The sequence below is a fragment of the Mastigoproctus giganteus genome, chromosome 4 (genome assembly GCF_048544385.1).
Source record: "Mastigoproctus giganteus isolate SK-2022 chromosome 4, ASM4854438v1, whole genome shotgun sequence".
Taxonomy (NCBI): Eukaryota; Metazoa; Arthropoda; class Arachnida; order Uropygi; family Thelyphonidae; genus Mastigoproctus; species Mastigoproctus giganteus.
Genome location: NC_143578.1, coordinates 39902992 through 41056424, shown reverse-complemented (window position 1 = coordinate 41056424; position 1153433 = coordinate 39902992). Strand labels below are relative to the sequence as shown.

Sequence of the window (1153433 nt, the reverse complement as noted above, 5' to 3'; positions counted from 1 at the left end):
TAACTTGAAAATGCGTGGCGATGTTATGGTCAGCTGACCGACTTTGAAGGATGTTGGATCATTTGGTGTAAGAAGCAGGATGGTCCACACAGCAAATCACTATTCGTGTGGATAGTGAAGTTCGAAAGATTGGACGCTGCCGGCCACAATGGTTACAGGAAGGTACTTGGACAAGTCACCAGGACTCTGATGGCATCAGAAGAACATGGACATGTGTATTTCGATGTATTTTATTTTATTAAGAGCGGCTCCTGAATGGCAGTTCAACTCCGTCGTGGTTCTGCGTGATGATACAAAGCTCTGGAAAAGGACCAGGAGTGCATAGTGCGAGTGTATTGCATTGAAAGTGTTGTTTCTTATCAGTTTCGTACCAAGGCGCAATGATTACCAAGAAAGCTGCTGTCCTCTACCGGTCCATGCCACGAGGAGGCGAATCACTGCTTATACTGTGTAATTCGAAATAATAATAAATCCTGCATCTATAGGACCTAATGCAAAACGTATAGATACTAGCGGTCCCATTTATCATAAACAGCACAGTTCGTAGAATCACCGGACTAATCATCTTCGACTAACGTTATTAGTGGAGTCCCTCAGGGTTCAGTGTTGGGTCCATTATTGTTTTCTGTATTTATAAATGATATTGATGATGGTATATCAAGCTTAATGTCCAAGTTTGCAGACGATACAAAGGTTGGCGGGGTTGTTAAGGACACTACTGACGCTATGCTGCTGCAACAGGATCTGGAAAGGTTGAGCAGATGGGCTGAGAGGTGGCAAATGAAGTTTAACATGACAAATGTAAAGTACTACATATGGGAAACAGCAACCCCAGAGCAACGTACCAACTCTGTGGTACTACACTGACAGTGGTAGAGAATGAAAAAGACCTGGGGGTAATTGTGCAGGCAGATATGAAGTTCTCTAAGCAGTGCAGACGGGCTGCAAGAGTAGCTCATGGTGTCTTGTCAATGATATACAGGAATTTTTCTAGCAGGGATAAGGAGGTGATTATTCCCTTGTATAAGGCAATGGTCAGGCCACACCTTGAGTACTGTATACAGGTCTGAAGGCCTCATTTCAAGAAGGATGTAGAGCTGCTGGAACGAGTACAGAGAAGGGCAACAAGATTAGTGAATGGAACAAAGGGTTGCTCTTACGAAGAAAGGCTTAAGTTTTGCAAATTACAGTGTCTGGAGACTAGGCACCTGCGCGGTGATCTGATAGAGGTGTATAAAGTCTTGAATGGTTTGAGCATGCTCAATGCCGATGGGATCCTTCCTCTTGCTCAGAATAATCACCTGAGAAGGCATAAATTCAGATTGAGGAAAGACAGATGTAGGATAGATGTGCGGAAATTTGCCTTTAGCCAGCTGGTAGTTAGTTGGTGGGAACAGCCTTCCATCCCTTGTTGTGGAAATTGATAGCCTAAATAAATTTAAGGCTCAGCTGGACAGGTATTTCGAACGAACGGAGGGGTGAAATGGAAGTGGTTTTTTTTTTTTTTCTGGCTGATGCTGCATAAGCTTGCTTTCTTGCATCATATGCCTCTACTAATGCTAATGCTAATACAGACTATGAACACCAGACTGTTCTTTTCCGTGTTCTGCATATCAACCCTATATGGGTGGCTTTCATATGGTATACGGTGTGAATAAACTTACAGTGACAGTCATTACATTCGTGACCTAAGTTATTGGTGTCATTGCTATATCAATTTCTTTTGAAAGTTAATGAACCGTCTAGAAATCGTATTGCGTGGAATTTGACACCTTTTTTACCCATAGTTCGTGTGTAACTCTTTCTTTCAGCGCCCACCCACATACGCATGTGTGTTTCTCAATATCAGCGGGATTTACATACAGATAGATACGCCTGATACTTTTAAAGTCGTGTGACGTTCTAGTACTATTTATTATAGTTTGGGATGGGTTGAGTAGCATAGCATCTGGAACATAAACCATTTATTACTGAATTATACATGTATTTCTGAGCTTGACACAAAAACAGCAATCCTTTATTTGATAAGAACGTTAGAATAAACTGTTGTAGCCTCTTCAGTTTCTTTACAACAAGTGGTTAGATTACTTGAAAATTACAGCTGTCCTCAAAAAGGGTGACCCCAGCACTCTCATAACTACAGACTGATTTCTGTTTTAAGTGCTTATATTAAAATATTTTAAAAAATAGCAGGACAAATTATACAGGGCGTATCAAAACACGGGGGCCCACTTAAGAGATGGATTTAGGACCTAAAAAGTTCATGTAAACATAGGTAAGATTTCGCTTTACCTATGTTTAGATTTCGAGTTACAGCCATTTGAGTGCTCCAGCAATTCTTTCCACAAACTGAGTTAGCATTACAGGCTCCATTCAACTGTTTACAAACAATGCTCAATATCTCATAGAGGACCTTGCTGATAGGTATGTAAACAAGATCTCGTAGTGCTCTTTGAGTGATTTCAGTTAATTCTCTTGACAAGGACACTACACTTCGGTTCTGTGCATTTGCTGTGATAATGGAGGCTTTTTCAAATCGAGAGATGATCATGTGACAAATAAGACCTTTCAGAGAATACATTAACGCCTGTCGGAAACTGGTTCGTTTAGAAAATGACTTTCAGATGGTGATAGACTAATTAGCACCAGAACAGCCAGTCCGACAGACACCTGAGACACCTGGAAGTTTATGATGAGGCGTTTGCAAGCTTGTATTCAGGCTCACGGTGGTCATTTTTAACATTTCCTGTAAACGTAAGCAGATAGTTTTAACATTTCCTGTAAACGTAAGCAGATAGTTTTAACATTTCCTGTAAACGTAAGCAGATAGTTTTAACATTTCCTGTAAACGTAAGCACGAAAATGGCTGTAACTCGGAAACAAGGCAAAATCAGACCTAGGTTTACATTAACTTTTTTTTATTGTTTTTGGGTCCTAAATCCGCCCCTGAAGCGGGTCCCACGTGTTATGGCACATGCTGTATAGTAAAACAGATGTATTCATTCATGGACGCTCTATTACAACTAATACCATGGTCATTTGGGAAGCTATTTAGACAGCTTTTGAAAAATCGATGGCAAGCAGATGTCATTTATACACACTTTTCCAAAGTCCTTGACTCTGTAAATAACGATTACTTGTATATAAATTAGAACTATATGGTGCTGGAGCATCTCTAATATCTTGGATTAAAAGTTATCTTCAGGATAGACCACAATAAGTGTAGGTTAAACATCTACTATCACGTCCATACATGTTGCATCCGGAGGGTTTTCCTCAGGGATCTAATCGGTGTCCTTTATTCGCATTTTATATTAATGACATCCCATGGGTATGTATTAATGAGGAAGCAAAATATCTGATTTATGATAAAGACATAAATAATCTTTTAAGTACTTAACTTAAATCCTGAAAATGCTGCCGTTACCTAAGCGGACAGGCATAAAAAGCGGGTTTACAGTATGATACAACCTTGAAAACTTTTCTATTTCCCAAGCTGACAATGTCGAGGACCTTGGAGTTACTCTAGAATCTAATATGTCATTTCCATAAACATATCTGCAACGTTACCAACTCAGCATACAAAATGAGAGGATTTATTACAATAAGCATTAATCCAATTTTACATCACAAAAGGCACTTTTCGTACTCCACTCATCTTTGGTAATATCCATTCTAGGTTCCTCACCTCTCTACACAAGTGAAAGATTTAAAAAGCTCTGAAAGGAGATTCATCAAATACCTCTGTTACAGGAACAACATCTACCACACCGAAGCCCTCGTGGGTAGCGCACGGGTTATAATCACCGTCCTCTTAATACACATAGAAAAGAAGTTTCAAATCCCGCAATGACGCAAAGAATTTTTATGGGCCTTTTTCACAAAGTAGCTCAATTAGTCGATCTCAGGTGAGGGTAGCATAGTGGTTTCTTCTGGAAATTTGGGTTTTCATCCAGAAAACAGTAACTCGACCAGAGAATACACGAATTTACAGACATATTATATACAGTACAATAAGGTCTGAGTCGCTGATGCGCCCATAACAAACAAACCTATTTATTTGTTTGTTTCTACCACACGAAGATTATACAGACATATGCGATGTCTTCAAACTCAGGTTCTGTTACAACAGAAGAAAATAAATCAACTTATATTTTTTTCACAAAGTTATTAGCACCAGTGTGGACTGTGCATCACTTATTAAGGCAATCAGTTTTAATGCTGATCACTCTGGTATCATAGATTCTTAAGATTTCGTCCAAGTGTTTAGCGAATTAATTATGGACAATCACTCATATGATGTGGAAGGTAAACTCCATGCAGCTAGACTCCTTTGAAGATGATTTCTCCTTCAAAAGAATTCTGAAACAATGTATTACAATTGGCATAAATACCAAAATGTTTTTTTTTTTTGTTGTTGATACTGTGTGTATACTATGTATGTATCTCTAGTTCTGGTGGCTGATTAGCAGAGTTCGCCTATACACCCCACAATACATAAATAAATAACGTCAAATGTCAGTCCTAAAAGTCTTTTCTGGAACATTACATTTTGATTAACTTCATTAGAGAAACTGTTTTCTCTACTGAGGTGTAGCACAAGAATCGTTACTGCCTCTCTGTAGTAATTTCTGTGTCTGGGAAGGAAACCAAATCCCTCAAAATATACTAAAGAGCATTTTATACAGTGGCATTTGTATTAGTGGCTTTCGCAGTCCACCTCTTCAACATATCATTTTAGAAATTTTCAGACGGAAATTTTAAAAATTATTGAAAATACATAAAAGAAATTTTATTATATTTTTTTTCTAGATGTTTTATGCTTTTTTAATATTAAAATCTATTGTGATATATTCTTTATTGATGAAATGGTTTCAGGAAGCTTTCTAACCTTTCTATCTGAAGTTGATCGGTTATTGATCAAATTAAAATTTCAAAATTAGTCAGTTATATCGAATCCATGAAATAATTAAAAAAAAATGTGAAGATAAAAAAGAAATTAAGTATTATTTACTCAGTATTATTAAGTATTATTTACTCAGTATTATTAAGTATTATTTACTCAGTATTATTAAGTATTATTTAATCAGTTAATAACTGAAAATTAATGTTTAATATACATTTTATTAATTTTAAAAAAAGTTGCTGATTCCCGCTAGGTGGTTCACAGAAAAACACAACGTTTCCTGGGTTACTTCCAGTATCAAATAACTTGAGTAGAGAAATTTACGTAAATACAACGGAGGAATTGCATAAAAATAGAACTGATAATTGAATTATTTTTAAAAAAATTATTTGTATACAGGCAATCAGTTAATACCTGAAAATTAATAAGATGATTTTTATCGAAAATATGAGTTAATTGCATGTTATTAATTTAAAAAAAAAAGTTGCTGATTCTCGCTAGGTGGCCCACAGGACATCAGAAAAACACAGTATTTCCTGTCTTACTATCAAATAACTTGATTAGGGAAATTGATATAAACTAATACAACGTAGAGATTGCATAAAAATAGAACTGATAATTGAATTACAGTATTTTTTTTTAATTTATTTACACAAAGAACAGGCTATAAAAAGACAAACATTCCATTAAAAAAGATACATTGCATTTATTATAAGAAAAAGATACAAAAAAGATTCCCAAGGTTTTAGTAGAATAATAGTGTGGGCTTTTAATTTTGTATTCAAGAAAATGCCTACTGGTCGAGTGAGTAGTTTTTAAAATGAGGTGTAGAAAATAAAATCAACTTATTACTGTGACTTGTTTCATGCAAACAGGGATGAATATCTATGGAGAAAAAAAAGTCTTAAAAGTTAATAGAGGGTAATTTTGAGAAGTCCTGTACAGTATGACTGAGGCTAATCAGAAAATTATACATACACGCACAAATGGGATGGGCTCTATATCAGAAGGTCACTTCTCGCAATATCAAACAGAACCGGCAAATTTTTGAAGTCTGCTCATCATATGTTGGGAAAGTGATGTCCACACATCGATCATGCTGCTCTTCATCTTGGACACAAATTCAGACCAATGATTTTGGATGTTATCCATCAGTGAGTTGACCATGAAATCTGGAGAAGATGTTGAAGTGATTATGGATGGAACGATTTCATTATCGCCTTCGGTTTCTGGAGATCCATTTCCCGAGTTAAACCGCTTTTCCGGAATGTCAGGATTTTCTTCATCAGCATGATTTCGACGCTCTTCGGAAGTTTTTGGAATGTTTTCCGTCTCTTCTGTTAATGAAATAGTAGTGGCAACATTAATGCTGGAATGGGCTGTCGTAATATGTTGTTCGGTTCCCCTATCACCATTGCTAAGTATGGTTCCGTTGTCTTCTTCACTTCCAGTGACTCTCGAAGCGGAATCTTCACCTGGTATTCTATCTGTCTCTTCTATAGTAGGTTGCTGAGGAGTTTCGTGCAGTAGCTGTTGCTCTAACTTCGGGACGTCACGTTTGACCAAATGACACGCCCTCCGTTCCTGAAAAGAAACAAATGAAACATTTCAATTACATTATCAAGGAAGCTTCACATTTATATATAAGTAACCGAATCGCTTTTAATTTTGATCTTTTGTACTTCTCACTCTCCCCTGTAATAACAGAGTTTGCCAATCCGATTAGAAATGTTTGATTTTTGCGACTTCAGGCATCATTGGCCAACATTTTTAATGTTATTCTCAAGATTTTAATCGAGTTATATATTTGTACAGTATATTATCTAGATATTATGTCTGGTGATTGTTCTGAATACTTTCAAGCTTTATTTATTCATGTTGGACTGCTTCCAGCTGAATGATTCTCAAACCTTTTACCTTTCTTCTGCACAATTTCAGAATAGGATAAAATTCTTAATATCTTATCGCCCTTAAAACTTCTTGGTTTAAATACCAGTTTTCATGAATTGATTGCTTTATGGTTACTTGATTTATCATTCATTAAATTATGGTTTTCAGGTAGTTTTGAACTGGGATTATTATTTCCAATATTCCCCAATCTCTTTCGACCCACGATCCCCTCTCCCCCGCCAAACGCTTATACTAAATATAAATACTGTAGAGATATTTTAGTACAAGTAATAAACAATGAAATCTTAAACCACTTGTTAAAAATTTATGTAACTAGCAAGTTCTATAATTGAGTGAACGAGAAAAAATATTGTCTGATACGTAGGCATAGCCAATGTTGATTTACTCATGCCGAAATATTTGCTAGGAAAAATGAGTAGTCAAATATTATAAAAGGAAAAATAATTATAATAAAAAAACTAAATATTTTATTATTGATTCTTATTTCACTGGTCTTATTTCTTACTATGAATGAAGATTTTCGAATTAAGAGTAGCCGAGTGGTCAGGCGCTGGAGTAAAGCAGCACACGCTCTTTGAGTAGGCCGGAGTTCATGCCCCTGACTGCTAATTACGGTCGATCTGCCAACTCGCATTGGACCAGCGTGGCAGATTATGGTCCATTTCTGAATTGTTGAGGAGGCTTCCATCCTGCAGTGGGTTGATAATGGCTGCAGTTTACCTTTTTTTTTTTTTTTAAATGTAAGAATCCCAAAAAGTGGAATTGATTAGAACTGGCATGTTTCAATCAAGATAGAGAAAATTTTTGGATGGCGAGTCACACGAAGATCAGTAAATCCCAAAGGCGGGGACTAAATTTTACACAAAAAAAAGACATATTGGGGTGGAGAAGCTGCTATTGTAATGTCCTTCACCGAGAAACTGATTGGGTGCGGGATTTTGTGCATTTCAGCACTACAGGTGATAATGGACCCAAACCAGCACATTAGGCTGACAAATGAGCGCCAACACTTTTTCGGGCCCGCTTTGCAGAGGTTCTGCACCAACACAGATGAACAAGATGGAGATGGGCAGATGCCTAGGAGCCACCAGCGATACCACACACACACACACACACACACACACACACACACACACACACACACACACACACACACACACACACACACACACACACACACACACACACACACACACACACACACACACACACACACACGGCATTCTCGCCTATTAGCTGACAATGGATTTCAGTTGGCTTTACATTTCTGGCCCATAGAAATCGAGCAACACTTCATTCTTCTTCTCTCCTCTTCCTCTCCTTAGAGTCTTTTCTCATTGTCTGAAAAAGTCGCACAGCGGTTCAATTGCTGTCCTTCATCACCGTGTGGACAATGGCTGGGTTCGAATTCTTGTGAAGATAGATGAGAGAGAAATTTTTTATTATCGTAGCTGAGTTAGTTGGTCTGAGGCGAGGATGGCATAGTTTCGCCCGTCGGAAACCCGGGCTTTTCAAATAGCAAACCTCCCACAGAACACACGCAACTTAGATACAATACACTGACCCTCACACGTACTGTGAGCGTAGTTGTTATGGCGCTAAACAAAAATGAAAAAAAAAAAGAAAAGAAAAGAAAAGAAATGTATCAATTGTATGTGCACTAGACGGCAGCACTGCCGAAGATAGAGCCGGAAATTTACCAGTACTACCATCTAATGATATGACCTACACATAACGAAAACTATTCACAATTTTCGTTTGTTTGTTTTTGTGCTAAAGTAACTAAGCTTGTGAGGCGTTAGTGTATTGTTTTTATAAATGGCGTGCATTCTATGGTTCGGTTTGCTGGAAGGAAAAACAGAGTTTAAAGGCGAAAAATCCGTGTGACCTCCCACGAGACCGACTAACTCGGCTACGGTATGAAGAAAGCCCATAAAAGTTCTTCCTGTCTTGATAGAATTCAAACCCAGACCTTTTCTACGCAAACTGGAAAGATAGTGATCATAATCGCTCTAATACTGGGAGGGTATTTTCAAAAGTAGTTCGTTCGATCAGCATCATTTCTGTAATGATATAAATATAATTCTTCATTTTTCGTGTATTGCTCCTAACATACCCAATACAGGATGATTCGTAATGAAGCATTTTCCAATGGGTGATTATCTTAGGTGACAAGTTATTGTTCAATATGCCACAAGATTCAGGTTTCTAAATGTGCCAGCAAGCTACACATATCTTCGTATTTCCTTCCCCAGTGGTTCTCAAAGGCATGTAATGAGCCTACATAGCTTACTTTTAATAGATAATATATCAAATTTTATATGACAGTGCTTTTATTTTTCGTGCATTAATAAGAAAATTTAATTTTATTACAACCCAAATGCTCTATTTACAGTAACGAGGACGCTCGATACGTTTATAAACAATTTTCTGATAAATAAACAAATACAAAATGGTTAAATTATTCTTTGTACTGAATTTCTCGTCGGAATTATTTTGTTAGAACGAGACTTACAAAGGCAAGAACGTGACTTAATAAGCGAATTTGTAACCGTTACAAAAACTTGCTATTCGGAGCTGCCAGCGACAAATGAACTGAATGAGTATTTTCATTAATTTATAAATCTTTAAATAAACTTATTAAAATTAAATGTGACCAATGTTTCTTAGTTCCTTAAAAAAAGCGTTGTTCGAATCAGACAGACTAAAATTATTAAATATATTAATTATAATACTGTAATAGTTTTGAGAGTGTCATAAAAACTGGAACTGACATGAAGTACTGATTTATCACTTAAATTGCAGATTTTTTTTTTCATTTTACTATTGGCTGTGTTAAATTTCTTTCATTTTATTTATATCTCTATGTTTGGTTGTAGATTTTATTATTATTATTTTCTTTATTTGTTTAATTATTTATTTATTGTTCATTTGGACTGAATCACTAGCTGGAATTGGAACGGTTATATAAAACTGTGACTTTCATTTTCTAGCAGCTCCAGTTCTGATAGCGTAGAATTGCTACGTGTTATGTGATTGTCATTGTCACTGTGATTTCAGTTCCTCTTTCACCGGACTGATCTTAGAGGAAAATGACAGTGACATGACGGTAATAGTGACAAAGGCACAGGTCGTGATTTTGTGATCTATCTTTACAAAACGATAAAAATTTTATTCCTTGAATGCTCGATATCGTTTATTAATTTGACTAAAAGGAAAATTTCCAATAATCTTCTATAGTTAAAATTGCGAATGTCTACTAAAGGTTTGATTAACATGTATGCACCCAGGTTTTCTTTTCTTTTTTGCACTCATTATTTTTGCGAGTTATTAAAATTTCCAATAACCGTCTGTATGAGGGCGCTTTATCGCTTCTTAATCTCAGTGAATGAAACGTATTATTTGGACTATTTTATATTTCATGTCTATAAATTAGAAGAAATCTTGAAATCATATTTGAAAATTTGCGATGTTAAATTAGTGATATTAATTAATATCAATGTTATAAATCGTAGAGGATGAATTGTAACTTCGGACAAAGATTTTTTATCGTTTTGAAGGGAGCACAATAACAAAAGCCGTTAGAGTATTTGGATGACTTAAATAAGAAAAAATTGAAGTACGTAAAATAACACAGGATCACATCAAGCCTGAAATGAAGCTTTGTTTGCTTCTCTATTCTTGATAACGAAACTAATTTTTAACTTCTAATAAATAATTATTGCAACTTTATTTACCAAATATAAGTTCAATGAAAGGAAATCACCGTTTATATCAATTGGGTGGCCACTTTATTGGTTAACCTACTCTTTTCCTGAAATGGAATGCTCCTTTAGTAATAGGAAGTAAAAGGGAAGTAGGATGATACATATTATCAGGTACACCCCAGCTGTGCACACAAATGGTTTGTACCATAACGTTGCAAGTCACATGACCACAGTTGTGGATATAAATGCAACCTTTTTAATATCAGTTAAGCATACAAACTGTAGCAAGAATGGGAAAAAGGTGTGATCTAACGGACTTCGAACGTGGCATGGTAGTAGGTACAAGACGTGCTGGACAAAGCATCTCTGAAACGGCAGTTCTCCTGAACTTTTCACGCACCAGTTTCAAGGGGTGTGTCGAGAATGGTGCAATGAATAGAAAACATCCTCTCTCATCAACAAGAAAATCGCTTGTTGATGAGAGAGGTCAGAGGAACATGGCTAGAATTGTGTAAGCAAACAGACGGGCCACAATGTCGCAAATCACGTCAGAATACAACCTTGGTGCGCAGAACAAAATATCGCAATGGACCACTAGTCACACTTTGTCGCGAATGGGCTACAACAGCCGACGGCCACATCGCGTACCTTTGTTATCAATGAAGAACAAGAGAGCACGCCTCCTGTGGGCACAGCAACACCAGCACTGGACTATCGAGGATTGGAAAACAGTTGCTTGATTTAACGAGCCGAAGTTCCTGATCATGTTGATAGAAGGCTCAGAATTTGTCGAAAACAACATGAATCGATCGACCCATCATGTCTGACGACTATTGTTCAAGGTGGTATATGGTGTGGGGAATGTTTTCATGGCACACGTTGGGTCCACTGATACCCATAGGTTCACGTCTGAATGCCATATCGTACCTAAACATCGTTGCTGACCAAGTGCATCCGTTCATGTTGACAGTTTATCCTCAGTCAGATGGTTACTTCCAGCAGGATAATGCGCCGGTGCACAAAGCCCGAATCACTATGGAATGGTTCTAGGAATATGACAATGACTTTTCTTTGCTTCAGTGGCCCTCTCAGACCCCGAATCTCAATCCTATTGAATATCTTTGGGATGAGCTGGAAAGGACTGTTCGCTGCAGGCCTACACCTCCACGAATCTCAAGGAACTGCGTAACACACTCACGTCTGCATGGTACTCCATTCCTGCACAACGTTTTCAGCATCTTGTTCAATCCATATCTAGACGAATTCAGGCTGTTTTGAAGGCTAAAGTAGGTTCAGCACGCTACTAGGTAGGTGTACCTAATAAAGTGGCAGCACAGTATATATGCGCAATTCAGTGCGAGAATGACAGATTTAATTGACTTTGAACGTGGCGTGGCAGTCGATGTCAGGCAAACTTGACAGACAAACAGCTCGTTGGTACAAGGGGCAATGGGGACTGAAAAGAACAGCCACGTATATTGTCTAATCAGGGTAATAGAAAGGCTATAATCAGTCAAATTACAACTCAGTACATCTGTGGTAACTAAAGAGGTATAAAGGTAGGTAAGGTAAGCAGCAGCTATTATCAATTCACTGCAGGATGGATGCCTCCTCAACAATTCATATTGAAAGAAATTGATCATAATCTGCCACGCTGATCGAGTGCGGGTTGCAGATCGACCGTATTTAGCAGTCATGGGTTTGAACCCAGGTCTACTCTAGCGTGTGCTACTGCACTCACGTTCCTGACCACTCGACTACGGAGGCAACTTACCAAAGAGGTATAGAAGAACTCAAACAGCCAAACCTTGACACGGATGGGGTATTTCGGCAAACGAACTGACCAGTTTCCACTTCTCTCAGAAAAAAAAAAAAACAAAATGGTTGGAAAAATTTTGCTTCTTATGAGGAATCATTCTGCTGAGTAACGCTGTTGAGAGAGCCAGAAAATGGCGGCAACAGCATGAGTCCATGGACCCATCCTATCATACGTCAACAATGCAAGTTGATGGGGCAGTATTTTTTTTTTTTTTTTTTTTTGTACCTATTGATACCAGTGGAGTAATCTTTGGATGCCACAGGTTACAAAGCCAAAATTGTAGAGAAATGGCGTTAGAAGTATGAGAGCCTACTATGGTGGCTTTCTGGTCACCAGATCTCAGTTCGGTTGAGCACCAATGGTGTGAGGTAAAACGAGCTCTTTGGAACAGTGATCCACAACCACCAAATTTACATGAACTGTGGGAAAAGCAATTGAGTCAATATGGACCAGCATTCCTGTAGCGCGCTATTAACATCTCATTGAATCCATACCACGACGGATCCAGGCTGATCTAATGGGTAAAGGCAGGACTTACTTGCTATTATGCAGGTTTACTTAATAATGTGGCCACGTAGTGTAAAATTGATAAAACGTGGAATGTTGGAAGGAAAGTTGTTTTCTGTTGTCTCTGTCTTAAATTAAATTTTTAACTTCTTCTGCATTCCAAGGTAATAAGAATTCTTTTGCTTTTCTTTAGTTGAAAGACATTAATAACGTATGATTTTCTTACTTCCTCGGTTATTGTTAGTTGACTTAACTTATTAGCTTAGGAAACTGGGTATGTGTGGTTGAAAGAGCATCCACTAATAAAAAAAATTAAAGTTTTTTCTGTAAAACTTATTTGTGTTGTATGTTCTTTAAAAAAGATTTGTTAACTAATGAGCGCGTGCATGATTCGACAGATATGTCGAATCATTCAAGGATTCATTATAGTCATAATTTACATAACGTCCGTTACAATGTTAAAAATTTAATTATTATAATATAATTAATAACATTTTAATTTGATTTTTTTAAATTTAAAATAATTAAATTTATAAGTATTTTAAAAAATAAATAATTATAATTAATATAATTCAACAGTTACAATTAATACTCAAAACAGATGCTTGTGTTCATATTTACGCCGCTGCACTGCTACACATTATGTTTTTATTTAAACTTTTAAAAATCTTAACTGCTTTGCAGTAAATTTCCTTATATCCGAATTTACAAGAAAATATAGCCACACAATAGCTATAATTTGGAACATGATCAGAATCCAAAGTCCTTAAAAGATATACCTCATGTCCTTAACCGCCATGGCACTAACTGGATGCAAAAATTAATTTTGATTTCATATGCTTGGATTTCAAGAAAGTTTTTGATACTGCTGCGCATGGAAGACTACCGTACAAATTGGAGCAGCGTGATATTAAGGGCATGTTGCTACAATGGATAAAAGAGTGGTTGAGTGGGAGAAGACAGAGAGTGGTAATCAATGGATATTGCTCTTCGTGGACTAATGTTATTAGTGGAGTCCCCCAGGGTTCCGTGTTGGGTCCACTATTGTTTTGTATATTTATCAATGATATTGATGAAGGTATATCAAGCTTAATGACCAAGTTTGCAGACGATACGAAGGTTGGCAGGGTTGTTAAGGACACTAATGACAGTGCGCTGCTGCAACAGGATCTAGAAAAGTTGAGCAGATGGGCTGAGAGGTGGCAAATGAAGTTTAACATTGGCAAATACAAAGTACTGCATATGGGTAAAAGTAACCCCAAAGAAAGATACCAACTCTGTGGTACTACACTTAGGGTGGTAGAAAATGAAAAAGACTTGAGAGTAATTGTGCAGTCAGATACGAAGTTTTCTGAGCAGTGCAGACAGTCTGCCAGAGCAGGTCATGGGATATTGTCGATGATATACAGGATTTTGCTAGTAGGGAAAAGGAGGCGATTATCCCTTTGTATAAGGCAATGATCAGGACGCGCCGTGAGTACTGCCTACAGGTCTGAAGGCCTCATTTTAGGAAGGATGTAGAGTTACTTGAGCGAGTACAGAGAAGGGCTACAAGATTGGTGAGGGGAACGAAGGGGTTCTCTTAGCAAAAAGGCTTAAGTTCTGCAAATTGCAGCGTCTTGAGACTAGGCACCTGCGAGGTGATCTGATTGAGGTGTATAAGGCCTTGAATTGTTTGAGCAGGCTCAATTCTGATGGGATTCGTTCTCTTGCTCAGATTATGAACTTGAGGGGGCATAAATTCAAATTGAGGAAAGACAGTTGTAGAATAAATGTGCGGAAATTTGCCTTTAGCCAGCGGGTAGTTCATTGCTAGAAAAAACTTCCATTTATCGTTGTGGAAGTTGATAGGAGGAACTGGACAAACTTTTAGAGGGAATGGATATGTGAAATGTTTTTTTTTTTTTTTTTTTTAATTGCATCACATGCCTCTGCTACGACTAATACTTGGCCAACTGAGTAACAGAATGCAATACAGAATCTATCAACCTTTCCTCTACTTTCCCACGGGGCGGAAAAGTCCTGGGTTCGAATTCCATCAATGACACGAAAAAAATGTGTGGACTTTTTTCACTCCATGGCTCAGTTAGTGGTCTCAGGTGAGGACAGTAAGGTTTGAAAATTTGTAATGCTTCTTTCTAACAGTGCTCGAAATAATTATAAAAAATTCACTGTCTAGCAGAGAATTAAGAAGCCATGTCCCTCCTTATTTTCCTTAAGAGTTAGTTACTTTGCTGCAAGGATAATTATAATATTGGCAACAATGAGCAACTTGTCATTAATTTTCATATTTCTTAGACTTGTGTACATCTTATAATTATCAAAGACTTAAAATATGGAAATACTTAAAGAAATTTTTATTCAAAGGATTGTATTTTTAGTTATTTGGAAGCCGTATTCTTCACACTAGTCTAACGTTTTGAGCAGATCGCATAGAGTTCTGTGCCCCCTTTCCATCTAATATTTATTAATGATATTGATATGGGTATTTCAGGATTAACATGTAAGCTTCTGATGGTACAGAGGTACGCAGACCAGTTAATGATTGCAATCAGAGTATTTTTCTTCAACAGGACCTTGATAGATTATGTTTGTAGGCTCGAAAATTGCAGCTAACGCTTAAAACTGAAAATGAAAGGTCTTGAATCTGGTTGTCAGCAATTATGGATAACTCACCACCTGGAAAGCATCAAACTCAAGATAATGGATAATGAAAAGGACTTGGGAATAAGTATACACTGAGTGAGTGATCACTGAATTATGACTACCTACCTAATACTTCGTAGGTCCTCCTTTTGCCCTAGGTATAGCAGCTATCCGACGTGGCATTGATTCAACAAGATGTCGGAAGCGTTCGGGAGGTATGGCCAACCAAGCTGTGTGTAATGCGGTCAGTAATGCGACCAGCAATGCAAGTATGGAAGTGATTGGTGTATCCAGACGCTTGATATGTCTTTCCATAGTGTCTCACAAGTGCTCTATGGCAGGAGGGGCTAACTTAATTTGTGATGCGATCTACTTTTTTTCCTTCAAAATGTGCCGAGATCTACCATCTCAAAAATTTTATTGCACAAGGTGCACAAATCGAGGGATGACTGTATATTTAAAATTCGTCGTGATCGACCGAAATTAAATCCGCGATCGACTCGTTGGCTACCCCTGCTTTATGGGATTGATATCGGGGGAATTCGGAGGGCAATCAATATGCTGGAAATCAGAACTGTGTTCCTCAAACCATTCCTGCACATCAAGTGCCCGATGGTTCGGCGCATTGTCATCTTGGAAGACACCATCGCCATTCGGGACAAAGTGCAACATAGCGGGATGTACACAGTCAGCAAGCAGTTGACAATAGCGGAGACCAGTGATACGTTGTTCCACATTCACCAGGGGTCCAAGTTCCTGCCAGTGAAACATGTCCCACACCCAACCGCCTCCACCGGCGTGCACTTTTGATACCATGCATGATGGATGAAGAGCCTCACATCGTTGATGCCAAATCTGTACACGACCATCCACGGTGTGGAGTAAATAACGTAACTCATCCGACCAGCACACCTTCTTCCAGTCTTCTAACGTCCAACTTGCATGCTCTTTGCACCAGGCGAGTCTTTTATGCCGATGAACCTTGGTTAGGAGAGGATGCCGCAGGGGTCGTCTGCTGGTATAGCCCTTACGTGTGAGCGTGCAACGCATGGTCATGCCAGATATTGTTCTGGGTTGGTCCATGTTGTATTGGGTAGTCAACTATTCAGCAGCGCTGCGCCTGTTCGCCTGTACGAGTCATCGAACCCGGCGCTCACCTCTAACATCAACCTTTCGCTGACCCTTGCGGTTTTGCCGTCTAATCTTTGACCATTTTGACGCCTGTCCTGGTACACTTTAACTACGGCGGCTCTCTAACACCCCACCAGTTCAGCCGTTTGGGAAATCCAGGCACCAGCTCGTCGAGCACCCAGAATCTGTCCTTTGTCAAAGTCTGATAAATCCTTCCTTTTACCCATCACGCTCAGAATTTTACTACCTACTGAACCACTGACACCTTATTTATGCTACGTAGGTAGACTAACTCCGCACTCTTGTACCTCGCGTGGTCAACGGGTCGCATTCAGTTTTCATAGGGATGGTCATAATTCAGTGATCACTCAGTGTATAATGTAATATGAAGTTCTTTGAAAAGTGCATACATACAAGCTGTTAGGCGAACTCATGGAATTCTGTCAGTGATACATGAGGATTTTTCCAGTGGTGAAATAATCTCCTCTTTCTTCAAAGAGGAGATTTATTCCAACATTCAGGAACCAAAGAGTTCCAGAATGTTAGAATAAATTCCCATCTACTTTTGGGCGTTGGAAGTTACTTAAACTTAAAGAGAGATTGGACAAGAAATGATCAAACGAAGCGATGAAAGTAACTTTCACTGCTGTCTTATTTTTTTTTGGCTGATATTACAAAAGCTTGCTCCCTTACAACATTTTAGCAATACAAATAATAATCAAACTTAATCATAGTTCAAAATTCCTCTTATTTCTTTAAACATTTTCAAACTGAATCGAAATAAAACTAAACATTCTGTCAGAGGAGTTCAAAAGAAACAACACCATATATTCTAGTCAAAGTGGCTTGAACTAGCCCTCAACTAAGGGAACGGATACTTATGCACCCGCGCGACCACTTAGATGCGAAGTTCCTAAAAAATCTTACTTTTGGAGGCGCCGGGTATCGATCCCGGTACCTCTCGCATGCTAAGCGAGCGCTCTACCATCTGAGCTACGCCCCCTTCGGCTTTCGTTTAGATGAGTGATTGAATTAGTATCAGGATTGCGTTAGGCGCGGTGCTGTTCAGATAATATTACAATTGTTAGGGAACCTTGCTCTCCCCCTCCGGAAACTCAGGTTTTTCGTCCAGCAAAACAGGCAATCCAGACTAGAGAAACCCCCAATTTATAGACATATTACACGTGAGTAGATTAGTTGGTTCTCGGGTGTCCCTAATATGACAGTTATTTTTACACCCCCAGTCTAATAATCTGAAAATTTGCTAATAATCCCACTAGCTGTGTCGCTAAGTTATGTGCCATAAATCTGTTGTTCTTTTTAAATTAAGTTTCCTAAACAAAGTTGTTAGTAAACAAGTTTAGCTTGTAATGTTTATCCATTACAAACTAAACTTGAATTTATAACCGATGACTTGTGGCACTACAACCAACGTTCCAACTCCTAACTCTTATCCGGGTACACCGGGTTCTGCGATCAACTTTTCTTTTATTATAATATATTTCCTAAATATTCAAGCCCTATTGACATACATGTCATATATTGACTATCGGGAAACCTGCTTTCGTTTAATTCGTGTTTCATTGAAATAAATGTTCAATGAAACGCATCTATTGGAATAGAAAAGCAAAAGAAGAATTTGAAGGACTTCTGTTATAACAACAGAACTCGGAAATGATAACCTCGCACGCACAGGAAATAGTGAAGTCCAAAATGCACAAAAAAATCTAAATAAAAATGACAGACACAGAGCAAAAGAAAGGAAAAATAGAAAGAAACAGTATTGGGACTTTTTGCGTGTATGTGACCCTATTGGAATATTTGAAGCATTTCCTTGCGTGCTTAGCTGGAAAGAATGCTAGACAAATATTTAACTAATGTTTTAATTGAAAGATATTGTTATCTGAATAACGGAAGTTAGTACAAAATTAACGGAAGTTTAGACGTTTTTAAATATAAAATGTCGCATTGAACTTTTTTAACCTCTCTTAGTTATGTTTATTTCATTTCCTTAATATCGTCTGCAGGGTCTTCATATCGTCTGTTGGGTTTGGGTTTTCGTATCGTCTGCAAAGCTTAAGGTCCTAAAGGACCTTAAGCTTTGCAGATGTGAGTCCACTCTCAAATTCAAATAAAAAAACATTGAATCTGAAGAGAAGTTTAAAAATTAATAATAATAAATAATTTAAATATGGAACTTTTTTCCAATTATCATGGTTGTTTTCAATCATTTCCATTCTTCGAAAGCTCCTACTTTTTAACAACCATACACACCACAGTCGAATCATACCATGGCGTGAGATGACTTTTCATCCCAACTCATTTGTGGACCTTGTGAATCACTGCTGGATCCAGTAATTTAAAAATTCCACCTCGGTTAAACGGGTCTGTATTTCACACTACATAACCTCCAATTAATTTATCTGTAGATAGAGGGAGCAATGATAACGAAACTTAATGAAGTATATTTAGTTCTGTTTCAATGGGCCGGATGTGGCAGCAGCACCATTGATTGACTACCTCTCTTCTGATCATTAGTGCTTAAATTTGTCATTTGTACATTCCGAATGTTTAATATAATACTGTGCAAATTTTGTCTGGTGAATATTGGATATGTTTTCTTATAATTTCACATCATAAGAAAAGTTTCCACCCCTTTTTTAAAGTCCCTCTCGAAATATTAACTTCCAACAGAGTAATTAATTATAAATCAATTTAAATTCAATTAAATCAATTAGTTTCTAGGATTTGGATGAGACCATGAAAATTAATGTTAACATCCACCAAAAAAAAAAAGTAAAGGACCAAGTGCAGAACCCTGAGGGGCTCCTCTAATCAACGTAGCTTCTCTGAGAAAAGATCGCCTCACAAAGATCGTACCACAGCTAGTTTTGAACGTGGTAAAATTACACGATCAGTCTCCTTAATCGTTAGATTTTTAAGTTGCAACTCCCAATGGATCGCGGTTATAAAATTGGTCATACTTCTAAGGATTATTTAAGGCATTCTTTTGGTGTAAGCAACTTTAAATTTAAACACAAACAGCAAACTTACAACTCCCTACCTTTACAGCACAAGTCTGTTGACCTTAACCCAACGTCTTATTAATCCAAAGCTCCATGTATCGAAGTTAACCCTTACCTTGTGGTAGCGAGCAGCAGGCATGGGTAGTGACCCCTCCAGAAGAAGTACTAAGAGAACTATACCAAATTTACCACGAATTCCTTTCTCCATAGTGCTCTGTACTCACGTTGATGCACTGAAAGAAAAAGTTTGCGTTGATGCTACCGTTCTTCCACGCGAGTGATGATCCCAATGCTCCACCTGCTCCCAGAAAGCCTGTTTTCCTATAAGCACCGTAAGCGCATGTTTACTTTACGTGCACCACCACATTTAGGTTCCTCCCCTTGCCTTCCCCTATTCGACTATGCGGTATCTGGGGAGACAGCACTCTCCCAACCCCCAAAACATCATCCTTTGTTTTATTGTCCACGGCGTCAATGGGCAAACACAAGCTGTTTCACGAGCTGCTGCCTTTCTCCCTTATAGTCGTGACTGTAACAGGAAGTTTCAGATTCCCCACACTTCCGGTTGGTCCTAACATAACTTCCACCTTATTTCTGAGGCGAATATTGTGATTATTTGTCGTGTGGTCCATAACAGCGGAACACGTTGAATATTACAGGAACCCCTCCCCCTGACCCAGGTCTATTAACCTGTCAGGATTGCAGCTGACTGCTAACTGCCCGTCGCCGGGTCACACGCTCAACAGTCATTTAGAGCGGATCGTCTGAATCATTTATGAAAGGGGCATCTGAGGGGTGTTTAATAATCCATTACATTAAACATGTCACAGGTGCCACGAAAAAGTGTTCAGTATTTGTTTCGTTCAGTTCGGAGTTTGTACGTTTAGGAACGCTGATAACGGGTTCTAAGGAGTGCCACTCTTTCGCGGGTGTAGACAGCAACGCCCTATGGGTGAACACATTTTTTTTTTTTTTTTTTTTTTCCACACTTCATTTTTGTCGTTAATGCTGTTTTCAAAGGATTTCTCGGGATTATGGTTGTTATAGAAACGAGTTGTCATAGAAACGCACGTGCCGGCGTTTCTATGACAACTAGTTTCTATTGAAATTGACACGTTACTTAAAAAAAAAAAAAAAAAGTCTGTCGCTTGGTAACTCACGTGGCAGACGATCCAGTGACTAGTTGAAACTGACATATAGATTTAAAAGCATTGCTAGGGTCTTGGTGTGCGTCATCCTCAAAGTGTGCCCAAGCTTTATAGAAATGGCGTTGGGGAAGGAAGGGATTTGCACTGGTGTTGCATTATTAGATTTTATTACAACAGTTGTTTGTTGGCACGTTTCACGAATTTGAATTTTTATAATTTGCTTTCTGAAAACATTTTTTTTTTTTTTCAGCATACAGACTCAGACACATAAAATGAAGAATTAAATATGTTATTTAGAACAGAACCTCGTGCCGACTTCAATTCTTAGAAACACCATTGCTAAGGATGCCTTTATTCAGGCCCAATAGGTTTCTGAAATCCCTCAAGTGTTTTGTTCTATGTATTCCGATGGTTGGCTGCAGTGTAACAGAAAAGATCGATGTCTGCGACAATCACTAATCCAAGCCATTGCATGCCATGTTGTGCTAATGTTATTAGAGCTACCGGAATGACGTTTGCAGTTTGATATACCACCAGATGATACCAGTGAGTGTGTCAAGCACGTGAACCTATTTTTATTTTAAAGACAGTATTAGCTTCGTTAGTTATGCGAATGGTAATCGTACCAAAGTATTTTCACAGACTAGTTCTCGCTGGTTGTTGTCAAGCTGCGACTGTTCCCCTCCAGTAGAGTTTTAAACGCTCGGGGGTGTTATAGAAATTAAAACGGTGAGTATCGAGTTCGATTAATCATTTTGAACTGTTAGGTTATGGGAAAGATCAACTGTTAAAACAATAATTCTCTTGTAATGACAAATATCTGTTCTAGATTTTAATATTTAAAATTATTTTAATGTGTGTGGCTTTATTTGTCAATTGCTGATTTTAAAGTCTTTTTAAAGACTTTAAAAAGAATCGAACAAGAATATAAACGTAGCTATTTTTGTTCACTTCGTTATTTTTAGTCAAGTTCAATAAGAGCAAACTTCCTCCTCTGGAGTTTCACTCAAACAGAATTCCAAACATCAACAAACCGATGTCACTCCATAAATAAGCTGTACTGCAATAAACAGCAGAGACTACAAAAATGAGAAAAGTTCAATATTTCAAAAACAATTACGTCATCGGTATTAAGAAAAGGAGAGGGAGCAAAAACACGTCATGTATGCATTTTGTCACCTGATATTGCTAAGAAAAAACAACTTCAGCTCCTTCCTTAAGTGTAAGTTAAACCTTCTTTATTATTAAATTAATTTAAAATAAACTCCTATATGCACACTACACGTGGGTAGCAATCTCTGCAAATTTTTGACTGGTTCGGATAATCGACGTTGCGGATTATCGACGTCCCACTGTAATTGTAATTTATCTAATATTTATTTTGCATAAGAAGCATTCAAATGAAATATAAACCTTTGGAATAATCAGTTCAAAGACACCTTGTTAAAAGAACCTCGGCGAAGAACTCCACTGGCCCCTGGTAAAATCACGTGACAGTCCCCACCTTAACAGCTGGATGAAAAAGAAATTATGTTTATGTGCTTAAACACATGTTTGTCGCAAAGCGACAAATCAGAGCTGTAGGCCAGGTGTTGCAGCACTCCCAATAACCGTCTCATAAAGTGTTGGGTATAAAAGAAACAACAATAAACAAAACAATAAATTAACTTAAAGGAATATTTTTAATTTGACAACTGATTAAAATTTAAGAACAACACTGATAACTGAAAATATATACAATCTTTGAAATTATTAATTAAATTTTTAAAACTTCCAGGGTTGTTTCAGTCTCAAACAACACACTGGCTTCTTATTAACAAAGACCAATCCATCAAAGATGTCTTCGGGCGGCTTTACCTTCGTAGATTTCACAAATCTTCCATCTCCTGAAGGAGTAATTGAAATCGAAAACTTAATTGCAAAGGGGACATCATCTTCAGTTCATCAAGCAAAGGATAAAGAATCAGGTAAGCTTCTGTTAAACCAATCTGACCAGGACAGGAATAAAGTTCCATTTGATGAAAAGCCAGCCAACTTGGTGGTTAATTTAATCTTAAAATTTATACATATCAGAAAAGACTGAAATTTCAATTTGCGATGCGAATGACTGGAGGAAATACTCCATCAATTGAATCAAACAATCTCTTCATAATTATTTTAAATTTTATTTCGATTTACGTATAATTTAGAGAGTGATACTTTTTTCTAGGAAGAAACATTGCTGTAAAAATCGTGAATCTCCAAAGATATAAGAGAGAAATTGAAGCAGAATACCATGTTTTGTCAAAATATGCAGATAACATTTTCTTGCCTGATGTGCATGGAATCTATTTGAACAAGGGAGGGAACCCTGATGATGAAGAAGTTTGGTACTCACTGGAGGTAATCTGTATTTCTTTCTTTCTTCATTTATTTTATTTATCATATCAATGAGAAGCTAGCTTAAAATTTATTTCCAATGGTGGGGACTGTTTTCTTTGTGAACAGTGAGCCCCTTGATATCAGTGAGCAACGTATGGATGCCTCAGTTCATCTTGAAATTGTGCCCGACCAGACGCATCTATTCATGGCTGCGCAGTATCCATCTGCGAACGGGTTCATCCATGAAAGTGAATTCAACCTACTGAGGTGGCCATCCTATAACCAAATGTAAATCCAATCGAGCACCTGAGGGATGAAGTGGAATGAGTTCTTCAGGACAGAGATACGCAGCCAATTTGCAACATTTTCGAAAAGCAATGAGAAGAAAAAAAATATTCGAATTCTAAAATTGTTTTGTTTATTTATTGACTTTTTTAATTTTCTTTTTAGTTTTGCGCTGGAGGATCCGTAGCCAGTCTGGTGGAGAAATTGAAAACTAAAGGGAAAAAGTTGTCGGAAATCCATATTGCATATATTCTAAAGGACACCATCAAGGTAAGGCATTTTTGAAATGAACTTTCTAATTGTTTCTAATTTTTTCATTCATTTTATGCAATTATGGACTCAATAGATGATAAACTCGATCAGTATTAAGTTCCAAATTATATGATCTCTGATCAGGCTCTTGAAATACTTCACGATGCTGAAATCATACATAGAGATGTGAGGGCATTGAACGTCCTTCTTACGTATAAAGGAGAAGTACGCCTTGTCGACTTTGGTGAGCCCCTTTTTAAATATATCGCGTTAAATTAATATAACTATAACTGAATCATACTCAAAACATTTTATTCTTTTCTCAGAATTAGCTGCTCTTCCTGGTGATGCTGAATCAAGAAAAAAACGTATTGGGTCACCCTACTGGATGGCTCCTGAGGTAATTCCCCCTTATTTCTAACTGTTTATTATAGTTAATATTACTAACTATAAATAATAAGAAACCTAATAACACTGCGTTGTTCTAGCTTCGATGCGCTCATCACTGTGAACACCATATTATAATTACTGCTGTGCATCACCTCCCAACGTGTCCTGCTGTTCAATAGAAGCATTAATCGTTAAATTCACCTCCATGGCTAAGCCTCATTTAAATTTAGACAGTAGTAATCGCGTTTTCATTTCAATCATCTTCATAATTCTTATTATGTTACCAATAGGTGATCACATGTAGCAGAAATATGACCGAATATGATAATAAATGCGATGTATGGTCAATAGGAGTCATGGCCATTGAACTGGCTGACGGATCACCACCTTATTCCGATCTCCACCCTCTGAGAGCAATGATCAACATGGCCAGGTGAGGTTAATTCTGTCAACTTTTATTTGTAATAATGGTTTTTAATATAATAAATGACATTGAATTCCAACTCAAAATCTATTGAGGAATCGTTGGAGATTCGAGCTTCTCTTGTAAATTGGCTTTGTTGGTAACAATCATATTTGACGTGTCTGTGAAAGGAGGAGATAAAATATTAAGCCTCTTCTTATTGTTCTTATAGGAATCCGCCTCCACAGTTATCACAGAGCCAGGGCTGGTCAGACCTGTATCGCGATTTTGTCAATGAGTGAGTATTCGAAATTACTGTTTTGTGCACAATAAAGCGTTATTTATTTCATTTTATTATATAAGCGGAAATAGTATGTTGTAGTTGAAACATCCTCCAACAGATGGTGGTACAGAGATTGTCCATTAGGTGAGAAGGCTGCAAGTAACAGCCAGTTTCGTTAGTAGCATTAATGTTCCGTGTCACGATTTTGCAATGGGGAAATGAACGAACATCGAATTTTGTTAAAAACTGTTTATGGTGATGAAACGTTAAGATATAACGGATAGGAATAAGTAGACCATTCGTCAAATTCCACACGAAGGCTTAAAGAAAAGGAAGATCTGTGCAAAATTTGTGCCGCGTGGATGAGCAGAAGCAATGAAGAGTGTCATCGCTTGAAGACTTTGGACTTGTAAAACAATCTTAATTTCCTCGACTGTATTGTCACTGCAGATGAATATTGGGTGTTTTAGTACGACCCTAAGAGAAAGCATCAGAACATGCATTGGATTTCAAAATCATCACCAAAGCCCAAAAAGTTTCGTTTACAGAAGTCGAGGAACAAGACGATACTGATGATGTATTTTGACAAACAAGGCGTCATTCACAAGGAATTTGTACCTGAAGGGTAGAAAGTCAATTCTGCCTTCTACGCACAGATTCTTCGAAGACTATTGAAGCGCATTTTCAGGGTTGGCGAGGCCGCAATTTCCAGAGAAAGGCAGCTGGTACTTGTTTCCCGACAATGCCCCCACCTATTCCGCACTTGTGAGTGAAAATATTTCTAATGAACTACGGCATTGTATAGATCAACCACCCATCATACTCTCCCGACCTAGCACCTCTTTCCCAAGGTGAAAACTGCCCTCAATGTTTCAAAAGAGATTTCAGGATGTTCAGAACATAAAAAACGTAATCGACCACCTGAACATCATCTCTTTGGACTCTTTTCAGAAACTTTGAGAACGGTGTAATAAGTGCACTCAATCAGGTGGTGATTACTTTGAATAAAAATAAAATCATTTTTGAGCTCCTTCACTTTGTGTACTTTTTATTGCACCAGTCCGTGAATTTTATTGCCACACCTTGTCTACATGAATCTTATACAATTTGTATGATAGTACTTGTATGAAGCTGATCTATCGCGACTTTTCCATTTAACATGTATACAGATATAAAATTAGCTTAACATTAGCCACAGCAATATTATTTCTCTGTCTTAATTTACAGATGCCTTACAGTGACCCCCGATCATAGGCCATACCTTGTTGAATTGCTAGAACATCCATTCCTCTCACAGCTTCCAAAAAACGATACTCATGTAAGTATTAATAATTACTGGTCATTAAATACTATTTAGTGTCTATAAAATTGGAAATGAAAACATATTTTCTTTTTAGATTGCAACAGAATTGAGGGTAGTGATGGAAGAATGCGCCGATTGTGAACTGATTTCGACTAATTCATCAGAATGTCGTGTGATTGGAAATAGTCTTCGCGTTGTAGGAAGCGAAACTCTAACTCCAATGCTGTTCGATGATATAGCAGCGCTTGACACAGTTGACGAAGTATCTAATTTATTTATTTATTTCATTTTATTAATTAATTTATTTACACCAATTAGCAATCTCAATTTTGCAGAGTTTACCATTGATCCATAATATCATAAAATGCTGTATTTCACTGTTCGTGGTAATCAAATATGTTTTATTTGCTTTCTAATAATACCATTATAAGTCGCGTATATTTAAAGAATACAGTATACTATATATTTATAATACAGTATATATTTAATCGATCGGTCGATGAGATATTCATGCTGCAGGATCGACATTAAATCGTTCCTGGAGCATAGACACCTCATCATCTCGCATTGTAGCTTTCGGACAACATGCATTACTAATAAGGGTGTCTCACAAGGGGGAATCTTGTCATCAACCCTATTTGCCGCAGCGCTGAAACCCTTTCTGGCATCCCAAAATGACTTTCAGTCATACGCTGATGCCTTGAAATTTTACATCACATCTTCTGACCAAAATCAGGTTCTTAGCACCACTCTGCTGACAAATGAAAAAGATCCATTAACTTGAACAATCATCATCAGCCATTTTCAATCCACAGCAGGATGAAGCCCTCTCCAGCAACTTTCCAGTTCCTTCTGTTTTATGCAATGGCCATCCATTTACTACCCACAAACTCATGAATTTCATCTGTCCATCTCCGTCGTTGTCTTCCAGGTTTTCTTCTAGCTCCTCTTGGGTACCATTCTGTTATTTTCTTAGTCCATCTGTCATCATGTCTTTGAGCTATGTGTCCTGCCCAAGACCATTTTAGTTCTCTACTTTTGATAAGAATGTCCTTTACTTGAGTTTGCTGCCTAATCGATGTGTTTATCTTCTTGAACTTGAACAATATCTGGCCTCAAGCGGATTACAGATTAATCAAGCAGAGGCAGCTCAAATGTCTTTCACCTGGATGAAGTCATGCAATGATATCAACCTTACCATTATCACCCATTCAAAAAAGTTAAAGCACAAAAGGACCTCGGATTAGTATGGGATGAGGGACTGACATTCCAGGCTCACCTCCTAAACACAAAAATAAAAATGTACTCTGCTATGTGGGCGATCCGCCAGGAACTAACGAGGTTTCATGACGCTGAACTGGTGAAGAAATACGTTCTTCGAAGTCTCTATCCCATACCTCTTTGTGGAGCAACTGTTTGGTCCTCTTCCCCTACAACACACTTCAATAAGTTCCTCAGCCTGGAATACTGGTTCCTGAAATGGCTCAATCGGCGCACTGGCAACCAATACACTATTTCTAGGCCCAACTCTATATCAATCTCGAAGTCACTCCATGAAAACAACAGAAAAATGGCAGCTAACCTTCATGCACTGACCAGACTAATTACAGGAAGACTCGACGCCCCTGACATCACTGATCTGGTTAAAACTCCTCGAATTGTTGAAAGAAATCAAGTGGGTCCAAGGCTCCCACTTAGAATCAGTTTCAACAACCTCAAAGGCCTGACACGCATGTTTCTTGGAAACACCGAAGGTCTGGTTAACAATCTATCCACCGATCTTGATAAATTTTGTCATCGACATACATACAGACGCCAGAAGGTAATGTACACTTACATGAATCTAATGTTATGACTTACAGGAACATCACCAGAAGAAAAACATGGACTGCCTGAACCCAAGAAATCCTTTATATTTTTGTGCAGCACTTTTTGAGAAAATAATATCCTTCTTAATTTGGTATACTTCAGTATTCCACAAATTTAAAGTATGTCAAATAAAAAACTCTGTAAACACTTCACCATTTCGGTTAAGCATAACCCTAGGGGCTGACATCTGGCCAGGATGTGAGTATGAGCTTGACACACCCAGAATCCTTAGCTGGATATCATCATCATTCTTGAAGTTTATAATTAACCAGTAGTGAATTCGATAGTAGAATATAATGCAGTATATGCATAACTTAACTTAAACTAGGATTCCTTGTTTAACACAAGACGTTTTTCCCCAGTAGTAAAGTAGTTTGTTTGTTTGTTATTTGGTTTTTAGGAGCATTAGCAACTAAAGCCATATTGCTCCGGGGATATGCGGTGGTCACTCCCTGACCTTTCCGCATTCTCCTTATTTGGTGGTCACGGGTTCGAATCCCGGTCTAATCAAGAAGCACGCACTGCTGCTCCTGCCCACCTGGCTACGGAGGCGCCAGTAAAGTAGTAAATAAGTATATGGTTGTTGTGCACAATAAAGCGTTATTTATAAAATATTCTTGGTGATTCCCTTCTACTTCTGACTCTCTCTCTCTTTCGGGGTAACTCAGAAATTTTTAATTTTTTTTTTTTTTTTTGACTGGGGCAGAAAAACCTCAGGCTTCTTTGCACTAATGGCTAATAATAATAATAACCAACACCATAAACTATATAAAATACATAATACATCGCTAAGGAGCCCGGAGTGTCCGATGACACATGTCGACGATACCACCAGGTCTCAGAAACGATCCAACACATCACCGCGGGATGCAAGGTGATCCAGACTGAGTACACTCATAGACACGACCAGGTAGCCAGGATAATACATCAGAATCTAGCAAGGAAATACCAGTTGATCGAAGAAGTGTACTGTACTACAAGTACCAACTCCAGGCAGTACTAGAGACCCCAACCCACAAGCTGTACTGAGACCGCGCCATAATAACGGACAAGACAATCTCGCACAACAGACCGGACATAACCCTTGTGGACAAGAAGGAAAAGGCTACCTGTCTGATTGACATAGCGGTACCCAACACTGGCAACCTGCAGAAAACCCATGGGGAAAAATTCAGGAAGTACACGAACCTAAGACAGGAGATCAAAGAGATGTTGCGTATGCAACAAGTAACGACCATCCCGATCATCGTGTCAACCATAGGTATGGTGCCAAAGACCCTACATAACAGCCTAGCAGCAATAGGTCTCCCAGCGAACACCTACAAGGAGCTCCAGAAAGTCACAAACCTGAACACCTGTAGGATAGTCAGAGAGTTCCTCGACCAACGGTAACATCAGACAACAACCACCCTGTGTACTTGGTAGCAATACCCATCATGGGGTGGAACACCCAATCAGGGGGAAATAATATAAGACCAGCAATAATAATAATAATGCGTTTCATGTAACCGACACATGCCCCTGCCTTAATCTTTGAATGTAAATATCACCCCACCCGGCTTACCCTTATCTAGGGGGTTTTCCTGAGCAGAGCATTAAACAGATAATAATATTTATATTTAAATAATTTTGAAAATGACATTTATTTCCTTCCTTTTAACTGCTGCAGTCTAATATTTTCAATGAACAGATTCGCAAACTTTTTCATTTATGAAAATTTCATAATAAAAGTCGACATTTTACTCGACTAAAGATCCATTCAACTAACTGTCCTGTTTAATATATTTTTTACAAGATTTTTGATGTTAACCTTTTCATTTTTAAAAATAGATGGCGCCACAAATATCCAACCTTCGTGCATTACAATAACATTTGTCATATTTATGACGAAAACAGGAAGAGTAAACGAAGGTCAGCTTACGGATGTCCGAATATTTTAATATAAACAGCAACAGGGAGAATGTTGGTCTTATAATTCATATATTGTGGGTTTTTTCACGAAATCGGGACCAACTTCCGTTGCAAATATCCATTTTGCCTTGAAAGGACACATATTTCAGGCATCTTTTTCAACCTTACTTTGAAACAAACATTTTTTGCTAGTGACGTCTATCGGACATTTATGAATGAATAAATAAAAATGAATTTATTTTCAACAGCGACATCTACCGGACATTTATAAATAAATGAATAAATAAAAAGAGTTTATTTTTAACGGAGATTTATGAATAAAAATTTAATTTTTAAATTTATTTTTTTTAAAGAGGAAATTTATTTTAATAATAAAAAAATTAGAATTATATTCTTTGGTATTTCATTTTGCATTATCAGTATAACTGAGTAAAGTTTATTTTATTTACTAGAACTCCATCGTGAATATGATTGAACTCCGATACGAGAAGAATCTTACATATACATTTGTGGGTGAAATTCTTGTGTCTCTTGAATCCTTTATTCTTCCTGAAACAGATTCCAGTGAGGTTAGTAATTTGCTAAATTACAATCTAGTCTATATTAATAAAGATTCAATCTACGTGTTAAAAAGTATAACTTTAAAAAGCTGTTTTGTTTCTATTGAATCATACAAATGTTATATAATATTTTGTTTATTTACATCAGTAATTCAAAGGTTCTAAAGCCCTAATAATAGCTTTTCTCCTTTGTGAATATTCTAGGTCCATCATGTGTACAAAGGAAAAGCAAGATCAGAAAACCCTGCGCATGTATTTGCTGTGGCTGATAACGCATATCATGATATGATGCACCACAATAGCCACCAGGTAATAGATCAAATAAATATAAATAAAGTTTTTTCATTATTTTATAAAAAAAATGTAAACACAATATGAAAATCTTTAAATTCAGATTTATATTCCCTTATGTTTCGTATTTGTCAGGTAGTTGTAATGTTGGGAGAGGCTGGTTCTGGAAAGTCCATTGCTGCCACCTATACCCTACATCATCTGTTGTATTTGGGTGCAGTAAGTATACGATTTCTTTTTGTATTTTTAACTATATTCACATACAACTAAAATCTCTTCTCTCTATCTCTATCTATCTGTCTCTGAATATTTGCTTCGTTTCTATCTCTTTTTTTCAGAGCACAAATATTGGAGTTACAGAAAAAATTATTCAATCGCTTCCTGTTCTCGATGCATTTGGCAACATCAAGACGATTCACAATCCTAATGCTAACCGACATTGCCGCTGTATTGAACTTTCTTTTAACAACACTGGTAAAGTGACAGGAGGTGAGGTCTTATTGTTTAATTTAAACTTAAGATGTATTTATTCTTGAATTTTCTTGTTTAAACCTGGCTTAGTGGCCTCCGTAGCCGAGTGGGCAGGAGCGGGAGTGCAGTAGCACACGCTCTTTGAATAGACTGGGGTTCAAGCCCCTGACTGCTGAATACGGTCGATCTGCCAACCCGCACTGGACCAGCGTGGCAGATTATGGTCCATTTCCCTCAGCATGAATTGTTGAGGAGGCTTCCATCCTGCAGTGGGTTGATAATGGCTGCACTTTACTTTTTTAGTGGTCAATTGCGAGTACAGCATTACAAGTGTTTCAGATGATCGTGATTCGATATCACATGATTAAATACGTTTGATGATATTCTTATCAAATAACTAATCAGTTCTTCTGACCTATGTGGTAGAGCTGGAGTTAGCACAGGACTTTGGATTTAACATTTTTTTTTTTTTTATTAATATACAATGAATGTTCATAATAAATTCACGTGCAAAAGGTAAGGAAGTCAGACGTTTTTCAATGTTTGAGACCAAAATTTGTGCGCAAAACTGAAGAAACGTATGCAATATATAAAATTTCACGTGCATTTTAAGGAAATGTGCGAAAAATTTGCATAAAAGGCCCACAAAATGCAAATTTCTAAAAATAGGCTGCTTGTATTTTTCACTTTAATTCCTGTTTAAGTGATAGGCTTCCTTTTTAGGTCTGTATATCGTGGGAAAATAAATGCCATCTAGATCAAGGTTTCTCTAACTGTGGTCCTCATAACTCATGAAAGTGGCCCGCGGAATAAACAATAAAATAACTTCCTTTTTTTCTTCTCTTTGCGGTGGGCAACAGTCCCATTAACTGTGATGGGAGATAGAAGTACAACCTAACGCATGCTACTTGTACATACATATGTTAAGCGTGTACATATCACTGCATTTAAGAAATAATTATTAATATATTTGCATGTATAGTTTAATTTTTTTTTTTATTCGTGGCCTCTATCTCAAATATAAAAGGTTCCATACCTGAAAAAAGGTCGGAAAATACTAATCTAAATGACTGTAAGCGATGGAGAGTTGTTGGAAGGGTGGAGACAGACCAACTATATTTGAAAGTCGTTAGTTTTTATTTTTTCGAAACTGTGGATAATTAAATAGTTCCAGGAGGTATTAACATACGACCAGGGCTGTAGTGGAGGGTAAAAAAATTTTCAGTATACCCTCTCGATTTTTTTAGTTGAATAGCGTTATGCCTTCTGGTTTCTGATTTGAAAGACTTGAAAAAACAAAAACCAGCGGGTATTCCCCGTATACCCTCTGGAATTCGATTAATAAGCCTGATATGCACAGTATACTCTCTGCTTTTCGTAATATTCATAGAGTATACTTCTGCTAATTTTACGACTACAGCACTGCATACGACTGCAGAACAGATGGAGGCGGTCCATTGACAACGTTTGAAAGCCAGTATCTGGCCCTTAACAGCCACGAGAAGAATGTCTGCACGTCAATTTGGAATGAAGTTTTAAACTTTGTTTAAAACCTTGCAGTTTTAAACAAAGGGAGACTCTGTACTAGGAGCGTTTTGCATTCCTTTAATCCAATCTCACAAGAGAGCACATTTATCATAGAAAGCAGGGCGCCGTAACTGGAACCCTGAACAACGAAATCAAGGAAATTTCTCTGTGTCAATAAGCTTGAATTTTTGACTCGATGGGATATTATATGGCGTTAGATCTGGAGAGAATTTGGCGAGAAATATCAATCCAACATGTGAGAAAAGTACAGTTTTAGTGGTGGGGAATAATGCGCGGCTATTGGCGAGACATCGCCTTTAATGGCCGCGTGTCCCATTAATATCTTCGAGGGTGACTCTTGAAAATCTTAAAGGATTGATAATGCGCCTCCACATAAGGCTCGGTTGGTTGATGAATTTTTGAAAAATTGAAGGCATCGAGATAATCGAGTGTCCTACCAGATTCCCAGAACTGAACTCTGTAGAACAAGCCTGTGATTCTTTGGAGGAGAGGAATTGCAACTCTGCACCCTACCCTAAGAATACTACATGAGTTAAAATTAGTCCTCAAAAAGGAATGAGATTTATTGCCTGCTGATATTTTGAGTAATATTATTGGCAACATAAGGGCTCGGTGTGAGGATGGTATAGCAGTCAGGACTGGTCACAACTCCTCTTTTCTCCATGAATGTAACTCTTTATTCATAAGAGTGTCGTGAGTTGATTAATCTTTTATGACATGCAAGTTTATTGTTTGGTTGAACTCTCACATGCGCTGATGACATATTTTTAAATACATGTAACTTCCTTTACTTTTGCGCATGACTGTAGTAATAGTAATACGTTAAGCCTAAAGATGTTCATCCAAACCCCAGCTGAAAGGAAATACTGTATTTACTTGTATTATTACTACTAGCCATATAGTGCAAGGCAGCCTGAGGCTTATGCTGCACCAGCCAAAAAAATTTCCGAGTTAACCTGAGAGAGAGAGAGAGAGAGAGAGAGAGAGAGAGAGTCAGAAGTAGAAGGGAATCACCAAGGAAGAGAAGAATGATGATATCCAGTTCAGGACCCTGGTGCGCCAAGCCTATACTCACCAGATGTGAGCCCTGAGGACTAACGACTTCATTTAAAGTCAAAGTATTATTCCTTATTGTTTTTATCCCTCAAAACTGAGGTAGGAAATGGGGAAACAAATGTGGACAAACACGATATACTGTAAATGTCTGTAATAGATATTCCGACTTTTAGATAGAAAAGAATACTCTGTTTCAATGTAAACACAGTGTTTTTTTCCAAAGAATTATTCACTTTTAATTATGTAATTTTCTGTTCTCTAATTTCTATTGATTATCATTTTTTTTCTATTTCAGCTGTGATTTCTACTTTTCTTTTGGAAACAAATTATGCTACCTGTAGACGGTAAGAAAGTTAAGCTTTAATGGAATGAATTAATAACAAAGTTATAAAAGTGGAATGTGTATAATATATCAGCAGAATGCTTCTAGAATCACCTAAGTTAATGTTTTATTTCTTATTAGAGATGAACATGTTTTCCATGTGTTCTATTATTTCTATGATGGGATGAAAAGCGAAAATCGACTGCAGGAATTTGGTCTCGATGCTGATCGTCATCGACATCAATTGCTTAAACTTTCTCGATCTGAAGACAGCGAACACAATTCTTCCTATTTCCTGTCTTTGAAGCAGCAGCTTAGTGTTCTTGGCTTCACTCAAGAGGTATGGTCTAATCTATCCGTTTATCAAGACATAATATTAAATGTTTCTTTTTCTCGAAAAAGAAAACTGGAGTTCTGTTCTATGGAAATTTCCTAAAAAATTTTTTTTGCTTTATATTCCTTAATTATGGTTGAAAAAAATACCGTATTTACTCACATATTCCTTTTTTGCAATTTAAAACTATATTATGAGTGTAAAACAATATTGAAATAGGAACATCCGTGAGACACATCCAAAACCTGCTGAAGTTGTCTCAAAGATATATAAAAATACATTTATTACTAAATAAAAGAACAAATTTATAACAATAATTTGTACTTTAAAAATAGTAGAAGTTAATATAATCAAATCCTTGAGACACTGAAATTGTAATAATCACACAAAAGGGTGAACTCTAAGAGGGACACACTTTGGCACTGTAAAGTTAGGGTTCGAATCCCATCAATGACGCCAGAAACTTTTATGGGCTTTTTTTCACTTCGTCTTATTTAGTCGGTCTCCCCCCAGAAACTTGGGTTTTTTCGACCAGCAAAACTAACAAACCAACCAGAGAAAACCCGCAATTTATGGATAGAATACACATGGGTGAATGAGGTTGTTCTCGAGTAACCCTAATATGGCAGGATTCTCTTAGCGATAAGGATGTAAAAAAATTGATGAAATCGAAGGAATGCATAGTCATGACCTGGTGAGGTCAAAATTCCCTGAAGATTTGAAGTTATGAACAACAGGAAGGATGAAGATTGGTCAATCACAAGTAGAAATGTCCAGATGGTTTTAAGAGAACGGAAATGTTAGCATAGTAAGGGAAGAAGAACCAAAAGTTATAGGCCCAGTTCAAGATTATTATCTATCATTAGCAGTATCTTCTTGGGTAAAACTTAACCTCAGTGCAACCATAGGTGCATGCGTATTCTGATTAAATGACCTCCCCTCCATCCCACAAGATTTATACTTTGGTGTGACCCCAGATTTGTTCGGTCAAAGAAGGAAGAAAGTAGAATGAGTAGCCATTTTTCAAATTTTTTTTTTCTAATCTTAAGCAAGTTTAAAAAGCTTTATCGTTTAGGGGATCTCACTAAGTTTTAACCACAGACTCTACATCTCAGCTCTCGTTGCTGAAATACTGTGACGAAATAATTCTCTGAAAGCTAATGATAGAATTTCTAACAAAAGGTAACGTCATTTCTGTGATCATAAAAATAAATCAACCTGCAGGCGCACAATAATACATTGCCTTTCCAAAATATTAGAAAATTAAGTTACATGTAATTTTGACAGTTGGTGTTTACATGCAAACAAAATGGCAAACAAGCATTGTAAAAACCTTAATGAAATACTGGGTAAATGGTTCACAAATTGGAAAACCTGGGTGAAGGTCGTTAACTTAATGCTAATAATTTTTGATAGTTAAGTACTATTGCCTTCTTTTTCCCCTTATGAAAAATGTATCTGGTCTTGATATTCATCTATGGATGCATTTCATGTATACTTCAATTCCTTGTTCTTGGCAGGAAATGTCGACAATTTGGAACTGCTTAGCCACCATAATTCTTCTAGGCGATTTGAAGTTTGTAAAAACAGGTGATGCCATTGAGGTAGTCGATGCTAACATCTTAGAGAAAGGTGAGAATCAAAAACATAGCTATACAAACTTCGCGATTTCTTATTTATTTTTTAAATGATAAAACTATTTCATATTTTACAATTCTGTGACCATCAGAACCTTCTCTTCCAGCTGCCGACTTATTGCAAATCGAGATAAGCTGCCTCAGAGGAATGTTAACCACAGATACAACCAATAGAGGTCGTTCTATGACACCCGAGATATCGGAAGCCATAAGGGATGCGGTAACAAGATTAATATATTCTCGTCTGTTTGACTGGATAGTGAATCTTATAAACGCCCATCTAGCGTTCTCGAAAATGGTATAGTAAGTACATTTACGCAGATTTAGAGTGACAGATGACTTAGAATATTATTTAAAAAATAGCTTGTTGGCATATTTAAAAAATATGACAACATATTAAACTTAACTGGTTTGTATTTTAAACATTAGATACCGAATGAACTTACCCTTCTTTATCTTTGAGTATATTACCAATCATAATATTGCTGATAGCGTGATAAATATTTTATTTCAGTGGATCTGTGCATACACTTAGTATAGCAGACTTCTTCTCCTTTGAACAAAAAGACCGTAATTCTATGGACCAACTATGGAGAAATATATGTGCTGAACAGTCACTATATTACTTCACCCAGCGCACTGTGGCGTGGGAAATGGTAAGCTTTCAGAGAATTCAATAAAAGGCCAAATTTTCTCCAGATTTGTCATATATAATCAGTTTTAATAATCTCATGATTTTCTCTTTTTGGACCCCAGGACATCTCCAACTGGACCTGTTTTTTACTGTTGTTAATATTTCTTTAAGTTATTTACGCTTTCATTATTTCAAACTGACTAACCTTACGATACTGCATGTTGTAGGACGAGTGCCAATCGGAAGATGTAGATGCCCCTTCGGTCAGTTACAAAGACAATGGTCCATTGATGGATATACTGCTTTCTCGTTCAGGAAGCTTGTTAGATCTACTACATAATGTGTGCTGTGGGCAGGAAAATCTCAAAGGTATGAATCAAAATAAAAAGGCATTCATACCATAGACATTCAGAGACTTTTGTTAGCTAGAATTCGATTTCGCTACCTAAAATTTTAAGTCTAGCGCCCCTATTGTATAAATGATTATGAATATCTTTATAAATTACTGTATTGATTATTATTGATAACATAATTATTATTATTTGTTATTAGTTTAGTATAAATAAACATTTGCTTGAGTATTTTGCAAATAACAAATAATTCGATAAATACTATACATCGCCAGTTAAAATTTGAAATTTTTATTTATACTATTAACTTCTTACAAAATAATGAATTGTGTTCTTGTGCTTTTGGTGTTTTTGTTTTAAATTTGAATACATCTCTTACTAAATTTCAAATTTAAATTCTATTTGTTCATCACAGGAATGATTGAGAATTTCGATAAGGAGTATATCAATATCCATGATGATTGCAATTCATTTACTGTAAGTCACACCATTGGAACAGTGACCTATAACCTCTCGGAGTTTATCGAAAGAAGCCAAGAATATATTAGTCGATATATCATAGAATCATTTGCTTCTTCGACTGACCCTAGAATCAAAGGAATGTTTCAAGTGCCTCTAACAAAATCTGGTAGGTAATATTCATCAAATAAGCAAATCATTGCTAAAGACTTGTACCTGCCATTGTTATAAATATTTCCATGATATTTCCATCATGTGATTCTGAATTATTGTTTTTGCTTTCTCCTACAGGTAAACTATATTGTGCAATGATAGGAAAAATTAAGAAAGATCCAGACAGTTGTGGGGTGCCCAAGGCATGTGTTGCAATTTTCGCTTCTTGGAATCTGATTTCTGAAGTATTATTTTTACATTTACTTTTACTGACTTTACGATTCGAAATCTAACTCTTACTTTGGTGTTTGGTGTAGGTAAGAAACAAATTAAAATGTAAAAGATTATGATATACAACGTCTTTTTTGTACCTTGATCCAATAAGCAGTTTCTGTTTAATTAAACTTATTACCAAGATGTGCATACATTTCTTCGGAAATCTGTGAAGCAGTAACAGTTGCTATGGTAACTGTGAGACGTAGGCGAGTTAGACCCTTCGTCACTACAGGATCAATATTGGCGCTCAGAATAAGGGTAGGTAAAGAGTAGCAAAAAAGGTAGCCAACGTCCGCGTGGCCTAACGGATAAGGCGTCTGACTTCGGATCAGAAGATTGCAGGTTCGAGTCCTGTCGCGGACGGTATTAAAAGTAATTTTTATTCTTTGAAATAATACCTCTGTTTTTTAGAAGTTCTCTCATTTTAATGACTTTTCTGTATTCAAACAATGCATTGAATTTCATATGGCATACAACGTACTATATGTTTCTGTTTACATATTTGCAGTCTGATTTTTCATCTGCTCCACTGCAAGATGCTGTCGAATACGAAATTATTCCTCAAGATGCCCTTCCTGATCCCCCGGTTGTATCTCTCGCAAGACAAAACTTCGCTGATATGTTACGCCACCTTGCAAGAGGAAGTCCACACTTTGTACTGTGTATACGACCTAACAGAAATTACCAATCTGGAAATCTATGCCGAGATGATGTCACCAATCAAATGAAGACGTTGTGTGTACCGCAAGTCGCCCAGCTTCGGTTTCAAGGTTTTTCTCATAGGATCGACTTCAAGGAATTCCTACAACGGTAAAATGCATAACGAATATTATATGGTAATTAAGCTTCCGCCTTCCTTTGTAATGTTTCTCCATCGTAACAATATCATGATGAAGACGTGTTCATCTAACCTTTTTAAGGTAATCTGGGAAAAATCTAAATGCGAATATAGGTGGAGTATTTTTAGAGACATATTGCAACCTAGATTTTGATGGACTTTCTTAGTCAAGATTTTGTAGTTGTTTGCTCTGTTTTTGCCCAATTAAACATTCACAAGTTTAATTAAAGTATGTTCAGCTTCCAGTTATTTGGGATTTAACACTCTTTCAAAATGGTCGTAACCTTCTGATCTGCGGACCGCCGTATATATCTTTGATTTTGGCATCATTAATATGTGGACACTTTAGTTTTAAATAATGAAAGCCATCTCCATTCCTATCCGTGGCTTTTACTAAATTCTTCATTAGACTTACTTTATTTGAAGCGGCGGTAAAAATATGTTTGTTTGGTCAACTAATTAGCTTATAGGTGATGTTCTGCTTCCCAAGTAAATCTCAGTTTCGTAATCGATGGATTTGGCTCGAGTGTCCCACTGGCACAAAAATCAATAGTATTTTTGTATAGCTAGACTGCAGACAAAAAAAGTACCCATCAACTTGGAAATCTCCGCAGCTGTTTCACTTGTATTTATCGTATTTTACTTTTTTAAGAGAAGTTCCCTGTTCTCGTAGGATTCTTTCATAACCTATACTTATACATGGGAGAACGTATAATGCAATTGTGAAGTAACACAACTTTTAGATATCATTTCGAAGAGTCGATGAAAAGCCTCCATTTTTCCGGTTTATTTTTTCTTTCATGGACATCGAATAGTCCACCAACATAATTACAGAAGCAAAATGAATCTTCCATGCCAAAATAAGAAGAAAGCTCTTTTAATCGATTATGAAATACAGATGTGTATAGTTGTATCTTTTTGCAGTAAATTCCATTCCTTTTAGATCCCAAAATCTCTGTACACTTTGGTTTGATTCAAATCACATACGAGACTGTTTAATTTCTCTTTGAGTTATAAGATGAGGCTTATTTACTTCTGAGCAGTGGCGTAGCTACCATGTAGGCAGGCAAGGCAACTGCCTCCGGGCCCGGGCCCTTTAGGGTAGCTACGCTACTGCTTCTGAACATTCATATTCCGATTCAGAGCGCTTTATGGACCGTTTCCATTGGGTTACCTGTGTTTCCTTGTTCTAATGACCAGGTTTCTGGTGTAATGTCTGTCAGGATAATCGAAGACTTGGTTTTTTAAGGGAAATATTTTATTACGATTGTTGGATTTTGGTCTCGGTAGAAGTAAAATTTTAGTGATCTTCTAAATTCGATTTCTTTTAATTTATATCTAATATAACTGTAATATAACTTTAGAAACTGATAAAGAAATATAAAAAAATAATTAATAAAATCGGTAATAAGTTATTTAAAAATTAATTTTTCTAGTTACCAATATCTGGTTTTTGACTTCGATGAGAATGTCGAAATTAATAAAGACAACTGTCAACTATTGCTGCTGCGTCTAAAGCTCGATGGATGGCATGTAGGTCGTAAAAAGGTAGGTTTATTCCTTAATTTAAGTGTTTGTTAGCTAATATTTTTTATTTTATATTATTTATATATCCATATTTGTCGTGCAGCAAATTTTTGATAATAACCGATAGCCAATATTAAAAATTTGGCGCCCTCTTCTGGAGGACAAGAACACTACTTCTATTAAATTATAAATACGATACGTATTTATTATTATTATTTTTTTTTTAAATGGATTCTTAAAAATGTTTGTGGCCTGTAGGAGAATCCTAAATATTCAAAAACATACTTTCAGTTCTGCTAAACATTTTTCATACTTGAATAGCTAATTTTAGCCAAACATCGAATAAAAATTGTTTCATGTATTGTAATTAGTCGTGCAGTAATTAATAAAAATGTTGCTATTGCTAAGTTAGCTTTCACATATAAAGGGTTATTTTTAAAATTTATTTTATTTAATTTTAAAGTTAATTTAATAATTAATATCAGTTTATCTAACTGCTAATTTGTTAATATGCTGTTTAAAATTTTAGGAAATATTTTGTAATCTGTAGTAGAAAATTATAATATTCTCATTTGCAGTTTTTTTTTTTTTTTTTGCTCTTTTAGTGATTTTTTAATAAATTTTGACTTTTAGGTTTTTCTGAAATATTATCACGTGGAATATTTGTCTCGCTTGTACGAAATTCATGTTCGAAAAGTGATTATGGTACAAGCACTCATGAGAAGATACTTAATTAGACTGAGACAGAAGAAAAGTCTTCAGGAGGCAGAACCTTCTGATTATTTTACTGAAGTTCAAGAAGTAAAGACTAAGTCGGGGGCATCAACCCCCGAGACCGAAACTGAAGCTCCACCATCTCCAGTTCCAGGTACAGATGACTGAAAAAAAAGAAAAAAAAAAAAAGAAATGCAACTGTACATATCTGTTTACGAAAATAGAACTGATAATGAAGATAATATGTGCTGCCATCTAGTGACATTATCTAGTCCTTAACATAAGTATTTTAATTAACATCATTGTAATATTTAAAAATTTTCTCGTTTCAAAATGGTAAAATATTTCTTGAATCTTTGTAGATGGTGTGATTTAATAAAGTGGTTATTGTATGGTTGTTGTACATGTGTTATCTCTGAGTCCTTTTACTTATGAAAAATTTAAAAAAATCCAAATAATAAAATAAAAATATTTGCTTTACATCCACTGTCCCCACCCACAAAAAAAAAAAATAATAATAATAAATAAATAAATACAAGTTCATTATACACATATGTACATAACATGCATTATCCACAAAAAATCGCATCACTCTACAATACTGCAATTGTAAAGGTAGGCGGGGGAGGGGAATCCCCTCGTTCTATGGGGTTTGCTTTAATCTTTAGAAAAAGATTGACACAGTCCTCTGCAAATCTCATTAAAATACAATAATAAGTATTAAAACTAGATAAACAGCATCAAGAAGCCAGGGTTGAAATGAAAGAATCGTGATCATTTTAAAATAATTTATAAAAATATGTACTTCTGAATAAAATTAATTTTTTAATTTCTTTTATTAAAAATTTTAATTTATGAATTTAAAAAAATCAATTCCTTTTTATTTATGAATTTAGGATAAATTATTAGATATAAATAAAAATATCAATAAAATTTATAATTAAAAACGTAACTCAATTAATTTACTTAATTAATAATTCAATAAATATAGGAACATATTAAGAATTTAATTAATAAATAATTTTTTATTTATCAGGGGCATAATTGAGGGGAAGGAAGAAAGGGTATTTATCATCCCTGAAAATCTAGAAAGTACGTTTCTTCCTGCTGTTACAGTAATGTACTTTGGATTAATTTGAATTTGAACTCACCCGAAAAATCAAAATCATGGATACACTTGCTGGATAAGCAGTATCGGTGATGGATGGGAAGACTTCGGCCTTCGGCTGGGAAGACTTAATAGTTCTTAAAAAATACTTCTTTTGTACCATACCATATATGGGACTGTTTCGGATCACCCATGTTGGCGACATAATAGTTTTATCAGTGGGAAACATCCTGTTGGAGTTGAAGTTAGATTTCAGTTGAGATCATGGTCTTGTGTCAGGTGTATTTCAGAAGAAATATAAAGAAATATAATGGAGGTCCAAAGATTTCGAAAGGCTAAAGCAGTGTTACGCGGACCATTAAGCTTTAATCATTATATAGTACTGTAGTAAAAAAATCCATGTTAGTTAGGTCATAACGGAATATAGTCGCTTTAGCCTCTACCTGAGACCACCATTGGATCAGTGTTAAGCATCAAAGCAACTAAGACTATGAGGCGACAGTATATTGTGTCTCTAATTGAATGTATTCTTGGTCAGTTTTACTATTTCCTGGACGAAAAACCGGTTTCAGGGATGAAAAGCCATCCACCCCTCACCTGAGATCGAAAAACCGGCACGCTATTAAAAAAAATCCATAATTCCATAATAGACTGGATTCGACAATGCCTTGTCCACCCAGTGTGGGAAGGAACGTCATTATAGCCACTGGGCTAACCACCATGACCATGATCTTGTGGATCGACTGGGTCACATGGAACAGGGAGTTTATCAATGATGTCTCTTTAAATGGTAAATGGCTTCCTGATTATATTGTTAAGTCACTTCATGAAACAATATTCTACTGCTCGCAGCTTCTTGAGTTGAGAAGGGAAGGTGGGAGACTAGCTGGCAACAATATAGCATGCAGTAGAGTTGAGTATTTAGTTTCACCTAGGATAAGAAGGTAGAGGTTGTCAGTTTCTGTAAAAGACCAATTCCCTGTGTTTAAACTACTAAAGAGCTTGGAGAGATCCGGTGGTTTCAAGTAGGATCTAGTTTGTTTGTTCATTCATTAGTTTTGGATGAGATTATGCTTTGGTCTCCATGCGAGTTAAAAAGAAATATATAGCCAATCTCATTTACAACACGCATTTTTGACATAATAATCTAAAATTTAAGTGGAGTAGATGAAGTAGAGCAGAATACAACCCATGCGGCTGCTTGGATAAAAAAAAAAGAAAGAAATTCTTTTGTATCATACCATATATGAGACTGTTTCGGATCTCCAATGTTTCGGATCTCATTTACAACACGCATTTTTGACATAATAATCTAAAATTTAAGTGGAGTACATGAGGTAGAGCAGAACACAACCCATGCGGCTGCTTGGATAAAAAAAAAAAAAGAAAGAAATTCTTTTGTATCATACCATATATGAGACTGTTTCGGATCTCCAATAGTGGAGACATAATAGTTTTGTCAGTGGGAAACATCCTGTTGATGGTCCTGTTGGAGTTGAAGTTAGATTTCAGTTGAGATCATGGTCTTGTGTCAGGTGTATTTCAGAAGAAATGTAAAGAAATATAGTGGCGGTCCCAAGATTTTTAAGTATTTCCTCCAAATTGTTTCTCAGCGAAGAATGAAGTAACCAAGAAGAAGGATGCTGATCATGAATTATCATGATACCGAAAATAAAAGTTCAGGCTTAACCAAGTGCAAACCGTCTTTTCCCAGCGTTTTTTTTTTTTTTTTTTTTTTTTTTGGGACCGATGTTCTCTTTATTGACATCGCAATTAAGGTGGTAACATGAAATTTTATATTCAGATTAAATTTATAATGGCTGCGTTTTGACCCAAGATGATTGCCACTCAAATTACAACTTCCACCCAATAAGGGCTCTTGCGTTTGTCAATCCATTCCAAAATTTAGAAAATATATGAACGGGTGGAGCCTAGAATATTCTGTTGGAAGTATTTTTATTTTGAGTTTTCATCTTGAAGCATTGAAATAGACTCTATTGATGTTGAAAAAAAATCTGTAAAAGTGGTCTCCATCAAGTCTGCTATCCTGTACTAAACAACAGTTTCGCGTAAACAAAATCTGATGTACAATACAACCCATTTCTAAGTTCCTCTGAAAGCATGATTCCTTGCATAGTATGACATTTTAGTAATGCTGAGTTATACTATAGGTACTATCGATGGAGCAGCCCGAATCATTCAGATCTACTTCAAGAGGTGGCGATTCCGAAGTATATTCGAGGCTTTACAAAAGTATCGGATGCAGCGAGCAGTGGATCTTGTATATTTTTGTCAGCAGGTAGGTTATATGTGACTTATCACCAAGTAACTTACCTATAAAATAAAAAATAATACTGAAAGAGTGGATTTTCATTCGTACAGTACTAAATAAGGTCCTCGGATTCTATTCGTATTGCATTATATACGTCTATTCAATGTACAGTCACTGGCCAAAAAATGAAAAATATTTACTCAATATCTAGTATGGTCACCTTTAATCTAGAATTATAGCCCATACACATTATGGTATGAGCTCCACTAGGTGTTTCTGGACGTCTAGCACCAGATTTGATCGTTCTTCCATCAGGATATTTATCAGCTGCTGTATTATGGTCGGTAGAGAACTGTGAAGCTGAATTGGCCTTTCCAGCATATCCCAGACATTCTCAACTGGATTTAGATCTAGAGAATTAGTCGGCCGGGATAGATGTTGAAAATCATGGGAATGTTCCCAGAACCATTCAGATACAATTTTTTGCATGACATTTAGTCGCGTTTTTGCCTTGAATGGATCCATTGCAGTCTGGGTAAAAACGAAGTACTGAAGGGTGAAAAGTTAGTCAGATAAGACAGAAAGCTACTAACTGGAGTTGACAACCTTCTAATGGTATGTACAGACTTAGTCAGTACCCACAGAACATACCATATACCATGATACCAACTTCAACCGCTTGAGTGGCGGACAGGAGACAGTCTATATGCATATCTTCATGACATTCATGCCACAGTTTCACTCTACCACTGATGCAAAAAAAAATTGCAAATCTTGACTCGTTAGACCACATGATCTTTTTGCAATGTTCCACAGTCCAGCCTTGGCTTTGGCAACACCACTCCATTCAAATCTTTCGATTTTTACAGAAAGAAGTGACTTTCTTATAGTCGCGTGACTGCCAAATCATAGATTCTTCAATCATTCTTCAATGATTTGTCTAACATTATCATGTCGAGATTGGTAAGTCGTAATCCCACTGTATAAGGCAATTGTAAGACAGCATTTGGAATAATGTGTTCAAGTATGAAAATCTCATCTAAAAAAGAAGACGTTGAGCTTCTTGAAAGTGTCCAAACACGAGCAACTCGCATGGTAAGATCGGCAAAAGGGTGATCACGCGAGGAAAGACTTCGATTATGTTGGTTACAGAGTTTGATAATCAGCCACCTTAGAGGGAACCTACTTGAGGTTTATAAGGCTCTAAGAGGGGTAGTAAAATGAATGAAGATGGAATTTTCCCTGTTATAAAGAATTCCAGAACGAAGGGCCAAGTTTAGAATGGATTGTAGAAAGTTTCTTTTAGCCACAGAGTTGTTGACTACTGGAATAAGTTGCCTCCGCAGGTAGAGGCTGAGAGTTTGAAGAAATTCGATGGTCAACTGGCTAGTAACCTACATGAAGAGGGAAGTTCATAAATTGCATTTTCGTAGCTACTTTGTTTTTTCTTTTTTGGCCAGTACAGCAAAAGTATGAAAGTATTAGTATAGCCACTATATGGCTATTCGAATACTATCATTTTACTAATATTGATGATGTATATCAGCAAAATCTAACGGTTAATTATGATTTAACAAATCATACAATATCTTCTTAACAAAAGCCATTTTTGGTTTAAGATTTTGATAAAAATTTATTTCGCTTTAACTAGTCGTGTCTTATGTTTTTGGCTACAACAAAGAGTTTGTTTTACGTCCTAGGTACATTTGTACAACCAAGAAGTCTGTGTCCATATGCAAAAATGGAACGAACCCATTGATCAGCGAGATATTACCCCCATCACAAAAGCTCACCTTACCGCTGTCTGCAAAACAGTTCCTGTCGCTGTGATGAAGATGAAAATGCCTTTATCCCTCGATGACATTGGTTTCAAAGATACAAGTCAAGTTAGTATCTTTGGACATTTATGGAGCGTGTTAACTAAATTGTTGTTTAATTTTAATTTTTATTGTTTAAAATGGTAGATTGAATTAATCCAAATGAGAATAAATGCGAAGTCCAACAGTAAAGTCTAGGATTAAACAGTATGAAATTTAATGGTACCAATTCCCATAAGAGAATGCACTATTCCCATAAGAGATGGAGAAACCACTGTGCGTGGTTTCTCCATCCAGTCCCCCACAAAACCTTACTCTCCTCTGTCCTACAAATTCTTCGTTCGTCTCCAGCACGCGATTAAAACACGTTACTTTCTCAAAAACGGCTACAAAACACGATCGATGAACACCACACTTTCACATAATACCGACGAAAGGGTAACGTCTAATAAACAGACCACATCCAGCGCTCCCACCTGATAAAAAAAAATAATAATAACAAATCCTGGAACTATATTATGAGACCTCGTATATCGAAAGATTCTCTCTCTCATTGACAATTGAAGCATCATTGAGATTTACTGATCATATGTCCTTTGCTATTCAGATGTTAAAAGATAATTTCGCAGACACTTCTGTCAGGATGAAAGGCATTCTAGAAATTCAAGAAGACTGGAATGCCCCCATCAGGAGTTTCATGACACCACCGTAAGTAATAGATTATTTAAAAAAAAACTTGCATCCTAAATGGTCTAATATAAAATGTGGTGTTTAATTTTTACATTTTTGAAAATTATTTTACGCCATCTATTGGCAAGAGGACTATAATAATTAAGATTTGATTAGAAATGTCACTGTAAGGAAAGTTTTATTTTTATTTATAGCGCAACAGAGAAAAAGAAACAGACTTTGGAGATGCTAACGCCCCCTAACGACGAGATGTTAAAAAATATGAAGCGTGCTGAAAACGTTTCTCTGGATAATACTGAATTAAGCTTTCCATCTACTGAGCCAAAAAAACGTGGTAAAAGACATCTAGACCCGACTGAGTACACAGCAAAGGAATGTAGCCTTTCTCCTACTGCAGCTCTCATCAGCGAAGTCATAAACGAAAATCGGTAGGTGCAGACATAAAATATACAGTGGCTAGCAGTGCTTAAGCTGCATATGAACGGTTGAAATTTACGATACATTACATAGAAACACAGGGCAGGCTCAAGGGTGATGGCGTACCTAGGCCACATTGACTGATGGCGCCTCCCTCTCGCCGATGCGAAGATTTTCATTTTTTTTTAGTATGATTAATTTTACATTTTATTTACTTAAAAAAATAAATTATACGCAATATAACACTAAAAATAAAAATAAAAAAATAAAACTCTTCATGAAAACTATTAATTAAAACGAAAAAATTACAGTACGCAGATTAAGATGGTAGTTATTAAAAAAATGTAAACCTGCAGAGAAACCACAGGAATTCTGGAAATAAGAAAGGGACTCCCCCAATAGTCAATGTCTGGTGTGCCCTGGAAAAAATAAGAATAAATAATTAGTCTTTTTTTTGTTAGAAGATATGGTGGAGTTGTCTATTGTCTTTTTCCACAAGTTTGGTTAAATTTGTTGGAGAACTTTTCCTTGACGTTATAACGGAATAAAGTTTATAAGAATAAAAGTTTATGGGATTATTTATTTCCATTTCTAGAAATATTTCGAACGAGAATGATGGGGCTTTCAACTTCAGAGCTCTTCTTCGCCCAGTTAAGTCTCGGCCTCCTAGAGTGATACGAATTCGACCAAAGTCCAACAACAGCAGTCCTTTAACGGATGATCGAAATCGAAGTGTCAAAAACAAAGAGAAACCCTGCGAAGGAAATATCGAAAAATCCTCAGAAGTCCAATTCGAAGAGTCGACGACAGTGTTGAAGAACTTTGAGATAGCACCAGGAATTCTGATTAGTGGTGAAGCATTTGTATTATAAAGAAAAAAAAAATGGCGCAGAGTAGTTAAAATCCTCAGGATAGTTTACAAAAATAAATAAATAAATCTTATAAGTAAAAGATGATGCTAAGGTAATGAATTCAAAGTTCTTGATGTATTTGGTGTTTTTCTTTAGAGAGAACACGTTTGAGGTCATCTGTTCAATTGATTTTTTGACCATATCCCACACAAAAAGTCCTCCCTTATGCGCCATTCTTGCCCATTTTTCTGCGGCTAGATTGTATTGTACAGGGAGAGACTAATGGGATTCTACAGCTAATTTTCCTGTGGTGTACTTTGACTCACCCCACTTCGTATACTGACAATCCCCTTCCCAACAGGCGTACAAAGGCAAAATTAGATCTCACTGCAGTTTTTATTCAAGCTCTTCCGTCAAACAATGCCCCTGCTAAGTAAAGACAGAACCGGGGCTGTGCATCCAGTAAAAAAGAAACTGCGCATGTTCATTCAGTAATGAAAAATACATTTATAGCAATATTGGTAAGATGATCAATAAAAATACATAAAAATTCTATCTTGAAAATAAATACAATTTTAATTCATGCTTTAGAATGACTTTGAAACAACATAGTTTATGAATCATGCATCCGACACAAAACTGGAATGCGCATGCTTATTAATAAACGAAAATTTAAAACCACATCGACCAGAGACAGTCGATATACACTCACTGGCCAAAAATTTCGACATTTTTATTCAATATCTAATAGTAATCTTTTGTACGAATTTCACCCCGTGCGCTTTGTGGCATGGATTCCACTAGATGTTTGCTGGAATCTAGTTTCAGATTTGATCAGTCTTCCATCAGGATTGTCAGCTGATGTGTTGTGGTCGGTAGAGAACAGCGAAGCCGACCTGCCCTTTTCAATATATCCCAGACATTCTCAATTGGTTTCAGATGTTGAGAAGTAGGAGGCCGGGGTAGACGTTGGGAACGTTCCAATATCAATTCAGGTACAATTTTTGCAGGGTGGATGGTTGAGTTGTCGTCGGGAAAAAATCCATCACAATCCTGGTTAAAATTGGTGCAGTTCACCAGAATGGCGTTTATTGGAAGTAATACGACCTTCGAACGGTATGGATGAATCCAGCCGCTTGAGTAGTGAACACAAGACAATCTGCATGATGGCTTTATGATGGCCACATTTTAACCCTACCATTTGTTAAAACAAAAGTGTTAATCGAGACTTGTAAGACCCATGATCTTTTTCCATTGTTCCACAGTCCATTCTTGATGGCGCCACCAGTTGAATCTTTCGAATTTTTACAGAACGAACTGGCTTTCGTATAGGCACACGACTACCAAATCCCAGATTCTTCAACTCCGGCTGCATAGTTCTGTAGAAAATGGATCTTTCTTTGCCTAAACTGAATTTTTCAGTCAGTTGCTGCACGCTGAACCTTCTATTCTGATGCACAGTTCATTGCAAAAAAGTTTATAATTTTTTGGCCAGTAAGTGTATAAAATATAGTAAATTTTATACAAAAATATCTTGGGTTCCCGGAAACACCCTACTTTCCCCATAGACTTTTAATTTCGCGGATTAAATTTAAGTCTTTCTAGAATAGCCTTTTCCCAAGCACCATACTGCAGGAGGCAGGGAAGTGTCTGATAGAATACAGTTCCGACCCTGCTATTTAATAATGCCGCCCTTCTTTCGGATCAGCTGGTCGCGTCTCTTTGGCCAATAAGTATAGTAATGAGAAATAGCTCCGCCGCTCCTAAGACTATTATCGGCAAAACCGGAAGCCCCAAGAGTCACTAGGTGTTTACGCACCAGAGTAAATCCGATCACCGATTGGGTCACCACCCCCAGGGATAGTACGCGTCTTTTTCGCTTACCAATATGGCGTTGCTTTATTGTCAAAGTTAACTGCGTCTGACTCAACGCCACGAAATCCTTCGTCGGAAACCACTAACCCAACCACTAACAAGCGGTCACCTGTGATCTGGGTCTGTTCAACAATAGGTTGTTGATGAAGCACCAAAGTGCCGAAAAAAAAAAGGGGGATGAAAATCATCTTCAAATTTCCCCATTTTCACTCGATATTTTCCATCTCCCTTACGTAGTTGAAACCTATTGGGAAATGTAGGGGGAAAACACTTAAGAATGTTTCTTACCACCCCGGTGGTTGTCCTTGAAAGAGCTACACACAATAAAAGCAAAAACCTCCACACACACACAAAACAAGAACTTCGAATTGTAAATTATTCCAAAAACTATAATTAACAGCAAGTCGGTGGCGTATGGACCCCCCGCTGAACGCTAAGTTGCTGCGACCACCTACGGAGAGCGGGTTTCCTCAGGTAACACTTGGTTGAAACTGCTTTACCACCACTTGTATATTGTCTTGTCAGAGTACCAAATAATGACGTTTTTACCATAATCCCAAACAATATGTTTTAAACACCTGTGTGGTGCAGTCGGGACTGTATATGAGGATATAAATGTCAACTTTAATGGGATTTTATGATAACTTGTAACGTTCTTGTAGTGCCTAATGTCTATCAACAGATGTCGCTGCAGGACTCTCAGTAATTACAAGAAAACTGGGTACGAGGAAATTATAAATAACGTATGAGAAGTTCTAAGAACTGTAGTTCGTAATAAAATTATTAAAATGTACTCTAATATACTGGCTGGATTTTATTTGGTTATTGGACTATTCTGCCTCTATCAGAATGGTCCAATAACCATTGATCCAAATAATGGTCCAATGGTTATTGGACCATGCCATATTTAAAGTCACTTAAATCTTTCATCGTGAAAATTTGCACGCTGAATTGTACAAGTATGGAAAACAGAAAAGGCTAATACGAAGGATGGAAGGAATAAGACTTAAGGACTGACGTCATAAAAGACTAGATATTCAGTTTTGGCGCTCTTGGGTACTAAATAAGCATCAATTGTTTCATGCTAATGTGCAGTAAAATTCGATACAACGGACCTCGATTATCCGAACCAAACATTACTTCGGATAATCGATTTTGATTTTTACCTGTGCTCGTTAAATGTGAATTTGATGAGTAAATACGGTGTCGAGAAATCAACTCTATTAATACTTTTGTGTTAATAGTATTAACGCTATTAATAGTAAAAGAAATATAATCGAAAAATTAATTGTTAATTTTGTGCCTTTTTTAGGCTCATGCATCTATGCTAATTGTCTTCACCATTTCTGTCTGTCCGTTCGCATGTAACAACTCAACTCCAAATGGACAAATTTTCATTAAATTTTATATTTGTACCTTTTTAAAATATTTATTGAGCTATACCAAATTTCATTAAAATTAGACCAATTTAAATCTGGTAATATTATTATTTCTTTGTCCGTCCGTCCGTTCGCATGTATTAACTCAACAGTCAATAGACGGAATTTTATATTTAGATTTTTTAGAAAGATTTATCGAGCCTTCCAAAATTTCATTAAAATCTGACCAATGAAAATCTGGCAATTATTAATTCTTAATTCTGGCATAAAAATCATCGTTTTGTTAAATATTGTCGATCTCTTGACATAAATCATTATGTCGAGAGATTCGTTGAATTGGAAAGTTTTATTGATTACGTCATTGATGCATCTCTTCTTGATAAAAGTAACCTAAGAGCTTTTCTCTTTGTTCATGGAGAGCCCAATGGCATTAAGATAATCTCCAAGAGTGTAACCCTTCCTGGTACATCCATTGGATGGACGGGAAAATGGTCTTTTGTGACAATACAGTATTTGAAGTTTTCAGAAAGGAAAAATTTTATGGTGTTGATCCTGCGTTCTTATTAAAAATGTCCTTGATTGGCAGCTTTTCAAGAGAACAAGACATCGAGTTGTTCTGTCGTTTAAGGCATTTTCATTCCTGAAGTGTGTCCACAAGGTTGGCAACAGTAGATTGTGAATGAAGGTATGATATGGTAAGTTATGGCCAAACAGATGATGACTAACGATAGGTGGTATGGCTTTCTCTATGGTTCAAATGGGTATACCTTCGAGCAATTGACCTAGATTCGAGCAATTGACCCAGTGCAATTTTGGGAGCGATAAAAAACCACAATACCCTCGCCTGGGACCGACTAACTCAGCCACGTTGGGAAAAAGACCCATAAAAAATTCCTCTCGTGATCGACGGTATTCCAACTCAGGTCTTTTCCACCCGGTGTGGGGAGGAGGAATGTTCCTAAAAGTCATTTGTTCTTACAATATGTACATCAGGCGCGCGGTTGCATAAGTACACGTGCCTCGAGTGACAGGGGTTCAAGCCTGTGACAGCTAAATACGGTGCTGTTTCTTGTATTCTGTCTATCTCGTGAACTCCTCTGACCGTTTGGTTATACTTGAGTATAAACAGAAAATTTATTTATTTAAATTTATTATTCGTTATCGTAGATTTTATGGTAGAACAAATGTTAGGTGCGTGTTTTCGCGCTTCGTTAAGCGCCAAAGCAACTAAGGCTATGAGGGGTCGGTATATTGTGTCTCTAACTGCATGTATTTTTCGGTTGGTTTGTTATTTCTTGAAGTGGACATTTAAGTGATGAAGTTATAAGCTCGTGCGTATGGCTAATGACAACCCTTTAATTTTCCTTTTATACTACTGAGGTTGTCACATAGCTTCAAAAGAATTTACAAGACACAGAATACAAGAACACTACCTTATTTAGCAGTCACATGATTCGAACCCCATTTTTAATTTTTTTTTTGATCGAGGCGATCAAAAAAAATTAAATTAAGAATTTTTGTCTGAGTTAAATAAGAATTTTTGTACAAGTCAAATACAAATTTTCGTTCAAGTTAAAATAAGGATTTTTAATTAACATCAAATTAAGAGTTTTTGTCGAATTTAAATAGTCTTGTGAGACCTCAGTTTTGCCTGCATCTTTAAAAAAAAAAAATGTCAATTCTCGTAAATATGCGAACTAATCCTCCCTATCGGGCAGAAACCAAAGGAAAAGTCTGTAGAAGCAATGTTAACATTAATGCATAAATACGAGTCCCATAATTCACCCAACTGTCATGACCTGCCTCCATTCAACTACGATGGGCGATGATCAGGAGAAAGGATGGCTGCAAGGGCCCTTCTTACCTATGCCTTTGAGCAGCACTTAATGTCATGATCATGCATAGACGAAACTGTGTTTCTCCGCCTCAAACCCCCAAGTGGGATGGACTGAACTTGATGTTTGGGGATCGCGAAACGTATTGTATCCTGTACACTTTGAAGTGTCCCGGCCGGCAGACTGCTGTTAAGGGGGAACGAGGGAAGAAACAGAAGGGGGAGTGTAGTTAAAGAAGCACCAACGGAGATGAAATTGCCTGGTGCCAGCTTTTGCTCGCTTGTCTCCCGCTGGAGGCACACCTGCAGGGTCGGACCCTTCTGTAGAAAGAGTGGGGGAGGAAAAAGTCCCCGGACAACGAAAAGATCCTCCCTCCCATCAGAGTAATCATTAGGTGAAGAGAGAGACGCACGTACGACCCAAGTGAAATGACGCTTCGTAAGCCTCTTTATCGTAGGCAAAGATCCCCCGATTGCTCCACGGCTACCGAACAACCAAGGGGGTGCTAGCACTCGTCCGCCTTTATTTAGCCTTTGCCCGGCAGGTCGTACGTCACGAAACTAATGACAAACGGTAACCCCCGCAGCTTGCCCAAGGCTGCTGCTTCTCCCTACGAACAGACTCAATGAAAGCGCTATCCGTGTCGACAAGCATCCACAGAATAAGTAACAATGCGACGCCTCGGTCCTTGGAACAATCCGACAAGTTACTTTTAGGGAAGCGAGAAGGACCCAGGGAGGAGAAGGTCAGGGTTGCGGCAGCGGTTTACAAAGCGTTTGTACCATTTTTATCGCGTATGTGTTCTCCATAATCTCCTAAAGAACAAATAGGTGTGGTAGGTCACGCCCAGTTATATTTACAGACGCTGGAAGGCTTCGTGGAGTCGAGTGGTCTTGGGGTGGTTGTGTATTTAACAGATGTCTTCAAATCATAACAGAAAAAAAGAGAAAAAAAATTAGCAACACTGAACAGGATACATTAGGTTCCGAAAACCGGATGTGATGAAAACGATGACGTCTTTATGAAGAGGCAACAGCTTTTATTATTTTTTTTATTTTACACCCAAAACATAAGCAGGTGGACTGATGAAAGATTCGTGTCTTCAAAGGTTAAAACTGCTCTGTATGTGAAACATGGTTCCGTTGTTGACAACGTTCAGAAGAGAATTTGGAACCAATGGCACCTCATTCATTAGCATCCTGTAGTTCGTCTCAATGTTTTTGTTGCGAAGACACTGTTTGTCCAAATCTGAACGCATGATCCACAACGAGAACACAAGAAATAATTGCTGCCATAGTTGCAGAAATCAAATGAAGTCTTGTTGATGGATATTTTGCCTTCACAACAAGTTGTCCTGACTACTTTTAATTATCTTTTGGAGATGTAATGTCATCGTCAAAAGAATAAAATGCAATTTAGTTACCGTCTCATCTTTTTAATAAATGACAAAATAACTTTTGGAGATGTAATTTATTTGAAGGTTATTTTTTTTAACCTTCCTAATTAAATGAAGACGTATTTTTACTTCCTAATTTAAAATTATACTTAAAATACTGGTGTAAAGCAGTAGTGTTTTTATTTTGTCTACCAGTGTAGACAAAATAAAAATTTTGTCTTTTGTTGTTTAGGCCTTTGCAAAATAATGTTTTGATTAGGCCATCTTACGACAGAACTGCGCAACTCACTGCTTTTAACAATCATTGTGCATCCTCCCCATTAATACAAGGTGCGGCAAAAAGAAACGAAATATTTTTTAAAATCATTTATTATTTTAAATACAGCAATTTAAATGTTTGTTCCCTTTAAAGTACTTTTCAGCCACATCTATGCTGTGCTCCATTCGCGATTTCCAGGATCTAGAACAGCAGCGAAAGTCCTTGGAAGATACCGCCTTTAATTGCAGCATTGTGTTCTTCTGAATGTCTGCTAAGTTCTCAAATCTGCTAAGTCCTCAAATCCTTTGAGGTGGATTATAATTTTCGGGAACAAAAAAAAGTCGTACGTCGCCAGATCTGAAGAATAAGGCGGTGCTCCAGTGTTGTGATCTTGTTTTTCGTTAAAAACTCTGTCACTGCGACAGAGGAATAACACAGCGCATTGCCATGATGCAAAAACCATTTGTCCGCCAATAATTGGGCCCTGTCTTCCGAATTTTTTGACGAAATCTTCCTAAAAACTCAATGTATAGTGTCTAATATGGTGGGACAAATTCAGGACTATCAAAGAAAACAACGAACATGGACTTGATCTTCGATCGAGACATTCTTGCTTTCTTTGAAAAGCAGAAGAGGGAGTTTGCCACTCTATGCTTTGACGCTTGGTTTGTGGATCATACCGAAAGACCCAGGATTCATCTTATGTTATCACTGAATCCCAAAAGTCGGGAGTTCCACTAATTTTCCCCAAATTTGCACTGAAAACTTCCACACGTTTTCTCATGCCCAACCGCTCTGTCAAAATTGTTCTCACTGCTTCTTTGTCAATGTGCAACTGTTAGTCAAATGCTAATCTGATGGTCTTGACGCAAGATCTCTCGAATTTTTTAATATTCTCGTCTGTCGTTGAAGTTGGCGATCTTTTGTCGTCATGGACATCTTCCCGTCCCTCTCTGAACCATTTGTGCCACTTGCACACACACGTGACTAACTCATGGCTTCATCACCATACACTTTCCGTAACATCTCCAACGTATCTGCACCATTTTTACCGAGTTTTACTGAACATTTAATGACAATTCTTTGCTCTAAATTGCGATCACTCGTTTGTCCGCCAAAGGATTAAAACACACACACACACACACACACACACACACACACACACACACACACACACACACACACACACACACACACAGTTCACCCAAAACGTACCCGGATTGCAACGAAGCAAAAAATTATCTCTTCAGTTAAAAACCAGCTACAGCACGATATGAATGTTGTTGACATGCGCAGTAGCAAAGCGTTTGTAAGTATTCATTTCATTTTATTCTCGTTTCATTTCATTCAATCCTCGTTTCATTTTAGCCGCACCTTGTATTCACAAATCTTTCATCAGAGCAAGACATTTTTAACTTATTTCATTAACTTTAATTAATATAATTAGTTTACATGAAATCAATATAATTAATGTTGAATTGAGCAATCAAGCTTTTTTTTTTATAAAAATTTGCAGAAGAAATATCAATACAAAGATGATTTTAAAAATAACGGAATTTTATTTATAATTAAAATTTATACTCTCGAAAAGTATTTATTTTTATTGAATTTCAATAAATAAACATCTCGAACGTTTGATAGTGAGTTTTAAAATTGTCCACGTGTGGCGCGACCAGTCTATTTATAATGATGACGTCACTTACAATATTTATAGTAAAATTCCCATTACGTCATGATTAAAAATAAAAGTTTCTGTTAAATAATTTATCATTTTAAGTCGATAATTATTTATTTTATCATGCCCTTAACTTCAATTACGTACAGCGCCACTCTCCGGTTGGAATTTCGAATAAATCAAAATGTGGTAAAAAATTTTTTGTAATCAGCTTAAAAATTGTCTAGTAGTTTATTTATAATGATGACTACGTATCTCCTACGAAATTTATAGTAAAATTGCCATTGCCACTTTCCTGTTTTTTATTTTCGCTTCTATCAAATGCAATTTAATTTACCATTTAATTCGTCACTCTCCAGGAATAATCATCTCCAGGATGTATTAAAAGATCAAAAGCTCTATGCACCTGCTCTTGAAAAAAATAAACGTCTGATAACAATGTTTTGTAGTTAGTTTTAAAATTGTCCACATGTGGCGCTAGTAATTTATTTATTTACAATATCTCTTACAAGATTTATAATAAAATTGTCCTTACATTTTTGATTTTTGTTTCTATCAAATATAACAGTTTTAATTTATGATTTTAAGTTGCCAAAGCCTTTGATTTCAATTGAGTACAGCGCGACGCCAGGAATAAACAGGCGAATAAAAGAACAAAAGCTCGAGTCACGTGCTGTCTCCTAATGAAATATATGGAGTTAACGGTAAATGAACACGAACTACTAAATGTGATAGGGTTGAAATACAAGATCTGTCTTTTGAAGCGAACAGAATTTAATAGAAACATAATTACTCAGGCGCGTTCATTTGCCGCTCCCTGCATTTATTGTAGCAGGGATTTTAACTCCTTCACTATAAAGTAACGTTTAGTGGGAGGGAAAAATACATTAAGGCTTTAAACTCGTTGTCGACAAAATATGGTAGTAGGAAAGGAAGTGACAAGTTGAACGAGTGTTTTAGCTCGACTAGAAAGAGTTTGAAAGACAGCGCTTAACAGCTTTGTTCACGTGACTGGGTTTTGTTTCCGTTTCTTCCAGTTTCGCGTTTTCTGCGCCCTCTATGAAAAAGTTGCAGCAAAAAGATAATTTAATTAATTAATTAAATTTAGTCATATTTTATAAATTATATGTATTTTATTTATAAATTAGATGGATTATTTTCTTAAAAAATTACGCTTATCATTTTATTTTAAAAATCAGGCAGATTAGTTTATTTAATTTTAAGTTAATTATTTTATCTAAAACTGTTTTATGTATTACGTATAAAAGAATGCTTGGTTTATGTTGTGTGAAAGATTAGGGATTGGCAATTTAAATTTAAAGTAATTAAAATATTGGACTCCACCCATATTTTGCAAAATTAAATGGTTTTTTAAAAAAACAAGAGCGGAAATAAATATTTCCTATATCACGCGCGTCACGTTGAATTCCCAGAATCCATCAACTCCATCGGATCCATTATGAAATTTCGTTATCAAGATCAACTATTAGAAAGAAAAAAAATATGAAATTAAGAATGTAAATAATGCACAAAAGTTGATATAGTTCCACGAGTTAAAATTAACTGAGAAAATAATCTTTAATTAGTTTAGTCACTTAATAAATTAATCTCTGAAAAATCTTGAGTTCACGTTCTGCACATGTTTAAGATTATTGTAAGTCATAAGAGTTCAAATTTATAGCTAAATTTGAACTCTTAAAACTATTTATTTTAACATTATTTGCATTCTTAATTTTGCCTCTTCTTTCTATTAGTTTGTCTTTATAACGAAATCTCAGAGCAGATACAAAACGTCTACATTACCAATACTTTAATATTATTTTATATTTTATTTATTTTATTATTATTTGTTTATTTTTTTTGTTTATACTCGGAAACCGCCACATAGGGTTAGAGGAATTTCACTAGAAAAAAATACAAGAACAGCACTGCATTTAGCAGTCGGATGAGCTTGAATCACGGTCAATTCAAACGAATATATTTCTATACCCTCAAGTTTGGTGTAAGAAATGTTGTGCTTATTTTCTTCCTTGGTATCAAAACTATTTAATTTTGTAAAATATATATTAATTTCAGTGTTTTTTTTGCGTTTAAATTTAAATGTCTTGTTTGTATATCGTGTATTTGCTATTGTAAAACAAGTATCGATATAAAACCTTTGCCAAGCACTTCGAACTGTTAGAAGCCCAGACAACTTCTCACGCAAATTGGTTACCAGAAACGTCAAAGGGATAGAAGCAACTTTAGTGTTCAGTTTCACTGTTCTCCGGGGGGTCGAGTAAGGTGTGTAAAGAGGAGGGGAAAGTGGGTGTACGGAAGTGAATGATAACGATGGAAATAGCCCTCTCACTAATCACTTTATAGCCCTTGATAATGGTGTAGATGGATGTAAGAAAGCAGCCGTATTTCTAGAACCCCCAAGGGAGTTAGTTTATTACAAGAATCCTCTATACAGTCCAGATCTCCTGCAGGAGATTTCACTGGTCGGTTTGGCTTGAACGTGAGAAAACTTAGCAGGAAAGAGGACCGAGAACTGTCCCCATGCAAATTGGAGGTCACACTGTAAGTTACCGTGAGAAAAACCTTCAAGCATGGACTCATCGAATATTCGGCTCGTGTTTCACATGTAATAACGAAACATGTGTAATCTCCACATTTTGAAGAGCTATTATAGAAATGTTGTATATCAAAAAGATGTTAATAGGTAAAGTTGCCACTTCTCTGGGTTTGATTCAGAGTTTTCCGGTTTAAGTATACCATGTTCGAGTTCTGGGTTTTGTTCTCATTTCTCACAGAATGGTAGGAGGACAAAAAGTTCCATTCCATTTTGAGGAGAAAATTATATTACTGTATGTTATTATAATTGGGGCCGGTCGTGGAGTTTAGGGAACCCGAGTGCAAGTCTTAATTTTGTGTCTGTCCGGTGTCGTGTCTTTGTAGGGGCTGAGAGGTTCCCTTTGAATTGGGGACCTTTTCAATAGTTCCTTTTCAATTGACCTTTTCAGTTTTCTGGTGCGTTGCATCTGGGTATCCGATTGAAAAGACCTGGCTGTGATTATATGATTTTTAGGATGAAACTAGCAAAAATATTTGATACCTGCACTATGCATGAAAATTATTTCAGCTATGACTCTGATAAGCTCTTTAACAGGAAATTAAAATAGTTATCATAAAAGAAGTCCTCGTAGTAATTTTTTCCCTAATAAATAACATTTAACATTTTTTTTTCTTACAAAGTAATCTAAAAAATGTGTATTTTACTCGAAACAATTTCAAGATTGCTTTCATAAATCGGAGGAATTTACACTAATCACTTTTGATAACGAATACAATCATTACTGTATTTAGGAGTTAAGCGAACTCAAACCATGGTCATCTCAAAAGCGTGTGCTACAGTACTCCGGCGCCGACCATTTGGCTCTGTCGAGTAAAGGATATTTTCTCGTTTTAGATCAGAAGATTGCAGATTCGTGGCAAAACTGTGGGGAAGAGATTAATGTACTTTTTGTAGAATATCGGTAGCTACGGAATGCAAACGTGTGCAGGATAGAGAAATCAAAATTAACTCCCTGAAGATCGGTGTTACATCATAGATAACGACAAACCGTGGTTAATTGTATATATTGTATATAAGGTGGTTGTATATATACTGGCAAGACCCAAATATATGATGTGAACACGGTGTAGCAGTAGCAGTAGTAGTAGTAGAGGAGGCATGCGATGCAAAAAAGCAAGCTTATGTAGCATCAGCCAAAAAAAAAAAAAAAAACATTTCACACATCCTTCTTCTTCTTTTGATGCAGTCTCCTACTGGAGGTTGCTAAAGGCAACTTTCCGCTCATCTATTCCACAACTGTCTTTCTTCAATTTGAATTTATGCCTTCTCAGGTTCGTAATCTGAGCAAGAGGAAGATTCCCATCAGAATTCAGTGTGCTCAACCCATTCAAGGCCTTATACACCTCAATCAGATAACCTCACGGGTGCCGACCGGGCTAGCCGGGTGGGTAAAGTGCCTGCCTGGCAACCCAAAGGTCGCGGGTTCGAATCCCGCCTCGGGCATGGATCAAAGTACAGTACTGCAAAAACCTTGGGAGGTGCATTATGGCCACAGAAGCCGATGCGTCAACAACTACCAAAAAAAAAAAAAAAAACCTCGCCGGTGCCTAGTCTCCAGACACTGCAATTTGCAGAACTTAAGCCTTTCTTGGTAAGAGGACCTCTTCGTTTCCCTCACCAACCTTGTTGCCCTTCTCTGCACTCGTTCAAGCAACTCTACATCCTTCCTAAAATGAGGCCTCCACGCCTGTACGCAGTACTCAGGGCGTGGTCTGACCATTGCCTTATACAAAGGGATAATTACCTCCTTTTCCCTACTAGCAAAATTCCTATACATCATTGACAATACCCCATGATCTGCTCTGGCAGCTTGTCTGCACTGCTATGAAAATTTTATATCTGACTGCACAATTACTCCCAGGTCTTTTTCATTTTCTACCATCTTAAGTGTAGTACCACACAGTTGGTACGTTTCTCTGGGGTTACTTTTACCCATATACAGCACTTTTCATTTGTCAATGTTAAACTTCAGTCGTCACTTCTCAGACCATCTGCCCAACTTTTCTATATCCTGTTGCAGTAGCACACTGTCATTAACAACCCTGCCAACCTTTGAATCATTTGCAAACTTCGTCGGTAAGCCTAATATATCTTCATCAATATCATTGATAAATATAGAAAACAACAGTGGACCCAACACCGAACTCTGTGGGACTCCACTAATAACATTAGTCCACGAAGAGCAGCGTCCATTGATTACCGCTCTGTCTTCTTCCACTCAACCACCCTTTTATCCATTGTAGCAACTTACCCTTAATACCATTCTGCTCCAATTTGTACAATAGTCTTCCATGCGCAACAGAGTCAAAAGCTTTCCTGAAATCCAAGTATATGATATCAAAATTATTTCTTGCATCCATCTTTCCCTTAACAAACCTTATACAAAGTACTGTGTCTGAATTATTACTGCAGCCTTGTCTAGATGATGCTGCAATGCATCTTTAACGAGTGACTCCGTTATTTTCCCTGGATCAGAAGTTAAACTAACTGGTCTGTAATTACTCGTGTCACCCTGAGATCTCCCTTTGTGAATTGGGGATACATTTGCACATCTTCTGAGTCCAAGGAAGCTTTTATAATTATGGCTAAGGGTTTGCTTACTTTCTTTTCCGCCCCCTTTAATATAACTGGATAGATCCCATCCACACCGGGCGCCTTTCTTATGTTTAACTTTAACAATTTCTCCTCAGTTTTGCTCTAAGTTATTACAAAATCATTAAATATCCCTGTTACGGTTTGATAAACTTTGTGTACTCCATTGGAAGTGTTCAGGACGAAATTACGACATGGAGGGGAAGTGTCTTCAATTTTGGATGATCTGATTGAAGATACTGCCTCTAATCAAGATGGAGAGTAATATGTGTTGATGAAAAGGCTGAATGCTTACTTTAGAGTACAGAATGATGATCCCTTTAGTTTGGACGAGTTCAGCGATGCAGTGTGTAAGGATTAATAAATGCCCAGGGATAGACTTTATTGAAGGAGAGGTCATTAAACGGGTCCATCGGTTGGTACCAGGGATTCTTCTTGAGATCTTTTAGAGTCGTCTACGTGATAAGTCTTTTCTTTACCATGGAAGGATGCTTTGCTAAAACTCCTATTGAAGGAACCATGTGAGCAAAAAAATAAAATAAAATAAATAAATAAATAAATAAATAAAATGATCCTCGATCTCTTCAATCTGTCGCTCTCTTTCTGGATTAGAAAATGTTTCGAGAGAATGCTTAAGAGAAGGATCATGGATTGTACAGAAAAAACTTGCGCTGGGCTGGCAAGCAATATAGATTCACAAAATATCGCCGGACAGAGGATGCGCTTCTGATATTGCGGAACCATATATCAGTGTCGAATAGTAAGTATGTCCTTGAAGTGTTTATTGATTTTTAAAGAGCTTTTGACTCAGTTCAGTGGAACAGTATCCTCCTGATGTTGCGATTAGCAGGCTACTTAACCGAGATCTTTATAGTGGTGAAGGACTATATACACACCATATGATAACTTTCAAGTCGTTGATTGGTTGGTTGGATTGTATGAGAAGTGACCTCAAAAGAATCGGTTTGGACCGTTAATCTGGAACTTAGTTCTGGAGGATTGGTTTGCTTAAGGTTTTTGGCAATTCACGGATGCAACTAGAAACCTGGCCACAACACATTTTACACAAGCTTAGTAAGTGTTGTAGGTTAAACAAGTTAACTGTAACAGGAACTAAAACAAGGACAATGGTTTTTAAGCGTCATTTCTCAAGCGAAAGATCCCACTTGTGAAAATAAATGAGATGCGTCTACCTTTCGCAAGGAAATTAAAATGGCTGGGAGTTATGCTTGATTGCTCTTTAACATTCATCTCGCAAGTTGTGTATGTGTCTGGAAAGGTAAGAACATTTATTGGGACGATTTACGCGAATCACTGGGTTGGCTGGGGAATAAAAGGTAAGGCGCTGAAGTTACTATATGAATGTGTAATTATTCCGAGCAGCATAGTGGTTATAACTACCATCTGCCACACCGGGTCGGAAAGACCTGGATTCGAATCCCGTCAATGAAGAGAGGAACTTTTATGGGCTTTTTTTTATACCGAGGCTGAGTTAGTCGCTGTCAGGCGTGGACAGCAAGGTTTTTTTACCCGGAAACTCCAGTTTTTCGTCCAACAAAACAAACAAATCGACCAGAGAACACACGCAATTTATGAACATAATGCACATGGTCTTATAAGTTCTGTCTTGGGCAGCCCTGACATTTTTTTTAAATTTTTATTTATTATTATTATTCTGTCAGCAGTGCTTTCAAGGTCGTTTGGTCAGTTTTGTGCTATCAGCTGTGATGAATAGTAGTATCATGGATCAAGAAGTTTGAGGCTTAATTGCGGGAAGTTAATTCTTCAGTTGAGACGTTTGGTTTGATAAAAGAAGATTGTGGGAATGCGGTAATGTCAAGGGTAAGACTTTTTGACTCCACAAAGAATTTTAAAGAGGTAGAAATGTCCTTGATGATGATACACCAAGCAGTTCAATTATCATACAAGACTAGTTAAAATGTTAATAAGATGATTGGACTGCTTGGTGTATCATCAAGGACATCTTCTCTTTGCTTTTTAAAACCTTTGTTCAACTACTAACAATTCAACAAGGTGGGTTAAAAAAAAAAGATGATTTTTTTGTTTGTTTGATCCCTTGAAATCTCTATAGCATCCACACTTATTTTGGTTTCAAACTGACAATTCATTTTTCTTTTCTTTGCAGCACTGAATGGAGAGAAGTGTCAATGGGTAACGTGAAATACAGATCAGTGATTCGGTTCCTCTTTCTGCAAAAGAACACACCTAAAGCAACCTAAGAAGAAATTGTTCCTATGAAGAAGACTGCTCAGGTTACAGTTTTGTTACACATAAAATGTGGAAGAACCGCATTGCGTGATGAAGAAATCCCAGAACGCCCAGCAACTGCTGCAACAGAAGTGAGTGTTGCAAAAATTGAGACATTAATCCTGGAATATCGCCGTATTAGCCTCAAAGAACTAGCTGCAGAGCTCCAAATAGTGTAGAGTCTGTGAAAAACGTCATCCACCAATAGCTGCACATGAGTAAAGTGTCTGCTAAATGGGTTCCCTGAGTTCTGACCCCTTACAAGAAGAAAGAAAGAGAACAATATACACGTGAAATGTTGTCGATGTGCCAGGAAAGGCACGAGTAGTTTTATTTTTTTTTTCGCGGCTAGTCACCATGGGTAAAATTTGGATCCATCACTATGATCCCGAAACTAAACAAATGTCAAAACGATGGAAGCATGCAGAATTACAACCCCCCAAAAAGGCAAAGGTGCAGCCAAGTGCTGGCAAGGTGATGCCATCAGTTTTTTGGGATCAGCATGGTGTAATATTAACAGATTACCTCCATTATATTGCTACGTGGTGCTATAAAGAAAAAAGATGGGGAAAGCTGTCAATAGTTGTGTGCCTGCTCCACGATAATGGGTATTGCCCTCTCTCCGATGGACGGGTCACCCAGTGTGTGAATGCACTAGATAGTTGAACCAGGTCCGGCTAGACTTATATTGAACATAGACATACACAAATAATAACATTCAGTCCAGTAGACAGTTGTTCTGTTTCTCATCACAGAATACCTCAAGGTGGAGTTCGATTTACATCTAGAAGCCATCCAAAACAAGAAACATATTTATAAATACATGTAGCGAATATGTGAGAATGTATATAAAATTGTATATAATCTTGTATCTTGTATATAAATCTTAAGAATGTATGTAGAATTTTGTTTATAAATAAATGAATGAATATTTTACGTAAAAAAAAAATAAAAATCTGTGATTGGTGGAATTACCGTTTTGATTTCTGCACTGACCAAACGAAATGGACGTTTTCGTTTGGCCATGAAATTGTCTAATTAAAAATAAATTTTGCATTTTTTTAAATCAATAAATGCTAATAAATCTGAGCAGGAGAAGTACTTAGTTGGATAAGTATAGGAATAATTTCATACTGGAATAAAATGTGTCTATTTTAAATGTTTTGTTTTTCACATAACCATAATATAAATATAATTCAGTTTCACGATTTTAATCGTATAGTTTCTCGAGAAAATATATAACTTCATTTACTTTTCAATTAAGTAAGGGTTACTTTCTCTTTGACCATAATTTACAGAGACCATAAAAGACGCAGTAACTTTTATCATTGCAGCTATGCAAAACACTGGCCAGTAATGGAAGGTGTCATCTGTTTACATCAACTACTTCACTGAGAACCCAAGGGGGTGGCTGCCTTCTCTTTCTTCGGTCCGCTTACACACCCCGCAAGGTCGGTGTCCATTCATGTCAGATCCCCGCAGAAATTAGGATACTCGTGAAAGAGGAGAAAAGGTCTGGGGACGGACATCTTCCGCCCCTAGCGGAGATATTCAACAAGAGGCGGTAGTCTGTTTTTAGCCTTCGCCGGACATTTCTTCGAGCGATCACCCTCGGGGCGTCCGTAACCTTCCCACCCCCAGTAATAACCCCACAAAATCGGCATCATTAAATGTGTCAATACGCTCCCGCCTCTGAACAAACCGACCGGGGAGGCAAAGAGACGACCCCTATTAGTGCCCAAGCGACCCCATTGGCGCGCGCACTTGACAAAGGCTCCGAGAAGCTCGTGACCATTGGTTCGCGGTTTCGACAAACGCTAACACGCGGTGGAAAGGTGAAAGTGGCCCATACACACATCAGAAGGAGTTGGCAGTGTGACCTGGAGTGTACAAAGGGAATTTTTAACTTCCACTGTTCCTCGATGACCCAGCTGCCGTTTCAGACTACGGCCGATACACCTTCACCGGTATTCGGCCCAACACCACCCCTGGACGCACACATAACTGCCCCTTCGTGTCCTACCGCTGTTACTGGGGTGAGTACTCATGAATTTTAATTTTCTTTTTTTTAAACTGAAAAAAAGTTGATATTTAAATCCAAGTGGTTTCTGCAACTTATTTATACGTATATACACATACGTACTGAAGTATATTATTATTGTACGTACTTATTATATTGGTATATTTTTAAAATATGCATTTAAATTTAAAGTTTTCATGGTACTTATTTATTCGAATGGTAAATTGAAATTCTAAATCTGTGTTTAGAAACGGGCAAATTGAAATTCTTTCAACCCATCTCTGAAAAATTTGCATATTTTAAACCTAAATTAGCATATAAAAATCAGAATATTCCATAAAATCAGAATGTCCAATCTATATTGGAAAAAGAGAAATGAGAGAAGGAACAGATAAATAACAAAGACTGAAGTAGAAGGAGAATGGAAGGAATCTGTATCTAAAAATTTTGGAAAACAATAAAGCCAATAAATAATAAATTTAGACCGGAGCCCCTGACCTCGCACGTGTTACGTATATATATTTAAATCCTGCGTTTTTCTGTTACTGGTGTAACCTCCAGTAATTAAATTTGGTAGAAGGGTCCCTAAGAATATTCTAGTCCTGAAATTTTGAACAAGATCGGTTTTGATGTTCTTTAGAAGGTTTAAATTTATAACAGTGGTTCTCTAGGGGGAACTGGGGTGGGGGCGATCTTATAGAATTAGATCTGTAAACTTCTCCAAGAACAAGAGCGGTCTTAGGATTTTTTAAAAGGGGGAGCTAAAACAGTTCCAGGAATCATTGAGTTAATTCACTCCATGTCATCCAATCAATATGGTTTTACGGCAGGCAGGTCCTCGAAAATTCGACATCTAAATACACTCTTGCTATTTTTTTCGGCTTTGAGGGCGCTTTTGATTCCCTCTGGTGGGAAAGCGCCTTCGAACGTCTCCGCACCAGCCACTGTCCTCAACAACTTTATCTTCTCTTCAGAAGTTACTTCAACAAGCAGCATGTGTTGTAAAATCAAAATTCTGTCAGGTCTCCAGGCAGGTGTATCGAGTGTCTTCAGGGCCTATCTTGGGGCCCCCTCATCTGGAATGCTGTCCTTCACGAGTGGATTTCCAGATCTTTTGACAACACCAAAATAATTGCCTATGATGTAACCATTTTGGTCAGTGGTCAGTCTCTGCTAACGCTGTTCTTGCAAATCTTTATGGTTGGGCTCTAGACAACAAACTATCCATTAGTGCTTCGTAGACTAAAATGATGATATTTGGCTTCAAATTAAATATTCAACGCCCACCACAAGTCAAAATTCTGTCTCCTCTAATGTTCGACTCCCAATTATCACGGAAACCAAATATTTGGGTGTGATTGTGGACTGTTTTAAGTCATGAACGTTTTAAATCAAACTTTAATTATAATAATAAATATTCTAGCAAAAATTATTAAACATACAGTTATTCTAAAAACAAAAAAATAAGCATCCACACTACCTGTCCGAATAAAGTGAGCTCTTAAGAAACTCAATAGTGTTATCGTTTAAACTGAATCTAATTTTGGTACATATTTAGTTAGTAGCAGAAAACGTCCTTTGGATTCTATGCTGGTTGGTGCTATTGTACTGAGATAGTCGTAGACGAGTTGCAGTTTACCCTCCCCCCCTTATTCCCTCATCTTCAAAAAATCTTACTCAATACTAAAAATTTCCTTATTTCTCGTGTTTCTTCAACTTCAACCTTACTCTAAAATAATCTGCCACTTTATGTAAGTACCTTTTCCAATACAACACAGTTCAGAGGACTTACCTTCCTTCTCTTTCACGGTGGGATTCCTTTGTGCAGGTTCCTTCCACGGAGTGAGGTGATGTCTCTCTTCTTAGTTGAACTCTGAATCTCTGCTGTATAGCTCTTCCAGTACTGTCTTATTTCGGGATTTCGAGAACAGTTCTCTGTTAATACTGAAGGAAATTACCACAGCAGTAGTAGAAGACAGGACACTATCTTGACTGGGTTGTTATTCAACTTCCGGATTAACTTCTAGCACAGGAACATGCCCAGTGGAACCCTTCACTGCTCAACACTCCCAGAACCGGACCCGAATTGAAGCCAGAACTACCACTGGAAGTCTGCAACCCCTCCGAACAACAACCACAAACCCCTCTTTTGGCGCATGCACCTTATTATTTCCTTCTCATTTATTTATTTATTTAGTTGATTGCAAGTTACAATCGCTTTACAATCCAGGTGCCACCGAAACAATATATACTGTACATACTATTTTGATCTATGGTCTCTTAAGTCCCTACTGCCCCTTTTAGAAAACCCTAGGACAGGCGTATCACAATTGGGCACTAAATCCTTTTGTGGTTGGACACTGTAACATCAAAAGATGCACCAACGTTTAATGTTAATATAAAGGGATATATACGTATAATTCAAGTAATACAAGCGTAAAAAAAGTGTCTGAGTGGTATAAATCGACTTTATACCATCCAGAACTCAATGCTTCATATGAACTTCTATTAAATCCGATAATTTAATCCAGTTATAGAATTTGATGAAAATTTGAACACTGGGAGTGCAATTTTTATATGTGGACGGACAGTTTTAAGTATTTACGAATGCACTTAAAAATTTACCAGGATTCAAGCCACTCTCTAAGGAACAGGAATAGATCGGCCACAAAAAAAAAAAAAAAAAAAGAATTACATTCCATGAAATTATATTATTCTCTAACTCAAAAAAAAAATTATGGGGTGACCAGTATAAAAGTTTGTCTTAAATGTAGAGTGCAAGCGAAAGATGCAGAAAATTTTTTCTCTTAACGTAAGTTTTCTAAGTCTATTGAAGCAACTGTGGGGTGTTGTGTGGGGAGATGCAAATCTAAAGTTTAAAGGATCACAGAGGAGCCTAAGAGACGAGAAATAGTCCTAATTAGTAGTATCACGTGGTTTGAATATGAGGCATGAATAACAATCTACTTGTGTATGATACTTGGCTACAGTCGTATGTAGAATTAACTAGCTTGAAAAAGTATTCATTTGAAGTTTTTTTTGCTTTTTTTTTCGAATTTCATATTATGTGTAATTTCATGTAGATCCACGGTACAATTGATATGTTTCTTTTTTTAATCCGGTGGTTTTTTTCAAATACACAATTGCAAAGATCCTGCACTCTTTTCTCTTTGGGCATTTTCAAATGATTCTAAAGCAGAGTCACGTCTTCAGCCTTTAGAAAGTATAATAAAAAAAAAAAACCTTCAAATTTCTTCAAACTGTCAGCCTCAACTACCTCCAGAGGCAACTTTTTTCCAATAGTCAACAACTCCCTGGCTAAAAGATAACTTCCTACAATGTAGTCGAAACTTGTTCTCTGTAATTTCAATTTATGGCCCTTTGTTCTGGAATTATTAATAACAGTGAAAATGCCATCGTCATTCATTTTACTTACCCCTCTCAGAGTTTTTTAAATCTCAGTCAGGTGCCTGGTTGCTGCCAAGTTCACATAATCGAGGTCTTTCCTCGCACGGTCATCCATTTGGCGATCTCACCATGCGAATTGCTCGTCTTTGGACCCTTTCAAGAAGCTCAATGTCTTTTTTTTATATAAGATCTCCATACTTGGACACAGTGTTCCAAATTCGATCTTAAATTTGCCTTATACAGTGGGATTATGACATCCCTATCTCTACAGCATATTTTTCGATAAATCATCGAAAGAATACCATGGACTTTCCTACCTACACTGTTCAGAAAATTTCAGCGATGTTTTTTATTCAACCCCACCAATTGTATAATTTTTGGGTTGCTTTTCCCAGAGTGTAAAACATTTTACTGCATAAAAACATAGCTGCAACTTTTTTGTCCATTCTTGAAGAATGTTAAAGTCATCCTGAAGGAGTGCTTCTTGGCAGTGATCATTAATGACTCCCCATATCTTTACATCATCTGCATGAAAATTAGAAACAACAATGGTACAAGAACCAATCCATAGGGAATCCCGCTTCTGAAGTGGGGTTCCTCAAGATTTTTTCCAGTAATCCCAGCGTGTTTCAGCTCATATAGTAACCTCTCATGAGGGACTGAATGAAATGCTTTGTTAAAATCCAAATAAATTATGTCGAAATTGTGCCCTACATCCAGTTCATGAGTAACAGTAGTAATCAGTGATTAATAGAGCTTAATTACTTTAATTTAGATTAAAGAATGAATTGATGGAGAAAATATCTCATGAAACATAAGCCTGATGGTAATAATGAACCCCAACCGACTCCGTTTGGATACTCCAGTACACAATATTGTACGTACACTGTCCCAGAAGAGTTCCTAAACTTTCTGTCTAGCAATCCCTACATCCCAATGTAATCTTCCCATCTCACCTCCGCTATTCTTCTTTCAAAATTTTTTAATGAAAATATATTAACAAAAAAGTCAGTTCTGGAGTCTTTCTCACCTTTTCCGAATCACCTCAGACATGGAAAGCGAGGTACCCCAGGAAGCTAGTTTTTCGTCCAGCACAACAGGTAAGACCACAGAATTCTACCAATTTATGGACATAATACAGTTGTGCAGATGAGATAGCTGTTGGGTGGTCCTAATATGTTTTTCCCCCCACATTCGAACCACAATTATTTATTTCTGTTGTAGTTTCTATAAAATTCTTCATGGATTTCGAAGATGAAAGTGGGGAGCCTTCATTTTCAAATAATCAGCACATCTGTATCAAAAGGAGAGTTGGTAGTGGTTTACATAGACATATAGCCTATGTAAACAGGTTTACAATGTTATTTACAATCCTTGGAACAGTATCTTAAATTATTATAAATCTAGACGTTAAAACGTTCAAGAATTTTAAATTTATTAACATACAAAGACAAATATAGATATTTTATGGATCTTATGTGAATTCATAAAATATCTCACACTTCTTACTTGGTAGGTAGGACATGGACTTATGATTACCATGAAGATCGGGTGATAAGCTTCACAGGATTAGAGTGACACCAGTTGGAAAGCATTTCGCAGGGTTTGCTTCCTATAGATTTCATTTTCACCGTGTTTTGTTGGCGCCACTTGTAGCTTGTTGAATATATCTATAGTGTTTGCTGGACAATATCTGTTTAGCCCCACAAGGTTGGTGAGAAATGAATGGAGTTTTGGATATGTTCATGTTGGTCGATTAGTGGATCTCTTAGGGAAGGCTAGAATGATTTTGATTTAAGGCATATGTATCTTTCAAGTTAATCGCTGGGTTAAGTTGTTCAGGTTCTTCGAGATTATCAGAATGACAGTCAAGAGGTTGCTTGATATCCTATCTAAGAAGCCACTATTAATTCCAAGGAGGAAGCTGGTGTTTGGCGAGGTAGCTGACGACCAAAGAAAGGTCTTCTTTCTATAGGGTTATGAATATTAAGAATTTTGGAATGTAGTAAAGTTCTATCTGTGTAGAGTGGAATATTGTTTGTAATTTGGCTAATTTGGTAAAGATTCAAGGTTAGGATCAAAGACCTTACTAGGACTGAAATTGATGTACGCGTTAGGATCATTGGATGATTTTATTAATTTTCTGTTGTTGTTGTTCTTGTTATGTGGTTTTAGACGCGTCAGCAACTTAGGCCACATTGCGCCATATATATGCCTGTAAAGTGCGTGTGTTCTGTGGTCGACTGCTGTATGCTGGATGAAAAATCAAAATTTCCGGGAGAAAAATCATGCAACCCTCGCTTGAGACCGATTAACTCTGCCACTTTGTGAAAAAGACCCATAAAAATTCCTCGCATCATTAACAGGATTCGAACATGGGCGCTTTTCACCCGATATTTGGAGGACGGTGATTAAAACCACTGTGCTACATCAAATACAATATACATGTATTCTATAAACTCCACTCCCCAGCCTTTTCTTTCTCTCCTTCATTTGCTGATGTTAAACAGACCTCTGCTAACGTCAAGTAGATTTAATTAAAAATGTAGAAAATAAATTAATAATTTTAATCACGTATAATGTGCCACCTACCATGCTATGACACATAGATGCCAATTGTATTTTTAACTGGTTTGTCCTTCTATGTGTTGCTGAAGTTGTTTTTCATGCGCCAAGTGTTTCTACTCGACCTTACATTGGTATTTTATTATTTTTTCAGGGTTTCCCACTGAGTTCGAGCCTTGGGATCATGTCACCTCCTGTGATGATGGGTCCATCCCTATTTCCTCATTCTCCAAGTCCTCACCCCGACCTCGGCTGGACCATGATCCCATCTTCGGCAGTGTCATCCATACCCTGGCCGACCCTGACCGCGGGGCCTCGCCCTCCTACGATGTGGCACTGCGTTCCCGCCAGCTCGGCTTTAACTCCACCCTCCGAACCAGTATCGCCGACCGTCGGGGATATGACAGCAGAATGCAAGGCATTGGTTCCCATGAGCGTACCTACGTCTACGCTCCCCCTCGCTACCCAGGGGCTGTACACCACCTCGGCTAGCTGGACATCACCCGTAGATCATGTGGTCGCCTCGCAGCCTAACGTTGACCCCTCGTGGTGGAGTCGACCAGCGGAGCCTAATCCTGCATCGCTAGTGTCCAACTTTCCGTGTTCTTTCAATGGTATGCCGCTTGTGCCAACCCCCGTGTCTACGGCCGATCCTCTACGCCTGCAGACACCGCATAATGTGATGGTCCGCGGGACGACCTCACCTCCCGTAATCGCTCGTCGATGTCGTAGGTGTCGCTGTCCGAACTGTCAGGATACCACCCTCTCATCTGGGGTCAAGAAGAAACAGCACATCTGCCATTTCCCCGGATGCGGTAAGATGTACGGGAAGACTTCGCACCTGAAGGCCCATCTCCGCTGGCATACCGGAGAACGACCTTTCGTGTGCAACTGGCTCTTTTGCCAAAAGACCTTCACCCGCTCAGATGAACTCCAGAGGCATCTACGAACTCATACCGGGGAGAAACGATTCGTTTGTCAGATCTGCAGTAAACGCTTTATGAGATCTGACCACTTGAGCAAACACGTGAAAACTCACGAAAATAAACGCAACAAGTCGAAATCCATGCAAACAGAAGGGACCCAAGACGCTGACATCGATGTAGAAAATATTTGCTGACGAATTTTTATTTTATTTTAATAAAAACGCCAAAAGATTCAAAAACAGTCAGAACAGTGATAGTATAACGATCGCCAGGTGGCGCTAAGAGCATATAAGTGCTACAGTTGTGATATTTTTTCTCTCCATTGTATATAAGTGATGCTTTTGTATATATTTGACCTTAGTAAATGACCTGTAATTAAGATCATTGGAAAAAATGTATTCTTTCTTTCTCTGATTTTTTTTTACTTTTCACTTACAGAATAACACATTCCAATGATTCTGACAGTTGGTGTTATAACAACAACCAACTTTTTAACTGTTAGCTGAAGGGAACTGGATTTGGAACTACAAGAACCGGTTTCAAAAGAAATAATCGAAATGAATAAAATTGAAAGTAGCCAATACATAAAAGCGGTTCTAGGAGTGAAGTTGGTAACTATAGACCGGTTAGTCTGACTTCAGTAGTAGGAAAAATCTTAGAGGCAGTGGTTAAAATTACAATCCAGGGACATTTAGATATGGCATTCTGAATAGGGCCGGATGAACATTACTGCCATGACCGGAGACCTCACCCAAAGAGGGCCCTCATTTTCAGTGTTAATATTTTCTAAAGTAGTGAGAGAAAATTTCTAATAATAATAGTTAAAGTTTTAATTAAAATTGTTTTTATTATTCAAGGCAAAAACACAACATTTTTGACCTGTTTCCATTTTTATCAAGGAATTATTATTCCCAATATAAATATAGAAACTTATGCAGCATTTATATGTATGTGTGTAATATATATATATATATATATATATATATATATATATATATATATATATATATATATATATATATATATTAAAGGGGCCTCAAATTTAAATATGGCCGGGGCCTATTTCATCCTTAATCTGACTCTTCTGAAGGACACAGAACATTTCTTTGTTAAGGGTAAATCATGCTTAACTAACTTAGTAGGCTATTTTGACAGAATTACTCATGAGCTGGATTTAGGGAACAATTTCGACATAGTTTATTTTGGTTTTAGCAAAGCATTTGACTCAGTCCCTCATGAGTGGGACTGAGTCAAAACTGTAAAAGCTTGAACAGATTGGGATTACTGTAAGATTCTAAGATGGATGGCTACAGGGTAGAAGGCTAAGGGTTGTGATTAATGGATATTCTTCAGATTGGTGTAACATCACGAGTAGGGTCCCTCAAGGATCGGTCCTTGGACCACTGTTGTTTCTCATTTTCATAAATGACATAAAAAAAAAGGATAGAAGACGTGATGTCAAAATTTGCAGATGACATAAAGATTGGCAGAATTGTTAATGATCTGTGCCAAGCAGCGCTCCTTCAGGATGACTTGAACAGACTTCAAAGATGGTCAGAGAAGTGGCAGGTATGTCTTAATGCTGCTAAATGGAAGGTAGAGTTGCAATACGGGCAGATATGAAGTTTTCTGAGCAGTGTAAACAGACAGCCAAGAAAGCTCATGGTGTCCTATCGATGAATTATCAAACGTTATCCTGTAGAGATAGGGAGGTCATATAAGGCAATTGTAAGACCACATTTGAAATACTGTGTTGAAGTATGGAGACCTCATCTGAATAAAGACATTGGTCTTTTTGATTGGTCCAAAGACGGACTACACAGCTTGGCAACCAGACACCTCAGAGGTGACCTGATTGTGGTTTATTTGTCTCTAAGAGGGTATTAGTAAAATGAATGAAGGTGAAATTCCCATTGTTCTAAAGAATTCCAGAACTAGCGGTCATAAATTCAAATTACAGGGGTTGAGGTTTAGATTAGATTGTAAGAAGTTTTCTTTTAGCTAGCGAGTCGTTGATTGCTGGAACAAGTTGCCCTCGCAGGTAGTTGAGGCTGACAGTTTGAATAAATTCAAAAGTCAACTGGGTGGTGGTTACCTGTGTGAGAAGGGAAGCATATAATATTATAGTAATAGTAATGAATACTATTACCATAATATTAGTTCTTACCAAAAATTTTAAAAACTGGACAGGATAACTCGATAAATGTTTTTAAAATATCCAAATATACTAAGAAATTAAAAAATATAGTAAAAAATAAAAATAATCTATTTTCTCTTCTGTGCATTGTTTCTCAGTCGACCATAATGGGTGATGATATACGATTAAAAGATTATTAGTTACTTTAAGTTGAATATGTGGATAAATATAGCTGATTAAAGTGCTTAAATCCGAGCACTATCACCATCACTGGAGCGACAATAGCATCATCAAACGGTAAACTGAAAAACAAGTGGAGTTGTTGCATGCGGACGGACAGACAGCACAACGTACATAGTAAAGACAAATAGGCACTTTACACCTCAAAAAAAGAAACTAATATATTGACTTGTGTTGTTATATATACATGTTATTAATGATCTTTACATATGTATAATACATTATACAAAAACTACACTGCTTGACAAAATTAACAGAACAAAAAATTTTTCATGAATATTGGATTGTGGACAGTGTCGCCGAAGGCGAATATTTGATATAATAGGCATCCTGGCGAGAAAATTCCAAGTATCCAGTAGAAATCAATCTACCATCTTGCAGAGCCACACTTTATGCAAATTATTCAAGACTATTCAAGGAACTCTAAGACTTTTTTTGTTAATTCTTATACAACCCTTGTAAATGTTCCTTATATCTGTCCTAAATTCCTCGCTGTCTCCTCATTTCATCGTTATTCTATGGTACACGACCATAACAAATTTTGCCCAGCTTTATCGCAAGCTGCACGAATTACACCACGTTTTCTCCATGTTCTGTTAATTATTTTGAGCAGTGTAGAAGATACAAATCCTTGACCCAGTACTCCCCATTTACTAAAACTTTATAAGTTATGTTTCGGGTCTTTATACACTCTTTTTCGGGGTAAATGGGGAAAAAGCTCCTTTTGTAGAAATGGACTTGTCTTTGACGCTGGTGAAGGCTCAAAGTCGAGTACGGTTGATATAAGATTTCAGTTTTTGAGTATCTGCGAGGAAGATGGGTCAGTGTCGAGATCTTTCTGACTTCGAACGTCTAATGACTGAGGGAAAGACGTACTGGTACCAGTATCTTGACTACAGCCAACATGGTTAAGTTTTCCGGTTCTGTTGTGTCATGGGTCTACAGTGACTGGCTTAACAGCGGTCGAACAACCAGTAAAAGATGACACGTGGGACATGTCAAGTAAGATTTTAGGTGCAGATGTGGTGAGCGTATGGGTTTCATCTTGTAACGCAGCAGCGATGCAGCACAGTGGCCCAGCTAACCATCCAGAATAACTGAGGAACAGCAAAACATGGACATGTTTTGTTATCCACATGGACTATGCGCCGGACTACCATAGCCGTTCATATCGGCTATGGCAGTCATGGGTATCCATCCTCACTGCGAGATTCAAGAAACCACCTTGCATGGGCATGCCAGCATCAAAACTGGACTACCGACATGTGTAAATCTGTGGCCCGGTCTGATGAATGCTGTTTTCGACTCTATCATGCTGATGGGTGTATCTGTATTTGGAGAAAGTAACATGAGGCCCTGGCACCTGGATGCACTGTTGGTGTTCGGCAGGCCGGGGGCGATGGTGTTATGGTCTAGGGCCTATTTACTTGGCATACTCTTGGTTCTCTGATCGTTAATCAACGGCTCGATGGAAACGCTTATCTTTCTATTCGTAGTTGACTAAACATGATGGCGATGTATCTAGATAGCTCCTGTGTCTATCAACAAGACAAAGCGCCATGCCACAAGGCCCCGGTAGGTTGCTAACTGGTTTCAGGAATATTACAATAAATTCTCCATCCTCTTCCAGTGGCTGCCCAACTGATCCCATCTCAATTCTTTTGAGGTTTTGGACGTACTGGAAAAGGAGATTCGATGCTACGACCTTATGGAGTCCACGCCAAGACGTGAACAGGCCAATGCAAAACCAACTCAGTGTAATAAAAATATATTACATTCAGTATATTGTTAGAAATAAAAAAAAAAGAGAAAAAAATGAAAAATTGAATTTTTCCATGAAAATATTTACCATTTATCTTTGCAATAGCTGGAAAAGTATACTCAAAGAACGGAAGTGGTGGTTTGTCAGATTATTATAAAAATAAAAATTATTGAGAAAAAAAAGAATAAAGAAGTTGAATTTTATTCAAAATATAATTATATTTTTTAAATTATAAAACCATGGAAATATCCGCTTAATTTGCTACTCGGTTAAATATTCAGTATGACGTCACAGCCTGATTTCTTTTTACTGTCACGTGTCTACTGCTCATATAAATTTGTAAAATAAAGACACTGGTTATATTTTTCATAAAATAATCTGTAAAATAAAATGTTAATTTGTTTTATTTAATTTTTTTTATGTTTTATTAAAACTACAAGTCATAAAATCAAGTTTTCAATGCCGATGAGACAGGTCTTTGGTGTAAAAAATGCCCAATAGAACGTTCATTTCAAAAACAGAGAAAACTGCACCAGGTTTTAAGGCATAACGCATCAGGAGATGACATAACCTACGCTAGTTTATAGAACCTCCAATCCTCGTGCAATGAAAGGTATAAATAAAAACGCATTATCGGTATATTGGAAAGCAAATAAATAAAAAAGCTTGGGTAACTTTGATTTATTTAAGGAATGGTTTCTAAATTCTATTGTGCCAGCTGTGGAAAACTGTTTAAAGCATAAAAAATCTGAATTTCAAAGTTTTACTACTATTGGATAACGTGCCAGACCATCCAAAAGATTTAAGTCATCCAAAATGTTGAAGTAATGTTCCTACCACCTAATACAACTTCTTTAATTCATCCATTAGATCAAGGCATTATATCTACCTTTAAAACTCATTACATCAGAAAACCTTACAATGGATTTTGGAAAAAAATTGATTCCGAATATATTGAAGTAATGGAGGTGGAAACATTGGATGTTTTGATGATGATATGACTACTGAAGACGTTTAAGAATTACTGGTAGAAAAAATCAAAAAGAGGCTGGCGAAGAGGATTTGGTGGAAATGGCATTGGAGGTAAATCATATCAATCCAGAGGATGATAGCGCAGATGAGAATTCTGAATTTCCAAATTTTAAGCTAAAAAGCATACGGGAAGGCATAAACTTAGCCGAGCAATTAGAATCTTATTTTTTGAATGCAGATTCTTGAATGAAAGGAATACAAAGTTCAAAAGGGAGTTTCAAAAATGCTTAGCTCCCTACCGTGCAATTTACAAAGATCTATGAAGCAAAAGCAAACAAACCCAGACTCCTGATTTTTTAGAGAGAGCAGATGATAAACGAAATCTAGATGCTGCAGAAGAAAGTTCAGAAGATGAAGATATTCTGCAACAGAGAAAACGTTCTCGTTTGCCGACGCCGAGATTTTATAGGAACCTAACTACCGTGTTATACGAGGGCTACCTGTATAAGCATACAACGTTTGCTGATTGTAAGGTACTGCTCTAGAAATGTTCACAAACAGAAGATTCAGTGACAAAAATTAAAAGAATATACCTCATACACTTCACATCTCGATATTCAATTTGCTTAGACATTGTCAGTGGATACTCTCCTTGATGCAGTCAAATTTTGCAGAGACGCATTTCCCAGGAGTACCAATAAACAGAGAGATGGGGAAGGAACAAGCTCACGAGACAATGTTTTTTTTCCTTTATATATTTAATCTATCAATGTTTTGTTCAAATATGTGATGTTCAGAAGATTGGCAAACCAAATGTACAATGTGAGCAATGTTTGGTAGATAAGCAAACGAAATGAATAAAATGAAATCGATATTGGAGTCTCTCATAAGATTTTTATGAAATGGTACTCCTAAATTGCAGATGTACAGCGAAACAAACACAACCAAGATTAACAGTAATTTCCAGCTGTCCAAGAAAGGGGAGCAAAACTAATCCTCATTTATGACTCCCTAAGGAAACTCCAACACAATGACACGTGAAAGATGATTCCAACGGTGAATTGCAGAGTCCTTTTGAAGTCCTTTTTAGGGTCATTCATTACCGTACTTCCAGCGGCCGAGTGGGAAGTCGGAAAGGCCAAAGGTGTCGCTGAGTGGCGATCGGATTACCTTAAAGCACTGAACAAAGCGGGAACATCTGATCCACTTTTATCCGAGCAAAGTCTTCCTTCAAGAACGACAAATGTGCGCCCTGCAGACCTTCCTTCTCGTTTTACGGACGCCACACACTCTCACAGGCCGTTGTGCATCGAAACTACGACCGTGCGCGGTGACAGGAATGTACTCAAGATGCACGGCCTGCTTTTAATCTTTGCGGAGCTGACATTTCTTAGTGACCACTGGTCAGTCCCCCAGCGGGGGGCAGTTTGAGGTTCCGGATGACCAAAAAGATGCCGCTTTGCCAGTCCACCGCACCCTTGCCGCCCAACGCGTCTTGACAACACGGGGAGTGAGGGATTGCGAAGATCGAGATGGTCGGGGTCACGTTGTCCGTCCGGTCTGTTCCGTCTTTACAAGATTGAGGTGGGAGGGTGTAGGTGGGGCGGATTAGCGAGCCCGACATGGTAAGCCGGTAAGGAAGTGACTAAAAGGGCGGTTCGATTGCCGTAAAGGTCATCGATGCTGCGCAGTCTGTCTGGCTGTGATATCCGAGCGTTAATTTCATTCACACGGAACCAGATTAGTACGAGGTTTGGAAGTCGGTGATTAAGTGGCGTCCGAAGGAGGGGTAAGACAATGGCGGTCATCCTGCTATGTCACCGTCGGTCTAATGAATAAGGGGAAATACCACACGCACGAACGCAGTGTGTGACACTCGCATTTCAAAGAATGGGAAAGTTTCAACTGTATCATATGGTCGATGGGGGTACGACAGATAAACAACATTGCCGTGCTATTTCTGGCCCGTCAATGAAAGTCACAGGTGCATCATACCCCGTTTAAAAATAAGTTGACGCCCCTAAGAAAGGTACATTGCTTGGTCACCCAACAAATGGTAAAATATAGACATGCGCTCTGCTCCATTCTTAGCTACTGACAGTCTGTTTTTTCTTTTCTTTTTTGCCAATATATTAAAAAATGTGTAATTATTGTATACCTGAGGGGTCACTGAATTATGAACACCTCCCTTTTGGGCCACAGTTCGCATGAATAACAGCCACTATTCGCCTAGGCGAATAAACCAATAGATAACCGAATAAATTTCATCTGTAGGGACAAGACGTCCTTTGGGACATGCAGCCATGCTGCATGCAAGGCTTTCCACAGTATCTGAATAGATGGTTACGTGTCCATACACCTCACTTCCAGTTCCAAAACATCCTACAGCTGTTCAACTGGATTGAGGTCATGCGAATTTGGAGGCCAATCAAGATGGATAATATCTTCACTTTGTTCCTTGAACCACTTGCATACAGTATGGGCCCGATGACATTATCATCTTGGTAGATCCCGTTTCTATGGCAGGTTGGACATGGTCTCCTAAGAGCTGTCAGTAAATACAAAAATACATAAACAGAAACACTCTCTATTTACAATCATTCGAACCTGCGTAAATTTTACCCTCCGTGATGAAGAAACTATGGTAATGACTTAATATATGACTCAATAATATACACTAAATAAGTTAATATTTCGGATTTAACCAGTGTTTCTGCAATCATGGAAGCAACTGCAAATTATATCGAAGGAGAACTCTGTTTCTCAACAAATATAGAAACTGAGTGTTGTTATCAGAGATGAGGACATTCGAAGATTCTCTTGAAGTTTTTCACTGAATTTTCCAATGTCCGTACCAACAGAAAATCTCTAATTTAACTGACATTAAATTCGAAGTCCTGTCGCTTTATTCTTCGCTCTGGAGAGTGCCTGAGTAGGTCACTCTGGACAGACTGCCGCTCCCCGTCTTTATGGTCGTTGTAAATAGTTAACAACACCCAGCACCCCTTTAGTCTTAATAATCACCAAACCTCAATTTCCCACAGTTTGAAAGACGGTGTACCGTTCTAATGATGTAGGTGGCAGTAAAATCGTTGGGAGCATCGCTGGATGCTTTCCATTGTCACCTGACTATTTTAATGGCACGAGGCCAGTGATTATTAGTGGTTAACAATAATTACATCTGAACCTAATTATAGACAATATTGACGGTCGTATTATTTTTACGCTCTAAACGTTAAAAGTATCCGGTTTCTATTTTAGTTTATCCGTTTTATTTATTGTTTGTTCAGATGTCCTATTTATATTTAAAACTGACATTTCTTTTACGCAAAACAGATATTTCAAGTGGAACATTCTCCCTACACTTCACAGTTGGCTCCATCCAATTTCTTTATCTTTCCAAGTATCCTAACTTCACCGAATGAGACACCTTTTTGAGTCTTGGGAATCTTTTGAGTTTAGTCCAACAGCAACCGTCGAGCCCTAAAACAGATATTAGCAAAAGAGGTCCAGAAATGCTTGTAGTCGTGTCAGAAGAGGCTTGATGTACAATTCAAGGTAACATCTTTGAAAAGGACAAAAGCTAATTTACTTTTAAAGTTATGTTTAGCCCAATCTTATATTGTGCTTAACGGACGTGGTAAAATCACTTGGAATAATTAATATTTCGAGAGTATTGTTTCTCAGTTCAGATGTCCTCAATGATGGCGTGGTAAAATCCAGGCGCTTTCTGTTGTAAATATTTCTTATCTTTTGTTTATTCATTAAAGCACATGTGAAACGTGTAGGGCCTTTACCAGTGATTGTAAATGTAAATGTATGTCGTTATTATTGGGTTTCTGCAAAAACATTTTCTCAATACTATTGATTTACAAGGAGTGAAGAGAAATGCTGCCCTCACAGTTTTCATCACAAACTCTTGGTCTGCCACTTTTCTTCGCGTAACCCAAACTACAGAAGGCAACAACAAAGTTTGTAGCACACAAATAGACTACTCGATGGAAGGATTCTTACCGTACCGTACTATACTTAAGTTGCACATTCGGTTTCTTCAAACACGCGGACAGCTTCCGTGTATGATCGCCATTTCAATTTTCGCCACTATAGCATTCCTAGTGATAAACACCCCAACTGAGACATTCAGTTCGAAAGGAGGATCCATTCCCCTGGAAAGGGAAATGGATCCTCCACAAAGAAAATTTTTTGAAAATTTCATATCTTCTTCATTAGGAATTTTCGATTATGCAATGGGTTTTCCTCGACCTAAAAACAAACTTCTATTGTTCTATTCCTTTTCGCCACAGTTCTCTGTGTTCTGTATCTTCCTCTCTTAGTCCTCGTCTTTCCATGCCTTTAAGGACTCTATCCATCCACACCTCCCTTGGTCTTCCTTCTTCCTGGTGCCACCCAATTCATAATCACTTTTGGAAATCTATCCTTCTCCATTCTTCCGGAATGTCCATTCCACCTTAGCTTTTTTGTTTCAATTACCTGGATTATATCAGTTTTCACTTCCATCATTCGTCGAATCTGTTCATTTCTTATTTTTTCCAGTCTTGATTTTCTTGCTGCTCTTCTCCAGTAGTCCATTTCTGTTGCAAGTAATTTCCCTTGTTTTTTATTTACTGTCCATGTTTCTGTTTCATAAAGCACAACGCTCCGTACTATTGTTTGGTAAATAAGTCTCCTTGTCTTATTAAGTATATTTCTATCCCACAGGATTTATCTCCAGAAAGTCTTCTGCTTTTGATGTTAAGTATTCCGTCTTATCATAATTTATCTTAAATCCCCATCCTCTATACTCTATGTCTCCACCAATTTCCTGCACATATACTCTGCGTCGTCCATGTCTTGTGCTACCACCACCTGATCATCAGCGAATAGTAAGTTGAATATGTGCACATTGTCCTCAACAGGTATACGCATACTGTTGCATTTTCTGAACCATTCTCTTAGACATATATGGATATAGATCTTAAAAAGAGTTGGTTACATACGGCAGCCGTGCAGAAGGCACTTTTAAGTAGCAAACTCTTGGGACAGCCTTCGCCCCATTTCAACTCTTCATGTGTTGTCCTTATACATGATCTTAAAGATCTTTATCAATGGTTCACTGATAAACGCCCGCTTTAAAACTTCCCATAGTAGTTTTCTAGGCACATTGTTATACGCCTTCTCTAGATCTATAAAGGTCATCCCAAAATCTTGACATTTCTCATACTTTTTTTCAAGAATTTGTCTTAGTGTGAAAGGTCTACGCATGATCTGCCTGCTGTAAAACCGCATTGTTCTTTTGATCCCTGGAATTCCTTTTCCAATCGACTTCTTCAATTTCATATCACTCCTTAAATTAATCTTGTTTTAAAGAAGATGAAATGACCCTCGAGGCTCAAGACGCCATCAGCTTTTAAAAATAGCAATTTTGATATCTTTTGTGTATTAAACTACAATAGTGGACAAAAAAAGCGTGAGATTGGTTGAGAGAACTGTGACCACGGTAGAACCAGTAGCTTTCAAGTGACAATAATTTTTGCGTCATTACTAGATACAGAGCTACGAGAATTTGTGAAACGCGTAGGAAGATCCCCACGATTGCTTCCGTTGTGGAGATAAGATGACAGTGGGGGGTAAATGATCTTTTCCCTCGTCCATTTACTGTGGCCGATATTCTAAACTAGCCACATGTTCATTACCTGCCAGAAGTGAACGCCCAGTAAAAGGTCATTTGTGTGGTTACCCCCCGTTGCTGGGAAAATGTTTTTCACTCCTTTCTCTATCTGTAGTCGTTCCAATTGAAGAAAAATAAATTAAATTCTCTTCTTTCTCTACGAAATTTTAGCATTTTTATTATTTTAAAAAAAGACAGACAGAAATCAGTGATAAACTGTACTTATATCAATAAGAAATAAATAATTATTTTCTTGGTCTTTTGGTTTGGTTGACATCAGCGACATCTACTTAAAAGTTCACATGATATGACGAAATTTAAAATTAATAATTTATGTTTTAACCATTTTTACGATAATATGTGGTTTACCTTAAAACACTGTTTTATTTTTCTGTTTATTCAAATTGAAGTTGTTCAAATTGAAGAAAAATAAATTAAATGGTCTACTTTCTGTACGAAATTTTAGCATTTTTATTATTTTAAAAAAAGACAGACATAAATTAGTGATAAACTGTACTTATATCAATAAGAAATAAATAATTATTTTCGTGGTCTTTTGGTTTGGTTGACACCAGCGACATCTACTCAAAAGTTCACATGATATGATGAAATTTAAAATTAATAATTTATGTTTTAACCATTTTTACGATAATATGTGATTTACATTAAAACACTGTTTTATTTTTCTGTTTATTCTCCACTTAGCATTACAAAAGGATTATGTAAATTATGCAAAATATTACGCGTAAATTATGTGAATATCATAAAATCATATAAAACTACGCAAAACTTGTATACAACGGAAAATTATTGTTTTGGGTGTGTAATTTTAAACATAAAAATATGGATCATACTCCAAAGATTGTTTAATTTTATATTTGACTAAAGAGAGGAAATTTCTGTTGGAATATCTCGTGAATTTTTTTTTCTCCAAATTGGGCACCTTTTTTCCTTTTTCTCGGAAAAATACTTTACGTTTTGTTGTTGCTTCTATCCCTCCCAGGCGCCTAGAAGGCGCTAGAGAGAGGAAAGGTGAACCGTAATTACTGATCTCTGTTTGACCCCTATGTCATTATCTGCCCTTCTGTGAAAGAATGGACTTCCTCGATTTACAAAACCTTTAATTAAAGGTGGGGAAGTGAATTAAAACAAAGGGTAGGGTTAGTCAGGACACCATTCGAGTGGGAGGGGACTCGTAAAAGATCTGACCCTGAAAGTCAGGTTAAGGGATGGGTTGAAAAGAAGATGGCACATCATTGTCCCCCCTCCTCTTTCCCCAATGAGTAGAAGAGTGCGATTGGCTATATTTGCAGGTGTTTGTGCTTGGTGCTCTACAGAGAAAGCGCACATTTTCCAGCTATTTCAGAAGACCGAGAATTGTATGAATTTCGATTACAAAAAAATAAAATAATGAATAAACAAATAATAAAAAAAAATAAATAAATAGAAAGAATGATAAGTAAAAAAAATAAATAGATAATTAATAATTATAATAATTAATAAAATAATTTTATTATTATTAATAATGAATAATAATAAAATTATTATTTTATTATTATTTTATTATTATTCATTATTATTCCTAAAATAATTAATAATGAATTGGTTGAATGAAATAACGAATTGTTCCTTTTTCCACACTTCAGAAGATTCAATAAGCCTTTTTTTTAGATTTTCAAAATGTTTTAAAAGGACTAACTCTACCAATTTCTGTATATTTTTTATCAGTTTCAGACGGTTATTTAATAGGATTTCCAATCTTAAAATAGCAACACAATATGTGCAGAGTTTGGAGGGGGAGGGGCGTTGGAATATAAAGCTGCAGCCAAGTTATATTAACATTAACAGAATTTCATCTGGTAGAAATGTATCATTCATGTGTGACATGTAGCGCCATCTACCAGACTAAGTGAAAAGCACGTTAATTTAAAAAGTTAATATAATTATAATTTAGTAATTTTTTTCAGGCGGATTCATGAGAAAAAGGAGAATATAAACTATTTTCTTTTTTGCTCAAAATGCAGAAAATTAATAAATTTATACTTTATTAACAAATGTTTAATACTGTTAATGCTTTTAGTGATAATATTTTTCTGCTGAATAAATTATAGTGTCAGAGTACACGAAACTGATATAGGAGTCAGAATAAATTATTTAAAGAATAATTCAGGTAATTATTTTAAAATAAATACGGATCGGCCTAAAATCTCTTTATATTTCAGTTATGAATTAATGGTTTACTGTGGAGTTATTAAAATTTATAGCACCTTTCTGGTAACAACTGCTCAAGTTTCAATGTTGCAGAAATATTTCTGTGCATATTGCATAAATTTTAATAACCTAACGGTTGGTTCAGGTGATGTGTTTAACTGGAAGCTGAAAATGAAGGTGGATTAGACATGTTAAAAGTTTATAATACAAATGAGTTTGAGTATATTACTGTCAAGTTATCTTTGAAACTTGATTGTCATAGTCAGTGCTGTAGTGAGTAAGATCTTATTCTTTCGACAATGGGGAAGCCCCTTCTTGATTGATCTCACCCGAGAAGACTTTTTCCTTCTCACATGAAGTGCCACTGGTCATGGCGAATTTTTGAACGATATAGACAGATTTCCACAATAACGAGAAAGCGCCATCAAGGTTATAAATGCTTCTGAGATGAATTCGTGAAAGTTATATAATTAAATATATTTCCTCTTTTCTTGGGATCCTAGAACCAGGTCTACTTTTAGGAAAATTCTTCCTTAGGAAATGTGTACAATAAACAGGTTCTGCTGACAGAAATCTAAGAATTTTCTGTTTACTGTTTTTCCAAGGAAACTCAACTGTTTTTCCACGGAAACTCAAAATATATGAACTTGTAACTGAGGAAGTGTAGTTTTTTGGTTCACAAATGTGTCTCGGTGTTCCAATTTATTGCCCATGCCGTTCCGCAACAGCTTTGACCCATCACCGCTGACCCCCATACTTGGTTCTCATTGGCCAGGTTCAGTACGCTATTTATAAATAGCTCGCCGAGTGTTAGATGACCGTGGGGGTTTGTCACTTTTATATTTAGTCCCTGATCCTTTTTCCTCTTTGCAAAAGACACATAGGTGGCGCTGCATTCTATTTGTGGCCGGTGAGTTAAAACATCTTACGTAGGACCAATCATCATTTGATTTTGCAGAAATTTCACTAAGGTTGTCTTGCTCTTTGGTTAAGCTAAACCAGCTGTCTGCTTTGAACCTTAGGGGGCGGGTGTCCTAAATACTTGTAGAACCCTTGTGGGAATTACAGTGTATAATATTTACTACATATATTAGGTAATTCGTGGTTGATCGACAGCCGAAGAAATGAACTGAACCACTGTCACACAACACTGGCACAGTTATAGTTGAAAATATATGAAAATGATCACGTGTACTCCATGGCAAGATTTATCAGTCAATTATCCCTAACCTTTTCTTATGACTTTCATTTACCCATAACTTCTGAAAATTTTAATTGGGTTATGACGTTTATTGCATTACATTTTCATTTTAAATAGTTTTGAAGTGTTCCTACACCTACCTCCTTCTAACTCCAAGGGTTCAAAATATGTACCAAGACAAATATGTCCATGAGATGTCATGGAATACATTGCGTGTATTCCATGGTTGCTTCTGTATTTTGAGAGAAGAAAAACCAAGTTTTCGGGCGAAAAAATGCAACTCCTCCCAAAATTAACAAACTCGACCCATGTGGAACCCTATGGTGCGAAGAAGCAATGACTATTCACTGGACTACTTGCGACGACTCTAGATATCATCAATTCCTCAGTTCTGACAGCATTTCTCTTGTTCTTAAAACCTGTGCTCCAAAGTTAACTCCTGTTTCGTATCGCTTTTTACATCATTATTTTCTCAAGGATTTTTTCCCTTCTGCGTGGAAATTTTTCCGTTAATCCAGTCGGTTCCTAAAAAGAGAGATAAATCGTCGACATCTATCGTATATTTCGGTGTATGAGACAGTCTTTGAGCACTAAAAATAATCTAAAATTTTATGATCGACTTAGCATTAGTAGAGGCATATAATTCAAGAAAGCAAAATTATAATAAATCCGTCCCACATGTGTGTGGGACGGATTTAAGTCTAATGATCATGCTGGCCACGGCAGTCGTTGGATATGTCCAGTTTCAAAATATTCCCCAAAATGTAACCCCAATTCACAAAGGAGGATCAAAGGCTGACACAAGTAATTATAGACCTGTTAGTTTAACTTCTGTTCCAGGTAAATTAATGGAGGTACTGGTTAAAGAAGCACTGCAGGAACATCTAGACAAGAATTCAGTTATAGCTCAGACGCAGCATGGTTTTGTTAAGGGCAGGTCTTGCCTGACCAATTTGATTGGATACTATGATGTAGTCACAAAAGAACTGGATGCAGGGAATAACTTTGATATTATATATTTGGATCTTAGAAAGGCTTTTGAACGTGGACTAATGTTATTAGTGGAGTTCCTCAAGGTTCAGTGTTGGGTCCGTTGTTGTTTTCAGTGTTTATGAATGATATTGATGATGGGATATCAAGTTTAATGTCCAAGTTTGCAGATGATACAAAGGTTGGCAGGGTCGTTAAGGACACTACTGACGCTATGCTGTTGCAACAGGATCTGGAAAGGTTGAACAGATGGGCTGAGAGGTGGCAAATGAAGTTTAACATTGACAAATGTAAAGTACTACATATGGGAAACAGTAACCCCAGAGCAACGTATCAACTCTGCGGTACTACACTGACAGTGGTGGAGAATGAAAAGGACCTGGGGGTAATTGTGCAGGCAGATATGAAGTTCTCTGAGCAGTGCAGACGAGCTGCAAGAGTAGCTCATGGTGTCTTGTCAATGATATACAGGAATTTTTCTAGCAGGGATAAGGAGGTGATTATTCCCTTGTATAAGGCAATGGTTAGGCCACATCTTGAGTACTGTATACAGGTCTGGAGGCCTCATTTCAAGAAGGATGTAGAGCTGCTGGAACGGGTACAGAGAAGGGCAACAAGATTAGTGAATGGAACAAAGGGTTGCTCTTACGAAGAAAGGCTTAAGTTTTGCAAATTACAGAGTCTGGAGACTAGGCACCGGCGAGGTGATCTGATAGAGGTGTATAAGGCTTTGAATGGTTTGAGCATGCTCAATGCCAATGGGATTCTTCATCTTGCTCAGAATAATCACCTCAGAGGGCATAAATTCAAATTGAGGAAGGACGGATGTCGGATAGATGTGCGGAAATTTGCCTTTGGCCAGCGGGTGGTTGGTTGGTGGAACCGACTTCCATCACTTGTTGTTGAAGTTGATAGCCTAAACAAATTTAAAGCTCAACTGGACAGGTATTTCGAACGAACGGAGGGGTGAAATGGGAGTGGAGTTTTTTTTTTTTTTTTTTTTTTTGGCTGATGCTGAATAAGCTTGCTTTCTTGCATCATATGCCTCTACTAATGCTAATGCTAATGCTAATTCCTCCACCATTTCGGTTCTATGTGGAGTGTTACTTTCATGCATGAAAAGAAAATCTTGGCCCACCACACCCCTAAAAAGTAGCATATAGGGTTCGAGTATCTGTTCTCGGTAGCTCTGCGTAGTACTCCTATCAAAAACATGAAGAGGGGTGCGAACATTGATCATTATCCCTCCCCCACACACACACACTAGAACACCACCTCCACCTTAAGTGTTCCTTTCTCTGATGTTGGAGGGATGGTACCGCATTCCTCGCTGTCTCCAGATGAAATAACGTCTACAATCTGTTTTTAGGCTAAAGTGGGACTCAAAGAACAGAACGTACCTCATTTGTCAGGGCTGCAAGTCACATGTTCATTGACCTGGTGTTACTGGGATCAAAACCACTGCCTTCCTTGCGTAGAGTCCACTTGAATTGAGCCTTCTTAACACAGTCTGGTTGAAAATATTTTCATCTATGGACGCAGCAGCCTCAAGAGATAGTTGATGACAGGACATTGTAGGGTTCTGTCTTGTTGTTAGAGCCACGTAGCAGTTTGTTGTGGTCGAAATAGCTCTCGGGCGACTTTGGCCAGCTCTTCCTGTAATGGTTCCTGTCTCCTGAAACTGCTTCCATAGTGCCAGAAGACACTGCGTAACACATTAAGCCAACCTGCCACTTTCGCCTGCGACTGCACGGCTTCAAGTCGTCCAAATGCCCGCGATCTCAAAGAATCATCTAAACAACGATGACTTGCCATCTTGAGTGCTGGAGATGTGGCTATTACACCGAGCAAGGCAAAAATGAAGTGAGGTGGTCGCAACCCGTGCTTTTATAGGCACGAATAATTTGCATAATGTGCGGCTCTTTAAGGTGGTCGATCGATTTCTGTTCGATACTCGGAATTTGCATACCAGGATGGCTATTGTATCAAATATTCGCCTTCGGCGACACTGTTCTCAATAAAATATTCATGAAAATGATTTTGTTCTGCTTTCGAGAAGTATTTCGTATGTAATAATCTGAGAGAGAGAGGGAGAGAGAGAGAGAGAGTGTGTGTGGGGGGGGGGGGGCTCTGATATGAGTAAAGAGCTTGTACTTGAGAAAACGAATAGCCAGTTATGAGTACCATAAGCCAAAATAGTGTGCGAAGCTCTGAATAAAAAGAAATACAATTAAATCAATAGATTTTATGCGTCTAAAGTTAAATGCACACACAAGAGGTCAATCATTAACAGAATACATCGAATGGTACGTTATTGAAGCTAGCACCATTCAATATATCCAAATCTTAATTAGCTGTAGCAGTCTATAGACCTGATAGCCAGCCTAATAAAGGAGTACATCATACTATATATTAATGTAATTATATGGATAATAAATGGACTAGTCAGTAAAAGTATTTTTATTTCATCATAATTTGTTCAAAATTCAATCAATCACAACACGAATTATTTAAGACCGATCTTTTAAAATATATATTTTTTACATGTTTCTTTACAATTCTACTCAAAGGATATACCATCAATTCCCTAAGTTTCAACTCAGTGTGATAGCACCTGGAAATATTTCAGATGATGGCTGAAAAAGATCCGCAAGTCAGGGTTCCTGAAAAATTTTACCAAAATGGAAAGTGGAGGATATCCGTAAACGTATTCGGAGTTCGAAAAGCTTCCAGACGAAGGAATTCGATGTTCGGTATCATATTCTGGTATCCAAGATGAGGTGGAAGGACTATAGCACTCTAAACGACTAATGTTCTGGCTGTGGATACCAGGACATTTCTAGCACTAAATTACCAAGAAAGATTCATTCCAAACTCCTTGTGATTGGCGGGTTCAAACAACCGATTCAGCTTACATGAATCTTTCGTCAAACGGGATTCTTACGCTCTAGGGATGATTTTCGTGGAGGTCGCTGAGGGGCAACTTTTTCTATCATTTCCTTCAATGGTTGGCCAGCATGACAGACTTCCACCCTTGGAATGACCATCACCCTATTCTCCTTGCAACTGCGATCAGGACTAGATGTTGGGGAAGGGCCTTCCACATGGGGAAGGATGGCAGAAGATGCACAGATTACTGCTGCTGCCGTAATATTGTTTAAGAGATTAAAGTCCGCTGTTTTACTTTTCTTACTATCGCTATAGCGGAAGGTTTTCCTAAATTTTTGACGAAACCAGCTAGTTTCGCCACCTCCTTTGCGAATGGGATGACCTCGATCGTCCAATGCGTATTCATAGGTACTATCCGTTGGTAATACTACTGTTGTACTGTGATAGCTTTTAGGACTTAGTACTGGACTGTCGGATGGGGTGGTTGGTTTTGGAATAGTTTCCATTGCTTGTTCTAGTATTTCTACGCAGGTATAGCGGCCGCAGAGTTGTGCCCATTCGAGGGCACAAAACTTCCTACTTGGATCACGGAGATATGGATTGCTACCTGGAAAAAAAAATAAATAAAAATAAATAAGTAAATAAGTTATTTAGTTTTTTTAAATCAAAGATCACTTATTAAAAAATTATTAAAATTTAATAAAATTATAACTTTCATAATTTCAACATAGGTCCTCGGAAGTTTAATTTATTATTTATTTATTTATTTCATCTCGTAAGTACAGGTCCCACTATTTTCTAAACAGAATTTAACTCTTTTTCGTTTTATCCTGGATGATTTTTAAAATAAATTTCTCTCTAATTATTCTACACATTTGGTTCTTTATTATTTATTTAGTTATTTGTATTTTTTTCGATAATTTAATTTTCATTTTATATTATTATTATTTTTTTTTAAAAAGTGCAATAATTCATTGCTATTTAAAGTTGCCGCAAGAGGGCAGTTCAGTACCTGCGTCTAACAGAAGTTGGACACATCTGTTTCTACCTTGCAATGCCGCTTTCATAAGAGCAGTTAAACCAAATTTGTTTCTTTGATCCACTTCTATTGTAGAGCGAAAGTGTTCGAGTAGAAAAGCCACAACTTCAATGTGACCTGGCAGGCAAAAATAAAAAAACAATTTAGTGCCGAATTTCTTAAAATAAAAAAGTTAGTTATTTAAAATTACCAGCTAATTTAGGCTAGTATGTAATCAAGTCACAGAGGAGGTTAGGCAAGCAAAGGCAGATTATGAGAAATCTTTGGCAAAGGATGCTAAGAAAAACAGCAAGGACTTCTTTACTTATATAAATTCTAGAAGGAAAGGTATGAATCAGGTTGGACCACTTCATATCGATGGTTCCACTGTTGATGATCCTGCTCAGATAGCTGACAAACTGAATGAGGATTTTGCATCTACATTCACACATGAGGAATTCTGTATGGAAGTGGAGGACAGAAGCTTATTAAACTCTAACAGAGAGAGAGAGCTTAATAATTTTGTAATAACTGAGAGCAAAGTGGAGGAGAAATTGTTAAAGTTAAACATAAGAAAGGCGCCTGGGGTGGATCGGATCTATCCAGTTATATTAAAGGAGGCGGCAAAGGAAATAAGCAAACCCTTAGCCATAATTATGAGAGCATCCTTAGACTCAGGGGAAATTTGCACATCCCCACGGACTGGAGATGTGCAAATGTATCTTCAATTCATGAAGAGGAATCAAAGGGTGACACGAGTAATTGCAGACCTGTTAGTTAAACTTTTGTTCCGGAGAAAATAATGGAGTCACTGGTTAAAGACGTCTTGCAGGACCATCTAGCCAAGACTGCAGTAATAATTTAGACACAGCATGGATTTGTTAAGGGAAAGTCTTGCCTGACAAATCTGATTGGATACTACGATGTGGTTACAAAGGAACTGGATGCAAAAATAATTTTGATATCGTTTCTTGGATTTCAGGAAAGCTTTTGATACTGTACAAATTGGAGCAGTATGGTATTAAGGGTAAGTTGCTACAATAGATAAAAGAGTGGTTGAGTGGGAGAAGACAGACAGTGGTAATCAATGGGCACTGCTCTTCGTGGACTAATGTTATTAGCGGGTTCCCTAGAGGTTCGGTGTTGAGCCCACTGTTCTTTTGTATATTTATCAATGATATTGATGAAGGTATATCAAGCTTAATGTCCAAGTTTGCAGATGATACAAAGGTTGGCGGGGTTGTTAATGACGGTAATGGCAATGTACTACTGCAACAGGATCTAGAAAAGTTGGGCAGATGGGTTCAGAAGTGGCAACTGAAGTTTAGCATTGACAAATGCAAAGTACTACATATGGGTAGAAGTAATCCCAAAGAAACGTACCAACTGTGTGGTACTACACTTAAGCTCTGCAAATTGCAGCGTCTGGAGACTAGGCACTTGCGAGGTGATCTGATTGAGGTGTTAAAGACCTTGAATGGGTTGAGCAGTCTCAATTATGACGGGATTCTTCCTCTTGCTCAGATTACGCACCTGAGGGGGCATAAATTCCAACTAAGGAAGGACAGTTGTAGAATAGATGTGCGGAAATTTACCTTTAGCCAGAGGTTAGTTGATTGCCGGAACAAACTGCTATCTGTCGTTATGGAAGTTGATAGGTTAAATAAATTCAAGGAGGAACTCGACAAATGCAGATGATACAAAGATTGACGGGGTTGTTAATGGACGTAAAAGCTATTTCATTTTTCATACGCTATCAAAACATGACAAAGGCGTTTTTTTTTTTATTTAATCTCTGATAATTCCTTGATTCTTTTAACAGAAAAATTGAATGAAATGATATAAATAAGAGATATAAATTTAAAAAAAAGTATATCACCAAAAAGGAATTTACTAGTAAAATAAATCATTAGCCGTTATTTCAGATATTTTGTTTTTGTAACAGCAATAGAGTGACGAGATAATAAAAAATACGCACTATTTATAATAACTAATTTATATAAAACAATATCGTAATACAGTATATATAAATTGCGGAATTATTTCAAAATTTCAAAATTTTTTAACTTTTAAAAAAATTATAAATTGCTTGTTTTATCTGGTAACTCTTATTAGGATGATTGCGCTGGAAATTTAATCAATCTGAACTGTCCGATCTAATTCTTCTTTGAATTTAGCGAGGCTCGCTGCTTCGACCATGTTGGGAAGCACTTATTCCAATGTTCGACAGTGCGCTCCATAAGGTCCAATCTTCTATAACTTGCTGAGATTTTATATTTGTGCAGAGGGAGAATAGACATTCTTTATTCATTTTATTGAAACACTCTTTAGATCTCCCCATAGATGTCAGGTTGCCAAACTTTGCAGTCTAAATCTTCTAAGTCATTCTCCATCGATTTACACTAATCATTAATCTGATCAATCTCTTCTGAAGGTCTCCAGAACATTTTTTGGGTGCGGTCTACGGACCTGAATACAATCCTCCAAATGCAATCTAACCTAACTATCTTTCTGTATAGAGGATTTTTGCAATTGATTTTTCTTTTCATGGGCGCAGCTGTGTTCCAATAGGCAAAAAAAAAATATATATATGTTATTTTAGGGTTTCCCGTAATTAAATACATTAACCCGTATTTGTGTCTGTAAATTGCGTATGTTCTATGGTTGATTTGCCTGTTTTGCTGGACGAAAAAACCCCAGTTACTGGGGAGAAAAACCTTGCTATCTACGCCTGAGACAAACTAACTCAGCCACGGAGTGAAAAAAGCCGATTAAAGTTCCTCGCGTCATCGACGGGATTCGAACCCAGGCCTTTTCCACCCGGTGTGGGGAGGACCGTGACGATACCACTGTGCTACCCGCGCAGACTTCCAATAGGCAAGTAGTACTGTAGTTCTAAACAACTGGAGTTGACAGCCGCCCATGAGTATAGAAGAGACATACAGTGAAACAACCCCATCGCCTCGCCACATAACCTTGTCAACAGTTCGTACCCTGACCTAGATAAAACATCAGTAGGAAGATGCCGTTTTTAATATAAGTTGTCTACATATTCAATAACTAACTTGTGAAATTTCATTCCCGTAGGTGATCGTACACCAGGGGCGGAGCCTGGAATCCGAGGAAGGACGCTATAGTTGACAAAGTGGAGTATTGAGCAGTGATCAAGTTCCTGCATCTGCAGGGCAAGAAAGTTCAGGAAATTGACGAAGAAATGAAATCTGTGTATGGGCAGAATTTTCCATCGTATGACACTGTAAAAAAGTGGAAAAGGGAGTTCCAGTGGGGTCGTACACGTGTCTTTGACGAGCCAAGAAAAGAAAGGCCATCAACATCCACAGACAGTGAGACGGTTGCAAAGGTTGAGCAGCTGGTGCTGAGTGACAGACGTGTGACAATTCATTTCATCTCAAATGCAGTGGGAATTAGTTATGGGTCTGCCCACAGCATTTTACATGACCATCTGCACATGTCTAAGGAATCCGCAATGGGTTCCAAGATTGCTGACGCCTTTGAAAAAGCAATGTCGAATGCAATGTTCCCGCCAACTGTTGAATTTATGTAGTGCGGATGTTGAGAACTTTTTTGATCGGTTGGTGACAAATGACAATTGCTGGGACCGTCAGACTTCTTGTTTCGAGAAACGAAAAAACATTGAGTGGACGCCGCTTTGATTCGTCTCAGGAAGTCATTAATGAAGTGGAATCGTGGTTTCAGGCAAAAAGTGCGGACTTCTATGATCAAGGCAGCTGATCCATAGATGGAAGAAATGTTACCATACATGGAGAGTACATAGAAAAGGATTAAAGTTCCTGTGAAGTTTCACCTTTCTAGGGCTATTATTTCTAGGTAAGGGTACGAACTTTTTGATACTCCCTCGTATGTATATAAATAACAGAAAGTATATTTACATTGGCCGATGGTATAATTCGCTAGTACAATCAGTGTAACTTAATTAAAAGAAATTTTTTTTATTGAACAAACAACCATAAAAACATGTATACAAAAAACAAGAATTTATACAATTAAAATTAATACTCATATTTCCATAATTATACACACATATCAAATTAAAATTAGAGAAAAACTGAATGTTGAGATTTACATTATGAAATAATCTGTAAAAGAAGGCTCATACTAATTTCGGAACGGGGGCAGGGGACTAGGGAACACCTACTCCCCTGCCCCCTGACTCCCAACCTTGATCACGAGGAAGGACTGCTTTTTAACTGAAACTCTTACTGGAGCTATCAGGCAAGCCTGGGAGCTCCAAGGTGTTTAGGGAAAGGAAGCGGAGATAAGAATGAGAAGTATGGGGATTGGAAGGGAAGGGAAAGTTGGATAGAAAACAAGAGAAAGAAGAAATAGACATCCCCTGAAATAGAAGAGAATAGAAAGTAAAAAAAAATACAAAGTAGTATTTTATGAAAAGGAAATGGGTAATAGAATTAGAAGTATGGGAGCAGGGGAAATAGAGATAGAAAGTAGAGGAAGAAAGAAAAAAAAAAAGGCATCTCTTAGAAGAACGAGTAACATAGAATAAGAAGGTATAACAGATCTAAAAAAGACTATCAGATCAAATATCTTGTGGAATTCGAAAGAAATCAGTGACCAAGGTGATTTACCTGCTTGTGCAGCCAACATTAAAGGTGTATTACCCTCGTTGTCAGCAAGATTAATGTCGACTTTCGAACAGTCCCGTAAAAGCTGCAGCAACTCCATCTGGCCGTTGAGGCAGAGATAGCTAATACCTGTCTGGGAATACACATAAACAAAAACGTTATATATAATTAATTCAATCATAATTATTTAAATATTTTTTATAATTTATTAATTATAAAATAATCAAATACAATTATTTAATTTAATTTCTAACTATTAATAATTAATTATTTTTATAATTTACTAATTATATTTAATTACAAAATATAATTTTCCCTCACCTTCTGGAAAAAGAATGTTTTAATTTTCTCTCAAATTTTGCTGTACCTTTTCGACCTTATCCCTACTCGCAAAGTGAACTCTAAGGAAAAGGTCGAAACCTACAAACTTATCAGGCTGCTTAACTCACTTGCTAAATTTTTTTACACAATAGTACAGAAACACCTTTTTAATTACTTCATTCCATTTACAGTCCAATAGTATTTTAAGAGGTAGATCAGTGAGATTATATCGATCTCTTTAAGTCGATATAACCTTCGTTGATCAGCACATTTCTTTGGTAGCTACTGTCATTCTCTGCTTATTAAGTTAAGATATTATGGTATAATTGATCCACTACATTCCTTATGAGTTACATCAGTAAGAGAAGACACAGTACTGTATTTCAGGTAGACAACTTCTTTACTTTTAACCCCCTAGTGTGAATTCCCACAAGGTTCCTCACTTGGACTTTTCCCCATCTTATCAATGACCTTGGAAATGCAGACATTAAGAATAAGATGCATATTCGTATGTTTGTTAAATATTTTTTTCATCAATCAACTTCATCGTTTTAACTAAAAAAATTTTTTTTCAAAGAAAAATGTCTTAAGATAGTTTAAGAAAGCAAATGGGAATCCTGGAAGTACCTTCTAGATATTTTAATTTATAAAACAAGGCCTGATTATGTGCAAAGTACCACCAGGCCTTGCTTTGGAATTAAAAAAAGAACGAAAAAAAACAACAACCTAAAGCTAAAAACACTTTTAAAAATAATCCAGTCTGTTTCCTAGACACCACTCATGACGTGTACCACCATACGTCACACGGGTATATGACAATTTAAGAAAGGCGTCACAAGCCAGCTGTCTCTTGAAGATATGAAATCAGTTGCCCTACTTATGAGTTGTAAACACAACACTAAACCGTGCAGTGTTTTCAGTGCTTTTTTAAAAACATCCGTATGTGTTGATGGTTCAACAGTCAAGGCACGGAACACTAAGTTACAAGGTTTTAGTTTCTAGACATGTCGCCATACTTGGAAATCGGTAATATCCCTTAATAAATAAATAAAATAAAATAACAGAAGTAGAGAAGTTACTAATGCAGAGGAAACCACACGAGGTTTATGAAGAAGATCAGGGTCAGCTCCACGGTTTGTGTCACCCAGTACAGATAACTGTGCGAGTTCATGTGTAAAATAACTTTGACAAGATGTTGATAAATACTCTAAGGCTCTTTTTTTTAATAAAATAAAATAACAGAAAGTTTGGTATGGTTACAAGAACAAGACTTTAGAAGCATTAGTATGTTTTATTAAATGCACTAACGTTTTGAAGATATTTGTTTACCTTTTTCCCCAAAGATTGCCCAGTGTTTTAATTAATAGTTTCTATACTATTTAACTAGTAAATTCTGCTAAGAGCACATCATTTAGAAACTATATGAGCTTTAATACAATAGACGAAACAACAGGAGAAAGCTTACTGAAAGTTTATTTGAATTATTAATAGTCTAAGACGCATTTAGGGCTAGAGCCTCAAGCTGCGAACAAATTTGGACTATGTATATAAAGTGCTTAGCATCATAATACACAGCCATTTCTGAATAAACAGAAAATTTTTAAGGTGGCATCGTTTTAGGTTATATCTCATATTGTGAATAACTTCACAACGAGTTGCCATGATATTGCACTACTTCGAATAAGTAACGCTTCACCTAAGGAGAAGACTAATGTTACTTATTCTCAGATAGGTACCACCACCCAGACAGCACCGTTTAAGGGCTATTTGGCCCTTCTTCAGTGAGTGGGTAGGTACCCAAGTGATGCAATGATGGCAAAAACAGTTATGAAGTATAACTCCACACTGTGTTTCATAACTGTTTTTGCCATCATTGCATCACTTGGGTACCTACCCACTCACTGAAGAAGGGCCAAATAGCCCTGAAACGGTGCTGTCTGGGTGGTGGTACCCATCTGAGAATAAGTAACACTAGTCTTCTCCTTAGGTGAAGCGTTACTTATTCGAAGTAGTGCAATATCATGGCAACTCGTTGTGAAGGTATTCACAATATGAGATATAACCTAAAACGATGCCACCTTAAAAATTTTCTGTTTATTCAGAAATGGCTGTGTATTATGATGCTAAGCACTTTATATACATTATTAATAGTTTAATTCAAAGTATCAGATTAAAATAATTTGCTTAAAACTTCCAGAACGTATCCATAAATAAACAGTTATTGTAATGAAAAGAAATGCATGTTATTGCAGTAAAGATATGCAATATTTGCAAAAAAGTACCGAATCAATAAGAGAAAACACAATTGATTTTAATAATAGCCATTTTGAAGTTGATGCTAGTATTACGCATGCGTCTCAGATATGATTTTGTGAACAAGATGAATGAATGCCCATTTCTTTTTTATTCACGTATTTCTTAAGTTGTTGATGTTTGCACAACAATTTCTGGGAAAAGCAATGCTTATTTTGAGACTGAGACATGTTTCTGATCGAAAGAATTACGAATAGAAACATGTATTGGTGGGATGGATTTTAATTTAAATTATTTAAATTACACCTTTAAATTATTCTGTAGACAATAAATTTAAATAACTTCGTCAGTTTCATTGAAAATCTAAATTTCAACAAGATTATTATTATTTTTAAATACATTTCATTCTTGGAGATGTGAAATGGTTATTATATTCTTCTTGAATATGGATTTTTACTAAAACCCCTGGTTGGTAGTCTTCCGCGAAACATAGGTCCATAAATAAAAAGCATTTAGAACATAATTAACTTTAGTGTTTGCATAATTTATTACTTCAGTGTAAGAAATTATAAAATCTAAAAACAAAATGAATAAAATCGAATCAAAACTCTTCAACCTAACGTTTTTCTAATTCGTAAAAATGTTCTTTATGCGCATGCGTTAACCATGAAGTATTAAACTGTCAACTGGCTGACTTTTAACTATTAATATTCAAATAAATTTTAGAAACTAATAATTGTAATTATGCACCTGTTCCAAGAATTATTTTTAAGAAGAAATTTCCAAATACTGTACACCCATTTTGGGATTGCATACAGCTAATGACTAAAATAAAATAAAATTGTAGAGTTAATAATACTTTTGTGTTGAATATTGATCTCTACTGAACAATACTGATTTGTAGTCTTCCGCGAAACATAGATCCATAAAAAAAAAAATAAGCAATTCAACCATAATTACCTTTACCATTAGCATAATTTATTGCTTTAATGTGAGAAGAATATAAATTCTAAAAGCAAAACGAATAAAATAAAAGCGAAGCACTTTTTACTTAACGTTCTCATTCGCTAAAATGTTCCTTCCGCGCATGCGCTAACCATTCATCCTACAGCGCAGCATTTTAACTATGCTTACATTTTATTAATTAATAATTATAATTATGCAGAATTTTAATTGATGAGGCTTTCATTTGGACTTCTAACTGAAAATACTGTAATTTACATTAAACAGTGAATGAATTTAGAAGCAGCAGCATACTGTACACAGTTGTTTGCTTTATTTACAAATAACCATCACTAATTAATTGTAGAATTTCTCTCTGAACGAGAAACATGTGACAGTTAACTCTATTGACTCAGTCATACCTGAAATGTTAGACTTATTTTGAATGCTAAGATAAAAATTCTTTGTGTCGTATTTTATTCGTTTATTGCACCAGGCAATGAAGTACCTTTGCAAAGCAAGAAATGTTAGATTATATTGACTGCCAATGTTCCCTTGCACCATTACAGCTATCTAAGATGTCGTAAAGTACCCATAAATATATTATGTGCATTTTTTATGGTCAATATTCTTGCTTTATTTTATGAGTACTAAACAGGATACCCCTCGCTGCTATTTATTTTAACTGAATGTTTTAGTATTTTATAGATCAACTAGAAATACATTGACCTGCATTTCAATTTTTCCCAGCGTTTTAGTAATTTTAAGGTTTTATTGTTAAAAAATATTTCCATTTATTTTTTTTTAATTGTACGATAAAACATTCACGTAAAAGTTGTATTATAAATTCATAACACGCAATTACAATGTTTTTCTGACTTCAAAGGTTAAAAACCTTGAAATTCCAAAATGTGCTTGTGGTGTAGTGGTTATCACATCTGCCTCACACGCAGAAGGTCCCAGGTTCGATACCTGGCAAGCACACTTTTACTTTTAGAAAAAAAAACAGAAATAAATAACGTCTCATTCTTTGCTAGTTATTTATTATATTGTAAAATACAGAATAATTTACAATCCTGAAAGAAATATGGCACTCGTACCAATAAATATGTTTTTCAATACAGCTTGAAATGGCCCATTATGTTCAATCCACCGCTGGTCTGTAATCAAGGCACAAAGGCGGTTAGGCTGGCGAAGGAAGATTACGAGAAATCTTTGGCAAGGGATGCAAAGAAAAACAGCAAAGAGTTCTTTACTAATGTAAACTCTAGAAGGAATGGGATGAGTCAGATTTGTCCACTTGATATCGATGGTTCAACTGTTGATGATCCTGCTCAGATAGCTGACAAACTGAATGAGTATTTTGCGTCTACATTTACACATGAGGAGTTCTTCAGGGAAGGGAATGCCAGAAGTTTATCAAACTCTGCCAGAGAGCAAAATGATTTTGCAATAACTGACAGCAAAGTGGAGGAGAAATTGTTGAAATTATACATAAGAAAGGCACCTGGGGTGGATGGGATCTATCCAATTATATTAAAGGAGGCAGCAAAGGAAGTAAGCAAACCCTTAGCCATAATTATGAGAGCTTCCTTGGACTCAGGGAAGGTCCCCATGGACTGAAGATGTGCAAATGTTACTCCAATTCACAAAGGGCGACTCAAGTACGAGGGGTTTCCGAAAAGTAAGGTAACACATTTTTTCTCTCGATGATGTTTAATAATACGAAGTTGAAATTACATACCAAGAAATAAGTGAACATGCACTACTTCTCCACAAAGTCTCCAGTTTTATTGATGCACTTGTCCCAACGATGGATCAGTTTATCAATACCAATACTGAAAAAGTCCGTGCCCACACGCAGTAACCAACTTCGCACCGCCTGATGAACTTCCTCATCCGTAGCGAACTGCTTTCTGAAAGGTGTTTTTTCAGAGGGCCGAACAAATGGAAGTCAGAAGGCACTAAGTCTGGTCTGTAGGGGGGATGTGTCAGAGTTTCCCAACGATTGCGGCGCAACCACTCACGAGTGGTGTGGGCAGTGTGTGGAGTTGCGTTGTCGTGAAACAAAATCACGCCGCTTGTCAGGAGTCCTGGTCGTTTGCGTCGAATGTTGGCTTTCAGTTTTTCCAACGTTGCACAGTAAAGCTGTGCATTGATTGTTCCTCCCTTCGGCAAGAAATCCACCAACAGAACGTCTTGGCGATCCCAGAACACTGTGGCAATGACTTTTCAGACACTGGGAACAGTTTTAAATTTTGCGCACAGAAGATTGTGGATGTTTCCAGGTCATGGAGTCTTGTTTGCTCTCCGGGGTAAAGAGATGAACCCACGTTTCGTCTGCTGTGACTATGCGAGCGAGAAACCCTTCTCCTTTATCGCTGTATCGCAACAGGTTCTCCAGACACATCCCCATGCGTTTTGCTTTATTCTCCTCTGACAATTGTCGAGGCATCCAGCGGCAGCACACCTTTCGAAAGCCAAGGACATCGTGAACAGTCGACTTACTCACGTTCACTATTTGTGCAATTTCACGCGCCTGTTTTCAGAAAAAAATACTTCCTAGCCAGAGCAGTAGACTTTGCCGGGGCGTTCGCCTCCCTTTGGTGGCCAAGTGATAAACAAACACTTGGAGTGAATGGATGGGTGAAATGGGAAGCCTTTTTTTTTTTTTTTTTTGCTGATGCTGTAGGCTCTACCAAACATAAACACAAGCAACATTATAATCACCGTTAAGAACAACTGATACGTTTAATGAAATTTTATATAAAATTAAAAATAATCTAAAATAAAATGTAGATACGTGTATTAACATTTTTCGTTATTTTAAATTAAAAAAAAGCAGAGAAAATTAAGAACTAAATGAAAAAATACAACATAGTATTAAAACTAGCAGTACATTTTATTAATATTTTTAATTTAGTACTAAATTAAAGAATACAACATAGTATTAAAACTAACAGTACATTTTATATAAATTTTCAATTTTTAAAAAAGGATTACGAGAAGGAACGTTTAATTAGTTTTTTCTTGGTGGTTAGTGAATATTTTTAGAACTTCTAGATTGTCATTTGTAATCATCGACACAGAGACTTTCATCAGCCCAGAGTTTTGTACCTACAAAAGTACAGCATATTTTGGAATTGGAAATAATTACTTTTATTTTTGCTGTATTGCTTATTTACTGTAATGTACAATATTTACAGTACATGTACTGTATACTAGCCGGGTGGGTAAAGTGCCTGCCTGGCAACCCAAAGGTCGCGGGTTCGAATCCCGCCTCGGGATTGTATCAGAGTAGTGCAAAAAAACCTTGGGAGGTGCATTGTGGCCACAGAAGCCAATGCGCCAACAACTAACAAAGAAAAAATAAAAAACTGTGTACTATCTGTAATATATATGAATTACATAAGTACGTACCAATACAGTGGTCTGTAGTACTGTACTGCAAATCGAAAGCAGTAGCATACCATCCTCTATTTTTCCAGTATCACACAATGAAGACCCGCATATTCCCAATCAGTCTTCGGAACTGGTCGATGAATCCGGTGATCGGGATAATTTGGATTGCACCTCGAAGCCTGAACAAGTAAAGCACCACATTTCCGTAATCAACAAGAACTGGATGACTTAGCGAAGGACTGATCTAATCAAATCTAATGCAGGGCTCCTGACATTTTGTTTGAAAGAATGGAATTTATTGGATCTAAGCTGAAAGTCTTCCACATACCGAAAAAAAACTTGTCACTTACGCAAGTTTTTATACTGTTGTTGAATCCCCCTTCCACCAATTCCTTATAAAGTTGGGACCGGTCAACAATTTGTAAAAACATTGGATTCTCGAGGTGACAATTTATCTTGGCAATATCAGAGTAGACGACTATGGAAGATTCCACTGGGACATGTAATGGATGTGGTATATCATCGATTGTACCACCAATTAAAATTTTTTTAAAAATAAATAGTGATATAAAACTAAAGGCTTATTTTATATTTACCACCATATCACTTAAATTACAGTATAATTCTTATTTTTATTAATAAAATAATTACAACATTAAAGTTAATGATATATTTTATAGTTTATTTCCAAATAAAACACAAATAATCACATATTATATGTCTATGTTATATTGTATATACCAATACTGTTTAGTTGAACAATTAAAGAGAAATTTTAAGAACGAAGTTGTCCAGATTTTCAGATCTGGATGAGCTAGTGAGGTTTGTTTAAATTTTGGCGTTTTTTATTTGTGCTCTCAATTTTATTCTTGCCTTATGGTTTCCATCACGATGATTACGTAGTTGGGTTTAGTTTTGAAATCAAATTTTTAAGAAGTTACACTTGGTTATATAAATAGCTTGCCAGCGATAATTTTGGCTTCAGGACCCAGCGTCGTAGATAAGCATTTCTTTGAGGAATTACAAATGGTACACTATATTGCCAAAAGTAATCAGATACTTACATGTTTCAAAGAACCTTTTATTGATCCAATATTTACATGTCGGCGGTCAATTCAGCTACTAATTGCAGGAGTCTTGGCCCGGTCTGACGTTTATAAAAGTTTTATATAACTTTTAAAACTATTCCAGACACGTATAGAAAACTATTCACGCAGAATGCATATGACTGCTTTCCAAATCAGCATGTCAAAGGTGTTACAAAGGAAAGAAATATTCGCGATCTGGTTATCAGTAAGGATTCATTAGATAGAAATTTCAAATAAAGGAACCTCTAGCAAGTGACCACATTATATATATATATATATATATATATATATATAAGAGAAGATAGATCTGGTGCTCTTACATATAACGGGCAGGAGCCAAAGGGTAGCGTGTGAGATATTTTACCAAGGCATCCTCATAAAAGTAAACGCTATCAGCGATTTGTTGGGAAGGTACTTGACCGTTTAAAGACGACTGGTAGTGTTTCTGACAAGCCACATAGTGGTGATCCTCGGACATCCACAGGTAGACATGTATAGTATCTTTATGGGACATCCTGTTTATTGTCTAACAGCAGCAGGGTATGACAGTGTATGGATATTGTGCTGTGTAATGTTTTGTACATCTGGCCTTTTAGCCGTTGGGCCCCTAATGAGACCCACCCATGCCCGCACTAAGCCCTGTGGAGGCAGACCAGGCACACCAGTGTTTTAGATATTTACTCTGGCAGGTCCTGCCACCTAATTTCCTGGGATTTCATTGGCTAGGACCTAAAAAAAAGGGGGGGGGAGGACGCTAGAAATTAGGTAAGGCCGAGAGAGATATAAGTTATGCTGGGTAGAGTTAAAATTTTTGAGTGAGTGTGGGGCTTGTGTAGTTTTGATAAGGGTGAAACGCTAGTAGTGAGATAGCTAGAGAGGGAAGGGAGACTGAAGACGGGAGTGAGAGATAGAAGTATGGGGCAATAGGGAAGACGTCCCCAGAGTATCAGTGAGGCAATCAACGTTCTTCTTCTGGAGTATAAGTCCTGGGTGAAGCGTGAGAGCGCTCCGTAGACATCTTCCGTTTCGAGTAAGTGCGACTCTTCATTCTTTTTTTGATTTTTTTCTTTTTTGATTTGGTAGTTGTTGGCGCATCGGCTTCTGTGGCCATATTGCACCTCCCAAGGTTTTTGCAGTACTTTGATCCAAGCCCGAGGCGGGAATCGAACCCGCGACCTTTGGGTTGCCGGGCAGGTACTTTACCCACTCGGCTAGCCCGGTCGGCTACTCTTCATTCAGCGGCGTGTATCTTGTCCTTGTTATTAGGAGGCATCGCAAGTCCTCATAGTGTTCACATCGGTGCATTAGATGGTCCATGTCTCCTCCTACCCGCAAATACAAAGTGGGCTATCAACCGAGCCGAAGGCTGCCAATTTGGCGTTGTATGGGCCATGTCCTGTGATTAGAAAGGTCAGATTCAGTCCTGGATGAAACCAGGGCGGGGACAGGGGCTACACCCAGTCAATATCTGGTAGGAATTTCATTGTCACTTCTCCTTTCGTCGAATGCGCCCATCTGTTCTGCCATGCCCGCTGCAGGTGTTGGATTAGGTTGGCTTTCTGCATCTTCTGATTGTTTCTGGGATCTATGGTGTATCCAGCAAAAGTGATGTAGACTCCCTTTGCAAGGTGGTATAGCATGGCTGTCTTGATTACTTCTAGGTCCAGCGGGAGGGCTCCCGCGATGACCTGCAGAGCGTGTGTACTGACTGTACGGCAGGCTCGCGTGATAACAAGGAGTACAGTTCTTTGAATTGTATCCCGGGTTCTTTTGTTTACAGCAGTTATGGATTTGTGGTACCATATAGGTGAGGCGTATGTGATCACAGGGATGAAGATGGTTTTGAAATATAGTGAGATGGTGCGTTTTTTAAGTCCCCAGTCCCTCCTGGTGACTATTGCAACTAAGGCCGCGTAGTTTCTTATTTTACTCCTTATATGTTTCAAGTGATGTTGGAACGTCAAGTTGGTGTCCAGGACGATGCCTAGATATCAGTGGTAAGCTTGAGGGTTTTAAATCCAATCTTTATTTGTGGCGGCCGTCGAGGATCCAGTCTTCCTTTCAGGAGGATTTTATAATAATAATAAAGTGGGTCGAGGCCCATTCTTGTAGTTCTGTCAATGCCTGGCTTGCAATGGTCTCCAATTGGGCTCTTCAGTCTGCGGTTATCATAAGAGCGAGATCGTCCGCAAATGACTGCGAGCGAGCATCATCCAAGTCCAGGGCGAATAACTGGTCGAGAACTATATTCCACAGAAGCGGCCCCAGGACCAAACGCTGTGGGCAGCCCCTGCGGACCGGTTAGGCTTCTATATGGCGTGTTTACGTCTATTTCCCGTCCTGAGAGGTACGATTTGATTATGTCATAGAGGTTCTTTGGTATAGAGGCCTGCCTCAGTCTTGCTTGGCCACCAAATGGTGTCAAACGCCCCCGCAAAGTCAATCATCGAAATGACCAGAAAATACTTCTTATCGCATGCCGCAGCAGCGTCTAGACGTTTCAGTGCGTCGGTGGTGGAGGCTCTGGGCTTGAACCCAAACTGGTCGGGACTTGCAAGTCTGGCCGCGTCGTAGTAGGATTGTATTATTCTGGACAGCATCTTTTCTAGGAGTTTGCTCGCAACTGTTAGCAGGGCAATTGCCCGGTATGAATCTGGTCTGTCCGGGTTGTTTTTTTTTAGGATTTTTTAATATCAGTTTCATGTTCGCAGTTTTACAGTTTCAGGAAAAATGCCTGTGATGATGCATCTGTTGTATAGGGTTAGTAGTAGTTTTGGTACAGTTTCTACTGTCTTCCTGACAATTTCTGGCTCTAAGAGGTCAAAACCTGAGCACGTTTTGTTTTTGAACTGAGCAGCTGTCGCACAGAGGACGCCTCCGTAGCCAGGTGGGAAGGAGCAGCAGTGCATAGCCCACGCTTCTTGATTAGATTGGGGTTCGAGCCCGTCACAATCAAATACGGAGGATGCGGAAAAGTCAGGGAATGACCACCGCATATCCTGGAGCAATATGGCCTTGGTTGCTAATGCTCCTAAAAACCAAAAAAAAAAAAAAAAAAAAAAACAACAGCCGCACAGAGTTCTTCTTCCATGAATGGAGCTTCTAGCTGTTCGGTGGTATAGTTTTCTTTGGCTTGGTGGATCTGGTGCTGTTGCAGTGTAATGGGTGAGAGTGGTTCTGGAAAGATTGCATTCAGGATATTATTTATTGATTATTCCCACCTAGTTGCCAATGTACCCTGCGGAGTTTGCGTTATGGCGATGATCTCACCTCTGGGGAGTTTGTTAGTGGTGATTTTGTACACCACTTTCCAAGGGTCTTCCTTACCTGTTGTGGAGACGAGGTGTTCCCAAGCCTTCCTTTTATATTTCCTGATTAGGTCGGTGTATCGGTGTCTGGCTTTCCTGTAACGGTCCCTCAGAGGGGCGACCTCAGCTTCAGGCCAGCTGCGACGGGCTCGCTGAAACTGCCTCCGGTGGGCATTCACCTCTCTCCTTAGCAGTTTGATTTCTGGTGTCCCCCAAGGTGTAAAGTTTAAAGTGTGTTTAGGGTCAAACGGCACCAGGGGTTTCCCCCATCTCCGCGTGGTATACATTGTCTTGTGATACAGAACACTGTAAAGGCCAGAGATTTAAAAGTATATGGGTATTGTTTACGTGTACCGTTGTTCCCCTGGCCATTTAGCCGCCAGACCCCAACTGAGGCCCGACGTTGCTCGCACTTCGCCCCGTGTCTCCCAAGGTGATGAAACCTCTGCTATTACTCTTGAAACTATTAACAGGAGTGCCAGAAATTCTTTGAGGAAACTTTTCCAGGAAGTTAGTATTAGCCGAATGTCTGCTGCAAGGATTTTGAAATGAAATCATTTCCATCTTTACAAAGTACAATTGGTTCAGCAATTACATGGAGATGACACCAACAGACGGTTGAATTCTTTGAGCGGGTATCACACACTCAAAGTGGGTATTGCATTCCACTTTGCTATCATATGTTATGTTCAGTGATGAGGCATTGCTTTTACTTGAATGGTTCTGTTAATCTACAAAATTGTCGATATTGGAGTGATACCAACCACAATTGGATGGTCGAAGGCCACTCACAAACTAATCCTAAGATTGTAGTTTGGTACGCCATTCATGATTGCAAGTTAGTAGGACCTTACTTTTTTGAGGGAAACGTTACAAGTGAAAATTATTTGCATATGTTCAAACAAGCTTTAGAATCCTATCTTGACCATCTTCATCTAGAAAAAGGCAGGCGCAGACAGTGTATTGAACCGAACGATCATCAATCTGCGCCTATCAAACGTTCGCCTATCAAAAGTTCCCATTTTCTAATATTTTGTTATGTAGCGTAAATCAATGGCATCTTGAAACGTCAAAATACTTTTTTTTTTTTGGTTCTTCCGTGGATTATCCGCCATGTTCGTCTAATCTCACTGAACAAGCGGAACCCTAAGATAACATACTGCCAAAATCAACATCATTAAAGACCCTTCCTTTACCTGGACTGACAGCACGTCCTTGGAAGCTCAAAGGAACATTATCTCCCAGTGCCAGCAAACTCCTCATGGTCTAGGATCCGGCTGACACTATACTTGTAGTGTGGAATTGATTCAACTTGCAAATCCCATGCGGGTAGGATTTCCAGCTGGCAATAATTTCTAGTGCGTGATCGTTTGGATGAACTGTTAACTCCTTCCGAATTAGGAAAAACGGATAACCCCTTCGAGGTTAGGAGTTTATCCTAAGTTTGCAGTTTGTCTAAAAAAAATCTCCTTGTTTGAATTGTAGGGGAGGGGAGGAAAGGACTCCAATTCTTGACGCCGTCCACAATGTTGAGGATCGGGCCCAAGAAGGGCACCCGCCTTCCAGTTTTTAAATTGGATTTAATGTCTTTTCGAATCTATTAACAGACATAAGTTTACCATTGTATTTTTCTTACGCCTACGACCGAAGGCGTGCTTTCAAACTTTGTATTATTTTTATCCGAGAATTTTACATTAAAATAAAAACCGGATGCGTAGTCATAGAGAAATCAAAACCTTGTACACTGATTTTCACACAGTTTTAGAATACAACATAAGACTGAAAATGAAATCATTCCCAGCAAAAATTTCTATTTGCACATCCCATCATGGATTAAATTTGAACCAAACACCAGTCTGAAAATGCTCGAATGGTGTATCTAATGTTTCAACAGTACTTACCTTCTCCGAGGAGTTGTGACTGTGTTTTCAGAATAATCATTCATATCCTAACAGAGACTGGAAGGGCTGATCAGATAAGGATGTAAATGCTTCTAGACAATGCTATCAGCTACTTCTACAACAAAAAATGATGTTATCGCAACTGGTGACAACGCTGTATAGTAATATTATGTATATATTGATGACAGAAAATTGCAGTAGTACGTCGTTCTAAAAAGGAAGACACTGTCAATCTTCTTTTTTTTTTTATTACTTACTTATCTTTCAGAACATTAAAGTATGTATCATATTAGGCGAACGAACTGTGCTTGAATAAATGCAATATTACATACTTTATCTTTCTTCGGAAGCCGCCATTTTAAATTATCTCCTTAAGAAGCATTAAACCTTGACACGAGAAAGATCAGAAATAAAACATAGCACTAAATTATGTAATTTATTACAGTTACAATTTATTATATATTTTATAGTTTATTAATCATGTAATTTAAATTACAATACGTTTGGCATAATATAAAAAAAAGTGTGCTGTAACATTTGCTACTTTTCTCTCTAAATTTCTTCTAAATTCAGATTTAAATTACTAGAGTACTGCAATTTATTATATATTTTATAGTTTGTAAAAAGAACTGAAAAATAATGAACCATATAATTTAAAGTACGATATTTGACTTAAGGACTTACATGATTCACAACTCGCTTTTTTTTAAAATTTTATTATTATTATTTTTTTTTTTGTTTTACTAGTATACAATATCATTTCTCATTCGGTCAGATGAAGAGCGTGCTTTTGAAACAAAATAATATTCACGATAATGTAATTAATATAATGTCAGCAATGCACACCTAAGTACTGTGTTGTTAATAAAATGTAATTTAATATTAAAAGAATATAATTATACACAACGTATTAAAAAAGATAAGATTAACACAATCAGCAACACTTATACAGCGTTTTTCTATCCGAATTATTACCAGAAGGTTAAAAAACGATGTTTGATAGAACACGAAATTTTTTAATAATTAAGGAATTACTCGAAGTTTCAAAAGCATTGGTTTAATTAATTTTAATAATTAATAAAATAAAAACTGTGAAATATTAACATTAGGAGAGAGTGAATTACATTTGGTCCACTGGGTTATGCATGGTATGACTGTTGAGGGTTCTGTACAAATGGCTTATAAACTGAAAAAATATTTTGCATGGGTTTAGCAGAAGCCTATCTAATATGGATTGGGAGTTAAAAGATGTTATAATAACGGAAAGAAAGGTGGAAGAGATACTGATGGTAGTTAAACCTCTGCAAAAGAGGTAGTTAAATCTTTGGCCATAATAATGAAAGCATCCTTAGATTCAGAAGTCCTTATAGATTGGAGATATGCAACTCTGTCTCCTTTTTACAAGGATGGTTTAAAGGGTGAAGTGGGAAACTACAGACCTGTAATTTTGACCCTGTGCAGGGAAAATAATAGGGTCAATATTTAAAGAAGTAGTGATCATCTTGATAGCAGTAGAGCCATATAGCAATCACAACATGGGTTTGTTAAAGATAGCTCATGCCTGACTAATCTGATTAACGACTATGAGGTCATCACAAAGGAAATGAATGAAAAGAATAATTTTGACGTCATATACAGTACTTAGATTTCAGTAAGGCCTTTGATAGTCTACTATATACTGCATACGACTGTTGTATAAATTGGTGCAATGTGGCATCAGAGCCAAGTTATTACTATTGATAAAGGGACAGTTAATGGTAGGAAACAAAGAGTGGTTATAAAAGGCCATTGCTCTTCATGGACTAATTTCATAAATGGGGTTCCATTTATGAAATTAGGGATCGGTGTTAGGCCCCTTACTGTTTTTGATATTGATGTAGGTATTTCAAGTTTTGTCTATGTTTGCAGATGATACGAAGGTTGGCAGGTGGTTAATGATAGAAATCAAGGAATGCTACTTCGAGAGGATTTGTATAAGCTACGCAGATGGGCTGGAAAATGACATTTGAGATTTAACAGTGATAAATGCAAGGTGCTGCATTTGATTGGTTCCAAACTCAAGATAGTCTACCATTTTGGTGTTACCAAACTCAAGGTAATGGAATATGAAAAAGATCTAGGGGTATTGTACAGTCCGACATGACATTCTGTGAGCAGTCCAAACAAGCTGCTAGAAGCCAACAGGGTTTTATAGATGATATACAGGGACTTTGCCAGCAGGGACAAAGAGGATTATCCCATTGTACAAGACAATAATTTATTTTTTATTTTTTTTTTCAAACACCAAAGGTATTAGAATCTATAATGGTTAGTATTCTGCATGGGTTGAAGGTTGAGAAGACTGAAGATACTTGTTGACATTAATTTCCGAGACTTGAATTTCTGAGATTAGGCCACATTTGTAATTCTACATACAGGTTTAGATACGTCATTTTAGGAACGACAGATCTGTTGGAAAGGGTACAAAGAAGAGAAACAAAATTAGTGAGAGTAAAAAAAAAGGATATTTTTACCAAGAATGACTGTGGGTCTGTAAATTACAGTCTCTAGAAACCAGGCATCTGTGTTGTGACTTAGCTGAAGTATATGGGACTTAAAAGGACTTCTACTTAGTGTTGTGAAAGTGGGTAGTTTCGAATGAATTTAAAGAAAGTTTGAAAAAATTATTAAAAGGAATGGGCAAATAAAGTGGGTATTTTTTATTATTTTATTTTTTGGTTGGCTCTATATAAGTTTTGTTTTCTTGCATTATGTTGCCAGTGCTAGTACTAATTAGAATTCGCGAGTACTACCCTCAATCAGCAACATCCGAAGAGGACAAACCCCAGAGCTGCGGTTTATGCAGAATTCGGATTGGGATCGACCTCGTATCTTTGAGCCATTTATACTGGGATGATTCTCTGAGTACGCGCCATGCCATTTTACAACATGGCACATTCTCTGAGTACAATATGCCATGTTGCAAAATGTCCTACCGGAGTACTATCACATATAACACTAGTAAGAGAGCATACAAAATTGAATATACTGCCAATATCCTTCATTCTCTCCGACACGCGAATCCTCTCTATCCCGGACTAAGAGGTAACAATAATAATTTTAAGAAGTAAAACTTGTGGTACATGTTGAATGTAACATTATCTTGTCAATTAAATTAGAAATATTATATAAAATACATTTTTTTGGCAATGGCACCTTTAATATTTTTAATGGCTAATTACTCATTAAAAATAAAGTTTAGCCTATTTGTTCCTATAAACAGCGTTGTAATATTTTTAAAAAATTCGGCCCTTCATTTATATTACGCAAAAGATGCTTGGCAATACATTTCTTGTACGATTACAAATATTACTTCTATTTCTGGATTAATTTAATTTATAAAATCATGGATCCTCCATTAATCACAAATCATGCATTATTGATTAATAATAAATCATGCATCTTCAATTAATAAAAAAGCACGGATCATAATTAATAATAATAATCATTAATTAACCGCAAATTATTAATCATCAATTAACCATAAATCATTAACTGACTATGCAATTTTGTCAAACACCTTTTATGCAATATAAGTGAAGGGCTGAATTTTTTTGTTAGTTAACCCTAAATCATGGATAATTAATTAACCTATCCAGATATTCATCGATTAATTTAATTAATAAATCACGAATCATTAATTAATCATTAACCATAAATCATTAATTATCCATACATTTTTAATAATGAATTAACTATGTCATTAATTAAACATGTCATCAATCATTAATTGATTAACCTATCCAGATGGTCCTTGTATTTCTCGATTAATTTAATTCATAAATAAATTTATCCAGGTATTTCTTATATGTCTCGATTAATTTAATTCCTAAATCGCGAATCATAATTAACCATAAATCATGAATCATTAATTACCCATAAATTATTAATCATGAATTAGCCATTAATCATTAATTAACCATTAAGTTATTAATCAATAAATAAATATAAATTAAACATAAATCATTAGATATATAACGGATATATTTATAAAGCTTTATAAATATACAGTACAGTACTCACCTTTAATGGTGGGCTTGAAAGTAAAAGATGAAGATATGAATTTAAACAAGCTACTTAATATATACATCGCGTTACATTTTCAGGCACGTTCGATTATCAAAAAATTTTATTAATATATACTCAAGAAGTGTTTACCAAAACTTTAGTACGTGATGGACACATGATATAGCCGTGACGTTGGACATGCGTAGCAGTACTTCCTAAGGAGAGATGGGTGCAAGAAATTTGGTACAAAGGTCCCTAAGACTATTCTGTATTAGGCCTGAAATTTTGAATAGGATTGGAGTTGCTGTTGTTTTATAGCAACGTTTCTGTGGATGGAAAACGAGGGGCGGCTATGCAATTGAAATTGAACCTAAAACCTGCCAAAGGTTCGATAAAAACGTGGACTCAAAATTTGATGTCGATCCGAATTTTCCTTATTGGAAATATCCGAACGTTTGCAACATACATGCATTTGTGTATTTCATTTATGTATATAAATATTTCTAAAAGACCCAAATATAAAATTGCATAAAGATCCACCCACTGGAAGTCGAGTTGTTAATTATAGGTGGTGTTGAATCACACATACCAAACAATATAGCAGGTAGTTGGACGTTCATCCGCTTTTCACATAAGCAATTTTCATCGATCAGTTACTACTGTATTAAAGTTTAATGGCAAAACTAACCGATAACAGCTTTTCTTCACATTCACTCATCGGTACATAATTCGATTTAGAGTTATTTGTAATATCTGTACAAACAGTGATTAGGAACAAGTGGGCATATTTTTATCTTTCAGCTTAGGTTATAATTACCTATAAACATCATCTTAAAAATATAAAAGGGCGTCTAAATAAATTTTTGTGTCTTAACTATTTTTTTTAAAGAAAAAATCATAACGTTCTATACACTTAAACTAACTTAAAGAATATTGTAAGGTTATATTAAATTATATTTAAAAATTAATAAATAAATAAATGAAAAATACGCAAAAAGGCTAATGGCATTGTAAAAACGATTTAACATTACTTCTAATAATGTACCTACAAGACAATATTATTCGATTTAAAATTTATAATTTAATTATTTCTTTAATTAATCACTAGGCGGCAGAAATGTCGGTTGTCAGAGATAGTTAACAACTTGTAAAATAATTATTCGCTTTCAATATATAGTCTACTTTAACTATTAAAAAAAAACAGAAGAAGAAAGCAGTATAAAAAGAATCTACTTTCTTATGATTAAATACGAGCAAAAGTAAAAGTACATACTTTAAGAGTTCAAAATATTCCTTTTCTGCTGAACCAAATCCCAGAATGAACTACTGTCATTGGCTCTCGCTGGTTATTCTTCCATCCGAGTTCAGAGAAGACGAAAGTATTATATCACGATAGTGAGATGTAAAGTGACAAGCATTCGCAGTACAAGCAAGGTACACCTACAGGCTCCTTCTGACTGGTTCCAACCTTTCTTTTTTTATTCCCCCTACTCATCCCCACCCTTATAATAGACCGCACAACGTGGGTGTGAATAATTTTCCTTCCGGCAAGTATTTGGACAAAAACATGTGAGCAAACATCCGGGTTTCATTTTCTGAAACGGAATCTTTGTAAACTTCGATCGTCTGCTACCTGATTCTTTGCAGAAAAATTGAGAAATTGTAAATATATATTTACAATTTACATATAAACATGAAAAAAAAATCTTCAATCTCGATAAATCTCTTCATTATGCATTTCTACTCAGTTAATTTTATTTTAATATCCGGATAATAAACGTTCTTTTTTTCTTTATATTTTAAGAACGATTATTATTTACTTTTTTATACATTAGGCTTAATCGTAATCGCCTTATAACCTCGTACCATGACATACAGTATAATCATGACTTCCATCTCAGCATAGCAACACTTTGCATCCCTTTCGCAACCAGAAGAATTCCAGAAGGGACTCGAACTTTCGAGCTTGAGTTAGTTTGTCTCAAACAGAAACGTTGAGATTTTTTCTCCCCTGCAAACAGACTTTAAACGCACGGAAACTACAGACCTCTACACGAAGGCGCAAAAGGCACCAGGAGACTTAAGGATTCGCCTTCAGGCACTTACCAACTGAATTGACATTGTTTTCTAGATATTCTACATGTCCAAAGACAATTGTAGACTTTACTCTTCTCCAGTTTCCCTTTCTCAGTTCCACCCAATCGAATATCTATAGAATGTGGGAAAATTATAGGATAGGACGCAATACCATGGCGACTCATATCTTCAGATGTGTTCAGGCACCTTGTAACATCCAAGCCACGATATGGGATAGCCATTCTGCGAATCATTGGAAGGCCGAATCGATATTAGAAAGGTGGTCCTATTTTAGTGTCCTTTCAGTGTATGCATCTTTCAGTAAAACGACAGATGCATACACTAAAAGAAAAAAGGAATTCAATGGGCGTTTTCAAAATGACAGATAAACGAGCAAATTCAAATTAAAATTCGCAACGAAAGTAAAATTGAGAATTAATTTGAAATGTTAATTAAAAATTAGATTTTTGTTTTCCATTTTCCTCATCCACCAGAATATGTATTTCCCATGCTTACTTTTAATTTTAGTTTTTATTTAAAATGATTTTAATTTAATTTTAATTGAATAAAAATTATTTTTGTTTAATTTTAAATTAATTACAAAAATAATATTAAAAACTAACAAGCCATTAATTACAAAATAATTTAATGAGAAAATCTTGTAAATCTATTTCGGATAGAACTGAAATTGCCAAAAGAACTACATCGCCTTGCTCCTAAAAGGAGCTTACCCACAGAACGCAGTTGCTTATAGTTAACCATGACCTTACATACCTACAATATCCGATACATCAGCATCAAGGAGAGATGTCTCGGGTGTTGGCAGCCTCCCACCAGTCTGACATTATTATCATTCAAGAAAAAAAGAAATTCAATGGCTGTTGAGACGTTCATTATCCTTAAAACCGGCTCCCCCCCACCCCAAGCAATCAAGCCATTACAAAAGAACAAAAGAAAGCAGACGACCTGCTTATCAAAGTTTAGAGTTAAGTGTGCTGAGCTACTGAACCTTTCTCAATAAACAAGAAGAATAATCCATTGAAATATTATTATTTCTTAAAGATGCGGCCATTTTGATAATTCTATTTTTCTGAATTGATCCCATGATAAGAAATATAATCTTATAAATTAAAGAAAGAAAACTTTAATGGATGTTGGCTTCCCCTTTTTAATGGCTTGCCCACCGTCCCCCCCCTCCAAGCGATCAAGACAGAACAAAAGACAAAAGATGGCAGACGACTTGCTTAGCAAAGTTAATTATAAGTAGGTGGGGCTACTGAAACTTTCTCAATGAACAAGGAGATTGTTATTTCTTAAAAATTGGAATGCAATCATTTCGAAAATTTAATTTTTCTGAAATAATATGACGATAAGGAAAAAAAAAGTAATATAAATTTACTTAAGAAATTAATACACCATTTTAAATAAATATTTTAATTAAATTGAATTTTTTTTTCTTTATAAAGCAATTGTACATATTTTTTGATGATTTTGGAAAAATTTTGGAAAAACTTTGACGATTCCTATTTTTTTAAACATTTATGATTCCTATTTTTTAAAGGAATCATCACTTATAATTACAAAAATAATACAGAAAAATGTAAAAATAAATATATAAAAATGAAAATAAACAATTTGCACGCTTTTTTTTTATTAAGGATTAAGGAACAGAAAGAACACTTACACTTCCTATGCTCCTTAAGCTAAAGATATACAAGCATAATCACTGTCGAGCATTTATATCTTTAACAGCTAACTCGCAACTCTTCTGCGATCTGAAAGCGAGTTCGGAATACCATCAGAACCTTGTACTTTGTTCTCAAAGGTCACACGGCAGTGTCTTTGCTCCTAACCGAAACTACGTCATATTTGCCCTTACTAATGATCCACAACAACGATTGGAATTCCAAAATAAAAATGGTTTGTAGTCACCTAGATGTCTTGTTGTCGAATGACGTGTGCAAACGTCAATATTCAGCGATTATCGGAGATTCAGTATGTGTCTTGTTATGATATGGACTGCACCCTCCCCCCCTCATCTTGAACCTTTCCCCAGTTGTATAGATAGAGGAATTAATAAACATTACCCGAATGAAATGGGAATCGTGGAGTGGAATTGATGGAGTCTCATAAATATTAATTTCTGTTGTTCGTTTCTCTGGTTGTGAACCCTTCAGTGATTTGGACATAACACTGACTTAATTTCAAAGACTTTGATACCAGACTTAGAGATTTACTTCATTTTGAGTTTTCATTCTATCATAATAAAACATTATGATGTCATACAGTCAACTGTGCAAATATTATTGAAAAGGAGAAGTTTGTAGCATTAGATACACAATTCCTCAACACCAGCGCAAGGGAGTGAGTTTACCTCTCAATGCAAAATAAAAAAAGTTAATGTACGCGTGCGTTACACTTCAGGCGCGTTCCATTTTTTTTTTTTAATTAATTGATTTTTTCTTTTTCTGTGATTAACAGAAATGAAAAGAAATTCACTCCACGTTTTGTAATCACAGAGCATGAAATGTAACACGTATTTCAGGCTCTTGTGTTTTAAAAAAATTAAACAAATTACAATAAGTTCCTAAGATCGCAGTGTGCTATCAGCACTTTCGTAATGCAGTTTACTTATTTCTTCCTGGATTATAATACTAATTGAAATATAACACAAAGTGTCTATTGCGATTAATATAATAAGTTACAAGCAGATTTTATGTGCGAACTGAGAACATTTCTTTTCTGCGAATCCGCGATATTTCCCATTCATTACTCCAATCATCGATTTTTATCAAATTTGGGATAACTCGACAAATCTTTCTAAAAGTTCCATATATAAAATTTCATGAAAGTCCAGTTATTAAATGCAGAAGATGGATGCACAAGGTGAAGACAATAGGCGTTTATGCATATCTATGCGAACAAGCCTAATAAACAAAATAGCAAGACGTACGATTGCAGTAAGCAATCAATATTTTTATAATGTACTTTATTTATTTTCTTCTGGATTTTAATAACAATTGAAACATAACAAGTATTTCACAATTCTGCCGTGATTAATATAATAAGAAAATAATAATTGATGATTTATATATTTGGTAAACTCTCTTGAAGTTTCATATTCTCGAACCGAGAATATTTCTTTTCTGCGCACCCATGCTGCCCATTTATTTAACCAATGAGATCACGGTAACAAATATAATATCCAGCTTGGGCTGCAAGCCTGCAACAAACAGTATATGGATTGTCTATGTGATGGGTATGAAAATAATAATAATAATAACAACTAATCTAATCATTTCTATCAGAAATATGGTCTGATTTTATTCAAATTTGGCGGTAAATCTTTCTAAAAAACCAAATATGAAATTCCATGAAAATCCACTAGGAGTGGAGTTATTACATGCAGACAGACAGGCGCTACACATGCATGATGAGTGTCTAAAAAAGAATATTTGTGAAACCGTTTTATCCAATAATCGTCTGTTGCTGTAGTTATTTTTCTAGATACTCTTGTAAAAATTTAAGTTTTTAATGTTTCCGGTCTATGAAAATAGCGAGTTATTGATTAATATAATTTAAATTATATAACATTAGAAAAAGGATTTTTATTCCATTATTATATATATTTTTTTTCAAATAACGGGGAGTACTACCCCAAAATGTCATAATTTCTAATAATTATTTTATTATTATTGCACAAATTAGGCAAAGCAACAATTAGGTTATGCCCTCTTGCGGAAAATTCAGTAAGTAATCATAGGTGAAAAATTTTTTTTCAAGCCGTTACGAGAGCAGCTGTTAATGACAACGGAAAAAAAATGTAAGCGAAATATTTCAATAAATATATGCAATTATATTTTGCAAAATGTTTCGTAATATTTAGCAAGGTTTTTTTATTAAATTTTAACTGTATTTAGCGTTAAATACAGAAGGACGGAATACGAGACATTGCCAATTAGCTTTAGGCTTAGCAAATTCGACTCCATAATAGCATTTGATCGATTCGAAGTTAATTTAAAACGACGAGGACTTAAAATATAAATTAAAGACGAATGTGGTACTGCTATTTTGAAATGGTGGTGTTATGCAATGGAGCGATCGTAATAAATTAAAGTATCGTCATTACCGTACCGCATATTTTGGAGTTGCTAAAAGCAGACGACAGGCAGCTAATGAAACAGTCTTACAACGCAGCCATATCTTGTTGCCAAGGTAGTCAGTTCGTTGGCAATTTGCCAATACGCTGTGTTTGTGTATGAGTGTTTACAGTAATCAAAACCATCTTCCTTTCAAGGTATTCAAATGCCGGAAAATTTTTCTATCTCTTCCGTGACAGAAACTACAAATCTAGAATGGCTACTAAAATGGTTAACTACACCAATGAAGACGTTTTTAGGTAATCTTTAAACTGTTTTATTGTAAACAGACCTCGTATTATACTGAACTCTGTTGGCGAGATTATACTGGAGCAAGTTCAGCTCCTCACTCAGAGCCAAGTTGATCTGTCCTTTTTAAAGAATAATTAAGGTTAGATTTACTTTTCCTTTGACATTACAATTTCGTTATTATAATATTTAGAAAATAAGCTAATTTGTGGTCTTTGGGCCCTGAGAAAATGATCCAGACGTCTTTGGTGTTGTACAACCAGATCCCAAACAAAAATTTACTTCCAAGAGCACTGAACGCCTAAACAGTGAACTTTGTTTTGTATTTGGCTCAGTCTCAATAATCTGGGATAGACGGGATATTGGACGAATGCCCTACATCTCAAGTTTTCCTAATATTTTCTTTCAGCTTTATTCTGTATCCTGCCAACACCCTAAATATTAATCCGTGTGACTTAAATTAAATGTGTTAAGCCTAACCAGGGGAAAAACCGTATTTACTCGTTAAATTTTTTGCAATTTTTATGCCGATTTTGCGGTCTGAAAAGGTGCCAAGATCATGCAAATATTTATAGATTTTATAAATAAATTTTCTGTTTATACTCAGGAACGACAACCAAGTCAGTAGAGTTTACAATAAATCGTCAATACAAATATTTATCGTATTTAGTAGTCACGGGCTTGAACCCCAGTCACTCAAGGAACACGTGCTATACACTCTCCCTCCTGACCACTGGGCTACGTATATTTTTGTTACTAATAAAATTCATTTGGTGTTGCAACAAATTTTCAAAAAGCTTCTGTTTATCTGCATTTCTTCGTGTTCCTTTATGAATTTGAATATGTCGATTCCGAATATGACCGTAGTTTTTACCTAGCTTTAATGGTGTGTCTAGAAATGAAAGAAAAGTAAATATGCAATAATACCCTATCAGATTTACACTAAATTGGCCTTGCATTAGCAGCACCCAATACTTCGGACCACCTTTAGCCCACAATACATCTCATATACACCGATGAGCCAAAACATTATGACCAGCGAGTCGTTATGCAAATCGAAGCAACTGCAGGTGAACTACGGCGCGTGCGCGGGTCGAGACACGGAATAAAAAACCCTGAAGTCCGCTGCCTTTCCCATCTGAAGAACAAGAGTAACACTCTTGTTCTTCAGATGGGAAAGGCAGCGGACTTAAGCGAGTTTGACAAAGGCCAAATTGTAATGGCCAGACGACTGAGTTAAGCATATCCGAAACGGCACGGCAGGCGGGATGCTCAAGGTCAGCCGTGGTTAGTACCTACCGCAAGTGGTCCGAGGAGGGGGAACCCACAAACCGCTGGCGAGGTGTTGGTCAACCACGGCTCATCGATGCTCGAGGTCAGCGAAGGCTTTCCCAGATGGTACGTGGCAACAGAAGGGCGACTGCGGTACAACTCGCCGGTAATTGGAATGCTGATAACGGGAGTAATGTGTCACAACACACAGTACATTGAACCCTGCTGAAAATGGGACTGCATAGCCGCAGTCCACTCTGAGTGCCCATGCTAACCACGTTTCGCCGGCGACAGCGCCGACAATGGGCATGCGAACATCGAAACCGGACCTTGAGTGATTGGAAGAAAGTCGTCTGGTCCGGTGAATCACGTTTCCTGTTGCACCATTTGGACGACCGGATACATGTGCGTCGTTTACCTGGGAAAATGAGGGGGCCTGGATGCACCGTGGGACAAAAACAAGCTGGTGGCAGTGGTGTCATGTTTTGGGCGATGTTCTGCTGGGATACTCTGGGTCCAGTCATCCATGTGCTGGGGACTCTGATGTCTACCACCTACCTAAACATCATTGCTGACCAGGTACACCCTTTCATGGCAACGGTTTTCCCCTCTGGCAGTGTCGTCTTTCAGCAGGATAATGCGCCATGCCACACCACCCGGATTGTTCGAGACTGGTTCGTGGAACACGAAGAAGACTTCCAGGTATTGCCCTGGCCTCTAAATTCCTCAGACATCAATTCCATCGAGCATCTGTGGTTTGTGTTGGAACGGCAACTCCGATCTGCGGCGTCTCAACTACGGACCCTGTAGGAGTTAAAGGATCTGCTGGTTACGTGTTGGTACCAGATACCGCAAGACACATTTAGAAATCTTGTAGCGTCCATGCCTTGCCGGGTACGAGCTGTTTTGTCTGCACATGTAGGACCAACATCATACTAGGTAGGTGGTCATAATGTTTTGGCTCATCGGTGTACATCTTGGCATGGATTCCACAAGGTATCCAGTATTGCCCACACATTATCAGGTGGATGGTTACAGCATTGAATGTCCTTTTCCAGTAGGTCCCAAGCATGATTAAATTGTTTTAGTTCGAGTGAGCTGGGCAGTCATGGGAGGACGGAAATTTCATTGTCATATTCCTAAAACAAGGCTGTGTGCTTTGTAGAATGGCGCGTTGACTTATTGATAGACGCCAGAGTTGTCTGGATACAGTGCCATCATGAAGGAATGTACTTGGTCGGCGACTACAGAAAGGTAGGCGTTCCCATCAAGCCGTTGATTAACTGTGATCAGAGAACCTAGGAAATGCCAAGAAACAGTTCCCAAACCATAACACCACCACCACCTCCAGCCTTCCAAAGATCAACAGTAAATGCCGGTGCCATGGCTGCACGTTGCTTTCTAAAAATGCTGATAAGCCCTTCAGCATGAAAGACTTGGAATGGGATTCATCAGATCAGACGACAGATTTCAGCCTGTCAGTGGTCCAGTGTTGTTGCTGCTGACGTGCCCGTGCAAGGCACAGTTTCTTGTGTGTTGCGGTGAGCATGGGTACCTGTGAATATCGTCGACTGCCATACGGACTAATTTGCAGTGCATAGTCCATGTGGATATTGGTGTTGCTGTTCCTTTTACTGGATGCTTAGCTCTGCCACAGTGCTGCGTCGCGGTTATGTAATGAGACGAGACACACCACTGCTTCGACCATAAGAGGCTGATCTGTGTGTGACCTTTGGCTGGTTTTCTACCGCTGTTGAGCCAGTCACGGTGGACGCATGACACCACAGAACGGGAGACTTATCCGTGTTGGCTGTTGTCGAGATACTGGTAACTACACGTCTTGCCTCCACAATAATTCCACGTTCGAGGTCGGAAATATCTTGACACTGACCCATTCTTCTTTTCAGCATCTGCGAGGAAGAATGGGTCAGTGTCGAGATTATACTGGATCTTTAATCTTTGCAATGTTTACTTAGTGTAGACAACCTTAAAAGGTAGAATGGTTTTTATTATCTCCATATCTCCTAGGTATAATAAAAAAGAAATCCCTAATATATATATGCAGCTGAATGTATTTCTGTTTTGTGGTCATCTCGAACAAAGAACCAGATATAATTGTCTATCATAGCTTCATTCCACCTTCTGTGATATCTCTTCTCCATTGATTGTATGTCCAGGCGGAGTCTCTCTCTCCAGGGTCTTCACTAACAACGACCAGATTTGATTTGGGAAATACCAGGTGGAAGTGCAAATAATGGTGCTTAATTACATCACACGTTCCATTTTTCTGTAATTTTCAATCAACTTATCGACTAGATCTTTATAATTTTTACTTACAAATAACGCTAAATAAAAAGCAACCGGTCGGTGGAAGGGACTTGGCCTGTCAATTCCGATCGATCCTACGAAGGATCGATTGGAAAGGATACCAGATTGTAAAGACTAACCTTTTATTTTATTTTTATGCAGTAGAAAAATCCTGGAATTAATTTTCCTGCCAAAAATAACAATCAGCACAAAGGTGAAAATGCATCTTCACTCTTAGCATGAATCCCTGAATTCTTTGGAGCCACGACACGATTGCATTTCTAATAGAAGTGCCATATTAGGCCGCCGTAGCCTAGTGGTCAGGCGCGCGGGTGCATAAGTACACGTGCCTTGAGTGACCGGGGTTCAAGCCCGTGACTACTGAATACGGTGCTGTTTCTTGTAATCTGTCTATCTTGTGAACTCCTCTGACCGTTTGGTCGTCCCGGAACATAAACAGAAAATTTATTTATTTATATTTTAATTAAAAGCGGGTACAACGACCAGCGATTTCTCCTAATTAGCCGTAGTGCAGTGGATGAAGTAACGTTAGTTTAAAAATAACGAAGTTTTCACCCGTCAGCTTCGTCAACCATGAATCCTCCATCATCCGTGAAATAAATTTATTTCCTGTAAGTCTAGTTTTGATAATAGCCACGAAAGTCCTCCATTTTCAGATCTAATTATACGACTTCTTTGTCAGGGTGGTTCAAGGTATGATTGAATATTTCCGCATTTTAAAAGGGGAAAAAAGCATATAAACCTAGGGTTTATTTAGTTGCGTAGTTCAAGCGCAGCAATGTTTCAGTATTTATATATTTGAAATCTTGTATCAATATTCACCCCCCAGTTTGAAGACCGCTACGTTAGAACAGTGGTCAAAATATTTTCTAAACTCTTCTAATCGTGTTTGTACTATTCGTATTTTTCAATATAAATTGTATTATTACACTGAAAGAACAGAATTCGTGGATGTCTCGTTCCTGGCAACGCGACGCTGTCACCCCTCTCGCTAGTGGACCAATCCACTGCTTGGCAGGTAATAGGTACACTGCATCCACGTAGACGGTAATTCGATATCAGTATGGATGAACGTCGTGAGTTAACTTACTTTGAAAGAGGGATGATAGTGGGTGCCCGACGCATGGGTCACTCTATCGCGGAAGTGGTACAGAAATTGCACTACCTCCGTTCGACGGTATCAATAGTGTATCGGGAATACGCCATTTCCGGAATAATATCTCATCGTGGACAGCGCTGTGGGCGGAGAAAAGTGGTGGATGAACGTGGCCGTCTGTCTCGCATTGTTTCAGCCAACCGGAGCGCGACACTGGCACAAATCACAGCCGACTTCAACGAGGGAGATGCAAGAAACCCACCAGAGTGAAATTGCTGACACCACGACACAGGACTCTACACCTCAACTGGGCGAAAGAACATCGGCAACTGGACCTTGGATGACTAAAGACGGGTTTTCTGGTCCGATGAGTCCCGTTTCCAGCTATTTCGAGCGGACAGGAAGGTGCCTGTCTTGCGGAAACCGCACGAAGCTATGCACCCGTCATGTCAACAAGGAACTGTTTAGGTGGACGGTCGGTAATGGTCTGGGGTGTGTTCAACTGGCACACGTTGGGACGTCTGGTACATCTAGACGCATCTGTGAACCGTCAAGGTTACATGTCCATCCTTGCAGACCATCTGCATCCCTTCATGGTCATCATGTACTCACAGGGCAATACGCCTCCCCACAGAACCGTGGTAACTAGAACATGGTTGGAAGAGCGTTCTGAAGATGTTACCACCATGGAATGACCTCCCCGTTCACCGGACATGAACCCTGTGGAGCATCTTTGGGATGGTGTGGAAAGGTCTATTCGAGCTTTGGATCCTGCACCCAGGAATGCGACGGAATTATGGACAGCGGTGCAGCAAGCATGGTTGAAAATACCTGTGTAACGCTTTCGTGAACTAGTGGACTCAATACCTCGCCGTGTGACTGCCGTTATCCGGCGAAAGGTGGGCCTACCCGTTACTAGGTAGGTATCTCATGATTTCTTTCCACTCAGTGTACCACTTAATACACCTACAGTATACTGGGTGAAATTGATATATCTAGAATGTACGAATTTATTGAAAATTCACTTATCTTACTCTGATATACATGGACGGAAACGATTAGTGTGTCAAGTTGATGGGCGCAGCAGAACATCCAGTAACGTCTGTTACCATCCTGGAGTAGGAGTTCGAAGGTGATAAAGTGGGGAAAAAAAGTGTAAGATTGGTAAGCAAACGAAAAGGCAGTGTGTTCAATATCTTGAAGATGCGAAGCGATGTTATATACAGATGACAGACTTTGAAGGGTGTCGGATCATTTGGTGTAATAAGCTGGATGGTGAACACAGCAAATCACTATTCGTGTGGATTGTGAAGTCCGAACGATTGGGCGCTGCTGGCCCCGATGGATATAGGACAGTTTTCCACGAAGACTGTAGGCTAACTCAAAGGTATCAGCACCGTTTTTAGTTTTCCTGTAAACAAAAGTCATTTGTAGATGTGCACATGTCCATATTTTAATGGTAAGACAGTGTATGTGCACAGGACCTCCATATTACCAAGATCGCGCATTGTTTATAGGAATATTAAAAGAACTTAGTCCACGTTTGCATTTGGAATTTACCTATGACAATTTGTCATAGGTAAATTCGAAAGAATCCATATTTTAGAGAGAAGCGAGCCGAAATAGTACAAGAATTACCAAAAAATTTGATTTGGGTTTAGAAATTTGCATGTAGATCATTGGACTAAGAACACAAATAATCATCTTCTGTCATCGTATCTACTGTTTTCATTATAAATAGTATTTTCTTAAAATATTAGGAAAGGTGTTTAAAAATAAATTTATTTCTAATATTACAAAGTAATTATAAACAACTTACATATTTGTTTCATCAATAACTCGACTAATATGTGGACCATGATGCTTTTCGCGAAAACGCTTCCACCCAACTATTGTCCCTGAATGATAACTTAATTCCTTTGTTTTCCTAGTCTGACATTACCATCAAGATAGTTCCTTGTGGTATGGTAGCAATTTCCGTGACCTATGTCACTGGCTGAACTAAGTGTAATCAACGATGACACCTGTTTAAAGTTCCCTAATGGCCTTCTCCTCTTGTCCAAAACAACTTTTAATGGCCAACTTGAGACACGACCTGCACTTCAGAATCAGTTGCTAAATTTACAAATTGATTCTGACGCGCTCTTTTCTGTCTTTTACAAGAAAAACCTTGCATTCTTGAATTCCGAAAGCTACAAAGGCAATATGATGAAAGATTAGAAGTCCATATTATCCCAGAATGAAAATATATGAAATGTACACTCCATCCCAAAAATTTAGGATATTCCTGAAAATGTTTGTCGTTCAAAATAGCAGTATATTTTGGCAGTATATAGTACTGTAGGAAAAGTTTAAATATTATTGCGCAGTCTTCTTATGAGTTTCACAAATAATATTCAGATAAAGTTGATAGTTGTAATTACTTTTTAAGAAAATAAATGCGTAAAATTCTGTGGCATAAATTTAGAATATTGAAAAATTAATTATGCGTGCCAAGAAATAAAAAAGAATCGAGCTTGTCGGTCGCACTACTTCTCAGAGGTTAGTTTTTAGGGAGCTTTTTCTTCTGTCCTTTTGAAAGCCGAGATATAAGTGGATATGCATCGAGTGGACTCGGTACAGAGAAAATGTGCTATTAGAAAGTTTTTTTTTATTTGAAAAGAAATTTGTTCTATAGCCTATCAACTATCTGTAGCAATGAAATCTGTAATATAACTTCTCATTGGAAATTTTCAAATATTGTTACCTTTTTATTATTAATGAAGACCACTAATTTTTATCAGTTTTTTCCTATGGCACGTTATTGTTTTTGTTTCAAGTTATTTTGGTACCCGAGGTTTGCCATCTCAGGTCTACACCTTATTAATTTGTTCATTAAAATGCGTGCCTTTTCCGAACGTGATGCTGGATACTTTTGGCAGGTTAGTGTATATACGCTAGTTATATTGGCTCTTCAACCGCAAGTTCAATTGTGCGTTTACAAAGTTGATTTCTTTGTTATTCGGATTGAAAAATCCGAAATAGCTCGCTGGAAAAACCCTACCCCCTCCGCCTTTAAGAATTACTTCGCTTTCCATTGGAATTCAAACCATGCTTCTCCAAACGAACAACAAGAAACCACTCTACTTTCACAGAGTATACACAAGTACAATTGGATGAAAAATGCTGCCACGCACAGACTACAGTTCTGACCTTTCGCTTTGTGAATGCCACAATTTCAGTCCTCGAAGAGGACACTCAAAGATAGTCACCAAGGCGACGTTTTATACTAAGTGAAATTAATAAAAAAATAAGTTTAATAAGCTAAATTACTAAATAAAAAATAAATTACTGAATTACCATACATTAAGATAAAGTTTCAGGTATCTTACCGATACCCATCATCAGACCATGCGGCTGACAGACTCCTCTAGTCTTGCCGATGGTCCCAGAAATCTGATGCGCATTTACGTCTATTGTTATAAGTAAAACCAGTTTGTTCCAGTTTTTCTGTTCTTTAGAAGCAAATAGAATTATAAGATTATAATAACTGTAGGTTGATTCGAAAAGCATCATGTTATATGATGTTAGCATGAAACTGAAATTATGTATCTGACTCCGCCCACAAGCTGACGTTCAGTAATGACAGGCGCATTGATACACTCCACTTAAAGCAAGTAGGTCGCGTTAATTATTTACACGGTAAAACTATAATTATAACATAAGGAAAATCAGAAAAGTTCACTTACTTCCTTGCAGTATTTTTATTTTTAAAATTTTCTAATCAATCCATTATTTTTAACACTAAACATGATAAGTTAAAATGGCAATAGTTCTGCAATGGACACCTCGAGTCAGTTTATGGAAATTTAAGTTCATCTGGGAAACCAAATAATCAAAGATTCGTCTGAGAATCCAAATGGCCGAAGGAATTTATGCACCTCAGATGTCTCCTGCAAACTTGGTAATGGCTTTCGTTCCTTCAGCGACTGCATGCTTCGCTAATTCCTCAGGAAGGACCAACTTCACAGCAGTTTGTACGTCTTTAGCATTCAGAGTAACCCTGTTGGCCATCCTGGAAACTTCTCCAGCTTGTCCAGCAATACGTTTCAACGAGTCGGAAAGGAAGCAATCGACGATCCACATTCCCTTTTTGGACAGTGATAAATCGGGGTGCACCTGTCTTAATACCTTTCGGATATAGGATTTGAATGATTCTTTTTTCTTGGTGCTTCTATGTATTTTTCGCTTTCTCTTATTTTTCTTTCCAGAACGATTTCGTTGACTACTACCCCTACTACTTCTACTACTACGACTACGACTACTACTACTACTGCTGCTACTGCTACTATTACTATTGCTACTAGGAGCTCTCTGCGCCATGATGTTGTTGATGGTAATGGCTGAAATAGATGTTAAACCGTTTGGTACTGATGAATACAAATTTCAGTGTTCTTTTATTCGCGTAAAACGTTGGGTCTCGTACTTTAATATTTAATTCTTTATGATATCAAAGTCCTGCGCACGCATTGTTCTTATGTCACAACTCTCGTGGAATGAAGTGTATTGTTAATTTGTGCACGGTTTAAAAACGTTTTCATGATATGTAGTGAAAATATATTTCAGCGAAACATAAATGGGCCTGTCTCTAAAACAATAGAAGAGCAAAAAAACAACGAGTTTTATGTAAGAACAGAAAGCATTTCGTTCTTACATAAAAGTACGCATAAAGTTTTTTTTTAATAATAATAATAATCCACCCTGATCACTGTGTCAACCACCGGCATGGTGCCAAAGAGCCGCCATAAGAACCTCGCAGCGTATTCGCAGCTTTCTGGAGTTCCATGTAAGTGTTCCCGCCTGCCAGAGAACACTTACATGGAACTCCAGAAAGCCATGATCCTGAACACATGTAGGATAATAAGAGAAGTCCTCGACAAACAGTAATAACAATAATAATAGTAACCGGACACAACCAATCATCCCATGCACTTGGCACGGGTACCTACACATCACGGGGCGAAAAAAAATTCCACAAAGGGAAAAAGTGTTTAAAATAATAAGCAGTTTAACCAGATAATTATGAATCCTGGCACAGTTCCAGAGTCTTTGACTCAAGGAATCACCTAACTGCATGCTAAGGACAAAGACACCACGAACCCGGCAAAGCACAGACCAATCATCTGTCTCTCAACAATATACAAGATCCTGATGAACTGCATAACTATGAAGATATTGGACGACTTGGAGAGCTTGAACATCATGGCCGAGCAGCAAAAGGGATGTAAGCAGATGTGCAAAGGTTGCAAGGAACAATTGATTATTGAAGCGGCAGTTATGGAGCAAGCCTGCAAAAAGCACAGCGACCTGTACATCGACTACTTCAAGGCATTCGACTCCGTGCCCAATACCTGGCTAATAGAAACACTTTGATCTAAAAATCAACCTGACACTTCCTAGAAGCGATGGAAAAGACCTGAGTTCGAGTCCCGTCGATGACGTGAGGAATGCTGACCAGTCCAACTTTTCGACTCTTTTGTCCTCAAACCGGTCAATAACTGCGCGAGAGGTATGACATGGAGCGTTGTCCTGTTGACACAGGTATGGCCTTCCCTGATGTGCTGCCGCGACGTAGATAACCTCCTCTCAGTATTAATAGTGGCAAATGATGCAAGAAAGCAAACTTATACAGCATCAACCAAAAAAAAAAAAAAAAAAAAAAAAAAAGAAAGCACTTCCCACATCACCTGTCCATCCCCTCTAATAATTTCTCTAGTTCTTCCTTCAAGTTATTCAGACTACCCACCTGCACAACATTCGTCAGATAAAGCTTCCAGATCTGTATTCATATCTGACCACACAATTACCCCAGGACTTTTTCATTCTCCACTGCTCTGAGTGCAGTACCACACAGTTGGTACGTTAATTTGGAATTACTATTACCCACAAGCAGTACCTTGCATTTGTCAATGTCAAATTTCAACTACCATTTCTCAGCCCATCTAATTTTTCTAGATCTTGTTAGATTTTTCTAAGACGTGTATATAGACTTCAGCTGTCATAGTTTTGTCCAAAACAACCAAATATTCCCAGACCAAACCACTTAAAACAGCTGCAGAATATTACGCTACCTCCGCCAAACTTCACTGTCGGGACGATACAGTCCGGCAGGTAGCTTTTTCCGGTTATCCGCCACACCCAGGCACGACCTTCAGAGTGGTAGACCATGTATGTATCGTAACATTCCAGAGCGTAGCTTTTCAGTGATCTATTGTTCAAAAACGAAAAATCTTACAGAACACGACGTCTGATATTTGTCAACCTGAGTAGTGGCTTGTGGATGGTTGCGCAACCTTGGAAACCTATATCATGCAGTTTCCTGTGCAATACTGGCTGACATTTGTCCCAATCGTCTCACTGAGGGCCAGTATTTGCTGCGACAACGTCGACTTGTGTTCCGAGCGAATGATTCTTTGCAGGGGTATCCTGTCACATTGTGTGAGCTTCGGAGATTTTTTTGGGTCGTTTCGTGAGGATTTCTGCACTAGTCCACTTCCATTTGCAGATAAAGTCACTAACAGTTCGACTTAGGGATCTTCAGTGATGTTTAAATGTCACGTATAGATAGAATGATTATGTGGTCCCCTATTATCATTCCGCACTAGAAGTCTGTTAACTCTGTCGGTGGTAGCATCTTGCATTCAAAATCGTACTACTCTCTTCTCCAAAGCCTACGAGTGACACATGGTGCATGGGTAGGACGTGGCCAACTATCAAAGGAGGAATGTCCGGATATTAATAGTAGGGCAGTGTATTTTTAGGGGTTATAAAATAATATCCCGCAACCATAGACCAATAATAATGATTGGGCTGGGACCACTGCGACCTTGGATCCCTAGAGCAACAGTGTTTTGGCAAATCAACCTTGCTAATGACTTTCTCATCAGATTATGGGCGTTCAGAAAATGATTTCCAATGTACCATTGTTTTTATATTCTGAAATCCCGATATTTGAAAAGCGAAATTATTATTATTACTTTTTTTGTTATTTAAAGGAAAATTGTCTGAACTGGACAACGTCATTAATTTTTAGCAAATCTAGCAAACTGTTCACTAAATATTTATCGATGCCAAACATAAATGAAAGTATGAAAAAAAAATAATAAATATATATATATATGTAGAATTATTATAATTAAACGTATTCAGTCCAGGAAGTAGTGTCCAGATTTTCCCAGTAGGTTTCTTTGATTGGACAGTCACTGTTTGGTCTAATCAAAGAGCCTGTCCGATTCAGGCAACCTTTTCCTAATTATAAGATCAATAAAATCATGGTGATAGGTAATTTATTGATCCACGAGTTTGTGATATGTTTTTAGATTATGATTTTTGAAATCTGGAACACCTTAAAATCATAATTGAGTCGACAGATTCAGTCAACTCATTCTGGATAAAAATACCATACCAGCAACATTCCTTCCCTAAAATCATATTTCAAAACGTAAGTGCAAAAATAACTTTGATATTTGGTAATCGTAGTGAATACGTGGGATGGGTACGTAAGAATTTTTTCTAAGTGGGTGGACAAAGATTGTAGGCAGGTAATGCATACTGTAAGCCAGTATTTGTCTCTTTGACATTCTAGTAAAAGTGTCCTGGCGGTCAATAAGTGGATAGGGTTGCTTGCAAAATGGATCTCGGTTCGATTCTCGTCAAATCCATGTTGGATGACAGGAACTTTTATGGAGGTTTTCACACTGTAGAACTTGGGACCGGTTTTTTTTTTTTGTTTTTCATACTGCCAATAACGCTCGCATACACATCATTTACAAACACGATATGCTGACAAATATAAGAATTATAAATAGTAAGTCTATTTCCACCTGGGAATATGAAACAGTATAGTACGAATACGCCCTCGTGGGTAGCACAGTGGGTAGAACCGCCGTCCTCCACACTCCGGGCGGAAAAGACCTGAGTTCGAATAACATCGATGACGTGAGGAATTTTTGTGGGTATTTTTCACAACGTGGCTGAGTTAGTCGGTCTCAAACGAGGGTAGCATGATTTTTTCTCCTGAAAATTCGAGTTTTTCATCCAGCAAACAGAAATTCGACCTCAGAACACACAATTTGCAGACAATATTCACTGAGCAATATGGTCTTAGGTGGTGATGCTCCTAAAAACCCTACTACAACAACAACAGTACAAATACTTCATGAGATTCAAAGACACTTTGGCGCTTTCTCCACATTGTAAACAGGCGTTTTACTAACCCAGAAATATGGTCAATCTATTTGTTTTGCATGACACATACACTAAACCAACAGAAAGAAATGCTCCAAGGTTTATAATCTAATAGAGTTTCGTTCAGCAAATAAGGACCTTGTACTATAGGTTGAATATGCTTCGTTGCTAGGGGCACGCTGAATAAATCAGTGTTAAATTAATCGTGTTCTCTTCTGCTGCTGCTTGTTATGTTTACAAGTTACAGCCACATAAGTATCGAATGGGACAGAGGTGGCCCACTTGCCCAACTGATTTTTGGCAATATCACAATACTGACTTTCACAGCACAGGGCCCCCTTCCTTTTTCTTTATCCCCTCTGAAAATTCCAAACGGTGCCCATACTCATACATGTATTGTTACACTTTAAAGTCACCAAAGGTCTAAATTATTTTTATACACCTACTAGCCAAAAAATTTGAAACCTTTTGCATTTGGCGTCAATAGATAATTAAAGGTACGGTATGCAAATATAAGGTGACGAATGGTGTGTATCACAAGTTCCTTGGTATCAGATAAATACTGTTCGCTTTCTTGGGGCTTCTTAGTCAACGGGAATTGAAGAATCTAGGATTTGGTAGTCGTGTGCCTATATGAAAGACACTTCTTTCGGTAAAAAACATTCGATTGGAGTGTGGCCGGTATTGGACCGTGGAATAATGGAAAAAGATCATATGGCCTGCTGAGTTTCGGTTTACATTTTGCATCAATACTGGAGTGAAAATGTGGCGTGAACCCCATGAAACCATGCATCCAGGCTGTCTCGTTTCCACCGTTCAAGCGACTGGAGGTGGTATCATGGCACAGGATACGTTCTGTTGGTACAGACTAGGTCCGCTCTTCCCCTTAGAGGGTTGTGTTACCTCAAGTAAATATCTGTTTCTCCTCTCGGACAAACTTCCCCTTCAGTACTTAATTTTTCTCGGATTACGATGGATTTTTTCGAGACACCAACGCGACTATCCGTCGTGCAAAAATTGTATCTGATTGGTTCGAGGAACACAAGATTTCCAACATCTTTTCTGGCTACCTAATTCTCGACATCCGAATTCACTTGGGAATGTTTGGACTATGTTGGAAAAGATAGTTTTCTACCGACCATAAAACATCAGCTAATAAATATTCTGATGGAATATTTGATGGAAGAATGGTCAAATTTGGAGTTAGATTCCCTCCAACACTTAGTGGAATCCATGTCACGACGTGTGCGAGCTTTCATTCGGACAAAAGGTGGTCCCACTGGATATTAAATAAAGGTTTATAATTATTTTGGCAAGTGAGTGTATATAAATAATTCCTTTAATAATTTCTTCTGTATAATTAATTTATTTCTAAATAATTTTTACACAAACATTAATACTGGCCACGTTTGGCCAGTGTCCATGTTTGTGGACACTGGCCAAATGTGGATAATCGCATAGAATTTTCGAGGTTTTCGTCCGTTATTCTTGTCCGAATTTTTGATTTATTGTATTTCATCCTCGAAAAAAATACTCCTTAAATTGGCGGTGAGTAAGTGCACGTGACTTAATAAAGTTAATACTGGCTACTACAACTTCCATAACATTTGTGAATTTAATCGATTTTGCACACAGATTTTGTTGGTGGATAATGCGGTGAAAATTGTTAAATTTTCCTGATGGATCTGTAGTTCTATTGCTCTTTCATGAACTATTCCAATAAATCCCTTCCGTGCACCAACCATTGCAGGGGCTCCATCAGTGCGTAAGCCAGATAGTGAACTACATTAAACCCAAATCTCTCGAAGACTGTGTTGACTGTTTCAAATATATCTTCGCCGGTAGTTGTTCCTTTTAACGGCCGAAGCGCCAGTAATTCTTCTGTGAGGTTGAAATCGGCATGAACTCCTCGAAGAAATATTGCTAGTTGTGCTGTATCGGAGGCATCGGTGCTGTTATCCAGAGCAATTGAAAATGCTTTCAATCTAGCAGTCTTCTCTTTTAAAGTTTTTTTAATATCATCAGCCATAATTTCTATGCGTCGGACAACAGTACGTCTCGACAAACGAATATTCTCGAAGTCTTTTTTCTTTTCAGGACATATTGTACTCGCAACATCCAGCAGACATTCTTTGATAAATTCTCCTTCACCAAATGACTTAGAATGCTTAGCGATTTTTTCGCTTACCACAAAGCTGGCTTTGACAAGCTGTGGTGCTGCGTTCTTTGATTCTTGAACATTTGCTGCTGGGTATCCAAGTTCTTCTTCAACTTCTGTATTTCATCTTTTCGTAGTTGTCCATCAATGTTTTGGTGATCCGCATGTCTCGAAGTAGTGTCTCTTCAAATTGTATTCTTTGTTGACAGATACGGATTCCTTGCACAGCAAACATACAGGAAATCCTTTATTCAGAATAAAATAATAATCCCCCGTCCAGTTGTCTTGAAATTGACGATTCTCTGCATCTACTTTTCTTTTTTTTTGACATAACCCTTGGCATTGTCCCAAATTTATAAGCGATATTCAGAACTGTCAAACAAACTGTCTTCTACACCGCAGGCACTGAACAGAACACAACATCAACGCAGGCACCGAACTGACACGTTGTAACACGTTCACACACACCGCTAGTCAAAGTGAGAAAGAGACCTTGGTGGGAGAAAACACGGTGTGTTTTGTGCAAGTCATATGACGTCAGCTTAATGTGAGTTAGTAGAACACACCATGTTTTCTCCCACCATGAATCAGACAAACTTCGCTGAAATAGATTAGGGCCGGATCAAAAGAAGTAGAGAGCCGGATACGGCTCGCGAGCCGGGGGTTGCCCATATGTGCTCTAAGGGCTGCAGTGTTCGTAAAATTTGTTTACTGAGTGTAGATGAAACAGCCTACGTCATTATGAACACGTAAATTTTTAAGTCACACTAATATAGATGGAGTTCGAAAGACTTCTGATGGAGTTCAAAACATTCATGGGATCATTGCACAATTTATTAGACAATTTACAGTATTGATATTCACAGTGGTCTCAGTACCAGCTTTCAGTCCCATTCTCGCCGGAACCTAGTGTGATATAAAAGACAAATCCGAAACAACTCTATATACATTGTTATTGTTGTTGTTGTAGGGTTTTAGGAGCATCAGAAACTAAGGCCATATTGCTCCGCGTATACTGCCTGTAAATTGCATGGTCGATTTTCTGTTTGCTCGACTAAAAAACCTGAGTTTCCGGGAGTAAAACCACGCTACCCCTGCCTGAGACCGACTAACTTAGTCACGTTGTGAAAACGCCGATAAAAATTCCTCACGTCATCGACGGAACTCGAACTCAGGTCTTTTCAACGCGGTGTAGGGAGGACGGCAATTCTACCAACTGTGCTACCCATGAAGGACTCTGTATAGTTACAGGTACGTCGTATGGTGGGTGGATTTCTGCTGTGGGATGGCATTAGTTTCTGTGGTTGTACAGACCACAGAGATTCTGCGACTCATGGTCCTTCCCTGTGCTGGTGATGCAGGCCAGGAGATAGACGGCAATGCTCACCCCCACACAGCATAGCTGGCTGGTCAACAATATGTTGGAGGGTAGCGTTCGTATAGATTGGCCTGCCTACTTCCCCTACGAACACGTCTGGGATGCCATAGGGAAGCGGAAGTGATCCAGACTATCTAGCGACACTTAGTCATCTGGAAAGAGCACTTACACAAGGCTGCAGACTGATTTAGCAAAAAAACTGATCGATTATTTGATATTATGGATGCATGCATCAATGGCGCGAAGCATGTCTGAGAGGTCGCTAAGGACATACTAAAGTCGCTATCCGTGGATATGCCGTTCACAGTGGTGACGAAAACTGCTCCTACAAACTTATAATTCTTCCTTCTGATGCATCATGTTCCTATAAACTGCAATCACTGTTTCACCTTGGAGTTGCTTTGAACATTTCGACACACTCTGATCGGAATTTAGGCTCAATTATGTCATGAATTATGACGATGCAAGAAAGCGGCCCTTTTCTGTATCTCTCCTCCCCCAAGAAAAGAAGAAAGGAAAAAAATTCTCAAGCACTTACACTTCATCCTCACTAAAAACGACTATCCACTTTCACTTTGAAATTTACCAAACTCTTCTCAACCACCGCTGCAAGTAATTTATTTCAACGATCTGCAACACTCTGCCTGAAAGTAAACTTTTTCACTCTGAAGGGAGGGAATTTATCCCCCTTCTGTACTGAATACTGCTCTTATGGTGTTTATACACATGAACCATGAAACGGAACTCGGAAGTGCTCGATATCCGTGCGCAATCGAAATGAGCCCTTTTGGGTAGCATAGTTGGTAGAATCCCCTCACCTCCTCCCGGTGGAGAAGACCCGAGTTCGAGTCCCGTCGATGGCGGGAGGAATTTTTATGGCCTTTTTCATAACGTGGTTGAGTTAGTCGGTCTCAGGTGAGGGTTGCATATTTTTACTCTCGGAAATTCGGGTTTTTCGTCTAGCGAACAGCAAGCCGATCAAAGAATGCACACAATTACAGACACAATATACTGACTCTTCATGGCCTTAACTGCTTTGGCGCATAGCACACACACCTCAACCTAACATTCATACAAAACATCAACTAAGAGTTTAACGCGTAAACAGGGGTTGAGGTTCTTAGAGTGGTTATTAGTTGGTCTCAGGCGAGGATAGCAAGGTTCCCCTTCACACCGGAAACTTTGCCTCTTTTCCGTTCAGGAAAGCGTGCAAACAGACCAGAGAACATACGCAATTTATGGACCTAATAGGTAGATGAGATTGTTCTCGGGTGACCCTAAGACAGTTATACGAACGAACTACAAACGAAGCTCCGGTTATATGGGTTAGCAGTGGCGGCGCATAAATCAAGCATCACGAACTGCAATCAGCAGTCCAGCATTTCCTGTGCTATGAACGCCGTAATTTGTCCCAGGGCCTATCTTACCCCCTAGGCAAACAAGTCCTAGCGCTCGTAAAATCACGAGGCCTGGTCCCCTCGAACCATAAAACAAAATTTTGTATTTACAATTTTAAAAAACACAAAATTCTACCCTAATGCCCTCTGCCGCTGCGAGAATCATAAAACTACGGATAAGGAGACGCCAACTTTCTTCCTCGGCGATTACGGCCGCGCAGAACGCCTTCTTCCGGAAACTTTCTTCGTATTCTTTCCGCACAATTTTGCTTTAGCCATCAGAGAGTCCGCTGGAATCTAGACAAGTGCACGAACCGAGTTATTGCTACTTGTGTGTGAATACTTGTATATACCAGTGGCGTTATCGGGCTTTAGCCCAGAGATCCCAACTTCTTCCTGTCCGCGACCCCATGACAATCACACGCGACCCCACATATATGTCGTTTGAATGCGCCCGCGCCATGACTTCACAAAACGGCACCGAAACCTATTCATTTATCATTATTATTATTAATCCAAAAGCATTCATAATAAACATTTTTATGGACATATTGGCTACCGTAGATGGGGCAGTCTTTACCGGGTCCCAAAAATACTTTTGTCTAGGGTCCACATATCCTTAAGTTCGGCCCTGATTGGTCCACAGAATAGTGGCAGTCGGTTCTATGGAGTGACGAATCACGCTGTTTCCCCTACTCCAATCAGATGGGCGAGTGTGGGTGGGAAGATGCTTGTAGAACGTCTGCTGCCGAATTGTATTGTGACAACAATGAAGTTCGGAGGAGGTAGGGTTATGGAGTGGCGCTGTTTCTCGTTGTGTTGTTTATGATCATTATTGGTTATGTGCTGGGAACCAAGAAAACCAGTGCCTATCTTAACATTTTGGACAATTCCATGCTTCCACAATGTGGTACTTCTTTGGCGCAGATCCTTGAAATAATCAAGAGTCTGCGCCAAAAAACAAAAGTTGAAATTGGCAGCGCAGAGCGCCGATTTGAGCCCTTGGAATACCTATTGGATGAGTTAGAACGTAAGGTTAGTGTCTGACCAACACGTCCCACATCGGGAGTCCAATTGGTCATTGTTCTGCTGAAGGAATGGATGGTTATATATAATATCTTTATTGCAATCAGTGACAATCAATGAAAAGTTGAACAGTCACTCAGCTGAAGACGATGTTTGTTTGTTATTTGGAGTTTAGGAGCATTAGCAACTAAGGCCATATTGCTCCGGGATATGCGGTGGTCATTCCCTGACCTTTCCGCATCCTCCGTATTTGGTGGTGACGGGCTCGAACCCCGGTCTAATCAAGAAGCGTGCGCTACGCACTGCTGCTCCTTCCCACCTGGCTATGGAGGCGCCTGCTGAAGACGAAAGCTGCTCTCTGATGATACATCTTCTGAAGGATTTGTCTTCAATGATTTCTTGTAGTCAACATCCATCTCCTGTACGTTTTGGAGCATTTCCATTGGAAGGAATCTGTTGCCCTTCCTGAGCCTCCACGCCACGGACTGTAAAGAAGGGAGGGACATTAAGGGTTTCGGGGGGATTATCCAATTACACATCTGCCAAAAAAGCGGGGGTTAGGGGTTGGTGGAAAACCTACCCAGGAGGCTGGAGTGTATCATAGCGGCCAAAGGGACACCAACACGCTATTGAAGTGAATAACAATGACCTCAGTGTGACACCGATATGTGTACGCTTACTTTTGGAGGGTAGTGTATTTTATGTGCTATTCAAAAGTACTTACAGTAATTATTTTAGTTAGTTAATTAATTCTATGTAGATAATATAATTAATTATTATTTATTTCTATCTATTTTTTTTATTTATCTCGTCATTTTTTATTTCGTTGCAGCAACATCGGCCTTCGATACTATTAGTAACGAAACAGTTTATAATTTTTTTTTTATTTGCGTTTTACGATTTAAATCTTTTAAAATAATCCTTTCAAGTTCGCAAATAATTGTTCGGACGTCATTAACACATTTCGGATTTCTCCTCCTTTACTCTGTCTCCTTTCTATCTTTATTTAAATATACTGTATATTTAAGGAGCACTTAACCTACCGCAGGCACACGGTAGCGCTGTAAGTTATCTTTCGATGTCCCTGAACGCTAGTGACGTCAGAAATCCAGCAATACATCGTGATATTCATTTCTGCCCCCCCCCCCCCTTTCAAGCGTTATTAGAATGTTTTCACTGGGCACACAGAGTTTAAAATAACTCACAAATCAGGGTTTAAAAGGGACAGTTGAACAGGCCAGTAAACGAATTGTTAGGCGCAGAAGCATTAAATCATGTTTTGTTTAAACAGAATTTGTTATTAAAAGTCACGTAACCATCTGCTAGAGATCGCAAAACACGTCATTCTGTACATCATATTAATAACGAAATCTTGTTTGAATCTGTGCCAGATTCATATATAGCGTACTTAGTCATTTTAGAAAATTACGTGTTAAATTTTTTGCTCCAAATCTGTCTTGCTTCTCAATAAAAATAGTAATGCCTGCCTGTGTTAAGCGTTAATATCGTATATTAGTGAATAATAATAATAACAATAATTGTACTTTAATAATAACATAATAATAATAATAAAATAAATACAACAACAACAATAATAATAATAATTGTATTGAATAAAAAAATAATAATAATAATATCGTATTTTAATAACAATTGTTTGTTGATATCTCATTTTAATAATGTTAATTAAAAACATTTGGTGTCGCTAGTATGGCTTTTTATTTAATGATAAAAATATTACGATACATATCTATTTAACTTACGGATTTATTATTATTATTATTATTATTATTATTATTATTATTATATGGTGCAGGTGAAGGTTGAGGCTTTTGCTGCGCCAGCCAAAAACAAATTTCTGAGTTACCCTGTGTGTGTGTGAAAACAAGAGTCAGAAGTAGAAGGGAATCACCAAGAAAGAGAGAATGATGATATCCAGCTCAGGACCCTGGGTGTGCCAAGCCGATACTCACCAGATGTAAGCCCCTGGGGTAATTTCGTAAATATACGCTGATTTTAATCGTGTGTGATTAATAATCGAATATATACGCTGATTAGTAATCGTTAGGCGGGTAAAGAAAATGTATCACTCAAATTAATTTTATTTTATTTCACAAATGGAATTAAAACAGAAAAAGTTTTGAAATGTTAAACAGATTATTTGCATTCAAAAATTATTGCTTTGCGACATAATTTTGGTATCTGGGAATTACGATACTGGGAGATATGAAATTTTCTGACAGTGTAAACAGGCTGCTAGGAAAGCCCATGATGTCCTGTCGATGATTTATCGAACGTTATCCTGTAGGGATAGAGAGATCATAATCCATGTATAAGGCAATTGTAAGACCACATTTGGAATACTGTGTTCACGTATGGAGATCTCATCTGAAAAAAGACATTGAGCTTCTTGAAAGGGTCCAAAGTCGAGTAACTGGAATGGCGAGATCGGCAAACGGATGACTGTACGAGGAAAGACGTAGATTATGTGGGCTACAGAAACCAGGCATCTAAGAGGCGACCTGATTGAGGTTTATAAGGCTTTGAGAGGGGTTAGTAAAATGAATGAAGGTGGAATTTTCACTGTTATAAAGAATTCCAGAACTAGGGTCCATAAATTCAAATCACAGAGGTTGAGATTAGATTGTAGGAAGTTTTCTTACAAGCGAGTCGATTGCTGGAACAAGTTGCCCTCAGAGGTAGTTGAGACTGACAGCTTGAACTAGATTGTAGGAAGTTTTATTTTAGCCAGCGAGTTGTTGACTACTAGAATAAGCTGCCTCCGCACATAGTAGAGGCCGAAAGTCTGAAGAAATTCAAAGGTCATGGATAGATGCCTGTATGAGGAGGGAAACATATAATTTGTATTTTCTTATTTAATTTTTTTTTTTGCCGGTGCAGCAAAAGCCTATCGTTTCCTTGCACTATATGACAAATACTATTACCGTTACTATTACTTCCCACCGTCTGTTTAGTTGATTTATTTTCTGTCAGTGACCACACCTACAGAACAGATAACGATATATCTTCTAGGACCGGCGTGTAAATATAGATGTGGATACACAGTTTGCGTACTGTAAACTTCCAATGGCATAAGAAGTTTCAACTCAAGATCATGTGTAAATCAAGAACATTAAGATCGTCATGGAACTATGCAGGATATTGTCATCATATTCAATATACTAATTGTTAATGTCCACACTATACAGAACTAACCTCTTTATTGGAAAGCATAAATATGCCAGCTGAGTGGCGAAATGTGACACACAGGGTATGGTATACAGATTTGTGCATGGAATACTAGGTGCACTGTCACAAGGTGAGTAAACATGTCCTGATAGAATCATTCCAGGCCGTCGATAGCTCAGCTGGCAGAGCGGTGGACTGTAGTTGAGAATCATCCCAGGTGAATCATGCTACAACTATGTCCCAGAGACCAAAGACATTCCCTCCTCTCTTCACAAATGTTTCACCCATCGCTAATTCATGGGAAAATGATACTAACATTTTTTTAACTGATGCAGAACATTACTAATTGCGTAGTTGTGTCATAGTGCCCTAGAAGCTTAATGCGTGGTGTAGCCTTGTTCCACGATGATGCGAAATCTCACACAGGTCTTGACATCAGACAACGGTACAGGTACAGGTGGGAGGTGCTGAAACACCCACCATACACCCTTGCCCTGTCGCTCTAAACTCTTATACCATCAGTCCTTGAAGAAGGCAATGAAAGGTTGTCGCTTTCACTCTAATGATCATGCTAATGAAAGAGACCCCTCATATAGTGGTATCACCAAAATGAGGGGTTTCTGTTGTACTCTGAGTTGTTATTTGGTTTTTAGGAGCATTAGCAACTAAGGCCATATTGCTCCGGGGATATGCGGTGGTCATTCCCTGACCTTTCCGCATCCTCCATATTTGGTGGCTCACGGGCTCGAACCCCGGTCTAATCAAGACGCGTGTGCTAGGAAAAACCGTAGCTGGAGAAAGAAATGGAGGACCCTTCCATTATACCGGTATTTTTTTATTTTAAATTTAATTATCCCACATCCGACCCTCGTCAGGTGAAGGGTTCTACTTGAACCATTCCTACACAGATCCCAAAGCTGTCAAGATTTCTCTGTCTTTAGATTTGTAATAATCCTCACTAAATTTGACAGCCTTTGTTCCCATAATGTTGGCTGGTGGTGAATATCCTTGACTTTCTGCCATCTGGTGTTTTAAATATTAGAATATCGGATGTGGCTCTTACGTCACAGACTCCTTCGCCCGAGCATGAAAAGTGTGCAGGTGTTTGTCCTTGAACTATATATAATGACCTACGTTGGAAGTTACATTTTTAAAAGCATCTGCTATATTGACGACACCAACTTCTTTACAGCTGCTGTACGTGAGGATGGTTTTTTTAAAAAAAGTGTTAAGTTTCTTAAAAGTCTTGGTTCCGTTTAAAGGTCAAGGCATGTTTACTTAAGTGATTACGGCTGATCGGTACGAAAAATTATTTCCGTGATGGGTCGTGTCATTGCAGCTTCAAAATCAGATTGCGCGAATGAATGAAAACAGAAGAAGAATCCGTTTAAGTCTGTGAACAGAAAATAAATCTCGGGGGAATGTCTAGTAATTAGCCATGACAAGTGGCGAGGGTTAAAAATAGCAGTAATGGAGTGAAGAATTGTGTTTCTTATGGTACTTAGATAATCCAGGAGGCGGAATGTCTATAAAATCGTTAAATTGATCGTAGTATGTGATGATAATGCTAAAATTGGAGGCACTGAAAGTTCGGTTATTTCGAATTTAGCATATACACTGAAAGGACAGAATTCATGGGATACCTGGTTCCTGGGCAACGCAACACTGTCATCCCTCTCGCTAGTAGACGAACCCACCGCTTGGCAGGTACACTGCATTCATGTAAACGGTAAATCGATGTCAGTATGGATAAACGTCGTGAGTTAACCGACTTTGAAAGAGGGATGATAGTAGTTACTTGACGCATGGGTCACTCTATCGCACAGGTGGTACAGAAATTGCACCTTTCGACAATATCAAGAGTGTATCGGGAATATGACATTTCCGGAATAACATCTCATCGTGGACAGCCCTGTGGGCGGAGAAAGGTGGTAGATGAAAGTGGCCCTCGACGTCTGTCTCGCGCTGTTTCAGCTAACCGGAAAGCGACACTGGCACAAATCATCGCCGACTTCAATCAGAGAGGTGCCAGAAACGTCTCCACCAAGACCATCAGGCGACCATTAGTCGCAATAGGTTATGGGAGCCACCGACCCACCAGAGTCCATTGTTAACACCACGACACAGGACTGTACGCCTCGACCGGGCGAAATAACATCGTCAGTGGACCTTGGATGATTAGAGACGGGCTCCTGGTCCGATGAGTCCCATTTCCAGTTATTTCGAGCGGACCAGAGGGTGCGTAACTGGCGGAAACCGCACGAAGCTATGCATTCGTCATGTCAACAAGGAACTGTTCAGGCAGGTGGACGGTCGGTAATAGTCAGGGGCAGGGGTCAGCAACCTGCGGCTCTAACTTTTAGCTCATATGAAGCACAATTTGAAAGAGGACTTAAAAATCAGGGGCATGTGAAGTGCAAGGCCTTCAAACTGAAATTGAGGATTTGGTGAGGCAAAAGGCTGCCCTTGCAATTCTACACAAATGGACGGCGATAGATGAGTTGAAAAAAGCAAGACCAAATTGTGTTCGATGTTTGGAGTAGCTTATCAGACACGTATATAAATTTGAAAATATTTGCGTTGGGACTTCTCTCAGTTTTTCGTTCGACGAATTTCTGCGGGAAAATATTTTTGAACATGAACTGTATTAAAAATAAATGAAGAAGCCGTCTGAACAATGCGAGTCTCTCAGCATGTCTCACCAAGATGAAAATTACGGCATACTCGCCTAATGTTGAGAGACTTGCTCAAGAAGTTCAGCAGCAAAAGGCACATTAATTCCTACCTAATCGGATGTTTTTTTTCAGTATTAATAAATAATATTTCAAAAAATATAATTTTTAATATAACACCTTGAGCTGAGGTGTGGCTCTTCGGATTTTTTTTTTTTTTAATTAGATCAAAAATGGCTCTTCACTCAAAAAAGGTTGCCGACCCCTGCTCTGGCACACGTCGGGACCTCTGTACGTCTAGACTCTAGACGCATCTCTGAACGGTCCAGGTTACGTGTCCATCTTTGCAGACCATCTGCATCCCTCCATGGTCATCGTGCACCCACAGGCCAATGGACTCGTCCAGCAGGACAATGCGCCTCCTCACAGAGCCCTGGTAACTATAACATGGTTCGAAGAGCATTCCGCAGATTTTACCACCTTGGAATGGCCTCTCTATTCATTGGACATGAACTGTGTGGAGCATCTTTGGGATGCTGTGGAAAGGTCTGTTCGAGCTTTGGATCTTCTACCCAGGAATCCGACGGAATTATGGACCGCGGTGCAGCAAGCATGGATGGAAATACCTGTAGAACGCTTTCGTGAACTAGTGGACTCCATGCCTCGCTCTGTGACTGCGGGCGAAAGGTGGGCCTACCCGTTCCTAGGTAGGTATCCCATGATTTCTTTCCACTCAGTGATTAATGAATTATGACCACCCCATCCGTAATGGGCTATGCTGCATAGCTCGCAGTATAAAAAGCTGAACGGCCTCGTACGTTAGAGCAGTAGTAATTTGCATCTCGTCATGAAAGTCAAAGCGGTAAAGTAGCAGTTTTGGGATGTAGCAAATATATCGCGGAGTTTCAAAAGGTCCTGATTGTGGGAACTCGTGGTTTGGGAGCTTCCATATCGGAAACAGAACACCTTGTCGGTTACTCACCGCACACTGTGGTTAAGGTGGACAAAGCATGGTGTCGAACGGGTCAAACCACCTCTCGCCGACAGAACTGTAAGGGATTACGGAAGGTGGATGTTCGTCGTGAGTGAAGTTGCAGCGCGTTATACGAGTCAGCGGCAGTTCACTGTGCGAGAGTTGACGACCCAAGAGACACCCTTTCCTCACTACTGGTCATTGTCGACGGCGAATGCTGTGGTGTCGACAACACGTTGGTTGGACACTAGAGGACCAGAAACGAGTGTGCTGGTCGGATGAGTCCAAATACCTGTCCTTGAACTATATATAATGATCTACGTTAGTAAGTTACATTTTTAAAAGCATCTGCTATATTGATGACACCAATATAGCAGATGCAACTTAACAGCTGTTGTACATGAGGATGATTTCTTTTAAAAAAGTGTTAAGTTTTTTAAGAATCTTGTTTCGGATGAGTCCATGGTAAAACCAAATATAATCAGTCCAAGTTTCTTAAAAGCCTTGGTTCAGATGAGTCAGATGAGTCCAAATACCTGGCGAAACATGCTGATGGATGCCTTCTTGTGTGGTGCAAATAACATGAGTCTATGTCCCATCGTGCTTGGTTGGGACATGTTTTTCTGGCAAGAACTAGGACCCTGGTGCGTATGGACCAACGTTTCACTGGTGAGATCTACCGGCAGCTTTTAGGAAACCATATGCGCCCTGCCATTTTGCAATTTTTTCCTGGACAAAAACGGGATCTTCTAAGACAATAATGAGCCTTGTTATCGGGCTCGACCCTGCACGAGGGCTGAAGGAAGCCAATCAAGATGGGTGAAGGGTGAAGGTATTACCCATCTTGATTGGCTTTCAAAACCTGTGTGATGTTTTGGAATGGAAAGTGAGGCGTATGGACACGTAACCATCATCTATTCGGACACTGTGGAAAGCCTTACAGGCAACATAGCTGCAGATACCTAGTGGAGTCAATGCATAGTAGAATAGCGACTATTATCCTTACGAAAGGTGGCCCAGCACGGTATTAGGTAGGTTGTCACAATTTAGTGATCACTGAGTGTATATATGACTCGTTAGTAGTGGCGTACGTAGAATTCGGGGAAGAAGACACAGTTAGAAAGAAATAATATATACTTCTATCAAAAGTAATGGGACATTTGTAGCTGAAAAATCCAGAATAACTCACAGCGAAAATTCTACTCCCGAAGCCTGAGATTGGCTAACTGCAACCTCTATTGAAGAAGTCTATAGAAATTCCTCCAAGCTGTGACAGGTCAAAACGCCCAGTAAAAAGCGAGCGTTCTGACCATGTCCTCATTGTGCATTCTAATTCATCCCAAAGATGTTAAAGTGGGTTGGGATTGACCTCTATAATGGAAACTGCAAAGTTTCGATGTTATTCTCTTTAAACCACGCATAGTTCTGTTTATACTCCGGCACGAACAATAGGTTGGAGGAGTTTACGTTGATAAGAATACAATCATTAACAGTATTTAGCAGTCAAGTAGGCTTGAACCACAGTCAACTCAAATGCGTGTGCTGCTGCACTACTGTGTTCTTGGTGGACGATGTTAGGGGAACTTTCATGTGTTTATGTAGGGTAAACAAAATTGCCCAGGACATTAATATAGGATGCAGAATTCATGGTATGCTCTGCCACCACTGAACACAGTCTATGGCTTAAGGACTGCATCTGTATACTTATTGTAAAAACACTTACGAGTTTGCCTATGGCCACTTGCAGCTCCAAACTCAGATTCTATAGTCTGATGATGGAATAGGTAACCATCCGCCTAAAGGTGCATTTGTTACTATCAATCAGTATTTTACTCCTCCTCCTTGGTAGTTTCTTGGGCTTAGTGTCACCTCTGATACGCCGACATTTTCCTAACATGACATCCAGCTGTCATTCACTTCTGAAATTCTGTTTGCTCTTTTTGTGTTCTCAGAGTGGAATAATGTGTGAAATGAAATCTGGGCTATTTAGTGGGAATTCACTTCAAAGATTTAATTCATGCTGGCATTTGTCCTTTGTGCGCGCGAGAGTGCGTCTTTTTGAGGAGGAGATCGTGCGTTTGTGCTAATGAGGGGGAGTGCCATCTTTTTCCTTATTATTATTATTTTTTATTTTTTTTATGATCCGATTTCAACTTGAACATTGGATATTCCGGAAGTCAGGCAGCAGAATTACGCCTTCCCAAGTAGAGCCTAATGTTCTAGCTATTTTATGATTTGTTACCATGATTCTCCCCTCTACAGATGGAAGTTTGTTCCAACGATAAATTACTCGCTGGCTAAAGGCAAATTTCCAGAAATAGCTATTTTGCAACCATCTTTCTTCAATTCCAATTTATGTTCCCTCAAGTGCATAATCTAAGCAATAGGAAGAATTCCATCAGCATTGAGCTTGCTCAAACAATTCAACGCCTTATACACCTCAATCAGATCACCTCGCAGGTGCCTAGTCTCCAGGCACGACAATTTGCAGAACAGAAGCCCTTCTTAGTAAGATCAACCCTTTATTCAAATGTAGAGAAAAAAAGATGCAGGGTATTTCAGAGACTGCTGGGAGTCATTGCGGATCAAGTAAACACATGGGTTGTGTTAGGGTAGCTAAGAATAGGAACAGGTGCATGTATACTTGCACGTACACCAATGCTAGGAGTTTGGTAAATAAATTTGATGAATTTGAGATATTGCTCAAAGCATCAAAGGCAGATATTGTGGGGATTTCAGAGTCGTGGTGTCACACAGATATAAGGAATGCAGAACTGGAATTTGGGGAGTGCAATGTGTGCAGAAAATATAGACAGGATAGGATGGGAGGAGGGGTTATGCTATTAGTTAAGAAACACATAAAATCCAAGGAAGTGAAGCCAGTCGACATCGCTGGACAGTGCAGTGTCGAGTCAGTTTGGTGTGACATAAGCATTGGGAGATCAAAATTGAGAGTAGGAGTGTGCTATAGGCCTAATGACTCTGATGAGTATAATAAGAAACTGTACAAGGAAATAGAGTGGGCCAGTAAATCAGAGAGTCTTATAATGGGGGATTTTAATTTCCCAGGTATTGACTGGAATTTGTGAGTTGGTCACTCACACACTACCAAGGCTTTTGTGGATTTATTGGATGATTGTTTTCTACATCAGCATGATCGGGAGGCAACTAGAGAGAGTAATACTCTTGATTTGATTATCAGTAGTGATTCTTCATGCATTAAGAATCTTCAGATAAAGGAACCACTAGGTGGCAGTGGGACCAACGGTGGGACCAACTGATGATGTTACCAACAGCAAATTCAAAATGGGAAGCATTCAAAGAACTTATCTTGGAAGCTACTAGGCTTTACATACCAACTGAGAAATATTGTTCAAGGTTTAGGTCTAAATGGATGTCATGATAGATATAAGCTGGTCTGTAACCAAGTCACAAATGAGATTAGGCAGGCAAAAGCAGATTATGAGAAATCCTTGGCAAAGGATGTAAAGAAAAACAGCAAAGAGTTCTTTACCTATGTAAACTCTAGAAGGAAAGGGATGAATCAGATTGGTCCACTGGATATTGATGGTTCAACAGTTGAGGATCTTGCTCAGGTGGCTAGCAAACTAAACGAATATTTTGCATCGACATTCACACATGAGGAGTTATTCAGCGAGGGGAATGCCAGAGGTGTATTCAACTCTGGCAGTGAGGTAGATGATTTTGTAATAACTGAGAGGAAAGTGGAAGAGAAATTGTTGAAGATAAATATAAAAAAAACACCCGGGGTGGATGGGATCTATCCAGTTATATTAAAGGAGGCAGCAAAGGAAGTAAGCAAACCCTTAGCTTACTTACTTTTTTTAGCTAAGCAAACCATTAGCTTACTTCCATTTTAGGACATAATTATGAGGGCTTTTTTGGACTAAGAGGAGGTACCCATGGACTGGAGATGTGCAAATGTGACCCCAATTCACAAAGGAGTACAAGGCTGACACAAGTAATTATAGACCTGTGAGTTTAATTTCTGTTCCAGGAAAATTAATGGAGGCACTGGTTAAAGAAGCACTGCAGGATCATCTAGACAAGACTTCAGTTATAGCTCGGACACAGCATGGTTTTGTTAAGGGAAAGTCTTGCCTGACCAATTTGATTGAATACTATGATGTAGTCACACAGGAACTGGATGCAGGGAATAACTTTGATATTATATATTTGGATCTTATAAAGGCTTTTGATACTGTTGCACATGGAAGACTGCTGAACAAATTGTAGCAATGTGGCACTGGAGGCAAATTGCTGCTATGGATAAAGGGATGGTTGAGGGGGAGAACACAGAGAGTGGTAATCAATGGACACTGCTCATCGTGGACTAATGTTATTAGTGGAGTCCCTCAGGGTTCAGTGTTGGGTCCATTATTGTTTTCTGTATTTATAAATGATATTGATGGTGGTATATCAAGCTTAATGTCCAAGTTTGCAGACGATACGAAGGTTGGCAGGGTTGTTAAGGACACTAATAACAGTACGCTGCTGCAACAGGATCTGGAAAGGTTGAGCAGATGGGCTTAGAGGTGTTAGTGTAGTACCACAGAGCAAACTCTGTGGTACTACACTGACAGTGGCAGAGAACGAAAAGGACCTGGGGGTAATTGTGCAGGCAGATATGAAGTTCTCTGAGCAGTGCAGATGGGCTCCAAGAGTAGCTCATGGTGTATTGTCAATGATATACAGGAATTTTTCTAGCAGGGATAAGGAGGTGATTATTCCCTTGTATAAGGCAATGGTCAGGCCACACCTTGAGTACTGTATACAGGTCTGGAAGCCTCATTTTAAGAAGGATGTAGAGCTGCTGGAACGAGTACAGAGAAGGGCAACAAAATTAGTGAATGGAACAAAGGATTGCTCTTACGAAGAAAGGCTTAAGTTTTGCAAATTACAGTGTCTGGAGACTAGGCACCAGCGAGGTGATCTGATAGAGGTGTATAAGGCCTTGAATGGTTTGAGCATGCTCAATGCTGATGAAATTCTTCCTCTTGCTTAGAATAATCACATGAGAGAGCATAAATTCAAATTGAGGAAAGACAGATGTAGGTTAGATGTGCGGAAGTTTGCCTTTGGCTAGCGGGTAGTTGATTGGAGGAAAAGACTTCCATCTTTTGTTGTAGAAGTTGATAGCCTAAATAAATTTAAGGCTGAGCTGGACAGGTATTTGGAACGAACGGAGAGGTGAAATGGGAGCAATTTTTTTTTTTTTTTTTTTGGCTGATGCTGCATAAGCTTGCTTTCCTGCATCATATGACCCTACTAATGCTAATGCTAATGCTGTTCCCCTCATCAATCTCGTTGTCCCTCTGTGTACTCGTTTCAGCAGTTCTACATCTTTCCTAAAATGAAGCCCCAGAGCTGTATGCAGTGCGCAAGGTGGAAAAGATCTGAGTTCTAATCCCGTCGATGATGGGAGGAATTTTTATGAGTCTTTTTCACAGTGTGACGAGTTAGTTGGTCTCAGGATGGTTTTTCTCCCTGAAAATCGGGATTTTCGTCCAGCAAACAGAAAATCGAACTCAGGACACATGAACCGATGCTCCTAAAAAAACCTAGCAACAGCATCATTGTGTAGCCTGATCATTACCTTATACAACGGGATAATCACCTCCTTATCCTGCTAGTAAAATTCCTGTATATCACTGACAAAACTCCATGAGCTGTTCTGGCAACCTGTGTGCACTGCTCAGAGAACTTCATATCTGACTGCGCAGTGACCCCCAGATATTTTTCATTGTCCAGTACCCTGAGTGTAGTACTTCATGGTTGGTACGTTACTCTGGAGTTATTGTTACCCATATGCAGTACTTCGCATTAGTCAATGTGACTTTTCTGTGATTTTTCGTAATCTGCCTTCGTAGTAGCATACTGTCATTTCTGCCATTAAAAATTCTGCCAACCTTTGTATCATCAGCAAAATTGGATATTAAGCCTAATTTGCCTTTATTAATATCATTGACAAATATAGAAAACCACACTGAGCCTAACACCGAACCTGAGGGATTCAACTAATAACATTTTAATAACATTAGACACACACACACACACGACAAGCAGTGTCCATTAATTTCCACTCTTTGTCTTCTCTCACTCAATTATCCCTTAATCCACAGCAGCAACTTGCTCTTAAAGCTACACTGCTCCAATTTGCACAGCAGTCTTTGATGTGCAACAGTATCAAAAGCGTTCCTGAAATCCAAGTATATAATATCAAATTATTTTTTGCGTCCAGTTCCTTTGTGACCACATCGTAGTATCCAATCAAATTGGTCAGACAAGATTTCTCCTTAACAAACCCATGCTGTGACTGAACTGTAACTGCAGTCTTGTCTAAATGATCCTGCATTACTTCTTTAACCAGCGACTGCATTATTTTCCTTGGAAAAGAAGCTAAACTAACAGGTCTGTGATTACCTTTGTCACCCTTTGATCCCCACTTTGTGAATTGGGGATACACTTGCACATTACAGTCTGTGGGGACCTTCCCTGAATCCAAGGATGCTCTCATAATTATGGCTGAGTTTGCTTACCTCATTTGCTGCCTTCCTTAATAGAATTGGATAGATCCCATCCACCGCAGGTACCCTTCTTATGTTTAACTTCAATTTCTCCTCCACTTTGCTCTCAGTTATTACAAAATCATTTAGCTTCCTGTTAAGAGTTTAAAAAAACATCTGGCCTCGACTTCCCTACAGAATTCCTCATGTGCGAATGTAGATGCAAAACATTCATTTAGTTTGTTAGCTACCTGAGCATTCATCAACAGCCGAACCCTCGATATCAGGTGGACCAATCTGGTTCATCCCCTTCCTTCTAGAGTTTACATAAGTAATGACGTCTTTGCTGTTTTTCTTTGCATTCTTTGCTAATGGTTTTTCGTAATCTGCCTTCGTTTGCTTAACCTCTTTTGTGACTTGATTACAGACTAGCTTATATCTACTGTTCCCTTCTGTGTCACCTGATAATTTATATGCATCCCATGCATTTTTCTTCTCTGCCACGAGTCTCATTAGTTCATCTGCCATCCATTTAGGCCTAAACATCGAACAGTATTTCTTAGTTAGTATGGAAAGCCTAGTAGCTTCCATGATTAGTTCCTTGAATGCTTCCCATTTAGAATTTACTGTTGGTAACATCATCAGTTGGCGACACTGTATAGAATTTAAAAACTGTCTGAGACTACTGTAGTAACCTTTACGAAAACAAAAACCCTTCCATTTACCCTAGATGGTAGTTTCACCTTTAAGTAAATCCCATATCAGTACACTGTGATAACTGCCACCTAGTGGTTCCTTTATGTACAGACTCTTAATGTATGAATAATCACTACTGATAATCAGATCAAGAGTATTACCCCCTCTGTTTTCCTCTCGAACATGATGAAAACAGTTATCGAATCAATCCAAAAAAGTCTTGCTAATGTGCGAGTGACCAACTACAAGTTCCAGTCAATATCTGGAAAGTTAAAATCCCCCATGATATGACATTCTGATTTACTGGCCCACTCTGTTTCTCTGTACAGCTGTTCATTGTACTCATCAGAATCATTAGGCCTATAGCACACTCCTCTCTCATTTTGCTTTCTCAATGCTTGTCATGTCAAACTGACTCAACATTGCATTGTCCACCCACATCAACTGTATGTACTTCCTTAGATTTTATGTTTCTTAACTAACAGCATAATCCCTCCTCCCTTCTTGTTCTGTTTGTCATTTCCGTACACATTGTACTTCTCATGTTCAAATTCTGCCTCCTCACCACGTCTCCGATATCCCAACGATGTCCGCATTTGATGTCTTGACCAGAACTTCGTATTCAAATTTATTTACTATGCTCCTAGCAATGAACAAAAACCAAGATGGGTGATTATCATCAGAGATGATCCCCATATCTCGGTTCCTGGAATTCGATTTGTGGTTTAGTATTAATATAGACATGAACCGTATGAATGAATTACTGGCCAGAGATACCATGTTAACAAACTCTAATGCAACGAAATATAAATGGCGGGTGGACCCGTATCAGTGCCAGCTTTATATCGGTAAAAACAATAATATGGGGTCACTTGCCACAATGTGTTAGTCATTTATTGCATAAAATTTTTCTTAAAAATAAAAACCTTGAGAAATTTGGCAGTTGCATCATTTTACTTACGAAGAGGGGAATCACTTAAGTCTCCAGAATTTTGTTTTTCTCATATAAAAGACGTTAGCCAAATGCGCAAAGAGTCAGTCATGTGCCTGTATACAACATAACAGACATGGCAGCATTGCTGATCAAGTTCGTTTGATGTTTGGCAAGTCTTTGAAAACGACAGCTCCGTGGGCCAAAAGGCTGGTTTGCATTAGCGGATCATACCTCACCCTACACAATTAATAATAATAATAATATGGCTAAAATAAACACTGCAATCGTTTTATATTATTGCTTCATTAATAGATATTTTAATAATAAGTTTTTCGAGACTTTTAGACCATTTATTTCCTTATTTAAAATGAGAATAAGGACAGGTACAGTTTCATTGTAATGCCATCTCGTGAGATTACTTTGCACAAAAACCAGGGTTGGTGACTAGTATTAGAAATGATACCCATATCACGGTTCCCGGAGTTCGATTTGTATGTCTTAGTATTAGTATTACAATGGCTAAATAACTCAAGGAAGCGGGCTTTTCTGCATCTGCCAAAAAAGAAAAAAAAAAAAAAAAATTCTATTATTCATACCTTATTCATATCAGAAACTGTCGACCACCACTGAAGGTAATTGTAAGCAATCTCCATTTGCGAAAATCCTGTATATCAAGACATCAAGTTTCTTCTTAGCCGTCTCTTTACATTACGTCGGAAATTTCTTGTCTATCTGACCGAATCGTAATCTCTAAATTTTTTTTCGTCCTGGACGACTTCTAACTCTTTTATCAGGGCGCCACCGCTACACGCGGATCCTTTTGTTCGCTCCCCAAACAGAATCTTGACTCATTAAAGACAATCTGTTGTTATTCTTCATTCCAATTTATTCTATCCCTACAACCTCAAAGTCCTGAATACGATGAGATGTGATGAGGTAAAGTTGATAACCTCTGCCAGTGGTCTGCTAATGATTTTCCTAATATTGGATGTACCAAAGATGGATTCACATAATATTTAATATTTTTTGAGAGCCAGATCTGTCGGCCTTTATCTGCTGGTAAATTTACCGGTCCCCATACTCCGGTGTTTGTTTGGATGTTTTAGAACCTGCAGAACGGCTTCTGGTGTGTGTTCTGCTATTCACGGTGCAACATTGACTAGTTGCTCTAGGAACTTGCCCAACATAAACAGCAGTTTACCAGGTGTACCATCCATGTTCCCGAAGCTAGACTGTGCGAACTTAGTGTATGCTGCTCATAAAAGTAGTTGGACATCTTAAAAGAATTTCCTATAATTTTGACTTACCAATATTCAGTTTTCTTTTGCTACTAATAACAGCACCTGTTACAATTACCACTCCGATGGCTTTGTAGTATTAGCATTAGTTTTCTGACTTATGCATAGCCAAAAAATAAAATGAAATAAATAATAAAAATAAAAACAAAAAACAATAAAAATAAAATTCGACAACCCGCTGTCTATTGATTGGTGAACTTCATGAGATGCAGTTATCTGTTATTCCCTGAGATTTTATATTCGTTTCTCTCCCAGGAGAGAGAGAACAGACCTTTCTCATTCATTTCACTAAATTCCTTCAGCACCTTATACACCTCTACCAGATTTCTCCTTTGCTATTCACCCTCGCGGTAGCACAGTTGATATAATCGCCACCCTTTCCACATTGGATGGAAAAGACCCGAGTTCGAGTCTTGTCAATGATGCGAGGAATTTTTCACGGTCCTGTTTCATAACACGACTGAATTAGTCAGTTTGAGGAGAAGGTAAGATGGATTTTTCTCCCAGAAACTTGGATTTTTCTTGCAGAAAACGGGAAGATCGATATGATATCTAGTGCATATGAGTAAAGCATGGTTCAGCATATGAGCTATATTTGTGTGGTTCATATGCAACACAAATTTATAGTTTTAAATATTCTATAATTCAAATGTTTAATTAGATAAGGTTGTCATAATAACAACAGACATTCGGCATGAAAGAGTTTCAAATACAGCTATGACTTTTTGTGTTCGTTTATTAGAAATTAAAATAAAAGCTATTTGGTCCATAGATGAATCATGAATAGGGTACTTACCATTCCGGTATGGTCTTGGAAGTTGACAGTCAGTTCATTAGGATGCCGATCGACAATCGTCCTTAATTGATTGGACTCACAATTTCGACACGCTGATATAAATCCAGTATCCACTTTTGGCTGGCGATTCGGTTGTAATAAAGACAACGGTCGTCTAGGTGACTGGTTCCCCCCCTTTGTAGTTACCGTTCCAACAATTTGTCGATGTACAGAGATTCCTCCATCTCTACTCTGTTGAAAAGATCCAAAATTTCTGCGCATTGAATAATCTGAAGAACTACGTTGGATCATCATTGATCTGGTTGAACAAGATATTTGGGAGACTTCTACAAATTGAAATTACAAAGAAAATGAACGCATTCTGTGATTGGTCACATGCTATAAAATTAAACGCCACTAATTAAAATTTTAAGGGTGAATCAATAATGGTGGTAAATTTAGGAAATCAGCACTTTGAAGAACCAGTTTTTAATTCATAATAACTTAATCCTCAGCAACGATAGCTAACGCAATCATACACCGACACTTTCTCCGAGTCTTCTGCTAAATCTGCCTCACTCCCCGCTGCTTCGATGACACCCACATCCCCAGTAACTCTCCATGAATATGTTTGGCCCGCTGCTTCGCGCTCTAACTATCCTTCGTCATCATGCGTCAGTTGCCAACATCGACTCTTGGGAGTCACTTTTGAAAGTAGACAATTCGAACTAGGCCTCCATTTTTTTCCCCGTCTTTACCCCTCCCCCAGAAGAGAACTCACACATCGACTGGAGACCGACGCTGCAAAATTAATCTTAGACTCCTACCCTTTCTTCCTCCTCACCCAAAGAGCTTGGTTTATTTTGGTACGCATAAGGAGTACGTAGTAGAAAGAAAACTGTGACAAGTTTTGGTATAAAAAGAAATGAAAATAACATATTACGTTTGCCAGTTGGGCAAAGTTTAAACAGAAGATGGAGAAGATGGTGGAACAGGTGGTTAATAATTCCTGTATTTTTCGTAATGAGCTCTTTTGACACATCATTGGGGTGTGAAATTATTTTGGAGACCTATTATTATTTTCTGTTATTTCCCACTTTTAAAAATTAACTCGAAAACTATAGGGCGTATCGAAAAATGTTTTTTTTGCACTGTAATCGATATACGTAGGATTTTTTTTCTCCTCCAATTGACATTAGTTTTAAATTTTACCACCAGGGGCTAAGTGATTTATTCACTACAATAAATAAATAAGCTTTTATTTTACAAAAATGGGTCCATATTTTCTTTAATTAATTAATTTATCTATTTTTAATTCATTTACATACTTTAAAACTTTTATAAATACAGTACTTTAAAACTTTTATTAAAATTATTATACATTTATTCAAATGATTATATATTTTATTAAAATTATTATATATTTTATTAAAATTATTTAAAACTTTTATTAAAATTATTTGATAAAGATCGACCTTTCCCAGTTTTAAAATGTAATTCGAAAATTGTAGGTCGTATTGAAAAACAGTTTTTTTGAATTATAATCGGCATATGTGAAGTTTTGTTTTTTTTATTATTATTAAATAAAAATTAGTTTGGAATTTACCACCAGGGACCTAGCCATTTATTCCAATAAATATATCAGCTTTTACGTTCGTTATAAAAAGAATGACTGTGGAATCGAGTGAGTGCTTGTCATCAAGATACGAAATCTCAAAACTGTAGCCCTTACTTAAGTAACCAGTCAAGTTAGTTTCAAAACCTCTAAAGATAAAGCACTTTATCACAAGAATGGCAATAGTGTTATTGCAGCACTTCAGTGCATATCAGAGACAGATAAATCTCTGGTGGAGGCTTCCTTATTCCAGAGCCCTCGAGGGGTAGCACAGTTGGTAAACTTGCTGTCCTCCCCACAGGTATTTTCCATTCCGTGTGGAAAATACCTGTGGGGAGGAATGGAAATGGAAAATTCCCACAGGTATTTTCCATTTCCATTCCATTTCGAATTCAGGTATTTGAGTCCCGTCGATGACGTGAGGAATTTTTATGGGCCTTTTTGACAACGTGGCTGAGTTAGTCGGTCTCAGGTGAAGACAGCATGATTTTTCGTCCAGCAAACAGAAAATCGACCACAGAACAAGCGCAATTTAGACAGTATACGCAGAGCAATATGGCCTAGTGTCGCTGATACTCCTAAATCCGAACAAAACCTTGTTTGAGAAGAACTTTATTCAATATTTTATGGCGTTTCGAAGAAGCTTGCTTAACTATAAAGCCTGGAAGTGATCGGCCGTCAACATCAATAGAAGCGATTCAAAGAATTGAGGAGGTGTAGCAACAACAACTCTTTCAGATTTGAAGGACACAATCCATCTGAAGGTAGTGAAATTTCCACCGGAAATTCCGAAGGCAGCTGCGAGGAATACAATGCTCCTGTCTTGATTGTTTTTAGGAAATAATAGTGGACACATCAAGATTTTATCGTAAAGAAAGGCTAGTTAGTTAACTTTGTGTTAATTTTCTAAATTAATCACCCTGGTGATCAAATTTCAAAAATATATTTTTTTATTGTTAGAAAACTCCCACATGTACTGATTATAATGCAAAACACATTTTTCGATACGACCTATTTTTTTCGAGTTATTAACTTTTAAAAGTAGGAAAGGACTTTATAACCACACTTAATTAAAATTATGCCTCGCATAGCTTTCCGAGATGAAATTCAAAGAGCAATAATAATCATAATAAAATGTATCTGAGGGGAACAGAGCTAAAATTCTTCACAACGAATTTCCTTTAAGTCTTTTAAAAAGATTTAAACGGTTTAATGCCATTAATATTATCATCATTTCTTTAAAAGTGGGCATTCACGGGCCGATCTGCATATTTTGTCCGGTGGAAAACTGGAATAACATACGAGGAAATCCTCGATTGAAGAGGCATTTAAGAATTCCCCTGTCTCTGATCGAATTCAAACACTAATCTCTCCAAAATGCGACAAATGACGTATTTACCATACCATCACAGAGGCGTGATATGATGGAGTTTCTCAAGTTAGTTATTCAGTTACAAAGGTGAATACACACGCAAGCCAAAAAAAAAAAATACGAACTTATGTTAAGTATCGAATCGGGCCGCTTTTGTTTTTGAATAATAGCAAGTGTGCGAAGCGGCATGGATTCTATAAGATGTTTTAGTGCGTTTTGCTCTAATTGTAACCATTCTTCCAGCAAAAAATCGCGCAGCTGCCACAAAGTTGAAGGAGGAGGACTCAGTTGCCGAATAGCTCTCCAGCACATTCCACACATTCTGAATAGGATTGAGATCAGGTGAATGTGAGGGCCAGGTGCGCTGTTGCATTGTTGTCCATAAAGTGGCCACCACCTTTGGGATAAAAGTGCAATATTGCAGGGTGCAGTAGAGCTGATACAAAATTCAGGTATTCCCTGGATGACATTTGCTCTTCCACCGGTATCAACGGACCCAGTCCATGCCAACAAAATATTCCCCATGCCATGATACCACCTCCAGATGTTTGGGTTGCCTTAACTAGGTAAGCAGGATCCTTTGCTTCTTGAGGTTCTCGCTCCACTCTCTCTCTCTACCATCAGTGCAAAACAGAGTATATCGTAATTCATCTGACCACATGATTTTCTTCCATTGTTTCACTGTCCAATCACGATGTTCTGGGCAACACTGTAAGCAGATTTTTCTGTTTTTTTTTTTCTCTGAAACAAGTAGCTTCCGAATAGGCAAGCGAGTGCCAATACCCGATTTCTTCAATTCCCCGTGCAAGATACGAATAGAAATAGGACAGTTCTGGGCTTCGTTGAATTCGGATGTTATTTGCTGCACACTAGATGTCCAATTTTTCCTCATAGTCCTCCTTAGACAACGACGGATTTGCTCTTGAAGTATTGTTTTTTGCCACATTTACACCTTTGAGATGTGGAAGAACCGCTTGCTTTCCAGCAATTAAATACCTTTGAGATGGATGGTTTTGAGAAAGCAGTTATGTCTCTCGTTTCTTGAATCGCAACTTTCTTGCTAAACGTGTACCCACGATAGGACTTTTTTCAAAGTATGACAATCACGTTGTTTCCCCTTTCTGGCTTCAGAGTAACTGCAGTAGAACAGCCTGTGCAGTTTTCATAATCAACGAGGCAACACATAACCTACGTCACAGTTTCCTTTGCATTTATTTGCATTTCTTCTGTCTGTGACTGTCTTAATACAATTAGCTGTCTTAATACATTATTATGATAATTAGCATTAATATTATCTGACCTCTCCATTTCAAGCACCAGCTGCCACATGACTATGTTGGCTGTTGTAGGGTTTCAGGCGCATCAGCATCTTAGGCCACACTGCGCCCTATATAATATATCTGTAAATAGCGTGTGTTCTGTGGTTGATTTGCTGTTTGCTGGGCGAAAAATCAGATGTTTCAGGGGAAAAAAACAATTTCTGAGTCATCCTTGAGTCAGTGACAACATTGGAACTCAGGTATTTTTCACCCTACGTATGGAGGAGCTGATTATACCAACTGTGCTATCCACGAGGGCACGTAACTATACAGTATAAACTATCCTTTCTTCCGCATAGTTCGGGATGTTGCTCAAAGTACCACACGCCAAAATGATCTACGCTGCCTGCATCTAATGGCTTCACTAACGTAAGGGGCCATACAAAAATTGCGTAACGCAAGGAGGGAAGTCTGATAAAATGTTACAACGTGTTATGGCCGAGAGGTTGTACGCAATATATTTTCCATAACAGGTGATTCAAATCAAAGTATTTTGTTACCTAACAATCGGATGAGAATAATAAAAGCTGCCACAAAGTGCTCAAATGCTAAAACTTTCCCTTCCATAATTTTTTAATGGTCCTTAATAACATTAATGAAGTGAATGTGCCAATAGCCATAGCAATTGAATTTGGATTGCAAACAATCTACGCTATGCAATCACTTTCAATTCAGTTGGATTGCTTAACATATGCCCCGACGCAATAACTCATGCGGTTGAAAAGTCCATTCAACGCTCAATTAAGGTGTGAAATAGTTTATTATATCGTCCCTTCCTTAATCGAACCCAAGCCCTTTCCAGAGGCTTCTAACAACAGCAGTTGTAGCCGCTACTTTGTATCAATGGCGTATCCAGGTATAATAGTAAGGGGGCGTGGCAACCAGGGTTTTTTTTTTTTTTTTTTTTATATATACAACGCCTCCCGCCTTCTTTTTTCTTTAATTTTTGGGTTAAGGGGGAATATACCCCCTTTGCCCACACCTGAATACACCCCTGACCACTGTACTACTTCCGCGAGGGCCTTGAATTCGATGTTAATTAGAACTTAACGAAACATCGAAGTGTTTTCAGTATTGATCAATGAACAGTTCGCGTTACGCGGAACATAGGCGAAAACTGCTAGTCTGCTGCTGTGACACCAGTGCACGTGCAAACAGCCTTCCCGATATAGGAACATGGGCGCCAGAAGTGGAAGCTGACGTTTCATAAGTGCCCACAGTTGACAGATTATTTATAGTTCAAGTGCGCCTTCTTTTCTTAATGACTGACAGTGAGATAAAAGCATTCCTAGTGGTTCGGCTTCCTTTCGCTAGCATTTAAAGAATGTTTCGAAGTATACTTGGTAATGAGGAAAATTGTTCTCTCTGCTTACATGCATTATGTAGAAACATGACTAGTTACGTTGTACAGATGACACATGACTAGTTACGTTGTACAGCTTCATGTAAAATTGGGGTAAACGGATGCGAATGTTTAATGAAAAAAAAAAAAAAAAAAAAAAATCTGAAAGGCTGGGCCAGTCGTACAGTTAAGGGAACCTCAGTGAGAGGATTAATCGTGGACAACAAGTAACTGTTTCCTAGGTGGAGAGACCCATTCCTCTTTGTTTTAATTTTTACTCCGAAATTTCATGAGGGATCGGAAACTTTTTAAACTATAGAGATCCCTCACGATTGAGCGGATTAAGATAGGCAAACCCTCGCGATCGAAAAATCGTGAAGTGCATCGAAAAATCCTTAAAGTAACGGAAAAGGTGGGAAAGGTTTGCATTCTGGCGATTTCGAAAATACAAAACAATTTTTAAAACAACAGAAATCGAAATTGCGAATTGGTGACGAATTATGCATAAAAAAATATAAAGGTACTTAACTTTTTTGCCAGTAGGCAAAAAAGACCACAGTTGAGGCTTGACAAGCTTGAAGAGGGCGAGTTGTTGGAAGAACAAAACATGAATAGTGGAATCAACTTCTCCCTCCACTGCAACTTGTTGCAGTGGAGACAGAAATCTTTTTGCACTTGTTGCAGCATAGAAATTGGTTAAGAATTTTGATTGCAAGCTGTTTATCTGTATTTTTAATACCTTTAGTTCTTTAAAAGTAACATGACAGCAGCTTTGAGTTTACAACCCCCAAAACCAGCAAAGTGGCCTGTAAACACACTTACAGATGATAGACCATGTTAACCAGTGCACTATTGCTCCACCAGTCAATGTTCGAAAATTCTGCAAGACAAGAACTGTAATAAGTTTGCATCTTTTTACAAGCATTTTAATAACATAAAAGACACAAGGGTTAAAATTTTTGTAATTTTACAGTGGCAGACAAAAAACTGCATCACCTTAAAAAATAGTAATATTTGTAGTGAAACGTATAAGATATTGTTTGATTACAGTCATTTTATTTATCGCAAAGCTAAGTTATTGCATCAGATAACGCTTCTATCGCATCAGACAGTAATTGCAAAGTATTGCATCAGCCGTTTCTAGAAATATGGCATTGGAAGGATATACACGTTCATTAGTATCCTGTTTTGCGGAGGTGTAAGCATGGCTCCATATGTTCAGTTGACACCAAAAAAAAAAAGTGTAGCTGTTGCTCTGTCCCAGGAAGGACTTTCTACGCGTGTTATCACTGATAAAACAGGTTACCACCAGTCAACAATATCCCAGATGCTGAATTTAAAACATGAAACCAGTGATGTGAAGAGAAGACCTGGATCAGGTCTTCTCTTCACATCACCGTAAGAGAGTGACTACGCCTTCCCAAGATCGATATTTGAAACGGCTATGCCTTTGTAATCACCATGCTTGTGCTCCTAATCTAAAACTGGACTTTGAGATGGCCTCTGGTGTTGAAACAAGTGCACGAACTATCCAAAGACGGCTTTCGGAATGTGGTCTGCATGCCTATCGGCCCAAGAAGAAGCATTTGTTGATCCAACAAATGAGGAAGAAGCGACTTGCTTGGGTTAAAACGCATGTTTCATGGACAAAAGAGCAATGGGACACTGTCATCTTTTCTGACGAATTGAAATTCAACCTGCATGGCTTAGATGGGAAGCGATATGTCAGAAGACGAAAATCGGAGGCATACCATCCTGACTACATAACACCGACTGTAAAGTTCCCCGCCGATCAGATGGTCTGGGGATGCATAACAAGCACAGGGGTGGGGCGAATTAAGTTTATTAACAGAACAGTGAATGCAGAAACCTACACTACTATCTTGGAGTGCCTGAAACCCGTTATTAGGGATCACCACACAGACGTCCAAAACTGCATTTTTCAACAGGACTCAGCACCTTATCACACAGCAAAATTGGCAAGTTTTATGCTATTTAGATTTAATGAGTTTGTCTTCTTGTCTCACAAGGCTTTCTTACACCAATGTTTCCCTAGTTTTTCTCCTTTAAGGTGCAGTCATACCTCAGAAATGCTGGCATTACAGTGTTGGACTGGCCCGGCCCAGCAACAGTCTAGATTTGAATCCTATTGAAAGCTGGTACATAACGTCTAAAATTTCTCAGAAGACAACAAGTAAGATTCGGCTGCAGGAGAGCATTGTGAAGGTGTGGTACCATGAAATTGGGCAACCGTATATCCAGAAGTTGATTAACTCTATTCCAGATTGTTGCAAGAATGTAATTGCAGCTCGAGGAGGAATAACAAAATATTGAGGACTTATTTTGCTGGTTTACAGTACATAATATTACTTTAACTTGTCATTTCAGTTTGTACACGTAATTGCAATAAAATGTATGTTTGGTTGTCATGATTGCCATTTGCATGATTTCTCATATTTCCATTAATTACACATTTTACTCTTTGGGAAAATATTTATTGAAATTAGGTATATCAGGTGGAGTCTTTTTATTGGATTTCATTCACAGAGTTGAATTTTCACAGTATTGAATTTTACAGTATTTCACAGTTGAAAATTCACAGTATTGAATTTTCATTCAATATCCCATCTAACAAAGGCATTTCAAACATTTCTGCGACCCACAATGCAGCGCAAAACACTATTTGCAAAATTCACAAGTGATTCAGTTTTTTTGTCTGCCACTGTATATTTAGTAGATCCTGCTGCTTGGGGACAATGAGCAACTCAAATTATTTTAAAGGCACCCAAGCTTCTTGTTCATATCTATATGTGTAGCTGTCTGTACAAGTGTGTTCATGGACTGATTTTTACATGTTTGGGCTGAAAAAACAGGAACAATCACAAGGAAAGAAACTCTCTGTTTGAAATCAACTACTTATAGTCTCAACTAAAGGACTTTTGAAATTCTTCTAGTCCTCAATGGGAATGAACCCAACCACTCCAAATAAGTTAATGCTGATAATGTATCATGTTGACTAAGCTGCCATAATAGGGCAATAGGGCCAAGAAAGGAGCCCACTGAAAAATCTCCTGTTGTTCCCATACTGACAAGAAATTTTTTTTTTAAATTTTAGCCAGTGATGGGATTTGATCCCAAGCCTTTTTCACAAGGTTTGAAAGGGTCATGAACCAACCTGTTTCTCTGTTCATGCTAGCTTTAAAAAAAAAAAAAAAAAAAAAAAAAACTGATCTTGAATGCCAAGCAGTAATAGCATGATTTTTTTTTTTTTTTTTTTTGTAGATTATAAGAGGGCGAGTCCAGGGATAGGATAACTTTTCCATTGAATATGTCCATTTATGGACAAATTCAATAGAAAAGTTCAGTGAAACACAGTTGCTCTTGACATCCCAAAGGCTTTCGATTGTGTTTGGCATAAAGGCCTTCTAAACAAGTTTCCATCTTACGGTGTGCCAGCTGTTTTTTGTAATTGGTTATCCAGTTTTCTCTCTGACATTCACTAAGGGTGATCGCTTTGTCTTCTAACTTCTCCATTAATGCTGGTGTCTTTCAAGGTTCAGTTCTTTCCACCACTGTTTTTCTCTTGTATAATAATGATCTTCCATTGACTGGAAATCCTATCCATAGTTTTGCTGATGATAGCACATTGCATTCCTTTCCAGTTTGAGAAAACTTGCCCTGCTCAATCAGCTTCAGCTTCTCGAATATCTGCTACCAATTCCTCAAATGCCGATCTCCAGGCAATTCTTGAGTGGGGCAAAGACAACTTAGTTGATTTCAATCCTTCTAAAACTCAGTCTTGACTTATATCTCGAAAAAAGGATTCTTCTGCTCCTATGCTTATCTTTGGTGACACTCTGATTTCTAGGCAAGATGATATATCTCTTTTGGGGATTACCCTGACTTCTAATCTCTCGTGGCACAAGCACATCACAAATATTGCTTCCTCCGCATTTAAAAAACTTGGTTTTCTCTTTTGCTCTCGGCATTAATTTTCTTCAAAGCAGCTGTTCACTCTGTACAAATTGCAAATCTGCCCTACCATGGAATATTGTTCCCACATCTGGGGCGGTGCCCCCAAAACCTCTCTCAACTTCTAGATTCGATTCAGAAGAGGGCAGTTAGGTTAATTAATGACTCATCTCTAACAGACTCTCTGCTCTATCTCATAGATGTACTGTTTCTGCTGCATGCCTTGTGTGTGTGTGTTATGTGGGTTTAATGGCACACAAGCTGCTGAGGCTATAGTGTGCCTAAACATGCCTTTTCTACAGACACTTCCATGGGCACTGTTCTGAATTGGCTTCTATAATTCCCGCTCTCTTTCAAAACAGTCTGAACATGTGCTACCACTAGCCAACATTCATTTACCGTCCAACTTCAAACTCACAGAACCAAATTTTCACCTTCCTCGTTTATTCATTCAACTGCTGTTTTCTGGAACAACCTTCCTTCTTACGTATTTCTTGAGAATTGCATTCTACAAAAGTTCAAGTCTAACATTAACAAATATCTTCTTTTGTCTTCTCAACCTCCAATCCATTCATGGTACTAAGTACTATAGGTTCTAATACCTCTCATGTTTGGGGTTTTCATTAAAAAAAAAAAAAAAAAAAAAATTGTTTTAAAGATAAACTAGCTGTACCCATTGCGAAAATTTTGCAATTGGTAGCAAAGTTTTTCTCTAGCTGTCCTAAAGAAATGTAGTCCATGTTTTGTCGTGAGCAGGTAAGCCAGTATGTACTGAATTCTTTCTCATTTCTTGTATCTGAGGAAACAAATTTTCTTTCCTTTCCCCATCTTTCCAATTATTCAAAATGTGCATGTTGCGTAACAATTTCACATGTACAAAATGTAGTCTCTATAATACTTCTCTGAAAACGACATTTTTTATATTCTTGTGCCCTTCTGGTAACCTTATCTTAACATGATGGAATGATCTGACCTGAGACATTGCTACATACAATTGGCCATGACTAAATACAGGGTTAGCCAGCAAAATTCTGACTATCAAATGTTTGCCCTTGCCTTTTATTTATAGTCGTTGCAAAAGCCAGCTGAATAGCAACTGCCGTCTCTTAAATGAGAATGGCAAAGTCAAATTAGATGGAGTAAAATCTACACACGGTAAGAGTACCTGTTTTCTTTTAGCTTCTCGTTATTATTTCTAGATCGAAACAATTCTGATGCATAACTTTGATTATAAGTCTCGTACCAGTGATCAATCCTGAAATTGCCATAGTCGGTAGTAAAATAAAATAATCCCCAACTTTTTCACACTTAAAATGTAAGGCTTGACACGACAATGAACACACCTTTCACTAAGTAAGCCAATACTGTGACATATTAAAACTTGCAGATCTTTAAATGCACATTTCAGACCGATTCTGGATGCATTTGTAAGAGCACGAAAACGAGTGTTTCTTATTTGCTGCAAGGTATGTTCAAAATAACCAGTCAGAGTAGCATGGTGGCATAACTGGCTAAGGTAGGCAACCCTAGTAAAACTGGCCTGTTCCGTAAAATAAAACTATTTGGAATTTTTATATTTTCTCATTTTTCTGCACACCTAGGAAGAAATCGGTTAGGCCCATCGTTCACGATGGCTGTCTCAAGAAAATGGCTTCCGTATTAATATATAGATAGCACCAATTTTAATTAAATATAGCATTGTAAGTATTTATTCTAAGAAAAATTCAAGTGATAAGATTAATCACACACCCCGTATTCCATAAATGCTGAACCAAAGGGAATGATGCCCCTACCCCCAGTATTGCAGACACCAAAGCCACAGCACATGCCAATGCCACGGTAACTTTACCATTACCACGAACATAACTTAAAAGTGCCGGGGCAGACCAAATTTATAAGGTTCCTTCGACTGCAGATATTAAATCTTCAATTATACCTGATGCATCATGAGTTGTCACACTCGAATGTGACAGACAGAATTAGACTGAGAAGTACATGATCGTGTCATCTCCAATTTATTTTAAACTATGTCAGGAAAAATTATTCCTTAAATTAAACAAAATGGCTAGGCTGTACTTCATATTCTGAAACTCTCAAGAAAATCAAGGGACAAGATTTGTTTTGCTCCTTTTCACTACAAGTTTTTCCTATTTTTATCAGCCCCTGCAGCTTAAAGGTTAAATCAAAAGCTTCTTAATGTAACAGTAGAGGATTTAGGGCTGTATGGTGCTTTACAATTTATATTTTTGTTTTTATATTTTAATATTTACTTTAGAATTTTTTTGTTTTTTACTGGACTTGCAATTCAACAGGTGATACCTATGACAACATGTATGTTTCATACTTTATTACTTATCAACTCGCAATGAGAAAGTTGATAAGTAATTAAAGGTGAATACAGTGGCAAAACAGCCCAATAAAGGGGGAGGACAGAGTCAGAGGACCTGACAGTTAGTTTCTAATGGTTGTTAAAGAGCAGAGGGGACAGAATTTGTAGTTTTGCTACTGGTTTGGTAATTAAATATTTGCAATAATAAATTGAGAAACACCATAAGAAATTCATACAAAATTTTTATTTCATTTCATTGCCTTACATTTTACAATCTCCATTTTCACACAGACTTAATTTAAGTCATTATTTCATTTAAATCTTTCATAGGATGAAGGTTTTGCACTAACCTCAAGGTTTCACATCATTACATAAACTGTAAAAGTGTCTTATTAGCTTTAAATTAAATTACTGCAACATTTGATTTTGATTTCAATCAAAATTGTTTCACAGCCATAAATACATATTTATAATATAACAGCTGATTAAAAAAATACTTTGATATTTCATAATTTCTAATTAAAAAAATTAAATTTTGCTTAATTTTAAACTAAACTTTTAAACAGTTAAATTTTATCAATAAAAACAACCCTTCTTTATACATCAACCACCTTCAAAGGAACTGCAGTAAACTGGAATAGTGGAGTAAATGTACAACTTTGATTATACTTTAAGATTATAAAGTTTATTTCAACATAAGCCGGAATGGTAGAGTAGGATACAGTTTAAACAGCGACATCCATTCTTTACGCTTCTCTGGATTCTGAAAGCAAAAATATTCTTAAAATATTTCAATTATACTAATTATGCATTAATTATCTAAAACAGTTCTATTACATTTCACTGAAGAAATATTTCAGGAATGTCTTATTCACAGTGAATTTTCCATTCACTGAAAAACTGAGTATTAAAATGAAATGGTATTTAGACTATAAGGCGTAAGCCTCAAGTCATGGAAAAGTCTAGACTACGTATAAGTATAGTGCGAAAGCATCAATAATACATAGCCAAATCTGAATGAACAGAATATTAGCAAAGCGGCATCGTTTTAAGTTATCTCATATTGTGAATACCTTCACGAGTTGCCATGATATTGCACTATTTCGAAGAATAAGTAATGCTTCACCTGAGAATAAGACTAATGTTACTTATTCTCAGATGGATACCACCACCCAGACGGCACCGTTTCAGGGCTTTTTGTATTTGTGTGGGATAATAACTCAACTATCCAGTTGCCCCTATTAGACTTAGAAAAGCAAAAAGGTAGAGGGAAAGGGAAAGTAATACTAGGAATGGAAGAGGAAAAGAAATGGTGTAGAAGAATGAAAGGGACAGTAACTCTTTCAATTCACACCACTCAAAAACTCAACTCCTCGAATAGGCAACACTTCCCCAGTGGAGAAGGCTGTTGTTACCTATTCTTGAAAACTCCAGACATCATCAGGCTCCCCCTGGTGCCGTTTCAGGGCTATTTTTGTATATGTGTGGGATAATAACTCAACTATCCACTTGTCCCTATTTAGACTTAGAAAAGCAAAAAGGTAGAGGGAAAGGGACAGTAACTCCTTCAACACACACCACTCAAAAACTCAAACTCCTCAAATAGGCAATGCTTCCCCAGTGGAGAAGGCTGTTGTTACCTATTCTTGGAAACTCCGGACATCATCAGGCTCCCCCTGGTGCCGTTTCAGGGCTATTTGGCCCTTCTTCGGTGAGTGGGTAGGTACCCAAGTGATGCAATGATGGCAAAACAGTTATGAAGAATAACTCCACAACATGAGAGATGCCTGATGGTGTATGATGTATTTAGACTATAAAGTGTTTAGGGCGTAAGCCTCAAGCTATGGAAAAGTCTAGACTATGTATAAGTATAGTGCGAAAGCATCAATAATACATGACCTTATCCATCTGAGAATAAGTAACATTAGTCTTCTCAGGTGAAGCGTTACTTATTCGAAGTAGTGCAATATCATGGCAACTCGTGAAGGTATTCACAATATGAGATATAACTTAAAACGATTCGCTAATATTCTGTTCATTCAGATTTGGCTATGTATTATTGATGCTTACGCACTATACTTATACATAATGAAATGGCATATGGTAAAATCACGTTACAATGAAGGTCTCACAAGAATGAAATTTCATTGTACAGATATTTCAATCTAATGAATATTTATTATATTCATTAGATTTGAAATCAATCTATTATGTCAATTCCCTGGCATTTTTTCAGCTGCGGAGGGAACTTGGCCTTCATATATGTGCTTCACTGTTAGTACGCATAACTTCGGCAATAAATATTTATTTATTTATTTATTTTTCTAGTTTTTTAAAAGAACTATTACCATTCAAATAAGTTTTGCTGCCGTTTTATAACATATATAAAATAACGAACTCTGACTTCAGAAATACAGTACAGTAGATGCAGCTTATTGTTAAATGTTCACATATTAATAGATTAATTTGTTTGACTTTTTTTTACACATTAATGCAACTGAATAGCACAATTTACAATGTTTGATTTCAGACTGAACCAAAGGCAAATTGGATTAATTCTAATCCTTTCTTTTTTAGCATAAAAAGTGGGCTGCCTTTGGGAACGTTTCTAGATCAGTGGTCTCATAATGGCTTAAGGATTTTTTTATTTTATTTCAATTGCACATTTCCCCCACCTTCTCTTCAGGGATGGGGAAAAGAGAAGTACAGGAATGGAATTTCATATTATTACAGACTTGCAGGTATCAACATACACCATTCAATTTTTTTATATTTTTAACTGTGAGATTTTTAATGAAAGGTGCCAGTATGCTTAAAGTCACCAGATTTTCTGTAACTCACACAAGGATACTTCATTATAATGCCACTGTGCGATTTACTCAAAGAGGTAACTACCATCAGGAGTAAATGGAAGGGTTTTTGCTTTCGTAAAGGTGACTACAGTGGTCTGACAGTTTTTAAATTCTGTACAGTGGGACCAATTGATGATGTTACCAACAGCAGATTCTAAATGGGAAGCATTCAAAGAATGCTGTAAGGAGTGTAAGGAAATCAGGCGACAACTCAGTGTTGTTATGGGCCTATATGAGAGCTTGAAGGACAGGGTGGATGCCCTCGAAGGAACTAAATTGAGGGGCCCATCAAGCTCTCAGCTGCCCACATCAACGCCAGAGCTTGCACTTGATCATCCTGCAACACAGCAGCAACCCACAAGGCAGAATGTGCTGGTCCCACAGGAACTAGTAGTAGTTGGTGACTCTACTGTCAGGGAAACGGGGAACATGCTTTGTAAAAAGGATAGGTGGAACAGGACCAGGGTATCTCTGCCAGGGGCAAAAGTTGATGACGTTGTAGAGCGGATATCATCTTTTAAGGGCACAAAAGGTGATATAGTTGTACACGTTGGCGCTAATGATATTAAGAGTAGGAGACTAGCGGAATTACTTAACAAGTACAGGTAAATGTTGAAAAAAAGCCGTGAATTAGGGTTGAATTTGAAAGTGTCTGCAATTCTGCCCAGACACGATAGGAGGGAGTATATGATGAGAGCCTTGTCGATCGATTCAGCCCTGGAAAGATTGTGCAAGGGTCAAGGAGTAGAATTTTTTTCAGCCTGGTCTGTACTTGTTAACAGGAGAGACTGCTTCTACAGGGATGGGATACACTTAAATAGAAAGGGTGTAAGAATATTTGCTGATGCTATCGAGGTAGTTTTAGGTGGGTCGGAAAACTGCTAGCTTGGGGGATACAAGGACTAATAGATTAACAGTAGCCACTGGCAGAGGTGAAAGTGATTCTTGCACTGCTTCTATTGGAATGAGCAGAAGCCTGGAAAACAAGATGCAGGATATTTCAGAGACTGCTGGGAGTCATTGCGGTACAAGCAAACACATGGGTTGTGTTAGGGTAGCTAAGAATAGGAACAGGTGCATCTATACTTGCATGTACACCAATGCTAGGAGTTTGGTAAATAAATTTGATGGATTTGAGGTATTCCTCAAAACATCAAAGGCAGATATTGTTGGGATATCAGAGACGTGGTGTCACACAGATATAAGGAATGCAGAACTGCAATTTGGGGAGTTGTTGTTATGTTATTATTTGAAAGCTATTGACGCAAGAGCAGCTTAGGCTATAATGCGCCTAGCTGCAATTTGGGGAGTACAATGTGTACAGAAAGGATAGACAGGAGAGGAAGGGAGGAGGGGTTATGCTATTAGTTAAGAAACACACAAAATCCAAGGAAGTGAAGCCAGTCGACATTGCTGGACAGTGCAGTATCGAGTCAGTTTGGTGTGACATAAGCATTGGGAGATCAAAATTGAGAGTAGGAGTGTGCTATAGGCCTAATGACTCTGATGAGTATAATAAGAAACTGTACAGGGAAATAGTAGGCCAGTAAATCAGAGTCTTATAATGGGGGATTTTAATTTCCCAGATATTGACTGGAATTTGTGGATTGGTCACTCACACACTAGCAAGGCTTTTGTGGATTTATTGGATGATTATTTTCTACGTCAGCATGTTCGGGAGGCAACTAGAGGAAGTAATACTCTTGATTTGATTATCAGTAGTGATTCTTCATGCATTAAGAATCTGCAGATACAGGAACCACTAGGTGGCAGTGATCACCGTGTGCTGAAGTGGGATTTACTCAAAGAGGTAACTACCATTAGGGGTAAAGGGAAGGGTTTTTGCTTTCGTAAAGGCGACTATGATGGTCTGAGAGAGTATTTAAATTCTATACAGTGGGACCAACTGATGACGTTATCAACAGCAAATTCAAAATGGGAAGCATTCAAAGAACTTATCTTGGAAGCTACTAGGCTTTACATACCAAAGAAATATTGTTCAAGGTTTAGGCCTAAATGGATGTCAGATTAACTAATGAGACATATGGCAGAGAAGAAAAATACATGGGATACATATAAATGAATAGGTGACATGGAAGCCTATGATAGATATAAGCTGGTGTGTAACCAAGTCACAAAGGAGATTAGGCATGTAAAGGCAGATTATGAGAAATCCTTGGCAAAGGATGCAAAGAAAAACAGAAAAGAGTTCTTTACCTATGTAAACTCTAAAAGGAAAGGGATGAATCAGATTGGTCCACTGGATATTGATGGTTCAACAGTTGAGGATCCTGCTCAGGTGGCTAACAAACTAAACAAATCTTTTGCATCTACATTCACACCTGAGGAGTTATTCATAAAGGGGATTGCCAGAGGTAAAGTAAACTCTGGCAGTGAGCTAAGTGATTTTGTAATAACTGAGAGGGAAGTAGAGGAGAAATTGAGGATAAACATAAAAAAGGCACCCGGGGTGGATGGGATCTATCCAGTTATATTAAAGGAGGCAGCAAAGGAAATAAGCAAACCCTTAGCCATAATTATGACAGCTTCTTTGGACTCAGGGGAGGTACCCATAGACTGGAGATGTGCAAATGTGACCCCGATTCACAAAGGAGGATCAAAGGCTGACATAAGTAATTATAGACCTGTGAGTTTAACTTCTGTTCCGGGGAAATTAATCGAGGCACTGGTCAAAGAAGCACTGCAGGCAGGGCTGGTGCTATCATTAGGCCAAGTAGGTAGCCGCCTAGGGTGCAGATCTCAGAGGGGCACAGTACTGACCTTTGAGGGGGACAAAGTTTTATAGAGATTAGTTTTTTTAACCCATGTAAAAAATGAAACTGAAAATTTATATTTTTTAATTTAAGATAAATATCACAAGAGTTCTAGGAATTATAATTAATCATAAAGTCTTATAAAAAAATTCTATATACTGTTTTTTTTTTCTTTATCCTTTTTATATGTTTATTTTACTTCTTGAAATTTTGTGATTTTTTGGGTATGAAAAAAATCTGTTATTCTTCTTATTTGGCAACGTGTGTTGTTTACAGCTGGATACGTTACTTACGTCAGTAGTTTTCAACCTTTTTTTAATAACGGCACCCCTACTCAATTTTCTGCCTGTTAGATCCGATTCTCTGTGTGTGTGTGTGTGTGTGTGTGTGTGTGTGTGTGTGTGTGTGTGTGTGTGTAAAAAATATTAAAAAATATATATGTTATGCGATAGTTATATAATAATTTTATTCTTTATATAGAGGTAATAAGTAAACTTCAATTATAGATCACCACAAAATTAAAAAGATACTGTACACCTTTTTATAAGGAAATAAACATAAATTAAAAAAATATATAATAAGTTTAAGTAACTTAAACCCAAATTATATGGCACCCCTGGAATGTTGTTGTGGCACCCCAGTTGAAAACCACTGCATTACGCCATGCTGTCATCGAACGAGTAACAGCATGTTTGTGTAATATTCATGTAATTTGTGTTATATCTTATAAATTTCTGATAATATTTGACTTTTATTTTATATTTCGAAGAATTTTATTGTTGAAGGTAATATCAGTTGAACATGCCCAGGCTTCACAGCACTTGACCTGAAGAAATTGGTGACAAAATTTGCCAAGGAAAATTTGCCAAGGCTTGCAAAGTGAGATTTTGATGTGCCTGAAATTGAAACTTTTAAGAGACTTAAATTTTAAAATCACAATTCAAGATTATTCCAAATGATTTGTGTGCTAAAACATTTTTCTTTTGTATTTGAGAAAGATATTTCTTATAATTTAAAATAAATTTAGCAGTTTCAAGTTTTCTGCTTTTTATTTTTTCTACAAGATACCTGTTTTTGAAAATTGAAGTTGCAAATTTTTTTTGGGGGTGCAAGTCATTAGCCTTGCCTAGGATGCAAAACAGCCTGGGACTGGCACTGACTGCAGAATCATCTAGACAAGACTTAAGTTATAGTTCGGACAAAGCATGGGTTTGTTAAGGGAAAGTCTTGTCTGACCAATTTGATTAGATACTATGATGTGGTTACAAAGGAACTGAATGCAAAAAATAATTTTGATATCATATTAGCATTAGCAGAGGCACATGATGCAAGAAAGCAAGTTTATACAGCATCAGCCAAAAAACAAACCCACTCCCATTTCACCCCTCCATTCGTTCGAAATACCTGTCCAGCTGAGCCTTAAATTTATTTAGGCTATCAACTTCCACGACAAGGGATAAAAGTCTGTTCCACCAACCAACTACCCGCTGGCTAAAGACAAATTTCCACACATCTATCCTACATCTGTCTTTCCTCAATTTGAATTTATGCCCTCTCAGGTGATTATTCTGAGCAAGAAGAAGTATCCCATCGGCATTGAGCATGCTCAAACCATTCAAGGCTTTATCCTCTATATACCTCTATCAGATCACCTCGCCGGTGCCTAGTCTCCAGACACTAATTTGCAAAACTTAAGCCTTTCTTCGTAAGAGCAACCCTCTGTTCCATTCACTAATCTTGTTGCCTTTCTCTGTACTCGTTCCAGGAGCTCTACATTCTTCTTGAAATGAGGCCTCCAGACCTGTATACAGTACTCAAGGTGTGGCCTGACCATTGCCTTATACAAGGGAATAATCATCTCCTTATTCCTGACAGAAATATTCCTGTATATCATTGACAAGACTCCATTTCGTACTCTGGCAGCCTGTCTGAACTGCTCAGAAAACTTCATATCTGACTGCACAGTTACCACAAGGTCTCTTTCATTCTCCACTACCCTGAGTGTAATACCACATAGTTGGTACATTTCTCTGGGGTTACTGCTACCCATACGTAGCATTTGCATTTGTCAATGTTAAACTTCAGTTGCCACTTCTCAGCCCATCTACCCAACTTTTCCAAATCCTGTTGCAGCAGCATACTGCCATTATTGTTATTAACAATCCTGTCAACCTTTGTATCATCTACAAACTTTGATATACATTCATCAATATATTGATAAATATACAAAACAACAATGGGCCCAACACCAAATCCTGAGGGACACTACTAATAACAGTCTATATAGAGCAGTACCAATTGATTACACTCATTTGAGCATGATCATTAAGGAATGTGGAAAGCAAATTATATGATACTTAAATAATTTGCTATATCCTTCAAATCTTAAATTTTTTTTCAAGCAATTGAAGTTTAAATTTTTTATTTCTTCCTTAGCAGTAACACATGACATTTGCTCAATGCAGTGTTCTAGGTGATGAGTTATGGATATCACTAGTAAAACTAAACTGATATTTGTTTATTTTGCTCCGATCATCCATGATTTTAATATAAAGTTTTGATTTCTTATCAGAAAATTTTACTGAAATGAGACTTATGAAGCAGCTATAAAGTTTATGACCTGGAAATATTTTTTTATAGTGAAATTTTCATTAAAATGGTATTTGTGGTAATGAGTTTTTTTTTTTTTTTTTTTTTTTTTTTAACTTTACAGCAAAGGTAGTATTGAACACAATAAAGTTATTCAAACTGAAGCCGAGCTAAAAGGCAATTTGCAAGTGTTCTTTGAGACAATACAAACTTGGCAAAACAGTTTTCATTAAGGTGACTATCTGCACTTGGATGCTAATACTACTGAAACAGCTTATCATTATTTATACAAATAAATAATGATAATATTTACAAAAGAAGTGCCATTCATGAACAGTGTAATGTCAAGGCAACTACAGGTGATGACACTGCATGAGAGCTTGATATCACTTATAGAAAGCTTAAAAGTCTAAAGATAAATCTTTTAAGTGGAGCTACAGATTTTTACAATATTTCTAAATGGGCAGGAATATGGAAAAGAAAACTGTATTTTGATTTTGCAGAGAGGCAAAAATTTCCGCTGAACATAAGAAAGCTTACCAGTTTTTTACAAAGTATATAAATCTGATGATTAATAAGTTTCAATAAAACTTTATACATAGAAGTATGTCGAGAGAGCTTGATCTTAAAGGCCATTAAGCAGATCCTGAAAATATAGAAAGACTTGGTATAACCAGTTATACTTATAATATATAAGTAGGCAATAGTTTTAAAGATAAATAGCACTAATTTTGATTAAATAGAACATTGCAACTCCATTTATTCTAAGATAAATTCAAGATATCATATGAAAATTTAACAAAACTATGGAAAGAAAATTGATAGCATAAGCTTGTTTTGTTTTTGAATTTAGGGCACTGGTAACTACAGCAATGGTGTGTGTGTGTGCCATCAAGTTTCTTCCCACAATATTAAACTATGAAAATTAATTAGTATTAGCTATATGATACAAGGAAGCTACAGGCTTTTGCTGCACCAGTTAAAAAATAAGAATAAAAAATTACATAATAAAATAAAATGAACTAAATAAATAGTAATAAAAATACAAAAGATAAAGTAAATAATTAAATAAAGTATAAACTATGTACTTATGTATCTCCTCATGTAATACTTATTCAACTGAACTCTGAATTTCCCCAACTACCTACAGAGGCAACTTATTTCAGTAATTAATAACTCGCTAATTAAAACTTCCTACAATCAACTCTAAACCTCTTCCCCTGTAATATTAATTTATGGTTCCTAGTTCCTGAATCATTCATAACAGTGAAAATTTAATGCCACCCTTTATTCATTCAGAGTCTTATAGACCTTGATGAGGTCTATAAGGATATTTGTTTCTCAAGGTAATTTCAAGCGCATTTCAGATACATTTGTATGTATGAACTGCCCGAAATTTTCCCAGTATGTACCCATCTCTTATTTGCGTTTGTAACTAATATTAGACAGTTTAATGCATGGCAGCAAGAAAATAGTTTTGAAAACTAGAACAGGACACTGCACCTGTCAGCGGCTACTGTTATCTGATTTTGTCTTGCATATGCTGAAATCCATCAATTTGTGGATCTGGAATTCAGATCCATAAGTTGATGGAATTATAAGTGATACATTAATAGATGTTGAGGACATTATTGTTTCGAAACAACAGAAGTAACAACAAATTATTATTATTATTTATTTATTATTTATTTTTTTTTCAATTTAAAAAAAATTCTGGTTTGATTTTTTACAATAAGTTTACTCTAATGTTGGAAAATCAAGTCAAAATAAAAAGAAATTAATATTTGAAAGAATTTGTACAGAGTTTTTATTTTTACAAAACTTCATATCAAAAATAAATCAAAATATAAATAAGTCTTCTGCTCTCAGTTCCCCCGTAGAGAGTATGTAAAGGAAATAAACACAGTAGATTCTCGATTTTTCGGGATGGATGGTAAAAAGAAATTCCCAGTTAATCGAAAAATACAGTAAGTCCCCGACATACGTAAGAGATACGTTTCAGGACTTCTTATGTAAGCCAAGTTTTACGTAACTCTGGAATGATTAATAAAATATTGCTGCTATATCCCTAATATGCCAAAATTACAAAAACCACAATGTCCTCAGAAGAATGAAGAAAAATAGTTATATATTTTTAATTAATTCAATTAAAAACTTTGTGGGGACAGCGGTGAAGTAGCCGGAGTGGTACATAAGAAAAGAAAACAAAAAAGGAAGAAAAAATGCATGTTATTGTACTGTAAAAACTGATATATATTTCGTAGTCTTGGTTATTATAGTTGACCTTCATTGGTGCTGATCGATTCGCCGCTTCTCGTATTCTCTCTTTCTCCTTTATTGTGTTCACTGTTGCCACTGACAAATCTGAATTCCGTGCGATACTCATTAATGTTTGGCCATTTTCATATATCGTTACTATTTTAATTTTCTGATCCGACTCTATCGCTTTCCTTTTCTTGATAAATTTACTAGTACTCACTGTCACTTATTCTCTTAGTCGGCACCATGATAACAGTCAAAATTAAATTTTCTGTAAAGAACAAGGTTATCACCCCATGCGAGCTCACATTTTACTAAAGCACATTTCTGGAGGTCACTGCCAAAAAACAATAAAAACAATTTGCACTTTCCGGGTTATTGGGCTTGTCTGTAGTGTAACCAATTATAAACGGGTAGTAAACTCGATCTTATTGCATTTGCTATAGTACCGATAGCTGGAATTCTGTGGGTTTTTACGTTATTATGATGAAATGTGTGTCCCCTTCACTGAAAGCTTCAGTCATACAAGTCCAAATCTACATAAGTCGGGGACTTACTGTATCAAAAAATGTTCAGAAATGTACGTAAAATGTATGGCAATAGATAAAAAATGAAAAAATTTACCACGCACTACTCAGGTATCCAATACGCGAGTAGTGCGTATTGGACACGCATTTATGTTTTGTGATGTCGATTTTAAATCGAATAGTACAATTTCGCGTATGGTTTGGTCACCAACATTATAATGGTTCATTAGAGATTTAATGGATGCACCGTTTTCAAAATTTTTACCAATTTCAAGTTTTTGTTTAATTGAAAGTAAACTCTTGCATTTGCCCATCATTTTTGCGATTTCTAAAAAAAAAAAAAAAAGAAGTTACTATTAAAAAAATTCCAACATCTCTGACATAAATAACGAAACAAAATTTGTACTTTGCGGTGCGATGGAACACAACAATTGATGCGACGCACTAAATCAAACAACATTTGGTTGTTTTGTTTTTTTTTTTTTTGAGTGGGAATTGCAAGATAATAGGTACACTAATCTCCTAATGATGACTTATAAACGCCGCTTCTTGTCATTGTCGCTTATTTACGACTTGCAAAATATCTGTTCATACATATTCCAGATATTACTTGAATTTTATGATTTTTGGTTGATTTTTTTTTTTTTTTTTGAAGTCTTAAAGTGTCCCGGTTAATCCAATCCCAGTAAATCGAGAGTCTGCTATACAAGGAACTGTTTTAATTTGTGTTTTCTTCATCAGCCTCCAAAAGGTATTTCATGGGAGTGTGATAAATTAATTTTTTTGAAAAAATAACGTGGGATTATTTTGCAAAAAAATAATAAAATAAAGACTATTGAAGTTATGAATAAGAAATTTTATATTTGCAATGCTAACAGTACTAGGAATTCTTTTCTAAAAAAAGAATTAATGAAAATGTATATATGTGGGCCACAATATAAATACTTGAAAAGTTCTTTTTTCAAAAACTGATTTAACAACTATAATTACAAATAAAGTATTTCATTTTCATAAAGCTTATATTATAAATCAACAGGGATTAAAGCACGTGGGACATCTTCCCCACTGTCAGAACCGTAGTGTTCAGACCGTGCGGTCTCAACAATGAGCGCTCATGACTGCTGTCTACAAACACCATACTTCTGGCAGCATGGAAACCATTACTTGGATTGGCATAAAATTAGGTTTTGAGGTCTAAACTGTTTAATAAATATGGACCAATTATTTCTTTTGGTCCTATAGCTGGACTTTAGAGTTTAATTTAGGGGTCTAATAAAATTGGATATGGGGGGGGATTATTCTCTACATTCCTTAAGTCGGACTAGAACTTTTCGGGCATCGTGTTCACAGGAATGGAGCAACTCACAATTAATCCGAAACTTTTGTGTTATGTTGTAGTGTTTGTTCTTGTTTGTTCTATAAAGCTTATAGTAATACTGATCAATAAAAAAATCAATTAGAAATACCTAATTCCAGCCATGTTATAGCACTTCAAAAGAAACAGTTAAAACTGCACTTATGTTCACAAATTGTATAAGGTAAAAATGTTATGAAAGTTGCCCGCTGGTGGGTGTGCTATTTATTTTTAAAAGTTCTCATATGATGAAAATGACCCTGTGTAACAACTTGATTCAAAAAGTTAAAAAAAAAAAAAAAGAAAAAGAGCTACTATGATTATAAAGGTGACATTTTATTTTCATGATGAATATAACTTATTAACTAGTAAAAAAAAAAATCTATGAAAATTCTCTATTAGTTATGTTAATCATTTTAACAATTCTGTTAGGTAAATGGCCCAGTTCAACAATTTTGTTGTGAAAATGATATTTCAAAAATAATCGAAAGTGATATTTTAATATTATTATGGATATGGGATATTGGTTGCGATACCAGAAACCATTCAGTCATTTAATCTGTCAAAGTGCAGGAACTGTGTAATATGTGCATATTACATATGCTTACAGAAGAGTCTGAATATTTCTCTGTTACCACAGCTTTGCTCAAATGCAAATCGCTTGTAACATATGATATGCATTGTATATGTTGTAAATTACCTTGTATATTTGAAATTGTATATTGATACCTGACATTGTGTACAGATTGTAAATAGAATGATTACTATATTGCTGCTGAAAAATTCCTCCTCTGTAAGGCTTCGGCTGTTTTGGAGTAATAAAAAAAAAAAAAAAAAAAAAAAAAAAAAAAAAAAAAAATGTTATGTGGGCAAAAAAAAAAACTTGGAATAACTCACAGTAGAAACCCTATTCACTCCACTTGAGATTGTCTAATTACAGCCCTAACTGAAGATGCCTTTGGAAATTGCTCCAGTTTACAGAACATATTTTTACATTTGAGTTTGCATTGTACAGTTTTCCTCTAAAAAAAATTAACAACGGTATTATATTCAAAACTATCTGATGTAAGAATTTAAAAATTGTGGATGATGAATGCCCACTTAAAAGTTAAAAATAGTGCAATACGAAGGTAACTCAGTGGTAACATAAGGTTTAGTCTGCTGTGTATATTAATACCAGTGCTTTAGTGGCAGTTTAAATCTAGCCAGCTGCAAAAAAACATAACAGAGGATGAAGATATCCTCATTTTACTTTTTTTGATCATTCTTAAGTACTTTAATTATTATTATTATTTTTTTTTTGATTTTGATCAATTACATAGTATTGGGTGTAGATTGGGTGTTTGGGGGCATTTTTTGTTTGGGGAAAAAAAAAAAAAAAAAACTTCAACTGTATACAGTGCATAAAAAGGCCAAAATGATGATGAATTAATGTAATTTTATGAAAGCAAACACTGAACTTGAAAGACATTGAAAGAAATCCAACTTATCCTCAGAAAAGATGGTCCTATGCCTATTGTCCTGATGCAGAACTTAAAAGTAATTCACTTTTTAAAGAACCAATTCACTTTTTAAAGAAAATCTACACTGAAAATCATCTCATAACAGAGACAATTTTCTATATTTTAAAAGTTTTGAAAGTTCAGAACATTAGTTCAGAAATGGAACTAATGTTCCTTTTTATAGAGAAGAGAGAACTTTTAGAGAAGTTGGCCTAAAACATTTTATAAAAACTAGACATGTACACAAGGATGCTATATTAAAGATGGAAAAGCCATCACTGTTTGATATTAAAACAAAACCCAAATCACGCAGCAGATCATCAGCACACATGCTGTGCAGAAGTACAGTGTGCTAAAGCACGTATTAATAAGTGAATCTAGCATTCTAGAACTCTTCCTTTGCTATTGTGACACACTGAATTCTGAAATCTTTGATTTATCTAGTACTTTAGCTTTCATTGGTTCTAATATAATTCTTCTGTGAATATAGACTTCATGCCTCAAGTTGACACCATTTTTGATAGCATTTATAAATATTACTATTACTAAAAAAAAAAAAAAAGAGGAGGGGAAGAAAAATCTTTCAGAGTTCTATCTCTGGTTTGAACCCTAAGGTTAGAAAAACGTATCTAATAAACACTCAGGCTCTGACATTTACTTTGTCATTATACCTCTCATAGCGACATACAAGAAATGCATGCTTTCTGCAAACATATAGTAAATGGAAGTAAAGAAGTTCATTAAAGGAGTCAGTTGCTAAATGCAATTATTGTACACGGATGAACCAAGCCTCAGTTTTAAGTAGTTAAAAGTAAAGTTTGCTACTAAAAAATGTATCGTTCTCATATTGTAACACAAGTCAATATGAGCTGCTTCATTATTGAACCTGCATTTCAAATAAAAAGCACTGATCCCAAAGGAAATATTTATTTGAAATGTGTGCTATTTATCTGAAATGCATGAAAAGAGATAACTTGCTTTGGCTACATACACAACCAAGGTTTTTGTCCACCTTTGTGCTCTTGTGTGCCTGAAAATTTTGCTCTAAATTTACTTGAATTAGTCAATTGTTACTTAACTAAAATTTCTTCATGCAATATAATACAAATCAACAGCCTTACTGTTAAAAAGTGATTCTGCTTACCATTGGACTTCAGCTCTGGATAATGTAAAGTGCATTCCCACTTCAGTGACAAAATGTTTGGCTTTTTTAAAGATGGCATCATCACAATTTAAAATAATTTCTGAAAATAAGTGAAAAAAATTTATAGCACTTAAATATATATTTGAAAGAGCTGCTGATACATTAAAGAAAACAAAACTGGCATAAAAAATAAAAAAGTAAAAGAATAAATGGAATGCTGCCAGTTCAGCACACAAAAAGGTTAAAAACCTGCTGAAAAAAATTAAGTTGAAAAATTTTGTAATGTTTTTTTTTATTAAGATTTAAATACACATTTATCAGCAAAGTTTTAGTTAACTGACTTTAATTTCACTTAAAGTAGCCCATTTTTAGAGATAATCATATCAAACATTCATGCTTGATATGGATTAAAAAATAAAACACCATGTAGTTTAATTTTACCCAATATAAAACTTGGATTCTGCATTCTTCTCTTGGGAGGACACTGTTTCAGAACAGCATGCATACGATAAGCTGAAAGCAGATGCTTTTCAAAAATGTTTTTTGCTACAGTGATCTCCTTATTAATCTGAAATAAAAAGAAGAAAAGTATAAGAACTGAAATAAATTAATAACAAAAGTACTAATTTATAATCTTTCTTTCAACTAAGTTTGTTATCAGCTAAGGTTTTTTAATTATAAAATTGAAAAATCCTAAATTACTACACTGTTAAATTAGAGTACAAATAAAATTAATAAAGTTAAATAAAATAAAGATGAATATTTAAAAATATACTTTTATAGGCACCAACATTAGGCCTTTATTGTCATAAAGGTTTCCCTCTATAATGTGAAAATGCAAGTTACTGAAAAGAGCTACTTTTGCTTCATTTCCAGTAAGTTAAGAATTCCAGGATATTCATCCATTTGCTACCTAGTGTGATGCCGTGCAAATAAATTTCACATTACAAAGGATAAAGCTGTTCGACTAGGCTTCGCACTTTGGGGTGGCAACATCATTGTTAAAAAGGAGATGGATCCTGGAAGGGGGAGAGGAAACAGGGATCATCAGTCAGTGCTCAAAACCACTATCACTATGTTTTATTTGGCTACGATGGTAAAACTGTTCAAAAATTCCTATATTTTGGACAGTTTGGAAAATTACCACAGTATTATCTATACTGTGGTAATTTATGACAATCTGGGTAGTGTAGTAGAGAATTATCCTGCAAGTACCAACACCATAATGGCCTGAGTCACAAAATCGAGCTCACAGGTATCTGATTTGAGAATTACAGGGTTGGCTGGCACAGTTCTGACCAAATCCACCTTCGGATAAGGCTGAATGCTGGATCATGGCATGGCTAACGTAAGACACCCTCCCCTTTCAAATGTGTAGCTTAAAAATGCTTTAAAGGCATGTGACAAAATATCAACAACTGCCTACTACTGTAAACTGGTTGAAGTTATTTCAAGAAGAATCGTGGTTGTCATTAAGACTAAAAGTACATTAATTATGTAGATACATACATAATTAATTTTCTTAATATTGAATCTAAAGGCAGGCTTTAGCTTCAATATTACGTAGGTAATTTGTATGTGGATATACATCTTTATTCTTTAAAGTTTGGTGAAATGCAATTTATACAATACTGCAATGTGCCTTTAAACAGAGTTTCATACTTAATGCCAAAACATATATAATTAATATTAAATTAACACAATTTCCATTAGCTAAAAAATGAATCCTATGAAGAATATTTTCGAATACCTGTGTATCTAAAATGAGTGGTGGACATTGCAATGTGGTTAAACTGAAACAGAAAGAAATTAAGTAAAACAAATTGAAATGAACTTAGCACACAGTTAAAAAACAAAAGCAAAAAAAAAAAAAAAAAATACTATATTACAAACAACATGCAAACATGAAGATATTAAGTAAAATCAATTAAAATGGACATCAAAGCACACACTTAAAAAAAAAACAAACAAACCTAAGAACTACAATATTACAAACAACATGAAACAAATGATAATTTTAATGCTTTGGTGTTAATGGAGAGTAAATACTGCTTCCTTTTAGTACAAAACAAGTTAGTTTATATATGCAGTATGTTACATTTCATTGTTAGATTTCTTAAAAATATCTTATCAATTAACAAGATATTAACTAATATTAACTAACTGATTAACTAATAATATATAAAAGTGATTGTTTTCACCTTACTGCACATGCTTCCAAACATAATATTCACTCAATACTTTGTAATCCAACAGCATGTGAAATGCAACAAATACAGATATTGTGATTTAATAAATTAAACAATCATAGCATATTGTCAATGCTTTCATAATACATTTACTTATTTCTTCCTGGATTTTAATAACAACTAAAATATACCATATGTTTAACATTTCTGCTGTGATTAATATAATAAGCAAGTAATGTGATCAATATAATAAGCAAGCAATAATAATTCTTGATTTATGTATTTAGTAAACTGATAAAAAAAAAAAAAATATCTGTGTGTGAACTGATAAAAATTTCATTTCTAATGCATCCACCATATTGCCCTTTCATTCCTCAGTGAGTGCATGAAAACAAACATAATAGCCAGTGATCTGGTTTGGTTTGTTTTGGATTTTATTGGTGAATTAGCAGCTAAGGCTATAATGTGCCAAAACTAGGTCATATATAAAAAATTTAAGCTTTTGGTGACCTAATAAATTAGGTAACCATGTTAAGATAAATAATGACACAGGTACAAAAGATATATCAATAAAGAAATAACAAATGGTAAATTTTAAATACGAGTAAAAAAGTTAATTGATTTTAAAGAGCTAAAAACAGCAGCCACATGGTCATTGTCAGATAAAATCTGAGTGTATAATGCTCAGCTAGATGACTAAAAGCAGTAAAATATAAATCACATTCGTGTCTAAAACGTGGACACTTAGTTACAATGTGGCAAATAGTTAAAACGGTGCCACAGTTTTCGCACATAGGAGTCATCTGCCCTCAGCATAAATGCGTATGTAAGATGATTGTGTCCTGTGCGGAGATGAGCTAGAACAACTCTATTCGTACATATCAAAAATTTACGTGATATGTATGGGAAAAAAAAAGAATAGGCAAATTTCTATTGGTCTGATTTTAATGAAATTTGGAAAGACTTGGCAAATATTTCTAAAAGAGTCAAATATAAAACTTCACAAAATATCCATCCACTTTGAGTCGAATTATTGCATGCAAATGGATGGACAAGGTGAAGGCAATTGGCACTGTATGCATATATGCTAATGTGCCTAAAAATGATAATTGTAAAAGACAAACTTTTATTGCTTTAATAATGTTACACTTTAAATAAATGACAAGTCTAATATTAAATGTGAAGAATATTTGAGAATACCTAAAGGAACAAATACGTATAAGATACATCATTCACACATATATCAAGCAGTTATTTCTGAAGGATATTTACGGCAGCTATTGTGTGAAAATATCTTAAATTTTTGCTAAAAATATGTATTTAATCAAAAGACAAACACTGCACGCTCAACTCCAAAGAAACCTTTCAAACAGATTATGTTTACAAACATTTATGTTTCAAGATGTGAATCAAACTGACAACCTTAATTTTAATGAACTTGTATAGCCTATACTGAATGTTACAAACTCAACTTCAGATGTGGTCTCTGTAAAATTCAGCATTTGCTATACAGTTGTCCCCTACTATAGTGTGGTTCACTCCTCACTTATTCACCATAATGCTGTTTTATTTGATACTCACCCCTAGAATTCCACTTTGTTCCCCTAGAATAATGCCATTCACTGCAAATGACTCGGGAAGATTTACTGATTAGCTGGTGTTTGGGTGCCTGAAAGGCCAGGTCAAAAAATTTTTTTAATGCTCTTCAAATCAATTTTCTTATCAATTGAAATTCACAGTACTTGTCTTCAAAGGGAGTGTTCTCTGATTTAAACTGACTTTTAACCAGTAAGAAAACAGTTGAATTTCTGGCCAAACTGTAAATGTTGCAAAGCATTTCCAATTTATGATGACAGTAAAATTTGAAAGTAGTCTGTTTATTGTCACAAAAGTTATTTTTTCATGTCCATGAGTAATTGAAATCACCGTGTTAATTTTCTGGCTGTTTGCACTGGCACAAGTTGTCTATGTCCATAGCTCTAAAACACTACAGTCATTCAATGCTATAGGTGAAAAATGTTACAAAAGGTTCGTTTTATACATTATCCTGCCCAGTAGTGTTATTGAAAAGGGAATGCCAGCTTGGGGGTTCTAATAAGCTGGAGTTTCTTGAAGTGGCGTTTATAAAATTCTTTAGAAACTGTTTTTTCCTGACAGGAAGTTGCTTTTAGCTGCACAGTGCTCATTAGCACCTCTTGGCAATACTGTTTTCAGTTTAGTATTGGTTTACATATCATTTATGTGTATTTTGTCTCGGTGATTGATTTTAGTTTACCGTGTAGGTAGTTTTAACTTCTTTCCCTCTCTCTTTTTTCTTTTTTAAATGGCTTCAAAAACATCAAGGGAGTTAGCTGGTGTTAATAATGCAAAGAAGGTGAATAAAACTATTAGAAAAACTTTTCGTTGGAAACTAGAAACTAAAATGGATATTTTAAAAAAGATTTGATTCAGGCAAACACTTGATTACAATACATTTAGTGGTTTTTAGTGATTTGAAAATGAACAGTATCATAAGCTGTTATTGTAAATAATATAAATACAGCATACATACAAGGTTCTATAATTTTAAGGTAAGCTTTCTTGCATTTTTTTTTTTTACGAAAACTCCAAACATGAGGGGTATTAGAATCTATAGTACTTGGTATTGTGCTTGGGTTGAAGGTTGAGAAGATGAAAGAAGATATTTGTTGACATTAGACTTGAATTTCTGTAGATTGTAATTTTCAAGAAATATGTAGGAAGGTAGGTTGTTAAAGAAAACAGAAGTTAAATGGATAAATGAGGAAGAAGAAAAGTTGGTTCTGTGAGTTTGAAGTTGGGCAATTAAAGGATGTTGAATGGTTGTGGCACGTGTTTGGACTGCTTTGAAAGAAAGAGCAGGAATTATAGAAGCTAATTCAGAAGAACAGTACCCATGGAAGTATCTATAGAAAAGGCATCAGCAGAAATAGACTCTCTATGAGGCAGTGAGTGGACTCTGTTAGAGATGAGTCATTAACTGCTTTTGAATTGAATCTAGAAGCCTGAGAGAGGTTTTGTGGCACCATCCCAGATGTGGGAACAATATTTCATGGCAGGGTAGATCTGCAATTTTTACAGAGTGAACAGCTATTTGGAAGAAAAGTAACATCAAGAGCAAAAGAGAAAACCCAGTTTTTTAGACGCATAGGAAGCAATATTTGTAATGTGCTCATGCCAAGAGAGAACAGAAGTCAGGGTAATCCCGAATAGAGATATATGATCTTGCCTAGAAATCAGAGTGCAATCTAAGATAAGCATAGGAGCAGAATTCTTTTTGCAAGATATAAGACAGCTAAGTTTTAGAAGGATTGAAATTAACTAAGTTATCTTTGCCACAATGGAGAATTACCCGGATATCAGCATTTAAGGAATAGGTAGTGAATATTCGAGAAGTTGAAGATGTTTGTGCAGGGCAAGGTTTCTCAAACTGGAAGAAGGAATGCAAGGTACTGCCATTGGCAAAAATGTGAATTGGATTTCCAGTCAGTGGAAGAAAGTCATTATTATACAAGAGGAAAAGAACTGAACCTTGGGGAACACCAGCATTAATGGAGAAGATAGTACATAGAGAGCCATTTACCATCTATCATCACTCGCAGTGAACAGTCAGAAATAAAACTGGATACTCAATTACAAAAAACAGTTGTCAAACCCCATAAGATGGAAGCTTATTCAGAAGACTTTTTATGCCAAACACAATCAAAAGCCTTTGAAATGTCAAGAGCAACTGCTCGAGTTTCACCAAACTTTTCCATGGAGTAAGTGCAATGGGATGATAATTGGATGGGAGGGATCTGTCACCCTTTTTTTTAAGAACTGGCTAGATATGAGCAAATTTCCAAACAGAAGGGAAAACTCCTTTGGATTAAGATAGTGAAAAAAGGCGACACAGAACAGGAGTAAGTTCAGGAGCACAGGTTTTGAGAACAAGTGGATGAAATACTATCAGCGCCTTACCTGGATCTTTCTTAGTATCAACATTGTTCAAAATCCTTCTGACATCCTTTTGACGGAAGATTACAGGAGGTACTGAATGGAGTGTACTGAGAATGGTAGGAGGTGGTTTACCAAGATCATCAATGCACAAGTTAGAAGAAAAGTAGGATGCTAGCAGGTCAGCTTTATCTTTGTCTGAAGTGGCAATAGAATCACCTGGTTTTGACAGAAGTAGGAATAGAGATGGGCAAAAGTTGCAGCCAATAGCTTTGGCAAGAGACAAGAATACTTGACTACCATTTGGACAAGAAGCAGGTTTTATTATTATATTGTTATTTTTTGGTTTTTAGGAGCATTAGCAACTAAAGCCGTATTGCTCTGGGGTTATGCGGTGGTCATTCCCTGACCTTTCCGCATCCTCCATATTTGGTGGCTCATGGGCTCAAACCCCGGTCTAATCAAGACATATGTGCTACGCACAAGCAGGTTTTATATTCTTAACCTGTTCAAAATCTAGTTTGGATTAATTAATAACTGCTTTACAATTGTTGTGAGCTTTGGTGTAGTCAGAAAATGAACCAGGAGATTTGGATACAAGCCAATTGCTATATGCAACATTCTTATCTTGAACAGCTTTAGTACATTTATTGGAAAACCAAGGTTTAGATAAAGGATGAAATTTTACGATGAAGTGTGGAATAAAGGATTTCATCCTTACAAGAATAATTTCACTGACACAATCTGAAAAAAACATTGACATCATAAGATTGGAAACACTAATATGACCAAGGAAAAGTATTCTCGCAGATCATCCCATTTAGTATTCTTGTAATGCCAAACAACATAAGGTTAAGAATGACTATGAGAGAAAGACTCCAGTGGAGAAAAGACCATCACCAAGTTGTGATCTGAAGTGCCTAGAGAACCACTCACCTTGACAGTGTACACAGAAGTGTCATTTGTGAGAAAAAGATCAAGCGTGTTGTTTGTGTGGTTAGGATTGTCTGCTATTCTGGTAAGTAATAAACAATTTCTGTGAGGTCATTAGTAATTGCTAAAGCCTCAGCATTTTGACCAGTTGGGTCCATGTGACTAAAAAACCGAAGCCAGCTTAAGTTGTGAACATTAAAATTACCAAAGAAAATTCTCATTGTTGGAAAAGTTGGACTGGAGAAAGTTTCAAAGAGTTCCAAGTGATTAGCAGAGGTGGGAGAACGATAGAGGCAACAGATGAATTTGACAGAATGTGGTAGAGAGATTTTAAACCAGAGAAGATTGAAAAGAGGAAATTCGAAATTACTGTCGCTGACAGTGAATATAAGAGCGGACATATGCACAATTACCACCTTTGAAGCAAAAGGCATCATACAGTGAATAATTTGGACGACTGAGATGAGCAGTGGTTGAATCAACCAATAACTGGGATTCTGTCAGAAAAAGTACATGAGGTTTGGTAGACTAAGCAGAAATGGACATCATCAAGATTGAAACTGAGACCATGTATATTTGTGAAATGAATGAGGAAGTATTTGAGAAGTTTAGATCTTTTTTCAGATAAGTTTGTTCTTTAGTTGGACAATTTATGATGTAAAAAGGTAAAGTACAGCCATTATCAACCCACTGCAGGATGGAAGCCTCCTCAACAATTCATGCTGAGGGAAATGGACCATAATCTGCCACACGGGTCCATTGCGGGTTGGCAGATCGACCATATTCAGCAGTCAGGGGTTTGAACCCCGGTCTACTCAAAGAGCGTGTGCTACTGCACTCCCGCTCCTGACCACTCGGCTATTCAGTAGTAAGAAAAGGTTAGGAGGACATGCTGTATGAAGTAATGAAATTTTGGATATGGCGTACACATGGCAAGAATATACCCAGCTCCTTGACATAATGTGGCCTCAACAATGACCCCCTCCCACCATATACACCACTCAGAATCTCTCCAGTCACTATCTTCAAGAGTAGAGGTAGCAAGGTTACATACCAGTTGATCCAGAAGCCTCTTAGAGGTCACCAATAGGTTTGGTCTGGTGGGCTAGCTAGTGGCCAGCCAGCAAACACCATTTTAGAGCTGTACCCTTAAAATGTAAGGAAGATTGGATCTCACCATTATGTCCATCATAACCTTAAAAGTCATCAATCATACTGCATGATGGAGGAGACAGGGAGGGGGTTGCCAGAGTTTTGTTCTGGAAACTAAACATGGGTTCCACCACTTCAAGCCTCCAGTAAGCAGAATGGTGGTATTGCATTAGTTGATGAGTGTCATCTACCACCTAGTATTGCCTGGTAACACAGAGAGGCAGCAGAAGATTTTATGATAACTGAGAAGGGACTAACAAGCAAAGTTTTTACAATTAAAAGTGAACAAACCAGCAGGAGCTGATGGAACCTATCCAATTGTATTGAAGGAATAAGCAAAAGATGTAAGCAAACATTTAGCTGTTATAATGAGAGCATCCTTGGATTCAGGATACTCTCATGCCCCTATAGAATGGAGATGTGCAAGCATCTGCTGTATTCACAGAGGCTCAAAGGGTAAAATGAGCAACTGCTGACCCGTTAGGTTGAGTACGGAAAATTATAGTGTCCTTAGCAAAGAATACAACACAAGATCATCTGGACAGGTGCAGAGCTATATCAGAGCATAACTTTGTTAAGAGAAGATCACGTCTGACTACTCTAATTAGCTACTGTGAGGTAGTCAGTAAAGAACTAGATAGAATGAATAAGTCTGACATCATTTACTTAGATTTTAGTAAAGCTTTCAATACAGTCCCACATGAATTACTGTTGTATAAATTGGAAAAATGTATCATTAAGGGCCTGTTACTACTATTGGTAAAGGGATGGTTAAGTGGTAGGAGACAGAATAGTTATAAAACTATAATTAAGTTATAAACACTGCTTTTTTGTAAAATGAATTGCTATATAAACCAAAATAGTCTGTTTTATATGTGTATCTTTAGAGCCTGCCAAGGGCTAGGCAAACAAGACTCTTGCCTCAGATTAAAAGCTGACAGGGGTGCCAAAAGAAAGATTAAATAATTGCCAATGTTGCCATGATTAACAGTAGGGCACAATTTTTCATTCCTGCCTCAGGTACTAAAATGGCTTGGCAAGGTCCTTTACATAGAAGCCATCTATGTATTAGTGGGGACCAACTGTTTTTCAGCATTTTAAGTATTTTTTTTGTTTTGTGAATTAAGAAAGTCCTTCTGTATCATAAAATAAAGTTTGAATGGCTAAAAATGGCTTTCAAATAGTTGTTTGAAAGTATTTTAGAAGAGAGGATAGGTTTCTTCCCACTTAGAACAGAAAACACCAAGTTATTAACAGTTAGGCTTAGAAGCATTTCATACACTGTACTTTGCCTGTTTACTTGATAATTGACAGATTTCTTGAATTTTCAATACAGAAATCAAAGAAATTACTTTTCATTAAAACTGTAGCAGGTTTCCACTATGTGGACAGTAAGTTGAAGCAAAAAAAAAAAAAAATTTTTTTTTAAAGTCACTGGGATCTAATTAACTCTACATATGCAGACACAGGTTAAGGACAAAAGCCATAACATCTTTTGATGTTGGTTATGATGATAAAAAAGAATTTATATTGTTCTACAATAATCCTCAATATTTTAGTCAGTTAACTGTATCAAGAGATGAATGCTAAAATGCAGTAATCACACCATATGGCCCATTAATTGACACAATGTGTATAAATTAAACAAATAATAATAAAATAAAACAAGTGGCTTAGTTACTCATTTTCTCAATAAAGGGAAACTTTCACTTTACTGCCTCATCTTCTCAATATACTATGACTATATGTAGTCTGAAAGTAAATCAACAATTATCAAGGGGCTTTCACCATCCCTACTTCTCATTAATCAATCCCCAATATGCTAAGCATATTTTCCATCACCAATAACCTACTACAAGCCTTTAGAGATAGTGATTATTTTTCTGTGCGCTCTCATGAGTATTAGGCCCCTGTAGCCAGGTGGGAAGGAGCAGCAGTGCGTAGCACACGCTTCTTGATTAAACCGGGGTTCGAGCCCGTCACCACCAAATACGGAGGATGCGGAAAGGTCAGGGAATGACCACCGCATATTCCCGGAGCAATATGGCCTTAGTTGCTAATGCTCCTAAAAAACCAAATAACAACTCTCATGAGTGTCTCGAATAGGACTAAAACACCTTGAGATGGCAGGATGTTTTCACAGGTAAAACATCCTCTTTTGGGGTAGTGATTAGCTACATCATTCATTTTTTAAATTTATCATAATATGCTAGATGATACTCATTTGGCAGACACAATTCTACAAATCTTCTCTTGATGTAAATACAATTGGTTAAAGCAGAGAGTCTACATTTAATTCAGAGCCCTATTCCATTATTTAGTTACAAGACTTCCTTATGACAAGATAAATATTTCACAATGGCAATTTCACTTTCTTTCAGTTTAACTGTTTAAGCACAGTTGGTTAGCAATTTATTAAGACCACTACAGATCCATAAAATAAAAAAAATACTTACAACATTAATTTGTTTCTAATATTCTGTCCAACATTTTTCATATTATTTGACATAGTGTGACGTGATGCTGAAAGAAAGAAAAATTAATGGAAGGGTATCAGATAGAAATTTCAAGGCCGGGTGCATGGTGATTGATTTCACTCAGTTGAAAAATTCTTTTAAGAAATCTGATTTTGTAATAAAGGTAATGTGAACATAATATTCAGATAAACTAAAAGAGAATAATTGTTATTTTAAATAAAGCATTAAAAAAGCTACTTACACAATCCTGCAAACCTTGACAAATCAAGTGAAAATTCAACAGTATCAGTATTGATAGCTAGACCAAACCAAATCACAGGATCTAAAATAGGACAATAAGTAACTGAAAATAGTTCAAGTAAGAAATGTCTTTTATAAAAAGACACATTTAAGTAATATGACACGTTTCTGAATCAACAGAACATAACTGTGCTTTTCTTATGAAGAATGACAGCACTGCCCTATTACTTCACATTTTTTCATTTACATAAGACAAACTAAAAGCACATTAAAAAGAATTTGTTTTAGACATCTACAGTATAAATCATTACTTAATATTTTATAATTTGTGTATAAGGTCCTTGCAAAAAAAAACAAAAAAAAACTAAATTTTAATTGTACATATTTACTCAAATATGTGATATATATTAGTGTGGGAAGGAGGGAGGGTGGGAGTGCGTGCGTGAGTGAGCTAGCGAGCTCTAGAAGTCAAATTTAGCAAAGAATTAGTTTTTCATTTTTTTTGAAAAATCCTATATATTGATAATTCTCATAATTCAAGATGTTCAACAATGCTTTCATAAAAGCATTGCTGAACATCTTTAACTGTAATAAATTTATACAATCATAAAAATATAATTGTACAAATTTATGTAATTAAAAGTAGTCTATTTTTTTGCAAAAACCTTGTAGCTGAATTGCAATAATCAAAGAATATGTACCAGCAAATTGGACTGTCAGTTCAATTTGGTGGAACATATTCTTTGACTGAAGTACTACATTGAAGTTCTGACAAGGCTGAGATCTGAATTGCAGAAGGACAGTTGGATACTCCAACAAGACAATGCTCCAGCGCACAATGTGCTCCTTGTTCACCAGTTTCTGACTGAAAAACAAATTACTGTGTGTGAATGTGCACCCTACTCACCAGTCCTAGCCCCTCACTTTTTTCTCTTCTCTAAATTGAAAAGTGTACTTGAGGACCCATTTTCAGTCCATTGAATTTATTCAGAAAAAAATGAGTGAAGTGAGGACTTACAGAAGATAACTTCTAGAAATGTTTCTATGCTTGGAAGAAATATATGGAACAATGTGTGCAAGCTCAAGGTAATTATTTTGAAAGGGATAACTTGTAAGGTACAAAATATTTCATTATATTTATTTTATTGCAACACTCTTGTTATTTAACAGCCACACCTTGTATTCTGTACGAAATTCTATGTACAAATTTACTGAACAGCAGTTGTCATTCTTTAAAGCACATAGGCTGAATAATAATACAAAACTATACACTATACAGGAAACAAGACTGAAATAAAGTAAAGAAAGTAGAATAAAGTAATTAAGAAAGTATGTGGAGGGGTGGGGTGAAGATTTTCATATGTTGCAACCTTCAACGGTGGTTTTTAGCTAATGAAAAAAACTTTGGTTGGTGGTTTTTAGTTAATGAAATTTACCTCCAGGAAATTACTTCATAGTGGCAACAACAAATTTAGAAGTAGGAGGAAGAATGTGGTTGTTATTTTTTGTTGTTATTTGGTTTTTAGGAGCATTAGCAACTAAGGCCATATTGCTCCGGGAATATGCAGTGGTCATTCCCTGACCTTTCCGCATCCTCCGTATTTGGTGGTGACGGGCTCAAATCCCGGTCTAATCAAGAAGCGTGTGCTACGAACTGCCGCTGCTCCTGCCCACCTGGCTACGGAGGCGCCGGAAGACTGTGGCTGCTTCATATTTGTGCTAATGTGTGTGGGACCTGTATACTCTCAGCATTACTATTTACTGAAATTATAGGGAGCAGGACAGAGTGTGATTTCCACCACAGCTCTCAGAGGAAGCTGTGTTGTGCTGATTGGTTCTGGCCTGTCTGTTTTGAATATATGATAATCATCATAGAGCAGCAGGGGATTGAATGTTAAGGATGGGGCCTGTTTGGTTGGCTGGCTGGCTGGCTGCCAGTTGTCTTGGAAGAGTTCTTAGAAGCCCGGACCATCAATACAGCCCCAGGGCAAGGGATCTGTGGTGTCTCCTGGGATGCATCTAAGGCCAAGGAAGAGGACAATCCAAAAATGTGTGTGGAGGGGGGGAGGGGAGGAAACAATGAATCTACCAGTGTTTCTGTAGGTGTTGGCACTGGGGCTGTGTTGGATAGTCCAGGCTTTTAAGAACTCTCCAGGGGCTGACTGTGTGAGACCCAAAGGATCTTAGGACCCTTAAGGATAATATGGTTCTCATAGATGCCTTGAAATGCCAAGTCATCTCCACTTCCTAAGTCACCCCTGCATGTTCAGGTATGTGGGCATCCAGCTGTTTTCAGTATCTGGTGAAGTTTGCAGTTGCCTTGTTTTACAGGTAAATGCAAGCGTCAACATCACCTACAGAGGTAAAGAACTAGCTTCTAGAGCTCTAGAAGCTGTAAAATCTCATTTTCATATACTATAAAGGAAGAGTTAATATCAGAAAGGTTCTGATTTCAGAACTTCGTCTTTTACCAAACATCATTTCAAATATGTAGTAATAATAAATGCATATTAAATGAAATATTAATGTACACAATTCTCACCTTCAGGTTTTATGCATTTAGCTCCAAAGGCAGAGTTAAAATTAGCAATAACTTTCCCTGGATTAACAGTACAATTGAAGTCATATATACCTAAAATAATCAACAGATAACAAATGAAAAATAATATCTGAAATCTATAATATGGCATACTTTACTAAGAGTATCATTATTAAATAAATTAATTAATAAATAATTTATTAATTTATTAAATACATAATAAATAAATTAATAAATATTTATTATTCTCTTTATTAAAAGAGAATAAATATTCTCTTTTAATAAATTAAATAAATTATTAAAAGAGAATATAGAATATGGAGAATAACAGATAAAAAAAATAATAATAAAATATATATTATACAACAGTAAAAAAATAAACCAGCAAACAAGATTAAGAGGTTCAAAAACTAAGGGTAGTAGTAGTAGTAGTAGTAGTAGTGGCATGTGATGCAAGAAAGCAAGTGAATGAGCTTATGCAGCATCAGCCAAAAAAAAAAAAAATAAATAAAAAAAAATAAATCACACCATTCCCTCCAAATGCCTGTCCAGTTCCTCCTTAAATTTATTCAACCTATCAACTTCCACAACGACAGATGGAAGTTTGTTCCAGCAATTAACCACCCGCTGGCTAAAGGCAAATTTCCGCACATCTATTCTACATCTGTCCTTTCTTAATTTGAATTTATGCCCCCTTAGGTTCGTAATCTGAACAAGTGGAAGGATCCCATCAGAATTCAGCGTGCTGAACCCATTCAAGGCCTTATACACCTCAATCAGATCACCGTGCAGGTGCCTAGTCTCCAGCCACTGCAATTTGCAGAACTTAAGCCTCTCTTGATAAGAGGATCCCTTCATTCCCCTCACCAATCTTGTTGCCCTTCTCTGTACACGCTCAAGTAAATCTACATCCTTCCTAAAATGAGGCCTCCAGACCTGTACGCAGTACTCAAGGTGGCCTGACCATTGCCTTATACAGAGGGATAATTACCTCCTTTTCCCTGCTAGCAAAATTCCTATATATCATTGACAAAACCCCATGACCTGACCTGGCAGCCTGTCTGCATTGCTCAGAAAACTTCATATCTGCCTGCACAATTACTCCCAGGTCTTTTTCATTTTCTACCACCTTAAGTGTAGTACCACACAGTTGGTACATTCCTCTGGGGTTACTTCTACCCATATGCAGTACTTTGCATTTGTCAAGGTTAAACTTCAGTTGCCACTTCTTAGCCCATCTGCCCAAATTATCTAGATCCTGTTGCAGTAGCACACTGCCATTACTGTCATTAACAACCCTGCCAACCTTTGTATCATCTGCAAACTTCGACATTAAGCCTGATATACCTTCATCAATATCATTGATAAATATACAAATCAACAGTGGACCTAACACCGAACCCTGTGGGACTCCACTAATAACATTAGTCCAAGAAGAGCAGCACCCATTGATTACCACCCTCTGTCTTCTCCCACTTAACCATCCTTTTATCCATTGTAGCAACTTACCCTTAATACCATTCTGCTCCAATTTGTACAATAGTCTTCCATGCGCAACAGTGTCAAAAGCTTTCCTGAAATCCAAATATATGATATCAAAATTATTTTTTGCATCCAGTTCCTTTGTAACCACATCATAATATCCTATCAAATTTGTCAGACAAGACTTTCCCTTAACAAACCCATGCTGTGTCTGAATTATTGCCGGAGTCTTGTCTAGATGATCCTGCAATGCATCTTTAACCAGTGACTCCATTATTTTACCCGGAACAGAAGTTAAACTAACTGGTCTGTAATTACTCGTGTCACCCTTCGATCCCCCTTTGTGAATTGGGGATACATTTGCACATCTCCAGTCCGTGGGAACCTCCCCTGAGTCCAAGGATGCTCTCATAATTATGGCTAAGGGTTTGCTTAGTTGCTTTGCCGCCTCCTTTAATATAACTGGATAGATCCCATCCATCCCAGGTGCTTTTCTTACATCTAACTTCAACAATTTCTCTTCCACTTTGCTCTCAGTTATTACAAAATCATTAAGTATCCTGCTACAATTTGATAACTTCCTGCCATTTTCAAACCTTAATAATTCCTCACGTGTGAATGTAGATGCAAAATACTCATTCAGTTTGTTTGCTATCTGAGCAGGATCATCAACAGTTGAAACATCGATGTCAAGTGGACCAATCTGATTCATCCCCTTCCTTTTAGAGTTTATATAAGTAAAGAAATCCTTGCTGTTTTTCTTAGCATCTTTTGCCAAGGATTTCTCGTAATCTGCCTTCGCCTGCCGAACCTCCTTTGTGACCTGATTACAGACTAACTTATATCTGCCATAGGCTTCTGAGTCGCTTGATAATTTATATGCATCCCATGCATTTTTCTACTCTGTTACGAGTCTCATTAGTTCATTTGACAACCATTTAGGCCTAAACCTTGAACAATATTTCTTAATAGGTATGAAACTTTTAGTAGCTTCCACGATTAATTCCTTGAATGCTTCCCACTTAGAATTTACTGTTGGTAACATCATCAGTTGATACCACTGTACAGAATTTAAAAACTGTCGGAGACCACTGTACTCGCCTTTACGGAAGCAAAAACCCTTTCCTTTACCCCTGATGGTAATTAAATCTTTAAGTAAATCCCACGTCAGTACACTGTGACCACTGCCACCTAATGGTTCTTTTATCTGCAAATTCCTAATACATGAATGATCACTGCTGATAACCAGATCAAGAGTATTACTTTCTCTGGTTGCCTCTCGAACATGCTGCTGTAAAAAACAATCATCCAATAAATCCACAAAAGTCTGACTAGTGTGTGAGTGCCCAACCCACAAGTTCCAGTCAATATCTGGGAAGTTAAAATCCCCCATTATAAGACATTCAGATTTACTAGCCCACTCTATTTCTCCGTACAATTGTTCATTGTACTCATTCGAGTCATTAGGCCTATAACACACTCCTACTCTTATTTTTGCTTTCGCAGTGCTTATGTCACACCAAACTGACTCAACAGTGCACTGTTCATCTATATCAACTGGATGCACTTCTTTTGATTTTATGTTTTTCTTTATTAACAGCATAACACCTCCTCCCTTCCTATCCTGTCTATCCTTTCTGTACACATCGTACTCCCCAAATTCCAGTTCTGCATTCCTTATATCTGTGTGACACCACGTCTCTGATATTCCAACAATATCCGCCTTTGATGTCTTGACCAACACTTCAAATTCATCAAATTTATTTACTATACTTCTAGCATTGGTATACATGCAAGTATACATGCACCTATTCTTATTTTTAGTTACTCTAACACATCCCATATACCCACCTGTTTCACGATGACTGCCATTCGTCCCTGAAACCCCCAACACCCCTCGCTCCAGGTTGCTACTTATTCTAATAGAAGTTGTGCAAGAATCACCTTCACCTCTGCCTGCGGCTACTGTTAAACTATTAGTCCTTGCATCCCCCCAAGCTATCAGTTTTCCGACCCACCTAACACTGCCTCGATAGCATCAGCAAATATTCTTGCACCCTTTCTATTTGTAATCATTGAGAAATGCAGAGTTCTATTCATACGTTACATATGAAGTAGATAGTATGAATCAGAGCTGTAATGCTTAATACGTTCTGTTGATATCAATATTTGTAAAATAATAAGAGAAGTTTACCTCAATATAGTATGTAGAACACTTCCGTATGATACTCTCCAGAAATTAAAGCGAAAAAAATCAAAAAAAACTTACATTAGAGTAACAAATAATTTAAAAAATAATTAAAAATCAATTTAACGCAATTAAAAATAAGAAAATTAATTAAAAGAATTTAACGAAAAAATTGCAAAATGATTTTCCTTCCCGAAGCTGACAATGCTTTTCAGCCATATGTCGTGATCACAGGAATGAAAATTACTGAATAGGGGTGAGTATGAAACTTAAATAGGGATTATTTATCTTCGCGCATGCACGTTTACGTAAAAGCCCACGAATCGGAGATGAGATATGGCTGACAAACATTAACAGAATTTAATTTCTACGGTTGTTGCAATTAATAGTCTCGTATAATTACGTTGGACACTAAGTATTTTGGCCTCGTTAAATAAAAAGTATGTTTTTTGTTAATGGCGTGAAAGGCTAATTCTGATGCTGCTGAACAAGAAGCATGAACTGAGGCCGCATGTTGATTAACACGAATATTCAAAGGAAAACGCGTCGAACCCTGGTAGAATGAGTCACAATCACCGCAAGAAATGTATATCAGGTCATTAATTTGTGTTGGGAATGAGGAAAGGACTGGGCGATTGTTCAGTATAGTGTTAATCTGCTAATGTTAGGGCTTTTATGTGCATGTGCGAAGACAAATAATCCCTATTTAAGTTTCACACTCACCCCTATTCGGTAATTTTCATTCCTGTGATCACGACATATGGTCAAAAAGTATGGTCGACATTGTCAGCTTCAGGAAGGAAAATCATTTTGCAATTTTTTTGTTAAATTCTTTTAATTAATTTTCTTATTTTTAATTGCGTTAAATTGATTTTTAATTTTTTAAATTATTTGTTACTCTAATGTAAGTTTTTTGATTTTTTTAAGTTTTAATTTCTGGAGAGTATCATACGGAAGTGTTCTACGTACTATATTGAGGTAAACTTCTCTTATTATTTTACAAAGTTACATATGAAGGAATTTAGCATATTCTGTTAGTATTTATTTATTTGTTTTCCTCTATACTTTGTTCATGCAATCAAAGAGCTACAGGAAAATTGACATGTTCACAATTATATAATTAATTTATATCATCCACTCAAAAGTAATTAGAGTAACCAATGATAAAGAAATTAATGGCTGCCTTCAGCTTGAATGATAGCAATGATCATTTGTAGAAGAATTTTGATCAGTTCATAATTGCAAATTGAAATCTAGCACCATTCCTCCTTCAATGCAGTTGTCATTGCAATAAACAAAGTGTACTCTACAACTTTCCTAATCAAGAATTACAACTTGTCCTAAAGTGTTCAGTGTGATTCTGTTCAGGACTTTGAAAAAGCCCAAATGATTCTGGAAGCTCGTTTACCTAAACTAAAAGATGAATAGAAGTCCTTGTTTTTACAGGATGGAGTATTATTGTGCTGATACATTTGCATTATCATTAGTAGTGGGATATGATGCAAGAAAGCAAGCTTATACAGCATCTCTCTCTCACACACACACACACACACACACACACACACACACACACACACACACACCCCCCCCCCTATCCATTTGTTCCAAAAGTTTTTCCAGTTCTTCCTTGAATTTATTTAAGCTACCAAATTCCACAACAACAGATGGAAGTTTGTTCCAACAATCAATCACTCACTGGCTAAAGGAAAAATTTCTGCACATCTATTCTGCAATTGTCTTTCCTCAATTTGAATTTCTGTCCCCTCATCTGAGCAATAGGAAGAATCCTATCAGCATTGAGTTTGCTCAAACCATTAAAAGCCTTATATACCTTAATCAGATCACCTTGCAGGTGCATAGTCTCCAGACACTGCAATTTGCAGAACTTATGCCTTTCTTGGTAAGAACACCCCATTGTTCCCCTCACCAATCTTGTAGCCCTTCTCTGTACTCATTCCAGCAACTCTACATCCTTCCTAAAATGAGGCTTCCAGCCCTGCATGCTGTACTCAAGGTGTGCCTGACCATTGCCTTATACAAAGGGATCATGACATCCTTATCCCTGCTAGCAAAGTTCCTACATATCATGGACAAGATCCAGTGAGCTGCTCTAGCAGCCTCTTTGCACTGCTCTAAAAACTTCATATCTAACTGCACAATTACCCAGATATTTTTAATTTTTCATTACCTTGAGTGTAGTATTGCACAGTTTGTACGTTACTCTGGGATTACTGCTACCCATATGTAGTACTTTGCATTTGTCAATGTTAAATGTTAGTTGCCACCTCTTAGCCCACCTGCCCAACTTTTCCAGATCCTTTTGCAGCAGCGTACTGTGTTACTGTCATTAACAACCCTGTCAAACTTTGTGTCATCTGCAAACTTGGATATTAAACCTGTTATATCTTCATCAATATCATTGTTAAATATAGAAAACAACAATGGTCCCAAAACCAAATCCTGGGGGACTCCACTAATAACTTTAGCTCACGATGAACAGTGGCCATTGATTACCACTCTCCATCTTCTCCCACTCAACCATCCTTTTATCCATAGCAGAAATTTTCCCTTAATGTCATACTGCTCCAATTTGTACAGCAGCCTTTTATGTGCAACTGTATCAAAAGTTTGCCTGAAATCCAAGTATACAACATCAAAATTACTTTCTGCATCCAGTTCCTTTGTGACCATATTGTAGCATCCAATCAAATTGATCAGGTAAGATTTCCCCTTAACAAACCCAATCCACATCTACAACACCAGATGGAAATTTTTTACTGTTCTGGTAACCTCTGTAGAAAATTTGAGATGCTCAAAGCAATAGCTAGAGTTATTGATTCCAAAGTGGCCAATTCAATACTCACCCTATATAATATTTGATCACCATTATTGTCTTCACAGAATTTTTCTGGTGAATTTTTTATTCAGTTTTTAATAAATTGGTCTCAGACCATAACCATGATCTTACAAACAAGGCAGGAAAAAAAAAAAATGCACATTCCATGTATAATAGTCATGTAATTTTTGTAAAGTAGGACATTCTGGATTTATGACTGTAAATTAGGATTATTTCATTTAAAAAGTTTACCGGTACATTTGGTGCTAAAAATGAGATACAATTGCAAAACTAAGTTTCCTTCATTCAGCACATGAGTTGAGAAGAGAAATAACACATGTGAACATATAAATAAAGTAGCACACAAATATCATTCAATACCTTTAGTCATAATTTGTATAAACAAGTCTGCTCTCTTTTTATCAGGAGTGATGAAGAGAAAATCATCCATCATTCGTAGCATCAGTTCTGTATCTAATTGTCCAAGATCACTCAGTGCTTCCTTCTCCATAGCAGCAAGATAAATATTACAAAGATATGAAGACAAAATACCTCCTTGACTGATTCCTTGTAGCATATGAAAGTAATGTTTACCAAACTGAAAAATATAACAAAGTTCTGAGAATTAAAAAACTAATGATTAAACACAAGAAATACACAGCCTTTCCTCAACTAACATAGTAGACTAATGGAAGCTTCCCTTCTCTTCTCCTCCCAAAGCATTTGAAGGGGATACATAGCTGACTAAAGATTAAGAACCATAGGTTGGGGAATTAAACTAAGTTTTTATAGTAACCATTTTTAAGGTTTAAACACTTGCATAAGCTAGGTTTAAGCTTATGCAAGTTTTATGTTATTAAATAATATTTAAACTAGAACTTGTATAATAAATTGCTATTCAGCTCCACTTCTATGATAAAAATATGCTTTTTTTTTGAGGTCAGTCAGGAACACAAGCTCCCATCATGTTTATGGGAAAAAATTATTCAAACAGCAAAAATTCAACTAATGCAAACTTTACTAGGAATGCATTACTTGTGTTAGTTGAAGTAGGGGTGTATTGAATAAATGCAAAAAAAAAAAAAAAAAAATAATAATAATAAATAGTAATTAAAAAGGTAAAGTATACTATTTTACTGTTTTCATTTTCATTTTATAAAACTGAAAATAACTAATAACAGATACAAGATCCCAAAGTTTTACTGCTTCCATGAAATAAGTAGACATTGTCTCCATGCATTGTAAGAGAAAGTTAAATTTTACATTTCAATTCAACTATATACAGGAATACCTCACATAACACGGTTTCGAACAACGCAGGTTTCGCTATAGTGCGGTTTACAAACTGAAAAAAAATTAACTGTGTTATGCACCAATACATTTGATATGTATGTATGTATTATAATGCCAGCATGTAGGCCCATGCGTTATGGATTCAAGGCCATGCTGACTGTTGTCACAACTCCCATTATATACGGACTCTGCTAGCATTTATAGATTAGTAAATGCTCTAGATTCCGAGCGGTGAGGTCGTTGATTGTGCGTAAGCTGTACAAATATTTTTCGCTGTGTATTTTTATTAATGATTATATTTTTTAAAAACGTTACACCTTTACAAGCAAATATGAGTGGAAAGAAGAAATGTAATGGCGCTGAGTGTTCTTCTAGATACAAACATCGAACGAGGTATGAAAGTAAGGCAGGCGTTGCAAAATGATATTCGATGTTATAAAGAGATGTATGCAGATAAAAAGAAGAAAAAGAACTGCGCAAACTAAGTTGATCAGTTATTTTTCAAAATAAAAATACAGTACATACTTCACTTATATTCTTTTGGTATGTACATACTGCAATAAAAATAATTTTTACTGTACTTACTAGTATTTTTCATATTTATCATTTTAATTTCTTTTTTTGCAAGAACTTCGTGTGCATCAATTTATGGTAAACAAACACCTACATATTTTTGCAACTCTACCCATATAATCAAATTGTTGGAATGCATTACATTAAAATACATACTAATAATACCTTGATCAGCGCGGTTTCGCATAGCGCGGTATTCCTGTACTGTATATAGTAACAATGTCCACTTGTATAATCACGGCTCATATTTTTCCTAAAAATCTATATTTATCACTTTTATAATATATTCTTACATACAGAGGAAGTGTTGAGTTCAGGCAGAACTGCTAATTGAGGGAGAGGAGGAGGATCCATTGGGAAATTAATTAGAAACATACACAAAGTTCCATTTGCGATTTCTTTGAGAGACTGGAATATAACATATGCATGGGATAACATATGCATACACATCAACCAACAAAACCACTTAAGCAGTTTAATGCATGTATAAGGGTGGTAAAAAAAATTTAACCTGTTCACATGACAGAAGTGTCATTAACAAATTGAATTGGAGTCACTGGTGACATCATCTAAAGCTGATATTGCAGGGCTAACTGAGACATGGCATCATCCAGAAATTTCACTATACTGATTATAACGTATTCAGGAGAGATGAAGAGAGGTGTAGGGGAGGGAGGTTTATGCTTCTTATCAAAAGTGAATCGAAAGCAGTCAGATTACCTGAGTATGATGAAGTCCAGGTGGATACAGAATCAATATGGTGTGAATTATCTAGTGATAATGTAAAGCTAATGATTATGGGGAATACAATAAAAATATGTTTAGGCAACTTGAATGGGTAAGCAAGAGTAAATGCCTCATTATGGATGACTTTAACCTACCTCCTACTGGTTGGAATTTGTGGTCAAGTGTTACATTTAGAGGGTTTGTTTTTTGAATCGCCTACATAACTATTACTTATTTCATCATGTCAGAAAAAAGTACAAGAGGTCTAAATATCCTTTACTCGATCTTCACTAAAAATGAAGGCAAAGAAGGTCAAAAGGATCAGGGGAAATTGTATGGTTGGTTGGCATAATTCTTAAAGAGAATGGGGAGCACATGTGAGAATTTCATGGGATAAGGGAGCCCATAATTTGTAGTTTCGTTCCTGATTTCTATACAACATCTATTGCTGGACTAATATGGAGGAACCTGTAACTCTTTTGTAGTTCCTCTTCAAAAACAGTAAAGTTTAATATTCTATTTTTGCACATGCTCTCTAAGTTAATTATTCTCAAGGTCAGCTAACCAAGCACTATGAAAGAATTAAATATAGGATAAGACTGTATATTTAATATAAAATAAAATACAATACACTGATAAATTTAAAGGTGATAAAATTATGGAGTTAAAAGTGATTTATAATTAGTGAGGAGAAATATCAATGAGATAATTGTGTTATGCACAATTAATCAGCTCTATTTATAACAGTCAAAGAACACTGCCACATTCAGTGCAAAAATTCAAAAAGAATTTCGGTATTAAAATTAGTATGGAAAAATAAATTTTTCTTTCAAAAATGGGAATATAAAAATGAAATAATTCGGTAACTTTGTGAGTGAACAGGTATATATACATCATGTTTTTTTTCCCCTTTCTTTTCAGAAATAATTTCAAATAACCATACCTTTGATTATTAGATCTGAGATCAACAATTTCCTGTGGCTACAAAGGCAACTAGAATAGAAAATTTTACTAGATTAAAGAGCCAGGATTGCATAACAAGAACACTAACCTTTAAGATGCATTTGCTGATATACGCTTCTAATATCCTAAGCTGTACACTACGATCTAGATACTCATCAACTCCCTATAAGGTTATGAAATTTTCACAAACATAAAAACATAGTCTACAATAAAGGCTTTTAAGAAGAACAAACAACACATGCATGCACAGTATTAAACAAAAACAAAATAATATTTCTAAATCTAATTCATTTTTATGCATGTCTGTGTGTGTGTTAGCATTAGTAGAGGCATATGATGCAAGAAAGCATGCTTATACAGCATCAGCCAAAAAAAAAAAAAAAAAACACACACTTTATCCATCCATTCGCTCCAAAAGTTTGTCTAGTTTTATTTTTAAATTATTTAAGCTATCAACTTCTACAACGTAGATGGACATTTTTTCTAGCACTCAACCACCCACTGGCTAAAGGCAAATTTCCACACATCAGCAAGTTAAGGCCTTGAATGGTTTGAGCAAGCTCGCTTGCTCAAACCATTCAAGGCATTATGCACCTCAATCAGATCTCCTCGCAGGTGCCTTCACACACTGAAATTTACAGAACCTTGCCTTCCTTGGTAAGAGCAACCCCTTTTTCCCCTCACCAATCTTGTTGCCCTTCTCTGTACTCATTCCAGCAGTTCAACAGCCTTCCTAAAATGAGGCCTCCATACTTGTATGCAGTACTCAAGGTGTGGCCTGACTATTTCCTTATACAAAGGGATAATTACCTCCTTATCCCTGCTAGCAAAATTCCAGTATATCAATGATATATTTTTTTTTATGTAAACACGAGAGGTATTATAATCTATAGTACTTAGTACCATGCTTAGGTAGGAGGTTGAGAAGACGAAAGAAGATTTTTGTTGACATTGGACTTGAACTTCTGTAGACTGTAATTTTCAGGAAATACGTATGAAGGAAGGTTGTTCTAGAAAACGGCAGTTGAATGAATAAATGAGGAAGATGAAAAGTTGGTTCTGTGAGTTTGAAGTTGGACAGTAAATGGATGTTGGCTGGTGGTGGCACGTGTTCGGACTGTTTTGAAAGAAAGAGCAGGAATTATAGAAGCAAATTCAGAAGAACAGTGACCATGGAAGTATCTGTAGAAGAGGCATACAGCAGAAACAGTATGTTTATGAGACAACGAGTGGAGAGACTGTTAGAGATGAATCATTAATTAACCTAACTGCTCCTCTTCTGAATGGAATCAAGAAGCCTGAGAGAGGTTTCGGGGGCACCACCCCAGATGTGGGAACAATATTCCATGGCAGGGCTGATTTGCGATTTATACAGAGTGAGCAGCTGTTTGGAAGAAAAGTAACGCAGAGAGCGAAAGAGAAAACCAAGTTTTTTAGATGCAGAGGAAGCAATATTTGTAATGTGCTTGTGCCAAGAGAGATTAGAAGTCAGGGTAATCCCCAAAAGAGATATATCATTTTGCCTAGAAATCGGAGTGTCACTAAAGATAAGCATAGGAGCAGAAGAATCCTTTTTGCGAGATATAAGATAAGACTGAGTTTTAGAAGGGTTGAAATCAACTAAGTTGTCTTTGCCCCACTGGAGAATTACCTGAAGATCGGCATTTAAGGAATTGGTAGCAGATTTTCGAGAAGTTGAAGCTGATTAAGCAGGGCAAGGTTTCTCAAAATGGAAAGTAGAATGCAATGTGCTATCGTCAGCAAAACTATGGATAGGATTTCCAGTCAATGGAAGAAGGTCATTAATATACAAGAGGAAAAGAGTGGGGGAAAAAACTAAACCTTGGGGGACTCCGGCATTAGTGGAGAAGTTAGAAGACAGAGAGCCATCTACTATCACCCTCAGTGAGCAATCAGAGAGAAAACTAGATAACCAATTACTAAAAGCAGTTGGCAAACCATAAGATGGAAGCTTGTTTAGAAGACCTTTATGCCAAACACGATTGAAAGTCTTTGAGATGTCAAGAGCAACAACTTGTGTTTCACCGAACCTTTCCATTGAATTAGTCGATAAATGGGTAACATAAGCCAGAATATCACCAGTGGATCGACACTGACGGAATCCATACTGGCGATCATTGATCAGACGGAAGGTTTCTAGGTAGTTTAAGAGTTGGCGGTTAATTGATTTCTCCATCACTTTAGAAAGAGTAGAAGTAATTGCAATGGGACGATAATTGGATGGGAGGGATTTGTCACCCTTTTTAGGAACTGGCTGGATATGAGCAAATTTTCAAGCAGAAGGAAAAACACCTTTGGAATAAGAAAGTGAAAAAAGGCGGCAAAGACCTGGAGCTTTCTTAGCATCAAGATTCATCAAAATCCTTCTGACATCCTTTTGACAGAAGACCACGGGAGGCATTGAATGGAGCATGTTGGGAATGGTGGGAGGTGTTTTACCAAGATCATTAATACATGAGTTGGAATAAAAATGGGATGCTAGCAGGTCAGCTTTATCCTTGGCTGAAGTAACAACAGAACCATCTGGTTTGTACACAGGTGGGAGCAGAGATGGGCAAAAGTTGTGGCCAATAGCTTTGGCAAGAGACCAGAATGCTTGGCTACCATTAGGGCAAGAAGCAAGTTTTCTACTCTTAGTTTTCTACTTTTCTACTGTTCAAACTCTAGTTTGGACTGATTAATAACTTCTTTACAATTGTTGCGAGCTTTGGTGTAGGCAGAAAATGAAACTGTAGAATTAGAAACAAGCCAATTCGATATGCAACATTCTTCTCTTGAACAGCCTTAGCACATTTATTGGAAAACCAAGGTTTAGATAAAGGACGAGATTTTAAAGTGGAGTGTGGGATAAAGAATTCCATTCCTGCAAGAATAATTTCACTGACACGATCTGAGCAAATGTTGACATCAGAACTTTTTAAACAGTAATCTGACTGAGGAAAAGAAGAAAAGAAATCTCGCAGGTCATCCCATTTTGCATTCTTGGGAATAGCCATGAAATAGCCATTGGAGAAGAGACAATCACCAAGTTGTGATCTGAAGTGCCTAAAGGAAGGGTTGTTTGTGAGAAAAAGATCAAGCGTGTTGACTGTATGATTAGGATTGTCCGGTATTCTTGTAGGTAAATGATTAATCTATGCAAGGTCATTAGTAATTGCAAAAGCCTCAGCATCTCGACCAGCCGGGTCGGTGTGACTAGAAAACGGAAGCCAGCTGTAGTTGTGAACATTAAAATCACCAAGGAAAATTACCTCACTGTTAGAAAAGTTGGATTGGAGAAAGTCAAGTTGCAAAGAGAGGAAGTCAAAGAGCTCCAAGTGATTAGTGGAGTTGGGAGAACGGTAGATACAACAGATGAATTTGACACAATGAGGTAGAGAGATTTTAAGCCAGAGAAGATTAAAGAGAGGAGATTCCAAATTGCCAAGTCTCTGACAGGGAATATCAGAACGGACATATGTATAAGTACCACCTTTGAGGCGAAAGGAATCATACAGCGAATAATTTGGGCATCTGAAATGAGCAGTAGTTGAATCAACCGATAACTGAGATTCTCTCAGTAAAAGTACATGGGGTTTGGCAGACTGCAAGTGGAAATGGACATTGTTGAGATTAGAATTGAGACCATGTATATTTGTGAAATGAATTAGGAAGTGCTTGGGAGGTTTAGATCTTTTTGCAGATAAGCTTGCTCTATTAGTTTGACAATTCATGGTGTATCCAATAGTAAGAAAAAGTGGGTGGGACATGCTGTATGAAGTAATGAAATTTTTGGATATGGCATACACATGGTAAGAATATACCCAGACCCTTGACATAACATGGCCTCGACAATGCTCCCCACATACACACTACTCGGACTCCCTCCAGTCACTATCTGGCAGACTAGAGGTAGCAAGATTATACACTAGCTGATCCGGAAGCCTCCTAGAGAGTTACCAATAGGTTCGGTCCGGTGTACTAACAAGCGGCCGGCCTGCGAACACCGTTTTAGAGCTGTACCCTCGAAATGTAAGGAATATTGGATCTCGCCACGATGTTCATCATAACCTCAAAAGTCAATCATACTGCATGATGGAAGAGATAGGGAAGGGTTGACTGGAACTTAGCTCTAGAGACTAAACATGGGTTCCACCACTTCGAGCCTCCAATAAGCAAAGTGGTGGTATTGCACCGGTTGATGAGAGTCATCTACCACCTAGTACTGCCTGGTAACATAGAGGGGCGGCATTCCTCCATGTGGTGTGGGCGCCAAACCTCGACCCCTTCTTACGTTGGTTCACACCTGGGTGGTCACCCACCATGTACTTGTGCATGGAGGTTATACTCAGGATTACTATCAGTCCCACCATCGTGAAGGTGCAAGCAGAGGATTTGGCTGTCACAGACCGTCCGAACTTCGCCGAAATTGGGTCCACTTGACTTGAGTGTCACCCGAATATCAGTTCCATCAGCGTTTTAGACTCCCAGGTAGCAAGTACAGCTTGTCTGGCATATCTGAGAGAATGTCTGTGACAACCTCAAGGACCAAGGATATACAGGAATTTTGCTAGCAGGCAGATCTGGCTGCACAATAACCCCCAGGTCTTTTTCATTCTCCACTACTCTGATTGTAGTACCACACAGTTGGTAGGTTACTCTGGGGTTACCGCATCCCATAAGCAGTATTTTGCACATGTCAATGTTAAACTTATGTTGCCATTTCTCAGCCCATCTGCCCAACTTTTCTAGATCCTGCTGCAGAAGCATACTCTCATTACTGTCATTAACAACCCTGCCAACCTTTGCATTCTCTGGAAACTTGGACATTAAGCCTGATATACCTTCTACAATATCATTGATAAATACAAAAAACAACAATGGACCCAACACCGAACCCTGGGGGACTCCACGAAGAGCAGTGTCCATTGAATACCACTCTGTCTTCTTCCACTCAGCCTTCCCTTTATCCATAGCAGCAACTTCCCCTTATGCCATACTGCTCCAATTTGTACAGCAGTCTTTTATATGCAACAGTATCAAATGCTTTCCTAAAATCCAAGTATAGTGGTACCTTGGATTACGAGTAACTTGGTATGCGAGTGTTTTGCAAGACGAGCAAAAATTTTTAATAAATTTTAACTTGATAAACGAACGAGGTCTTGCAATACGAGCAGTGTCAGTCCTCGTATAACACGTGTTTACACTACACGAATTCGATCATACACGATTTATAAATAGGGGAACGATATCTTATATAACACGAACCGAATTCACTTATGCACAATTAGCCTTTGTGTTTACAAGAAATGGCAGTCGAACGCAACCCGATAGGAATGAAGAGAAGATTTTGAAAATGTATTTATGGTTTTTTATATCAGTGAAGGGGAAACACATTTCACCATAATAACATAAAAACCAAAAATTCCAGCTATCAGTATAATCGCAAATGCAATTAGATCGAGTTTACTACCAGTTTATAACAGATTCCACTAGCAGGAACGCAACTGGAAATTGTTTTTGTTTTATGGTAGTAACCCCAAGAAATGTGCTTTAGTAAAATGTGAGGTGTTAATAGTGTATCTCTGCCTTTACGGTGTTGTTTATTCAGTTGCTACACGCGCGCAGCTTTGTTTATGTGTATCAAGCGTGCCTCCTCGTTTTGTAATAGTGCAAGCGATGAATCTGATTTCCGTGAAATCCTCAAAAGGAGGCAAAAGCAAGTGTCATTGGAAAGATTCCTTGTTAAAGTCGCACAAAAAGAAAAAATCAACAGATAGCAGTGATTCCGTTAGAGACAGTGAAAGTCGTCCTACCCAATAATTTTTAATAAATTTGATTGCTTTATGTATATTAAATTTAAATATTAAAAATATAAAAAGGTATTTATTTTGTATTAATCATTTTTACAGTATATGAATATTTTTGAGTTTTGGAACGAATCATCTGGGTTTCCATTATTTCTTATGGGGAAATTCGCTTTGATATACGAGTGCTTTGGATTACGAGCACGTTTCCGGAACGAATTATGCTCGCAAACCAAGGTACCACTGTATATGATATCAAAATTATTTTTTACATTCGGTTCCTTACTAACCACATCATAGTATCCAATCAAATTGGTCGGACAAAACTTCTCTTTAACAAACCCATGCTGTGTCTGAACTATAACTGCAGTCTTGTCTAGATGATCCTGCAATGCTTCTTTAATCAGTGACTCCATTATTTTCCCCACAACAGAAGTTTAACTAACAGGCCTGTAATTACTCATGTCACCCTTTGATCCCCTTTGTGAATTTGGGATACTATGTACATTTCCAGTCCATGAGAACGTCCCCTGAATCCAGAGATGCTCTCATAATAATCGCTAAGGGTTTGTTTACCTCCTTTGCTGCCTCCTTTAATATAACTGTATAGATCCCATCCACCCCAAGTGTTTATGTGATATGATATTCACAACAAATCACCAATACAAGAGCTATATGAAGATTAAGTTGCGACTTACAATATTTCTAGTCAAATTTAAAATAGGTTAATGAAACTGACTAGAACCATTAAACTATTTATTGAACACAATTTAATATGTTTATTAAAATTGGAAAATTTTCCAAAAAACTTATCCGTTTCCAAGAGCGCAAAATTCTTCTACTTGACAGTTTGTAGCCTATGGAAGTAAAAGGAAAAGAAAGAGGATCAATTAGTTGGCCACTAAAGACTAATAAGGTACTAAAAACCTATTAGATGTGTCAACTTCACAATGAGAAACTTAAAGTCAAATAGAATCATATTATTAATATTATTAATGTGATTAAACTAAAAGTAAAACTGACAGTTATTAAAAATTTCATTTTTTAGATTTAAGATATCATCATAATCATGAATTCTTACCTGTTCAACAATAATAGCATTAGTGATTGTACTAGCCATGGTTTTAATGTGTGAAGTCAATGAACTACAGATGTCAGCTGCTTGTCTCACAAACTTGGCATTTATACGTTCTTTTTTCACTTGTAGAATACAGAATTTGCGAATTCGATATGCAGGTTTTCCATACTTAAAATAAAAAATATATACATTAGAATTGAAAATGCACTATACGGTTATTTATACACTTTTCTATTAATGAAGAAAAAATGTGCCTAAATTTAAAAACAACTGAGGACACTTAGAGTAAACACCTTTACATTTGCCAATATAACAAATGAAGAGCTATTCATATAAATACACTTTCGAAATTAAGAACTTAGTGTAACATAATCTATATATTAAAATTCACTGGTATTTGGCCAATGGATTTTAATTATTTCTGGTCTGGTGTACTTTTTTTTTTTTTTGTCCAAAGCTATTTTTAAGTTTGCTACAGAGAACCAGAAGATGGCAGCCTTTTTACTCTATGAATAATAAAACCATTATTTTTGGTTCTGAGTGAATAGAACCAATAAACCAATAATTCTACTTACATGGAATGAAGTATTATTCTTAAAATCTTAATTCTCACATATGCCTTTCACTCAACATACATCTACAGGGTTGTTAAAATTAAAGTATCCCTATGTAGAGGGCTCTGGAGCGAGTTCTAAGGCTTGTACCAAAGAGAAATTTGGACAACAGGTACAATAAAGAATGCGCTCACCATTTATTGGAAAAAAAAAAAATTGTTACAAAATTTGTCACTATATGGCACTGTAGCAATACAAATCACTTGAACAGTGCTACAATTGTTCAATGTGTCCTCCATTTTGGTCAACAACAGTTTCCATTTCAAAGAACAGCATTTACTACAGCAGAATGTTTGGTTTTTAGGAGCTTTAGCAACTAAGGCCACATTGCTCCGGGGATATGTGGTGGTCATTCCCTGACCTTTCCGCATCCTCCGTATTTGGTGGTCATGGGCTCGAACCCCAGTCTAATCAAGAAGCATGTGCTACGCACTGCTGCTCCTGCCCACCTGGCTATGGAGGCACCACAGCAGAATGTAACATGTCACCTGGAATAGCCAGCACATGATGTCTAATGCTGTCCTTCAGATTTGCCAGAGTTTGACATCCTTCCCGATACATCTGGTTCTTCAAAAAACCCCACAACCAGAAGTCGCATGGGGCAAGGTCCGGTGATCGAGGTGGCCAAGATGTCTAGAAACAACGGCTGATGACCAGTTCATCTGTAAAGTGTTGCCTTAGCAATCTTTGGACACAACGGTGGATGTAGGATGGTGCACCATCTTGCATGAATATGGTATCCTGAAGGCACCCACGTTGTTGCAGCTCTGGTATTGCAAAATTTGCCAACATTTCATAATATCATTGTCCAGTGACGGAACAGGTGCGGGGTCCAGTTGGTGTTACCTGTTCAAAAAAATATGGCTCAATCATGAATGTGGCCATAAATCCACACCACACTGCCACTTTTGGAGAATGCAACAGGACCTCTTGGATAACCTGATGTTGTTGTTGTTATTTAGTTTTTAGGAGCATTAGCAACTAAGGCCATATTGCTCCGGGGATATGCAGTGGTCATTTCCTGACCTTTCCGCATCCTCCGTATTTGGTGGTCACGGGCTCGAACCCCGGTCTAATCAAGAAGCGTGTGCTACGCACTGCTGCTCCTGCCCACCTGGCTATGGAGGTGCCCTTGGATAACTTGAGGGTTTTCTGTTGCCCAAATGCGACAGTTGTGCGTATTCACTTGTCCATTTAAGCAGAAGTGGGCTTCATCATTCCAAAGGATGTTCCATGGCCAAATGATATCCACTATCATTTGCGCCAGAAACTGAAGTGCATATGTGAAACGAATATCTGCATCACCATGCTTTAGCTGCTGTAGCATGTGCATCTTGTAAGGATAGTACCGTAACACCTGATGCATTACTAGCGTTACAGTGGAATACGGCATGTCCACTTCACGAGAAACAGCTGGCATACTTGCATTACCACATGGACATTGACTCAATAAATCCACGACAGCCATAGCCACATCTTCAACATGAGGAGTCCACTCGTTTTCTGCCTCTACCTGGTTGAACACCAAGATGTCCTGTCGCTTCAAATTTCGCAATTATTTTGCAGACAGCACAAACAGTCATAGGTGCACGTGGGCCTTATGCGCCTCTGACGCTGGAATTCTCTGATAGCCGCAGCTGCATTGTTGCTGTTCTGATAGTACAGCTTCACTAATAGCACCTTTTTCTGCAACGTTGTTGGCATTGCTGCTGTAGTGCAGGCAAACATCTACTGTATGATTTTGAAGAGACTGCTTTGCTTTTATACAGTACAGTAGAGCTGAGTAGTGACACTGTGGCAATAACTTACGATTATGCAAATAAAGTAAGTTATTTGCATAATCGTAACTAGGATAGTTATGCGGCATACAGTGACAAATTTTGTAACAAATTTTTTTTCCCAATAAATGGCGAGTGCATTCTTTATTGTACCTGTTGTCCAAATTTCTCTTCAGTACGAGCCTTATCACTTTCCAGAGCCCTCTACATAGGGATACTTTAATTTTAACAACTCTGTACATTTCATATTTCTTAATTAAAAATTGACAAAATGCAATGAGGGATAATTTATTTACCTAATATTCTTGAAAAAATTAGGATTTCCAAAAATGAATGACACTTTATAAATTTTTCTTTGCAATATCCATTATTTCTATAATATGGTTTAATACACATTATAAAACACTTTATAATTAACATTATAAAGTGTTTAACATTAAAACATTATAAAAATTATATTAATACATTATCATTAATATAATAGAATTATGTAATAGTGATATAATATTTAGCGTAAAAAATAGCTCTATTAATGATATCATCTCTAAATTAGTATACACCACATGAAACTGCAACTCCATACATTCATTATGATAATGAAAATTTCTAATTTAATTACCAAATAATGTAAACAAACATAAATGCATTAAATTTATTTGCATGCAGTGTAGTATCTACTTCCAAATACTGTGGCAAAAAACTGCATTTATATGGTTAAACAGAATGAACAATATAGCAACTTTTCTTTCAGGGTTTAAATTTAAGTTTTTACCCAACAAAAAATTTTGTACAAATTAAAATTTACTTTTTATAATGGATTGAGTGTCCTGGCAATATACTGTCTAAATCCTATCATTTGCAAATCGAGCAGACTATAAGTAGTGACAATGAATAGCAGTTTCCTTTTCCCTTAAAACTCCTTTCCCTGTTGCACATGTAAAAACTTCCTGACCCCTAGTTTTTACAAGTGAGGCAATGAGAGAAGGGTTAAGGGTGTTCTGTTTGACACTTTGATATAAAAGGAGTAAATGATCTTGAAGGTTCATAAAGAAAACACAATGAGAATACCCAAACATTACTATTTTTGATATTTTCATTTTTCTCTTTCAACAGAAAGTCTTTCAGCAACCAGAATAGCCTAAGTGGAAAGTCATTCTGAATCTGAATGTTAAATAAAACAGGTAAAAAAAATTACACTGTTCTGAAGAACAAAAAATATTGCTTATTAAAACTGGGTGAGATTCAAACTGGGCAGTATAAAATACTGACTTTTCACTAAAATAGAATTTAATTAAGTTCATAGACATGCCTACAAAAAAAAAAAAAAAAAAAAAAAATTAAAACAATATTTGTTTAAAATCTATGATTTTTCCACCTTTTGTTTAAATTAATCAGAAATGGACAATCTTTTTAAATAATAAAAAAATATCTGTTCACTTGTCCTAGAGGATTACATAACCATTAACTAGATATAACATATTTGTTATGGCTAAGCCCAGAAGGGTTTATGGCATTAAAATCTTGAACAATTTTGATTCAGCATCTCAATGTTGATATATGCTTATTCCTAGATTTCCAATACTACAAGAAAACTGTTGATGCCATCTTATCTTCAAACTTTTCTGGGATGGCATACTGCAAGGAAAAACCCATCAAAATATTTTATTTTGATGGGTTTTTCCTTGCAGTATTGTAGGTCTTCTGGAAACAAGCATATGCTGAATGAGATGTTGAATAAATTAATGATGTATAAGGAAAAACCCATCAAAATAAAATATTTGATTAGACAAACGAATTAATGAAGGCATCTGCCTAGCACTCCTGGGAAGGGGAGGAATATGCTAGCCAACCTTATCCCAAGTAGAAGGAGATTGCCAAGCATTTGAAAAGAGCTAGAATACTGCATCTAATCATTTTATTTAAAGCAACTTCTTTAGTGGAACCCAACTTAAATTTTCTGTCACTGTAGTTGAGACATGGTACAATTATTGGCAGACTTTGGGCTCACCCACATTAATAGGTGATATTCCACTGAGAGGAGACTCAGTGTGAGAGGGAGCAGCAGCTGACCAGATTTCAGCATCATATAACACAGAAGGAAGAAGAAAATAGGGTAGGATGATGTTGAGTTGGAGACATGAAAGAGCTGCTGTTTCACTACCTACATCATACAGAAAGGTAGAGTTTTAAGAAGGTTGATGTGATTATTATAAGACAGAACTGATTTAACAGGTTGAGTTTCAATGAGAGGAGAATGATTAAAAGGAGAGGCTTCCTCGGGAAAAAAAATATGGGCAAACTTATCAGGATTAGTATAAAGGCTAATATAAAAGTTTAGAAATCTTATAATACCGTATTGGTGGACTAATAATAGAATAGCAATTGCTTAAAAAACGATACTCACCTTGAATAAATCTGCAGTGGTATATTGAGAAGAGGTGGTTAGTATTTAGGTTGAATTGTTAGCTAAGAAACTAAGGGGGGAAAATGAAGAAAAACGGAATTTTAAAATAAGCGCAAGGAGGTAGAAGTGTACACATCCGATCCTTGGTTGTCATTGAAGAGGGAAGAAGTATTTTGAAAGCTTGAATAAAATAAAATAATACGATGAGGCCAATAGTCATTACGATGTTATTATTTAATGAAAGTCCTTCGTAATGACTATTGGCCTGATCGTATTATTTTATTTTATTCAAGCTTTCAAAATACTTCTTCCCTCTTCAATGACAACCAAGGATCGGATGTGTACACTTCTACCTCCTTGCGCTTATTTTAAAATTCCGTTTTTCTTCATTTTCCCCCCTTAGTTTCTTAGCTAACAATTCAACCTAAATACTAACCACCTCTTCTCAATATACTACTGCAGATTTATTCAAGGTGAGTACCGTTTTTTAAGCAATTGCTATTCTATTATAAAGGCTAAAATAATTAGCAACTGCAGCAATAGCATAATGAAATATGTGAACTATTTTGCTCATTGGATGAGGTGAAACAGCTTAAATTTTAATATCATCGACATAAGCAGGTGTTGGAATTAAGACAGAAAAGAGAAGGGCAGAAAGAGTGTCATTCTGTGGAATTTTAGCATATACTTTTTTTAATAAGGAGTTATTTGACTCTGAAAGAAGGGTTCTATGGAGAATAGCTTCCTGTATGGAAAAGAGCAGATTACCTTGTATTCCATAAAATTTTTCCATAGGTAAAGAAGATGGACAAACAGCAACAAATGCAGATGATAAGTCAACATAAACTTGGTCAAGATGACCCTTGTGGTTTATGGCATCAGATGCAAGAAAGTTTCTAGAAGATTAGTGAAGGTTAAGACACCCTTTTTTCCCCATAACAAATGTGAGAGAGAAAGGAGGAGATAGAATGTGTGAGATTAAAAGAGGTAGAATGGATCTTTGAAACAATTTCAGCACAAAGGGGAATATGGTAATAGGCTGCTGGTCTTTTAAGTAGTTTAGGGTTAGAGAGTCCAAGAAAGATAGCATACCCATATTAAGATGGAGGGAAGATTTTTTCAGTTAAACACCTGTCAAATAGACTAATAATTCTAAAATATAAGCACTAGCAAGTTTTACAACAAAGATAGAACATTGGAGAGTGGCAAGCTATTAATGGCCGTTTTGGGATAAGAATTAAAGGAGAATTCAGATATAAGATTTACACAGAAAGGATCAGAGAGAAATATGGATAGATTAGGAAGAGAGGATGGGCTGTCAAACCTGACTACATGTTCAAACCATGCAGAGAGATAAAGCAGAGGGGAAGCATTCGGTCTGAGAGGACAAAATTAAATATTCATACAGGAAGGGGGCAAGACTCCAAAAGATGGAGTCCTGTTCCCTTTCTAGGAAATTTCCTTTTTTTATAGAGACAAAAGTTGCATGGAACTGAGTAGAAAGATGACAGTTATGATCAGTGGGGGATTTTTGTTTTGCCCAAAAACACTTCTGCTTATAAGAAAATGTAGCAATCAGTTCCTATCCCATCAGAAGCTGGAAATTGTTGTGATCTTAATGAGCTGATAAAATTTCTCCTTTCTGATCTAAAGGAGAGAAAGAAAATGTTTAACCAGTTCTTTATTTTTTTGGTTAGTACTTTCTCTCATCTTTGTAAGAAAGTAAAACATTATTAGGTTATTTAGGCTGAGCAGTGAGGTAGCTAAGGCCATCAAGAATCAGTATATTGTAAATTGTGTGTATACTCTGGTTAGTTTGCCTGTTTTGAAAGATCAAAAACTAGAATTTCTGGGTGGAAAACCACAAGCTTGCCTGAGACCAAGTAATTCAGTCATAATGTAGGGGAAAAAAACAAAAAAAACAATCCTAATAAAAGATCCTTCTGAGTTCAGATCACATTTATCAATGGGAACTAAACTCAGACCTTTTCTACATGATGTGGAAGAGCAATGGTCATAGCCACTAAATGTTAGCCATGGGATAACATTGTCATTTAGCAGTTACAGATGTTTCCATGTTGCAGTGCCAGAAATTAATGTTTATAATCTGGTACAGTCACACACATGATAAGAGGAGTTTAGAAGACAGAGAACAAAAGAACATTATTGTATTTAGTGGTCATTTGATCTTCCACTATGATAAACTCAAATGCATGTACCACTAAACTTTTGGGCTAACTATTTGGCTATGTCAGGTCCTTTCTTTTTTCAAATATTCAAATCATTTTTTTTTTTTTTTTTTTTTTTTTAGTTATTTCTATTTACTTTAAGAAATTATCATTCATTTTAAATGAGGACAGTTTTTTGTTTGGTGCATCAATTTGAAGAGAACAAAGCTTTGTATAGCATGTGCCACTTTGGATCTTACGAAAACTTCAAGTTAATCTACAACAGTAGACTAACTTACTTGCTCCAAAGATGAGCTTGTGTAATTTAATTTATTTTATTATATGGGATTAACTGTGCCCAATCACCAAATTGCAAATAACCTTCCTTCCCAACAAACAGCAAGGACTTCATTTAAAATTTCTCCATTCAACTGTTATCATTACTGTACAGAAAGAGAGCTACATCAAGGGCCTTTCAAGCTGAAAACCACTTCAAATTTTGCATTTTCACATAAATATTTTGATTCAAGTATGTTGTTTAAGTGTCATTCATATGTAATGGAGCCAGATAAATAAATGGTCACTAACTCACTTTGATAAACTTAAATTCAGGTGCAAATATTAAACACGGTTCTTTACCTTTGTTATAGTACTTCCTGCAACATTCATAAGTTTAGAATGCTTCATAGAACCAAAGCAGTCTTGTAAGTCAATATTCACAAAATATAAAACACTGAAAGGAAACAGAAACAAATATTTAAAAGAATTGTCTTATGAACAAGAAAAGAAAGTCAGAACAGGACTTTAATATAAAGTAAACATAAAAAAATCAATATAATAATGAATAATTAAAACTGGATAAAATAAAAAAATAAATAAAAACAGTACAAGTGTGATACATATAGTGCATAACAGCATTCAGCAGCCAATGTTGCCTTCTTAATTATATTGAATACATTTCAAATATATTGATAGCTTCTCCAATAACATAACACCACTTTTCTGGAAGGGTACTAGGATCCACCAGATTTAAAAAACTATTATTCTACATTCCAACCCATAATTTGATTATTAACTGTAATAAAACAGTTAAAATTAAGTTGTAAGCTTCCCTGGCTATGGCCATACAGAATAAAAACACAAATTTATAATTGTTGTATAAAACAAATTTCTTTGATTTTCCTTATACATGGAATATAGATGGAAAGAGACAAAGTAAAATGTAGACAAAATAAAACATTTTACTTATCATTTAGGTGTCAAAGATTAGTAAAAATTAACTGTTATCATCAACAGAGCTGTAAAAATGAAATGCATTAATTCAATTAACGAATTATGCATTTTAATTAAGAGTTTACCCCATATTTTATTTATAAAGTATTGAAAAGACAATCTTTACACCATGGCCTTTAAATTTCAGGTAATGATGCTATCGCCATGAACTGTCTGGTTGCTGTCCAATATATAAGCAGTACTGCCCTTATAAGAAGTATAACTGTCATTATCATGAAAGGTAAATGCCTTTAGTAAAAGGATTTTTCTTTTCCATGCACTATTATGAAATATGGATGTAAACCCTTTCACAATAAAATGAGTTATTAATAACTAAGCATTTGTACTGAAAGAGTTTGGTAGGGCTATAGCCTCAACCTACATAAAGATTTCACTTAACAAAAAGGTTAGTGCAATTCATCATGTTTTTTCATAAGTGAATTACCAAATTGGTATAATGGCATCATTTTTATCATTTCTCATATTGTGAATACCTTCAGGCTATAGCCCTACCAAACTTTTTGCAGTTTAAACTGTTATACACCATCTGGCATCTTTCATATTGTGGAGTTATACTTCATAACTGGGTTGTCACTATTACAACACCAGGGTACCTAGCCACTCACCAATGATAGGCCAGATAGCCTTGAAACAGCTGTCTGGGTGGTAGGGTCCACAGAACATAAGTAACAATAGTCTTCTTCATTGGTGAAGCATTACTTATTCGAGGTAGTGCAATACCAGGCAACTCATTGTGAAGGCATTCACAATATGAGATATGATAAAAACAATATCATTTTACCAATTTGGTAATTCACTTAAGAAAAAAAAAACATGATGCAATTGCACTAACCTTTTCGCTAGGCATTTGTATTAAAAAATGTCAATATTGAGTTCTTATGTATTATTATATATAATTAACTAATGACCCATTAGTTACCATGGACACCAGCTGGACAAAACTCCCACCTACTTTTTTGAGGGTTTGAAGTTTATTTGAATTTAAAAAGGAATTGGCAAACTTCTTGAAAGAAATAGGTAAATGGAGTGAGGAATGGTGACACTGGTTATACTTTTTCTTTTTTGGCTGCTGCTGCTATATAAGCCTGCTTCTTTGCATCATTTTGGCAATATTAATACTAATATATAATCCCAGATAATTTTTTATTAAAAATAAATTTGTTTCTAATTATAGACTAATTCAGACTAGCTGAGTCCTGAGGCGATAATTACTGGCATGCACATAGTGACATCAAGTCCATACACTGCCAAAAATAAACAACCCATTGTTAGCCGTTTGATTTTCTGAAAAAATAAAATGGTTGCAATATTGTAAACTCTTCTGACTAGGGTAGCTGTACAGATTATAAACAGAAATTGAATATTTATTTATCTATATGATATGCAAAGAGATTCAATAAAATTTACATAATTCTGATGTTCTAAAATATAACTATTTCTGGAAAGAGCATTTTCTTACCCCGAATCTCTAACCGCACTTCTTTTGAGAATGAATGCTTTCAGCTCTTTGTAAACATCTTTTATTGATATTTTTCCAAAACCAAGAACCTCAGGATGATTTTTCTATTAGAAATAAAATATTAAGAAACTTTATATTTCTAACACAAAATTTTGGAGATCTAAGAACTTATTTAAAAATAACAAAGCTTTAAATGTTCCTATGGGAAGGATAAAGGAATTCTAAACTTGGATTCTTGAAATATCCATGTATAAACTCAATTTTTAAATTAATTTAATAAATTTAAAATTAATGCATATTACATGGCAACCTTGCATGGAGTTATGTTCTGGTACATTGGTAGGAGGGGCAGATCCAGGTTTTGTGGGGCCTGAAGCTTATATAATTTTTGGGGCCCTCTTTAAGAAAAAGAGTACAAAATTACAAATGCAAAATTAAATAGGAAAGGAAATATTTATTCAGGATGAGAAAATAAATTACAACAAATTACAAAATTCAGAAAAATAATATTTTTATTAACTGACTGACACACCTCTATAATACTTTTTTTCCTAAATTTTTTGGCTGCATACTCTTTGATCGAGATTGCCTCTTCATATGACAACAATTTTGTAATATTTTCTATAGAGAGAATAGAAAGATAATTCAGTCTTTCCTCTAGCATGATTGATTGAAATTTGTTTTTTTATTATTGATAGTTTAGAAAAGTTTCTTTCAAGCTTCACAACTCATTATGGATAATGTCATGTAAATTTTTAGGATTGTTGTCAAATCTGGGAAACCTCTATCAAGTTTCTTTCACATATGAGCTGTAAGATTTCAGGGTATTTCAAGTGTTCTTCTGCAGTGGCTAATCTTAAATACTCTTAGAATTAACGATACTCATTAATCAGTTTGTCATTGATGTCCTTGTTGTAGTGGCATATTATCTATCTATTTAATATGGAAGCCATTTTTTTTTTCAACAGTGAGTGTGAACGATAGGCTTAACCGATCGGGCTGGAAGTGGTCTAAAATTGAAGCCATTTCTTCCTCTAATAGCTATTTCTTCCTAGAAATAGCTATTAGATCCTATTCTAATAGTTCCTGACAGTTTGATTCCTTTTGTTTTTGGCCACAAACTGAGGAAGTGTAAGTGAGAGGTTTCACAAGGACATTAAAGACATGGAGATGAGGTACCAGGGGAGGCAACCAGTTTATAAAATGTAAGGCAAGTTTTTAGTGGACTTTTTACTATTCTGCCCTTTTTAGTAGCATTTTTAAGATGTATTTGAAAATTGTGAAATTTTCGCAATCGGTACTTCTAGTGAGTTTTATGTTATCTTTGTTGATATCAGTATTTCGTGTCAAATAAGCAAGAAATTTAAATCTTTTTTCAATGTGTTCATATGATTCATTCATTAATTGGGTTATCAAACAATCCAAGAGCCTATTCATTACTTCTATTCGAAATTTATCTCTTCCTCTTGATGAATTACTGCTTTTGGTATGATCTGAAAATGTGTGTTACAATTTGCTTCTCAATGTCAGAATAATTTCTGCTGATTTCATTGCTGACTTATATCGCTTTTGTTTCATATTCCTTTAATTTTTTATCTGAATTTTCTCCCAGTTCTTTAATAAATAAATTTAAAGATGACAAAGGAAGGTACCCTTCATATACGTCGAAATCAGGAGTCTGTAATTTCTCACTTTTTTTTTTAAAACATTCCAAAATGTATTTCCAAATTGCAGTTAAAATGGTGTATTCAAGCTTTATCAACTTTTTGAATAAACTTTTAACATCTTGTTTGTGTTCGGGTTTCTCTTCCAAGTCTTCGAAAATATATTTTAGACTCCTTAAAATGTCATTGTACCCAAGTTCTAAGGCTTGGACAATTTTATAATGGGCAGACCATCTTGTTACCAGTGCCGGACCAAGATATTTCCGAGCCCCCAGCAGAATGATTTTTCAGCACCCTTTACTGAGGATATACATATTTTTGCCTCATTGTTTTCTTTTTGGTGCCCCTTAAAGAATGGCACCCCATGCAGGAGCCCTGCTAGCTCATACCTTAATCCGACACTGCTTATTACACTTAAGACTCTTTAAAGTAAAATCCAAGTTGGCATGTGTGTTTAAAATACTCCTTGTATGAGACAAACCTGAAAAGAAAACATAACTGTCGCAAAATACTGAAGTAGTCAACAACTTCAGCTACTGAGGAGGCTGCATTTTCTCCGACGAGATTAAGGGAATGAGCTGTGCACAGCATATATTCTGTGTACTTATTAATGTTTTTAAACAGTGCTTGCAGCCCTTTGTCCTCACCTTTCATAACAGCTGCATTGTTGTATGACCAATGGCAGGTTACAATCATCCAGAACTTGTTTCACTTTGTTGAATCAAGTCACAGATAGAAGTGTGGTGGAGGGGAAGTTGGAGAGGAAAGAGACAGTGGTCTCAACCGATTGTGGTTAAAATATCTTACTTTTGCAAATTTTACAAAAACATACGACCATGTGAACACATTGCTAGAGCCCCTCCCAGGGTCTTGGAAGTGGCCTGTACAAAGGAGGGGCTCTAAAGCTCACGCTTCATTAGCTTCACGATAACTCCACCTCTGATAGGTAGTCACTGCTTTTTTTGGGAGAGTCAAAGGTATACAGTAATTTAAAATTTTGTTGAAGTGAAATAATGAATGAAATAAACTAAACAAACAAATACAAATTCATTTTCAACATAATAAAACATTAAATTCTTCATAATCTAAGTGGTTGAATAGACTAAATTATTATAATCAACAACTTATGTGACCATAAATTTTTGATTTTTCCCTTCTGGTCAAATACACAAAAACAAGGATGGTTTAATTATATTACTTTAAAAAAAAACATTAAGACTAGTTTACATATATATTTTTTAAATGCATGTTAGATTATTCACTTTGTCAAACAGACCATATCAGCAACATATATAATATTTCTCATTGTCATTTTTTTTATTTTTGCTAGTCAATATTATGATAAATAAATAATGTGTACCAGATACATTTTTGCTGGCTTTCTCACTAAAGTAAACTATTCCATTCTTTATAATCTACGTGGTTGTGTAGTCTGAATTATTATACTCAAGATTTAACAACTTATGCATTTAACCAAAATATTAATTGGATGTATAAGAATATAGGAAAAAAAAAAAACAAACAAACACAAAGATCTTTTAAAAAGAAATCAGTTTTTAAGTCATAAGGATACATGGGCCATTAGGCAACTAGGTTTGTCTTTCTTTACCACCAATCTAGTGGATGTATGAGGGAGAAATTGCTTTTTGAAATTGACTCTGTTGATAGTACAGTTTGTTGATAGTAAAGGTAGGAATGCCTGAGAGGTAGTACCATCATTGCAGCACATGTTTATCTTGTTTCACTTATGACAGGTGAGGTGAGGGTCGGCTCAAGGTAGTGCGAGTTGTCAGGGAGTGGATTTGTGAACTAAAAGTTAACACACTATGTAATGAGGAGAATCTATTGCTGTGACTAAACTGAGTGCAGAATAAGGTTGGTTGGCATCTGGCAGGGTCATGGATGTGTCTGAAAGTGGACTCAGAATCAAAAATTGTCATAGATGTAAGTGGGGAGTGATGTCTTTGCTGATGGTGGAAGAGGGAAGAAATTTTATATGAAAAATGCTTCCATGTATTACCTTCTGTAAATGAATCCGTGGAAAGGATTTTAATGCTAGCAAGGCTGAAGGTGTAATGCAGTGCTCTATTACCTCTGAGATTGTAACTGAATCTGGTATATTGAGCATGTTCTTCCACACATTTTCTAATATGACATATGACTGACTAATGCAGATAAGCATTACACAGGTACTGCATAAATAAATAAATTATCTATTAAACATTTTATTAAATAAAACTTTATTAGTGAGGGAAGAAAACGACACTGGTTACTGTTTTTTATTTTTTCTTATTCTATGAGCTTGCTCCCTTGCTTCCACTGCCAATAATAATACTAAAAGTACACTTATGACAGCAATTAAAAACAACCTTATACACTGCCCTCCAAAAAAGTATCCTGACACGCATTAGTTTCATACTGATATCACTACCACTCACTTCAGTAGTATGCAAGTCTCCCTTTGGCTGCTATGACACACTGACATCACTGTCACTCATTTCAGTAGCATGACAGTCTCTCCTTTTGGCTGTTATGACACACTCTCACCCTCCTGGATAGGCTTTTTTTTACCAATAAACAACACACTTTTGCTAGTACAGTCCTCCCTGAAGAACAACCAGATGACCTACTGATGTGGAATGCATTGTCCTGTCCTTCACCCAAAGTTCTTTCAGTTCATCCCACAGATGTTCCACAAGGTTCAAATTGAAAATCTGTACCAATCATTCTAACTTTTGTATATTTGTGTCCCTGAATCACTCTGAGACAGCATTTTCTCTATGGCATGAGGTCATTATCCAACTGAAACAAAAATGGGTGTGTACCAAAGAATTGTCCAAATTGTTACATAATAGGCATTAGTGTTCACGGTTCCCAGCACAACCATCAAAGGTCCTAGGCCATACTATGAGAAAGAGCTCCACATTTTATTGTTGGCACAATGCACTCTGATAGCAGATGTTTTCTAAGCATCCTCCACACCCATGCCTACCGAAGTGATCAGAATAGGGTGTAGTGAGATTCATCACTCCACAGAACTGATTTACACTGGTCTGGATTAATTACAGCATTTGTTGCCACATGCAAGATGAGATCACTGACTGAGGCTGGCAATGTATAGCTTATGCACTGCTACTTTTCCACAAGAACTGTGGAGACACAAAGCTGTGAAGCTCCTGTTGTGTTTACACAACCCTAAACCCCTGCTGACACCTTAAACTCCTGGTTGATGTTTTACAAGGATGTCTAATGAGATTGTTGTACTCCTTTCCGAGTACCTCTGGTCACGTGGAGTGAGATTCCATGGTCTTCCTGTGTGTTGCTGGATGGTCATAGTGGTGGTACCATCACGTTGCCATTTCATGATAACATCACTGAGATAGTTGACATTGAATCGTGTAGGCTGTCAGCAATTGCATGAACTGACAAGTCAGCAATGTAACATCAAACAATAACAACTAACTTGTGTATCTCATATGCCTTCTTTATATACTAGCCAGAGTCACTAGTTTATCCAGGAAAGTGTAATGGACTATGAAAACAGGGATGTCCATATACTTTTTGGAGGGTAGCATATAACCTAAGCAGCTGTGTAGGTTGATTTTCACATCTGATTTTTGTAAAGAGATATTTAAAAATAGATAAATAGAATACCAAATACTGCAACTATTAAATAAATAAATTTCTGCTTAATCTATTTAATGTTTATACTCTTCTCTATTCTGTAAAGCCACCATGGCCATAGAGGTTTACAACTTCACTGTAACTGTTTTAGTGCAGCAGATAAACCCATGCAACAGTTAATAATGGGCTGTGCATTTTTTTTTTTTTTATATCAATGTATTGAACTGATCTAGTATATATGTTATCTCAGAACCACAGCCATTTATATTTGTGAAAATTAATGTGAAAAAGAGAGTATGCATGAGATCAAACTTCAAGCTTGGGAGAACCACAATCAATCTTTTGCTGAACTAGAAGGTACATAAGTACTGCTACCTAAAGTCTGCTATTCTCTTAACTCATTTATCTTAAAAGATGCAAATAAATGTGAAATCATCATTGTGTGCAGAATAATTATACATTCTCGATCATCCTTCTCTTTTAATTTCCTGTTTTTTTTAAAAGTATTTCTGAATAGGAGTATAAATATATTATTTTTATGATGCCATTATTACTTTTAAAATAAACAATATATAAAAATGCATCACTCTTATAATAAAGGAAGTCAAATTTTAATTTGTTTGTCTATATATAAAAACAAAAAATTTAAACCATATCTTACAGCATTTGTTGACCCATGCATTCAGTACCACACAGTTGGTACATTACTCTGCCATTATTGCTACCCACGTGCAATGCTTTGCATTTGTCAAGGTTAAACTTTAATTGCCATTTCTCAACCCACCTGCCTAATTTTTGGAGATCCTGTTGTAGTAGCATACCAAAACTACTGTTAACTACCCTGCCAACCACTCTATCATCTGCAATCTTACAGCATCTTACATATCAATATCTACACTATCATTTAAGGGATGGTTTAATTCTAATTAAAATTCACAATTCGAACACTAATTTAAGTCGCAATAAATACATACACAAAAACAGTACCTGAATATTCTGAAAAATTGCTGACAGGTTCCTCAGAAAGCGATGTATATTTTCATTATCCTAGATTCAAAAAATAAATATATATCTTAACACAGAATAGAAAAAGAATAACACAATCTATAAACACTTTAACAATATATTTATGTTAAAAGACGAGTATTATTATATAATATTCACTCCTATCTTTCTATCTTGCAGGTTGATCCCAGACTACCCTATGATCTGAATTGAACTAATCATTCTTTCTTATTAGTATTAGTAGTTGCAAATGATACCAGAAAGCAAGCTTATACAGTATCAGCTCAAAAAAAAAATCACCAATTTCACCTATCCATTCCTTCCAATAGTATGTCTATTTCTTCCTTGAATTTATTTAAGCTATATGCTTCCAAAACAACCGATGGAAGTTTGTTCTGGCAATCAACCACCCACTAGCTAAAGGCAAACTTCTGCACATCTATTCTGCAATGGTACTTCTTCAATTTTTATTTATTCCCCCCTCGTGTGTGTAGTCTGAGCAGGAGGAACAATCCCATCAGCATTAAAGCCTGCTCAATCCATTCAAAGCCTTGAACACCCCAATCATTTTAACTTGCAGGTGCCTAGTTTCAACACACTGCAATTTGCAGAACTGAAGCCTTTTGTGGTAAGATCACACCTTTTATCACCTCCTCATTAATCTCATTGTCCTTCTCTATACCCATTCCAGCAGCTCTACATCCTTCCTAAAATGAAACCTCCAGACCTGTATGCAATACTCAAGATATGCCCTGACAATGGGATAATCACTTCCTTATCCCTGCTAGAAAAATTTCTGTATATCATTGACAAAACCCATGAGCTGTACTGGAAGCTTGCCTATACTGCTCAGAGAACTTCCTATCTGACTGCATAATTATCCCCAGGTCTTTTTCATTTCCCACTACCCTGAGTGTAGTACCATACAATCAGTACATTATTCTGGAATTACTGCTACCCATATGCAGTACTTTGCATTCATCAATGTTAAACTTCAATTGCCATTTCTCAGTCTATCTGCCTAATTTTTTAGATCCTGTTGCAGTAACATACTGTCATTAACCGCCTTGTCAATTTCTGTACAACATGCAAACTTGGACATTGAGCCTGATATGTCTTCATCAATATCATTAATAAATAATAATAATAAAAAAAACAATAATGAGCCCAGCATCGAACACTGGGGGATTCCACTAATAACATTAGTTCATGAAGAGCAGTAGTCTGATTTAATATTCAACAAATTGATTAAATGTATTTAATATTCAACAAATATGCCATTTATTTTATGAATAAATACATTTCAATATTTGTGCAGAAGAATAAGAGAAATTTATTTCAATATGATGTGTAGAATGCTTCCTAATGACACTCTCCAGCAAATAAACAAAAATAAAATTAACGCAAATTTTGAAAAAAGTCTCATAATTGTGTGTATTGATAGATTATGCTAGGAGAGGAAGAGAAGTGAATGAAATAGTCAACAAGAATTTTAAAATATGAATATGATTAGTATAAGACAGAGCTACGATGCTCAATAGGTTATAAGTTGTATTTAAATATTTGTAGAAGAATAAGAGAAATTTACCTCAATATGATATGTAGAATACTTCCTAGACATATAGTCGAAAATCCCTGTCAACTTTAGAAAGGGAAGTCTTTTTTTCAAAATTTGCATTGAACTTGTTTTAATTTGTTAATTGAAAACTATTAATTTGCATCAATTTTATTTTTGTTTATTTGCTAGAGTGTCATTAGGAAGTGTTCTATGTATCATATTGAGGTAAATTTCTCTTATTCTTCTACAAATATTGAAATACAACGTAGAACCAATTGAGCATCGTAGTTCTGTCTTATACTAATAAATACATTTCATATGTAAGTTTTTACATGTATTAATATGTATGATAAAATACTGATAAAAATGGCTGAATGCTCCAGCTGTATAGTATGATTCACAATTGTTTAAACCAAAGGTGAAATACCCACACCGCTTAGGTATTGATGTTCCTTAACTGGAATGTTAACCCTTAGCTTTATATTATTATTCATTTAGCATGCTCTGTCCCTTCCTTATCCAGAAGAATCAGTAGTTTTTTCTTTTTTATACTATACTGCATTGATTTTTGAAAGAATATCTCAGAAAGCACCAAAAAAACACATGCATGTGGACTCTATTTTATCTCCTCTGAAGCTAGTGCACTCAAAAGGTGAAAAAAGAAATAAAATAAAGTGAAATAAAAGGCCATTAACCAAAGATACCACCAGCTTGTCGAGATATTTCTCATCTCTCTTGTCATGTACTTGGAAAACCTTTATCAGCTATATGTTAGACAGCTAAACTCTCTAAAAACAAACTACATAAAGAGGATTTCAACTATTAAAGCACCATCTTATCAGAAACAAAGGCCTTAGTCAATGAAAGAAACAAAAGGCATAGCAATTCAATAATTCCTAATCTCTCCCCTTCCACACACATCAAAGGCTGTGGCCTTATGCTATGGTAACCTACATCATGGAATATTCAGCAAATTAAGATTGGTTTTTTTTTTTTTTTTTTAGGAGCATTAGCAACTAAGGCCATATTGCTCCGGGGATATGCGGTGGTCATTCCCTGACCTTTCCGCATCCTCTGTATCTGGTGGTCACGGGCTCAAACCTCGGTCTAATCAAGAAGCGTGTGCTACGCACTGCTGCTCCTGACCACCTGGCTATGGAGGTGCGAGCAAATTAAGAATTGAAGAACCAAAAAAGAAAGCTTTGAAACAAAAATAAGTATCCCAAGATGGCACCAACCTGAAGAAAATCCAATTAGAAATGTTGCAAAAATAGTAGCTCATCAAAGAACTATTTGTGACAAAAACTAAGTTAAAACAGAAATTAATACACCTATAATAATTAATACACCAATTAGGGTTTTATACTTTTCCTATGGCATCACTTTTCTTCTAAATAGCTATAACAGTGACTGTTGGGAGTGTCTAGTTCCCACTAATGAGGTGACAATAATCACTGAAATGGACAAGTGGTGGGAGAGTGGACACTGAATTACAAATAAATAGATGTACACATTTTTTTTTGGTAAAATTTTATTTATTTGTAGAGCAACACTGAGTAAATTTGTAGTAAAAATTTCCCAGCATAAGAGATCGCTATTTGAAAAGACTGTCTTTTCATTTCCCAAATTCCCATTTTATAAAAAAAAACCACAGAAAGAAGTGAATTAAATGAACTTCATTACAGATGGTCAAAGGGTTATTCTAAGCTCATTTTCTTAAATTTAAATATTATAGAGTGATGATTTTATACTTCACAGTTTTGAAAGTTTATCCCTTAAGATTTATACATATTCTTAAAGGGAGAATAAACACCAATTTGTATACAGTGACATGATTTTTGGAGTTTTCCTTTAAGGATTTATGAGGATCATTCAAAAAATTATCCACTCTGGTAATAAAGAATTTTTTTTGTCAATATCTACATCCCCTTGAGTTCAATCCTCCAATTTGGGAGCAAAGAGAAAATACCTGGGGAAAAAAAAGAAGTCTTTGTTCTGGTCTTTAAAAAGCCATTAACAATCATTCACAATCATTCAAAAATTGATTCCCATGCAGGTGTTTCTTCAGATTTTTGAAGAGGAAATAATCATTGTGGCCCTAGATCTAGACTGTAGGGTGAGTGGTTTAACTCCTATAATCTGCAATCTCTCAGAAATGCAATTGTTTTATGGGATTTGTGTATAGAAGAATAAGCAAGGCACCACAAGCCAATATCTCTCTTCCCTGTTCCTTTATGTAATCTTGTATTTTTAGATAAATTTTAAGATTACACAGCTTCTGCTGTGTAGGCATCTCCAGAACTCACTTCATTTAATTTTTCTGTTTTTTTATTGGTCACATTTAATGTTTTTATGTTTTTGCAATTGAGCATATAAAGAAATTCAGATACTAGCTTTGTACATTCAATCACATTCCTGTTTGCATGGGATAGAATATACCATTTTTGTTTCCTGTTTGAAATCAAAATCATTAACTTTCCCTTTTTTTCAATATTTTTTTAAATATAAAATATCTTTTTGGAAATAGCAAAGGCTAAGTTTAGATCTGAATCTTTAAATATATTTTTAAAGACTGTTGATATGTTTCAATGTATGGTAATCTGGTCCATAAACTACTCTTTGTTTATAATTAGATGTTTCTTTTCTGATTTAAGAGCTTTTTATATTAACCAATCTGGATAATTTTGTTTTAGAAACATATTTATAAGGAGGTCTACTTCTTGCATTAAACCCTTGTTGAGAGAGGAATATATAAAGGCATTTCTAAACTGGGATATTAAAATTAATTTCTTATGTGATATAGGACTATAACTATGAAAATGAAGGTAACTGCCTTTTTTGTTGGTTTAGATAGACTTTCATAAATATGATACTACCTTGTTGCATTAGAGTTAACTTGAAGTAATTTTTACACTGATTTTCTTCGTTTTCAATAGTAAACATTAATCTTTCATTTATATTATCTAACCTCATGCAAGATTTCCTGTACTATATCAGGTTTTTCTATAAACAAATAATTATCAATATCATTTCCATATTTTTTCAAAAGGTGGGAAAAGGATACCAGGAAATGATTTTATTCTCAATTTCCATTGAATAGAATTTTTACAAATGTCCACTTTCTGCTCCTCACATCAGGACCCCAAATACTTGTTAGTAAAAAACTTCCTTATGAGTCAATTGATAAAGAAGTTCCTTGCAAGTGCCAATAGGATATTTAATAAGCTAATTTAACTTCTAATTTAATTTTATCGCTTAGCATGATATCCTGATTTAGCATATTGGTGGTGGTGGCTGTTAGTGCTTTCTGTGAATGTACATTTATGTACAATGATTATGTACAATAAAAGTTTATCCTTTGAGTATAATTATAAACTACAAATAAAAGAAAGCAAATGCTCAATATTTTTTATATGATATTTTGATGGATTCATTGTTTTTTACATTTTAACTACATATTTTGCTTAATCTGCAGTGGTAGTATTCTTGAAGCCAGATTAAAGATTTCTGTGGCTTATGGAATTTTATGACACCAAATATATATTTATGTTATCACTTTTTAGCTCTATAAACAGATGAATAACCCCTGGTTGTAAAATATAAATAGAAATCTAAAATTTATTTATTTACATTTTGCTTTCTTTTCTTTAATTATGACATTCCAATGATGCCTGCTAATAATAAAAATATTAGGGCTAAATTTTAACAATGATATACATTATTAATTTGCCACGCTTATTTATGCTTTTAAATTTTTCCAATTTTAAAAACATAAATAATCTACTTGTAAAAGCTTTAATTTTCCTTATAAAGTGTAGAATCTTCTACAGTTTCATTAGTCCACATTTTTAGTAACTGAGAGAAATGAATTTTACTCAGTACTACAAATATTTCATATACTGATAGGCTGCAGCACAAAATAAATAACTAGAATGTAAGTATGCAATTTGTTTAATTTCACTTACCTTTGCTTTAATCCTTTTCCCCATATTGATAATGGGTCGTAGAGTCTCCAGCTTTGGTACAAATCTTATGGAAGCTATTCCTAGTGTTTTACCTTCTTTGTATAATTTTAAAAATTCCTCCTATTAATACAATTTAAAAATCATGATTTTTTTCTTTTCTATTTTTCATACAAATTAACTTGACATCTCCAATTACTAAAGATTTTAAAAGTTATCTTTCAACAGAATATTATAGATTATAACAATAATAGTTTGTTGTTGTTATAATAAAGCGTGAAGTGTAAATTTTCACGCTTAAAAGGGAGGATGAAAATATTAATTTCAGTATCTATTGTAAACCTATGAATACGGGGATGTTCCTACATTATAACAGTTATCACCCATACTCATGACAAGGGTTAATTTTTTGTAGGCCTGACGTAGCCCAGTGGTCAGGAGTGAGAGTGCATAGCACGCGTTCCTTGAGTGGACCGGGGTTCAAGCCCGTGACTACTAAATACGATAAATATTTGTATTGACGATTTATTGTAAACTCCACTGACTTGGTTGTCGTGCCGGAGTATAAACAGAAAATTTATTTTAAAAGGTCAATCACGTTAAATCAGTTTTTAAATGCATTCAAATACTCTACCACACAACTTGCCCAACAGATAGAATTAGAAAAACTGACGAATAGGTTTCTAGACAGAGGATACCCTATTACCTCTATCAATAGTATTAAATTAGAAGTGAAAGACAAAATCAATAACAAACATAATAACAGGATTAATAAAAAATATTTTATTACAATACTGTATGTTGAACACTGGTATAGACAAATTAATAACCTTTTTAGAGGTACAGAAATGAAAATAAATAGCAAAACCGGGCCATAAATTATATGCGACACTAAAAAAAAATCACTTGGTACTATCATCTTCCGAACAATTACATGACCTCATCTACCACATTTCATGTAAGGATTGTGATTCTACTTACATTGGATCTACCAGATGTACTTTAAACTCAAGGGTTAAGCAACATGAAGCCTCAGTCTGTGCATCACGTGCGAATGCTTCAGAACTAGCATTCCATGCGATAAATGAAAACCGCACATTCATGTTTAATGAAGCCAAAATTAAATATTCAACATAATTATACAAAGTTATTGATCGCCAAAACTTTTAGAAGTGAAATTTCAAAGAAACTCGATTAACATTCGTCATCCATTTCTTATTTCTGATTTGTGGTCATTTGAACGTATGCATACCAAAGACTAATCTCCTATTTATAAGATCTGAACACACACAAATCTCGTTAGTTTCATTCCTACCCTGTGAACATGACACTTGTTGAAAAGTTTTGGTCCACCCAAGGGAGGAAATTTTAGTGGATTTTAATTCATTGTTTTTATCGTATTTTTATAGTATTCTGCTCCTATTTTAAATTCGTGTTCATGACAAAATATCTTCCATCACTAACATTGATATTTCTGGGGTCGGGTTGGGGTTCACCACTGCGATCCTGGGTTGTTAGACTACCCATCAGTTGACAGTGAGGAACACATTATGAGTTTTAAATTATTTTGATATTATTTTAATGTATCATTTTATAATTTATTTGCATAAGGAGAGTTGGTTAAGAAGAAATCCTACTGACTGAATAAAAGGTAACTCCTTGTTTATTCCTCAAATATTACAGTTTATAGAATCCACAATTAACAATATCAAGAATAATCATATGGTCCATAATTTCCTTTTTCTTGCTCATATACTTACAGGTGAAAGCTATAGGACACGTTTAAAAAAATGCATCCAAATTTAACTTTGAATTAACTAGCTGTACCCAGCTAGTTAATTCAAAGTTAATTTCAAAGAGAGGCATATTTTTTTTTTTTTTATGCAGGAGAATTAAAGGGTGTTAAATCAGGAGATCCTAATGATTATTTGAAATGAAAAATCATTTGAAAAATGACCATGTTCTCCTGATTTAACACCCTGTATTTTTGTGTGTGTGTGTGTTGGGGAGGGATATGCCACAGAGGGGTAATTTACCATATTAAGCAGAGATTTGCAGATCTACAGAATGCGATTGTCACAGAATGTCAATGTGAATTATTATTAGCAGACATATGTCTGTCTGTCAAAGAATTTTGTGAAGTGTCTAAAATGAACAAACATTTTAAACACATGCATCAATGCAAGTTATGCCAATTTAAGTTTATAGTTAACCTTCTTTTACTTCCTAAGGTTTATATTTTATGTACAATGTTCAAATAAAGACGTTTCCTGACTTTTAGCCCAACCCTGTATATTAATTATCAATGTATGTTCAAAATTAATCACCTAAAAACTCAAAAATGACAAATACAAGGGAAACTTACTTCAGAAAATGGAGCTAGGCAACCTCTAGCAATGAGATCTGAAAGAACAGGTAAAATCATAATAGTTAAATAGTTTTTATAAGAATTGGATAATTGGATAGTTGAAGTAGTCTACTAAGATTATGAATTAAAACCATGAGTGCACCTTTGTTTTCACAGTACATTTGATAATATAACTGGATGGAATCTTTAAAGCTTAAAAAATACCTGCTTTTTCTACCTTCAAATCTTAATCAAACAAAAAAGAAGGCATATATATTCCTCATATAAACAGACCTAAAAAAATTGGAAATGAAAAAAATTTTAATTCTTTCTTCCTAATGTAATATCACCACTAAAGTTGATCAAGAACGCAGAAGACGTTGTACAAAATGTAATTTTTGCTAAATTTGCAGTAATTTTTATAAACAATATTTATTTATAATGTGGGAGAGATAAGTGTTCTTTATTATGTAGGTGACTTAACCAGGGCTTTGTCAAAACCTTTAAATAATACAACTAAGAAAAAAATTCCACTTTCTACTACATGAAAATGTCTCAGTAATACTACAGGCTGGCCTCAATTAATGCAATTAATTCGTCCCGCGAGCGCACCGCACAAAATGTAAACGCATTAATCGAATATAATAATCAATAGGAAATATTATAATTGGCCCTCGACCTTCTGGAATGTCCATAAAGAATTTTAAAAATACCTTTTAAATAACTTTTTAACTGTATACAATGTAAAAGATAATGAAAATAATTATGGAATTAAATGTTTATTGCATAAAACAGCGGTTCCCAAACTGTGCGCTGTGGAATATTTTAAATTTTCGAGGGAAACACAGCGATACTTGACATCTGTCGGACACCGTGCGAACTATTAGCTTGAGGTAGTTCTTATTAAGTTGTTTGGACCTAACTACTTAATAAGTGGAACTGTTAGGTATTTCTTTTGGTCTAGGTGCGGCGTAAAAAAATTACTGAGACACTAAGGGCACCGTGAACTGAGAAAGTTTGGGAACCTCTGACATAAAACACACAATGAAGAAATGACTGTTGAGGAAATATTTGAACAGTGTTGAATTTCTCTTTTCATCATTCAATTTCCGATAGCCGATGACAATCTTCTCCGGGCCCTGGCGAAATAAATATCGCAGAGAACCTCAAACCTTTTGTTTGAAGTTCTTGCGATATGAAAGATTTCATCTAGTTCTTTTACCGTTATCTCCTTCGCGGTAACATTTTCATCTGGTTCATTTAAAAATTAGAATTTTTAAATGCAAGTCTGCATTGACTTTATTAGCTGGAGACAAACAAGTAACACGTCTTCTTCCGATGGTTGATGGAACACACCAAGGTGGGCAGCAGGCAAACGTTTGTTTATTGCCGGTCTGACACGTGGTAAGCTTAACGAGTGATTCAGATCTTTTTCAACTATCGCATAAAAAAAAAAAAAAAAAAGATCGCGTTGACTGGAAATTTGCATCGTGTAAAGTGGTATAATTTTTTCAAATAGCGGTAACTGAAAAACTCGTTAATCGAACTCACGTTATGCGAGGCTTGGCTGTATTTATTTTGTTGCTACCCCACTATATAAAAAGAGTATTAAAACTATTCATTTTGGTATGCACGAGAACTGCTGCACAAATGTGATTGCTTCCCAGCTTCCATCTTAACATGGCCAAGGTTTTAATTATTAATAGACTAAACTTCTCTGTATGTAACAAATAATTAATTTGGATAACTAATTTAAATTTAAATTTTAAATAAAGCAGTGTACATTATTTCTCTCAATTTTTATCAGAAGCTAAACAAGACAAGTTAAACTAGAAAAACTTACATATTTTTGGCCAAGCTGCCTCATATCCCTTGACCAAAGTTAACAATGGTGTTAACTGAAAATACTGTAAATTAGTTAACAAAATTAATAAAGTATTGTTACATACAGTGAAGTGTAATATTTCCACAGAAAAGTTATTTATATGTGCATATGAAAAACTGTATCTTACCATTTAGTCCCAATGTCTGAATCTTCTGCCACAGAGGTTTACGAAAGAAGAACAACAACTTTTTGTGAACACTGCTTTCAGTTATGTAAAAGAATGCCTAAAAGCAAGCAAGTTAAAATATGATTGCATATAGACAGAGGTAGTCAGAGTTAAACTTGTTAAAAATCAATTTAATAATATGGCTCATTTATGAAATCTATTTTAAATATCATTCTTCTGCCACATGAAATGAAAGATCACAACCTTAAGATAAATACCTTTTTTGAAAGCACATGTGCATACATAAAGAAGCCAAAAAAGTTCTACATCTCTTCTTTCCTATGGATTCAATGTACATACAGTAGACTGTCGAAATAACAGCACTCCAAATAATGGAACATTCGAGCAAATGACACATTGAGATCTGATGTTTACATACAGCGCAGATGTCTTGCGGGGCAGAAAAAAAAGAAAATGGCAAGTCACACGATTACTGTATTTGTTTATGTTTGCCATTTTGAAAGTGAATTCTGTACTGATATCACTTCAAAATATATATTTTTTTTCTTGGCTGATGCTTTATAAGCTTGCTTTCTTGCATCATATTCTAATCCTACTAATGCTAATCCAAACTATTACATTAGGGTCACCTGGAAAGTTAATTCATATACCCACATGTATTGTGTCTAAATTGTATGTGTTCTCTGGTTGATTTGCTTGTTTTGTTGGATGAAAAACCCCAGTTTCTGGGGAAACTTGCTATCTACGCCTGAGACCGACTAACTCAGCCAGGGAGTGAAAAAAGCCATAAAAGTTTCTTGTGTCATCGACGGAATTCGAACCCGGGCCTTTTCCACCTGGTGTGGAGAGGCCAGTGATGATACCACTGTGCTACCCATGCAGACTAAACTTGATATCATAAAGAAAACAGAACGGGGCATAAGCAGGAGTGTATTAATGGCAGAATATAACATCGGATTGTCAATATATTTGTTTTTTATGTGCAGTTAATAAAATTGCCTCATTATTTCTGCATTAAATATATTAAAAATAAAACTTTGTAGATAACGGAAAATCGAAATAACGGCATCTTGAATCCCCGAGGGTGTCACTATTCTGAAAGTCTACTGTATGTGAGTATTCCACCCCAAACACACACACACTCAGGATCCAAACAGAGTTGGATGTATTGCTAGCTACTTTGTGGCAGCTTTCATAATATCTGAGGTATAACACAGTTCAGACTTCTTCCAAAGTGGAAAATAATTCATTGTTGGTGTCAGACCAGTATGCAGAGGTTCTGCCTTTAATGAATTCCACAAGGCACTTACAGGCATAGTAAAGCTAGGACTGAATGGAGGACCAGGCAAAAGTGATGGAGATATTGGAGCACTATTCCATCAGCATGGAAAGATCTCATTCAAGCACAGCATGAAATGTGCTGGAGTGCTACATGATACAGAAACTTATTTACAGTTCCAATGGTGGTCACAGTTGGGATACCACCTATACATGCAAAAGTTACTTAATGTTGTTAAAATGTATAAACAATGAAGAAATATGGTCTGGTAAGTGATTAACTGAGATACTTATTCATATGTAAATATTTTTAATAAAAAATTTGAAAATTAAAAATGTAGTGTTTTCTATAGTTATTTTTAGTGCAGAAAAACTTTTATTAATTCTACTGGAAAAAAAAAGCAAAAGAAGAAAAACACTATAAACATGAAATATAAAAATGACTGTTTATCTCTTCCATTTTAAAATTTATAAAACCATTAAGCACACAAAAGTTCACCATCACACATGCATATATAGTTTTGCTTTTATCCATACAAGGTGTTGCAATAAAGTTCCCAGACTTGCAGTCATGTTCAATGAGTTTGAAAATAAACAGAAGTGGTACGTTGTAATTCAAACTTCCTGCAACAGATGGTGGCACAGAGATTGTCCAATAGGCTGACAGGTTACAAGTAACAACCTGTTTAGTTAGTAGTGTTAACATTCTGTGTCATGATTTTGCAATAGAGCAATGAATGATTATCAAAATTTGCTTTAAACTGGGAAAATCTGCAACCGAAGCATCTGAAATGTTAAAAGCTGTTTATGGTGATGAAACACTAAGTCATACCACTGTGTTTGAATGGTATAAGCAGTTCAAAGATGGACATGAGGAAGTACACGATGACCAAAGAAGTAGGCATTTTTTGTTAGTTGTTGGCACATCTGCTTCTGTGGCCATAATGCACCTCCCAAAGTTTTTGCATTTTACTCTGATCCAAGCCCGAGGCGGGATCAGATGTGGACATCTATCAACCTCATCAAATGAGGATAGAGTTGCAAAAGTTCAGGAAATTTTGGCAAGAGATCATCTTTTGAACTTCAGAATGATGGCTGATGAGAGTTTGATATGAATATATTCAACTACCTTATGGTGGCATAAGGTGGTTGGATATGAATAAGGGGCTTAGAGGGGAACAGGTATTCTGTACGTTATCAGACACAGTCTAAAACACTGATGGATCCAATATCTTTCTATTACAGATTTAGGAGAAGTCTGGTTGGCCTGCCTCCCTAAAATCCACTCATGCACACTGTCTTGATGGTAAGCCCTGTTACGTCACTTAGGTGGCAACGAATGTGTAGAGTGGTTCTCTTCAAGACGTCTGGTCACCTTGAAGAGGAAAAGACCAAACCCTCCAGCATATGACAGCATGACGAAACAAATGGCCCTCAGTACCCAGCGGCTTTCACTCCCCCTCTTACGGCAGCGAGAGGATCAGAGTGGAAGCAGAGGGTGCTAAGAATCTCTGGGTACGACCAGGCTGCCATGCACGGAAACTGAACTTGGCCTGTTACAACGTAAGATTGCTCATCGGTGAAGGCAGGATATTAGAGCTGGAAAAGGAATTAGAAAATGTGAATTGGAATATCATTGGTTTGGCTGAAACAAGAAGAAGAAATGAAACACTTAAGTTTATCAAGTGGAAATCTGCTGTACACCAATGGAAACAGTGAAAGGAGTGAAGGTGGAGTTGGGCTTCTGGTCCATAAAGATTTAAAAAACAACATTTTTGAATTCAAAAGTACATCACCAAGGCTAATACTCAAGATTTCTAAGAGGTACAAACTAAAGGTTATAATGATTTATGCACCAACATCGAGCCATGATGATGAAGAGGTTGAAGAAATGTACACCGAAATTGAGTCTTCTAGATGAGCAGAAAACCCACTACACTATTATTATGGGGGACTTCAATGCTAAGGTTGAAAAAAGACAAAGCAATGCAGAAAGGAGAACTATAGGAAATTTTGGAATTGGTGAAAGAAATGAAAGAGGTGAAAGACTTGTGGAATTTGCAGAATCTCAAGGACTGTCAGTAATGAACACTTTTTTCAAGAAAATGGTGAACAAAAAGTGGACATGAAAGAGTCCAAATGGATTAACAACTAATGAAATCAACTTCATCCTCACTAACAGAAGATATATCGTGAATGATGTTATCATCCTGAATAAGGTAAATGTTGGAAGTGATCACAGAATGGTAAGATGTACACTTGATTAGATGTAGGAAAGGAAAAAACTGACTCGAGTAAATAATACAAAGGTCTTTGAGATAACAGAAGAGGAGAAAAAGCAGTATGTACTGGAACTTAAGAAAAAGTTTGAGCTTCTGCAGACTGCTCGGGACCAAGATATCGACGAGGAATATTACAGCTTTCTGAAAATGATAAAGCCCAAGAAACCTATAGGGAAAAAGAAATCCAAAGAAGAAAAAATTAGTCAAGAAACACTTGTTATGATGAACCGAAGGCGACAAATGAAGAGCAAGATAAACGCTGACAAGGAGAAAATTGAGTATACTGAGTTATGCAAAGCCATTAGAAAGAGACTCAGAGAGAACATAAGAAAATTTAACACAAGAAAAGTAGAACAAGCATTAAGGGAAAACAAAGGATTTAAATCAGCAGCCATGAGCAGTAATACAGAAAGACAAATGATACTGAAACCGAAGAATAGCGATGGTGCACTTATTAATTGCAGAGAAGGCATAATTCAAATAGCAGAAGACTACTATAGAGAATTATACAAGGAGCGAGGGAATGATGCCAGCAGTGGGGAAGATGGATCACAAATTAGCAACTCATATGACATAACCTGATATTCTTCCTGATGAGGTAGAACATGCATTGAAGAAAATGAAGAATTAGAAAGCCCTGGGGAAGATGAAGTTACTGTAGAGTTGTTAAAATTGGGAGGAAGAGACATAACACAAAACCTGGCAAGGCTCTTCACAAAGTGCATTAGAAAAGGTGTTACACCTAAGCAGTGGAATAATGCAATTATAGTTCTGCTGCATAAGAAAGGAGATAAATCATAAATTGAAAATTATAGACCAATTAGCTTGTTATCCCACATCTACAAATTGTTACTAACAGATTAGAAAGAATACTTGAGGAGAATCAACCGAAAGAGCAAGCTGGCTTTAGGACAGGATTCTCAACTATGGATCACATTCATGTAATATCACAGCTAATGGAGAAAGCAAATGAATATAAAACACCATTATGTCTGGAATTTGTGGATTATGAAAAAGCATTTGACTCCATACAGCATAAGGCAATGTTTCGGGCACTGGAAAGACAAGGCATAGATACCCCATATATTATGATTTTGAAGAAAATATATGAGAATGCTACCTCCTTTATTAGACTAGACAAAGACAGCAGGAAATTTAAAATCGAGAAAGGAGGTTGACAAGGAGACAATATCTCCAAAGCTGTTTACTGCTGCCCTTGAGGAAGCTTTCAGAAGATTAGACTGGTTGCAGAAAGGAGTCAATGTGAATGGAAAGTACCTAAACCAGTTACGATTTGCAGATGATGTTGTGGTCATAAGCCCCGATCCCAAAGAATTAGAGGAAAATCTTAATCAGTTATGCACAGTTAGTAAGGATTTTTGACTAATGATGAATATGGCTAAAACAAAAGTAATGATGAACAAGTATGCCACAGAAAGGGACAATGATTGAAGGAGCAATAATTGAAAAGGTGGAGTCATATACTTATCTGGGACAAGTTATTAGCTGTAATAATGATAAATGGCTGGAAGTCAAGAGAAGAATAAATTTTGGATGGATAGCATTCAGGAAATATAGTCACATACTGAAGAGCAATATCCCAGTTTGTCTGAAACGTAAAATAATGAACCAATGTATACTCCCCACCATGACTTATGGAAGTGAAACTTGGGCACTCACCAAAAGAATGGAAAAGAAGCTGAGAACTACACAGTGAAGAATGGAACGAATTATATTGGGAATCAGACTGTTAGCTAAGAAGAGAAACACATGGATTAGGCAGCAAACTCAAGTAAAGGACATTCTTATCAAAACTAAAGAACTAAAATGGTCTTGGGCAGGACACATAACTCAAAGACATTATGACAGATGGACTAAGAAAATAACAGAATGGTACCCAAGAGGAGCTAGAAGAAAACCTGGAAGACAACAGCGGAGATGGATAGATGAAATTCATGAGTTTGTGGGTAGTAAATGGATGGCCATTGCACAAAACGGAAGGAACTGGAAAGTTGCTGGAGAGGCCTTCATCCTGCAGTGGATTGAAAATGGCTGATGATGATGATAAGGTGGCAATTCAATAAATTCTGCATGAATATTTAAGGAAAAGGAAGGTTTGTGCAAAATTTGTGCCACAGTCTCACAAATGACCAGAAGAAACAAAGAGTATGATCATTCAAAGACTCTCCAGACTTGTCAAGACAATCCTAATTTCCTCGACTGTATTGCCACTGGAGATGAGCATTGGTTGTTTCAGTATCACCCAGAGATGAAGCAGCAAACTTCAAAATCAACACCTAGGCCCAAAAAGTTTTGTTTACAGAAATCCAGGATCAGGACTATGCTGATCATATATATTTTTTTGACAATCAAGGCATGGTTCACAAGAATTTGTATCTGAAGTGAGAGAGTCAATGCTGTATTGTACATACGGGTACTTCAAAGACTTCTGAAATGCATTTTCCAGGTGAGACCCCAATTTCAAGAGAAAGGCAGCTGGGTTCGTGTTGCATGACAATGCACTTGCCCATTCTGCAATTGTTACAAAGACTCTGGTGAAACATGTCATTGTACAGATCAAACATCCACCCCTCTCTCCCAATCTAACATCAGTAGACTTCCTCTTTCCCAAAGTGAAAACTGCCCTCAAAGGAAAGATATTTCAGTATAATGAGGACATAAAGAAAAATTTAACCACTGAACTGAACATTATCTCTTTGCATGCTTTCACTGATGCTTTTCAAAATTTTTAGAATGGTGTATTAAGTGCATTCAATCAAGTAGTGATTACTTTGATTAAAAATAAAACTACTTTTGAGCTCCTTCATTTTGTGTTCTTTTTATTGCACTAGTCCGGAGACTTTATTACCACACCTCGTGTGTGTGTGTGTGTGTGTGTGTGTGTGTGTGTGTAATTATGTAGAAGAATATGGAATATGAGGAATAGAAATAGAAAAAGAGTATCAGAACAGACTAATGCCATAATGATTGAACATTATATCAGTCTGTATATAACCTTATTTTTTTTATTTTTAAAATTTAATAACAATTGGATAAACTACATACAATTGGAGCAATTTAATAAAAATTTAGAATATAAGTATTAGGGGTGAAAACTATACTCATGCGGCCAAAGTTGTTTGTTTGTTATTTGGTTTTTAGGAGCATTAGCAACTAAGGCCATATTGCTCCGGGAATATGTGGTGATCATTCCCTGACCTTTCCACATCCTCCGTATTTGGTGGTGACGGGCTCGAACTCCGGTCTAATCAAGAAGCGTGTGCTACGCACTGCTGCTCCTTCCCACCTGGCTACGGAGGCACCAGAAAACTAGCAGAATAACCGCTAGCCTAACAGATAGCTGTGAAAATTATTAATAAAAAATAATGGAAGTGAATCAAGAATAATAAAAGTGAGTACCAACTATTAATTAGTGCAATTTATTTATGTAGTGAAAAGGAAAGGCCTATGCCAAATTAAGGCGAATAGGAAGAGGAAAAAGGATAGTAATAGACCTCAATCTCGTTCGAATTACTAATTCGAGGGAGATTGAGCTGCCAGGACAGCTCATGGAGCTCATGTCTGCACTGCTCAGAAAATTTCATGTCTGACTGCATAATTACCCCAGCTCTTTTTCACTCTCCACTACCCTAAGCGTAATACCACACAGTTGGTAAGTTATTTTAGGGTTACTATTACACATGTGCAGTACCTTCCATTTTTCAATGTAAAATGGCATTTCTTCAACTGGCATTTCTCAGCTCAGACCCAATTTTCCTAGATCTACCCATGTGCAGTACCTTCCAGTTGTCAATGTAAAACTTCAACTGGCATTTCTCAGTCCATCGACCCAATTTTTCTAGTTCCTTAATGTCACATAGCTCCAGTTTGTACAGCAGTCTTTTATGTGCAACAGTATCAAAAGCCTTCCTGAAATCCAAGTACATGATGTCAAAATTGCTTTTCGCATCCAGTTCCTTGGTTACTGTATCATAGTAACCAATCAGATTGGTTAAACAAGACTACCCCTTGACAAATCCATGCTGTGATTGCAGTGTAATTGCATGCTTGTTGAAATGGCCCTGCACTGCTTCTTTAACCAGTGATTCCATTATTTTTCCTGGAACAGACAATCTAACAGGTTTGTAATTAATCATGTCACCTTTTGATCCCCCTTTATGAATTGGGGATATATTCACACATCTCCAGTCCATAGGATCCTCCCCTGAATCCAAGGATGCTCTCATAATTGTGGCTAAGGGTTTGCTTACATCCTTTGCTGCCTTCCTTAATATAATTGAATAAATTCCATCCACCCCAATGCCTTTTTTACATCCATTCTCAACAATATCTTCTCCACTTTCCTTTCAATTATCTCAAGGTCATTTAGCTCCTCTATCGAGTTTGATAGACTTCTGGCATTCCCTTCTCTACAGAATTCCTCATGTGTGAATGTAGATGCAAAATACCTATTCAATTTGTCAACAACCTGAGCAGGGTCATTAACAGTTAACCCATAGACATCAAGTGGGCCAATGTGATTCAACCCCTTCCTTCTACTATTAATATAAGCATAGAAATCTGTTTTTCTTTGCATTCTTTTCCAGAGACTTCTCATAATCTGCTTTAGCTTGCCTAACCTCCTTTGTGACTTGATTACAGACTAATTTATATCTAACATAAGCTTCTGTATAACCTAATAACTTATATGCATTACATGCACTTTTCTTCTCTACCATGTGTCTTAATAGTTCATGTGACATCCATTTAGGTCTAAGCCTTGAACAGTATTTCTTTGTTAGTATGAAAAACCTAGTAGCTTCTATGATTCCTTCCTTGAATACTTCCCATTTAGAATTCACTGTTGGTAACATCACTGGTTCCCACTGCACAGTATTTAAAAACTGAGACCACTGTAGTCAATTAAATACATAACAGTAGTTATGTATTTAATTAAATACCACATTAGTACGCTGTGACTATTAGTATTAAGAGATAGATGTCCCAACAGCCAAAATAGCATGTCTAATACACCTAGGCTATTGTGGTGAAGATATGCACAGAGTAAACAGTGAGTGTGACAACCCTCAATGTTCCCAGTCTGTGACTATATTGCTTACAACTGTGATTTGTGTAGTGTCAGGAATATTATGATTGGATAGCTGATAACTAGAAAAAGGTGTGCTGAAGTGATGAATTTTTGTTTATTTTTTCACCAAGTCAATGGCAGATACTATGTGTTGGGGAAAACATGAGGCAATGGCAAGGATCAAAGCAGCTTTGCCATGATCTGGAAGGTGATTTGTTGGGAAACGTAGACTATTTCAATATTGTTGCTGATCAAATTATACCCACCAATGTTCCTATTGTTCTCTAACAGTGATGACATCTTTCAACAAGACAGTGCACTAGACTTACCAATGTACTGATCCAGTCATGTGCAGTTATGGTTTGCAGAATATTCAGAAAACTTTGTCTTCTCTGGCCTCCTAACTCCTCAGATCTCAAAACCTTCAAAATTCTGTGGGATGAGGGTGAATGGGTTACAGGATGTGTGGGTTTCCACCAGCCACTTTGGCACAATTATTTATGGTATGCTCTGCTGGCATCATAGTGGGCTGTTTCCAGCAGGTCCCTTATTTTGTAATATCCAATACCATGGCATGTTCAAGCTGCTGTCCATGTCTGCTGAGGTTCATCATGTTATTAGTAGGGCGGTAAAAAGTTCAATAGTCATCATGAATGTATGGCATGCTTTTGTCCACCAGTGTACTTATGGAACCTAAACTTGACAATTTAATTTAGGCTTTAAAACATTATCTATTATAACACAATGGCATTTGCCACATTTCTATTTGCATAGCAGTTTACCAGCATTGAAGCTTTTCTAGATCTAAAAGTAAGATCATCTTGTTACTTAATCATTTCTTGATTTTTCTCTATTGCTATTTAATTTAACAAAAACTGTAAAAATAAGTCTTTCGGCAGAACTATTTAAAGACAATTTTCACCTTGCTGTCAAAAGTTTTAAGTTCCTACAGGGTGAGAAACTTTCTTATTGTTATAGAAGTCTAGATTTTTTGGACCCTCCCCTCACAGTTTGATGTTAGTGGATATTTATTTTCCTAAGGACTTGAACTGTAAAAAAAAAAAAAAAGTGTTGCAAAAAGTGAACAAAAATTCATACTCTTAGAAAGCCTGAAACTACCCTCTTTATAATATATGAAAGTGAAACAAATTTAACTTACTTGCAAAATATACAAGAAAAAATTTAAAATCCACCATATTAGACAGTTAAAATGTATCCCTTTTATTTCACTGGATGCTGCACACTTTAACCAGAGACAATCATTAATCTGAAAGAAAGAAAATTTAGAGACTGTTAACATGTAAACAATTACATATTAATACAAAGGATGGTGAATGTCAAATGTAGTTTCTATCCATGGAATACATTAAAGACAATTTCAATTAAGAGATACTATTGAAGTTCAACTGTTTACTCCTGAGAAATGTCCTTGTAAGATTGCTTTTTTGAAAATTTAAAATGACTTTGGGCATTATATAACCATACGATTCCCATAACCAGAATTTCACTATCAGAACAGACTGTTTATTTTAAGTAGTGTAATTTCAATGCAATTCATTGTGAAGGTTTTTTCTTTGTAATGCCATAGATTTCTGTGCCATTACAAATAAAAAAACTTTTCTAACACAAAAATTGATTTGTAAGGCTAAAATAGGAAAAGGAAAATATCCAGGTATCATTAATATGCTTAAAATTTACCCAAGCATTTAAGCTCATGTATTTCAACTTTATTCTATTTACATATCATTCTTGTATTCACATGGTCATGGACGTAGCTCATTTAGAATTTTGCAATCTGTTGTTGTACAATGGTTACTCATAATCCAGAGAGATAAAAAAACCATCATTAAAGGTATAAGGTTGGCTAAAAAGCCTCAGACTATGGAAAATTCACAATTCACTGATGAAACAAGTTAGTGATAGCATTATGTTAGTTCATAGTAAATCACCAAAGTAGGTGAAGTGGCATCGTGAAGGCATTTGATGAATTAAGACTGAAGTGAGCAAATACTTTGATGAGGTAAGACCAAACTGATCTGCTTTTAATTAATATTTTATTATCAGTATTATTTCTATGTGTGTGTGTGTGTGTGTGTGTGTATATATATTAATGCTTTTAACAAAAATGATGCCACTAACTCAGTGAATTACTACAAACTAATATGTTGCTATGCAATAACTTGTTCAATTAGGTATAAGGTTGTTAAAATATACTGATAAAACCATTAAAATACAGATAAGCATCAAACCGATATAAAATAAAAAATGAAGCGATAAAGTATAAAATTTTAACATTTAAATAATCAAAATACTTTACCTTGATGAGTAAAGACTTGACTGAGTGAAGGCATTTGACGAGTTCTGCTTTTAATTAGTATTTTATTATTTATCAATATTTTATATCTATCTGTGTGTGTATATATATACAGGGTGTCTCAACAATATTGGCACAAACGTTTAGGGGAGGTAGGTAACATCTAAAGGAATGTGAATCGCATAGGAACCCATAACCGGAAACGTCACCGTAAGTCGGTACACGGTGCTGTTCATCAGTTCGCGAGAGGAAAAATTTCTGGTTTACTCATTCAAGCAGTAGTCGCCACACGAAGCGCATGCATTGATATATGAACTCTGAGCTGGCAGACATGCACCTAGTATATGCATTAGCAGAGGGCCCACACGGTGTGTGCTCCCATGCGGCACAACATCACTTCGCAATAAATGTGTGGGCAGGTATGGTCAGCCTGCCTGGCAACCCAAAGGTCGCGGGTTCGATTCCCGCCTCGGGCTTGGATCAAAGTGCTACAAAAACCTTGGGAGGTGCATTATGGCCACAGAAGCCTATGCGCCAACAACTACCAAAAAAAAAAAAAAAAAAAAGGTATGGTCAGTGACTGCTTAGTTGGCCCATACCTGTTACCATCCCGCATGAACTCTGCTAAATATCGGATCTTTCTTGAACAAGTTCTACCAGGGTTACTTGATGATGTTCCAGCAAATGTGAGACGCAACATTTGGTTTCAACATGACGGGGCGCCTGCCCATTATGGAAGATGTGTTCATGACCATTTGAACAGGCGTCTTGGGCGTCGATGGATTGGCCATGGTGGACCCATTGCCTGGCCCACACGCTCACCTTATTTATCGAGCCTTGATTTCTTTCTGTGGGCCCTCAAATCTATTGTGTATGAATCGCCCGTGGAGACAGAAATGGATCTCGTGGCGAGACTCGTCTGCGCTGCTGCTACTGTCAAAGAAACTCCAGGTGTGTTCAACCGTGTGCGCCAATCCATGCTGCGTCGGTGTCACGCATGCATCGCATCTCATGGTGGAACCTTCAAGCATCTGTTGTAACATCATGGAATGCATCCATTTCGTACTCCATTGTTAATATTATGTCAAATAAATGTTTGCCACTAATTACTGTCTTGTGTCATTTCTGCTTCTTGTGCCTCTGCTACTACTTTCCCCGTGATGTTTCCAGTTATGGGTTCCTATGCGATTCACATTCCTTTAGATGTTACCTACCTCCCCTAAACGTTTGTACCACTATTTTTGAGACACCGTGTATATATATATATATTTAACACTTTTATCAGCATACTTAAATTTCCGTAGTATTTAATTTCTTTTAAATGTTATATTAAATTCTTTGTTCCTTAATCAACTCAGATCAGTGTCTGTACAAAGTAAATGGATTTCTTTCCTGTTTATTGAGAGCTTTTAATAGGATTAACAAATTATTAGTAACATTAGTTACTAATAATTTACTGTGCTAAATTTACTGTCTGTTCAGCATAACTAGCACTACCGATATATGTCACATATTATAATAAAATGCAAATAAAAGATTACTTTAATGAGAATTTGATTCTGTGGCTTAAAATCCTTTTAAAGGAAAAATACTGGTTTCACCCTCTTAAGATATTTTCTTGTTTAAGAAAGCTGAACTGAATGCTACTCTCAAAATCATAAGGTTCTCTCGTAAGGTGTAAGGTAATCATAAGGTATTGAGGGTTTATTGTATTTTATGGACAGATATTCATGTAAATATCTTAATAATATTATCTGTGTGAGTGTTTCATTGATCCAGTTGAAAATTAGTAAATCTAAATTCCAGTTTATGATGAGTTATTATGTAGCACAGAGCAAAACAGAAGACAATAAATAAATGACAAGTTTAATATTAAATTGTAAAACACATTAAATACATACAGTACACATAGCTTTTGGTTATTATGGTAACCTTCATCAGTCAAACTGACAGTTTAAGAACATAGAACATAAGGGCATGTAGTGCCAGTCATGTATAGTGAACTGCGTGATGTAGTAGTTAACTGTTTGATGTTGAAGCCTGTGGTTGTGACGTATGCGAACGTTGCCAATGTTTGTCACTCATAAGAATGGTTGCGTCAATAATAGGGTGGACACGACATCCACTGCTTCTGTTGATTGAAGTATTACAGCACGTGATATTCAATGACTCCAACCAGGCGTGGTGCCGGTAATGGCGGGACTGATCAACAACCACGACATCACAGTATGGGTCAATGTCGTGTTGGGTTGACCAGAAATACTTGGTAATAGCCGAGTGTTCTATGTCCACTAAGTGAATGGCTCTTTCGTGTTCTGAAAGACGTTTGTCAAGCCGTCTCCCAGTTTCCCCCATGTAGCAGCTAGTGCAGTCATGGCAAGAAATACGGTAGACTAGTCCACTTTGTAGTAAGGTGGGAACCTGTGTTTTCGCTCTAGAGATGACGGATCGTAAATAGGATGTTTATCAATAGAATATGATTGCATATACTGAATAAATAATGTACAACAGATACAATACATGAGTAATATATCATACACCCATACATGAGAGGCATATCATAAGTCATATCAGCATTAATTATTTTTTGAGTAAAAACCCCAAACACAAAACATATAGAACTTAGTACTATGCGTGGCTGAAGGTTGAAAAGACAGAATGATACTTGTCGGCATTAGATCTGAATTTCTATAGACTGTAATATTCAGGAAATACATGGGAAGGAAGGTTGTTCCAAAAAAACGGAAGCTAAAGAAATAAACGAGAAAGAAAAGTTGGTTCAGTGAGACTGTTGTTGTTGAGTTTAATGACACATAGGCTGCTAGGGCCATATTGTGTCTTTCTAATAGTGAATATGAAATAATAACTATATTTTATGATATATTCCTATACGATTTAGGAAAGTAAATAATTCTGTTTTATTAGGATTGTCTCCAAGAATCTGCAATAAATTTATTGATGACTGTGTATTAGCAATTGATTTAAAGGTGTTTAACCAGATATTTTGAAAGTGGGGACAGTCCACTAACAAATGGCGAATGGTCAGTTGTACATGACAAGATGTACACTTTTTGGGAGTGTTTGGGAGCGTATATAACAAGATGTACACATTGGGGAGCGTTGTCATTCGTTAATAGATACAGGTGAGTGAGGTGTGTATGTCCAATTCTCAGCCTTCCTAAAATGGTTGCTTCTCGTCTATTGTCCCAGAAGCTGGAGTCACAGCTTTTCAGTGAGACTGAAGTTGGATGGTAAATGGATGTTGACTAGTTGCAACACATGTTTGGACTAGTTTGGAAGGGGGGAATTACAGATGCAGATTGAGAAGGACAGTGCCCATGGAAGTATCTACAGAAAAGACATTCAACAGAAACAGAACATCTATGTGACAGAGAGTGAAGAGGCTCTGTAAGAGATGGGATTAATACTTTTGCTGCCAACTTTTCCAATAATCATTTTGACCCAAGATTGGAAACACAGTATTGAGTCAATCTGGATTAAAAAGGCAGAGACATTTTTTGGGCTTTCTTCCCACTGTGACTGAATTAATCAGCCTTCAGTGAAAGGTTGCTTGACAAAAATACCTGGTTTACTTCTGTCAAATTGGATTGGAAGAAAAAGTTCTAAAAGTAGGATGGCTCCCCTTCCAAGTGGATTAAGATTATGAGGAAGCAGTTTTTTTTTTTTTTTTTGTGAACATGTTAATCTGACTTTTCTATTTTGAACAGAATCTAGAAGCCTGAGAGAGGTTTTGGGACACCATCCCACATGTGGAAACAATATTCCATGGTATGGAAGCTTTAAGATTTGTACAGAGCGAGTTTAGAAAAGCAGTAATGGCAAGAGAAAAAAAAAAAAAAAACAGTTTCTTGGATGTAACGGAAGCAATATTTGTGATATTCTTATGCTAAAAGAGATTAGGAGGGTCAGGGTAATCCCTAATAGAGATATGTGATCTTGTCTAGAAATGTGAGTGTCCTTGAAGATAAGCATGGGAGTAGTAGACTCCTTTTTGCAAAATATAAAACAGGATTGAGTTTTAGAAGGATTGAAATTAACTAAGTTATCTTTGACCCATTAGAAATCAGGATCTGGAGATCAGCATGCATTTAAGGAATTGGAGGTGGACATTTAAGAAGTTGAATGCTGTCTGTGCAGGGCAAGGTTTCTCAAACTGGAAGGTAGAATACAATGCACTATCATCAGCAAAACTATGGATAGGATTTCCAGTCAGTGGAAAAATATACAAGAAGGAAAAATATACATTAATATACAAGAATGGGTGAACGAACAGAACCTTGAGGGAACATCAGCATCAGTGGAGAAGTTAGAAGACAGAGCCACCTACTATCACCCACAGTGAGCAGTCACATAGAAAATACTTCCATCTTATGGATTGCCACACAGTCGGCAATCCAAGAGATGGAAGCTTGTTTGGAAGACCTTTATGCCAAATACAATCAAAAGTCTTAGAAATGTCAAGAGCGTTTGAGTTTCAGCAAACTTTTCCATGAATTTGTCCACAGATGGATCACATAAGACATCTTGACCAGTTCCATCAGTGTTGATCCACTGGTGTATCAACACTGATTACATGAAAGGTTTCAAGATAGTTCAGGAGTTGGTGGTTAATGGATTTCTCCATTACCTTGGAAGGAGTAGAGACAAGTACATTTTACAAAATTATTGTAATAATGAAAAATTGTAAAATAAAATATTATAATAATCATCTCTTTACTGGAATATAGTTCTTCATATAGCATTTCTAATAAAGATGCCAGATTTTTATTTTCATGAACCTGAAACAGGCATCAAGGCATCATGCTTCTGTAATATCTTTCAGTTAATTTAATTTTATTTGATTCAGTTCTATAACCTATATATAAAGTATATCAGAAATTATAATTTTTAGCAATTAATCAAATTATAACTAATAATTTAATCTTTCAAAAGAAAAGAAAAAATACACTCGCCTTTATGTCTTCTGTAAACTGAAACAGATGTAGTTTGTCTCCTTTGCTGGCGATTATAATAAGCTTGAACTCTATATGATAATAATCATAATTGAGTCTCATAAGTTATCTAGTGCATTATAGTTTTTTTAATTTCAAATATAATTACTGGTTTGAGAGAACACATTTGGATGTACCACACACACACACACACCTAACAACCTAAGATGCTAGGTCACCATAGGACCAAAACTTTATTCTGGCATCTAGTACTTTCAATGATCACTTCATTCAACAAACAGTTGAATGAGGTGATCATTGAATGAATGAATTGTTTTGTGATTACAGTGGGTCTGTACCTTACAAAGGACTGATGGAACTTTCAAAAAAATATAGTATGATGGATTATTATTATAGACACCAAGCTAAGTTATTAGTAACACTCTATTATGATATGAATCTTACTCATTAAAAGCAATATCATATATGACTAACAATGACATTTTAGCATTTAGCATTAGCAAGAGCACATGATGCAAGAAAGCAAGCTTATAAAGCACCAGCCAAAAAAAAAAAAAAAAACACATCCCCTTCTCATTTCACTCATCCATCCACTCCAAATGTTTATCTAGTTCTGCCTTGAATCTGTTTAAGCTATCAACTTCTACAACAACAGATGGAAGTTTGTTCCAGCAATCAACCACCCACTGGCTAAAGGAAAACTTCTGCACATCTATCCTACAACTGTCTTTCCTCAATTTGAATTTATGCCCTCTCAGGCGATTATTCTGAGCAAGAGGAAGAATCCCATTAGCATTGAGCATGCTCAAACCATTCAAAGCTTTATACACCTCAATCAGATCACCTCGCAAGTGTCTAGTCTCCAGACACTGTAATTTGCAAAACTTAAGCCTTTCTTCATAAGAGCAACCCTTTGTTCCATTCACTAATCTCGTTGCCCTTCCTTGTACTCGTTCCAACAGCTCTACATCCTTCTTAATATGAGGCCTCCAGACCTGTATACAGTACTCAAGGTGTGGCCTGACCATTGCCTTATACAAGGGGATAATCACCTCCTTATCCCTGCTAGAAAAATTCCTGTATATCATTGACAAGACACCATGAGCTACTCTTGCAGACATTACTATAACTAATCATATTCAGCTTTCATTGATAGCCTGAAACTGGAATGGTTACAGGCTGTCTGCTTTTGTTATATAGCACATTTGATAAATGATATAGTGAGTCTGTATATAGTTTTCTTCAGTTTTTTTTTTATATCTTACAAAAAAAATTTTGTAAGATATGAACCATGCTCTAGACAAACTTTTGTCAGTCACTTTGAAAGTAACTGCTACAGATATCACCATTATATTGAATGAGTAGTGAATCTATAAAAAAAATAAGCAAATTATCATTTAGTAGGTTGTTTTTGGGAGCTCCTTGATACATCAACTACACTGGTCATAGTGTGCGAAATTCACATGACCTCAGATGTGATCTCTACCTCAGCAAAGAAATAACATGAACTGCTTTAATTCTAGTGATCACTTTACATCATTACACTTGCCTGACATTGATAAACCATTGTTTACTAATGCCAGAAAAAAATTAAGCATAGAAGTCTTGCCAAAATCCCCTTTCTTCATACAGAACAGTACAATGCAGTAAATACTGTATTATCCCTATAACCTTATTCCTGCCATTATATCATAACGGCAGCATATTGGATATATCTGATTAATTAACAGCATACAAAAGATTTCAATACTACATGCAGCAATTAGTTAAGAAATAAGGCTTTCACACCTTCCTAGATTTGCTGACTCTAAAGGCTACAAAACTTAAATTTTTTTTTCCCATTTAGAGTATGTAGAGGTTTTATAAAGTGAAAGCAATTAACAGTTATTTCTTTCATTGAACTAAGCAAAAAAGAGAGAAAAGAATGAGAAGTTAAAAAATATATAACATAGTTTATAATCAGACAAAATGTATTTACAGCAATTAAACAAACCATGAGACCAAGAAAAGCATGAATATCCTCATGTTGAATTGCTCTTGTGTTGTATTGTTCATGTTGCAGTCTCATATTCAACATTTAAGTTTAAGCAGATTTACCAGAACGTATACTGACAGAGTTGCCAAAGTCTCTCATCACATTGACAAAATTTGTATAATTTAATAAAATTAAGTTTGCAAAATTTTTCTTCAATTAATATTTCTCCTTTTAAATGAATCAAATATTCTCTATTTAGTTTTTTAGCCTCAAGTGATACAAATATGGCCTGTTAATAATTTCATAGATCTAATTAGTCATATCAGATTCATTTCAGAATAGAATGAACCTCCTATAATGTATGTTTCTGTATGTGAAAACTTTAATTTGTATTAGAATTGTCTCTTATAACTTCTAATAAGCTGAGATGACTTGCAGCCTTTCTGCTTTTCTTTGCAATCCTTTTTACTGAATGACTTCTGTTACGCACAATGATATTTGCACCAAAACCAAATATTGGATTGCTACTAGGCCATATCTTGCCTTGTATTTTTCTTTAACAATTCCACTGGCATTAAAGTACTAATTTTGTTGCTGAGTAACATTTTCAAAACAAATAAATTTTTCCATATTCTGGCATTTAAATGCATTACATTAGTTCTTGTGTTGCAGTCACATATTTGCATTTTCTCCAATTAAAATAATGATAGCTTACCATTTATAGTTTTGGCTTCAATGCATGGTAACAAGTGTGAACTCTTTTAAGGAATTATAAATGGAATAACAAGGATAAATCTTATTTTATGAATTTACAAATATTCACAGACAAATGTTTTTAATACACATAAGTATGGTGGACTCAGGCTTTACGATTAGTTCACTATACAATCAAATCTCTTTACGATGGACTTTCCATAATAAAATGCCCTTCAATATAATGATATGTAGTAAGGGCCGGTCATTGCAATCACGTTGGCCAATTGAATTTTAATTCTATTAAACAGGTATTCTAATAAGCGAAAATAGGAGGGATATTATCCATAGACTATAGAAGTAAAGATATAAAGCATAAATTTACATTTTATTACTTTACCAATTAACAAAATTAAATGATACGTGAAAATCAGAAGAATATTTTCCGCAGTTTTAGCAAAATAAAAATAAATTTACACTTACGTACATAGCTTAATTGATACTGTAATGTGCATACTAATTGATATTTCTGTTCATTGACTTTTTTTTTTTTTTTGGTTGTAAAATTTAAAACAGTAAAAAAAGATAAGCAATCAGTAACAAAGAACATGGCACTCACCAATTGCAACTAACACGTAACATGATACATGCAAGTGACATACGGAGTAATAAGTTTAAAAAATAGAAACAAAGAGAAAATTCTGAAAATTCACTTGTGTTTTATATGATTGAAGATTTCATGGAAGGGGAAACACCATAATAACATAAAAACACAAAATTCCAGCTATTGGTATTATTGCAAATATAATATGATCGAGTTTACTATCCATTTATAATAGATTGCACTAACAGAAAAGCTCAATAAAACTAGAAACTGCAAATTGTTTTATTATTTTATGGTAGTTGACTCCAAAAATTTGCTTAAGAAAAATAGCACAAAGGCATTCAAATTGATTCTTATAACCAAACATATGATAACAATTAAAGTGTAGTGCATTTGAATTTGAATGATTTTAATTGGGTTTTTGAAATTTAATTCTATAAAATGGCTGATTCTACTAACCAGTGATCATGTTAACTGGCGGCTATGCGATGCACCACAATTTTACAATTACTTTTTTTCAGATAAAAGGTGCATGGTATACACTGGAAAATATGGTATTTAGTATTCTATATAAAACTAATACAATTTCCATTATAAAAATTACCTTTTAGAGAGATAAATAGCTTAGTTATATAGCAAAAATTTCAACTTTCAAGGTCTTGGAACGAATTACCAAAAAATAATGTGTTATTGGGTTCACATTACGATATTTTCACGATACGACGGTGTCTCTGGAACAGATTAATATTGTAAAGCAGGGGTCCCCTGTATATTTAATGTATGGCTTAGTAATCATGCAATGATATCTGAAACTATAATATACTGTATTCTTCAATCCTAAACTATGCTTACAATTTTTTTTTTATAAATCTAACTATTATTCTTTCTGAAAGTTTTAAAATTCACAAATTATTTGTTTTTACTAAAAACAAGAAGTCTACTGTTCTATGACATAAAACAGTGAGCAGTTCTGCTATAAAATATGCATTTTTTGCAAACCAGAGTTTACAATTGAAAAGATAGCCCTATCATAATGACATTGATTGATCCATTATTTTGAAAGATTTTCAAAATTTTTCTCTTATGATTTATTTAAAATGACTCACATTACAAATAAATCATAAAAGAAGTGTTATCTATAGTGAGACACCAAAGCGACTCAAGATGGCCTCATAAAATTGAGAGATTAATGCCTTTGTGAAGAGCCTATTTGTCTTTTCCATTACAAACTCTGGCTTTTAAAATTGCTTATTTTATATCAAATGGACATAAGTTTTGTTATTTCTATTAATCAAACACTCATTTTGATTAGAGCAGTGACTATACTATTATTGTTATATATTTCGCATATTTTGATTTTTGCATATTCCCAATATAAAAATTTCACTCTTTCTTCATGAAGATTACCTAACTTTTTCAAAGGAAAGGAAAGTCTAAAAAAATCAAGCTTACTTTTCAAGAATGTACGAAGATTTCTTTTGTTACCAAACAATTCTATTGGAATAATATGATGAAAAACTGCTCTAAGGAACCTATATACCTAAATAAAATTTTATTAATTTAGTTCAAATATTTATTAAACTATAATAAATGAACTTAAATTATCTCAAGTTAAAAGAAATTCTGCAGGTTCTCACTAAGATTTTATATTTTAAGATGTCATTACTTGTGCATGAGGTGAATGTTGTTCCAGAAGATATGCAATGGTAAAGGGTCTCTGAGATAGAACTACCGGGCAATGATGCAATACCATGTATCTCAAGTGACAAGACCTACAGAAATTTAAACATATTTAATATCAAATACTTGAACATCCAGAGCAAGAGTCTAGAAGGATCCACAAAAAAAAAAAAAAAAAAAAATTATTAAGAGCATTCATACTAAAAGAGACATTAACTACTGTAAACATTACAACTTGCAATTTTACAAATCATACAAAGGGAATTTTAGTAAGAAGTTGAATTTATGCAGTAAGAAGTACTGCTAATGTGCCACATCTTGTTATTAAACCAAATATTAAAAATTTGAAAGTAACACTGTGCAGCTTCTGAGTACTTTCTTGCTTCTTCTGCTAGCTTAAACAACCTGAGAATATGTAAACTTTTTATTAAAGAATTGGGATTCATTTACATGTTCGGGATATATGATAATTTATTCTACTTTTTTTTTTTTTTTTTTTAAATTCTCAATCACTCACACTTTCCCCATTTCAATAAAAAGTCACTATCTGTTTCTTTGCCAAACTCTCTGGCAAGCAATTTATTTATCTAGTGATTATGAAACACTGGTTAAAGATAAACTTCATGGGATCCAGCCTTCTGTTAACCCCTAAAATTTGATATTTGTAATTATTGGTTCTTATTTCTTTAAGTTTTGTGTTGTTTTGTCTTATTTTTCTGAGTTTTGTCCTTTCATCTTCTGAGGACTTGTTAATCAGAGAAGATGAGATAACTGTAGCCAAAATCCTTTCTTCGTTTTGTTCAAATATGGTTTATTTATGTTTAGGCTTGCAGCAAGGTCTTTAAAATAATATTTAACCCTCAAGCAAGCATGCCAGTGTCACTTCTTCATATGAGTGTGAGTTGCCCCAAAGTACCCCTTTTAATAACTTCAAAAGGAGTCAAGGAATTGCTTAAAGCTATTTGCCTTTTTGATGCTATCCTTTATTTTAACACTATAGTGGATGCAACTATGAATAATTCATTATTTTATATTGAAAATGTTTATTTTAAAATTTTTTAAAATGAAAGTGCCCAAGGAGACACTTTATGAAAGCATGTTCATTTGTGTAATTGTCCTATTGAAATGGATGTAAATAAGGAAGTGTGAAGTGCACATTGTGCAACATTTAGTATTATTGGTATCATTCCAAGATATCGGGAATTGGTTTTAAAACATCATTCTTTATTCCCTTTCATGAATAACATAGGAATATACAGGGTGTCTCAAAAATACACTGCATAACTTCAGGAATGAGTTCCTCATATGTAGACAGTAAAAATATTTTATATCAACATAGTCCGGAAATGCTTGGTTTCCGAGTTATTAACTGGAATGTCTTATCTCCCACAGGTGATTTCCTTCATCACAAGGTACTGACAGAACCTGGTGGTTTTCCATTCCGACCATGTACTCAAATCAGGAGCAAGTGGATATGCACTTTATGTACGGTTTGGCGGATGGCAATGCTCTGGAGGCTTGTCATTTGTACCATAAAAGGTTCCCAGAACGAAGATGTCCAGACAGGAAAATGTTTGAAAGTATCCATCACCGCCTTTGTGAACATGGGACCTTTACACCTCGTGCTGCTGACAGAGGACGACCAAGTTCTACGACTCCTGAAGTAGAGGAGGAGATTTTGGATGTTGTGCATGCCACTCCTGGAATCAGCACACGCAGAATAGCAATGCAACTGGCTGTTCAACGTTTGACTATTTGGAGAGTGTTGCAAGAACACTAACTGTATCCTTACCATCTGCAACGGGTATAGGCCTTGTCACCAGCAGATTACCCTGCGTACGTAAAGTGCATATCCGCTTACTCCTGATTTGAGTACATGGTTGGAATGGAAAACCACCAGATTCTGTCAGTACCTTGTGATGAAGGAAATCACATGTGGGAGATAAGACATTCCGGTTAATAACTTAGAAACCAAACATTTCCGGAACTATGTTGATATAAAATATTTTTATTGTCTACATATGAGGAACTCATTCCTGAAGTTTTGCCGTGTATTTTTGAGACACCCTGTATAAGTTTTTTTATAGGTAGGTTCCCTACAGTGTATACATATGTTTTTATATGAGTTATATTTTTATCACATATTATAATGAAAGAATGGAATAGTATAACCAATAGTGGTTATACTATTGGCTATACTATTGGAAGTAAAAAAATAATAAAATTTTGAATGTAAAAGGGCAAAAGCCAAAAATATTTAAAACCCGAAGGGATAAATTTAGAAGACAATGGAGAGACTAGCCGAAGGTCTGAGAGAGAGTGAAATATTACAAACATTAACAGTAAAACTATACGCTACAAGTGCAGGAATCCAAAGAGTGGAAACAGATATGGCAAGCAAGTAGAATATACTGTAGGGGCTCACATTTGGTGAGTATGGGTTTGGCACACCCAGGGTCCTGAGCTGGATATCATCATTCTTCTCTTTCTTGGTGATTCCCTTTTACTTTTCTCTCTCTCTTTCTCTCTCTCTCTCTCTCTCTCTCTTAGGGTAACTGGGGAAATTTTTTTTTTTTTTTTTTTGGCGGTGCAGCATAAGCCTCAGGCTTCCTTGCACCATATAGCTAATAATAATACTGTGTAAAGAATAATTTAGAAAATTTAATTTTTTAAGCTAAGTGCTGAGACTAAGGAACATAAAAAGTAAGATGAGGTCTAAAAAGTGAAATATCACAATAATAACCCAACTTGAAAAGGGGGGAAAAATAAATAAAGAGGATAGTCAGCTATGAATTTGTTCTCATTAGAAAACAGATATATAACTGACAAGTGGTATTTCAAAAGCCAGACAGAACCTCTAACTTGTTTGAATGGCTGCAACTTTTATATTGTTAAAATACTACAAAACAGAAATTTAATAGACAAATTTTTTACCAACTCAAGTACACATAAAAGAACATAATATGACAATGTACTCTTCAAAAAAAAAAAAAAAACTGTGACATGCACTTTTTTCTCCTGTGCACATCATGAGATGGATGCAGTTCACCTTGTGTTTTAGTATCAATTGTGATGTTGATATTCTCCTCAGAAATCAGATTTTTTCCCCCTTTAGATAAGTCCAAACTGCCAATGAAATAAAAATCTATCATTGTACATGGCTTAAAAACAAAGTAAATGTGGCAAACACAAAACAAACAAGTGACAAGTGAACTTCATTTGAAACTTGGGAAGGTCTCACATTAGGTGCAAGAAGTTTTTTTTCCTCTCTCTTTTCCTCTTGTATATCATTAATATACAAGAGAAAAAGAGTGGGAGAAAGAACAGAATCTTGGAGAACACCAGCACTGGTGAAGAAGTTAGAAGTTAGAAAGCCATCTACCATTACCCACATGATCAGTCAGAGAGAAAATGTGATATCCAATTGCAAAAACAGAAGGTAAACTAAATCATAAGATAGAAGCTTGCTTAGAAAACTTTTATGTCAAACAACTTATCAAAAGCCTTACAAATATCAAGAACAACTACTTGAGTTGCATCAGACATTTCCCTCAAATTTATCAAAAGGCACGTAACATATGCCATTAGTTACCAGTGAAATGACACTGATGAAATCCATAATGGCAATCATTGATCAGATGGCAGGTTTTGAGATAGTTTAAGAGTTGCCAGTTGACAAATTTCTCCACTACTTTGGAAAGAGTAGACATAAGTACAATGGGGGGATTATTACCCTTTTCAGGAACTGGTTGGATATGAGCAAAGTTCTAAGCAGTAGGAAAAACACCCATGGAGCTTACTCCATGGGTGTTTTTCCTACTGCTTAGAACTTTGTGAAAAATGATGGTTTTGAGGACAAGTGAAGAAATGCTCAGGACCCACAGCTTGTGGTATCAGAATTGTTCAAAATTTTTCTAAACATCCTTCTGTCAAAAACCCATAAGAGACTGATTGAATGGAGTATATTGAGTATGGCACGAGGTGATTTACCAAGATCTCAATACAAGGGTTAGAAGAAAAGAATGTTAGTAGATCAGCTTATTTTTATCTGAGGATGCAACAGAACCATCAGGTTGTAGTAGGGCTGGGAGTATAGATCGATAGAAGTAGCAGCCAATACTTTTGGCAAGAAACCAGGATGCTTGACTATCGTTTTAAAAATAAACAATTCTTTCAATTCTTAGCCTGTTCAAAATCGAGCTTCGATTGACTAATAAATTTTTTACAATCATTGCAGGTTTCAGTTTAGGCAGAAAATATAGCTAGATTTAGATACAAGGCAACAGTCTTATCTTGAACAGCCTTCGCACATTTTTTGGAAATGCCAAGGTTTAGATAACGGACAAGATTTTATGTAGGTTTCATCCCTACAAGAATGATTTCACTGACATGAACTGAGCACACATTAGGATCGGGTGATTTAAAACAGTAATCCAACCAAGGAAAAGGGAATAGAAATTGTGCAGATCATTCCACTTCACATTCCTGTAATACCAAACACAACACGTTTGAGAATGACCATGAGAGAGGGAGGGGGGATTTAAAGTGGCCCAAATGTGAGCCCATGCCTAATATTTTATTTTTCTTATGGCTACACTTTTTAATTCCAACAAAATTACTGATGCAAATTGAAAGCCAAAACAATACTTGAAGAATACTAAAATTGACTTTGATGTCACTCTGATAGATATTTAAATTCTTAAATTTAAAGGGCTTAGGAGGCACCTTGTAAGGACACATGTTCAAAGGTTATAAAAATTAGTGCACACTTTGTCTCCTTTGCTAGTTATTAAAGAAAACTCCATGTGCTTAGCATGTTTCTTTTCAAATTTGGTCGTGTTACCCATTCCTTTCATAAGATTCACACCATACACATTCAGGAGTTACTAAGTTGACAGAAGAAGCAAGTAGCATCAGCATTCAAATTTTTAAGAGTTGGCTTAACGATGAGGTGTGACTGTAGCAGATACTAAGAAAATTAATAAAAATAATATATGCATTAATTTAAATACTGTACTTTCAATGGCTTTTCCTACAGGTAAATATACTGTGCCTCTTTTAGTGTGGATACTATATAAAACAAATTAAAGGTTTTTACCTGTATGAAATTATTATCCGCCGTAACATAGGCTTTAACAAGGATTTCTGAGTTTTGTTCAAGGAATATCCATGAGGATTAACTGCAACATAAAATAATATTAATATACAGGGCAGTCCATAAGTAAATAAACATATTTGATTTAAAATAATAACAGGGCATATACATAAACTGAAAAAAAAAATTTAAAAAAAATTTATATCTGTTCAATATAGCCACTGTTTTGATTTTTAAAAAATTATAAAATTGTAATTTTTTGGGCACAAACTGATACACAGCAAGGCACAATTAGCATTAGAAGAGGCACATGATGCAAAGAAAGCAAGCTTATACAGCATCAGCCAAATAAAAAAAAAAAAAAAAAAAACCCTTCCCATTTCACTGATCCATTCATTCCAAATGTTTGTCTAGTTTCTGTCTTGAATTTATTTAAGCTATCAACTTCCACAACGACAGATGGAAGTTTGTTCCAGCAATCAACTACCTGTTGGCTAAAGGCAAACTTCTGCACATCTATTCTACAACTGTCTTTCCTCAGTTTGAAACTATGCCCCCTTCAGGTTTGTAATCTGAGCAAGAGGAAGAATCCCATCAGCATTGAGCCTGCTCAATCCATTCAAGGCCTTATGCACTTCAATCAGATCGCCTTGCAGGTGCCTAGTTTCCAGAAGCTGCAATTTGCAGAACTTAAGCCTTTCTTCATAAGAGCACCCTTTTGTTCCCTTCACCAGTCTTGTTGCCCTACTTGTTCCAGTAACTATACATCCTTCCTAAAATGAGGCTACCAGACCTGTACGCAGTACTCATGGTGTGGCCTGACCATTGCCTTATACAAGGGGATAATCATCTCTTTATCTCTGCTTGCAAAATTTCTGTATATCATTGACAAGACCCCATGACCTACTCTGGCAGTCTGTCTGCACTGCTCAGAAAACTTCATATCTGACTGCACAATTACCCCCAGGTTTCTTTCATTCTCCACTACCCTGAGTGTAACACCACCCAGTTCTCTGGGGTTACTGTTACCCATATGCAGTACTTTGCATTTGTCAATGTTAAACTTCAGTTGCCACTTCTCAGCCCATCTGCTCAACTTTTCCAGATCCTGTTGCAGCAGCATACTGTCATTACTGTTATTAACAACCCTGCCAACCTTTGTATCACCAGCCAATGATACATGAAGTAAATATGTTAAGAATTAAAAAAAAAAAAAAAAAAAAAAAACCGAAAATACAAAAAAAAAAAAAAAAAGTTTTTTTAATCTCCAGTTATTACTACTTTAGGTCAGTTAACTTGATGCTATTTTTGCACAAAAAAAAGCATGAAATCATATTAGCTTTAAGTTTCCAAATGTAAACTCATGTAATGATTTACCTTCCGAATGAAATATTTCTCCGATGAGAGATTCAATTCCTTCATTAGTTGGGTGCAAAGAATTCAAGACATCTGAAAAAAAAAAAAAAAAAAAAATATATATATATATATATATACACATGTATATATATATGTACACACAGGTAGTTCTTGACTTTACAAGTTAATTCGTTCCTAGCGCTCGCTCATAAAGCGGGAATTTATTTCTCATAGACAATGTTAAAATTAGAGGTTACGTTATCAATGAAATTAGTTAGCTAATTAATTTATGTTTAAACAATGATTGATTTATCCAAAAAAATGAAAACGTAGCCTGTAAAATCAAGCAAATTATAATAATAGGAAAATTATTTATGACTTACAAATGTTAAAGAATGTTTATTCTTCATCATCGATTAAATGCATACTCGTTGATCACTCATTATTGGCTTGGCACTCGTTGGTTTGTTGCACAAGGAGTCGTCTTCTTCAGAAATGCTTCAAGAGGTGTTTATTTCCAAGATAATCTTCTCTTTTCTTTATAAATTTCAATAGCATGCATAAGCATTTTTTAACGGAATGCACAAATTGTAACTAACATGATTTGTGCGAAGTAACAAGTTTACGAAGCTTAAAAAAAAAGGAACGAAGAGAAGATTCTGAAATTTGTTTTTTATACAGTTGAAGATTTCAGTAAAGGGAAAGCACATTTCAACATAATAACGTAAAAACCCACACAATTCCAGCTATCGGTATTTTCACAAATGCAATAACATCGAGTTTACTACCCGTTTATAACTGATTGCAGTAAAATTTTAAATTTTATTTTTTAAATTGGTTCTTATAACATATGATAATGATGAAAGTGTAGTGCATTTAATGATTTGAATTGGTAACTAATACAATTTACGCTATAAAAATGACCTTTTAGGGAGTTATATAGCGAAAATTTGAACTTCCAGGGTCATGGAACGAATTACCAAAAAACAATGTGTTATTGGGTTCACATTATGATATTTTCACGATACAATGGTAATGGATTAATATCATAAAGCGTGTATCTATACAATACAGTGTATAGCTACGTGCGTGGTTTGAAATGCGGTATTTATGAATGTTTAACGTTCATTTTTTGCAATTAATATTTTCGATTTTGTTGATACTTGAAAAAAACAAAACAAAAAACTCGTAAACCCGGGAACTCATAGAGCGAAAACTGCCTGTATATATATATACACAGGTAGGTCCCATTTTACGATGGTCAATTTTATGACTTTTCACATTACTGACTGTTTCAAAATATTACCTAAAAAAATTGAAAATAACAAAGAAAACTGCAACTCAGTAACACATCGCAGCAATGCCTGAGAGTCCAAACACGCACTAGGTGTTTCTTTTGTTTTTCGTGGTGCACTGTGGGTGGAATGATAGCGACGCCAAGAGTTGTTTACATTCAGTGCGCCGTGTTGGTTTCGTTGTGAATCCCTCAACTGTTAACGGGTTACACAGTGCTATTTCTCATTAATAATAATTTTTGTGTAACTATGAGCTCTAAGCATAAGGCAGTGTGTGCCGGGGGGCGAAAAAAAAAAAAAAAAGCATAAAACACTAACAATTAAGGAGAAAATGGATGTGATTCATCGCATGGAGCCTGGTGAGCGTCGGTCAGATGTGTGTAAGGCGTTGAGTTTAGCGTCTTCTACTGTATCAACAATTATATTATGAACAATGTTGATAAAATAAAGCGCGCACACACAGGGATAACAAGTGTGTCATCCTCCAGAACAACTTATTCATGCAGTGAGACAATGGAAAAAAATGGAGAAATTGTTAGTATTGTGGGTTGATATGAACCAAAATAACGTTCCTGTTACACAGGCAGTAATTCTAGACAAGGCAAAGTCATTATTTGATGAAATATGTGAGGTGGTTGTTGTTATTTAGTTTTTAGGAGCATTAGCAACTAAGGCCATATTGCTCCAGGGATATGCAGTGGTCATTCCCTGACCTTTCTGCATCCTCCATATTTGGGGGCTCACGGGCTTGAACCCCGGTCTAATCAAGAAGCATGTGCTACTCACTGCTGCTCCTGCCCACCTGGCTACGGAGGCACCAAAAAATGTGAGGAGTCTGATAGCACTGAAACATTTACGGCCAGCAAAGGGTGTTTTCATCGGTTTAAAAACCGTTCTAAAATTCACAATGTGAAAGTGTCTGGTGAGGCTACTAGAGCTGGCATTGCAGTGGCAGAAGAGTATCCTTCCGAATTTGAATGCTTAATAGATGAAGGCAACTACCACCCTGATTTAGTTTTTAATGTAGACGAAACGGGGCTTTATTGGAAAAAATTGCCAAGTAAGACGTGCATCACCTGTGAGGAGAGGTCTTCCCCTGGTTTCAAGGTTGCAAAAGATCGGTTGACATTACTTCTGGGTGGCAATGCATTGGGAACATTTAAACTAAAAGTGACGTTGGTGTACCATTCAGAGACACCTCGTGTAATGAAGGGCATGGTGAAGACATGACTTCCTGTGTTTTGGCGCTCTAACAAAAAGGCATGGGTGACTCAGACAGTTTTTAGCGAATGGTACACCTCGTACTTTTGTCCAGAGGTTGCTCAGTTTTGTGCAGCAAATGGCTTGCCTCCCAAAGTCATGTTGGTGCAGGACAAAGCCCCAGGACACCCAGCCAACCTCTAAGAAATCCACAATGACCATTTGGAAGTTGAGGTTGTGTATTTGCCTCCTAATACAACTTCACTTTTGCAACCGATGGACTAGGGTGTAAAATTGCGACCTTTAAGGCATATTATTTGCGTACGACTTTCAAAGGGATTGTTGAGGCTGTGCAGTCTGATATAACTGTGAGGGACTACCGGAAATCGTATAATATCCTGAATGCCACCACAAACATTGATTCTGCCTGGGAGGAAGCGTCACAGTCCTGCATGAATGGCATCTGGCATAAATTGTGGCCTGAAGCAGTGATTGATTTTGCAAGGATTGAGCCAGTTTCGGAAGTGGCTAAAGATGTTTCTCGCATGGATAAGGATGTTGGCATTGACAACGTTGATCCAGATGATGTTGACCAGTTGCTGGAGAGTCATGGTGAGCCACTTTCAAGGAAGGAATTGGAGGAACTTGACTGTGCAACTTCAACAACATGAAGCTGACACACCAGATGGAGTGTAAGAGTTGAAGCCAATCAGAACGTTAAAAACAAAACATATTCAGACTGCTCCTGCCAAAATTCATAAGTGCATTTGATGAACTTTGTGATAATGATCCTGATTTGGAACGTAGCAATGGCATCCAAAGAGGTGTCAACATGATGTTGAAGTCCTACTATAACATCTTGGAAGAAAGAAGCAGGAAGTCACACCAGATGTCAGTATTACAGTTCTTGACAAAGGGAAGGGAACCCTCAGAACCCAATGACCCTCAACCTTGGTCCTTGAGGTTGTCACAGACATTCTCTCAGATATGCCAGACAAGCTGTACTTGCTACCTGGGAGTCTAAAACGCTGATGGAACTGATATTCGGGGACACTCAAGTCAAGTGGACCCAATTTCGGCAAAGTCCGGACGGTCTGTGACAGCCAAATCCTCTGCTTGCACCTTCACGATGGTGGGACTGTTAGTAATCCTGGGTATAACCTCCATGCACAAGTACATGGTGGGTGACCACCCAGGTGTAAACCAACGTAAGCAGGGGTCGAGGTGTGGCGCCCACACCACATGCCGCCCCTCTATGTTACCAGGTAGTACTAGGTGGTAGATGACTCATCAACCGGTGAAATACCACCACTTTGCTTATTGGAGGCTTGAAGTGGTGGAACCCATGTTTAGTCTCTAGAGCTAAGTTCCGGTCAACCCTTCCCTATCTCTTCCACCATGCAGTATGATTGATGACTTTTGAGGTTATGATGAATGTCGTGGCGAGATCCAATATTCCTTACATTTCGAGGGTACAGCTCTAAAACGGTGTTCGCAGGCCGGCCGCTAGTTAGTACACCGGACCGAACCTATTGGTAACTCTCTAGGAGGCTTCTGGATCAGCTAGTGTATAATCTTGCTACCTCTACTCTGCCAGATAGTGACTGGAGGGAGTCCGAGTAGTGTGTATGCGGGGAGCATTGTCGAGGCCACGTTATGTCAAGGATCTGGGTATATTCTTACCACATGTACGCCATATCCAAAAATTTCATTACTTCATACAGCATATCCCACCCACTTTTTCTTACTATTGAATACACCATGAGTTGTCAAACTAATAGAGCAAGCTTATCTGCGAAAAGATTTAAACCTCCCAAGGACTTCCTAATTCATTTCACAAATATACGTGGTCTCAATTCTAATCTCAACGATGTCCATTTCCACTTGCAGTCTGCCAAACCCCATGTACTTTTTCTGACAGAATCTCAGTTATCGGTTGATTCAACTACTATTCATCTCAGATGCCCAAATTATTCGCAGTATGATTCCTTTCTCCTCAAAGGTGGTACTTGCGCATATGTCCGTTCTGATATTCCCTGTCAGACAGAGACTTGGCAATTATTATTATTATTATTATTATTATTAGCCATATGGTGCAAGGAAGCCTGAAGCTTATGCTGCACCAGCCAAAAAAATTCCCGAGTTACCCTGAGAGAGAGAGAGAGAGAGAGTCAAAAGGAATCACCAAGAAAGAGAAGAATGATGATATCCAGCTCAGGACCCTGGGTGTGCCAAGCCCATACTCACCAGATGTGAGCCACCGGGGTTAATTTGGAATCTCCTCTCTTTGATCTTCTCTGGCTTAAAATCTCTCTACCTCATTGTGTCAAATTCATCTGTTGTCTCTACCGTTCTCCCAACTCCACTAATCACTTGGAGCTCTTCGACTTCCTCTCTTTGCAACTTGACTTTCTCCAGTCAAACTTTCCTAACAGTGAGGTAATTTTCCTTGGTGATTTTAATGTTCACAACTCCAGCTGGCTTCCGTTTTCTAGTCACACCGACCCAGCAGGTCGAGATGCTGAGGCTTTTGCAATTACTAATGACCTAGCACAGATTGTTCATTTACCTACAAGAATACCGGACAATCCTAATCATACAGCCAAGATCTTTTTCTCACAAACAACCCTTCTAAGTACACGGTCGAAGTGAGAGGTCCTTTAGGCACTTCAGATCACAACTTGGTGATTGTCTCTTCTCCAATGGAACCTTTATCTCATGGCTATTCCCAACCTTTTGTTGTTTGGCATTACAAGAATGCAAAATGGGATGACCTGCGAGACTTCTTTTCTTCTTTTCCTTGGTCGGATTACTGTTTCAAAACTTCTGATGTCAACGTTTGCTCAGGTCGTGTCAGTGAAATTATTCTTGCAGGAATGGAATCCTTTATCCCACACTCCACTTTAAAATCTCGTCCTTTATCTTAACCTTGGTTTTCCAATAAATGTGCTAAGGCTGTCCAAGAGAAGAATGTTGCATATCGTAATTGGCTTGTTTCTAATTCTTCAGTTTCATTTTCTGCCTACACCAAAGCCCGCAACAATTGTAAAGCAGTTATTAATCAGTCCAAACTAGAGTTTGAACAGGCTAAGAGTAGAAAACTTGCTTCTTGCCCTAATGGTAGCCGAGCATTCTGGTCTCTTGCCAAAGCTATTGGCCGCAACTTTTGCCCATCTCTGCTCCCACCTCTGTCCAAACCAGATGGTTCTGTTGTCACTTCAGCCAAGGATAAAGCTGACCTGCTAGCATCCCATTTTTCTTCCAGCTCATGTATTAATGATCTTGGTAAAACACCTCCCACCATTCCCAACACTCTCCATTCAATGCCTCCTGTGGTCTTCCGTCAAAAGGATATCAGAAGGATTTTGATGAATCTTGATGCTAAGAAAGCTCCAGGTCCTGATGGTATTTCTCCACTTGTTCTCAAAACCTGTGCTCCTGAACTTACTCCTATTCTTTGCCGCCTTTTTTCACTTTCTTATTCCAAAGGTGTTTTTCCTTCTGCTTGGAAATTTGCTCATATCCAGCCAGTTCCTAAAAAGGGTGACAAATCCCTCCCATCCAATTATCGTCCCATTGCAATTACTTCTACTCTTTCTAAAGTAATGGAGAAATCAATTAACCGCCAACTCTTAAACTACCTAGAAACCTTCTGTCTGATCAACGATCACCAGTATGGATTCCGTCAGTGTCGATCCACTGGTGATATTCTGGCTTATGTTACCCATTTATGGACTAATTCAATGGAAAAGTTCGGTGAAACACAAGTAGTTGCTCTTGACATCTCAAAGGCTTTTGATCGTATTTGGCATAAAGGTCTTCTAAACAAGCTTCCATCTTATGGTTTGCCAACTGTTTTTAGTAATTGGTTATCCAGTTTTCTCTCTGATTGCTCACTGAGGGTGATGGTAGATGGCTCTCTGTCTTCTAACTTCTCCACTAATGCCGCTGTCCCCCAAGGTTCAGTTCTTTCCCCCACTCTTTTCCTCTTGTATATCAATGACCTTCTTCCATTGACTGGAAATCCTATCCATAGTTTTGCCGATGATAGCACATTGCATTCAACTTTTCATTTTGAGAAACCTTGTCCTGCTCAATCAGCTTCAACTTCTCGAAAATCTGCTACCAATTCCTTAAATGCCGATCTTCAGGTAATTCTCCAGTGGGGCAAAGACAACTTAGTTGATTTCAACCCTTCTAAAACTCAGTCTTGTCTTATATCTCGCAAAAAGGATTCTTCTGCTCCTATGCTTATCTTTAGTGACACTCAGATTTCTAGGCAAAATGATATATCTCTTTTGGGGATTACCCTGACTTCTAATCTCTCTTGGCACAAGCACATTACAAATATTGCTTCCTCTGCATCTAAAAAACTTGGTTTTCTCTTTCGCTCTCGGCGTTACTTTTCTTCCAAACAGCTGCTTACTCTGTATAAATCGCAAATCCGCCCTGCCATGGAATATTGTTCCCACATCTGGGGTGGTGCCCCCAAAACCTCTCTCAGGCTTCTTGATTCCATTCAGAAGAGGGCAGTTAGGTTAATTAATGATTCATCTCTAACAGAGTCTCTCCACTCGCTTTCTCATAGACGCACTGTTTCTGCTGCATGCCTCTTCTACAGATACTTCTATGGGCACTGTTCTGAATTGGCTTCTATAATTCCCGCTCTCTCTTTCAAAACAGTCCGAACACGTGCCGCCACCAGCCAACATCCATTTACTGTCCAACTTCAAACCCACAGAACCAACTTTTCATCTTCCTCATTTATTCATTCAACTGCCGTTTTCTGGAACAACCTTCCTTCATATGTATTTCCTGAAAATTACAATCTACAGAAGTTCAAGTCCAATGTCAACAAATATCTTCTTTTGTCTTCTCAACCTCCAACCCAAGCACGGTACTTAGTACTATAGGTTCTAATACCTCTCGTGTTTGGGGTTCACATAAAAAAAAAACAAAAAAACCAGGAACCTCCGATTAATGTCGCCCCATTATGCCATTGTCACATAAAATATCAGTGAAGTAAATACGTACTCAAGAGATGACTCCACTGGACCAAAGTAAGTTAAAATTTTATTTTATTAATTTTTTTTTTTTTTTTTTTTTTTATGAAAACCCCAAACACGAAAGGTATCAAAACCTATAGTACTTAGTACCGTGCATGGGTTGAAGGATAAGTATGGGGGGGGGGATTCCGGAAACTTTGCTCTAGAGACTAAACATGGGTTTCACCACTTCAAGCCTCCAATAAGCAAAGTGGTGGTATTTCACCGGTTGATGAAAGTCATCTACCACCCACATGAGCATTAAATGTTTAAAATTTATAAAGAAAGTTTAAAATCTATTTATAAAGAACAGAAATATTAGTACATATTTGGAAAAATTTTGGGAATTTTGAAACCGATCTCATTCAATTACATTATAATTTGGGCTTGTTTTACGACTTTTCATTTTACAACCCCGTTTTGCTGGAACCCAACCCTGTCGTAAAATGGGTTGTACCTGTATATATACTGTGTGTGTGGGTGTATGCATATAACTTTATTATAATCAAACAAACCATGGTTATGTCTACAAGACTATTATGAGAAGGAAAACACTATTTATTACCATAAAACTTAGTGTATATTATATAAAATGCACTGAGTGGCCCTTTATTAGGTACACCTACCCTTTTAACAACATGAAGTGTTTGCTCAGTAACAGCATCATGTGTTGATTCCATGCAACATAAAGCAAGTGGGCAGATACAAAGGAATGCTGTATGTGTGCAATTCAGTTCACGAACAAACAAGACAAAAGATTTAAATGACTCTAATAAATGTATGTGGCATGGTAGTTGGTGCCAGTATGAATTATCGGAAACTGTAATCTTGCTAGGGTTTTAACATACAACTGTATCTTTGGTAAATCAAGATTGGTCCAATAACCAAATTACACTCAGCCAATTGCAAACCTGTGATCGGAAACATCTTGTTGATGCCACAGGTCAACAGAGGCTGACAAGACTTCTGTAGGAAAGGCGACTTAACCCCCCAGCACAAACAAAGTGAGAACCAGAGAGACATTTCAAAGGAACTCATCCTACCTTGTCATGGATGGGGAAATGCAGCTGAAGACCAAATAGGGTTCCAATCCTGTCAAAAAACAAGGTAGTACAATTAGAATACACTCAGGGGCACCAATTCTGGACAGCGAGGGATTGGAAAATTGTCTGATCTGATGAATCCATCAACAAAGCTGGCGGATGGCAGCGGCAGTGTAATGGCGTGGGGAGTGTTTTTTAACAATGGAGGAACATTTGGATGCCACAAGTTATCTAGAAATTGTTTTTCACTAAGTATAATCCTCCATGACTGCAGTGTCTCCATCTGCAAATGGTTTCTTCCAACAAGATAATGCATCATGTTACAAGGTCATAATTGTAAAGAACTGGTTCCAGGAATATGCAAGTAAATTCATCTTATTGCACTAGTCTTCCCAGTCACCAAAACTCAAATACAATTGAGCACCTGTGAGTAGAATAAACTCTTTGGAGTTGAGATCTGAAATCATTCAATTTGCAATAATCACAGGAAGTAACTGAGTCAACATATACCAGCAGCCTTGTGGCATGCTTTTGATACCTTGTTGAATCAAAGCCATGATAAATTCAGGCTGTTCTAAGAACTAAAGAGGACCTACTAATCATTAGGTAAATGTATCTAATAAAGTAGCCACTCAGTGCATGAATTATGTATTATATATGTGTGTGTACACACACTACCCTCCAAAGTGTATCGGAATACCTGTTTTCATAGTCCATTGCACCTTCTCAAATAAACAAATGACTCAGATTAGTATATAAGGTGTATCAGTCACACAAGTTAGTTGTTCTCATAATGACACATAGGGGTTTTGTTGTCAGATATCATGGTGCTGGCTTGTCAATTCATGCAACTGCTGAATTATTGTTATCATTAAACTACTATCCAGTACAACAGTACCACTACTATCCACCAATGGAATGGATGACTGTGGAAGCTAGGTTCACGTGACCAGGGATACTCAGAAGGATAGTATGACAATCTTGTCAGACATCCCTGCAAAACATCATCATCAGCATGCATGGAGCAATGAATGTTATAATTCATGTATGGAACAGTAGAAAATTCAGTTCTACAGAGTGGTGACTCTCCCTGCACCTTATTCCAGATGGGTGCAGGTATGGAGAATACCTGGAGAGCATCTGCTGTCACAGTGCACCATGCCAACAATGAAGTTGCAAACAAATGGATTATGTGCACCTGTTTCTCATTATATAACCTAGGCCTTTTGGTGGTTGTATAAGGAACTACAAACACTGACACTACCTTTACATTTTGAACAATTTCATGCTCCTGATAATGTGGCAGTTCTTTGATACAGATTCACACATTTGTTTCAACAGGATAATGCCCCATACCACTGGTGCTGCTTGAGAATGATTCACAGATAGAAATGTACAAAAGTTTGGATGGCTGACACAGAATCCTGACCTGAATCCTATGTGCATGCATGCACACACACCTGTTACTATTAGCCATTCTGTGAAATTGATATGCATTATGATTTAAGTTGTAATGCATATGACTGATTACTGATTATCTGAAAAGTGTGTCTTTGTTGCAGATGGCCACAAAATATATAATTAGTGACACTGGTCCATAAAGAGTAGAAAAATTCATAACTATTCTTGTTTTCTATTGCTTAGTTATCTACAGTAATAACTTGACTCTACAGCTACTTTGCTCTAATTTATACAAAAGTCATTCGTGTGAAACTATATAAAAAGCTTTGCTGAAGTCTAAGTTTTTTTTGATTTTTGTATATACTCTCTATGGTTACCGCAGATAAAGTTTACAACTTCACTGAACTGTTCAATGCAGCAAAAAACCAGTAAAACAATTAAGAATGGGTCATGCATTTTTTTCCCCCACATTAATATACCATGGAAAATATGCATGCCAGTGTCTAAGTTACATTACCACTAGACTAAAGTCAGTCTTCAAACTGATGTTGAAATTATTATTTGCATCCAGTTCTTTTGGGACAACCTCACAGTAGCTAACCAGATTGTTCAAATTTCTTTTTAGTAAACTGAACCTATGATTGCACATAATTCCATTTCTGTGCAGCTAATGCTGTAAAACATCCTTAGCTATGGCCTCTATAATTTTCCTTGGAACAGAAGTGGAGCTTATAGGTTTATAGCTACTCACTGAACTCTTTGAAACACCATTCTAAATTGGAGAGATGTTTGCACATCTTCAAACTATAGAGATTTTGCCTGAATCCAAGGATGCTCTACTTGTTTTAGCAAAATGTTTGATGACCATTTTTGGCTTTGTTTAATGTGATTAGATATATTCCATCAGTGTCTTGTTCACTTTTAACTACAGTAGCGCATCGGTTATCCGGAATAATCGTTGTCAGGCCTCTTCTGGATAGCCAAATTTTCCAGATAATTTTTCCGGTAAGATTAAATAACGAATTTAATCTAATTATTTAATTAAATAAGATTAAATAAATTTAATCTTACCTTATGATTAAATTACATAATTGAGATTAATTAAATAAAAAAAAATTATAAACTAATCTTGGAAAACAGAAATATCCATCTAGGCATTTTTATCATTTTTATACAAAACAGGAAAATTAGAAAGATTTTTAATGCTCTCAGTTTTTTCGACTTACCAATAATGAACATGGACAATCTGTGTCCCAGTGACATATGCACACACAGCAATTGTAATTCGCTATTTTCTCATCTTAAAACTTGGTGCAGGCATTTCTCTTTTAGTGGCTAGGATTTTTCTACTTCACTATCCATAACCGACACAAATTCTGTTATAGCATTGGAATTTTTCTTGATGTCATAAATTTTTGAAGTCCCCACACTTTGGAAAGTGTCTCCACTCTGGAGAGATTTCCTAAATTTTCACCTTTTCTAATTCTGTTAATAATTTCCGTTTTTTGTTGCAATGTTAAAACTACTCATTTTCTTTTCATTCACATTTTACTGTAAAAAATTGAGAAAAATAATAAATCGCAGTTTCAGGCCGATATTATTCTTACCGAATCGGGAGCTAAACTAATCTGAAATTCACTTGTGGTTTCTGAGAAACCCAGTAGTCTCTGTGATATCTTTCTAAAGCACATTTCTGAAGGTCACATAGAATTCTAGAGGTCACAACTATAAAACAATAAAAACAATTTGCAGTTTTCAGTTTATTGGGCTTTTTGTTTGTACAATCTGTTATAAATGGGTAGTAAACTCGATCTTTTGCTTATTATAATCAAAATTCAATTTGCAAACATGATCATTATAACCATCACTTACTGTACTACCGTTAATAAAAAAAAGAAGAAAGATTAGCCTTTCAAATTATTCCGGATAACTGACGTTCTACTGTATGCAATTTCTTTTTCAGTCCCTTTTCAGTTATTAAATTCCCAGTTAGTATTAGTTAAGGCACCAGAATCCCAAGTTTAAAATGTTCTTTATATGTGAATGTTTATGCAAATATTTCATAAACTTATCAAAAACCTGTTCAGGTCATCAATACTTTTACTAACCATGTCACATGGATCAATATGGTTCATCCCTTTCCTCCCAGTTTTTACATAAGTAAAGTTCTTTGCTAGTATCCTTTGACTCTCAGCCAGAGACTTCTTATATATAATCTTCTTCAGTATGACTAACCTATAAGAAACTTTTTTTAACAGATTAATTTATACTTATTTTAGGATTCAGGTTTACTTGACGATTTCTATTTATTCAGTGCATTTTTCTTCTTCTCTACCACCAAGTTCATCACTTCTTTTGACATCCATTTTAGACTACACCTTAAACAATATCTCTTTGTTAATATGAAAAGTTTAATGTCTGAATTACTTTCCTTAAATTTTCATAATTTTATTTGTTAAGATTTCCAGTTGGCCACCCACTGAAAATAATTCAAAGTTGTATATAAGGCCACTGTCGTTCCCTTTGTGAAAACAAAACCCCTTCCACAACAATATCTTAATCTCCCAATTTACAAATAGGTGTTCCCAAAAAAAAAAAAAGTAATTAAGTGCAAGTTCATAAATTGAGAATTGAGTTCATAAAGTGCAAGTTCATAAATTGAGAATGAGTTTCCCATATTATAACAGAGAATTAAACCATGAATTCACAAGATCACTGACATAGTCACTTTCTCATGAAGCTGGAAGGTTCTGTTGCTGAAAACCACAGCCGTTTGTTCTACTTGTTTACAGCCCTGTCCAAATAAAAATTTTTGTTTGTATGATTGAAAGTTCATGAATCAAGAGATCAACGTAGTTTTCTTTGAATAAATTGTGCAATACAATTCACTGCCTGCTAATGTATTTTTTTCTATAGTGACACTAAATGTGAAAGGTATTTAAGGCCCTACAGCAGGAGTCGGCAACCTTTTTTGAGTAAAGAGCCATTTTTGATTTAATTAAAAAAAAAAAAAAATCCAAAGAGCCACACCTCAGCTCAAGCTGGGATGAGGGGAGAAGAGGGAAGTTTTTTAAGAAATGGAATAGTGGGAAGGCGTTTAATTAAAAAACTTTTTTTTGAAACATTATTTATTAATATTGAAAAAAAAAAAAGGAACTTTTGCTGCTGAACTTCTTGAGTGAGTCTCTCAACATCAGGCGAGTATGCTGTAATTTTCATCTTTAAACATGCTGAGAGACTCGCATTGTTCAGATAGCTTCACGATTTATTTTTAATATAGTTCATGTTCGAAAATATTTGCTCACTGAAATGCTTAACTTGTCATATATGTGGACTAAAAGTTAAAGAGCTGCAGTTACATGTTCAAAGAGCCACAAGTTGCTGACCCCTGCCCTACAGTATTCTAGTATTGTGTACAAGTTGAAAAGACAAAAGATGCTTATTGAAAGTGGATTTCAATTTTTGTAGATGTCTGTTTCTTTACTCAAAGTTTGTTACCTGACGAATCCTTGCTGATTGTCACATCAAGAATATTACTTTTCTTTGTGGCATCTCTAATATGTTAATATAGAAAAACAAATAAATTTTTAGTATGATCTACTATAATGAAAGAAAATTACCAGAACAACAATACCAGCAAATACAAATTAAAAATAAGACAAATTTTAACACTGAAAGTTTCTACACCTATTATGCTTAATGCTTTTATCAGCAGTAGAAAAATGGAATAACAGAAAGAGATTATACTGAAGATATAATTAAAGTTCCTAAAAATAGTATGAATTACTCATCAATATTAGAATGAAGATGTCAACACCAAATATGTTCATGCTCAGATGTTCACAATGAAATTGAAAAACAGTGATCCAATGATATCACTACTACAATCATGTATCTTCTTCCAACAATTCTTCAGTATCAGTTCTCTGCAGTGTACAATGGCATAGAGTACATACAGAAAACTGGTGCAATGGATTGTGGCCCCTAAACATCTCTGACATCTTTATATTGAACCAATAAAATTAATGACAGTGACCTTAAAACTGAATTTTGGAAATGGGGCCCCAAAACTGAGTTTTGCATTGGTTGCCCCCAGGGATATCTCCTCACAAAGCTTACAATACCACATCACTAACGACTTTTGTTATGGCTTTCATTTGCAACAGCATCAGGCACATCAATTTGCTTGCTGTCAAAATAAGTCAATGTGAAGTTAGCTAAGCTTAAGATTAAGAACTACTTCAGCTCAATGTGACTTTCTCTCCTCCAGCTCCCCTTCACTGATGCTAGCAATGATTTTCTGCTTGCACTTTAATGCTCTGCCTCAGTGAGTATGGATAACCAAGGTTTTTGTTTTGAGCTACATATTTTTCCTGTACAGTGTACAGGAGAAATATTACACCATTCAAATTCTGAATCTCCTATATCAGAATGATGCCAAATTATTGATAACATAATAGGAATATCAGTTCATTTTACCAGTGTTTTAAGTGCATCAATTACTATACAAAGTCAGTCATTAATGAATATCAAAAATATTGACCTATTTGTTAAAATTCATTAAATAATACAAAAATATTTTAATGTACAATAGCACATTATTAACAATCAATAATAAAAACATATTATATAAACATAAAAAAAAAAAATAAAAAAAACTTGCATGTTTTGGGTAGGCCTTCCCTAAATTTCTTTGAATAAAATATCCATGACCTTGAAATTTCCAAACTAGTTCTATATTAAAAAAAAAAAATCATTATTTGAAAAAATATTTTACAGAATGTTTTAAATGTATGAAAGATTAATTTTTTGTTTCTCACCTAAGTAGTGGCTGACTTGAAAGTCCTTATCTTGCATTGCAAATGGCAAATTCCCATTAGGTTAAATTACTCATATATAAGCAATTTGATAATTTTTAAAAATTTACTTAAAAAACATTAAATTATTGATTGAACTTTAGCATTCACAAGTAACTCTATCGTGCACTACTTTTAATATAATACATCACTTAAAATATGAGCCATTGCTCTGACAGCCTGGTTTGACACTAACTGGTCTTTCACTATGTCACCAGAGATTCATCAATGGAGTCCACCCAATATCCAATGAGAGACTAATAGGTTTCAAAATAGGCTATTAATATGAGACACCACTATAGTGGTGTTTCATATTTTAAATAAATAACAGAATAGTGTTTTGAAAAGTATTTGTTTAAAAGTAATGCATCTTAGGATGGCCTATGATGCCAAAGTTCATTCTATTATGAGTAGTGTAAAACCACAGTACTTATAGCAATCAAAAATTCAGGCTACCAAAAACACAAAAGGTCAAAATAGTCTTCAATTTGCTGAATTCATTTTTAAGGCCATTTAGCTTATGCTTTATTAAACAGTGGAAGTTTTAAAGTTTGCTATTTTTTTCCTAGCTTGGCGCTAAATATTTATAAATTGGCATATTAGTAATCCTCTGTACATTCAAGATGTGTTCTAGGTGTATGTGTGTATTGACATGGCACAGTCCTCAGCCTACATCAATTGCATATGAGCTCAAAAAGCAACATGTGTAATACATATTTACTACTGAATACTATTTTCATGTTCTTATTTGTTGTTGTTTGTTTGTTTGTTTTTAGGAGCATTAGCAACTAAGGCCATATTGCTCCGGGATATGCGGTGGTCATTCCCTGACCTTTCCGCATTCTCCGTATTTGGTGGTGACGGGCTCGAACCCCGGTCTAATCAAGAAGTGTGTGCTACGCACTGCTGCTCCTTCCCACCTGGCTACGGAGGCGCCATGTTCTTATTTAGACTATCAGAATGCATGATATTTATGAATTTTCTTATTGCATTACATGGGATGAATACTTAATTTATTCAAACGTATTGCATATTATTTATGCAATTTTAAATGATTTAAGGAGTTCCCAAAGTAGAAATCACAAAAAAAAACAAAAAAAAAAAAAAAAAAAATCTATTTCCTATTAAAAGGTACACTCAATATACTAAATAACACTGCATTCTTGTCAATGTTTCATATCCAATTTTGGGTATCTGTTATTAAGACAAAGTTGGGCAGTTAAAAAAGTTTCAACTTTCTGTGATAAATTTGAAAGTTTCAATAAATAAATGTCAATAAACTTGAAATAAATTTTGATTGTTAATGAAATATCAAACATAATGGTCAGTGAAACATTTTTAAATTTCAGTGCATAATTAAATTAAAGTTAAAATTAAATTTACTTGTTAAGTATGAATTTTATTTTCAAATCATTAAATTACAGCTATAAGAATGCTTTCTAGTACATAATGACTTAAGAACATCAACTGATTGATATTAAAAACTTTTACTGTTTGAATGCATAAATACAACATTCAGCAAAAATCGTAACTCCTTCAGTTTTCACAGCATTGTGGCCTCTGTCACATGGAAGACTGCATAAAATTTGAAAAAAAAAAAAAAAAAAAAAAAAAAACAAACTGAAAGCTATTACATTCAAGTGATGCAAAAGCTCAAGACACAAGAAAAATGGGAAAAATAATTTGATATTGTAAGTCAATATTTTATAATATTTTGATAGTGACTGACAATATCAATCATCAATAAAACTCAATTTTTCACAGGTGTTTTATTGATGAATTCTGTAAAATTTATTCATTTATATTTTATGTTATAGCCCTCATATTACTGTTACATAAAAGATTCTTTTGCAAAATATAAGCAGAATTTGTTTTTAAATTTAATTTGGTGTAAAGCATCTCAGAAACATTTTTTTCATCAATGATTGCAGAAACAGTTAGAGCAAAGAATACAGCGCAAAAAAAAAATCCTTGAAAAATACGGTTTTTGTGAGTAGCTATTAAAAATTGGAGCTTAGTGTGCTGTTTAACATCAGCCTATAGTTTTGTCCCATTCCCCCCTTTTTTTCAGTTTTAAATGAAAAACATAGCACCAAGAATTAATAATATATAGTAAATTAATAATGTATATACTCAACACTATGGATATTTTAAGAATTCTTTGGTGACTGCATTATTTCTAATATTTTTTGGCTACCAAGATCTCCAAGACCTAACCTTTCCCTTTGGTTATTTAAAACAAAAGCTGTGTATCCAAACATAATACAGGTAATCCTCTGCTGTAGCTACTCACACATGGTGAAAAGAGTTAATGCAAAGGTACAGAGAATTCAATGCTATTTCTAATGCTTTTTATAATATCATGTGTTATCAAAGAAATGCAATTAATAAATAAATACAATGCAATAAGTAAATAAAAACTAAGATCATATTAAAATCCCTTACTTTTTTTCAATGCCATGAAGCTTGATATTCACAATTCTCTTTTTCCGAGTTTCATCCTGTAAAGATTGATTTAACCTACATTGTGTTTTATTAGAATTCTTAAAGGTAGTTGACCTTTTACCTCCTCCTGAAGCAGAGGTGCAAGGTAAAGTATGCATTGTTTTCACCTTGTGAGCATTTATTGATGAACTCTGTGCATAAGTTTCTTCATTTATATTTTTGATTATAGTCCTCACACTACTATCATGTGGAAGATTCTTCCACAAAATATAAGCAGGAATTCCTGAAAGTGAAATATAAAAGTAGATATAAAAAGTTTATCTAAAACTCTGAATAATTCATTTGTCATTGAACAGAAATCTTAAATTAAGGAAAAGTTTCAACATGAAACTTTAATTTAAGACAAGCTGCTGTTTTCATTATATATAAGAATTATAATTGTAATACTGTAGTTTTAAAATGAGATTAACTTATAAATGTGAATAGAATGACATGCAGGGAATGTTTTACCAACGGGAAATAAAAAATTTGTCAATCTGCTGTTTTTGTAGATGTTTCATGCAGAAATAGCCACCAGTTATGACAAGAAAGCAGACAAGAACTGGTCTGTGAAACATCTGTTCACATGAACAAGTCTGATTCTATTTCTTTCTTTTCTTTTTTTTTTTTTTTTTACTAGAAATAAACCTTGTTTTTAGAAAAATTACAGGAATAAATTGCTTTATTTTGCAATTTTTGATGAATAGCATTATGTTATCTTTTGAAAACATAATGAATAGCATTATGTTTTCAAAAATGACATTAATTTGTGAATGAATCAGTTATTCACTTGTTCACTTTTAAGTGTGCTAATTTTGATTTTAGTACCTTCTCACAAAATAAATTCACAATAATTGTTATCTGGTCCATCACAAATACTTTCAGGCCTAAAAGGATATTTGCATTTTGCATGTGCATGCTACTAATGCAGAAAATTTATTCAATTAGTCACCTGTTAAAGGTCATTGCTAGTTTGTAGTGGGCCAATATGATATAATTCCTTTCTTCTAGAATTCACCAATGTAAAGAATTTTTCGCTACTGTTTTCAGCCGACATTCTACAGTAGTACATGCCAATTTATATTCACTCTCACCTCACGTTTCTTCTGTCATGCTATCATTTGTTACTGACCCACATCTTGTTATTTTCAATTATACCAAATATGACACTTAATTATTATATTAAATTAAACTTATAAACTATACAGAGATGCTAAATGAAAAATTATTTGTTTAGCACAGTAGCATGACTGCATTTAGCTAAAACAATTATTGTTTGAAAGAAAAATAATTTTTTTTAATGTGGTATTTAGAAAGATGATGCAGAGATTAAAAAAAAAAAAGTTGGTTGATTTTTCTTGTCATTGTGTAAAGAATACAATCATGGAATGTACACTAACTAAGAATATCACAAACCAAAATCTTAAGGAATAAATTTGGGATTTATTATTTTTTTAAAAATTCACTGCTAAAATTTGTCGTCATTTATTAGTTATACAACTTAGAACCTTTACACTTAAAATAACATAAATAAAAAAACTTTGAAGTGACATTCATTTCTTAAAACTTCACAGATGGTGTTTTATGGATTTAAGTGTACACAGATGAGGCTCATCCAGTTTTTTTAATTAAGACAATTACTGCATGCAGACATAATTTACTGTAGAGTGCAATTATGGGAGGAAGTCCTCACTAAAATAAGTTATTTATATATTCATACATAACAAAAAATAAAATCTAGGAAAGAAAAAGCACAAACAATTAAAAAGCATAGATGATCCAAAATTATTTTATTACATGAACCAGTTTTATTATTTTTTTTTTACTTAGCCCTAAACATATAAAAATCATAATTATTTTTAATTGTATCAAACTAGTTTGCTATTAACAATTTTTAACTCACCAGTTCTTTGTATATAACATTTAGGAGGAATGTACTCATAAATAGAGCATTCTATAAGAATATGAAGAAGTAATTGATCTCCTATTCTGAAACACAAAAATTATACTTTGGTTATTGTTGACATTATTATCTTAAAAAGAACAAAAACTAGCTAAAATATGCTACTTAATTTATCCTATTTATTTAATTAATTAAAATAAACTACTTAATTTATCTTATTTTGAATATAAAAATCAATATTTGTTTCTATATAAGGGAAAAAATTCTTAAGTGCATTCTTTTAGGGAGACAAATCTCTGAGACAAGCTAAACTGAAAATGTCTAATCAAATTGGGGACTCATTACAGCTATTTGTTATTTGGTTTTTTTTTTTAGGAGCATTAGCAACTAAGGCCATATTGCTCCGGGATATGCGGTGGTCATTCCCTGACCTTTCCGCATCCTCCGTATTTGGTGGTGAGGGGCTCGAACCCCGGTCTAATCAAGAAGCATGTGCTATGCACTGCTGCTCCTTCCCACCTGGCTACGGAGGCGCCTTAATTACAGCAAACTTCTGATTATACAGGTGAATGGTGGGAAGAGGAAGCAAAAACAATTAAAAAACATGGATAATCCAAAATAATTTCATCAAATGAGCCAGATTTTTGTTTGTTTTGATAAAATGCATAAGAGTGACCTCCAATTATAACCTATATCTATCCATAAAGTATGCATGATAACTGTTTAAGTATTAAATTCCAGCAGATAAAATTAAAAATGAATGAAATTATATAAATGATAATGGTATTGTAAATGACCGTTTTTTCATTTTTGTTGTGTATTTTGCATATTTTACCTTGATACTAATTTATTCATAAGTGTTGAATTACTGATTGTTAAGCTATTATGATTACTGTGATCTAAGCAAAGTCCAGTGCAGCGCAGCTCAGCATATTTTCCTGCAACTGACAGCAGAATGTGATTTCCTTCTATTACTTGGAAGAAACCATTAAAACTGCATTATTATAAATGAAAAGAGTGGGAGAGTGAGAGATTATAAGTATTTGTGCCAATGTATGGTTTCATAAACTTTCAACAAATTCATCAAGCAATGAAGTAGTGTTGTGTAAGTGGGTAGTCTGAATAAATTTAAGGAAGGATTAGACAAATTATTAGAGAAAATGACCAGATGAGGTGGGTAGTTTTTCTTTTTTTGACTGATGCTATATAAGCTTGCATCATTTGCAACTACTAAAAGGCTTGTGTATCTGAGTGGGTTACATGGAAGTATAGTAGTACATGCATTTGGGTTAACTGTGGTTCAAATCCATGTGAGCACAACACACAGCTAATGATGTTCTTGACAAATGAAAACTCCTCTATGTGGTCAGCTTAAAGTATAAAAACAACATAATTACCTGACAAATTACTGAAAGTTTATGACAGTCAGTGATAATCCATTTATCTTTCTTACCACAAACCCAAGAAACTTAAAAATAGACTGGGACACAAAACTTGGGGTGGGGGGGTGAAAGCTTAGTTCAGTTTCATAAGCCTTCAATAAGTTCACTGAGCAACAAAAATGTAAACAAAAAAAACAAACTGAAAAATCATGTGTGTGTATAATCTGTATTCTCAATAATATCCACAGAGATTAACTGAGAGTTAACTGTATACTATTTTGGTGATAAAGAGGTGCATGTATGAGTAGTACATATAGTTGTGTACTACAAAGTTAGCCAGTGCCTCAATTTAGCTACAGAGATTTAGGTCATGCAATGTGCCACAACCATGCAGGCAGGCCACTTGTGGAATCCTAAGCTGTTTTCACCAAGAGCAAGTTTCACAATATGATTACACACTAAATTACATTTTTCATCAATAACTTGTTTCAACATCTCTAGATGGTATGCCACAGAAACATATTTCTGATAGTCAGTATTAACACCATACATGAATCAAACAGCAATCAAAAAACAATATTTGTTTCTATATAAAAGTAAAAATTCTTAAGTACATTCCTTTAGGGACAACAGTAGATCATCAATGCATTTTCTCATGATTAATTATTTTTCTCAGATATATTAGCATGGAAAATTTATCAGCTAAGTATTCAGTTGAAATCAACACTGCAATTCTTATTGAGAAACTTATATTTTTTAAATGTTTTTATTATTATTTATTTATTTTTTTTTGAATTTCTGATATTCAACTGACATTTACTGGAGTTATTTTAGGTATGTTAAAGCAACTTGGACCATGAGGTGAAAGTGTTTCATGTCTAATTTTGTGTTTTCTAAGTCAAATTTTTCTGTTTGTGGGATGAATACACTAAAAAGGGAAACAAAAATCCTGGAAAAAATATCTCATATTCTTGCCAATTCAGCTCTAGTTGAAAAAGCCTTGTTACTGATAGAATTTAAACTGGAATTTTTATAAACAGGTGGCAAGTGACACTATTATTCTGTCACTGAGGCATGCCACTTCTTTCTCTGTGTATGTGGCAGTAACTATAAAGACAATTTGATTATAAAATTGAATATATATTGTTAAAAACAAAAATCTTTCTCATCAAACAAACATTATTAGTTCCTTTAATCAAAATTTGATATTTGATTTTTTTTAAACTGTAATGGAAAAGGTACAAAATATTCTCATGTAAAATTATAAACTTTAAATATTTGTCTCCTATTTATTTATATACTTACAAGTTATGAAGTTTTCTAAATTTCTTGCTGCTAATGTATTTAATACTTTCATGTTTCACCAGATTTTGTAACGTAGGCTGATGAAACCTCCGATATGAATCTTCCAAGCAAGGCTAGGGAAGAACAAAAAAATGAAAAGACAAGTGAGAAGAAAACTGCTGCAAATGTACACTAAACTTGCTAGTACTACAATTAAATAAGGGATGCAATTATAGCTGAGTGGTTATATGCAGGTGCAATATTTCTGTGTTTGAATTCACATGACATCACAAAAGTGCAGTAAAAGTATTTGTAAATCAGTGTAGGTGCAAACATCTTGTCACCAAAATAATATAAACAAAAAACAGCTATTAAAACAGTTTTAAATGCAATCAACAGAAATAAAAATAATGAATGCAACCTTACAAATTATGAATTTAAGCATAAAGGCATTTTCTAGGATAAACTTTACATCTTACATAATTAAAAGAAAATGTCAATCAGCAACAATTGGGAACATATTTGAATCAAAGTGCCTATAACTCGCCCGTGACTACCAAATACAGAGGATGCAGAAAGGTCAGGGAATGACCACCACATATCCCCAGAGCAATATGGCCTTAGTTGCTAATGCTCCTAAAACCCAAACAACAACAACAAGAAGCCTATAACTCAATGCAAATTCACATTGCATATAAGGATTCAGTCTGTGTTAAATAAAACTTGTTCAATGTACTAGGCATGACAAGATACAAATAACATTAAATGGATAAAGAATGTTAATTTTATAGTTTGTGTGTTTGTTTTGTTTTTTTATGTTACTTAGTTTGTTTTTTATGTTACTTCTATCTGTCATGCCCATTGTGTTGAGTAACTAGTTTCATTTAATGAAGGGCAAGTGCTTATTCTTATACATACAAAAGAACACATAGAAGTAATAAAACTTCTGCATAAAACCATGATTTACAAAATTTGTTTGTTTCAATCTAAGATGATTATGATAAGAATATGCAAGTCTCTGGGAAAAGTTAACTAAAATATATGAATTGAAAATATTTGACTTCTCATTGTATAAGGCAACTGTAGGATTACACTTGGAATACTGAATCCAAGTATGGAGACAGACAAGAAAAGATATCAAGCTTCTTGAAAGAGTCCAAACACAAGCATCCTGCTAAGTGAGATCTGCAAAAGGGCACTCACATGAGGAAAGATTGAATATGTGGGATGCAGGAGCTTGATATATAGACTTTGGTCAGAGGGGAACTAAGTGAAATCTATAATGCATTGAGAGGGGATTATTAAAATAAACAAAGGTGAATTTTTTACAGTTATAAATGATTCCAGAACGAGAGGCCAAAAATTCAAATTACAGGAAAATGGATTTAGAATGGTTTGTTGGAAGTTTTCTTTTTGCCAGCAAGTTGTTGATTATTGGATAACTTACCTCCTTGGGTAGTTGGGGGCTGACAGCTTGGGGAAATTCAAAGTCAGCCGGATAATTACCTATGTGAGGAGGGAAACACAAGTTTATTTTATTTTTATTATTTGTTTTTACATATTATTTATTTTATTTTTTGAGCAGAGCAGGAAAAAACCTGTCTTCCTTGCACTACATGGCAAATAGTATATTAACTTGAATAAGCAATTTGCCCTGTAGTCAGTTTCTTAAATAGACTGTAAGAGGAACTTCTAATAAGTATCAATAAAACTGACAATCAGAGGAATAGTAAATTCCCATAAATATTTACTACAATAACTGGATAAATATATTAAAAGGATATTTATGAAGATCAGTTGTTTATAACAGCACCAGGGCAACTCAGAAAATGAGGCATTAGCATGTCATGCCTACAAATTTCACAAAGGCCACTTTATTCATTATTTAATCCCTCCACCCCACAAAAAAAATCTCTGTGGGAAAAATTCCACATTTAGCTCCCTCTTCAAAAAGCATAATATGGGTGAATAAGTGGAGAAACCATCTCTAAATCAATCTCCCCCTTAAGTTACTAGATGATTAAATTGCAGGGATTTTGTACATTCCCAAATACAAAGAGTTTCTCAGTAAAATCAAACAAACAAAAAAAAAAAAAAATCACTAAAAAAATAAACTTCTTGTGGCAAAGACTATTTTCTAAAAAAGACTATTTTGATGTTATTGCTATTATAAGATGCTTAGTGTTACACAATAAATAAACAGCACTTTTCAAAAGACACAGTAGTATTTATTTATAACACAGTGCCATCATCCACAGTGCCATTTCAATTGTGATAAAAAATTATTGCATCATTTCTTTTTCATTAAATGCTCCATTACATTTGAAAATAGGTGAAATCCCTTAATTTAAGATTTATGTGTAAATACAGAAAAATATATATTCCCCACAAAACTACAACCATGGTAGGATAATAATGGTTGTAGTTTGGTGAGGCATTACTATCCTATCATGATTGAGAAGTTTCCTGACAGCTATGAGCACAGAATCTTGAATTGTTTATTGAATTTAATTTAATTTACTGAACCTTCAATAGTGAAGTTTTTTTATCAGAAAGAAAAAAAAAAGATACTGTGGCACATTATGTGTGCACACTGGGAAAATAGTTTCATTCAGTATCTGATTGCACTCAGAGATGTAGTCAGCATGGTGTAGCCTGCAATTCTGCAATAAGCTGTTGTACAATTGTACATGTTTTAAACTACACTTTAAGAAATTAGAAGAAATACTTTGGAAGGCACGTATGAAAGTACGTGATGCTTGCTGAGACTTTTATCTCTTCTCTAGATGGTATTTTCAAAAGGTGTGTGTAAAATTTATCAAATAAGATACCAAAAAATCAAATAAAATAGCACAGAAATTATATAAAGAAGGAATTTGCCCAATGGGACACTATTTCATCAGGAATCATCACCACAATTTTTGCGCCCTTTGAAGCATAAGGCGTGGGAGATGAGAATGTCTCAGTAAGCAATGTGTACTTTCATAAGTGCCTTCCAAAAATGCTGTGTAATGTAAAATATATATAACTAATTCCTATTTAGAAGACTAAATGCACAAGGCATAATGTTATGGGTTGAAATTAATTATATAATATTGGTGTAAATACACTATAGTTTACCCATAAGTTTAACTACATAAGTAGTGTTAAGGCATCATTTGATTTTATCTCATATTGTGGCTACCTTCACAACAAGATAGCAGGTATTGCAAATAAACAACGCTTCTCTAATAGAGGAGACTACTGTTATTTAAATAACAGTAACTGTTATTAAATAACTGTTATATATTAAATATTTGATATTATTATAATATTATATATTTAAATAACTGTTATTTAAATAACAGTAGTCTCCTCTATTAGAGAAGCATTGTTGATTTGCAATACCTGGTATCTCATTATGAAGGTAGCCACAATATGAGATAAAATCAAACGATGCCTTAACACTACTTATGTAGTTAAACTTATGGGTAAACTACGGTGTATTTACACCAATATTATATAACTTATTCCTGTATATATATATATATATTCGCTTCACACATGTATTTCATATAGATGAACTTTCATTATTAGGTTGATTGAATTAGCTCATATAATGAAGTCCACTTTGAAAACAGAAGGTAATGATTAGCAATAGGACATCATGATCAGGATAGCCATATCTTTGGCCATTACCTTCTGTTTTCAAAGTCGACTTCAGTGAATTAATTCTGTAGCTTACTGTTTCAACAGTGTGCAGAATCCAAACACTATACAGATGACCAATTCTTGTATGGTCTTTTATTCCTTGGGCATCCTTGTAATAGTTAACAGCCTAATAGACAAATTGAAAACTACAACCCAATGGAGGCAATGCTTTATCACACTGAATTCATGTAGTACAGTGACAGTAATACCAATATCTTTGTCATCCCACCCAATGTTACTTCTCAGTGAACAAAGCTCAATTGGCCATCTGAATATACTCCTAGTCAGGCTAAGTCATATTGCTATCTGGTGGCAGTGTGCTCACATTTGCATAGCACATATTCTCTTAGGTAACAAGATTTATGGCACAACTAGGCATATATATTGTAATGTGCATTACTGATAAGCACTACCTAAGACTTGAGAACTTTTACATGACTGATATCAAAACCTTTATAATTAAACCTAATGAAACCACAACAAAGCCTTTTCAGGCTCTAAAATACCTTAACATTATAAGTAACTTTAAAAATTAAAGAATGAAAAATGCATCAAAATTTTTGGCTACCTATAGAATTACATTTTAAAGAATATACTCTTAATGGAGAATATTCAAAATTCCACAAAGAAGCATTCAAAATAAATGGAGATCAGGAAAATGCAAGTTCAAAAATTATAAACTTACAGGTTTAGATGCCATAATAAGAAGAGATGATTTCCATTTGTAATTATGCCGCTGATAAAGAACCTGTCAGAGAACAATATATAAAAATGCATTAGAAAAGTTTGTAAACAACTGATTTTTAGCTGCTGAATTCCCAAGGATTGTATTTCACCCTGAAGTGACTAAAATGCTAACATAACAATGATGTTTGGTTTATTCAGGGTAATACTTCATGCTAAAAATTTGAACTAGTAATTTTAGTAAATATTTCTACACACTTGACAATTTGATAAATCTAGAAAATTACTTATTATTTCCTGCTTCTCACATAAAGAGGAGTTGAAGAGATAAAAAAAAAACCTAAATGTAAACTTTGTATAATTTATGAATAAGGCTGATTACTACACTCCACACCTAATGTAATCCCTCTGTTCCTATAACATGGTGAAGCCAGATGTAATATTTTATTTTATTTTTTTTTGTCCTCGCCTTTTTCCCATTATATATATGGGGTCAGCGTTTTTTATTGTTTTGGCATGAAATTTTTATGGCCGGATGCCCTTTCTGACACCAACCCTCACCTTTTATTTGGACTGAGGATATGCGGTGGTCATTCCCTGACCTTCCACATCCTCCGTATTTGGTGGTGAGGGGCTCGAACCCCGGTCTAATCAAGAAGCGTGTGCAATGCACTACTGCTCCTGCCCACCTGGCTAAGGAGGTGCCCAATGTAATATTTTATATTAAAAAAAAAAAATTACTATGGCAACATTATAGTAAAACCTCAATTTTCAAAATTATATTGAGAAGGGAAGAATCCAGATTATGCCAAACTCAGAAGATTGTGAAAAGAAGGAACATGACATAGTTTATGAAAAAAATAAGTATACTGTACAGTATTTAAAATTAAACAAGTGCCATGCTAAACTTACCAGTAATTAACAATCAGGCTCTGATATTTGCAGTAGTGGGTTCTGGTGTTATGGGGACTTTCCATGATTAAAGATGATGGCGAGAATCTTGATTGTGACATCGTGCTATCAATTGATATATATCTTGAATGAGGAGCAGGCTTAAATAAGGTATCAATAAACTGAGTGTATAACAGACTGCAGCCTCAAAACTTCCAAAGTGTAAATGCATCTCCTTATGACAGAACTGCTCATTACAGCCATTTGCAAAATTTCTTAGTTTAACTTAGTTCATTGAATTTTCTCAGTTATATATTAAACTTGCAGTTTTTTTTTGTTTGTTTGTTTTTAAATGGCCTCTTCTCATATTGTGTTCTTCAATCTCATCTTCAGGCTCCTCTAACACCATCATAACTTCATTTAAAAAGGATCTATGTAAAACCTCTTACAGACCATGATGATACCAGGGCTGGATTAGAGCAGAAGTATTAGTAGATATAGCAATGCACCTAATTTTTTTATCTTTAGAGTACACCTTTTCTTTATCAGGATGATAAAAAGCATTGTTCAGTGTCAATATGGCATTCATCTGCTCTGAGGAAATTCCCAAGACTGTATAGTGTTTTTTGATCTCATAATTTAAATGGTGATGAAATCAGTCACTGATGATGCCCTGTATGAGTAAAGCATATAAATACCATCTGTATTGTTAACTATAATAAACTTATTGCCATTCGACATTTTTAAGATGTGCACTGCAATGACAACAAGAATTATAGAAAATGTATATAGACAGCATAAAAGAAAGTGACCAAAAAATTTAAATATAGTTAAGAGATAATGGTAATGAATTATATAAGAAATAATGTTACAAATTATAAGTAGTATATATTTTCCATACCATTTTATGAATGGCATTAGACCATAACTTGCATCACAATTAAAAAAAAAAAAAAAAAAACAATTGTGGAAAAACTCTGCATTCTGTTTCTGAAATTTTAATTGCAAGCTTCATATGTACAAGTGTTCTGGTATTTACAGAACAAAAGCAAAAAGAAAAAAAAAAAAAAAAAAAAGGCAGAGTAACAGGGTAACAAAAAAAATAAAAGAAATAACAATTAAATAAACAAATATATAAATATTATTCAATTTAGTGTTTCTTTTTCATGCATGTCCACCCTAGAATATCAACAGCAAAAATTTATCCGGAGAAGTGTGTGAATGGCATGTCACTTTTATTAGAAAATATTCTGATGTGTGTGACTTGTTATATCTTCCTTCAACATCTGGAATATACCTGTAGTGATTTGTCAGAAAGTCATTCTAAGTTGTTTAGAACACACATTAACCTCATTAAACAAAACAAAAACCAGTGCACCCACAGTTTTCTCTTAACTTTCCTTAAAAGAAATCATATGATAAATAAACCAGATATATCCAGCGATACTATGCAATCCTGGAAAATAAACAAACAACTCTATATTTTAAAACTTGCATTAAACTCAAAATTGTAACAATGAATTAATTTCCGAAACTTTTTTTTTTTTTTGGCCAAAACTTTTTGTAAAGGTACGACCATTACAATCCCATCTGCATTCTCTCTGCATTCTGTTTCTAAAAAAAAAAAAAAAAAAAAAAACTTAGTAACCAACTGTTAGGCAATTTGAAAGTAGAGCAACACCTTGATATATGAAGTAGATGCATTCCCCACCTTTGTAAAAAGGACATAAAACAAATATGTATTTGTGATGAAAAAAATTATACTGTGTAAAATAAAAGAACGTATGACCACAAATTGTTCTGAAAAATATTTCCACTCACCAGTAATGATTATTTGGGGAATGAGGCATCAGAATTCATTGACGACCATGACTTAAATTGAGGCATATCCTTTAAAGAGCCCACTAATAACAATAGTATGGGTCATGATTCTTCTCGTATTGGTAAGGATGGGTAATTTTTAAAGAAGGAAAAAAATTACAATTATAAACAAATATAAATTACAATTATAAAATTAAGAATGATGTCATAGCAATTGATATCATTCATAACAGTGCTCCTGAATGTCCAGACAGAGTGACAATTTTGTTGGAAACTGTTTGGGTAATTTTTTGCATTCTACCAAGTCATGAACTATTCAAGGATGCTTTTTTTTTTCCAAACACTTTTTAAACACTTTGTGAAAACATCTTTCTGGGCAGCTCCAATATTCTTAGTGCCCTTCATAATGTTTTATTTCTTCCAATAATCCTTAATGGCCTCTTTACTCTTTTCATCAGTAGCTTTGAGCAGTTGGGGCATTGAGTTTCTGTGGTGATATGTCTTGAAAATTTTTGACCATAAAGCTTTTGAATGTTGTGTGTTTAAAAGTACATATCTATGAATAATTTTATTATATCCTGATTAAAAATCAAAATTTAGTTAAAAATAAAAGACTAAAATAAAAGAGTGTTATTCTGAAACTTTGTACATCAAGTATTTGTATATTGAGGTACTCTACTACATTGTTATGTCAATTTGATATCTAGTTTCTGGATTTAGCTTAGAGCAACCTTTTTTGCTTTCATGCACTGAAATGCATATAATGGTAGAACAGCAAACAAATCAATCTTACATTTTCTGATTCAGTTATACTGTTTCAAAGAAACTGTTACAGAATCCACAGGATACACAAACAAAGGTAAATATCTAGATTATAATTTCAGTAATAACTATTCTTTCTATTTTTTTAAACTTCAAACTGTTTGCAACATATGGCCAGTATCATTGGCACAATATCTTTATAAACATCTTTTGATTTTTCAGCCTTTTCTTAATTTTTTAAACTCATGTAGATTTCTTCTTTTTTTTTTTTTAGCTCACTTTAAAATAAGTAAGATATAAATTCAATGTAAAGACTTCTACCAAATGTAAGGAATATCCTCTTTCTAAATGCTATTATCAATAAATTTTCTTCAGTGACTAGAGAAATGACACATTTATACTGTCATATATAGTATGCCTGACATCCAAGGTCTACATGATAAAATTCATTCAAAATTTGATATTAAATTCAAAATAACTTTACAGCAAAATTCTAAATAAAAGTTAAAAGCATTAAAATAAAAAATAAGTCAATTTTCTTTTTCATGCACTACATACCTTTTGAGCCCTAGCAATTATTTCATCAAGTGTAAAAACATGATCAACCTGAAATTTTTCTATACGTTTGTAAGTTGAGGAAACTGCCACAAGAGTCTGCCTTATAAAATTCTGAAATCTGTAAGATGAATAATGTTGCAAATTTGCATATACCTATAAAATGAGTTTAGTTTTCTTCATTACTTTTCTTAAACTTATAAACTTCATTAAAAGTATTAAGTACAAATAAAAGTCCTTCCTTCACTCTTTGTTTTCCATTTTCCAAAAATGCTAGCACATTTTATATTTCATTAAATCATAAATAAATGCTCTTTATTTCATGTACCAAGAAAACAGATAAATACAAGTGATAGGTAGTAGCAGTAGCGGCAAATGATGCAAGAAAGCAAGCTTATATAGCATCAGTCAAAAAAATAAAAAATAAAAAAAAAACAACTGCACACTTCTTCCATCCATACCCTCCATGAATTTGTCTGTCTAGTTCTTCCTTGAATTTATTCAAACCATTCACTTCCACAACAGATGAAGGCCAGTTTCAACAATAAACCACCCACTGGCTGAATGCAAACTACTGCACATCTATCCTGCAACCATCCTTCCTCTACTTAAATTTATGCCCCTCATGAGTGAATGGCATTCTTCCTCAGCAAGAGGAAGAATGCCATTCACACAGGTACAGGAAATTTTTAAATCATTTTAAACTAAAAGCCCCCCCCCCCAACTCTTAATATCAAGAGAGTACTCTACAGTGAATAGAATCAGTAAATTTTTTTCAGCTCTGGTAAAGCTAATGAGTTTTACTAAATTTTTGTGTTTTTTTTTTATTTTTTATTTATTTATTTGTGACCTTAATTTTATTTTATCTTATAGTTTTATTTTACTAATCACATATCTGGGTTTTAATAGTTAAATTAAACAAGTATTTCAAAAGATATCCTTGACTGCATTAACAGCTGCTGTAAGCAATGATTTTTGGTACCAACACTTGGAATTTTTGGTAATTATAAATAGTATTTACAATAAGTGCTAGATAATATTGTAATCTCATCTAGCTTAGCTTATTTAGCTATGTATTTAATATTCATAGAGCCTTTGTTATTCGTAATTTTAATAGAAAATATATATCACAAGTAAGAATTCTTTTAGAACTTTACTGAGTGTACTAAACAGTATAATTCACTCACTCACACAGTAATTAACCAGTATACTTCTGAATTTATAGTTAAATATTTTATAATTTTAACATTTATTTAAAAGAAATTATGGATTCACTTAGAAAATTTTACTCATAACATGCCAAATGCATGATATCATGCTGATGGTAGAACTTCCAGTGGTGATTCCCCTGCGAGTTACAGCATTTTTTGTTTGCACTCATTGTCAAATGTATGCCGAGCTTTTCCTAACCGATGGACAGGCATTTCTTTGTAAAAGATGGTAGGAGTGTGACAAAATAAATTCAAAACTCAACATACTGCAAGCATGATTGAGTCTCTAAGGAAAAGAACTGATCTGGGCACTCGCACTTAAATGTCTGATGTTATACTTCCAAATTCAGCCCAAGAAATGGAGCGACAGTTATAGAATGCTTTTGTTCCAAAGCAGGTAGTCAAATGGGGATTAAGTTGTAAAGGAGATACGGAATATATTCTATAAGAAAACAGATGGCAGAGAATAAGAGTATGTCTACGGGGAGCAAAAATTCATGACATAATAAACAATTTACCAAATTTTAATAGGACTAGTGGGTGTATGGTAATACATGTGGGGACTAATGATTTAAAACTTAAACAGACTGATGAAATGGTTATGAAATATAATGTCATGTTGAAACAGTGTCACAAGATAGGACAAAATGTTCTTGTATCGCCATTCTGCCCAGACACAACAGGAGGGATTTTATGATGAAAGCCTTGTGGATTAACTCTAGGCTGATTTGTAAGACTCAAGGGGAAAATTTTCTCAACACAGCTTGCCTTAAGATGGTGGATGGAATTTATTTTGTAAAGACTATTCATTTAAACAAAGGAAATGCAAGAGTTTTTGCTAATGATGGAATCAGGTAGCATTAAGGGTTTGGAGAAACTGCTAAATCAGGGCAGGGTTATGAAAGTTAGTCCATGATTGACTCAGCTCAGTGGCATGATCCAAAATTATACTTGCATCCTCTCTGAGAGCACTTGTGTGCAACCATTAACTACCCTAAATGCTGAAAGAGAAATTATAACAGAAGCAAAATCCACCAGCAATCTAAGACCACACGGAAAACACTTTTAAATAACTATAAAGGAAGCATCAGAGTTGCCAAAAGCAATCAAGTAAAAAATTTAACTTGTATATACAATAAGAGCAGGAATCTTGTAAACAAATTAAAAATTTGAACTTTTGACCAAGTTGAACTAATGCTGGTGTAGTTGGGCTTACTGAGACATGATGCCACTCATAGATAACATGAAAAATTTCATTTCAGCGAATACTGTGTAATAAAGGAAGGAAGGACAGAAGGGTGGGGTAGCGATGCATATGATCAAAAATTGCCTGAAGAAGGCTGGAATGTTAGAATTCCCTGAGTAAGATTAAGGTAATGTTGAGTCAGTGGTGTGAAATTAGTCAGTAAAAACACAAGGAGTATGACAAATTACTTTAGGCATATTGAGCAGGTTAGTATGTGTGATTGTTCATTATGGGTAGCTTCAACCTCCCAAACAGACTGGAACATGTGGACAGGAAATATAGTAACTATGTGGTAACAATTTTACTGTGCTTGAAGGGCCCGAAATATCCTATACCTGGTTCTTACTAAGGAGCCTAACTGTATCAAAAATTTGAAGGGGGAGAACCAATTAGGCAGTAACCACAATACCATAAAGTGGATGTACCTAAGGAAACCTACGTGGTCAAAGCGAGAGCTTCAATTTCAAATTAGGGGACTATAAGGGAATGAGTTATTTTCTTGGGCTTGATTAACTGTAGAGACTACTGTATGCTGTTGAATGGAAATATGCTATAGGAAATATTCAAGGGATTCATCTTCAAAGCTGTAAATGTAAAATGCCAAAATGGGTGATAACTGAGGTTAAAAGTTCAACTAAACAAAAGAAAGAACCATAGGACAATTACAGATAATCACACAATTCTGATTTGCTATTAGCAATCATCTATTCAGTGGCATATCCAGGTATCATCATAAGGAGGGGGCGCATGGCAACTAGGTCCGGGTAACATCGTAAGGGGGTCATGGCAACTAGACTTTTGATTTTTTTTTTAGAATGCCTGCTGCATTCTGTTTCTTTAATTTCAAATTTTTAGCTAAGGGGGGCTATGCCCCCTCTGCCCACCCCTGCATCCATTAGCTAATTAACTATTATCAAAAGTTTCATTTATAATCCTTCATAACAGTTTAACATAAACCAGTTCTAATTGTCTACGTAAGTTAAAGCTATTTATACATAAGAATACATTTTCATAATTAAAACACTGTTGATGATGACGATATACAGTGGTGTTCAAAGAAAGTGCATCACCTTGGAATTTAACATTTCTAACCCTTTTTCATGATGGTACGTTACATTAATGATTAGCATCACAAATAGAAATATAAACAAAAGATATTTATTAATGCAGGCATACCTCGATTAACGAATAGGATGCATTCCACGAAATTACTTCGTTAAGCGAAACTTCGTTTTCAGGGGTAAAAATACTATGGCCAGAATAGGGATACGTTCCTATGCAAAGAAAATGAAAAGCTTTTTTTCCAACAAAGAAAAGTTTTATTAAATAAACAGTCAACTTACATACAAAGTGAAATCACATTTTAAAATATGAGGTTAAAGTTGATTGTTTATGCTTTTTTTCTCTTTCATTTAACAATTGCCTATACGGAGTTATTGCATTTAACACTGATCGCTTAACTATAACACTTCTTCCTAAATCAGGATCATTTTCATTAAAAAAATTTAAAACGTTTTCAATGTCATTTAAGCACCTTTTTAAATCTTTGGTTGTTAACACTTTTTCGGCAGGAACTTCTTTAACTTCGCCTTCATTATCTTTGTCTTCGTTGCTAACAAGGTTTTCTAAATCTTCCATTGAAAAACAATCATCTTCTGCATTCAATAAATTTCTAACATCCTCTTCATCAACATTTTCGAAACCTATTGATTGAGCCATCTGGATAACTTCATTTCTAATTTCTTGGATGTTATTTTCTTCTTCTAGTACAACTTCTGGCTATATTTTGCGCCAAACTCCATTTAAGCATTTCTTAGTGACTTATTTCCAAGAACTATCAATGTTTTCAATTGCATTTTTAATGGTGTAGTTTTTCCAAAAAGTTTTAACTGTCATTTCCTCTTTATCCTCTAGTTCAGTTAAATTGCTTAAAGTTCGACGCAGATAATAAGCTTTAAATGATGCTATTACTCCCTGATCCAATGGTTGAATCAGGGAAGTTGTTTGCTGGAAGAAACACAACTTTGACAGGAATGCATGTGTCCAACGTGTTAAGATCAGTAGGATGTCCCGGATCATTGTCTAACAACAAAAGAGCTTTTTCTTCAAAGTTGTTTTTTTGACAATACCGTTTTACTCCAGGACAAAAGTGGTTAACAAACCAATCAGTAAATAACTCCTTGGTAACCCACGCTTTTCTATTTGCTTTCCATATTACAGGTAAATTCATTTTTATGTTACCTTTTAACGCCCTCGGATTTTCTGAATGGTAAACTAATAACAATTTTAATTTATAATTGCCAGAGGCATTTGATCCAAAGAGTAACGTTAAACGGTCTTTGGCTGCTTTGAACCCAGCAGCTGATTTTTCTTCAATAGAAATGAAGCTTTTTGTTGGTAGCCGTTTCCAGAACAAACCGCTTTCGTCAACATTGAACACCAAATTTGGTGGAAAATTTTCACGTTCAATTATTTCCTTTAGTTTTTCTGGAAACTTATTTGCAGCTTCAACATCTGCACTTGCAGCTTCTCCTGTTAATTTTACACTATGAATCCTGGCCCGTTTTTTAAATTTCTCGAACCAACCACGAGAAGCCCCAAAGGTTTCCGTAATTTCTTCAGTTTGTTTAGATTTCAGGTGATTAAACAAAAATAATGCTTTTTCTTGAATCACCATTTGACTTAAAGGCATATGACGTTGTGACATATCATCTATCCACAAACTTAACGTTTTCTCCATTTTTTCTAAAATTGGATTCCTTAAGCGAGTTAATTTTGCCGCTGTAACATCTGTACAATTCTGAGCAGACTGTTTTATTTTTTCTGATTGACTTAGTATGGTTGTTAAAGTTGATTGCGCTAATCCTAAAGAATGTGCCACATCGGATTTTCTTTCGCCGCTTTCAACACGTCGTACAATATTTAGTTTAGTTTCCAAAGAAATTGCTTTTCTTTTCTTTGATTCTGACATTTTAATTAACTAAAACAAAAATATTTCCAATAAAATTTACAAAATCTACGTTATGTAATGCTACAAAGAACCTACGTCAATTATTGCAATGCGCCACACTGAAACAACGTCAATCATGTAAACAACAACTAAATTAAGCTATTGACGTGCAAAACTGTTATAACAGACACGCCCGCAGCTCGGGAGCACTCGGGAATACATAACGAATCGCCGTCAGTCACCAATCGGATGATTGACAGGCGTTGGCGTTAAATTGGAATATTTTTTTATGTTAAATGGGGCTTGAAATTGCGGACTTCGTTATATCGAGGCTTCGTTATCAGAGGTAACGTTAACCGAGGTATGCCTGTAGTTAAGGCAAAAGCTAAGTAATTATTATTATTATTATCCATATGGTGCAAGGAAGCCGGAGGCTTATGCTGCACCAGCCAAAAAAAAAAAAAAAAAAAAAATTCCCGAGTTACCCTGAGAGAGGGAGAGAGAGAGAGAGTGTGGTAGAAAGGAATCGCCAAGAAAGAGAAGAATGATGATATCCGGCTCAGGAACCTGGGTGTGTGCCAAGCCCATACTCACCAGATGTGAGCCCCCGGGGTTAAATATTTGACAGGTGCTCTCAAAATATTCCAAAATGAGCATTTGCAACCTTTATACAACAGTTTCGGTAAACATGACAATTAAGGCTGAAATGTTATCAGAAGCCCACAGTTTGCTTTGGTTTATCATTTTAAATGGAAAATAAAACAAAAAGTTCACCAGGTGCAAACTAATATTTAGTTGAACTGCCTCTGGCCTGATGACAGCAGCACACCATCAAGGTATGGACAAGATTAATTTCTGAAGATAATCAACTGATAATTCGTGGTTCCAAACACGAATTATGGCTTGCTGACGTTCACGAAAGGTCTTTGGTTTCTTTCTGGCAACTGCAGATTCCACACAATGCCAACAGTTCTCTACAGTATTTAGATCTGGGCTGTTTCCTGGCCAGCTAACAGTTGTAATGGACCATTCTTCTAACCATTTTTTCACCTGTAACAATGTAAACACATTACTGTTGAACCTCTAATGCAGAAATGAAACTAAAGTAACTACAGAAGTGCCTACTTACACTTTTTGCCGATGACAAGGAGCAGAGCCGTCCTGAAAGATGCAGTTACTTGGCAGGTTGAAATGGTCTAACTGTTGGCAGCAATTTGCCTTCCAATACAGCCAGGTATTCATTGGCATTTATGGAACCTTTTAAAACTGCAGGTGACCTACTCCGTGATACGAAATGCACCCCCTTTTCATTTAGCTGGTAAGGAATTTCATTGTAAATGCAATACAGTCTGGATGGTATTCTTCACGACATCTATGACGAATCACTGGCTCCCATCAGAGCCACGCAGATTGAATTTCTTCTCATCCAAGAAAATAACTGACTTCCACTGCTTGGGGGTCCATTTGACATGCTCCTTACACCAAATTAATTGGGCCTTTATCATTTTTTGTGGGTGGAGGGGTCTTCTTAGGACGACGGGCTACAAGTCCATTTTTGAAGAGGCGTCTTCTGATTGTTACTGCACTTGCTACCACTCCTCTATATTCTTCCCATTCTCTTTTCAGCTCAGACGAAGAAGCTTTGTGGTTTTTAAGGCATAAGCATTTCAAAACACGGTCATGTTTTGGCGTAGAGACTCGTTTGCGTCCAGTTTCTTTTTTGCTATCAGCAAAACCAGTATTCTTGAGTTTGGAAAAAAATCTACTCACTGTCAACTGATTACAAGACTCTATAAGCAATTGATGGGAAGAACATCTATCCTCACGTGAAGCAACAATAGCACTCTTTCTTCATGGCATCAACTGCACGTAACTCGCTATCCTGACACAAGCAAGGAATGACTGCAACTCTTGCAGAGCATGCTTATATAGCTGAGAGTAACAGGTGATGCAATATTACATCATCACCGTCATCACGTCAGCATGTCAATTTTATTTGATGCAATCTGTAAGAAATATTGCCAAATACCTACGATGTTTGGATGATAATTACAATTTTAAGGGATGATGCACTTTCTTTGAAAACCAGTGTATAATGTGAAACTCGTTTATTAATGCTACAAACCTTTCATCTTCAGTAGCTGCAGAAGAAATGCAATTAGGGACCAAACTATCTATGAAATCTTGAAGTGGTTCTACTTTTGCATATAGTGATGTAAGTACATATGGAATTTCTGAAATCAATGCACATCTATATTAGTGAAAATAGACAAATTTGTGAGTTGTTCTTTAAACATGCAATCCATAATGGTCAAATAAAGGAAACAAGAAATCATTCCCAAAAGAATATTTATAGTACTTATAACAAAATGTTTTAAATTCTCATAACTACTACACAGTTCTCCTCTCAGCCAATAATCAAAAATTTTGAAGGAATTGTTAGCTTGTTTTTTGATTAAATTAATACTGCAGTTCTGAAAGCAAAAGATTTTGTACAAATAAATATTAATAAACCAGACAACTAACTAAAACATTATGCTAATAAAAGCATTTCTGTTAATTTTTAATGTTTTATGATGGCAATAATAAGAGTTTGAATACAAAGTTATCCGTATTTCTGCTAATTTTTTGTTTTATTATGGAAATAATAAGAGTTTGAAGACCAAGTTATCCAATTAAAAATATTTCTATAAGCATTAAGGTCCTATTAATCAATTAGAGTAAAAGTTCCTACTGTAAAGTCCATGATTATGCACTGTAGGTTCGATATTGAAATATATCGAAATATAATGAACTGGCCCCACAGGAACTAGTAGTTGTTGGTGACTCTATTGTCAGAGAAACGGGGAACATGCTTTGTAAAAAGGATAGGTGGAACAGGACCAGGGTTTGTCTGCCAGGGCTAAAGGTTGATGACGTTGTGGAGCGGATATCATCTTTTAAGGGCACAAAAGGTGATATAGTTGTACACGTTGGCACTAATGATGTTAAGAGTAGGAGACCGGCGGAATTACTTAACAAGTACAGGTCACTGTTGAAAAAAAGCCGTGAATTAGAGTTGAATTTGAAAGTGTCTGCAAAGACATGATAGGAGGGAGTATATGATGAGAGCCTTGTCGATCAATTTGGCCCTGGAAAGATTGTGCAAGGCTCAAGGGGTAGAATTTTTTTCAGCCTGGTCTATACTCGTTAACAGGAGAGACTGCTTCTACAGGGATGGGATACACTTAAATAGAAAGGGTGCAAGAATATTTGCTGATGCTATCGAGGCAGTGTTAGGTGGGTCGGAAAACTGCTAGATTGGGGGGATACAAGGACTAATAGATTAACATTAGCCACTAGCAGAGGTGAAAGAGATTCTTGCACTGCTTCTATTGGAATGAGCAGCAGCCTGAAAAACAAGATGCAGGGTATTTCAGAGACTGCTGGGAGTTATTGCAGTAGAAGTAAACACTTGGGTTGTGTTAGGGTACCTAAGAATAGGAACAGGTGCATGTATACTTGTGTGTACACCAATGCTAGGAGTTTGGTAAATAAATTTGATGAATTTGAGGTATTGCTCAAAACATCAAAGGCAGATACTGATGGGATATCATAGACGTGGTGTCACACAGATATAAGGAATGCAGAACTGGAATTTGGGGAGTACAATGTGCACAAAAAGGATAGACAGAACAGGAAGGGAGGAGGGGTTATGCTATTAGTTAAGGAACACACAAAATCCAAGGAATTGAAGCTAGTCGACATCGCTGGACAGTGCAGTGTCGAGTCAGTCTGGTGTGACATAAGCATTGGGAGATCAAAATTGAGAGTAGGAGTGTGCTATAGGCCTAATGACTCTTATGAGTATAATAAGAAACTGTACAGGGAAATAGAGTGGGCCAGTAAATCAGAGAGTCTTATAATGGGGGATTTTAATTTCTCAGATATTGACTGGAATTTGTGGATTGGTCACTCACACACTAGCAAGGCTTTTGTGGATTTATTGGATGATTGTTTTCTACATCAGCATGTTCGAGAGGCAAATAGAGGGAGTAATACTCTTGATCTCATTATCAGTAGTGATTCTTCATGCATTAAGAATCTGCAGATAAAGGAACCACTAGGTGGCAGTGATCACAGTGTGCTGAAGCGGGATTTACTCAAAGAAGTAACTACCATTCGGGGTTAAAGGGAAGGCTTTTTGCTTTCGTAAAGGCAACTATGATGGTCTGAGACAGTATTTAAATTCTATACAATCAGACCAACTGATGATGTTACCAACAGCAAATTCAAAATGGGAAGCATTCAAAGAACTTATCTTGGAAGCTACTAGGCTTTACATACCAACTAAGAAATATTGTTCAAGGTTTAGGCCTAATGGATGTCAGATGAACTAATCAGACATATGGTAGAGAATAAAAATGCATGGGATACATATAAATTAATGGTTAACATAAAAGCCTATGATAGATATAAGCTGGTCTGTAACCACGTCACAAAGGAGATTAGGCAGGCAAAAATTCTTGGCAAAGGATGCAAAGAAAAACAGAAAAGAGTTCTTTACCTATGTAAACTCTAGAAGGAAAGGGATGAATCAGATGGGTCCACTGGATATTGATGGTTCAAGAGTTGAGGATCCTGCTCAAGTGGCTAACAAACTAAATGAGTATTTTGCATCTACATTCACACATGAGGAGTTATTCAGGAAGGGGAATGCCAGAGGTGAAATAAACTCTGGCAGTGAGCTAGATGATTTTGTAATAACTGAGAGGAAAGTGGAGGAGAAATTGTTGAGGAGAAGCATAAAAAAGGCACATGGGGTGGATGGGATCTATCCAGTTATATTAAAGGAGGCAACAAAGGAAGTAAGCAAACTCTTAGCCATAATTATAAGAGCTTCTTTTGACTCAGGGGAGGTACCCATAGACAGGAGATGTACAGATGTGACTCCAATTCACAAAGGAAGATCAAATGCCGACACAAGTATTTATAGACTTGAGTTTTTCAGTTCCAGGAAAATTAATGGAGGCACTGGTTACAGATGCACTGCAGGATCATCTAGACAAGACTTCACTTATAGATCGGACACAGCATAGTTTTGTTAAGGGAAAGTCTTGCCTGACCAATTTGATTGGATACTATGATGCAGTCACAAAAAAATTGGATGCAGGGAATAACTTTAATATTATATATTTGGATCTTGGAAAGGCTTTTAAGGCACCTCTGTAGCCAGGTGGGCAGGAGCAGCAGTGCGTAGCATACGCTTCTTGATTAGACTGGGGTTCGAGCCTGTGCCCACCAAATACGGAGGATGCAGTAAGGCCAGGAAATGACCACCGCATATCCCCGGAGCAATATGGCCTTAGTTGCTAATGCTCCTAAAAACCAAATAATAACAATAAAGGCTTTTGATACTGTTGCACATGGAAGACTGCTGCACAAATTGGAGCAGTGTGGCATTGGAAGCAAATTGGTGCTATGGATAAAGGGATGGTTGAGGGGGAGAAGACAGAGAGTGGTAATCAATGGACACTGCTCATCGTGGACTAATGTTATTAGTGGAGTTTCTCAGGGTTCAGTGTTGGGTCCATTGTTGTTTTCTATATTTATAAATGATACTGATGATGGTATATCAAGCTTAATGTCCAAGTTTGCAGACGATATAAAAGTTGGTAGGGTTGTTAAGGACACTACCGACACTATGCTGCTGCAACAGGATCTGGAAAGGTTGAGCAGATGGGCTGAGAGGTGGCAAATGAAGTTTAACATTGACAAATGTAAAGTACTACATATGGGAAACAGTAACCCCAGGGCAACGTATCAACTCTGTGGTACTACACTGACAGTGTTAGAGTATGAAAAGGACCTGGGGGTAATCATGCATCAGATATGAAGTTCTCTGAGCAGTGCAGACAGGCTGCAAGAGTAGCTCATGGTGTCTTGTCAATGATATACAATAATTTTTCTAGCAGGGATAAGGAGGTGATTATTCACTTGTATAAGGCAATGGTCAGGCCACACCATGAGTACTGTATACAGGTCTGGAGGCCTCATATCAAGAAGGATGTAGAGCTGCTGGAACGAGTACAGAGAAGGGCAACAAGATTAGTGACTGGAACAAAGGGTTGCTCTTACAAAGAAAGGCTTAAGTTTTGCAAATTAGTGTCTGGAGACTAGGCACCGGCGAGGTGATCTGACAGTGGTGTATAAAGCCTTGAATCATTTGAGCATGCTCAATGCCGAAGGGATTCTTCCTCTTGCTCAGAATAATCACCTGAGAGGGCATAAATTCAAATTGAGGAAAGACAGGTGTAGGATAGATGTGCGGAAATTTGCCTTTAGCCAGCGGGTAGTTGGTTGGTGGAACAGCCTCCCATCCCTTGTTGTGGAAGTTGATAGCCTAAATAAATTTAAGGCTCAACTGGATAGTTATTTTGAACAAATGGAGGGGTGAAATGGGAGTGATTTTTTTTTTGGCTGATATTGCATATGCTTGCTTGCATCATATGCATCTACTAATGCTAAAGATAATGCTAATATGCATATTCAATAACGTAAACTATGTAGCATAAGAAGGCCGCTGTAGCCAAGTGGTCAGGCACGAGAGTGCATAAGTACACCTGCTTTGAATGACTGGGGATCAAGCCCGTGGCTGCTACAATATGGTGCTGCTTCATCCTAGCCACTAATCAATCCAAAGAACCATATAACAGTGCATAGAAGTTTAGTGCAACATTTTTAATTATATTGAATTTGAACCAAAATCATGCCTCAGACAAGAGCAGCAAGGGAAAAGGCTCAAGGTAGTGAGAGTGCCATGGCTTGGGGGAGAGATGGGGAGTTTCCTCTGAAGCATGGCCTTATGAAATGTAGTGCTTGTTTGATGTTTGTGGACAATCAGTAATGGGACATGATATTGCTAAGGGGAATGTCTTTGTATAATCTATTATGTAGCACAGAGTGAAACAGAAAGTAAAATAAAATAAATGACAGGTTTAATGTTAAACAGTAAAACAGAATATGTTAAATACATACAGTACAAAAAGCTTTTGGTTATTACGGTAACTTTCATCAGTTGAACTGAAAGTTTAGGAACGTAGAACATAAGAGCATGTAGTGCTAGTCATGCACAGTAAACTTCATGATGTAGCAACTAACTGTTTGAAGTTGAAGCCTATGGTTGTGATGTATGTGAACGTTGCCCATGTTTGTCAGTCATGAGAATGGTTACCTCAATAATAGGGTGGACACGACATCCACTGCTTCTGTTGACTGAAGAATTAGAGCATATAATGTGCAACGCTCCAACCAGGCGCAGCATCGGTAATAGCGGGACTAATCGACAACCATGACATCGCGGCATGGGTGAATGTCGTGTCGGGTTGACCAGAAATGCTCAGCAATGGCCAAGTATTCTATGTCTGCTAAGCGGATGGCTCTTTCTTGTCCTGAAATACATTTGCCGAGCCTTCTGCCAGTTTCTCCGATGTAGCAACCAGTGCAGTCACGGAGAGAAATGAGGTAGACTAGTCCACTTTGTAATAAGGTGGGAACCGGTGCTTTCACTCTAAAGATGAGGGATCGCAATTTCCTGCCTGGGAGCTATATGCACTTTATCCCACGAGATTTCAGGACCCTAGAAACCTGCTGTGATATTCAAACATAGGCTTCAACTTCAAACAGTTAGTTGTTACATCACGCAGTTTACTGTACATGACTGGCACTACATGCTCTTATGTTCTACGTTCCTAAACTTTCAGTTCAACTGATAAAGGTTACCATAATAACTGAAAGCTTTTTGTACTGTATGTATTTAACATATTCTGTTTTACTATTTAACATTAAACCTGTCATTTATATTATTTTACTTTCCATTTCGCTCTGTGCTACATAATAGATTATGCAGAATGAATCCAGAGCGCACAGGCATCTTTAGCATTAGCAGAGGCATATGATGCAAGAAAGCAAGCTTATGCAGCATCAGCCAAAAAAATTTTAAAAAAAAACCGCTCCCATTTCGCCCTCCATTCGTTCCAAATATCTGTCCAGCTCAGCCTTAAATTTATTTAGTATCAACTTCCACAACAAAGGGTGGAAGTCTTTTCCACCAACCAACTACCCACTGGCTAATGGCAAACTTCTGCACATCTATACTACATCTGTCTTTCCTCAATTTGAATTTATGCCCTCCCAGATGATTATTCTGAGCAATGGCAATCTTTAGCTATGGAAATGTCTTTGTGTGCTCGATATAAAGAGTGCGAGGATGTTTGGTACCAAATCACCATTCTTATGGATGTCTAAAAGTGTTTGAAAAGTAGGATGCTCTCGAAGGAATTAAACTGGGAGCCCATCAAGCTCTTAGCTGCCCACATCAACGCTACACCTTGTACTTGATCAACAGGCATCACAGCAGCAATCCTCCAGGCAGAATCTGCTGATCCCACAGGAACTAGTTGTTGTCAGTGACTCTATTGTCAGAGAAACAGGAAATATATTGTGCAAAAAGGATAGGTGGAACAAGACCAGAGTATGTCTGCCAGGGGCAAAGGTTGATGACATTGTAGAGCAGATATCATCTTTTAAGTGCACAAAAGGTGATATCATTGTACACATTTGACACTAATGACATTAAGAGATCTGCAGACTTACATAACAAGTACAGGTCAACGTTGAAAAAAAGTCATGAGTTAGGGTTCAATTTGAAAGAATCTGCAATTCTGCCCAGACAAAATAGGAGTGGAAGAATACAGAGTGGTAATCAATGGACATTGCACTTTGTGGACTAATGTTATTAGTGGAGTCCCCGTGGGTTCGATGTTGGGTTCATTGTTGTTTTCTACATTTATCAATGATATTGATGAAGGCATATCAGGTTTAATGTCCAAGTTTGTGGATACAAAGGTTGGCTGATTCGCCCTTTTCCATTTGTTTTTGGCGTAAGCAAAAAATTCTTTGCAACTTTTCTTTGTTCTTAGCCAAAGGCTTCTGGTAATCTGCCTTAGTATGCCTAACTCCCTTAGTAACTTGATTGCAGACCAGTTACTTACAGTAGGCTTCTGTGTCTTCTCATAATCGTCCCATGCATTTTCTTCCCTGCCACTACTCTCAACCAGTTCACCCGACATCCATTTTGGTCTGAACCTTGAACAATATCTCTTAGCTGTTATAAAAAGGATTTGCTGCATGATAACTACAAGTAGCTTATATGATTATTTCTCATTTAGTATTTGCATTTATTAACAACATAAATTGGCTCAGCTGAAAATTTAAAAACTGTATAAGACCGCTGTAATCATCTGTGTGGAAACAAAATCCCTTCCTTTATATCTTTAAATGGATCCTACGATCACTGCCACCCAGTGGTTCCTTTAGCTTAAGGTCTTAATACATGTCGATGATGATAACCAGTTCAAGAATATTGCTCTCTCTTGTTCTCTTATATGTTGGTAAAGAATGCAGGTCAACTAATAAATCCAGAAATTCCCTGTTACTGTAAGTGATCAACTCACCAGTTCTACTCATTATTATGAGTAGAACTGGTGCAATATGGTGCAAGGAAGCCTGAGGCTTATGCTGCACCAGCCAAAAAAAAATTTTTATGAATTACCCTGAGAGTGTGTATGTGTGAGAAAGAGAGAAAGGAATCACCAAGAAAAAGAAGAATGATGATATCCAGCACAGGAGTCTGGGTGTGCCACGCCCATACTCACCAGATGTGAGCCCCTGGGGTTGAATATCTGGAAAGTTAACTCCCCCCCCAACAATAAGGCAATCAGATCTGCTGTCCCCCACTATTTGTGTTTGCATGAATGCTTGCAACATTCCACAAAATTTTATCTGTAGCAAAATTTTGTTTTCCCACTAATTTACATCACCTGTATTGCACTTAAGGTTCCTCCCATGATGCTGTTTTAGCAAAGGGAAAGTGTTATCATTATCATTTGTCAATATACATCAATGAAACTTTCTTGCTTTCGTAGTCTACCAAGCGGAATGAGACAATGTAATTAGTAAATTCACGCAACTGCATCCGGACTATTCCAGTTTCTGAAACAATTTTACCGGTAACTCTTGAAATAGAAAGAAAGAAATGAAAATTCACGGGTTTCAACATTTTACAACGAAATATTCACTACTCATTCTCTCTTTCGCTAATTATCTCTACATTATAGTGAAGTGTAATAAACAGACATTGATATTAAATTTTAAAATAACGGATTAATTTTAAACGATCTTGTATATATGCGTATCTTTATATTAGCACGAACACAACCTCTTTCTTCATTTAATATTCCGTACTTGTTAACATACCTACTCTTCCCATTAAGATACCGTGAAAAAAACACAGAAATCAAATTAGCCTTTTAATTTCCGCGCGTTCTACGTTTATCTCAATACTGCGACTATCACTGCCCTCTACTGGTATATTAATCCAAGAAAAATTCGATTGTCTGCTTCTTGTTAATTCTTATTTATACTCCGGCATGACCACTAGGTCAGTAGTTAATTCAAATAGCCTTTAAGTGTTTCATATATGAGTATTTCTTTAACTAATCTGTGATATGCAATGAGTGTTTCTTAACTAATTGTGGTGTATATATATTAGGTGGGACCATAATAAAATTTTGATTCAGCCTAAGAATTATTGGAACTGCTAGAAAATTTGCATGTTAGTATATCGCGATGATAACATATGCCAGAGACAAAACTATAAATTCTGGAGTCTGGACCCTCTCAGAATGCCCCGCGTGATCATTAACAGCCATACCGAAGAAGCCGTTCGGCTAAGGACCGGGTCCAGGGTATTCTAAATTGAGCTACATCAGTGTGTTGAGGATTAATTAAGTGCTGATCATCATGTAACAAAAGAACTCTACATTACTTTAATCATAAGGAGGCTATAACCACTTGGCAGGCACTGTCCCTCACCCTTCTCCAGAGCTTCTTACTCTACCCCCTCGCCCGCAGTGTGGTTGTTGTTATACGGTTTTAGGAGCATTAGCAACTAAAGCCATATTGCTCCATATATATTGTCTGTAAATCGCGTGTGTTCTGAGGTCAATTTTCTGTTTACTGGACGAAAAACCCGAGTTTCCGGAAGAAAATCGTGTTACCATCGCCTAAGACTGACTAATTTATCCATGTTGTAAAAAAAGGCCCAAATAAATTCCTCACGTAACGATGGAACACGAAATCAGTTCTTTTCCACCCGATGTGGTGAGGACGAGAATCCTAATAACTGTGCTACCCACGAGGGCCCGCGGTGCGGACCTGGTGACTTAGTAATTTCACCACTGATATATTAGCATTAGTATTAGTAGAGGCACATGATGCAAGAAAGAAAGCTTATACAGCATCAGCCAAAAAAAAAAACAACAAAAAACTCACCCATTTCACCCCTCCGTTCGTTCCAAATACCTATCCAGCCCACACTTAAATTTATTTAGGTTATCAACTTTCACAACAAAGGATGAAGTCTGTTCCACAAACCAACTACCCGCTGGCTAAAGCAAGCTTACGCACATCTATCCTACATCTGTCTTTCCTCAATTTGAAATTATGCCCACTCAGGTGATTATTCTGAGCAAGAGGAAGAATCCCATCAGCATTGAGCATGCTCAAACCATTCAAGGCTTTGTACACCTCTATCAGATCACCTCGCTGGTGCCTAGTCTCCAGACACTGTAATTCGCAAAACTTAAGCCTTTCTTCGTAAGAGCACCCCTTTGTTCCATTCACTAATCTTGTTGCTCTTCTCTGTACTCGTTCCAGCAGCTCTACATCCTTCTTGAAATGAGGCCTCCAGGCCTGTATACAGTACTCTAGGTGTGGCCTGACCATTGCCTTATTCAAGGGAATAATCACCTCCTTATCCCTGCTAGAAAAATTCCTATATATCATTGACAATACACCATGAGCCACTCTTGCAGCCCGTCCGCACTGCTCAGAGAACTTCATATCTGCCTGCACAACCACCCCCAGGTCCCTTTCATTCTCTACCACTGTCAGTGTAGTACCACAGAGTTGATACGTTGCTCTGGGGTTGCTGTTTCCCATATGTAGTACTTTACATTTGTCAATGTTAAACTTCATTTGCCACCTCTCAGCCCATCTGCTCAACCTTTCCAGATCCTGTTGCAGCAGCATAGTGTCAGTAGTGTCCTTGACAACCCTGCCAACCTTTGTATCGTCTGCAAACTTGGACATTAAGCTTGATATACCATCATCAATATTATTTATAAATATAGAAAACAACAATGGACTCCATTAATAACATTAGTCCACGATGAGCAGTGTCCATTAATTACCACTCTGTCTTCTGCCACTCAACCATCCCTTTATCCATAGCAATAATTTGCCACCAATGCCACACTACTCCAATTTGTGCAGCAGTCTTCCATGTGCAACAGTATCAAAAGCCTTTCTAAGATCCAAGTATATAATATCAAAGTTATTCCCTGCATCCAGTTCTTTTGTGACTGCATCATAGTATCCAATCAAATTGGTCAGGCAAGACTTCAACTTAACAAAACCATACTGTGTCCGAGCTATAACTGAAGTCTTGTCTAGATGATCCTGCAGTGCTTCTTTAACCAGTGCCTCCATTAATTTTCCGGGAACAGAAGTTAAACTCACTGGTCTATAATTACTTGTGTCAGCCTTTGATCCTCCCTTGTGAATTGGGGTCACATTTGCACATCTCCAGTCCATGGGTACCTCCCCTGAGTCCAAGGAAGCTCTCATAATTATGGCTAAGGGTTTGCTTACTTCCTTTGCTGCCTCCTTTAATATAACTGGATAGATCCCATCCACCCCAGGTGCCTTTCTTGTGTTTATCTTCAACAATTTCTCCTCCACTTTTCTCTCAGTTATTACAAGATTCTCTAGCTTACTGCTAGAGTTGAATACACCTCTGGCATTCCCCTCGCTGAATAACTCCTCATGTGTGAATGTCGATGCAAAATATTCATTTAGTTTGTTAGCTACCTGAGCAGGGTCATCAACAGTTGACCCATCGATATCAAGTGGACCAATCTGATTCATCCCCTTCCTTCTAGAGTTTACATAAGTAAAGAACTCTTTGCTGTTTTTCTTCGCATCCCTTGCCAAGGATCTCTCGTAATCTGCCTTCGCCTGCTTAACCTCCTTTGTAACTTGGTTACAGATCAACTTGTATCTATCATAGGCTTCTGTGTCACGTGTTAATTGGTATGTATCCCATGCATTTTTCTTCTCTGCCATATGCCTCATTAGTTCATCTGACATCCATTTAGGCCTAAACCTTGAACAATATTTCTTAGTTGGTATGTAAAGCCTAGTAGCTTGCAAGATAAGTTCTTTGAAATGCTTCCCATTTTGAATTTGCTGTTGGTAACATCATCAGTTGATCCCACTGTATAGAATTTCAATACTGTCTCAGTCCATCGTAGTCGCCTTTACGAAAGCAATACCCCTTCCCTTTACCCCTAATGGTAGTTACCTCTTTGAGTAACTCCCACTTCAGAACACTATGATCACTGCCACCTAGTGGTTCATTTATCTGCAGATTCTTAATGCATGAAGAATCACTACTGATAATCAGATCAAGAGTATTACTCCCTCTAGTTGCCTCCCGAACATGCTGATGTAGAAAACAATCATCCAATAAATCCACAAAAGCCTTGCTAGTATGTGAGTGACCAGTCCCCAAATTCCAGTCAATATCTGGGAAATTAAAATCCCCCATTATAAGACTCTCTGATTTACTGGCCCACTCTATTTCTCTGTATAGTTTCTTATTATACTCATCAGAGTCATTAGGCCTATAGCACACTCCTACTCTCAATTTTGATCTCCCAATGCTTATGTCACACCAAACTGACTCGACACTGCACTGTCCAGCTATGTCGACTGGCTTCACTTCCTTGGATTTTATGTGTTTCTTAACTAATAGCATAACCCCTCCTCCCTTCCTATCCTGTCTATCCTTTCTGTAGACATTGTACTCTCCAAATTCCAGTTCTGCATTCCTGATATCTGTGTGACACCACGTCTCTGATATCCCAACAATATCTGCCTTTGATGTTTTGAGCAATAACTCAAATTCATCAAATTTATTTACTACACTCCTAGCATTGGTGTACACGCAAGTATACATGCACCTGCTCTTCCTCTTAGCCACCCTAACACAACCCATGTGTTTACTTGTACCCCCATGATTCCCAGCAGTCTCTGTAATATCCTGCATCTTATTTTCCAGGCTGCTGCTCATTCCAATAGAAGCAGTGCAAGAATCACTTTCTCCTCTGCCAGTGGCTACTGTTAATCTATTAGTCCTTGTATCCCCCCCAATCTAGCAGTTTTCCGACCCACCTAACACTGCCTCGATAGCATCAGTAAACATTCTTGCACCCTTTCTATTTAAGTGTATCCCATCCCTGTAGAAGCAGTCTCTCCTGTTAACAAGTACAGACCAGGCTGAAAAAAATTCTACCCTTTGAGCCCTGCACAATCTTTCCAGGGCCGAATTGATCGACAGGGCTCTCATCATATACTCCCTCCTATCGTGTCTGGGCAGAATTGCAGACACTTTCAAATTCAACCCTAATTCACGGCTTTTTTTCATCAGTGACCTGTATTTGTTAAGTAATTCCGCCGGTGTCTTACTCTTATCCAGTCAATGTCCAGTCAGTGGACCAATCTGATTCATCCGTTTCCTTCTAGAGTTTACATAGGTAAAGAACTCTTTGCTGTTTTTCTTTGCGACATTTGCCAAAGATTGCTCATAATCTGCCTTTGCCTGCCTAATCTCCTTTGTGACTTGGTTACAGACCAGCTTATATCTATCATGGCTTCCATGTCACCCATTAATTTATATGTATCCCATGAATTTTTCTTCTCTGCCATATGTCTCATTAGTTCATCTGACATTCATTTAGGCCTAAACCTTGTACAATATTTCTTAGTTGGTATACAGCCTAGTAGCTTCCAAGTATGTACAAAGGCGGATTTAACTAAAGCAGTGGCACAGTTTTTTTAAGGCCCACAGATTACCTGCGTGCGACACAATAAGAAAATTAAGAAACAGACTTCGAGTTGGAAGTTAAAATGATTTCGGGCACAGATATTCATTACACAGTCATTTGGCCTATAAAAGACTCCAAATTTCATTTTCCAGTTCTTTATGTCACACCAGACTGACAATATTAAAAAATATATTTTCCACTTGGTTGTACTGGTTTAGAGCCTATGTGCATCTTAAAAGCATCACCCCTCCCACTCCACTCCTGTGAAGTCTGTCCTTTCTGTAATAGTCACTATATTCAAATTTAGCATCTCCAACATCAATGACAGCATGTTTCTGTCATGGCTGTAATGTCAACATTTGGGCGACTAAGCCAATACTTCAACCTCATGATATTTATTCACTATACTCCTGGAATTAAGTTGTTGTTGTTGTTGTTATTTGGTTTTTAGGAGCATTAGCAACTAAGGCCATGTTGCTCCGGGGATATGCGGTGGTCATTTCCTGACCTTTCCGCAGTCTCCGTATTTGGTGGTCATGGGCAAGAACCCCGGTCTAATCAAGAAGCGTGTGCTACGCACTGCTGCCCCAACCCACCTTGGCTACGGAGGCGCCCATGGAATTAAGTATACAAGCAAGTAAATGCATACCTTTGTGTTTTTGGTAACTCTTACACAGCCCATGAAATGTTCCCCATCCTCTGCTTTTCAGGCTATTGCAGTGAATATATAAGGCAAGAATCAATTTCACCTCTGCTTGACACTTCTATTAAACTATTAGTCTATGTATCACCCATCCCACACTAGCAAATTTATTCCAAAACCAAGAAGTGCAAAGAAAGGCATTTATACACTTCAAATTAATATTAGCTCTGAAAGTACACAGTACTAGTAGAGGCATGTGATGCAAGAAAGCAAGCTTATGTAGCATCAGGTAAAAAAAAAAAAAAAAAACATTTTATTTAAGCAGTTTTTTTAACTATACTTTAATTTAAGCTATCAACTTTCATAACGACTCATGGAAGTTTGTTCCAGCAATCAACTACCCACTGGCTAAAGGTAAATTACCACACATCTGTACTATAACCAATCCTCAATTTGAATTTATGCCCCCTCAGGTTCATAAACTGAGGAAGGAGAATCCCATCACAATTGAGTCTGCTCAATCCATTCGAGGCCTTATATATCTCAATCAAATCACATCGCAGGTGGCTAGTCTCCAGATGCTGCAATTTGCAGAACTTAAGACCACCCTTTCGTTCCCTTTACCAATCTTGTTGCGCTTCTCTGCACTAGCCCAAGCAACGCTACATCCTTCCTAAAATGAGGCCTCCACAACTGTATGCAGTACTCAAGGTTTGGCCTGACAATTGCCTACCTTATACAAAGGGATAATTACTTCCTTTTCCCCACTAGCAAAATTTCTGTATGTCAATGACAATACCCCATGACCTGCTCTGGCCACCTGTCTGCACTGCTCAGAAAATTTCATATCTGACTGCAAAATTACTTCCAGGTCTTTTTCATTTTCTACCACCCTAAGTGTAGTACCACACAGTTGGTACTTTTCTCTGGGGTTATTTCTACCAATATATAGTACTTTGCATTTGTCATCATCAGTTGGTCCCACTGAATAGAATTTAAAAATTGTCTGAGACCACTGTAGTCACCTTTACAAAAGCAAAAACCCTTCCCTTTACCCCTGACGGTAGTTATACTGTGATCACTACCATCTAATGGTTCCTTTATCTGCAAATTCTTAATGCATGAATAATCACTGCTCATAACCAGATGAAGAGTATCTCTCTCAGTTTGTCTCTCTAACGTGTTGCTGCAGAAAACAATCATCCAATAAATACACAAAAGTCTTGCTAGTGTGCAAGTAACCAACCCACAAGTTCCAGTCAATATCAGGGAAGTTAAAATCCCCATTATAAGACAATCTGATTTATAACTGCCTATATCTATAGGCAGATATAATATGGTCCAGCTAAATAGTATACTGTTTACACCTTAAAGTTACACTGGTGAATTTGCAACACATTATCTTAAATTGTTTAATAATAACCAGTGTATGTATAATTATCTATCTTGTCTGATCAAGCTGATGAGATAGTATGATGCAGTAACAAAGGAAGTGGATGCAAAAAATAATTCTGACATCATTTACTTAGATTTCAGAAAAGCTTTTGACACTACAAATTGGAGCAGCATGGCACTGGGCCAAGTTACTACTATGGATAAAGGGATGGTTGTTGAGAAGACAAGGATTGGTAATTAGTGTGCACTGCATTTCTTGGAATACTATTATTAGAGGAGTTCCCAGGATTTTAATACAGTGATTATTGTTGTTTTCTATACAAATTTGTATTTATTAATGATAAATATAGAAAACAACATCCTGATATGCCTTCAACTGATGAAGGCATATCAGGCTTAATGTCTAAGTTTGCAGATGACATGAAGGCTGACAGGATGGTAATGATAGTATCAGGGTATGCTACAGCACCAAAGATTGAGAAAAAGTAGGTAGTGGGTTGAGAAGTCGCAACTGAATTTCAACATTGACAAATGCAAGGGAAACTGCATATGGGCAATGGTAATCCCAGAATAACATACTAGCTGTGTGGTACTTTATGTGCAGTTGGAGATGAAGCCCACAGCGCATGAGGTTTTGGCAACGATATAGAGGAATTCTGCGAGGAGGGGTAAGGAGGTATCCCATTGTACAACGTAATGGTTGAGCCACATCTTGAGTACTGCATACAGGAAGGGTGTGGATCTATTGGAAAAAGTGCAGAGCAGAGCAATAGGAACAGAGATGGGCGGACAAAAACGCACTCTTACCAAGAAAGGCTTCAGTTCTGCAAACTGCAGCATCTGGAGCTGCTGACGTACCCGTGCAAGGCACAGTTTCTTGTGTGTTGCGGTGAGCATGGGTACCTGTGAATATTGTCGACTGCCATACAAACTAATTTGCAGTGCATAGTCCATGGGGATTATTTATTATTATTATTTTAGGGTTGCCAGTAATTAAATACATTAACCCGTATTTGTGTCTGTAAATTGCGTATGTTCTATAGTCCATTGCCTGTTTTGCTGGACGAAAAAACCCCAGTTACTGGGGAGAAAAACCTTGCTATCTACGCCTGAGACCGACTAACTCAGCCACGGAGTGAAAAAAGCCCATTAAAGTTTCTCGCGTCATCGACGGGATTCGAACCCAGGCCTTTTCCACCCGGTGTGGGGAGGACGGGACGATACCACTGTGCTACACGCGCAGACTAGTCCATGGGGATATTGGTGTTGCTGTTCCTTTTACTGGATGCTTAGCTCTGCCACAGTGTTGCGTCGCGGTTATGTAATGAGACGAGACACACCACGCTCACCACTGCTTCGACCATAATAGGCTGTTCTGTGTGTGACCTTTGGCTGGTTTTTCTACCGCTTTTGAGCTAGTCACGGTGGACGCATGACACCACAGAACGGGAGACTTATCCGTGTTGGCTGTTGTCGAGATACTGGCACCTACACGTCTTGCCTCCACAATAATTCCACGTTCGAGGTCGGAAATATCTTGACACTGACCCATTCTTCTTTTCAGCATCTGCGAGGAAGAATGGGTCAGTGTCGAGATTATACTGGATCTTTAATCTTTGCAATGTTTACTTAGTGTAGACAACCTAAAAAATCGCAATATTAGGGTAGAATGTTTTTTATTATATACACCTCATCTCCATATCTCCTAGGTATAATAAAAAAGAAATCCCTAATACAAAGTATATATATGCAGCTGAATGTATTTCTGTTTTGTGGTCATCTCGAACAAAGAACCAGATATAATTGTCAATCTTGGCTTCATCCCACCTTCCGTGATACCTCTTCTCCATTGATTGTATGTCCAGGTAGAGTCTCTCTCTCTCTCTCTCTCTCTCTCTCTCTCTCTCTCTCTCTCTCTCTCTCTCTCTCTCTCTCTCTCTCTCTCCAGGGTCTTCACTAACAACGACCAGATTTGATTTAGAAAATCCCAGGTGGAAGTGCAAGTAATGGTGCTTAATTATATCACACGTCCCATTTTTCTGTAATTTTCAATCAACTTATCAACTAGATCTTTGTAATTTTTACTTACAAATAATGCTTACAAGTAACGCTAAATAAAAAGCAACCGGTCGATGGAAGGGACTTGGCCTGTCATTTCCGATCGATGCTACGAAGGATCGATTGGAAGGGATACCAGATTGTAAAGACTAACCTTTTATTTTATTTTTATGCAGTAGAAAAATCCTGGAATTAATTTTCCTGCCAAAAATAACAATCAGCACAAAGTTGACAATGCATCTTCACTCTTAGCATGAATCCCTGAATTCTTTGGAGCCACGACACGATTGCATTTCTAATTTTAATTAAAAGCGGTACAGCAATTGTACAACGACCAGCGATTTCTCCTAATTAGCCGTAGTGCAGTGGATGAAGTAACGTTACAGTAATCCGTTGTTGATTAGTTTAAAAATAACGAAGTTTTCACCCGTCAGCTTCGTCAACCATGAATCCTACATCGTCCGTGAAATAAATTTATTTCCTGTAAGGCTAGTTTTGATAATGGCCACGAAAGTCCTCCATTTCTAGATCTAATTATACGACTTCATTGTCAGGGTGGGTCAAGGTATGATTGAATATTTCCGCATTTTAAAAGGGGAAAAATGCATATAAACCTAGGGTTTATTTAGTTGCGTAGTTCAAGCACAGCAATGCTTCAGTATTTATATATTTGAAATCTTGTATCGATATTCACCCCCCAAGTTTGAAGACCGCTACGTTAGAACAGTGGTCAAAATATTTTCTAAACTCTTCTAATCGTGTTTGTACTATTCGTATTTTTCAATATAAATTGTATTATTACACTGAAAGGACAGAATTCGTGGAATATCTGGTTCCTGGAAACACGACCTGTCACCCCAATCGCTAGTGGACCAATCCACTGCTTGGCAGATAATAGGTACACTGCATCCACATAGACGGTAATTCGATGTCAGTATGGATGAAAGTCGTGAGTTAACTGATTTTGAAAGAGGGATGATAGTGGGTGCCCGACGCATGGGTCACTCTATCACGGAAGTGGTACAGAAATTGCACTACCTCCGTTCGACAGTATCAGTAGTGTATCGGGAATACGCCATTTCCGGAATAATATCTCATCGTGGACAGCACTGTGAGCGGAGAAAGGTGGTGGATGAACGTGGCCGTCTGTCTCGCATTTTTTCAGCCAACCGGGGAGCGACACTGGCACAAATCACTGCCGATTTCAACGAGGAAGGTGCCAGAAACCCACCAGAGTCCCATTGCTGACACCACGACACAGGACTCTACACCTCAACTGCGCGAAAGAACATCGGCAACTGGACCTTGGATGACTACAGACGGGTTTCCTAGTCCGATGAGTCCCGTTTCCAGTTATTTCGAGCGGACAGGAGGGTGCCTATCTGGCGGAAACCGCACGAAGCTATGCACCCGTCATGTCAACAAGGAACTGTTTAGGTGGACGGTCGGTAATGGTCTGCGGTGTGTTCAACTGGCACACGTTGGGACGTCTGGTACATCTAGACGCATCTATGAACAGTCAAGGTCACATGTCCATCCTTGCAGACCATCTGCATCCCTTCATGGTCATCATGTACCCACAGGGCAATGCACCTCCCCTCAGAACCGTGGTGACTAGAACATGGTTGAAAGAGTGTGCTGCAGATTTTACCACCCTGGAATGGCCTCCCCATTCACCGGACATGAACCCTGTGGAGCATCTTTGGGATGCTGTGGAAAGGTCCGTTTGAGCTTTGGATCCTCCACCCAGGAATGCGACGGAATTATGGACAGCGGTGCAGCAAGCATGGATGAAAATACCTGTGTAACGCTTTCGTGAAGTAGTGGACTCAATGCCTCGCCGTGTGACTGCCCTTATCCTGCGAAAAGTGGGCCTACCCGTTACTAGGTAGGTATCTCATGATTTGTGTCCACTCAGTGTACCACTTAATACACCTACAGTATACTGGGTGAAATTTATATATCTGAAATGTACGAATTTATTGAAAATTCGCTTATCTTACTCTGATATATATGGACGGAAACGATTAGTGTGTCAAGTTGATGGGGGCAGCAGAACATCCAATAACGTCTGTTACCATCCTGGAGTAGGAGTTCGAAGGTGTTAAGGGGGAAAAATGCGTAATCATTGGTAAGCAAACGAAACGGTGTGTTCAATTCCTTGAACGTGCGAAGCGATGTTATATACAGATGACAGACTTTGAAGGATGTCGGATCATTTGGTGTAATAACTTGGATGGTGAACACAGCAAATCACTGTTCGTGTGGATTGTGAAGTCCAAACGATTGGGCGCTGCTGGCCCCCGGATATAGGACAGTTTTACCCGGAGACTGTAGGCTAACTCAAAGTTATCGACACCGTTTTTAGTTTTCCTGTAAACAAAAGTCATTTGTAGATGTGCACATGTCCATATTTTAATGGTAAGACAGTGTATGTGCACAGGACCTCCATATTACCAATATCGCTCATTGTTTATCCGAATATTAAAAGAACTTAGTCCCACGTTTGCATTTGGAATTTACCCATGACAATTTGTCATTGATAAATTCGAAAGAATCCATATTTTAGAGAGAAGCGAGCCGAAATAGTACAAGAATTACCAAAAAATTTGATTTGGATTTAGAAATTGGCATGTAGATCATTGGACTAAGAACACAAATAATCATCTTCTGTCATCGTATCTACTTTTTTCATTATAAATAGTATTTTCTTAAAATATCAGGAAAGGTGTTTAAAAATAAATTTATTTCTAATATTACAAATTAATTATAGACAATTTTAATATTTGTTTCATCAATAACTCGACTAATAAAATTAACCCCGAGGGCTCACATCTGGTGAGTATGGGCTTGGCACACCCTGGGTCCTGAGCTGGATATCATCATTCTTCTCTTTCTTGGTGATTCCCTTCTATCTCTCTCACACAGGGTAACTCAGAAAATTTTTTTGACTGGTGCAGCAGCAGCCTCAGTCAGGCTTTCTTGCACCATATGGCTAATAATAATAATAATAATAATATGAGGACCATGATGCTTTTCGAGAAAGCGCTTTCACCCACCATGGTCCTTGAATGATAACTTAATTCCTTTGTTTTCCTAGTCTGACATCACCATCAAGATAGTTCCTTGTGGTATGGTAGCAAATTCCGTGACCTATGTCACTGGCTGAACTAATCTAATCAACGATGACACCTGTTTAAAGTTCCCTAATGGCCTTCTCCTCTTGATCAAAACAACTTTTAATGGCCAACTTGAGACACGACCTGCACTTCAGAATCGGTTGCCGAAAGCTACAAAGGTAACGTGATGAAAGATTAGAAGTCCAAATTATCGCAGAATAAAAATATATGAAAAGTACACTCCATCCCAAAAATGTTTGTCGTTCAAAATAGCAGTATATTTTGGCATGTACTGTTGGAAAAATTTAAATATTATTGCGCAGTCTTCTTATGAGTTTTACAAAGAATATTCAGATAAAGTTGATAGTTGTAATTACTTTTTAAGAAAATAAATGCGTAAAATTCTGTGGCATAAATTTAGAATATTGAAAAATTAATTATGCGTGCCAAGAAGTAAAAAGAATCGAGCTTGTCGGTCGCACTACTTCTCAGAGGTGAGTTTTTAGGGAGCTTTTTCTTCTGTCCTTTTGAAAGCCGAGATATAAGTGGATATGCATCGAGTGGACTCGGTACAGAGAAAATGTGCTATTAGAAAGTATTTTTTTTTTTATTTGAAAAGAAATTTGTTTTATAGCCTATCAACTACACGTAGCAATGAAATCTGTAATATAACTTCTCATTGGAAATTTTCAAATATTGTTACCTTTTTATTATTAATGAAGACCACTAATTTTATCAGTTTTTCCTATGGCACGTTATTATGTTTATGTTTCGAGTTATTTTGGTACCCGAGGTTTGCCATCTCAGGTCTACACCTTATTAATTTGTTCATTAAAATGCGTGCCTTTTCCGAACGTGATGCTGGATACTTTTGGCAGGTTAGTGTATATACGCTAGTTATATTGGATCTTCAACCGCAAGTTCAACTGTGCGTTTACAAAGTTGAATTCGGATTGAAAAATCCGAAATAGCTCGCTGGAAAAACCCTACCCCCTCCGCCTTTAAGAATTACTCCGCTTTCCATTGGAATTCAAACCATGCTTCTCCAAACGAACAACAAGAAACCACTCTACTTTCACAGAGTATACACAAGTACAATTGGATGAAAAATGCTGCCACGCACAGACTACAGTTCTGGCCTTTCGCCTTGTGAATACCACAATTTCAGTCCTCGAAGAGGGCACTCAAAGATAGTCACCAAGGCGACGTTTTATACTAAGTAAAATTAATAAAAAAATAAGTTTAATAAGCTAAATTACTAAATAAAAAATAAATTACTGAATTACCATACATTAAGATAAAGTTTCAGGTATCTTACCGATACCCATCATCAGACCATGCGGCTGACAGACTCCTCTAGTCTTGCCGATGGTCCCAGAAATCTAATGCGCATTTACGTCTATTACTATATGTAAAACCAGTTTGGACCAGTTTTTCTGTTCTTTAGAAGCAAATAGAATTATAAGATTATAATAACTGTAGGTTGATTCGAATAGCATCATGTTATATGATATTAGTGTGAAACTGAAATTATGTATCTGACTCCGCCCACAAGCTGACGTTCAGTAATGACAGGCGCATTGATACACTCCACTTAAAGCAAGTAGGTCGCGTTAATTATTTACACGCTAAAACTATAATTATAACATAAGTAAAATCAGAAAAGTTCACTTACTTCCTTGCAGTATTTTTATTTTTAAAATTTTCTAATCAATCCATTATTTTTAACACTAAACATGATAAGTTAAAATGGCAATAGTTCTGCAATGGACACCTCGAGTCAGTTTATGGAAATTTAAGTTCATCTGGGAAACCAAATAATCAAAGATTCGTCTGAGAATCCAAATGGCCGAAGGAATTTATGCACCTCAGATGTCTCCTGCAAACTTGGTAATGGCTTTCGTTCCTTCAGCGACTGCATGCTTCGCTAATTCCTCAGGAAGGACCAACTTCACAGCAGTTTGTACGTCTTTAGCATTCAGAGTAACCCTGTTGGCCATCCTGGAAACTTCTCCAGCTTGTCCAGCAATACGTTTCAACGAGTCGGAAAGGAAGCAATCGACGATCCACATTCCCTTTTTGGACAGTGATAAATCGGGGTGCACCTGTATTAATACCTTTCGGATATAGGATTTGAATGATTCTTTTTTCTTGGTGCTTCTATGTATTTTTCGCTTTCTCTTATTTTTCTTTCCAGAACGATTTCGTTGACTACTACCCCTACTACTTCTACTACTACGACTACGACTACTACTACTACTGCTGCTACTGCTACTATTACTATTGCTACTAGGAGCTCTCTGCGCCATGATGTTGTTGATGGTAATGGCTGAGACAGTTAGTTTCTACTCACAGATAGATGTTAAACCGTTTGGTACTGATGAATACAAATTTCAGTGTTCTTCTATTCGCGTAAAACGCCAGGTCTCGTACTTTAATATTTAATTATTTATCATATCAAAGTCCTGCGCACGCATTGTTCTTATGTCAGAACCCTCGTGGAATGAAGTGTATTGTTAATTTGTGCAGGGTTTAAAAACGTTTTCATGATATGTAGTGAAAATATATTTCAGCGAAACATAAATGGGCCTGTCTCTAAAACAATAGAAGAGCAAAAAACCAACGAGTTTTATGTAAGAACCGAAAGCATTTCGTTCTTACATAAAAGTACGCATAAAGTTTTTTTTTAATAATAATAATAATCCACCCCGATCACTGTGTCAACCACCGGCATGGTGCCAAAGAGCCGCCATAAGAACCTCGCAGCGTGTTCGCAGCTTTCTGGAGTTCCATGTAAGTGTTCCCGCCTGCCAGAGAACACTTACATGGAACTCCAGAAAGCCATGATCCTGAACACATGTAGGATAATAAGAGAAGTCCTCGACAAACAGTAATAACAATAATAATAGTAACCGGACACAACCAATCATCCCATGCACTTGGCACGGGTACCTACACATCACGGGGCGAAAAAAAATTCCACAAAGGGAAAAAGTGTTTAAAATAATAAGCAGTTTAACCAGATAATTATGAATTCTGGCACAGTTCCAGAGTCTTTGACTCAAGGAATCACCTAACTGCAGGCTAAGGACAAAGACACGACGAACCCGGCAAAGCACAGACCAATCATCTGTCTCTCAACAATATACAAGATCCTGATGAACTGCATAAATATAAAGATATCGGACGACTTGGAGAGCTTGAACATCATGGCCGAGCAGCGGAAGGGATGTAAGCAATCCATAAATCTCAGGTTTAATACAGGATCTAAAGTCAACTTAACAAATTGGGTTAACAAAATTTCTAAAATGTCTTTTTGAACAGGACAGACTTTATCTTGGGTATCAAGCCCATAAGTACAGTTGTTTGTTATTTGTTATTTGGTTTTTAGGAGCATTAGCAACTAAGGCCATATTGCTCCGGGGGTATGCCGTGGTCATTCCCTTACCTTTTCGCATCTTCCGTATTTAGTGGTCACACGCTCGAATCCCGGTCTAATCAAAAAGAGCTGGATATCATCATTCTTCTCTTTCTTGGTGATTCCGTTCTACTTTTGTCTGTCTGTCTGTCTGTCTCTGTCTGTCTCTCTCTCTCTCTCTTAGGGTAACTCGGGAATTTTTTTTTTTTTTTTTTTTTTGGCTGGTGCAGCATAAGCCTCAGGCTTCCTTGCACCATATAGCTAATAATAATAATAATAAGAAGAAGAAGAAGCGTGTGCTCCTGCCCACCTGGCTACAGAGGCGCCCAGTCGGTTTACAATAGTGAACAGGTGCTTTAGATCCCTGGCTTTTGGTCATTCATCCCACAACTGTAATGAAAAAGTAGTGTCATGTCGTCATTGCGCCATGGGAGGACATGTATACACAGACTGTCCTCAAAAACAGGATACACCAAAATGCATCAACTGCAACAGGCGTCATAAGGATTACGATTACTCTGTAAAGGACACTTCATGTCCAGAATACATTAGAGCACTGGAACAGGCTAAAACAATAACCAAACCTCTGCCCTTAATGCAACTTTCCCTGACCATCAGGATATTACCATACTGCAACTGAATCCTCATCCTTCCAAGAATGTCACAGATGAAGTCCGAGTTGCCATCACTGAGAATTCCTATGATTTGCTCTGCTTACAAGAACCCTATTTTTCCAGAGGTCTCCATGGACAACTCAAAATTAATGGGTTTCCCAATCTTGCGCGGATCATACATGCTGACGTAGAACATCCAAAATCCGCAATAGTGGCATTTAATACCTCACCTGATATAACAGCTATTTCTTCCCTGTGTAGACCAAATGCTACAAGTGTACAAATCTCGTCACTTTCTCATACTTTCTATTTGGTATCGCTTTACTGCCCTCCATCTGAAGATATCCAAATCTACCTGAACTATCTAGATTCTGTCATTGAAAAACTATGCCCAACACCAATCATTATAGCTACAAACTCCAATGCCAAGTCTCCATTATGTTTAGTACCTCCACTGACCACAGAGGACGACAACTGGAGAACTTCATACTGGCACATAATCTGCACATTCTAAATAAATCCAATCAACCCAATACCCAATCAACCCTTCACAATAAATGGTGAGTCTAACATCGACCTGACTATCACATCTGCAAACATGACTAACAAAATATCAAACTGGGCTGTGATTGAGGATCTAACGTGTAGCGACCACCGTGCAATTTCATTTAAACTAACCACAAATTTACAGAATCGGAGGTTACCTCCTCAGGACTTGAGAAGATTTGCTATAAATCATATAAAATGGCCACTGTTCTCGGAATCAGTTAAACCTGACTTACGTGATGAAATTGTAGATTCATTTAGTCAGCTTGATGCCAATGAACAAGCCTTCTATATCCAAACTGCCTTACTGCGAGCAACTGAATGCTCAACTAAGAGAATAGCTCCAAAAAAATCATCTGTTCCCTGGTGGAATCCCCATCTAACGGTTTTAAGAAGACGTGTTCACAGGGCAAGGAAACAGTTTCAAAGACGACGCTCTTGGCCTCCCAATGAAGTACAAAGACTCAGAAATGAATATAGAACCATAAACACCAGTATAATCTCGAAATCTTAGAGCAAAAAATCGTTACCTGGCAGTCTTTCGTCTCCACTGTGGGCAACTCGAACCAATGGGGACTATTCTATAAACTTAGCAGAGACAAAATGCCAACCAATGATATTTACAACTCCATAGTGACCAATGACTCTGAAACCACGCCTTGCCATGATACTGTAACAATGATTCTGGATAAACGTTTCCCTCAGGATGATCAGTCAACAGACTCGCCCACTCAATCCATAACAAGAACCCTCAATCTTCAATAATTCTCCACTGTGGATACTGACCTGTTTACTCAACAAGAGCTTCAAACAGCTTTAAATAAAATCAATGTCCAAAAATGTCCTGGACCTGACTTGCTGGAGAATACTGTCATTAAGAAGTTCGGAGAAACTTATCCTAACGTCCTGTTCAATCCTTTCAACAAATGTCTTCTCTGTGGTACTTTCCTCCGTCTCTGGAAGAATGCACTAGTCAAACTACTAAGAAAACCCAACAAGCCCCCATCAGACCCCAGAGCCTTCCGTCCCATTTCTCTCCTACCAAATTTGGGAAAACTCTACGAACGACTATTCGCCCTAAGAATCTGCGATCTTTTCCAAGCTCAAGATATCTTTTCACCTCACCAGTATGGATTCGTTAAGGGCAAGTCTTGTGAAGATGCACTTCTTGCGTTAAAAAATTATAAAATTATATTATATTATAAATTATAAAAGGATATGAAATGAATGGCCATCTTCATAGACTGCGAAGGTGCTTTTGACTCCCTCTGGTGGGAGAGTGCCCTCGCAAGCCTTCGGAACATCTCATTCTGCTCTCAGTTGTACCAAGCTATCCGAGCTACTTTGATCACAGATCTATACAGGTTACTTCACAAACCTGCAGCATAACACGAGCTGTCAATAGAGGATGTCCTCAGTGCTCTGTTCTGGGACCGCTCTTCTGGAACATTACACTAAATGCGTGACTAACCAGACAGTTCGATTTTGCCTCTCCATTCGCATATGCTGATGACCTTGTCATTGTCTTCTCAGGCAACTCCAGGCAACAAGTTCAAGAAAGAGTTTCTCTGGTCTTAAAAGATCTCATTAAATGGGCAACTGTCAACAAACTTAAAACATCTCCATCCAAAACCCGACTCATGATCTTTAAAGGTCAACTAAATATCCGTCGTCCTCCTATCTTCAAAATAGCTAACAAGCAAATACCATATGTCAAGCACTTAAAAGATCTTGGTGTGATCATTGATGAGAGACTCAATTTTACTCTCCATGTAAACCACCTAATAGATAAAATCAAGAAATTTACTATGGCTATTGTTCGGATTACGAGAACCGACTGGGGGCTTGGACGCAGAGTTCTTCTCTTATATTACAAGGCAGTATTCGTACCTATTGCAACCTATGCTGCTCCTGTTTGGTATGACAGAATTAAGAACGTCAAACTGAAATCAAAACTACTCTCCTTGCAAAGATCCGTGATTCTTACAATGCTCTGTGCATGCAGAACTGTCTCAACTGACGCCCTGCAGGTCATAGCTGGAGTATTACCTCTGGACTTGCACTTTTTAAACGTGCCTTCTGCTACTTTCAAAAACATCAGACCTCCATGGAATTCTATGGAATACAGAATGACGTCCTTTTAGACACCAAAACTGAAAAAACCCGGATTTGGTCTGCTTTAACAAAAATTTGGCAAGATCGTTGGAATACAACCCCTAAAGGCAGAACTACATATAAATTTATACCAGATATCTGCTTTACTGCAAACAAGAAAAATTCCCTATGGTTCTCTCCAAACCTCTACACATCATTAATCATAACTGGACATGCTCTTTCAACTCCACACTCTTTCAGTTCAGAATAAGCAATACCGATTCTTGCCTTTGTCTTCAACTGAAAGACTGGAACCACCTGCTTTATCACTGCCCTCTTTATGCTGACTTACGGAAATCCCTGCAAGACTGTATAAACACCTTCTCACCTGGCAACGAAAAACATCTAGTAGAATCTGCCTCACACCTTAGAATCCCACAAAAATTTTCGTCTGATTTATTTGCTAGAAGAAAATTTCTGTTGGCCAATCCTGCAGTGCCTCCAGCACCTTCAATAATGTCAGCCTCAACAGTGAGCAGTGTCTTGCAAAGATAAAATATTGTCACCTTGAATAGCTCTTAGAAGATCACATAGATCACATAGATATGTACTCAATTGTACGTAAGCGTTTGGCGAGTACCCAAGGAGTGTGTTTTGTGGATACACCTTTGTGGTGCCGTTGCTCAAAGTCGGAACTTGAATACTAATTACTCGTAAGACAGCAGTTTCAGTTTCTGCGGCTTTCTCTATTTAAGTTCCGTTTCTTGTAAAAAAAAAAAGTCTTTAACGAAGCGAAACTCACCCGCTTCACCATGATAGAATTCACACGAGGAATGTCCATCGAAGCATTACCTGATGGGACTATTCGAGATGGAAGCAGGTATTCTTATGAATCAATTGAGAGTATCTCCAAGTTTCTTTTGGAAAAAACAAAGCACAGGTCACACGTTGGAATTATATGTGGGACTGGAATGGGTGGTCTAGGAGATATATTGGATGAAAAGGAATCATTTCCATACAAGGATATTCCTAATTTTCCTGTAAGTACAGTGGCCGGTCACAAAGGAAGACTTATTTTTGGAACACTACAAGGAGTGCCTATAGTCTGTATGCAAGGCAGATTCCATGTCTATGAAGGTTATTTATTATGGAAGTGTTCAATGCCTGTAAGAATGATGAAGCTCATGGGTGTCAAAACTCTGATCGTTACTAATGCTGCTGGAGGCCTTAATCCCCAGTTTTCTTTAGGAGACATTATGATTATAAAAGATCGTATTAACTTCCCTGGATTTGCAGGTGATAACCCTTTTAGCGGAAGGAATGAAGAGAGGTTTGGACCTCGTTTTCCTGCTGTAAATAAAGCATATGATGTGAAACTGCGTGAAATAGCTAAAGAAGTTGCTGCAACCCTTGGAATTGACAAATACATAAAAGAAGGAGTATACGTTATGGTAGGCGGTCCATCTTATGAAACAGTTTCAGAATTGAGAGCTCTTAGAACACTTGGAGTAGATGCAGTAGGCATGAGTACTGCTCATGAAGTAATTGCTGCTGCTCATTGTGGACTTAAAGTCTTTGGACTTTCCTCAATAACCAACTTATGTGTTATGGACTATGGCTGTGAACAAGAAGCTAGTCATGAGGAAGTGCTTAGAGTTGGTGAGCAACAAAAACATGATATGGAAAAACTAGTTTCTTCTTTAGTGCAATATTTTTAGATTTCATTGATGAAATATCTGGTTATGTTACTTAAAATTCAGCGTGCATATTTAAGCTTATCTAAAACTATTTATTTAAGCTTTTCTTATGTATTTGAACTTATCTAAAAGCTCAGTGTTTACATACATATACTATATATACAAATTAGTTTTAATAACTAATGCCTAAAGATTTAAATTTTACGTGATAATTATTCAGTAGTTATTAAAAAGTTGGAAGATTGCACTTAGTGAAGAAACTAGAAACTCATGTATGTAATTTTGAACTGTTTCTGAAATACATGGAAGGAATTATTGGGGGGGGGTGAAGTATTTAAAAAGTATTTAGATACAGTTTTTTTTTTTATTATTATTATTTTTATTTTATTTTATTTTTTTTACTTTCATCCCCTCAAGCCAGGGCAACCCGAGGATGCTGGCACCCACTGGTATTGCACTGCCTCCAGTGGGTGCGGGATTTGTCCGATCTTAGACAATTCACTTTAATTTTTTTTATCTATTTTTTTTCTTTTAAATTTATTTATATATATATTTTCCCTTTTCTTTTTTTTTTTTTTCTCTTTCTCTCTTCTTTTTTTTCTTTCTCTCTTCTTTTTTATTTATTTATTTATTTTTTAATATATTTTATTTTATACCATCACTTTTGCTTAATTTTTTTTTTCTTCTATTTTCTTTAGTCGTACCAGCTAGAGAAAATAGAAGAAAGTCTGGGCAACTGTTTTTTTTTATTTAATTATCTTATTTTATTTTATATAATTTTACTTCACCATCATTTATTTATTTATTTTATTAGCAATTTCCTTTTTTCTTTTTTTATTTTGTATCTATATATTTTTTTTTTTCTCTATTTTATGTTACTTTTTTTAATACTGTTTTATTTGTTTTCATTTTTTTAAATTAAATTTTTAAATTTTTTATTTATTTCTTTTTTCCTACTCTTCTCTATAAATTTTTATTTTAGTTTATTTTATTTTACTTTTTGTATTTTTAGCTAACTTTTTTTTTTTAATTATCATTTTATTTATTAATTTTTTCCTCTATGCTGGTACCCTAAGTTTGGGTAGCTTTGGGTATGGGATTTGCTGGCACCCACTGGTATAGCACTATCTCCAGTGAGTGCGGAACTTCACTCTCTTCAGGGCAGACTCTTATCCACTTGGCTAAGGACATAACTAGTTGTGGCCCACCTCCTCGTGGTGTAGACGGGCATCGGGCATGCTTTCCAGGAGATCGCCTGCCCGGTGTCAAAGAGGCCAGAAACAACTAAACAACACATAATATACACAAACATAACACTACACGTTTCTGGCCGCTCTACAGAGTTTTGTATCATCACAGAGTAACAGGACGGAGATGAACGTATGTTCCTGGAGCCGCTATACAGAAGATACTATACATGTCTACATCTACATGTCTATGCAGCATCAGCCAAAAAAAACCTCTCCCATTTCACCCCCCAATTCGTTCCAAATACCTGTCCAGCCCAGCCTTAAATTTATTTAGGCTATGAATTTCCACAACAAATAATGGAAATCTGTTCCACCAACCAACTACCCGCTGGCTAAAGGTAAACTTCCGTACATCAATCCTGCATCTGTCTTTCCTCAATTTGAATTTATACCCTCTCAGGTGATTATTCTGAGCAAGAGGAAGACGCCCATTCAACGCTTTATACACCTCAATCAGATCAACTCGCAGGTGTCTAGTCTCCAGACCCTGTAATTTGCAAAACTTAACCTTTCTTCGAAAGAGCAACTCTTTGTTACATTCACTAATCTTGTTGCCCTTCTCTGTACTCGTTCCAACAGCTCTACATTCTTCTTAAAATGAGGCCTCCAGACCTGTATACAGTACTCAAGGTATGGCCTGACCATTGCCTCATACAAGGGAATAATTACCTCCTTATCCCTGCTAGAAAAATTCCTGTACATGTATATCATTGACAAGACACAATGAGCTACTCTTGCAGACCGTCTGCACTGCTCAGAAAACTTCATATCTGCCCGCACAATTACCCCCAGGTCCTTTTCATTTTCTAGCACTGCCAGTGTGGTACTACAGAGTTGATACGTTACTCTGGGATTACTGCTTCCCATATGTAGTACTTTACATTTGTCAATGTTAAACTTCATTTGCCACCTCTCAGCCCATCTGCTCAACTTTTCTAGATCCTCTTGCAGCAGTGTACTGTCATTAACAACCCTGCCAACCTTCGTATCGTCTGCAAACTTGGACATTAAGCCTGATATACTATCATAAATATCATTTATAAATACAGAAAACAACAATGGACCGAACACTGAACTCTGGGGGATTCCACTAATAACATTACTCCACGAAGAGCAGTGTCCATTGATTACTACTTTGTCTTCTCCCACTCAACTATCCCTTTATCCATAGCAGCAATTTGGCTCCTATGCCACACTGCTACAATTTGTGGAGCAGTCTTCCATGTGCAACAGTATCAAAGGCTTTTCTAAGATCCAAATATATGATATCAAAGTTATTTTTTGCATCCAGTTCCGTTGTGACTACATCATAGTATCCAATCAAATTAGTCAGACAAGACTTCCCCTTAACAAACCCATGCTGTGTCTGAGCTATAACTGAAGTCTTGTCTAGATGATACTGCAATGCTTCTTTAACCAGTGCCTCCATTAATTTCCCTGGAACAGAAGTTAAACCAACAGGTCTGTAATTACCTGTGTCTCCCTTTGATCCTCTTTTGACTTCTGGTATCTCTATAATGTTGACTGGAAATTGGATGATTTTATGATGACAAAAGTGGAAAAGAAATTAATAAAGAAAAAATAAATAAGGCATCTGGGGCTGATGGAATTTATTGTTATATTAAAGAAACAATATAGACAAGAACATCTTTAGCTATAATAAGAGCATTCTTAGATTCACAGGAAGTCCCTAGATTGGAGATGATCAAATGTGCCTTGTATATCTCCCTAATTCATTTATTCTTTTAAGCCCATAACACATTTATTAGGGCACTCATAAGGTACCGAATTTGCAGAAACTTTACAACCCATATCATCTGAGATTCTTGTCATAAGTAGCCCTTAGCATGCTATCGGTCTAGTCTCTTTTTACTTGAACCTTTGTAGAACTTTAAGTGAGGATTCCAAACGAAAACACCTTTTAAAGAGAAACGTGGTATCACCCAAAAATACGGGTCTACTTTGTCATGTACACTGTATTTCGGAAGTCATAAAAGATGTCATGCTTTTGATCAAAAGCATCCACAGTGGAACAAAAGCTTTCTCAGATTCAGAACTTGCATATTCCAGCATAAAATTTGTAATATGAAGTAGTTGGAAGCAAAGGGGACAAGGTATTCTTGTATTGATTGCGGCCTCCAGGGTTACCCCTATATACCGCTGTAGCATCTGTAGGTTATTTATAGCCGGCAAGTGTGTGTAAGTATATATGTGTGTTGTGATGGTTGTTGTTTGCCGGCCCTGGAGTCTTAGCAGCTGGGAGGCAGGGAGCTAGCTACCTGCGTCCCGACTCCCGTCCCTAGCCACGTGGAGGCGCTCCAGGAACTATCTAAATTACACTTAGTGGGATTCCAACAAGTGGAATCCCGGTTATAATAAATAAGGAATAGGGAGGATCAAGTAGGAGAAAAGAAAGTAGAAGAAGAAAAGAGAGCAAAACACTCTCTCAGGAAAAAGAAGAAATAGGAAAGAGGAAAACACAAGTTGGAAAATCTAACAAGCGAGAGAGCTTGAAGAGGTAAAATTTTGAAGCCTAAAGGCTTGTAATTTTGAAAGAAAGATTCCCCTAGCCGGGAAGGAAGCCCAACTTGCACCGACAAGGGGAAAAAGAAGTCTCATGGAAAGAACATAGGTAATGTATAAGTGGCTATTAGATAGCCACTTAAAAGAATAAATTAAGATAAATAATAAATACTTATGTCACCGATATGAAACATAGCAGTAAACATATTAACAAATTACACTGCATAAGCAGAGAGTAAAATATACAATATTTACAAAATAAGTAATTAAAATCTTGGCTGAAAAATTAGTCAACCAAGAAATTAACAGAAATAGTCAACCAGAAGAAATGCAGAAACATATATACAAAACACAAAGAGACAAACAGAACTCACCCAAGGCAAAGATATGCCAAAGGCAAAACCAATAAATACTGTACAAATTTAACCGAATCAAAAGCAATTCTAAATTTAAATCTAAGTATAACAAATCAAAATAATAAGTTAAGTATTAAACAATAATTAATGAATATGCAGAGAAAATGTCTCTGCACAAGTAATCTAATCTATAAACATATGTACATAACCAGCAAGTGCAAAGCTGCTACCACAAGCTGCGAAAAACAAAACTTGTTTCAAATAACAAGACACGTAGAATTAACAATAATGCGTAGGTAAGCATTAAAAAAAAAAAAATGGATGGCAATTACCAACAAAGCAATTGGATCTGAGAGGGCGGGGAGAGGTCCATCCCACCCCTCAGAACCAAAACCCATTTACAACTAAAAATGCTAGACCATGAACTATATGGTACTAGCAAAAACCCAACTGATTGCAGCTGCAATCAGGGAGGAAAGAAAAATACAACAAATAATCAGCCCCGCAGGAAAACAAAATTAAATCAAAACACAAGCAGCAAGAGAAGCAGCCAGCAGTAAGACAGGCTAGAGAGGAAAATCATCTCACTCAACCAGAACAGCCAACTGAAGGTTGGATCTGAGGGAGCAGGGAGAGGTCCATCCCACTCCTCAGAGCCAAACAGACAACGCAAGAAGAGAAAAACTGTCTCTTCAACATAATAATGAGCTAACTACACAAGTAATGTACAATATAAACATTTAGGATTAACTGCTGATTCAAAAACAATAAAATCAGTTACTCTCAATTCTGAGAGCAAACAGCAAATCAAACAAAAACACCATGGTATTAACAAGATAATTACAGTATTTACAAAATACATACAATTTAACACAGAAAATCATTTCAGGCAACCCGGACAGAGTTCGAAGTGGGAGAGGGGAGGTCCATCTCTCCCACTCGGCCAGGCAAAACCTGAAACAAGTCTCCAGAAAAAGACGCAAAAACTCTGCGTCCAAAACACAAGACAATTTAGGCAAGGAAGAAACTCCTCTCAAAAAAAAAAAAAAAAAAAAAAATCAATACAGTAATATATATAAATATTAAGAACAAATACAAAGTACAAAGTACAAAGTACAAAGTATGTTGAGGGTCAAACGGCACCAGGAATTTCTCCCATCTCCGCGAGTGTTCGCTGTATCGAGGGACAGTACTCTGTCAAGACCAGAGATTTAAAAGTGTGTGGATCATGTGTTGTGTAGTATGTTGTGCCCATTGTTCTTCTGGCCTATTGGCCGTCGAGCCCCTGATGAGACCCGACGTTGTCCGTACTATGCCAACGAGGAGGCTGGCCAGGTGTACCTTGAAATTTATTATACTCTGGCAGGTCCCGCCGCCTAATTTCCTGGGATTTCAGCAGCTGGGTCCTATAGAAAAAAAAAAAAAAAAAAAAAAAAGGATAGATAATCGCGGTGGTATAATGGCAAAATCGCTATTAAGTTACTATGTGGGGTTTGTTCCCCGAAATTACCATGGGATTGTACGCTAAAATGACAAGTTCTAGAGGCCTAATGGGGCGGGCAATAATTTTGGTGCTAATTTAAATTTGGATGCGTGGGGCTTTCGCGGTGTATAGTCAAAGAGAAGGGTAGGGAGACTGAAGGCTGGGGGGGAAGAAAGAGAAGTAAGGGGCCGATAGGGTAGATGGCCCCTGCAGTCAGTGGGGCATGCCCATGCCCCACCAGAGGGAAAGGGGGATGGCAGGAGGAGGAGAAGACAGCGAACCATCTCCCCCCCCCTTGCCAAGGAATAGGAGTGAAAGCAGGCTGGTCAAGGTTGCCAGCCCAGATCGCCATATGGCTAGGTGGCTGCAAAGTGCTGCAATCATTTCTCTGAGCCCTTGCATGGTAGTATCTGGGAAGGTTTCCATGGTTGTGTAGACATTCTGCTGGCCTGCACGGCATGGTTGTTTACTGCAGTGGTTGAGGCTGTGGGAGCGTCCTTCTCCTTGTGAAGAGGTCCTGGGCCAGCTGCGCGAATGCCTTGTATGTGTCAACTTCAGTTATGGCGAGGTCTTCTTGATTACGGAGGTTAAGCTGTGTTCTAGTAATGAACCTGCAATAGAGGTCCTCATATAGTGGGCAACTGTACATTAGGTGCTCCCACGTTTCACGTTCACCGCAGAGGCAGAACGGTGTATCACTCAGTCCAAATCCTTGTAGTTTGTCTCTAATGGCCCCGTGTCCCGTCAGCAGGTAGGTGGTGTAGAGTCCTGGTGAGAGCCACGGTGGATAATTCGGGTATACCAGCCGTATGTTGGGTAGAAATTTTCTAGTTATTACACCTTTGCTGGAGGTCTCCCAGCGGGCCTGCCAAGTTTGTTGGAGGTAAGCGGAGAGACGGCTCCTTTCTACTTTGGGATCATTTGACAGATCTATGGTGTAGTCGAGGCATGTTGCCGTTCTGCCTTTGGTCAGTTGATAGAGTAGCCCATGCTTAACAATCTCCAGGTCCAGAGGGAGGGATCCCGTTAGAGCCTGGAGTGCGTGGGTACTTACAGTGTTACATGCTCTCGAGATGGTTAAGAGTATGTGTCGCTGTGTAGTCTCCAATTTTTTCCGGTTCACTGCTGTGGTAGCCTTGCGATACCATATTCCAGAAGCATATGTAATCGCTGGGAGGAAAATAGCTTTATAGTAGAGGCTGAGGGTTTTCCGCCTCAAACCCCATTCCTTGCGTGTGATTCGCGCAAAAAGTGCGGAGTATCCTCTAATTTTCTTCCGTAAGTGCACTATATGTGGTGTAAAGCTCAGGTTTTTGTCTAGTACGACTCCAAGGTGCTTTAATTCGGTGGTAAGCTTGATTGTGTTACCTTGTATCTTGATTTGAGGGGGTCGTCTGGTGTCTAGGGCTCCTTTTAATAATATAGATCTTGTCTTCGAGGATGAGATCTTCAAGTTATTATTGTTAGCCCAGTCCTCTAGAGTTTCTATTGCTCTGTTGGCGGTGTTCTCCAATTGCGCCCTAGATCCCCCAGGCAGCATCAGAACCACATCATCCGCATAAGCTAGGGGAACGACGTCGCCGAGTTCCAGGTTCAAAAAGCCATCTAGAACCAAGTTCCATAGGAGTGGGCCCAGGATTGAGCCCTGTGGGCATCCTCTGAATACTTCTCTTGTTACTGAACAATATGGTGCTCTGACTGTCACGAACCTATTCGACAGGTAGGATTTGATGACTTGATACAGATTTGATGGTAGGTTGGCTTTCCGAAGTCGGGCCAGGACGCTTGGCCACCATAAAGTGTCAAACGCCCCAGCAAAGTCTATTGCTATGACCAGAAAGTATTTCTGATCTGAGGTAGTTGCAGCATTTGTAATATTTTCCAGGACATCCAAGGTTGAGCATCCCTTCCTAAATCCATATTGTCGGGGTGACTGCAAGCCGGCTGCAGTGTAGTGGATCCCTATTCTGTTTCTTAATAAGTGCTCAAAGAGCTTGCTCAGGACTGATAACAGTGCTATGGGTCTGTATGACCCCGGAAGGTCCAGTTGTTTGTTGGGACTTTTGGGAATGAGGCACAAGTTTGCAGTTTTCCAGGCCTGGGGGAACAGGCCTTCTTTGAGGCAGTGGTTGTATAGATTAAGAAGCACATCTGGAATGGTTTCGACGGCTTTCTTGACAATCTCTGGCTCCAAAAGATCAGAACCAGGAGACTTCTTGTTTCTAATCCTCATGGCAGCTGTTTCCAGTTCAAGTTTGGTGAAAGGTTCTTCTGTTGCAGTCGTGTAGTAGGTTTCATTGTCTGCACACAGGGTTATCTGCTCTGGGGTAGAGGGGGAAAGATGGTCTTGAAACATGGTATCCATGATGTTAATAATTGTTTCCTGCCAGGTCCGGGTATAAGTACCCTGCCGTGTCCTCGTCGCTGGTATGGTCTCACCCCTGGGGAGTTTGTTTGTGGTTACTCTGTATACCACACCCCAGGGGTTATCATTCCCAGTGGTAGAAACAAGGTGTTCCCAACTGCGCATCTTACGCTGGCGTATGGTTGCCGTGTATAGGTTCCTTGCATCTCGGAAGTTCTGTCTCAGTGCCTCCACTTCCGCTGCCGGCTGGGAGCGCCTTGCCCGCTGGAAGAGTTTCCTTCTCCTGTGCACCTCCTGCTAAGCCTCTGTAGCTCTGGAGACCACCAGGGTACTAAGAACAAATATGAGGTATGAGGTATGAGGTATTGAGGGTCTAGCGGCTCCTGGGATTTCTCCCATCTCCGCGAATGTTCTATGTATCGGTGACAGTACCCTGTCAAAGCCAGAGATTTAGAAGTGTGTGGGTCATGAGTAGTGTTATATGTTGTGCCCATTGTTTATCCGGCTTATTGGCCGCCAGGCCCCTAACTAAGAACAAATAACGAAATCAAGGGTTATTCCTTGATAAAGCCGCTCTTCTCCGGAAGACACTATTAGCAAAAGAAGAGAAGGCAGAAAGAGAGTCCGCCGACCCAACCAGGCGCCAAAAATCATCTAAATTATATACATTTGTACAGATAGACAATCGTTGTCTTAAATCCACATATAAATTACAATGTAGGACAATATGTTCAACCGTCTCCTCAGAGCCACAAGAGCAGAGAGGGGAGGGGACGAGTCCAAATCTATACAAACGAGAATTAATTCCATGTCCCGTGATTAAGAAAGTGGGAAATAACCCAAGTTGAAGCCAGTTAAAATTTTTATCTTTAATAAAAACACGAGGAAAGAAAGCGTATGTGATTCTGCCGAGAGAGGAATCATCCCAAGAGTGTTGCCACTCTTCCAAAGCAAGATTGGAAAGTCTGGCCAGATCAACATTTGTAGAGTTCTCATAATTATTAGCAAAATCTCCCACCGAGGCAGGAGAGAGAGATTTCCTATGGTAAGACAAGAAATGCAATATAATTTCCAGATAGATAGGGAGACGACCATTAATAACGAGCAGGGCATCAGTAGAAACAGTTCTACATACCCTGCAAGTATAGAGAAGGAAGGACCGCTGCGCCTGCAGAAGGTATTTTTGGACCAGTGAATTAAGAATTCTGAAGCCCCAAGCGCTGGCACCATAGCAGACGATGGGGATGAAGATACACTTGTAGTAAAGACCAAGAGAAGACGACTTAAGATTCCAGAGGGAACGGGCAAGACGCAACAGCCAGCCGGTAAGAGAACGGATTTTCTGCCGAAGGTACTTACAATGGGGAATGAAAGATAAACGATCATCAATCACCACCCCAAGGTATTTATATTCACTTTCCAATTTAACAGCCTGGTCAAGAATTTTAACCACAGGGGGGACGATTACGATTCAGTAGGCCTTTCAGAAGAACCTGTTTAGTTTTAGGGACTGAAATGGAGAGTTTATGGAGGGAACACCACATGTGAAGATCATCCAAGATGCGGTTTGCTTTAATTTCCAATTCAAGACGAGAATTCCCAGGTACAAGCAAGGCAAGATCGTCGGCGTAGGCAATGTTGACAATATCATCATGAGGGGCATTTAGCCATCCATCAAGGACCACGTTCCAGCAAACAGGGCCAAGAACGGATCCCTGAGGACAACCCCTAGAAACCGGCCTTGTAACAGAGCAAAAACCGGAGGAGACCACAAGGCTTCTATTATCGAAATAACTAGAAATTAGTTTGTAGATAGGACAGGAGACCTCGGCCTCCCGAAACCTCGCCAGGACACTGCCACCATATGGTGTCAAATGCCCCTTTGAAGTCTACAAAGAGACCGAGAACGTATTTAGAAGGAGATGCGCGAACAGTGCTCAGGAGAAGATTAATTGCATCTGTAGTTGATTTACCTTGCGTGAAACCAAACTGGGAAGAAGAACAAAGATTTTTTGAGTTATAGTAACCCTTGAAACGTGAAACCAGACGTTTTTCCAACAACTTGCCAAGAAAAGGAAGAAGGGAAATTGGACGATAAGAAGAAGGAGAGTCAACTGGATTACCAGGACTCTTGAGAAGGATTTTTAAGTTGGCAATTTTCCAGCGATCAGGGAAAACACCAAACCGAAGGCAAGAATTCATAAGGATAGAAATAAGGATAGGTTTGATTTTCCAGATTCTTTTAATCACAGAAGGTAAAACAACATCGGGTCAGCTATAGTTCATAAAATTGCGAAAAGCATAAGGGCCTCTACATGTTGCTGATGAAAGCAACATCAGCTGTGTTATCTGGATTACCAGTTTTCTCTTTACACAATGCAGTTTTGTAAAGGGAAAATCATGCTTAACCAGCCTCATTAGCTATTTCGACATTCATGAGCAGGATGTAGGAAATTAATTTCTACTTTTGGATTTTAACAAAGTATTTGAATAATTCATGCATGAGAAGTTGCTACGTAAGTGGAAATACATTGAGATTACAGGGAAGATCCTTGGATGAATCCAAGGGGGGGGGGGGCAGAGGGGTCGTGCTTAATAGTTACTGTTCAGACTGGACCAACAAAAGAAGTGGAGAATCCCAAGGATCAGTTATTTCTGATTACAATAAATAACCAAGGAAAGTAGAGTACGACATAAAAATTTGCAGATGATGTAAAGATCAGAAGAGTGGTTTATGATCCTTGCAAATTGCTGCTCATTCAGTCTTCGAAGATGGTCAGATATGAATTAAAAACAGTAGAGAAAGGAAGCAATTTGTAGGTTACAATATGGGTAGATGTAAAGTTCTCAAGAGGTGCAGGCTGGTTTCAAGTAGGATCCACGGTGTTCTACAGATGATTTAAAGGACATTTGCTTGCAAGAAGAGGAAAGACATAGTCCCACCATTGCCTTATACAGTGAGGCTATATCTTTCCTATTCCTGCAAGCAAATGTCCTTTAAATCAACTGTAGAACACCGTGGATCCTATTTGAAACTAGTCTGCACCTCTTGGAGAACTTTACATCTACCCATATTGTAACCTACAAATTGCTTCCTTTCTCTACTGTTTTTAATTCATATCTGACCATCTTCGAAGACTGAATGAGCAGCAATTTGCAGTGATCATAAACCACTCTTACGATCTTTACATCATCTACAAATTTTTATATCGTACTCTCCGTTCCTTGGTTATTTATTGTAATCAGAAATAATTGATCCTTGGGATTCTCCACTTCTTTTGTTGGTCCAGTCTGAACAGTAACTTTAAGCACGACCCCTCTGCATCTGTCGTACTGTACCCAAGTATGGATACTACACCTAGCCTGACAGTAGCGGCTTACAGGAAAACCTGTTAAAGTTTGATGATTTAAGGTAAGTAGATCCTGATTTATTTACTGTCCAACCTACCATAAATCATCACCAAACTTTGACAGTTTCCCTGTAAAGCTTAAAATAACAGCAGAAACTTAGGATACTTCATTTCAACTTCTTTTAATATTATCAGGTAGGTTCCACGTCCCAGGTAGTTTGTTCACTTTTAGATGCAGCAAATTTTCTTCCAACTTACTTTGTTATTTATAAAATCATGTCACTCCCAATCAGAATTGTTTGGATTTCTGCTAAACCCATCTATAAAAATTGTCTTCTAGATGCAAAATATTTAATCAGTTTGTCAGCAATCTGTGCAGAATCATCAACAATTATACCATTCATATCCAGTGGACCAATATGATTCATCCCTATCCTATCGTTAACATGTAAAAAATTCCTTTTTGCTTTTCTCTGCATTCTTAACTAGACTTCTCATAATCAGCCATAGCCTGCCTAGCTCCCCAAGTAACTTGACCGCACACAAGTTTATGCCGATTGTATGACTGTGGATTCCCTAACAATTTATAATCACCCCATGAACTTTTCTTGTACCATTAAGCTCATCAGACAATCCATTTTAGTCTAAATCTTGAACAATATCTTAGTTGGTATGAAATTCTTGGTTGTCTTTATAATTACTTCTCCAAACACTTCCCATTTGGAATTTAAATATCAGCTGTCTCACTGAAAGGGATTTAAAAAAAAAAAAAAAAAAACTGTACCCATTATAATCACCTTTGCAAAAACAAAAACCCTTCCCGTTTCATTTTTCTGAATAAATTCAATATTAATATGCTATGGTCAATGCCACCTAAAATTACTTTAATGCATGATGAATCTGCTGATAACCATACCAAGAATATTACTCTCTTGTTGCCTTACCTAAATGGTGTTCAGTAGAGGTAACAAGAATAGCATTCTCTATCTGGAAAGCGGTCATCTAGCACAGTGGTTCGCAAACTACTGAGATCTACGGACGCCTTCAAAAATCAAAATAAGTTTGCGGATCCCTATATATAAATATATATGGTTGATCACTGTTTCACGAGCCCCGGTGGAGCTGGTATATGGACCCCAAGAGTCCGCGGACCCCAGTTTAGGAAACGCTGATCTAGCAAATAGATAAATGTTTTGCTGCTGAGCGAGCTGCCAACCAAGAGTTCCAACTGATATCTGGAAATTGAAAATCCTCCATAATGAAACATTCTAATTTTCTTATCAACTATTTGTCTGTACTGTTCATTTTACTCATTTGGCCTATAAAAGACTCAATTTCATTTTCCCACTTTGTGTCACACCAGACTGACAATATTATAAAATATTTTTTCCACTTGTATGTACTCGTTGTACTGTTTTAGAGCTTATGTGCTTCTTAAAAGCATCACCCCCTCCTACCCCACTCCTGTGAAGTCTGTCCCTTCTGTAATAGTCACTATATTCAAATTTTGCATCTCCAACACCAGTGACAGCATGTTTCTCTTATAGCTGTGATGTCAACGTTTGGGTGACTAAGCCAATACTTCAACCTCATGATATATATTTACTACATTCCTGGAATTAAGTATACAAGCAAGTAAATTCATACCTTTGTGTTTTTGGTAACTCTTACACAGCCCATGAAATGTTCCCGATCCTCTGCTTTTCAGGCTACTGCAAGTAAATATGTAAGGTAAGGATCAATTTCACCTCTGCTTGACACTTCTATTAAACTATTAGTCTGTGTATCACCCTACACACACACTAGCAAATTTATTCCGAAACCAAGAAGTGCAAAGAAAGGCACGTCTTGGTTTTGGAATAAATTTATACACTTCAAATTATTCAAGTAATATTAGCACTGGAAGTACACAGTAGTTCCCTATCTCTTCCATCAAGCAGTATGATTGATGACTTTTGAGGTTATGATGAACATCGTGGCGAGATCCAATATTCCATACATTTCGAGGGTACAGCTCTAAAACGGTGTTCGCAGGCCGGCCGCTAGTTAGTACACCGGATCGAACCTAACGGTAACTCTCTAGGCGGCTTCCGGATCAGCTAGTGTATAATTACGCTACTTCTACTCTGCCAGATAGTGACTGGACGAAGTCCGTGTAGTGTGTATGCTGGGAGCATTGTCGAGGCCCCGTTATGTCAAGGATCTGGGCATTTTCGTACCATGTGTATGCCCTATCCAAAAATTTCATTACTTCATACAGCATGTCCCACCCACTTTTTCTTACTATCGAATACACCATGAATTGTAAAATTGTACAGCAAGCTTATCTGCGAAAAGATCGAAACCTCCCAAACACTTCCTAATTCATTTCACAAATATACGTGGTCTCAATGCTAATCTCAACAATGACCATTTTCACTTGCAGTCTGCCAAACCCCATGTACTTTTTCTGACAGAATCCCAATTATCGGTTGATTCAACTACTGCTCATTTCAGATGCCCAAATTATTCGCTGTATGATTCCTTTCACTGCAAAGGTGTACTTGTCCATATGTCCGTTCTGATATTCCCTGTCAGAGACTTGGCAATTTGGAATCTCCTCAAATTGATCTTCCCTGGCTTAAAATCTCTCTACCTCATTGTGTCAGATTCATCTGTTGTCCCTACCTTCTCCCAACTCCACTAATCACTTGGAGCTCTTTGATTTCCTCTCTTTGAAATTTGACTTTCTCCAGTCCATTTTTCCGAACAGTGAGGAAATTTTCTTTGGTGATTTTAATATTCAGAACTCCAGCTGGCTTCTGTGTTCTAGTCACACCGACCCAGCTGATCGAGATGCTGAGGCTTTTGCAATTACTAATGACCTTGCACAGATTGTTCATTTACCTACAAGAATACCGGACAATCCTAATCATACAGCCAACACACTTGATCTTTTTCTCAAAAACAACCCTTCTAAGTACACTGTTGAAGTGAGTGGTCGTTTAGGCTCTTCAGATCACAACTTGGTGATTCTCTTTTCCAATGGAGCTTTTATCTCACGGCTATTCTCACCCTCATGTTGTTTGGCATTACAAGAATGCAAAATGGGATGACCTGCGAGATTTCTTTTCTTTTTTTCCTTGGTCGGATTACTGTTTCAAACGTCTGATGTCAACGTTTGCTCAGACCGTGTCAGTGAAATTATTCTTGCAGGAATTGAATCCTTTATCCCACATTCCACTTTAAAATCTCATCCTTTTATCTAAACCTTGGTTTTCCAATAAATGTGTTAACGCTGTTCAAGAGAAGAATGTTGCATATCGTAATTGGCTTGTTTCTAATTCTTCAGATTCATTTTCTGCCTACACCGAAGCTCGCAACAATTGTAAAGCAGTTATTAATCAGTCCAAACAGGCTAAGAGTAGAAAACTTGCTTCTTGCCCTAATGGTAGCCGAGCATTCTGGTCTCTTGCCAAAGCTATTGGCCGCAACTTTTGTCCATTTCTGCTTTCACCTCTGTCCAAACCAGATGGTTCTGTTGTCACTTCAACCAAGGATAAAGCTGACCTGCTAGCATCCCATTTTTCTTCCAACTCATGTATTAATGATCTTGCTAAAACACCTCCCACCATGCTCCCTTCAATGCCTCCTGTGGTCTTCCAACAAAAGGATGTCAGGATTTTGACAAATCTTGATGCTAAGAAAGCTCCAGGTCCCGATGTTATTTCTCCACTTGTTCTCAAAACCTGTGCTCCTGAACTTACTCCTATTCTTTGCCGCCTGTTTTCACTTTCTTATTCCAAAGGTGTTTTTCCTTCTGCTTGGAAATTTGCTCATATCCAGTCAGTTCCTAAAAAGGGTGACAAATCCCTCCCATCCAATTATCGTCCCATTGCAATTACTTCTCTTTCTAAAGTGATGGAGAAATCAATTAACCGCCAACTCTTAATCTACCTAGAAACCTTCCATCTGATCAACCATCGCCAGTATTGATTCCATCAGTGTTGATCCACTAGTGATATTCTGGCTTATGTTACCCATTTATGGACTAATTCAATGGAAAGGTTCAATGAAACACAAGTAGTTGCTCTTGACATCTCAAAGGCTTTCGTTCGTGTTTGGCATAAAGGTCTTCTAAACAAGCTTCCATCTTATGGTTTGCTATCTGTTTTTTTTTAATTGGTTACCCAGTTTTCTCTCTGATCGCTCACTGAGGGTGATGGTAGATGGCCTCTGTCTTCTAATTTCTCCACTAATGCCAGTGTCCACCAAGGTTGTTCTTTCCCCCACTCTTTTCCTCTTGTATATTAATGAACTTCTTCCATTGACTGGATATCCTATCCATAGTTTTGCCAATGATAGCACATTGCATTCCACTTTCCATTTTGAGAAACCTTGCCCTGCTCAATCAGCTTCAACTTCTCGAAAATCTGCTACCAATTCCTTAAATGCCAATCTTCGGGTAAATCTCCAGTGGGGCAAAGACAAATTAGTTGATTTCAACCCTTCTAAAACTCAGTCTTGTCTTATATTTTGCAAAAAGGATTTTTCTGCTCCTATGCTTATCTTTGGTCACACTTCGATTTCTAGGAAAAATGATATATCTCTTTTGGGGATTACCCTGCCCTCTAATCTCTTGGCACAAGCACATTACAAATATTGTTTCCTCTGCATCTAAAAAACTTGCTTTTCTCTTTTGCTCTCGGCATTACTTTTCTTCCAAACAGCTGCTCACTCTGTATAAATCTGCCCTACCATGGAATATTGTTCTCACAGCTGGGGTGGTGCACCCAAAACCTCTCTCAGGCTTCTTGATTCCATTTCCATTCAAAGAGGACATTTAGATTAATTATGATTCATCTCTAACAGAGAATCTCCACTTGCTGTCTCATAGACGTACTGTTTCTGCTGCCTCTTCTACAGATACTTACACGGGCACTGTTCTTCTCAATTGGCTTCTATAATTCCCGCTCTTTCAAAATAGTCCGAACATGTGCAGCCACCAGCCATTTACTGTCCAACTTCCAACTCACGGAAGCAACTTTTCATCTTCCTCGTTTATTCATTCAACTTCCGTTTTCTGGAACAACCTTCCTTCGTACGTATTTCCTGAAATTACAGTCTACAGAAGTTCAAGTCCAATGTCAACAAATATCTTCTTCCGTCTTCTCAACCTCCAATCCAAGCATGGTACTAAGTACTATAGGTTCTAATACCTCTTGTGTTTAGAGTTTACATAAAAAATAAATAAAAAAAATAGTAGAGGCATGTGATGCAAGAAAGCAAGCTTATGTAGCATCAGGGAAAAAAAAAAAAAAAAAAAAATCACACATCCATTCCCTCTAAACGATTGTCCAGCTCCTCAAATTTATTTAAGCTATCAACTACCCACTGGGTAATTGATTGCACATTCCGCACGTCTGTACTATGCATCACTGCTCTTCTTGCTCAGTTTATGCCCCTTCAGGTTCATACACTGAGCAAGAAGAATCCCATCACAATGGAGCCGGCTCAACCCATTGAAGGCCTTATATACCTCAATCAAATCACATCGCAGGTGCCTAGAATCCAGATGCTGCAATTTGCAGAACTTAAGCTTTTCTGGTAAGACCACCCTTTCGTTCCCTTTACCAATCTTGTTGCACTTCTCTGCACTACCCGAAGCAATGCTACATCCTTCCTAAAATGAGGCCTCCACACCTATATGCAGTACTCAAGGTGTAGCCTGACCATTGCCTGCCTTATACAAATCAAGAGTATCTCTCTCTGATTGCCTCTCTAATGTGTTGCTGCAGAAAACAATCATCCAACAAATACACAAGTCTTGCTAGTGTGCAATTGACCAAACCACAAGTTCCAGTCAATATCTGGGAAGTTAAAATCCCCCATTATAAGACAATCTGATTTATAAATGCCTATATCTATAGGCAGATATAATATGGTCAAGCTAAATAGTATACTGTTTACACCTTAAAGTTATACTGGAGATTTTGCAACACATTATCTTAAAGTGTTTAATAATAACCAGTGTATGTATAATTGTCTAACCAAGCTGCTGAGATAGTATGATGCAGTAGCAAAGGAATTGGATGCAAAAAATAATTCTGACATCATTTACTTAGATTTCAGAAAAGCTTTTCACACTACAAATTGGAGCATCATGGCACTGGGACAAGTTACTACTATGGATAAAAGGAAGGTTGTGTGAGAAGACAAAGATTGGTAATTAGTGGGCACTGCATTTCTTGGACTACTGCTATTAGTGCAGTTCCCAGGATTTTAATACAGGGACCATTGTTGTTTTCTATATTTATTAATGATAAATATAGAAAACATCCTGATATGCTTTGAACTGATGAAGGCATATCAGGCTTAATGTCTAAGTTTGCAGATGACATGAAGGTTGTACAGGATGGGTCATGACAGTATCAGGGTATGCTACTGCAACAAAGATTTAGAAAAAGTAGGTAGTGGGTTGAGAAGTGGCAACTGAATTTCAACATTGACAAATGTAAGGGATACTGCATATGGGCAATGGTAATTCCAGAATAACATACTAGCTGTGTGGTTCGGTAGCCAAGTGGTCAGGAACGGGAGTGCAGTAGCACATGCTCTTTGAGTAGACCAGGGTTCAAGCCCCTGACTGCTGAATACGGTCGATCTGCCAACCCGCAATGGACCAGCTTGGCAGATTACGGTCCATTTCCCTCAGCATGAATTGTTGAGGCTTCCATCCTGCAGTGAGTTGATAATAGCTGCACTTTACCTTTTTTTTTTTTGCGTGGTACTCCATGTGCAGTTGGTTACAGGAATTCTGTGAGGAGGGTTAAGGAGGTATCCCATTGTACAATGTAATGTTTGGGCCACATCTTGAGTTACTGCATACAAGAAGGGTGTGGATCTATTGTAACAAGTGCAGAGAAGAGCAATAGGAATAGAGAGGGGGGACAAGAGGGCACTTTTACTAAGAAAGGCTTCAGTTCTGAAACTGCAGCATCTGGAGACTATGCACCTGTGAGGTGATCTGATTAAGGTGTTTTAAGGCTTTGAATGGATTGAGTAAGTTAAATGCTCATGGCATCCTTTCTCTTCCTCAGACAACATGAGGGGCTATAAATTCAAATAGAGGAAGGATAATTGTAGGATAGATGTGCTGAATTTATTAATGGAGTAGATGGGTGATATGAGAAGCCCCACCTCTCTCTCAACTGATGCTGTATAAACTTACTTTCTTGCATAATTTTCCACTACTAATATTATAATTAATGCTTAAAAATTCCAATTTTTTTTTTTTTTTCCAGACTTTGGATGGATGATTCTTAGATAATGACAATGTTATATTTCCAACATTTAAAAAAAACAAAAAGGAAAAAGAAAAGAAAAGAAAAAAAAAAGAAAAGAAAAAAAAAGAAAAAAAAAAGAAGAAAAGAATTTATCAAAATAAATTCAATCAATGAATGCAATGTTAGGAAACAAGATGACAAAGTTGCTATTTTATTTACATTCCTCAAACACTTAACACAGTACACCAGCCAAGTGTTACATTAGCTGAATTGGTGATTTTAAAATACATAGCAAATATTCAGTTTCATTTATTTGACAATAGTAGCAATCAGATAAGATTCACGGTTCATAAAATATAAGGCAAGACAATTAATTACCTTTAAAAATGTATTAAAGATATAAATAGTTTATTTCTAAAATGTAACACCAAGAGTTTTTGAAAAATGCACAAGAATTCAGATAAGTTGAATACAAACATCAATGTTTTATCACATTTTTTATGACATTACATTACAACACTAGATAAGATTTTTAAATAATTGAGAAAAATATGGTAAAAAAAAAACTATCATATAGACAACTGATAGATCACAAGCACAGAAATTACCACAAATTTCAGTCATTCATGTAAATTGCGTTATCAAAAATTTTACGTACGATATACAATTTGACTAGAAAACTTTGTAAATGTTTTACTAACCAGTATTCTTTTATTTATTTTTTCAAATCCAAGAAACTGACTAGTTATAAATATAATGTATTATGAAGTGAGCAATTTTTCTTACCAAAAACTTCAGTTCATCCTGGAAAGCTGAATTTATTAATCACTGAAAAATAAGTCTGTTTATATCAAAAAAGTACAAAATATATTTTTGGTCAAAAACTACATTCATTCATTAAATATTTATGCCATATTTTAATAAATAGGCACTGTGTAGTTCAATCCCAAATTTAAATAAGGCAAATTCATAGATATGACTTTGATATTTTAAAGTGTATTCTTATATATTTTTATTCCTAGGAAATAGTTTTCTTAGAAAAGAATTTTCTTAAATTTCTAACAAAGCAAAATAAGTCTTCTATTATTGTACAAATTCTATAGTCCAGGTATGGATACCAGTTGCCATAACAAAATACTTATTGTCACTTTGTTTTAACTCCTATTTCTGATTTTCATCTATCATGATGCTAGTACATATATGCCAATGGTGTTTATATATATATATATATATACACACACACACACACACATGTACAAAGAAAGTGCATCACCCCTTAAAATTGTAGTTGTCGTCTTAATAACGTAAGTATATGGCAATATTTCTTATAGATTGCATCAGATAAGAGATTAACATGCATAGGTGATGTAATATAGCATCAGCTGTTACTGTCACCTATACAAGCACTCTCTGCAAGAGTTGCAGTAATTCCTTGCTTGTGTCAGGATGGTGAGTTACGTGCAGTTGATGCCACAAAGAGTGCTACTGTTGCTTTATGTGAGGAAGGATGTTCTTCCCATCATATTGCTTATAGTGTCTAGTAATCAGTCGACAGTGAGTAGATTTCTTTCCAAACTCAAGAATACTGGTTCTGCTGATAAGAAAAAAGGAACCAGACACAAATGAGTCTACACCAAAACAGGACCGCATTTTGAAACACTTATGCCTCAAAAACCATAAATCTTATTCGTCTGAGCTGAAAAGAGAATGGGAAGAACATAGAGGAGTGGTAGCAAGTGCAGTAACAGTCAGAAGACTGTCTGTTCAAAAATGGACTTGTTGCCCATTGCCCTAAGAAGCCCCTCCTCAAACAAAAATTAAAAAGACCTGATTAATTTGGTGTAAGGAGCATGACAAATGGACCCCCGAGCAGTGAAAATCAGTTATTTTCTCAGATGAGAAGAAATTCAACCTGCATGACTCTGATGGGAGACAAAATGATTCGCTGCAGATGTGAAGAATACCATCCAGACTATATGGTGTCTACACTGAAATTCCCTACCAGCCAAATGATATGGGGGTGCATTTCGTATCGCGGAGTAGGCCACCTGCATTTTATAAAAGGTTCCGTAAATGACAATAGATACCTGGCTAAATTGGAAGGCAAGCTGCTGCCAACCATTAGAGACCATTTCAACCTGCCAAGTAACTACATCTTTCAGGGCACTCTGTGCTCTTGTCATCGGGCAAAAAGTGTAAGTAGGCACTTCTGTAGTTACTTTAGCTTCATTTCTGCATTAGAGGTTCAACAGTAATGTGTTTACATTTGTTACAGATGAAAAAATGGTTGGAAGAACGGCCCATTACAACTCTTAGCTGGCCAGAAAACAGCCCGGACCTGAATCTTATAGAGAACTGTTGGCATCGTGTGGAATCTGCAGTTGCCAGAAAGAAACCAAAGACCCTTTATGAACTTCAGGAAGCCATAATTAGTGTTTGGAACCATGAACTATCAGTTGATTATCTTCAGAAATCGATCTTGTCAATGCCTCGACAGTGTGTTGCTGTCATTAGGGCCAGAGGCAGTTAGACTAATTATTAGTTTGCACCTAGTGAACTTTCATTTTGTTTTCCATTTAAAATAATAAACTGAAGCAAATTGAGGGCTTCTGATAAACATTTCAGCCACAATTGTCATGTTTACCAAAACTGTTGTATAAAGGTTGAAATGCTCATTTTGGAATATTTGAGAGCACCTGTCAAATATTATTTAGCTTTGCCTTAACTATTAATAAATATCATTTATTTATATTTCTATTTGTGATACTACGAAAATGTGAAAGTATGAAATTCTTAGGTGATACACTTTCTTTGAACTCTAGTGTATATACTTACATACACAGAAGGTGTGTCAATAAAGTTCCCTGATTGGCACTGTTGTGGTCATAGTAATAGTAGTGATAATAGCATTTGCCATAAAGTGCAAGTAAGCCACAGGCTTTTGCTGCTTTAACAAAAAAAAAAAAAAAAAAAACCCAAGTAGATAAGAAAATGCAAATTATACACTTTCCTCCTCACTCAGGTAACCATCCAGTTGATCTCTGAATTTATTCACTATCAGTCTCAATTGCCTTCAAGGGCAACTATTTCCAACAATCAACAACTCGCTGGCTAAAAGAAAACTTGCCACAATCTAATCTAAACCTCAATTCCTGTAATTTGAATTCATGACCAATGGTTCTGGAGTTCTTTATAACAGATAATTGCACCTTCATTCATTTTATTAATCCCTCTCAGAGCCTTATAAACCTCAATCAGATCACCTCTGAAGTGCCTGGTTGCCAAGCTCTAGCCCACATAATCAGTCTTTCCTGACTGATCATCATGTTTGATGAGTTTGAAAATAAGCTGCAGTAGTATGTTTTAGTTCAAACTTACTCAAACAGATAGTGGTAAAGAGACTGTTCAGCAGGTTGACAGGTTGCAAGTAAGAACCAGTTTCATTAGTAGCATTATTGCTCTGTGTCATGATTTTGCAATGGAGCAAAGAAAGAATATCAAATTTTGCTTTAAACTGGGTAAATGTGCAACAGAAATTTATGAAATGTTAAAAATTATTTATAGTGATGAAACTAAGTCATACCACTGACTAGTGTAAGCCGTTTAAAAACAGATGTTTATGATGATCCAAGAAGTTGTGTCCATCAACCTCTTGATGGACACCACTTCTTGAGGAGAGAGTTGCAAAAGATTGGGAAACTGTGACAAGAGTTCATTGTTTGACCTTCAGAATGATGGCTGATGCATTGGATATGAATAAGGAGATGATTTGTCGAATTCGGCATGAAGATTTACGGAAAAGGCCCGTGCAAGATTTGTGCCACAGCCTCACTGAAGCAACAAAGAGTATCATTGTGCAGAGACTTCATCCAGACAATCCTAATTTCCTTGAATGTATTGTCACTAGAGATGAGTGGTGGGTGTTTCAGTACAACCCAGAGAAAGCATCAGAGTATGAAGTGAACTTCAAAATCATCACCATGGCCAAAACGTTTTGTTTATAGAAGTCCATAATCAAGACAATGCCAATCATGTTTCTCAACAAACATGGTGTGATTCACAATGTTGGTTTCAATATTTATCAATGGTAGCTGAGTGGTCATGCACGTGGGTTCATAAGTACATGTGCCTTGAGTTTTTTTTTTTTTTTTTAATGAAAACCCCAAACACGAAAGGTATCAAAACCTATAGTACTTAGTACCATGCATGGGTTGAAGGTGAAGTATGGGGGGAGGGGGATGCCGGAAACTTTGCTCTAGAGACTAAACATGGGTTTCACCACTTCAAGCCTCCAATAAGCAAAGTGGTTGATGAAAAAAGTGTATTTCACCGGTTGATGAAAGTCATCTACCATCTTATGTGACCGAGGTTCAAGCCTGTGACTACTAAATGCAGTTCTGTTTCTTGTAATCTCTCTACCTTGTGAACTTTTTTGACCGTTTGGTCGTCCTGAAGTATAAACAGAAAATTTATTTATTTTATTTATATTGATGAAGGTATATCAGGCTTAATGTCTAAGTTTGCAGATGATACAAAGGTTGGCATGGTGGTTAACGATAGTCATCAGGGTGAGCTGCTGCAACAAGATCTAAGAAAATTGGGTTAATGGACTGAGAAACGGCAGTTGAAGTTTAACATTGACAAATGCAAGATACTGCATATGGGTAGCAGTAATTCCAGAGTAACCTATCAATGTGTGGTACTGCACTCACAGTAGTGGAGAATAAAAAATACCTGGGGGTAATTGTGAAGTCAGACATACTTCTTTGAGCAGTGCAGACATGTTACCAGAACAGCTCATGGGGTTTTATCAATGATATATGCAGAAACTTTTCTAGCAGGGATAAGGAGATGATTATCCCCTTGTATAAGGCCATGGTTAAGCCTCTTTCCTCCTGGCATTACTTTTCTTCCAAACAACTGTTCACTCTGTGCAAATTGAAAATCCATCATACCAACGGAATATTGTTCCCACATCTGGGATGGTGCCTCTAAAACTCTCTCAGGCTTCTAGATTCTATTCAAAAGAGGGCAGTTAGGTTAAGTAATGACTCATCTCTAACAGAATCTCTCCACTGTCTCATCAATGTTCTGTTTCTGCTGAATGCCTTTTCTACAGATACTTCCATGGGTACTGTTATTCTAAACTGGCTTCTATCATTCCCCCTACCCTCTCTCTCTCTCTCTCTCTCTCCTCTCTCTCTTCCAAAGCAGTCTTGAACATGTGCCACAACCAGTCAACATCCTTTTACTGTCCAATTTCAAACTCACAGAACCCACTTTTCTTCTTCCTCATTTATACATTTAACAACTTATGTTTTCTGAAACAACCTTCCTTCCTTCCTTACATATTTCCTGAAAATTATAATCTACAGCAGTTTCAAGTCTAATGTCAATAAGTATCTTTTTTCATCTTCTTAACCTTCAACTCATGAACAGTACTACAGGTTTTAACAGTTGATTATGTTTGGGGTTTTCATTAAAAAAAAAGTCACATCTTGAGTACTGTATGCAGGTCTGGATGTCTCACTTAAGGAGGGATGCAGATCTGCTGGAATGAGTACAGAGAAGGGCAACCAGACTGGTGAAGGGAATTCTTACCTAGTAAGGCTTCAGTTCTGCAAATTGTAGCATCTCGAGACTAGGCATATGTGGGGAGATCTGATTGGGGTGTTAAAAGCCTTGAATGGATCGAGTAAGCTGAATGTTAATGGCATTCTTCCACTTGCTGAGACTACACACACGAGGAGGGCATAAATTTAATTTGAGGATGATTACAGGATAGATATGTGGAAGTTTGCCTTCAGCCAGTGGGCAGCTGATTGTTGGAACCGCTTTCAGCCAGTGGGTAGTTGATTGTTGGAACAGGCTTTCACCTGTTGTTGTGGAAATGGATGGGTTTATTAAATTCAAGGAAGAACTAGACAAATTCTTGGAGGGTACAGATGGGTGAACTGTGTGGTAGGTTTTTTTTTTTTTGGCTGATGCTATATAAGCTTTCTTTCTTGCATCATTTGCCATTACTACTTTATTACCACACCTTGTATAGGTATAAATAAAAAAAAGCTGACATGATTTATAATCACAAAGCCACAGATAAATGTAATTCCATTTTTCAATATGATAATGTTATACAAGAGAAACTGTCCTAAAGACTCAAACATTAGATAAATTAACATCATAAACTACAAAATGCTTCATCTGGCTAATTAAAGAGGGTCTTGAAGGAGATCAACTAACCAAAATTATGCTTAATAATGAAAAGAACAATCCTGTTTTATAAAGAAATCTATTTTAATACTTTTAATTTACTTTAATAATATTGTTATAACCAATATATGATTAAAGTGAGAGATGAACAGTGCAAATACAGTGGAGGGGGTAGAATTATTTAAACACAAATCTCACAAAAAGAATTTACTGGAACCATATAATTGAACTTCATTTTGTGTGCTATTTGCAATTTATCCATCACTATTACTTATTAAAAGAACTAATTCCAACAGGCAAATTCATGCAATAACAGTAACAGTACATTTGACATTCATAAAAAACAAAGAAATATCTGTTTATATTCTGAGATAGCTACATTAAGTTAAAATGAATTTATGTGATGGCAACTACAAGAATATTTCTCTGTTTTATAGTATTGTGTAGATTGAAACATTTGCCCTGATCACTCTGCTATGGTCATGCCTTAAAAGAATTTCAAGTATAAAAATATTAATAGATCGTCTAACAGCTGATCATTCTTCCCAGTAATGACCCAACCACATTTATTCATATTAGCTTCAGATGACAGAGTGAGTGCAGCTCTAAATTGATAAGCTTAAGATAAAAAAAATTCTATCAAGGAAAGACCAATATCACCTAGTTAAACAATGCCTAGCCAAAATCCACTCCCAGTCCATTATGTCACAAAAAAAAAAAAAAAAAAAAAATATATATATATATATATATATAATAGTTGCCTTCTTGTTGACTTAAGTAATAATTACAGTTTGTATGGTGGCTCTCACTGAATCAGTTGGATCTCCATACCATCTTAAGAACTGATCTTTAATTACAAAAGTACTCCCATGATCAAAGAAATTTATTGAAAACCATAATGTTCCAGAGCCTATAACTGTTCTTTGATAATATCTTGTTATCTTTGAGTAATCTTGTAATCGGTGTAGGCCCTGGACTGTTATGCTTTTGAATAAATTTATCATGGAGTGCTCATGCAGTTAATTTAAAGTCAGCTTTTAATGAAAATAACCCACAAATATAATTCCTCTTTCAAAATTGCTTTTCCCAACGTTAAATGACTTTCTGACAATAGCTAGAGATGGCTATATTTGTTTAAGAAGAAAAAAAAAGCAATTTTTTTATAAATCAAGACAAGAGAATATACCCTCTATGCCAGGAAGTATTTGGTATGTTGTGGGAATAGACCCAATGCTAAAGCACATAATTTGAAAATTTTATTACACTATCACGATCAGTTCGATATATTTTTGTTTAGATCTTTTAGCAGAATATTTCACCACGATGCTACAAAGATCAAAAATGATAAATAAAAATACTTATGTGCAGTGCTGAATTGGAAAATATTAACCTAAATACTGATATTTGACAACAAAGTTTCCCCACAAAAGTTCATCTAATAGATGCAAACACTGTGTGTACAATCTGTAATAATTACAGATTGTATGGTGGCTCTCACTGAACCAGTTGGATCTCCATACCGTCTTAAGAACTGATCTTTAATTACAAAAGTACTCCCACGATCAAAGAAATTTATTGAAAACCATAATGTTCCAGAGCCTATAACTGTTCTTTGATAATATCTTATCTTTGTAATCTTGTATGTGATCAAGATCAAGTTCTCACTGACTAACATTCAAATACCATAATTAATTATGAATCGGCTTAGGCCAGTAGTCAACAATGGCAATCTTAACATATAACTAAAAACTTATCAGTGTGGCAAGCTGGTTGATGTTTACTTTCCAAGGCCAGATCAATTTGTTTCTCAGCAAATTGAAGCACTGGTTATAGTGCAGGAGTGGAATTATACTATAAATGCTATTCAAAGTAACAAAGAATCTGTTCAAAAGGAGGCATATTCAACCACATAGCTAATGGCATATCATCATATTAAAGATGTGTTACCTGTAGTGTTATTAAATGATAAACACATCTTACTAGCTAAAAAACTGGTAAAAGGATACACAAATTTAACTCGCATTAAATTTGTATTTTCTTTGGAACATCACAGAATAAATGTTAATTATTTTAACAAGTGACAAAACAAGATGTGCATTATTGACATCTAGATAAAGTGGAAAAGATACAATGTTATAAAGTCAAACATAGCATGTAAAAAATTTCTTCATCACCAACCAAGTAAACAAGATCTGCTGTGCATAATTTGCACTGAAAGTGTAGTAATTACACTGACTTTCAATTATGTGAAGTGCAGCAGTGTTCAATTTTATTCATAAAAATGTTACACCCAGACGAATCATCCATTAATACAGCTGAATTACAGCTGCCCACTAAACTACTTTATTATTATTATTTTTTTAAATTCATAAGCTCTCGTAACTGGAACAGCACATAAATTATACAATTTAATCTCTAAATAGTGCCAGTGGTTAAAGCGTGGTTGCATTTTAATATCTCAAAGCTGTATATAGTTTAAATGTTTTCTTTCTTTATTCATTCATTTATTTAATTCACAACAATAAGTAACTAATAAGAACGGTTGTAACGAAACGATGCTTAATATTTTCAGTTTAATTACTAGCCAAGAGATTTGGTTTCCTGAGTGAAATTTCAGTTCTCGTGTGACACACAATCATGTCAGTAAGTAAAATGCTATTTTTATTCACACAGTATAGCAAACCATTTCATTACAAGTGTTCCTTTAAATAGATTTATTTTTATTACATTTGTGCCATCCATTCTTATAGAATGGCAACTGTTACAATAGCACTACAAACAGCTTAAATAATACCCAACTCAATCTAACAAGATTTCCTCACTAATTACCTTTAATGATTTAAAATATGTATTTCAATGCACATCGTTGTTGTTGTTGTTTGGTTTTCAGGAGCATTAGCAACTTTAAGGCCATATTGCTCCAGAGATATGTGGTGGTCATTCCCTGACCTTTCCACAACCTCCGTATTTGGTGGTCACGGGCTCGAACCCCGGTCTAATAGCAGTGCATAGAAGCGTGTGCTATGCACTGCTGCTCCTGCCCACCGAGACACCATGCCTATCATGAAATTTGTGGAACCCTTGAGAGGAAGGGGGTAGGAGGAAAAGCTTTTGTTAAAAAGCAAAACAATCTACACCATTCCAATTTAATTTGGCAGCACCAAGAAAGATGGAGAATGTTAACTGTCCCATTTTGAAAGGGTGTGTGTGTGTGTTGCACTGGAATAGAATTCATCTAAAAAAAATTTAAGTTGTGTGAAAAATATTCTGATAAGAAATATAAGTGATCTGTTTGCTTTATACTTTGAGAAATAGTACAGTAGATTATTCTCTGGGATAGATGGTAAAAAACAAATCCCAGATAATCGATTTCCTGGTTAATCCAAAAATACAGAAGTCCTTGACATACGTAAACTAAGACGTAACTTCTTACTTCGTCAAGTTTTACATAACTCGGGAATTACTAATAACAAATTGCTACTATATTATTATTAACAAATCTGAATTCAGAGTGTTGCTTGTTAAAGATTAACAAGCAACACTCTGAATCTTTCACCATTTTCATACATTCTTATTAGTTTAATTTTCTAATCCAAATCTATCGCTTTCCTTTACTTGGTAGATTTACTAGTACCGCTGTCACTTAGTCGGTACCATGATAACTGTCAAAATGAAATTTTCTGTAAAGAACTTCACAGGGTTAAGGCAAAATTTCACTATTATCACCCTGCACAAGCTCACATTTTACTAAAGCACGTTTCTGGAGGTCACTACCATAAAACAATAAAAACAACTTGAACTTTCCATGTTATTTGGGCTTTTCTCTTCGTGCATCTAATTATAAATGGATAGTAAATATTGCATTTGCAAAAATACCGAAAGCTGGAATTCTGTGGGTTTTTACATTATTATGGTGACATGTGTGTCCCCTTCACTGAAATCTTCAATCATATGAAAAAAAAAAAACCATAAATAAATTGTAAGAATAGTCTCTTCTTTCCTATTTTTTTGCTTGTTACTCCGTACCTCACTTGTGCAAGCTGTGATCATTGTTATCAATTGCTTATTATTATTATTTTTTAAATTTTACAATCCTAAAAAAAAAAAAAAAAAAAAAAAAATTTACGTAAATCCGTAGTTGCGTAAGTCGGGGAGTTACTGTATTGAAAAATGTTCAGCAACCTACGTAAAATATATGGCGATAGATAAAAAATGAAAAAATTACCACGTACTATTTGTGTGTCCAATATGATGCTTTTTTTTTGCGATGTCAATTTTAAATCTAATAGCTTCCTAAGGCATTAAATTGCCAGAAAGGCATGCGTATACATCCCATCCTAGAGACAACCGTTTTATTGATGGATGATCACTGGCGTAAGGCAGCACACGTCCGTGCTACAACAATGACGCTTGAGTAACGTGCCACACTTTGCTTGTAATGTATTCAAATTTGTCAGTTGATAAAGGGACACGGGTTCCGAAAGCTACTGAATGTACTTATATTTTATTTTATACTGGGTATACTGTAAATATCTATTTGACAAATTACTAATAGCTTCCCTTTATTTTTTACGTGTTGCGTTTTTTTTTTGTTTTTTTTTTGATTTGGTAGTTGTTGGCGCATCGGCTTCTGTGACCATATTGCACCTCCCAAAGTTTTTGCAGTACTTTGATCCAAGCCCGAGGCGGGAATCGAACCCGCGACCTTTGGGTTGCCAGGCAGGTACTTTACCCACTCGGCTAGCCCGGTCGGCATGTGTTGCGTATGGTTTTGTCGCCAACATTATAATGGTTCATAAAAGATTTAACGGATGCACCATTCTCAAACTTTTGAATAATTTCAAGTTTTCGTTTAACTGAAAGCGCAACTCTTTTGTGTTTACCAATCATTTTCACAATTTCAAAACAAAAAAATATTTACTATAAAGAAAAAAAAAAATTCAACATCCCTGACATAAATAACGAGACAAAATTTGTCTTTTTGCGGTGCAATGGAACACAATTGACAAGATGCACTAAAACAAACTAAACATTTGTTCTCTTTTTTTTTTTCTTTTCTTTTGAGCGGCGGATGTGAAGACAGCCGAGTTGCAAGATAATAGGTACACTAATCTCCCAATTACGACTTATAACACCGCTTCTTGTCGCTTATTTCTGACTTGCAAAACAGCTGTTTATAACTACTGTATTCTAGTCATTACTTGAATTTTATGATTTTTGGTTGTTGTTTTTTTTTTTTTTTAAATTTGAAGTCTAAGTGTTCTGGTTAATCTGCTCCCGATAAATTGAGAGTCTGCTGTATATGGGTAGGGAAAATGTCCTACCATGGATGGTGTCCCAATATATGTAGTGGATACTGCAGTCCATCACAAATAATCTAAGGAAACTTGCACTCTGCATCAGTTAGAGACATTTGAGTTTTCAGTCCTGGTTGTTTATTTACATGGAAAAATATATCTTTATAAGTTGAAAAGTTTTACTGGCAAGTAGAGTTGCAACTAAAAGTGGGTGTGCGAGAAACTACTCCAGTGAAGCTTGTAGAGCCAAGATTCTCAACTGCAGAAGGTATAAGAAAACCCAACATCGTATGCACCAGAGGAAATTCCACCTATATCCTGGATGCACAAATAGTTGGTGTGGGTGATGGATTAGAAGCCTCTCATAGACTCAAAAAGAGGAAATACAATATGAACAATGATCTGAAGCATCAAGTCCAGACAACAGAAGGAAATAACCCTGTAGTGTCTACTATTACTCTCTCATATAGAGGAGTATGGAGCAAAACATCTGCCAATCTATTACTTGGATTAGTCCTTACACGGTCTGATATTAAATTCATCTCTGTAAGGGTGCTTCAGGGACCTATGGTTGCTAAAGATTACATCAAAGGAGGACGTCTATGAGGAGATACCCTCCTATGGTTGTGCAGTGAGTATAGACTTCTTGGGTTCTCATGTACCTTATTATGAAAAGAATGTAAAAAAAAAAAAAAAGTGCATACCCAGCAAGTCACGTATCATGTGGATGAAATCAGGTGTGCACTTCTTAAACTTGCCCTACATACAAATAGATCTAGTGAGGGGTTCTTGTAGTTTAAGTGAAATTAATTCAATATTCTTATTTGATAATCAAAATTTCAGGTCAAGGATTTTGTAAATACGTTAATATTTTTGTACAAACATGCCCAATTGATCAAGCATATAAAGCTCTTTAAAACAAAAACCACCAGATACAGCAGAGCACTTACTGAAGGATGGTATGATGCACCAAAACAGTTTAGGGCAGGTAATCTTTAAACAGTCAAAAAAGGGAGCAAACAAATCAACTCAAGAAATATGTATTGGCATCTATATTTAAGAAACAAAAGAAGACAAATTATAAAAACTGACAGCAATAGTATTATTTTGACTGGAACTCAATTTTAAGGTTGAATATCAATTTAAAAAAGACATTATAATCTCCAGTTTTCACTTTCTATATGGTGTTGCAATTTGTAATATTTACATTTCTCACTTTTTTATGGTATGATATTAGACCTGTTCAAGAATTTTAACCAAATATGACAAACATCTGGACTCTCAAGAATTTGGTCCTGAACTTGAGTTTTAAAGAACAAACATCTTAATTTTTCAAAATCCAAAGAATTCTACTCCTCTGCTTTTCCTAAGCCATCAGTGAGTGATGTTTTGCAGCATACCCTTATATTGTAATAGCTCTATATTTATTTTCAACATATTCTGTCACTGTTGTATTAAAGTGCAGTTTCAACTGAGCGAAATTAAAAACTAGTCAGGGAAACCATGACAAAACAGTGCTTAAAAGGTTTATTTTTTTCTATAGAAAAACTAACTGCATTTTATGTAAAGGAAACATTGTTTTAAGCAAAAATTTAATTTAAACACTGTAAACTTTTGATTATCCAAAGGGGAATTAAGTCTCTCAGCTCGCAGAAGTCTAGTTAGATAACAAAAATCATGGAATCTAGCTCACTCTATTCATTTTTCAGTAATCCATCAGTTTACTACTTTATGATTAATTTTTAACATTCTTCTCGTTTTTATTTGAGTTTGCCAACATTTTAAAACAATTTTTTTTTTTTTACATACATTACAAATAACAATTAAATTACATATTTTTTTGAAAAAAAATATGTAATTTAACATATATAATTTAATACATTTTTTGAAAAAAAAAATGTAATTATGAAATTTTTTTCCAAATCTCCCATTGCAGTATAAGTTTATAAAAATGAATATAGTTTTTACATAAATAAATTTACATGTCTGTAGCATTTGAGTTTCTTTCATTTGCAGATTACCTGCATTTTCAATTATCTGAGCAATTTATTTACCAACTACCTCAGATAATCTCCAGTTAGTCTACTGTATATTAAACAAATATTCTATTAACAGATTTAACCATATTATTATATTGATTATTATTAAATTGTTACTATTCATTTATTAAGTTGGTAGTTCAAATAATTTTTTATAAGTACCAAAAATACAGCTCAAAACAAAGCCATTTCTTCAGTTATACTATTTGAAACATCAGTATCTCATACTGTATAAATGAATGTGATCAACAGCTGAAGGTCTCATTAACAATGACACCATTAGCGTTCAAGAGCAGAGTACTGGACCACATCAGACCCCAAAAATGGCAATGCCAAAGTAGAGATTTGGTTGGTTGATTTAGAGATTTCTTAGGTGCATTGGCAACTATGGCCATAGTGCACCACCAAAGTAGAGAAGAACCCAAATTAACAAATACCAACCACCCTGCAGAATCACAGCCACTGACAGCTATTTTGCAAAGATCAATAAGAATCATCACAGAGACTAAGCACAGCAAGACCAGAGTTAATAACAACCCTCCTGAAAAATCCTTTACCTTGAAACTAAAAAAGATCATTAACTTCTATCTCTCTACTGACCAACTTAGACTTACCCAACCATTCTTTACTTTATACTGTTAAAATGCCACACCAGTCATTTCTACCAGCCTTTTCTTCACTTCCCAACAATTAGTGCTGTGTGTCATTCATTGCAAGCATGCAACTTTGTAGATTTTTGAACAGTGTAGTACTGAGCAATATACCTTCGGTGCTTTTAGTGGTGAAGATGGTGATATGTTAGGCACAATTGCGCTTTGTGATTTCCTCTTCCTCATTTTATCCTTTCTACTTCTGTTTTCTGGAACAATGTTCCTTCATATGTATTTCCTAAAAATTATTATCTACAGAAAAATTAGACTAATGTGAACAAGTATCTTCTGTCTTCTCTGCCTTCAACTGATGCACAGTACTAAGTACTCTAGGTTCTAATGCCTTTTATGTTTAGAGCTTTCGTAAATTAAAAAAATATATTTTGTTCACTTATCATTATTACGAATGTGCATGTATAAAACTGTACATGTGTGTCTATAATCATCTCTGATGAAGTAGAGCAGTTACAGAATCCCAAAATATTACATTCAGTAATCATACCAGTCAGTTTGTTAGCACAGTCACCATACTAGCACCAGGCTCCCACTATTACAATAAACACCTCACATTAAAAAATAAACAGATAGCTGAGAATGCCTTCTTCATTTGCTAATTCACCAAACAAAGCTGAGCTGCAGGGGATTTGCTAGGGTTTGGTAGACCTTGTTGAATCAATGTTGGATTCTGACAGTTTTGTTCGGGAAAGACATTCAAATTAATTTTAAAGGCAATTTCCACTGCAATTATCTTTAAGCCCTATAACACCAGTCTACTCAAAGTTTCCATAATGCCATCATTCACAAAGGACTGGACACCACTACATACAACTAACAACAGAGCCTTTATGTTGCCCAGCTTATGTAACCCCTTTCAGTTCTGTCAAGTCAACTCAAGACTGAATATAGATGCCACAAAGAATTAAATGCCAAAACTGTTTTAGTTCCATATGATAAATGCACCCTTAACAAACCAAATTTTTATTGTTAAACAATATGTAGGTCAAAAGATTGAATCCTTAATAAAAAAAAAAAACCATCCTTTATTGTAAAAATCTTTCCTAACATTAAAAATGATCTAAAAAATAGAAATTGGCAATTAATATGCAAATATAATTATTCTCAAGGAATAAAAAAAAACACGAGGATACAAACTTGCTTGACAACTATATACACTCAATGTGAGGTTACTATGGAAAAATTTCAGACACAATAAATTCTTTAAAGTTAATGGATTCAAACCATTATTAAATGTTTGCAGAAAACAAAGAAAAAATTTATATATATATATAATTTTTACTTTTTTTTTTTTTAACTTAAAAGTAACTTTCAATGACCAAATTTAAGATATAAATATTTGGTGACCTTAAATGGAAATCCAATGGCTGGTGCAGTTTATGAAAGTTTCATTCAGCATAAAAGCCACATCTAAAGAAGTTCTGAATTGCTGATATCTAATACAAAGAATCCTGTTCAAAAATATGTTAAAGATACAAACGCAGATTTCTCCATATGGCTGACAATTTATTATAAGAAACAAAAAAAAAAAAATCACAAATTTATATACATAAAAAAATCACTGCCTACTGAGAGTCACTTCAATATTATTATTATAGTTATTATTAGCATGTCTTCCTTGGGGGGGGGGGGCAACAGGCCTGAAAGTAGTGTGCATCCACAGGTTTCTTTGGTAACAGTTTTTGATTAAAAAAAAAACCTGTCTCCGACAGCCTTGTTGGGAAATTTATATATATTGTAGATACTCGAGTACAAGTAGGCCGAGCATAAGTTTTGGGTGATAGCCAATGCTGTCCAATTTTGTATATTTCACAGAAACAAAATGGGTGAGGTGTGCAAAACTATTTGATCAAAAAAAAAAAAAAAAAAAAAAGGATTTTGGTAGTGAATGAACAGGATATTCATATTAATTTAATATCAATTAAATTTAATAAACTATATTAAATTTAACATTCCTTAAATCAATTTGAGTGTATGGACTGTCTGTCACCTGAATGTTCTACAAACCACTGCATAAAGATTAGTAGTAACTATCTATGCTAAGAAATCTATGTTAATAATTTATGCATCATATTCACCCTATAAAGAATTGAGAATAAGACTGATTTTTCCTGGTAACATTAAATATTTTAAGTTATTAACATAGATTTTTCCATATGTAGAGACCTGACATGACCCATATTGCAAGGCAACACAATTTTTGGATTTTGAAGACATCAAAAATTTCTTGACTTATACTAGAGTATCTACAGTAATCACCATACAAAAACAGATCAGCAAAATGTGTATGGGTGGGAACATGAACTCCTACAATTATATAAGCTGCAACCAGAATTGGGGGAAAAATGGTTGTTATTCACAGTACTTATTGCTATTTTTATGATAATTAGTTAACTGGAATACTTGCAATAACTATTCCATTCATGCAGCCTAAAAATTATGAAAAAGTTTTTTATGACTGGCATAATACTTTTGGTGACTTTAGGCAGAAATCACACAATAGAACAAAAACCATAAGGAGTAAAGACATGCCAGTTATTGATTGCAATGTTTTTTTAACAAATTTAAGCAAAGTGAAAATATTACAGGTATATTAAAGTTTTCCCAAGGCAAGGTATTAAAATGAACAAATACAGCATACACTACCGACCGGGCTATCCAGGTGGATAAAGTGCCTGCCTGGCAACCCAAAGGTCACGGGTTCAAATCTTTGGGAGGTGCATTATGGCCAGGGAAGCCGATGCACCAACAACAACAAAAAAAAAAAAAAAAAAAACCAGCATACATTATATGTAACAATAATACGTACACATTAGTCAAAAACAATTAAATGTTATCCTTAAGCACGATATGTTGGCTATTACAGTGTATAGCTACAAAAGTCATTGATTACAAAAACTATTGCCAAATTAATCTAGAAATTAAGTGAAATTTCATCAGGAAAGCTCCTTCCCAGTTAAATAATAATAGGAGTTTATAAAAGCAGTGCCTCAATATGAATCCGTACTCTTAAACTTTATGATGTACCTCGTACCAGCTTATGGTATAGGGTACATTATAAATGATATAAAGGAAGAGAACTTAATGCCCTTTATATACAAGAAGGTATATAATTTTTTTTTTTTTTTTTTGCTTGTAATACTTGGCTTATAAAATAAGAAATTATGGTCCTTGAAGTTTAATTTAGCTTATAAAGTGATCTACAGAGGTCCTCTGTGCATGAAGAAAACAAGGCTTAAAATATTGCACCAAACAGTATTATAAAACCATAAACAGAGCTTTTGGTAAAAGTTTTCCCTTCTTTAGCAAGAATCTGAACATACTGACCTTTATCTGTTCATTCTGGAATAAATGGTACTGGTACTTGGAATAGCAGAGAATTCTGACCACCAGCACAGGTCTGGTTATTCAATATGTCAAACAGGTGGCCTGGCAGGAGACCAAGAAGTATGAATATGCTGTTTACTGTATTTGTTGAATCTAAGGATGCCAGTTTCACAAGTAGGATGGATATGTTTAACAAAACAGTACCCCAACCCAACTCCAGTAATGTAACAGTGAAAAATGATCATAATAATCCATATGTGCACAACTACTGCTGATTTATCAAAATCTGATGATTCCAGTGTGTGTGTTCTTTCATTCAATCTACTGCATAAAGTGAAAGACTGTTCTATTGTTCTTGACACCACATAAGTTAACAATGATGCTGCTCCATTCTAAGTACTGTGGGCAATGATACTTCACAGGGTTAATACCAGGTTTGTTAATAGGACCAGGATGCATCTGATGTTGAACAGAATGATAACATTCATAAATGCCTAGTATGTGTGTGTGTGTGGGGGGGTGTACTACACTAGCTGCCATTGGGTATGCTCAAGGAAAGAAATTATACTGGCACAAAATCTGTGGCTAATGTGCAAAGTGAGTTCCTCCAAGGATTGGTATTGGATAAATGTTGTTTCAGATTTTTTAAAAATAGCATTGATGAAGGGATATAAGGCATTGTGTCAAAAATCAGCAGAGTAATTAATGATTAGTGTCAAGCAGCACTTCTTTGGGATGACTTAAATATGCCTCAGCATGGTCAGAGAAGTGGCAATTATGTTTTAATAACTTGGAGGGAACAGCAACCCTGAAATAAATTATATGCTTGGTGGGAATGAATTAAATAAAGTGCACGAAGAAAGATTTAGGGGTTACAATACAGGCATGTATAAAGTTTTCTGTACAGTGCAGGCAAGAGACAAGGAGGGGCCCCCACAGTACTATCAATAATTTATTGGGGGGGGGGGAGAGAGAGAGAGAGAGATATTAGGAAGAAAATTAATAGGCTTAAAAGATCAAAATGAAGATGGAGCAACTTGCCAACAAGGAAAAACAACATAATTCTATGTGGGTTCCCATGATCCAACAGAAAGTGAGGGCACTGGTTGATAAATCCTATTGTAAATAATCAGGAGAAGAAACTCCTTGATCAGAAGGATAGATATGGTAGCAATTCAGGTATCATCATGGTATGTGAATATATACATAACACAGTCTACAATATCTACAAATTTAAGCAAGTTTTATGAGATTACAGGACAGTACTACTTTTTTTAAATATTCAAATTGCTGACGAGACAGGATTTGTTTAGTTAAACTGCCAAAGCTTGTGAAAGTAGGTTTGCACCGTTTGGCACGGTGCCAGTTTGTTGTTTGGTTTTTAGGAGCATTAGCAACTAAGGCCATATTGCTCTGGGAATATGTGGTGGTCATCCCCTGACCTTTCTGCATCCTCCGTATTTGGTGGTGGCGGGCTTGAATCCCGGTCTAATCAAGAAGCGTGTGCTATGCACTGTTGCTCATTCCCACCTGGCTACAGAGGCACCACATGGTGCCAGTAACCTGTATTTTAAAATGATATACACAGTGTCTATCAAAATACACCCCATCCACCTTAAACCAGTGTATTTAGGTATAACAGTTTAGTTCAAGAGACTTTATAGCATAAAACTAATGAAATATCATCTGAGGGAAAGGAGTAATAACTATAATGGCATTCATAGCTTTTGAAAGGTCAATAATAATGCACTCTGGACGAAACTTGTTTAATCTCCTTTTTTTTTTTTTTTTGAGGTGGGGGGGGGGAGTACCCTTAACCTACAAAATGCTCCAGAAAGAACATAGATCATTCTGGACAAAACTTATTTGGAAAATATCCAAGGCCATCTAGAACATGAGGCTAACAGCAGAGGAGTCAAATGTATTGACAAAATCTGACAGAGATAGTGTAATGATGAGGGACGTGGCATTTTGAAGGAAGATGCAAATAATTTTAACTTTTAAGAGCAACCTGGAGTGCTAATCTTTCAAAAATGCCAGGAGATCAAAGCTTTTAACACAAGTTATTTGAACACATAGGCACCATAATATTAGGAATCTCCTGAATCAAATCTTCAACTATCAATGCATTCCGAACTGACTACTGCTTTTCCACAACCTGGCTATCCAAACCAAGTCTCTTGCTACTTCACTCCATCTTCCTTTAAGGTTCATTGCAGATAACATTTCTAAACCTAACTAAACAAAATTAAGGATTTATAGGAAGAGCTCTCCCTCTAAAATGGTGTTCTTTACAGCTGCACTTCTCAACCAGGAGATTGTGTTCTGTATCTCATAGGGGAACCTACATACTCTGTTGTTGATGGTTTTATGGTTGTTGTTTGGTTTTAAGGAGCATTAGCAACTAAGGCTATATTGCTCCGGGTATACGCAGTGGTCATTCCTTGACCTTTCCACATCCTCCACATTTGGTGGTCATGGGCTCGAACCCCGGTCTAATCAAGAAGCGTGTGCTATGCACTGCTGTTCCTGCTCACCTGGCTACGGAGGCGCCTGGTTTTATGGTGCACATCAGAGTATCCAAAGTCATAATTTGCCAGTGCCTTGTCTCTATAAGAATGAGTTCATGGGACATTTTGCATGTTGTGCAAACTGAAAAACCTGGAATAAGTCACAGGGAAAATCCTACTCCCTCCATCTGAGATTGAGGGCCCAAATGAAAAGGCCTTTAAGAATTCTGCCAATCTTCAATACGACCCAAGCATAAACCTCTGAAAATGAATGACAAAGTTTATTATTAAGTAAATAATAATTATTTATTATTATTATTTAAATTATACATAATTTAAATAGATGGATGTGACAAACCTATTGTAAATTCCCTTTCAAATACCCATTAGGAAGGTTGCAGCAAAAAAAAAAAAAAAAAAACAGCAAAATTAATTATCCATGTTTTTTTAAGAGCATTTTCAAATTTGGTTTATTACTTCAGTCAGTGTCAAAACATATTTCTACATTATAAAAGCATAAAGTAGTAAACTTTTCACGGAAGAGAGTTCAGACTCTCCACCACAAACTGTTTCCTCAGGGAAACAGTTTTTGTGATGGTGAAAGTTAAAGATTCATCCAAATGTTTAAAATTTTTTAACATATTTTTAAATATTGAATTCACACATATATTAAACTTAGTTCATTAATCTCACATAGCTTTATGCAAATATACAGTAAACTTAATATTTTAAAACAAATGTAATACTAATTTAATTGTAATGTCAAACTTTCTGTTAATTATTGTCTAACCAAATTTAAATTATGTCTAGACTTGAATAAATTTGTGCCACATTTTATTTAAATAAAACAATATAGTAATAGCAGGAAGGGGAAACAATAGTAGACTTCATGACATTACAAATCTTGATGACAAACAAACCGAAAAAAAAAAAAAAAATTTTAAAATGTAGCACGTGATGACAGCTAAACAGAAGACAGTGTTCATTTAATTTATATTATCACAGATAAAGAATAAATGCTGGCTTATTCTTGCTAAGAATGTGCCATATTTATATCAAGAAGCAACTGTACTCCAAGTCTGCTTTAAGAACTAAATGGGTCCACCACTACAACTTTCGATTATTTTGAAAGTTCCAGCAATAAATAATTCTTTCTTAACACAAGAAATGTATTAATTCAATGAATTAAGTGACAGTCAATTATGACTGTCTTTCAACTATATACTTCAGCAAACAAATATTACACAGCAATTTTGGCTTAAAATTCAATGAACATAGCTTGTTATTATTACACTTACATTTAAACAATTTTTTTGTTTAAATTAAGTTTAACATGATTTAATGTCTATTTTAAGTATACAAGACAATTCACATGTACCTTTTTCAAGTTAATCTAATTTTTAAAATTTCTCTCCAAGAATTATAACAAAACGACAGTTTAAGGATTGCAAAGGAAAAAATTATGAATATTCATATTTAAAAAAAATGAGAATAAAAATATTCATTTCAAATATCACTATTCTTAAATGCAAAGATGTAAATTAATGTTAAGTCTAGCTAACAAAAAATATTTCTATATACTGTATATTTATAATATGTACAACACCGTTAATCCAAACAGGCGAGAAAATTATCAAGGATGTAGATTTTTTTTTTATATGCTACTTAATAAGCAGAACAAAAAACAAATTATCAAATCCTCCAAATCATGTCCGATGAGATATATATATATATATGGCTGAAATGGTTTGGCACCATCTTCAACTCATATTGTATCAAAATTTACTTATATCCAAAGTACCTTAACCGTGAGATATTAATCAGTAAGCAGGTTGTGGAAATGGTTGATTTGGATGACCACTATTTGAAAAAGGAGGATCTTGATATGCATTAATATCCGTAGTTCCTGGATAAGATGGGTATCCTCCACCACCACCTGGGCGATTGGACTCAAAACTTGATTCAAATGCTACACCCTGGCGATAACGCTGAAAGGCTAAAAATGTGCAAGCACCCTAAAAAAAAATCCAAAAGTTGTCAAATGGTGATTACTTAAATGTCATTAATTTTTTAAATTTATATATGAATTTAATTTGTTTTTAGTATATATTTTTTATTTTAAATGAAAAAATTATTCTAAGTGATTATAAAGATAAAATAATTGCTCAACATCCAGTAAAACTTTACCCTTGTGGAATTTCCAAAATGATATTATTTATTACAAGGATAACAACCAATACAAATGGGGGGGGGGACTTGTATGTAGCAATTCAGTGGTGCAGTTCCTAGATAAGATACGTAAATTAAGGATGTCAATTCCTGTAGTCCATCTGCATGTTTTCTGGTTTATTCTAAATCATTATATTTTCACTTTCTTATTTTTGGCAAATTGGTAGCACATAATTATTATGAAGAGCAGTATGAAAGTAATGCCTCCTAATTTTTTGCTTTCAAATGTGCCGCAGTAGATCATTTCACGTGTCACTGAGTGGTCACTACAGCACACTGATAGTTCTAAATGGTGGACATTACAGATATACGTATCAAATCAAGCAAAGAGAGTGATGATTGAATTTCTTACCAAGGAAGAAGTGTTGCCTATCAAAATCCATACGTGTCTCAAAAATATTCATGGTAACAATACTGTAGATGTGAGTTCAGTTACACATTGGGTAAGACACTTTAAGAGAGGGGAACGTGACATTGTTGACAAGGCCCAAAACGGCCAGCCAGTAACATCAGCGACGACAGGTCTTGCTTGTGGACTTTTTTGAGCGTGGTACCACAATCAACTCAGACTGATATGAGGTAACACTGAAAAAGTTGAAAGCCTGCATCCGTAGAGTTCAACCTGACCAACACCATAATGAGGTTCTTCTCTCCATGATGACGCATAGACCCTACACCACTCTGTGCACAATAGAGGCCACTGCAAAATTGGGTGCACTGTTCTTCCTCACCCGTAATAGCCTGGATCTTGCAACTTCCAACTATCACCTCTTTGGCCCGCTGAAAGATGCACTCCACCTTGAGCTGGTTGTCTACTTTTGTGGACAACCAGCTCAAGCAGAGTGTTCGCAAAGCCCTCTGAAGCAAGAGTAAGGATTTTTACAGGACTGGAATACAGAGTCTGACTCAGAGATGGTGAAAGTGCATAGAAAATGATGGTGGAAAAATAAGTGTTTATTAATGATTGAGGATTAATTGATGTAAAAGGCATAGTTGTAGGAATTAAATTTTCTGAGGAAAAAAATAGGAGGCATTACTTTCTAACCTCCCTTCATCTACTGTTTCTTTAGATGACAGTTTTTTAGTTTACTGGCGATTTTAATTTTTGATAAAATATTTCTAATTATACACTCCAAACTTTTATCAGCAAATTAGGGTCTTAGGTGTCATTGTTGTTATTTTGGTTTTTAGGAGCATTAACAACTAAGGCCATATTGCTCCGGGATGTGCAGTGGTCATTCCCTGACCTTTCCGCATCCTCCGTATTTGGTAGTGACGGGCTTGAACCCTAGTCTAATCAAGAAGCGTGTGCTACGCACTGCTGCTCCTTCCCACCTGGCTACGGAGGTGCCATGTTTTAGGTGAGTTTGAAGTATCTTCTCTCCCTCACCTTCTATAGTGGAAGCTTGCCTTGATCACATTTATTCAAAATTTGATTTTTTGCCAAAACAGCTCGTAAGCGGCGAGGCATGGACACTACAAGATTTCTAAATGTCTTGTGGTATCTGATACCAACATGTAACCAGCAGATCCTTTAACTCCTATAAGGTCTGTTGTTGAGACACTGTAGATCGGAGTTGCTGTTCCAACACAAGCCACAGATGCTCAATGGGATTTATGTCTGGGGAATTTGGAGGCCAGGGCAATACCTGGAAGTCTTCCTCATGTTCCACAAACCAGTCTCGAACAATCCAGGCGGTGTGGCATGATGCATTATCCTGCTGAAATGCTGGCACTGCCAGGGGGGGGGGGGGGAAAGACCGTTGCCATGAAAGGGTGTACCTGGTCAGAAATAATGTTTAGGTAGGTGGTAGACAGAGTGCCCGGCACATGGATGACTGGACCCAGGGTATCCCAGCAGAACATCTCTGCCACCGGCTTGTTTTCGTCCCACAGTGCATCCAGGCACAATCACTATGTACTGTGACACATTACTCCCATCACCACCATTCCAATTACGGCTGAGTTGCGCCACAGTCGTCCTTCTGTTGCCACGTACCATCCGGGAGAGCCTTCACTCACCTCAAACATCGATGAGCCATGGTCATCCAACACCTTGCCGGCGGTTCGTGGGTTTCCCCTCCTCTGACCACTTTCAGTAGGTACTAACCACGGCTGATAGTGAGCACCCAACTAGCTGTGCTGTTTCGGATATGCTCTGACCCAGTCGTCAAGCCATTATAATTTGGCCTTTGTTAAACTCACTGAAGTCTGCTGCCTTTCTCATCTGAAGAACAAGAGTAACACTGATTAACAGAGCTCAGTATCAGGTGTTTTACCCACACCATAGTTCCCCTGCAGTTTCTCGATTTGCATAACGACTCGCTAGTCAATGTTTTGGCTCATCATTGTAGTTTCTCTTATAGAAATTGTCTAGCAAGCAGAATGTTTGTCTAGGTGGTTAACTGAGCCAAAATTTGATGATGATGTGTGTGCGCACGGACGCACATTTTATGCAGGTATATAAAGTTAAAATATAACAACAGGAAGCTTTTAATTAAATATTTCACCTCTGTGCAGTGAAGTGCTGTTTTGCTGATTACTTAGAAATCAGCATGCCATTTCTTTTATTCACCCCCTCCATGACATTCTGGCCATGAACATGTATAATGATCCTGCTTAGACTGGTCTTTATTACTAAACTAAGAATTTAGTCAATTAATACTATAAAAAAAAAGTCTCACCAAGTTTGTTATATAATAACTTGTATATAGTTTAAATAAATTACTTGGCTGTAATATAGCTGTGTAATATAATGTATGCTATTATATTACACAAAAATTATTACCATTGAATTTTGAATCACAAAACATTGAACGTTGCATCACATATTCTCATCATCAGAGCAATTGGTGTAACAAATGACTTCCAGTCATTCTTAATAACAGGAATATGCAATTATTTAAAATGGTAAATAATAATAAATTTTTGCTTAATGTAATGTCTTGAAATACTAAATTAATGTAGTATACTGTAAAGTTATTTTATGGGAGCCCGAAAGCAAATATAGGGGCATATCCAAAGATATAACATTTTCAGAGTAGTACAAGACAAATGTCAATATATAAATAACTATAAAAGTTAGCTAGCCATACAAAGGTGGGAAATATTTTTCTGATGTATATACACACACACACACACACATCAGAAAATTGGTGCATTAGTAACTAAGGCTATAATGCACCAATTCACAGTTAATGTGTAGAGTGCATTTTTTGTGACAACTCACCATAATATATATATATATGTCATATAAATTAGAATAAGGTTCAAAATAATAAAATAAAATAATGCCAGCAGTACGGCAAGACAAGAGTGAAAAAATAAAATTAAACCTAGATTCAAATCTAACAGGGAGGGAAGAGAAAGGTAAAGAATAAAAATATATTGCAACGGAAACTCTAATTTAGAAAATCTAATTATACGAATAATAATTCATTGAAATTTAAAGCCAATTAAATAGAAATTTAGCGGTGCACCCTCTGATGGGCACCAGGTCCAAATTTATGTGAAATATCACCAAACAGATTTAAACCATTCACAATAAAACAAAACAAAAATAGAAAAAATAGACTGACCATTATGCCCCATCTCAACAGAGGACCACAAGGCCAATAAATTTCAATGAATTATTATTCGTATAATTATATATATATATATATATATTTTTTTTTTTTAATTTATTTATTTATTTGTGTATCATAGCCCCAATCAAACTATGGCAACACCAAATCTATACATATAGTGGAAATTTAAGAATAATTTCATTTTTGGATAAAATCTCCACATGAACTTACCCAGGTAAATATAGAGAAAAACGTGAATGCCAAAGCAGCATGGACATTATTGACTCCATAGCCTTTAAAAGGAAGTTCAGATTTCCTCCACCTATCAGCTAAATTGCAGAATCCAACAAACCACAAAAATGTCCAGAGAACTGAGGGGAAGAAAAAAAAAGTTAGGTTTTCACTGTTTAAATAATATCTTAAGAATGATTTAAAAAAAAAAAAACTTTAAAGCTTCATACATAATAAACTTCATTTGGATTAAAATGGCCTATAAATACAAGCTGTTGTGGAGCAGAATACACAAATAGTTTTTCATGAGAAAAACTGCTTTCTGGGATAGTCATGAAGCAAGATCAATGTTCACATCATTCCCACAATAGTTACATCAGCATTCACAGTTATACTACTACTAGTTGGTTGGGATTTTATTGGGGCATTAGCAACTAAGACTATAATGCACCAATTCACAGTTAATGTGTAGAGTGCATTTTTTGTGACAACTCACCATAATCTAATGGAGTGTAATAACCTACACACTGCAAATGTGCATTTTACCTCAAGCAAAGGCAGCACACTAAATCTTTTTGCTTTTCAAAATTTGGTTTAAAAGTAACTAAGATACAAACAGAAATTAGCATTTTACTCATTTGCAGTTTAAAAACCAGGTAATCACAAGAAAACTTTATACACAGTGAGGAAAATAAATAAAAATCTTCATTACTTAGATTTCAGTAAAGTTTTTGATATTGTTCAAGATGGACTACTGTACTGTACAAATTGGAGTAGTGTGACATTTGGGGCAAGTTAGTGGTGTGGATGGTTGAGTGGCAGAAGACAGAGTGACTATCAATGGGCACTGCTTTTCTTGGACTGCTATTAGTGGAGTCCTTTGGGATTCAGTGCCAAGTCCTTTACTGTTTTCATTATTTATTAATGAAGGCATATCAAGTTTTCCTCAGTTTACTGATGATAACAAGGTTGTCAGGGTAGTCAATTCAGGAATCAGGGTATGCTACTGCAACAAGATATAGAAAAACAGACAGAATGGGCTGAGGAGTGACAAGTGAGGTTTAACATTGAAAAATGCAAGGTACTGTATATGGGTAACAGTAATTCCAGAATAACATACCAATTGGGTGGTACAACACTCAAGGCAGTGAAAAAAGAAAGACCTGGGGTAATTGTATAGTTTGATATGAAGTTCTCAGAGCAGACAGCAGATGGGCTATTAGAACAACATACAAAAATTTTGCCAGCAGAACAACAAGGCAATTATTCCATTGCAAAAGGTAACAGTTAGGCATTGCAAACAGATCTGGAAGCCTTGTTTCAGGAAAGGATGCTGATCTGTTAAATGGGTATAGAGAGGAGTAAAAAGATTAGTCAGGGACACAAAAGGGTACTCTTATAATGATAAGACTTTAGTTCTGCAAGTGGCAATGTCTAGAAACTAAGCATCTGAAAGTAGACCTGATGAACTAATTCGGACTTTAAATGGAGAGGACACATGTGGAAAAATTTGCTTTCAGCCAGACAGCAATTGATTGTTGGAACAAACTTCCATCAGGTGTTGTAAAAATGGGTAGTTTGAAAAAAATTTAAGGAAAGATTAGACAGATGTGGGTAGTTTTTAGGTCACTTAAATAGCATCACAGAGTTGGCACACTGCAGGCACATCCTGAGAGGAAAGAAATACCACAAATTGCACTGGAAGGCAAGATACTGGGATCCAGAGGAAGGAGATAGTCAGGTGACCTTAGAGACATAGAGACTTGATATTTACTGGCCACCAACCTCACTGTTGGAGAAAATAACTAAAGGCCACAGCGTCAGCCAATTTGGCTAATATTGTACAAGCTTGCTTCCTTACACCATTTGCCACTACTAATCAAATACTGCAGTTATTATTACAAACATAATAATAACAGAAACTGAAATAAATGTTGAAAGCATTCTCCTTCCCAAATTTTTTATGTAAACCCCAAACACGAGAGGTATTAGAACCTATAGTACTTAGTACCGTGCTTGGGTTGGAGGTTGAGAAGACGAAAGAAGATATTTGTTGACATTGGACTTGAACTTCTGTAGATTGTAATTTTCAGGAAATACGTATGAAGGAAGGTTGTTCCAGAAAACAGCAGTTGAATGAATAAATGAGGAAGATGAAAAGTTGGTTCTGTGAGTTTCAAGTTGGACGGTAAATGGATGTTGGCTGGTGGCGGCACATGTTCGGACTGTTTTGAAAGAGCAGGAATTATAGAAACCAATTCAGAAGAACAGTGCCCATGGAAGTATCTGTTGTTGTTATTTGGCTTTTAGGAGAATTAGCAGCTAAGGCCATATTGCTCCGAGGATATGCGGTGGTCATTCCCTGACCTTTCCGCATCCTCTGTATTTGGTGGTCACGGGCTCGAACCCCGGTCTAATCAAGAAGCGTGTGCTACGCACTGCCGCTCCTGCCCAGCTGGCTACGGAGGCGCCATGGAAGTATCTATAGAAGAGGCATGCAGCAGAAATAGTACATCTATGAGACAGCGAGTGGACAGACTCTGTTAGAGATGAATAATTGATTAACCTAACTGCCCTCTTCTGAATGGAATCAAGAAGCCTGAGAGAGGTTTTGGGGGCACCACCCCAGATGTGGGAACAATATTCCATGGCAGGGAGAATTTGCGATTTATACAGAGTGAGCAGCTGTTTGGAAGAAAAGTAACGCAGAGAGCAAAAGAGAAAACAGTTTTTTATGTGCAGAGAAGCAATACTTGTAATGTGCTTGTGCCAAGATTAGAAGTCAGGGTATCATTTTGCCTAGAAATCTGAGTGTCACTAAAGATAAGCATAGGAGCAGAAGAATCCTTTTTGCGAGATATAAGACAAGACTGAGTTTTAGAAGGGTTGAAATCAACTAAGTTGTCTTTGCCCCACTGGAGAATTACCTGAAGATCGGCATTTAAGGAATTGGTAGCAGATTTTCGAGAAGTTGAAGCTGATTGAACAGGGCAAGGTTTCTCAAACTGGAAAGTGGAATGCAAATGTGCTATCATCGGCAAAACTATGGATAGGATTTCCAGTCAATGGAGGAAGGTCATTAATATACAAGAGGAAAAGGGTGGGGGAAAAGAATTGAACCTTGGGGGGACACCGGCATTAGTGGAGAAGTCAGAAGACAGAGAGCCATCTACCATCACTCTCAGTGAGCGATCAGAGAGAAAACTGGATAACCAATTACAAAAAAAAGTTGGCAAACCATAAGATGGAAGCGTGTTTAGAAGACCTTTATGCCAAACACGACCGAAAGCCTTTGAGACGTCTTGAGCAACTACTTGTGTTTCATCGAACCTTTCCATTGAATTAGTCTATAAATGGGTAACATATAAGCCAGAACATCACCAGTGGATCAACACTGACGGAATCCATACTAGCGATCGTTGATCAGACGAAAGGTTTCTAGGTAGTTTAAGAGTTGGTGGTTAATTGATTTCTGCATTACTTTAGAAAGAATAGAAGTAATTGCAATGGGACGATAATTGTATGGGAGGGATTTGTCACCCCTTTTTGGGAACTGGCTGGATATGAGCAAATTTCCAAGCAGAAGGAAAAACACCTTTGGAATAAGAAAGTGAAAAAAGGCGGCAAAGAATAGGAGTAAGTTCAGGAGCACAGGTTTTGAGAACAAGTGGAGAAATACCATCGGGACCTGGAGCTTTCTTAGCATCAAGATCCGTCAAAATCGTTCTGACATCCTTTTAATGGAATACTACAGGAGGCATTGAATGGAGCATGTTGGGAATTGTGGGAGGTGTTTTACCAAGATCATTAATACACGAGGAGTTGGAAGAAAAATTGGATGCTAGCAGGTCAGCTTTATCCTTGGCTGAAGTTACAACAGAACCATCTGGTTTGGACAGAGGTGGGAGCAGAGATGGACAAAAGTTGCAGCCAATAGCTTTGGCAAGAGACCAGAATGCTTGGCTACCATTAGGGCAAGAAGCAAGTTTTCTACTCTTAGCCTGTTCAAAATCTAGTTTGGACTAATTAATAAATGATTTACAATTGTTGCGAGCTTTGGTGTAGGCAGAAAATGAAACAAGCCAATTACGATATGCAACATTCTTCTCTTGAACAGCCTTTGCACATTTATTGGAAAATCAAGGTTAAGATAAAGGATGAGATTTTAAAGTGGAGTGTGGGATAAAGGATTCCATTCCTGCAAGAATAATTTCACTGACATGATCTGAGCAAACATTGACATCAGAACTTTTGAAACAGTAATCTGACCAAGGAAAAGAAATGAAATCTCGCAGGTCATCCCATTTTGCATTCTTGTAATGCCAAACAACACGAGGTTGGGAATAGCCATGAGATAAAGGCTCCATTGGAGAAGAGACAATCACCAAGTTGTGATCTGAAGTGCCTAAAGGACCTATCACTTCGACCGTGTGATTAGAAGGGTTGTTTGTGAGAAAAAGATCAAGCGTGTTGGCTGTATCATTAGGATTGTCTGGTATTCTTATAGGTAAATGAACCATCTGTACAAGGTCATTAGTAATTGCAGAAGCCTCAGCATCTTGACTAGCTGGGTCAATGTGACTAGAAAACAGAAGCCAGCTGGAGTTGTGAACATTAAAATCACCAAGCAAAATTACCTCACTGTTGGGAAAGTTAGACTGGAGAAAGTCAAGTTGCAAAGAGAGGAAGTCAAAGAGCTCCAAGTGATTAGTGGAGTTGGGAGAACGGTAGAGACAACAGATGAATTTGACACGATGAGGTAGAGAGATTTTAAGCCAGAGAAGATCAAAGAGAGGAAATTCCAAATTGCCAAGTCTCTGACAGGGAATATCAGAATGGACATATGCACAAGTACCACCTTTGAGACGAAAGGAATCATACAGCGAATAATTTGGGCATCTGAGATGAGCAGCAGTTGAATCAACCGATAATTGGGATTCTGTCAGAAAAAGTACATGGGGTTTGGCAGACTGCAAGTGGAAATGGACATAGTTGAGATTAGAATTGAGACCACGTATATTTGTCAAATGAATTAGGAAGTGCTTGGGAGGTTTATAAGGAGACTCATTTCACCATGTTTAATTTGGCTTAGTGCTTGAACCGTCATCACTGAAATTTCTGATTCAATATTGACTTAAGTTTTCCAATATGTGAAAGTTTTTGGTGTATACCACTCCTTTTAACCTGTTCAGGAGTACCCATGTAAATTCGTTTTCCTAGTTGACAAATATCAAATAAAGTTTACACAAAACATACAAGACCTTTCAAAATCTTGCTATCTTTTGTTTCCAACTAATAGCACACCCAGTTTTAATAGACTGGCAGCATAAAAATAGCACTGAAAATCTAACAATTAGATCGAACCTGTTAGCCATTGTTGTCCGATTTCAGTTTAAAGTAGTCTATATTCTCTGGAATTCAGATTTAGAAAGTGATGAAATTGAATTAAGTGATAAATAATTGAACATTGAATATATTGCTACAATAAAAATAATATAATACCCAAAATGTTTTTTTTTTCTTTTTGCAAATTTTGATTTGAATTAGACAAGTCAAGTGAAAATAAAAAAACTTTTAAAATCATTTAAGTACAAATTTTTCATTTTCGAAAAAAATGCCAGCTGTAGCATACAAGGTGTGGCAATAAAGTTCCTGGATTGATGCCACTGCAGTCATGATTGATGAGTTTGAAAATAAACAAAAAGGCCCAAAAAGTTTTGTTTACAGAAGTCCAAGATCAGGCCTGATCTTGGACTTCTGTTCTTTCACACTGAAGGAACAAATAGCTAAACCTAGTGACAATGTAATGGTAATTAGAGCATTAGAGAACAGCAATTTTAAAACCAGTGCTGACAAAAAAAACCACTTGGTAACCAATACTTTGAAGACAGAATCTCATGCAACAAAAGTGTAATTTTGGAAACTGCCTCTTAAGTCAGACTTAATTAGTATCTCAACATCTGATTCCTTGTCCTCTGCAGGAATCTCAACAGGAGTTCCTAAAAAAAAAAAAAGGAACCCTTCCATAATTATCAACAACGTGCCCAAGGATCTAAGTAAGGACAATATAATAGAAGAACTGTATAATAAAAATTTAGCTATGACTTTACAGATTAAGAGAGAAGAGGAGATTAAGAAAGAAACCTCGTTCAGATTCACAACTAAGTCAAGGTCCTTGTCAATGGTACACTGGGTAATCAGTTCTCCCCAAAAAATTTACAGGTGTATTTCGTCAATGGACAGAATATTTCTTGCTTGTAGTTCACATAGGCATAGGCCATTTACAAAAGTTACTAAATGCTTTTTGTGCTTGGGATATGGGCACACAACACAATACTGTACCCATAACTCCCCATCCTGTGGACATTGCACCCGTAGTGGTCATGTGCATGCAGAATGCCCTCATAAGGAAGAGCCTACCTGCTGCATAAATTGCAAGAGGTGTAAAAGAGACTTTCAGCACTCCATCCATGATCCTAATTGCTACGAATATAAAAGAGCTCTAGAGATTGCACGATTAAGGACTGCTGATGAATGACGCAATTCATGACTCCAAATGCCCAGAACTCTTGCATACCATGGATCTCTTAAGACAACAGACCAACTATGGATACATTGTCTTTTACCTGTTCTTCAACTGCAGATGAATCAGTCTCTGAACTTAGCTTGCTTCAACTGAATGCTCAGCAGTCACGATTGGTGGCTGATGAAGTCCAAAAGGTAACCGACAAAATTAAATACAATATTATAGCCTTACAAGAATCATACTATTTCTGTGGTAAAATAACCGGATACCTTATCCCTTTTAGGGTTATTCAGCTGGAACATGCTGAACCACATACGGCCTTCGTCATAGTCAATCCTAAATTGGACATAGTCAAGATAATGTCTTACTGTCTTCATAAGTATCTACACTCTTCATGGCTCTCACTTTTTAGTTTCACTATACTGCCCACCAACTTCCGACATTACACTCCTTGCTTGCCTCGATCAAGTTATTTCCTTGGTAGGTACTGCCAAACTTATTATAATGTCAGACATTAATGCCAAATCCAGTCTATGGCACTCTGACCATACTGATAACAAAAGGTTCATCACTCACAGAAGACTTTCTTCTTTCACACGAGCTGACGGTTCTAAATAAACCCAGCTCAGCTCTCTAAATGGCGAATCAAATACAGACATCACTGCTACTTCTTACACTGTTTCTTCAAACATTAATGACTGGACAGTAAATACCAACATTTGCTCAAGTGACCATCGTGCAATCACCTCCGTGACTTGCTCTGCACAATCATATAATTCTCCACTACAGGACCTTAAGATGTTCTTTGCAATGCATCATGTGGAACCGGTTTGATGACTCAATCAACACTGACTTCCCACTTGAAACCATACACTTCATCCATCACTTTACAGCTTCTGAATTAGCTACCCATGTTAATGATGCCACGCCTGTTATCAAGTAACCAAAAAGAAAATTCAGTCCTCCCATCCCACTCCATGGTGGAACCAGGAACTTACTTTGCTTCATCAGCAAGTGCATTGGGCTAGGCATACTTACTAATGACATCGCAGGAGCTGGCCACCTCCCAATGTCGAAAGTCTTAAAACAGAATATCAGGTTGTCGAAAGACTATGTCAAGACCATCATCACCTGTAAAATAAAATCTTGGCAGAACTTGGTTACTTCTACTGGCAATCGGGACCCAGGGGGCCTTGTTTTTCGCCTTACCAGGAACAAATCCTATTCTCCTGCAGTTTATTGTTCGGTACCCGCAAAAACAGCACCAAAACTTTCACTTGGAAGGACACCATCAACACTATCTTGGACAACCCGCTTCCTTCTGATCGCCCACAGGATGACTTGACTACTCATCAACAAATAAGACAGCTCAATAACTCCTACACTACTACTTCTGAATCTCAGCATTTATGCAGCTGGAGGTGGACAGAGCTGTCCTAAAAATTAACAAATCTGGTTGTCCAGGCCTAGACCTTCATGAGGGCATCTTTATCAAACAATTCCACAAGCTACGTACAACAGTTCTTCCAACTCTATTCAACAAATGTCTGAATGAAAGCACTTTCCCTGTTATCTGGAAGACAGCTCTTCTTAAACTAATTCCTAAACCTTCAAACACCCCAAGTGGCAAGTCCTTCCGTCCTATTGCTCTGTTATCGCATTTGGCCAAAACACTTGAAAGATTGATTGCTTGCTATAAGACTCTCTTCTCTTTTCACTAACACCTTTCTTGTATCAGATTATCAATATGGTTTTCGAACTGGACGAGGAACTGAAGAAGCAGTCATTGAATTCCTTTCTCGAGTTAACTCTGCAAGCTCTAAATACGTTCTTGTTATTTTTGTTGATTTCTCTGCGGCATTTGATCTATTATGATGGTCTAGTTTGTTTGCTCGATTACATGCTGCCGATTGTCCTCTTCCTCTTTATAACCTTCTAAGAAGTTATTTGGAAAATCATACAGTTTATTATTTCTGGATTAACTCAGTCTCCTGCTCTGTCACTAGGGGCTGCCCCCAGGGCTCTGTTCTTGGACCACTCGTCTGGAACATTGTTCTCGACAAATTGCTCCTTATAACTATTCCTTCTACAGTAAACCCTCATTAAACCAGACTAATAGCAGCTGAGAGGTGCCCATTTTAATGAAAGTCTGAATTATATGAAATGCACTTTGTAATGTCTAGTGTGTAACAAAGTTGTACACTTGGTTCAATTGATAACCCTCCTTTTGAATAAAATCATTCAGTTGTTTCCTGAAAGGCTCAACAGCTTCAAAATCAGCACTAAGAATTTCCCCACACATTTTCTTGTTTGAAATGTTATGCAGTCTTCTAAATCTAAAAAGCCAACCTGAGCTCGCTTTAAATTGTCCAATTCCTAACTGTTTAGCCAGTCTCTCCGCCGCTGCTTGAATTTCTATTCCTTGCACAGCCAAATCAGACGAATGAAGTTGGGAAAACCATTTGTAAACAGCATCATCTAGTGTTTTTTCAGTAGGCATCTGCATTTGTTTAACTTTTCTTTTTTTCTCCATATATAACTTGAGAACAAAATTACGAATTTCACTTTTTTTCTTTTTAATGTCCGACACTGTTTGTTTTGCGATGCCGTACTCAAGACAGACGTTGGACACCGAAGCTCCTTTTTCAAGTTTTTCTATCACTGATAGTTTGTCGGGTAGAGAAAGCATTTTATGCTTATGCTTCTGTCCTACACTAGGCTTACTTAAAGACATTGTTTAACTGCACAGAACAAACGACAAAAGATAGAAGCGTGTAACTGCAGAGCAAACAACTGTCTGAACTGCAGCCGGGAACCAGGTTGTTTGTGCAGTGTGAGTCATCATGGCCCAATGACCTCGGACACAATACATATGACCTTTGAGCCCGATCATTGTTTGATTTTTACACTTTTAAAATTTTTTAAGAGCTGTCCAGATGAAGTGATGTCCAGATTACCGGGGCCTGGATTAATGAGGGTTTACTGTACTTTCAAATTGGCTTATGCAGATGATCTCATGGTGTCCTATCAATGATATACAGGAATTTTTCTAGCAGGGATAAGGAGGTGATTATTCCCTTGTATAAGGCAATGGTCAGGCCACACCTTGAGTACTGTATACAGGTCTGGAGGCCTCATTTCAAGAAGGATATAGAGATGCTGGAATGAGTACAGAGAAGGGCAACAAGATTAGTGAATGGAACAAAGGGTTGCTCTTACGAAGAAAGCTTAAGTTTTGCAGATTACAGTGTCTGGAGACTAGGCACCGGCGAGGTGATCTGATAGAGGTGTATAAAGCCTTGAATGGTTTGAGCATGCTCAATGCTGATGGGATTCTGCCTCTTGCTCAGAATAATCACCTGAGAGGACATAAATTCAAATTGAGGAACGACAGATGTAGGATAGATGTGCAGAAATTTGTCTTTAGCCAGCGGGTAGATGGTTGGTGGAACAGACTTCCATCCCTTGTTGTGGAAGTTGATAGCCTAAATAAATTTAAGGCTCAGCTGGACAGGTATTTCGAACGAACGGAGGGGTGAAGTGGAAGTTTTTTTTTTGGACACAATACATATGACCTATGATGCTGCATAAGCTTGCTTTCTTGCATCATATGCCTCTACTAATGCTAATCTCACCCTGCTGATCCAGGGCAATTCCCATGCCTCTCTTGAACATACTGCCAATTTAGTCATGTCAGATCTCTCTCAATGGTCCACCGTAAATAAATTATCCATATCCTTCATGAAAACTAAAACGATGCTGGTTAAGGGTTCGCTTAATATTTCACGGCCACCTGTTGTAAAACTTCAAAACAAATCACTGTCCGTGGTTTATTTTCTAAAATTTCTTGGTCTGATCATTGATAATAAACTTACACTTACTAAACACTTGGAAGATCTCTCAGAGAAAGTCAAAAAACCTACCTTCTTACTTCTGCGTCTCTCTAAACAATTTTGGGGTCTTAATTCTCACTCTCTATGGTTATATTACAAAGCTGCATTTCTACCAATTTTTTCCTATGGTGCGGCTGCCTGGTTCTGGCATGTTAAGAAGGTTTCAGTCCTGACAACTTCATAGCATTCAACGTAAAATGCTTTTAGCAATGTGCAGGGCCTGTAGGACTGTGTCTACTCCTGCTTTGAAGAGCCTTAATGGATGTCTGCCCCTCGATCTCTTTCTTCTGTGCTTCTACATTAGGCACGCTGTCCCTGTGACCTTCCTTGGTATTACTACTATCAAAGTCACTGTGGATCCTAAGGCAGAGAAAAGATGTTGTTGGAATATTTTGATGCAGCATTGGCAAGACTGATGGTCTGCTACCTCTAAGGGGCTTGTTACTTTAAAGTTCATCCCTAACATCGCCTTTGCACATTAGAGTCCACTCAGAAATGGTTTCACCCTGGTTTGTACACTCTACTTACGTCTAGTCATGGCTCCCTTAATGCTAAACTAACAACTTTCAACCTTACATACCTGCAATCAATACCCAGATCCTCAACAGAACCTTCTTCCATCCACCAGTATCACTGTTCTCAGAAACGAGCTGGACTTCCTGAGCACCAGAGAAAATCTCCAGTCCCTGCGAGAATTTGCTCTTCATGCTTTTAATCGCCGGAGATGCCTTCTCACTGAGCTACGGAATACCTCCTAGCCTTCCTAGTGGAGACTCCTGCTGGCACTGGCCTTAGAACAGTGCAGGATCAGATTATATATATACACACACACACCTATAAAGGCACTATATATATATATATATATATATATATATATATATTCCCCCCCCCTCTTTATTATTATTTCACTTTTTATTTATTTATCTTTGCTAGTACCCTGGGTTTGGGCTGCCCAAGGGACCAGATTTTATTATTTACTTATATATATATATATATATATACACACACACAATTTTTTTTTTCCTTTTATTTTTTTAAATTTATTATTTTGTTCTTATTTTATTTATTTAATTTATATTTTTATATATATATATATATATATATATATATATATATATATCACAAATGAAAGTAAAATAAAATAAAAATAAAAAATAAAAAAATATAGATAGAGAAGTTATTAATCACAAAATGCCAAGCCTAGTTGAAGAGAAAAAAAAAAAAAAAAAAAAAAAAAATTTTTTTTTTTTTTTTTTTTTTGCTCAGATATTAGGGCAGTAAGAGCTGGTAAACCAGAGGGTTCCAAGGGCAGCCGCGGTACATGCGTAGTTGTGGCCTACCTCTTCGTGGCGTAGACAGACACTGGGCAGGCTTTCCAGGTGATCACCTGCCTAGTGAGAAAATGACCAGAAACAACTAAACAACACAACACACCTGGACAAACATAATATTACACACATTTCTGGCCTTTTACAGAGCTCTGTATTCATCACAGAGTACAAAGGCAGAGTTGAACTGACATTCAGGTACCCTCCTACATAAGATACCATACGTGTCTAACCTTGTATTTGAAGATGAAATGCACAAGGCATAATCCTTATGGGTTTTGGTAATTAACTATATAATATCGGTGTAGATACACCATAGTTAACCGATAAATTTGAACTACGTATGTAGTGTAAAAGGCATTGTTTTAATAGTATCTCACATTGTGGGTGCCTTCACAACAAGATAGCTGGTATTGCACTACTTCAAATAAATAACACTTCTCTAGTAGAGAAGACTACTGTTATTTATTTTCAGAGGATACCACAACCCGGACGATCGTTTCAAAGCTAGTAGGCTTCATCAGTGGGCGGACAGGTACCCTGGTAGTGCAACATGCCATCACAGTTGCGAAGTTATATCCACAATATGAGAGATACCAAAGGGTGTTGGTAATAATGTATTTGAAGATGAAATGCACAAAGCATAATCCTGCATGTTGCACTACCAGGGTACCTGCCCGCCCACTAGCTTTGAAACAATCATCTGGGTCATTGTATCCTCCAAAAATAAATAACAGTAGTCTTCTCTACTAGAGAAGCATTATTTATTTGAAGTAGCGCAATACCAGCTATCTCGTTGTGAAGGCACCCACAATATGAGATACTATTAAAACGATGCCTCTTACACTACATACGTAGTACAAATTTATGGGTTAACTATGGTGTATCTACACCAATATTATATAGTCAATTACCGAAACCCATAAGGATTATGCCTTGTGCATTTCATCTCTCATATTGTGGATATAACTTCGCAACTGTGATGGCATGTTGTACTACCAGGGTACCTGCCCACCCACTGATGAAGCCCACTAGCTTCGAAACGATCGTCTGGGTGGTGGTATCCTCTGAAAATAAATAACAGTAGTTTTCTCTACTAGAGAAGCATTATTTATTTGAAGTAGTGCAATACCAGCTATCTCGTTGTGAAGGCACCCATAATATGAGATACTATTAAAACGATGCCTTTTACACTACATACGTAGTTTAAATTTATGGATTAACTATGGTATATCTATCCTGATATTATATATGTCTACCTTGTATACCACTACTATGAATCGACACATATTCAGGTAAATTCACATATGAAAGGATTAAGTGGTCTGAAAGATAATAATCCAGGGAATGCAAATGTTCAATTATGAACATATTCTGCCTGAAAAAATGAGATTCTGCCTTCACTTTAAACAAAACACTACTGTTCAGTGACTGAAAGCTAATATATAAACAAATACTGGACATTTTAGATTGACCAGTGCTGCTACTGAAGCAGTTGGAATCAAACCTCAAAGTGTAATTAGTACTTACAATTTTAGTTGCACGAACTTTGAATTACCCTGTATTTTATATGTAGCACTACCAGATATTTTTCATTTCAAATAAAACCAATAGTTGGCAAAAGGTTGGAAGAATACAGTACAACACTTACCAGAAAAGCCAATATCCAACATGACAAGACGGCGGCGAATCTTAACACTGGATATGCGTTCAAACACAGCTTCCACAATCAAGAAAAATATACTTGAGAGGAATGCAATTACACCAATAGCTGTTGCATAGTGACAAGCATCTGCATCTTCATGAAAGAGGCATTTGTTTTTCAGCCAACCTTCTGACACTATTGATGCGAATACCACAATTGCAAAAACCTATAAAAATGGAAAAACAAGGGCATATTTATTAATGGCAGAAAAAAAACCTTTAAAAAAGTTTTACAATTCAATATTTACTATTGCTATTAGCAAACGTTACTAGAAAGCCAGCTTAAACAGTAACAGCAAAAAAAAAAAAAAAACACATTCACATATCATCTACTCTAATATTTTGCCTAGTTCTTCCATTAATTTATTTACACTACCCATTTCCACAACACCAAATGGAAGTTTGTTCCAACACTCAAATACCTGCTGGTTGAAGGTAAATTTCTGCATGTACCTTCTGCAACCATCATTCCTCAATTTGTCCACCTGTGGGTGTAGTCTGAGAAAGAGGAAAGGATGCTATAAGCACTGAGCTTACTCAATCCAGTCAAACCTTTAAACACCTCAATCTGATCTCACAGATGCCTAGTCTCCAGATGCTGAAATTTACAGAACTGAAACATTTCCTGGTAGAAACACCTTTTTTCTCCTCATTAATCTTGTTGCACTTCTCTGTACCTGTTACAACATATTCATATCCTTCGCCTAACCACTGCTTTATACACTGGGATAATCATTTCCTTATCCATGCTGGCAAAATTCCTATATATCACTGACAAAACTCCAAGCAACCTATCTACACTGCTCAGAAAACTTCCTGTCTGACTGCACGATTACCCCCAAGTCCTTTTCACCCTGAGTGTAGTAACACAAAACTGATATGTTACTCTGGGATTGCTGCTACCCATATGCAATATGTTACGATTATCAATCTAAACTACAACTACCACTTCTCAGCACATCTGCCTAATTTTTTTAGATCTTTTGCAGTAACATACCCTGATTACTCTCATTAAACTCAATATGCCTTCATCAATATCATTAATATATATAAAAAACACAACAATGGGTACAGCAATTATGAACTCCACTAATAAAAATATTCCAAGAATTGTGCCCACTGATAACCACTTTGTATTCTCCCACCGAAACATCCCTTTATCCATAACAGTAACTTGAACTTAATGCCACACTGCAACAATTTATATAGCAATCTTCTATGTGCATCAGAGGCTTTTCTGAAATTATGTATATGATGTAAAAATTATATTTTTCATCCATTCCCATTGTTATTGCATCATAGTATCCAATCAAATTGCGATCAGAGAAGATTGTCCCTCAACAAAACCATGCTGTGACTGCAGTATAAATGCATTCCTTTCTAGATGGTCCTGCATTACTTCTTTAACCAGTGACTCCATTAGCTTTGCTGGAACAGAAGTCTAGCTAACAGGTCTGCAATGTCATTGACTGATCCCCTTTGTGAATATATCTGTACATCTCCAGTTCATAGGGTTCTCCTCTGAATCCACGAATGATCTCATAATTATGGCTAAAGGTTTGCTTGCCTCTTCTGCTGTCTCCCTTTGTATAATTAGATAGATCCATCCACCCAAGGTGCCCTTTTTATGTTTATCTTTAACCATTTGTCCTCCACTCTCAGTTATAATAAAACCATTTAGCTTCTTTATGACATTTATAAACCTCTGGTATCTCCTTCCCTAAAGAATTCCTTACATGTGAATGTGCATGCAAAGTAGCTATTTCAGTTTGTCAGCAACCTGAGCAGGACCATCAATGGTTAAACTATTGATATCAAGTGGATCAATGTAATTCGCCCACTTACTTCTAGTGTTTATTATTACAGAAGTCTTTGCTGTTTTTCTTTGCATTCATTACCAAAGACTTCTCAATCTGCCTTAGCCTTCCTATCCTACTTTGTAACTCAACTGAGACTACTTTATATGTACTGTAGGCTTCTGTATCAGGTGATACAGACACCTACTTTATATAAAAAGCTTGATATAAAAAGCCTAATAGCTTCTACAATTACTTCCCGGAATGCTTCTCATTTAGAATTTGTTGGTATATCATCAGTTGGTCACAATGGAATAAAATTTAACTGAGACCATCGTAGTCACCCTTATGAAAACAAAAGCCCTTGTCTTTGCCAGTAGTTACATTTTTTAAGTAACTCTGTGATTATTGCACTTAGTGGTTCTTTTACTTGCAGATTCTTAACACATGAAGAGTCACTGCTGCTAATCAGATCAAGAGTATTGCTTTCTCTAGCTGTTTCTATAATGTGCTGATGTAGGAAACAGTCATCCAATAAACCCACAAGTCTTACAACTGTGTGAGTGACCAACCCATAAGTTTCCAATCAAATAACTTTCCAGTCAATGTCTGGAGAGTTAAAATTCTTCATTATAAGACATTCTGATTTACTGACCCACTGCCTGTCTGTATAGTTTTCATTATACTCACAGCTATATAACTGTGTAATACACCTTTCAAAGTTGTATAATACAAAAAGTCTAATAGAAAACTCATGAATGCTGCTGCTATTCAGAAGAAAATTTCATATTTTGCTAATGAACTGTCAACATATTAATGACACTGGTCTAAGTTTTAAGCAAAAGTTGCATTTTAGCCACTTAGAACTAATTTTGAACTTGAGAAATACAGCATTAACTAAGGATATATTAACGAAATAATAATCGCATATCCAGCTCACTAGCTGGAGCTAGCAGTATTAGGAGACTATACATTCTCCCCATGTTCTTGTAACATATTGCTTCTGCAGTATGTCAATGTGTGTTGTGTCTGTGAGGGTGTGTTCATAGGTTGATTTTCATGTTATGTGGGCTCAAAAACCCCACAATAACATACAGAGAAAATCCCATTCCCTCCATCTGAGATTGGCTTAACTACAGTTTTGATTAAAGAGGACTTCAGAAAGTATTGAAATGAATTGCTCAGATACTACAAGGATAATGCAAATTAGTTTATTAATTAAGCACTTTGACCAAATTCCTAAGCTTAATTACAAAGGTGATTTCCCAAAATTACTAGGATCTGGAAAGGATTCAGGATCCTTGCCAGAACCCATCATTAGACCATACAGGACTAAAATAAGGGGAACATAAGAAAATTTGTTTTTACATTCTAAAAAATTTCAAATCAAAATCTATTGCCCAAGAAAAATGTAATTTAAAATGGCAAATGTAATTTTACCACTCCTTACAAATCTTAACAAATTTTAATATTAGATTTAGTTAATTAATAAAAAAACAACTATTTTGCATTTTTTCCTTCCCACATCACCCATTCACTCTCTCCAATAGTTTATTTCTTTTTTGAATTTATTCAAACTAACCAATATTTATTAATCACAACACATGGAAGATTGCTCCAACAATCAACCACCTGCTGGCAGATTTCTTCCCATCTACCCTGCAACCAGGATAGATGTGAAGAAGTGTGCCATATTTCTTATGTAGAAGTGTGGTTTATACAATATGAAAGACTGAACAACTCATGGTGACTTGCTTCACAATATGAAATCGAAATGTACACATTCAGATTTCAAAGGTATATACATATTTCATATCAAACTTACTGGCTTTTGACTTTGCTAGATATGAGGAGTGGTCAAAAAATTCTGAGAACAGCATATGATAAATATTAATAAATTATAGAATAGATTATTATGATAGCTTAATGTATAATTACAATTCAAAGGATTCTAAAATTTGATTTTTTATGTTGATAGGTGGAAGAGAAAGAATGAATATACAAGCAAATTAAGCATCATTTAGTAAAAAAAATTGACAAAAGAGGGCAGAAATGCTAAAGAAATCCATAAAAGAATGCCTAGAGTTCAGGGAAGCCCCACCAACTTATGATATTGTTGCAAGATGGTGTGCAGAGTTCAAAACAGGATGGCATTCAGCTGAGGACGATCCAAGGTCTGGTCAGCCATCTGAAGTAATCAATTCTGAAAAAAATTGCCATCATTACGGAAAAAGTGTTAGAAAACAAATGAAAGGTACTTAACATCTGGCATGGAAGCATTTTAACATGCATTCAGGTAGACTTGAACAGGCTGCAAGAATGGTCAGAAAAGCAGCAGCTATGTTTTAAATGCAACAAAATGCAAGGTCTGACACTTAGGGAATAGCAACCTCAAAATAAATTATACACTTGGTGGGGTTGAATTAAAAGCAGCAGAGGAAGAAAGGGATCTGAGAGTTATAATGCCGGCATATATGAAGTTTTCTGAGCAGCGTGAACAGGCAGCCAGGAAAATCTCAGGAAATTAGGTGGCAGGACCTGCCAGAGTGAAACTAAAACTACTGGGTTCTTGGTCTGCCTCAACGGGGTGAAGGTCTGGCAACGCTGGGTCTCAGCAGTTAAACAACCAGATAAACAACAGTACATGATACTACACATATATAGGGTGACCATTGAAAGACTGAAGGGTTTGAAAAAGTCATAACTTGTTCATTTTTAATCTTTTTTATAGGTTATAGAGCATCCCTTGGAGATTAATGTGGCCACTGAAAGACTGACCACCCTTCCAGAATCTTCTGAAGCAATGTTCTGGCGATGTCTAGTTGAGCAGAGCGACGACAGGTAGAGGCAGATGGATCCTCAAGGACACTCTGCTGTACAGCTTCCACCGCTGCGTCAGTCCACACAGTGCACTTAGGACCTCTTCCCGGAAGATCGCCGACCAATCCAGTTCTTTCAAACCGGGCGATTAGTTCCGAATCATGTTATCGGTATTTTCTCTGAGTTTCAATAATTGATCTTTCACTGGAATAGAAAAACCCAATGAGTTTTACCTGTTGCTGGACATCATACATAGCCATTTTAATCTCCAACGGATGCTCTATAACCTGTAAAAAAAAAGAACATAAAAAAGATTAAAAATGAACAAGTTATGACTTTTTCAAACCCTAAAGTCTTTCAGTGGCCACCCTGTACAATATCTATACACTTTTAAATCTCTAGCATTTCCAGTTAACTGGTACACACACAATGAAAACTATGTGGAGATGGGGGAAACCCTTGGTGCCATCTGACACTAAATACACCTTACACTTTGCCTGGTGGGGCTCGTCACCACTGACCTCCTTGAGGATGCCTACTCTTTCATCCCTACCCTTCTACCTGTTTCCCTCCAGTCTTCAGTCTCCCCCACAACTTTAACTAAACAAACCAAGTACGCCCCTAACAATGCTGCCAAATTCTAATTAATGTCTAAATTCACCTGCCTTCTCGTATATCTCTTTTGGCCTTTACAAATTCTAGTGTTCACCCTTTTATTTATTTATTTATTTATTTATATATATGCCTTGCCACTGAAATCCTCAGAAATTAGGTGGCAGGGCCTGCCAGAGTACTTAAATAATCTACTGGGTGCCTGACTGGCCTCTTCGTGGCAAGGTGTGGGCAACAGTGGGTCCCAATAGGGGCCCAACAGCTAAATGGTCAGAGTAACAACAGAACATAACACTACACAACATTCCAATTCCTATACACTTTTAAACCTCTGGCCTTCAGAGTTCTGTGTCACATGTACAAAGAATACAATGCGGAGATGGAGGAAATCACTGGTGCTGTCAGACAACTAACACACTTTACACTTTGATTGATATCTAATCAGAAAATGACCTATGTAATTATTTAACAGTGCATTTGTAATGATGGAATTGCATCCCTCTTCTCCCATTAGCTACCCCATTACCCACAATGCAGCATTCTCTAGGTGGAATAAATATCACTATGTAATTATTTACCTGCATTTACATAGGTCACTTAGGAAAAGGTCTTGTGCTTCGGGTTCCATAATGCATGAGGAATATTTTGCATCCGAAAGAGCAGGACTAAAATATTTAACTGAAATATACAATATTCATTAATATTGTATATTGAGGTGTATAAGGCCATGGGGTTATTTACCCCATGTATTTACCATGGGGTAAATAATTACATAGGTCAATGATATATAGGAATTTTGCTAGCAGGGAAAAGGAGGTGATTGTCCCTCTGTATAAGGCAATGGTCAGGCCACGCCTTGTGTACTGCGTACAGGTCTGGAGGCCTCATTTTAGGAAGGATGTATATTTACTTGAGCGTGTATAGAGAAGGGCAACAAGACTGGTGAGAAGGGGAATGAAGGGATCCTCTTACCAAGAGAGGCTTAAGTTCTGCAAATTTCAGTGGCTGGAGATTAGGCACCTGCACTGTGATCTGATTGAGGTGTATAAGGCCTTGAATGGGTTGAGCACGCTGAATTCTGATGGGATCCTTCCACTTGTTCAGATTACGAACCTAAGGGGGCATAAATTCAAATTAAGAAAAGACAGATGTAGAACAGATGTGCGGAAATTTGCCTTTAGCCAGCGGGTGGTTAATTGCTGGAACAAACGTCCATCTGTCGTTGTGGAAGTTGATAGGTTAAATAAATTTAAGGAGGAACTGGACAGGCATTTGGAGGGAACGGTGTGATTTTTTTTTTTTTTTTTTTGGCTGATGCTGCATAAGCTCATACACTTGCTTTCTTGCATCACATGCCACTACTACTACTATATACAAAAAACGGTACAATGGAACATCAAATGTTAGACAGTGGTGCGTGGTATTACCTATGTAAGGAGGTTTTACCTCCTCAGATTGGTAATACTAATGCATCTCTAACATGCTTCTGTAGAAAACAGTCATCCAATAAATCCATAAAAGTCTTGCTAATGTGTGAGTGACTAACCCACAAGTTCCAATCCATATTTGGAAAGATAAAATAAATTTAAGGCTCACCTGTCCAGCTGAGCCTTAAATTTATTTAGGCTATCAACTTCCACAACAAGGGATGGAAGTATGTTCCACCAACCAACTACCTGCTGGCTAAAGGCAAATTTCCGCACATCTATCCTACATCTGTCTTTCCTCAACTTGAATTTATGCCCTCTCAGGTGATTATTCTGAGCAAGAGACAGTATCCCATCAGCATTGAGCATACTCAAACCATAAGACTTTGTACACCTCTATCAGATCACCTCGCCAGTGCCTAGTCTCCAGACACTGTAATTTGCAAAACTTAAGCCTTTTTTTCGTAAGAGCAACCCTTCGTTCCGTTCACTAACCTTGTTGCCCTTCTCTGTACTCGTTCCAGAAGCTCTACATCCTTCTTGAAATGAGGCCTCCAGATCTGTATACAGTACTCAAGGTGCGGCCTAACCAATGCCTTATACAAGGGAATAATCACCTCCCTATCCCTGCTAGAAAAATTCCTGTATATCATTGATAAGACACCATGAGTTACTCTTGCAGCCCATCTGTGTGGCGCCTCCGTAGCCAGGTGGGAAGGAGCAGCAGTGCGTAGCACACACTTCTTGATTAGACCGGGGTTCGAGCCCGTCACCACCAAATACGGAGGATGCGGAAAGGTCAGGGAATGACCACCGCATATCCCGGAGCAATATGGCCTTAGTTGCTAATGCTCCTAAAAAGCAAATAACAAAGCAGCCCATCTGCACTGCTCAGAGAACTTCATATCTGCCTGCACAATTATCGCCAAGTCCTTCTCATTCTCTACCACTGTCAGTGCAGTACCATAGAGTTAATACGTTGCTATGGGGTTGCTGTTTCCCATATGTAGTACTTTACATTTGTCAATGCTAAACTTCATTTGCCACCTCTCAGCCCATCTACTCAACCTTACCAGATCCTGTTGCAGCAGCAAAGCTTCAGTAGCATCCTTAACAACCCTGCCAACCTTTGTATCGTCTGCAAACTTGGACATTAAGCTTGATATACCATCATCAATATTATTTATAAATATAGAAAACAACAATGGACTCCATTAATAACATTAGTCCACGATGAGCAGTGTCCATTAATTACCACTCTGTCTTCTGCCACTCAACCATCCCTTTATCCATAGCAATAATTTGCCACCAATGCCACACTACTCCAATTTGTGCAGCAGTCTTCCATGTGCAACAGTATCAAAAGCCTTTCTAAGATCCAAGTATATAATATCAAAGTTACTCTCTGCATCCAATTCTTTTGTGACTACATCATAGTATCCAATCAAGTTGGTCAGGCAAAACCTTCCCTTAACAAAACCATGCTGTGTCTGAGCTATAACCGAATTCTTGTCAAGATGATCCTGCAGTGATTCTTTAACCAGTGCTTCCATTAATTTTCCTGGAACAGATGTTAAACTCACAGGTCTATAATTACTTGTGTCAGCCTTTGATCCTCCTTTGTGAATTGGGGTTACATTTGCACATCTCTAGTCTGTGGGTACCTCCCCTGAGTCCAAGGAAGCTCTCATAATTATGGCTAACGGATTGCTTACTTCCTTTGCTGCCTCCTTTAATATAACTGGATAGGTCCCATCCACCCCAGGTGCCTTTCTTGTATTTATCTTCAACAATTTCTCCTCCACTTTACTCTCAATTATTACAAGATCATTTAGCTCACTGCCAGTGTTTACTTCATCTATGGCATTACCCTTCCTGAATAACTCCTAATGTGTGAATGTAGATGCAAAATATTGATTTAGTCTGTTAGCTACCTGAGCAGGATCATGAACAGTTCAACCATCGATATCAAGTGGACCAATCTGATTCATCCCCTTCCTTCTAGAGTTTACATAAGTAAAGAACTCCTTGCTGTTTTTATTTGCATCCCTTGCCAAAGATTTCTCGTAATCTGCCTTCGCCTGCCTAACCTCCTTTGTAACTTGGTTACAGATCAACTTATATCTATCATAGGCTTCTTTGTCACATGTTAATTTATATGTATCCCATGCATTTTTCTTCTCTGCCATAAATCTCATTAGTTCATCTGACATCCATTTAGGCCTGAACCTTGAACAATATTTCTTAGTTGGCATGTAAAGAACCATTCAAAGAACTTAACCAAGATAAGTACTTTGAATGCTTCCCATTTTGAGTTTGCTGTTGGTAACATCATCAGTTGGTCCCACTGTATAGAATTTAAATACAGTCTCAGACCATCATAGTCGCCTTTACGAAAGCAATAACCCTTCCCTTTACCCCTGATGGTAGTTACCTCCTTGAGTAAATCCCACTTCAGCACACTGATCACTGCCACCTAGTGGTTCCTGTATCTGCAGATTCTTAATGCATGAAGAATCACTACAGATAATCAAATCCAGAGTATTGCTCCCTGTAGTTGCCTCCCGAACATGCTGATTTAGAAAACAATCATCCAATAAATCCACAAAAGGCTTGCTAGTGTGTGATTGACCAACTCACAAATTCCAGTCAATATCTGGGAAATTAAAATCCCCCATTATAAGACTCTCTGATTTACTGGCCCACTATTTCCTGTACAGTGTCTTATTATTTTACCCCGGGGGCTCACATCTGGTGAGTATGGGCTTGGCAAACCCAGGGTCCTGAGCTGGATATCATCATTCTTCTCTTTCTTGGTGATGCCTTCAACTTCTCTCTCTCTTTCTCTCTCTCTCACTCACACACACACACACACACACACACACACACACACACACACACACACACACAGGGGGTAACTCGGGAATTTTTTTTTGGCTGGTGCAGCATAAGCCTCAGGCTTCCTTGTACCATATGGCTAATAATAATAATAATAATAATAATATACTCATCAGAGTCATTAGGCCTATAGCACACTCCTACTCTCAATTTTAATCGCCCAATTCTTATGTCACACCAAACTGACTCGACACTGCACTGTCCAGCGATGTCAACTGGCTTCACTTCCTTGGATTTTGTGTGTTTCTTAACTAATAGCATAACCCCTCCTCCCTTCCTATCGTGTCTATCCTTTCTGTAGACGTTGTACTCCCCAAATTCCAGTTCTGCATTACTTATATCTGTGTGACACCACGTCTGTGATATCCCAACAATATCCACCTTTGATGCTTTGAGCAATACCTCAAATTCATCAAATTTATTTACCAAACTCCTAGCATTGGTGTACACGCAAGTATACATGCACCTGTTCTTTTTCTTAGCTACCCTAACACAACCCATGTGTTTACTTGTACCACAATGACTCCCAGCAGTCTCTGAAATATCCCGCATCTTATTTTCCAAGCTGCTGCTGCTCATTCCAATAGAAGCAGTGCAAGAATCACTTTCACCTCTGCCAGGGGCTACTGTTAATCTCTTAGTCCTTGTATCCCCCCAATCTAGCAGTTTTCAGACCCACCTAACGCTGCCTCGATAGAATCAGCAAACATTCTTGCACTCTATTTAAGTGTATCCCATTCCTGTAGAAGCAATCTCTCCTGTTAACAAGTACAGACCAGGCTGAAAAAAATTTTACCCCTTGAGCCTTGCACAATCGTTCAAAATTGAGGAAGGATTGTTGCAAAGGTTATGTACAGAAGTTTGTTTTTAGCCAGCAGTTGGTCGACTGGTAGAATAAACTTCCATCTGTTATTGGGAGAGTTGATAGTTTAAATAAATTCAAGAAATAACTAGATAAACTAGTAAAGGGAATGGATAGGTGAAATGGGATTTTTTTTTTTTTTTTTTGGCTGCTGCTGTATAGGCTTGCTTTCTTGCATCATTTGCCACTACTAATGCTATTGCTCTGAGCATGAGAATGAGGGGAGGAGTTTACCACCCCTGAATGTTGATTTCATGTTACGTCCTTCAAGTAAACGTGACTTTTAGTCATAAAGGGTGTTGTATACTGGCACATACTTTATGCACACAACAAAGGAACCACTAGGTGGCAGTGATCACAGTGTGCTGAAGTGGGATTTACTCAAAGAGGTAACTACTATCAGGGGTAAAGGGAAGGATTTTTGCTTTCATAAAGGCAACTACGGTGGTCTGAGACAGTATTTAAATTCTATATGGTGGGACCAACCTGTGATATTACCAACAGCAAATTCAAAATGGGAGATATTCAAAGAATTTATCTTGGAAGCTACTAAACTTTATATACCAACTAAGAAATATTGTTCAAGCCTACATGGATGTCAGATGAACTAATGAGACATATGGCAGATAAGAAAAATGAATGGTATACATATAAATTAATGGGTGACATGGAAGTCTATGATAGATATAAGTTGGTCTGTAACCAGGTCACAAAGGCCATTAGGCAGGCAAAGGCAGATTATGATGAGACCACCCTTTTATCCATTGTAGCAATTTACCTTTAATACCATTCTGCTCCAATTTGTACAGTAGTCTTCCATGCACAACAGTGTCAAAAGCTTTGATGAAATCCATGTATATGATATCAAAATTTTTTGCATCCAGTTCCTTTGTGACTATATCATGGTACCCAATCAAATTAGTCAGACAAGATTTCCCCTTAACAAATCCATGCTGTCTGAATTATTGCTGCAGTCTTGTCTAGATGATCCTGTAATGCATCTTTAACCAGTGATTCCATTATTTCATCCGGAACAGAAGTTAAACTAACTGGACTGTAATTTCTCGTGTCACTCTTCAATCTCTCTCTCTCTTTGTGAACTGGGGATACATTTGCATATTTCCAGTCCATGGGGACTTCCTCTCAGTTAAGGCTGCTCACATAATTATGGCTAAGAGTTTGCTTAGTTCCACTGTCACCTCCTTTAATACAACTGGATAGATCCCATCCACCCCAGGTGCCTTCCTTATGTTTATATTCAACAATATCTCCTCCACTTTGCTCTCAGTTATTACAAAATCATTTAGCACCCTGTTACAATTTGATACTTCTGGCATTTTCCTTCCTTAATAACTCCTCATGTGTGATGGTAGATGTAAAATACTCATTCAGTTTGTTTGCTTTCTGAGCAGGATCATCAACAGTCGAACCACTGATATCAAGTGGACCGATCTGATTCATCCCTTCCTTTTAAAGTTTATATCAGTAAAGAAATCCTTGCTGTTTTTCTAAGCGTCCTATGCCAAAGATTTCTCGTAATCTGCCTTCGCTTGCCTAATCTCCTTTGTGACTTGATTACAGACTAGCTTATATATGCCATAGACTTCTGTATCAGGTGATAATTTATATGCATCCCATGCATTTTTCTTCTCTACCACAAGTCTCTTTAGTTCATTTGATAACCATTTAGGCCTAAACCTTGAATAATATTTCTTAATAACTATGAAAAGTCTAGTAGCTTCCACGATTAATTCTTTGCATGTTTCCCACTTAGAATTTCCTGTTGGTAACATCATCAGTTGATCCCACTGTACAGAATTTAAAGCTATCCGAGACAACTGTAGTCACCTTTGCAGAAGCAAAAACCCTTTCCTTTCCCCCCATTGGTAATTATATCTTTAAGTTAATGCCACATCAGTACACTGTGATCGCTGCCACCTAGTGGTTCCTTTATGTGAAAATTCTTAACACACGAATGATCATGCTGATAACCAGATAAAGAGTATTACCTTCTCTGGTTGCCTCTTGAACATGCTGCTGCAGAAACAATCATCCAATAAATCCATAAAAAAGTCTTGCAAGTGTGCGAGTGACCAATCCACAAGTTCCAGTCAATATCTGGGAAGTTAAAATTACCCATTATAAGACATTGTGATTTACTACAGCACTATTTCTCTGTACAATTGTTCTTTGTACTCATTCGCACTATAAACAACAAATATTGCTTATAGAGTGTCTTGTAATCAGTCGACGGTGAGTAGATTTCTTTCCAAACTCACGAATACTGGTTCTGCTGATAGCAAAAAAAAAAAAAAAAAAAAAAAAAAAAAACTGGATGCAAATGAGTCTACGCCAAAACATGATCGCATTTTGAAGTGTTTATGCCTTAAAAACCATAAAGCTTCTTTATCTGAGCAGAAAAGAGAATGGGAAGAACATACAGGAGTGGTAGCAAGTGCAGTAACAGTCAGAAGACGCCTCTTCAAAATGGACTTGTAGCCCATCATCCTAAGAAGCCCCTCATCACACAAAATGAAAATAGCCCGATAAATTTGGTGTAAGGACCATGTGAAATGGACCCCCAAGCAGTGAAAGTCAGTTATTTTCTTGGATGAGAAGAAATTCAACCTGCATGGCTCTGATAGGAGACAAATGATTTGCCATAGATGTGGTGAAGAATACCATTCAGACTGTATGGTGTCTATAGAGAAATTCCCTACCAGCCAAATGATATGGTGATACATTTCGTATCGCAGAGTAGGCCACCTGCAGTTTATAGAAAGTTCCATTAATGCCAATGGATACCTGGCTATATTGGAAGACAAACTGCGGCCAACCATTAGAGACCATTTCAACCTGCCAAGTAACTGCATCTTTCAGGACGACTCTGCTCATTGTCATCGAGCAAAAATTGTGCGTCGGCACTTCTATAGTTACTTTAGCTTCATTTCTGCATTAGAGGTTCGACAATGACGAGGCTACTAGGAGACGGTCGTGTTCAAAGCCGCTAAGTGGTTTTTCTTATTTATTGATTTGAAATTATTGTTTTTCTAAAACTTTTGATTTAAATTTAGTAGTATAACATTATTTTGTGATTTTCTGATTAATTTGGTGTATTTATTCTTTATTCGGCCTTGTAATTGCATAAAAGTATCGGTAAGGGTATCCACGTGTTTGCAACTCCGCTGAACGAAAAGTTCTTTAGCCATATTTAGCCGCTTGATTGAATATTTTTTACATCGAATGATTTCTGTAAGTAGCTTATAGACCTAGTAAGGATCGTTAGTTTATTCTGAATTGAGACAGCGAGATTTGAAAATAAATTAATATTTAAGTGTCTGTAGATATAAAGTTGATAAGTTCCCGCCTTTGTGATACGATAGTTATATACCGTAATAGATAGCGTTAGTTGAACTTCGTTAGCAGTTAAATTGTACTTTTAAATAAATACATATAACGACTTGGATTACAAACGTAATCCAAGTCGTTATATGTTACAAACTTAATTAATTATATTTAACATAATTATAATTAATTAATAAATTAATAGAATCATGACTCAGACCAGAGCAGCAAAGCAAAAGGCTCAAGCTAATGGAAGTGCTGTGGCTCAGAGCAGAACTGAGGGGGGCAGTTGTCCTATGACTCACAGCCTTATAAAATGCACTGTTTGATTGATGTTTGCAGAGCAATCGGGTACGGGACATGATACTGCCATGGGGGATGTCTTTGTGTGTGCGCGATGCAAGGAGTGTATCGATATCAGGCAACAACTCAGCGTTCTTGTAGGCATATATGAGAGCTTGAAGGACAGGGTGGATGCCCTCGAAGAAACTAAATTGAGGGGCCCATCAAGCTCTCAGCTGCCCACATCAACACCAGAGCTTGCACTTGAGCATCACGTGACACAGAGGCAACCCCCAAGGCAGAATGCACTTGTCCCGAAGGAACTAGTAGTTGTTGGTGACTCTATTGTCAGGGAAACGAGGAACATGCTTTGTAAAAAGGATAGGTGGAACCGGACCAGGGTATGTCTGCCAGGGGCAAAGGTTGATGATGTAGTAGAGCGAATATCATCTTTTAAGGGCATAAAAGGTGATATAGTTGTACACGTTGGCACTAATGATATCAAGAGTAGGAGACCGGCAGAATTACTTAACAAGTACAGGTCACTGTTGAACAAAAGCCGAGAATTAGGGTTGAATTTGAAAGTGTCTGCAATTCTGCCCAGACACGATAGGAGGGAGTATATGATGAGAGCCTTGTCAATCAATTCGGCCCTGGAAAGATTGTGCAAGGCTCAAGGGGTAGAATTTTTTTCAGCCTGGACTGTACTTGTTAACAGGAGAGATTGCTTCTACAGGGATGGGATACACTTAAATAGAAAGGGTGCAAGAATGTTTGCTGATGCTATCGAGGCAGTGTTAGGTGGGTCGGAAAACTGCTAGCTTGGGGGGGAGACAAAGACCAATAGATTGACAGTAGCCACTGGCAGAGGTGAAAGAGATTCTTGCACTGCTTCTATTAGAATGAGCAGAAGCCTGAAAAACAAGATGCTTGATATTTCAGAGACTGCTGGGAGCCATTACGGTACAAGTAAACACAGGGTTGTGTTAGGGTAGCTAAGAATAGAAAGGGGTGCAGGTATACTTGCGTGTACACCAATGCTAGGAGTTTAGTAAACAAATTTGATGAATTTGAGGTATTGCTCAAAACATCAAAGGCAGACATTGTTGGGATATCAGAGACGTGGTGTTACACAGATATAAGGGATGCAGAACTGGAATTTGGGGAGTACGTCTACAGAAAGGATAGACAGGATAGGAAGGGGGGAGGGGTTATGCTATTATTTAAGAAACACAAAATCCAAGGAAGTGAAGCCAGTCGACATCGCTGGACAGTGCAGTGTTGAGTCAGTTTGGTGTGACATAAGCATTGGGAGATCAAAATTGAGAGTAGGAGTGTGCTATAGGCCTAATGACTCTTATGAGTATAATAAGAAACTGTACAGGGAAATAGAGTGGGCCAGTAAATCAGAAAGTCTTATAATGGGAGATTTTAATTTCCCAGATATTGACTGGAATTTGGGGGCTGGTCACTCACACACTAGCAGGGCTTTTGTGGATTTATTGGATGATTGTTTTCTACATCAGCATGTTCGGGAGGCAACTAGAGGGAGTAATACTCTTGATTTGATTATCAGCAGTGATTCCTCATGCATTAAGAATCTGCAGATAAATGAACCACTAGGTGGCAGTGATCACAGTGTGCTGAAGTGGGATTTACTCAAAGAGGTAACTACCATTAGGGGTAAAGGTAAGGGTTATTGCTTCCGTAAAGGCGACTACGATGGACTGAGACAGTATTTAAATTCTATACAGTGGGACCAACTGATGATGTTACCAACAGCAAATGCAAAATGGGAAGCATTCAAAGAACTTATCTTGGAAACTACTAGGCTTTACATACCAACTAAGAAATATCATTCAAGGTTTAGGCCTAAATGGATGTCAGATGAACTAATGAGACTTATGGCAGAGAAGAAAAATGCATGGGATATATACAAATTAACACGTGACAAAAAAGCCTATGATAGATACAAGTTGATCTGTAACCAAGTTACAAAGGAGGTTAGGCAGGCAAAGGCAGATTACGAGAAATCTTTGGCATGGGATGCAAAGAAAAACAGCAAAGAGTTCTTTACTTATGTAAACTCTAGAAGGAAGGGGATCAATCAGATTGGTCCACTTGATATCTATGGGTCAACTGTTGATGATCCTGCTCAGGTAGCTAACAAACTAAATGAATATTTTACATCGACATTCACACATGAGGAGTCATTCAGCGAGGGGAATGCCAGAGGTGTATTCAACTCTAGCAGTAAGCTACAGAATCTTGAAATAACTGGGAGTAAAGTGGAGGAGAAATTGTTGAAGATAAACACAAGAAAGGCACCCAGGGTGGATGGGATCTATCCAGTTATATTAAAGGAGGCAGCAAAGGAAGTAAGCAAACCATTAGGCATAATTATGAGAGCTTCCTTGGACTCAGGGGAGGTACCCATAGACTGGAAATGTGCAAATGTGACCCCAATTCACAAAGGAGGATCAAAGGCTGACACAAGTAATTATAGACCTGTGAGCTTAACTTCTGTTCCAGGAAAATTAATGGAGGCACTGGTTAAAGAAGCACTGCAGGATCATTTAGACAAGACTTCAGTTATAGCTCAGACACAGCATGGTTTTGTTAAGGGGAAGTCTTGCCTGACCAACTTGACAGGATACTATGATGCAGTCACAAAAGAACTGGATGCAGGGAATAACTTTGATATTATATACTTGGATCTTAGAAAGGCTTTTGATACTGTTGCACATGGAAGACTGCTACACAAATTGGAGCAGTGTGACATTGGAGGCAAATTGCTGCTATGGATAAAGGGGTGGTTGAGGGGGAGAAGACAGAGAGTGGTAATCAATGGACACTGCTCATCGTGGACTAATGTTATTAGTGGAGTCCCTCAGGGCTCAGTGTTGGGTCCATTATTGTTTTCTGTATTTATAAATGATATTGATGATGGTATATCAAGCTTAATGTCCAAGTTTGCAGACGATACAAAGGTTGGCAGGGTTGTCAAGGACACTACTGACACTATGCTGCTGCAACAGAATCTGGAAAGGTTGAGCAGATGGGCTGAGAGGTGGCAAATGAAGTTTAACATTGACAAATGTAAGGTACTACACATGGGAAACAGCAACCCCAGAGCAACGTATCAACTCTGTGGTACTACACTGACAGTGGTAGAGAATGAAAGGGACTTGGGGGTGGTTGTGCAGGCGGATATGAAGTTCTCTGAGCAGTGCAGACGGGCTGCAAGAGTAGCTCATGGAGTATTGTCAATGATATACAGGAATTTTTCCAGAAGGGATAAGGAGGTGATTATTCCCTTGTATAAGGCAATGGTCAGGCCACACCTAGAGTACTGTATACAGGTCTGGAGGCCTCATTTCAAGAAGGGTGTAGAGCTGCTGGAACGAGTACAGAGAAGGGCAACAAGATTAGTGAATGGAACAAAGGGGTGCTCTTACGAAGAAAGGCTTAAGTTTTGCAAATTACAGTGTCTGGAGACTAGGCACCAGCGAGGTGATCTGAGAGGTGTATAAAGCCTTGAATTGTTTGAACATGCTCAATGCTGATGGGATTCTTCCTCTAGCTCAGAATAATCACCTGAGAGGGCATAAATTCAAATTGAGGAAAGACAGATGTAGGATAGACGTGCGGAAATTTGCCTTTAGCCAGCGGGTGTTGGTTGGTGGAACAGACTTCCATCCCTTGTCGTGGAGGTTGATAGCCTAAATAAGTTTAAGGCTCAGCTGGACAGGTATTTTGAACGAACAGAGGGGTGAAATGGAAGTGGGTTTTTTTTTTTTTTTTTTTTTGGCTGATGCTGCATAAGCTTGCTTTCTTGCATCAAATGCCTGTACTAATGCTAATGATGTGTTTACCTTTGTTACAGGTGAAAAAAATGGTTGGAAGAACAGCCCATTACAACTCTTAGCTGGCCAGGAAACCGCCCGGACCTGAATCTTATAGAGAACTGTTGGCATCGTGTGCAATCTGCAGTTGCCAGAAAGAAACCAAAGACCCTTCACGAAGTTCAGGAAGCCACAATTCATGTTTGCAATTACGAATTATCAGTTGATTATCTTCAGAAATTGACCTTGTCAATGCCTCAATGGTGTGCTTACATAAACCCAATCTGAGGAATAGCCATTTATCACGACCCTCTGCCTCCTGCCCTGAAGCCATCCTGCTATCTATCTAAGGATTTTCCAAGTGATTGCAACCTTTCCAGCTTATAAAGCAACGGCTCATGTTGGACTGAGTCAAAAGCTTTGCTGAAATCTAAATGAACAATGTTGAAATTTTTTCCAGCTCTTGATTGATCCTTTCAAAATAGCGAACCAGATTCGTAAAACATGATTTTCCCTTTACAAAACCATGCTGAGTATCCTTGAGAATTTCAATTCGATCCAAATGATCCTGAATTCCACCTTTGATCATTGCCTCCATGAGTTTTCCTACCACTGAAGTCAGACTGACAGGTTGATAATTTCCCACTTCACTCTTAGAGCCACCCTTATGTATGGGAGATACATTGGCACTTTTCCAATCCAAGGGAATCTCCCCAGAGTCTAGTGATGCTCATATAATTAGCCTCAATGGTTCAATGCACTCACTTGCCACCTCCCTTAAGATTATAGGGTAAGGTAAAAGGTAAAGTGCAGCCATTATCAACCCACTGCACGATGGAAGCCTCCTCAACAATTCATGCTGAGGGAAAATGGACCATAATCTGCCACGCTGGTCTGGTGCAGGTTGGCAGATCGACCGTATTCAGCAGTCAGGGGCTTGAACCCCGTTCTACTCAAAGAGCATGTTCTACTGCACTCCCGCTCCTGACCACTCAATTATAGGGTATATTCTATCAACTCCAGAAATTTTTTCATTAAATAATCTTACAAAATTTCAATATCATTAATTACATATCTTTCAACTTCGCTCCCACAATTTCCCATTGCCACAAAAGGTTTTTCATTTGTAAATATCGATGCAAAATAACTGTTGAGTTCATCTGCAATGGCAGCTGGTGTATTTAATACTATCCCCTTTCCCTTGCATAAAGGTCCGATCTGGTTTGTCCTGCTCCTCTTGGCATTTATATATGTGAAGAATTCCTTATCCCCCCCCTCTTTGCTCTGTTTGCTAGTGATTTCTCATAAACTGCCTTTGCCTGTCGAACCTTTACTGTGGCTCTATTACAGATCATCTTGTAGCTGTTATAGGCTTCAGTACTTTTTATTGCTCTGTAACCTTTCCGTGCCACCTTTTTCTGCTCAAGTAATGTGGCAACTTCACTATTCATCCAACTTGGAACCTTCCTCGTTAAGTATTTTTTTTAATGGTAAATACACATTCAAGGCATCTGTGATTAATGTTTTAAAAGCATACCACAGTTCATTTTTATTCGTTCTCTGTGCGATATCTACCCAGTTAATAGAGGCCATGTAGTACCTTAAGGAATCATAATTTCCTTTTCTGAAATTAAAACCCATTCCTTTGCCTTTTATTGCTGCTACTTCTCTCATCATCATCCACAGTAGAACTCCGTGATCACTTCCTGCTACTGGTTCCTCTACTTTCAGACCTGTTATGTCATCTGATTCATGGGTGATGATGAGGTCTAGGATATTCTTTTCTCTAGTACTTTCCCTGATATGTTGATACAATTAACAGTCATCTAGTTGATTTAAAAATTTTGTTCCCCTTGTCGAGTTTCCTTCCCATTTACTCCAATCAATTAGAGGCAAATTGAAATCACCCATAATAAGACATTGATGCTTACTTGCCCATTCCATTTGCACGTAGAGGCTTTCGTCATAATCATTTGGTCTGTAGATTACTCCTACTCGCATTATACCTTTGTTTCCAACTATCTCACACCATACAGATTCTATACTAGCATGTGAAACGTCTGAATCCGGGAAAGCTATCATCACACTCAGGCTGCTTCTGATAAGAAGCATTACTCCACCACCCCTTCTATCTACCCTATCCTTCCTAAATATATTATACAAGCCATACTGAAACTCATCATCCCAAATTTCCAGGTGGCACCACGTCTCAGTAAGCCCTATTATGTCCACGTTACTTGTTTTAACCAGCAGTTCGAATTCGCTCATTTCATTGACGACACTTCTAACATTACTATATAAACAATTAAGACTTACTCTTCTTGTATATTTAACCACCCTAACACAACCCTTGAAGTTTTTTAGGCTCTCTTCCCTGGCATTAGCTACCCGCTCACCTGAAACGTTTCTGCCCCCAGGACATCTAGATAACATGTCCAGTTGGGATAACAGATAAGAACTCTTGAGCTACGTGCAAGAGTTACTTTGACCAATATTATCAGATAAACACGTGTCAGTATTACCCACAACCCCCCTAACTAGCAATTTCCTCGAACCTTTAAGGTATCCTCAATAATACTGGCAAAAACGTTTGCACCACCTTTGTTTAAGTGTATCCCGTCTCTACAAAACAAAAGGTTGCAAATACTTATTTTGGAATATTTTGAGAGCACCTGTGAAATATTACTTAAACTGCAGCCATTATCAACCCACTGGGATGGAAACCTCCTCAACAATTCATGTTGAGGGAAATGGACCATAATCTGCTATGCTGGTCCAGTGTGGGTTGGCAGAGCGACCGTATTTAGCAGTCAGAGGCTTGAACCCTGGTTTACTCAAAGGACATGTGCTACTGCACTCCCCCTCCTGACCACTTGGCTACGGAGGCCATTAGTTAGCTTTGCCTTAACTATTAATAAATATCATTTGTTTATATTTTTATTTGTGATGCTAGTCATTAACGTAACACACCATTGCAAAAAAGGGTTAGAAATGTGAAATTCCTAGGTAATGCACTTTCTTTGGACACCAGTGTATACTACTTCTCTTTTTTGGGGAGAAGTGCTACTTATTGCTAGTACAATATGGAGAATTCATGGATTATCCTTACTGTCATGATACTTTCAGCTGTTTTGGTACTTTCTGGCACCTCACCAATACAGCATCTGACAGCCCAGTGAATTTAAATTACAAGGTACCATAATCAAATTGTAATTATTTACAATGAGACTTACAGCATTTTCTCATATACCAAAATTTGTTTCCATCAAGTATTCAGACCTTTACATCACTAATGGCAGTTGAAATTCTGCTACCTATTAAATACACAGAAAAACCATCAAGTCCTTAAGTTTACTAATCTTCAAGTTTTCACAATACATCAGCTTTATAAAAAGTTCCAATTCCTTCTGTTTTATTTTTGTTTATTATGAAGTGGAGTATCTTTAAAAAAAAAAAAACTGTTCACTGCTTAGCCAAAACCCTAGTAAATTAATAATAATAATAATAATAAAATAAAATAAAAAAAAATATTGAAAACGTAGCGGGAAATTTTTTTAATGTTTACTAGGGGGCTTCGTTCCCTGCTCACCAACCCCATGCACACTTTTCTACGTAAAAATGTAGAGGTATGACGGAGTAAGTCAAATCTGTTTGTTTGTTATTTGGTTTTTAGGAGCATTAGCAACTAAGGCCATATTGCTCCGGGGATATGCGGTGGTCATTCCCTGACCTTTCCGCATCCTCCGTATTTGGTGGTGATGGGCTCGAACCCCGGTTTAATCAAGAAGCGTGTGCTACGCACTGCTGCTCCTTCCCACCTGGCTACGGAGGCGCCTTAAGTCAAATCTTTTCTATATAAAAGACATACCTGTTGACACAGACCAATGTTCTTCCTCGCCCTTTTTACTCGCATCCTTCAGTTTTCTCGCTCCCTCATTTTTTTTTTTTCTTTTGTTGTCCTTCAGGAAGCTCAGGCAACTCCTGATGGAGAGCCTGACTCATCTCCCAGTGGTGGTGGTGGCGGCAGTGGGCAACATGGAGTCCCACTAGGGGCCGTGCAAGCCAGCACAAACAGAACCCAGCACTAAACTATACAAGCAACACAACACTTTTCTGGCTTTTATATTCATCACAAGAGTACTGATGGCACAGATGTGGGGAAACCACAGGTGGCATCTTACCCAAAAACTATGCCACTATGATCAATATCAATCAAGAAATGACCTACGTAATTATTTACCTGTGCATTTGTAGTGACATGATTGCCCAGCCTACTAGTACCACGTGACTCGCATCCATCTTCCCCCATTGGCTACTCCAAACTCCCACCACGCGACATTCTCAAGGTGGAATGAATGTCACTATGTAATTATTTACCTGCTTTTACATGGGTCACTAAGGAAAAGGCCTTTTGCTTCGGGTTCAATAATGCATGAGGAACATTGTTGCATCCAAAAGAGCAGGACTAAAATATTTAAAAACTGTACAAATATTTATAAAATACTAAACTATTTACAAACAATAATTGTAATGTCACCTGATGAAGGGACCCGATATAGTTTCTATATTGGGTCCCTTCATCAGCTGACATTACACTGGAACATTAGCATTAGTAGAGGCATTTGATGCAAGAAAGCAAGCTTATGCAGCATCAGCCAAAAAAAAAAAAAAAACACCACTTCCACTTCACCCCTCTGTTCGTTCAAAATATCTGTCCAGCTGAGCCTTAAACTTATTTAGGCTATCAACTTCCATGACAAGGGATGGAAGTCTGTTCCACCAACCAACCACCCGCTGGCTAAAGGCAAATTTCCGCATGTCTATCCTGCATCTGTCTTTCCTCAATTTCAATTTATGCCCTCTCAGGTGATTATTCTGAACGAGAGGAAGAATCCCATCAGCATTGAGCATGCTCAAACCATTCAAGGCTTTATACACCTCTATCAGATCACCTCGCTGGTGCCTAGTCTCCAGACACTGTAATTTGCAAAACTTAAGCCTTTCTTCATAAGAGCACCCCTTTGTTCCATTCACTAATCTTGTTGCCCTTCTCTGTACTCGTTTCAGCAGCTCTACATCCTTCTTGAAATGAGGCCTCCAAACCTGTATACAGTACTCTAGGTGTGGCCTGACCATTGCCTTATACAAGGGAATAATCACCTCCTTATCCCTGCTAGAAAAATTCATATGTATCATTGACAATACACCATGAGCTACTCTTGCACCCCATCTGCACTGCTCAGAGAACTTCATATTTGCCTGCACAACCACCCCCAGGTCCCTTTCATTCTCTACCACTGTCAGTGTAGTACCACAGAGTTGATATGTTGCTCTGGGGTTGCTGTTTCCCATGTGTAGTATTTTACATTTGTCAATGTTAAACTTCATTTGCCACCTCTCAGCCCATTTGCTCAACCTTTCCAGATCCTGTTGCAGCAGCATAGTGTCAGTAGTGTCCTTGACAACCCTACCTACCTTTGTATCGTATGCAAACTTCGACATTAAGCTTGATATACCCTCATCAATATCATTTATGAATACAGAAAACAATAATGGACCCAACACTGAGCCCTGAGAGACTCCACTAATAACATTAGTCCACGACGAGCAGTGTCCATTGATTACCACTCTCTGTCTTCTCCCCCTCAGCCACCCCTTTATCCACAGCAGCAATTTGCCTCCAATGCCACACTGCTCCAATTTGTGCAGCAGTCTTCCATGTGCAACAGTATCAAAAGCCTTTCTAAGATCCAAGTATATAATATCAAAGTTATTCCCTGCATCCAGTTCCTTTGTGACTGCATCATAGTATCCAATCAAATTTGTTAGGCAAGACTTCCCGTTAACAAAACCATGCTGTGTCCGAGCTATAGCTGAGGTCTTGTCTAGATGATCCTGCAGTGCTTCTTTAACCAGTGCCTTCATTAATTTTCCTGGAACAGAAGTTAAACTCACAGGTCTATAATTACTTGTGTCAGCCTTTGATCCTCCTTTGTGAATTGGGGTGACATTTACACATCTCCAGTCTGTGGGTACCTCCCCTGAGTCCAAGGAAGCTCTCATAATTATGGCTAAGGGTTTGCTTACTTCCTTTGCTGCTTCCTTTAATATAACTGGATAGATCCCATCCACACCGGGTGCCTTTCTTGTGTTTATCTGCAACAATTTCTCCTCCACTTTCCTCAGTTATTACAAGATTCTGTAGCTTACTGCTAGAGTTGAATACACCTCTGGCTTTCCCCTCGCTAAATAACTCCTCATGTGTGAATGTCGATGCAAAATATTCATTTAGTTTGTTAGCTACCTGAGCAGGATCATCAACAGTTGACCCATCGATATCAAGTGGACCAATCTGATTCATCCCCTTCCTTCTAGACTTTACATAAGTAAAGAACTCTTTGCTGTTTTTCTTTGCATCCCTTGCCAAAGATTTCTCGTAATCTGCCTTCGCCTGCCTAACCTCCTTTGTAACTAGGTTACAGATCAACTTGTATCTATCATAGGCTTGTGTCATGTGTTAATTTGTATGTATCCCATGTATGTTTCTTCTCTGCCATATGCCTCATCAGTTCATCTGACATCCATTTTGGCCTAAACCTTGAACAATATTACTTAGCTGGTATGTATAGCCTTGTAGCTTCCAAGATAAGTTCTTTGAATGCTTCCCATTTTGCATTTGCTGTTGGTAACATCATCAGTTGGTCCCACTGTATAGAATTTAAATACTGTCTCAGTCCATCGTAGTCGCCTTTACAAAAGCAATAACCCTTCCCTTTACCCCTAATGGTAGTTACCTCTTTGAGTAAATCCCACTTCAGCACACTGTGATCACTGCCACCTAGTGGTTCATTTATCTGCAGATTCTTAATGCATGAAGAATCACTGCCGATAATCAAATCAAGAGTATTCTTCCCTCTAGTTGGCTCCTGAACATGCTGATGTAGAAAACAATCATCCAATAAATCCATAAAGGCCTTGCTAGTGTGTGAGTGACCAGCCCCCAAATTCCAGTCAATATCTGGGAAATTAAAATCTCCCATTATAAGACTCTCTGATTTACTGGCCCACTATTTCCCTGTACAGTATCTTATTATACTCGTCATTAGGCCTATAGCACACTCCTACTCTCAATTTTGATCTCCCAATGCTTATGCCACACCAAACTGACTCGTCACTGCACTGTCCAGCGATGTCCACTGGCTTCACTTCCTTGGATTTTATGTATTTCTTAACTAATAGCATAACCCCTCCTCCCTTCCTATCTAGTCTATCCTTTCTGTAGACATTGTACTCCCCAAATTCCAGTTCTGCATTCCTTATATCTGTATGACACTACGTCTCCGATATCTCAACAAAATCTGCCTCTGATGTTTTGAGCAATACCTCAAATTCATCAAATTTATTTACTAAACTCCTAGCATTGGTGTACACGCAAGTATACATGCACCTATTTCTATTCTTAGCTACCCTAACACAACCCATGTGTTTACTTGTACCGCAATAACTCCCGGCAGTCTCTGAAATATCCTGCATCTTGTTTTTCAGGCTTCTGCTCATTCCAATAGAAGCAGTGCAAGAATCTCTTTCACCTCTGCCAGTGGCTACTGTTAATCTGTTCGTCTTTGTCTCCCCCCAAGCTAGCATCCAAAAGAGCATAACTAAAATATTTAAAAACTGTACAAATATTTATAAAATACTAAACTATTTACAAACAATAATTGTAATGTCAGCTGATGAAGGGACCCGATATAGTTTCTATATCGGGTCCCCTCATCAGCTGACATTACACTGGAACATCAAATGATGCCATGCGTGGTCATGTATTACAGAATGAAGCATGTGCACGAGGTTGGTCAACATTATGGAAGCAGCTGTCTTTCAATGGAAGACAATCTAATTATTTACCTGCACATTTGTAGTGACGTAATTGACCCACCCTCTTCTCCCATTGTCTTGAGTTAATATCACTATGAGGAAAACCTTTTTTAATGTTTAGAGATACATTAAACAAATAGTTTTAATAAAAGCTAGATGCTGTATTTTACTAATAATATACTTTTTTTTTATTATTAACTAAAGTAAATATTCACACAAATACGTAAACATATACTATTCAGAGGAATTTCTGAAAAATATTATTCTCGAGAATTATTCGTTCTCAAACAAATATTATGACAGTAAAAGGCATAGTTAGTATCACGACAAATATACCAGCTAATTTTGTATAGTAACACAAAAGATTGCTCAACCACCCAATTATGAAATTTATTTCTACGAACGAAACCTTAAAACGCGTATAAGGATAAAACCTGAAAATATCAAGTTGCTAATTGAGTGAGAAACCCGATTTAAGATTACTCATGCATTCATTATACAGTATTAGGAGTTGCGTTATAACCATGAGTCACTCTGTACTGTATTTACAGTGTATCTTTTTGAAACGGTAATTAAAAGCCGCTAAGGTAAAAACATTTTCTTGACTGAACAACGAAGACCCAAAGAAGATAAAACAGCATTTTTGCATGGGCTTCTATGGAGCATCATACCCGCACCAAAGCAGAGTATGACACTGTTTATTACATTTCAATTTAATTATCAAAATTTTCCACACAACAGCTGAACTATCTTATACTTCAACAGATGTCTAAAGTGCAAAAAAATGATATAGCATTTATATATTTTATAATGGCAACCCGCAATTAAAATGTATAACAGCGATGCGACGTATATGTTAGACCTTCGGGAATGACTCAAATGTATTGCACAAACTTTTCTCGTATAAGGTTTAGAGAAGACAGAAAAACAAAAAAAAAAAAGTTCAAACAGATATAATTCATAACTTATACTATTCCCTTACCCAGCACAATATTCGTAATATGACTTGAGGTTTCTTTAAATAAGAGATGAAATCAAATGGTGTTCCAGCCTGTGGTTCTCCATAAACATTCATCTTTACAAACGTTAATCACCACTACAACTGACTGATACACTCAACCCACGCTGCTGTTACTGGGTTTAACAAGAGTGTATTCAAACTACCTTCACCGTGTTCCTTTTTAAAAATATATAAATAACAAAACAAGCAAACTGCCAAATCACGCAGGGAAAACCAAAGCACAAGCAAATAAATAAACGAAGAATGTGTTGAAAATTTCAGAAAAATAGACCAGTAGAATGTAATTAGCATAATCCCTCAGAATTCATTAAAGAAAAAAAAAAAAAAAAAAAACAGCACATAGCAATCCTTCCTCTCCGAAAAAAAAAAATAATATATATAATTAAAGAAACCACGCAGTAAATAAAAATAACAGTAACTTCCCTCCCCCTTCCCTTGTCATAAATTCGGCAATTCTTTATTTTTAAGTAGGAAGCTAAAATGCATTTCTCTTAGTAACTTGAAGGGTTTTACATTTTGCTGGTTCGAGCCAGCACGGGACAACAAATACGCTGCGTTGTTGTTGTGGATTTACTGGCGCATAAACAAATATGGGCATAATATACAAATACCAGGTTTTATACAGATGTTGCAACAAATATGTGGCGTGCACGGCCAGATTTAGCCATCGGCCATGGCATCACTGTCCTAAGGGGAATGGCTCCCTGTTTCCCTTTGTGGAAATAAAAATGTGTAATTATACATGGTTTTGACATTAGCATTAGCAAAGGCACATGATGCAAGAAAGCAAGCTTATAAAGCATCAGCCAAAAAAAAAAAAAAAACACCCTTATTTCACCCATCCACTCGCTCCAAATGTTTGTCAAGGTCTGCCTTGAATCTATTTAAGCTATCAACTTCTACAACGACAGTTGGAAGCTTGTTCCAGCAATCAACCACCCGCTGGCTACAGGCAAACTCCGCACATCTATCCTACAACCGTCTTTACTCAATTTGAATTTATGCCCTCTCAGGTGATTATTCTGAGCAAGAGGAAGAATCCCATCAGCATTGAGCATGCTCAAACCATTCAAGGCTTTATACACCTCAATCAGATCACCTCGCAGGTGCCTAGTCTCCAGACACTGTAAGTGTCTAGGTGACACTTACGTACAGTGACAAGTGTCTTTCTTCTTAACAGAGAGTGCTCCTGTTAAAGGGCATCTTCACATAGTGAAGATGCCCTTTAACAGGAGCACTCTCTGTTAAGAAGAAAATAAAGCACTCTCGCGGTAGCACAGTGATGATATAATGATGTCCTTCTCTACACTGGGTGAAAAAGTGTTTCGGCTCGATTCCCATCGATGACGTGAGAGACTTTTGGTTATACTTCAGAACATGGGTACAGCCAGTAGCGTAGCTACCCTTTTTCGGGCCCGGAGGCAAAGAACATGTTAGGCCCCTACTTAATTAATAAAAATTGCAAAAACAGGAGACAGCCAAAGACGCGGCCCCTGGAAGCAATTGCTTTGCTTGCCTACATGGTAGCTACACCACTGGGTACAGCCCAGTACTTCGGCGAGAAAGAGAGGAAGAAGGCAGTGATATGCCGATGAAGGCACCTCTCACACACTGCTTTCCCCCTCTCTTCCTCATGCACGTTACTGGACAATGTCACGTGATATCACAATATGTCGGAGCTGAAATGCAGAAAAAGAAACATCAAAACGTCTATTTTTTTAAACAACTAACAAAAACTAACACCACATAATTAATCTCATTAACAATGAGAATTGTTCATTCACATCAACAGAAATGCTTTTTTTCCCCTGGGTGGCTGCTGTCCCCACAGTATAAAGAGAACCTGTTACTAAAAATTCATATAATTACTGCTAAAAAAATCAAATCATCAGGAAGCAACTCTAAATCAAAAAAAAAAAAAAAAAACTCACCTCATCAGTCCTCGTGTGCCGGCTGGTACACTTCATCAAACACCCACACTGAAAGCACGTGTATTCCGAAATACCCTTGTATATCAAAATCACACTAACACACCATTCAATGGACTTACATCCATCCTTTTGCAATCCATAAACAATGAATAACAATAACCGAGGGCAGCACGACAACGAGTAAACAGCACAATAATTTCGCATTTTCTGCTAAAATCAGCAGCGAATTTTCATCCAATAAAACAATCAGAAACGCAAAATCAGGTAAATTACGCATTCCCAATAATCGGCCAATCACAAACCTCGACCGGACAATCACTCCATTCTTTAATCACAACCGCAAAGTGGTACCCATGTTGTGGAGTTCAGCCGAGCTTTTATGGGCAATTTTTCACAACGTTAGCGAGTTAATCGGTCTCAGGGTTGAATAGTTTTTCTTCCAGAAATTGTGTTTTTCCTCCAGCACACAAGCAAATCGACCAGAGAACACACACAAATACAACACAATAAAATGATGCCACATCGCCTAACAAACACAAGATATGGGTGCCGTCAACATTTGCAGTTGGAGGTCGCCCCACGGTCTGTTAAACCAGACAAAACTGTCCAGTCCTGATTCAAAATGTATTTTGAACTGTATTAACACTGCCATCCCTCGCTATAACAAATCACACAGCAACGTCTATGCCGGTTATCACCGGACAGCTTCTCTTCTTCTGGACAATGGTTACTTAATTTCGAGACCAAAACTAACCAGATTAATAAAAGCAAAGGTTTCCAAATTACGTCCTGATCATTTAGAGGTACAGTACTTCAAAAATTACGTAATGCAAGCAAGTTCGGGAAAACGCCTTGATGCGGGGGTCTTCTGTCAGTGTTCGTAAGCCCTACGAGGGACCCTTGATTCTGAGGCTGCACTACTTTATTATTATTATTTTACTTTTTTTGCTTTTCTTTTGGCTGATGCTTTATCTTCTTGCATCATATGCCAATACTACCTAATAATAATTACTGTATATCAAACATAATAAAATTCTCTTGCGTTAATCTATTTTTTGTTTTGTTTTAAAGAAATTCTAAAGCGTTTAGATAAATTTGGTTTTGAAGCTATTACTAACACTTATTTCAGCACTAACTCGCAGCACGAATAAATAAATAATTTTATGTTTATACTCCGGGAAGAGCAGAGATCAGAAGAGTTGCCATTAATAATGATTTTGCTAAAACAAAAAAAAAAGTCGAAGAAATAATTTATGTTAATCTATGTGTAAAAATTAGTTCTGTAGTATTTTATTCCTGGAATAAAATCGTTTAATTCTATTTGAATATTATTTCGAGTCCCTGTTTTCTTAGGCACTAGTGCTTAATGTTGTTGCAGTAGGGTTTTAGGGCATGAGCGCTAAGGCCATCTTGCTCCGTAAATATTGTCTGCAAATAACCCCAGGGGCTCACATCTGGTGAGTATGGGCTTGGCACACCCAGGGTCCTCAGCTGGATATCATCATTCTTTTCTTTCTTGGTGATGCCTCTCTCTCTCTCTCTCTCTCTCTCTCTCTCTCTCTCTCTCTCTCTCTCTCTCTCTCTCTCTCTCTCTCAGGTAAGCAAACTATTGTATTAGGGCCACTCGTAATCTCTTCAGACGGGCCACGATGTCGCACATCACGTCAGAATACAACCTTGGTACGCAGGGCAAAATATCGCAAGGGACCACTAGTCGCACTTTGTTGTGAATGGACTGTAACAGCCGATGACCACATTGCGTACCTTTGTTATCAATGAAGAACAAGAGAGCACGCCTCCTGTGGGTACAGCAACACCAGCACTGGACTATCGAGGATTGAAAAACAGTTGCTTGGTGTGACGAGTCCAAGTTCCTGGTGCATCATCTTGATGGAAGGCTCAGAATTTGGCGAAACAAAACAACATGAATCCATGGACCCGTCAGGTCTGACGACTACAGTGCAAGGTGCCGGGAGCAGTGTTATGGTGTGGGGAATGTTTTCTTGGCACACGTTCGGTCCATTGATACCCACAGATTCACGTCTGAATGCCACATCGTACCTAAACATCGTTGCTGACCAAGTGCATCCGTTCATGTTGACAGTTTATCCTCAGTCAGATGGTTACTTCCAGCAGGATAATGCTCCGGTGCACAAAGTCCGAATCACTATGGAATGGTTCCAGGAACATGACAATGACTTTTCTTTGCTGCAGTGGCCCGCTCAGTCGCGGATCTCAATCCTATTAAACATCTTTGGGATGAGCTGGAAAGGGCTATTCGCTGCAGGTCTACACCTCCATCGAATCTCAAGGAACTGCGTGACACACTCATGTCTGCATGGTACTCCGTTCCTGCACAACGTTTTAAGCATCTTGTTTAATCCATGCGAGACGAATTCAGGCTGTTTTGAAAGCTAAAGGAGACTCAGCACGCTACTAGGTAAGTGTACCTAATAAAGTGGCAGCACAGTGTATGTATTATGTTGTAAATTGCGTGTTCTCTGATCGATTTGCCTGTTTCGCTGGACGAAAAACTCCCACTTTCTCGGGAAAAAAACTTGTCATCTACGCGTGAGACCGACTAACTCAGCTGTTGAGTGAAAAAAGCCCATTAAAAGTCCTGGCGTCATCGACGGGATTCGAAATTGGGTCTTTCCCACCCAGTGTGGAAGGACGATGACGATACCACTGTGCAACCAATGCAGACCCCCTCAGGGTAACTCACCTTTTTTTGGCTGGTGCAGCAAAAGCCTCAGGCTTCCTTCCTTGCACCATATGGCTAATAATAATAACTAAGGGGATTCGCGCCCCTGCTCGCTTTGCTCGCCAAGCCCTGCGCACGCTTTCTGCATAAAATGTAGAGGTATGACGGAGCAAGTCAAATCTTTTCTACATAAAAGACAAGCTTGTCGAAATGCACTTATCGATTCTAATCAAGAAATGACCTATGTAATTATTTACCTGTGCATTTGTAGTAACGTCATTTCCCCGCCCGTTTGTACAACGCGACTCGCATCCATCTTCTCCCATTGGCTACTCCAACTCTCACCACACAGTATTTTCAAGGTAAAATAAATGTCAATATGTAATTATTTACCTGCTTTTACATAGGGCACTTAGGAAAAGGCCTTTTGATTTGGGTTCCAAAATTCATGAGGAATATTGTTGCATCCATAAGAGCAGTACTAAAATATTTACAAACCATACAAATATTTAAAATATTTATAAAACTAAACTATTTACAAATATTCGAACTATATCGGGTCCCTTCATCAGCTGACATTACAATAGAACGTCAAACGATGCTGGGCGTTGTCAAGTATTACAGCCGACCGGGCTAGCCGAGTGGGTAAAGTACCTGCCCGGCAACCCAAAGGTCGCGGGTTCGATTCCCGCCTCGGGCTTGGATCACTGTACTGCAAAAAAAACCTTTGGAGGTGCAATATGGCCACAGAAGCCGATGCGCCAACAACTACCAAATCAATCAAAAAATCAAGTATTACAGAGTGAAGCAAGTGCACAAGGCTGGTGAACGTTATAGATTCAATAGAAGAGAACAATGTATTATTTACCTGCGCATTTGTAGTGACGTAGTTGTTATTGTTTGTTATTTTGGTTTTTAGGAGCATTAGCAACTAAGGGCATATTGCTCCAGGATATGCGGTGGTCATTCCCTGACCTTTCCGCATCCTCCGTATTTGGTGGTGACGGGCTCGAACCCCGGTCTAATCAAGAAGTGTGTGCTACGCCCTGCTGCTCCTACCCACCCGGCTACGGAGGCGCCGTGACGTAATTACCCCACCCTCTTCTCCCATTGACTCGAATAATATCACTAGGAGGAACCTTTTTTAATGTATAGAGAGATAACAATAAGAGTAAACTATTCGTTTTGCCAATAGCTAAATTGTAAATTGTGAATGAATTCGTCTGCGCGGGTAGCACGATGGTATCGTTACCATTCTCTCCCACACCGGGTGTAAAAGGCTCGGGTTTGAATCCCGTCGATGACGCGAGGAACTTTAATGAGCTTTTTTCACTTCGCGGTTGAGTTGGATGGAGGCCTAGATAGCAAGGTTCCTCCCCCCCCAGAAAATGAGGAGTTTTAATCTAGCAGAACAAGCAAATCCAGAGAACACACGCAATTTACGGGCACAATACATATATGGGTATATGTATTAACTTACCTGGTGACCCTAATGTAATTGTTTGGTTTTGTTTTGTGAATGAATTCAGCAGACAGCCTTTTCCTACCCTAAAACTAATAAAACAGCTATTGCATAATTTCAGCAGAGAACGGAAAACTTTAAAAACCTCTGACTATTTAGAGAACGATGAAAAATTAATTTAAATAATGAACTGATTTTTCATCTCAAAACTATCTTAGACTAAACAACGTCTACACTTTTAGATCCACATTTTATGTCAATGCTAACTGCCCACAATAAGTGTTAGGTAAAATGAATTTAACTTATACATTGTACACTTCCTGGACACCTTATCAGCATCGTGAGCTAATAACGAATGGGACGTCCGCATTACGGAATTGGAATTACGTTAAATTGTCTAGAATTCAAAGACTACGGTCATTCGTGCCTAAAGGTACGAAACGAATGAAAAAAAAAAAAAAAAAAAAAAAAAAGTCAGGAAAATAACAACAGACGCAACTGCGGCCAAAAATATAAGGTGACGTAGAGAGTCATCGTCTGGAGATTGATATTAATTTGCCGTTGGGCCCCTAGTGGTACACCCCCCCCCCGTTGCCCAGACTTAGCCCTGAGTAGGCAGGTCAGGCAGTCGAGGGATCACTTAGGTACTCTGGCAGGCCCTGTCACCGAATTTCCGAAGATTTCAGCGGCAAGGGCCTAAAAAAAATAATAAAATAAAAACACTGGGATATCGATCACGACCAATGGTCTTCTTCGGCATTTGTTAGTTCATTCTTGAAGAAGACATTCCCTGCATGGCGATACATGGCTACTCTATATGGGTAGCGTTAACCCCAGAGATGCGTACCAACTGTGTGGAACTACACTCAGGGTCGTAGAGAATGAAAAAAGATCTGAGGGTAATTGTGCAGCTAGATATGAAGTTTTATGAGCACTGCAGACAGAATCCCAGAGCAGGTCATAGGATTTTGTCAATGATATGCAGGTATTTTGCTAGTAGGGAAAAGATGATTATCCCTTTGTATACCGCAATGGTCAGACCACGCCTTGAGTACTGCGTACAGGTCTGGAGGCCTCATTTTAGGAAGGATGTAAAGTTGGTAGAACGAGTACTGAGAAGAGCGACAAGGTTGGTGAGGGGAACGATGGGGTCCTCTTACCAAGAGAGGCTTAAGTTCTGCAAATTGCAGCATCTGCAGACCGGGCATCTGCGAGGTGATCTGATTGAGGTGCACATGGCCTTGAATGTTTTGAGCAAGAATGCTGATGGAATTTTTTTAGGGGCATAAATTCAAATGAACAGAAGACAGTTGTAGAATAGACGTGTAGAAATTTGCCTTTAGCCAGCGGGTAGTTGATTGCTGGAACAAAGTTCTATCTGTCGTTGTGGCAGTTGATAGCTGAAATAAATTCAAGGCAGAACTACGCAAACATTTAATGGACGGGTGAAATGAAAAGGAATTTTTTTTTTTTTCTTTTGGCTGCTACTGTATAAGCTTGCTTTCTTGCATCATATGCCTCTGCTAATGCTAAGTTTGAATATTGGATATTCTGATTTGTACCCTTCTTTGATAACAAAGCGATTTTGTACAACCATGTAGCGCTATACTTAATATTAAATGGTTCAGTTATAGTATGTATGTATAAGGCAGTATATTCTGGTTTTTTTTCTTTTATAGTTATATTTCACCTAACAAAATATTTTATGAAGTGGCAGTTAATATATATTAATAATGAATAAGATACTAACGATTATATTTTACCCCAGATACACTTATTATCCTATACATATAATATGAAAATAAAACTCCATAAAGAAATTCTTTTCTCTTTCATATACAGTTAGAGTATTAAGTATACAGTTATACATATATAGAGTTAAAAAAAAAATTAAAGAATCAACATTCCCGTTCCTGCTTACTACACTACTTTAAATGTAGACTGAAAGTTTATATTCTTACCATGCAGCACATTCGCAGTACCACAGATTTCTTAAAATATAAAAATAATTTATGCTTATTATTCCGTGTTTCGTATTTTAAATTATCTTTTGCCATTCTATGCTACAAAAAATAACTCAAACCACTTAGACCAACTCCGCCATTGTTGTAACATTACTGGATTAAATACAGATCACCATGGTGGTGAATATTTTAATTAAATATCCCTCTGCATAAAGAACACTTTCTCTTGCTGGTCAAATTCCCCTCTTAAATAATCGAAGATGAATTTTAGATAAAATTCCATAGTTCTAATATATACAATTATTATTATTATTATTATTATTATTATTATTATTATTATTATTATTATTATTATTTCTTCCTGATTGGGGGTTCCACCTCGTGACCGGTATTGCTACCAAGTACACAGGGTGGTTGTTGTTATGTCAGGTATTACTGTTGGTCGAGGAACTCTCTGACTATCCTACAGGCATTCAGGATTCAGACTTTCTGGAGTTCCTTGTAGGTGTTCGCTGGGAGACCTAATGCTGCTAGGCTGTTATGAACGGTCTTTGGCACCATACGGGTGATTGACACGATGATCGGGATGGTCGTTACTTGTTGCATATACCACATCTCTGATCTCCTGTCTTAGGTTCGTGTACTGGATTTCCTGATTTTTTTCCCGATGGGGAAAAATCAGGAAGTTGCCTGATTTTCTGAAAGTTGCCAGTGTTGGGTACCGCTATGTCAATCAGATAGTAGCCTTTTCCTTCTTGTCCACAAGGATTATGTCCGATCCGTTGTGCCGGATTGTCTTATTCGTTATTATCGCGCGATCCCAGTACAGCTTGTGGGTTGGGGTCTCTAGTACTGCCTGGGGTTCGTACTTGTAGTACGGTACACTTTCTTCGATCAACTGGTATTTCCTTGCTAGCTTCTGATGTATTATCCTGGCTACCTGGTTGTGTCTATGAGTACTCAGTCTGAGTGATCACCTTGCATCCCGTGGTGATGTGTTGGATCGTTTCTGAGGCCAGGTGGCATCATCGACATATGTCATCGAACAGCCCGGGCTCCTTGGAGATGTATTTTCTATAGTTCCTGCTGTTGATTACCTTGTCTTGGATGGCGAGCATGAATCTTTCAGTCTCGGGAAGGAGCGTCCCGCTCGTGAGCCATGCATTGGAAGCAATTTTATCTATATGATCTTGATGAAGATCATTGTAGTGTCTTCTCTGTCCATCTCCCTAGTTTCGTTTGTGCCTTCTGGTTGGGAGGAAACTGCTCGCTTAGGTTGAGTAGGGTGTATAGCTTGTCTAACTTCCTTATGGCATGGAGTGCTTCTGTGTGTTTCTGGAAATAATCCTTCAGGTTAGCAATCGCGGTTTCCTGTTGCTCAATGAGGTCTATTAGACCCCTTCCTCCTTCTTTCCGAACCATTGTCATTCTCTCCACGGCTGACTTCGGGCGGTGTTGGCGGTGTTAGTGGCTTTGTCATCATCGTTCTTGTTTTTTCTCATGATATCCTCTAGCTTGGTGTTAGCCCAATCTATGACCGCGAAGGAGTATGTTAGCACCGCGATTGCATAGGCGTTTATGGCTTTAACTGTCTCCCTCCGTTCAGCTTTGCTTTCAGCAGGTTTCTGAGTCTCTGATTGTATTTTTCGTTGAGGCAGGCCGTAATTTGCTTGTGCTTTAAGTGCTGAGCCTGCATCATGCTCAAGTATTTGTAGGCCTCTCCCTCTGCCATGGCTTCAATCTCTTTACCAGTCTGCAGTTAGTAGTTTCGTTTGACTAATTTTCCCTGGTGCAATCCGTGGGTCTTGCATTTGTCTAGACCAAATGCCATTCTAATATCATTGATGATTTCTTCCGTGATCCTTTTCGTTTCCTCTCTGGGAAATTCGGTTCCCAGGAAGCAGGGCGAGCAGATAGTAGGGGAAGCCTTGCCTTCTCACGGCTAGGGACGAGCAACTGGAAGCGGAAGTGTAGGTGATTACTGATTCCAGGTAGCCAAAAGGCCAATATACAGCACCACATTACAGAACACACACACACAAGATTACAAACAATTGTTCTGTCCTATCACTTTCTCCCGTGCGGGATTAAAAACTTTTTTTCTCTCTCTGCTTCCTTTTCCACTGTCCCAGTTCAACCGTCCTGTGCGGGATGGAAAATGTTTGTTTTATTACACGACACTCACTGGCCTTACCTTGACAGAGTCTGTAAAAACTGAACAGAGCAACGAGGCGGAGATGAACTTCTGTTACAAGAGCCGCCAATACAAAAATACAAATACAATACAAGTGGTCTGATATCTTCTTGGTTATGCAGCTAGTCAGGATCTTGTACATCGTTGGGAGGCAGGTGATTGGCCTGTATTTCGCCGGTTTTCTTGTATCTTCATCTTTAGGATTCATATATGTGATTCCTTGAGTGAGAAACTTCGGGATTGTCTCTGGGTGCCTCATTTCAGTATCCTGCTCTGCAAGATGCTTGTGTGTGCAAGTGAGCTTCTTGTACCAGTAGTTGTGGACGTTATCTATTCCTGGAGTTCACCAGTTGTGAGAGTTCTTGATCGTCTGTTTTACTTCTTCCTCCTGAATCTCCCACTCTCTCATCTCTTGTACATCATTGGTTTCTTGCGTTCTAGTTCTATCCAGGGGGCTCGGCTGTTATGTCTTTCTTCCCTGGTCCGTTCTCTTCTTTCCCGTCTTCTCCGACACTCCTGTAGAAGCGTCTTTGGTCCTCATCGAAAATTCAGGTGTTTATTTTCCTCTGGGAGCTCTCTTTTTATCGGCTTAATCTCTTGATGAGCGCCAGGAGGTTCTGCTTCAGTGTGTCCAAGTACTCTCCTAATCTCTGATTTTTTGTCTCGTGTTTGCTGTGGACGCTGTGTCTCTTGAAAATGCTCTTCACTTTTCCAATCAATTACTTACCCTATTATCCCGTTGGTACTGTGTCAATTGGCTTATCTTAATTCTTAATTCTTCTATATTCTCCTGAAGTCTTCTTTTCCTATCTGGCGTTTCTTTCTGTTTTTGGTTCTTCTTTTGCTGGTCTCTCGATTCTCTTCCATTAAACCTAGTGGCTGCTATGGCAGCACAATATATGACTGTGTGGATGGCCTTCAGTGTTACACTATTGTTGCCGAGGTAATGAGGTATTATTTGCTAATTAAGGTGGTCTATGACTCTCCACAAGGTTCTATTGGACCTCTGCTTTGGCATCACGTGGGCATCATTCCTTCGAATTCTGTTAGGGCCTTCTTCCACTCGTCTTTTGTTCTGGATATCACGACCTCGTCTCTTTCCACATCAGCTGCTGTGGGTTGTATTTCTTCTTGCCCTTCCTCCTCTGGTTCGATAGTTGTATGTTCTTCCTCCTCCGGTTCCGTATTGATCATATTCTTATCCTTTGTAGTAGATCGCTCACGTCCTGCTTGATTTTTTCCAAGATTGCAGGAGCTATCAGGTTCTTCGTGACGATGGTCCTTCGCTGGTCCGCTATTCACTGTTCGGTGATCTGAATATTCGAGAATCATTCCAACCACTTGGTATGTAGTCCTCGCCTGTACGTTGTCATATCCGTCTCTAGCTTCGTTATTCCGTATTATGCTTGAATGATGTACGTATTCATTTCGATGCTCCACTTCATGCATTGGCGTTTTCTTCCTTCCTGGGTAGTCACTAGCGCAGTTGCGGAGGACGCACTTCCAGTTGGTGGGGCTGGATGGTCTTGCCCTTCTCTTGTGGTAGCCATACGGGGAACAGCGCCACTAGTTCCACTGTCTTCCTCGGCAGAGTGTCTCTGGTCTCTGACTTTTCGAACTTATTATTATTATTATTATTAGCCATATGGTGCAAGGAAGCCTGAGACTTATGTTGCATCGCCAAAAAAAAAAAAAAAATTCCAGAATTACCCTGAGAGAGAGAGAGAGAGAGAGAGAGAGAGAAGAGAGAGAGAGAGAGAGAGAGAGAGAGAGAGAGAGAGAGAGAGAGAGAGAGAGAGAGAGAATCACCAAAAAAGAGAAGAATGATGATATCCAGCTCAGGACCCTGGTTTTTCCAAACCCATACTCACCAGATCTGAGCCCCTGGGATGTAGTTACAGATGAAATAAATCTGTATGCAATAGAAAATGCGATAAATTGAGATCTCCAGCTTGTTGAAAAAAATGAAATATTCTTATAATAAAACACCATAAAACAATTTATAAATCCTGAGAATAAATGCTAGTGATGGTTCTTTATTTGCAATTTCTTAATTTAAAGCTAATTTATTTGATTATATTTCTTAAAAAACAAGTAATTCCTAAAATATTAGGAAATGATTTTATATCTTAAAATCCTTTAAATGATTTGATATCTTAAAATCCTTTAAAATTTTTGATACCTTAAAATCTTTTGTAATCTGATTTGCATTATTATTGTGGAACTGTTGCACTGCCTGTCCCTGTTTGATAGATTTTCAATAAGATAAAATAAACTGATTAAGATTGTTACTATATTTAATACCACTCTTAACCAGCTGAAATTAATAATATAGTTTATTAAGCTATTTGCCTGAACTACTATACATTAAGGTAACGTTTCAGGTATCTTATCGATACCCATCATCATACTGTACAGAAGAGTGGGATTAAATATAGTAATAATCTTATTGGAAAACAACCACGGCCTTGAATGGGTTGAGCACGCTGAATTCTGATGGGATCCTTCCACTTGTTCAGATTACGAACCTAAGGAAGCATAAATTCAAATTAAGAAAAGACAGATGTAGATTAGATGTGTGGAAATTTGCCTTTAGCCAGCGGGTGGTTAATTGCTGGAACAAACTTCCATCTGTCGTTGTGGAAGTGATAGGTTGAATAAATTTAAGGAGGAACTGGACAGGCATTTGGAGGGAATGGTGTGATTTTTTTTTTTTTTTTTTTGGCTGATACTGCATAAGCTCATACACTTGCTTTCTTGCATAAAATGCCACTGCTACTACTACTACTACTACGTTCTTCCCTAACTACATTAAAATAAAGTAACCCAGCCATACACAGCGCATGTGTGCTTTTTCAGTTTTATTGAAAAAAAAAGTCAAACTATTGATTTATGGTCTGATTTTCTCCACGTATTTATAATCTTTATACACTTTTTAAGTTGGAAGTGTCCACAGGAACATTACAATTTCTCAGGCGACCTGAGTCTTGTTAAAACAAGAAATACTGTTCTAACTACTGCAGCTTCGAAAACATTGAGGACACTGTTTGTATTGTTGGCCATGAGGGAAGAGTGAATGTTCTATTTTAAAGAAAACAATAGATGGACTTTTTATGGACAACAATGAATTCATTAAACTTTACAAATTGTGTTGCATTCCAATAAAACGACATTGGCAGTTAGATTGAAGAGAGGTAACCTGCTCATAGATCCGCAGGTTATTTTCTATAGGGACACAAACCTAGTAAAATTAGCTAAATGGTTCCAAAATCTAAAAATACTAGGAAAAATCAATTGAACACTAGTTGGAAAACATTGGTAACTCGATCACAGACTCCTATACACAGACTGCCAGTAAGTATGGCTTTAATTAGTACAATCAGTTGTCGGTAATTTTGAAATTTTTTTGTCATTGTGGTTTTGACTTTCAGTGGTCTTTTCACCAAGTGATAGGCTCTTTTCTATGATCTTTTCCAAACAGCCTTCTGGTACAAATAATTATTAATATTATCCTTGTTTATTGGATACAAACTAACAAAACCTACTTATATAGGTTTTGTTAGTGTTGTTTTTGGGTCTTAGGAGCATCAGCAACTAAGGCCATATTTCTCCGCACATACTGTATATAAATTGCTTGTGTTCTGTGGTAGATTTTCTCTTTGCTGGACAAAAAAATCAGAGTTTACAGGATAAAAAACCATACTCGTCCGAGACCGACGGACTCAGTCACGTTGTTAACGAGGTGCATAAAAATTCCTCACGTCAGCGACCAGATTCAGGGGTGGGCAGAGAAGGCATATGCCCTCTCTGTCCACCCCTGAATATGCCCCTGCCAACGCAGACAGTATTATGGCATGTGTGGACGTGTATATGTAAAGGGCGGCTCCTAGAACGTCAGTTCAACTCCTCCTTGTATCTCTGTGAAGAATAGTACCACTATGAAAGGACCAGAAATGTGATTGGTGTAGGTTTGTGTGTGTTTGGTTGTTCTGTTCTGGCCGCTTGGCTAACCAGAAGCATCAATCACCTGGAGAGATGATTCTGGGTACTCGCCCACACCGAAGGAAGGTGGGCCAGTCCATGTAAAGCACATAATGTCTCAAAAGAGATTCTGACCTACCTGGTGTTGCCAGAAGGTAGGTCAGGATCTTCTGGGGACCCATTACAGAGAGGGGGGGAACCATCCATCTTGTGCTAGATATGGAAAAGAAATAAATGAAAATGAAATAATAAATGAAGAAGAAGAAAATAAAATAAAATATGTATAATAAAAAATACAGTATTATGGCAAGGTGTCAAAGTGTGTTTGTTTTAATTGCAGTCTCCAAGGCTTACCCTATATACTGCAGCAGTATCTGAAAGGGCAAAAGGCCAAGGTCGGCAAGTGTATATATGTATGTGTGTAAGTATGTGGGTTGTTATATTTAGTGTTGAGTGCCGGCACCTGGCGACTGCAACCAGGGGGCAGTGGAAACCTGGTTCCCTGCCCTCTGACTCTCATGGCAGTGGATTGATTTTCAGCGCTATAGCCACAATGGGTTGCTTATGTTTTGCAGGTACCAAATGGAACCCTCAGCCTCCTTCGAATTCTTTCGCTGGCTCAAGTTACACCAGGAATTAATCGGTCAATGTACGCACGATGTTTCTACCGGAAAGTTGGATTTTTATATTTCAAAACCCAGGGCAACCGACCGTAGAACGTACAGATGGTAAATTTCGCGGAAACTTGACGTGCACGTTGTGTGTGTTGCACTCCTGGTGCAACTTGAGCCAGCAAAAGATTTCGAGACGCGAAAAAACATGATGTGTGACAGTTGATTGCAAGTTGATAACTACCCACGAGGATCGTATACAGATATATTCACTGCCCTCAAGAACAGCTTAACTGAGACATACGTGAATCGTGCATTATAAGTTATTCAAATACTATTTTAATACACACTGAGTGATCACTGAATCACACTCACTCCTATGAAAACTAAATGCGACACGTTGGCCACGTGAGGTACGAGGGTGCGGAGTTGTCGACCTACATAGCATAAATAAGGTGTCAGTGGTTCAGTAGGTGGTAAAATTCTGAGCGTGATGGGTAAAAGAAAGGATTTATCGGACTTTGACAAAGGACAGATTGTAGGTTCTCGACGAGCTGGTGCCTCGATTTCCCAAACGCTGAACTGGTAGGGTGTTCGAGAGCCACCGTAGTTAAAGTGTACCAGGACTGGTGCCAAAATGGTCAAACAACAACCAAACGACAAAACTGCAAAGGTCAGCGAAAGGTTGATGTTAGAGGTGAGCGCCGGGTCCGACTACTCATACAGGGGAAACAGGCGCAGCACTGTTCAAGAGTTGACTACCCAATACAACATGGGCCAACCCGGAACAATATCTGGCATGACCATGCGTCGCACGTATGGACTATACCAGCAGACTAACCCTACAGCATCCTCTCCTGAGCAAGGTTCATCGGCGTGAAAGACTAGCCTGGTGCAAAAAGCATGCAAGTTAGACGTTAGAAGACTGGAAGAAGGTGTGCTGGTCGGATGAGTCACGTTATTTACTCCACACCGTGGATGGTAGTGTACGAATTTGGTGTCAACAACATGAGGTCATCCACCATGCATGGTATCAAAAGTGCAAACCAGTGGAAGCAGTTGTATGGTGTGTGGGCATGTTTCACTGGGAGGGACTTGGACCCCTGGTGCATGTGGAACAATGTATTAGTGGTCTCCTCGTTCATCAACTGCTTGCTGACCTTGTACACCCTGCCGTGTTACACCTTTTCCCGAATGTCGATGGTGTCTTCCAAGATGACAATGCGCCGAGCCTTCGGGCACTTGTTGTAAGGAATGGTTTGAGGAACACAGTTCTGACTTCCAGCATATCGATTGGCCTCCGAACTCCACCGAAATCTATACCACAGAGCACTTGTGGGACACTATGGAAAGGCATATCAGACGTCTGGATACACCAATCGCCTCCATACCTGCATTGCTGACCGCATTACACACAGCTTGGTTGGCCATACCTCCCGAACGCTTCTGACATCTTGTTGAATGAGTGCCACGTCGGATAGCTGCTGTACTGAGGACAAAAGGAGGACCTACGAAGTATTAGGTAGGTGGTCATAATTCAGTGATCATTCTGTGTATTTCTTAGTAAAAAACAGAGCTATGAGCTCAATACATTCTACGTTGATTTCAATATTTTTAGAAGAATAAGAGAATTTTTTCTCAATATACTACGTATAACACTTCTATATGATATTCTCCAGAATATAAGATTATCGCAAAATGATTACAGTTGAAAACAATTAAAAAAATTAACTCAAATTAAATTTTGAAAAACGATTTTTCTTCTTGAAAATCTCTCTCCTGTAAGTTTCTGAAGATTTTCCAGCTTCAGGAAGAAAAATCGTTTCTCAGAATTGACGTTACATTTTTTAATTGTTTTGAACTGTAATCTTTTTGCGTTAATTTTATATTCGTTTTAAAGTTCTGGAGAGTATCATGCGGAAGTGTTCTACGTAACATATCGAGGTAAAATTCTCTTATTCTTCTACAAATATTTAAATATTCCCTAACTGTATTTTAATATCTTCGAATAACTACCACTACCAGTAAAGAGGAAATTTACCAAATTTACTTTCTTCTTAACTGAGCTCACGAAATCAAACGAACAAGTTGAATTCCAGAGAACATGTCCTCACGATGGGACAAATGGAGTGAAAATGGTCTAAGATGAATTCCTGTATCTATATTGCGAAGGGCGATGCTTCCTATTATGAGAGTTTTTGCGCAGTGGTCGTGTTAGTTTGTTTCTGGCGTGGGTTGACCTTTTTGCTTCAAGTTAACTGAATAACACTTTGCATCTCTTTTATTGTACACGAAATTAGTTGCATTTAAAACAGGTGCTAAGCACAAGACCATACTTTGAGTAGTGATATAATACACGTACATAGCTGATGCCTTCATATCAGTAATTCTTTCGGCTTGGAGTTTTCAATAGTAATGTAAAGAAAATTATGGTTATTATAGTTTATTCCTAACGCATTAAAAATTGTCTTTATATCTTCCAGTTGACTAAATCTAACTTGGACTTGCTGGAAAATGTGGAGAAACACAAAGCTCCAGGGTTTCCTCCTCTGATGAAAACCCTTACAGGAATCAATGGGAGTGAGCCCAATACTATCATAACCCAATCAACTGCTTCCCATCTACAAATGTCAAAGGAATTGAATGATAAATTAAAACCGTACAAATTGTTTGATCCAGACAAAGATGATGAATATAGACTTGAAGACGACAGTGATGCATCTTCAATCGACTTTTTGCGTGTAGGACTACAACCACCATCACACATTTACATTCCTTCTGTGGACGACAGCGAGGATTCAGTGCGATCATTTAACGAATTGTCTGATAGTAGTAGTGATGTAGAAGGGAATGTATCTTTACCGCAAAAGAAAAATAGGTATTCATGCATAGTTATGAAAGCTACTGCAATTTTTATTATCGGATACGCACTGAGTACAAGGTTCCATAGTGCTATATGCAATTTCTTCTGTTGGTGAATGAATCTTCAATAGATGCATGCCTCATTCCAAACCTCCGTGACGATAAACAACCAAGAATATACAGTTAGAAAAAGAGTTGAACACTTTAGAATAAGCATAGGCTTTTCAGATTCCTAACAAAATACAGTAACAGCTAAAGAACACCGAAACTTAATAATCCTATGGAACTTGTTGAAGCCAAATGTGTAATATAGTTAGCAATGCGAATATGTAAAGGCAGTGTCATTGCTGAATGTTTATTTATTTTAATGATTGATACCGACGCCTTCATTTAGAACAATAAAGTTGTTTAAAAATATCAAAAACTTTTTTTTATTTTATCTATAATAATAATAATATTATTATATATCAATAAATACCATTGGCATTTCTAGGTTTATTTTAATCACTGTTAAGTGAACAAAGATCTCTTTTGCCCTAGGGTACAAATTGAAAATGCACATAACCACATTTCACAAAATTATTAATATCGGTCTAATGCGTGGCAGTTTTGCTGTTGTCACGTACTGCACTTATTCTTTGAGATGCGTTTATTTGAACAAGTTCAGGAAACAGAATTGCAACACTAGAAGTTATGAAAGATCAGGAAACCGGGAATAGCCGCTTTGCTTCTTTTCATTCACATTTCAAGAGTATGTCAATGTGCATTTTTCATTTGAACAATGTAATACGAACATATTAAAAGATTACAGAGCAGTAAACATAAGGTATTCCAACTGATGTGCACTTAACCACATTTAACAGCGTGGATTTTCCATTACCTAAGACAAGGACTGTCATTCTTATCAGTGTTGGTCTAGATCATTTAAATACACTACATGTATATATTATGACATGGGCATCTTGTCATCTACAAGCCTGTATTAACGGATATCGGAACGAAATTGTTCCAGAGCTTGTTTTGCAATTTAATAGGTTTTGCACTTCTATCGTGTGTAAAGATAATAAGCATTGTTGTCCAATGATAGTCGGTGCTTTTTTCACTCCATGGCTGAGTTAGTCGGTCTTAGGCGTAGATTGCAGTTTTTTCTCCAGAAAGTGGGATTTTTTTCGTCCAGAAAAACAGGCAGATCGACCAGAGAACACATGCAATTAACAGACATAATACATATACGGGTATATGTAAGAAATTACGGGTAGCCATAATATTCAGTATGATAATTTGAATTTGTCCAATGATAGACCACCAACATGAGAACCACTTAAGAAATTTACACCCCCTCGGCTAATAATATATTGCGCTTTCTTATAGCTGGTGAATTCTCCCTTTTTGAGAATTGACCCACTATAAGAAAGCTCTCTTCTCATTTTGAGTACCAGATAATTTTTTATTTACTTAAAAAATAGTTGAAGATTTCATTTCTCACAAATAAAATAGAAAAGAAAAAAAAAAGACAATAGAGAAAGGCACCCTTGGCTATATAAGGCAGTTTTTCGTTATTTATTTATTTATTATTATTATTTTTTTTTTATCAGGAGCGGCAGTCAACTAAGAAAAACTGAGAACAGCCTGCAGCGTTTAGAAACACTCTTCCTATATAAAAAAAAAGCCCGTGGGTATCTTGTACGCACGAAAGATATTTTATATGAAAACAACTTTGACGAAAATGTGAAACGAAAATGACGTAAATTACGTCACTTCCTAAATGACGTAAATGCGGTCACTAACGTTGATTCGGTAGAGGGCGTGAGCCGGCTATTTATAGGTGGAAGGTGAAAGATGTCGTTACCAATTTCGGCCCGTTTGAACTTGTTCCTCATCGTCCTTTTCTCATACTTATCAAGCCAATTCTCTTTCCAAATGTCGGTAGATTCGTCACTCATGTTTTCTCGTTCCTTTTCTTCGTTCGACTTTCTATTACGCTGTCGCTGGATAGGTCACATGGTAGGTATATAAGTTACAACAACTAAGCTCTCGGACATCGGTTGACGAAGCAAAATACCAAGCAGCCTCTTGACTAGTAATTTCGACAGAGTTGAGCATGTCAATGCTTAATTTTCTTGTAATTTCAATGATGCCAAACTCAGAATACTCGTTCATAATTTCAATAATCTCGCCATTGGTCTTATTTACGTATTCGACGACATAAGCAGCACAAGAATATTCTTCCGTGATTAATTAAATGTCCATGTTAAACTTTAAAACGCTAAACACAAAAGGATTGAAAGGGTTATGCCATTTTGATGAGGTTCTCGTTTCAGAAAGGCTTTTGGCCGAGTAAGACCAGCTCGAATTAAATCGATTCCGAATGAATGTGATTTTCTTTAAAGAAGTGATCGATGCTAGTATATTCGTTGTCCTTTAGATTCTTCCGTGATTCCTTGTATTCAGCATTATATTTGACTCGTCAAGTGTCTGCTTTTGGCATGGGAATTAAAATCATTGGAAAAATACAGTACGTGAAATTGCAGACACGTTAATATGCTTATTATCTGGATCTGATTTTCACATTTATATTTTGCAGTTACAAAATCTTCTTTTTCTTCAAGTTCTCTGCCCTCAGCCAGGTTCAGGTCTCCATTGACGCCATGCTTCTCTATCTTGTGCTATCCTTTTAATTCCTGCATAATTTTCTCTTACCATCCAATCCATCATTCTAATTCTTCTTCTCCTAACAGTTCTCTTCCAACACATTTACTCCTCGATCACTTTCCTCTACGTGCTTTCTCTTCTCAAAACACATCCTATAAAGTTATTTTGTCTTCTTGATTCTTTTACTAACGTTCACTCTTCTAATTTCCTCAAAATCTTATTACTCACTCTGTTCGCCCGTTTCACCATTTCCGTTCTTCTTCACACCCACATCTCGAAAGCTTCTAACCGTCTAATCTACTTTCTCCCAGTGTCCATGTCTCGGAGCCATATAGTACAACAGTCCATATTAATGTTTTCACCATTTGCTTTCTTAATTTCTTCTTGAAATTTTTTCTCAACAACTCTTTTCTATTACTAAATACTTCTTTGCCCATTGCAATTCTTGTTTTCATTTCTTCCACACTTTTTCCATTTTCTATCATTATGCTTCCCAAGTAACTATATCTGTCCACCTGTTCTAATATTATTCCATCTAATGTTATATTGATTTCTTCTTCCTAGGCACTTTGAAATTAACATTACCATGGTGTTATTGCTGTTAACCTTCATATTGTACTCCTTTATTGTGCTGTTCAAAATGTCCAAGGAGTTCTGTAATTCTTCCTCATTATTAGTAATCAATATGCTAATAATGTCTTTATTTTCTCCCCTCCTACTTTTACACCTCCTTTCTGATCTTCTTTGAACTCTTTCATCAATGAATTAAATAGTAAGGGGGACATGGAACATTCTTGCTTTACAACCCTACCAATTTAACCCCAGGGGCTCACATCTGGTGAGTATGGGCTTGGCACACCCAGGGTCCTGAGCTGGATATCATCATTCTTCTCTTTCTTGGTGATTCCCTTTTGACTCTCTCTCTCTCTTAGGGTAACTCGGGAATTTTTTTTTTTTTTGGCTGGTGCAGCATAAGCCTCAGGCTTCCTTGCACCATATAGCTGATAATAATAATAATAATGGGAAATCAGGGAATATTTTTAAAGAAAATAGAACAGAGGAACCATTCCAAAAAATTTTCGATTCGACTAGTAGTAGTAGTAGTAATGGTATGTGATGCAAGAAAGCAAGTGTATGAGCTTATGCAGCATCAGCCAAAAAAAAAAAAAAAAACACACCATTCCCTCCCAATGCCCCTCCTTAAATTAAATAAATTTTCTGTTTATACTCCGGCACAACAACTAAGTCAGTAGAGTCTACAATAAATCGTCGATACAAATATTTATCGTATTTAGTAGTCACGGACTTGAACCCCGGTCCATTCAAGGAACCCGTGGTATGCACTCTCACTCCTGACCACTGGGCTACGTCAGGCCTTAACCTGTCAACTTCCACAACGATAGATGGAAGTTTGTTCAGAGCTTTGCAGTGGTACTCACCAGATATGAGCCCCTGGGTTATTTTTGTTTGTTGTTTCATTATATTATATGCGAGACATGTTGTAGTTCTTTGCTTTTTCAATAAATTAATAATAATTATTTACGCCTTATTTTATTTTTTAATCCAAATATTTTGGGGCGGAAAATTTGATTTCGCTTATTGGTGGCACACACTGTCGCAGCGGCCCTGCTCTTACCTATCACCTATCTAGATCGTCACACGCATGTTCTATTGAATTTAGATCAGGGATATAGCTGTATACAGCCATTCCATACAGGCCATACTCACCCAATGAAGGTATTAGTTCAGTAGAAGAGCTCTATGAGAATATACTGTACATTAAAAGGTAAAATTTATTGTCCATTAAAAGAAAGTACCAAACAATTGCCCCTGCAAAAGAGCAAATATAAAGATCAAGGATCTAATTTCTCAATATTTTACATCCCCATGGGTAGCGTTAGTAGTTGCGATCACCATCCTTCCATACCATGTAGAAATACCTGGATTCAAATCACATTTCGATGGGAGAAACATTTATTGGCTTTTCACAAAGTGGCTGAGTTAGTTGGTTTTTAGGCTTGGTTTTATCTCCTGGAAACTGTGGAGAGATTTCTCCTAGCAAACAGAAAGTTGGTTAATGTACACAGTGTGCCACATTTCAGATGTGTTAAATTTTTATTTCTTAAATTAAATTAAATTTTTATTTTCTGTGATTAATAGAAGCAAATATTAAATAACAAATTATCTGAAATTAATTACCAATTGATTAAATAAAATATATAAAAGTAATTGTTTTCACTTCACTGCACATACCTCCTAACGTGATGTTCCTTGTTTAGTAATACTTTGTAATCAATAGGAGGTGAAATGCAACATGTATTTCAGGCTCTGTGATTTAATAAATTAAACAATAATTGAATACTATCAAGCTTTTGAATGCAGTTTATTTAATAATAATTGAAATGTAACACAATTCACGTTTCTGTTGTGAATTAATATAATAAGTAAAACAGCAATATTTCATGATTTATGAATTTAGTAAACTTATAACAAAAAAAAAAAAAAAAAAAAAAAAAACGACTACAAAGCAACAACTTTTATAGGCGAACCGAAAGAACGTTTCGTTTTCTGCCCATCTGCCATATCACTCATTCATTCCTCCAAACAGCCAATTGCAACAGATGCAACATCAGCGCCTCAACTACGATATGCCTTATACGGACAGGCCCTATGCGATATGTATGAAAAAAGAAATAGTAATTACCGGATTTATTTTTCCGATTCTTATGAAATTTAGGAAGGTTCAATAAATTGTTGTAAAAGAGCCAAATATAAAATTTTTTGTAATCCATCCACTAGAGTCGAGTTATTACCAGTAAATGAACATGGACCCATATATACACCCAGTGATCAGTGATTATGAGTATCTACCTAATACGGTGTTGGGCCACCGTTCGCACCGATAACAGCCGCTGTTCGATTAGGCATTGACTTCACTACATGTCTAAAGAGGTCCGTAAGAATCTGCAGCCATGCTGCCTTCAAGCCTTTCTGCAGTATCGAAACAGATGACGGTAGTATGTTCCATAAGCCTCGCTTTGGCCTCCAAACAAGATGGGCAATATCTTCATTGTGTTCATCGAACTACTCGTGCACAGTGCGGTCCCGATTACGTCACATTATCGTCTTGGAAGGTCCCGTTTCTGTCCGGAAACATGTAAAATGGAAAGGTGCACATGGATAACATTTCACTAGTGAGGTCTAACAACTGCTGGTAGACCTCACTAGTGAAATGTTGTCCATACGCCCCAGGGGTAATAGGTCTTGCCAGCAAAACATTCCCCATATTTAGCAACTACTGCCACTTTCTTGGATAGTGGCACCATTCACGATGGGTCCATGGACGTCGCGTTGCTTGCACCACCCACGAAGGCGTCCGTTTGCGTGTTGCATCTGGTATTTGGACTCGTCCGACCAATACACTCGTTTCCAGCCCTCAGTGTCCAACCAGCCATTTTGTTAACACAGCATTCGCCTTCGATGATGACCAGCGATGGATGCCTTTTGTGTCGTCTATTGTGGAACCCCCATACGTTTGAGTGTGCGTCGCATCATCATTTGGGACATTGTTCTTGCATTTCCATATCATAGTCTGCGTGGGTAGCACAGTGGTATCGTCACCGTCCTCCCCACACCGGGTGGAAAAGGCCCGGGTTCGAATCCCGTCGATGACGCGAGGAACTTTAGTGGGCTTTTTTCATTCCGTGCTGAGTCAGTCGGTCTCAGGCGTAGATAGCAAGGTGTTTTCCCTCAGAAACTGGGGTTTTTTCGTCCAGCAAAACAGGCAAATCGACCAGAGAATACACGCAATTTACAGACATGAATACGGGTTAATGTAACCATTTACGGGTAACCCTAATATAGTAATTTGATTAGTAATTTATTCCCATATCACAGTCTGCGCGGCTAGCACAGTGGTATCGTCACCGTCCTCCCCACACAGGGTGGAAAAGGTCCGAGTTCGAATCCCATCGATGACGCAAGGAACTTTAATGGGCTTTTTTTCACTCCGTGGCTGAGTTAGTCGGTATCAGGCGTAGATAGCAAGGTTTCCCTCCTAGAAACTGGGTTTTTTTTCGTACAGCAAAACAGGCAAATCAACCAGAGAACACACGCAATTTACAGACAAAATACATATATGGGCATATATTAGAAATAATGGGTGGCCCTAATATAATAGTTTGAGTTTTTTTTTTATTCCCATATCACAGTGGTATCGTTACCGTCCTCCCCACACCGGGTGGAAAAGGCCCGGGTTCGAATCCCGTCGATGACGCGTGGAATTTTAATGGGATTTTATTTTTTCATTCTGTGGCTGAGTTAGTCTGGCTCAGGCGTAGATAGCAAGATTTATCTCCCCCCCCCCCCAAGAAAAGGGTTTTTTCATCCAGCAAAACAGGCAAACCCATGTACTGTAGTATTTTAGAAATCTGATAATATTTAGACGAAATGCCAACTTCATCCGCTGAGTGGAGCGTGCATATCATTGATATCCGTGTTTCTTTTGCATTTAACCTGTAAAGGTTATTGGTAGTAATCGTGCCGATTAAATATTTTAATTATGCCTTCTCGACTACCTAAACTTTCAGTATTGAAAAGGTTAACTGTAAGTTTACTTCATACTGTTTAGCCTTTGATTGTTTGGGGTTTTGTTTATTCGAAGTTAGAAGCATTAATATAGGAAAATTTTCTATAATCCGTGTTATATTGCAGTACAGTACGGTTATTTAAACAGTTCACAAAATATACAAAAATGTAATTAAATAGGCTAAATCGATTCTGTGAATGTTTTATAACTGTTTCCGTTACGAGTTTTATTCACTGAAGAGAATTCGAGCGAAATGTAAATAAAAAAAAATAAAAAAATGGCTGACATGATTAGCAAACGCCGGCAAATAACTACATTTTCAGAGCTTTCCAGTGGTACCGGCCCATTTTGTAACAACTGGTTCGCTTCGATTATTCTTTGGAAAAGGTATTACTAGTATTTATAAGATCACGCAAGGAACCAAGCTTATACAGCATTAGCCAAACAAAAAAAAAAAAAAAAAATACCTGCTTCATATGCCCATTATTTCTAATATCATCCCCTACTTTAAATTCAATACAAATACCCATGTGGAAGTGAAGTTACCTTCCACAACACGGGTAAAAGTTGATTCCAACAGCCATTTTCTTTCTGGCTGAAGAAAAATTTCATCATATCTATTCTGCAACCATCCTTTTTTTCAGTTTGTGTTCCCTTGTATGTTTGTATATATTGACTGAGAAAGAGTACACATGCCATTAGCATTTAGTTTACTCAACCCTCTTAAAGCCTTAAACACTAATTAGGTCACCATGTAGATATCAGACATCTGCATGATGTTTTCTAGATGTTGCAATTTAGCATTAGCATTAGTAGAGGCATTTGATACAAGAAAGCAAGCTTATGCAGCATCATCCAAAAAAAAAAAAAAAAAAAAAACCACGTCCACTTCACCCCTCCGTTCGTTCGAAATACCTGTCCAGCTGAGCGTTAAACTTATTTAGGCTATCAACTTCCACGACAAGGGATGGAAGTCTGTTCCACCAACCAACCACCCGCTGGCTAAAAGCAAATTTCCGCACGTCTATCCTACATCTGTCATTCCTCAATTTGAATTTATGCCCTCCCAGGTGATTATTCTGAGCAAGAGGAAGAATCCCATCAGCATTGAGCATGCTCAAACCATTCAAGGCTTTATACACCTCTATCAGATCACCTCGCTGGTGCCTAGTCTCCAGACACTGTAATTTGCAAAACTTAAGCCTTTCTTCGTACGAGCACCCCTTTGTTCCATTCACTAATCTTGTTGCCCTTCTCTGTACTCATTCCAGCAGCTCTACATCCCTCTTGAAATGAGGCCTCCAGACCTGTATACAGTACTCTAGGTGTGGCCTGACCATTGCCTTATACAAGGGAATAATCACCTCCTTATCCCTGCTAGAAAAATTCCTGTATATCATTGACAAGACACCATGAGCTACTCTTTCAGCCTATCTGCACTGCTCAGAGAACTTCATATCTGCCTGCACAACCACCCCCAGGTCCCTTTCATTCTCTACCACTGTCAGTGTAGTACCACAGAGTTGATACGTTGCTCTGGGGTTGCTGTTTCCCATATGTAGTACTTTACATTTGTCAATGCTAAACTTCATTTGCCACCTCTCAGCCCATCTGCTCAACCTTTTCAGATCCTGTTGCAGCAGCATGGTGTCAGTAGTGTCCTTGACAATCCTGCCAACCTTTGTATCATCTGCAAACTTGAACATTAAGCTTGATATACCATCATCAATATCATTTATAAATACAGAAAACAATAATGGAGCCAACACTGAACACTGAGGGACTCCACTAATAACATTAGTCCACGATGAGCAGTGTCCATTGATTACCACTCTCTGTCTTCTCCCCCTCAACCACCCCTTTATCCATAGCAGCAATTTGCCTCTAATGCCACACTGCTCCAATTTGTGCAGCAGTCTTCCATGTGCAACAGTATCAAAAGCCTTTCAAAGATCCAAGTATATAATATCAAAGTTATTCCCTGCATCCAGTTCTTTTGTGACTGCATCATAGTATCCAATCAAATTGGTCAGGCAAGACTTCCCCTTAACAAAACCATGCTGTGTCTGAGCTATAACTAGAGTCTTGTCTAGATGATCCTGCAGTGCTTCTTTAACCAGTTCCTCCATTAATTTTCCTGGAACAGAAGTCACAGGTCTGTAATTACTTGTGTCAGCCTTTGATCCTCCTTTGTGAATTGGGGTCACATTTGCACGTCTACAGTCTGTGGGTACCTCCCCTGAGTCCAAGGAAGCTCTCATAATTATGGCTAAGGGTTTGCTTACTTCCTTTGCTGCCTCCTTTAATATAACTGGATAGATCCCATCCACCCCAGGTGCCTTTCTTGTCTTATCTTCAACAATTTCTCCTCCACTTTACTCTCAGTTATTACAAGATTCTCTAGCTTACTGCCAGAGTTGAATACACCTCTGGCATTCCCCTCGCTGAATAACTCCTCATGTGTGAATGTCGATGCAAAATATTCATTTAGTTTGTTAGCTACCTGAGAAGGATCATCAACGACCCATCGATATCAAGTGGACCAATCTGATTCATCCCCTTCCTTCTAGAGTTTACATAAGTAAAGAACTCTTTGCTGTTTTTCTTTGCATCCCTTGCCAAAGATATCTCATAATCTGCCTTCGCCTGCCTAACCTTTGTAACTTGGTTACAGATCAACTTGTATCTATCATAGGCTTCTGTGTCACGTGTTAATTTGTATGTATCCCATGCATTTTTCTTCTCTGCCATATGTCTCATTAGTTCATCTGACATCCGTTTAGGCCTAAACCTTGAACAATATTTCTTAGTTGGTATGTAAAGCCTAGTAGCTTCCAAGATAAGTTCTTTGAATGCTTCCCGTTTTGAATTTGCTGTTGGTAACATCATCATTTGGTCCCACTGTATAGAATTTTAATACTGTCTCAGTCCATCGTAGTTGCCTTTATGAAAGCAATAACCCTTCCCTTTACCCCTAATGGTAGTTACCTCTTTGAGGAAATCCCACTTCAGCACACTGTGATCACTTCCACCTAGTGGTTCATTTATCTGCAGATTCTTAATGCATGAAGAATCACTACTGATAATAAAATCAAGAGTATTACTCCCTCTAGTTGCCTCCCGAACTTTCTGATGTAGAAAACAATCATCCAATAAATCCACAAAAGCCTTGCTAGTGTATGAGTGACCAGCCCCCAAATTTCAGTCAATATCTGAGAAATTAAAATCCCCCATTATAAGACTCTCTGATTTACTGACCCACTCTATTTTCCTGTACAGTTTCTTATTATACTCATCAGAGTCATTAGGCCTATAGCACACTCCTACTCTCAATTTTGATCTCCCAATGCTTATGTCACACCAAACTGACTCGACGCTGCACTGTCCAGCGATGTTGACTGGCTTCATTTCCTTGGATTTTATGTGTTTCTTAACTAATAGCATAACCCCTCCTCCCTTCCTATCCTGTCTATCCTTTCTGTAGCCGTTGTACTCCCCAAATTCCAGTTCTGCATTCCTTATCTCTGATATCCCAACAATATCTGCCTTTGATGTTTTGAGCAATACCTCAAATTCATCAAATTTATTTACTAAACTCCTAGCATTGGTGTACACGCAAGTATACATGCACCTGTTTCTATTCTTAGCTACCCTAACACAACCCATGTGTTTACTTGTACCCCAATGACTCCCAGCAGTCTCTGAAATATCCTGCATCTTGTTTTTCAGGCTTCTGTTCATTCTAATAGAAGCAGTGGAAGAATCTCTTTCACATCTGCCAATGGCTACTGTTAATCTATTAGTCTTTATCTCCCCCAAGCTAGCAGTTTTCCGACCCACCTAACACTGCCTCGATAGCATCAGCAAATACTCTTGCACCCTTTCTGTTTAAGTGTATCCCATCCCTGTAGATGCAGTCCCTCCTGTTAACAAGTACAGTCCAGGCTGAAAAAAATTCTAACCCTTGAGCCTTACACAATCTTTCCAGGGCCGAATTGATCGACAAGGCTCTTATCATATACTCCCTCCTATTGTGTCTGGGCAGAATTGCAGACACTTTCAAATTCAACCCTAATTCACGGCTTTTTTTTCAACAGTGACCTGTACTTAACAAGTACAGGTCACTGTTGAAAAAAAGTTTGTTCTCTCCTCTGTACCCTTCTAATCCAAACATTTTTCTCTGGATCTGCCAGTGGTTCAACCATTTTTAAGCTGAGCTTGTCTGGATCCTTGAAATAGCATATCCTGATTAGTGACATTAACCACCCTTCCCAGTATAATAATATGAATAGTATTTTCTTAAAATTTTAACAGGAAGTTTAGTAGAACCAACTCAGTAACACCACTCACCTGCTGTAGTCCTTGTAGGATGTCTGTGAATCTGGGTACACACATTACACGATTTGATCTGTATATTGCATGACTTTGCAATAATACCGTGGGGCCTAGATGAAAGGTTGGGCTTTGATGCTTCTATCTGTTAAAACAAAAGATAGGACTCAGGAGCTTAGGTGGATTAAATTGTTGTCGTTATTGAAAAGTAATTATTTTTATGTACTGATTTAAAAATAATAATTTACTGTAGTATTGAGAATTTTTTTTTTAATGAGGTTGTATAAAAGTACAAAATAGCTACCAAGATTTAGCAGTATTAAGCTTTCTTCTGTAATGTGTATGTTGCAGGTGTGGGGAGGTAGTAATTTTCCATAGCAAAAAATTAATAAGTAAAATAATTTCTTGGTAATTTAACATTTTTAAATTCTGGTACTTCAGACTATCTAATAAAAGCATCATGGTGAGGTTATAATGCAGTATGGCAAAGTAACATTATTAACAACGGCCCTGATCAAGGATAAAATATATTACCAAATATTATTATGAATGACAAGTGGCATAAACCTTGGTGGCTTCAATGCACAAAAATAAATGATTTAGCTCTTATTTTTAAATAAGGATATATGGAAGATATTTCTCATTTCCCAAAGTCTCATTGATTTCAAACCATATATTTGAATAAATTCACCAAATCAAATCATTGCTAACATCAAAAAGAAAAAAATATCCCTTCTGATACATATTAATATTTATTATGTTTTCATGATATTTTTTGCCCACAGGAAAGAGGAAATGGTTAAGCCACATGTTTAGTACTGTTTACAGGTTTGGAAGCCTCACTTTCAGAAGGATGTGGATCTATAGAGCAGGTGCAGAGAAGAGAACCATGATCGATGAGGAGAACAAAAGGGGTGTTTTTACCAGGAAAGTCTTCAGTTCTTTGGATTGCAGTGTCTGAAGACTAGATACATTTGAGATCTGATTGAGATGTTTAAGGCCCTGAATGGATTGAGTAATAAGCTCAGTGCTGATGGAATTCTTCCTCTTGCTCAGAATATGCATATGAGGTGCCATAAATTCAAATTGAGGAAGAATGGTTGCAGGATAGATGTGTGGAAATTTGTCTTCAACCAGTGGGTGGTTGATTGTTGGAGCAAACTTCCATCTGGTGTTGTAGAAGTGGATGGTTCGAATAAATTTAGGGAAGAACTGGACAAACTAGTAGAGTGAATGGACAGGTGATATATGGAAAGTGGTGTTCTTTTTTTTTTTTTTTTTAAATGGAAGCAGTGAAATGACCATAATATATATGAAGAATGAGAAATTTTGATATTGTGAAAATATACTAATCAATTTGAATTAAATGGATTTAGGTGCAGTTGCGCAATACCGAGAAGAGATGTTTACCAAGAAATAAATTACTAAAAGTAGCTTGAATAGTTCATTTAAATGTCATAAATGACATAAGTATAAGTATAATATTAAAGAAATAATAAGAATATCCTACTTTAAATTACGCAAATTGTTTTTCAGTAAATTGGTATATGGGTCACCCTATATTTTTAATTATAAATCATTTTGCTAATTTCTTTGAATCATCTTTGTTTTCCAGAGCCGTGCATATGCTTCTCCAGCAGCAGCAACAAAAGTAAAGGCTGAAAATGATATTGCACCATTGCCAAAGCAGAATCCCCAGGTGATAATATTTTAGATAGCAGTGTATAATATTTTTTTAAATAATAGCTTTTTATATATTGATACATACACAAAATTCCAAAAAAGTTATTTTGGAAAAAGAGGAATGCAATTCAGCAAAGGTTCTATTGATTTAGTAAGTTTATTTATTGATTCAAAATTATAATTGTCACATATATGCAGATCGTTCAGAAGTGTTAATTAGTTATCTTTTGAACCATGGTATAAATGAAGTGGAATTCTGAATATCCTACTTCAATTTATACATATGGAAGAATAGTAAACAAAATTTATTTTTAGTAATAGAAATAGTTACATATGATTCCAACATTTAAAGAAATATAACTTCAAGAAATATCTAATAGAACATTTTCATTTAAAAAATTCATTCATTAAACTTTTAGCATTAGTTTTACAAATTTCACCATGTATTACATTGCTGAGAATATGGCGTTGTACAAATTGGTTTTATGTTTTGATATTGTATATTTAAAACATTTCACTTTTTAAAATTCCATGAGGATTTTGCTGGCTGTAATAATTTTTTTCTTATTAGAAATCATTTCATTATTTTATTTTTATTTTAGAACTTTGGCAGGTAACTAATGTATGGCTTAGTGTAATTGCATAATTTTTATATATAGCCACCTACCAAAGTAGACAAATTGGCATAATTTTATTACATTTCATATTGTGAATGATGCAAATTTGTCTACTTTGGTAGGGGGCTATATATAAAAATGATGCAATTGCACTAACCCATACATTAGTAATACTGCCACATAGCTTGAGGCTCTTGCCCAAGAATGCTTCTAGTCTTAACTATTGCACACCATCAGGCATCTCTCATATTGTGGAGTTATACTTCATAACTGGGTTATCACTATTGCAACACCACCCACCGAAGAGAGGTCGGTGGTGTTGCAATAGTGATATTGCATCTAGCTGCTGAGATAGGTTACCAGGGATAGAAAGCACTGGGCCTAGAGTAGGTTCTAATTCTGAATGATTCAATTGTTAGAGAAAGGGGAGACCTATTCTTTAACAGGATAGAGGGAGCAGGACTAGAGTCCTGTTACCCCTGTCAAAAGTTGATATTGTAGAATAATTATCATTTAAGGCACAAAATGTGATATTGTTGTAAGAGAATAAAAGGGATTATGCAGATATTAATAATACCAAATGCAGACAATTTTATATACTGGATTTGGAACAGTTAATTATAGATGTTATGAAAAGCCATGAGTTAGTCCCAATTGTGAAAGTGTTTTGAATATTACCACAGCCTATAGAAGAGAGTATATATCATGAGCCTTGTCATTCAATGCCTAGAAAGTTGTGTTAAGGCTTATTGGATACAATTTTTTTTAGTATGTCATGCACTTGATAATAGAATGGATTGTTTTTGTAGAGATGAGATACAATTGAATAGAAGAGTAATAAGAATAATTGCTGATGCTATTGAGGTAGTGATAATTGTTTTCAGGAAACTGCCAACCAGAAAGGAAACAAAGACCAAAAAGTTTATTGCAGCTAAAAGTGTTGATTTATTTGATTCTTATAGTACTTTTAACAGAAAAAATAAAATATAGAGTTTTGGTTGGGGTGGGGAGCAGTCATGCTGATTTTCTAGTCTGTCCATGCAAACCTATAAAGTGTTAAAGAAGGAGTGGACCAATTATTAGAAGAGATTATTAGGAATGGTTCGATTACATAAAATAAACTTTTACTTGCTCTTTTGAACATTCCCTGTAATAATTTTTTCTGCTTGCAAAAAACCCTTGGGGTCTCTTAGACTCAGTGCAACTGTCTCAGTTAAGGACTGATTCAGGGTGCTATAACTGGCTGTAAGAATATGGGGACCATGGGAAAGTAACTGAATAGTTCTATATAGAATGATAGAATAACAGGAATATCCAATGGGGAAATTCCTGAGGAAAGTATTGCACACTTGTATGAGATTTATTTGGATACAAAGGACTTCTAAATATATACTTGTTTGTCTTATCAGTTATCAAGATAAATCTTGACTACTTCTCTGCCTACACAGATGTTTCATTAACCTGATACATTTCTTTGTGAAGAATATTATGGCATAGATTTTATATATATATATATGTCCAAATTAGATAAGTTATAGTGTAATGTAAGTACCTCCATAGTTTGAAAATCGATGTAACCACTGGCCAACTGTACCTCCAGTATATATGAAAAAATACATGAAAAAATATAAAATATTAAGTTAATTAACATAATAAGCCTTACATGGGAACCCATTTTGCAAGAGACTTTGTCGAGGGCTAAACCCCTACAAAATAACCAACCCATGTTAGACTGAGCCATCGGTTTCTGTTATACTGGAGGTACGGTTGGCCAGTGGTTACATCGATTTTCAAACTATGGAGGTACTTACATTACACTATAACTTATCTAATTTGGACATACCTAACGTCCGATGTAATGTTCTATCGTTTGATGGCATTAATCGGTTAGTTCTATATGTAACACTTAATAATTTTATATTTTTACAATTTAAACTCTGTAATATTTGGATTCTATATATATATATATACACACATACACTGATGAGCCAAAACATTATGACCACCTACCTAATATGATGTTGGTCTTCCACATGCAGCCAAAACAACTCGTACCTGGCAAGGCATGGGTGCTGCAAGATTTCTAAACGTGTCTTGTGGTATCTGGTACCAACATGTAACTAGCAGATCCTTTAACTCCTGTAAGGTCTGTGGTTGAGACATCACAGATCGGAATTGCTGTTCCAACACAAACCACAGATGCTCGATGGGATTGATGTCTGGGGAATTTGGAGGCCAAGGCAGTACCTGGAAGTCTTCCTCATGTTCCACGAACCAGTCTCAACCAATCTGGGTGGTGTGGCATGGTGCATTATCTTGCTGAAAGATGGCACTGCCAGAGGGGGAGGCTGTTGCCATGTAAGGGTGTACCTGGTCAGCAATGATGTTTAGGTAGGTGGTAGAGGCCAGAATGCCCAGCACATGGATGACTGGACAAAGGGTATCCCAGCAGAACATCACCCAAACCATGACACCGCCGCCACTGGCTTGTTTTCGTCCCACGGTGCATCCAGGCACCATCACTTCCCCAGCTAAACGATGCACATGTACCCGGCCGTCCACATGGTGCAACAAGAGCGTGATTCATTGGACCAGATGACCTTCCAATCGCCCAAGGTCCAGTTTCAATGCTCGCGTGCTTATTGTAGGCACTGTCACCGGTGAACCATAGTTAGCATGAGCACTTGTAGCAGCCTGCAGCTATGCAACCCCGTTTTCAGCAGGGTTCGATGTACTGTGTTGTGACACATTATTCCCATCACCAGCATTCCAATTACCGGTGAATTGTGCCACAGTTGCCCTTCTGTTGCCACATACCATCTGGGAGATGGTATGTGGCAACCTCAAGCATTGATGAGCCGTGTTCATCCAACACTTCACTGGCGGTTCATGGGTTTTCTCTCATCGGACCACTTTCGGTAGGTAATAACCATGGCTGACCGTGAGCACCTAACCAGCCATACCATTTCGAATATGCTCTCACCCAGTCGTCTGGATATTACAATTTGACCTTTGTCAAACTCGCTTAAGTCCACTGCCTTTCCCATCTGAAGAACTAGAGTAACACTGATTAATGGTGCTCAGTATCAGGTGTTTTTTATACCGTGTCCTGACCCGTGCACACGCCATAGTTCACCTGCAGTTGCTTTGATTTGCTTAAAGAATATAAAGAAGTAATAGCAATGCACTATGTGCATTGCTATTACTTCAAAAAATACAATAAAATGCACACTAATATTTTGTTGGCCCACCCCTTGCTTTGACAACAGCTGCACATGGTCACTGCATCAACTGGATAAGGTTCTGAATGTATTCCTGAAAAAGAATACAATGGTACCAGACATGGATTAATGTCTCCTGTAGCTCTCAAAGTGTTTTTGGGTTGCTGTGCATTACTGAAACACCCATTTTGTTGCAATAATTTTCAATTGGATTGATGTCTGGACTGTTCCCAGGTCATGTTATTGTGTGATTTGAATTATCCTTCAACCATTTTTGCACCTGTGAACAGTAAAAACAGCAAAATAAATTACATTTATTTAAGCAAGAGTGCAATGGTTCATAAATTTAAAACTTTTGCTAATTTTAGGAGAAAGTACTTATGGTTTTACCTCTGTAACATGTAGCAGAGTTGGCCTGAAAATTGCAATTGGCAACATCCCCATAGTGATCTCTAATTGTGTGAAGTCATTTTGTTTCAAGAATGTCCTTGTACCACTTAACATTCATTGTATACTTCACAAATTAAGATGACCAACTCCTCTATGTTAAATACAGCTCCATATCATTTGAGATGCAGAATATTTCACTGTGGAGACTATACAGTCAGAATGAAATTCTTCTCTTTTTCGTCTAGCAATCTAATGTCCATCTGAACCATGCAAGTTGAATTTTGAAGATTCTTCAGAGAAAATAACACATTTCTGATCCTCAGACCAATTAGCATGTTCTTTTGCCTACTTTATAAGCTGGGCTTTCAATTTTTGTGTGAAAAGTGGCTTTTTTCTTGGGCAATATTTTGTTACTAATCCCAATGAGAAAAGTCATCTATATACTGTAGCAGTACTTCCTCCCATGCTGTTTTGAGATCTGTCAATGAGGATCTTCTGTTTTGGATACACAGATGAATCAGAAATTTGTCCTGTGATGCTGATTATATTTTTCATTATCCATTTCCTTCCTTTCTGGTTAGACTGCAAGTTTCTGATAATATTCTTAATAAATGCACTGTAATAGCTAAAAGGATTCACTGTAATCGGTCAACAGAGGTACCGTTGACCGATTAGTTATTTAATGTATGGAATGTTAATTGGCAAAACTTAGCCATTTCAGTAGCACACAGAATACTAGGGGTCGCGGCATATGCACTGTATTTTATTACTGCCAGAGTGATCAATCATGTATGGTATGTGACATCATCTAAGAAAGCTTGCTAGAGGTGAATGATGCAATAGGGTAATGCTATTACAAAAAAAAATATGATATATTGCCAAATTTCATAGAAATTCAGTGAATTTGAAAGCGATGCAATTTTTTTGAGAGCACCACTGTATATATATATATATATATGTACTGTACTATTATATTTTTGAAATAAGTGAGTGTTTTCAAAATATAGGATTTGTAATTAAATTTATTTCATCAAAATTAATATATATTTTTAAAAATATTTCTATACATTCAGTAGTAAACAAAACTAATAACCTGTTTTAACTTTGTTTATACTACAGATTTCTACAGCAATAAATGGTATAAAGGTAGTGTCCCTAGAAAATTATTCTCCTATTTCACAAGTGTCTGTGGTGATAAAGGCTGGGTCTCGATATGAAGATGGTACAAATATGGGTGTTACTCATTGCTTAAGAAATTGTGCAGGCTTGGTATGTGTGCAAATAAAATATCTTATATGTGTTATTTTTTTGTATGTTGTATCAGTTAAATTACATGGAAAACAGTGCAACGTGATGCAAATATAACATTAAAGTTAACTGCCTTTCTGTGATAATTCTTTAATCCTCTCATGAGTAAGTTGCTTGAATGTGTGTGTGGATTCTCTCTCTCTCTCTCTCTCTCTCTCTCTCTCTCTCTCTCTCTCTCTCTCTCTCTCTCTCTAGTCAGTTTCCAGTAGGGATTGGCTCTGTGGAGTGAGTTTCTTCATCAAATTTTGAAGTTTTGTAGAAATGGAATACATAAATGCTTTCATAAATGCTTTAAAAATACTAATTTCTTCATATTTTAACTTTATTGTCCAGAATTAGAATAAAATTATCAAAAATGAAACAAGAATAAAAAAAAAATTGTAATAAAGTATTAAAAAATGAAACTGCTTTTTTTATTAAGCAATATTTTTTTTAAGAAATTATATTAATTTGATTTCATCAACTTCTGATTCTGAAACCTAAAGAATTTTTTCAATTTGGCTTTTGTAAGTCAAAATTAGATGATAATGGTGACAGGTGCTATGTCCTCCTCCGATTTTAAAAACATTTTTGGGCTGCATCTATTAAAATTGTCTACTGTTAACTGGAAACAAATAAGAGGCAGTGTTAGGTGGGTCAGAAAACTGCTAGCTTGGGGGGATACAAGGACTAATAGATTAACAGCCACCGGCAGAGGTGAATGTGATTCTTGCACTGCTTCTATTGGAATGAGCAGCAACCTGGAAAACAAGATGCAGGATATTTCAGAGACTGCTGGGAGTCATTGCGGTACAAGTAAACACATGGGTTGTGTTAGGGTAGCTAAGAATAGGAACAGGTGCATGTATAGGAACTTGAATAGGAAAGCTAAGAATAGGAACTTGCATGTACACCAATGCTAGGAGTTTGGTAGATGAATTTGAGGTATTGCTAAAAACATCAAAGCCAGATATTGTTGGGATATCAGAGACGAGGTGTCACACAGATATAAGGAATGCAGAACTGGAATTTGGGGAGTACAACGTCTACAGAAAGGATAGACAGGATATGAAGGGAGGAGGGGTTATGCTATTAGTTAAGAAACACACAAAATCCAGGGAAGTGAAGCCAGTCGACATCGCTGGACAGTTCAGTGTCAAGTCAGTTTGGTTTGACATAAGCATTGTGAGATCAAAATCAAAGTGTGCTATAGGCCTAATGACTCTGATGGTATAATAAGAAACTGTACAGGGAAATAGTGGGCCAGTAAATCAGAGAGTCTTATAATGGGGGATTTTAATTTCCCAGATATTGACTGGAATTTGTGGGTTGGTCACTCACACACTAGCAAGACTTTTGTGGATTTATTGGATGATTGTTTTCTACATCAGCATGTCAAGAGGCAACTAGAGGGAGTAATACTCTTGATCTGATTATCAGCAGTGATTCTTCATGCATTAAGAATCTGCAGATAGGGGAACCACTAGGTGGCAGTGATCACAGTGTGCTGAAGTGGGATTTACTCAAAGAGGTAACTACCATCAGGGGTAAAAGGAAGGGTTTCTGCTTTCGAAAAGGCGACTACGATAGTCTGAGACAGTATTTAAATTCTATTCAGTGGGACCAACTGATGATGCTACCAACAGCAAATTCAAAATGGGAAGCATTCAAAGAACTTATCTTGGAAGCTACTAGGCTTTACATACCAACTAAGAAATATTGTTCAAGGTTTAGGCCTAAATGGATGTGAGATGAACTAATGAGACATATGGCAGAGAAGAAAAATGCATGGGATACATATAAATTAACATGTGATGCAGAAGCCTATGATAGATATAAGCTGGTCTGTAACCAAGTTACAAAGGAGGTTAGGCAGGCAAAGGCAGATTAAAGAGAAATCCTTGGCAAAGGATGCAAAGAAAAACTGAAAAGAGTTCTTTATCTATGTAAACTCTAGAAGGAAAGTGATGAATCAGAATGGTCCACTGGATATTGATGATTCAGCAGTTGAGGATCCTGCTCAGGTGGCTAACAAACTAAACGAGTATTTTGCATCTACATTCACACATGAGGAGTTATTCAGGAAGGGGAATGACACAGGTGAAATAAACTCTGGCAGTGAGCTAGATGATTTTGTAATAACTGAGAGGAAAGTGGAGGAGAAATTGTTGAGGATAAACATAAAAAAGGCACCCGGGGTGGATGGGATCTATCCAGTTATATTAAAGGAGGCAGCAAAGGAAGTAAGCGAACCCTTAGCCATAATTATGAGAGCTTCTTTGGACTCAGGGGAGGTACCCATAGACTGGAGATGTGCAGATGAGACCCCAATTCACAAAGGAGGATCAAAGGCTGACACAAGTAATTATAGACCTGTGAGTCTAACTTCTGTTCCAGGAAAGGTAATGGAGGCACTGGTTAAAGGAACACTGCAGGATCATCTAGACAAGACTTCAGTTATAGCTTGTACACAGCATGGTTTTGTTAAGCGAAAGTCTTCCCTGACCAATTTGATTGGATACTACGATGCAGTCACAAAAGAACTGGATGCAGGGAATAACTTTGTTATTATATATTTGGATCTCAGAAAGGCTTCTGATACTGTTGCACATCGAAGACTGCTGCACAAATTAGAGCAGTGGGGCATTGGAGGCAAATTGCTGCTATGGATAAAGGGATGGTTGAGGGGGAGTAGACAGAGAGTGGTAATCAATGGACACTGCTCATCGTGGACTAATGTTATTAGTGGAGTCCCTCAGGGTTCAGTGTTGGGTCCATTATTGTTTTCTGTATTTATAAATGATATTGATGATGGTATATAAAGCTTAATGTCCAAGTTTGCAGATGATGCAAAGGTTGGCAGGGTTGTTAAGGACACTACTGACGCTATGCTGCTGCAACAGGATCTGGAAAGGTTGAGCAGATGGGCTGAGAGGTGGCAAATGAAGTTTAACATTGACAAATGTAAAGTAATACATATGGGAAACAGCAACCCCAGAGCAACGTATCAATTCTGTGGTACTACACTGACAGTGGTAGAGAATGAAAAGGACCTGGGGGTAATTGTGCAGGCAGATATGAAGTTCTCTGAGCAGTGCAGATGGGCTGCAAGAGTAGCTCATGGTGTCTTGTCAATGATATGCAGGAATTTTTCTAGCAGGGATAAGGCGGTGATTATTCCCTTGTATAAGGCAATGGTCAGGCCACACCTTGAGTACTGTATACAGGTCTGGAGGCCTCATTTCAAGAAGGATGTAGAGCTGCTGGAACGAGTACAGACAAGGGCAGCAAGATTAGTGGATGGAACAAAGGGTTGCTCTTATGAAGAAAGGCTTATGTTTTGCAAATTACAGTGTCTGGAGACTAGGCACCAGCAAGGTGATCTGATAGAGGTGTATAAAGCCTTGAATGGTTTGAGCATGCTCAATGCCGATGGGATTCTTCCTCTTACTCAGAATAATCACCTGAGAGAGCATAAATTCAGATCGAGGAAAGACAGATGTAGGATATGTGCGGAAATTTTCCTTTAGCCAGCGGGTAGTTGGTTGGTGGAACAGACTTCCATCCCTTGTTGTGGAAGTTGATAGCCTAAATAAATTTAAGGCTCAGCTGGACAGGTATTTTGAACGAACGGAGGGGTGAAATGGAAGTGCTTTATTTTATTTTTTTTTTTGGCTGATGCTGCATAAGCTTGCTTTCTTGCATCATATGTCTCTTCTAATGGTAAAGAGATCATCGAATCTACTAGACAAATTTTAAGACAATTAGTGCATATATACACATATCATTTGAAATGACTTCATGACAAACATTGATCTACATATGTATTCCCAAGAGGCCACACATGGAAAGCATAGAGCTATGTATGTGATTATTGCAAGATTAACAGATAAGTATTATCTGTTAAACTTCAACACACACTTACTACCGAAGTATATTAAAATGATATTGGCACTCTGACTTTCATTCATTTTATTTTAAATTGGAAGTTGGAGATAATAAACATTTATTGTGCGTTTTACTTTTTGTTTATTCATTTCTATTTCAGTGTTTTAAAATAATATAACAGGGATATATCATTTTGGAAATAATGGTAACTGCCATTGCTGTGTGACTGGGTGTATTGTCATGGTGCAGAATCCAGCCATCCTTTCATTTTTGAGGTCATCTTTGCCTCACGTTATCATGCAAACATGTCAAAACTTCAGTATAGTAAGCAGCAGTAATGCTTCTCCCCAGTCACAAATTTGTGGTGGTGCACTATGCCCTCATTGTCGGAAAAAAACAATCAGCTTGACTTTGACATTGGATTTTGTTGCACAAGTCTTGGGACTGTGGGGACATTTTTGTGTGCCATTCGGATGATTCCACCTTGGTTGCAAGGTCCTAGGTGAACACCCAATCCTCATCCTCTGTGGCCACTTAGGAAGCTCAGATCCTGAGTAGGTTTTTCGAACAAATCACCTGCGATGGCTTTCCTACAGTTCATTTGATCATCTGACTGCATGGCACAAACTTTGTACCAACATGATGCATTCCTAAATCTTGCATCAGCATTGTGTGTACTAAGCCTAGAGACAGTCCAGCTTTATGAGCAATTTCAACAGTCATTTGCCCATCATTTCACATGACTTCCTTCACTTTCATGTTGTTTTCTTTGTTTTGTGAAGTTGAAGTGCACGGTTCATTTTTCACTGTTTTCTGTCCTTTTTTCAAACCAGTTAAACCAGTCGTAAACTGGTGTTGTCTTCAAAGCATCATCTCCATAAATTTTCTGTAATGCTTGCAGTGTCTTTGTAGCATTTTTCCCTAAAGAAGAACTTGATGTTAACACACTGCTCAAACTGTGACATTTTGCAATCAGTCAGCAGTGACACATGAGTGAAATGGTCAAACTAGTTCCCACTTGGCACACATGTACCAAGGTTAACGTCAATGCTCCACAAAACCTTATGACATAGTGCAAACCATTTAAATAGCAACATGCAATTTTCTGGAAACTCTTTGAATGTACTACATGTAATAAATCATGCACAGACTGTCTGAAGCTAACAATACTAGGAAAATTTTCCTGTATACGTAGAAAATATTCCTATGAAAATTGTGAAAATTTTCCTAATATTGTTGTGTTGTCTTTATATAAATATATTATAAACAAATGGAATAAATTTTTATAATTGTATTTGTCTTGTATAAAATAAAGGGGAAAACACAAACTGGGTTTTGTAACCACATTACACTTATGTGAAGGTAATCTTCATTGCTTAATGCTTTTTTCTCTTATTAATATATGCAAGTAAAAAATTAATTTCATTTTAAGGGCATGCTTGTCACATTTGATTATAGTTAATAATGACATTTTATTATTTACTGCATGCATTGCAGTGAAATTAATTTTACTACAGTGGATACAGTAAATCTGTTTAACCCTGTGGTGGTGAGGAGGAGCCGTTAGATTCCTCTTAAAAATAATGAGCCTGCATGTTGGTTGAAGATACAAAAAAACTTGGATTTTCTTTTCCTCCCTAAATATAGATAAATTTTTACTTGGTATGGTTTTTGAATTTTTTTTGTGCTAAGTTCATTTTCAGAGTTATAGCATAAGAGAACATATCCAGTTCAGTGGCACTGTTTTTGGTCTCCATTTATTTCATGTCAAATCTTCTCAACACATAGTAATGCTAGTATGGTAACCTGAGAGGTACTGACATTACAAAGCTTGGAATTGAGTTTGTTTCTAGTCTCAAGTTATTTGTAGACCTCTCCCATATGATCTGTAGATGTTAATGGTTGTAAATGATATTTTTGAAAGATTCCTTTGAAAAATTTGTTATTATTTTTGAATAATAAATATAAAATCATGGAAGGTGATATTCACACATGATAGAGTTAGCAACACATAATATTCAAATTTCGTGCACTTCACGATGTGCTGAATTGGAAATAAATTTTGAAGACATTTTAAAATCAAAGTGAATAATAGTATAAAATATGCATAATTTTTAAAACTATTTACACGAGTAGAAATATATGTACATGTGCATTTTTTCGGTTTCACACATATTGTTTTTAAACTGGAAATTTTAACAATCTAATGGTTTCATCTGTATATTTTTATTCCTATAATGTTTTTTTTTTAATTTTCAGTAGAATTAATATTTTAATTTTTTAAAATGAAAGGTGTAAAACAGCATTTTTAAATTTTTTTTATTAAAACAAAAAATTGCATACAATAAACACTGCACTCCATTAAGAAAAGATGAAATATTAGAATATGCCAATCAGAATTGTTTTTTTCTAGAAATTAAAAAGAAAGTTGACATCTGTCAGATTCCCCTCCATCTTTGTTATAGCTTGAAGCACCACTAGTGAAGGACTAATAATTTACCTTACTGCATTTGTGAATTTTCATGTTAACTGAATCAGGAATTTCTGAATTTTCTGTCAGCATCCAGAGGTGCAGTAGTCACAGAAAATAAGTTGTACCCTAAAAAGGTTGACAATAAATCTACCACCCTTTTATTTTTTATTTTGCAGTTTATAAATTACAAATTTTAATGAAACTGGAAATAAAAGCATGCATTCAAATCTTATTTAAATGCACTGTTTCCAAAATTTAAGTTAAAGCATTTTTTTTTTTTTTTTTTTTTATAAATGTCATTGCATAAATTTTTACCTGAAATATTTATGTAATTTAAATATTTGCAGATTTATGAAACTTAAACATTTGCATCATATTTAGATTTAAAAAAAAAAAAAAAATCAGTATGATGTCAGAATATGATTTTAAGCACCAGGAAATACAAAATCGGGCAGGCTATGATAGCATCACTTGCTTTTAATCTAATACAGATTTGGTGTCTCTTTTTGTAGAGCTTAAACATTTAGATTTGCAGTGGTGAATGTCTGTAAGCAGGATGACGCAGAGTTACAAGTGGAAATCAGATGAGTGTGCCAAGTGTTATTAATTGCTGGAATAAGTTGCCACCATGACCATTTGAGGCTGACAGATTGAGGAAACATGAAGGACAGGTGCTTGCATGAGGAGGGAATCAGTAGCCAGCTTATTTTTTAAAATGTAATTCATTTATTTTATTGTTTTGGTTGATGCAGAAAAAGCTTGGCGTTTCCTTGCACCATACAGCTGATATTAATACTAAGGATTGTGAATTTCTGTGAGTGGAACTGATGGCAGAACAGTCACAACCTGAAACTTCCAGCACCTAAAATGTGCCAGTAATAGTAATTTAAAAGTTATGGTTAATACTTTGAAATGCACACTGTCTGGCCTTAACAGCAATGTCCCATATGGAGATGACTTCTAACTTCTCTTTTTGTTAGCACCCACAGGTGCAGTAGTTTCCAGGCAGACTATATACATAGAGCTTCAGGAAAGGGGACCGTATGCAAAAAACAGTCCATCCCCCCCCTCCCACATAAAAGAATACCATCTGAATTGGTAAATAATGCCATCTCTAGCAAAGACCAGTAGACTAATGTTCTCTAACAGATGACTCTAGATCCAAGACCATCAGTCCATCTCTAATGGTCTTGCATCACAAAGAACAGTTGCAGCAATCTCCACATCTTTTAATGGAGGCACCTTAACTGCTCTAAGGCTTTTCAGAGGTGCCATAGACCTTACTGGTCATGAATGGAACACTGAAGAGAGATGAATTGTAGTACATCAACCTCTTCCCAGAATTCTCCATGTGCCAAGGTTTTTTTACCACATGGTCTTATCATTATCATCCTTGTGAAAAGTATGAGAGCTTGTCATGAAAGTTGTTTGACTGTGTTGAGATTGATTGTACTCCATATTAAATACATGAATGCAGGATTGGCCTCTTGATTTTGGCTAGTCATGAAAATTTATACACTTCTTTTCAAATTCGATATAATTATTTCTCATTATAGCCTTCTACAAATGATTTAACAGCATTCTATGAATGAAGTACACAGTTTCTAGATTTTATGGTTGCAATTTATAATTTTTAACTATAACTGGTACCTACAAAGTTATGTATTAAATTACATCTGTATGCTAGAATTAGCTATATAAATAGAAAATATGTATGTATGTTTATTTATTTAGAAAATTATTTTGATTCTAATTTTCTTTCATATAGTCTACAAAGAATGCAACAGTTTTTGGCATCACACGGAATATAGAACATATAGGAGGAAAATTAAGGTGGGTATCCTGTTAACTGTGTTTCTGCAGACTGAATATTTGGGATAAAGATATAAGCTCTAGAAATCTTTAATGGTTATTTAATTTGATATAAAGAGGATGCTTCCAAAATAACATCCATAAAAAGGAGGGTTATGTATATCATGAGAAGAGGAGGGATGTATTTAGCCACCAGTCTCGGGGTCTCTACTGCTAGGCTGGCAGATCTCCAAGATGCCACTGGCCAGGGGAAACAATCTGCTGAAATCCACCCCGCAACAGTAAGGGTTAGATAGGTATAAGTACTCATATGCATGGATCAGGAGTACAAGTTGGGGAACAATAATAATTGGATGGTACAAATGGACACCCCACTGTTCCTGTTGATGTTTTTTGAGTTGTGCTGAATGGCCCAATCATCTTTAAATTCCTTCCTTCTTCTTCTGCTTCTCCTCTTGTAGTCTGGCACAGATGTATGGGTTTCTTAAAAGTAACCAGTGATTTTCATTTATGTAGTGGAATGCAATGTTGCCTTCCACTGGTGTTACTGGCATGCTCCTCATTGCTGATGTAACTCAACAGGCCATAAGGGCCTTACATTCTGCAGGGCCTTGTGGTCAGTCCCTTCACTATAACACTTTGCTGTATCATATTGAATGAACTGGAGGCCAGGAAAGCCCATGGTGTCCTATTAATAATTTATTGAACAATATCCAGTAGAGATAGGGAGGTCATAATCTTATGTATAAAGCAATTGTAAGACTACATTTGGAATACTGTGTCCACTTACACTGTGCTGCCACTTTATTAGGTACACCCCTGCTGTGCACACAAATGGTTTGTCCCACAACGTTGCAAGTCGCATGACCACAGTTGTGGATATAAATGCAGCAGAACAATCTTTCTAGTATCAGTTAAGCATACAAACCGTAGCAAGAATGGGGAAAAGGAGTGATCTAATGGACTTCAAATGTGGCATGGTAGTAGGTGCAAGACATGCTGGACAAAGCATCTCTGAAATGGCAGTTCTCCTGAACTTTTCATGCACCACAGTTTCAAGGGTGTATCGAGAATGGTGCAACAAACAGAAAACATCCTCTCAATGGCACTCCTGTGGAAGAAAATCGCTTGTTGATGAAAGAGGTCAGAGGAGGATGGCTAGAATTGTGCAAGCAAACAGATGGGCCACAATGTCGTACATCACGTCAGAATACAACCTTGGTGCGCAGAACAAAATATTGCAACGGACCACTAGTCGCACTTTATCGTGAATGGACTACAACAGCCGATGGCCACATCGTTGGCTGTCGTAGCCCATTTGATTTCAATGAAGAACAAGAGAGCACGTCTCCTATCGGCACAGAAACACCAGCACCAGCACTGGACTATCAAGGATTGGAAAACAGTTGCTTGGTCTGATGAGTTCCTGGTGCATCACGTTGATGGAAGGCTCAGAATTTCGCGAAAATGACATGAATCCATGGCCCTTTCATGTCTGATGACTACCATGCAAGATGGTGGGGGCAGTGTTATGGTGTGGGGAATGTTTTCTTGGCACATGTTGGGTCCATTGATGCCCATAGATTCATGTCTGAATGCCACATCGTACCTAAACATTGTTGCTGACCAAGTGCATCTGTTCATGTTGACAGTTTATCCTCAGTCAGATGGTTACTTGCAGTGGGATAATGCACCAGTGCACAAATCCCGAATCGCTATGGAATGATTCGAGGAACATGACAATGACTTTTCTTTGCTACAGTGGCCCGCTCAATCCTATTGAACATCTTTGGGATAAGCTGGAAAAGGCTGTTTGCTGCAGGCCTACACCTCCGTCGAATCTCAAGAAACTGTGTGACACACTCATGTCTGCACAATATTTTCAGCATCTTGTTCAATCCATGCCTAGATGAATTCAGGCTGTTTTGAAGGCTAAAGGAGGCTCAACACTGTATTAGGTAGGTGTACCTAATAAAGTGGCAGCACAGTGTATGTAGACCCCAATTATGTGTGCTACAGAGCTTGACAACCATGCACCTCAGAGGGGACCTGATTGAGGTTTATAAGGCTCTGAGAAGGGTTAGTAAAATGAATAAAGGTGAAATTTTCACTGTTACAAAGAATTCCAGAACTTGGGGCCATAGATTGACATTACAGGGGAAGAGGTTTAGACTAGATTGTAGGAAGTTTTCTTTTAGCCAGTGAGTTGTTTATTGGAATAAGTAGTTGCCTCCACAGGTAGTTGAGGCCAACAGTTTGAAGAAATTCAAAGGTCAACTGGATAATGAAAGTCCAACTACCTGGATGAGGCAGGAAGCACATTGTTTATATTTTCTTATCTACTTTTTTATTTTTATTTATTTTTTTTGGCTGGTACACAAAAGCCTGGCTTCCTTGCACTATATTCTTAAGGGGGGGCGGCAAGTTTATAATCTTAAGGGAGGCGGCAAGTGAGTGCATTGAACCATTGAGGCTAATTATGCGAGCATCACTAGACTCTGAGGAGATTCTGTTGGATTGGAAAAGTGCCAATATATCTCCCATACATAAGGGTGGCTCTAAGAGTGAAGTGGGAAATTATTGACCTGTCAGTCTGACTTCAGTGGTAGGGAAAATCATGGAGGCAATGATCAAGGGTGGAATTCAGGACCACTTGGATAGAATTGAAATTCTCAAGGATACTCAGCATGGTTTTGTAAAGGGAAAATCATGTTTAACAAATCTGGTTCGCTATTTTGAAAGGGTCACTCACCAGCTGGATTTAGGGAATAATTTTGATATTGTTTATTTAGATTTCAGCAAAGCTTTTGACTCAGTCCCACATGAGCAGTTGCTTTATAAGCTGGAACAGGTTGGAATCACTGGGAAAATCCTTAGATGGATAGCAGGATGGCTTCAGGGCAGGAGGCAGAGGGTCGTGATAAATGGCTATTCCTCAGATTGGGTTGATGTAAGAAGTGGAGTTCCCCAAGGATCAGTATTAGGACCACTGTTGTTTTTAATTTTCATAAACGACATCGATGAAGGGATAGAGGGCATGATGTCTAAATTTGCAGATGATGTTAAAATTGGTAGAGTAGTTAATGATCACCGTCAAGCTAAACTTCTTCAGAGAGACCTAGATAGACTTTAGGAATGGTCAGAAAAATGGCAGCTATGCTTTAATCCAACAAAGTGTAAGGTATTACATCTGGGAAACAGTAATCCCAAAATAACTTATTCACTTGGTGGAGTTCAACTAAACCCAGTACTGGAGGAAAGGGACTTGGGTGTTATGATACGGTCAGACATGAAATTCTCTGAGAATTGTAAACAGGTTGCAAAGAAGAACCATGGTGTCCTATCGATGATCTATCGAACTTTTGGAAGTAGATCTAGGGATCTACTTCCAGAAAAAAGATCTAGGGACATGATAATCCCATTATATAAGGCTTTTGTTAGACCACACTTGGAATACTGTGTTCAAGTATGGAGACTGCACCTAAAGAAAGACATCGAGCTTCCTGAAAGGGTGCAAAGACAGGTAACTCGCCTGATGAGATTGGCAAAAGAGCGTCCTTATGAAGAAAGACTTTGAATACGTGGGTTACAGAGTTTAGAAACTAGACACCTTAGAGGAGATTTGATTGAGGTGTTTAAGGCTCTGAGAGGCATCAGTAAAATGGACGAAAATTTTCAAGATTATAAATGATGCTAGAACTAGGGGACATAAATTCAAGTTACGGGGGAAATGTTTAGATTGGGCTGGTGGAAGTTTTATTTTAGACAGCGAGTTATAAATTACTGGAATAAGTTGCCTACGTGGGTGGTAGAGGCTGACAGTTTGGGGAAATTCAAAGGTCATCTGGATAGTACCTTCGGGTGAGGGAAACGCATAGGATGATAGGTTTAATTTCCTTTTCTTTTATTAATTGTTATTATTATTTTTTTTTTTATCATTGTTTTATTTGTTTTTTTTTGGCTGGTGCAGCATAAGCCATAGGCTTTCTTGCACCATGTGGCCATTACTAATACTATATGGCTAATACTAACTAATCATGAATTTTTTGTGCACTCTTGTGGGAAATCTGCTTTCTTTACAACATATCAAGGAAAGGGTGGTGTTCTATGGCAAGGATATAACTAATCATGAATTTTTTGTGCACTCTTGTGGGAAATCTGCTTTCTTTACAACATATCAAGGAAAGGGTGGTGTTCTATGGCAAGGATATATGAGTTTCTTAAATGGAACTGGTGATTTTTGATTATGTAATGGAATGCAACTATTACATTTGCAACCAACCATTACATCTCGCCCTAAGGGTCTTGCAATTCTGCAGGGTCTTTGGGGTCAGACCATTCACTATGACACTGTTGCTATGTTTATGGAGGTACACTCTCATGATGAATTACTTCCTTTACATCAAGTACATTAAGGAAAGGTAGTGTTGTTATTTTCTTTTGCTTTGAGGGAAGCTAATGTTTTAGTGTATGTTGTTTAAGTAGGAGTGAAAATCTCCTAAATTCTCCTTGCTGGTTCCATATGAGTAAACATTCCAGTTCACGACCATACATGCACAGATTGCTTCCCCAGCTGTCGTATTACCCACTGTCTTCTGGAGATCTGTCCAATTTAGCACATAGGGAATGCATTCTTAGCTAAATAGTTTATTTTTTCTCATAAGCCATTTAAAAGGGAAAAAAAAGGTAAATAAAAGATTACCATATTTAGCAGTCAGGGGCTTGAACCTCGGTCTACTCAAAGAGCATGTGCTACTGCACTCTCGCTTCTGACCACTCAGCTGCAGAGGCCATATAAGTGATTGTAATTTTTAATAATCTTATAGCCCAGTGTCCTCTGTCAAATAAATGATGAGTGGTTTTTCCACCCTTCATCCATTTAACAAAAATCATTGCAGTTTTCTCTAAAGGCTTTCCCCCCACTTGTCTATAGTCAGCAAGTCTTTTGATCTAATGCAGTACAGAATACATCTGATTCTCATGTTATGCCATAAATTTTGTTGAGCCACATAATGCAAACTGGCCTGTGCATTCTGTTTCCTTTTGAAAACAAATTTTGTCTTGATTGTCTTTTTCCACCACCAATCTTAATGAATTTAGTTTCCCTTTGTATATGATGGATATATCCACCAGCATCTCTTGAAATACATTATATTTGGCAGGTGTCTTGTGGTTATTCTCAGTATAGTGAAATACACATAAGTACAATTTACAGTTAATATATTTATCCCTCTCCCCCAACTTTAGTTGTCTGTGCTTTCCTTTAAATAATTCAGTTAATAAATTCACATAGTAATTATGGTGTACACTCCCATTAAGGAATATGGGATTTGATTTTTACCAGTGATATTCATGTCTGTGCAGTAAAAGTATTGTAGATTGACCATGGTGTGTGCGTGTGTGTGTGTGTGCGTGCGTGCGCAATTTACCACGGTGTTTCCCAACCTGTGGTCTGTGTAATGAAAGTGATTTGCAAAATTTGTCAAAAAAACAGAACCTTTTTGTAGTAGACAACAATAATGTTAAAATTGATGGAGAAATGTGGGTATTTCTATAACATCCTAATGTATATTACATATATTAAGTGTGAGTATATATCATTATATTTATTTAAAAAATAGTTATTGAATATTTGCATATATAGGTCTTTTTTTTACACTATTTTTTTTTTTTTTTTGGTTCATAGCTTTCGTTTCAAATATAGAAGCAGTCTGTATCTGCAAAAGGTTGAGAAGCATTGATTTAGAATATTTTAGAAATTTTTTCTTGAGATTTGGTTAAAATTTTTTTGTGCTTGTATTATCATGTTCATATAAATTCTTTTGAATATTGATTAGATAAATTTTTTCTATTTTTAGTGCAACTCAAACAAGGGATCATATGATTTATACTACAACATGTATTCGAGATCATTTGTAAGTATTTTTGAATTTAAATAGTGTGATTTGAATTTTTAATTTAATTGTACTGTTAGGATACAGCTTTATTTAGCATTGAGAAAACTAAGCTTGTTACTGAATACACTGATTTCGTATTGTGGGCTACTTCGATATTGCACTATGCACTTTAAATAAAAGGCACTGCCTCAATATAGAAGCATATTGCTATTTATTTAGACTGTATGCCATTTCCTTATTAACCTTGGTGCCAAAAAGTTAAAATGTTTAAATGCAATTGTATAAAATTTACATGAAATTTATGTAACTTAAAAAAAAATTGGCATATGATGTCATATTATGATTTTAAGCTCCAGAACATGCATAATTGGACAGGCTGTGAAAGTGTGAACTTGAACAGTACTGCTTGCCTTTTAATCTAATGCAGTACAGAATACATATGATCCTCATGTTATGCCATAAATTTGTTGAGCCTTTAAAACTTCTGCACCATTGAGCATCTGATATATTGTGAATATTCATTAATGGGTTGTCAGGTTGTTTACTTTTGGTGCCTACTTCTCCACCACTGCTTCTCCTGAAAGCACCACAATGTCAAATGGGGAACTGAATATTCTAAAGAAATAGCATTTGCTCAGTGTTGCACAAAGATTAAAGCTGACCCATCAGTACAGTAATGTTTTATGCTCTTGTGATATGAGTCCTTTGCTTTAAAATTGTTGAGATTTTGAATTTAAGTATTGTAATTTTACTGTTAATGGCCCCTTCCCAGAAGATGTGCATGACAGTTGATTGTGATTATTTCTTGAAAGTGTTTATAATTTAATTAGTTTTACATTGCAGATAATTAGTTTTATAAAGCATGTATGGTAATTATTTTGGGAGGATGGACAAAGTAGATATATATGTTTGAAACAAAGTATGAGTAAGATAAGTTTGATTGATGTTATAAATTAATGCTTCTTTTGCTTAAAAAAAATTCATTAAATCGATAATGAATCGATAATTATAATTAGATTATAATATTCTTAATTCTGTAACTTTTTCTAATGAGTAGTACTTTCATAGAATGGCTGTACATGCTTGTACATGCCTGTGATATACCTATAACTTGGTGTCATATATCTCAAAAAATGTCTTTAATATTATTAAACTCATACTTCACGTCAGGTGCATGATATTATAATATATTAACTTCCTTTGTGCACATTTTTTTATAACTTTGATCTGTTAATTCTCTCTCAATATGTGTAACTTGTAAGGTTACTTTTTTATAATGCAGCCTTTTATGAGACTGCGTGGATATCTTTGGATTTTAAATGTATAATTTTCTTCTTTTACACTAAGCCAAACAGGAACAAACTTTCTCATTGTCAAAAAATAAATTGATTAGGTATAGTTTAAAATTAGAAATTATAAAATTGAAACAGGAATAATTTATCCCAATTTTCACATTGAATTCAAAAATGTCAGGACTTTGTACTGTATAGGATAAAACTACACAGAAAATGCAAATACAAATGCAGTTTCTTGCCAAGAGATTGACAAGTTTCTGTAATATGGGATTTTCTTTTTATTAATAGTATTCTAATAAAGTAGTTCCCATCTCTCTCAACCTGTGACCTACTTTCATAAATTAAGGTTTACAGTTCAATCCAATCAAAATATATTCTATTTGTTTACCAAACTATTTACCAGACTTCAATAGGATTAGTAATATAAGTGATTATAAGATACTTGTTTACCAAACTTTTACCCAATCCAGAAATTTATTATAGCCCATATTTTGGGAATTGCCATACTAATAACTGCTTTTGAAATTTATTGCTATTAGTTATTAACTTTCAGTAATCTGTTTACCTTTAGAGATATCGGAATGAAGTTTTTGGCTGAGGTGGTTGCCAATCAAGTTTTCAAACCATGGGAGGTAAAGAATTTTGTTCCTCGAATGAAAGTGGATCTTGCTCTCTATCAAGAGGATCCAGTGACTGGTAAACATATTTGGGAATATATATTTATAAATATTTTAAAAACAATACTAAGGGAACTATGGCATATCCTACTCACTTTTAGGGAATGAATATAGTAAAGTTGTTTCCCATTGCTTTCTCTACTCTACACTATTCTATCAAAAGTTGTGGGACATGTTATGAAAAATATTGTTTATATAAAGAAATTCTACCTTTGGCTGTAATAACTATTTCAGCATGTCATGGAAGACGTTCTACTAATTTCTGGTAGAAAGCTAGTGGCACTGTGCTCCACTCCTTCTCCTGTCAAACATTTGTGAACTCCACTAACAAAGAGGGTTCTCTTGGCCTTGCTCTTTCTCCAATTCTGTGTTCCAGTTCACTCCAACAATTTTTAGTTGTATTGTGGTTGGAGCTCTGTGCTGGCCACAGTGTTTCTATTCACAGTGGACTGTGAATGCAAGGACTGCATTCACAGTCCTTGCTTTGTTACATTAAGTATTGTTGTGTTTGAAGGTTTAAGGGCTGCTTCCAAAGAATTACCACAGTGTTAGGACATCTAGACTATCATTGTAGAATATTGCATTCATGGTTCCATGCACTGTTACCAGTGGACCTAGTTGTACCACGAGAAACACACTAGACCAGTGGTGGCGAACCTATGACACGTGGGTCAGATACTGACCCACGAAGGCTTTGTAAGTAACCCACGCGCACGCGTTTATTGTAATATTGGCCTAATTTTTTAAATTAGAACACAGAGAAAAGATAATCGAAAATATTAAACAATTATAAAATATAAATATGTAATGTCAGATTTATAAAAAAAAAATAAAAAAAATAAACAGAATGATTCACAAACAAGTGTTTTAAAAACTTTTTTGACTCCGAAAAATAACATTACAGCTGCTAGTTTTCAAGTAACCCATTGCATTGCTCGCCATGGGAAACCTCTTTCAGAAGGAGTTTGTAAAACAAGCATTTTTAGAATGTAGTTCTACTGTTTTCAGATTTTAAAGAAAAAGACTCGATTGTAAAGCGTATAAATGAGTTACCAATAAGTCGCAATACTATTAAAGATCGAGTAATAGAATTAGAAAGAAATATTTCTTCTCAAATACATAACGACTTAAAGTCTGTAGAAATGTATTCGATTGCTTTAGATGAGAGTACTGATGTAAATGGTTATGCGCAACAGCAGTTTTTGCTCGATATAATGCAGGCAATATAATGAAAGAAGAGTTAATAAAACTAATAACATTGAAAGGAAGGTGTACCGGTCTTGATATTTTTAAAGAATTTGATAATGCATTTTTAAAAAAATGGAAATTGACCTACAAAAACTTATTTTTGGAACAACACACGGTGCTCACAATATGGTGGGAAAAAAACATTGGTTTTATTCAGCAGCTTAAGCAAAATATTAGAGACATTCTCTGATAGAATTTCGTTGTATAATACACCAGCAAGTTGTATGTGCGAAGCAAGGTTTAAAAACATTTTCTAATGTAATGCCAGTTGTAATTAAAGTTATTAACTTTATAAATGGTCTTAATAAGCGAGAATTTGCACAATTATTAGAGGAAATTGAGTGCCAATATTCTGGGATTTTGATATAAAACAATGTTCGATGGCTCAGTTGCAGCCAAGTTCTTAATCGGTTTGTCATTTTATTAGACGAAATAAAGCTCTTTTTGAATGAAAAAAAGAATAGTTATGACGAATTTTCAAATATAAATTGGCTAAATGATTTAATGTTCTTATGTGATATCACTCAGCATTTCAATGAACTGAATAAAAAACTTCAGGGACATGGACAAATTGCATTAATGATGTTTGAAAATATCAAAATATTTATGAAAAAACTTGACATCTTATATTAAAGATTTGGAAATGAGCACCATGAAATATTTTCCTCAATTACAAAAACATTTTCAAAACACTAAAGATTTTGAAAATATTCTTGACATTCAAGAAAATGCAATTAAAATATATTTAACCATTTTGCAAAAAATAAAACAAGCTTTCCATGAGAGATATAATCAATTTAAAAGTTTGGAAAATACATTTCGCTTTATTTTATGTGCACATAAAGCAGAGTACGATACAATGCAGCTAAACGATTTTATGTGGCTAGGTATCACTAACTTAGAAATGGAATTAATTGAATTCCAAAGCAGCATAGTGTGGAAAAATAAATTTGAAAACTTGATTTTCGAAGTAGAAGGAAAAATTTCAGAAAGTAATGCAGCTAGGCCTAATGAAGATCCCACACTAAAAGTTGAAAATATTATATTAAACGCATGGTATTCTTTACCGAACAATTTTTCATGTATGAGGAAACTGGCTAACGCTCTTCTCACAACGTTCGGGTCCACATATTCATGTGAAAAATTGTTTTCCTCAATAAATTTTGTTAAATCTTCCAACAGGAATAAACTTGGAAATGAATTGACTGCAAAATGTATTAAAGTAATGAACACGAAGTATGTACCTAATATTAAGAAACTGTCTGAAAGTAAGCAACAACAAATTTCGCATTAAATATACTTTTATCAACTTTATTACACATACTGTATCTGTAATTATGTTAATTATTAATGAAGAATATTTCAAAATAAAGGCGTTTTCTTTTATTCCTTGCTCATTCAAATACTTTGTGCAGAGGCAATACTGGTCATGATGTCACCTGGTGCAGTACAAGGTATCAAATCAAGCTTCGATATTTACTTTTTTTTTTTTTAACTCTTCACTTGCAAAAGTTAAAGTTATAAATCAAAAAAGGAAACTAAAACCTTTTTTGGATTATTTCAAAAGTGAGAACCAAAAATATTCAACTATCAACTTGATCTCTTAACAAATTGTTTGATGTTTCCAAATAATTGGCATCCTTTTTACCCCCCCCCCTTTCTAATTGAGACCACTAACTTATGACTCACGGGCTAGTATTTTAAAAAAGAAATAAAAAAAATTGACCCACTCTTCAAAAAGGTTCGCCATCACTGCACTAGACCATGACGCTTCCTCTTTCCAACTTCACAGATTGGATAATACTGAGCCTCAGGTAGTAAGCATTGTTGTGTGGAAGGTTTAAGGGTCATTTCAAAAAAAAAAAAAAATTTACCACGATGTGGGGCATCCAGAATTGTCCAGAACTTCAGTGCAGAAACTCCTCCAAAATTCACAGTTAGGACAATACACTTAGGTAATAAGCATTCTCCAGATATCCTCCATACCCAAAGATGTTCAACAGACTGAATGAATTATGACTCATTACTCCACAGAACCAATTTCCATTGATCCACAATTCAGGTTTGGTGTGCCTTCGCACCATACCAATCAACAGTTCTGTTTGTTTTTGTTATCAAAAGCTTGCGAACCCTTGACTCTTTCATCAAAATTCATAGAATGCACTCTCCACATGTTATGGAAACACAAGTTGCCTGTGACTGCTTACAACTCCAAATTCTGATTGTTTAGGGCAGTGGTTCCCAACCAGTGTGCCGTGACCCTTTTCAAGTATGCTGCAAGATTAGGAAAAATTCCATTGAGTTTGATGGCAATCACTATTTTGGTGTGCTGTTAATATTCATCTTTTAAATTAAAGGTGACATGAGTGACAAAAGATTGGGAACCACTGGTTTAGGGATTGATTGTTAGATGAGGTAATCGGCCATCTCAAAATGCATTGGTTCCTTTCATCCAGTATTTTATTCGGTATATGCCTACATACTTCTTTCTTTGACTCAGTCACCTCTGAGCTTCCATTTTTTCAGCACATTATCAAAGGCGCCTCCGTAGCCAGGTGGGAAGGAGCAGCAGTGCGTAGCACACGCTTCTTGATTAGACCGGGGTTCGAGCCCGTCACCACCAAATACGGAGGATGCGGAAAGGTCAGGGAATGACCACCACATATTCCCGGAGCAATATGGCCTTAGTTGCTAATGCTCCTAAAAAACCAAACAACAACAACAAACAAACAAACAAACAACACATTATCAACTTAGGAATATTCAATTTCTAAGCAATAGCATGCCCAGACATTTTCTTCATATTTTCCTCGTTTCCATATGAAACTCTGTTAGCTCTTTCTCTATGCTTGTCATTCAACACAGACATTTAATTGACTCTCAGGCTAACTGCTGGTCACCTTATAGGCAAATTATTTGCATATTTGTAGCCATAATTACTTGTTGCAATCAGAGGGGTGCCCCATTATTTTTGACGATAGGATAGTATGTTTTGTTTACATTCTAAGATTAGTTTACACTGATAAATAAGTGGTGAAGCATAATGCCCGAAAAAAGATCTAAATATTAAGGAGGCTGTACTTGCATAAATTTTTCATTATGTGACTATTAAAATTATGTTTTCAATATAAATGTATGAGTATATACTAGTTTTTTTTTGTTTTCCTGGGAGATATCTGGAAATCATGTTTATGGAAAGGTTACTTTTCAGCTGAATTTCAGTCAAGATGATGCTTTTAAATACCCATATATTATATTTTTAAAATTGAATTCACCAATTTAAAAATATGGATCCATATTTTTCAAGGTTCAAAAATATCTTATAGGTTCAAAGCCACTTTTAAGTGATTATGGCTATGTTCATAATTACTGCAGAGAATAGCAGGTACTAAGTGAGCACTTGATCATACTTGATCATGGACGTTTCTTTAAAGGCTTTGCAGTTGGGACTGTAATTAAATAGTCTTCTGAAAATTCAGGAACATGCACTTCCTACCTTTAAGAACTATTCACTCTTAATGTGGCTGTTAGGAAGAATTTTATCATAAAATTATGTTACCAACCTAAAGAGCAGTAGCATATTGTACATCTCATTGGTTGGCTTCAAATATTGCAGCCGAAATGGGTAGGCAGGAGCAACAGTGTGTAGCACACGCTTCTTGATTAGACCGGAGTTCGAGCCCACGACCACCAAATACAGAGGATGCGGAAAGGTCAGGGAATGACCACCGCATTATCCCCGGAGCAATATGGCCTTAGTTGCTAATGCTCCTGGTGCCTCCGTAGCCAGGTGGGTAGGGGCAGCAGTGCATAGCACATGCTTCTTGATTAGACTGGGGTTCGAGCCCGTGACCACCAAATACAGAGGATGCGGAAAGGTCAGGGAATGACCACAGCATATCCCCGGAGCAATATGGCCTTAGTTGCTAATGCTCCTAAAAACCAAATAACAACAACAACAGCAGCAGCCAAAAGCATTAACAACATTTCATTACATGAACGGTGTGACTTATATAATTTAATCTATAAAAATTAATATACTACAGTATGGTCTTCATTAATTTGGTCTGAAATAACTATTTCACTTGATATTACTGTGACACATTTTATTATAAGATGTGCTCAAGGTTAAAACTTCAAGTTTAAGGTACTGTTCTGTTCACCCCCGCCCCCCCCCAAGATTCAAAAACATCTTTTTAAATTATCTCGGCTGGTTTGCTGTGAAGAATATGTGTAATATTTTTCTGAAAATTTTTCAGTTTTTGGTGGAGAATTGCTGATAAACTTCTGCCTTTACAAACTCCATAAGTAGACAATCTGGTAGTGTTCTGTCAAATAAATGAACTGGATCTTGTATTTAGTGCATCATGAAATAGGCCGCCGTAGCCTAGTGGTCAGGCGCGCGGGTGCATAAGTACACGTGCCTTGACTGACCGGGGTTCAAGCCCGTGATTGCTGAATACGGTGCTGTTTCTTGTATTCTGTCTATCTTGTGAACTCCTCTGACCGTTTGGTCGTCCCGGAGTATAAACAGAAAATTTATTTTTATTTATTTATGATGGGGATGGTCTTGAAATACTGAAACTTGGGTTCCTGGAGGATTCATCAACTTCTTGGTTTGAATTTCAGCTTGTATCAACCAAAATTAGACAACGGTGGATAATAGGCATGATCTTCTCTGATTTTCAAAGATAACTTCAAGATGCCATCTGTAATATCTGTGTCTGTGTCCTATGGGAAGATTTCAAGATAGTTCATTCATGAATGGACACACTATAACAGCCCTTTTGAAACAATCTTGAAAATTCAATATGTATAAGTACCATATAAGATGTTCCTTGGAAAATGTAAACATATGTATATCCCCCTCAAAAGATTAAGAAACTTTTGATTAAATACCACACTTCCAAAACTTAAATGCTAGCCAAATGTAAATTACCAATTTTTTTTTAAATATTAAAGCAGAATTTTGTCTGTTGAGCCCCCATTTTTGGCAGGAACCACAATATTGAGAACTATCAGCAAGGACATAACACTTAAATTATAATTAAATTCCACTATTAGAAAGGGTTGAGAGACTGGAGCCTTGTGCTGTGACAACCAGGATGCCTATATGAATAAAGGCTTAGAATAAAAAGAAAAACTCTGAAATAAATCTTTATATACTCCTAAACAGCATCCTCTTGATGGAAACTTAATTCCGAAATATCGGAACAAAAATATCTCAAAGAATGAACTATTCGAGGAAAGAATGAATAAATAAATAACCTATGTAAAAAAAAGATTTTGAAAGCTGGATACTGTCATAACAGAGAAGTATCTTTGTTCTAGTTTTTTTTATACAGGTTATTCATTTACTTAGTTGTTTATTCATGTTTATTTTATTTTATTTTTTTTTGCTTTAATTGTATTATGTATTATTGTTAGTTCAAGGAATTCTTGTTTGATGCCATTAAATATCTGCTCTCGTTCATATATAAATTCTTGTGGCCACCTGTAATTGTAATGAAGATTTTAGAATTTATAATAAAGAATGACTTGTATTGAACTTTATTATAAAATATACAGATTAAAATAACAACAACTGTAGATAAAAAGCAACAAAAGTGTGATGACATATATAAAATCAATTAAAATAAACTAGTTAACGCATTAAAAATATATCAATAATAAATCTAATAAACATGCAAAATAGATAATAGCTTTAGTCATCTATATGGAGCCTTTCTCAATTAAGAAAACATTGGCTAGGGTTTAAGCTACATACCATACATCAGTGACTAGCGGTTATGTATACATTATGCTATCACGGATCAGCTATCTTTGTTGTGGAGATGTGCTGAGGGAAGAAACAGTACTGTCTGTAGATCATGGAAGTTACTGATTATTTCCCTCACCCCTCTTTCCTTAATTAGAGAACACCTCCCATTTTTCCTTCCCTCTCTCCCTTACTAACTCACTTACAACATAAATATCTTTTTTTTAATGGATGCATGGACAATTTTCTTCCCCTCCTGTCCTCCCTGACATGAGTGACTGGCTGCATGAAAACATAGCATATATACATCATCTCCCAGCCACTGATGTACAGTTTGAAGCTGAACACTACTATCTGTTTTGTATTTTTATCTGATTTATTATTAATACAGTAGAACGTCGGTTATCCGGAATAATTTGAAAGGCTAATCTTTCTTCTTTTTTTTCTATTAATGGTAATACAGTAAGTGCCGGGTATGGTGATCACGTTTGCAAATTGAATTTTGATTCTAATTAGCCAAAGATTGAGTTTACTATCCGTTTATAACAGAATGTACAAACAAAAAGCCCAATAAACTGAAAACTGCAAATTGTTTTTATTGTTTTATGGTTGTGACCTCTAGAATTCTATGTGACCTTCAGAAATGTGCTTTGGAAAAATATCACAGAGACTACTGGGTTTTCTCGGAAATCATGAGTGAATTTCATTAGTTTAGCTCCAGATTGGTAAGAATAATATCAGCCCGAAACTGCGATTTATCATTTTTCTCCATTTTTTACAGTAAAATGTGAACGAAATGAAAACACGTAGTTTTAATATTGCAACAAGAAACAGAAATTATTAATAGAATTAGAAAAGGTAAAAAATTAGGAAATTTCTCCAAAGAGTTTAATGTGGGGACTTCAACAATTTACGACATCAAGAAAAATTCCAGTGCTATAACAGAATTTGTGTGGATAGTGAAGGAGGATGTAGCAGGAAAAAGACTATGTCGAAACCTGAGTGCACTCACTTTATTTATATTATTTAATTTTTTTTGTTTTATTCAGAGCGAAGTTTTGGTGAACTAGTGTCTGGCCCAATGTTATGTGAAAAAGCATTGATTTTAATCAAAAATTAAGAAGTAATGAAGATTTTAAGGCAATCACAGGTTGGCTGAAAAAACTTTAAACTGAGACATGGTATACGTGAACTAGATATTCAAGGCCAGAAACTTTCTACAGACGGGATTATTATGGAAAGCATTACTAAGAAAAACCCTAGCCGCTAAAAGAGAAATGCCTGCACCAAGTTTTAAGATGAGAAAAGGGTGAGTTACAATTGCTATGTGTGCAAATGCTACTGGGATGCACAGATTGTCCGTGCTCATTATTGGTAAGTCGGAAAAACCGAGAGCATTTAAAAATCTTTCTAATTTTCCTGTTTTGTATAAAAATCATAAAAATGCATGGATGGATGTTTCTGCTTTCCGAGATTGGTTTATATATTTTTTTATTTAATTAATCTTATTTAATTTAATCATAAGGTAAGATTAAATTTATTTAATCTTACTGGAAAAATTATCCGGTTCGATTATCTGGAAAATTTGGCTATCCAGAAGAGGTCGGACATCAATTATTCCGGATAACTGACACTACTGTTTATATTTAATGCTTTTAACTAGTTTAATTGAATATTTATATATCATTGTTTTAATTTTGCTTTTATCTACAGTTGTGATTAGTTTAGTTAGTACATTTTATAGTAATAAACTTCATTTCAAGTCAATCAGAGAGCTGCTAGAATTTATACATATATCATATATATAAATTCAGACCTCAGAGGGTTCTGTTCTTATCTACTCTGTTTGTATAAAGTGCTTCTTTTATTATAGTTTTGATGGAAGCTGTGCACAAGGCTGCTTTTCGAGGAGGCCTGTCTAATTCTCTTTATTCCCCTGATTTTATGTTAGGAAAACATGATCCAGAGATGGTAAGTATTTTAGTTACTTTGTTGTATGTAGTGTATATATAGAAAAGGAATGGAAGGTGTGGGGTGGGGGGAGCATATGTATAATCCAAATCAGTGACTAGAGCACAATAGCAAACCATTTCTGGCCTGCATGCCGAAAATAAACTGAAACCAAAATGTTTTTTTTTTTTTTTATAATATAAACAATTTATGGGTATCTGCATGCCTGTATATTTTCCTATATATGCTCTTAGTGGCACACATGCCACTGGTTCATGGTCCCTGGGCTAGAGCATATGCAGTATATTAAAAATGTACCTGCAATCTTTTTTAGCTTTCCATCATCTCTGTATGTTTTATTTTTTTATGGAAATCACTGCAATTAATGCAAATTTCATAATTAGAAATAGCTTTTTACATTGGGATGATATTAAATGCAGAAGATAAGTCTGTTTTTTTATTGATGTTAAGGATAATGTATCAAGATCTAAATAAGAATTATTTAATCAGATCTTTAAAGATAGAATAAGAAAGAAAGACCAAAATTTCTTGTACTGGAAATTTTCTTCTCTAATGCTTATTTAGAACTACACTAATAATTTTACAATTGGTTTATAACTTTTTTTTCCTCTGCTTACATTAGAACATTGCATTATGAAATTGTAAAATTTAACAATGCAAAATTATTAATTGTAAACTCCTCTGACCTAGGGTATAAACAGAACTTTTTTTTTAATTGTATTTTATGCAAAATATTTTTATAGTATGTAGCATAGAAAAAGTTTCTGGACTTGCAGAGTATTTTGTGATTGACTGTATTTAGGTTTAGTTATGTTAAAACATAACTAAACCTAAATATAGTCAATCAAAAAATACTCTGCTTGAGTAGTAATGCATTTCTACCACAGCATGTACAATTGCTGATAGCAGTTTAGGAACTGTTTGCAGAAGAGCATCTTGAGTTATATAAGTAAGCTCTTGTTTGCTGCAGAAGTGATGGCCATGTAAACCTTTTTTTCAATTTCCAAAAAAGAAAAACCACATGATGAGAGGTCAGGAGAGTAAGGCAGCATGTTTTAATGCCACCGAACTGTGTTTATTGGTTACATGAACCCTTGTTGCATGAAAAATGAATGGTATGCAGGTGCATTGTTGTGCAATAAATTCCAGCCCTTGCTTCATACTGTTCTGGATGCTTATGCAAAATTACGTCTTGCAACATAGCCTTAGTTGCTCATGCACCATAAAAACCAAAATCAAACCTCTTGAAAATTTCCTTATTCACAGTGACACCTTTAGGAATGAATTCATAGTGCACACTACTGTGATGGTCAAGAAAAGTCTACCGCTTTCCCTTTCAGTCTATCTTACCAATTTTTTTTTTTTTTTTTTTTATCATGATAAATGAGAGTGATTTCCAAGTTGATGGTTCATGTTTTTTTGTGAGTCATAGAGAAAACATCAGTCTCATCCCTGGTGATGATGGGCTATTATCAGGTAGTAGTAGTAGCGGCATGTGATGCAAGAAAGCAAGTGTATGAGCTTATGCAGCATCAGCCAAAAAAAAAAAATCACACCATTCCCTCCAAATGCCTGTCCAGTTCCTCCTTAAATTTATTTAACCTATCAACTTCCACAACAACAGATGGAAATTTGTTCCAGCAATTAACCACCTGCTAGCTAAAGGCAAATTTCCGCACATCTATTCTACATCTGTCTTTTCTTAATTTGAATTTATGCCCCCTTAGGTTTATAATCTGAACAACTGGTAGGATCCCATCAGAATTCAGCATGCTCAACCCATTCAAGACCTTATACACCTCAGTCAGATCACCGTGCAGGTGCCTAGTCTCCAGCCACTCCAGCTTAAGCCTCTCTTGGTAAGAGGATCCCTTCATTCCCCTCAACAATCTTGTTGCCCTTCTCTGTACACGCTCAAGTAAATCTACATCCTTCCTAAAATGAGGCCTCCAGACCTGTACGCAGTATTCAAGGCGTGGGCGCCTCCATAGCCAGGTGGGAAGGAGCAGCACACGCTTCTTGATTAGACCGGGGTTCGAGCCCGTCACCACCAAATACGGAGGATGCGGAAAGGTCAGGGAATGACCACTGCATATTCACGGAGCAATATGGCCTTAGTTGCTAATGCCCCTAAAAAAAAAACAAATAACAAACTCAAGGCGTGGCCTGACTGACCATTGCCTTATACGAGGGACAATCACCTCCTTTTCCCTGCTAGCAAAATTCCTATATATCATTGACAAAACCCTATGACCTGCCCTGGCAGCCTGTCTGCATTGCTCAGAAAACTTCTTATATATGACTGCACAATTACTCCCAGGTCTTTTTCGTTTTTTCCCACCTTAAGTGTAGTATCACACAGTTGGTACATTTCTCTGGGGTTACTTCTACCCATATGCAGTACTTTGCATTTGTCAAGGTTAAACTTCAGTTGCCACTTCTTAGCCCATCTGCCCAAATTTTCTAGATCCTGTTGCAGTAGCACACTGCCATTACTGTCATTAATAACCCTGCCAACCTTTGTATCATCTGCAAACTTCGACACTAAGCCTGATATACCTTCATCAATATCATTGTTAAATATACAAAACAACAGAGGACCCAACACCGAACCCTGTGGGACTCCACTAATAACATTTGTCCACGAAGAGCAGCACCCATTAATTACCACCCTCTGTCTTCTCCCACTTAACCATCCTTTTATCCATTGTAGCAACTTACCCTTAATACAATTCTGCTCCAATTTGTACAATAGTCTTCCATGTGCAACAGAGTCAAAAGCTTTCCTGAAATCCAAATATATGATATCAAAATTATTTTTTGCATCCAGTTCCTTTGTAACCACATCATAATATCCTATCAAATTTGTCAGACAAGACTTTCCCTTAACAAACCCATGCTGTGTCTGAATTATTGCTGCAGTCTTATCTAGATGATCCTGCAATGCATCTTTAACCAGTGACTCCATTATTTTACCCAGAACAGAAGTTAAACTAACTGGTCTGTAATTACTCGTGTCACCCTTCGATCCCCTGTTGTGAATTGGGGATATATTTGCACATCTCCAGTCCATGGGGACCTCCCCTGAGTTCAAGGATGCTCTCATAATTATGGCTAAAGGTTTGCTTAGTTGCTTTAATATAACTGGATAGATCCCATCCACCCCAGGTGCCTTTCTTATGTTTAACTTCAACAATTTCTCCTCCACTTTACTCTCAGTTATTACAAAATCATTAAGCACACTGCTACAATTTGCTAACCTTCTGCCATTTTCAAACCTTAATAACTCTTCATGTGTGAATGTAGATGCAAAATACTCATTCAGTTTGTTTGCTATCTGAGCAGGATCATCAACAGTTGAACCATCGATATCAAGTGGACCAATCAGATTCATCCCCTTCCTTTTAGAGTTTATATAAGTAAAGAAGTCCTTGCTGTTTTTCTTAGCATCTTTTGGCAAAGATTTCTCGTAATCTGCCTTCGCCTGCCTAACCTCCTTTGTGACCTGATTACAGACTAGCTTATATCTGCCATGGGCTTCTGAGATGCTGTTATGAGATTGACATTTGGCATGTATTGAAATCATCTCCATGACAACTTCTGAAATGTGAAATGCTTAATGCTTCTGCATGTGTCAACAGCCATACAGTAGTTCCAATGCACGAGTTATCTGACAATTTTCAGATATAAAGCAGTGAAAGATTTTCTAGCATTGTTAGCTAAACTTTTTCTACCCTCTTGAATCTATGCCAGTCAAACATAGTGGTATGAGATAGAGAACCTTCTTTGTAAACCTGATGCATCACTTCCAATGTTTCAGAAGCAGATTTCCCTAAGCATTGACAAAATTTGATGTTTTCAGGATTCTCCAAATTTAACATTTTTTGCAATAAGAAATCATGATAAAATAAGTGCACTTCAGATATACATAGGAATGAAATGTGTTGTGAATGATTAACTTCCACATACCTTTAGATGACAGTTTAAACTTGTTATTTGAAGACAGCAAATTTCATTGTGTGTATTGACTTTTATTGCTGTACAGCCAGTCTGGAAACTTCTTGATTGTGCTATGTATATAGGTGATTAATGTGGCATGTGAACATATGATGATAAAGATATCATTTAAGTTGCTGTTTTATAATGAAATAGGATTGATTTCAATTTGATATGCAAGGCAGGGGAAATATTGACTCCTGATTCAAAAGAGTGAAGTGAACCAAAAGTTTACTTTGTTCATTCTTATTAAATAGGTCAGTGTCATCTGCACTTTCTCTAGTTGCAAACCATTTATTAGTATTAGGTTTTCCAAAATTCATAGAGTAATGTTAAATTGACTCGTTAATGTAGCATGTGAACATATGATGATAAAGATATCATTTAAGTTGCTGTTTTATAATGAAATAGGATTCATTTCAATTTGATATGCAAGGCAGGGGAAATATTGACTCCTGATTCAAAAGAGTGAAGTGAACCAAAAGTTTACTTTGTTCATTCTTATTAAATAGGTCAGTGTCATCTGCACTTTCTCTAGTTGCAAACCATTTATTAGTGTTAGGTTTTCCAAAATTCATAGAGTAATGTTAAATTGACTCTTCAAATGATAAAATACATTTCTTATCGTTTATTTACATTCAGCTCATGGAATATGTGAGAAAACACTTTATTAGTTTCAATACAGCAGTGGTGGGCACTGGAGTTGACCATGAACTATTGGAAGAGTGTGTCCAGAAACACATTACACTAGGAGATAGTCACAGTGGATCTGCTGGGGAATCTAAATATGGAGGAGGTATGTATATTTGTGCATATACATCTATGCATGCATAAAGAGCTATCATTTACAATTTGTATTTTTAAATATGATGTACATCAGATTTGCTGTTCGCACTATGATCATTTATAGAAACAATTATTTTTGAGACTATGGGTCTTCCAGCACTAACAAGATACTCCTTTTATTTGTGGAACTTACTCTGCTTTATCTTATATGCCTTTAAGGTCATTATGCACAGGAAAATTTCTGCAGAAAAATACAATAATACATACATGCTGTTTACATTATGAATAATTATTGGATTTTAAGAGGTTGGTAGGTATATTGAATATTTTAGATCTTTATTGCTTGGTTGTGTACTACAGGATTAATACAATTCTGGCAACATGCTCATCGTTTTTTTTTGTTAGTTGTTGGCGCATCAGCTTCTATGGCCATATTGCACCTCCCAAAGTTTTTGCATTTTACTGTGATCCAAGCCGAGGCAGGAATCGAACCTGCAACCTTTTGGTTGCCAGGCAGGCACTTTACCTACCTGGCTAGCCCGGTCGGCCATGCTCATCATGGCCAGTAGCCAGGGATTCACAAAATAATTCATAAAATCCCAAAATCCTAACATAAGGATTTTGGGATTTTAGCAGTCAGATGTTAGTAAATAGGTAAGTGATATGTTATGAATACTAAAAAGGTACAATACAGTTGTAAGACTAAGTGCAATGAACGTAATCCAGTAAATTTAATTAAATTAATTTTTGTTCAGTAAAATCAATACAGTAACTGAAATCTTCTTGTCATAATAAAACTTATTAAATTTATTTTAGTTACTGCTTCCACTGGCTATGCTGTATTCTCTTCTTCTAAACCATGGAAACCAGTGCCTCAGGCCCATTCTCTTTAACTGTTAAGGGTAATCAATAGATACAAATATTTAAGCTATATATAAGTACAAATTACAATAGATAAGTAAAGGGCAAAGTGTGCTAATTGTGTGACGGCACCAGGGGTTTTCCCCATCTCCGCATTGTGTACTCTGTTTGTGTAGCACAGAACCTGTGAAAGCCAGAGATTTAAAAGTGTGTGAGGAGTGGACGGATGTGTAGTGTTGTGTACCGTTGTTCTTCTGACCATTTAGCCGTTGGGCCCCTGTTAGAACCCACCGTTACCGCACTTGGCCCCGGGGAGGCAGGTCAGGTACCCAGTAGATTTTTTGTACTCTGGCAGGCCTGCCACCTAGTTTCCAAAGATTTCAGTGGCAAGGGCCTATGTGAAAAAAAAAAAATAAATAAATAAAAAAAAGGGTTAACACTAGAATATAAAAGGCCAAGAGAGGTTTATGTAAGCATGGTTTAAATTTGGACTTTATTAATTGATAAATTGTGTGGGGTGTACACTGCGAGTTAGACAGAGTAGAGGGGAGACTGAAGGCTGGGAGGAAAAGACAGAGGTATGAGGACGATAGAGAAGGCGACCCCAGAAAGTCAAGGAGGCAGGCCCGTGCCTCACCAGGCAGAAGAATGAGGTGGCAGGGGGGGGGAGACAGGAACCATTCTCCTTCCCCCAGCCGGAGAGGAGAGTAAAAGTAAACCAAGCTAGAGTGCTCAGTTTGATTGCCAATGTGGCTTGTGGCAGAAAAGCTGCTGGTGTCTCCAGTGTCTGGGTTTGAAGTCTTGAGTGGGATCAGGTCCCGGTTGATCTTGGCTGCAGATTCAGTTGCAGATATCAGCCCGATGGAACTTGGATGAAGGAAATGAATTTCAGTTCAATTGAGCTTTGATGAGGTTGGCGGTTGATGCTACTGGAGAGGGGTTCCCAGAATCTGTCTCAAGTTATTAGTCTTAGTGGTTTAGGCTCCTTAATGTTCTTCGTCTGTTGAAGACATCCTGTGCAAAAGTGATGAAGTATTTATAATTGTCATGGGTATGAATTAGTATATGTTCTTGGTCCTTTGGCAAATTAATAATTTTGTGATCAGAATAGATCTCAAGTCTTCATAGTCAGAACAGTCATACATTATATGGTGCCAAGATTCGTCAGTGCCACAGTGGCAGCATGGATCATCTGTGATGCCCAGAGACGTTAATATTTCTTGTATTGACCCATGGCCTGTTAGGAGGTACGTTATGTACAGGCCAGGGGAAAACCAGTTTGGGAATGTGAACGTTACTTCAGGGATGAATTTCTTTGTAATTGCTCCCTTAGTGGATGTCATCCATCCGTCCTGCCAGGCCTGCTGCAGGTGAGCGAGAAGGCACCTTTTCTCTGTCTTGCAATTGATTGCTGGGTTGGTGGTGAATCCAATGGTGGTAGTGGAGATTCTTTTGGGCAGACGATACAACATGCCACATCTAATTATTTCAAGGTCTAGAGGGAGGACTCCAGCAAGGACTTGGAAAGCAGGAGTGCTCACCATGCAGCAGGCTCTGGCAATGGTAAGTATTATTGCTCTTTGAATGGTGGCTAATTTCTTCTGATTTGTGACAGTAGTTGCCTGGTGATACCAGACCCCTGCTGTGTAATTTCTTATCTTCTTTTGGATATACTGTAGGTGTGGGAGGAAGAACAGTTTTAAGTCCAGAATTATACCAAGGTGCTTAAGCTGGGTGCAGTGCTTGATGGTTGTGGCATTGATCTTAATCTGCGGTGGTCTGATTGAGTTTAGGTTCCCTTTCAGGAGGATGCTGGAGGTTTTCTCAGCTGAGATTGTCAGATTGTGCTGGGTAGCCCACTCCTGGAGGAGCCCGAGTGCTTAGCAGAAATTTCAAGCTGGGCTCTTGAGCTGGCAGGCACGGAAAGGATCAAATCGTCTGCATAGGCTTGGGGCTTAACATGCCCAAGATCTTGATTTAGGAACTCCCCCAGGACCATGTTCCAGAAAGTTGGTCCTAGGACCGAGCCCTGTGGATCTTTCTGATCACCCTGGAGTATGGAGTCTCTACACTGACAGATCTGTTACATAGATAGCTTTCAGTGCAGTAGTAGAGATTTTGAGGAATCTGTGCTTGCCAAGGATGCTCGGCCACCAAAGTGAGTCAAACTCCCCGGCGAAGTGGACTGCAATTACAAGGAAGTACTTTTCAGGTGTGGATTGAGCAGATGTTATCAGGTTATTTAGTGCGTCTACTGTCGAGCGCCCCTGATGAAATCTATACTGGTCGTTGGCCTGTAGGTTTCTGTAATACCTGTGAATTCTGAAGAAGACGAGTCTCTCAAAGAGTTTGCTGAGAAAGTTAGGAGGACGATTGGTCTGTATGATGTTGGCTGTTGCGGTTTATTCGGATTCTTGAGGAGAATTCGAAGATTAGCTGTCTTCCAATCAAGTGGAAAGGATCCTTTTTCCAGACAGTGGTTGAAAAGGTTCAGCAGTAAGTATGGCTTGTAGTCTGCTACTCTTCTGACAATCTCGGGCTCCAGAAGGTCAGGACCTGGGCATTTCCTGTCCTTGAGTTTCAATACTGCTCGATGAAGTTCCTCCAGGGTGAAGGGCTCTTTGGTTTCTGTGTGGTGTAATACTCGCTGGAGGCAGACAGTTGGGCTTGTATTAGTGTGAGGTCAGAGATTGGTGGCTGGAAAATGGTATTCAGTATATTATTAATTGACTGCTCCCAGGTAGTGGTTATTGTGCCTTGTGGTGTGAGAGTGGTTGTCAGAACTTCTCCCCTGGGGAGATTATTGGTGATAATTTTATATACAACCCCCCAAGGGTCGGTATTCCCAGTCGATGCCACCAGATCCTCCCAAGATGCCTTTTCCTTTGGCGGATTAAAGCTGTATAGGCAGTGGTGGGATTCAAATAATTTAACAACCGGTTCGCTGCCCTAATGACCGTTCTAAGTATAAAAAAACTATATACCGAAAGGTAGTTTATTATTTCATGCAGTTAATACTTAAATAAGAACAATAAAAGAGGTCTACAAAACTAGATTATGTTATAAGAAAGAGTTTTAAAATATTAATGAAAAAATATTAAATAATACCTGACAAAAAACTAAAACTGTTATTTAAGATATTTCCATATTGCTTCTTGATTGGCGTCCTCGCTTGCAATTTTCTTCGCTTTTATCCGAGCATCATCGGCTGAGTGATTTATCCTTAACCACTGTAGGAGTAGGATCCCATTCTTTAGAGGTAGGCCGATTAGACTAATTGTCATTGTGTTTGATATATTAGAAACAGTTAGGCGACCTCTCTTCTCTGAACATATTATGTTCATCTTTGAAAAACCCCTTTCCGCTTCTGCTGAACTTACAGCAATTGTTCTGACAATATTTTTAGCTCTTTGAACACTTTCAGGAATTGCATAATTCTGGGAATTTTTTAAAACGTTTTCCAAGAAATCTCGATAATCATTAATATCAATTTGGTAATTAAAAATGTCATTAAATACGAGCAATTGTTCTTCGGCTGCTTTCCATGGAACTAGTACTTCTTCAATATTCCAGTATTCTGGCTCCAAAAAATTGAGAAATTGTAATTTATTCCTATCTTGAAATTGGCTACAACTTGCTTTTAAATGTTCACAATCCATTAGTCTTTTTTTTTTCAAATTCGTTACGATGTTTTCTAAAAGTCTTTCTCGAGGAAGCCCGAGACAAATCGATGATTTTCTACAAATTTTATATTTTTGAAGGTTTCTGAAGTAATTAATTCATCAACTTTTTTTTCGTATGGACCCTTTTCGTTTCCAAGCATTTGAAATGCTTTAATAAATCTTATCACAAGTTTTTCAGCCTTTATTATGTCTATATTTCTTGCTTGCAGTGCATTTGAAAGAAGAGAAATTTCATTTAAAATATCAATCATCAATGCCAAATCAGTTATAAAATATATATTTTCAAGACGGGCAGCCATACCTAAGTACTTTTTATTTGAATAAAAATAGTGATGTAGTGTGCCACACAGCTAGGGTTGACCTTAAACTACAGGCAGCCCATCTTGGTCCCCAAACTCTACCAATCTTTATAATTTCAATTCCAAGTTGTTTGGATATTTTGGAAAGTTCAATTTGGTTCTTATTGGATTGATGAAAAATAGTATATATCTTATCAATAAATATTTTAAAATGATTTACTTGCTTTGTTTCCTTTATCGAATCATCTAAAACAAGATGGAGGCGATGATTTAAACAGTGCCATATTATTATGTTTGGAAACTTTTTTGCAATCCTAGTGCTCAATAACTCCCCTCCAGATTTTCTCCCAAGCATAACGCTGGCACCATCGGAGCAAAATCCTATTAAATTTTTTTCTAGGTAGTTCTTAGTAAGCCCAACATTATTTAAACTTTCCATAACTGGAGAACATATTGTCCCTGCGTCTTGTTTTTCCAATTCAACTAGTTCAATGAAAATTGTTGGTGATGTAACTGAATCCAAGGCCAAAATTCTAATACAACAAATTCTGATTTTGGTTTCTTATTGAAAAAAATCTGTCAAACTCTGTTGCCTTTTCATCCTTTAAAGGGCTACTGCAAAAAATTTTAAAAATGTTTTATTTTAATATATTATAGAGCAGGAGTGGATATGTGCCAATATATTTGAATATTTTTACTGGTTCTGTTCATGTGTGGTCATATCATAAACTTTTATAAACAAAGCACTATGCTTATACCATTGATAAACATCAGTCAGAACATACATTTTCTTCATTTTATCGATGCTGAATTAATAAATGACATAGAATACCAGGCGCCCGCCCACCTTAGAGAGAACCCTGATCACAAGTGCCATTTTAACAACCGGTTTGCCGAACTCAACAAAAAATTAGGTATCGGTTCTGCTGAACCGGCTGAATCCCACCACTGTGTATAGGTGTTCCTGGCTATTCTATATTGTTGTCTCAAGACCTCCACCTCTGGCTGTGGCCATGATCTCTTTGCTCCTTGGAAAGCTTTCCTTTTACTATTTACCTCTCTGCAGAGGTGCTGTAACTCTGGGGACCACCAGGGAACAGCACTGGGGAGCGGATTTTTTCGTTTAAAGGTTGTGGTACAGGCGTTTGTAATGACCCCGGTGACAGTTCTCTGGTGCACTTCTGGATTCAGCAAGCTACAGTCCCCCGCTGGGAGTTGCATGACAGAGATGTCCAGAGCTGCTATGAAGTTGTCCCAGTTAGCATTTTCTATTTTAAATCTGTTCAGTGTGAGTTTGGGATTCAATGGTTGTCAATAGGTTGGATTCTAGACATTTGGAAGGCTATGGCCTGGTTGTCCGAGGTGGTCCAAGCCTCCTGGACACACCAGCCAGAGATGTAGCCAGCCATCTGTCTGCTAGCTAGGGTGATATCAATATTTGATTCCCAGAGAGTGGATGAAAATGTTGGCAAATTGTGTGACCTATTTAATATGGTAAGCTGTGAATTGGAGATAAACTCTTCCATTCGCTGCCCATTCCAGGTGCCACTATGATCATCAGACCCCGCAAACCAAGGAGGAGAGCAGCAGTTTACATCCGCCCCCCACGATAATTTTCTCATTGGGAAAGAGGGCCACTATGATTTCCAGATAGTTTATTGTTGGTAGAATATGTGTTATATATAGAAACCACATAAAAGGTTCCAAAGGGACCTATGACATGCAGGCACACTGCCCAGGATGTGCAGAGACTTGATATTTTGATGGTGGTGAGTTCTGGGTTCCTGACTACAATTGCCGCCCAGGGAGTTTCATTATCTGCTTGGATTATTTTGTATGCAAGTGGGTAACTCCCCACCTGTTTGGCATGGGTATAAGGTTCTTGAAGGATCATGATGTCGATATTTTCCTCATTTATAATTACTTTTAGCTGGTCTGGAACTATCTTGGCCCACTACACATTAAGTTGGATGAATTTGATCTGTTGGGTGTTGAACTGTTAATAGGTTCTACTCTGTTGTACTCGCTTTGCACTTAAATAAACTGGACAACTGTTGTCTCATTGAGTGATTATGAGGAAGTTTTGAGCTTTTGCAATTTGCTCAGACAGCCTCGCTGGTTTTGTTGGGACAGTCCTTATACTGATGTCCCTTCTGGGCACAGTGCCCACAGGTTGACTCAGCCTGAGTGCAGGTGTGTGTGTGGTGTGACTAAACCAGCAGCAGTTGAAACACTTTGGGACAGCCAATTGTTCTTTAAAATGATGACTGCCCCAGTCTATATATATTCTGTCTTGATTTTTTATTGTATTCCAAGCTGGAGGGGGGGTTAACTCCACCACCCAGTTGACATTATTATCTGACTTAGACTTTTTATGAAATTTTGGCTTAATAATCTCTTCTGGGGTCGAGTCAGGGTGAGACGCTTGCAGGTTATGGTAGTATAGTTCCTCGGTGATTTGCATAGGTGTCATATTTGATATCCTTGCTGATATCAAATATGACTACTGAGGGGCCTTTTTTCTTCGGTTGTTCTGCAATAAGGCCAAGTGTCGAGATGACAGAATTTTTATGATGTCTTCTATTTGATGTTTCAGTTTCGATCAGTAACCCAACATTTCAGGTCTTCCTGATCGATTTAATTCTTGTAGTTTTAAAGTGCTCCTTCAGTTTATTGACGACTGTATTCTTGACTTCCTTGCTAGACTTAATTTCTTGGTTGTCAATAGGTTTTAGAATAACTAAATTTGGGGTTGTCGGACCAGAGGCCTCATTACTTGGCTTGGTAGCGGTCCTCAGTGCATCTGCATACGAACGAGGGCGCTGTTACATTTGGTTTTCTTGTACCTACATATAAGCCTCTAATTTGGCCGCAGCCTTCTTGCATTCGATGTGCATATTCAGCAATAAGTATTCCACCTTTGACCAGATGATAATTATCTTTCCTCTCAGGACTGTAGTTATGTGATTACTGGAGTCAGTCATAAGGTCCTCCCATCGGAAAGTTTTGATCCGGTTATCAGGGGGTGTTGGATCCAGTGCTGTAGCATTGTCATAAGGTGTATGTGGTTGCTCTTGAAGCTCTGCAGGGTCACTGTTTCTTGCAGTCTCAATGTCTTGCTTCTTGCCACTTTCTGGTTTATTGGTTTTGCCTAATCGTGACTCATCGACAGACGAGTCCGCAGGAGTGAGAAAGATTAGGTCACTTGTTGTGCTCTCTCTGCATTGTTTTTACCCGGACTTTGCACGCTGCTTTTGCACACTGACTGCAGACGTATCTAGCTTGAGCTGTTGCGCTAATCTTTGGAATCGATCTTCCAGAACAGCACTCCCCCAGGGTTCTTTTGCAGGGGCCATTACAAATCAGAAAAAAATAATATATTTTCTGCAGCAATTGCAAGTTTGTTTGGTTGCACGACCAGGCTTAATAATTGTTAAATAGGTGGAACTTGGCAACGAACAGATGTTTAAATAGTACTTCCGTTGTAGCAGAAGGCTTCTGCAAGTTTTTTTTTTTTTATTTTGTATAATTACTGAAAGTTCTATATAGTTTCTAAAGTGTTCGACTGCTAGGCAATAAAATCACTTAATTCAGTTAATTTTAGTATAGCACGACTGTCTCTTCTTTTAAGTACCCAGCGGATAGTCGTTCTCCACTGCAGAGAGACAACTTAAACAGACCACCTGCAGGTTGACCTGATTAATGATGGTAATCTCTAAGATGCTGGTCAGCATAACCTTGTACTAGATAGCATTTTGCTGGCTATTATGCGATGAAGGGCTTGGCTGAACAAACAAGATATGCAATTCAAGTTTTTAAATTGAAAATAAAGTTGTTTACCTGATCATTTAGTAGGAACAACTTGCCTCAGGAACAAGCACGCCAGAAACTGAGTTGCTGGATGCCAAAAACTTGACAAGATGTTGAGATGAACCCTTTAAACTATTCATTGCACAGGAGCATAAAAATATGCGACCAGACAGTCTCCAATAGTTAAGTAAAGCAAATTTTTCTGTAAGCATAACATACTTATTGTACATTAATAAATATAGCAAATACTTTACAAAGTTCAGAGGGCTTCCCTAGCCATTCACTGGATATGTGATCATCAAGATTGTGTCATTTGCACAATCTTGCAACTGTACCTTTTATCACAGGTAATCATGCTTTGCTTGGCATCCAAGGATGGTATCTTTAGGATCATCTAGGCTGGAAGAAATCTCTCCAACAATTGCAGTATTCTAAACTTGCAGCAAACCTAACTATATATTGAAGAGTCTGGCAGTAGCCATATCACAGAAACTATCACACCAACAACGAAAGTATCACTCTACCTTCACTCATGATACAGTCAGCCACCAGAACATGCGTTGGTTTCCCTGTCAATATTCATTGGATGCTTTATTTAAGTCAGATGCTTTGGTTTAAGTGAAATATAACGTAATAAAAGTGAGGGGAAGTTACACGTTAGGTTTGGCAACTGTTATTTCACGTTATATGTAATATTATTTTGCTTAGAGAAATAACTTTTTTTTTTTTTTTGCTCTTAAAAGAGCCATTTTTAATGTTCATAAGGGTGCAATTCCAGTAAGATTATCATCTGAGTAATCAGAAGTGTTGGATTCTCCAGTAGAAAATTCCAAGCATTCAACAGCACTCTCTGCCAACCCATCTAATTCCCACATATTGTTTTCCTCTTTTATTACATGCTGGATGTAGTTTGCTCACTGTGCAGCTGTGACACGATTGTTCCTTCTGTGGTAAGCTATTTTATTTTGATCTTGAAAGTGTGATTTTCACTTGTGACAAATCCTTTGATTTGACTCCACACATTTTTGATTACATGAACTTAAAATGCTTCATCTACTACTATTGGGTTGCAATGGTATGGAGGCAGATGAAGCACTTTATGTTCATGCTGAAGGGCTATATTATCAATAATAAAAATTGTATCTGCTGCAAATGTCAGAAACAAAAAGTTATAATTTGACCTTCAACATATCAGAATTCCATGGAATCTGTTTTTCTGTCAGCCAGGTTTGAATGTCTGATTTTTTGGTAGACATCTTTGGGATATTTTACCTATGAACACTATAGTATGGAGCATTATCTAAAATGATAATGCTGTTTGGCTCAATGTTTGCCAATAGTTTGTTGACAAACTAATCTTCATAATGTGGGCCATTCACTTCTCCATGGTAATCACCTACAGATCTTTTGACACAAAATATGACATGCATTTGAGACAAAACCTTTATAATTACCAGCATGTGTAATTATTAGCCTTGAGCCTTTCCCAAAAGAAGCTTTCAAATCAATAGATAAGTCACTCAAAAATGCTGTTTACCAGATTTTATGGTGGTGTCTTGCCAAACCTTTTCATTTGTATGTCTATAATTTATCCAGGTTTCATCAGTATAATAAATTGGCCTACCTTCAGAACAATAATGGTGAATATCTCTTAAATAGCATTAATGCCGCTGTAGAATATTATCTTGGTCGAGCAACATTGACAGCCATTTCTGTTTACAAATTTTGAATCCCAATCATTTCATACTGTACATTTTCAAATATTTAGTAACTTGTCATTCTCATTTATAACTGTCATTAGCTTTTTTGCCTTGGGAATTTCATTCCAGAAGAGAGATTAGTGCACATTTTATCCAAAAAGCTGTCAGTGTAAAATCATCATACCTTTGCTTTTTTGCCTGGGTTCCAGTCTTTGATGGTTGCTTCTTTCCAAGCAGTACAGGCATAATCTTTACTGTTGAAGTTCAGTCTTCACCAGTTAAATCTGCATCAAAAGTTAATATCTCATTATGTGGTTTATCTATATGTTTTTTGAACTTGCAGAATACATTCCAGATGATAACCTTAGTAGAACTTCTTAAAGGCTGGCAAGCCTCATGTTTTTGCGAAACCACTCAACTGACTAGAACACACCATATTGCTATAACTGGCAAGGAAACCGATAGCTGCTTGGGTAATAACTATGTGGAAAAGCTATAAATATGAATAAGAAGTTTACAAATTTATTCTGCCCAATACTTATAGCACATTATTAATTTTTGATTAAACATGTATTAACAATTTGGAATAAATTCGTTGCAAACTTTTAGTCGAAGATGCAGATCTTATTTGCAGATGTACGTTTCCTTCCGTAGGTAAAAAAAAAAAAACGTAAACTGCAGCCATTATCAATCCACTGCAGGATGGAAGCCTCCTCAATGATTCATGTTGAGGGAAATGGACCATAATCTGCCACGCTGGTCCTGTGATGGTTGGCAGATCGACCGTATTTAGCAGTCAGTGGCTTGAACCCCAGCCTACTGCACTCCCAATCCTGACCACTCGGCTACGGAGGCCTCTTCTTCCATAGACTCTCCAATAAATATAGCTTTTGAGCTCAGCCAGGGTTTAGATCATGGTGATCGTGGGGGAAATTCTACCATCATTTTTGCTGTGTAGTCACTCTTTTCCTTTTTTTTTTTTTTTTTTTAATGAAAACTCCATACACGAGAGGTATTAGAACCTATAGTACTTAGTACCGTGCTTGGGTTGGAGGTTGAGAAGACGAAAGAAGATATTTGTTGACATTAGACCTGAACTTCTGTAGATTGTAATTTTCAGGAAATACGTGTGACGGAAGGCTGTTCCAGAAAACAGCAGTTGAATGAATAAATGAGGAAGATGAAAAGTTGGTTCTGTGAGTTTGAAGTTGGACAGTAAATGGATGTTGGCTGGTGGTAGCAAGTGTTTGGACTGTTTTGAAAGAGAGAGAGTGGGAATTATAGAAGCCAGTTCAAAAGAACAGTGCCCATGGAAGTATCTAGAAAAGGCATGCAGCAAAAACAGTACATCTATGAGACAGAGAGTGCAGAGACTCTGTTAGAGAGGAGTCATTAATTAACCTAACTGCCCTCTTCTGAATGGAATCTAGAAGCCTGAGAGAGGTTTTGGGGGCACCACCCCAGTTGTGGGAACAATATTCCATGGTAGGGCAGATTTGCGATTTGTACAGAGTGAACAGCTGTTTGGAAGAAAAGTAACGCCAAGAACGAAAGAGAAAACCAAGTTTTTTAGATGCAGAGGAAGCAATATTTGTAATGTGCTTGTGCCAAGAGAGATTAGAAGTCAAGGTAATCCCCAAAAGAGATATATCAACTTGCCTAGAAATCGGAGCATCATCAAAGATAAGCATAGGAGCAGAAGAATCCTTTTTACGAGATATAAGACAAGACTGAATTTTAGAAGGATTGAAATCAACTAAGTTGTCTTTGCCCCACTGGAGAATTATCTGGAGATCGGTATTTAAGGAATTGGTAGCAGATATTCGAGAAGTTGAAGCTGATTGAGCAGGGAAAAGTTTCTCAAAATGGAAAGTGAAATGCAATGTGTTATCATCGGCAAAACTATGGATAGGATTTCCAGTCATTGGAAGAAGGTCATTAATGTACAAGAGGAAAAGAGTGAGGGAAAGAACTGAACCTTGGGGAACACCAGCATTAGTGGAGAAGTTAGAAGACAGAGAGCCATCTACCATTACCCTCAGTGAGCGATCAGAGAGAAAACTGGATAACCAGTTACAAAATACAGTTGGCAAACCATAAGATGGAAGCTTGTTTAGAAGACCTTTATGCCAAACACGATCGAAAGCCTTTGAGATGTCGAGAGCAACTGCTTGTGTTTCACCAAACTTTTCCATTGAATTTGTCCATATATGGGTAACATAAGTCAGAATATCACCAGTGGATCGACACTGACGGAATCCATACTGACGATTGATCAGATGGAAGGTTTCTAGGTAGTTTAAGAATTGGCAGTTAATTGATTTCTCCATTACTTTAGAAAGAGTAGAAGTAATTGCAATGGGATGATAATTGGATGGGAGGGACTTGTCACAATTTTTAGGAACTGGTTGGATATGAGCAAATTTCCAAGCAGAAGGAAAAACACCTTTGGAATAAGAAAGTGAAAAAAGGCAGCAAAGAACAGGAGTAAGTTCAGGAGCACAGGTTTTGAGAACAAGTGGAAAAATACCATCAGGACCTGGAGCTTTCTTAGCATCGAGATTCATCAAAATCCTGACATCTTTTGATGGAAGACCACAGAAGGCATTGAATGGAGCATGTTGGGAATGGTGGGAGGTGTTTTACCAAGTTCATTAATACATGAGTTGGAAGGAAAATGGGATACTAGCAGGTTCGCTTTATCCTTGGCTGAAGTGACAACAGAACCATCTGGTTTTGACAGAGGTGGGAGCAGAGAAAGTGGAGTGTGGAATAAAGATTTCCATTCCTACAAGAATAATTTCACTGACACGATCTGAGCAAACTTTGACATCAGAAGTTTTGAAACAGTAATCCAACCAAGGAAAAGAAGAAAAGAAATCCCATTTAGCATTCTTGTATCGCATTCTTGAACCACGTAAACAGAACCATCTGGTTTTGACAGAGGTTAGAGCAGAGATGGGCAAAAGTTGCGGCCAATAGCTTTGGCAAGAGAACAGAATGCTCGGCTACCATTAGGGCAAGAAGCAAGTTTTCTACTCTTAGCCTGTTCAAAATCTAGTTTGCACTGATTAATGACTGCTTTACAATTATTGCAAGCTTTGGTGTAGGCAGAAAATGAAACTGAAGAATTGGAAATAAGCCAATTACTATGTGCAATGTTCTTCTCTTGCACAGCCTTAGCACATTTATTGGAAAACCAAGTTTTAGATAGAGGATGAGATTTTAAAGTGGAGTGTGGAATAAAGGTTTCCATTCCTACAAGAATAATTTCACTGACACAATCTGAGCAAACGTTGACATCAGAAGTTTTGAAACAGTAATCCGACCAAGGAAAAGAAGAAAAGAAGTCTCGCAGGTCATCCCATTTTTCATTCTTGTAATGCCAAACAATACAAAGTTGGGAATAGCCATCAGAAAAAGGCTCCATTGGAGAAGAGACAATCATCAAGTTGTGATCTGAGGTTTGATTTTGATTTTTGATTTGGTAGTTGTTGGCGCATCGGCTTCTGTGGCCATATTGCACCTCCCAAGGTTTTTTTTGCAGTACTTTGATCCAAGCCCGAGGCGGGAATCGAACCCGCGACCTTTAGGTTGCCGGGCAGGTACTTTACCCACTCGGCTAGCCCGGTCGGCGTGATCTGAGGTACCTAAAGGACCACTCACTTTGACTATGTACTTAGAAGAGTTATTTGTGAGAAAAAATCAAGGGTGTTGGCTGTATGATTAGGATTGTCCAGTATTCTTGTAGGTAAATGAACAATCTGTGCAAGGTCATTAGTAATTGCAAAAGCCTGAGCATCTCGACCAGCTGGGTCGGTATGACTAGAAAACAGAAGCCAGCTGCAATTGTGAACATTAAAATCACCAAGCAAAATTACCTCACTGTTAGGAAAGTTGGACTGGAGAAAGTCAAGTTGCAAAGAGGAAGTGAAAGTGCTCCAAGTGATTAGTGGAGTTGGGAAAACGGTAAAGATAACAGATGAATCTGACACAATGAGGTAGAGAGATTTTAAGCCAGAGAGGATCGAAAAGAGGAGATTTCAAATTACCAAGTCCCTGACAGGGAATATTGGAATGGACATATGCACAAGTACCTTTGAGGCCAAAGGAATCATACAGCAAATAATTTGGGCAACTGAGATGAGCAGTAGATGAATTAACCGATAACTGAGATTCTGTCAGAAAAAGTACATGGGGTTTGGCAAACTGCAAGTGGAAATGGACATTGTTGAAATTAGAATTGAGACCATGTATATTTGTGAAACGAACTAGGAAGTTTTTGGGAGGTTTAGATCTTTTCGCAGATAAGCTTGCTGTATTAGTTTGACAATTCATGGTGTATTCAATAGAAAAAAAAAGGGGAGGGAACATGCTGTAATGAAGTAATGAAATTTTCGGATATGGCGTAACCATGGTAAGAATATACCCAGATCCTTGACATAACGTGGCCTTGAGAATGTCCCCTGCATACACACTACTTGGACTCTCTCCAGTCACTATCTGGCAGAGTAGAGGTAGCAAGATTATATACTAGCTCAGGAGTGGCCAACAAGTCGATCGCGGCTTTAATTTTGGTCGATCCTGACAAATTTTAAATATATAAACAAAAGAGATTAGTCAAAATGTAAAAGTTATTATTATTATGCGCCCCACTGCATACGCTTATTACAAATCCGTTGAACCACATGACCACTCTTGTCGCCGTGCAGCGGCTAGGCTTGTCTAGTGAAAATTCGCACAGTTACATTGAGGAGAGCATAGCGTGTGTTGAATTCTTATTTAGCTTACTTATTCTTATTTATTAATAACTGGACAGTGCTTATACGTTAATTTAATACCCTTTGATTTAAAATGAATACTATGAAAAAGAGTAAAACGTATAATTTTCTCCAAGAGTGAGAACTAGAATACTTTTTTGTAATGATAAAAGAAAAATGTTATTTGATTTGCAATGCTTCTGTGGCTATACCCAAAAAAGGAAATTTAGAAAGGCACTTCACGATAAATACTAATTGGATTTTTTGCCTAATAGTGACCTTAGAAAAAATAAATTAAAAGAGCTTAATTCCAGATTATTCGCACAACAAAATTTCTTCGTGACACCTAATTTACAATCTAAAGCAGTAACTGTAGCATCATTTAAAGTGAGTAATCTTCTTGCAAAAAAATACAAATCATTTTCTGATGGTCAGTTCATCAAAGATGCATTTTTAGAAATAACAGATTCTGTTTTTGAAAATTTTAAGAACAAAAATGGAATTAAAAGTACCCTACAAGATCTGCAATTATCTTGAAATACTGTGATGCGATGCATTGAAAAAATGAGTAAAAATGTGAGCGAACAATTGTGTGCTGATATTGCTAATTGTGTGTTCCTTTCTTTACAAGTGGATGAATCTACAGATGACAGTGATGCAGCTCAATTACTCGTTTTTGTTAGTATGGTTTTTAATGATTCTGCCACTAGAGAAGAACTGCTGGGTATGGTTTCGTTAAAAGAAAGAACTAGAGGTCTGGTCTTAATATATATAATGCATTCAAAAATTTTATTGAAAAAATTAAATTACCACTATTTAAGCTCGTATCAATAACAACAGATGGAGCTAAAGCAATGACATGGCATCTTAACGGATTCATTGCATTGTGCCAAAAGGATGATGAATTCCCAGACTTCAGTTACCACTGTATCATCCACCAAAAAGTGTTAGCCAGCAAAAGATTAAATACTAAAAGTATTATGGACATAGATTTCAAAATCCATTGGAGGACAATCTCTTAAAAAGAGACTTCAAAATGCACCTCGATGAAAATGAACCAGATCTGTTTTTATTACACACAAATGTGATGTGGCTGAGTCGGAGTAAGTTTCTGCAGATTTCGAAATTTGCTGAATGAAATTAAAAAATTTGTTGATCAAAGGGGAGATGATTATCAGCAGCTGCAAGATACGGTGTCATTGTGTGATCTGGCTTTTTTGGCAGATTTTACCAGTAAATTAAGTGATCTGAATTTGGAATTACAAGGAAAAAATTAAAATGTGGGTGACATGATTAGTAGTATTTCTGCTAATACTACTAATCAAAATTGATATAAATATCAATTTTTGGCAATGGTTAAGGATCTCAAAGAAAAAAAATTCAGCCATTTTGCAAATATCCAAGATCATTTGCAAAAATATCCTGTTTTTGAATTTAATAGCGAGAAATATGCTTCTGAAATTCAGAAAGTTGTGGATGATTTTGAAACCAGATTCAGTGATTTTAAAACAATTGAAGACATTGTTCAATATATTTCTTGTCCATTTAAGGTTGACTTAAATACGAAACAAATTGCAGAAAAAATCGCCGAGATTTTTCACATGGAGAAAATATTACTTGAAAATGAAATTATTATATTGTGAAACAATATCTTCCTAAAAGCTAGGTCATCAGAAAAAGACTTTTGAAAATGTTTGCTGAGAAAAGTACTGTAAAAAAATGCAGTGAACTTTTAAATTCCTGTTTTGGTTCCACATATCAGCCTTCTTGTATTTGAAACAAACAAACAAAAAAAAAAAAGTCGAAGAATCGCTCTACTCTTACGGACTTGTATACAGAAGATTCTTTACGGTTGGCCTTATCACAGTATATCCCCGATTTTGAAAGTTTGGCAGATGACATTAAGAAACAAACTCCACATAAATTAAAAATTTAAATACATATGAATTTAAAATAAGAATTCTGAATTGTATTTAATTTTAAAATTTATAAACAACGTTTTTCAATATGTGTTGATTAACCTTTTTAACCATGTGTAATGAACTTTTTGTGATGGTAGATCGCGGCTTTTCAAGAAAAAAAGTCAATCGCATCACAAATTAAGTTGGCCACCCCCACACTAGCTGATCCAGAAGCCTCCTAAAGAGTTACCAATAGGTTCAGTCCGGTGTACTAACTAGCAGCCGGCCTGCGAACACCATTTTAGAGCTATACCCTCGAAATGTAAGGAAGATTGGATCTTGCCATGATGTTCATCATAACCTCAAAAATCATCAGATTTTTGAGGTTATGATGAACCTCAAAGTGGAAGGTGGAAGAGATGGGGAAGGGTTGAGCGGAACTTAGCTCTGGGGACTAAACATGGGTTCCACTTCAAGCCTCCAATAGGTAATTTTGTCAGACCAAGTCTTTCAGTCGTTGTGCACAGTAGGGCAGGATTCGGCACTTCGAAGTCACCTGATATACTTCTTTGCTGTATTATAGTTCTTTACGTACAGGAGGTTTTTGTTTTGCAAGCCACCTCTTCCTGGTCACTTGCACTTGTAGTTCCTCAAGTTGGTGTTTGAAATGGAGTTGGGATTAAACATCACCCCAAGGTATCTGTGTTTCTCAAATGCTAAGATTTGTCTTCTCTTATACATTACTTGGATTGAAAAAGTGAAAAAGGTAGGAATACAATAATTAATTAGGTAAGGTTTACACTTGCTACAAAAGGTAGTTTCTGATTTTTCCGAGGCTGTTTTTGTTGGAGTTAGTGATTTTCTGAGACTGAACATTGGGCCTAATGTTTGTTAGGCGCTTGAGGTTGCTGTGATTGATATAAAAGAGGGTTGCCTGATGGAATACCACCTTGGGGCACATTTGTATTGATAGATCTGGTGCAGGATTTGCCATCATTAGAACTTTAACTTAATTTAAAATTAAGTAAAATGCTTGCACGATTGAAAATGTGTTCCTATTTTATAGGTGAAGTTCGCATTGAGAGAGATTTCCCAGTTACATATGCTGCGGTGGTAGCTGAGGGTGCAAAGTAAGTAAATTTCTATTTTAATGGATTTTTTAACTTTTCGTTCTCAAGAAACCTGATGCACATAGATCTGTTGTTACTGTCACTTCTTATCCAACATGTTCTCTTAAATGTATAAAATTTCTTCTGACTTTCTTCTTATTTGTTACCAGTATGAAATATGCTCTTGAAATAATATAGTTACAAATGAAATTCTTACTGTGAAATGATGAAATTCTAACTGATGAAAACTTTGAAAACTAACATAAATTGATGTTGCATTCTTTTTTTGTTCAGTTAGGCTGTGTCAAAAAAAGCAGCACTTGAATATAGAATCTTGAATATAATTTTCAGTACTGAAATATCGATTTTTCTGTAATAATTATTTAATCGTATTTTTACTATGCATGGAATAATAGTTTTATTAAGGTTATACATAGAATGATAGTTTTATTAAGGTTATACATGGAGTGATAGTTTTATTAAGGTTATACATGGAGTGATAGTTTTATTAAGGTTATACCCGGAATGATAGTTTTATTAAGGTAAAGGTAAAAATTGTATGGCTTTGATTAGTACAAAATGTTATGTTGGGGTCTCTTTATGACAAATAGGACTTCTACTTTTCTAATAGAAACTCACAGAAGGGAGCTGATTGCGAGCAGTGGTTTGTGGGCAAGAATTCAAAAGGCCAGTTTGGCTGATTTCACAGCAAAAAATTAGAAATTTAAGAAATACCGGCATATATGTTTATATTTAAAAAGTTTTAAGAAAAAAATTTAAAAACTATACAAGAAATAAAGTTCTTTTAGACTTTACAATAGGAAAGGTTGATTCATGTCATATTTTCGAAAGTTATCATCAGCTGAAATAAAAAAAAAAGTACTATGAGATGACAATAGGGACTCTACCTCTGGTAAGATACAACCTCATTTCATTTAGTAGAACCATTCAGAAAAGAGAGATTGATCATAGAGACTCTTGGGAAGTTAAAATATTAAAATAATTTTGTTATTGAAGTAGTATGGAGTACTTCCATACTATTTCAATAACAAAATAGCAGTTCCAGCAAACCCAAAGAGTAACACACTAGAACATAGATTTTTCAAACTGGGTTCTATGAGATTTTTTAATAAGAGAGAGGATTTTAAAGTGTATTGTTTTTTGTGTATTTTATTTAAAGAGGGGCAGGTAATTAGAAAAAGTCTACGGTGAGGGCTTTTTCAAATATATTAACAATATTTTAATATTGACTAAGAAATATCCAAGTTTCAGAATTGTCTACAACAGCAGTGGGATTTAAAGTGTGTTCTGTGGAACCTTTGGATTCTAGAAAGGAATCCCAAAAGTTCTACAAGTGTTTCACTAATTTTTTATGTAATTTGTACATGTATTACTCTTTTTTAACAATATCACAGTTCCATAGAATACTTAGAATTTCCAAAGGGTTCCATGGCCAAAAAAGGTTTGAAGTTCACTGCAGTATATTATACCATATAATCTCCAAATTCCTTTCCCTTCCATTTCAGGTGGCATTTCCTGTCAGACTGGTTGTGATCAGTTGTATGTAGGTTCAATAATCCAATAAATAAAACAGGATCATAGGTGTTGTTAACTACAGGAAAACACAGGATCATAAAAAAATACATATAAAACATATTCCAAAGGTTTAATAAAGTCAGTATTGTAGATAGAAGAAACAAATAGGTTTTTCAGTTCATTCAGGAGAAGCTATGCATTAAAAAAAAAAGAAAGAAAGAAAAAACAAATGATCAGTGTAAGAAAGCCATGCATTAATTCCAAAAATTTCTGTTAAATATACTGGCAAAGGTCTTCCTAGACTTTTTCTAGCATATCTGTGGTAATTATTGCATTACCTCAGTGATCCTGTTTCAATTCAGGGATTGGTACAAACAGGACAGCCCCGGGTGCCAAGCGAATGTGATCGAGCGTTTTCTCTGTGCTTAAAAAGTGATTATCTAAAAGCGATTTAAAGTTATATTAAGTTCCTCTCCTTAAGAAATTTATATTTTAATATCAGCTACTGTCACAAAAAGTACTTGTACAGAGCAAGAAAGAAAAGCTACCTTTCTTTATTTTTCATATTTCCTTTACTAACACTTACTACTCCACGCTTGGTCCCACCTGGCACTGCTCCTGCCTCCCCGTGGCGGGGCCGGAAATCTTGGCAGAAAAGCTAATCTGCCAAGGGCCAAAAGGAGCAAGCATGGACCAAAATACATTTCCACCTCTAGAGCCGACAAGCTCTCGGTCAGAGATAGACATTGACCATAACATGTCGCAACCCAAAAGGTTGAAAACCACTTCCTCAGCGACAAATTGTCCTGCATTTCTAATAATGCACTCTCTTGGAGATCAGCCTCTCAGTAAGCTCTCTCCGTTTGTTATCCAAAAACACCTGGAAAGTCTAGCAGGATCACCTAAGACAGTCAAGAGACTGCAATCAGGCGACCTACTAGTGGAGACAATAAACCATGGACATTCGCAGAAACTACTAAACCTCGCCAACTTTGCTGGAATTCCAGTAAAGGTTTCTCCCCATGCAACCCTAAATACATCCAAAGGGGTTATATCCAGCTGGGCTCTTTTGAATATCATGGAGGAGGAGTTAATGCAAGAACTTCAAGATCAAAATGTCATTGCAGTCAAAAGGATTGACTAAAAAAGACATACACTTACACCTACAAGGAACATTATTCTCATATTCAATACGCCAAATCTACCAACATCGATAAAAGCAGGCTATCTACTTTGTCGCATTAGGCCCTACATTCCAAATCCATTGAGATGTTTTAAGTGCCAAAAGTATGGCCACTCTCAAACGACATGCAGAGGAAATCAAGTTTGCCCCAATTGTGGGTCCTCTGAACACACTCAAAGTGATTGCTCAGCAAAAGAAATGGCCTGCCCCAACTATAAAGGCAACCATCCTGCTTATTCCAGGTCATGCGAAAAATGGAAAACTGAAAAGAAAATTGTGACATACAAGATTGAAAATAAAGTAAGTTTTCAAGAAGCAAGGAAAGTAATTGCTCCCAGTATGACTAAGCGTACATATGCCAGTATTGCGCAAAAGTATCAATCAGTGGGCACCCAAACCGATGTTACAGTACCTTCAAACACTTCAATCTCTGACTGGGCTCAGGCTGTTCTCTCCCAGCAACAGTCCAATACCCCTAAGCAGTTGAACCAGGCAAATAATACTGCAATTACAGTACCAGCAACATCTCCTTCTCCTCCCACAGTGATTGCTTCTATATCGAATAATTGGAGCTCACATTTAAAAAAGAATATCCAAGAAACATCTATGGATACATTTGACTCATCTAGACAAGAACCTATCTTAGAAATACATGCGGAAGAAGAAATGGACACTGGTCGACCATTCTTCTCCAAAAAAGACAAACCAAAGCCTGAACGTCACAAGCCAGCCACATTAAAAAAACAGTCAGATACAGCTTCTTCTACTAAACACCAGTAATGCCTTATATTCTACAATGGAATTGCAGAGGATTTCCTAGCAACCTTAATGATATTCAAGTCCTAATTCACCGCTATTCTCCAGTTGGTTTCTGTCTACAGGAAACCTATCTAACTCCACAAATTTCCACCAACATAAAGAACTATGCCATATATCGACAAGATCGTAATACTTCAAATGCTGCCCGTGGAGGTGTGGCCATCTTCATCAGCTCAAAGATCCCGACCAAACAAATTGTTTTGCAAACTGATATTGAAGTTGTTGCCGTATGTTTGATAACCCAGATTGCGTTAACACTAGCATCAGTCTATCTCCCGCCAAGTCATACCTTCTCTTACCAAGATCTTGAAAACCTGCTAATGCAATTACCACCCCCTGTCTGTCTGTTGGGTGATTTCAATAGCCACCATCCCTTATGGGGATCAACAAAAGTAGATAAACATGGCCGCCTAATTGAAACTTTTCTAGACAAGCAAAACCTTACTGTTTTTAATACTGGTGCACCCACTCATATACAATTACCAACTGGACAAACTTCTGCAATTGATCTATCAATATGTTCCCCGATTCTGTTTCCAATCGTAGAATGGTCTGTTTTAGATGACCCCTTGGGCAGTGATCATTTTCCGATTATTTGTGATCTGCTCACTGCACAACCACCATTAGTCAAACCCTGCAGGAAATTGAAGTTCTCTCAAGCCAACTGGGTCAAATTTCAAGCCTTTGTCACCCTGGATGAGCAATATATACGTTCACAGTCGATAGATGAAGCCACAGATTATATCACTTCACACCTACTATTGGCAGCTAAGTGTTCGATTCCATTGTCGAATCCTCGTTCCCGATGGCACCTTAACTATTGGTGGAATGAAGACTGCACAAAAGCAAAGAAGTTAAAAAATAAAGCATGGAATTTATTTCGTAGATCACCAACCACGGCTAATCTTATCAATTACAAGAAGCTAAGAGCGAAAGCACGTCTCATTCAAAGGCAAGCCAAGAAGAATTCTTGGATTAGTTTTTGCATCTACCATAAACAGACACACTAACTCCAGGTTAATATGGAAGAAAATCAGACAGATTTCTGGAAAATTCCCTACAACCCCTTCACCAATTCTTTCATGGAATGGGCAGGAACTCTCCGCTCCTGAGGACATAGCAAATGCTGGGGGCAAACGTTTGCTAAAGTTTCAGCGGCCTCAACTTATTCTGCGGATTTTCAGAAAATAAAGACCAAGAGCGAAGAATGAGCCATAAACTTTCGAACCTCAGTTTTCCTACCGTATAACCAGCCTCTTCAATATCACGAACTTCTACATGCCATGAAAACGACACACAACGGTGCCGCTGGGCCAGATGGAATATCGTATATCATGTTACAAAACCTTGGTGGCAAAAATTTACAAATACAGAATATTTATGGAAAACATTTATCCCAGCTCTTGGCATCATGCCACAGTTCTTGCCTTTTTGAAACCTGGAAAAGACCCTACAAGGCCATACAATTATCGACCAATTTCCCTCTCCAGTTGCCTCGGTAAATTACTTGAAAAAATTATTCATAATCAACTTGTTTGGACCATCGAAACACGACACCTAATGAGTAATAATCAGCATGGCTTTCGTAAGAACAGGTCCTCCTTAGATCTCATGATTAAGGCAGAGTCTGCAATTCGCAATGCCTTCGTAAAAAGTGAACATCTCATTTTGGTTTCTATAGACATAGAGAAGGCATTTGACACTACCTGGCATCATGGCATTCTCAGTGACCTCCATGCCCTTGGTCTACGAGGCAACCTTCCTATATTCATCAGAAACTTTCTCCAGAATCGTTCGTTTCCAAGTTCGATACCATAACTCGCTTTCTAAGACATTTTTACAGGAAGAAGGAGTGTCACAAAGTTCTGTATTGAGTGCAACCCTCTTCGCCCTTAAAATTGATTCTATAACAAAAGAACTTCCAAATACAGTTGAGACCTATCTTTATGCGGATGATCTCTCCATTTCTTGCCATTCTCAGAATATGAGATCCGTTGAACGGCAACTGCAGTTATCCTTGAATAAGGTGCAAAGGTGGGCAGGACTCAATGACTATCGTCTATCTCAGCAGAAAACTGTTGCAGTCCACTTTTGTAATCAACGAAAAATGCATACAGATCCTGAACTTCAGATGTCAAATTTTACCATTCCAGTGACCAACAATATCAGATTCTTGGGATTAATCCTTGACAGAAAATTAAATTTCTTTGAGAACATTAAATCGCTGCATACTTCCTGCCTCAAAAAACTGAACATACTCAGAGCTTTATCTGTAATGTCTTGGGGAGCAGACCATACATCTTTGCTTCTGCTATATAGAGCATTGATCAGATCCCGTTTGGATTATGGTGCTCCAATCTACGATTCTGCCCGAAAGAATACACTACACTGTTTGGACCCTATACAGCATAGTGCACTGCGGATTGCCCTTGGCGCATTCAGGACATCCCCTACCCATACTTTATATATTGAAGCACATGAGCCCCCTCTTTGTCTCCGCAGGAAAACACTACTTCTTAATTATGCAGCCCGAATACAAAGCTGCTGTCAGCATCCTATTGGGCCATATCTCTTTAATCCACCACTGCAAAACCTTTATAGAAATAAACCCAGTAAAATAAGACCGGCAGGCTTATGCCTAATTGAAATAACACAGAGTTGGAATATTCCTAATGTCAACAGGCTAGACGTAGTGAAATGCTTTCACCCACCTTGGACACCACCTCCACAATTAACTTGTGATACTTATCTTCAAAAATGGGGAAAGAATCTTCTACCGTCACTCAACGTGAAACAACTCCATGCAAGCCATATTCAGAAATATGCTAGTTTATTGCCAATATATACTGATGGCTCCAAATCACACTCAGCCGTTGGAGCAGCAGCAGTATTTCCCTCTACAATCATTTCTGCTTCCCTTCCACCTGAGTATAGCAGCTTCTCTGCAGAACTTCATGCAATAAAGTTAGCTTTAGAAAACCTGAATCTCTACCCATCTCTAAAATATATTGTATACACTGACTCTCTAAGCTCAATTACAGCAATACAAAACTTTTCTTACAAGGTTCATCCTATATTAAACCAAATCAGAAGCCTCTTATTGAAAATTGAGGAACATCATCAATCAGTAACCTTTTGCTGGATCCCAGCCCATTCGGGGATAAAAGGGAATGAACTGGCTGACAAAACTGCCAAAAATTCATCAACTTATGATTTAACGCTTGCTCCTATTCCAATCTATGATTATAATCATATCATACAAACAACATGTCTTGCAATGTGGAAAGAGTTATGGCACACCCAAACCAATAATAAACTTTATCAGTTGAAACAGGATCCACAGCTTTGTCGCTCTAGCACCAAAACAGTACGAAGAGAAGAAGTAGTGCTTGCACGTGCACAGATAGGACATACATATCTGACTCACCTTCATCTACTTACAGGAGATTTTTTTTTTGATAGTTGTTGGCGCATAGGCTTCTGTGGCCATAATGCACCTCCCAAGGTTTTTGCAGTACTTTGATCCAAGCCCGAGGCGGGAATCGAACCCGCGACCTTTGGATTGCCAGGCAGGTACTTTACCCACCCGGCTAGCCCGGTTGGCACTTACAGGAGAGGATCCTCCTCAATGTCCACACTGTTCCTCACACTTATCAGTCAAACACATTCTTGTTGACTACCCTCACTATGATCAGGACAGAATATCCATCTTCCTTTCCCTAAAAAATCTTCCGGAACCGAAGACATTAAAACATATTATTGGTGACGATGCAAACATCAATGAATTCTTCTCCTTTTTGAAAAAAATTGGAATGTATCATAAATTCTAAAACATCACTCTAATAAACCATAAATTGATTATATCTGAAATTTGATTTTTATCATTTTCCTATGAATAGGCACACTATAGCCCCAGCAGCTCGGGCACCATTAAACCCCCATCACTCACTCACAAACAGGACATTCTCCGTATAGTCTCACAAAAAATAAATCCTGTGGTTTTACATCCAGATACTTGGTGGGGGGTTGGGATAGGGGTGCACCATGTGCTATCTCCTTGGTGCCTTGTTCTATTAATCATTGAGGGTTTTTTTTTTTTTTTTATGAAAACCCCAAACATGAGAGGTATTAGAACCTATAGTACTTAGTACCGTGCTTGGGTTGGAGGTTGAGAAGACGAAAAAAGATATTTGTTGACATTAGACTTGAACTTCTGTAGCCTGTAATTTTCAGGAAATATGTACGAAGGAAGGTTATTCCAGAAAACGGCAGTTGAATGAATAAACAAGGAAGACGAAAAGTTGGTTCTGTGAGTTTAAAGTTGGACAGTAAATGGATGTTGGCTGGTGGCAGCACATGTTCAGATTGTTTTGAAAGAGAGAGCGGGAATTATAGAAGCCAATTCAGAAGAACAGTGCCCATGGAAGTATCTGTAGAAAAGGCATGCAGCAGAAACAATACATCTAGAGATAGTGAGTGGAGAGACTCTGTTAGAGAGGAGTCATTAATTAATCTAACTGCCCTCTTCTGAATGGAATCTAGAAGCCTGAGAGAGGTTTTGGGGACACCGCCCCAGATGTGGGAACACTATTCCATGGTAGGGCGGATTAGCAATTTGTACAGAGTGGACAGCTGTTTGGAAGAAAAGTAATACCGAGAGTGAAAGGGAAAACCCAGTTTTTTAGATGCAGAGGAAGCAATATTTGTAATGTGCTTGTGCCAAGAGAGGTTAGAAGTCAGGGTAATCCCCAAAAGAGATATACCATTTTGCCTAGAAATCAGTGTCACCAAAGATAAGCATAGGAGCAGAAGAATCCTTTTTGTGAGAAATAAGACAAGACTGAGTTTTAGAAGGATTGAAATCAACTAAGTTGTCTTTGCCCCACTGGAGAATTACCTGGAGATCGGCATTTAAGGAATTGGTAGTGGATATTCGAGAAGTTGAAGTTGATTGAGCAGGGCAAGGTTTCTCAAAATGGAAAGTGGAATGCAATGTGCTATCATCGGCAAAACTATGGATAGGATTTCCAGTCAATGGAAGAAGGTCATTAATATACAACAGGAAAAGAGCGGGAGAAAGAACTGAACTTTGGGGGACACCAGCATTAGTGGAAAAGTTAGAAGAGAGAGCCATCTACCATCACCCTCAGTGAGCGATCAGAGAGAAAACTGGATAACCAATTACAAAAAACAGTTGGCAAACCATGAGATGGAAGCTTGTTTAGGAGACCTTTATGCCAAAATCAAAAGCCTTTGAGATGTCAAGAGCAACTGCTTATGTTTCTCCGAACTTTTCCATTGAATTTGTCCATAAATGGGTAACATAAGCCAGAATATCACCAGAGGATCGACACCGACGGAATCTATACTGGTGATCATTGATCAGAAGGAAGGTTTCTAGGTAGTTTAAGAGTTGGTGGTTAATTGATTTCTCCATTACTTTAGAAAGAGTAGAAGTAATTGCAATGGGACTAATTTGATGGGAGGGATTTGTCACCCTTTTTAGGAACTGGCTGGATATGAGCAAATTTCCAAGCAGAAGGAAAAACACCTTTGGAATAAGAAAGTGAAAAAAGGCGGCAAAGAACAGGAGTAAGTTCAGGAGCACAGGTTTTGAGGATTTGTGCACAGGTTTTTGAGCACAGGTTTTGATAAGGAGATAGCGATATATACTTTTCACTTCTATTAATCACAGAAAATGAGGAAAAAAAAATTTAATCTAAGAAAAAATCTAACACACCCATAATGCTGCATACATTAACTAACTTGTTTTATTATACAGTTAACATAGCAAAATAAAGTTAGTCACTTTATAAAGTACTCTTCTTTTTCAGAATACATTTGTTTCAGAATTCTGGGAGTTTTCATATTCCAGTTTGAAAAAGTCTTTCTGTCAATTTTGATATCAGTTTAGGAATGTGTTTTTCACACTTGATCAGAATTTCTGCCTTCTAGGTACTCTTTCAGCAGTACAAAAAGGTGCAAGTCATAATATTACCATGATATGTATAATCTGATTGTATTTATTATTTAGAAAAAGACAGGAAACCTACCTGCTACTTCCTAAGAGCTAGCTAGTTTCAGAAAGCTTTTTAGGAGATTGCAGTACTAACCAGCATTAATTTCATGTGGCCTTATTCTAGCAAATTAACATAACTATTTGGCATCCCAAAAACTGGTCATCAAAATTCATGGGTATGGCAAACATGGTGTTTGCCATATCATTGAATAGTGGAGATGAATGTGTCTTCATTCCATACTAGACTGCTTGTTTTTGAAAATAAAGCAACAGACCTATTGGTGGTTACAGTTCATTTCAAACAGCTATTCTCCCCCCCCCCCCTTTTCTTCTGAAATAGTTCATCCAGAATTGATGAAATGTAAACTCATTTTGATGTTTATTCTGGTACCAGCTATTTTGGTGCCCATTATGTGCTGTCTTTACAAAATCTGGGGTTTTATAGATTATAGTTTCAACTCTACCAACACTGATATTAAGTTTAACCCTAATTTCCTCATTATTCTTCTGTTACACCATATAAGTTCAACCCGTGTAATTGCTGCTACTGGCCTTTGTTCTTTTTTTTTTTTTTTTTTGCTTTGTCCTCTGTGTTCACGACCTGCCTTGAATGATTTTCATCATTTTAACACTGAAGACCCTAATAGGCAGGCTTTCCACATACTGTGCTTTTGTCTCATAATGAATTTCAAACCTTTTTGCACTTTCTTTGGGGTGAGACTAATAATTCATTGTTCCACTAAGTTAAAAATGTGTACAGTACCACTTTATTTCATACTGATGTTGGGTGCTAAAACAAAAAAACAGTTGTTGGACCTTATGTTCTTTGTTCACAGAGTTTTAGTAAACTGCATCAGTTATATGATTCAACACTGCAGTGCTTCAAAACCTTGTAAAAAACATGTTTACATACAATCTGACAGGTACCTAGATTTGTTTTTTTATTTTTGGAAGAAGTTATTTTTTTAAATTCTATGTGAAGTACATGAATGCTTGATCTTTTACTAATTGATTGCAATATTATTTAATAAAAAAGCTGATAATTAAATTTGTTTTACGTATTAGTTTCAGTGAAATAAAACTTTTATTAATTCTACTGAAAAAAAAAATGGTCATAAAAATATAAACATGTACCTAATAGTCACTTTCCATTGCAAAAAAACTGCTTGGAGTGCAAAAATTTAAACTCAAGCACGTGCACATATTAACATATTTTTCCAAATATAAAAAAGGAATAAACAGAAATGATAATTATAATTGAAACAAAAACACTTATTACATTAATAATAATGAGATAAAAAAAAACACATTTTGTACAGAAGTTAAAAATAAAACAGAGTATCTGTCTAATTTCTGTAGCAGACAAGTCAGTCATTGTGCAAGTTTAATTTAAGCAACATATTTTTATATATATCCAATCTGAAACTAGCATGTTGATGCAGAAGGCAAAAATAGTAAATATATTTTCATTTCTAAAACTCCTCATATAAAAGTTTGACTATATTTAACTTTTACTGTATTGGTAGGAAAAAAAATTTAGATTTTTAATCATTAATTAACAGTTAATACAGAATCATTATTTTGTATAGGAACCTATACACTGCTAGCTTAAAAAAAAAAGTCATAGTCAAATTTGAAACCCCTCATATTACTGCTAAGTTGTGAAATATGATTTACATTATTATGATTATTAGTAACTAATAATCAGTGAAAAGCATTAATTTGTACATTGTTCTAGAACAGGCTTTGAGAAAGACACATTGAGTCTTGCAATTCTCCAACAGCTATTGGGTGTAGGTCCTGGTGTTAAATATAGTGAAGGAGCATATTCCAAGCTGGGTTCAGCTGCTTATAAAGTGGCTACAGGGCCATTTGCAGTAAGTGTTTAAATTTTTAAATTGAAAAATTTAAAGATAATTTATGAATTAAGTCAAAACTTCTTACAATGGCTAAATAACATGTTATTTGGTTATTATAATTTATAATTTATTTTTAATTATTATAAGTTATAAATTGTTATAATTTTGGATATTATAATACACTTCAACCCTGCATGGCATTGCTTCATTTAATGCTGATTCATTTTAGTTGTGCTGTCCTAAAACAGTTTTAAAAATAAATTTTTTCATAGCTGATTTTCTTCATAATTTTTTCATACATTTTTCATATTTTAAAAATATATTTTTTTAAAACTAACCCTCAACATTAGGAACATTGAGAGCAGTGCAACTATTAGGCCACTCTCAGTTTTTGCCTATAATGTCTGAAAAGAGTATAGATGGTGAAAATGCTGGCAATGCTTCAAAATTTTTGAGATTATCATTCTTTCACAAAATTATTGCTGCATTAGAACTAGTGGAACATTCACCATTTGAAAAATTTTGAAGAATGTAAAGAAGATTAGAGCTCAAGCATAAGTAATAAAATGCTATTTTATATTTATATTATTTAGTAAATAATTAATACTTTTTTATCGTTTGCTTTGTAATTGTTTGCCTCTCACTAAATTACTTACCCTGTCTTTTTCTGTTTAGTTTCTCATTTCATATCTGTTGTGTGTTAGCTCTTGTGGGTAACACAGTTAGTAGGTTCGCCCTCCTCCTCACACTGGGTGGAAAAGACCTGAGTTTGAATCCCATTGATGGCGGAAAGAATAATTATGGGTCTTTTTTACAGTGTGATTGAGTAAGTCAGTCTCAGGCAAGGGTAGCTTGGTGTTTTCTCCATGAAACTCTGGTTTTTTGTCCAGCAAATAGAAAGTCAACTTCAGAACACACTTAATTTACAGACAATATGCATGAAGCAATATAGCCTTAGTCGGCAATGCTCCTAAAACCCAATAACAGCAACAACAACTGTTTTGTGTTGATTTTCCTAAATACTACTGCAAGACATTGTTTGTATTGTGAAATACAAACAATGTGAAATACAAATCGGTCAACCAAAACCAACTTTCATGCATAGTTTACGGGTAAAAAATAACTGTCAGTTATGCATTTCCGTATATTCAGTAGTAGAAAAACTGTTTACTACTGTTTCATTTTGTGGTCCTGCTCAGCATAGTTCCATGATAAGTAGGATTTCAGTATAGTCATTACCTGGCTTATTTTTTAGTTAGGCTTTAATTGATTGTGCTGTTTTTGTAAAAAGAAAAAAAAAAGAGGTTTCATTTAGAAAACTCAACGATTTAACATCTTACTATCATTGATATTAAAAGATATCAGTGCTAATAAAATAACAATATTTTATTGTTTTAACAATTATATCTATTTAAATTAGGTTTTAGCACATTCTAAAGAAAAAAAAAGCTTTTTTTTCTTTAGAATTTGTTGCAAATTCTTAAAGTGCTTATTGACTTCATCGGTCAATATGTCTATCTATAAGCAACAACTGAACTCCTTGTGGATGGGATTTCATGAAATTTATATTTAAGTTTTGTTGAAAGATTCATTGAGCTATTCCAAATTTTTTTTTTAAACTGGAAGTATACCTTTTGATGTTTGAACATTACACAATAAGGAAAAGTCTATTCAGTGCCAAATTTTCAGCATATTTTCTGTTAGGCCCTGGGAAAGTTTTAATGACATAGTTTTCTCCCCTACAAAAATCTATACAGTGTACCCACAATATTTATCATTAATTGGTTCCTTAAAAGTGCAGTGTATAAGAAGCAATAGACTTCCATGTTTTGAAGATAATTACTTCTAGGGAAGTCCAAAATTTGAGCACCAAACTACTTTTTTCAGATAAATAAGTACAATAAAAATTAGTTTAATGATGATTTTATTGATTTCAACATACAATGTGCACACCAATTATTCCTTGAAGGGTAAGTTATAAATTACCCTTAATCTACATATCAGGAACTTTGAAAGTTTAAAATTGTGAATTTCTGGAGACATTGTCCTTCTTTGTGCAAAATGAATCTCAGGTCTTTCTATTTCCTGTGATAACAGAATTTCCTTGTAGTAACAAAGATCAGTAGAAACAATCTTTGTTGCTGCAAGGAACTCCTCTCTCTCTCTCTCTCTCTCTCTCTCTCTCTCTCTCTCTCTTTCTCTCTCTCTCTCTCTCTCTTTCTCTCTCTCTCTCTCTCTCTCTCTCTCTCTCTCTCTCTCTCTCTCTCTCTCTCTCTCTCTCTCTCTCTCTGTTGTGTGTGTGTGTGTGTGTGTGTGTGTGTGTGTGAGTGTGTGTGTGTGTGTGTGTGTGTGTGTGTGTGTGTGTGTGTGTCATCCTTTGAGGTCATTGAAGGGTCTTTCTGCATTTGGGATGATTTAGCATCTCACTGAATATTAGCATTGATATATGTCAATGCGTGTAAATAACAATATACAATATAAGAGTAAGAAGCTATCATCAAAAAGCTCCATTTCTTCCAAATGCCCAAAGAAATCCATTGGTATTGAAGTTCGTAGTTTCTTTTTTTCCATCTCTTCATTGAGCACATCTCTGAGGCCTTGAATTCACTCAACTGAATCAGGTCTTGTAAACTTAACTGGTTACCCAGCTCAACAATAATTTTCTTCATTTTTTGATTATGTCCCATTTGAATTTAGGAAAATCTGTGACACATTTACTGATTTCCCTAAATTCCATGTAACTTCCTTCATGTATCATTTGTATTGACTTCATTACAGGTGATTTAAATATTGTTGACATTGAAGAATTTACAAAATTTCCTTAAAGTGGGCTCTCATATCCATTAGTGATCTCCAGGTATTTAGTGAATATGATCTTACAGTAATATTGCTTGAAATTAGCAATTGCATTTTGATCCATGTCAGAACAATATAATGTTGGAGGAAAGAAGGTGGACTTCATCATTCCATTTCCACCATTCTGTTACTAGTTCATTTAATCAAGGTTGTCTGTGTAACCTTGAGCATTGCTGATAAACTCCACCCCACAGTGCTCTCTCTGGTCATTCTTGCTGAGTTAAAATATATCTTATAAATAAATATAAAACCTGTTTATTATATCTATATATCTTCTAAATATATATAATAAATTTCTACTGCAGGGCAGAAATGATGGCACCGCCACTCTTAGAATGAGGCCCTCTTAACTCAAACCTCTTTGTTTGACTTCTAAACCACAAGAAGCAAGTGTCAATTTCATCTTGAATTCCCAAGCAGCATTGGCTCCCAGAAAAAATCATTTGACTCTTAGATGATTTATGACCTAACAAGCTCTTTTTTTCCTTCATAATGAAAATTCTAATGAGTATCATCAAGAACAGCTCTGTCTCGTTAACATTGAAGACTTGTTTAGAGTCATATTGAAGCTCTTCAGTTATTTGTTCAAAATCACTGATTAACTCTCCATCAGGATGGAGAGTTAATCACTAACTCACAATCAGATGAAATCCAAAAAATGCCAAGATGTCGGGCAAAGAAACAAAGTGCCCATACAACTACCTGCTCTTACCATAATTTTTCTCACATCCAGATGGTACCACATCTGCTGCTTAAATTTCACCAGACTCTCAGCCTCAACAACTGTTCCAGCAATTAACCATTGGTTAATTGCTGGAACAAACTTCCATCTGTCGTGGAAGTTGATAGGTTGAATAAATTTAAGGAGGAACTGGACAGGCATTTGGAGGGAATGGTGTGATTTTTTTTTGGATGATGCTGCATAAGCTCATACACTTGCTTTCTTGCATCACATGCCACTGCTGCTGCTACTGCTACTACTACTACTTAGGGAAAACAGTTTATTCTAGTGGTCAGCAACATGCTCGTCAAATGTAAACGTTTTGAGGTACAGCATATTACTTTTCCTTAGCAATTTGTAATTATGGCCCCAAGTTTTTGATGTGAAAGCATCTTTGGTGGCACCTACTAATTTTTCGGACTCAAGTAAAACCAATTGGTCACGAAAATGTTATGCAGAAATGAAGCAAATTAATTCAGTCCCTAAGTAATGCTGATGCAGTCACTAATGCTGATTCTTGATATGAAAACATCTTTGGCAGCACCTACTAAATTTTGGTCCGACAGTCAGTGTTTGGCCCATTGGTGTAAATGCCAAACGGAAATGACACTAATGCAATCACTGACATTGATTCAGGAGAGTAATTAGCGGACGTGAGCATAAAACATTACATTGTTATTTTGGATTGAAGTAAAACCAATGAACAATGTAAGTCGAATGAACATTTACGTCATTTAGGCGTGAGCATAAGCTCACGCCTACTACTTCCTAAATGACGCTAATGATGCTAACTCATCACTAACATTGATTCAGTAGAGTAAGTAGCAGGCATGAGCATGAAACATTACATCATTCATAACTTCAGTCCGATTTTAAAACAGTTCTGACTTTCATCAAAGATGCTTTCACATAAAATGTCTTCTGTGGTACAGGGTACACACGCAATTTTATATCCCATTTCAGTGAGAATTTCATGGCTGTTCATTTTGCTGCTACTACTCCTCCTCCTCAGTGCTTTATACACCTCAATCAGATCCTCCCCCTCAAACTATGTCCAGTTCCCTGGTTTGTAACCTACATCTTTATACTTTTTACTTGATTGATTTTTTCACTCTTAAAACGAGTTGTTTCTTTTTTGACCTTCCAAGCAGTTCGGTGTCTTTCCTTAGTTGCAGCCACCAGAATGCAGTATTCCAAATGTACTCTTACCAGTTCATGATTTAAATTTATCAAATTAACCCACACTTGTGAAAAATTCTACCTGCAGTATGGAATTCACATTAACTCCCTTAGATTGCTGATCAGAAATCCAGATTATTTTATCTAATTTCTCAAACATCTAACTGTGTGCCAGTAATTTATTTTGTGGTTTATCAACTACAATTATCCTTACTGCTATGGGTGGTATTCCACATTTGACTCCTCGTATGCCAACTTCAAAATGAGCAGTAATTTTCAGTTTCATTTCAATAAGTGAGGTTGATCCTTGACTTCCTATCTTTCCTCATTTGACCTTTCAGGCAAAGCCTTTGTCTGAAAGATCAAACTTTGCTGCAAAAAGAAGGGAGAAAACTAGTCTTAAAATTTTTCCCAAGGATTGCTCACTCCTAGAAGACTGATGCAGCTGAATGATTGAAAGTTACATAATGATGGATAAGAGAATAATAGTGTTAATTAGTGGATGACAGATATGAGAAATGATGGATTGCAAAGTTGATGGATATCAAGCATCTACCGTATGTAGTTTCAGATGTCCAGTTATTCAAGAAGGAAAAGTTTGATTGACATCAAATTGTCAGTTTTGTTGGTCCCAGGTAGGTTTTGGCTCAAATTCCATAACTTTCAGTTTTACACTACAGGAACATTGCTTGCATTTTCTATTTTAGTGAAAGACTAATAGGAATTATAACTGACAATATATCTAACAAAAAATGGGATAGCATGCTAACAAATATTGACTACAAGAGCGCGCGTTATGACTTCATGGGGCCCCGGGCAAATTTTAATTTGGGGGCCCTATGGAATTTTTCTTCGGGGGGAAATCCCATGCCTCCGGTATACTCTTACTCATGCAAAAAGCTAAATAATAATAATTGTAGATATAATTTTATTAAAAATAAAACAAAATTACATGTATGACATTTAAAAGAACTTTTATACTGTATATAGATTAAGTATAATCCACAAGAAAAAGTCATAAATGAACTCAATTAGTATTTAAGTACTTTTATTGCATTAAATAATAAACTAGATTAATTAAACGAGAATTAGAATAATATATATTTAATATAACGAAACAAACTTTCTATAAATTAAAAATAAAAACAATTCTTAACGGAACATAACAAATTATCTAATAAAAGTCGTAATTAGAATGAAAATTTTAAGAACATTATTATATGTTCACTTTCTGTGCTTTTTGAGCTGCAAATTATCAATCAGCTCATTATAATCAACCCCACTAGTAATGTCATTTTCAATGCATAATAATTGACAGATTGCATAATTTTTCTTGACCTAAAGAATTTCTAATGTAATTTTTAATTCTTTTAAGTACATTGAAAGAACACTCTGCCGATGCATTAGAAACAGGTGTGGTTAAATATATTCTTAAAATTATGTCCACATTAGGAAACGTAGAAACTAGCCCTTCTTGAATCGCTTTATACATTAATAAAGGAGAATTTAAATTTTAATTTTTTGCAAAATGTACAAAGTGGGTAAGTTCTTCCTTAAAAATACTAACGTTTATGTCATTTGAATACGTATTTATTAAATTTAAAATACATTCATCGTACTCATTTAGTGAAATTTCTTTTAAGTTGATATTTATTAATATGGCAAAATAATTTAAAATATTTTGATAATCCTCAACACGTCTTTGAATGTCTGATACCAACTGATCGTGAATAACATTCAAACAATTCACTATAAATCGTTGTTTGCCTGCCAATTGCACATCCTCATCTCCATCCCTTTTCTCATCAAAATGTAATTTTCTTTTGTGTTTTCTCCCTTTGTCTGACTCATAATTTGTATTGTTTTGTTAATGCAAAACATTCTGTGCTATAGTATCAAAAAATTCATTGTTGTTTCGAATGTCTTCTGATATGTACAAAGATAACGATTTTAAAAGATTTACGGCATTGTGTAAATCAGAATTTTTATTTTGAAGACTAGTTGCATTCAATCTTTGTAGAATTGCATTCCATATGAAAAGTAAAAGTGTTGTTTCAAAATCTTCAAAGTTTTCACATAGCTTTTTTGCTTCTAATTTTGTTACAGATTTTTCATTACAATCTTCAAAAATTTTAAATAAAGACTCTTTTATGGCCAAAAAATTCATCTTAACAGCTAAAATTGCATCTGCTCTTGAGGACCATCTTGTAGAACAAATTTCTTTTAATGTTACATTTCCTTTTGTAGTCGCTTTCATTAAAATATCCCATCTCTTTGTACAAGAAAAGAAAAATACAAATAAATTTTGAATAAAATCGAAGAAATGGAGTACTTTTGGACAAGCTTCTGCAGCAGAATTTCCCACTAAATTTAGGCTATGAGCCGCACAAGGGACATAAAATGCAGTTTTACTATGGCTCTTAATCTTTGCTTATAACCTGTTGTATATCCCGGACATGTTGGCTGCATTGTCGTAAGATTGTCCTTGACAGTTTTGAATATCTAAACCATATTCCGTTAATTTTGAAGTTATAATATTTTCTAAGTAGCTAGCATCGTGCTTTTCAATATGTAGGAAAGACAAGAAAAGTTCCTGAATTTTATTTTCTTTATCTAAATATCGATCGTATAATAAATGATAATTGATCTGTGTGACTTATGTCGGGAGTAGAGTCAACAATAAGTGAAAAGTATTTAGCCTGTTTGATTTCATTAATAATTGTATTTTTTATGTTAGCGGCTATTAAATGTATGAATTCGTCACACGTAGTATTAGAAAGATAATTCACCTGTCCTTTACCACATTTACCATAAGTTTCTAAGTGGGTTTTCAAAAACATATAATTAGCTAAGTATTCTAAGCAACTCATAAAATTTCCTACTCATGCCCTCGAAATCCCAACCCTAATGAAGCTAACAGTTTCACAGTTGCAACAACTCTTTTTAGAACCTCACGCCAATAATTTGTTTGTTTTTCATAAGCTTTTATCAAGTCTAAATCAATTCTTCCTACACTTTTCAAGTGCTTTACATACACACACATATTTTCCTTATGTTCTCTAGACTCATCGTGCCTTTTTAAAATATCAACAATATGTTTCCGATCATTACATGCAGTAAGTAATAATTTTTTTTTCGATTTAACTGAAAACAATTTGCAAATAAAACAGTACACAGATTTTGTGGTTTCTGAAAATATTAACCACTCTTTTTTTCTGTGGTACCATTAGCTCTACTTAAATAGAAATGGGATTCGTTTAATTTTCTCGTAATGATTTTTCCATCACAATTAAAATTTCGATTTGAATTTTTAATGTTTCCAAAAGTTTGCGGTTTTTCGCGAAGGCAAAACTCAATAAAATCATTTGTGATGGGGTTTTGCCATAAAGCAACATCTTTAATGTATGTTTTATGTTTGATATTATTTGTATGTATTGCATTCGTATTTTTATCATTATTATCATTGATATTGTTTTTATTAATATTTTGATCCTTATTATCATTGATATTTGTATTAATATTTTTATCATTGTTATCATTAATATTGTACACAGTTGCGTTGTCGGTATTGTTTTCAATTTGATCAATAATAACGCTGACTGATACTGTAAAGTTGGAAGGTTCATTTTCTGTCCTATTTTCTTGCCATACACCTGCATCACACCTGCAATTTAGGGTCCCCAAATATGGGACCGAAATTTAATTTCTGATTTTTTTACTACAAAAATGAGTTTATAGAATATTGATTTGGGGACTTTGGGACCCCCTGTTGATGGGGCCACAGGCAATTGCCCTTTTTGCTCATAGGATAACGTGCCACTGACTAGAAGGCTTGTAGACCAGAAAAGATTTGTACTATCATAGGGACCTTAATCTCCCATGAGGTAACAAATTGAATGATGATGATATCAGTGACTTATCTCATGATGAATTAATTTTGTTTTCATAGCACATCATGCAATATCTTAATGCAAATTTGTTTTTAGTGTAATTATAATGTAATGTAAATTCCTGTTATATTTTTTATCATAATTTCTTTAGGTAACTAGTGTGAACATCAGTTATGCTGACACAGGACTCTTTGGATTCTTTGTGGCAGGTCAACCAGGTGATATGCCTAGTGTAAGTGCGTTTGTCTTCTTTTACTTAATGCATATCATATAACATTGAGTAGTGTATTTAAAGCTATAGGAGTAACTGGAAATAGTTTCAATAGCTGAAAATTTTAATAACAAAATAAAAAATTTTAAATTCTAAATTTTCATAAATCTTTTAGTTAAAACCAGAGCACTGTCTTGATTTATTAGTAACAGCTTCTGCATTGAAAGTATGCCCTTTAGCCATCATGTCAGAAAATACAAAATCAAAGACATGTGAATAAGGAAATTAATATCAAAGTAGCATACTTCTTGCAGAAAATACATACTGCTCTCAAAAAATTGCTCTTTCTTGATTTAACTGACTGTCCACACTATCAACATCAAAATTCAGTACTTCATTCTCTGGCTAACCTCTGAGAACCAGTGACATTATTCATATCATTGGAGAGGAGGCAAATATTAATGAACTTTTCTGAATTTTGAAACAAATTAGAATGTATGAATAGTTCCTGAACTGAAATGAAATTGAGCTGACTTCATTCTTAATTATTTTCTAACATTCTTATGAATAGGCACACTATAGCCACAGTAGCCTATGTGCCATTAAACACCCATACCCCCCAACACACTCGTATAATTGCAACACTGAGTTGAGTAGAAAAATGTGACTTTTATTTCACCCCTCAGCCACATCATTTTATTAATTTTAAGTTGTATCACACTTGCATTGATTGATTGATCAATTTTGTGTTTACTGGCAGCTTAAGCCATAATGCACCAAGTCAAATTAAATGGTGCATTTCATTACCTTAGTATTAAGGCAACTAAAGGTCATGTCATATATTCTGTCTACAAATTGCTTGTATTTTAAAGTTTTGTTTATTTTGCAGGAGTAAAAGAAAAAAATTCCATGAGAAAAAATGTACATAACCCTCACCTGAGACTGAGTAATTCAGTCATGGTGTGTGTCGGGGGGTCCTCACATCACAGTGGGGGAAGTATTTTCATCTTCAGCCAGTAGCAGAAATTAAACTCAGGCCTTTCTCACGCAGTGTGTGAGAGAGAATACTGTCAGCTGTGCTTCCTATTAGGACAAGAATACAAATATTTATATTAGAAATATTGATGTGTACCAGTAATAGGGCTGGTAAGGAATAAAACCCTAAATGGTTAGGTTAGGATCACCTGTTTCAAGAAAACTACCATCTCCGATACCTTTAATTGAAATGAAAACAATGACCAGCATTTCTCGGACTGTGAGTTGTGCCCCTCCGTTGGATTGCAGAAAAATTTGAATGGGTTGCGAAATTTTCGATAAAATTTCAAATCAATTTATTACAAAGTTTTTAACAATATATGTTTATAAAATGTTATAAAATGTGTATTCCTTACAATGTATAGTTAATGGATAAGTACTTTTTTTTGTTTATTATATTTATACTGTGAATGTAAAAAATTGAGAGGAGGCCAAGACATCACATTCTTCTGTTTATAATTACATCTTCCAAAAATGGATTGTTGATATTTTTTTGCAAGTTAGTTAGGTGGGCCTTGTTATAAAATAACTTGAGAAATGGTGATATAGACAATTACTAAGTCTGAAATCAGTGCTTTAATTGATGTAAATATCTCTCTCTCTCTCTCTCTCTCTCTCTCTCTGTCCGTCCGTCTGTCCCAAATTATGTATTTTTTTAAAGTGCCATCCTTGATTTTAATGGAATTTAATTTCTTTACTTGTCCATAAAAATTCCTTCCACATATGACCAGATCTGCAATTTTTTTTTATGGTGGCAACATTGTTCACTATGCAACATGCAGTGTGCTGGTATTTCTTACTGCTCTCTGTCCAAGAACATAAAAACTAGACACATGCACACATCTCTGGACCTATAACCTAGGCATTTATCTGGAAACTGGAAAAAATCTGTGCCATAAGGAATGTACATAAGCATTAAAAATGTTGCTCATTATGCGCATAAATATGGTAGCAATCATTTTAGAAGAAAGTCTGGAAAATGTGGCCTCATTCATACGTATAGGACTGATATAGCTGAATGGTTAAGTGAAATGCACATGTTTGAGTAGATATTAATTTGAGACACGTGACTGCTAAATATGGTTGACAATTATATTCAGTGTCAAATAATTAATTGTAAACTCTTCTGACCTAGTGGTTGTTCTGGAGTATAAACAGATTTGAGAATATGTTCATTTTATGTGGAGATACAGGTGCTGCCCAAAAGTTTTGAGAATGGTCATGCAGCAGAATGACTGTTTTTTGGGGATAAAGTGCAGTAGTTTGGATCATTGTATGCCTTTATGTTATGCTAGCCATGGATGGAAAATGCGTACAACATGCTTTGTAATTTTCATGTCTGACAGTTTCTGTTCAACATCCAAATCCTGTCATCTCACGTAGTGATTGCAATACTGATTTCCAGTATTGCAATCCACTAATACCATTATTTCATGCAATTTTTTGGTACCAAAATACCAGTATTTTTATTAATAAAATTTCAATATTTTAGCTTTCTAGCCTTAGATTCTAGAACTAAAAGTTTATTTTTCAATTTAGATATGCATAAACAAAAACTGGCAACTTGCAATATGCAAGCCACTTGTGTAAAGCAACAATATGCCTGTGTCTATCTGTCTATCTGACTGGTCCTAAGCACTGGGATTTCCAACAATAAGGCTAGTGACACCTCGCTGCCAATTAATGGAAAACCTCCCAAATTTGGAGTTTGAAAGTTGCCCACGATATTTCATGGTGACACATATAACAACACACACAATAGTTGGTGTAGTGCCAAGCACTGTCTCCTGCAGTGTAGTGCGATATAATTGAAAGAACAAGGTTTCCTCGTTTTTAGACATTTTCTTTGTTATTAATTGATTGATTATTCTAATACACTGCTAATATTAACAGTAAGTAATAAAGGTACACAATTTATGCTTATCAATTGTCATTTCTACTAAGAATTATTAATTTAGTTATTATATTAATGTATATATTTTACAGATTAATATTATCCAGAATGAATAATATTACATTTAAAGACCACAGAGAAATAAATGATAGGAACTCAGTATAGTTCTATTATAAATCAAGAAATTGTGTTCAAAAAGCATTGATTGATCTTAATTCTAAAATTAATTTCACTGAGAATGAATTCAGTACTATATCAATTGCAATTTCAGCTCTTCTTCCAGTGAAATTTGCTAACTGCAATTGTGACTACAGTTTATGATGAAATCACTTGCTGAACAAAACTGTTCTCTGTTTTGTTCAGCAAGAGTTGTACATTGCATTAAAATTTCAAGTAGAACAAAGATTCACTGATTTAGAAAGTGTCCTTCTATACCTCCATAATTCTTGTGAGGATAAAGAGAATCAACAAAGCAAAGTTTATATTGCAAGAATTATTTATACTCTAGTTCAAAGACCTGAAACAATGGAATATCAAGACATTACCGAGGTTGAAATTATTAACTCCACCTCTGCATCTTCATGTAGAGGTAAAGTTAATAAACTTCCAGCCAAAGATGAAATAGAAATGCTTTTGATGAAATGGAAACTATAGTTTCCATTTCATCAAAAACTATATTATGATGAAACGGAAACTATAGTTTCCGTTTCATCATAAAGAGATACTTGACAGTATTACAAAAAATAATTTCAGACATTCTTCCAATAATGGCAGTCACTTCACACAGTGCACATGCACTGCGTGAAGTAAATCCCAAGGGAAATACTTTGAAATATTTCAGTTATTTTGCATTGAAAATGTAAAACTACTGAAGTTAAAGAGATATTTGTTTTTAAATACATTATTATAACTTTTGAATAGTACTACACATTTTCAATTTCTTAAACAATTTTTTGCAATTTTTTTTTTTTTTTTTTTTTTTTGTTTCAAATTTTGTGCTGTCTTTAGAGCTGAATGAGTGCTCTTACACACACTTCTTTTTTATTTGCTAGTTGATAAAGTTGAATTTTTCTCTCAAAATTTAACCACACACTTCCTTAGTTGCATGTATTCCTATTTTCACAGTTAAATCAAAATACTGCCTATTCAAGATTATTCCCAGATGGAAGCCTAAAATATGTCTTTTAAGGGTTCCAACTGAAATTTTAGTAAATTTGTTCAGTTTAACCATCATTAAGTGTCCAAATAATTACATATAAGTTTATCATTATTAAGAATATACATAGCAATTCAGCTAATATATTCTTGGGATTCCTGCAATTTGTTTATATCTATTTTATGTATAATTCTCATTTGTTTCATCAAATAAAAGCCAATTTCTTCACTTCAAACGCCTCAACTTAGGGCTGTGATATCATTTATAGCTCTAAGTTGTGCCCCATAAAATTATGCATCATGGCCTGAATTGAAGTGATGTAGCCCATTAGCTAATACAATCACTTCCAACTATCAGATTTGTTTGCATTATCTTAAATTTATTTTACTTTAGCTTTTGAAGACTCTTGTTACTCAGATGCGGGAGGAAACGAAAAAGCTGGCTGAAAAAGATGTTGCAACAGCCAAGTATGTATAAATAATTTTTTTTTTTTTTTTTTTTTTTTCATATATAAAATAAAACATTTTGAAACAGCAGTAATTTTGAAAACTTTCCTTGTAATATATTTTTACAATTAAATTACTTTCAATTAAAATTATATTAATTTTATACTTATATGAATTTAAATGCTTAAAAAATTCTGTTTTCCTTATGTAGAGCTACATAAGAAGTTATTGTGTGTTAGTTGTTGTTTGGCTGTATGTTTAGCCACTTTTTTTTTTTTTTTTCCTTTTAACTTTCTTGCTTCCTTTCCTGTTTTTTATATGGAACAAATAGCAAAATAATGAAATCCTCATATTTAAAAGTTTTCACTCTGCACTAAAGGATATTTTTCTGTTAATTTTTGTACTCTAAGTAGTATTGGCAGAATTATACAGGGTGTCTCAAAAATATTTGTACAAGTGTTTAGGGGAGATAGGTAACATCTAAAGGAATGTGAATCGCATAGAAACCCATAACCGGAAACGTCACGGGAAAGTAGTAGCAGAGGCACAAGAAGCAGAAATGACACAAGACAGTAATTAGTGGCAAACATTTATTTTACATAATATTAACAATGGAGTACGAGATGAATGCATTTCATGATGTTACAACAGATGTTTGAAGGTTCCACCATGAGACGCATTGCATGTGTGACACCAATGCATCATGGATTGGCAGACACAGTCAAACACACCTGGAGTTTCTTTTGACAGTAGCAGCAGTGCAGATGAGTCTCGCCACGAGATCCATTTCTGTCTCCACAGGCGATTCATACACGATAGATTTGAGGGTCCCCCACAGAAAGAAATCAAGGCTCGATAAATCAGGTGAGCGTGTGGGCCAGGCAATGGGTCCACCACGGCCAATCCATCGACGCCCAAAATGCCTGTTCGAATGGTCACAAACACACCTTCCGTAATGGGCAGGTGCCCCGTCATGTTGAAACCAAATGTTGCGTCTCACATTTGCTGGAACATCGTCCAGTTCTAGAAAGATCCGATATTTAGCAGAGTTCATGCGGGATGGTAACAGGTATGGGCCGACTAAGCAGTCGCCAACCATACCTGCCCACACATTTATTGCGAAGTGGTATTGTGCCGCATGGGGGTGCACACCGTGTGGGTTGTTGTGAGCCCACACATGAGCATTGTGCTGATTGAATAAGCCTTCCCGAGTGAAATAAGCCTCATCCGTGACCAAAACATAGGCTGAAAAATTCAAGTCTTGAACACTTTCTTGGAGAAACCACTGTGCAAAAGCCACATGTGCAGGATGATCTTGGGGGAGCAGTAACTGAACCCTTTGGAGATGAAAGGGGTATAAGGAATCGTGGTGCCAGACACACTGTACACTGCAACAAGACACTCCTAAGGCAGAGGCAACGGCACGTGTGCTGGTAGTAGCATTATTCTGGACGGCATTCAACACACTTTCTTCCATGGCGGGAGTTCGCGTCAAACATGGTCTGCCCACACTACTCCTGTTACCTCTAAATGACCCATAATCACACAAATTTTGATGCACACATGCAAACAAATGGTGGTCCAGTATAAGTCTGTCTGGGAAGCGTTCTCCATAAATTCGTTGAGCGGCTCGTCCATTGCCCTCTGCTAATCACAGTTTGTATATCGATGCATGCTCTTCGTGCGGCGACTACTGCTTAAATGAGTAAACCAGAAATTTTCCCTCTCGCGAACTGATGAACAGCGCCGTGTACCGACTTACGGTGACGTTTCCAGTTATGGGTCATTCCTTTAGATGTTACCTACCTCCCCTAAACGTTTGTACCAATATTTTTGAGACACCCTGTATAAGGAAACAAGCTTATGCAGTTCTAGCCAAAAATAAATAAATTAAATAATGAATTCTCAAGATATATTGATCCTCTGTGACAACATTGCTTGCTAAAGGGAAATGGCTGAATTAAAATCACTTTTTTAACCTTGTGTTTAGATGTTTGGTCTGAGATAGAAGTTTTTTTATTGAAAAAAGTGATTTTTTTTAAAACCTTTTCAGAGTAAAAAACTAACTGTTAAAAGACATTGTTTATAGGGACAGTGCACTAATGCATTTTTGGCATGAGGTTGTCTTTAGCATCAGAGAAGTTTCATCAAGTGTGCCATGACTAAAGCCATACAACAATATGCACTATCAGTATATCAGTATTATGCTTAGTATTCAGCACTTTCTTCCTGTTCCCACCCCCACTACCATTGTCACAGCGTTAAAAATCATCTTTGTGTACTTGGTATCAGTGACAGAATAACTAATATTGCTAGATCCTTTAAATCCTCTGTACCCCCTCCCCCACACACACAAAAAAGCTTGTTACTATGCTTTTCAGTTCCACACCTAAGTCAGTCCTCATAGGGACAATGTTTAACTCTCCCTCACTAATCTGGCCACCCTTTGAACCTTTTTTTTTCTAGAAGTTCTGTCTTTTTTTTTTTTTTTTTTTAGATGTAGCCCCAGAGCAGAATACGGCATTCTAAATATGGTCTCACCATTGTATAGAGAAACACTGACTTCCTTTTCCTTACTTGCAAAGGCTCCATAAATCACTGATAGGATTTATCGAGCCTTTAAAGTGAAATTCAGTTGGGAAAACACTCTGCCTTCCTATGTTATTCCTGGATTTTTGTTCAACAGGTGTAAAATCTTGCATTTAATATCATTAAATTTTTAACTACTACTTTTCAGACCATATTTGTAACTGGTCAAAATCATTTTGTAGCAACATAGCCTGGCTCTGGTCACAACTGCTCTCCCAACCTTCAAATCATAAGCAAACTTTGACAGCTTCCCTTATACTCCTTCACAAGTGTTATTAAAGAGATTAGAAACAAAATTAGAACCTAACACTGATCACTGAGGGACAACCGTACTATACTGATCCATTCCCAAGGTTCTTATTTATGACTACCTTCTGTCTCCTTCAGCCAGCCCATCTAAGGATTCTTACTCTAATCCCAGCTTGTTCCCATTTATAGGATGATTGTGGTTCTGGAGCAGGGGCAGCTCATTGGTAGGCACTGCAGAACTGCAGCACCCCCAGCTTTTTAAATCTAAATATACAGTCAACAGAGTTATATGAAATTTTGTGAAGAACAATGCAATGAATATTTTTATTAACAGATTCTGCAGGACCTGTATAGTATACTGTGGGATCTGTATAGTATACTCATCCTCTATTTCCAATAATCATTTCAATAATAAACAAATAAAAAATGCAAAATCATTTTCAACTTTGAAGTTTAACCATAAGCAGAACCGTGTGCTACGCAGTTCCACATTTTGGCCCCAGTGGTTGAGTCAATACCTAGTTGGCAGGTTGCCAATACACATTTTTCAGAGGTGACAAAATGAGTCAAAGGAACTGTGGAGCGAGCAGTGCCGATTTGAACAGTGCACCAAACCTGAATGAAAAAGTTATTAATCTATTTTCAACAAATAAAAACTGAAGGATGGGTTTTATTTTTAAATAAAATTACAAGATTACCCAAGTCTATTAATAGTAAGTGTCCAGTTAATGTTTTGTAGTATTTTTAACTTGCTTATTATTATTACTATCTATGTCTACATGTCTTATAACCAAGGCAATTTAATGTAACTTTAAGAAGCAGCACCCCCCCCCCCCCCTACATCAGAAGCACGATCCGCCACTGTTCTGGAGAGTAATGTATGTGGATCTCTTATAAGCATGTGAGAGTTAATTGTTCCACTATTATATCAGATGTGCTGAAGCAGTAATAAAGTTGTGAACTTCTCTGATCCCTTGGGGCTGTACTCATTAATAAACAGAAATTTATTTATAATAATCTCTTGCATGGAAACTATCAAAAACTTTACTTAAGTATGGGTATGTAATGATTATTATTTCTTGCTTCCATCCTTTATGACATTATCACAGTAATTAACCAGATTGTAACTAGATAAAACTTCCCCTTCATTTGTAAACTTAATCATAGATTCCATGACCTTGCCTATCACAGAAGTCAGATTCAGTGGACTGCTTTATAATTGTCCATCACCTCTTTAGCTCCTCCATTATGGACTTGGGGATGTGAGACATTAGCAACTTTTCCAGTTGAATGGGATGAACTCAGATCTAATAATGATCTTATTACTATTCCTCATAGTTTAATACATTCATGTGCCACCTTGTTTAGTATGGCACTCAATAATTCTTGTTAGCACTTCATAGAGATTTTGGGGTAAAATTGCAAGGTTGAAGGAATGGTGCCAGGGAAAAATCTGAAATTTTATGGTTTTTTTAATGTGGGCTTATTTTTATTAAGTATTTTCTGTTTGAATACTTTGTGTGTATGTATATAAAAAAAAAATCGGGTGATTCCTTCTAAATATACAAGACAAGGTTTTATTTTGAATCCAAGTTCAATTTTTCCTTTCTAAATGATAAGGAATAGGATTTAGACATGGAGATTTTGTGGTATGTGCACTTTTTAAATAACCTAAATGCAACTTAGTGAAGATTAAGTTCATTTCATAGCCTTTCAAAGTTTATTAGTTTCCACTGAAGAGCACGGTCCCTATATAAAGTAAATGTTAACTTGATTGTTGTGTTTAGGAAATAGACAATTGGGTTTCATGCCATTATGGCAAGATTTAAACTGAATGGTTTTAATAATTTCCAAATGAGCAGAAGTGGATATAACATTAATGAGAAAAATGAATTTTGAATTGTCATATGTTCTTTCTTTGTTACAGGCACAAGCTAAAAGCAGTTTTAAATATGGCCCAAGAAAGTCAGACTGATTTGTTAGCAGAGATGGGATTGCAAGCAGTGGTCTTGGGACAGCTTACAAGTAATGCTGAAATTGAGAAAAGCATTGATAAAATTACTGCACAAGATGTTGAAAATGTATGTATTCAATTAACTTAAAAAATTTCATTTAATTAAGTGATGAAATTCTCTTTTTTTAAATACCTTCAATTCACATGCATAGGATTTGTAGCATAATATATAGTGCTGTATGTTTTGCCAAAATACAAAAAAAAATAGTTTTGTAAGGTTTTATTCATTTGTTATATAAAATCATTTTCAATATGAGCTCTATTGACATTGCACTCTATAAATAAAGAGCAGAATTTCTTAATATTGCCAACACCTTTGTCAGTTTCTTTAATAACAACTTCATTTCATTCTTAATTCTCAAGTGGTATTTGTATTGACACTATAGACATGCTTAATCAGAAAGCTCCAAAGAAAGTAATTTCAGGATGGGTTTTGCTGAATAGCAGCCACACCCAGCTGGAAACAATAAGCAGTTAATAAAATTTTTGTGAAGGAAATTTGTCATTACATTTAATGTGGAGACATGCAACGTCTGGTATAAAAAAAAATGATCCATTTAAATTTACTGATTCTTGGAAAACAGGAATTGTATTACTGAAAAAGCTGTAGAGGATCCCATGTTTACCGATTGCTGACAAAGCAGCAATTTACGAATTAATAGAGATTTTCAGTGTCAATCCTCAAATTTTGTTTAACATGGCTATTAAGGTGAAAATAAGCTTCATCTATGAACCACATTTGATCAGTAATGTAAGAAATTATTGATTAAATGTGAATTGAAAAACTTGATACAAATCTTTTATTGCTCTCATCGAGAGCTACAATATGTATTTTATATTATTACAAAATTTATTTTCTTATAACAAATGGAAAATGAGAGAAGGGTGCAATGTACAGGTTCCACTGTTCAAGCTTAAATAAAACTCACTCATTTGCTAATTAATAAACTGGATAAGATATTGAAAACTAGGATGAGACTACCAAAGCTGTAAACTTTGAAAGGTGCATAAAGTTGAAATTAACTTGCTTGATACGTTAGAAATAACTTTGATTGTATAAAGGGGCTTTTTTAAATATATATGGTCATGGAGTTAAAAAGGAGACTATTCTCCATCTACCTTATGCCAATAGGTTTATCTCTTATTTTGCATGAGAATGTGAATGTTTTTGCATTTCTTTCTCCCAATAACGAATGATTACTCCCCCCCCCCATATTTTCTTTTATATTTAACTCTTTCTCTACACATAAATTGTTAACTATTAATTGATAATAAATCAAAAATATTGTTCTTGTTTCTGACTTGTTTTTTAATTATTCTGATATTGTAAACGTGTGTGTTTGATGATTTAATTTTAATTCCTTTAATTAATCCCCCATCTTTAACAGTAACTAGAAAACCCTTCAAAACCCAGCATTTTATGCAGGTAATTTGCTTATATGTAACTTAATTGTTCCCTCTTGGCAAACTGCTTTTCCAGTTATGGCTCACTGGTCACTTTAACACAATTCACCAGTAAATTAATTGTTTTGATGCATGATTTCATTTGTTGAAGTTATTCCTATCCTAGGATTGCTTGGGAATATCTTAACATAACCTGACACCATAAATAAATAAAAAAAAAAAAATCTATCTTTTCACATAACTTGTAAATTTCGAATGAATTCAACAAATTTTCTTATGCTATGCTAAAACTGTTTGAAACAGATATTTGGATAGGTTCAGAGGATTAAAAATAAATGCTACTTATTTCACCAACAAATAAAATTCATTGAAACAATATGCTGATTTCCTATTTGGTGTTTAGCATAGACTAAACATCCATGCTTAACTGTAGACACTTAGCTGTTTATGCTTAACTGCTAATAATAGCATCGGATGAATATTTTATACAGAGAGATTATTTTACTATGCATCCATCTGCTTTCCTTCATATGGCATTACATCTGAAGTGAGTTTCAATTGTTAAAGGCGTATTACCAGAATCATTACTTTCACATTTGTGATGTATTTTTATTAAGGTAGAATAACTAAATTGTGATAATTACATAAAGTACATACAGTAGACAATCAACAAACTGGTATTGAAAGGTCAGAGGGGTGCTTCATGTAGTGTTACAAGTACCCCATGGCTGCCCATATTATCTATACAAAGTAGTTTGTGTCGCTGCTGGCCATGAGAAAATGTAATTACGAATTTGTGTAACAATAATATATATTATTATAGTGAAAAGTATTGATCAAAATGGTATTAAGCATGGATCACTTGTGTGTTTATTCTCAAAGTAATAAATTATAAAGATACATAAAGCACTAAATTTATTTTTTTCCCCTCTTTCTTTCTCTCTTCTAGGTTGCTTGCAAAATAATGAAAATGAAACCTAGTATGGCAGCAGTAGGTAAACTTCATAGCACACCTCATCTTGATGAATTGCTGTGAGCATTGTAATTATTACTGTTCTCGAAAAGTTTAATTTAATGTAGAATAAATGGAGGTTATATTGATCAACAGTGTTGTAATTTACAGAAAAATAAAGTTTTCTTAGAGATTTGTAGTATTTTGTTTTGATAAATACTTGCTGCCTCTATCAAAATTTGAATCATGTGACAGCTAACATGATTTTGTTCTGTTACTGTATAAAAAGTTCATAACTTGTGTGTTGCTTAGTTTATAAACATCTATGTGTATGTCAAAAGCAGATCTAAAACTTGCTGGGAAAGCACGTGTAGCTAGGTGTAGCTGTAGAGAAGTTTAACAAGGTTTAAGCTCTGTCAATAAATTCCCTCGGGACATTTCTCTATACTATGCTCCTCTAGAGTAGCAGAAGAGTAGAAATTCAAAGCCCTTTCATAACTTGGTTACAGGTATTTCCAATGACAAGAAATAGCATGTGAACCAAGTTATGAAAGGCTCTTTTGTACAACACTTCTGTTTACATATGAGGTCTCCCAGGTTCAAGCTTTTTGTGCAGATGACTGTCAACTTGACTTTGCTCTGCAATTTTTTGCCAGGTTGGAAGTGGATGAGAAATGGTCTACCATCCACTGCAAGATGAAGCACACTTCACTCAATAAATGTAATTTGATCAGATATAAACTCAATTCCATGCTTCAAACTTCCCTTCATGATGTGATAGTTTGATGTAGTTTTTCTCAACGTTCATTTTGTCCTTGGTATAAAAGAAAACACAAAACTGCATAGAGAATCATGTAAGGATATTTATTATGAACTAAGGCTAATTTACATGAATTGATTCGGCAGAGAATTATTATTATTATTAATAATAATAATTCTGTTATTATTAACACCTGACATTTTGGGAGCTGCTTTGCTTTTTCTGAGGCTAGAGGACTGGCTGCTGAACTGCTAATATCCTGATATGTGTAGCATCACCACTGTTTGGTACTGCAGAGACTGGCAATGGAAATGATTATTTTCACTCAAGATGTTTCCTCACCACACGGCCAATAAATTTAGGAGAACATTAATGAACGTTTTTCTGATGGAGTAATTTTCATTTGGCTTGTGTTCAATGAACTTAACAGCAGAAAATATCTGGTTATGGGGATACCTTAAGTCCAGAATTTATACAGCGGTCCCTGCAATGGTACTAGAACTGAAAGTAGCTTTAATTAGAGGTAACAAACAAACATCCCAGGCAAAATGTTTTCATCAGCTGTTTCATCAGTGGTCAGCCATATTCAATGCATTGTAGATTAGATGTTAGGGGTGATCATATCAAAAGAACATTGTAATGTATGTATTGGTAATAGTTTTCTGATAGTCATTTTTATGTCACTTTAACTCCCTTAGTAGCTTTTTTGTAATTTGAGAGACACACGCAAAATGTTTTGCGGAACTACAGTGGCGGACAAAAAAACACTGCATCACCTTAAAAAATTAACATTTGTAGTGAAACATGTAAGATATTGTTTGATTACAGTCATTTTGTTTGTCACAAAGCAAAGATATTGCATCAGACAGTAATTGCAAGGTATTGCATCAGCCATTTCTATAAATACTGCATTGGAAGGGTTTACATGCTCATTAGTATCCTGTTTTGCAGAGGTGTAAGCATGACTCCATATGTTTAGTTGACACCAAGGAAAAAAAGTGTAGCTGTTGCTCTGTCCCAGGAAGGGCTTTCTACATGTGCTATTGCTGATAAAATAGGCTGCCACCAGTCAACAGTATCCCGGGTGCTGAAATTAAAGCGTGAAACCGGTGATGTGAAGAGAAGACTGGATCAGACCGTAAGGGAGTGCTACGCCTTCCCAAGATCAATATTTGATCTTGGGAAGGCGTAACGTAATTGCCATGCTAGTGCTCTCGATCTAAAACTGGACTTTGAGATGGCCTCTGGCATTGAAACAAGTGCACGAACTATCCAAAGATGGCTTTCGGAATGTAGTCTGCATGCCTATCGGCCCAAGAAGAAGCCTTTGTTGACCAAACGAATGAGGAAAAAGCAACTTGCTTGGGCTAAAATGCATGTTTCATGGACAAAAGAGCAATGGGACACCATTATCTTTTCTGACGAATTGAAATTCAACCTGCATGGCTCGGATGGGAAGCGATATGTCAGAAGACAAAAATTGGAGGGCATACCATCCTGACTGCATAACACTGACTGTAAAGTTCCCCGTCAGTCAGATGGTCTGGGGTGGAGCAAATTAAGTTTATTAATGGAACGGTGAATGCAGAAACCTACAATTCTAGCTTGGAGGAGTGCCTGAAAGCTGAATGTTTGATTCATAAATTATGTGGGAGGTTTGCATGTTTATCAATAATATCAACTGGAATTTTTGTTTGTATTTCGATTTATGAGGGGCAGCCAATAAGTATTTACCCTCACTTGTAAATATTTGAGTTAGGGGTTTGATATTATATATGTATACTAGTCTCATAAGTTAATGTATATTCATTTGTTTTCTAGATCCATTGGTTACTAAGCTAGTCATGAATATAGTGCGAGGTGGTGTGCTGGAGAGGGCTTATGTCTGGTCCATTATAAAATTTCTTCATTTACAAGGCAAAGAAGCAAAACATAATCCCACAAGGAGATGAAAGCTGTATATGGAGAGGATTGCCCATCATATGAGATTGGGAAAAATTGGAAAAGACAGTCCAGGTGTGAGGCAAAGTAGTGTGCATTATGACCCAAGAGAAAAAAATCCATCTCGGACAGTCCCTGCCATTGTGGCTAAAGTGGAACAGATAATTGTCGAAGACAGACATGATACTATAAATTTTATGACAAATAAAGTGAACATTAGCCATGGGTCCATTTGCACCATTGTGCATGAGTTCCTGCACATGTTTAAGGTAGCAGCACAATGGGTTCAGAAATTACTGATAGCTCCTCCAGTAGCTTCACAGGAAAGAGTGTTCCATACAATTGTTGGAAAGAGAATGATTTTTTTGAGTGAATTGTGATGATGAATGAATGCTGGGTACATCACTATGACCCAGAAACAAAACAGATGAGCAAACAATGGAAACACATCTTCACCAACTTCTTTCCCCCTCCACAACCAAAAAGCCAAGGTTCAGTTGTCTGCCAGCAAGGTCATGTTGTCAGTCTTCTGGTACTCTATAGGTACAGCCTTACAGATTACCTCCCAAAAGGCAACAGCATTACTAGGAAGTACTACAGAAACCTCCTGGGAAAGTTAAGAGTGGCCATCAAGTTGAAGAGATCCTGGAAGCTATCCAAAGGTGTCTGCCTCTCAGCCAACATTGCTCCTGCTCACAAGGCTGCTCTCACAATAGACTTTGAAATCAGGTGTTGCTTTGAAAGTCTACAGTACCACCTTGTTCTTCCAACCTCTCACCATCAGACTCTTCCCTAAAATGACAAAACCATTATGGGGCCACAGATTTCAGACTGATAAAGAGGCAATTAATGAAGTAGAAGCCTGGTTTTTTCTCAAAGTGAGGAGTTCTGTTCAAGTGGCCTGAAAGAGCTTATTCACAATGGGAAAAATTGGGTAGATACATAGACCAGGATGAAATTGCCAACCAAGTATCAAATTCCCTAACTCAAATATTTCAAGGTGAGTGTAAATACTTATTCACCACCCCTCATACAGTGTTATCATAAAAAGGTTGCTTATAGCATTCTCTCCCACTCAATTTGAGTTGCATAGAAAATTATACTGCAATTGATACATGCAATGTTTATTTTAATACAGGCCACCCAAAATTATTTACATTCAGGTAAAACCAAATTATTTACTTGGTTTGTATTTAAACTATAAAATAGAAACGTCCTAAGAAATCCTTAGTTTCAAATTCAGTTTTTAATTGTTTTGATAAAAACAACAAAAAACATTATGTAGCAATTTTTTTTTGAATTTGTTGTTTCAGAAGCATTTCTCAACAAATTAATCCATTATCAGTTGTACAAAATCAAACACAAGATTGAGAATTAGTCTGACATTTTTTTTAATAGCAAAAAATTATATTGGAATCATTCAGAGTTACTCCTACATGTACAGGATTATTTTGCATATATGCCTCCCAGTCCTCAAAAAAAGGGGATCTAAAATGACAACCACAGAGTTAAGGCAGTATATTCCCAGTTTCTAATTTTGTACAATTTTTTAAAATATTGTATTTTTATTATGTCCAAAAATTGTGGTAAATTTAAAGAAACAAATTTTCCAAGTAGTATCACTTTTAATCTTAAGACCATTTTTTAAGCCATTTTAAAATGGCTTTCAGTTATTTTACCCTTCCAGTTCTGCAAGTTTTAAAACCAGGCATCTATTTTAAATACCAACATCCATAAATGGACATTTAAATTAAGAAAGAGTTTACAAAATTTGCCTCTAACCAAGTAATGGATAGAATTCCACTTAGTCATATGGAAAACATGTAAATTTAAAGAGGATTTGGATAAATGGATAAACTATTGGCACAGGTTACATTTAATATAGATATTTTTGTTTCACCTCTTTTTTAGCTGAGCCTACATTCCTTGCATTGTTTTGTCAGTACTAATATTAAAAAAAAAAAAGCTAGAAATAATGGCGATTGGATTATTTAGTATGTATTTTAAAGAAAAAAAAAAGACACCATTTAAGGATAATATGTTTAATACAAAATAATTCATCTTGTATACAAACTAGTGTGAATACTTAAATAATAAATGCCTCATACACAAAATTGAGTCAACACAAGTTTTGTGAGAATACATCACAGAGAAAAAAAAATAGTCTTGATTCACTATGTTATTTGCATTTACTTCAATGCACAAATTCATCACACCAAAAGTAAACTATTTCTACACAAACTAATGATACCATTTTTACATTTCCATTTTTGATATTAATGGAAACCTTAACCAAAATTGTACATTTTTTTAAAAATATTTTTAGGCCTCAAAATGGTAACAATAGTCCTGGCACAAAATGATAAAATCATATCTTAGCAATTAAACTGCTATAACAAACAATTATTAAAACTGCATGTGAGTACAAACTTTTAAGGAGAAGAAAGAGTTTAATGTGTGCAGTAAATACAAAGGTTTATTATGCCAAATTGGTCAGTTTGGAAATATAATACAAAGACTTTTCAAAAGTGTACATTCATACAAGTGAGTTATGTGACAATAGAAGTGTCTAAAAATTGATGCCTACTGTCAAAAATTAACGATGGGAAAACTGAAGACTCGAAAGATGGTAATTATTTTTATGGGAGCATGTGACATCCATTTAAAACGGATCTGAAATAAAATGAAAACTTGCATTTTGGCAGATATTTTATTATATTCAAAAGTAGATTTTGGTAATTTTATCTTTAAAGAATTTCTGAAATAATTAACTGCCAAATTGTGATTAATAAATTTCAGAGAGTTGGATTGCTGTTGGTATTGTGAAGGCAGCAATATTCAGTTCCTGAGACTGCTGTTTATATCCTACTTGCAGGCTCCAGTTATTTTCTTGTGATATATTTTCCCAACCCCTTATATTTGAAAAATCTGCCAAATTAGACAAATCCATCTTCAATAAAATTTGCAATTAAAATTTCTCTGCATAGCAAAGAATTTCTCACCATGAGGTAACAAGCTTCTCTATGATGAATGATATGCATAAAAATATACACGCTCAATGACAGTGGGCTATCCTTTTAAAAATGATTACCCTTATACAGAAAAATTCTTAATAGTGACGCCTCTAATGTGTGCAATTAAAATGTTCCCCAAAAAACGATTTTAAATACCAGCATCAATTGTTACACACCCTGTACATAAAGAGTAATTCATTAGGAATTTAAAACAATATCACTTAGTTTACAACATAGAAGAATTTAAGGATCATGATAACTTCATCCGTTCATGTCTCACAAATTCTTGAGCATCTTTATCCCAAGTACGAAGTGAAAGAGCAGTGAGAATATCGTCTGTAAAGAAGAAAAAGTAAATAAGACAAAGCATATAACATTATATGTTGACAGTATATTTCATGTTCTCATATAATATTGATAATTATATTATATTGTTTTATATGGTAATCCAGTTTGGAGTATCAACAGCTTTGAGTCACATTCCAAAAAATTTCATTTAATTAACTCTTATGTTAATTCAGAATCTGGATGTACACACATTTTACAACATACCAGTTTAGGGGGGGGAAGTGAAGCCTGATTTTGAGGCAAGTTTTGTGTGTTTTGACTTTTATATTTCTTTGTTAAATGGTAGACTACTAGCAGATGTTTCAAATGCATGCGCTTTGGAACACATCAATGTTTCCATTATGAGAAATTCAAATGAGAATTCAAGTTGACAAAAGGAGCATGTGACTTTCCACAATAAAGTTCACTATGACATTTTCCATCTGCCCATTTTGCTGTTCTGCATTGGTGGATGATAACTAATGCCAAAAACTTGTGTACAGTTTCTGATGTGTCTCTAAGCTATCTTTATTATTTTTAACAAACAGTCCAAAAAGTCGAGGTACACTTCATCTTTTTGGGAATGTTTTAATTTAAAGCTTGGTTTCACACCATTCATATCATTTCTCTAAGATCTACATATGGTTGAGTAAAGGTGGGTATCATGAAATAGCAAGGTTTTCAGATTCTTAGATAGTAAATTGTACCTATCAACACTAAAGTTATGACCATTATTCAATTTTTAAGAAATCGATGATAAATGTACTACAAACAATAGCATAAATATATATAATTTCTTCAATGTATGGTAGACACCTGTTATGATTGAAAAAGGATTTATCATAAAACTTCACCAAACACTTGGCGCCTTAAGCTATTATGCAGGGTTTTTTTTTTTAGTCCATTTGTTAATGAAAGCAATAAAGTGTTCAGTCATTTCTGAATTATTGTGTTGTATTTATTATAATTATAATGAATGCAAATGTTATATCTGGTTTATACAGTTCATTTTAGGTTAGTCTATGAATTAAATATTTGCATTTAATCAACAATTAATGAGAAAGTTTTCCTAGTTTAAAAAAAGGCAGGTTTTATATCACATTTACTAAAAAAACAAAGTAAAGGTCACAAGGTGTTTGCATCATTAAGTAAAGGCAATGCATGCAAAATATCTCAGTTTTCATATGATTTATTTATTTTATTTTATTTATTTAATTTTTTTTTTTGTGAAAAAGTTCAAATTTTTAATTTTCTTTAAGCAGATTAAGAGTTACTTTTGTCATGGAATTGATTTGCTGATAGCCTACAAGCCCTGCACCGGACCTACAGCTGGCTACCAACTGAAATATCTTGTATTATAAAATAAGCTTAGCAAAACTTACTTTTGATATTTGGCTGTACAAGGATAAGTTCTGTGGGCCTTACATCTTTTATTGATTCCCCATGAAGTCCAGGGACTTTGTTCAGGGCAATGTAAGCTTCTCCTTCAAAATCATTCTTCCTCATTACATCATAGTCCATCACCACAAATGAAATAACAGCAGCTTCTTTCTCACAGCTGTCAACTGGGACATGACTGAAAATTGATTAAAAAATTATATCAACAATACACAACTTCATTTGCATATCTTTTTCAATGAAAATTTCGGAACAACATTTAAACTATGCCACCGACAGGAATTTTTATGGCTCTATATTACTTTCATAGGAACTCTAGTCAAAATAAATTTTACATGCTGGAATAAATGCATACCCTTTCACTTCCCTTCCCATCATTAGGATTTTTATAGTGAGGGAATAGTCATTACTCAATTTTTGTCTTTATTTATTAGCTTGACCAATTCCATTAAGATAAACCAAATTAGAGATAATAAGTTTATAATCTAAATCCAGCCATTTTATAACTTGGGAAATGTGTTCTGAGAAAGTACCATGTAATCTAAATCTGAGTTATACGAACCTTGCTTTATATTGTGAAAGGTAGGCTGCATTCCATACCCTTACACTTACCTCTAGACCCCCCACCCTCAATTGCTCTCTGATGATGCATATTATATGCAAAGCTTATTACAAGGATGGTTAAGTGGGAGAAGACAGAGGGTGGTAATCAATGGGTGCTGCTCTTCGTGGACTAATGTTATTAGTGGTGTCCCACAGGGTTCGGTGTTAGGTCCACTCTTTTGTATATTTATCAATGATATTGATGAAGGTATATCAGGCTTAATGTCGAAGTTTGCAGATGATACAAAGGTTGGCAGGGTTGTTAATGACAGTAATGGCAGTGTGCTACTGCAACAGGATGTAGATAATTTGGGCAGATGGGCTAAGAAGTGGCAACTGAAGTTTAACCTTGACAAATGCAAAGTACTGCATATGGGTAGAAGTAACCCCAGAGAAACGTACCATCTGTGTGGTACTACACTTAAGGTGGTAGAAAATGAAAAAGACCTGGGAGTAATTGTGCAGTCAGATATGAAGTTTTCTGAGCAATGCAGACAGGCTGCCAGGGCAGGTCATGGGGTTTTGTCAATGATATATAGGAATTTTGCTAGCAGGGAGAAGGAGGTGATTGTCCCTCTGTATAAGGCAATGGTCAGGCCATGCCTTGTGTACTGCGTACAGGTCTGGAGGCCTCATTTTAGGAAGGATGTAGATTTACTTGAGCATGTGCAGAGAAGGGCAACAAGATTGGTGAGGGGAATGAAGGGATCCTCTTACCAAGAGAGGCTTAAGTTCTGCAAATTGCAGTGGCTGGAGACTAGGCACCTGCGCGGTGATCTGATTGAGGTATATAAGGCCTTGAATGGGTTGAGCACGCTGAATTCTGATGGGATCCTTCCACTTGTTCAGATTACAAACCTAAGGGGGCATAAATTCAAATTAAGAAAAGACAGATGTAGAATAGATGTGCAGAAATTTGCCTTTAGCCAGTGGGTGGTTAATTGCTGGAACAAACTTCCATCTGTCGTTGTGGAAGTTGATAGGTTGAATAAATTTAAGGAAGAACTGGATAAGCATTTGGAGGGAATGGTGTGATTTTTTTTTTTTTTTTTTTGGCTTTCTTGCATCACATGCCACTACTACTACAAGAAACCACATTACAGTAATAAGGAAAAAAAGAGAAAAACGTTTCTCTTTTACTTTCCAATAATGATAGCACAAAATGTGATAGTAAGTCATAGAGTGGGAGTTATTTCTGTGGAGGGATAGAGCAGTGCTGAAAGGTCATCACAGTCAGACAAGTCAATCACAAAAAGTAGCAGTAGCAGAAAAAACTGCTGCAGCATCAATAAATGTACATCAGTGATTTAATCCAGGAAAAGGGAGGAGCAGAAGTCACAGAGCAGGATGGGGGAGATGGTAGCAGTCCAAAAGACTTCGAAAATTGAATTAAAGAGAGCTGTTTTGATATGAGCACCATTTCTCCTTGCAGATTTTATTTTATATGACAACGGCTGCAGCTAAGTTTCTTATAAATTTTAATTTATACTTCACCTCAGTGTGTATCAAAGAGAGAGTTTTCAGCTCATTTGGATGCATGACAGTAGTTTCTCATTTGCCTCTTATAAATCTTTGAATCTCTCTTTCCAATTTTTAAACTAGGTCTGATGATTTTACGAGAAAAATTTCATGACTTCAACAAAGCTGTGGACACACTCCTTCCACAAGGTTTTCCAAACGGCATTTAAAGTGGATTCTGTCACTTCATCTTCTCAGGCATATCTGATGTTCTTAATAGTATGCAGAACATTGTAGTCACACCAGAAATCATGAATTAGTATTTTTCCAGAGCTGTCAGTAGCATCCAGAAACTAATATTGTTTACCTCAGTACATCTTAAAAGGTGCAATTATGACCTGGAACACATTACCATTAATGTATCCCATGGGCTGTAGTGACTCATGAATAGCATAAATTGTGTTTTAGTTCCTCTCATATTTCACATTAAACTAATGGATCTGACTATCCCTCTCTAGAAATGACAAAGTGACCTTGACAACTAGGTACTGCAGTGCAGTTTGCATACTTTGTACTAACTGTACTGAAAAATATGGTTATACTATCTATGGCACAAAAATTAACCCTGTAATATATATTAACTGTATTTTGTATTAAACAAATTTTTAACATGAGAATGCCTATTCCTTTTGAAGGGGAATGAGTTCATCTTCAAGTTCCCCTTGAAGATGAAGTGACAGAATGAGTTCCCCCCTTTGTATAAATCGATATTGTATTAATGAGGGTTTCCTGTATTAATATATTTAAAGTTAAACCTAACCATTCAGAAAATATAAGGCTTTGCCCTGTCTTCTGATTGGCAAATGACTATCTTATATTTCTTAATTAATGCTGGATTACCAAAGATTCTGTTCTTCTGTATATTATTTTTTCTCTTTAATATTAAAAAAAATGGTAAACTGCAGCCATTATCAACCCACTGCAGGATGGAAACCTCAACGATTCATGTTGAGGGATGGACCAAAATCTGCCACACTGGTCCAGTGCGGGTTGGCAGATCGACCGTATTTTGTGGTCAAGGGCTTGAATCCCAGCCGACTCAAAGAGTGTGTACTACTGCACTCCTGCTCCTGACCACTCAGATATGGAGGCCTCCCTCTAATATTAATGACCTGTTTCTATTGAGTGGGAACCCTATCTGTAGTTTTTCTGATGAGAGTAATGGCATTCCAGTTTCTTGTTTTACAAACCTTTCTATGCATAACTTTTTTTCAACAGCCACTACTAGTTTCTTAAATGCTGATCTCCAGATAATAATTCAGTGAGTGGGAGGAGAGGAAGAGAAACTTAGTTAAAATGAAGACTGCTGAAACCTAGTCCTGTCTTATTTCTTTCAAAAAAAGAATCCTCTGCTGAGATTTCTAGACAAGAAGCCATCTTTACAGGAATTAACTCTGACTTCTAATCTTTCCTGGCATAAACACATATAAAAAAATATTACTTATGTATCGAAAATAAAAAGAGAGAGAGAGACAAGACAAACTAGGCATTCTCTTTTGATCTTGGCATTTTTTTCCTTTATGTGCTATTCACAAACTTACTCTGCCACGGAACATTCCTACAAACTTTCTCCATTTCCCATCATACAGATATTCAGTTTCTACTGCATACCTTTCTATAGATATTTCCATAAGGCACTATTCTGAATTGATTTCTGTAATTCTATCTTTCTTCTGATTCTCTTTTTCCACTTAAGATCAGCTAACTACAACTGTGATTGAAGATGTCTTTAAGAATTTCTCCAGTTTCCTGACAGGATTTGAACCCTGACTTATGAAAATAGTAGTAGTAGTAATGGAAAATGAAGCAAGAAAGCAAGCTTATATAATATCAGCCAAAAAAAAAAAAAAAAAAAAAGCCTACACAGTTCATCCATACCCTCCGTGAATTTGTCTAGTTCCTCCTTGAATTTATTCAACCCATCCACTTCCACAACAGATGGAAGCCTGTTCCAACAATCAATCACCTGCTGGCTGAAGGCAAAATTCTGCACATCTATCCAAAATACCTTCCTTAACTTTGTCTTTAATTTATGTCCCCTTATATTTAGTTTCTTAGAGAGGAACAGGTATTCTGTGTGTTATCAGACACAGTCTAAAACACTGATGGATCCAATATCTTTCTATTACAAAAGATTTAGGAGAAGTCCGGTTGACCTGCCTCCCTAAAATCCACTCATGCACACCTCAATGGTAAGCCCTGTTACGTCACTTAGGTGGCAACGAATGTGTAGAATGGTTCTCTTCAAGACGCCTGGTCAGCATGAAGAGGAAAAGACCAAATCCTCCAGTATATGACAGCACGACGAAAAAAATGGCCCTCAGTCCCCAGCGGCTTTCACTCCCCCATCTCACAGCAGTGAGAGGATTAGAGTGGAAGCAAAGGGTGCTAAGAATCTCTGGGTACGACCAGGCTGCCATGTACGGAAACTGAACTTGGCCTGTTACAACGTAAGATCACTCATCAGTGAAGACAGGATATTAGAGCTGGAAAGGGAATTATAAAATGTGAATTGGAATATCATCGGTTTAGCTGAAACAAGAAGAAGAAATGAATCACTTATAAGTTTATCAAGTGGAAATCTGATGTACACCAATGGAAACAGTGAAAGGAGTAAAGGTGGAGTTGGGTTTCTGGTCCATAAAGATTTTAAAAACAACATTTTGGAATTCAAAAGTACATCACCAAGGGTGTCAAGACTAGTGCTAAAGGTTATAATGATTTATGCACCAACATCGAGCCATGATGATGAAGAGGTTGAAGAAATGTACACCGAAATTGAGTCTTCTAGATGAGCAGAAAACCCACTACACTATTATTATGGGGGACTTCAATGCTAAGGTTGGAAAAAGACAAAACAGCACAGAAAGGGGAACTATTGGTGAAAGAAATGAAAGAGGTGAAAGACTTGTGGAATTTGCAGAATCTCAAAGATTGTCAGTAATCAAAACTTTTTTCAAGAAAAGTGTGAACAGAAAGTGGACATGGAAGAGTCCAAATGGATTAACAACTAATGAAATCGACTTCATCCTCACTAACAGAAGATAATGATGAACAAGTATGTCACAGAAAGGGACATAATGATTGAAGGAGCAGTAATTGAAAAGGTGGAGTCATATACTTATCTGGGACAAGTTATTAGCTGTAATAATGATAAATGGCTGGAAGTCAAGAGAAGAATAAATTTTGGATGGATAGCATTCAGGAAATATAGTCACATACTGAAGAGCAATATCCCAGTTTGTCTGAAACGTAAAATAATGAACCAATGTATACTCCCCACCATGACTTATGGAAGTGAAACTTGGGCACTCACCAAGAGAATGGAAGAGAAGCTGAGAACTACACAGTGAAGAATGGAACGAATTATATTGGGAATCAGACTGTTAGATAAGAAGAGAAACACATGGATTAGGCAGCAAACTCAAGTAAAGGATATTCTTGTCAAAACTAAAGAACTAAAATGGTCTTGGGCAGGACACATAGCTCGAAGACATGATGACAGATGGACTAAGAAAATAACAGAATGGTAACCCAAGAGGAGCTAGAAGAAAACCTGGAAGACAACGGCAGAGATGGATAGATGAAATTCATGAGTTTGTGAACTCATGAATTTGTGCAATGGCCATCCATTTATGGTTGGCCATTGCACAAAACAGAAGGAACTGGAAAGTTGCTGGAGAGGCCTTCATCCTGCAGTGGATTGAAAATGGCTGATGATGATGATGATGATAATATGTGTAGTTTCAGCAATTGGAAGAATGCATTAAGATTCAGCTTACTCAATCCATTCAAGGTTTTAAACACCTCAATCAGATCTCTCTGCAGGTGCATAGTCTCAAGATTCTGCAATTTGCAGAACTGAAGCCTTCCTAGTAAGAGCGCCCTTTTGTTACCTTCACCACTCTGGTTGCCCTTTTCTGCACCCATTCCAGCAGACCTACCTCCTTCCTAAAGTGAGACCTCCAGACCTGTATACAGTACTCAAGATGCGGCCTAACCATGGCCTTAAACAAGGGGATAATTACCTCCTTATCCCTGCTAGCAAAGTTTCTGTATGTCATTGACAAAACCCTGCGAGCTGTCCTAGCAGAATGTCTGCACTGCACAGATAAATTTCAGGTCTGACTGCACAATTACCCCCAGGTATTTTTTTATTCTCTGCTACTCTGAGAGTAGTGCCACACAGTTGATAAGTTACTCCAGGGTTATTTCTACCCATATGCAGTACCTTGCATTTGCCAATGTTAAACTTCAACTGCTATTTCTCAGCCCATTGACCCAATTTGCCTAGATCTAGTTGCCATAGCTCACCCTGATGACTGTCGTTAACTACCCTGCCAACCTTTGTATCATCTGCAAATAGACATTAAGCCTGATATACCTTCATCAGTATCATTTATAAATATTGAAAACAACAATGGGTCCAGCACTGAACCCTGGGGAACCCCACTAATAACATTAGTCCACGAAGAGCAGTGCCCATTGATAACTACTCTCTGTCTTCTTCCCCTTAACCATCCCTTTATCCATAGCAGTAACGTGCCCTTACTGTAATTAAGGCATAAAAGGCTGCTGTACAAACTGTAATTGCTCCAGTTTGTACAGCAGTCTTTTATGTGCAATAGTATCAAAAGCCTTCCTGAAATCCAAGTATAGGATGTCAAAATTATTTTTTGCATCCAGTTCCTTGGTCACAGCATCACAGTAATCTATCAGAGTGGTTACACAAGACAAATCCATGCTGTGATTGCAGTATAATTGTATGCTTGTCCAGATATTCCTGCATTGCTTCTTTAACCAGTGATTCCATTATTTTCCCTGTAACATACATTAAGCTAACATGTCTGTTATATAATTTATACCTAAATCTCAGAGTACTGTCTGTATACTCATTAAATTTTAGCCTTTAAAGAGTACTTTTAGTGAGTACTGAGGAATAAGCTTTTGCTAAAATTTAATGCTAACAGGTCTGTAATTACTCGTGTCACTTTTTGATCCCTCTTTATGAATTGGGGATACATTCACACTTCTCCAGTCCATAGGGACCTCCTCTGAATCCAAGGAGGGCGCCTCCGTAGCCAGGTGGGAAGGAGCAGCAGCGCGTAACACATGCTTCTTGATTAGACCGGGGTTCGAGCCCATCACCACCAAATACAGAGGATGCAGAAAGGTCAGGGAATGACCACCACATATTCCCGGAGCAATATGGCCTTAGTTGCTCTTAAAAACCAAATAACAAATAACATCTGAATCTAAGGATGGTCTCGTAATTATGGCTAAGGGTTTGCTTACCTCCGTTAATATAATTGGATAGATTCCATGCACCCCAGGTACTTTTTTTATGTCCACCTTCAACAATTTCTCCTCCACTTTCCTCTCAGTTATCCCACAGCCATTTAGCTCTTCATTAGTATTTGATAAACTTCTGGCATCCCCCTTCCTAAAGAATTTCTCGTGTGAATTTAGATGCAAAATACCTATTCAATTTGTCCACAACATGAGCAGGGTCATCAACAGTTAACCCATAGACATCAAGTGGTCCAATGTGATTCGACCCCTTCCTTCTACTTGTTAATATAAGCCTAGAAGTCTTTGCTGTTTTTCTTTGCATTCTTTTCCAGAGACTTCTCATAATCTTCCTTAGCTTGCCTAACCTCCTTTGTGATATGATTTCAGGCTAATTTATACCTACCATAGACTTCTGTATCACCTGATAATTTATATGCATCCCATGCACTTTTCTTCTCTGCCACTTGTCTCAATAGTTCATCTGACATTCATTTAGTTCTGAGCCTTGAACAGTATTTCTTTGTTGGTATGAAAAGCCTAGTAGCTTCCAAGATAAGTTTTTTGAATGCTTCCCATTTTGAATTTGCTGGAATCAACTGGACACGCTGCCTTAGATTTAATATGCTTCTTAACTAAAGGCATAACCCCTCCACTTCTGCCCTGTCTGTCTTTCCTGTATGCACTGGTGGCAAATGCGCTATATTCTTGATTATGGAGGACATCTTTTTTTTAGGGTACTACCTTGAATAATTTATGTAAGTGAATTACATAAAATTTTAAAATAATACATTATATCTCTGCACATTAGACAAATTAAGAGGAAGCCAATGTACAAATCCATGAAATTACTAATAAAATAGTACTTTACTTACTATTCAAAACTTTCATCAAATAAAGGAAAAAGGGTCTTCTTGTGTACTTTTGTTCTTTGTTGTTGGCAATTGGGGAAGAAATGTCTAGGCTTTAATTCAATTATCACAAATGGATCACTGAGACCTGAAATTCCAATAGAAAATTATTAAATGATTAAATTTTAATCATTAATTAGATTTTTAAATAAATTTTAAAATATTTGAAATCAAATAAGAAATCTTCATAAATGCAAAAGCATTGATTTTCCCATATATTTACTGTTTTAGTCTTTAAAAAAGAAGCAGCCATGTAACTTATGATTTTTTGTCCTCCCAAAAGATATAAAAAAATGTCTTTTTGAAAATTTTAAATTTTATAATCCTTTGTAAAATTCACCTTTACCCCTCTGTGAGATCTTGCAATGTGATAGTTACACCACTGAAATTTCATTACTTAAATTTTCATTCATTACACCTCTGTAAATACAGAGGTGTAATGAATTAAAATAAATTAATTTTATTTTAATCTTATTAAAATAAATTAATTGCCTAGTTTTCCAGCATTAAACTCTGATCCTGCAATTTACTCATGTTATTATTAAATTACAACTCCTTGTTCCAACCCTATTTTCCCCAAAGTTTCTGAACAAATACTGACTTCTAGTGCACACCAAGGTAAAGAAAATTTTGTTTGGATATTACTCTTTTGGACACTATGTGACTAAACATGCACTATCCAATTGTGCATGTTTTTGTTATGAAGTTAGCAAAACACATGACAGTATAATGTGAAATAGGACACTTTTATAAATGGCATACCAAAGGGCTTAGCAAATTTGAGGCAACATATTATCAGATGCTGATTAATAGGTAGGTCCAATTCAAACTTCCATCACACTAAATATTCCCATGACTATGTGCACAATGGTAAGCTTGTGGACAGCAAAAATGCTGGGGTGAGTTAGCTCAAAAAGTAACATACTCAGAGAGAGAGAGATGCAATAGTTTAGAAGGTTATGTTGTGAACAGTAAAGAAAGAATTTAGTGAATCAAAATATACAGACAGCTCCATACTTTTTGGATCCAGTATCATGGCAGTTTTACAGTCCACAAAAGTCTTTAATCACCCCATCCATGATCTATAGCTGAAGTGGCATGAAAAATTATGACTTCTATAGTTCCAGCTGGGCAACATGATCATTATCAAATGTCCATGTTGCCTTCATTATTGACATAAACTCGATGTCAATAATGAAGGAACCTGATGGACTGGTTAGGTATGATATGGGGTAAGTTTGATGGCTGATAACCCCAGACATTCTCAATGTCTGGGGTTATCTAGATATTCTTAGAAGAATATGGATCTGCAAAAGCTAATGGAATACTGTAAAGTAGTGCTAATCAAATGTGGTCCGCAGACCAGTGCTGGTCTGTGACGAATTGAAAATTGGTCGTGGACATTACTATTTGTTTGTTATTTGGTTTTTAGGAGCATTAGCAACTAAGGCAATATTGCTCCGGGATAGGCAGTGGTCATTCCCTGACCTTTCCGCATCCTCCGTATTTGGTGGTGATGGGCTCAAACCCCGGTCTAATCAAGAAGCATGTGCTACGCACTGCTGCTCCTTCCCACCTGGCTACGGAGGTGTGGACATTACCGGTTCGTGAGATTTGTATTTTACAAAAGTACTGGTCTGTGACAGATTAGAAATAAAAGAAACTGGTCCTTCACCACAGATAGTTTGAGAAGCCCTGCTCTAGAGCTCTTTTTTATTTTTTTTTAATCTTTTCCAAAAGGACACTATTTCTTGCCATAATGCACACAGAATTCAAGAGTGGTTTGAGATAAACAATGTTCCTAAGCTTCTATAACCTGTAAGAACACCCACCTTAACCCCGTTAAACTGCTGTAGATGCTCTATAATGTCCTATAATGGTGATTCTTATCTTTTTCTCATAATGTAGCTTTGAAGGTCCTTGGATCTGTTTAACTCCCCCCCCCCATTTATGATTATGATTTTACAATACAAATGGTGTTGTTCAGTGAGCATCCTTGCATCCCTAGCCAACACTCCTGAGGAGCTAAAGATTCTCACCAAACACAGTCTCAAACAAAGTTCTAAGTAAACAGAAAAAAAAACATAACAATTTTAAGATAAAACAAATTTGTTAAAAATTTCTGGAAATACTTTCTTCTGTTAGGTTGAAAAAACTTGTTACTTAACAATAAATGGAAACGAGTTAATGCAAAAGTCTTACCATTAGGATCAAGAGGTATTAGTTCACGGGAATTCAATACTACATGAGAAAGAAAAGCAATTATTTAGTTACGGCAATCAATATCAAAATAATCGTAATATCAAAATACTTTATTTAAGTGTTAAAATAAATTTATTCAAATGAATGCGAATAAATATTTAAAAAAATGCTGCTACTTTATTTGGTATTGTTAAAAAGAAGTACATTACTGATATTAAATTTTTTGATTACTTATACAAAATTATCATAAACATAGGCAGAGCAGATAATATTTTAGTGATTTTTAATTTATTTTTCCAGCATTTTATTCTATTATGTTTTTATATAAATAAGCTAACAGAAAGAAGATTAGATAACAATATGATTATTTCATGTTGCTCATAAATAACTCTCCCAAATTTAAGTAACAGAGCATTACCTCCTTGGGAAAAAAATTCTTTAAGAGAAAACAAAATCATGGAGCATGCATGTCCACCCACAGGAATTTGTTTTTTGGCCAGAAAAAGGTGAATGGTGGGTGCACATTGTATGCTGAAGCATCCGACCATCCTTCCACAATTCAGGTCTCTTCCTTCAAATTTTTTCACATAGCCTTGTCAAAATTTCAATGCAGTATGTTTAACCAACAGTCTGGTTTGGTGGGATGTATTCAGCCATAATAATTCCTTTAAATATTGAAGAAAATAAGAAGCATGGTTTTCATTTTTGATTTTGACATTCTTGCTTTTTTCAGTCTAGAGGATTGTTTTGTCTTCTGTTGCATTGACTATCTTTTAGTTCCTGAGTCATACTAGAACAGCCAACTTTTATTCCGAGTAATTACACTATTCAAAGTTTGGCTCTTCAGTTTTTTTTTTTTTTTTTTTTTTAAACATTTTCAAAAACTTGGGGTCTTCTCGATCTTCATTCAAAATTTTTGGCACCATCTTGGAACACACTTTTCTTGTGTCTAAATTTTTGGTTAAAATTTGTCTAACTGTTTTTGTCCATATGATGCAACCATTCTAATGCTTAAATGACGATCACTTCTAATCAATGTCCTTACCTGGTCCACATTTTCATCAGTTTTCATGAATACTGGATGGCCTGGTCATTCATCATCTTTCACATTCTCTCTTCCTTCAAAAAATCTTTTATGTCATTCAAACACACGAGCTCTTGACATAGTATCTTCTCCATAAACTTTATGTAATAAGTCATCAATTTTCAGTTGGTGTTTTCTTTAGTTTTGTTAAAAATTTGAGGTTGATTCATTGTTCGATTCTTTTGTCTATTATTTTTCCTGCAAACTGCAAAAACACAAGGTAGTGAAACTTGTCTCACTGCAAAGCAAATGAGCATGTTGGAACATGACTTGACAGATAACTAAGGAAAGGTCAAGATCAACTGCTGTGCCTTTGTTTCACAGGTGGTTCTTGGTGTGTGTAGTGGCTGCACATACAGTCTCATTATTTAATAGCCACACCTCATACTTGTATGATATATACATATATATATCATACCAGTATACAGTTGTGCCCCCATATCCACTGATTCAGTTACCTGCGGTTAACCACGGAAAAAAAAAACCGAAAAACTTAACACATTCTACTTGCGTGTCTAGTACAATGCTTCCCTTTATTTTTTATGATGTTGATTTTAAATCAAATAGCTTCCCTTTATTTTTTACAATTTTGCTTATGGTTTGGTCACCAACATTATAATGGTTCTTCAAAGATTTAATGGATGCACTGTTTTCAGACTTTTGAATAATTTCAAGTTTTTGTTTAATTTGAAAGCGCAACTCTTGTGTTTCCCCATCATTTTCACGATTTCTAAACAAAAAAAAATAGTTACTATAAAAAAAAAAAAAATTCCAACATCCCTGACATAAATAACGAAACAAAATTTGTCCTTTTGCAGTGCAATGGAAGACAACAATTGACGCGACACTAAATCAAACTAAACATTTGGTCTCTCTCTTTTTTTTTTCTTGTTTTGAGCGGTAGGTGTGAAGACAGCTGAGGTTGCAAGATAATAGGTACGCTAATCTCCCAATGACGACTTATAACGCCAGTTCTTGTCGCTTATTTACGACTTGCAAAATATCTGTTTATACCTATTCTAGTTATTACTTGAATTTTATGATTGGTTGATTTTTTTTTTTTTTTTTTAATTTGGAGTCTTGGAATGTCCTGGTTAATCCAATCCCGTAAATCAAGAGTATACTTTATTATTACTGTATTTAATATTGATAATGTCTTACTGTGTGTTTAATCTAACAATTAAACTTTATTATATGTATGTATGTACAAGAAAATCACGTTATATATGGAGTCAGCAGGTGTTCACTTATATCCGCGGTTTCAGCCATCCACGGTATGTCTTGGAATGTATCCTTTGCAGATGCGGGAGTCTTACTGTATATGATATACTACATTCTGGGCTACTAGTTTATATGAGGGCAGGAGTGTCTATTCCTATCCTAATTGCTTACCTAATTAAGCAATAGTATAGCTAAACTGCTATACTATTGCCTGCGGCCACAACACACAAAATGAGTATATATGCAATTATAACTACCAAGCTCTGTCTTTGTAGCATGATGCAAGATGAGACCAGTAGAATGGATCAATAACAAAAATCACATATATACAGAATTCTTAAAGATAACACACACAATATATATACCAGTGAGTCTGCAATACACAGGCAATCCCCGTATAACAAGGTACTTCTACAACACGGTTTCACTCTAACATGATTGATAAATTGTGGCAATCCTCATACAAAGAGTAGGTGTGTGTTATAGGCCTAATGAATCTGATGAGTATAATGGGCAATTGTGCAGAGAAATAGAGTGGGCCAGTAAATCAGAATGTCTTATAATGGGAGATTTTAACTTTCCAGATATTTACTGGAACTTGTGGGTTGGTCACTCGCACACTAGCCAGACTTCTGTGGATTTATTGGATGACTGTTTTCTACAGCAACATGTTTGAGAGGCAACCACAGGGAGTAATACTCTTGAGCTGATTATCAGTAGTGATTCTTCATGCATTAAGAATTTGCAGATAAAGGAACCACTGTGCAACAGTGATCACAATGTATTGATGTGGGAATTATTTAAAGATGTAACTACCATTAAGGCTAAAAGGAAGGGCTTTTGCTTTCATAAAGGTGACTTCAGAGGCCTCAGACAGTTTTTAATTTCTGTACAGTGGGATCAACTGATGATGTTACCAACAGTGAATTCTAAATGGGAAGCCTTCAGCGACTTCATTTTGGAGGCTACTAGGCTTTTCATTTGAACTAAGAAATACTGTTCAAGGTTAGGCCTAAATGGATGTCAGATGACTTAATGAGGCTAGTGGCAGAGATAATAGGTACCTGGGGTGGACGGGATCTATCCAGTTATATTAAAGGAGGCAGCAAAGGAAGTAAGCAAACCCTTAGCCATAATTATGAGAGCTTCCTTGGACTCAGGGGAGGTCCCCATGGACTGGAGGTGTGCAAATTAATCACCAATTTACAAAGGAGGTTCAAAAGGTGACACAAGTAACTACAGACCTGTTAGTGTAACTTGTGTTCCGGGGAAAATAATGGAATCGCTGGTTAAAGAAGCATTGCAGGATCATCAAATTTTGCAGTAATAGCTAAGACACAGCATGGGTTTGTCAAAGGGAGGTCTTGTCTGAATAATTTGATTGGTTACAATGATGTGGTCACAAAGGAACTGAATGCCAAAAATAATTTTGATATCATATACTTGGATTTCAGGAAAGCTTTTGATACTGTTGCACATGGAAGACTGCTGTACAAATTGGAGAGGAATGGCATCAAGGCGAAGCTGCTACAATGGATAAAGGAATGGTTGAGTGGGAAACAACAGAGTGGTAATCAATGGACACTGCTCTTCGTGGACAAATGTTATTAGTGAGTTCCCCAGGGTTCGGTGTTGGGCCCATTGTTGTTTTTCATATTTATCAATGATATTGATGAAGGTATATCAGGTTTAAGGTCCAAGTTTGCAGATGATACAAAGGTTGGCAGGGTTGTTAACGACAGTAATGATAGTATGCTACTCCAACTGGATCTAGATAAGTTGGGAAAATGGGCTGAGAAGTGGCAACTGGAGTTTAACATTGACAAATGCAAAGTACTGCATATGGTTAACAATAACCGAAGAGAAACGTACAAACTGGGTGGTACTACATTCAGGGAAGTGGAAAGTGAAAAAGATCTGGGGGTAATTGTGCAGCCAAATATGAAGTTCACTGAGCAGTGCAGATGGGCTGCCAGGGCAGGTCATGGAGTCTTGTCAATGATATATAGGAATTTTGCTAGCAAGGACAGGGAGGTGATAATCCCGTTATACAAGGCAATGGTCAGGCCACACCTAGAGTACTGTGTACAGATCTCTAGGCCTCATTTTAGGAAGGGTTTAGAGTTGCTAGAACGAGTACAAAGAAGGGCAACAAGATTGGTGAGGGGAACAAAGGGGTGCTCTTACCAAGAAAAGCTTAAGTTCTGCAAATTGCAGCACCTGGAGAATAGGCACCTGTAAGGTGATCTGATTGATGTGTATAAGGCCTTGAATGGGTTGAGCAAGCTAAATGCTGATGGGATTCTTTGTCTTGCTCAGACTAAGAACCTGAGGGGGCACAGTTTCAAATTGAGGAAAGATAGTTGTAGAATAGATGTGCAGAAATTTGCCTTTAGCCAGTGGGTAGTTGATTGGTGGAACAGGCTTCCATCTTTTGTTGTGGAACCTAATAGCCTAAAGAAATTTAAGGCTCAGCTGGACAGTCATTTGGAACGAATGGAGGGATGAATTGGGAGTTTTTTTTTTTTTTTTTTTTTTTGGTTATGCTGCGTAAGCATGCTTTCTTGCATTGTATGCCTCTACTAATGCTAAGTTACTACTATTATAAAAATAAAGTTAAAATATTAAGTCATTACTACTGTAAAAATTAAGTTTCCGATAGTTATAAAAAAATGGTGTATTTTTGTTAGCTTTTGGAATGTAATCCCCCTTTTTGTACTGGTTTTATATCCCGTATAACATGATTTCGCATTACACAAGATTTTATAGGAACCAAACTACCGTGTTATATGAGGGTTACTTGTATATATACAGGGTGTTTCAAAAATGATGGTCAATAATTGAAAGGTGAAAAGTACAAACTAAAATAAGCAAAAAAGTTCCAGAGAACATCGGGCCACAAATGAACCATTTTTGAGATAATGCACATTTTCTGTTAAGATCCGCCACTGACTATGGGAGAACTCTGGGAGGGTAGTCTGTATTGCTGAGACCTTGTACATGCTGGATATCATAGGGGTAGAGTAATTGGCTATGTAAAATTCAACACACAGTGCTATGACTCAGTACATGATCTTGCAGAGCAACCCTCCTTGTCAAAATTCCTGGATTTTGTTCTATTCTTTCTGACGGCCTTTCCTCAACATCAGGTGTTATGCTTCTGGGCCTACCTGCTTGTACTCCATGTGTGAAGCACCCATGTTCTCTAAGGTGTTGATGTACCCATGTTCTCTAAGGTGTTGATGTACCCTGATGAACGTGCACCTGTTGGGCTGCCTTCGGCGAGGAAATGCTTCTTGATACAAACGTACAGCCTTGAGTGCACTGCCGTTGGCTTTACCATATTTGAAGTGCATGTCCGCATACTCTTTGTTGCTGACTTGTTTGTTTAGGTTAGGTTATACTCATTCTCTCCCTTTCCCCTTTCTCAATGCTCTGAGACGTAGCAACCATACCAATACTTGTCAAAGGATAGTCAACATGGAAAGATCCCAACTAGAAATGTGCAATATCTGGAAAATGATTCACTTAAGGACCCACGTTTACTAGGCTTTTTTTGCATATTATAGTCTGTACAGTTCACCTTTAAATTATTGACCATCACTTTTGAAACACCTTATATATATGTATTTTGCAGTCTCACTCTTTTCTAGATTAAAGCAAATTAATAAATTTCTCAAAAACGTTAGCACTTAAATTTACCCATATTCCTTATGACATTTAGAATAAAAAACAACATAAATATTATTTATAGAAATATATAACAGAAACTTGTGCACTTACCATCTACACATAAACTTTCTGTGGCACAATTGTAAGTAACTTTTACTGTTATGTATCCATAATTAGGTTCGGCTTCTACTTGCTTAAAAAATGAAACAAAATTTTTATTAAAATTATTTATTTTCAAAAAAATATTATTCTTGCTTTTTTATTCAGTATTCCATTTAAAACATTTAAATATGCAATATATTTATATCACAATAGGCATTTCATTTTCTGATGTATGTATGGTTGTTATGTTACAAAAAATAAAACTTGCTTATATGCCTATAATTTAATCATATTAGACAGAAAGTATTTCTAGAGGGGGAAATTTTTTCTCCAAATTGAATTTTGAGCCTCAGAAGAAAATTCTCATTACAGTAACCAAATGTTTCAATTTTATTGCAAATTTTTAATTTATGCACTGACTACATTGAAAAAAATACAGTTAATATCAGGGGCATCCAAAACTTAAAGAAATGCATATAATGTAGTCAATCATCATGTAATAACAGATTACAAAAGTTAAACATCTTCCCACCTAACCAAGTAAGTCACATGAATGTGAAGCTATGCCAATTTCACATGACTCACTCTCTATATGTGTTTCTGTATACATATGCGTGCACACACACACACATATGTGGAAATTAAATTAAGTTTAAATTAATGTACTAAAAATATAAGAAGTAGGAAAATAAAGAAAATATAGTAAATTAAGTTTAAATTAATGTACTAAAAATATAAGAAGTAGGAAAATAAAGAAAATATAGTAAAGCAAACTTTGGCAGCTACAATGCATTTACTAACCATATGTTGCTTGAATAAAATGACACTGAACTAAATTAAGAATAGGTATGCAGAAAGCCATGCTGAGTAAAATAGGAATATATAAAAAATAGTACTTAATAACAGCAACAAAAGAAGATTGGGGAAGAAATTGAATGGTAGTGGCTTCAATTCAATTGCATAGAAGACGTTAAATATTTCACAAAACAGAAAAATAGATTGAGTAATTAACTAACATAAAATCACTATAGGCCCAATGCAATTGACAACAGCCATCAAAATATTTTGTGCTTCTGTGGTCATGTCGTGGCTTAAAAATATAGTGTGTGCAATGGTTTATGTTCACTTTATTTTACTTAATTTAATTTTATTTAGGTTTAACTTGGCTATAGCTGCTTAGCACTGGTGTAGTGCATTGTATATATATTGTAATATACCTATTACAATAATAAGATAGTAATTAAATAATTTAAAGTCATTTGCCTTCCCACAAAAATTTTAATGAGCTTTAAAAGCTCGCTAAAATTCCTACCCCTTGGTTCTTTACACTTAGGCAGGCACACTGGTGTCTCACTGTAGTGAAGGGATGTAATGCTAGTTCGCCTCCATGTGGTGCACCCTGGGTTATGCTGAACTAGCGCTTGTTATTGTTATTTGGTTTTTTAGGAGCATTAGCAACTAAGGCCATATTGCTCCAGTGATATGCGGTGGTCATTCCCTGACCTTTCTGCATCCTCCGTATTTGGTGGTCACGGGCTCGAACCCCGGTCTAATCAAGAAGCGTGAGCTACGCACTGCTGCTTCTGCCCACCTGGCTACAGCGGTGCCACTGAACTAGCGCTACTGGCAGCCAAACTATCTGTGATCTCCTGGCTTGGATTCTTGCTAAATCACACTATCATATTGATATGGATGTTTATCATAGGGAGATTGGACCAAAATCCATATCTGCCAGCTGAACATTGAAGGCATAAGCAGAGCAAAGTGCCAATGCCTATTAAAAATTTTAAAACAAAACGAAGTTGACTTGGTGCTTATCCAGGAAACCCGTGTTGCAGACGGGGAACAACTTAGGATGAGATGTAAACTCCAAGGATATAGTATAGTAGGAGTGATTCTCCATAAGATGTATGGAATGATAACTTATGAAAGGGATAATATAGAGAATATATGCTTGATATCAACTGAGGAGAAAGACGATATTTACATTATTACTATAAAAATAAATGACATCACAACTGTAACCATCCATAAGCCTCCAAAAATGCAGTGGTCAATGTACGTTCTACATACATATGAACATCCAACAATTTATATGGGAGACTTTAATAGCCATCACAATGATTGGAAATATAAATAGAATGATTTAAATGGTGAAACCCTAATGAACCGGGCAGAAGATCAAAATAATTACCTCACCTTTGATTCAAAGGAAAAAAGAATATAACCCAGACTTATGTTTTGTGACTATGAGTAATAATGGCCAGCCTTTAATGGCTACATGAAAAGTACTTGAGGACTTCCCCCATAGCCAACTCTGTCCTGTTTTGCTGCAGATTGGGATGCAGGTCCCTTTGGTGACCTCGTAACCCGGTTCCTTGCTGGAACTTCAAGAAGGCAAAGTGGAAAGGTTTCTCTGATGACCTGGATAGGGGCATCAAATGGATCTCCCCCCCCCCTGAGAGTGGGAGCTATGGGAGGTTTGTTGGTATGGTGATTGCAATAGCAAAAAAGTATATACCAAGAGGATATAGAAGGCAATATGTCCCAGGTTGGAGTGAAAATAGTGAAAGACTATATCGAGAATTTTTAGAAAATAATAGTAAGAAAACAGCAGATGAATTGATAGACAGTTTAGATCAAAGTCGTAAAGAGAAATGGATGGAAACAGTGGAGAATTTGGATCTAAAACATTCTAGTAGAGCAGCGTGGTCGCTGCTGAGGAAACTTGGTGGTGGCACACCGATACTTAAGAGATAATTCCATGGTGACACCAAATAGAATAGCATCACACATCATTTCAATGTCATGTGCTCCAGGAGACAAGAAAAGTACTATTGATATTAGGAAGAGGTATAAGATTCTGAAATTAAAAACTCCTAAAGATTCAGAATATTCATCCCCATTTACACTGGATGAGATTAATATAGAATTACTGTTGCACAGAGCAAAACGGATACAGAATAAATTATGACAAGTTTAATAATAGGAAATTACATACATATATTAGATTAGATACATACAAAAAATGCTTTCGGTTGTTTTTGTCAACCTTCCTCAGTCAAACTGACAGTTAAGAGTAGAACATGAGGATGAGATTACAACTGCAATATTTAGCATAAAGTGCGGGAAAGCTCCAGGATTCGATGGAATCCATCCGGAATTCTTGAGAAACTGTGGAATAAATATGCAAATGTGGCTCTCCAATGTTTTTTCTAATGTCCCGAGAACAGGTGATCTCCCTCGATTTTTTAAACTTACGAAGGTCATTGCCTTATTGAAGGCAGATCATAGGCCGAACTATCGACTGATTGCCCTATTAAGTGTAAGCTATAAACTATTGGAACGTCTATTATTAAACAGGATTGGCAAAACGATTTTAGAACATATACCTGTTGAGCAAGCTGGATTCAGACCAGGTAGAGGCTGTGCGGACCAAGTCCTCTCTTTAACAACTTATATAGAGGCTGGATTCCAGTGGAACCTTAAAACCTCGGTCGCGTTTATAGACCTCTGCAGCTTATGATACTGGGTGGTGCGAAGGAATAATTTATAAACTTTTACAAGTCATACCGTGTAGAACTGTTGCTCAGTTAATCAACAATATGCTGACCGATAGGCTGTTTAGAGTAGTTAGAGGAAGTTCAATCAGCAAATGGAGGAAGCTGAATAATGGTTTGCCTCAGGACTCAGTACTGGCCCCTTTACTGTTTAGCTTATATATTGCAGATATGCCTATAACAAAGGCAAGAAAATTTGGATATGCTGATGACTGGGCCCTGGCTACGAGACATAACAAGATAAACCAAACAGAACAAATACTCACAGATGATCAAAAATGGAGACTCCAACCTAATAAAAACAAGACTGAAGTGACTTGTTTTCACAGATGTAATAAAATGGCAACAACATATATCAGAGTGTTCTTCAACAGAGTACTCTTAAAAAATAGTAAATACCCTAAATATTTGGGTGTTACTCTGGATAGAACCCTGTCATATAAACAGCATTTGCAGCAAAGATAGAACTTGGAATAACATTCTTCAGAAATTATGTGGTTTTACATGGGGATCCAGGGCAGAGATGCTTTGCTGTACTGCAATAGGCTTAGTGTTCTCTGCTGCAGAATACTGTGGCACTGTTTAGATAAACAGTTCACATGTCAAATTAATCGACACCCAATTAAACTATACTATGCAGTTGATTATTGGGACAATAAGATCGACCCCAACTTTTTGGCTACCAATTCTAAGCCACATACCTCCTCCACATCTACGTAGATCTGCAGCTCTTCTCCAGGAATATAAAAGGATAATGGAGATCCCAAGTTTACCAATCCACAATGATTTTGCTGATACCATAATGGAAAGACTACCTTCTAGGAAACCTTCAGCCAGAACAGCATTGAAATTGATAAGTGCAAAATTGAAACTGATAAGGGCAAATGGAAACGGGAATGGAATTCCCATCGATCACTAGATACAGCAGCCTTAACATGCACAAACAAGAAACCTGATGGATTTGATCTCCCTAGAAGAATATGGTCAAAAGTGAATTGAATTAGGACTAAACATGAAAGATGTGCTGATGCACTGTATAAGTGGAAATGGATTGACGCACTGGAATGTGATTGCGGTGACAGAAGGCAGACCATCGAACACATCATACAGGATCCCCTTGGTAAGCCTTAGGGCTTACCAAGGGGATCCGAGAGACTTCCTGGAATTAATGCCCATGTCAATTGATTATATTAATAACTTGGACATAAAATTATAGTAGTCCATATATATTACATATAAATTTTGTACAAATGTTATACAGTTGTTAATTTTTTTAATAATTCTTATTTTAATATTATAAATATGACTAATTGTGAACTTAAACAGAATTGAGTAGATTCGTGTGGTTTCAGATGTGAGATATTGTAATTTCTTCTTGATTGATGGAGCGGTTGTTGTGAGATGTAAGAATTGTCATATGATAAATAAATAACTGTAGTGAAACCTTCACACGTTCTCCCACCCAAACCCTGAAAAACTAAATTAAATCAAAATTATAAAAAAATTACAGTAAAAAAAAGCCATATTATTACTACATTAATATACTTTCAGACTTGCTAGCTTAATATTTTAAAATTGGATTTCTTATATATACTGTGTGTTTCAAGTAAAAGGCACTGGGAACTATCTTGCTTAGTTTTAGATTTAGGCTATTTGTTGTCTAGACCTTTTTTGTCATATTTGGGCTAAAGTTTTTGAATTTCATGGTAAAATTTAACTAATTATTACTGTTTAAATTTTATAATTTCTAAATTAAAATTTTGTCTAATGAATTGCTTTATTTTTAATGGGGAAAGCTGTTCCCTGTCCTCAGTTTATTTTAAAAATGCTATCAATGTACTTCTGAAGCAAACATACAGTTTGTTTAAATAAAAGAAATTTACATTTACTTCAGAAGCAAGCCAGTGACAACAAAAAAAAAAAAAAAAACCAGACACACATACAACAGTTATTTGTTCATTCTTCAGTTCACACATTTAGCTGCACAAGGGTTTTTTTTTTTTTTTTTTTTTTTTGACTTTTTTAGACAAAAACCAAAGACAGGGAACAACTTATGTCATTGGAAAAATAGAAACACTGAGAAAAAAGGAGTTGATTAGGCAAAATTTAAATTCAGAAATTTTAAAATCTAAATGGTGCTGCTTAGTCCAATTTTAACATCAAATTCAAAAATTTAAGCCCAAATATGACAAAAATAAATGTCCATACAACAAATAGCCTAAACTAGAAATAAGCCCTTGGCACCTTTTAATTGAAATACCCTGTATATGAGTCTTTTTTAGTATCATGTCTAAAAAGATATATATGAAGGTTTAGTTAAGTAAATTAGTGATATATTACAGAAAGTGAATAATTTTCTGTAATACATACCTCTTTTAATTTCTCTATGTAATAGAGTTCAATAAGATAAGTTGATTCAGACTTATGCAGCTTCAGAAGATGCTCCAAATCCTAGAAAAATGAAGTCAAACATTTTGCATACAATGAACAAAACCAGCTTAGTGATTTTTTTTAAGGGAAAACTTAAAATGATTACGGGATGATAATAAATAATTAGCTATTAACTAAAATAATAATTTTAGCTAATGGCTAATTATTTAAAGTTTTTAGAAAGTAATTATAAATTAATATTAGTAATTATGAATTAATATTAACAAAATAAATGGATTAGAAATTCTGACTGGATATAAGCCCTTACTGAGGATAAGTTCCATGGTGGTGGTACTTATCCTAAGCCATCATGGTCAAGTACTGTTGAGATATATGTTGGAAAATAAAATCTGAATTAAATGAATAGTAAATAGAAAACAAATACAGGAAGAAAATGCAGAGGAATAGTAAAACAACAAGATGACCAATGGTGGCTGCAAAACATATCCAAATGCATATTGCCAGGGTATAACTCAAATTTAATATGTAAATTAAGAATGTTAGCAGAGTGGCAAGCCAGGTAAGAGGTGAATAAAAATTAATTGGTAAGTTTATTGATGCATTGATTTTTTTAATACCTGAAATGCAATGATTCAATGGCTATTGTTGCTTTATTGCCTTCTGAAGAGATAGGGCTCAATGGTTGGTTTATATTAATTTATTTTTGCTTCATAGCTTATGTCACACCAAATTGACTTAACATTACAATCACCACCCACAAAAACCAAATTCTCTTATATTCTATGCACTTCTTAATTATGCTCCTGTCCTGTCTGAATAACATAATCCAACTAGTGTTGGATTAGCCTTTGCTGAATATGATATCTGCATATTTTATGAGGAGGGGGTTGCCATAGGTTGGCTGGGACCACCTTAACATAATTTTAAAAAAATGTCATTTCTGTACACATTGTACTCACCATATTCAAATTCTGCATCCCCAATGCCTGGGTGACACCATGTTTCTGATATCCCAATAATTTCCACATGTGATGAATTAACTAATACTTCAAATCCATCAAATTTATTTACTATAATCTTAGCATTAGCGTACAAGCAAGTATATTGCATCTATTTCTGCTCTTAGTAACCCTAACTCAGCCCATATTATTTGTTTGTCCCATGAGGATCCATTGCAGGTCTTGTAATCCCAACAGCTTGCTTTACAGCTGCTAAATATCCTAACAAAAGCAGTGCAAGAATCAATTTTACCTCTGCTTGCAACTGCCATTACACTATTGGTCTGTGTAACCTCTCCGCCCCCCACAAACTAGCTGTTTTCCTGACCCACCTAATACTGCCTCATTAGCATCAGCAAATATTCTTGCACTCCTATTTAAGTGTATCCCAATCCTATAAAAACAGTCTCTACTGTTAATGAGCACAGACCATGCTGAAAAAAATTTTATCCCACGAACATTGCACATTCTTTTCAGGCCTGAATTGATTGACAAGGTTCTCATCATATACTCCCTCCTATCATGCCCAGAAAAATTCCAGCCACTTTTCAAATTTAATCATGACATGATTTTTTGATTAACATTACCCTATAGCTACTCAGATCTCCTAATCTTAATATCATTAGTACCAACATGTACAATAACACCTTTTAGTATTAGCATTAATAGAGGCATATCATGGAAGAAAGCAAGATTATACAGCATAACATCAGCCAAAAAAAAAAAAAAACCCTTCCCATTTCACTCATCCATTCACTCCAAAAGTTTGTCTAGTTCTGCCTTGAATTTATTTAAGCTCTCAACTTTCAAATCATTCAAGACCTTATACACCTCAATCAGATCACCTCACAGGTGCCTAAGTCTCCAGACACTGTAATTTGTACTCCAGGGCCAGTTTAAGGCATGACCAAGCAGTCCCCTCAAACAGAGCGCCAAAATTTAGGGGGTGCAAAATGCCACGAAAATTCACTGATTTGCTGTAAATTTCAAGTCGGAGAGGTTGCACCAAACAATCCCGCACAGGGCGCTGATAGACCTTGGGCCGATTCTTTGTGCTCTTACGAGAATGATAACTATTCTACAACCTAATTAATTTTTGTCCCTAGCATACACCCTGCTTCTGTTCCACCTATCTCTTTTGCACAATATATTTTCTGTTTCCCATGAGAACAGAATCATTGACAATAGCTACATCTTGTGGAATCAGCTTTCTGCCATTGAAGATTCTGCTGTATTGCCTGATACATGAGCTGGGCAGATGAGTGCTTCATGGGTCCCTCATTTTAATCCCTTTGGGGGGCACATGGCTTTTTCTTCAAATTCACCTATCAGAAAGCTGAATTTGTGCCTAATCTCCCCCCCCCCCAACTCTTTTCATCGAAAACAGCCAAAATTGTATCGTGTACCACCACAGATGGTTTTACAAACATGCAGGAATCAGCACTCATTATAAAATCCTGAGCCATACGAAAACTGTCCTCAGCAGTTCTCATATGGCTCAGGATTTAGAGCCATACTTTGAGCATTGCCACTACCCTATATACTATGAAGCATCATGTCTAGCAGTTCAATGATGAATGCAAACGATTCTGCCAAATAGCCGCACTGGGTATAAGCTGAAATAATAAAATAGTATTCAATTTAAAACATTATGCAATAAAGATACCTGATGGGAATAATTATGAATTGTAGCATATGGAAGGCCATTTCCACTACCATGAAAGAAGTCAGAGAGTATTATAAGTGAAGATGAAAGCCTTTCAAAGAATGATGGTTTTTCTTTCTACAAAATAAATGAATGAAATATAAACGAGTTAAATAGTGAAATTTAACCTTTTTATATACTATATATAAATATTTTTTGTATGGCTAACTAACCTACTTAATAATTCACTGAATGAAAAATATAAGATACAAAACTTGACAGAAAGATACATATATATTTTAAATTAATTCAGCTGAATATATTCAAACACACACAAATTATATAAGGACACAATACTTCCATGTTATGCTATAGCACAGAAATCCTCAATATAATTTTATATTAACAATTGTATTAAACGAACATAGATAAACAACTGCTATGTTGGATAAAGATGGATGAGCAACTAAGATCCTGAAGGATCTTAGCAAGAAAAGGCTGAATAATCCTTTAAAAACCTTTAAAACCTGCAAAATTTTTAACTATTAATTTTATTTAAGTTACGTTAAATCACTTTATTTAAAGTGACTACATAGTATGATGACATAGAAGTGGATTCCCTAATACAGTTAACTTTAAAATCCAGCACCCTGAGGGATCAAGAAGTGCTGAATTTTTAAATTTTTTGGTTTATTCGGGAGGTATACCTAGTGGTTAAGCAGTTTTAAGGAGCAGATTCAATAATTATCAAGTACTAAGTAAACTGCATGGCTAACACAGTGGTCTTAATTCTCATAGCAGAAGAAACTTGCCCTTGTGATGAGTTGTCCTGGTATTGCATTACTTTTAATATGTAGCTTTGGTTGTATTACAATTTTGAAAACTGATTTCGTATACAGTGTGGCAGCTCACATCAAGCAACTTCTCTACAACTGTTTTGTCTGTGTGTTGTCACTAGAAACCACTGCTATCTAATGAGTGCTATCTAATGAAGGACTATAGTACTAAAACACAGCAGTCTCATCTCTTAAACAAATGGCTGATCAACCTTTTGGCGATGCTGTCTGTTTGTAAGTAGTGCAATACCAGGGTAACTTGTTCTGCTGTGAAAATTAAGACCATTGCATTTTCTATGCAGTTTGAATCCTGCTGGCCACAAAAACAGATGAAAGGACAAGTATCTTATAGAGAGAAATGTCACTCTTTTTTGCACAGATTCTTAAAAACAAATGTAATCACTGATATGAGTGCTAGATTTCTTTTTTAATATATCTGGATTGTAAAATGTTGATTATTATTATTATTTTTTTAATTTTTTTGTAAAATGTGCCAGATTTAAAAAAAATTCCAGATTTTAGAGTGCTGGATTTTACAGAGTTTACTTTATTTATTTTCTCAGTTAGGCATTTTCCTCATATGTTTGTTCCATATTAATTTTTCTTAATTGTGATTGGCAACTACTGTCATTTAAAACTGCGCATGGAAAGCAATCACATAATGAAAGCAAAATTATTACAGTAAAATGTGATAAACTGGACTATTATGTATGATAACAGCTTATCTCTTATACATTTTGACATAGTGACCTAACTAATTAGGTCACTGAATGTTTAAAATTTTTTATATAAGACCTGGTCTTGGCGCATTATAGCCTTAGAAGCTAATGCGCCAATAAAATTCAATCAACCAACCAACCATGATAACAGCACATTTTGACTGATGGTTTAAGGGAAGGTACTGCATTTATAAACACAAATTTTCAACATGATAAATATATTTTTTTCTTCTTTCTTTTTTTTGTAACTCCAATCATAAAAGTTCATTAGAAACTACTGTATATTTAGAATCATATATGGGCTGAGAAGACAATATACTTATGACTGTGCAATTTTTTAATGTCCCCCCCCCCACCTTTTTTATCAGCTGGCTTTTGAGTTAAATCCTTCATAATACCTTAAATGATATTTAGGCTATATTATTTCAATCAATTGTTGTGGGTAATGCATATTATATGAGTTGACTCACATAACCTGCCACAACAGTCAGCCATACACAGTTTGTTATCATTTGTGAGATGAGTGTCCTGTGTTTATGTAAGCTTTGTGCCATTTTTAAATCTGTTATTTTTGTGATTTTATGCAGATAATTCATTATTATGTCATCCCAACTGCAACCAAAAAATCTGCAGGAACACTGCACTAGCCCTATAAACTTCATGCCATTTTACCCACTTAATTTTAGTAAAAAAATGTAATTTTTAAAAATATAATCATAATCGATTTCTTCATTACTTTCAGAACTTAATTTTGATATTTGTGTTTTGTAATTTGTGTTTCATATTTTGATATTTTACTAAATAAAATCTGCATTAAAAAATTAAAGTTGTCAGTTTTTTAAAAATTATGCCAAATTAATGACCTATTTAGTAAATTGTCTATTTCAAAACAGCATTGTCTTCTTTATATTTTTATTTTGTTTAAGAAGCTAGTGGCAGATAGTTGACAAGTCAAGGCCATTTGTCTAGAGCAGAGTTTGTTTAACTGGGAAGTGGCTTCTAGTGTATTATTATCAGCAAAACCATAGATAGAATTTCTAGTAAGTGGAAGAAAATCATTGATACAAGTATACAGAAGGTAATGAGTATTAAAAAAAAAAAATTGGGGAACTCCAGAACTAGCTAAAAAGTTAGAAGACAGTGTCACCTAAAACTACATATATGGCAATAGTTAGGCCACACTTTCAGTACTGTATAGAAGTCTAGAAGCCTAATTTCAAAAATGATGTGTATCTCTTGGAATGGGTACAGAGAAGAGCAACCAGATTAGTCAAGGACACAAAAGGGTACCCTTGCTATAAAAGACTTCAGTTCTGCAAATTGCAGTGCCAGGTAACTAGGCACCTGTGAGGAGACCTCACTGAAGTATTTAAAGCTTTAAGTGGATTGAGTAAATTAAATGCTGATGGCATCCTCACTATTTTTGGACAATGCACATAAAGGAAATAAATAAGGGAAATAAACTTACACTGAAAAAAGATGGCTGCAGGATAGTTGTGTGAAAATTTGTTTTCAGCCAGAATAAATTTAAGGAAGCTTTAGAGATATTATGAAATTATTAGAGGGGATGAACCAATAAGGTGGGTAGTTTTCTTTTCTTTTTTTTTTTTTTTTTCAGTTCTACAAATTGCAGTGCCTGTGAGGAGACCTCACTGAAGTATTTAAGGATTTATTATTTATTTTTTTTTGGCTAGTGCTATATAAGATTGCTTCCTGACAACATTTTCCACTAATACTAATCAGTACCATATATACAGTGTTGTTACCTCTCTGTAGATTTTTGTGTTTTTGACTAATACAATAAATTCCTGCTTATAGTACTCTCCTGCTTTTAATGCTCTTTTCTTCTCGTGGTCAATCCTGTGAAGTGCTATACATTTTTAATCATTTTTAGGAAAATCTTGCAACATTTTCCTAAAAATGTTGCAAGCACTCCTATTTTCTCCCTTTATATCACTTGAAAGTCTAAAGAAAAAATAAACCAAATATAATACTACTCCGTTTTGATTTTAGTTTCGAGAAAGGGATTATAGGCACTAAATTCTAGGAACTGTTTATGGTACAATTTGTTTACCTCACAGGAATCATTTCCACTGCAGGAGATATTTGTTTATTTCATACAGTATTTAACTAGCAGCTTTGAAGATAGAAACACTGTCCTTTACAAGTCAGTGTCTGGGCAATTATCACTGCATTGCTCCACTGTCCTGAGAGTTTTTTTAAATTCAATATTTTTACATCTGCTTTCCTTGCTGGTACAATAATATATATATATATATATATATATATATATATATATATATATATATATATATATATATATATATGTGCATATGTTTAATGTTAGCATCAATCAATAAAAACACTTGGAAGTAATTTTCATTGGCAGACAAATTATAATTAATTTCATGAATGGCAGCATTATTTATTATGTTAATAATACATTTATCATGTTTATAATACTCAAAGTATGTTTAGTTTAATTTAATAAAATCTTTTAAACATTTCTTTAAGAGCATGCAAAAAAAGGTTGTAGGTGATAAAAAAGCAAGCAGGTTTTCAACTTACATAAAAACTGCTTAATAAACACTGCTCAAAAAAACTGAAAAATGAATGGCATATACCAAATATTGAAAAATTTCCTAAAAAGAGGGAGAGGCCCACTCATAGCATTCTTAGGGAAGTGCTGTAATGAAAGTTTACTGTATTTATTTTTTCCAGATGTATTTTGGACTTGTTTTCACAATGCCCTGAAGATTGCTATATTTGTTGCTACATTTAATTTATCTTTTATTACGTCCACCAAATGTTCAATAAATGCTGAAAGTGAATGTCCAAAAAGAGAAAGAAAGTTGCAAAATTGGAACAAAAGATAAAAGTACTTGACAGACTTTATCATTTTTACACTGTAAATCAAAAATTAAGTTTACCAATTTTTTTTTATGTTTCATTGGCATATTTATTGTTTTTCTCCCAACTCCCCATTTCTTATTGTACTTTAGTCTTGCCAACCACGGTACTTTTCAGGAATGTATCCCCCAGGCTGGCAAGGGATTCCTTTACTATGTGAAAAGTAGCATATTTCTAATGCAAATATGACAACTACAGTGATAATTCAATAATTTAGAATATAAATATGGCAGACATTAAAATAGACTAGCACAAATTACTAAGCATATATGTCTTCAAAGTACATTATTTTAAACTTTCTCAAGAATGATGTGAAAGTGCATTATTCAATGCATTAGATCAATATATAAGATTAATATGCCTAACATGAATATATATATATATATATACTTTGTATATATAGTTCAAAAAGATATACTTACCCCAATGTTACTCCTGATAGTTAATGTAAGTTCTTGAAGTACTACTTTCCATAGCGTGTCTAATACCCTATCAAAATTTTGACGAAGAAGATTGGCAAACAATGTTTTCAAGTTGTTGTCTAAATATTCCATCAATGGACCAATAGCCTGAAACAGAACTACACTGCAATTTTCATGTACATCATATCAGACTTCTAACAAAAATCTTCAAAAGATTTTTGATCTTCAAAAATTTTTGATTGAAGATCTGATCTTCAAAATTTAGATTATTACACAAATCTTTTTACTTATTTATAATTAAATCTTTAACTAATAAAATTTCAGGGCAGAAAGCCACAAACTGTGAAAAATTCAACTTATGGCACTGTTTATTGCAAATGTATCATTACTACATAGTTAAATTTTAGGACAAACTGAAGTTTGTACATTAGGCATCATTATTATAACATATCTTAATGTGAAATGCTTCATTGCCTTCCTCTTATACTTCAAATAAAGTAACACTTCCCCATTAACACACTTCTTAGCAGATTCCTCTAATGATAAAGTGTTGCTTATTCAAAGTATAAGAGGAAGGCAACTCGTGAAGAATTTCACAGTGAGAGGTTATAATAATGATGTCTAATGTACAAATTTCAGTTTGTCTTAAAATTCAACTATGTATTAATGACACACTTGCAATAAACAATGTCATAGTAAATCTTTTACTTATTACTGATATAAACAGAAAAATTAATCATTCTATACAAATGCCAGTTAACTGTAAATGGAAGATAATGTATGGAATAGAGTCAGGGGGCTGTGTAGTTATGGATCCTGAATTTCTAGGGGGAGCAATATAATGATGAAGATATATGTGACTGACAGTATTTGAAAATTAAGCTCAAATTTTGTTTGAATTTACTTCAAAATTTTAACCAGCCTTTGTATAATATACATACAACACGAATAGTTATGTGTCATACCATACAGCAACTTAACATCATAAAACATACAGTATTTATTCTAATTTACTGAAATATAGTAGGCACAATTGGGACAATCACCTATACCAGATCCATCTCTAGGACATACATTTCTTGTCTAAAGCTAAGTGTCCCCCCCCCCAAACATTGTTTTAATTTATATTGTGCTTTAATTTATATTGTGCATCATATTGTGCTAATATCATGAATTGATGTTTGTAAAAGCCACCAATGTTGAATACACCCCTCCCCCTTTCCAAAAGAATTTCTGGGTGCAATGCTGGCTTAATGTCCTAAGGATGATTTATCAAACATTTGCTTGTAAAGATAGAGAGGGCACAACCCCATTGTATAAGGTAATGGTGAGACTGTACTTGGAATACTGTGTCCCAGTATGGGGACATCACCTGAAAAATGACATCAAGCTTCCTGAAGGTGCAAATACAGGTGGCATGCCTGGTATGAATGACAAAAGGAGAGCCATATGAGGAAAAATTTAGGATTTTTTTTTTTTTTTTTTTTTGGGTAGTACCAATTATCTTAGATGGAGATCTAATTGAGGTCTATAAGGCACTGAGAGGTGATAGTAAAATGAATTAAGGTGCAGCTTTCGTAGTTAGAAATAATACTATAACTGAGAAAACTGCACCTTTGTACTTCCTATTGAACTCCTGGAATAAGTTACCTTCGTGGGTAGCCAAAGCTGAAAGGTTCAGGAAATTTAAAGGCCAGAGGTTACCTAGATGGCCACCTACATGAGAAGTTAAACATGCAGAAAGGTTTATTTATTTATTTTATTTTTTATTTGGCTAGTGTAGCAAAGCCTGAAGCTTCCTTAAATCACATGGCTGGCACTAACACTAATGTGACCAGACTGCACAACACAAAGATAAAGAGGAAAGAATTATTGAATACAGACTGCTTGTGATTGCTAAATAAAGAACTAAAATCTAAAGATGGGATTTGTAACCTTTATAATCCATGCAGTGGTTTCACATAATATTTTGACTGTTGAAGTGATTGGAAGATAGACCGCAATAATGCTAAATTGCTCATTCTTGATAGAAATGATAGAAGAAAATGCTTCAAAAATTTTCAGTTGACTCTCAGAAGCAGCAAGATTTTAAGTTGTATCTCAAAAGAACTAATATATTGTCATGTCTTTTTCTTAATTTAGTATTAGAGAAGTCGCTGCAGCTTTTCAAATGTTGGTTGTTATGTTATGTTATTTTGGTTTTTAGGAGCATTAGCAACTAAGGCTATATTGCTCCGGGATATGCGGTGGTCATTCCCTGACCTTTCCGCATCCTCCGTATTTGGTGGTGACGGGCTCAAACCCCGGTCTAATCAAGAAGCGTGTGCTTCAAATGTTGGTATGATCAAATCCTTTTCATTTGAGTTCAATCAGATGTCAGTCAGCAATTATTATGTTAAAGTATATCAGAAATTCAAGTTCATGAATTTTATTTCTGATACATCTTACATTTTGTTGAAAAGTCCTACGTAGCTATTGTGATAACATTTCTATTAACCACCTGAAACTCATTAAGGTTTGGCTTGAAATTTCTTGAAACTTGAGGTACTATCTGTTTCAATTGCAATTCTTTAGTGTGCATATATAATGTTATATATTTTGGATATCCTCTTGTGGCAATTACAGATGGAATAGGAAAACTATTTGTGTAAGTGCTAACATTTCTATATATGAATGGATAGGCACATGTAATGTACTATTGTAGTGTAACTGTAGGTGGGTTTCCATCAATAGGAGAAAATAATTAATATACAGGAGGAAAAGAGTACATAAAAGAGCACAATCTTGAGAAATTCCAGTACTAGTTGGAAAGTTAGAAGACATAGAGCCATCTATCATCACAAGCAGTGAGGGGATAGAGAGGAAGGTGGCTTAGAAGCTCATTATGCTCAACCTGATAAAAAGTCTTAGAAATGTTGAGTGTAACTACTTTTTTTCATGTAATGTTAATGATTTTTCATGCAATTTCCCTTGCTCCCAGCTGAAATGCATTGCAACATTTTATGTAACTCTCTCCTCCTTCTGATCTTGATAATAAGCATTATTGAGATCACTGTGTATATATATCCATATTTTTCCTGACATATTAAAAATATAAATAAAATAATTTAAAAATTTATATATATAAATATATAATTAAAAAATTAACGTTCAGTTATCACTCCATTTTTTTATAAAAATGGAATTAAAAAAACAATTTTAAAGAGTTGATCCGAATTAAATGAAAAAAGAAAAATTATAATCAATGACATTGCCACCATCTACCAGTCATATTGAACATGCACTGCTAAACTCAGTACTATGTTTCAGTTGATTTTAAAAATTTTATTAATTAGTCAGCTCTTATTAAAATTTTTGGCATTCTGAAGTTAAGTTTACTTTCAAAGGTTATCCCATTCACCTAAAGGGTATCTTATTTCAATCAGATGAAAAATGTAGACATAATGCACCTTTTCTTACAAAGGGACAGCAAGCTATATATATAACTAAAAATAATACAAAGAAGAATAAAAATAAAGAAAGTGATGACCGTGAATGTAAGTGACTGCATACGCAATATCCAAACAACACATTGCATAATGTATAATATAATAGGTAATATAGAGACAATATTGAAAAAGTGCAGAAAAAGAGCAAATAAAAATTAAACAAACAAGCTAGAAGTAGAAATGGAAGAAGAGTGGAAGAAATAAGTATCTAAAAATTTTAGAAAATATTAAGTATAAGGCAAATACAGCCAAAGTTACATGCCAATTATTTTCAGTTATCCTGTCATTTATTTTCTGTTATGTACTTTATTTCTTTCTCTTTGACAGTAGTCTGGTTTTTAGTGGAGCACTTAAGCATTTCTGTTCTTGCAATGAATGTCTGTTGTTGTCCATTGCAGTAATTTGCATTATGTTCGAAATACAATAACGTTCATGGCTGTTGCATCCAGGGTCCCCTCTGACGAGATTGGATACAACGATCGTCTATTATTTGTTCCTTGCTTTGTTTGCCTTATTTCTATTTTTCTTTTGTGGTTGGTTTATTGTATCACATTAGTGATAATTCACACTTTTTTGGCCTTGGCACAGTCAGGTGGCACCAATCTAAATTTGTTCTTTATTGGCCTATAACTTTGGCTGTACTTGCCTTATATTTAATATTTTATAAAATTTTAGATACATATTCCTTCCACTCTCCTTCCATTTCTACTTCTGTCTTCATTTATTTGTTTGTTTCTTCATTCTTTTTCTGCCTTTTTTTCCATATTGCCTCTATATATCACCTATTATATATATATATATATATATATATATTATTCTTTTGTAATATGTTAATTCATGTTGTATTTTATTTTTAATATGCTTTTATAGTAGTTTTACTTAATTTATTTCTATCTCTAGCTTTTTCTGTTGTCCCAGTAGCTGTTTTAGCAATGCATGGGTACGAACAGAGTACATATTGTTATTTCTTTTTGTATTATCATTCTATTGTGGTTTATTTCGTCTTTGTTCATTTTCTTAATCACAGGTATTTTCTACACATAGGTATTATAGATAACACCCATTGTAAGAGGCTGTATATATGTATATAGCTTTGCCTCTGGACAATCAAGTGCTGTTACGCCTTGGAAAAGCGGGTACCGGCACTGTCCGAGGGAAGGCATAAAATAAATGTAAAAATAAAAATAAATGTAAAAATTATGTAAATACACAACTAAGTAAATTCATCGAAATCCAACTACAAAACCACCATAATAGACATTGGCCTGAAGATCGGGGACTTCGGCCAATACACCATCGGCACACAACCTAATGGAAGTGAAACGTGAAACCTAATGGAAGTAACACATTGAAACGTCAATGCGACTGCGCAATAAAAATAGCCATCCTTAAAACAAGTTAAGGGCGGGAAACTTCCCTTTTTCGACTCTTCGAATCTACGACCTCCATTGAAACACATCAAGTAAGTAATGTTATTGCAATATATTAAATAAACTTACCCGTTGGGCTTTGTGTATTCTATCACAGTTGCTGTAGAAATTATGGGGAATTAATTTGGTTCATAATAAATTTATAATAAATAATACTGATTTAACTAATAACAATTAAGATAAACATGGGACCAAAAAAAAAAAAATAAATTAAAAATAAAAACTTAGAATTTAGTAATTGGATAAAATAGCAAAGCTGTGATAGATGCAAACAGAAACGGGTAAGTAAGAAATGCATTACATCGAATGGACCGTCAATCCGCTCAAAGCCCCCGATGAAGTAGGGGATTGACGTCCATGTGATGTAATACAAAAATGTATAAATATGTTTAATATTATATCATATTGTTTTAAAATAGTATTGCTACAGTTTTTCATCAATAATTGATATGAATTTTTTAGCAATACGTAACAAGTTGAAAAATCCTGAATGTATAGGCCATGGGAAATTAAGATAACCGAGATTAGGCTAGCTTAAAGACCTATAATACCTATGTGTAGAAAATACCTGTGATTAAGAAAATGAACAAAGACGAAATAAACCACAATAGAATGATAATACAAAAAGAAATAACTATATATATATATATATATATATATATATATATATATATATATATATATATATATTTTTTTTTTTTTTTTTTTTAATGAAAATCCCAAAAATGAATTGTATTAGAACCTACAATACTTAATATTGTGTGTGGATTGAAGGTTGAGAAAATGAGAGAAAGTACTTGTTGACATTAGACTTGAATTTCTGCAGATTGTAATATTCAGTAAACACATATAAAGGAGTTCTGTAAGTTTGAATTTGGACGTTAAAAGGATGCTGACTGCAGCATGCATTCAGACTCATTGGAAGGGGGGTGGAATTACAGAAGCCAATTCAAAAGGACAGTGCCCATGGAAGTAACTATAGAAAAGGCATACAGCAGAATAAGAATGTCTATGAGACAGAGAGTGGAGAGACTTTGTAAGAGATTGATCATTAATTAAACCTAAATTCCCTCTGAACAGCATCTAGAAACCTGAAAGAGGTAATGGGGAGCCATGGTAGGCCAGATTTGAGAATTGTACAAGTAAGCAACTGTTTAAAAGGAAAATAATGCTGAAAAATAATATATATATATATATATATATATATATATATACACACACACACACACATATATAGATACTAAAAATATTTATTTTAGTTTCTCATATAATCCAGTGGGATAAGTTTCAAGTGGACCAGATAAATTTGAGACAAAAGCTACAGTATAATTCAACAATAGAGAAAATGAAAAAAAAAAAAAAAAAAAAATACCTTTTCAGCTGCCAGCTTCTCAGGTGAACAGGCTAAGTGAAAAATGTGCTTTTCAATATCTGGTCTCATCTGCAGTATATAAATATAAAACAGAATATATGCCATGCAAGTTACAAAATGCAAAAGATTAAAGCAATAATAAATCTAGCTCTAAAACATTATGTTACTTACTGAAGAGTTGGTTGATAATGTTACGTGATTTAAACTATAGAGCACAGATTAAAGCTATAAACTATTGGAGTTTCTCTTTCTTCCAATTACTCTATTCACTTTATGTATGGGCAGAATTCATTTATTTCTTTATAATTGGGTATGATTGACATTAAACTTTAAGTCAACATGAATGACACTGTCTTGGATGACTTTTTTGAGCTTTATTTCCTATTTAATTATTACACAATTTATTCATTTATTCTCTCCTTAATGGCAGCCATCTTTGTAATTACATTAATAAATAAATAATAATTCTCATTTCCAATTAATTATTCCTGATAATACCAACTGTAACCATACCAACTGATACATTCAATTTTCATGGTCTTTTGGGTTACATGTGCTAGTATGGCATTACATATTCATGGAAAAGCACTCCACATCTCAATAGCTCACACCATTTTCTGCAAGTTGAGTCTCTAAATTCTTTCAGAAGTGTAAAATATGATGCAGCATTCATGGTATTTCCAGCCTTTTGAAAATGCACAAGAAAAATGCCATGACAGTTCCAGAAAATGGTCACCATTCCTTTCCTTGCAAAACCTTAAACTTTTTTGCTTGGGATGAATCACTTTGCTTCCATTGCATTCATGTATGTTTTCTTTTGAGTTAAAAGAAGTGGAACCATGATTTATCTCACATTTCCTTTTCTGATGATGCAAAAGTTGAACATGAAATATGCCACTGGTTATCACATCAGCCAATGTCTTTTTCAGCATTGGGTTTCCAAAATTTGATAAAGATGGGACAAGTATATAAATGTTTTTGGTGATTATGTTGAAAAATAAATGTTATGCTCAAGTCAGTTCCTGCTTACTAATATTTTTTATATCACTTTGTGACTTAATGACATTCCCTTGTAATTTGGGATCCAGATAAAAAAAATTCCCACAAGACTGTCAAAACTTCTCAACCAGCAGAAACAACAAAAACAAAAAAGGGCTATTTAACTTTTTCAGTGAACAAATAAACGAATATACACATTTAAATGAGATTCAAGAACTAACAATTTCTGGTGAATTTAATGACACAAGTAAATGCTTTATATTGTAAGGTAATTTCCATTTCCAAAGATTTTAACTTGAAATCAAAAAATACACTGAAGCTGACACCAGGATTATTACTTATGCTTCCTATAATATTATTATTATTATTAAAATAGGTCTCTCAATTTCAATATAATAATACATATTGTGGATGGTGACATTCTTTCTCTGTCAATTTACCATTGGTCTAAACTGGAAGCTGCTAGTTGTTTAGGACTTTGAATGGGGATTTTAACACCTAAAAAGAAAAGGACATAAGGAAGTCATTTAGCTACACATTAATTTGGTTATGACAGGGACTGATGAAGTATTTTATCGGCATTGCAAACTTACAAAAGTTGCAATACAACCAGTAAAACTGGGTTGTAAAAAGCTGCTTTATATATTTTAAGCTGGGCCAATGCACAGGCTGCCATTAGTCCTTTGGGGAATGGTCTAGAAAGCTTATAGCTTTAAAATTATTGAAAGAGAAACTTCTTATTTACTATGGATTACAGGAGGTTAATTGTTTAGGTGGAATATAATAGACAAGTAAGTATGCAGTCTATTTTGTAAGTTAACTTTATTTAGATGCTAACAGGTAATTCAATGGGTGATTGGATATATAAATAAGGGGAAAATGCCTGCAATGGGTCCTCCCTCTCAAATTAAGCTTATTGTACTGATTATAGATGTTTATTATTCTTGTACTAATTATAGATTATGAAATTTTTCATCCTGAAAACCAAAAGTCTGCCTATTTGCAGGATGAAACATCAGAGAACTGACAGAAGTGGGGGTATAATAGAAGAATAAGTGAAAAAATTAGTGTAGTTTGAGAAATTTCAGGCAATGAAGAATGGGATAAATTATACGAATACTAATGAATAAAAAAAAGTTTCCAATTCAACAAAAGAACTAAAAATTAAAGTTTATAATGAAAACAAAAACAGAATCTAACAGGTCAGTAGCTGTGTTCTATTTAGGAGCACAGGTGAGGAAGGGTTAAAAATAATGCATGATAGTTTATAATATAATTATCACTTGAACCCAAAAAAGCATACTGAAATAAATTCTTTGTTAACAGAATATGGGATACACCCCACCCAGCATGGTTATTTATGTGACAAAAAACATACATCTTAATAACATGCACCTCTTTAAAATTGTAATTTTTTGTAAACATGGTGATTTTTTTTTTCACGTGTACCTGAACCTGAAAATAAGTATTCAAAATGTGGCCATTTTTCTATTACTGGGTGATTCTTATTATTGATTATGGTTGTTTTTGATCTGGTCATTTTATTGACAAAAAATATTCTGAACAAAAAAAAAAAAAAAAAACGCAAATACAAGTGTTTTTGCAGAACATTTCTATACCAATTATGTTTTGAAGTGATGAATAAAAACAAACAAGAATGTTCTTCAGAGTAGGTACAACTTATTTTGTTTATGTTAAGTAAAACAGCAACAAAATCAATCTCCTTTCTTTTAATAATGAAAACATAGAAGGCCAAAAAAGTGTGGTATATTTTGGTTTTCATTTATACAATGGATTAGCCACTATTGGATCCTATCTTTATCCTTGTAATGAATTATTATTGACTTACCTTTTCAACTATTCCATTTATGGCACTCTGAATTTTGGACATCATATCCTCTTCTGTACTTCTTAAGAGTTCACTTACAGTATTTCGGCAATGGTCAGCAGTGTGTTTATCATTTTTCTCTTCTATAGCACAAATAATTTTATTTATATGTAGCTTATTCTGCAGAGGCTGTATTTCTCCTAAAACATGTTGGATGTTATTAATTGTAATACAGACCTATAAAAAGATAAATTAATAAAATTTATTAATGGACTATGAATCTGCACTAAACAAATTAATCTCTCATTAAAATCAATTCAAAATGCAGGAGAGGAAATATTATGAACTTTAAATTACATAGATTTGAATATTTGTTTTTGCTATTTATTTTTCTGAACAGTAAAATTTTGGCTAAATTATGTTTAGCCAATGCAAAAGCACCATACAATTTTACAATAATTTTTTTGCAAATTTTTACATTTTTATAAATGTAAACATGTGTGAATAAGCTACAGTTTATGCACAAATGAACATGTGTAGTAACTGTAGCGTACCCACAAATCTCTAAAGCAGATGGATAAGCCCATTCAAGAAGCCAATTCACTACTAATGCAAATTAATTTATTAGTTTACTTGTATTTGTACTTTTGATCAGGTTATGGGAAACACAATAAAGAATTTCTTGTGATATGTCCCTTGTAGAATTTTATGTTTATCTTTAGATCTCATGACATTTCCTTTTTGAGACAGTTGCCATATTGATTTCTAAGGACACACAGCATTGTCTTTTGCCTTTTCTAGAGAAACAATGAGAAGGAGAATGACAGAAAAAAGGACAATGGTGCTTCATCTTACAGCACCATCACTTTTTCTCTCATTATTCTTGTTTGCAACTGTTTTAGATTCTCAAAGTTTGTTAATTGATTTGGAAAGTGGCCTGTTTTCTTGGAGGATGTTTATTAGGAAATATTTTGATGAATTCTCTATACAAAGCAACATAAGATGTTGTGATGAAGTAATGTTCCACACAATATGCATACAGAGATGCTCACAACTTTAAATGTAACTGTTAGTTCGCAAAGGAATGCCGCGGATTCCTTTGCGAACTAACTGTTCAAAATTTATCTTCAAGGAAGACAAATGTCTTCTGATTTAAATCGAAAACGAATTCCCTTCGTTCAGTCACCTTTTCTTAGAGTCCACTTTTGTTTAAATGTAACTGACAATACATACTTGAGGGAACACATGAAAACCCTGTACTTCATTTACACTAATAATTATACATTATTAACGCACACATATTCTTATGAGTTCAGTTAAGAGTAGCAAGTTGGACCAAAATAGATTTTGTGACCTCACATAGATAACTATGCATTCTTTAGTCCAATTAAAAACTGACAGTTGGTTCAAACATTATTAATTTTTGGACTAGGCAGACATACTATGGTTCTCTTCCATCAGTCTTTATTACAGAAAATATTCTCAGTTTCTCTAACAATTGAGTTCTCCACTAAAATTACCTCATTTGGAACCAAAGCAGTCAGTGCCTAATGATCTATCCTTGGGGCTGAATCATTCAGAAGTGCATCACTTAGCACAGTACTAGGTAGTTAAGTAACTGTCAAGTCCCCAGTTTTATTAGTCTACGAGGAATCTTTTTCAGAATTACAGGAACCACATAAGAAAAAACAAATTGTAGAAAATATACAGAAGATAAATTCATTCCAAGAGATATTTCCTATTTATATAGTTGATATGTTAAAATAAGAATTACAGACTGAAATTGCAAAAATTATAAGACAATCACATAATGAAAAAACACTTAAGTGGATTGTGCTTCATCCTCTTGCACACTGTGTTATAGAACAAACAGAGTAATCATTTCCTTAATCTATACTATATGGTACTGTACTGTTCATAATAGATGCAATGCAACATTAATTAATGCACTAAATAAGTATCTTGATTAATACTGTACAACTAAATAGTTAAATGATACTGGAAAGAACATTAACTAAAAAGGCTAAGACACTGAATTATAAATTAATTGCTATTCTTGATTATTTATAATTTAAACAATAATAACTAGGTAGTCAAAACTCATCAGTTTTCACAATGATAATCACTATTTTACTGTGAAGTGGCAAAATTATGCAAGTAAGCAAACTTACACAGCACCAGCCATTAAAAAAAATTACCACTTTATTTGCCCATCCCTTCTAATAATTTTACAATCTGCCTTTAAATTTATTCAAATTATTTATTTCCACAACACTGTGTGGAAATTTATTCCAACAATTGGCTGAAAGAAAATTACTGAAAATCTATTTTGCAACCATCCTTTTTCAATTTAAATTCATATCCACTTATAATTATCATCCAAGAAAGAGCAGGTCCCATTTCAAATAAAAGAATTGCTACCATAAAAATATTTTTATTGCAAAGTAATAAAACTGTATAGTAACAGTTCTTGATCCTTTTAAATGAACAACATTTGTCTGACACCACTATACCATTATTTGTTTCATGTCACTAGACAGTAGAAAATGTAAAACATAAATTAGTGGATTGTCAGGCTTTTATGATGCTGATACCAGAAAGAGAAGGAGCCCTAGTGATTGACCTTGAGTCATCAATTAACCTCTATATAGAAAATTATTTGTCTAAAAGCCTCCTACTAATACTAAGTGATTTCTAACATTTGTATGAAAATTTCATCATACATCTTTGGGAAATGTATACAACTGAAATCTAAACACCATATTTTTTTACTGTATGGTAACACCTGGAGAGTCATATGTATTTATAATTGCCGTATGGTTTTATTACCCTGCAATAAAAAAATTCATATGATTGCAATGTTTGTTTGTTTGTGTGAAACAGGCCTAATGATGCCATCAGCATTTAGTTTAGCCAACCCAGTAACACGGATTACCCAGCTAAAAAAAAAAATTAATATTCTTTAAAGAAAATTCAAAACATTAGTATCATATTAACAGGGTAATATATAGCTGAAAAAATTCACATTTTAAACCCTGTGAACAACTCACTTTAAATTTTAGTGAAACTTTTTTATAGGTTTTACTGTTCTCTAGGTTTTACTGAAAAAAATGGAAAATATGATAACATAAATAACAATTACAAAATCTCTGTAAACAAATAATCAAAATACAAAGCATAAAAATTCAATTAATGTAACAAAATTCTTCTTGAATACTTGTTACACCATAATCTCTTCCCATTTTTACAATAACAAGTATAGAGAAATTATGAAGAGAACTGTCCAATTTCTTATACCTTATCAAGTAAATCCCAACTTCATAATAGGTGTTGATCTGACTAAAGAGTTTCAGACTAAAAGCTTTTAAAATAATCCAACAAAATAAAGCTATTAAGTGTGGTAATTAATCAACCCACTCACTTTCTCTGTAATGACAAACTGTCCTTCTTCATCACACTGGCCAGAATCCATGAGACATTTATAGCACAAAGAAGCATAGAAAACTGCACCATCACAGATATTCTGAAATCAATACAAATTATGAAAAAAAATTTGCAAAAATTATAAAATATTGAAATTTTAATTTAATTTAATGTTCCTTTCTAAATATCTATAATTATCATCTGCACAGATTGCATTGATTTTCAACCCAGTTTGTTTAATAAGTTTCACTAAAATGTTTAAATTTTATCTACTTTTGTAACTCATATAGTATCTTTTCTCTCTAATGAAAATGCTGTTGGGCCCTTAAGTTCTAAGCTAACATTTTTCAATATTTTAACTTAAAATAGGAGTAGTGCGTAGTTATAATGATAATAACCAACTTTATCCTGCTGATATACAGATCAGCTAATTTTCCAGTTGAGATCAGAATGTTAATAATAACAGTGAAGGTTGATATTAGTAGAAGATGAGGAGCAGAGACTAATATGCATAGGCTATGTAACATGGACTTCTCTAACTTTTTGGCAGAGAAGGGTGTGTGTGATCATGAATAGTTTTTGAATTTCTCCTGCTTTCAAATTCCTAGTACCTTTTCTTTATAATTCAGATTCTTGTAATAAACATACACTTCTGCCTAAAAATTTGGAATCACAGTGTATGACAATAGTTTTCATTGATTTTTTTGAAATTATGACAATGTAAGGTTTAATATAGAAAAAGCACACTGCAAAATATTTTAATATTTTTTATTAAGCACTGAAAACTTTACAGTAAAAAATAATTATAAAAAATTAAATAATGAGTAATATTAACAACTATACTGATTTTTCATAAAAAATCCTCCACAAGATTTTACCACTGCCTTACACAGACATGGCATTCTGGTGATTAATTTTATAATAGTGTCTTGGCTAACATTATTCCAAGAGATCTGCAAGGTTTCCCATATATTTTGTGAAGATGGGTCGACTTCACAGACTAGGTGATTCCATAAAAGCTTTATTGGGTTTAAGTCAGGTGACTGGGGTGGCCACACCATAATTTGCAATACCCCCTTGTGTTGTTTAATTACTAGAAAGTCCCTGCACATCTTGGAACTGTGCTTTGGGCCATTATCTTGTTGTAATATAAAATTTCTTCCAAAGTCCTGAGGATATTGCATTGTTTTCAAGAATGTTTTTATAGTCTTCTTTTTTTTTAAATTCCTTCAATTCTGACTATGCTACCCACCCAATCCAGAAAAACAGATCATGATGGAACCACTACCATGCTTAACTGTAGGCACTAAACAATGTGGCACCATTATTTCTTCAGTTGATCATTTCACATAAATTTTATACTTGGATCCAAAAATTTCAGATTTGGATTCATCTGTCAACAGCACATTTTCCATTCTTCAATTATCCAATTGATGGCGCTTTGTCCAAGCCAACCATTTATTTTGATTTTCAAGTTTTAATAAGGGTTTCCAGACCACTACATGACCATGAAATCCTGGTTGTTTAAGACAAAGTTTTAGTGGCCATAGACATGAAAGTTTCTCTGTTTCTACTGAACTCAACTCATATTTCAGTTGCACTAAGTTGTCAATTGCATTTAGAAATCAGTGTTATGGTCTTACCTCATGTTTCTGTTGTTATCCCTGTCATCCCAATCATGGTTTGTTCTTTAAACTACCAGTCTCCTTGAATCATTGAATGATAGCTTGTACTCCTTTAAATGAAGCACCTAGTCTTTTGCCAAATACCACTTGTGAAATTACTTTCTTTATATAGAGTTATACTAATGCTTTTTTTTTTTTTAAACTCAGTTCCTTATTTCTTGACATGTTTATCATGAAATATAGGTAACCCTCATATAACACAGTAGTTAGGTTCCTATAAAAATCCATTTAGTGCGAAACTGTGTTATACGGGACTAAGAACCAGTACAAAAAAAGGGCATTAAGTTCCAAAAGCTAACAAAAAATACACCATTTTTTATAACTATAGGAAACTTAATTTTTATTAAAAATAGTAATAACTGAACAAATGCCTTACAAATGGTGATACATATATGTCAGATAATGTACGTTCATTTAATTTTCTTCCTCTTGATCACTGCTAAGCACAATCAAATGAGAACATTTTCTCTGTTGCAGAATATCTTCACTTTTTGAACTTTCTTCTGCAGAATTTGTGTATCTCCTGCTCTCTTTAAAAAAATCGGTAATCTGGGTTTGTTTGCTTTTGCTTGATAGATCTTTGTAAATTTCATGGTATGGAGCTAAGCATTTTTGAAGCTCGCTTTTCAACTCTATGCTCCTTTCAGTCGAAGGATCTGCATCCAAAAAATAAGATTCTAATTACTCAGCTAAGTTTATGCCTTCCCATATGCTTCTTAGGGTAAAATTTGGAACTTCAGAATTTTCATCTGTTCTATCCATCCTCTGAACTGATTTGGTTTACCTCCGAAGCCATTTCCACCAAATCTGTTTTGCCAGCCTCTTTTTCTTCCAGTAATTCTTGAATGTTTTCAGTAGTTATATTATCAAAACCTTCACCTCCTACCGACTTAGCAAGTTGTACGAAAGCACTAATTCCATTTTCTGCTGGTTCGATCATATTTCCTGAATGAACTGACTCTGGCCATACATTTTTCCAATGCTCGGTTAATGTTGACAGTAGGTTTTACTTTGAGCGATAAGGCTATGATTCCGATACAGTCCACAATTGAAAAATGTTTCCATGCCCCCATCACTTCAATAGATTCGGAATCAATTTTTTCCAAAATCCATTATAACGATTTTCTGATGTAATGAGGTTTAAAGGTATTAAAGAAGAAGTTGTATTAGGTGGTAAGAATATTACTTCAACATTTGGATGGCCTGGCACATTATCTAACAGTAATGAAACTTTGAAATCTAGATTTTTCCCACAAGTTCAACCAGCACAAGTTCAATAGCACTGAACTTAACATGGGGATTTCTCAACATTTATTTTTATTTTATTTTATTTGTTTATTTATTTATATTGCATAACAACTAGCAAGCCAAAAGTGGGGATTCACAAAAAAGAATGAAAATTTTTAAAAATTACATCGAACATAATAGCAAGTTTTCCCCCCCCACACAAAAGTTCAAAAATACAGTGTTATGCAAGGTTTTCTGCAATTCTTTAACTGTGTTAGAGCAAAACCGTGTTATATAAGTACCGTGTTGTGCAAGGATTGCCGCAATTTATCAATTGTGTTAGAGCAAAACCGCATTGTAGAAGTACAGTATTATATAGGGGTTGCCTGTATATAAAACTTACACCAAACACTCTTTCTGAATGAAGGAGTTTCGATTTTATAACTTACAACCCTTACTACTCAATTTATATCATTGAAAACCACTCTAGAATCATCTATATCATCTATAATATTGAAACAATACTCTCACTTTCTAGAATATTTTAGAATCATCTACAACATTCTAGCATGTTCAGGAATCTTCTACACTATTCTGCAACATTCACGAATCTTCTACACCTCTGAGGAATATTCTCAAATATTAACTTACTAAATATATCTTAAATGTTATTTCAGTGTTTTGATTTTTATCCATAATAGAAAATATCTGAATAAAAATTGGTAAACAAGTTGGTCCTATTTTAATAAAAACTTTGAAAATTAAGAAATATGAAACATGGTTCCAAACTTTTAGGCAGGAGTGTCTATAATCAACTTCCTTCTACGCAGGCCAGTGCCAATTATCTTTAACAACTAACTTTTTTTGGCACATGTTTAACACATTCCACAAAAATGAAAAAAATGCTTTCTCTTTTGTTCCTTATATTATTCTCTTTAGATCAATTGTAACTGTATACAAATTTCAAACCTGAACTATCATGGATTACATATGGGAAGATCTTCACCCCTTCCACCACTCCAGAACTTCTGTTCTTCAACTCTGTCCAGAAGAGAAAAATCAGATTAACTAAGATCACTGTTTCACTAACTCACTGTACTCCCTATCAGTCAGATGTTTTATTCTGCTACATGCCTTTTCAACAGATATTTAACAACACTGTTCTTCTGAACTGTCATTTTTAATTTTATCTTTCTTCCAAACTACAAATACATGCATTTGTATTTTGGAAAAAAATACAAATGCATGCATCAACCAGCAGCAATCATTCACCATTTAACTCTCCAAATTGAAGCTATTTCTTTCCTCATTTATTCCTTCTATATTAAACTTTTGATTATTTGGTTTTCAGATGATATATATACACTGGTGTTCAAAGAAAGTGCATCATCCCCTAAAATTGTAATTTTCATCCGAATAACATAAGTACATGGCAATATTTCTTACAGATTGCATCAGATAAGACTAACACATGTAGGTGATGACATAATATTGCATCAGCTGTTATTTTCAGCTATATAAGCATGCTCTGCAACAGTTGCAGCCATTCCTTGCTTTTGTCAGTGAGTTACGTGTAGTTGACACCACAAAGAAAGAAAGAGTGCTATTGTTGCTTTATGTGAGGAAGGATGTTCTTCCCGTCATATAGCTTATAGAGTGTCTTGTAATCAGTCGACAGTGAGTAGATTTCTTTCCAAACTCAAGAATACTGATTCTGCTGATAGTAATAAAGGAACCGGATGCAAACGAGTCTCTATGCCAAAACAGGACCGTATTTTGAAGCGCTTATGCCTTAAAAACCATAAAGCTTCTTCATCTGAGCTGAAAAGAGAATGGGAAGAATATACAGGAGTGGTAGCAAGTGCAGCAACAGTCAGAAGATGCCTCTTCAAAAATGGACTTGTAGCCTATCATCCTAAGAAGAAGCCCCTCCTCACAAAAAAAATGAAAAAGGCCCAATTAATTTGGTGTAAGGAGCATGTCAAATGGACCCCCAAGCAGTGGAAGTCAGTTATTTTCTTGGATAAGAAGAAATTCAACCTGCATGGCTCTGATGGGAAACAAATGATTCATCGTAGATGTGGTGAAGAATACCATCCAGACTGTATGGTGTCTACAGTGAAATTCCCTACCAGCCAAATGATATGGGGGTGCATTTTATATCGTGGAGTAGGTCACCTGCAGTTTATAAAAGGTTCTGTAAATGTCAATGGATACCTGGCTATATTGGAAGGCAAATTGCTGCCAACCATTAGAAACCATTTCAACCTGACCTGCCAAGTAACTGCATCTTTCAGGATGACTCTGCTCCTTGTCATCGGGCAAAAAGTGTAAGTAGGCACTTCTGTAGTTACTTTAGCTTCATTTTCGCATTACAGGTTCGACAGTAATGTGTTTACATTTGCTACAGGTGAAAAAATGGTTGGAAGAATGGTCCATTATAATTCTTAGCTGGCCAGGAAACAGCCCGGACCTGAATCCTATAGAGAACTGTTGGCATTGTGTGGAATCTGCAGTTGCCAGAAAGAAACCAAAGACCCTTCGTGAACTTCAGGAAGCCATAATTTGTGTTTGGAACCACGAATTATTAGTTGATTTTCTTCAGAAATTGATCTTGTCAATGCCTCGACATTGTGCTGCTCCAGAGGTGATTCAACTAAATATTAGTTTGCACCTGGTGAACTTTTCATTTTGTTTTCCATTTAAAATAATAAACTGAAGAAATTGAGGGCTTCTGATAACATTTCAGCCATAATTGTCTTGTTTACCAAAACTGTTGTATAAAGGTGTGAATGCTCATTTGGGAATATTTTGAGAGCACCTGTCAAATATTACTTAGCTTTGCCTTAACTATTAATAAATATCTTTTGTTCATATTTCTATTTGTGATGCAAGTCATTAATATAACATACCATCGTGAAAAAGGGTTAGAAACGTGAAATTCCTAGGTGATTCAACACCTTTCTTTGAACACCACTGTATATATATATATCATTCTTTGATTTTTATTTTACCATACTTATGATTAATTTATTGAAGGTTTCCAAAACTACATGTTCTCATTTATACTTGAGATTTTTCTCAAGTATAAATGACAACATTATTTGTATTCAGTCCATTTTTAAGTTTTAAAGTTACTTTTAACAAGAGTGAAGTCACATTATACAATATTGTTGGAAGACAATAAATTATATGACATGCAAAGAATATTATTGTGCTTTCATTAAAATTATAATCATAATAACAATCTGTAAATAAACTTATGAATTTCCTTTAAGTAATGCAGCAAAGCAAAAGGCTCAAGCTAATGGAGGTGCTGTGGCTCAGAGCAGAACTGAGGGGGGCAGTTGTCCTCTGACTCACAGCCTTATAAAATGCACTGTTTGCTTGATGTTTGCAGAGCAATTGGGTACGGGACATGATACTGCCAAGGGGGATGTCTTTGTGTGTACGCGATGCAAGGAGTGTATCGATATCAAGCAACAACTCGGCGTTCTTGTGGGCCTATATGAGAGCTTGAAGGACAGGGTGGATGCCCTCGAAGAAACTAAATTGAGGGGCCCATCAAGCTCTCAGCTGCCCACATCAACGCAAGAGCTTGCACTTGGGCATCGCGTGACACAGAGACAACCCCCAAGGCAGAATGCGCTGGTCCCGAAGGAACTAGTAGTTGTTGGTGACTCTATTGTCAGGGAAACGGGGAACATGCTTTATAAAAAAGATAGGTGGAACAGGACCAGGGTATGTCTGCCAGGGGCAAAGGTTGATGACGTTGTAGAGCGAATATCATCATTTAAGGGCACAAAAGGTGATATAGTTGTACACGTTGGCACTAATAATATTAAGAGTAGGAGACCGGCAGAATTATTTAACAAGTACAGGTCACTGTTGAACAAAAGCCGAGAATTTGGGTTGAATTTGAAAGTGTCTGCAATTCTGCCCAGACACGATAGGAGGGAGTATATGATGAGAGCCTTGTCGATCAATTCGGCCCTGGAAAGATTGTGCAAGGCTCAAGGGGTAAAATTTTTTTCAGCCTGGACTGTACTTGTTAACAGGAGAGATTGCTTCTACAGGGATGGGATACACTTAAATAGAAAGGGTGAAGAATATTTGCTGATGCTATCCAGGCAGTGTTAGGTGGGTCGGAAAACTGCTAGCTTGGGGGGAGACAAAGACCAACAGATTGACAGTAGCCACTGGCAGAGGTGAAAGAGATTCTTGCACTGCTTCTATTAGAATGAGCAGAATCCTGAAAAACAAGATGCATGGTATTTCAGAGACTGCTGGGAGCCATTGCGGTACAAGTAAACACATGGGTTGTGTTAGGGTAGCTAAGAATAGAAACAGGTGCAGCTATACTTGCGTATACACCAATGCTAGGAGTTTAGTAAATAAATTTGAGGAATTTGAGGTATTGCTCAAAACATCAAAGGCAGATATTGATGGGATATCAGAGACGTGGTGTCACACAGATATAAGGGATGCAGAACTGGAATTTGGGGAGTACAACGTCTACAGAAAGGATAGACAGGATAGGAAGGGGGGAGGGGTTATGCTATTAGTTAAGAAACACATAAAAACCAAGGAAGTGAAGCCAGTCGACATCGCTGGACAGTGCAGTGTTGAGTCAGTTTGATGTGACATAAGCATTGGGAAATCAAAATTGAGAGTAGGAGTGTGCTATAGACCTAATGACTCTGAGGAGTATAATAAGGAACTGTACAGGGAAATAGAGTGGGCCAGTAAATCAGAGAGTCTTATAATGGGAGATTTTAATTTCCCAGATATTGACTGGAATTTGGGGGCTGGTTACTCACAGACTAGCAGGGCTTTTGTGGATTTATTGGATGATTGTTTTCTACATCAGCATGTTCGGGAGGCAACTAGAGGGAGTAATACTCTTGATTTGATTATCAGCAGTGATTCTTCATGCATTAAGAATCTGCAGATAAATGAACCACTAGGTGGCAGTGATCACAGTGTGCTGAAGTGGGATTTACTCAAAAAGGTAACTACCATTAAGGGTAAAGGGAAGGGTTATTGCTTCCGTAAAGGCGACTACGATGGACTGAGACAGTATTTAAATTCTATACAGTGGGACCAACTGATGATGTTACCAACAGCAAATTCAAAATGGGAAGCATTCAAAGAACTTATCTTGGAAGCTACTAGGCTTTACATACCAACTAAGAAATATTGTTCAAGGTTTAGGCCAAAATGGATGTCAGATGAACTAATGAGGAATATGGCAGAAAAGAAAAATGCATGGGATACTTACAAATTAACACATGACACAGAAGCCTATGATAGATACAAGTTGATATGCAACCAAGTTACAAAGGAGGTTAGGCAGGCGAAGGCAGATTACGAGAAATCCTTGGCAAGGGATGCAAAGAAAAACAGCAAAGAGTTCTTTACTTATGTAAACTCTAGAAGGAAGGGGATGAATCAGATTGGTCCACTTGATATTGATGGGTCAACTGTTGATGACCCTGCTCAGGTAGCTAACAAACTAAATGAATATTTTGCATCGACATTCACACATGAGGAGTTATTCAGCGAGGGGAATGCCAGAGGTGTATTCACCTCTAGCAGTAAGCTACAGAATCTTGAAATAACTGTGAGTCAAGTGGAGGAGAAACTGTTGAAGATAAACACAAGAAAGGCACCTGGGGTGGATGGGATCTATCCAGTTATATTAAAGGAGGCAGCAAAGGAAGTAAGCAAACCCTTAGTCATAATTATGAGAGCTTCCTTGGACTCAGGGGAGGTACCCATAGACTGGAAATGTGCAAATGTGACCCCAATTCACAAAGGAGGATCAAAGGCTGACACAAGTAATTATAGACCTGTGAGCTTAACTTCTGTTCCAGGAAAATTAATGGAGGCACTGGTTAAAGAAGCACTGCAGGATCATTTAGACAAGACTTCAGTTATAGCTCAGACACAGCATGGTTTTGTTAAGGGGAAGTCTTGCCTGACCAACTTGATTGGATACTATGATGCAGTCACAAAAGAACTGGATGCAGGGAATAACTTTGATATTATATACTTGGATCTTAGAAAGGCTTTTGATACTGTTGCACATGGAAGACTGCTACACAAATTGGAGCAGTGTGACATTGGAGGCAAATTGCTGCTATGGATAAAGGGGTGGTTGAGGGGGAGAAGACAGAGAGTGGTAATCAATGGACACTGCTCATCTTGGACTAATGTTATTAGTGGAGTCCCTCAGGGTTCAGTGTTGGGTCTATTATTGTTTTCTGTATTTATAAATGATATTGATGATGGTATATCAAGCTTAATGTCCAAGTTTGCAGACGATACAAAGGTTGGCAGGGTTGTCAAGGACACTACTGACACTATGCTGCTGCAACAGGATCTGGAAAGGTTGAGCAGATGGGCTGAGAGGTGGCAAATGAAGTTTAACATTGACAAATGTAAAGTACTACACATGGGAAACAGCAACCCCAGAGCAACGTATCAACTCTGTGGTACTACACTGACAGTGGTAGAGAATGAAAGGGACTTGGGGGTGGTTGTGCAGGCAGATATGACGTTCTCTGAGCAGTGCAGATGGGCTGCAAGAGTAGCTCATAGAGTATTGTCAATGATATACAGGAATTTTTCCAGCAGGGATAAGGAGGTGATTATTCCATTGTATAAGGCGATGGTCAGGCCATACCTAGAGTACTGTATACAGGTCTGGAGGCTTCATTTCAAGAAGGATGTAGAGCTGCTGGAACCAGTACAGAGAAGGGCAACAAGATTAGTGAATGGAACAAAGGGGTGCTCTTACGAAGAAAGGCTTAAGTTTTGCAAATTACAGTGTCTGGAGACCAGGCACCAGCGAGGTGATCTGATAAAGGTGTATAAAGCCTTGAATGGTTTGAGCATGCTCAGTGCTGATGGGATACTTCCTCTTGCTCAGAATAATCACCTGAGAGGGCATAAATTCAAATTGAGGAAAGTCAGATGTAGGATAGATGTGCGGAAATTTGCCTTTAGCCAGCGGGTAGTTGGTTGGTGGAACAGACTTCCATCCCTTGTGGTGGAGGTTGATAGCCTAAATAAGTTTAAGGCTCAGCTGGACAGGTATTTTAAACGAACAGAGGGGTGAAGTGGAAGTGGATTTTTTTTTTTTTTTTTTTTGGCTGATGCTGCATAAGCTTGCTTTCTTGCATCAAATGCCTCTACTAATGCTAATGCTAATGCTAATTACAAATAAAATAATAATATCAACATGAAGAGAGAATGTACAACAAAAGTCACAGAAACAAGACAAAAATCAACACAGCACAGAGGTCTCATGCAAATTGCGATATTTTCAATACTGTTAAGGAAATAAGAATGGTTAATGTGAAGTAGTAAACCGGCCTCCATAGCCGAGTGGTTAGGAGTGGGAGTGCAGGCTTTGTTTGTTTGTTATTTGGTTTGTTTTTTTAGAAGCATTAGCAACTAAGGCCATATTGCTCCGGGATATGTGGTGGTCATTCCCTGACCTTTCTGCATCCTCTGTATTTGGTGGTGACGGGCTTGAACCCTGGTCTAATCAAGAAGCGTGTGCTATGCACTGCTGCTGCTCCTTCCCACCTGGCTATGGAGGTGCCTCGGGAGTGCAGTAGCACACACCCTTTGAGTAGACTGGGGTTCAAGCCCCTGACTGCTAAATACGGCCGATCTGCCAACCTGCACTGGACCAGTGTGGCAGATTATGGTCCATTTCCCTCAGCATGAATTGTTGAGGGGGCTTCCATCCTGCAGTGGGTTGATAAGGGCTGTAGTTTTTTTTTTTTTTTTTTTTTAGTAATGAAAGGTTCAACCTTGAATAGTTCAGTAAATTAACTCTTCTTTATTCTGCACTATATTTAATTATGTGAACTCCAGTGAATGGATAAAAATGAAACAAAATTATGTTAACAATTAAAAAAATATAGAAATAATTAAAAGATTTCAAAAATGAAAAAAAAAAAAAAAAAACAGTGAAGAAGTTGGTGAATATTATGGCATAGGGGCACAAATTATTTGTGAAATAAAAAAGTCAAAATGATTATATACAGATTAATATATAATAACTGATATTTGCTTTATATATTTTATTTAAAAAAAACAAACTTATCTGTGATGAAAAGTTGGAGGGTTTCTTATCCTTACTTTTGTTTTTATGGCCATATGAATTTAAGACTGCTTAGTTGATGCAATGGTCTTAACATAACAAAACAAACTACCATATCATGGGTTGTCTTGATATTACACTACGTTTAAACAAATTGCATCATCAAAAGATTAATTTGTCATTTATTTAAAATATGACATAAATGTTTCATGGTGCCTCCGTAGCCAGGTGGGCAGGAGCAGTAGTGCATAGCACACGCTTCTTGATTAGACCGGGGTTCGAGCCCGTGACCACCAAATACGGAGGATGTGGAAGGTCAGGGAATGACCACCGCATATCCCCAGCCCGGATAAAGGGTTGAGGGTTGGCATCAGGAAGGGCATCCGGCCGTAAAAATTGCATGCCAAAACAATAAAAAAAATGACATAATTGTTTCATCTTTTAAAGAAATGGCAGATCAAACTTTTGACAATTCCAATTGTTTGAAAGCAGTGCAATACCAAGGAAACTCCTGGTTAAGGCAGCTTGGTTTATTATGATCATTAAAACCATTGAATTAATTATATCTTTTTCAACTAAAGATAAACCTTTCAAGTTTACAGTGTCAAATCAATTAGTGATGATGTTTTGTCACTCACCCAGTCACGATATTTCCAAGATTTACTTGATTATTGTGTGTAACCAGGTACATCCTCCTTCATTTTCTGGATGAGAAAAATCAATTCTTGCAACATGACCTTGAAAAAAGTGTAAGAAGTTTAAATCCTGCTGGCTACAAAAGCACAATTAGGATGAGAAAGTCCTTCAACTTCTCATAATTTTGAAAAGACCAAAACAGCATCAGTTATTTCATAATTTTTGAATTTCAAAATTATGAATAGCTTATGCTCTTTTATGAGTGTGAATCAAAAACAAATATTTCGATTACTCATGTTTTTCAGTTTCCTGCTTCTTCCTACCATTAGCCTGGATAATTAGGATTTTATTATATATATGTTCACTAGAATAACCATCTCTTCCTTATGCATTTTCTGAAATCTACAACCTCAGAACTTTAAATTCAATGTTGACAAATACAGTCTGGCTTACTGACTTATCCACAATATTACTGTACAATAAGTTACAAAAACCTACCATGTTTGGAATCATTATAAAAACATATAAGCACAACCAATCTGATTTCTTCTTTGCCACACACACCTCAAAGATTTGGTAAAACTACAAAAGGCTACACTGTACTGCCTTGTAAAATAATAATACATGTTGACTAATATTTATTAAAAAGGATGCAAACAGTTACTGAACCCATATGCTTGTGTATGTGTAAGCACACCTTACAATACATATATTTCCAAAATATTTCTGAAGAAGAAGAAAGTATTTTTTAAAAATGCCATCATGTCTTTCATTACTTATTTGGAACAATAAAGCTGAATTGCTGAATTGTACAGTTTTAATCTGCATAGAGATTAACATACTTTATAGTATGTTAATCTCCATAATAGCATATACAGTTCAACAAGTGATAAAAGTTCTATCTTTAATTTCAATATGCAACTCTTTGATGATTATTTTTACAGAAAAATTTATACTTGTGCAGATTATTTGTATACAAAGGTGTACAAAAGTGTAAAAATTCCCAATTTATAAAACTTAGTAGTTTCCTGAAAAGTACAAAGCAACTCTTAACAATGAACATGCTGGAAATGTCTAACTTACTTCTATAATTTTTATAACAAAAGGATATGAAGTAACTACATCTGGCCATCCAAGTTGTCTCCAGAACTCTCTAATCTGCAATACATAATTTTCTAGCTATAGCAATTGTGACAGCTAATTCCTATATTCATGTATAATACTATGAATCATTTAAAAATCCAAATTAACTCTTTGAAGAACAGGTGGTATATGTATATATTTTTCATGTGTGGGCTCTCCACAGTACATAACATATATTTGCAATTTTTAAGATTTCAAATAATGTGTCTGTTTATATACAAATTTTCTTCAAATCATCCAGTACGCATGCCAATATCTTATTTGTGTTTCTAATAGTAGACACAGTTTTAACCGAAGACTGGAGGAGGAGATGAACACTTGTTCATTTTCTCCTCCTCCAATGAGAGATAAACAACTCAGCCACTGTTGTCTGAGTTGCCCTTATAAAAGCCAAATTTTCTGGAATTCAGATTGAGGTATTGATGAAATTGAATAAAGTAATACATAAAAAATAAATGAAGAGGATGTTATTGTATCAGAAAAAAATAACGATAATTTTTTTTACAATTTTTTAAAAATTGTGATTTGATTTTTGACAATAATTTCATTTTAATGTTGGATAGTCAAGTTAAAATAAGAATAAAATTAACATTTAAAAGTTAAAAGCATTTATGTATAAGTTTTAATTTTCACAAATTTTCGAAATTTCATTAAGAAACACCCTGCACAGATCTTACCACCTGTGGAAAAATCACCCCATTGAATCTGATGCATTCAGAAAAACACTCCTTAAAGAGTTAATAATAGAATGCAACTATATAACGTTGAAATTTTTCAAAAAGCAATGAAATCAGCATACATACAAATATACATATATTAAATAACAGATGAATATAAAAAATGAGGTTGCAGAAATTAATACCTCCTATATTTTTATACTTAAGTTTTTGACATACGTGAATTAAAGTTATATTGGGTATGGCCCATTCAGCATCAATTTTGCACAGTTATAGTTTTATCTGACAGATGGAAGCTTAGCACATTAGATTAGACGATGGCCAAACTTGATGCATAATTAAACCAACATAGGCAAATGAAATGAATTAATGAAGTGGAAGGAGAAGTAGCTGCTATATTAGCTTTATGATGCATCAGTCTTGTGGCACAGTCTGGCTTATGATGCATCAGCATCATAAGCCAGACTGTGCCACAAGAGAAGCATACCTGTGTGACAAACTGCAAAATGAAGATCCCTCCACTGCAGAGCCACCAGAAACACATGCTAGATTGATAACCTTATTTGCAGGAGCTACAGCATAAATGTGGATGAGCTGCTTCATGTCATGAACTGGGAAAGACAGTGTGATGATCATTACTGAGTAGTTTTTTCAGCCCTTTCCCATACTAAATAGATTTTGTGAGTGGAGGGTGTTCAGTTTATCCAGTTGCTAACTCATGATATTTTGCCAGTGGCCTTGCAAGTTTTTATGTAAATCTACCCTTGTTTTTTTCATGTAGAATGGGGCAGTATATCATATAGACTGCCCTGGCTGTTAGCTGTTATGAGTGTTACTTGGATGAAACAAGAGACATCTCAGCAACTGTGCACAGGTGCATCCAGATGCCTGTAAATATGGCTGATTGCACCTGTAAGCCACATCACCATTAGTTGGAATTACTTTATAATGCTACAATCTCAACTTGCTTTAATCATAATTCATGCCATTTCGAAAAAGTTATTACTCAGAATAAAATATGGTATAATAGGTCATTGTGCAGGCAGTAACTGATTTACATGATATTTCCATCTTTCACAGGTACTGCTTCATTTATTTATTTATTGTAGCAATGCTCTCAATTTTAAGACATTCTGGGATGTTGAATGCTATTATTTTATTAAAATTTTTATCTTGTTTTATTGCCTAAATAAGTTTTTATTAGTTTTTATGTAAACATAAATATACATTTATATTTTTATCTTTAACATTTCTGTGGGATGAAGATAACAAAAAAAATTATTGATGAATAAATGCAGTCCCCATTAGAAAGGCAAGGAGGGTCCATAGTGTCCTATCAATTTATAGAACGATTCTTTGTAAAGACAGGGAGATTATAATTTCACTGTACAAGGCAATTGTAAGATTATATTTAGAGCACTGTCTCCAGGTAGAGATGGCATCACTTTGTTCAAGTGTCATCTGTTAATAAACTGATATCTGATTAACTGACATCTGATCTAAACCCAATTCACAATACTTTTTTGACGTGGGGGATAGCATTAGTAAGGGCACATGATGCAAGAAAGCAAGCTTATATAGCATCAGCCAAAAAAAAAAAAAATCATTCTCATTTCACCCATCCACTCGCTCCAAATGTTTGTCTAGTTCTGCCTTGAATCTATTTAAGCTATCGACTTCTACAATAGATGGAAGTTTCTTCCAGCAATCAACCACCCGCTGGCTAAAGGCAAACTTCCGCACATCTATCCTACAACTGTCTTTCCTCAATTTGAATTTATGCCCTCTCATGTGAATATTCTGAGCAAGAGAAAGAATCCCATCAGCATTGAGCATGCTCAAACCATTCAAGGCTTTATACACCTCAATCAGATCACCTCGCAGGTGCCTAGTCTCAAGACACTGCAGTTTGCAAAACCTAAGCCTTTCTTCTTAAGAGCAACACTTTGTTTCATTCACTAATCTTGTTGCCCTTCCCTGTACTCATTCCAGCAGCTCTACATCCTTCTTAAAATGAGGCCTCCAGACCTGTATACAGTACGCAAGGTGTGGCCTGACCATTGCTTTATACAAAGGGATAATCACCTCCTTATCCCTGCTAGAAAAATTCCTGTACATCATTGACAAGACACCATGAGCTACTCTTGCAGACCATCTGCACTGCTCAGAAAACTTCATATCTGCCTGCACAATTACCCCCAGATCCTTTTCATTCTCTACCATTGTCAGTGTGGTACCACACAGTTGATACGTTACTCTGGGGTTACTGCTTCCCATATGCAGTACTTTACATTTGTCAATTTTAAACTTCAGTTGCCACCTCTCAGCCCATCTGCTCAACCTTTCTAGATCCCGTTGCAGCAGCATACTGTCATTAGTGTCATTAACAACTCTGTTGACCTTTGTATCGTCTGCAAACTTGGACATTAATGCTATCTTTTTACACATATGTTCCACCTATCCTTTTTACATAATGCTATGCAAAAAGGATAAGTGGAACAGGACCAGGGTATGTCTGCCAGGGACAAAGGATGATGACGTTGTAGAGCAGATATCATCTTTTAAGGGCACAAAAGGTGATATTGTTGTACATGTTGGCACTAATGATATTAAGAGTAGGAGACTGGCAGAATTACTTAACAAGTACAGGTCACTGTTGAAAAAAAGCCCTGAATTAGGGTTGAATTTGAAAGTGTCTGCAATTCTGACCAAACACGATAGGAGGGAGTATATGATAAGAGCCTTGTCAATCAATTCGGCCCTGGAAAGGTTGTGCAAGGCTCAAGGGGTAGAATTTTTTTCAGCCTGGTCTGTACTTGTTAACAGGAGAGATTGCTTCTACAGGGTTGGGATACACTTAAATAGAAAGGGTGCAAGAATATTGGCTGATGCTATCAAGGCAGTGTTAGGTGGGTCGGAAAACTGCTAGCTTGGGACTATTAGTCCTTGTATCCACAAGGACTAATAGATTAACAGTAGCCACTGGCAGAGGTGAAAGTGATTCTTGCACTGCTTCTATTGGAATGAGCAGCCGCCTGAAAAACAAGATGCAGAGTATTTCAGAGACTGCTGGGAGTCATTGCGGTACAAGTAAACACATGGGTTGTGTAAGGGTAGCTAAGAATAGAAACAGGTGCATGTATACTTGCATGTACACCAATGCTAGGAGTTTGGTAAATAAATTTGATGAATTTGAGGTATTGCTCAAAACATCAAAGGCAGATATTGTTGGGATACCAGAGACGTGGTGTCACCCAGATATAAGGAATTCACAACTGGAATTTGAGGAGTACAATGTGTACAGAAAGGATAGACAGGATAGGAAGGGAGGAGGAGTTATGCTATTAGTTAAGAAACACATAAAATCCAAGGAAGTGAAGCCAGTCGACATCGCTGGACAGTGCAGTGTCGAGTCAGTTTGGTGTGAAATAAGCATTGGGAGAACAAAATTTAGAGTACAGTGTGTTATAGGCTTAATGACTCTGATGCGTATAATAAGAAACTGTACACGGAAATACAGTGGGCCAGTAAATCAGAGTTTTATAATGTGGGATTTTAATTTCCCAGATATTGACTGGAATTTGTGGATTGGTCGCTCACACACTAGCAAGGCTTTTGTGAATTTATTGGATGATTGTTTTCTACATCAGCATGTTCGGGAAGCAACTAGAGGGAGTAATACTCTTGATCTGATTATCAGTAGTGATTCTTCATGCATTAAGAATCTGCAGATAAAGGAACCACTAGGTAGCAGTGATCACAGTGTGCTGAAATGGGATTTACTCAAAGAGGTAACTACCATCAGGGGGTAAAGGGAAGGGTTTTTGCTTTCATAAAGGCCACTACAGTGGTCTGAGACAGTATTTAAATTCTATACGGTGGCACCAACTGATGATGTTACCAAAAGCAATTTCAAAATGGGAGGCATTCAAAGAATTAATCTTAGAAGCTACTAGGCTTTACATACCAACTAAGAAATATTGTTCAAAGTTTAGGCCTAAATGGATGTCAGATGAACTAATGAGACAGGTGGCAGAGAAGAAAAATGCATGGGATGCATATAAATTAATGGGTGACATGGAAGCCTATGATAGATATAAGCTAGTCTGTAACCAGGTCACAAAGGAGATTAGGCAGGCAAAGGAAGATTATGAGAAATGCAAAGTGCTGTTTTTCTTTGCATACTTTGCAAAGAAAAACAGCAAAGAATTCTTTACCTATGTAAACTCTAGAAGGAAAGGGATGAATCAGATTGGTCCACTGAATATTGATGATCCTGCTCAGGTGGCTAACAAACTAAATGAGTATTTTGCATCTACCTTCACACATGAGGAGTTATTCAGGGAGGGGTATGCCAGAGGTGAATTAAACTCTGGAAGTGTGCTAGATGATTTTGTAATAACTGAGAGGAAAGTGGAGGAGAAATTGTTGAAGATAAACATAAAAAAGGCACCCTGGGTGGATGGGATCTATCCAATTATATTAAAGGAGGCAGCAAAGGAAGTATGCAAACCCTTAGCCATAATTATGAGAGTTCCCTTGGACTCAGGGTAGGTACCCATGGACTGGAGATGTGCAAATGTGACCCTAATTCACAAAGGAGGATCAAAGGGCGACACAAGTAATTATAGACCTTTTAGTTTAACTTCTGTTCCAGGGAAATTAATGGAGGCACTGGTTAAAGATAGCACTGCAGGATCATCTAGACAAGACTTCAGTTATAGCTTGGACACAGCATGGTTTTGTTAAGGAGAAGTATTGTCTAACCAATTTGATTGGATACTATGATGTGGTTACAAAGCAACTGGATGCAGGGAATAACTTTGATATCATATATTTGGATCTTAGAAAGGCTTTTGATACTGTTGCACATGGAAGACTACTGCGCAAATTGGAGCAGTGTGGCATTGGAGGCAAATTGCTGCTATGGATAAAAGGATGGTTGATTGGGAGAAGACAGAGAGTGGTAATCAATGGACACTGCTCTTCGTGAACTAATGTTATTAGTGGAGTCCCTCAGGATTCAGTGTTGGATCCATTGTTGTTTTCTGTATTTATAAATTAGCATTAGCATTAGCATTAGTAGAGGCATATGATGCAAGAAAGCAAGCTTATTCAGCATCAGCCAAAAAAAAAAAAAACCCTCTCCCATTTCACCCCTCCGTTCGTTCGAAATACCTGTCCAGTGGAGCTTTAAATTTGTTTAGGCTATCAACTTCAACAACAAGTGATGGAAGTCGGTTCCACCAACCAACCACCCGCTGGCCAAAGGCAAATTTCCGCACATCTATCCGACATCCGTCCTTCCTCAATTTGAATTTATGCCCTCTGAGGTGATTATTCTGAGAAAGATGAAGAATCCCATTGGCATTGAGCATGCTCAAACCATTCAAAGCCTTATACACCTCTATCAGATCACCTCGCCGGTGCCTAGTCTCCAGACTCTGTAATTTGCAAAACTTAAGCCTTTCTTCGTAAGAGCAACCCTTTGTTCCATTTACTAATCTTGTTGCCCTTCTCTGTACCCGTTCCAGCAGCTCTACATCCTTCTTGAAATGAGGCCTCCAGACCTGTATACAGTACTCAAGATGTGGCCTAACCATTGCCTTATACAAGGGAATAATCACCTCCTTATCCCTGCTAGAAAAATTCCTGTATATCATTGACAAGACACCATGAGCTGCTCTTGCAGCTCGTCTGCACTGCTCAGAGAACTTCATATCTGCCTGCACAATTACCCCCAGGTCCTTTTCATTCTCCACCACTGTCAGTGTAGTACCGCAGAGTTGATACATTGCTCTGGGGTTACTGTTACCCATATGTAGTACTTTACATTTGTCAATGTTAAACTTCATTTGCCACCTCTCAGCCCATCTGTTCAACCTTTCCAGATCCTGTTGCAGCAGCATAGCGTCAGTAGTGTCCTTAACGACCCTGCCAACCTTTGTATCATCTGCAAACTTAGACATTAAACTTGATATCCCATCATCAATATCATTCATAAACACCGAAAACAACAATGGACCCAACACTGAACCTTGAGGAACTCCACTAATAACATTAGTCCACGTTGAGCAGTGTCCATTGATTACCACTCTCTGTCTTCTGCCACTCAACCATCCCCTTATCCATAGCAGCAATTTGCCTCCAATGCCACACTGCTCCAATTTCTGCAGCAGTCTTCCATGTGCAACAGTATCAAAAGCCTTTCTAAGATCCAAATATATAATATCAAAGTTATTCCCTGCATCCAGTTCTTTTGTGACTACATCATAGTATCCAATCAAATTGGTCAGGCAAGACCTGCCCTTAACAAAACCATGCTGCGTCTGAGCTATAACTGAATTCTTGTCTAGATGATCCTGCAGTGCTTCTTTAACCAGTGCCTCCATTAATTTACCTGGAACAGAAGTTAAACTAACAGGTCTATAATTACTTGTTTCAGCCTTTGATCCTCCTTTGTGAATTGGGGTTACATTTGCATATCTCCAGTCTATGGGTACCTCCCCTGAGTCCAAAGAAGCTCTCATAATTATTGCTAGGGGTTTGCATACTTCCTTTGCTGCTTCCTTTAATATAACTGGATAGATCCCATCCACCCCAGGTGCCTTTTTTATGTTTATCCTCAACAATCTCTCCTCCACTTTCCTCTCAGTTATTACAAAATCATCCAGCTCACTGCCAATGTTTACTTTACCTACATCATTCTCCTTCCTGAATAACTCCTCATGCGTGAATGTAGATGCAAAATACTCGTTTAGATTGTTAGCCACCTGAGCAGGATCCTCAACTGTTGAACCATCAATATCCAGTGGACCAATCTGATTCATCCCTTTCCTTCTCGAGTTCAAGTATGTAAAGAACTCCTTTCTGTTTTTCTTTGCATCCTTTGCCAAGGATTTTTCGTAGTCTGCCTTTGCCTGCCTAATCTCCTTTGTGACTTGGTTACAGACCAACTTATATCTATCATAGGCTTCCATGTCACCCATTAATTTGTATGTATCCCATGCATTTTTCTTCTCTGCCACATGTCTCATTAGTCCATCTGACAACCATTTAGGCCTAAACCTTGAACAATATTTCTTAGTTGGTATGTAAAGCCTGGTAGCCACCAAGATTAGTTCCTTGAATGCTTCCCATTTTGAGTTTGCTGTTGGTAACATCATCAGTTGGTCCCACTGTATAGAATTTAAATACTGTCTCAGACCATCATAGTCTCCTTTACGAAAACAAAAACCCTTCCCTTTACCTCTGATGGTAGTTACCTCCTTGAGTAAATCCCACTTCAACACACTGTGATCACTGCCACCTAGTGGTTCATTTATCTGCAGGTTCTTAATGCATGAAGAATCACTACTGATAATCAGATCAAGAGTATTGCTCCCTCTTGTTGCCTCACGAACATGCTGATGTAGAAAACAATCATATTGATGATGGTATATTAGGCTTAATATCCAAGTTTGCGGACAACACGAAGGTTGGCAGGGTTGTTAAGGACACTAATGACAGTACGCTGCTGCAACAGGATCTAGAAAAGTTGAATAGATGGGCTGAGAGGTGACAAATGAACTTTAACATTGACAAATGTTAAAGTTCATTTGTTACTGTGGTTACTGTTTCCCATAAGTACTACATATGGGAAACAGTAACCCCAGAGTAACGTATCAACTGTGTGGTACCACACTGACAGTGGTAGAGAATGAAAAGGACCTGGGGGTAATTGTGCAGGCAGACATGAAATTTTCTGAGAAGTGCAGACAGTCTGCAAGAGTAGCTCATGGTGACTTTTCAATGATATACAGGAATTTTTCTAGCAGAGATAAGGAGGTGATTATCCCTTTGTATAAAGCAATGGTCAGGCCACACCTTGCGTACTGTATACAGGTCTGGAGGCCTCATTTTAAGAAGGATGTAGAGATGTTGGAACGAGTGCAAAGAAGGGCAACAAGATTAGTGAATGGGATGAAGGGTTGCTCTTATGAAGAAAGGCTTATGTTTTGCAGATTACAGTGTCTGGAGACTAGGCATCTACAAGGTGATGTGATTGAGATGTATAAAGCCTTGAATGGTTTGAGCATGCTGAATGCTGATGGGATTCTTTCTGTTGCTCAAAATAATCACCTGAGAGGGCATAAATTCAAATTAAGGAAAGCTGTGCACTATAACTTGTGCACATCTATCCTACAGTTGTAGGATAGATGTGCACAAAGTTTGCCTTTAGCTGGTTGGAAGATGATTCGTGGAACAAACTTTCATCTTTTGTTGTGGAAGTTGATAGCCTAAAAAAATTTAAAGCTGAGCTGGACAGGTATTTGGAATGAAAGGAGAGTTGAAATGGGAGTGTGTGTTTTTTTTTTTTTTTTTTTTTTGTCCTTTTGGCTGATGCTGCATAAGCTTGCTTTCTTGAATCGTATCCCTCTACTAATGCTAATTCTAATGCTAATAACAAACCCATGCTATGTCCGAGCTATAACTGAAGTCTTGTCTAGATGATCCTAAATTGCTTCTTTAACCAGTTCCTCCATTAATTTCAACTGGAACAGAAGTTAAACTAACTGGTCTGTAATTACTTGTGTTGCCCTTTGATCCTCCTTTGTGAATTGGGGTCACATTTGCACACCTCCAGTCCATGGGGTACCTCCCCTGAATCCAAGGAAGCTCTCATAATTAAGGCTGAGGGTTTACTTACTTCCTTTGCTGCCTCCTTTAATATAACTGGATAGATCCCATCCACTGCAGGTGCCTTTCTTATGTTTATCTCCAACAATTTCTCCTCCACTTTTCCCTCAGTTATTACAAAATCAACATTAATTCACATCTGGCATTCCCCTCCCTGAATAACTCCTCATGTGTGAATGTAGATGCAAAATACTCATTTAGTTTGTTAGCTACCTCAGCAGGATCATCATTAGTTCAGCCATCAAATTAAGTGGACCAATCTGATTCATCCCCCTCCTTCTGGAGTTTACATAAGTAAAGAACTCTTTGCTGTTTTTCTTTGCATCCTTTGCCAAAGATTTCTAGTAATCTGCCTTAGCCTGCCTAACCTTCTTTGTGTGACTTGGTTACAGACCAGCTTATATTTATTATAGGCTTCCATGTCACCTGTTAATTTATATGATAGGCTTCCATGCCACCTGTTAATTTATATGTATCCCATGCATTTATATATATCTCACACAATGATAGGAATGCATTCTGTTTCATTCTACCGTCTTGAAATGGCTGCTACTCCAAATACAGGTACAATATGTCTGAAACTCTTCTGTTTAGCATTAGCATTAGTAGAGGCATATGATGCAAGAAAGCAAGCTTATTCAGCATCAGCCAAAAAAAAAAAAAAAACCCCACTCCCATTTCACCCCTCTGTTCATTCGAAATACCTGTCCAGTTGAGCTTTAAATTTTTTCAGGCTATCAACTTCAACAACAAGTGATGGAAGTCGGTTCCACCAACCAACCACCCGCTGGCCAAAGGCAAATTTCCGCACATCTATCCGACATCCGTCCTTCCTCAATTTGAATTTGTTTACAGTCTGATCAAACAAAATTGACAATACTTGATTTATAAAACAAAATTATCTAGCTACACTAAAATTATCTCTTCGTTGCTAACTTCTTCTGAATTGACATTATCCAATAAATTGAAAATATCTGCTGAATCAGAATCTGATTCACTAGAAAAATTGCCATTTCTGAATTGCTGTGAAGCAATTCAGTAATGGAATTGCTGTTATAAGCATTTTAACATTATGATAATAGTTTGTGTTACAATAATCAATATAATATAAAAGTAACTATGATAACTATTTTCAAAAGAAAAGCAAAACCATTATATTTTTAAATATATTTAAAAATAATAAAATGACAAAAGCAAACATTCAAATGCTAGTCAAATAAATCTTTACCCATGTAATCACATGAAAGTAGAGTATTATAGTGTTGCCAAATTATGATTAATTATGATTACGCAAAAATTAAAAAATGCATTTTATAGCAATATCACATAACACTAGTTTAGCAGATATTTGTGCCTAAAACAAAACTCAAACATCAAAATGTGTTTTGATGTTTCAGTTTTGTTTTAGGCACATGTTGGGTCCACTGTTTTTTTTTTTATATATTTATCAATGATATTGATGAAGGTATATCAGGCTTAGTATCAAAGTTTGCAAATGATACAAAGGTTGGTAGGGTTGTTAATGACAGTAATGGCAGTGTGTTACTGCAACAGGATCTAGATAATTTGGGCAGATGGGCTGAGAAGTGGCAACTGAAGTTTAACATTGAAAATGTAAAGTACTACATATGGGTAGAAGTAACGCCAGAGAAACGTACCAACTGTGTTATACTACACTTAAGGAGGTAGAAAATGAAAAAGACCTGGGAGTAATTGTGCAGTCAGATATGAAGTTTTCTGAGCAATGCAGACAGGCTGTCAGGGCAGGTCATGGGGTGTTGTCAATGATATACAGAAATTTTGTTAGCAGGGAAAAGGAGGTGATTGTCCCTCTGTATAAGGCAATGGTCAGGCCACGCCTTGAGTACTGCATGCAGGTCTGGAAGCCTCATTTTAGGAAGGATGTAGATTTGCTTGAGCGTGTACAGAGAAGGGCAACAAGATTGGTGAGGGGGATGAAGGGATCCTCTTACCAGGAGAGGCTTAAGTTCTGCAAACTGCAGCAGCTGGAGACTAGGCACCTGTGAGGTGATCTGATTGAGGTATATAAGGCCTTGAATGGGTTGAGCACGCTGAATTCTGATGGGATTCTTCCACTTGTTCAGATTACGAACTTAAGTGGGCATAAATTGAAATTGAGGAAGGACAGATGTAGAATGGATGTGCGGATATTTGTTTTTAGCCAGTGGGTGGTTAATTGCTGGAACAAACTTCCATCTGTCGTTGTGGAAGTTGATAGGTTAAATAAATTTAAGGAGGAACTGGACAAATATTTAGAGGGGACTGTTTTGTAATTTTTTTTTTTTTTTTTTTTGGCTGATGCTGCATAAGCTCATACGCCTGCTTTCTTGCCTCACCTGCCGCTACTACTACTACTACAACATACTGCATATGAGCAAATCAATGACCGGCACATTTGCCTTTACTACATATGGACAAATCAGCCAAATGGGTTAGAAAAGACTTAACCATTGGGGTTAAGAATTAAATGTAAAGGATGCTATCTAGTCATTTGTTTACATCTGAGCAAATTTAGCTCCTTTAACTTTCAAAAACATGTAGCATAAATCATTTAGCTAAACTTTTCTCAACAACTGTTACTCCCTTGCCTAATAAACTACAATAGATTAGTGGTTACTCTAAATACAATAAAATGCATATTGATAGTAGATAAGTTTGAAAAGTCAAACTCACTTGGGTAAAACATATACCAGTATCCACTGCTGAGGTGCTATAATTGACACAGCTGTCTACTACTTGTATCTAATTCGAAAAAAAAAAAAATAATAAATAATAATACAAAAATTATTATTATTATTAATAATTTTAGAACCAATTTTAAGCATCATCTTGATTTTCTAAATGGGTTAGACTTAAAACAGATTATTTTTTTTTATAATATAGCATGTTTCACCCATTTATGAATACAAGTTTTAAGAAAAACTGAAGCTTTCATTTGTTATAACCTTTTCGTTTAGTTGGGATAATTTTCTCTCTCTTTTGCCCACACAGAATGTAGCAATTATTCTTCTTAAACCAAAGTAGTACTTTCAAGATCAAATGCATCACTGCTAACTAATTTCAGTTACTACTATATTTATTAGCACTGTTAAATATTCTACAGCCAACTGTGCTTTATCAACAAAATGTTTATAGTTTAGTAACCATGTGAGCTAGAAATCTTAATGCAAATAACTAACTCTAGTTATTTATTTGGAAAAACGCTGTAGGATGAAGAGGTTATTGCAGCAAAGAGCATCGGATTGGTGGCTACCAATATACCATTGACTTCAACACTTACCAGAAAACTAATACTGAATCCATTACAATTTTTTTTTCTGCCTACTTGCTTGAAATAATCTCATTTTCAAATCTGTGCTATGATAGGATAATACCAATCATCCTTATGTATAAGAAAACTGATGAAGATCAGATCAGATTATTATAAATTTCTGTGTACTACTGAACTTATGCAAGTAGACTAAAGCATTTTTCCCAATATTAACTAGCTGAGGCTTCATTAAAGCAAGACAGGTTAATTGCTGCATGGTTGTTATCAGAGTGAGCACAATAATTATTACTGTCAATTTTTATGGATGGGGATATCTGAAATATATCTTATTCTAAATAGGAACTAAATGATTTTATGATAACTGAAAGAAAGCTGGAAGAGAAACTGTTGAAGCTAATAGTAAATAAAGCTTCTGGGGCTGATGGAATCTATTCATTTTCATTAAAAGAAGATAAAGAGCATAATTTTTAGTCATAATTAAGAGAGCATCCTTGAATTTAAGGGGATGTTCTAAAACATCTCCTATTCACAAAGGGGAATCTAAGGGTAAAGTGAGTAAGCTTGACTTCTGTTAAAGAGAAAATAATGGAGACAGTAGTTAAAGAGGTAATGCAGAATCATCTTGAGAGGAATGTAGTTATACAGAAATCACAACATGAATTTATTAAGGGGAGATCTTCTCTGACCCACTGACTTCTCTGATACACTATGAGGTACCACAAAGGAGCTCAATACAAAAAAGTAATTTTGATATCATATACTTAGATTTCAGTAAAGCTTTTGATTCAGTTTCGATGAATGACTATGGTACAAATTGGAATGGTGTGACATTGGGAGCAAGTTGCTGCTATGGATAAAGGGATGGCTAAGTGACGGGAGACAAAGAGCGGCAATTATTGGCCAATAATCTTCATTGACTAATGTTAGGAGTGGAGTTCCTCAGGGTTTGAATGGTGGCCCCTTTTCAGTATTTATTAAGGATATTAACAAAAGCATATCAAGTTTAAATCTACATTTGCTGATGATTCAAAGGTGGGTAGACTAGTTAATGAGAGTAATCAGAGAATGATACTCCAATAAGACCTATATAAATGAGGCAAGTGGGCTGTAAATTGAGAATTGAAGTTAAACATTGATAAATGCAAGGTACTGTATCAAGGCAGCAGTAATCTCTGAATAACATATCAATTAGGTAGTACCAAACTCAAAGTAGCCGAGAATAAAAAAAAAAATACGGATAACTATACAGTCTAAAAGGAAGTTATGTCAATTAATGCAGGAATTTTGCCAGCAGGGCCAAAGAAATAATAACCCCATTATATAAGGCAATCGTTAGGCCACATGTTCAGTGCAGCATACAGGTTTGTAAGTCTCATTTTAGGAAGGATGTAGATCATTTGGTAGTGTCCATTGATTACCACTCTCTGTCTTCTCCCCCTCAACCATCCCTTTATCCATAGCAGTTGTTTGTTTGTTATTTCATTTTTAGGAGCATTAGCAACTAAGGCCATATTGCTCTGGAAATAAGCAGTGGTCATTCCCTTGACCTTTCCGCATCCTCCGCATCTGGTGGTGAAGGGCTCGAACCCCGGTCTAATCAAGAAGCATGTGCTACGCACTACTGCTCCTGCCCACCTGGCTACGGAGGCACCTCCATAGCAGCAATTTGCCTCCAATGCCACACTGCTCCAATTTGTGCAGCAGTCTTCCATGTGCAACAGTATCAAAAGCCTTTCTAAGATCCAAGTATATAATATCAAAGTTATTCCCTGCATCCAGTTCTTTTGTGACTGCATCATAGTATCTAATCAGATTGGTCAGGCAAGACTTCCCCTTAACAAAACCATGCTGTGTCCGAGCTAAACTGAAGTCTTGTCTAGATGATCCTGCAGTGCTACTTTAACCAGTGCTTCCATTAATTTTCCTGCAACAGAAGTTAAACTCACAGGTCTATAATTACTTGTGTCAGCCTTTGATCCTCCTTTGTGAATTGGGGTCACATTTGCACATCTCCAGCCTATGGGTACCTCCCCTGAGTCCAAGGAAGTTCTCACAATTATGGCTAAGGGTTTGCTTACTTCCTTTGCTGCCTCCTTTAATATAACTGGATAGATACCATCCACCCCAGGTGCCTTTCTTGTGTTTATCTTCAACAATTTCTCCTCCACTTTACTCTCCGTTATTACAAGATTATCTAGCTTACTGCCAGAGTTGAATACACCTCTGGCATTCCCCTCGCTGAATAACTCCTCATGTGTGAATGTAGATGCAAAATACTCATTTAGTTTGTCAGCCACCTGAGCAGGATCATCAACATTTGAACCATCAATATATCCAGTGGAGCAATCTGATTTATCCCTTTCCTTCTACAGTTTACATAGGTAAATAACTCTTTTCTATTTTTCTTTGCATCCTTTGCCAAGGATTTCTCATTATCTGCCTTTGCCTGCCTAATCTCCCTTGTGACTTAGTTACAGACCAGCTTATATCTATCATAGGCTTCCATGTCACCCATTAATTCATGTATCCCATGCATTTTTCTTCTCTGCCATAAGTCTCATTAGTTCATCTGACATCCATTTAGGCCTGAACCTTGAACAATATTTCTTAGTTGGTATGTAAAGCCTAGTAGCTTCCAAGATAAGTTCTTTGAATGCTTCCCATTTTGAGTTTGTTGCTGGTAACATCATCAGTTGGTCCCACTGTATAGAATTTAAATACTGTCTCAGACCATCGTAGTCCCCTTTACGAAAGCAATAACCCTCCCCTTTACCCCTGATGGTAGTTATCTCCTTGAGTAAATCCCACTTCAGCACACTGTGATCACTGCCACCTCGTGGTTCCTGTATCTGCAGATTCTTAATGCATGAAGAATCACTACTGATAATCAAATCAAGAGTATTGCTCCCTCTAGTTGCCTCCTGAACATGCTGATTTAGAAAACAATCATCCAATAAATCCACAAAAGTCTTGCTAGTGTGTGAGTGGCCAACCCACAAATTCCAGTCAATATCTGGGAAATTAAAATCCCCCATTATAAGCCTCTCTGATTTACTGGCCTACTATTTCCCTGTACAGTTTCTTATTATACTCATCAGAGTCATTAGGCCTATAGCACACTCCTACTCTCAATTTTGATCTCCCAATGCTTATGTCACACCAAACTGACTCGACACTGCACTGTCCAGCGATGTCGACTGGCTTCACTTCCTTGGATTTTATGTGTTTCTTAACTAATAGCATAACCCCTCCTCCCTTCCTATCCTGTCTATCCTTTCTGTAGACATTGTACTCCCCAAATTCCAGTTCTGCATTACTTATCTGTGTGACACCACATCTCTGATATCCCAACAATATCTGCCTTTGATGCTTTGAGCAATACCTCAAATTCATCAAATTTATTTACCAAACTCCTAGCATTGGTGTACACGCAAGTATACATGTACCTGTTCTTTTTCTTAGCTACCCTAACACAACCCATGTGTTTACTTGTACCCCAATGACTCCCAGCAGTCTCTGAAATATCCTGCATCTTATTTTCCAAGCTGCTGCTCATTCCAATAGAAGCAGTGCAAGAATCACTTTCACCTCTGCCAGTGGCTACTGTTAATCTATTAGTCCTTGTATCCCCCCAATCTAGCAGTTTTCCGACCCAACTAACACTGCCTCGATAGCATCAGCAAACATTCTTGCACCCTTTCTATTTAAGTGTATCCCATCCCTGTAGAAGCAATCTCTCCTGTTAACAAGTACAGACCAGGCTGAAAAAAATTCTACCCCTTGAGCCTTGCACAATCTTTCCAGGGCCGAATTGATCGACAGGCCTCTCATCATATACTCCCTCCTATCGTGTCTGGGCAGAATTGCAGACACTTTCAAATTCAACCCTAATTCATGGCTTTTTTCAACAGTGACCTGTACTTGTTAAGTAATTCCACCGGTCTCCTACTCTTAATATCATTAGTGCCAACGTGTACAACTATATCACCTTTTGTGCCCTTAAAAGATGATATCCGCTCTACAACGTCATCAACCTTTTCCCCTGGCAGACATACCCTGGTCCTGTTCCACCTATCATTCACTAAAAAAGTTCACTAAAAGAATCATAAAATAAAAAATTCCTTTATAAAATTAAACCAGTATTATAATATAATTGTATATTTAGAAGAAAATTACATAAAAGTGATAAAACAAATAAATTAAAATACGATAAAATATTCTAAAAAGCCAGGGCTTTCTTCATCAGAGTATTATACATTCTGACTGCAACATATGTTATGTGCTCATACAAGTACATGACAAGGCTTCTGCAGTGGCAATGCGACTTCTATAATAGATCTCATTGTGGCACTAGAAATGTTTCTATTTATCTAGACAGTTGCCAGCAAACAGCCTGCCTAATGATGATGACATGTATTGGTTACTGCATGCTATCGGTTTCCAGCTTCCTTGTTTTCATGGATAACCAAAAATGCATAAAGCAGGTGTAATGTTACAACTGAATGCATCCTTTATTGGATCACTCATGTATAAGTTGTTGAGGTTTGTGGTAAAAATTGCTTCCCTGCTTGTGGGTAATATGGTTTATACTGTAAAGGACAGTAGGAGTTTTGTAGGAATTGTGCAACAAAAGCAAACAGATAGAGGACGATGAACCAGTGGATTGTTTAAAGGAAGCATTGAACAGGGATCCTTGAATACTAGATCCTCGTTAACTGTTTTGAACATATGAAATGCTATGAGACTGTGTGTGTCTAGTACTACTTTAACTTTTAACATCTATTACTTTTAACTCTACATTTATCACTTAATTTCATCAACTTCTGGATCTAATTCTTGAAATGGCATCCAAACTGTAGATTAGCATATATACTCCCCAGAGTACCATATGAAATCTGTAGATCAACACATCTGCTTCTGAAAGGGTTAATAAATTATAAACTCTTATCACATATAGCATATCTCAAACAGAAATCCAGTAAGCAAACATTATCAAAAAGCTATCATTATTATCACTTAAATTAAGTGATAAAGGTTATTCTAAATAAGCAATTCTTGAAAAAAATCATTACTCTCTCACCTTCTGTCAAGATGTCCATTCATTTGTTTGAAAGCAAGTAAAAATTAAACAATAATTTCACATTGTTAGCTTAATTTCAAACAAATTGTTACAAAATTTTAAAAAATAATGATCATATTTGGTAAAGCAATCTACAATGGTCTTGTTAATATTCAAGCTTTCCAGAAAAATCATAACTGAAACCTAATTAATTTTTTAAACCTAATTTTTAAAAAACAGTCATCCTTTTAGTATTAAAATTATCTAACAATGATAATTTTATAAATAAAACTATAAAACTTTTACATCCGATTTCAATAAAAATAGATTTGCTCTGAATTACTTGAGCTAAATGCTTCAATAACTGAGATCTACAAAGACTTTATAATGCATTTAACAAACAAGAATACCCAATTAAAACTAATCCTAAAATATATATGTTTAATCCTAAAAGGATGAAATTGCTGAACAATGAAAAAGGATGAATATTTCTGAAGAAGAAGTCAACTTAGATAGCAAAAACTCAGATGCAAACTCAACTACCAGGTTTGTTCTCTAGGTTTCCCATTCAATTTGACTTCTTATTTAGCAAATATATGTTTTTATTTCCATACATTAGGCTTGGTTCTAATGGTATCTTTGTTTGTCAGAATATTAATGTATATATTGTTATTTGCCACACTTGATTGGATTCCATCATTACCATTTTAATTTTAGATTATGAGTTGTAATCATATATGTTCTCATTATTTAGAAAAAAACTGAAAGTAAATTCAAACATGATACATAATTTTCCAATTTTATTTTACTTCACATACAACAAGCAATAGTATGGAATAGTTAGATGATATTTTAAGATTTTTAGTGAACTCAATAATCAAAGTTTTTTACAAGTAATTCGTTATGCAATCAAGCTTATATAATGAAATATAAAGGATCAAATGAAAAATGCTCATTAAATCTATTATTTGTTGCAATCATTAAATAACTTTTTTATTGCTGCAAATATAATTTCCATGTATATGTACCCAGGGGGTACTTTGCTGTAGCTTCCTGAAACAGAGTATTTCCTGAAATCAAATTCACACTACGATAAGACTAGATAGTCTGCTGATAATCAAACTATCGCGTAAGTAGATTTTCAACTGTATACAGCATATGAAGTTTTGCTAGTAATTGCTTTGACAACTTTGTTGTGAATGCTTTTCTTGACTGTGAGATTCTCATTACAAAAATTGACCAAATGGCCTAAAAGGTTGCCTCACATGTAAGAATAAAAATGAATCATATATAGAATTTCAGAAGCCCACTTGTAATTTCCATTCCTAAATTCAGGATATCCCCTTTGGCTGTTATTAAAAATCTGCTATGCTCTGCTTGCCATTCTCAATTGCAAGCTTATAGTTTATGTTGTGATTGATCAACTCACAAACAACAAATTTGCTGAAGTAATTACAGAAATCATGCTATAAGCATTAAGCTGGGGAAAAGGGAATCAAAATTATATGATATACAATATAATTTAAATGACAATAGCTATCAGTCATGATGAAAAGTAACCTAGATCATGCAATCATATTACAACACAAATTTTATTGCCATCAGGAGTTTTACTGCTCCTGATAGCAATAAAATTTTTCCATAGGTGCATATAATTGACAATTTCCAGGACAGCAGAGGTATATGTCATACCTCCAAAGTAAGTAAAAAAATAAATAAAACTTTTCCCTGCAAGCCTGACTTTCTAAAATCACAATATCAAACAAAAATGCTAATAAAGAAAGCTAAATTCTATATCAGAATATCAGTCCAGGATTCCCAGATCCCTTTATGACCACAGAAAGCTTAGATTCCAGCCATGAGAAAATGTTACACTTGTTTACTAATAATGATACCAAGGATTTTGAGATATCAGAATTAACAATTTTCCTTCCCCAAATAACTTAGAAGTCTTTTCACTTTTGCTTGTTATTTCTGTTAAGGATGCAAATTTACCAAATGTGTTGCAAGCATGAAATTTTACTATTTGAATAAGTTGCTGTCACAGTTATTAGTTTGATGTACATTACCATCTCAAGCCATATTATGCCTGAACAAGCATGTATTTTGGGCTGATTTACACATTGTGTGGATGACTAAAAAAAATCAGAAATAACTCATTGGGAAAGGGAAACCTACTTTTTTTGCCTGAGATCTGCTAACTTTAGCCCTAAATGAAGAAGAATTTAAGAATTCTACTAATCATCTGCAGGATATGTAACACAGATTTCTCCAACCAAGTGATAAGTGACAAAACCACTTATACTGTTAGGGAGGACAAAAACTGTTCCAGAAAACTTCTTTATTTGTCTACTAAGCTGAGATTTTGTTATATCCATGCCCATTATAATCAAATTCAACTGCACTTAGACAGGGACATAAATGTTATATTATTAATATTATTAAAGTAGGAGACACTTTTTCACAAATTTTACAAAAAGCAAACCCTAAACCCAATTCCAAACAATAAGTTAATTGGCCATTTTGGAATTCTTTGTTAATTTATTTTCTTGGGCTGAAGAGCAACCTAAATGAAAAATGCCGAAACAAAATAATTATATTTACATGATGAGTAATATGCTAATGTGATTGAATTTTTAACTAGGAAAGGATATATTTATGATAACGGATTATTACATAACAAATAGCATCTCAGAACATCAAGATTCTAATTGAAATTTAAAAACTTCAAAATTAGAATCTTGACATTACAGTAACATAATACTTATTATCTAATAACCATTATGATGCATGTGCCATTTTCTAGTTAAAAATTCAATTCATGATAGCATATTATTTTATTTTGTTATTTTTTTGTAGATCAACCTTTGTCCCAAGCATGGAATTCAACAAATAATTCTGATTTAGCTTAGTTTATGGAAGTCAATTAGCTTAGTATATGGAATTTGTTTAGCATTTGTTTTAGCTTAGTATGTGGAATTAGTTTAGAATTTGCTTTTTCTAAAATTCTATGCTTTTGTTCTAATAAATGAACCTACTATATGTAGAAAAGTGTTTCCTATTTTATTAAGTAATTCGGCTTTGTGAATTTTATTAATATTAGGTAATTCAGCTTTGTAAAACAAAACACTAATCTTCAAGCATTTTATTTTCCAAACTCATCCTCTCGCAGAACTGGTCTGATATTATTAATTATTAGTTTATTTGTTAAGGATTCACATATTTTGTTAAGAGATTCAGATGGCAGTTATTTATTAAGAATTCAGATATTCCCATTATTGTAAGATGCAACCTGAACATATCACATATTATTAATTTTTGCATGGAAGACAACGTCATATGAGGAGAGCTGCTATTGTCACATGCCCACTTGTGTTACAAAAATCAGTTTTGTTTCCTGATGGGGGTTAAATACACAAGAAAGAGTCATCCATCATCGATGGCTTCCACAGCACTGCACACAGCTCAACCCATTTTTCAGAAATACATCACAGATGCTACCAGTTCATTATTATTACATGATTCAAGGTATTCACTACTCAGGTCTTTGTCATTTTAAGTTATTTCAGACTATAAAAAAACCATAAAACTATTTTAACACACATATACAGGGTGTTTCAAAAGTGATGGTCAATAATTTAATGGTGAACTGTACAGATTACAATATGCAAAAAAAGCCTAGTAAACATGGGTCCTTAAGTGAATTGTTTTAGAGATATTGCACATTTCTAGTTAGGATCCACCATTGACAAGGTGAACTGGACAGAGTTGAGATCCACCACTGACTTGTTTGTTTAGTTAATGGTCATTCTATTCCTTTCTCCTTCTCAATGCTCTGAGACGTAGCAGGCATACTAGTACTTGTCAAAGGATAGTCAACATGGAAAGAGGTTACAGCAGCAAAGAGTATGCAGACATGCACTTCATGTATGGTAAAGCCAACAGCAGTGCACTCCAGGCTGCACGTTTGTACCAAGAAGCATTTCCCCACCAAAGGCAGCCCAACAGGTGCACATTCATCAGGGTACATCAACGCCTTAGAGAACATGGGCACTTTGCACATGGAGTACGAGAAGGTAGGCCCAGAAGCATAACACCTGATGTTGAGAAAAGGGTATTAGAAAGAACAGAACAAAATCCAGGAATTTTGACAAGGAGGGTTGCTCTGCAAGAGTGTGTACTGAGTCATAGCAGTGCATGGCGAATTTTACATCACCAATTACTGTACCCCTACCATATCCAGCGTGTACAAGGTCTCAGCAATACTGACTACCCTCCCAGAGTGAATTTCTGCCAGTGGATGCAACAACAGTGTGTCCTGAATCCCCAATTTTTAAACAACATTTTGTTCACTGATGAAGCTGGGTTTACCCGTGATAGTATTTTTAACTTTCATAACTGTCACGTTTGATCCGATGAAAATCCTAATGCAATTCACGAGTCACAATATCAGCAAGGTTTCTTGTTGAATGTCTTTTTTGCTTATTTTAGTTTGTATTTTTTCATCTTTAAATTATTGACCATCATTTTTGAAACACCTTGTATATATATAATAGGTAAAAGTTATAGTACTAGTTATAATAAGTCATAACTATTTTACAAGTGTATCAAATATTTAAATGCCATAACATTACATATAATATTCATGTTCAGACTAACAAAAAAGAAAATTAATCAAAGCACTTTCCACATACTTTGTCTAATTCAACAGCTTTCTGTATCCTCTGTCTAGCCTTCACTTTAGCAACGGTAAACCATTGGTGAACAGCATCAGAAAACCACAAATGGAAGTTAGCTATCATTAGATTTTCTCTTTCCCTGGAGAAGCAGAACATTTCATTTGCTATGGCACTTTCAATACTATTTACACATTTTTTAAATATATGTATAATAAACATGAAATTAGAATTTCATAATCATCCTTTCAATGGTATTTTTTTTTCACAAAGAACAAATTTTTATATTGCATTAGTAGTGGCATATGATGCAAGAAAGAAAGCTTATAAAGCATTAGCAAAAAAACACCTTCTCAGATCACATACCCATCCCCTCTAATAATTTGTCTAGTTCTTCTTTGAATTTATTCAAACTATCCCCAACAATTAACAACCCGTTGGCTGAAGACAAACCTTTGCACATCTATCCTGCAAACATCCTCAATTTGAATTTATGCTCCCTTGTGAGTGTAGGCTGAGCAAGAGGAAGAATTCCATCAGCATTGAGCTTGCTCAATACATTCAAAGCCTTCAACACCTCAATTAGATCACCTTGAAAGTTCCTAGCTTACAGATGTTGCAATTTGCAGAACTGAAGCTTTTCTTGGTAAACCATCATTTCATTACCTTTACTACCCTTGTTGCCCTTCTCTGCACCTGTTCCAGCAAATCTACATCCTTCCTAAAAAGAGGCCTCCAGACCTATATGCAGTACTCAAGGTACAACCTAATCATTACTTGTACAATCACCTCCTTATCCCTGCTAGCAAAGTTCCTGTATATCATTCACAAAACCACATGGGCTGTCATGGCAACCTGTCTACTCATCTTTTAGGTGCAACAGAGAACTTCATATCTGACTACATGATTACTCCCAGGTCTTTTTCATTTTCCACTAACCTGAGTGTAGTACCACACAGCTGGTATGTTAATTTGGAAATACTGCTGCCCATATGCAGTACCTTGAATTTTCAATGATGAATTTCAGCTGCCATTTCTCAACCCATCTGCCTAATTTTTCTAGATCTTGTTGCAGTAGCTTACCTTGATTGCTGTTATTTTGTATCATTTGCAAACTTTGATATAAAGCTTGATATAACTTCATCAATATCATTGATAAATATAGAAAACAACAATGAGCTCAACACCAAACCCTTGGGGACTCCACTAATAACATTAGTCCAAGAAGAGCAATGTCTATTGATTACAACTCTCTATCTTCTCTCACTCAACCATCCCTTTATTCATAGTTTATTTATGAAGGATTCAGATCCAGTAATTTGCCCTTAATACCACACTGCTCAAATTCATATAGAAGTCTTTTAGGTGCAACAGTATCACAAAACTTTTATGAAATCCAAGTATACAATATCAAAATTATTTCTTGCATCTAGTTCCTCTGTTACTGCATCATAGTATCTAATCAGATTGGTCAGACAAGATTGCCCCTAAACAAATCCATGCTGTGACTGCAGTATAACTGCATTCCTGTCTAGATGGTTCTGCATTACTTCTTTAACTGACGACTCCATTATTTTCCCCTGGAAGAGACGTTAAGCTAACAGGTCTGAAATTACTCATGTCACTCTTTGATCCCACTCTGTGAATTGGAGATACATTCACACATCTCCAGCCTATGCAGATCTCCCCTGAATCCAAGTTTGTTTGTTATTTGGTTTTTAGGAGCATTAGCAACTAAGGCCATATTGCTCCGGAGATATGCGGTGGTCATTCCCTGACCTTTCCGCATCCTCCGTATTTGGTGGTGATGGGCTCGAACCCCGGTCTAATCAAGAAGCGTATGCTACGCATTGCTGCTCCTGCTCACCTGGCTACAGAGGCGCCCCTGAATCCAAAGGGAGATCTGCATAGGTTGGAGATCTTCCCTTGGATTCAGGGGAGATCTCCAGTCATTCGGTTGTCTGTTTGTCCGTCCGTCTTGTCTGTCACAGCATTCTATCTCTGGAACCACTCAACCTTGAAATTTTGCATGGGTTTGTACATCATATGGGCCAACATAATGCCATATTGATCGTTGTTGACAAAAATTTGTCTGAGAAATGGGGGAGGGGGCAAATGTTGTCAACAACCTACAGCTTATTATACACCATTGGAAAGAACTCAACAAGTAGGTCGAAAATATAATTTTAAAATATTTTTTTAAATAAAATTGGCAGTGCAAGACAGGAAAATGTGAGTAATTTTTGTGTTTTTCCCCCCTTTATTTCCATCGCTAATGGAACTAAAAATTTTAAAATCACATTAGCTATGTGTTATTCGATGCTTATCAAGGGAAAACTATTCCGACTGAAATCTAACACTTTTTGTGTTAAAATTAAAAAATAAATTTTTTATTGCACTTTAATAGTGCGTTTCTTTGTACTAAGTAACTCTCCTTTTGGTGACAAAAGGGTTGCTAAATAGTTAATAATTCTATAAAGGTCATTTATAAATTTTGCAACGAGAAGTATTTTTTAACAATTTTCAAAGTTGGAGTTGTCCCGGCAAGGAGGTACTCAGAGAGCCAGTGTTGAGGCGTCGGTGGTGGTGAGGAAGTGCCTGCATGGAGTCTTGCATGGCCCTCACCTGCCAGTCACTTTTCCCCCAAGACTTTAATCACTTCTCCAGGAAGAAGTCGGAGTCACTTCTCCCACCCTTGTCATTCACAACAACTGGAAAGACTCAAATAGACAACGTTTTCGTTAGTTCCTCAGTTTTAGGCCAAGCCAGGGTACTAGAAACTTGTTTCAATTACCATAAAGCTTTGTATTTGAGAGACTACACTAACGACCATTCGTGACTACGGACCCTTCATCCTGAGTGCCCGGCACTCAGTAGTCAACCGGTTTTTATGTATAGCTTCAACAATTTCTCTTCCTCCTTCCACCCAGTTATCACAAAATCATTTACCTCCCCATTCGAGTTTGATAAACTTCTGGCATCCCCTTCCCTAAAGAACTCCTCATGGGTGAATATTAGATGCAAAATACCTATTCTCAAGTTTTTTAGCAACTTGAGCAGGGTCATCAACAGTAAGACTATTCATATCAAGTGGACCAATATAATTCAACTCCTTTCTACTGTTAATATAATGAAAGAAGTCTTTGTTGCTTTTCTTTGCACTCTTTGCTAGAGATGTCTCGTAATCTGCCTTAGCTTGTCTAACCTCCTTTGTGACTTGATTGTAGACTAGTTTATAATAACCATAAGCTTCTGTACCACCTGACACTTTATATGATATTCCATGCATTTTTTTTGCTCTGCCACAAGTATCATCAGTTCACCTGACATCCACTTAGGTCTAAGCCTTGAACAGTATTTCTTAGTAGGAAAAGTCTCGTAGCTTCTATGATTACTTCCCAGAATGCTTTCCATTTAGAATTTGCTGTTGGTAACATCATCAGACGGTCCCACTGTATAGAATTTTAAAAACTGAAGTCATCCTTACGAAAGCAAAACCCCTTCCCTTTACCCTTGATATTAGTTACATCTTTAAGTGAATCCAACATCAGTCAGTGAAGGACCAAGGTATTTCTGTGCCCCATGCAGAAAGATTTTTCGGCACCCTTTACTAAAGGTATATATTTTTTGCTTCATTGTTCTTCAGTTTTTGCCACCTCTTAAAGAAAGGTGCCCTGCTAGCCCTTACCTTAATCCGGCACTGACGTCAGTGCACTGTGATCACTGCCACCCAGTGGGTCTTTTACCAGCATAGCTTAATGCATGAAGAATTGCTTCTGATAATCAGATCAAGAATATTCCTTCCTCCTGTGCTGCTGTAAAAAACAGTTATCCAACAAATCCATAAAAGTGTTACTAGTGTGTGTGATTGACTAACCCACAAGTTTTAGTCAATATCTGGAAAGTTAAAAGCCTCTATTGAAAGAAATTCTGATTTACTGGCCTATTCTATTTCTCTATATAGCTGTTTGTTTTACTCATCACAGTCATTATTCCTATAACACCCTCCTACTCTGATTTTTGTTTTCCCAGTGCTTATATCACACCAAACTGACTCGACATTGCACTGGACACACGTATCAACTGGATGCACTAACATACATTTAATATGCTTCTTAACTAACAGCATAAACCATACCCCTGCCTCCTGTCCTGTCTGTCCTTTCTGTACACTGTAATTTCCATGTTCAAACTTTACATCCCTTATGTCTGAGTGACACCAGTTTCCAATATGCCTACAAGTGTCTGCATTTGATGACTTCCTCAATACTTTTCAAAATCATCAAATTTATTTACAATGCTCCTAGCATTAGTGTACATTTATCCATGCACTTCTTCTTACTCTTAGTTACCCTAACACAGACCATGCACTTACTTGTTCCATGATGATCCACAGTGGCACTTGAAATTTTCGGCACCTTTCTTTCTTGGCTGCTGAAGAAGCAGTAGAAGCAGTGCAAACCTTCACCTTCACCTCTACCTGTGGCTCTTATGAATAACTTATTTTTGTAGTAAAATGGCTTATACAAAACAGACATGACAGAGATAATGAACAGAAATGATAGAGCCTCAAGGTGATGTGCATGACACTCTGTACCTTAGAATAACAGCAATGCATACTGACATATATGCTGCTTTGTACTACATTATGGTAAATACATTTATTTTTCTGGGAAAAAAAGTTGGTTGATAGTATGGTGTGCACAATTTCACAGAAATTTTTTTAAGCTATATTTTCCTGTTCAGAGGACAGATAACTAGTGTGAAACATGGCTTCATGCAAATTTAATGTAGCTTAAGCCAGAAAACCAAAACTATAATTCATAATGAAAAATTAAAAGATAAATTTTATAAATACAACAAATAAACCTCATAAATATGCTATTCAAAAATCTTCAAATCACAGAAATTTGACACTTTCTGAAAATTTTACCAAAAATAAAAATTAACAAAATAGTAACCTAGAAATTCTTCTAAAGTTCTGTGATTCATTGAGTACTATTGCTTCAGTTATTGTAAATTACATATGACCACAGGAAACTGTGCCATATAATAAATTTATGTGTTTTACAAAGTAAATTAAACTTCATGATGTATGTCTTTGGAAGATGAATCTGTGATAACCAAAGATGAAGAAAATATAACAATGGAAGAACTAGAATTAATATTACAAAAATCAAAAAACCGAAAAAGCCCAGGCATAGACAATTTGAATGTAGAACTATTTAAATATGGGGGCACCTTACTAAAAAACGCACTACTAAAATCATTTAACATCATATGGCATAAGCAACAGATATCCAAAGATTGGGAAACAGGAATAGTAATCCACACTAAACTACAAAAATATAATAAAATGAATGGAACGATTAAACGCCACTTCGGAAAACAAATGACAAAAAAGTAAAGTGCAGCCATTATCAACCCACTGCAGGATGGAAGCCTCCTCAACAATTCACATTGAGGGAAATGGACCATAATCTGCCACGCTGGTCCAGTGCGGGTTGGCAGATCGACCATATTCAGCAGTCAAGGGCTTGAACCCCGGTCTACTCAAAGAGCGTGTGCTACTGCACTCCCGCTCCTGACCACTCGGCTACGGAGACCACTGAAACAAAATTACGACTGCACAACATCACTTCAAAACCAGCCCTCTTCTACAGCTGTGAGACTTGGATCATAAATAAGAAATATGCACACAAACTAGAAGCAGCACAAATGAAATTTTTAAGACCATTATTAGGCTTTACAAGACTTTAAAAGAAATTTAGATATCCGCGAGAAATTAAAAGTAGATAACATAGTAAATGACATAAAACAGTATCAGGAAAAATGGATCAGACACATAGAAAGAATGAACCCAGACCGGATCCCAAAATTAGCCTTTAACTACAAACCTACAGGCAAGAGAGATGTTGGTCGACCAAGACAACGATGGCAAGATCAAGACCACCTCCAAGAGCTACAACAGAACTGTCGGAACAGGTCTTAAAAAACCTAAGCCGGACCAAGTTCTTGATGATGATGATGTATGTCTTTCATTAGTTGCTCATAAAAAACTGATAGTTATTATCAGTGATGTGCTGGAGCAGGCTTGCACCAGCTCACATGATTGTTAAATTTTCAAAAATTTTGTGAGCTAGCTGTTAAACCAATAATGGTTGTAAACTGTACAGTGGCATGCACTTCAATCTACAATGGCTAGTGGCACTTGGGCGATAAGCTTGTATATGGTGACATGGAAAATCCAGTTGGGGCATGCTTATTTTGGCACCCTTTGTGCTTCCTTTTCCCCACCCCTTTTCCTATGCAGAAGCCTGTGTAGGAACATGAGGAGTTATTCAGCAAGGGGAATGCCAGAGGTGTATTCAACTCTAGCAGTAAGCTACAGAATCTTGAAATAACTGGGAGTAAAGTGGAGGAGAAACTGTTGAAGATAAACACAAGAAAGGCACCCGGGGTGGATGGGATCTATCCAGTTATATTAAAGGAGGCAGCAAAGGAAGTAAGCAAACCCTTAGCCATAATTATGAGAGCTTCCTTGGACTCAGGGGAGGTACCCATAGACTGGAAATGTGCAAATGTGACCCCAATTCACAAAGGAGGATCAAAGGCTGACACAAGTAATTATAGACCTGTGAGCTTAACTTCTGTTCCAGGAAAATTAATGGAGGCACTGGTTAAAGAAGCACTGCAGGATCATTTAGACAAGACTTCAGTTATAGCTCAGACACAGCATGGTTTTGTTAAGGGGAAGTCTTGCCTGACCAACTTGATTGGATACTATGATGCAGTCACAAAAGAACTGGATGCAGGGAATAACTTTGATATTATATACTTGGATCTTAGAAAGGCTTTTGATACTGTTGCACATGGAAGACTGCTACACAAATTGGAGCAGTGTGACATTGGAGGCAAATTGCTGCTATGGATAAAGGGGTGGTTGAGGGGGAGAAGACAGAGAGTGGTAATCAATGGACACTGCTCATCGTGGACTAATGTTATTAGTGGAGTCCCTCAGGGTTCAGTGTTGGGTCCATTATTGTTTTCTGTATTTATAAATGATATTGATGATGGTATATCAAGCTTAATGTCCAAGTTTGCAGACGATACAAAGGTTGGCAGGGTTGTCAAGGACACTACTGACACTATGCTGCTGCAACAGGATCTGGAAAGGTTGAGCAGATGGGCTGAGAGGTGGCAAATGAAGTTTAACATTGACAAATGTAAAGTACTACACATGGGAAACAGCAACCCCAGAGCAACGTATCAACTCTGTGGTACTACACCGACAGTGGTAGAGAATGAAAGGGACTTGGGGGTGGTTGTGCAGGCAGATATGAAGATCTCTGAGCAGTGCAGACGGGCTGCAAGAGTAGCTCATGGAGTATTGTCAATGATATACAGGAATTTTTCCAGCAGGGATAAGGAGGTGATTATTCCATTGTATAAGGCGATGGTCAGGCCACACCTAGAGTACTGTATACAGGTCTGGAGGCCTCATTTCAAGAAGGATGTAGAGCTGCTGGAACGAGTACAGAGAAGGGCAACAAGATTAGTGAATGGAACAAAGGGGTGCTCTTACGAAGAAAGGCTTAAGTTTTGCAAATTACAGTGTCTGGAGACTAGGCACCAGCGAGGTGATCTGATAGAGGTGTATAAAGCCTTGAATGGTTTAAGCATGCTCAGTGCTGATGGGATTCTTCCTCTAGCTCAGAAAAATCACCTGAGAGGGCATAAATTCAAATTGAGGAAAGACAGATGTAGGATAGACGTGCGGAAGTTTGCCTTTAGCCAGCGGGTGGTTGGTTGGTGGAACAGACTTCCATCCCTTGTGGTGGAGGTTGATAGCCTAAATAAGTTTAAGGCTCAGCTGGACAGGTATTTTGAACGAACAGAGGGGTGAAGTGGATTTTTTTTTTTTTTTTGGCTGATGCTGCATAAGCTTGCTTTCTTGCATCGAATGCCTCTACTAATGCTAATGCTAATGCTAATCTCAGCTAGCAATTTACAGGAATATTATTTCCAACAAACAACTGCTTAATTTTGTCCGGGCCACTTCTTCTTAAGGCAATGACATTCCCATGCTCAACGTCTGTAAAAGATTTCATGTTTCTAGAATTGTTGTGATATTGTCACATATTACCCCAGGGGCTCACACTGGTGAGTACGGGCTTGGCACACCCAGGATCCTGAGCTGGATATCATCATTCTTCTCTTTCTTGGTGATTCCTTTCTACTTCTCTCTCTCTTTCTTAGGGGAATTTTGCTGTTACAGCATAAGCCTCAGGCTTTCTTGCACCATATGGCTAATAATAATATCGGATTTAATGACTATAAATTTATTCGGAAAAGAGTTAACAGATTGGGATACAACTCAATTTGTCAAATCGTGGTTGAATCACAACTACAGATTGGCTACGGATACAAGGACTCGGCAAAAGTCAATGAAAACATTTTGTGAGAATCAATTGGAAATATAGAAATTATAATAAAAAAATGAATATTTTATTACTGTTTGAAATTTTTTGTATTCCCAATTATTGTAAATTAGTAAAACTTACAATAAATATATACACACATATTCTTGGCCTTGTTTTTTTTATATTGAGCTGGTTGTTAAAAATTTACCAGCACACCACTGGTTATTATTATTCAAACTGTGCATCATATAAACTTGAAAAATAATTTTTATGATGGGTTTAATATTTTTTTGTGTGATATTGAAAATTTGTCGTGCATTCATTTTTCAGTTGTGGGAAGTCAGAAATTGAGCATATTACTCACAATAACCATAACTAACAGAACCTGTTAGTTATGGTTTTAAGCAAGCAATGAGAGCTGCATCACAGTGGAGTTGGAATTAAAATGCAAAATGTACTGCTTTAGGAAGTTATAGAAAAGTTTAACATGATCATATTTAAATAACTGTCTAAATTAAGTCTCAGAAGAAACTATCTATCTGTCATAAAACAATAAAAGTAATTGATAATTCACCTATTAAACAATTATCTGAATTATTATTGTCAGTAATATATATGAATATTATTAATAGAGTTTTTTATTTTCTATTTTTTTAAATTTAAAGCTTATAATGTAATGCTCGAGAAAGTTCCCTGAAGTAAAAAATATGTTATTATAGCAGTACTGGCAGTATGTTGCATTGTCACTCTGTTGGCACTCTGTGTCATCTTTTTACAGAGTTGATGCACTATATACTTGACTAGTAGCCGAGTTGGTCAGTATTACATTTAAAAAACCAGGCAAGGGCTAAGTAATATACACTAGTGGACAAAAGTAATATACACTAGTGGACAAAAGTTAACCTATAAATCACAAAAGTGCAGTGCAATATAACGCAAAATAATTGATACATGTCAATGAAATCTGGTATGCAAATAATATATTATGTTTTGAAACAATAGTAACACATGTGAACTTAGGTAAAGCATGTTGTAATATGTAGATCTTACAAATTAAAATAGAAATATTTGTTTTGCTAAAATAAATCCAGGAAGGGTGATGGAAAGTGAGAATTAGCATTAATGCCAGAGTATTAAGCTAAAGATAGTAAGTATTAAGATAGAATATTTAGGTTGAATGTAAAAAGGGTTAAAGTTGGAAGAACAATGGAATTAGTAATGGACAGTTTTAGGTGTGGGAATTAAAATAGTGGCTAAAAGGTAAACAAGTAATTTAAATAATACAAGAGAACAAACAGAGACAGCGCAATGACTAAGAAAAGGATGCCGTTTGAGAACAGGCATGAAAGGGTTGCTGAGGACAAGAACAATAGGACCATGAAACGAGATTACGATGCATCTCTTTTAATCTAAGCCACTGTTAGAAAATAAACAGGAAATCAATGAATGTCCAGTGTTTGCATCAAAAGAAAATGGTGTCAAGGTGACTGAATTTTGGATAAGTTGGAAATATTTAGCAGAGGTGTGAACACGAAAATGAGTGTTTTGGAGGTGTCCCAGTAAACACAAAAAGGTCATACTGCCGTGTGAAAAAAAAAAAAAAGAAATTTCTAGAGAACGGTTGGTTTGTGCGCTAGGGAGACAGTTGGGGTGAGTTGTTTTAGCAAATAGGAAGGAATGAAAAAAATGAAACAGTATGGGGATTGGTTGGAGTCCTTGAGGGAGGCGTTCCAAACTTGAAGGAAAGAGTAAAGTTCGGGGGAAGTATTTTGAGCAAAAGTATCAATTCTATATCTGACTTCTCTGTGGTCAAGGGGAGAAAGTCATGAGTTTGTGGGTTGAAGTAGAAGTAGATTTTTTGGTGGTCAGAGTTCACATCTCGTGGTAGCAAGATGAAGAAGAAAAAGAAAAAAAAAAGTGAGATAAAGAAAGCCTTGTCCAGCTTCAGAAGGCAGTGCTAGGCAGTGGTTAAGTTTAAGGTTAAGGTAAATGTGCAAAAAGAAAGCCTGGTCCGGCATCGGAAGACAGTGATAATGGCCAGTTGTGCAGATAAGTGAGCCAAGAAGAGAAAGAAAGAAAGCCTGGTCTGGCATCGGAAGGCAGTGTGCCCAAGAAATGGAAGAAAGCCTGTCTGCCACTAAGGAAAGCAGAGTGCCCAAGAAATGGAAGAAAGCCTCTCCACCACTAAGGAAAGCAGAGTGCCCAAGAAATGGAAGAAAGCCTGTCCACCACTAAGAAAAGCAGAATGCCCAAGAAATGGAAGAAAGCCTGTCTACCATGAAGGAAGCCTGAACGCAAGGAAATTGGAAGTAGTGGCCATTCCAGAACATAAGTCTGTTCCTGTTTTTTTCTCAAATCCTGAAGTCAAGGACTCATAACCTAGCTCTGTAAGCAATTGAGTGATAGTCCTTTTAAAAAGGGAACATTCTTGTTGTATTAGGCAAGTTAGTTACTAAGGTTAAGATAATTTGTTATGAAGGTAAATGATTATGAAATAACAAAAGTGTGGTACAGGGGTAAATAAAGGGAAAATAATAGTATAAAGGAATTAGTAAAGAAATTATATTTATAGGGGTTTTATAGGGGTAGTATTGTAAGGATATGTTAACCTATATCATTAAATTAGGCCAGGTGCCAACGCAAGATAACATACCAGATGAGGTGTAAAGAGAAAGAAATTTTATTAATAGAGAAACCTCATGAGTAAAGAGGGATGACTAAGATGATAACTAGAGGGTAACTAAGGTAGAATGAGGGATTTATAGTGAATATTATTGAGGTAAGAGGTAATACATTTGTAATACATTTTGGTAATACAGTTGTAATACATTTCATGTGTTAAAGGCTAGAAACAAATATACAAAAAGAGTAATAAGAGTTGAAATGAGTTTTACTGATGTAAGTGATAAAAATTGGTAATGTAAGAGAATGACTGAGTAATCATCGAGGATTCATATTTAGTAAGATACAACTGATTCAAACTGATGTTAATAATATGTAAATCGAGAATAGTTGATGAGAGAGAGACAGTGTATTGTACTAGTATGGTTCATATACATGGAAATTGGTATGCATGTATGTAATTATTGGGGTTTTTTATGTAAATGTGGTATATAATGTCTATTAAAGGTTGGAAATGTCTTGTAAATAAATGTGTGTCTTTAATGTTCTGCTAACATCCACTTTACACACCCTAGAATCAAGAATTTTCTGTGAATTGCAGTTAATAACATTTTTTTATTTCTCCCCCACCCCACAATGTAAAGCATATCATTTCTGAAATATACAGGTTTGCTCACGAATAAGTTAGTATGTACAAGAGGAGTTTTTAGATCTTAACAGAAAGCATGATTACTCTTGATAGCCAAACAACATATAACATGCTCTCACACTGTCAATGAGATTGTTCAAGAAGTTTTTTTGGGGAGAGATAACTTGAAATTTGTATCTGCCAGAATATCCCATATTTTCTCATGGGATTCAGGTCTGAAGATTTTAGGAGCCTCTCTATTTGAGAAATACTGTCACCACCCTGAATGACAAAAGTCCTTCAGTTTCAGCTGTGCACTATGAGTGAGGAGAGCATTATTCATTAAAAGGAAATGAAGGACTTAGTCTAGCTTAAAAAGTCTGATACAGGGTTTATGAATTTGTCCTTGAACCCTATGTCATATCTCTATCTTTATGTCTGTCTATAATGATGTGCTCATTTGTATTTGCATTAGTTACTTGATAGATGTACACCATTTCAAATTGAACTGAAAAGCCAATTTACAAAGGGTAGTATGCAAACTGAACTCTATCCTAACTTTTGTTCATCAGTATACTTTACACACTAATAAAGAATTATAATTTTACAAATATAAACTATACTACTTTGAAAAAGACAGGGCAGGCCATTTGCCTTTTCCCCTTGTGTTTCAATTAGCCTTTTATTTACTTTCACTTTGAGATATATAGATAACAAATAATATCCTCAACAGCCTTGAGAATATTATTTGTTTCTACAGTTCTAAACATTCACTATTAGGTGAATTTCAAATGTAACTGCACCTCACTGATGAAGGATTAATGTCATACTGTTCATCAATACACTACAGGGTGTCTCATAAATCTGGAGCCAGAGGCTATATATTTTTTTATGTTTTTTTTTTTTTTTGTTGCTGTTTTGATTGGTAGTATTGAATAAAGAAAAGCATGTAAAAGTAATTCTGCTGCATGGAGGGTTGTGGTCAACAATAAGTTGCAAATATATTCAATGCACATCACTCAAAATAGTCACCAATTACTCATTCTTGTATGTGCAAATTCCTTGTCTGGCAAAATACAAGGAGACAGGATCAGTGCTGGATAAAGAATGTAGTAGTCTTTCAAGGAGAGTTTCTGATGAAATAACAACAGTGTTGCTTGAAGTTTTGCAATCATCTCAAACAAATCTCTGCATTACATATCTATGGAAACTGAGGTAATGGGATTTTACTTGGGGCAATAAAAAATTCTGATTTGAAAAAAAAACATGCTTCTCGGTGATAAGACTAATTTTTATGTGTTAGATGAGATTAATCAGCACACACACACACACACACACACACACACACACACACACACACACACACACACACACACACACACACACACACACACACACACACACACACACACACACACACACACACACATTCTGATTCTAAAATAATTCTAGCTGAAAAAGCTAGAAGGACCAAACAATTGGTCCCTTCTTCTATTTTGATATTTTGCTAAATGAAGCTTTATCAGGCATTCTGAATGGCTCAAGCAAGATAGCATATCTGCTCACTTCAGCTGTGCAATCAGAAGGATGAAAAATTCCCCTCAACACTTGATTGAAAGTTGGAGAATCAATGAAATAATCCCCCTAACTTTACTCATTCCAGACTTTTATCCATGGGGGGGGGCCATCTCAAAGATGGGTAGGAGTACCTAAATAAGCAATATCAAGCATCTTGAAGAATAAACTTTCCTACATGCAGTGAAATCACATTACAAACAATTCATGCTGTTCTCCTGGACTGACAAAAACATTTGCAATGTTAAGTTCATGTGAATGCACAAGCTGAGCATATTTTGTAACTTTTGGTTCCATACTTATGAGACACCTTGGAGATTTAGATTAGAGAGTATCACTGAATAGCTCTGCAGTGCACAATGGCAAACAAACAATAGATTAAGGATTCCAGATTTACAGTCCATATTAAGAACTATTTTAATGCATTACATTAAAATGGAAGCAAAAAAGAGCTAATCATCACTAGTTTAGGAGATAATCTAAAGAACCTACGGTTCAGGGAGGTTTTCCTTAAAGCGCACAAATTCTTGCAAAGCCATGTAAAGTTCAAAAACTGTTGTTCCTATGTTGACAGTATCTTTATCAGAATGTTCTTTGGCACATTTTCCAACTCTACTACAGATTTCTTGAATTTCAGGAGCCAGCTTAATGTCAACCTGAATTCCCAAAACAATATATAATAAGATAAGAGAAAAGCATAGCCTTAATTGTTTATGGTGAACACAAAACACACAACACAATGTACACTATAATAATTTTAAGTCTATTTTCTTTAGATTAACTATTCAAGCAATGCATGCTAATATCACAACTTAGAATCACTACACACTGACTACTGATGTTTCTACAAATCAGCATGCACATCTTCAGCAAAGAACAAAACTAAGGCAACAACTAGGAGGCTGTCAGAAACCACAACATAGGAGAACTACTGTTGGGGGATTGCAAGAGCAAAATTAAATCTGACAGTTTTGTTAACAGAATTTCTTTTACAAACCTCTATTTGCATCCTTCTTGATATTTCATCTGATAACTAGGAAGCAGTTAAAATAGACAAAAATAATTTAATTACTACTGATCAGATTCATTCTTTCAATCAGATATTCTAGTTTTGAACTAAACTTTCTATATTTGAGTTTAAATTTTTCAGTCATATAGAAAGAGCAATTTTATTTTTAAAAGATACTTTTAAAAATAAAATTTAAAAATAGAATAGAATTAATATGCTCCTAAATTGCTATAATTTTAATTAAGAGACATTTCTGCAATTTGGCAATATAAAACATTTTCGTGTCACTCAAACATTTTAAATGTCTTTTTATGATAAAATTATTAAAATTAAATATTCCTTCAACATCAATAAAATAATATAACACTACAAATTTGAACTGAAGTCGATGAATGAAATATGAAATATCATCAATCTCATCATTTTGTATTTTGAAAAGTCAGAAATTATTTATATAAAGTTAAAATATTGTTTAATCTAAATAATAATAAAAATTAACAAATTATTCTTCAACTAGTATTTGTTAGCATAAGTTTCAGGCATTTTAATTTACATGTATCAGTGATCTGAAATATCATTAGGAAACTGCTTAAGTTTAAAAAAAAAAGCAATGGTTACACTTAAATTTAGAAGTATTTAACAGTGCTTAATTAAGCAAAAACATATTTATTTTTAATTTTAGGTTTTTCAACTTTATTTGATGAACAATTTTAAAAATTGGTCCATTTTTAAACTAAATTAATTAATGTAATTTCAATGGCCAAAACAATATTTCATATTTATTCTAAGAGAATTTCAAAAGAAATTTTTTTCAATGAGAAATTATAAGAATTAGCATTTTATTCAAAATGCTAATTCTTATAATCACGAATGGTAATAACCTGTTCTAAATTTAAGCCTAAACCAAGAACTGGTTAATATCTACAAACTTTGACAATTAAGTTCCAGGATTGATTCAATTTAAAGAGAGCCAATGTTAAAATGGAAAAAGCTTTTAATAATTTTCATGAAAGTAATTGCTCTGAGCAGCTACAAGTTTGTGAGATCACTTGTAGAGCTGTTTAAGATATTTTTAAATGCACTGACAGCCACCAATTCTTTTCTCACATATCTTTTAATGGCTTCTACACTGTCAAACCATCATTCTTTCCATGTAGATTTGACTATCGGGGGAGCTAATCCTCCCTTCCCACATTCATCACTTACACTTAATCATGGAGCTAATGCCCCATTCTCCTGATTTATCAGGGGAATGTGGGGAATTAACTTCACAATTCTTTGCTTTGTCAAAACCCCATGGTAATCTGCACAGAAATGTACTTCCACCACTCAAAGTCATTTGATGATCAGTTTCAATCAATACGTGAACTTTTTTTGATAATTCCTGCAATTTGAAGCACTGTTGCATTTGTCATCTTCCAGATCTTTATGGCCATTCTCAAATCTTGCAAACCATTGAAAAACACACAAGTGAAATAGAGCATCATTACATATACTTGCTTTACCAATTTGCAGCTTTTAGTTACACTTTTGCTCAACTTGAAGCAAAGTTTAATGTTCACTCTTTGTTCTATTATTTAACACAATGATGATGCCACAAACAGCTCTAACATGATGATGGGCAAATGAGTCATGAAGTCATTTGCATATTGCAAATATGCACATGGCCTTGTAGAGAGAGAAAGAGTCAGACAGTTCAGCTGCCAAGATGTGTTGCATCATGGCCTATGTGCTTTAACATGGAAGCATGCAATGGGCAGGGCCACTGCAACCCTATGTGTCGCCAGTAAGCAAAATCAAATTTGCCGCCCCAAAATATTTGGATTAAAAAATAAAATAAGGCATAAATAATAATTATTAATTTATTGAAAAAGCAAAGAATTACAACATATTTCACATGTAATGAAACAACTAATAAAAATAACAAAATCATTCTGAAATTCTAGAAATAAACTTTAAATTCTAAATCACAACTAACCGTATCCACAATAATAAAATAAAAGGAAAATTATAATGTTAAAAAAAATTATACAAATTTATGTTTTCTTGCTTTAAGATGTGCAAATTTATTAATTATTTCATTTATGTTTATTTGTTCTAAAAGATCATTTTCTATTGAAATTATTGCCAAATTAGAGAGTTGTTGTTGAGACATTGTCAATCTTAAATAATTTTAATTTTGGAAACCTCAGTTCACCTGAGACAACCGAAACTGGTAAAGTTAGAAAAATTCTTAATGCAACTGCTACATTTGGAAAAGTATCTGTAAAGCCATTTTTAAAAATATATTGTAAAACTTCAAATGGAGTAATATTGTCTTTAATATAAATTTGAAGTATTCTAAGTTCTTCAGATAACGCTAAGCCACCAATATTGGACTCATTACGATTAATGACTCTTAACTTAATATGTAAATCTTTGCAATAATTTAATAAATCATCATCTGACCATTTTTTTTTTTAAATTCAGAAATGTTATAAAACATTTTAAATATTTCTACATGTTCTTTCATATTTGTAAACCTTTCAGTTAACGAGAAAATTGTTGCATCCATAATTTGAAAGAAAAAAATAATTTTGCAATTTTGTTGCGAATCCTGAATAGCTTCATCTCTACTTTCATAATCGAAATGACGTTTTTTCAATATTTCGTTAAAATTTTTGCTTACTTCTGGAAAAAACTTCAGTGCCAATGTAGTAGCTGTATTATTTGCTGAATCAAGAATTTTTTGGACTGCTTCCTCTGTTCTATTATCTTTAAAATATATTCCTTGATATTTTGTAGAGGTTCAAGAGCTTCGTGCATATCGAAAGCCTTTTTTAGAGCTTTTTACTTAACAGATTAGTTTTATTTAAAATATGATGCCAAATTATAATTAAAAAAAGAAACTTATAAAATGTTATTTTTAAGGCTATTGATTTAGCATGATTCCTTGCATCTATATCTTTATTTTTGCCTTCAGTGATTATAGTAAAATCATAGCAAAATATGTAGCTTCTCTAGTGATTTCTAGTATTTTATCTGTAATATTTTGTGAAATTATTTCAATAATTTCATTTTGTATTTGATCACCCAAATAATACGAAAACAATATTTTTCCATTCAGATTTCTGAATACAGCGAATATGTTTTGCCATAACGGAATCAAATTTAGTGACAAATGGGCCTGGAGTACTGGGGTCCATAGTTTAACAGATATTTATTTAAAGTATACCCAGTATAAAATAAAATAAAATAAAATATTTCCAGAAGCTTTCGGAAATATTTCCGAAAGCTTCTGGAAATATTTTATTTTATTTTATACTGGGTATACTTTAAATAAATATCTGTGGAATCAAATTTAGTAATTGTTTCAGTAAGTTTTAAAAAGTTACCATTGTCATTTTCATATATATTTTTGAAGATCCCCTGAACACTATACATTGCCTTGCTAAAAATAGTCATCATCATCAGTAATTCAGTCTTGTGATTGGTCAGTTCCTCTGATAAGCTGTCTCCACTTTTGTCTCTCCTGTGCCGTTTTTTTTTAGTTCCTCAAAATTTCAAAGTCCTGCTTCATCCAGCAATGTTCCAATGAAGGTCTTTTTTTGGTCTACCCCTAGGGTGTTTTCCCTCTACAGTCCCCTCCATTGCATCCAGAAGCAATGGAGGGAACATGTCGAATCACATGGCCCACCCATTTGAGTCTAGTTGATCTTCTTCTACCTAGAATTTTCCTTTGTTCTTCAACACGTCTTAATACTTCCACATTTGACACTTTTTCAGTCCATTTAATTTTTTCCATCCTGTGTCAGCACCATATCTCGAAGGCTTCAAGTCTCTTTTTGTCTCTCTTTGTTAGAATCCTTGTCTCTGCTGCATATAGTGCCACTGACCAGATATATGTCTATTGTCTTCTTCTTCTTAGTCTTCCTAATTTCTTGTGAGAACTTCTTCTGTGTAATCAATGACAGTTTATTCCTGAAAGACTGTTTTTCTATTGCAATTCTGGATTGAATCTCAGTCTGACATGAAATGTCCTGTCCAAATAACTGCCCCAGATACCTAAAGTTCTCTACCTGTTCTATTCTTACTCCATCGACCTCATTTCGAAAGGAAACTAACCTTTTACCCATCATCATTGCCTTTGTTTTCATCACGTTTATCTTCATTCCATACTTCAGCACTTTCTTATTTAGTCTTTTGATCACTTTTTGCAGCGTAGCAGGGCAACCTGCTAGTATGGCCTGATTGTCTTATTCCTAAGTGTCTCCTTTATAATCACTTCGGCAAAAGCATTGAACAAACCAGATGAAAGTAAGCATCCCTGTCTTACTCCCTTTTTAACTTTAGCTTTTTCTGTCAGTTCTCCCCTCACTCTTATCACCACATTTTATCTTCTATATAAGTCATAGACCAGTGTAATAATCTTCTTCTTGCATACGATTTTCTCAAGCAATGGAAACAGTTCTCTCCAGATTATGGTATCAAACACCTTCTCGTAACCCACAAAACACACATATAGATTTCTTCCCATGTTATACATTTTTTCACCCAACACTCTCAATGTTCCAATAGCATGTCTTGTCGATCTGCCTCTGCGAAAACCACACTGTGAGTCATCCAGAAATTGTTCAATATGACTCGCCATGCGAACTTTGATGACTTTCAGCAGAATCTTGGATGCATGGGTAATAAGACTTATAGTTCTGTAGTCTTAGCATACTGTTGGTGTCACCTTCTTGGGTATGGGAATTATGATCATGTCATAATTCCCATTGCCTGGAAATGCAAATGCTAATCAGGAGTTGACAGTTGGCTAGCAGTCAAAATTCCTGTTCAAGTGTGCAAGGTGATGCCTTGCATTCTGGTTTTTGCATTTATTAACAGTAAAATGTCAGTAATTGATCAGTTTACCAATATAATTTTATGATACTAAAAAAAAAAAAAACCACATGTGTACCCCATGTGTGTATCCTGTTATGCACGAAAGATGTTTTATTTTATGTGAAAACATCTTTGATGAAAATCAAAACCATTTAAATTTTTAAAATCGAACAGCTAGAACCAAAGTTATGAACAATGTAACATTTTATGCTCATGCCCGCTACTTACTCTACCGAATGAACATTGGTGACTGAGTTAGCTTCATTAAGGAAGTGATGTCATTTGCATCATTTCTGTCTCGCATTTTCGTTACCAATCGGTTTTGCTTCAGTTCAAACTATTTGGTATGAATGATGTAACGTTTTATGTTCACACCCACTACTTACTCTGCTGAATCAACATTAGTGACTGAGTTAGCATCATTTAGGAAGTGATGTACTCATTTCCATCTCACATTTTTGTCACTAATCGGTTTTACTTCAGTCCAAAATATTTAACATGAACAATGTAATGTTTTATGCTCACATCTGGTACTTACTCTACCAATCAATGTTAGTGACTGAGTTTAGGATGTGACGTTATTTCCGTCTTGCATTTTTGTTACCAATCGGTTTTACTTCAGTCCGAAAAATCTAGTAGGTGTCACCAGAGATGTTTTCAAATCAAAAATCTAAATCCTAAATGCAAACTATATGGCAAGCATATGGTGAGGATTTGATGAAATGCAGCCAAGTGTACAAGAAATTTCAGTGGAGGAATGGCAAATTAATAATGAAATTTTTTTTTTTTTTAAACTTGAAAAACATCATCCACTTCATATTCAAACTAGAAAGATGACCTGTGACTAAAGAATTTCTTCACTATTTTAGATATGATCCAAAGAAAAAGACCATAGAAACATGTTGAAGAGGATTGGACTAGCATTTAATTAAGCATAAAATAATAGCATTAGCATTAGTAGAGGCATATGATGCAAGAAAGCAAGCTTATTCAGCATCAGCCAAAAAAAAAAAAAAAAAAAAAAAAACAACCACTACTCCCATTTCACCCCTCAATTCGTTCGAAATACCTGTCCAGCTGAGCCTTAAATTTGTTTAGGCTATCAACTTCAACAACAAGCGATGGAAGTCTATTCCACAAACCAACTGCCCGCTGGCTAAAGGCGAATTTCCGCACATCTATCCGACATCCGTCCTTCCTCAATTTGAATTTATGCCCTCTCAGGTGATTATTCTGAGCAAGAGGAAGAATCCCATCGGCATTGAGCATGCTCAAGCCATTCAAAGCCTTGTACACCTCTATCAGATCACCTCGGCGATGCCTAGTCTCCAGGCTCTGTAATTTGCAAAACTTAAGCCTTTCTTCGTAAGAGCAACCCTTTGTTCCATTCACTAATCTTGTTGCCCTTCTCTGTACTCGTTCCAGTAGCTCTACATCCTTCTTGAAATGAGGCCTCCAGACCTGTATACAGTACTCAAGGTGTGGCCTGACCAATGCCTTATACAAGGGAATAATCACATCCCTGTCCCTGCTAGAAAAATTCCTGTATATCATTGACAAGACACCATGAGCTACTCTTGCAGCTCGTCTGCACTGCTCAGAGAACTTCATATCTGCCTGCACAATTACCCCCAGGTCCTTTTCATTCTCTACCACTGTCAGCGTAGTACCACAGAGTTGATACGTTGATCTGGGGTTACTGTTTCCCATATGTAGTACTTTACATTTGTCAATGTTAAACTTCATTTGCCACCTCTCAGCCCATCTGCTCAACCTTTCCAGATCCTGTTGCAGCAGCATAGTATCAGTAGTGTCCTTAACAACCCTGCCAACCTTTGTATCGTCTGCAAACTTGGACATTAAGCCTGATACACCATCATCAATATCATTTATAAATACAGAAAACAACAATGGACCCAACACTGAACCCTGAGGAACTCCACTAATAACATTAGTCCACGTTGAGTAGTGTCCATTGATTACCACTCTCTGTCTTCTGCCACTCAACCATCCCTTTATCCATAGCAGCAATTTGCCTCGAATGCCACACTTCTCCAATTTGTGCAGCAGTCTTCCATGCACAACAGTATCAAAAGCCTTTCTAAGATCCAAATATATAATATCAAAGTTATTCCCTGCATCCAGTTCTTTTGTGACTACATCATAGTATCCAATCAAATTGGTCAGACAAGACCTGCCCTTAACAAACCCATGCTGTGTCTGAGCTATAACTGAATTCTTGTCCAGATGATCCTGCAGTGCTTCTTTAACCAGTGCCTCCATTAATTTTCCTGGAACCGAAGTTAAACTAAAAGGTCTATAATTACTTGTGTCAGCCTTTGATCCTCCTTTGTGAATTGGGGTTACATTTGCACATCTCCAGTCCATGGGTACCTCCCCTGAGTCCAAAGAAGCTCTCATAATTATGGCTAGGGGTTTGCTTACTTCCTTTGCTGCCTCCTTTAATATAACTGGATAGATCCCATCCACCCCAGGTGCCTTTTTTATGTTTATCCTCAACAATTTCTCCTCCACTTTCCTCTCAGTTATTAGAAAATCATCTAGCTCACTGCCAATGTTTACTTCACCTACGACATTCCCCTTCCTGAATAACTCCTCATGTGTGAATGTAGATGCAAAATACTCGTTTAGATTGTTAGCCACCTGAGCTGGATCCTCAACTGTTGAACCATCAACATCCAGTGGACCAATCTGATTCATCCCTTTCCTTCTTGAGTTTAAATAGGTAAAGAACTCTTTTCTGTTTTTCTTTGCATCCTTTGCCAAGGATTTCTCATAATCTGCCTTTGCCTGCCTAATCTCCTTTGTGACTTGGTTACAGACCAACTTATATCTCTCATAGGCTTCCACGTCACCCATTAATTTGTATGTATCCCATGCATTTTTCTTCTCTGCCATATGTCTCATTAGTTCATCTGACAACCATTTAGGCCTGAACCTTGAACAATATTTCTTGGTTGGTATGTAAAGCCTGGTAGCTTCCAAGATTAGTTCCTTGAATGCTTCCCATTTTGAATTTGCTGTTGGTAACATCATCAGTTGGTCCCACTGTATAGAATTTAAATACTGTCTCAGACCATCATAGTCGCCTTTACGAAAGCAAAAACCCTTCCCTTTACCTCTGATGGTAGTTACCTCCTTGAGTAAATCCCACTTCAGCACACTGTGATCACTGCCACCCAGTGGTTCATTTATCTGCAGATTCCTAATGCATGAAGAATCACTACTGATAATCAGATCAAGAGTATTACTCCCTCTAGTTGCCTCCCGAACATGCTGGTGTAGAAAACAATCATCCAATAAATCCACAAAAGCCTTGCTAGTGTGTGAGTGACCAACCCACAAATTCCAGTCAATATCTGGGAAATTAAAATCCCCCATTATAAGACTCTCTGATTTACTGGCCCATTCTATTTCCCTGTACAGTATCTTATTATACTCATCAGAGTCATTAGGCCTATAGCACACTCCTACTCTCAATTTTGATTTACCTATGCTTATGTCACACCAAACTGACTCAACACTGCACTGTCCAGCGATGTCAACTGGCTTCACTTCCTTGGATTTTATGTGTTTTTTAACTAATAGCATAACCCCTCCTCCCTTCCTATCCTGTCTATCCTTTCTGTAGACGTTGTACTCCCCAAATTCCAGTTCTGCATTCCTTATATCTGTGTGACACCACGTCTCTGATATCCCAACAATATCTGCCTTTGATGTTTTGAGTAATACCTCAAATTCATCAAATTTATTTACTAAACTCCTAGCATTAGTGTACACGCAAGTATACATGCACCTGTTTCTATTCTTATTTATTTATTTATTTATTTATTATTCAATTTATTCCATATGCTTCACCCCTGAACAGCCTTCAGCTAGGAGGGTGCCTATATACATTTGTACATTTTGACTTAGACAGCAAACATAGAAGTCGTACATAAATTACACATATTATTATTATTTCTATTTTATAGAAACAGTTTCTATATAATATTATGAACATTAGTTTCTTTATCCAACAAACATCTAAAGTGAGCAAATATAGCGGATAAAAATATATACAGTGACACGAGCAAAAGGTAGAGACATATAAACACATACGCGTCCTAATGTGTGCACATACAGCCAATACATATACATACAAAACACATAATGATTTAAAACAAATTAATTCTTCAGCAAAGTAGAGTTCATGGGAGATTCCATCCTGAAGGAGATAATCAGGAAACTTCTACAGTTGTATGTGGTGGTACATGTCCTGTATCTTCTCAGATCTGTACGCTTTCTCATCACAGAACTTGTGGGGATCAATCTTCAGGGTGTTGTACGTTTGGAGGATGTTAGACGGAAAACATCTTCTGAGCATAGTTAAATTCTGTAATAAGCTTCTTAGGGGAATCCATGAACTATTGCAAAGGACGCGGGAAAGCCTAGGACCTGCAACAAGATTATGGACATTTGGAGCGTCAAAGCGATCGGTGAGGAGTTGACAGAGATTACGCAGATTTCCTGTAATCAGCAACTGATTCCAAGGGGTGCAACCGAGGTTAGCATACATGATTGATCTCGAGATGGTGAAAGGGAGGCCATTAACACGGTTCAACCACCTTAAAATCCAGTACTCGATACCCATGAATTTTTTGATGTTAGTGAGGGAAGCAGAGGACCAGATCGTCGAGGCATACATGGGAATGGGAACAAGACATGTTTGTATGTAGTGAGTGGCAAGTTTTTGGTTGTTTACTCCAGTAAGTTCCTGTCTTATCGCCCACATTGCTGACAGAGTTTTTGCTTTAGTGTTGGCAAAGTGCTGTTGGAAGGTCAGGCCTTCATCCCAGGTGAGCCCTAGATCAGTGTGATGAGAAACCTTTTGCACTCTAATACCATTTATGTAGATGTTTATGTTCATCTTCTTCTTCAGGTTGGTGAAAGACATTTGTGCTGACTTGGTCGGATTTATGGATAGGCCAATATTCTCAAGATAATGGACAAGTTCTTCTATTAGGGCAGTGGCATGGGCGTTGATTGCTTCAGATTTGTCACCGTGTTTTGACGAGATGAAGAGTTTTATATCATCTGCGTAAGAGCTGCAGTCAGGATGCGTAGATAGGAAGGGGTCCAAAGCGGCAGCAAAAAATAGTGCGGAAAGGACGCCACCTTGGGGGACTCCTCTGTAGACGACGTGGTTCGATTGGAAGGTTCTATGTTCTACTCTCAAATGCCTTTGTTTGAGAATGGAAACGATGACTTTTAATAGGCCTCCCTGTATTCTGAAGTGCCTTTCAAGTATTGTCATCAAGGAATTGATTGAGACATTATCGAAAGCAGCTTTAATGTCTAAAAATACTACATCAATCTGTTCTTTGGCGTTCAGAGTCATTTGGATCCGAAATAGGGTGTCCATTAGATTAGTCACAGTTGATCTCTTTGGAATCACAGTGTGTAAATATGGTGGTCTTTTATGGAAAAAATGCATAACAAGAATTGGCAGCAGAGTCTTCTCGAACAATTTTAGTAAATTGCAGCTTATAGAGATTGGACGAAAATCCTTCTTGTCTTTCGGATGTTTGACTTTAGGCACAGGTTTTACAATATAATGTTTCCATATTTCAGGGATAATTCCAGTGTGTAGGGTTTCTCTAAATATGTGTAGCAAGACCTCGATGATGAATGGACTGCTTACTTTCATGATGAAGAGGGGGAACATATCAGGGCCAGAAGTGGATTTATTTGGGAGACTATTTAATGCCTGAATTACATTTTCTTTGGTTATGGTGATTTCTGTTAGTAGAGGTCTGATATCAAGATTGGATCCGGATGGAGTCATGTTATTCATGTAATTTACCAGCCAACTGGTATTGTCTGGTGCGAGAGAGTTATTCTTTAAATTAGGGTCTGGAGAGATTCCGAAGATACTGTTCGCCCATTCCCTAAATAAAGTTTCATCCATGGTGAAGTTGGTATTCTTGTTGTTATTGATTCTTTTAGACTGTTTAAGCTTTTTAGAAATTGCAAGGTTGTACTCTTGGCGTTTGTGCTTTAAGAAACAGGCTCGTTCTTTTTTGTAAGCGATGTAGTCTTCAGCGGTTCTGGTTTTCTGCCATTTTCTGTAAGCCTTTTGTTTTCTTACAAACACAACCTTCATATTGTTGTTAAACCACCAGTTAGATCGATGTGAGATCCGAATCTCCTTAGACGCACCAACACAAGCTATTTGAAATAATTCTTCAGCCAGGATGGAAGCGGCTTCAGGCCCTGACTTTTCTAACAGACAGTTCCATTTATACGTAGTGAGGCGATGGAGGATTATTTCTTGCTTAATGAACTTGTTTGAAAAGACTCTTCTCGTATGCAGCGGGCCACATCCTTCAACCGAGGCATTAGAGAGGTCGGAATGGGCATAAAATTCACAATCTAACGGTTGATGATCTGATTTGAAGAAGATGGTTGGTTGGATAAGTTCCGCATGAGGTATGTTGTGAAAAATGAGGTCGAGCTGCTGATTTCCGCGAGTTGGGGGAGTTTGAAGAGGATGAAGGTCGAGCATATGTAGCATGTTTTCCAGAGAAGACCGAGCCGTTGAGTACCTTGGCAGGGGCATGTTGAAGTCCCCTACGAGAATAGTAGGGACGTTGGGTTGGAGATTGGTAGTAATCCAGATCGCTAATTCCGTTCTAACCTCTAGGGTGTGTTCTGGAGGGAGGTAGACAGTGCAAACCTGTATTCTAATTTCATTGAGGTCAAGGATTACAGAGATGGCTTCAAAGTTTTCGGAACTACTTGAGTTGGTCCTATGTCGAGAAAAGGAATTTTTATAGATAATTGCAACTCCACCACCGCGGCGAATGGCGCGTCCATTAACTTGAGAAGCATAGTTCAAAGGGAGGCAAAGAGTGTCAATACATCTATTGTGGTTCATCCAGGTCTCCATTAAACAAATAATATCGTACTCTGCAGTAAGGAGAATAGATTGAAGTGTATGGAGTTTGCAACTTATGCCTCTTATGTTCTGAATGTAGCATCTGATAGTTACAGATGCCAGTGTGGATGGGACACTCTGTAATTGCTATACCTGAGTATTATTATGCCCCCTCTGGAGCACGCTAGCTTTTCTGTTTTCATAAGGTTTAATTAGAGTATTTTGTGGCCATGGGTCCAAGCTTATTAGGGGTTGGCAGGGGTCAGCTGGCTTTGAGACAATGAAAGAGGCATAAGATGCGTGCCGCGTACGTAGTTGTCTAACATCTACTCTGATGGAGTATTCCTTCCAATACATTTCTATGATTGCCTGAGTAGTGGTTTTTGGATTTAATCTTGATACAAAGATTTGGTCCCGAGTCAGTACAGCAGTTATGTTATAGTTATGTGCTGGGCAAGTCTTTCGTTGATTGGGTTTCTGATTATGTCTTATGATACCCTTTTCATTGATGTTTGTTAGAGATGGAGGGATATACGACACAGCGCTGGGATTAAGAGGTTGGTTCTCTTCGTGGGTGCTGTTTTGATTGTCTCTACCTTTGGGTCGGATGCCAGTTGGGCTGATAGCGGTAACGTCGGCATAAGACCGCCAAAACGATTGTTTTTGCTGTGGCGGGTTTGGGCAGCAGCCGACTACCTCATTGACTGTATCTACTGAATTAGTGCCAGCAAGTGTTACACCCCTTATCTTCTGAGTATCCTTTTTCAACGTATGCTCTGTTGTCTTTTTTTTCACTGTATGAATTTCAGATGAGGAGTTTTTATGCATTGAGATGCAGCTCTGAGAGGAAACGGTTGCACTGTTATGCGGATGCTTATCGATTTTTTCCTGTTCGAAGGTGACAAAACATTCTTCAGCTTGCGGTATGTGTCCATTTGTTGCTGAGATCATCACTGGGAACTGTTTGCTACACGTGGATACTGGTACTCTCTCTGGCTCTAGTGTGATACTGCTATCAGTGACCCGTTGTCGAGTTTCTGTTGAGATCGCGTCTGAATCATGATATTCATTATCCTGTTGTTTGTACTTGCCATATGCTGTACTTTCAGGTCTCCTTGTATGTTCTGATAAATTCATTATGACTTGCTTAAGGGTGAATAGCTCTTGAGAGATTTCTATATTTTGCCCTCGAAGTATTTGGTTTTCGTCAATCAAAACCGCTAGATTTTCTTGAACGTTCTTCAGATTCAGAGCTATCACAACCCATGTGTTTACTTGTACCGTAATGACTTCCAGCAGTCTCTGAAATATCCTGCATCTTGTTTTTCAGGCTTCTGCTCATTCCAATAGAAGCAGTGCAAGAATCTCTTTCACCTCTGCCAGTGGCTACTGTTAATCCATTAGTCTTTGTCTCCCCCCAAGCTAGCAGTTTTCCGACCCACCTAACACTGCCTCGATAGCATCAGCAAATATTCTTGCACCCTTTCTATTTAAGTGTATCCCATCCCTGTAGAAGCAATCTCTCCTGTTAACAAGTACAGTCCAGGCTGAAAAAAATTCTACCCCTTCAGCCTTGCACAATCTTTCCAGGGCCGAATTGATCGACAAGGCTCTCATCATATACTCCCTCCTATCGTGTCTGGGCAGAATTGCAGACACTTTCAAATTCAACCCTACTTCACGGCTTTTTTTCAACAGTGACCTGTACTTGTTATGTAATTCCGCTGGACTCCTACTCTTAATATCATTAGTGCCAACGTGTACAACTATATCACCTTTTGTGCCCTTAAAAGATGATATCTGCTCTACAACGTCATCAACCTTTGCCCCTGGCAGACATACCCTGGTCCTGTTCCACCTATCCTTTTTACAAAGCATGTTCCCCGTTTCCCTGACAATTGAGTCACCAACAACTACTAGTTCCTGTTGGACCAGCGCATTCTGCCTTGGGGGCTGCCTCTGTGTTGCAAGATGACCAAGTCCAAGCTCTGGTGTTGATGTGGGCAGCTGAGAGCTTGATAGGCCCCTCAATTTATTTCCTTCGAGGGCATCCACCCTGTCCTTCAAGGTCTCATATAGGCCCATAACAACGCCGAGTTGTCGCCTAATTTCCTTGCACTCCTTGCATCGTGCACACACAAAGACATCCCCCATGGCAGTATCATGTCCCGTACCCGATTGCTCTGCAAACATCAAGCAAACAGTGCATCTTAAAAGGCCGTGATTCAGGGGGCAACCGCCCCCCTCAGTTCTCCCCTGAGTCACAGCACTCCCATTAGCTTGAGCCTTTTGCTTTGCTGCTCTGGTCAGAGTCATGATTTCGATTTAAATGTCAATAAAATTACAATTTCAGAACAAAATTAAAACCTTAAACTTGTATCTTAACACAGTTATAACGCTATATGTATTTTTCAGTATCGAGTGTTATCTACGAGTTCCCTTTATATAACTTCCGTATCAAGTATGTATTAATTATTTGTTACGTTTGTACTCTAAGTCGTTATATATATATAGTTAAAAGTACAATTTAACTGACAATGAAGTTTAACAAGATTAATAGATGTACTGATTAATTGACAATATTATATTATGCACTATACTATACAAAGCTAATGCTATCGAATTCCGGATATGCTGTATCGCGCTTCAGTAACGAGTGTTATCTACGAAATCCCTTTATATAACTTCTGTATCAAGTTATGTATTAATTATTTATTTTTACTAATTATTTATGTTCCGTAACCTAAGTGGTTATATGTATAGTTAAAATTACAATTTAATTGCCAATGAAGTTCGACAAGATTAATAGATTTTACTGATTAATTTTCACGTAACAATGGCGGCCGTTTATGAACGGTAAACACGTGGATTTGATACCCTTTCCGATACTAAGTAATACCTACAAAATCTCTATCTAAGTTATTTTAACTTTAAGTACCATAAATAGGAATATAAAGCTACTCTAGAAATAAGTTAATATGTCAATTTAAACTAATAAAGCAGAAAATAAATCAGAAAAAACTTCTCTATTCCAAGAGCGGCAGAAAGGCACGTCCGCACAGGAAACCCTCGACCTCAGACTCGGCTGTAATAGCATTACAGCCAAGGACACACCAGTGGGTAGGGGGCAGTGGCTGCTGGTCTACAGCCTCTCTCAAAGTGACTCAATTAAAATTAAAAAAAAAAAAAAATTTAATAACTGTCTCTAAGTCAAAGCAGTCTTCCTCAGCCTCCTCCAAAAAAAATCCATATTTCACTACTGATTAGAACAGCTGCCTTCAAAAGGTTATCATTTCAAACATGCCAACAATGTGCAAGCTGCTATCATATAAGTCAGTGCTTCTCAAAGTGGGTGATATCACCCCCTGGGGGGGTTGAATTATCCATGGGGGGCATTAGGCATGAAAGGGGGCAACAGGGGGGCGATAGTTAATATAATTAACTATTTCCATTAATATCATGACTTATTTATGTAATTAACTTTAATTTTTATGACAATTTAAGTGACTATAACTGACTTTATTTATGTAGTTGTAATTTTTTATGAAGAAGGAATAAAGTGCAGTAAATAGTTTTCTTTATAATTCACACACATACATGCAGGGCTGCATTTATGTTTTTGGAGGCAAACAGACAAATATTCATTTCAGTTATTTAGCTACACTTTATATTGGTGGGATAAAAAAAGGCCCTCGCCAGGGCTTTTATTTTAGGGGGACAGTGATCCAACCAAGGGGGGGCGGTGATCCAAAAAAGTTTGAGAAGCACTGATATAAGCGCTAAAGACAGTGGCATGAAAGGGCTTCCTGTATTCCTGTTTCACTAATTTTGAATCAATAAAAAAAAATATGGGCTAAGGTAAAGAAAGCCAACATGAGAATGACGAGAAACGTCGGATAACTTACACGGAAAATTGGTTTCCCGACACTAGACTCTAGCGCTGCTCACTCAGTAAACAGAGAGTAGGTGTTATCGGTTTGGAGCCGAAATTGAGAAGGATATATTGATTGTCAGGTAGGCATGGCAAACGATGAAATGATTGGTGGTGGGCGCAACAGACAACAAGCTACTGTGTAGTCATTGGTTGGCATTATAATGTGTATTTATGAGTAAAGAACGGTGCATAATAGTTTTGTGATGAACGGTAAACAGATAATAGTAACAATGAATCTTTTAAAGATGGAAGAAATTTGTAAGGAAAATAAAATGTTGGTTGATTTTTGATGAAAACTAAATTAATAAAAGTTTTTGTTCTGTTCATTTTTATGTTCTTCATTATGTTTTTTTTCTCATTATTAAATGCAGATTTTTGGAGTTCATGAGTGTTTTTACTATATTGTTGATTTAGGTTTGTTTACGAAAAAAGGAAAAGGTTTCTTTATTTTTCGTTATATTTTGTAACCTGACCTTAAATGGTAGGTTAGGAAATAATAGAAAAGGTTTCCTTATATTTCGTGACCTAACCTTAAATGTTAGGAAATAATAGGAAAAGAAAGAAAGATTTTTTATATATATATATATAGTGAATAACTATTGATGTTATGATATGTGTGTATCCACACGAGTGTCTTTAAAAATAAAAGTACAGTAATAAAAGATTAATATTTTGTTAATAAACAATTCATGCGCTAGTTCACCCATGATTCCTAAAAAAAAAAAAAAAAGGTTAGGTAACCTCTCCATTTCGGGAGGGGTTCAAGCTTCCATGGGATTCAAGTGTTTGTGAATCCCATGGAAAAATGGTCAGGTGTAACCTGATCTTTTTTCACCATTAGGCCATATCATTGAACAATAAAATAAAAATACAGTCATAAAAAATTTATTTTTTTATGAATGTATTTCAAAATATGACTGTGATTCTAAAGAAAAAAGTTTGGCACCTCCGTAGCCAGGTGAGCAGGAGCAGCAGTGCATAGCACACGCTTCTTGATTAGACTGGGGTTCGAGCCCGTGACCACCAAATACGGAGGATGCAGAAAGGTCAGGGAATGACCACCACATATCCCCGGAGCGATATGGCCTTAGTTGCTAATGCTCCTAAAAACCAACAAAACAAACAAACAAAACAAATCAGTGCGACAAACTTGCAGGAGATGTAGGGGGCACAAAGACGAATCAGAGTCACATAGCATTGCAGGGTCCGAAATGCCTTCGTCATGCGGTAGAGGACATTGAACGGGAGGTCGCGTGAACAGCAATCCCGCTGGAAGTCAGCATTTGTGAACTGTTTCTTTTGAAGAAACCAAGTAGCAAAAGTCCTCCGGAGTGGATAATCCACAGGCTCCAATGATTGGACGCGTTGCAGATGGTATGAACTCATTTGGTTTGTTGACAGTATCCTCCATACAGTGGATTGGGAAATACCCAATCGTTGGCCTATCGCTCGAGTACTCATACTCGGATTGCCTTCTGCAAGACGTAGGATATTCTCCTCATTGTCTGGCGTCCTCGTCGTTCGCACTAAATTTCACAAGAGGTACCATGAATCGCTCTCAATTCATGGTATCTCTCGTGAAACAACCAGTCTCATGTAACCTTCTGTGCACACGTGCGAAAATCGTATGATGAGGAGCACGCCTGTGCGGGAAACGTTCCTGGTACAAGTGCAGAGCAGTGCGCCCATTACAGTCCGCAGATCCATACGCGAGGTGCATGTCGGCCAGTTCAACGTTTGAATACTCGTCCTACTGCCTCGGGAACTGGTTCGCAAATGCTGACTTCCAGCGGGATCGCTGTTCACGCGACCTCCCGTTCAATGTCCTCTACCGCATGACAAAGGCATTTCGGACCCTGCAATGCTATGTGATTAAGATTCGTCTTTGTGCTCCCTACACCTCCTGCAAGTTTGTCGCACTGGTAGTGAATCACCCTGTATATATATATATATATACTGTATATATATATATATATATATATACTGTATATATATATATACACATACATTATGGAAAGCGTTCGTTAGGCCAAGTTACCATTAGTGCTGAGTGCTACTAAAGTGATACTAAACCGATGTCATTGTGTGTTGTCTTCGCACACCAATCAGCACGTCATTTGCCATGCTAGAGTGCCGTATCAGGAAACTAATTTTTCGCATAAGTTATCCGATGTTTCTCATTGTTCTCGTGTTGGCTTTCTTTACCTTCGCCATAATATGCTACTAAATAGTTTGAAGGAAAGTCCATTTAAGGATATACATAATAACTCCTTTTTAAAAATACACACCATTCTGAGAACCTTTTGAATGACCGAAAATTTGAATAATAAGAAATTAAAAGGTTTGACATAAACTAAGCTTACCAGTTTTTCTAGCTGCTTATAAGTGACAACGGTATAACTTACACCAGTGGTACTGCAAAGATATCAGAAACACAAGGAAAATAAATACATCTAAATTTTTTTCGATGATATAATACAATGGTAATGCACAAACAAACAATGGATTTTCTGGGTTTTTTTTTTTTTTTTATAAATAGCTTTATAGGCTATTTAAGGTTATTTAAATATTATGCTAATAATATTAAATAGCCTAAATATAACTTTTACTAAGAATAAACAACAAAAAAGTGATTATTCATTTTCATTAATGTATTTAAAGTCAGTTAGTTATTCAGTTCACACTCATTCAAATGTAATCAAATAAAGTTCTGGTGAATCACACTGGTCTATTAAATATGGAATATATAACTATTAATGATCCCGTTCAAGCTGCTGACAAACTGAATAAATATTTTGTATTTGCAAATCACCCCTGAAGAAGTTTTTAGGGACGGGGATACCAGCAGCATACTTAATTCTAATTGGGAGCTAAATGATTTTATGATAACTGAGAGGAATGTAGAAAAGAAATTGTTAAAGTAACATTCCTTTTTTTTTTGCATGATAAAAGTGAATAAGGCATTTGGCACTATCAAAATTTATCCAATTATATTAAAAGAAACAGCAAAAGAGGTGAGCAAGCATTTAGCTATAATTAAGAGAGCAACTTCAGTATCGTTACCTCATCATCTTTACCGTTGCACATAAAGACTATTAAACAAATTGGGGCAGTGTGACATTTGGGACAAGTTACTGCTATGATAAAAGGATGGTTGGGTGACACAAGACAGACAGCAGTTATTAATGGCCACTGCTCTTTTTGGACTAATGTGGTATCCCTCAGAGTTTGGTATCGAGCCTCTTTACTGTGTTTAATATTAACAATAATGATGTACACATATCAAGTTTAATGTCTAAATCTGCTAATAATACATATATGGGCAGGCTGGTTAATGATAATAATCAGAATATGCTACTTCAAAAAGATCTATATAAATTAAATAGATGGGTTGAAAAATGGCAGTTGAAGCATAACACTGATAAATGCAAGGTAGTGCATTTCCGTAGTAATAATACTAAAATAATATACCATTTAGGTGGTGCAAATCTGAAGTTAATGGAAAATGAAAAAGATCTAAGGATAACTGTACTAACTGTACAGTCTGATATGAAGTTCTCTGAGCCATGCAGACAGGCAGCTCATGGAATTTTATCAATGATATAGAAATTTTGCCAGTGGAGAGAGAAAATTATTCTATTATATTAGGCAACAGTTATGGTATACCTTGACTCCTCCTGCATGCAATTTTATGGCTTTATTTCAGAAGAAATGTAGTAAATTTGTTGGAACAAGTGCAGAGAAGAGCAATGAGAGACACAAAAGTCTTGGTACTCTTACCAAGAAAGACTTCAATTCTACATGCAGAATCTGGGCACTAAGAGTATGCAAGGAGAACTAACTGAAGTGTTTAAGGCTTTCAATAGGTTCAGTAAACTAAATGCTGGTGGAATTCTTACTCTTTCTCAGATCCACAGACAAGGGGCATAAATTTAAATTGCAAAAGGATGGTTCCAGGACAAATGTTTGGAAATTTGCTTTCAGCCAGAGACTAAGTGATTATATGAATAAACTTCCACCTGGTGTCAAAGAAGTGGGTAGTTTGAATAAATTCAAAGAAGGATTACACAAATTATTGGAAGATATGGACAAAGTAAGTGCAGTATTTTATTTTTAATGGCTGATGCTGTATAAGCTTGCTTTTTTGCATTATTTTGTCAATACTAATACAAATACTAAAATAAGAATGTTAGATGAGTGTCATGATACATTGACATATATCACAGGTATTGCTTCATAAAAAGTAGTTCTTGTAGTTCTCTCTCTAGATAAATGTGTAGGAAACTACAGGAACTACTGCCATTATGTGCATAATGGCAGTTGTTATCTATTAAAAAACTTTTTTCAGCAAGTGATGTCATACTAGCTGATTTCCACATCTCAGCTTTTAGCTTATAACATGGCTATCAAGTGAGATTTTTTGTTTTTAAAATTTTTTCATAGTTGCCTTAGTTCAAAACTAAAATATTATATTCATAGATCAAAATTGATTGTCATATTCATAGTTCAAAAATAAAATATCATATTCATAGTGGCAGTAATCATTTTAAAGTGCTGTCAGAAAGACTCATATTAACTGTGCAGAGTCTTCTTTCCTGCAAAGTTAGTATCATCTTTCCTGGTTAGGCCTGATGGCACAATTCAATAAAGAATCCAGACAGATCACAATTATTAGGTAATTCTATTGTATGGGAGTTGTGTATTGTAAATTTAGTATTGTGTACAATGTATTGCTGAATATAATATGTTGTACACAATAAAATTCACTTAATAATGACAAATTATCCCCAGGGGCTCACATCTGGTGAGTATGGGCTTGGCACACCCAGAGTTCTGAGCTTCTCCTCTTTTTTGGTGATTCCCTCCTACTTCTCTCTCTCTCTCTCTCTCTCTCTCTCTCTCTCTCTCTCTCTCTCTCTCTCTCTCTCGGTACTCAGATTTTTTTTTTTTTTTTTGGCTGGTGCAGCATAAGCCTCAGGCTTCCTTGCACCATATGACTAATAATAATAACTAACTTTGTGATAGGTGTGAAATGTAGCTTCATCACTGAATAAAAGTTTTGTCACAATCATAGCAGAAAGTGTGCTGTTCTTTATCCATCAGTTTGATGTCCCGCCACAAACTGAATTTTGTAGGTACTCATGATATAATAGTTCCTTATATTCAGTTGCAGTACATAGTGCCACACTTACTCTCTTTATTTACAGGGAATGCCTAATAAGTGCCTTCCACAGTTTCTTTGAAACTTATCTATTCTTTCTATTGGCATACTTAATCAATTCACACTGACTGGGTCTCTCTGCACATGCACACATGCATGTATGCACGCACGCACAACACACACACATACACACAGCAACTTTTTCATATCATGCATAAATTGGAGTTCCTGACTGGAGGATCCTACCTGAATTTGCTTCATATGCATATAATATGATAGCAGGAGAATTAAAATATATGATAACTTTCACAGTTTTTCTTTTTTGAAAAAAAATTGTGAAGGTTAACTTACATTTTTTTTTTTTTTTTTTTTTTTATGAAACCCCCAAACATGAAAGGTATCAAAACCTATAGTACTTAGTACCGTGCATGGGTTGAAGGAGAAGTATGGGGGGAGGGGGATGCCGGAAACTTTGCTCTAGAGACTAATATTGCTTTTGTAACATAGCAATATAGTGTGCACACAATTTCACTGACTATATATTTTGAAAATAGTTACCTTTCAAATAAGTGATTGTAGTGCATCACTGCTTTCTGCAGGTCTTTATTTAATGATCCTGTTAGTTCAATGAGGCTTTGCAGGACTTCTTGATCTGTCTAAAACAAGAAGTTTCTTAAAATAAACAAAAAAATTCTATCAAGTGGCACACAAATTAAAAAAAAACATACACTATAAAAGAAAAACAAAAGAGTGAAATTAACCAATATAGAGAATGCAATAAGCTAGACTAAACTATTTATCATAACTTTGTTTAAAATCACTATACTGATTTTGCTTATATTCTTCTTCTTTATTTTGCTTTTATCTATATGCATTATTTTTCATCTGTTCTTTGAGAAGATTTTTTGAAATAAGACATTATTCTAGAAAAACAATTGCCTAATTTAAGGCATATACTTTACCAGAGTAAGTTAAAAATTATTTAATTAACTTTAGAGAAAATTATTTAAATAAATTATATTTGTTTTAATTTTTGCACATAATTTCATAATATTTTGCTGAGCCAATTTTTGCAGTATGTTAGTTATGTGGCATAACTAACATACTGCAAAAATCAGACATAACTTATGCCTGATATCTAGAAATGGAAGTCAAGTGTACATGGCCAAGCACTACTTCATAAACACAAAGCAGTAAATTGAAGTTTATTATAATAGTATACTTTTGGATAGTTTTGGTAAAACTGCAATAAAAAAGGGTTGTGTACTTTTTTCTAATCAACATGCATAATTAAAACTTTGCACTTGCATATTTAACATCACTAGGGATATTAATAGGGAGTCACTAAGGATATTAATATTCAAGACCAGGTTAAATTTTGAAAAAAAATAGCATTACATAGCTTTATACTGTATTTAGAAACATAAATTACCAGTTTTCCATTAGTGGTGGCTGGCTCTGTGGAATATTTATTTGTTTTAATTTTTACTTAGTTGCTCAGTAGTAGAATAAAATTATTTCAAAAATCAAATCAGAATTTAAAAAAAAGAAAAACAACTTAAAAAAGTTCAAAAAAACAAATTGTAAAAATCTTAAAAAATTCAATATTATTTGTTTTATTGATGCAATAATCTCTTTTAAATCTACTTATGTATCACTTGATTCAATTTCATTAACTTCTGTACCTGAATTCTAGAGAACTTCAGCTTTTGTAAACAAAAACTCAGGGTAGTGGAAAATGAAAAAGATCTAGGGGTAAATGTGGAGTCAAAATTGAAGTTCCCTGAGCAGTGCACACAGGTTGCCAGAACAGCTCATGAGGTTTTGTCAATGATATAAAGGAACTTTGTTAGCAGGGATAAGAAAGTGATTATCCCATTATAGAAGGCAATGGTTAGTCCACATTTTGAATACAGCATACAAGTCTGGGGGGCCTCATTTTAGTAAAGATGCAGATCTGCTGGAACAGGTCCGGACAAGAGCAATGTGATTAGTGAAGGAAACAAAACAGTGCTCTTACCAAGAAAGGCTTCAGCTCTGCAAACTGCAGTGTCTGGAGACTGAGCACCTGTGAGGTCATCTGATTGAGGTGTTTAAGGCTTTGAATGGATTGAGCAAGCTGAATGCTGACAGCATTTTTCCTCTTACTCAATCTACACACATGGCTTAAATCAAACTGAGGAAGGATGGCAGCAGGATAGATGTGAGGAAGTTTGTTTGGCCAGCAGGTGGTCGATTTTTGGAACAGACTTCCATCTGTTGAAGTCTGAATAAATTCAAAGAACTAGACAAATTATTGGAGGGGATGGACTGGTGATGTGGGAAGTTTTTTTTTTTTTTTTTTCTTGGCTGATGCTTTATAAGCTTGCTTTCTTGAATCATTTGCCACTATTAATACTAATACTAAAATCAGACAAAACTGGCTGACAATGGTGCAATTTTCTCCTCCTCCAATTTTAAAATCTATTTTTGTGCTGCCATATGTAATAAATTGTGTATAAAACTACTTTGTAACACAGATAAGAAATGGCAACACTTACTGAAAGATTTTAAGATAATTTAGCATTAGCTTTAGCAGCAGCAAATGATGCAAGAAAACAAGCTTACGGCACTAGCCAAAAAAAAAAAAAAAAAACCACCTCCTATTTCACCTATTCATTCCCAGGGCCACATTAACGCTACAGTCAAATCAGCCATGGCCAGGAGCCTCACCCAAAGAGGGGCCTCATTTTCTACAGTAGTGATAAAAATTTCTAATAATAACAATAAACTAAGAAAATGTGTAATATAAAAGCATACTGAAACTTAACTTGTTAAGTGTTTAAATTTTATTCTTACACCTTTTTATTGAACAATAAATAAGTTAAAAGTTTCTAGTAAAATTATTTTTATTACTACTTTATTTTTCGAGTCAAAAAACAAATTTCTGACCTCTTATTTTACATTTTTATCAAGGAATTATTATTCACAATATAAATATAAAAACCTATGTAGTATTTGTATTTATATGTATGTGCAAAATTAAAGGGGCCTCAAATTTAAATATGGGCAGGGGCCTATTTCATCCTTAATCTGGCCCTGTTCATTCTCTCCAATAGTTTATCTAGTTTTTCTTTGAATTTATTTAAACTGTCAACTTCCACAACATCAGATGAAAGTTTATTCCAACAATTAACAGCCTGCTGGTGCTAGATCTGATGAATACGAGGGATGTTTCAATATTTTAAAGCTGAACTGAATGCAGTACATCCATGGCAAATACAGACTTATGGGCAGGCATGTTATCCTGGTGGAACAAGACTCCTTTTCTGAGTTTTCCATGGTGTTTGTTTTGATGTTTTCGTGCAAATGCCACAAGATCTGCATAATATGCACCTGTGACTGTCTGCCCTTTCTGAAGGTAATCCAATAGCAACACTCCATCAGCATCCCAAAAACTGATACCATCACCTTGCAAGCAGAAGGAATCAACTTCACTTTCTTTGGAGGTGTGGAGAAGAGCTGTCTTTCCATTGTCTGGATTGCTCCTTTGCCTCTGACTGAAAGTGACGGACCCACACCTCATCCATGGTAACAAACCTTGCAAGGAACTTTGCTAGATCTGATTGAAAATGATGTAAATGTTTTCTTGACTTGACAACTCTTGTGCATTTTCGATCTGCTGTCAACAACTTTGGGACTCATAGTGCCAATACCTTTTTTCACAGCAGGAACCTCAGTTATTATATGATACATACATTCAAATGAGATGCTCAAGACACTGGCACTGTACCGAACTGTCACTCATTGATCACTCATCACCAGATCATGCATACGGTCAACAACTTCTGGAGTAATGGACATTGCAGCTCTTCCACAGCATGAGTCATCTTCCTCCCTCATTTAAATCCTGATGCCTGCTTTTTAACCATGGAATAGGAATGGTATTCTCCCCCTAATGTTGTAACCATATCCTTATGAATTGCCTTTGGCGTTAGTCCCTTTTTTCCTAAATATTGGATGACTGCATGGTGACTGATTTTGTCCACCTTTCCTCATTTACACAACTTTGTTGACTTCAGGACTTGCAATCAGGGCCGGATTTAAACTTGTTGTGGCCCTAAGCTATAACATGTATGAGACCCTTCTCTTTTACAGTTCACCTGTGACAATATTAAAAAAAGGATTTTTTTAAGTTGGAGCAAGGCTCCTTGTAATGTGAGGCCCTAAGCTGTAGCTTGTTTAGCTTATGTGTAATCCAGCCCCGCCTGCAATTAAAAAAAGATGTTACTGAAACTGCATGAAACTTAGTGAGTTGCTATTTGAAGTGTTATATATTAACTACAGAAATTTTTAACACTGTACCACTACCCTTTCATACTCAGGCCACGAACTTTCAAATGCCCCTCGTAACTATTCAGATATCTGTACTTTGAGATCTACTTAAATGTGCCTATCTATATTTAACAAAAAATAATAAACAAATAGAAAGCTTACCCAGTGCACAAAAGTAACTGATAAAATCAAAAGGCCATTATATCACTTGTACATTTCTTAACACCTTGTAAATGGTGAGTATTGAACAAAATGCATTTAGATAATTCTGATCCCACTTCTAGAAATATCTATCATCATGTTTGAATTCAATTGCTAAATTACATAAGCTTCTCCCCAACAGACTGGTGGCTTAATGATAGTTGAATTTGTTCATGAAAACATGCAATTAAAAACTTAGACATGCAATTGCATAAATACGATAAAATAATGTGAACAGTAAAAAACTAAAATTTATATTACTGTATTATTAAGAATACTCACATACCCTTTGCTGAGGCATTGAATAAGCATGCTCCAAATTAAACCATTCCATCGTTCCTCTCTGAATAGAAAGAAAACAAATATGATAACTAAAAAACTATAAAATATATTTATTTTAATACAGTATATATTTAATATATAATGGCCTAAAGCAGTGGTGCACAGCCTTTTCAGGCAGCTTCCCCTTTCATTCATGCAATTCTTCTTGCTACTTTTCAAAATTTAATCCAAAATTAATGAAAGTTTATACCTAACAAAAGGAATAAATATTTCACAATATTTTAATGAACAACATTAACATACACCTATGACCAACCCAAGTAGCAGCATTCAAATGCACTGGTTAGTTGTGTTTTAGTGAACTCATCCTACAGATTTGTAACCTTAAACAAATATCAATGCTCAAGTCAACTCCGTTATCATGTAGGGTACAATCATATAGCTGGCTCCCAACTCTTGAAAACACAGAATCATATTATGAAGCCTTTTCAGGCAGCTTCCCCTTTCATTCATGCAATTCTTCTTGCTACTTTTCAAAATTTAATCCAAAATTAATGAAAGTTTATACCTAACAAAAGGAATAAATATTTCACAATATTTTAATGAACAACATTAACATACACCTATGACCAACCCAAGTAGCAGCATTCAAATGCACTGGTTAGTTGTGTTTTAGTGAACTCATCCTACAGATTTGTAACCTTAAACAAATATCAATGCTCAAGTCAACTCCGTTATCATGTAGGGTACAATCATATAGCTGGCTCCCAACTCTTGAAAACACAGAATCATATTATGTTGTTTCCAATCTTGCAATAAATCAAGCTTGATAAATGTGCTAATACTTTTTTTTTTTATTTCCCAATTCTTGTATTTTTTAAATAGCAATTTGCATCCCTATAAAGGATCCTTCTCATATAAATGGGAACATATTTCAGGTCTAAAGCACTTTTGATTTTCAAATATATGCTTTAAAAATAAAATATTATTAAAAGAAACTACAGAATCAATGACAAGGAAAATATTACTAAATTATTTTTTCTTAGTCTTTGAGTACTAATTGTTAACTTATCATATGGCATATAGGATTAAAAATTACCCCAATATTTTTTAGATCTTTGCTGTACAAACACTGTGTCCACTCCTAACAAAATTTTGTTTATCTTTTAGGGACAGTGTGAAGTTTATGTTGATGTACACAGTTATAATGATGTTGGGTTTATCTTTCATTTTATATTAATGGGGGAATCATGCATAAACTCAAAAAAAAATTGCAGAAAAATGTTATTCGGTTATTTGCTCTTTTTCTTAAGCCCCACTTTATGGAGCTTACACATGCCAGTGTCATATTTTTATATCAGCTAATTTTCTGTTCAACTGCTTAGACAAACTTTACTCATTAGTCTCATGTTCTAATTACTTTTTACCAGGAGCAAAGTGTTTATCATTCCAAAGCATCTCACATTTCCTTTGTGAATATAGAGTTTTTTAGTAATTATAATTACTGCAGTTAAAATTGATTGACACAGTTATGAGGTCAACAATAATTTCTGAAGTTTCAGTTTTGCTAAAGGATCAGTAAACAAATATAGCAGCCAGAGAATTAGTAAAGCTTGTTATTGCTTGATATTTAAATGAATGCTTTTGTCTTTGTTTACAATATGAAGCAAGTGTTTTACTAATCCTCTAAATCTTTTTTTTATAAATAACATCATTACAACTGCTTTTGTTAATAGTATTAGTATTAGCAACATGATGCAAGAAAGCAAAGATTATACAAAAAAAAATTATCCACTTCATTTAACCATTCCTTCAGATAATATATCTAAACCTTTAAATTTATTCATACCATCCACTTCCACAATACTAGGTGGAAGATTATTCCAACAATCAGTTATTCTTTCAGTGAATGCAAATTTTCACACATTTAATTTGCAACCATCCTTTTCCAATTAAAATTTATGTCCTTTGTATGTCACCTGAGAAACGGTAAGGATGCTATCAGCATTTATTTTACTTAACTCTTTCAAAGTCTTGTGAACTTCAATTAGGTCACTACAAGATGTCTAGTTTCCACAGACTGTAATTTACAGAACCTCAGTGTTTCTTGGCGAGTCTCAGCAAGAATATCCTTTTGTGCTCCCAACTAATCTTGTTGCTCTTCTCTGTAGTGGTGATCCCAGGATTTCTTAAAGGGGGAGACTATAGCAGTGGTCTGGAGAATCATTAAGTTTTAATCATCATGTAACAGTAAAAAAAAAAATCCATATTATTTGGATCATAGGGGCTATAGCCCCTTCAGCCGCTACCTTGACTACCACTGCTTTTCTGCACTCTTTCCAATGGATGTATGTCCTTCCTAAAATGAGGTTTCCAAACCAGAATGCAGCATTCCAGATGACTAACCATTGCCTTATACAATGAGATAATCACCTCTTTCTTCCTTCAAATAATTGACAGAAACCTCACAAGCTGTTCTAGTAGCCTGTTTACACTGATAAGAGAATTTCACATCAGATTACCCTTAGATCTTTTTCCTTATCAACTACCTTGAGTTTGGTGCTGCCCAAATAGTATGTTATTCTAGAATTACTGCTACCCAAATGCAGTACCTTACATTTATCAATGCTAAACCTCAGCTGTCATTTTCCAGCCCATTTACTTAGCTTATTTAGTTCTTCTTGAATTAGCATACCCTGATTACTATCATTGATCACTGTGCCCACCTCTGTATCATTAGCAAACCTAGACATTAAACTTGAAATGCCTATATCAATATTATTAATAAATATTAAAATCAGAACAGTAAGAGATCCAAACACCAAATCCTGTGGTTCCCACTTATCACATCAGTCTATGAAGAGTGGTGGCCATTTATAACCACTTTTCTCCTACCACTGAACCATTCCTTTATCCACAGTAGTGTAAATGCATGTGTTATCAAAAAAAGGATGAAAAAAATTACCTGAGTAACATCTCTTTGTAATGAACATTATGAGCTCCTGAAGATTATAAAATGACATTATGATGGTTTAATTTTTAATTTTAATTATGATGGTTTTTAAATGACTATGGCTATTATGTATTTTATTTTTACAGAGCTTGTACTCTTATTAACCATGAACCAAAATAATCAGAAGTATGTATACATGGCCATGTGGTGCACTATAGTCTTAGATGCTGATGCACCATAAAAATTCTAATAACCAACCAACCAATCAACCAACATGGCCATGTTACAAGCTTTTAAAAGTTTAAGTAAAAATGGTTGTTTAGGGACATTCTGGCACACTGATTACATTAGTCACAAAGAGCCATAAATTAAAAAAGACATCTTGCAACTACTTGTGTTAATATTTTTTAAAATAAAAACTCATCATACATGTGATATATTAATTTTATAGTGTACATAGTATTGTTATCTTGAAAAAAAAAACTAAAAAAAAAACAGAGAAATGTCTATTCATTACTGTATTATAATCTAAATACACTGTATAGGAGGGTAAAAACCAGACAGAATAATTATTTTGGTTAAAAAAGATTTACATGAAGATAATATTTTATTTATAGAATGCCTATTAAATGCTTATAATATTACTAATAATTATCATAAGAAAATATGAGGAATATTTATAGAAAGACACATTATAAGTATCTAAATTTACTTCATGTACCCACTCACATCATGAAAACAACTGTGCTGACAGGTAAATGTGATAAACCAATAAGTCTATTTTGAATTACTGAGATATAGCATTAATGAACTTACAGGTATCATTATCCTATCATTAGCCCCTTTTAAGCCTTTCACATCATGGAATGGATATAATTTCTCACTCACTATTACTGCACAATAAAAACCGAAACCAAACCAAACCAAAAAACCTAACTATTACTCATTAAATTAATGCTATCACTCATATGACTAACTAAATATCTAGTTTTAAGCCTTGCATTTGAAAACAGCAAAAAGTAAAATAAAATAGTCAACTCTAATATAAAATAAAATGTATAAGAATTACAGACTAATGAACATTTATAATTCAAATTCATGTGGACCCATTTACTTAATCCTATCATAAGTTCAGAAAATTTGTGCAAAGAAATTATTCTCTAAATCAGGGATTTTCAACGTATGGGATCTCCTACCCATCACAATAAACAAAAATTCAAAGGAACACAATGTTTTTGAAAAGTTACAAGAGAAAGTTATTTATAACCATTTAAGTATTTAATAATTTATTGTTTTTAGTGTAATTTTATTTACTTTGGTTGGATAAATATCTGTTTCTTGTATATTTATTGACATAAATCTATACAGATCTTGTTCTGGTTTCAAATATATTTACATAAAAGAATAAACTGTAAAATTGTAATGTTCCTGTTATTTTTTCATTTTATATCGTAAAAAAAATGTAAAAATTAAAGAACTGATTTGGACATAGATTAAAAAAAAAAAAAAGGTTGCACACTACTACTCTAAGTGAGAGTAACTATACATTCCAAAATTTAAGGAAAATCATGCAGCTGTTAAAATATACAGGCACCTGAATACTTCAGGCAGGTAGCTTTATACCATCCTTTAAATACTTCCTGAAGTTTTCATGAGTATTATTACAAAAGATCTTCAAAAATATTTCAGAAAAAAAAAAATTAAGGCAAAAAAATTCACTGTCCACGTTTAAGATAATAGCACAGTTTTATTTATCAAAGTAAAGGCAATCTCTCAATTTTTTGTACCTAAATAACGATTCATTTAACAACCTGTAAGTGGTGCTGTGGGGCTATTTCACTGTAGGAGTGCTCAAACAACTGCAGTTGTAATGGATACACCAGTGGAAAAAATATGCTGTGGTTTGGTTCCATGAAAGCCAATCAGCCACATCCACTCTGCATATCTATCAAAGCACATTAGAGAAGGCACCATCTCATTGTGCAATTTACTCACAGTATGAGAGGTTTAGAACAGAAGGATATTTATGCAAAAGCAAGAGTGATGGCTGATATTCAGTGAAAAAACAGTAGAGTGTTGGCTTGTGTCAACTAAAAAGTACGTAATATTTTAAGGAGATGACTTTCTATGAAACCCTACAATTTTCATATACTCCAAGTGATCAATTCAGTGACTGCAAGATGCACTATCAGTTTTACATTGAGTTTATTGATTGAATCAGTGAAAAAATATATATATATATATCTTTCACTTGTCTACTGATTCACTTGGAAAAGAGAATCAGTGGAACATCAGAATGTGGGAAATGGACATCCATCATGAAAGTAATGAACATGTTATAGATAACCCTAAGGTCCCGTTTTGTGTTATTTCATTGTAGAAGGAATGTTGTTTATTGTTATTTGTAGATAGACATGTGATATCACATGTTATCTGGACTTGAGAACTGGATAATGCTACATCTTGAAAACCTTCCTTTAGCATTAGCATTAGCAGAGGCATATGATGCAAGAAAGCAAGCTTATGCAGCATCAGCCAAAAAAAAAAAAAAAAATCTTCCACTTCACCCCTCCGTTCGTTCAAAATACCTGTCCAGCTGAGCCTTAAATTTATTTAGGCTATCAACCTCCACAACAAAGGATGGAAGTCTGTTCCACCAACCAACTACCCGCTGGCTAAAGGCAAATTTCCGCACATCTATCCTACATCTGACTTTCCTCAATTTGAATTTATGCCCTCTCAGGTGATTATTCTGAGCAAGAGGAAGTATCCCATCAGCACTGAGCATGCTCAAACCATTCAAGGCTTTATACACCTCTATCAGATCACCTCGCCGGTGCCTAGTCTCCAGACACTGTAATTTGCAAAACTTAAACCGTTCTTCATAAGAGCAACCCTTTCTTCCATTCAGTAATCTTGTTGCCCTTCTCTGTACTCGTTCCAGCAGCTCTACATCCTTCTTGAAATGAGGCCTCCAGACCTGTATACAGTACTCAAGGTGTGGTCTGACCATTGCCTTATACAAGGGAATAATCACCTCCTTATTCCTGCTAGAAAAATTCCTGTATATCATTGACAATACACCATGAGCTACTCTTCAAGCCCATCTGCACTGCTCAGAGAACTTCATATCTGCCTGCACAATTACCCCCAGATCCTTTTCATTCTCTACCACTGTCAGTGTAGTAGCACAGAATTGATGCGTTGCTCTGGGGTTGCTGTTTCCCATATGTAGTACTTTACATTTGTCAATGTTAAACTTCATTTGCCACCTCTCAGCCCATCTGCTCAACCCTTCCAGATCCTGTTGCAGCAGCATAGCATCAGTAGTGTCCTTAACAACCCTGCCAATCTTTGTATCATCTGCAAACTTGGACATTAAGCTTGATATACCATCATCAATATTATTTATAAATACAGAAAACAATAATGGACCCAACACTGAACCCTGAGGAACTCCACTAATAACATTAGTTCACAATGAGCAGTGTCCATTGATTACCACTCTCTGTCTTCTCCCCCTCAACCACCCCTTTATCCATAGCAGCAAATTGCTTCCAATGCCACACTGCTCCAATTTGTGCAGCAGTCTTCCATGTGCAACAGTATCAAAAGCCTTTCTAAGATCCAAGTATATAATATCAAAGTTATTCTCTGCATCCAGTTCTTTTGTGACTACATCATAGTATCCAATCAGATTGGTCAGGCAAGACTTCCCCTTAACAAAACCATGCTGTGTCCGAGCTAAACTGAAGTCTTGTCTAGATGATCCTGCAGTGCTACTTTAACCAGTGCTTCCATTAATTTTCCTGCAACAGCAGTTAAACTCACAGGTCTATAATTACTTGTGTCAGCCTTTGATCCTCCTTTGTGAATTGGGGTCACATTTGCACATCTCCAGCCTATGGGTACCTCCCCTGAGTCCAAGGAAGCTCTCACAATTATGGCTAAGGGTTTGCTTACTTCCTTTGCTGCCTCCTTTAATATAACTGGATAGATCCCATCCACCCCAGGTGCCTTTCTTGTGTTTATCTTCAACAATTTCTCCTCCACTTTACTCTCCGTTATTACAAGATTATGTAGCTTACTGCCAGAGTTGAATACACCTCTGGCATTCCCCTCGCTGAATAACTCCTCATGTGTGAATGTCGATGCAAAATATTCATTTAGTTTGTTAACTACCTGAGCAGGATCATCAACAGTTGAACCATCGATATCAAGTGGACCAATTTGATTCATCCCCTTCCTTCTAAAGTTTACATAAGTAAAGAACTCTTACTGTTTTTCTTTGCATCCTTTGCCAAAGATTTCTCATAATCTGCCTTTGCCTGCCAAACCTCCTTTGTCAAAAAATCCCATGCATTTTTTTTCTCTGCCATTTAGCCCCAAAGGCTCACATCTGGTGAGTATGGGCTTGGTACACCCAGGGTCCTGAGCTGGATATCATCATTCTTCTCTTTCTTGGTGATTCCTTCTCTCTCACTCTCTCAGGGTAACTCGGAAATTTTTTTTGGCTGTTGCAGCATAAGCCTCAGGCTTCCTTGCACCATACGGCTAATAATAATAATAATAATGTGTCTCATTAGTTCATCTGACATCCATTTAGGCCTAAAGCATGAACAATATTTCTTAGTTGGTATGTAAAGCCTAGTAGCTTCCAAGATAAGTTCTTTGAATGCTTCCCATTTTGAATTTGCTGTTGGTAACATCATCAGTTGGTCCCACTGTATAAAATTTAAATACTGTCTCAGACCATCGTAGTCCCCTTTACGAAAGCAATAACCCTTCCCTTTACACCTGATGGTAGTTACCTCTTTGAGTAAATCCCACTTCAGCACTCTATGATCACTGCCACCTAGTGGTTCCTTTATCTGCAGATTCTTAATGCATGAAGAATCACTACTGATAATCAAATGAAGTATATTACTCCCTCTAGTTGCCTCCCGAACATGCTGATGTAGAAAACAATCATCCAATAAATCTACAAAAGCCTTGCTAGTGTGTGAGTGACCAACCACAAATTCCAATCAATATCTGGAAAATTAAAATCCCCCATTATAAGACTCTCTGATTTACTGGCCCCCTCTATTTCCTTGTACATTTTCTTATTATACTCATCAGAGTCATTAGGCCTATAGCACACTCATACGCTCAATTTTGATCTCCCAATGCTTATATCACACCAAACTGACTCGACACTGCACTGTCCAGCGATGTCGACTGGCTTCACTTCCTTGGATTTTATGTGTTTCTTAACTAATAGCATAACCCCTCCTCCCTTCCTATCCTGTCTATCCTTTCTGTAGACGTTGTACTCCCCAAATTCCAGTTCTGCATTCCTTATATCTGTGTGACACCACGTCTCTGATATCCCAACAATATCCGCCTTTGATGCTTTGAGCAATACCTCAAATTCATCAAATTTATTTACCAAACTCCTAACATTGGTGTACACACGAGTATACATGCACCTGTTCCTATTCTTAGGTGCCCTAACACAACCCATGTGTTTACTTGTACCGCAATGACTCCCAGCAGTCTCTGAAACATCCTGCATCTTGTTTTCCAGGCTTCTGCTCATTCCAATAGAAGCAATGCAAGAATCACTTTCACCTCTGCCGGTGGCTACTGTTAATCTATTAGTCCTTGTATCCCCCCAAGCTAGCAGTTTTCCGACCCACCTAACACTGCCTCGATAGCATCAGCAAATATTCTTGCACCCTTTCTATTTAAGTGTATCCCATCCCTGTAGAAGCCGTCCCTCCTGTTAACCAGTACAGACCAGGCAAAAAAAATTCTACCCCTTGAGGCTTGCACAATCTTTCCAGGGCCGAATTGATCGACATGGCTCTCATCACATACTCCCTCCTATCGTGTCTGAGCAGAATTGTAGACACTTTCAAATTCAACCCTAATTCACGGCTTTTTTTCAACAGTGACCTGTACTTGTTAAGTAATTCTGCCAGTCTCCCACTCTTAATATCATTAGTGCCAACATGTACAACAATATCACCTTTTGTGCCCTTAAAAGATGATATCTGCTCTACAATGTCATCATCCTTTGTCCCTGGCAGACATACCCTGGTCCTGTTCCACTTATCCTTTTTACATAGCATTATGTAAAAAGGATAGGTGTAACATACTATACTTACTAATGCTATCTAGTTCGTATATAACGTATCGTATAACAAAGGCGGCAAGTTACGAACGGTAAATCTACGGACACTTAAGTATTAATTAACTTCCAAATTTCGCTGTCTCAATTCAGAATAAAGTAACGATCCTGACAGGTCTATAAGCTACTTATAGAAAATAATTTGATGTAACAATTTGTCAATAAAGCGGGTTTTGGTTTTTTTTTTTTTTTTTTTAGGAGCATTAGCAACTAAGGCCATATTGCTCCGGGATATGCAGTGGTCATTCCCTGACCTTTCCACATCATCCGTAATTGGTGGTGACGGGCTCGAACCCCAGTTTAATCAAGAAGTGTGTGCTACACACTGCTGCTCCTTCCCACCTGGCTACGGAGGCGCCCAGTAAAGTGGCTAAATATGGCTAAGAAACTTCTCGTTCAGCAGAGCTGCAACTTGTAACACGTGGATTTGATACCCTTACCGATACTTTTATGCAATTACAAGGCCGAGTAAAGAATAAATACACCAGATTAATCAGAAAATCACAAAATAATGCTATACTACTAAATTTAAATCAAAAGTTTTAGAAAAACAATAATTTCAAATCAATAAATAATAAAATCCACTTAGCGGCTTTGAACACGTCTGGCTCGCCTGTTAGGTTTTTCAATAGTTTGGTGAACTTCCACACTTCTGAATGATCACTATAAGTCTAATGAATGAAAAGCTTTCTAACCTGTGTAATGATCATAGAGTCACATGTCAAAGCTCTCAAGATTAAATCAGATCTTATCTCACATGATAGTACTTGGACAAATAAGATTTCCAAATGGGACTTATAGTGACAATTTGTAAGTAAAAATATGAAAATTTCCTTTTACTTTGATGTATAAAACATTATTCTAATGTCAGACAATTCTAATCACACAATGCTAAGTAGCTGCCTCACAATAATTTTTGAAAGTTACTAAGAGCTTTTATAATAATTCTGTATTCACAATGTTGATTATAATCAGTTAAAAATATAAAATTCACAGGAAAAAATATTCCTCTTATTAAATAGTATCATTTTTAATAAGTGTAGATATTAGTTTACACTTCTAGTATTTCTTCCATTATTTCTGCCTATAGTGTGTCACCTTATTCTTAGCAGAGTTTTTATCATTAACAAACCTGAAAGAAAGTATGCCTAATTTTATCATGCCAAGTTGCTTTTGGTAACATTACTATATAATATTTTAAATACATTGCCACAGTACATAAATTCAAATATATTTATACATAATTAATGTTAACTATCACATATCTATAAATCCTGTTTTATACTTTAAAACTTACTCATTAATATGGCATCCATTGTACATGCATATATATATATATATTTTTATCTCTTAGACAAAATGAAATGTATCTAATTACACACTGTCCATATGTACAATTTGTTTATTAATTGAGAAAAGGCAATAATATTCCAAAATTTTGCTGCAATCCATTAAGTCTCCATTCATTTGTTCAGATTAGCAGATTATAAATTGTTCAGATTTCAAGTGAGTTTATGAGCAAAAGCTTCAAACTACAGAAAAAGTATATTATACCATACAGCATCAGCTTTATACATGGCCATATAAAAGTAAACAAAGTTTTCATAAAATGGAATCATTATATATATCATATTATGAAATCCTAAACTTCACAACAAATTGTCTACATGTACTTTGAATAAGTAATCTCTCCCAAGTAGAGACTTATTTGTTACTTATTTTCAATTGAGCATGACCACCAAGACAGCAAAGTTTCAGAGATTACTGCCTCTCCAGTGGTGGGCACCATGAGTGCCTATTATAATGATGCAGTTGTATGCAAACTTTTCTTTTCTTTTATATAGCTATGTACAAATTTGATGCCATGCACTAACCAGTACAATATCACAAATTGTTTAGATGAAACAAATAAATAAATAAATCCATAATAAAATTATTCTTGACAGTGATGACTTCTTGAATGGAGCTTAAGGTAAGAGTGGTCAGGGAAACGTTTGCCATTTGGCAATCAACCTGGTAGATTGTATTTTTTCTACTTAGGAAGATGGAGAATCAGATTTCTGAGGATCCATTTTAATTTCTTTGTTCCTGTGTGGTAAACTTTAACACACTGTCTACAGATGATGCTGACCATTTCTTCATTTCTAACAGGATGACAAGGCAAGCTGACAGTATGTTGGTGTCCCTTCCCCTTGTGTGTGTGTATGTGTGCGTGCACACATGTGTGTAATGAAGATCTGAATTTAACTGTCTTGCTGATCCAGTTAATGAAACTGGATTGTCAACAAGAGTTTGATCTTCTGTAGGTTGTAGGTTGTAGGTAGCAAGGACTCTCAGAGTGAAGCCCTTGATGATGCTAACTTTCACAATTACTGGGATAGTTAGAGGATGAAGCCAAAGTAAAATTCTGGCAGTTCCATCTCTATTGCTGTTTACCGCAAGCCCACTGACATTAGAGAAATAAAAATCATATACTGTATATTGAAACATATGATTCTACACTTAATGTTCAGTTAAATTTTTAAAAATAAATCCACTTGTTTTTAATTAACGTAGAGAAGTCCTTTTTATCAAATTTCAATACTACTGAAGTAAGAATTGAAGTAAGATACAAGCATGAATAAAATGAAAATAAAAATAACAAAATTATAAAACTATGTAACACTGGGTATACATAAATTAAAGCCACATAAAATAATTAAATACAATAGTGGAAGCTTTTTGCAGCACATCCTGCCTTCCTTGGTTTTCTAGTCTTGGTCAAAAGACTAGAAAACCACACCTATGGGTATATAACTGTGAGTGCAGGAGAAGAACATGGGAATATAAGAAGTGCAAGGGAACTAAGAACATGTAAAAATATAGCACCTCCCCACACACCCACTCCTCCTCCATCATAGTTGAAGTGTATTATAATAATCTCTAGGATTGAATGAATCCTATTACTTTCAGTTACATTGACACAAGGTGTGCTTTGTTGAATGTGAGTAATGCACATCCACCGATAGTGCTGAGTAAGGGAGCAGCTATCCATAATCTGGTATACTCAGGAATCAATGTTATGGCTTTCTGTCCTACGTTTTCCTTGACCATTGAGCCTGATAGTTTGGCATTACATATCACTCTAGCACGATATTTTAGTCTGACTTCAAGATGCCATTTGGCCTTTCTGATAAAAATCACCTCACAACCTGGGCATCAATTTTTATAAATCATCCTACTGTGATTTAATTTAATTTAGGAATGAGTAGTAGTAGTAGTAATAGTGGCATGTGATGCAAGAAAGCAAGTGTATGAGCTTATGCAGCATCAGCCAAAAAAAAAAAAAAAAATCACACCATTCCCTCCAAATGCCTGTCCAGTTCCGCCTTGAATTTATTTAACCTATCAACTTCCACAATGACAGATGGAAGTTTGTTCCAGCAATTAACCACCCGCTGGCTAAAGGCAAATTTCCGCACATCTGTCTTTTCTTAATTTGAATTTATGCCCCCTTAGGTTCGTAATCTGAACAAGTGAAAGGATCCCATCAGAATTCAGCATGCTCAATCCATTCAAGGCCTTATACACCTCAATCAGATCACCTCGCAGGTGCCTAGTCTCCAGCTGCTGCAATTTGCAAAAATTAAGCCTCTCTTGGTAAGAGGATCCCTTCATTCCCCTCATCAATCTTGTTGCCCTTCTCTGTACACGCTCAAGCAAATCTACATCCTTCCTAAAATGAGGCCTCCAGACCTATACGCAGTACTCAAGGCGTGGCCTGACCATTGCCTTATACAGAGGGACAATCACCTCCTTCTCCCTGCTAGCAAAATTCCTATATATCATTGACAAAACCCCATGACCTGCCCTGGCAGCTTGTCTGCATTGCTCAGAAAACTTCATATCTGACTGCACAATTACTCCCAGGTCTCTTTCATTTTCTACCACCTTAAGTGTAGTACCACACAGTTGGTACATTTCTCTGGGGTTACTTCTACCCATATGCAGTACTTTGCATTTGTCAAGGTTAAACTTCAGTTGCCACTTCTTAGCCCATCTGCCCAAATTATCTAGATCCTGTTGCAGTAGCACACTGCCATTACTGTCATTAACAACCCTGCCAACATTTGTATCATCTGCAAACTTCGACACTAAGCTTGATATACCTTCATCAATATCATTGATAAATATACAAAACAACAGAGGACTCAACACCGAACCCTGTGGGACTCCACTAATAACATTAGTCCACGAAGAGCAGCACCCATTAATTACCACCCTCTGCCTTCTCCCACTCAACCATCCTTTTATCCATTGTAGCAACTTACTCTTAATACAATTCTGCTCCAATTTGTACAATAGTCTTCCATGCGCAACAGTGTCAAAAGCTTTCCTGAAATCCAAATATATGATATCAAAATTATTTTTTGCATCCAGTTCCTTTGTAACCACATCATAATAGCCTATCAAATTTGTCAGACAAGACTTTCCCTTAACCCATGCTGTGTCTGAATTATTGCTGTAGTCTTGTCTAGATGATCCTGCAATGCATCTTTAACCACTGACTCCATTATTTTACCCAGAACAGAAGTTAAACTAACTGGTCTGTAAATTACTCATGTTACCCTTCGATCCCCCTTTGTGAATTGGGGATACATTTGCACATCTCCAGTCTGTGGGGACCTCCCCTGAGTCCAAGGATACTCTCGTAATTATGGCTAAGGGTTTGCTTAGTTGTTTTGCCACCTCCTTTAATATAACTGGATAGATCCCATCCACCCCAGGTGCCTTTCTTATGTTTAACTTCAACAATTTTTCCTCCAAATTTTCTCTCAGTTATTACAAAATCATTAAGCACCCTGCTACAATTTGATAACCTTCTGCCATTTTGAAACCTTAATAACTCTTCATGTGCGAATGTAGATGCAAAATACACGTTCAGTTTGTTTGCTATCTGAGCAGGATCATCAACAGTCGAACCATCGATATCAAGTCGACCAATCAGATTCATCCCCTTCCTTTTGATGGGTGTTTCGATGGCCTGTCTAATGTTGAACTTATATCCAGGAAGCTGTACACAGTAATATGGTAAGTATATAGCACCCTGGAAAGTACATCCAATAATCTCAGATAGCAGTATAAATAAGCAATGTACAATATATTGATTTGTATTTTCATTATTGGTGTATATTTACCAGCCAAAATTTTAGTTTTGTGGAGGTCTGGTACATGTGAAGGAAAATCACAATGACCCATATCACATCTAATCCTATGAAATTCCTGAGCGCGTGCGCACGTGCTCTCTCTCTCTCTCTCTCTCTCTCTCTCTCTCTCTCTCTCTCTCTCTCTCTCTCTCTCTCTCTCTCTCTCTCAGGAAGGAGGGGCTGGAAGATGTCTATATTTTAATGCATTCATAGCTAGCCCTGCCAAAGACTACCATGATCCTTTCCTGCACTTATTGTTTTCAAGTCACCGGCTGAGGAAAGCTGTTATTGTTGTTATTTTGGTTTTTAGGAGCATTAGCAACTAAGGCCATATTGCTCCGGAATATGCGGTGGTCATTCCCTGACCTTTCCGCATCCTCCGTATTTGGTGGTGACGGGCTCAAACCCTGGTCCAATCAAGAAGCGTGTGCTACGCACTGCTGCTCCTTCCCACCTGGCTACGGAGGCACCTACTGAGGAAAGTAGCATATGCTCTCATTCTCAGCCAAACAACTTAAAATACTGCTGTTATCTGCTACTCCCAGCATAGTATATATTTGCAATAATTTGATATATGTTAACCAAAGGGCCCAATAATATATCAACAGGTAATATGAATAATTTATGAATGAATCGAAGATGATTACACAGTCAATCTCTGCTACAGCATTACTGAAGGAGAAGACTGTGACACCCTTGATGTTATAGCCAGGTGATGTCCTAAAATTTAACTCCAACATTCTACATTTCTATTAACAAGGTTATTTTTAATTCTAACAAGAAATTAAATAACTACACTCCACATAAATTTTAAAGGCAAAAAAATTAATATTTTAATTCCCATATGTCTTTCTCCCAAGTAATTAAGGTTATTTCTAGTTTGGTAGAAAAGTTATAGTGTAATAGCATCCTATTCTAACTAACAAAAACATACCAGGAAGCAGATACATAGTCACTTGAAGAAAATTATGACAAATTTACAACAAATTAATAGAACATTAAAGCTCTTGAAATGCCTCTAAATTAATCATTGAATTAATTTAGAGATATATCAATAGTTTCAGCATACAGATTGAGGAAAGAACTCAAGGGTAAAGTCACATAACACCATGATGAAAGCTGCCAAAAAAAATTTGCATTATTGATCAGCTAACAAGTTACTGTATGATGATTTCACAAAATCAGTGAAACACAGAATCCATGCCTACTTCTTTTGTAATGAATGTCTTACCATAAATCACTCGCTGGTGACAATGAGTCACCTGAATACTACAAGCAATAGTGCATTTTTTTACTACATGATCTCATATTTCTACAGTATCCCAGACACACTATATAGTAGATTATTATTTGAAATACAACAACACTGATGGGCGGTGGATAAACGTTTTTTACATTATAAAATATATATTACTTGTCAGTTCACTGGATAGTTTGGCATTAAATTAGAGGCAGCAATTTAAACAATTTTAACCAAAGTAAAACAACACAATTTATATGGACTTTTTTAAAATGACTTAATTTTTGGGACATTTTAACCAAATTCTTGTTATTTCCATGGTCACTATAACTGGGTTTGACTGTATTTATTTATTCATATTTTTAACAAAATACAGAAACACATTTCAATCAATCATAAATATATTTATCAATGTTTAAATGAAAGCAGTAATATGTCTATCAAAAAACCGGATATATTGATTTTACCTTTAACAAGTTAGTAATTTCTACATGAAGATCATTACGAAATGGACAGCATGTTTTAAAGGCTAGCATCACATGCAGGAGAGCAAGACATCTATAAGAAAATGTATATAATGAAATTCACTTAACTATTGAATAATGTGTTTTACTTTATAAATTTAAAATATATATACACATACACATATATACATGCTACCCTCCAAAAAGAATACAGACACTCCTATGTTCATAGTGGACTGGACCTTCCCACATAAATGACTCAGATCAGTATATAAGGAAGGCAAATGAGTTACACAAATTAGTTGTCATAGTGGCACAAAGAGTCAAGTTAACTGATTTCGAGAGGGGTGTTACTGTTGGATGTCACATTGCTGGCTAGTCAATTCATGCAATTGCTGATGGCCTACACCATCCAAAAATGCACAGGATGACCACGGAAACTTGTGTGACCAAATGGTACTCAGAAAGGTAGTATGATAATCTCATCAGACATTCCTGCAAAATATCAACCAGGAGTTTAAGACAATAAGAAGATTAAGGCCTGAATATGGAACTCCACAGCCTCAGCCCGCAGCCTTTTGTGGTAAAGTGATAACATATAAGCCAAACATCACCAACTGTAATCAGCGGTCTCACCCTGCACGGTGCAAAAAATGCTGTGATTCATACACAGAGCAGTGTAAATCAGTTCTATGAATAACAAATTTTACCACAATGGGAGGTGTTTTTGATGTGAACACAGCTATGGTGCCGCTGGAGTAAAACCAATTGGTAACGAAATTTTCTTACAGAAATGAAGCAAATGGCATCACTTCCTATTAGGTGGCTGTTAGATTTTAAATGATGCAAATGACGTCACTTCCTAAATGGCACTAACAATGCTAACTCAGTCACTAACATTGATTTGGTAGAGTAAGTAGCAAGTGTGAGAACGAAACGTTGCAGCGTTCATACAAGAGACAGAAATGGCCTCACTTCATAAATGATGCTAACTCAGTCACTAACGTTGATTCGGTAGAGTAAGCAGTGGGTAGTAATATTATGCAAAAATAAAAGCTTTGAAGCCACCAAAGAAGCCCCTCATGTTGAAAAGTAACGAGTTCAAAAACATAGAGAATGAAAAAAATGCAGACTTTAATAAAATCTGCTTCTCAAGATTTTGATCAACGTCAACCTTCTAAGTAGTGTAAGTAGTAAGTAAGTAAGTTTCAATTAAACCATTTAAAAATTTAAATGGTTTTGATTCAAGAATGCAACAATAAAACAATCACTTCTTGCAGTAGTTTTTGGTTATAACATCATACTAGTCTACAAATGGATTCCACTAAATACTGAATTGTAAAAATACAAAATCTAATTTCAGTTAACAACCTATAAGAGTATTTTGAAGATGGCTAAAACAGCAGCTGACCGAAATTGAGAGAAGTACGTGAGAATAAAAGCTTCAAAGCCACTGAAAAAGCCTCTCATTCAACAAAAGAATGAGTTCAGAAACATAGAAAACAAAACAAAAAAAAAAATGCAGAGTTTAATAAAATTTGCTTCTCAAGATTTGGAGAAGCAGATTTTATTAAATTCTGAAAAATACATTTGGAGCCCATTACTTCTAGAATTTCCAACTGCAGACATAACGACTATGAAGGCTTCTAATACTTGTTGAGCATCTCTCAAAAATGATTCCATTCCAACATTTTCGAAGAGCAACGGTTTTGTTTATCCTGCTATTCCACCTCATCTGTCTCGATTGGATTTAGTGATAGGGCTCATTTTTCCTCATATACCATTCCTGCAAATCAGAAGACTAAAACATGGTTTCGGCCAATATGGAATTTTGGGCCAAATTATTAATGCTCCTGTAAATGTTAATTTGATGATTGATTATTTGCCTTGGAGAATAGATGACGATTATTGCATCAACATGTAGGAGCATTATTCGATGAAGACATGGAACACAATGATGCTCCTACACGTGATGAAATGAGTGAAGCTATACCTATTGAAGAAAGTTTAGTCGCTTAATAACAGACTCTTTTGTGGAGTGACAACAAATATTTACGAATAGCTCCTAGTGAACGAAATATTCCACAAGTTTACTTTTTGACAAACATGCCGAAGAATTGTCCTTTTCTAGCACTTACCCTGGTCAGTATAAAGAGTTTACAGATAATTTAAAAGTTACACCATTTATGATGGCATCAAGTGAACTTTGGTGTGGTGTGACGCCTTATCATCTTCTTTATATGGCCATGGGAATAATGAGACTAAGAACTCAAGATTCATTAACAGTTGCTTTTAAATGCATTGGAAAAGACACTAAGCTCACCAAAGAACAAATCCAATCTCGAGAATATGTCAATAACTGCATTGAAAAGAATTTAGTACTATATTGAGGTAAACTCTTATTATTTTACAAATATTAATATCAACATAGAACGTATTGAGCATTACAGCTCTGATTCATACTATCTAATTCGTTTTTTAGCTCTCATTGACTATTTCATTCACTTCCTGTCTCTCCAGGGGTAACTTATCGATACACACAATTATGGGGGATTTTTTGAACAGCTTGGTGCAAAATTACATTAAATCAACACTAAGGTACTCGGCCCAAAGTTACCATATTTCTTTTCTAAAATATTGCGTTCAAAACAACATCGTTCCAAAGTTTGCCAGGGTTAATTTAAATCAAAAAATTTTGGGCATAAAATAACTAACACTGGCCATGTCGCGTAATATTGTTAAGCTTGCCTTAAAATCTCGATATTTGAATAAACAAAAATACCTTTCCCAGGTTAGGAAACTTCGCGATAAATTAAAAAATTATCTACATCCGAACGATTGGTCTGTATTGAAGACCTCCATAGATTTGCGACGAGAAGCACAGGCCTCAGAAATAAAAAACAGACACGTTAATAAATTGCAAACATTATCGGAAAGGTCAAGACATGTTCATGTGAATTCTAACACATTGTCGTGGGCTTGCGACCAAGTACATATAAGTTGGGTGACAACCCCCCCACAGACACATAACATACTACCATAGAATATATCAGCTAGTTCATGAACACCCCCTCACCCAGTATTCAATGAACTGACATATCAACAGGTTACAAATCTTTTCTTGTGTACGCTATCGCAGGACCAGATTTCACTTTTATCCAAAGGATTAAATTATAATTTACCGCCTCGAAAACTACCTAAAAAACAATGCATAATTGATATTGAATTTGGACTTCATAATGTTCCACAAAAAGATTTATTTATTCAACATGTTAACCAAGTAGTGAATAACATAAAAGAAACGTGACTTCCTAAATTGAAGTATACACATGACAGTTCAGCTTTACGAGAACTTCGAGAAAATAAAGACATTATTATACAGAGGGCAGATAAAGGAGATACAGTGGTAATACTAGATAAACCTGATTATATTAATAAGTTAGATTCAGTTGTTTCAGATACCTCCACTTATCTTGAAGTAGATCCGGTACTGTTTACCAATTTGGTCAATCAATACAATAAAACGTTAACCACGTGTCGAAAAAACCACTACATTACTATGGCTCAGTTAAAGGAATTGAAGGTCAGAACATACAATATTCCTGCACTTTTTGGTCAGGTAAAATTACACAAGACTGGATTTCCTATTCGACCTATTGTTTCCTACAGTAACTCGGCATTTTCATCCTTAGCCACACATGTATTGATTAGACAGGAAATACAATTTGTGATTAAGAACTACGATACATTATTTAATAATCTTAAACAATGTAGAATTGACGACAATGACAATTTATTCTCACTAGATGTTACCTCATTATATACGGATGTAAACGTTGAATACACATTAGATATTATTTGGGATATGTTAAATAATAACTCGATACCGATTAATTATACAAAGCTACCTATTAAGGAAATTTTTCACTTAATTAAACTGTTAGTTGAGGCCAACTATATCACCTTTCGAGACAAGGTGTACAAACAAATTTTTGGATTACCAATGGGTTTGAGCCTGAGCTGCTTAATGGCAGAGATCTATCTCTCAACGATCGAGCATATACATTTGACACCTTTTCGACCCTGTATCACATACTATGGGAGGTATTTAGACGATGTTCTAGTTATTACTGATAGTAGTACTATCCAAGACATTTTACATTCGTTTAATAATATTCATTCTAGACTCAAATTTACATTGGAAAGGGAGGATACGGATACAAAGTCATTAAACTTTCTAAATTTCACGCTTACTCGGAACTTGAATAAGATCCAATTTAGCATCTATCAAAAACCTACAAACACCAGTATGCTTCTACATTATAATAGCTATCACCCGTTCACCTACAAAAGATCGATTATCTTTAATCAATTTCTAAATGCATATAAATATTCAACGACGGAATCTGTTTTGGGCTCAGAAATACAAATATTACCTAGCAGGTTCTTAAACAGGGGTTTCCCCTTGCCACAATAAACCGGATTAGGGTACAGGCTAAGGATAGGATACAAAATACTACACCAACCAACGATAGTAATATCAAAAAGTACTTTATTTCTGTCCCATATGTTGAACAGTGGCACAAACAGCTTAATAGATTCTTTAAAGATACCGAATTTAAAATTATGGCAAGGCCAATACAGAAATTACACACTATACTGAACAATCGCTCGGTTCTTTCCGCGTTTGCAACACAAATTAATGACCTAGTATACAATATATTTACATAATTGTTATTTTATATTGTACTTAATACGTAGTCTTATAGTTATAATTATGCTGGTTATTTTTATTTTAATTTATATAAACAGTTTTTGTAATTATACGTAATACTTTATGAAACCGTTATTTCGTTCAAATATTGCAGGCATTGTTTTTGTATATAGTGATAGCGAATTCAAATTTTTAATTGAGGTAGCTAGGTAGCTCTAACGTATAATTATAGAAACAGTAATACGCTTCACTGTTTCTATTATATAGCGTAGTATTGACATTTAATTTAATTTAATTTATTGATCTTATTAATTTAAAATATCATGCCCCAAACTAGAGCAGCAAAGCAACGGGCACAAAGTGGCAGGAGTGCTGTGACTCAGGGGAGAACTGGGAGGGGGGGGGCGATTCTCCAACGCATCACAGCCTAAAAAATGTACAACTTGTGAAATGTTTGCCGAACTATCTGGAACGGAACATGATATTGCCATAGAGGATGTCTTTGTGTGTGCGCGATGTAAGGAGTGTAAGGAAATCAGGCGACAACTCAGCATTGTTATGGGCCTATATGAGAGTTTGAAGGACAGGGTGGATGCCCTCGAAAGATCTAAATTGAGGGGCCCATCAGGCTCTCAGCTGCCCACATCAACGCCAGAGCTTGCACTTGGTCATCACGCAACACAGCGGCAACCCCCAAGGCAGATTGTGCTGGTCCCAAAGGAACTAGTAGTTGTTGGTGACTCTATTGTCAGGGAAACGGGAAACATCCTTTGTAAAAAGGATAGGTGGAACAGGACCAGGGTATGTCTGCCAGGGGCAAAGGTTGATGACGTTGTAGAGCAGATATCATCTTTTAGGGGCACAAAAGGTGATATAGTTGTACACGTTGGCACTAATGATATTATGAGTAGGAGACCGGCAGAATTACTTAACAAGTACAGGTCACTGATGAAAAAAAGCTGTGAATTAGGGTTGAATTTGAAAGTGTCTGCAATTCTGCCCAGACACGATAGGAGGGAGTATATGATGAGAGCCTTGTTGATCAATTCGGCCCTGGAAAGATTGTGCAAGGCTCAAGGGATAGAATTTTTTTCAGCCTGGACTGTACTTGTTAACAGGAGAGACTGCTTCTACAGGGATGGGATACACTTAAATAGAAAGGGTGCAAGAATATTTGCTGATGCTATCGAGGCAGTGTTAGGTGGGTCGGAAAACTGATAGCTTGGGGGGATACAAAGATTAATAGTTTAACAGTAGCCGTAGGCAGAGGTGAAGGTGATTCTTGCACAACTTCTATTAGAATAAGTAGCGACCTGGAGCGAGGGGTGTTGGGGGTTTCAGGGACGGATGGCAGTAATCGTGAAACAGGTGGGTATATGGGATGTGTTAGAGTAACTAAGAATAAGAATAGGTGCATGTATACTTGCATGTATACCAATGCTAGAAGTATAGTAAATAAATTTGATGAATTTGAAGTGTTGGTCAAGACATCAAAGGCGGATATTGTTGGGATATCAGAGACGTGGTGTCACACAGATATAAGGAATGCCGAACTGGAATTTGGGGAGTACAATGTGTACAGAAAGGATAGACAGGATAGGAAGGGAGGAGGTGTTATGCTGTTAATAAAGAAAAACATAAAATCAAAAGAAGTGCATCCAGTTGATATAGATGAACAATGCACTGTTGAGTCAGTTTGGTGTGACATAAGCACTGCGAAAGCAAAAATTAGAGTAGGAGTGTGTTATAGGCCTAATGACTTGAATGAGTACAATGAACAATTGTACAGAGAAATAGAGTGGGCTAGTAAATCGGAATGTCTTATAATGGGGGATTTTAACTTCCCAGATATTGACTGGAACTTGTGGGTTGGGCACTCACACACTAGTCAGACTTTTGTGGATTTATTGGATGATTGTTTTCTGCAGCAGCATGTTCGAGAGGCAACCAGAGAAAGTAATACTCTTGATCTGGTTATCAGCAGTGATCATTCATGTATTAGGAATTTGCAGATAAAAGAACCACTAGGTGGTAGTGATCACAGTGTACTGACGTGGGATTTACTTAAAGATCAGGGGTAAAGGAAAGGGTTTTTGCTTCTGTAAAGGTGAGTATAGTGGTCTCCGACAGTTTTTAAATTCTGTACAGTGGGATCAACTGACGATGTTAACAACAGTAAATTCTAAGTGGGAAGCATTCAAGGAATTAATCGTGGAAGCTACCAAAAGTTTCATACCTATTAAGAAATATTGTTCAAGGTTTAGGCCTAAATGGTTGTCAAATGAACTAATGAGACTCGTAACAGAGAAGAAAAATGCATGGGATGCATATAAATTATCAAGCGACTCAGAAGCCTATGGCAGATATAAGTTAATCTGTAATCAAGTCACAAAGGAGGTTCGGCAGGCGAAGGCAGATTACGAGAAATCCTTGGCAAAAGATGCTAAGAAAAACAGTAAGGATTTCTTTACTTATATAAACTCTAAAAGGAAGGGGATGAATCTGATTGGTCCACTTGAGATCGATGGTTCGACTGTTGATGATCCTGCTCAGATAGCAAACAAACTGAATGAGTATTTTGCATCTACATTCACACGTGAGGAATTATTAAGGTTTGAAAATGGCAGAAGGTTATCAAATTGTAGCAAGATACTTAATGATTTTGTAATAACTGAGAGCAAAGTGGAAGAGAAATTGTTGAAGTTAAACGTAAGAAAAGCACCTGGAGTGGATGGGATCTATCCAGTTATATTAAAGGAGGTGGCAAAGCAACTAAGCAAACCCTTAGCCATAATTATGAGAGCATCCTTGGACTCAGGGGAGGTTCCCATGGACTGGAGATGTGCAAATGTATCCCCAATTCACAAAGGGGGATCGAAGGGTGACACGAGTAATTACAGACCAGTTAGTTTAACTTCTGTTCCGGGTAAAATAATGGAGTCACTGGTTAAAGATGCATTGCAGGATCATCTAGACAAGACTGCAGCAATAATTCAGACACAGCATGGGTTTGTTAAGGGAAAGTCTTGTCTGACAAATTTGATAGGCTATTATGATGTGGTTACAAAGGAACTGGATGCAAAAAATAATTTTGATATCATATATTTGGATTTCAGGAAAGCTTTTGACACTGTTGCGCATGGAAGACTATTGTACAAATTGGAGCAGAATGGTATTAAGGGTAAGTTGCTACAATGGATAAAAGGATGGTTAAGTGCGAGAAGACAGAGGGTGGTAATCAATGGGTGCTGCTCTTCTTGGACTAATGTTATTAGTGGAGTCCCACAGGGTTCGGTGTTAGGTCCACTGTTGTTTTGTATATTTATCAATGATATTGATGAAGGTATATCAGGCTTAATGTCGAAGTTTGCAGATGATACAAAGGTTGGCAGGGTTTTTAATGACAGTAATGGCAGTGTGCTACTGCAACAGGATCTGGATAATTTGGGCAGATGGGCTAAGAAGTGGCAACTGAAGTTTAACCTTGACAAATGCAAAGTACTGCATATAGGTAGAAGTAACCCCAGAGAAATGTACCAACTGTGTGGTACTACACTTAAGGTGGTAGAAAAAGAAAAAGAACTGGGAGTAATTGTGCAGGCAGATATGAAGTTTTCTGAGCAATGCAGACATGCTGCCAGGGCAAGTCATGGGGTTTTGTCAATGATATATAGGAATTTTGCTATCAGGGAAAAGGAGGTGATTATCCCTCTGTATAAGGCAATGGTCAGGCCATGCCTTGAGTACTGCGTACAGGTCTGGAGGCCTCATTTTAGGAAGGATGTAGATTTACTTGAGCGTGTACAGAGAAGGGCAACAAGATTGGTGAGGGGAATGAAGGGATCCTCTTACCAAGAGAGGCTTAAGTTCTGCAAATTGCAGTGGCTGGAGACTAGGCACCTGCGCGGTGATCTGATTGAGGTATATAAGGCCTTGAATGGGTTGAGCACGCTGAATTCTGATGGGATCCTTCCACTTGTTCAGATTACGAACCTAAGGGGGTATAAATTCAAATTAAGAAAAGACAGATGTGCGGAAATTTGCCTTTAGCCAGCGGGTGGTTAATTGCTGGAACAAACTTCCATCTGTCGTTGTGGAAGTTGATAGGTTGAATAAATTTAAGGAGGAACTGGACAGGCATTTGGAGGGAATGGTGTGATTTTTTTTTTTTTTGGCTGATGCTGCATAAGCTCATACATTTGCTTTCTTGCATCACATGCCACTACTACTACTACTACTAGTAGTACTACTACAACATTTCTTGCGGTGATTGCGACTCGTCTTACCAAGGTTCAACACGTTTTTCTCTGAATATTCGTGTAAATCAAGAGGAAGCCTCAGTTCGTGCTTCTCGTTCCGCAGCATCCTTTCATGCCATTAATGAAAAACATACTTTTTTATTTAACGAGGCCAAAATACTTAATGTCCAATGTAATTATACGCGACTATTAATTGCAGAAACCGTAGAAATTAAATTACATGAGAATTCTGTTAATGTTCGTCGGCCATATTTGATCTCCGATGCATGGACCTTTATGCGCATGTGCGAAGACAAATAATTACTATTTAAGTTTCATGTTCAACCCTATTCGGTAATTTTCATTCCTGTGATCACGACATATGGTCGAAAAGCGTTGTCAGCTTCAGGAAGGAAAATCATTTTGAATATTTTCGTTAGATTCTTTTTAATATTTTTAATTGCATTAAATTGATTTTTAATTGTGTTAAATTGATTTAATTGTGTTAAATTTATTTAATTGTGTTAAATTGGTTTTTAATTATTTTTTACTCTAATGTAAGTTTTTCGAATTTTTCGTTTTAATTTCTGGAGAGTATCATACGGAAGTGTTCTACGCACTATATTGAGGTAAACTCCTCTTATTATTTTACAAATATTAATATCAACGTAGAATGTATTGAGCATTACAGCTCTGATTCATACTATTTAACAGTACTATATAAGAACTGTTGCCACAAGATATGAATAAATGCAAAAACTTTTGTCAGTGGCTCATTTTGCAATGTACACAATCTCAATTTCTAAGCAATGTTGTGATTACAGACAAATCACATTTTAAAAGAAATGGAATTCTGAAAAACTCATACCTTGGGCCAAAAAAAAAAATACATACATGATTGTCAGTATCCATTATCAAACGACCTTTTCCTTTAATTTTTGGTATGGTATTCTTGGGGACAAACTTATTGGTCCCTATTTTAGACCAGCACAGCTTTCAAGGATGGCATACCTACATTTTCTGTGGAACAATTTGTAGGAACTGGCAGATGTGGTTTATGTATGAAAGTACTCCAACCCACTTTTGCCATGATGTTTCTGACTTTTTAAATACAGAATGCAAAACTGATGGGTTGATTGGAACAATCCTGTACAATGACCACTACAATCATCTGACCTCACACACTTTGATTACTTTGTGTGAGGTCACATGAAGTCCACAGTTTATTCTGCACACATTACCTAGAAGACGAGTTGAGTAATCAGATTTTGGAATCTTCTGAAACCTTTAAGAAAAGTCTTGAAATAATAACACATACCAGTGAATCATGGATTTGTTGTACTGAATGCCACACTCAACAAAATGAATGTCGCTTTGAAACAACTAATTTAGATGTTTTTCTTTTAGAAGTTTTTTTCAGTTTCTTTCTATGTTTTTCAATTTATGATTAATGTTTAATATCTCAAAATCAAGATCTTTGAGACATATGCTTATAGAAACATTTTTTCTAATTTTTAACTGTATAACACAATCCTGCATTTGTTCTGCACAATTTTGAAATGTCCTATATATAAACAGTATAACATAATTGAAAGCAACTTATAATATTAAATGGAATTTTACTTAAATATTCAAATTATTCCAAAACATATAAAACAATTTGAGTATCTTTGATATTAACAGGAAATTCCATACCAAATGATATCCCTAGAAAACATTAGTATTAACATTGAAACAATGCACATTTTTTTACATATTATTTACTTACACAATAAATGACATTCCGAAATTCAGAGTGTACCAAACATATGAGGTAAATTAGGTTACACTGTAGAGTCCATCCAATGTCACAAAAAGTACAGTCAGTACACTGTACAAGATCTATGTGTTAGTATAGCGGATTAGCCACTTGGCATCCATTTGGAAAGGTCTGAGTTAAACAATGTTCCAATGGTATGGGAAAGTATAACCAGTGCTTGGGAATGTCACACAAGTTTACTGATAGCAACCATAAAACTCTACTATTGGTATGTATTTACTGTGTATAGGCACAATAAGGAAGTGGTGTATATTTACTGTACAGAACTGGGTAGCAACTCTGACAGATACAAGGCTGGAAGTGGCACAAGAGTTAAAAGGATTTAATGGTGCAAGTTCATATGATACAGTTAATTGGGAGGAGGGAACACATCTGAATTGATGCCTTGGGTACAAAGAATGCACTTCAGAATAATTGCTTTGAGTGCAGAAATACCTTTTCCCAGCTCTATTACTATCTATAGTCCCAGTAAGGCTTTAGCATATATTTACTATGTATATTTTAGTATCCTTAATTAATGCTAAGAATCAACAGATATGAACTGATATCATAATGGGAAAAAATTTTTAGCCTGTTTTATAAAAACATTTCATTTCTTAGGAACACTTAAAAGTAGAGCATAAAAAAAAATAATTAGAGCAGGCATGTCAATACTTAATTAGGGATGTCATATTTAATGAATATGATTATTAATTATGACTCTTAATAATTATAACAGAAATAATTATTGTAATAAAGAACACTTTTGTGAAAGAATATGTCTAATATTTCACATAATTTCTTCATTTAATTCCAACATTTAGATAATCGAATATCCTCTTTAAATTGTTATTATAATACATAATTAAGAAAGTCTCTAATAAACTATGATTATTAAACTGATGTTTTCGATTATAGTATTAAAGGGAAAGTACTGTTAATAATTTGAGATTATTCCAGTCTTAATTAGTTAACTGATGTTTTCCTAAAACTGAAACACAGAAATAAGGGCCAAAAAATTTGATATTTTGTTTAGTTGACAAATTTTGTGATTCTATAAATTTAATGAAAGGTGATATAATAATGCTTAAGATTTCACTGAAGAAGCTGACAATAAGATTGCCTGCCCTGAGGTGGATCACATCATGCTCTCTACTAAAGAATCTAAACCAGAGGTAATGAGTGCTTTAACTATTTCCTTAGCAATTTCACCCAATTTCGATACGCAGTGAACTATCAAAATTATGGAATTTGCTTAGCAATTCGGCCCACAAATCAACCCACAAGCAGGGCACAGAATGGAGCAGAGCACACCCAAGCTCCATTCCATTTCATCTGCATCAATAATATCATGTACATTACTGAAAGAATATATTTTTCAAGATGTTATTAAAAGTAAGATATTTTTATAATAACAAAAATGTGTGAATAGTTACTATTGAATTTACAATAGTAGCTCAGAATTATAACTCTAGAAACCCTAAAGATATAATTCTTCAAGGTTAGTTGCTCCTGAAGATGTTTCTAAATAATTATAACAAAAATAATAATCTCTGTTTTTAAACAGAGTTTTTCATAATCATTATTAATAAGGAACATAATCTATAGCGATTACCACATTTCTGTTTCCATAGTCTAAAACTTAAATCTTGTATATTTTTCCCCATATTTTTCATTCTAAATATAACTGAAAAATATGTATATGTATTTGCAAAACTACATTTTCATTGAAGTTTATGTCAATCACTGCTACTGAAGGTGATATGTACATATTGAGGGTTTAGTGTCAAACAACATTAACTACAAAATCAACTACAAAATCATTTTGTAGTTAACGTTTTTGTAATTAACAGAGAAAAAGTCATTTGACATTTTCTTGGTTTACCAGAAATGTACTTATAGCCCAAGCTAACTTGTAAAGTACTAGATACAGTTCTATGACATGATATGCATTGTTACTTGTATAAAGTAAAACTAAAGTTATCTAAAAAAAAAAAAATGCAATTTTGTAGTTAGTGTTGTTTGACACTAAATCCTCAATATATGCTTTAGAGTCCAAGGTTGTAGTTAACATTTTTAGAATAATGTATTTGCATCAAACTTATTTTGCATTTTAGCTAAATAAAAAGGATACAATTGCAGTATGCATACTTTAATTGATAGTAAAATAAGTAATGCTCACCATGGAAAATTTATCATTATAGACCATATTCATAATAATGGACTTTTATTGTATTAGTATAATAATATAATGTTTACTTTTATTGTATTAGTATAATAATATAATGTTTACTTTTATAGGTTTCTCTAACTGATACCGTAAATACAGATCACCTGTATTATTTTAAAATGAAATAAATTTTTTTCAGAAATTCCATAAAATCACAATTAAATCCACAAGCAAGCAAAATACTGAGACTCATTTTGTGTATCACTAGTCAGAGGCTTGTGCAATGCTTCCAGTATCCTTATTCTATCGGTGTTACTATGAAAGTCTGTAACCTGGATGTTGGCACGGGATGGAAAATCCATGCTACATTAAAATGCAGATAATTTTTAATATTTCACAGAACATTTCCTTTTCTGGTCAATGAAAATTTGGTTATATTGTTTTAAATAAATGAATGAAGATGTGGTTATATTTGTTTTAAATTAAATTTAACAAAAAAAAAAAAAAAAAAAAAAAAACACTTAAACGATGAAATAAATACCCCAAAATAATTAATGCTGTTGATAGGATTATACTTGCACTGTGAGGATAAAACATTGTGGTAAATTCTTAACAAGCATGTAATTGTTCTTTAATTTTTAAGAGACAGAAGTCAGAGAATTCACCATAGGCCTGAGGCTAAGATTTCTCTCCCATTTTGTCAACTGACATCCTTACAACCAAACTGATACAGCAATAGAGCAGCATATGATAATGACTGAACTAATCATGACAGCCAACACAATAGAAGCAGAAAGTATTTCAAACAAACTGTTGCTAACACCAAGGTCCACTGCTAATATTACATCCTCTTTCTGGTGGTTCTAAATAATAAGATTATTATCAAGTTTTCCTACTACAACAGACTTTAATAAATAGGATTATCATCTTGTCTGTTGCAAAAATATGGGTAATCATCTGTAATTGTGTATATTCTATGTTTGGTTTACCTGTTTTGCTGGATGAAACTGGATCTTCCCAGCAAAAATCTCTATTACCTCCATCAGAGATTGATTAACTCAGCACTAGTTGAAAAGACCTAGAAAAAGTTCCTTCTGTCACTACGGGATTCAAATTCAGACCTTTTAAAATGGAAAGCACATGGCAAACTGACTGCACTAGAGGTATAACTAAATGAATTTTAATATTTTATCTTACTTAGCAACAAAAAATAAATAAATAACTTTCACTATTAAAAGTTTGTAAAGTAAACACAGAAAGCTATACATGCAAGTGAAAAAGTTAAGTTCAAATAAAAATTTAAAAAATCTTACTTGAGTAGGAACTTCAACTTGTGCCAAGCAAGATTGTTTGATGGAGGAAACAGAGATCTGTGTTTCAACAACAGCTCCATGCAGTAATCCACAAATGAGTTGAAGGACTCTGCTAGAGCAGCTTGCTTTCAGAAATAATACCAGTGGTAGTAAATGCATTTTAACTTAATCAGAATATATAAACTTATTTTAATAGAATTATCAGTATTATAATAGTCAGACATATTCAGTAAAATATAACTCAAACATAAAGTTATTTATAACAAATTTTATAATTTAAAACAAATGACATATAACACAGAAATGAAATAATCATTGTTAAATATTCTGTTGCTCTTTCTTCCGTTACAGTTGAAATTTTACATAAATTATCTGTGAATGATCGGTACTGAAATATATATGACATTTGGCATTACCATTCAAAAAAAAACCTGCTAGTACGAGAACCCAAAATAAATTTCTGCATACTCATATAACTCTATATCAAGTTATACATGATATGGAGTTATATGCTTATCGTTAAACAGACTTCCCATGATCAGCAACTTCTCAACTTGTGTGTTTTATTTGTGCATTAACATCATATGCAGAAAAAAAAAAAAAAATTCTGGTGCTGGGGAAAGTGATGCAGTGAGCAGTGGAAATCATATTCAGGACTGCCACTGATCACTGCATCTCATTAAACAACAGTCATATATTATACAACAGGAAAAAGCTGTTACAACAATTTTAGATTATTTTAATGTATTTATTAACCAAAGGCCTAAGTATTAAACTTAAAGCCTACATACAGATGTCTCAAAAAGATATGCAAACATTTTCATCATAACTATTTAACAATATATTTATAGTTGAACTTAAATTTTTTTATCTTTGGTTAGTATGTTTTGCTTATAAAAGATGGCATTAATTGTTCAAACAAAAACAAAAAGATACCCATAATGAGAAACATAAACATGGTGGGTGGATATTTGATGTTTGAATATGTAAAGCAATTCAGCAACTGGAAATCTGAGAATGACTTAAAGCTCAAAGACAGCGGAGATATGAATTTGCCACAAAACCACCATCATGAAGAACAATTTCGAGAATTTGTCATAAATTTGAGATGTACAGTACTGTACAAGATTTGCACAAGCAAAGGTCTGGGAAACCCTGCTCATCAATAGGTAAGGAAAAAATGGTTTATTATCAACAGTATGGGATACCACCATATTATTGTTATTATGTCAGCACTTACTTTGATATTCATTTTACATTTTACAGGTGGACAGGCTGACAAGGCAGTGTCAAGTATCCTCTACGCTTACTTGATTTAACCCTGCTGACTTCCACTTGCAAGCTATCTAAAGGGTATAGCATGTGTTAGAAAATCAGCCAAATTTCAACAATTAAAGAATGAAATTAAACAAACATGTGAAGCTTGCTTGTTTAATTTCATTATATTACATTGGAGAATATTTGTCATTCAGTTGTTTGCAAATGTGACAGTGTCTAGGAACAAATAATGGACAATTTGAACATCTGCATTAGTTCATCATGGACCACAAACTACTGCTTCTCTACACACCCAATAATAATAGTTTCTGAAGTTTTTAATTAATTTTATAATTACCTAAAATATGTGTATATCTTTTTGAGACACTATACTCATCAAAAGGGCAAGTATAAAAACAGCAAGCATTGGGGACCTATAATAAAGAGGTACTGTATGTAGTAATCACTTAATACAGACACATCAGTGGGAGATGTGCTTTCCTTCAAATGGTTATTGCTTAGGAATGCTAATAAAGCACCATCCTGCTCATGAGAGAGAGAGAGAGAGAGAGAGAGAGAGAGAGAGAGAGAGAGAGAGAGAGAGAGGTTTAATAAGTTAACTCCCTTTATTATAAGTTAATTCTCTCTTTAATAAGTTAAATCCTAATTTCTATTCATAAAAAAATTAAAATATAAATGCAAAGTTTAGAATGGAAAGGAGTACATTGGAATATCATTTTCATCCATCACATACATCAGTAATTATTATTTATTTTTTTACATTTTTATTAACAAGCAGCCCCTACCCAGAAACTGGCAAATCTGCTACATACATCAGTAATGTCACGTATATACCTGGATTATTAAAAATAAGATTTTTATTAATGTTAATGAGAGTTTCATTTCATAAAATTTTCCATTTCAGCCCCTGCCTAAATGTATATCCTAACTGAAACCTTTGAGTTCTACACAACTAGATACTTTTTTTTTTCCCCCACTCGCACAGGAGTGGATGACTTAATGCATTTACTATCTAATAAAATTGCATTGCTTTTGTTTTTGGACTGGGATGATTCTCTGATGAGAAAAATAACTGTCAGAAATGAATGAAAATAGGAAAGTTTGGCTGAATATCTAAATAGATTTTCTGGAGGCTAGAATTCAAATCAAAGTCAATGAAAAATTGCAAGTGTACAAAGTGTGGCTAGAAAGCTGTAGGAATGGCCATGGTAAAATGCTGCAGTCACACAACCAACAACAAAGTGGTCAGAACATGTTGCACTATGTTTATTCATTCATACATCATTACAGTGGTCATAAGTAGTGCATTTATTGTGTGTGTGTGTGTGTGTGTGTGTGTGTGTGTGTGTGTGTGTGTGTGTGTGTGTGTGTGTGTGTGTGTGTGTGTGTGTGTGTGTGTGTGTCAATATTAAATCAAATTAAATAGCTTTTGTTTCAAAAATATGTCTGAAAAAATTAATGGGCAATATGTGAAACCTAAATTTCTAGTTAAATCCAGGAAACCTCCCACTGAAAGTTGGAAATGTTACAAGGAATTTATGGGAATCCAATATTTTGAAGGAATGAGTATCAGAGTGACTCAAGAATTTCTAAGGAAGAGAACATAAACATGATGATTCTCAATCTGGCTATTGAACAACAGCAAAAACTGATGAAAATAAATGTTAAAAAAGCACAGAAGTTTTTCATACTGATCAAAGAATGAGAGTGATAGTAGAATGATGGAGAGCATTATCAGAGCGATAGCAGAAATTGAAGAAATAAAGAGTGTTCATCAAAGAATAAAGAGAGTGTTCATCAAAGAATAAAGAGAGTGCTTGTCAAAGAATAAAGTGAGTGCTTGTCAAAGAATAAAGACAGTTCATCAAGTTTAAACCATAGATCTTGAAAGAAAGGACTGTATGAAGATGGTGCCAAAAAATCCGGTTTTATGATCCCAGCAAGAAGAGGCATGAATTGACCTTTATGGATGGAATTCAAGCAGAACCAAACTTTCTGAAAAATAACATTGCAGGGCATGCACAAAACATGAACACCTCAAGGTACCAAATTGTATATTTCCTTTTCTTTTATTATTTATTATTTTTTTAATTTTCTTCTTATTATTATTTTATTCTTCTTTTTTTTTTTTTTTAGCTGGTGCAGCATAAGCTATAGGCTTCCTTGCACCATGTGGCCAATACTAATACTAATCCTGAGATGATAAGGAAAACCAATGGAAGACAGCAAAAAACAAAAATAAGCAAGTAAAAATTCATTATGCTAATATTTTTGTTGATAAAAGACATTGTCCATTAAGAATTAATTCCTCAAGGACAAACTGTCAATCAGACATTTTATTTTCAAGTTCTGAATGATTCAGATAAAAAGATATTGTGAAAAAGCACAAATTGCAGCTAGATAAGTAGGGGTTCTCTATTTCTATCATGACAACATGCTATCTCACACTGCTTTATCCATTCTCCTTGTATTTCTGGAAGAAGTCCGGCAGTATACATCAATGGCACTGAAATCAATATCAGCAAAAAAAGTCCTATAAATATTTTCCATCATGGCAGAAGACATTGGTTTCATGTAGGGCTCTCAAGGGAAATTACTTTGGAGGGGGTGAAAAAAAGAAAATAAATGGCAAGTTCAATTTTAACTTACTTGTAAAGACATTACTGGAACTTTCTAACCACATCACATACAATAGTTTAACTGTATTGTGGTTTAAATAGAGTGGTAGTCATATCACACATAATTTACACTGAACAATATGATCTATGAATACGTTTCAGGAAATCAATGAACAGGTCTTATTGCTTTTTCCATTGTAGGAGATAAACATTACTACAAGAAACATTAGAGGTACATTTGCATTTTTAAAAAAAAACAATAAAATATAAATGCAAAAATGTTTTCAACTAATTTTTATTAAAAAACAGAATATTTTATATTTAACATCTAAAATATAGCTGTCCTAAATTAAAACTCTTGATAAAGTGGTCCTTTCTGAAATCATACCATGTTAAAAACCAAAGTCCATTTCATAAAAAGAAGCACCTGCAATTTGCAAATGTGATCTTCAAATTGTGAATGACACCCTCAATGTTTGCAGATCATAGGCATCAAGCAATGCCACTATGCTAACCTGAGGTCAAGAAAAAAGCTACCAAGCAGTATGTTGTATACTGTTTAGTAGCTTTAGCACAGACCACAGTTCATCTGTGAACTGAGTATGTGAACCAGTGTAAGGACTGCCAAAATTTTCAGAATGGCTGACTTTATCATGCCCATAACTCAAATTAAGTAAGCTGTGCACTCATTGGAATGAACCGTTGCACCCAGTTCCACCTCAGCAATAACCACAGTATGCAAAGCTGTCAGTATTCAACTTCAAAAAAAAAAAAAACAAAAATCTGTGCTCAGTGGATCTGTTCAAGAGCTTCACAGCCAAGTCAAAAATCCAAAGGTCCTGTATATGCTTTCTGAAGTTCCATGCTGCATCAAACAAATTTTGAAACTGCTTCAGCAAGATAACTATTGGCTTATGCCATCCTCAGTCTCACAGCATGATCACCCAACATAAGCCATCAGCAATTTGACTTTCTTTTTCTTTGAAGCAGAAACTCATTCACATTAACATCCATTTCCTCCTCTCTTCTTATAGATGTAAATTAATTGCGTGCAGAGATTAAACCAATTGATCAGAGTACAGGAGCCATTTCCAGTTAAATCCAATTTTTATGTCTAAGCCTGCAAAATACCACAGAAATATAAGTTCAACAAACAAATTTCTGCATATCCACAGACTTATCCATGTAAATAAAGAATGCGTTGATCTCTTTCCTGACCGAAAAGTTTGACAATCTCTATGCTCCTATCTATAAGAGTCCACATCTTTAAGAGTTTAATAACTCATAATCCTTAAGATGTTAATCCATAAGTACCTCGGATAAGATGCCAGACTGTAATCAGTATGATGACACACCATGATTACCAATAGGCTTTTGTGAGCTACCCAGTTTTGTGAGCTACAATCTAATCACTATTTGTGATTAGATTGTTTCTATGGAAAAATGCATTCCAAGTTCTGAACAACTGACTTATGAGCATATTTTAATGACATATTTTTAAAATAAAATTTAAAAAGTGAATTACTGATAGGTGTAGTGTGAACAGTACCATACATTACCATTCTTGATATACAGCTAGTATCTGTCATCTGTCATATGATAGGAATACAAGTTAAAAAAATACATTCTTGGAATGTTATATCTAGAGGTTGCAGAAGTGATGCAGGTCTCAAGGAATTGTTACTTGATCCAGATTTCCATTTTTAAATATTCTTTTAACCTTTTTTGATAGATGCCTATGAAAACTGTTCAAAATGAGTATGTGGCAAAAAATTCAGAAGGGCTGCAGATATTTCTGTAAAACACATTTTACACAGTCTTCCAGCAGTGGTGACCAAGCCATTCCACATCTTCTTAATGTAATTACACTATAAATCTTAACTTTCAGATGGCATTTTCTTTTTTTTTTTTTTTTGAATATATACAATGGGTAATTTTCCCGATGTTTTTATGATTGTATAGCCAGTTTTGACACTGTCATATTATTATGTTTTTTTTCTGCACATCAGCAGAAATAACATTATATTAATTCATACTGTTACTTTTGTTGCCACCTATTCTTATGATTCCATCTTTCTATATTTCACCATGCATCAAGATTCCAAGGGGACTTCCTAATGTGGCATTTGAATAAATTTGATACTTTTAAATACTTTTGGGATTAGCATTAGCATTAGCAGAGGCATTTGATGCAAGAAAGCAAGCTTATGCAGCATCAGCCCCCAAAAAAAAAAATAAATAAATAAATAAATAAATAAAAAATAACCACTTCCACTTCACCCCTCTGTTCATTCGAAATACCTGTCCAGCTGAGCCTTAAACTTATTTAGGCTATCAACTTCCACGACAAGGGATGGAAGTCTATTCCACCAACCAACCACCCGCTGGCTAAAGGCAAATTTCCTCACGTCTATCCTACATCTGTCTTTTCTCAATTTGAATTTATGCCCTCTCAGGTGATTATTGTGAGCAAGAGGAAGAATCCCATCAGCATTGAGCATGCTCAAACCATTCAAGGCTTTATACACCTCTATCAGATCACCTCGCTGGTGCCTAGTCTCCAGACACTGTAATTTGCAAAACTTAAGCCTTTCTTCGTAAGAGTACCCCTTTGTTCCATTCACTAATCTTGTTGCCCTTCTCCGTACTCGTTCCAGCATCTCTACATCCTTCTTGAAATGCGGCCTCCTGACCTGTATACAGTACTCAAGGTGTGGCCTGACCAATGCCTTATACAAGGGAATAATCACATCCTTATCCCTGCTAGAAAAATTCCTATATATCATCGACAATACACCATGAGCTACTCTTGCAGCCCGTCTGCACTGCTCAAAAAACTTCATATCTGCCTGCACAACCACCCCCAGGTCTCTTTCATTCTCTACCACTGTCAGTGTAGTACCACAGAGTTGATACGTTGCTCTGGGGTGCTGTTTCCCATATGTAGTACTTTACATTTGTCAATGTTAAACTTCATTTGCCACCTCTCAGCCCATCTGCTCAACCTTTCCAGATCCTGTTGCAGTAGCATAGTGTCAGTAGTGTCCTTGACAACCCTGCCAACCTTCTGGATTATAACTTTTGTCCTGGTGCTAGAAATACAAAAAACAGGAAGAGAAATATACACTCAAAATTACTTTGCTATCTCTTCATTTTACAATGAAGAGAAAGCAAAGTAATTTTGAGTGTACTGCAAATCCTAAATAAGAAAAATGCCATCAGTAACATCCATTACCTCATCTTGTGAGAGTTGGTCCTCTTCATTCCAGGATCTGTCCAGTTCATCTAACAGTTGATGAAGTAATGCATAATCTAAGGGGACTTCCTGATGTTTGCGTCTATACATGATCCATTGGCTATGTGGGAAAATAAGCAGTTTATCAGTTTAAAGTAAGTTAAATTACTTGCTTTCAGCTGAGTATAATTAAAAAAAAAAGTACTAGAATTATAGCTGTATACAATATGTACAATAAAAAAGAACACAGCGAAGCAGTCAAAAATGGTTTTATTTTTATTCAAAGTAATCACCACCTGATAGAATGCACTTATTACACCATTCTAAAAGCGTCTTAAAAAAGCCAGTGAAGGCATCCAAAGAGATGGTGTTCAGCTCAACAGTTATATTTTTCTTTATGTCCTCAACATCACATCCTGAAATCTTTATTTTGAGGAAGTTTTCAGTTTCCAGGTTGAAAATAAGAAGTATGCTGATGCTAGATCGGGAGAGCAGGGTGGATACTTGACCTGTACAATGCCATGTTTCATCAGAAATGCTTAACAAGAAGTATGGAATAGGCAGGAGCATTGTTGTGCAACAAGAACCAGCTGCCTTTCTCTTGAAATTGCAGCCTCATGTGGGAAATGTGGTTCAATAGTCTTTGAAGCAAACATATATATAACACATCATTCACTCTCTCACCCTCACATAAAAATTCCCTGTGAATCATACCCTGTTTGTCAAAAACATGATTAGCATCATCTTAATCCAGAATCATCACCAAAGCCAAAACTCTTTTGGGTCTTAGTGATGATTTTGAAGACCACTGCATGCTCTGATGCTCCGTCTCTGGATTATACCACAACACTCATCTCTAGTGGCAATATGGTGGAGGAAATCATGATTGTCTTGACATGCCTGGATGAAGTCTTTGCATGATAGCACTCTTCACTGCTTCTGCTCATCTGTGAGGCTGTGCAGCATAAATTTTGCACAGACCTTCCTTTTCCCTAAATCCTCATGCAAAATTTAATGAATCATCTCCTTATTCTGAGTGTCAAATGATGATCTCTTGCCACAATTTCCAGAACTTTTGCAAAGCTGTCCTCATTTGAAGAGGTTGATGGACATCCACTTCTTGGGTCATCAAGAACATCCACACATCCATCTTGAACCGTTTACACTATTCAAATAGAGGCGCCTCTGTAGCCAGGTGGGAAGGAGCAGCAGTGCGTAGCACACGCTTCTTGATTAGACCAGGGTCCGAACCCGTCACCACCAAATATGGAGGATGCGGAAAGGTCAGGGAATGACCACCGCATATTCCGGAGCAATATGGCCTTAGTTGCTAATGCTCCTAAAAACAAACAAACAAAAAAAAAAAAAAACTATTCAAATAGAGTGGTATTACTTAACATTTCATTACCATAAATAATTTTAAATATTTCATGTTTCTGTTACAGATTTTCGCAGTTTAAAGCAAAGTTATTGTGCCTCTATTCGTGGGCTATTTCACTATTGGGAAAGACACAATTACCCTCAAAGCTTTGTTAACCTACTTTTAAATAGATACTAAATCCAGTTGTTTTTTTTTTTTTTTTTTGGCAGCATTTACCATGGCATTTTACAACAGATTAAAAGAGTATTTTTTTTACTTTATTCATTAATGAGTATATTAAAATAAAGCTATTACTGCAAATGCAAATTTTTACTGCAAATGCAAATTTTATTTAGTGAAAGTCACCTATGCACTTTGTGCCTCTCAAATTTTTGAAAATTATCTCAGGCCTTCAAAGACTAGCTTGTGTGGTTCTCGGGGTATTAATTTTGGCCACCCTGACATATAAAATGTTCGTAATAAAATAGAATGGGTCTCTATTCATTTATAAATTTTTGATACTGTTAAATTTCAAAAATTTTTCATAATGTTAAATTTCAAAAATTTTTGATGCCATATCTTCATTTGCTAGAAGTTGTTTAGGTATATACACTTCTTGTTTGTTTAAACAGAATAGTCTATAGTGTTCACTCTTAAAGAAAATTTGTGTAACATTCTCATCTTGATAGAACATTCAAGAGAAGCAAGATCTAACACATATGTAAGATTCTGTCATCTAAAAAGTTTTTAATAAAAAGGAGAATGTATCCAAAAAGGCTGTAGTTATACAGATATTGTAGAATTACAAATCTACAGTGTCAAAGAAAACAAACTACAGTCTAATTAAATGATCAATGAGGATCTTCCCATTGAATCCATATTGTATATTGGATCCATATTGTTTATTTACCTTTAAAGCAATGTTGAATCCAGGGGGGGGGGTGACTGTGGGTAAGTTTCATTCCCAGTAGAATAACCCCCCCTGGTGAAAAATAGTAATTTTTATTTTATAAAACAGGAATTCAATAAATTTATGTCAAATAAACACAACACAAAAAATCAATTAAGTGTGGTACACGACGAAAATAAATCACTAAAATTCAAAAGACACAAAAATTTCAAAATAATTAAATGGGCAATATTTCTGGCTGCATAAATTGTAACTAAAAGCCACTATTTTAAGTGTCTGCATTTCACAAGTAGACCACAAATAGTCTACTTGCAACTAATTCTTTGTTTGTATATCTCAAACAAGATCACAGGCTGTGAATAGGTTCACCTGAATTGGTTCCTGACAGATGCTATTGTAATTATAGTGTCCCGCAGCTTTCAGGGGCAGGACTAAAGGATGTCCAGGCAGAGGGAGGAGTCTACTGCAGCCAGTAAATCAGTCTTCAGCAGTTTCGCTTTATGATTTCACATTCCCTTTATTTGTTTTTTTTTTTTTCACAGCAAGAGTCTACTTGCGCTAATTCTTCCTTTGTATACCACAAACAAGATGGTTTGATCACAGCCTATAAAAAATACACTTTACAACCTTTTTATTATAATGCATCTGTACTGTAATATTGCAAGGTTGCATGAAGATAAGTTTAGAGGTCCCAAATGAGTTATCAGGACAAATTAATAAATGAAGTGATTGATAGACATGCAAATCAAAAGCAAAGAAGAATAAGATTATTAAAGTAAAGTATTTGCATGTTTGATTATAGTTTGTATAATTTTTTTTTTGCGAATTTTAATCACTGATTTTCATATTAGCATTAGTAGAAGCATACGATGCAAGAAAGCAAGCTTATGCAGCATCAGCAAAAAAAAAACCTCTCCAATTTCACCCCTCCATTCGTTCCAAATGCATGTCCAGCTCAGCCTTAAATTTATTTAGGCTATTAGCTTCTACAACAAAAGATGAAAACCTGTTCCACCAATCAACTACCTGCTGGCTAAAGGAAAATTTCTGCACATCTATTCTACAACTATCTTTCCTCAATTTGAAACTGTGCCCCCTCAAGTTCTTAGTCTGAGCAAGATGAAGAATTCCATCAGCATTCAGCTTGCTCAACCCATTCAAGGTCTTATACACCCCAATCAGATCACCTCGCAGGTGCCTACTCTTCAGGAGCTGCAATTTGCAGAACTTAAGCCTTTCTTGGTAAGAGCACCCCTGTGTTCCCCTCACCAATCTCGTTGCCCTTCTTTGTACTCGTTCTAGCAACTCTACTTCCTTCATAAAATGAGGCCTCCAGACCTGTACACAGTACTCTAGGTGTGGCCTGACCATTGCCTTGCATAACGGGATAATCATCTTCCTGTCCCTGCTAGCAAAATTCCTATATATCATTGACAAGACTCCATGACCTGCCCTGGCACCCGTCTGCACTGCTCAGTGAACTTCATATTTGACAGCACAATTAATGCCAGGTCTTTTTCACTTTCCACTTCCCTGAGTGTAGTACTACAGAGTTGATATGTTTCTCTTCAGTTATCGCTACCCATATGCAGTACTTTGCATTTGTCAATGTTAAACTCCAGTTGCCACTTCTCAGCCCATTTTCCCAACTTATCAACTTATCTATATCCAGTGTTGGAGTAGCATACTGTCGTTAACAACCCTGCCAACCTTTGTATCATCTGAAAACTTGGACATTAAACCTGATATACCTTCATCAATATCATTGATAAATATACAAAACAACAATGGGCCCAATACTGAACCCTGGGGAACTTCACTAACAACATTTGTCCACGAAAAGCAGTGTCCATTGATTACCATTCACTGTCTCCCACTCAACCATTCCTTTATCCATTGTAGCAACTTACCCTTAATGCCATACCTCTCCAATTTGTACAGCAGTATTCCATGTGAAACAGTATCAAAAGCTTTCCTGAAATCCAAGCATATGATATCAAAATTATTTTTCGCATTCAGTTCATTTGTGACCACATCATAGTATCCAATCAAATTGGTCAGACAAAACCTCCCTTTAACAAACCCATGCTGTGTCTTAACTATTACTGCAGTCTTGTCTAGATGATCATGCAGTGATTCTTTAACCAGTGATGCCATTATTTTCCCCGGAACACAAGTTAAACTAACAGGTCTGTAGTTACTTGTGTCACCTTTTATTATTTTATTATTATTATTATTATTAGCCATATGGTGCAAGGAAGCCCGGGGCTTATGCTGCACCATCCAAAAAAAAAAATTCTTTATTACCCTGAGAGAGAGAGAGAGAGAGAGAGAGAGAGAGAGAGATTGAGAGAGAGAGAGAGAGAATCACCAAGAAAGGGAAGAATGATGATATCCAGCTCGGTTGTTGTTGTTTGTTTGGTTTTTAGGAGCATTAGCAACTAAGGCCATATTGTTCTGGGGGGGGGATATGCGGTGGTCATTCCCTGACCTTTCTGCATCCTCCATATTTGGTGGTCACGGGCTCGAACCTGGTCTAATCAAGAAGAGTGTGCTACGCACTGCTGCTTCTGCCCACCTGGCTATGGAGGTGCCCATCCAGCTCAGGACCTTGGGTGTGCCAAGCCCATACTCACCAGATGTGAGCCCGTTTTGAACCCTCTTTGTGAATTGGTGATACATTTGCAAACCTCTAGTCCATGGGGACCTCCCCTGGGTCCAAGAAAGCTCTCATAATTATGGCTAAGAGTTTGCTTACTTCCTTTGCTGCCTCCTTTAATATAAATGGATAGATCCTGTCCACCCCAGGTGCCTTCCTTATGTTTAACTTCAACAATTTCTCCTCCACTTTGCTCTCAGTTATTACAAAATCACTTAGCTCCCTGTTAGCATTTGATAAACGTCAGGCACTCACCTTATTGAATGACTCCTCATGTGTGAATGTAGATGCAAAATACTCATTCAGTTTATCAGCTACCTGAGCATGATCATCAATAGTCAACCCATCTATGTTAGTGGTCCAATCTGATTCATCCCTTTCCTTCTAGAGTTTACATAAGTAAAGAACTCTTTGCTGTTTTTCTTGGCATCCTATGCCAAAGATTTCTCATAATCTGCCTTCGCCTGGCTTACCTCCTTTGTGACTTGATTACAGACTAGTTTATACCTGCCAAAGGCTTCTGTGTCACCTGATACTTTATATGCATCCCATACATTCTTCTTCTCTGCCATGAACCTCATTAATTCATCTGACATCCATTTAGGCCTAAACCTTGAACAGTCCTTAGTTGGAATGAAAAGCCTAGTAGCTTCCAAAATTAAGTCCCTGTAGGCTTCCCATTTAGAATTCAACATTGGTAACATCATCAGTTGATCCCACTGTACAGAATTAAAAACTGTCTCAGATCACTGTAGTCACCTTTAAAAAAGCAAAATCCCTTCCCTTTAGCCTTGATGATAGTTACATCTTTAAGTAATTCCCATATCAGTTGATTCTGATCACTGTCACCCAGTGGTTCCTTTATCTGCAAATTCTTAATGCACAAATAATCACTGCTGATAATCAGATCAATTGTATTACTCCCTCTGGTTGCCTCTCAACATGTTGCTGAAGAAAACAGTCATATAATAAATCCACAAAAGTCTTGATAGTGTGCGAGTGACCAATCCACAAGTTCCAGTCAATATCTGTAAAGTTAAAATCCCCCATTATAAGACATTCTGATTTACTGGCCCACTCTATTTCTCTGCACAATTGCTCATTATACTCATCATATTCATTAGGCCTATAACACACACCTACTCTCATTTTCCCTTTGCCAGTACATATTTCACACCAAACAGACTCAACACTGCATTGTCCACCCAGAGGCGGATTTAACGGCGGGCGCACCGGGCGCGCGCCCTGGGCCCTGACTTCTGAAGGGCCCCGAAACCCCAACTTTACACTTAACGATATCTTATATAACACGAACCGAATTCGCTTATGGACTATTGGCCTTTGTGTTTACAAGAAATGGCAGTCGGACCGGAATCACCCCAACACGATAGGAATGAAGAGAAGATTCTGAAAATGTATTTATGTTTTTTATATCAGTGAAGGGGAAACACATTTCACCATAATAACGTAAAAACCAACACAATTCCAGTTATCGGCATACAATAATCGCAAATGCAATTAGATCGAGTTTACTACCAGTTTATAACAGATTCCACTAGCAGAAAGGCAACTTGTTTTTAATTGTTTAAAAACGGAAATTGTTTTTATTGTTTTATGGTAGTAACCCCTAGAAATGTGCTTTAGTAAAATGTGAGGTGTTAATAGTGTATCTCTGCCTTTACGGTGTGTTGTTTATTCAATTACTACATGCACGGAGCTTTGTTTATGTGTATCAAGCGTGCCTCCTCATTTTGTAATAGTGCGAGCGATGAATCTGTTTAAGGACAATGCAATTGTCATATTTCCATGAAATCCTCAAGAGGAGGCAAAATGTCATTGGAGAGGTTCTTTGTTAAAGTCGCACAAAAAGAAAGAGTCAACAGATAGCAGTGATTCCGTTAGTGACAGTGAAAGTGGTCCTACCATATATCCGATTGCTTTACGTATATTAAATTTAAATATTAAAAATATGAAAAGGTATGTATGTATTTTGTATTAATCATTTTTACAGTATATGAATATTTTCGAGTTTTGGAACAAATCAACTGGGTTTCCATGATTTCTTATGGGAAAATTCGCTTTGATATACGAGTGGTTTGGATTACGAGCACGTTTCCGGAACGAATTATGCTCGCAAACCAAGGTACCACTGTATATTGCATATTGTTGAAATTATATTAAGATAAAATTAATTCCTGTTGTTACATCAGCGCCTGGATTTTCGTAGTTTATGAATAATTTTTGAATTTAATTAATCATTAATTTATTGCGCTATAACGAAAAATCTTTTCTCTAGTATTCTAATCATTCAGACTATTATGACTTTTCATTGGTAGCCTACCAATGGTAGCTAAAAAAAATGAAACAACATCTATCAGGGGCTAAAAAAACAGACGCCAGCAAGTTGCCAACCAACAGAAAGGAGCATTGGACAAATTTATAACTGGCGCTGGCCATTCAAGCCATCATAATTCGAGCAACAATGAAGATGTAGAACAAGGAACTTCCATCATCCAACAAAAGGAGTTAGTTCAAGTTGAAAATCAAGGTATAGAAGAAAGCAACAATGATGAAGAAGATGAAAAACCAGTTAACCGTCAACCAGGTGAAAAACCAGTCGAAAAAAGTATAGAAGAAAGTCCATTAAAAAATATTGAAACGCAAATGGAAAATATTCCATTCGAAGTTACACTAAAAGATATTGCTCTGTGGCCTAACGTTTTATCTAATGAAATGGTCGAATTTCTAATTTCAAATAAACCAAGAAATATAGGCGATATAACTACACTTAGATTGGTCTATAAACACGGTGATCGCATTTACTACAGAAGCTTGTGTAAAGACCATTTTTACAGAAAAATTTCGAATGGTGAAAAAGAAGAAAGGACGTGGCTAATTTTTTTCCGAAACAACCAAATCAATTTATTGTTACCCATGCAAAATGTTTTCGGGATCAAAGTCTAAGTTGACTACAGGGTTCCAAAATTGGAAAAATATTGGAATAACTTTGTCCGAACATGAAATGTCAAAAGAGCACATCGCTTCAATGTGTACATTATACAAGCGCTCCTCTACGTTAAATCGCGTTGACGTTCAAAATCTGCAAATTACATCGCAAAAAGAAAATTATTGGAGAGAGATTCTGCGAAGAATTGTATCCACAATAAAATTCCTCGCAAGTTTGGGCATTGCCTTTAAAGGCCATAACGAGAGTGCAACATCTTCGAGAAAAGGCAATTATTTGACTAGTTTAGAGTATTTGAGCGAATATGACGATTTTTAAAGTTGCACTTACAAAAGTATGGAAATCAAGGTAGCGGACATGTAAATTACTTATCGCATCAGACGTGTGATGAACTTTTGCAAATAATTGCCGATTATCTTAGGGCACACATTGTGGAGGAAATGAAATGCGCAAAATATTATAGTATTATTTTAGATTCTACACCCGATGTTGCGCATGTGGATCAACTTACTTTTGTAGTGCGCTATTTATCAGAAAATGGGAATGTTAAAGAAAGATTTTTAAAGTTCTTCCCTAAGAAAGACACGATGCGGAGTATCTAGAAGAGACAGTTTTATCTACCTTGCAAAATTTGCCAGTAGATATAAAATATTGCCGTGGACAATCGTACGACAATGCAGCAAATATGTCGGCCAAGTACAATGGTCTGCAAACAAGAATAAGATAACATGCTCCATCAGCAACGTTTATTCCGTGCTCCAGTCATTCACTTAATTTAGTTGGTTATATTGCTGCAGGGAGTTGTAGTAATGCTTCCAGCTATTTTTTATTCGTGCAAAATTTGTTTGTTTTTTTTCTCCGCATCAACGTTTCGATGGAACCTGTTATGCAATAAATTGGATAAAGGTTCTTATACATTAAAGAAATTGTCAGATACAAGGTGGTCTGCTAGGGCCGATGCAGTTTTAGCGTTAAAATGTGGCTACAAAAATATAAAAGAGGCATTAGATGAGATATGCAATTCCACAAAAGAAAAAAAAAATTGCTGTTATTGAAGCAAAATCATTACTTAAAGAAATGAATGATTATGAAACTGCTGCAATGACAGTCCTATGGAATAAAATTTTGCAAAGAATCGATGCAACGAGTAAATCTTTGCAATCTATTGACTGCACAATTGTTAAAGGTGCGTCATTATTAAAACGTCTAGAAATTTTTATTAATGAAAACATAAGACATAATTTCAACGAAATCGAATCAGAAGTTAAAGAACTAACAGATAAAACATTTGAAGATGATCCCGAGCGAACATCTACAGAAAATCGAAAGGAATTTTTTTTACATAATGTACTCTACGTAATATGCGATCATTTAACAGCAGAACTGAACAGACGCAGAAAAATCTATGAAAATGTTAAGTAATTTTAGAGTTTTTTTCCTGTTTACATTGTGTGTAGAAGAAAAGAAAAAATGCGTTAATAATTTAATAGAAATTTATAAAGATGACCTTGATTCCAACAATTTTAAAGATGAGTTGGAACAGTTTTTAATCTATTTAGATGAAGAAGACAAGCGATCAATTAATAATATATACAAAAAAGCATTAGATATGAAAGCAACTTTTCCAAATGTGGAAATTATTTTGAAAATTTTGTTAACCATGCCAATTTCAAACACATCGGGGGAACGCTCATTTTCTTGTCTAAAAAGAGTAAAAAATTATCTAAGAAAATCAGTTTCAGAGGAAAGACTAAATAATATGGCTATTTTATATATAGAGAGCGATTTACTTAAAATTACTGATTGTGATGAGATAGTTAATAAGTTTGCAAAACGAAAAGCAAGAAAAATTTTATTTAAATATTTTCACATTTGTAATTTTAATTTCAAGTAAAATTCTATGATTTTTTTTGTTCAAATTTCTGATTGTTACTATTATACGTATACCATCATTAATTATACTCTTACATATGTTCAACTATTAGTTCAAAACTTTGTGATTATTATTATGCTATTATTAATTATATTATACATATATTATATTCAAATTTTATTGGAAATAAAACATTAATAGTACATAATATTTTTTATTAATTTAAAAAAATAGTTAACATGTACTTTTTTTTTTCCCTGTCTCTCTCTTTTTTTTTTTTAAGGGGCCCAAAATTGTCTTCTGCGCCCGGGGCCTCAACCTACCTTAATCCGCCTCTGTGTCCACCAACATCAATTGGATGCACTTCCTTAGATTTTGTGTTTCTTAACTAACAGCATAACCCCTCCTCCCTTCCTATCCTTCCTATACACATTGTACTCCCCAAATTCCAACTCTGCACTGCCTATATCTGTGTGACACTACATCTCTGATATCCCAACAATATCTGCCTTTGATATCTTGATTAGCACTTCAAGCTCATCAAATTTATTAACTATACTCCTAGCATTAGTGTACATGCAAGTATACATGCACCTGTTCCTGCTCCTAACCACCCCAACACAGCCCATGTATTTACTTGTTCCACTATGACTCCCAGCAGTCCTGGAAATCTCCATTACCTTGCTTTCAGTCTGCTGTCCATTCTAATAGAAGCAGTGCAAGAATCACTTTAGCCTCTGCCTGCGGCCACTGTTAACCTTTTAGTCTATGCTAACAGTTTTCCGACCCACCTAACACTGCCACGATGGCATCAGCAAATATTCTTGCACCCTTTCTATTTAAGTGTACCCAATCCCTATAGAAACAGTCTCTCCTGTCAACAAGTACAGACCAGACTGAAAAAAATTCTACCCCCTGAGCCTTGCACAATCTCTCCAGGGCTGAATTGATCGACAAGGCTCTCATCATATACTCCCTCCTATCGTGTTTGGGCAGAATTGCAGACACTTTCACATTCAACCCTAACTCACAACTTTTTTTAACATTGACCTGTACTTGTTGAGTAAATTTGCAGATCTCTTACTCTTAATGTCATTTGTTCCAACATGTACAACAACATCACCTTTTGTGCCCTGAAAAGATGATATCTGCTCTACAACGTCATCAACTTTTGCCCCTGGCAGACATACCCTGGTTCTGTTCCACCTATCCTCCTTGCATAGTTTATTCCCCATCTCCCCGACAATAGTCTCCCCAAAAATAACTAGTACCTTTGGGACCAGTGCATTCTGCCTTGGAGCTTGCCTCTGTTTTGCCCAATGCATAGGAGTGAGCTCTGTCATTGAGTTGGGTAACTGAGAGCTTGGTGGGCTCTCATATTAATTTCTTCGAGGGCATTTATCCTACACCTCAAGCTCTCATAGAAGCTCATCAGAACACTGAGTTGGTGCCTAATTTCTTGACACTCTAGACCCTAGCACACACAAAGGCATCCTCTTTGGCTAGATCATGCTCTGTTTTAGAAAGGTTGGCAAACATTTCGCACATTTTTTGAGACATTTTTTGAGATGCGTTGGAGAATCACCCCTTCGTTTCTGCCCCAAGTCATAGCACTCTCGCTAGTCTGTGATCTTTGCTTTGCAGCTCTAGTCTGGGTCATGATTTCCATTTAAATACAATTTAATTAACAATGAATTTTAATAAGATTAATATTATTTTTTATTAATTGATAATACTATAATAAGCTAACAGATTCCTAATACAATGCTTCATATTACACTATCTAGTTTTACTTTATACCTTACGCTATCAGTTCGAGATATATATACGTTAAGCTATTTCTTATCGACTACAATATGGCGGCTAGTTCAATAATATTGGTGCCAACACCGGGTGTCGTAACTTCCAAAAATCGCTGGTTAAATTCAAAATAAGAAGCTAACGAACACTACTAAACCTATTTAATAACTCTGTATATTATTAAACTGTGATTATTGTCAGTAACGTGGTTTTTGTGAACTGACTATTAGTATTTAGATGTTAAATAATAAATATTTCCTTTTGTTTCCTATTTTGTTTTCTCATATTCTCTTATTATAACATTCATAAATATGCATAAATATAAATATACAGATTTGTTTGTATCATATACATATGTTGTAAATATTAAATAATAATAAAAAATATACATATATACTACATGTATCCCCTGAAGTTCACATTCTATCCCCCAGTGCAAATGCTCTGAATTCAACACTGCTCTAAAGACAATGCCAATAAAGTATTATTGGCATTTTACACAGACAGCTGGTCAGGGCAAATGAGCGATAATTATTTGAATCTGTTAGATCTTTTTTATGGATTCTGAACACTAAAACAATTGCCTGTAGTCATGAGTTAAGAAAATATTCCTGAATGAAAATATTACTGGAAGGTGTTTTAACTCATTACAGTCTTTGCTACCTACTGAATTTTCACTGGAACCAAGAGTGTTATATTCAGATCTCCATATCTAAAGGTTTATCAAATACTTCAAGCATATTAACAAAGTTTGGTTCAGCTTTTGACTGTTTTTTAAATGTCAAAAATTTGAGGGGGTTAAGAAGTACAGGCTAATAGTGGCAGAAGTTTTATGTAAAGCTAGTGTGGTAGAGTCAGTAATTATACATACTTTGCATTGCAAAATTTAAAAAAGATTGATGTAATCTTTGCCTGTTATTTTGCAGATTCTGTCCCAAATAATTTTTGTGCTAATTGATCAAGTAATTGATGAAGCATACTTTATTGGATGTTTTTTGATTCTGACATCTTATGTATTATCTTGCTTTTGCACAGGCTTATTTAAACATAAATAAGGACACTGCAGAGAAAAATTTCATCACCCAACTTTCCATTTTAAAATTTAGAGATTCCATGGATGGACTGCTGTCCACAAAATGTCCATCTTTAAAAAGTTAATAAGCAGTAATAGGTACAATGGTGTCGTGTTCAGAGGAACTTTTCCTATTCCTCTGGTGGTGTAAGAAAAAACTCACCAAAATGATGAATCTCAAAATGCACTATTTTCATCTGATGGAAGAGCTTGGGTTTGATTCCAACTTCTAAAACCTTTTTAAAAGGTTTTAAAGAGAAGCATAGTGGCAGACTGATGGTTTCAGACTACTTAGCATATTATGGTGTTTAACTGATAATTTTTCAGATGATGTCTTAATGTAGGTAATATTGTGACATGCTTGATAACAGGGTTCTTCCAACACCAATGGAGTTTTACATTACACTACCTTACATTTTTCAACAGGAAAATGTCCCCTGTCAAAAAGTTCAAGTATAAGACAACTTATTTTAATGTGACACTGATGAACTGATCAGCTCAGAGCTCAATCTGAAAAACCACATGTGTCATCTCTAAAAGCCAACATCAACTGCTCAGTCATATTAAAAACTATTTTGATAAAGTAATGAAATACTGACATTTTTCATAAATTGATGGTAGGTGTTCTGTGAAGACTACCTATATTACAGGCCAAAGGAGGCCTGTAATATAGGTAGTCTGTAATATAGTTAAAATTGGGTCTGTACACTACTGCTGTCTTTCCTCATATTGTCCCAGTACTTTTGGTAACATAATGTAAATGTAAAAGGAAACAAATTTGCTTATTTAAGCCATTATTCTGCCTTCACTGATTTCTGTTTCTACTCACCATATTGACTGCTGAAGCTCAGTAATATCTCCTTGGATTGCATGCTGATGCAAGATTGTCAGAGCTTGCTCTGGTAAGTCGCCTGCCCACTCATGAGGTGCACCCTGGAATAATTGAATTTTGTTAGTCTTTTAAGATTTTGTGTTTTATAATTATAATAGAAAAAGAATATTCAATCCATCAAAAATGCATTTTTTATCCATGGTTCTACAAATATTATGCAATGCTAATATGGAAATTTTCAAAATTTTGAAAGAAAATGAACATGAGTACCAAACTAGCACCATGTACAACATGTAATCAAAATATTCTAGAAATAAGTTATATGTCCAAACGATCCTTTCTTAAATTTACATAAACTTTAGTTCTCAAGCTTAGAAAGTAATTTATTTCAACAATTAATAATCCTTTGGTAAAAAGAGAATTTTCTTATAACCAGTCTACAACTATCCACACTTAATTTTAGTGCATGTCTCCTAGTTTGTGCTATCTGCAAAAAAAAAAATTCCTCAATATTTAAAAATTCCTCAAAGCCTTAAATACTTCAATTGAGACTCCATACAAACATGTGGTCTCTCTTTAGACTTTGTAACCCACAAAACTTTAAGGTTTCTCTCTATAGGAGTGCTTCTTTATGTAAGCAAAGAAGTCCCTGCACTTTTGCAGCAGATCTACATCCTTCTTGAAATGAGAATTTCAAACCTGTATACACAATATACACAAAATGGGCTAATCAAAACTTTATATAATGGAATAATTGCCTTCTTTTTCTTAGTAAAAAAATTCCTATACATCATAGATTTCCTGTAATATTAATAAATTTAATTCTTATTTTTTCTAACAACACTAATTCCACTTAGAGACATTCTTTTCGGTATCTTGTAAGTTTAGATTTTTAAGTTCATAGGAGATATTTTTTTAACTGCTAAATTACTGTAATATTTTAATTCTGATTAAAATTTAGCTGTTTTAAATTTGTAAAATTAATTTTGTAATATTTTCCAGTTACATCATTAAGGTAAGATTTATAATAATTTTAAGGTAAGAATCATTAAGGTAATAATTTAAGACATTCAGCCATTCCTGTATGGTGACCCATATAGGAATGGCTGTTGGAAATTCCTGCATGAGTCACAAATTCATCCATTGCATAGCCTGTGGCATGTATTCATAGATCAATCTAGATGCTAGACGATAATCATCACTCAACTTTCCTTTCTTTGTGCCAGACATAAGAAGTGTACTGATCTCAAATTAAAACTTGGTACATTACTAGAAGAATTTGAGTTTCTGAAGAAATGGGCACTTGCCCTAGAGACAAATGTAACTGGGAGCTCATCAGGGACTCAAGATTCCATTAATCTGCCAAATGATGTATCCCCCACTTCAGGCCCCCAGAACAGAATAATCAAGTATATACTGCTCTGATTCAACAGATTTAGTCTTATTGGGAGATTTAATTGTCAGAGAAATGGGTAACATTTTTTGTAATAAGGATAGGTGGACTAGAACCAGAGTGTGTTTGCCAGGAGCAACAATTAAAGATATCACCAACAGATTGTCAGAGTTTAAAGGGGGTGAAGAGAGCATTATTATTCATAAGGGGACTAATGATATTAAGCACACATGAACTGATGATTTGTTGGAAAAATATAGGACCATGCTCAAAAACTGTAGTGAGTTAGCTCAGAATGTGTATGTAATTTTATCCAGGCAAGACTATATACTGAAAGCCTTGTGGATTAACTCAAGACGTCAGAGGCTCAGCAAAGCATTTTCAGGAAAATTTTTATCAGTGTGGCCTGTACTTGTAGGTAGAAGGGATCTATTTTGTAGGGATGGAAATACACTTGAACAAAACTGGTGCAAGAGTTTATGCTGGTATCACTGAGGATGTCTTAAGGGTTCAGGGAAACTTCTATTTAGGGGGAGAAGGGGTAATATAGATACATGTTTATCTGATTATATAAGTCAAAGTAACACTTGCACTCATCTCAATAGATCTTGTTTGTTGCTGAAACAGCTGGTATTGGCAAGATGTCCTGAGGATAGTGATATTTCAAATCAGCAGGAACCTAATGCTAGGAAAACAACCTTAAATAGCTCCAACAGTTGTGTCAAGATAGAACACTATACAACAATACTTCGTTTTAGCCATGTTTACATGGCTAAAACAAAGTAATGTAAGGAGTCTTGCCAATAAAATTAGTGCATTTGAACTCCTGCTTAAGACAACTAATGGCAACATAACAGGCTAACGGAAACATGATGCCACCCCAAAAATCAGGGATGATGAGTTTCATTATGGTACGTACAATGTATTTAAAGATGAATAGAGAAAATAAAGGGTTGGTGGGTCATGCTTCTTATCAAAAGCAGCCAGAGTGCAACAAATGCTTCTGCAGATTCAGAAGTTGCACATACTAGTATAGAACATGTATGATGTGAATTAGTTGGAAACAAAGGTACAATGACAGAGTGGGAGTAATCTACAAACCATAGACTGTGAAGATTACTATGAGAGTCTCTACAAGCAAATGGAATGGGTGTGCAAGTGTGAATGTCTTATTATGGATGATTTTGATTTGCCAAAACTGAATGGAATTTTTAAATCAACTGAATGATGATTGCTATTTGAAACAGCATGTCAGGGAAAGTACTAGGGGAAGATATTCTGGACCTGATCATCATCCACAAACCAGATAACACTGTAGGGCAGATAGGCTACAAAAAATAATAGCAGAGAGTAATCATCATAATTTAAGATGGATGACAAGGAACGGGGTAGCAGTTGTTAATGGCAAAGGAATAGGTTTTAATTCCAAGAAAGGAGATTATGACAGCTTAAGGTGCTACGTGAACTCTATGAACTTGAAAAATAGCAAACAGAGCATGAATATATTATAATTATGGTATACCTTTTAAGATAGTCACAGAAGCCTTGAAAGAGTAGCTTATAGACCTTTTCTATAAGTAGCTTATAGACCTTACGAGTAATTACAGACCAGTTAGTTTAACTTCTGTTCCGGGTAAAATAATGGAGTCGCTGGTTAAAGATGCATTGCAAGATCATCTAGATAAGACTGCAGCAATAATTCAGACACAGCATGGGTTTGTTAAGGGAAAGTCTTGTCTGACAAATTTGATAGGATATTATGATGTGGTTACAAAGGAACTGGATGCAAAAAATAATTTTGATATCATATATTTGGATTTCAGGAAAGCTTTTGACACTGTTGCGCATGGAAGACTATTGTACAAATTGGAGCAGAATTGTATTAAGGGTAAGTTGCTACAATGGATAAAAGGATGGTTAAGTGGGAGAAGACAGAGGGTGGTAATTAATGGGTGCTGCTCTTCGTGGACTAATGTTATTAGTGGAGTCCCACAGGGTTCGGTGTTGGGTCCTCTGTTGTTTTTTATATTTATCAATGATATTGATGAAGGTATATCAGGCTTAGTGTCGAAGTTTGCAGATGATACAAAGGTTGGCAGGGTTGTTAATGACAGTAATGGCAGTGTGCTACTGCAACAGGATCTAGATAATTTGGGCAGATGGGCTAAGAAGTGGCAACTGAAGTTTAACCTTGACAAATGCAAAGTACTGCATATGGGTAGAAGTAACCCCAGAGAAACGTACCAACTGTGTGGTACTACACTTAAGGTGGTAGAAAATGAAAAAGACCTGGGAGTAATTGTGCAGTCATATATAAGAAGTTTTCTGAGCAATGCAGACAGGCTGCCAGGGCAGGTCATGGGGTTTTGTCAATGATATATAGGAATTTTGCTAGCAGGGAAAAGGAGGTGATTATCCCTCTGTATAAGGCAATGGTCAGGCCACGGCTTGAGTACTGCGTACAGGTCTGGAGACCTCATTTTAGGAAGGATGTAGATTTACTTGAGCATGTACAGAGAAGAGCAACAAGATTGGTGAGGGGAATGAAGGGATCCTCTTATCAAGAGAGGCTTAAGTTCTGCAAATTGCAGTGGTTGGAGTCTAGGCACCTGCGAGGTGATCTGATTGAGGTGTATAAGGCCTTGAATGGGTTCAGCACGCTGAATTCTGATGGGATCCTTCCACTTGTTCAGATTACGAACCTAAAGGGGTATAAATTCAAATTAAGAAAGGACAGATGTAGAATAGATGTGCGGAAATTTGCCTTTAGCCAGCGGGTGGTTAATTGCTGGAACAAACTTCCATCTGTCGTTGAGGAAGTTGATAGGTTGAATAAATTTAAGGAGGAACTGGACAGGCATTTGGAGGGAATGGTGTGATTTTTTTTTTTTTTTTTGGCTGATGCTGCATAAGCTCATACATTTGCTTTCTTGCATCGCATGCCACTACTACTACTACTACTACCTAGTCAGGATCCTTAGTTTATTCTGAATTGAGACATCGAGATTTGGAAGTTAATTAATACTTAAGTGTCCGTAGATTAACCATTCGTAACTTGCCGCCATTGTTATACGACACAACGTTATATCCCGAACTAGATAGTGTAAGCTTAGTATAGTATATAATATTGTCAATTAAACAGTAAAATCTATTAATCTTGTTAAACTTCATTGTCAATTAAATTGTACTTTTAACTAAATACATATAACAACTTAGATTACAAACGTAACATAATTAATTAATACATAACTTGATAACGGAAGTTATATAAACGGAACTCGTAGATAATAATTGATACTGAAAAATATATATACCGTATAACTGTGTTGGGATACAAGTTTAGGGTTATAATTTTGTACTGAAATTGAAATTTTATTGAAATTAAATCGAAATCATGACTCACACCAGAGCAGCAAAGCAAAAGGCTCAAGCTAATGGGAGTGCTGTGGCTCAGGGGTGAACTGAAGGGGGGCAGTTGCCCTCTGAATCACAGCCTTTTAAAATGCACTGCTTGCATGAAGTTTGTGGAGCAATCAGGTAGGGGACATGATATTGCCATGGGAGATGTCTTTGTGTGTGCGCGATGTAAGGAGTGTAAGGAAATCAGGCGACAACTCAGCGTTGTTATGGGCCTATATGAGAGCTTGAATTACAGGGTAGATGCCCTCAAAGGATCTAAATTGAGGGGCCCATCAAGCTCTCAGCTGCCCACATCAATGACAGAGCTTACACCTGGTCATCACAGAACATGGCGGCAACCCCCAAGGCAGAATGCGTTGGTCCCAAAGGAACTAGTAGTTGTTGGTGACTCTATTGTCAGGGAAACGGGGAACATGCTTTGTAAAAAGGATAGGTGGAACAGGTCCAGGGTATGTCTGCTAGGGGCAAAGGTTGATGACATTGTAGAGCGGATATCATCTTTTAAGGGCACAAAAGGTGATATAGTTGAACACGTTGGCACTAATGATATTAAGAGTAGGAGACCAGCAGAATTACTTAACAAGTACAGAATTACTTAACAGTTACTTAACAAGTACAGGTCACTGTTAAAAGAAAGCCATGAATTAGGGTTAAATTTGAAAGTGTCTACAATTCTACCCAGACACGATAGGAGGGAGTATATGATGAGAGCCTTGTCAATCAATTCAGCCCTGGAAAGATTGTGCAAGGCTCAAGGGGTAAAATTTTTTTAAGCCTGGTCTGTACTTGTTAACAGGAGAGACTGCTTCTACAGGGATGGGATACACTTAAATAGAATGGGTGCTTAAGTAGAAAGGATGTATACTTGCGTGTACACCAATGCTAGGAGTTTGGTAAATAAATTTGATGAATTTGAGGTATTGCTCAAAATATCAAAGGCAGATATTGTAGGGATATCAGAGACGTGGTATCACACAGATATAAGGAATGCAGAACTGGAATTTTGGGAGTACAATGTGTACAGAAAGAATAGACAGGATAGGAAGGGAGGAGGGGTTTATGCTTTTAGTTAAGAAACACATAAAATCCAAGGAAGTGAAGCCAGTCAACATCGCTGGACAGTGCAGTGTCGAGTTAGTTTGGTGTGACATAAGCATTGGGAGATAAAAATAAATTGAGAGTAGGAGTGTGCTATAGGCCTAATGACTCTGATGAGTATAATAAGAAACTGTGCGGGGAAATAGAGTGGGCCATTAAATCAGAGAGTCTTATAATGGGGGATTTTAATTTCCCAGATATTGACTGGAATTTGTGGGTTGGTCAATCACACACTAGCAAGGCTTTTGTGAATTTATTGGATGACTGTTTTCTACAGCAGCATGTTCGGGAGGCAACTAGAGGGAGTAATACTCTTGATCTGATTATCAGTAGTGATTCTTCATGCATTAAGAATCTGCAGATAAAGGAACCGCTAGGTGGCAGTGATCACAGTGTGCTGAAGTGGGATTTACTCAAAGAGGTAACTACCATCAGTCGGTAAAGAGAAGGGTTTTTGCTTTTGTAAAGGCGACTATGATGGTCTGAGACAGTATTTAAATTCTATACAGTGGGACCAACTAATGATGTTACCAACAGCAAATTCAAAATGGGAAGCATTCAAAGAACTTATCGCAGAAGCTACTAGTCTTTACATGCCAACTAAGAAATATTGTTCAAGGTTTAGGCCTAAATGGATGTCAGATGAACTAATGAGACATATGGCAGAAAATAAAAATGCATGGGATACTTACAAATTAACATGTGACACAGAAGCCTATGATAGATATAAGATGGTCTATAACCAAGTTACAAAGGAGGTTAGGCAGGCGAAGGCAGATTACGAGAAATCTTTGGCAAAGGATTAAAGAAAAACACCAAAGAGTTCTTTACTTATGTAAACTCTAGAAGGAAGGGGATGAAACAGATTGGTCCACTTGATATCGATGGTTCACTGTTGATGATCCTGATCAGGTAGCTAACAAACTAAATGAATATTTTGCATCGACATTCACACATGAGGAGTTATTCAGCGAGGGGAATGCCAGAGATGTATTCAACTCTGGCAGTAAGCTAATAATCTTGTAATAACTGAGAGTAAAGTGGAGGAAAAATTGTTGAAGATAAACACAAGGAAGGCACCTGGGGTGGATGGGTTCTATCCAGTTATATTAAAGGGGGCAGCAAAGAAAGTAAGCAAACCCTTAGCCATAATTATGAGAGCTTCCTTGGACTCAGGGGAGGTACCCATAGACCGGAGATGTGCAAATGTGACCCCAATTCACGAAGGAGGATCAAAGGCTGACACAAGTAATTATAGACGTGTCAGATTAACTTCTGTTCCAGGAAAATTAATGGAGACTCTCATTAAAGAAGCACTGCAGGATCATCTAGACAAGACTTCAGTTATAGCTCGGACACAGCATGGTTCTGTTAAGGGAAAATCTTGCCTGACCAATTTGATTGGATAATATAATGCAGTCACAAAAGAACTGGATGCAGGGAATAACTTTGATATTATATATTTGGATCTTAGAAAGGCTTTTGATACTGTTGCACATGGAAGACTGCTGCACAAATTGGAGCAGTGTGGCACTGGAGGCAAATTGCTGCTATGGATAAAGGGATGGTTGAGGGGGAAAAGACAGAGAGTGGTAATGCTCATCGTGGACTAATGTTATTAGTGGAGTCCCTCAGGATTCAGTGTTGGGTCCATTATTGTTTTCTGTATTTATAAATGATATTTATGATGGCATATCAAGCTTATTGTCCAAGTTTGACGCTATGCTGCTGCAACAGGATCTGGAAAGGTTGAGAAGATGGGTTGAGAGGTGGCAAATGAAGTTTAATATTGACAAATGTAAACTACTACATATGGGAAACAGCAACGCTAGAGCAACATATCAACTATATGGTACTACACTGACAGTGGTAGAGAATGAAAAGGACCTGAGGCTAATTGTGCAGGCAAATATGAAGTTGTCTGAGCAGCGCAGACGGGCTGCAAGAGTAGCTCATGGTGTCTTGTCAATGATATACAAGAATTTTTCTAGCAGGGATAAGGAGGTGATTACAGCAGTGATCTTTCATGCATTAAGAATCTGCAGGTAAAAGACCCACTGGATGGCAGTGATCACAATGTACTGATGTGGGATTTACTTAAAGGCATATCTACTGTCAATGGTCAGGCCACACCTTGGTTACTGTATACAGGTCTGGAGGCCTCATTTCAAGAAGGATGTAGAGCTGCTGGAACGAGTACAGAGAAGGGCAACAAGATTAGTGAATGGAATAAAGGGTTGCTCTTATGAAGAAAGGCTTAAGTTTTGCAAATTACAGTGTCTGGAGACTAGGCACCGGCGAAGTGATCTGATAGAGGTGTATAAAGCCTTAATCAGTTTGAGCATACTCAATGCCGATGGGATTCTTCCTCTTGCTCAGAATAATCACCTGAGGGCATAAATTCAGATTGAGGAAAGACAGATGTAGGATAGATGTGCGGAAATTTGCCTTTAGTTGGTTGGTGGAACAGACTTCCATCCCTTGTTGTGGAAGTTGATAGCCTAAATAAATTTAAGGCTCAGCTGGACAGGTATGAAACGAACAGAGGTGTGAAACGGAAGTGTTTTTTTTTGACTGATGCTGCATAAGCTTGCTTTCTTGCATCATATGCCTCTACTAATGCTAAGAGTATATACCATTAAGAAAATATATCATGATGAGAATGCCAAGATGGATGAATAGTGAACTGGCTTGTCTAATAGAGCATATATGGAGTGAGGTTAAGGAGGTAATTATCTCATTGCATAAGGCAATGGTTAGGCCAGATCTAGAGTAATGCATACAGGTTTGGAAGCATCATTTGCAGAAGGATGTGGATCTGTTGAAGTGGGTGCAGAGAACAGCAACAAGAATGGTGAGGGGAACAAAAGGGTACTATTATCAGGAGAGGCTTCAGTTCTGCAAATTGCAATGTATGAAGACCAGACACCTGCAAGGAGATCTGATTGAGGTGTTTAAGGTTCTGAATGGATTGCTCAATCCATTCAGATGCTAATGGAATCCTTCCTCCTGCTCAGACTATGCACACATAATGAGGACAAAAATCCATATTGAGGAAGGATGGTTGCAGAAATATCTCTTCAGCCACCAGTAGTTGATTGTTGGAACAAACTTCCATCTGATATTATGGAAGTTGGTAGTTTGAATAAATTCAAGGAAGAACTAGACAAACTGTTAGAGGAGAAGGACAGGTGATGTGGGACATGTTGGTTTTTTTTTTTTTTTTGGTAATACTGTATAAGCTGTCTTTCTTGCATCGCTTGCCAGTACTAATACTAAGAGTTACAGAGTAACGAGTAGTAGCCCATGTCAACTGCAAGTAGATCTGTAATAGTACCACAGAAGGGATTAAGTTGGCAAAGGCAGATTATGAGAAATCACTAGCTAAAAGTGCAAAGAATTGGGACAAAGAGTTTTTCACATACGTGAATACTAAGAAGAAAAGAATGAATCAAATAGGAGCCTTGTGTGATGGGCACAAGAAAGTCTTAAATAAGACAGCTGATATTGTTCATTACTAGAATAAGCTGCCTCCGCAGGTGGCCAGGGCTGACAGCTTGGGAGATGCAACAGTCAATTGAACAGGTACCTACATGAGGAGGGAGAATAAGTAGTTTGTTTTATTTTATTTCTTATTATTTTTACTTTATTATTTATTTATTTATTTTATTGTATTATTCTTATTTTTTTCCTCTTTTTGTCTGGTGCAGCAAAACCCTCAGGCTTCCTTGCAGATATAAAAAAGTGATCCTGGTACTGCTTCCATCGGAACATAAGCAGCCTGGAAAGCAAGGCCTTGGGAATTTCAAGACCTGGTGAATCATCCTGAAACAAGTAAATACATGAGTTGTAGGGTAACTAAAGGTAAGAACAGGTTATGTATACTTGCACATATACTAATTCTAGAAGCATAATAAATAAATTTGATGAAGGTGAAGTACTGATTGTCATCAAATGCAGAAATTGTAGGAATAGCGGAAACATGGTGTCATGCAGGCATAAGGGATGCAGAATTTGAATATGGGGAGTACAATATGTACAGAAAGGACAGAGAGGAGAGGATGGGAGGGGATCATGCTAAGAACATTTTAAATGTAAGGCAGTGCATACAGTCAACATGGGTGACCAGTGCAATGTTGAGTCAGTCTGGTGTGACATAAGCACTAGGAAAACAAAAATGAGAATAGGAGTGCATTAATAGGCCTAATGACTATGAAGAGTATAACAAAAAATATATACAGAAAATAGAGTGGGCTAGTAAATCAGAATGTCTTATAATGAGGGATTTCAAATTTTCAGATACTGACTGATACTTGTGGGTTGATCACTCAAACAGTAGGTAGCAGAATATGTCTGTATTTTATTTCATTTTTTAAAGTTTTCTATATAGCAGCACCTTAGAGAAGCAACAAGAGAACTCAATACTATTCACCTGATTAACAGCAGTGATCTTTCATGCATTAAGAATCTGCAGGTAAAAGACCCACTGGATGGCAGTGATCACAATGTACTGATATGGGATTTACTTAAAGGCATAACTACTGTCAAAGGTAAATGGAAAGAGTTGTTTCTGCTTTCTTAAGGGTGACTACAATGGTCTCAGGCAGATTTTAAATATGGGACCAACCGATGATGTTACCAACAGCATATTCTAAATGGGAAGCATTCAGGGAAGTAATCATAGAAGATGTTAGGCTTTTCATACCAACTAAGAAATACTATTCAAGGCTGAGATCTAAATGGATGTCAGCTGAACTAACGAGACTTGCAGCAGAGAAGAAAAATTAATGGGATGTGTATAAATTATCAGGTAATATAGATGCCTATGGTAGATATGAACTAGTCTGCAATCAAGTCACAGAGGAAGTTAGGCAGGCTAAGGCATATAACAAGAAGTCTCTGGTGAAGAATGACAAGAAAAGCAGCAAAGACTTCTTTACTTATATTAACAAGAGAAGGAAGGGGTTGAATCACATTGGTCCACTTTATGTTGGTTTAACTGTTGATGATCCTGCTCAGTTTTCTCACAAACTGAATAGGTATTTTGTATCTACATTCACACATGAGAAATTCTTTAGAGAAGGGGATGCCGGGTTTAACAAATTGTAATAAGGTTCTAAATAATTTTGTGATAACTGAAAGTAAAGTGGAAGAGAAATTGTTGAAGCTAAACATAAAAAAAGGTGCCTGTGGTGGATGGAATCTATCCAACTGTATTAGGGAGGGCAGCAATGGAGGTAAGCAAACCCTTAACCATAATTATGAGGGCATCCTCAGATTCAGGGGAGGTTCCTATGGACTGGAGATGTGTGAATGTATCCCTAATTTACAAAGGTAGATCAAAAGGCAACATGAGTAATTACAGACCTGTTAGCTTAATATCTGTTCCTGAGAAAGTAATGGAGTCACTGGTTAAAGAAGTAATGCAGGTTCAGCTATACAGGAAAACAATTATACTGCATTCACAGTAGGGATATGTTAAAGGTGATCCTGTCTCACCAATCGAATTGGATACTACGATGCAGTGACCAAGGAACCTGATGCAAAAAATAATTTTGATATCACATACTTGTATTTCAAGAAGGCTTTTGTTACTATTGCATACAAAAGACTACTGTACAAACTGAAGCAGTGTGGCATTGAGGACAATTGCTACTATTGATAAAGGGAGGTTGAGTAGGAGAAGACAGAGAGTGGTTATCAATGGGCACTGCTCTTCGTGGACTAATGTTAATAATGGAGTCCCCAGAGTTCAGTGCTGGGCCTACTGTTGTTTTGAATATTTATTAATGATATTGATGAAAGTATATCAGGCTTAATGTCTAAGTTTGAAGATGATACAAAGATTGGTGGGATAGTTAATGACAGAAATCAGGGTGAACTACTGAAAGAACATGTAGGAAAATTAGGTTGATGGGTTGAGAAATGGCATTTGAAGTTTAACATTGACAAATGCAAAGTACTGTTTATGGGTAGCAGTAGTCCCTGATTAACATACCAACTGTGTGGCTACACAGTTTAGGGAAGGGGAAAATGAAAAAGACTTGGGGGTAATTGTGTTGTCACATATGAAATTCTCTGAACAGTGCAGACATGCTGCAAGGACAACTCATGGGGTTTTGTCAATGATATACAGAAATTTTGCTAGCAGAGATAAGAAGGTGATTATCACCTTGTAAAAGGCTATGGTTAGGCCACATTTTGAGTCTGGAGAATTCACTTTAGGAAGGAGGTAGATTTGCTGCAACAGATGCAGGGAAAGGCAACCAGATTGGTGATGGGAAAAAAAGGGTGCTCTTACAAAGAAAGGCTTCAGTTCTGAAAATTGCAGCATTTGGAGGCTAGGTGCCTGTGAGGTTATCTCAGTGAGGTGTTTAAGGCTTTGAATGGATTGAGTACACTAAATGTTGATGGCATTCTCCCTCTTCCTGAAACTACACATATGAGGGAGCATAAATTCAAGTAAAGGAATGATGGTTGCAGGACAGATGTGTAAAAGTTTGCCTACAGTCAGCAGGTGGTTGATTGTTGGAATAAACTACCATCTGTTGTTGTGGAAGTGGGTGGTTTGAATAAATTCAAGGAAGAACTAGACAAATTCTTAGAAGGTATAGATGGGTGGGTGAAGTGTGCAGTTTTTCCTCTTTTTTTTTTGGCTGATGCTTTATATGCTTACTTTTTTGCATAATTTCCACTACTAATACTAATAAAAGACTGCTGTACAATTTGAAGCAATATGACATTAAGGACAATATGTTCCTGATATGGACAAAGGGATGGTTGAGTGGGAGACGAGAGAGACAGTGGTTATTAATGAACACTGCTCTTCGTGGACTAATGTTATTAGTGGAGTCCCCCGGGGTTCAGTGCTGGGCCCATTGTTGTTTTCTATATTTATTAATGATATTGATGAAGTTATTTATCAAGCTTCATGTCTAATTTGCAGATGATACGAAGGTTGGTAGGGTGATTAATGACAGCTAGTACAACAAGATCTAGAAAAATTAGGCCAATGACATTAATAAAGGTAAGGTACTGCAAGAAGAGCTAGAAAAATGAGAGAAATGGCAGTTGAAGTTTAACATTGACAAATGAAAAGCACTGCATGTGGGTAGCAGTAATCCCTGATTAACATACTAACTAACTATGTAGTACTGCACTTAGGGTAGTGAAAAATTAAAAAGACCTGGGAGTAATTGTGCAGTCAGATATGTAGTTCTCCAAGCAGAACAGACACACTGCCAGGACAGCTCATGGGGTATTGTCCATAATATACAGGAACTTGGCTAGCAAGGATAAGGTGATGATTATCCCATTGTGTTAAGCAATAGTTAGGCTGCATCTTGAGTACTGCATAGAGGTCTGGAGGTCTCATTTTAGGAAGGAAGTAGATCTGCTGGAATGGGTGCAGAGAAAGGCAATGTGATTGGTGAGAGGAACAAAAGGGTAATCTTACCAAAAAAGGTTTCAATTCTGCAAATTGAAGCATCTGGAGACTAGGCACCTGGAAAGGTGATCTGAGTGAGGTGTTAAAGGCTTTGATGGATTGAGCAAGCTGAATGCTGATGGCATTCTTCCTCTTGCTCAGCCTAGGCACATGAAGTGGCATAAATTGAAACTGAGGAAGGATGCTTGAAGGATAGATATGCAAAAGTTTGCCCTCAGCCGGTAGGTGATTGACTGCTGGAACAAACTTCCATCTGTTGTTGTGGAGGTGGGTAGTTTGTATAAATTCAAAGTAGAACTAGATAAATTATTGGTAATAGATTATTGGTATAGATAATTTCTTGTCTCATTTGCCACCACTAATACATATGGCTAATACGAATACTAGATAAAACACCATATGCTGTTCTAGCAGTCTCTCTGTACGGTTGAGAGAACTTCAAGTCAGATTGCCCAATTACTTCCAAGTCTTTTTCATTGTCAACTGCCTTAAATTTGTTCCTCCCTAAATAATAAGATAATTTAGGATTACTATTATCTAAATGTAGAACACCATAACTCCCAATATGGTATTTTAAGACACTGTTTAATTTCCAAATTTTGTATATTAAAGGTATTGGCAAAATTTGAATAAGTTAAGGAGAACAGCACACACTATATATAGGTGGAGAATGGAATAATGGAAAATCCATTATTCAAGTGCCAGTCAACATGGTTTTGATCATCACGTGCAACTAGAATAGCACTGATACAGAATAACATGGTATCCACAAGACTCTGAAACTGTAACTGTAACTGAAATTGAAACCCAAAAGTAGACAATAAACCTAGGTTGGATTGGTGGAAATCTCTGTCACAGGTATCACTTAAGAAACTCATACAAATGTTCTGTGTTTGATGTCAGATGAATAAGTTCATCCCTGTGATCTTCACACCACTGTTTAATAATTATTATTATTAGTGATGACAAATAATGCAAGGAAACAAGCTTATACACCATCAGCCACACAAAAAAAAAAAAAAAAAAAAACCACTACCCACCTCATCTGTCCATCCCATCATCTAGTTCCTCCATAAATTTATTCAAACTACCCACTTCTCCAACACCAAATGGAAGTTGGATCCAACATTCACTCTCTGTCTGAAACAAATTTTTGCACATCTATCCTGCAGTGATCTCTTTTCAACGTACATAAGGATAAGGAGGTGGAATAATCACCTCCTTCTCCTTATGTACGTTGTCCAAGAAAGAGTAAGGATGCCATCAGCATTTAGTTTACTCAATCCACTTAAACCCTTAAATACTCCAGTGAGGTCTCCTCACAGGTGCCTGGTCACCAGGCAGTGCAATTTGCAGAACTGAAGTCTTTTTTGGTAAGAGTACCCTTTTGTATCCTTGACTAATTTGGTTGCTCTTCTCTTCACTCATTCCAAGGGATGCACATTATTTTTAATATGAGGCATCCAGACCTGTATACAGTACTCAAGATGTGGTCCAACCATTGCCTTATACAGTGGAATAATCACCTCCTTGTCTCTGCTGGCAAAATCCTGTATATCACTGACAGAACCCCATGTGCTGTCCTAGCAGCTGGTTTGCACTGGAGAATTTCATATTGGACTTTACAGTTATCCAAAGTCTCTTTCGTTCTCCATCACCTTGAGTTTGATGCAACCCAAACAGTGTTACTTGGGATTATTTCTGCCCATATACAGCACTTTGCATTTATCACTGTTAAACCTCCATTCCCACTTCTCAGCCAACCTGCTTAATTTAATTAGGTCTTGCTGCAGTAGTATGCCTTGATTCCTATCATGAAATGCCTTGCCAACCTTGTATACCAGCTCTGTGTCCTGCAGCACTGTTATCCTAGAATAGGCAGGCCCTGGAACAGGAAGAAATGATGAAGTGCGGGATGCAAATGATCACTTAAGATGGCCATCTATATGAGAGACCAATCCACGGCAGTTAATTCAAAATTTAACTATTGGATGCAAACGCTCTGGACAGTACAATTCCTTTTGCTGTCATCACACATGTACAAGTTTGTTCATAGTGAACAAAAAAGTATAGGGATGACTCATAAGACTATCACATTACACCACTGTTCAGCTACCCATGGCTTATATTCCTTGCATCACTGGACATGCAGATTAGCACTGGCAAGTATTAAGAGTAGTTTCTGCACACACTGTTCCACTTCACAACCTGGAATAATGATAAGATCTTTGAGACAGTTCCTTATGCCATACCAGTGAGTTCTGACATAGGCCATTTGTCACTATTTGTTATAAATGCTTCTGCCAACCAAGCTACAATGATTTCACCATTTTAGAAATCACACTTGTCTGCTCATGCATCCATGCTCACCTGTAATACTGCCTCCTTTTTACATCCATGACTAGCAAACTCTTGGGAAGCAAACTGTATGTAGAACCAGCCAGTTCTACATACAGTTTGGGGCATCCACCTGCTTTGCATATATGTCTTAAAGCCCCAGTTCCCAAGAATCTCCATTATTCTGTCCATCACTTGTATTTATCCATTGTAGCAATTTAAAAGTAATTTTTTGCACATATCTGCAAAAATAGCAAATAACAAATAAATTTAAAATTGAGTTTAAAAAAATTCAAAAATAAAAAATAAAAAATCACAAGTATAAACTATATGAGCAACAGAATTTTAGTACCTCCTTGTCCCTGCTGGCAAAATCTTGTACACAATCTTGTACAGAAGGCGCAATGGTTTACATATATTAGTATTAGTAATCGCCATATGGTGCAAGGAAGCCTAAGAATTATGCTGCACCAGCCAAAAAAAAAAAAAGAAAAAGAGAGTAAAATAATAATAAAATTAAATAAAAAAAAATAATAATAGAAAATAGACAACCTATGCATTTCCCTCATTCTGTAGATAACTATCCAGCTCACATTTGAATTTCCCCAAACTGTCAGCCTCACCCATCCATGTAGGTAACGTATTCCAGTAATTTATAACTCACTGGCTAAAATAAAACTTCCTGCAATCTAGTCTAAACTTCTTCCTTGTAACTTAAATTTATGGCCCCTTGCTCTAGAATCATTTATAACTGTGAAAATTTTCATCCTTATTCATTTTACTTTTGCCGCTCAGAGCCTTAAACATCTCAATCAGGTCTCCTCTTAGTTGCCTAGTTTCCAAGCTGTGCAACCCACATATTCAAAGCCTTTCTTCATATGGACACCCTTTTGCCAATCTCACCAGGCGAGTTACCTGTCTTTGGACCCTTTCAAGAAACTCAGTCTTTTTTTAGGTGCAGTCTCCATACATGAACATAGTATCCAAGTGTGGTCTAACAATAGCCTTATATAATGGGATTATGACATCCTTATCTCTACTAGCAAATGTTCGATAAATCATTGATAGGACACCATGGGCTTTCCTTGCAACCTGTCTACAATGCTTGGAGAACTTCATGTCTGACTGTATCGAAACTCCCAATTCCTTTCTTCCACTACTGACTTTAGTTCAACTCCACCAAGGTATAAGTTAATTTGGGGTAACTGTTCCCCAGGTGTAATGTTTCCTATTTTGCTGAATTAATGCATAGCTGCCACTTTTCAATATCTGATCAAATTTCACTATTAATGTTGATTTATTTAATTTCTTGTAGATTAAAAAAATACTGAAGTGACCTCTAAACATTAAAATTTAACCATTTTACACTTTATATTACATATATAGATTTTTATACTTTCTATTACAGATATACAAATATGAAAATAAAAAAATAATAGAGAGGAACTAAGTGACATTTTCTAAATACAATATGAGATGTATGTTTACCTTTCATACTATGGTGTTTTTTTTTTTTTTTCTTTTTTCTTCTCCTCAAAAATATAAATTTAAGTTTAGAAAAGTAGGAACTCATCCTGTAGGAATATGATTTTTCTCTTGTTTGGGAGGGTTTAAATTTTAGGAGCCATTCACAAATTATATAATTTAAACTTTCTGAACACCTGCTTGCCCTGTAATACTTTGTAATAACATTTTTACATCCACCAAAATTTTTATGTCCCTCCCATTATAATGCAATAAAACACTCCAATTCAAGTCTCATTATTTATTACTTATGCAACCTGCCCTTCCAACGTAATTGCATCAAAACATTTTATCTGACCCCATCCCCTTGGCATTATACAATTTCTGAATAGTCTCTCACAGGGAAGTTCCAGCTATTCTATTATATTTTATGTTCCGTTTTATTTCCTTTATTAGAATATTTGTTACCAATAAGATATTAAAATTGTTTCTGTATTTAGATACACACAGTTCTTTTTTGGTGCATTTCCATAAGCAGCTACTAGCTTTGACATGTCCTCCAATGTCTGCTCCCTCTCTGTACACACATAACAATTCATCTCCCAATGGATGGAGTGTCATGAAATTTTATATCTAGCTCTCAGAAATATTCATTCAGCCATGACAAATTTCACCAAAATCAGACTAACGGAAATCCATCAATTCCACATATATATTTCAGATTATTTATATACTTTTTTTTTTAACATTTGATTATATTCAATGGATTCTTGTTAAAATTAATAATGTACTCACTTTGAATGATACATAAAAATATTTAATAAAAGTAATTTTAAAAACTTATTTATTCAAGAAAAAAATTTAATGCACTTGAAATGTAAAGCAATGTAAGCATTATCTGCAGAGAGATCCAAGGAAATAAATGTAATGACTTCCCCCCACCAAAAGATTATCCTAAAGTATGTTTCTTGCATGTTATGAATGAAACATACTTTGAAACATATTTATATTATCTCACACTGCACCTAAGATTGGATTTCCTTTGTTTTCCCATGATGATCTCCCAAAACATGAAGGATGAGCATCTCCTTGATATTACCTAGCTTGTGTTAGTGATATGTAGGCTTGTAATTCTTTTTGACTTGCTTCTAGTGTTCACATTAATACAATAGCTATAAGCACCAGTTTATAAATTTTTTATATCATTCTTTGTGAAATCTAACTTTGCCAAAAGCAGTATCTTTAAATATTTTAACATTTAAAGAAACTGCTTTAAATATTTTTATGTCCACCCTTAAGATTTTCATGATTGAAAAAATAATAAAATTATATACGTTAATAAAAATATTAAAGTTAAATATTAAAATATCATAGTGGTATTTTACCTTTGTTTAGAAAAATATTTCTAAAACTGCTCTTTATAAATATGAAAATAATTCTTACTACCAACCAAATCCAGAATAAAAGTACCCCATATAGTTAACCTTGTGCTTTGAAAGCTCATGTTGTATAAATATCCAAAGTAGCTGTTGATGTTCCACTACTTCTTTCCAGTTATCATCAAGATCTTTTGAACCACGATCTTCTCTTGTTCCCAAATGAAGCCTAAGATGAATCTGGCCCTGAATATTGGAACGATATGATCTTCCACGTAAAGGAAACCACTTATCCACTCCTGATGATGGAATATCCTATTGCAAATAGCAAGTGGCACTGTTATGGCTATATTTTCAAATGAACAAGTATTTTAAATATAACATGGATACAGATATTCCTCTAAAGATATATGAAAAACTCTCTCTCTGATCACAAACAAACATAAAATTGTACTAAATACAGTAACATTATTACCTCTAAAGTAATATTTATACATCCAAGGAAATCATCTACATTATCTCCAATGCTTGTTCGAGCAGACTGTGCTACTTCTTTAAAATACCTAATGAAAGAGAATTAATTATTCATTAATTATGCATTACTTATTATTTTATTTGTAGAAAGTTCAGAGTTATACTTCGTCAATAGCATTTTTCGAATGATTATCATCACTTCTGTGATACTGTCTTTTTATCCATTTTAGGAACATACAATGCACATACAGAAATGTGTAGTGTATGCTCTGCTTTGGAAGACCTTATGATTAGCAATTCACATAATCACTAGTAATTTAAACAATTTTTTTTCTTTTCATGCAAGTTATATAAATACTCACTTTCTTCTCTTAATGCATTAAATCTTACATTTATCAAATATCTCCTAAATTTTTGATCTATTATTAATTTTTGAAGCAAGATTATCAAAGTAAGGCCAATGAAAGTGAGACTTAGGGCAGAAACACACTATTATCATGTCACGTGAATCTTGTCATGTCTCTGTCACAGAGTAGTACTCTGTGGTCCCCGTAAATTGCAAACTCGGTCGGAGAAGAAACATCACTGTAACGTACGGTGGCCACATTAAAAATTTGATCTCGAGGTACTCATGCTTATGTTTGGGGTATTCATTCCTCGTTTAGGGGTACTCACATTATATCTTAAAAGAAAACCAAACAGTTTTAAATAACAACCATTTTATTCCTATATTTTGTTGAATTTTACAAGTTTGTGGAATGCAAAATTAGTCAAATTTTAATAAAACTAACTGAAGCATAGCCTGTGCTTTAATTTGTTTAATTTTATTGCAAGAGTTATAAACACTAAAGGAAACTTTTTATAAATATTAACATCAAATGTTTTAAATAATTGTTTATAATACATATTCAATACACCTGATTTATTTTATCGAAAAGAAAATATTTACCTTGCAATACTTTTTTTTGAGTGAATTTTCTTTAACAGTTTTTCATTTTTTTGTGCATTTGTGTAAAATTCTTTGCAAGACATTGTGATTGGTTTTCGGCAACATTTCTCCTTCAACATTCTTATTTCTATCCTTTTTCCATGCGTTAAACATTGGGCTAAATACTCACTCACTCATTGCATTTGAGACAAAGCAAAAACAAAATATTTTTTTCTGTATTACGTACTTCGTGCACATTTAAAATTTTTATCCAACCATCTGTGGTATTTTTGAGGTCTTTTGTCGCAATATTTCTACAGAATGATTTCAACAGAACATATTCTTCATACAGCAAACCGATATTGATATTGGGAATTTAAATTTAAAAAAAGTTTGTTGCCTGAACCTTAAACCATTACAACGAAATAAAAAAGAAGTCAAGTAGAATGTAAAAGGTTACACAGTAAGCATAATATAAATATTCTGTAACCCCTTTTGTAAATAGAATAAAATGTTGTTTTTTTGAGTCTTTAAGGGTTCATTTCAACAACAACTTTATCGTCAGTTAATTCTTTCTTCCTAAATAATCATCTCAACAGGTTGTTTTATGATTCCTGCTTTTTTCAAATTCCCCATTTCAAATGTTAAAAAAGGTGTATCTTGGAAATTTTATTATAATTCCAAAAGGGGTACGTCTGGCAACCTGTAACGTTGTATATGTGTCATTCTCTTTGAGGAAAGCTGAAGCAAAATGAATTGCCACAGTTCATCCTCCTCTTCAGATTTTGAAGAAGATTTTGAAAATGCATGTGCTTTTCCTATAGTCGAGAAAACAAAAGAGAGTACGCAATGGATAGAAGATATAAACTGGAATAGAACAGAAAAAGGCGATTTCCATCATTTACTGCAGGACTTAGAAGGAGATGTAAATCGTTTCAAAATGTACTTATGGATGAATAAAGAAGAATTTAATTTCCTATATAATCCGATTAAGGATGACATTCAAGGGCTGGTTTTTTTTTTTTTTTTAGGAGCATTAGCAACTAAGGCCATATTGCTCCGGGATATGCAGTGGTCATTTCCTGACCTTTCCGCATCCTCCGTATTTGGTGGTGACAGGCTCGAACCCTGGTCTAATCAAGAAGCGTGTGCTACACACTGCTGATCCTTCCCACCTGCCTACGGAGGCACCACATTCAAGGGCAAAATACGCAATTTCAAAATTCAGTCAGCGCTAGGGAAAAATTAGTTGTATGTTTAAGGAAAGTTGAAATACTACAAGTTTAATTTTGAATAAGGATTTATTCTGTAAAAATATGAAAAGAAAAAAAAAATTTAATGAAACTTAATTACAACGAAAAACTTCTTCTCAACCCTAAAAATTGAACTTGTAAGAAATTGTTATGTATGAGTTGTTCGAATTGAAATGATCGACTTGTTCGTCCTCTCAATTTGTAACTGGAATTCTGTTGATCTATTTTTTGTGCTCTAATGGTGCTCTCCACCGTTGTGATTAGCAATACACTAATTGTTAAATATAGCTCCCCCACATTTGACGCTAGGCATGTATACAAGTGAAGTCTCGTGAAGTAATAATAGTGTGTTTTCGCCCTTGACTACACTTATGATATTGTAGCACTGAGACATGACTCATTAAAAGTGTCAACAATACTGCTTATAACTACTGCTTATCACATGTGGACACTTAAAGAAGATAGAAGATGGCATGATGCTTATTAATCCACATAAGCTTGAAGGGCAGTAATAACTAACAGCATTGAAAGATCCAGAAGTGAAATTTACACACATACATTGTTCTAGTAAAGGATCACATTAAGGGTAGATGAACTGAATGACTGCTTGCTAGTAGAAGCTCTGAGGCACCATTTAGGTCAGTGCCACATATCTCTTTGAGAATACTTTACACCTCCCATTCCAACCAAATTCCTCAGCCAATAAAACATCCTCAACGTCTTTCTTGATCAACAACAAGAAAATCATTTGCTATTGATGGCTGCATGATAGATGTACACAAATTTGCTTTCATTAGCATTAGCATTAGTAGAGGTATATGATGTAAGAAAGCAAGCTTATACAGCATCAGCCAAAAAAAAAAAAAAAAAACTTCCACTTCACCCCTCCATTCGTTCGAAATGCCTGTCCAGCTAAGCCTTAAATTTATTTAGGCTATCAACTTCCAACAAGGGATGGAAGTCTGTTCCACCAACCAACTACCCGCTGGCTAAAGGTAAATTTCTGCACATCTATCCTACATCTGTCTTTCCTCGATTTGAATTTATGCCCTCCCAGGTGATTATTCTGAGCAACAGGAAGAATCCCATCAACATTGAACATGCTAAATCCATTCAAGGCTTTATACACCTCTACCAGATCACCTCGCCTGTGCCTAGTCTCCAGACACTGTAATTTGCAAAACTTAAGCCTTTCTTCGTAAGAGCAACCCTTTGTTCCATTCACTAATCTTGTTGCCCTTCTCTGTACTCGTTCCAGCAGCTCTACATCCTTCTTGAAATGAGGCCTCCAGACCTGTATATAGTACTCAAGGTGTGGCCTGACCATTGCCTTATACAAGGGAATAATCACCTCCTTATCCCTGCTAGAAAAATTTCTGTATATCATTGACAAGACACCATGAGCTACTCTTGAAGCCCGTCTGCACTGCTCAGAGAACTTCATATCTGCCTGCACAATTACCTCCAGGTCCTTTTCATTCTCTACCACTGTCAGTATAGTACCACAGAGTTGATACGTTGCTCTGGGGTTGCTGTTTCCCATATGTAGTACTTTACATTTGTCAATGTTAAACTTCATTTGCCACCTCTCAACCCATCTGCTCAACCCTTCCAGATCCTCTTGCAGCAGCATAGCATCAGTAGTATCCTTAACAACCCAGCCAACCATTGTATTGTCTGCAAACTTGGAAATTAAGCTTGATATACCGTCATCAATATTATTTATAAATACAGAAAACAATAATGGACCCAACACTGAACCCTGAGGGACTCCACTAATAACATTAGTCCACGATCAGCAGTGTCCATTGATTACCACTCTCTGTCTTCCCCCCCTCAACCACCCCTATATCCATAGCAGCAATTTGCCTCCAATGGCACACTGCTACAATTTCTGCAGCAGTCTTCCATGTGCAACAGTATCAAAAGCTTTTCTAAGATCCAAGTATATAATATCAAAGTTATTCCCTGCATCCAGTTCTTTTGTGACTGCATCATAGTATCAAATCAAATTGGTCAGGCAAGACTTCCCCTTAACAAAACCATGCTGTGTCCGAGCTATAACTGAAGTCTTGTCTAGATGATCCTGTAGTGCTTCTTTAACCAGTGCCTCCATTAATTTTCCTGGAACAGAAGTTAAACTCACAGGTCTATAATTACTTGTGTCAGCCTTTGATCCTCCTTAATGAATTGGGGTCATATTTGCACATCTCCAGTCTATGGGTACCCCCCCTGAGTCCAAGGAAGCTCTCATAATTATGGCTAAGGGTTTGCTTACTTTCTTTGCTGCCCCCTTTAATATAACTGGATAGATCCCATCCACCCCAAGGTGCCTTCCTTGTGTTTATCTTCAACAATTTCTCCTCCACTTTACTCTCAGTTATTACAAGATTCTCTAGCTTACTGCCAGAGTTGAATACACCTCTGGCATTCCCCTCGCTGACTAACTCCTCATGTGTGAATGTCCATGCAAAATATTCATTTAGTTTGTTAGCTACCTGAGCAGGATCATCAACAGTTGAACCATCGATATCAAATGGACCAATCTGATTCATCCCATTCCTTCTAGAGTTTACATAAGTAAAGAACTCTTTGCTGTTTTTCTTTGCATCCTTTGCCAAAGATTTCTCATATTCTGCCTTTGCCTGCCTAACCTCCTTTGTGACTTGGTTACAGACCATCTTATATCTATCATAGGCTTCTGTGTCATGTGTTAATTTATATGTATCCCATGCATTTTTCTTCTCTGCCATGTGTCTCATTAGTCCATCTGATATACATTTAGGCCTAAACCTTGAACAATATTTCTTAGTTGGTATTTCTTTTTTTTTTTTTTTTTTTTTTGGCTGATGCTGCATAAGCTTGCTTTCTTGCATCATATGCCTCTACTAATGCTAATGCTAACAGCTTCCAAGATAAGTTCTTTGAATGCTTCCCATTTTGAATTTGCTGTTGGTAACATCATCAGTTGGTCCCACTGTATAGAATTTAAATACTGTCTCAGACTATCGTAGTTGCCTTTACGAAAGCAATAACCCTTCCCTTTACACCCGATGGTAGTTACCTCTTTGAGTAAATCCCACTTCCGCACACTGTGATCACTGCCACCTAGTGGTTCCTTTATCTGCAGATTCTTAATGCATGAAGGATCACTACTGATAATCAAATGAAGTATATTACTCCCTCTAATTGCCTCCCGAACATGCTGATTTAGAAAACAATCATCCAATAAATCTACAAAAGCCTTGCTAGTGTGTGAGTGACCAACCACAAATTCCAATCAATATCTGGGAAATTAAAATCCCCCATTATAAGACTCTCTGATTTACTGGCCCACTCTATTTCCCTGTACATTTTCTTATTATACTCATCAGAGTCATTAGGCCTATAGCACACTTATACTCTCAATTTTTATCTCCCAGTGCTTGTGTCACACCAAACTGACTCGACACTGCACTGTCCAGCGATGTCAACTGGCTTTGTTTGTTTACTTGATTTTTAAGAGCATTAGCAACTAAGGCCATATTGCTCTGGGAATATGCAGTGGTCATTCCCTGACTTTTCCCGCATCCTCCGTATTTGGTGATGACGGGCTCAAACCCCAGTCTAATCAATAAGCATGTGCTACGCACTGCTGCACCTTCCCACCTGGCTACAGAGGCGCCGTCGACTGGCTTCACTTCTTTGGATATTATGTGTTTCTTAACTAATAGCATAACCCCTCCTCCCTTCCTATCCTGTCTATCCTTTCTGTAGACGTACTCCCCAAATTCCAGTTCTGCATTCCTTATATCTGTGTGACACTACGTCTCTGATATCCCAACAATATCCGCCTTTGATGCTTTGAGCAATACCTCAAATTCATCAAATTTATTTACCAAACTCCTAGCATTGGTGTACACGCAAGTATACATGCACCTGTTCCTATTCTTAGCTACCCTAACACAACCCGTGTGTTTACTTGTACCACAATGACTCCCTGCAGTCTCTGAAATATCCTGCATCTTGTTTTCCATGCTTCTGCTCATTCCGATAGAAGCAGTGCAAGAATCACTTTTACCTCTGCCAGTGGCTACTGTTAATCTATTAGTCCTTGTATGCCCCAAGCTAGCAGTTTTCCGACCCACCTAACACTGCCTTGATAGCATCAGCAAATTTTCTTGAACCCTTTCTATTTAAGTGTATCCCATCCCTGTAGAAGCAGTCTCCCTTGTTAACAAGTACAGACCAGGCTGAAAAATATTCTACCCCTTGAGCCTTGCACAATCTTTCCAGGGCTGAATTGATCGACAAGGCTCTCATCATACACTGCTCAATGCTGATGGGATTCTTTCTCTCGCTCAGAATAATCACCTGAGAGGGCATAAGTTCAAATTGAGGAAAGACAGATGTAGGATAGATGTGCGGAAATTTGCCTTTAGCCAGCGGGTGGTTGGTTGGTGGAACAGACTTCCATCCCTTGTCATGGAAGTTGATAGTCTAAATAAGTTTAAGGCTCAGCTGGACAGGTATTTTGAACTTACAGAGGGGTGAAGTGGAAGTGGTTTTTTTTTTTTTTTTTTTTTTTTTGGCTGATGCTGCATAAGCTTGCTTTCTTGCATCAAATGCCTCTATTAATGCTAATGCTAATGCTAATGCTAATATACTTCCTCCTATCGTTTGTTGTTTGTTTGTTTGTTATTTGGTTTTTAGGAGCATTAGCAACTAAGGCCATATTGCTCCGGGATATGCGGTGGTCATTCCCTGACTTTTCCCGCATCCTCCGTATTTGGTGATGACGGGCTCAAACCCCAGTCTAATCAATAAGCATGTGCTACGCACTGCTGCACCTTCCCACCTGGCTACAGAGGCGCCGTCGACTGGCTTCACTTCTTTGGATATTATGTGTTTCTTAACTAATAGCATAACCCCTCCTCCCTTCCTATCCTGTCTATCCTTTCTGTAGACGTTGTACTCCCCAAATTCCAGTTCTGCATTCCTTATATCTGTGTGACACTACGTCTCTGATATCCCAACAATATCCGCCTTTGATGCTTTGAGCAATACCTCAAATTCATCAAATTTATTTACCAAACTCCTAGCATTGGTGTACACGCAAGTATACATGCACCTGTTCCTATTCTTAGCTACCCTAACACAACCCGTGTGTTTACTTGTACCACAATGACTCCCTGCAGTCTCTGAAATATCCTGCATCTTGTTTTCCATGCTTCTGCTCATTCCGATAGAAGCAGTGCAAGAATCACTTTTACCTCTGCCAGTGGCTACTGTTAATCTATTAGTCCTTGTATGCCCCAAGCTAGCAGTTTTCCGACCCACCTAACACTGCCTTGATAGCATCAGCAAATTTTCTTGAACCCTTTCTATTTAAGTGTATCCCATCCCTGTAGAAGCAGTCTCCCTTGTTAACAAGTACAGACCAGGCTGAAAAATATTCTACCCCTTGAGCCTTGCACAATCTTTCCAGGGCCGAATTGATCGACAAGGCTCTCATCATACACTGCTCAATGCTGATGGGATTCTTCCTCTCGCTCAGAATAATCACCTGAGAGGGCATAAGTTCAAATTGAGGAAAGACAGATGTAGGATAGATGTGCGGAAATTTGCCTTTAGCCAGCGGGTGGTTGGTTGGTGGAACAGACTTCCATCCCTTGTCATGGAAGTTGATAGCCTAAATAAGTTTAAGGCTCAGCTGGACAGGTATTTTGAACTTACAGAGGGGTGAAGTGGAAGTGGTTTTTTTTTTTTTTTTTTTTTTTTGGCTGATGCTGCATAAGCTTGCTTTCTTGCATCAAATGCCTCTATTAATACTAATGCTAATGCTAATATACTTCCTCCTATCGTTTGTTGTTTGTTTGTTTGTTATTTGGTTTTTAGGAGCATTAGCAACTAAGGCCATATTGCTCCGGGATATGCGGTGGTCATTCCCTGACTTTTCCGCATCCTCTGTATTTGGTGGTGACGGGCTCGAACCCCGGTCTAATCAAGAAGCGTGTGCTACGCACTGCTGCTCCTTCCCACCTGGCTACGGAGGCGCCTCCCTCCTATCATGTCTGATCAGAATTGCAGACACTTTCAAATTCAACCCTAATTCGCGGCTTTTTTCCAACAGTGACCTGTACTTGTTAAGTAATTCTGCCGGGCTCCTACTCTTAATATCATTAGTGCCAACGTGTACAACCATATCACCTTTTGTGCCCTTAAAAGATGATATCTGCTCTACAACGTCATCAATCTTTGCCCCTGGCAGACATACCCTGGTCCTGTTCCACCTATCCTTTTTACAAAGCATGTTCCCCGTTTCCCTGACAATAGAGTCAATTGTCAGGAAAACGGGGCAATTCAGCCAGAGAGTAACTGATTGATCTGGTACTGTGGAGTGGGTAGCTGAATAAGTTTAAGGAAGAATTGGACATTTTTTTTGGCTGATTCTGTATAAGCTTTCTTCCTTGAATCATTTTCCACTACTACTGCTAAAATAATAATAATAATAAAATAATAATAATAATTAGAGTGAATATTTATCAAAAATCCAATCAGAAATTTTAATAAATTATAAAAAAAAATTAAAAAAATGTTAAAAATCCTAAAATACTAAAAAACAAATAAAAAATCAATATAATAATTTCTATATCTATTTATGTATATCATTTGATCGAATTTCATCAACTTTAGATTTGAATTCGGAGAATTTTGGCTTTTGTAAGCCAAAATTTGGCAACAGTAGTTTGCAAAATTTTGTCAAGACAAGTCCATGCTTGTCTGAAACAATGTTTCAAACAAGCATGGACCTTTTACAGCATAGACCTTTACCACCCACGTCCACGAGCGGGTGGATGCGAGTGGTAAATGTGTTATGATATGGACGTGCTAATCACTGATTGGCTCAGATTGTTAATGTCACATGAACAGTGAATGATACACAGTACAGTATGATGCCAATAATTTTTGTCTGACAATTTTAAACCTTTCAATTTATAAAAAAAATTGCAAAAATAAATATATAAAAATAAAAATGGCTTTGTGGTTAGTGACCACTATTGTGCATCGGCACAAACCAGACCAGCACAAAATGAGGGCCATCTGTATATTATGTACACTGTTTAGCTTTTATTGGGATAACAGATAAGAAATAGTTGAAAATAGTTGTTGAGTTTATAATTTTATTATTTATTCTGACACTATGCTGGATAATAAGAACAAATACATCTTTAGCAACAACAATCTTGTTATTCAAAGAAAATTCAAATTACGTCATTTCTTTTAGGAGGGAAGTTATATATTACCAATAAAAACAGGTGTCGGTCTCAACTAAAATGTACATTACAAAATAAATTATTTATTTACTAAAAAGGAGTTTAGGGCTAAAAGCCTCAGACTACAGAGAACTTTACTAGATGACCAAGTTAGTGCAAAGCAGTGGCGTATCTAGGTATCACATCATAAGGGGGGTATGGCAACCAGGTCCAGGTAACATCGTAAGGGGGGCATGGCAACCAGGCGTTTGATTTTTTTTTAGAAAGCCTCTTGCGTTCTGTTTCTTTAATTTCAAATTTTGGTTAAGGGAGCATATGCCCGCTCTGCCCACCCCTGGATACACCTCTGGTACAAAGCATCATATTAGTTTGTAGTAAATCATCGAAGTAGGTAAAATGGCATCGTTTTGTTACATCTCATATTATGAATGCCTTCGCAAGGAATTGGACATGATATTGCACTACTTCAAATAAGCAACGCTTTGCCAATAGAGAAGACTAATGTTACTTATTTTCGGCAGATACTGCCACCCAGACAGCATCGTTTCAAAGCTTGGTGGCTTCTCATCAGTGGGTAGGTAGGTATCCCAGTGATACAATGAGTGACAACCCAGTTATAAAGTTATGTCACTCATTGTATCACCAGGATACCTACCTTCCCACCAATGAGAAGCCAACAAGCTTCTAAATGGTGCCATCTGGGTAGTGGTATCTGATGAAAATAAGTAACATTAGTCTTCTCTACAGGCGAAGTATTGCTTATTTGAGGTGGTGCAATATCACAGCAACTCATTGTGAAGGCATTCACAACATGAGATGTAATAAAAAAGGATGCCGCTTTACCTACTTCGGTGATTTACTATGAACTTGTTTGTCTAGTAATTTATTTACTTATTACACAAACAAAGGGGGGATATGAGCTCCAGTACACATCAGTGTGTATTATGTCTGTGGAAGTGTGCGTATGTGTGTGTGTGTGTTCATACTTCTACAATAAATATTAGTCAACTAACCTGCCTAATCCTTTGAGACCAGAAACTTCATTCAGTTTCCTAGCTGCATCAAAAACTGAAGTTTCATCATCATGGTCCCTGAAAAATAAGAATAAGAGAATAGCTGAGTAATATGAAGTTATTCTGAACCTAAACAAGTGAGACTTTAAATGGATAAAAAAACACAATAAATTTTTCATGCTAGTTTCTGACTTCATTAAATACCCACATACTTTTCTTTTATACAGGTAAATATTGCCACAATTTCTATTCCCCATATACTAGTTCAATTTTTTCCTGAAGTAAGCACAATTTTTTTTAAAATACCATTGCTAACTGTAGTCATCATGTGTGTTTTTCAACATTCATATGGGCTGATTAAAAAAGATGCCTGAAATTATGCAATCATTGTACAGTCTTATAATGTTGTGGCTTAGTAGACTTAAAAGGTAGCACAGTGGTTAAAATTGCTGTCCTTCTGCACCAAATGGAAAAGGTATGAGTTCAGGTACATCAAGACAAGAGGAACATTTATAAGCTTTTTATCAGACTGTGGCCCAGCTAGCCAGTCTCAGGCAATGATTGCAGGCCCACCCAAGAACCTTTGGCTTTTCATTAAGGCAAAAGGGTAAGCTCACCATAAAGGACTTCAGGACAAAAGTATCCATGTGCTAGTCAAAGAATTTTCAGCTCCAAAAATGGAGATGTTGATGAATTTTCTGTTTTACTGACCTAACTGTCATATTAAATCATACACTATAAGTAGCTTTATAGTCCTAGTCATGACTGTTATTTTATTTTCTGATTTAGCCAAAGATTTTGTAGGTTACTACTTAATATATATAGAACCTTTGTATCATTTGAATCTTATCACTATTGTTACAGTTATAGAGTGAATAGTAGGGGAATTGTGTCTCCATAGCCGAGTGGTCATGAGCGGGAGTGCAGCAGCTCATGCTCTTTGAGTAGACCGGGGTTCAAGCCCATGACTGCTAAATACGGTTGATCTGCCAACCTGCACTGGACCAGCATGGCAGATTATGGTCCATTTTCCCTCAGCATGAATTGTTGAGGAGGCTTCCATCCTGCAATGGGTTGGTGATGGCTGCAGTTTACCCTTTTTTTAGTAGGGGAATTCAAATTTTTTAATTGTGGTAAATAGGTAGTTCTAAAGTTTTAATCACTTAGATTGGATAATTTTCTTCTATATTATAATTAATTTATAACTTTCAAGTGTAATGGTATAGCCTAATACATATAACCAGTGGTGAGCTGTGAATATTTTAAGAATGGGCTTGTAAGAACTATTCTTACAAATATATATTAGGATATTAAAATTTATAATTTTTTTGAAAATAACTAATGTTTAAAAACAGACAAGCACTCAGCAGAATTTGCTTGCACTGTATACTTTTCAATAGGGACCGGACTAGCATAGCAGCAGGAGGGGAGCTGACCGATAAGTAGTACAATGGGTACGGCAGTTTTGATGTGGTTCTTGTTTACAGAATGTAGGGCTGTGGCCAACTTACGGCAGCAGGGGACAAAAGAACGCCCACACCCTAGAATGGTTTCAGACTCCATCCAAAGGGAAGACCCGAGATCAGAGAGCACACCGTGTTCGAGTGATAAACAAAGTACAAACGGGCTGACACAGAAAGCACTCTCAACAATTTCAGGGGCGGTGTCTCGAAAGGAAGCGTGACTGAAAGGTAAGTGGTAGCGGACAGTCTCAGATAAAATTCTAGTGATGATGTAGCACCCAGATGCTCTCATCACAAAGAAGGGAGTTTGACCTACCAGAATCTGGTAAAAAACAAAGGAATAAGTAGAGAACGAATGAAAAAGAAGATAGTGATGGAGGACTACCAAATGATTGGACGAAAAATAAGGGAGTTAGGGAAACAAAAAGGTGAGGTAGAGGGAGCAGACAGAGCCCAAGAGAGACAGTCCCGAAACCTGAAAGGAAAGGATCCAGAGGAGAATCCCGGGGAGAGGCGCGGGAGAGTGGCGGAAAGATATTTTGGGAGTGCGGGAAATGCATACGGAAAGTCCGATCATGATAGTTTAGTGGGTAAAGGTAATAGCAAAAGGCAGAATGATCAACGTAAGGAAAGCCAGTTCGAGCTTTTAACGGAAGGCTGGAGAAAGTCCTGAGTGTGAGAAGATCGACGTGGAGGCAGAAAAGAGCCGTAAGCCTAGTGGATCAGCTGAAGCCCAAGCCGGAGAGGAAGCACCTGTGAAGGACCGGAAATCAACTACTCTTCCAGGTAGAATGGGAAGAGACCAAGTAAGTCAGTTTAATGGATTTTACTAATGAGAACTGTGTTATAAATAAATCCATGGGATAGAAATTGGACAGGACTGTTTGAGAAGTATTGTAACGTGATGACTACTATATTGTAAGGATAGGAATAGGATATAATAGAAATATAGAGAGAGAAAGACAGTGAGTGAGTACGTTACTCATCTGTGTTTAGAGGTATTGGTATGAAACTTCAAGAATTGTGTTAAAAGTAAAAGAATTGGTATCATGAATTGTCTAATTGCTATTAACAGAGTGAATTGTATTCAGTAGAAATTTCCTCCTTAGAGTATGTAAGAAAGAGTGAAAATTTATTGGAGTTATTCAGTATATGTTGAAAAGGATATATATATATATATATATGACTCTATAAAAGTGTATAGGATAGAATATTTAAGATTTTGTATTGAGAACATAGTGGAAGTTTATGAATTGTTTAAGTAGAGTGATTAAGGGAGGACACCATTTCATGTATAATAATAATTACTGTGTTGTAAAATTATGATATCATGAATAATTTAGAATGTGTAAATAATTGTTGTACAAATGGTAAATAAATAAAATAAAGTCCTCAGTACTTGGATGTTCTGATTAATAAACAAGATAAAATTAATGGAAATAATATATTATGCAGCAGGTAGCATGTGGGCCTTGGAAGGGAAGTGAGGACCCCCTGTTTAAAGGAATAAAGAAATAAAAAGAACAGCCGTGGTTCGAAGGTAATGGGGGAAAGAAAATAGCAAGGGATAGATAATAGATCTATATAAATAAAATAAGAGAGAAGAATAACTAATCAATATTATTCTCCCCCCCACCAAAATTTTCAAGCCATAGCCGGGATAAGAAAACCCCATTCCCACAATTGGCGAGCCAGTTTGTTAATTTTATGACATAAATCACATAAACCCCGTTTGCACAGGCTCGCAGTTTTGCCAACTGATGTCACCAAATGACGGAAGCCTGACGTAGTAGTAGTAGTGGTGGCATGTGATGCAAGAAAGCAAGTGTATGAGCTTATGCAGCATCAGCCAAAAAAAAAAAAAAAAAAAAATCACACCATTCCCTCCAAATGCCTGTCCAGTTGCTCCTTAAATTTATTCAACCTATCGACTTCCACAACGACAGATGTTAGTTTGTTCCAGCAATTAACCACCCGCTGGCTAAAGGCAAATTTCCGCACATCTATTCTACATCTGTCCTTCCTCAATTTCAATTTATGCCCCCTTAGGTTTGTAATCTGAACAGGTGGAAGGATCCCATCAGAATTCAGCATGATCAACCCATTCAAGGCCTTATACACCTCAATCAGATCACCGCACAGGTGCCTAATCTCCAGCCACTGCAATTTGCAGAACTTAAGCCTCTCTTGGTAAGAGGATCCCTTCATTCCCCTCACCAATCTTGTTGCCCTTCTCTGTACACGCTCAAGTAAATCTACATCCTTCCTAAAATGAGGCCTCCAGACCTGTACGCAGTACTCAAGGCATGGCCTGACCATTGCCTTATACAGAGGGACAATCACCTCCTTCTCCCTGCTAGCAAAATTCCTATATATCATTGACAAAACCCCATGACCTGCCCTGGCAGCCTGTCTGCATTGCTCAGAAAACTTCATATCTGACTGCACAATTACTCCCAGGTCTTTTTCATTTTCTACCACACAGTTGGTACGTTTCTCTGGGGTTACTTCTACCCATATGCAGTACTTTGCATTTGTCAAGGTTAAGCTTCAGTTGCCATTTCTTAGCCCATCTGCCCAAATTATCTAGATCCTGTTGCAGTAGCACACTGCCATTACTGTCATTAACAACCCTGCCAACCTTTGTATCATCTGCAAACTTCGACATTAAGCCTGATATACCTTCATCAATATGACGTCACCGGTGTCAGGCTTCCACCAGAGGCGCTTCCCACGTTCGCACTATCAGTCAGCGCCGAGCACTCACTAGTAGCGTGATTAGAGTGCGTGATGCATTTTTTGTGACCGGTATGATATCTGGAGTCAGTCTGTTCGTTCCCCCCCACTTTATGATAATACCTGGATACGATAGTATCTCGAGTTCTAACTTTTTAGAATAGTATGACGGCACAATCATACTTACTTAAGAAAGTATGATTGTGCAACAATACAAGTATTTGTCATATAAAAATAAATTTTTTCTGTTTATACTCCGGGACGATGAAACAGTCAGAGGAGTTCACAAGGTACAGAATACACAAAACGGCACCGTATTTAGCAGTCACGGGCTTGAACCCTGGTCATTCAAGGCACGTGTACTTATGCACTGTTGCGCTTGACCACTTGGCTGCACGGCCAATGTGACTGCAACAATACAAATATTTGTCAACAATAATTTTTTCTTCTGGCATTAATTTTTGTAACATTCAATTGTTAAATTCCCTGAACAGCTGCATATGTCGTTTCAACTATAAGATTGGTATTTCGATCGACGCTGTTTTCTAGACATTTAGATACATTGCACTCGCAAGTATACATCTCTTACTTTAGTTGTCATAAATCCATTGTATCTTGTCTTCCAGAAATTGTGGCGGGTGCTCGGCACACACGCCACTTTTTTTTTATTCATCTCTTTTTTTTAACAACTAAGGAAATATATTGGATACAATTTTTTTTTCATGATAAAATTTTAATATTGCATATATTTTCCATATCACAAATAACAAAAACTATCACAAAACATTCTACAATATAAAAACAAATATTACATAAAAAACAAACTCTTCTAGAAAAGGTACACAAAAATTATAGATTACATGAAAAAAATTATTATGCAAATATTCCAGAAAAATTTATTTTGAAAATTGCCATATACAGTTTACTTCTTTATTTATATTTGTTGTCGATCTTATGCTTTGCTGAATAGCTGAGTGATGATTTGACGTAATGATCCGGATAAAATTGAAGCAATGGTTTTCCATTTAGATGTATGGTCTTCATAATCTGCAATGTGTTCATTTGTCACAATATTATTCATTATTCATTACACTGAAAGCTTTGAATGGTTTCAAAGATATTTCTAGCTTTCTTAATGGAAGAGGGAATTTCACTCGATTTTAAAGATTAACTGTCTTCGACAAAATCCCTAAAATCATTAATTATTATTTCATATTTTATCAGAAAACTTAAATTTCTTATTCGTTTTTGACCGTCTTGCCCCAGAGAACAAAGCGGGATATCCCTCTAACCTTCAATTGCCGTCCGCAAGCTACAAGCTGCCCAAACAAATCCCAGAAAAAAATATATTCCCGGTAAAAATGTTCCATTTTCTTGTTATTATTATAAGATTATTTAAGTAGGTAAAACTCCAGATTAGTGATTGACAGGTGCCACTCACTGGTTTCGCCGCTCACTATCCTCCTACGTTGATATGCCTAGGGTGTTTTCCCCCACTTGACAATGTTTTCAAATCGCGAACTGGTTTGCCGATTTTAAAACAGCTGGATAGGGGGGAAAACACCCTACCTCAGCTAAAACCCCTCTGAAAAGGACACAAATCAATCAGAAAGAAAACGCCTTCACCGAATCACAAAATTTGACCATACAATCAATCCGTTCTATGACAATGCATACTGCACGGAGACAAGTGTTACCCAAATAATGGAGTTTAGCCTTTAAGTATTATTAAGATTATTTAAGTACATTAAGATTAAATAAATTTTCTGTTTATACTCTGGCACGGCAACCAAGTCAGTAGAGTTTACAATAAATCGTCAATACAAATATTTACCGTATTTAGTAGTCACGGGCTTCAACCCCGGTCCACTCAAGGAACGTGTGCTATGCACTCTCGCTTCTGACCACTCGGCTATGTCAGGCCTTTTATTATAATACTTAAACGTTTGATTATAATTTGTATAATTTTTTTCAAATTTAAATTTGTGATTTGGATATAATTAAACTGTGATTACTGTCAGTAATGTGGTGTTTGTCAAATAATTGTACACTGTCAGTATTTTAGCATTTAAATATAAATATTTAATTTTGTTTTCTCATACTGTCGCCTGCAAGCTGCCCATCGTGGCCCGAACACACAACGGATCTTTATGCAGTAGTTTCCACATCAAGTACTTTAGCAATAATCCTTAATTGGAGACATAATGCATACAGTTTTGTTTTGTTTTTTAATTATTGTCTGCATGCCATTATATTTTGGAACATTTTCTTCGCAGTGAAAACCTCGACACGGTTTCCAAATCTGCCAACATTTCATCTACGGAAACTTTACCTCAAAGTTTCTCATTCATCCCCGTCCCCTCGACGTCGCTACCGTCACTAGTTCTTTGAATACTGTGCAAAATATCGGAATCACCAGGATATTCAGCTACTGTGACCAGGTAAATATAGACAGAATAAATTTACTGAAACGCGTGGATCACTCACTTCTCCGAAAAACATATGACTTCTTGTCTTCTTGTCGGAGTAAAGGGGAAACCATAACACAGGTTGACCTGAGGCTATTATCCGTGTCGGGAATATTTTTAATCCTCTGACTAGATAAATGAATGTGGCTCCATTGGTTTTACGGACACTACTAACATTGTGGAATGGTAATCCCTTTCATCCTTAATTCACACTTTCTAATTGCCTAAAGGCCAGAAGTGAGAACAATGCGTACAAAGTTGTCTCTTGTAATTTGTTGTTCTACGGAAATTGTTTTAAATGTTTCCGTAGAAACCAAGGGAAATTCAAAAAAATTCGCTATGTAAAATAATTCGTAGTTAACTGTAATTAACTCAAAAATGAAGCTATTTTAAAATACATAAGTGGTCGATTGTGCCATTAAAATGTTGCGGATGGGGCCATGCTTGCCCCACCATAATTCCAGCTCTGGATACTTAATAATTAAATTTAAGATTTCGTTTGTAAAATAAATAATCGTTTCAATAATGGGCTCACAAATTTAAAAAAAAAATAACAATGGGCTCTCGCGAGCCTGCTGTAGCTCACCACTGCATATAACGCAAACTTGGTAGCATGGTAGTATTATTGCTGCATAACTGGTTATCAATAAGAATATTTGAATTTTAATTATGTGTAATTAATAATGTAAAATTCATACATAACTGATGCACAGTGTTATTACTGCATTAGATATATTTGATTAGTGTAGTATTTTTTAATTATATTGAATCTGAACAAAAATCATACCTCAGACCAGAGCAACAAAGGAAAGGGTTTGAGCAAGTGAGAATGCTGTCACTCTGGGGAGAACTGAGGGGGGGCGGTTTTCCTCTGAATTACAGCCTTATGAAATGCATGGTTTGTTTGATGTTTGCAGAGTTTTCAGGAATGGGCCATGATATTTCCAAGGGGTATGTCTCTGTGTGTGCTCAATTTAAGGAGTGTGAGGATATTATGCACCACCTCAGAGTTGTTATGGGCCTTTATGAGAGCCTGGGGGGCATCAAGCTCTCAGCTGCCCACATCAACATCAGAGCTTGCACTTGTGGAAACTAACAGCATAAATAAATTTAAGGAAGAACTAGACAAACTATTGGAGGGAAGGAATAGGTGAAAGGGAGGCGTGTGTGTGTTTTTTTTTTTTGGCTGATGCTGTATAAGCTTGCTTTCTTGCATTTGCCACTACTAATGCTAAAATACACATAATACACTGATGCTGCACAGCCTTAGCTGCTTTGTCATAAAAACAAAAAATAATATGACCTTCTTAAAATGCATTTAAAAAAAAAAAACTGAATTTTTATTCATCTTTAAATTAGCACACTACAAACACAAAAATATATTGGAAAGATTTCAAAATGTAATGAGCTCATTTACTTACCAGATATCTAAGTGCAGCCTGTCACTGTGAATATCATCAATGTCTCTGAAACAAATAGAAATATATAATTAACTGCAGCTAATATTATTATAAATTTTAAGGTGTGAGTACTTAACCCAAAAGCAACTGCATATTAAAAGAAGGTTAGTAGTGTTGGCAGACTACTGTTAACCCTTCTGATTACACTGGTCTGCAAAAAAAAAAAAAAAAAAAAAAAAAAAAATTTTTTTTTTTGCTCCCTGTTAAATTTCAAGGTGATTTTTGTAATTTTGACATTGCTGAATTCAAATATGGCACCCATATTGCTGTAACACCCACCACTTTTAAGGGAGAAGGGATTAAAGTCAAAAGCTACTTCTAGTAAAAAAGATTTCATATATTTTAAGAAAATGTTGTACTAAATATAGTACATACAGTACTAAATATTGAACAATGGGTCTGTTAACCTTATTTTATTTATACAAATGTTTATCTGATATCAAAACACTTATTTTGTTGCTTTTTGCCTAATCATCCATTGGTGTCTCCTATACAAGGTTCCACCAGTAGTCTGCCAACGTATTTGGACTTCATTTTCCCTGGTATCTTTTTTCCATTTGAGAAATATCTTGGTCGGAAACTGCTTCCAAGTTTTCAAGAAAAAAGTTTAAACTGGAACATAGGAAATGAAGCTTTAACAACATGTTGCATCCCAACACTCTGTAAGAAATAGTTCATCCACAATTTCGCTGCAATTTTGTGATTTCACATTGCCTAAAATGTTTGGGCAGATGTTTTTGAATGCCTTCCAGACTCTTATTTTTGAAGTATTTAATTTTTAGTGAATTCCTCATCTTGGAATAGCAGTTTGATTTCAGTACCCTTTGACTTCTGTAGCCTCTGCAAACGGATACGTTTTCCTTAAGATTTTATAGTATTTTTGATTAGTTAATGTATTAATTTGTGTTTTACAAATAGATTAAATAGGCTTAGTAGCATCTGTTAGTGTATTTTTTAAATTTAGCTAGTGACATTGTAAGTTACAACTCACTACGCGTACCACTATCATATTGGTGTATTGGCTGGAATATAGTAGCGTAACCAGCAGCGCAGAAAAAAAGTAGGGTTTTAATTGTAATAAATAAGTATTTTGAAGGTTTTAATCACTTTTTGGGCATATATCTTTTGTATTTTGCTAAGGATATAACTAATTTAACATTGTGAACATTGTGTTATAACATAACTTGATAACGTATATCTTGAACTTGATAGCTAAGGTATAATGTAAAACTATATAATGGAATATGTATTACTGCATTAGCTTAGTATAGTATTTTATAGTCAAGTATAGTAAAAAAATTAATCGATTAAATTTAATATTAATTTTAATTTTCATTAATTAATTTATTAATTATTAATTTTCATTGTTAATTAATTAAATCATATTTAAATGGGAATCATGCCAAAGAGAATAGAGCAGCAAAGCAACTCTAGTCTGGAGCAAGTGCTGTGGTTTGGGACTTGGGGGGAGAACCAAAGGGGGTGATTCTCCAATGCATCACAGCCTAAAAAATGTGAAACTTGTGAAATGTTTGAGGACTTTCTGAAATAGGACATGATATTGCCAAGAGGGATGTCTTTGTGTGTGTGCTGGATGTAAGGAGTGTGAAGAAGTTAGGCACCAACTCATTGTTGTTATGGGCCTTTATGAGAACTTGAAGAGCTTGGAGAACCCCTCAAGCTCTCAGTTGCTCATATCAATGACAGAGCTTGCACTTGATCATAAGGCAACCTTCGGGGCAGAATGCACTTGTCCCACATGAGCTGGTTATTGTCGGTGACTTTATTGTCAGGGAGAGGGAAATACACCAATGAGACAAAACATTATGACCAGCGAGTTGTTATGCAAATCGAAACAACTGCACGTGAACTACGATGCATGAATGGGTTAGGACACGGTATAAAAAACAACTGATACTGAGCTCCATTAATCAGCGTTACTCTTGTTCTTCAGATGGGAAAGGCAGCGGACTTAGCTAGTTTGACAAAGGACAAACTGTAAGGGCCAGACAACTGGGTCAAAGCATATCCGAAACGGCATGGCTGTTGGGGTGCTCACAGTCAGCCATGGTTAGTACCTACCGAAAGTGGTCCAAGGAGGGGGAACCCATGAACCACCAGCGAGGTGTTTGAACACCATGGCTCGTCAATGCTCAATGTGAGCGAAGGCTCACCTTGAGCATCGATGGTACATCACAACAGAAGGATGACTGTCGCGCAACTAGCCAGTAATTGGAATGCTGGTGATGGGAGTAATGTGTCACAACATCGAACCCTGCTGAAAGTGGGGCTGCGTAGCCATATGACGCTCCGAATGCCCATGCGAACCACGGTTTACCAGCAACAGCATCTATAATGGGTATGCAAGCATTGAAACTGGACCTTGAGTGATTGGAAGAAGGTCATCTGGTCCGATGAATCACATTTCCTGTTGCACCATGTGGACGGCCAGGAACATGTGCGTCATTTACCTGGAGAAGTGATGGCACCTGACTGCACCATGGGACGAAAACAAGCCAGTGCCAGCAGAGTCATGCTTTGGGTGATGTTCTGCTGGGATACCCTGGGTCCAGTCATCCATGTGCTGGGCACTCTGACATCTACCACCTACCTAAACATCATTGCTCACCAAGTACACCCTTTCATGGCAATGGCCTTCCCCTCTCACGGAACACGAGGAAGACTTCCAGGTCTCCTCACGTTCCGTGAGAGGTTCCCTGGCCTCCAAATTTCCCAGACATCAGTCCCATCAAGCATCTCTGGTTTGTGTTAGAACAGCAACTCCAATCTGCGGCATCTCAACCACGGACCTTACAGGAGTTAAAGGATCTGCTGGTTACATGTTGGTACCAGATACCACAAGACACATTTAGAAATCTTGTAGTGTCCACGCCTCACTGGGTACGAGCTGTTTTGGCTGCACATGGAGGACCAACATCATATTACATATGTAGTCATAATGTTTTGTCTCATTGGTGTATATTATGCAAAAAGGATAGGTGGAATAGGACCAGGGTATGTCTGCCAGCGGCAAAAGTTGATGATGTTGTAGAGCAGATATCATCGTTTAAGGGCACAAAGGGTGATATTGTTGTACACGTTGGCACTAATGACATTAAGAGTAGGAGATCTGCGGATTTACTTAACAAGTACAGGTCAAGTTTGAAAAAAAATCGCGAGTTAGGGTTAAATTTGAAAGTGCCTGCAATTCTGCCAGACACAATAGGAGGGAGTATATGAAGAGAGCCTTGTCAATCAATATGGCCCTGGAGAGATTGTGCAAGACTCATGGAGTAGAATTTTTCTCAGTGTGGTCTGTACTTGTTCGTTAACAGGAGAGATTGTTTCTACAAGGATTGGATACCTTTAATAGAAAGGGTGCAAGAATATTTCCTGACGCTATCGAGGCAGCAATGTTAGGTGGGTCGGAAAACTGCTAGCTTGGGGGGATTCACAGACTAATAGATTGGCGCCTCCGTAGCCAGGTGGGAAGGAGCAGCAGTGTGTAGTACATGCTTCTTGATTAGACCTGGGTTCGAGCCCGTCACCACCAAATACGGAGGATGCGGAAAGGTCAGGGAATGACCACCGCATATCCCAGAGCAATATGGCCTTAGTTGCTAATGCTCCTAAAAACCAAGTAACAAACAAACAACAACAACAAACAGACTAATAAATTAATGGTAGCCACAGGCAGAGGTGAAAGTGATTCTTGCACTGCTTCTATTGGAACAAGCAGCAGCCTGGAAAGTGAGGTACTGGGAATTTCAAGGACTGCTGGTGCTGGGAGTCATCGTGGAACAAGTAAATACATGAGTTGTGTTAGGATAACTAAGAGTAAGAATAGGTGCATGTATACTGGCATATACACCAATAATAAAGTATTGAGGTGCTGGTGAAGACATCAAAGGCTGATGTTGGAATATCAGAAACATAGTGTCACAAAAAGATAAGGAATACAGAATTGGAATTTGGGGAGTACAATGTGTACAGAAAGAATAGAAGGGGAGGAGGGGTGATGTTATTAGTTAAGAAACACATAAAATCTAAGGAAGTGCATCTGGTTGCCATGGGTGGAAAGAGCAGTGTTGAGTCAGTCTGGTGTGACATAAGCACTTGAAAACCAAGTTGAGAGTAGGAATGTGTTATAGGCCTAATGACTCTAATGAGTACAATGAACAACTATACAGAGGAATAGAGTGGGCCAGTAAATCAGATTGTCTTATAATGGGGATTTTAACTTCCCAGATATAGACTGGACCTAGTGGGTTGGTCACTTACACACTAGGAAGACTTTTGTGAATTTATTGGATGATTGTTTTCTACAGTTCAAAAGGCAACGTGTTCAAAAACAATGCCCTTTGAACATGTTGCCTTTCAATGCTTTCCGAACATGTTGTTGAACATGTTTGAAAGGCAACCAGAGGAAGTAATACTCTTGATCTGATTATCAGCAGTGATTCTTTATGCATTAAGAATCTGCAGATAAAGGAACCACTAGGTGGCAGTGATCACAGTGTACTGATATGGGATTTACTTAAAGATGTAACTACCATCAGGGGTAAAGGGAAGGGTTTTTGCTTTTGTAAAAAGGTGACTACAGTGATCTAAGAGAATTTTTAAATTCTATACAGTGGGACCGACTGATGATATGACCAACAACAAATTCTAAATGGGAAGCATTCAAGGAATTAATCTTGGATGCTACTAGGCTTTTCATACCAACTAAGAAATACTGTTCAAGGTTTAGGCCTAAATGGATGTCAGATGACCTGATGAGACTCATAGCAGAAAATAAAAATGCATGTGATGCATATAAATTATCAGGAAACACAGGTGCCTATGTTAGTTATAAGATAGTCTATAATCAAGTTAAAAAGGCCTTTAGGAAAGCAAAGACAGATTATGAGAAATCATTGGCAAACAATGCAAAGAAAAACAGTAAGACTTCTTTACTTATGTAAACTTTAGAAGGAAGGGGATGAATCAGATTGGTCCATTTGTCATTGACGGTTTGATTGCTGATGAACCTGCTGAGGTAGATGACAAACTGAATGAGTATTTTGCATCTACATTCACACATGACGAGGCTGTAGGGATGTGGAGGCCCAAAGCTTATCAAACACTGGCAGGGAGCTAAATGATTTTGTAATAACTGAGAGCAAGGTGGAGGACAAATTGTTGAAATTGAACAGAAGAAAGGCACATGGGGTGGATGAGATCTATCCAGTTAAATTAAAGGAAGCAGCAGAGCAAGTAAGCAAACCCTTAGCCATAATTATGAAAGTTTCCTTGGACTTAGGAGAGGACCCTGTTGACTGAAGATAGATATGCAAATGTGTCCCCAATTCACAAAGGGGATCACATGAGTAATTACAGACCTGTTCGTCTAATTACTGTTCCAGGGAAAATAATGGAGTCACTGGCTAAGGAAGCGATACAGGATCATATGGATAAGATTGCAGTTATAGTTCAGCACAGCATGGGTTTCTTAAGGTAAAGTCTCGTCTTAACAATTTGATTGGATACTATGATGTGGTCACAAAGGAACTGGATGCAAAAAATAATTTTGATATCATATACTTGGATTTTAGGAATGCTTCTGATACCACTGCACATGGAAGACTACTGTACAAATTGAAGCAGTATGGCATTAAGGACAAGTTGCTACAATGGAAGGTTGAGTGGGAAAAGACAGAGAGTGGTTATCAATGGACACTGCTCTTTGTGAACTAATGTTATTAGTGGAGTCCCCCAGGGTTTGGCGTTGGGCCCATTGTTGTTTTTGGTATTTATCAATGATATTGATGTAGGTATATCAGGGTTAATGTCTAAGTCTGCAAACAGTACAAAGGTTGGCAGGGTTGTTAATGACAATATGCTACTACAGCTACTACCTGTGACATGCTGTTCTGCACCTCATAGCAGATAGCAGGTGGGGATATCAGTATGAGTCAACATCAGGGCCCATACAATAGCAGAACAAGTTCGGCCAGTGAGTGCCTGTAATTGTGATCCAAAGCGAATTTCTGAAAGTCTACTCCAATTATTAGCAGGGCTCGTATTGTAGGAAGTACTTGGCCAGGTAGAAATTTGTCACTGATCTTCAGCCTGTTCTGCTGTAGATGAAGAAGAGGAGTGGTTCTTAGGGAAGGAAGTGAAACATGCCACTGACATATATCCCAGAAGTCAGGGCAGTTGATCTTGCCAACTAGCATTTTGATAGTGGTCACAGTTCTCCTCATGCGGATTATTTGAGGCAGCTGTGAGATTTGAAGTTGGTTAGCCATGCTGGTAGTCCTCTGTTGGGGGGAAGGCAATGTTTGTGGGTTGCTCACTTCAGTATCCAGTATTTGCTGGCGAGGATGGGCCTTCATGAGAGAAGGTACCATGGAAGCTCATATTTCAGAGGCATACAGAAAAGTAGGAAGTAGGATACACAATGGTTTGCAAATATCTGTAGTTTTTGCATCTGTATTATGAAAAAGTTGTTGACGGGCAATCCAGGGCATTCGGCTGATCTTGCATAGAACACATTCGATTTGACAGCTGAACCTAAGGTTTGGGTCGAAAGTTACACCAGATATCTGATTGTAATTTTTGCAGCTGTATTATGAAGAAGATGTTGACAGGCAATCCAGCGCATTAGGATCTTGCGTAGAACATATTCAATGTGACAGTTGAACCTAAGGTTTGGGTCGAAGATTACACCAAGATCTTTGTGTTTAGTTACACTTGGAATAATTGTGCCCTCCAGTGAGTGTGGGACACTTCTTCAGAGAGAAGGCTATAATTACGGATTTTTTGAGGGTTCAATACTTCACTTGGCTGTCCTGCTCACATAAGAAGCAGCAGTATTTGCTGTATCCACCTTACAACCTAGTCAGCAAAGCTGCCACTTTTAGGTCAGCACAGATATTCCATTTGTATTCTTGATAGAACATATTTTGCAAAAAAAAACTGTACCTGTAGGTTTTTGTATGTTTCCTTTTTGTGAACTGCATGGGCCAATATTATAGATGGATACTAATTTCCATTTTGGAATAAAACTGCTTTCAAACTGACCTTGGATGAATCAGTGAAAAGCCTCCACTGCTCGGGTATGTACTCCAGATGTAACACTTTCATTTATTCCTGGACATTGTTACAATAAACCAAAACACCATCCATGGAGTAATAGGTCATTATGTTAGATTGCCTCTTCCTATAAAAAAACACCTTGACATCCTTTTCAAGTAGATTCCACTGCTTAAGCTGTGATGCTAGTAATTGAGCCTTGGAGAAGACCAAATTGTTCAATTCTGCCTGAGTGATTAGATGCGGCTTTGCAGTATCAAGAGTTGAAAAGTCTGGATCAATATTATAGATGGATACTAATTTCCATTATGGAATAAAATTGCTTTCAAACTGACCTTGGATGAATCAGTGAAAAGTCTCCACTGCTCGGGAATGTGCTCCAGTAGATTCCACTGCTTAAGCTGTGATGCTAGTAATTGAGCCTTGAAGAAGACCAAATTGTTCAATTCTGCCTGAGTGATTAGAAGCGGCTTTGCAGTATCAAGAGTTGAAAAGTCTGGATCAATATTATAGATGGATACTAATTTCCATTATGGAATAAAATTGCTTTCAAACTGACCTTGGATGAATCAGTGAAAAGCCTCCACTGCTCGGGTATGTACTCCAGATGTAACACTTTCATTTATTCCTGGACATTGTTACAATAAACCAAAACACCATCCATGGAGTAATAGGTCATTATGTTAGATTGCCTCTTCCTATAAAAAAACACCTTGACATCCTTTTCAAGAAGATTCCACTGCTTAAGCTGTGATGCTAGTAATTGAGCCTTGGAGAAGACCAAATTGTTCAATTCTGCTTGAGTGATTAGATGCGGCTTTGCAGTATCAAGAGTTGAAAAGTTTGGATCTGTACCCATTCTGGATTCTTCATATTCTAGAGCAGGGTTTCCCAAATTTTTTAGACATGCGGAGCTCCACATCAGAAAGCAAAAACATTCCGGACCCTTAATAAAAAAAAATACACTAAAAATAGAAACAGTCATTCACTAACACCAGATCTTTACATATATGACAGTCCAAGGTCACTCAGAAAAGGCCACATTTCTTTTTACTTTTATGCACAGTGTATTCTGATTCAATTTTATAGTTTTATAAAAAAATATATTAACATTCTAAAATTTCTTCACGGAGCATAGCTTGAAAAACCCTGTCCTAGAGGCTCCATTTCTGATCCTGACTATCCTGAATCAGAGTTAAGTCCACAAGTTTCTGGCGGCTTTGGCACTGGCATTGTATGATCATGAGGAGCTGGCTTTAGACCAGAAGGCAGGTTGGGATACTCTACTTTTATGCTTGAATTTCCCAGAAAAACCAGAAATATTGGTCATGCAAAGGTAACAATTTTTTATGTAGTCTCACGGTTCCCACCATATCACCAGAACAGCAAAGGCATTGATTTATGACTACTTCTAAGGCAGCCTGTTAATGTCCTTGAACATGAGCTACAGGAAATCTTTGGAGCCCATACTTTATCTTGATCTCAGACCTTACATCCAAAATAGAGATCACAGACTTTTCTCACAAGTTGTGACAGTGGCTTCTACTGTAATTTTAATACCATTTCTCTGCAAATGTAGCAGAAGCTGTCGCTTATTTCAGCAAGAACGCAACATATTTCACATACAGTTGAGGCACATAGATAAGAACACGACTAAGAAATTGTAGATTTTTATTTTAATTTAACACAGTTTACGATTTACACTAATGCACATAACACTTGTTTACAAACACTAATGCATATAACACTTGTTTAAAAACACTAATGTACATACTACTTGTTTATAAACACTAATTCACTAAAACACTTGTTCACTTTGTTCACCACTCGCTTTTACATACACTTTTTGAAATATGAAAATGCTTGCTTGGTGCGGAACCCACTCGTATATACAGCGATGAGCCAAAACAGCTTGTAACCGGCTACAATATTTCTAAATGTATCTTGTAGTATCTGGTACCAACACGTAACCAGCAGATCTTTAACTACTGTAAGGTCTGTGGTTGAGATGCCACAGATCTGAGTTGCTGTTCCAACACAAACCACAGATGCTCGATAAGATTAATGTCTGGGGAATTGGAGGCTAGGGCAATACCTGGAAGGCTACCTCAGTCTTGAACAATCAGGGTGGTGTGGCACGGTGCATTATCCTGCTGAAAAATGGCACGCCAGAGGGGAAGACTGTTGCCATGAAAGGGTGTACCTGATCAGCAATGATGTTTAGGTAGGTGGTAGACATTAGAGTTCCTGGCACATGGATGACTGGGCCCAGGGTATCCCAGCAGAACATCGCCCAAAGCATAACACCACTGCCATCAGCTTATTTTTGTCGCACAGTGCATCCAGGCGCCATCACTTCCCCAGGTAAACAACACACACGTACCTGGCCATCCACATGGTGCAGCAGGAAATGGGATTCATTGGACCAGATGACCTTCTTCCAATCTTGTTGCTCTAATCTTGTTGCTCTTCTCTGTACTGGTTCCAGCAACTCTACATTCAAGAAGGATGTAGAGCTGCTGGAACGAGTACAGAGAAGAGCAACAAGATTAGTGAATGGAACAAAGGGGTGCGCTTATGAAGAAAGGCTTAAGTTTTGCGAATTACAGTGTCTGGAGACTAGGCACCAGCGAGGTGATCTGATAGAGGTGTACAAAGCCTTGAATGGTTTGAGCATGCTCAATGCTGATGGGATTCTTCCTCTTGCTCAGAATAATCACCTGAGAGGGCATAAGTTCAAATTGAGGAAAGACAGATGTAGGATAGATGTGCGGAAATTTGCCTTTAGCCAGCGGGTGGTTCGTAGGTGGAACAGACTTCCATCCCTTGTCGTGGAAGTTGATAGCCTAAATAAGTTTAAGGCTCAGCTGGACAGGTATTTCGAACAAACAGAGGGGTGAAGTGGAAGTGGTTATTTTTTATTTATTTTTTTTACTTTATTTTTTTTTTTGGCTGATGCTGCATAAGCTTGCTTTCTTGCATCAAATGCCTCTACTAATGCTAATGCTAATCACTCAAGGTCCAGTTTCAATGCTCGTGTGCCCATTGTAGGCACTGTTGCTGATGAACCGTGGTTAGCATGGGCACTCGGAGTGGGCTGCAGCTACGCAGCCCCATTTTTAGCAGGGTTTGATGTACTGTGTGTGTTGTGACACACTACTTCCATCATCAGCATTCAAATTACTGACAAGTTGTACCACAGTCACACCTCTGTTGCCACGTACCATCCGGGAGAGCCTTCACTCACCTCGAGCATCGATGAGCCATGGTTGTCCAACACCTCGCTGGCGGTTTGAGGGTTTCCCCTCCAAGGAGAGAAACCCTCAAACCGCCAGCAAGGTGCTCATGGTCAGCCATGGAAAGTCCACGGTATCCTATTGATAATTTATTAAATGTTATCCTGTAGAGATAGGAAGATCATAATCCACCATATAAGGCAATTGTAAGAGTGCATATGGAATACTGTGTCCAAGTATGAAGACATCTGTAAAAAAAATTGAGCTTCTTGAAAGGGTCCAAAAATGGGCAACTTGCATGGTGAGATCGGCAAAAGGGAGACTGTATGAGGAAAGACCCCAATTATAAACTATTATGAAGAAGTCCAGAACTAGGGGCCATAAATTCACATTAGAGGGGAAGAGGTTTAGGCTAGATTGTAGGAAGTCTTCTTTTCACCAGCGAGTCATCAATTACTGGAACAAGTTGCCTCCGCAGGTAGTTGAGGTTGATAATTTGAAGAAATTCAAAGGTCAACTGGATAATTACCTTCATGAGGAGGGAAGTGCATAATTTGCTGTTTTTTTTTTTTTTTTTTTTTTGGCCAGTGCATCAAAAGCTTGTGGCTTTCTTGCACTATCTGGCTAATTACTACTACAGTCTATCCCCGACATACATAAGAGATACATTCCAGGACTTCTTACATAAGTCGAGTGTTACGTAACTCGGGAACGACTAATAAAATACTGCTACTATATCCCTGATATAGCAAAATTATAAAAACCACAATATCCTCAGAAGAATGAAGAAAAATAGTTAAATACTATAACAATTACAAAGTAACAATTATTTGTAACAAAGTAACAAAGTAACAGTCAAAATAACAATTATGAAGTAGTACTACCGTCACTTATTCTCTTAGGTGGCACCATGATAACGGTCAAAATAAAATTTTCTGTAAAGAACTTCACAGGGTTAAGTTACAAAAGATGCTGTCACACCTTACGACACACACACACACACACACACACACACACACACACACACACACACACACACACACACACACACACACACACACACACACACACACACACACACACACACACAATGCGAATGAAGCGTGCAGCACAGTTCACAATGATTTGAAGCAAAGTCGTTGAAAATGGTAGGACAACGTGGATTTCAACTTCACCACAATAACCTGACACATGTAACAAATATTACATACAAAATGCAAACAAAAGCTCCCACTTCATTCTCAAACAAAACTGAACTGACTCTACAATCCAGAAAGAAAGGAAGGAAAGGATGTAAAGACAAAGAGCGAGAGTGTAATTCTCCGAAAAAATAGCTAATGGGATACGGTCCACGTGGCTTGAATGTTGTGGGGATTTCTATGAAGTGCTTCGATATAGTTCACCTGTCTTAAACACATGTTTTTGAATATTTCTTCAGAATGTTTAAAGCAGAAAATGAAATGTTAACTCTAGTTATTTACTTAGATTCTAGTTATGCCACTGGTTATTATCCAACATAGTTTGTATGGGTAACGAAAATAAAAATTTTTATTTATTGTTCCTTCATTTGACTTCACTCTTAAAAATTATACAGAAAGTATCTTTATGATTTTACCAAAAAATTTAAGTAAATCCGAAGTTATGTAACTTGGGCTTACATAAGTCAGGGACTAACTGTACTAATATTATAATAAACTCCCACACGACAGACTTACTTGGTAATTTGTCTGTCTTGAAATATAGTCTATATTCCTATCAAACTCGTGCAAAGGAAATAGGTTTGAAATACTGTTCCATAATAAAGAATCCCTGCTGTAAGGATTAATACCATGGCTTACTCAGGAAGTGAATGGTCACTGTAAGCAATTTCACATGTGCATGATGTGTGCTGCCATCTATTATTCAGCTTCCAATTTACATGTAAACCAAACTGTACGTTCTTCCCACAAGTATAATCACAGATATATGCAATTGTATAAGTTCAGCAACTTTAAAAACACAAAATATTAAAATCACAGTAATATAAAATATACTATTAAAAATGGAGTAGATATTTAAAAATAATTTGCAACTTCTGGTGGCATGACATGTTTTTTTACAACAACCTTTAGAAGCTTTTATAACATGACTAAACATATATAGCATTCTTTTAAAAAATAATTTTTTCTCAACAATTACAAATGAAGGAAAGCTATCATAAAAATATTGTCTTTAAGTACTAGTATTAAACAACAATTTAAGAAGTAATAATTTTACTGTGTTTATATAATTCAATATCATGCCTAAGCATATTCAGGTGCTGTTGATAAACTTTTCAAAACTTTTTCACTCTATGCATCTGAGTTAGTTTTCAAAGAGGACAACTTCTACATTTAAGATTAAATGCATGTTCAGAAACAAGCAAACTCTATTTTCAGGCTGGAACCTACTTTGGATATGAAAAGAAGAATTCAAAGGAAGTCAACTGTGAACATGCCTCTGAACTGTCCAAACAGCAGGCAATGGAAACAGGTGACACCTCAAAGGCATGATTTCATGATATGCTCTAGATATGCAACTGTACAATATCAAACGAAAGATCAAATTTTTCTATGAAAAGTGCTGAAAGTCTCAGCACTGATTATTCACTATGTTTTCAAATAGTAACTGGTTTTAGGCAATGGATTAAATCGATAAATCCTCAAGTACCATCATCATAACCATAGCAATTGCCTTCCCCCATATATGAGTTAAAAATATCAAATAAAAGTTCAATCTTTAGTTCAAAGGTACTGAAGTTATCTTAGCATGACTAGCCATACAACTTTTGCATAGAAAATGATTGTAAGCTACAGGGCTCTATTAAAGCTCTGTGCACTTGCTTACGGTTAAATAAGAAAATTGTTAAGAATTTTACTTACAAACAGAACTTTTCATTCCATTTTGGTGTAAGAGTCTGAGACTTAACAGTAGTAGTACGGATGAATTTGGCAGGAAGTGTATTACCAGCAAGGATATTACTTTGGCTATGTTCCCGTCTTCTAAATGAGGCTCCAAATTTTTTCAGACCTGGTCTTCGTGGACTACCCCTGCCTCGTTCACTGTCCTCATCTGAACTATTTCTTCGAGAATCTGGAGGACTTCCTGGTTGAATTCCTAACATGCAATAAGGATCACTAAATCCTATCAATTAAGAAAGAATAGTCAAATTAAATCCTGATTTTCGTGGCCTACTTTTCCTAAAAACAATAGATTGATATAAATAGAAAATAAGTACAGCAATACCTCACTTGGCATGGCTTCAAACAGCACAGGTTTCACTATAACATGGTTTTCAATTAAGTTTAAGTTAAAAATTTACTGTACATATTAAAACTCATTCAATAGCCTAGACACGTACTCTGCATATATGCTGCAGTGCCAACTCTATTGTCTCACACGCACATGTGCCAATAGCTCCCCATGGGCAGTCAGCGGCAATGTGCAACAGTGTTCAGTATTCTTAATTCCATTCTGATGAGGTGATGTGATAGCTTTTCAAATTTTTCATTTCACAATTTAATTTTTACCCCTTCAAATAAGATCAAAAATATATTTGCATCTTGGCTAGAAATCACTGCCAACAACATGCATTCGGAAGCATGATTTGCCCCATTTGGCAAATGATTTCACTGGTCTTGAGTCGCAAATTTAGACAATTGCCGAAGATCAGAAAAGACTTGGGATTCAAAACTTTGGACACTGCCAATGTATCTGACTGCATTGACTCACATGCAAATGACTTAGATGATGCAGCCCTCCTTGAAATTGACAAGCAAACTGCATATGAAAAAGAGGAAAACAATTCTGAAGTGGCACCAAAAGAATTTTCAACAGAAGAATTAGAGAAAGTTTTTCGGGGTGTTGACTTGGCCTGCAAGGTAATTATGAATAGAGATCCAGAAGTTGAACATAGCATCAAGATACAGCAAATTTTACAAGGTGGAATTCGATGCTACAAAGACTTGTATGCCAAGAAAAAGAATAGATGACTTCACCAGACTTTATTATTGAAATACCTAAATAAACAATAAAGCTTTTTTCTCATCTTCATTAATAAAATTTTTGCAATATTTTTTATTTCAAATCCTTTTAATTGGCTATCAAGGGCAAATTGTTTATAGACTATTTCTCTGGTACGCATTCAATTAATTATTATACTTCGATCAGCACGGTTTCACATAAAATGGAACAGTTTCAGTACCAATTATCAGTGCTATGTGGGGTATTGCTATAATTGCATTTATTAAATGTAAAAATTACTGATATCACAAAAAAAAAAAGCAAAATGGTACAGTAGAGGCTCTCTTAACCAACTTGCCAGATTAACTGATGCTTCCTCTCTAAATCCTTATAAATGGGATGTGAAGCATTAGAAAAAAAATAGCCTTTTCTAGTAAGTTTTTGTTTTTAATATATAATATAAGCACAGACAATCTAAAAACAAGTAAAACTTGAATTATGAACAAACACAAATTAAAGCTTATTAATGTTAATGCAATGGTCTATGCTCACAACAAAAGAAACTTTGCCTTAAAAATTAGTTGCCACTGGTATTGCACTCCTTTCAAATAAATGAAATCTCCAAAAGGTTAATCTCCCATTTATTAATCCTGCAGCGTTAACTGTTAATTGAAGATAAAAATCTATAATTTTCTGTACCTTCCTAAAGATAGACAAATTTTACTTGGTATGGATTTGAAATTATTTTTATGGTTTTCTCAGAAACCTACCTCTCATGCAATAACTTGGGGGAAACCAGATGCTAAAAGTAGTGCAGTATCAATGGAACTTGTGAGAGCAAAGTTTTCTGCTGTGAGCATAAACACTATTGTATTAATTATGAAGCTTGGATTTTTTGCATGTATTCATAATTTAAGTTTTACTTGCTTTTAGGCTGTCTGTAGTTATTTAAAATTGAATAAAACCAAAGGTGTTGCTTACAATACAGTACTAGCATGAAACAAAATTCCAAGTACAACATTTATTTAATCTTAGAGATTAATTCACGGTGACAATTTGTAAATTCAAAACAATGAATTTACGGTGACAATTTGTTGGAAAATGAAATTATGAATGATGCAGAAATCCTACAGGCCATTATGAAAACATATGGATCTAAATAAAGTATAAAGAAGAAGAAGAAGAGTAGATCAAACTGAGAGCCAAAAATGTCTCGTGCAGCAGCCAAAAACAAAATATATCTTCTATGTTATATTGAACAACAGTCTGATTCAACACTCAATGTGATTATAGCAAAACAGTGGAGGAACCATGCTACAAAATCACATTCCATCACGTAAACAGATGAAAATTACTAAAATAATTCAAAGATAAAATAAACGTTTTTTTTGTACCCAACTTTTTCATTTTACCAAATAATGGCCAGTCCTCATTGAATCAGATACGAGGGCTTCTACTGTGTAATATATTACAATTAACCACACAAGCAGATAAATATGTATAACATCTCAAACACAAAAGTTATTGAAACCTATAATACTTTTTACTGTGCATGGGTTGAAGGCTGAGAAGACAGAACATATTTATTAACATAAGACTTAAATTTCTGTAGATTTTGATTTTTGTGAAGTATGCATGAAGGAAAGCTGTTCCAGGGAATAAGAAGTAGAAGGGATAAATAAGAAGAAACAGTTTGGAGTTGGACAATGAATGGATGTTGACTGCTTTTGGAGAGAGCAGTGGAATTACTAATTCAGAAAATCAGTGCCCACAGAAGTATCTATAGAAAAGGCATGAATCAGAAACTGAATGTTCTATGAGACATTCAGTGGGAGACTTCACAGGTCATTAATTAATGTGAATTATCTTCATTTGAATGATGTCCAGAAGCTTGGGAGAAGTTTTGGGGACACCATACCACATATAGGAACACCATTCAATGGCAGGGCAAATTTGAGATATGTGCAGTCAGTAGTTGTTTAGAAGAAAAGTAATGCCGAGAGCAAAAAAGAAAACCCAGATTTTTTTTGAGGCAGAGGGAGCAATATTTGTGATGTGTTTATGCCAAAACAGATTAGAAGTCAGCATAATTCCCAACAGAGATATGTGATTTTGTTCTGGAAAATTGAGACAAATTACGCAATCAAATATGAAGATGAGCTAGGAGCAATAAGCTCTTTTTTGTGAGAAATAAGATAGGACTGAGTTTCGGAAGAATTGATGTTAACTGAGTTTTCATAGCCACATTGCAGAATTACTTGAAGATTAACATTTCAGGAATTGGTGGTGGGTATTCAAGAAGAACCAAACTGTTTGTAGAGTATAAGGTTTCTCAAACCAGAAGGTGTAATGTAGTGTGCTGTCATCAGAAAAACTATGGATAGAATTTGCATTCAGTGGAAGGTCATTAATATACAAGAGGAAAAGAGTGGGAGAAAGCATTGAATAGACATAGGAACATATATAGGAATAGACATTGAATAGGCATTGAATAAACATTAAATAGACAACAGGAACACCAATGTCTGGCAGGGTGGTTAATGACAGTAATCAAGGTAAGCTATTGCAACAATATCTAGAAAAATTAGGCAGACGGGCTGAGAAATGACAATTGAAGTTTAATGTTGACGAATGCAAGGTACAGCATAGGGGTAGCAGTAATTCCAAATGAATGTACCAACTGTGTGGTATTACACTCAGGATAGTGGAAAATGAAAAAGACCTGCAGGTAATTACACAGTCAAATATGAAGTCCTCTGGGGCATGCAGACAGGCTGCCAGGGCAGCTCATGGAGTTTTGTCAATGATATACAAAACTTTTGCTAGCAAGGATAAGGAGGTGATTACCCTATTGTGCAAGGCAATGGTTAGGCTGCATCTTGAGTACTGCATACAGGTCTATAAGCTTCATTTTAGGAAGGATGTGAATCTGCTGGAATGGGTGCAGAGAGGGGCAATGAGATTGGGGAGGGAAACAAAAGGGTGCTTTTACCAAGAACGACTTCAGTTCTACAAATTGTGGCATCTAGACACTAGGCACCTGCAAAGTGATCTGATTGAGGTGTTTCAGACTTTGAATGGATTGAGCAAGCTCAATGTTGATGGCATTCTTCCTCTTTCTGAGATTACAGACATGTGGAGGCACAAATTCAAATTGAGGAAGAATGGTTGTAGAGTAGATGTGTGAAAATTATCCTTCAGCCAGCAGGTAGTTGATTGTTGAAACATATTTCCATATGTTATTGTGGAAGTGAACAGTTTGAATAAATTCAAGAACTAGAAAAAGTATTGGAGAATTGGAGGGCTGTACAGGTGATATGGGATTTTTTTTTTTGGCTGATACTGTATAAGCTTGCTTTCTTGCATCATTTTCCACTACTAATACCAGCATTAGCTGAGAAGTACGAAGACAGAAATTTATCTACTATCCCCCACAATGAATAATCAGAGAGCAAAGTGGCTAATCCAATTGGGAAAAAATCAGAAATCCATACAACAGAAATTTATTTAGAAGACCTTTATGCCAAATGCAATTAAAAGCCTTAGAAATGTCAGGGGTAATTGCCTGAGTTTCACTGAATATTTCCATTAAATTTGTCCAAAGATGAGTAACACAAGCCAACATATCACCAATGGATTGACACTGACATTGTTTATGTAGGTTTTAGGTGTATTAGTGACTTAGACTATATGGTGCCATATGTATTTTATCTGCCTAGATGTACTAGGCAGAAATGTTGAGAAAACAGAATAAGCATATTGGACAGAGATTAAGACACAAACATTGTAAGTGAAATATTTATTTTCTTATAGAGTCTAACTACATTGCCAAAGAAGAAATATGCTAAAAGAGCAAAAAGAAGAACGATTAAGATATAATGTTTTTTTATAAATGAAAAAACAAACTAAACTAACCATTCGGATCTTTTGCCTCCAGTCCCTGTGCTTCTACCACTGTCACATGCACAACAGGTATAGGTGGCTGAAAGAAAAATATCAAAATATTGTTAAAAAAAAAATGTCACATGACTAACTCATTTAATCTTCTCTTCACATGGTATAAAACTTATTCCAAAAGTTAAATAAAATCACAAGACATATCAATATTAACTATTTACACTCAGTCATTAATACACTATACTGCCAACAGTATCTGGCAGTTTGGGAAAAATGAATCATACCCACCATTCAAGTTTCAAAAATTAAAACAACCACATTCACTACAGAAGTAAGCAGATCAATGAAATACAGCAAATGGTTCAAGGTTTGTGACTTCCAACAAGGAGTTATCATAGGATACCATATTATCAGTCAATCTGATTATGCCATTGCAATAAAGTAGCAACATTCTATATCAACAATGGCCAATGTAGCCACCAAATACAAATGTCATAGTGCTACTATGGGAAACATTTGGACAGATTGCAGAAATTGACAAAAAGAGACTGCATGCCAATCAGAAGAGTAGTACATAGATTCCATCAGTCCTGATTGAATAACTGCAGGCAGGAGTTCACAGAGGCCACAGGAAATGATATTAGTATAAGGATAATATATAAGAAGCTGCATAAAATAAATCAGTCAACTACTGAGTGCCAGGCACTCAAATAGAGAGCTTTATGGTAACTGAAAAAGTTTCTAGTATCCCGGCTTGGCCTAAAACTGAGGAATTAATGAATATGTTGTCTATTTGAGTCTTTCCAGTTGTTGTGAATGATAAAGGTGGGAGAAGCTACTCCGATTTCTTCCTGGAGAAGCGATTAAAGCCTTGGGAGAGAAGCGAATGGCAGGTGAGGGCAATGCAAGACTCTGTACAGGCACCTCCCCACCATCGCCGCCTCAACACTGGCTCTCTGAGTACCTCCTTGCCAGGACAACTCCGGCTTTGAAAACTGTTAAAAAATACTTCTCATCGCAAAATTTATAAATGACCTTTATAGAATTATTAACTAACTATTTAGCAACCTTTTTGTCACCAAAAGGAGAGTTACTTAGTACAAAGAAGTACACTGTCAATCAGAATGCAATAAAAAATTGTTTTTTTAATTTTAACACAAAAAATAAATGATAGATTTCAATCGGAATAGTTTTCCCTTGATAAGCCTCGAATAATGCATAGCTAATGTGATTTTTAAATTATTAGCTCCATTAGCAACAGAAATAGAAGGGAGGACATGAAAATTACTCACATTTTCCTGTCTGGCACCGCCATTTTTAATTTAAAAAATATTTTCGACCTACTCGTTGAGCTCTTTCCAACCGTGTATAATAAACTATAGGTTGTCAACAAAATTTTTGTCCCCCCCACATTTTAACCCCCATTTCTCAGACAAATTTTTGTCAACAACTATCAATATGGCATTATGCTGACCTACATGATGTACAAACCCATGCAAAATTTCGAATCAATAGGTTCCAGAGATACAATGCTGTGACAAACAGACAACCGAGTGACATTATAAGGGTTCTTCGTTAGACTACAGGCCCTAAAAAGCTACAATACACAAACAAAATATTGCAGCCTGCAATTCACAACTTTGACTTGCCTGGTATACAACCTATTGTAATTGGTCTGTTTAATATTTTTTGGTTTTTTCGCCAAGTGTGCCAGTAATTGCTCCCTGGAACATTGGAAAGATGTGCTCTGAACTAATGAATCACAGTTCTTGGTTTTCCAATCTAATATTCTTCAGGCATCTGTTTGAGTCTAACAAATGCCCAAAGAACATTACTTACTGAAGTATGTTGTCCCAGCTGTGACGTTTGGCAGAGGTGCTGCTACCCTCTGGGAATGTTTCTCATAGTTTGGGATTGCACAGCATGCACTTTTCCAGGAATGACCAACTGTGAATGTTCTGGGAATAATAAATACTATATGCATCCATTGACGTGTTTGACAATTCCATTTTTCTACACTGCAGCAGCAGTATGGGGAGGAATCCTTTTCAGCTTTGGCATGATATTGTTCCATGTCATACTGCACAGCCTGCAGCAGCTTAGACTTAGTTTGAAGACATGGGTGTTTCACTGGCTGGCCCAGAGCCCAAACCTTAATCCCACTGGACACATCTGGAATATTAGCTTCAGGCCAGACCAACATGCATGCAATCAGCAACTGAACTGACCACTGCACTGAAGACTTACAGAGAAATAACCCAAATACTGCTTTCCTGTTATCAAATATCAGTTCAGAGTTTGCCAATGAGCATACACTGTAATAAAGGCAAAAGGTAAGGCAACATGCTATAAATATCATATTAATAAAAGGTTCTTTGAATTACAGGAGTCTGGTCACTTTTGGCAATATAGTATAAATTACATATAATTAGGCACTATGCCATCAGTAGACTGAACCAATTTTTGGTAGTAGGAATACAGTACTTTGTTCCATTCCTCCTTCAGCACAGTAATCAATTCAACTACTGATTACAGGTGTGTTGGCCTGGCCCAAACCCAACATTCCAGTTCATCCCAAAGGTGTGCAATGGTTAGAGCTTTGGGCAGGCCAATGAAGCTTTTGCATGCTGATATGTTCAAACCAAGTCACTACAAGCTGTGCAGTATGATACCATGTCAAACCAAGTCACTACAAGCTGTGCAGTATGATACCATGCACTGTAATGCTGAAACAGAAGGGCCTTTCCCTGTACTGCTGCCAGAGGAAGAGCAGATTTATCCAGGATGTCAATGGATCAGATGTTATTAATTGTTCCAGGCACAATGAGTGGTCCAAGCTGAAAAATATCCCCAGATGGTAACAGCAGCAGCACCTCTGCCAAATTTCACAGTTGGGAACCCATTCTGGTAAATAATGTTCTCTGGGCATCCACAAGACTCAAACACAGCCATCATATCAGGAAACCATGCTACAGTCACTCCATAATACAGATTTCCAACATTCCAGGTACCAATTACAATGGGATGTGTAACAAGAAAGTCAATGCTGTGCACTGTATGAAGTGATGTTTGGTTTGTGTGATGCAGCTCTTCTGTAAAATCCAATTATAAGCAGCACCCTACATATCATCCACATACTAATATCAGTTCATGTGAACTCCCTGAGCTCCTGGTTGACAGCATCCAACGAGGACTGACAAGATCTATTTATACTAGTCTGACCACCGTCCACTCTCCTTCCATCAATTTCTGCAATCACCCCCCAAACATTTCTCAGCTGTAATAATTGGGAAATGTTTTGGTAGACTATGATAATCCACTCTTGAAGGTCGCTAAGCTCAACACTTTCATACCTTGATCTATTTATTATTTCTTGTTCGTGTGCTTACTTCTACCATGAATGCAGTTTCTTTCATACCTATTCCTAATGCATGGATGGTGGGTATGGTTCAATTTTTCCCAAATATCAGGTTGTCCAAATGCTTTCGGTACCACAGTTTATACATTTGTTAATGGCTTGGCCACTGTTCTCAATTCACATGCAGCATATTTAAAGGACTCCTTGGAACCATTCAAAGAAATTTTGTAAGACACTTTGGTTTGAAGTATAAGTTATGATTAAAGGGGCCTGTGCGGTCTGGATTCATTATTATTGTGGATTATTGTGACACAGAGCGAAATGGAAGACAGAATAAATAATGACAGGTTTAATACTAATTGTAAAACACACATATATTAAATATATACAGTATAAAAGCTTTCGGTTATTGTGGTAACCTTCATCAGTCAAACTGACAGTTAAGGGTGTGGAACACAAGGGTGTGTACTGCCAGTCATGTATATGAAACTGCGTGATGCAATAGTTAATTGTTTGATGTTGAAGCTGTGACATATGTGAACATTGCCAACATTTGTCATTCATCAAAATGGTTGCTTCAATAATAGGGTGGACACGACATCCACTGCTTCTGTTGAACGAGGTATTAGAGCATGTGATGTTCAACGACTCCAACCAGGTGCGTCGCCGGTAGAGGCGGGACCTATCTACAATCATGACATCATGGTGCGGGTCAATGTCGTGGTGAGTTGACCAGAAGTGTTTGGCAATGGCCAAGTGTTCTATGTCTGCTAAGCAGATGGCTCTTTCGTGTTCTGAAATACGTTTGACGAGCCGTCTCCCAGTTTCCCCGATGTAGCAGCTAGTGCAGTCATGGCATGAGATGTGGCGCCTCCGTAGCCAGGTGGGCAGGAGCAGCAGTGCGTAGCACACGCTTCTTGATTAGACTGGGGTTCGAGCCCATGCCCACCAAATACGGAGGATGCAGAAAGGTCAGGGAATGACCACCGCATATCCCCAGAGCAACATGGCCTTAGTTGCTAATGCTCCTAAAAACCAAACAACAACATGGCGGGTAGACCAGACCACTTTGTAGTAAGGTGGGAACCGGTGTTTTCACTCTAGTTTTTTTTTTTTTTTTCATACTCAACTATATAAAACATGGTGTATTTATAAACTACAGTAGACTTTGGAAATAACGGCACCTTCGGGGATTCAAGGTGCCGTTATTTCGATTTTTCTGTTATCTAGAAAGTTTTATTTTTAATGTATTTAATGCACAAATAATGAAGCCAAATGAGATATGTAGAGATTAAGAATGCAATTTTATTAACTGTACATAAAAAAAACATAAACATGTTGATGAATGAAACTAAAATATATCATGTTCTATTTTCTTTATTATATCAAGTTTAGTCTGCACGGGTAGCACATTGGTATCATCACTGTTCTCCCCACACCAAGTGGAAAAGGCCTGGGTTTGAAACCTGTTGATGAGGCAAGGAACTTTTATAGGCTTTTTTCACTCCGTGTCTGAGTTAGTGGATTTCAGGCTTAGATATCAAGGTTTTTTTTCCCCAGAAACTGGGGTTTTTCGTCCAAAAAAACAGGCAAATTGAGCAAAAAACATGCACAATTTACAGACACAATACACATGGGTATATGAATTAACATTCCAGGTGACCCTAATGTAATAGTTTGGATTATATCAAGTTTAATGTTGTTCTTCTTTTCTTCTCTGTATGAGGTTTATTAATTTAGGAGCCACACTGATGGGTTTTTAATTTAAAATAAATGTAAAGCAGAGGTATAATCTGTGGTATCAGTACAGAATTCACTTTGAAAATTAGCATTAGTAAAGGCACATGATGCAAGAAAGCAAGCTTACATAGAATCAGCCAAAAAAAAAAAGAAAAAAAGAAAAAAAGAAAAAAAAAACACATTTTCATTTCACCATTTTTCTCATTTCACCCATTCACTCATTCCAAATGTTTGTCTAGTTCTGCCTTGCTTGAATCTATTTAAGGCAAACTTCTGCAGATCTATCCTACAAATTCTTTTCCTCAATTTGAATTTATGCCCTCTCAGGCATAAATTCTGAGCAAGAGGAAGAATACCAACAGTGGCAGAAGGTTATCAAATTGTAGCAAGATAATTAATGATTTTGTAATAACTGAGAGCAAAGTGGAAGAGAAATTGTAATTGCTGGTACAAACTTCCATCTGTCGTTGTGGAAGTTGATAGGTTGAATAAATTTAAGGAGGAACTGGACAGGCATTTGGAGGGAATGGTGTGATTTTTTTTTTTTTGGCTGATGCTGCATAAGCTCATACATTTGCTTTCTTGCATCACATGCCACTACTACTACTACTACCATCAGCATTGAGCATGCTCAATGCTGATGATTTATACACCTCAATCAGATCAACTCACAGTTGCCTAGTCTCCAGACACTGTAATTTGCAAAACTTAAGCCTTTCTTTGTAAGAGCAACCCTTTGTTATATTCACTAATCTTGTTGCCCTTCTCTGTACTCATTCCAGCAGCTCTACATCCTTTTTAAAATGAGGCCTACAGACCTGTATACAGTACTCAAGGTGTGGCCTGACCATTGCCTTATACAAGGGGATAATCACCTCCTTATCCCTGCTAGAAAAATTCCTGTATATCATTGACAAGACACCATGGAGCTACTCTTGCAGACCGTCTGCACAGCTCAGAGAGCTGCCTGCACAATTACCCCCAAGTCCTTTTCACTCTCTACCACTGTCAGTGTAGTACAACACATTTGATACATTACTCTGGGGTTACTGCTTGCCATATGCAGTACTTTACATTTGTCAATGTAAACTTCAGTTGCTACCTCTCAGCCCATCTGCTCGTTTTTCTAGATCCTGTTGCAGCAGTGTATTGTCATTAGTATCATTAGCAAATCTGCTGACCTCCATATCATCTGCAAACGTGGACATTAAGCCTGATATACCATCATTAATATCATTAATAAATACAGAAAAGAACAATGGACCCAACACTGAACCCTGGGGTACTCCACTAATAACATTAGTCCATGAAGAGCAGTGTCCATTGATTACCACTCTGTCTTCTCCCACTCAACCATCCCTTTATCCATAGCAGCAATTTGCCTCCAATGCCACACTGCTCCAATTTGTGCAGCAGTCTTCCATGTGTGACAGTATCAAAAGCCTTTCTAAGGTCCAAATATATGATATCAAAATTATTACTTGCATCCAGTTCCTTTGTGACCACATCATAGTATCCAATCAAGTTGGTCAGATAAGACTTCCTCTTAACAAACCCGTGTTGTGTCCGAGCTATAACTGAAGTCTTGTCCAGATGATCCTGCAGTGTTATTTTAACCAGTGCCTCCATTAATTTCCCTGGAACAGAAGTTAAAATGGCGAACATAAACAAATACAGTAATCACATTATTTTCCATTTTCTTTTTTGGCACTGAAAGACATCTGTGGTCTCGGGCAGTTTTTGAATTCCATACAGTGGGATCAACTGATGATGTTACAAACGATGAATTCTAAATGGGAAGCCTTCAGGGAAGTAATCTTGGAAGCAACTAAGCTTTTCATACCTACTAAAAAATACTGTGCAAGATTTAGGCCTAAATGGAAGTTGGCAGAACTAATGAGGCTCATGGCAGAGAAGAAAAAATGAGTGGGATGCATATAAATTAGTAAATGACACAGAAGCCTACGGCAGATATAAGCTAGTCTGTAATCAAGTCACAAAGGAGGTTAGGCAAGCGAAGGCTGATTATGAGAAATCCTTGGGAAAGATGCAAAGAAAAACAACAAAGACTTCTTTACTTATTCAAACTCCAGAAGGAAGGGAATGGATCAGATTGGTCCACTTGATATCGATGGTTCAATATCCTTCAATATCCTGTTGATGATCCTGCTCAGATAGCTGACAAACTGAATGAGTATTTTGCATCAACATTCACACATGAGAAATTCTGTAAGGAAGGGGAGGAAAGAAGTTTACTGAACTCTAACAGGCAGCTAAATGATTTTGTAAAAACGGAAAACAAAGTGGAGGAGAAATAAAAAAGGCGCCTGGAGCAGATGGAATCTATCCAGTTATATTGAAGGAGGCAGTGAGGGAAGTAAGCAAACCCTTAGCCATAATTACAAGAGCATCCTTAGATTCAGGGGGTCCCCATGGACTGGAGATGTGCAAATTTCTCCCCAATTCACAAAGGGGTTTCAAAGGGTGACGCAAATAATTATAGACCTGTTAGTTTAACTTTTGTTCCGGAATATATAATGGAGTTACTGGTTAAAGAAGTGATGCAGGATCACTTAGACAAGACTGCAGTAACAGTTCAGACACAGCATGGGTTTGTTAAGGGAAACTCTTGTCAGACCAATTTGATTGGATACTACAATGTGGTCACAAGGAACTGGATGCAAAAAATAATTTTTATATCATATACTTTGATTTCAGGAAAGCTTTTGATACTGTTACACATGGAAGACTACTGTACAAATTGGAGCGGTATGTTATTAAGGGCAAGTTGCTGCAATAGGGGCTCACATCTGGTGAGTATAGGCTTGGCACACCCAGGGTCCTGAGATGGATATCATCATTCTTCTCTTTCTTAGTGATTCCTTTCTACTTCTCTCTCTCTCTCTCTCTCTCTCTCTTTCTCAGGATAATAGGGAAATTTTTTTTTTGGCTGGTGCAGCATAAGCCTCAGGCTTCCTTGCACCATATGGCTAATAATAATAGTAATAATAATAATAAAGGGATGGTTAAGTGGGAGATGGCAGAGAATGGCAATAAATGGACCTGCTCTACATGGACTAATGTTATTAATGGAGTCCCACAGGGTTCTGTGCTGGGCCCATTGTTGTTTTGGATATTTATTAATGATATCGATGAAGGTATATCAGGCTTAGCACCCAAGTTTGCAAGTAATAGAAAGATTGGCAGGGTTCTTAATGATAGTAAAGACAGTATGCTACTGCAACAGGATCTAGAAAAGTTAGGTATATGGCTAAGAAGTGGCAACCGAACTTTAATATTGGCAAATACAAAGTACTGCATATAGGTAGCAGTAATCCAAGGGAAACATACCAACTGTGTGGTACTACATTCAGCGAGGTGGCAGATGAAAAAGACCTGGGGGCAATTGTGCAGTTGGATATGAAGTTCTCTGAGCAGTGCAGACGGACTGTCAGAGCAGGTCATGGAGTTTTGTCCATAATATATAGGAATTTTGCTAGCAGAGACAAGAAGGTGATTATACCTTTGTATAAGGCAATGTTTAGGCCACACCTTGAGTACTGTATAGAGGTCTGGAGGCCTCATTTTAGGAAAGATGTAGAGTTGCTAGAATGAGTACAGAGTATCACAACAAGATTGGTGAGAGGAACAAAGGGGTTCTGTTACCAGGAGAGGGTTAAATTCTGTAAGGCCTTGAATGGTTTAAGCAGGCTCAAACCATTCAAGACCTTACAGAATAAAGTATCCGTATGTATAGGGCTCTGGAGCGAGTTCTAAGGTTCGTAGTGAAGAGAAATTTGGACAACAGGTACAATAAGGAATGCGCTCGCCATTTATTGGAAAAAAAAAATTAGTTACAAAATTTGTCACTATACAGTGCTGTGGCAATACAAATCACTTGAACAGCGACAATTGTTCAATGTGTCCTCCATTTTGGTCAACAACAGTTTCCAATCAAACAACAGAATTTTCTACAGCAGAATGTAACATGTCAACTGGAATAGCCAGCACATGACGTCTAATACTGTCCTTCAGATCTGCCAGAGTTTGACATCCTTCCCAATACACCTGGTTCTTCAAAAAACCTCACAACTAGAAGACGCATGGGGTGAGGTCTGGTGATCGGGGTGGCAAAGATGCCTGGAAACAACGGCTGATAACCCATTCATCTGTAACGTGTTGCCTTACCAATCTTTGGACACAACGGTGGATGTGGGATGGTGTGAATATGGTATCCTGAAGGCACCCACATTGTTTCAGCTCTGGTATTGCGAAATTTGCCAAAATTTCATAATATCGCTGTCCAGTGACGGAATAGGCGTGGGGTCCAGTCGGTGTTACCTGGTAAAAAAAAATATGGCCCAATCATGAATGTGGCCATAAATCCACACCACACTGTCACTTTTGGAGAATGAAACGGGACCTCTTGGATGACTCAAGGGTTTTCTGTTGCCCAAATGTGACAGTTGTGCATATTCACTTGTCCGTTTAAGCAGAAGTGGGCTTCATCACTCCAAAGGATGTTCCGTGGCCAAGTGATATCCACTGTCATTCATGCCAGAAACTGAAGTGGTATGTGAAACGAATATCTGCATCACCATGCTTTAGCTGCTGTAGCATGTGCATCTTGTAAGGATAGTACCGCAACACCTGATGCATTACTAGCCTTACAGTGGAATATGGCATGTCCACTTCACGAGAAACAGCTGCCACACTTGTGCTACCAAATGGAGATTGACTTGATAAATCCATGACAGCCATAGTCACACATCTTCAACACAAGAGGAGTCCACTCATTTTTGACCTCTACCTGGTTGAACACCAAGATGTCCTGTCGCTTCAAATTTTGCAATAATTTTGCAGACAACACAAACAGTCATAAGTCCATGCCTTATGCGCTTCTGATGCCGGAATTCTCTGATAGCTGCAGCTGCTTTGTTGCTGTTCTTAGAGTAAAAAAAAAAGTAAAGTGCAGCCATTATCAACCCACTGCAGGATGGAAGCCTCCTCAACAATTCATGCTGAGGGAAATGGACCATAATCTGCCACGCTGGTCCAATGCGGGTTGGCAGATCGACCGTATTCAGCAGTCAGGGGCTTGAACCCCGGTCTACTCAAAGAGCGTGTGCTACTGCACTCCCGCTCCTGCCCACTCAGCTACGGAGGCCGTCTTAGAGTACATCTTCACTAATAGCGCCTTTTCCTGCAATGTTGTTGGCATTGCTGCTGTAGTGCAGGCAAACATCTACTTTATGATTTCGAAGAGACTGCTTTGCTTTTATACAGTACGGTAGAGCTGAGTAGTGGTGCTGTGGCAATAACTTACAATTATGCAAATAACATAACTTATTAATTACGATTATGCAAATAACATAAGTTATTTGCATAATCGTAACTAAGATAGTTATGCACCATACAGTGACAAATTTTGTAACTAATTTTTTTTTCCAATAAATGGCGAGCACATTCTTTATTGTACTGTTGTCCAAATTTCTCTTCAGTATGAGCTTTAGAACTCACTCCAGAGCCCTCTACATAGGGATACTTAAATTGTAACAACCCTGTACTTAATTATGCCAATTTATAACTACTTAAGTAGTTGGCTACATACAGAAATGATGCAATTGCACTAACTTGTACATTAGTCAAATGAATTTATTAATATGTTTATAAGGGAGCTAAACATGTATTGTAATTACTATTTGTATTTGTCATTTATACCTGAATATAATTTCAATGTATTTTTACTTACATATTTTCCCTTTATTTACATATTTATAATAATGTATTTATTTAATGAACATCAACTGACTGTATATATGATGAAAATATTGCATAAGCTATCAGTGGAGATCTAGCTCTTTTTATAGGTAATATAACAAAAAAAGAATCTTTTATCAGGTATTTAGCATAATGTAACCAGGTAAATGATTCTAATTCACCACTTTACAATATAGTGAAGGCAGGGGTGCGTCGTCCATGTGTGCGATGCACACAGGTGCCAGGAGGCTAAAGGTAAAATTCTTGAAAAGTACTTAAAAAAATAATTCGATGACACCTTATTTCGTAATATTATCAATCTTAAAATTAAAATTGTTGATAATTAATAAATTTAATAGTGATAATTTTGGGTTTATTTAGAGAGAAATTATATTAAATTTTAGAATATTATTTTCTGATGTTTTTAATTAATGGGACGGCGTATACATTTTTGCACACAGGTGCGGCAACACTCCTGGCACGCTTCTGAGTGAAGGGAAATAGCTCATTACTGGAAAGCTTAAACCGAATGGTTTCAACACTTACTGATAAAAATAAACATCAGTCTAGACAAAAAAATACTTTTTCATAATAGTCAATTCCTGGAATTTTTTTTGGAAGGCTACCAAAAAAAATATAGATGAGTTTTACAAGTGGATAAGTGTTCTTTATGACACAAAACATGTATAACCAAGGAAACAGCTGTAATCTTTCCTCCAAAAGTGCAACCTAAATATCAATTCCATCAGTGTTTTATAATACTAACTGATAGCTTAATTTGACACTGCAGTATACTCAGCTACTTAGATTATCATCTATGGAAGAATAACTAGTAGAACATGAATAAACTAGGCTGATCCCACAGTGCAATCATTTTTCAAAAAGAAATATTTTTGTCTATAAGATTTTCCTGTTCTATAAATATTTATAACACACTTTGCATACATATAAGGTACTACCCAAAAGTTCCTAAAATGTATTTATAAAATAAATTAGATTCACCCTGGGTCTTATTCGTCACCTTTCAAGTAGTCCCCTTGAGAGCATAAACACTGATCCCAGTGCTTCTCCCATGATTTGAATGCCTCCTGAAAGTCCTTCTATGTCATAGTGTTCAGCACCACCTGCAATTCGGTTTGGATATCCTCTACACTATCAAATCTTCAATTTTCATTCTTGGGAAGAGGAAGAAGTCACAAGGGGCTAAGTCTGAAAAATGTGGGGGCACGATTGTCATGTTCTTTGAACTTCTATTAGAATAAGTAGCGAAGTATAGCTAGAAGTATAGTAAATAAATTTGATGAATTTGAAGTGTTGGTCACGACATCAAAGGCGGATATTGTTGGGATATCAGAGACGTGGTGTCACACTGATATTAGGAATGCAGAACTGGAATTTGGGGAGTACAATGTGTACAGAAAGAATAGACAGGATAGGAAGGGAGGAGGTGTCATGCTGTTAATTAGAAAAACATATAATCAAAAGAAGTGCATCCAGTTGATATAGATGAACAGTGCACTATTGAGTCAGTTTGGTGTGATGTAAGCACTGCGAAAGCAAAAATAAGAGTAGGAGTGTGTTATAGGCCTAATGACTTGAATGAGTACAATGAACAATTGTACAGAGAAATAGAGTGGGCTAGTAAATCGGAATGGCTTATAATGGGGGATTTTAACTTCCCAGATATTGACTGGAACTTGTGGGTTGGGCACTCACACACTAGTAAGACTTTTGTGGATTTATTGGATGATTGTTTTCTGCAGCAGCATGTTCGAGAGGCAACCAGAGAAAGTAATACTCTTGATCTGGTTATCAGCAGTGATCATTCATGTATTAGGAATTTGCAGATAAAAGAACCACTAGGTGGAAGTGATCACAGTGTACTGACGTGGGATTTACTTAAAGATTTAATTACCATCAGGGGTAAAGGAAAGGGTTTTTGCTTCCGTAAAGGCGAGTACAGTGATCTCCGACAGTTTTTAAATTCTGTACAGTGGGATCAACTGACAATGTTATCAACAGTAAATTCTAAGTGGGAAGCATTCAAGGAATTAATCGTGGAAGCTACTAAAAGGTTCATACCTATTAAGAAATATTGTTCAAGGTTTAGGCCTAAATGGTTGTCAAATGAACTAATGAGACTCATAACAGAGAAGAAAAATGCATGGGATGCATATAAATTATCAAGCGACTCAGAAGCCTATGACAGATATAAGTTAATCTGTAATCAGGTCACAAAGGAGGTTCGGCAGGCGAAGGCAGATTACGAGAAATCCTTGGCAAAAGATGCTAAGAAAAACAGCAAGGATTTCTTTACTTATATAAATTCTAAAAGGAAGGAGATGAATCTGATTGGTCCACTTGACATCGATGGTTCGACTGTTGATGATCCTGCTCAGATAGCAAACAAATTGAATGAGTATTTTGCATCTAAATTCACACGTGAGGAATTATTAAGGTTTGAAAATGGCAGAAGGTTATAAAATTGTAGCAGGATACTTAATGATTTTGTAATAACTGAGAGCAAAGTGGAAGAGAAATTGTTGAAGTTAAACGTAAGAAAAGCACCTGGGGTGGATGGGATCTATCCAGTTATATTAAAGGAGGCGGCAAAGCAACTAAGCAAACCCTTAGCCATAATTATGAGAGCATCCTTGGACTCAGGGGAGGTTCCCACGGACTGGAGATGTCCAAATATTGTATCCCCAATTCACAAAGGGGGATCAAAGGGTGACAGGAGTAATTACAGACCAGTTAGTTTAAATTCTGTTCCGGGTAACATAATGGAATCACTGGTTAAAGATGCATTGCAGGATCATCTAAACAAGACTGCAGCAATAATTTAGACACAGCATGGGTTTGTTAAGGGAAAGTCTTGTCTGACAAATTTGATAGGATGTTATGATGTGGTTACAAAGGAACTGGATGCAAAAAATAATTTTGATATCATGTATTTGGATTTCCAGAAAGCTTTTGACACTGTTGCGCATGGAAGACTATTGTACAAATTGGAGCAGAATGGTATTAAGGGTAAGTTGCTACAATGGATAAAAGGATGGTTGAGTGGGAGAAGACAGAGGGTGGTAATTAATGGGTGCTGCTCTTCGTGGACTAATGTTATTAGTGGAGCCCCACAGGGTTCGGTGTTGGGTCCACTGTTGTTTTGTATATTTATCAATGATACTGATGAAGGTATATCAGGCTTAGTGTCGAAGTTTGCAGTTGATACAAAGGTTGGCAGGGTTGTTAATGCCAGTAATGGCAGTGTGCTACTGCAACAGGATCTAGAAAATTTGGGCAGATGGGCTAAGAAGTGGCAACTGAAGTTTAACCTTGACAAATGCAAAGTACTGCATATGGGTAGAAGTAACCCCAGAGAAATGTACCAACTGTGTGGTACTACACTTAAGGTGGTAGAAAATGAAAAAGACCTGGGAGTAATTATGCAGTCAGATATGAAGTTTTCTGAGCAATGCAGATAGGCAGCCAGGGCAGGTCATGGGGTTTTGTCAATGATATACAGGAATTTTGCTAGCAGGGAAAAGGAGGTGATTGTCCCTCTGTATAAGGCAATGGTCAGGCCATGCCTTGAGTATTGCGTACAGGTCTGGAAGCCTCATTTTAGGAAGGATGTAAATTTACTTGAGCATGTACAGAGAAGGGCAACAAGATTGGTGAGGGGAATGAAGGGATCCTCTTACCAAGAGAGGCTTAAGTTCTGCAAATTTCAGTGGCTGGAGATTAGGCACCTGCACTGTGATCTGATTGAGGTGTATAAGGCCTTGAATGGGTTGAGCACGCTGAATTCTGATGGGATCCTTCCACTTGTTCAGATTACGAACCTAAGGGGGCATAAATTCAAATTAAGAAAAGACAGATGTAGAACAGATGTGCGGAAATTTGCCTTTAGCCAGCGGGTGGTTAATTGCTGGAACAAACGTCCATCTGTCGTTGTGGAAGTTGATAGGTTAAATAAATTTAAGGAGGAACTGGACAGGCATTTGGAGGGAATGTGGTGTGTTTTTTTTTTTTTTTTTTTTTTCTTGGCTGATGCTGCATAAGCTCATACACTTGCTTTCTTGCATCACATGCCACTACTGCTACTACTACTACTTTGTGCACCACTTCTCTAGGCATTTCCTCCTGACAGCTTCCCTTAACTTCTGCCTCAGGATGTCACAGTAGTACTTTGCATTGACAGTCTGGCCAGGAGGGACGAATTCCTTATGGATAATCCCGTCGTTGTCCAAAAAACAAATCAGCATGGACTTCACATTGCTACTCACTTGTCAGGCTTTTTTCGGTCGGGGTGAAGATGGGCTCTTCCACTGGAATGATTGTTGCTTGGTTTCTGGGTCATACCCATATACCCAACTCTCATCACCAGTAATGACCGTAGAAAGGAAGTTTTGATCACTCCTAGCCTTTTCTTGAAGTTCTCTGTTAACTTCCATGAGATGCTGCGTTTGGTCTTCACTCAGTAACTGTGGCATATACTTGGCCGCAATCCTTCTCATGTTCATCTCGTCTGACAAAATCTGCTGACACATGCCATACAATAGTCCTACAATGCCACAAATGTTGTGGATGGTCTGCCTGCAGTCTTCACAGATCACTGCCTGAACCTTTGCAACATTTTCCGGGGTGGTGCTCAATAATGGACACCCAGAGCGATCGTCGTCATCAACCGACATTCGACCATTTCTAAAACAGTTAAACCAGTAGTAGGTCTGCATCTGGCCTAAAGTATTGTTACCAAAAGCTTGTTTCAAATTCTTATGGGTTTCTGCTGCTGTATCATTAAGAAGGAAACAAAACTTGATACAAGCATGTTGCTCTCTCACATCAGCCACCGCAACAATCACAAACTATGTGCAACACACTGCCAAAGAACTGTGCATAAATATTCAATAACTCTATCCAGCCCAACGCCACGTGACACACTGACTTCCAAAGGATGCAGGCAGTGTTAGCTAGCACCACAAGTCCGTAATTAGACGTAGTTCTCACGCGATATTCAGATTTCGGAAACATTTAGGTAGCACCTCATATATGTTACTTGAAATACATGTTTCATACCTTTTCCTCCTGGGCAATGGCTAATAATCGGCGGTGGCTTTCTGGACTCATGCAAAATGCTCTTTGAGCATAAGCATAGAGATCTTCTGCATAAGCTGCATAGCCACTGCTACTAGCACCTAATTTGTGCTTAATTGTGTAAAGAACTTCCACATACAACTCCTCCCACTGAAAATAAACACAAAAGACAGTAAATGTAAAAAAAAAATGTCAAAAAGAAAAAAAAGTCTTAAAAATAAAAAAGATTAGACATTGCCAAAATTCAGCAAAATCAACTCATAATAGCAGTCATAGCTATTATTACTGGAAGAATGTCCACAATTAAACTCAAAAACCATATATTATAAGTAGCAGCATTTTATTTGCACAACTAAATTTATGAATATTACATTTAAACTTACTACTGTTACCTAAAATTTCATAATAAATAATAAAATTGTTGACAGCATCACTTTTAATCATATATTACTATTTTCGGATAATGAGGATGGCAACCACAGATGTTTCTAATATTAATATTTCCCAAGTACATTTGCAAGAGTAATTTGTATAAAGGTTTTAAAAATTTTAGCCACAGCTAACACACATAAATTAACATTATTTTTCTGCATAAAATCTGATAAACCATTTGAATACCAAATGAAAAGTTGTACTCTTATTAAATCTACCTAACCATTTATGTGATTAATGAAAAACTGCATTCCTCCAACTAAAATTTCTATCTGTGTTAAATCTTTGGTCAAGTCTGATTATGGCCATTCAAATATTTGCCAACTTAGCTGGGTCAGAAAATTTGAGAGTATATGCCATCAAATTGAGGAGAAATGTAAGCTTGTTTGAAGCTTAAGTTTTTTCCCTTTCATTCCCAGCATCACTAGCTCTGCACCTTTGTCCCTGCAAGAGCAATAGCTGATGCAGAGACGAAGGTGCTGAGCTAGTGATGCTGGCAATGAAAAGGAAAAAAAAACTTATTCAATCCAAAGATGAGGTAAACTGAAAGTTGGAAAGACATTCTTTTATATCTGATAGAATCACCTCTATCTTTATCCATATGGCTTATCATAGGCAAAGATGACACATAATGCGATAACACACAAAGGACTATACTGTCATATTTAATGTTATAACCATTAAAAGTCATATTGTAATAAGTTTTTAAAAAATGTATATATAACCTTCACACTTCACCATTACAACATGTAACAGTCAATATTTTCTGTTTTCCCAAACTATACTTTTAGCTGGGTATGTCTTTTCTACTTCAAGTTACAGGTAATGATGACATTGTGGAAATGCAAGTATTACTAATCACTCTTTCCAAGGAAGTATTTTTCTAATGTTATCTATTGTGCTACTAGCTGTTTTTATGGTGAATTTAACTCTACTAATTTGTAATTAACTAGTGACAACCTTCCAGGAATTCATCACCAGTGTACAGTTTTCCATTTCACCCCTGTATAGTGGTGGTCACCACTATACAGGGATGAAATGGTACATTTTATGAAATGGTGGGATTCATCCGATCTTACTCCTATGAACTATGCACAGTTTCTCCAGGACTGAACTGACTGCCAAGGTTCTTATCATGTGCTCCTTCTATTGTGTCTGAGCACAATTGTAAGCACTTTCAAATTTAATCCTAACTCAAGACTTTTTCTCAAAATTGCACTTTACTTGTTAAGTAAATCCTCAGATCATCTAATCTTAAAATCATTAGTACCAACATATACAACAATATTAGAGCAAACAACAATTTAATAGAACAAGTCAGAAGGTCACTTCGCTCCCCTTTGACTTGTGCCACATGAACCTGAATTATACATTTTAATTTTTTTAGCAGGGGGAACCCACATCCCCTTTAATATTTTATTTTTTTTATTTTTTAGTGGGGGAACCCTTCACACCCCTTATAATAATCAAAAGATATACAAAAATTGTATTATATTATTTTATTATCTAAAAACAAATTAATAACAAAACCATCATTTATATATTTGATTATAAACACCACTTCTTGTCTAATTTTTTTTGTTTTTTATTGTTTTTTTGATTAGTTTTCCATTAATACAAAGATTTTTAGCTGTCTTCACTCTACTTAATGCAACGTACAAAATTGTCCATGCGAAAAACATGTTGATGTTAAGTCAATGCCAACCTTAGATAATGTTTGACCTTGACTTTTGTTTATTGTCATACTAAAAGCCAATTTCACAGGAAACTGTATTCGTTGAAAATGAAGTTATATTCCCCGTTGTTTGAATACATATGAATCCGTGGAATATATGCTTTCAATCCAGCGCTGTCACCTGTGACGTGTTCACAAACCGAACATTTCTTCCTTATTTCCACTGCACGTAGTCATTTTTTATATCTAAGTTTCTTAAAACCATAACAATTGTGTTTACCTTTAATAGTAATTTATGCAGAGATAACCCTGAAGGCTCCAGAGAATAAAGTGTTATGGGTGTTACAGAGTTGTATTCTTCAGAATTACAACTATCTGGAATAATCTGGTCTGATGAATAAACTATTTTCAATTCTCCTAGAATCTTAATTTCGGATAAAATATTTTCATTCAGCGAACAGTATTATTTGTTGCGGCTAAAAACTTTTCTTCCAAAGGAGTTTCAATACTTCCAAAAACGTCATGTATTAAATTTCCTGAACTGCAAATATTTTCAGGAATCTCTATTTGATCATTTTTGTCTTTTACCGCTTTATCATTTTTTATGATTTTTTTCTTTTTTATCAACGATTGGAGGAATTTCAGCAGAGCTATCAAAAATTTGTGACTAATTTTTTTTTTGCTGGTTTCGTATCTTTCTTTTCTTAATTGTGAAACCTTTAACTTATTATAAATCGCTTTGTTTTCTTCGATATCAGGATTTTTAAGTGCTGCTTCATACTCTTCAAGATCTTTTCTTTTCTTCTCGGCCTTTCTGATATGATCTTTCTCTTTTCTATTACTGCCATTATTAACAACATTGCCTGACAACATTAACAACATTATTAACAACAATAGCTGAAGAAACTTTTGAAAAAAATTGAATCGTTGCCTTGAGACATGTAGAATTCTAAAATTAAAAACACTAAAAATTAAACCCCACAATTAACAACGGCTGAACTGTCAACATCGTATGACATCATAATGCTACTAAATGCTATCAGGTAATGAGTGATCGCTGTGGTATATGCAGCTTAATTTAAGAGTGATGTGCCTAGGCATGGTCTTTGAGACAGACCTATCATTCACTTTGTTGTAGTATTTGTATGAAGAAATAGCAGTTAGCCCTGCCTTACGGAAAGCAAAAAGTGTGCATATGAAAGAGCACTATTTTCCAAAATATTCTTTTATATATAGACAAAAAAGTGGCATGTGACAGTTACAGAACGACAAAAAGTACCGTAACCCACAACAGTTACAAGTTGATCTGTAATAGTACCACAGCCAAGGGTTAGGTTGGCAAAGGCAGATTATGAGAAATCATTGGCTAACACAGCAAAGAATGCAGGAGGTCTTTTTTTTTTTATGTATGTGAATACTAGAGAAGAGAAGTATGAATCAGATCCTTTTTGTGATGAACCCAGAAAGAAAGAAAGAAGAAACTGAAACTGAAGATGAAAAGCATGAAATTAAATTTCAAAAGATTTCAGAAAACATTTTAAAGATAAATAAGGCTCCTGGAGTTGATACATATATCCAGTTATTTTGAGGATTATGGCAACAGAGTGCATTGAACCATTAGGATTAATTATGAAGGCATCTCTAGACTCTGGAGAAACTCCTTTGGATTGGAGATGTGCCAATGTATCGCCAATACATAAAGGCAATTTTAAGAGTGAAATGGGTAACTACTTTTAAAGATTGCAGGTAACTAATTTGTTCTATTGACCAGTTGGTAGAATGAACTCTGATTCATTCCATTATTTTTCCTACTACTGAAGGTTATGACTTCGATGGTACAGAAAATAATGGACTCATAATTAAGAGTGCAATACAGGATAGTTTTAATGGAAAGAGAATTATGAAGAAAACACAGCATAGTTTTGTAAAGGGGAAAATCATGTTTAACCAACCAGGTAAGCTGTTTTTATAGAGTCATTCATGAGCTGGATTTAGGAAATAATTTCATTGTTTACTTGGACTTCAGCAAAGCATTTGATTTAGTACTGCACGAGAGGTTACTTTATGAGCTGGAGCATGTTGCAATCACAAGAAAAATACTTAAATTGAGCCAACAAAAGAAGTGGGGTTTCTCAAGGATCAGTATCTATCCTTGGGGAACTGTTTTTGATTTTCTTAAATGATACCAATGAAAGGATATAAGGCATGATGTCAAAATTCTCAGATGATGTCCAGATCAGTAAAGTAGTTAATAATTCGTGCTAAGCAGTGCTTCTTCAGGATGACTTAGAAAGACTTCATGGATAATCAGAAAAGTGGCAGTTATGTTTTTAAACCAGCAAAACACAAGGTTTTATACTTGTAGAAGAGTAATCTCAAAATAACTTATACACTTGGTGGGGTTGAATTAAAAACAGTAGAGAAATAAAGGGATTTGGTCAGACATGATATTCTCCAGGCAGTGTAGGCAGGTGGCAAGAAAGGTCCAATCCTATTGTGGTGTCCTATTGATGATTTATTGTACATTTACCTTTATAGATATAAGGATGTAATAATCCCACTGTGTAAGGCAATTATAAGCCCACACTTGGAATACTATGTTCAAGTATGGAGACTGAACCTCAGTGATTTATTTTCAACTTAGATAGCGCGATTTTGAAAGTAATTAATACCTCGTGTCCGTAGATTTACCATTCGTAACTTGCCACCATTGTTATACGATACAACATATACCCCGAACTAGACAGTGGAAGGTTTAACGTAAAACTAGATAGCGAGTATAGTAGTATCAATTAATCAATAAAATTTACTAATCTTATTAAATTTCATTGTCAATTAAATTGTACTTTTTTAACTAAATACATATAACGACCTAGTTTTTACATATGTAATATTATAAATTAATATATATAACTTGACAGGAGATAAGAAAGCCATATAACGTAACTCGGAGATAATATTCAATACTGAAATACATATATATATATAGTGTTATAATTGCATTGGGATATAAGTTTAGAGTTATATTTTGCATTGGAATTTTATATGAAACTGAATAGAAATCATGACTCAGACCAGACCAGCAAAGCAAAAGGCTCAAACTAATGGGAGTGCTGTGGCTCAGGGGAGAACTGAGGGGGTGGTTGTCTTTTGATTCACAGCTTTTGAAATGCACTGCTTGTTTGATGTTTGTGGAGCAATCAGGAACGGGACATGATATTGCCAAGGGGAATGCCTGTGTGTGTGCACAATGTAAGAAGTGTGAGGAAATGAGGCGCAACTCAGCATTCTTATGGGCCTATATGAGAGCTTGAAGGACAGGGTGGATGCCCTCATAGGATTTAAATTGAGGGGTCCATCAAGCTCTCAGGTGCCACCATCAATGCCAGAGCTTGCACTTGAACATCACACAACACAGCGGCAACCCCAAACGCAGAATGCACTGGTCCCACAGAAACTAGTTGTTATCGGTGACTCTATTGTCAGGGAAACAGGGAACATATTGTGCAAAAAGGATAGGTGGAACAGGACCAGGGTATGTCTGCCAGGGGCAAAGGTTGATGAAGTTGTAGAGCAGATATCATCTTTTAAGGGCACAAAGGGTGATATTGTTGTACATATTGGCACTAATGATATTAAGAGTAGGAGACCGGCGGAATTACTTAACAACTACAGGTCAATGTTGAAAAAAAAGCTGTGAGTTTGGGTTGAATTTGAAAGTGACTGTAATTCTGCCCAGATACGATAGGAGGGAGTATATGAGGAGAGCATTGTCAATCAATTCGGCACTGGAGAGATGTGCAAGGCTCAAGGTGTAGAATTTTTCTCAGTGCTTGTTAACAGGAAAGACTGCTTCTACAGGGATGGGATACACTTAAATATAAAGGGTGCAAGAATATTTGCTGATGCTATTGAGGCAGAGTTAGGCAAGTCAGAAAACTGCTAGTTTGGGGGGATACACAGACTAATAGATTAACAATAGCCACTGGCAGAGGTGAAATTGATCCTTGCACTGCTTCTATTGAAATGAGCAGCAGCCTGGAAAACAAGGTGCAGGTGATTCCAGAGACTGCTGGGAGTCATTGCGGAAAAAGTAAACATATGGGCTGTGTTAATGTAACTAAGAATAGGAACAGGTGCATGTATACTTATGTGTACACTAATGTTAGGAGTTTAGTAAATAAATTTGATGAATTTAAGGTGTTGGTCAAAACTTCAAAGGCACATATTGTTGGAATAACAGAGACGTGGTGTCAAACAGATATAAGGAATGCAGAACTGGAATTTGAGGAGTACAATATGTACAGAAAGGATAGACAGGATAGGAAGGGAGGAGGTGTTATGCTATTGGTTATGAAACACATAAAATCCAAGGAAGTACAGTCAGTCGACATGGCTGGACAGTGCAGGGTCAAGTCAGCTTGATGTGACATAAGCACTGGGAAAGCAAAATTGAGAGTAAAAGTGTGTTATAGGATTAATGACTCTGATGAGTAAAATCAACAATTGTACAGAGAAATACAGTGGGCCAGGAAATCAGAGTGTCTTATAATGGGGGATTTTAATTTCCCAGATATTGACGGGAATTTGTGGGTTGGTCATTCACACACTAGCAAAGCTTTTGTGGATTTATTGGATGATTTTTTTCTACAGCAGCATGTTTGTGAGGCAACAAGAGGGAGTAATACTCTTGATCTGATTATCAGTAGTGATTTTTCATGCATTAAGAATCTGCAGATAAAAATACTAGACTTTTCATACCAACTAAGAAATATTGTTCAAGATTTAGGCCTAAATGGATGTCAGATGAACTAATTAGACATCTGGCAGAGAAGAAAAATGCATGGGATACATATAAATTAACAAGTGACACAGAAGCCTATGATAGATATAAGCTAGTCTGTAACCAAGTCACAAAGGAGGTTAGGCAGGCAAAAGCAGAACAGAAGCCTATGATAGATATAAGCTAGTCTGTAACCAAGTCACAAAGGAGGTTAGGCAGGCAAAAGCAGATTACGAGAATTCTTTGGCAAAGGATGCAAAGGAAAACAGCAAAGACTTCTTTACTTATGTAAACTCTAGAAGGAAGGAGATGAATCAGATTGGTCCACATGATATCGACGGTTCAACTGTTGATGATCCTGCTCAGGTAGCTAACCAACAAAATGAATATTTTGCATCTACATTCACACATGAGGAGTTATTCAGGGAGGGGAATGCCAGAGGTGTATTAAACTATGGCAGTAAGCTAAATAATAATCTTGTAATAACTGAGAGTAAACTGGAGGAGAAATTGTTGAAGCTAAACATAAGAAAGGCATCCGGAGTGGATGGAAACTATCCAGTTATATTAAAGGAGGCAGCAAAGGAAGTAAGAAAACTTTTAGCTATAATTATGAGAGCTTCCTTAGACTCGGGGAGGTACCCATGGACTGGAGATGTGCAAATGTGACCCCAATCCACAAAGGAGGATCAAAGGGAGACACACGTAATTACAGACCTGTTAGTTTAACTTCTGTTCCAGGGAAATTAATGAAGGCACTGGTTAAAGAAGCATTGCAGGATCATCTAGACAAGACTTCAGTTATAGCTCGGACACAGCATGGATTTGTTAAGGGGAAGTCTTGTCTGACCAATTTGATTGGATACTATGATGTGGTCAAAAAGGAACTGGATGCAGATAATAATTTTGATATATATTTGGACCTTAGAAAGGCTTTTGATACTGTTGTATATGGAAGACTGCTGCACAAATTGGACCAGGGTGGCATTGGAGACAAATTTCTGCTATGGATAAAGGGATGGTTGAGTGGGAGAAGACAGAGAGTGGTAATCGATGGACACTGCTCTTCATGGACTAATGTTATTAGTGGAGTCCCCAGGATTTGGTGTTGGGTCCATTGTTTTCTGTATTCATTAATGATATTGATGATGGTATATCAGGCTTAATGTCCAAGTTTGCAAATGATATGAAGGTCGGAAAAGTTGTTAATGACACTAATCACAGTACACTGCTGCAACAGGATCTAGAAAAGTTGAGCAGATGGGCTGAGAGGAGCAACTGAAGTTTAACATTGACAAATGTTAAGTACTACATATGAGAAGCAATAACCCTAGAGTAACGTATCAACTGTGTAGTACTACACTGACAGTGGTAGAGAGTGAAAAGGACCTGGGGGTAATTGTGCAGGCAGCTCTCTGAGCAGTGCAGATGGTCTGCAAGAGTAGCTCATGGTGTCTTGTAAATGATATACAGTAATTTTTCTAGCAGGGATAAGGTGATTATTCCCTTGTATAAGGCAATGGTCAGGTCACACCTTGACTACTGTATACAGGTCTGGAGGCCTCATTTTAAGAAGGATGTAGAGCTGTTGGAATGAGTATAGAGAAGGACAACAAGATTAGTTGTCAAAATGGAACAAAGGATTGCTCTTACGAAAAAAGGCTTAAGATTTGCAAATAACAGTGTCTGCAGACTAGGCACCTGCGAGGTGATCTGATTGAGGTGTATAAAGCTTTGAATGGTTTGGGAATGTTTGATGTTGATGGATTCTTCCTCTTGCTTAGAATAATCACCTGAGAGGGCATAAATTCTAATTGAGGAAAGACAGTTGTAGGATAGATGTGCGGAAGTTTGTCTTTAGTCAGCGGGTTGTTGATTGCTGGAACAAACTTCCATCTGTCATTATAGAAGTTGATAGCTTAAATAGATTCAAGGCAGAACTAGACAAACATTTGGAGCAAGTGGATGGGTGAAATGAGAAGGGTGTGTGTGTTTTTTTTGGCTGATGCTATGTAAGCTTGCTTTCTTGCATCATGTGCCTTTGCTAATGCTAATGCCAATTATAACACCAATCAAAAAACTGTAAAAACTAACTAATTAGAAAACAGCAAAATAAAACAGAGACACACACATACCTCTTTTTTCCCAATTTTATATAAAACAGGTGGAATGATATCTGACTCTTTGGGAAGAGTTTTAATATTTTCTGCCTCATCCTATAACATAAAAAAACTCAATATTATCCATCATGCTATTAAATTAATAATATGTAACATAGAAAGTGTGATCAGTTGAGAGTTCAAATTATGGGAAGCTACCACATCTAAATCAATCATTAGCTGATAATTTTATTGTACTGAAATGGGGAGCAAACATTTTTGATAATTCTAATAATACTAATTTTTCTGCTATCTGAAAACAAAATGATTTAAAAAAGTATACATTTTATTGTTTTAATTTGATGTAGGCACCTACAAGCTTTATTAGCAAAGTTCACTCAAATAATGCAAACTGGAAAGGAGTTATTGTTGAGCATCTTTCACCATGACAAAGTTGTATCCTCCTAACAAAGAGGAAACAAGAATAGGTGAAATACACAAGATTTATATAGCAAATATTTTCATATGAACATAATACTCAAAGCTATAATTATAGTCCCGGGGGGGAGAAACAAATTACTACAAGATGCTGTTTCTGAAGCATCGTGTTTTACATGCGTTTCCTTTGTCCTCGTTTTTATTTCACTATATTCCTCTACAATCACTGAAAAAATATTTTCTTTAATATTTGCTATTGATTGAATGCAAAATGTCTGTGGGTTAAAAAAATTCAGCTGAGAGAGAGAGAGGTAAATTCAATTTGGTTGTTAGTGCAATGGTCCTGGTAAAAAAAAAAAAAAGAAGTATAATTTCTTATTAGTAAAAAGTGATTTTGTAGGATCAAAAATATCTTTAGGTTGCATATCACAAGTGATTTACTTTTGGACAGTCAAAATTCCCATTACTGGGACATCATGCGAAATTTGGGAGGGGGGGGATGACAAATTATTTTCAATATCTGTGAGATGTCTATTTCAAATTAATTCAGCAGCCTATATATTTAGGAGGACCAGACTACACCTACAGTTACATGGCTACATGTATCCTATTTCAACAGAGTCATTAGCAGCTGAGGGATAAGTTTTCAAGTTCAATTTATTGACTGAAGAAATACAGAAAGGAGTACCAGAATTCAGAAAGGAAAAGATGAAGGACTGGAAAATAGATAATGAGATGACAAAGTCGTAGAAATATTATAGTTCTGCACTTATGTCATGAACAATATTTCATCTACAAAACAGAACAAATATTCTGAGTGAGAAGGCAACCACCAAAGAGAAATAGAAATTGGAATAGAAAAACAATTGCTATTACTTGTCCTTGTTTCCAGTTTCACTGGAAAACTGATAAACTATTGATTATCCAAAGGTGAATTAACTGGCCCATGGAAGTCAAATAAAAAGAAATACACAGAACCATTGACAGGTGTTTCTTGTTTACATTGTACAATGTTTCTGTGGGTAAGACCCCTAAATTTCTCAGAAAGTTCAAAGTTCCCACTTTTTATTTATGCGTACTAGTTCTTGTTTGTTTGTTATTTGCTTTTTAGGAGCATTAGCAACTAAGGCCATATTGCTCCGGGATATGCAGTGGTCATTCCCTGACCTTTCCGCATCCTCCGTATTTGGTGGTGACGGGCTCGAACCCCGGTCTAATCAAGAAGCGTGTGCTACGCACTGCTGCTCCTTCCCACCTGGCTACGGAGGCGCCGTACTAGTTCTCTGTAGTCACATTTCAGTCAGGGCTGTGCAAACGGGGGTGCATTGGATGCGCTTCACCAGGGTCCAAGATCAAGGGGGCCCCAATTGAGGGAGCCATCGAAGTCTCAACATAAATAAACGAGGCCCCTTAACCCCTTTTGCATCTGGGCCCCCAAGTACCTTTGCATGGCCCTGATTTCAGTAGGTATTCTTCCTTCAGTTTTATTGCTGTTCAGTTAACGTTAAGATTCTTCTCAGAGTTTATTATTATTTTTTTTATTTGCATTTATGTGTGTGTATAATAAAATGGAAAAGGATTGTTATTCCTAATGAAGGAAAACTGTGACTCATCAATAAAGGCAAAAAAGGTGCTAAAGTTTTAAACTTTAATGAACTTTACTCAACTATATGGAACAAGGAGATGCAGCTCTCACTGACAAGGTGGTGCTTTGAAATTTCTATAGTACCATTCTCAGGAAAGCAAACAAAAGGAAAATAGGATTTCATTGTTTTGCTTTCTAAAAAAATATATTAATTATTTTTACATCAGATCTCATGCTGTACTACAGCACGTGTAGTGCACAGCAGTTATAATCACTATCATCCAACACCACCAAAAGATCCAAGTTTTATCAACATTGAGAAAAAAAATCAGCTTTTTTCACAACACAGCCAAGTTTGTTGGCTTTTGATAGAGGGTTGTATGGTTTTATCTCCCACAAACTTGGGTTTTTCATCCAGATAAGCAGGTAAACTGATTGCAGAATACACTGATGAGCCAAAACATTATGATCAGTGAGTCGTTATGCAAATGAAAGCAATTGCAGGTGAACTACGGCGTGTACACGAGTCGGGACACGCTATAAAAAACACTGATACTGAGCTCCGTTAATCAATGTTACTCTTGTTCTTCAGATGAGAAAGGCAGCAGACTTCAGCATGGCTGACAAAGGCCAAATTGTAATGGCCAGACGACTGGGTCAGAGCCTATCAGAAACGGCGTGACTAGTGGGATGCTCACGGTCAGCCATGGTTGGTACCTACCGAAAGTGGACCAAGGAGGGGGAAACCCATGAACCACTGGCAAGGTGTTGGATGACCACAGCTCATCAATGCTCTCATTGTAAGGCTCTCCCGGATGGTATGTGGCAACAGAAGGGCGGCTGTGGTGCAACTCACCGGTTATTGGAATGCTGGTGACAGGAGCAATGTGTCACAACACACAGTACATCGAACCCTGCTGAAAATGGGGCTGCATAGCCGCAGCCCACTCCGAGTGCCCATGTTAACCACTGTTCACTGGCGACAGCACCTAAAATGGGCGCACGAACATCGAAACTGGACCTTGAATGATTGGAAGAAGATCGTCTGGTCCGATGAATCACGTTTCCTGTTGCACCATGTGGACGGCCGGGTACATGTGCATCGTTCAGCTGGGGAAGTGATGGTGCCTGGATGCACTGTGGGATGAAAACAAGCTGATGGTGGCGGTGTCATGCTTTGGGCGATGTTCTGCTGTGATAACCCATTCCAGTCATCCATGTGCCAGGAACTCTAACATCTACCTCCTACCTAAACATCATTGCTGACCATGTACACCCTTTTATGGCAACGGTCTTCATCTCTGGCGGTGCCATTTTTCAGCAGAATAATGTGCCATGCCACACTGCCCGGATTGTTCGAGACTGGTTTGCAGAACATGAGGAAGACTTCCAGGTATTGCCCTGGCCTCCAAATATCCCAGACATCAATCCCATCGAGCATCTGTGGTTTGTGTTGAAAGAGCAACTCCGATCTGCGGCGTCTCCACCAGACCTTACAGGAGTTAAAGGATCTGCTGGTTACGTGTTGGTACCAGATACTACAAGACACATTTAGAAATCTTGTAGCATCCATGCCTCACCGGGTATGAACTGTTTTGCATGTGGAAGACCAACATCATATTAGGTAGGTTGCCATAAGGTTTTGGCTCATTGGTGTATATACAACTTACAGATACAATATACTGATTGCCTAAGTTGCTTTATAACTTAACACACCCACACAGTATGATACACTTTTATAAAAATGAATACAGTATGTACATAAATAAATTTTTAATTCTGTCACCTTTACAAGTTTTCTTTTATTTTTGCAGATTATCTAGTAAATCTATTTCTCAATCATACCAGGATTGAGACTGGGAGTCTACCCATTTTTGATATATTCTGAAAGCCCATTGGCTGTAAACTGTTTTCAGACTCACTAAACGTGGGCATGCAAACAATTTGCAACTAACAAGGACATGATAGGTAGAAGTGCGACAGAAAGCATTTAATGGTTATTTGGTTTTTCTTCAATTTCTTCAATTCCAACACAATTAGTGATAACAGATGAAACTAAGAATACTAAAATTCACATTGATATCCCTCTAAAAGATATTTCTATTTAAAAGTTTAAAAATAAATTGGCACATTGCCTTCAACATTAAAAAAATTAAAATAGGTATTTTTCAGTCTTTTGCTTAGTTTTTTTTGTTTCAGTGTTTAAATTTTTTTTTTTTTTTTCAGCTCTAGCTGCTGTCTAGGTAACCTTTGCTTTAATCTGATCTTGTTCTACTCTTTTTGCAGGGCTGAGCAATCTAAATGCAAATTAAAGGGGGAAAATGTTTTGAATCACAGCATCATTCAAATTTCTGAGAGGCAGTGGTGTAACTAGGGTACAGTGGCTGTCAACACAGGTGCTGATGACGAGGGGAATTTTTATGGGCCCTTTCACAATGTGGTTGAGCTAGTCAGTCTTTTGTGAGAGTAGCATGGTTTCCCCTCTGGGAAACTCTGGTTTTTCATCCAGCAAACAGAAAATCACAGAACACAAGCAATTTGCAGACAATTTACACAGAGCAATATGGCATTAGTCGCTAATGCTCCTAAAACCCAAAAACAACAGTGATCACAGGTCCTGATTATTATTATTATTAGCCATATGGTGCAAGGAAGCCTGAGACTTATGCTGCACCAGCCAAAAAAAATTCCCGAGTTACCCTGATAGATAGATAGAGAGAGAGAGAGAGAGAGAGAGAGAGAGAGAGAGAGAGAGAGAGAGAGAGAGAGAGAGATAGAAAGGAATCATCAAGAAAGAGAAGAACGATGATATCCAGCTCAGGACCCTGGGTATGCCAAGTCCATTCTCACCAGATGTGAGCCCCTGTGGTAAATTTCATCCTACGTGTCAATGGAGATAAAGGTTTAGAACTAGATCTATAATTTAAATTTAAAATATGACAACCGTTATTGTTATAATCAATTATAAAAACATGTTGCCTTTACGTAAAAGTAACATTTTATGGCCAATAATTTAATAAATTTTATATCAATTATGGGCAATTTCTGAAAAAGATGCATTTCTATATGACTAAAGTGACCAAATGCTTAGTATTCCAATGCGGGACATCGATTTTACAACCCCCCCCCCACCTAAAAAAAAAACAGTACAAACAATATTATAAAAATTTTTATTTATAAAAAAATATTCACATACAAAATATAAATTAAATACATATACTGCACTACATATGTATTTGTTTTTGTTGTCCAAAGTTACAATTGGCATGCGAAAACTGTAGCCAATAAACAATTAATCTAACCTTCTAATTACAAATGACAGATATGAGATGACTGTTTATGTGATCAGCCAGCACCAACTATGAGACAAAAAAAAGATGTCGCAAGGATGCAGAATAAAAAAAAAAAAAAAAAAAAGAAAAATGCAAAATCGTGATTCATGATATAAGTATGGAGGCTACATATCCAATCCGGGTCAGTTTGCAATGCGGGGAAAACTACTTAAATCCGGACCTGTCCCGAATAATCCGGGACGTCTGGGCACTTCATATAATTATGACCAAAGGGTTCAAAATTCCTAGTTACATTTTTACTGAGAGGGCAAGGGGGAAAAAAAAAGTTTAAAATTCGTTTTACTCCCTTTTTACTGTTGTGATTCCTGATATTTTTATATATGTATAAATTGAAAAACATTACCTTTCAATGTGCAAACTTTCCTGTGAAACATATATCGATCTGTATTACAGCTATTATCTTAAAAAAAGAAAAAGAAAGAAAAAAAAAAACTCACTGAAATACATGCAATTACAAATGCAATTAAATTTGTAAAACATGATTTTGTGAATAAAACTTATTGAATGCAGTTTTAGTCCCTCGATTAGCAATCCTAAATTTCGTTCAGTTTCAGTAACGACGTTACGCAAAAGAATTCCAAAAAGGCCCATTAAACGTGAATATATTTGATTTTTTTAAAAAAATTTCTCTGAGCATTTTCATTAAAACTGTATGCTCATCCTAGTTTTCAACTGTCTCCCTCACAACGTCCACACAACGTAATTGCTTCGCTTAGCTGCTCAAAACTCAGGAAATCGAAAATGTATTATGAAAGTACGAATGTCGTTTTAATTTCTTCAGCACTTTCGTTGCCCTGGTTAATATTCTACGTACAAGAACAAATTGCAATATGGCGTGAATATCAGTCGTGTTGTTCTTGATTAATTGAATCTCTCGGCTACGAAGCTTATCACCATGGTAACGCAGTCAAGAAGTTGAATAAGAGGGATTTTCTGCAAACCCTACTCTTGAAGTATTATTGTTACGAAAATTGGAAACATTTCTTCAACTCCATGTTCGTTGAGTTGGAAAATACTTCGACCTTGATGGAAGAGGCAAAAGAATGACAGAACACGGTTTTCTTTATTATTATTATTTTCACTAAAGATTAAGCAATACTTTCCTTTCTGCTGTATCTGATGTGTGCGGAAACAAGCAGTTGAGTTCTTTTCGTTAACGACGATCCGCACCACCCTCCACTAAACACACTCGCATTGACAAATATACTGTCTCACTCCCCCCCCCCCCTCATCTTCCTGCAGACTCTAAAAAAAGGGCAGTTCGGGTAGCATGGTAATATATTTTCTATTGAAACGAAGGGTGGTTGCTAATTAAATTATTTAACTAGAAACCACCTTATTTAACTTATTTAACCATTATTTAACTAGCAACCTTCGTTTCAATCAGTGCCGGATTAAGGTATACGGGCTAGCAGGGCTCCTGCCCCAGGCGCCATTCTTTAAGGGACACCAAGAACAGAAGAACGATGAGGCAAAAAAAAAAAAAAAATATATATATATATATATATATATATATTTTTTTTTTTTTTTTTTTTTTTCAGTACAGGGCGCAGAAAAATCATTCTGCCGGGGCCACAGAAATACCTTGGTTCGGCAGTAGTTAAATATTATCATCGATTAAGTCGAATTCCTTGCGGGAACAGTAAAATAACGTAGACCGTTTGGCATCTGGCAAATTATGTGTTCTTTAGTAATAGTAATAGTGGCATGTGATGCAAGAAAGCAAAGAGGCGCCTCCGTAGCCAGGTGGGAAGCAGCAGCAGTGCGTAGCACACGCTTCTTGATTAGACCGGGGTACGAGCCCGTCCCTACCAAATACGGAGGATGCGGAAAGGTCAGGGAATGACCACCGCATATCCCGGAGCAATATGGACTTAGTTGCTAATGCTCCTAAAAACCAAATAACAAACTAACAAACAAGCAAGAAAGCAAGCGTATGAGCTTATGTGGCATCAGCCAAAAAAGGTTAAAAAAAAAAAAAAATTCACACAAACTCTAGACAAATGTTTGTCCAGTTCCTCCTTGAATTTATTTAAACTATCAACTTCCACAATGACAGATGGAAGTTTGTTCCAGCAATTAACCACCCACTGACTAAAGGCATATTTCCGCACATCTATTCTACAACTGTCTTTCCTCAATTTGAATTTATGCCCCCTTAAGTTGGTAATCTGAGCAAGTGGAAGAATCCCATCAGAATTCAGCGTGCTCAACCCATTCAAGGCCTTATACACCTCAATCAGATCACTTCGCAGGTGACTAGTCTCTAGCCCCTGCAATTTGCAGAACTTAAGCCTCTCTTGGTAAGAGGATCCCTTCATTCCCCTCACCAATCTTGTTGCCCTTCTCTGTACATGCTTAAGCAAATCTACATCCTTCCTAAAATGAGGCCTCCAGACCTGTACGCAGTACTCAAGGCGTGGCCTGACCATTGCCGTGTGACAATCACCTCCTTTTCCCTGCTAGCAAAATTCCTGTATATCATTGACAAAACCCCATGACCTGCTCTTGCAGCCTGTCTGCATTACTCAGAAAACTTCGTATCTGACTACTCAATTACTCCCAGGTCTTTTTCATTTTTTACTACCCTAAGTGTAGTACCACACAGTTGGTACGTTCCTCTGGGGTTACTTCTACCCATATGCAGTACTTTCCATTTGTCAATGTTAAACTTCCGTTGCCACTTCCCAGCCCATTTGAATTGTCTAGATCCTGTTGTAGTAATAGACTGCCATTACTGTCCTTAACAACCAACCCTGCCAACCTTTGTATCATCTGAAAACTTCGACACTAAGCCTGATATACCTTCATCAATATCATTGATAAGTATACAAAACAACAGTGGACCCAACACCGAACCCTGTGCGACTCTACAAATAACATTAGTCCACGAAGAGCAGCGTCCATTGATTACTATCCTCTGTCTTCTCCCACTCAACCACCAATTGATCCATTGTAGCAACTTTCTCTTAATATTATTCTGCTCCAATTTGTGCAGTAGCCTTCCACATGCAACAGTGTCAAAAGCTTTCCTGAAATCCAAGTATATGATATCAAAATTATATTTTGCATCCAGTTCCTTTGTTACCACATCGTAATATCCAATCAAATTTGTCAGACAAGACTTTCCCTTAACAAACCCATGCTGTGTCTAAATTACAGCTGCAGTCTTGTCTAGATGATCTTGTAATGCATCTTTAACCAGTGACTCCATTATTTTACCCGTAACAGAAGTTAAACTAACAGGTCTGTAATTACGTTTGTCTCCCTTTGATCCTCCTTTGTGGATTGGGGTCACATTTGCACATTTACAGTCCATGGATACCTCCCCTGAGTCCAAGGAAGCTCTCATAATTAGAGCTAAGGATTTGCTTAGTTCCTCTGCCGCCTCCTTTAATACAACTGGATAGATCTCATCCACCCCAGGTGCCTTTCTTATGTTTAACTTCACCAATTTTTCCTCCACTTTGTTCTCAGTTATTACAAAATCATTAAGTACCCTGCTACAATTTGATAACCTTCTGGCATTTTCCTTCCTTAATAACTCCTCATGTGTGAATGTAGATGCAAAATACTCATTCAGTTTGTTTTCTATCTGAGCAGGATCATGAACAGTCGAATCTGCTCAGATAGCAAACAAACTGAGCAGGATTATCAACAGTCGAACCATCGATATCAAGTGGACAAATCTGATTCATCCCTTTCCTTTTAAAGTTTATATAAGTAAAGAAATCCTTGCTATTTTTCTTAGCATCCTTTGCCAAAGATTTCTAGTAATCTGCCTTCGCTTGACTAATCTCCTTTGTGACTTGATTACGGACTGGCTTATATCTGCCATAGGCTTCTGTGTCGCCTGATAATTTATATGCATTCCCATGCATTTTTCTCCATTTTTCATTCACAAGCAAAATTGTGGACAGCAGTCGACAGGATGAGTCACTCTCTCTACTGTTTTAGTTTTACAGAGCAGTTCAAGTTGTTGTTGTTGTTGTTGGATTTTAGGAGCATCGGCACTAAGGCCACGTTCCTCCGTGTATGTTGTCTGTAAATTGCATGTGTTCTGAGGTCGATTTTCTGTTTGCTGGACGAAAAACCAGATTTTTCGGGAGAAAAAACCATGTTACCTTCGCCTGAGACCAACTAACTCAGCCACGTTGTGAAAAAGACCCATAAAAACAGTCCAAGTAAATCAGCCTTTATTTCCATGTCTGTGTTTCATAGTTGTATGGCAATAACTGGTTGCGTAAGTAAACCTGACACGTTTTGAATAATTCATAAAGGACATTACCTAGAGTATTAACTAGAAATATAACATACGAGTAATTAAATAAGGCACTTTTCCACTTCACAAATTTACAATTTATTGGAACAGTAAAATTAGAAAAAATATATTATACATTATGAAATCCGTTCTTTAATATATTTTATTCACTATTATTGGTCTTGACTCTAGAGTTTTGCGTCTACAAAGATAAATCATATATCATTTAAAAGGCCTTAACCAGGAATCGAGTTTATGATATTAATTAGAATTTAATGAATTAATTTTTAAATATGAAATTAAGTAAGTAATGTGTTTGCGCAAATGACTAACTGATATCGTAAATCAACATAACATATAATAGATGAACCAGTAATACAATGAATAAAATAGTGTCGTATGTGTGTTTTTATTATTTTTGGTATACGTGATCAAACGTAGGTGTGTGTTTTTTAACCCCCCGCCCAATAATCAATAAATTATTTCGAGAGCAAAACTGAACAAAATGATATAAATAAAAAAAAGCATGTCTCTTCATTTTTGTACTTTTAGAAGTAGAGTTGTTAAAGTCAGTGTTACACAATTTGGTATTTTGGTTGTTTAGACCACCTCTCTCAAACCAGATGGTTCTATTGCCACTTCACCCAAAAATAAAGTTGACCTGCCAGCATCCTCCTTTTCTTCCAACTCGAGTATTGATGATCTTGGTAAACCACCTACCACCATTCCCAGTACACTCCATTCAATGCCTCTTGTGGTCTTCTGTCAAAAGGATGTCAGAAGGATTTTGAACAATCTCGATGCTAAGAAAGCTCCAGGCCCTGGTGGTATTTTTCTACTTGTTCTCAAAAGCTGTGCTCCAGAACCTTTTCCTGTTCTGTGTCGCCTTTTTTTCCTTTCGTATTCCAAAGGTGTTTTCTCTTCTGCTTGGAAATTTTCTCATATCCAGCCAGTTCCTAAAAATGGTACAAATCCCGCCCATTGCACTTACTTCTACTCTTTAAAAAGTAATGGAGAAATCAATTAACTGCCAACTATTAAACTATCTAGAAACCTTCCATCTGATAAATCATCGCCAGTATGGAATCCGTCAGTGTCGATCCACTTGTTATATTATGGCTTATGTTGCCCATCTATGGACAAATTCAAAGGAAAAGTTTGGTGGAAAAAGAACAGTTGCACTTGACATTTTAAAAGGCTTTTGATAGTGCTTAGCATAACGACTTTCTCAATAAGCTTCCATCTTATGGTTTGCCAACTGTTTTTTGTAATTGGGTACCCACTTTTCTCTCTGTTCGCTCATTGCAGGTGATGGTAGATGGCTCTCTGTCTTCTAATTTCTCCACTAATGCTGGTGTTCCCCAAAGTTCGGTTCTTTCTTCCCCTCTTTTCCTCTTATTTATTGATGACCTATTGCATTCCAACTTCCAGTTTGAGAAACCTTGACCTGCACAAACAGCTCCAACTTTTCGAATATCCACTAGCAATTCCTTAAATGCTGATCTCCAGGTAATTCTCTAGTGGGGCAAAGATAACTTAGTTGATTTCAATCCTTTTAAAACTTAGTCCTGTCTTATATCTCGCAAAAAGGATTCTTCTGCTTCTATGCTTATCTTTGGTGACACTACGATTTCTAAGCAAAAAGATATATCTCTTTTGGGGATTACCCTGACTTCTAATCTCTCTTGGCACTAGCATATTACAAATATTGCTTCCTCTGCATCTTAAAAAACTTGGCTTTCTCTTTCGCTCCTTGCGTTACTTTTCTTCCAAACAGCTGTTCACTCTGTACAAATCGCAAATTCGCCAATATTGTTCCCATATCTGGGGCGGCCGCCCCCCAAAACTCTCTCAGGCTTCTAGATTCCATTCAAAAGAGAGCAGTTAGGTTAATCAATGACTCATCTCTAACAGAGTCTCTCCGCTCTTTGTCTCATAGACGTTCTGTTTCTGCTGCGTGCCTTTTCTATAGATACTTCCATGGGCACTGTTCTTTGAATTGGCTTCTATAATTCCGCTCTTCCGAAGAAAATAACCAATTTTTCTTCTTCCTCATTTATTCATTCAACTTCCGTTTGTTTTTTTCAGAACAACCTTCCTTCATGCGCATTTTTGAAAATTACAACCAATAGAAATTCAAGTCTAATGTAAAAACAAGTTCTATATCTTCTTTCATCTTCTCAACCTTAAGCCCATGCACGGCACTAAGTACTATAGGTTCTAATGCCTGTGGTGTTTGGGGATTTCATAAAAAAATTACTAAGGGGGGGGAGATATAATAGACTCCATGCGCAAGTTTTGTGAATGACTGCAAATATGCAATTATATTTGTCAAACCAAAATATTGTTTAATAGCAAGTAACAATAAATAATAGCTTAATGAATGCAGAGACGACCTAAATATTTTCAATGCATAATTATCTTTAGTATAATAATTGCGAATAGTTTCTTCGTTTAAAGTTTTCTAGTTGTATGTTCGCAAATGAAAATGAATACCTTTCAGCCCTGACTTATTGCAAGGACAACGAGTAATTTAATAGAGAAAGTTTTGTTTTCTGGACCGTTTCAGTCCTGTAGTGAAATTCTTCGTTAAGAGAACTGAAGAGAACAGCTTGTTTGCGAGCGGTTCTAAAGGAATGAGTTTAGTCATTGCCTTCAACAGGTAATCACAATAGAGTTCCTAATTGTCAACATCTCAATTTACTGATATTTATCAAACCTTACTCGTAACGGGAAACTAAACATAACTTTTGTTAATAAGTGAAAGTGTTCATAATCACACTAGAATATTCGTTTTCCGCTTGAAAGCTTTAAAATTAAAATTCAGCCATGGAGAAATCGTGCCATTAATAAATAGCGACGAATTCTGGTGTCAATAATGGAAGGCCCTTTACAGCGTTGCCACAGGCAGATTACTTAGTGCTTTTGTGCACATAATTTTGCTGTGAAAGTAGATAATAATAAATCAGTTTTTTAGGCGTGTTAGCATATATGCATAATACGCCTATTGTCTTCACCATGTCCGTCCGCCCATATGTAACAACTCGACTCCCAGTAAAAGGAACTTCATGAAATTTTATATTTGGTCGTTTTAGAAAGATTTGTACATCTTGCCAAATTGCATTAAAATCGGGTCAATAGAAATCCAACAATTGTTATTTCTTTGTTCATCAGTATGCAACTAATAATTCGATTCTTTGCGTGGATTTTCATAAAATTTTATATTTGGGCCTTGTAGAAAGATTTGTCGCGCCACACCAAATTTTATTAAAATCGGACTAATAGAAATCTGGCAATTATTATTAATGTTGTTGTTATTATATTATTTTTTCCTGATGGGAGGGTTCCACCCGTGACGGATACTAGTACCAAGTGCACAGGATAATTATGTCTGGTGTTACTATTTTTCAAGGAACTCTACGACTATCCTAAAGACGTTCAGGATTGCGACTTTATGGAGTTCCTTAAGTGTTCTCTGGGAGACCTATTGCTGCTAGGTGTTATGCAGGGTCTTTGGCACCATACCGGTGGTTGACACGATGATCGGGATGGTCGTTATTTGTTGTATATGCCACAGCTCTTTGATCTCCTGTCTTAGGTCCGTGTACTTCCTGATCTTTTCCTTGTGGGTTTTCTGGAAGTTGCCAGTGTTCGGCACGGCTATGTCGATCAGATTAATATTATCATTTATTTTCTTTTATACATATCACATAGGGCATACACTGTATATTGTAGCTGAAGCACTAGATATTATGCTTGTTGCCCTGCCCTGTTTGAAGGAATGAATGGACAATGTGACGGATGCACAGAAGTGAAATTTTCTAGGTTCGCGCATAAAAGTTGTTACTTTGTGCTTCTTCTTTTTTCTTTTTTTTTTTTTTTTTGTTATAAATCATGAGTTATTACTATTTGCTAAATCGCCTGATATGTAACGCTGCATAAATTAGCTAACTTGTTTACATTCGCATATAACTGTGTGTGTGTGTGTGTGTGTGTTTAATACGTATTCCTTCACTGATTTCCTTTTTGAAATATGAACTTTAGAATTCAAAGGATTTTCTTTCTGCCCATAAATGCCGTTGTTCTGCTTAATTTATATTTCTTGAAAGACAGATTAATCCGATATTAAAGGAAATGTTGGGTGGAGACAATCAGTTAAAGGTCAACGTTAACGTGTTTCATAAGTAAAAAAAAAAAAAACTCAATTTGATTTGTACGCTCTCAGCAACTCCCAGCCTACTCCCTTCTCCCCCATTGCGCACTAATAGAAATCTAAGACAATTTTCATTTAGCTGTAGAATTATTTCCAATATCTAATTTTCGACAGAATTAATCATAGCTAAATGGTATGAATGGAGTACACCACAAAAAAAAAAAGAAGAAGAAAAAAAAAAAAGAAGTACACGGACATGCTGGGGATATAAAGCCCAACTTCTGAATAGAGGGCCTCACCATACACAAGTGAGTTTTAGTAGAAAATAAGCGTTTTGGACACCAGCAAAGCGACGATCTTGCAAAAACATTCGAAGGGAAGATGATCACATAATCCAGTGTTTGGTACGTCAGACTATACCGGCAATTCTAGGCATTCTGTTCCTTTCTTTTCAACAAATTTTCTGGTCGCATTTATGATTTTTTTTTTTTTTTCCCGAATTATATTGAGCAAAAAATGTTTTATCGTTTGAGCATGGAGCTAAAAATAATTTAGAATTACGAATTATCGACATTTTCGAATTAACGAAATGTTTTTCGGATTAAATTTGGTATTTTTCGGCCCCAAAATATTCTAAAACTTCGATTTACGCTTAATTTCGAAATATCGTGATTAGAATTAAAATTTTATTGTATTTACTACATTTTCAGTTTTTAGAAACTATTAGAAAATATTAGAAAAATATAAATACGCAGTGACTATATCCACTGCAATCTATATCTTGGATTAGGTATTAAAATACATCAATATAACCAGTTATATTCATCAATATAACCTCTACAAAGAAATATTTTTAAATATTATAATTAAAAAATATATATATGAAAATTGTTTAATTTTGTAAATGTTCAAAAACTGTTTATGGTTTATTAGAAAGGAGATTAAGGCAGTTTTTTCGTTATGAACATTTATTTAACATAAATTAAGCTAGCAATATCTCATGTGATTTATTTCCAGGAAATTAATTGACAGTGTAATCAAATTTTTACCAATTTATATTTTCAGTCACAATTAATTACATCATTTCTCCATAAAGAACATATTCGTTATGGCAAATTGGCCCGTAATGTGCAGTAACTGCAAGTGACATTTAATTTTTCGCCGTCCCCCTCCCCCAGTTAAAATGTAAAACTTTTGCTTGCTCGCGAGAAATGTTATAAAGGCCATTATCATAATTAATAAAAACCTAACGCTCGCTTCATGGCTCAAATCTTTTGATGTTACATACGGATGCCACTGGATGGCTCATAATTTGGCCGCTGCAGGAAAAAGAACGACAATACGATATGTTTGCCACTTCGAGAGTGAATACGCAAGCCAAGGAAGAATTTGATACATAAAGGTGGAATATTTCGGCACTCTCCTACCTTTGCTTACAACGCGACAGTACGTGAATAAAATAATTACTGACTCGAATTTACAGCTCATTAAGAATACTGTATTAGTTTAGCATCTCATGCAGAAGCGCGCATACGTTACTCGACCGATTAGCATAGATTAAATTTAAATTTAAAAGTAGAAAGGATTAGAACCATAAAAACCAAATTAGAGTTGTTGATAGACATACTACGACTTTCGCTAAGCACTCTTTTGTGCTTAGCAGTAGGCCGCGTATTCGGAAGCCTCTTGTTTCAGAGAAAAATCCGCTTTCAGTGGCGTAGAGAACGTAGTAATTGGACAGTGGAACAATGGAAGAGTCATGTGGTCGGAAGAATCACGATACGCTTTGTTTTGCAGTCATGGTAGTGAGAGGATGTGGCGAAAACCTCTCGAAACGGTAGACCTGCTTGCCTTGTTAAGACAATTCAAGCATTTGGAGAATTGTACGGAGAATGGTACCAAGCATCATGGTACGGAGAATGTTTTGTTGACACGGACTGACTCCCTTGATACCGATGGAAGGTCTAATGTCATCCAGGGAGTACCTGAATTTTTTTATTAGGTCTACTGCACCTTGCAATGTTACACTTTTTTATCCAGTGGTGATATCCACTTTATGGATGGTTTGCTGAAAGAATGGTTACAATTAGACCAAAACGCACTAAAACACCTTATAGAAACCATGCTGTTAGAAACTGCATACTTGCTGTTATCAGAAACAAAGGCGGCCCAACTCGATATTGAATAAAGGTTTGTATTTTTTTGGCCAGTGTATGTACCTATTGTAATGTACGGCATCCCTATCTGGTTTAGACGCGCCTCCCTTCTCACTGTCAAGACACGATGTTTGGCAACTATTCAACGATCTTTTCTTCTAGAAATATTAAGAAAGTGCAGAACAGTATCTACGCCTATATTACAAGTTTACAACATCATAATATTTAAAGGAATTAGTTATCATATCAGAAAACGAATACCGCTACATTTGCAGATATTCCATTAGATTTTAAAGTCGATCCTAAACAGGAAAAGATTAAATACTGGAATATTATATTTAAAAAATGACAATCTAGATGGCCCGTCTCCTCCAAAGGAGTTACGACTAAATCTTTTATTATCCCTAACATCTCATTTACTTCTGCCAAGAATATACAAAAGTGGTAAATCCGGCTTTTCTTGAACTTTATTCGTCTTACCTTTTAGCTGTCCATGGTTCGCTAAATGCGAAATTACTCTAGTTTCATCTTTCGCCTACCAATGCTTGTGTCTGTAATTCCATGAAGGATTGGTGCCATGTTTTGTTTCGTTGTACCCTCTACAAAGATGTTCGTTTAGAAATATCAACCTTATGCATGATTTCTCTCCTGGAAATTAACATGCCCTTATTTCAAACCAACAAAATTTCATTGCCTTCCAAAACTTTGCCAAGAAATTGTTTGAAAGACGCCACCAACTTCATGGTTAGCCCAATCCTCCCAGAACTGCGAATTCTAGAGCTTCAACTATTTCAATATACCAGAAATTCTACCTAACATAGTCTACATAACCTACTGAGTTTATATTCCTTCAATGTCTTGGACCCCTTCTGATGAATTAAAGACCTACCGCTCTGCTACTCTTCAAGCATAAGGAGCATATCTTCAGAACTTTTGTAGAATGCCTTTGGCCTGCATCTGCACCTGCTAGCACAATATCGGTGCGGAACTGGCTCCAAACATCTGTTTGGCGCTAGATCATTTTATGTTTTATTGTTCCTCTTTACACTTTTATTTCTTCTTTTTTATCAATTTCTTCTATCTTTGCATGCGTGTGATTCCGTGTGTATTACTGAGTGTGCATAAATGTACTGCCACACTCATCCGAGTGTGGCAGTACATTTATTTTGGGACGCTGGCAGCGCTGGATTGATCCCTTCTTTGCTCCTCGTATTAATGTAGAATCTCCTGGCACCAACAGGACGCGCACTATTCACTGTAGATGCGAGGGGGGGGGGGGGGGGTTGTCCATTTTGGACAGCACATGTATAGTTGTGGTCCATCCTTGTGGTGTGGCACACACACACACATACACACTGCACGGAGAGGAACTCGCGTTCAGGAGTCGCTTTACATAACATACACCACATGTCCATACTCGTTGGAGACAGAATTTGTAGTTACGCCTCTGGAATCGGTCATCGAGTCATGGTACAAAAATGACTTCACTTTTCTTCCTCTTCATTTTTTACTTTCCACCTTTCGAATAATTTTTTTTATTCTTCCTTCAAATGCATCTCCTGAAAACTACGACCTGCAGAAGTTGAATCTAAGATTAATAAGTTCTTATGAATATGGAGCCGACGTGTATGATAAAATTTTAACATCACAACAAGAGAAGTGTTGTATTGGAGTCAGACAACCACGTCACAGGCCCGGTGTTCCAGTATTAAGGAAATGGATGTTTGATGTGTTGGCCTCCACAACAGACTCAAACTGAACATTTTATTTTTAACATAAGACGTGCGAATCCTAGCATTATTAGCAATATGGAGTGTAACGTTTTCTTTCAGTCCCTTATGGTGTTAGTATTACATTGTGATCGCTATTCTTCAGAAATCGACAAAGTCAAAAGTCAACGGGTACAAATCAGTCAGCCAAATTGGCTATGGGGTAAGGAAATTCAGATTAGCAATTATTGGTCGCAATTATAATCTATTGAAATACGAGGTGGAAATATATAGATTGGAACCATCTTTCGTGAAAAGGTCGTGTCGGGAAATCCTGCACCTCGTGTTCAAGGATTGATTTCTATCCTTTTCCATGTTTTATACCCAATGAATTTGGTTTTTTTTCGGATTCTGCCACTATTTTTCTTTTGCAGTTGTCTGGTTTTATGAATATGGAGCCATATGGAGCAAACTTAGACCATATTGCGCCATTTTATATTATACTTGTTGTTGTTATTGGGTTTTAGGAGCATCGGCGACTAAGGCCATGTTGCTCGGTGTATATTGTCTGTAAATTGCGTGTTCCGAGGTCGATTTTCTGTTTTGCTGGACAAAAAAACCGAGTTTCCGGGAGAAAAAACCAAGCTACCCTCGCCTGAGACCGACTAACTTAGCCACATTGTGAAAAAGGCTTATAAAAATTTCTCACGTCATCGATGGAACTCAAACTCGGGTTTTTTTCACCCGGTTTAGGGAGGACGTCAATCTTACCAACTGTGCTACGCACAAAGGCTGTGTATTATATACAAGCGTGAGCGTTTAGGGGCTAATTTGCATGCTGTGCAGGCTTTAATACTTGGAGTAACTCACGGGGGTATCCTACTACCTCCATCTGGAATGGGCTAACTACAGCCCCAATTGAAGAGGCCGTTTAAAATTCCTGCAGTCGATAACAGGACTCGAACCCCGACTTCTCCGAACGAGTGAAAAATGGCAAATCACAATACCATCACAGAGGACTATTGCGATTGCCATAATGAACCATTAAGACAAAAAAATCGGGAATAACAAGCAAGGAAAACGAAGACATCAATTAAAATGGTGAAAGAAAATGTTCTTAGAGAAACGAGTCCTTTTCTCAAAAAAAAAAAAAAAACCGATGTTAAACCTAATAACTTAAAGCTTTCAGGCAAGTGAAAAACAAGCAGATGCAGGAATATATTTTAAAAAAAAATACTATTGAAATAAAGAAAAAAAATCAAGTCTTTTCAATACAAGGAACAGGGGAATAGCAAACCATTTTTAAAGAGAAAAAGCGTGTTCTTTTCTGCTCTGTTGGATCAAAAGAGCAGAAAAGAAACAATTCACCTAGAAGTAATTATATTTTGATATCAAAAACAGATAGAATCTAAGAAGTAATTACCATTTAAAACAAACTTATCAGTTTATCTTTCTATTTCAGCAGCTATTGTTCCATAAATTACTTGCTAGAGCTTATTGCGCAGTTTGTCAATTTTTTTGGGTGAATTCTGCATTGAAAATTTTGATAGAGGGTAAATTTTTATAAAGTTTCTCAAGGGCATAAAATGCAAATTTTATTAAAAGGCACCTTTTTTTTTTTTTCCATGGCTATTAGTTTTATATATTACTTCAGGTAGCATGAAATGGAAACGTAAGTAATTTAATTAAGATTCATATAACATGCCTTATCTTTAGTGCTGCAAGTAAAGGAAGTAACTCAATAAAGGAGGAAATCTCTGAAGCACGAGAGAACAGTAGATGGCAATGAAGCTAAAGTCCGAACAAAGCCCATGTTCAGAGAGAGTGGATGAGTGTAAGTTGATTGAATTACGATGTTACTTTCTTCCATCAGATACAGATGCCAAAGAGTTGAGTAACTAAAGCTATACCAATATAAAGCTTGAAAAGCATACCTCCCTAGCAGCCTGCAGCCTCCTGTTCTCTTGTTTCCATGACAACGCAGTGAAATTCTCGAAGAAGTTTCCGTCCGCTTCCTGAACCCTGTTAACATAAGTATGATGGATAATTAGTTTTTGCCTATGAAAACGTAACTAATTATAGATAACTATAATGTAATATAAAAGCTTAAGTAGGCGTTGAATTACACTAAGTGGACAGTATATTAGGACCATTACCACGATTCCTGGACTTGGGGATATAAGCGGTTTCATACGTCTGATGGCCCTTTCGACCCCGAACATACGGATGTTGCATTGGGTTGAGATCCAAGACTGTGTAGAGTCGAGAAGTGGAGAAAGAAAGAGAAAAAAAAAATGACGCCATAAACCACTTCACACCAATACAGGGAGAGTGAATAGTCATAATAGTGGGAGGCACCCGGTAAAAGCTGTTAAAGCTGAAAAACCCTGACACCGAGCATCGATATCAGGGTATTTCTTGAGGGCTGTATTTTAAGTTGGTCTCAAAATACAACCATCACTCATTAACAGTTTCTCTAGCTGAGGAACTGTTAACTGTTAAATTGCTATTAATGTTCAGATTAAGATAGTAGTGACCTATCTCTTCGTGGTGGGGACGGCTGAGTTGCCCTTTTCGGTGGGGACGGACCAACCGGCTCCACTGCAAGGCTAAACGGTAGATTGAAGTAATTTTTTCTTGTTGTTTGGACGACCCAGCAGGGTCTGCATACAGTATAATTAACCAACTAGATGTTCAGTTATAATGTGCAGATTAGATTAAGACGCATGTGGGTGAAAACGTAGAGGGCGTCGTGCGTACTGGTTAGTTCAAATGAAAATGAAATGAAATTCCTGATACACTCTCCACTCAATTATATGTGAACACGCTACCACGGCAGCTATGTGGTGCTATATTGGCACTCGAAGGAGTGATGACAGTATCACTGTCCTATCAATTGCAAAGTTGTCATATCGTGACCCATTTTACCATCGCAAATGGATTGGTGTATCCTAAAATATGCTCAAGATGTTTACACAAATGCAGGGTTTGAAAAGTCAAGCGCATCGACAACTTACAATATGTCTGTAAATTGTGTATGTTCTGTCAGGGTCGATTTGCTATTTGCTGAACGAAAATCCCGAGTTTAAGGGAGGAAAAAAACCATTTTACCTTGTCTGAAACCGACTAATCCAACCACGTTGCGAAAAAGACCCATAAAATTCCCTCGCTTCATTGACGGGATCCGAACTCAGGTCTTTTAAAACCACGAGGTGTGGGGAGGACATGATTCTACCAACTGTGCTACCCACAAGAGCGAAAAGCCAAATGCAAATTAAATGTGAGACGGCACGTGAAATGAAGCTGCATAGGATCTGCGATTGGTGTGCTATTTTTTTTTAATAAATAAAATAACAACAATAGAATTGATATCATTACAGGAACAAGAACCATTAGGTATAATTATAAACTTAAAATACATTTTTCGAAACTAAAATGAAATACCATCCGTTTAGTACACATGGAACGTGTATTAATTCGTGGGTGGGTACAGTATGCCTGTCAGACTTAAGAGCTGGTTGTGATTTAAACGCAAATACTGGCACATAGCAGTAAAGCAGGTTTCTTTGGAGAGTGTCTCTAACAAACTCTCAACTTAATCTAAATTCACAAAATACAAGCATATCCGTGGGTGTGCAAAATTATTCAATACATTCATTAAGTCTTAGATTATTTAATTTCATTAAAATAATTTATTATAAACTGTCATTATATCTACAATTGGTATCATTATGTTCTCTATATCATGCTCGCATTTTTATTCTATTACTGGACAAACGACACAAACTGAAATAATTCGTATATACCTAGGCACTATCGAAATGGCAGCGAAGTTGAACAAATATTTTGCAACCACCTTTGCAATTGAAACCTCATCAGAGTCAAGGGGAAACAGTGAACCGAGTTAAACCTTTGTAAAATAAGTAGCATAATAGCATTAGAAAAGCGCCTGTCTGAAAAGCTGCCGAAGCTAAGAAAATGTAAAGCCCCAGGGCCAGATGATATACATCCAGTTATACTGAAGAAAAAAAAAAGGCAGCAAGTGAAGGCATCCAACCACCAATAATGTTAATAAGGTTATTAGAATCGGGGATTTAGATTCGATTCATTAGATTATGATTTGTGGCTTCAGACTGGAGAGCTGCCAATGTGTCCCCAGTCTAAGGATGGAGCTAGAGGAATGATGGACAATTATAAACTAGTGAGTTTGGCTTCTGTGGTTGGTAAGATTGTGGAATCTATGGTTAATCTCGACAAGAATATAATCATAAAAAGGTCTCATCATGGTTAGGTGAAGAGGTGGGAGTGGTTCTTGCCTAGCAAATCTGTGATTGCTATGTCAAATCCTCGTAATAGTACACCGAATTACTATAACTAGATTATAAAGCAGTTAGATGCAAGAAACAAATTTGGGTTAAAAAAAAACAAAAAAAAAAAACATTTGCAGTGAAAATGAAGCTGCAATCTAAAAAAAAAAAAAATCTCACTTTAAATTCGATGACAGCAAATGTTCTGTTGCTATAGTTATTTCAGTAGAGAAGGTTGACCAATAGGTTGCGCGATATATGGATAATTGATGCTGCTTTGTTTATTGTTCTATATAAAGAAATGTGTGGGCTTGATTTATCTGCGTTCTATCTTTGAATATAAGCACAGATTTTGATATTTTTACATCCTCTCAGTCAGTTTCGAAAGTTAAAATACAAACATAAAAATTAACATAAAAAAAGTTGAAATAAGTTAATACCTTTCTCTGTGTATTAAAAAATATAAATAAATAAATAAATACCAGTCGAATCTACCTGGTTTCGTCGGAATCTGATGGGGCAGAGTTTCCATGCTCTTTTAACTCGAGATCTTTTGTTTCATCAGTGAGTAACAAAATCGTATATCTGTCACCGATCTGACAAGTTATCGTATTCAAAGAACGTCCGAATAGAGGTAGTGGTCAGTGACACCGTTGCTATGGAAACGAACAAACTAAGGTTGCAACTCTTGCTAAAGCAGATGCATTCTGCCTAATAAGGAAATTGGATAGGAGTGTTTACATAGTGGCACACACACATAAAACCGATATAATACGAATGGAATAAAGGCAGAGGCGGACAGGAGGATAGTAACAGCACGCGATCCAGACAAAACTGGGTGGTACGTCAGGAAAATTGATTGTTTTTCGTGCTAAACACATACGAACAATACAAATGAAGTGGATAGCATAAAACAGGTAAACGCAGTGGAGAGCGTAATATTGGCATTTTAAGAAGAATGTTACAATAGTTTTCAACTGCAACAGTTTTTAAATTAGTTTCCATTGAAGTCATAATATAGTTTTTGCGGGTTTTCATGTCCTTTTTATGTTTATCAGCCTGTTATTAGAGGAGGATTATTTTATACGGAAAAGAAAGAAGGAACAAACAGGTTCGATTTTTTTTTTTTTTTTTTTTTTGAGGAATCAACGGGAGATTATTTGTAAAGATAAACATTTCCTCTTAAAAACTCTTGAGATAATTTTACAGAAACATAGATTAGTTCAAATGAAATGAAAATTTTTATACTTGATTGAAACAAAAGTCGAAAATATCAATATATTATTCTAATTAATTTATTTAAATAAACTTATTAGATTAAACTTAACCCGGAGTATTCTATTTCACGGAATTTTAAAGATTACGTACGAGAAACGTTTGAAAAGTTTATGGACTGATTTACGAAAGGTTCAAGGAGTGTCTGGTAACATGTTTCTTTTCATATTTCTGTAATATCCCAATCTTACAACTCCAGAAAAATAATAAATTTTTGTATTTTGAAATTTATTGTACTTTAAACAGACAAGGTTAAGCAAATTGCTGATGTGTTTCCACAGTTGTTTGTTTGAGTTAGAGGGCGGATTAGCGTTGTCAATGAGGGGAAGTTCAGACTGAAACAGAACAATAGAAGTGTCAGTTGGAGAATGTTCCGTTTATTTGAAAATATAACGGACACAGCACACAGGTATGGCGGTAAAGATAAGTTGGGAAGGAAAAAAGGCACCGTCCCCAAATTGCTCCTTAAAAACTGTAAGTGCATGAATCAAGCAAATGCGTAGTACGGTAAAGATGAAGGGGAAAATAAGAGGTAAGATTTGATCGCGGAGGGAAAACGCCCTGCCAGAAACGGTCTGTACTTCAGGGGAGAAATCAGCCGTGACTCTAGTAATGGAAAACGGCAGATACAAAATTTCGGCACATACACAGTGAGAAGTTGTAAACTGACTTTTCCACGCTGTTGAAAACTGAAGGGCGGTTAGGTCGGGCAAAGAGCGTAGAAAAAAGGATTAAGGGATTATAAGAGAGTAGCCATTTAGTAAAGTAACTGACGGAAGCAGCTCTTTAAACAACCCGGGTATTTCTGCGGAAGGATTGCTTGTCCATACAGAAGGTTCCCTAGGCAAAGAGGAGAGACTTTAGCGAATAAGAATAAAGATGTAAAAAGAGAAATCAATGGTGATTGGTCAAGGAAAAGGGGAAGAGGGATAAACAAAAAGGAGAAACAACAGTGTGAGAGAGGGAGACAGTATTTATTGTTATTATTATTAGCTACATGGTGCAAGGAAGCCTGGGGCTTATGCTACACCAGTAAAAAAAAAAAATTCCCCGAGTTACCCTGAGAGAGAGAGAGAGAGAGAGAGAGAGAGAAGGAAATCACCAAGAAAGAGAAGAATGATGATATATCCAGCTCAGGATCCTGCGTGTGCCATGCCCATATTCACCAGACGTGGGCCCCTGGGGAGTGAGACAGATTTTTGGAAGGTGAGAGAGAAAGAAAATGATATGAGAAATGAAGATAGTTGCAGGAAAGTCTAAATGAATGGCCAGAGCAGTGTACCAGGAGCAAAACCTTTGTATTATGGAGAGGACCAACAAACAATGCAGTCCAGAGATGTGCGCCTAGTGAACCAGTAAAAGCCAGACCAAGGAAGACGACCGCTTGAAAGAAATCAGCAGCCAGGAACGCTATCGAGGCAGTGGGAAGAAAGGAGAAAGGCAGATAAAGTAAGTCCTGAAATTTTGATTATATTAACTGATAGACAATGAATAGGGCTGATAAGTCGAGCTGAATACTTTATTATAAAAAAAAAAAAAGGGGAACAGTGGTAGACAGAGAGAAAGAGAGTGAGAGTGTGAGTTACCTAGCTGATGTAAAAGCATATGTGGAGTAATGTATTAGATGATATTGTCATTAATAAATAGTTAGTGCTCTGAGTGGAGCAACCAGTTTGTTCATAATCCACTGAGAGGTCTGAAGGGCCAGAAGAGGTTATGTACCCAATTTGATATTCATGTGTATCAAGAGAGAGAGAGAGAGAGAGGGAATAAAATGTAATTTTTCACTTCGTGGCTGAATTGGTCGGTCTCAGGCGTAGATAGCAAGGTTTTTTCCCCAGAAACTGGGGTTTTTCGTCCAGCAAACAGACAAATCGACCATAGAACACACGCAATTAACAGACATAAAATACAGCACGGCAGATGAATTTAATTATGCGGGTGGCCTAAATATAATAGTTTGATTTTTTGTTGCTCATATGATTTACATGGTTATAAATGCATGCGAAGGAAAGAGGTATATGACAGCATTACAATTATGTAGAGTAGAAGTAAACAGTAAGTGATTGTATATTTATGATTAATTTAGTGATTGTATATTTATAATTAATTTAGTGTTTGTATTTTCCATATGATTCTAACTGTGCAATAAACTTTGTTATGTTGATAATAAAAATGTCTCATCATTCATGAGAAACATACACAGCTCTATAGCAAACCACCGGGCTTATCCTGGTTGGGAGAAAAATAAAAGAAAATCCTCATTACATGGAATCTTCTGATACTGAAAAGGTAAATAAAATAAAATAATTGAGCAGTTGCGAGCAGTGAGGATTCCAGTTGCGAATTTAAACTTACAGCAACAGCCCATTGAGGTTCCAAGGTAAGCTGGGGGTATTATAAAGCAATAGAATTAAATAAGATAAAATTAAGAAAGACCCAGTTCTCACAGATCCATCCCTTTGGAGAATGCACTTTTTTCACCAATGCTGCAATGAGTTGATTCCAGCTGCAAAGAAAGTTTTCTCCTGGGCTTTCAAGATGCATTCATTGCATCACTGTCGGTGGGAAAATCGATGATAGCCGCCAGGCATTTTTTAAAATTAAGAAATAGGTGAAAGTTCGATGGTGATATATATCTGGTGAAAATAGGAGATAGTCCAAGATTTCAAAGCTACACTCATGCAGTGCTGCCATGGTAATGACAGACTTGTGAGCAGGTGCGTTGTCCTGATGGTACAAGACTCCTTTGCTGAGTTTTCCTCCGTGTGTCTTTGACGTTTTCATGCAAACACCTCGCAAGGTCCGCGCAATATGCCCTTGTGACTGTCTGACTTTCTGAAAGTAATCCCCTAGCAACACTCCATCAACGTCCCAAAAAACCGATGCCATCACCTTGCCAGCGCAAGGAATCGACTTGGCTCTTTGGAGGAGGGAGAAGAGCTGTGTTCCCACTGTTTGGACTTCTCTTTTGTTTCTGGCTGGAAGTGATGGACCCACATCTCATCCATGATTACAAACTTTGCAAGGAAATTTGCTGGATCTTGCTTGAAAACGACGCAAACTTCAATTGACTTCTTGACAACTCTTGTGCATTTTTTATTTGCTGTTAACAACCTTGGGACCCATCCTGCTGACACCTTTTTCATAGCGAGAACCTCTATTATTATGTGGTGCACACGTTCAGATAAGATGCCCAAGACTCTGGGAATATACCGAACTGTCACTCTTCGATCACTCCTCACTAGATCATGCATACTGTCAACAACTTCTGGAGTGATGGACATTGCAGGTCTTCCAAGCGTGGGTTATTTTCTAATTTTCCAGGCTTCCCCTCCCTCGTTTAAATACTGCTGCTCACTTCTTAACCATGGAATAGGAAGAGGCGTCCTCCCCCAATGTTGTAAACATATCCTCATGCATTGCCTTTGGCGTTAGTCCCTTTTTACCCAAAAATTGGATGCCTGCACGGCGACTAATTTTGTCCATTCAAGCAACTTTATTGACTTCATGACCTGCAATTAAAAAAAACAAAGATGTTATTGGAACTGCATGAAACTTGGTAGGTTACTATTTGACGTGTTATAAATTAAGTACAGAAATTTTTAACACTGTATCACTGCCCTTTCATACTCAGGCCACGAACTTTTAAAATGCCCCTCGTATATCAATTTTCAGACAAGTACGATCCCTTGTAAGAACTATTCTTACACTTATTTTTAGGAATTTATAAATTATCAAATTTTAATAAATAACTAAGTTAAAAACAGTCAAGCACTCAGCAGAATTGCTGGTCTGTTTACTCTTCCAAAGTGAGAGATTAGCGTAGCAGCAGGAGGGACGCTGACCAGACTGATACAATGGGTAGGCCAGTTTGACGCAGTTCGTGCCTACAGAAAAAATAGGGCTGTGGCTGCTGACGGTAACGGGGGACAAAAGAACGCCCACACCCCTAAAGTGGTTCCATCTCCATCCAAAAGGAAGACCCAGATCAGTAAACAAACCCAGATCAGTAAACAGACTCGAGATGTAAACAAAGTACAAACAGGCCGACATAGGAAGCACTCAATGATTTCACAGGCGATGTCTTGTAAGGAAGCGTGACAGAAGAGGTAAGTGAAATGGTCATCCCAGGATAATTTCTACAGATTGGTTAGAGCCCGGATGCTGTCAACACAAAGAAGGGAGTTTGACCTACCAGGTGCGGGTCGAGACGATGAAAAAAAAAAAAAATAAGCGAATGAAATTAGAGATGAAGATGGATAGAGAACTAATGATTGGACGAAAAATAAGGGAGAGTTGGAAACAAAACTCGGACGCAGGAAGAAGACGGAGCCAGAGCCCGAGAGTCAGAGTCCCGAAGCCTGGAAGGGAAAGATCCGGAGGAGAATCCCGGAGGTGCGAAAGAGTGGCGGAAAGATATTTTTGGAGTGCGGGGAAACGCGTACGGAAAGTTAGATCATGATAGTTTAGTGGGTGCAGATAATAGCGAAAGGCAGAATGACCTGGAGGAAGTCCTGAGTGTGGGAAAGTCAACGTGGAGACAGAAAAGAGCCGTAAGCCCAGCTGATCAGGGAAGAAATCGCAGGAAGGCCTGAAGGATCAGAAACTTACCCAGGTGGTAGAGAAAATGATACCAAGTAAGTCAGCTTAGTGAGTGTTACTAACGAGAACGGGGTTGTAAAGAAATCCATGGGAGAAAATTGGACAGGACAGTTTTAGAAGTATTGTAACATGTAGAATACTAATTTGTAAAGATCGGAATAAGATATAATAGAAATAGAGAGAGAGTGAGTGAATGTTACTCATCTGTGACTAGAGGTATTGATGAGAAATTTTAAAGAAATGTGTTAAAAGTAAAACAGTGGGTTTCTGGAATTGTCTAATTGCTATTAATGGAGTTAATTGTATTCGATAGAAATTTCCTCCTTAAAGTATGTAAGAAAGGATGAAACAAATTATTGGTGTTATTCAGAATATGTTGAAAGGGGATATATATATATATATATTTGATCATATAAAAGAGTATAGGATAGAAATTTTAGATTTTTATTGAAACATAGTGGAAGTTTATAGATGGCTTAAGGAGAGTAATTAAGGGAGGACACCTTTTCATGTATATGATAATTACTGTGTTGTAAAGTTTTGGTATTATGAATAATCATGAATATATAGTGTGTGTAAATAATTGTACAAATGGTAAATAAATCTAGTTTGTTTTATCATGAGATTTATGTGTGATATTGACACCAAGCATTAACTGTAAGTCACGGGAACTATTCTAGCTCGGGGAGATAATAACACAAATAAGAGAAAATTAGTATTTCCTCCAACTTGGATCTTCTGATACAAAAAACCTTAATGACAAAGGAGTGAGTAGCAGATAGCTTGTGGGCCTTGGAAGGGAAGTGAGGACCCCCCTGTTTAAAGGAATAAAGAAATAACAACAACAGCCTTTACGGTTCCAAGGAAAAGGGGGAAAAGAATAGCTAAGAGATAGATAAAAAAAAAAAAAAGGGGGGTCTATACCTCTAATAATAAGATAATAAATAAAAACAAATATAAAATAAAATCATTAAATTAAACACCCCCCCCCCAACACCCTTTCCCATGTAATTATGCTTTGTTATATCCAGCTCTCTATCTGGTCACAGTTTAAAGGTCTTACTGGATCTTATCTTTCCATCGGGAGATGTACAGTTGGCAGGAATGTAAAATAGTGTAACCAGCGAATCGTTACAGAAAGCGTCGATTTTTGGGATGGTTATTTTGGGTGCTGCATTTGTAGTAGAATCACATGAAAAGTTCATTCAATTGGAAAAGAAAAGGTGAGTGTCTTTAATTTTATCTCAATGGAAATCGATGTTACAGCGAAACTTTAAAACACCTTTGACCACTGATTTTTTAATCAGTAGTTTTCTTCCTTTACAAAGCATTTGAAATTCTTTTACCATTTTACATGCTGTAAAACTCACACACCTGGAAATAATCGGAAACTTCGGTTCGGTGGGGGTAGAAGAGTCTCAACTGTCTTAACTCAAACTTTCTTTACTCTTCTCATCCCACTTCCATTTCTTTGGATGCGCGCTTAAAAGTTGTACCGCTGCTTGGACAGTCAATGAAGCTGTAAAATCGGATATTTATAGATTGCTGATGACTCCAAGAAATCTACTTTCATCTCTAGAGAAGTGTGGCTCTCACGTTCGAATAACACCCATTTCATTAATCGGCACAGTCATGTTTATTCTATCAAGAGAAGTTATATATATAGACATATGCAATGTCTTTCTTATCCAAACGTTGTTAGCAGCCGGTGAAGAAGGCATCTTGAGAAAGACACTACTGCGATGATCCGCTACCACAACACTGACATTCTTCTTGTTTTTTGTTATCTTCTTCCTCTCTCTCCTTTTCTTCTTTTGCTTGGCCGAATAAAAGTTTATACATCCATATTACCATTAATCGAAAAAAATTCTACTAAAAATATCAAGTCCAATTTTGCCGTTTCTATATCGTTAGGAATTTTCAGCAGACATTCCTTATTATTAGTACAGTACATATATACTCAGTGGCCACTTTATTAGGCACCTACTCGTTATTAGGTATTTGTACCTAATAACACTGAAGAATGCAGAAATTGCACTATCCCCGTTCCACAGTATCAAGAGTGTATCGGGAATTCACCATTTCCGGAATAACATCTCATCGTGGACAGCACTGTGGGCGGAGAAAGATGGTGGATGAACTTGGCCGTCGACGTCTGTCTCGTCTCGCATTGATTCACCCAACCGGAGAGCGACAGTGGCACAAATCACCGCCGACTTCACGAGAGAGATGCCAGAACCGTCTCTAGCAAGGCCATCAGGCGATCATTAATCGCAATAGGTTATGGGAAGAGCCGACCCACCAGAGTCCCATTGCTAACACCACGACACAGGACTCTATGCCTCAACTCGTCGAAAGAACATCAGTACTGGACCTTGGATGATTGGTGACGGGTCTTCTGGTCCGATGAGTTCCATTTACAGTTATTTCGAGCGGATGGGAGGGTGCGTATCTGGCGGAAACCGCACGAAGCTATGCACCTGTCATGTCAACAAGGAACTATTCAGGCAGATGGACGGTCGGTAGCGGTCTGGGACCGTGTTCAACTGACACACGTTGGGACCTCTGGTACGTCTAGACACATCTTTGAACGGTCCAGGTTACGTGTCCATCCTTCCAGACCATCATCCCTTCGTGGTCATCGTGCACCCACCCACAGGGCAATGGACTCTTCCAGCAGGACAATGCGTCTCCCCACAGAACTGTGGTGAATAGAACATGGTTAGAAAAGCGTTCCGCAGATTTTACCACCATGGAATGATCTTCCCGTTCATCGGACATGAACCATGTGGAGCATCTTTGGGATGCAGGGAAAAGGTCCGTTCGAGCTTTGGATCCTCCACCCAGGAATATGACGGAATTGTGGACAGCGGTGCAGCAAGCATGGATGGAAATACCTGTAGAACGCTTTCGTGAACCAGTGGACTCAATGCCTCGCTCTATGACTCCCCTTATCCGGGCGAAAGGTGGATCTGCCAGTTACTAGGTAGGTATCCGATGATTTCTGTCCACTCAGTGTAGTACAATACCAAGGTATTTTATAAAAATAATCGTTGTGTAGGTAAAGCATGCTGTGTATAAGGATGCGCAGAAAGCTTTTACTATTTTTCTTTTAAAATATTTAAGGTGCTTGTCTCTGTTAGGGTGCCTAAAGCTCAAACTAGGTTATATATAACAAATATATATTTTGTGTATATATATTTAATTAATTCTTAGATACCTCTGATTGTGTTAATTATGCAAATATCGGTTGTGTCAAGAATAATATATCTTACACATTTTAAATACCTTCTTTTAAATAAATAGCTACTGTTTCTCAAAAAAAAAAAAAAAAAAACCATCACTTTAATATTTAGATTCAGATTATTATTTATTTAAAAGACGGTATTTAAAATGTGTAAGATATATCACTCTTGACACAATCCTGTATTTGCATAATTAACACAATTAGAGATATCCAAGAGTTAAAGAAATATATATGCACAAACAGAACAAAAGTCGGTTTATGTTTTCACTGAAAACAAAATAGAAATCTGCCAATGACGAAAATGAAAAAATAAATATAAATAAACAAATTTTGTTGTGTAGGCCAGCGCGTCCACAGTACGAAATGGACTGGAACGCAATTATAGAAAAAAAAGGGATTCTTGAGAAAAGGCAAGGGTCCGGGTAAAACTGCTTGACCCTGGATCTCAGCACACCTATTCATCCATTCCCGGACAACTTACGTTGCATTAAATAAATGTTTGCATTAAGGGGAATTAGCATTAGAAGAGACATATGATGCAAGAAAGCGAAAGCAAGCTACACAGCATCAGCCAAAAAAAAAAAAAAAAAAACAAATCCCATTTCACTCATCTATTCGCTCCAAACGTTTGTCCACTTCTTCCTTGAATTTATTTAAGCTGTAAACTTCCACAAAGAAAGATGGAAGTTTGTTCCAGCAATCAACCACCCACTAGCTAGAGGCAAATTTCCGCACATCTATTCTACAACTGTCTTTCCTCAATTTGAGTTTATGCCCCTTCAGGTTGGTAATCTGAGCAAGAGGAAGAATTCCATCAGCATTGAGCCTGCTCAACCCATTCAAGGCCTTATACACCTCAATTAGATCACCTCGGAGGGCCTAATCTCCAGACGCTGCAATTTGCAGAACTTAAGCCTTCCTTGGTAAGAGGACCCCTTCGTTCCTCTCACCAATCTTGTTGCCCTTCTTGGTATTCGTTCTAGCAACTCCTAAAACGAGGTCTCCAGATCTGTATACAGTACTCAAGGTGTGGCCTGACCTTATACAAGGAGATAATCACCTCCTTATCCCTGCTCGCAAAATTTCTGTATATCATTGACAATACCCCATGACCTGCTCTGGCAGCCTGTCTGCATTGCTCAGAAAACTTTATATCTGACTGCACAATTATCCCCATGTTTTTTTCGTTCTCCACTACCATTAGTGTAGTACCACACAGTTGGTATTTTTCTCTGGAGTTACTGCTACCCATATGCAGTACTTTGCACTTGTCAATGTAATTTGAATTATTGAATTAATTTGAATTCTTGATCAAAAATAGTAAAGTCCGAACTGTGAATATCTTTGTGTGCACAGTTCAGACCATACGAGTGTGTGTGTGTGTGTGTGTGTGTGGTTTCTCCATGAAATACGGGCAAAGAGATTTTAAAATAAGTAGTTTCAACTTCGTGCTTCTGAAACACGGGCGTGTAGCTGTTTATATTATATCGATAAATACGGCAAACAAATCGGAAGCAACAGCGTAAAGTCCATTTAACAATGGAGTCTTAAGATGCGCATGCGTACTCGGCTTTGACGTCATAGTTCGCCGATCTATTCATTTTGTTCGTGGATGCCTTTTATTTGTTTTACTTAATTAAATGAGATCTCTTTGAGGAAATCCTGCATCAATAACGAAATGCTTTAATGAAATGGAACAAGGTGCCAGATGCTAGAATAACAAAAACAAGCAGGAGCATTAAAGCTTCAAGAATTGGCTTTGTAAATTTATTTCTGGCCTCCAAAGCTGTAGTGACATTGTAATGTAACAGTGACTGAAATGCATCCGGGCTTTCCACGTTTTCCTTAAGGCTCCTTCACTGACGCAGTTCCGACAGGAAGCCATGGAAATTCGGCATCACGTGTGCGCATATGTGACACACCACGCTGACGTGATTATAGATGACAGAGCCATTAGCGGACGCGAAGGGCCACCACACCCAGAGGTGATTTCCTGACTACAGGTACAGGTGACTTGTGGTTTTGCAACCACATCACCGAGCCTTACGGATGGTCAAAGCGTTCATCAGTTTCTCTTATCGACAAGCAATTACCTGTGAGGAAAAGAAAATATAAAGATAAGAAATTAATGATATAGCTACTACGGTATATTAGAGGTCCTTAAAATTAATGTTCGTTCGCTCACTTAAAAAAAAAAAAAAAAAAATGATCTTTTTGAAAGTGTCTGCATCAAATATTTAGTATCCCCCACCCAAGATTATTTTAACATCTAGACCACGGTTATTTTCAGTTTGTAGTTCCCAATGAAAAAAAAAAAAAAAAAAAGAAAGAGCAAATACAAATGATCACAGCACGTTTCGCATTCCTACACCTGATAATGCTTAAAATTACTGATTTTTTTTTTTTTTTTTTTCGTGTCAATCGTGTACGCCTATTAATGACTATTTTCTTTTATGAAACTTTTTAAGTATTGCAATGTAAATTGTCTTTAATAAATCTTATAATGTACATTTTTACCTCTATGTCTTTGAACAGTGAATTCCAGACTGACTAATTTGTATGGCGGAAAAATAATTGATATCTTAAGTTCCAAAGCACGAAGAAATTTCAACGGCGTTATACAAGCACTAAGGAAAAACTAAAACTTGAGAAAAAATAAAAAGGTGCTTTACTGCACTGAGAAGTAAGAACGGAAAACGAGTGAAAAAAAAGTAAATACGAAATAAATAATAAAAAAAGATTATTCTGGATGGACGAGACTTTAATAGACACAATATAAAAATAATGCTGTGATCACAATCACTAACGAATTCAGAAAGTATTGCTAATGGATCTCTCCATTACACAATACAGGATATGATGTCCTTGTAGTAGTAGGATTTTAGGAGCATCAGCGACTAAGGCCATATTGCTCCGTGTATTACTTACTTACTCCACGGCGCTACGGTCCTTGTAGAACCTTGGCCTGCTCAATGATTTTTTATCCAGCTGTCTCTTTCCCTGGCCATTGTTCTCCATCGTCTCACACTAAGCTGTCTTAGGTCGTTCTCTATGTCATCCAGCCATCTCCTTCTCGGTCTTCCTCTCATTCTTATTCCCCCCGGTTGCCCTTCCAAAAAAAAGGTGCTATCACTTGCACCTTCCAAAAAAAAAGAGGTGCAAGTGATACGAATGGAGGAAATCAGATTTCATCTGCTTTCCTCCATTCCTATCGCTTGGCCTGCCCATCTAAGTCTTGAGCTCTTTATCACTCCTACTATATCCGGTTTTCCATACAGTTCCTTCAGCTCTTGGTTTGTCCTTATTTTCCACTCGTCCCCAACTTTTACCGGGCTAAAGATTTTCCTTAATATCTTCCTTTCCCGTGTATATTGTCTGTAAATGAGATCGATTTTCTGTTTGCCGGACAAAAAACCACGCTACCCTCGCCTGAGACCGACTAACTCAGCCACCTTGTGAAAAAAGCATATAAAATTCCTCTCGTCATCAATGGGACTCGAATTCAGGTCTTTTCCACCCGTTGTGGGGAAGACGGTGATCCTACCAACTGTGCTTCCCACGAGGACGTTTTAGGAGCATCATCAATGAGTTAGGCCATATTGCGCAGCCTTAGCCGCGTGGTCAGGCGCGAGGGCGCATAAGTACCCGTGCTTTGAGTGACTTTGGTATGGTAGTCCCGGAGTATAAACAGAATATTTATTATTATGTCTGTAAATTATGTGTGTTCTCTGTTTCATCTGTCTCATTACTGGCCAAAAAAAAAAAAAAAAAAACAATAAAAATTCCTCGCGTCATTGACGGGATGGGATCCCAGCGAATATGAAATTGAATGGTATGTGTAACGAAATGGTACCGGCATTTGAAGACCAGGAGAGAAAAGCTTTACTTAAGTGTGACAACAAAAAATGAATCATGCATCTATCTGAATGATCCAGTAACTAAGAGACGGTCGGTGCAGTGATGCCAATCCACCTCCTTTAGGCCTACGAAGTTCAAATCGCAATGATCTGTGCGGAAAGCCGTAGCAATATTCTTATAAGAAAGTCATGCTTATGGATACCTTGGAGTATGGCTAAACGACCAACGATGAATCTTACTTTTCGACACACGAGAAGCTTAGGAAAGACATTTGAAAGAAAAGGCTACAAAAAGTTATCGATTCCATCATTCTACAGTATGATAATGTTCCAGCTGACACATCTTTTGCCAAAATAGCGACCGTTATCGCAATTAGTTGGGCAGTTATACTACATCCATCCTGCAGTGGTGCAGCTTCAATAGACTTCCATTTGCTCGGTTCAGTATTTGCGGAGAAGGATTTGGTGAAAAATATGAAATCAAAATAGTGCTAGCCAAAGTTAGGACAAGTGAACGGATAACCTTCAGTTCTGCAAACTGCAACGTTTAGAAACTAGGCACCTACCATAATACCTCGCACAACATCTTCCACCCGGATTAGAAGCCTTTAAGTTCAAATTCCAATGATAACGTGAAAATCTTGTACAGTTTTTTCCAACTATTACAGGATTGGCTGATTTCGGAAGGTCGAGAAATTTCCCATAGAATTATTTCAGTTTTTCATTCAGAAAATTGTTAATTGGCCTTAAAAGATGCACAGTTTACAGGCATGAAACGCTGATGCTTCGTGGCCTAAGTTGCCTTGGAATCAATCCCAAACAAACAGCTTTTTCAGTACGAACAAAACAAACTAGTTGATAGTAAAGAATCCACACTTGGACATTATGAAGTCCCAGTCTGAAAATGATTTTACATAATTCGAAGGAGGATGCAATTTTTTTTTTTTTTTTTTTTTTTGGTAGTTGTTGGCGCATCGGCTTCTGTGGCCATAATGCACCTCCCAAGGTTTTTGCAGTACTTTGATCCAAGCCCGAGGCGGGATTCGAACCCGCGACCTTTGGGTTGCCAGGCAGGCACTTTACTCACCTGGTCGGCAGGATGCAATTACAGTGTACTCTAAAAATTTCATACATTGAAGACTTGAATAATCTTTGCCCTTCAACCTACCCTGATTTTAATATTTCTTTATCATTTCATGGACTACAAAATTTTAGATAAAATTTTCTTTTTATTCCCAGTGACAGCCATATAGGACGAGAAGGATTCTCAACTACAAACCACAATTATTTGCAATTTACGGATACCAGACATGACGCTCTCGGTTAGCAGTAGACAACCTACTCTGTACCTGTATCTAACCACTCGTCACGGTTAATAACATTGCTGCTGACTAGTTGACATCTCGATGTTAATATCAGTTTTAAATGCAATACAGCCACAGTCAAACTACATCTAAAATGTCTTTCAAAACCCTTCTATGTGAGTGTTCCAATCGTATTCATCAAATTGCTCAAACATTATTTTAATACTCAGGTGTACCCCTAAAATGGACCTTGAGAAACAATACTACCAGTTAATTACCACTGTCCAAAGTGTTAAACTTCTAAATAGTATAATTTCAACTTTCGATAATTAAAAATTTTACACAAACTTTTTAAAAACCGAATTGTGGGACTCCTGGTATGCTTTCTTTTTGGAAATTTCTTTTTGGTACTTAACTAAGGAAATTTTTGGAAGTCGAGAGCTTCAAGACAGAAACGAAGATATCTCGAGGAGCAACGAAAGCGAAGAAGTATTCGTTTCTGACTGAATAAATTTAATTAACCGTAACGAAATGGCCCTGAAGGTGCGCTTTTGAATGATAGAAGAAAAGACGACATTTTCCCCAACTAGAAGTGCTATATATTTCTCTTGAGATATGAACCGGAAGACCAAAGTTTAGGAGAGCGTGTAGAAATGTCGAAAATGTCATGATAAGCGGATTTCCAATTGTCGAGTATGCCTTTGGAGCATTTGTACATAGCCGTTTGGTCCAATTATCTCAAATACGAAGTCCAAGAGTGTGCTTAAACCAGGTACGCAGCTCATCTCATTAAACGTCAACACAGTAGCGAAAAGACAGAGAGAAAACTGAGCGTGTTGTATCGCTGCAGGCAGCATCCCTGTGATATAATAGCCCGGTGGAAAGAGCGGGTACAGTTTCTATCGATTAATTTTGAATCATTGCTCGTCAAGTAGATGAAGTTGCAACTTCGAGCTTAAGGATTAAAACAAATAACTGTGGATGTACACGTGAAGAGCGACAGTCGCTTATCTGGTGATTGCACATTTGCCTCCAACTACAAGTATTTGTAAATCTAGGACAGATGTTTGAATACTGCATAGCTAAGTTTCCAAGAGTTTTACTGAATAATGATTCGTATTTAGTGCAACTCATTCGCATTTAAGGGGGGCAGTGAAGATCATTTCATTTTCACTGAAACAAAAATGCTATAATGCTCGCAGATCGTGAGGGTGTGCTGGACTCTAACTTCAGAGATCGATGAGGGACACTCGCAATTAAAAATGTTGAGGTCCCTTAAAAAATATTTCGCGGGTTCAATTTTAACTATCAATCCACCACTGGTGAGTAGGCATCGTAAGTGAAAGAACTGACTCAAATAGTTCGTTATTCTGAGATTACTGTCCAAATGCGTCCTCGCGGGTAAAACAGTGGATACAAACAGACCATCCCACACCGTGTGGAAGAAATCTGGATTCAAATCCCGTCAATGAAGCAAGGAACCTTACTGGGCCTTTTACACACCGTGGCTGAGTTAGTCGGTCTCAGGCGAGAACAGCAAGGTTTTTCTTCCAGAATCTCGGGTTTTTCATCCATCAAAACCAACCAGAGAATACACGCAATTTACGGACATGGGTGGATGAGTACTTGAATAGCAAAAAAAATATTCAATGTTAACCAGCAATGGCCTTTAATTTTATTTGTTTTTAATTAAAGGAGCAGAAGTAAAGCTTTTAAGTATTTAGTATCGTATAGAAATTTACTAAAGAAATTAAGGGAGAAAAATTCCGCATTGTTTATTATTCAGTGGTGTTCAATCATTTATGTCGAAGGGCTGCACCTGAAATTTTCTGAGAACCATAGGAGGGTCATGTAAGAAAACGGTTGGTTTAATGTTGTATTATTTTCCTCCGTAAGAGCTAATGAAGCGACATGGTGTCTTCCTTGAAAAATAATTTAACTAAATTGCGGCATTTCATCTTAATGCGAAAATATTTTTTAAAATTTATATTTATTTATGAATATCAGTAAAAGAACTTTTAATATATAAACATCAAGTAAAGATCTGTAACTGTGTCACTTGAATATCAAAATGAACAGCCTTGAAGCTGACTTATGTCGCATAGGTAACACAGTTGGTAAAATCACCATCCTCCACATACCGGGTGGAAAAGACCTGGGTTCGAGTCGCGTCGGTAACGTGAGGAATTTTTATGGGCCTTTTCACAACGTTGAGCTAGTCAGTCTCGGTCGAGGGTAGCATGGTTTTTTCTCCCGGAACTCGAGTTTTCCGTCCAGCAAACAGAAAATCGACCACAGAACACACGCAATATAGAGACAGTATATACGGAGCAATATGGCCTTAGTCGCTGATGCTCCTAAAACTCTAATACAAAAAAAAATGTCGTACCAAACTATAATTACACATTTTACCTCTAGGATATCTTATTTGACTAGCGATAATTTTAAAAAATTTTTTTGCAGGGCGGGTAAGACATTGCCGAAGGCGACACCAGACCTGCACGTTGTACTTTGACTATCTCTGGAGATTGTTATTTTTACTGGATAATGTATATGTACGATTCTGATTTGAAATTTTTATTTAACTCTAGTTAGAAAACAATTATATCGTTGTTTGACATGTCGGTCTATGTAATGTGTGCATTGCGTTACATTTCAGCCTCATTCGATTATCAAATAAAGCTGTTCTAAAGGATCCAAATCATGAAAACCTTCATGAAAATTATTCCCTTGGGAGTCAAGTTGTTACATGCGTACAAACAGACGGATATGATGATGACAACAGGCGCGTTTTTATATTTAATTCTTATGTTTAACATTTAGATTTATTATGTCCTCAGAACGTTGAAAAGGTAAGTTTTACTACCTAAGAAAGCTTCAAGGCAATTACAGTTTGAAAATTAGATGCTTAATGTATCAAAATTGTTGTACAACTGTTAGCTGTACGATAATACGAGTCTAAGATATATACAGTACATACACTTAGTCAGTTTTAAAGTTAATTTTCTTTGAATTCAAAAAATAGAAATTTTTGAATCAGTTGGAAATACAAACTAAAACTTAACTCGCATACAATAAAGGACATAAAATGTATTTTATATTTCAATTTAAAAAAAAAAAAGATTGACGAAAAACTCTTGCAAAAGGCGCTTGAATAGGCAGTTTTAAGAACTTTGAGAGCAGAGGTACAGTCAACAAAAGATTTTAAGATAGACAGCAAAATACCCTACAAAAGGTTACGATATCGCTCTACCTCGGAAAGGAAATACGTTAGAAGCTCAACAGGATAGAGAGTTGTTATGATGACAGGGAGCTGGAGGGGGCGATTAACCCTTGCGTAAACTGAAAAGTCGCTTTAAATCTTAACGTGTGCCAGACATTTGAAAAGCCCTCGGGTGTACCATCTTGCTCTGACATATGGAAGGATAGCAAGACGGAAACGGAAGGAAAATTCCCCATTTACTTGCTCATCTTAGCGTTATGAAAATCGATGGAAATTCCTGACGTGAAATCGTAAGTGCTTGGAAGGTAAAAACTGCTGCTGCTATAGTAGAAAAGGACCTTTATGATGTACTTTGTATTCTTAGTTCGATATCATGGTCTTCTGAGCTTGGTTCGTACTGAAATTCAGGAGATTTAAGTGCGTGTCGTAGACATGCCAATGTGAAATGCAAGATACGCATTGCTCGTCATGAATTTATTGTCTCCTGGCACAAATTAATCCTGTTGTTATATGGGTGAGGTCCTCGAATTGCAATTGGGGTTGATCCCTCACCCCAAACTGCAATATACAATTTTCCAGTTTATCTGTAGGTCGTTAAATCTAAACTCAAAACATCGGTAGTTATTTTAAAGCTGTGGAAACATGTACAGTGCTTAATGTGTAAATAATAAAAGTGAATAACTTTAATTTTATTTTAAAATCGATTATCCTGAAAAAATCGACTATTTGAAATATCCCCGATTCCAATTGTTTTGGATTACTAGAATGTTACTGTATTTATTTTTGTCAACATAATATTTATAATAACGTCTAAAAACAGCCTAACAGTTAATAAAAATAAATAAAAGCTGGTCGATTAACAGTAATCATTCTTTCCCGTGAAAATGTTCACTTTCCAGTCATTTTTGATAGATGAATATTTCAGAATACTGTTAACAATTTTTGGATTTCAGTTCAGTTCTGAGAAAATACATAAAAAGCTACACAAAAAAATAAGGATTTAAACAAATTATTATTATGTGCACTTCTCAACAAATTATGCGACTTTCAGCTGGTTGCACCCATCATACAAATTGCAGACCACACAAAGGGAATCCATCCACCATTGTATACATTTGGTTATTACCGACTGTGCTATCTTTTATTTATAATTCTCGATGTTCTATTGGCGTACCAAGAAAGAACATACCGCATAAGTATATATGTAAACAAAGAATGAAATTCTGCTTCTTGGAAAATAAAACGTGATGGAACAAACAACAGGAAACATTTGGATTAGAATGTGTTAACTGCGTAGTTGCGCCCGATGACTACATAGCAAGGCCAAAAGGCTATCCACCGATGATTGTGAATATTAACTTTCTCTTTTTTTGGAGTTAAAACTCGAAGTCACAAATTTCAACACAAAAGTTCCGCAATTAGACTTTCATGAAATACAGACATCTTTCTTTCTTTTCTCTCTACATCGTTATTGTTTGATGCCAATTTGTTTGGTTGGCTGACTGCCACCTGAAGCAAGCAAGCTTGCGCGCCGACACAGACACTAAAAGATGCTTTGAAAATTTTCGTCTTCAGTCACATCTACGAGCGCTGATAGGCCGAGAGTCCTGCACGGATGTTTTGATGTTTGCTAACACACTCTGGACTAGCGGTAAACAATCATTGCCATGGCAACGCATGACAGGTACTTTTGGCCGAAAGGATGTAATCGTGTACGCAGTGCGATCCGAAGAAATATGTCGCCGCCGGAAGTTTTCTACATCTCTTTTATGTCGACTTAATCTACCATCCACTTCGGTCCTTTTTTTTTAGAAAACAGTAAGCTCTTGAAGGTTGACGGAACTCCTGTCTCATTCCTTTTCATTTTCCTTTCCCACATTTCAGAAATAGGAGATGTCTAGAGACTAAGAAGCTTGGTGCTGTGAGGATGCAGATTTTCCTCTTTACGTGCCGTATTCCGACCTCTTCACCGGATTCTTTTATTCGTTGTTATTAGGCTGACGCAGCCTGCGATCTCCATTTACTTGGGGTTGTATCGCAGGAAGCTGTATTTCCCCTCATAAAGAAGTTGAGCCATACGATAATGTCCCTAACAGAAGCTGGGTGATGATCGATCGCTTCGTTCCATTAACAACGTGCAGTTTCTACTTCGTTCTTTTAAAACGAGACTTTCGACACCAGTTCCTTGCTTCAGAAGCTAATTCACAGCAAGAGAAGCCATACGAACCAGGTCGCACTCATCAACAGGTGATAAACACGGTTGCAAAATATCAATAAATTAAAACACCAACCTGGATAGCAGTATTGAAATACCTAAATATTTATAGTTCCATTATAAGCTAATACAATCCGCTAATTTCCAGGACAAGGCAAATTAAGGTTTGCGCGGACTGAAATGAAAGTTCTATTTAGAACAAATCTTCCAGTAGATGGAACTGACATTTTTTATGTTTATCGAACATTATGGCTGAGTTGGTCGGTTTTGATCGAGGTTTTTGCCTGACCAAACCCGGGTTTTTTATCTGTAAAACAACCTAAAATGACCATAGAATACACGTAATTTACAGGACACATAAGTTTTCGACTATTGTCACTAATCTATCTTGTGTTATCAGCAATTGAGTCACCACAGCCTAAGAAGCCCTGGTACCAAACCAAAACAACCAACCCGTAATTTGAAGATATAATGCAAGGATTGGATCCGTGGCCTTAGCTAGCTTGGCACTAAGAGCTTTCTCCAAATTGGCTAATGGTCTTCTCCAAACGCGTCATCTGCAACGGAACTCGAATCTCAATTCGATTTTCGTTGCAGATTGGAGGAATTACTTTCATTCTCTCATGAACACGATGTATCCGGCTTAAAATACGTGCAATTTACAGGTACGGTATAAGGACGATGATTAGCTCCAGATTGGACTAAACGATCCAATTCGGAACTAATTACTAAACAATGAGAACTTTGGCTTTCATGTTTAATAGGAATACGGGTAACACAGTTCATTATTATTACGGCTTAAAATTCATTATAATATCTATGTAACATTAATGAAATGTTCACGGAAACAGGAAGGCGTTAACACACGAATTAAAGCCGCCAACTCCCTCTTGTCAATATTAAGAAGGACATCCTCTCGCAATTTGACTACCATAATCCGGCGTATTGATTCATCTGCGGAAATTATGGACGTGGTTGGCAAATCTAGCTCATAATGACACCTGCCTCCTAAACTTTGGACTGCGTGTCACCCCAGTAAGATCGGCTATTGTGGGTTTTCTTACTGAGATAAATACCGCCCATTACGGGTATTACGTCTGCGCACGACGGATCGTAAACATCAAGTTTCGCTCCAACTACCACATCAAAGAGTTAAACATACTAATGACGAAGAGGCGGAATCTCACAAAACGTCTATGCGTGACAAACCTGACCACAACTAGAGAGAGCGTATACCTCCTCACATGCTAATTTATCAAACAGTCCTGTACGGCACGGAATTTGTGCCTCACTGGCACAAATTAAAGGCACAGCTTCGAGACGCGATTTGCAACAAACATTTGGGATGATTGAGGCAAATCGTTTCTCGAAGTTGTACACAAACGGCGGTTCTTTCCCACCCAAACGAATGCCCCTCGCTGGTAGCACAGTGTGTATATGATCACCGTCCTTCCACGCCGGATGGCTTGAGTTCAAATCCCGTCAATGATGTGAGAAATTTTTATAGGCTTTTTCACATGCTTGAGTTAGTCGGGCGAGGATTGCATGGTTTTTCTCTGGCAAACTCTGTTTTAAGTTGAATAATATGCAGTTACAAACACAATACTGTATACTGACGCCTTAGTTGTTTTGGTTCTTAACGCACGTCTAACTCAACATAACTTTCCAACTCGAATGTCTCCTAGCACAATCGTTTGACAGGATCTATATCATATGGAATATATTGCCACGGACGTAAATCAGGCATGTCAATCTAACGAATGGTGGGGAACAGGGAAGAAACATTGAAACTGTGAAAAAACTCGAAAATGCCAGCTGTGACCATCTATCTTTTTTGCTATCTCAGAGCTCATCAAATATAGCAATGAAATTTTGCTGTATATGATGCACTTTTGGGTTTTTTTTTTCGACAGAAAAAAAAAAAAAAACCCAAAAGTGTCTACTACAAGATACAAAGGGGGGGGGGGTGCTGGGTGCGACGCACTCGGGCCTCGACACAGAAGAGGGCCCAAAGCGTTTCTTAAATAGTAGCACAAAGTTCATCGCAAATTTCAGTGGTGAGTTTTAGAGTAAAGTGAAACATAAGTCTGCCATTACAATAATCCATGTGTTGTTGTGGCAGACCCCAGGGTTTCCCGCATAAGCCGCCATTACAATAATAATGGAAGTTATGCATCTCAAATGAAGACAAAAAAAAAAAAAAAGAAAAAGAAAAAGAAAGAAAGAAAGAATTCGACCGCTGACCACATCTCAGACAAGCCGATAAAGCGACAGTATACAAAGGACCTGATAGTCTATCAACTCATCAAATACTCCGGGTTGAGCGGCTATTGTAATATAATGAAAGCTGAAGTAAACATGCATTAGTCAAATTACAAGGGTGATTATTATTATTATTTAATTCACCGGACCGCATCCTGAATTGAAATCAGCTGCCAAGTAATACGGCAATATAGTTCTGTGACAGAATAACAGCATGCGCAATGCAGTGTCTTTTATCACCTAATAAGCTTACGACCGTCTCTTGTGGCAATCAACCCGAGAAGTCGGAGGTCGAAGACGATTCACTAAACTGACTAGAGTATTAAAAGGCATTTTTCCTAGCTGCTTTGTGTACTGAGAATTCTACAACGGCTCGAAAATTTTTGCTATTCTAAGCATATAGGAGAATTGTACACTGAGTGGACAGAAATCATGGGGACCTACCGAGTAACGGAGCCCACCTTTCGCCCGGATAAGGGCAGTCACACAGCGAGGCATTGAGTCCACTAGTTCGCGAAAGCGTTCCACAGGTATTTCCATCCATGGTTGCTGCACCGCTATCCATAATTCCGTCGCATTCCCAGCATACCAAAGATGCTTCACAGAGTTCATATCCGATGAACGGGGAGGTCATTCCATGGTGGTAAAATCTGCGGAACGCTCTTCTAACCATGTTCTAGTCACCACGGCTCTGTGGGGAGACGCACTGTCCTGCTGGAAGAGTCCATTGCCCTGTGGGTGCACAATGACCACGAAGGGATGCAGATGGTCTGCAAGGATGGACACGTAACCTGGACCGTTCAGAGATGCGTCTAGACGTACCAGAGGTCCCAACGTGTGCCAGTTGAACACGCCCCAGACCATTACCGACCGTCCACCTGCTTGAACAGTTCATTGTTGACATGACATGACGGATGCATAGCTTCGTGCGGTTTCCGCCAGATACGCACCCTCCCGTCCGCTCGAAATAACTGTAAATGGGACTCATCGGACCAGGTGACCCGTCTCCAATCATCCAAGGTCCAGTGCCGATGTTCTTTCACCCAGTTGAGGGGTAGAGTCCTGTGTTGTGGTGTTAGCAATGGGACTCTGGTGGATCGGCGACTCCCATAATCTATTGCGGCAAATGATTGCCTGATGGTGGAGACGTTTCTGGCACCTCCCTCGTTGAAGTCTGTGGTGATTTGTGCCACGTCGCTCTCCGGTTGGTTGAAACAATGCGAGACAGACAACGAAGGCCACGTTCATCCACCACCTTTTGTTAAGTTGACTATTAAATATTAATTTTAATTAAATGTAAATATTAAATCTAATTTAAATGTAAATACTAAGTCGTCCACTAGCCGTTTTTCTTTTTTTTTTTTTTTTGCTGGCTCCTTGGTTTGGGCAACCATGGAGCGGTATTGCTGGCACCCACTGGTATTGCACTACGTCCGGTGGGTGTGGGATTTGTGCCTTATAGCACGACAGATGGTTGTAGACCCTGGTCCGGTCCTTCGTGCCTTGGGACGGACACCAGGCAGAAGCTGCTCCCTGGTGGGGATGAGGCCTGCCACTTTGTAGAGACGCTACACATTCACAAGTTTTCAAGGTGGAGTTGGGCTTCTGCCTGGGAGCCACCCTGTTTACAGAATACATTTATATGCAAATACACGAGTGTTTAATGATAAGTACAGAGTTTCAAAATATATGTAAATATATTTTATATATAAAATCATGTGTATACTTTGATGTACAGAGCTTTAGATATATGTAAATATATAAAATCATGTATATACTTTGATGTACATAATCTTGAGATTGTATATTGTGTGTATTTAATAAATGAAATGAAAAAAATGAATGAACGGCCACAGTGCTGTCCACGATGAGATGATATTCCGGAAATGGAGTATTCCCGATACATTCTTGATACTGTGGAACGGGGATAGTGCAATTCCTGTATTCCTCCGCGATACAGTGATCCATGCGTCGGGCACCCACCCGCTATCATTCCTCTTTCAAAGTAGGTTAACTCACGACATTTATCCATACCGACATCGAATTAGCGTCTACGTGAATGCAGTAATGTGGGTTTGTCCATTAGCGAGAGAGGTGACAGCGTCACGTTGCCCAAAAACCAGGTATCCCATGAATTCTCTCCTTTCAGTGTAAGCACGCTGTTCGAAAGACACCGAGTCAGGAAAACAACTTTTGGTATGACAGGATTTATCAAACATCCGGTTAGAGATTTCGGATGGTAGTTGATAAGCATTGTAATCATATAATCCCACCAATAATGAGCTATGTTGACGTTCATTTGGTCACCACAGGAATCTTGTTATACAGCCAGTATTTACTGCAACTATTTGGAAATTATTTTATATCTCCAGACGCCTACAGACAGTTAGCTTTAGCTTCGCTACAATCCTAAATTTCTATATAAAACTGTTGACAGATTAACTAAATTTTATTTGAAATCAGGTTTTGTTTCCCAACATCGTAATGGACTTCACCGACTTCGAAAGTTTTGTAGACACTATGAACGGAATTAACATCAGTAGTCAATAATTTTAAACATAGAAATTTTTTTACAAGTTCTTGATATCTTAACATTCTCACTACAAATGTTATCTATCTTCAGCTAAAATATTTATTAATTAATGAGCTATAGGGCAATTATAAAACTTCATGCAGGTTAATGGTCTGTCTTATAAATGATGCAGATCCGCAATCAGATATCTACAGTGGCGAAACTACCACACCGTCAGGTCACGCTACAGCGAGGGAGGGCCCATTTGGTATGGTTTTTAAAGACCGTAGTGACAGTTTGGCAACCTGGTGTGAGGGCCCAGAATTAACAGTTTGGCTGTTATTTTGTTATTTGGAGCATTAGCAACTAAGGCCATATTGCTCCGGGATATGCGGTGGTCATTCCCTGACCTTTCCGCATCCGCTGATGACGGGCTCGATCCCCGGTCTAATCAAGAAGCGTGTGGTACGCACTGCTGCTCCTTCCCACCTGGCTACGGAGGCGCCTAACGGTTTTGGCGTCTAGATACCTATACTATATTAAACTTTAAAAGAAACACTTTATATTTAAACCAGCTAACTGAACTGCATATCCTCAAAAGTTCATCAGTTAATTAAAAATGTACTTGAAAGTAATTTGTTCTAAAAATTGCTTTGATACAGAAGATTAATCTGTAAAAAATCATACTGAATACTTCATGAAATCTAGCCAATTGGTGCCTAACCTTCTCTCACAATGTGCGGCTAAAAGGAAAAGAGAAATATATTTTGAATACAATAATTTCAGTGTTTATCCCCTTAAAGTTCTCTCCAGCCGCGCCCATGCGCAGTTTCATTCGCGATTTCAGAATCTAAACCAGCAGAAAAAGTCCTAGGAAGATACCTCCTTTAATTGCTGCACTGTGTTCTTCTAAATGTCTGCCAAGTCCTCAAATTGTTTTCCTTTGAGGTGGATTTTAATTTTCAGAAACAGAAAAAAGTCGGACGGCGCCAAATCTGGTGAATAAGGCAGATTCTCCAATGTTGTGATCTTGTTTTTCTTTAAAAACTGCCACAACAACTGAGGAATGACATGCGTATTGTCACAATGCAAAAAACATCTGTCAAAATTGTTCTCACTGTTTTTTTGTCAATGTGTAATTGTTCTACGATTAGTTGAATGCTCATCCGACAGTCTTGGCGCACAATCCATCGAATTTTTTCAACATTCTCGTCTGTCATTGAAGTTGGCGGTCTTCTTGTCGTCGTGGACATCTTCCTATCCATCTCTGAACAATTTGTGCCACTTGTACACACATGACTGACTCATGGTTTCATCACCATACACTTTCCGGAACATTGCAGTTCAATCAAAACTTAACCGATTGCAACGAAACAAAAACTGATTTGTGTATAGGGAAACACAAGCCACAGCACGATATGAAAGTTGTTGACATGCGCAGTAGTAAGGCATTGGTAAGTAACAATTCTCATTTCATTTTAACCACACATACATATTTTCTTTAAAGACGATATTTAAACATATATCAGTGCTGTGTGAAAGTAATTTTAAGCTGTTTGTCATTTGGCTGTATTTTCCAAAGATACACCAGCAGACCCTTAAAAGTGACACCCAAATGCGCCCATTAAAAAAAAAATTATTTATCATAAGATAATAATTTATCTTATGAATAAATGAATACATTTTGGAATACGCGATAAACGTTTACTTACTTATATGTACTTCTTATACACTTTATTTATTTATTTATTAAAGCGGTCCCAGCCAACCTATGGCAACCCCGTTGTCAGTTACACATAATTTCGCAATACTCTGATATACTCCCTCTCCTGTTTGCCCAAGTACAGGGAGGGAAAAACTGCCATGACAAAAAAAAAAAAAAAAAAAAAAAGAAGAAGAAGAAGAAGAAGATAGATAGATAGATAGATAAGAAAAAACTGAGAATAATCAAATTACATAAAAAATAAATATACAAATAATTAAATTTCAGACAAAGTCCAAACTTCATCGCAAAGAGTTACATCTGTACAGAGTCTTTTGGAAAGCCAGCAGCACAAGGAGCTGCCGAGAATAGAAATGCCAGCACAAAGAGCTGGAGTTGCAGTGGATATTGCAGACTCATGCCTCCACCAAAGCAAAGCCTTTCAGAACGATTCCACAGAACTTTAGGTAATTCGGCACTATACCATACCGAATTACCAATCCAAGGCTTCCAGATGCAGAAGAGGCTTCCGCCTAAAAAATACTGCAGTTGCAAAGGCTTGGAAAGCCAAGAAGTTCTCCTGTTTATCAACTAGAATTGTCTCGCAGCCTTCTGCCATAAAATTGAGATTACTAACCCGAGATACCAATTCAATTCGTAGATCGCTGCACTGTACTCTTCACAGTTGTACATAATATGTTCCCATGATTCTCTTTCGCCACAATTGCAACTAGATCTTTCAGTGATTCCTAAATAATGCAACTTTGCATTAATCGAACCATGACCAGTCAATAAGAACATAGCTTGTAAGTTTGGTGCAAACCATTTGAACTTTATCGAGGCTGCTTTATCGAGGGAAAAAATTTTGCGTAATCCGCCTTTTATCACAAACACTCCAACGCTCCTGCCAGACTTTTACCAGAGCATCCCAGATTCTTGCCTTTTCCTTCCTGGAATCTGCCAAGATGTCCACATCTGTATTCAGAAAACAGCAGGGAATGCCACGGCGGAGAAGTAAGCCAACGCACATACACTAAATGTAGATCGACAGGCAATTTTCCAGTAAAAACCTGCAAAGCTGGGGTCGACACAGTTCTGCATGCCATGCACATCCTAAGGAGCATTACTATTTGAATGGAACTGAACTTTCTAGTAAATACTTGTCCACTTACATGCTCAAACCAAATTGGTGGACCATACGTTACCATGGGGATAAATACGCATTGATATAGCAAGTTCAGCGCCTCACCTTTTATTCCCCAGCCAACCCTAGTAATTCGAGTAATCATCCCAATAAATTTCCTCACCTTTTCTGATAGATATGTAATATGTGAGTTGAAAGTCATAGATCCGTCAAACATAATGCCTAGATATTTTAATTGCCTTGGCGATTTTAGGCTCGACCCATTCATTTTCACAATTGGGGGTCTTCTACCCGAAAAATGATCCTTGAAGACCATTGTCCTTGTTTTGGTTCCTGATACAGTCCGTTTATGTAGCTTCACCAGTTATTAAGTTCAAGCAAAACCTGATGTGACCTGGTTTCTAGTTGCATCGATGAATTTCCTTCAATGAGCAGCACAAGATCATCAGCATATGCCATCATCTCTGTATGCTCGAAGTCCTTACGCAACCAGTCTACCAAAACTAGGTTCCACATTAGCGGTCCAAAAATCGATCCTTGTGGGCATCTTCTGATCACCTCAAACAATAGAACCAACCGACGACTTAACAGTCACTGAATAGTGCGTGAAGTAGTCCTTTACCACCCTAAAGATCTTAGTGGAACAGCCTGCAAGTCGCAACATCATAAGAACGCTGCTCCATTGAATGGAGTCAAAAGCTCCCTCAAAGTCAATAAAGATTCCAAGGACATACTAACTGTTCGAGCCTAATATATAGTTCTGCAATGCCCGAAGCGTATCTTCTGTTCCATGACCTGGAGTAAACCCATACTGTCTGCCAGACCAGTGTAAGTTTTTTCAGTATAATCAGTAATCCGTCTCGCCAGCATTTTTTCAAACTCCTTTCCTAATCCAAGGAGGAGGGCAATAGGTCGATAAGATCGTGGATGATTCTTTGGCCTAGATGGTCCCTTCACTTCGTATACACTATGTTAAGAAAAGTATTAGGATATTAAATATACACATTTTATGCAAAATACCAAATCATTTGAACTGCATTTAACCTGAGCGCACGCTCCATTAATAATATCACTCGAAATCAACTATATCGATTGATATTAGAAGCTGTCGTAACCGAATGGTCAAACACAAGGATACAGTAGTAGATATGTTTGGATTGATTTTGGTTCTAACTCAAGTGACTGCTAAATACGGTGATGATATTCATACCTCAGACTCAATTACCTATTATCAATTACAAATTCCTCAATCCTTTACACATAAAAGTATTTTTTATCCTTATACAAATACCTAAAATTATTTAAGCGCTTGAGATCTGTTGAACTATTAATTTACCAATTACTCTTACTACTGAACGCTGTTTTTTGAAGTTTTTACGGTCAGTACTGACACTGTTCCTCCACAGTTCAAAGCTAGTATTTTGCCATGGTTATTTCACAGTAGCCATGGTTATTTCACTCTGGCGAAGGGACATAAAAAATAGCTCGAGTTCATTCACCTTTCCAAGGCAAATCGAATTAGTCCGACCACAAGAAGGTTTTTCGAGTTCCGCCCATCTCTCCTCGAAAATCCTTTCTCTATCTCCACCCTTCCAATCCATTTTTCTAATCATGTTCCTAGTTCTAGTTAGGTGGCTGCATTGTTTACAGTAAGCATTTAAGACTAGGAGGCATCATATCGTCATGAATTCTAGGTCGGTTTGTGTACGAGGTAAGAAGAACCTGCAACACACTCAAGTTTCCAGGAGGCAAACACTCTCTTAAGGCTAATACAGGCCAGAGAACAAAGTTTTCATAATTTTGGCTTGGTCTACCTAATACAATATTGCCATCTCTGCTCCGAAGTATTCCCAGCTTGTGGAATAAATTTGGTGCTAAATGCTTACATCGCATTTCCAACCCGGATTTGCTTTTTATTGCTGCTATCCAATTTTTCAATAAATAAATGTGCAAAATTCCTTCATAACAAAATTCTCATAACCGAAAAATGAATAAATAAAATAAAATATAAATAAATATTATTATATTTTATTTTTCATTATTAGACGCTTTCAAAAATGCGTAAGTATCTATTAGCTCCAGCATATTCGTTCCTCATGGAGAATCATTATTCTCCATATCGTAGTGAATATGAAGAATGTTATTGTTGTTGTTGTTATTGTAGCGTTTAGGAGCATCAGCGATTAAGGCCATATTTCTCTGCGTATAGGTCTGCAAAAACCCTAGTTTCCGGGAGAAAAAACCATGCTACCAACGCCTGAGACCGACTAACTCAGCCATGTCGTGAAAAAAGGCCCATAAAAATTCGTCACGTCATCGATGGGACTTGAACTCAGGTCTTTTACACCCAGTGTGGAGGACGGCGATTTTATCAACTGTGCTACCCACAAGAGCGACACCGGAGGGAAAAGGCCTGAGTTCGAATCCCGTCGATGACAGGAGGAAGTTTTATGGGGCTTTTCAACGTGACTGAGTTAATCAGTCTCAGGCGAGGGTAGCATGGTTTTGTTCCCGGAAACTCTGGTTTTTCGCCCAAAAAACAGGCAAATCGATCACAGGATACATGCACTTTAAAGACACAGTACATAAACATTTACATATACTCGTGCACTGTTGCCTCATAGCCTTAGTTTTTTTTGGCGCTTAGCACGCACATATACTCCTATTAGATTAAATACTAAGGCTTTAACTTTGAACTGTTAAAAATTTTGTAAACGCCCGGTATTTTGCTGTGACGGAATATTCTTGTGTTACGTATTATTTTTCATATCGCCTTCGTGTTGTTGTTGTTGTTGGGTTTTAGGTGAACCATGCAACCTTGCCTGAGACTCAGCCACGTTGTGTAAAAATTCTTCCCATCATTGACGGATTTCAATAATATTAATTTCAGAAAATCGACGGTAATCCATTCAAATATATTGTTTCATTTTATAACATACAGTTTTAGCAGTTATCCTCCTTTTTTACTACCTAAATTTATTAGGAAAGATTTCGTAAAATTGGTTTCTTTTGACATAGTGGCGTTTTCGGAGCATTAGCGACTAAGACTGTATTGCTATGTACAACATGTCTGTAAATTGCGTCTGTTCTGAGATCGATTTTTTGTTAGCTGGAAGAAAAAACCAAATTTTCCGGGAGAAAAAACCAAGCTACCTTCTTCTCAGATCGACTAACTCAGCCATGTTATGAAAAAGCCCATAAAAATTTCTCTCATCATCGATGAGACTCAAACTCAAGTCTTTTCCACGAGGTGTGGGGAGGACAGAAATCCTACCAACTTTACTACCCACGCGGGCTAAAATTAGTTTAATGGTTTTTGAAATATCGTTTAATGGTTTTTGAAATATCGGAGTAATACTCTTGATCTGATTATCAGTAGTGATTCTTCATGCATTAAGAATCTTCAAATAAAGGAACCATTAAGTGGCAGTGATCACAGTGAACTCAAGTGGGATTTACTCAAAGAGATAACTACCATCTGGGGTTAAGGGTAGGGTTTTTGCTTTCGTAAAGGTGACTACGGTGGTCTGAGACAGTATTTAAATTCTATACGGTGGGACTAACTGATGATGTTACCAACAGCAAATTCAAAATGGGAAGCATTCAAACAACTTATCTTGGAAGCTACTAGGCTTTACATACCAACTAAGAAATATTGTTCAAGGTTTAGGACTAAATGGATGTCAGATGAACTAATTAGCCATGTAGCAGAGAAGAAAAATGCATGGGATACATATAAATTAACAGGTGACACAGAAGCCTATGATAGATATAAGGTGGTCTGTAACCAACTCACAAAGGAGGTTAGGCTGGCAAAGGCAGATTACGAGAAATCTTTGGCAAAGGATGTAAAGAAAAACAGCAACGAGTCCTTTACTTATGGAAACTCTAGAAGGAAGGGAATGAATCAGATTGGACCACTTGATATCGATGGTTCAACTGTTGATGAGGTGTATTAAACTCTGGCAGTAAGCTAGATAATCTAGTAATAACTGAGAATAAAGTAGAGGAGAAATTGTTGAAGATAAACATAAGAAAGACGCCTGGGGTGGGTGAAATCTATCCAGTTATATTAAAGGATGCAGGAGAGGAAGTAAACAAACGCTTAGCCATAATTATGAGAGCTTCCTTGGACTTAGGGGAGGTACCCATGGACTGGAGATGTGCAAATGTGACCCCAATCCACAAAGGAAGATCAAAGGGAGACACAGGTAATTACAGACCTGTTAGTTTAACTTCTGTTCCAGGGAAATTAATGAAGGCACTGGTTAAAGAAGCATTGCAGGATCATCTAGACGAGACTTCAGTTATAGCTCGAACACAGCATGGGTTTGTTAAGGGGAAGTCTTGTCTGACCAATTTGATTGGATACTATGATGTAGTCACAGAGGAACTGGATGCAAAGAATAATCTAAGATCCAAATCCATATATTTCGTTCTTAGAAAAAGGCTTTTGATACTGTTGCACATGGAAGACTGCTACACAAATTGGAGCCTTGTGGCATTGGAGGCAAATTGCTGCTATGGATAAAGGGATGGTTGAGTGGGAGAAGACAGAAAGTGGTAATCAACGGACACTGCTCTTCGTGGACTAATGTTATTAGTGGAGTCCCCCAGGGTTCAGTGTTTTATCCATTGTTGTTTTCTGTTTTCATTAATGATATTGATGATGGTATATCAGGCTTAATGTCCAATTGTGCAGACGATACGAAGGCAGGGTTGTTAATGACACTAATAACAGTACGCTGCTGCGACAGGATCTAGAAAAGTTGAGCATATGAGCTGAGAGGTGGCAACTGAAGTTTAACATTGACAAATGTAACGTACTACATATGGGAAGCAGTAACTCCATAGTAACGTATGAACTATGTGGTACTACACTGACAGTGGTAGAGAATAAGAAGGACCTGGGATTAATTGTGCAGGCAGATATGAAGTTTTCTGAGCAGTGCAGACGGTCTCCAAGAGTAGCTCATGGTGTCTTGTCAATGATGTACAAGAATTGTTCTAGCAGGGAAAAGGAGATGATTATCCTCTTGTATAAGGCAATGGTCAGGCCACACTTTGAGTACTATATACAGGCCTGGAGGCTTCATTTTAAGAAGGATGTAGAGCTGTTGGAACGAGTACAGAGAATGGTCAACGAGATTTCTGACTGGAACAAAGGGTTGCTCTTACGAAGAAAGGCTTAAATTTTGAAAATTACAGTGTCTGGAGACTAGGCACCTGCGAGGTGATCTGACTGAGGTGTATAAAGCCTTTAATGGTTTGAGCACGCTCAATGCTGAAACCATTGATGGGATTCTTCCTCTTGCTCAGAATAATCGCCTGAGAGGCATAAAAGGCAGTTGTAGGATAGATGTGCGGAACTTTGCCTTTAGCCAGTGGGTGGTTGATTGCTGGAATAAACTTCCATCTGTCGTTGTGTAAGTTGATAGGTTAAACAAATTCAAGGCAGAACTAGAGAAACATTTGGAGCGAGTGGATGGGTGAAATGAGAAGGGTGTGTGTGTGTGTGTGTTTTTGGCTGATGCTATATATGCTTGCTTTTTTGCATCATGTGCCTATGCCAATGCTAATAAGAAACCCATCCTTCGTCGAACCCCTGTTTAACTGTCTTTATTAAGCTGTGGGAAAAAATTACCTTCCAGAATCATAAATGACTTCAGTTATGAAGACTGCAATACAAAATTTTAATTGAAACGTTATTTTACCTACCGTCTATTAAAACCTAAACTGTTTAGTCGGATCAGATTAGTATTTCTACAGGAATTCGATCAGTTTTGACCAGGAAAGAAATCACGGCACTTCTGGCATTAACTTTGTTTATATAGAAATTATTCTTTTTTCTCTCCCTCTTTACGAAGCCAAACGCAAATTCTCTCAAAATACAAATTAAATATAAGAAAAAAATTTTCTTTGAGTGCCATACTACACTTATGTTAAATTCATTTTTAGATAATATTGAGTCTGATTTTAAAAAAAAAAAAAAGAAGCAAAGATCTGTTACAACAGTTAGTCGGTCCCAGGCGAGAGGACAAGGTTTTTTCTCCCGGAAATTCAGGTTTTTCGTCCACAAACAGAAAATCGACAACAGAACGCACGCAATTTACAGACAATAAACACGAAGCAATATGGCCTTAGTCACCGATGCTCCAAAAACCTAACAATTACTATTATATTTATCTAATCACCATAGCAACTCGAATATAGAAAAATTTAATGAATGGAGTATTTGGTTTTCACAAGGAGAAAGAAAAAAAAAAAAAAATTTCGCATCACTTATTCACAACAACAGCAATTTATGGCTAAAGCAATCTCATCTCACCATGAGACGCCATGCTGTTGCTGTGAATAGCTAAAGTGTGTGCAAATGAGAGAGAGATAGAGAAAGAGAACGTAACAAGAAATCTACGATACAACATACATCAATTAGTCTCTTCCCACAGGCGTCCGTTACCACGATTGCTCCACTTAGGGACCTTAACGAGGTAAAAGCCACTGTCATATTCTCGTCACATTTATCGCACTGTAATCACAATGCGCAGCGGGTGTGATTAAAGTTCAGGCTGGTTAACAGAATTTCAAAAGCGCTGTGTGCTGATTACCAATCGCATGCCATAGTTATCTCTGGAACGAATATCTTAGCATTTTCAAGGCGTACGCGACATTTAATGCCAGCCGAAAATGAAATTGAACGTATTCTCGTCTGCTGAATGAGTTATGCATTTTTAATATCATAAAGAGGGCGCCTTACCTCACACAAGTCATAACGTTGTGAACACAAAATAACTATTAAAAAAGAATGGAAGATTGCAAGAGTAATTGACCGTGTGGGTACACGATATTAATGATATTTTAACTCTTTTAAGTATTCTGAGTAAACTCACCGCTTTAATGATCACGCTATTAAAGTGTATCCTTTTTAATTAGGCCTGCGGTATTATTACTTTTTTTTTTTCTTTTTCATTGTGCGCAACCGAGATTACAAAAAATGACTCCTGATTATTAAATGTCATCGCTGAATAATTATTCATCGAATAGCAACAAGGGAGTCAGCACAATAACTTATGAAGAAACAACACAATAAATCTGAAGAACAGAAACAATTAAAATCCTCACAAAAAATAGTCTTTAACGGCTAGTTTTTGTTTAATAAATTTTAAAGTTTGGGATGTGCAATACGCGGCAGATAGCGCACATGATACATGATAATTAAAATGCTGTTTATTATATACTGCAGTAATAGCGCCCTTAGATATATTACTGTAGGGATTATACAGATTTTTTTTTTCTTTTTTGAGTTTGGTCCCTAAGTTCTTTCACAACTGAGCAGTTAGACAGCATTAACAGCACTCCAGGTTTTTGAAAATTCACAAGAATACAACAATATTCCAAGAAAACAGTCACTTTACCTTCCCTGCTAGGACTACTACCAATTTTCAATTGGAATATTCACTAAAAAAGACGCAACAGTTTTAAGCTGGAATCTTAGGCACAATATGGCCCAAGAGGCCATTGCGCCAAAAATCCCAACAACAACAACAACCTTTCGCGGACAACTTCAACCCTTCTCAAGGAGACTGTCATGGGTACCTCTAGTAGTTTGCGTCCGGTATTTTTATAGAGGTTTTGAGAACACCTCCCCGAGATGTAGAATAATATTTCATGATAGAGATGGTTTGAGATTTGAAAGGAGAGAGAGAGATCTGTATTCGGTACCTGTCATTGAGATAGAAAGTACAGTCTACGATTTCCTGGAAGCCGAAGAGTGTGGATATAGCTAATTTTCCACTAGCTTTTAATCGATGCAGAGACGATATGGTTTTGTGTGCGTCATCCGAACTCAGCAATCACGCATGGATGTCCAAATCTCCAAGCCGTCGTTCAGAGTGGTTGGACCTTCCTTGAAATATCCATCAAAAAGAAAGGGTTCATACTCATTTCTTAATTTAACAGCCACATAGCATTACACTCAAGAAGATTTACTTCTGCAAGATTTATCTCGAGGTGTTTGAGTTAGGAGAGTTTGGTTCCAGCCAAACTGAATACCTAGTCCTCTTAGAGGAGATATCCACAATAACAGTTACTGAATGGTAGTTATCATCATGCCTCACCGTATAGAAAAGGTCTGCCTGGATCCGCGGCCGGAGAAGTTGCGGTGGGTTCTGGCCATGGATAAAAAACGGAAACCGACGTTCAATACGTATCCATACGTGTTTAGTCCTAGACTGCTGAAGAAAGTTAAAAATGGAGCGAGATTTTTCTTGCAGATAAAGTAAACAGTCTTACAGACTGGCTTCCCATCACTAATTACAAAACGAGATTAAGGCAGATATTTTTAAATTTGGCATCGTTATGTGCATTAGCAATAAATGACCATTCCTCTAACCTAAGAGTTTTATACCTCATAGAAGTTTTTAATACCACTTTTTTCACCATTTTTTTTAATACCACTCAATACTGAAAATATTTATTAATTATCTGCGATATGTCGGTCACATCCAGCGAAACAGGTCTAAAACAAATTCTATTAATACCTATGTATAGGGTACCGAAAAACAAGAAAAAAATTTCAAGAACAGAAAATTCTGGACGCTCTTTCGATGCTAGTCACATCTCACTGATTGGAGATGGCTTAGATTTAGCAATAGAAAGAACAAAACAAAACTTGGAAGAGAAATTGCGAAACCATTAATTCAGCAATAAGCCAAAAGACAAACGGGAGTCAAACGCCAGCGAATATACAGGTTATTACAGTGTGAGTGAGAGAGGAAGAAAAAAGAAAATAAAAGAAACTTTTGCTTTAATTTTACGATATCCAATAGCTGAAAGGCAACGCAAGCAATCTGTACATTGTCCTCCACTGACTGTGATCAGGGGATGATTTCGCCCAGTATATTTGTTCAGGGTATGAAGGAATTTTCCTCCTGCAAGACACGAACACTTCAAACTACACCTTGAGACAGCGAAGAGACAGATATCGACTAGAAATGTTTTTGCCTGTAGTAAAGTTTGTTATGGTCTCCAGTTAAGGCTGATGATAAACAACTGGACAATTTTTCGCCGAGTTTCAGATTTCGACACTCAGAAGTTCACTATTTTATTTTTCGATCGCGAAAATATATACTTTTATGATAAATGTAATACATTCATACATTAGGAGATATGACTGACTAACAATTTTCAACTTAATATTTTATGATAAACAGGGTTAACCTCATTTCTCATACGAAGCTGGTAACTAGGAAGCCACCAATTCAGATAATCGATTTATTAGAATAATCGATTCTGACTGCTCATTTTCCTTTAAATGTCTGAAAATTTACATTTCCTCTACTCCATATTCGGTCACCAGACTGTCACTATTAATATCTGTTTTCAATTTTTCCATTCCATTTGCTTATTAAAATCGAGTAAATAGAACCGCGAGATTTTTTTCATACATATCTCGAATTATTCTTATACAATTAGCCAAAGTGTCTTCGCAAGGATTCTACTGATTGGAAGAATGAATGAACAATATGGTGAATGCATGTAAAACAAACCTCCTTGATTCAAACATCGCATTTTTTATTAGTTATCTAATATATAAGTGACGAATTATTACTACTGTATTTTCTTATTCTATTAATTACAAATTTCGGAACATCAGCGAGAACTCATAAAAATTCCTGATGTCATCGACGGGACTTGAACTCAGGTTTTTTCCCACCCGGTGTGGGGAGGACGGCAATCTTACGAACTGTGCTACCCACGATGGCCAACTGACCAGGAGAGAGTGTGTTTCAAAATTATCCAAAAGGAAATTACTGAGCAGCATTTCAAAACCATTGCATCACTAGTGTCGACGAAATAATAAAAACATGTTCAATTTTTTAAAGAATAAACACACTTCGCATTTGAGTTTGGTCATCCCATAATACTAATCGAGAGCAACTCGAGCATCCTCATTAGACATTCAGTTTGCTTCATTGTTAAAATTACAGGAACCAATTAATGAGCCAGCTTATCTACCAATTCCTAATAGGTCGGATAATTCACAACCTATATGTGTTTAAAGATTGGTGTCCATCCTAGAACTAGAATTTTATTCAACTGAAAATGAAATCAAAATTTCGAATAATTGTTACTTTCATTTTTGCCTCTTCCTTTAACACGTTCTCGCTCTTTCATTTCCAACTTCTTTTCCTTCACGGTTCGATCCCTTTTCTTCTAACAATGTCTCCATTTCTTACCATCTTTCACCCTAATTTTGCGGAATTTCTCTTCTTATTAGGCGCGTTAGCACATATGCGAAAAGGGCCTACCGTCTTCACTATGTTCGTGGTTCATCCATTTTATGAATTATAAAATAATATTTTAGAATTCTTAAAATATTATATTTGGCTCTATTAGAAAGATTTGTGGACTCAATCCAAACTTCGTTAAAATCAGATGTCCTTTTCCGTTCGCCCACATGTAATAATTCAATTTCAGTGGATGGATTTTCATGAAATTATATTTGGACCTTTTTAAAAATATTTGTCGCGCTCAAATTTAATTAAAATCGGAGAAATTGAAATCCAGCAATTATTATTTTTTCCATATAATTTGTATGGAAAAAAGAATTCATATATTAAATGTAGTTTTAATGCAGTATTGTCAGCTTTATACAGCCCGTGCACACATTGCGTGTGCTGTTATGGAAGACTCGTGAACGTGACATTGCTTGTGAAGGGATACAGAGAGAAAAAGAGGTTAAAAAAAAAAAAAAAAAAAAAAGAGTAAGACGGGAGCAGAGTAATAAATATTATACAATTGTATTAAACTGAACGGCTAAGTTTAACGAACATACAACTATATAGTTTTATTAAGGATCTATAAAATTAAAATCTTAGTAATTAATTGATATATATATGTGCGGGACATATGTAGTTAAAAAAATATAAAGTTTAACGGTTTTGTTGTCTCTAAGAATCAATAACAGAGAGGAAAGAAACAAAGAAAAAAACAAAAAAAGTCTGATAATGGAAAGTTTCCAAATTTAATACTTATTTTGTAGATTGTATTTAAATATTTGAATTTTTCAATAGTTGAGTCACGGAATAAAGTTCAGTTTTTTTTTTTTTTTTTTTTACTTGTTTTTTTTTTTTACTTTTATCTTTCTGTTTTAAAGCAACCTGCTAGCCAATTAAATTCAGCTAGTGAACGTATTAGCATAAAATAAATTGCATCAGAAAACCATTAAGGGAGAACGCGGACTTTTGAGTAAACTCGTAAACTCTTTCGAATGGACAAAACATTAAAAAGAAAACAAAAATCATCGAAGATAGATAATATTCCAATAACTATGTTCCCTGATTGCCTCTAGGGACCATCAAACCTGGAATGATTTGCATTTTCCGCTTTGGATGTAAACATAGAATATTTTAAAAAATAATTCATTATCAGTGGACAAGACCTTTGCTATTTCGTATCAAACACTTAAGTAACAAACTTATCAGAATTGTTTCATTACCTTTCGAAACGTTAACCTCTGAAAAGTTTGCAGTATCAAAATTATATAAATTATATATTGTATCGATATAAATTAACATTACGTAGTAAACAAAAGTCACGTGATGAGGTGAAAATACCAGTGTTTGCCTTACTGTTAGACTTAAATTAATATAAAAAATAGTAACTTCCAAAAACTGCCAATATCAATCAGTCTCACGATATGTGCAAATTAAGCTTTCAAAATGAAAATTCATACTTTTTGGAGGGTTGTGTATATGACTATACAAAGCTTTCAAAAATTAACGTCGAACATCTGCTAGCATAATCTTTATGATAAACCAAGACGTAAAGTCTTGAGAAATTTTTTGATTACAGCGCTCCCTATCGAGATAAACGCGCAACAACTTTAAACTGTATCATTCCCGGTTTACGATAAGCGAATGTAAAAGAGAGTGGTAAGATTGATTTGAATCACAAGATTAATTAGTTACTATTATTTTGAATAATTTCAGAATTAATCATTTGCGTTTTATACATGACAAATATCTGCTTTCAAACAGAAAGGTATCCTAATATAAAGTGAATTCTAAAACGTTCCAACGTAAAGTGAATTAAAAATGTGAGAAGCAGAGATACTGGGATATTAAGAGAGCAATTCTGATGTACTGTAGATTTACATAAGATTAGAAGATACAAGAAACTTATACCGATAGAAATGTATAACTTGTCTTTATTTAGTGAAAACAGGTTGCGGTTCGAAACCATAATCGACAAATAGGGTATAAAGTCACCAAGTCCAGATAGTTCGATCCTTGTTCAACTTTTTTTTTTAAGTTTTTCTAGGCTTACAGAACACATTTGATAAATACAATACGTTAGCGTACGCAGATGATCTTCTCATTTTGATGAAAGGAAATTCCATATCACATTTGGAAGGTAAAGTTGATTTAATCCTGGCCGAGGTTCTGGTGGTGGCTTACTGTTCATAAATTAAAAGTCTTACTTGCGAAGACGAGGGTCATGCTCTTAATGAAACCTTAGATATTTATGTTTTAGTATCGGTGAAATATTCTCATTTTAGGCGTATATCACACATTAAAAAACAAGGTTAAAAACGTGGTGGTTGTGGTATATAAAAAAGTAGAATGGGGTCTGGAAGGAAAAGCTTTGGAAACCTATATTTTAAAGTCTTCATCCTAATGGCAACCTATGGAGCTGCTGTCTGGTTTCCACAGACCACGACAGTTAAACCTTGTCATAAATGGCGAATTCACAAAGATTGTTCTTGGTGATTACTCGGACATGTAGAACAATTCTCACCCCCGCATTTCAGATTGTATGTGGGAGATTACCAATAGACCTGGTAGTAAAGAATTGAGCTGTGTATTATTACATTAAGAGAGGAGTTCCTATGGAAGTTCAATGAAATGTTGGGATTGCTGCACAAAAAAAGTAGATTACTTTTGGAATTGAAACACCTGTTCACTTGTAGCAGCACAGGAGACACATTACTGAACACGTTGTAACGACTCGGAACTTTTTTTCCTAATGTTTTCAGAAATAAGCGGGTTGGGTCTTGGTTCTCTCCAGGCGTGTCTGAATTCTTTCTCGTTACCGGCCATGGATCGATAAACAACAAGCTTTTCGATCATGGAATGTGGTAGATTTTCAGCTTTGTCATGCGGATAAATTGAAGGCTGGACTCATTCTTTACTACTGTCCAAGTTATGCTGACTATAGAATTGAGTTATACAATTAATTTGGTAATCTTCATCCCAGATAGGAATTTATCGTTTATTATATATTAGGCCTATAGACATCCAGCAATCACCAAGATAGACTTATACGGCGAATCATAATTCGCCGTATAAGTCTATCTTGGTGATTACTCGGACCTGTAGAACAATTCTCACCACTGCATTTCACATCGTATATGGAAGATTACCAATAGACTTGATAGTAAAGTATTGAGCTGTGTATTATTATGTCATCTTTTCATCTAGTGGAAGGATGACTAAAATAGGCCTTGGTTCGAATCCCTTCGATGATCCGAGAAATTTTTATGGGCTCTTTTCACTCCGTGGCTGAGTTGGTCATAGGCGGGAACAGCAAAGCTTTTTCTTCAGGAAACTCAGGTTTTTCGTTAAGGCAAATAGGAAAACCGACCAAAGAAAACACGAAATTTATGGACATAACACACGTGAGTAGAGGAGGATGATTTCGGGTAACTTTCTACCTAGCGTAGTTCAGTAACTAAAATCTATCTGCGTTAAGAACTTTTTATTTTGACTATTATTTTTGCTCTTTCTTTTGAAAGATTAGATTACGACATTTTATTACACTGCACAGTAAATTGTAAAGAAAGAGGTAAGCAGATACAGTACAATACTCTCTTCTATAGAAAAATAGAAATTTTGGTCGTAACCAAAACCTACGGGCATAGGTGACAACGTGACAGAGCTCCTATTGATGCTATAAGCGCATGTGGGAAGCGTTGATCATGCAGGCAAGTCCCTCGTTGTTACCTGTTTGGATGGTTTGCCAATCAAACAGGCCTTCTGTAAGGCCCTCGTGGGTAGCCCAGTTGGTAGAATCGCCGTCCTTCCGCACTGGGGGAAAAGACCTGATTTCGAGTTCTGTGGATGAAGTGGGGAATTTTTATAGGCCTTTTTCACAACGCGGCTGAGTTAGTTGGTCTCAGACAAGGAAAGCATGGTTTTTTTTCCCGGAAACTTTTTTTTGGCCAGCAAACAGAAAATCGACCACAGAACCTGCAATTTACAGACAATATAGACGAAGCAATATGGCCTTAGTCACTGATGCTCGTAAAACCCTACTACAATAACAACCTCCTGTAACATCCTTTATCTTCATTTATCCCTCCTCCCCCAACCGCTGTGTTATGTACGTACTAGGCCACTTTCTATTCGTCACTTACTTCGCTTACCATATGACTGGCATATTGTATTCTTATACAATATACTCGTACTGTATAAATTCATATAATATTTTTTATTTATTATATTTAAGAGTGTTTACAGTTTTATCTTGTACATATTGTACAATAATTTACAATTTTCTTTATAATTAGATTTTAACGTTTAAATTTTTTTTTTTTTTTTGAGAATTTTATTGACTTTGTAATTTTTGATTGTGTGGTTATATCGTGCTATACTATGTTAACTTCGAAACGGGGAGATTTTTTGGAGCATTATCCTGATCTCACGGATCATAGTGCGCCAAATACTTTTGTCAAGGCATCTAATATATACATATATATATATATATTTAAAATAGATTATCATTTCGATTTTCATTATAAGCCCTGGCGTGCTTGTAATAATAAATAGAAATCCCTCTTCTTTACAAAATGTGATAAAGAGTGAGTACGTTTAAAAATAAAATATAATACCTTCTTCAGTGTCCGCAGCAGAGATATTGCAAGGGTCTTTGAGGGCCTTGGGTTTTATAGAGAGCTACACAGAAAATTTGCCTCTCATTTTAATATTCTAGGCAAGTCTACAAGTATGTGCTCACTCTTCGGACCGTGTCGTAAATTTGGCTTCTTGGGGTTTTCTCTTCGGAGAAGGAATGAATGCGCCATGTAAGCAGGTTGTATGCTTAGTCTGGCTAGGATTGTATGTTCCCTCATCAATTTCTCGTGCTAGAAAATTTTTCAATCTTTTTCAATAAGTCGGGCAGCCTCGCTGCATTATTAGTCTGTAGTTCGTGTTTATAGTCCCTCGTGGATAGCACAGTTGGTGTAATCACCGTCCTCGCCACACCAAGTGGAAAAAGATCTAAGTTCGAATTCTGTCGATCACGAGAGGAAATTGAGTCTTTTTCATAACGCGGCTGAGTTAGTCGGTCTCAGGAGAGAGAGTAGCACGGTTTTTCGTCCAACAAACAGCAAATCGACCCAGAACACACGCAAGTTACAGACGCGCCTAAAATCCCACAACCAACCAACCATGTTTAAATTTAGGAACAACCAGGTCACTGACGGCATTAAAAAAGCGCTCACCAATTTGGGCATGTAATCTAATTTTCTCAAGTAGTCATTTTTGTACATTAGTAATATTATTTACACTGCTCAGATAAATACGAATATGAATGCAAATTCAGTGGCCGTTGTATGATGTTCTCTTAAGTGCTACGACTGCGCTCAAGGCCATGATCAACTACAGTCATGGTATCTCAAGAGAGAGACTTTCATATTGATCCTGCGTGCGGTAGGTTGAGATTGATGATCTGGTCGTCATTAGCAGGAAAGGTAGTAATGAAATATGGCCGTGTTGCTGGAGCGGGAAATTATGTGGTGGGAAATTATGCTATTCATGCTTGTAGGGGACGTTCACTTTGGAGAGCATGTTGTAAAATTCCTCTTGATCGCGCTAGACGTGAGGTGATTGAACTCCGAGCTCCTGTGTAGACAATTCGATTATTGAGCTCATTTCACTGCTTCCAAATTTTGTAGACATTTCTTAAGATGGAGGCGCTTTTGTCCATTATGCTTCGGTACTCGTCCTCCACTGGGATGATTTTTCGAGACCACATATCTTGCCACTGTGTATTGATCTAGATAGCCACCAGATGTGTAAAACTGACAGAATACTGAAGGATGGTTGTAAATGGAAGAGATAAAAGCCTCCTTCACTTAGTGAGCGCCAAACCCGAGGGTGAACCATTTGACTAACAGCAATTTGGAGTGTGCTAATAGCCACATCCACAGTCACAGTCTCAACAACTTCCTACTGCACTCGTAATATATAATTTGAACGGCACGTTCACAGTCTCCTGTTAGTGTTACGAAGCTCCATTCCCATAAGCTTTTGTGAATACTGACGACCATTCTCCAATCAGGTTATCTTCGTCTTGAAAGTGCCGCTGATACTCTCTTCCCGCTTCTCCAACATTATTGTCACATAACCTGAAAATGAGTGGATATCAGCATATTCTATCGACGTAAATCCCTCACGTTTCACCATTCTTGCTGCCATGAATGCTTTACTGTCCTTGCTTCTATCGTTGTGCGCAGTAGACCTACAGCTATCCTATGTCATAGAAGAATGCTGTCGCATGCAAATGTATACCGGAACGTCACTTGACATCGTTTACGGCGACTAAGTAGTAAACCTAACCTAAAACTCTTTTCAATTAGTTTCTTGTAAGTCGGAAATGAAGCAATAAAAGTTAAAGATTTTAACTCAAAGGAAACGCCCTAATCCAAAAATATCTAGAATTTATGACCTGTTTTATCGTATGATGATATAGATTTTTATAAATACTTATATAAGCTCTTGCACAATTACAGAGATGGCTCCCTGATGTTTCGGTTAAGCGAACTTACAATGGACTGGTTTTAAAATGAAATAAAATAATCTGGCAAATATCTGCACCTAATTTCTGGAAGTTAGCCCAATGGAGGATTCCGCTTGTTATACTAAAGGTGACACCGAGCTGTGCGTAGCTGTGTACAGGCTCTCGCCATCAAGACCGCTTTCTCCCCCCCCCCCCCCGCAGCAAATGTCGACACGATCATATTTGTAATGGAAAGTGTAGATGAAAAAAAAACTCTTTATCGTATACATAAAACCCATACAGCACCCTTCACGGCTTCACGCCAGCAGTTAACATCCATTAAACCAGATACACATAAATCGTTTTTCCTCATGACGACACATGTTTTATGCATAATCATTGTACTCTTTAAGGACTTCTGCACCGTAAAATACTCTCATTTTTCTCAATTAAACATTAACATCTTGTTTGCGTACAGAATTTTTATAACTCTATAATAGCTTTTTTAAACTTTCCTCCTTACCCTTTTCCTGGTTAATCCTTCATCGTATTTATCCTAATATCAAATTTTATTAACTTATACATCTAATTTCCCTTAATGTTATTAACTGTTTTTAATTCAGAAGAGTTTAAAATAAATCATGAATACAATTGTTAATCACAATTAGTAGTCACGGGAGCTTGAACCACGGTCCACTCAAAGAGCTTGTGCTACTGCACTCTTGTTCCTGGCCACTCTGCTACGTCAGGCCCGTTGTAAATACATTGTATATTTTTTCCATACAATATTTCTACTATACAATAAAGGTTATATTATGAAAATACTCAATGAAGAGTTCAACCATCAAACGCCTATGTGACAAATTAGAGGAAACTAATACCGTCAGACTTGCATATAGAAGCAAAAGGCCGACAGTGCTTACCGAAGAGAAAGTTGTGGTCATCTAAGCTGCTATTATCAAGAATCCGAAGATGTCCGCAAGCAAGATTTTATCGCATAGCGATAAAATCTTCGATCCAGGCCTTCACTACTAATCGCGAAGACCCGGATCATTGATTCAAGACAGACAAGGCGTGGTTCCATTTGGATGCATGCATTACGAGTAGTTCTTACAATTCTCGAGTATGGTCTATAGACAACCCTCGTGAGATCCAGGAGATTTCTCTACATTCTCGAATTTGTTGATGTCTGGTGTACAATTTCGCAAAAGAATTTATATATATTACTTTCTTCAAATGAGAAAATAAATAGGGCGCGTTAAGTTGACATTGGGCAAACACTTGTGGAAATATTACCACCAAAAGACTTACAATTCAACAACACTTCTAAAACACGATTTCAACAAACAATCTAACTGGTCACACATCTTGTACGTCCTTAGCAAACTTGGAGTCTGTGTTTCATTGCTAGTTGGAAGCAAAAGAATTATGGTCATCAAGAACTCCAGATCTTAGTCGTCCACTGTGTATTCAAATAAGTCTCATTCATCGGAAGAGCTACGCGGTCGCAAGTCAGCACACAGTACAAGCCATAGTGAACCGTAACATAATTCGCCGAGTACCCTTATGTGGGAAACATAACTGCCACCATCTTCAACGATTTCTGTAATTTGCATCAAATACTGTAGTGTCAGTTTCTTCAATGGATTTCGTTTCTTTTGGAACACACTGTATATATAATCAGAAAAGCTATTCTGTGAACGGATTATTTTCTTAGGGAGCTAGTAAAGAGCGTCACAGATCGATGGGGTTTCGAGTACCATCTCAATAAACAATTGTCCTTTCATTTTTCTCCTGCCCACTTTCGTTAAAAAATATTAAACACAACGAGGATATTATTTGGCTAGATACGAAAAAATGTGATGTTTGTAGTGCAGCTAAAAATGTCGTTCATTCGCGCTGAGTACACCTTCCACTGTATTTATTATTCATACCGAAATGAGAAATATGTCACAAGTCGCTTGGACTTGTGATAAATTTCTGCAAACAAAATTTTGTTTTTGTCTACTCCCTTGACAAAACGAATTGCTGTTTTTATGACTTCTACAACGTTCTCGTCAATACTACAAAGGCTGTTTCGCTAGGAAGATAAGAAAATATCTCCCGGAAACACAAAAGAATAGATTTTCCTTTGCCATTTGGATTCGTGTAAATTCATAAATACAGCTCGTATCAGTGTTCATCAATAACCCTCTCCAGATTATATTTCACCTCTAATTTGTATATGCGTGCAAGCCTTCCAGGCATCCATTTTCATCGCGCCGTCTGGCGCCCGAAATAGCAAATACGAAATGTCGTTTTCGCTTTTCAACTTTATCTTCTCTTTTACTGGTTACAAGTGAAAAACATGGGGAAACGAATGGAAGGAAATAATAAATACGCATTGGGCTCCAGATGGCTTTAAAAAATACAACCAACAGTGGCGTAGTTTTAGATAGCAATGCCCAGATCTCTTTCTCTGATAGCGTTTCGAATACTTACAGGTAAACCGAAGACAAGCATGTTTAACATGCAGTCCAGGAAGGAGTTTCTTACGGTAGATTTAACACAGTGATTGGCTGGAAGGTACCGCGAACGACATCGGCACACACACACACACACATAGCGAACGCTGTCTAGTGATGACTTTCTAGTGGGGCATGAAAATTTCTGAACATTCCAAACAACGATCGTTTAGCAACTATTTCTTGGGGATCTGACATGAACGGAATTCGTTTCGATAGCCCTACACCTCTCAGCTGTTATCAAGGCAGTTAACTGAAACTGTACATATTTGCATAATCTGGTTCTTGGAGACAACAGAAACCAATTTGCATAAATATTTCCGGGCAACAAATTGATGATTATTGCTATCAACAATATAGATGGCTCACACCAGGAAATATAGCTCTGCTCAAATAGATCTAACTTAACTATCTCTATGGCAATTAGGAAACATTGATCACGTGAGCACACACACAAACACATATACTGTATATACTCGATATACACATTGATCTAAATGTTCTCTGGACACAAACACCATTATAAGCTTTTAGGGCACGCAGAAATTGGCATCAGAAGCCATTTAAGCTTCGCCATAATATCTCAAGTACGACATAAAGTCCACAAAACACCGCAGTAACGAGCTGGTTTATAGCAAAAGGTAATTATCCGGAAAGGCAACATCTGAAAACAGAAGGCAAATTTGGAGCTATTTATCCACAAAGAACTGTTGCCTTTAAATAAAAGATGTCAGAAATGAGTCATTTACTTGACTATTCTTGCACATCTTTGGACACTTATTTTTCTCTACAGGATCAAATAAACTGACCCATTTATCATGGTTGAATGACGCATGCTATAAGAAAGAGGAAAACATAAAAGGAACGCAATAGGTCAAATACTGTATTAGCAAACACTTCCACAGGTAAAAGAAAGGTTAGGAGGAAAAGTCTTTGTTCTCTTGTATTTTGTATTTGTTTATATATTATCGTTTTATACGAGATGGGGTCGAAACGTTTTTAGCCCAACACAGAACACAAAGGTTTTCGTGAAAGACAATATTGTCTATCTGTTCTGTGACGCCTCTTCTTGTGTGTTCAGAGAAATTTTCGGGTTTGTTACTTATTCTTCTCCTTTATAGAGGGTGCTGAAGTGTGCAAGGTGAATGAAGATGGCAACTGTTGAGAGAATCGAGGACTGTGCAGTCATTGAGAACCTTCATTTATAGGAAATGTCACCGAAATAAATTTATGAAGACATGCAGCAAACATTGAAAAACTATTTATTAGAGTCACCCGAAAAGTTATTTCGTCTAGCCATGTGTATTGTGTCTGTAAATTGCGTGTGTTCTCTGCTCGATTTGCCTGTTTTTCTGGACGAAAAACCTCGGGTTCCGTGGGAAAAAACTCTGCTATCTGCGCCTGAGATCGACTAACTGAGCCATGGGGTGAAAAAGGCCTATAAAAATTCCTGGCGTCATTGACGGGATTCGAACCTGGGCCTTTTCCACCCGGTGTAGCGCAACAAACATTAGGAACATCTTGTCTTTCATAGGCCATGGTCAAAACTTGGGTTGCAGAAATTTAAGTGTGGCTAAGACAGTGCTGAATATTCACCGCAGTGGGAGGCCTGTTACCGTGTCGATACCTGAAAATATGGATGCCGTTCATGGCCTGATCATGCAAGACCGCAGAATAACATTGAAGCACATTAAGACAACAATCAACATCTCCCATGAGCGAGCGCACGATATTGGCGTGAATGTTTTAGGAATGAAGAAACCACTTCGAGGTGGGTCCCTAAAGCACTGAATGCAAATCAGAAGCGGGAAAGAGTGAGGTGCTGTCATGAGATGGTGCAGCATTTTGAAACGCTAATGAAGTTCAGTTTTTGGGGCCGGTATCTCACTATGGACGAAACATGGGTGAACTACTTCGATTCTGAAACAAAAGAACAATCGGAACAGTGGAAGCACCCCTCTTCTCCCCCTCCTAAAATGTTTCGTGTACAGAAGTGAACTGGGAAAGTCATGGCATCCATCTTCTGGGATGCAGAAGGAGTGATCATGGTTGATTTCCTGGAAAGAGGCACCACTATCAATGCCCAGTATTATTTTAACATACTGAGATGTTTCTGCGAAGAATCGAAGCTCAAGAGGCGCAGTAAATTGGCCAAAGGAGACATCTTACATCAAGGCATTGCTCCGGCGCACACAGTGTTTGCGATTCAGGCAATACTGCGTTATTGTGGGTTCGAGATATTACAGCATTCGCTCTACTCACCGGATTTGGCTCCATCACTATTTTCTATTTCCAAATCTCAAAAAGGACTTGAAAGGACAGATTTTCTACAGTGACAAGGCTGTGATGGTTGCAGTCAACACCTGGTTTGACTCAAAATCTTCTGAATTTTATTTTAGCACGTTACGAAAGCTAATGGATCGGGACAGAAAGTGTGTTGACTTAAGAGTAAACTATGCTGAAAAATAAATGAGTTTTCATAACTTTCCAGCATTCCTTCTATGAGAGGCTAATGAGGTGACTTTTAATAATTAACTTTTCAAAACTGTACGAAACAAATGAAGGAGCATATTCTACAATCAATTAAAAAAAGTTCCTATAAAACCTATATCTCAAAAGTTTTGATTTAGAGGAATTCCACAAATAAAAATAAGGTCCAATAAGGACATTTTTTTTCCTTATTTTTCTGTCACCAAATTTTTTATATCCGAGATATAAAACCTTAATCATAAACATGGGCGCCGGCAACATGGTGCAAGGTGGTGCAAGTGCACCATGTTGCATAAAACTGATATTATGGATAACACTACAAATCTGTTTAATTTTGCCGAGTTAACTGATATGATTTTAATTTATAATGAGGTTCATATAAATATACTCCTACAATTGCACTGAAATTCGGTTCAGTGCAATTTTGAAGCATCTTGTATTGATAAATATTTTGTTTTTTATTATTCTTCATTCTGACTTCCAGACTGCCCCGGGGCGGTTGGTCGATTGCTATAGGATTTTATGCGCATCAGCGACTTCGACCATATTACGCGATATATGACATGTTTGCAAATTGCGTGCGTTCTATGGTCCATTTTGCTGTTTGCTGGAATAAAAACCAGAGTTTCTGGGAGAAAAAGCCATGCTATCCCCGCCTGGGACCGACTAACTCAGCCATATTGTGAAAAGACCCATAAAAATTCCCCGCGTCATTGACGAAATTCGAACTCAGATCGAATAGCCACTCGAATAGATCGCAGTAGCGAGTAGTCAGGCGTCAAGTGTGCATAAGTACAGGTGCCTTGAGTGACCGGAGTTCAAGCACATGACTACTAAATACGGTGCTGTTTCTTGTATTTTCTCTATCTTGTGAACTCCTCTGACCGTGTGATCGTCCAGGACTATAAATAGAAAGTTTATTTTTATTTTATTTATCTTTTCCACCTATGTAGGGGTTATTGTAGGGTTTGTTAAGCACATCAGCAACTTAGGCCATATTGCTTCATATATGATAGATCTGTAAATTGCGAGTGTTTTACGATCGATTTGCTGTTTGCTGGACGAAAAACCTGAGTTTCCAGGTGAAAAAACCATGCTATATTGTCTGAGATCGAATAACTTAACCACATTATGAAAAAGGCCCATAAAAATTCCTCGCGCCATTGACGGGATTCGAATCAGGTCTTTTTCATCTGGTGTGGGGAGGACGGTGATTATACCTACTGTGCTACACACGAGGGCTGCCCAGAGGTACATTCAAGGTTGAATTAAAAGGCACTCGGTAACTCTGTCGTATAATTTTTGTTAGACCCTGCCTTTTACATTCTGCGGAGATATTTCATCTTTCTGCAGACTAGAGAATAAATAAATTTCTTTCGACGGCACTACCTTCTCATCAGGCAACCCCCTAAAGAGACAAAAATGAAAGACATTATTTCTGAGTGAACGTCGTAGGATGGGAAGAAATGCCGTCACATCCTGCTACCTTCGCCCGATGAAATCTTAGCTGAATCATTCCGGTAACCTCAGGGATTCGAACTCAGACCTCACCAGAGGGATGATAAGGGGCAAAACCACTATTCAGTGACAGAAGTCGTACGAGAAAGAGAGAGAGAAGTAGGAATATTTCTTCTATTCTATATATTTCTGTCAGATTGATTCCAGTTTGTTTTGCTGGAAAAATCATCAAAATATGAGTAAGTTTTCACTAATTAAAATAAATAATGCTTTATTTCACTATTTTATCGACAATGAAGTTTATTCTGCTGAGTATGAAGAGATATTTTCATTATGAATTGGTATTTCGAAAACTGGCAAAAAGAAAATAATAAAATTATATATTTTGACACGTGTACATGCAAATATGTTACAGTCGTCTCAACTTTATATAAAAACATTTGGGGACTCCACATAGTGCATAACAAATTTAGATCTTTTATAGTAGATAATATTTGACGTATATATACTCTGAATTGGCTCTGCATTAGCCACACTAATATAATACTGAAAAATTCAAGGTCTTACACTTGGGGAATAGCAACCCCAAATAAATTATAAACTTGGTGGGGTTGAATTAAAAAGAGTCGAAGAAGAAAGGGATCTGGGAGTTACGATACGAGAAGATATGAAGTTTTCTAAACATTGTAAACTGGCAGCCAGGAAGGCCCATGGTGTCTTATCGATGCTTTATCGAACACTATCCTGTAGACATAGAGAAGTCATAACCCCAACGTAGAAAGCAATTGTAAGACCGTTTGCAATATTGTGCCCAGGTATGGAGACCTCGTCTGAATACAGACATTGAGCTTTTTCAAAGGGTCATGCGAGTTGCACATATCGAAAGACATGCAACTAGAATGATGAAATCGGTAAAAGTCTACCCCCACCAGTCGGCCTAATTCTAACCGGGGCTCTACACCACCTTCCTTCTAACGGGGAATGGTTCCTTTAATGCCAAACTTTCGACCTTCGGAATAAAAGAAGGACCACTTTGCCACTGGGGTGAAAATCAGACATGGACATATCTGATGCATGAATGCCGTCCCCTCTTTGAGGATATAAGATGTCACTTTATAATAAAAATATGTTTCAACCCGAAGGATCGGGAACACCTTGTACTGTGGGAGGAGGAGTACTACAGAGCCCTCTCGCAATTTGCGCACGAACTGTTCAGCAGACTACGAACACTACCACAACTTCCCTAGACTCAACACTAGAACTCTGACAACCGAAACGGACAACAATGACTAGGACTTTACTGGATGAGATCTAGGTCCCATTAGTGACACCATCCCACACTGACATCCTGATTATTGGACCAGCAGTGGACGGGATCCTATCCCAACACTAACCAACTATTGGACGGGACACTGTCGCGGACCTGACGAAGCCACAGCTTTGCTGCATACACGCCATGTTGGCGATCTGAGCCGGCTCCCTTGTTCGGCCCTTTCTTCTCCCTCACCCCGGCGGGGGGAGGTGACGACTTTTCTGTCTCCTCCCCTCCTCGCCGACCCCACTCTTCCCTCTGGTGGGGCATCGGCATGCTCCACTGATTTCAACTGGGGGTCATCTTCCCTATTGACCTCATTCTTCTGTCTTTATCCCCTAATCTTCATTATCCCTACCCAACTCTATCTGTATGCAAGCGAATGCCCCACACGGCAAAAATAACCGTATCTAAATTACGCTGTTCGCCCACCATTTTAGCTTTTCCAATTCTAGCGCAATACCCCCATACAATTTTTTTTTTTTTAAAGGTCCTAGCCACTTAAATCTCAGGAAACTAGGTGGCAGGACCTGCCAGAGTGCAAATTTAAACTAGTGGTTATCTGGTCTGCCTCCACGGGGCAACGTTGGGCCTCAGCTGGGGTACAGCGGCTAAATGGCCAGAGGAACAACGGTACATAACATAACATAACACACTCACATGATCCACACACTTTTAAATCTCTGGCCTTCCCAGTGAGCTGGTACACTCACAATGAAAGCAACGCGGAGATGGGGGAACCCCTGGTGCCGTTAGACACTTAACACACTTTGCACTTGTTGAGCTAGTCACGGTAGATTCATAATTCCACAGAACGGAGCACTGAACTGTTGTTGTCAAGATACTGGCACCTGCACCCCACAGCCATACGTTCGAGGTCTGGAAGATTTCGACACTTAAAAAACTTATCGTTTCCGATCTGAGTCTTCACCAGCATCAGAGACCAGTTCATTCCTACACAAGAGCGTGATGCTAATGCAACAGAAATATAAAATAGAAAAACAAATGTCTCGTCCTGTTAAAAGTATACAACTCCACGTTTATCGTTAGAAGTCATTTTAAAACTGTCACGTTTGCTTCATTTAATTATAGTGGCAAGGTTCACCTCCCCCTGCCCGATCATGGAGACCTCGAGGCAATTCGTCTTGTTCAATCTGTCATTGGGTTTAACGAAGGCAGCTGGAAGTAGATTTGATAACTCGGTGCGTCGTTTTGAAAATAAACTACCCATTGATTTCCCTCAGAATAACTTTATTCACAAATAATTCATCTGTTTTACTGTTTGCATATGAACAAATGAACATTTTGAAATATTGCATATTCTGAAGACTTACCGAATGGTTTTTAAAGCAGCGAAATATGGTGGTTGATGAGCTGACGAAGAAAAGGTCAGGTCAATCAAAACGAGAAAAACAGAAAGTCAAGGATAATTGATTAAGTCAATGTAAAGAATGAATGAAAAGCAGTCTTAGCTTTGATCTATTACTCTGTTCTTTAGGCACAAAGTAAAAGGGTGTGGTCAAAGCAACGGAACTGAGCTCTACCGTGTTTTTTTTTTTCTTCTTCTTTTTTTTCATACTCCATTGTATGAATCTATTTCCAACGGTCAGCTTTCCTATTTGAAAATCGTAGTTACAATATTAACCACATCTGAATTATTAAAATGCAAAACTTTGGAAATGAAACAGAGGAAATGAAATATTCGTATCTCGCTTTGTCACATAAAGAAAACATCGCTACCGCTTTATGATGTTTTTTTTTTTTTTTTTTTTTTATAATGCAAAAAAGTTGGTTATTTAAGAACTTTTTGATGGAATAGTAATATGTTATTTTTTTTTTAATTTAGTAATTACTAAAGGCAAATATACTCAAACACCTTTTTCTAGTTTTCCCCAGGTAGTTGTCTTCATAAGGTCGTTCTGGTTTTTGTAAGATCGTAATCCCATATACAATTTTGAAAATTCTAATTCCATAATGGATAGACTGGACCGGTTATTTTAGTCAAATTCATTGGCTGTTTTTAAAGCATTAAAAGCATTTTAAAAGTAATTAGAATGGTAATTAACTTTCGCACATTTGACAAATGTATGTGAGTCAATTTGACACGAATACAGACCCGATTAAAGTCTACAATGATCAGTTCGGCCATAGGTAATGCCTCATATTTAACTTCTTCAGATGATTTCCGCAATAAGATCCACTCTTTAACATCCAGGCCAATCTGAATCCAAAGAAAAATTTAGCAGGCACGGGACGAAATTTTAGAATTTTACCCAACCCAACTCGAAGACAGTTCCACCAGACCTACCCGAAGGCTACTGTTTCTATCTAATCCATACCCGGCCCTCGACTGAGTCGGGCCAAAACATGAAGATCAGGCCCCCTTAACATGGCTATCGAGTGGTGTACCTTTCAATACAAATCGCCAGTTTGGGATTTTTCCTACATCATAGCTGTATCATGTGATTAATCAAGTTATTTATACTCCTCCTGATGTTTGTTCTTAGAAGTAATAACAATTCCTACTCTCTCCTTTTTTTTGCGTGCTTTAAGGACGCAAGGTATAAATGAAACCAATATTGACTCATTCCACTTTTGTGGTAAAAAACCGGCATACATCAATTTATGGAATTTTGCGGAATTATTCCACATACTGTACCGCGAAATCTCTGCGTCAGTTTTCCTGATGACGGTGTATCCTCGACCGTATTGTGGAATTAAAAACATTAGGTACCACTCTGAATATTGTGCCGTAACTGTAAATAAATGCAGAAGTGAAACATGGAAATATACTGACGATTACGAAAGAACGCATTAACCTGTATTTCATTTCATTATAGTCCTTAGAAAAATAAATAGATCTTATCATTGATTTATGAAATGCGGGCTATTCGTATGTGCTATGTAAATAAACAAATATTCATCCAGTACAGACCGAAGGAAAAGGGTCTCAATTGGGAAACCACGCAAACACAAACTAATTCAAAACTACAATATGTATTAACTTACTAAACTGCTTGTGACCGAAGTAGAGTGATGAAAAATACAGTTCAGTGATGTGAAAACTGTGGTGTTGGAGATTCCAAGTGGATTATTTGTAATCATTATGTGCAAAGCTTACCGTTAACGACTGACTATTAAAATCACTTACATGTATTCTGCAATGCTTTTAGATGAGAGATACATTTTGTTCCATATTTTTGTGTAAAAACAAAATGGAATCAACACTTTCACTACTTAAAGAGGTTTGACGTTTCTGCGCAACGAGCCTGGCTGCACTAAAATTTCTTTAACTGCTTGCGCTGCTGGCAGATACACGAGGTACATGTTTGGAAATTCTCGATAGAACCTTGAATTCCTGTCCGTGATTTCTTCACCAATCAAGTAAGTCACAAAATTCAACATGATCTACGTCAATATTTTTCGATTTCATCTTGACTTTTCAACTCTTCATTTGAAAAGTCAAGATGATACCCTGATCTACGTCAATGGATCACACCATTGACGTAGATCAGGGGTGGCCAACAAGTCGATCGCGGCTTTAATTTCGGTCGATCAACGACAAATTTTAAATATATATAAAAAATATATATTTAAAATTTGCAAAGATTTCTTGATATAACTTTCCATTAAATTTCGCACATCACACCCTTTGCTTCTTCTTCTTGTTCTTCGATCACACGAGCCAGATTTTTTAATTCAACCAGTTCACGAGTGTCCGAAACTAATACATTCAAGTGATTTAGTAAATGAAATGTTATTAGCAGAACAAGATGAAGTGTTGCATACATATCTGCTTCAAGTTTCTGTGAAGCTTCTTTGAATGGTGTGAGGAAGTTCACCAGCATCTGTAGGGTCTCATGTTGAACGTGAGACATTGTCTTCTTCTCGGCTTTCTGTTAGAATGTTTACAATATCTTGATAATTAGCATCAAATGATTCGTACATGTTTATTCTGCTATACCAACATAACTCGCACCCTCGGTAAGCGGCGGTTTTCAGTGATGTACAAGACCAGACTGAGGTATGCCACAACGTCTTTAATATTGAGTGTTAATAAGTTAACAGGAGGTAAGTTTGTTTCCAGAAATTCCGTTTGAAGGTGTTTCTTAGAATGATATTGATCGTATGCGACCTGACGCACAACCGAAGGGTGCATACAATGTTAGCTCCTTGTTCTATTACAAAAATTTACTTGGAGAGAATGTCTGGCTGAGGACCTAATTTCACAAGACTGCGACTCAACTCTTTTCTGATATTAGTGGCGGTTTTACGATCGTCAGGGAGTTCACAAGAGAAGAGTACTTTATTCCACAGCTTCCAGTTATCATCAATATAGAGCAACGTTAGCGTTTTAGGATATGTGCTCATCTGTCCACATATCAGCAGATGCACTACATTGACGTAGATCAGAGGTGGCCAACAAGTCGATCGCGGCTTTAATTTCGGTCGATCAACGACAAATTTTAAATATATATAAAAATAGATTAGTCAAAATCTAAATGTTATTACTGTTATACGTTAATTTAATACCTTTTGATTTAAAATGAATACTACGAAAAAGAGTAAAACTTATCATTTTCATCAAGAGTGGGAAATAGAACACTTTTTTTGTAATGATAAAAGAAAAATGTTGTTGTTTGATTTGCAATGCTTCCGTGGCTATACCCGAAAAAGGAAATTTAGAAAGGCACTTCAATGCACTCCATGGTAAATACCAATCGGATTTTCCGCCTAAGAGTGACCTTAGAAAATAATTAATTAAAAGAACTTAAATCCAGATTATTCGCACAACAAAATTTCTTCATGACAATCTAAAGCAGTAACCGTATCATCATTTAAAGTGAGTCATCTTCTTGCAAAACTGTACCATCCATCTTCTTGCAAAAAAATGCAAACCATTTTCTGATGGTCAATTCATCAAAGACGCATTTTTAGAAATAACAGATTCTTTTTGAAAGTTTTAAGAACAAAAAAGAAATTAAAAGTGCCCTGCAAGATCTGAAATTATCTCGAAATACTGTGACGCGAGGCATCGAAAAAAAAAAGAGTAAAAATGTGAGCGAACAATTGCGTGCTCATATTGCTAATTGTGTGTCCTTTTCTTTACAACTGGATGAATCTACAGATGTCAGTTATACATCTCAGTTGCTCGTTTTTGTTCGTATGGTTTTTGATTATTCTGCCAATAGAGAAGAACTGCTGGGTATGGTTTCGTTAAAAGAAAGAACTAGAGGTTTTGATATATTTAACGCATTCAAAATTTTTATTGAAAAAATTAAATTACCGCTATTTAAGCTCGTATTAATAACAACAGATGGAACTAAAGCAAAGACAAGGCATCTTAACGGATTCATCGCATTGTACCAAAAGGATGATGAATTCCCAAATTTTTTGAGTTACCACTGTATCATCATCCAACAAGTGTTAGCCAACAAAAGATTAAATACTAAAAGTGTTATGGCCATCGCTTTCGAAATCGTGAATTCCATCAGGGAATTCAATCTCTTCATAGGAGACTTTTCAAAATGCACCTCAATGAAAATGAACCAGAACTGTGTGTGTTATTACACACAGATGTGAGGTGGCTGAGTCGGAGTAAGTTTCTACAGAGATTTCGAAATTTGCGAAATTTTATAAGTGATCTGAATTTGGAATTACAAGGAACAAATAAAAATGTGGGTGACATTATCAGTAGTATTTCTGCATATAAATATCAATTTTTGGCAATGGCTAACGCTCTCAAAGAAAAAAAATGACCATTTTGCAAATATGCAAGATCATTTGCAAAAATATCCTGTTTTTGAATTTAATAGTGAAAAATATGTTTCTGAAATTGAGAAAGTTGTGGATGATTTTGAAGCCAACTTCAGCGATTTTAAAACAATTGAAGATATTGTTCAATATTTCTTATCCATAAATTGCAGAAAAAATCGCCGAGATTTTTCACATGGAGAAAATATTACTTGAAAATGAAATTATTACATTGCAAAACGATATCTTCCTAAAAGACAGATTATCAGAAGAAGACTTCTGGAAATATGTTTGCCGAGAAAAGTACCCAAATGTAAAGAAAATGCAGTGAACTTTTAAATTCCTGTTTTGATTCCACATATCTGGAGAACTTTTAAATTCCTGGTTTGGTTCCACATACCTGGGTGAATCGGCCTTTTTGTATTTGAAACAAACAAAGACGAAGAATCGCTCTACTCTTACGGACTTGCATACAGGAGATTCTTTATGGTTGGCCTTATCACAGTACAGTATATCCCCGATTTTGAAAGCTTGGAAGATGACATGAAGAGGCAAACTTCGCATAAATTAAAATACGTATGAATTTAAAATAAGAATTCTGAATTGTATTTAATTTTAAAATTTATAAACAACATTTTTCAATATGTCTTGATTAACTTTTTTAACCATTGTGCAATGAAATTCTTGAGATGGTAGATCACGGCACATTTTGAAGAAAAAAAAGTAAATCGCATCAGAAATTAAGTTGGCCACCCCTGACGTAGATAAATTAATGACTGATTACCGGGGATGGGAGTTTTACGCAACTTTTCAGCTTCCTTTTGTGCATTGTGAGAAATTGTAGTAGGATATGGTAACAAAACTCTAATACTCATATATCCGTGCAGTGACCCTACGTTTATTAAAAACTCAAAAAACCTAATCGTAATTATTCTTCACGTGCTCAATTGCAACGTTCCTGAATGCAATATCAGACAACACAATCGCTGCCAACTATGGCAGTTCATCCCTGTACATAGCAGAGCTCTACTTCTTCAGTACAACTAAGGGGAAAGGTAGGCTTTATTACCACGCTAATTTGTTTCTGTTATGATACCATGATTTTTTCTCCCAGAAACTCACGGTTTCCAGCCAGCAAAGACCAAATCGACCACAGAACACACGCAAATTACAGACATATTACATGGGCTAAGTTGCTGATGCGCCTGAGACCCTACAACAACCAACCAGAGAGAGAGAGAGAGAGAGAGAGAGAGAGAGAGAGAGAGAGAGAGAGAGAGAGAGAGAGAGAGAGAGAGAGAGAGAGAGAGAGAAGAGTTCTGATCCGTGCTCCAATATCTACTAATATGGATGCCTCTAGAAATGATAGTTCAACAATTCTTGGTAAGAAATCTGAGATTACATCCCAAACTGTTCAAGAAATTGCTTCAACATACAGTTTAAACATTTACAGTGGTTGGATCTTCCCTAAAGGATAGTTTTAAAAGTCATGAAACAAACATTAAAATAAACGTTGTTGCCTTAACAATCAAATCATTCAATTACTCTGAATGACGTTGCGAGTAGGATGATTTGTGCTTAACCTTTTTTTAAATTTTTTTATTAAGATTACAAAAAGTGGACCAATCTGAATCAGATTGGTCCACTTGATATCAATGGTTTGAGTATTTTGCATCTACATTCACACATAAGGAGTTATTCAGGGAGGAGAGGGCCAGATGTTTATAAAACTCTAACGGGGAGTTAAAAGATTTTCTAACAACTGAGAGCAAAGTGGAGGAGAAATTGTTGAAGTGAAACATAAGAAATGCACCTGGGGTGGATGGGATCTATCCAGTTATATTAAAGGAGGCAGCAAAGGAAGTAAGCAAACCTTTAGCCATTATTATGAGAGCATCCTTGGACTCGGGGGAAGTCCCCACAGACTGGAGATGTGCAAACGTATCCCCAATTCACAAAGGAGGGTGAAAGGGTGACACAAGTAATTACAGACCTGTTAGTTTGGCTTCTGTTCAGGGGAATATAATGGAGTAACTGGTTAATGAAGCATTGCAGGATCATTTAGACAAGAAAGCAGCAATAATTCAGACACAACATGGATCATTTTTTGTCTTGTCTGACCAATTTGATTCGATACTATGATGTGGTCACAAAGAAACTGGATGCACAAAATAATTTTGATATCATATACTTGGATTTCAGGAAAGCTTTTGACACTGTTGCGCATGGAAGACTATTGTACAAATTGGAGCAGAATGGTATTAAGGGTAAGTTGCTACAATGGATAAAAGGATGGTTGAGTGGGAGAAGACACAGAGTAGTAATCAACGGACGCTGCTCTTCGTGGACTAATGTCATTAGTGGAGTCCCACAGGGTTCGGTGTTGGATCCGCTGTTGTTTTGTATATTTATCAATGATATTGATGAAGGTATATCAGGCTTAGTGTAAAAGTTTGTAGATGATACAAAGGTAAGCAGGTTTGTTAATGACAGTAATGACAGTATGCTGCTGCAAAAGGATCTGGAAAAGTTGGGTAGATGGGCTGAGAAGTGGCAACTGAAGTTTAACATTGACAAATGCAAAGTACTGCATATAGGTAGCAGTAACCACAGAGAAATGTACCAACTATGTGGTGTTACACTTAGGGTAGTGGAGAATGAAAGAGACCTTGGGGTAATTGCGCAGTCAGATATGAAGTTTTTTGATCAGTGCAGACAGGCTGACAGAGTAGGCCATGGAGTCTTGTCAATGATATACAAGAATTTTGCTAGCTGGGATAAGGAGGTGATTATCCCCTTGTATAAGGCAAGGGGCCACACCTTGAGTACTGTGTACAGGTCTGGAAGCCTCATTTCAAGAAGGATGTAGAGCTGCTGGAACGAGTACAGAGAAGGGCAACAAGACTGGTGAAGGGAACAAAGAGGTGTTCTTATGAAGAAAGGCTTAAGTTCTGCAAATTGCAACTTCTAGAGACTAGGCACCTGCGAGGCGATCTGATTGAGGTGTATAAGGTCTTGAATGGTGTGAGCAGGCTCAATGCTGATGGGATTCTTCCACTTGCTCAGATTACCAACCTAAGGGGGCATAAATTCAAACTAAGAAAAGACGGTTGTAGAATAGATGTGCGGAAGTTTGCCTTTAGCCAGCGGGTAGTTGATTGCTGGAACAAACTTCCATCTGTAGTTGTGGAAGGTGATAGCTTAAATAAATTCAAGGCAGAACAAGACAAACATTTGGAATGAATGGATCAGAGAAATGGGAAGGGTTTTTTTTTTGGCTGATGCTGTATAAGCTTGCTTTCTTGCATCATGTGCCTCCACTAATGCAAATGCTAATGCTGACAAGCATCCATGCTTCACTCCTTTCTGGATTTGTACCCTGTCAGTGTTTTTCCCCTCTACATAAATTCAATTATACCTTACACATACCTTACAATTTCATTTGGAATAATCTGAATGAAATTATACGACATTTAAGGTGATTCGCGCGTAGTTTCATAGGCATCACGAAGACTGGATATTTCAGTATCTTCTTGACTGAATATTTGGAACGTGTGTAGTCCACATGAATAGCCAAGAAATTCGACTTTCTCCCCATTCTTAAAATATAAGAAATACATTTCAGATCAAAATATCCGAGAAATGTCCTCAATACTAGGTCTAACGTTTTAAAGTAATACGATTTCAGAGAACACAAAGAAAGACATCATGCTCATTAGACAAGTACAGATGGTAAGTTTATTAGGCGATCGGTTTATCAACTTACAGCAGTTTGTTTCTGTCTGGAATATTGTTTACTTGTTAAAAGCAACCCTACTCGAAAAACAACGGATTTACAGAACTGTTCCAGCGTTGTCATGACAACATAGGGTTTCACGTACTTAGAAATCTTTTGACCCATTCGGAATTACTAAATGTCAAGCAGAGCCAGTTTGTCGTAAACTCGGGAGGAAACAAAATGGATGGATTGTGTTTGTTATTCACGTGCAATAGAAGGTTTGTTGCAAGCAATGATGAACCAGGATTAGTATAACTGTAAGCAAACTGAAATAATCATCTGGCCACCGGGTATGTTCCTCAATATATTTTTTCGGTTGAATCCGTTATTAGAGCACTGTTGTCCTAGTGATGATTCTTTACTTACTAGCTGTAAATTTTTAAGTTATACATTTTATGTATTTAGCTTATTATTGTTTCTCCCTTGATGGGGAGTTCCACCCCGTGATGGGTTGGAACTCCCCATCAAGGGAGAAATAACAGTCACCCTGTGTACCAAGTGCACAGGGTGGTTGTAATGTCTGGTGTTACTGTTGGCCAAGGAACTCTCTGACTACAGGTGTTCAGGATGGATTGCGACTTTCTGGAGATCCTTGTAGGTGTTCTCTGGGAGACCTATTGCTGCTATGCTGTTATGTAGGGCCTTTGGCACCATACCCGTGGTTAACACGATGATAGGGATGGTCGTTACTTGTTGCATATGCCACATCTCTTTGATTTCCAGTCTTAGGTTCGTGTATTTCATGATTTTTCCCCATGGGTTTTCTGCAAGTTGCCAGTGTTGGGCACCGCAATGTCAATCAGATAGTTATGTCCGGTCTGTTGTGTGGGATTGTCTTGTCCGCTATTATGACGCGGTCCCAGTACAGCTTGTGGGTTGGGGTCTCTAGTGCTGCCTGGGGTTCGTAATTGCATTCGAAAAGTTGGAGAGAGTCTCCCGAGGAAGGCAATGGAGCAAATGGCACACTGTCCCCCGTATGGCTACCACAAGAGAAGGGCAAGACCATTCAGCCCCATCAATTGGAAGTGCTTCCTGCGCAACTGCGCTAGTGACCACCCAGGAAAGAAGAAATCGCCAACGCAATTATTATTATTGTTATTATTAAATGCATATTGAAACGAACCGCCTTACAGCACCTGTCAGTCAATATTGCGAACAGCTAATGAGAGATGTAGTAAGGAGTTATTGACAATAAAGAATCTAATGAAATAGGCAACGATAACTTACTTGAGGTAACTTTATCCGCAGTTAACTAAAGTTGATGATTATTCTTTTTAAGTGACGCCAGTCATTGAGAAAGTCACGATCACTCTAAGTATCTTAAGTTTGCAGTAGCACCATCAGTACAGACCTTGAGCCGATCCTAACGACGACGATCAGCATTCACACTTTGCTTTTTTTTTTTTTCATATTTATTGATATCTGTGAAAATACTTTGTAAACTTCAATAGAAGTTTATGAGAAAACAAAGGAAGAAAAGCAAAACACAAACATCACCACAAAAATAAAATCTGCAACCCATGTCATCATGTGAAGTTGGCACTGTGCCAACTATTTGGAACAACAGGAACTTGACTAACACTTTGACGTTGTTGTTACAGTGAAGGTCACGTTGTGACGTCACGGAATTAGAAATTCGAAGAGTTTCTCGCGGTACGTGAAGCTCTGGCTTATGTCATGAAATAATTAAAAAATGTGCAGATACACTCTTTTTTTTTTTTTAATTATTACCAAGCATTAGCAAGATTTTGATTGACTGTTCATATTCAAGTATTCTTCAGCTTGTGCATTTCTTTTGTGTGTGTGTGTGTGTGTGTGTGTGTGTTCTCAATGCAATTTATTTCAATGAACGAGTTGGGAAATCAATTATTTGAAAGGTTTATAAGGTGACTGGTATTTTTAAAAATTTAGAATGGCAGGGAGGCGAATTCCCCGAGAAAAGAAAAAAGTACTAGCCAACAAACGAAGACAGCGCTCGTTGCAGCGTCAAACTCCAGAAGTTCGGAAACAGATAAAGAACTTCAAATGCACAACGAATGGCTACTGCGAGAGCTAATGAAACCCTTGAGCAAATTGAAGTCAGACGTGCAGTCGACAATGCTAGACGTGGAATTGCAATCCAGAATGAGACTTCTGAAGAATTTATGCAAAAAGAGAAGCTAGTAGAGCCAGAAATTCTAATCAAGTATAATTAAAATTTTCTACAAGTTTTAGAAATTGACGTAAGAAGCCCAGAATTCTGAAGAACCAAATACTGAACAGCACAATTGTAATCTAACGACAAGTATATGTGATTTTTTTCAAATCAACCTAAAGACCAAAAAACTTCACAACGTTGCCTCAAAGGCAAATTAAGCTTGGAATTCAGACGAGCATTTCCAGACTTAATTTAGGAACTAATGCCAAATCGAAGTTCGTCACAATGTTAAAATTTCAAAGAAAACAGAACTTATAACTGCGCTATATAATTTGCTTTAAGGGGTGAAAAAATTGCTAATATCCCTGAGATAGGACCACATTGTTTGAAACATCATGGTCAAATTCAAGGCAGGTTTACATACAACTTTTTCCCGTCATTATATGACTGGTTATATACTAGTGATATAAAAAAAAAAGTAGAAAAAGTTAATGTACGCAGCACGTTACATTTCAAGGACATTAGCAAACAGTAAATAATTCATGATTTATAACAAAAAAAAGCAAAGACTTTTATCTGCAAACAGAGGAAATTTCATTTCTGCGTATTCACCACATTGCCCATTCATTACAACAACCAGCGCACGGCAACAAACATGTAGTGCTTCAGCCACAATATAGGACATGTGGATGACCTATGACCTATGTGATACGTATGAAAAAATTAATAATTATCGAATTTATATTAGTCCGAATTTAATGAAATTGGGATGTCTCGATAAATCTTTCTAAAAACCCCAAATATGAAATTTCAAGAAAATCCAGCCACTGGGAGCCGAGTTATTACATGTGGACGGACAAAGAATAATTGCAAGATTTCTATTAGTCCAAATTTAATGAAATTTAGGAAGGCTCGACAAATCTTTTTAAAATATCCATATAAAATCTGCTTGAGCATCGAGTTCTTACGTGCGGAAGATAGACAGACGAACGGACATGGTGAAGACAATTCCGAACCCAGTGGAGTTAAAATCAATTCATAAATTAGGTATTGGACTATTTTCGGGCTTAATTTTAGTAGTTTCCGTTTAGGGCGTCCAATTTCGGACCTGCATAATGCGGGATAACGGCGTGGGACTGCGAAAGATTTTTGCATCGATACTGCATTTAGAATAACGAAACGGCCAGTGAAGAAACAGTGAATTATATCACAAATTAACTTTGGGCAAGCAATCCCTTCAGTGTCGAGGTTTCCGATTTCCGGACTTTGTAGACTGCGTATTAATTTAATCTTTTTAAGTTGTACAGTGGGAAATGGAATGTTATCTTAATAAATTTTGTTCAGAATAATTATCCAAAAACAGAGGAAATTAAACTAAATTTTGACAACGCTTTCACGAATACTTTTAAAATGTACTCTATGTACGAACAAGCTAAAAAAAAGTAGCGGATTATGGGAGTCAGTCCGGATGCTCTACTGTTCGTTACAAAACCACGCCAACCAAAAATAATAGCTAGCAGCCATTATCATTATTGGCAACGGATTTTATCAGCATCTAAGTCAGCAATGATATTATATATTACCTAATAATACTATATATTGTGGACCCTTTACTTTGTGATATTATGAACAGAATTGAAAATATTAAGAATAAGAAATCTGCAGAGCTTGATGGAATCGCAGTACACGAGATTAAGGGCAATAAGACAAACCACCTTCTCTCTTTTACTTGTTGACCTCATATCAAGAACGATAAGCATTAGCACATATCCCACACATTTAAGATCAAATCCATATTCGAATAAAGGTGATCCATCAGACTTACCCAGCAATCGATCAATTGTATTACTGGGTAATCTGAACAAAGTAATTGACAATTATTTGATGACCCACGTAGACAACCGTCTTACAAAATTTTGTTTTTATTAAATCGTAATTTACACTCCTATGAAAAGAATAAAAGCACTCAAAACCTTTTAGAAAAACTGTCTGACACTTTCAAAACTAATTTAAATATTAATAACTATATATTAGTTCTCTTCATAGTTTTAAAAAAGGCATATGACCTCCTCATTGACATCCGTTTTATTAAAAACTGCCCAACTTAGGAATCAAAGGGAAAGTACACCCACTGGCCAAAAAAAAAAAAAAAAAAAAAAAAAAAAAAACACGAGTATTTGTATTAAGATAGTCACAGACAGAAGAGATGCGAATAAATGAAAATAGATGCAAAGAAAACTGTGACGTAGGGTAATGACGTATTGCTTCGTTGATTATGAAGAATGCACAGGCTGTTTGACTGAAGCCAGAATGGGGGAACAGTGTGATCTATCAGACTTTGTAAAAGGTCTTATCGTAAGTGCACGTTCAGCAGGAGAAACAATTCAAGAAAAAAAAAGACAGAAATGGTTTCTCAAAAGCATCCATCTCAAAGGTTTTTAATGAAATGGAAAGCAAGTGATTCTTCCACATCTCAAAGGCGCAAATGTGGCAGAAAAACAATACTTCAAGAACGAAGTCTTTGTACTCTAGGGAGGATTGTACGAAAAAATAGAACATCCAGTGTGCAGTAAGTAACATCTGAATTCAACCAAGCCCAGAACTGCCCTGTGTCAACCGGTAATATGCGCAGGGAATTGAAGAAATTGGGTATTGGCAGTCGTCTGCATTTTCGGAAGCACGTGTTTAAGAGAAAAACAGAAAAATCCGCTTGCACTGGTGTCGAGAACTTCGTGAAACAATGGAAGAAACTCAAGTGGTCAGACGAATCACGATATACTGTACTTTGTTTTGCACTGATGGTAGGCAGAGAGAACCTCACGAAACGATGGACCATGCTTGCCTTGTTAAAGCACCCCAAATCTCTGAAGGTAGTATCATGGTACAGGGAATGTTTTTTTGGCACGGACTGGGTGCGTTGATATCGGTGGAAGGTCGAAGGTCATCTGGGAATACCTGAATTTTGTATCAGATCTACTGCACCCTGCAATGTTGCACTTTTATTCCGAAGGTGATGGCCACTTTATGGAATTTGTTAAAAGCGCATCATGCCAGAATCGTGCAAGAATGATTCGGAGAGCATGACACGGATTTCCACCATCTGCCATGTCCCCACATTCAGCTGATCTCTATTCTATTGAGAATGTGTGGGATATGTTGGAGAGAACTATTCGGCAACGAAGTCCTCTTTCTTCAACTTTATCTTAGCTATGATATTTTAATGGAAGAATGGTTACAATTAGATAATAAACATTAAACATCTTATAGAAGCCTTGCCGCACCGCATACTTGATGTTATTCGAAACACAGGTGGCCTGATTCGATACTGAATAAAGATTCGTATTTTTTTGGCCAGTATGTATATAAGATTTGACAAAATATTACTTAAGAAGGAGAAAATTTATTGTGAGACTACAAGGAGTAAAAAAACAAACACTGCATGTGGTGTATCCCAGGGCACTCACTCTGGCCCAATATTATTCAACATCTTTGTGAATGATATCTTTCATCCATACATAAATCAAATGTTACGATCTACGCAGATGATCTTCTTCTGTATATTACAGATAAGAATATACTGCAAATGACCACCGATTTACAGACAGACTTAATTAATATACAGAAGCGAGCTCGTGATAACAAACTTCTAATTAGTGAATGCAAAACAAAACTCTTACAAACCAAACCTTTTCATCAGGTTAGTGAATGGACACCCACAGTACGACTCTATATCCATAGTCGCTTACACTTGTTAAAATATTACTCCTGCTTTTGCAAACAAAGAGAACAAGTATCTCAACACAAATATCTGGGCTTGTAGACAGCCCATTCTTTTGATTGGGCTAAACATATTAATTACCTTTAGTGCAAACTGAGATTCATCCTACACTCCATCTACTTTGACAAAAAAGACCCAGTTTTAAACTATGCAATTAACATCTATACCCGAGTTAATACGACACGGCAAAGGCACATCAATAATTTCCTGCCTACAATATTTAAGTTACTTACGGATAAATAAACCTGGAATGATCCTACTGTGATCAAGTAATCAGGTTTAACCTTATGTACCCCTCTCAAGGTTGGCTGTTGTAGAGTTTTAAGCGTATCAGCAACCAAGCCCATATTTCGCCGTATATAATATGTCTGTAATTTACTTCTTTATTACATGTGTTCTGTTTGCTGTTTTCTGGATGAAAAAACCCGAGTTTCCAGTGGAGAAAAATCACGTTACTTTCTCCTAAGCGCAACTAACTGAGCCATGTCGCGAAAAAGACCCATAAAATTCCTCGTGTCATTGACGGAATTCGAACTCAAGTCTTTTCAACCCAATGTGTGGGAAGGCCTATACCAACTCTTCTACCTACGAGGACCTCCCCCTCTCAAAAACTTAATTATGTAAATTTTTAAACGTTTATAATGACTAGCTTCTTCTTTCATCTGTTTTTGCAGGCAGAAGGATTGAAACTGCATGGATAATGCAATGGTATTAATCCTCACGTCAGAACAAACGTGCCTTTGTTAAGAGTTTCACTAGTATAGCACTACTTTCAACAGACAGTTTTAGCCATCTGTTTTCTCGAAAACTTCTTTACAATTGTTTTGTTTGCGTGTTGCGACTGGAGGCCACCTACTGTCTGATGAGGGACCAGCTAGTCACGCAACAAGCTATCATAGCAGTCTCATCTTTTAAACAAATAGCTAAAGAAAACTACGTATCGGGCAGCTATTTGTTTGAAAGTAGCGCAGTATCAAGGCAACTCGTTGTAAACGCGAGTCTGTTCTGCGAGAACTATGATCATTCCATCAAAAGACAAGACAGACCATCTTATACAAAAAAGAAACGTCACCCTTTCCCCCCCTCCCCCCGAATTCTTAAACACAAATATGATCATTGTACGAGTGCTAATTTACATTCTGAATTCCGGATTGTGAAAGTTAATTTTAATTTTTTTATATTCCGGATTTTACAGAATTTACTGTATTCTCTTTCTCAGTACTGTATTATTACTGTATTATCTTTAAAAAGTCCAGGAAATAAGATACTAAGCTTCGATTAGGGTTTTAATAAAACAACTTATGAAAAAAGATAAAAAGAAAACTTCAATTTTGTAAGAGTAGTTGAGTAATAACGAACTGATAGTAAAAAGTGAAGTTCTATTACTGAACCTTCGTTAGTTGCCATAGTATGATATTTTTATGGATTAAAAGAAAGGTTTTTTTTCGTAATAACGGATTTTTCGTTCAAAATTCCGTTACAAACCGATACTGTGCAGCTTTTTTCTTTCTTTCTTTTTTTTTTTTTTTTTTACAATGAATGAAGATATCTTAAGATATAACGTAACTGGAGCGTGCCTCCAAAGATTCAGATGCTTAAACTTGACTACGACACCAACTTTTGTAACAATGGCTTAATGGGAACATAACGTGCTTGTTACCATGACACCAGAAGCATTGCAGGGAAGAGACCAGTTAGTAAACATTGATGAAAAGTGGGTTAAGCTTAAAAGGCAATATTTTGTGCTGTATTGTTGCCAGGGGAAACTTATGGTCGCGTCATCACTGAAAGGAATAATCCTAGCTAAGAATCAAAGTTAATAAGTTAACTAAATAGTTTAAAAAAAAAAAAAAAAAAACAATATACAATGCTTCCCTTGAATTAGAAATTTTCATCAGCTATTTAATTCCTATATTTCAATAAGTACTGTATAAATTATAACGATTATAATGACGAAAATATGATCAAAGAAACGGAAAACATTGCACATGCGCCTGAGACTGGTTAAGTCCAATTTGAAAAGGTTACGAAAAGTTCCTCGGTCAGCAACGGGGTTCGAGCCCGATCACGGAAGAAAAGTTTCGGCTAGATCTCTAGTGGAATAACAGATTGTTCAAGAACACAAAGTTACATTTACTCCTATTAGAATTTTGAATAGTTTTCTCAAAACGAGCCCTCATGGATACTTTAAAACTTTCCAGTGGAATTCTGGGTTCGAATCCCACTGAAACGGGAATTTTTTTTTTTTTTTTTTTTTGTTTTTCATGCTGCATAGGATGATAACACGCAAACCCAGCCTCCTGGTTGGGTTAGGATCTCTGACCCTTTTTCCGAACAGTGGGATTACAATGATTTCAACCACCATCACGCCTTACGCGACAACCAGATGTCTTCCTTGCTGTTTATCTTTTTCTCCCCTATCCTTGGGATTTCCCTCTTCCCCTTTCGCTTGGTGGAAGTAACGCTCCACTGTTACCCAATGGAGACGCCTTCATCTATATCCCTCGCTCTTACTTTCGTCCCTTCCGTATACCCTGTATTCTTCCCGGCACGCCGACCGGGCTAGCCGAGTGGGTAAAGTACCTGCCCGGCAACCCAAAGGTCGCGGGTTCGATTCCCGCCTCGGGCTTGGATCAAAGTACTGCAAAAACCTTGGGAGGTGCAATATGGCCACAGAAGCCGATGCGCCAACAACTACCAAATCAAAAAAAAAAAAAAAAATCTTCCCGGCACGCTACTTTTTTTTCTAAGTCTTGGTCTCTGTCCAGGAAGCTCAGGCAACCCTGGCGGAGACCAGCCAGAGAATAATGGGCGGCCTGGCTACCTCCAAGTGGTGTGTGCGGGCACCGTAGGATCCCACCAGGAGCCTTGCAGCCAAACGACAGAACACGGCAACAGAACCCAGCACAATGCTTTACACATACAACACACAACACTTTTCTGGAATTTATAGCGATAATTTATTTCATCACGAGTGTACTTATGGCGCAGATATGGGGAACCACCCGTAGCGCCTGACCAAAAACACTGTGCACACTATGCACTATGATATATGTACTTAATCGCAAAAAGCAATAAACGATGTTACTAATTTAGATTTTTGAGTCGCGCAAAAAAAAGCAGTGCACAAATAAGTGGTGAACTCCAATCGTATTTCTCATATGTTTACGTATATGCAATATTAGGTGGAAAAGAGGCTTAAAAAATTTAAATATACAATATGTAAAGCGTTGGGCATAGCCTTCGAGGGCCGGATACGTTACACACCGTGAATCAGATCGCCGGTTCAGCTCATTTGATACCTGAGATCAGAAGACCTCATGCTTTTCATTATCATTATACGTTCTATTATAGAAATTCTCGCCGGAAGATTAAAAATATATATTTTGAAAGAAATAAGCTTGCAATATACGAAGGCCAGTCATGAATGTCTGCTACATTTTTCTATCCTAAAAAATAAATAAAATAATAAAATAAAATAAAATAAAATAAATATATATATATATATATATTTTTTTTTTTTTTTTTTGGAATTTTCTGTGTGTATATATATATATACACACTCACGTATTTCAATTACGTTTTTTTTTTTTTTAGGATAAAAGATGGTTTATATAGTTTTACCAATGTTCAACTAGACACTATTTATCCAGTGTTTTTTTTTTTTTTTTTTTTTTTAACTCCTTGTGACAACTTCGGAGCTAGTTTCGCCACTGTCATCCTCAAAATGTTCCCCACGTAACCCACATACTTTCGTACCGACCGCCCCCATAACATCATGCAAAAACACCTGTCCATTTTAATTAAACTGCTTAGAAATTTTTCGCATGGACGGATAATTTTTGTCATAAAAAAAAAAAAAAAAAAAAAAAAAAAAGAAAGAAAGAAAACCAGAATTCCCTTTAGCTTGGTTATCATAACGAAATTAAATAATGCAATGGATGAGAACTTATCCTCACAATTCAAGAGTTTCCAAAGGTTATCGTAGTTCGCTTTTAAGTGTGTTTTTGATAACAAAAATGAGATTTCTGAGAACTGACGTTTTTTATTTTTATTTTAAAGTTATTTAAATAATAATAATAAAAAATAAATAAAATACAAATGTTTCTATCGTTCCCGGTAACCATATTAAGCAATATCATCGTAACCATATGAAAGATGCTCCCACTTTTAAAATGTTTATAAACACCTATCGAATAAATCCTTGAAGTTTATTATAAATATTATTTCTATCATTAATACATACATTTATTTTGACCGAATCTTTAAAAAAATACAGAAAAATATTCAGAAAATAATAAGTAAATATTCTTGGAAAATATAAGACCCCATTTTGGATTACACACTAGAACATTTAATATATAGAACCTTAAAACCACACTACTTAAATTCTCAGTTTAATGATGATGCCTCCCAATTCACCAGGAAGCGAGTTTCATTCGCCTATATATATTTGCAACTTAGTGAATGTTATCCCTACTAGATATTTTTATATAACGAAATCAATGTTCTGTTGGGTATAAAAACATTAATAATTATTGCCTTTTCTACATTGTACTTATTTTTAAGGCTAATATAAACTACAATACTTTCTTCTTTAAATTACAACGGATTTTCGGAAGGCAAAACGACAATCTCCTGTTGTTCGTTAAAAGCGAGCTTTCACTACACACGCTTTGGTACTTAATAGGAAGGAATAATTAACCCCCTCCCCTGTTTTGTTGTTATTGCACAACCTACATGTTTAGCCTCCCCGCTGTTATCCATGCGGTTTGTGAATTAACGGTCCATTTTCTGCTAATGCATCAGGAAGTTTCTTGTATTAACTGAAGGAAGCCATCAATTAAATTTCATTAGGAAGGAAACGAAAACATAAACCCACCTCAGCGGGTTACACGTAACAGCATCGGTTTTAATGGACTGATATTAGGCTTAAAGTTCCACTGACATTCAAAGTTCGCAAGCAGCAACGGAGCAAAGATGGATCAAGCGAAATTACCTTTTCCATTCCTTTGACAGGGCTGGATTTAAACTTGTTGTGACCCTAAGCTATAACATGTACGAGGCACTTCTCTCTTAAATTTCACCTGTGACAATATTAAAAAAAGGATTTTTAAAGATGGAGCGAGGCCCTAAGTTGTAGCTTTTTAGCTTATATGTAACTCCGTCCCTGACCTTTGGGCTGGATAATTTTTTAAATAGCTAGTCGAAGAAATTTCATATTATGACCTGGAATTTATATATTATTTTTAAATTAAGAGGCATTTAATAAGATTAGAATCAACAAACAACTAAAACTTAAATAAAAACAGGAAGCTGTGTTACAGGAAGGAAACAATGATTTGAATTTATTTTAAATCACTTGACATGCCCAAAGCAAAGAGCGAAACGGCTACACGTGTCAGATAAGCCTTTATCAAGAAATGACAATTATGATGTCGTCATGACAACGGATTGGTTCATTTCATTCTTGGGTAGGAAAGGCGAAAATGTGAATTTAATTTAACTTCAAGGTTGAATATACTTTATTATTATTATTATTATTATTATTATTATTATTATTATTATTATTTTAATACAGTAAAACTCCGTGAGTTCAGTACAACGGAATTATTTGCAAAATTCTACCTGTGCCTAAAATATAGTAAATTAAAATCGGGAAAACTCGGGAATTGAGAGGGGATGGATTTTAATATTTTCCTTGTTTTAGAGAGGCATGCATATAAAATATAGTAGTTGAGCAGTTTGGAGAAGCATATTTCGATGAATCTTAACCACAAACAACTGAACTTATTTACATCTGTGGACATCCTTAATGACTTTCTTGCCCTTTCATCTGTTTTTGCGGCAGCATTAAACTAGATAGATAATGCAATGATCTGAATTCTCAGAGCAGAACAAACTTGGCTTTGTATCGAGTTGCCTTGGCATTGCACTACTTTCAACAGATAGCTTTATCTATATTATAACTTTGATAACTGATTTCGTATAACGCATAGTAACTCACATGGAACAATTCTTTACATCTGTTTTGTCTATTGTCATTAGAGGCCGCCTGCTATCTAATGATGGACCAGTCAGACCTGAAAGAGGCTGTTATAGCAATCGCGTCTAACAGCGCCGGTCCGTATAAGGATTAACAAATGGTCAGTTAACCTTTTAGCGAGATTGTTCCTCTATAAGAATTTAATTTCAAAGGCCAAAAACAGATCAAGGAACAAGAGTTCTGCAAGAATATTATAAAGAAAGAAATATTACTCTTTTATATCGTAGATTCATGTGAGACAAATGAGATCGTTGATACTAGTTGCTTTCTTTTATTTCCGGATTGTAAAATGTTTATTTTATTTTATTTATTTTTTCTGTAAAATGTGATGCATTTTAAAGAATTCCAGATTATAAAGTTCCTGGTTTTATAGAGTTTACTTCTATGTGAAAATTACGAATGGCACTGCGAATTACCCTCATATTGTACGTGTGATGCAGATACAGGAGGTTACAACTCAAGGAGAAAAAAAATTAAGAGTTTTAAAAGATGCAGCAAAATAATTTGCTATCACATCTAGTATTAAGTTAATTTTTAGGCGGATAAAAAAAAATAAAAAAAAACTAGAAGTGGTAATCTAATTTAACTTAGTGCAACTTGGATACACATATTTTCGATTGCACTGAAGTTGAATTTTAGTATTAATTTGTAAAAAAAATAAATTAATATTAAAAGCAAAAGTACGTATTAATACTACTTTGAAAAATTACGAAGTCTCATTTACTGTACCACATTTCTGAAAGTGGGGATTATAAAGAGGACTCTTCCAAATCTAATCAAAAAGTGGCTGCATAAATATCGATGTTTTATACATTCTAAATTCAAGCATTATAAAATAACTCGATTATTGCACAAAAAATACCTTAATCGCATATAAAACAAAATAGTTTAATAGTTTTATGTGAACAAGCTTAATATTTTCGACGGAACAATAGCGGGATAAGATGAAATCCCAATATATTAAAAATTCCATCCTACGGGGATCGAAACTAAGCCAGCGATCGGAACCCATTTATCACCATCATTTGAAGTGATAAATGGGATTTCGGCGTAATTCGACAGTCAAAGATGCTTAAAGCCTTCATAACACTTACCGGTGCGGTTCCTCTGTAGAAGAATAATCCTCACATCTCGAAACCATGATAGCAGAGATGAATAACAAGTTATCACCTGGGAAAAATTAGTCACCCGCCAATCCTTTCCGGTTAAGCTTTATTAACACGTGAGGCTACAATAGAAGCATCCTCTTCAACTACACCTAACCTAATAAATTGTTAGAATCTGCAGATAAATATTTGAGTACACACCTCTGTGTACTCAAGTCATGCGTTCTATCACGTGATGTATGAACCCAAGGGAACCGAATAAATTGTACTTATCTCTTATGAATTCTGTATATACCTGGACGTCACTTCCGGATTCTGCATGAGTTGTCTTTGCCAACATAAGGATGATAGAAGGAAAGCAGCAGAGGAACTTCGAGAGGGAAAAAAGAATAAATTCTATCAGCGTAAGAAAAGCGGAGGAAGGCTCCATCGCTCAAGCAATCAGCAAGAAAAACACGGTTGTTGGTCCTCGTATTGTTATACACACCATATTCGGAACGTCATAGTTTTCTTTTTGCAGATGGTTAATATCATTTTTTTTCTGTAATGGAGGCGGTTGTTAACAAGACAGAAAAAGAAACAACTGGAATTGTAAGAATTTCTCGTACCAAGTTATTGTTAGCCAATGACGCACTGCGGTAATTTATAAAGCAGTTTTTAAGAAATACCTCCGAAAAAAGTTGTTTTCAACCCTTGAATGAAGTTCATAATATCGGTATACAAAAAAAAAAAATGAAATTCCAATAGACGGAATGTGCAAAAAAATACGATTTTACTGGAAAGTCCACAAGTCTTTTATATGTTTAGCTGTTATTAGAGTCAATTGAGGCAATCCTAAACTCTGCTACTAAGTTAATCTAATATTCAGATATTTTATTAAATACAGTATAGAATTACTTGCTAATAATTAGAAACAATTAAAACTCTATTTAAATTGGTTTAATTTTTAGAAGTTCAGAGTTTATTCCAAGTTAATTGTTAGTTCACTCTAAGTTGACTGTTAGAAGTTCATTTTTTGGTGATTGTCAGTAGTTCATTTTAAAATGTCTGTCAGAAGTTAATCCTGAGTTCATTCTAAGATGACTCTTAGAAATTAATTTTCAGTTCATTCTATGTCGACTGTTAAAAGCTCGTCCTAAGTTGAGTATTATTAAGTTCATAGAAGTCCATTCTAAGTTGAGTGTTAATTCATTAAATCGATTGTTACTGAGTTCATTGATTTCATTCTAAGTCGAGAGTTAGTTCACTGAGTCGATTGTTATTAAGTTCATGAAGTTAATTCTAAGGTGATTAAGTTCATAAAGTTCATTCTAAGTTGATTAAGTTCATTGTAAGTTAAGTTCATGAAATTCTTCTAAACTGATTGTTTATTAAATTCAAGTTCATTTAAAGCTGACTGTTAGAAGTTCACTCTGAGTTGATTGTGAAGAATTCACAATCAGAATAATTCTGAAGTTATTCTGAGATGATTGTTAGGAGTTGTTCATTCTGAATTAGGAAGTTTATGAAGTTCATTCGACCTAAAGCCGTATTTCGGTTCGAATGAGTCTGAACATCATTCTGAAAGTCGAAAAATAGCAACAATCTGCAACAGAGGATGTTATTTGAGTTTTAATTAAGCGTTCCACAACAGACAATTAAAAGAGACATTATTCCATCATTTCGATGCACATTATGACGGAAAGGTCGTACCGCAGTCGTTGTGGTGGCTCTTAAATTTCCATTTCGAGGCCTGCCAAGAAGTGTAGTTAAATGAAGACAGTCGTACTCTAATAATTACAAGAATCAAGAGAAGCTAACAGCCATCGGCGAGCATGTTGACGTGGCCTGTAGCAAACAGAACTAATGCGGAACACAAGTGTTTAGCTACATGCAGCAAAGCTCCTTTACTATCGAACTACTTTCTTAAACTGGCAAACGAAGCGTAATGGTGATCCAGCTGCACATGACGAGTTTTGTATGTTTACTGCAACCGAGAACTCAATTCGAAGCGGATTCACTTCAGTAGAGAGAGAGAAAGAGAGAGAGAGAGAGAGAGAGAAATTCACTTTAAGTGATAATGTCTTAAGGGAAGAAACTTGTTAATGAAGTGTTTCTCGCATTCTTGCTGGACGAAGAGGATTTAAGTTACGCTTAACTACCCCTAAGCATCACTGGAAGTCATATAAATACTAACATCGCTCTCTAAGTGGTAGCTTTAAGATTTTAGGCAGAACATAGACGGCCAGATTTCCACTTGATGAGAGTCCAATTCTCTTTATTTCCTACAGGAAAAATGTGTCCGCAGCCACAATCAACCGATATGTGTAAGGTGGCATAGTTAAATCCTTTGGATAATTTAGAATCACAAGGGAAGCCACCTTTTTTTTTAATTTTTTTATTTTTTTACCTATTTGGAAACTAATCTGTCAAAATCTAGGCTTGTGTTTAAGTCATTCTTCGAGGACTGTTAAAACACAGAAATCGGAAAAGATGTTCAACACGAACATAAAACAACACTGAAGCAAGTTGGCCAGAAACTTTGATGCTAAACGTCACAAAAAGTAAACACTATCACCATCTAGCGGCAGAGCTCCATATCATCGTTACTGTTGTCAAGGCAAGGGGAATACAGAAACTTCTGGATAGCAAACTTGTGTTAATACCTTGGATAATTTCAAGTAATGAATTTAAATTATTTTAGCATAAAAAATAAATCTGGAGAACTGATTTTTAAATTCCGATATGATCTGCAGAATCGAATAGTTGATTGTACGCATTGTTTGTCTGGGATAACTAATCATAGCAATACCACAATCTCAGAAATTCATACTACGCTTGATTTACTATCACTAGACAATCACTATGATGTCAGAGTTAACAATACCTGACAGGTAGTTTCACAGAAGCAATCTCTAATTAGGCTTGATTCTAATTTACACAATGAGCCGATGCATATAATTTTGGTTGCAAACCATTGTCTTGCTCATGGCCATCTTCCACTGCGATCCTCCAGTTACAGAATGCCCTTAGGCGGGTGTGTATAATTATCAGTAGACATAGAAACAGCGTTCACAGAAACAGAGGGTGGGAGGAAGATGCAGTTTCAGAAGACCGGGAAACCTATGGATTTATGTGCGGAAGGAAAAAAAAAGTTCTCTTGTGGGCTTGGTAACTTTCAATAAATTATGACTCATCGAGCTCGGTGTTAAACTCCGCCTTTATAATATAACCATTAGAAGTTTGGAACATTGCTGATCCGGAAGATGAACGATGCAAAATGTTATCAGGAAGTTAGCGTGCAAGATAGGCTTTCAAAGTACCACTAGACGGGATCGGTCAATCAATACAGAACTGCACTAATTGGAAGTTTAAGGTCGCGTTTTCATCCAGGTTGCGAGTACAGGTGAGTGCGTCGATATTCTGCAGGCGAATTCACCTGCCTAACCCAGGATTTCATTAAAAACATCTCTATAGCCTTCCTTAACTTATTCATCCATTAATAATGTAACTGCTTTCATCACGTTTGATTTTTAAGTTTCCAGCAGTGACCACTTTAACGCCATATTCTCTGCTAGAGGATACTCCCCTCCCATCCCAAATAATATGATATTAAGAAAGTTCAATTTGGGTGGTGTGTTTAGTGGGGAAGAAGTGTAAATAGCACAGGAGAAAAACCGGTAAAAGTGTAACAGTTATTTCATATATTTATGCTGTTGGCAAAAATTTGAAACTCACCAATATATAGTACGAGATGGCATGAAATCAAAAGATATTTTTTATAAATAAAACTAGCAAAATCGCGAAAAGGAAATATTTCGCACTTAAACAAACTAGTTAATGTACACAATGCGATACATATTAGGCGTGTTAGCAAATAGTAATAATTAATGATTTAAAATTTAAAAAAAATGAGCAAAGAAACCGCGAACCGAGAACACTTCTTTTCTGCGTACAACTAAGGCATGGTAACAAACATAATATAAAATGCTTCAGATACAGTATATGTATAGCCTATGTAATATATATGTATATAAAATAATAATTGCCGAATTTCTATTGGTCCGATTTTAATGAAATTTGGGAAGGCTCGACAAATCGTTCTAATTTTAATCTAATTTTAATAATTAAAATTCTAATTTTAATCTAATTTTAAACATTTTATTTTTATGCTTTAACAGAGGGATACATAAAATTTCATTAAAATCCATCAACTTGGAGTATAGTTATTACATGCGGAAGAACGGACAAAGTAATAATTATCGAATTTCTATTAGTCCGATTTTGATGAAATTTGGGAAAGTTTGACAAATCTTTATAACAGGCCGAAATATACAATTTCATGAAAATATATCCGCTGAGAGTCAGATATACGAGGACACGAGGACGGAAAAAAAAAAAAAAAAAAAAAAAGAAAGAAGAAAGAAATAATAATTGCCAGATTTCTATTGGTCCAATTTTAATGGAACTTGAAAAGGCATAACAAATCTTTTTAAAACTTATATTGTAATCGCGTTTTTATAAATTATTATGAACAAATAAATAAATAAATAAATTTTCCGTTTATACTCCGGGAGGACAACATAAGGTCAGAGGAGTTCACAAGATAGAGAGAATACAAGAACATCACCATAATTAGTTATTTTTATATAACATACAATTTTTATTAAAAATTAATCAAATATCATTACAATTAACTTTGGTTAACTTACTACTTATAGACACATTGCATTTGCACTAACTTATATGTCACATTTTATTTTTATAACTTGGAAAAAATTTTAAATTTTTCTGTGGCCAGTAAACTACGTACTGCTACATGTATGTAGCAGTACTGCTACATACATATAGCAGTGGGTTGAAAGATCATGTGAATGAGCCTGAAAATGGAAATTTCAGGTAGGGAGGATTAGGATTTATCCCTCGCCCTTCCTGTATGTATTCCCTTGATCAAAAGCAAAGATCCCTACACATGTTTCACAGAATTCGGATTATTATCATAATTTTTGAGTATTTATTCACTGTTATCGTTTCTAATTTAATTAATCAGTTAATTTTTAAAATTACCTTAGGTAGTTCCTCCCATCTAACAGAAAAAAAAAACAGTTATAGCTTAATTACGCTATCTTCCAAAATTAAAACGATACGATAAGAACCATAAAAATAATTTAACGCTTAATATACAATTAACATTAAAAAAAAAAAAAATTAGCAGGTTAAAGCATGCAGGGAGAGGCATGGTATAGAATGCTTTATCTTGAAAAAAGCAATTCATAAATCAAAGCAGATTTTATAAAAAAATATGCGAGTTTTTAACCGTTTATTTATTTCTCTCCAATCTGGTGGCGACTGCCTTTGCCACTATACCACCACAGAGGTTTTAGATCGAGTGAATGCATGGTGTACAGAAAAACATTTACTAAAGTGGTGGTGTAGCAAATGTGTTTTATCTTTTAAAGTTTATAAATATATATTCTTTATTGCAGAAATAATAGGCACACCTGCAGTACACCCCTTCACGGCCACGGGTTTAACAAAACGTCCACGAAACCATTTTATATTTTCCTATGAAATGGTTTCGTGATAAATGAAATCTCCTCCGACAAAAAAAGCTGACGACTCTTGCGAAGAACTCTTATCCGTGCGCTTATTCTAATGTTCTGTAGTTAATGAATAAAACATTATTCCGTTATTCGTGATGCAGTGGCCGAAGTTGTGAGACAAACAAATTTTGTTTGTTGGGCTCATAACCTCTCTTTCTCTTTCGTTTTATATATATAAAGAGAAGAAATGACAAAACACTAGCTGGCAGCGTGCCAAAAAAATGCACTGTTATTATTACGGTTGGGACTTATATTCTGGTACAGTCACCTTGTGGCAAATGAAAATTTAAAACTGCACTGTAACTGTATTTTTATGGCAACCAACATAACAACACTCAGCTAACAACGGATCGCTCTTTTTAGTGTGGCGGATTGCTTATTAAATTACTTTCATTTAATATTCTGTCCTTATAAAAGATGCACAAATGCGATTTCAATTACTTCCGGCATTTTCGTATTTCATATATCTGTGCAATATGAAATACGAAAATGCCAGGAACTAATTGAAATCATATTTCGATCCGCTGACTAATGTCGGTTAAGTTTTCTGAGCTGTAACAGAAGAATGGCACACCAGTCGGCGTATCCAGGATTCAAAGAGCCTTGGTGCAAAGGATGAATATGAGCCATCAGGTGGGACCCTCGTCTGGTCCATGTGCGCACGCTGCGCCTAGGCAGAAGATTTTTTTAAAGCCCATTCTAAATTCTTTCCAATTTTTTAAGCCACTTACAAAAGTCGTGTGACGTTACAGATCAAAGTGATCAAAGCTGTTCAAAACGGACAAGTTTTCTGAGAGCAATTAATCCAGACATACCTAGAAGTGATTATTTACTGCTAAAACTTTAATATTAGCTTCGGGGAGAGGTTTAAAAATCACGTGAATGAATCTGTAATTTTTACGGTTGATTACAGCAAATTTTGGACAGGCACATATTTTTTTTAATCCTTGAATCGTATTACTGGACGCAAAACTCGAGTTTCCGGGAATAAAAACTTACACAGTCCTCGACTGAGATCAAAACCTTGGGAGTACGGCGATTGTAGTCACTTCGCTACCCACGAGGGCAGCAACTGATGAGGAATTTTCTTTAAAGGGAGGATGTTCCCCACAAGAGATTTATCCTCCAAGACCTTCAGACTTGAATCCCATCGAGCATGTATGTATGCCCTAGAACAGCCTTCCACCCGGCCTTCGCGCGAAAACTTTGGTAACGGCATCTTTCTATAGTTCTTACTGTCATTTTAGTTTCCTTTTAACTTGTTCAAATATTTGGAAAGAAAATGCGATCGTCTGCAGCTCCCCATGTGCTAGTTTGCCAATTCCTTCTATCTGTATCCCAGCGTCACACTGCTACTGCGTTCATATCTGGGATTGGTTTCTCCATCAGTATGAATCTTTTCATATTTTCCATCTATATGTATAAAGGACAATTCTGGGCGAATCAGTCTTCAAATTTCAATTTATTTCAAATTTCAATTTATTTTCTACATTTTTCACTTAGCTGTATACTAGGTACCGAACAAGAGATCAATTTAAACTTAACAGAAAATATAATTACACAAATACCAGTATATAACTTAGATGTTTACTTAATAACAGTGTTCCAAAGAATCTAAGGTTTTTTGTTGTTTTTTTGATTCATTTTAATGTAGTTGAGATATGCAGAAACTATAACGTTAAATATAATACAGTATTTATAATTGATTTATTAGAATTCATTATTCCACGTACAGGTATTTGCTGTATGTTGCATCTTCTGTACTCTTATGTCATGCTAATCTATCTATTTTGTTATTAATGACAAAATATGCTAATTTTTCTAATTACATCTGCGAAGGTTGAATGTTTCATGTTTATTTATTAACTTTAACTTGTTAAGGAATAAAATATTAGATGTAAATAAGTAACGCATGCCAACAGCGTTGTATTTTATACGTTGATTTGCAAATAAGTTACATAAACATTCCTAGAAGAGCAGAACAAAATAATTTGGATTCGAGTTCTTAATAGTAATATCAAGAACGTGTTAAAGACTCGCATTTTATTCAGATGAAGCAGAGAAATTTTCTTCTATCTTATTTAAGTTTCTAATCACCGACAATTTTTAAGTTTAAAATTAAAAAGTTTTTAATTTTTACTTATAAACTTAATTTTTTATTTTTACTTAAACTTAAATTTAATTTTTACTTAAATTTAATAATTTTAAATTTAAATTAAATTTAATTTAATTTAAATTAAATTAAATTAAACTTAAATTAAATTAAGGGAAATTTTAAAATTGCAAATAGGATATGCCTATTTCGTTAAATACAAAAAAGAACAAATAATCCGCATTATTAATCTATCTGATGAAAATCTGACGATGACTGAAACGAAGTCTAAGAGATTGCGTTTTAAGGTAACGAGGAATCAAACAGTACAATATGGAAACTTAAAGTAGACTGCATTTGTTTAAAACTAAATGAAAAGAAAATCGCGCAAATGGCCTTCACCAACAAGAAGAAGAAAAACCAAATTAAAAACGGACTCTTGTAAATGGCACCGTAATCCAAAAACGTTCGCTGGCATGTGGACCTCGGGCGAGATGGACTAACCATCATACCCCATTTCGAATATGTAGACAGTTCACAGTCCACAGAAATCCTAATATAATGACGCAGTGTGTTTTTAAATGTGTTATTTCAATTCCACTTATGTATCCAGTATCTGGTCGTCATCCCCTGAGAGTAGCATCAAGGCCTTCATAGGAGTGGCATACTGGCCACTGAGATGACTAAATAGGATTATGAGAAACTATTTACCATCTCAAGAGCAGTAGTACTATACGTACTTTGGATGCAAATTATAAACAACAATAAACATTTTAACTCTAGCTCAGTTATTAACGCATAGACTGGGCGCGCACCTAAAGTGGAAAGTTGAATAACTCAACCTCCGGTTATGCAATGGAAAATAAATGGTGAAGGACCCAAATTCAAGTGCAGCACGATAGGTGGACAGTCTGTGGAGATTTTCCCAGAAAATAAAGTTTAAGTTTTTTTTTAATAATCTAGACATCGACCCAGAGAAACTATGTACAGACAAAATACAGAGGAAGAAAATCTTTAGGAATGTGTACCGGGAATGTGGCAAACATGAACTGTGAAGCAAGAAAAGAACAATCAACCACCTTTCAGATGAGAAGAAACACATTAATATAATTTGGAAAGCAGAGCAGCCTTAGTTAGCCATGCGGGTTACGAGCTGTCAATAATCCAGTATGGTTTGATGATGGGATTCGGCAAGGATCCTGAAGCCTTTGTAATAAATTTAGAAATTAGGTCAACGCACTTAATAAATAAACTAATTTTGCATTATCCAAGTGGTAAAAGAATGTTTCATTTCAAAAATTAATCCAAGAAATATATTAGAAATTTTGTAAATAAGAAGTTTGTAAATTTTGAAGTAATGTAACCAACCCAGAAGTCAAAGGGTGTTAATGGGTGTCTCTAAACATAATATTTAAAAAAAAAAAACATCTATACGAATGATCGGCAGTTTTAAAAATCACATTCCCTTATTATATATAAAAAGTTCCTCCTTTATCCGTTTCTTTTTATCTTTCCCCCATGCGTCTTCATAACACAAAGAAAAATAAGTTATTGAATTAATGTAGTCCGCCTTAAAAGTTGAAAAATGGTGGACTCTTGAAAGTCACACAAAACAACTTAAAAGATCGTAAAAGTTTGACTCAGGTGCGCTCACCTGCACCATCCGATTACACTCCCAATAAAAGCCCGAAACGCCGAAAGAAGCGAACCATAATTTCTATTAAAACGTTCCGCAGCTTTGAAGGAGTCTTTTTTCCTGCTAGCATTGTCATAGAAAGACCTTCTACGCGCCTCACAAGGAAGTAGAGCTGACAGGATTACTTAGGAAGGCTAACATTTCCGGAGGGAGGATGTAAGTACATAGAACGCCGGAAATGGGATGGTGATAGTGGATGCGAGAGTTTTCAGAGATGGAGTTGTTCCACGTATTTCATTCGTACAGGTCCTAAATCATCCAGTGCCCAATGGAGGTTAAATGAAAGTGGAAACAAAACTCATATCCTGGCACATCAGCATTGCCTTTTATCTTGCCTAGCGTCAACAGCTGAGTGCGGCGAATAATCAGTCGCCGTTTTCTTGTTTGTTTCTTTAAAGGGCGATTTGAAAAACCTGCGAAGTTGAATATCCAAACGGTGAGGTATTAATTAAAGCTTTTTAGTTAATGAAAAGGTTACTCTAATGCCGATTATAATAATAAAAAGCAACGGGTATCTTAGTTAATGCATATATTACGCTTGTTAAACCCGTACTACATAAAAAAGGTAGAAAATTATTCAATGCTGCATCTTTCGCCCACCACTATTGTAAAAATCTCTTCCGGACAATCTTCAAAGCAAAACACCCAGTAGATGTTAATCTACAAGGGGATGGGGGGGAATTCAAATCTTTCGTTGAAAAGAATCATTCTTCTTTACCTTTTCATTCTGCACAAATTAAAACCAGTCAGAGCTCCAGAAACCGAAGCCTGGACTTTGCCAGCAGTCTTCTAGGATTTTAATTTTTAATTTTTTTTTCTGTTGGAGAGTTCATATGGTAGGCCCTTGTCTCATCACATTCTGGACAATTTCAGTTCCCCATGCTTTCTGAGTGAATGTCAGCATCATTGGAACCCATCTTGTGCTCTGTTTTTGGAAGCAAAGCTAGTCATGAATGACTTGTCTCTGCGCTGGTATTAACATCTCATATTTCAGACACAGAAATGAGAGACACTGCTCCCTTTCTCGTGATTGTTCTCTAACGCAGTATGCAATCCATGAACCTATTTTCGACGTTGCATCATTCTGAATTCTATTGCAAATCTTCGGTGAATATCAACTGGTTTTGATTCCTCTTTCATTAAAAATTTGATTAAAAATCGCTGCTCCGCTTTTTTGCTAACTTCTACAGGCACCACCTTGCAGTATGACTAAGCGTATGTGCTCAAATACACGGTTAATGCGTTGACTTGGTGCATCACGGACTAAGTTGCCAATGCACCATAAAAATCAAATCAAATCAACGGTTAATGTGTGAGGAGAAAAATACGAGACAACTGTGCAGGCCCTCGTGGGTGGCACAGTTGATATAATCACCGTCCTACCCCTACCGGGTTGAAAAGATCCGAGTTCAAATCCCGTCGACGACGTGAGGAATTTTTATGGACCTTTTTCACAACGTGGCTGAGTTAGTCGGTCTCAGGCGAGGGTAGCATGGTTTCTGATCCCGAAAGCTCGGGTTTTTCTTCTATCAAACAGCAAATCGATCACAGAACACACGTCATTTATAGACATATTACATACGGCGCAATATGGCTTAAGTTGCTGATGCGTCCAAAATCCTACACCCAACTAACTATGCGGAAACGACGCAGAACCACATTGTTGTTTACGAGAAACTGAAATTTATGAGTCAAATTTTCTTTAAAAAGTCTGCAATACGCATGAGTTATAACAAATTTATTTGTAATGTTCTAATAAATTATGGATCACTATTAGGTCTGATGTAGCCGGGGGTTATGCGAGGGTGAAGTAGCACCCAAGAGTTTGAGTTGGTTATGGTTCGAGCTCACGTTACTGCTAAATACGGTTAATAATTAGCCTAACTTAAATTAGCCTAACTTAAATTATTTTTCATAATACCATTTCGACACGGTACAATTCATTTGTTCTTCTCTTCAAATGAATAATATGGATAACTAATATTCAACATTCAGAGCGTACTTTGAGCTGAGCAAATTTATAATTAGAATGAAAGTGGATAAAACGAATCATCCCCGGTGGAAAAACTGGTCGATAATTTATTGAAAGATTTCCATAGTAAGCACTGAATCTGTCTGTATGAATGATGGGTGATTTCTTTAAGACGAGTGGCAACGAAAGGGTTATATATTAATGCAAGATGCTATTTGCTTTATCTTTTAGACTCCTTTACAACGACCCAACATTTATAGTTATAGTACCCACACCCTTTACTCAGACGGGGAAATCACCGAGACGCTGATAAAGAAAAGATTTGTGGCAGAGCTGAACACATCCGGTTATCTTCTGCGACAAATTTCAGATAAAACCAATCTAACAACCCACGCACGTCTTAAACTCAGGAAGAAGATAACAAATATCTGCAGTTAATGTCTTTATTGCAACTGGAAAGATACACAGCATAGCAATAATACACGTCTCAGCTCAAGAACAGAGGACAAGTTCAAGCATTGTGAAAAGTCATAATTCATGTCGTTGCTTTGAGTTTACCAAGATTGTAGTTAATCTGAAAGTTAGGAATACAATTATTAGAGATCCATGAGTAAAATTCTAGTTATTAGGCTTAATGGGTGAAAACGTGGACTAGTAAATAGAATTGATTTATTCTCTTAGTCTTCAAATAGCTCGAGTTCAAAGCCAGGTCCCTCCAACATTTAGGCTAATGGGCAATTTTAAGCGAAAAACTGAACGTGCGGACAAGTACATATTATGGATTTATTCCATCTGCGACTGAAAGCCTCTTCAATGAGGGCTGTAGTCAGCTGACCTAAGGCGGAGTAAGCAGGGTCTCCCCCTCGTAAGTTTTTCCAGGTTTTTCCTCCCGCACAACATGGAAAATTCTTTCAAGCACCGACCACACGTAGAAATGAAAAAACCCAGATCTTGCGGTGGCGATACGTTTCTGTCTGCCACTCAGAGTTTATAATGACACTTTTAAGAGGAAAAACCGCCTATGTATGAAATAATACAGTAGAGAAAAATGAGTAAAAGAAATTTCACAAATGAAAAACTTTAAAAGTGCCGGTTCAGACGGTATGCCGTTTTTGCCAGTTTAAACTTTATCACAAAACTGCAATGCTAATTTGGAGAAAAGGACTCTAATAAAGTACGTGCAATAAAACGCTGACGGAAGCTGTGTACCTGGAAAAAATTAAAATGAAAAATTCGACTGCTGATGATATCCCATCTCCTCAGGGGAAGCTACAAGGCACAACGGGAGACGAAAGAAAGTAGTGTTTCGATAACTCCTGAAGCCAACCAGAGGCTGAGTTGAGCAGTTGTGGCCCCTACAATACCACAACCAATAAACGAAACCATCCCTGTGCAGGAGAGTTCCTGTAGTCATGAAAACTGGGTGAAAAGGTGTGTTCACAAATATAAATACTAACTAATAGCGTCTCTGGTGGAGGATAAAGCATAGAACAGTCTTCTGCGTGTGTAAAGGTTGTCTTTTAATTACGTGTAGCAGGTGTCTACAAGAATTGCCCATGTATCACACCTCCAAGTTCTTCTTAAGGTACAGCCTACAGAGTAAGTGAAAATAACATATTTTGATATGCCTTCGCAAACTAATAGAGTAAGCTTATCTGCGAAAAGATCTAAACCTCCCAAACACTTTCTAGTTCATTTCACAAATATACGTGGTCTCAATTCTAATCTCAACGATGTCCATTTCCACTTGCAGTCTTCCAAACCCCATGTACTTTTTCTCACAGAATCTCAGTTATCGGTTGATTCAATTACTGCTCATCTCAGTTGTCCAAATTATTCGCTGTATGATTCCTTTCGCCTCAAAGGTGGTACTTGTGCATATGTCAGCCCTGATATTCCCTGTCAGATACTTGGTAATTTGGAATATCCTCTTTTCGACATTCTCTGGCTTAAAATCTCTCTACCTCATTGTGTCAAATTCATCTGTTGTCTCTACCGTTCTCCCAACTCCACTAATCACTTGGAGCGCTTTGACTTCCTCTCTTTGCGACTTGACTTTCTCCAGTGCAACTTTCCTAACAGTGAGGTAATTTTCCTTGGAGATTTTAATGTTCACAACTCCAGCTGGCTTCCATTTTCCAGTCACACCGACCCAGCTGGTCGAGATGCTGAGGCTTTTGCAATTACTAATGACCTTGCACAGATTGTTCATTTACCTACAAGAATACCAGACAATCCTAACCATAGAGCCAGCACCCTTCATCTTTTTTTCACAAACAACCCTTCTAAGTACACAGTCGAAGTGAGAGGTCCTTTAGGCACCTCAGATCACAACTTGGTGAATGTCTCTTCTGCAATGGAGCCTTTATCTCAAGGCTATTCCAAACTTCGTATTGTTTGGCATTACAAGAATGCAAAATGGGATGACCTGCAAGAATTCTTTTCTTCTTTTCTTTGGTCGGATTACTGTTTCAAAACTTCTGATGTCAACGTTTGCTCAGATCGTGTCAGTGAAATTATTCATGCAGGAATGGAATCCTTTATCCCACACTCCACTTTAAAATCTCGTCCTTTATCTAAACTTTGGTTTTCCAATAAATGTGTGAAGGCTGTTCAAGAGAAGAACGTTGCATATCGTAATTGGCTTGTTTCTAATTCTTCAGTTTCATTTTCTGCCTACACCAAAGCTCGCAAAAATTGTAAAGCAGTTATTAATCAGTCCAACTAGAGTTTGAACAGGCTAAGAGTAGAAAACTTGCTTTTTACCCCCCTAATGGTAGCCGATCATTCTGGTCTCTTGCCAAAGCTATTGGCTGCAACTTTTGCCCATCTCTTCTCCCACCTCTGTTCAAACCAGATGGTTCTGTTGTCTCTTCAACCAAGGATAAAGCTGACCTGCTAGCATCCCATTTTTCTTCCAACTCATGTATTAATGATCTTGGTAAAACACCTCCCACCATTCCCAACACGCTCCATTCAATAGGCGCCTCCGTAGCCAGGTGGGAAGGAGCAGCAGTGCGTAGCACACGCTTCTTGATTAGACCGGGGTTCGAGCCCGTCACCACCAAATATGGAGAATGCGGAAAGGTCATGGAATGACCACCGTATATCCCGGAGCAATATGGCCTTAGTTGCTAATGCTCCTAAAAACCAAACAACAACAACAACAACAGCTCCATTCAATGCCTCCTGTGGTCTTCCGTCAAAAGGACGTCAGAAGGATTTTGACAAATCTTGATGCTAAGAGAGCTCTAGGTCCCGATGGTATTTCTTCACTTGTTCTCAAAACCTGTGCTCCTGAACTTACTCCTATTCTTTGCCGCCTTTTTTCACTTTCTTATTCCAAAGGTGTTTTTCCTTCTGCTTGGAAATTTGCTCATATCCAGCCAGTTCCTAAAAATGGGTGACAAATCCCTCCCATCCAATTATCGACCCATTGCAATTACTTCTACTCTTTCTAAAATAACGGAGAAATCAATTAACCACCAACTCTTAATCTACCTAGGAACCTTCCGTCTGATCAACGATCGCCAGTATGGATTCCGTCAGTGTCACTCCACTGGTGATATTCTGGCTTATGTTACCCATTTATGGACTAATTCAATGGAAAGGTTCGGTGAAACACAAGTAGTTGCTCTTGACATCTCAAGGGCTTTCGATCGTGTGTGGCATAAAGGTCTTCTAAACAGGATTCCATCTTATGGTTTGCCAAATGTTTTTAGTAATTGGTTATCCAGTTTTCTCTCTGATCGCTCACTGAGGGTGATGGTAGATGGCTCTCTGTCTTCTAACTTCTACACCAATGCTGGTTTCCCCCAAGGTTCAGTTCTTTCCCCCACTCTTTTCCTCTTGTATATTAATAACATTCTTCCATTGACTGGAAATCCTATTCTTAGTTTTGCCGATGATAGCACATTGCATCCCACTTTCCATTTTGAGAAACCTTGCCCTGCTCAATCAGCTTCAACTTCTCGAAAATCTGCTACCAATTCCTTAAATTCAGATCTTCAGATAATTCTCCAGTGGGGCAAAGACAACTTAGTTGATTTCAACCCTTCTAAAACCCAGTCTTGTCTTATATCTCGCAAAAAGGGTTCTTCTGCTGCTATGCTAATCTTTGGTGACACTCCGATTTCTAGGCAAGTTGATATATCTCTTTTGGGGATTTCCCTGACTTCTAATCTATCCTGGCACAAGCACATTAGAAATATTGCTTCCTCTGCATCTAAAAAACTTGGTTTTCTCTTTCGCTATCGGCGTTACGTTTCTTCCAAACAGCTGTTCACTGTGTACTAATCGCAAATCTGCCCTACCATGGTATATTGTTCCCACATCTGGGGTGGTGCCCTCAAAACCTTTCTCAGGCTTCTATATTCCACTCAAAAGAGGGCAGTTAGGTTAATTAATGACTCCTCTCTAACAGAGTCTCTCAACTCTGTGTCTCATAGATGTACTGTTTCTGCTGCATGTATTTTCTGCACATACTTCCATGGGCACTGTTCTTCTGAATTGGCTTCTATAATTCCCTCTCTCTCTTTCAAAACAGTCCGAACACGTGCCGCTACCAGCCAACATCCATTTACTGTCGAACTTCAAACTCACAGAACCAACTTTTCATCTTCCTCGTGTATTCCTGGTGTATTGTCAATGATATATAGGAATTTTTCTAGCAGGGATAAGGAGGTGATTATTCCCTTGTATAAGGCAATGGTCAGGCAACACCTAGAGTACTGTATACAGGTCTGGAGGCCTCATTTCAAGAAGGATGTAGAGCTGCTGGAACGAGTACAGAGAAGGGCAACAAGATTAGTGAATGGAACAAAGGGGTGCTCTTACGAAGAAAGGCTTAAGGTTTGCAAATTAGTGTCTGGAGGCTAGGCACCAGCGAGGTGATCTGATAGAGGTGTATAAAGCCTTGTATGGTTTGAGCATGCTCAATGCTGATGGGATTCTTCCTCTCGCTCAGAAAAGTCACCTGAGAGGGCATAAATTCAAATTGAGGAAAGACAGATGTAGGATAGACGTGCGGAAATTTGCCTTTAGCCAGCGTATGGTTGGTTGGTGGAACAGACTTTCATCCCTTGTGGTGGAGGTTGATAGCCTAAATAAGTTTAAGGCTCAGCTGGGCAGGTATTTCGAACGAACGGAGGGGTGAAGTGGAAGTGTTTTTTTTTTTTTTTTTTTTTGGCTGATGCTGCATAAGCTTGCTTTCTTGCATCAAATGCCTCTACTAATGCTAATGCTATTCATTCAACTGCCGTTTTCTGAAACAACCTTCCTTCATACATATTTCCTGAAAATTACAGTCTACAGAAGTTCAAGTCTAGTGTCAACAAACATCTTCTTTCGTCTTCTCAACCTCTAACCCATGCACAGTACTAAGTACTATAGGTTCTAACACCTGTCGTGTTTGGGGGTTTCATAAAAAAAAGGGCAAGTAATGTGGTGCATGTCAAAACGGTAACCAATCTTTGCCAGACGCGCTATAACGTAAGCGGTGTACGTGTGCTGATGGATTTAGTGACTCTTCTTTTCAAGTTGTTCGCATCAGTTTTAAAGAGGGAGGAGCCTGTATTTCTAGTCCTTATTGAAACACAAAAAAATAAGTCGAATGGTGTGAGGTGTCTGGTGAGCGAGTCAGCTACAGAATTGGACCTACGTTCCGTACACATCCACTTGGAAAACAGAGATCCAAAAAGCTTGGAACGTCCTTGTGGAAGAGCACAATGTTGCCGAGATCATCCTAAGTAATTTGCTGGATCAGATAATTCTTCAGAATGTTTCGATACACGGAATCTGTCAAGAAAACGGGCCGCCGTACACCTTTGTGCAACTTGCAACACAAAACACGTTAACTTTGAGACTGTGTCGGGCGTGTTTCAAAACCATGTTGGATTTTTCACTTCCCATACTTTCAGTTGTGCGAGTTCATCTTTTCTGTGACATCGAAGGAGCACTGATCGCTAAACACAACATGTATAATCAGGTCTTCATTTTTTGCCATCTCAGAAAATGTTCACTCAGATGTGTGATCTTGTTGGCACATAAACTTCTATACCCGAAATATCCTTTTTTTTTTTGGACTGTGGATGAACCTCCTCACTTCCTCGATGGTGTCCTCACTTAAGGTAGGCCTGTCGGTGCTTCCTACAGCGGTGCAGAAAACATCCGATAGGTACAAGTCTTATATCAGTTGTAGATCGAATGTCTTCTCGGTGGAGCTTCGCGAACCTTCTTTGGAATTTCTGCTTCATTTGACTCCGTTATTTTTTTTTTTTTCTCCATATTGTTACAACTCGATTTAGTTCTTGCTTCCATCCAAAAACGCATTGTTCTCTTACTATACCAGTGTATGTTGCCATTTCTGCTTATGCTACTGCACCGCCACAGATGGCTATTTCAGATCATTAAAACTGAAACTCATATCTATTTTTACCACTGTTGACACATGTTGACTGTAGCTAACACGTTTACAAACCTTTAAAATGTAAACCCACTTCTGACTTACCCTGTTATAACAATTTCAGAAGTTCAGTATTTCTCCATAAGTATTAATGGTCATCACAGCCAAACAAAAGTTTGGCTGTGATGACCATTTCACTGATACCGTATATTCCGGCATATAAGTCGGCTTCTTTTTTTTGCCTGAAAAATTCATGTTTATGAAGGCTACAAATGTTTAATGACTTTTTGAAAGTTTGAAAATCATCGCACGCACTTTTAAGAACCTTATGTTTAGCACTGGTAAGAAACCTTCATTCCTGTTGGAGCTAAATACGAGGGGTATCAAAAAGTTCGTACCCTTACCTAGAAATAATAGCCCTAGAAAGGTGAAACTTCACAGGAACTTTAATCCTTTTCTATGTACTCTCCATGTATAGTAACACATTTCTCCCATCTATGAATCAGTTGTTTAATGCCTTGGTCATAGAAGTCCACACTTTTTGTCTGAAACCACGATTCCACTTCATTGATGACTTCATTGAGACGAATCAAAGCGGCATCCCCCATATTGGTACATCCAGCATTCGTCATTTGTCACCAACCGATCAAAAAAGTTCTCAACATCCGCATTACACAAATCCAACAGTTGGAGAGAACAGTGCATTCGACATTACTTCTGCAAAAGCGTCAGCAATCTTGGAACCTATCGTGCAGAGACCTTATACATGTGCAGATGGTCATGTAAAATGCTATGGCCAGACTCATAACTAATTCCCACTGCATTTGCGATGAAATGAATTGTCACTCAGCACCAGCTGCTCAACCTTTGCAACCGTCTTACTGTCTGTGGACGTTGATGGCCTTCCTTCTCTTGGCTCATCAAAGGCACTTGTACGACCGCACTGTAATTCCCGTTTCCACTTTTTTTACATTATCATACGATGGACAATTCTGCCCATACGCAGCTTTCATTTCTTCGTCAATTTCCTGAGCTTTCTTGCCCTGCAAATGCATGAACTTGATCACTGCTCGATACTGCACTTTGTCAACCATAACGTCCTTCCTCAGATTCCGGGCTTCACCTCTGGTGTACGATCACCTACGGGAAGGAAATTTCACATGTTAGTTATTGAATATGTAGACAACTTATATGAAAAACAACATCTTCCTACTGATGTTTTATCTAGGTCAAGGTACGAACTTTTTGATACCCCCACGTAGAACTGACTAATTACTAAGAAGATACTGATTTGTAGTTTGCGATTAATTAGAATCTTGAAAATGTTTCATACACGACACCTCCTCCCTACGTTCATGAAATTTTAAGGAAGCAGCTAATTATAGTCTGATAAGATACTCTTAAATAATCTTAAATTAATTCCTCACAGCATGGTTCTAGAAGTACTTTTGAACAAGTTTTTTAATTAATTATCTTAAGCAACTTATCAAAAAGTCGGCTGTAGAATAATGTGATACACGTTTTTATAGGTGAAGATATAATTACTGGTGTTTAAAGCACAAAAAAGGTTTTAGTCCAAAGTAAGGTAAATCACAATGCCTGTATTAATGGAATAATTTACTTCTACACCGCACATTTTTAAAAAAGTTAAAAAGAATAGAAATTCTTCCGTTAACTTCTAAATAAACATATAAGGAAAAGTAGCTTATACAGTATTTTGAAAATAAAAGACAATACAAGATGTGTACACATACACTGCCTTACTATTAATATCCGGAAGCCCCTCCGTTGATAATTGGTCACGTCCTAGCAGCACGTGCCAGACGCAACTATAAATATGCTCGTAGTCTTTCGAGGTGCCACTAGTAGGATTGCGAATGCAAGGTGCTGTTATGGGCAGAGTCCATAGCAGCTTCCAGCGGTCGTGCCTGAGAGTGGCGGGTGCCTCGGAGAAAGCTACCTGATGGACTGTAGCGTCCCGACAACACAATTTGGCCGAGGCAGCGTGATCGTCTACGGCTGTTTTTCATGGTTTGGCCTGGGACCACTAGTTGTTTGGGACAAGCCAATGAATGCTGAGGTCTATCTAGACATCCTGAACAATATTGTATTACCTACATTGTGGCAGCACGTCGGGGAAGACTCATACCTTGTATCAGCAGGATAACGCTCCATCTTATACTGTATTCATCGTGACGTACTAGTTTTAGGATAGGAGCGTCGAAAGATGGACTGGCCAGCCCAGAGCCTTAACATCAATCCTACAGACAACCTCTGTAGAAACCGATTGAATAGTCGAGTCCGTGTGAGAAGAGACCACCCAAAAATCAGAGCTCAGCTAGTTGCCGCTTTTAAGGCCAATGGAGAGAAAGATCGGGGGACATTCACAAAAAACTGGTGGAGAGTGTGCTACGGAAACTAGAAGGTTATTTATAGATATGCAGGTGTTCGGATATTAATCTCGGGTAGGGAACACAAATATTTCAGTGTGTGTAAGAATTGCCTGGTTTATGTTTACAAAACTGTCTAGATTTTATTATTCAAAATACACTTCATTAAAATATACTATTAACTAGCAAATTTATGATATCTCTTGGGATCTGAATACGTAATGTTTTAAAGGACATGATGAAGATATAGACAGTACTGCACTTATGGCGCTAATAGCTGCTTAAAATAGGGTGATATCAATATAAGGTCCGATTTTAGATGTTCAGGAACGAATTAACCATTTATAGAATTGCATTTATCGAAAAAATGACCGTCGATATACATCTTTTCTCTTAACATGCAGATTCGAGAATGAAATAAGGTCATAAATCGAAAGAGTCCTGTAGTAATTTATACGTTTCAGTGACTAGCAAGCCCATATTTCTTTGGAAACAGTCCCACTTCCGAAAAAGTTCGATTGTTGATTTGCAGCATACAGAACAGTAAACGTAAAAAAAAAAAAAAAACTTCTCTATTATGTGATGCGAGGAAAATGATCTTAAAATCATGAAAGCGAATAATACAATTATGACAATAATTTAAGTGTAATTACTGTTTAGTGTGAACAATAAACGAGTCCAGTGAATCCAATAAACGAGAACAGTAAATGAGTCCTACTCGTAAAAAGAAACTTCTCATTTACGAGTAGACGTATAGAAGTTACTTAACTTCTACAGCTTCTTTGCACATGCGCATTAAGGTTCTATAATTATTGTTGCACAATGAAACTTACTGTTTCATTGATTTTCAGTGAAAATCAATGAAACGAGACGAATTCTTAAGGCAGAAGGCGACGACATCCTCCAGGAAATATTTACGGGTTAAATCAGATCGAGCTGTTTTGGATGAAGGTCAAGGCAACTCAGGCTATAAGTTCTAAGTAGTGACATGCATAATCGAATGATTGATTAAGCCTATCTCTACTAATTAGTAATCGAGAGATTTCAATAATCGAATAATCCTTAGTTACTAACTGCTAATAATTCGATTATATCATTCCAATGAAATAATCGAATGATCTAATCGAAGGATATACTTGGGGTGGACAAAATAATAGAAAAACCTACAATAAGAGTTAAATGTATGCACTAATATGGCGGTGCGCCACCCTTTGCTTTTGAAACAGCTTGTATCTACTTGGAAGATTCAAATAAATCTTGCACTGTCTTAAGAGGCACAGAGGAATATTTCAAGCCCCGTGAGAAATGAAGGCGAAGGAAATCTGTTTTTCACTCTCCTCTCCAAATATGCCCATAGTGGCTCAATAATATTTTTTAAGTTTGGTGATTGTGCAGGCCATGGGCGATGCTTAGCCTCACTTTAATGCTCCTTAAACCAAGACAGGACACACCTGGCTGTGTATATTGGAGCATTATCATCATGAAACATAGCATCGTTGTGGGAAACAATGTTTGCTCTATGGGATGAACCTGGTCACTAAGAATATCAAGGCAATCAGTGGCAGTAATTCGCCCGTTCAGGGTAATGACAGAACCTAAAGAATACTAAGATATTGCCTCACAAACCATTGTTGATCCTCCTCCATTTTGAAGGTTGGTACAAGACAGTCAGGATGATGCGCTTCCTTTGCCATTCACCAAACGCAAACTCACCTTGATGTTGAAAAAAAGTGGGAATGATGATTCGTCTGAAAATATGGCATGTTTCCAATCATTAAGTGTCCAGTTTTTGTCCTCCTTACACTACTGCATCCTCTTTCTAGCATTACCATCAGTAAACAGTGGTTTTGCAAGGGCGGCTCTGGCATAAATTTCATCTTTATGAAGTTCTCGCCGTACTGTTTTGCTAGAAACTCGATTGCTGAGACTCACATTAAGTTCGGAAGCTATTTTTGAGGCAGTAGCTTTGTTTTCGGGCTACAATCATTTTCGATGTTCGGTGGTCTCTTTCAGTCAGCTTCAATTTTCTGCCACAATTCGTCCGATCAGATTTTGTGTTTCCATGCTTGGTGAATGAAAACATCACTTTCGATATTGTTAGGGCCAAGTTAAAGTATCTGGGACTGGATGATGATGATGATGATAAGTATTTTTGCGGCGTGTGAGAGAATTGGATCCATCTAATGCAGAACTGTAATATTTATTTTGATCGCAGAAACCAACTTCTACTGTGTACTAATCTTACTTCGCTTCAGCCTTACCACGACCTCATCAAAAGTAAATAGGCGTTCATTGCCTTCCTTCAGTTCATCTGAAATCTGTTTATGAGGAGAAGATCGCTGCTGGCTGCTGCTGATGCTGCTACTACTGCTCATCAATAAACTCGCCTACTGGGACTGTAGTCCAGACTAGACTGCTGACGCTGGGTTCTCCAGCGTGGGATTACTTGGTCTTTGACCCAGCCATTGTTAACTCCTTTTTCGGGAAGGATTGTGGAGTCATTTGGAGAACCCCCTTTTTTTTAAGGCTATCTAACTGCCTTATTATTTTCCCCACTTTTAACTAGCATCCCTTCTATAGGACTCTCTCTCTACCCACTAATGGTTTCACATTCCTGCTCGCCTGGGGACACCCTCTGTATATGTTCCCTCTTTTCCTTTACATCCAACTCTCTTCCTCCTCCATTTATTTTCCTGGGCTCTCTCCTTACGTTCTGGTCCGGCTCCTCGTGCCGTGGACGGATACAGAGAGGTGTTTTCCTTTGTGATCGTGCCTCCCAGTAACTAAGTGGTCAGATGAACAACAAAAAGAACAGACCAACACAACTTACACTCATCTGGATTTTCCGAGTCTTGTATCTTCACAGCGTCACCAAGGGCGGTTTTGTGCAAAACCACTGACACCGCGTAACAAACACACTAATGTCCACTTTTAATACAGCTGCTCTGGATACATTAAACAAATCAGAGGTTTTAGTCACTGATACTAGTGCTAAACGTGCGCCAACAATTTGACCTCTTTGGAATTCAGGCAGGTGGGTCATTTACTTCGTGTACCTTTTTTATATATCACCTATAAATAAACATCATCTTTTAGCCTCTTTCCTTCAACCAGCACGAGGCTGAGAGGGTGGCCTACAGCCAAGATTTTCCTAGTATCTACTTTGTCCCACGCAACCATGATAAGTTAAAAAAACAGTAACTACTGTATTTGTTGGCTTATAAGACGCACTTTTTTTACCCTTATAAATACTGTACCCTAAAAAATCGCCCTGCGTCTTAGAAGCCGAAAGTGGCAATACGACACATGCACAAACCGAAAAATCGGCAAGCGACAAAATGCAACTACGAACTTGGCCAAATCGGGAATATGGATGAAATTCCGTTGACTTAGATGTCAGCATCAATAACCCATTCAAGAATAACATGCAGGAGCAACGGAATAAATTGATGATAGAGAGGAACCATGATACGATGCCTGCGGAAGGACGAAACGTCCATCAACGGTACAAGTGTGTGAATGGGTGCTAAAGTCATGGCATGATGTTAAGACTGAAATTGGTGGTGTCAAAAATGTGGTATGAGTAATGAATGGATGGATGGCACTGAAGATCATTTATTGTATGAGAGTGACAGTGATACTAGTGAAGAGGATGCTGATGTTGAGGATAATGATGATCAAGTCAGTAATGAATCTGAAATTGAATAATACTAAAATAATAAGAGTAATAATCCTATACCTTTCTTTATTGACTTTTGGGTTTTATTTTTATTGAATTTTAAATTTTCATTGTATTAACGATACATTTTTTTCGAAAGTTTTTTTTTCTTTCTTTCTTAAATTTACTGTTCCAAAATTAGGGTGCGTCTTTCACGCCGCAGAGTCCTATAAGCCGACAAATACGGTAATTCCAATCTATTAACTCGATACACGGTCCTGTTTCTTATACATAATTATTTAACCACAAAAAAAAAAATTAAAAATTAAGTTCCAATCGGTACGGGAAAAAAGAAAAAGAAAGCCGTATATCGAAGTAGTCATCTAAGCGTCTGATAAACAGCGCAAAATCGGCAGACAAAAGGGTGGAGCTTGTATCCTGATGCAGTTTATCCCACTGTACAATGCTATCAAAAGGACAAAACATGGGTGACTTGTACAGCATTACAGTCTCATCTGGAATTCACAGAATGCAACAAAATACAAGGCATTCATTTACATTAATTAAACAATTAATTATAAATTTTTTTTCTCTAAACATAACTGACCCACGGTGGTTATTGATCTATGGTATAGGATAATTTCTTAATTAAATGTTCTCTGTGCCCGGTTCTGCCTATACAAGCTACTACTTATTTATGGTCGTTAATAATTAATATCGGTGAGTTACGCCACTCCCTTGTTTGACAGATTACCTCTTTCAAGTACACAACCGCCGCTTCCAAAATATATCCTCATCAGAGATGCTGCTCTTTTAGCTATACCGTCGTCACCAACCAGTCATTTTTGGGAGTTCAAATAATCCCTCGTTATAAGTGAGGTGAAAGGGAAAATTCTTTTTTGAATAAGCGCTATTTATATTCTCGGTTTGCACGAGAAAATGTGTAAAGGCGCCATACCTCGATTTAGTGTGATGTATGGAAGAAAGCGGGATAAGGAAATTATGGCCATCTGCTACGATTTCTTATTTCGTATTTTCATCAATTTCTCGTCGCCCCTTTATTACATTCTTCTGCTTTTCGCTTAATTTGTTGCCCAAATTATCGTCTAATTAATGTGTTGGGGTGATCAAATTTCCGTAAAATTACGCGAATATATTCTGGTGCATTGCCGGACGTTCATTTTTAATAGCGTGGTTAGCGCCGAGAAGATATTAAGCTGTTTTTAGAGGCAGTAATAGCTAGACCAAGTAATACAGTGACCAAAGTTTAAGCTAATACACTCCAATAAAAGCAAAATGTGGTATTTCCATCACAAAACAAAAGCTCCGGATACACATAAAGATAACTGCGGTGTTTTTTGATGGTGGTGGTGTCAAAATACATTAACCTATATTTTGTGACCCACTTTAAATTTTATTATTAGTAGTTTTTATTATGATTTTATGGAAGTGGACCGTTTAGACCTTCCAACACGACCATGCCTCGTGTCACAAAGCCAGGACTGTGAACGCGTGATTTGAAGAGGATAACATCGGAACACATTGCGGTGGCCAGCACAGAACGCCAATCGTAGCCCAACTGAATATCTCTGAGATTATGTGGAAAGCAGAAATATAGCAAGGTTGCGACGGCTCCCTTCGTTAGTGGAACTCACGAATGCTTTAAACTCAGGATCCAAAACAGATAAAACTTTGAAGGTAGCAGGCTGCATGGGTTGTCGCGGCAAGCGAGTTGCTGGTCGCAAGATCGGTTCCTTACCACTAAGTGCCAACGTATCGGTAATACATAAAGATGGTTCTAGCAGGGAAAGTCTTAGAAACAATAATCAACAGTACAATCCAGGGACGTTTAGAAAGAAATGGCATTCTGAAGGACACACAACGTGGTTTTGTTAAGCTAAGATCATGTTTAACTAACCTAGTAAGATATTTTTTCAGTTACTCATTAGTTGGATAGAGAGAATAATTTCGATATAATTTATTTGTATTTTATCAAAGCATTTGACTCAGTCTCTCATGAGAGATTACTGTATAAGCTAGAACATGTTGGGATTACTGGAAAGATTCTAAAATGGATTGCAAGACAGAATCCAGTGATGGTCCCTGGATATTCTTCAGGTTGGTGCAACGTCAGAAGTACATACTATTGTTTCTGATTTTCATAAACGACATCGACGAAGGGATAAAGGGCATGATGTCAACTTACAGACGATGTAAATACTGGTAGAATAGTTAATGACCAGTGGCAAGCCTTCAGGATGACTTGACCAGCCTTCGAGAATGATCAGAAAAGTATGTTTTAATGCAGAAAAATACAAAGTCTCATACTTGGAGAATAGTAACCCCAGAATAAATTATACACTCGGTGGGGTTGAATTAAAAACTATAGGGGAAGAGAAGGATCTGGGAATTATGATACAGGCAGATATGAAGTTTCTTGAGCAGTGTAAACAGGAAACAAGGAAAGCCCATGGTGTCCTATCGATGATTAATTGAACAATGTCCTGTAGAGATAGGGAGATTATAATCCCATTGTATACGGAAATTGTAAGCCCGCATTTGGAATAGTGTCCAAGTATGAAGACCTCATCTAAAAACAGACATTGAGATTCTTGAAAAGGTCCAAAGATGGGCAACTCGCATAATGAGTTCGAAAAGTGGGCGACCGTATGATGAAAGACTTAGATTATGTAAGCTACAGAGCTTGGCAACCAGGCGCCTTAGAGGGCACCTGGTCGAAGCTATGAGAGGGATTTATACTGTAGGAAATTTCTTTTAGCCAGCGAGTTGTTGACTGTTGGAACAAATCTCCTCTGCAGGTAGTTGAGGCTGACAGTTTGAAGAAATTCAAAGGTCCACTGTATAGTTATCTATCCAGTTGACCTACATGGGGAGGGAAGTGCATAACTGGTATTTTCTTATCTCGAAAAATCGATTATTAATAAGGGTTATTTTCACAAGTCAATGAAGAATTATATTTTGTGAAGCTCAAGTTTTAAACTCTGGGGATAGATAACACTTAAAGGTTGCCTACATTTCTGCGGGCTACACAATATGAAGGAATGGATCACACGCGGCCCGCGGGTTGGACAACCCTGCTTCAAAAGAAGAGTGGATCACACTACCACCAGCTTTCTACCAGAAATAGAAGAAAGCCTTCCAAGATACACTGGAGAGTTATTACGCTATAGATGGGCCAACGCTATTATTGAATGAATATATGATAGGTTGGAATTGGAACTTTTGGAAGGTCTATTGATAACATTTTTTGATAACATTTTTTCACTGAATTTCCTTTAAATTGTATACAAGTTGAAATGAAGAGCAAGCTACTAATAAATTAAAAGAAGCTTCATTTAAATGCTTGAATATAAATCTTAAATACAATGCCAGTGAAATATGACTCAGCTGACTGGAGAACATAATAATATGTTTCATTATTTTGTAGTAGCACTACGTAATGCTGTATGTATTACTGTTAAATTATTTTATACAATTAAACAAAACAAACTACGGTATGAACACAAAATGTACGCAATTTCCATTCAGATGGTACTGAAGTTTTCATTTTACAATGTGCACGTACCTAGAAAAATACATCATTTCCGGTGTTCATTGAGCCAATTAGCAACCATCATTAAAAAATGAGAAGCTATAAACAAACAAGGCGAATTTTAACAGGAAAAACTGCCCTTTTAAGGCCATTAACAACTGCAAATGAAGTTTAGTGTTCTAATAAATCTACTTGTTGAAAGCGGATAAATTTAGTCGGTAATTAAATGATTAACCAACCAATTATTACAATGTATATTTTGTGTCAAATTCATGTTTAATACCCGTAACGTGTATATGGAGAAAGCCAATTTTCTTAACGAAAAATACACGCGAGGTTTTTCGAACTATTGATCCACAAACACGTTGGAAGAAACAGAAGGTAATTTTCCCACATTGCCACCTTCAATAGTGTGAAAGCCATTGTGAGGCACTGTTTCTATCGGACCCAGTTTAAACGAATATTCAAATCTGAAGGCCAAGCGGGCAGTGGATTTCCAAGAATATGGTAGATGATTTAAGGAAATCCTCCCTGTCGTGTATGGGCGGACTCCTGCGTGCAGTAAGATTATATAGCACAAATACATTTCGCTAGATCTGGAAATTTTTCACAAATCGAGCGCACTGATGTACGGCAATTACAAAATATCGTTCACTCTCCACCTGTAAAAATAGTTTCCTCTCTTAATGACTTGAAATAGTATTGGGTGGGCTGTTGCATTAGTTTTTTTTTTTTTTTTTTTTTTGAATTATATATCAAACGTATTAAACCCAAACAATACTTTTAAGGATTAAAAAAATAATAATGAATATATAAATTGAAGAATCCGATTTATTTATTCATTCCGATTCTTCGGCTACTATCTCCGAAGTATTAGATACGATCCGATTATAAAAGCTTTCTAAATATGCTTTCTTTTGGAATTTTAAACGGAAAGATGTTCAATCGCCAGAAAGAGTTAGCAACATTTCAAATTTCGCTCACTACACGCAGCGCCAAATTTTAATTAAAAAAAAAAAAAATAATTAAATAGAAGTGAATAACGGTATCCAATATACAGGCGGTGGACAAAATAATGGAAACACCTGATATGAAAGTATTGTAGTAGTGTTTGTAATAGCAGTATGACTTATTTTCACCGATGAGCCAAAACATTATGACCACCTACCTAATATGATGTTGGTCCTCCATGTGCAGCCGAAACAGCTCGTATCCGACGAGCTGTTTCGGGAATAAGGGAACGCTCCAACTACGAAGACCATCGGTTATCAAAATTGACAACACCTCCATAAAATTATACCCAGAAATCAAGTATTTAGGAATCGTCTTAGATATGAAGCTAAATTTCCATCCTCACTTGAAATATATGTCACAGAAAATAAAAAAATACTCGGCCATGATCATCCGTATAAGCCGTGCAGACTGGGGCCTAAAGCGCCGGTCTCTGGCCCTCATCTATAATGCCATATTTGTGCCAATAGCTTGCTATGGAGCCTCAGTATGGTGTACTAGGGCCTCCCTCAACCGAAATCGCCGTAAACTAGACTCCATACAGCGTTCTATACTCCTTGCCGTAACAAGGGCGTGCCGTACAGTAAGCACCCCAGCTCTGCAGGTGCTAGCTGGATGTATACCTAGAGGTAATAAGAAGACCTACACCTAGAGGTAATAAGAAGAGGATTATATCAACGATTGAAGAAGAGTATTCCCACCGAAACAGCAGGCATCACTCTTAACCTTGATAACAACCCCAAACAGGAAAGGAAGAGAATCTCTGAAATTATGTACAGGACCTGGCAAGAGACATGGGACACCACCAACAAAGGATTGATAACCAAAAAGTTCATTCCCTTTGTGAACCTCATCAGTCCAAAGCCTCCTCCCTGGTACTCACCAGGCCTCCTTACTACATTTCTGTTTACAGGCCACGGACCCTTTAAAGCGAAGCTAACATCCCTAGGTATAGAAGAAGATCCGCTGTGCCACTGCGGGGCTGAAGAAACGTGGGATCACGTGATGTATGATTGCCATAAATATGACGATTCCGGCTAAGGTTTGCCACTAAAATGCAAGAAAATCCCCGGCATTGTGAGCACCTGATTATAATGGACGAGCAGCGCTATGCCGCCTTTACAGAGTTTGCACAGTCTGTCTTCACGGCTAGACGGGTTAGGCACCCAAACACCACCCATTGAAGATCAAAGTAAGAAACTTCCTGGATATGACAGTCCTCTCAGGAGAAGGAAAAAAAAGAAAGAAAAAAAAAACCCACCTCCTTCCTTCCTTCGTCCCAGGAGTGACAGAACCTACACCAGCACAGCTCAGCTGCTGCCTTTAGGCCTCCCTAGCCATGCTCCCTTGCGTGATCCTTTGCCTCCACTCCCTGGCGGAAGGGGGAGTTCATCCCTGGTGTCCTCCCCCTCGCCACCCCTCTTTTTCACTCTGGTGGGGCATGGGCCTGCTCCACTGACTTGGGGTCATCTTCCCTATGGACCCCGTATCTCTGTCTTTTCCCCCCAGTCTTCAGTCTCCCTCCTCTTCTCTAACTTACAACTAGTGTCTGAATCAACTCCAAATTGCTTGAGTCTTACACTCAAAAACTTAACAGCATCAAATCGCCCAACTAGTACTCCCTTTCTTTGTTTTGGCTGACCCTTATCTATAGCGGTTTTTTTTTTTTTAGGTCCTTGCCGCTGAAATCTCAGGAAATTAGGTGGCAGGACCTGCCAGAGTAAATAACTATAATAGTGGTGTACCTGGTCTGCCTCCACGGGGCGGAGTGGGTCAACGTTGGGTCCCATTAGGGGTCCAGCGGCTAAATGACCAGATGAACAACGGTACACGACACTACACAAATACAAAATCCATATACTTTTAAACCTCTGATATTGACAGTGTTCTGTTTCACACCCACAATGTATAGCACGCGGAGATGGGGGGACCCCTGGTGCCGTTTGACACTAAACACACTCTACACTCTACACTCTACCTCCCCAGGTCCTTGCAGACAAAGTCATCGAGGACAAAGTTCCATAGGAGCGGCCCCAGAGCAGAACCTGGGGGCAGCCTCTGCGAACTGCACGCGATAGGCTGGAATAGGGCGCAAGGATCTGCACTTCCCTGTCAGTGAGATAGGACTTTACACAGTCAAATAGATTTTTTGGAAGGGCTGCAGCACGAAGACATGTAGACGTCACAATGCCCGGCACATGGCTGACTGGATCCAGGGCATCCCAGCAGAACATCGCCCAAAGCATGACACCGCCGCCACCGGCTTGTTTTCGTCCCACGGTGCATCCAGGCGCCATCACTTCCCCAGGTAAACGACGCACACATACCCGGCCATCCACATGGCGCAACAGGAAACGTGATTCATAGGACCAGACGACCTTCTTCCAATCACTCACGGTCCAGTTTCGATGCTCGCGTGCCTATTTTAGGCGCTGTCGCCGGTGAACTGTGGTTAGCGTGGACATTCGGAGCGGCCTATGGCTACGCAGCCCCATTTTCAGCAGGGTTCGATGTACTGTGTGTTGTGACACATTACTCTCGTCACCATCGTCCAATTACCGGTGAGTTGCGCCACAGTGGCCCTTCTGCTGCCACGTACCATCCGGGAGAGCCTCGCTCACCTCAAGTATCGATGAGCCGTGGTCGTCCAACACCTCGCCGGCGGTTCGTGGGTTTTCCCTCCTTGGACCACTTTCGGTAGGTACTGACCATGGCTCACAGCGAGCATCCCACCAGCCGTGCCATTTCGGATATGCTCTGATCCAGTCGTCTGGCCATTACAATTTGGCCTTTGTAAAACTCGCTTAAGTCCGCTGCCTTTCCCATCTGAAGAACAAGAGTAACACTGATTAACGGAGCTCAGTATCAGGTGTATTTTTTACCGTGTCCCGACCCGCGCACGCACCGTAGTTCACCTGCAGTTGCTTTGATTTGTACAACGACTCGCTGGTCATAATGTTTTGGCTCATCGGTGTTTGAATCGATGTGAAGTGGTGTTTTTTTTTTTTTTTTTTGTAGTACTGTAAAGAAAAGATGATAAAAGCTGATGTTTATTTAGAGGTGACATAAAAAAAGGTACACGAAGAAAACACCGACCTGTCTTGAATTCCCAAGGGATCAAAAACCGTTGGTGCACGGTTAGCAGGGGAATCGGTGACTAAAACTTGTGATTTGTTTAATGTAAGCAGAGCAGCTGTATCGCAGGTGATGTCTGCATTCAACAAGTATGGAAAAACAGATCAGCTAGGACGAATTGTGGCAGGAAAGCGAAGCTGACTGAAAGAGACCGCTGAAAAGGATTGTAGCGCGAAAACATAAAGCTACTGCCTCAAAAATAACTGCAGAACTTAATATGAATCTCAGCAATGCAGTTTCTAGGAAAAACAGTTCAGTAAGAACTTTAAAACGTGGCAATTTATGGCAAGGCCACTACCAAGCCTACTGGTGGTAATGCTATAAAGAGGATGCAGTGGTGTAAGGAGCACAAAAACTGAACACTTGATGGTCGGAAACATGTCATGTTTTCAGACAAATCATCAATCAGACTTTTTCCAACATCAGGGCGAGTGTATGTTTGGTGAATGGCAAAGGAAGTGCATCATCCTGATTGTCTAGTGTCAACAGTCAAACGTGGAGGAGGAGGAGGATCAACAGTGACTTAGGCAGCAAAACCTTGGAATTATTTAGATTTTATTATCACCCTGAACAAACTGATTACTGCCCAATGAATACCTTGTTGTTCTGAGTGACCAGGCTCATCTTATGGCGCAAACATTGTTTCCCACAAACAAAGCCATATTTCAAGATGATAATGCGCCAACGCATACAGTCAGATGTGTCTTATCTTGTGTTTGAGGAGCATGAAACTGAGGCTAAGCATCTCCCATGGTCTGCACAATCACCAGACATAAACGTTACTGAACCATTTTGACAATGGTTCAGTAACGTTCAGTAACTCCAAATATGTCCACAATGCCACTGTGGACATATTTTGAGTAGAGAATGAGAAGCAGATTTCCTCTACTTTCATCACTCAAGGAGATTGAAACGTTCAACATGAAGAATAGTACAATATTCCTAAGACAGCTCAAGATTTATTTGAATCTATTCAAATAAAATTCAAATTAAAGATTCAAGATTTATTTATACGTAAAATACAAGTTGTTTTAAAAGAAAGGTTGGCCCAAGACCACATTAGTGCACACTTTTAGCTCTCATCACAGGTGTTTCCACTATTTTGTCTACTCCTGTATGTATATATATAAATATACATGCGCACTTTTTCGAATTTCGCGCGTTTAACGGTTTTTAAACTGAAAAATAAAAGAAGCTAACAGCTTCATCTTTATATTTTATACCCACAACCTTTTTTTTATTTTAATTTTACAGCAAAGTTATTTTTTTGTGTTTAGAAAATAAAAGGGTGTGAAAAACAGCATTTTTTTTAAATATTTAATTTTTAAATTTTTTTATTAAGAATTTTCAAAAATACATGTAATAAGTATCGCAATCCATTAAGCAAAGATGAAATATTGGTATTACCCATGCAGAAATAAAAAAAAGAAAAAAAGAAAAAATCCAGAAATCAAAAAGAAAGTTTTCACCTGTCAGGTGTAGCTCCACCAGCTTTATTACAACTGGTTTCCTCTCACGAAAAGATTAATTTCTAAGAGAATATAAAAAAAAAGACAAAACAGAACACCTTTTTTGTTTCTAGCCTTGAGATTGATGTCATTGTGCAACCTCTACAGAGTACATGGGCGTGTCTTGTGGAGACACGTTTTGGCATGTTCTATCTTGCATTAGCAATATTCGTGCGAGAATGAATTGTTGATCGCCACTACAACGTTAAAGTGTGGCGTGTTTTTTCTTAATGTCCTTAATTGAGTAATGGATAAGAGGAGGGTGGATACAGTTTCACAGAAAAAACACGGATGGGTTGTTCCGAACAACTCTTACAAAGATTTACAAGGATTGTAGCAATCAAAAACAGTGCTATTAAAACTGAATGTCACGCCACAGAATGAAAGAACGGTGGAGCTGTGGTTCAGGCCAACACAAGACCCTTGTGAGTAGTACAGTTGGTATAATCGCCGTCCTCACCACACCGGTGGAAAAGATCTGAGTTCGAGTTCCGTGGATGACGTGAGGAATATTTATGGCCTTTTTCACAACGTGGTTGAGTTAATCAGTCTCAGGCGAGGGTGCCATTGTTTTTTTTTCCCGGAAACTTAGGCTTTTCTTCCAGTATAACAGAAAATCTACCACAGAACACACCCGATTTACAGACAATATATAAGGGAGCAATATGGCCTTAGTCGCTGATGCTCCTAAAAAAAACACACTAGAACAGCACTACAACAGCCAACACAAGAGTAGTGAATTCACCTTCCACCAGTAGCGTACGTTGAAGACAGGACATGTAAACCTTTAATTAAGAAACCGCGATGTTATACAGAGAGCATCCTCCATTTTCATCCTGCTATTAGCGACATAACTGTATTTAAATCATTCCTAGCTCTTTCAAGTTTATCTAAACGATCAAGGTTTTCTGCGGTGGGTGAAAAGCATATCACAGAATATGTTAAATTATGTATTAATGAAATGAAAGATATATTATGCTGCATTTGTGATAAAATTAGTGTATTGAACTTATTGGAGATTTTTAATTTAAAAGTCAACTTAGTATATTCAAATGATTAACCTAATCAATTTACAAACGAAGTTTCTGATTCCGTTTTGAGAAACTGTCATCAGTCCTTTACTACATTTGTCATTCAAGATCTCTCAACAGACCTTCCTAGTTTCTGAACAATCTCAAAACGATCAAGATTTTCGTTTAATCATATTCTCTCTCCACAACTTTAAATACTGAATTAAATACACTAACACTAAGAACTGGATCTGCATAACCCAGACTGCCCTTAATCCACGAAGAGCAGTGGCCATTGATAACCACTATTTGTCTTCTCCCACTCAACCAAACAACAAGTAGTCCCCAGGCCAAACCATGCAAAATAGCCTCAAACTGTATTGTCGGGACGATACAGACCAGCAGGCAGCTTTCTCTGGGAATCCATTATGGTTTCAACACCAGTCCACTTCCATTTGTAGATCACATCACCAATCGTCTATTTAGGAATCTTCAACGCTGTTGAAAATATCACGTACAGACCGACTGCTTATGTCACACCCTCTCATCATTCCGCGGTAGACGTCTGTTAACTCCGTCGATCGTGGCATCTTGCATTTACAATCGTACTAGTTCCTCCTCGAAGCGAAGGCCAACGAAAATATTGATAGTTGTGTCTGACACATGGTGCTTGGGTAGGACGTGACCACTATAAATGGAAGAATATTCGGATATTAATGGTTTACAAATTAATTATTACAAGTTAGTGAAATTTGGGGTAGAAGTATATTGATTATGCTACAGCGCAATAACACCATGTGGGAAAAGGTTGCGCAAAGCATATGATTTTATAAAATATGCGAATTAGCACATGCATACCTGTAAATGAATATCGAAATGAGGAATCTTAAGAGAGGATCATAGATCTTAACTGTCTACACAATTACCACATTCGGGTTAATATCCAGGACCTCCTCTGCTACATCTGCTTGTGATTGTCCCGCTTCCATCCTGCAGACCACTTTCCAGCGCACACTCGTACGTTTCTGGACCACGAAACGTTACTTAAAACGTATTTGGTATCGGCGTACAATCGAACTGAGTGAAGCACTAGACAATTTTATTTTAAACCACATCATCTTGATATTTGCATATCAAGACAATATGCCAATTAGCATTTACAATGGGATTTACAAAGAATTACAAAGGATAAAAGGTTCAAACTCGATTATGCTTTAAATTTTTTATCGACCAATCTATATATCTGAGATGGTGTTGATGAATTACAGGAGGTGGACAAAATAACAGAAACACCTTATATGACAGTAACAGTTTTTGTAATGGCTGTATGGTGTATTTATGAACATGCAATGATGATCTCTTTTTTAGTTTCTTGCCGGTAGTGTGAAGGAAATATAATAAAAGCTGATTTAGGGTCGATATAAAAAAAAGTACACGAAGAAAATTTTTCTGATTTGTGTAAATTATTCAAAGCAACTGTATCGAAAGTGATGTCTCCATTCACCAAGTATGGAAAAACAAAAATCTGATAGGACGAATTCAAAAAATCGAAGCTGACTTAAAGAGAGTGGGGGACACCGAAAAGGATTGTAGTCCGAAAACAAAACTACTGCCTCAGATATATCTGCAAAACTTAATGTAAGTCTCAGCAAACCAGTTTCTAGCGAAACAATTCGGCGAGAACTTCATAAAGCTGAAATTTATAGCAGAGCCGCTGTTGCCAAGCCACTCGTTAATGATGGCAATGCTACAAAGAGGATGCATCGCTATTGCTTACAAAAGCATCCTGTTTTAGGATGCTTAGGTCAATATTCCTCTTAACGCAGCTCAAGATTTATTTGAATCTATTCCACGTAGAATACAAGCTGTTTTAAAAGCAAAGGGTGGACCAATACCATAGTGCACCTCCCAAGGATTTTTGCAGTACTTTAATCCAAGCCCGAGGCCGGATTCGAACCCGCGACCTTTGGGTTGCCAGGCAGGCACTTTACCCACCCGGCTAGCCCGGTAGGCCCATATTAGTGCATACAGGTAACTCTTATAGCTTGTGTTTCTATTATTTTGTTCACCCCCCCCCCCTGTATCTTGTTGGTTTCTTAGGGTTAATAGAGGTTTTTAGAGCATAGTTATCAGAATGATATCGATTCTAAAGAATAAATTGCGACTTAAAACCCATTTTTGCAATTTTTACATAGTGCCATGAGGAATGGTTTGGGTTCCGACCAAAGTGTGGCACACATACCAATTGGTGGCGTATTCCTAAAAACGCCACTTTCATTCTGATTACTATAAACGAAATTCTAAAATACGATCATTAATGAAGTAAACTAAGAGGAGGAAGATTTCAGCTGCTGCAAACTGTGCAACTGTAAACACGAATATTTCATCTGAGTTGATTAAATACACGCCCCTGGAACGCACGACGCTGCCAGTGCACATTCCCAATAGCACAGCGAGTAGTAAAGAACCTTTCACTGAAACGGAAACAGAGGAAGACGCCCAATTCCTGTCTCCTGAACAAATATTACAGGAAAGGGCGATTCAAATGATCACAGAATTATGGTGGGTGTACCCTCCATGATAAACTGTTAAGAGTTTTCTGATTCGGTATTTACGCCACCATCCAGCTGGTAGGACACATCTGTAGTAGAAACAACGTAAGTCAATAGATGTTTCTTCAATTAATACTGATTAATTAAAAATTATAATTTTTTTTATAATTGCTGTAGATGCCATAGAGATAAGTGAAAAAAAAACAAACAAATAAATATTACTTACAGTAAAACCTCACTCATTTCTTAAGCTATACTACTCTGAAAAAGAAACTAGTTTATGCGTCATAATTCTTATGATGCAAAAAATGGCGCCTTGAGTACTGAACATTATCGGTTAATAATGCATTATTGTAAAAAAATTAAAGTTGAAGGAATAAATTTTGCATAATTAAAATATTCATGTTTGAAAGAACAAAAAATATGACGGAATAATTACAATTCTTATTATATGTTTTGATAACTATAATATTGCAAAATTTCTTTGCTAATAGTAAAGGCCCAAATACACCTTAAATTGTCAAATATATGTGAAAAATAAATGCAGTGCTTTATATTCTCTTATTATTTGAAATTGTGAAAATTTTTTTATTTACGTTAATCTACAGTTGTTCACAAAGCATTTGTATTTACAAAAAGCTTATTTGTAAATACAAATAAATAAACAACATAACGTATATATTTTTAATAAAATACATTAAGATACAAAACCATAGCATTTTTCCCATCTAGAAAGATATAATTCATTTTCTTTACTCTATTAATTTTTTTCTCCCAAAAACTTTAAAAACCCAGTGAAGTTAGCTGAATTTTTAATTCACATAACTGAAAAAAAAAAAAAGAAATAGTTTTTCAATTTCTGCTTAGATGATATTATAGTTTCAAATGTAGACACAGGTACAATTTATTTAAACATATCTGACTCCACCAGAAATCAGATTAATCATATCAAAAAATATCTCGATAATTAACATAAGTAAATTAATATCACCTCTAACATCAGAATTCAAAACGGAGATACTACTCACTAAATATGCACACCGTGTATTAATTAGAATTTTTTTTTCACGGTTAAAGATTAACCATAAATATTGCTAACGTCATTAACACTATATTTTTTTATCACCTTTAACTCTTAAACACGGCGACTTATTAATTTGAAAAATAAACTCCCTCTTCAGAACAGTTTCTTCGAAAGAGAACGAACATTATGTGCGCCAAATGGGAACAGCAAAAATTCTAACCTAAGTTAAACTTGTACTCTCCAAACAGAAGTTGGCTGAATTTGATCCACAATAAACATATAAATCCTTAAATATATAAATTTATCAAAAAGACTTTGTAACCGCACATTTCATTCGATGGTGCCTATTTCGTTAAAATAGGCAGATACTGATGGAGATAGATTAGCAGCTGATAGCGCAACTACAGTCCAAATACAGTTTTGTCCAGCTGTTAGGGATCTCATAATTCTGTGATTCCAGTGCACTGCACTGCACTGCACTACACTCCAACTATCCATTCACCTGTGGATCTCTCTCTCTCTCTCTCTCACACACACACACAAATATCGACAGAGGAATCCGATGTCACCCAACTGATAAAGCAGGTGTACTCACCACTGAGCAGCTCCCACTTTCGAAACTCTCCCCCACATTGAGCGACTCTTCTTCAGTTGCCCTGCGTAAGCGTGGTTTGGGGTCGCGCTACCTTGTCAGCACGCGGCAGAATGACGGGGAAGCAATGTGGCGGCGCCAAAGGTATCAAAGGTTGCTATGGCAACCAAACCTAACTGAGAGCGGTGCTCTAGCGATGACGTGACAGTAGGAATAACAGGATCGAGAGAAAAGCATTCCATCTCTCCAGGTGAGATAGATGCTTAGATTAATCACGTGTTTCATTGCACTAAACATCAGCCTTCTCTTCATTCCTTGCCCCTTCCAATCTAATCCATTCCCAAGAAGACGTCTCTCCGTACTCCCTTCGCTGATGGACCAATAGGCAAAGATCAGTTACCTTGAACTGATTTGCCTATTGCTCATCTTGAACAACTTTCTTCCATTTGGTAGCAATTTCATTAACATTAATTTATCGAAAAAATGCTACTAACAGGTGTTACGAAGATTTTTTTTGTCCCTAATTTAATAATGGATAGAATGTGTTTTTCTTTTCTTTTAGCTTTTTAAAGGACGGCGTCATTCTTGTTTCCAGTTAAAAAATAAAGTTGAACAAACTTAGTACTGTGCATATAAAATGTTTATAATATACCTAAAATATTAATTCAGGCTTGTAACCGCACTTTCACGATTGCTGCCTGTTTCATTAAAACAGGCAGTATCTGCCTATTTTATGAAATAGGAAATGAAATGTGAGTTTATAAGTCTTTTTAGTTTATACATTTAGATTTATAAACTAAAACTTTTGTGGAGTAATATCTTTACTACTATTTTCATTTATTCAATTAAATTGTTAATAATAATGTTTATTTAATTTGATATATCTGTAATTATAGTTATATTCGAGTTAGCATATATGCGTAAAGAGCCCGTTGCCGTTCGTTTTATATTTAGCTCTTTTAGAGTTTCAAAAATCTCATTAAAATCGGACCAATTTAAATTGGGAGTTATTATTATTATTATTATTATTATTATATATATATTTTTTTTTTCCCCATAAATATCACATATATGCAATCCATGCTACTGTATACTGTAGCTGAAGTACTGGATATTACGTTTGTTGCTATGCGCAAAAATGTTTTCAGTTGGCGCAAGTGCAACTTGAGGAGTTCGTTTTTTGTTATCAGTTTAATAAATACATAAATCATGAATTTTTACTATTTTCTTATTATATTAATCACAGCAGAAACGTGAAATACGTGTTACTATTCATCTGTGACTAACAAGTAGGTTAGTGCAAATTCATCATTTTAACATAGCTATCTACCAAAGTAGTTAAATTATAGTCTATTCATCTGTGATTAAATTCCAAAAGGGAATGCGTATTACACGTTGGTGAATGCACGTAGAGTGAGATATGTGCAGTGAAGTAAAAACAGTTACTTTTATATATTATTAGTTACCTAGTTAGTAATTAATTGGTAATAAGATAATTAGTTATTTACTTTCTGCTTCTATTCTATTAATTCTATTAATCACAGAAAAAGAAAAAAATCAATTATCTTAAGAAATAGAAGTCTAACGTATTGCGAAAATTACCTCACTTGTTTTTTATTATTCCGATATTTGTTAGGGAACTTAATTCCCAATAGACAAATCCTAAGTATACTAGGGGTAAAAAATAATAAAAACAGATTACGTGTTTGAGTTTAAGTAATTTTTTATTAGTATAAAGGTTGCGTTTCCTTCCATTACTGCTTCACCCCTTGTTAAACAACCAAATACTCTGAAGAAACCTAAATGGCTCGGCAGAGCTGATCGAAATGGTGTAATTTTCTTCTATCGATACCGCTAGCAGGGATTAAACTTGAAAACTTCGTACCCAACGATGTTTTTCGATATTTCCGTATCACAGAATAGCTTCAAATAAGATTCTCGGAGTTAAGAGGTGGAATAAGAAATTCTTATGCTGGAGTTTTAAAATAGCTATAGGGAACTTCCTATTGTTTGGAAGTCGCGTTTTGTTCTCGTAATACAAAATTTCCAACTAATTTTCATTCCTCAGAAACCGAGATCAAAAGCTGCAGGCTTTCATTGTCGCAATAATGATAATGAAAAAACAGAAGTTTGCATGTAATAACACAAAGCACAAAAGATGACTTTATCTATATCAATAGCAAGCGAAACATGACACGAATCCTAATTAACACTGAATGCCAAACAACAAAAGGTAATTAATGTGATAAAATAAGCAACAGTGCACCGTCATACACGTAAACACTAAAACTATATAGAATGAGAGGAAACGGTATGTTATTAAAGCAATTATTTATTACAAGTAACGTTTCAAGAATATATACTTACTCCCATCATCAGAGAATGATGACGGGAACAGAGAAATATTTTCGGTAAAAAGGCCACTTGCAATAAATAGTTTAATTTTAATAGCACAGTGGCTCCTGTTAACCACATTCCAACTAGATGAATATATATGTAAGCATTAAGCCGTTTGTTAACCCCTGGCATGGTGCCGTGAAGGGTATTGTATGGTCGTGGTACCTGCGTGTACCGATGTACTGTACAATAAAGATCTTAAAGATCTTATTTAAAAACACTGAAATAAAGTTAAACAATAAAAACATGCTTTTATTTACTTTGACTTTATTGACTGATACACATAATTACTGGAAGATAACGTAAACATATAGTGGCACTCTGGACCAAGTCAAATATGTTTTCGTCCGTTAAATCCGAAGTCCGTTATATAGAGGTCCGTGAAATCTATGATTTACTGTACATTAGTTAATTATTGCAAACAAAATAGAATGATCTGTAATAAATCCCAATTGGGTGAAAAAAAAATCCGATATATCAATACTTTTCACTTTATTTCTGCCCTTTACCGTTTTGATAATGCAATGTTTTGGTAAAAAGGATGATTAATTTTTCAAAATATGTAAAGTTAAGTTTTTTTTAGGAAAGCTGTGTTCACAAACGTTAGTGTATTATAGAAACACAAAACATAAACAGATATGAATATAATCCCCCTATGCCCTTGTTTAAAAATCGGAAACCGATTGAAGCAGGAAATTATTATTGTTTATTATCATTATATTCGGACAATACTGAATATGCTACCCAGGATACTTTGCGGGGATGGTAAATATATTCCCCTATACCCTTATTTAAAAATCGGAAAAGAGATTATCGAACAGTGCAAGAAGGGAAATAGTGATAATTACCTGTTTCATTCACTTTTCCGATTTTTAAACAAGGGCACGGGGGAATATCTACTATCCCGCAAAGTTTCCTGGGTAATATAATTCGAATAAAGTGAATAACATACTCGATCATATCTGTTTATATTTTTATATTTTTGTTTCTTCACTAGAATTTGTGAAAAAAACTTTCTTAAAATAATAAATAAATAACTTCACTTAATTTGAATTGTTGGTTTTTAAAAATGGCCTTCATCATCTTTTTGCCTAAACGAACTTGAAATGTAAGGATTTACTATATTAGAGTGGTAATAGTCTGAAATAAAGTGAAAACTGTTGATATTTCGAGCTTTTATCGTGGTAAATCAACGATTTTTCGGATTTGGGCTTTTCCAGAACATATATGTATATATTCTATGTAAAGAAATACGCAAATTGACAGCTCTACGTCACGACTCATCACGTAAAAAGAGAAGGGGGGGAAAACAAAGTAATTCTTCCCAATTCTTCTCTACTTTTACCTCTGCAGATAAATATGTCAGTCTTTCTGGAATGAAATCCGGCGCTAAATTATATTCGGAATGATCAATGGCCTAGTACAAGATGGTAGATGTGTCAACACATCACTTATGTGTCCAACAGCATGCGATCCGAAATGCAGTTTGTTGCTGTGATACTGCAGTAAAAGGTTATTTTCGGATATGCATATAACAGGAAAGCTGCAAAGATATCGCTATAGTTATTTGGTATTCCTCGCAACAAACGGCTAAATAAATAAAACAAGGACGCGTGAAAAAGGAAATAAAATTTATCTGGAAACTTCTTTTGTGAATAAGAAATTTTTCGCCTGCGGTAAACACATTAATAATTAATTAATATCATGTTATCATACCACTTTGTGTGCCGATATTAAACTGCAAATATTTTCGCACTGTTGATAAATGTGTGGAAATCGCTGCTTTTGTAATATTAAGCATTTGTGAACTAATTTTAATATTCAGTAATTTATTACACCTGATATCAATTTTCATTAAATAAATAAATACTCTAATTTTCGCTGTTCCTTAGCGATAATTATACAATTTGCGAACAGTGCCATATGGCGACCACAATGAGAACTACACGCTATAACATCTTTTCTCGCCGTGTTTGCATAGCTAAAATCTAAAACAAAACAAAATAAATCAAATCCACCAATTTGCCTTGAAATCGTTAAAACGACCCGCTCATCTTGCAAGCTACTTTAACGTTCCGATTTCATATTTTTTATTTTTTCAGTACTTTGCGATCGAAAAAAATAATAATAAAGCAATTTTAACTGAAACAGTAATAACCAAGTACTTTCCTTCCTTTTTATTTAACTGTCTTTCATGCTCTTCGACTGTCAACAGTGAACTTCACAGAATGACCTAAATAACAGACTTAAACCTTGCACAGGACTGATGTTGACAGTGGACGGTGGGCAGAAAAGCTTTTTCAGTCCTGACCCCCGCAAATCTCCCCCCTTACAGGTGCATTGACTGTCTACCTATCGGTAAAGCACTAAAGCCGTGATTTCGTTCCACTACTTTATGTTATGCTGTCAGTTTTATACAGTGCACAAGGGAATGCAATTTGTAGACATACACACAAAACTTAAAATGGAAGTCAAACAGAACGCTAGAGAAAAAAGTTATTTCCAATCTAAGCGGTTGCTTGCAAACAAATATCGCATTGGAAGGGAAGTTCTGAACTTATTCGCAGGGGGCACTTATTACAGTTTCGTGTTCCCACAAAGAAAAAAAAAATGTTCCCACGGAACACTGTTTTATTAAAATATTCTTAAAAATTAAATGTAAATAGTTAAAATGTATTATAAGTAGAAAATTCAGCAGAATCATTTAAATTTAATCAGCATTATGAGTTTTTATTTATTTTACTCGCTATACGTAATATTAGTAAATTTAACACAGTGTGATAATGTTGCGTATGCTGTACTGTATATTTATTAAGGAATACCGTGTATACTTAACACTTAGACGCTTCGGCATTTGTTTCTTAGATACAAGTTCTCTGTTATGGAAAAAAATTGGAATGCTCAATTGACCCGTCAGCGTACAAGTTAGTGCAATTGCATCATTTCTGTACGTAGCCAACTACTTAAGTAGTTATGAATTGGCATCATTAAGTATATCTCATATTGTGAATACCTTCACAATGAGTTACCATGATATTGCACTACCTCGAATAAGTAACGCTTCACCAATGGGGAAGACTTGTTATTTATTCTCAGCGGATACCTCACCCATATGGCACCGTTTCGGAGCTTATTGGCTCCTCATCAGTGGGTGGGCAGATACCCTGGTGTTGCAATGATGACAAGTTGCGAAGTATAACTGATTTCGGAGCTTACTGGCTCCTCATCATTGCGTGGGCAGATACCCTGGTGTTGCACTGATGGCAACCCAGTTACACTTCGCAACTGGATTGTAATCATTGCAACAATAGGGTTCCTTCCCACCCACTGATGAGAAGCCAATAAGCTCCGAAACGGTGCCGTATGGATGATGATATCCGCTGAGAATAAGTAACAATAGTCTTCTCCATTGATGAAGCGTTACTTATTCGAGGTAGTGCAATAGCATGGCAACTCGTTGTGAAGGTATTCACAATATGAGATATACTTAATGATTCCAATTTATAATTATTTAAGTAATTGGCTACGTACAGAAATGATGCAATTTACAGCCTTGTACGCTAGTTAACTTCCTACGTAACCTGAGGCTTTAGCCTTAAACTAATCTGTAATCACTCTTCATCCTAACCGCATGTCATAATTACACTACATGCCCAAAAGTATGAGGGTATCCCTCCACACATCGGTTCACACTTATCAGCACGAACCTCGTGAGTCTGCCTGTGCAGCAGAAGTACGTTAGAAGTCGGGATTGTTAGTGGATTAAAATATATAGACATACACTGGTGTGCAAATTTTAAGGACCAATCAGGTTTTCACCTGTAGCTTCTCAGAGGAGTGGCCTGGATATGGGAAAAACATACCAAAGGAACCTCGTGAGGTACAGAAATGAAGGAAAGAACACCGACACAACAACGGAAACAAAACGGTACAGACAGACTTTATTCAAAAATGGCAACATAGCACTGGCTGCCATGATACAGATGCATCACTGCCAAAGATGGAACAAAGGGAAGAGGTGGTCCTCAGTAGGAGATATGGCCACCCCTAATGTCGATGCAGGCTTTGCACCGCCTGTCCATACTTTGAACAATGTTGTTGATAAGTTCTTGCGATAACATCGTTCATTCCTCTGTCAGCGCCATCTTCAGCTGGTGAACATTTTCTGGTGGGCGTAGACGTGCCGCTAGGCGTCCCCCCCAGAGTGTCCCATATGTGTTTAATAGGATTTAGGTCGTTCGAACGGGCAGGCCAATCCATACGAACAATGTCCTCACTTTCCAAAAGCTGCAGTGCGGAGGGTGTGGTGTTATCATCGTCTTTATGGATATAAACACGAACTCGAGGCCAATGGCACCTCGGAACAGACGCACATGGGGAAGGATTACCTCAGTACAGTAGCGTGCACCAGTTACAGTACCGCCTTCCAGTATCTGGAGTTGTGTACGTCCATCCAAGATAACGCCTCCCCAGACAAGAGCACCTCGACCGCCATATCGATCACTTTCAGTGATGTTTGGGGGGGTGATACCGTGTGCCAACCTCTCGCCAGATTAGCTGACATCCAGAATCGCTGCTGAGACTGAATCTACTCTCATCAGTAACGAGTACCTTAAATAAAGATTTTGTGGTTGTAACCTTTAGAAATAGTGTTGGTTGGTCCTTAAGTTTTATACACCAGTGTATAACGCAAACTAGTGGTCGAGTACCACATCAATAACATTTCTGTGCGTCCAACTGCAACGCGTTTAAACCTTCCAATATCCATTGTAGTGTATGTTAGTCAAAGATAGAAGAAGACTGGAGGTGATATGATACCGGAACGAAAGATGGGTCTGGACGGCCTCACAAACTTACAGAAAGTGTTGAAGAAACGGTGACGTGAGTAGTTGCGTGAGTGCCTCAGTATATCGTATATCACATAAACATCACGATGCAGTTTGCAGAGACTGTCAGTACATAAGATAATAAGAACTTCTGTAGGAGCTGCGTCGGGTCCAGTGGTAGGGCAGCTGCTTATAAACCCAATATCACGATTATCAATATGAAATGGCTTTTGAAGGTGTTGTTTTGACGTTCATGGACTCTAGAACAGTGGAAGAAGGTGCTATGGAGCGAGCGACGAATCTCGCTGCACAGTGTTTTGTTTTTGTGGAGGTGTTTGAATGTGGAGATTGCCGGGAGAACGCTTCTTGTCGGAGTGTATCCCCTCGACCATGAAGTTCAGCGGAAGCTGTCTGCTGCTATGGGGATCTTTCAGCTGGTCTTGACTTCGTTCATTGGTGTTAGTAGGTGAACCCACGAGGACCACGATCCACTTAGATGTTTTAGAAAACTATGTTATACTGTTGTTATACTAATACTCTGAAAACGGGCCCTTTCAGTATCAGCACGACGACGCTGCATGTCATACACAGCAAGAATCATACAGGACTGGCGTGTGGATAATGACATAGAAAAGTTAAAGTGGTGGGCTGAGAGCACGAACTTGAATCAACCCCTCAACAAACTGGAACGATTAGGTTGTGGTCAAAGCGGCCTTCTTCTAAAACCGATCCCGGCTGCTTTGCAGGAGGAATGGAGGCGAATCTGGCCGACACCTATCTGAAGTTATTTAAAGTATGACCTGCTGCCTTAACCATTATGCTAAAAAAGCTATAGCCAATGGGTACTAGCCTTTTAAAGCGCCTTCCACGTTTATGTTTTTTAGATTTTCTATTTTTTTTTGTTTTTATAATAATTTCAATTGTTTTTAATTTATGAACAAATATCTATATTTACTTTTAAAATAAATAAATAAAATTTTCTGTTTATACTCCGGGACGACCAAATGATCAGAGGAGTTCACAAGATAGACAGAATGCAAGAAACAGCACTGTATTCAGCAGTCACGGGCTTGAAACCCGGTCACTCAAGGCACGTGTACTTATGCACCCGCGTGCCTGATCACTAGGCTACGGCGGCACATATAATTAGTATTATTCACTAAAAAAAGAGGGTGCAGCATATTTATCAGCATAGGGCATCAAAATTGCTTAAGACGGTCCTGATTATGCCCAGGAAAGTTGAGTTGTCTATGTAGGGCATTAGGTTTTGAATTAAAAACACTTTTTTTGCAACTATCTGTGCATCCGAATACTTCTAGTCATATTGTCTTGTTTTTCTAGTATTTCGACGATTCGTTAATTAACGTATCGCTGAATATAAGTGCACAAAATGGTATTATCATACCATTTTGTGCACTGATGTGAAACTACTGTACGTTTTTGATAAATTCTTATAACATTAGTCATAATTTTCTGGGACTAATTTTAATCTTATTGTGTTCTAAATTATAAATAAATTAACGAATTCTTGTTTTTTTTTTTTAGAAGACCTGCTACTACTGTCATTAGTTAACTTTTCGCTATCAGTTCCGTTCCTCATTCAATTAAATTCCGAACATTAATCATTTTTAAAAATTATTTTCAAAAATATCCAAAATATGTTACATGTCCTGAAACCGCTGTTCTCGAATATTCATCCTATCCAGTTGTTGCTGTAGGGTTTTAAGAGCATTAGCGATTTAGCCCATATTGTTCCGTGTATACTGCCTGGAAATTGCGTGTGTTCTGTAGTCGATTTTCTGTTTGCTGGATGAAAAACCCGAGTTTCCGAGAGGAAAAAACCATGCTATCCTTGCCTGAGACTGACTAACTCAGCCACGTTGTGAAAAAGGCCCATAAAAATTCCTCCTGTTATCGACGGGACTCGAACTCAGGTCTTTTCCATCCCGTGTGGGTAGGACAGCGATTTTACTCACGAAAGCTCCTATTCCAGAGCTCACATCTGGTAAGTATGGGCTTGGCACACCCAGGGTCCTGAGTTGGATATCATCATTCTTCTCTTTCTTGGTGATTCCTTTCTACCTCTCTCTCTCTCTCTCTCTCTCAGGGTAACTTGGAAATGTTTTTTGGCTGGGCAGCATAAGCCTCAGGCTTCCTTGTACTATATGGCTAATAATAATAATATTCAGTATTGCACACGCCTAACAACATTTTAATCACTGCTGAAGCAACCATATATGGCAAATCAGGCGATTCTGCTGTTTTATTATTATTATTATTTATTTTTTTTTTTTTAGAATTACTGTTAATGATTGTTATTATTATGATGGCAAATCACTTGATCTGGAATAAAAAGTAAAAAAAAAAATGTTAACATTAAAAAATAAGATTTATATATTTGCAACTAAATTCACTTGTGATAAGATGTTAATTTGGAACCGCATTATAGGTTTTCCGTATTCCTAATGTATGATAGCATTGAAAAATGAACTGCTCCTAATGTATGATAGCATTGAAAAATGAACTGCTGGAAATTTATTCAGAAACAGGGGTGGAAAATTACCTTTCTAATGCAATGCGTTAGCTACAGTTACATACCGTACAGCAGCCATGCCATTGTGTAAATAAATACGCAGTATCTGTGTTTAAACTTTTTTTTTTTTTAAGTTTTCTTTTTTAAAGTTATGAATATATATTTTAAAGAATATATGCCAAAAATGTAACCATCTCATAAATATGCTTTCCTTATTTAACGTAAGTTTACTTTTATTACATCTGAATACAGTTAAATAGAATCTGAGCATATGGATTAGTGGATTTCTATTGCATAGCATATCTTTGGAGGAGTATGAGTTTTCCCCCCTCATGTTTTTCTACCTCCAACTTTTGAGTCTGACTTTCCCTTGTATACTGCCCGACACCAGTGCTGAAATCTATCTGTAGGTGACCTTCACAGTCATCTATTCTTCAAAACAGGTTTCAGCGAGAACACAACAAACTGTAGTCTAGACAATATTAGCGTTGCATTTCCTTCTATACAACAGTTCCGGAGATGGGGGAGGAATAATGGGGCAACCACCCCAAAGATCAATCCAAAAGGATGTTCTGAATTATCAGTAAACCAAACAATTTTCTTATTTTGTTACCCCCACCTCAACGAAAAAAAAAAAAAAAAAAAAAAAGAAAGTTAGATCCGCCCTTGCTTTGTAATCAGTTTTACATATTCTCTATGCACTTGTATTCTGTGGCTATTTAATCTTTACTACACGCAATACTCTTTCTACAAGATCAATATTCTTTCAGTATATATACAGACACAGAGAATTTACTGCTTTAGCTGTTGTAGTAAAATAGGAATTAGAATTTTAGAATTTATTTAAGATTTTTTGAATTTTAGAATTTTTAGAATTATATGGGTTCAGAAGGATGAAAAGTTAAGGTTTCAGTACAGTGAGATACCAGTGCACCTGCTTCAAGTAAAGTACTAGGAGTAAGGTGGACAAAGGATTAGGAGAGCTTTCTACAAATTTTTGATTAGGGAGAACAAAGGTATGGTTAACGCGTGGAATGTTTATAAAATATGGCGAATACAGTACTTAGAACGTATGAGACCTGCATTCCGGCCAGCGCTAATAGTCGAGAGGGATAGTAAAATTAAATAAATTATTTTATAATTTTTGAGAATAGTACGTTAAGTAACCAGTTTTTAAATAATAATGGATATTTTATATGTAATGCGTAGTGGGTTGAGTAAGAGTTAATGCAAATGAATTATAACTACATATATATATACATTTACATTATTTATTATTTTTTTAAAACTGAAATTTTAATCATTAAAGTTCACGTATTTAATGCAGCGCTTTAAACCATCAGTAAACAGAAATCAAATGTTAAAAAATATTTCAAAAATAGCCATTATTCGAATCTGTAATAAAATAACAAATTGAATAACTGTACATACGTTTCCACAACAACTGTCTGAGAATTTCTTTTTGTCGATAAAGGATATGTGAATCTCCGATTAGAAAGCCACTTGCTCATGATGGCAGCTGTAGCATTCTCAAATGATCACAATGACCAAATTAGATTCTTAAAACACCACTTAAAACTTTATATGCGACACGAATTACAAAAGTTAACATCCATTACTTTTATTCGCCATAAATTAATTTTTATTTATCCAGTTCCCATACCAGAATTACAGCGCTTTTGATAACACACGTGCCATTTTGTTTCTGAAAATAAAACAGCTCGCGCTTAGAAACGCGAGCCACTAAACGCGAATGTATCGTTTGGCTAATGAAACATAAACAACTCGCATTAAATGTTCACGTGATTTGTATAAATATAGTTTAAAATATTTCTCTGAAAGTGAGATAGTTTAATTTATTAAACAGTTTGTTATATTTAATTTATTAAAACAGTTAAAACAGTTTGTTATGTAATAGCCAATACTGCTAAATGAATTAATAGTGAATAATAATAAAGAAACTGCGAGCACAAACTATCGTAAGCAGACATCGAAGTATCCATGTACGAATGTAAGTATTGAATTTTCTTTTCCTTTCCTTTCCTTTCATCTTGATGCAAGTGAATTTGGCTCTTATGGAATCATATTTCTACTGACCCGCATGCTGCTAACACGTAGCCGGTTCTGAAACGTTACCCTGTCGCCCTGACAACCGATGAACACAAACATGTTACAGTGCGTGATAGGTACAGTTCACTTTAGAGCACCGTATGGTAATGTGCCTGTCCAGGTAAGAAGGGGGGGGGGGAATCTATGTTTCCGTCGATTTTATCGGCCACTCGGAGACATTCGCAGTTAAATAAGAATGTAATCGATCATAGATATGTCAACAGACTTAATTATCTATACAACCCCCCTTGTAATGCGGGGTTTAAAGGTTGAGTTTATAGAATATGTTGTCTTTCCAATAAAAGGAACATCTCTTGAACACTTGAAAAGGCATGACTCGTATAACCGTCTACAAACCGATCATGAATTATTCAAAAGATAAAGTGTGTCATCCCGGATGTGGTCGCTCTCGTATTTTTAGTGTTAACCGCCCTCCATGTTTGGTGGCAACCAAAATTTGCAGCTGCTCTTAATGCACACGTGTCGATATTAAAAATGGGATAAACAAAATTGAAGCGTTCCCGCAGCATGAGATTCAAACCAATCCAAAAAGAAATTTTTAAAAAATTTATAAAAAAAAAAAAAATTGATGCTTTTCTATAGTCTGATGGGGAGGGTGACATCTTTACTTGGCATAGTGCCAATGATTCACAAGTACATCGTACAACTGTTTTTATATGTATATGTATAAACAGTTGTACAATGTGTTTATATATATATATATATATATATATATATATATATATATATATATATATATATATATATATAAAACTTATTTATACATTATTACTTTTTAAAATTAATTAAATTTACATTAATTCAACAAAATTAATGTAAATTTAAAGAAGATTAAAGACTTTTAGAGAAAGTCGGAGAAATAGAGAATTTTGTTGTTTTTATATGTATCTATGTTATATATAAGGCTATCCATACCAGGGCTAGATTTATATATAACTAGTGGGTTGGTTGGGGGTCACTACAAACCTGATGCTTCCAAGTAGTACCATAATTTTAAAAAGTAATAATGTATAAATAAGGTAAGTACATATATAACCCATGTACGTGTAATGTCTAATTGTCATTAGACATAATTCCAATATATATATATTATTATATAGTGCTTTTTTTTTGGAACGGTACGGCGTACCGGCACCTTTATTAACATTGACATTTGGATGCAGTGCACTTTTTTTTTCACATGTTTACTTACTATTCAAATAAGTGTAAAATTATTGAACTAAATTTGCATTTTTCACTGCCTATTGTTAAGATATTTTCTATATAAAACTGTATAACCGTTTTTATAATTCTAAATTACTCAGTCGGATCTCTGTTTAACGAAGTCCTTTTATAGCGAGTTATTTTGAATTCCCCTTGGAAGTTACATTTAAAATTCTTTCCGTTCAGCGAAGAAAATTTTCATATAGCGAACGGATTAGGAGAGAATTAACTCGGTAAGCACTGCTGTTTGCATTTCTGGCCTTCAGGCAATTAGTGCTGCTGCGCGAATTAAGAGAGGTAAAGGGTTTACCATTCTACAACTTAGTGGTACCGGTAAAACCTATCCGACCACCTGTCCCATATACGGAGAAGTCGCGCTGGTCAACAGTGAGCAGATCAGGGGGTATTCCCAGTTGGCTCTGGTCCACCTTCTACTGCAGTGGTGTCCAAACTTTTCCCATACAGGGGTCGTATTAAAAAAAATTCAAAGTTAGATTTCTTTAGGGTGTTACATTTTCCATATCTTGTTGCATGTAAAAGTAAAATTGAAAATATTCGAAACTTTTATTGAGTACAATACACAATTACATTTACTGAACAAAACATTTAATGAGATTTTTTTTCATAATTAACAAAATTTAAAATGCTGTTTTAGTTCACTTTCCTCGCGAGCCGTACGTTGGACACCGCTGTGAATCAACTGTAAGCGCCCCGTTTGAGAATTAGGAGAGCGTTATTTACTTTTACCCCGACAAGTTGTTGGCGTTTGGTGAAAATGAAGTGAGAAAATTGTCAATTAGGTTACAGTTAAATGAAAGAGATGCAATTCGTGGATTTCGGGGATACCTAATTGAAAAGATGGTTTCGGAAGAATTAAAGCATTTGATGGACGCTCTGTGTGCGATACCAATTTCATCGAGTGAATGTGAAGGAGGATTTTCACAAATGAATCTGATCGCCAGCCCAACCAGAGCTTCGTTGATGACAAAAACAGTTTCTTCACTCCTGTTTCTTAAAATTGTATGCCCACCACTGACACAGCAAAATATGTCGATTCGTGGCTGCTTCGGAAGCATCATTCAGCAAGAGACACACAAAGAGGAAGAAAAGAAGTCGGCGTAGGGTGTCGGATGAAAACTTATTAAAAATTTGGAATATTCTACAAAAACTTTATTACGAAATTATTTTTACTTGTTATTTATTTTTAATTATTATATTTAGGGTCCGTAGTCTAACGAAGGACCCTTATAATGTCACTTGTCTGTCTGTCCGTCTGTCGCGACCTTTTGGATGTTGTCCATAGTCCCAAAATGACGACGTTCCAAAATGGTGGAATTTGAGCTTGGGGAAAAGGAAGAAGTCACTCGGACTTAGATCAGGCGAGTATGAGGGCTGTGAAACCACTGGAATATCCTTTTTGGTCAAAAATTCGGTCACGGAAATGGCAGTGTGACAGAGAGCGTTGACGTAATGGGCTGCCGTAGGCGAGTGGTCAGGCGCGCGAGTTCGGGTATGCCCGGGATAAATTCAGCTCAGGGTCCTACTATAGGAACGGGTTTGCGATCCCGGGCATACCCGAGCCACAACTTATATCTTGTAATGTCTTTAAGCTGTCCTACACTCTTTATTTTTATTTCTCCGAAATTATTAGGGCAATCGGAGGACCTAGGAGAAACTATTTCTTATCTATACCACTATTTTTCGCCTTTGTGGAGTTCAGGTTCTATTATTCCTACTCCTTTAGTTTTTCTTCTTACTATCTGCATGTTTCTCTTTGCGTTAACTTAGATTTAATTGGCTAATTGATTAATTATTTATTTATATTTATTTTTACCGTATCCATCACATAGGGGCACCACATATTATTTTGACGACTATTACATTATGTCCTGGATACGGTGAATATGTAGTATGTGTTATATATTTAATCTTATTTTAATCATTAAATTACGTTCTCTGTCGGGTCAACGATGATTAATATATGCTTACATTTATAATTTACTTATATTTTCTTTCTTACTTTTGATTCTAAAATTTCTTAACTTTTTAATTACTATATTTGATTTATAATTTGGTCTATATTGGTTTAGATTTAAATTACTTAGCATATATTGATCATTACAGAAACAGAGAACCTCTTGTCGTTTTTTGCCTTCAGTCTGGGTGGTTGGCCCCAGTTGAAGTCATCTGGATCGTGGGTAAAAAGCGATAATATATTTTTTTTTTTTTGCGTTTTCTTAAATCCCTGAATGTATTATTTGATTGATTTACTTTTTCTATTATTTTCTATTATCTTTAATATTTTATAGGCATTATGGGTGTAATGCATGATTGCTCTGCAACTGCATTGACCCATAAATATTAGTTACAGTTACAGTCGTTATAATTATAATTATTAACTTTCTTTTTTATCACTAATATATATATATATATATATATATATATATAGTGTCATTGGTAATGGTATTTTCCCTGGGATGGACTTTGATACTGACGCATGTTTATATGTTCTATGAAATAACCCCAGGGGCTCACATCTGGTGTGTATGGGCTTTATTTAATTTTTCAGTAGAATTGGACGGCTAATTAAAGGGTTACGTTTACCATAATTAGTACGCAATTTTGCTAAGAAACACGAAGGAGCTCTTAAGTTCCTAAAAGGAACCACATAAGACCATCAGATAAACAACCAACATCTAAAATTTTGTTGTTAAACAGCTTGTGTATAAAATGAAGTTTTATCAAAACTCGACGATGGCGTAAATATTTAAACCAAAATCGTTGTAGGTACATTAAATAACTGTTTTCTTCTTTTTTTTTTTTTTTTTTTTTAAATTACGAAGGTATTTGTTTTAAGATTTTTGGTAAAGCTTACTTTTTGAAAATTTACTAGTTAAAGAATATTCTTAATAATAAAATGGCTAGTTTAAAAGAAATAAAGTAAAATAAATAAAATTTTAAAAGAACATTCTTTGTTGTGAAATCGTGTTGAAAACTGGTAGTTCATCTTAATAATGCTACCAAGTTTTATAAGAGCTTTTCACATAAAACACACGTTAGTCATTAACGCGCACCATAAACATAAATTAAACATTTATAATGCGTTTAAATATAATAAATACCAAAAATATTTTTATATAACTATAATTCTCCAGGAAGGTCATATGGGATCAGCGATTTGCAAGAATTTTACAGTATTTTGCGACAATTTTTAAATCATTCGCGTTAGGCCTAAATAATTAAACATCATTTATTGTATGTCGAGGGATACTTCACCTTAGGCCTGCTTTATAAATCAATCCTAAAAATAAGAATTGTCAGCCGATGCACAGCATACAATTGGTTCATTGCGTCCCAGTTGCCAAATATGGAAACGACGTATCCATAGTTTCGAAATGGTCGGCGAATATCCGAATTGCGTTTTGCAGCGATATATCGATAGATGGGTGAGCGGCATTATTAGTTATGGACAAATAGATCAGGGCATAATTCATTTCCAGGTGACAATCAACCGTTTATAAACAGGCCACAGAAGATCGCGCTACAGCTGCAGGCAATGTGGCTGCTCATACAAATAAGCTTATTGATTCAAACTCGAATATGTTTCCGTACGAAATCCGCGTTTCGTAGTTTACGATATTGGTGGTCTGAAACCGTAGAAATGCGCTACTCAGCAATGATCGGTAACGTGGAAAATACAGCAGGTCCGCCTCAGTAGGGAGTAGTCGTTTCATAGACCAAAGTGATTACCTCCTCCTCTTCCCCCTTTTATCCCAGGTCCTCTCTCTCCCTTCCCCCACACACCTCGGCATCATCCCACAAATGGAGATTAACCCCTGGAGATTGAATCATAAACTGCCTACGGACCTCTACGGGAAGCCACCAGAAAAGAGCTGTGTGGGACGCATAACCCGAGCTTTGCTATCAACAAATGTGCTGATCCCGGTTCGTCGTCATATTCTCATCCTTACATGCGTTCAGTAGCTCGCTGTCTGTTGACGAAAGCTAAGTCGATACATGATCTGTTAATACCCCGGAGAGGTCGCACATTAGCTATTAGCACGCTTCGGGTATTCAGTCAGATGTTTCTATTTTCGGGGAATCTTTGGAAGATTAGACGTCGTTCATAGTGATACAAAGGCAAAAGTTAAAAACAGTTTTGTAGCAGACGAACTTTAGGAATGATTCTTTGAGATGTAAATCGTTTGGAACTAGATTTATTTATGAAGTGTTGTACAGCTAACAGTTTATCAATTAATTCGTTCTGGGCGTTTGAATACACGCTTTAAGAATATTACAAATAAATGAATAATCTGTACTGATATACCAGTTATCTATGTTTTCAGGGGTTTAACGAGAATGAAAAGATGGGAATTAAAGAGCTTAAAGGAATGAGGAAAAATTAGAAAAATAAAATAACATTTTATTTTAGTGCCAAAAATAACTAATAAACAAAATAGTTAATGAACGCAGTACGTTACATTTCAGGTGCGTTAGTAAATAGTAATAATTCATGATTTATAACACAAAAAGAGCAAAAAGCACGACTTATATATGCGAACTGAGGACATTTCGTTTCTGAGTATCCGCAACATTTCTGGAATATTTCTGAAATCTGGGACAGCTCCAAATAAAATAAAAGCGCGAAATATAAAATTTCAGCTCGCAATAAAAGCGCGAAATATAAAATTTCATGGAATATTCACTGGGAGTCGAGTTATTACATGCGGACGGACAAAGAAATAATAATTGCCAGATTTATTAGTCCGATTTCCAGGTGAAGTTTCTTAAAGTGACGTCTCGCCGTAGGGTGAAGCGACATACAGCGTCAGTCACAAAGCCCTTGCACAGTGCCTAATGGAAAAGGTGGCTTCGTGTTCCTGGAAAGCTTTACGATCCTCCCCCATACAAATTTCCGTCGTCCAAAATGTCGGATCATAGTGTTTCAATAGCCGAGTTGTCTGGTGAATTGACTTTCTCTGAAGTTCCAGACACCAGTTTCAAGGAACCTCCAGCTATGATGGAAAAAACACTGGAAGACAAATTTCCCCCTATAAAAGGGCCTTTAAATTCTACTAATATGTTTAATGATTTTCAAGATTGTGAACAAACTGGTAGCGCAGCTATTCTTGACTATCTTTTTGGATTGAAAGCAAACATGCTTGATGTTTTTATAGAGGGCTCTACTGTGACACCTCTTATGTTTGTCGAGATGTCCAAAAATTGGAACAATATGGAAAGGTTAGTGATAGATCTAACTATAGAGAATGAAAAGTTGAGAACAAAATTAAATGATCTTAAAATTCAGAGGAAACAACAAAATGTCTTGCCAACCGTTCCGGCTCCCACCTATTCGGGTGTGGTTGCCTTAGGCGCTGGCAAACAATCTCAGAGTATTGTTAACTTACCGGATGTTCAAACAAAGCACGTACTCATAGTTAAAGCAAATGCAGATAGTAATTGTAAAACTAGTGAGGAAGTTAAAGCTGAAATTTCTAAAAGTCTTAAACCTGAATTTAAAAAATTAAAGATTAAATCAATAAGAAAAATAAGAGAAAAGGGAGTTCTAATCGAAACTGACAACAGCAAGGATCTAAATAAACTTAAATCCTGCCCTAAGTTCAAGGAGTTAAAATTCTCTGTGGATTCCCCTAAAAAATTAAATCCCACTGTCATAATATATGATATACATAAAGATGTCAATGACTCTGATTTTCTGGAGGACGTATTCAATAAAAACCTTGTGGATCATGGGATTTCCCAGGAAGATTTCGAGTCTGTTAAGGTTCGTTTTAAAATCAGGTCTCGGAACAAAAACAATCAACATTGGGTTCTTGAGATCCCAAATAAAATTAGGAAAGCGTTTTTGGCTTCAAATTGCAAGGTTTTTGTCGGATGGTCCGGCCATGGTATGAAGGATTTTTTCACAGCATCACGCTGCTTTAAATGTCTTGGCTACGGACACTTGGCTAAAAACTGCCAACAGTCCGAGTTTACCTGCGGACATTGCGGTGACCTGGGTCATCAAATTCAAGACTGTCCTAAAATGGAGGAACCTGTTTGCCCAAATTGTCGGCTTAAGAAGAAGAATGCGGACCATTCCTTCAAGGACGTTAAGTGCCCTGAGTTTGTGAAAGCCCAAGAGGTAACAAAAATTCGGACCGACTTTACCTAACTCTGAAATGTCTTGTATATATACTTTACAGTTAAATTGTCAACGATCTTTATCGGTTTTAAGTGACCTTTCTAAGTTAATGGTCCAACACAAATTTCAACTTTTAGGGTTACAAGAACTGTATTCTTATAAGGGTGTGGTCAAGGGCTTCCCTCTCAGCTGTCGCATTATTACTTCAAACCCTGTTACGGTCGGTGACCGTGGTAACGCCACCAGGGTTTGGGCCGCCCTGGTTGTTGCTGACCCCTTCATTACTGTAACAAAAATTTCTAGTCTTTGCACCACACATGCCGCATGCGCATGCTTGGAAGGCTGTTTTGGAAAAAATTATGTGGTTTCTCTGTACGCTCAATGTAGTCAGGCTGGGCAGGCCATAGAGCCATTTCTAAATTACATGGAAGACGTTTTGATCCGTTTAGCTGGTTTTCCCATCATTTTTATGATGGATGCTAATGCTCACTCTCAGCTTTGGAATAGCCCTACTACAGACTCTAAAGGTGAGCTTTTGGAGGAGCTTATTCAGTCCAATAACCTCACTTTGTGGAATACCCCAGGCCATCCGCCTACTTTTGTTTCTTCTCTGGGTCAATTTTATATTGACATTACCCTTTCAAACTCTACTCTTGGTCATCGCATCTCCAACTAGCTTAGCCATACTTCGTGGTGCTCGAGCGACCACAATGTCATTACTTTTATGATCAGTCCAAACAACAATCCTAGGGTTGTTAGGTGCTGTTTTGACTTCCCGCGGTTTAAGACAAAAAACATTGATTGGAATATCTTTGATGTAAAGGTTCAAGAGCTTACTTCAGAAGAAATAATCGTCCAACTTGGTTCGCTTCCTGCTGATATGCAGGTTTCTAGAGTTCAAGGGATTCTAATCACCGTCTGTGAGTCCACTCTAAAAAAGAAAAAACGAAAAATGAATAGTGTTTTATGGTGGACCCCAAACCTCACAATTCTCAGAAGAAACTTACAAAATGCTCGTCGTAATTTTCAGAGAGCAAAGAGAGCTAACAGGCCCAGAGATGAGATTGACAGACTTGGTGAGTTGTATAAATCCAATAGAAGGAGTTATTTCAATACCATTTTCCAAGAGAAGAAACTTGCCTGGGCAAGGTTTGTTCAGCATAACATAAATGAAGATCCGTGGGGATTACCCTACAAACTTGTTACTAACAAGGTTCATCCTGGCGATGTTCTTTCTTCTATTATTGTAAATGGTAACGAAACCCTGGACTGGAGTTTGTCCATAAATGCTATCTTGGACGGCTTGCTCCATGAGGACACTGCTTCCTGCGAAAACACCATCCAAACTACAATGAGATTAGATTATTTATCTTACCAAGGGCCCCGAACCGAAGCTCCTTTTACAGATACTGAGTTGGAATCTGCTATCTCAACCTTAAGGGATGGTAAATGTCCTGGACAGGATCTCCTTGAGGTTTCTGTACTTAAAAGATTTTGGAAAAATTGTCCATTAATTATATTAAATCTTTTGAATGTTTGTCTGTCTTCAGGATTATTCCCGCTGGCTTGGAAACAGGCTAGACTTAAACTTCTGCTTAAGTCCTTTGACAAACCCTCCAATGATCCGGCCTCTTACAGGCCCATTGCACTGCTGCCCATCCTTGGCAAAGTCTTGGAAAAATTGTTTCTCGTCTTCTAAATTACTATTTAGACAGAAACCTAAGTTCCCCACTTCAATTTGGCTTTACACGTGGAAGGTCTTCTGTTGATGCTATTTGTCAGATCTCGAGTTCTGTTCAAAATTCCAATTCTAAATATGTCCTCGGTCTCTTTGTTGATTTCCAAGGGGCATTTGACACTGTTTGGTGGCCGAGTGTCCTGGCGAGGTCCAGAGAGGCCGGGGTCTCTGCTCCTATTTACCATCTCCTTTCGAATTACTTTGATTCTCGCAGCATCACAGTTTCCTCAGGATTCTGCTCTGTCTCCAGATCTGTTTCTAGGGGCTGCCCTCAGGGCTCTGTTCTTGGCCCCGTGTGCTGGAACATGGTCCTTGATGGGTGGCTTGCGGTTGATCGAGACAACATCCTTCAGATAGCTTATGCAGACGACCTTGCTATTCTGATTTTTGGTAACTCCCGCCGGGAGCTAGAGTGCAGAGCAAATGAAGTTCTAGAGGACTTGGAAATCTGGTGTCAAACACATAAACTTCAAATCTCGACTAATAAAACAAAACAAATGTTGCTAAAGGGCTCTCTTGATGTGAATAGACCACCTGTTATTAAGTTGAATGGAGTAATGATTAGGAGTACTCGGCAGCATAAATACTTAGGAATTTATCTTGATGACCGTCTTAATTTTAATTACCACGCAAAATTTTAATTACTACTTCAGAAAATAAAAGCTATGACCTATAAAATTATTAAGATTACCAGGAGTACTTTTGGTGTAAAGAAATCTTCCATTAAATTATACTACTCTTGTATATTTATACCAATTGTGTGTTATGCTGCTGGGGCCTGGGGATACAGAATCGGTAACTCCCTTGTTCAAAAATATCTTACACAAGCACAAAGATTCTTTCTTCTCGCTGTAAGTAGAGCTTGTCGAACTGTCTCTACAGCTGCTCTCCAGGTCCTCAGTCATCGACTGCCAATCCAATATGAAGTAATGTTACACTATCTTTTATATTGTAGAAGAAAAAATGTTCCTGCGATTGTAAACGGTATAACATATAATACTGACTTGCAAGAAAAGGTAGACATTAAAAGAATGAGAAATGAATGTTGTAGAGCGTGGCAAAATACCTGGTCTACCTCTACTTTGGGTAGGGAGACCTTTAAGTTTTTTCCCGAGGTTGTTGATTACGACAAGAAAATGGACTGGTTCAATCCTGGTTTATACGTTACGTTTTTATATACCGGTCATGGAAGTCTTAACTTTAAATTGTTCTCACTAGGATTAAGTAACACTCCTCTCTGTAGTTGTGGTGCTCAAGAAACTGTTGAGCATCTCGTCTTTCATTGTCCTCTGTACGATGATTTAAGACTAGACTTTCAACTTCTCAAAAATGTATTTGACTGCTCCGAACTGCCAAGATTGGTTAACTGTTCTGAATATTATACTGCCTTCACCTATGCAGAGAAATTGTTTAAACGGAGGAAAAGAATTCTTGCTCCTGAGGTTCAGTAAAATGCTAGACTGCTTCTTTGAATTACTCTTACCTGATGTATTGATCAGTCTGCTGGACTCCGAAGCCCAGTATTTATTTATGTACCACCACTGTATATAGTCTTTTATGTACCACCACTGTATATAGTCTTCTTATGTACCACCATTGTAAATAGTCTTTTATGTATAATTAATCATTGTACTCTTTATGTATAACTAATCATTGTACTTTTATGTACAATTAATCATTATAAATTGTACCCAATGTATAGATTACTTTCAGCGGTGAATAGGGGAAACCCTGGAGCCCGCCAAAAAAATAATAAAATACTTTGACTTGACTTGAGTCCGATTTTACTGAATTTTGGGATGGCTTGACAAATCTTTTAAAATGCTCAAATACGAAAATACTTTCACTAGGAGTCGGGTTGTTACGTGCAGACGGTCCGACATGGTGAAGATAATTCCAATTTTAATTAATCGAATTTTCATTTTCTGTGGTTAACAAAAGCAAATAAGATTAATCCGTTATCATTTTTTTATTATTATTAAATATTCCGCTTGTTGAGTTTAGGATAGATCATCTTTCCATCTTCTTCTCGGCCTTCATCTGTTTGTTTCATTTTCTTATGGGTCTCCAGTTCTTTAATATTTTTGTCCACATTTCATTATCCATCCTATCTATGCGTTTTCCCCCATTCTTTTTTCCCATTACATATCCGCTCATTAATAGATTATATTCTTCACTGTTTCCTAATTTCCTCGCTTTTAACTTTATCTCTGAATATTTTATTAGTTAATTTCCTTAGTGTTTTAACTTTTGTAGTTTCATTTATTCGTTTTATATTTTTGTTAATTCTATAGTTGACTTTTCTCCTCCGTATTTTATTAACTCGCTGTCAATGTATACCCGCACTTTTTTCCTATTTTTTTTTTAAATTCATATTATGTCTTTAGTTTCTTCTGCATTTAATTCTGGGTCTTCTTCTTCATCAGTGCCATTTTCTATTTTCTTTTAATATTTGCTACCCCTCCCTTGTATATACAGTAGAACCTCACAAATCCGACATCCTTCAGGATATAGCACGCTCCAGATTTTCGAAAATTCCGGTTTTTTGAAGGTTATGCACATAGCCTAAGTATTAAGGAGGTAATTCGTTATTTATTTATTTATCAGATAATACACTAGCTTTGAACCTTATAATCTCCATATCAGGAGAGTCACCAGGATTAAATCAATAATGTTAACCAGTACTGCCGGCTTGGTTCAGTGGGTAACGCCCTTTTGTTGTTGTTGTAGGGTTTTAGGAGTATCAGCGACTAAGGCCATATTGCTCCGTGTATACTGTCTGTAAATTGTGTGTGGTCGATTTTCCTTTTTTCTGGACGAAAAATCCGAGTTTCCGGGAGAAAAAATCATGTTACACTCATGTTGTGAAAAATGCCCATAAAAATTCCTCGCATCATCGACAGGAACTCAAATCGTTTCCACCCGGTATTCGGGAGGACGGTGATTACATCCACTGTGGAGGCCCATGTTATAAAAATGCCCATAAAAATTTCTTTCGTCTCAATGCTACTAGAATTGTGCGTTGGCAAGTTCATGTTATTATACCAAAGGCACAATGATTGTGAGCCCTCGTGGGTAGCACAATTTGTAGGATGGCTGTCCTCCTCAGCCAGCTGGAAGAGACCTGAGTTTGAGTCCCCTTGATGACGTGAGGAATTTTTAAGGTCCTTTTTTACACTATCGTTGAGTTAGTCGGTCTCATGTAAGGGTAACATAGTTTTTTCTCCCGGAAACTCGGGTTTTTCGCCCTTCAAACAAAAAATCGACCGCAGAACACACGCAATTTACTGATATTATACAGGAAGCAACATGGCCTTAGTCGCTGATGCGCCTCAAACCATATTACTACAACAACGATTGTGAGCAATTAGCTATTAGCTTTTTTCTGGAGACTAAACACGGGCCAGTACCAAAGTGGCCAACCACGTGAGTATATTAGTACAAACGTTTGATCAGACAGTAGTTCAAGCCAACGTGAATACAGTAATGTTCTTGTATTCCCTCTATTCTGTGAATTTCTCTGACCCAATGTGGCATCTTATAAAGGATGGTCGACAGAAAAATCTAATTTTTATGTAATCAAAATACAAGTGATCAAAGTTTGTGCCGACTTGCTCATTGAAACTGATATTATCTTTTAAAGAAGCAATTTCATATTTTCGTGATCCAAAAGGTAATATTTTCTGAAGTTTTAGAAAAACTGTGTAATTACTTAAATATTACACTCAGCATTTAAACCTGCACACCATTTATGTGTACAGGTTTAAATGACAAGTCTTGACTGATAGTAAACCTGTAACGTAGATGAAACACTTTTGCCCTTTTAATACTGTTTCAAATTGTCAGAAATGTTCAACCAATTTTATGTAGTTGGAATATTATCAAAGACATGAAGGACTATTTCTAAGAATTTTTTCGAATGGAAAACTGAGAATCAGCTTTTACGATGACTTTTGGAGAAACTTGCACAAGAATTCTCTAGCGAGGATGGCGCTCACGAAACGCGAACTCAGAATTTCGAGTGAATGTTTTAGTAGCCCATCACACAAGGGCGCACTTAACCTAATTGGATTAAAGAACGATTTATAAAATGAATACCGATCCGTTTTTGAGCAGTAATTCAAAACGCTAAATTATTAATGCTCTGCAGTACTACGGAATGAAATGGGGAGGAAAAATCCAATACTTCTTTATTTTACCTTTCCCGTGGTATTAGAGGATATAATTTTCTTAGAAGAGGCATTGCAACCTTAATGTTAATTGTCCAAATAAATTCCTATGAAATAAAATTCAGTATACATACTATGTTATCAAAAGTATTGGGGCATCAATAGACATTCATATAAGTGATATGTGATTAAATCAATTTCAATGTGGTGTAGGCTTATCTTTGGCCTCCATTACGACAAATGGAATACGCAAAACTAACCACCGATTTTTTGACATGTTTCAATGGAAATATTGCCATACCTCACGCAGGAAATCTTTTAACGAAGCTTGCGAAGTTACATTCCTCGATTTTGTACACGCCTCTCCCGTTTATCCAACAAAATCTCAATGGGTTAAGGTCAGAGCCGGCTATTTCACGTTGTTCTTTTCAAACAAGGTCATCACCCGTCGCAATTTATGGCAGGAAGCATTGCTTGACTGAAACGTGCATGGCCCTTCATTGTAAAATTCCATCAGCGCAGAAAGTGTAGCATTGTCTAGAGTCTAGACCTGGGGTCCCTAAACTTTTTGGAGTCGCGACCCCTGAATGAAATCCTTTATATTTCATCGCCCCCCCAACCATTTAATAAAAAATAATAAAAATACAATATTTTAAGTACTGTTTCTGAGTTTAATCGCAATGAACAGGATGTGTTTCTTAATTTATATCGAAAAATGTGGGAAACATTTAATGAAGCTCTAAATGGGGTCTGGTTTGATGTATATATAATTTAAAATTAAAATATTTCAAATTTTTCTTTTACTTATTTTAATTTAGAAATGTACTTTTGAAGTGTCCGTCGTTTTTCTTTCTTAACTCTTTTCGGTTTTTTTTAAAATTTATTCCGTTTTTTTTTTCTGAAGCTATTTTCTTTTTCAGAAGCTATTTTGAGAGAGCTATTCGGCAAAGTTCTCTTCTTTCAACTTTGTTGCAGCTGCGCGATATTTTGCTGAAAGAATGGTTACAGTTAGACTAAAGCGCACTAAAACACCTTATAGAATCCATGCCGCGCCGAACGCTTGCTGTTAATCAAAACCAAGGTGATTTGATACTGAATAATGGTTTGCATTTTTTCGGCCAGTGTGTGTATAATCGAAATATGTTTGCCTAATAATTGTGCTAGGCTATCATGATGTAGATAAAAATTTGAATAAGACTTGTCATTATTGTCATGAGATTATCAAACCGATCTGAATATAAAAGGAATCACACAAGCAGGTATGGTGCGAATAAGTAGAGTGATAATGCTTCTATATTTTTGGTTTGAAATGTACATACATGTGTAAAAGTTTCTCTTTCCACTGCTGCAGGTCAGTCCTAAAACAAACACTCACTCGTATGTAATAGACAAATAAACAACCCTACAGAACACCCTCAAAACATAAACACGTACATAAATGTGCAAAAGCGTCTCTTGTCACTGTTATATTTACCCCTAAAATGTAGCATCTCCTCGTGCACGGCTACTATACTGCACAGATTCTTTTCTAAGCTGTCAAACTACAGTATAATAATAAATAAATAAATTTTCTGTTTATATTCCAGGACGACCAAACGAGTTCACCAGATAGACAGAATACAAGAAACAGCACCGTATTCAACAGTCACGGGCTTGAACCCCGGTCACTCAAGGACACGTGTACTTATTCACCCGCGCGCCTGACCACTAGGCTACGGCGGCCTTTCCAATAGATGTGCTTTGCCGGTTTGTTTCGACTGGACGTTAGCAAACTGTTTGGCAGCTCTTGAATTTAGAATGCCTCGTTAAGTAATGGTTTAATTATGTACGTAATCCTCCAAAAAAGTATCCGGACACTTGTCGGTTTCACATTGGCGTTACTGCCACTCACTTAAATAAAAATACATTTTCTCCGAGACGACCACATGGTCCGTGGTGTTTCAATAGTGTAGGCCCCGTTCCCCCTTTCCCTGACTAGGGTTTTCCACCAACAAACAATAGACTTTAGAGAGCATTAGTTCTCTACCCTCCTGCAGAATAGTGACCAGTTGAGATACCGATGTGGTATGTGTTGGGATGGCCTTCAACCTACGTTTTAGTTCTCCCCATAGATATTGCATTGCGTTCAAGTCCCTATACTACACTGTTCATTCCAGTTTTTGTTGAATCCTGTGCATAACCATTCCTCAACGTGTCGTAGGAGCATAGAATTGAGCAAAATGTTAAGGTAGGTGTCGGCGCTCTTATTTCTCCGCACAATGACCGAAGATACTAGGAAATACCATGCGAAACAGCACCACACCATGACTCAGCTTCTCAAAGCTGGCACAAAACGCTCTAGTAGTATAAGACGTTCTCGAGGTATCCTTTACATTCACATCCAACTATTTGATCGGAGCAGGGTGCAGCGATATTCGCCAAGCCATTGAATAGACTTCCACTACTCTATGGATCGATTATGGCTTTCGTCGCACGATGCAAGGGCGATGTTTATCTTATAAGCCGCCACTTTCCCATGAAACAAAGGCTATGGAGTTCCTCTCCTCAACCCCCTGTTAACAACTTATACACCCTGGTTAATGTTTTGACTAGATGTCTGAGAATTGTCTGTGGAGTAGCGCCGCCACGCTTCCATTTTTTTTTTTTTTTTATTATTTATGTAAACCCCAAACACGAGAGATATTAGAACCTATAGTACTTAAACCGTGCTTGGGTTGAAGGTTGAGAAGACGAAAGAAGATATTTGTTGACATTGGACTTGAACTTCTGTAGATTGTAATTTTCAGGAAAAATACGTATGAAGGAAGGTTGTTCCAGAAAACGGCAGTTGAATGAATAAATGAGGAAGATGAAAAGTTGGTTCTGTGAGTTTGAAGTTGGACAGTAAATGGATGTTGGCTGGTGGCGGCACGTGTTCGGACTGTTTTGAAAGAGAGAGCGGGAGTTATAGAAGCCAATTCAGAAGAACAGTGCCCATGGAAGTATGTGCAGAAAATACATGCAGCAGAAACAGTACATCTATGAGACAGAGAGTTGAGAGACTCTGTTAGAGAGGAGTCATTAATTAACCTAACTGCCCTCTTTTGAGTGGAATATAGAAACCTGAGAAAGGTTTTGAGGGCACCACCCCAGATGTGGGAACAATATACCATGGTAGGGCAGATTTGCGATTAGTATACAGTGAACAGCTGTTTGGAAGAAAAGTAACGCCGAGAGCGAACCAAGTTTTTTAGATGCAGAAGAAGCAATATTTGTAATGTGCTTATGCCAAGAGAGATTAGAAGTCAGGGTAATCCCTAAAAGAGATATATCATTTTGCCTAGAAATCGGAATGTCACCAAAGATAAGCATAGGAGCAGAAGAATCCTTTTTGCGAGATATAAGACAAGATTGAGTTTTAGAAGGGTTGAAATCAACTAAGTTGTCTTTGCCCCACTGGAGAATTACCTGAAGATCTGAATTTAAGGAATTGGTAGCAGATTTTCGAGACGTTGAAGCTGATTGAGCAGGGCAAGGTTTCTCAAAATGGAAAGTGGAATGCAATGTGCTATCATCGGCAAAACTATGGATAGGATTTCCAGTCAATGGAAGAAGGTCATTAATATACAAGAGGAAAAGAGTGGGGGAAAGAACTGAACCTTGGGGGACACCGGCATTACTGGAGAAGTTAGAAGACAGAAAGCCATCTACCATCACACTCAGTGAGCGATTAGAGAGAAAACTGAATAAGCAATTACTAAAAACATTTGGCAAACCATAAGATGGAAGCCTGTTTAGAAGACCTTTATGCCACACACGATCAAAAGCCTTTGAGATGTCAAGAGCAACTGCTTATCTTTCACCGAACTTTACCATGGAATTAGTCCATAAATGGGTAACATAAGCCAGAACATCACCAGTGGATCGACACTGACGGAATCCATACTGGCGATCGTTGATCAGACGGAAGGTTTCTAGGTAGTTTAAGAGTTGGCGGTTAATTGATTTCTCCATTACTTTAGAAAGAGTAGAAGTAATTTCAATGGAACGATAATTGGATGGGAGGGATTTGTCACCCTTTTTAGGAACTGGCCGGATATGAGCAAATTTCCAAGCAGAAGGAAAAACACCTTTGGAATAAGAAAGTGAAAAAAGGCAGCAAAGAATAGGAGTAAGTTCAGGAGCACAGGTTTTGAGAACAAGTGGAGAAATACCACCGGGACCTGGAGCTTTCTTAGCATCAAGATTCGTCAAAATCCTTCTGAGATCCTTTTTACGGAAGAAGCGTGTTGAGAATGGTGGGAGGTGTTTTATCAAGATCATTAATACACTAGTTGGAAAAAAAATGGGATGCTAGCAGGTCAGCTTTATCCTTGGCTGAAGTGACAACAGAACCATCTGGTTTTGACAGAGGTGGGAGCAGAGATGGGCAAAAGTTGCGGCCAATAGCTTTGGCAAGAGACCAGATCGCTCGGCTGCCATTAGGGCAAGAAGCAAGTTTTCTACTCTTAGCCTGTTCAAACAGTAGTTTGGAATGATTAACAACTGCTTTACAATTGTTGCGAGCTTTGGTGTAGGCAGAAAATGACACTGAAGAATTAGAAACAAGCCAATTACGATATGCAACATTCTTCTCTTCGACAGCCTTAGCACATTTATTGGAAAACCAAGGTTTAGATAAAGGACGAGATTTTAAAGTGGAGTGTGGGATAAAGGATTCCATTCCTGCAAGAATAATTTCACTGACACGATCTGAGCAAAAGCTGACATCAGAAGTTTTGAAACAGTAATCCGACCAAGGAAAAGAAGAAATGAAATCTCGCAGGTCATCCCATTTTGCATTCTTGTAATGCCAAACAACACGAGGTTGGGAATAGCCATGAGATAAAGGTTCCATTGGAGAAGAGACAATCACCAAGTTGTGATCTGAGGTGCCTAAAGGACCTCTCACTTCGACCGTGTACTTAGAAGGGTTGTTTGTGAGAAAAAGATCAAGCGTGTTGGCCGTATGTTTAGGATTGCCCGGTATTCTGGTAGGTAAATGAACAATCTGTGCAAGGTCATTAGTAATTGCAAAAGCCTCAGCATCTCGACCGGCTGGATCGGTGTGAGTAGAAAACGGAAGCCAGATGGAGTTGTGAACATTAAAATCACCAAGGAAAATTACCTCACTGTTAGGAAAGTTGGACTGGAGAAAGTCAAGTTGCAAAGAGAGGAAGTCAAAGAGCTCCAAGTGATTAGTGGAGTTGGGTAGAGACAACAGATGAATTTGACACAATGAGGTAGAGAGATTTTAAGCCAGAGAAGATAGAAAAGAGGAGATTCCAAATTACCAAGTCTCTGACAGGGAATATTGGAACGGACATATGCACAAGTACCACCTTTAAGGAATCATACAGCGAATAATTGGGGCAACTGAGATGAGCAGTAGTTGAATCAACCGATAACTGAGATTCTGTCAGAAAAAGTACGTGGGGTTTGGCATTTGATGATAACATCATCGGCAATCGACTTTGGATGGTGTATGTAGTGAGAAATTGCACGAATAGAGAAGACAGCCATGTGATAACCAACAATAACACTCCTTTAATTATCCCTTTATCCATTTTAATACTAATCCGTCAAAATCAGTCAGCTCGGCTCTAAATGCCACGACGAAAACAACTAACTTGTGTGACTCATGAGCCTTCTTATATGCCGGTCTGGCTCATTGTTCATCTGGAAGGGAAAATGGACTATGAAAACATGGAGTAAATTTTTGAAAGGTATATTTAGTCTGATATAGCAGAGTATATGGAAGAGTTGTGTGTATGTGTCAGTCTTCCATTTGTTTCCTCACCTTAAGCGACATGTTGCAGAAAATATTTCCTTAATAATAAAATGGTTATATTATCAGCAGTATGAGAATGGTGTTACCAGTGTTATGACCCATCCCTGCAATAGAGTCGAAAACCTTAACAAAATCATGGTATTTTTGAATGGTCATTGCGTTATAATATTACAATATACACTTACTGCCCAAAAAATTAGAAATTTTTGTGCAATTGACGGACAACAAATAATTAAACGTACGGTACAGTTTAAGTTTTCGCATGGTATGATCATGTATTCCTTCGTATAAATGCTATGCGCTGTCTTGCAACGTCTCAGTCGCTCTGATAGTGGGGAAGATTTTTCAGGAACGTGTTATTATTGGAGCTCATTTAGCAGGAGCGACAATAGCGAAAACAAAGGAGATCATTGGTGTGTCGAAAGCAACCATCTCAGAAGTATTCAATGAGTGGAAGACGAACAGAGAATGCAGCTCTAAAGATGAAGAAATGCAGCAGAAAGTCAGTACTCAAAGAACAATACCGCTCGAACGTAAAGCGAATTGTGTGTCACCGTAGAAGGTCCAGTGCGCAGAAAATGACTGAAAAATTCAACTTGAAGGTGAAGAAAGATCCATTCCCAGCTGAAAAATGAGACGGGATTTGAAGAATCTGAGATTTAATAGTCATGTGCCAATACGAAAGCCACTTCGTTCTGTAAACAATCCGAAAGATTCGAATGGAGTGGTGCTGTCAACGCCAAGACTGGACTGTGGAAAAATATCATGCGCTCTGACTAGTCTCGATTTATACTTTTTTTGCACCAAGGGTGGGGTGAAAGTGTGGCGTGAACGTTTCCGCTACTCAAGGGGCTGGAGGAGTTATCATGGGAGAGATATGCTCTGTTAGTACGGACTATCTTCTCATACAGTTAGAAGGTTGTGTTATTTCCAATGAATATCCTTCTGCTCTGCCGTATCGGACCAACTTCAGACTGCATTGCTTCATTTTTAGCCGGATTGCGATGGATTCTTTCAGGACGATAACGCAACTAACTACCACACAAGAATTTTCGCTCATTAGTTCGAGGAACATTCCTAAGATTTCTAATACCCTGGCCACCTAATTCTCCAGATCTGAATCCAATTCGGCTTCGCAGTTCTCTACTGACCACAATACAGCAGCTGACAATCCTCATGGAAGAATGGTCAAATTGGAGCCAGACTCCCTCAGACACTCATTGAAATACGTGCCACGACGTATACGCGCTGTAATTCGGGCAAAATGTGGCCCTCTAGATATCGAATAAAAGTTTCTAATTTTTTGGCTAGTCAATGTATAGGGAATCGTAATATCGTGATAGGATATCACGATTACATGTTCAAAAGCCTCATCTATAAATCTGTAAGTGCAAGTTCATAATAAGACAGAGTTTTCAAATACTTTTGAATTTTTCTCGTTGATTTCAGTACAGAAAGGACGGTTGAACCTTTATCTTAACATTATTTTAAAAGTAAAATGAACTCAAGGAATGAAGCTGAAGTATTCAAATATGTTTCCAGATAATCAAAGTCTTTTAAATTATCATCCATCTCCTGGAACGCCCGAAAAATTTAGCAGTATACAGAACTCAGTTATTTTCTGCATTGGCACGATGCTTTTAGATTAAAGGAATTGAATTCCGAATAGCGGCTTCCTGCCAATGTATTATTGAACATTGGAGAGAATTCCAATGTCTATAATATAAACCCCAGCGGAAAGCCAGCTGAATTTTTAACTCCATATTTTATCTCCTGCATGAGCGCAGGCAGAGAGAAGCGAGAGAAATACACAACTGCATTCTTTCCTTCTTATTTTTCTGCATTTTCCAAAACCGAACACTGGTGTAAATAAAGATCTCATATGACTTTGTTAGGTGTGTTAAGCCCCAAAGCAACGAACGCTATGAAGTGACAGTATATTGTGTCTGTGAATTGCGTGTATTCTGCGGTCGATTTGCCTGATTGGCGAAAGAAAAACCTGAGTTTCCAGGAGAAAAAAAAAAAAAAGAAACCCATGCGACCCTCGCCAGAGACTATAAAAATTTTTCGCGACATTGATAGGATTTGAACTCAGGCCTTTTCTACTCGGTGCGTCAAGTAGATGATTATAGCCACTGTGCTACCAGCGAGGGCCCATATAATTTGGTAATCCTGTCCAAAAGTTAAAGTAAAATTTTGTAATGTAATTGCGCAAAGTTTTATACGAAATTAATTTAACGTCCTGAGATGAAATTTAAATTGATAAATATAAATCCGAATATGACGTTAGAATACGAATTTAAGCTCCAGAACATGAGGAGTAAACAAAACAAAGCATGCACACCAATTGCGCCGCTTATCTTTAATATAACGCAGTATACAGAACACATCTTAGTAGGAGTTCTATTTCTGTGGAATTACTTTCAAAGATTTGGGTAGCCATTGGCCGACAAGTTTGATGACAGCTTTAATGTTTGTCAAGAACTAAAAAGGGCTTAGGGCTGAAAGTCTCAGACTACTGGAAATTTACTAGACTCTATGTGAGACAGCCACAGTTTGTGCTTCCCTCCTACAGGATAACCCGTGTGACTTCATGCAGGCAACACAGGCTCTGAAGCCAGCATCAATTGGAAAATGTTCTTTGTATTGGAAATGTGAATTGGATGAATTGGAAATGTTTGTTTGTTTGTACTTTGAACTGTGCTTTGGAGGCAGCTTGGTGCACGATAACCCAAAGCTCGTCATTAACCTTGTAAATAGCATGAGAGCGTATTGTGAAGGTTTTTTTGTCTATCAGAGGTTATCATATTCCTTATTACATAAGACTGGCCACTCAGGTTTGCACGTCATGATTTCATGAAAATGAAAGATAGACATATTTCTTTTCAATCTTAATAGAAAACAAAATGAATTTTTAAATTCTACTCGACCAGAAAAGATTTGACAGAACTCCATCAAGTATATATCCCAGGTGTTGAGTGTGTTAAGCGTTAAAGAAACTAAAGCTATGAGGGTTCAGTTATTATGTCTGTAATCTGATTCTGTGGTCAATTTTCCTGTTTGTTGGAAGAAAAACCAGAGTTTCTCAGAGAAAGAACCCTGTAATTCTCGCCCGAGATCAACAAACTCAACCGTTGTAGAGAAAAAAACACATAAATAGCTTTTACCATCCGGTGTGGGGATTATATCCACTGTGATACCCGCAAGGGCTACATATCACCGATTTTATGGTTGCAACTTAACTTTTGGATGCCAGTGTATTTATATGCAAAATAATCATTATTAACGTGAAAAATAATCATTATTGACTCCTGACCTATGTATTGCATAGACCTATCAGCTCTTGACCTTTGGTTTGGAGATTATTAATCTTTCCCGTTTGACCTTTGATTTGCATAACACTATTAAGTGTTCATTTTCAACCCTTAATGTGCTCACGATTATACCGAGCATTTATGAACCTTGATTAAGTAGGCCTGCATATTTCATAAAGGTTCATTAAATATTCTAATCATATTACACGGCAGCCTTCTATAATGCACTTAATTTCAGCATTCACCTTGTGTTTCTATTACACATCTTTGTTGTCATCGCTTAATCATATTCGCGTTTTAATTGAGAAGAACTGAAAATGATTCTACCCCGTTATTTGCATACTGTTCCCTCCTTGCATCCATCCGACACGTGCTACTCCCACGGTGCTTTTCTTGCTGTTAATGGCAACAGAAATCACGCAACGCCAGGGGGGAACCCTGGGGTATATGACGAGAACACCCGAGTTAACCAATTCGCTTCCATTTGCATCAGTTGCCTGCTACGACTTTGCTCGCATAATAGGATAGCAAAATAGCCTTTCGTGTCTGGAAAGAGCTCGATGTAAATGGCGAATCACTAGGGGAAAAGTGAAAGGTCAAAATATAAAACGAGGATAGAAGGTTACATTTGATGGGAAAATGGGAAATTATTTTCTCTATTTGTGAGATCGTGGTAAAACAATGATAATAACGACCGCCACTGTTGCCATGGTTTAAAATTTGTTACGCAATAAATGTTTTCTTCTTTACCATTGAAGTAGGAGTAGTTCACAAAGTTTCGTTACCTTCATATGAGCAGCATTACTGTATCCATCAAATTCAGCTGTTGCATCAAATAAACCAGAAGTTTCTGAATTGCATTTTATTGATATATGTATTACAGAAGCAGCTTCTTTTCCCCTCGTGAACTTCGCCATATGCGCACACCCAATCATCTAAATTCGCGCATACATTCGCACTGATGTTCCAATCAGAGAGAAGTTTCACTAACGAATCAGGCAGATGTTCATGATTACCCTTGCTTAGAACTTGCTTTTCTATAAACTAACTTTTCCAAATAGTAATATATTTATGATTGGTGATTTTAAAGTCCATCATCTCAAGTGCCTTTTGTTTTCTAATCTGACCAACCAATGACACATTTGTGTCATGGGTTGGTCAGATGCCTGAGTTTCCAGAAGGAATTTGAAGCATTTTTGTTTACGGAGAGAAAACATTAAAAAAATTCTTCTCATCTCGAGGAAATTCCAACTTGGCCATGTTGTGAAAAAATTCTATAAAAGTTTCTCCCTTCGAGAGGATTCGACCATGAATTACAAATAATTAAACTTAAGCAGGATTTGGAACCAACTTTTGGCTCGTTGTAACGGTCATTCGTGAGGGGGAACATAGGAAGTTGCCTCTGAAAGCTGATGTAGCCAAGTGGCAAAACGCGATGGTAAATTTGTATGCTCGTTTGAGTTGGCCGTGGTTCACGCTCGCGTGACTACTAAATACGTGATCTTGTATTCTATCTTGTGAGGTTCCTCTGACTTTGTGGCCGTTCAGTATAAACAGAAAATTTTTTTTATTTAAATCATCTTATTGGTGCACTTGCGGTTAGCACAGTAGTCACTATAACCATCCTTTTATACCATGAAAAAGGCGTGGGTTCGAATCCCTTCTCAATGGGAACTTTTATTTATTATTATTATTATTCATAAAGTGGCTGAGTTAGTGGGCCTAGGGTGACGGTTGCATGGTTTTTGCTACCCAGAACTCAGGGGGGGGGGGGTGAAGGAAACCGACCAAAGAATACACGCTATTAGGGACTCGTCATGACCTTAGTTGATCGTGGCCAGTTTCTTGATTATGAGGTTGTGGAAAGATTTATTCTTCTGTAGATTTCTCTTCCCTACACCTCCGGGTGCAAGATTCTTTTCTGTGAGAACAGAGACAAGTTGTACTTCCTCAGATTGGTTCATTCCATATTTTATATCCTGAATACGGCCCACGAATCCACACACTATCTGGTACCACATGACCAAAGTAAATTTGATAAGTCAAGAAAATCCCTCAGACATTTGTTTAATTTAGAAATTAAGCAAAAACGGCCAGGGCTGGTGGAACGAAGGATTCTTCCCTTGGACTGCCCTGATGCCCACACATTAAAAATTATATTTATGATTTCATCGTAGCAAAATATATTTTCTGCAGCCAATCATGACCTTGTAAATATTCCCAAATATAAAATAATAACAAAAATAAAGAGTAAAAATATTTAGAATGATATGATCCCGCGGTCCTAGATTTTTCTGAGATATACATTTAAAAATACTTTTTTGCTAAATGCTATATGATGGAAAATTCTGTGTACATCTAGTACAAAACAGATTGTTGAATAACTCTAATTTTCAAACTCAAATGTTTACACCCTACATTTAATGCGTAACTTGCACGTTCTGCTTCTTTCGTCTTTCACTTCGACTTAGCTGATAAAGAATTTTTTCTTCTTCGTTAATTTATGCAAATAGTAAACAAATTACTTCTGTTAAAAGATGGTGGCCAAGAGAACAGCATCACAGTGCATTCTTAAGTAATTCCCATTAGCTGCTGTAGAGAGAGACGAGTTTTAATGAGATTAAAAGATCAAACAGTTTTCGAAGTGATCCACCCATAAATAATGACACTTTTTCTTACATGTTGCGAATAATATATATTTGAGATAACCAATTATTAAAAATTCGAAATTTATAATCAGTAGAAGCATTATACCATTGAAAAAATAAATTGTTTCGCGTTTCTCGCAGGCTCGGTATTCCTGAGAATGCCTTGTTAAAAGTTGAAAAAAAAAAAAAAAAAAATGCGATAGAAGACAGATAATTTGTTAGTTTTACCGAAAACAAAAAACTTATTTGCAGTACATAAAGTACAATTTTTAGTGCGACCTATAAATTTAAATGCTACAAATACATTAATATTTATTTATTTATTATTTTTTTTTAGTGGTTGGAGTGCAGTATTCAAAAATAAATGCGAACTGGTGCATCAAAATCCAGGGCTTTCCTTGAAGCATATGGCTAATACTAACGCGAGTACTAATTTATGCCGCGTAATATTATAGTTTAATATTATATTTGAACGCAATCTTACTTAAAATATTTATTTTTGTTTATTAAGACTTTTATATACTAAATACCAGAATTCTAATTTAGGACTATCACTGGTAATAAATTTCATCTATTATTTAACATTTTTAATCTAGAATAAAATGATAATCCGTTTCATATTGGTTTAAAAATTATAATTGGCCTAAAATAATATTTGGTTTCGAAGTATAATATACTTATAGATTTTACTTCCAGTACATCTTGCTCCATAAAATTAAATTATTTTTTTCTTGCTTTGATACAGACTAAACTATATATATACAGTAGTGCTCAAAAATTGCATCACTTGTAAAATTCACTGAATTTCTGTGAAATTTGGCAATATATAATATATGTTTTGTAATGGCATTACCCTATTGCATCATCCATTGTACTTCGGCTGCAAGATCGGTGACCAAGGGCTCCACATATCTGTTGAATTACATGTACAACGAACTTAAGGCTGTGGTTATGTGGAAAGCTGAGAGCATTACCTTTTGCCGTCCCAATGGTGTGGCGCGAGCCTAAGAATCGTTTCGACGACTGCTATTTCTGCATGACAAAAATAAAAGGTATTTCCAAAAAGAGCAAGCGCTGCATCAAATATCCCATCAGCAATTAGGCCAGTGCCACACGGTAAAGAACTGCCAGTACCTGTGCCCCCAAAATCTTGGGGTATTGGAAGTAGTGATGAAGGTACAGAAGAAATCGTTTTACCAGATGTCGCGGAACCATGTACTTCACATGATTTGGACTGCGAGCCAGAAAAAAAAAAAGGCCATACACTACATTGAACAAGAAGAAGAATTAAGTGACTTGATCAGATACTTGGGCTTACCCAAAGAGAAAGCTGAATTACTCGCCAAAGGTACAAACATTACAGTATACCGTAAACGAAAAGAAGAGTTTTCAAGATATTTTGCAATGGAAAACAACATGCGTGTCTGCAAAGATGTCGTTGGGTCTTATGCAAGAACTGAACATTGATCACAATACCTCTGAATGGCGTTCGTTCATTGATGCGTCAAAGCTAAGTTTGAAAGCAGAATTGCTTCATAATGGCAATACTTTACTATCAATTCCTCTTGTTCATGCTGTTGGCCTGAAAGAAACTTACGATTGTATGTCCCAGATTCTTGCTGCTATACGTTACAATGACTGTGGTTGGAATATTTGTGGTGATCTCAAAGTGATTGGACTGCTTGTTAGGTTGCAAGGTATTTTCACTAAATACTGTTGTTTCCTGTGTTTGTGGGATAGTCGCAACAGCCAAACACTACGTCGTAAAACGCTGGGATAAGAGAGATGAATATATTCCCGGCAAAAGCAATGTAAAGTATGTTCCATTGGTTGATCCACAAAATATTTTTCTTCCCCCTTTATACATCAAACCTGGACTGATTAAGAATTTAACTAAGGCACTGGATAAAGAAAGCAGATGATTTGCATATTTGCTGAAAATGTTTTCAAATTTATCTCATGCAAAGCTGAAGGAAGGAATTTTCATAGGTCCTCAAATAAGAAAGCTCCTAAAAGATGAAGAATTTCAAAGAAACCTGAATGATGTTGAACTGGCTGCACGGAGATCTTTCAAAACTGTGGTACATGGATTCTTCGGAAAGAGAAAAGAAGAGAACTGTGAGCAACTGGTGGCAAACTTGCTGAAATGTTACAAGAACATGGGGTGCCGAATGTCATTGAAAATGCATTTCCTTCATTCCCATCTGGATTTCTTTCCTGAAAACTTAGCAGATGTCAGTGATGAACAAGGAGAGCGCTTCCACCAGGACGTATCTGGAATGGAAAAACGATACCAAGGTCGCTGGAACTCTGCCATGATGGGAGATTACTGTTGGTTCCTTAAACGAGAAAGCAATCTGGAGTATAAAAGGAAATCATTGAGTGGGAAACATGTCTAAGTAACATATATTGTGTGTAATAATTACAACCGTGTATGCTGATATTGTATAAAAACAAGGAATTTAAAAATGCGTATATCTTTTGATGTAGACGTGACAAAAGTAAAAGAATGATATTTTCATAATCAGGACATTAATTTTGTTCAGAATAACCAACTTTCGTTCCAGAGGTATGACGAAAAAAAAATTTTTGTCGGGTAGTGTTATCAGAAACTGATAGTCTAGACAGAAAGAAAGGAAATGGACGTCCACGAATATCTTCTGCAGTGCAGGAAACTTTCTGGTCCGTCTGTGTCTGTCCGAAACAGAAGATTCTCATCGACATATCTCAAAACAGTATGAGAGGAGGAAGATACAAGAGTAAAAGCAAGTACTGCTACAGTACGTAGACGCCTCTTCTCATCGGGATTAGTAACACGACGAAAAAGCAAGCTAGTTGGGCTGAAGATCAGTGGAAATATGTTATTTTCTCTGGTGAACTAAAATTCAACTTGTATGGTTCGGACGTCCAACATACTGTTAACCGAAGAAGAGGAGAAGAATTTCATCCTGACTGTATCGTCTTCACAGTGAAACATTCTGCATCTCAAATCATATGGGGCTGTGTATGACATAGAATAGTTGGTCGTCTTGAATTTGTGAAGAGTACAACGAATGATGAGGTGTAAAAGGACATTCTTGAGACATAATTACTACCCATATTTAGAGATCACTATGGAGATGTTGCCAGCCAATTGCATTTTTCAGGACGACTCTGCTCCTTGTCATAGAGCCACAACCGTAAGTACTACTTCATAAAATTAGAAAAAGTTTTAAATTTATGAAACGTCACACTCTTACTTAAATAAATATAATTCATTTCGCTGTCTTTGCTGTCCACAAGTGCAAAAATGGTTGAAGGATGAATCAATTCGCACAAATAACATAGCCTGGAAACAATCCAGACCTCAATCCAATTGAAAATCGTTGGAACAAAATGGGTGTTTCAGTGCAAAAGACACTAAAAACACATAGAGAGCTGCAAAACACATTAATCCTTGTTCGGTACCATGAGATTTTCAAGGAATACATTCAGAACCTTATCCAGTGATGATTGCTGCACGACGATGTGCAGCAATCATACTGGATAAATTAAAGTTTCATATGTGTATTGTTATTACTTATGTTCTTTCAACTATTTCTAAAAGATTAGCTGTCAGTATAAGGACAAACAACCTAAAAAATGAGGTGATGCAATTTTTTTGAGTACCACTGTATATATCAGTTTAGGAATGCTACATTAATTCTTACCGGCCTGTTTACATGACATGGAATAAATGTCTACATCCGCCTTGTCATTCGCATGATGTCAACAAAGTCCATTTGAAAACCGATAATATAAACATCAGGAACTTAAACAAAAAATACCATCCACAAAACAAAACCAAGTTTTAAAATAAATAAAAAAAAACGAAATTATAAACGTTAAGCGGTAATTATAACTAATTCATTATTAAAAATAACCTTTTATTAATTAGCACTTTAAATAATATAAAAGCGTCTAATACCAACTCCGCCTAATATATTTGGATGAATATTTAGTATGCAAAACGCGTGTATATCCTCATTAATATTACCCGTCCGTCATTTTACATCTACCTTAATTTTCATTACGGTTATTTCTGCAATACGCTAAAAACGGCCACTTTTAAATAACGCTTTTCTTTCGCAAATTGTGCGCGTGCAAACTGGCACGCACTTTACATCATAGCGCGATGTCACATTCGTGCCAGAAAAGAACCAAAAGAAACATGATAAATTAATGGCCGGAAACTTTACGTCTATCTAAATCTTTTGGCATTAGCAAGCAACCGACATCGCCATCTTCTGCACTATAAAATATTTATGTAAACACAGAAAATATCTTACCATTCATACACGGGAATTTCGGGTTCTGTCCTTTCTACCTTCGTCTCTTTCGTTATAAGTTTTTCCACGAACCTCTCATGATTGAAGGCGAATGCTTTTAGGGCGCGTAGTTTAGCCAATAGTGATCTGAAAACAAGAGAGGCAGCCACGGCGGACAGTTTGGAGGCACAGCGGTGACAATTCAAAGAACAAAATAGTCGACTGGGACTTGGAACTCGACTTGCAATGGGCAAGTGGAGCTCTTCATTAAAAGGAAAACAGTTCGGTGAAGCCAACTGCCTGAATGACACAGGCTGGCCTCTACACGTAGCCAATATGTAGTTAAGCGGTATTGTCAGGTGACAATTATCCTGTACGATAGCCCCGGCGGTGACTTGCACTTGTGAGGAACGGTGAGGGGTCCCGCTTTATTTATTCACGTAGTACGGAAAATCTGAGTGTGTGGTTCGTTTTTATGTTACTGATGGTCTACGTTTTAACATAATCTATTACTCGTGTCTTAAAAAATTCCTCATAGTGTTGTCGCGATGTGCGCACGCACGCCTGGTCTCCATGGCAACGACAGTCGTACAACTAATATGGGCGTTTATAGCACACGGCGGCGAGTATCGTGCTTTCTAAGGTGCTTTCTAAGTGATCTAACTATTTCGCTACCTAAGTGTTCAGATAGTTTCTTCCCCCCCCCCCCCTTCTTTTCGTTCTCTTTTTCTTTCCAGAACGGTGAACTTTCGGTCAATAGCTATTTTTATGGCTTTTAGTGTAACTTTGTCGTATTACAGTAATGACCTCATCGACAAAGTAAGGGGTCACAGCGACCTCATCAATTTGTGGCAGAAAAGGTGATATGACACAAATACAAACGATAGGAGACATTCGTTAGCGACTCTTCACAGAATGTCGTCTGCCAAAAATGTATTCTATCTGGGCTGCTTGCTATTATTATACAAGTGATTTATTGTGGACGCTAAGATAAGTATGAAATTAAAGAGTAGAAATTAAATAACCTCATGAACAACGTACTAAATTTTTTTTTTTCATTGTCATTTAAAACTTAAAATTTTAGTTAGTCTTACTGTCTATATTATCTTGAACATGTACATCACTAAAATATTATTCTTATATATAGTATATCTACCTTAACGGAAAACGGTTGTAAAAAGATAAGAGTTCTTCATAGAGGTTATTCTTTGATACAGGGTCCCACCCTCACAGCTAAAACAACAATGAAAGGGGAAAAAAAATCTAGCTTCGCCCTCGTGCACAGTTGGTAAAATCGCAGTCCTCTCCAATAGACTCGAACTGAGGTCTTTTCCACCTGGCGTGGAAAAGACCTGAGTTCAAGTCCCCTCGACGACGTGAGGAATTTTTATGGGCCTTTTTCACACGTAGCTAAGTTAATCGGTCTCAGGCGAGAGTAGCATGGTTTTTCCTCCCGGAAATTCGGGCTTTTTGCCCGTAAAACAGAAAATCGACCTCAGAGCACACGCAATTTACAGACAATATACACGGAGTAATATGGCCTTTGTCGCTGATGTTCCTAAAACCCTACTACAACAACAACAGGTCTAGATTAGAATCCTGCCTAGATGGAGGAACCTTTATGTGCTATTTTAAAACCGTGTTCTAATTAGTTTTAATTAATCTGCTTTGGGCGAGGACTGCAATTTTTTTTCTCGAAAATGTGGATTTTTCATCCTGTAAGTAGGTAAACCGACCATAGAATACGCTTATACCTCGCGGCCTGAGTTGCCTCGCTTCCCCAGGCCACCATTGCACCATCCTACTTAAATTAAAATAAAAACGAGTACGTGTGTGAAACCTTATACAAGAAGAGTAATCTTCATCACAAAAATAATACTGTAACTGTTAAGATTTTTTATTATTTTTTATGTTTTCAATAATCAAATTGAAGATCGACGATTTGTTTTTTATAGAAATGATCATATAACGAAACGGCAGCGATACTTCTTATTAAACGAAGGGGGATTAGACGCACGTAGTATCTCTAATTCCTGTTTATTTAATAATTAAATTTAATAATTAATTAATTCGTTTAATTAGACATACTATACTGCGCATGTCCAATTAAATGAATTCAAAAAGGACCGACATTAGTAACGTTGCATATATTTTGCTTCTACGCATTCATGAACTAATTAAATATTCAAAATTCCAGACGTTGTGTGTGCTTTTACATTTGATTTTTTACACGTCTAAAATGAATGAATATTTAAAATATGCACTTCGTTTTTATATAACCTGCCACTTAGTCAACGAGTCAATTATTTCAATAGTTCCGAAAGGTCTGCTCATAAAAAACAGATAAAAACCTGCGAAAGAAACTCGTGACTCATTATTCTTCACAAAGAATGTACGAAGAAAGAAATAACGAAAGGTGCACGACAGCATTATCTGATATCTCCCTTAGAAAGACAAATGTCGATCATGCAGATTGAGATAATGGCGAATAGTTCCCATTTTATCAGAACTTGTGTACAATTGTCAGTAACTGGAGCTCTCAATAGACTCCTCTTTGTATCGATTTTAAAAAGAAGTTTCGATTAATCTAGTCCCCAGAGGGTTTACTCTAACTGCAAGTAAACAAGCGCAACGCATAAACACTACGTGTACAAGTCGATTTAAACTTTTTGGTTATACCAGAGGATTTATTCACCGGCGACTATCGATTTTACGCTTAAAGGAAATCATAAATTTATATCGGGTAGGAAGGTTGGACAATTTCGCATTTCCGTATGTTTTGTATTATTGAAGGGCATCCCCCAGCCCCACCTACTGGGCGTTAACAGTAACTGTTAGACAATTTGGTAGGAATAATACCAAAAGACATCTTTCATGAAATGTACATTTATTGTCATGGAAACAGCAAAGAGATTGCGCACTTTTAAAGAGTTGATATTCAATATGTTATAAAAGGCCGGTCACAACAACACGGTAAGTTGACTCTGTGTATTGGGGGGGGGGGAAGAACTTCCTGCCACTGAGGATACGTCATTGGACGTAGTACAATATGACGTATAGTAAAAAGCTAAAACTCCAGCTTCGATTATTGATTCCTTGAGTGTTTTCAAGAGCTGTCTCCATCGTTCCACTATCGATAATTTAGTGAGTCGTTCCTTAGAGAACACATTATGATGTCACTTCGATGGCGTTACATTTATGGCTCACGACCAACATTTTCTTAATTAAAATTGTGGCTTCTGGACATAGTTACTGCTGTTTCCTCGGAGTAATGACGCCTCCGGTCATTACTGAGCTGTAGTTTCATGGAAATCTTGTAAATTAACCTACTTGGTTCTTTCATCCTTTGTCACTTTATAATTGCGATGTGCACATCTTGTGAACCAACTCCCTTTACCGTTAACTAATTATGGAATAGTTCCAAGTCTGAAGAGAAAAAATAAATTGTTAAAACTCGTTTAGTGAATTTTTATGATTTTTTTTTTTTATCAGTAAGTTTTTTTTCAGATCCTTTTTTTAAATTTTTTTTTTTTAATTTCTGTTATGGGTATTTAATATTTACCAGTCGGGTTTTATTAACAAATGAAATCAGAAAACATGCCAACAAAATTTAAATGTCCCATTGATGTTAAAATGGGTTATGCCGGAAGACAATTTCGAAATAATTATTTACGTTATACATTATGTGAATGGATAATCAGGTTCAAGCTTGCGTATATTATAATTAAGTATTACTATCATTCATCTGGGAGTTGTCTACCGTTCTTAGTATAATTACTTGGATGATATACGACTTGTCTGTCCAGTTATTTATTTTAACAGATAATGACTTTGTGATACTCTCACGCTTATGACATTCCTTTTAACTGGAAGTGTGTGTCAGCGCAATCCTGACCTCTGTTGGGTGTGCTGAGAACCAAAAGTGATATACGAGTATGTACTACGAGGACCCTTAGCCCTGTGCAACAGAGTGCCCAGAAAATATTCTGAAATGAAAACAGAAGTAGAACGTTGCACTGGACTAGATAAGTGCCCAGGCAACCAAGGCCATGAGGCGTCGTTATGACCTCATGCGGTTGTGGTTATTGGGTTTTAGGAGCATCGGTGACTAAGGCTATGTTGCTCCGTGTATATCGTCTGTAAATCTGACCTCATGCGCTTCAGACATCACGCAAATTGGGTTTAATATGAGAGTGAATCAAGCGAAAACGATTTTTTTTTTTTTTTTTAGTAACAACGGATACATTATTTTTCAAAAAATCTCCACCAAAGTTCAGGTACTTATCTCATTATACTTATTATATGTGGAAGGACGTACGGACAAAGAAATATTAATTTACCTGGATTTCTATTGTTCCGATTTTAATTAAATTTTGGATGACTCTACAAATCTTTCTAAGAAGCCCAAATATAAAATTTCATGAAAATCTCTCCACTGGGAGTCGCGTTGTTGCATGTGGACAGACGGACAGGCATGGTGAAAACAACAGGGCGTTATGCATATACGCTAAAGGTACTAAATATGACTGCGTAGTATTTTATGGTTTAAAATAATAAAAAATAAATAAGATTAAGTAGACACTTACCTAGTATAAATAATTTTTGCTGCGATTCTGATGCTCCATAAAACCAACGACAAGAAACAATAGTACGTATTCCTATAATAGCGTTTAGAAGAAGATATCGAGTTGAAAACTTCACGTCGTTTATATGACCATCATTTCAACAAAGACTGCATAAAACAACAACTTGTGCGTGGTTAGAGTACTCAGGGTTGGTAGCATTAATTTAGCAAAAGAGAAAATTCTCAAGAATTTTCTCTTTTTCCGATTTCGGATTTACTGTCTGATGGAATTTTGATCTTAGAAAGAAATGTGTTTTCGTTCTGAGCACATTAAGTCATTCTAGTGAGATTTTTCTTTCTTTCTTTCTATTTTTATAACTAAGGAAACTTTCCATTAATTAAGTTACATTTCCGTACAATTATTATTATTATTTGCAGTAATGGCCAGTAGGTGGAAATAAAATTTAATTACAACAATACTAAAATAAAAAAATAATAATGAAAATAAATAAACTTTTGATTATACAGGAAGTAGTTTTCAAAGTAATCAGCTACGTTGAAGAGAGCAATCTTACGGAATTCACTCGTGTCTTCAATATTCCATAAGTGGTCTAGTCCTTAATTACCTCTTAATACTTTCTAGATAAATATTTTCTTTAAATACCGTTTCAAAAAGCCAATTTTTTATAATTACTTAAAGTATCTTGGAAGATATCGTTTTAATCCCTCCTAATTGCCCAATTTCCTGTTTAATTAACCAAGTTGTTTACGTATTAAAGATACCGACAAGCATTTCTCAAGTTTTTCCAGTTCTCAGACTAACTGATTCATCACTCTGACCGCTGATTACTGGGGGAAACTCGACGTTGAAGAGCCCTTTGCTTGATATAAAATGCCACATCAGAGAAGCTCACTTTATTAAAAATAACAATAGTGGAAGTAGAATGACTGTTAAAACGTTGCCATGGCAATTGTGATACTTGTTGAATTCGTATATCTGTTATACGCTGTTGTCATGGTTGTCGTCATAGTAACACGATTTTGTCATGGAAATTGTTTTTTTTTTTTTTTTGCGATTATTATGTGTTACCACGGATACTCTTTCCGAAAATCTTTAGGGCCATTCTCTTCTACCAGCATCTGCCAGATTCAGATTATAAATTATTTAAGGAATACGTCTTATCTACATTGATATAAGCCAAAAGAAAAGCAGAGTTGTACAAGAGCCCTTTCCACTGTAGCCCTTTTAGCAGTCTTGGAGCAAAAGTTCAACTCCGAAGGGACAAAGGAAGTGCGAGTTGTGTAAAAGTAGCAATATTCACAGCAGTAATGGGTTCCGGTGAATTTACAGAGATACCCAAGAGTAAACAAGCACTCAACGAAATAAACCGAGCGAAACATTACTTTGGAGTCCCCCCCGCTATCTAAAACAAATTCTCTGGTTAGTCGATGACAATTATACGCCGGTATTGGCAAACCCTGTCTAGTATAATGTTAAAGGTTGTAGTACGCGCTCTAATTTCTGATCAATGTCTATTAGATATAAGTCCTGATGTGTTTCTTTCTTTTGTGAAAGATAATCTTTGTTTTCGTTCTGCCTATATCTTCTTTATTACTGGATGAAAGAATTGTTGGGAAAACAAACCCGTGATGCGAAACCCAACAAAAAGTTGGGAAACACCAAATTTTGGAAATATCGTTGGTTTTTCTCTTTCATAATATACTATTAATGACTATTAGTCATTAATGTAACTGTAATGACTGTTATTAATGGCTATTAGGAGAATTCCATAATTTCAATTGATTTCGTTATATTTTTACAATATGTTTAGAGTATAACAGGCCTATTTTGAATATTTTTTTAGTGTTAAAAGCTACCAGAGTACTGTAATGATAAAATACTGTAGAGTGTAATGACACTTGTTAGCGTATACGCATAATGCTCGTATTGTCTTCACCATGTCCTTCCGTCCGTCCGCCCGCCCGCATGTAACAGCTCCACTCCCATTGGATTAGTTTTATATTTGGGCCTTTCAAGAAGATTTGTCTAGCCATTTTAATTTCATTAAAATCATACCAATGACAATTCAGTAATTATTATTATTATTATTATTAGTACATATCATATAAGCTATCCCTATACCGTATATTGTAGCTGAAGCACTTGTGGGAGGGGTGTTTTCTTTTCTTTCTTTTATTTATTCATTTATTTATTATTATTTCAACTTATATTACCCCTGTACCTTAGCATAGCCTTCAATGGCAATTGTTGCTAATATTTTGTGCAACAGCTCCCCTCAAGGCCCACAAACTACCTGACTGCGTAAAATTATCAGAATTTTCCAGAAGCTGAGAAATTTTTTCCCCATATAATATACGTGTAAACTGCCAGTATTTCATGAGCATTGATACAAAATTTCAAACACAACAAATTCCTTTATTATGCTATTCTATTTACATACATACACATGAAATTGGTATTCATTTTTCACTTTCTTTAACATTTAAATTTTGACCTTCTATGCCTGTATTGACAGGCTCACTCCCACTAACTGAAGTATTTCTGAATTGTTGTTTCTTTGTACGTAAAATTACTTTATTTCTACCCGCTATTCTTATTCAGAGAAATAAGTACGTATTTGTAAGGCATGTCTTACACACTGGATATTATCCTGCTAAACGTGCTCCAACAATAATGCCTTTCTGAAAAAAACTAAGAAGCCCTAGTAAATAGCTAAGCCCTAGCGTATGGTATTTATCTGATACCGAGGAACTTATGATCATACCTTGCAACAATCTATATTTGCATACCGTGCATTTAATTATCTGTTGACAGCAATTGCAAAAGGCTTATAATTTCTTTGGCTAGTGAGTGTTCAGGCTTGTGTTTTATTGCTTTCCTGGTTTAATACTGGTTTATTTAATATTTAATTTAATGAATAAAGTGAAGCTTAATTTACTTGGCTGGTCCAAAAAATTGACTAGGGGATGGAACTTCGTTTAATGATATACCCGTATTTCCCCATGTATAAGACGCACCTTAATTTTGTGGCCCGAAATTTGAAAAAAAAAAAAAAGTATTACATAAAGTTATTGAACTCAAGTTTTATTCATCATAAAATGGCTTGGAACCTCTCGCGGCTAAAGTTTCCACGTGTCAAAAAGAGCATAATGGGAGTTTAGATAAACTTTAAATACAACGCGCGCTCACTTCTCTTCCATTTGCCAACTGATGACGGTTTACTCACGAAAGTCCCTCGTAACGACTATTGGCACCACCGGTCTTCTCTCTCTTTTTTTCATTTACGTCTTTTAACCTCTTTATGACAACCAAGGATTGGAGATCTGCATTTCTACTTCTTTGCGCTCATTTTAAAATCTGTTTAAAATATTTTCACCCCATACCCCGCCTTAGTTCTTTTTAATGCTTCTTCCAACCTAAATTTAACCACCATCTACCAAAAAAAATTATTGCAGATTTATACAAGGTGAGTACCGTTTTCTAAGCATTTGCTATTCATTTTTAGTCATCATAAAATTCATACAACTCCTCATCACTGTCAAAACTCCCATCCATTAGCTTATCCTCATCTGTGTCTGATGACGAATCACTGTCTTTATACATTGCCTCCTCCTCAGTTCCATCTATGGCATTTGAAATGCTACACTTCTTAAATGACTTGACAACGATCCCAATCTTGATATTATCCCAGGATCTTTTCACCCAGGTACAAATTTCTCCTATAGTTGGTTTCTTCACTCTTCCTGCTGGTGTCAAATTGTCCTCAGAAGACTTCATCCATTGGTTCCATTCGTCTCTCATGGCAGCTTTGAAGGGTTTGTTAATGCTGACATCAAGTGGTTGGAGCTGGGATGTCAAGCCTCCAGGTATGACGGCAAGTTTTGTTTTTTGTTCTGCAGCAATCTTTGTGTTTTTTGTTATGTGTGCCCTCAACTTGATCAAGCACCAATAGGGCAGGTTTGCGTAAGAGCACACCTGGTCTCCTGCTCCAAACTTTCTCAAACCAGATCTTCATCCCATCCTGATCCATCCAACCCTTGTCATGAACGTGGACAATCACCCCTCGATGAATGTCTTCTTTTGGCATTGTTTTGCGTTTGAAAATCAGCATAGGAGGCAGCTTGGTTCCGTCGGCACAACAAGCTAGAACAATTGTATAATGGCTCTTTTCATGTCCACTTGTCTTCACAGTTACAGTTTTCACCCCTTCTTATCAACAGTTCTGTTACTTGGGACATCAAATTGAAGGGGGACTTTGTCCATATTTGCAATCTGTCCCAACTCAAACTGATGTGTCTTCCGACATTGAATGACAAAACGATGAAATTCAACGACCTTCTGCTCATAGCTTTCAGACATCTTTTGGGCAAGTCTGGTGCGTATATGCATGCTTAGTCCATTCCGTTTCATGAATCTGAAGCACCAATTGTGTCCTCCTTTGAAATCAGTAACTTCTTTTTCATCAGCAGTTCTTCTTGCCTCATGCTGAACCATCTTTGTGGACACAGGAATTCCAATTGCCCTTTGCTCTTCAATCCATATCTTCAATTCCCTCTCTAAATCAGGCCATTTTGCTGACTTGCCTCTCATGGCCTTCTTCTGCCGTGGCGTTTTCAGTAGGGTTTCTTCTTCCCGTAGCCAGTCTCGGATTGTTTTCTCAGTTGGAGGAGGACCAAACTTACGTTCAGCAGCACGATTTCCATTCACTTTTGCAAACTGGATCAACTTTTCTGAGCCATTTCTGGGCAGAACGTGGCAAAACGTAACCTAATATACCGGTAACAAGTGCGAAACAATGAGCGCAAAGACAACAAGCGCGAAAAAGCAGGAAATGCAAGTAAAAAAATCTACAACCACTGTATAAGACGCACCCAGTTTTTAAACCCCAAATTTTTCGAAAAAAGGGTGCGTCTTATACATGGGGAAATACGGTAATGTACACTTTGAAAAACATGTCCGATTTACGTCGTTTCGGTACATACGTCTCGTTCGTGAGAACACCATTTTCGACGTACACTGGAAGACAGTATAGCAGTCATTGCAGACTTAAATTTCAAGTATACATTTGCTCTCATTATACTAGTACACCACTAAAATGTAGAACCTAGAAGTGAAATACACTGCTCAACAAAATTAACAAAACAAGTAGAGTCCACTTGAATTTAGTCTTTTTAACAGTCCGGTTGGAAATCTGTTCTCCTGTGGCTGCAGCACCCTAAAAAGACAGTTGATGACAGGACCTTGCAGGTTCCGTCGTGCTGTTAGAGCCATATAGCGGTCTGTTATGGTTGACATATTCGTCGGGCGACCTTGGACAGCTCTTCTTGTAATGGTTCCTTTCTCCTGAAACTTCTTCCATAGTGTCAAGACGACACTGAGTGATACGTTGAGCCAAGGTGCCACCTCCGCCTGCGACTGCCCGCCATCTCAAATAATCATCTAAACGATGACTTGCCATCCTGAGTACTGGAGTATGGCTATCCCACTGAGCAAGCCAAAAACTGAAATGAAGTGATATGGTTGCAACTCGTGTTTTTATAGGCATAAATAATTTGCATAATGTGTGGCTCTGTAAAGTGGTAGATCGATTTCTATTGGATACTAGGAATTTGCATGCCAGAATGCTATATGAAATATTCGCCTTCAGCGACACTGTTAAAATAAAATATTCATGAAAAACATTTTGTTCCGTTAATTTTGTCGAGCAGTGTAGCTTAATTATTCACTACAATTCTTCAGTGGCAGGAGGATTCAGGAACGTCACATTGTTTAACGAGATTTGAAAACCAAATCTTCCAGCATATCCTATTAGAAACACAGAGTAGCGATGCCACCTGCGGATGCTTTCAGATCGGCTTATCAAATCATAGCGAATAGTAATGATGTTTTTATTCCTGTTGAATGATTGGTATCTACATTCCACGCCGGACTCAAGGAGAACACGTGATTTGGAGGAAGCGAAACACAAGAAAAAAATATACGTCTATAACAAAGGCATTGATCGGCTGGAACAGAACTGGGAACACAGATTAGTTCTTTATTTATTTACAGAATTATTAAATAGGCAGCTGTGTGCGTTCTCTTTCGATGTATGAACGCAGTGTTTACAAAACTGTACGAAATTTGCGTGCTAATACCTTCCGAACTTATCTTTTTTTATTATTATTATTATTATCCGTTTATTTCCATAAGGAAACCACCCCGGGACGGCAAAGTGCCAGGAGGGTGATTCGTGATTACATCTTAAATCTTCGTGATTACATCTTAAAAAAGTAAAGCAGAATACATTGGGAAATAACAGCTTTTAACGGTTTCTACTCTAATGAACAATGCAGTCATAAAAATATTGTAAAAACACAACTTTTGCTAAGTATTTTCTTATTACTAATAACAGCGTCCGTCATTTAAGCTTAACGTAAAGCATTAATTTAAAGAACATTAGATAGACTAATTTCTCTCATTTTGGTAACTATACGTAATTCTTGCAGAACCACATCAATGGCAACGCCATACCTGCGCATGTAGAACAGTGGTTGTTGGATTACACTTACACAAACTCGGCCACACTGGTTTGTTTTTGACGAAGCCATCATGATATTTCGAATTTTTGATTTTGAACAAAGGTATTTTTCGTTTATAGTTGAACAATACTTTTTGTTTAGCATCGTATGTGGTCAAAGCCAAATTATGAGAAAACTATTCCGATTATCAGATTAATCAACAATTTCACGATTAGTAACCCACGTTCGTGAAACAAGTGGCGCTCGTGACAACTAATAAAAGAACTGGACGTCCTTCATTGCTACACAAAGAAAAGCTCGTGGATATTAGTCAACGTTTATTGCTGTTTCCAAAAAAAAAAAAAAAAAAAAAATGGTCTTATTCAAATACACAAAGGGCATTTAAAAAGTTACGCCACCATCAGTATCGCATCCATGTAATGCATAAATTAAAGAACTTGATAAAGAAAAACAAATCTTTATTATTACTGGTTTTGGAGTAACCGGAACTCAAGTCAATATACAGAATGAAACAGGAAAAGCAGATGTCAAACATTGCGTCGAATACTACGAGAAGAGTTACGTATTCAAGAAGGTGGACATTTTCAACGTTTATTATAATTTTCAATAATTATTTATTATCATTATAGTTATTATAATTATTTAATTACATAATCTGACAGTAAAATAATGAATAAATTTCAATTACTAATATTTAGGCTGTGCGAATTTTGAATATCCTTGTCGTATTTACAATTTATTTTACAATTACGGCTTTTTAAACAGGAAACAAGTGCCGCCATCTAGTAACAATTGTTTGATAATGATAAATTTCACTTGATATTAAAAGAGTTTTACTTGATCCTGATGTCTGACGTCATGCCTTGATGCATTTTGCGCCAAATTTCTTACAGAATTTGGCGGGAAATCGATTTCTCGCCATGCTAACCTTAAAAAACAAACAAACAAACAAAAAAACTATTTCGAATTTGTTCGTACGTATATATATATATAAATATATATATATTTTTTTAAAATTAAAACATTTATTATCTGTTTGCATAGATAACTTGCACGCTATTTTCTTCTATCTTTTTCTCAGACGATAGTTTCATGTAATAATCAAAATCATAATCTATAATAAATCCACCTGAGGTATCTATCTCTTTTATCCAGAAATTCGTTCAGTTTAATCTCTGTTCGTAATGGCCTTTAGGCGTGGCAAGAGATAATGGACTGTTGCACGCAGCAATTGGAACATAGCTTACTACGATGCAATGGGGGATGTTCCCTTCTTTTCCCATCTTTGTAGACGACATTCCATGTATGGTGGAATCACGTCTATTTGCAACGCAGAATTAGATGCTCCTGAAACCAGTTAATTATTCTTCCTAACACTAAAAGCTACATTGTTATTTAATTCGCATTTCAAAGCAATTATTGCAAAATGGCTATGAACTGTTGCTATGGGAACTGACAGGATGCCTTGCGGATTAACATAACCAAACCTGAACTAAAAGACCGGTCATGCGCTGCTTTATATTTCCATACTAATCGCGAACGTAAAAATGCTATTACTGTATATGTAGTTGTACTGTACAAGCTGACCTAACCTGGCGTACCGCAAGTTAACATTTAATGTACAGCCGTGTGATGATCTAATTTGGTAATGCTGTACAGTAAATGTTTTAGAAAAGTCGACAGTATCCAAAGTTATTTGAGAATTCATGTCGTATTAAGCCTTTTCTTTGCATATTTTTCTTTCCGGTAAGTATCAAAGTTGAATCATGGAAGGGTGGTGGGGGGGGAACTAAAACTCTTCAAGTTGATGGATTTTTTCTACCGAGAAAATCCCCAAGATTTCCCCCTCGCTCTCTCTATCTCTCTCTTTCTCCATGGATTCAATACTTCCAACGTGGGCAGTAATTATAAACATACATTGAGTGGCTACTTTATCAGGTACATCTACTTAACAGCGAGTAGATCCTCTTCAGCATCAAAGCACCTTGGAGTCGTCGTGACAGGGACTCAACCGAGTATCGCGGGCGTGCTACAGGAATACTGGTCCACGTTGCTTCAACTACTTCCCACAGTTGTTGCGGATCTCCACTACGAAGAGCTCGTTCCACTTCATCTGACAGGTGCTCAATTGTATTGAGACATTTACAATTCTGGTCCTGTGACCTGGTGCATTGTCCTGTTGGAGGAATCCTTTCGCACATTGCAGCCATGAAGGGAAGCGCCTGGTCGGAAACAATCTCGCTAACTCGGACCGCTGCTTTTGGGAATCTAGAGGATTGGAAGCATCTGTTATATTACAGCCCAGAGATAACAAATTGAATTTTGTCACACAAATGTTTGATACAGTTCTAGAGCATAAACTAACTAAAGATCCAACCGCGTTCCAGCATTTTAAATATTACGCCGAAGTCTTATTTACTTGACAAAAGTTAGTCCTCAGTTACTTCTCTGACAACTGAAGACAACTTAATAGTTATAATTAATTATAACTGTTAAGTTGATATTATAATTGATTGTTCTCCAGGGGTGGTATTGTCGCATAGCTTGGCTATAAGAAAATTTCCTTTAAACAAAATGTAATATATTGTCTTTTGATGTTTTTATATGTCAGTGCGCTGCTATCTTGATAATGTTGTGCAATTTTGGTTCCACAGCCTTTGCACTCTGCCTCAGAACACCTTTTTCCCTCTCTCTCTTTTTTTTTTATTTCTTATTGTATTTACGTCTCTGCCTTTATCCTTTCCATTATTATTGTTGTTGCTCTTATATTATTTCTCTCTGATCGGGGACTTCCACCCCGTGACTGGTATTGCTACCAAGTACACAGCGTGGTTGTTATGTCTGGTGTTACTGTTGGTCGAGGAAGTCTCTGACTATCCTTCAGTTCCCTGCAAGTGTTCTCTGGGAGACCTATTGCTGCTAGGTTTTTATGTAGTCTTTGGCACCATACTGGTGGTTGACACGATGATCGGGATGGTCGTTACTTGTTGCATATGCCCCATCTCTTTGATCTCCTGTCTTAATTTCGTGTACTTCCTAATTTTTTCCCAATGAGTTTTCTGCAGGTTGCAGTGTTGGGTACCGCTATGTCAATCATATATGTAGCCTTTTCCTTCTTGCCCACAAGGGTTATGTCCGGTCTATTGTGCGGGATTGTCTTGTCCGTTATTATGGCGCGGTCCGAGTGCAGCTTGTGGGTTGGATTCTCTAGTACTGCCTGGGGTTCGTAGTTGTAGTATGGTACACTTTCTTTGATCAACTGATATTTCCTTGCTAGCTTCTGATGTATTATCCTGGCTATCTGATCGTGTCTACCAGTGTACTCAGTTTGGCCACCTTGCATACCGCGGGGATGTGTTGGATCGTTTCTTTGTCGTCGGACACTCCGGGCTCCTTGGCGATGTATTTTCTACAGTTCCTGGTGTTTATTACCTGGTCTTGGATGGCGAGCATGAATCTTTCAGTCTCGGGGAAGAAGAGCGTCCCGCACGTGAGCCATGCATTGGAAGCAATTTTATCTATGTGATCTTGATGGAGATCATTGTAGTGTCTGCCATGGAGTGCCTTCTCTGCCCATCTTTCTAGCTTCGTTTGTACCTCCTGGTTGAGCGGGGACTCCTAGCTCAGGTTGAATGGGGGTATACCGCTTGTGTATCTTCCTTATGGCCTGGTAGAGTGCTGCTGTGTATTTCTGGAAGTAATCCTTCAGAATAGCTATCGCTGTTTTCTGTTGCTCCATGAGATCTATCAGGCTCCTTCCTCCTTTCCGAGCAATTGTCAGTCTCCTCATGGCTGATTTCGGGTGGTGTGTTGGCGGCTCTTGGTCATCGTTGACCTTGTCTTTCACATGGTTTTAACTGTGTTCCCTCCGGTCAGCTTTGCTTTCAGCAGGCTTCTGAGTCTCTGATGGTATTTTTCGGTCAGGGAGGCCTTGTGCTGTAATTGCTGAGCCTGCATCATCCCCAAGTATTTGTAGGCTGGTAGTTTCTGTTGACTAATTGGTCTAGACCAAGTTCCATCCTAATATCATTGCTGAATTCTTCGGTGATCCGAAGTAGTTGCTTCTCGGTTCCCGCGTACAGCTTGATGCCATCCATGTACATCAGGTGGGTGAGGGTGTACAGGTTCTTCCTTCCTTCTTTGAGGTTATATACAGTACTTGCTGCTGTTGAGCATTGTGGACAGCGGGGTAAGTGCAAGCTAGAACCACAGTGGGCTCAGGGCATCTCACTCAAAGACTCCTCTCTTGATGGGGATTGGCCTGGTTGCGATGTTCTCAACCTTAATGGTGGCACTCCATTTCGCCATCGTTTCTGCTAGGAAGTTTATCACTATCGGATTGACTTTGTAGATGTTCAGCGCCTCTATTTGTCAGCTATGAGGCACGGTGAAGAAAGCCTTGTGGTAATCGATGTAGGCTGTGTATACGTTGCGGCGAAATACAGGCCAATCACCTGCCTCCCAACAATGTACAAGATCCTGACTAGCTGCATAATCAGAAAGATATCAGATCACTTGGAGAGCCAGAACATAATGGCCGAACAGCAGAAAGGATGCAAGCGGCTGAGCAAAGGATGCAAGGAACAATTATCTCTAGATGCCACGGTTATAGAGCAAGCTTATAAGAAGCAGGTGATTGGTGTGTATTTCGCCGGGTTTCTTGTATCTTCGTCTTTAGGCTTCAGCTATGTGATTCCTTGAGTGAGAAACTTAGGGATTGTCTCTGGGTGCCTTATCATGCGGGTGAACTGCTCTGCCAGGCGCTTGTGTTCAAGTTAGCTTCTGGTACCAGTAGTTGTGGATGTTATCTATTACTGGAGTACGCCAGTTGTGAGAGTTCTTGATCGTCTGTTTTACTTCTTCTTCAAGAATCTCCCACTCTCTCATCTCTTGTACGTCCTTGGTTTTCTTGCGTTCTAGTTCTGTCCAGGGGCTCGGCTGTTATGTCTTACTTCCCTGCTCCATATGTTGCCTCAGAACTCCTCAATCGTCTTCTGCTCGGGTGGTCCGCTCCCTTTTTTCCCGTCTTTTCCGAGACTCATATAAAAGCGTCTTTGGTCCTCATCGAAGATTCGGTTGTTTATTTTCCTCTGGGAGCTCTCTTTGTATCGGCATAGTCTCTTGTTGAGAACGAGGAGGTTCTGCTTCAGTGTGTCCAAGTACTCTCGTATTCTCTGATTTTTTGTCTCATGTTTTCTGTGGACGCTGTCTCTCTCTTGAGGATGCTCTTCACTTTTCCAATCAGTTTCTTACTTCTATTACCCCGTTGGTACTGGGTCAATTGGCCTATCTTGACTCTTAATTCTTTTATCTTCTGCTGAAGTCTTCTTTTCCAAGCTAGCGGTTCCTTCTGCTTTCGGTTCTTCTGCTGCTGATCTTTCGTTTTTCTTCCATTAATCCTAGTGGTTGCTATGGTAGTACAATATACGGTTGTGTGGATGGCCTCCAGTGTTGCACCATTGTTGTCGAGGTAATGTGGTATTATTTGCCGATTCAGGTGGTCTGTGACTCTTCACAAGGTTCTACTGGGCTTCTGCTTCGGTATCACGTGGGGCTTTGTGGGGTACATTTCTTCAAATTCTGTTAGGGCCTTCTTCTACTCGTCCTCTATTCTGGATATCATGACCTCCTCTCTTTCCACTTCAGCTGCTGTGGGTTGTATTTCTTCTTGCTCTTCCTCCTCTGGTTCGTTGGTGATATGTTCTTCCTCCTCTGGTTCTGCATTGACCATGTTCTTTATCCTTTGTAGTTGATCGCTGACGTCCTGCTTGATTTTTTCCAAGATTGCAGGAGCTATCAGGTTCTTCGAGGCGATGGTCCTTCTCTGGTCCGCTATTCACTGTTCGGTGACCTGAATATCCGGAAATCGTTCCAGCCACTTGGCATGTAGTCTCGCCTTGTATGTTGTCATATCGGTCTCCAGCTTCGTTATTCCGTAGTATAAAATAAATAAATAAATTTTCTGTTTATACTCCGGGACGACCAAACGGTCAGAGGAGTTTACAAGATACAGGGAATGCAAGAAACAGCACCGTAGTCAGCAGTCACGGCTTGAACCCCGGTCACTCAAGGCACATGTACTTATGCACCCGCGCGCCTGACCACTAGGCTACGGCGGCCTATGCTTGCATGATGTACGTATTCATTTCAATGCTCCACTTCATGCGTTGGCGTTTTCTTCTTTTTCTTCTTCTTCTTCTTCTTCTTATTATTATTATTATTACATTTTATTTTTATTCATACTTTAATTTAAATGTATATGTTTTTTTCTTTTTTTTATGCTGGCCTCACTTTTGGGGCGAGACCTATGGGGCAGGCCCTGTTTCAGAGCGGCACTTTATATTTTTAATTTTTATATTGTTCTTTTTTTTAAATTCATATTCTCCTATTTCTATTAATATTATTTTTGAAACTATTATTTTGGTTTTTCTGTATTCTAGTATTATTCTTAATTTCCTTCTTTTTTTTTTCTTCTCTTGTTTTCTCTTTTCTTTCTATTTTTTTTTTTTTTTTTTTCTGGCATAGCATCCACAGACATTTGGCTTCTGCCGTCCAGTGGATGAGGGATCTTTACATTAGTTCTTTTGGACTGGTCAGTACGTGCTCAATTTCGGCCCGCCTCCTCGTGGCATGGACGGGTACTAGGAAGAACCCTTCCTCGTGATTGCTGCTTCCAAGTAACAAAGTGACCAGAAGCAACTTAACAACAGAACAATACACACACTACACAAACTTAACATTACGCTCATTTCTGGCCATTTTACAGAGCTCTGTAATCATCTAAGAGTTCTATGGCAGAGTTGAGCTAGCGTTCAGGAACCACCCTACATAAGACACACTACATGTCCACACATGTAATCTGTACCATCCAAGTGTTGTTCCATTAGTATCAAGAAGCCCGATGTATACCATGAAACACTCTCCATACCATTTCACTGCCACCAGTGGCCTTCATTGTTGATGCTTGATTGGATGGGTCATCCACTCATGTAGTGGATTCATGAAGGGAAACAGTAGGATTTGTCAGACAAGACAACGTTTCTCCAATCTTTCATTGTCCAGTGTTGGTGTTCTTGTGCCCACTGTAACCGTATTTCTTTTTTTTTTTCTTACTGGAGTGGAATCCAGTTGGGTTGTCAGCAATGATCCCTAGTCCATGACAAGGTAAGATGAGCCAGATAACAACCCAGTAACCACTGCTTTATTCTTCTTCTTCTTCTTCTTCTTCCAGTCACATAGTTCTCTGAGGAGCTGTTACGTCCAACAACCAAATCCTCCAACTGCATCGATCATATGCTATATGAGCGGCATCACAAAATGTCACGCCCAAAAGTTCACTGATCCCATCCTTCCACCTAGTTGCAGGTCTTCCTTTAACAGCAGTTTTTGGAGTTGGTCTTGTTATGGTCTCTGTGGCATCAGATAATGTGGTGGTATGCCATTGCCTACCACACGGCCGATTTTTGAAAGGGGCCGGCTTAATCATAGGAAGAGTCATCACGCATCCTAGGAGATGCTCTTGAAGAGGAAAGGTGACTACAGCAGAGCCCCACTTAGTGCAGAAGGCTGATTACACCTGGTTTTCGCCTGGTTTCCAGAGGTCGTCTGCCTGTGTTATACAACGCCTCTTTCCCTTCAATATTTCTTCTGCTGAAATCTGCTAAAAAGGTGAATGCTTTCGATGAAGTCAGATAATTTTCAATGATATTTGTAGCTGAAACAGCCAAATAACAACCACTGCTTTACCAGGTTGTTATTTGACCGACAATAGCCTTCTATTACTTGCAGAAGTCGTCGGCTTCCACTAGCTCGTTATATCAACGTGCTGTTTCCGATCACAGAATCACTGTTGGCTGGATGTTATTTAGTTATTGGACCAAATTTCGATACCCCTGAGACACAGACGTAGGCAAAATCCCTATCAGGGTTGCACTTTGCGAGATGCTCATGCGACTTTCAAAGTCACTGAAACCTTTCGTCTTGTCAATTCTCCCACTATAGTGCGCACATACAGGATCCTGTATCTGTCTATATATAGCTGCTTTATATCGCATCGTACGAACACTTAATGCTGTTGCTAAAGGAGCTGTTCATTTCATGAAAAGGGTATGTGTACCTAATAATGTGTTCACTCAGTATATGTACATTCACTCCACGTATCTTTACTTTCTAATTGCCTAGCACAATTTATTAAATGAAATATGTATATTGATATACCAATATAAGATTCATTCATTTATATATAGCGCAATTTAGGGAAGAATGTTTCTTGTTTGAGTAAAGGAGGCCAATTTTGTATTAACTTGCTGCGAAATGTTCTTTGTTATACCTTCTGGCTCTAATGTTTAGCAGTTACCAGCTGTTGCCTCGTGGCTAACTATAGTCCGTTATTTTAATTAAGTAAAAATTCTATGCAAACAAAATTAGAAATTCCAGGCTTAGACTTTGGTGTAAGAAAGTACACCATATCTACTTTTTAGCTATCTATTGACTCATCTTTTAAATTTAAAATACAAATTACGCTTTAGTGAAAGCTCTTTTCCGTGTGTCAAGAACTTTGCGAAAGTTTTATTATAAAATTTTTGTTTTCACTCCTAGTATTAAACTTGTGGCCATGTACCAAATTATAGCTGCTGATTGCAATTCGCGCAATATTGTAGCGCTTGGAGGCAGACAACGTCAGTTTCTGTCTTCGAGGCAGGCAGACGACTGAAGAAGCAAAAGAAGAAAATTTTGAGTGGTGACGTGCTTTATCGGACGTCGTTTGCAACTAAAGTCAGAAGATTGTTGATGACTGACTAATAATGTTGTTTTTGCAGATTGAAATGTGGTTTATGTTTTTACTAATATTACTAAGCATGTCGTATACAGTTTTAAATTTTTATTTTTGTTAGCAAAACGATTGTGAAGCAAAACTGGTTACAGAGATAATATACCTGTAAGATTTTGCTGTGTAGCAGTTTAGTTTTTCCTTTTAGAATTTTCAGAATCCTCTTATGTTGTCAAGTGGAGAAGCAGAATTATTATTAACAGTTGACCGTAATTTATAACAAAATGCATCGGTATACAAATGTCAATGAGGGTGATCGTATTTATTATATTAACTCCAAGGCATCCCAGGCTGAGAGGCGTTAGTGTATTTTGTCTTTACATTATGTGCGTTTAAAGGCTTTTTTAGTTTGTTTGCGGGATGAAAATCTGAATAAAATTACTTGTATTTTATAATATTGATAGCGGACATTTTTATGTCATCGTTGTAAAGTTTTAGCTATCTCTGTCATGTCTTACCTTTACCGGAACTATTATAAAGAATTTCTTAGCTGGTATCTTGTAGAGGTTGCAAGAATATTGCTGGAATGCAGAAGGGAACAATTTATTAAACTCACGTTCTCAGTGTACGTCTAAGTTAATGCACTTAAAACGCCGGAAGAATATAAATTTCCAGACACCCATTACTTACTAAGAATGTATATGTATGTGTGTGCATGCTCTGTTCCCAAAATTAACTTTATTTATGAGCGAAATCAAAATAAAACACTCGTTTGTGGAAGCTGCTACAAAGAAAAAGAAAACTCTTTATCACCAATTAGGCTTAACCAATCCAACTCGCGAACTAATCGCTGTTTCTATTTACGGAGCGATTGTGAGAATTAATTTTATTTACTCGGAATTTCTAATGAGGGGATGGTTAGAATATAATACATTTCTGTTTGCAGTTTAAAGAGAAAACGTTTAATTTATACAAAAATCAAGTGTCTTTTCTCACACACAAACATATGCCCCCTAATTGGAAAGGTCCGAGCTCGAGTCCGACAAATTAGGTCAATGACAAGTTTTACAGATCCCATATTTTCAGACAGATAAACCACCCTTAGAACACTTGCGATTATATTGTAGATGTAATGTGCAGCACGTTGTTGCATTCACCGCTACGTTTCAATTAGTGGCCATGAGAGGGCAGCATTGGTTAGACTATGCTGACTCACATAAGTTTATAGAATTGCAGTATAAATTAAACAAATTCATTTTTCGTACGTACTATGTAAAAAATGGACTATTTTTTTAATTTTTCAAACCCAGCAATGCTATAATTGTTTCCACTTGTTTATAGACCATATGATCAAAAGCATTAGCATGATTAAAAGCGTGTACTGTGTCAGAAGCCCTCGCGTATCGGCTCAAACATAAAAGTATAAATCTAACGGGACTGCCTATGCAACAGCAGTACGCTATAAACCAATATAGATCGTGATTCATCGAGAGATGGTAGTTGAATGCCACATTAGTAATCTTATTACTCGAAGATGGAAGACCATAGTCGATAGTTCGGACCTTAACTCCAATGAACATCTGTGGGACGAAGACGATAGTTCGGACCTCAACTCCAATGAACATCTGTGGGAAGAAGTGGAGAGCCGGATTAGACTTCGGCCAAAATGGCCTTTTTCCAAACTGGCTCTTGCAACTATTTTACAGGAGGAATGGAAACGAATTCCCAGCCCACACCTACCAGAAGTTGGCAGAAAGCATACTCAAGGAAAGTTTAGACCAAAGCTGTCCGTGCTACGTTAGGTTTTTAAATTAAGAGCTGCTTTTTTAAACTATATGTGTAGTTTCCGAATACTTATGGTTATATAATGTATATTGTACAGTCTAAATTAAAATTTAAACAATAAATGCTCTTTATTGAGGTCGAAAGTAATATACTTTGGAGTTTTCCTTTCTTCCGATTATTCTATTTATTTTACATATGGGCGAACTTTATCTCCTTAAATTTTGTTATGATTGATATTAAAATTTTCGAGTTTTATTTTGCCGTTTGGTTGGCGACTTCAATATCGGGGGGGGGGGGGGATCCAAGAGTTGCTGGGGACAGGTCGTGCTTGTGGGCTGAGTGTTGCAGCACTTCCCATCTGTACCGCTGCATCCCAGATTGGTTGGCAAGGGCTGTGTTGGGGTTGGAATTTTCATGGAGCAACAAGGGGAGTCCTTGTAAGATTGCCTTGTTCCATGTTATTATTATCACCAGAGATAATTCTTCATCGTGGTCATTAAAAGGAATATTTGGTAATGATTTTAGATTACATTATAAAGACAAACAGCTTGGGTGTTCATTTTTATTGTCATAAAAACCATTGCTATATCCGTGTGTGACTTAGCAACATTGCTGTACGTATGTTAATAAATTTGATTTACAAACATCAAAGACAAAAATCCTTGAATGAACCTTCTAAACCGAAGTCTTTTATGTAATCTGTAATCAGGAAAGATAACCATCATCAATAAATGTTATCTTCGAAAAAACTTGGACATTAACAATCGGAAATCCGCCCTTTGGGCAACCTCTGGAAATAGTTTTATGTAACAACAATCTAGATTTTTTAAAAGTAAATTCAGTTCAGTTTTAATCGTTTAGGTTTTAATATTTCTAGCTTTTGTGTCTTTAATTCAGCTCTTTTTGTGCACAGGTGATGTTTTGTATGATATTGGTAGTGGACATTCTTATACTAATGATAACCATGGAAGTCTGAACATCTGTGATTCCTTTCTAAGCGGGTTTCACTGGACGTGTCACCAACACATTCATCCAGCTGCGGAGTTCATTATCAACCGTATTGTTCTGATTATCGAGTCAATAATTGCCAGAAGATAGATGCTTGATAATATTAATAAATGGAAGCCAGAATATGCCTGTGTGCAAGAGAGATGTTAATTAAATCTGTAATTAAAAGCGAGATAAAAAAATTCACGAAACTATCGAAGCTTAAACCAATAGTTGACTTCTTATTTTCTTTAGAATTGACTTCAATACCACCCTAACCATAAATAGAAAACGTCCTTACGTTTATGAGTGATGTGATCCAATCAAAGTTAAGTTTCAGATAACGCTCTTTTTTGCATTATTACCCATTCAATCACAATATTTTATTTATCCTTGAGCAAACTACTTTAAAAATAATGGGCGGAGTAATGTTAATGGATAGTTTTATTTCCAGTAGAGTGCATTACGAAAGGAAAATTATACTTTCAACTATACGACGCTTATGAAATGTTTTTGAATCGTTTGGAATCTATTTGTCAACGTTTAGTCTTAACTTTTATAAAACTAATTATGAGATTGGAAACATGATCTGAAGTACCACTAATGTAGGAAATGTGAATTGTACTGAACGCCCTCGTGGGTATCAGAGTTGGTAGAATAACCGTTTGCCTACACCAGGTGGAAAAAATGTGAGTTGGAGTCCCGTTGATGAGATGAGGAATTTTTATAGGAATTTTTCACAACGTGACGGAGTTAGTCAGCTTCAGGCGAGTGAAGTATAGTTTGTTCTCCAGTAAACTCGAGTTTTTCTTCCAGCAAACAGAAAATCAACCAAGAACACACTCAGTTTACAGACGGCATACATGGAGCATTATGGCCTTAGTCGCTAATGCTCCTAAATCCTATAACAACAACTGTACTGTACTGTACATTCCAATAAGTATATGTAGAACCGTTGTTTTCGTAGTCCACTGGACCTTCTGGGACATGTGTGGACGTGTGTTTTGTAAAGGGCGGCTCCTAGAACGTCTGTTCAACTCCGCCTAGTATCTCTGTGAAGACCAGTAGCACTACAAATGGGCCAGATATGTGTGTGACGTTGGTTTGTGTGTATTGTGTGTGTGTGTGTGTGTGTGTGTTCTGTTGTTCTGTTCTGGCCTCTTGGCTACCCAGAAGCATCAGTCACCTGGACAGATGATTCTGGGTACTCGTCCACACCACGGGAAGGTGGGCCAGTCCCAGTAAAACACGTACCGTCTCTGACTCACCTGATGTTGTCAAAAAATGGACCAGGTTCCTCTGGGGACCCATTCCAGAGGAAGAGAGGGGAAAAAAATCCCGTGGTGTCATAAAAAAAAATCCCGTGGTGTAATTAAAAAGAAAAAAAAAAAGAAAGAAAGAGAGAAAGAAGCTACACTAGTGGACTTTCTGGGATAAACAAGTGACTCAAACCCGTATATAAAGAAGGTGTATGAGTCACACAAATTAGTTTTTGTCATGGCACGGAGAGCTGAGTCTCGCTAAACCTTATTCCGATTAGACAAGCGTGTATAGATGTGGAAGATTCCAGGAGAATGCCTGCTGGCAGAGTGCATTGTGAGAACAATGAAGTTTGGAGGAGGTGGGGTTACGGTATCATGGTACGTAGTTTCTAATACAGTAGTTTCTAATTGTAGGATTTTCGTGCATCAGCAACTTAACAATATTGCGCTGTATGTAACATATCGGTAAATTGCATGTGTTCTGTGATCGATTTGCTGTTTTCTGGGTTCCAGGAAAAAAAAAAAAAACCGTGCTACCATCTTGAGACCGATTAGCTGAGCCACGTTGTGAAAAAGGCCCATGAAAATTTCTCACGTCGTCGACAGGATTCGAACTCAGATCTTTCCCACCCGATGTGGGGAGGGTGATTATTATACCAACTGTGCTATCCACGAGGGCCTTGGTATGGTCTAAAACTTTTAGTGACTGTGCGACGAACCACACACGTCGTCACGTACCTTACCATTTTGTACAATCCCATTCCCTGCATGATTGGACGGTTATTTGGTACAGACCCATATCTATTCAAAAAAAAAAAAAATAAAAATAATAATGCTCCATTCATACTGTTGGTGCTGTTTTAAACTGGTTCGTGGGCATGAATGTACAAAAGTCGGAATGGACGGTTCAGTGTACCGATTTGTACCCTGTGGAATACTACAGGATGAACTGGAAAGTCAGATTCCAGTTAATCCATTGGTATTCCAGAGGGTTCAAGTCCGACCAACACGTTCCACATCGATAGCCCAACTGGTCACTGTTCTGTAGGAAGAATGGAGGAGATAAATATGTATAGTCTTCAAAATTAAGATTGACAGTCAGAAAGAACAAGACAAAAATAAAAACAAGCATAATGCTTCAGGTGTGCTGATGTGTGTTTATGTGCTTATGTGATCCACATTGTTTATATGTTTCAAATGGTTCTGGCTTACATAGAATCGCTATCTAAAGATTAAGGATCAGGAAAGACTTTTTTTCTGCTGCACACAGATGGGATACATAACTCCAAGGTGACTCAGTTAACTCCAGACGAAACAGAAGAAACAACAGATTTTTCTCCCTTAACACAGGTTAGAGAATCGATAACTCCAACTAAAAATCAGTAGGAAAGCCATCAGACATCAGTTATCAGAGGCCCCGAAGAATGCATTCAAGAAATAAACTCAATGGAACAGCAATCAGTCGATGTGGTGTAGTTAAAAGACCCAGGCACCAATGTTACTCACTACAAATGATACTCGTTGGACACCAGACAACCGATGCTCAAAGAGTTTGTCACTCACAATGTACCATGATAACACGGCCATCCAAATACGAGATAAAACCCAGCGACAAAGGAGGCGAACATCAACATTACCTTGGCCGCTGAATATACAGTACAGATGGAGATGAAACCCATCAGGACAAGGTTCCGTACATATGCCTCCTTTGTCATCAGTCCACCAGATAACAACAAATGAGCTTACATTCTAATATTTGGCCACAACCACACTGGTCAAACAATATATGGACAAGGATCGAATATGGAATAGTTACATCAAGAAAATCAACCATTCTGCATAGCAACCAAAAACCAGGAATATATCAATCCTAGATGACCCAACTGAAGTGCTCCTAATGAAAAAATATGATATTCATTGTATAATAGAATCATGGTTAACGGAGGCCAACCGCTTAGATACTCTCGACCAGCCCCCCACAAGGTGGGGGGCTGGTCGAGTCTCTTGGGAATTCCAAAGAAAGTAAGAGGGAAGGTGGATTTTCAGAAAAGACTAAAACACACACACACACACACACACAAAAAAGAAAAAAAGAAACATAACCATTTTGTTTCAAGAAGATGGCCAGTAGCAGTAAGAAAGTCTACCATTGTATGAAACCGAATTTAAATTAATTGATACTGGTAAGAGATACGCAGATTCAAAATATAAAAATGGTCGCCACTCTGTTTAAAAATGGTATACCAAAAAATAACTGCATTCTGTTTAAAAATGGCAGACGAGATATATAGCAAGTTAAAACATGTTCATCGTTCGTATCACTGTGTCAAATTTATCTAAAATTGGTTGATAATTTTAGGAGATATATTAATATGTATAAAAGTAGCAGCATTTTGTTTCGAGATGGAACAGATCAAACATAATTTTTCTCAAAACGAACATTCCAGTCTTTAGTTATATGCGAATTCGTTATAAGCGAATACAGGTATACAAATGTACTTCTTCATTAGCAGTATACTGATAAACGTCTAAACTGAACTCCTTGTGGATACCACAGTTAGTGTAATCACCATCCTCCCCACACACACCAGGTGTAAAGGACCGGAGTTTGAATCCCGTCAATGAGGCGAGGAATTTTTATAGGCCCTTTTCACAACGCGGCTGAGTTAGTCGGTCTCAGGTGAGAGTAGCATGGTTTTATTCCCGAGAACTCGGGTTTTTCGTCCAATAAACAAAATCGACCGCAGAACACATGCAGTTTATGGACATAATAAATACGGTGAAATTTGTCCAAAGTTACTCATGCGCCTTAAAGCCCTACAACAACTAAGCCTAAACTGAAAGCGCTCTAAAATTGTTTATAAGAATATTTCAACACTATGGATTACATATGTTGTATTTTAACGCTCATAAAATTTCGTTTTATTGAAATCGAGTTTTTAATTGATTGTAATAAAACCTTCATTAAAATATTCACTGGCTCTGCTTGTATGTCTATATTTGTGTGCGTCTAACTCTGTCATTTACAATGCTTCTGCTTCCAAGTTTGATTTGGTCTCAAAGGTGGGGGGGGGGGGAGATTTTATTCTTAAGATCTCGGCGTTTTTGTCACCGATGAAACCTTTATCCCCTCTACCCTCCCCCATTCTCTTTTGGGGCGCATCTCACGTTCACTGTGTAAGCAGTACGCACAACCTCTGAGAACGCAAGAGGACTACTTAATACCATTCCTCTTTGGCTTGGACGATACTTTCATACCGCGACATAGTTTTGGGCGAGCACAATGACGCATTGGTTACCATGGCAACAGTAGAACGCGGTGAAAGACAATCTTTTCTGCCCGAAAGAACCGCAAACAACACTAAGCACAAGGAGGAAAAAGTCAAGTAGAAATCTTAATGATTGACTCGCTGTGTTAGACCTTTATGAGGTTCCACCAATTGCCGACATTTATTCCTCTTATCTTGTAGGACACTTAAAAACATTCGTGGAACTCACACCAGACTCTTAACATGACGAAACTTGAATGCACGACAGGAAACTCTTGCAGCTCAAGGCTACAAGGCTAATGTAGCATAGAAACATACGAAACCTTTGGTACAAGCAATGAAAAGTTCTCCTTTAAAGGCATTGAAACCTGTTCTTTAGAAACCATTCTGGAATTCCTCTGTGTTCAACAGATTCAAAACTACACTCCTTTAATATTTTGTTGGAATCCGACCACTCACTAAAGACTATTTATCATATGAGAATACTTGTTGTGTTGTATGCATAGAGTCTGGAATCAACGTAAACTTATTTATTCAATTTTATTATTATTTTTCATTTTTGTTGCAAAGTTGTATTGACCAGATGTGATAATCATTACGTAGAAAATTTGGCGATAATGCGTATTTTCTTGAAAGGTGTTTAGTTGTCTGATGAGACCATCTTTTATGCGAATGGAGAGATGAATAAGTAAAACTACAGTTACTGGTCGCAGGAAAACCCCGCTGGAAGTGAGCAACAAGGAGCAGAGAAACTAATAGTCTGGTGAAATGTATAGAATTTAAACGTTTATTGGACCACTCCAAAGACCTTCATCTGGAAAATTATACTCTAACAAAAGCCAGTTGGGCCATATTAAAGTTGAGCATCGTCTAAGAAGTCCGTGTATTGCGAAAACAGGACCAAACAAAACATTCGAATCCAGTAGTGTGTGTGTTAAGTGCCAAAGCAAATAAGGCTGTGAGGCGACAGTATATTGTGTCTGTAAACTGTGTATTCTGTGGTCGATTTGCCTGCTTGTTGAACAAAAAACACGAGTTTTCGGGAGCAAAAAAATAAAAAAAACTCTGCTACCCTCGCCTGAGACTGACTAAGCCACGTTGTGAAAAATACCTATAAAAATTTCTTGTGTCATTGGCGAGATCGAACGAGGGCATTTTCCACCAGGTGTGAGGAGGACGATAATTACATCCATTGTGTTACCCGCGAGGGCTATTCGAACCCGATACGAATGTGGTGGTTGCCAGTTAAAAGCTGTTCTGGTGGAAGAATGGAGAAATATTTCAATCTACTGTACACGTATCAGAAATTCATGGAAAGTGTTCCTAGGGCTTGTATTATAGGCCAAAAAGACATCTTAAGCTGTATTAAAGTCTATCTGTAAATAGTTGTCTTCCCTATATTATCTTTCAGTATTAAGATACCAAGGGGGTGTCTTAATACTGGTGATAATATAGTGTATATTATAGTGATAATATAATGCATAGTGTAATACTATAGCTGTTAATGCAAACAAGTAACATTGCTTTCAATCGGTTTCAATTAAATAATAAACCCATCAAAGCTAGAATGAAACTATACGGTGAAATAAAATTTAAATCACAAAAAATTAAAAACCTCAAATTCCAAAAAAGCTCACAAGCTTTACCAAATATGTTTCTTTACTTCACTGATTTATATATACAGGGGGTGGACAAAATAACGGAAAGACCCGTGATAAGAGTTACGTTATGTACTAATATGGTGTTCGGCCACCCGTTGCTTTTAAAACAGCTTGTATTCTACGTGAAATAGATTCAAATAAATCTTGAGCTGTGTTTAGAGAAATATTGAACCAATCTTCATGGAGTAACGTTTCAAATCCCCTGAGTAATGAAAGTGGAGGAAATCAGCTTCTCACCCTCCTCTCCAAATATACCCACAATGGTTCATTAACGTTTAAGTCTAGCGATTTCACAGACCAAGGAGATACTCAGCCTCAGTTTGATGCTCTTCAAACCATGACTGGATACGACTTTCCGTGTGTATTGGAGCACTCATATCTTGAAACATCGCATCGTTTGTGGGAAACAATGTTCGCACCATGTGACGATCCTGTTTACTCAGAATATCAAGGTAATCAGTGGCAGTAATTCACTCGTTCAGGGTGAGATAGGACCTAAAGAATACAAAGATATTGCTACCCAGACCATTGTTGATCCTTCTCCATGTTAGACGGTTGGGACAAGACATTCCTTTGGCATTCTCCAAATGTAAACACTCTCTGATGTCGAAAAAAGTGTGAATGATGATTCATTTGAAAATATGACTGCTTCTAATCACCCAGTGTCCAGTTTTGTGTTCTTTAAACCATTGCACCCGCTTTCTAGAATTACCATCAGTAATGAGTGGTTTGGCAATAGCAGCTCTGCTATAACTTTCAGCTTCATGCAGTTAGAAAAGTTGTTGGACTTCGTTATTCTCCAAACTGTTTTGCTAGAAACTAGATCGCTGAGACTCACAATAAGTTCTGCACTTACTTTTACGGCAGAAATTTTGTTTTCGGGTTACAGTCCTTTGTCGATGTCCGGCGGTCTCTTTCGGCTTCGATTTTCTGTGCCACATCACCCTACCAGATTTTGTTCACACTTGGTGAATACAGACATCACTTTCGATAAAGTTTCTCTGGATACATTAAACAAATCAATAGTTTTAGTCACCGATGCCCCTGCTAAACGTGCCTCTTTGGAATTCAGACAGCTCACTCATTTTCTTCATGCACCCTTTTATATTATCTCTACATAAACATCAACTTTCAATTTTTATCTTATTTTATTCACAGTACAAACTGCAAGAAACAAACAAACAAAAAACTCATCACTGGATGTTCATAAATACATCATACAGCCTTTACAAAAACGCTACTTTGATATCAGGTGTTTCCATTATTTTGTTCACCTTTGCATATGCATTTCTTCTTCAATAAATTCTTTTGGTTATTTTAACTTCAGCGTCTCAATTGAAAAGAGGTTTTTAAATTTGTTTACAACGATCCAAAATTCCAGACTTATCAAGTCGCATGGTGAATAGTCTGAGCTGTACACAAGGTGTCGACGTGCCTTTAGCGCAATTTTTTTTAAATAATATTCTGGATCGGGTTGAAGAAAGATGATTTTTTCTCTCTATTTCGTTTTATGCAGGCGCTCCAAAGTTTCAATCTATGCTTCCCAGATAATGTTGGCGTTAGGTTCTTTAATAAAATTATAACAGCACAAGAGACCATGTGGTGGTAAAAACGGTTACTGTAACTTTTTTTCTGCAGAAATGCGGGATGAACATTTTTACGATTTTGGACACTTGAGTTGAACTTTCAAGACCACTCTATGAATGCGAGTTTTGAATAGTCGTCTTCATGGTAAACGTTCTGTTATATGTTTTCTATTTTGTGTCCTGCTGTAGCTAAAAATTGAATTAATATCGTAGTTCATCATTAAGCCTCAGAAAAATTAAAAATAATTCTTTAAGACTTTTCTGCCTTCTTTAGTAAGTGGTAAAAAAGTATGTCAATGTCTAGTGAAATTGCAGGCTGCTAATTCTGAACATTTTCTTCGATTTCTACACAAAATGGCCGCTGTTCAAAGCAATTTCCTCGTAATTAGCAGTAGACCTGGCAAAATTAGCAAACTTATTACAACTATTGAAGCGTAGAGGTATTGCTACAGACTTTAGATGGGTCATTACGTTCCATTGATGAGTCTCAAGCAGGAAGAGGAAATAATGACAGCAGTCATTTCCCGGAGGAATAGAATCGTATTGATTTTCTAGCTCCACCAGATTTCTTTTACTTATATGCAACCTTCATAACTATCTAATGTAATATGATGTATGACGTAGATCGTAAGCAAATTTTTATGAGAAAATGCCAGAAATTGCATCATTATCCTTTCATTATCGATATATAATATTTTTCACCAAATTATCACCTACTTACTCAGGTGTTTTTGTAACTGTCAGGTCTTGCTTTCATTTGATATCAAATTATATCATAATTTACTAACCATTAAAGTTGTTTGAATATTCTTGTAGGATTATACAGTACTCAAAATAAGAATAAAAAGAATTTTGGATAAATTTCGGACTTAAATATTTCAAAATCAGTGAATGAGATTCAACTAACAGCAATCTGACTGATAACAAGATCGTAATTATACCGCAGTTGGTATAATTACGGTCCTCCCCACATCGGGTGATAAGGATCTGAGTTCGAATCCCATCGATCACGTGAGAAAGTTTTATGGGCCTTTTTTACAACGTACCTGAGTTAGTAGGTCTCAGGAGAGGGTACTTGGTTTTTTATCCCAGAAATTCCGGTTTTTTGTCCAGCAAACCAAAATTCGACCACAGAACACGCGCAATTAACATACATATTATATATGGCGCAATATGGCCTGAGTCGCTGATGTGCTTAAAACTCACAAACAAACAGATCTGGACTACTTTGACAGAAAAGGTGAGTTGTTGGACTTCGTTATTCTCAAACCAGTTTTACGCTGCTGGCTATTCAGAATGAAGCTTATCGTGCCGGAACAGAGATGATATCCATTTTCATAGACTACCAGAGTGTGGACATCATGGAATTGTCCAAGATGTTAGTGGACGACTCGGAATTGATGGTTTTTGGCACTATAACAAACGGTCCGGGTCCTAACCACAAGACCATTACTCTGTCTCTGCCAAGCTTCATCATGGGAACAATATCAGTAGTAGGTGACTTTCCCCAGCCATTCTCCACATCCACATTCAACTGTCTGATCTTAAGATTGTGCAATGAGACTCATCGCTCCATAGGACCTGTTTCTGCTGTTCCAAGAACGATGTGATGTTTATGACCAGTAGCTCTGTGATGCAGCTCAGACAGCGGATACACTTACGAACACACTTGCGGACATCTGAAACTCAAATGTAACGTTTTCTAAGGACGTCGTCAGTTTGCTTCCATCAATTTTTTTCAGGGATCCACCATTTCTAATGGTTAGTTTTTCTGACCTACCTACGTCGCCCCGGTTCTTCCATCTTTTCATTACATTGGCTGCGGTTTTGCGAAATTTAAAATTACCTCTGTAAAACACTGTTCGGTGCTTTCCACCATTGATTTGCTTGTTTGCAATGTCTCTGCTGTTGCACGCACACTTTTAAACTTATGCATTGGAACCGGAAAATGGACGGGCCACTCTAAACCGTTCGTCTCTTCCTAGGATAAAGGCTTCAAAGGGTGGATGAATTTGCTTGATTTTGCAGGCTATGTTTTCATTTCTTTCAATAAATCAATCATTTTTTAAACATAAACTAATTAGCTAACTAATTTCATTGTTGAGAACGTAACCCCTATTTTTAACCTTATGTCTATGGGAAATAAATTCCCGCTTTACGAGTTTTGGTTTTACGAGCGCGAGCTAGGAACAAATTAACTCGTAAAGTCGAGAACTACCTGTATATGGTTCACCCCTGACAGGCCTGTTTATCCGTTAGAGGGGATCAAACGCCATACTGATGCCATGTGACCTTATTTTCGAGCATCTTGTATCGATTGCTGTAATGTGACCTTTTTGGTAATTCTTATACAACTCATATAAATGTCCCTTATACCTGTCTGAAGTTTCTCGCTGTCTTCTCATTTCATCGTTATTCTATGGTACACCAACATACCAAATAAATTTTGTCCGGCTTCATCGCAAGCTGTACGAGTTACACCATATTTTCTACGTTTTCTGTCAATTTTGTCGAGCAGCGTACTTCTGCATTGGCATAAACAGAACCAATACACCATGCTATATAACGTCGGTATTACCAATGTTTCTTGCCACCATGGTAGGATAAGCGACCATACAATTTTCCACTATTTTGGATTGATCCATTCGAATTCCATCTGCAGACTTATCGCGTGGTTTTCTCAAACGAGATTTAATTAGCTGGTCTCTTCAGGTATAATGTTCGTTGGTGGTTTCTTGTTATTATTTTTTTTTTTTCAAGGCTGTAGTTACCCTATCTCAGGAGCAGGCTGTAGGATTTCTTCCACGAGTTATTCCCAATTTTTCGCCATCGCAGGTAGGGATAGTTGATATAATCACCGTCCTCCTCACACCGGGTGATGAAAACCTCAGTTCGAATCCTGTCAATGATAAGGAATTTTTATAGGCTTTTTTTTCCCAACGTGGCCGAGTTAGTCGGTCTCAGGCGAGGATTGTATTTTTTTCCCCCTGTAAATCGGGGTTTTTGTTCAGCAAAAGGCAAATCGACCACAAAACAAATGCAATTTACAGATATATTATATATATGGAACAATATGGTCTAAGTTGTGGATGCACCTAAAACCTTACACCTCCAACACGTAGTGGCATGATGATAATTAACAGGTTATAACATGTTTCCGTGTTAGGAGAACTTCATTTTTGATGCGTATTACTGTTATATTTTGATTGTTTGACACATTTTAGTCTCATTTTAAATAAAAGGATGAAATAACTATTTTAAAACATTCTGATTACCAGCTAAGTCAGATTATGCTTCACCAGTCGGAAGACAGTATCTAATTCTTCTTACCTTCACGGTCGAAAAGATATAACGACAATTTTTGTGAAATTTACGTAACAGGTAGAATAATGTTCCACTGCACAGATTTAAATTTCCAGTGACAGCTCAGGTTTAACTGTGTGCTCTCTATTACTTGTAATCAGGGATTTATCTTTCCTTCACAGACCGCTGATTGGAATGATAGCTTCTCTTAACCTGAAAGATATTCGCCACAACTCATCAGGCAAGAACTTTCATCTCTCGCTCTCTCTCTGTTTCCACTTCAAGGACTATAGATATTTCTCACTGGGTTAAAAATATCTGTAGTCAATTGCTTCATCTATTGCTTCAAATCTTTCGATTCGCGAGTAACTATAAAAAGCCGAAACCCTTATCTCAAACAGTGATTAACCTTACAAAACAGTCTACGATTGAATATTCCGTCGGATATCGTACCTACGTTGGCTCCATTGTGCTCATTAAAGTAAGTTCAGGATGTAGCTGAAATATCACCGAAATATTTTTTGGGCTGATGCTCATAATAATGTGTTTTGTACAGTAATGATGTTACCCAACAAACATTATATTAGTTATCGTACATTGAATCTACAGCATGTATCTCTGTTGTCTGTATGATGTGAATATGCATTGTAAACCACTGGCACCACCATGCCGTGACAGGAATAATTGTATGTAGGTCATACTACAATTAAAGATTCTGTTCTATTCTATGCAACAACAACAACAACAACAGCGGTGAATGGCCACTAGCACGATATGGGTACAAATGTATGCTGAGATAACCAAAATCTGAACATGTCAAGGATTTATTTTCAAGGTTTTGACTGCATCAGGAATAAAGAGAAGCGTCTCGAAGACAAGATGAAGATTCATCATAAGTTGTGAACTCCATCTTGCCTTAGGGCTGTTTTCATGTCGTGGCCGAGTTAGTCGGTCTAGAAAAGCGGCTGCATGGTGTTTTTCACCAGAAACCAAGCAAAACAACTATAGATCCCAGGCACCACAGACGCTTTAGAAGACGAATTAAAACAATTGGACTTCCACCTAGAGGCCTTCGTGTACTAAGTTACAGTCATGTAGAAAAGAAGAATTTATCCTGATTATATCAAGGCCTTGTCATCATCATTGGAAAAAACATGAGGGCTTGTTGCAATAATTCTTTGGCTATTCGAAGTGGTCATGCGTTTTTATTTTCATTTAATAAGCGCATGATTACTTCAGATATATTATAAGATAAAATTCAAAGTTATTGGATTACGTATTGGCATTTTAAGTGGTTTCGTATAATAATGTTACTTTCAAAGTAACCACAAAACTAACAGCTTTCTGGTTTCCAGCGAATGCCAGTCCGCAGTGACAAACAGGAGAAAATCATACCAAACAGAAGAATGTGTGGGACAATAGGAGAATACGAAAACTGCTCACTTGAAATGATAATATGTAGAGACCATCCTCGACATATCGAATTTTCATTCCGAAGAAATATTATACGCAGCAGCAGCAGAGCTAATGATAATGAATTAGTCTGATGAAGCTTGTTAAGAAATAATCCCTTTAAGGCTTATTGGAGGATTATCATGACACAAACTACTTATAAAACTGAATTTTGGTTTAGTTTATATTATGGTCTGATTAATATGGTTAATACTCATTAATTTATGGTGCCCTTTAAAAACAAGTAAATTCCTAGTTCAGTTCAGATAACGCTTTGCTATTCAATAAAACATTTCCTTTCAATTTGTTCAGACTTTGATTAAAGTTCTCGAAAATGATTCGACTGTGCATTAATGTATTGATTACGTGGCAGTACAGCTGTTCGTTCCCAGCAGTTTGTGGCTTGATCATGCAAATATAAAATGATCTGTTAATGGTTCGGAGAAGTTTTTATAATAAGAAAGAGGAACTTTGGCTTATATCTGCGCTAATAATTCTTCAATTGCATAAAAGAAATACTCTACCCTACCAAAAATAGTGGGGCACATATACGAAGGCGCTTTGAAAATTTAGATAACAAACGTTTTTCATGTCTTCTTGTTACAGGACCCTGTACATCTTTGTTGACAGTTGACTAAACCAAATGGCTACCCTACTTTGTGGACAAATAAAGCACACACGAAAGTGGTTATGGAGTTACGGATGGGAAGTCTTATTCATCCGTCACACATTCCCGGCCTCGCCCTTTTGATTTTCATATGTTCGGGGTCTTTATATTATTATTCAATTAGTATTAAGAGGGTCCAAGCCAAGCATACTCTCCTCCCCTACACCCTCCTCCTCAGATCGGTTAAGTATAGCCTGGAATAAAGTGGGCATTAGAAATTTCTCACCAGTGAATCGAATCTAGACCTCACTAAACGAGTTGCAGATGACACTGTATCTTGCCAACCAGACTGCTACGGAAGGCTGTCCTTATTGACGGGTTAACACACACCCAACCTATCTACTTTTTTAAGTTACTGATACAGCCAGGAAACAGAAAGTGCTTATGCGTTGCAGCTTACTGCAGAAATTCTGTGGTGTGGACGAGTACCCAGAATCATCTGTTCAGGTGACTGATGCTTCTGAGTAGCCAAGAGACCAGAACAGAACAACAGAAAACACGCATAATACACACAAACCTATGTCACACACATCTGGCCTATTTGTAGTGATACTTTTCTTCACAGAGATACGAGGCGGAGATGAACTCACGTTCTAGGAGCCGCCCCTTACAAAAACACATGTCCACATGTCTATGTAGAAATTCATGGTTTGCGCGTGTAGCACAGTGGTCTCATCACCGTCCTCCTCACACCGGGTGGAAAAGGCCCGGGTTCGAATCCCGTCAATGATGCGAGGAACTTTAGTGGGCTTTTTTCACTCCGTGGCTGAGTTAGTCGGTCTCAGGCGTAGATAGCAAAGTCCCTCCCCCCCAGAGACTGAGGTTTTTTCGTCCAGAAAACAGGAAATTCGACCAGAGAACACACACAATTTACAGACAAAATAAATATATGGGTAGATGTAATCATTTACGGGAGACACTAATATCATCATTTGTTTTTTGTTTTTTTTAGAAATTCATGATAAGTGCTTAAAGTGTTTCCACTACTACTCTTCGTTGACAGTTGACTAAACCAAATGGCTACCCTGCTTTGTGGACAAATAAAGCACACACGAAAGTGGTTATGGAATTACAGATGGGAAGTTCTTATTCATCCACCACACATTCCCGGCCTCGCCCTTCTGATTTTCATATGTTCGGGGTCTTTTGTGAAAGCATTTATTGTGGAAGCATTTATTGGAGTATCTGTAGCTTTTTACATCTCGAAAGCAAGCGTTTCAATTAGCAGGTGGATAATTTTTCCAGTTTTCTCAGGTTCCGTCTAGTTCTGTCAGTAAAGATTTTGGTCGTTTTCCAAGCAGTCGACTTGGGGGATGTTTAACGGCTACCCAAAGCACACGCTGATATTTGTCCAACGTGACACTCGATTATCACACCCTTGACAGTTAATTAACCCTTTCTTCTGACTCATTCTGCTGCGGACCAGTGTGAACTATCTGTCGCGCAACTTGCTGGGCACTCCTATAGCAACTACTCGTATTTTGCATATACTGTATTTACTCCTGATGTACTTTCCTGCAATCAGAGGGGTGTTCCATTACATTTGAGAGGGTACAGCATATTCGTAAACGAACTGCTTAACATTTACGTCTGTTTTATTGTACCCTCGCGGTAGCACAGTGCATATAAGTGCTGTTATCGCCACACCTGCTGGAAATGGCCCAGGTTCCAATTCCGTCAATGACGCTTGGAGTTTTCATTTAATTTTCACGATATGGCTGAGTTAATCGGTCTCAGGATAGGGTTCACGGTTTTCTCTCCTGGAAACTCGGGATTCGTGTCCAGCAAATAGACAAATCGAACACAGATCTCGTGCAATTTATAGACATATTATATACGGCGCAATGTGGTACAAATCGCTGATGCGCCTAAAAAAAAAGGTAAAGTGCAGCCATTATCAACCTACTGCAGGATGGAAGCCTCCTCAACAATTCATGTTGAGGAAAATGGACCATAATCTGCCACGCTGGTCCAGTGCGGGTTGGCAGATCGACCGTATTCAGCAGTCAGGGGCTTGAACCCCGGTCTACTCAAAGAGCGTGTGCTACTGCACTCCCGCTCCTGACCACTAAAACCGTACACCAACAATAACTGTCACTGCCTTTTTTGCTTTGAAATCGATGGGTCTGGTTAGTAATTTACACAGAAGATTGAGGTTTTTTGCAATTCCATGAGATAAACAAATTCGGAAAATTTAAATTTTTATCGAAATTTTATCATTTAGTGTCTTTTCTTTAAAAATCACCATGCATTGCTCTTCCCTATAGGCATACCACAATAAAAAAAATTAAAAGTTGACAGTAGTGGAGCTGCCTAACAAACTTAGTAGGCCGTTTATGACAGACTTGGAAGATCCCTTCCTGTAGTACGGACTAACAACATCACTTGTTCGCTGAATTATGGGATTTTTACTATGGTGTTCTCATCACGTATGCGATGAGGCTGTTCTATTTCATCATAAAGGACATTGGGTGGACCAAAGGGGTAGTCATAAAAAAGAACGGCATTGCCAACTACAACTGCACAAACTACTACAAATTTATTACTCCCTAAACTATTATCCATAAGTACCACTCCTTTCTTTATTATTATTTTTTTTTTTGGCAAGAAAGCACTGAACTACCTGCATGGATCTAATCTCCCAAGCGAGTTAATAACTATACTGCTCTAACATAGAACCAAGCTATATAGTGATTATAATGAAGTTAATGGTAAGAAGGCTAATAACTAATTAAGAAGAAATAAAATACGCAGCTTTTTTTATTTAATACCGTACAGTGTCAGCTTTATTTACCTCAGCAAAAATAAATAAATAAACAATAACAAAATGTGTTTTCCTTAATTCATTGATTAGCTACTGATGCCCTATTTTGTACCTTGCACATGTATTGAAATATAATTTATTTTTTATAGAGGGAGTTGTTTATCTATTTTTTTTTCATCAAAATTCAAAAATTCCTTGATCAATCGCTTTGTATGGTTTCTTCTGCACCCATGAGCAATCATCGGTAGTAAACAATATAAAATGGGTTCGTTACACCACATTAAATATTTCTTTTTGCCTCAACTACCAATGCCGCTGTTCACGACACCATCATAGTCATATCAAATTCAGATGCAAACTCACTGCTTCTAGCCCTGCTTCCTGGTGTGTGGGTTCATGGTTGGTTGTAATACGGTTTTAGGCATCAGAAACTTAGGCCATATTGCGCCGTATATAATATTTCTGTAAACTGCGTGTGTTCTGTAGTCGATTTGCAGTTTGATGGACAAAAAACTCTAGTTTCCGGGATAACAACCCTCTCATGAGAGATCGACTAACTCAGCCACGTTGTGAAAAAGGCCCATAAAAATTCGCGTCGTGTGTATGGTTCATGATGGTTAATACAGACACTTTTGTACGTTTGTACAGCATTGAACAGGTCCTTATTTTTATGCAGTATTGTCTCTCGGATTTTGCATACATCAAGGTAAAGAAGTCGATCGCAGTCGTGAAGTATTGGACTATTCATTTGTGGAGTCGTGGACTATTCAGTAGCGGTTTTGAGCTTATATGCCTCAGCAATTTGGTGTACCAAGACCTTCTTGAGGTGTTCCACCAGATTAGAAAAAACACCATCGAATTCAATGGTAAACACTATTTAGGTCTCTCACGAATATAGCGTCTTTTACTTGGAAGTGTTGCTCAGATGAAAAAAGTTTGGGAATGCTTGTTGCTGCTGATTTTTGCAGTCGATTGTTGCTGACTGTAAACCTGTGTTATCTTTGCTCTTTCGCTCAAGGATGTTTCCAAAGCATTGGCGCCAATGATCGTGGCTCTTGTGAATTTAATATCGTGTTAATCGCGTGGTAAACTCTAGATCAGTGCATTATGCGTTGACTAATGTCAAACTATTAGTGACGAAGTGAGTGATTTGGTCAAAGCTAACCAAGCTTGATACTTCTTTTTATTATTTACGCATTCGATTTTTTATTAAGCTTAAATTATATTAATTCGGAACCGATTATCAACTGTAATGATAAAATTTTAAAAGTATCTTCTTATACTGTGAATATTGTTATACCATTATCATAAATAAAATAAAAGCCATTAACGTTGAAAATAACGCATGTAAGGCAAAAGTAGACAGTGTAATAAATAACCTTCACTACATTTTCGGAAAGATTGGGGGGGGGGGAAAGCTTGAGTAATCTCATTTGCAGTAAATGGAGCATACGGCTCTTAATATTTTCAGCTATTAGTAAACGCCTTAAAGCAACCTGATGTTTACGTATCGATCCAGAAACATCAAAATCTATTTTTTTTTATTGAAACGTTGGAGGCAGTATTAAAATTCTAACTGGTGATGTTTACGTCTTAGTTAACGAATAAATCACATTTCTAAATAGCGATTTCATGTTTGCTGACAACTGCTATACTAATTTGGATGGTCGCTTCCTTGCCTCGTCTCTACCAATACCTTGTGGTTGGGTAATTAATCATCTACATGCAACGTCACTCGTGTTTGAAATGGCAATTACATTTTACAGTAATTAAGTTTGTGTATTTGCTAAGGAATTTCACCTCCTTAGTGCATTAAGTCCTATCTATGCTGGCTTGGTCTCTCTCAATCTCTCTACGAGCATTTTGCCAGTATTAACGTTCCATGAACATTAAAAGACAAAATAGGAAAATTTCTATTGTAAGAATAGGTCGGAAATTATTTATTATTTTATTTATTTATTTTATTCTATACATGATTTTTTTTTATTTAGAATAATTAATGTATGGACTTTTCATTCATTATTGCTAATTACTTTAGAAAACGTTTGTATTTAATAATCAATCCTTATTAAATCTTAACGGCAATATGCTCGATTAGCAATTTGTCTCTATGGTCCTTAGCCAAACGTTAACAGTGACTGAGAATACGTGTACTGTATTAAGTTCCCAATATTCTTTGCTATAGAATGCACCTTGTTAATAACCATAAATTACTTGGAAAACATAACGGTCCACGAGAATGGTACAGAAAGGGCAGGCAGATCATATTTTACAGATCATAATGAAACGTTTAGCGGAACAATTTTCAACACCTGTGCCACCACTATCGGTAAAATGGACCATGAGCTCATAATTTAAACTGTGATTTCTAATTAAATGCTCACGAACACCCTTGCTTAACTATTTGGAAATCGTGTACTATTCTTAGCAGCTTTTGTTAAAGAGGAAAATGCATATTTAAAATTACTGTTACAGTTTTTATCTCAGCTATTATACTGTATTTGTATTTTTTTTTAAATATTAAATGCTATTGAAAAGTAACAGTAGAAGGCGCATGAAGCAGTATACCATATCGTTTGGAGAAGTACACAACTATTTTTATTTATTAATTTTATATTTTATGTTATGCTTTTTTTCCAATGTGAAAATTCCATATAAGATCAGATAATTATCAATATTATCATACTAATATTCAGTATGATTGGAATGATATTGGACTATTCTAATAGTGCATGGCAGAATATTTTAATTATATATTATTTATTTTATTTATATTAGTAGAGATGATGTGATTAAATTTCCTTCGTGGGTAGAAAAGGGTGGAAAATACTTGAGTTCGAATCCCGTCGATGACGTGAGGAATTTTTATGGGCCTTTTTCACAGCGTGGCTGAGATATTTGAGTACTAAAACACCGTTTTAATACTCAAATATCTAAAACAGTGTTTTCTAGAAAAAAAAAAGAAGCTATTAACATTAAACATAGTATTTTCTTTATTAAAAACAATGGTTTTTTAAATTATGAAACTATGGCAACGAGAAACTTAGCTTACAATGTGAATAGCATTTCTATTTCGAGAAACACGATTATATATAATGGTACCATATTAGACAATAAACTGCAATACACAATGGCCTCAGTTAACGTCATAGGTTCTTTGGAAACCGACGTTAACCGAAAAGATGCTAACTAAAACCGATTTCTAAACACCTTATTCTGGTTACTATTCTTAACTGTACCTGCAGCCTTTGTATCATTGGCAACATTGATATTGAACGTGTTATATCCCGATCTGAGTATCACAAACAAAAGTACCGGGTATACTGAACATTGCCAGACCTCTTTCATAATTCTATTCTATTCGAAGCAGCAGTCATTTATAACCACCCACTGATGAAACTTTCCACTTACTCTACTTTATGCTTTTATCATTGTATTAATTTCAAATAAAATATTTTTGCTGTCTTTTCTGTAAATGCTGTATAAACAGAGAGTCTGAAACTGATAACAGATTAAAAAAAAAAACCCATCCTATTCACACTTTTACATAAGAAAAAGTTTTTGATTCGGAGATAAACATTTTTTGTTGTGTAAATATCGAAGTACGCCACCACATTAATTCCAAGTAAATGGTCACGCTGAATTGATAATAGTTAGCAGTCTATCGAGTTTCCACCTAATGAATTTTAATAATAGCAAAACTAAAACATTGCCAAACACATTTAATCTGTTCCAGGGGGAAAATAGTTAATATAAACTTAAACTTGCAGTTCCCGCAGTAATTTCAAATTTTGTTCAATACATAAAGTGCATAATAAAATAAAGAAACGCGTAAGAAAGTGGTCAGAAAAAGTTAAAGAACACTGATAATAAGACTGAGAGACTGAAGTTTACACAAGAAAAACATAGGTTTTAAGATATAGCTACTCCGCCAAGTTTTCCCATCAGTGCGCTACAAAAAAAAAAAGCACTTCCTTTCTATAGGCACTATTTACACTCACTGGCCAAAAATTTAGAAACCTTTTGTAAACAGATGGAATACGAATGTAAGTTGTGACGTGGCATGATTACAAGTTCCTTGGAATCAGATAAATACTGTACGCTTTCAATCCAATCATGGGAAGGACAGGTGTTCTTTCCGATATCCAGAAAGGCGTTATTGTTGGAGCATGTTTAGCAGAAACCACAATTGAGAAATCAAAGGAAATCACTGATGTGTAGTTAGTAACTACCTCAAAAATATACCAGTGTAAGAGGAAAGAATAATGCAGTGGGTATATTCTGTTGGTCCAGACTGGATCTGCTCATACCGTTAGAGGTCGTGTTATCTCCAATGAATATCTTTGTCATATCGGACCAACTTCACCCTGCAATGCTTCATTTTTACGTGGATTTCGATGGATTCTTTCGAGACGACAACGACGAACTGTCCACCGTACATTGTATCTGAATGATTCAAGGAACATTCCCAAGAATTCTCACATCTAATTTGGCTGTGTAATTCTCCAGATCTGAATCATGGGTTGGTATGGATTCCACCCAGTGAAATCCAAAATTCAGCCAAAAGGTGGCTCTACTAGTAATCGAATAAAAATTTTTAATCTTTTGGCCAGTAAGCGTATCTGATATAAAATACAACTTTAATTAGAAGGCGTTTAATTAAGTTTTATGAACCCTCTATGTCTTAGACCAGGTTGTGTTCCCTTCCTTCCCGTAAATGTGGGGAGGGTGTTCTCTCCTAAATCCATCACTACTCTTTAGCATCCATTTTCGTTACGGATAACGCAAGTTCTTAGGAAAATAAGAATGATTTCAAGCGTCAACGCTCAAGAAAGCCCACTCAGTACACACACACACACATATACACACAAACACACGTACCCCAAACAGCGACAGCTATTGCGAAAGTGTTCAATAAGGGCTTCAGTGAGACAGATGCCTGTAAGTGTATTCGTGTCACTAAATTACTGCATGCTGAATGAATTAATGAAATATCCGTTTAATGGTGTCAACAAAAGTATCACCCCGAGACTGCCTCCTGGCTAGAAGGGTGTTCTCTTTAATGCAGTCTCATATTTACGATCTCATATTGACAGCTGCGTATTTACATTTATAGTGGTTATTTACATTCTGCTATTCAACCAAAACTTTCTTTTGAGTTTCGTGTTACGTACTTTATTAATTTTGCTATTTTTGTAGTTTTATACAGGTTATTATGGTAGATGGTATATAGTGTATCTTGTAGTTTATTACAGATGTTGCAGGGTTAAATTTCCCTGTGAAAACATTGGTTACACTATAATAATTGAGCAGTATGAATTAAAACACATTTGACATTTCTATTTTTTAGGAAAATAGAAACGTCAAAAGTGTATTATTCTATTGTGTATCTGTAAGCGGTACTGGTAGTCCCTCACAAAACCGCATGTCAAAAGTGTAGTCGTACTTAGGGAAAGTTATTAAATTTCCAGATATCGCACACCAACTTGCAATTGAGTTAAAGCGTGCTGTGGAACTATTGTGCTGAATTATTTGTGATAGCTTTATATCAGCTCAACCAATGTGGGCTTCTTCTTCTTACATACCTGGGAATTTCTATAATTGGATGAATGCGTATGTATGTATTCTTTAGGATCTCACTGTATGCAGCTTTCTGGCAGAATTTGGCCATCCAGGATGTTAAAGAATTCGATGCAATTCGCCAGAGCTTGCTTATATTGCTTTTCACATTACTAATATTGCTTACATTATAATGGAAGGGGAGACATGAGTCAGATCGTAATCTTCTTGATTTGGGGCGTCAATTACAAACTTCTTGACCTCATGGGTAGCACAGTTGGTAGGATCGCCGTCTTCTCCACACCGGGTGGAAAACACCTCGGTTCTAGTCCCGTCAATGACGAAAGGATTTTTATGGGCTTTTTCACAACGTGGCTGAGTTAATCGCTGTCATGCTAGGATATCATGGTTTTTTTCTCCCGGAAACTCAGGTTTTTTGTCCAGCAAACAGAAAATTGATCACAGAACACACGCGAATTACTGACAATATACACGGAACAATATGGCTTTAGGTACACCTACATAATAGCAAGTATTTACCCCTTCCTCCCTTTTTCATATCGCCTCTTTTTTTTTCTCTTTTTCATATCGCCTTAGGTGCTGCAGACAAAATCGCATTCGTAAACGCTCCTGTTTATCGTAGGGACACTTGGAAACCGATGACCTTCTTGTAATAACCTAATCTAAGGCCGCCGTAGCCTAGTGGTCAGGCGCGCGGGTGCATAAGTACACGTGCCTTGAGTGACCGGGTACACAACGCGGAGATGGGGGAAACCCCTGAGGACGTTAACATGGAACACTTTACACTTACACCTTTGTCTCAAATGAAGGACAAACTTAACTTTATCCAACGGGGCATGATCATGGCCACGCATCGGGTCTGCAGGACCGCCTCCACTGCAGCGGTACAAGTTATTGCAGGTACACACCCACTAGACCTGTTTTCGATCTTCCTCGGGCTTTGATTTAGGATTAGGAAGAGGATTCCGACTAAAATCCTGGACATAGAATTAAATTTAACAGTAGATACTAAAAGGGAAAAAACTCGCAGCTTTAATGAACTGATAAATATATGGCAAACCAGATGGGATACCACGACCCACGGAATAGTAACTAAAAGATTCCTCTCTGAGGTAACGTTTGTCATGTCCAAATCAGTAAGTTCCTGGTTTTCCCTAAGTCTCGAAATAGCCTACCTTGTGACAGGACATGGTGTCTTGAATGAGAAATTACACCAGTTGGGACTTATAACAATAGATCTTTGCTTCTGTGGAGAAAAGGAAAACTGGCATCATGTACTGTTTGATTGTAATTTATACACTGGTGTGCAAAACTTAAGGACCAATACTATTTCTAAAGGTTACAACCACAAATTCTTTACTTAAGGTTCTCTTTACTGATGAGAGTAGATTCAGTCTCAGCAGCGATTCTGGACGTCAGCTAATCTGGCGAGAGGTTGGCACACGGTATCACACCGCAAACATCACTGAAAGGGATTGATATGGCGGTCGAGGTGTTCTCGTCTGGGGAGGCGTTATCTTGGATGGACGTACACAACTCCAGATACTGGAAGGCGTTACTGTAACCGGTGCACACTACTGTACTGAGATAATCTTTTCCCATGTGCGTCTGTTCCGAGGTGCCATTGGCCCTGAGTTCGAGTTTATGGATGATAACGCACCACCCCATCGCACTGCAGCTGTGATATGCTTTTGGAAAGTGAGGACATCGTTCGTATTGATTGGCCTGCCCGTTCCACTGTTCTAAATCCATCGAACACATATGGGACGCTTTGGGAAGACGTCCACACCCACCAGAAAATGTTTACCAGCTGTAGATGGCGCTGACAGAGGAATGGACGATGTTACCGCAAGAACTTATCAGCAACATTGTTCTAAGTATGGATAGGCGGTGCAAAGCCTGCATTGACATTAGGGGTGACCATATCTCCTTCTGAAGACCACCTCTTCCCTTTGTTCCATTTTGGCAGTGATGCATCTGTATCATGGCAGCCAGTGCTATGTTGCCATTTTTGAATAAAGTCCCTCTGTACCGTTTTGTTTCGTTGTTGTGTCGGTGTTGTTTCCTTCATCATTTCTGGATATGGGAAAAGCATACCAAAGGAACATCACGAGGTTACTTTGGTATGCTTTTCCCATATCCAGGCCACTCCTATGAGAAGCTACAGGTGAAAACCTGACGGGTCCTTAAATTTTGCTCACCAGTATATAAGGATCACAGAAATCGCCTGAGGAGTACGACACCCGAATTCTCCCCTAACCAGGTAGGACAGCTAATACAAAATTTCTAATTTCTTCTAGCTAATTTCTTCCTTTCAAACGTTCGCAGCTGACGTCTTTGCCCGGCGGAAAAACGAGCGCACCAACTTGAATCTATCTGCAGGTGCCGGTAGTCGAACCTCTTTAGTAGTTCACTGTTTCTCTCTCTCTCTCTCTCTCTCTCTCTCTCTCTCTCTCTCTCTCTCTCTCTCTCTCTCTCTCTCCTTAATGCTCTAGTTTAAATATAACTAACATTTTTTTCTGAAATGTCTCTATTATTTTCTCTCTCTCTCCTTAATGCTTTAGTTTATATATAACTAATTTTTTTTTCTCTGAAGGGTCTCTATTTTTTTTCTGAAGTATCTGTATTTTATTTTCTCTGTTATTTTTATTTATTTTTTGTTCAGTACGGGATTTTTTTTTCCCTCTGATGTTTACTCCCAGAGGAATCCGGCCCACCTTCTGGCAACATCATATGAGTCAGAGTCTCGGATTGAAGTGGTACGAGCTTTACTGGGACTGGGCCACTTCCCGTGGTGTGGATGAGTACCCAGAATTATCTCTCCATGTGACTGATGCTTCTGGGTAGCCAAGCGGCCAGACACAACAGAACACACACATAATACACACAAACCTACATCACATATATAACGGTCCCATTTGTAGTGATACTGTTCTTCACAGAGACACGAGGTTCTAGGAGCCGCCCCTTACAAAAACACATGTTCACACAAGAAGCTCCTCTATCGGATACGCAAGAACGACAGACCAGATACCGGATCCGAGTCTATCATCAACAGCCTACGGAATCTAATAACGTACCTCTCGCAGTTCTTAAAAATAAATCCAACGAAACCTGCACTAATGATATTCTCTCTAAAATAAAAAACATCCAACACAGCTGAACCTGGAAATCTACAGGATGCCCATCCCACCGGTCACCAAGCAGAGAGATCTCGGGGTCATTTTTGACTCTAAACTCAGCTTCAAACACCATGTTGTAGATATCGACAACGAGGTTTTGCAGATCCAGATGGCTTGCTAAGCAACACCTTCTTCATGTCACCGAGTATGAGAACACACTTCAGTACATAATAGCCGTTTGTTCAGCACGTCATTACCTATGGAGCTGAAATCTGGGAGTAGACTACGAAAACCACGGTGAAATCATCTATTCTGATGAGTACTGGCTGCTTCGTACAAGCATAAACTTTTGTTCCTCACACACACTTCACAAATAAAGGAACTACAGTACTAAACTTTAGTAGTTCCTACTAAAAGATAGATGCTGACTTCAAGAAGTTTATTGAAGACAAATCCTACAGAAGACGTGTAATCAGGGAACAATTCTCATCTTAAGCTGATTGGTTGCCTATGCTGCGGTTCCAGTATCAGTGATCTAGCAATGGCTAGGTGACCCTGAGATGCCAAGCATGCATGACACTGCGATGTCCAACACTGTGATATGTTAAAACCCTAGCATTATTTGCTATTATGGGTATTGCATCAGTCCTTCATGTAATCCATTTATTTCTATTCACTGATTGCTATTCACTAAACACAGCTAATGGTTCGCGAAACAGCTTTCCTCTGTTCATCTTTTCATTACTCGAATCAAAAATGCTATGATTCAGATGGACGGCATTTCGAGGAATATCTGTAACCACCTAAATGAAGGCTCTACAATAAAAACTTGCTTATTATGTTTTCTTATCTATAAGCAGAGGCGGATTTAACGGCGGGCGCGCCCTGGGCCCCGACTTCTGAAGGGCCCACGCAAAACCCCAACAAATTAGTTGAACATATTAGTTCAACTAATAGTTGAACTAATATGTTCAACTACTAGTTCAAAACTTTGTGATTATTATTATGCTATTATTAATTATATTATACATATATTATATTCAAATTTTATTGGAAATAAAACATTAATGGTACATACTATTTTTTATTTATTTAAAAAAAATGGTTAACATGTATTTTTATTTTCCCTGTCTCTCTTTTTTTTAAGGGGCCCAATATTTTCTTCTGCGCCCGGGGCCTCAACCGACCTTAATCCGCTCCTGTCTGTAAGTTAATATGTTTATGCCAATACCTTTACATATATATATTTTTTATTTTAATTTACTCTATGACCTTCCTGTCTTATAACCGTAGGTATTTCTGTAATTAATTTAGGCTAGTTTTGCTAAATGACAGAATTATTTTGAATTTTATCTTTCGAAAATGCCAAAGTTCAGACATTTTAATTGAAACGGAATGACTAAAAATGATTTATCTTCATATTTCGTATTAAAAAAGTTAAAATAAGAAACGATTGCAAAATATATTAATACCATAATAAATATTTCAATCTTTTTTCATTATCAAGAGAGTTTTGTGATGACGTTTTGGTTTAGGTGATTTTTTGAACGTTTACAACATTTCAACATTTCGCATTGATCGTTTGGCGAGCGAGGTATTTCCCGTATGCTTTATAGCGTTCATATCAGCGCTGCGTGACGGAAACTCGGGTAGAAACCGAGTAGTCTCGTTTGCCTTCCAGGCAACTGCTGTTTTGGAAGTGGAAGTATGGCAGACAACACCATCCTGCTCGAGGACATATTTCCCAGTATAGAGAATACTTACTTGTCTGCATCAAAGGCAGGAGTTTGCACACAGAAAGACAACATTCAGTCTGTTACGTACAAGTTATAAAAGGATTCTATGAACTAGAGAATAAAATATTCAACAGGGTTCTATTTAAATACCAAAAGTGCTAAAATATAGCAACAGAAAAGTCACCGAATGGTATTATTCGTCTGCAGGAGAAATGTCCGAAATCTTTCACTCGTAAATATTCCTGATAATGAAATTTTAAATTAATGAACGGATTTATATTTTAAGCTAATCATTAAAATCAATCTCAATTACTTTATATAAATAAAATGTTTATATTTCGTACGCAAAATGTCCACTTGTGTAATTGAAGCCATTTGCATTATTATTTAGTCGTTTCATTTTTTAATTATTAGGCAAAGATATAATTGTGTCTTGAAGTATTGATTTAAGAAAAGGAACATTGTACACTTTGTAGAATGTTGTACAAGAATTAAATTTAATCCGTTTCAGGAATTATTACAAATTGTCATAATGTACTACAGCGTACCGATGCTATTGATCGGCATCGACATTCCGTAATATTATTTTGAGGCCTATTGACGATTTCCACCAGTTTTTCTCTCCAAATCCAAAGTTTGCCATCTGCGGAAAACCGATTTTGTCCATACTTTTTTGATGAATCTGTTAATGGTGCTCGTATCCGGAAAACATTTTACAAGTTGTGTTGGAGAATTGCAACACTTTAGAAAGTATTAAACTGTAAATAAATATTCCTATAGCAACAGACTTTTGTCATATCCTGTATATCTCCAAAGGTGAAAATCTACTTCGACAAGCGAGGATTGCTTGTCAACACAATGTAAAATTGCTGTTTGTTGTTTTGCGATGGACTATATTGACCTACATCTCTTCCGTGTCTACTCTTATTCTGAATTCATACTTTTGAATCAATATTTATTTGCATGCGATAAAAACGCATCGGGAAGAAAGCCTTGGTTGGCATCGAGTGAACCACATTTACTGTATATTGAATATAAAAATAAATGAAATTGTAATAATATTTAGGTTAAACACTGATATCATACTAAAGAAAGAACCACTTTGTTCTGAAAAGTTTTCGGCATTCGTTAATCTAATCCGTCCTATCTTTACTAGGGTTATTTAATGCCTTTCGTTTCGAGGCTAGTTTGAGTTTTCTACAGAAAAAAACGAGAAAAAACAGGATTTTTCTCCCAAGTCTCAGGGAGGAAAAACCTGTAAGTAAGTATACCAGCGGAGGACTGGCTGTAGTTATACTGTACTTGCAAACCCTACTAGTTGCTCTGGGCCAATCCGCCCCTGACATACTACATATGTTAGGTATGACTACAATCATTGTTTAAAAATTAGTTGTCGGTATATTTTCATGTATAGTTTAATATTTTTTATTGTTTCAAATATAAAAGTGGTAGGTGGTTTCCCACTCAAATAATAATTTTGGTCCGTGGTTTCCACCTCAAATATAAAAGTGGTCCGTATCTGAAACAAGTTCGTTAATGTGTGCATGCGTTACGTTCAGGCGCGTTAGCGTTAGTAATTACAGTAAACCCTTGATTTAACGGACTAATAGGGGAGAAGGGGTGTTCATTATTGCCGAAAGTCCGTTAAATCGAATGTAACCTGGGAGCATTTTTTATTGTTCTTAATGTTAAAAAAAAGGCTTTAATACAATATACAGTACTGATATAAAATTATTAAATTATAATAAAGAATATGTAATATTTACTCACTTTTTGACAGTGTAGTTGAAGAGTATTTTGCCATAATCATAGTGGTAGTAATACAGTATCTGAAGGTAGAGGTGAAGGGGAATCCTCAGCTTCAGATTCTTCTGAAATGTTCACAAATGGAGCACTGGTGTCATCTGTTTGCTTGTAGACGGTTGAGAAGTACAAGCAGTTGGAGGTGAAATAGGAGTGGGAGTCTGTGAAGTTCGCTTAAAGAAAGCGCCCAGCTTCTGTTTGCCACTCTGATGTTGTTTCTTAATAATGATCGCCCTGAACTGCCGAAAATGTTCATGGTAAGGAACAATTTCAGGTCAGAAGATGTCCCTATGTAGTGGATGGCGATGTCCATGAGATTTCTTATTTCAGGCAGTGTAGGCCGTGCTGGTGTAATTTGCTCTGCCTCGATGTCTTCTTCTTCTTCCCCTGCCTTGCCATATTGAACCTCGTCCACAATTTCTTCTTCAGGGAGGACTTGGTAGCCAAGATCACCTTCATCATCTTCAGTTGTTTCCCAGTTTCTAGCATTTACAAGGGTGAGCCGAAAGTCATTTGCCTAAAATCCTTCAAAATCCAAATCCGGTTCAATATTGTAAAACAACTTCTTCCAACCATTTGCAAAAGTTGTAGTCTTCAATTCCTTCAAAGCAGCTGCAAAGTTAAAGAGCGCAGACTTAATGTTGTAGGCTCATAGATTCTGAAGAGTCCTGGCTCCTCTTGTGTCTTCTTCTGCATCTTCTTCATCCTCCAACACAACCATTACTTCTTCCAAAAAGTTCTTCTTATAAAGCCTCTAGCAGGCTGCAATTATTCCCTGGTCCATTAGTTGAATAACTCAAGTTGTGTTAGGAGGCAAAAAGAGACATTTAATTCTGCCATCCTTACTAACTAACTTCTCAGCACTAAGATGAGCAGGGGCGTTGTCAAGAAGCAACAATGCCTTTGCATTATTGGGTGAAATTTTCAGAATATCTGTTTGGAAGCGCCTCACAATAGGGACAAAGTGGTTGAAGAACCAGTCAGAAAAAATCTCTGAAGTAAACCACGCATTCTTGGAGCTGGTGTAAATAACAGGCTCTGGCATGGTTTATGAACTCTGGTAAATAACAGGCAACTGATTCATAATGTCTTTAAGAGTGCGTGGTTTCTTTGATTTCCCTGCCACCATGTGCTTCAGGCGATGCAAGCCATCAGCATTTGCACAAAGTAAGACAGAAATTCGCTCCTTACTTAACTTGCTATCAGGAGTGCTGTGTTCATGTTTGTAGGCCAGCGTATTTTCAGGAACAGCACCATAGAACAGGCCAGTTTCATCGGCATTGTAAACCTGTGATAAAATAAGGCTCTCAGATTTAATAAGTTCATTTATAAATTTTCTAAATGGCTTAACTTGTGAAGTGTCTGCACTTAAATATTCACCACAGGTTTTCTTGTTCACAATGTCATGCCTTTTTCTAAAACGCCACAGCCACCTATCACTTGCCTTAACATTAATCCCATGTGTTTTCTAAGAGTTTCATATGCAGATTTCAACTCAGAACTTCGTACATTAACACCACCAGATCTCTGTTGAACATACCACTTTTACACAGCTTCTTCTAAGTTTTTTATGTTGCGCAACTTCTTTCTACTCCCCTCTGTAGAACCACATCTATCAACACTGTATTTTAAAGAAAAATGTTGCAATTTGGCTTTTGATTTACGGATATCAGAAACAGTTTGTTTTTTTTTACGCCGTAAATTTCACAAACACGTGCTAATGAGACGCCTTGTTCTAATTTCTCAATTAGCTCTAATTTCTGTGCCACATTTAAGTTCACACGCTTTCTTTTAACTTCTCTATCACTTGATGCCATTTTAAATTGTAAGGATTGCAAAATTATTTAATAAATAAAGCCACAATTCAGAAATTACAGAAACAATCTGTGTACAACCTGACCGCAGGATAGCTTGAGGCAGATTGAGACCGAAACAAAGCGAGTCGGTAGACCTGCAGTTTAGTGTCCCGAGTCACGTTTAGCTCGCAAGTCGCCGCCTGCTATTATCTGTTATCTGTAATCTGGGAAAAAAGGTATTTGAACACGTTTTCAGAAAGAATAAAAAACACTTTCCTGACTATAATTTCCTGAATTTGTTTATAAAAATAAAAGTAGGTAATTATCAAAACAATAATGGAAATAGGTGATTATTATTAATTTTTAATTAATAATAACACTGAAGTTTTGTATAACCTAAAAAAACATATGGTCGAGATTAATATGTACATTACTGCATTATTATTTGTCTGGTCGGTTAAATCGAGGGTTTACTGTATTCATGATTTATAAAAAAAAACAATAATAATAAATAAATAAAAAATTTCGTTTCTGCGCATCCGTCACATTGCCCATTCATCCTTCCAACTAGGGCATGGCAACAAACATAATATCCTAGTGTTTCAGCTAGAATATACGGTATATGGATAACTTACGTGATCTGTATGAAAAAAAAAAAAATAATAATAATAAAAAAAAATAATAAATAAATATTAATTGTCGGATTATTATTAGCTCGAATTTGATACAATTTAGAAAAGTCTACAAATCGTTTAACTAGAGCTAGAGCGAAATATAAAATTTAATGAAAATCTATCTATTAGAAGGCTGTTGTTATTTTGGTTTTTAGGAGCATTAGCAACTAAGGCCATATTTATTGCTCCGGGATATGCGGTGGTCATTCCCTGACCTTTCCGCATCCCCCGTATTTGGTGGTGATGGGCTCGAACCCCGGTCTAATCAAGAAGCGTGTGCTACGCACTGCTGCTCCTTCCCACCTGGCTACGGAGGCGCCTATTAGAAGGCGAGTTATTACATGCGCATGGATGGACAAGAAATAATTGTGAGATTTCTGTCGGTCTAAATTTAATTCAAAGGCCAAAATATAAAATTTCATGAAGACGAAAGACGAATTATTGCATGACGACGAAAAAAAAAGGTGGGGGGGGAAGGGAAATAATAATAATTGCGGGATTTCTAATTTAATGAAAGTTAGAATGGTGCGATTTTAATGAAAGTTAGAATGCCATGACAAATCTTATTAAAAGATCCAAATATAAAATTTCATGAAAATCAGTCGACTGGGAGCTCAGTTGCTACATGCGGACGAACGGACGGACGGACGGACGAACGTAGCGAAGATAGGCGCATTATACATCTATACTAAAGCTCCTAAAAACAGTTTCTTTCTGATAGTATATTTCAGCCTTTCTACTGTTAAAATAAGTTAATTTTAAAACAGCTTATTTAAAAGAAATATTGGTGGTTTTCTTTGACACACTCATAAAAATGCTTATTAAATATTAAATATTATATTCCCTGGTCATATTTGTTAATATCCCTTAAAATGGTGTGTGTGTGTGTGTGTGTGTGTGTGTGTGTGTGTGTGTGTGTGTGTGTGTGTGTGTGTGTGTTAGAGAGAGAGAGAGAGAGAGAGAGAGACGTTCCAAAAGTATAAAGATATAATTTGTTGTTAAATGTTACATTACGTTGATTGGTTGAGGCTGTCAGCGGTACGTACCATAAAAATACAGCAGATATTTCCTCGGAGATGCATCTATTAGTGTGCACTCATAAAAGGAAGAGTGCTTGGTACCTGTTTGCCTGTGCTCTGGAACTTATTCAATTTTTCTTAACTTACGTCCCTGCAGACGAAGTAACTTCGAATTTACTATTCAGAGGTACAAACGTTCGCTTCACGTTTTCGCAAAACATGCTACATGGAAAAAAAAATAATAAATAATAATAAAACTAGTAAAACGTGTTACTTCCACTTCAGTATGACTCGACACGAAAAAGTAATATTGAAGCAGTAAGGAAATTTTTGACAGAAAGTAAAGTAAAGATGTGAACCTTAAAAAAGTGAATGCGAGAAAATAAAATCGAAAGATATAACAGAATGAATCAGAATATGATAGAATTATGAAGAAATTCAGGAGAATGTAAATTTTTTTTAACGTAAAACAGTGCCGAATATTTTGGCAATGAATTAATTTTACATTAAGCATATTAAATGCAAATGTTCAGCAAAATCATGTCATCAAATAGAATTGTAAAAAAGTTTAATGTTGACTTGGGCTAAGAAGTGGCAACTGAAGTTTAACCTTGACAAATGCAAAGTACTGCATATGGGTAGAAGTAACCCCAGAGAAACGTACCAACTGTGTGGTACTACACTTAAGGTGGTAGAAAATGAAAAAGACCTGGGAGTAATTGTGCAGGCAGATATGAAGTTTTCTGATCAGTGCAGACAGGCTGCCAGGGCAGGTCATGGGGTTTTGTCAATGATATATAGGAATTTCGCTAGCAGGGAAAAGGAGGTGATTATCCCTCTGTATAAGGCAATGGTCAGGCCACGCCTTGAGTACTGCGTACAGGTCTGGAGGCCTCATTTTAGGAAGGATGTAGATTTACTTGAGCGTGTACAGAGAAGGGCAACAAGATTGGTGAGGGGAATGAAGGGATCCTCTTACCAAGAGAGGCTTAAGTTCTGCAAATTGCAGTGGCTGGAGACTAGGCACCTGCGCGGTGATCTGATTGAGGTGTATAAGGCCTTGAATGGGTTGAGCACGCTGAATTCTGATGGGATCCTTCCACTTGTTCAGATTACGAACCTAAGGGGGCATAAATTCAAATTAAGAAAAGACAGATGTAGAATAGATGTGCGGAAATTTGCCTTTAGCCAGCGGGTGGTTAATTGCTGGAACAAACTTCCATCTGTCGTTGTGGAAGTTGATAGGTTGAATAAATTTAAGGAGGAACTGGACAGGCATTTGGAGGGAATGGTGTGATTTTTTTTTTTTTTTTTTTTTTGGCTGATGCTGCATAAGCTCATACATTTGCTTTCTTGCATCACATGCCACTACTACTACTACTACTACTACTTATTAATCGAATTTAAAACAGACAGTGATTTAAATCTGATAGTGTGATTTTTGTCACGCTAATCGAATGCATATTACAGTATTTCTAATCGAGTGTTAGGTCCAAACGATAAACGAAAGAGCTAATTGATATTTCCATAAAACATTTTTATATCCTAAAAAATAAACTTATAACAGGTCTCAAAATAAAGAAGTTTTATACGTTATTTAATTTCTTTCGAAACAAACAATTATAGATTTCTAAAATTATATATAGTTTTTGGAAAAACCTACCGAACGCTGTTCGATATTAGTAGTCGTTTAATGAAAATGACATACTAATAAATAAACTACTGGCGCCACGCGTGGACAATTTTAAATTTGACTAAAAACATTTTTAACATATGTTAATTTTTTGAAATGAAATGAAGTTAAATGCTTTTTAATGAGAATGGATTTTAACTACGATGTATTACATATTTTTCACATCGCAAGCATAGCACTAAGCGCCATATGAATTATTATATCATGGACCTTAAAGTTGGAATTTGTTTTTTCACTATCGCTAAGGGATGATTTTTATAGTATATGCTTCTCCTGTACGTACTGTAAGTACATCTAGTGCTCACAGTTTCTTAACTTTTATTCCGAAATTCAATCTCATCTTGAAGAAGAATTGTGACATGCCAGCTGTAGGATGGCACTTTGGGCAGAATGCATTTGAAACTGGAGATAGAATGTTACCTGTCTAGTTGCATCTGTGGTTTATCACGTTCAAGGCTCAAATATACATTTTGACATACATACGAACATACACGAAGGTGATACTATTGTGTGTACGTGAATTTTACATTTACATTTGCTAAAAAAACACATTTTTTTATGTTGAAACAAAAAGAAATACAAAGTTTTTCCTCTGTGTGTTTTCGATCACGTTTCAACTTCCTGTTTCTCACATTTTAGTCTGGTTTTGGTTTTCAATGTTCTCAATTCTGCAAGGAAAAAACAAAAGTTCAAAGTTACTTTTAAAATCTAAATTATATTGATAACGCTTCTAAAATGAGTTTTTGTTAACTTTTACAAATCCAATTTTAGTCGTCTTAAACGGTCCAATTTTACCATCCTACCTTTTACGATAAAATCAGTATTATTAATAGTGGAAAATAAGGCAAGGAAAAAATGCTTTCCAACATCAGCACACAACCCAACTCATCTCTTCATCCCTGCTAATAAAACGTCTAATTATTCCTCAAATTTATTCAAACTAGTCAATTCCACCGCGCCAATGATAATTTGTTCCAACAATCAATTACTCTCTGGCTGAAAGAAAATATTCGCACATCTATCCTGCATCCATCCTTTTTTCAGTTTCAGTTTATGTCCACTTATGTGCATTGTCCGAGAAGGATTAAGGATAACATCAAAATGCGATTTAGTTTATTCAATCCATTTAAGGCCTTAAACAGTTCAGTCAAGTCTCCTCTCAGGTTTCCTAGTTGCCTAGTTTCCAAGCATTGCAATTTACAAAACTGAAATATTGGAGGATTACACCATTGTATAAGGCAATGATCAGCCAACATCTTGAATGCTGCATCCAGGTCTGGAGGCCACAATTTAGGAAGGACGTAGATTGTTAGAACGGTTGAAGAGAAGAGTAACGAGTTTAGTGAGAGGAACGAAAGGGTACTCTTACTAGGAAAGGCTTCAGTTCTGCAGACTACAGCACCTGGAGACTAGGCATCTGCAAGGAGATCTGATTGAAGTATTTAAGGTTTTGAATGGATTTAGTAAACTAAGTGCTTATGGCGTCCATAAAACACACACGAGGGGACATAAATTGAAAACGGATCGCTGTAGAATAGCTGTGTGAAATTTGCCTTCAGCCAAAGAGTGGCTGATTGTTGGAACAAATTTCCTCCTGGTGTGGAAGTGGAAAATTTGAATAAATTTAAGGAATGATTAAATAAATTGTTAGAGTGGATCTATAGATGAGGCGGATATATATATATATATATTGGCTGATGCTGTTTGACCTTGCATCATCTTCACTATTAATAATTATGTGATAAAAGTACCCTTTTCTGTCCTTAACTAATCTGGTTACGATTCTTTGCACCCATACCAAGAGATCCGCATCCTTCTTAAAATGAGAATTCCACACTTGTATGCAGTGCTCAAGATGTGGCATAAACATTGCCCTTCCTTGTCGCTACTGACAAAATTTCTATACATCTCAGACAAACCCCGTTAACTCTCCTAGCAGTCTGTCTACACTGCTCAGAAAACTTTATGTCTGACTGTACAATTACTTCTTGAGATTTAGGGATTACTGTATAGTCCGACACCAGTGGTGTCACACCACCATGAGTATATGAGTGTGGTACCACACAATAGATATGTTATTCTGCGATTATTGCTGCCCATATTCAGTATCTTGCATTTATTAAGGCTAAACGTCAATTTCCGCTCCTACCTAATTTTTCTAGGTCTTGTTGCAGTGGTACCTTGATTCTTTGTCATAACCTACCCTGCCAACCTTTTATCATCTGATAACTTAGACAATAAGCTTGATATGCCTTCATCAATATCGTTAATAAATATTGAAAACAGTAAGGGGACCAGCACTGAGCCCTGAGAGACACCAGTAGTGTTAATTAGTCCAAGAAGAGCAGTGCCCAATTATAACCATCTTTTGTCTTCTGCTACTGAACCAACCGTTTATCCCTAGCATTAACCTGCCCCTAATACTGCACTAATATGTGATGTAAATATTTTATATGGAACAGTATCAATTTTGCATAATATTCGAAATAACTGGTTTACTTAAATGCCTTCAGGAATTCCACATATCAGATCCAAAGTTAGTCTTGTTCAGTTATTATTTACTGGTGTATAATAGTTTATAGTAATAGACCAGACTTTTTTTTTTTTTTTTTTTTATCTGTTACTGAATTTCATCAAAAATCGTTTACTAGTCAAAGAAATAGAAATTTCACAAATGTCACATCAAAAAAAAAAAAAAAAAAAAAAACATATCGGAGTACACATTCTTCTAGTCAAAAATTATAAAACACTAATAAAAATTGTTCGAAAATTAAAAATATCTCTTGGAAACCTTTAAATTGCTGTGAGATTAAATTTAATTAAGGAAATAACCAAATATTTTGACGAAATATGTAAACATTATATAATGCATCACAAAATCACACAAATTATCACAAAGCGCTTTCTGCAAGACGCCTCATGAAACAGAAAAACCACTGTATCCTTGCAATTTCTTTCTCTTTTCCAAGTGTAAAATTCGGTAAAAGGAAAAAAAACAACATCTTTTACTTTGGTTATTGATCTGAATAACGACGCGTTGAATTTAGAAGCTGACAAAAAATATTAGATGAGTTTTAATATACTAGATGTTTAGTTAATAATAACAAACATTTAGAGACAGTAAGCCTTTTGAGAGAGTACGTTAGATTTCTGTCGACTGCACTACAAAATAAAAATAAAATGGCTGACAAAACTAACTATTCAGCTGAGTCGCGAAATATCAATTTATAATAAGTAATGAGTACCATACATCCATCAATATCCATTAAATTTCCCAACGGTGGTAACTGATCTCTTTGATCAAAGCATTCTAAAAGATGGCACAACAAATTCGAAAAGAGCGTGAAAATTGAGCGGAAGATGAATGCTGATTAATGGAAGTCACTTTAGAAATAGCTTCTGTGAAAACATAATCTGTTGTTACCACATACGCAATAAGATGAACACAGAATTAATGAAATATAAGGATATTTTTGTACTTTATTGATGAAAAGAAATGAGTATACGTATATTATTGACAGATGTAGTTAGAAACGATTTTTATCATAATATACCAAGTTGAATGGTAAATGCAACAAATTAGAAGCATTTCATTTTTCATTTTGTGTTTAACGATAAAAAATAACCATTTTCTCGAAACTAATCACGACTTACCATTATCAGAAAGAAAAAAAAAAAAAATTTAGATCTTACTACCAGACAGTTTGTAAGACAATGTTCGTGGTAATTTATCTGCAAAGATTATATTGATTTAGTTTTCAATTAATTTCATATTTATTTAATAATTTGATAATCCTTGACATGTTGACTAAACTTATCAATGTTTTCTGCATTACTTCTTTCCAGATTGGTCTCAATGTGCGATTCACTGATTTCCAAATGTAACAGACCAGTTGAATTTAAATAGTTTAGCCCAACAGTTCTCGCTCTGAAAAGTACAGGAAAAATGGTTGTTATCTCTTATTACACGGCTATACTTCTTCATAGGACAATACATACCCTAAATCTTCCATTGTGACCAATCTACATTCTATCAACATTCTGATACAAAAGTGTTTGTTTTATTTTTTGTACCAAAGCGACTAAGACCATGAGTCTTCAGTATATTTTCTCTGTACATTGCGTGTATTCTGTGGCCGACTTGGCTTCCTTGCTGGGTGTAAAATACAAATTTCGAAGAAGGGGGGACCATATAGCTGTCTCTCTAGTTAGACTAATAGGCTTTTTTTTTAACACATGGCGTAAAAGAAAGCCCATAAAAATTTCTGTCGATTTCATTCTTAGAATCCGCCTTCATGGATTGGCCATACGTTAACCAATCTCCAATCTTAGGGAATCATCCATGAGTTCAATGAAGCAGCACTCATAATTTGCCTTGATGTTATGATACTCTTCTTTGTTTTCCCTCAAAATAAGAGAGTGTATGTGATGTACCCTAGTATCCTACTTGCATTCAAGCTGAAAAGTTTTTCTAACATTATTTCTCTGCAATTTCGATATCTCTGATTTTACAGCTCAATTTCAATAGAAAATTTTCTCACCATTACGATCAATTTACCAGTTATTATCAGCTGGGTTACCAACGACCATTCCACATGTATTATGTAAGGGTTCAGTCTGGTTTGCTTCTTTCTTCTTTTTATTTACATAATGGAGCTCTCATTGGTAGCACAGTTGGTAGGATCGCCGTCCTCCCCACACCGGGTGGAAAAGACCTGAGTTTAAATCCTGTCGATGACACCAGGAATTTTTATGGACCTTTTCACAACGTGGCTGAGTTAGTTGGTCTTAGGCGAGGACAGCATGGTTTTTTCTCCCAGAACCTCGGGGTTTTCGTCCAGCAAACAGAAAATCGACCACAGTACACACGCAATTTAAGGACATATTATTTACCACGCAATGCTTCTTAAATTTCTGATCCGCCTAAAATACTGTTCATAACTGAAAGAGTCGCATGGCATTTGGTAGGATAGTACAAGTATGCGCAAAGATTTCTAATATCATATATATACGGTTCATTATATATTCGTCAATCATCTTCCTGAAGGTCATCTATTCTGATCTCACTGTTGAAGCCAACATGCCGGAAAACCTCTATAACACAATCAAAAGTTACCTAAGCAACAGAACCATCAAAGTCACTGCCCCCTATGGCACACTCTCCAGGCATGTCCATCGGGGCTGCCCTCAAGGTTCGGTCCTTGGCCCACTACTGTGGAATATTGTCTTGGACACCTTTCTTAACATCGATCTCAATGAAGTACAATCTCAGGCATTTGCGGACGACCTCATTCTGACGATACAGGCAAACTCAAGAGCTGCGTTAGAGGTCCTCGCAAATCGGGCCCTGACCACTCTCCAAGAATGGGCAAACCGAAATCAACTCAAAATATCCTCCACAAAAACAAACTCCATCCTACTAAAGGGACGCCTTGATCTTAGGCGGCCTCCGCAAATAAAAATTGGGCAGGAAACAATCAAATTCTCCAACCAACTGAAATACCTAGGCGTGATATTGGACCAAAAACTATCATTTCAGGACCATCTGAAATATCTCCGTAAAAAAATAAGATGCTACGCAGCCATGGTTGCCAGGGTCACGCGTAAAGAATGGGGCTTAAAAAAGCGAGTCCTCAAACTGTTCTACAAAGCTATCTTCACTCCGATCGTCACCTACGCATCCGGTGCATGGTTTCAAAAAACTACAACAGCAGTAAACAGACGTATCACGGACCAAATTCACAGATCCATCCTCCTAACCATCACTCGCGCTTGCCGCACGGTGAGCACCCACGCCCTGCAAGTGCTCACAGGCACTCTCCCGCTGGACCTAGAAATCATACAACGCGGCCTACTATACTACCTAGACAAAGGCACCCCACAGACTTTTCTGGGGTTCACTATTGACCTAACCAGCAACAGAAATGTGGAAAAGAAGAGGATACAAACTCACCTGCAGCAGGCATGGCAGGAAAGGTGGAGCAACTCTCAAAAGGGAGAGATCACAAAGAAATTTCTACCCAATATTGAACAAAACTACCCAACCTCACCCAACTGGTTCTCCCCAGGTCTACAAGCAACGTACCTCTTAACTGGACACGGAGCTATTAATGCCAAACTGTCTCTACTTGGGATTCAGGTTGATCCAACTTGCACTTGCGGGGGGCTGGAGAGCTGGCAGCACCTAATGTATGACTGCAGGCTCTATGAAGACCTACGTGGTGTTTTACTCACCAGAATCCACTATTTACCACAGGGACAAGAACATCACCTTCTAGACACAAAGGAGGAGTATCAAGCCTTCTCGGATTATGCACAGGCACTGTTCACGAGGAGGAGGACGAGGAGAAACCAAATGGCCGCAGCCCACAACCCACTACCATTATAACCAAAGAACATCTGTTCTTCAGCTCACCGGGCTCCCTTGCCTGGTGCCTTTCCACCCCCTCCCCTGCGCCGGTGGTGGGACAGTCCCCCCCCGGCGCCCCCTACTTTCTCCTGGTGAGGCATGGGCATGCCTCACTGACTTCTGGGGTTGCCTACTCTATCATCCCCATATTTCTGCCTTAACCCTCCCAGCCTTCAGTCTCCCACCCACTCTATCTTTATGCTAACGAATGTCCCACACACAAAAACTTAATTATGTCAAAATTCCCGTTCGCCCATTCTTTCGGCCTTTATTATGCAAGCATTATCCCCCTCACCTAACGATCATCAAACCGACGATGATGGATATATGTCTCTGTCTGTACGTACGTGCATATAAAAGAGCGCGCGCGTTTTTTTTTTTTTTTTTTTTTTAAAGGTCCTAGCCTCTGAAATCTCAGGAAATTAGGTGGCAGGACCTGCCAGAGTGAAACTAAAACTACTGGGTTCCTGGTCTGCCTCCACGGGGCGAAGGTGGGGCAACGTTGGGCCTCAGCAGGGGTCCAGCGGCTAAACGACCAGATGAACAACGGTACACGACATCACACAGATACAAAGCCCACAAACTTTTAAATCTCTGGCATTTCCCAGTGAACTGGTACACCCACAATGAAAGCAACACGGAGATGGGGGAAACCCCTGGTGCCGTCTGACACTAAATACACCTTACACCTTACCCTATTGTGGGTTTTGGGATTCACATATGCAAAGAACCCTTTACTGTTTTCCTGACATCTTTTCCAGATTCTTTACGTAATCTGCCTTACCCTTAGCCTTTCTCACTCTCTGAGTAACCTGATTACAAATTACTTTATTCATTCTATATTGAGCAGGGTCTCTTGATAGTCAAATCCGTTGTGTCTTTGGTAACTTTCATTTCTTGTATAATTTCATCAGCTCCTTTCGATTTCCGCCTTAAGTTATATTTTGTAGAGGTATGAAATGACAGTCTGTGTGTAAAAGGCTTTGGTTAGAATTTTATTTCACGTGAGGAACTTTATCAATCAGAGTTTTCTACAACGTGGCCGAGTTAGTTGGTCTAGGGAGAAGTTTGTATGGTTTTAGCTATGGGAAACCCGGAGCTAAAACAAATCAAACCAATTCGTTCAGCAAACAGCAAACCGACCGATGAATAGTGATATTACATGCAGAATATATTGATGTCTCATCGAAATGAATAGCACTGTTACATTCCTCTTAATAAATAAATGAAAACCTTTGCTTTTATCCTTAAGATCTGCAAATTCTTTGGATATATCTCATACAACATTCTTTGGATATATCTCATACAACATTCTTTGGATATATCTCATACAACATTCTTTGGATACATCTCATACAACATTCTTTATATATATCTCATACAACATTCTTTGGATATATCTCATTCATGGCCATCGCCCACTATGCTCTATAACGCATATATTTTAATATTTAATAAATATTTAGTAATGACCAAACCAAAAGGATTGATTCGTCTTAGTGGCATCCCTAATATCTAGTCCAGATGGTCCAACAATAACTACTGCTAGATTAATAGCAGTAGTGGACCCATTAATCCTTAATCTTCGGATAGTTAAACTTTTCCACAATAAGACATCATTAAATTTGCTTCCACATTGCTTCCTATTCTAATTATGCTAAAAGCTGATCATACTCAACTAATTCATTAGGTCTGAATCACGCTTCTGTTTTCAGTTTTCTTATTCCAATTTTTATGTCCCACTAGATTGACCTAAAGCCCTTCTTCTGTTTATCAACCAATGGATATTGTCCCACTAGAATCAGTCCCACTAGATTGACCTAAAACCCTTCTTCTGTTTATCAACCAATGGATAAACTCTTTTCAAATCATGTATTTAAATATCTGATCAAAACATCAACACTTTTACTGCTATATTTCCCGAAAACAAGCGTATGACTTTGGAAAACTTTCATGATATAATAAATATATCTTTGGATGATATTCGTATCAACCACTTAAAATCAAATGGTGTCATTATGCGTAGGGTTCTAAGACTACAGAAGCCAGTAAAAAAATCAGCACATTGAGATATGTTTAAAGATGAAGAAAATGATTGCTGAAGGTAATACCGTCCTTCCACACTGGCTGGAAAAGGCCATAGGTCGAATCTCCGTCAATGACGCTAGAAATTTTATAGGCTCCTTTCAAAGCATGGCTGAGTTAGTCGGTGTTAGGTGTGGTTTTCATAGTTTTTCAGACGCTAAAATTAGGGTTTTTCATCCAGCAAACCGAACGTAGAATAAACGCTCAGTTCCTGACACAACATACTGTCGCTACATAGCGTTAGATGCTTTGGCACTTAATATACACGGAGACACACACACATTAGCCATCCTATTGAACAGTTACTGTCAGTATTATGTTCTTCGTTTAAGATTCTGCAAAGGACGCCAATCATTTTCGCTTCCAGCAGTGTTATGCTTATGCCACATACATCAAGTAGACCAGACCTGCCTGTGAATTCTATCTCTCAATGCGCACGGACACACACACACACACACACACACACACAAATTAATTATTAAATAATTAAAAATTATTCTTAATTCACTGTATTTTAAACTGCCCTCGTAAATCTTCTGGGTCCCTCACTGTTTCTATTAATGGCATTAATGCAGATATTTTAAGTTTAATATTTAAAATTTCAGGTGATACAAAAGTTAGCATGGTATTAATGCTAATAATCAAAGTGTGCAGGATAATTAATATTTATTTGTTTATCTTCAATTGTAATGGTTTAAAGCACCCACAAAAAATCAGTTTTTTTTTTTTTTTTTTTTGTCTTTTTTGTTATGGTATTTTGTCATGGGGAAGTTTATGAAGTATCTAGAAAATTACTAAAATTTACAAACAATAAGTTGCATGTTTGTCGGATATTGGCTTGACGTAGTATTGATATTTTCGATTAAATGCATGTTTAATGATGTCTATTGATCCATTCGGTGTCTTTTTAGTGCCTAGTGACTACTTTATTTAAAATATGGCGCCATCTCTTGATAAAATAAGTTATTATTGTATCCATTTTAAAATATCTGCAGATATTTAGATATTTAGAATCCCCTTGAGTTCAGCGATTAGTACATTCTACTTGAAATCTTCGGGTTAGTGTAAACGCGTATCTCGAAAATTAATTTTCTATAAAAAAATAATGCAGCAAGACTAGCCACATTCTGTTCACAGATATACATTTTCATAAACTCCTCTGATCCTATTTGACCATATGGAGTATAAACGGATCATATATATTTATATTTTATTTATTTTTTTTTATTTTTTAAAACTTAATACCAACTGGATAAATTGGAGAATTTGCATGCAACTGGAGAAATTTTAAAAAGAATTTAGAATATAAGTATTAGGGGTGAAAACTATACCCATGAGACCAAAGGGCCAAGTATTTAGGTAACCTAAGTTGGACCTCATTGTTGTACCCTATAAATAAACACATAGATTATAATAAAATAGTAAAATTAAAATGATGATGTAGCTAATTATTAATAATTGGATACATTGAATTGAACGTTAACTAGGGCTAGCTCCACTCAGCATATCCCATCAATAATTGGCTCAGGCTATCTGTTTCTATTTGCCATTTTCCAGTTTGTCTAGGTTCAAATATACTGAGAATATAATTTCAATATAGTTTAATTACTTTAATATACATTAATATACGTTGACTTATTATGAATATTAGAAATATTATGAATAAGATAAAAATAATATAAAATAAAATGATTAATAGAAAATACCTGATATAATAGAAGTTTTATGAATAAGATAAAAATATAATAGACGTTTTTTGGAAAATTATGAGAATAAATCGGCATTTAATGAAATAGCAGATCAAATAGAAAATCAAAATTAGTTTTTGTAAAGAAATTAAATAAATAGAAATAGAAATTAGAAATTAATTTTCTGTAAAGGTATTAAATAAATAAAAATAGAAATTAAATAAATAGATAATATACTACATAAATAAATTGCACTAATTAATAGTTGGTACTCACTTTTATTATTCTTGATTCACTTCCATTATTTTTATTATTAATTTTCACAGCTATCTTTTGGGCTAGCGGATATTCTGCCAGTTTTCTGCTAAAGTTAACGTATATTAATATATATTAAAGTAATTAACCTATATTGATATTATATTCTCAGTATATTTGAACCCAGACAAACTGGAAAATGGCAAACAGAAACAGATAGCCTGAGCCAATTATTGATGAGATATATTGAGTGCAGCTAGCCCTAGTTGACGTTCCATTCAATGTATCCAATTATCAAAAATTAGCTACATCATCAATTTAATTTACTATTTTATTATAATCTATTTGTTTATTTAGAGGGTACAACAATGAAGTCCAACTTAGTTTACCTAAATATTTGGCCCTTTGGTCTCATGGGTATAGTTTTCACCCCTAATACTTTATATTCTAAATTCTTTTTAAATTTCTCCAGTTGCATGCAAATTCTCCAATTTATCCAGTTGGTATTAAGTTTTAAAAAATAAAAAATAATATACAGACTGATGTAATGTTCAATCATTCATTATTTTGATGGCATTAATCTCTGTTCTGATACTCTTTTTCTATTCCTCAAATTACACATTCTTCTACATAATTTCACATATGTTTATATGTATATATATATATATATATTCGTGAATTTTTTTTTTTTGGCTGGTGCAGCATAAGCCTCAGACTTCCTTGCACCATATGGCTGATAATAATAATAATGGCCACGATGGCCCAGTGGTTAAGACACTGGATTACCAGCCTAATGGACCTGGGTTCGAATCCCACTTTGGTGGAATGGAACGCGGCTCTATTATGCTGGGAGACCGAAGTAATAATAAGAAAAAAACATCGCGAAAGTTGCTCCATTGGACTTACCTTCCCCAAGCCGGAGTGACGGCTGATGTAGATGGTGGCGCCATCTGGTGTCACTCTCGGAACTAAAAAACACCACTAGACATAAGCCGAAGCTAAATAAGTCCACCTCCATCGATGGATGATGTCGCAGAGAAATATTAATCATACTGCATCGAGTGTGGTGCAGGATAAAGTCACTCGCATTCAGTCCTTAGGCAGAGGGATCGGTTCGAAAACTTGGAGATAGTCTCCCGAGCGAGACAGTGGAGCAAGTGGCGCTGTTTCCCCTATAATAAAAAAAAACATCGCGAAAGTTGATCCATTGGACTACCTGAAGAGAAAGGCAGGACCATCCAGCCCCACCAACTGAAAGTGCTTCCTGTGCAACTGCACTAGTGACCACCCAGGAAGGAAGAAGACGCCAACGCATGAAGTGGAACATCGAAATGAATACGTACATCATGCGAGCATACTATGAAATAATGAGGCTAGAGACCGATATGACAATGTACAGGTCGCGAATATATACCAAGTGGTTGGAACGATTCCCAGATATTCAGGTCACCGAACAGCGATTAGCGGACTAAAGAAAGACCACCGTCACGAAAAACCTAATAGCTCCTGCCATCTTTGAAAAAATCAAGCAGGATGTAGTAAGCAATCAACTACAAAGAACAAAGAATATGGTCAATATGGAACCAGAGGATGAACGGCATACCACGTAACCAGAGGAGGAAGAGCAAGAAGAAATACGACCCAGAGTAGCCGAAGTGGAAGGAGACGATGTCATTATATCCAGAATAGAAGACGAGTGGAAGAAGAGCCTAACGGGATGTACCCCACGTGATTCCCAAGCAGAGGCCAAATAAAATCCTGTGGAGATCAACGGACCACCTCAATCAGCAAATAATACCACATTACCTTGATATCCAGAATAGAATACGAGTGGAAGAAGGCTCTAACAGAATTGAAAAGAATTTACCCCACAAGAACCCGCGTGATACCCAAGCAGAGGCCAAATAATAAAAAAATAATAATTATTTTATTATTATTTGGCCTCTGGTATTATTTGCGAATTGAGGTGGTCTGTTACTCTCCTGTGTAGAGTAACAAACCACATCAATCGGCAAATAATACCACATTACCTTGACAACAATGGTGCAACGCTGGAGGCTATCCACACAGCCGTATACTGTGTTGCCATAGCAGCCACGAGGATTAATGGAAAAGAAGCGAGAGACCACCAGCAGCAGAAGAACCGAAAATTGAAGGAACTGCCAGCTTGGGAAAGAAAACTTCAGCAGAAGATAGAAGAATTAAGAGTCAAGATAGGTCACTTGACCCAGTACCAACAGGGTATTAGAAATAAGAAATTGATTGGAAAGGTGAAGAGCATCCTCAAGAGAGACAGCCTCTGCAGCAAACATGAGACCAGAAATCAGAGAATAGGAGAATACTTGGACACACTGAAGCAGAACCTCCTCTCACTCAACAAGAGACTACGCCGATACAAAGAGAAAAATAAACAACCGAACTTTCGATGAGGACCGAAGAACTTTCTACAGGAAACTGGGAGAAGATGAGAAAACAGGAAACACCAACCCGAGAAGAAGACGATTGAGGAGTCTGGGAAAATATCTGAAACAGTGAAGTAAGACATAACAGCCGAGTCCCCTGGATAGAAGTAGAACGGAAGAAAACCAAGGACATACAAGAGATGAGAGAGAGGGAGATTCGGGAAGAAGAAGTAAAACAGTCGATCAACAACCCCCATAACTGGAGAATTGATAACATCCACAATTACTGGTACAAGAATGCACACACAAACACCTAGCAGAGCAGTTCACTCGAATGATAAGGCACCCGGAGACAATCCCAAATTTTCGCACTGAAGGAGTCACATACCTGAAGCTCAAAGACGAAGATACCAGAAACCCGGCGAAATACTGGCCAATCACCTGCCTCCCAACGATGTACAAGATCCTGACCAGCTGCATAACCAAGAAGATTGCAGACCACTTAGAGTTTGAACATAATGGCGGAACAGCGGAAAGGATACAAGCGGATGAGCAAAGGACGCAAGGAGCAATTAACCATAATCCTGCAGTTTTGGGGCAAGCCTACAAGCAGCACCGCAACCTATACACGGCGTACATCGATTACCGCAAGGCCTTCGACTCCGTACCTCATAGCTGGCTAATAGAGACCCTGAAGATCTACAAGGTAAATCCAATAGTGACAAACTATTGGATTTACCTTGTAAATCTTCAGGTGTCCTGGTACTACCAGGACACCGGAGGGAAACCTAACGACCACCTGGGAGCAATCAATGGGCAACATACTGGATAGAATCTTTAAGGAACCAGCAATATTAACCATGCAAGAACAACACGAAATTTGCAAGGACAACGCAAACTATACCACTTCGGCAATCGAACCCCCCTTCACCCTAGAGGAGCTCAGTGAGGCTGCCACCAAGACCAGAAATCGCAAATGCCCAAGACTGGACATGATTGAACCAGAGATCTTGAAGAAAACTGCAGAATTTGCACCGCACTTACTACTTACCCTCTACAACAGGTGCCTGGAAACAGGCAAATTCCCCACAGCATGGAAAACAGCAAACACCAAGTTGTTACTTAAAAATCCTAACAAAAAACCGGACTGCCCAAGGTCACATAGACCTATCGCACTGCTCTCAGTGGTCAGCAAACTATATGAGAGACTGCTGCACAAGCGAATCAAAAACCACTATGAGAGGACAAACCTGGCGGCTAGAAATCAGTTCGGATTTAAGCTGGGTTCCTCCACAGTGGATGCACTTGGAAACTTGCTTCGGAAGGCACAGGAATGCAGAAAAAAATACCTATTAGTCATTTCAATTGATTTTTCCGGGGCGTTCGACTCACTATGGTGGCCGAGCGTCCTGGGCAGACTAAGGGTGGCTGCAGTCCCTATCAACCTATACAAGGTAATGGAGGACTACCTATCTTGCAGGAAAGTAGAAATAAATGCCAACTACCAAAAAGTCATAAGATCTGTACACAGGGGCTGCCCGCAGGAGTCTGTCTTGGGGCCACTCCTTTGGAACATGGTCCTCGACGAGCTCCTGAACCTGGACCTGGGGCTGATTGGGGCCCAGGCCTTTGCGGACGACCTTATTCTTACCATTGAGGCTGACTCAAGAGCCCAACTGGAAACCACCGAAAACCAAGCTCTTCAGAAAATACAAAACTGGGCTACAAGAAACCAGTTAAAAATTTCACCGACAAAAACCACATCTATTCTACTAAAAGGAACCCTGCAAATACGGCGCCCATCCCAAATTAAAATAGGTGTGACCATTAAACTTGCCAACCAAATGAAATATCTAGGAGTAATCGTAGACAAAAACTTATCCTTCCAACCTCACCTACAATATATAAGGACGAAGATAAGACGTTACTCGGCAATGGTGGCGAGGGTTACGAGAAAAGACTGGAGATTAAAAAAAACAGCACTAATGTTGTATTATAAGGCAACCTTCATCCCTGCGATAACGTATGCTGCTGCAGTGTGGTACAGCAAAACAACGCTTGCAGTCAAAGGAGAACTCTGGATATGATACAAAGGACCATTTTATTAACAACCACACGAGCATGCAGAACAGTAAGCCCACCGGCGTTGCAGGTGCTTGCTGGAGCGCTCCCCCTCGATTTGGAGACTGTAAAAGCTGGCTTGCTCTTCCTGCACGCCAGGGGGGTTGCTGCCACCTTCCAGGATTTCATAATTGACCCAGCGAGTAGCACTAAAACAGAAAAAGTCCGATTGCAGGCCTACCTACTTCGGGAGTGGCAACAAAGATGGACCGATATAACAAAAGGAGAAATTACAAGAAAATTCCTCCCCGACCTCAGCAAAATATACCCCAAGCAACCGGCCTGGTACTTTCCGGGGAAGCACTTGACTTCGCTCCTTACTGGTCATGGCCCCTTTAAGGAGAAGCTGCTCGGGTTCGGCCTTGTTGAGGACCCCAACTGCACGTGTGGGGAGGTCGAGAACTGGAATCACTTGGTTTACGACTGCCCAGAATATGAAGATCTCAGAGGCATCCTGATCACAAAGATACACTACCTTCCGAAAGGACTGGAATCCCACTTCATTGACACAGAAGAGGAATACAGAGCACTTTCTCAATATGCGCAGGACCTCTTCGAGAGGAGAAAACTGCTAATTACCATAAATCGTGTCTGACGAAAGACCACCACAAGTTAAACTGTACAAGACCATAAAATACCATCCAATGGAGTTACTACAGAGAAAAACCCTGAGACAAGAAAGTGAAAAACACAAGGACGGGCTTACCCCATGAGCGACTGGACTGAAATCGACTCGACATTGAAGAAAAGAGACTTAACGCAGCACAGCTGCCAAACGCCATTTGGCGACTTGAAGAGGGCGCCCTAGCCTCCTTCATCTTTAATATCCCTATCCCCGGTGGGGGGGAGACGGTCTTACTGTCTCCTCCCCTCCTTGCCATTCCCACTTTCCCTTCTGATGGGGCATGGGCATGACCCACTGTGACTTGGGGTTGCCTCCTCTCTCGACTCCATACTTCTGTCTTTTCTCCCCCCAGGCTTCATTCTCCCCACCCACTCAACCCACACATACGCAAGCGAATGCCCTACACTTCGAAATTGATTTAATCATCTCCAAATTACGTTTTTCGCCCATACATTCGGCCTTTCAAAATTTAGCGTTATTCCTCATCGAATTTACCAAATATACATATATATTATTATCTTTTATTTTTTTTTCTCTTTTTTTTTTTTTTTTTTTTTAAGGTCCTAGCCGCCGAAATCTCAGGAAATTAAGCGGCAGGACCTGCCAGAGAAAATCTTAGTCTACTGGTGTTTCCTGGTCTTCCTCCACGGGGCGAAAGTGGGGCAACGTTGGGCCTCAGTAGAGGTCAGCGGCTAAACGACCAGATGAACAACGATACATGACACTACACATATACAATATCCATACACTTTTAAATCTCTGGCATTTCCCAGCGAACTGGTTCACCCACAATGAAAGCAACGCGGAGATGGGGGAAACCCCTGGTGCCGTTTGACCCTAAACACACTTTACTTTATTTACACTTTAGTGACAAACTTCCTAGGAGAAACAATGGCGAAATAGAGTACCACCATTAAGGTCGAGAACATCACAACCAGACCAATCCCTATCAGAAGAGGAATCTTTCAGGAAGATACTCTTGATTAGATGCCACAGTGCACGGGTTGCGTTAATTAGTGCTCTTCAAAGTGTCTTTTTTAAAGTGGTGCCAATTTATCATTTTGGATTAAATTCAAGTCGAAGTGGATCTGTTTGGTTCGGTGAGTCGACTGATGTTTATTTTATGCCTAACTTCTAAGGCGTTCTCCAGTTATGAACGATTTTAAATCTTCACCCTTATCGTTCATTCACGGCTCGTTCATAATGGCTACGCCCAATAGGTCCGGCCGTTGTTGTTTACTATCATTCTTTGCCATAGTTTTAGACCACTTATCTTTAGATTTCTCTATCTTTTAGAGAGTTATGGATACCTTAATTAATTTCATATCAGTTGATACTGATTTTTAGTGAAACTGTATTGATTATTGTGATTTTGAGGGACATATTGTTTTGACGCGAATAATTCGTCCTTTCTTCTTCGGCCAATTTGTTTGAAATAACAAGTCACGTGACCTCCAGGGCGATCGGCCATTGGTCCTCCTGAAGCTAGGAACTTAAGTTAGAACTTTTAATTAGGAACATTTATTTATTAATTATGATGTCAGTAGTAATTAATACTGATTGTCTATTGAGTTAATTAATATCTGGTTATTAATTTTGGAACATACTATTTACATAGCAGCTTTTGAAGGGAACTATCTTTTATTGTGCATTGATACATCTGACTACTGATCCTCGGGTGACGTCGGCAGTCCTCTGTCGCCCAAGAATACAATATGCAAATTTATTCCTATCTCTTTCAGCGCACCCTACAGACAAGAGTTGGAAACTCTTCTTTTCTGTTAATTATTTAAATGCTTCACTAGTCATTTCTGGAGATTTGACTAAAACTCAGTAGAACCATTCACACCCTGAACTTAAATATTTCATCCCGGCACAGTAAGATGATTGAAAATAATGAAAATGCTGAAAGTTCACAGGATGAGGTTAGCACGTCGGAGAGAGACGAATCGGAGACTTCTAATTCTCTGCCTCTTAGAGTACCTGGCAAATCCTCCTCAAAGAGAAAGAAGTCCAAGAGAAGATCCAGAGCTCGTCTTCTGCGCTTCTCTTGCTCTCCTCTTCCTGCACAGACGAATAATATTTGTACATCACCTTTCATAGACCATAATTACTCAGCTTCCACCTTGGACTGAAGAATCTCTACACCAATAGCTGCCTCCATCCTCGAATCGATGGCAAACTCCACCTCAACTGCAGGTTTACCTGCAGCTCCAAACACTCCTGTGGCTGTTGCTCCTGAGACGCAAGTCTCCTCAGGTGCTCACCAAACTCCATCAGCTCTGTCACTTCAAACTGCCCCAGCAGACTTCTTGGCTACACAACTACCGTCTGCTCTGGACCAAGTGGTCTCATCTGGGATCCCACCATCCAGTATGCTTACCATTCCTGCACCACCTGTTCTGGCTGGCCCCTTTAATGAGGGAGACACCACCTCACTCCATCAGATCATCTCAGTCTTGCACAGGAACTTGGTGGCACTCCTCAATCAAGACTCCATAAGATTCACCAAAGCCACTGGAAACTATGTCCAGGAGCTTTGGGCAAGCCTAGAAACAATTACAACAGCTCTTCTAATCGAGAATGAGAAGCTAAAAGCTGTCAATGAAGAAATCAAGACAAGGTCTACAATACCGGAAAAGGCCTTAGACTTTTGTGCTAAGCTTCCCTAGTCTTCACCCGAGCGGGAACTGGGCCTTACCACAGAACCTGAATCATCTACAGTGCCCTCTTATGCCGGTGCTGTACTTAAGAACCTTCCAGTCTCTAAACTAGGTGCCTCCATCCAAGGGCATCCACCACAGACCAGTCGACAAAACCCCCAGCATATTAGAAAGAGAATCCTGATAAAACAGCAGAATCTGGTGGTTATCACACCCATTAACTCCAAAGAATCACATACAAGTGAACAAATCAAGACCAAAATAATGACAGAGTTGAAAGATGATCTAAAAACTTCGAAAATAAAAGCAATAAGAAAAACTAGAAATACAGGCATAGTGATCGAAACGGAAACTAAAAAAGAAGCTAACAAAATTATGACCAATGCAAAAATAACGACAATGGGTTTAAAGGCAGAGGCGCCAAAAAAGTTGGGGACCTCTATTATCATAATTTTTGACTTCAGTGACAACCTGACCCCACAGCAACTCACTGAAGAACTATACTGTAGGAACTTGCAGGAGTACTTCCCAGACTTAGAGGCAGATGCCTTAATCACTCCTAAATACTCAAAAAAAGTCAAAGGAGGAGGAGGCAAAAACTGGAATGTTCAACTCAACCCAATCGCCTGGAAGGTCCTAAACAATCAAGCAAGGGTATAACATAAACTGGGGCAGCCACCGCTTTCGCGAACACGTGGCTATGCATAAATGCTTCAAGTGTTGCAGGTTCGGCCACACCTCACACACTTGTATCCAGACAGTGCCAACGTGCGGTCATTGTGCTGAAAAAGGCCACGAATTTAACAGCTGTCCTAACAAAACCAAAGATCCTATTTGTGTGAACTGTAAAAGTTTCAAAATGGATTCAGCACATTCCATCAGAGACAGAATATGTCCAACGTATATAAAAGCCAAGGATCAGCACCAACAACGGATCGATTATGGGGAGACACCTTAAAAAATTTAACTTCGAAGAGGTAAAAATAATGCAAATTAACGCACAACGGACCCGGGCTGTGGTCGGCCAAATCACGATTCGGGCAGACGAGGACAACACGGATGTAATCATCCTGCAAAAGCCGTACGCTCATAAGAACCAGGTCAGAGGATATTGTTTTACTTACAAAGTCATCCAGATGGAAGGGGAAACCCCCTGGGCTGCAATAGCTGTAAGAAACTCTGATATCACAGCCACAAAGATAACCCAACTTTGCACAGCCTGGGCCGTATGTGCCCACATTATTACAGCGCTTGGAAACTTTTACGTCGTCGCCCTATATTGCCGTCCAGGCGAAGATATTATCGGGACTATAAGATACCTTCAAAGTGTACTAAACACTCTTCCAGGAGGGCGAATTATCATCGGGGCAGATGTAAACTGCAGGTCTCCCGCGCGGTATAGCACAATACCAGACCATCGAGGAGCAACAAACGGCCAAAGACTGGAGGACTACCTGGGTAACTCCCCTTTCGGAATCCTCAGTCAGCCAAACAACCTCCCCACTTTCAGCAGCACCCTTTGGGAAGCCACCATTGACATTTCTCTTGCTACAAGAAACACAGCCAGCTATATCTCCGACTGGACGGTCCAAGATGATTGGACGACCTCGGATCACCGAGCCATTGCATTCAGGATCACAAAAAACCGTAATAAACAAGCCATTTCCAGAGTAATGCAATATAAAAAACAAACTGGGACACGTTCAGGGGTGCCCTGCTGGAAATGGTGGGGCAATAGCAGCAGAAACTCAGGCAAACTCAAAATCCAAAACTTCTTCAAAAAGAGATTACCACCCTATTAACACAAGTCTGCAATGCCACAATTAAAAGGAAAACACCTCCGGGAGCGGTGTCCTGGTGGAACGAGGAGCTTCGAAGGTTGAGAAAGGAGGTACAAGCCAAACGGAAAGCGTTCCAAAGGGCGAGAAGATCTTGGCCTGATGTGGAGGTCGAAGAACTTAAACAAGTATATCGAACAGCAAGAAACGCGTATACGGAAAGAATAAAGAAATCAAAGCAGCAATCCTGGGAGCAACTTGTTTCTTACATGGGAAATTCTGACCCCTGGGTAGGTGTACAAAATCACCACAAACTCCCCAGGGGGAAGTGAACACCGCTACAGAAACGCCACAGGGAAACCTAACCACAACCTGGAGGGACTCAGCCATAAATATCTTAAGCAACATTTTTCATCCAAACATTAATCCAACAACAATTGACCAGCATGAGATCTGCAGAGAAAATTAAACCAATTGGACTGGACAAGTTGAACCGAAGTTCACACAGGAAGAAATCCTAGCCGCAGCAGCTCTTATCAAAGGGAAAAAATGTCCGGGGCCTGACTTGTTCGAGCCTGAGATTATGTAGGAGATTGTGGAGCTTGCCCGGAGCTATTGCTGCACCTATTCAATCTCTGCCTACACACTACCACCTTCCCGGATGACTGGAATGTTGCAAATATGAAACTGATCCTTAAAAATCCGACAAAACCACCACATCTACCAAGTTCATACAGGCCCATAGCCCTATTGACCGTATGCAGCAAGCTCCTGGAGCGTCTCCTCCATGTACGTATCCAAAGCCACTATGAGAAAGCAAACTAGTATCACCAAACCAATATGGTTTCAGACCGGGGCATTCCACGGTTGATGCTCTACAGGCACTGCTCACTGAGGCCTGCCAAGCAGACAGGAAATACTTACTGATGATTACAATTGATTTCGCGGGAGCGTTTGACACCCTTTGGTGGCCGAGCGTTCTCCGCAGACTCAGGCAAGAAAATGTACCGGACAATTTGTTCAATATCATGAAAAGCTACCTCTCAAATAGGGTGATCACACTAAATGCACCTTATCAGAAACTCACAAGATGGATACACCGTGGCTTCCCCGAGGGCTCGGTCCTCGGGCCGACCTTATGGAACATGGTGATGGACGAATTTCTATGCCTTGACCTCGGGGAGGTTCGTTCACAAGCATTTGCTGATGACCTCATCCTGATGGTGGCTGCAAATTCCAGGGCCCAGCTTGCGACCTTGGCAAATCATGCACTCCAAATCTTCCAGTACTGGGCAAAAACACACTGCTTGACCATATCATCATCAAAACAAACTCTCTGCTTCTTAAAGGAACTCTCTGTATTACAAGACCAACACAGTTTAAAATTGGAAACAAGACCATAAAGTTGTCAGAGCAACTGAAATATATTGGCATAGTACTAGATAGAAAACTCTCCTTCCAAGCTTATCTCAAATACATCAGAACCAAAGTAAGAAACTATACTGCCATGGTTCCTAGGATATCCAGTCGGGACTGGGGTCTCAGCAAGCGAACCCTCTCGTTGTATTACAAGGCTATCTTCATCCCTGTGATTACGTATGCAGCCGGAATTTGGTTTGGCAAGGCTACGACTGCAGTTAACAGACGAATCCTGGATTCCACTCAACGCACGGTCCTACTCTCCATCTCTCGTGCCTGCTGCACTGTGAGTACTCACGCCCTCCAGGTCCTGGTGGGGGGCTCTCCCCCTCGAGCTGGAGGTGGTGAGAACTGGAATGTAGTATCATCTTTCTAAGGGCGTGTCTCTGACCTGCTTGTGATTCGAGCTGAATCTTACCAACAACCAAAATTTTGAGAAGAGGAGACTTCAAGCACACATGCAGCGAGTGTGGCAGGACCGCTGGACAAATTTAACCAAGGGGGAAATCACCAGGAGATTCATCCCAGATGTTAGCAGAGTCTATCCAATATCCCCAATATGGTTGTCTGCGTGGGTAGCACAGTGGTATCGTCACCGTCCTCCCCACACCGGGTGGAAAAGGCCCGGGTTCGAATCCCGTCGATGACGCGAGGGACTTTATTGGGCTTTTTTCACTCCGTGGCTGGGTTAGTCGGTCTCAGGCGTAGATAGCAAGGTTTTTTCCCTCAGAAACTGGGGTTTTTTCGTCCAGCAAAACAGGCAAATCGACATATAAGAAGGGCGATTGGAAAAGCTATTTCAGATTACAGTGGAATATGCGTCCTGAACCCGCTGTTAAAGATCCTTGGAAAATGGATCAGGAACCATTTAGAAGCCCGAATCGAGATATCAGAAGAACAAAATGGTTTTTCAGACGGGAGATCATGTATAGACCATATCTCAACAGTACGAGAGATCCTTGAAAAATGCCAATCAAAAGAAAAAAAAATCTTTATGATTTTCATTGACCTTGAAAATGAATATGACAGTGTTCCAAGAAAACTCTTATGGGAAGCACTGAAAGAGGCAAATATTGATGGACAACTGATTAACATTATTAAGGCAATTTACAGGAATAACAGATGCAGAATTAAAGTGGGATAAGTTTTGTCACCTGAATTCCACACTTCAAAAGGCTTATTACAAGGTTGTTGTATGTCCCTAACACTTTTTAAAATTTATATCGACATCTGCCTAAGATTCTGGTCAAAAAAATGCAATAAAATGGGACTGCCAATTAACAAGAACACCTATATTCACAATTTACTTTTTGCAGACGATCAGGTGGTGATAGCACAAGGCTTAGAAGATGCAAAGTATGCATGTCATAATTGTTTGAGGAATATAAACAATGGGGTCAAAAATCAATTTTACCAAGACTGAAATGTTGTCTTCAGGACCAGGACACATTCTAAATATTGCAGATTTTAAAATCAAGCAAGTCGATAAATTCAAATATTTGGGATCAATCTTACAAAGTGATGGATCATCCCAAGCAGAGATCAATAAGAGAACTGCAGACGGCAGAAAGGCTATCGGCATGTTAAATTCTGTTCTGTGGAGCAAAAATATCCTAAATAAAACAAAGAAACTTACATTTCAAATAATTGTATAAAGTCTTTTATTGTATGGAGCGGAAACCCGGACATTGAATAGGCGAGCGGAAAACAAATTGCTTTCCACAGAAATGGATTTTTGGACATGCTCAGCAGGACCTTTTAGAAGAGACTGAAAACGGAATGAAGACATAAGGGAAAAAATGGAAGTGAAAAAGACTATTATTAACACCATCAAAGAAAAGCGTCTAACATGGTATGGACATGTAAAACGGATGCAAGAAAACATATATCCAAAGGCTATCCTCGAAGAAGAAGAAGACCTAGGAGGACATGGATGGATGGAGAATGGGAGTGTATGACAGCCCGAGGCTTAACCGACCAAGACACCCAGAACCGCACTTTATGGCGGAAAAAAATTCCTAACAAGAAATAACTTGTAGGGGTGAGGAAACCCATTGTAAATGGAAACATTCATCTTGAAGAAGAAGACTATTGATAATAAATAATAACATCTTAGTACTTTTGGAAAAACACAATCAGTGTGAGGCAGCAATAGAAAAGTGACAAACGTGCCTTTTATTTACAGCTTTCGAACAGTTGGAGTCACCGAGGAGTTTCACGGGTTTTTTTTGGTTTTTTTTAATGTCATTTCTTAGCTACTAGAGAACTAACTTTTAAAAATTTACAACTAATCAATAGTTTTAAAAATCTTAAAAAACTGGGAAATTACTTTCAAGAGTGAAAAATCATTATATTTCAATATAGAGAAAAAACAAATTACAAAAAAAAAATTATATTCTTGAATAAGAAGAAAAGAATTTTCATTTTCATCTTGCAAAAAGGACCGATAGATAAAGCCACCACCCTGACTAACTTATTGGGATAAAAAATATATAGATGTATTTAACCATCAAACAATAGGGAACACATAAAACAAAATCTTTACTTTCAGGTTTTCGTCAGCAAAGTGGACTAATAATAGCACAGTATATATTTCCAATAGTATCAACACAGAAAAAAAAAATTTTCTTACACTTTCCATCCACCAGATGAAATAGCTAAGCAATCGGTCTCAGCACTGGGCTCTGCAAAGCTGAGCCCCCTACCTCACAATCCCACAATTCATTGCAGAATACAGGTCTCTTGACGTCACACTCACACACACTGTTACCTATAATAGCCACATTTACACACACATTCACTCCACTTGATGGGTAGTCCAGTGAATTAGTGCAAAATAACCACTACACTAGATGTGGGATCAGGACTCCACAAACAACAACAACAACAAAAAAAAAAAAAAACAGGCAGCGCCATCTAGTGAGAAAAAATATCAACTAAATTTCCCCCCAACTCAATTGAACAGCCAATCACAAAGCCACACTTACTCAACTCAACAACTAATCGCACCAATAAGCCCACCTAATTTGCATGGGTCAGATCACCATCTTATACTACTATCCGGATTAACTGTAACCGGATTAGCGAGGACTTACTGTATACAGAGGGTGTCTCAGAAATACACTGTATATCTTTAGGAATGACTTCCTCATATGTAGATAATAAAAATATTTTATATCAACATAGTTCCGGAAATGCTTGGTTCCTGAGTTATTAACGGAAATGTCTTATCTCCAGCAGGTGACTTCCTTTTCATCACAAGGTACTGACAAAATCTGGTGGTTTTCCATTCCGACCATGTACTCAAATCAGGAGCAAGCGGATATGCACTTTATGTACGGTTTGGCGGACAGCAATGCCCTAGAGGCTCATCGTTTGTACCACGAAAGGTTCCCAGAACGAAGATGTCTAGACAGAAAAACGTTTGAAGGTATCCATTTTTTTTTTTTTTTTTTTTATATGAACCCCAAACACGAGAGGTATTAGAACCTATAGTACTTAGTACCGTGCTTGGGTTTGAGGTTAAGAAGACAAAAGAAGATATTTGTTGACATTGGACTTGAACTTCTGTAGATTGTAATTTTCAGGAAATACGTATGAAGGAAGGTTGTTCCAGAAAACGGCAGTTGAATGAATAAATGAGGAAGATGAAAAGTTGGTTCTGTGCGTTTGAAGTTGGACAGTAAATGGATGTTGGCTGGTGGCAGCACGTGTTCGGACTGTTTTGAAAGAGAGAGCGGGAATTATAGAAGCCAATTCAGAAGAACAGTGCCCATGGAAGTATCTGTAGAAGAGGCATGCAGCAGAAATAGTGCGTCTATGAGAAAGCGAGTGGAGAGACTCTGTTAGAGATGAATCATTAATTAACCTAACTGCCCTCTTCTGAATGGAATCAAGAAGCCGGAGAGAGGTTTTGGGGGCACCACCCCAGATATGGGAACAATATTCCATGGCAGGGCGAATTTGCGATATATACAGAGTGAGCAGCTGTTTGGAAGAAAAGTAACGCCGAGAGCGAAAGAGAAAACCAAGTTTTTTAGACGCAGAGGAAGCAATATTTGTAATGTGCTTGTGCCAAGAGAGATTAGAAGTCAGGGTAATCCCCAAAAGAGAGATATCATTTTGCCTAGAAATCGGAGTGTCACTAAAGATAAGCATAGGAGTAGAAGAATCCTTTTTGCGAGATATAAGACAAGACTGAGTTTTAGAAGGGTTGAAATCAACTAAGTTGTCTTTGCCCCACTGGAGAATTACCTGAAGATCGGCATTTAAGGAATTGGTAGCAGATTTTCGAGAACTTGAAGCTGATTGAGCAGGACAACGTTTCTCAAAATGGAAAGTTGAATGCAATGTGCTATCATCGGCAAAACTATGCATAGGATTTCCAGTCAATGGAAGAAGGTCATTGATATATAGAAGAGGAAAAGAGTGGGGGAAAGAACTGAACCTTGGGGGACACCGGCATTAGTGGAGAAGTTAGAAGACAGAGAGCCATCTACCATCACCCTCAGTGAGCGATCAGAGAGAAAACTGGATAACCAATTACTAAAAACAGTTGGCAAACCATAAGATGGAAGCTTGTTTAGAAGACCTTTATGCCAAACACGATCAAAAGCCTTTGAGATGTCAAGAGCAACTACTTGTGTTTCACCGAACCTTTCCATTGAATTAGTCCATAAATGGGTAACATAAGCCAGAATATCTCCAGTGGATCGACACTGACGGAATCCATACTGGTGATCGTTGATCAGACGGAAGGTTTCTAGGTAGTTTAAGAGTTGGCGGTTAATTGATTTCTCCATTACTTTAGAAAGAGTAGAAGTAATTGCAATGTGACGATAATTGGATGGGAGGGATTTGTCACCCTTTTTAGGAACTGGCTGGATATGAGAAAATTTCCAAGCAGAAGGAAAAACACCTTTGGAATAAGAAAGTGAAAAAAGGTGACACAGAACAGGAGTAAGTTCAGGAGCACAGGTTTTGAGAACAAGTGGAGAAATACCATCAGGACCTGGAGCTTTCTTAGCATCAAGATTCATCAAAATCCTTCTGATATCCTTTTGACGGAAGACAACAGGAGGCATTGAATGGAGCGTGTTGGGAATGGTGGGAAGTGTTTTACCAAGATCATTAATACATGAGCTGGAAGAAAAATGGGATGCTAGCAGTTCAGCTTTATCCTTGGCTGAAGTGGCAACATAACCATCTGGTTTGGACAGAGGTGGGAGCAAAGATGGGCAAAAGTTGCGGCCAATAGCTTTGGCAAGAGACCAGAATGCTCGGCTACCATTAGGGCAAGAAAGCAAGTTTTCTACTCTTAGCCTGTTCAAACTCTAGTTTCGGCTGGTTAATAACTGCTTTACAACTGTTGCGAGCTTTGGTGTAGGCAGAAAATGAAACTGAAGAATTAGAAACAAGCCAATTACGATATGCAACATTCTTCTCTTGGACAGCCTTAGCACATTTATTGGAAAACCAAGGTTTAGATAAAGGACGAGATTTTAAAGTGGAGTGTGGGATAAAGGATTCCATTCCTGCAAGAATAATTTCACTGACACGATCTGAGCAAATGTTGACATCAGAAGTTTTGAAACAGTAATCCGACCAAGGAAAAGAAGAAAAGAAGTCTCGCAGGTCATCCCATTTTGCATTCTTGTAATGCCAAACAACACGAGGTTGGGAATAGCCATGAGATAAAGGTTCCATTGGAGAAGAGACAATCACCAAGTTGTGATCTGAAGTGCCTAAAGGACCTCTCACATCGACCGTGTATTTAGAAGGGTTGGTTGTGAGAAAAAGATCAAGCGTATTGGCTGTATGATTAGGATTGTCCGGTATTCTTGTAGGTAAATGAACAATCTGTGCTAGGTCATTAGTAATTGCAAAAGCCTCAGCATCTCGACCTGCTGGGTCGGTGTGACTAGAAAACGGAAGCCAGCTGGAGTTGTGAACATTAAAATCACCAAGAAAAATTACTTCACTGTTAGGAAAGTTGGACTGGAGAAAGTCAAGTTGCAAAGAGAGGAAGTCAAAGAGCTCCAAGTGATTAGTGGAGTTGGGAGAACGGTAGAGACAACAGATGAATTTTACACAATGAGGTAGAGAGATTTTAAGCCAGAGAAGATCAAAGAGAGGAGATTCCAAATTGCCAAGTCTCTGACAGGGAATATCAAAACGGACATATGCACAAGTAACACCTTTGAGGCGAAAGGAATCATACAGCGAATAATTTGGGCATCTGAGATGAGCAGTAGATGAATCAACCGATAACTGAGATTCTGTCAGAAAAAGTACATGGGGTTTGGCAGACTGCAAGTGGAAATGGACATCGTTGAGATTAGAATTGAGACCATGTATATTTGTGAAATGAATTAGGAAGTCCTTGGGAGGTTTAGATCTTTTCGCAGATAAGCTTGCTCTATTAGTTTGACAATTCATGGTGTATTCAATAGTAAGAAAAAGTAGGTGGGACATGCTGTATGAAGTAATGAAATTATTGGATATAGCATACATATGGTAAGAATATACCCAGATCCTTGACATAACGTGGCCTCGACAATGCTCCCCGGATACACACTACTCGGACTCCCTCCAGTCACTATCTGGCAGAGTAGAGGCAGCAAGATTATACACTAGCTAATCCGGAAGCTTCCTAGAGAGTTACCAATAGGTTCAGTCCGGTGTACTAACTAGCGGCCGGCCTGCGAACACCGTTTTAGAGCTGTACCCTCGAAATGTAAGGAATATTGGATCTCGCCACGACGTTCATCATAACCTCAAAAGTCATCAATCATACTGCATGATGGAAGAGATAGGGAAAGGTTGACCATTGCCGCCTTTGTGAACATGGGACCTTTACACCTCGTTCTGCCGACAGAGGACGACCGAGATCTACGACTTCTGATCGGAAGAGATTTTGGATGTTGTGCGTGCCACTCCTGGAATCAGCACACGCAGAATAGAAATGCAACTGGCTGTTCAACGTTCGACTATTTGGAGAGTGTTGCGAGAACATCAACTATTTCCTTACCATCTGCAGGTACAGGCCTTGTAACCACCAGATTACCCTGCGCGAGTAATATTCTGCCAGTGGTTCTTGCAGCAGTGTGGTACAACTCCTCACTTTTCTGCCTTAGTGATATTCACAGATGAAGCACAATTCACATGAGATGGAATCCAAAACTTTCACAATCAGCATATATGGGCTGAGGAAAATCCACATGCAATTCTTCAATCACGTCACCAACAGCGGTTCAGCCTCAACATCTGGGCGGGTGTTTTTGGTGATAAGTTATTTGGGCCCCATGTACTTCCAAACAAACTCACAGAGCAGGCGTTCAGAAACTTTTTGGAAAACAATATACCTGATTTCTTGGACGACACGCCACTGATCATTCGTTAAAAAGCACACTTCATGCACCATGGCGCTCTCGCACATTTCAGCCACCTAGCCTACAATTACCTGAATCGAAGATTTCCTGGTCGGTGGATAGGTAGAGGTGGACCAACTGCCTGGCCTCCACGCTCAACTGATTTAAACCAACTAGATTTCTTCTTGTGGGGCTATTTAAAGTCATTGGTGTATTCGACTCCGGTAACTGATGTGGAAACTCCCCGCAATCGAATTGTGGCAGGTTGTGAGACAATACGAAACATGCAGGAATTTGGCATCCTCTTCGCGAGTCCATGAGACGTCGATGTGAGGCCTATATTCAGCCAGAAGGTGGACATTTTGAACAATTACTATAAGGTGATGTGAACAGTTAAGTGTCATAGACAGACCTTCAAAACTCGGAAACCAAGCATTTCCGGAACTATGTTGATATAAAATATTTTATTGTCTACATATGAGGAACTCATTCCTGAAATTATGCCGTGTATTTTTGAGACACCCTGTATATATTCAGGGTGTTTCAAAAGTGATGGTCAATAATTTGAAAGTGCACTGTACAGACTACAATATGCAAAAAAAATCCCCAGTAAACATGGGTCCTTAAATGAATCGTTTTCGAGATATTGGACATTTCTAGTTGGGCTCCACCACTGACTTGTTTATTTAGGTTAGGTTATGCTCATTCTCTTCCTTTCCCCTCTCTCAATGTTCTGAGACGTAGCAGGCATACTAATACTTGTCAAAGGATCGTCAACATGGAAAGAGGTTACTGCAGCAAAGAGTATGCGGACATGCACTTCACATATGGTAAAGCCAACGGCAGTGTACTCGAGGCTGTACGTTTGTACCAGGAAACATTTCCCTGCTGAAGGCAGCCCAACAGGTGCACATTAATTAGGGTACATCAATGCCTTAGAGAACATGGATGCTTCGCACATAGAGGAATACGAGCAGGTTTTTTTTTTTTTTTTTTGGCTGATGCTGCATAAGCTTGCTTTCTTGCATCAAATGCCTCTACTAATGCTAATGCTAATGCTAATGCTAAGGTAGGCCCAGAAGCATAGCACCTAATGTTGAGGAAAGGATATTAGAAAGAACATCCTGTAACATGTAACATCTGTAAAATCCTGTGGTGTTGAAACCAAAAATTAAAAATGTATTTTCTTATGTTTAATAAAACCACCCTTAGCAAAGGATTCACAGCTTTTTGTTAAACTAGTGCTCCCATAGTCAGTGGTGGATCTTAAGAGAAAATGTGCATTATTTCGAAAACGGTTCATTTGCGGCCCGACGTTCGCTGGGACTTTTTTGCTTATTTTAGTTTGTACTTTTCACCTTAAAATTATTGACTATCATTTCTGAAACATCCTATATATATATATATATATATATATATATATATATATATATATATATATATATATATATATATATATATATATATATATATATAAGCATTTCAAATAAAAATAAAGTTATAATAACACATTGCTTCCTATTCTAATTATGCAAAAAGCTGATCATTCTTAATGCATTCATTAGATCTGCAACACACTTCTGTTCTCAGGTTTGTTGTTTCGATTTTTATGTAACACGAATCTAAGGTAATTGTTCTGTTCGTTATCCAATGCATTAACTCTTTTTCGATACATGAATTTAAGTACAGTTAAAGGATCTGCTAGTTACGTGTTGGTACCAGATACCACAAGACACATTCATAAATCTTGTAGCATCCATGCCTCGCCAGGTACAAGCTGTTTTGGCTGCACGTGAAGGACCAACATCATATTAGGTAGGTGGTCATAATGTTTTGGCTCATCGGTGTATTTATCAAGCAAAAGCAAACAAACTCAGATTACTGATTTTTTAAAGAGAGTAGAAGATACACAACATCTAGAATGGTGTATTTTTGTTAGTTTTGTAAACATTTTGTTAACGAAATAGTGTATTTTTGTTAGCTTTTGAAACGCAACCCCCCTTTTGTACTTTATCCTAGTCCCGTATAACACGATTTCACACAAAACGACATTACAGGAACTTCTGTGTTATATGAGGGTTATCTCTTGTAAGGTCCGTGGTTAAGACGCCAGAGATCGGAGTTGCTGTTCCAACAAATAACGGATGCTCGATGGGATTGATGTCTGCGGAATTTGGAGTCCAGGGCAATACCTGGAAGTCTCCTCATGTTCCGCGAACCAGTCTCAAACAATCTGGGCGGTGTTGCATGGCCCATTATCCTGCTGAAAGACAGCACCGCCAGAGGGGAAGACCGTTGCAACGAAAGGGTGTATCTGGTCAGCAATGATGTTTAGGTACCAAGTACAAAGTGTGTTGAGGGTCAAATGGAACCAGGAATTTCTCCCAACTCCAAGGTAGGTGGTAAACGTCAGAGGATAACTGGACTCAGGGTATCCGAGCAGAACACCTTGATTTCGTCCCACGGTGCATCCAGGCGCCACCACTTCCCTAGGTACACGACGCACATGTACCCGGCTGTCCACATGGTGCAATAGGAAAGGTGATTCATCGGACCAGACGACCGTCTTCGAATCACTCAAGGTCCAGTTCCGATGCTTGTGTACCCATTGTAGGCGCTGTAGCCAGTGACCGTAGTTAGCATGGGCACTCGGAGCTGCCTGCGGCTATGCAGCCCCATTTTCAGCAGGGTTCGATGTACTGTGTGTTATGACACATTACTCCCGTCACCAGCATTCCAATTAACGGCCAGTTGCGCTACAGTCGCCCTTCTGTTGCCACGTTCCATTCGGGAGAGCCTTTGCTCACCTCTAGCGTCGATGAGCCGTGGTCGTCCAACACCTCGCCGGCGGTTTGTCGGTTTTTTCCTCTTCTAACCACTTTCAGTAGCTACTAACCACGGCTGACTGTGAGCATCCCACCAACCATGCCGTTTCAGATAGGCTCTGACTCAATTGTCTGACCATTATAATTTGGCCTTTGTTAAACTCGATTAAGTCTGCTGCATTTCCCATCTGAAGAACAAGAGAAACATTTATTAACAGAGCTCAAGCTCAGTATGAGGTGTTTTTTCTATCGTGTCCCACCCGCACGCGCGCCGTTGTTCACCTGCAGTTGCTTCGATTTGCATAACGACTCACTGGTCATAATGTTTTGGCTCAGCGGTGTATTTGTGAATTTCATCATATTTTGGAACTAAGCATTTTTGAAGCTCCCTTTTCAACTTTGGGCTCCTCTCATTCAAGAATCTGCATTCAAAAAATAAGATTCAAATTTCTCGGCTAACTTAATGCCTTCCCGTATGCTTTTTAGTGTAAAATTTGAAAGTTTAGAATTTTCATCTGTTGCTATCATCCCTCTGAATTGATTTGGTTTTACCCACGATGCGATTTCCACCACATCAGCTTGGCCAGCCTCTTTTTTTACCAGTAATTCTTGTACGTCTTCAGTAATCATATCTTTTTAGGAGTATAGGCAACTAGGGCCATGTTAATCTGTGTATATTGTCTATAAGCTGTGCACGACCTGAGATCGAATTTTTCTTTTGCTGGACGAAAAACCGAGATTCCGGAGACATAACCGTGCTACCCTCGCCTAAGTCCGACTAACTCAGCCACGTTGTGAAAAAGACCCATAAAAATTCCTCCCGTCATCGATGAGATTCTAACTCAGGTCTTTTTTACCCGGTGTGGGGAGGAGGATGATTCTATCAACTATGCTACCCACGAGAGCTTCAGTAACCATATCATCAAAACCTTCCCCTCCAACCGACGTCGCAAGCTCTACTATCGCACCGATTCCGTTTTATGCCTGTTCGACCACATTTGCTGAATGTACCGACTCTGGCCATACATTTTTCCACATGCATTTAAAGTTACTTCTTTCGGCGATATAGCTATGATTCTAATACAGTCCACAATTGAGAAATATATTTCCATGCCTCCATTACTTCAACAGATTCGGAATCAATTTTTTCCAAAATCTATTGTGACGATTTTCTGAAGTAATGATTTGATATAATGGCTTGATCTAATGGACGAAGGAAAGAAGTTGTATTAACCTAATACAACTGTGGTGGTAGGAACATAACTTCAACGTCTGGATGACGTAAATCTTTTGAGTGGCCTGACACGTTATCCAATAGTAATAAAACTTTTAAATCTAGATTTTTCCACAAGTTCAACAAGCAAAAGTACAATAGCACAGAACGTAACAAGGGGATTTCCCAACAAAACAAAATACAGTGATTTCTCAATATTTTTTTTTTTTTTTTTGACTAGCGAGTCAACAGTGGGATTCAAAGAGAATGGAAATTTTGAAAAATTACATCTTACTTAATAGCAGGGTTTCCTCCACACAAAAGCTCACAAAATACCCTGTTATGAGAGGTTTACTGAGATTCTCTAACCGCGTTTGAGCGAAACCGTGTTATACGGAGGTTGCCTGTATCTGATCAAAACATCAATCCCTTTGTTGCTATATTTCCTGAAAATTAGTGTATGACTTTGGAAAACCTTTAGGATATAAATATATAATCGGATTAAATTTAAAGAGGAATTGGAAGACTACTTTGTATGAATGTGAATGTTATGAAAATTGTTTTATTTGAATTATTATTCATTTCTTATTACTATCAATACTTAGCTTTGATCAGCCCTTGGCATTTCTTGCTAAGAAATATTGAGAAAACAGATGTCACTGTATTTAAACCGCTTAGTTAATATATGGGTTGAGCACGCTGAATTCTGATGTGATCCTTCCACTTGTTCAGATTACGAACCTAAGGGGGCATAAATTCAAATTAAGGAAAGACAGATGTAGAATAGATGTGCGGAAATTTGTCTTTAGCCAGCGGGTGGTTAATTGCTGGAACAAACTTTCATCTGTCGTTGTGGAAGTTGATAGGTTGAATAAATTTAAGGAGGAACTGGACAGGCATTTGGAGGGAATGGTGTGATTTTTTTATTTATTTATTTATTTTTTTTTTATATATGTTTATATATGTATATATATATTTTTTTTTTTTTTGGTTGATGCTGCATAAGCTCATACACTTGCTTTCTTGCATCACATGCTACTGCTACTACTACTACTACTACTACTACATTTTTTTTTTTATCTTTCAAAGTAGAAGAAACTGCCCTCGCAAGGAGTTGCCCTGTCTTTAGCCCTCGTGCGTAGCATAGTTGGTAGAATCACCGTCATCCCCACACCGGGTGGAAAAGACCTGAGATCGAGTTGCGTCGATGACGTGAGGAATTTTGATGGGCCTCTTTGGAAGTAAAGTAACGCAGAGAGTGAAATATAAAACCAAGTTTCTTAGATACATAGGAAGCAATATTTGTAATGTACTTATGCCAAGAGAGAATAGAAGTCATAGTAATCCCCAATAGAAATATACGATTTTTCCTAGAAATCGGAGTGTCATGAAAGATAAGCATACGAGCAGAAGAATACTTTTTGCGAGATAGTAGTAATAGTAATACACTGGTGTGCAAAAATTAAAGGTTCTAAAGGTTACAACCACAAAATCTTTACTTAAGGTACTTTTTACTGATGAGAGTAGATTCAGTCTCAGCAGCGATTCTGGATGTCAGCTAATCTGGCGAGAGGTTGGCACACGATAACCTTGATATGGCGGTCGAGGTGTTCTCGCCTGGGGAAGCGTTATCTTGGATGGACGTACACAACTCCAGATACTGAAAGGCGGTACTGTAACCGGTACACGCTACTGTACTGAGGTAATCCTTCCCCATGTGCGTCAGTTTCGAGGTGCCATTGGTCCATTCTTTCTAAACGTTTGTCCAGTTCCTCCTTGAATTTATTTAATCCATTAACTTTCACAACAACAGATGGACGTTTGTTGCAGCAATCAACTACGTTCTGGCTAAAGGCAAATTTTAGCACATCTATTCTATAATTGTCTTTCCTCAATTTGAATTTAAGCCCCCCTCCCTCAGGTTCGTAATCGGAGCAAGAGGAATAATCCCATCAGAATTGGGCCTGCTCAACCTATTCAAGGCCTTATACACTTCAATCAGATCACCTCGCAGGTGCCTGGTCTCCAGCTGCTGCAATTTGCAGAACCCCTTCGTTATCGCTCATCAATCTTGTTGCCCTTCTGTGTATTCGCTCAAGCAACTCGGAACTTTTACAAGTATCAAACGCCAGAACTAACCTAAGTTTTCCTCCTGTCTTTCTTTCTTCCCTTGTTCTGACCCCTTTACGTAATTATCCCCACTAAACTTATGGTGATGTCGTTGTTTCCTCCCTTTTTCTTTTTATTGTTATCTTCATTACTATGTATTTCAAGATTTGTAAGGGTTTTAGAGTTCAAGTAATTAAATTTTATATATACTTGTAAGATAAATACATGTATCTTTATCAAAAACTGCATTTTTTATTTTCCATTGAAATAAAGTGCCAGTTATTTTTAAAATTAAATTGAAAATAAATAATTATTTTAATATGAGAAACTTTGTAAACGTCCCCTATCGTCGACCACATGATGAAAACAGGCTGCTACCGCTAGTCTGATGTTAGGCTTATGTAATCTGCTGCTGTTGGTGTGCAGTTATGAAGTTTTACTCATGGTAGACTGCGAAGCGTTTAATATAATTCCGTCGCTTCTTGAATATTACTTGTATGAAGTATCATATGCATAAATTTATGATGAGGTGACCTTAATTAAGAGATTAGTGCAGTTTAACTTTTATGACATAATTTTTTTTTAGGCTAACACACCTGATGTCGTCGAAGCCATCAATAACTCTTCAAAATTTTTTTGTATTTAATTCATTGTACGGTCCCAGAGAAGGTCAAGTAAGTTCTTGTGCTTTTTTTTTTTTTTATTACGCTCAAGCTCTGTTTTTTGCTGTTGTTATTTTTTCCTTGCCATAGTATATTTACTTTGTTGTTGTCCTTTATTTTGACTGAATTTTAGATTTTTTTTCTTTGACAAGATTAGAAACTCGAAAGATGTGCCATGTAGAAGAAGAAACCATGCATAGAAACACTTTCAAAAAAGTATACAGATAGATAGGTTTAAACTATCGGAAGTTAAATTTTTTCAAATTGGTAGAATTTACAGTATCAGTTGGCAAATTACAGAATTTCCGACTTAGAGCCCTCGCATACTTGATACGATCACTGGCTGTTCACATTGGTTTAGGTTCGAAATTCGTCACGATGAAGGAATTTTTGTTTTGTGGACTTTCACTCCATTGCTGAGTCATTCTCGGGTGAGCGTTCTACTAATTTCTTTCCCAGAAACTGCAGTTTTTTCACCAGTATAGAAGGCCAACCGACCATACAATACCCACAGTTTACAGAAATAATTAACACACAATACACCAACAACTTGGCAAAAAACTTAGTCGGAAAACAGCTGTGAGCTACACGGAATTAGTAACAGCGCAGATTGGCATCCACGCTTTGCTTTCATTTTATTTATTAATTTGGATATAATAAATAAAAACATAATAATAGTGTTAAAAATAGGCTAACCTTTAGTCACATATGACCTTACGATTGTGGCTTTATATGTGCAAATTATTGGAAAGAACGTGGAAATGATTACTGGGATTATTAGTAGCTTTAAATTTATTCAAGTTACCCACCTTCACAACATTAGGTGGAACTTAATTCCAATAATTTATTACCCTTTGGCTGAATGCTAATTGCTGCATATCAATTCTTAACAACAAACCTTTTTCAGTTTAAAGTTATTCTCTCATCCCTCCTGTGTTTCATCTGGGAAAAGGAGTAAAGTTCCCATCACCATTTAGTTTACTTAACCCTTTTCAAGTTCATTTATGTGCTATGCAGATGCCTAGTTTCTAAAGACTACAATTCACATAACCCCAATCTTGGTAACAATATACTTTTGTGCCCCAACTAGACTTGTTCCATTTTGCACCTTTTCCAACAGACCTGTTTCCCTCCTAAAATGTGATTTCCAAACTTTTGTGGAGTATTCCAGATGTGGCCTACCATTTCCTTATACAATTGGATAATCTACTTTGTCTCTGCTGTCAAAGTTCCTGCATGTCATTGACACAATCTCATAAGCTGTTCTATCAGCTTGTTTGCATTCCCCAAAAAAATTTCATATCAGATTGTACACTTATCCCTAAATCTTTTTTCTATTCCACCTTGAGTTTGGTACCATCTGAATCTTATGTTATTCTTGGATTAGGCTATCGAAATGCATTACCTTGCATTCATCACTGTTAAACCTGAATTACCATTTTCCAGTCCATTTGCTGAGTTTATTTAGATCCTCTTGAAGTAGTATCCCCCCCCCCCCGATGACTGTCATTAACCACTGTGTACACCAGATTAGTCATGCCTGACCAATCTGGTTAGCCTCAATGAGGTTGTCACTAAAGAATTGGACATAAACGATTAGATGTGGCCGATAGACCATAAAACAACTATCTTCAATTAAAAATTACTTTTTTATGGTATAAACTATTTTATTTGTTTGCCAGTTCATTCCTGGCCGACCGGGCTAGCCGAGTGGGTAAAGTATCTGCCCGGCAACCCAAAGGTCGCGGGTTCGATTCCCGCCTCGGGCTTGGATCAAAGTACTGCAAAAACCTTGGGAGGTGCAATATGGCCACAGAAGCCGATGCGCCAACAACTACCAAATCAAAAAAAAAAAAAAAAAAGTTCATTCCTGTCATGTGTACCATTGATTCACCATCACTGATATAACTATTTGAAGTTCAATGTCTAAGTTTGCTGATAATACAAAGGTGGGGCAGGATGCTTAATGAATAGTAACAGTAACCAGCAGAGTCAGACTGAAGATAAAAGAAATTGGAACTTTAGGATCCCATATATACTGATACTTAAAAATGTGACAATAAAGTAGGTTTATATGGTTAAAAAATTAAATAGAAAAATTACTTATTTACTTTATTATAATTCAAATTAACAAATTCTAAGTGTATAAAAAAATAAATAATTCTGTTTTTTTAAATAAATCAAGTACAAAAACAAAATAGGTACTTGATTAAGCAGACTTATGGCATCAATAATTTTTTATATTCTGTGACTGTAAATTAGACCCTGTAAAACTTCTTCCCCCGTGTTGCACGGAAATGCAATTTTATTATTTTTAATATTGAAAATAACATTCACATGCTACCTGTGTCGATGATTTATATATATGGGATACAGTATATATTTGTACACCATATATAAATCCTCCTCGTTTTTTTGGTTTCAAATCCTTAATGTTTGTTACTGCATTATTAATTAAAGTTTTTCTAATTTCTGCCTCATACTTTTTATAAGGAGCTAGTATAACATAGTCCTGAGTGACTTTCCCAGGCATATTTACTCTTCTGGGTAGTATAATTCAATTTTGTTAAGTCATTCAAGATGTCTTAGATATTTAATAAATTCATCTGTTCGTTTTCTCACTTTTCTAAATTATTGAACATATTGTTACTTTTTATTTGATTTTTTGAGGTTATTACAATATGGTTAAATTTCAATGAAGTCTATGCCTTGCATCTATAAATAATTAGATGAAGTAACTTTCAAATAACTTTGAAATAACTTTCAAATAATTGTAATAAAGTAAAGGAAAGTAAAACAGTTTCAGATTTACAAAATATCTGTAAAAATGGAAATGCTTCTGAGCATGGCTTTTCGTCAACATCAGTACTATTTGATATTTCTTGTAACACTTCCAGAACTGTGAAATAAATCTAATTTTTTTGATTTTGAAAACTGCCAAATAAAGTACAAATTGCATTACTTTTATTCCACCATCTCAGCAATCTTTTTAGCTGCAGTTTTCCCAAATAGAAATTCTTTTATAGCAGCGGTTCCCAAACTGGGGTCCGCAGACCCCTGGGTGGTCCATAGACCAGTTCCAGGGGGGTCCGCAAAATGATTCTCTGGAACTCATCAAATTATTCATTCTATGTAAAGCAAACTGATGATAAATAAAGTTATTATATATTTATATAAAAATAAGAATAAAGTTGAGTTGTTTTAAACATAAAACTTTGAATTTTCTTTTCAGAAAACCCAGTGCGCGCGCACGCACGCACACACACACACACACACACACGCACACACAGCGCCTCCGTAGCCAGGTGGGCAGGAGCAGCAGTGCGTAGCACACGCTTCTTGATTAGACCGGGGTTCGAGCCCGTGACCACCAAATACGGAGGATGCGAAAAGGTCAGGGAATGACCACCGCATATCCCCGGAGCAATATGGCCTTAGTTGTTAATGCTCCTAAAAACCAAACAACACACACACACACAAACATATATTTTTACAGATATTTCCATTTTTCCAAAAGAAGCATTTCCATTTTTACAGATATTTTGTAAATCTGAAACTGTTTTACTTTCCTTTACTTTATTACAATTATTTGAAAGTTATTTCAAAGTTATTTGAAAGTTACTTCATCTAATTATTTATAGATGCAAGGCATAGACTTCATTGAAATTTAACCATATTGTAATAACCTCAAAAAATCAATATATATAGTCAATGTTTGCATTTGTCAATGTCAAACTTTTTCATTTTTGAAGGAGTCTATAGATCTCAGTAGTTTGGGAACCATTGTTTTATAGGATTCAGAAGAAAAGCATGTTATTCTATTAGTTAACCCGAAATATGATTTTGTTTTTACACATGACTGTGTACATATATTTTCATTTAAATTATGTGCTATATATGTGGCATTTATTTGATAACATTTCCTTTTTTTTTTTCCTTGAAGGCCATTATATTGGCCAGACAACTATATATTAATTATTTACAAAATACATTTTGTAAATAATTATTTACAGCTTTTTCTTCACTATCTACATATCTAATTATATTTGAACACTGCTCCATTACACTGTCTTGTATACTATCTATTTGTACATTAAAAATACCAGCTTTTTTTTACTTCTGCAATATGATTTTGTATTTTCTTAAAAATAATTAGCATTATTTTATTAATAGTATATTTACTCTGAAAGGTTACTAATTTACTTCAGCCTCTACTTTCAGAATTGCTAGACTTTCTTATTTGAGAATTTTCAGTTATTTTTTTCTAGATAACATTTAATTAGATAGTATGAATCAGAGCTGTACTACTCGATATGTTCTACGTTGATAATAATATTAGTAAATTAATAAGAGGAGTTTACCTCAATATAGTGCGTAGAACACTTCCGTATGATACCCTCCAGAAATATCTGGAGGGTATCATATGGAATTGTTCTACGCACTATATTGAGGTAAACTCCTCTTATTAATTTACTAAGATAACATTTAAGCAACTTGTCATATTTAGCTATAAGTAAAACTAACTCTAAAAAATTTAGATTATTTCTTATTTCAGTTATTTCAAAGATAAGCTTCATTCTTTCCTCTATAACTTATTCCTTCTTTTCACAATAAAGTAAATTATATCTGTCAGTCTTAATATTATTAATCTATTTTTCCTTATTTCATCTTGTTTTAAGTCTTCTAAATCTTTATTAATGAAATTTTCTATATTGTGATGTTTTTTAGCCTGAAATTAAGAATCTAGCAGTTTTATGTACATTATTTTTGTGGACTTTACTGTGTTGTAAATTATTTTAAAGTTATTGAGACCAGTCGCAAAATTTGTTTGCCAGAAATAGTTATACACCATACATACACTACAAAATACTTTAAATCAACAGAATACGATAAAAGACGTCTACTGATGCTAGATTGGGAGAGTAGGGCGGATGATTGATCTGCACAATGCCATGTTTTGTCAAATGTCTTCGTAAGTACAGAATGGGGGGGGGCATTGTCATGCAACAAGAACTAGCTGCCTTTCTCTTGAAATTGTTGCCTCACCCAGAAAATGTGCTTCAATAGTCTTTGAAGCACCTGTACATAAAATGCAACATTCATTCTCTCCCCTTCAGTTAAAAATTCTGTGTGAATCGCACTGCTTGTCGAAAAACATGATCAGAATAGTCTTGATTTTGGACTTCAGTAAATGAAAATATTTGGACTTTGGTGATGATTTTGAAGTCCACTTCGTCTGTGGGTCATATAAAAATACCCAACACTCATCTCCAGTGACAATACAGTCAAGGAAATTGGATTGTTTTGACAAATTTGGAAGAAGTCTTTGCATGGTGACACTCTTATTGTTTCTGCTCATCTGTGAGGCTGTGTAGCACAAATTTTCCACAGACTTTCCCTTTCCCTAAACATATTTAACTTGTCCTCCATCATTCTGACAGTGAAATGATCTCTTGCCACAATTTCCTAAACTTTTGCAACTCTGTCCTCATTTTGAGAGATTGACGGATATTCAGTTCTTGGGTTGTTGCAAACATCCTCACATCCATCTTAAAACCACTTATATCATTTAAACATGCTGGTACGACTTAACATTTCATCACCATAAAATTTTTAACATTTCATATGTTTCTGTTGTCGATATTTGCAGTTTAAAACAAAATTTGATATTAGTTTGTTGCTCCATTGCAAAATCATGTCATGGAACATTAACGCTACTACCAAAACTAACTGGGTTTTACTTGCAACCTGTCAGCCTACTGGAAGATCTCTGTACTACCATCTGTTTGAGGATGCTTGAACTACAACATACCACCTCCGTTTATTTTCAAGCTGATTAGATATGCCTGCAACAGCACCAGTCTGGGAACCTTATTGCCACACTTTATAGCCATAAAAGTTTGCAAAACATACAATGTTTTGCTACCATGATCCTATATTTCTCAGATCTACTCAGGGTAAATTGTTTGAAGGGACATTGGTCCCTAAAGCTAACAATCTGGTTAGTGACAAACATTTTCACATGAAGTAGAATTTATACCCATTTATCTCATTTATCTACCTGGGGCAAGTTTATTAGTCTCTCTTCACTTTTGATGGGTATCAAAGCATACTACTGTTATATCACAAAAATCATTTAAGAGACATTCTACCTCGAAATACAGGGTGTCTCAAAAATACACAGCATAACTTCAGGAATGAGTTCCTCATATATAGACAATAAATATATTTTATATCAACATAGTTCCGGAAATGCTTGATTTCCGAGTTTTGAAAGTCTGTCTGTGACACTTAACCATTCACCTCACCTTATAGTAATTGTTCAAAATGTCCACCTTCAGCCAGAATGCAGGCCTCACATCGACGTCTCATGGACTCGCGAAGACGATGCCAAATTTCTGGCATGTTTCATATTGTCTCACAACCTGCCACAATTTGATTGCGGGGAGTTTCCACATCAGCTGCTGGAGTCAAATACACCAATGACTTTAAATGGCCCACAAGAAGAAATCTAGTGGGTTTAAATCGGTTGAGCGTGGAGGCCAGGCAATTGGTCCACCACTCTACTTCAGGAGTCGTAGATCCTTTGTCGGCAGCATGAGGTGTGAAGGTCCCATGTTCACAAAGGCGGCGATGGATACCTTCAAACGTTTTCCTATCTAGACATCTTCGTTCTGGGAACCTTTCATGGTACGAACGACGAGCCTCCAAAGCATTGCCGTCCGCCAAACCGTACATAAAGTGCATATCCGCTTGCTCCTGATTTGAGTACATGGTCGGAATGGGAAAAACTACCAGATTCTGTCAGTACCTTGTGATGAGGGAAATCACCCATGGGAGATAAGACATTCCGGTTAATAACTCGGGAACCAAGCATTTCCGGAACTATGTTGATATAAAATATTTTTATTGTCTGCATATGAGGAACTCATTCCTGAAGTTATGCCGTGTATTTTTGAGACACCCTGTATATGACATCCAAATTCCAGCTCCCATAAACTTTTCATCATTTCTCCAAAAGATTTGAAAACTCCAACTAATAGCAGTATACCAATATAGGTTTATAAAGTAATGCTGTCCTTAAGTTTTCCCATTTGTTGCAGACTCTTTAAATTCTTTCAGTTTGCTGCAGACGTTTTCTTTCTTGAATATTAATATTAGCCATGTGTTGCAAGGAAGCCATGAACTTTTGCTGCACCAGCCAAAAAATAGATAAACTGCCCTATTAAAAAAATTTCAATGTTGATGAGTAGCTTTATTCTGGTAGAAGTATTCCCAACCTGCATTACTCTACTGCAGCAAGAGACTTCAGTGTCTCAAGAGACTTCAAACTTAGGCTTCTGTTTATGTATCAAGCTGAGAACCTCTTGAATTAAAATGCTATACAAAATGTATGCTTTCTTTCATTTGGAAGTAAAATTCAAGAACTTGAGTGACTGCTTCAATTTTTGTTTATTGGTTCACTGAGCAATATGTTCTCCCTATTAAAAATGACTAAGGCAAATGAACTAGAATTTAAGACACTCCTGCTTCTCCATAATGCTCCTGGACATCCTCACCATCTTGCCAATCTTGATTCCAATGAGAAGGTTGTGTTTTTACCTCCCAGTGCAACCTCCATCCCACAGTCCATGGACAGAGTTGTTTCCACCTTCAAACCTGAAGAGGACATTTAGGAAGGCAATTGCTGAAACTGGTGGATAAAATGCACCAACCCCACAGAAATTCTGGAGAAAATTCTCCAGAATGCAGTGAAGAATATGTGAGCATGATCTAATGTCAAGGAGAGCAATAGGAATGAAGTACAGAAAAAAGTGTGTTCAGCTTCTGTAAATGAATTCTGAAACAAAATTAGTCAGGAAGCAGTGAGGATGGGATAAGTGAAGACTAAAGAACTGAATTTAGAAGTGGAATTTCCAGTTGTGGAAGAATTGTTGAAACATTGGGGAGTGATGAGCTTATGGGACTGCAAAAGCAGAGGGTTATTGCAGACCCTTTAGTTTTGTCGATACCTCTTTGCAGTGAGCAGTTCTATGACTAAGGAATTTAATGAAGCATCCAAGCTTTTGGAACAAGCCAAAAGTTTGTTTTTGAAGGAGGATCCCCAATTTGTGAAGAACATGAAGGTGTGCAGTTGCATTGATCAGCAAGTAGCATGTTACCAATATATTATGTGAGAAAAAGGAGGGCCAGACAAATACCCTGAACTTCTCATTTGACACCAGATCCTGCTACCACTAGATTTTCTGGTGATTCATATGATACTACAAAAAATATGAACCATGCCTTCTAATTCTTTTAAATTCACAACTTCTTCTTTAATGCTGCCGAATGGCATTTGCGACTTCGTTTTGATATTGTTCTCTGTCTAGCGCTGCGTGTAGAATTTGTGCTGTTGTCATGTGAAGCCAGGTGTTGATGTTATCTAGCCATGCCATTTTCGGTCTGCCTGGGCGTTTCTTGCCTTCGATCTTTCCCTCCAGGATGAGTGGTAGTAGGTGATATTTTTGTTGGTTCCTAGCGATGTGACCTAGGTATTTGCATTCCCTGCTGATGATGGTTTTGAGCAGGTCCCGTTCCGTGTGCATGTCCTGCAGGACCTGTGCGTTGGTTATCTTGGCTGTCCACGGAATTTTCAGCATTCTTCGGTAGAGCCACATTTCGAAGGCCTGGAGCTTTTTTGTAGTGGCTGATGTTAGAGTCCAGGTTTCTACACCGTAGAGCAGTATTGGCCAGATGTAGCATTTCAATGTGCGTAATTTGAGCATGATGTTCAAGCTTCTGTCGGTGAGGAGGGTTCTCCATTTGGTGAATGCCTGCCTGGCTTGTTCAATTCTGCTTTTGATTTCGGCCTCATGGTTCAGCTGGTCATCAATGAGTACTCCGAGATACTTGAAGCGGTGTATTTGCTCTAATTTTTCGTTGTTTAGTTTGATCGTGATTTTGCTTGCAGTCCTGCTGACCTTATCACCTTTGTTTTCTTTTTGTTGATTCGTAGCCCCCATGCTTGGCTTTCTATGTCCACTTCGTTCAAGATGGTCTGTAAATCTTGTTCTGAATCCGCTATTAGTGCTGTGTCATTGGCATATCTTAAGTTATTGATGTAGTGTCCGTTAACTTTTATGCCGATGTTCTTGTCAGCCAGTGTTTGGTCGAAGATCATTTCCGAATAGATGTTAAAAAGAATGGGAGATAATGGACAGCCTTGCCGGACGCCTTTTTTTATTGGAATTGGGTCTGTCAGATCGTTGTCATAGCGAAGCCGGGCTGTTTGATTCCAGTAGAGAGTTGTAATAAAGTTGATATCATTGTTTTCAAGCCCAAGTTTTCTCAGTCGGTCAATTAGGCGGTCGTGGTCTACTGAATCGAAGGCTTTCTCGTAGTCAATAAAACATATATACACATCTTTTTGATGTTCATAGCGCCTTTGTAGCAATATTTGTAAACAGAAAATTGCTTCTCTGGTGCCTAGTCCCCTGCAGAATCCGAACTGTGTGTTTCCTAGTGCACTCTCGCACTTGCATCTTATCCTTTGCTGAATCACCTTGAGGAAGACTTTTAGCACCTGGCTCATTAGACTGATCAGCCTGAAGTCTTCGCATTTCCGGCTGGTAGCCTTTTTTGGTAGGGCCACAAAGATGGATTGGAGCCATTCGGATGGAATGTCGTTGTTGTTGTAGATTTGATTGAACCATTTCGTTAGTTGGATGTTGCTGTAGTCTAGTTGTTTCAGCAGTTCCACATGAATCTGATCAGGTCCACAGGCCTTGCCTGGCTTTGTTATTCGGATGGCATGTTCCACTTCAGATGTTAATAAATTCACAACAAATATTAATTATAAATTGTTTTTAATATAGCTAAAATGTTTTAATATTAATATTTATATTCTTACTCTAATTTGTTTTTTATCCTTCTATTCACAAATGAATAAACAAATTTTTCTTAACATTAGTATGAGACTTTTATTCTTGTTTGAGGAATTTGTCACGGAATATCTCTGAATTTAAAATAAAGGTATAGTTGGAAATGATTGTATGATTGATATTTAGGGCATGTAATTTTCAGGTATAGTCCTTTTTCTCTTTAATTAAATTCTTCCCTTTTAATTAAATGTATTCAAATTCAAGATTTGTTAAAATTTTGTAAAAATAATGGAATTTCAAAAAATTATTTCAAAAAATAAAATAAAAATTAAAACAAGTTTCCTTGAGATTTTGTAATTTTTCAGAATGAACAGTTACTTGAAGCAGCAAATGCATTATATTTATAGATAATGCATGGGCAGTAACATGCTCTTGCAAATAAAAGCACATCAGTAGTTATTGAGGCTAGTGATATCTTCAAAACAGCCAGTTTTTCCAAAAGTGCCTGACTAAATTGAGGTTACTGAAGTTATGTCCTTGACCTCAGAAATTTTGAGAAGTAGTAATCTTTGATATTGCTATGTGAAAATTTATAAATTATTGTTATTATTTTGTATTATTCTCCTTATTAAGAATTAATCACCCATAGAGGATTTTTTTAAAATTTCAGCAGAATTTTTCAGACTTTTTTTTTATATTCATATTTGATATTAATACAATAAATTTAATTATGCTTTTAAGGTAGGCTAGTTATTCATAATACACTATCAGCTGTATATAATTTTTTTATAATAAGAGTGTGACTGTCATATGTATAAATATTATTAATACAGACTTGATCCTTGCCTTAATTATGAAACAGAAAAAAGAATTCTTTGAGATTTAGAAACTTTATCATCATTGGACTAGATAGCCTAGCTATTAAATAAGGATAGATACTAAGTGAACCATTAGTGTTGAGTGGTACCAGTCTGTCTTTCACAATTTCAGAGTGCAGAATGCTGTGTTTTAGTTTTGTAATATTTTCAGATAAGTAAAAATTTACTTGTTATCACATACTTATTACTCTCTGATATGATTTTGCATAATATTATCTCTTAACTTTTATAATTATTTAAGACAAAATAAAATGAATCATTTTTTGTTGCATTCTATTAAGGAGCAGGAGAAGATATTATATTATTTTCCAGAACAAGCAGATTTAGATACCAGAATAAAAAATGTAGGCCTCTGTGAAGCACTAATTAAATTTACACAGTAAGTTCATTTAAAAGTTTTTTTTTATTTCTTAATGTTTAGCTAACTTCATTAATTATGTATATCTAGATGCACAAGGTCAGCCAGTTAAGTTTCAGAACAATTCAAAAATGTATTCTTAATATTAAAAAATTTACATATTAATAAATTTCAAGAGTACTCTCCTCCTCCAGCTTATATGGACTTAGTCCAGTACCTTTGCCACCATTGTTCGTAACAGCTCTGGAAATCTGCAACTTCAGTGTCTTTTAAAAAATTTTTTTTCACATTAATATTAATGTTTTCAACATCTACAAAAATAGTTTCTTTTAGAGAAAAGTTTTTTCTATTTTGGGAACATCCAGATTTAACTGAGACTGGATTCGAGAATAGAGTAGGTGTTACATCATGGTGATTTGTTTTTTTTTGCTGAAAATGTGGTTACACAAATTGAAACATGAGCTGTTGCAGTGTTGTGGTGGAGCTCCAGATTTACACAAGATGCATGCAACTTGCACAGAGTTTAAATCTCATTTATTATAAGATATTGCCATTGTATTACATTGCATTAATTAAAAAAAGTCAAGGTATAAAATAATTGTAATCTTGCAACAATACAAAACAATCTTAAAAAATATATATTTTTTAAAAAGCCACAGCCCATGCACATCTCAGTTCTTGAGAAAAAAAGATGGGTAAAGATAATGTATTGATAAAATTTTGTCTTGTTTGGGAATTTTATGATATCACTTTAGCTGTGCATGTGAAATAAAGTATAATATAAAACCCCAAATAAATTAAGTTAGAAATATAATAGTCGGGGTTACTCTCAGGCAATTAACAACAATATAAAATGTTTGTATTGCTTTGTTTACATGTGTTTAGTTATTAACCATATAATTAGGAATTATTGCAAGGTGCACAGAAAACTTTTAGTTGATTAAAAAAATAATATACCTACAAATTGGCTTTCATCATTCAATTCTTGTCCTCACACAGTGTATTGAGTTACCATTGTTGCGGGGGGGTGTCCATACAGACGGTTGCTTGCAGTCAGATTTGGGCAAAAGGGTAAGTGAGGTAAGGTTCCAAATCTGCACTCATTCAAAGAAGCAATTTCAGCATGAGTTGTGAATCAAGAGAACATCATTTGAAAGCTTTCCAGGTCAATTCTTGGTGGAACCATGTTGTTCGTGTAATGTGGAAACAAATTTCATTAGTCTTGTGAGACATGTAGTCATCAAGGAGAATTCTCTTTGAATCCCAGAAAAATATCACCATGATCTTCCCAGCAGATTGTTGAGTCTTCTACTATAGAGATTCATGTTGGTTTATGGGCACTAATTATGATCCCAGGTTTGGTCTTAGTAATTAACTAGACATTAAACTTTCTGGCTCTTCTTTTATTTAAAATATGAGGGGTGATAATTTAATTTGCAGACTGGCACAAGATCTTATCTTAATTGTCATCTGAATCTTCTGTTGATTTCTCCTTCTTAAAATCTCCCTTGAACTTTACACACTTTCATCACTGTTGTACCCATGCATTAAATGCTTCTTGCAAGCCTTTTTTCGAAAGACTGCAAAATGCTTCCATTGAGGTTCTGTGAGCATCATAGTCAGACACGAAACGCTTGCCCTTCAGAGCTTTCTTCAGACATGGAAACAGGAAGAAATCACACAGGGCTAAGTTTGGTGAATAAGGGGGATGTGGCAGAACCTTGGAACCTATGACAGTGATCACTGGCTGCACAATATGAGCCATATGGGACCTGGCATTGCCTTGATGGAGAAACCACTTCATACCAGAAAGTTGATGTTTCTCACGAATGGTGGTGGAGTTTGACACTCAGAACCTCAGAATGTGCTCCCTTATTCATAGTTAATTGCACCATTTGTTTGACAGCCGAACGAGAAGTTTGAAATTTCTTAGGTCTTGGTAAATCAGAATGTTGCTCACTTGACTATTGTTTTGTTTCTGGATCATAGAGAAAAATGCAAGTTTCATCACAGTCACTATTCGATTTAAGAAGTTTTGACCCTGTGTTTCAGAATGATCATTATTTTTTTTTGCACAAATCTGCTCTTTGCTGTTTTTGTTTTGGAGTCAAATTGTGTGGAATCCAGCGGGCTCGGATTCACACATTTTCAGGTGATCTTTCACAATATTGTGAGCACTACTGTATGAAATGGACATTCTAACAGCTAATTCATGAAGTGTAATTCTTTATGCCTGTCTTCACCTGTCTTTATCCAAGATTTCCTGAGCTTTTGCGATTTGCTCAGGAGTTGAGGAGAAAGGCTGACCAGGTCTTGGGTCATCTGCAACAGACTCACGGCCTTCACTGAATCGCTTGTGCCACATAGTCCTACCATAAAGGAGGCAGCAGAGAAAGTAAGCAAACCCTTAGCCATAATTATGAGAGCTTCCTTGGACTCAGGGGAGGTACCCACAGACTGGAGATGTGCAAATGTGACCCCAATTCACAAAGGAGGATCAAAGGCTGACACAAGTAATTATAGACCTGTGAGCTTAACTTCTGTTCCAGGAAAATTAATGGAGGCACTAGTTAAAGAAGCACTGCAGGATCATTTAGACAAGACTTCAGTTATAGCTCGGACACAGCATGGTTTTGTTAAGGGGAAGTCTTGCCTGACCAATTTGATTGGATACTATGATGCAGTCACAAAGGAACTGGATGCAGGGAATAACTTTGATATTATATACTTGGATCTTAGAAAGGCTTTTGATACTGTTGCACATGGAAGACTGCTGCGCAAATTGGAGCAGTGTGACATTGGAGGCAAATTGCTGCTGTGGATAAAGGGGTGGCTGAGGGGGAGAAGACAGAGAGTGGTAATCAATGGACACTGCTCGTCGTGGACTAATGTTATTAGTGGAGTCCCTCAGGGCTCAGTGTTGGGTCCATTATTGTTTTCTGTATTCATAATTGATATTGATGATGGTATATCAAGCTTAATGTCCAAGTTTGCAGATGATACAAAGGTAGGCAGGGTTGTCAAGGACGCTACTGACACTATGCTGCTGCAACAGGATCTGGAAAGGTTGAGCAGATGGGCTAAGAGGTGGCAAATGAAGTTTAACATTGACAAATGTAAAGTACTACACATGGGAAACAGCAACCCCAGAGCAACGTATCAACTCTGTGGTACTACACTGACAGTGGTAGAGAATGAAAGGGACTTAGGGGTGGTTGTGCAGGCAGATATGAAGTTCTCTGAGCAGTGCAGACGGGCTGCAAGAGTAGCTCATGGTGTATCGTTGATGATATATAGGAATTTCTCTAGCAGGGATAAGGAGGTGATTATTCCCTTGTATAAGGCACTGGTCAGACCGCACCTAGAGTACTGTATACAGGTCTGGAGGCCTCATTTCAAGAAGGATGTAGAGATGCTGGAACGAGTACAGAGAAGGGCAACAAGATTAGTGAATGGAACAAAGGGGTGCTCTTACGAAGAAAGGCTTAAGTTTTGCAAATTACAGTGTCTGGAGACTAGGCACCGGCGAGGTGATCTGATAGAGGTGTATAAAGCCTTGAATGGTTTGAGCATGCTCAATGCTGATGGGATTCTTCCTCTCGTTCAGAATAATCACCTGAGAGGGCATAAATTCAAATTGAGGAAAGACAGATGTAGGATAGACGTGCGGAAATTTGCCTTTAGCCAGCGGGTGGTTGGTTGGTGGAAGAGACTTCCATCCCTTGTCGTGGAAGTTGATAGCCTAAATAAGTTTAAGGCTCAGCTGGACAGGTATTTTGAACGAACAGAGGGGTGAAGTGGAAGTGGTTTCTTTTTTTTTTTTTTTTTTATTTATTTATTTTTTTTTGGCTGATGCTGCATAAGCTTGCTTTCTTGCATCAAATGCCTCTGCTAATGCTAATATTCTTCATGCATTTTTAACTGTTTCTGATGCATTTAAGACCCATCTGACACAATAATGAATCGCATATTGCTACTCAGTCTGTATCCAACATGATACTTGCTTCAAAATGATCGTTAGTGATACACGGCTAAAAAAAGCTATCTTCGCACAACACTAGCTGAACAAGTACTGGCATGTGGACACAGTTTGCTCAGTAGCGATCAGGGAGAGCACCTCTAGTGGCAATTATGGAAAGTTCGCGTGGTAAACATAAAATCTTGCACCAGTCCGTGAATTAAATTATCACCCCTCGTAGTTCAAATTTTCCAGTGAAATTGCTGCTAAATCCTTTTTCTGAAGCAAAGTCAACTTCTTTTAGACACATTAAGAAAAAACCAGTGATACCTCTAGCTTATCAGGAAGTATCCATAACACACTTTTTTGAGATATGCCGGTTACATAGGCTATCTGTGTAGCTTTTTCTCATGTCTTTCATGGCCATCAGTGCCACTTTTTTTTACACACACACGCACACACACTTTTGGCTGTTTTCTGAATCACGGCTAAAAAAAGCTATCTTCTTCTGATTTCAGAAGAAGATAGCTTTTTCTATCTTCTTCTGAAGATAGAAAAAGTGCCCTCTTCTGAAATCATCTTCCAGTAACTTTCCTGTTTGAGTTGCTTTCATCTGAACTGTGCAAAATATGCTGAAGAGACATCTTGACAATATACACTAATTACCTTCTCATGAATTTACTTGGGAAATTTGCCTCCTCTAGTGAGAAATTTATTGATTCTCTGTATTCCAACTTAAGATCCATGTTGCTTTCTGAAGGCACATGTTAAGTACAGTGGTACCTTGGTTTGCGAGCATAATTCGTTCCGGAAACGTGCTCGTAATCCAAAGCACTCGTATATCAAAGCGAATTTCCCCATAAGAAATAATGGAAACCCAGATGATTTGTTCTAAAACTCAAAAATATTCATATACTGTAAAAATGATTAATATAAAATACATACCTTTTTTTGTATTTTTAATATTTAAGTTTAATATACATAAAGCAATCGAATTTATTATTTATTGGGTAGGATGACTTTTACTTTCTCTAATGGAATCACTGCTATCTGTTGACTTTCTTTTTGTGCGGCTTTAACAAGGAATCTTTCCAATGATACTTGCTTTTGCCTCCTTTTGAGGATTTCACGGAAATCAGATTCATCGCTCGCACTATTACACAATGAGGAGGCACGCTTGATACACATAAACAAAGCTGTGTGCGTGTAGCAACTGAATAAACAACACCATAAAGGCAGAGATACACTATTAACGCCTCACATTTCTAGGGGTTACTACCATAAAACAATAAAAACAATTTCCAGTTGCGCTCCTGCTAGTGGAATCTGTTATATACTGGTAGTAAACTCGATCTAATTGCATTTGCGATTATACTAGCTGGAATTGTTGGTTTTTACGTTATTATGGTGAAATGTGTTTCCCCTTCACTGATATAAAAACATAAATACATTTTCAAAATCTTCTCTTCATTCCTATCGTGTTGCGTTCTGTTGGGGTGATTCCGCATTCGACTGCCATTTCTTGTAAACACAAAGGCGAATCGTGCATAAGCAAATTCGGTTCGTGTTATATAAGATATCGTTCCCGTATTTATAAATTGTGTATGATTGAATTCGTGTAGTGTAAACATGTGTTATATGAGGACTGACTGTACTCGTATTGCAAGACCTCGCTCGTTTATCAAGTTAAAATTTATTAAAAATTTTTGCTCATCTTGCAAAACACTCGCATACCAAGTTACTCGTAATCCAAGGTACCACTGTATTCTAAAAAAGATTCTAAAGGGTTTTATGATATTTTATACATAAACTATGAAGATATGTCTTAATAAAATTACCAAAATTAAAGGTTCTATAACATTATTTTTATAGTCATGTAGATAACTCGTATGATAACCTCTCATATATTCAGACGCATTTTTTTTAAGATAGTACCTGCACTCTCAAAATTAAACATACTTGTTATTTGTGAACTGGGAAACTCCAAAAATTTGTTTTCTCAAGTGAAGAGAGTAGGATTTTTTTTCCCCTGAGCTACTCTTGGTTTTTCAGCCTTTATAATGTGAAAATTGGCCTCTAAACATAATACACAATAAACATTTTAACTGCATTGCTGTGATCAAAGTAGTTAATGCAGCAATCAGTTCCTAAATTTGCAGGTAGAATTTAGTAATACAGTAAATCTGGATTAATTGGTGGGGGGGGGAGGTCTTCCGGATTAGTGAAGCAAAAGATAGCCTTATAGAACAAAAACTTAAACACAAAGAAATGGAAAATTTAATAAATAAAATAAAATCTATCAATGAATAAATGTATTGTCTTTTTATACATTTATCAGGTGGCGCTGGCATTGCACACCAACGGCACTTGATTATTGCTGTGAATACCACTTAAATACAGCTTCTTCCATCAACACTCTCAAACAAATAACAAACTTTTTCAATTTAAACAGGATCCTAGAATTTGGCGTTCCAGTGTTCGTTCATCAAGATGAGAAGAATTACTCCTTTCAAGAGCAAGAATAGGCCATACACATTTGACTCACCTTCATTTACTCACAGGAGATGATCCACCACAGTGTCCACATTGTTCTCTAAATTTGACTGTGAAACACATTCTCATTGAATGCCCATACTATAAACAAGATGGCGCCTCTGTAGCCAGGTGGGAAGGAGCAGCAGTGCGTAGCACACGTTTCTTGATTAAACCGGGGTTCGAGCCCGTCACCACCAAATACGGAAGATGCGGAAAGGTCAGGGAATGACCACCGCATATCCTGGAGCAGTATGGCCTTAGTTGCTAATGCTCCTAAAAACCAAACAACAAACATAAACAAGACAGAAATACAACCCTGCAATCTTTGGTTAACCTTGGGAAACCAATAACTCTAGAGAATGTCATTGTTGAAAATGCAAATATTCCTGAATTTTTTAACTTTCTGAAGAAAATTGGAGTTTTTAGTCATTTCTGATTTCTGCCTTTTCTGATGTGACAAGAAATTCTCATATATTATTACAATAAAGGAATAGAAGCATTATAGCCAAAGCAGCTTATGCGCCAGAAAACCTCCCACAACAACAACAAAATTTCTTTTGTCTTTTTTAATGACTATCTCTTTGCTACGCTGCTTTTATCACTTCCTACATTGAATTATAAAGCAAATGTCTTTATAGATTCTTTTTGTTTTTTAATATCTGACAGTCTCTTGGCCAATACCAAATTCTTCAGCAATTTTTTTCCATGAACACCATTTTCAAGTTGTTCTATCACTTTGAGCTTGTTAATGATAGTAAAGTAACGTGTTTTCTTTTTATTCCACTTTTCAATTCTTTAGAACCCTTCTTCTTCAAGAGGAGTGTTTCCATTTACAATGGGTTTCCTTAGCCTACAAGTTATTTCTTGTTAGGAATTTTTCCCCCCCCATAAAGTGTGGTTCTGGGTGTCTTGGTCGGTTAAGCCTCGGGCTGTCATGCACTCCCATACTCCTTTCATCCATATCCTCCTAGGTCTTCCTCTTCTCCTTCTTCCAGGATAGCCTTTGGATATCTGTTTTCTTGCATCTGTTTTACATGTCCATACCATGTTAGACGCTTTTCTTTGATGGTGTCAATAATAGTCTTTTTCACTTCCATTTTATCTCTTATGTCTTCATTCCGTTTTCTGTCTCTTCTAGAAGTTCCTTCTGAGCGTCTCCAAAAATCCATTTCTGTGGAGAGCAATTTGTTTTCCACTTGCCTATTCAATGTCCAGGTTTCCGTTCCTTTAGAACCCATAATTATATAAAATATGTTAACTTATGTACATATAAAGAAGTACACAAATGAAGCAATAACATCCATCTGATCTGAGTCAACAGTGATACTGAACAACACTCAAGACAACGTAATGTATGTTCCATCACTCTTTGCTCAGTCAGAATGACTTATCAGCCTTCCTAAATCCCATGTGTCTTTCAAAGTACTCAACTGTGAACAGAATTTTTCAAATTTCGATCCGGATTAACTGTAGCTGGATTAGCGAGGGTTTACTGTACTTCAGTGTCATCTAATGTGATACCACAGAAATTAAAAATGAAGTTTAAATACCCATGCTATTTTCAATAATAAATTTCTTCTATCACTCAAATCTGCACTTAGTCTAGATAAGTTTGAGTTTACTGTATGCCCATTGAAAATAACAGCCCCATTAATTTTTTTTTATGGCTTACTCTAAACACAATGTTATTCAATTTTGAATTAATTAACTTATCCAGTTAAATCTTTTTTAGTATTAAGCCAAGATCAGGTAATGTTTAATTATCTAATCTTTGAAGTTTGAATTGGATTCTAGTATAGGCATAATTGCTGCAATTAGCTTGTTTTTGCTTCCTGTGATATCTTTTTTCATATAGTTCATATTCTTTGTGTTATTCTTCTTGGCTATTATTTGTTCAGTGATGATAAAAGTAATATGAATTAGCATTAGTAGAGGCATATGATGCAAGAAAGCAAGCTTATGCAGCATCAGCCAAAAAAAAAAAAAAAAACCCCTCCCATTTCACCCCTCCATTCGTTCCAAATGCCTGTCCAGCTCAGCCTTAAATTTATTTAGCCTATTAGCTTCCACAACAAAAGATGGAAGCCTGTTCCGCCAATCAACTGCTCGCTGGCTAAAGACAAATTTCCGCACATCTATTCTACAACTATCTTTTTTCTCAATTTGAAACTGTGCCCCCTCAGGTTCTTAGTCTGAGCAAGAGGAAGAATCCCATACGCATTCAGCTTGCTCAACCCATTCAAGGCCTTATACACTTCAATCAGATCACCTCACAGGTGTTAAGCCTTTCTTGGTAGAAGCACCCCTTTGTTCCCTCACCAATCTTGTTGCCCTTCTTTGTACTCGTTCTAGCAACTCTACATCCTTCCTAAAATTAGGCCTCCAGACCTGTACACAGTACTCTAGGTGTGGCATGACCATTGCCTTGTATAACAGGATAATCACCTCCCTATCCCTTCTAGCAAAATTCCTATATATCATTGACAAGACTCCATGACCTGCCCTGACAGCCCGTCTGCACTGCTCAGCAAACTTCATATTTGACTGCATATACTGCATATATGCAGTCAACATATATCAATCAAATATATTCATATTTGACTGATATACCATCATCAATATCATTAATAAATACAGAAAACAACAATGGACCCAACACTGAACCCTGGGGGACACCACTAATAACATTAGTCCAAGAAGAGGATTGCCTTGTACAATGGGATAATCACCTCCATAGCCAGGTGGGCAGGAGCAGCAGTACGTAGCACATGCTTTTTGATTAGACCGAGGTTTGAGCCCGTGACCACCAAATACAGAGGATGCGGAAAGGTCAGGGAATGACCGCCGCATATCCTTGGAGCAATATGGCCTTAGTTGTTAATGCTCCTAAAAATCCAAATAACAATAATAACAATCACCTCCCTGTCCCTGCTAGCGAAATTCCTATATATCATTGACAAGACTCCATGCCCTGCCCTGACAGAGCCCCTCTGCACTGCTCTGCAAACTTCATATTTGACTGCATAATTAACTCCAGGTCTTTTTCACTTTCCACTTCCCTGAGTGTAGTACCACACAGTTGGTACGTTTCACTTGGGTTATTGCTACCTATATGCAGTACTTTGCATTTGTCAATGTTAAACTTCAGTTGCCACTTTGCCCATTTGCCCAACTTATCTAGATCCAGTTGGAGTAGCATATTGTCTTTACTGTCGTTAACAACCCTGCCAACCTTTATATCATTTGCAAACTTGGACATTAATCCTGATATACCTTTATCAATATCATTGATGAATACACAAAACAACAATAGGCCCAGCACTGAACCCTGGGGAACTCCACTAATTGTCCACGAACCCTTGGGAACTCCACATTTGTCCACAAAGGGCAGTGTCCATTGATTACCACTCTCCATCGTCTCCCACTCAACCATCCCTTTATCCATTATAGCGACTTACCCTTAATGTCATAACTCTCCAATTTGTACAATAGTCTTCTATGTGTAACAGTATCAAAAGCTTTCCTGAAATCCAAGTATATGATATCAAAATTATTTTTGATATTCAGTTCCTTTGTGACCACATCATAGTATCCAATCAAATTGGTCAGACAAGACCTCCCTTTAGCAAACCCATGCTGTGTCTTAACTATTACTGCGGTCTTGTCTAGATGATCCTGCAATGCTTCTTTAACCAGTAACTCCATTATTTTCCCTGGAACACAAGTTAAACTAACTAACAAGTCCGTAGTTAACTGTGTCACCTTTTGAACCCCCTTTGTGAATTGGTGATACATTTGCACACCTCCAGTCCATGGGTACCCCTCCTGAGTCTAAGGAAGCTCTCATAATTATGGCTAAGGGTTTGCCTACTTCCTTTGCTGCCTCCTTTAATATAACTGGATAGATCCCGTCCACACCAGGTGCCTTTTTTATGTTTAACTTCAACAATTTCTCCTCCACTTTGCTCTCAGTTATTACAGAATCACTTAGCTCCCTGTTAGAGTTTGATAAACTTCTGGCATTCCCCTCATTGAATAACTCCTCATGTTTGAATGTAGATGCAAAATACTTATTCAGTTTATCAGCTACCTGAGCACGATCATCAATAGGCAACCCATTATGTTAAGTGGTCCAATCTGATTCATCCCTTTCCTTCTAGAGTTTACATAAGTAAAGAACTCTTTTTTGCTGTTTTTCTTTGCCTTCTTTGCCAGTGATTTCTTGTAATCTGCCTTCACCTGCCTAACCTCCTTTGTGACTTGATTACAGACATGCCTATATCTGCCATAGGCTTCTGTGTCACCTGATAATTAGTTTCCCATACATTTTTCTTCTCTGCCACGACCCTCATTAATTCATCTGACAGCCATTTAGGCTGTCAGATGAACAGTATTACTGAGTTGGAGTGAAAAGCCTAGTAGCTTCCAAGATTAAGTCCCTGAAGGCTTCCCATTTAGAATTCAATGTTGGTAACATCATCAGTTGATCCCACCATACAGAATTTAAAAACTGTCTGACCTCTGTAGTCAGCTTTACGAAAGCAAAAGCCCTTCACTTTACCCTTGATGGTAGTTACATCTTTAAGTAATTCCCAAATATAGCCTGGGTATTACAACATCTTCAGGATGCTATCAGATTGCCTACTGCACTGTTCAAACTTATAGAAATTTCTCTTTTAGATGTGCTACAGATAGTTAGATAGTTTTTTTAGTCCAAGGACATCTTAAAATAACAGAAGTGCAGTGAGAATTGTTGGTATAATGGTCGGTCATTTGCATATACAATCTTCATAAAGGACTATGTGTGAGGTCTGTTTAAAAAGTAGGATAACAGATGTTTTTGTGGCAAAAGTTCTTTCCTAATAGTGAAATGGTATATCAATTAAGGTGTGATAATTGTTTCTGGGAGCTTTTGGTATTTTCTTGAGGTGAGAAGGCAGCCTGTATAGTTCTCTGTGAATAAAAGTTAGAAACAAGTGTGCAAATTTATTCAGAAATGCCAGCAGGTATTAAAAATGCTCCCTGAGGTTGGTTGTAGGCACTCTTCAAGGTATAGCAGCTAGTGCTACTTGGGAGTCTAAAACACTGACAGAGCTGATATTCAGGTCATAATAATTTGTATTTTATTATATACTTTTTTTTTTTTTTTTGCCAGTGCAGCAAAAGTCTGTGGCTTCCTTGCACTATATGTCGAATACTATTACTATCAGCTATCTCTATTAGGGATTGCCCTGCCTTTTAATCTCCCTTGGCAAAAGTACTTCACAAATTTTGCTTCTTCTGCATCAGACTACATTTTTCTCTTTCATTGTTGGTTTTTCTATAGATAGCTGCTGACTCTACTAATTTCAAATCTCCAGAACCATTAATATTGTTCCCACAACTGGGGTATTGTCCCAAAACTTCTCAAGACCCTAGATTCCATCCAAAAGAGGGCAGTCAGTTACAAAACTGAATGTCACATAAACATTCAGTTTTTTATGCATGCCTTTTCTATAGTTATTTCTATAGGCACCGTTCAACCAAATTGGCATTTGTAATTCCACCTTCTTCCAAATCATTCCGAACGTGTCTCAAGTAGTTAGCATTCATTCATTCCTAATTTACAGAATTAACCTCCTCTTCATTTATATATATATATATATATATATATATTTTTTTTTTTTTTTTTTTTTTTTTTTTTAACAACCTTCCTTCTTTTGCATGTAATTTTGCAAAGTGCAAACTGCAGAAATCTGCCTAATGTTAACAAGTATCTTCTGTCTTCTCAACCTTCAACTTATACTCTGTTCTAAAGTACTATAGTTTCTTATACCTTTTGTGTTTGGGGTTAGCATTTAAAAAGAAAAATAAAAAGTTGCTGTTCACCAGTGTTTATTTTATTTATTTTTCTCCCTCCTGTTAAATTATTATTTTGTAGCATGAATTTTTGTAGTCTGCATTTCTCTGACAGCCACATTTTTCAGGTCCAAAAAGATTTGGCTGTGTCTGTCCGAAGTGTTTAAATATTGAAGTAGAAATCTACCTTACATTTGCTTATGCTACAAAACTATGTGCATTTCTTGGCAGGTTAAAAATAAAAATTATATCACACAACAAGATTTATACATGAAAGGGAAGAGACTGTTTTTTTTCCTTTATTTTTATATTCTGAATGTTAATTTATTTCCTTAACTTTATATGCTGCATCTATGATAGTATGTTTTTAATGATTTCTTTACATGATGTCAAGAGGTTCTAAGTAGTTTTTGCTACATTATAATATAAATCAAAATAATGTGAATTAATGATTAAAACATTGAATGTAGGTAATAGAAAACAGTGAAATTATGGCACAATGCCATGTATACTACCATATATCTTTAAAGCATCACATTAGAATAGTATTGCTACCTTAGGTATTTGCCAGCAAATGTTTCTTTTTGATTATAATATGCTTTATGGTGGCAATTGTTTCCCTCCCCTTGCCCCTCATTATGTTTTTCACAGGATGTAGTTTATTTAATAACATGAATTTTACCTTCATTTTTGGGGTCAAGGGATTGTTTTCTTCCCAATGGGAAAAAACATGTAGAGTTGATATATTAGTTCACCTTAAATTCATAAATTAATGTTTTTGGTTTGTTTTATTTACATTGATGAATAAAATATATAACTAAAATGGTTTAGTGAATTTTTTTTTTTCTGCTGCCAGATCATTTAACCCCAGTAATTTATGTGATGCAGTACATACTCAGAAGGCACGGCAGTTGCTTTTTCAACCAGAAAATAACTTCTGGATGGTTATGGTAATTATCTTTTGCATCTTACTTAGAGTTGTTTATATAGATAGTTAGATTAAAAATAAAATATATATTTTTTGTACTCCAATTGCTAATTTTATTTTCTGTCATATTTTGATGGCATCACATTGTGGGTAGCCTGAACTGTAATCAGCCATGACTAAAATAATCTGTAAACTAAGGTAATTAATGACCCATCTCTTACAAACTCTCACTGCTCTTCCACATGCTAAGGATAGGCAGAGTAACAAAGTTAAGGTTCTTGAGTATTTAAACAATATTTTAGAACAAAAAGATAAAGATATGTGACCAGTTATTATATTAAAATTACTTCTAGTAATTTTAATATAATTACTAGAAGTAAAATTACTTCTAGTAATTTTAATATAATTACTAGAAGTAAAATTACTTCTAGTAATGTGTTTAAACACATATTTCCAAAATCCGGGCTGTTTTAACAGAAGCTGATTATTTTGCTCAACATTATGCTATTCTGTGCAGAAAAGAGAACTATGAAAATTCCAAATTGTTTGTTAAAATCTTTTAAAACCTTCAAATCTTGTAAGAATATTATCTACAGGAATTTAGATAATATTCTTACAAATTTAAGTTCCAGAACAACTTATTTTTGATGTAGTTATGGAGTTGAGTAAAATTAATTCAAAAGTACCTGTTAGAATTCCTTTTTGCTTTAATTTGAAGAAAACGTATTAGTATGCTAATTATACCAATTTTCCATGATTGACAAATCTGTTTTAAATGCTAAAGAATATATTTCTATGGAACATATTCTTTAATATTAAAGTTTCTTTTATCCCTGCTTACATAAGAAGTTGAGATTTGTAGACTGATCTGCTTAGTGAATGCTCTGGCATAACTAACCTTTTCTCCAGTGCACCACATATTATGTTAGAGATGTGTTGCATGCAACCAAAGACGCTGACCGGGCTAGCCAGGTGGGTAAAGTGCATGCCTGGCAACCCAAAGGTCGTGGGTTCGAATCCCGCCTCGGGCTTGGATCAGAGTAAAATGCAAAAACTTTACTCTGATCCAAGCCCAAGCCCAAGGCGGGCAAATGCAAAAAAGATAGTACAAATGCTATCTAATTGTGCCCAATTAATCTCTTGTTTTTCAGTACAAATTTTAACTTCCTTAAAAATATCTTCAACTTTAGAAGTTATGCAAATCTAAGAGCTCTTTAGTTATATCAGAATTTTTGTTAATGCTACACATAATTACAGAGCCAAGCATTATCAGTATTTTCATAATTTATGTTCAGAGCCAGTGAAAAGCATTTGCATGCACCAAAGAAGTGTATGGAACATTTTTCAACATTACCAGATGCGTATTCTTGTCACAGTGTTTCTTGAAAGTATGATGTCATCCTTTTTGCTTCTGGGTAACCACAATGTTTTGCAAACAACAAAAGACTTGATTTTACTATATCTTCTCCATTAGATTATGGTTTTTGCTTACAAGTGAGCAATAGAGATACAGTGGATTCCGGTTATTTGGGCCACCGGTTAATCGGGGCAGCCATTTATTTGGGACAAATCTTAAAAACCAGAACCCAATCGAGAAAATAGCCAGGGTTTACTTCGCTTAATTGGGAAAAAATGCCCTTTAATCTGGGCAGGAGACCGCAGCACTGGAGATTACCCTACGATTGTCTCTGACCATACTACGTTGTTCGGTTGGATTTCTGGAGGTCACAACCATAAAACAATTAGCAGTCACCTGTTTATTGGGCTTTTCTGTTAGTGCAATCTATCATAAACGGATAGTAAACTCGATCTTATTGAATTTGTGATAATGCTGACATCTGGAATTCTGTGGGTTATTATGGTAAAATGTGTTTATACTTCCATGGAATCTTTAATCATATAAAAAAAATAATTTTCAGAATCTTCTCTTCATTCCTATTTTTAACTTGTTACTCCATTCCCACTTGCACGTATTGTGTTACTTGCAATTTGTTTGTGCCGTGTTCTTTGTTATTGATTGCTTATCTTTTTACTGTTTTAAATTTTAACCCCCACCCACAAATGTCAGTGAACAGAAATGTCAACTAGTTTAGTTAGTATGTACATATTACAGTACGTATTAATTATTCCGAATTTCACGTATCATTTAATTTTTTAATTGGTAACGTAATAAAGGGTAAATTTGTGCTTAATATATCTTTACTTTTATAGCCTGTGGATAATATTCCTCCTATTTTCGCTAATTAGAATCGCTATTTAATAGAATTAAAATTCAATTCACAAACGTGATCACAAAATGACCGGCGCTTACTGCACATTGTATAGTGAACAGTACTTTACTATGGTGAATTCGTCCTAACGTGATTTGATTGTACAGTGAACTAATTGTAAAGGGGGGGTACATTGTATTTTTAACTATTTACATGAAACTTCGGATAATTGAGGCAGCCGCTTAATCGGGCCAAAATGCACTAGTCCCGATGTGTCCCAAATAACCGGAATCGATTGTATTTCATACTGCACTCTCACCATGCTTGTGATTTGTACACTTTATTATTTATGTAGCTTTTGAAAAAGCTGTTTTCTAGACAGTGCATTTTTATTTTTAGAAACAAAATTAGAATGTGAAGTGGAGCCAATAGAATACGTTAAGTCAAATTTTGGATGTTTTGTGTAAAATGCCTAAATGTGCTAAATTAAATATTTTGAACACTGCAAATCAAAATAACAGCTTTCCAGATTTGTTTGTTTTGTAAACAAAAACTCTTCTTCCCGAGATAGGCTAAATTCTTTGAGAGCAGCATCCTTTTCATATTTTCTTTGGGATTTTGAATTTAAATAACTGGTCCTACCAAAGGGCATTTTATAATATACAGTAGGACCTCCATATAACGAAATCGATCATTCGCTTGAAAAAGTTTTGTACACAGAAATTTCGTTATGAAGAAATATAACCTTTTCAACAATAAAAAATACTGTAATTCAATTCAGAAATACAGCAAAATATGGTAAATAAATCAGAAATAAGTGGGAATGAAAAATTTTTCTAACATTTTAAAACAATTAATTTATTAATACACACATATTAAGAATTATGTCATAAAATATTTGATTATTTTTTGTTGTACACTGGATTTTACTGTACATCGTTCATAAAAATGTTCGCATTTGTTTAAGCATTCATATATTTTCTGGCACATTTTCTTCACACTGAAGGCCTCGACGCAAAGTTTCAAATGCTGCCAACATTTCATGTTTGGAAGGTGTAATATTGCCTTTGTGGCCCACAGTTTGATACAATTCATCATCAATATTCTCACTAGTTCTTTGAATACTCTGCAAAATGTTTGAGTCACTTGGATATTCAGCTACTATAACATCATTATCAACTCCTAAAAATTCTTCAAGAACAATTTCTCCACTGATCAAACCTCTCGATTGGAGTTCTTCCAAAGATTGCTCAATGTCTTGTAGCAGTTCATCCCTCTCATCACTGTTAATTGGCATTTTAGCAAGCCGCTTCTGTGAAACAATTCTTAATTTTTGTTTCTATCACATTTTGACTCAACTTTTGCCAACTCTGATATGCACATCCACAAATCTAGAACAGAATCTGTAGCTTGGTTGGTTTCTATTCTTGTTATGATTTTTTTTTTCCAGTATGTGCCTTCGGTAATGCATTTTCAAATTCTTGATAATGCCTTGGTCCATTGGCTGCAGTTAAGATGAGGTAGTAGTAGTAGTAGTGGCATGTGATGCAAGAAAGCAAATGTATGAGCTTATGCAGCATCAGCCAAAAAAAAAAAATCACACCATTCCCTCCAAATGCCTGTCCAGTTCCTCCTTAAATTTATTCAACCTATCAACTTCCACAACGACAGATGGAAGTTTGTTCCAGCAATTAACCACCCGCTAGCTAAAGGCAAATTTCCGCACATCTAATCTACATCTGTCTTTTCTTAATTTGAATTTATGCCCCCTTAGGTTCGTAATCTGAACAAGTGGAAGGATCCCATCAGAATTCAGTGTGCTGAACCCATTCAAGGCCTTATACACCTCAATCAGATCACCGTGCAGGTGCCTAGTCTCCAGCCACTGCAATTTGCAGAACTTAAGCCTCTCTTGATAAGAGGATCCCTTCATTCCCCCACCAATCTTGTTGCCCTTCTCTGTACACGCTCAAGTAAATCTACATCCTTCCTAAAATGAGGCCTCCAGACCTGTACGCAGTACTCAAGGCGTGGCCTGACCATTGCCTTATACAGAGGGATAATCACCTCCTTTTCCCTGCTAGCAAAATTCCTATATATCATTGACAAAACCCCATGACCTGCCCTGGCAGCCTGTCTGCATTGCTCAGAAAACTTCATATCTGCTTGCACAATTACTCCCAGGTCTTTTTCATTTTCTACCACCTTAAGTGTAGTACCACACAGTTGGTACGTTTCTCTGGGGTTACTTCTACCCATATGCAGTACTTTGCATTTGTCAAGGTTAAACTTCAGTTGCCACTTCTTAGCCCATCTGCCCAAGTTATCTAGATCCTGTTGCAGTAGCACACTGCCATTACTGTCATTAACAACCCTGCCAACCTTTGTATCATCTGCAAACTTCGACACTAAGCCTGATATACCTTCATCAATATCATTGATAAATATACAAAACGACAATGGACCCAACACCGAACCCTGTGGGACTCCACTAATAACATTGGTCCAAGAAGAGCAGCACCCATTGATTACCACCCTCTGTCTTCTCCCACTTAACCATCCTTTTATCCATTGTAGCAACTTACCCTTAATACCATTCTGCTCCAATTTGTACAATAGTCTTCCATGCGCAACAGTGTCAAAAGCTTTCCTGAAATCCAAATATATGATATCAAAATTATTTTTTGCATCCAGTTCCTTTGTAACCACATCATAATATCCTATCAAATTTGTCAGACAAGACTTTCCCTTAACAAACCCATGCTGTGTCTGAATTATTGCTGCAGTCTTGTCTAGATGATCCTGCAATGCATCTTTAACCAGCGACTCCATTATTTTACCCGGAACAGAAGTTAAACTAACTGGTCTGTAATTACTCGAAGGTATTCAGAGGGAAGAAAAGCTTCACACTTGTAAGTTTCAAAATTACCAAGTGAAGGTGGGCAGGGCAGTTGTCGACAATCAAAGCAGTTTTTCTGTTTTCTTTTGTCATCTTTCTATCAAATTTTAAAATCCACTGCTCAAAAACTTCACTTGTCATCCAAGTTTTTTTGTTGTAGTTGTAGTCCAACTCTAACGACTTTACTCCTTTGAAACATCAGGGTTGTTTACTTTTGCCTATTACCAAAAGCTTCAGTTTTTCATTACCAGCCATATTTGCACCAACCAAGACTGTAATTCTCTCTCCTTACTATTTTTACCACCTACACGTTTATCACCTTTAAAAGTCAGTGCCTTGTTTGGCAAACATTAAAAAAAAAAACCTGTTTCATTAATGTTGAATATGTGTTTGGGCTAGTAGTCCTCCATAATTTTTTTTAAAAACTGTTTCTTTCCAATGAGTACAGTCTTCTTCAATTGCAGCCCCACTTTCACCAGAAATAACTTTTTCGAGTAAGCCCTGGTGCTTTTTAAATTGTCCGGCCAACCATAACTGGTTTTGAAAGTTTTATGCCTGAGAAAAGATACGTACTCCATAACCTTTTCTTTTATTAATGGCCCTGATATCGGCATGTTTTTGTCTCGAATCAACTTCATCCACTTAAAAACTCCTTCATCTACATCTTCATGCAGGCATAATTTCACATACTTCCGACTGGGTCCCGTTTCCTCAAACAGTTTGAGAATCGAAATGTGTTTTCAGAATGGTTGATACACTACTGGCAGGGACACCAAATTTTAAAGCTTTTTTTTTTTTTTTTAACGCTGCGATCTACACTATTAAGCACTTCCACTTTTCCCACTACACTCAAGGATTTCCTCTTAGACATTGTAAGGTTACTTGCACAGCAGCTAAAACAAAACTGATTTAGGGATAACTTGTACCTACCATACAGAGACAGATGAAGTTTAGTGAAAGTGTGGATGACTCATTTCTGCAAAAAAACAAATGAATTTCCAGGATATAGGAAATCATTCTCTCCTAATTCTCTAATAGCGTGCTTACAATAGAAAACAGGTTAACCAGAGCCAATGTCCATTTTGGAAATATTCCTTAATCTTTGCCAAGGACTGTGGACACAGATAGCAGTTGACCAGCACAACTTCTCGGTACAGTAAATGCTTTATGGGTAACACTAAATTTTGTTTGTTGTTGTTTGTTTGTTATTTGGTTTTTACAAGCATTAGCAACTAAGGCCATATTGCTCCAGGATATGCGGTGGTCATTCCTTGACCTTTCCGCATCCTCCATATTTGGTGGTGACGGGCTTGAACCCCAGTTTAATCAAGAAGCGTGTACTATGCACTGCTGCTCCTTCCCACCTGGCTACGGAGGCGCCATTAAATTTTGGAATGCTCTTAAGAATTAAACTCTTTAGTTATGAAAAGCTAAAGTGATTAATTCTTAATCCTTTAAGGTCTAATTTGTGCTTGTTACAGCGTCAGTTCTATTGCCTAAATGCCAGAGGTGCGAGCAATGTGTACCCAGGTCTCTCGAAATCAGTTCGTTATATGGAAATTTTCTTCGTTATAGCTTCTGGCTGTATTATTGTATATAAAACTTATAAATTATAAATTGTTTCACCTAATATGAATGAAGCAACTTTATTAATAAAATGCTATAATCAATTACAAGGATTCAAGACTGCTGTACAGAATACCATTGAAAACAAAGTAAGGTTGGGGGGTTTGTAAATTGCTCAATGATCAAGTATTTATTTCATAATGGCATTGTTTTCATTGGTTAAGCCACCCATATTCATACTCTTTAATATTTTAATTAAATTTTAATATTAAATATATGTAAAAATTCAAAAATTAATCAGTTGGAGAAAATAAATGTACCCCTACCCAACATAAAAATTACAAGGTTACAGATCTGGAGTTATAATTAGTTTCCTGCACTTTTTTAAAATAGTATCACATCTTTTCAGTCATATGCAGAATATTTTATCCTTTCTGTATTTATATAAAATTAGTTTATATAAATTAATTAAATAAATAAAAAATTGAATGAATTTTGCTTTTCTTGAACACCTGGCTTGTAATTTATAAAAAAAAACCAAATTTAATTTCACACACAAGTTCAGAATATGCGTTGGTTGGTGACAAGTTCTTGGAGTGTATATAGATTTTGCAAGAAAATTAACAAACAAAAAAATATAAGCCCATTGTTACCTTCTTTGTTGAGTAATATTCCCTCCATCCATTTAGGGATCATTGTGTTCAATTTTATCAACTTGTAGAACAGAAATCGAGAATTTATTCGATTTCAGCTTTTGTAAGCCCATATCAGACAACTGAAACTAACAGGGGCAAGTTTTACTTCTGATTCTCAAATCTGTTTTCTTACTGTTGTCTATTATAGATTGTGTGTACAGTTACAGGTAACATATAAGTGCTCACTTATATTATATTCATATATAAATAGACATTATTTGAAACATCCTTCAAAATATATACTACAGAAAGTCTACGTATAATTTTAATATATACATATATATTTCTCACAATACACATATATAAGTACACATTTCTCTCTCTCACACACACACAGTGTATATATATATATACATGCATACTTATGAAAAGATTAAACTTAATTTCTGATTTTTAAAACTAGTTTTTTAATTTTTTACATTATTATTTTTCCCAAATCAATTGTGCATGCAACAGGTTGGCTACTCCTGCTCGAGCAGAAATAATAGAAATTATGCTTAGAAAATGGTTAATCCAATTTATTAAACTCAATTTGTTGGATCAGGTTTATAGATCTGTTAATAAGAAGTCTTCTGTTATTTATTTTATTGCCTTGGGGATGCTTGCACATTATGGCCTTGTTGCTCTTGCGCTGTAAAGCCTATAAACAAGCAGCCTTGAGGATGAGTTGTTGCATTACTTTGGTATAGAAGACTTCAAAATACTGAGCTTTTCGATATCTCTCTCTCTCTCTCTCTCTCTCTCTCTCTCTCTCTCTCTCTCTCTCTCTCTCTCTATGGCAGGCATGCAAGCTGGCAGTCTCTAGGTCATGAGCATCCCCTAATTATTGTCAGTTTCAGAGGTTAACAGTATTAAACATACACGAAAGTGATGTAAATGATGATACTTAAAGGAGATGTGCTATTTTAAATGAAATTCATAATTTATACTAACCTTCATAAATGTTGATTTTCATGGGGTTGTGTTTTTGTGCAAGGGGAAATATGTGAAAATATTTAATATATTTCTCTCAGCAATGCTACTGGTTTGCCATATGCCCAGTAATGTTGGTCACAAGATAGAACTCTTTTTGCATCTCTTCTTGCCCCCTGAGAACAGTGTGTAACCCATGATACCCCTGCTGTAAATCTTTTGAATATAGTAGAGTTAAAACACTGTAATTTAATTTTTTTTTTCCTCTCAATTACAGTGTTTAACTCTACCGCATATTTCATGCTTTATATTTGCTATTTTCATGATTGACTTCATCTTAATTTTATAACATATTACTTGACTTATAACTAGATATAAATTGATAGTTAATAAATATAGTAGAAAATAAGAAATATTCTACACCAATGTGGATTTGAAGAAGAAATTGATATTTATGGAAACTAGTTAAAATTTAATATACTTTTGGGTTGTTAATGAGTGTAAGTTTAAAGATTGAATGAATTTTTTTCAGAAATAATAAATGCAAGCATGATTGATACCATTGATAGTAGAACTATGTACTTCGAAAATAGTTGACTGTGCATTTGGTCATTATAACAAAAAAGCTATACATTTAATTAATCACTAATTTATTTATATTTTTTTCTTGTTTAACCTCTGAAATGACATTCTTCTAACAAGTGATATTAGTACACTGGTGGGCAAAATTTAAGGACCAGTCAGGTTTTCACCTGTAGCTTCTCATAGGAGTAGCCTGGATATGGGAGAAGCATACCAAAGGAACCTTGTGAGGTATAGAAATGATGAAGGAAACAACACCGACACAACAGTGGAAACAAAACGGTACAGAGGGACTTTATTCAAAAATGGCAACATAGCACAGTAGGAGATATGGCCACCCCTAATGTTGATGCAGGCTTTGCATCGCCTGTCCATACTTATAACAATGTTGATAAGTTCTTGTGGTAACATCCATTCCTCTGTCGGCGCCATCTTCAGCTGGTGAACATTTTCTGGTGGTTGTGGATGTGCCACTAGGCGTCTCCCCAGAGTGTCTCATGTTCGATGGGATTTAGATCAGCAGAACGGGCAGACCAATCCATATGAACAATGTCCTTACTTTCCAAAAGCATATCAAGAGCTGCAGTGCGGTGGAATGTGGCGTTATCATCCATAAACACGAACTCAGGGCCAATGGTACCTCGAAACCGATGCACACAGGGAAGGATTACCTCAGTACTGTAGTGTGCATCGGTTACAGTACTGCCTTCCAGTATCTGGAGTTGTGTACGTCCATCCAAGATAATGCCTCCCCAGATGAGAACACCTCAACCGCCATATTGATCCCTTTCAGTGATGTTTGCGGGGTGATACCATGTGCTAACCTCTCACCTGATTAGCTGACATCCAGAATCGCTGCTGAGAATGAATCTACTCTCATCAGTAAAGAGTATCTTAAGTAAAGATTTTGTGGTCGCAACCTTTAGAAATAGTGTTGGTACTTAAGTTTTGCACACCAGTGTATTTTTATTTATTATTTATTTATTTTTTCCAGACAGTTGCCGTACCATTCCAACAGAAGACCAGGGACAATCAGATATACTTAGATTATCAAGCAGATGAAGTGCAGGACCATGTATTTCAAGCATTACTTAGGGCTATATATAAATTATTCAGGGTTAGTGTAACAGAACAACTACTGAATAAGTGAATAATATTATTAATTATCTCATTAAGATTATTTCCTTTTATACATTTTTATCACGATCCAATCCACTGAGTAAAAATTGTCTTAAAGTGGTCTTCACTGTTTTGTGATTGATTTTATTCTGGCTTGTTTTATTTAAATCGTCACCATAAAAAGTAGTATTCATATATTATTTTCATAGCCCTCCTCTTTTTATTAGTAATAACTGATATTGTTCAAACATTGTTTGTTGAATAAATTTAAAAGTTGAAAGGATACCAGAGATCAATTATTTATTTTAGTATTATTGTATACAATATGATAGTACTTTAATTAATGGTCGCGTTTACATGGCTCTGGGAAACAGTTTGTTTGCAGCATTTTAGACTAAGAAGAGAAAGTTTACTTTGGTAAGTATGTTGCTTTATCTGGAATGTTTGTTTGATGTGTGACAAAAGAACCAAACAAAGATTCCGGATAAAAGCTACATACAAATATTAACAAGATATCTAATTTTGTTTTTGAAAATTTTGATTGGCAAAGCATTAAAAATATTTGTCTGTACATAGGTCTTCAAACAGTTGTCATAGAGGGTCCAGTCACATTATTATGACCACCTAACTAGTATCCAGAATATGCGCCTTTCGCAGCATGCACCACAGCCTGCTGCCCTGGGAGGGACTCAATAAGTCCGCAGAAGGTTGCTACAGTTATCTGTGACCATGCAGACTGCAGTGCACCCCGGAGTTCCTGTAGGTTCCTTGGTGGAGGATCCATTCGTCTGATGTGCCGATCAAGGTGGTCCCATAGATTTTCAATGGGTTAAGATCAGGGTAATTCGGTGGCCCAGGGAGTAATTGAAGTCTTCGTTGTGCTCCTCAAACCACTTATGGAAAAATTCTGATGACTTGGCACGGTGCATTGTCTCACTGATAGATACCATCGCCCCCAGGGAACACAGTCAACATGTTCGGGTGTACCTGATTGGTGACGATCAGTAGGTAACCATTTGCGTTCAGGGTGTCCTCCAAAGGTATCAGCGAACCCAAACCATGCCATGAAAACATTCCCCAGACCATAATGCCGCCCCCACCAGCCTGCCTTCTGCCAACAATCACATCCGGGTGTCTGTTCTCGGAAGTTTCACGCCTAACACACCACCGACCATCCACTCGGCCAGGGTCCAGTGTTGGTATTGCTGTGCAAACTGATGACGTTGTTTGCGATGAACGGCCATCAGCATGGGTGCTGTCACCAAGCAGCTGCTCCGGAGCCCAATACACAACAGGCTTCACTGCACTGTCATGTTGGAGACCTTTCTGGTGGCTTCCACGGTTCACTTGGATGGCCAGTTGAGCAATAGTAGCGTGCCGATCGGTCTTGACCAACCATTTCAGCCAATATTCACCTCTGGGATCCATACTGAACAGGGATTTATTTTACTGTACTACTGTAGTTTTATTCATCTTTTAAAAGGAAGCAGAAATTTTTAACAATTGAATTGAAGATTGAGATTTTAAATAGACTTTCAAAGGGAGAAAGCAGGTCTTCATTAGCAAAATCTTACGAGGTTGGAAATTCAACCGTACTAGTCATTAAAAACAACAAGAAAAAATTTTTAAAGTTTGCGCTGAAACTTGATTCAGATGGTGCCAAAAAAAAAAGAGAAGAAAAATTATGAGAACAGGTAATGACCCATCCCTCAAAGGTACCTTTTATCCTAAACTTTGTCTCTGTGAGACAAAGTTTAGGAGAACCCATATCTGGACCCTAGGCGCCTCCGTAGCCAGGTGGGAAGGAGCAGCAGTGCGTAGCACACGCTTCTTGATTAGACCGGGGTTCGAGCCCGTCACCACCAAATACGGAGGATGCGGAAAGGTCATTCAGGGAATGACCACCGCATATCCCGGAGCAATATGGCCTTAGTTGCTAATGCTCCTAAAAACCAAATAACAACAAATAACAACAACATATCTGGACCTTTGTTGTGTGAAAAAGTGCCGGATTTTAACAAAAAAAATTAGGTGGTCCCTCAGGTTTTAAAGCCAGTGTTTTTATTTCTAAAATTACACAACTTTTTTTTTTAGTCTCCAGAACAGTATTTTTGATAAGTTCAAAAATCCAAACAAATGAGAAGTCCGGACTACCTCGATAATCCCAGTTAATTTGGATTATCGATGCTCTACTGTATGTCTTTCACAAAAAAGCTTTTCGCCCCCCCCAAATGCATTGCTTACATGGAATATTGCAAGGATACATACTATTTTCCAGAAAGTTTTAGTCTTTGGACACATGCTGCTTTCATATTGACATTTCTGCCACTCAAATGGCATGTTGGCCTCCTCTCCCTTTGGCTGCTCTGAAACATTCCACCACTCTCGTAGGTAAGCTTTCCACCAATAATGAATGCAGCAAGTATAATTCCCCATTCTTCCTGCAGAACAGTGACCAGTTGGGCTACTGATGTGGGATGTGATGGTTTGGCTCTCACCTGCATTCCAGTTTGCCAGGAATCTGCACCTGGCCATTTTAACTTTTGTAAAGCCATGTGTCATTAACTATCCTTAAACAGTATTGGCTGTAATGCCTGGAGCATTATCCTGTTGAAACAGGCATCAGTTTGTACCAAAGAATTGCCACATTATAGGGAGTATGGAATTATCCAAAATGTTACAGTGGGTAATGGTATTCCAGACAATCACCAAAGGCCTTAGGCCATGACACATTAGACAGTTCTGCACATTACCTTACCTCCTTCAAACTTCATTGTTGGTACAATTCACTCCAGCAACAGATGTTCTCCAAGCATCCTCCACAACCACAGATCTGATTGGAATAGAGCTTAGAAGAGATTTGTCGTTCCATTGAATCGATTTCCATTGTGGATTTGTATGAATCAATTATAGCATTTGTTGCACTGTGAGGCTGTGATTTTAGTTGATGTTTGGCATATATGCTGCTGCTCTCCTACAAAAACTGAGGCTGTGGTGTGTTCATATAGACCCCAACATCCCTCTTGATGCTTTCAGGGATATCAAATGAGATTGTTGTAATACCATTTTGATTATCCTCTGCTCATGTGTTGGTACTGTTAGACTTCCATTTCATGATAACCTAACTGATAGTTGACTTTGGATGGTGTTAGCTGTTACAATTGCCCTACACACTATGATGAGAACAACTAATTTGTGTGGCTCGCACTTTCCTTATATACCGGTCTGAGATGCTCGTTTATCCAGTAAGGCCCAATGGGCTATGAAAACAGAGGTGTCTATATACTTTTTGGACATATATACATGTTCAAAAATCTGAATGCCTGGATTGTATCTGTCCAGGAATATCTGGTTGGTTCTGACCTGTTTATAGGGGCTGGCAGCCTGTGGCACTGGTTTCAAATACAGCACCCAAGGTTACTCCAAATGGTGATGTTTCATCTAATCAGTCCCCTAAATACATTACATATTTTGCACTTTTTTTTTTAATTACAGGTGTCAGAGTAATTTTCATGTGGAAACTTATCAAGAGGTAAATAATTGAAAGTGGAAGGGGGAAATATTTTTGCAGGTGAAGAAAACAAAAAATAATGTTAAAGTGGTGAAGTGTTCAGAAGCTATATACATATAAGTGTTATGTATTGATAAAAGTAGAGGAGAAAAGAAAATGAAAAGGACCGTAAGAGATATTTTTGCGATATTTATTCTTAATAATCCAGTTGTATATAACATAACATTTGATTTATGTGTTTTTCATTAATTGTATGGTAAGTTGTGTACTATTATTGCATTACTTTGAACGTTTTTGAATGAATGTTTTGATTTAAATTTTGTTGTAAATGTTAAATTATGTAGAGAGAGAGCCCAAAAACGTCTAGAACAGGCAAACTATGGCCTGCGGGCCGCACATTTTTGTGTGGCCCGCGAGCTTTAATTGTATTTTCGAAAAAAGTTTACTTATTTTATGCCTTTTGTGATGCCTTTTTTAAAAATAAATTTGTATACGTGTAATACATTATAGAATTTGTCGACTTGTAAATTGTTTTGTCATCTCTGTATTGTTCAAATTGAGATAGAATTTGATATTTTGCGCGAACCGAAGTGAGCCAACGGGCGCTTTTATAACAGTATAATTTACGATCATAAACTAACCACGCGAAACTACGGTAACAGACAATTGGTGATGACCGGTGATGACGACAATGGCTTTGCTGCGGTGGCCAAGTAATAGGATAGGACTGCTGATCGGCCGCAGTTCCAATCTGTTTTCTCTGACGGTCATCCCGCAGTTAGTTTTTTTTGCGTTATCTTCGGTTATCATCTTGGTGCCAGTAGCGATAAAAATAATATTTATGCCCTTTTAAAAATGAATAAAAAATGAAAAATTCAACAAGAGTCTTCAGTTGAAGAGTGGAACACAAAATATTTTTTTGCTAACATAAATAACAAGACTATTTGTCTCATCTGCCAGGAGAGTGTCTCAGTGTTGAAAGAGTACAATATTAAAAGACATTTCACTACTAAACATTCCGAATATGGTGCCAATTTAACTCCGGAAGCGAGAAAGAAAACTGCTGATGGATTGATTCAAAATTTATCTAGACAACAAAATGTGTTTACGCGACTAACTAAGGAACAAGAAGCTACTGTAGAGGCAAGTTTTTTTTATTTCTCATATAATTGCAAAAAGCAACGAGCCTTTTTGGGATGGAGACTATATTAAAGAATGTATGACTGAAGCTTGTGGAATTATATGTCCTGACATTAAACACAAATTTGAGAATATAAGTTTATCTCGGTGAACTGTAGTAAGAAGAATTGAATGTATTGATACAAATTTGAATGAGCAATTATTATCAGTATTAGAATCCATAGCACGGTACTCGATAGCTCTCGACGAAAGTAACGACCAAAAGAATACTGTGCAGTTATTAATTTTCGCACGTGGATGTACCTCTAATTTTGAAATTATTGAAGAGCTTCTTTCAGTGGAATCTCTTAAAGACCAAACAATGGGAGCTGATATATTTGAAAAAGTTGAAAAATGCTTAACAAGATATAATTTACAACGGAACAAAATGGTAAGCGTAACAACTGACGGAGCACCAAGTTTGACAGGTAAAAATGTTGGAGCGTTAAAGAAAATTCAGGATAAAATTTGTGAAAATTATCCTGATTATAATTTAATTACAGTTCATTGTATTATACATCAACAAGTATTATGTAAAAATGTGTTAAAAGTTACACATGTTACATCTTGTATTATTAAACTAGTAAATTTAATACGATTGAGGGGGCCTGAAACACAGGCAATTCGTTAATTTTCTTCTAGATATTGAATCCGAGTACACAGATATTCTTTATCATAGCCAAATTCAATGGCTCAGTTTAGGAAAAGTTCTTCGGCGAGTATGGGATCTTAAAGATGACATCGTTCTATTTTTAAAACTGAAAAATATTATGGACTTTCCCGAATTAACTGATAATAACTGGATTTGTGATTTTGCGTTTACTCTGGACATCGTGACACACTTAAATACTTTCAACACCGTGTTACAAGGGAAAAATTTACACGCCAAATTAACTGATAATAACTGGATTTGTGATTTTGCGTTTACTCTGGACATCGTGACACACTTAAATACTTTCAACACCGTGTTACAAGGGAAAAATTTACACGCCCATGATATGGTAAAAAGTTTGAATGGATTTCAATTAAAACTCCAGTTGTTCCTTCGACATTTATTGATTAACAAGGCAGACCACTTTCCAACCATGAAGTTGCTGAAGGTTCCAGAAAATAAATTTGAAAAATATTGTGAAATTATCAGTGCACTGAATGACGACTTTTCACGAAGATTTGGCGACTTCCGAAAAATTGAGACAAGTTTGGCAATAGTGCGCGACCCATTTTCAATAGAAATTGATAGTGCACCGAGTGAACTACAACTTCAGATTATAAATCTGCAGTATGATACCGATTTAAGGGAATTGCATGGTCGTGAGGAAATCTGTAAATTTTACAATAATCTTAATTCGGACAAATTCGACGAACTTAAAGATTTTGCCCGAAAAATGTTGGTTATTTTTGGATCAACCTACATATGTGAACAAACATTTTCTGTCATGAATCTAAATAAAAATTCTTTACGATCAAGCATCACCAATGAACATTTACAAGCAGTTTTAAGAATCTCAACTACAAAATTAATACCTGAAATTAAAAAAATGTTAAAAGATGTAAAACAGTTCCATTCATCTCATTAAATTCTTGGTTGTTAGAGAAAAATTTTTTTATGTTATATTTCTTCTTCATGATAACAAATAACATATCTAAAAATAGTATTTTACGTGTGGCCCGCCTTCTTTTTGAATTCCTATTGTGGCCCTTCAGCCCAAAAGTTTGCCCAGGCCTGGTCTAGAATATAATAATTTTTGATTTATTACTTCAATTATCAGTGGAAAATGAATTTATGCATTATCAGTAATACGTGAATTGGTAGGTTGAGCATTACAGCTCTGATTCATACTATCTAGTTGATATATAAAGTAGATATAGCAGATATATCAAGATGTAATGTAAATATAATACGTAAATTCATTGTCCACTGGTTATTGAAGTGGAAGTTATTATATATAAAATTTTTCCAGACTATTTCTACATAATTTAACTTTAAAAACAAAATTTAAATTGAAACACATTCATTAAACAATGTTTTACCATTACACAACAATATTATTGTGACATGATAATAGTACATGATTGCCATAACATAATCTATTTATGTAACAAAAACTTAGGTAAATGATGACAATAAAATAAAAAAAAATATATTTACTTTCTACATTAATTTCGCTGCTTGTTTCTTGCCAACATTTCTCCACAGAATTCAAGTTTGAATGTAGTTTTTCACTTTTATCCCATATTGGCCGTCTAATATAAACCTTTGAAATTAAAGATTCTATGTCCATGTTGAAATCACTGTCTAGCATCAAATACCAGTGAGCTTGAATTAAAATTCATTTCAGCAAGTGGGGGGGGGGATTAACACAACCTGTACTAACCAATTCTGATACGTTTTTACAGACACGATTGTCTACTTGTGGCTTGGTGACAGAGAGGGTTGGAGAGGTGAATCACTTTTTCCATTAATGGGTTTATTATTATTATTAGCCATATAGTGCAAGGAAGCCTGAGGCTTATGCTGAACCAGCCAAAAAAAAAAATTTCCAAGTTACCCTGAGAGAGAGAGAGAGAGAGAGAGAGAGAGAGAGAGAGAGAGAGAGAGAGAGAGAGAGAGAGAGAAGTAGAAAGGAATCACCAAGAAAGAGAAGGATGATATCCAGCTCAGAACCCTGGGTGTGCCAAGCCCATACTCACCAGTTGTGAGCTACTGGGGTTAGGATGACAATCAGCGATTTTTTTTTTTTTTTTTTTTTTATGTTTAGCTTAGTAATAGAAATCATACAGTGTATAATTTCTATTATTAAACTAAATACAATATGTAGGTTTAAAAATAAAGTTTCATTTAATGTTAACTGCAGATGGAAAACCTAGATTAATTAGGAGATAGGAAATATGAAACCGATGGGTGTTAACAATTACTCTTTTTTAGGCCATGCATTTAAAATATAAATGCATGTTTTATGCATCGCGAGGCTGCAATTTGTTGTAGAAAGCAAAAAAGCACGAAACTTTAAAAAAAAAAAAGGCATTTATTTACAAAATAAAATCAATAAAATGTTATGTGATATTTTTAAATAAGAAACAGAGTACAGTCGGTCCTCGTATAGCACGTGTTTGCATTACACGAATTCGATCATACACGATTTATAAATAGGGGAACGTTATCTTATATAACACGAACTGAATTCGCTTATACACGATTCGCCTTTGTGTTTACAAGAAATCGCAGTCGAACGCGGAATCACCCCAACTGAACGCAACACGATAGGAATGAAGAAGATTCTGAAAATGTATTTATGTGTTTTATATCAGTGAAGGGAAAACATATTTCACCATAATAACGTAAAAACCAACACAATTCCAGCTATCGGTATAATCGCAAATGCAATTAGATGGAGTTTACTAACAGTTTATAACAGATTCCACTAGCAGAAACGCAACTGGAAATTGTTTTTATTGTTTTATGGTAGTAACCTCCAGAAATGTGCTTTAGTAAAATGTGAGGTGTTAATTAATAGTGTATCTCGGCCTTTACGTGTTATTTATTCAGTTGCTACACGCGCGCAGCTTTGTTTATGTGTATCAAGCGTGCCACCTCGTTTTATAATTGTGCTTTATTTCCTAAAAATTAGTAAAATACTTAAAAGGTGTGAAAAGGAAGCGTCCTGGCTAAGACACTGCAGATTCAGAGAGAAAAAAAAAAAAAAGCAATATCGATAAACAGAGGTGGACTGGGTCAAAAATTCTTACCCAGGAAAATTTATAGTGGCCTCATACTACGGTTTATGGCCAAAATCACACCGGCCTCCGGCCCACCGTGGTTTCCCCCGTAAGGCTTATGGCCAGTCCTCTTCTGTCGATAGAGAAAAAATACGAAATTGTGAAACGCTTTGAGCGAAATTAAAGACCATGTGATATTGCATGTGCTACAGACCTAAATGAGGCAACGCCGAGAATTACAAAGAATGCAGCGAAAATAAAAACAACTTTCATAGCGGGAACAACTCAAAGTGTAATTAAAATCCATTAGATTAAGACACAAAGAATTGGAAGAGATGGAACGGCTGTCATCTGTTTGGATAGAAAATCAAACAAAAAGCAAGTTTGCTTACGATAGAATCAAAAGCATTAGCAATATTTTATTATGACTTACGTATTATAAAATACGTAAGTATTTTATTTAATATAATAAATTTTTTATGAATAAAATATGTATTTTATTTGTAAAAAATACTTTTTTAGTATTAAAAAATACTTTATTATAATATATTATTTTTATTACGTATTTTAATCGTTATAAAATACTTACGTATTTTATAACGATTAAAATTACCCGATTATTTATTGTGTTTGGTAATGTTTTGGTTCCAAATGTGTGTTCAATCTTGGGTGGTCAGCACCTAACCCTACTTTTCCCATAGGGCCTGTTGTTTATATTGCGCGATTTTGCATTGCACGAGGGTTTCTAGGAACGCAACTATCGTGCTATACGAGGACAGACTGTATAAATCTAAAAACTGAAGTAATGAAAAGTTAATTTTACATATTCCAAACTTTATTTCTTCATTGTCATACTGATTAATTTTTGCTCTTTTTTTTTTTTTTTTTTCAAGATTTGAAAACAGTAAGGAACTAATGGCTATACCTCATCCCTGTACATTATAGTAGACAAAATTTTGAATATAATAATTTATGTAATGAATTGGAAGGTTATAAAGGGCAATTTTTAAATATATCAGAATGAATCAAGAAATGTTGTTTTAAATTTGATTAATAAAATCACGGACTAACTAATAATTCTACTTATTTATTAGCATTTTATAGATAAATATCAGAAAAAAAGAACCATGGTATTCCTGTTTGAATTTAGTTTGGCACTTTTGGTCACATATTGCAGTTTACATAAATCCATACATTTTTGAAATCAAAATTTCAGTATCCATGCTTAAAACTTCTGTATTACAAGTTTTCTTTACATCACCATGAATTCTTGCTTTCTACAGCAACAGCAGTTCTAGAAATTGCATAAAGGCCAGACTTTATTTACCCAGTTGAGTGACATCAGTACTTCTGCTGAGAATCAGCAAGCTTAATTTGTTGAGGTAAGCTGGTGGGGGATTAACACAAGAAGCGACAGCCAGTGCCCACACTGTTATTGTACGTACTCCCATTAACTCGCATGGTTCATTTAGTCTACTTGTGGCTGCTGGTTGCAAGTAAGCATGTCATCTGCGTTCTACGTGTAACCATTCTTATTGTCATTCGCAGTAGTGATTTTTGATGTGAAAACATCTTTGGCACACCTACTACATTTTCAGACTGAAGCAAAACCAATTGGTAACGAAAATGTCAGACAGAAATGACAAATGATGTCACTTCCTAAATGATGGTAATGCAGTCACTAATGTTGATTCAGTAGTAAGTAGCAGGTGTGATGTTTCTCACATAAAACATTATATGTTACAAACTTTCTACAACTTTATAACTATTATCTTCTGTTTAACCATCAAAAATTTATTTTATTGATGAAGAGTAATATCTCAAAATGATATGGTTATTTCACCTGTCTTGTGTCACATGCATATAGGCTCTTGTAAAAAAAAAAAAAAAACCTTTTGTAATGATTGACTGTCAACTTCATTGCTTTGCATCAAGGCAGAACTGGTAGAGTTGCCAAAATAAGTTTCTAAAAGTTCAAAGCTATGTACATCAGTGCTTTTAAATATTTTTTCCCCCTATTTTGACTATATATCTCAACATTAGAGCTGGATTATTTCATAAAGAAAATAATAACAATATAAAAACTTGGTATTATTTATTTTTTCTTTGCAATAATATCCTCTTATGTTTATATATGTATTATTTGAGTCAGTTTCATCAATTTCTGGATCTGAGTTCTAGAGAATTTCTTCAGTTTCAGCTTATGTAACTTACATTGTCTTGATCTTAAGGAATTAAGATTCAAGACAATGACTTCATACTCTTTTGGTCTCTTACCTGAACACACACACACACACACACTTGTGAATAGGTTAATGATTCCTATTAATGTGTGCGATGACTTATATAAGTTTACTTATTCTTGTTTTTCTGTTTCTTTGATTACAATAATTACATTTTTGAATGGTCAGATTTTTTTAATACATACTAAGTAAGAAAAAATTAATTAACATAATTTCTTTAGTTACTTAAAGGAACTTTCACAAATGTTCTCAGGAGATCAGGAGGAGATGTTAAAGTTTTGAAGCAGTTATTAGAACAGTTCTTCAGAGCAGTAAGTATTTCAATTCTGAAAATTAATGCATCATTTTACTTAATGAGAGCTTAGATGTTTTTTTTTTTTTTTGTGAACAAAGTGAAATGGTTTGTATATGGAATTGTGGGCTAATAAGATCCTATTACTAATTGTGACTGTACCAGAAAAATGGTACGTTTATGTACCATTTTTCTGGTACTTTCACAATTAATAATTTGAAATTCAAGACATCTTTTCATAGCCGACCGGGCTAGCCGAGTGGGTAAAGTACCTACCCGGCAACCCAAAGGTCGCGGGTTCGATTCCCGCCTCGGGCTTGGATCAAAGTACTGCAAAAACCTTGGGAGGTGCAATATGGCCACAGAAGCCGATGTGCCAACGACTACCAAATCAAAAAAAAAAAAAAAAAAAAACATCTTTTCATTTTTCACATCTTGAGTGAATAGAATTGCTGAGAGAATTGTTTTTAATATTTGTGAAGACCAATGTGGCTATAAAAGTAGCCCATTGCTTTATATGAGTTCTGAAAGTGTATGTGTGTTTTCTCCTCCTTCCCATAAATCATAAAAATAATTCTGAGAAAAGTTTCCTCAAAACCCATCTGGATTAGACATATAATGTACATGAGATGATTGTTCTTTAAACTTTGACTAATTTATAAGTAGCTGTTGTATTCTATCAAGTTAGCCTTTCCAAAGTTTAGTTGCACTACAAATACATGTTTATACTGTTGAACTCTTTAATTCAGATTTAATGGCTTAATACTTTTTTTAACATATTGAAAGTTTCTTGCTGTAAAAATTTTGGGATATTTTACAAATCATGTTAATTTAAAAAAATATATATATATATTTTTTTTTATCCCTGCAAGGTCTGTTTCATTGAATTCATTACTTTTCTTTTTACTATCTATAATATTTTTAGAGTTATGCTTAAAAGTTATCAAATATTTTAGCATTTGCCATCATTGAAACTAAATCAAGCTGACCTACTGGATGTATTTCAAGGTATTAAATTTTTACCTTTGGAACGTGGTGCTTTTTTGAAGATACAGTGTTTCATCAATCTTTTAGAGGCTACATTGAGGTAAGTTACTTAGAAAACCGAATAGAAATAGTTTCAGTAGTTTTGAAAATAAAATAGTTTAGCATAAATTTCAAGTTAAATATTTATAAATTTTAATTTAAAACAAAAAATATATATAAATATTCTATATTTGTTTTTCAGCCAGATCAAACATTCAGTGTTCTTGTTTAATGACCAGTTGGCATGGTAAGTGTTATATTTTGTGCTATATTTTATTAAATCATTTCCTGTTATACAGATTATCTATAAAAGAATAAAAAAAATTTAAAAACTACTAAAAAATAAGACAATGCCAGTGAGATATATTTATGTTTACACCAGGTTATAATATATTTCTATATAGGCATCATTTGTGCTAAAGATAGCCAAATAAAATAATATAAATTTTTTTATGTTCCACAAAAGAAGTAAATAACACTACTCTGCATTTTTAAAAAAATCACTGATGTTTTCTCAGAAAAGCGTGTTTCTGAATAATTTTCTGATGCTGATTTCAAAAATTACTTCTGTCTGTTTCCATAACATCAGGTTATTTCAAAAATCACAAAATAAAATTTGATTTTTCACTAAATTTTATTTATTTTGGCAGAATTTGAATACTGAATTATGATAAAATTCTACTTTTGCCAGAATTTTATATTTAAATACATGTTGAAAGCACTATTAAAAAGGGCAGTGTGGTAAAAAGTCCACTAATCACTCACCTAATTTTAAAAACTGATCTATGATGGGTCAAATTTTCATTTCCTTGATTTTCGTGCAGATCCTTCTACTTTATAGTCCTTCAGTATCCAGCAATAGTCAGCCATCGTGTTGACATATCACCTCCTCTGGCACCTCATCTCCATGTCTTTAATGAAACCTCTCATCACCCTGTTCTTCACTAACACTTCCTAGATTTTCTGAGAAGTAGTCATTATGGGAGTGTAAAAAATGTACCTTGATGCTGATGTTGCAGCCCAGCTTCTTGAAGTTTGGCAACATATTTTCAACTATATTCTTGTAGTCTGGATCCTTGGTGTTCCCTAAGAGATACATTCTCAAGCTAATCTCTGCCTGTTTTTTTCTTTCATTCACAGTTCTCTCAAAATCTTGGTCCCTCATCACTTTGCAAATTTGAGGTCCAACAAAAATGCCTTGTTTTAGCTTCTCTTGGATGATTGAAGGGAATTTAGTGCAAAGATAATAAAAGCAGGGACCTTTCTTAGGGGTGGTGTTGATGCTTTTTATCAATAGCAGCCTGAGCGTGAAGAGGACATTTGCCGAGGCTGAAGTTAATGTCTACCAGTAGAAACTGTGTGGTGTGAGTTAGTTGGAAGCAAAGGTATAGTGGGAGTAATCTACATGCAGATGGAATGGCCAAACAAGTGCAGATGTCGTATGGGTGATTTCAATCTGTTCCAGATTAATTAGAATAAGTGGGAGGGGAAACTCACCTTGGGAAAAAAATTTGACAAACTAGATAATTATTATTTGTACCAGCATGTCAGAGATAATACTAGGAATGAGAATATTTTTGACCTCATCATCACTCATGAATTAGATAACATCACAGGGCTTAAAATACAAGAACCATTGGCAGGTAGTGATCACACAGTCGTCAGTTGAAAGATGTTGCAGCAGTTAAAGGTAAAGGCATGGGTTTTAATTTCAGAAGAGGGAACTTTGACAGTTTAAGATGCTATATGGCATCTATTAATTGGACAGATTGCAGAGTGAGGGCAAATACACTTGAATTATGGAATACTTTTAAAGCGAAAATCACATAAGCTGTGAATGCATACATACTATTAAGAAAATATTGCAGGAGCAGGATTGCCAAAATGGATGATTACAAGGAAGAAAAATGCAAATCAGATTGTAACCTTGTGCACTGGGTGCGGGGAAGTCTTAGACAACCCAGCTGATGTTGCAGATGAATTGAACAGTACTTTACATCTGTCTTTACTGAAGGAAAGACCACTTATGCTGAGAAGAGGCTGTGCAAATGAGGCAGATTCATATGAATTTAGCAATGATAAATTCATATTTCTAAATTCACATGAATTTAGAAAAACTTTTGAGCATAAAGGCATGCAAGTCTCCTGGAGTTGATGGCATATACCCAATAATTTTGTGGGAGGTCACCAGGGAGTGTATGGAACCACTGAAGTTAATTATGAGGGCATCTTTGGACTCGAGAGAGAATCCTTTGGATTGGAGAATTGCCAACATACCACCAATACATAAAGGCAGTTCTAAGAGGGAAGCTGTTGTTAACTACAGACCAATTAGTCTAACTTCAGTTGTAGAAAAAATTTAAGAAGCAATGATTAAGAGGGCAGTACAGGAACATTTAGATAGATATGGCATTCTAAAGGACACACAACATGGCTTTGTTAAGGGAAAATCATGTTTAACTAACTTAGTAAGCTATTTTGACATAGTTACTCATGAGCTGGATGTAGGGAAAATTTTTGACATAGTTTATTTAGACTTTAGTAAGTTGTTTGACTCAGTCCCTCACAAGAGCTTATTGTATAAGCTGGAATGTGTTGAGATTTACTGGAAAAATTCTAGGATCGATTGATGGGTGGCTGCAGGGCATAAGGCAGAGGGTTGTGATTCAGTGGTCCAAGAACCAATCCTTGGGGATTGGTTCTTGGACCACTGTTGTTTCTGATTTTCATAAATGGCATTGAAGATGGAATGGAGAATGCTTGATGTCAAAATTTGCAGACAACTTAAAGATTGGCCAGCAAGTCGTTGATTGCTGGAACAGATTGCCTTCACAGGTAGTTGAGGCTAACAGTTTGAATAAATTCAAAGATCAGTGGATAGTTTGCTACATGAGGAGGGAAGCAAATGATTTGCATTTTCTTATCTATTCTTTTCCTTTGGCCAGTGAAGCAAAAGTCTGTGGATTCCTTGCACTATATGGCTATTACTAAAGCTTTCACAGACTGTTTCATCAAACCCAATTTAATGTGCAAGAGTGGAAGGAGGACAGTTTTTGGGGGTCTACCAGTGGTTTATGAACTATGTTCTTTGATCCAGGTAACAAACTGTCCCTCTTTGGCCAGACCTTGACATCCCAGTATTTACTACTTTCCCAACTGTTTCGCTCACATGAAAAGCAAGGCATTTTTGTGTAGCCAGATTGCTGTCCAAGTAGTAGTAGTAGTGGCATGTGATGCAAGAAAGCAAATGTATGAGCTTATGCTCATCAGCCAAAAAAAAAAAAAAAATCACACCATTCTCTCCAAATGCCTGTCCAGTTCCTCCTTAAATTTATTCAACCTATCAACTTCCACAACGAAAGATGGAAGTTTGTTCCAGCAATTAACCACCCGCTGGCTAAAGGCAAATTTCCGCACATCTATTCTACATCTGTCTTTTCTTAATTTGAATTTATGCCCCCTTAGGTTCGTAATCTGAACAAGTGGAAGGATCCCATCAGAATTCAGCGTGCTCAACCCATTCAAGGCCTTATATACCTCAATCAGATCACCGTGCAGGTGCCTAGTCTCCAGCCACTGCAATTTGCAGAACTTAAGCCTCTCTTGGTAAGAGGATCCCTTCATTCCCCTCACCAATCTTGTTGCCCTTCTCTGTGCACGCTCAAGTAAATCTACATCCTTCCTAAAATGAGGCCTCCAGACCTGTACGCAGTACTCAAGGCGTGGCCTGACCATTGCCTTATACAGAGGGATAATCACCTCCTTTTCCCTGCTAGCAAAATTCCTATATATCATTGGCAAAACCCCATGACCTGCCCTGGCAGCCTGTCTGCATTGCTCAGAAAACTTCATATCTGCCTGCACAATTACTCCCAGGTCTTTTTCATTTTCTACCACCTTAAGTGTAGTACCACACAGTTGGTACGTTTCTCTGGTGTTACTTCTACCCATATGCAGTACTTTGCATTTGTCAAGGTTAAACTTCAGTTGCCACTTCTTAGCCCATCTGCCCAAATTATCTAGATCCTGTTGCAGTAGCACACTGCCATTACTGTCATTAACAACCCTGCCAACCTTTGTATCATCTGCAAACTTCAACATTAAGCCTGATATACCTTCATCAATATCATTGATAAATATACAAAACAACAGTGGACCTAACACCGAACCCTGTGGGACACCACTAATAACATTAGTCCAAGAAGAGCAGCACCCATTGATTACCACCCTCTGTCTTCTCCCACTTAACCATCCTTTTATCCATTGTAGCAACTTACCCTTAATACCATTCTGCTCCAAATTGTACAATAGTCTTCCATGCGCAACAGTGTCAAAAGTTTTCCTGAAATCCAAATATATGATATCAAAATTATTTTTTGCATCCAGTTCCTTTGTAACCACATCATAATATCCTATCAAATTTGTCAGACAAGACTTTCCCTTAACAAACCCATGCTGTGTCTGAATTATTGCTGCAGTCTTGTCTAGATGATCCTGCAATGCATCTTTAACCAGCGACTCCATTATTTTACCCGGAACAGAAGTTAAACTAACTGGTCTGTAATTACTCGTGTCACCCTTCGATCCCCCTTTGTGAACTGGGGACACATTTGCACATCTCCAGTCCGTGGGAACCTCCCCTGAGTCCAAGGATGCTCTCATAATTATGGCTAAGGGTTTGCTTAGTTGCTTTGCCGCCTCCTTTAATATAACTGGATAGATCCCATCCACCCCAGGTGCTTTTCTTACGTTTAACTTCAACAATTTCTCTTTCACTTTGCTCTCAGTTATTACAAAATCATTAAGTATCTTGCTACAATTTGATAACCTTCTGCCATTTTCGAACCTTAATAATTCCTCACGTGTGACTGTAGATGCAAAATACTCATTCAGTTTGTTTGCTATCTGAGCAGGATCATCAACAGTCGAACCATCGATGGCAAGTGGACCAATCAGATTCATCCTCTTCCTTTTAGAGTTTATATAAGTAAAGAAATCCTTGCTGTTTTTCTTAGCATCTTTTGCCAAGGATTTCTCATAATCTGCCTTCGCCTGTCGAACCTCCTTTGTCATCTGATTACAGATTAACGTATATCTGCCATAGGCTTCTGAGTCGCTTGATAATTTATATGCATCCCATGCATTTTTCTTCTCTGTTATGAGTCTCATTAGTTCATTTGACAACCATTTAGGCCTAAACCTTGAACAGTATTTCTTAATAGGTATGAAACTTTTAGTAGGTTCCACGATTAATTCCTTGAATGCTTCCTACTTAGAATTTATTGTTGGTAACATCGTCAGTTGATCCCACTGTACAGAATTTAAAAACTGCCGGAGACCACTGTACTCGCCTTTACGGAAGCAAAAACCCTTTCCTTTACCCCTGATGGTAATTAAATCTTTAAGTAAATCCCACGTCAGTACACTGTGATCACTGCCACCTAGTGGTTCTTTTATCTGCAAATTTCTAATACATGAATGATAACTGCTGATAACCAGATCAAGAGTATTACTTTCTTTGGTTGCCTCTCGAACATGCTGCTGCAGAAAACAGTCATCCAATAAATCCACAAAAGTCTGACTAGTGTGTGAGTGCTCAACCCACAAGTTCCAGTCAATATCTGGGAAGTTAAAATCTCCCATTATAAGACAATCCGATTTACTAGCCCCCTCTATTTCTCTGTACAATTGTTCATTGTACTCATTCAAGTCATTAGGCCTATAACACACTCCTACTCTTATTTTTGCTTTCGCAGTGCTTATGTCACACCAAACTGACTCAACAGTGCACTGTTCATCTATATCAACTGGATGCACTTCTTTTGATTTTATGTTTTTTTTTATTAACAGCATAACACCTCCTCCCTTCCTATCCTGTCTATCCTTTCTGTACACATTGTACTCCCCAAATTCCAGTTCGGCATTCCTTATATCTGTGTGACACCACGTCTCTGATATCCCAACAATATCCGCCTTTGATGTCTTGACCAACACTTCAAATTCATCAAATTTATTTACTATACTTCTAGCATTGGTATACATGCAAGTATACCAATGCTAGTAATGTGCCTATCACTTTAAAGTTAGCACAGGCCAACCAATCATGTTCTTCGTACTTAATATTTGTTAACAACTTCTTCAAGTTCTCATATGTTTCTTTCACATGCATTGAGTGAGCTACTGGAATTGACTGACATTTATTTCCATTGTGGATCAACACACCTTTGAGGAGGTTCTTTGATAAGTCAATAAAAAGTCTCCACTGTGTAGGATTGTAACTGATTTCTAAATAGTTCATTAAGTCATTTATATTACTGCAAGAAACCATAGAATTGTCCACAGAAAAGTAGAGGACTAGTTCTCTGTGTCTGTACCATGAGAAAAACATCTTGTGCTAGATTTTTTGACTTAAGTCTAGAACCAGGGAGTTCTGCAGATTCCTTTGGTAATTTTAAATCTCTTACCAGATCATTGAGTTCATGCTGTGAAAACAAGTTAGGGCTGGGCTCAGTCTTCCAGGCATGTAGACTTAAGTTTCATCTTCATAAGCTTCACTTTCAGTATTCTCTGCTGCTACATTCTCCAATATAAGCAGAGAGCATGGAATTGGCAGGTTATCTCCATATGGGACTGCTCTAAATCTCAGATAGAATATTAGGATACACAATGCCCTTCTTACTCTTTGCATGGGGTCCCTCTACATTAACTAAACAAAAGTAATAGCCATCACAGTGCTTTGTAGGCTCTCACCATATCATGGCAATTGCGAATGGTGTACCCATTCTTTTTACAATTTTTCCACAATCTCAATGCTTTAGCACAGGTTTGGAAAACTTTATGTGAGCCCATTGTTTATCTTGTTCACTGAGTTTCACTCCAAAATAAGCACACTACATATTTTTACAAATTTTATAATATGTTGTCTTTGCTTGAGGACTACATAACTTCCACAAATATAACAAAATAAGTTTGAATTGTTCAAATGCTTGTGTGAAGACATTTTACTCACTTTTCAGAACAAGTTTGACATGATAACCTCAAAAATAAACTCAGCTCACACTGATAAACACTGCTACATGGAGCTCTCAAGGTCAAGAAACAAATAACTGAAGGCAGTGTTGCCAACATGTGAAGATTTAGTTTTTAAATTCCCAGCATTTACTCCTAACTTAGTAATTCAATAATAAAACTCATGACATCAACTTAAATGATTTGTGTAAAAAACAGTATTCACTAGAAAAAACAAGTAATATTTCTGAAATCAGCGTAAAAATCTGAGTTAAAAACAGCTATTAATTTACAAACGTCAAAAACCATGCAGAGTGGTGTAAATTTAGATGATTATTACATAGATGGTGTAAATGATACAGTATATATTTTTTTTTTTTTTTTTTTTTTTTTTGGAGCAAGCACTAAAATGCTGATTTTTCAAGAAAGGGTACAGTATGTGCTCACTGTGTGTGACAAAAGAAATTGTTCAAATTCAGCATAGTTATCACACACATACATTACAAAGAGCCACTTTCAAGGAACAGCATTTATGACTGAATGGATAACATTTAAAAACAAAATGTAGTGTTCTGAAACACAACTACAGATAAGGCCAAAGGTGTTGGCTGAATATGAATATAGTTCAAGCAGATCTGTTCATGCTTTGGCAAGGTGTCCTCAAACCTGAGATCAGCAATATATAACACAAATAGATTTCAAAATTTTTGACATTTTGTTGAGGAGGTATTAGAATGCAAGCAGTATGATGAGTGGTAGTTCAATTATTTAATCTATAAACAGTGATAAGTGTTCTATATTATACCACTTTTTTTTGTCAGAAGAATCAAAACAATTTTTTTTTTTTTTTTTTTTTTGGCTGATGCTGCATAAGCTGCTTTCTTGCATTGTATGCCTCTACTAATGCTAATGCTAAAAAAGAAGGAAAAATAGACAAATATTCTACATGTATAGTTGGCTGTATTTGAGTATACTATGAAACAACAGCATGATTCAGAACTCATTTACCTATCATGCTAATATAGCATTTATTGCTTTTTTGCTTATAATCTTTATTAAGATCTATTTCTGTACCACACCAGTCAGTAGCTGAATTGTTCAACTTGGCAATAAAGGCGATTATTCAGTTACATAATTTTATTATTAAAAATTTGGCTGGTTATTGTCATAAATTTGGTTCTTCATCAAGACTTTTTGAGTGAAATATGGTATGCCTTTATAGATGTAAAACTTGAGGGCTATATCACAGGACAAAAAATATAGATGCTCCTATATTGCAGGCATACACAGTTCAACTCACATGTTACTTGCAACCAGATTACTTGCCAAAATGTGGATAGCATATTGGCAGAGCTGAATGACAATCTAGTTTACCCATGTTTCATATCAGTAGGAAAGTCAATAGACATAACTTCCATATATGGGGCTCTAAGAATCTGTGTGTTGTTTTTTAATACAAGTGAAATTTACTTGAGATAATGGTGGTGTGTATTGATACATGATGGGGTGATATGTCTTCATTTTTGCAGAACCTACACATTTCCTTAGATGTTTTACAAATTTACACCAAACCACAGTGAAGGACTTTCAAATATATAACTTTAAAAAATAAAACTAATATATAGTCTTGTGGCTTATCATTTGTCTTAATTGTTTTGCCATATGTGATTAAGAGAGTAATATTTTCTAATGTTACTTTGAGTCTTTTCAGGAGTGGGTTGGAACAAGAAGATATGCAAATTCTGTATCGGTATCTTACTTTGGCAGTAATTCCTGCCTATCAGGAATTAGAACTTAGAGGTGGTGCTTTTTCTCCTTCCAGATGTAATACAATGCATTTTGGCAGGTAAGATAACTAATCATGATATTTTTAAACTCTCTTCATAATTTAATAAAGCACCAGTCAAACAACTTGCCACTGTCTGTAGCTACATTCCACTATAGTGGATCTTTTTAAGCATAAGACTTTCATAGTCTATAGTATAAAAACAAATGTTTGTCTTTTTCACTATAATTTCTTCCATGTGTAATATGCTTATCACAGTGGCTTTACCAGTTTTAGGCCAATCTTTACGATTATGTAAAAAAGCTGTTTGTAACACTACCTATTTCATTGTATAGTAATTTATTTCCAAAGTAAGTAGAGTTACATCATGAAAAATAATGTGGATGTAAAAGGGAAAGGAATAATACTTAAGTCATGAGCTATCTGTGTTATAACAAAACTTATAGTATAAAGCACTGAACTTAACAATTCCCTTTACATTAATTAAGCAAAATTTTGCATGTGCAACACAACAGTGAAATACATGGCCATATTATCTCTTGATAAATTTATTTTATTACTTTATTTATTTTATTATTTAATAGTTTGGTAATTACAACAAAACTATTAAATATAATAGTTTGGTTGCTCAATGGAGTCAAAATCCATACTGGCAACAACAACAAAAAAATGTATTTTAGGAATATAGTAAGTCATCAGCCATGGGATTCTTACAATTGTGATGAATTAACTGGATGACTAATTAAAAGGAGTGGAAAATCATGCTGTGTAAACCAATGGAAGGGTGTCAGAACTTGAAAAAAAAAAGTGAAAAAATGTGGTGTAATAAATTGAGCAGATAATGAATTATTGTATTACCAAGATTATATTGTATATATCTAGTCTTAAATAACCCTGTGATGTTGCATATGAATTGAACAAGTACTTTTCATCAATATATACAGAAGAAAGACCCTCCATAGTGAGAAGAAACTATAGCTATTCAAGTGAAGCTGGAAAGTATTATATTTGCAATATTGAAATTTCAGATTATTTATTAGAAAAATTTTCAAGCCTAATGAATGACTAGTTCTGGAGTCTTGTTAATGGCATATATCCATTAATTTTGAGGGGATGAAAAGAGAGTGCATTCAAGCATTAAGGTTAATTATGAGATCATCATTGGACTGTGAAGAGATTCCCTTGGGTTGGAAAGGTGTCAGTGTGTTCCCAGTACCTAACGCTGGTAAGTGGATAGCTGCTGACCAGTCAGTCTGACTTCAGCGGTAAAAAAATCGTGGAGCAATAATGAAGAGTGTAATACATGATCATTTATATAGATATTGAATTCTGAATGAAACACAGCTTGGGGGGATACTAGGGGGCGTTATAAAGGAAAATTATGTTTAACTAATTTATACTTAGCTATTTTGGCAGTCAACGATGAGCTGGTGCCAGGAAATAATTTCAACATTGTTTACTTTGATTTTCTCAGAGCATTTAATTCAATCCCACATGAGAGGTTACTGTACATGCTAAAGAGTAGGAGACCATTGGAATTACTTAACAAGTACAAGTCACTGTTGAAAAAAAGCTGTGAATTAAGGTTGAATTTGAAAGTGTCACCAATTCTGCCCAGACACAATAGAGAAGGAGTATATGATGATAGCCATGTCGATCAATTCGGCCCGGGAAAGATTGTGCAAGGCTCAAGGGGTAGAATTTTTTTCAGCCTGGTCTGTATTTGTTAACAGGAGAGACTACTTCTACAGAGATGGGATAAACTTAAATAGAAAGGGTGCAAGAATATTTGTTGATGTTGTTGGTGCTATCGAGGCAGTGTTATGTGGATTCGAAAAACTGCTAGCTTGGGGGGATAATGCAAGGACTAATATCGAAATCATGACTCGGACCAGAGCAGAAAAGCAAAAGGCTCAAGCTAAATAGAGTGCTGTGGCTCAGGGGAGAACTGGGAAGAGTTGTCCTCTGAATCACAGCCTTTTAAAATGCACTGCTTGCTTGATGTTTGTGGAGCAATCAGGTATGGGACATGATATTGTCTTTGTGTGCGATGTAAGGAGTGTGAGGAAATCAGGTGACAACTCAGCATTGTTATGGGCCTATATGAGAGCTTGAAGGACAGGGTGGATGCCCTTGAAGGATCTAAATTGAGGGGCCCATCAAGCTCTCAGCTGCCCACGTCAACGCCAGAGCTTGCACTTGATCATCGTGCAACACAGCGGTAACCCCCAAGGCAGAATGCACTGGTCCCACAGGAACTAGTAGTTGTTGGTGACTCTATTGTTAGGGAAACGGGGAACATGGTATGTAAAAAGGATAGGTGGAACAGGACCAGGGTATGTCTGCCAGGGACAAAGGTTGATGACATTGTAGAGCGGATATCATCTTTTAAGGGCACAAAAGGTGATGTTGTTGTACACGTTGGCACTAATGATATTAAGAGTAGAAGACCGGCAGAATTACTTAACAAGTACAGGTCACTGTTGAAAGAAAAAATCCGTGAATTAGGGTTGAATTTGAAAGTGTCTGCAATTCTGCCCAGACACGATAGGAGGGAGTATATGATGAGAGCCTTGTCAATCACTTCGGCCCTGGAAAGATTGTGCAAGGCTCAAGTGGTAGAATTTTTTTTTTCAGCCTGGTTTGTACTTGTTAACAGGAGAGACTGCTTCTACAGGGATGGGATACACTTAAATAGGAAGGGTGCAAGAATATTTTCTGATGCTATCGAGGCAGTGTTAGGTGGGGTGGAAAACTGCTAGCTTGGGGGGATACTAGGACTAATAGGTTAACAATAGCCACTGGCAGAGGTGAAAGTGATTCTTGCACTGCTTCTATTGGACTGAGCAGCAGCCTGGAAAACAAGATGCTGGGTATTTCAGAGACTGCTGGGAGTCATTGCGGTACAAGTAAACACATGGGCTGTGTTAGGGAAGCTAAGAATAGGAACAGGTGCATGTATACTTGCGTATACACCAATGATAGGAGTTTGGTGAATAAATTTGATGAATTTGAGGTATTGCTCAAAACATCAAAGGCAGATATTGTTGGGATATCAGAGACATGGTGTCACACAAATATAAGGAATGGAGAACTGGAATTTGGAAAGTACAATATGTACAGGAAGGATAGACAGGATAGGAAGGGAGGAGGGGTTATGCTATTAGTTAAGAAACACATAAAATCCAAGGAAGTGGAGCCAGTCGACATTGCTGGACAGCGCAGTGTCGAGTCAGTTTGGTGTGACATAAGCATTGGGAGATCAAAATTGAGAGTAGGAGTGTGTTATAGGCCCAGTGACTCTGATGAATATAATAAGAAACTGTACAGAGTGGACCAGTAAATCAGAGAATCTTATAATGGGGATTTTAATTTCTCAGATATTGACTGGAATTTGTGGGTTGGTCACTCACACACTAGCAAGGCTTTTTTCGGATTTATTGGATGATTGTTTTCTACATCAGCAGAGGGAGTAATACTCTTGATCTGATTATCAGTACTGATTTTCATGCATTAAAAATCTGTAGATAAAGGAACCACTGGGTGGCAGTGATCACATTGTGCTGTAGTGCGATTTACTCAAAGAGGTAACTACCATCAGGGGTAAAGGGAAGGGTTTTTGCTTTCGTAAAGAGGCGCCTCCGTAGCCAGGTGGGAAGGAGCAGCAGTGCGTAGCACACGCTTCTTGATTAAACCGGGGTTCGAGCCTGTCACCACCAAATACGGAGGATGCGGAAAAGGTCTGGGAATGACCCCTGCATATCCCGGAGCAATATGGCCTTAGTTGCTAATGCTCCTAAAAACCAAATCACACACGCTTTCGTAAAGGTGACTACGGGGGTCTGAGACAGTATTTAAATTCTATACGGTGGGACCAACTGATGATGTTACCAACAGCAAATTTAAAAAGGGAAGCATTCAAAGAATTAATCTTGAAATCTACTAGGCTTTTCATACCAACTAAGAAATATTGTTCAAGATTTAGGCCTAAATGGATGTCAGATGAACTAATTAGACATGTGGCAGAGAAGAAAAATGAATGGGATACATATAAATTAACAGCTGACACTGAAGCCCATGATAGATATAAGCTGGGCTGTAACCAAGTGAAAAGGAGGTCAGGCAGGCAAAGGCAGATTGCGAGAAATCTTTGGTAAGGGATGCAAAGAAAAACAGCAAAGAGTTTTTTACTTATGTAAACTCTAGAAGGAAGAGGATGAATCAGATTGGTCCACTTGATATCGATGGTTCAACTGTTGATGATCCTGCTCAGGTAGCTAACAAACTAAATGAATATTTTGCATCGACATTCACACATGAGAAGTTATTCAGGGAAGGGAGTGCCAGAGTTGTATTAAACTCCTCTGGCAGTAAGCCAGATAATCTTGTAATAACTGAGAGTAAAGTGGAGGAGAAATTGTTGAAGATAAACATAACAAAGGCACCTGGGGCGGATGGAATCTATCCAGTTATATTAAAAGAGGCAGTAAAGGAAGTAGGCAAACCCTTAGCCATAATTACGAAAGCTTCTTTGGACTCGGGGGAGGTACCTGTGGACTGGAGATGTGCAAATGTGACCCAAATTCACAAAGGAGGATCAAAGGGCATCACAAGTAATTATAAACCTATTAGTTTAACTTCTATTCCAGGAAAATTAATGGCGGCACTGGTTAAAGAAGCACTGCATGATCATCTAGACAAGACTCCAGTTATAGCTTGGTCACAGCATGGTTTTGTTAAGGGAAAGTCTTGCCTGACCAATTTGATTGGATACTATGATGTGATCATAAAGGAACTAGATGCAGAGAATAACTTTGATTTCATATATTTGGATCTTAGAAAGGCTTTTGATACTGTTGCACATGGCAGACTGCTGCACAGATTGGAGCAGTGTGGCATTAGAGGCAAATTGCTGCTATGGATAAAGGGATGGTTGAGTGGGAGAAGACAGAGTGGTAATCAATGGACACTGCTGTTCTTCGTGGACTAATGTTATTAGTGGAGTCCTTCATGGTTCAGTTTTGGGTCCATTGTTGTTTTCTGTATTTATAAATAATATTGATGATGGTATATCAGGCTTAATGTACAAGTTTGCAGATGATACGAAGGTTGGCAGGGTTGTTAAGGACACTAATGACAGTACGCTGGTGCAACAGGATCTAGAAAAGTTGAGCAGATGGGCTGAGAGGTGGCAAATGAAGTGTAACATTGACAAATGTAAAGTACTACATATGAGAAACAGTAACCCCAGAGTAACGTATCAACTCTGTGGCACTACCTTGACAGTGGTAGAGAACGAAAAGGACCTGGGGGTAATTGTGCAGGCAGATATGAAGTTTTCTGAGCAGTGCAGACGGTCTGCAAGAGTAGCTTATAGTGTCTTGTCAATGTTATGCATGAATTTTTCTAGCAGGGATAAGGAGGTGATTATCCCCTTGTATAAGGCAATGGTCAGGCCACACGTTGAGTACTGTATCCAGGTCTGGAGGCCTCATTTTAAGAAGGATGTAGAGCTGTTGGAATGAGTACAGAAAAGGGCAACAAGATTAGTGAATGGAACAAAGGGTTGCTCTCACGAAGATAGGCTTACGTTTTGCAAATTACAGTGTCTGGAGGCTAGCACCTGCAAGGTGATCTGATTGAGGTGTATAAAGCTTTGAATGGTTTGAGCATGTTCAATGCTGATAGGATTCTTCCTCTTGCTCAGAATAATCACCTGAGAGGGCATCAATTCAAATTGAGGAAAGGCAGATGTAGGATAGATGTGCAGAAGTTTGCCCTTGGCCAGCGGGTAGTTGGTTGGTGGAACAGACTTCCATTCTTTGTTGTGGAAGCTGATAGCCTAAATAAATTTAAGGCTGAGCTGGACAGGTATTTGGAACAAACGGAGGGGTGAAATTGGAGTGTTTTTTTTTTTTTTTTTTTTTGGCTGATGCTGCATAAGCTTGCTTTCTTGCATCATATGCCAATGCTAATTACAGGGAATATTCTTAGGTGGACTGCAGGGTGGCTGCTGCAGGGCAGGAGGCAGTGGGTTGTGATTGATGGTTATTCTTCAGCTTGGACTAAAATAAAAAGAGGGGTTCCCCATGGATCTCTACTGGGACAACTGCTGTTTTTGATTTTCCTAAATTATGTCGACAAAGGGATAGAGGCTGTGATGTCAAGGTTGGTAGAGTAGTTAATGATCAGTGGCAAGCAGAGCTTCTTCAGGACAACTTAGATAGACTTCAGGGAATGTCAGAAAAGTGGGAACTGTTTTAATGCAAGTCGAGGTCTTACACTCGGGGAATAGCAATCCCAAAATAACTGGAGAAGAAAAGGATTTGGGACTTATGATGTGGTTAGATGCAAAGTTCCCCAAGCAGTGTAGATAGGCAGCAAGAAATGCCCATGGTGTTCTTTAATGATTTCTCTACAGTTGCTTGTAGCGATTTGGGGGGGGGGAGGAGGTCATAATCTCACTGTATAAGGCATTTGTAAGACCACAATGCCACTAAAGGAATACTGTGTTTATATATGGAGACTGCACCTAAAAAAAATACCTTGTGCTTCTTTCAAGGGTCCAGAGATGGACAGTGCAGCTGATGTGATAGGCAAAAGGATGTCCATATAAGAAAAGACTGAGTATGTCAGTTGCACAGCTTGGAAACTAGGTACATTAGAGGAGACTTGATTGAGGTGTATAAGGCTCTGAGAGGTGAAAGTAAAATGAATGAAGGTGGAATTTTAGATTGTTTCCAGAACTAGTAGGCTATAAATTCAAGTTATGGGGAAGGGGTTTAGACTGAATTGTGGGAAGTTAAGGTTAATTGATGGATAGTTGAAATTGACAGTTTGTGGAAATTCAGAGGTTAGCTGGATAGTCACTTACATGAGGAGAAAGTGAAATAGATTATTTTATTTATCTTTTTATTTTTAATTAACTTTATTTTTGTCCAGTTCAGTATAAGCGTAGGTCTTCTTGCACTGTCTGGTTAATAATAATAAATAAAGCTATACCAACCTAGTCTGGCTTTATGCTCTTTGAATGAATCGTCATTCTTTTATTATAAATATCATAAATTATGCATTATGTGTAGTGCAAGCATCATAATGCAGTTCCAGTGGTGAAATTGGTTATCAAGCTGGCCAGGGGAGAAGTCTATCATGCGCTTCTGAAATCACTGTTTCATGCATTTTGCTTGGTGGATGGTTGTATTCTCATCTTGTAAGTATATTTTTCTGTAGTGGTAAACATGCAGCATTGCCAGGTATATCTGATCTGCAATGATATTCACTATACTCCCATTGTGATCAGGGAACCAAGGGTATGCCACAAAAATGTGTCCCAAACTGTTATACCTCCAGCAACCTGTGTCAGAACACAAAAGAATGGTTCCAGTGCCTTGTGTGGTTGCCTCCACGTGTGCACCCTTGTATCAGTGCTAAGAGTCATAAATGAGACTCTTTGGACCATGTGACTTGCCTCCAGTCCTCCTGAATCTATCCTTTGTGTTCTTGGTATTAACTCAGCTGTACTTTTCAATTTGTTTTCAAGGTCATTGGCTTCTACGAAGGTCTTTTACTCCTGTGGTGCTTTCATTTTAGAGTTCTTTGCATGGTGGAGGTCCTGATACTTTGTGATGATCCCACATCAAATTCAGAGGTTAATTGTTACATCATGAAGTGTTAACCGTTACAACGGTTACACTTCATAATTAACTCAAGATGTTGAGCACATTACATTTTCGGTTACAATTATGTTTCAGGCATTGTTATATTTGTTAAAAACCTGAAGTGTGCATTTAGCAGGTGCTAAACATATCGGTGCATATTTAAATTCTGCTAAATACACACTGATAGCCATACTTCTTTGGAAGTCTGTGACATCCTTCTTTTCCCAATTGAGGTGAAACTGATTTGGGTGCTATTAGATCACGTGGCTTTATAATGTTTTTCTGCATGTGTCACATACTGTGGTATCTTAGATTTACATATTTTTTAATAGATTGTTGCCCTAATAAAGTGGTCAGGCAGTGCATGAATATTTTTATTCAACTACTACTGCCATCAACTTTTGAAATTATGATCTTTCCTTGTGAAACGTGCTGTGTGTATATACACTATAAGCATGTACACTACAAACATCTTCTGCCATCAACTTTTGAAATTATGATCTTTCCTTGTGAAACATGCTGTGTGTATATACACTATAAGCATGTACACTACAAACATGTGCACACACACAAATTCTCATTATAACACACCCACTTATAGTACTCTTCAGATTATAGTGCTCTTTGGGGCTAGTCCCTTTGAAAGCACTATAATGGGAGTTTACTGTGTGTGTAAAATCAGTGTGTCAACTAAAATTTATATTCAAAATTATTTTTTTTTCCAGGTTTATGTTGGGGCCCAAAAATTTAAGTGATGAGCTTGATCTAAATGCTTTACCAAAGGTTTATCTTAATTCTGGTCAAACCGAATATTACCTGCTAGCATACAGAGCATTAAGTGCAACAGTATGTCTTTTGGTTGAAAGTAAGTTTATTATTATTAGTTATTATTATTTTTGCATTGCCATTTTAAAAATGTCATGTTATTATTAGTGCAACTTTTGGCATCATTCCTGATTGTGCAATAGGTTTTCGCTTTCATTTACTATATAATTTCTCATTCATTTTAAAAATGCTGTGGTTAACCAAGTATTTTAAGTAGTATCATTGGTAAGGTGGTAGATGACTTTCATCAACCGGTGAAATACCACCACTTTGCTTATTGGAGGCTTGAAGTGGTGAAACCCATGTTTAGTCTCTAGAGCAAAGTTTCCGGCATCCCCCCCATACTTCTCCTTCAACCCATGCACGGTACTAAGTACTGTAGGTTTTGATACCTTTCGTGTTTGGGGTTTTCATAAAAAAAATAAAATAAAATCAAAATTTTGCACTGATTTTATTTAATCAGAAGGTTGAGAAATATAGAGGGTGTCCCAAAAAGGTGTAACCAATTTTAAATGTTTGTAACAAATGTAATTTTAATGATAGAAACACAAAACCTGCGCTAAATGTGAGAAAAACAGTTGAAGTTTTTACTGACATTCAACATGTGCACCACTTGTCACACTAACAATATCTAATCGGTAATAAAGTTCATCCCATGTTTTTTCAAGGATGTCACACTTAATCATGGTAATTGCATTTGTAATCCTGCGCTTTAAGTCTGCGATGTCTACAACAGGGGTCTTGTAGACTGTGTCTTTGATGAATCCCCATAAGAAGAAATCACAAGGGGATAAATCTGGTGAACGTGGTTATCACGCAATGGGACCATCAAGCCCAATCCAATGGCCAGGAAACTTGTCATCAAGAGACCTCCTCACACTCAAAGCCCAATGTGGCGGCACTCCATCCTGTTGGAAAATAACCCCATTTGGCAGTTCATCCAATTGAAGATACACATAAAGCTCAAGCATGTCCTGGCAATTATCCGCTCTCACAGTCGCTTATTGAAAGAAAAAGGGTCCAATAACACGATCAACCATGATGCCACACCACATATTAACCTTTGGGCTATCTCGTTGATACTCCTGCATGCAGTGTGGGTTTTCAGTCCCCCAAATTCTGACATTTTGCTTATTCACCTTTCCTGAAACATGAAATGTTCACTCGTCCATGAAAAAAATCCGTGTCATTACATGTTCATCTTGTTCCATTTTCTCCAACATGTCTTCTGCAAATTGTTTACGTTTCACACGCGGTCATCCCGGGTTATGTGCTGGAGAATCTGCAGTTTATAAGGGTGCATTTTCAATTTTCTTTGCAACACTCTATGCACTGAAGTCTTGGGAATGGCCGGTTGCTGTGCTGCTGTTCTAACGGATTTTTGAGGACTACGAACGAATGAGTCTCTCACAACTTCCACTCTTTCCTGCATCAATGCTGGTCGACCAGGGCTTTTCTTAGGATGGACGCTACCTGTTTCCTTGAATAGCTGATACCACTTTCTCATGCTGTTACGGATTGATGGCTTTATCCCGTATTTACTCCTGAAATTACGCTGAACATGTGTTTCAGACCGGGTTTCAATAAACCACTCCGCTACCTGTGCTTTGGTCACGGGATCCATTTGTTACCTCTCTACTTAAACTTCAGGACAACTGTCACAATGTGCAAAAGAAAAGAACGGATTATTGAAGTAAAAACTTCAACTGTTTTTCTCACATTTAGCGCAGGTTTTGTGTTTCTATCCTTCAAATTACATTTGTTAGAAACATTTAAAATTGGTTACACCTTTTTGTTGACACCCTGTATAACTTCAGAATAACTTGAGAAGTGCTTTAAGAAATCCTTGTATTTGATTAAAAGATTATTGAAAATTTGCCAAGATATTGAAGAATTTCAAAATTCATTTGGAATTCATCTGGTTTCCCAATGTCACCTACCTATTTTTTGGTTGTAACCTGTCTGGTAGATTTTATGAAGTGCAGTGCTGTTTCAGTGACACCATTCAAGCATTCAGGTTTTGTACTTGGATATTTTTAGTCTGTTTTGTAATTTGTGCTTTGTTTACAGTGTTGTTTCAATAGGAGTTCCATGGATGAACTCCCACCAGCAAACCATTTATCATGAAAGTAAATGCAGTGATGAGTAAAATGGTGTCTCACTTCGAAGAACAAGAAAGATACCATTGCACAACTCTGTATCTCTGTAGGAGTTTCATGATAATCTGTACACATGTAGACATAATCTGTTGAAAGAAATTCTAAAACATTGCTCTACCTTTAATCCCACATTGTAAAAAAGTGTTTACACACACGTAGTAAACTCTTTAAAACTGGACCCTTGGGATTGAGAGGTCCAGATTTTAAAATTTTCTGTATTTTAGAGAGGTTGAGGTTTTGAAGAACACATACATTTATAATGCCTATCTTTTCCTTTCATTTTCATCATGGTCAACAAGATTTAAACTGCATTGATAATACAATGGTCTGAATTCTCAAAGTAGAATGCTGAATTCTCAAAGTAGAATGAACATACCTGTGGAACTAGTTGACCTAATACAGCATTACCTTCAGCAGATTGCTTTAGCTATATTGCAACTTTGAAAACTAATTTCGTATACCACTTGGCAGCTCACACTGAACAACAAATCAACTGTTTTGTCTGAGTGTTGTCACCAGAGACCACCTGCTATCTGATGAGGGACCACTTAGCCCAGAAACAGGCAGTCATAGCAGTTTCATCTTTTAAACAAAAGGCTGATTAACTTTGTGTGGCTATCTGTTGCAAGTATCTATATCTATACCATTGCAAAGGCAAGTTTGTTCTGCTGTAAGAATTAAGGCATTGTCTTGTCTCTGCATCTTAAAACCTGTTGGTTACAAAAACAGATTAAAGGACAAGATAGTCCTGCAGGCACCTCATAAAGAAAGAAATATAACTTTTTTGATTCTTAAAGATGGATTTTGTATTCTTAAAGGCGGATTTTGTATTCTTAAAGGCAAGTGCAATCATTCATGCGAGTGCCAGATTTTTTAAAAATATTTCTGGATTGTAAAATGTGTTGGATATTACAGAGTTTACTATATGTGTACACACACAGTGGCTACTCTATTAGGTTTCCCTTTTAACCTCAGAATAGCCTGGATTCATGGTAGCATTGATCCAATGAGGTGTCAAATGCATACCACAGGAATGCTGGTTAAGGTTGACTCAATTGCTTCACAGTTGCTATGAGTTGGATGGTTTGCTGATCTGGACTCTGTAGAGCTCATTTCACCTCATACCACAGGTGCTCTGTTGTTAGATTGAGATTTGGTGACTAGGGTGATCGTTGCAGCAGACTGATGTGTTTGTAGAATGAGTTCTGTATATAATTCTGGCCTTGTGACATGGTATTATTGTTGAAAGAACCCATCCACAGATGGATGCATCTGGCCAGAAACAATTCCCAGATAACCTGTGGCTAATAAGTGTTGCTCCACTGGTATCAAGGGGCCTAAATGTGTACCCTGCAAACACTCCCCACAACATTACACTGCCAACACTTGCTTGCATTGTTTACACCATATTCTAGTCCTCCCATCAGTGTGAAACTTTGGTGGGAAGAACTGGGATTCATCAGACAGGGCATTTTTCCAATCCTCCAGTGTTAATGTTCTTGAGCCCACTGTTACTATACCTTCTTGTTTTTTGCTGACAGGAATAGAATCCAATTTGGTTGTCAGCTGTGATACCACATCTATGACAAGGTATGATGAACCAGGTATTACTAAATGGCTCTTTAGTTACCAATTTTGTAATGGCTTTATTTAATTGACTGTAGCCTTTCTGTTACTCTGCAGAAGTTTTTTTCATCCTCTGTTTGCCCCTTGCATGAACAAGCTATTTCTGACCAGGATCATTGTTGGCTAGATGTTATTTGGTTATTGGACCAATATAAATATACCCGAGACATAGTTGTATGTGAAAGCCTGTAGGATTGCTATTTTGCTTGGTGTCAACTAGTTCAAAGTCACTTAAATCTTTTGTCTTGTCCATTCTTGCACTGAATTGTCTACATACAGCATCCCTACATATCTGCTTACCTGCTTTATATCACCTGGTAGAAATACATGGTGCTGTAACTGAAGGAGCTCTCCGTTTCATGAAAAGGGAAACAGTAGCCATTCAAATAACCTATCATTAAAATGATAAAATAAATAATTTATCTTTAATGCAGTATGAGGATGATGATTGGTCGGATGAGTGGTAGCTATTACAGTATGTACTGTACAAGGAAAAGTAGGCTCTGCCAATCCTCTTACACTATATTTGGCTCATTTGCTTACTCACTCATTATTTTTCATAGATCCTCCAGTTACAGCCCTAACTTCAAGCAAGGATTGGAAGAATTATTTACACTCCTTGTAGGGTGTCAGTTGACTGCTACACACAATCTCTTCAGTATTACCAGCCTTGCATGTTGTTGTCCCCCACCCATCTTACAGACATTGCATAACTTTCCCAACATGCTGCATCTCAGCAGGAACTAAAGAGAAGCCTTGAAAAATCAACAATTGGTTCTTTGATTGCTGATATAGTCAGCAGTATTACTTTTTTCTGCACTGTTAGTGTTCGATCCTGTTACATGGCATTCAAGATGCAGGTGAGAACACAACAAGTGTAATAGCTGTTTGGCGTTGCTATCTCACCCTGGTCCTTGAGCTGAAGGGGTGATGTTCCGTTCTGTTGTGGGGGGAAGACTACTTTTCATGGTCCCACTCCACTTCGTGGACAAAACATTTGTTTTGTCCATGAAGATAATAAGAACCAGTTTTATTATTGTTAACCATTTACTCTGACAGATAACCCTTCTCCTGACTCAGTTTCTCTAGTTGTTCAGGAAATGTTGCAGTAGCATCATGATGTGCAGAGGCTGATTCTGTACAATTTTTTGTTGTGCAATTTTTTTTTTTTTTTTTTTTTTTTTTAGTTTTCAAACCAACCTTACTGGCTTGAAACTTTGCCTTCAACACTTCCCTCCTTTGGAAGTTTCAACAAGGCATTTGCAATTGCTTGTCTGTTTCATGTATAATCAAGGCACTCTTTTTCTGGACACGGTCTTCTATCCTTGTGTATAAGAGCTTTTTCCATTTTCTCAAAATTATGGTCACATGGCATATAAACACTTTAGCACTTTGACAGACCATCAGCAGTATGTTCCTTTATTGTAGCTCACTCTTCTTCATGTTTCAAATAGTGACTTGTTCCCTGTAAGGCTCCCCACTGATGCCGCCACCCTCTTTTCATGTGAAAGTTTGTTTTACACTCTTTTCTTCATTGATATAATTTTCAGTGCTCTTTTCACACACTTATTCACTTTTAGCACTTATTGTGTGCTTAGAGCAAGACCACCTTTCAGTCAAATAAATTTTACACAGACCAGTGCTTTTTATGACTAATTTTTTTTTAAATAACAGAAATAATTTTTACTATTGAGCAAATATTAGCTTGAATTTGGGAAAAATAGATTTTCTTTACTTAATGTTTGATCAATGCAGGGCTCGTCTGCTCATAGATTACTTATGGCCTTCAGAAATACCAGCTTATAGTTAAGCACAAAATAAATGTTAATGAACAACATATAATGGTTAAAAAATGGAAATAATATAGAACACTATGGCAACTTCTGCACACAATGCAGTTACTATGTGAAAATGGACAAAGTTTGTGTGCATTGGTACACACGAAGAAAATCTGTGTTACAAAAACACTCATTTCAGGATAATTTGAAATTATCTGCTCTGCATTTTAGCACTGATCAGCTAGACTAAACTGCATAATGTAACAATCCTTTGGTGAGAGATTTCTGCATTAACTTTTATTGAAGATGTTTGTTATGTTTTTAATAACACAATGTTTTCTCTTTCTAGGTCCTTGTCAGCAGCTGTCATCAAATTTCTTCAAAATTCTTGATACTTACCTTGGCCCTCAGCTCTCTTCTCTGGCTAGTGAGGTCGGAGACCAGTATTCTAAAACTGTAAACAGGTATGCTATTTCACATGAATTGTTTCCTTAACATTAAAGTTAAGATGAAATACCCCACTACCCCATACACAACTCGGCAACTTGTTTATGCATTAGCAGGCTTTCTACTTTCTTCTGTATGGATAATTGGAACTCTACAGTAGTTTAATATAGTTATTTATTATCTATTCTTTTTTTTTGTAATTAACTCACGTTTTATGCAATGCAGTATTTATGTGTGCACCATCTGTAGAGGTAATAAGCTACCTATTTGGGTGTTTTCTTTTTTTTTTTTTTTTTTTACCAGCATGATTAAACAAGAAATTATTTACTTTATAACTAGATTCTATTTTGTTGGAAAATTTGGATTTTTCTCTGAGATTTCTACCTATTAATTTAAAAGTAACTTTAACAAATTGAGAGACATTAGGTCTCAAATTAGATTAAGAATGCAGATGCCAGTCACTTCAAATATATTTAATGATTAATTTTTTTCCCTTCCTTTTTATGTGCCTTATACTGTGTATAAAAGTTTTACAGCTGAATGTGTTATATACACCGATGAGCCAAAACATTATGACCACCTACCTAATATGATGTTGGTCCTCCACATGCAGCCAAAACAGCTCTTACCCAGCGAGGCATATGGATGCTACAAGATTTCTAAATGTGTCTTGTGGTATCTGGTACCAACACGTAACCAGCAGATCCTTTAACTCCTGTAAGGTTGAGATGCCACAGATCAGAGTTGCTGTTCCAACACAAACCACAATGCTCAATGGGATTGATGTCTGGGGAATTGGGGCCAGGGCAATACCTGAAAGTCTTCTTCATGTTCCGTGAACCAGTCTTGAACAATCTGGGCGATGTGGCATGGCACATCATCCTGCTGAAAGACTGCACCGCCAGAGGGGAAGACTGTTGCCATGAAAGGGTGTACCTGGTCAGCAATGATGTTTAGGTAGGTGATAGACATCAGAGTACCCAGCACATGGATGACTGGACCCAGGGTATCCCAGCAGAACATCACCCAAAGCATGACACTTCCACCACCGGCTTGTTTTCTTCCCACAGTGCATCCAGGCACTGTCACTTCCCCAGGTAAACGACGCACACTTACCCGGCAATCCACATGATGCAACAGGAAACATGATTCATCGGACCAGACGACTGTCTTCCAATCACTCAAGGTCCAGTTTCGATGCTTGTGTGCCCATTGTAGGCGCTGTCACCAGTGAACCGTGGTTAGCATGGGTGCTCGGAGCGGCCTGCAGCTATGCAGCCCCATTTTCAGCAGGGTTTGATGTTACTGTGTTGTGACACATTGCTCCCGTCACCAGCATTCCAATTATTGGTGAGTTGCGCTACAGTTGTTCTTCTGTTGCCATGTTTCATCCGGGAGAGCCTTCGCTCACCTCGAGCATCGATGAGCTGTGGTCATCCAACAGCTCACCAGCGCTGTTGGATGACCACATGGGTTCATGGGTTCCCCCCCCTCCTCGGAACACTTTTGGTAGGTACTAACTATGGCTCAGATATACTCTGACCCAGTCGTCTGGCCATTACAATTTGGCCTTTGTCAAACTTGCTTAAGTCTGCCGCCTTTCCCATTCGAAGAACAAGAATAACAATAATTATTATAACGACTCGCTGGTCATAATGTTTTGGCTCATCAATGTATATGCTGCATATAAAATACATTAACATGTACTGAAAATTTCTTAAAAATCTTATTTACAGTAGTTCAGGAGACCTCCAAACAAAATATCTGTACATGTATTTCAATCATATGAATCTAGCTCAGAAATCAACTATTCATACAGATGTCAAGAGGCTTGTTCAAGCATCAGTTCCTCTAGAAGTAGTAAAGCTTTTGGCTGATATTAACCTTGACTTGTCAAAGTAAGTTGCAGTTTTTTTGGTTTTTTTTTTTTGATCCGTTTATTTCTTTATTTTCATCAGATTATTCACATATGGTAGCATTAGTTGCTAAATATCCCTTTATAGGGAGTTTCAGGATGAAAATTACAAAGGGTGTATGTTTTACTTTGTGTACAACTTATGCAAAATTATTCGTAAGCAAATTCTCTCTCTCTCAGCATAAAATTCAGTTGGTTGGAGTGTGGTGATGATAGTTGCCTTGCTTGCTTTTCTTCCAAAGGATTTGTCAATCCTTGAAAACCTAAGGCCTTAACACGTTCACTGCCAGCTTGATGCAAATGTGCATCAGAAAGTTATGGACTCTGAAATGATAAATGTGACTTTAGAGTGATTTTAATGGTCAAAAATGATGTCACATGGCTTACATGCACTAGGCCAAAAGTTATGTGCGAATGTTATTGTGCCAATATTGTTAATGTTAATCAAACACCAGAATCACAAACCAAAATGTCATTAATCTAGGGAGTACTGTATTTGCATATTTTTTGCTACTACTGTGTGTCATTAAATTAATCCCATTGATGCTGCTTTGTGGTCTGCAAAAAGTTTATTAAATATTACACTGAAATTTAAAAGTAAATTGTAGGACACTGATTTAGCTTTTCAAGCATGCTTGATCTGTATTTATGAAATCACTTAAGTCACCCATCTCTCCCAAATTTATCTTGTGCATATTTGTAAACTTCTTGTTTAATTTTAGTAATAAAATTTGATATGGATTTTATAGCAGCTTAGATAAGTTATAGAATATCTTAATGTACCATTTGAAATTGACTCAAAGTTTGAATAGCATGAAGCTTAATGAGCGGTACTCACCTTAGATAATCTGCTACGTTACGTAGAGTAGGATGGAAGCATAATTTTAAGGCTTAAGGTAGTTTAAAATAATTTAGAATAAGTTAAAATTGTGATGTTTGTACGAACATGGAATTAAAATATGCTCAAGGAAGTAGAAGTGCGCAACTTCATCCCTGGTTGTCATTGAAGAATTAATTTAAACTTTAAAAATATGAGACCGGTGAAGCCAAAAGTCACGAATGACCGACTTTCGTATTAACGTCATCAGTTGGCAATACTAAAGTGAGAAGAAAATGTGTGTTTTAAAGACTTCTATGTTCCCATGATGCATTTTGTAACATGTGGGAATCTTAAGTGCTTGAGATTCCAGACTGGGGAGAGGTTGGTGGGTAGTTTCGTATTTATGACGTTAAGTTTGGTATTACGGCGGAACCATTCTATAATAAGAGCTTCGTATGGAAAAATTTTGTAACGATTTTAATTTTACGATTTTAATGGTCGAATCAACTAAGGAGTTGTGGTTGTGAGAATGTACGTGTTGTGTGAGTTTGGTACTGGATTGACCAGTCCTGAAGCTGTTATAATGGTAGTAAGCCTGTGTGTGTTGGAAGTTTTTGTGGAACCGTACTTTGTGGTAGTGCTTCCAATGTAGCATGCGTTGCAACCTTGTTGACACTTAATTAAATATACAATATTGTTCAGGCGCCTCCGTAGCCAGGTGGGAAGGAGCAGCAGTGCGTAGCACACACTTCTTGATTAGACTGGGGTTCGAGCCCGTCACTACCAAATATGGAGGATGCGGAAAGGTCAAGGGAATGACCACCGCATATTCCCGGAGCAATATGGCCTTAGTTGCTAATGCTCCTAAAAACCAAATAACAAACAAACAAACAATATTGTTCATGTCATTTATTGGGTATTTGTGTGTTTCTTTATATGTATTAAACAGTGACCCTAACTTATTGTATGAAGAAAATATGTGTGATATCAGTGCCTGCGAACACTTGGCTTAACTGTCTAGCGAGACTGCTGTGATAGGGAAGAATAATGCGCGTGTTGTGTTTGGATAAGCTAGTGACATTATTCTTTGCAACGGAAATTATGTGTTGGATTAATTGAAACGGATATTTCCTGGTCTTGAACTTTTTTGTGAGATATTGTAATTCAGCATATAAGTCATCTTGTGAAGAACTGTACTTTATAGCGTTGTGTATTTTATTATAAAGGACGGCCTTTTTTGTACTAAGTGGGTGATGTGATTCGAAATGTAAATATTTCCCTGTGTATTTTTTCTGTAAATCCTGGTTCCTAGTTTGGTGCCTGTTTTGTATATTGTAAGGTTAAGGAAATTGATTTTGTTGTCGACTTCTGTTTCGAGTGCGTATTTTAATGTTACGTATTGTGTTGAATTTAATAAAGAGATTATCAATTGTAGTTCTGTTTCCTATTAAAAGTATGTCATCTGCATAGCGCATATAAAGTTTAATCCCTGGAGGGGAAGGTTGTAGTACTTGGTTTTTGATAGCTGCTAAATAAATCTCTGATAAGGGGGCTGAAATTCTTAGTTCCATGGGGAGGCCAAATATTTGGTTTTGAAACCGAAATTGTCTAGCTTCAAGTAAAAACAAAGTAAGTTCTAAGATATTATTAATGGAAAGAGAGGTGCGATTGACTTAAGTGTTGTCAATCCAAACTCACACCCCAACTTAACATGACAAAACAACTATTAAACAAATACAAACTACGGAAAAATCCTAATGTCATCGTACAAAAAGCCAACAAAGGAGACACTATTGTAATTTTAGATAAAAGCACTTATACCGATAAAATGGAACAGATCCTCTCCGACCAAGACACTTATAAAATCGATAACACATATAACGTCTCCAAACTAAAAAATAAACTCGACGTTATCTTGAGAAGATTAAGATCCAATAAAGAAATTAACTTACACACGCTACAACAGATCAGAATACGCAATAACATCCTTCCACATATGTTTGGCATTACCAAATTACACAAACCTGGCCACCCCCTAAGACCAATAGTTTCTTTTAGCAAGTCTGCTTTCGCTAACCTATCCATCTTTTTAGTAAAAATCATATCACCCCTCACGAGATTTTAAAAATTTTAAAGTTAGCAATACAAATCAAGCATTCAAACAAATAAATTCTGCTATAATTTCCAGTGTAGACAACTTAGCTTCCTTCGATGTTGTTTTGTTATATACAAATGTACATTTGCCTTTCACACTACAAGCTTTACGCAAGTTCCTAATGATTGACAACACTTTAGTCAATCGCACCTCTCTTTCCATTAATAATATCTTAGAACTTATTTCGTTTTACTTGAAGCTAGACACTTTCGGTTTCAAAACCAAATATTTGGCCTCCCCATGGGACTAGGAATTTCAGCCCCCTTATCAGAGATTTATTTAGCAGCTATCGAAAATCAAGTACTACAACCTTACCCTCCAGGGATTAAACTTTATATGCGCTATGCAGATGACATACTTTTAATAGGAAACAGAACTACAATTGATAATCTCTTTATTAAATTCAACACAATACATGACAGATTAAAATACACGCTCGAAACAGTAGTCGACAACAAAATCAATTTCCTTAACCTTACAATATACAAAACAGGCACCAAACTAGGAACCAGGATTTACCAACCTACGGGGACATAAGTTCAAATTAAGAAAGGACAGATGTAGAATAGATGTGCGGAAATTTGCCTTTAGCCAGCGGGCGGTTAATTGCTGGAACAAACTTCCATCTGTCGTTGTAGAAGTTGATAGGTTAAATAAATTTAAGGAGGAACTGGACAGGCATTTGGAGGGAATGGTGTGATTTTTTTTTTTTTTTTTTTTTTGGCTGATGCTGCATAAGCTCCTACACTTGCTTTCTTGCATCATGTGCCACTACTACTACTACTACTACAGGAAAAATACACAGGGAAATATTTACATTTTGAATCACATCACCCACTTAGTACAAAAAAGGCCATCCTTTATAATAAAATTCATAACACTATAAAATACAGTTCTTCACAAGATGACTTATCTGCTGAATTACAATATCTCACAAAAAAGTTCATGACCAGGAAATATCCGTTTCAATTAATCCAACACATAATTTCCGTTGCAAAGAATAATGTCACTAGCTTATCCAAACACAACACAAAAGGGAACACGCACATTATTCTTCCCTATCACAGCAGTCTCGCTAGACAGTTCCATCAAGTGTTCGCAGGCACTGATATTACACTTATATTTTCTTCATACAATAAGTTAGGGTCACTGTTTAATACATATAAAGAAACACACAAATACCCAATAAATGACATGAACAATATTGTATATTTAATTAAGTGTCAACAAGATTGCAACACATGCTACATCGGAAGCACTACCACAAAGTATGGTTCCACAAAAACTTCCAACACACGGGCTTACTACCATTATAACAGCTTCAGGACTGGTCAATCCAGTACCGAACTACATTCTCACAACCACAACCCCTTAGTTGATTCGGCCATTACAATCGTAAAATTAAAATCCAGTTACAAAATTTTTCCATACGAAGCTCTTATTATAGAATGGTTCCGCCGTAATACCAAACTTAACGTCATAAATACGAAACTACCCACCAACCTCTCCCCAGTCTGGAATCTCAAGCACTTAAGATTCCCACATGTTACAAAATGCATCATGGGAACATAGAAGTCTTTAAAACACACATTTTCTTCTCACTTTAGTATTGCCAACTGATGACGTTAATGCGAAAGTCGGTCATTCATAACTTTTGGCTTCACCGGTCTCATATTTTTAAAGTTTAAATTAATTCTTCAATGACAACCAGGGACGAAGTTGCGCACTTCTACTTCCTTGAGCATATTTTAATTCTGTGTTCGTACAAACATCACAATTTTAACTTATTCTAAATTATTTTAAACTACCTTAAGCCTCAAAATTATGCTTCCATCCTACTCTACGTAACGTAGCAGATTATCTAAGGTGAGTACCGCTGATTAAGCTTCATGCTATTTATAGCAGCTTAAAATTAATAATTTTTGAACTTTATTTCTTACTTTCATTTCAGTGTTTAATTTATATTAATCTTGTTTGTTTATAGGCTTAATGACACAGGCGAAGTCATTGGAAAAACCCTTAATGACTGTTGGGTCATTGGAAAATTGTCTGATAGGCGAGAGTTTTATGTTGTTCTTCAACAGAAAAATGCCAATATAGTTGATGTCAATGGTGAGAGATAAAGCAAAATCATATTTTAATTATTTGTATAGTTAACTTTTTAGTCAGTTTATAATAATTTGTTTTGCTTTGCAAATGTCTAGGCACAAATGCACAATCTCTTTAACAAACTACATTTCGAAGAAATAACACTACTACCCTTCAAAATGTATTTCTTGAGGACTGCATAATTGTCCTTCACAAAGTGTGTTAGAAATTCTCTCTCTCTTTTTTTCTTTCCAGCCAGTATTTGTATTTTAAAAGATTTATAAAGCATCCTTTATTATCAATTGCATTCATTTTGGGAGCACTTATACCCTTTAATAATTTTTTCTATGTATATGTGTATACTCTGGTCTTACTGAATTCTACTCAGGACTTTGCACTAGTAAAGGCAGCATTGCTGTTATTTTCACATCAGTAGTTCACACTGCATTCTGTGTGGCATAATATTTTGTTCACTTGAAACAGTGCCCATTCACTTCTGTTAATGTCATACATTTACAGGTATCCCTTGCAATCAGGAGTTAGGAACCAGCAACTGTTGTTCATTAAAATCATGAAAATTTAAGAAAATTCTTAAAGTAATGGGGAAAAAGGGACTACCTTCTCTGTGAATTGGAAACAAAGATGTAACTTTTAAACAGTAGAAATAGAAAAAAATTAGTAATATAAGCTGTATTATTAAGTATTCAGATATGAGCTAAAGAGTCTCGTTTTGGTGAACACTGTTTGGGAGAGGTGGGGAGGAAATGAGGGGTGGAGAGTGATGCCCCTTCATTTCCTTCCTGATCAAAAACTGCTTGAAGGTAACAGGATTGTCCCATGCCAGGTCAAGGAAATTAAGTCTGTATAGTCTGTGTAGTGTGAAATGACATGGAAGTGATAGTGGGAGCATGTTATGGGCCAAATGACTCTGAGGAGTGTGACAGAAATCTCTGGGCAAATTGAATGGGCAAGTAAATAGTGATTGTCTCATTATGGGTGATTTCGAACTACCTCTTATAGGCTGCAATATGCAGAACCAAAATTACATTAAACTGTAAGTTTTTTTTACAGATATGATTTTTGCTAAGGAGTTTTTTTACAGATATGATTTTTGCTAAGGAGCTTAGAAGTGTGGGAACCACCAACAGGCAGTGACTACAGTACCATAAAATGAGTTTGTATCTAAAGAAACCTATGTGATCAAAGGTAAAGGCAAGTGTTTCAATTTTAGGAGGGAACAATAACAGCATGAGATATTCCTTGGGCTCATTTAACTGGAGAGATTACTATAGCTTTTGGATAAAAATATGCTATGGGGAAATATTCAGGGGATTTATTCCTGAAAACACAAAACACACATGTACCAGTGGTCAAGTTCAACAGTGATATTTACAATTAGCATTAGTAGTGGCAAATGATGCAAGAAAGAAAGCTTATACAGCATCAGCCACAAAAAAAAAAAAAAAAAAAAAAAATATATATATATATATATATATATATCCAATTCCCATTTCACCTATCCATTCCCTCCAATAGTTTATCTATTTCTTCCTTGAATCTATTTACTCTATCAACTTCCACAACAACAGATTCAAGTTTGTTCCAAAAATTGAGTTGAGCTTAAGTGGAAATTCACTAGCGATGTAGCGTCAAGCTGGACATACTTGAATGTGTTTGTTTATGATATTGCCTCAAGTTTTATATCTACATGGATAAATCCTATATTCTTTGAAAAGTCTTGACAAGAAATCAAGTTTATGATATTAACCAGAATTTAAAGAGTTAATTTTTAAATACAAAATTAAATTGATGCATTTGCACAAATGACAGACATTGTAAATCAGGATATTATAAGAGCACAACAATGGCAAATGAACCAGTAGTGCAATGGAAGTGCCATGGGAGTATTCCTCCCACACCCATTCCTCGATTCTTTTGATAGAAAAATGGAATGAAATGTCACTGGGACTTATTTAACTTCAAAATTCCAACCTGAATTTTTAGTTTACAGTTGCAGTAAATTCCAAAGTACCCACATATAAAGTTTGTGATTTTATATGAGCAGCAATTCCTTATTCTTTTATTAAATTTTTATTTCTACTTTGTTGCCCACATGAGTGAAATGATTCTCTTTCAGTGATTAAGTGTGACAGCATGCAAAACATAATGGACTATGAGACTAAATGAAGCCTGTTAAGATTGCAGTTATATTACTCACCTTTTTTCATGCCATAAATTGATTCTCATGTACTTTTATCATTTACTCCCCGGTAACCCTTCCTTATATAGGTTGAATATTTTTGTTATTACAGTAGGCTGTCGAAATAATGGCACCACAAATAACAGAACATTGAGATCAGGTGTTCACATACAGTGCCGAAGTATTGCAGTGCCGAAAAAAGAAAACTGAAAGTCACATGATTACTATATTTGTTTACGTTTGCCATTTTGAAAGGGAATTCTGTACTAATATCACAGATTATACCACTGTTTTACATTTATTTTAAATTAAAATCCCCTTACTATGACTCAAAGTTAATAAACCTCATACATAATCCACATTAGGGTCACCCAGAAAGTTAATTCATATACCTAGAGATATATTCACATATATCTCTGGTCGATTTACCTGTTTTGCTGGACGAAAAACCTATCTTGCTATCTATGCCCGAGACCAACGAACTCAACTGCTGAGTGAAAAAAAACCCATAAACATTCCTCGCATCATCGACGGGATTTGAACCCAGGCCGTTTTCGCCTGGTGTCGGGAGGAAGATAATGATACCACTGCTACCCGCACAGACTAAACTTGATATAATAAAGAAAATAGAATGGGACGTAAGTAGGAGTGTATTAATGGCAGAATATAACATTGGATCATCAACATGTTTTTTATGTGCAGTTAATAAAATTACTTTCTTAATCTCTATTTCTTATTTAGCCTCATTATTACTGCATTAAATATATTAAAAATAAAACTTTCTAGATAACAGAAAAATTGAAATAACGGCACCTTGAATCCCCGTAGGTGCCGTTATTCTGAAAGTCTACTGTATTTGTTAATGCATTTAGAGTGTCTTTGAAAGGGTTAATTTCCATACAGAAAAGACTATGGTTCTGGAAATAAATTGCCACCCTGAACTGAAAGGTTAAAGAAAAGCGCTGTATATCCGTTGCTGTGAATAGAACTGATGAGAATATTATTTTTATTTTCCGCTGTATTTATATTCTTTATTGAAGTAATTTTTTAATTGAACAATATTTAAATTCTAAGCATTTTCAGCTTTAGACATTTTCCATGACTTGATTTCCCCAATTTCACATTACTCTTTTTTTGGCCTTTATCAAATTACTGTTGTTGCATTTTTATGTATAGTTATCTGCAGCATATAATTACATTATCTCTTTTTATTTTCTAGAGGAAGTGAAGAAGCTATGTGCAGCCTATTTCCAAAATATCTTTATACTCTATTAAAATTGTTAATGTAAATAGATGTCATGAGATTTCCATAATTGGATGTAGATATCAAGTCACTGTAAATAAATCCTTTATACGATGCCTACTACAATGTGTTTGTATGTATAGAACATTTCATGAGAAAAATATTCTCATTGCTATATAAATTATTCTTTCATTAGTACTGCCTGCATTATAAAAGATGATGCCAAAAACACCAGTTTCCAATTAAATTATTCCCTTCTGTCTCTCTATAATTCTTTTCACAGGTATTAATATTAGAAAAATGTTGCATATATTGGCATAACTCTGTGGGCTGTCTTTGATGAAGAAATCTTCATCAGATTATAAAGTTGTCTTTTTCATTATCATTTATCTTAAGTTTGGTGCTGCCCAACTGGGATTATGCTATGATTGTTGTTTTTCAGATGCAAAATCATGCGTTTTCCATTGTTAAACCTCAGCTGGCTCACATATCAGTATTATTGCTAACATTAGAAATTATGAGGTGGGCTAGCACTGAATCCTGCATCACCTCACTCATAACATCAGTCCACGAAGAACAGTATCCATTTATAACTCCTCCTGTTTGCCTTCTATTATTTAACCATCCCTTTATTTATAGAACTTACTTGTCCCTAACACCACCTTATTCCAATTTAGTAATAGCCATATAGTGCAAGGAAACCACAGATTTTTGCTGCACTGTCTGGAAAAAAAAAGAAGTAGATAAGAAAATACAAATTATTTGCTACCTCCATGCATAGGTAATGATCCAGTTGACCGTTGAATTTATTCAAACTGTCAGCTTCAACTCCTTTGAAGGCAACATGATTGCTGAAACAGGTTGAAAATATTTTACAATCTAGTCTACACCTCTTCCCCTGTAATTTGAAGTTATGTCTGAGTTCTGGAATTCTCTATAACAGGGCGCCTCCATAGCCAGGTGGGAAGGAGCAGCAATGCGTAGCACATGCTTCTTGATTAGACCGGGGTTCGAGCCCGTGCCCACCAAATACGGAGGATGTGGAAAGGTCAGGGAATGACCACCGCATATCCCCGAAGCAATATGGCTAATGCTCCTAAAAACCAAATAACAAACATCTCTATAACAGTGAAAATTCTGCCTTCATTCATTTTACTAACCCCTCACAGAGCCTTAAAACCTCAGTCAGGTCACTTCTTAGGTGTCTGGTTGCCAAGCTCTGTAACCCACATAATTGAACTCTTTCCTCATATTGTCACCATTTTTCTTATCTCACCGTGCGAATTACTCATCTTTGGACCATTTCAAGCTGTCATTTTTTTTTGGATGAGGTCTCCTTACTTGAACGCAGTATTCCAAATGTAGTCTTACAATTGCCTTATACAGTGGTACTATGACTTCTGTATCCCTACAGGATAATGTTCAATAAATCATTGGTATGACAATATTGTCATACCAATGCTGTCTTACCTTGCTACCACTTTTGGCCATTCTTGCATCTTTGTTCAAGTCATCTTGAAGGAGCACTGCTCGGTACTGATCATTAACTTCTTTGTCATCTGCAAATTTTGACATCAAGCCTTCTATCCCATTGACGTTGTTGTTTATTAAAATCAGAAATGGCGATCAAAGAACAGGTTGATATAACGTTCATGTGGAATTGGTTGAAAAGTTTTACTGAAAGCTAAGTATAAATGGTATTTTAAATAAATCTTTGCAATCAGTTCTTCAGTGAAAACCTCATATTAGCTAACTCAAGCTTGATCTTCCCTTAACAAAACCATCTGTGATTCCCTTTGTCTTATAAATCCAGACAGTATTTGAATTTCCCTAAGCCTCAGCTACCTATGAAGGTAACATCTGAAAAATCCAGGCTATAATTATTCCTCCTTTATGCACCTGGTTCCATCATTATTTAATATTACTGTCCCCTAAACCATTTCTCCTCTATGTACCTAATTATTACTCTAACCCAATGTATTCAAAGTTCTTCATGTGGAACCTTTAGCCAGTCTCACCAAGCACTTTAACTGTTCTTGGACTTTTTCAAGGAGTTTTTTAGGTGTAGCCTCTATACCTAGTATTGCAATTGCACAATTGTCTTATACACTGAGTGGACAGAAACCATGGGATACCTACCTAGTAGGCACGCCTTTCGCCCGGATAAGGGCAGTCACACGGTGAGGCATTGAGTCCACTAGTTCACAAAAGTGTTCCACAGGTATTTCCATCCATGCTTGCTACACTGCTGTCCATAATTTTGCCGCATTCCTTGGTGGAGGATCCAAAGCTCGAATGGACTTTTCCACAGCATCCCAAAGATGATTCACAGGGTTCATGTCCATTGAACGCGGAGGCCATTTCCATGGTGGTAAAATTCGGAATTCTCTTTGAACCTAGTCAGCATGGCTCTGTGGGAGGTGCATTATCCTGCTGGAACAGTCCATTGCCCTGTGGGTGCATGATCACCATGAAGAGATGCAGATGGTCTGCAAGGATGGACACGTAACCTGAACTGTTTGGAGATGCATCTAGACATACCAGAGGTCCCAACGTATGCCAGTTAAACACGCCCCAGACCATTACCAACTGTCTACCTGCATGAACAGTTGTTGACATGACAGGTGCATAGCTTCATGCAGTTTCCGCCAGATACGCACCCTTCCGTCCGCTCGAAATAACTGGAAATGGGACTCATCGGACTAGGAGGCCAGTCTTCAATCGTCCAAGTTCCAGTTCCCAATGTTCTTTCACCCAGTTGAGGCATAGTCCTGTGTCGTGGTGTTAGCAATGGGAGTTTGGTGGGTCAGCAGCTCCCATAACTTATTGTGGCTAATGATTGCCTGCTGGTCTTGGTGGAGACATTTCTGGCACCTCCCTTGTTGAAGTCGATGGTGATTTGTGCCACTGTCTCTCTCTCCGGTTGGCTGAAACAATGTGAGACAGACATAGACGGCCTCATTCATCCACCACCTTTCTATGCTCACAGCACTGTCCACAATGAGATATTGCAATTTCTGTACCACCTCCATGATAGTGTGACCCATGCGTCGGTCACCTATTATCTTCCTTCTTTCAAAGTCTGTTAACTCACGACATTTATCGATATTGACATCAAGTTAGTGTCTATGTGAATGCAGTGTGCCTATATACCTGTGAAGCAGTGGTTTCATCCACCAGCGAGAAGGGTGACAGCATTGTGTAGCCCAGGTACTCCACTAATTCTGTCCTTTATGTAATTATAATCTTCCTATCCTCATAACCAATTGAACAACAGGACACATGAGCCTGTCACAGTACTATCTAGAGAATTTAATTTCTGCCTCTGTCATTTTAAATGCAACACCACCCAGTATAAGCTATTTTGAGATTTTTATTTCCCAGTTGTTAAGACCTATCATTTTTCAACATCAAAAGTTTTCACTTATCTGACCATCTCTGAAGCCTATCAAAGTTGTTCTGAAGAATCACTGTTTGATATTGGTGGTCAAGTACTTTTTTCACATTACTGTATCCCTTATATCACTTAAGTTCAGGAAACTAGAAGAGAGTGGTGCAAGAGGCCTGGCTTCTAACCCATCCTGAAGTGCAAGGCTAAACAAATGGTTTCATGATAACCAAGAAATCTAGCTCTGATTTGGCAACTAATATTTTACACATCATTGTAGTGGCTGTGAGTGTAGACAATCAGTTTTGTTTTATAATCTGTATCTTGCAAGGACTGGCATGATTTACAAGGATAATTATTAGTAGTGGCAAATGATGAAAGGAAACAGGCTTATCACCAAAAAAACTACCCACTTCAATCTGTCCATCCCCTTCTAATAATGTATAATTCTTAAATTTCAGATGGCAGTTTGTTCAACAATCAGTTATTTTCTGGCTGAAAGCAAATTTTCACATATCTATCCTGTGGCCATCCTTTTTAATTTAAGGTTTTCTCCTTGTGTGTGTTGTCCCAGAAAGAATACCACCATCATTAAGTTTACCCAATCTAAGTCTTAAACACTTTGATCAGGCCTCCTCACAAGTGCCTAATTTCTGAGCAATTTGCAGACCACAAGACTTCCAGACCTGTATGCAGTACTCAAGAAGCAGCCTAACCATCATATAAGGTTAAATAGTGATTATCCCATTTTTTTTTTTTTTTTTTTATAGTAGTTTGAGTTTTATGATTCTCAATACAAGAATTTTTTTTTTTTTTTTTAAGTACAGGCAAGGAAAAGAGGGGAAATTTAAATGCTTAAAACATTTTGTTTTATTTCAGAATGATTAATTTCTGAAGCTTACAGCCTAAAATTTTCTCCAACCACATTCTTGGAAAAGGTGGTTACTGGTTTGACCACAGTGGACATCCTCAAGAAAGGGTACAGTGGACTCTCAGTATGGATGCAAAACTACAGACATTATTTTATAGAATGAATCTTATTGGCTTCAGGAACAATAATAGCCCAACCAGTCATATGTGGCTTTTGTTAGGATAGTGCAAAAATTAGTTACTTGGAGAGCATTTTTGTAGTTTCTTATTCAACATCAATGCAGCAAATTGTATCCATTTTTTTTTTTTTTTTTTTTACTTAGAGAAAAAATAAATATTTGAATATATTTATGTGCGATTAGATGATATCCATCAGAAAGAAAAAAATAATCCAGTCCATCCCCTTGCTTTGATTGCCTATATTGTCAGTGGCTCTACATGAATAAAACCATAAGCACATTTGTTGATAAAAATGGGGAATCTATTTCCATAGTAACATACCGAAGAAAGAAAAGCAACTTCAGGGCATTTCAAAATATCTGCATATTGAAATATCTCCTTCGCTAGAGTAATGTTAAATGCAAGTTTAAATTTAGTCATATTCCAAATTAAGGTTAATCTGCACTATCTCTGCTTTCAGTTGAAGAATTTCTAAGTCATGTATCAGCATACACACTGAGTTCATGAGTGGCGTAACCAACTCTGCAGATGTGAAAAACAGCTTAGTGGTAAATTCAGAGGTTGACAAACAGACTGAAAACCTTTAATTTTATGATACATTTAACAACATAAAACTGGACACGCTCCCACAATAATACATGGCCGACCGGGCTAGCCAGTTAGGTAAAGTGCATGCCTGGCAAACCAAAGGTCGCAGGTTCGATTCCCGTCTTGGGCTTGGATCACGGTAAAATGCAAAAATTTTGGGAGGTGCATAGAAGCTGATGCGCCAACAACTAACAAAAAAAAAAAAAAAAAAAAAAACAATACATAAATGTATTATTGTGGTAGTAATACATACATATAATAATAAATAAAGACATTCAATGGATTCATAATTAGACATGTATTAAGATTTTGGTGCCAACAGATTAAATTAAAAAGTTTCAGTTTTTTATTAAAACATACACTGTTTTAATAAAAGCCATGGGACATTTGCAGTTATGAACAAAATATTTATTTAAAGAAATGAGTGTTGGTCCATCTTTGGCTGTAATGACTTCTTCAATATGATGCAGTTACAACAGCTGCTAATTTCTGGTAGAAAATCAGTGTTGTTACATTCCACTCCATCTTTAAAGCATTTGTGAGCTCTGCTAATAAATACAGATATAGTGCTAATCTTGGCCTCTACCTAATTCTGTGTTCCAATTCATCCCAAAGATGTTTGGATTGTCAAAAGCTGGTGATTTAATGTTATTCTCTTTCAACCACATATTCAGTCTTGGCTTTGTAACATAGAACATTTTCATGCATTAGAATTGCTTCCATAAATTTTTTTTGTAGTTATCCAGAACATCAGTGTAAGGTACAGCATGTTATGGTTTTATGTACTGCAACCAAATCCATACAATGAAAAACAACCCCAGACATCCTCCTCCTTCCAAATGGGTTCGACACATTCGGGTCATAAATGTTCTTTGACACAGGTCTGCCAGACAAGAAGAGGGCATGCAGTGTAATTTGTTACTCCAGTTCATATTTTATGTGGCTTGCACTATGTCATTTGATGATGTGCACCTGTCGTTATCAAAGGATTGTGGGGGGTATAGCTCTTCTGTAAAATATGGCATGGCTCTACATGTCATGGAAACAGGTTTTCTTGTGGCTGGTTACAGTTCCAAATTGGTAAAACTAGTTGAAATTCACTGGAGTGGGCTCATATGAGCCACTTGTTAAAAAAAAATCAGTTTGAGAAAATAAGATGTTTTAATTGGAGATGACCACCTTCAGCAGAAATTCTCGGCAAGTTTTTTAAGAAATGGGCAGCACATCCCTGGCAGTAAACAGCTCTCAAAGCATGCCAGCTCCAGTCAGTCAGTATTTTACACGCCATCTGATCATTTCTTGAGCTCAATATCACCTCTGGACTTCAATTTTTTTCAACATATTTCCAGCTGTTGATCTATAAATGTTTAAATCCTGAAGAATAGCACATACAGATGTTTTCCCCACATGATACCTATCATCTTTTCAAACTCTGCAGCAGCTTTTTCCATGTCTTGTCATTGTACAAATTTGAGCTCCAGTCTAATCATCTTTATAAATCTAAATGCATATTCTGTAGTCACATTTTCTGGCAGGCAGAGGGTTTCCCCACAAATTTTGTTAGGACAGTATGTAAAAAAGAGTTGGGTTCAAAATTTGGGCTGGAATTTTCAGTTTCTGTAATCTTTGGTATCATTTTTGCAGTTTCACACTAACCATACTTGAGCACATGTGTAATCATACTGCAAGTGAAATCTGTAGAAGTAAAGCAGTTATATTTAATTAAATTCTTCATGAAAGCAGGCTGAAAACCATTTGATATTCAGACTTAGTACAGTTTGGGAATGATGCACTGTTGAAAACAGGCATTCAAGTACAGCTGTGAGAAATCTCCATGATGTACAGTTATAAACAGTAATCACAAAGTTGACAAGTGTATTCTGTACAACTGCTACATTTCTGTGTACAAAATCTTGTAAGCAAATATCAGTGCTCTTAGTGCAGAGCACCTTCCAGACTTATGGTCAGAAACCATTGAAAACAAGGTGAGGTTTTCTCTAAACACTTTTGACAGAGTGTCACAATAGGGAGAAGAATGCATTTCTTGATTAGTGGGATATGTAATGAGACAGCATCATCACTATACATTTGAGAGCAAAGGGGCAGGCATGGAATGATAATACAAGGAGACGGCAAAGCAACTAAGCAAACCCTTAGCCATAATTATGAGAGCATCTTGGGACTCGGGGGAGGTTCCCATGCACTCGAGATGTGCAAATGTATCCCCAATTCACAAAGGGGGATCGAAGGGTGACACGAGTAATTACAGACCAGTAGTTTAACTTCTGTTCCGGGTAAAATAATGGAGTCACTGGTTAAAGGTCACTGGTTAATGGAGTCACTGGTCACAGGATCATCTAGACAAGACTGCAGCAATAATTCAGACACAGCATGGGTTTGTTAAGGGAAAGTCTTGTCTGCCAAATTTGATAGGATATTATGATGTGGTACAAAGGAACTGGATGCAAAAAATAATTTTGATATCATATATTTGGATTTCAGGAAAGCTTTTGACACTGTTGCGCATGGAAGACTATTGTACAAATTGGAGCAGAATGGTATTAAGGGTAAGTTGCTACAATGGATAAAAGGATGGTTAAGTGGGAGAAGACAGAGGGTGGTAATCAATGGGTGTTGCTCTTCGTGGACTAATGTTATTAGTGGAATCCCACAGGGTTCGGTGTTGGGTCCACTGTTGTTTTGTATATTTATCAATGATATTGATGAAGGTATATCAGGCTTAATGTCGAAGTTTGCAGATGATACAAAGGTTAGCAGGGTTGTTAATGACAGTAATGGCAGTGTGCTACTGCAACAGGATCTAGATAATTTGGGCAGATGGGCTAAGAAGTGGCAACTGAAGTTTAACCTTGACAAATGCAAAGTACTGCATATGGGTAGAAGTAACCCCAGAGAAATGTACCAACAGTGTGGTACTACACTTAAGGTGGTAGAAAATGAAAAAGACCTGGGAGTAATTGTGCAGTCAGATATGAAGTTTTCTGAGCAATGCAGACAGGCTGCCAGGGCAGGTCATGGGGTTTTGTCAATGATATATAGGAATTTTGCTAGCAGGGAGAAGGAGGTGATTTCCCTCTGTATAAGGCAATGGTCAGGCCACATCTTGAGTACTGCGTACAGGTCTGGAGGCCTCATTTTAGGAAGGATGTAGATTTACTTGAGTGTGTACAGAGAAGGGCAACAAGATTGGTGAGGGGAATGAAGGGATCCTCTTACCAAGAGAGGCTTAAGTTCTGCAAATTGCAGTGGCTGGAGACTAGGCACCTGCACGGTGATCTGATTGAGTTGTATAAGGCCTTGAATGGGTTGAGCACGCTGAATTCTGATGGGATCCTTCCACTTGTTCAGATTACCAACCTACGGGATCATAAGTTCAAATTAAGAAAGGACAGATGTAGAATAGATGTGGGGAAATTTGCCTTTAGCCAGCGGGTGGTTAATTGCTGGAACAAACTTCCATCTGTCGTTGTGGAAGTTGATAGGTTGAATAAATTTAAGGAGGAACTGGACAGGCATTTGGAGGGAATGGTGTGATTTTTTTTTTTTTTTGGCTGATGCTGCATAAGCTCATACACTTGTTTTCTTGCATCACATGCCACTACTACTACTATTAGCCATATAGTGCAAAGAAGCCACAATCTTTTTGCTGCACCAGCCAAAAAAGGAAAAAGTTGATAGAAAATAGACTGATTATGTGCTTCCCTCCTCACATAGGTAACTATTCAGTTAACTTTTGAATTTCTTCAAACTACCTGCAGAAGGCAACATGTTCTACTAATCAACAACTTGCTGCCTAAAACAAAATCCAGGAGCAAGCTTATGGCTTCAGTCTTCCAAGACTGATAGGTTAATTTGTAAAAATTTTTGGAGCATGGTATTATAATAAATGCCCAGTATTATTCTGATTTCCTGATGGTAGTGAAGGTAAAGTTGAAGAAAGAATGTCCCAAAAAGGTTAAGAAATGGATCATTCTTCTTCAAGACATTTGGCCATATACCAGCAATAAGACTATTGCAGTATTGGCTTAGGCGATCTACAATTGCCCTTCTCACAGACTACAGAAAGTCTTCACCTCTTTGACCATTAAAAGAATGTTAAAAGTTTTACAGCAACATGGCAATGCAAGAATGTTATCCATTGGCAACAAACAGTCCTAAAGCATTCTTGGCTGCAGGGATACTAGTACTCTGTGTGTATATGTATCACAAATTTAGCAGGGTAGATGCTTGGTCTTCCTAGTGTTCCTCAAACCACTATCACAAATTTAAAATAGTGGATGGTTGCATTACTTTGAAGGTACCACTTTTTGTAGCACTAAAAATGCAAAATTGTTGGGTATATCTGATCCACATGATGTTCTGATGTGCTCTGGCATCCACAGTACCCTCCAGTTGGATAAGGTAATCAAATATATGCCACAAAAATATGCTCCATACCATTACTTCTACATCTGCAGAAATACTGACCCCAGAATAATCCGAAGAAAGATCTGCATCCATAGTGGACAGTTTCAGCAAACTTCTCCAATCCTGTCTTGGAAAGGAAATTTCTTTTCCAATCAACATTTATTGCCACCTCTGCTTCTTATGAAGACTCATTTAGTTGCACAAAGAAATTGTGGAACAATATAAAATTAACTTTGCTACAAATCAATCATATTCCTATAACCTACTGCTTATTGTTACAAAACTCAATAAAGCTATCCAAACTTCATGAAATATTTCTACTGGACCAGATGGTATTTATTACATAATGCTCCACCACCCTACTGCAATTTTACAACAAAATCTTTGACAAGAATGTGTACCCTGATATATGCCACCAATCAATTGTGGTAGCCATGGCAAAACTAGGGAAAGGTGCCTCCTCCTCCTCCTCCCCCAGCAGTTATATATATCTCTGATCAGTTTATGAAAAATCCTAGAAAAGGCGGTTCACAAAAGACTTGTCTGGATCATTGAAGATCAGGATGCCGTATCACCCCACCAATTTGGTTTCTGTCATAACAGGTCTGCAACTGCTATCCACATTAAAGTTACAACATGAGTTAATGGTAACTTTTGATATTAATAAAGCATTCACCACCACCTGGAGATATGGAATTATTATTAGAAGAGCAAGTGAAGACAATGGGCCTAGGAATGGAGAAACAAAAACCAACAAGAAATTACATGAAATAACTCCTAATCCACAAATGTGGGACACCGACATTAGGAAAAATCAGAAGGCATACTGCTTGCTAGACTACAAAATGGCCACGCACATATTAAGTGTCATCATCTTCTCTTGGCTAATGAAAATTGTCCCCCCTCTGTTCTCAATGCCAAGTTCAACTTTCAGTAAAAAACTATCCTTTTGGTATGTCCTTGCTTCAGATATTTCAGATTACTAGGCTACCAGAGTTTGTAATCAGAATGCATCTAACCTTCAACAGATTTTAGTTAACTCTTCAAATCTAGAACTGTTTAATTTCATTCCACAAATCTTAACAAAACATGAGTTACATTTCAAAAACTAGAATGTTACATCTTGGCCTTTGATGCCCCTGTGTTGTAAAACCCTTAAGCAACAACAATCCACAGGAGCAGTCCACATGACTGCTCCTGTATCTCTTGGTTCCAAGCACTGTTGCAACCAGAAACAGTTGGTATGTGACTTCCTTCAAGGTCTCCTGCTTCCATAGGATTCTTTGCATGGTGTAGGTACTGATGCTATGGGGGGGTTGTCCCTGCATTAAATGCAGAGGTTAATTGGACCATTGTTTGGCACAGATTACGCTTGATAATCCAATCTAAATGTTGAACACCTTGCTCACTCCACTTTATGTTTTTGGCCACTCTTGCATCTGTTCACAGATGTCTTCCAGGCATTTTTCCACTCATTAAAATTTCAAGTGAAACTACTTGAACATTAATTATTATTTTTTTTTTGTTAGTTGTTGGCACATCAGTTTCTGTGGCCATAATGCACCTCCCAAGGTTTTTGCACTACTCTGATCCAAGCCTGAGGCGGGATTCGAACCCGTGACCTTTGGGTTGCCAGGCAGGCACTTTACCCACCCGGCTAGCCCGGTCGGCAATTCAATTAAGTGCAAGATAAAAACTATAGCTGACCTAATCAAAAATAAGGGTGCTGTTTTCACTCCCCCCCCCTGTTTAGCAGTTCAGTGTATGGAGTAAATTAAAGAGGAGGGAATGACTAAAATAGAAGAAATTTGGATACCTTCTGTATTACTGAGGTAGAAAAAGTCAAAGTAAAACTTTATTCTAAAATATTTTATAAGTTGGATCTTTATTATGTGGATGATAATGTGCTGTTAAGAGCCTGCAAGATCATCAACAATCTCTTGATAAAACAAAGGTTGTAGAGAATTTACCAAAAAAAAGTTAGCAATTATGGAGAGAAGGAAAATTCAGATTGCAGAAAACACAATAAAAATTTGGAAAATGGTTAGTAACTTTTTATATCTAGGAACAATAGAATAAGCAGAGCAGGAAGCCAGATCTATCAATTCATTTGGAGCAAAAAAAAAAAAAAAAGCCATTTATAAAAATAAGTTAGTGTGTTGGACTATCATTTGCCCAAATCACTCCAACATTACATGGCATGCAATCATGTGTCATATTGGGGCATTATGGTGCCACGAGCTGAGTAGCAAATACAGGAATTGATCAAAATTTAATCTTCAGAAATGGAACAATAGATGAAATAAAAAAATCCTGTGCTAATAAATATTCACAGGTAAATAAAGAAAACTTAGGGCAAGGGAAACATAAAAACAGTGGGAGAGGGGAGATTAAAAAGGGTCAGATTACTGTTTCTGATGTCAGTGTTTGCTCAGATCATGTCAGTGAAATTATTCATGTAGGGATGAAATCCTTTATTCTACACTCCATCTTAAAATCTCGTCCTTTACCTAAACTTTGGTTTTCCAATTGAACAACCTTAGGTTGTGTTAAGGCTGTGCAAGAGAAGAATGTTGCATATTGTTATTGGCTTATATCCAAATCTCCAGGTTCATTTTCTGCCTACACCAAAGCTCACAACAATTGTAAAGCAGTATTAATCAATCCAAACTAGATTTCGAACGAGCTAAGGTTCAGAATACTTGCTTCTTGTCCAAATGGTAGTCAAACATCCTGGTCTCTTGCCGAAGCTATTGGCCACAGTTTTTGCCCATCATTATTCTCAATCACCTCTCTCAAAACCAGATGGTTCTACTGCCACTTCAGCCAAAGATAAAGCTAACTTACTAGCATCCTACTTTTCTTCCAACTCATGCACTGTTGATCTTGGAAAACCACCTCCTACCATTCCCAATACACTTCATTCAAAGCCTCCTGTGAATTTCCGTCAAAATGATTTTGAATAATCTCGATGCTAAGAAAGCTGTAGGTCCTGATGGTTATTTCTCCACTTGTTCTCAAAATCTGTGCTCCTGAACTTACTCCTGTTCTGTGTCACCTTTTTTCACTTTCTTACTCCAAAGGTGTTTTCCCTTCTGCTTGGAAATTTGCTCTATCCAGCCAGTTCCTAAAAAGGGTGACGAGTCCCTGCCATCCAATTATCAGCCCATTGTGCTTACTGCTACTCTTTCTAAAGTAATGGAGAAATCAATTAACCGCCAACTCAAACTATCTAGAAACCTTCCATCTGATCAACAATCACCAGTATGGATTCTGTCAGTGTTGATCCACTGGTGATATTCTGGCTTATGTTAACCATCTATGAACAAATTCAATGGAAAAGTTTGGTGAAACTCAATCATTTGCACTTGACATTTCAAAGGCTTTTGATCATGTTTGACATAAAGGCCTTCTAAATAAGCTTCCATCTTATGGTTTGCCAACTGTTTTTCCAATTGGGTATCTAGTTTTCTCTCTTCACTGCTTTCTGCAGGTAATGGTAGATGGCTGTCTTCTAACCTCTCCACTAATGTTCCCCAGGATTCAGTTATTTCTCACACTCTTTCCTTGAATGACCTTCTTCAATTGGCTGGAAGTCCTACCCATAGTTTTGCTGATAATAGTGCATTGCATTCCAGTTTAAGAAGCCTTGCCCTGCTCAAACAGTTTCAACTTCCAAATATCCACTACCAATTCCTTAAATGCTGATTTTCTTGCAGTTTTCCAGTAGGGCATAGATAACTTAGTTGATTCCAATCCTTCTAAAGCTCAGTCCTGTCTTATATTTTGAAAAAAGGATTCTTATGCTTTTCAATGACACTGATTTCTAGGCAAGATCATATACCTCTATTGGGGATTATCCTGACTTCTATCCTCTCTTAGCATATGCACATTACAAATATTGCTTCCTCTGCATCTAAAAAACTGAATTTTCTCTTTCGCTCTCGGCATTACTTTTCTTCCAAACAGCTGTTCACTCTGTACAGATAGCAAATCTGCCCTACCATGGAATATTGTTCCCACATTTGGGGCAGTGCCCCCAAAACCTCTCTCAGACTTCTAGATTTCATTCAAAACATGGCAGTTAGGTTAATTAATGACATGTTTAACAGTGTCTACACTCTTATGTCTATGAGACAGAGTGGAGACACTTTCTGCTGCATGCCTTTTCTATGGATACTTTCATGGGCACTGTTCTTCTGAACTGGCTCTTATAATTCCTGCTCTCTCTTCCAAAGCAGTCTGAACATATGCTGAAATCAGTCAACATCCTTTTAATGTCCAACTCCAAACTCACAGAACCAAATTTTCTTTTTACTCATTTATTCATGCATCTTTTTTTTCTGGAACAACCTTCCTTCATATGTAATTCCTGCAAATTACAATCTACAGAAATTCAAGTTTAATGTCAACAAGTATCTTCTTTCATCCTCTCAATGTTTGGCCCATGCATGGTACTAAGTACTCTAGGTTGATACCTCTCACATTTGGAGTTTTCATGAAGGAAAAAAAAAAAAAAAAATCAGGGGAATAGGCCCATTAGCAGACCAGAGGAAAGTGGATCAATGGTATCAAGTATCATAAGGAAGCATGTTAACTCTTGTTAAGGCTAAAAATCCAACAGGAAATAGGACAGTACAGAAGCAAATAGTGAATGGAAGGCTGATAGCTGGGACTGATTTGTCTTTCTGGACCACCAGGGCGATCACTTTTACACCCACTGGGTATATAAGATATGTGAATAATGATGAGATCAATGTACTTTGTTGTAAACTTAGTTTGCTCTTGATTATGTATACAACTGAGACTTGCTAATCCTTGCTATTGACAGTTTAGGGTATAAGCCATATATTTAAGTGAATATGTAATTTTATAGATTAATGATAAGCTGATCTTTAAAATTACAGTTAGTCAGACCAAAAGTACCGCTAATATCCAGAGCTGTGTTGCGTCTCAAATTAGTAATATAACTAAGCTGTAATAGCCACCAGTACATAATAGCAATTCTGTGCAGGGTAAGATATGTTAAAAAAAAATCTCTTCTATTAGTTATTCTATTATTTTTATATCCAAAATTTTACCTGTAAATAAAGAACCTCAAAAAACTAAA

General features: G+C 36.9%; 11 protein-coding genes, 3 non-coding genes and 1 pseudogene across 15 annotated transcripts; 10 read left to right on the top strand and 5 right to left on the bottom strand.

Annotated features, from left to right (window-relative positions):
- Nucleotides 1-17557: 17557 nt before the first annotated feature.
- Nucleotides 17558-17630, bottom strand: TRNAA-AGC (transfer RNA alanine (anticodon AGC)). The gene has a single exon. It is a non-coding gene; the product is annotated as a tRNA-Ala (tRNA).
- A 3681-nt stretch (nucleotides 17631-21311) lies between these two features.
- Nucleotides 21312-26147, top strand: LOC150086654 (myosin-IIIa-like). Its single transcript, XM_090371495.1, has 9 exons — nucleotides 21312-21530; nucleotides 22590-22768; nucleotides 23011-23183; nucleotides 23613-23717; nucleotides 23844-23943; nucleotides 24026-24099; nucleotides 24380-24522; nucleotides 24725-24790; nucleotides 26003-26147. Exons 2-9 carry the CDS (start codon nucleotides 22639-22641, stop codon nucleotides 26130-26132), a joined length of 921 nt encoding a protein of 306 aa, XP_090227621.1. The 5' UTR covers nucleotides 21312-21530; nucleotides 22590-22638; the 3' UTR covers nucleotides 26133-26147.
- A 31-nt stretch (nucleotides 26148-26178) lies between these two features.
- LOC150086653 (myosin-IIIb-like) lies at nucleotides 26179-31245 on the top strand. Its single transcript, XM_090371496.1, has 5 exons — nucleotides 26179-26340; nucleotides 30311-30427; nucleotides 30623-30727; nucleotides 30845-30928; nucleotides 31048-31245. The coding sequence occupies exons 1-5, from the start codon at nucleotides 26197-26199 to the stop codon at nucleotides 31243-31245; spliced, it is 648 nt and encodes a 215-aa protein (XP_090227622.1). The 5' UTR covers nucleotides 26179-26196.
- Nucleotides 31246-32259: 1014 nt separating this feature from the next.
- LOC150086652 (neither inactivation nor afterpotential protein C-like) lies at nucleotides 32260-37697 on the top strand. Its single transcript, XM_090372218.1, has 8 exons — nucleotides 32260-32308; nucleotides 34080-34128; nucleotides 34248-34446; nucleotides 35961-36072; nucleotides 36185-36380; nucleotides 36592-36733; nucleotides 36939-37080; nucleotides 37477-37697. Exons 1-8 carry the CDS (start codon nucleotides 32260-32262, stop codon nucleotides 37695-37697), a joined length of 1110 nt encoding a protein of 369 aa, XP_090228344.1.
- Nucleotides 37698-38135: 438 nt separating this feature from the next.
- On the top strand, nucleotides 38136-41297 carry LOC150086650 (neither inactivation nor afterpotential protein C-like). The gene is made up of 4 exons (XM_090372217.1): nucleotides 38136-38207; nucleotides 38458-38759; nucleotides 40224-40335; nucleotides 40948-41297. Exons 1-4 carry the CDS (start codon nucleotides 38136-38138, stop codon nucleotides 41194-41196), a joined length of 735 nt encoding a protein of 244 aa, XP_090228343.1. The 3' UTR covers nucleotides 41197-41297.
- On the top strand, nucleotides 38240-38312 carry TRNAR-UCG (transfer RNA arginine (anticodon UCG)). Its single transcript has one exon. It is a non-coding gene; the product is annotated as a tRNA-Arg (tRNA).
- A 3053-nt stretch (nucleotides 41298-44350) lies between the features above and the next one.
- Nucleotides 44351-48218, top strand: LOC150086649 (uncharacterized). The gene is made up of 5 exons (XM_090371494.1): nucleotides 44351-44435; nucleotides 46109-46294; nucleotides 46833-46933; nucleotides 47110-47343; nucleotides 47928-48218. The coding sequence occupies exons 1-5, from the start codon at nucleotides 44397-44399 to the stop codon at nucleotides 48202-48204; spliced, it is 837 nt and encodes a 278-aa protein (XP_090227620.1). The 5' UTR covers nucleotides 44351-44396; the 3' UTR covers nucleotides 48205-48218.
- Nucleotides 48219-90732: 42514 nt separating this feature from the next.
- On the bottom strand, nucleotides 90733-157091 carry LOC150086647 (uncharacterized). The gene is made up of 4 exons (XM_090372665.1): nucleotides 156401-157091; nucleotides 96712-96841; nucleotides 92081-92224; nucleotides 90733-91675 (listed from the first exon to the last, which is right to left on the bottom strand). Exons 1-4 carry the CDS (start codon nucleotides 156692-156694, stop codon nucleotides 91107-91109), a joined length of 1137 nt encoding a protein of 378 aa, XP_090228791.1. The 5' UTR covers nucleotides 156695-157091; the 3' UTR covers nucleotides 90733-91106.
- Nucleotides 101136-101208, top strand: TRNAV-CAC (transfer RNA valine (anticodon CAC)). The gene has a single exon. It is a non-coding gene; the product is annotated as a tRNA-Val (tRNA).
- An 11922-nt stretch (nucleotides 157092-169013) lies between the features above and the next one.
- LOC150086646 (telomerase reverse transcriptase-like) lies at nucleotides 169014-252965 on the bottom strand. The gene is made up of 18 exons (XM_090372216.1): nucleotides 252761-252965; nucleotides 237654-237691; nucleotides 235292-235411; nucleotides 229751-229810; nucleotides 223476-223579; nucleotides 221363-221456; nucleotides 217220-217312; nucleotides 213763-213927; nucleotides 206963-207037; nucleotides 203701-203917; nucleotides 196817-196906; nucleotides 194276-194377; nucleotides 194014-194080; nucleotides 185080-185122; nucleotides 183771-183897; nucleotides 183330-183429; nucleotides 177084-177189; nucleotides 169014-169091 (listed from the first exon to the last, which is right to left on the bottom strand). The coding sequence occupies exons 1-18, from the start codon at nucleotides 252963-252965 to the stop codon at nucleotides 169014-169016; spliced, it is 1884 nt and encodes a 627-aa protein (XP_090228342.1).
- Nucleotides 252966-332378: 79413 nt separating this feature from the next.
- On the top strand, nucleotides 332379-333284 carry LOC150086645 (purine nucleoside phosphorylase pseudogene; annotated as a pseudogene).
- Nucleotides 333285-373723: 40439 nt separating this feature from the next.
- LOC150086644 (synaptogyrin-2-like) lies at nucleotides 373724-418224 on the bottom strand. Its single transcript, XM_090372215.1, has 4 exons — nucleotides 418125-418224; nucleotides 391328-391547; nucleotides 377930-378069; nucleotides 373724-373918 (listed from the first exon to the last, which is right to left on the bottom strand). The coding sequence occupies exons 1-4, from the start codon at nucleotides 418215-418217 to the stop codon at nucleotides 373724-373726; spliced, it is 648 nt and encodes a 215-aa protein (XP_090228341.1). The 5' UTR covers nucleotides 418218-418224.
- Nucleotides 418225-443006: 24782 nt separating this feature from the next.
- Nucleotides 443007-534777, top strand: UQCR-C2 (Ubiquinol-cytochrome c reductase core protein 2). Its single transcript, XM_090371493.1, has 14 exons — nucleotides 443007-443130; nucleotides 449060-449143; nucleotides 454475-454624; nucleotides 462772-462836; nucleotides 468674-468730; nucleotides 470579-470703; nucleotides 479564-479661; nucleotides 484300-484453; nucleotides 502524-502587; nucleotides 513862-514000; nucleotides 522780-522860; nucleotides 527318-527391; nucleotides 532136-532289; nucleotides 534576-534777. The coding sequence occupies exons 1-14, from the start codon at nucleotides 443086-443088 to the stop codon at nucleotides 534660-534662; spliced, it is 1377 nt and encodes a 458-aa protein (XP_090227619.1). The 5' UTR covers nucleotides 443007-443085; the 3' UTR covers nucleotides 534663-534777.
- A 5487-nt stretch (nucleotides 534778-540264) lies between these two features.
- LOC150086642 (BAI1-associated protein 3-like) lies at nucleotides 540265-1019091 on the bottom strand. The gene is made up of 35 exons (XM_090372214.1): nucleotides 1018901-1019091; nucleotides 991842-991904; nucleotides 967214-967513; nucleotides 810953-811040; nucleotides 791400-791480; nucleotides 782357-782524; nucleotides 766438-766504; nucleotides 761442-761703; nucleotides 748190-748234; nucleotides 740102-740179; nucleotides 729653-729740; nucleotides 729286-729492; nucleotides 710640-710743; nucleotides 697172-697292; nucleotides 690041-690165; nucleotides 675811-675901; nucleotides 659794-659850; nucleotides 655551-655648; nucleotides 652195-652246; nucleotides 634080-634115; nucleotides 633575-633738; nucleotides 619853-619976; nucleotides 609502-609570; nucleotides 597392-597466; nucleotides 584640-584741; nucleotides 581240-581455; nucleotides 578392-578460; nucleotides 572102-572248; nucleotides 567236-567352; nucleotides 564551-564631; nucleotides 558630-558711; nucleotides 552542-552580; nucleotides 550304-550427; nucleotides 542003-542196; nucleotides 540265-540629 (listed from the first exon to the last, which is right to left on the bottom strand). Exons 1-35 carry the CDS (start codon nucleotides 1019089-1019091, stop codon nucleotides 540544-540546), a joined length of 4011 nt encoding a protein of 1336 aa, XP_090228340.1. The 3' UTR covers nucleotides 540265-540543.
- A 39501-nt stretch (nucleotides 1019092-1058592) lies between these two features.
- Nucleotides 1058593-1138980, top strand: Ccz1 (vacuolar fusion protein CCZ1). 2 transcript variants are annotated; one of them, XM_090371492.1, is made up of 13 exons: nucleotides 1058593-1058864; nucleotides 1069875-1069972; nucleotides 1083139-1083232; nucleotides 1093069-1093191; nucleotides 1104065-1104154; nucleotides 1105092-1105222; nucleotides 1105364-1105408; nucleotides 1113881-1114015; nucleotides 1122339-1122478; nucleotides 1128351-1128465; nucleotides 1130185-1130346; nucleotides 1135323-1135450; nucleotides 1138846-1138980. In XM_090371492.1, the coding sequence occupies exons 1-13, from the start codon at nucleotides 1058790-1058792 to the stop codon at nucleotides 1138899-1138901; spliced, it is 1392 nt and encodes a 463-aa protein (XP_090227618.1). In that variant the 5' UTR covers nucleotides 1058593-1058789; the 3' UTR covers nucleotides 1138902-1138980. The 2 variants fall into 2 exon arrangements, with proteins under 2 accessions (XP_090227618.1, XP_090227617.1); XM_090371491.1 differs by having other exon boundaries at nucleotides 1113872-1114015.
- Nucleotides 1138981-1153433: the final 14453 nt, after the last annotated feature.

Bases quoted from the DNA above. Each gene is read 5' to 3' on its own strand.
- LOC150086654 (XM_090371495.1), top strand. From the start codon at position 22,639: ATGTCTTCGGGCGGCTTTACCTTCGTAGATTTCACAAATCTTCCATCT. The intron at 23,718-23,843 runs GTAAGGCATTTT...ATCTCTGATCAG, and splicing joins TTCTAAAGGACACCATCAAG to GCTCTTGAAATACTTCACGA. The intron at 23,944-24,025 runs GTGAGCCCCTTT...TTCTTTTCTCAG, and splicing joins AGTACGCCTTGTCGACTTTG to AATTAGCTGCTCTTCCTGGT.
- LOC150086653 (XM_090371496.1), top strand. From the start codon at position 26,197: ATGGAAGAATGCGCCGATTGTGAACTGATTTCGACTAATTCATCAGAA. The intron at 26,341-30,310 runs GTATCTAATTTA...TTTATTTACTAG, and splicing joins CGCTTGACACAGTTGACGAA to AACTCCATCGTGAATATGAT. The intron at 30,428-30,622 runs GTTAGTAATTTG...TGAATATTCTAG, and splicing joins CTGAAACAGATTCCAGTGAG to GTCCATCATGTGTACAAAGG.
- LOC150086652 (XM_090372218.1), top strand. From the start codon at position 32,260: ATGGAGAGTTGTTGGAAGGGTGGAGACAGACCAACTATATTTGAAAGT. The intron at 32,309-34,079 runs GTTAGTTTTTAT...TTTCTATTTCAG, and splicing joins ACCAACTATATTTGAAAGTC to CTGTGATTTCTACTTTTCTT. The intron at 36,734-36,938 runs GTAAGCTTTCAG...TGCATGTTGTAG, and splicing joins GCACTGTGGCGTGGGAAATG to GACGAGTGCCAATCGGAAGA.
- LOC150086650 (XM_090372217.1), top strand. From the start codon at position 38,136: ATGGTAACTGTGAGACGTAGGCGAGTTAGACCCTTCGTCACTACAGGA. The intron at 38,208-38,457 runs GTAGGTAAAGAG...ACATATTTGCAG, and splicing joins TATTGGCGCTCAGAATAAGG to TCTGATTTTTCATCTGCTCC. The intron at 38,760-40,223 runs GTAAAATGCATA...TAATTTTTCTAG, and splicing joins TTCAAGGAATTCCTACAACG to TTACCAATATCTGGTTTTTG.
- LOC150086649 (XM_090371494.1), top strand. From the start codon at position 44,397: ATGCAGCGAGCAGTGGATCTTGTATATTTTTGTCAGCAG. The intron at 44,436-46,108 runs GTAGGTTATATG...TTTACGTCCTAG, and splicing joins TTGTATATTTTTGTCAGCAG to GTACATTTGTACAACCAAGA. The intron at 46,295-46,832 runs GTTAGTATCTTT...TTTGCTATTCAG, and splicing joins GTTTCAAAGATACAAGTCAA to ATGTTAAAAGATAATTTCGC.
- LOC150086647 (XM_090372665.1), bottom strand. From the start codon at position 156,694: ATGATGATCCAACGTAGTTCTTCAGATTATTCAATGCGCAGAAATTTT. The intron at 92,225-96,711 runs GTAAATCACCTT...TTTGCCTGCCAG, and splicing joins AATGTTGGCTGCACAAGCAG to GTCACATTGAAGTTGTGGCT. The intron at 91,676-92,080 runs GTACTGAACTGC...TTTTTTTTCCAG, and splicing joins CCAACTTCTGTTAGACGCAG to GTAGCAATCCATATCTCCGT.
- LOC150086646 (XM_090372216.1), bottom strand. From the start codon at position 252,965: ATGGGGGAAACTGGGAGACGGCTTGACAAACGTCTTTCAGAACACGAA. The intron at 235,412-237,653 runs GTAAGTTTCCCT...TTGTATTAATAG, and splicing joins GCCTAGCTCCATTTTCTGAA to GAGGAATTTTTAAAATTATA. The intron at 229,811-235,291 runs GTAAGTGAAATT...TTTTGAATCTAG, and splicing joins GGAAAAGGATTAAAGCAAAG to GATAATGAAAATATACATCG.
- LOC150086644 (XM_090372215.1), bottom strand. From the start codon at position 418,217: ATGAATGTTTATGGAGAACCACAGGCTGGAACACCATTTGATTTCATC. The intron at 391,548-418,124 runs GTAAGGGAATAG...CCATTTTTATAG, and splicing joins TATTACGAATATTGTGCTGG to GTTTTTGCAATTGTGGTATT. The intron at 378,070-391,327 runs GTAAGTGTTGTA...TCTTCCCCTCAG, and splicing joins GTTGGATATTGGCTTTTCTG to TTCTCTGGACATTTTTGTGG.
- UQCR-C2 (XM_090371493.1), top strand. From the start codon at position 443,086: ATGCCTTCTCGACTACCTAAACTTTCAGTATTGAAAAGGTTAACT. The intron at 462,837-468,673 runs GTGGGTATCCTG...TTCTATTTTTAG, and splicing joins CATATAGGAGGAAAATTAAG to TGCAACTCAAACAAGGGATC. The intron at 532,290-534,575 runs GTATGTATTCAA...TCTCTCTTCTAG, and splicing joins CTGCACAAGATGTTGAAAAT to GTTGCTTGCAAAATAATGAA.
- LOC150086642 (XM_090372214.1), bottom strand. From the start codon at position 1,019,091: ATGCCAGAGCCTGTTATTTACACCAGCTCCAAGAATGCGTGGTTTACT. The intron at 791,481-810,952 runs GTATGCTTTTCA...TTTATGTTATAG, and splicing joins GGCTGCAGGCTGCTAGGGAG to GATGAGGCAGAAAATATTAA. The intron at 550,428-552,541 runs GTAAGACTTTTG...TTGGAATTTCAG, and splicing joins AATACCTCTTGATCCTAATG to GTCTCAGTGATCCATTTGTG.
- Ccz1 (XM_090371491.1), top strand. From the start codon at position 1,058,790: ATGTCGTCGAAGCCATCAATAACTCTTCAAAATTTTTTTGTATTTAAT. The intron at 1,104,155-1,105,091 runs GTAAGTATTTCA...CAAATATTTTAG, and splicing joins TAGAACAGTTCTTCAGAGCA to CATTTGCCATCATTGAAACT. The intron at 1,114,016-1,122,338 runs GTAAGATAACTA...TTTTTTTTCCAG, and splicing joins AATACAATGCATTTTGGCAG to GTTTATGTTGGGGCCCAAAA.